General features: G+C 45.1%; 2 protein-coding genes across 3 annotated transcripts; one reads left to right on the forward strand and one right to left on the reverse strand.

The window, feature by feature from the left end:
* The first annotated feature begins 87,135 nt into the window (after positions 1-87,135).
* Positions 87,136-216,299, forward strand: CNR1 (cannabinoid receptor 1). 2 transcript variants are annotated; one of them, XR_003855625.1, is made up of 2 exons: positions 87,136-87,429; positions 117,846-117,922. XR_003855625.1 is itself a non-coding variant. In XM_029595428.1 (2 exons), exon 2 carries the CDS (start codon positions 213,124-213,126, stop codon positions 214,549-214,551), a length of 1,428 nt encoding a protein of 475 aa, XP_029451288.1. In that variant the 5' UTR covers positions 87,136-87,429; positions 213,079-213,123; the 3' UTR covers positions 214,552-216,299. The 2 variants fall into 2 exon arrangements, 1 of the variants encoding a protein (XP_029451288.1); XM_029595428.1 differs by lacking the exon at positions 117,846-117,922 and adding an exon at positions 213,079-216,299.
* A 151,794-nt stretch (positions 216,300-368,093) lies between these two features.
* On the reverse strand, positions 368,094-882,182 carry SPACA1 (sperm acrosome associated 1). Its single transcript, XM_029595429.1, has 7 exons — positions 881,989-882,182; positions 860,669-860,725; positions 785,015-785,116; positions 696,624-696,730; positions 586,627-586,762; positions 413,516-413,633; positions 368,094-368,507 (listed from the first exon to the last, which is right to left on the reverse strand). The coding sequence occupies exons 1-7, from the start codon at positions 882,086-882,088 to the stop codon at positions 368,183-368,185; spliced, it is 945 nt and encodes a 314-aa protein (XP_029451289.1). The 5' UTR covers positions 882,089-882,182; the 3' UTR covers positions 368,094-368,182.
* Between the last annotated feature and the right edge of the window lie 254,722 nt (positions 882,183-1,136,904).

The raw sequence follows: 1,136,904 nt of genomic DNA on the forward strand, positions 1-1,136,904 counted from the left end.
GCTACCAAAACGGAATGGAACATGCACCTACAGCCCTATGAAATGAGAGTTAAGGAGCTAAATATGTGCACCTTAGAGGAAAGGAAGAGAGCTGGGCTATGCTGGAGAAATTCAAATACCTGAAAGGCAGGGCCGTCCTTGGGGGTGAATTGGGGCAATGTCCCCCATGCCCTATGCTTCCAAGGGCCTCGAGCGACACTGGTAGCCCTGCCCCCAATGTGCGATGTCACTCGGGAGCACTGCAGGGGGTAGGTTTAGGAATATCTGGCTGTGCGGTGGATATCAGTGCCAGGTTGAGCCGGGAGCTACAGTTTCTACTGCTTAGCATGATTTATCACTATGAGCGGAATCAAAACACTTTTAAATAAATACATTAATTAAACTAAAATACCCACCTTTCCCCTCCTCAGCATATTAGGGTGGGGACAGGGGAGCTTGGTGTCCCCCACCACCCCCATACACACACACATTTCTCAATACCCAGGATGTGAGCACCTATATGCTCCTCAGTCTTTGATGATGGTGATGGTGGTGGTGGTGTCTCTGCTCCCACTGAATTGTTCTGATCCTTGCAGCCCCTTAGAGTCAGCCCTGCTGAAAGGTATAAACAATGTCCAAGATATAAACATTTTTCAGTGGAAAGTAGTTTCTTGAACAAGAGAGCACGATGTGGGGTTCAAAGGAGGTAGACTCAAGAATAAGGAAAGGGTGATGAATACATGGAACAGCCACCCAGTAGAGATGGTGGAGGCAAGATACAGTAGCAGGATTCAAGAAAGCCTGGAATAGGTACAGAGGACCCTGAGAGAGCAATGGTGTAGCACTGCTCAAAAGTTAGACAGAAAACATGCACATATATTGCACCAATTTTCAAAGCATATTTTCATGCATAAATCCACTTTGATAATTGTCCCAAGAAAATTACATGCACACAATTATACCTTCTATTTAAAGGAAATTTCAAAGCTAGTCCCATGCATAGAACAGTGTTTTACACACATGCAGCCGATCCCCTGTGTGGGTATTTAGCCTTAACCAGGGGTGCTATGGGCCCAGGTTTGAGTCCGCGATGAGGGGAGGGGGAGGGGATTATCTTTCTGGGTCCCTAGCATGGTCAGTCACTACTACAATCAGGAATTAACACTCTAGCTAAAAAAAATCTCCAAGAGGTTCAAAACTGTCCCGAATAGGAGCAAGGAAGCCAGAATCAGCCAAATGGGTAGAAACCAAGACTCAAACCAGTGATCATCTATTTAGTCAAAGCACTGGGTTTAGAAATGACAAAACCAACAGAGTCCAAAATTGTTGTTCAAAATAAAGTGAAAATCTCAATACTCTTGAAAGCACTACCAGCATTTCCCACAATAGCTAAAGCGAGATATTTTTACTAGGAAGAAACCACAGGCACAGGCAACATCAAACAAGAAGAAGCTGAGGCTGGAAGAAGTGCTGCTTGCTGCCCCTGTTAGCTTTATTCCTAAGGCACAGGGGTGAAGAAGACAGAGTCAGTGGAGGGTAGAACTGGCACTGGCAGTGGAGGGGAAACTGCAGTACTAGGCATGGATCAGCCAAAAGCAGGACAGGCCTCTTCCCTAAGGCCTCCTGAGCCATGTCAGTAGCAGATCCTAAAAGAAACTTAGGTGGCTGGATTGATACAAATTTAAATTTGATCAGTATATTAAATCAGTTGTAGGATTTATTTTTTTTTTTTTTAACTGCTGCTGCTCCTTGGACTAAAATATCTTTTAGACCATGTTGACTTTCGCTCTGTAGTACAAGCTCTAATCTTCCCTTTAACTAACTATTGTAATGCCATTTTCATTGGTCTCCCTGTCTCATCGCTGAAAGCTTTGCAATTACTACAGAACTTGGCAGCTCGTCTTAGTTCAGGAAGGACCATGAAAAATCATATTACACCAGTTTTCTTCACCGGTTGCTAGTCCAGTATAAAATCGCAACACTTGTTCACATTCTGCTGAAACTTCTTTCATTTTCATGGGGAAACACCTTGCTATGGGTACACAATCCTAGCCGTGCCCTTCTGTCCTCTCAGTGAGGTCCATTAGAAATTCCCTCTCTTAAACAGGTGCGCCTTGCCAAAGCAAGAGCGAGGGCTTTGTTCTGTGACTGCTCCAAAGCTGTGGCATACTTTTACTGAAACTTTGTGTCTCAGAAAGTGTTCAAAAACCTTCAAAGCCTTTCAGGAGACATTTTTGTTTAGATGGGCATTTGTTTGACTGTTTTATATCCTTTGTTATGTAGCTTTCTCTTGGCAGATTACTGATTATTTACTTAGTATGTTACCTTACTTATTGACCTTTTCCTGAGATATTACTTTGTTTTAATGTTTTCTTTTGTTTTATGTTTTATTTTGTTTTATGCATGCTTATCTGTACATTGCCTAGCACCTTTGGCAGTAGACGATTTATAAATCCACAATAAAGATAAAGATAAAAGACAAACTACTAATTCACAGGAATCATGTCAGCGCTTCTCAGAATCAGAGAAAATAGAACAGCTTGTAGCTATGGAGAAATTAGGGGATCTAGTATGATATCGTCCATTGATCAGGCGTAGGAAGGCAGAAAGCAAAGAGCACCAACCAGGAAAAGGAGGGTTTGAGTGATGCCCTGGCCTTTTGGTCCACCCTCTATCCCAGTGCTAGCAGCAGCACCCAAGCCTACCCAGAGCAAAAGAAAGTCTCATAAGAAATCTGAGGTCAGCGTGCAATTCAGACTGAAGAAAGACCCACATTTTGCAGAGTTCATTCACTTTTGTAAGTACATCGGTAGAAGAAAAGAACTGGGGCATCACAAGAAAAGAGAACTGCTAGCATGGTATTCAGGGGAAGATGCCAGCAGTAGCTGGCGAACTCTGTCTGCCAGTCGAAGAAGCAGTAGCAGCTGCTGCAGGAAAAAATTGAAAGAGGAGTAATCAGTCTCCCAAACTGACTTCCAGCCTCTCCTCTAGTGAGGCAACAAACAGCCCCCAATTCCACATCAGCAACAAACCACCATGGAACAGATGGAGTTCATAATCACTTTACGGTCCCATAATAGGAGGCAGGCAGCATCATAGGTGGTCACATGCTGATTTGGGAAAATGACTATCCTGGATGACAATCCCTTACAGATGGCAGAGAATGTGAGATTTAAGTAGCTGTTATAGATGTTAGCTCCCAATTACAAAGTGCCCTCCCGAACAACATTCAACAGGCAGGTTATCTTTGCTATGTTCACACTCTACTGTGCTCACATGCAGGCACAGCTGACCATGAAGGAGAGGGGATGTATCTATTTCATAAATGACATCTATACTAGTTACAATGCTATACATGCTAGGGATGTGCATTCATTTAAAACAAATGTGCAAAATGTGATGAATAAGGCTGATTTGTTTCATTTGAGGGGCCCCAAAACAAATTGGGGGTCGAATGAAATGAACCTTATTTGTTGCATTTGTTTTAAATGAATGCATCAGGCCTAGGCCCAAAGCTGGGGCCTCTCCTAAGGCATAGCCTGAGGCCCAAAGCAGGGGCTGTGGCCTAGACCTGAGCACGAAGCTGGGGTCTTGGCCTAGGCCTGAGCCGACTGCAGGGCCTCGGCCTCAGCTCCCCAAACAAACTTACCTGATCCATCAGGTATCTGCTAAAGCAGCCAGGCTGGGTCCCAATACCAGGGCCTCAACTCGGGCCCTGACCCAATTCCTGGGTGTTAGCCTAAGCTAGAACTTGGGCCCATTCCTACTCTGCGGCCTGGCCCAGAAGCCGGGTCCTGCACTGGGACCTTGGCCCACACCCAGGTCCAACGCTGGGGCCTAGCCTGAAGGCCAGGTCCCAACAGCTGGGCCTCAACCTAGAGTCAGGCCCAAGCCTGGAGCCCATGCCTCAGAGCATCTCCAACATGTTTAATGTCCTCTTCTTTTCTTCCTCAACTGATGCCATCTGCTGTTGGAGTTAATTAATTCCAACACATTTACCCCAGCAGATGGTGCCATTTTGATGGATGATAATGGACAGTTTTTAAGTTTGCAAACCATTGAAATGAAAATGAAGCATTATACAATAGAAATGTTTTTTGCCCTGTAAATTATTTTTAAGTCCACTATGTGCATGTAAAGTTTTCATAGGGGTGTTTTATATCCATTTTTTAAAATATATTATGTTTATTAAGTCTTCAATTTTTTTTCATCTAATTTCCAGTCCAAAACAAACTTTGTGTACATTAACAAAACCCATGTAACAAAAACAATCAGCCCTCCCCCCTCCCATCCCCAAATCCCTAATCATACCCCTCATATCCTGAATAAATTGACTGCATTATAGAAAATGAAATCTGTTACGTACATCAGACGGTAATAAGTCAAGGTATATACCCCAGATCTGGGTAAATCTTTGCATATCATTGACGATTTCCGACAATATATTTTGAATTCAAGATATACTACGTCAGTCACTATTGCCTTCCATTGTGCCAATGTAGGTGTCCTATGGTCCAGCCATTTAGACATAATACATTTTTTTTGCTATGACAACATTTTAGTACAAAGAGAATTTTCCCCTTCTCCAAGTCCCGATGGGATACCTAAAATACCAAGTAACAGAGATTTAGGAATCATGTTTCGAGTTGCCTGAGTGAGAATATCCCAAACAGCATCCAAGAACTGTTGGGTTTTCTCACATACCCATACACAATAAAAAAAAAGGTTGCATTGGATCCTTTGCCCTTCAAACAACAGCCATTTCTGATATTCCAGCTTTAAAGGCTTTCTAAGAAGAAAAAAACATTTTATGTAATATCTTCTTTTAAGCGCCAAACCATGCTTTAAGACGCTTACCCAGGAATACAAGAACACTTAGATTTTGTAGAAAGTATAATTTTTTATTGAGCAATATAAGTATTCTTGGGAGATGCTGGATGCCATTTCTCTGACAAACTGACCACCATCATCTCGTTGTATACAGGAGTTGATCCTTCTTTTATAGGTAAAATACAATACAGTACTAGGTCAGAAATTCTGAAAGTGCGTAACCACCTAGAGAATCATTTACATAGGTTGTCATATCAACAGCATGATAGATTATCCCTAAACTACCCTGTCCAGTTCTCCAAGGTGGGGCCCATTTACCATCACTCTTTAGATAGTCATTTGTTCTGTTAAAATCTTGCTGTTCAGGGCAATCATTACATTTTAGGCTGTGTTTACAGATGCCCCTGTTAATGTTGCCCCTGTAATGACATTCTAGCCTGAGGGTCCAACCGTTGCCTTATGCTTTTGTGACCCTATAATTAGGCGTCACAAATTGTTGCCAGCTTCAACTGCTGTCCATGTGTCCTTGGAATTCCTCCAGGATGACTTGCATGTCATCTGGATGACTTGCATGTCATCTGTCTAAATGTCTTTGAATATTGACCTCAATGTATCTATAAAATGTTAAGATTTGGGCAAAAAATATTAGAATTGCAGGATGATTTTCCATAAACCTGTAGAGGGTATGTGCTGCTGTTATGTTCTTGCCTTTCTAACCACTTGAGTTATCTGGGGGGAGGGGGGGGTTTCAAGGTCCAGTGGGTTTTCAAAAAGGGTTTGGATGGGAGGGAAGATCTTACACCAAGGGAAAGCAATCTTTTAAAGCATTTTGTTTACTTTGGCTGCTTCAAGGGGCAGCACTGGGGAGGAGTCCTTGGAATGCTTGGGGCAAGGGACGGTTCTTCTGGCCATTCAGGCCCTTTAAATGATGGCAGCCCCAGACCGTGGGGCTCCTATCAATTGCAGTCCATTTGGGACTACTAAGCCATAGTATCTTTCCTCTCTATATTTTACTGCCAGGAGAATACCACAGGATTCACTGAGCTGCAGGACTCAGAAGGCAGCTTAGTAAAGAAACCTCTTAGATTGTAAGCCCTCTGGGAGAGGGAAATACCTATTTTACCTGGATTCTTAACTCTTCTTGAACTCAGATTTCAAAAGGCAAATAATTAAATCTAAAATGCAAATCTCAGAGGAAAAGATAGATAGCTCCATTTTTTTTAGGTCAGCAGCAAGCCTCAGAAATCTGCTTCTTCATCCCTCCCCTACAAGGAGGAGTAGCCTAGTGGTTACAGCAACAGGTTATGAACCAGCAAAGCCAGGTCTCAAATTCCTCCGCTGCTCCTTGTGACCTTGGGCAAGTCACTTCACGCTCCAGTACTTCAGGTACAAAACTAAAATTGTGAACCTGCTGGGGACAGGGAAAAACCAATAGTGCCTGGATGTAGCTCACTTGCAAAGTGGGTGATAACTAAAAGAAAGCAGAAATTCCAAGTCTTCTTGTTGTGGCATCATTTTTATGATGTTTTCCATATCTGTGTAATAAATATTTATCGTCACCCAAAAACCAGGGCCTGTGCTTTCAATGGGCAAACTAGGCAGTGGCTTAGAGTGCCAAATATCTTTTTTGGGGGGTGGCAAAATCCTTCTATCACGAGGCCCAGAGGGGGGTGCTGTGTCAGAGCTAATACTGACAAATAAGGGAGCGCCTTGTTGGAGCCAATGCTGCTGGTAGGAGGGAGGGTTGTGCTGGAGCTGGAAGGGGTGAGTGACCCAAGATTCTCCTAGGGTGCCAAATAGTTTTGCACTGGTCCTGCCGAAAACTGTGCATAAGAACTTACACCACCAACGATCAGTCCAACCTCGGACAGTAGAATTAGATGCCATCATATGCACAAATACCCTGGTCTGATCATTTTCTTATCTCCTCTAAAATAAAATATACTGGTGATTTAATAGAAAGGAGAAGTTAATCTATAAGAACATAAGAAATTGCCATGCTGGGTCAGACCAAGGGTCCATCAAGCCCAGCATCCTGTTTCCAACAGAGGCCAAACCAGGCCACAAGAACCTGGCAATTACCCAAACACTAAGAAGAACCCATGTTACTGATGCAATTAATAGCAGTGGCTATTCCCTAAGTAAAATTGAGTAATAGCCATTAATGGACTTCTCCTCCAAGAACTTATCCAAACCTTTTTTGAACCCAGCTACACTAACTGCACTAACCACATCCTCTGGCAACAAATTCCAGAGCTTTATTGTGCGTTGAGTGAAAAAGAATTTTCTCCGATTAGTCTTAAATGTGCTACTTGCTAACTTCATGGAATGCCCCCTAGTCCTTCTATTATTCGAAAGTGTAAATAACCGAGTCACATCTACTTGTTCAAGACCTCTCATGATCTTAAAGACCTCTATCATATCCCCCCTCAGTATTCTCTTCTCCAAGCTGAACAGCCCTAACCTCTTTAGCCTTTCCTCATAGGGGAGCTGATCCATCCCCTTTATCATTTTGGTTGCCCTTCTCTGTGCCTTCACCATCGCAACTATATCTTTTTTGAGATGCGGCGACCAGAATTGTACACAGTGTTCAAGGTGTGGTCTCACCATGGAGCAATACAGAGGCATTATGACATTTTCCGTTCTATTAACCATTCCCTTCCTAATAATTCTTAACATTCTATTTGCTTTTTTGATTGCTGCAGCACACTGAGCTGACGATTTTAAAGTAACATATAGAAACATAGAAATGACGGCAGAAGAAGACCAAACGGCCCATCCAGTCTGCCCAGCAAGCTACGCAGTTTATCCATTTTTTTTTAATCTCCCCCCCCCCCCCCTTTTTTCTCCCTCCCACCCGTCACTATTGGCTTCCAGCACCCTCCGGTCCTAATTCCCTTCCACCCCTCCACCAATGCAGAGAGCAGCGCCGTATCCGCATCCCAGTGAACATCCAGCTCAATCAGGGGTAGCAACCGCCGCAACAAGCAGGCCACACCCCTGCCCCATACTCTTACCCACCTCTGTTTTGTTTGTTTGTTTTTTGTTTTTTGTTGTTTTGTGTTTTGTTTTTTTTTGGAGATGGCAGCCCTCCATCCTTCCACTCCGTGAAGGTGGAACACAAACCACTGGCCACTGGCATCCCGCTCCGTGAATGCCTCTGTGGCTATTGCCGCTCCGTGCAGTGTTTTGCTGCCTGAAGGTGGAACACCAACTACTAGGGGTGTGCATTCGTTTTGAACTTAAATGTAAAACGCAACTTTTTTTTTTTTTTTTAACTTAAAAAAGTGATGAGGCAAAAACGATCGGATTTCCAACTTATTCAACATAGCTATGTTGAATAAGTTGGAAATCGCGATTGTTGATCCTAAATAAAAATTTAAACCCCTCACCCTCCTTAATCCCCCCCAAGACTTACCAAAACTCCCTGGTGGTACAGCAGGGAGTCAGGACGCCATTTCTGCTCCTTTGCGAGGAGCATGTGACGTCGGCGTCATGTTGGAGTGACGCGGCGTCACGTGATTCCCCGCGCGATCGCTCCGGGGGACCCTCGTTGCACCCAAAAGGAACTTTTGGCCAGCTTGGGGGGCCTCTTGACCCCCCCAAGCTGGCCAAAAGTTCCTTTTGGGTCGAACGAGGGTCTCAGAGCGAACCCGTGGGGAATCACGTGACGCCGCGTCACTCCGACATGGCGCCGACGTCACGTGATTCCACGCGGGTTCGCTCTGGGACCCTCGTTCGACCCAAAAGGAACTTTTGGCCAGCTTGGGGGTGTCAGGAGGCCCCCCCCAAGCTGGCCAAAAGTTCCTTTTGGGTCGAACGAGGGTCCCGGAGCGAACCCGCGGGGAATCACGTGACGCCGCGTCACTCCGACGTGGCGCCGACGTCACGTGCTCCTTGCAAAGGAGTTCAGAAATGGCGTCCTGACTTCCTGCTGTACCACCAGGGAGTTTTGGTAAGTCTTGGGGGGGGGGATTAAGGAGGGTGAGGGGTTTAAATTTTTATTTGCACGTATGGACATAGACTCAACTTATGGAATTCTCCATATGTCCATATTGACCGCAAATGGGACCCCCTTTCGACTTATGGACTTATGAACATAAACTTTTGCTCTGCACATCCCTACCAACTACTGGCCACTGGCATCCCGCTCCGTGAATGCCTCTGTGGCTACTGCCGCTCCATGCAGTGTTTTACCGCCTCCTCTATATTTACGCTCACCAGACTTGATGGATTCACAGTGTTTATCCCACGCCCCTTTGAAGTCTTTCACAGTTTTAGACTTCACCACTTCCTCCGGAAGGGCATTCCAGGCATCCACCACCCTTTCCGTGAAGAAATACTTCCTGACATTGGTTCTTAGTCTTCCTCCCTGGAGCCTCAGCTCGTGACCTCTGGTTCTGCTGATTTTTTTCCGACGGAAAAGGTTTGTCGTTGTCTTTGGATCATTAAAGTTTTTCAAGTATCTGAAAGTCTGAATCATATCACCCCTGCTCCTCCTTTCCTCCAGGGTGTACATATTTAGATTCTTCAATCTCTCCTCGTATGTCATCCGATGAAGATCCTCCACCTTCTTGGTCGCCCTTCTCTGTACCGCTTCCATCTTGTCTTTGTCTCTTTGTAGATACGGTCTCCAGAACTGAACACAGTACTCCAGGTGAGGCCTCACCAAGGACCTGTACAAGGGGATAATCACTTCCCTTTTCTTACTCGATATTCCTCTCTCTATGCAGCCCAGCATTCTTCTGGCTTTCGCTATCGCTTTGTCGCATTGTTTCGCAGACTTCATATCATTAGACACTATCACCCCAAGGTCCCTCTCCTGCTCCATGCACATCAGCCTTTCCCCCCCCCCCCCCCCCCATCGAATACAGTTCATTCAGATTTCCATTCCCCATATGCATGACTTTGCACTTCTTGGCATTGAATCTCAGTTGCCATATCTTTGACCACTCTTCCAGTTTCCTTAAATCCCATCTCATTCTCTCCACTCCTTCCGGCGTGTCCACTCTGTTGCAGATCTTAGTGTCATCCGCAAAAAGACAAACCTTACCTTCTATCCCGTCCGCAATGTCGCTCACAAAGATATTGAACAGGACCGGTCCCAAAACCGATCCTTGCGGTACACCATTTAAAACCACTCTCTCTTCAGAGAAAGTTCCGTTTACCATCACACATTGTCTTCTGTCCGTCAACCAATTTGCAATCCAGGTCACCACTTCGGCACTCACTCCTAAGCTTCTCGTTTTATTCACCAGTCTCCTGTGCGGAACCGTATCAAAAGCTTTGCTGAAATCCAAGTAGATGACATCGAGCACTCTTCCTCGATCCAATTCCTTGGTTACCCAGTCAAAAAAGTCAATCAGATTTGTCTGACAGGATCTTCCCCTGGTGAATCCATGTTGCCTCTGGTCCATGAATTCTCCTGACTGTAGATAGTTCACTATTCTCTCTTTCAGCAGTGACTCCATTACTTTTCCCACCACCGAAGTGAGGCTAACTGGTCTGTAGTTGCCAGCCTCCTCCCTGTTCCCACTCTTATGAAGCGGGACCACCACCGCTCTTCTCCAATCTCTTGGTACCACTCCTGTTTCTAGGGATCTATTGAACAGGTCACACAGCGGACCCGCCAGAACATCTCTGAGCTCCCTCAGTATCCTTGGATGAATCCCATCAGGCCCCATTATGATCCACTATTATCCACTATGATGCCTAGATCTTTTTCCTGGGTGGTAGCTCCTAATATGGAACCTAACATCGTGTAACTACAGCAAGGGTTATTTTTCCCTATATGCAACACCTTGCACTTGTCCACATTAAATTTCATCTGCCATTTGGATGCCCAATCTTCCAGTCTTGCTGTAATGTATCACAGTCTGCTTGTGATTTAACTACTCTGTGATTTAACTACTCTGAATAATTTTGTATCATCCGCAAATTTGATAACCTCACTCGTCTTATTCCTTTCCAGATCATTTATATATATATTGAAAAGCACCGGTCCAAGTACAGATCCCTGAGGCACTCCACTGATTACCTTTTTCTACTGAGAAAATTGACCATTTAATCCTACTCTCTGTTTCCTGTCTTTTAACCTGTTTGTAATCCACGAAAGGACATTGCCTCCTATCCTATGACTTTTTAGTTTTCGTACAAGCCTCTCATGAGGGACTTTGTCAAACGCCTTCTGAAAATCCAAATACACTACATCTACCAGTTCACCTTTATCCACATGTTTATTAACCCCTTCGAAAAAATGAAGCAGATTTGTTAGGCAAGACTTCCCCTGGGTAATTCCATGTTGATTGTGTCCCATTAAATCATGTCTTTCTAGATGCCCTATGATTTTGATCTTGAGAATAGTTTCCACTATTTTTCCCGGCACTGAAGTCAGGCTCACTGGTCTATAGTTACCCGGATCGCCCCTGGAGCCTTTTTTAAATATTGGGGTTACATTGGCCACCCTCCAGTCTTCAGGTACAATGGATGATTTTAATGATAGGTTACAAATTTTAACTAATAGATCAGAAATTTCATTTTTTGTTTCTTTCAGAACCCTAGGATGCATACAATCCGGTCCAGGTGATTTGCTACTTTTTAGTTTGTCAATCTGGCCTACTACATCTTCCAGGTTCACAGTGATTTTGTTCAGTTCATCTGACTCATCACCCCTGAAAACCATCTCCAGAACTGGTATCACCCCAACATCCTCATTAGTAAACACGGAGGCAAAGAATTAATTTAGTCTTTCTGCAATGGCTTTATCTTCCCTAAGAGCCCCTTTAACCCCTCTGTCATCTAATGGTCCAACCGACTCCCTCACAGGTTTCTTGCTTTGGATATATTTTTAAAAGTTTTTATTATGAGTTTTTGCCTCTATGGCCAACTTCATTTCAAATTCTCTCTTCGCCTGTCTTATCAATGTTTTACACTTACCTTGACAATGCTTATGTTTTATCCTATTTTCTTCAGATGGATCCTTCTTCCAATTTTTGAAGGATTTTTTTTGACTAAAATAGCCTCTTTCACCTCATCTTTTAGCCATGACGGTAATCGTTTTGCCTTCCTTCCACCTTTCTTAATGCACGGAATACATATGGACTGTGCCTCTAGGATTGTATTTTTAAACAATGTCCAAGCCTGTTGAACACTTTTAACCTTTGCAGCTGCATCTTTCAGTTTTTTTCTAACTATTTTCCTCATTTTATCAAAGTTTCCCTTTTTAAAATTTAGTGTTAGAGCTGCAGATTTACTTATTGTCCCCCTTCCAGTTATTAGTTTAAATTTGATCATGTTATGATCACTGTTGCCAAGTGGCCCCACCACCGTTTCTTCTCTCACCAAATCTTGCATTCCACTGAGAATTAAATCTAAAATAGCTCCCTCTCTTGTTCGTTCCTGAACTAATTGCTCCATGAAGCAATCATTTATTACATCCAGGAACTTTACGTCTCTAGCAAGTCCTGATGTTTCATTTACCCAGTCAATATTGGGGTAATTGAAATCTTCCAAACCACGAAGCAAACCTTGCATATCAGCAAGTACCAACAGTCAATGGTGCAAGAATACAGCTTTGAAGATCCACCAATGTTCAAAAATGCAATTTAATTGTAATTTTTTGCACAATATAATATTTATAATTGGCAACTCCACATGAATCAAAGAGTCATTTGTATAAGTCCCCCAACACGGTCCCGTGTTTCGCTATTGCTGCATCGGGAGGGACCATCATTATAATTAAATCTTTCAGATCAAAGATGGACCGTGTCGGGGGACGTATACAAATGACTCTTTGATTCATGTGGAGTTGCCAATTATAAATTATATATTGTGCAAAAAATTACAATTAAATTGCATTTTTGAACATTGGTGGATCTTCAAAGTTGTATTCTTGCACCATTGATTGTTGGTAATTGAAATCTTCCATTATTATTGCACTGCCAAATTGGTTTGCTTTCCTGATTTCTCTTAGCATTTCATCATCTGTCTGAATATTGTCTGCCTTTTAACAGAGAAAGAGTAAAGGAAGAAATACAAAAGAATGAACGAGAGATAGATTATACTAACATGACTACAGCAACAAATTTGTGGTTAGATCTAACAAATAAGATAGCTGATAACATAAATCCTTTGAAAATTTATGATCATAATAAAGCTATGAAGCAATCAAAACCATGATACTCTGCACAATTAAAGGAGGTTAAATGGAGACTAAGAAACAATGAAAAAACATGGAAAAAGAATAAAACCATTGAAAATTTGACTAAATACCGATGCTGTCTTGCCTATTATAAAAAGTTAATTTTAAAATAAAAAAAAGAATACTGTAGTTCAAAGATTGAAAGATTTGCAAATAATTCGAAAACCTTATTTAATATAGTTAGTAGCCTCACTGAAGAAAAATAACTACTGAAAACCCACCAGAGACGTGGTGCAACGAAATAGCTCAATTTTTTAGAGACAAAATCTTAAATTTGAGAAGTAAGATTAAAACAATACAAAATAAGAGATAAAAATGATCCCAAGAGAAATAATAAAATGGTCATCTTTTAATGAAGTATCTAATATTGAAGTTGAAGCCATGCTAAAAAATTTAAATCCTGCACCACACATGCTAGACACAATACCCATTTGAGATCTAAAAGTGATTACTGAAACAGTAGCCCCTGTATTAGCAAATAATGTTAATCTATCATTGACAGAGGGATATTTACCAGACAAGCTAAAGGGAGCTATAATTAAACCTATAATAAAGAAAAATAATTTAGACCCTTCAGTTCTCAATAACTACTATAGACCAGTTTCCAATTTGCTACTTCTCGCAAAACTAATTGAAAAAACTATTCAGAAACAATTGTCAGAACATTTAAAAAATAATAATATTTTATTCCCAGCACAACATGGTTTTCATAAACATTATAGTACTGAAACGTTATTACTTGCATTGTCTGATTCAATTTTAAGAGGCTTTGACTATGGTCAACACTACCTTCTGATTTTGCTGGATCTATCTGCAGCGCTTGATACAGTGAACCATGAAATACTGATAAAAAGATTGAAAGATATTGGACTATAGGGTACCACACCAGACTGGTTTACATCATAATGAAAGATATTATCATGTCTCTATTAAAAATACAAGGTCTGACAAAATAAATTTGCAAACGGGAGTACCACAAGGGTCAGCATTGTGTGCCACCCTTTTTAATATTTACTTATTTCCACTATGTCAGCTCCTGTTCGGGTTAGGCATCACATATTACATGTATGCAGATGACATACAAATAATTCTTCCAATTGATGATACTTTAGAAAAAACAATGAAAGTGGCAAATATATATCTGGACATCATCAAACAGTTGTTAAACCAGATGGAATTAGTTATAAATATTGAGAAAACAGAATTCCTTCACTTAGAACGCAAAACGACAAAATCAAATGCACTTCCGCTTAATACACAAAATAATCAAACATTGATCATTTCAGAAAAAGTGCGGAACCTAGAGGTAATGTTAGACCCTGAATTAAATTTTAAGCATCACATCTCACAAAAATTAAAAGAAGGATATGCGAAATTGATGGTCCAATTTTAGAAAGTATTACAAACTCTCATATTTACTAGTACTTATTATTTTAATTCTTTGTTGTTAGGATTGCCATATTCTACGATCAGACCGTTACAAATTTTAATGAACTCCGCGTCTAGAATCCTTACAGGAAAAAAGAAAAGGGACCATATGACTCCAGTACTGGCAGAACTACACTGGTTGCCAGTTGAACAGAGGATTCATTTTAAAGTACTATGCATTATTCATAAGTTAATTTATGATGAAAAGGTGGATTGGCTTAACACTGCTCTATGGTTGCACATACCACAAAAAAATCTTCGATCTGCTAACAAAGCTCTACTACCAATACCCTCATTAAAATCAGCATGTTTGACATAGGTCAGGGAGCGAGCACTGTCCCTCGCCGGTCCAACAATATGGAATGGAATGCCCATAGAATTAAGAACTCAACAGAATATTACATTTTTCAAAGGAATGCTAAAAACATGGTTGTTTAAGCAGGCTTTCTGTAATGAACAGGAATAACAAAGAAAGGCTGTATGCTAAAGTAATCCAATTGTTTGGCTCTGATGTGAGAACTTTTTGTTTTTTAGAAAAATTAGTTTTAATATGATTTGTATGATCATTATCGGGCGGATTTTAAAAGCCCTGCTCGCCGGCGCGCCTATTTTGCATAGGCCGCTGGCGCCCGCAGAGCCCCGGGACGCGCGTAGGTCCCGGGGTTTTTCGAAGGGGGTGTGTCGGGGGTGCGGGACTGGATGATGCGGCGTTTCGGGGGCAGGACGCGGCGTTTCAGGGGCGGCACAGGGGCGTGGCACCGGCCCGGGGGCGTGGTCCAGGCCTCCTTCTCGCAGGCGTAAATCTAGGGACAAAGGTAAGGGTGGGGTTTAGATAGGGCCGGGGAGGGTGGGTTAGGTAGGGGAAGGGAGGGGAAGGTGAGGGGAGGGCGAAAGGAAGCGGTTTCGGAGCGGCCTCAGAGGGAACGGAGGCAGGCTGCACGGCTCGGCGCACACAAGCTGCCCAAAATCGGCAGCCTTGCACGCGCCGATCCAGGATTTTAGAGGATACGCGCGGCTATGCGCGTATCTTATAAAATCCAGCGTACTTTTGTTTGCACCTGCTGCGCAAATAAAAGTACGCGATCGCGCTTTTTAAAAAAATCTACCCCTATATATATTGCATTATTTTAGAGATGACTTAGATTTTATGTATAGATACGATAGAAGATAGCTTTTTGTTTTTAAATTTTATCTTGTAATAGCTGATTTTTGAATGGCACTGTTAATTTTATATTGTTATTATTGGGTGCCTCATTGTAAACGTTGTGATGGTCCATACTTATATGACGGTATATAAAAGCTAAATAAATACATAAATAAATAAATACATCTTTATATCAATATAAGATAAAAACCAATGACAAGGTAGACAAGGAGAAAAAAGGTATATTATGAAATCTGTAGCATGCTTCACAGTCTCGGTAACGCACTCAGGGGATTCTATTAGTATCTGGATCAATAGCCTTCTTCATACCTTTCATTCAGTCTACTCACCTTTCTTATTTTGAATTGTTTTCTTTTAAATTTACTACCAATTCTCAATTTAATGAAATAATCAAAATGAGCTCTTCTTTTATAATTTCAGTCAATTAACATTGCCTATAGACTGATCAGGATACATTAATACAGTATATGAATATATATTACAATATATGATTCACAGTCTTTTTTAAATAAAACCCTAACCATCTCCTTTCAGTTAAACTCTTCACAAGTAATATACTTATCCAGCTAATTGCTTTGTGGTAGCTGAAGTAGAACAAGTTAATTAATTGCAGGACAGGTTGATGGTGGTTTGATGATTTGTTCTTTGCTGGAACTAGTTGTAGCATTAGCTTAAAGCTCCCCAATAGGACAACAAGATAGAAAATACAGGGGCTTATACAATAAACTTTACAGTGCATGTCAAGGTCCTCATGCGTATGCTAAAAATAGCCATGAGGAAGGTTTAATACCATTCTAGGGATTCTCTGAAGTCCATATTCAGCTGCTGTGCGGCTCAGCTAGTTAGCCAGATAAACCTATCCTATCGACTAACTGACAGGATCATTCATCAAAATGCATTATCATGACCCCTAATGCCTGTGATAAATATCACACTGCGTCACCAAATGTTAATTGATTCAGAGGGGCAGGATAAATGAAAATGGGCATTATAACACCATCACCATGCAATAGTGTAATGCACATGTTTAACACCAGAAATGACTACGTTTTATTTCTTGGCATTAAGTTTGTGCAATATGCCCATAATGCCATTTTTTGGAGAGAGAGAGAGAGAGAGAAATAGAGAGTGCCACTGGGCTGGCACACATAGTAGGCAACTATCTATACTGTTATAGGAAGGCCAGCTAGTAACTCAAAGTGAAGATTTGGTGGTAGTCTAGGATTTTGGGGCCAGTTTTACATGCAGAGTGAAATGCATGAACAGCACAGTAGACCTCCTTCCCACTGCAATGTTCATTCTTCCTGGGTTTCACACAACCTGCAGGAGGCGCCTGCACCCAGACTTCCACATCCAGTATCAACTTTGATGTCTCGTCGATTATCTCCAAGCTTCAAAGAGTATACGCTTCAGCAACTCTTGGTTCGGGGGTTAAAACGACCTGCGGGAGGCACCTGCACCCTAAACCCATTTCCGCTTCATCTTGCTCACCTCGCTCCTTGCTGGGGTATTTCTAGCCGAACTTTTTTCCAAGTTTGAAGTTCACCACGGAGCTTCTCATCTCCTTGAATTCTACACAGCTAGTTCACCTTGGATCCAGCTTTGATCCTGCATTGATCCATATAAGTGAGGAGTTCTACATTTTCTCCATTGCAAGCTACTATACCAGTATTCCGTGGTTCCTTGTTGGGCCAATCCAGCATTCACTGTCGTTTCCTCCAGCATCCTTTCCTGTAGTGTCCTGAGCTGGTAAATCTGAACCGGACTTTATGAATTCACTTCCGCTCTTCTGGTATTCATCCGCTGCTTAGTAAAGGACTATAAATGCCGTCCTGGCTTACCCATTGCCTGCTGGAGTCCTTGCTACCCTTGAGCCTCATTTCTCCTACACCGGCTCAATTGTCTCTATCCCTAGAGATATTCACTCGAATGCCTATCTGGAAACAATACGCTGAATCAATATCCTGCCTGAAGTTCCGCACTGATGTCTGTCGACTTCCACGCTCCTTTACCATACGGAAGTCTGCATCTACACGAAGTCTTCCCGAAAGACATTTTTCTCCCTTCACAGATTTAAGAGGAGTTGCTATTACCGCTCGTCCTCTTAAAAGAATTGGAACTGGTAACTTTGAGCTTTCTTACACTTGACTTTTTCACTTGTACCAGCTCTTCAGCAAAGGATCTTCATACCACTATGACAAACTTTTCACTGTTTGTGCTACGTTCTTCAGACTCTCTTGTGCTTCATCAAGTGCTCTGGCTCCTAGCCCAGGTACCCGCTCCTCAGGGGCCTGAGTGCGCTCTTTTCAGAGGTGTTTCCTGTCCTTCTCCGCTCCTCGGAGTAGTGCCAATACCTTTCAACAGAGACTGCTTACACGCCCCGTTTCCCCGGGCAGCACCAACCTTACAAAAGAGACTGTCTATGTTTCCCCATGCCTCGGGGCAGTGTTGATATTACTTGGACTTTCCTTCTTGTATGCCCTGTGTCTACGTCAAGTCATCAACATGTTGCTTCATCCTTTCTTCAAATCCTCGCAACATTGTAGACCTGTGTTCACATTTCCAGTATTCCCACCTGGCATCGGAGTTATGCCTTCCACCCTCAGCCATTGAACAGTCTTTGGGGGGAGGGCTTCAGAGGGGGGTACTATTACATCCCTGCCTGTGGACCCCATCCCGCGGACAGGCCCTCACTTTCCTCCTCTGCCAGGCCCAGAGCTGCTGCCTTCATTGCGGCCTGAACCGCAGCCGAGCTTCCTCCGGTCTTTGCACTCTCCTTCTGCACGGCTGGAGCCACGCTGCAGACTCCTCCTACGGGGAAATCCACCCGCGGGGATTCCTCCCGCCTTTGCGGCCCAAGCAATGCTGCTGAAGTCCTTCTTCAGTGGCAGGGAGTCGCCGCCTCGTTCTCTTCTTTGGGGCCGGACCCTACCCCAGCTCAGCTCCTCTTTTATGGCAGGAGCTGCCGCCGGCCTTCACTTTCTTCCTCCATGCTTCAGGACGTCGCTGCAGGCCCCTAGCTCCGCCCATCTTCCAGGGCTCCCTCTAGGGGCTGACAGTGCAGCTTTCTCCTCCTTTTAAAGGGCCAGAGACAGGAAGTCCTCCTGTGCCTTCCTGATGATGTCTTCAGGGCTCTTCCTGGTCCTGCCCTATAAAGGCCCTGCTTCAGTTCTGCAGTGCCTTCGGATTGAGTTACGACTGCTCTATAATCATTCCTCGGATTTACACCCTCCATGGAGCTTCTCCTTCATCCATGGAGTTCCACCGCTTCCATCGTGGTCCATCTTGCTGCTTCTGTCTTGAAGACTTCATGCATTCATGTTACCTATTTCAATTTCATAAGAGATTATAATTTGGCTTACCTTGCACTGAGGACAATATTCGGAAAGCCAGAGAGTGGGCAAATTATTCGGCTAAAGTGAGCTGGATAATTTGTCCTAGATATTCAGTGGGATGAACATCTCACTGAATATACTGGCCTAAAGTTATCTGGCTACCTTTAGCCAATTAATGGTTATGTTGTTCCTGCTATCACCGTCTGACGCTCCAGGTTTTATCCCTCATCGGATCCTCCTTGTGGTATGTTCCAGCCCTCAGGGTTCTTCATCCGTATCCAGATGTCCCAGACGTTCCTGATGCCCAGATGTCCTGATGTCCAGATGTCCTCTGGTTCAAGTGATCCAGATGTCCAGATGTCCTTCATCCTGATGTCTCTCATTATCTTCTCTACAACCTTCTGATCTCTACTAATCCAGTAGTCCACTCTTCCTGTGTCCATCATCCCAGATGTCCATAGACCTTGATATCCAGTTGTCTTCTTGTTCCGAGATCCAGATATCCAGGTGTCCAGATGTCCAGATGACCTGTGCTTGAAGCATCCCCTCTTGCGTATCTTCTTCTATCACTTCTTCTCTCGATCCAGAAGTATCTGCCAGCCTTGCCATCCCCCAGACTTCTCCTCCAGTCATCCTTCGCAGAAGCGTCCGGAGTCCCCGGTGTCAGTCTTCAGGTGATGGAATCGTCTCCGGTTGGACTTCTCTCAAGTGCTGCCCAGACTTTATTCTCCATCCTGTGCACATCCCATTCTCCGCGTGGTCCACGACCAGCCTTCCAGGTTGTGTAGGGTGCGCAGCAGGATAGAGTGGTCCATGACCAGTTCACGCTGGGCTGTGTAGGGCGCCTTGATGGACAGCACTCTCCCAAGTCTCCCAGAGTCTCATCTCGTCCAAGTCTTTGAGTGTCTCCTCTCAACCAAGTCCTCAAGAGTATTGCCTTGTCCAAGTCTCCAAGAGTTTCATCTTGTCCAAGTCTCCACGTCTTCAAGAGTCTTGTCTCGTTTCGTCCAGTCCAGGAGTCCTCTTCTCGTCCAAGTTCCAGGAGTCTTTGTTCCCCTATGTACTCTGACTCTTTGACTCTCACGGGTCCGGAATCTCATACTCCGGTACCTTGCCTCAGAGTTTCCAGCCCTCTGTCCTCTCTAGTACATGTTGGTTCAACAGAGGGTTGACCCACTTCGTCCTCCTCTTGTGTTCTTACTCCGCCCATGCCTGTACTTGCTCACCTCCCTCGGGGTGTGTCTTGGGGCTCCTCCCTGAGCCACCTCGGGCCCAAGAGCTCACTCTCTCTCAGGAGCAAGCGATCACGCCTCTACGCCCTTCCCAGGGCTCACTGGGAATGTTCGCAACATCTACCAGGGTACTATCAAGCTAGGGCAAGAGAACATTGAAGTAATCTCTTCTTAGTCTGACTTTCCTCACTCCAAATCATGTCAAATCTTCACCAAGGTCTACTGTGCTGTTTGTACTTCTCACTCTGCATGTAAAACTGGCCCCCAAATCCTAGACCACCACCAAAACCTCAGGTCGAGTTACTAGCTGGCCCTCCTATAGTGATTTAAATAGTTGACTATTAGGCAAGCCTTATAAAGGGTCTCTCTCTCTCCCCCAGTTATACCCTTGCTTAGCTGACTAATTTAGCCAGGTAAATAGCTACGTGTGAAACTTAAGTGGTGCTGAATATGAATCTTTTTATTTATTTATTTATTTAAAGTTTTTTGTATACCGACATTCGTTAAGAAAACATCACATCGGTTTCCATGGAACAAAAAGTAGCCAACGGGGCTTTACAATGAAACTGATAAGAGAACTGGGTGGTGGGGGAAACAAAGGTAATGCTGTACAAATAGGCAGGCTTGTCCATGGGACATATTTTTCTGTCCCAACCCATCCCATCCCATGGCAATTTATGCCTGTCCCATCCCATCCCATCCCATGGGATTCCCATTACAATATTAATATGGAATACAGTTCAAATAAAATTATTAAATTTATGAAAGTTTACGTTTAGGGGCGGATTTTCAGAGCCCTGCTCGCGTAAATCCGCCCAAAACCGGGCGGATTTACGCGAGCAGGGCCCTGCGCGCCGGGAAGCCTATTTTACATAGGCCTCCCGGCGCGCGCAGAGCCCCGGGACTCGCGTACGTCCCGGGGTTCTCGGAGGGGGGGCGTGTCGGGGGGCGGGGCCGGAGCGCGCGGCGTTGCGGGGGCGTGTCGGCAGCGTTTTGGGGGCGGGTACGGGGCGTGGCTACGGCCCGGGGGCGTGGCCGCGCCCTCCGTACCCGCCCCCAGGTCGCGGCCCGGCGCGCAGCAGGCCCGCTGGCGCGTGGGGATTTACGTCTCCCTCCGGGAGGCGTAAATCCCCCGACAAAGGTAAGGGGGGGGTGTAGACAGGGCCGGGTGGGTGGGTTAGGTAGGGGAAGGGAGGGTAAGGTGAGGGGAGGGCAAAGGAAAGTTCCCTCCGAGGCCGCTCCGATTTCGGAGCGGCCTTGGAGGGAACGGGGGGAGGCAGCGCGGCTCGGCGCGCGCAGGCTATACAAAATCGATAGCCTTGCGCGCGCCGATCCAGGATTTTAGTGGCTACGCGCGGCTCCGCGCGTATCTACTAAAATCCAGCGTACTTTTGCTTGAGTCTGATGCGCAAGCAAAAGTAGGCTGATCGCGCTTCTTTTAAAATCTACCCCTTAGTGTCTACTAAATAGGACTACATGTACAAAGAGACATGCAAAACGACAAAATTTATTAACTTTAACACTCAAAAGTATAATCTAAGTATGACAATTCAGTATCATTCTGACACTCTCATTCTATTTCTGAGTCACTCTGCTCATTCAGCACACTATCAATTTCCTGCTCATCGACCGTTTCTAATAATTCAGTTAATCCAGGTAATCCCTGAACCATTTCCACAATTTTCATCTTACATGCAAATCTGATATACACAGAGTTTATAACGACAGCTGGTGACATCCTTCTCATAGCACCATGCAGTTACATAGATGATGAATGAATTCTATTTTGTTGCACTTACGCAACTGCAAATTTCAGCCTAAATTTATTTTACAATATCAAGTATCGACTACCATGGGAAATACAAATGTGTGCCGTCCCATCCCATCCCATCCCATGGGACGTGTCCCATGGGATTCCCATGGGAATAACATTCCTATGGACAACACTGCAAATAGGTAAATGCAATAAAATAGATAAACGCAATAAAATAGTTATGTTTATCCCATGCCTTTTCTGGTAATGCTTATTTCTCTACCACCTCCAATGGGAGGGCATTCCAGATATCCACCACCCTTTCTATTAAAAAAAATGTTCTGATGTTGTTCCTGAATCTACGCTCAGTAATCAACCTTGGGGTCCATTCTTAGACTGCTCAGTTTATGTATGTGCCTCCCATGGGGAGAGGATTGACTTTTAATAGGCTGAAGATTTGAACCAAGAACCTTGTATAACCTGATTGTCTCTTATCTCTCAAACTAAGAACATACATTCCTGATATATGAAGATTAAATCTTCTTTCTGCCCTGCTCTATTACTTAGTCTTTGTCTTCTCTCACCCTGGTTTCCTCGGTCTAAGGACAGCTACAAACATACTCTAGAGCTGTTTAAGTTTTAGAACAATAATGATTCTAGGTTAAGAACCATTGATGATCTCAATTTGTGCATCATATTTCATCATTTGTAACTATATCCAGAAGAAGGTTTTCCCAATAAGGGGAGACACTTTAACTTTCCATTTTATCTCACCTGAAATTCTAGCTTCACCTCCTTTTGTTCACATTGCTGATGCCTTGCAGATGTTTTGACAGCCTTTGGATTCATTGTTCCTCAGTTTAATGCAATCTCAATGGCTGAAATAAACCACAGGCATGTCACAGCCGTGCATTGAATTTACTACTCTCATGTGTTTCAGTCTTTTCTGTAGTCTGACAAATTTTTAAGTTAAAAGGCCTTTATTTTTCTCTCGAAGCAGTTCTTCATAGATAAAATGGGTCCAGGTAAATCAGAATATTGCACAGTATCAGTCCTTCGCTTTCAGTTTAAACCAATTTTCACCCATACATTCCCAGCTTTTTTCCAAAGGTGACAATCGATTTAAACCGACATTCACTATATCATTTTAGGATGACTAAAAAGCTGCTCCAGAGTTGTAGATGCAGCCATTCAAGGCCTCCAGTCATTGCTGGAAGCTGGTGTAGGCCAAAGCTCGTGCTGTGTTTCAAGTCCCCATCTCCTCAGTCCTTAAGCAATCACAGTGCCTGCTGTCTGGTGCCACAAATGCATTTGAAGCAGGCCCTGTCCACCATAAGCATGTCCTGGCAGGCTCCCTGGTTCAGCACAAATACAAAAGTGCAGAGCTGCAGAGCACGGGAGCCTCAGTAAGCTGCTGCCGAAGGAGAGAGGAAAAGTCTGGAGCCACCACTCATGAGGATCAATGTTGTGTTTGGGGGGGAGAGGGAGATTATTGGCAGGGATTGGAAAGAGAGAGAGGGACATGCTAGGCATGAGATGAGGGTAGAGATGGGGATGCTGATGAATGGATTGGTGGGAGAATCTCCTTAATATTGTTTTATTGTCCTGGCTTCTGTCCACCAAAATAAACTCCAATATTGAAAATGAGTCATTTTTTTCAACTATTTTCTCTTGATAAATTCCCAGGAAATATAAAGAACAAAAAAAAACTGAAAATGAAGGTCCCTAAGTAAGAGGTAAATATCAAATATCTAGTCAAAAAATGTGCAGGTAAAAATGGGGGTTAGGCAGGTAAAATGGCTGAATCTGCCCAAGTGGATTTTCAGCTGGCTAAAAGTGTACATGTAATTTTATACCAGATGTACTTTTAGCCACAGTAAACGCAAACCAATACAATTAACTCCAAAACGCTCTTGAGTCTTCACCCTCAAGCCTCTCAATTTCAGTGGTCTTTAACCACACTAACAATATCAACGCTAGCAAAGATCTTTGTTGTCTATTGCTTTGTGTAAAGAAAAGTAGATTTATTTTTTAATTGCTCAAGTGTATATTAGTGTCTCCTCTGTCACCTCCTTCTTTCTCTATGTTATTCTGTCCCTTGCCCCCATGTTTCCCCTCTCCCACTGGTACCTTGTGTGAAGAGGGCCCTAAAATAAGTTCGGGACACTAGAGATTTGTTCCTGGAAGAGATTTTCAGGGATGTCACTTAACCTCTACTTGTAGGTATATTCCTTTCAAGGATTATTATGAGAGAGAACCACAAGTGGGAATTTCCTTGGTATTAATGTAAGGTGGTGATGGGAGTGGGAATTGTTCTAATTGCTGTTGATTTTCTGCTGAGGATTTGACTTCTTGAGTGATTTGGAAATGGGGAGCTCCACTACTTCTAGGAGGCCAACTGGTCTATTTAGTCCAACAGGGGTCAGGCACGGGGTGGAGAGTACAGTTAACCATTACTGTGCTCCTAGCTGGAATCCAGTAGCAACTTAGGAATTATGTGAACCACAACAGTCTTGTGGACACTTTATACAAAGCAGGTGAATTGTTCAGATGGGACTATGTCAGAAAAAAGTTCCATGTGGGAATGTAAATACCAAAAACTCATCTGTTTATTTTGAGGAACAATGTTTGATGTTGCTGCTAATCAATGCTGTAAAAGCACGTGAACCCTGATTTTATCAGGGAATTTTAATGTCATTCATTTCTAGGGGTGGGACCATCCAAAAATTAGTTGGATCATTGTTTTTGTTTGTTTGTTTTGTTACTAAAAAGACTCCCAAAACCCCAGAACCCAGCCCAACCCTTCCCCATTATTGAGCAATGCAATCCCAACCTCCCAGTCCGCCCTCCTGATCCCCCCTCCCATACTCACCAAAATGTCCCTGGTGGTCTAGTGGGGCCTGGGAGTGACCTCGGCAGCTGCCATTATTCAAAATGATGCCAGCCACCCTTTGCCCTTATCATGTGACAGGGGCTACTAAATGGCATTGGGACATGATAGAGCCTATGGCGGCCGGCGCCATTTTGAATAATGGCAGCAGCTGGTTAGATCATCAGAGACATTTTGGTGAGTCTGGGGAGGGACTCAGGAGGGTGGACTAGAGAGGGATTGGGTGGTCAGGGTTCCATTGCTTAATAAAGGGGAATGGTTGGGAGCGAGTTTTGGATGCGTTTGATTTTTTTTTTTTATAAATAAATATAGTGCACCTTTACAAAAAAAAAAAAAGAAAAACCATACATAATTTCATGGTTTTTTCTTTTGTTTTTTTCAGTCCCACTATATGCAACGAAATAGGAAATATTGTTGTTATTTCCTATTTCGTTGCAAACAAATGCCCTCCCCTATTCATGTCTGACAGCTAAAAATGTCAGAAATAACATTTTTGCTTTGTTGAAGATTCTTTTTTATGTAAGATTCTCCTTTATCCCAAGGTGTTGGTTCGAGAGAGGCATTTGTCAGTCCATGGAAGAAACTGGGGCATAGTCAGTAGGGGTCACAGAGAGAGAAAACGTTTTTAATGGAGTTTTCCCTTCCCAGCTTGATAATGCTACCTACCCTTGCCTCTGTGCCAGGTCCACTTCACCATCCGCTTGACCATTTTAAATTTGTTGTGAACCCACGAGAGACTAGTGCTCAGCTCATAAACAGGTATCAGACACTCTCTGATTTTATGCGCCCTAAAAGGGGGGGAGGGGTTACCCCTATGAAAGCTTTATTTTTATAATTGAAGGGACTTGGTGGCAGAGCACTAGCTATTCTCTTGCCTTTGGGTAGAGCCCACCCCACTCTCCGGAACGAGGGCCCCCTGATTTTGTCACTAGTCAGAGGTCCTTATTCCTAGGGGGGCTTCTACCCACAAAACATTCTGTCATGGAGAGGCATTTAAATGCCAGCAGTGATCACTGGCCAGGCTAACCCCAGCAATGATGGCAATCATCCTGAAATCAAGCCGGGACCTTGGAGCCTGCCCGTTTCCATACCACTATGCCTTATACAATTTGTGAGGTGTGGAGCAATGCTTGAAGAGCCTCTGTCATGTGTCACTGTTTTCTTTGAGAAGGCAAATTTGTGGTCTGAATATGTGTATGTATGTAAGAATGCCCTGCAAAAGTGTTTGTGCTACCTGAGGTTTGTTTTGGCAAAGAGAAGTATGATCGAATATATCCATTCTCAAGATCATCTGAGAAAAGCTGTATAGTGTCATCTCCTATCAGTGGGCTTGGTTTTTCAGGCCCTCGGTTTACATTTTAGTTGAATCTACTAAGGAGAATGCTCCGTACAGCGTATTTATGCTAGTTAACTTCCACTCGGAAAGTGACAGGTTCACGTTAGAAAGGTGACACCAGGTCCTGCCGGGTATTAGATACCATAATTTCCAGATAACATGACGGGTGAACATATCATGAAATTGTGCAAGAGTTTGATAAACCCCAGATTTGTATATGACATTACTTAATTTGCATGTGCAGACAAGAACATTTTTACATGTTCACATTAACGTTTTTACGGACCCTTTTATCGGGCATGCTAAAAGCTGTGGGATAACATGCACAGAGTGGCTGTTACAACCCTCAACAGAAGGCAAGGCTGTAATCTGCACATAGCAGCAGTTACAACCATAAAAAGCCTTGATGGGCAGACTGAATGGGCCATTTGTGTATTTTTCTGCTATCATTTACAATGTTACTATTGTAAGCCCCAAAAATGTGTTTTAAGTGCAGTCTCCTAACTGGCTATATTTTGAAGATAGCTGGTTAAGTAGCAAATTTTCTGGCTAACCAATTATATTCAAACATAACCAGTTATATTCAAACATAACCATTAATTGGCTAAAGGTAGCCAGATAACTTTAGGCCAGTATATTCAGTGAGATGTTCATCCCACTGAATATCTAGGACAAATTATCCAGCTCACTTTAGCCGAATAATTTGCCCACTCTCTGGCTTTCCGAATATTGTCCTCAGTGCAATATAAGCCAAATTATAATCTCTTATGAATTGAAATAGGTAACCTTCAAAGACTGTTCATTGTCCAGTTACAAAGCTCACAGAATGTTTAACCTGAATATTTGCAATGTCAACATCTGGCTGCTTACAGAAGATATAAGATCAGAAATGCAAACAGAGAAGACTGGAAATAGCAAATAGAGACATGGGCTTTTGAAGCTTTATGGACAATTCATAATGATGTGTCAGAAAAATTATATATCTTAACTATATATGTGGGTGAAAGTTCAATATCTGGAGGAAAATTCAAATGCCTCCTTCCCTATTTCCATCCCATACTATGAGTTGTCACAGAATGTGAGAAAAAATACTGCACCACCTTTTAATACATAATTCATAGAGGTGTATGCCTCTTAATGCAGCATTCATAGATGTAAAGAAAAGAAAGTATATATATATATCAGGAATGGATGAAATAGGACAAGCTTTGAAGAAGAAGAAGATCTTGCAACACCAATTGACAGATGTACATTTGAAGACCTTCTCACCATCAACTATCCAACACCGCAATGTTAAACATATCTTGGGTATATTATGATTATTTTAAGTTACCAGATGCAAGATATGTTGATAAATAAAAGACAGAAATAGTGGTGTGGCAGGATTCCCTAAGCTGGGTCCTTGCTCCAATGAACCAGTGCTGGGTTGGGGCTGCGTAATGAGACTTACATATAGTAGCAGCCCTTGCAAAACTAGCAGCTGCAGGGTTAATCATTTGGCAACGAAGAGAAAAACAACTTCCTTACACAGGCTGATGTAGCTTGAGCTGACTGAGGATGCCACCTGACTTGCTGAGCCAATAAGAGCCCCTCAGACTCAGGAAGAAGACATCAGAGGGTGCACCAGCCTATCAACACATAGGAAAACACAAGCATGGGCTCTCTGTTTTCCAGGGCTATCTGAAGGGGGTCTGAAGAGTAATATACAAATGTACTGCTTGTGACACTGTTGGGTGAGTGGACCCTTGGACCGAGACAAGGTTGACACTACCTGCAGGGGAGCCCTGCAGGTCCCCCTCGTCGACGGGGTGAACTGGACAGTGCAGAGACCCAAAAGGACCTTCACCACCACCAGCCCTCATTCCCCACAGGTTGAGCCCTTGGGTGCCAGGGCCAGCTGGACTTAGGCGCAGGTCTCCGGTGAAGAAGGTTCCCATGACGGACAGCCAGTGGAAGAAGAGTCAAGACGTTCCAAGAGTCAGGGCAGGAAGCTAACAACAGAATTTGGCAAGCGGGTCAAAGGGTCGAGACAGGCGGTGATCAAGAAAATCCAAGAAGAGGTCCGAGGTCAAAGCCAAGAGTCAATCCAAGGAAGACGAGACAACGGGATCAGGATTACGGAGTCAGGAAACCAGCAACTCACACGGAGTTCGACCTGTGGCAGAGGCCAGGACCAAGGGGCAGGACCTGGCCTTAAATAGTTGTGGGAACGTTGGTGTCATCAGGGAGGTCTGCGGAGGTTTTCGCGCCGCAGCCCCTTTAAGAGGAGGGGAGGGGTGTGCATGTGTGCCTAAGGGACTGTCGGCGGATGCAGGAAGCCAGCAGCAGCCTCGAGCCACGGAACAGAGATGGAGCATTGGCAGTGGCAGAGGGATCGGCTGCACGCACCGTGGGTCGGCGGCGATTCCTACGTAGTGCGGAGGGAATGCGGCCAAGGGAGGTGAGCATGGCCGACTGCAGGGCCTCCTGGCCAGCATGCACAACAGGCACTTGCTCCTATCTCATTTTGTAGTTTTACAGCAAGGCCATTTCAGTGGTAAAGCACTGTTTTAACTACGTAAATGGTTTGAAAATGACCCTGGCTGCCTCAATTAACAAATATTTCTAACCATTTTTCACATGTTTAGGAGTAAGCTTAATCTGCCAGTTTTCTGTAGGCAAAATAATAAAATTTAACAGAAAAAAATAATAAAATGAAAACTTCAGTACAGCAGAATGAATATTATAATAACAACAAGGAAATGAGATGAGCATATACCTTTATTGGGTTTTTTCATTTTACAGCGTTAGCAATCATTTCTTTCAGCTTCTTGGAATAAACGACACAATTTCCCTTCATCTCTGCTGAAGTGAGTAATTGCCTCACTTAGCACTCTTTTAAACTGTACTGTTAAACATAGACAGGCTACATATATTCTGTGGCCAGTGAGGACGTTTTGCAAAGATCCTCAGCAAAGGCAGTTACATTTCCAGAAATCTGTCAGTGTTTCTTTATTTTTGTAATGGCTATAAGGTCAATTATTCTATTACCAGACAATCCCAAACTCTAGCTAGCTATCCTGTTAAATTCAATCCTATGCTTGCCTTCCATTTTGCCTCTACAACTGCTCGAGAACCTACTAATAAGTGGGGTGAACAATCTTCCACTCCTGGGAGAGACTCCTTGAATTCGCACCGCCAATGTACTGTAAAATATTTCTATGAAATATCTCTTGACATTATCTTCTTAATCAGTGGCAGGTTTTAATGATAGGTTACAGATTACCATAGTATGTCTGCAATTTCATATTTGAGCACCATCAGAACTCGGGGAGTGAATATCATCTGTCTTGTCTGTTTAGTCTGGAAATTTATTCTAGCTGTTGTGTTATTTTGTTAGGTGAGCCTGGGCTCCATCACAATGACACTCGAACATAGTGTCTAAACAGAGCAATGGACTTCTTTTTTTTATTTCCCATGGCACCCACTGACATCATAGAACCTTTAGGGCGAATTTTTAAAAGCCCTACATGCGGCAAATCCGGGAGATATGCCCGTGACTGGGATGCACACTGGCCGAATGGGTTTTAAGAGGCCCGCAGCCACACGCGTATTTCCCAGTATGCACATTGGAAAGATTTTTGCAAAAGGGGGTGGGCCAAGCCAGGTTCTGGGCGGGGCAGGGGCAGGCCAAGAAGCGCTAATAAGTTAGTGTCGCCCACAACCGCATAACTTACCTCTGCTATGGACTGTGGGTAAGTAGTAAAATAAAAGAAATGTAAGGTAGTCAGCGGGGTTTTAGGGGTTGGGGCTAGTAGTGTAAAAGGGAGGCGGGTTAGGTATGGGGTTTAGGAAGTCCGCTCCTTTACTGGGGCAAACTGGGAGGGAACAGGGAAACCGCCCCTAATGCATCGCCATGCGCATCTACTAAAATTCCCCCACTTACACGCTTGAGAAGGGATTCGTCTGCCCATGCACGCATCGACATAAAATGGTGCACTCACGTGCGCATAGGTAGAGGATTTTATAACATACGCGCATAGACGCACGCATGTTATAAAATTGCCACGTCCATGTGCGAGCGCCGGCAAAAGCGCGCACATGTGCTCTTAATATCTACCTTTTTGCTGAGCAATTTATTAACACAGCCTGTGGCTGAACATAGCACACGCAGAACTACTGAACATTATACTCCACGTCACACTAGCACCTATTCATATTGATTTGTGCCATTTCCTCTGAGTCATCACCTAAAACACAGGATTCCAGCATGGATATCTCCTCAACATCCTCTGCAGTGAAGCCCAAATCGAGGAATCATGGTAAATGTAAAGTAAGACATACAGAGGTCAATAGTCAAAGCCATTTAGCTGGTTAACGCACACGTTATATGGCTAAATGGGAATGTTTTGAATATTTGGCTACTTAACTGACTAAACTATAGTTGAATAAGTCATTATCCAGCTATAATTTAGCTGGATTTAAAAGAGACATTCTGGGGCAGGTCTAAATTACCTGACTAACCTAGCCAATTTTCAGTTGTAACCGGCTAAATGAGCCTGATAACTTTAGACCTGCAGGTAGCTAACGCTTCCAGAGATTGTCTTATCAAAACAGCGCTGGAAGCACTGGCCGCAGGTACAGGGCTTACTTTGCTCCTTTGCAGGAGTTTTCAGAGTCGAAGGGGTGGAAGGTATATGTTATTGAGATTGCGAGTGGCTGGGGGGGGGGGGGGGGGGCGGCAGGGGGCAATTTAAAAAAAAACTGCAAAACAGGGAAAGAGGTGTGGGGTAATCTGTGACCCCCCCCCCAAAATAATTTCTCTCTTTGGTGGGATTTGGGAGAGTGGGTGCCTCTCGGGGCCTGTTAAAACATATTGGGGAGGGGAGGTGGGAATCGGACTACAGGCCAGCAAAGAATTTTTCTTTTTACATTTGAGAGGGCTACTTAACCGGATATCTTTGAAAATATATGGTTAAGAAGCAAATTATCCGGCCATATAAAGCCAGATAACTTAAAAACCTAACCGGTTACATTCAAACATAGCCGGTTAGATTTTTAAGTTATTTAGCTACATGTAGCCAGATAAGTTTTGGCGAGTATTCGGTGGGATGTTTATCCTGCTGAATATCCAGGACAAGATATCCAGCTAACTTTAGCTGGATAACTTGTCCGCTTGCCAGCTTACTGAATAAGGACCTCACAGAGTAGTTAACAATAGTTAGTTAGCCATTGCTAAGCAAGGTGTGTCATATAAACAGTAGACATAATACAAGATACTTGTTAGACATAAATAAACAGCTAGTAGATTACAATGGTTAAATAATTTTGTTGAGGTACGATGTATCACATATATAGCGTAAATAGCAATATAATATTTAGTAGGGCTTGTGTTCTTAGTCCTTAGTTGGAGTATAATACATAAATAGTGCAATCTGCATACATAGCAAAGTACCATCTTTAGCAGGGATTATGTCCCTAGTTAGGATACAGAGTCCATTATGGGTTTATGTCTTTAGCTGGGCCCGAAAGCGCTTTAAAGAGCCATGTTTTCACCCATTTTCTGAAGGCTGTAAGATCTGGGGCATGTCTGATGTGTAGTGGTAGGGATTTCCACAGTGGTGTCTGTAAAGGTTGTCTTCCTAGCGTTGGTGAGGCTCATGATTTGGGGGGATAGTACCTCTAGTTGTGTTTGGGTTGGAGAGTGCAGGGCGCAGGCAGGTGTTAGGGAATGAGGGATTTCATGAAGTAGGTCGGTACCAGGGCTTTGAGTGTTTTATAGTCCAGGACTAATAGTTTGAATCTATTGTAGTAGAATATTGGAAGCTAATATAGGGATTTTTGAAAGTGTTAAAATTTCATTGCCTTTGCTATCATGTAGCCACTATGTTCAGTATGAGCTGCAGAATGTAGTGTAGGGGGTTGGGGATACCAGAATAAAGTGAGTTGCAGTAATCTAGACAGAAGATTACCAAAGCTTGGATGAAAGTGACAAAGGCATTGTGTTCCAGATGGGATCAAAGATGGAGCTGGCAGAGGTTAAAAATATCCATTTTAGACACTGCTTGGATCTGGGCTTTGATGATAAGTTGTGAGTCCAGTATGACACCTAGGATCTATATTTGAGAGCTGAAGGATAGTAGTATTCTGTCAATGAGGACTTTTGGGAGGTGATGGCTGGATTCTATTTTCCCAATCCAGTGCATTTCTGTTTTGTTTTTGTTTTTTTTGGGGGGGGGGGGAGGGGGGTCGGTTTTAGGATTAGTTTGTTTTGGTGCAGTCACCTGGCTAATTTTGCTAATCAATCAATGAGGTTGTTAATGGTTGTGGCAAGGTTCATGTTGAGTGGGATCAGCAGTTGTATGTCATTGGCGTTGGAGTAATATGAGATTTTGCATTTTTCTATCAGCTTGCTCATAGGGGGTGGGGCATGTAGATGTTGAACAGGGTAGGTAAAAGAATAAAACTTTGTGGTACACTGCTGGAAAGGGCAAGAGGTTTAGATAGGGCTGTTCCCAGAGCTACAGACCTGGTATAGTCAGATAGAAAGGATGTGAACCAAGCTAGAGATGAGCTTGCCACTCATAGGTCCCTCATTCTGGAGATGAGTAGGATGTGGTCTATTGTGTCAAAAGCCTCTGAGAGATCCAGAGGTGATAATATTACTGAGTGCCCATGAACCAGGTATATCCACCAGGTTGATTAATATGGTTTTGGTACTGCGATGTGTTTGGAAGCTAGATTGGTTGGGATCTAAAGCATTTGTGGCATGTAGATAGTCCAACCTTTGTAGTAGTATTGTTTTCTCTATGAAACACAGAAATATGATGGCAGAAAACAACCATATGGTCCATCTAATCTGCCTATTCATCCAATTTATCTAGCCCTTACAATTCCTTTCAATCCTTCAGAGATCCCCTGGATTTATCCAATGTTTTCTTGAATTCAGATACTGTTTTTGTCTCCACCACCTCCACTGGGAGGCCGTTCCATGCATCCACCACCCTCTTCAGTGGATGAAAATCTGAAGGTGCTGTTGCGCGCCCCGTCCACGCCCGGCCTGAGCTTGGGCCTGCTCACCTCGCTAGCTCCTCTGCAAGTCACGGGTCGGCCTCCCCAGCGGCAGCCGCAAATTCCTCCAGGCCTTGGCGACCTGCGGCGGCAGTCGCCGGGCCTTCCACTGCGCACCAGGCCTCATGCCCGAGTTCGGCATCCCCAATGGCGTTGGCCACGCCCCTACATGCGCACACGCGGACCGCCCGGCCTTTTGTAGGGCCAGGGGCGGGTCCTAGCTCCGCGGCGCGCCCTGATTGAAAGTACGATATAAGGAAGTCCCTGCCTGCACTTCCTTGCCTTGGCAATTGGGTCAGCACTGTAAGTGTACTAGTTTGCCTCCACATTCACAGTCTTGTTCCAGTCTTGTTCCAGTGTCCTACTGTTCCAGTGTCCTTCTGTTCCAGACTTGTCCAGCGTCCTTCTGTTCCAGCATCTGTCTGTCCTGTCTCCCCAGATAGTACCCTTGGACTGTCTGGTACTGACCTCAGCCTGCTCCTTGACCATTCTGTTCGCTGCCTGGATCATGACCTCTGCCTGCCTTGTGACCTCGTCCGACCTCTGGAACCTGACCCCTGCTTCGTTGACTACTCCTCGGACTGATCCTCGGATTCGGACCCCGGCTGCCATTGACCTTGTCTCCTGATTCTGGCTCTGTCCCTTGCCTTGTCATGGCCTGTGCTGTTCTGGCCTTCCTTGCTCCTCCAGACCTACAGCCTAGTGTCCGACTGTGCTCCCTTGCTGTCCGTGGGCACGCCTCTCCACTACCTCTCTGGGAGACCCTACGAGGCCCAACTAAGTCCAAGCAGCCCGGGTCCCTACGGGCTCCACCCGGGAGAACTGAGGGCTTCCAGTGGTGAAGCTCATCCTAGCCTCTGTCTCCTCCTGTGCTCCGCCCCCTGGAGGCAGGTGCTTCCTGGTCCCTACCAGGGAGCCGTTCTCTACTGCTCCAGGACAAGGGTCCACCTCCAAGAGCAACAGGTGCACAATGAAAAAAAGTGAATGAGTTTGAGAATTCCATGCTGGTAGACTGAAGTTGGAAGGATTGCATAGATACCATCTTGATATTAAAAAAGCAATTTGTTTTGAATTGAAGCTTCTGAGACGTACTTTTAGAGCGAAGGGAAAAACGGAAGAGCTTTTATGTCTCCTATGATGATTAGGTTTCAAGATTTAGTAGTTGGATGCTGTGTTTGAATATGTATTTTTTGAATGTGATCTGGTGATTTGAATGTGTGGATTTTAATTTAAATTTTAAATAGTATGTGTGATTTTGGTATATGTGTTGTAAAACTGCTAGCTCCATATGAGGGCGAACTTATGCACATATTGCCTGCATGTGAATAAGTTTACCTGCAGTGAGCAGAGGTGATCTGTGGGGGGTGGGGGGGGGGGGTGCAGTAGGGAAGGGTTTTGTACTTTCAGCCTCAGATGTGTGCAGATATGTTCCAGGGTGGGACCAACACTTACACACGTAACTCCATATTTTCAAACCTAAAACTGCAGCGTGCATAGGCTATATATCCGTGTAACTTTACTGCTGCTCCTGATGAGGAACAAGTCTGTAGATCTCAAGTTTTAGGGCTTATAGGACAGGGTGAGGGGTCAGGGTCAATGGGGGACCGGGGGGGGGGGGGATGTGGGGATGTGCAGGATGAAGAACCAGAGGGGTCTGAAAGACCTTGATATTAACTGGACAAACTGGTAGACTAATTCGAAAACTGGGAATGCGCTTCTTGTGAGCATATTTTAAAATCTGCATACATATGTACCTAAAAGCCGACAAAGTCCTATGGAAGACACTCACACTGGCTTTGTTCGGGTAACCTCTTAAAATTAGAAGCATACTTACGCATGGTTGGTGTACTTTAAAATATACATGCGCAAGTGCGCACATGATTTAAAATTCCAGTGTATCTTCGCTCGTGCGCCGATACGCATGTGTATTGGCATAAGCATGCTCATTTTAAAATTATTGTCTCTGTGTTTTGGCTATTGATCACCATCACACTATCTAACAACCAAGTTTTAATCACATTCATATTGATATTCAAGGGAGTTATTGCAATATTCTAGTTCTTGCCTAATGATAAAACTAGCTGGGTGCCATTACTGTATAATTGTCCAGTAAGGCCAAAGTTCTGAATAATTTTCCCCAATGGCCACATGAAAATGTTAAATAGAAGTGGAGAAAGAGTGGAGCCCCTTGAGAACCTCAAAACACAGTTCTCTTGCAAATGACATATAGTAGAACCACTTAGGACCACTAACAGTTCTGTCCTAAGAGAAAAGATACAAGCCATTTAGCTACCTTATCACCAATATCCAGCAGTCTGAAGCGATCTAGTAACAGTTGGTAGTCTACCAGATCAACTGCACTTGAAAGTCCAAATAGAATGAATAAGCTAAATTTTCTTCCATCCAGAGTAATTAAATTGTTATCTGACACAAATATCAGTTTGGACTCCATGCTGGGTCCTATCCAGACTCATTAGTACTCAAACATCTTTCTCTTCAATAAAGATTGAAATCTGTGATGTTACAAACTTAGGTCTGGATTTATCAAAATGTACTAAATATTGCATGCAATAGGAAAAGGGGTGTGTTATGGTAATAGGCAGTTTATTGCAAAGTGTGCTATCTAGCTGCTGGAGAGCCAGCCTAGCTGTTGAGAGAGAGAGAGAGAGAGAGAGAGAGAGAGAGAGAGAGACAGAACCTAGCCATAATGCCCTTATGCTAGGTAGGTATTTATATCTCTATAGGAGGCCCATCTAGTAACTCAAGGTGAGGTTTAGGTAATCTTAGGGGCCACTTTGACATTCAAAGTGAGATGTACGAACAGAACAGTGCTCTCTTGTGAAGATTTGATGACCTTCAGACTGAGGAAACTCACCCAAAGATGAGATTTGTGCAATGTTCTCTCAACCTAGCTTGATGGACTCTCTACCTGGGTAACATCAAGCTAGGTTGAGAGAACATTGCACAAATCTCATCTTTGGGTGAGTTTCCTCACTCCGAAGGTCATCAAATCTTCACAAGAGAGCACTGTTCTGTTCGTAAGTCTCACTTTGAATGTCAAAAGGGCCCCTAACCCCAACACTAATACTTAAACCTCACCTTGAGTTACTAAATGGCCTCCTATAGAGATATAAATACCTACCTAGCATAAGGGCATTATGGCTAGGTTCTCTCTCTCTCTCTCTCTCTCTCTCTCTCTCTCTCTCTCTCTCACTCACACTCTCACTCTCACGCTCACTCTCACACACCCTCACCCTCACCCTCACCCTCCAGCCACAGCAGTTGTGGCACTTACCAAAAAGATATCACAGTAATACCTATGTGCAATACTATGATAGCTTATTTATTGCAAAGTGCACTATTACCATAAAACACACCCCTTTTCCTATCACATGCAATAGTTTGATGAATCTAGGCCTTAGACAATAAATGAGATTAGTCAGTAGATGGTAGCTTTCCCAGGAGCAACTTATACTCTACCTGAGTAAATTGAAGCCTGGTATAACTATCTCCCAGTCATGATTTTCCATGTACCACAATTCGGTGACATGTTATGTCATGTGTTATTTTATTTTATTAGGTGTATGAACAGATATGGGATGTATGTGTATGGAAGTGTTGAGTAATGATTAGTGTTGTAGATATTTTGGAATTTATCAATGTTTGTGAATTTATGTAATTTGAGTTAACATTTTATATAGTTGCTGAATATATTTTTTGTACATCAGTGCTGTACAATATTGTGTTTTAGTATAAAATATTTTGTAAGATATGTTTAAAATAATAAAAAATATTTTTGTATACTTCATAACAAATTTGGATTAAATTGAGATTCCTTATTGATATTATGATCATCAGCAAAAAGACAATCCTGTTCTGGCAATCCTTCTGCAATGCTGCTCACAAAAATCTTGAAAAAAACCATTCCAAGGACTAATCCCTGAGGGACACCGCTAATAATACCGCCCTCCTTGGAATGTCCTCTTTTTACCCCTACCCTTTCTCTCCTCAGACTCAACCATTTTTCAATCAAGTCCGTCACTCTAGGGCCCATACCAAGGGTGCTCAGTTTATTTATAAGTTGCTTATACAGAACCATGTGAAAGGCCTTCCTGAAATCCAAGTATACTACATCTTAGGGGTGTGCATTCGTTTTGAACTTAAATGTAAAACGCTACTTTTTTTTTTTTTAACTTAAAAAAGTGATGAGGCGAAAACGATCAGATTTCCAACTTATTCAACATAGCTATGTTGAATACGTTGGAAATCGCGATTGTTGATCCAAAATAAAAATTTAAACCCCTCACCTTCCTTAATCCCCCCCCAAAGACTTACCACAACTCCCTGGTGGTCCAGCGAGGAGTCAGGACGCCATTTCTGAACTCCTTTGCGAGGAGCACGTGACGTCGGCGCCACGTCGGAGTGACGTGGCGTCACGTGATTCCCCGCGGTTTCGCTCCGGGACCCTCGTTCGACCCAAAAGGAACTTTTGGCCAGCTTGAGGGTGTCAGGAGGCTCCCCCAAGCTGGCCAAAAGTTCCTTTTGGGTCGAACGAGGGTCCCGGAGCGAACCTGCGGGGAATCACGTGATGCCGGCGCCACGTCGGAGTGATGCGGCGTCACGTGATTCCCCGCGGGTTCGCTCCGGGACCCTCGTTCGACCCAAAAGGAACTTTTGGCCAGCTTGGGGGGTGTCAGGAGGCCCCGCGGGGAATCACGTGACGCCGCGTCACTCCGACGTGGTGCCGACGTCACGTGCTCCTTGCAAAGGAGTTCAGAAATGGCGTCCTGACCCCGCTGGACCACCAGGGAGTTTTGGTAAGTCTTGGGGGGGGGATTAAGGAGGGTGAGGGGTTTAAATTTTTATTTGCACATATGGACATAGACTCAACTTATGGAATTCTCCATATGTGCATATTGACTGCAAATGACCCCCCCTTTCGACTTATGGACTTATGAACATAAACTTTTGGTCTGCACATCCCTACTACATCTAGTGCTTTCCCTTTGTCCAACTCTCTGGTCACCCAATCTAATAAATTGATGAGTTTGGTCTGATACAATCTTCCCCTGGTAAAAAAAACCATGCACAATCCTCTATTTCAGCAGCAATTCCATTAACTTGCTTACCACAAAGATTAGACTAAATGGTCGTAGCTCCCAGTCTCCTTCTTACTTCCATTTTTATAAATAGGAATCACATCTACCCATCTCCAGTAATCTGAACTACTCCCAGTTCTATAAAAGCATTGAATAGGTCAGCCAATAGAATTGCCAGAACTTCTCTAAATTCCCTCTTGGTACCCTAGGATGTATCCCATCTGACCTCAATGCTTTATTTGTTTTTTAATACTGAATATGTAATGCTATAAACTACTGAGAATGCTGAAGCATGCAACTTATAAATTTTAAAAATAAAAAAATAAAAATAAATAGCTACTTTAAATTTAGTTGGTTTCTCATGAACAAACTTTTCTGAAAAACCATTGAGGTTTACCTCACTTCCAATCTTATTTGTGTTCATTTTATGTGGTCCTGCTCCTGGTTCTTCCACAGTGATCACCAAACAGAACATGTAATTAGTGCTGCATGATTTAGATGAGTTGGAAGGGTCCATTCAGTGAAAATAAAGGGGGCTTTTCTAACATTTGGACAACACAACAACAACAGGCATTGACAGTGCTTTCTCGTGATCTTGATGTGATAGTGAAACCTGCAGATAAAGGGGGAGCTATAGTCCTCAAAGTAAAGCTCAGTATGCATTGAAGATTCAGTGTCAATTGAATAATGATCAATATTATCAATTGTAAAGTACAGATCAGACAGCAGACCTTCAGGCATTTCTGAGATAGTAGATTCTGGTGTACAATCGGGGTTTTTGACAATCAAAGAGTCTAAATTCTTGAAGGTCTACAGCCTATTATTCCAGTACTCTATACAGTATCTAAATTACATAAGAACTCACAATTGCCACCAGGTCATCCAGTTGTATCGGGATGAGTGTCAGTGCTAGAGCCCCTTTATGTGTTTTTGGATCATTTTTTTAAACCTTTTGTGGGACAGGCAAGATCTTTTTTGTAGGACATGTCTCATATGCTATCTCTTTTGAATGAAAACTCTACATATGCACCAGATAGTTTGTTAGTGACATTAGATGTTGAATCATGATATACTAACATCCCTCAAGCAGAAACCCTGTATCTTGTTAAAGACACTTTAGCTATGCGTCCTAGATCACACTGAGTCCCTACTTTTTTGGGACAAATTGCTGAGTAGGTTTTGATGCAGAATTACTTTTAATTTGACTCTGTTATAAACAGATCCAAGGTGTAGCTATGGGGGCCACAGTTGCATCAGATATTGCCAATCTATATGTATACAATTTTAAAAAGCAATTTTTGTTTTGTTCCCAGTGGTTTCACTACATACAGTTGTGGTGTCATTATATTGACGATGTCTTTTTCATCTGTACCTCTAGTGTACATTTGAAGGCTTTTGTTGAGTAGTTAAATGGTCTTGATCAACATTTCAGATTTTCTATGCATTTCCACCATACACAGATAGCATTTTTGGATATTACAGTCATTAACAGTAGAGGGAAACATTTTACTACATTATATAGGAAAAGCATGAATAATTTTCTGTCCTATTCAAGTTGCCATCTTAAAAGACTTAAGGACAGTCTTCCCATCAGTCAGTTTTTGCCTTTAAGGAGAATTTGTTCCATGGTTGAAGTGTACAAATTGCAATCAGGTGACATGGTCCAATGTTTTTTCCAGCAAGGTTACCCTAGGTCCATTGTCAGGAAGCTTATAAAAGAGCCTTATTTGCTAATCGGTCTTTATTGTTGTCTTACAAATCTAAATATCAAGATCAACATCTTACATGTGCTCTCTGTTATATGGATCATGCTCAGGATGTGGTCAGCATCCTTAGATCTCATTGGCACGTGTTGTCACTACATCAGATTTTTTCAAAGCTCCCTCGAGTTTCATTTTCTCGTACCCGCAACGTCAGAGGCATCGTGGTCCATTTAGACTTTAATTCTCAAATTGAAGTTCCTAATTCATCTTTTCCCCTGTGTGGTGATTGTGATATGTGTGAAATCTCCTTTTCGTGACCAACATGGACTTACCCACAGACTGGATGGGAAGTCAAATTTATATCTTATACTAACTGTCTATCTCAAGGTGTGGTTTATCTTATACAATGCTCTTGCAATTTGTTCTATATGGACAGAACAAAAAGAAACATAAGGGTCAGACTTATAGAACACAAAAGTTGTATCAACACTTTGAAACTGACAGTGCCTATGGTGTTACATTGTCAGAATTTCACCCATATGTTTCACGATCTAAGATGGATGGTACTTAAACAACTTTATCCATCGTGCCAGATGGTGACATACGGAAACGATTAAACAGATGAGAACAATTTTGGATTTTTTCTTTATGTGCACTTAACAAGTTAATCAATTGGTATTTGGTGATCTAATGATGTTTGGAGATAGAGACATTTTCACATAATGCTTATGTCATTTCCTGTTTCATTTTAAATTCAGCATTTAGAACATAAGAACATAAGATATGCCATATTGGGTCAGACTAAGGGTCTATCAAGCCCAGTATCCTGTTTCCAACAGTGGCCAATTCCAGTCCCATGTACCTAGCAAGTACCCAAACATTAGATAGATCACAAGCTACTATTGATTATTAATTACCATCATAGCAATTTATGGATGTATCCACTAGGAAGTTATTCAAATCTTTTTTAAACCCAGTTACACTAATTGCTGTAACCACAACCTCTGGCATTGAATTCCAGAGCTTAACTATGCACTGAGTGAAAAAGAATTTTCTTCAATTTGTTTTAAATGAACTATTTGCTAACTTCATGGAGTAACCCCTGGTCCTTCTATTACCTAAGAGAGTAAATAATCAATTTACATTAACTTGTTCAAGTACTTTCATGATTTTGTAGACTTCTATCATTTCCCCCCTCAGTTGTCTCTTCTCCAAACTGAACAGCTCTAACTTATTTAGCCTTTACTCATAGGGCAGCCATTCCATGCCTCTTATCATTTTGGTCGCTCTTCTCTGCACTTTCTTAAGTGCAACGATATCCTTTTTTAGATGCAGTGACCAGAACTGCACACAGTATTCAAGGTGCAGTCTCACCATGGAGTGATAGAGAAGCATTATGACATCCTCCATTTTATTTTTCATTCCCTTCTTAAGAACATAAGAAATTGCCATGCTGGGTCAGACCAAGGGTCCATCAAGCCCAGCATCCTGTTTCTAACAGAGGCCAAACCAGGCCACAAGAACCTGTCAATTACCCAAACACTAAGAAGATCCCATGCTACTGATGCAATTAATAGCAGTGGCTATTCCCTAAGTAAAATTGATTAATAGCCATTAATGGACTTCTCCTCCAAGAACTTATCCAAACCTTTTTTGAACCTAGCTACACTAACTGCACTAACCACATCCTCTGGCAACAAATTCGAGAGCCTTATTGTGCGTTGAGTGAAAAATAATTTTCTCCGATTAGTCTTAAATGTGCTACTTGCTAACTTCATGGCATGCCCCCTTGTCCTTCTATTATCCGAAAGAGTAAATAATCGATTCACATCTACTCATTCAAGACCTCTCATGATCTTAAAGACCTCTATCATATCCCACCTCAGTCATCTCTTCTCCAAGCTGATCAGCCCTAACCTCTTCAGCCTTTCCTTATAGGGGAGCTGTTCTATCCCCTTTATCATTTCGGTTGCCCTTCTCTGTACCTTCTCCATCGCAACTATATCTTTTTTGAGATGCGGTGACCAGAATTGTACACAGTATTCAAGGTGCGGTCTCACCATGGAGCGATATAGAGGCATTATGATATTTTCTGTTTTATTAACCATTCCCTTCCTAATAATTCCTAACATTCTGTTTGCTTTTTTGACTGCTGCAGCACACTGAGCCGATGAGTTTAAAGTATTATCCACTATGATGCCTAAATCTTTTTTCTGGGTGGTAACTCCTAATATGGAACCTAACATCGTGTAACTACAGCAAGGGTTATTTTTCCCTATATGCAACACGTTGCACTTGTCCACATTAAATTTCATCTGCCATTTGGTTGCCCAATCTTCCAGTCTTGCAAGGTCCTCCTGTAACGTATCACAATCCGCTTGTGATTTAACTACTCTGAATAATTTTGTATCATCCGCAAATTTGATAACCTCACTCGTCTTAATAATTCCTAACATTCTGTTTCCTTTTTTGATCACCTCACCACACTGGGCTGACAATTTCAATGATGCGTTGATCTCTTTCCTGGGGGGTAACTCCTAAGATAGAACCTAACAGCAAGGGTTATTTTTCCCTATATGCATCACTTTGTGCTTGTCCACATTAAATTTCATCTGTCATTTGGAAGCCCAATCTTCCAGTCTCACAGGGTCTTCCTGCAATTCATCACAATCTGCATAATTTTGTGTCATCCGCAAATTTTATCACCTCACTCGTACCCCTTTCCAGATCATTTATAAATATGTTAAAAAATACCAGTCCAAGTACAGATCCATGAGACATTCCACTGTTTACTTTTTTCCACTGTGAAAATTGACCATTTTATCCTATTCTCTGTTTCCTGTCTTTGAACCAACTTGCAATCCACAAAAGTATATCACCTCCTATCCCATGGCTTTTTAGTTTTCTTAGAAGCCTCTCATGCGGGACTTTGTCGAACGCCTTCTGAAAATCCAAATACACCACATCTACCAGTTCATCAGTGTAAGTTAAATTGTATAAGTTAAATTGAAAGCAATGCAGCAGAGATATGTTTTCAATTTTTTCTTAAATTCCTTTGGATTGGATATGGTTCTAAGAGAAGTTGGGAGGGAATTCAAAAAAATATGTTTCCTTGTCATTTCTAGTCTCGTGATTTTAACTGTTGGAACCTCAAGGAGGTTTTTGTCTAATGACCGAAAGTGACACTGGGGTTGATATAAACGAAGGGTTTTACATAGCCAGATACTGTAGACAGTATTAGACCCCACAGAAGTATTTTATTTAATGGATATCTTGGAATTTTTGATATAGGCTTTTACACATCCTGCAGCTCCCAAGCTTTTGGGCCATCCTCTTTTTGGGATGGGTCTTGAGGGCATAAATTACCACTGAACAGTGTGAACATGTGCAAAGAGTCAGAGGGTTAGCAGATATTGAGAGGGAAGATGAGGTTGCAGAAGCTAGAGGGTTGTAGAGGAGACTTTGAGTAGGTCCTTAAGGTCTAGTCATTTTGAGGAGATTTTCGAAGTGAGATTTCTGAGAAGTTTGGAGAAGTGATTTTTCTGCTATTTCAAATAAGCTCCTGACTGAGAGGAAGGATTCCCCTGGAAGTAACACCTGGATCCCAGTTTTTGCATCTTGCGCTCAGTTAACAGTGAGGTGAGAGACAGATTTGAGAATGGAGTTTTTAAATATTTTGAGAAGCACTTTGAAGATTCCATCTATCTCTGAAGCAGGGAAAGTTTTCCATCACCCATGGTAAATGCTGGACCTGTAGGAGAACTTATATACCTTTACCCAGGAAAGCATTTTGGAGCAGGATATAGCAAAGAGAAAGAGTCATCAAAAGAGGCACCATGGACAAAGAAACAAGTGTATTTTTTATTTTTATTTTTCTCATCTTATTTATGATTTTTGGAATCTTAGTATGGATACTACTTTTTTAAGTTAAGCAAACTGTTTTATGATTTGAACACCAACCTTGGACTCCGAGTTTTCCTTCAAGTGTGCCTTTTTGGATCAGGAGACCCCCTCAGTCACTATGAGTATTGATACGAGTGAGAGTGATTGTGCAGCCTGGTTACCCCACCACAGCACCTAGGTCCCCAGAGGCTCAGGCCTTCTCCACGCTGGAGAACCCCAGCCCCCAAGGCTGATGTTTGGTGCAAGAGTCTGTTAGAAGTCTGGGAGAGTAATGACAGCCCTGGGACTTTGCTGTATCCCCTGCATCAGGGACCCTCCTCCAGAGAGGTGGTTACATTAAAATCATCAGATATGATCACCCCCATATCCAATTTTTGTTTTTGTATAGAAGAACTTCACCCCCTACACAGTACTGCTATTTGGGAATTTGCAATCCAATATCATGACCCTCAAATTTTAGCATTAGATTTTACCTACCAGAGTCAAGACCATTCCCGAAACTTCACTAAATCCCTTATCATATCGTCCACATCTTCCTGGGTGTTCTGGCCTGGTGTAGATTTTGGTATCATTTGCAAAAGATAAACCTTTTCCTGTAGCTCTTCTGCAATATCACTTACAAAAATGTTGAACAGAACTGAACCAGGGACCGAGCCCTGTGTCACATCACTAGTAACCCCTCTTTCCTTGGAGTGAACTCAGTTTACTACTACCCTGTTGTTTCCCACTCAACTAGTTTCAAATCCAGTCAGTCATTTTAGAGCCTAATTTTAATACTGACAATCTATTTTGCATATATTTGTATGTGATGCAGCTCATTGACATTTTGATCACATAGAGAGCGATATTGAGTGCCACTTAGTAGAGTAAGTTAGGACTTTCTCTGGTTAAGTGACGATGGCTGAATATCTGGCCCCACTGAACAGCCACCACTTAGCTGGATAATTATTTATCTGGCTAAATAGATAACCGGTTAAGTGGTGGGTGGGCAAAGACTTTCCGAGGAGTAGCCAACTTAGCAGGATATTCAGGGTGGCTGGATAAATTATCTGGCTAAGTCTGGTTGGGCTATAGGGCTGCCCTAAAATTTGCCGGATAAACTTAACCAGCTAACTTTAGAATAGCTAGGTATATTCCGCGGCACAGCCATGCTGCTGAATATACAGACTAAGTTGGCTGGATAATTTTATCCGACTAACTAGCCAAGCCACGCAGCAGCTCAATGTCTAGCTCATGAAGTCTACTGGATATCTACCATTGAGCATTTTTAGAAAAATTGTCCCCTATGGATGCTCAGCACCAAAATTGAGGCACCTAAAATAGGGGCCTATATTTAGTTGGCTTTTGGAGTCTTACGTTTGGCCTGAATATAGGTCCCTAAAAGAAATTATAGGTACCTAAATTTAGGATTGCCATTGATTTTTCCCACCCTTATGCATTAAGTTAGGTGCCATGCACTGGAAATCAGTACTGAACACCTAACTTCAATCTTCTGACCTGGTCCCATCCAGTTTAGGCACCTTGTAAATTAAAGTTATGTACCTAGGTCTTATGAATATCGAGCTATATGTGAGTACATTTGCCTTTAGTTTAGAGACATGTTCTGGCAGAATGAAGAAAAAGGAGGGCTTATTATTATGGAGCCTTCCATGACCTTTTGTATGATCATCTTGCTAATTCGTCTGCTTCCTCAGTGGAGGAATTAATAGTGCTGTGGAATCAGGGGAATAGAGTGGTGCTAAATTTACTAGTGCCAAATGGCCCTAGGACAGTGAAAAGGATTGGATTTGGCCCCTGGTTTTCTGAGGAACTTTGTGATCCGAAAAGATCAGTTCAACATCTAGAAAGATGCTGGAAGACAACTTGTAGTAGTCAATAGATTTGCTTGGAGAGTGCTAGCAAACAGATTTTTATAGCCAGAATCTAAAACCTAAGAAATAATTTTTTTCTCAAGTAATTACAGCTGCAGAAATAAGCCAGACGGAAGATTTTTAGAGTGATGTAAGAGCACCTGGTTAAGTCATCTTCTTTTAAGGATTCCTTCATAATGCCAAACAGCACTAATTTTGCTGACTTTTCTGTTGATAAAGTAAAAAAATACAGTTAGAGATAAAAGCAAAAACAATTAAAAGGGTTCCAGGTATGATCCAGGAAATTACAGACCAGTGAACCTGATGTTCAGTGAACCTGATGTTTGGTGTTATGCAAATTAGTAGAAGGTATTCCGAAAAACAAAATTACTGATTATCTGGATAGTCACAAACTAATGGGGCAGAGGCAACATGGTTTTAACAAAGGAAAGTCTTACCTTACAAATCTTTTCGATTTTTTTGAACAGACTAACAAACATGTGAACAAGTTGAGTCAAAAGATATAGTACATCTGGATTTTCAGAAGGTGGAGAGTGTGTGTGAAAAGTAGTTTCCTCTGTGTAGCTGGCGCCTGTCTTTCAAGGGCCTACCTGCAATCCTTGAATTTTCCAGCGTTTATCCTCTGCTTTTCACCTGCCTATGTAAGTGTGGACATCCTGCGGTGTCGTCTGGCGCCAGGGGGGAGAACACCGCTCCCCCCCGGAGCAGCTGCTGCTGGTCAGGGTGCTGGAGCTGGTCCTGCCTCCTCTTCCTCATGTGCTGGAAAAGAAACAAACTGTTCAGACTATGCAGTACATGTAACTCCAAGCACATGTCTTTAGGGCATGATCTTCTACGGGTGCTGTGTGGCCCACCACTTCTACACACGCTGTGTAGCAGCGGTGTGGGAATGGACTGGGCACAGGGTGCTCTAGGACCCAGAGACAGCTCAATGGCTCCTACCATGCCACCCAGTTGGTGCTGTAGTGGAAATGGTTTGCTTGCTGGGAGCCAGCAGCCACAACTGGTGGTAACTATAGTTGCTGACTTACGTTTAGGCCTGGGGGTGCCATTGAGTTAGGGGAAGGTGGTTCAGAGGGGTAGGGACGATACCTCAGAGGCTACTCATATATGGGAGCTGTTCCATACCCCAGCATTTCATAACAGACACATGCATGTGTCCCTGTCTGTGCCGGGTAGGTCACCCATCGTACAGTATAAGGGATGTCTACTTACCACCAGCCCCGGCACCCATCGCACGCAGCCGCTCCAGCCACCTCCTCTTCTTGAGGCTCAGCCAACGGGCCTTCTTCTTCAGATCCTCTATCTACGACAACAAATGGAGAGAATACCATGATCTGACTGTGCAGGTCCAGCACTCATGAATGTGACAATGACTGTTAGATAAACATTTCGGACCACAGAAGAGTACTGAATGAGATAGAGGTCCTACACAATGACCCGTCAGATTTTTCTTTGCACCCTCCACCCCAAAACATTCTCCTGCTACACTCTGTCAGTTTGTTCCCTCCTCCCAGTCCCAAAGTGCTGTAGTACAGTGGGTAACACTTACCCCACGTGGGTGGGAGGCCCTGCCATTATATATGGACTGGAGTCTCCTCCAGACCCTCCGCAGCACTGGGAAGTTTGTCCATTGCCCCCTTTGGGGGAACAGGCGCCGTTCCTGAGCCACCACCAGGGACCCCAACAGCTTGATGTCCCTGGTGGTGAAGTTGGGCTGCCTGCTCCCCCTGGCCGCCATGTTATCAAGTGTTTCGCACGTTCTGGTGTGCCCAAGTGGTCACGTACGCACAGGGGGGGCATGCCCATTGCACGGGGCGCGCAAGTGTATTTGCGCGTGTACATTTGTGCGCACCCCCGCGCGAACATCTTTGGGCCGAAACGTGCTCGGATTTTGCATAGCGCACGCACAAATGTGCATGCTATGCAAAATTCAAGCACCCACCTACGCAAACATTGACCCGCGCCCGTAGACACTGGCATGCATAGGTCTTAAAATCTACCCCAATGAGAACTAACAATTAAAGGTGTAATATGCATGTTTACCAGTTCATCTATTGTGTATTTATGGGAGATGCAGTGGAAGGGGTTTTCGATTGAATAAAAGATCTTAATTGTTCAACAGAAAAAAATATATATACCTCTGCCCCCCTCTTTAACCTACATTTACAAGGAAACTTTAACATAAAGATATAACCTAAGGAAATAATTTCTTGACGTAGAGCTAAAAAAGCTCTACGTCTTTCTTGGGTTATCGAGGCGAGATCTGTAAAAACTTTTACATTTTCGTTCAAAAAGGATGTTGGAAAGTTCCCGAAGTAACTTTTCATGATAATTTGAACATCTACTATAGATATTAATGAGACTAGTAGAGTTGCTCTGTCCAAAACCTCAAAAGTTGAACTTTCTAAAATTTCTGTCAAATTTTCTTGTAAGTTAATTCTATTTGATACAGTAGCAGTTCTAGGCAAAAAAATAACATTTGTCTATCATTGGAAAATTCTGTTCTTCAAAACCCAGGATCTCATTCAAAAATCTTTTCAAGGAAACATGAGGAGTTTCTCCTAATATTCTAGGAAAATTTTGGATCCTGATATTTAAAGAACGAGATGCATTTTCAAGAGTCTCTACTCTTCTGGCCAGAAATTCCTTGTCTTTGAGAACCTACATTTCAATTCTAACCCTCTTCTTCCTACGGCCTCATATTTATTAGAGGCCTTAGCAGGTCTAGGATGGTCTCAACTGATTACTGAGCCCACACATAGGCTTGGATAAACCCTTGATTTGGTATTTTATAACCCTAAAATTGCAAACCTAACAGCTATCACCCATGCCTTGGTCTGATCACTTTGTAATCCAAGTGACTGGAAAACCTAAACCCTCTCATTCCTTCTCTCACTTTGAATCTAAAAAAATACTCAAAAGATCAAAAATTAACCCAGAAACATTTGCCAATACTCTCCTTCCTCGTATCCCCTCTTTTACCGACACTAAAATTGACAATCTTGTCTATAAATGGAATACATCTATTTAAAAAAGTGTCTTGACTCAATAGCTCCTAAAACATTTCATTCTATCCCAAACAGACTGAATGCCCCTTGGTTTACTCCTTCTTTGTGAAACATGAAACAAAAAGTAAGATACTTAGAATGACTCTGGCAAAAACCCACTTCTGGAACAAAAACATGCTTACTTTTCTCACTTACACAAATACAAAAAAGAAATCGACCATACTAAAAAGTAATTCTATGCTCATAAGATACAAACTGCTAATGGTAATTCCAATATATTATTTAACATTGTGAAATCTCTTACTACTGCACACTCTGAACAATCTGATCATATTACCAACGATTTTTGCGATAGTATTGCACAGCACTTTAAGTACAAAATAATCAAAATTTCCTCTGAATTTACTCATTTACCAATTCCCCATATTAATCTTCCCCTAGCCACTGTTATTATTTGTGATAATTGTGGGTGGATCCTTGGGCTGGTGGCAGATGACCACGCCCATGGGGAAGATCCCGAGAGGGACCACCGGTCAGGCTCAGAGTTGGGAGACAGACACACACTTAGTTCTTTTATTAAACTGTTTTAGAGAACCACCAGAGGTGGCAGTAGTGAGCTAGAAGAGCCTGGCTGGGCTGTAGTCCCTCAGGCGCTGGAACAGCGATCCCAGGATGTCTGAGCTGTAGAGAAACTGAGATAGTGAGTAGGCAGAGTATGCAGAGTTCAGGAACAGAACCTTGATGGTAACACTCACATAATAGTCTCTTGGAACAGCCCAGGAGCTGGAATGAAGTAGGCCCTCGAGGAGCAAATACCTGGTTCCAGGGAAAGCTCTGAGAGAGAGATGGTAACTCACTGGTGTTGTAGGCAGCGGTGAGTTCCTGGCAGAAGTTATATTCAGTAGCAGGTCCAGGAACGTGGGCCCTCGAGGAGCGAGTACCGGTTCCAGACTGTGACCTGAAAAGCAAGAGAGAGAGCGAGGCCCCCGAGGAGCGGGTACCCCTGGTAAAGTCCGAGGAGGCAGAGTAGCAAGGTATGTGGAGAGCAAATCCCATCCGCAGTGTTACCTGGAGGCAGCTAGGTAGGAAACCCTTTGCTAACTCAATTAGCTAGCAAAACAAGAGACCTTAAATATCTGGCAATGATGATGTCATCTCAGGGGGACGCCCCTGAGGTTCGCGCCACAGCTGGTACTTGAGTCGGGGCCGCACCACGCACACGCCCTTAGACCTCAGGAGAACATGGCGGAAGGCAGCGTCTAGCTGGTCCGGGAATGCCGGAGGAAGTCGGCAAAATGACACCGCAGCAGCCAAACTTCCATCAACCAAAGAGGGAGTCACCAAAGAGGTAAGGAGGGCGGAGTGGAGACGTCGGGCAGTGACGGTCGCAACAGCCACCTGTTCCTGGTCTGACTTTACCACTATAGATCCTCCTACTATAGTCCGCATTCTTTCAAAATCAAAAGCTGCCGATAGTCCCTTTAATCCCTGCCCAGGACAACTATTAAAAGACATAAGTAAACACATCTTGTCTGCTTTAGCCCATTTAGTTAACTTATCACTTTCCAGTGGATTGTTTCCAACCACACTAAAGCAGATATCCATCTTACCCATCCCAAAAAGAAAATAATGCATCCATTTGACAATACTAACTACCGCCCTATGGCCTCTCTTCCCACCCTAGCAAAGACAATTGAATCCATAGTACTTCATCAACTCACTGAATACGTAGACAACAAAAATCTGCACCATCCAAACCAACATGGTTTCTGTAAAGGACATAGCACAGAATCTCTTCTTCTTTCATCCTTTGATGCTACTATTTGTGGCTTTGATTCTAACATAGATTACATGCTAGTATTTCTTGACATCTCTGCTGCCTTCAACACTTTAAATCATGATATTCTTTTTTCCAGCCTTTAACACATTGGCATCACAGTGAATGCATTGCAGTGCCTGTTCTACAATGGTTTAAGTCTTTTCTGTCTAATCATCCTCAACAAGTCAATCTCGGAGAACACTGTTCTAACTGGTACTGCACTAACTCAGGTGTCCCTCAAGGTTCTTCCCTATCTGCTATCCTATTCAAAATATATCTGCTTCCTCTTTGTGATTTACTAGCCAGCTTAATAATAAATTTCAAAATTTATGCTGATGACATTCAGTTGGCCATACCTCACACCTTTTCATGGCCAAATACATTATCGTTAATAAGCCTATACCTCAAAACCATAAACACATTGCTATCTCACAACTGCCTGAAATTAAAATACCTCAAAACCAAAATGGTTCACCTATCCATCATTCCCCACTCTACTTGTTGTCCCCCCACTGAATTTATTTTTTAAAATTGCACCATTTCCATTGCTAACTCTGCCCGCAATTTAGGGGTAATCTTGGATTCCAACTTATCAATGTCAACTAATATTTCTGCAGTAGTGAAAAAAACATTCTACAAAATTCATCTATTAAAAAGATTAAAACCTTTATTATATCCCACTGATTTCCACATGGTCTTACTTGCTCTTATCATGACAGGCCTAGATTATTGCAACACTTTATCTAGGTGTTCCAGATATTGTTCTGCATCCACTTCAACTAGTCCAAAATATTTCTGCTCTTCTTATCACTAACTCATCCCGTAGAGATCACATTACCTCAGTACTTCAAAAGCTCTATTGGCTCCTGATTCGACAACGTATCCAATATAAAGTCCTAACAATAATTCACAACCTAATTTACAACCCATCTACAGTGTGGCTCTGTTCCTCATTAAGATTATACCAACCATCATGTCATTTATGCTCAATTGAAAAATGCCTACTGCAAGTTCCCACAATTAAGACTGCTAGGTTGGACCTAACAAGAAAATATGCCTTCTCAGTGGCAGGCCCCACTCTATGGAATTCACTTCCCAACTCCTTCAGATTAATATTAGATTCAAAAGCGTTTTAAAAAACGCTTAAAACATACTTTTTTTCCTCTGCATTTAGCAAACTCCGAGCAATATGAGTTTTTCCTCTTTTATCTGTTTTATTCTGATACACTCATTAAAGTAATTATTTTATTTGTTTTACCTTTCATGCCTTTTAATCTGTTCCCATCTGAACTCCCTCCTCTCTTTTTTATCTTTGAATTATGTATGTTTTTATTGTGAACCCTTTAGATCTACCAAAGTATTTATATAGGCGTAATACAAAAGATTTTAAATAAATAAATGACTCTGCCCGGTGGAAGGACACACCACAGTGACACTACTATGGTGCCTTCCTCCCGAGTGGAGGGCACCATTTTGACCATAGATCAATATGGAGTTGTCCACTCGGGAGGAAGACACACCAGTGGCATCACAGCAGTATATCCTTCCATCATTTTTAAATAATCCAAAGAGAAAAACAGCATTGGAAGACCTCTTCCTGGGCCTGGATCTCAGTGATGGGACAAGGCCTCAGGCTGGACCCTAGCATCATGTCTGGGTCATGATGACAGGACTTAGCCTCGGCGGCAGGACCTAGTTTCCGGTCGGGCCCTGGGGTTGGTCCTCGGTAACAGAACCTGTCATCAGGCCCCAGCATTGGTCCTGGGTCTAAGCCTGGGCCTTGATGACAGGATTTGGCATCAGGCCAGGCCCTGGCATCGGGTCTGGTCGTAGGCATGGGCCTACACAAAGGGACTTGGTTTGGGCCAGGCCCTGGTGTTGGGCCTTGGCAATGAGATCTGACTTCAGGTGGGCCCCAGCATTGGGTCTAGACCTTTATGATGAGATGGTCCTGGGAGGTGAGCGTGGACCTGAGTGAAGAGACTTGGTCTTGGGTTGGGTCCTGGCATTGTTCCTATGTCTTGGCCTGGGCCTCAAACATAGGGCCTGGCCTTGGACTAGGTTCTTGCATCAAGCTTAGGTATAAGCCTGGGCCTCAGCAATGAGACTCAGCCTAAGGTCAAGCCCTGGCATCAGGCCTGGAGTATGCCTGGGCCTCAGTGACAGGATTCAGTCTTGGGTTGGGCAACAGCATTGGGCCTGGACCTATGATTGAGACTTAGTGACAGGACCTGGCCTTGGGCCAGGCCCCAGCATTAGGCTGGGCCATGGCAATGGACCCAGCTCCAGCCCCAGTCCATTTTTTGTTTTTCAGTGAAGTCAATGAGGTCTTAGGATTTCTTCCTTGTTTACTTCACTGTTAAATGAAAAAACGAATGAAATGAACAAACAACATTTTTTTCTTTGATATGAACCTAACAAATAACTATGACCTATGAAATGAATGAATGAACTGAAATACATTTTTTAACTCTGCACATCTCTAGACTTCATCATAAAGTATTTGGTGACAGATATAAATATCTATTAAATGTATATCCTGGAGGAAAGAAGGAAAAGGGATTTTTGATTGTGATATTGAGCTTGATGGTTGCTTTTGCTTCTGGCCAGGCAGTGGTCTGACTTGAAAAATGTTCTCCCACAGGAATATTAACTTGCTATTCTCTGTGATATGTTATTTGGTGTCTTGCAAAATTGTACTTGTATCTTTAACTTCTGACCCATTTTACCAATGTAGCTTCCCTCAGCATATTTTCTGCATTAGATAATATATAATACATTAGTGGAAAAGAATGACAACGATCCCATCATACTATGAGGCCTATGAGCTATAGCTTAGCATGCACATTAAAGCTATTTAGCTTTCACTCAGAATAGCGAGGTCCTAGTGTGCATGATAAAGGGGTTCCTGAAGGTATTAGCAGGTATGCACTAAAATGAGGGTATATCTGCATGTCAATGAAGGAATTTCATATGCAAATTAGGTTTTAGTAGGCATGTTAGAAATAATATGGTAAACTTTCTTTCATGCGGGATTCATAGAAACATAGAACAAATAAAGACCATATGGCCCATCCAGTCTGCCCAACCACATCTCCTGTTCTGCTTTATTGCCTCTTCCTCTCCCTACGAGAACCTCTTTGTTTGTCTCAAGCGTTCTTGAATTTTGACACTGCCCTCATCTTCACCAGCTCCATGGGGAGGCTGTTCCATGCAGTCACCACCCTTTCTGTAACACTGTCTGCTGTTCATTACCATACATTTGCATAGAAATAGTGCTAAAATCTTGTCATTTTTTGCCATTTTTTAGCACCCAAAAATGAGTGCTAAAATGGAAGTAACAGAGTATGTTAAGATTAGGTTTTTTTTATATTCTGCTTTTCATACTTTATTTAGCACTTCAAAGTGGATTACATTCAGTGTTGGGAATCCCGGCCATGGGTTGCCGCAGCCGGGTTCCTTTACCTCTCCTGGCAGGCGCCAGCTCCAGCCCTCCTCCACGGCAGCATGGGGCAGGCTGCTCCGAGGCCCTGCCGCAGCGTTCTTCCCACACGGCAGATGCTGCCAACTTCCTCCTGGTGCCCGCCCCTCTAGGTGCGTGCACGGCACTTGCCGCTTCTTAAAGGGGCTGCGGCGGGAAACCTCGGCCCAGCCCCCAACGATGATGTCATCTTTCAGGGCTATTTAAGCCCAGCTCTCTGCTCTATTCCTTGCCTTGGCAACGGGTCTGCTCCTTGGAGTGTCTAGTTACTGCGTTCCAGTGTTCCTATCAGCTCCAATTCCTGATCCTAAGTTCCCGCTTGTTCTTGATTGTCTGTTCCTCTACCCGTGGTTCTGCTTCCTTCTCCTCCTGGTTCCTAGCCCTCGGATTGACTTCTTGGTTCTGACTTTGGCCTGGTTTCCTGATTCTGCTGTCTGCTGCCCATCCTGACTCTTGGCCTGTTCCTGGTTCCTGCTTATCCACTGCCTACCCTGAACTCTGGCCTGGTTCCTCATGTTGTTGCTTTGCTGCCTGCCCTGACTCCTGGACCGCCCTCGTTTCTTTGGACCTCTGCCATCCTCGACCCGGACTTCCATACACTGCTTCCTCTCATGGTCATCTCTACGCCAGGAGACCCTCGCCTAAGTCCTTCCAGCCCCAATACCCAAGGGCTCAACCTGAGGGGAACGAGGGTTGGTACAGGTGAAGCTCTTGTCGGGTCTCCTGGTCCTGCACCGCCTCCCAGCTACGAGGTCCACTGGGGGCCATTCCTATGTGGAGGTTCCAGCTCTCATTCCAGCTCAAGGGTCCACAGTGCTAACATTCAGGTACTGTAGGAATTTCTCTATCCCCAGAGGGTTTACAATCTAAGTTTGAACCTGAGGCAATGGAGGATAAAGTGACTTGCCCAAGGTCACAAGGAGTGACAGTGGGACTCAAACGCTGGTCTCCTGGTTTTCAGCCTGCTGCTCTAACCACTAGGCTACTTCTCCACTTTATTTCAGTGGCCCTTTTGTATTTATGGGGAAAGATCTAAAAAAATCCAACCCATACTCTTCCTATAGCTTTAAATTATGTTGTTTATCTTCCTCAACTTTTTTGCCATTTTCTAATCACATTACTTTCCCACCCCCTCCCTCCTCCATCCTTTAATGTTACATCTATTTACAACTTGAAAGGCAAAAACCATTGTGGTAATCCAGCCCACAATTTACTTGCATATTCTGACAGCATTATCCTCTTAGCTCAGCACAGACTAGATGCAGGGAACATAACTCTCAAAAGCTCATCACAAAAGTATTCAGTTAGCTCAATAAAAAAAGTGTCAGCTGCAACTTCTTTGTTGACTTATATTTCATTTGTAACGATGACATTAGTTCAATTTTGATTTAGTCAAACAAATTCTAAAATCATCAGCAGAATGACAAATTGTTCCATTACGATAGGATGAGGTCAGCTTTAAGCAAGATTGAAAGCATTCTTTGCACAGAAACATCTGTAAGTCACTGAATGCAACATGCGAGGATACAGAAAACAACTGTAGGCGTCCCTTATCGTCACCATACACCCATTTAAATTTTTAGACATGTTTTTCATAAGCCGCATAAGAGGTCTGAGTGATGGACGACCTATATCCTTATTACTGATCTGCAACTCAGTAATGATAACATTTATTCACAGAAATACAATACTCTTCTAACTTCTCATAATGTTCACTAACTGGGACTGCAAGCAGTATGGTCTAACGAAAGAAGCTAGAAAGTGAAAATAACTAGGAACTTAGGAACAGCAGTGGTTTAATGTTTTCTTTGTATCGGGACAATGACTTTGGAAAGTCACTAAGGGGGACACGATGGTGCTGGGAGTTGGGTTTCAGGTGGGAATTTGGATAGATATGCATAAAATCACTGTGGGGTGGATGAGGTGGGCCTTTTTGGTCTTTATATGCCGTCATTTACTATATTACTATGAAAGTAATATTGGCAAGGCCAGGAACTCCTATCCACTTTAACCCATTCATGCCCCTATTGGGTAACCAATTCAATACTCAACTAGCAGAACGTCATGGTATCTAATGTTCAGTTAGCAAAGTAAAGAGGAAAAGTATTTAATTTTGCTAAACAACTTTTGGGGGCAATTTTCAAACTCTCTGCTTTGGGAAAAAGGAACCCCACAGTCACTGTTCCCTCTAAGCTGTGCACATGTGTACACGCACACACGCACGCAGGCGCATATGTAAGCACTTGCATCGGATCCACGCCCAGGGACACGGCTGTTTTATAACTTGCTCGTGTATGTGCGCGCGTGTTGTAAAATAGCCTGGCCACGTGCACATGTGTGCCAGATTTTAAGTGGGTGCGCGTATGGGCACGCATATGCCACTTCTACCATGTAAATCAGAGAATTTTAAAAGAGGCGTGCACTGATGCCATTCCCAGTTTTACCAGTTCGTCCCCATTTTGCCCAGTTAAGAAATAGATCCTCCAAACACCCCTGGTTTGAAAGCCTTCATGCCCCTTCAGTTAACCCCGACCCTTAAAACTCCGCAAATCTGCCTAGTGCTCTTTATTTTTTATGTCATCCATAGCAGAAGTAAAGTTACACGGCAGGGGTCCTCAGTGTACCAGGTCGCATAAAATCCACTCGGCACGTGCGAGCCTGACTTATTTGTACATCCCCTAATTAATGCGTGTATTGAACTTTTATATAGTGTGCACAAGAAATCCTGATATTATTTGGATTAAATTTGCTTGTATATTGCGCAAATTTGAACTCAGCTTATACAAAGCTGCACAAAAGAAAATGTTTGCGCATGTAACCTTTCAAAAATTAGAAGGAACATTGCCTATGATTTCATTTTATTAAAGGACTTTGCAACAGTTCTCTAAGAGAAAGAAGGCATTTTTTGGTTAGATTTTGAAGGAGTAGGAATTTTTTCTTATGGTGTATCCTATCTCCAGTTTTAGGCCCCATGGGCAAAGACATTGGAGAAAGAGTAAGGCATATTTCTGTCTTGCATACAACCTATCTGGAAGGGTTTGCCTACAGATTTTGTTTACTGGAAGCTAATCTTTGGAGATTTTTTGTCTTTTGTGAATGCCTGGTCCTGGCTTAAGCTGGGAAGGAAAAGGTTAGAAAAAACCTGCTGTAACCATCTCTTAACCCATAGAGGAACAGTGGTGACATACTACACGAACATAAGATTTGCCATACTGGGTCAGATCATCATGCCCAGTATTCTATTCCCAACAGTAGCCAATCCAGGTCACAAGTACCTGGCAGTAACCCAAAAGATAGATAAATTCTATGATGCTTATCCTAGGGATAAGCAGTAGATTTCCCAAATGGTTATAATGATTTATGGAGTATGGACTTGTTCTCTAGGAACTTGTCCTAACCTTTTTCAAACCTAGCTTTTAGCACATCCTCTGGCTTCATGTTCCAGAACTTAATTATGCATTGAGTAAAAAAAAAATGTCAGCTATTTGTTTTAAATGTTTGCATGTCTCCTAGTCTTTGCACTTTTGGAAAGAGTAAACAACTGATCCGCATTTACCCGTTCCATTCCACTCATAATTTTACAAACCTCTGTCATATCTCCCCTCAGCTGAAGATCCATAACCTCTTTAGCCTATCCTCATAGGGAAATCGCTCCATCTTCCTATGAGGGAGTATACAAAAGACACCCAATCCAACTTAAGGCACAGAGGTGCAAAGGATTCTGGGTCCCAGGAGAATCCCTTTTTAACAGTATAAACAATCAGGGCCCAGAAGGGTTAGGAAAGCTGCTTCGAGCCCTTGGTATGCACATACAGAGTATGCATGAACTGTTTTGGAACTTTAAAGCAAGGTAAGCTACTGTTTTATTTTGCTGTTTTCTTTGCAACTCCTGTAAATACACCTTTTGTTCCTGACCAGAATAGCCAAGTCTTGCTGTGTTTCTTGGCTGTTCTAGACACCATGGCCAGCCCAGTGCTACATGTGGTATCAGTGATGGAATCCAGGTGGCCTAAGAGGAAACCACAGGCACCGATCCATAGCTACAGTACCGAGAAAAAAAAACCTGACATTTTTTTCCCTATTTTTTGGAACTTACTTAGTTTCTTGCCAAATGGTGCTACAAACATGCTAAGGGGGTAGCCCTCCTGGTATAGATAGGGTTCAAGAAGTGAGGCAGGGCCAGACAGGCTAGCAAGATTTTTTTTTTTCTCTCTCTCTCTCCTTTCCCTGGATAGTCACTTGTCTAGCATTTCCCCTTCCCCAGAATGCAGGCAAATATGGCGCAAGTAAAACAGGATCTGGCTACTGGGCAGCAACAGCTGCAAAATGCTTTGCAGGTCCAGATTTACCAGCAGCACGCATTGCATGAGCAAGTGGTTCAGCAGAACACTATACTGACTCAAGTGGAACAGGCGGTGCAAATGGCGGTGACTAAACCACTTCCCTTGACCATGGCCTTACTGAAGATGACTCCTGGAGAGGACCCTGACAGCTTCTTAAAAAATTTTGAGCAGACTCCTAGACTGACCAGTTGGCCAGAGGACACATGAGCTGCCTATCTAGGTAACTTACTAATTGGAGACTATCAAGCTGCTTTCCAGATTGCGAACCCAGATGACACTGCCACATACCAGGAAGTTAAGATTGCTATTCTTCAGAGAACTGGGCTCACCCCAGAGATCTATCGACAACGCTTCCAATCTGGTTTCTTGCTGCCCGGTGAGAAATGAAGAAACGTTTTCCATAGGCTTTGTGATATTGCCTGGAAGTGTCTCCACCCAGAAAGGAAGACTGGTGAGGAGGTCGCCAAGACAATTCTCTTGGAGCAATTCCTAGATTGCCTTGTTCGGCTCATGCAGCAGTGGATATAGCAAAATCCAAATCTGACACTAGAAAAGGCCTTAGAAGTGGCTGAGGCATACTACCAGGCTCACTCTAAGCCAGAAAACTGTGCTCCCCTGAGAAGTTGTGGGATGGGGATAGAGGCCGATGAGATCCTAAGACTCAGATGCTCCAGCTGCCAGAAGGGCGCGCGGCTTTGTTCGGCTTCGGTCAGACTCGAGAGGATGAGAGAGTATATTTCTTTTCTTTTGATAAGGAGAACTACTGCCACAGAGGCTAATAGACTGTACTGTCAACTAAAACGAATAACCTGCAATTGAATTTTTTTTAAGATGCTTCCAAAGCGTAAGGGAAAGGTAAGGGTGTATCCCTCTCTGCCCCTTCCAACTTTAACACAGCAGGAAATACTTTGTTTTATGGTTAATCCTGCATCTAATCCAGTAGCCAAGGACACTGCTGATTCTGGCCCTAAGGGAGGTGGATCAGAATCTATGGAGGAGGCTTCACTGAGCCCAAATCTTGGTTTACCACCAGAGTGGAGGGCACCTGAAGTAACTTTGGGCCAATCTCAGTCCACTGATTCCAGGCCACAGACACCTACCGGTGAAGGTGGCGTTGAGGAGGGAGTAGTTCTGGGAGGAGAAGATCAAGCTATAGGTGGAGAGAGAAACCCAGAGACTTTAGAACGCCCCACAGTGGTCACACTGGAGACACTGTGGGACATGATGGCAGCGATGGTTCTGAATCTGAAAGGGTTATTTGAGAATAACGCGAAACGACTAAATTTGAGATTGTTAAATTTTCCTCGAATAGTAGGTGAAGTTCCTATGGAAACTTTACTAATATTTCTTAGAGAAGTAATGTTTTTTTCTGATAATGATATGCCTGAGATTAGTTTCTGTTATTTTCTCCCCAAAAGAAACCCCAATTTGAATATAGAGGAGATCCCCTTTCAAGGGGATCTAACAAATTTCTTAGAGAGCACAAATAATCAAATTATAGATAGGGGTACTCTGTTGGTATCATTTATGAATCTTCTAGATTTAAATAAAGTGATGAAATTATATTTTACGAAGTATCCTATTTCATTCAATGATGGTATAGTAAAGATTTTTCCTGATCTTTCCACACTTACACAATTAAAGCGAAAGAGCTTCTTGACCTATCGGCAAGAAGCCATTGCTATGGGATATTCATTTATATTGCGATACCCATGCAAGTGTGTAATTAAAAAACAGCAAGATACTTTCATTTTCTTCTCGCCTGATCAGTTGAAAATGTTTATTGAACAAAGAAAACTTGCAGTAGTGTCCCCTATACCCAGTGAATAAATAAAGTAAATGCAGGAATTACAATGCAGAATATTTCTTTAAAAATTTGTTGTTTAAAAACTCCCCATTAGATATCAAGCCTCTGTTTTTCCTTTTAAAAAGATGACGAATTCAAATTTCAATTGATTATATCATAGAATAGTTTGCATATATTTGGAAAAAACAATTTCTTGAAAAATTTGAAAATTTATTTTTGAAAAATCAATAAATATATAAATTTAAAAAAAAATAAAAATCAAAGGTCCCAAAAGTTAAAAAAAAAATTTTAAATCAGCCCGCGGCTCGCGGGTTGAAAACCAGATGCTCAATTTTGCTGGCATCTGGTTTCCGAACCCGTGGCTGTCAGCAGGCTTGAGAACTGACACCGGCAAAATTGAGCGTCGGCTGTCAAACCCGCTGACAGCTGCCACTCCTGACCAAAAAGAGGTGCTAGGGACAACTGTTTAAAAGGGGCAGCTGTTTAAAAAAGAGAGTTTTGGCATGGACAATAAAAAAGTTTTGGACATGGACAATAAAAAAGTTTTGGCATGGACAGCACTGGCATGGATCGTCCAATGAGGATTTCATGTGGAATAAGTCCATGTTTATAATTTGGCATATTTCTCAAACTCTTAAGGGCTAAGGGAAGAGCATCCGGCCATTTCAAAGAAGTCTCATGGGTAAGCTTGAACAATTTATTTTTCAATGTTTGATTTAGCTGCTCTATGAAGCCAAAGGCCTGTGATCTGGATGCACAATGAAATTTGAGATTTAACCCCAGAGCTTTCCCCACATCCTGCATCACCTGTCTGGTAAAGTGAGTACTCCTGTCACTTTCAAGAGTCTTTGGGATACCAAATCTTGCAATGACTTCTTTTAACAGTTTCTTTGCAAAAGCGACAGTATCACCCCTAGGTGTTCCCCCCAGCAAACATGCATGCAATGTGTAAAATATATTTCCACTGTAATACTTGTGGCATCACAATAAAATTAATTTGCAGTCTTACAAATGGTTCCTGGGAGAGCCCAAATGTGAAGGTGTAACTCACAGACCTTTTCCTATGTTATGGACTACACAGGTACCACATCTTTGTACAACAGCTAAAGCAATGGCCCTAAATTGGAAGCCCTCCAGTGGGACTGTATCTCCATTACCCCCACCTTGCTTGAGTGTGAGCTAGAGTGAACCAAATGAGCAAGGTATGGAAGGAGAATAGAAGGAGCAATGTGAAGATCATTGGGGCCACACCAGAGGCTATTCGTAAAAGTGGTGCAATTCTGACGTCTCCAACATGGGTGTTCATCTGTTGCAGCTGCCCGTAAGGAAAGAAGGCCAGAAAGAGAAACCTGGTCTGGGATCTGTAATGGAAACAAATAATTAGAAGGAAGAGAAGATGAGTGTGATGTGGCAGCATGATACACAGCAGCATCTGCAAAAGCATTCCCAAGAGCCTCAAAGGTATCTGCTGAAGAATGAGCCAAACATTTCACCACCACAACCTGTGGGGGAGAAAACACAAAACAAAGAATATAACAAGGCCTGAAGGAAACCATGGTATCAAATCAGAGACCTAGAGGAGGTAAGGAAACCTCAACGCTTTCAAATAGCGTCAAAATATTGGATGACGCCAAAAGCATACCGAGACTTGGCATGTAGGATAACCGAATGGGAAGAGGCAAGGAGGCAAGCGTGAGTTAAGGCCACAAGCTCTGCAACTTGTGCAGAGGCATATGAAGAAGGAAGGGGGGCTGCCTCAATGACCTCAGCTGGAGAACAAACAGTATACCCAGCCTGAGGGGACCCCAAAGGACCCTTAAGACAGGAGCCATCAATGAAATAGATCAAATCAGGATTAAGAAGAGCAATATCCATAACATCAGGGTAAAATCTGGCATCTACCAGAATAGCAGCATTATGATCCTGGAGTTCCCCATCATCCAGCAAAGACAAAAAGGGAAGCCAGGTTGAGGGGCAGAAGAGAGGGCCTTGTTGAAAGCAATAAAAGAAGCCTCCCTTTCTGCATTCCATGACTAGGGGATGGGCTTTGAGGCCCCTGCCCCTTTCAGGGTATCATAGAGAGGCGTGGTGAGGGTGGAAAAATTAAGGATCCAAAGTCAACAGAAATTTACTGTACCCAAGAAGGAACACAGCTCTTTTGTTGTTGGGGGGCGGGGTATTTTTAACATAGCTTGAATTGGTTTTCAGTAGGGGCCCTAGAGCTTTGAGAAGTTTGAAAGCCTAAATAAACAACAGAGTAAGAGAAAAGTTGTAGCTTATTCTTGAAAACTTTGAGACCAGCCTCTGCTAACTGAATCAGAAGATGTAAAGTATCTTCAACTGAGACTTGGTAAGTAACAGAACAGAGAAGGAGGTCATCAATGTATGGAAGTAGTGTAGAAGATTTTAGGGAAGTAGAAAGAGTTGAGAATAGAATGAAGAGCCTGGGAAAAAAATGGAAAGGGACTGAATAAAAGAGTGGGGGTTTCAAGGGGGCCAAGCTGCACAGGAACTGGGTGTGTAGGTGCGCATCACTGCTGCGTGCTAGTCATGCCCACAACAGGTACTCTTTCCAAAGAAAGAGGAAGTGAGAGGGCAGACTGCATCCGGAGATTGGAGCGGGATTCACCCGTGACCACAAAACATTCAATAGTATTTTCAGAGACCGTCAAGGTAACAAAAGGCTCAGGGAAAGTAAAGGAAGAACTCTGATGCTCTCCAAAAATTTCTAGCTGGAAATTGAAAGATCAGATCTAGTGGCAGTGGGACAAGCAGGAGAGAAAGGCACAGCATTTAGGGTAAGGTCAGTTGAGGTAGGATGAGGAGAGGCAGAGAGAGAAAGAAAGAGACAAGGGAGTACTATCGGGCAACCCCAGTACAGAGAGGACATTCCCACTTCCAGTGGCCCAGCATATTACAGATATGACAAGCTTGATTAGTGTTATAAGAAGAAAGGCGGGACAGGGAAGAGGCAGATCCCCCCAGTCTGTTTCATCGTGTTCTGTCCCTTCCTCTAGCAGCATTTTCCAATTGCCCAAGCTGAAGCCAAGTAAGTGGTCTGCCTGCGAAGCTTTACATGCAGACATCTGATCAAAGCAGGCTTGGGCTATAGCACAAACTTTAGAGGGAGACTCTGTTGCCCAAATTATGTAAGAGGTGGCTACACAGTCAAGCAACTTGGCCGCAGTCCCTGGTGAAAGAAATTTGAGAGCCACCTGATTTCTCTCACTCTCTGGATTTTCTAAACCTGAAAAATGAATATACAGCCCTACAAAGCTGCTTAGAAACTTGGATGGCTCTTCATCAGCAGCCATTTTACACTGTGAAATTTTAGGCCAATCTATTTTAGAAGGGAAGATTTTGAGTGCTTCATTAAACAAATCCTCTATTTCTTTTTAAGAAAGGGACTGTGGATTTGGAGTGCTTTGTTTGGGCACCGAGCAAGGGTGTACAGTTGTTTAAACACATCTATGAGGAGGGGAAGTTTTAACATTTGTTTTATATCTATGAAAGTGGCTTGTAAATGCTGAAAAAAACATGTAATTTCTCTACCCATCTATATGGTTCCTTGCAGTAATGTGGCAAGGAGTTCTTGATAGCTCACATCTTCTCATGGCCAGGAGATATATAGTTCCTGAGTGCCGTGCCAGAGGCAGTAGTGACACTTGGGACAGTTCTAAGGGGATATATCCCCAGAATTGGATGGGCACAGTGTCTCTGGGAGGAGCGCAACCTTTCATGCACACAATAAGGATATGCAATACAACAATGGCTTGGAATAGAATGTCTGTATGGACATCCTGCAGATGAGACAAATCTGCAAGGAGGGAATGATGGACCTTCTGCAGAGCCTCATGAACAGGAAGGGGAACATTGTCAGATATACCATGGGAGGATCCAAGTAAAGCACTACAGGAAATAATGGGAGCCTCCTGATTGGCATTCCAAGGAGCATGTGCAGGAGTATGGCATGCGGGAATGACTGAGGAAGCCACATCAGATCTCAAAGAGGACACCGGGGGACCTTCCCTTCGTGGTCTCTGCAGATTATTAAGATGGCTCCCTTGACAGGATAGATCATCCAAGATGCCCTAGTGTGGAGAACTTGGACACAGAGAGTTTTATAATATCTCCATGGTTTGACTGGGTATAAGGGTGCAACTGGATAAGCTGGGAATTCTCGGAGTTGAGAGTATTCTGATTTGGCTTGTAGTTTAAACCTCTCTGTTCTCAGCTCATTTAGTTCTCATGTGGTCTCAGATAATGTCCTTTTAGTCTTGTCTAGTGAATCTTTCAGCCCTGCCTGTTAGGAAGTGCTAGGAGAGTGGTTCCATTTTCCAGGGGTTTGTGTGTTCTTGGACCACGGCTCGACCCCAGAGGAACTCCGAGGAGGTGCCGCGGCAGGCGAGGCATGCCCGAGCATGGGCTGGACAGGAGCGAGGCTGGACCGGAGACAAGGATGCCTGAAGAGACTGACCCTCCACCGGACCTGCACGCTTCGGGAGACCATCAATGCAATGGTGGTCTATGAACAGTCCTCTGACTGTTCCAAGCTCTTTCGGACCTGCCGCTGGGTAATGGCAAGAAGTGGCAGGCCAGATGGAGGCCAGGGCAACGAAGACCGGAACATGGAGATTCAGATGAAGACTCAGGAACGAGGTACTCAGATGCACAGATGAGACCGCGATGCAGCCCGAGGTCTACACCCCCCCCCCCCCCCAGCAAGGTCCAGACTCGGCCCCAACTTTGCTGCCCCGGCGAGGCACAGAACCAGCCCTGCAGCACAGCACTGCCGCATGGAGGTCCTCCACCGACCCCCCTCCCCCAGGCTCCATTGGACACCCCCGAGTCAAGCAAAGTACTGGGTTGAGACTACGACGCAGTGCGCCCTACACAGTCCACCCGCAGGGCTGGTCGCGGACCACGCTGGACTGGAAGAGCCTCTAGGCGAGATGTGGTGAGAAGAAGAGGAACATGTCTCAGAAGCTGTAGAGGCCTGCACTGGGGCGCGCCCTACATAGCTGCCAGTGGCTGGTCGCGGACCACGCTGCAATGGCAAAAGTACTAGCAGAGTCTTTGGCATGGACAGAGCAAGCACAAGGGACTCCGTAGACCAGGAACAAGGATACAAGCGGATGTCTCCCAGAGGCTTGAACTACAGAAGTGAGGAAGGCATTGCACCTCAAGGCACCCTACACAGCCCACCCGTTAGACTGGTCGTGGACCACGACGTGGCACACCAAGAAGGGTGGCAACGAGGGACCAGGGGTTCAGGACATCTGGACTGGAATACAGACTTCAGGAACAAGAGAAGAACATCACGGACATCAGGAACAGGAGACGAACATCTGGACTGGATCACAGATTGCAGGAACTTGAAGACAGACAACAAGACTGACCATGGGTATCAGGAACAGCAGACAGACATCTGGACTGGAACATGGACAACTGGACAAGACGAGGAGCTCCAACGAAGAACAGGAAACACAGGACCTTGAAGAAGAGCTGGAACAGGGACGACTCCTGGAGCGAAGGACAAGAAGATCCCAGGAGCATCTAACTCCTTGCGAAGGTAAAGCTGGAATGAATGCTGGGCCCTTTTGTAGGGCTGAAGAGGACAACGCCCAGGGAGGAGCTAGCAGGGGACCACACCTGGATGGCCCTTGAAGAGCAGGAGAGAGGTGCGCGCCTGTGCCTTAGGAAGCTGGGGGAGAAGAGAACAAGGACGTTGGTAGCGTCCCTGCCACGTGGAAGGCCCATTGAAGCAAGCAGGAGCGGCTACAGCCGTGAAGAAAGAAGATAGGACTTCAGGCTGGTTGCAGGCAATGGCAGGGATGGCTTCCCTGCCGGCTTAAGAAGAAAGGAAGGCAAGCGGGCTGCAGGCACTGGCAGGGATGGCTTCCCTGCCAGGCAAGGACCCAGGCAGCAGCAGGTACCGGCAGGGACAGCCTCCCTGCCGGCTGAAGACCCCAGCATCGGTGAGGACTGCTCCCTGCCGTCCGAGAACCCCAGGGATGGTCCTAGACGTGTCTGGAGGAACAGGAGCAGCAGCAGCTGTCCTGGCCGTGAGGGAAAGCCCCCGGTGGCCTGACCCCGCCGCGCTCCTCGCGGGCAGGTTCATAACACTGCCCTAATAGATTTTTAATTTCTAATATAACATTCCTGCTACCAAGAATAAAAGGATCACCACTGGCAATCAGTTTTTTTCATATGCTGCTAGCATATCTCGCAAATGTATAATTCTGTCAAAATCAAAACTCCTACTAATGGAAATTGCAATTTAGGAAAGTCCTGGGTCAAATAAATTCCATCTTTTAAGATACCTGACATCCAACTTAGAATAATGCTCCCAAACATAATGGGCAGGGGTATTTGGGGGAGGTTCTGGGATATCTTTAGAGTCTCCAGACCCCATGGATGAAAAAGTCTAACCCACTCAAGCGTTTCTTTAGCATATCACAAGCAACAAAAATCAATCACTCTCCACAACCACTAGAGTTTCTCAACAGCAATGATATACTGCAAACCTAGGCTGTGCTTGAACCCCCAATACCTCTCTGTTTCTTATTAAAACAGCACTTAAACACAAGATAAATAAATAAATAAATAAATAAATAAATAAATTTATAGCCACTCCTGCTATACAGAGACTTCCGCATGGTACTTCAAGCCATCATACTACCCAAACTGGACTACTGTAACTCCCTCCTACTAGGCCTACCAGCATGCACCACCAAACCACTTCAGATGGTCCTAAATGCCACTGCAAGAATCCTCTCAAACGCCAAAAAAAGAGACCACATCACTCCAATCCTTCATCACCTCCACTGGCTTCCGATTAAATACAGGATCCAATTCAAGTCCATAATGATGATACACAAGGCACTACACAACATAGCTCCCCTCGACTTAACGTTTCAAATTCAGCTACACACCTCCATGAAACCGACGAGAAGTGCGTATCAGAACAGACTAATCACCCAACCGGCTAAATCCTCCCTGAGGAAACGCGCACTTTCCACAGCGGGCCCTTCACTATGGAACTCGCTACCTCCAGACCTCCGCCTTGAACCTGACCACGCTTCATTCAAAAAGAAACTTAAGACCTGGTTGTTTAAACAAGCATTCCCAGAGATCTAAGAGCAGGAAGAAAGTCATGTTTCAGACTATTCGCTCTTTCCCCAGCCCATAGCATATAACTTCACAAAGAGACCAGTTGAAATAATCGGGTCATTTATTTATTTTATCCCTAGATAATCATATATATTATATTCAATCATGTTTAGAACCTTCTAAACACGCTACTTATTTATTAACTCTAGATAATCATAGATATTATATTCAATCATGTTTAGAACATTCTAAACACGCTACTTTTTTCATTAACTCGTTTGTTATTTATTAACTGTCAGCAACGAATACTAATTCATTAATTTAATTAATTAATATGCTCAATGTTCAATGTTTATGTTTAATGTTCAATGTTAATTAATATGTTCAATGTTCAATGTAAACCGCTAAATGAAGCGATAGTTCTTGTTTCTTGTAAACCGGGGTGATATGTATTTTATACAGGAACCTCCGGTATATAAACCCTATAAATAAATAAATAATAAATAAGATTAAATAAACACTAAAAGCCAGCCCACAGCAATGCTCATAGAGCCAACAGCCACCACGGCAAAAACAACAAACTGTACAGATTTGGTCTTCTCCTAGAACATAGAATCAAGAAACTAGTCCCAGACTTACTCAAGGGAAAATCCCAGGGTTTGTGCATCTCAGCACCCTGTATAACCACGGGATCCCTATCTAAACCAGCTAGAACAGCACAAAACCTATTCCAAAGGGTGAGACGACACTGTCCACACCTAAAGTATTCACATATCTGTGAATATTCTCAATATACCAAGAAAGCTCAACATCAGCCTGACAGAGAGCACAGAAACCACCCTCCCTTGGCGCCACTGCCTAGCAAGAGAGCCAGGGAGTAGAGCCAAAAGGAGAAAGAGGAAAGATAAGAACTCACCCGGAAAACAAAGGAAAGGAACCAGGAAAGTAACGGGAAGACCTCACCAGGGAAAAAGGGCCACAGGCTTAGCGAGGTGCAGATACAAAGCCAATACCACAAACCCAAAAGAAAAAGTAAAAAGAACAAGAAGATCGCAACGAAGAGAATGTCAGTCATGAAAATAAAAGGGGAGACCACAAGGGAAAAGTCACAGGAGGGAGAAAAAAACAGTAAAAGTCTCCTCCTGGCCAGGTTTCGAAGCACCAGTTGTGGATTTCCGTGGTTTCCCTAACAAGACTGTTAAAAAGAAGTAACTCAGACAGTCCATCTTATAGCAGTAAACCGCTTCCCTTTTATTCAATATGTGTACATAGAGGCTTGCTGTCACCAAAAATTCAGAAAGCAATGCCTGGCTAAGCAGATACAATTCAGCATTAAATACACTACTTACTTCTGCTTTTTTATATATAAGGTAAGGGATTGAGAATGGTCCTTTAAAATGTCAGTTTCTATACTCTCTTATTAATTATTTCTCTTTATATATCTCCAGAAAAAGAGGAATTGCATTAACTCACTGATAGGCTAAGAAAAAGCAGAATTGCAGAATTTTGCTTATTAATATTCATTAATCACAGGTGTTACAAAACTTATGCAGTCCTAATGGTCTTTTAAGCAGTAAACAACTACTGATTATAACTGGTTATTCCTTACCTATGCCTATGTGCTTGCTGCATAGCCCTTTTATCACATGTCCAGCCTTTAGAGGTCTCTGTATTATTTAATTATTTTTATAAAACTGGAACTTAAGCCTTATGTCTAACTGCATAGTTCTGGCCTTGTCAGCCTCAATGCATCAATACAATTGGGATCTTATCCATAGATTCCCTCTAGATCCGGCACCCTGATAAGACTGTAAAAAGATTCAAATCAGACAGTCTAACTCATAACATTCAAATGACTTCCCTTTATCCAAGTTGTGTGCACATACAGGCTTGCTGCAAAAAAAAAGTCAGGTAGCAAAGCCTGACTTTGCACTTATAATTCAGTCTTCAGTTCTTACTTCTTCTTTCTTACATTTAAGGCAAGGCATTGAGAATGATCCAATAAAATGTCAGCTCCAGTACTCTCTTATTAATTAATTAATTAATTAATGTATCTTTATATATCTCTAGACAAAGCAGAAATGCAACTTTACCCTAATTAGTTATCAAAAAGCAGAACTTCAGTACTTTGCTCATTAATATTCATTAATCACAGGTGCAGCTAAACTTATTCAATCCTAACAGTCTTTCAAGAAGTAAACAACTACTGGTTCTAACTGGTTATATTTTTACTTATTTTTATGTGCTTGCTTCATAGCCCCTATCACATGTCCAGCCTTTGGCAGTTTCTGCATTATTTAATTATATAGAAGAACAGAGAAAGTTAAAATGTTATTTCTAACTACTTAGTCTTAGCCCTGTCAACCTCAAACCCTCACTAAAAATGGGATCATAATCATAGATTCCCTCTAGATCCAGCAACCTCCTCATGAAATGGGTTCCATAGGAGTGTGAAGTGGTACAAAGTGGAGTTCAGCCCAGAGCTTGCACCTGAGGTAGACCAGAACCAGGTGCTATTTGGAGGAAGATTGTCAACTTCCCAGCTAGTGGACTTAAAGCAACTGCTTGAGCAAAATATGGAAATCGTCTCCAGCTTGCCTGGTCTTACCCACTTGTTCCAACACAATATCACTACACTACCTGGAGTGATTGTATGACAATGGCCATACAAAATTCCAGAAGCCAGGAATCACATTTTTGAAACAGAAGTGAAGGAAATGATCCAGCTTGGAGTCATAGAAGAATCTAATAGTGACTGGTCTTCGCCCATAATCCTGGTACCAAAACTGATGGGAGCATAAGATTTTGTATAGATTTTTAAAAAGTCAACGGAGTCTCCAAACTGGACACTTACCCAATGCCTAGGGTAGATAAGCTGATTGAGCACCTAGGATTAGCTCAGTTCATCTGAACCCTGGCAAGTATCCATTATGCCAATGGTGAAGGAGAAAACAGCCTTCTCGACACCAGCGGAACTCTTCCAGTTTATGTCCTCCCATTTGGCCTCAATGGCACCCTCACACTGTTCCAGTGCTTAGTCAACCGTATGCCGCTGTATACCTGGACAACATAAGGATCTACAGCCTTGATTGGATAACACACCTGAGCCAACTTCAAACTGTACTGTTCATTCTGAGAAAGGTTGGGCTGACAGTGAACCCAAAGAAGTGCTTGTTTTGAGGACAAGAAGTACAATATCTGGGCTATATTTTAGGAAAAGATCAAGTACATCTGCAGTCTAGGAAGACTGAGGCGATTATCAAGAAACCAGTCCTACAAACCAAAGAGAAGGTAAGAACATCACTAAGCCTTAAAGGCTACTATAGGAGGTTTATATATTTGGGTAAATCCATATTAAACCATAATAAGGGAATATTACTATTCAACAAAGAGTTAGAGTAACTTAAGACCCTCTTCCAGAAAGTCTAAATAGTAGGGAAGTTTTATGTTTTTATGTTCTAATGCAAGATTCCACATAGGGAGTCACCACTCAGGAAAAGGATCTAGGCATCATCACGGATAATATGTTGAAATAATCTGCTCATTGTGTGGCAGTGGCTAAGAAAGAAAATAAAATGCTAGGACATTAAAAATCAATCAGGGTCTTATCTAAATCATACCATTGTACCAGCCCTTATTGAAAGTTTAATCATCCCCTGTAGGACACTAGCTGATTAATTAGTAAATATGCCTGTAAATTTAAAGTACTCTCATTCCAACTTCCTTAGTATCCTAAACTTAACTAGGAACTCAATAAAACTAAAATGAAGGCAGCAGTCCAGCAGCAAGAGGGGGGCTTTACAGTCTTTTGCATTGAGTGTCACATGTATGATTTTTTTACCGGTCTTAAGGCTTTGCGAAGATTTCTCGGATTCACAAACTACTACAGGTCCTTCATTCATCACTATTCCACCTTGACCGTGCCTCTTACAGCCATGACATGGAAGGGAGCCAATCCTTCTCAATGGTCTACAGAAGCCGTTGATGCCTTTCAGAAACTTAAATGGATGTTTATTCAAGAACTATGTCTACGCCATCCAAATCCCCAATGACCATTCATTGTCGAAGTGGATGCTTTGGACTTCGGAGTTGGTGCTGTCCTTAGTCAACACAGTGACACCCACACTTTACATCCCTGCTCCTTCTTCTCTTGGCATTTCTCTCCTGCCGAGCAGAATTATGGGATAGGAGACAAGGAGCTACTCGCCATCAAATTGGTGTTCGAAGAATGGCGCCCATGGTTCAAGGGTGTAAACCGACCACAAAAATCTTGAATACCTACGTCATGCGCAACGCTTGAACCATAGACAAGCTCGCTGGTCCCTATTTTTTAATCGATTTGATTTCATATTGAAGTATCGTACAGCGGACAAGAATACCCGGGCAGACGCTCTCTCCCATTCCTTTGTCCCAGAGGATGTCCCGGACCCACCATGACATATCATTGACTCTACCAGGGTAGTTCTCTCAGCCACACAACCAGTTCCAGCTGGAAAGACAGTGGTGCCTCACTCTCTCAGGAAGAAGATCCTCAGATGGGCCCATGACTCTCTGCTTGAGGGCCACCCCGGTCAATCCAGGACATTCACCACTTTACAAAGATACTATTGGTGGCCCTCTATGAAAGAAGATGCATGGGCCTATGTGGAGTCATGTCCTACACGCGCAAGACAGAAACCTCCGACCGGCCGTCCCTAGGGACACCTTCAGCCACTGGCCGCTCCTAGTGAACCGTGGACACACATTGCCACAGACTTTATCGTTGATTTGCCTTTGTCCAACGGCAATAATACCATCTGGGTCACCATTGACCACTTTTCTAAAATGGCTCATTTTGTGGCACTACCCGGATTACCATCTGCCTCAGAATTAGCAAGGTAGTTCATACGTCACATCTTCTGTCTACATGGCATGCCAAAGCACATCTTCTCGGACAGAGGGGTTCAGTTTACGGCCATATTTTGGAGATCCCTGTGCAAGAAATTTGACATCTCATTGGATCTTACATCAGCTTACCACCCACAAGCCAACGGACAGACGGAGAGAACTAACTGCACGCTAAAGCAGTTTCTCTGGGCCTTTGTTAATTCCAGACAAAGCGACTGGTTCAACCTGCACCCCTGGGTTGAATTCACACTGAATTCTCATCATTCTCCTTCAACTGGGTCATCACCTTTTCAACTAGTTTATGGATGTCAACTGCTACCTCCGCTACCAATGCCATTATCAGTAGCTTCTCCTGCAGCCCAGGCATCGGCGCAAGAATTACATCAGTTGTGGGAACACACAAAAGGACTTCATCAGAAGGCTGGACAACAGGCCAAGAAGTTCTATGATGCCCATCACAGAGCTGCTCCTCAGTTACAACCTGGAGACAAGGTATGGCATCTGCCTTAAACTGCCATCGGTTTGATTTGCGCCAAGGTACATAGGACCCTTTTCAGTTCTCCACTGCCTGGGTCCAGTCACGTACAGTTTGAAGCTACCATCGACACTGTGGGGCAGATTTTTAAAAAATACGCGAGCGCATACTTTTGTTCGCGCACCAGGCGCGAACAAAAGTACACTGGATTTTATAAGATACGCGCGTAGCCGCGCGTATCTTATAAAATCCGGGGTCGGCGCGTGCAAGGGGGTGCACATTTGTGCAACCTGCGCGCGCCGAGGCCAGCGCGGCCTGCCTGTTCCCTCCGAGGCCGCTCCAATTTCGGAGCGGCCTCGGAGGGAACTTTTCTTCGCCCTCCCCCCACCTTCCCCTCCCTTCCCCTACCTAACCCAACCCCCTGGCCCTATCTAAACCCCCCCTACCTTTGTCGGCAAAGTTACGTAACTTTGCGCATGTCGGCCGGCAGCCCCGCTCCATCCTCCGCTCCCGGGGGCTGGTCCGGAGGCCTCGACCATGCCCCTGGGCCGGCGCCACGCCCCGGGCCCGCCCCTGAAAGCCGCGGCACGCCCCCGAAACGCCATGTTGTTTCGGGAACACCCCCGGACACGCCCCTCCCTCCCCTTTTTGAAAGCCCCTGGACTTACGCGCATCCCGGGGCTTTACGTGCGCCGGCAGCCTATGCAAAATAGGCGCGCCGGCGCGCGAGGGCCCTGCGCGCGTAAATCTGGAAGGATTTACGGACGCGGGCCTTTTAAAATCCGCCCCTCAGAATACACAACACTTTACACATTTCCCTTCTGAAGCCACTCATCTTGTCGGAATTTTCCAGGAAGACACCTGAACCCCTGCCGCTCATTGCCGAAGAAGACATCACTTACCAGGTGGAAGACATCCTGGATGTGAGGAAATATGGCAGACAGTGGGAGTATCTTATTTCCTGGTAAGGATTTGGCCCTGAGGAGAATAGTTGGGAGCCTACATGCAACATCCTCGACAAGGAGTAGATCCAACAATTCCACAGGTCACATGCTAGAAAGCCGAAACCCTCAGGGAGGAGCCCTAAGAAGAGGGGTACTGTTACGCCTGTCGGTCGCAGACGGCTGTGACCTCTCTTGCTCACCTTTCTTCCTACACTGTCAAGTCTGGGAAGAATGGAGGTCTCTGCTAATCCCCACCGACCTCTCCAGCATTCCCAGCACAGCGTGGGCGCTGACGACTGCCATCTTAGATCCGGAATTACTTAGGCGAGCACGCAAGGGCCTCCTTTGAACACGTCATGATGGGAACCTCGGTGACGTCCCCTCCCGATGACGTCAACCTGCTATTGTATTTAACCTGACCGGCCCTTGCCTTCTTTGAGTTAGCAAGGAGTTCCATCTTGCGGAATCCACCTCATTAAAGGACTTCCTGTTTCTGACTCTGGTCTTGGCATTCAATGCTCTGAATAACCGCTCCTTGGGGGCTCCCTTGCATTCCCGGCTATCCGCTCCTCGGAGGGCCTACCTGCCTGACTTCTACCAGATCTGCTTCTCAGGTCTCTCTTCTCCTGGAACCATCTCTTGTGAGTACCTCTACTGACTTCTACTATACGAACTGTATTGAGGACTTCCTCGGTGTACCCCGAGCCTCGGGCCACTACCACCTTTCCTTCAGTAGAAGCTATTCAGCATTTCCTGCACCGCAGAGTATTGACACACCAACTTCGGGAGCCACTTCCGGGTTCCGGCATCTCTAACAGTTCTAGAACATCTACTGTACAGACATCCTTGGCATACCCCGCTCCACGGGCCACTACCGTATCTGTAATCCTGAGGTGCCTACACTCGTCAGAGGGGATCCCCGGCGTACACCACTCCGCGAGTCATTACCGGATCTTCTCATCTGTGGTCTCGCTCTGGGTATTCCCCATTGCTCCGGACTATCCTATTACATCTCCTGCTCTGTGGACATTACTGTTTTCTTTCCTTCATAATAAAGTCTCTACTTCTAGCTGTGCCCCACGCCACTGAGGCTACGCCTGCTGATGGTGAGGCTCACAGGGCTCCTCCCTGTGGGCGGAGACACCTCTCATCTCAGCCCAGGGTTCACATTCTTACAAAAACATAACACAAGCATTCTATCTGCTTGCTAAGAAATGCCATTCTTCTTCCTGCACTGCTCTGCACCTATCATTTGTGATTTTAATATCCAATGCCACTACTTCTGCTGCAGCCCCAAGCCATCCTTTGGGTGGTTTTGCCTCTCCTGAGGCTGTTCCTTATCATACTTGCCAACTCTTGGTCTTGCCCTAGCAAACTGATACTTTGAACATTTGCTGCATCACTCATGGACCTTTGGGCCCTTCATGCCACTTCTGGTACTGCTTTGCCCCTCTTGGTTCCTTGAGCTTATGATTCCATTTTTCTTCCTGCCTCAGTTCACTCTACATCTTGGAGACTTGTTGCCATTCTTCATGCTACATTGCTCTGCACCATATTATTTCTGATTTTAATCTCCAGCGTCACTGCTGCTACTGCTCCAAGTCACTCTTGGTACCTTTGTGTGGTTCCTTCTCTGCTAAAATTGTTTTTGAGGCTCTTTTCAAATTATTTTCCTTTTCAGTACTTGCTGACTCTTGCTCTTGCCCTGGGAATCTGATGTTTTATGCAGACCTTACCCAGTTATCTTTAATGGTTTCATGCCCTTTTGGACTTTTTCTTCAGACTCTCTTTCCTTATGGTTCCTTCAACTATTGGTCTCATCTGGCATTTAGCCTTCAACAGATTATACCACAGCAAAAGGCAGGAGTTGCAGAAGTGCATCACCCAAAACTAGGACCACATTCTTCCATTATTACTGCTTCTCATGTTATGGAGGCAATATTTGCACAAACCGGTTATGTAAGGGGAAAAAAAGCCAAACCTGGTCTTTAACTGGGGTCTGCCCAGTTTGAGGGCTTGTTCTCTCCCCATGGGCTGCAGGGTGGGTCTTTGCTTTTGCAGCCAAGCAAGTGGAGAAGGGTGCATAGTTGCTTCCAGCCCAGACCTGAAACCCCAACCCCAAAAACTAGGATTGATCCTCAGGGATTCATAAGGAATCACTGGGGATATATGCCAGAGGTCCCAGCAACTCGAGGACTTGAAAGCTATACTCTGTGCTGTGGATCCTGGGTCCCAAAGATTTGTAACCTTGTCTGAACCAAGAGCCTATGAAGTAACCTTGTCTGAACCTCAATGCCTATTTAGTAACCTTGTCTGAGGTAATCTTATCTGACTGAGTATCTGAGGAATAACCGTCTCTGAACTTGCGTACCTGTCAAATAACCTTGTCTGAAGTAATCTTGTCTAAGTACCTATGAAGTAACCTTATCTGAAATAACCTTGTCTGAACCTAGGTACCTACAAAGTAACCCTGATTGGACTGTGAGTACTGTTATATACTATATCTATGTTAATGAAGATGAAGAAACCCATTGCCTGTTATGTTTTGCATAAGACTTGCATTGAATGAGAGATACCTGAGTTTTCATATCCTGTGGCTAGCAATCTGACAGTTGTGCCTTTGAACCATGTCTTGTTCCTTGTCAAGCCCTAGCCTTACATCCAATCATCAGTGAGAATGGGGAGGGCACAATGGCTTTACTAGTTTTGGTGATTATATGGGTGTTAAAAAACTTGGTGATAAGAAATGAAAGAGGGCCTAGATGTTGAATTAAGTATGGGATTATAAAAATGAAAGAAAAAGACAACAAAGCTAAGATAGCCTACAGCAGAGACTGGGGAGGCCAACACTTGTAATGCAATTTGGACATGGTTGGGTAAGATACAGATGGCAGTGATTGGAACAGGGTTGAGAGACTGAGTAAAACTAGTGATATAGCAGGCCATGGGGCAGCCAGGTTGGCACCAGCAGGGCACAATTCTACAGAAACCAGCTAGATCAGTGCCAGCAAGCTGATGGTAGCCAGGTACTGTCTAGAAAAGCAATATGGAGAAAACAAGGGGCAGACAAAGGAAACATGAGCTATCAATACCACAGGTCATGAGATAGACAGGCTGATACCTATAGGCTACCACTCTGTGGAAAGCAACTGGATCAGTACCAGCAGGTTGGTCGTGATCAGTTACCATTCAGCAAGGCCACAGAAACCTCGGTAGCCAAATATTTGGACAACAGCTTTGCTGGTTTTGTTGGCTGCTTGGATTATTGCAGGGCTTGGAGGTGAGATGATGGGTAAGGACTGGGGAGCTGATGGGTCCTGGATAGGGTGTGGGAACTTGTATGCTCATTTGCCTGGGAATCAAAGAGGAAGACAACATAAACAGGTGAGTAAGCAGCAATACCCTATAAGCAGTGAAAGCTCTGTAGTAGCTAGGATAGATCCTTAGTAATGTGGACCGAATAACTATGCAATCAGTCTTTCTCTGCCATCTTCCACTGCGTTATTATGATACAATCAGTGTCATATTTTCCTTTTTCATTTAAATTAAATCTGTTAATTTAAACACAGAATTGTTTCATCCATACTAATGCACATTATCAATTTGCAAACGTTAATTGTGTGAGGGGGAGGGGAGGGAGGTAAAGAGAGGTAAAGGGTTGGGGGGCACAAGTCACATGGTTCACCTAGAGGACCTTATATCCTTCCACCAGCCCTGACTCTATGTGAGAAAATTGTGTTAAGAGATATTCCCCAAAATGTTATTTATCTAGCCAGAGAAAATGTAATTTATGTAAGGATGTCTTATTGTTTTGACTTTGTTTTCACGGGAAAAAGAGTGGGTGGTAGTGAATGCTTGTGGGAGACTAGAGTAGGTAATATAGCATGATGCCTCAGCCACATCAGGGAACAGTTCAAAACTCTTGTTTATTTTGGCAGTTCCAGCTAAACAGAAGCAGGAAAAAAAAAAAAAGAAAAACCCCAGACAACAAAAAAACAGCTTAACTTCAGCTTTAGAGAGTAAACAAAAGGAACAGTAAGTTTACCACGAGGAAAATCTTTTTCACTCTGATTGCAGAGCCTCCACTGCAGGACTGCGTGCGCGGCAGTATTTCTCTTAGACAGAAAAGCAGGCTTTTATCCTGCAGGTGCTGCTCCCTAATTAGGGGGATGCCTTCAGACGGCCTTAGGCAGCTGAAATCCTACTTTCGCCATGGCCAGCTTCAACAGGATTGTGGGAAATCCTAATCTGGTCTCGGACATATACTGCTTGTCCCTGGGGCCAGCAACCAGAAACATAAAAACATGACGGTAGAAAAAGACCGCATGGACTATCCAGCCTTCCCATCTGCCAAGCTCATTTAGCTTTACAATTCACATCACTCCCTCGGAGATCCCCTGTGTTTACCCCATGCTTTCTTGAATTCAAATACTGTTTTTGTCTCCACCACCTCCACCGAGAGATTGTTCTGTGCATCCACCACCCTCTCTGTAAAGAAATATTTCCTAAGATTACTCCTGAGACTGTCTTGTTACAGTCCTGCACAGTCATAATGCAGCTTGAGAGTCTCTGTTCTTTTTCTTCTGACAACAGCATCTGAACAATAGCACATCCTGCCATAGGTAGTAACTGCAGAAACTAGACAAGATTCTAGGAACGGCTGAGTAATCTTTCCCTTTTATAATTATTTTTTCTCGCCCACCCGCTCCCCTCTACCCATCCCCCCCCCCCCCCAAACTAATTGCAATATTAAAAATTGTTGATCCATGATGTGGCCACGTCTTGAGAACTGCGTACGGTTCTGGTCACCCCATCTCATATATATATAGCAGCACTAAACAAGTACAGGAAAAGGCAACAAAAATGACTAAGGAAATTAATTGGCTCCCTTATAAAGAGAGGCTAAACAGGTTAGGGTCTTCCGTATGGGAATGAGAGAACTTAGCGAGGATATGGCATGGAACAGGTTAAGAGAGGATGGTTACCTACACTGCTAGGAGTAGGGGACGTGCCCTAATGCTAAGAGGTAGCAGATTTATAGCAAATTTAAGAAAGTATTTTTTACAGGCAGCGCACAGTCACGCTATGGAACTTGCTGCCAGAGGGTGTGGTTAAGGCTAGTGGCATAACTGAAGGTCTGGACAAGTATCTGGCCTGGAGGACTGGTCCATAAATGATTATTAGGCAGATAGATTTTGGTTTCTCCAGCTCTTCCTTCATGGGGAGATCAGCATGAAACAGACTGCCATACTGGAATTTTCTGGGTACTGAATGGCGACCCAGACTTTGCCATGGCTAGAAACAGGATGCTGGGTCCAGGCTGCTGGCCTGATCCAGCATGGCACTCATTATGTCAGCGTAAGGTCTTTACCAGGTTTCGAAATGACAATAACTTTGTCCATACCCGCATTTCAGGTGGGACCTTGATAATGCTTGTGTAGAGCTGAGTCAGCAATAATACTGGAAGGAACTACAGTTTCAAATATTTGCTCCAATTATAGAGGGATCATAAGAAAAGGTGACCGGGTATCTACAAAATATATGTGTAACCGAGAGCCATTTTCAGTTACCTGGGATATGCCATTAGTGCAATTAGTGAATAAAATACTTAGGGGAGTATGCATGCAGTACATTGAGGGTGCTGGGATGGACCCTCCCCACCTGTATAAGTTACAGCTCTGGAGGAAGGTTGGATATTGTTTTCCTCAGTTGTATTTTTGGCCAGCCTGGGGACCTGGGCTCCATCCTTCCTGGGATCCTTCGGGGACGGGTCGAGGGCTCCACTGCTGTACTCCTCTCCCAAGGTGCAGGGTGGTTGTCCTGGGAATGTTTTGGAGTTTTGGACTTTTACATGGTAGGAGCTTTGCTGGACATCCTTTTCCTGGGTTCAGGGAATGGGGAGCCCTGTGTTTGGGGCAGCCATGAAGAGGGAAGGCCTGCCCTCCGAGGTGGTGACCAGCTGCAAGGGGTTTCTCCGGGGTGTTATTTCCTTTAAGGGGGACAGAAGAAATTGTTTTATGAACATCTGGGAGGAAATGTTTTTCTGCCCCTCTTCCTACCCACCTGAGGACTTGTAAAGCTGCAGTCCCATCTCGGATCCCTTCCATGAAGGATCCCTATCGTATCAAAAGGATCGATCTACCAACCGCAAGTAAGAACCTACTTACATCTTGGAAGACACCCGTCTGGAGTCTTCATCCTCTAGAGCGAGAGGTTTGGACTCTCTATGCATGGATAGGATTGTTGGCCATCTTTGAAAGGGGCTTCTGCCCAATTTAGGGATACCCTGCCCACTGGGACCACCGCTTTACCTAATCCAGGAGGGGTGGGTGGATCCCTTGCCCGTTTGAAAGATTCCTGCACAGACAAGAGGATAAAGACTGTAGCCAAAGAAAGAGTCTGTAGTGCTGCAGTCATATTTATTGTGTCGTTACTCACCTACCTTCTGAACAGTAAAGTTTTATTGTGGGCGACCTGCCTGGTTTTTTGGCACATAGCACACAGAGAAGAGATTACCCCCTCTGTCAGGGATATTTCAGGAAGGAGGACGTCACCTCTGCACTGTGCCCTGAAAGTAAGCCTTCCCTCGTCAACCAAAAGGATCCACACCCTGGGAAAAGAGCTAGCCAGAGTCCCTGCCCCAAAGAGTTTATGAATTCTCTTATAGCCCCACCCGTGCAGGACAGGCACACCAGAGTGGGGTTACATATGCACTAATTCAAACCCCGTATTGTGCTGAAGATATTGATATAATCTTTGTCTGGATATACTTGAAGAATAAATACATTTTTTTGGCCTCCAAATTGTTTTTACATAAAAACACAAATATATTTTGGCCATCTAATTGATAAGGGCTAGTTCATTCCCTGGTTTAGATAAATCCCTGATTGATTTTTGAGGTGAAAATGTCTCAGCCTCTAATATGGAATAAGAGTTTATAAATCTAAGAATGAGCTTAGGGATGGGTGGGAGTTGGGGTGAGTGAGAGGGTCAAAAAAACACTAAAACAAAGCACCGTACCTACTGTACCTGAATGCAATCCACTTTGAATTATCAAAAAGCGGAAAACAAATCAAATGAATGAAATCAAATCAAATCTTAGTGTTCACGCTTACCCTTGTCAGTGAAGAGAGTAATGCTATGCTATGCTTAATGCACTGAAATATGTAATATAATATTTATAGAAAAAATCCTCATTGATTACTTTAAAGTTACAAGCATGAACTATTTAACAATGTGGAAAAGGACATGCTTTAATGAGAAGAATGGCCATTCATTCTTTGTCCATTCCCTTTTCTCTGTGTTTCGGCATAGGATGCCGAATGTACTCGTTGTGTATCTTTCACTCCCGTCCCAGAGGTGCATTATGTATTGTTGAGTTGTTTATTTGATTTGTGAATCGCCCTTGCACATGGCTCAAAGCGATTTAAAATGCAGTGCACTGAGGAGACGTGTACCGGAAAGGCATGAAGACGGGAAGACAGAATTCAACGAGGACAGGAGGATCACACTTGGCTGGGTAGCAGGGTGGAAGGCAGCGAGGACCCACTGACACGTAGGAGAAGAATGCATTTCATAATCCAGAGCATGGGTTACATAAAAGCCCTGCATCATCTCCATTATTATTTTTTTTTTCTATTCCATTGTTTGATACTTCAAAGCGGATTACATTCAGACACTGTAGGTATTTTGTTGAGGCAGGAAACACATTTTGTTGTTCATCAAACATAGTGTCTGTGGACCACAAAGTTTTAGAAGTTACGAACTTTGTTAAATTAACCCTTGACCGTGTATCATCTACAAGCAGTGAAGTCTCTCTCTCTCTCTACAAATAGTTCCTTTTTTGCCTTTGAAAATAAGGAAGAGAGATGGGGGTTCAGTAAGAAGCAGTATTCAAAATATTGTTTTATTTTAACACTATCGGTATCCCCAGCTCAGTCAATAATTTACAAACTGCTGGAAAGGCCATGGTTTGCATGCCAGTCAACCTTGTGTGTGTGGTTTTTTTGTTTTGTTTTTTTTTTTTGGGGGGGGGAGGGGGTTGGCCTGAAGGTTCCAACAGAAGACCACAGTGCCCACCCGTGAAAACTGCACATTTGCTGATGCATTCCTCATGGCACTTCTAGAAGTTTTAAAAGAAAGCATTGGTCAGACCAAGAACGTTGCACAGGTACAAACATATTTTTTCCACATTCTTTTCAGCCTCACACAGTGCCCCCTTGTCCTTGAGGTTTGCATTTTATGGGAAATGCTCTCTTCTGCTACTTTATTGAAGCCTGTGAAATATTTCAATATTTTTATCTTCTCTCTCGTCTCTTCTTTCTTATAAAGAGTATGCTTTTAGCTCTTTTGGTCTCTAGGGCTTATTATATTGCAGGCTTTGCACTATATACTGATGTATGGCTCCAAAGTGGTGGATATATATATAAATATATATAAATATATATATATTTTTTTTTTTTATGGGAGAAAATGTTATAAAAACACAGTTAATTACTTTTGCAAAAATAAACAAAAGGCATATGGTAAAGAAACCCTTTAACTTGCTGCTCATTTTCCTAGATTTAAGCTCCTAAATTAGGCTGAAAATCAGGGCTAAGCTCCTAACTTTGTTTCCCCACCCTAACCCCACCTCCGTAGCTAACCACATTTTAGGATCCTAAATTCAGAGCCTAGTGAAGCTAAAATCCTAAATTTAGGAACTCAGCCCTAGTAAATTTTCAAAAGGGCTTATTTAGGAGCCTAACTCCTAAGGTTAGGAGCCTAAATCCTTTGAAAATTGGCCTCATAGAGACCATCCCTGGTGTGATGTAAAGGTGGAAGGAGCAGAAATGGAAAGCCAAAGGCAAACTGCATCTAATACTATATATATATATTAGGGATGTGAATCGGGTGATCGATCGTCTTAACGATCGATTTTGGCTGGGGGGGGGGAGGGAAATCTGATCGTCATGGTTTTTGTTTTTTTTTAATCGTAAAAAATCGTAAATCGGGGGAGGGCGGGAAAACCGGCACCCTAAAACCCACCCCGACCCTTTAAAATAAATCCCCCACCCTCCTGAAGCCCCCCAAAATGTTTTAAATTACCTGGGGTCCAGTGGGGGGGGGGGGGGAGTCCCAGCGTGATCTCCCGCTCTTGGGCCACGGCTGCGTTAATAGAAATGGCGCCGGTGGCCCTTTGCCCTTACCATATGACAGGGCAAAGGTAGCGCCGGCGCCATTTTGGTTCCTGTCACCCGACGTCACGAGTGCAGGAGATCGCTCCCGGACCCCCGCTGGACCCCCAGGGACTTTTGGCCAGCTTGGGGGGCCTCCCGACCCCCACAAGACTTGCCAAAAGTCCAGCGGGGGTCCGGGAGCGACCTCCTGCACGCGGGCTGTATTGCCAATATTCAAAATGGCGCCGGCGCTACTTTTGCCCTCACTATGTCGACATAGTGGCGCTACTTTTGCCCTCACTATGTCGACATGGTGAGGGCAAAAGTAGCGCCGGCGCCATTTTGAATATTGGCAATACGGCCCGCGTGCAGGAGGTCGCTCCCGGACCCCCGCTGGACTTTTGGCAAGTCTTGTGGGGGTCAGGAGGCCCCCCCAAGCTGGCCAAAAGTCCCTGGGGGTCCAGCGGGGGTCCGGGAGCGATCTCCTGCACTCGTGACGTCGGGTGACAGGAACCAAAATGGCGCCGGCGCTACCTTTGCCCTGTCATATGGTAAGGGCAAAGGGCCACCGGTGCCATTTCTTTTAACGCAGCCGTGGCCCGAGAGCAGGAGATCGTGCCGGGACCCCCCCCCCCCAGGACCCCAGGTAATTTAAAACATTTTGGGGGGCTTCGGGAAGGTGGGGGATTTATTTTAAAGGGTCGGGGTGGGTTTTAGGGTGCCGGTTTTCCTGCCCTCCCCCGATTTACGATTTTTTGACGATAAATCGGGGGAATTGTTATTGTATCGCGGCTCTAACGATTTTTGATGATTTAAAATATATCTGACGATTGTTTTAAATCGTCAAAAAACGATTCACATCCCTAATATATTACCATATATGTGTGTAGTACCCTCCCGGCTTCCCCGTGGTCTGCTCACTTTGCTGAAACACATGATAGGACCTCTGTTCTTAACTTGAGCAGCTGCATACTATTCTGCAGTCATTTAAAAAGTCACTAAAAGCCTTCTCATTCAAGCTGGCTTTTGAATTGGCCAATTAATATGTTGAGTTGTGTATCCTGGAGCCATATACAGACAATTGAGTATGGCAGAGTCAGCCTTCTACATGTTTTTTTGATATTCTAGCCTTTATCTCTTACAGTTTGAGTGCTGAAGTTATATTCTGGAGAGTTAGAGCTGCTTTACTGATGACCTGTTTGGCTTGGAAGCATGCTGATTTCAGTAACTTACAATTCTGGTGGTGTTTTATATGTGGTACGATGGGGACTCTTGTTTTTGTGTTATTTGATTTTATGCTTGTTATTTTAGATCCCATCTCGAACTATGGATGAAAGTGGAATATACATTTTTGAAATAAGTATATATATATATATATTGTAATTAGATCCAATGTGCCCTTGACAATCCATTTCTGCAGCTCACACTTTTGACATCGAATTAGGGCTGGACTCTGGGAAACACAACATAAAGCTGACCAGAGCTAAAAAGAGGAGCAGGAAAGATATGGCCAGATTCAATTAAAGTTTTGTGCCTGGCTTTGCTGATGGTCATTGCAAGTTACAGAGACTGACGACTAGTGATGCTTCGACATGAAAGTTAGTGCAGTGTCACTTGGTGCTAAGTAAATGTATGTGGGGAATAAAGACTGTCACCAGCAGTAGCTCCTGTAATGGCCAACACATCCAGGGATGCTTGATCACTATGCATGCTCCACCGTGAAACAGCCTTTAGTCTATGGCTGGAATCCAGTGTCATTTTACCATTCTGGCAGCACGTCGTGAGGTTGCCACCAACCTTTTCTCCTGCAAAGTGAAGAGCATCCCAGCGTTGGTTCATTTCATGAACAGAGAACAGGGCTGGTGCATCCTCCTCAGGATGGCATCTAGCTGGGAAAACACTTGAATTTCTATGCTGCTGCTCATTTTCAGTGGGCAGGTTCAACCTGAATCATTGGACAGTATCTTTTTCTTGCAGGCCATCTTCTTGGTCTAGAGCTCATCTTCTCGGATTAAACAGTTGAAGAAGTTGATGGAAGCCACTTCCTTTCATACCCTCGTTTGATTTTGTCATCTAATTTTGATGGTTGATTTAATCTTGTCATCAAATTAATGAAACATATTGAACAATAACACATACATTCAGATATTGTTATTAAAATGTTTAATTGAATTGGCATGTTTCTCATCAGTGACTTTCTTGAGATCCAGTAACTTGCTGCACCCCTACATATCATGCCAAATATAATAATTCATTCCAGTTTTAGAGAGTAATGTTACTTACTAGTGTGTGTGTGTGTTTGTATGTATATGTGTATATATATATATATATATATATATATATATATATACACATATACATACATATATATACATACTCATGAATTTTTTGTAATGACCTATAATCCACTATTTTTTAAAGAAGCAAGAAGCATCTGGAGCGATAGAGACATGCTGCTAGGTTATTAATTGCTTATTGGTCTATGAATAGACCATTCTGGCAGAGAGAATAATACAACTTCACCTCTGTAACCTGATGTGAAAGTACATTCAGATCATATTTGTTTTCCATCTTAAATTCAGAAAGTCAAAAGGACACTTAAACCCAGAGAGAAAATAGAATTGCATTTCCTCCCTGCTGCCATCCAATTTCAGATTTATCTTGCAGCAAAGATTTAAAAAATAATAAAAATAATAAACATATGAACAATTCCAATACGCTCTTTCATCCACCTAGATTTACTTTCTAATGAGCCAAAGTGATACTGAAATAGACAAGTAATTATGGTTTGATATGCGCACATGTCACATGTAAATTTATATGGGAACCAATTGATGGACGTGTTTCCTTATTCCCTCAAGGAACACAATGTCTAATGATGAAGAGCATCCAAGTAAATTGCAAGGGTTTACACCAGGCTGCTTAGAAGAAGGAAAATTAATCTGAAAAGGGGGATGGAGAAACCAGACAGGATAGTAAGGATGGCAGTAAATGTGTTTCTCTGGTGGAGAGCTGCTCAGATGGGTTTGTCCCTTGTGGCGGACACTTTTTTTTTCAAAGCCAGTTACCTTGGTAAATAAGTAGCCATTTAGTCAGGTAAACTGACCTGTCTACAAAATCGCCCTCCCTCTGTTTGGTTGAAAGTACAACTCAGCCTCCGCACTGTTGGTACCCGTCGGCGGGTTAAAGACAGGGCCCCTACCGGAGAACGCAAGGCGGGGCGGTGGAAAACTGCGCAGGTAGATGGGATTTTCAAAAGTCTTCTGTGCTATTTCACTTCCCGCCCCACAGGCACAAAGCATATGACACGGGCTCTTTTTCGGGTGCACGCTTTAAGCCAGCTAATGTTTCAAAGAGAAGCTACTCAGGTAGTCGCTGAGGTGAAAAAAAAAAAAAAAAGACACCCACATACTTGGAAACTGTCCCCATAAGTGACTACAGGGGATTAAAACATTTTATTTATTTATTTATAACGCTTCCATTCGGTCCAGTGTGTGAACCACTGCACAGCGTGGTGCCTGTTGCTCCCTCTCTCTCTCTCTCTCTCGCCTTCATGCGGCGGTAAGGCAGGTTTTCTCTGGTCTCTTTCTGTGGATATGGTCAGAGAGGCCCGGGCTGGACCTGCACCTCACAATATCCGACAGATGGGGGGTGGGGGGGGCACCTAACAGTCATGGCGGTCAGTGTGGGTAAGGGGTGGGGGCGGCTGAGCACAGAACACATTCAGCCAAATCATCCCGCGAAGCAAGGCACCCGATCCTGTCCTTGGATACTAATGAATGATAAGACAAGCCACCGCGGTGGCAGTAGATTAATGAGCCTCAGGACGCCGCGAAAGTTGGAAGCCAGGGCAGGCTGGCCGCTGTCTGGGGTGGGAGCGGTGCCTCGCCTCGTTGCTTTTCAGTTCGCCGGGAGCAGGCAGGAGGGGGAAATGATGCGAGGTCGCGCCACCCCCACACACACACACACAGTGCCCAAGGGGAGCCCCCTCTTCCCTCCCTCCTTGTTCGAGAGTTAGCCCAGAGCGGTTCTCCCCTGTCCAACTCCCCTCCCCCACCCCGATCATTCGGGTCAGGGCTGCACGAGCTCGGTGGGGGTGGGGGGTCCTCCGGGCTTCCCCCCCCCCCCCCCGGGTCCGCCGGCTGCAGCCGCGCGCGTGTATGTGCGTGCGGCACCGCTCCCCCCCCCAATCTCCAAAGCTCCCTCCTCATCATCACTGCGCCGGTGCCAGGACGGAATCGGATTAGCACGTGATGAGGAGCAGCTTCATAAATGGGACCCGCGAGAAAGAGTGGAAAAGGAGGAGGAAAGAAAAAAAAAAAAAAAGGCAGGCGCAGTCAGACGCTCAGAAGAGAGCGGGCGGGCGAGCGAGGAGAGCGGCACTCAGACCCGGGCTGCGCAGCGCCGAGGAGGCTCCAGGGGGCGGCGGCAGAGAAGCCGCTGCCTGCAGCCCCTCCCCCGGACCCGTCAGATAGGCGCCTCTTGCCGCCGGCGGGGACCGCGCTCTCGCCCGACTGCCGCAGCCCTCGCCGCCGCTTTTGCTCCTGCGCGGGGCGCACCGAGGACCCTGGCCCGGCGGCAGCGCCCGGAGAGAGCCCAGGCTGGGTAACGCGAAGGGTAAGGGCTGACTTCGGGATGGGGGCGGGCGAGTGGCTGCAGCAGGTGTCCTGCTCAGGTAGATGGCAGGTGACTTGTCGGTTGCCAGTCCAGGATTTTGGGGGGTGTTCTTACTCTACCCAAGTCTTATCTCCCCCACCCCCAAATCTGGGTGTTTTCGCTCTTCGGCTCTCCCGCCCCAGCAAACTCCAAAGGGTTTTAGGCTGGGGCATCGGAGGAAAGGTATGGAGACAGAGCCCCCCCCCCCCACGCCTTTCTGGCGTCAAGAAGCCGAACCTAAGACCCTAGTAGCGCACACAGGCTCGAGAACTTGGCATAGCCATCAACTTTTTGTAAATGCAAATAAAAGAAATAAACTAACGTGCTCTCTTCAGCAAAAAACCCCAGACTCGTGCGTGGGACGAAAAGCGTGAAAGAAATGGAATAAAAAGAAACATAGTCCAGGGGTGAATTTTTTTTGTTATTATTATTTTTACAAGAGGATATGCTGAAGCTGTGCATGCTGCCGATTTGTATCCTTGGTGTACAGACTCTAGATAAAATGTATTTTTGGAGGTGTAGGTATGAGGAGCGAACAGATTGACTGCTGGGTTTTAAGATGTAGTGTATAATTATTTTATGCGGTAACATATGTATGTGTATCTATATCAAGGTTGTGTGCATGTGTATGAATGTATATATATTTAAATTCGTTGTCATTTGTAAAGTTTACAAGTAGTAAACATAGATAAAAATCTTCATTGGATAATAAAATACATCGGGGAGGAAGCTATGAGCAAGATCTTGAATTTTAATTAGAGATGTGAATTCAGCTTTTATAGATAACACATGGGAATTTACTACTTGGATTTTTTTTTCTAGATAGTTTTACTTGTGTAGATAAAAGGCTAATTCTTGACATGTCAAAAAGCTCTGTATTTTTCTTTGGTCTTTCTTAACAAGCTAATCTCTTTAATCCAGTCACATAGCTATTGCTTATTGTTAAATACAGTATATTGCAAAGTTGGCTTACAGGGTAAAAACCATGCATTTCAATTTCATGATCGTTAATGGAAGTGAAATAGAAATGGACCGCCTTTTTTATATCTATTTTTTTCCTTAAGCAAAAAAAAAAAAAATCTACTGATGTTAGGGTGATGAGGTAGTTAATATGCACTTATTTTTGAAGACCCTATGCCAGAAACATCCAAGAAGCCAAGCTTTCTCTTTCCCAAAAGACTTTATCTGACTATGGAGGGTTGCTTCTCCAATTCTTATTTAGTGGTGATTTACAATGGAAAGCATTCATATTGATTTTCTCTTCTTTCTCATCCAGACTTTTTTTTTTCAAACTGTACAAAGTAGCCTCTAGCAGTGTCCTTTTCAGAATGGTAAAATATATCTCCAGATTCAATATAGCCTCAATAATCATGTTATGTAAGCTAAGATAGTAAATCATTCTGAAATGTTCGAGTGCATGTCCAAAGTATGCATTTGAAACTGTGAACTGCTTTTATTTTATTTTTTTTATATAGGATCTCATAAATGAACTGGGTTTTTTTTAAAAATACATTTTGTCAATCGCATGCATTTGCTTTAAAGACTATATTAGATTTCTGGTGATGTCTATTTCCCTGTAGTAGTCTCACTATAAATTCTTACTATATAGAAAACATAGCGCTGGCTAGAGGCTGATTTCTGTACTATTTAATTGTGTGGGTAGGACTGGTACAAGTTCATTTTATAATAGAAAAAATGTGTCCTTATATTGGACACATGGTTACAGATACTCAAAAAGGGGATGAATTGTACTGTAGGTGAACATAACTTACAGATGTTATAAGTATGGTAGAAATCAAAATTGTTACATAGAAATAAACTCTCAAAGCTATTATTTGATTTTTTCCTATTTTAAGTATTGGGGGGGGGGGGGTGTTTTCTATTGAAACTGGTCTACCAACATTTAAATCAGAAAAACAAAGGGTGATGGAGGGGACTTAAACAGTTTTTCCATTTTCTGTTCCATCTTAAACAGAGAATTATGCTCTTCAGTCTTTTGCTTTATGGTGCTCCTTAAGGACTGGCTTCCCAATGATGCATATTTGATTTGGCAAGTGACACACTGTCTGCTATTGCATGGGATTTTGCTAATATTTCAAACAAAATAGTGTGCTGAATACAGTGTATTGTGCTGGCTCCCCAAAAAAAGTTATAAAAAAAAATAGTAATTGGGTACAAATAAGGTTTTGTTTTTTGGGGGTTTTTTGTTTTTTTTTTTATAACATCAACATGTTTGAAACTAGTTGCTTAGGTAATTACTTGAGGTTTTAACAGTGAAATTCTTTATTTACTTGCAAAAACAATGTTTGCATCTTCTCCTAAACACTGTGGAAGCAGTCTGAAGAAATAGCCATACTAATTATAGAGTTGGCATTCACAAGGCATACAAAAAACAAGCTAAGAGTCCACCCGAGATTCAAATCATAGCGCAGAGTTCTAGTGGCCCATTGGTTCTGGAGAAACCTGGAATCTTTGTAGGCTGGGATACAATCTATTGGATCAACATAGATGTAGTACATGAGCTTTTGAGACTGCATGAAGAAGGACCAAGGTGCCAGGCACATCTGAACAGGTGATCCTTTTCTCTTTCACTAGTGTAGAATTTGCTGTGTAATATCAAATGGAACATATTTGCCTTGTTTTATACAAGGTCCTTTAAAATGGAGAGGACACATCACAGATGAAGACTAATATTTGCAAACGTATTGTAAAGATCTTGTGCATTTTGCCAAGATTAAGCGGATCCTTTTGTTTGAGAGAAAAGTTGTCGAGGGAAAGAGAATTATTGCCTAAAACTGTGCATCACTGGTTCCTTAGTAATGTTTCACTAATCAGTCATTGAAATGAAATTCAAAATGTTTTGGCACATGCTGTACTGTAAGTTAAATGGCAACCAGAATTCTGTTGGTAAGTGAGAAAACTAGCTGATGCCTGAATTTAGCTGCTGTTCGTCAGTTAATTAGACTGGCTCACTTGCTTAAAGAACAATTAAGAGCTTGTGGGATTTGTTAAAAGGGTCTCTCTGGCACTGTCTGCTCCATCCTTTTTTTTTGGGGGGGACCTGAAGTTGTCAACATTATTTGCTACTGGCTCCCAAAGTCTTTGGAGTCCATTAGGCAAGTGCAGGCAAACTGGAGGAAGGTATTGGTCAGAAATTAAATATCTTGCAATGGTTTTTCCTTTTATTGAACTGGAAGGACAAATAAAGGCATGTAGGAGCAGGGGTCATTTATTTCCCTTCCCTGCACTACAGGCTCAATTCGTCTGACTGGAAGCGGTCTGAATTATGGTCCCTGGTTAGTTTTTTGCTTGTTGAAAAATGACTACACTTTTTAGTTGTATTTTTTTAAATGTCCAGCTTTTCTTACATTTAGTATGAGGTTATTCTAGATGTGATATTGCCATGTATTTTTTTACTGAGAGGGTTTTTCTGTGTACAGATGCAGTCACAATCTGATTACACTTATGATGCATTTCTATACAAGGGCTCTGTGTCATTTCTAGAAATCAGGATTATATATATATATATATATATATATCAGACTATATGACACTTAAGCCTTCTGCAATTAAAATTTTGTGCAATTTTCTGTACTGCTTGCTTATATCACTTAAACAGATTTCAGAGCAGAGAGTTTACACAAGTTACTGCTGATTGATTAATGTGATTTGCAAACTATTTAACCAGGCAGATTGACCACAGAAAACAAAGATACTAGGAAACAGTTCATTTAAAGGCTGCTTGACGTTGTGGGGTTTTTTTCTCTTCATGCATGTGGAAATATGCACAGATCCCTCATGCAAAAGCTGTCTTGCAGGTTCACCAGCTTTGGATATTATGGCGTTCCTTTGCCAACATTGTACAACACTAACATTCTGAGAAGATTCTTTTTTTTTTTTCCCTATCCCCTACCTGCCTCTGTGGAAATGGTGCTTTAGTAATTTACAATTTGCAAAAAGTTATATACTTGACATTAGGCAAAAGCTTTTGCCTAAGCTACTGGCAGAATGAAACCAGGGGGGCAATGCCCAGCTGTTTCCCCGTGCCTGTGCTGGTCAGCTTTCAACTCTGCTTAGAAGTGCAGGGAAACCCATAAAGTGCCACAGATTAAACAACCTTGGGTCAGAACCTACTTTTTGTTGGAAGCTGGATGGTTTGGTTTTGGGTATTTTGCCAAAACCTATCCCAATTTTAGGCATTCCATGTAGCTATCTTGCTCTAAAAGAATTTTATTTAATAATCTTTTAAAATCAATGTGAAGTTTATATTAAATAGCACAAATAAACTGAGGAAAACCCAACTTTAAAGCAACATGGTGTTTTTTTTAATTAAAGCGATAGATTGCTATTGCTGCTTGTTTCTATAACACTACTGGATGTACACAGCACTGTACAGCTCACATAAGAACCAGTCTCAGCTCGGTGGAGCTTCCATTCTCCTATAGTACCACTTTTCGTTCTGTGTCGATGCAGTTGGCTAGTTGTAAGATGTGCACACAAGCAGATGTTTCTGATCCAAATTGCTTTGCTCCTTGCTTGAAAACAATTTTCATTTTCTTTCTGTTCTGGTTTGGATTATTGTCTTAGAAATGACCTGCCTGAGCTTTTTCCTTCAGCAGTGATGGAAGGGCAACTCCACCCTGTCCAGCGGTAGTTTATTAGGTCTTCTTCGAGGTCCAGTCGGCTCAGGCTCCTGGCTCTCAGGGCTTTCTCTACTCCTCCATCAAGTTTTGCCTTGGATGATTATGCAGCTGTTTTAATTGAGACGTAGTATTTGCTCACTAGAAAGTGTTAGCAGTTGTTACAGAGGATATTGGAAGTGTGATTTTTCTGCCTGAGCTGAATTTAATTTTCACACCTGCATTTCAGGAGAGCTTTCCAAGTGCTCTCCTTGATGAATACTGACAATTTTTTTTTTTATGTTAGGTGAGCCAGGACTCATTTTAGTCTATGACAGTTTTTTTTTTTCTTTCTTTTTTTTTTTTTTTTAAGAACGTACAGTAACATGGATTGCAGTTGACACTAGTAGATTGCTCTAAATGAATATTTTTTTCTTAGTAAAACTTACACTAGAGAGTCTATCTTCTCATACTTATTTAGATCTGATGTTTAAAGCCCCCTGCAGGTGAAAATGTTGCGTAGCTGTTAAACAAAACGTGGGCTAGGTATAGTAAGCATTCTCCCATAAACACAAAATGGAAGAAAGATATTTTATTTATTTTTATATACCGACATTCGATCTGAGATATCACATCGGTTTACATTCAGGTACTGTGGGTATTTCTTGGTACATCTGATCCTATGTATGCACAAGTGACGACACCCATTACGCAGCAGTATGAGCTGTTCCAGCTTTTTCTAAGAGCTTAAATAGCTGCCCTCTCTTCAGATAAGAAGCTCCAGCCAAATATTTGCAAGCAAAAACACACTTGAAATTATTACAATGTTTCCTGAATAGTTTGCAAAATGCAGGTTGGTTCTGTTACTCTGCTTCGGTGTATTTATTGCATCTACCTCTTACTGCACCTCATACCCATCATTCTCTCTCCTCTCTTGGGAGAGGAGAGAGAATGATGCTTTTTGATGCCAATGCACTCTTGCCAAAAATGCCTATGCCCTAGACTTTACAATAAAGCTGAATAATCTAAGCGGAAAGTCTCTCTTTTATGTTGTACATTTAATTGTTAAAATATATACTCTGTGCCAAAACCAATTTTTGTTTTATTAATTAAAAAAACTCATCTCAGGGACTCCTTCTCCGTGTTGCTCAATATATTGTAAAATTAAACCAGTGCCTTCTGTATTAATGTCTAATGATGGAAGTGTGTGTCAGTAGTGTATCATATTTATCTTGGTTGGACCCAAGAATGGAGCTGTTAGACCTCCTTTTTAAACTTGTGAATTAGAGAAGTCAGAGGTCTTAAATGTCAGCAGTTTTGTTCCTTTTTTAAACTGACTTTTAAGAGGTACTAGTACATAAGCCAGTGAGGCGAAATGGAAGTGTTGGATTGGGTTGAGAGTGATTGGAAATCCTCTGACTATTGCACAATTTGCTGCTCTCTCCTGCCCATGGTCTTCTACTCGCTCACAGCCCACTGCAGTGATCAGCTCATAGGATTAGGATGAACAAATCAATGTCTCCTCCTGGCTGTGAAAGCCTGTGTACAGAGATAGCACAGGGAAGTGCATCCAGACCCTAGTTTTCTACATCAGCTTGTCTTGGCAAGGGTTAGAAAACCTTGGTGCATGGCTTCTTGAGATTGTGTGGCAAATCTGAAAAATTTGCATATGGTGTAAATTCATGATATTTTATTGACAGTCTATTTTTAATATTTTCTATAAATAAGTCAAATAGTTTTCCAATGTGTCTTGTGAATGGCTTGACTTGTTCATTTCATTTGCTTTCTCTTTTTTTTTTTTTCTTTTACATAATCTTTTTTTTTCCATCTATTTCCTATGTCTCCTTTTCTGTTCTTACCCCACACTTGCTGCATCTTGTGACACCCCCATCTCAAAGGTGCCTCTAGCATTTAACTGCTTCTGCTCCCTTGGGTCCTCTTCTCCTTCCATACTTGCTGACCTCCAGTTTCTTTAACCCTTAACACCCTCTTTCCTCCTGCAACCTGTGTCACGCTGCCATCTCCTGTCTCGGGTATCCTAGCATGTCACATGTAAGCTGACCCTATAAATCATAGGCATTACATGTCATTTTCCTCTCACCCCACTGGGTGTTTTCCCCCCTTGCCTGCACTTCCTAACTTAAATATATGCTTTTCCCTATTGTTCCTCTCTGAACCCAGGGTACCTTGGATGATAGATGGAGCAGTTTCCCAGAGAGAAGCACCATTTTAGATAAAGATGTTCATCATTGATCTAGCCATCTGGTCCTTTATGTATCTGGATAGGAACATTATTTTTTTTTTTCACCGATATTTGAAACACTTTGTAACAAAAAGGACTCTGATTCTGTTCAGTATTCTTGATTTAATCTCAACATTTACAGAAGTTTTCTGTTTTCTTCAATAACACTGCTTTGAAAACTTAAGAAGTTGGTCTCCCTGAATAACTGAAATCAAATATGGAGTTTAGCTGCTTGTCGAACAGAGCTGCACACTGTGTTCAGACAAGATAGTAAAACAAAAAAAAAAAAGATATAATTAAAGCCAGGATATGGAAAGAGAGTAATGCAAGCCTGAGGCTTCCTCCAAATAGTAAGCAAGAAAACAGAGGAAGCCGTTAATTGCCCCTCTTAAAGGACAAGACTTTCTAAAGAAATTGAAAATCGTAAGCCTTAGCCTAGGGCTTCCCAAACGTTTAGCCAATTTGACCCCATTTTAGAACTTGAAAATTCATGTGACCCTAGAGGACGACAAAAACAAATTAGCAGGGGTGCAGTCCCCCTTCAACAATCACTCCACTCTCTCCAGGTGATCCTTTCTCTCAGCCTCTATCCCCTCTTCTCGCAACCTCTGCCCCTCTTACATCCCCCCAGCTCCTCTCACTTTCTCAGCTCATCCCCTCTCTCACCCCATCCAACTTTTCCATTATCATCCCAGCTGATCCTTTCTCCCATCCCAGCTATTTTTATAAGCTCCAGTTGATCTTCAGTCAACCCTTCCCTCTCACTTCCATAGCTCCCAATTGATTCTCTGTCATTTCCTCCCTCTCACCTTCCAGTTTCACCTAATCCCCTCAGACTCTTATCTCATATCTCTTCTAATTGGTGTTTTCACATACCCCTTCACCCTCCACAGCCAATCCCTCTCCAGCTAATCCAGCCCTCAAACCCCTCCTGCATCCGGCACCCCTCCCCCCTAGTCAGGGTCAGCAGCAACATTGTCCTTTTGACTTGGGCCAAAAGAGGATAGCAACTGGAAAGAAAAGGCCAACTGCTGATGGGGGCAATATTTTTCTTGTGGATGAGAAGCAGTGCCCTGCACACACTCAGCCCACTCTTCTCCTCATGGCTGGTCCCAAACCCAACTGTGGCCTAAATGAAAGTCAGCATCAGGCCTATGAGCCAATGCAAGTTCAGTCTTGATCTCATCTTATGCAGAGCTTCCTGTTACAACAAACTTGTGCATGGGCAGGGCCACCACAGGGCCTGTGTGTGTGTGCTGACTCAAAGACCCTATGCTGACTTCTACTAATACTGGTGTTGGTGCCTGAAGAGTTCTGTCTTTTGAAGTACTTGTGACCCCAGCTAAAGATTTTATGACCCCCACTTTGGGAAGCCCTGTCTTAGCCACATCTCCAGTGAAACTGCATTCTATGTGAAAATTCTGAACTATCTTGGCCACAGCACTACCCTCAGGAATTTAGCAGTTATTTGACTTGTGCCAGGGCATTGAACAAAGAGCAAAGCACCCCTCCGTCTGCTTAAAGCTCTAAGACAGAACATTGTAGCCTGATACTAGCTGCTACTTCAAACTTGTAGTCAGCACCCTAGCCTCCCACCATTGTGTGGCCCCAACTGCAGGAGAAAAAGCATACTTAGCTTGTTGCCGAATATTTGACAACCTGCCACAAAATCAACAGTTCTGAAAGCTTTCACACCTCTTAATTCGATCTGGAAGAAAGCTGCAGGGTGCCTGCCTGCTTTCAGTCTCTGCTCCTGCCTCTCTCCTCACAAACAGCCTGCAGAGAACCCTCCCCTCCCCTCCCTCTTCTCCGTCCCCAACTCCTTTTCCTTTTGTCCTGAAGTGAACAAGAGGGAGGGGGTTGAAGTTGAAGTGGACAGAGAAAGCAGTCAGAATATTTGATCCCCTCCAAAGATTTTATATTCTTTTCAAACCAAAGATTTTGATACAATTCCTGCATGATGTCCATTTAGAAGAATTTCATCTTTATGCAAAGGTTCTTACACCTGCATATGTAGCCAATCATACACCATTTACAAAGACCTGGGTGTGTATTTGGAAATCTGCAAATGCTGGTGTCCCATAGCTGGCAGACAGGGCATTAATTTCAATTCAAAGATGCTTTGACTGACCGTTTTGCTGAAAAGCTTCAGCTTGTGCTAATCCAACCCTTTCTTGTGTCTTTTATCATGTGTCCAATATATGTGCACATATCTGCTGATGCTGAGGTATTATAGCTTACAGAAGCTCATATACTTAGAAAGATAAGGATTTTTCTGAAGAAAATATAAAAAGGATGATTGCACTGTTTCAATTTAAAACAAGTGACATTTCACAGTAAGTTTGAAATATGCCTTGATGTTTTTTGTACTTGGTATATTTTTTATTTGTATATAGTAAATATTATTTTAAAACAATGTGAAATCTTTCAATAAAAACAGTGATTTTTTTGTGTAGTCAAAGGTGTGAATCTTTATGCAAAATAATGCAACTGTGCCAAACAATTGCGGCAAAATCCTGAAAAATCTGCCTTGCAGAAAACCAGGGGCTCTGCTTGTTACAAGCTTGCTCACAGCAGGCTCCTCCACCCCTTCTGAAGCTCATTACCAGCCTCTGACTGCTTAGAGGAGTGCTAATTGCCACTGTGATCTAGGAAACTATATGGCAAATGCTAATCCTGCAGCCTTCTGCCCTTTGAAAGCATAAATGTAGAAGCACAGAGCAAGACAGAAAACAGTGTAAAGGCAAGACGCTGGAAACTTAGCCCATGTCAACACATAAGAAGGCAAACAGCCATATTGACACCTAAAGCCTTAGACTATCTAAGTGATAAACTTATCAAGAGAAGCTTGATAAGGCTTGGGATAAGGTGCAAAAGTAGCCCATGCCATTTTACAAATGTTAGATGCAGCTAGTAGGTATACAGCAAACAAGGAGTCAGCTCAAATATAGTTACAAATGTTACTTATATGAACTGGAGAAGCATCTCATGATCCTAGCAAAGATTAACACAGAAAAATACTTGCAAGAAATGATCTTATTGGAGGGCATTATTGTAGCCGCAGGGTTAAAAATCCAAAACATGGAAGGAACTAGATTGTGGCATACTTCTAAATCCCAAGATCAGTACACGTTCACCAGTCCAACACCAGAGAGGATGCAATCAAGGCATGTACCAAAGCAGCAGCTGCACAGTGTGTGTGCCTCCTTTGAAGAACAAAAGGCCATTCTCGTGCTAGAATTCTGGAAGAGGAGCAGAAGGCTGCTACCAGAGCCATGTGTGAGAAAGCTGAATTGGATGCTAAATTAGTAGTGCTAGTCCTACATGAAGAAGCAGCTGCTACCAAAGAACAAGCCCAAATCATTGAAGGAGCCACAAAACAGGAAGAATAGAAGGTTCAGATTACTCATCTCCCTTCAGAAGACTTTGCCCGACACACTAGGGACTATGTCCTAGACCATGTCCTAGACCTAGTCTGCCAGGTAGGCCCATTCTCTCTCTAGACACCTGAAGCAGAAGAGAGAAATACTGGAGTAGGACAGCCTCACCAGGAAGTAGACACCATGCCTGATGGAGGCAATTCCAACAAAACATCACTTCACACACCTGGATGCCCTGCATTTGGCTCATGGCATGGATGCATGCATGGAGAGACAATCTATTCTAAGCTCACATCTGACACCCCAACAAAATGTGTTATGGACACAGCAGGGAGAACACCAGTAAGAATGCCTTTTGCGCACTATTCTCATGAATAAGGGGCTCCTGGTCCATTTTACCTCCATCTCAATACTTAGAGCTGTTACAGCAAAGGAGGAGTAAAGATGCACACCTCTTGGTGACAAACTGCAAGCATCACAACAAAGACTGAAACACTGAATACATCCAAATTAACCAAATACACAAGTCACCAGGAGCTTATCAACACAATGCTTACCAAGTTTGATTATTTGGAGAACTATAGGAGATCTTCCATCAGAGACAACATCAAGGACTAGACATCACTGCAACTGAAGAAATCAACATGTTGATAAAATGGTTGGGGAATGAATCCTCAGAATGCATAAAGCCAATCATATTCATATATCATATATCATATAATCATATATCATAAATATAATAATCATATATATAATATATGATATAATAATTATATATATATATATATACATATATATAATTATATATATATATATTATATATATATATATATATACATATATATAATATATGATATAATAATGATATATAATATATCATATAATAATATAATCATATATATAATAATATATATAATAATATATCATATATGATATAATCATATATCATAAAGCCATATCATAATCAAGCCAGCATATTTCACATAACCTTGTTATTTAACCATGTTGTTTTCTCATTAACCCTCATGTTATTTTACCAACCGCTATTGTATTTTATTTATTGTCATTTTTTATTGCCATTTTTCATTGATATTTATTGTTGTTTATTAATTATTTATTAATTGTTATTGCATTTATTTTCATTTATTAATTGTTATTTATTAACTGTTAGCATTGTTATATATATATATATATTTTATTCTGTTTCTTGGATTAACTATGTTCATTGTAAACCGCTAACTTGAAGCGATAGTTACTGTTCATTGTAAACCGGGGTGATATGTATATTATACAGGAACCTCCGGTATATAAATCCTTAAATAAATAAATAAAGGGGATAAAGTCATTATATGTAATGATCCTTCGGCAGGCCTAGCAACGATATGCAAAAAACTTGAAAAGTGCTACTACTGCCCAGAAATGATTTGGAATGCATTCCTCAGAAAATTGAACTTCCCAAAAAATCTCTAATTGAAACAATTACAAGCTGCTCAAACTTTGTGATTTTCTACTAGAACTGGAACAACCAAGGCAGACCTGTGTCTCAGGTTTCAGCTGTTCAGGCACTGCTTTTGAACTAAAACCAGTTGTGAACAAACTGCCATACAACCTACAGGAGAAGTGTTTTCCATGGCTTGAAATGGAAAATGGACACTGGTGTTGGCTCTCCTCCTTTCCTGGTCTTTTCCCAGTTCATGCAGGACCTAGCAAGAATGAAGAATGACTCGGGGTTCATGCTCAACCCACCAGATGATACTGGTTGTCGGAGAGGGGGAGTCTTCCCCCCACTCTGGGTATGGCTTGAATCAAAGGATATGGCAATACTAACAAATCTGTATCTGCATGCAAGACCAAGATAGCTTCTGTGATGCCTGTGCATTCTTTTCTTTCATTCATGGTAGGGATAGAAGACTGAATAGGCAGTACCCTCTGCACAAGAAACCTCACTCTCTAAAGAAATGCTGTGGCTTTAGAGAAACCATGGATGAAATGGAGGAGTCTGCTTTTAAGTGTACAGAATCTTCTACAGATCAGGTTACTCAAGCCACCTCTTGAAGAAATGCAAGGCATTGTTCTGGAGTACGGTGCATGACAGTGACAACATATGATGGCCTAGAAACAGCCCCTGCTCAAGTTATGGCAAGGAGGATCCCGAGAGGATTGCAACATCTGAGTTACTACTACTACATGCACTGAGGTTTGTAGAGAAAACTAAGAAGGAAGATCTTGATCCAAGATACGGTGTGCCTGGATGTACCCTAAGGAACAATCCGTGAAGCCAGTTGAGGTATATGTTGTCATGGGTGAGCAGAGCAATAGCTCATTAGTCAGATCAGAGTTCTCTGTTTTGACATACAGGTGGATTACATTCCGAAAACCGTGAGGGGAGAAGAGTGAATGAATATCTGATAGAAGCTATAGACAGCAGCAACAGAGCACACCTCCCTACTGTCATGGAGTGCAACCAGATACCAGACAATAAGATGGAAATCCTCTCACCAAATAACATCTAAAATCCACAGCTGAGCAGATCCCACCTCCTAGATCAGAATGCTCAGACCCTACTCCTACTGAGCAGAGACATGGTGGAGATGCATAGTTAGTGAACTTTGTGTAATAATCCATGCAACACCCCTTCGCACAGCACCTCAACCTGAGATGGGTGATAGTGGGCGCGACATCTGCATTGACAATGCGCAAAGATATACTACCAGTGTGCTGCAGAAAGGATGCCCATCTTTTAAGCCTCTTCTGATTAGGGAGGGAATCCTGACTCCTATTATCGTACAACTTTCTTTGAAGAAATGTGGATGCTATAGATTTGCATACTGTAGACTTGTTCTTTTTGGGTTTGTAAACAGTTAAATTATAGTGGCATCTATTGATATAGTTTGCCTGACAGAACACTCCCTGTTTGTATGTCATATTGCCATCTCCTGACTTGCAGCAGTATCTGTCACTCAGGTCTCCTAGCAACTCGTAATTTCTGATTCTGTAGGTCATAGGAATTACATATGGTCACTTTTCTCTCACCCCATTGGGTGCTTCCTTCTTACTTGCACTTCATAACCTAAATGGTTTTTTTCCTATTTATTCCATTTGAACCCATGGCACCTTGGGAACCTGCCCCTCTCAGCCAGAGAGAAGCACCATCTTGGACAAAGATGTAAGCCAGGGCTTACCAAAATGTGAGTCAAAGCTCCAAATGGGGGTCACAAAACCTTCAGCTGGAGACGCACATGCCTCTAACAGCAGCACTCATTAGCCAGCAGCAGCCGCCGTCGTAGTGGGGCCTGTGAGCCAGCAAGCGCTCACAGGCCCTGCAGCGGCACTGCCCTTGCCTGTGTTTCTGTACTAATGGAACGACCTAAACAAGGAGGGATCAGGGCTGCTGTAGGGCCTGTGAGCTTGCATTAACTCACAGGACCCTGTGTGGAATTCATTGCTAATGTTGCTGCCACTTGCAGATCACTGTCGGTCATGGGAGGGCTGAGTGTGCATGAGCCAGTGCAGATTGCTACTGCTTCTCTTCTCACCCACCACTGAACCTACCCAGGAGAAAAATGTTGCCCCTGCCTGTCTTCCCACCAGTTGTTCTCCACTCAGGACCCAAAGGAAAATGTTGCTGCTGATGCTGGCCATGAGAATGTTTGGAGGAGGGGGCTATTTGAAGGGAGGAATCTGATTAAGGAGGGGTTTGAGGGTTGGATCAGATGGAGAGGGGATTGGCTGTGGAGGGTGAGAAAGGAGGGGGGAATGATCAAAGATTGCCTGGGTGCTCGTTTTTAGGAGGAATCAGCTGAGGATATATGAAAAGGGTTGGAGAGAAAGAGGTGGAGCTGGGAGGAGAGAGGTGTTGGGGGGGTGGATGTGGTGAGAGGAAAGGGATTACTGAAGATCAGGTAGGGGTCATAAAGTCTTAGGAGTGAGAGGATCATCTGCAGAGCCATAGCTAGGCTATGGCCGAGGCCATAGGCGCCATCCACCAGGGGTGCCTTTTCTTTCATAAATTACTGGAAGATCCGCCTAACCTCCACACCATCCAGTACAGTTTTGGTGCCTCAAGCTCAGCTGCCTGAGGGAAGAAAAGAGCTGTCCTTGAGGGACAGCAGGCCAAATCACAAAAAAATGTCACCGATGCTGCCACCCTCTCCCTCTGCAGTCAAGAGCAGAGCGACCCGCAGGGCCGAAAGCAGAAGCATCGGCCTCCCACCCCCGGAAGTCAGGAGAAGTGTGGCAGCGTGGAGTAGCGTTGGCCTCCTCTGTACACCAGCATTTAGGAATAGTGGAGCCTAACAAAGAAACATTGGCTTCCCATGAACAGAAGGAATGCAGGCCACAGAGAAAGAGAGTATGAACAAGCATGTGTGTATGTATGTGTGTACAACTGAGCATGTGTTAGCAAAATATTGTGTGCCTGTGTATGACTGAGCATGTGAGAGTGAACGAGACTGTGTGTGATTGTGTATATGAAAGTCAGTGAATGAGCATGTGTGTGTGAGCATGTGAAATGAGTGAATGAGCATGTATATATGATTGTGTATTGGAGACAGCGAATGAGCATGTGTGTATGATTGAGCCTGTGAGAATGAATGAGTATGAGCATGTGAGACAGTAAACAAACCTGTGAGAGTACGAGCTGGATGTGAGAGAGAGCAAACAAGTGTATCTGTGTTTGTATATGACTGAGCAAATGTGCTTGCAAATGAGCATGTTATGTATTAGAGAGCGAGAGGAGATAGTTTGTATGCAACAACCCCTCCCCTCTCGCTGCTAATCCACGACAATCTCAGAGTACCTGAAAATCAAAAGTTCCCAGGTATGGATAGCGGGGGATTTTTAAAAAATCCTTATTAGTTTTAATTATTGGGAGTTATTTGTTTCTGCTGCTTTCAAATATTTTAATGCCATTTGGAAAAGTTTTATATGATTGTTTTATTTTAGAGAGAGAGTTTTGTTTTTTGTGTTTTGTTTTGAGGACTGGTTATATTTCTGTATTGTGCCTTGTTGCACCGGATACAGAATCTGGTTTGTTGTGGTTTCCATTTCAGTTTTTGTCTGCATGTTTTCTATTTATACTTTATGGTCTTTCTTCAGTATTTGGTGAGGGTCTATCAGTGTTCTGCATGTGTGATCAAGGTGAGGTATTCTACTAGCATGTAGCTTCTGTGTAGGCGGCTATAGCAGCCTGGCTTGTTCTGTTTGCCTAATTGGATATATTGGTGTTTTAGGACTTGGTATAATATTTGCAGTGTTACAATCAAACCAAAGGTAGATCAGACTGATTCCAAAACTATACTATCTGTAATATGAAGGAATCATAATCATCATAATCATATTGTTCCTATCTTTAATTGATAAACAAAAATAATTAAATATCCAATAAATTTAATCAAAATACAATGAAATATCATGTAATAGACTATTATCGACTTTACACAAGCATCTATAAGAACATAACTTGTATGCATTCATACGCACTCACCTTTTCATAGGCAGTTACTGTTACTGTTGAATGCTGGCAGTTAGTGCTGTTTTAGTATGGGAGATTTATTATTTTCAATTGTATTTCAGTTTAATCATGGCTTTCTCAGGACCAAGCCCACACCCAACACACGTTACCACAGGCCTAACCCATATGGGTTCTAAATGTCTTTTTGATTTTTACTTTGTCTGGTTGCTGTAATGCCAATGTATATAAATACAATATAAGTGATATTTTTACTTCAGAAAGTCCTTTTTCATGTAAAATCTATATTTTTAAATGCATAATTTTTAATTGTGTGTGTGGGGAGAGTGCAATTGGGGAGGAGGGGTTGCAAGTCTGTAAGATTTACCTAGGATGCCTAATACCCATATACTGTCCCCAGGAAAGGGTGGAAAATATGATTGGATGGAAGATAACCATGGAAGACGAGAGAGGGGAAAGGAGGATTTGGGGTGAGGGGGTTTCAAGAGAAAAAGATGATGAAGCTGAGAGGAAGAAGGAGGCTAGATAGTTGGAGATAAAAGGAGAAACTCAACGAGGGGGAGATGGACTGAGAGGGGGAAATGGAAGAGTTGGGGAGGTGGAAGATTGGCACAAAGAACTGAAGGGAGAGAAGGGGGTTGAAATCTAGATGAGTGATTAGAGGCACTGATAAAAATAATGAAGATTAAGGAGAAGAAAAGGGAAAGATCAATATAAGACAGATATAGAAAAGAAACTGAAGAAGATAGGAGGAGAGAGATGAAAACAGAAAATGAAGAGGAGACCCTGTAAAGGAGTTAGAAGACCGAGAAGAGGAAAGCAGTATAAAGAGATGAAGTCCAAAGTGATTCGATAAAGATTAAAATGTCCAGACAGCAAGGGTAGAAAGCATTTTATATTTAGTTTAGTCAATGGGCTGCGTCTGCTTTGGGAATGTGCAGCTCATGATGTCTCATGATGGCTTCTGGTATCAGGATTGAGCTGGAAGCCCAAAGAAGCAGGAGGAAAGTTGCTGGGTCAAAAGAAAAATGAAAAACTATAAAGCCCCCTACTATAACAGAGGCTCCCAGCTCATGGCCTTGTGTGTTGTGTTGAGGGGGACGATGCACTTTTTCACTTGGCCATAGATGCCAAATGGCTGGCTACAGCTCTGAGCTTGAGGGGTTGAGAGAGGGGATTGACTGGGGTGAGAGGAAGAGGTGGGATGTAAGAGGGGATCGGCTGGAGTGCAGGGAGTGTGAGCAGGAATGACAGCCGCCCTCTGGGGTCATATGAATATTAAAGTGCTAAAATGGGGGTCTCAGTGGCTCTAAGTTTGGGAAGCTCTGATGTAAGCCATCAATCTACACACCCTGCCCCTTATCTCTGTATCCTAATCTCTTTTGTTTTACACCAATATCTGAACCAGAAGTTGTAACAAAAGGACTCTGTGCAGTATATCCCTTGATTTCATCTCAACTTTTCCAGTAAGTTTTCTGTCTTCAGTTACTCTGTAAATCAATGTCTTATTAAGTGGCCGGTCTCCCTTCTTAAATGAAATCAAATATGGAGTTTAGCTGCTCGTCAAAAAAAAAAAAAAGAAAAAGCCACACGCATTCAGACAAGAGACCCTCCCTTCCTCTAATCTCATCTCTCATTTTGCCAAGGGTAGACCATGGCTGTGCTTCCCTCCCATAACTCTGTTGCTTGCTAGCGGGGTTGCTGCTGACGCTGTGTGGCTCACGCAGTGACGATGTGACCAGCCGACAGCCACCTGCCGGAAGGGAGGCAGACAAGGCAGGCCTGGAACTTGAAAGTGGTAACTGCCACTGCCAGTGCGTCCGCCTCTTGTTACGGTCACTCGCCTCGCAGGACAGTGGCGTGTACCGGAAGCCTCGGCAACCCTCAGGAGTGGCCTGGTTAGAGCAATGGCCTGAGGACCCAGGGTTCAAGCCTCTCTTCTCTTGGACACCCCTTGAGACCATGGAGGAGCACTTTTATCTCCCGTTGCTTCTGGTACTCGCTCGGGGTGGGGTGTTATTAATTGAGCTGCCCTAAAACACCTTGGTGGAAAAAACAACAACATTATTTCATCCCTGATGATGGTCACGAGCAGCTCTGAATGGAAAGCAGCTGATTTGCTAGGCGGCCTCATGCTAACAATTTTAAAATAATGTGGCTGGCTTGAAAAATCGCAAACCGCCTTATTTTTATGAAAGTTTTAGCTATAGCTCAGGAGTTGTCGCTAACTATCCTCAAATTGCTAATGTCCATTGTGGCCCAACATACCCCCCCTCCCCTCCAGTGGAGGCCAAACTTGAGGCCTTAGGAGATCCCCATTGCTCCACTCCCCTGCTGCCCCTAGAGGCAGTCCCAGTGCACAAAATTAAAGAGACTGGCGGTGCATGTCTCTTTCCCCCTCCCAAACCCTGCCTCCCAGGTCTTACCTTTCCATTCCCTGGCCATATCTTTCAGCAAATAGGATGTTCATTTAATAAAAGACATTTGCACCTCTCTATGAGCACTGCATATATTAGTTGTTACTATCTTAGATATTTAGAGACTTTTGTATTGAGAATTTCTACAAGGCCCCATGTGCTAAACATTTTTCCCACAAGATGCAAAAAGGAAGAAAACACTTTATTACCTTCTGTCCCCAAACAATATGAGAGATTTTTTTTCTCTTCTCATTCTGTGTTCCTTCTTCTGTCTGGCTTTGTTCTGCAGCAACTTAATTAGATTTCTTGCCTGAGATGTGCTCTTGTGTGTTTTAATATCGACTCTTTCCGTTTGTGCGGCTTTTAAGAATCCGTTATGTTTTAATTCCCATGCTGCCTCTGCCTTAAGACCTTTCCGTGTTTGTGTATATTTTGGAGTTGATTACATGGTTTGCTTTCTGCCTCCTCGCCAAAAAAGTACTCGAAGTAAAATCCTTTTCTCCCCTGCAGGTTAATTTCATGCATTTTAATTTAAAAGGAACGCAGGATGATTCTGAGCCGGCCTATTTAAGAACAGAATTTTGGGTCCACTTTGGGACAAAATCTGTGGCTAGATTTTTTTTTTTTTTAACATCAGTTTCCATGGATTTTCAAAGTACATGTACCTTCACTTTGAAGCTTGCATACTTGTAGACATTTGTGCTTTTTTTTTTTATATGCAGGTACCTTTTATTTTCTCCATAAAAACTCACACATGTACAAATTGAAAATGCAGTCTATGCAGAGTTTTCCTGCCCTGACCTAAAAGCCCCCAAGAATGCTTGTTGCGGGGTGGCTGGTTTCAGACAGTTGGTTTACTCATGTAAATCACTGTCTCTCTGACCATTGCCCCCCTAACATGTTTTAAAGATATAGTTTTAACAAAATCATGTGGTTGCCATGGGGCCGATGCAATACAGTGCGCTCGACTGAGCGCACTGTTTAACCCACTGTTGGACGCGGGTTAAATAGGCGTTAATCCACCCCCGAATGCAATAGGGGGATTAGCGCCTATTTAACGCGCATTCAACGTGGAGTGAATGAGTTAGCGCTCATCACATGCAAATGCATGTAAATGAGGCTATTAATAGCTGAGCGTATTGAAAAGAAGTACAGAAAAGCAGAAAAAACTGCTTTTCTGTACTTTTTTAAAGTAAATAAAATAACTGCAGACCGCCGAGTTATGAAGACCGACGCTGGTAAACTCGGCCTCTGTTTTCATAACCAGCCAAATGCCAGTTTACCGGCGTCGGTCTTCATAACCAGCAGCCGCAGCTGGTCGCATTAGCAAGGAGGCGCTAAGGTCGCGCAAGCGCCACCCCCCCTAATTTACATACAGGCCTATTCAATAAAGTCCGCGGGAGAGCTGGTGCTCCGAGGCGAGAGCCAACGTGCCCAGGCACCTCTCCTGGGCGCGCAATTCTTTATTTAAATTAGGTCCCGTGCTAAGAAGGCTCTAGGGACACTAGTGCGTCCCTAGCGCCTCCTTATTGGCGGAAGCGGCGGCTGTCAGCGGGTCTGACAGCCGACGCTTAATTTTACCAGTGTCTATTGTCGAACCTGCTGACAGCCACAGGGTTGGAAAACAGACGCCGGCAAAGTTGAGTGTCCGTTTTCTAACCCACGGGCAGATGTTTTTTTTTAATACTTTTTTTTTTTTAAATTTTTGGGGCCTCCGTCTTAATATCTCTATGATATTAAGTCGGAGGGTGTACAGAAAAGCAGTTTTTTCTGCTTTTCTGTACACTTGCCCGGTGCCGTCTGAAATTAACTCCTGCCTTTGGCAGGCATTACTTTCTGTATTGCGGGTGACTAACTAATAGGCTCATCAACATGCATTTGCATGTGATAAGCGCTATTAGTTTTGGGGGGGGGGGGGGGTTGGCCGCGCGTTTTCCACTCGCTAATACCCCTTACAGTATAAGGGGGTAATAATAGCTCGTCAAAAATGCGCGTCTAAACGGTGCGCTCTGCCGAGTGCACCGTTCTGTATCGGCCTGATATTGCATGGTGCCCCCCTTGTGAGCGCCATGCATGCGTTAAGAAAGCGAGTGCTGAAAAGTCAGCGCCCGCTTTCCGTGAAGATTATTGCATTGGCCCCCATGATAGTCCCTTAAACACAGAGACATAAAGGTGCTATCCATAACTTTGTGTGTGGGTTTTTTGTTTTGTTTTTTACTTTGATATGTTTTGAAAGATTTAAGAAGCCCAAAGCTTGGTGACAGCACATCATTTATTGCACCTCATTTTATAGTTTTCATCCGCTGCCGGGCTCCTCCCTGTGGGTGTCTGAGTCTGCTCCATGCCTTATCTGTCTGCACAGACTCCTGATAGTCAGAGCCCACCACGTAGAAATGATCTTGCTTGGTAAGATACTGCAGTGGTTTGTTAGTGCCTACTGCAGCCCCAGTGGTCCCCAGGTCTATTTCCAAGATCTGACAGGTTTGGGCTATTAACGTTTGCTAGTACAATGAGGCAGGCTTTAACAGTGTCTCCTTCTGAATTCGCATCTCCCTTCGTCCTGTTAAGAACCTTATAAAGATCAGGGCTAGGTGCTGGGATTTTATAGCTGAGAATGGTATATGGAAACTGGAAAAGGACCACACTCTTAAAAATAAATGAAAAAAACAAAGAAACAAACAATATAACCCCCCCCCCTTTTTTTAATGTAATCAAAATCATTTTCTCTATCTTTTATTTTATAGTTCAATTGCTAGAAATTTGACAACTTTTCCCCCGCCCCCCACAAAAACTTTGCCATGTCCTGTAGCAGCAGGCTGGGCAGATTTCTTAAATTGTTTAATCTGCTGTTTGGGAGAGAAATATTATTATACTGTGTTTATGTATTTTTTAATGTGTTTGGATGATGTGCTGCAGTTTTATTCTGCCATCCCACCTGAAGAACTGATTGATGAAATGGGGACGTGGGTCTCCGGAACCTTTTTTACCATGGCCTCTAGTCTTTTTTTTTTTTTCTCCTGCGCTGTTCTCGCCCCATCTGGGTTGCTCGCTTTTATTAATTCAAATGGGCGAGAAGGGGGAGGGGGCCTTTAGTTGGACTGTAGAAAATACTCTTACAAACTGGGCTTGTAATGCCTATGCCGCTTCTCCTCCAAGCTCTTGCCCCGTTGCCTGCAGACCATTTGTCCGCTATCCGGTCCCTTATGATACTTATTTGCGTAGCACTAGAGTGGTGATTAGCATTCAAGTGTGATAAATCCCTGCCCCCAAAGAGCCTACGATCTAAGTGAGTATCTGAGGTAATGGGAGATGGGGACCTGCCCAGGATCACAGAGTCACTGGAAGAAGGTGGGATTTGAACTCTGGTTTCCACAGCCCATTGCTCTAAACGTTCAGCCACCTCTTGAAATCTGGGGACCTTTTTTTAGTTTTCTGATTTTAGTTTCCTTGGAAAACAAAAAAACAGTAGAAATCGGAGGGGGGGAGGGGGGGGAAGACTCTTCTCCCCCCACACACTCATTTTCTCCTGTTTTTATTGGTTATTATAAACACTGGTATTTTCCCAGAGAAGAGAAAAGGAAAAACTGAAAACAAAGGTCCCTATTGATAGTTTAGTTCTTTTTGCTCCAATTTAGATCACTAAGCAGATCAGGAATTCTGCAGCATAAACATTTGATATGGATGAGCAAATTGAAGATTTTGTAGGTGTATATATTTTTTTCTTTTCAAAGTAGATTATATTTTTTATGTACTGTGGGTTTTTCCCTGTCTCCATAAGCTCAGTTTGCATCTGAAACAGAGGGTGAAGTGACTTGCCCAAAGCCACAAGGAGTAGCAGTGGGATTTGAACCCTGGCTTCATAGGTTTGTGGCTACCTGCTGTAACCACCGGCCTGCTCCTGGTTCTCTTAAGCTCTTTTCCTTCCCCACTCTTTGCCCATTACTATTCAGAATCTGCAGTTCATGTGCTAAGAGGAGTTACAGATTCAGAGTTAACTTTCCATGCTCAGATTTCATCTGTGGTGTGATCTTGTTCCTGCTAAGCTCCTTACAGTTCATAATTTGCAACCTTATGTCTCTAAGAAGAATTTTTGACATCAATTATTCACGCCTTCATTACAAACATTTGTTTTGCAATTCACTATACTCTGGGCTTAAGGGCTCGTCACTCCATTGGTTGCATTTGGTTCAGAACAAGGCTGCATGAATCCTGCTGAATCTGTGACTATGTGATCATGTTCTGCCTGCTTGGAGTTCTTTATTGGCTGCCCATCTTCTAGAATTCAGTTTGCTTTCAAAAAAATTTTCATAATCAAGCACCACAATATTTCCACGACAACCCGATTCGATATTTAGCAAGAAGGAATTTACTTAATGTTCCTATCAGGAATGATTACTGGAGATCCCTTCAGTAAAAGATGTTGGGTTATCTGTCAAACTAAGAAGCTTTTTCTTGCTTAGCTCCTATTTGGAACGTACTGCCTTCTGATTTACATTCCTTGGATGACTGTATTCGAAAATCTTATGTAACAACCCTAGATTCATCAAAATGTTATAAATTTCGCATGAATAATGCCCAGGATAATGGCGGTCTAGGTTTTTGGGGCCAATTTTACAGGTACAGGCAGACATACAAACACAGTCCACATCAGTGAAGGTTGTATGTGATTTGGAATGAGGAAAGGAACACAAAGATGAGATTTCTCCAGTGTTCTCTCGCCCTAGCTTGATAGCACCCAGGTAGAGAATGCATCAAGTTAGGATGAGAGAACACTGTAGAAATCTCATCTTTGTGTATCTTTCCTCATTCCAAATCACATCAAAAGTTCACTGATACGTACTGTGCTGTTCGTACGTCTGCCTGTGCACGTAAAACTGGCCCCAAAACTGTAGACCACTACCAAAACCTCTCCTCGAGTTGGCCCTCCTATAGTGGTATAAAAAGTTGACTACTACGTGTGCCACCCCAGAGGTGTTCTCTCTCTCTCTCTCACTCTTCAAAATGGAATTTGCAAAAAATCCTGTTGTGGGCATAAACCACAGCTATCGCAGGTCATAACGCTAGGAAAAAAGGTGTAATTATTTCCAGTGCTATTGCCCGCAGTAGCATGTATAATGCATGAGTTGTGCTATCGCGTGCAGCGGAACCACGTCTCATTTTCAATTACTCCTCCCAAAATTCGGCCCACCTGAATAAATTTACCTATGCAGTGCTCACTGCAATAAATAACGCATGTGTTATAGCGTTATCATGGATGTTAGAGCCCTATTGCGATTTGATGAATGACCCTGTAAGTTATTTCGAATTTGCTTTTTTCTCATTTTAGACATTACTATATTGTGGTTCTGATTTTGAACTTATGGTTTGTGCATTTTTAGTTGATAAAGGCTTAATTATGGTGTTTCTTGTGATTGTGTCATACTATATGATTTCTATGTTTTTATTAGATTCATTTTGTGTATTGCATTTAGATAATTTATTGGAGGGGGTGGTGTACAATATGAGATTAAAATAAAATAAAGACTGAACTATTTTTTTAAATTTCCATCCTAATGTATTCTGCAGAAAAATAAGGACCAGGCTGCACTGGGATGTGAAATGGAAAACCAGCGCTGGGCTCGCATCCCATACAACTATGGAGATAAACTAGCAAAGCTATGGTCATATGGGATTTACACCAACCTTTCTGGGAGGGCATGCCTTGCTTTTACCAACTTTTCTGTGGAAAAAAGAATGACTTGATGTTGCTCCTGAGTAACTCCTCAAAGCACATTTTATCCCTTCTTCTAGAACTTTGTCTTCATTGGAAAACATGTTTGCTTGTGCAGTATTTATTCATTTTAAGAATTATTAAATGTTTCTATAATCTCATCTCAAGAATTTTGGTGAAGACTGCACACTATTTTGGTAGCCTTTTCTGGACCACTGCCACTCTGTCCTTTTTTGAGGAGCAGGATCCAGAACTAGGCACAGTACTCCAGATGAGGTCACTCTAATGACCTGTACAATATTGCAATCACTTCTTCTTCTTGTTTGGTTTTTTTTTTAAACTATTTATGCCCCTCCCAGTGCATCCTAGCATCCTTCTGGCTCTGGCTACTGCCTTGTTCCACTGCTTTCTAGCCTTGACATAATATGATATAATCACCTTTTGAGGTCTTTCCTTGTTTTGTCTGCATCAGTAATTTGCCCTCCAGTGTGCACTGTTCCATTATATTTCTGCACCCATGCTGTAGATCAGTCTTTTAGCACTGAAACCTGGCTCTTAGGTAGTCCACCACCCTTTGAGCTTTGTTTGATTGCTTCTCATTCTGTCATCTCTCCCAGGCGTTTTCCTTATAAACTCTCCGCAATATCTTCTAAAGATACTGAACAGAACTGGCCCCAAGAAAGGTCTTGAGGCAAGCACTCCACTCTTTATCACCTTTTCTTCAGAGGTGTAGGAGTATAGTTGGCTCCTCCAGGTGTAAGGGTAACTACAATGTTTACATTTGACTGCTCAAACTATTAATCATAATTCATTAATATCTACCTTTAGATGACCTTGATGTATCTTTGGTCTAACAATAATTAGGGCTTTTATTCATTGAACAGATCACACAGTATATGCATTCATGTGTTTCACAATGTCTAAATAGGCACTTAAATCACTCAGTCTTGCACATTTCAAAGACATTAGTTTTACTAATCCCTGTGATAGTCTGAACTTCATTTTTCAGACCTTAGTAGAAAACAGAAATTGATTTTATTAGAGAGAGAGAGAGTGAGTCAGACAAATCTGATCAAATTGCCCCAGATCCCACAACACAAGATGTTTCACTTATCCTTTTCTTCAGGAAAATATCCATGACTTTCCTTACGAAAGTCAGAATAAGTGGCCTGTAATTTCTTTCCTTCTTCCAATGATCACGTTTTATAAAGAACCACTTCAGTTTCCAAAGATCACATGGGCCTGGTTTTCAGGAAGTCAATAATGCCTCCATTGAATGCAAATCTATCTCATGCATATTCATTGTGGGCAGGCTGACAGCCAGGCCAGTATGTGGCTTTTGAGGACCAGAGTTGGCCACCCCGGATTAATCCCTTTAAGTGAGTGTGTTGGGACAGCTGACCTCTGGAGGGAATACAGCGGTGTATTGGTTTGAGTGTCAATTTGTAAAGAGGAATTGAGAGAAGTATCTTCCGTTATACAGTGGATGATGCCGAGTCTCTCTCTAAGAGCCCTAGGAAGAATATTTTCTCTGTGTTGTTCCTAGAGCCAAGAGAACTCTTAACTGTGTTTTGCTGCTATCAACAGTTTGGGATTTAGTGTATCTAAGGAGCCTGTAAACAGAACTCCTGGTTTCCTGTGGCAGATTTTTCAAGATGTTCTGGCAATTGTCAAATTTTACATAATTTTTCATAGAGATTCACTATGCAAAACATAATCTTTTTTATTTTTAATTGAAAACCATTCCTATTTGTTTTTAAACAACATTTAAACTATATATAAATATCAAGAACAAAAAAAAGTTTATCAACTTTGACATCATTTACAATGCCACTTTGTTATGAATTGCAATAGTGCACCCATCCTTTTTACATTTTCATGAGAACATCCTTGTCTTTTCAAGTATGTGAGTTTTGTGTGCTAAAAATGCCCTCAGCATCAGCAGTTTGTCACGCTGTTACATAGAAAGATATTTGTACATGGTTACAGATGCAAAAAGGGAATGAATTAGCAGAAGATGACATTTTTCAGAAGTAGTGTCTGTCATCAAGACTTCTGTGAATTGAAATTAATGCCCCCAGGGGCAGCTTGCAGGAAAATATCAGCCCGCAAGTCTGACTGACTTGTCCGCTTTCCCTGCAGTATGTGTTTCAATGGTTCCCGAAAGCACACCAAACTTACCCTTCATAGATACATCATCCGACCTAAAGCCTGGCAGAATTAAGCCAAAAGATCTCCAACATAAATGTCACATGTTTCCTAATTAATTAAGTAGTAGAACACCCTTAGACCAGGGGTGAGCAAACAGAGCTGCGTGCCCTCTTCTACCCATGCAATCTGTTGCCATCCACCCCCAAGTCTGGTTACTTTTCTCATAATTATATCTTGGATTCCTGGCCTGTAGTAAAGTCTCTTACCAACCAATCGGCTCATGTACCAAATGCCAAGTAATGTGACAACCACACTGCCGGTCACACAGTCCTTCAGACCCAAACATCCACTTTGTGTCTGAGGGTGTATGTGGAGGTGTCTCTCACTGACATGAAGACCCTCACACACTCTCGCTCTCAGGTTATGGGTGTGTCAGAGTGTGTGTATGGGTGTCTCACTCGTTCTCTCTCCTTTCCCTTTTTCATTCCCACCCCCACTCCAGGAATCTTACTGTTTCCACAGCCAGCTGACCCTTTCAGGAGGAAAGCCCACTTCCACTTGGCTCATTCCATCCCTTTTTGTGACTGTAACCTGCCTCCAGAACGATCCCATTGATTGAGTGCTACAGAGTCTGCTGCTTTTATGGTCCCCTGGGCTCTGCACTGCCTACCTACACGAGGGGAGGGGAGACCAGACTAATCTATGCTGTTCCTCCAGGGCTTAAAAAGAAAAAAACGCAGCCCTGGCTGAGACTGGAGAGAGCCACAGGACCCAAAGCAGCACAGCTCCAGAATTCTGCTTTCCCACGTGGATCCAGTGCAGCCAGGGATGGTGCAAGGGTATTAGATTAATACCCCCCCCCCCCCCCCCAGTTCCTCTCGCCACACACAATTTAAAATTATGCAGTTATAACAGTTTTTACATTAAAAAGGCCATTCAAAGTACAGACTTACAAGGTAAAAATATCACTAACAGCATGTACATTATATTTACAGGCAGTGCGGTGGTGCAAACCAGAAAACCCTGTAAAATAAAACATAAAGACACTTGGATCCCATATTGCATTAAAACTATTGTAACGTATGTTGGGTGTGGGTTCAGCTCTCAGAAAGGCTTGGGTAAATTGAATTACAATTAATATAGTAAAATTCAAATACCAATACAACAATCACAGCCGGCATTCAACCAGTGACAGTCTTACCTATAAATATTACACCAGGTTCTAAAAAACCAATTTGGAAACCAGAACAAGCTAAGGGGGTCATTTATCAAAGGCTTATCGCACGCGATACGGCCGTATCGCTTGCGATAAGCCTCTATCGCATGCGAAAAGGGGGAGGGGAGGAGTCTGGGCGGGGAGGGGCGGAGTCGGCGGTGTCTTCACTGCCGGCGATAATGTTACTAACATTATTGTCGGCAGTAGCGCGCCGAATAGCACCACCTTTCATGGTGGTGCTATTTGGTGCGAAAGCTGGCAGCCGTCGTACCGCAATGGTGTGAAGGCTGCAGGCTTTTGCAGGCCCGTCCCCCCTTCACTCCCTCCCCCCCCCCCCCCCCCCCGGTTTTTTGCAGGATTCATCATTCTGCGAGGAATGATGAATCCAGGCCTAAGTTGCAATAGATCCCTACACACAAACTACATGCTAGCAGAATACCTCACCTCTGTCATACACATGCAGAACTCAGATCGACCCTCACCAAATATAGAATAAAGAGAACATAAAGTATAAATAGAAATGTGCAGACAAAAATTGAATTGGAAACCACAACAGGTTAAATCCTGTATACAGTGCAAGAATGGAAAAAGAGAAACACTACCATTCCTCATAAAAAATCAAACAATTAAATCAAGATATGGCTTTGCTATTACATATTTATACTAAAAAAAAAAAGAATAAATATTACAAAACAGCTGAACATCTAATATTTAAACTGATATAAACTCTTAAATTCCCAAAATCAATAAAATATTTTAAAATAGACACAGCAAACACCCAATAATTTAAACCAATAAGAATTAAAAAATAAAATAAAATAAATCTCCTACTTTCTATATTTTCCGGTCACCCTGACATTATTCTGGATTAGTGGGGGTGAGGGAGTGCACAAACCTTCTCTTCCCTCGCACCTGCTGAAACACACACATACTCCCTTGATATAGCTTACACACACACACACAATCATGCATGCTCCCTTGACACTCCCATTCTCTCTCTCCTCCCCTGAATGAGAGAATATGTAAAAAAATACATTTTTTTTATTTATTCTTTTTAAACTTACATTGGTGGTCAGGAGGGATCCAGGCAGGACTACCAGCCTGACGGCCCTGCTGTGGGAAAAGGTAGGTAGAAAGGGCCGATGCAGGGGAGTGAGGATATTTTTGGATGTGGCCCCAACCTAAAGAGGTCAATTGGCAGAAATCAATGAGAGAGGCCGTCAGCCATGGTGAGGCAGCAGTGGGATGGCTGCCGGCTGCCTCCCGCAGCAGAGGGAGACGGGGATGTGTGAGGGAAGATCGCAGGAGAGTTTCCTCTGCCACAGAGAGGAGGTGGGGAGAGCAGTCCATAAAGATCAGCGACGCTGTGAGGAAAGGGAAAAAAACAAAAATGAAGGCCCATGGAACCACGGCTGCAGCCACAGGAAAAGCAAAAAAAAAAAAAGAAGCTATTTTTGACCAAAACCTCTCCCCAATGAAACAAAATGAAATAATTTTGGCCTGCACACCGCTAGAAATTACCCTAGAACAGTAGGTGAAGACTCCAATTTTACACTTGAATAGAAACAGGAAAAAAATCAGAATGAATGAACTACTGTCGGATAACACTGGAAAAAAAATACAATAACTGTCCACTTTTAAATGATGGCCAACATTTTTCCATGCAAGTGTCACATCTGAAGGTTTAGTGCTGCTTTTCGCGCCAAGGATCCTGGTGTTCTTTTATTTTATTAATATATTTTTTTAAACTTTCATCCCATTCTATCACTAGGGGGTCCTTCATTTTCAGTTTTTATTTGTCCCTGGAACTTCTCCTGCTTTTGTTCAGTATAAAACATGACTAACTTCAGTGGAAAAAATGTTTTTGTTTTGGTATTTTTATGCCACTGATTTTTCTCACGTTTTTCTTTGTTATAATAAACACTGATAAAATTCCAGGGAAAAATAAAATAGGGACTCCCGTTTTCAGTTTTTATCACCTACATTAGCCTATGCAGCATTCAGGTCTCCTAACTGAATCCATTGTTTCCTTGCAGTCACAAAACTAGACCTCCTTTTGCTCACATTCTGTCGCATGCCTGACTTACATTGCACGCTTTCATTCTGCGTGCAGATCCTTTCCACACATACCTGCCTTTTTGTCTTAACACACAGCACACATCCACCAGCATGTGTTCCTAGGACTGCAGTAAGATCAGACCACGGCACTGGCACTCTGTATTGCCTCATGCGGAAGTAGGACACACGCATACTGACCTCTTATAGCACTAGGATAGTCAGTCCTCAAATACTAAAGCTGCCTTCCTCTGACATCACGTCGCTGCACCACATAAAACTCTTTCGTAATGGATGTGGTGACAGTTTCCTGGGTCCTGCCTGCAGCGTGTCATGTAAGAGCGCATGTGTGTCGTAATCCATAGGATAGAGCTGCGCCGGGTGGATGGGGGCATGAATAAGTTCTTGATTGTAGTGTGATGTGAGCATTGTAAACAGATGTGTGTTCTTGTTTGTATGTATTATTTATTCAAGACCAGCCAACCTGAAAAATTTGAAAATACGTTTAACTGAATTAAAGGACCACCATATTTAAAACGTGTGATCCAAAAGTATTCCTCTGCTCAGGCTGGCTGTTATATAGTTCAAGCTGTTGTGTGTACCCCAACTTTTGTTTTTGGGGGGGGGGGGGGGTGGGGGAGGGAGGGATAGTGTTATGTACATTTTGCAGTTTTATAATGGGTGTCATATTTTGCCAGGGCTGTTAATTATCTTACATCCATGTTGCTGGCTCTACAGAGCACTACCATAGTGTCCATCACAGCACTCCCTGAACATGTGTTTAAACTCTTTAAAAACTTGCCATTCCTATTTCGAATCATACTGTAGGCACTTTGCCTTTTGATTCCAGTGAGCGTCTACGGTATCGAGCACTCTCCACATGGGTTTCCAGCAAGGTTTACCTTTACTCTTGGACAAGGCAATCCGTTTTTTGTTTTTATAGGAGCCACAGTAGAAAGAGTGTGATATTTGATCATAAGTTGGCATTTTTGCTTGAGCCCTGCAGGTAGGTATACAATTTTGTATAATGTGGAATTTATATTTGTTAGCCTGTGTGGGTATGAGGTGGATTGTGTTGTACAAATTTGTTTAATGTACTTGTCCTATATTGTTTCAGATCAATGTTGAAGGCTGAGGATTCCTGTGTTGTGGGGTGCAGATAAACACTCCTCTCCTTTCCCTGCTCTTCCTGTGGTAGGTTGCTGAGTATGTGGTACAGTTCTGACCCGTTGTGGCATCTTAACCTTAGAGGGATAGATTGGTGGTTAGGAGAAAATGCAGGAATATGCGACAGGATTGTTGTTCCTAGATAAATAGTTCTACTAGTAGGACGATAATGACAAGGACAATTGTGGAAAAGGGCTGGCTCCAGATGAATGATCTGGAGGGGAGTTCATGGTTTGGGGATTGCTCCTGTAAGGCTGGTTAGAGTAATTTCCCTAAGGTTTAACATAGTATGGGGTAAGTGGTTTGACTGTGAGAAGCTAGGATCTGGTAGTCCTCATGGTAGGGGGGGTTAGAGTTTTGGAAGAGGATTGGAATTGGGGGAGGGGGCTGTAAGATGACTGAAGTTTATTCATGCTTTTATCTTGAAATCTGTATCTGTTTTGTATATATATATTTTTTTTGTATGCCATTCTGGGCAGGTTGTAGTCTGATTGGCGGGTTATATAAATAAGAAAAGGAAAAATGTATTCTTACACTTCATACACGTGAGCCTTCCCTTGCATTGTCTGTCTTTGTTATGGTTATGACAGTTTGTTCCCAACTAAGAATGATCAATTTCTATTTTGGATTTTTCAGCCCTCCCCTCCCCCCCCCCCCCCCCCCCCCCACCATTGAATCCTACGGCATAGGATATTGAAATAATTCTGAGCACATTTAAATGAGGGAGTGGGTGGTTGAAGCATGGATGTCTTTGTGGTGATATCAATGCAGGAGCACGCGCGGATCATTTCCTTCACCCACACCTACGTGTTAGTGACATCAGGAGAGCAACGCTATGTATCACAAAGTGGAGAAGAATCGCCATGTAATCTGTGGTGAGGACGTCTTGTGCACCTTTTTAAAGATCATTTATTTATTTAAAAACATTTCTATACTGCTTTCTCCATGGATTGTTCAATGTAGTTTACAGGTAAAGTAACATGATTCTTATAAAATAATTAATAAGCATTAGATAAAGGAAAATTAAAATAACATACATAATAAAACAAAACAGACATGATACATATAAGGTTTGTGTGACTTTCGCGGGATGTGGTTATTTCCTAAACGTGAACTTCTGGCTGTAAATATTTTCAAGTCTTGGGTTTGGGTGACTTGACCCCTTGAAGTACAATGAGCTCCATCTTTGTGTAGCCAAAATCATCGGAGCGAAACAGCGCCAAGGGCTGGGGTAGCTGTCAGCACCTCTGCCTCTCCCTTTTCCTTTCTGCCTTGTTCTGGAATCCAAAGCACTTTGTGCTCATCGTTTTTCTGACTTTTTTTTGCATTTATTTTCCTCTTAAGGCAGGGCTTCCCAAACCTGTCCTGGGGGACCCCACAGCCAATAGGGTGTGTTCAGGATATCCACAATGAACATGCACGAGATAAATGTGCACACCATGGAGCTTCAGAATCTGCAAACTTATCTCATGCGTATTCATTGCGGATATCCTGAAAACCTGACTGGCTGTGGGGTCCCCAGGTTTTGCTTTGTAGTAATTTGTGTTAGGGTAAAATGTAACAACCGCATAATGGTTAAACACATTTTTATTCTGGGGTTTGTTTTTTTTCTGCATTGCAGTAGCCATATTGGCTTTGAAGAAAACTGGAGTCTCTTTTTTTTTCTTTTTTTTTGTGATATCTTGAAGGACTAGCATAGGAGTTTACAAGACCTTGCAGGCCTCTTTGCAGATCGATAAAGCTCACTTGCTTTGCTCCTATTTCACAATCCCACAAAACCCCATTTTCTGAGTTTTCTAATGCAGAGTATTTTTCAGAATCTGCATTTAATACACAGGGTGGCCCATGGAAAAGTAGCCTATCTCCAATGCACTGGTATTGGAGGTGGGCTACTTTTCCATGGGCCACCCTGTATTAAAAGGGAGTATGTCTAATGCAGTTTTGGTCTTTTGAACAAAGAGCCAAAGAAGTGGGATGTTGCATGGCTTTGCAAACCAGTGGATCTTTTATTCTATACATAGATTTTCATCTTGAAATATTCTAGCAGAGAGAATCAACTCAACACATGCAATTAGCATTTTTTTTTCCTGAAAAAAAAATTCTAAAATTGTACCACCCAGCTTTCAAAATATTGTGCTTGGTAGAATTAACTATGGAGGAAGAGCTTACAAGGCACGTAAACCCTAATATATCCAATGGAAAAAGGACTTTTTAAAAAACATTGGGTTTTCAAGGAATACTGATATGTTCATTTTTATTTTCTTATTTCCAGTGCAAATTACATATGCATTTCATGTTTACATAGAAACATAGAAATGACGGCAGAAGACGAATAGGCCCATCCAGTCTGCCCAGCAAGCTTTCACACTTATTTTCTCATACTGTTACTCCGACCGCTGAGTTCAGGGCCCTTATTTGTAACTTTTTTGATTCTAATTTGCTTCCACCCCCGCCATTGATGCAGAGAGCAGTGTTGGAGCTGCATCAAAGTGAAGTATAAGGCTTAATGTTTGAGGGTAGTAACCATCGTATCGAGCGAGTTACCCTGATGTTTGTATACTCATACTGCTCAGATCAATGCCTTGTTTGATGTCTAGATGTAAATCCTATTTCTTCATTCTCTCCTGCCGTTGAAGCAGTGAGCTGCGCTGGATACACATTCAAAGTGAAGTATCAGGCTTAATTTGTTATGGGTAGTAACCGCCGCAATAAGCAAGCTACTCCCACACTTATTTGTTTACCCAGATCGTGCAATTCAGTCCTTGTTTGTTGTTGTCTAAATATAAATCCTCTTTTCTTCACCCCCTGCTGTTAAAGCAGTGAGCTGCGCTGGATATGCATTCAAAGTGAAGTAACAGGCTTAATTGGTTCAGGGTAGTTACTGCCGCAGCAAGCAAGCTACTCCCATGCTTATTTGTTTACCCAGACTGTGCTACCTTGTTGTTTGTTGTCTGAATGCAAATCCTCTTTTCCACATTTCTTCTTGCCATTGAAGAAACTGACAAATGACATTTGCATCAGGTGTAAATGTACCTGCAAGATGCAACCATAATGGAGAAAGAATATACTTCTACAGGTAAACAAAAATTTGTGCATATTAAAACTGCAGCAGTCTTTGGGATGTTTTTGTGTTAGGTTTAGGTTATATTTTATTTTTCAAGGGTTTTTTTTTCCATAATTTAAAATGACTCTTAGATAGTTTTGAAGATTTTGTTTTTTCTTCCAAGTCTTTCCTTCCCAAGAATAATTTCTTTCTCCTGCAAATGCTCATAATTTTTGGCACGGTGTTTGAAATATGGCCATAAAGTTGTTGGTGGTAAGCATTCTGTTGGGCACAACTCAGTTTAATTAGATCACTGGCTGTTTGTTATCTTAATCACAGTACAATAAAAAAAAAAGCAGAATATCAGTTCTAAAGGTTTCTATTTTGTCTTAAAGAAATGTGCCAGCCTTTGTCTCACTCCATCTCTGTTAGCACATCATGCTGCAGGCATAACTGCCTGTGGGCATGATATCAGACAGAAATGTAGGGCACCAAACACATGGGTGGGTGCGGTGGGATACTGATGTCTTCAGGTTTGGAATTCAGTAAAGGCAAATGGCATCTGGCAGTTCAGTGAGGTATTGCATTGTGTATCATTTTTAAAAAAACAAAAACCCAAAAGGATCTTTTTTTTTTGTTTGCATGGACCAATTGAAATGGCCTTTTTTTAAGTGGTATTTTTTCTGTTTTACTAGCAGTGTAGCCTTTAAGCAGTAGGTGCTAAGACAATTGCTCCAGATTCTACAATTTATGGTGCACCACCCTGACTCCCCCCCCCCCCCCCCCCCCGCCCTGTTAGCCACTCAGCAGGTGCATTGGTAGACAATCCAGAAAGGGACCTGTCCTCAAGCCCCCTCCAGTTCTTCAACCTTTGGGTGGTGGAGATGGAAATCTCCAGCCAATCTGTGCCCTGCTTTACTGGTACCTGACATGTTCCTTTAATATGCCACAAACGAGCTGATTGTTTTCACTATCAAAACATTGTTCTTCCGTTTGAGTTCACTGCAAGTACAACATGCCGTTGTAACCCACGTTTTACTGAACAAATGCATACCAAAAGAGGAGCCATCACTTTCATCTGGTGGTGGTTATGCTTATTTTTGTTCTTATTCAATAACTACATTTCTCTTTCTCAAGGTAGGGTGAGAGTCCATCTTTGTGTTCCTTTACTCATTCCAAATCTCATCTTTCACCTTCACTGATGTGTACTGTGCTGTTCATACCTCTGACTGTGCATGAAAAACTCGCCCCCAAACCCTAGACCACCACCAAAACCTCACTCCAAGTTACTAGTTGACCCTCCTACAGTGGTATAAATAGATGCCTAATAGAAGAGCCTTATAAAGACTCTCTCTCTGTTTCTCTGTCTCTCTCTCTCAGGTTTGGGCATATCATACAGCTTAATACCAGGGAAACAGGTGTAGTTATTTCTGGCATTAAAACATGCATTATACCATTGCATGCAACATTAAACACTCTCATTTTCATAAACTCTGCCCAAACTCCTCCCCTTTTGTTGCAGTCTGGGAAGCTGCAGTCCAGGTGTGAACCTGAAGGCAGAGTAGGTCGGGAGGCGGAGCCACAGGCAAAGGTCTTCACTCGGGAACCAGGAACCCCCCAGGAGGAGCCCGTAGGGTCCTAGAACCTTGGGACTTAGGAGCACAGTAACAGTCTCTATAGAAAGAAGGCCTGGGCAAGGAGTAAACCACAGAGTCCAGTAACGGTGAGCTGGAAGGCCCGGCGTGAGCGGGGCGGTAGAAGACCAGATAGAGTCTCTAGCTTGCTGTGAATAGAAACAGTCTGTGAGCAAGCCCGGGGTCTGTAGTATGCAGTGAAGCAGAGAGAACCGGAGCAGAGTCTGTAGCGTATTGTAGACTGTAGCACGTAGAAAGCAGGACTGGAGTCTGTAGCGGGCAACAGAGCTGGAACGGATGGTGAGTAGGAACGGAGACGAACCCCAGTCAGGCTGGCAGCCAGTAGAAGCAGTATCAGGAACCAGCAAGGGTCGGAGGCTGGCGGCGATGAGAAGCGGAATCAGGAACAAGCTGGAGTCAAGGGCTGGCGGCAAGCAGAAGCGGAGTCGGGCACACGCTGAGGTCAGTGGCAGGCGGCAGGCAGAAGCGGAGTCAGGAACAAGCTGAGGTCAATGGCAGGTGGCAGGCAGAAGCGGAGTCAGGAACAAGCAGAGGTCAATGGCAGGCGGCAGGCAGAAGCAGAGTCAGGAACAAGCTGAGGTCAACCGGAACGTGGAACAGACGAAGCGCAACTAAGAACTACTAACAGTAGCGACCCTCGTTGCAAGGCAATGAGAAGGCAGGCTAACGCCGGTTAAATCAGGCTTGGGGCGTGGCGTCGTTAACCAGGCGGGGCCAGACTTCCGGTGGCCGTGCGTCCATACTGCGCGTCCTTGCGCGCGCGCGTGGCAGCAGAGCGATGATCTGGCAATGGCGGGCGCCCTGAAGGCCTAGCGGGACCGTGGGAGCGGCGTTTCCACCACTGGAGGTGAGCACAAAACAGAGCAGATAGAGGGGAAGTGGTGGAGACCGCAACACCTTTGACTACATTTTCAAAATGTGCATATGCATCTCGCAATGCGAAAAATAGCACCCTAACTCAATTTGAACAATGACCCTGTTAATCAGGTCTTTAATCAAGTTTAGCAGAATTAACTCTGGTCTAATTGTACTTCTAGAAATGTAGATCGTTAAGTTTGCTGCAGTTCCAAAGCAGCCAGTTTGGATTAGAAGTATTATGCTTTACTAAAGACTCCTTCATTGAATTTGAATTATACTCTGTGTAGCCCTCAGTTTTCTGATCTCAGTATCCACCTGAGGGGCTGGAATGAACCATTGTTCCTAGAGTAGAATTTGGGGTAATTAACATATACAGATGGCTCCCTTACTCTCAGCCATGTATTCTTTAGATGGTGGGGGAAGTCACTATTGTGAAATTCAGTTTCCCTCTCTGCCTAGGTTTTGGTCTCCCTGGGGCTGCACTGATCTCCTTTTTAGTCTTATCAGACCTTTATGTTGCTGTGAAGGCCTGTCTATTTTCTTCAAGCTTCATAGGCCTCCTTCCCGATTGTCTTCACAAATAAATGCTCATAGATTCCCAGGAATGCATAAGGAAGCCTGGATCCTGCACTTTCAAGCTCTTATGCTAACGAATGATGCTGGAATTCAAACTTCAGATGTGAACTAAGTCACTGTAATGAAGTGGAAAAACTTTTTTTTTTTTTTCCTCCTCTCATTTATCTTACTTGCTGAAATGAACTGTGGCTAATGACCCATGTAGTTTCACATCTTAAAATAATTACTATGTCTCGCACACAGCATAGTAAATATTGTAGAACATAAAATCTTATGTGTAACAAATCTTCATTGCTTTTATTTGCAGTATGCAGCTGCTACTGGTGTGAAACAGTGTTGGAAGAAGATACGATTAGTACAAAACCACAATTTAGCATGTGAGCAATATTTTTTTTTATTTTTTGTAGCCAGTGTATTACATTTTATGGTATACTTTTGCATGTGTATAGCACAGCATAAATGACAATCGGCACAGTAGAGAATAATGCTGGTAAGTATTTTTTTATTTTTTAGCTGTCTTTCTTTGCATCTTGCAGTTCAAACCTGGAAATGCACAAGTTTACAACTGGAATCAGTTTCATCCCTATTGGGGCCTTAACTAGCAGGGGTCATTCATCAAACTGCAATGTGGCCTTATCGCGTGCGATAACGCCCTACCACACGCGATACCGGCTGCATGGCAGCAGTACAATATAAATTAGGGGAATGGAAGGAGTGTGGGCGGGGTTATGTCCCGGCACATTATCGCTGGTAGCACCGCGGGCAGTAACTATCCATTTTCAGGTGGCGCTATGGGTGTGAAAGTGCAGCCCAGCTGCAACCACAGTGGGCAAAAATGCACCACCACGATGTGGCCGGCTGCACATTTTCACCCCCTGCCCATTTTTTATTTATTTTTACCTTGGGCCATCATTCCACTGTACTGATCGTGGAATGATGAATCCCGGGGTAAGTTATTTGTCAAATTCAAATAATCCCGGGGAAAGTTATTGGGCAAATACAAATATCTTTATCCTATGTTTTCAGAAAAGGCATCAAAGACGCTATCTGTCTCAAAGTCAAATAAACCCCCTTTATGCTGGTGTTTAGATTGATCCCACTGTTCAGTGTACATAAGGATAATGATCAAAACATTTTACTGGGGTAACCATGCTTACTTGCTTAACACTGTGTATTGATTATTGCCCCCTCCCTGTTACTGTGCAGGTAAAGTGTCTGCTTTTCACAGCACCACCTATGTTTATGTGTAGAGGAGGGGGTTTACCCACACAAGTGGGCAGAGACGGATTGGGGAAGGCAAAATACGTGTGGAAACTGTGTTTTTAAAAATCTCTGCACGTCCTATCCTGTGCATACTTTGCACCTTCTTTAGAATGTTAACGCAGCATCAGTTTGGAGGCTACGACAATTTTTAATTATTTTTTTTTGTTTGCCCTCCAGAGTCCCAGAACACAGGTAAATTTAAGCCCACAGTGAAATTTAGACAAATGAGGACTCCCTGATCTGGGTCAGTAGCAAGTGGTGTACACCTGCATGGGGAAGAACCTCAGATTTCCATATTGGGTCTTCTGCATGCTGGGGATGCAGCAGAGAAGAAAGTCATGGTTATCAATAAGGATAACATTTGGTGGCCAGATTTAGAGCTCTGACACAGGGTTCCAAGGGAAGCCCTGACGCATGGCTTCCAGCTTTGGGACCATATTAGAAGCAGTGACTGGGTGTATTAAAACGTGGCGGAGGGGAATACCTGGGTAACTCTGAATGAAGGCTCATGAGTTCTGATTTGAACTGGAAGAGAGAGGAGGAACTATTAGGCCAAGAAAACCCAAACCAAATAAGAAGCTCGTACCGCTTAAATGGTTCTTACTGCAACTTTAGTAAAACTCTAAAGCTGTTCCACTTAGTGCAGCCATAAATGATTTCTACTCTGAACAACATCGCAGCAGCAAACACAAACACAATTAACATCAGCTGCATCCCAAAAAGCCTTAAGTACATTACTAATGAATCCACAAGTACTTGCAAAGCAAAGTTTGCCTGGAAAAAACAATAAGGTGGAAATTGCAGTAATAGCCTAAATATATAAATGCTAAAAGAAATAAAACCATTGAAATGCAAAGTGAGGGTTGTGTCTTGATTCTATTAATCATGATGTTGCCATGTACATATTAAGTGGTATTTTCACATAAATTATCACCAAAATACTCAAAACATTGAGAAATTCGTGTTTTGTTTTTTGAAACAAAGACAGTATTTGAAACAAGGCTTAAAGGTTTTATGACAAGACAATGTATATCTAATATGAATGTACATTCATTTGAAATAGGTAAAATGCAACAAATGAGACCATTTTTGTTTCATTCATGGACCTCCAAAACGAATGGCAGGTGCCCATGAATTAAATTTTAGTTTCATTCATTTCCCATTCAAATTAATGGCCCACTGAAAACTGCTGCTTTGAGACTAGTGAGTATAGTAACCAGGAAATTCCTGAGTGAGATAATAAACAGAAGAAGAGGGCAGATAGACAGGATGGAAGTACCAATCAAGGTGGATTTGCCCAGTTCCTGATGATACACATTGAGGGTCTTGGTACCATTTGGCTTTGCTGCCATACACTACACACTACACATTAGGAGTCTTGATGCCACGTTGCCTTGCTGCTACACTCATTGTTACACTTGGGCGTCTTGCTGCCATACCCCAGACTCTACACTTTGGGGTGATCTTGCCAATGTGGGGGACTGCTTTTCATCTCTTATGGTGCTTTGGGGTCTTTATGCCACTGTTTATGCTGCTTTGTTCCTCTGTCATTGCTTGGGCTTTCTATGCATCTTTTGCTACTTTGTTCCTCCTTCATGATGTCTTAGGATGTTCTTGCCACTCTTGGTGCCACTTTGACCTTTTAATTCTGCCTCTGCCTTCTGACTGTAGGTCTTCCTATTTTCACAAGACTTCCTGAATTTAAGTGAACGTTTAATGTTTACTATATATTTGAGCCTCTTATAGATGTGTGTAATTGCATAACTGTGTGTCTTGGTTTTTAGGAGGGGGCAGATTTTAACTGAAACCAAAGTGTGCAATCTAGACTACTTTTCTGGGTTAGAGAAAAAAAATAAACTCTTTACTTCTGGCCCTGTACCTAGTCAGGGTAGGGATAATTAGATTTGCCTGGCCATAAGGCTAGTGTGCTGAGGAAGAACAGAGTCTTCTGCCCGCAAGTATTCCTGGATTTACAAGGCTTCCGAATTCACCAAGTGAACTTTTACTGTTTAATATATATTTGAGCTACCCACCCGCCCCAGAGGTTGCTCTTCTAATATAGTCTTGCTGGGGTACATAATAGGTAACAAGATAATTTGCTAATTCTTTGTCAAATTAAAGGAGTTCTCTATCAAATCAAATGAACAAGATTACTATTATTCAATGTAACAACTGTGGAGCCTTTATCTTGAAGCAAACCATCTGGAGGCTTAGGGCTTGCCCCATTTGTTCAAAACTCTCCTCAAAGAAAATGGAGTGTAGCTACAATAAAAATGGAATTAGCAACTACCGAGGTAGCCTCACCCACTTTATAACATTCAGAAATCTCCCCCCCCCCCCCCCCCACCACCACAATAGAAGATTCACAAACCCAGAAACAAAGGGTTACAGTTGGCTCAGGTAGGATAAGACCAGTGACCCAGAGACACCCATTCTTCACAATGGTACTGCCCAGATGCGCTCTTCCACTTGCACAGAGCATCCAGAAACCCAAGAATAAATGGATTACAGTGGGTTCTGGTAGGATAAGACCTGTGATGTGGAGACACCTGCTCTCTCAAGTGACACAAGTACAAATTTCATGCCCTGTATTGGAAAATGAAGCTCTAGTATTGGAGCCTGATGTGAGATCAAAAAGGAAAGAAGTAACCCAATGCACACAAATTCCACAATACAACCAAAAACTATTTGAGATACTCATTGTGCTGGGAGACTGTCAGAGGCACTAATTTGGGAACGCTTCTTGAGGAGAACACTATAGTTAAATGCCTTCAAAGATCCTCATCTGGTAGAAATGCTAATCAGATACTCTTTGCAATCAATAAAGAAAGGACTCTGATGTTGACCTTATCATCCATCTTGGAACCAATGACCTTACTAGAAACAAAATCCAAGCTGCACAGAGATTTCCAGACTCTGGGCAAGCAGATTAGGCACATGGAGGTAGATCTTAAAGTACGCGTGCACGTACTTTCGTTCGTGCAACCGGCGCAAACAAAAGTACGCAGGATTTTATAAGATACGCGCGTAGCTGCACGTATCTTATAAAATCCGTGGTCGGCGCGCACAAGGCTGTGCAAAATCGGCAGCCTGCGCGCGCCGAGCCACGCAGCCTGCCTCCATTCCCTCCGCATCCCCCCACCTTCCCCTCCCTTCCCCTATCTAACCCATCCCCCCTACCTTTGTTGTGCAAGTTACACCTGCTTGAGGCAGGCATAACTTGCGCGCGTCACCGGGGGACTCGGGACCGCCCTCCCGGCCCATCCCCGAACTGTTGCCACACCCCTCTGGCACCCCCCTGCCCCTTTTACGAAGCCCCGGGACTTATGTGTGTCCTGGGGCTTTGCGCACGCTGGCGGCCTATGCAAAATAGGCACGCCGGCGCGCAGGGCTTTTAAAAACTACCCCATTGTGAGTATTGCCTTTTCAGCTGTTACCTGTTCACAGAAAGGGGAAGGCGAGGCTAAGCCATATAAATAATTTCAATGCATGGCTCAAACCTGGAGTAAGGAAGACATTTTTGGATATATTGGGGGCTGGGGCCGTGTATGGAACAGTAAGAGGCTCTGCCAAAGATGTCTTTTATCTGTCTGTGGCAGGAAAAAAGATCCTAATTGAAAAATTCAAATCATATACCATAAGGCATTTTAAACTAGAGGATAGGGTTGGCAAAAGGAAACTGAAATGTCACCCCCAATATCTCTAAGAAGTGGGTGAAGAAATTAACAAAAATCAGCTGAATAGGGCAAAAAATGTCCAAGCAGAGAAGCTGGAAAGTTATGTGCACAAATGCCCATAGTCTGGGCAATAAAATCCCAGACTTGCAAGCTCTAATGCTGGAAGCGGATTTGGATATTGTTACAGAGACATGGTTCACCGAGTCTCATGATTGGGATACAGCCATCCCTGGTTATAACTTGTTTAGGAAGGACAGAGTACAGAAAAGGTAGAGGAGTAGCTCTTTGTTATAATTTTGTGAAAAGTGGATCCAATAACTCTCAGTCTTACCTAGCCAAGTAGTAGAGTGTCCTTGCGTCCAGCTGCCGGAACTATCAGCACAGCTCTGCGTCACAGCGGGTGGCGGTCGGCGAGGTGCAAATACAGTCCAAGTCAGAGGCAGGCAGAAAGTCCAGGGAACAAACCAGAGCAGAAGGCAGGCAGAGTCCGTGTTCCAGTCCAAGTCTAGGCAGGCAGCGGGCAGGCAGAGTCCAGGGAACAAACCAGATCAGAAGGCAGGCAGGCAGAGTCCGTGTTCCAGTCCAAGTTTAGGCAGGCAGCAGGCAGGCTGGGTCCGTGTTCCAGTCCAAGTCTAGGGAGGCAGCAGGCAGGCAGAGAAGACAAACGCCACTGAGCACCAGCACAGCAAGCCTATAGCTGAGGCAATGCTGTGCTGGTCTCAGCCCTTTAAATTAAATTTTGGCGCGCAAACCCGATGACTTCTGGGTGGAGGTCTGACGTAATCTGATGGGCGGAGTTAGCGCACGGCTCACGTCGGCCCCGCTGCCGCCGGAAGTCGGTGATCATCATTGGGGCCGGCCCTTACTGCCCGAAGACGCCGCGAGGTAACAGTACCCCCCCCCACAAAGGCTCGCTCTCCTGCTCCTGGGGTGGGGTTTGAGCGGAAATTGTCTATGGAACTCTCGTACTAAATGAGGAGCTTGTATATTATGGGTCAGTTCCCAGGAGTTGTCCTCCGGACCATAATTTTTCCACGATAACAAATATTGTAACTTCCCTCTTACTCGTCTGACATCAAGGATTTCCTTAACTTCATATTTGGTGTTATCTGGCAGGACAGATGGATTCTTCGGCTTCTTCCGTCTAGACGGCCAGGATAATATTGCTGGTTTTAATAAGGAGATGTGAAACACATCATAAATGCGCAATGTAGATGGTAACTGAAGTTTAAAGGACACCTCACTGATCTGTTTCTCGATAGGAAAAGGTCCAATAAACCGAGGCGCAAATTTCAGAGAGGGCATGAGCAGCTTGAGATTACGTGTGCTTAACCACACTAAGTCCCCTGGTTTAAGCGGCGTTCCCAATCTCCTACGTCTGTCCGCCTGCTTCTTCATCTGACTAGAAGCTTTTTGTAACAGATCTTGCGTTTGTTCCCATAAGGTAGTCATGGAATGGACCACTTGCTCTACCGCTGGGCAAGACGAGGAGACAGTAAGAAGAAGAGGAATTCTTGGATGTCTCCCAAACACCAAAAAGAAGGGTGATGATGCTGAAGCGTGACGAACATGATTATTATGGCAAAACTCAGCCCATGGCAATAAGGAGGTCCAATCATCCTGGCGCTGATTAACATAGCAACGTAAAAACGTCTTGAGTGTTTGATTCGTTCGTTCCGTTAACCCGTTAGACTGAGGATGATAAGCAGAGGAGAAATTTAGGTTTATTCTGAATTTTTTACAGAGGTCTTTCCAGAAACGAGCTGTGAACTGCACGCCTTTGTCGGAAACGATGCTAGACAGCAACCCATGGATTCGGAAGATATGTTGTACAAAAAGCCGCCCTAATTCTGTGCAGTGGGTAATCCGGGCAGAGGAATGAAATGCGCCATTTTGGAAAATCGATCAATTACGACCCAAATTACGGAGTTGCCTTCAGAAAGAGGAAGATCAGTGATAAAATCAGTTGCTATATGAGTCCAGGGCTGGTCAGGGATCGGAAGAGGTTGAAATAGGCCCATAGGCCGCTGTCTAGAGGTTTTCTGGGCCGCACAAGTGGGACAGGAATCAACATATTTTCGGACGTCAGATGCCCATCATGGCCACCAATAGTGACGAGAGACCCAGGTTCTTAGTTCCGAGTCTGCCAGGGTGTCCAGCAAAAAAGGAATCATGGGCCCATTGTAGTACTTTGAGTCGTAAGTGCTTAGGTACTACAGTCTTCCCAGCTGGAACCGTCAAGGTGGCGGCTACAATTATGTGTGCTGGATCTATGATATGCCGAGGCGGCTCAGGATTGTCCTCAGGGAGAAAACTCCTGGATAAGGCATCTGCGCATAAATTCTTTTCTGAAGGACGGTGTTGCAGTCTGGGAAGCTGCAGTCCGGAAGTGAACCCTTGGGCCGATCTACCCCAAGGATAGGGTAGGTCGGGAGGCAGAGCCACAGGCCAAGGTATTCACCCGGGAACCAGGAACCCCCCAGGAGGAGCCCGAAGAGTCCTGGAACCTTGGGACTTAGGAGGACAGTCTGAGTCTCTATAGGTGGAGAAGGCCTGGGCAGAGAGTATGATAAGATAGTCCAATAGGAACACTATAGTCTAAGGCTGGCTGGGTCGGACGTGTACTGGAGTAGGCTGTGAGCAGGAACAAAGTCAGAAGCAAGCCGTGAACTGGAGCAAGCTGTAAGCAGGAACGGAGTCTGTAGCGTGCTGTGACCTGGAGCAAGCTGTGAGCAGGAACGGAGTCTTAGCTTGCTGAGAACTGGAACAGGCGGTGAGCAGGAACGTGGACGGATCCAGGTCAAAGGCTGGCAGCAGGCAGAAGCGGGGTCAGGCACAGGCTGAAGTCGGAGGCTGGCGGCGAGCAGAAGCGGAGTCAGGAACAGGCTGAAGTCGGAGGCTGGCGGCGAGCAGAAGTGGAGTCAGGAACAGGCTGAAGTCAGAGGCTGACGGCGAGCAGAAGCGGAGTCAGGAACAGGCTGAAGTCAAAGGCAGGCAGCAGGCAGAAGCGGAGTCAGGAACAGGCTGAAGTCAAAGGCAGGCAGCAGGCAGAAGTGGAATCAGGAGCAAGCAGAAGTCAAGTCAGGAACGTGGAACAATCGTAGCGCAACTCAGAACTACTAACCAGTAGTGAACCTCATTGCAAGGCAATGAGACGGTATCCGAACGCCGGTTAAATCAGGCTTGGGGCGTGGCGTCGTTAGTCCAGGCGGGGCCAGACTTCCGGCGGCTGTGCGCCCATAGTGCGCGTCCTCACGCGCGCGCATGGCGGCAGGAAGATGGGCCGGCAATGGCGGACGCCCCAAGAGACTGGCAGAGCCGCAGGAGCGGCGTTTCCACCACTGGAGGTAAGCGCCGGGCAAAGCGGATAGAGGGGAAGCGGTGGAAACCGCAACAGACGGAAATGCAATTTAAAATTGAATCTACTGAAGAAAAGTGCCCAACGGGCCTGCCGTGGATTCAGACACTGAGCATGAGACAGATAGGCCAAGTTATTGTGGTCAGCAAAATTGCTTACCTTGTAATAGGTGTTATCCCAGGACAGCAGGATGTAGTCCTCACATATGGGTGACATCGGTAATGGAGCCCTATGTACGGAAAACTTCTTTAAAAGTTTCTATGAAACGTTTGACTGGCACCAGAGTGCCTACTGAGCATGCCCAGCATGCCATGATATTCCCTGCCACAGGGGTCTCCCTTCAGTCTTGTTTTGTAGCAATTAGCGTTAGCCAAAAATAAAATAATAAAACGTATCGGACCCAACTCCGCGGGGTGGCGGGTGGGTTTCGTGAGGACTACATCCTGCTGTCCTGGGATAACACCTATTACAAGGTAAGCAATTTTGCTTTATCCCAGGACAAGCAGGATGCTAGTCCTCACATATGGGTGATTAACAAGCTAGAGGCTGAGTCATTTTAAGGTGAAGCAACAGTTAAGTATTGTTGTTGAAATGAATCAGCCAAAAATCACAGCAGGTTGGATGTAGAAGGAGTTGGGATTACACTGGAAACAAGTTCTTTAAGACGGATTGTCCATAGGCTGAATCTTGTCGTCCTTCTTTGTCTAAACAGTAGTGAGCTGCAAAAGTGTGTAGAGAACTCCATGTTGCTGCTTTACAAATGTCCAGAAGAGGTACAGAGCGAAGGTGTGCTACTGAGGTTGACATTGCTCTGAGTGTGCTTTTACTCGCCCTTGAAGAGTAAGGCCTGCTTTGTCATAACAAAATTGTGTGCAATCTGCTAGCCAATTTGACAAAGTATGTTTACCCACTGGTTTACCAGGTTTGTTTGGATCATAGGATACAAATAGTTGATTGGATTTCCTTTGGAGTGTTGTGCGGTTTAAATAGAAAGACAGTGTGCGCTTACAGTCCAAGGTATGTAAGGCTCTTTCACCTTGGTGAGAGTGAGGCCTTGGAAAGAATGTTGGTAAGACTATAGATTGATTGAGGTGGAATTCCGTGACTACTTTTGGAAGAAATTTTGGATGAGTACGGAGGACCACCCTGTCATGTAGGAACTTTGTAAAAGGTTCGTATGTGACTAAAGCTTGTAGTTCACTGACCCTTCTAGCTGATGTAATGGCTATGAGGAATACAGTTTTCCAAGTAAGATATTTAAGATCACAGGTATCTATGGGTTCAAATGGAGAACGCATAAGCCTGGTTAATACTACGTTCAGGTCCCATTGTATGCTCGGGGAATGAACTGGAGGTTTAATGTGAGTTAGGCCTCTCATGAATTTACTGACGAGAGGCTGTGTGGAGATAGGTGTGTCTCCCAGCTTGTTATGATAAGCTGAGATTGCACTCAAATGTACCCTTACAGATGAAGTCTTAAGACCAGAATCTGAGAGATGGTATAGGTAATCTAGTAGTGAGGTAGTGGGGCAAGTGAAAGGATCTAGTGCTTTCTGAGTGCACCACAAAGTAAACCGTTTCCATTTGTAGGAATAATTCTTTCTAGTGGAAGGTTTACGTGCAGCTATCAGCACTTGAGATATAGTGGTTGGAAGGTTGAGTGGTTGTAAGATCAAGCTCTCAACATCCATGCTGTTAGGGATAGAGATTGAAGGTTGGGATGGCGCAGCTGACCCTGTTCCTGAGTTATGAGATTGGGAGCTACTCCCAGGCGAATTGGATCCCTGACTGAGAGATCTAGAAGTGTGGGAAACCATACTTGTCGAGGCCAGTATGGGGCTATGAGTATCATGGACCCCTTGTCCTGTTGCAGTTTCACTAGAGTTTTGGTTATGAGAGGTATCAGTGGATACGCATATAACAGGCCTGAATTCCAATGGCGAGCAAAGGCGTCCCTCGGTAGGCTGTTCTGCTGCCAGAGGAGAGAGCAGTAATTGTTCACTTTGTAGTTCAGATGGGATGCAAAGAGATCTATTGTTGGTTGACCCCAGCGTTGAAAGATCTTGGTTGCTAACGCTGGGTCTAGAGACCACTCGTGTGGTTGGAAGTGACGGCTGAGGCGATCCGCTACTGTGTTGGGGATGCCCGCTAGGTAGGTGGCCCATAGAAGAATTGAGTGTGCTAGGGCCCAGTCCCAAATTTGAGCTGCTTCCTGACAAAGGAGGTAGGAACCTGTTCCTTCTTGTTTGTTGATGTACCACATGGCTACTGTGTTGTCCGTTTGGATCAGAACAGTCTTGTGTGAAAGACAGTCCTTGAACACATGTAGTGCATAACGTATAGCTCGAAGCTCCAGGAAGTTTATTTGAAAGGAGGCTTCTTGCTTTGTCCACGTGCCCTGTGTCTTTAGATGACCAATGTGAGCTCCCCAACCCAAGGTGGATGCATCTGTAGTTAAAGTCACTTGTGGAACTGGTTGCTGGAAAGGTAGGCCTTTGAGCAAGTTGATCGTTGATGTCCACCAGAGAAGGGAAGATTTCAGGTCTTGTGTTATCTGAATGGGAGTGGACAATGGTTGAATGGCTTGAATCCACTGATCTTTGAGAGTCCATTGCATTACTCGCATGGTCAGTCTGGCCATGGGAGTGACGTGAACTGTTGAGGCCATGTGTCCGAGTAGGGTGAGGCACTGATGAGCTGTAACTCGAGACTGATTGCGATTAGAGTGCACTAAGAGAACGAGAGTTTGAGCACGGTCTCTTGGAAGAAAAGCTTTTGCTGTGATGGTGTTGAGATCTGCACCTATGAACTGCAACTGGTGAGAATGGGATTTCTCGTAACTGATGAGAAATCCCAAGGAGTGAAGCAACTTTATTGTGAGCTGGAGAGAAGTGAGAGCTCTGCTGTGCGTTTGACTCCTGATGAGCCAGTCGTCTAAGTAAGGAAATACGTGCACTCTTTGTTTGTAAAGATGTGCCACCGCTACTGCAAGACACTTTGTGAACACTCGAGGTGCTGAGGCTAGGCCGAATGGTAGCACTCTGTATTGGAAGTGTTGACCTTCCACCAGAAATCGCAGGTACTGTCGATGAGGAGGAAAAATGGGAATGTGAGCGTAAGCATCTTGAAGATCCAGAGAGCAGAGCCAATCTCCTTTTTGAAGAAGAGGTAGCATGGTGCCTAATGATACCATCCTGAATTTTTCTTTCTTTAGAAATTTGTTGAGATTTCTGAGGTCCAGGATAGGACGTAGGCCTCCGGTTTTCTTTGGAATGAGAAAATATCGGGAGTAGAATCCTCTGCCCCACTGAGGCCTGGGAACTGATTCTATAGCCCTGGCACTCAGAAGGGTGGACAATTCTGCTTGTATGATTGTGGAGTGATGAGTCACTGTCCAAGATGAAAGAGGAGGATTTTCATTTGGTACAGTGAGGAAATCCAAGCGGTACCCGTAAGCTATAATTGAGAGTACCCATTGATCTGTTGTGATGGAGGTCCAAGTTTGATGGTAATAAACTATTCGACCTCCGACTGGTATGTGTGGTAGAGGATTTCGAGAAGGGGTTCTGCTCTCTGGGTGGTTTTCAAAAGCCTGATGTGGATGCAGTAGGCGCAGGCTGCTGGGGCCTAGTAGGCCTCTGTCGAACTTGAGAACGCTGAGTAGGGCGTGGTTGTCTCGCTCTGGTAGCAGGAGGGTAATATCGTCGAGGGCGATAATATGGTTTCCTCACTTCTCTTCGAGGAGGCCTCCTAGAAGGTTGGTGTGTCTCTTGAGGAAGTTGAGACAATTGTTTTAGGGTTTCTGTGTGGTCTGGTTCTGGAAGTGTATCTGAATCCAAACCTTGAGGTAAAGTAGAAAAAACTTGAATTAGTGAATCCAATTTATCCATTAATGGTTGAAAAATGGAGGATTCTGGACCTGGCATTGATGGTGGTATCGGTGCCGGTGGCCGAATGGGAATCGACGGCATCGGCGGTCCATACGCAGGAACCGGCGGCATCGGCATCGATGGTATGGCCAGAATCGGCATCGAGGGTACCGGTGCTGGAACGGGCGATGTTATCGGAATCGGTGTCGATGGCATCGCTGGTGTAGAAGGCTGAGGTCGTGGCATCGACTCGATGAATGCATCTCTGACCGCTTGACGTATATACACATCAAGTTCCGCCCTCATGGATGGTGAAAACAGAGCACCCATGGGGGTAGGCGGTAATGGCGATGCCGGTACCTCCTCAGGGCCCTGAGGAGGCATGGTTCCCTGCGCCGGAATCGGCGGGGATCGCCCTGTCAACGGCTCCGAAGCCTGATCCTGGAGCCGAGGTTTCTTAGCCGCTGTACCGCTTTCTGTCGATGGCTCGCCGGGTATCGAGGTCGCAGATGCCGTATGCGGCCTACGGTGGCGATGCTTTTCTTTTTCGCGGGCTTTTTCACTGCCCGATGTCGATGCCTTGGACGATGGTGAGGGGGAGGAAAAGGGAGCATCTCCCGACTCACCTGGTAGACGCTTTTTCAACACGACTTTTCGAATTGACCCAGCCGGAGACGATTGTGTTGAAGTAGATGGAGCTGATAAAAGTTGTATTTTAAATAATTGCTCCATTTTTTCTAGTCAAAGACGACGGCCCTTTGATGTCATCGTTGCACATAAGGGACAAGCCTTAACATCATGGGATTCACCAAGACAGAGGACACAATCCTGGTGAGGGTCCGTAATGGACATGTTCCTGGTGCACTTGGGGCACTTTTTGAAGCCTGAAGCCATTTTGGGGCCAGACAGCCGTCGACGGCCAATGACCAGAGACAACAAAGTTGTCAAACGGAACGGCACCGTGAAAATTCAAAAACTTACCGCGACTGTGTTTACTAAGGGGAGACCCCTTGCGGGTGAAGTTTTCTAAACTTTTTTGAAAAGTTAAAGTTGTGGAGAATTCCACAGGACTCCTAGAGACCGCGAGGCTAACTGCTTCACGGTAAAAAGAAGACTGAAGGGAGACCCCTGTGGCAGGGAATATCATGGCATGCTGGGCATGCTCAGTAGGCACTCTGGTGCCAGTCAAAAGTTTCATAGAAACTTTTTAAAGAAGTTTTCCATACATAGGGCTCCATTACTGAATTCACCCATATGTGAGGACTAGCATCCTGCTTGTCCTGGGATAAAGTGTAAATATCAATGGGAAACGTAGCCCCTTCCAGAAGATGCCGCCATTCTTCAAGCGCCAATTTAATTGCTAACAATTCCCGGTCTCTGATGGTATAATTTTTCTCAGCAGAGGAGAACTTCCTGGAAAAAAATGCACACGTGCATAATTTCCCTAAGTCAGAGGGTTGCAAAAGAATTGCCCCGACTCCTAAGGCAGATGCGTCGACTTCCAGGACAAATGGTTTGTCTGAGTCAGGACATTGTAGACAAGGATCTTTCACGAATTCTTTTTTTAAAAGTTGGAAAGCTTGAACGGCCTCAAGAGGCCAAGTACGGATTGGAGTTCCCTTCTTAGTTAAAGTAGTAAGTGGTGCAACTAGTGTAGAGTATCCAGGAATGAATTGGCGATAATTGGAGAAACCCAAAAATCACTGCAAGGCCTTGAGCCCCCGTGGTTGGGGCCAGTCCAATATAGTTTTAAGTTTGTCAGGGTCCATACGAAGACTGTGTTGAGATACTATATATCCCAGAAAGGGTAATTGCTGTTGATGAAAGAGACATTTCTCTAATTTCGCATAGTCTATTCTCCCGAAGTCGTTGGAGTACCTGTTTAACATGAAGCTGATGCTGATGTTCATTTTCGAAGAAAATTAAAATATCATCAAGATATACAATAACATGGGAATATAGAAGATCTCTGAAGATGTCATTAATCATGGTTTGGAAAACCGCCGGAGCATTGCATAGTCCAAAGGGCATAACCAAATACTCGTAGTGTCCATCTCGCGTGTTAAAAGCGGTCTTCCATTCGTCCCCTTCCCGTATTCTGATTAGATTGTATGCTCCTCGGAGATCAAGTTTAGTGAAGATGCATGCTCTTTTTAGTCGATCAAAACGTTCTGTGATAAGTGGAATGGGATATGGATTCTTCCTGGTAATGCTATTAAGTCCTCTGTAATCGATACAGGGCCATAAGGAGCCATCTTTCTTTTGTACAAAAAAAAATCCGGCCCCTGCTGGCGAGGATGATGGTCTGATAAAGCCCTTCTCCAAGTTCTTCTGAATATATTGTTTCATGGCTTCAGATTCTGGTTCAGACAGGGCGTAAACCCTGCCCCTAGGGGGAATTTTATCCGGAAGCAAATCTATTCCACAGTCGTAACTGCGGTGAGGAGGTAAGACATCTGCTTGCTGAAAACATCACTGAATTCAACATAAATTTGTGGTAATGCAGATGGAATGACTAATCAACGTGCTACCGTGGAACTGACTGAATGGATCTGTCGTATGCAATTCTGATGGCATGTCTTGCTCCAGCTAGCCAGCTGGGACGTACCCCAATCAATTATGGGGTGGTGAAGTCTTAACCAAGGTAACCCCAAGATTACTTGATTGACTGAAGATGGAAGTACATACAATTGGATAGTTTCCTGGTGAAGTATCCCAGTGGTAAATTTGATGGGTTTAGTAATTTGAAAGATTTTATTCGCCAAAGTCTGTCCAGAAACTGATGACACCGAGAGAGGAACAGTCAACGGTTCCATTGGAATTTGATATTGGCAGACTAGTTGTTCCTCAATGAAGTTACCGGCCGCCCCGAGTCCAAAAAGGCTTGTAGATGAATGGTGTCGACATGGAGAGATATGGAAACTGGAATCAAGATTTGTGGAGAGGAAATGATGTGACCCAGAGAGGCCTCTCCCACCAGTCCTAGGTCTGCAAGTTTCCCGGCTTATTTGGGCATTTATTGATAAAATGTCCAGAACCAGCGCAATAAAGACAGAGGTTATTCAGTCTTCTGCGCAGGCGCTCCTCAGGGGTTAGATGACAGCAGTCGATCTGCATAGGTTCCTCACTGGATGACTGAGTCCCTGATGTTTTTGGCTCAACGAATGGTCTCTGAAAAGATGGGGCTAATCGATAAGATCGTCTAGAGAGGGTCCGTTCTCTAGCTCTTTCCTGAATTCGAAGATCGATTCGAATTGCCATGCGAATTAGTTCTTCTAGAGATTCTGGAGTCTCTCGGCCTGCTAAATCATCTTTAATAACTTCGGAAAGTCCTTGCCTGAAAATGGCAGTCAAGCTATCATTCCCCCATCTCAGCTCAGCCGCAAAGGTTCTAAACTGAACAGCATACTCTCCTACTGATCGGTCTCCTTGCTTAATTTGCAGTAAGTTGGAAGCTGCTGACGTAGTACGACCTGGCTCATCAAATATTAGATGAAATTCCTTTTGAAATTGTTCCAAGTTGTCCATCAAAGGGTCCTCTTGCTCCCAAAATGGTGAGGCCCAAGCCAAGGCGGATCCCTCCAAAAGAGATAAGATGAATGTAACCTTGGTTCTGTCTGTGGGAAATGAGGCAGCTTGGAGTGAAAAATGCATGCGGCATTGGTTTAAGAATCCCTGACATAACTGAGGATTCTCATTAAAGCGTGGTGGGGGCTGTAGTTGTATGGGAGGCGGAGGAGATACTGAAGGAGTCGGACTTACGGATGCCGCAACTGAAAGTGTGTCCATTCGAGCAGCTAATCTCTCCAGCACTCCGGTGACTTGATCTAAGGCTCCCTGTTGTTGTTGAAGACGTGCTGCCATACCAGGAATGGCTTGTAAGGTCAACAGGATCCATGGCCTCAGCTATCTGTTATAATTCGTGGATCCAATAATTCTCAGTCTTACCTAGCCAAGTAATAGTTCCAGCAGCTGGACGCAAGGACACTATCAGCACAGCTCTGCGTCACAGTGGGTGGCGGGCGGCGAGGTGCAAATACAGTCCAAGTCAGGCAGGCAGCAGGCAGAAAGTCCAGGGAACAAACCAGAGCAGAAGGCAGGCGGCAGGCAGGCAGGCTCCGTGTTCCAGTCCAAGTCTAGGCAGGCAGCAGGCAGGCAGAGAAGACAAACGCCACTGAGACCCAGCACAGCAAGCCTATAGCTGAGGCAATGCTGTGCTGGTCTCAGCCCTTTAAATAATTAAATTTTGGCGCGCAAACCCATTGACTTCCAGGTGGAGGTCTGACGTAATCTGATGGGTGGAGTTAGCACGCGGCTTGCGTCGGCCCGCGCTGCCGCAGGAAGTCGGCAATCATCATCGGGGCCGGCCCTTACTGCCCGAAGACGCCGCGAGGTAACATTTGTCAGAAACAATATCCAAGCAGTGGCGGATTACCCTAATGGGGAATTGGGCTGCCCCCGGTGGGCCGGTTGCTCCCATCACGTGATTTTTTTTTTAAATAAACTTTCCAGCCAAAGAGACGAGGGGCTGCTGCAGCCCAAAGAGAAGCTTGTGGAGCCAGGAGAGCGGCCTGCAAGGCCGCGGGAGAGCTCATCCTGCCGCAGCCAGAAGAAAGCCATTCCAGGGCCGGGAGAGAGGCCTGCAAAGCTGCGGCAGAGCCCATTCTGCGGGGGCTGAGAGAGACGCCTGCAAGGCCATGTGACCCTCCCCCCAATTTTGTAGGAGCCAAGCGTCAGATACCCCGTGAGCCAGTTTTGAAAAAATCCCCTGGGCTGATATTTTCCTGCAATCCACCCCTATATCCAAGCAACTGAAATGCAAGGGATGTGGGGTAGGGAAGAAGCATTATGGGCTGCCTAAAAAAAGAGATGGTGCTTCCATTTACATCAGTGTGGTCTACAGGCCTCTGACTCAAATAGAAGAACTGGACAGAGATCTGGTTAAAGACATCCAAAAGGTGGGAAAGAAGGGAGAAGTGTTGCTGGTTGAAGATTTTAATCTGCCGGATGTGGATTGGAGCATCCCATCTGCGGAATCTACAAGAAGTAGAGAGATAGTGGATGCTTTTCACTGGTCTCTGTTCAAACAAATGGTAATGGAACCCATGAGGGAGGGTGTGATATTTTACCTGGTGTTCTCAAATGGAGTTAATGTCTCAAATGTCTGAGAAGGTGCCCACCTGAGCACCAGTGACCATTAACATTATGGTTTGATATCACAAACAGGATACATAGAAGATGTACAAAGACTCGAGGCTTGAATTTCACAATTAAAGACTGTCAAAATGAGAATGTTCCTAGAGAAAGAACTGGAAACCTGGGAGAAAATGGGTGAGGTGGAACAGTGGGCCAAACTGAAAGGAGCTATTACAAAGGCAACAAATCTGTTAGAAAAGTAAACTAAAGTAAGAAGAAAAAGAAACTAGTCTGGTTCTCAAAGGAAGCCCCCAAACCTTTTCCGTTGGAAAAAAATCAGTAGAACTAGGGGTCACAATTTGAAACTCCAGGGAAGAAAACTCAGAACCAATGTCAGGAAGTATTTCTTCATGGAGAGGGTGGTGGATGCCTGGAATGGCCTTGCGGAGGAAGTGGTAAAGACTAAAACTGTGAAGTATTTTAAAGGGGCATGGGATAAACACTGTGGATCCATAAAGGCTACAGAATGGGAATGAAGAGAAGAGCCATGGGGGTGTCTTGCTGGAATAGTGGCTACTACCTGGTGATTACTACCCTTACTCAATAAGCCTTCACACGGTTAATGCAACTCCAACATTGCTCTCTGCTTCAATGGCAAGTGGAAAAGAGGATTTGCATTCAGACAACAACCAACAAGGACTGAACTACATAGTCTGGGTAAACAAGTTTGGGGGTAGCTTGCTTACTGCGGCGGTTACTACCCTAAACCAGTTAAGCCTGATACTTCACTTTGAATGCATATTATTTAGCATTGCTCTCTGCTTCAACGGCAGAGGGAAATGTGGAAAAGAGGATTTACATTCAGACAACATCCAACAAGGCATTGATCTGTGCAGTCTGGGTAAACAAGCATAAGGGTAACTTGCTTGATGCGGCGGTTACTACCCTTAACCATTAAGCCTTATGCTTCACCTTTGATGTAACTCCAACATTACTCTCTGCTTCAACGGCAGGGGGTGGCAGGAAGTTTGAACCAAACAGTTACCAACAAGGGCCCTGAACTTGGTGGTCGGTGAAACATAAGTATGGGAAAATAAGTGTGGGAGCTTGCTGGGCAGACTGTATGGGCCGTTTGGTCTTTTTCTGCCGTCATTTCTATGTATCTATGTAGTGGCTGAAAAAATAGAGGCAAAAAGATCAGTGTTCAGGAAGTATAAAGGATCCCAAAAAGAGGAACACATGGAAGAATACCTAGTGAAACTGAGGGACACGAAGAAAGAAATCAGGAAAGCTAAAGGTCAAGCAGAAGAAAGGATTACCAAAGAGGTAAAGTGAGCTGACAAAATATTTTTCAGATATCAGAGAAAGAAGGAAAGTCCATAGTGGTATAGTGAAACTAAAAGGTGACATGGAATAATGTGTGGAGAGAGATGAAGAAATGGCAGAATTATTAAACAAATACTTCAGTTCAGTGTTCACTAAAGAAGACCCTGAAGGACTGTTGATCGTAGATGAGATCATAGATGGGGATGGGTTAGCTGAAACTCTATTTACAGAACAATGTACAGGAAAAGCTAGGCAAACTTAAAGTGAACAAGGCAATGGGGCCAGTTGAGATATATCCCAGGATACTGAGGGAACTCAGATGTGCTGGTGGGTCCACTGAAGGAGCTTTTCAATAGATCCCTATAAATGGGAATGGTGCCATGGGCTTGGAGAAGAGTGGTGGTGGTTCCGCTTCACGAGTGGTAGCAGAGAGGAGGCTGGATACTACAGGACAGTTAGCCTAACATCGGTGGTAGGAAAATTAATGGAGACACTGCAGATAGTTCATTATCCTTTCCTTCAGCAATTTGGTGGATTGCTGTACCCGACGCAGCATGGATTCACAAATCATGCCCTGTCAGACAAATCTGATTTTTTTTTTTTGATTGGATGATTAGAAAATTGGATCGAGGAAGAGCGCTTGATGTGATCTACTTGGATTTCAGCAAAGCTTTTGATACATATAGGAGGCTTGTGAATTAAACAGCAAGACTAACACAAGTAAGAGAGCACTATCCTTGGCAGGACCCAAACTATGGAACACCATGCCATTGGAGTTAAGATTACAAAGTGACAGCAAAACCTTTAGAAAAAAAATCTAAAAACCTGGTTCTTTAAACAAGCTTATCAAAAAGAGAAGGGAGAATAGTACCCAGGGAAATGCAATGTACAAACAATTGAACACCCACACACATAACCAAAATCAATATGTGTGTAGTTTTTATTTGTTAGTTTAGTTTAATCTTCATTTTTTTCGTTGTTCAATAAAGGATAAAAGTACAATGATAAAGCTAATCTCGTATCCAAAACTGATACAATGAGAAATGGACATGATTTATCACACTTACCAATTAATATTGTTTACAAACTGTTACCGAACCCTAATGGCATCTGTGTAATTTGATATATTTTAGCATTATTTTTATGTGCCTTATTGTAAACCGTTGTGATGGTACCCATCGGAATGATGGTATAGAAAAAAGTTAAAATAAATAAAATAAGAAGCTTGGGAGTGAGCGCCCAGGTGATGGTATGGATTACAAGCTGGTTGATTGATAGCATGTAATGGTAAATGGAACCTACTCTGAAGAGAGCCATGGAGTACCACAGGGATCATTGTTGGGACCGGTTCTGTTCAATATCTTTAAGCGACATTGTGGAAGGAATAGAAGGTAAAGTATGTCTATTTGCGGATGATACTAAGATCTGCAACAGAGTGGACACTCGAGAAGAGAGAATGCAAAGTGATTTAAGAAAGCTTGAAGAGTGGTCGAAGATTTGGCAGCTGAGATTCAATGCCAAGAAGTGCAGAGTCATGTACCTAGGATACAGTAATCCAAAAGAGCTGTATGTGATGGGGAGTGAAAGACTGTGCATGGACCAAGAGAGGGATCTTGGGGTGATAGTGTCTAGGAATCTGAAGAAGGTGAAACAAAGCGACAAGGCAATAGCTAAAGCAAGAAGAATGCTGGGCTACATAGGGAGAGGAATAACCAGTAAGAAATAAGAGGTGATGATGCCCATGTACAGATCCTTGGTGAGTAAGGAGAAGGAAGAACTTCAGGAAAGGTAAGAGTGACTGGGATTTTGCTGAATGGATCTTAAATAAATTAAACAAAATACTTTATTGGAGAGGAAAAGAAAATTTAATTTATAATTTGGAAATTATTTGAACCCATCTATATAAATTTATTGGAGAGAAGAAAGGTCATAAATCTACAAAAGACTGATCTGTACCATCAAATATTAAAACAACTAAAGCTGTAAAGAGCTTCCATCAATTCCACTATTCGTCAGTAAATGTTATATTGGAAACCGCTCCTGCTTCCAGCATGATTATTGCTTCTGTGATTATTTGTGCTGTTTACATTTGACTTTAAACTGGGGTTTGAGTAACATCAATGCACAGGGCCTAGATGAAAATTCTTTGTATTCAGAGAATTATGATAAATTAAGAACTTGAGGAAATAAGTTACATCTAAGCTGCAATTTCTACTACATAACAGCAGATATATACAGAGCAAAACAATCACACAGAAGACAAAATAGCAATCAAGATGTGAGTAGCAAGCAAGTCTTTCACCCAAGAGTGGTTCCTTCAAGATTCAGGCCAAAAAGGAGTTGAATTTAATTGTAATAGAACAAGACTTCTTAAACTTGCCCCGATGACCCCCTACACCCAGTCAGATCTTCAGGATATCCACAATACATATGTATTAAAAATGCTAAAAAAAAAAAAAAAAGGGTGCCACATAGATTTAACAGAACAAGAAGTCACAAAATTTAAAAAGGATCCAATATATGCAAACTTTCTCCCATGTATATTCATTGTGGATATTCTAAAAACTTGGCTGGTGGTGGGGGGTCACCACAGCAGGTTTGAGAAACCCTGCCTGAGATCATATTACGGAAGTCAAGCAAGAACCATAAAATGTAACTCTGAAATTAGGGACAGAGTACACTAGAATGCAATTTATCAGCTCAAAATTGTATTTTCTGCTGTTCTAACTCATAGTGCACAAAATTATGTAACTAAGCACCAACAAAATGTTCTAGTTAGATAAGCAACTCCATGAAGTTAGCATGGGGCACATTTAAAACTAATCGGAGAAAGTTCTTTTTTACTCAAAGCACAATTAAACTCTGGAATTTGTTGCCAGAGAATGTGGTTAGTGCAGTTAGTATAGCTGTGTTTAAAAAAGGATTGGATAAGTTCTTGGAGGAGAAGTCCATTACCTGCTATTAAGTTCACTTAGGGGCGGATTTTAAGAGCCCTGCTCGCGTAAATCCGCCCGGATTTACGCGAGCAGGGCCCTGCGCGCCGGTAAACCTATTTTACATAGGCCTACCGGCGCGCGGAGACCCCGGGACTCGCGTACGTCCCGGGGTTTTCGGAGGGGGGCGTGTCGGGGGCGTGTCGGGGGGCGGGCCCGGTCGACGCGGCGTTTCGGGGGCGTGTCGGCCGCGTTTTGGGGGCGGGTACGGGGCGTGGCTACGGCCCGGGGGCGTGGCCGCGCCCTCCGTACCCGCCCCCAGGTCGCGGCCCGGCGCGCAGCAGGCCCGCTGGCGCGCGGGGATTTACGTCTCCCTCCGGGAGGCGTAAATCCCCCGACAACGGTAAGGGGGGGGTGTAGACAGGGCCGGGTGGGTGGGTTAGGTAGGGGAAGGGAGGGTAAGGTGAGGGGAGGGCAAAGGAAAGTTCCCTCCGAGGCCGCTCCGATTTCGGAGCGGCCTTGGAGGGAACGGGGGGAGGCAGCGCGGCTCGGCGCGCGCAGGCTATACAAAATCGATAGCCTTGCGCGCGCCGATCCAGGATTTTAGTGGATACGCGCGGCTCCGCGCGTATCTACTAAAATCCAGCGTACTTTTGCTTGAGTCTGATGCGCAAGCAAAAGTAGGCTGTTCGCGCGCCTCTTAAAATCTACCCCTTAGAGAATAGCCACTGCCATTAGTAATGGTTACATGGAATAGACTTAGTTTTTGGGTACTTGCCAGGTTCTTATGGCCTGGATTGGCCACTGTTGGAAACAGGATGCTGGGCTTGATGGACCCTTGGTCTGACCCAGTATGGCATTTTCTTATGTTCTTAAATAATGCTTATTTTGTGAACATTTCATAGGTGCTGCAATATGGAGAAGAAATACTAATCTAATAATATTAGCGACCACACAGGATGGTATTTAACTAGAGTAGCCTGGGGATCACAGAACTGCTACAGCATCCATGGGCAAGGTTATACTGTTCCTCATCTAACTCCACTATGTCCAGCTCCTAACAGTCTGATGCTTTCACTTTAAAAAAACAAAAACAAAACATCATTGATATAGAAGTATACATATGAGTTATTGAATAAATGGTGCTCCCTTCATCAGGCCAGCATAGGTTTTGAATACTTGTCACAAAGACCTTTTTACTGGATTAACAATATATTGTGTACAACTTGTTTGTCTTCTTGAATATTTATACATAAGAATAACATAACAGCCATAATACTTTCTTTAGAAAAGCACCACAAGTGGTAAATTTAAGAGGCATCAAATGTGGAACTTCATCAATGTAGCATTTTCCGATGAAGCACTCCACCCCTTGTCACCATATGCCAGTCTTTTAATTATATCATTAAGTAGTGATTTTAAAAAAGTTAATCATGAATGTCCAAAAACTAAAGAAGAAACATGGATGCCCCAAGCATCAGTCAAGGAAAGTCAATGAGAGATAGCAACTTAACTCAAGATCAGCATTCATGAAGTTTCCTTCTTCCAACAACACCTTCCTCTGGGAAAAGAATTAAATTCTGTTACAAGTCCCAACATTGATGTTTTGGCAATTCTTCATCAGGAGAGTTTTTAGTCTGATTCTTTCAGAAATCTAGGGTAAATTCCATCTGGCCCTGGGGTCTTATTACTGTTTAACTTATCTAAAATTCTTATCTTCCTGCTCCAGAGTAATGTCTTTTAGGGATGATGCCACGGAAGTGCTAAGGAAGGCCTCTGACATTCTCCTCTGTAAAGATCGATGCAAACAAATCATTCAGTTATCTGCACTGGCCTTAACTTTGATAAATCCCCTGGCCACCCAATTAATCAATTGCCTTCCTTGCTGATCTTATTTTTTGTTATACTGGAAAAAAAATAACTTATTTCATGGCTCCCTGGTGAGCTTCCACTTGAAATTCATTTTTGCCTGCTTTATTGATATTTCACATCTACTCTGGAATTGTTTGTTCTCCCTTCTGTTTTCATCACTTGGGTCCCACTTCTATTTTTTTCTTTTTAAGAATCTTTCTTGGCACAGATGGCCTCTAACCTCCTTCTTTAATCATGCTGGTAAGTGGGTTGACTTTTTTTTGTTTTTCTTTTTGAGTGGCGTACACTTCAACTGGGCTTCCAATATGGTTTACTTAAAGTATCTTGTGCCTTGTATTTAAGTTAAACCCTTCTATTGGATCCCTTTAGTTTTCTTCTAACCAGCTTTCTCATTGTCATAATCTCTCTTCTTGAAATTCAAACTGCTGCATTTTGTATTGGACTCTACTGGAGGTCCAGTGCAACAGAAGAAAACTGCCAGGCCAAAAACAGTATAAATAATTAAATATCAGCTTGCAGCAAAGTCTTTTGATATGATCAGGCCAAAAAGTGTGGATATCTGCAGCACAAATTCTCTAGCACATTTTAAAACCATATTAGCAGTGTCAACAGGATAGTCCTTACTTGAATGTAAATGGAGGCTGAATTTTGGGTTTTTTTTTTTGCCCTTTTTGAGGTGATCCATCCAGAATAGGCGGATTTACAGGGAAGAATGGAAACCTTGCACTGTTGTTGCTGTGCTGTATTTACTCCGAGGGTAAACAAACTTGAAACCATAAGTACTCTATCGGTCTAGCGCCTATAGTAAACATAATTCCATGCATTTTTTTAAGAGTTAGTAAGGTGTATACTAAAGGTCTACATTAACAACCTAGATGGAGCCTGCTGCTCCAAGACCTTTTACTTTTGTTAGCTGTGCTGTGTGAAAGGTTCAGAGTTGGACTCATTAACCTACTTTTACATCTTCTAATCCTCTTTAAATATATATAGCAGCCTGCCTTTCATCTTTTTTTTTAATCCAACAAGATATACACAGAGTTAAGCAATAAGACACGACAGAATGTGGGCTGTGTTGTATTATTAATCTAAACAGCGTGCTGGGAATGAGTCCAATAGTCCAATTGGTTGCTGAAGCTCACTTTCATTGGCATGAAATGCCTGCTGCAGCAACCCACTACATAAAATTCATCTCCCCCCCCCACCCCCCAGTACTCTGAAGACATTTGGCATGTGTGGGTACAAAAATACAAAACAGAAAATACAAGTATGTGACTAAAATACAATATATCTGGGATTTGAGATTCAGTTCATTAGGTTACCTTCACATATTTTGCATTCACTGGCATGTTATCTTATATTGAAAGCAAGTTTATTATTACCTTCTTAGTCTTATTGTCGAAGAGGAAATCTAGAAGGTATGCTTTAAATGTTTGTATCCACACTGAGGCCCTTTGTATGCCCTAAAAATAGTGAACTATGCAATAAGGCTTTAGCACGCATGCTAAAGGTGGTTCAGAAGGACATAGGTTCATACCTGCACATGCAATTGAGGGTTTAGAACGAGAAAGGTAAATAGTATGGTGTGCTTACCCTCCAAATTACTTACCAAATGTTTGCTAACAGCACACTAATACCTACCTTGGACCACGGAATAACTTCTTAACATATTTGCTATCGAGAGGCTCAGCCATCTGCAAACAGAGCCAAGGTAGTAACTGCCACTCTGTGCGGGGGGGGGTAGGGGTGGGGGTAACCTACTATGAAAATGAGGGCCATGAGCAGAAGATTATGCAAAACTATACCCATAGACCCTTGAAGACTTCCTTGCCATACCAAAACATAGGCAATGCACTCTTTTGAGGGAACTCTTACACACAGGCACACCTTCACACTACAAACATGTTTTCTTAGACAAGGTACACATCACAGAGGTTCTGCAAGCATTGCTCACATCCCACAGGAGGTTTCATATGATGTGACATTTCTGCATGGGGGTAACCTGCACAGAACGGCAGTTATTACCCTTAACAGAAAGCATGGGGTAACCAAGGAATGGCAGTTACTACCCTTAACAGAATGCATGGGGGTAATCTGCTGTCATTACTATGTAACTATGTTATATAAATAGACAAACTGACTCCAAGATATTGGCATGATTAATAGGACCATTGCTGTGGTTGATCTGACCAGTGAAAACTGCAGTCATTAAGGACTTGATCACGAATCAGTCTTCTTGGGAGAAACCCAGTTCTACCCAATGCTAGTCAAAGAAGCAGGGGCGTTCTCTTTCTGGGGGGTTTCTCCCAGGAGCAAGTGACTAGCCAGTAGCTCCCCTTCTCCCAGTTCAATATGCAAGATTTTTATAATGCATTAGCAAGACATGGGACAATATGAAGGAGAAGAGAGTGACAGGAGACACATGAACGCTTAAATAAATCTTCCATTAATTATGCAAGGTAAATGTATTTCCAAGCAATCGGTCTTTGCTGTCATTGATATCTATTAATATGACCAAAGACCACTCAAGACTTCAGGCCGAATAGGAGTCTGTGCTTCAAAAGATTCTATGAGCTAACAAACTGGTTTGAATTCAGAGCTCATTTTTGCGAGCTTAAGAGGCACCAGCAGACTGTATGGTGCCTGCATTCCAGGGTGTGGGGGTGGGAATGGTCAGATATTTGTGCCTTTCTGAGTCAGGGTGGGCTAGATTGCTCTCTATCTTCCCCCAACTACGTCCCCAGTCCCCTCGCCACTCTGCAAAGGCTTACAGATGCAGGCAGGTGTTTCTAAACATGCATGCATCCCATTTCTGCTCTTCTTTCACCTATGCTGGAGTCTAGAGGCTCTCTAACTTTCCTCTGCACAGACACACAGACTCCATGTGCCATGTTCTTTGGAAACAAACCGAGGGCGCTAAGAAGAAAAGAGAGGAGCATGCTCACCTCAGCATGCTCATACTATTTGTCTTCCCCTTGGTAAGCAGCATACTCATACTATTTATCCAGTGCATTTCTGGGTTTCTGCGCATGATAGCGTGACCATACTTTTTTTTTTTGGCAAAATCATTTTTATTGCAAAGACAAGCAATGCCACAAGCACTAAAGAATATTAAAAAAACGATAGCAACTAGAGAACAGGCAGTACGGTAGTTATGCTGGTTTCCTTTTAAGTAACAGTACCCACCCCAATAGGCAACCAAACCCCCACCACTCCCCATTCACATTCAAACTGCACAGACCTAGCACTCCTCTCACAACCCATTCAGACAACCACCTCACCTTCCAGACACTTTCGCACCCCCCCCCCCCCCGCCCCGACCCCCGCCCAGGAGCCCCAAAGGCAATTGAGTAAAGAAAACCCTCAGGCATTAACAACTCCTAAGAGAGAAATTAGCAGGGAAGTTTTGCAGTTAAGTCCACTCAGGGGTTACTCGCCCTGGGAGAATTGGTGTACCAAGTATCAGTATATCCTACTGTAGTCAATTGAGATTGTAAATCCAAAGAGAGATGAGAGTAATAGCGAGCCCAGCAATCTGCATATCGTTTATCCATGGGCTTAGGAGACTTGGGAAAATCCATGCGTTCCAGCAGAATCATGTTCATCATGCGATGGTGCCAGGTCATAAGTGAGGGTGTAATCGCAGGCTCAATCCACTCAGCAAGTGTTGTTCGGCAAGCTAGAGAGCGCCTGCGGACCAGCCAATAGGAGCACAGCAGACAACCGCAAAGGTGTCTGGATACATTTATTGACGCAGGCCATTATGTGTTTCCAGAAAGTCTCCAGGGAAGAACAAAGAATCAGCCGATGCAACATGGTACCTTCTGTTGCGAAACATTTAATACATAGTGGAGAGGAGAGACGACTCATTTGAAAATGGCGCACATCGTCACAAATAGTATGATGGATAATCCAAAATTGCAGATCCTGTAACCCGCAGTCCTTCAGCTGTTTATGTAGAGAAGTGAAGCAGGAAGTAAGGAAGGGAACTGTGACATCCTTTGCACAAAACGGCGTCCAATAACGGGCCAGAAGATCAAGATGAGGAGTCAACAGCATATTTGAAATCAGTCTACTCCATCCTTGTATAGAGTTATGTAAATGCACACATTCGAACAGTGTTTTAGCAAAAACAGTTTCGCTTGCAAACTCCTCTGGTTGCCAGCGAAAAGCCTGCAAGTAATGGCGAGCTTGGAGGTAAGCAAAGAAAAACTTACGTGGCAACTTGTAATTCTCAACCATAGTTGTGTATGGTAACACTTAAGGGACGTCTTCTTCAAAATAGTGAAAGGCATACATAAGTCCACAGCGAGCCCAGGTCTTGAATATGCCACTGGTGGTAAGACCAGGCTGAAAATCACAGTTACCCACCAGCGGGGTAAACAATGAGAACAAGCCCGGCAATCGATACAGACGGCGAAGCCACCACCAGGCCCTGCGACAGGGATAGTAAAAACTTTTGGGAATATTGAGAGGTTGTACCTTGGCCGCAGGAGCTTGGACCACATAGAGAGAGGACCAGGGCAAAGTCATACGAGTTAACATCCCTTCTTCGCAGTAAGTATATTCGTCAAGAATCCATTCCCCAATAAAATGCATCTGACAAGCAACATTGTAAGCACGAAAATCAGGCAAGCCCAACCCTCCCCAAGCTTTCGGGTGCACCAGTGTTTGATAGGCAATCCGTGCATGTTTACCCGCCCATATAAATTGGATCAACCCCCTTTGTAATTTGTTAAGATCATAAACTTTGAACCAAAGGGGAAGCATGTGTAGCTTGTACAGCAATTTGGGAACAATCATCATTTTAATTAAAGCACAACGCCCTGAAAATGTAAGGGGAAGAGACTGCCAGGCCTGCAACTGCCGCCCCAAGGTAGCCAGGGTTTCACTTATGTTACACTCATAGAGCTTATCCAACTCTCTGGGGATCCACACTCCTAAATATTTTAGTTTCCCAGGTGCCCATTTAAAGGGGAAGGAGCTAGGCCACGTCTGCGGAAGCTGTGAATGTAGGGCCAATGCTTCTGACTTGGAAAACTTTATGCAGAAGCCCGCTATATCCCTGAACTGTGTAAAAATAGAGAGTATTACGGGCACACTCTGCCGGGGTTGTCCTACAAAGAGCAAAATATCATCCGCAAACAGAGCGAGTTTGACGGGATGTCCACTCAGACTGATTCCCCAAAATCCTTTGTCCCGTCGTAGCTTTTCAGCTAGTGGCTCTATTGCTAATACAAATAACAGGGGGGAAAGTGGGCACCCTTGCCGAACCCCACATTGTAGAGGGAAGGGGGCCGATAAGCCTCCATTAATAAGAATTTTAGCACTAGGATTGTGGTATAGGACTTGTAGCCACGTAACAAAGTCCCCAGTTATCCCATATTGCTGAAGCACCCAAAACATATAATCCCAGGATAGGGAGTCGAAAGCCTTTTCGGCATCCAAACTTAGAATAAGAGCTTTCTCCTAGGGATAGTAATTTAGGGCGGCGATGAGCCTTCTCACATTTTGCACCCCTTGGCGTCGAGAAACAAAGCCAGTCTGATCTGAGTGAACCAAGGTAGGCAAGATGATGCTAAGTCGAGCTGCCAAGACCGCTGCAAGAATTTTGATGTCCACATTAATTAGAGAGATGGGCTGGTAAGATCCCACCTCTTGTAAATCCCTCCCTGGTTTTGGCAATAAAATGATAGTGGAACAATTTTCATCCGGTGGGAGGGTCTAACTCTGAATGAGAGAATTATAATATGAGGTTAGACTGGGCAATAATGAGAACTTTAGGGTTTTGTAAAACTCATTACTTAGCCCATCAGGACCGGCTGCCTTGCCCTTTTTCAGTTTCTGTATAATAGCAAAAATTTCAGAGTTCATGATGGGGGCATTCAATACAGAGAGGTTATCTCCCGGCAGCTTTGGCCAGTTTAGATGCTGAAAAAAACCCTCCGACTGCGATCGAGGGAAAGGTTTAGATGCATATAGTGACTTATAATACTTTACAAAACTTGCTGCAATATTATGAGGACAAGTATGATAGGTGCCATCACTACCCTTAACCCCCGCAATAAAAGACTTAGTTTTGTGAGGTCTGACTAAATTCGCAAGGAGCTTACCCAGAACATTTCCATGTTTAAATAACTGATATTTATAATATCTTAGGGATTTCGACGCCCTTTGATGCAAAGCGGTGTTTAAGACATGACGTACCCGGTCAGCCTCTTGCTTGTTGGCTGTAGTGGAATCGCGAGCAAATTTGACCTGCACTCACTTTAACTCTGTGGTAAGACACAGAATTTCTGCGTTTCTCTGCTTGTTGTGCGTGGCAACATAAGCAATAATTTTCCCTCTCATTACCGCTTTTCCAGCGAGCCAAAGCGTGTGTGGACCAATGCCTGGCGTATTGTTGAATTTAATATATTCGTCTCGGCCCTCTTTAAGAATCTAAATCTGGAGGCATTTTCCAAGAGAAGCCGCAGGAAGGGACCTACCCAAATTTATAGTAACAGATACGGGGGCATGATCAGAAATTGAAATGAGCCCGATAGTGACATCTGAGACATGAGGAAAAAAATGTTCGGGCACCAGGATATAATCCAACCTTGAATGAGAGCTATGAGGGTGAGAAAAAAACATGAAATCCTGTTCCCCTGGGTGTAGAGTTCTCCAAACATCTATTAAATTTTGCTCATGACAAAGAAAATTAATGCCTTGATGCAGGTCATTACTGTTCGCAGCCCTAGGGGGCTTACAATCAATTTGCTTGTCCATGACCAAATTGAAGTCGCCTCCCAAAATGAGGGCGCAATCAGGTAATTTTGTTAAAATACCCACCAAATGAGCGAAATAATCATGGGACTAGACGTTTGGAGCATATGCATTACAAAAAGCTATTCTTTGATGGCAGAGTGTCCCCGCTACAATGACATACCGACCCTCCACATTCTGTAACTCCTCATCCAGCTGAAATGGTACCTGTTTGTGCAGAAGTATTGCTACTCCTCTCTGTCGTGAAGAATACGATGATGAATAGCAGCTCCCAACCCACTCCCGCTTCAATTTGTTATGCTCCAACTCCGTCAAATGAGTCTCCTGTAAAAAGACCACCTGTGATTTTGAATACTGAAACAAGGATAGCAATTTTTTCCGTTTGATTGGAGAATGTATGCCATCCACATTTAAGGATGTTATCTTAACCGATACCATGTCAGCTGTTTAAAGGGAACATGATGAAAGCAGATTGCACAGAAATGGCATTGCCAGTGAATGGACTGAGCGCCCCCCAGCCTGGGTGCTCCATCCCCCACGTCAGAAACAGTATAAAAACTTTACCAATAGAGTTGAGAAACTGGAAGGGCTCCTGGGCGTATCCTTGAACTCTCCCCTCCTCCCCATTCTGTTTCACACACACGCATACAATCAACATCCATACCCACACATACCCCAAGCATACGGAACTCATCTAACCCCAGAACTCCTTGCTCAGTAAGAGGCACGAAATACCCATCTTCCCCATAGGGTCATGAGCCTCTCTCTGCCCCCCCCCCCCCCCCAGCCTTTGCCACCACCATCCCTCTTCCTTATACTTAAGGCACTACAACTGGTAACAATAATACAGACACTGTGAGGTGTACTAAACAACTGAACCACCTCTCAAGGAACAATAAACTATAATGGAAAAAGTCTGTGAGGAGGTGAGGATTTTACTCCTGAGTAGGGGCCCAAAACCAGTCATATGGTACTATAGTGGATTGAAAACAAAGTGTTTTGCAAGTGCAGATCCATCAGGCTTGCACCACTCAAGGAGCAGGTCCGGGCTCCAGCGAGGATATAAAGGAATTGGCTTCCTCCTTTTTGGTGAAGAAGAGGACAGTACCATTGTGCTGCACTCTGAGCTTAGCAGGGAAAAGTAGCGCAAAGTGTATCCCCCTTTTGTGCAGCTCGGTACATGCGGGGGACAGGGCTCCACGCTGCGCTGAGACTGCTGTTGAGAAATCATGGAACAGCATGATTCAATGACCCTGATATTCCACAGACTGGTGCTGACGAAAGGCTCGCATAAATGAGTTTTATGTGCCCAATTTAGGATTCTGGCCATCACTGGCCGAGGTTTGCTAGTCGCTTCCCTGGGTGGCCCTATTCTGTGTATCCGTTCGCAGCGCAAGCGGCCTGAGGTCACAGTCAGACCCAAATGAGTCAGAAGCCAGGTCTCAATGAAAGCATATAGTTCCTGTTTGGGCACTGATTCTGGAAGGCCTATGATTTTAATATTGTTGTGCCGGTTCCTATTCTCTTGATCATCTAAGTGGTCCAGCAGCAAGATGTTTTGCGTGGACAACTCTTGTACCTGCCTTTCCACGGTGTGCAGCTGGTCCTCTTGATCAGATAGTCTATGCTCTGCCTCGTCCAGTCTTTTAGCCTGCTCCTCTACAACACTCTTTATATCTTCCACTGAAGCTTGAATTTTTAGGAGTCTAGCGTCCAAAACTTCAGCGACTCTGTTGGATATTTTTAGCAGGGCCATCTCTGAAACCTCTGCCATTGGGGCTGCACTGTCTCCCACGGTCGCGGCCGCCATCTTGGCCACCTTCTGCTTATGTTGATCGTCACAGCACACTGAGCTATTTCAATGTATTCACTATGATGCCTAGATCTCTTTCCTGGGTGGTAATTTCTTAAGATAGAACCTAACATTGTGTAACTACAGCAAGGGTTATTTTTCCCTATATGCATCACTTTGCACTTGTCCATGTTAAATTTCATTTGTCATTTGGAAGCCCAATCTTCCAGTCTTGCAAGGTCCTCCTGCAATTTATCACAATCTGCTTGAGATTTAACTAGTCTGCATAATTTTGTGTCATCCGTAAATGTGATCACCTCACTCATCGTATCCCTTTCCAGATCATATATATTTAAAAAAAAAATATTTAAAAATATTTAAAAATATATATATTAAAAAAAAAAAAAAGTACTGGTCCAAGTACATATCCCTGAGGTACTCCATTGTTTACCTTTTTCCACTTTGAAAACTGACCATTTAATCCTACTCTGTTTCCTGTCTTTTAACCAGTTTGCAATCCAGAAAAGGACATCACCTCCTATCCAATGACTTTTTATTTTCTTGGATCCTCTCATGTAGGACTTTGTCAAATGCCTTCTGAAAATCCAAAACCGTCTCTGGAACAGGTATCTCCCCAACATCCTCTTCAGTAAACACAGTTCATCTTACCCTTTAAAACCGTCTCTGGAACAGGATTCTCCCCAACATCCTCTTCAGTAAAGAAATTGTTTAATCCTTCCACAATGGCCTTATCTTACCTAAGTGCCTCTTTTAACCCCTTGATCATCTAACAGTCCAACTAATTCCCTCGCAGGCTTTCTGCTTCAGATATATTTTAAGAAGTTTTTATTGTGAGTTTTTGCCTCTACGACCAACTTCTTTTCAAATTCTCTTAGCCTGTCTTATCAATGTCTTATATTTAACTTGTCAATGTTTATGCTTTATCCTATTTTCTTCTGTTGGATCCTTCTTCCAATTTTTGAATGAAGATCTTTTGGCTAAAATAGCCTTTTTCACCTCACTTTTTAGCCACACTGGCAATCATTTGACCTTCCTTCCACCTTTCTTAATGGTTGGAATACATCTGGACTGTGCTTCTAGGATGGTATTTTTTAACAATGCCCATGCCTGTTGCACACTTTTTACATTTGTAGCTGCACCTTTCAGGTTTTTTTTTATTGGTTAGCTATTTTTCTTTTTTTTTCTTGTTTTATTTATCATTTTCAATAGAACATAGATACAGCCATATATGAATACATGCATTGCTCAACATTCAATTCCCACTCCCTCCTCTCCTCCTCCCCTCCCCCCATCTTCCCTTCCTCCTCATTTCTCCAGAATGGTGGCACCAAATTCAACTCAGGTGTTATTAGGACACAATGGATGCCCACTTTATGAGTCTATGACTTGAAAAGGATGACCCATGACATGGAGTTATAAAACGTAGGCCCTCACTCAAAAGTGGCGAGTATCTTCCAATTTACTTTAATGCATAGCTAAAATGTCATGTTGTGCATTGGTCGACAAAGACATAAGGTATTCGTTCCATATTGCCATAAATTGGGCATAGGATTTAGAGGAGTCAGGTGACTTTGATCTACAAACTGTCAAATATTCATGTTGCCATTTTTTGCAGTTTAATTCTCCAATATGTAAATGGGGGGTTCCTATTTCAGCCAGTGGGTCAAGATTGATTGCTTCATCAATAAAAAGGCTTTTTGTAAAAATAGCTTTTGTGTGATCTTTAATGTACACTCAAAATCATCTGTTGTACCAAAGAGACAAACCTTAGGGGACTTGGGTATTTTGCATTTTAGAATTTTGCTTAAAAAATCAAGAACCTTCTGCCAGCACATCCTGATTTTTGGGCAATCCCAAAAACAATGATACAGTGTGTATGGTGTCTGTTTACATTTCAAACAAAGATTGGAATTTACCAATTTTACTTTATAAGCCCAAGTGATTGGAACATACATCCTATGTAAAAACTTATATTGTGTCTCACGTCAAATCATATTTTCAGAAATATCTGTTATGGTACTAAAGCATCTTTTTAGTATCCCAGGGGAAATGGGGTTCTCTAGCTCTGTATTCCATGAGTCAGCCACTGACTGCCAGGCATTAGAGCCATCCAATTTTTTAAGGCTTTATTTATGGATGCCATAGACAGCCTCCTCCCCGGAGGTGTGATGAAGAATTCATCAACGGGTAGATTTTATAAAATTACGCAAGCGCGTACTTTTGTTTGTGCACCAGGCGCGAACAAAAGTACGCTGGATTTTATAAGATACGCGCGTAGCCGTGCGTATCTTATAAAATCTGGGGTCGGCGCACGCAAGGGGGTGCACATTTATGCAACTTGCGCGCGCCGAGCCCGGCACGTGCTGCCTGCTCCCTCCGAGGCCGCTCCGATTTCGGAGCGGCCTCGGAGGGAACTTTCTTTCCACCCCCCCCCCCCGCATCTTCCCCTCCCTTCCCCTACCTAACCCACCCCCCCAGCCCTATCTAAAACCCCCCCTTACCTTTGTTGGCAGATTTACGCCTGCTTTCAGCAGGTGTAAATCTGCGCGCGCCAGCGGGCTGCTGGCGCGCCATCACCCGACCGAGGGCTGGTCCAGAGGCCTCGACCACGCCCCGGGCTGGCGCCATGCCCCCTCCCCGCCCCTTTTACGAAGCCCCAGGACTTACGCGCGTCCCAGGGCTGTGCGCGCACCGGCGGCCTATGCAAAATAGGTGCGCCAGCACGCGAGGGCCCTGCGCGCGTAAATCCGGCTGGATTTACGTGTACAGGGCATTTAAAATCCGGCCCCAAGTGTATGAGGGTTAATTCTATTTTTCTCATTTTAACAAAGTTTCCCTTTTGAAAGTTTAGCGCTAGAACCGTGGATTTACTTACTGTCTCCCTTCCAGTCATTAATTCAAATTTGATCAAATTATGATCACTATTGCCAAGCGACCCAACCACTGTTACTTCTCTCACCAAATCCTGCGCTCCATTGAGAACTAGATCTAAAATTGTTCCCTCTTGTCTGTTCCTGAATCAAATGCTCCATAAAACTGTCATTTATTCTATCCAGGAACTTTCTCTGTAGCATGTCCTGATGTTACATTTACCCAGTCAATATTGGGGTAATTGAAATCTCCCATTATTACTGCACTAGCAATTTGGTTAGTTTCCCTAATTTCTCTTAGCATTTCACTGTCCAACTCACCATCTTGACCAGGTAGATGGTAGTATACTCCTAGCTCTATACTCTTCCCCACACATAAGGGATTTCTACCCATAAAGATTTGATTGTGAATTTAGTCTCATGCAGGATCTTTATCCTGTTGGATTCTATGCCATCAAGGAGATAAAGCGCCACCACGTTACCAAGATGCTCCTCTCTATCATTGCAATATAAATTGTACCCTGGTATAGCACTGTCCCATTGATTATCCTCTTTCCACCATGTTTCTGAGATGCCAATTAAGTCTGTCATTGTTTACTGCTATACACTCTAATTCTCCCATCTTACTTTTTAGACTTCTGGGCTTTAGCATACAAACACTTCAAAGTGTGTTTTTTTGTTTGTATTTACATTCTGCTTTTCAGTTGACAGGGATAAATTGGAATCTTTTAGCTCAGGTGAGTTTTTAATTATAGGCACTTGGACTACTTTTCTTATTATTGGAACCTCTCTGTTGGGATGCCCTAACTCTAATGCTTCATTTGTATCTTTCGAAGTTACCTCCCTCCAAACCATTGCCTGCTGAGTGACTGTCAGCTTTCCCCCATGTTCTAGTTTAAAAGCTGCTCTATCTCCTTTTTAAAGGTTAGCGCCAGCAGCCTGGTTCCACCCTGGTTAAAGTGAAGCCCATCCCTTCAGAAAAGACTCCTCCTTCCCCAAAAGGTTCCCAGTTCCTTACAAAACTGAATCCCTCTTCCTTGAATGGTCTAATCAACCCAGAGTGCAATGATTACTACATGACAGTACTTCTCAGCTGAACTGGCATTTAGTATTCAGCCCAGCAGGAGAGAACCTCTCTTCCTGCTGGGCTTCAAGGACGCTTTTTTGACATTTGGTGCCTATTCCCCCCCCCCCCGTCTTTAGATATGGGATGGGTAGTTTTAGGGCATCACTGGACCAGTAATTGTTTTTCTAATTTGAGGGGGAAAATTGGGCACCACTGGGCCACCATGACTCTTTGGTTAGTAGGCAGAGGAGAAATGCTGGTGGTGGAACAGTCTGTTATTGTATTGATTGCTACCGAGGAGGAGGAGTAGCCTATTGGTTTGAGCAGTGGGCTATGAACCAGGACACCAGGGTTCAACTCCTGTTGTTGCTCATTGTGACCTTGGGCAAGTCACTTTACCCTCCATTGCCTCAGGTACAAACTTAGGGGGTCATTTATCAAAATGTGCTAAGGTGTTTTTTCATATGATAGGCCCTTAATGCATGCAAAAATGCCTTTAATGCATGTGATAGCACCATATGCAAATCCAAAAAAAGGAGTTAGGGGCTGGGTTTGCCAGTCTGTGAAGTGCTATTGCACAGGCTTAATGCTGATTTTAACTACTTCTTTTTCAGTAGTGTTAAGCTATGCAATAGCACATTTCATGATGTCTCCTGAAAGGCCTGTTTTATTTATTTATTTATTTATTTATAATTTTTATATACCGACATTCTTACATCTGATGTAAATCATACCGGTTTACATTAAACAGAATAGCAGGAAATAAATTTCCATAGTCTAATACAATGAACATTTCTAATTAAAATTGTTAACAAGTGAAAAGAAAAGGTAAAGAATTGGAATAAAGGTTACATATAAAAGATTTTTTTTTTTTTTTTTTTTTAGAAGCACAAGGGTTGTTTTAGTAGGTTTGATGCTCCCAAAGCATTAGCCTAGCCTAGTGTAGCCCCTCTGGGGGAGAAAGAGAGAGAGCACCTAGCCATAATGTATTCTTCCTAGATAGGTATTTGTATCCCTATGGGAGGCCCACCTAGTAACTCGAGGTGAGGTTTAGATATTAGTGTAGGGGGTTAGGGGCCACTTTGACATTCAACGTGAGACGTATGAACAGAACAGTGGTATCTTGTGAAGATTTGATGACCTTCGGAGTGAGGAAACTCACTCCAAGATGATATTTGTGCAAGGTTCTCTCAACCTAGATTGATGGACACTCTACCTGTGTAACATCAAGCTAGGTGGAGAGAACATTGCACAAATCTCATCTTTGGGTGAGTTTCCTTTCTCTGTAGGTCATCAAATCTTCACAAGAGAGCACTGTTCTGTTCGTATGTCTCACGTTGAATGTCAAAGTGGCCCCTAACCCCCTACACTAATACCTAAACCTCACCTCGAGTTACTAGGTGGGCCTCCCATAGGGATATAAATACCTATCTAGGGAGCACACATTATGGTTAGTCTCTCTCTCTCTCTCTCCCTCCCTCCCTCCCCACAATTTGTGCTCTTCACATAGGTAATAATTGCAATAAACTGTCTATTAGCATAAACCATACCCCTTTTGCTATCGCATGCAATACTTATTGCATTTTGATAAATCCAGGCCTTAGATTGTAAGCCCCCTGGGGATAGGGAAATACCTACAGTACCTGAATGTAAACCAATGTGATGTCTCAGATCAAATGTCGGTATATAATAAATAAATACTGTATATGGCTCAAAGATTTTCACACAAAAAAAAAAAATTTAGAGGGATTTTTTTTTATCCTGCACTTACTGCCTTAAGTTTTAGCCAGGGAACCCTAGCCACGTTAAATCTAGCTATTCAAGGTTTGCCCAGCTAGATTCAGGAGAATATTTAGCAGAAAACCTAGCTGGTTAGGAAGATTACTGGCCAGAATTAGCCAGCTGTTCTACCCACTCTATGGGACTTTTTCATTTTGATCTCCATATTATGCAGGAATTGTAATGAAATCTTTATTGATAATTTTTGTTTGAAGCTAACATGTTTATATGGTTGGAATTTAAAAGATGTTTTCATGAAAACCATTGTCAGTGAAAATGTGTAAAAGAGAAAAAGTACAAATTTCCTTTTTTTTTCCAAGCTTGATTTTTCTTTCATTTTAGTATTTTAGTTACTATTTATGAAATGCAAATTCAGACTGTTCAGCTCTTTGCCCATGGTTTAAATCTCACAATTCACCAGAAACACCTCCTCTTTCAATTTAACATACCACACAATGTAAAATCACCTTAAAGTAACATGTATTAAGAAAACCGCACAAAAAATGCATAACTTAGCCTGTGCTGTTTCAAAATAGCCCAAGTTTTTCCCAAAGCACAAATTTCGGATAGGCTACAAAAATTTGCACAAAATAACTGGCAAAGCTAGAAGATGCCCAAACCACTGCAGGCCCAATCATGTTAAGCCTGACCCATAATATGCCATTCATGGGCACGAATGATACATGAATTCCTTAAACCCATTGTGGCTAATGAGGATAGGTTACAATATCTGTGCATAGTTGGTGATACCTTGAGTGGTTAATATCCACATGTAATGCCATTTGTTGTATTTAAAATGACTTGTGTTTTGCTACTGTAGGGTTCCCCTGAATGAAATAGATTTTGAATATTTGAATAATAAAATGAGCTGAGCTGTTTGTTTCTAGTGGATTATTGGTTCATTGATTGTGATATGTAAAATAGGATGGACTGTTTAACAGCTCCTATCTGTACCTAGGGGCTTATGCACTAAAACTCATGCTAAATATTTAACATGTAAAGTTAATAACGTTAGTGTTCACGTTAAAATGAAAATGTGCACTATACTAAATTATTTTCACATGTGCTAAAAAATTGGCTAAAATAGTTCATGCACACTTCTGTTATGCATTGTAACACAAAAACCATAGTATCCATGCTTGCCAGCCAGCTGCGTGCTAAATAGAATGTAGCAGTAACAGAGAAAACTGTGTGTATTTGTTAAACAGAGTATGCTCAGTTCTTTTTCTCATTACTCCACCTCTTTACTTAAAACTGTATAAAATAAAGCCTGGCACAATCGGGCTGCTTGTCTGTGCTGAGGGAAAAAGTGGGAGAGCTACTGGACATCACGCCTGTAAGAGGTTATAGGCCTGATTGGAGAGGTGGAGGCAAAACAGGTGCTACATAATTTAGGGAGGTTGGGTACATGAACGGCCACTAACAGATTGCAGGGTTAAGGGCCCTTGTATTACAAAAGCCTGATTTTTTTTTCCAGGTGCAATAGTTTGTGGAATTTGTTCTGAACTCCACGATCAAATTCTCTGCGCATGAGAGCAGACATTTTAAACTATCAAACACTAGTAGCTTCATCCAGGAGGCTATGCCACAAAGCACTGATGCTCAGCCCATACCCTGTCAGAACATCCAGATAAGAGAGTCTGGGAAAAGTAGGACTGCCATTTAATTGTGTCTCTAATATCCCTGGCAGAACCTCTTTGACCACTTAGTTTAGTGGTCCAATCAAATTTATTTATGTAATAATCCTTTCTGATGTCAGGGTAGAATCTGACAGCCCGAACTCGAAAACATTTAAGCATCCTCCCTCTACAACTAGCCTGTCGCATTGTGGCAGCGGCAGCTTGATACAATCTGGAAGGGCCTCAAAGCATTATGGGAAGAGCTGAAAGAAGCCACAGATGCTCAGACAGCTCTGAAAGTTAGCTATACCTCAAGAAGTGTAATTAACTTCTTCCCCACCATCACCTAAGAGCAGAAACAGGCTAATGTGCCTGCCTGTACGTTGAAGGGGGGGAAGGGTGGAGTCCTTAGTGACCTGAAGATGAAAGCCCTGTAGTCCCATATACTTGAAGAAACCCCAGCCCTCTGTGCTGGCTCCCCAAGCTTGTCACCCCCTTACCAGCAGGAGCCCTTTGTGCAGGAAAGGGGGAGCCTCAGGTATGCAGGCACCATATTGGATTAAGTACCAGCGAGGCAGGAGCACCATTATGCCCCACTTTGACTCAGGAGAGCAGGCTTCTGCTGGCAAGGGAAGTTGGCATGGAGGAGGTTGGAACTTTTGTGGAAAACTGGGAAGGGATGCAGTTGGGGAGCTGAGGGGATTGGGCTTGTTTGGGAGGGAAAGGGCAGTGTACCAGGGAGGTTATGGGAGGGCTATGCTTTTTTTTGGGGGGTCGTATGACTGCTGAGTTTTCATATGCTGGGAGGGCGGGGGAGAAGCTAATCATTTTGGGCTTGCTGCCCTTTGAGGTTCATTAGGGCTGGAAGCTTGGATTCTATTCTGACCACAGCAAAACTGTTATTACAGGTTAGTAATTCCTGTGGGGAAAACCTAGATTAAAATGGTGTGTTTAATGTGCCATTTAAAGCGGGTTAGTGAATTGGTCCCATGGTGATCAGCTAACTTTGCCAATTAAGTACTCTTCTCTTTAGCTTAGTTATATCATCATATATAAGCTCTTTTCTCCCAGAATCTGACCAGTTTTCTTTTGAAGTTATTTGTTTTAGTCATGTCTGTCTCTATACAAACATGACTGTAGAAAGACCATATGACCTATCTAGTCTGCCCCAACTAATTTAACTTTACAATTTCCATCACTCCCTCAGAGATCCCCTATATTTATCCCATGCTTTCTTGAGTTCATATAACATTTGTCTCGATCTCCACTAGAAGGCCGTTCCATGCATCAACCACCCTCTCTATAAAGAAATATTTCCTAAGATTACTCCTACCCCCTTTCAGCCTCATCCCGTGACCCTTGTTCTAGAGTCTTCTTTCCTTTGAAAGGCCTGCCTCCTGTGCATGGAAACCTTTGAGATATTTAAATATCTACACATCTCTCCTTTCCTCTAGGGTATACATGTTTAGATCTTTAAGTCAATCCCATATGCTTTACAGCGAAGACCACTGACCATTTTAGTGGCCATCCTCTGGAAAAAGTCCAGCTGGCTTATAATCCTTATAATGGTGCAGTCTCAGAATTCTACACAGGATTACAAATGAAGTCTTGCCATGGACTTATACAGGGGCAATATCGCCTTCCTGTTTTTTGCTGACCATTCCTCTCCCTATGCAGCCAAGCATCTTTCTGTCTTTTGCCATTGCTTTATCCACCTGTTTTACTATCTTATGATCATCAAATACAATCACTCCCAGATCCTGCTCTTTTACTGTTAGACGAATTTCACCCCCTTGGATTCTTACAGCTTAAATGCATTTTTTTAGCATTAAATCTTAGCTGTCAGACCCTGGACCATTCCTCAAGCTTTGCTAGATCCCGCTTATGTTTTCCACACCTTCCTGGCTGTCTATCCTGCTGCAGATTTTCATATCATCAGCAAAAATACAAACCTTTCCAGACGGTCCTTCTGCTATGTTGCACATGAAAATAAGAACATAAGATATGTTATACTAGATCAGGCCAAGAGTCTATCAAGCCCAGCAACCTGCGTCCAACAGTGGCTAATCCAAGACACAAATACCTGGTAAGTATATAAACATTAAATAGATCCCAAACTACTGTTCCTTATTGATTTAATAGCAGTTATGGACTTCGACTTTAGGACCTTATCCAAACCTTTTTTTAAACCTTTTTTTAAACCCAGTTACACTAACTGCCGTAACCATATCCTCTGGCAATGAATTCCAGAGCTTAACTATGTACCTTAAGACTGGAAGATAGCTAATCTAACCCCAATATTTAAAAAGGGCTCCAGGGGCGATCCGGGAAACTACAGACCAGTTAGCCTGACTTCAGTGCCAGGAAAAATAGTGGAAAGTGTTCTAAACATCAAAATCACAGAACATATAGAAAGACATGGTTTAATGGAACAAAGTCAGCATGGCTTTACCCAAGGCAAGTCTTGCCTCACAAATCTGCTTCACTTTTTTGAAGGAGTTAATAAACATGTGGATAAAGGTGAACCGGTAGATGTAGTGTACTTGGATTTTCAGAAGGCGTTTGACAAAGTTCCTCATGAGAGGCTTCTAGGAAAAGTAAAATGTCATGGGATAGGTGGTGATGTCCTTTCGTGGATTACAAACTGGCTAAAAGACAGGAAACAGAGAGTAGGATTAAATGGACAATTTTCTCAGTGGAAGGGAATGGGCAGTGGAGCGGTAATCAAATTTGCAGATGATACAAAATTGTTCAGAGTAGTTAAATCACAAGCAGATTGTGATAAATTGCAGGAAGACCTTGTGAGACTGGAAAATTGGGCATCCAAATGGCAGATGAAATTTAATGTGGATAAGTGCAAGGTGAAGCATATAGGGAAAAATAACCCATGCTATAGTTACACACTGTTAGGTTCCATATTAGGTGCTACCACCCAAGAAAGAGATCTAGGCATCATAGTGGATAACACATTGAAATCGTCGGTTCAGTGTGCTGCAGCAGTCAAAAAAGCAAACAGAATGTTGGGAATTATTAGAAAGGGAATGGTGAATAAAACGGAAAATGTCATAATGCCTCTGTATCACTCCATGGTGAGACTGCACCTTGAATACTGTGTACAATTCTGGTCGCCGCATCTCAAAAAAGATATAATTGCGATGGAGATGGTACAGAGAAGAGTGACCAAAATGATAAGGGGAATGGAACAGCTCCCCTATGAGGAAAGACTAAAGAGGTTAGGACTTTTTAGCTTGGAGAAGAGACAACTGAGGGGGGATACGATAGAGGTGTTTAAAATCCTGAGAGGTCTAGAACGGGTAGATGTGAATCGGTTATTTACTCTTTCAGATAATAGAAAGACTAGGGGGCACTCCATGAAGTTAGAATGCGGCACATTTAAAACTAATCGGAGAAAGTTCTTTTTCACTCAACGCACAATTAAGCTCTGTATTTTTTTGCCAGAGGGTGTGGTTAGTGCAGTTAGTATAGCTGTGTTTAAAAAAGGATTGGATAAGTTCTTGGAGGAGAAGTCCATTACCTGCTATTAATTAAGTTGACTTAGAAAATAGCCACTGCTATTACTAGCAACAGTAACATGGAATAGACTTAGTTTTTGGGTACTTGGCAGGTTCTTATGGCCTGAATTGGCCACTGTTGGAAACAGGATGCTGGGCTTGACGGACCCCTGGTCTGACCCAGTATGGCATTTTCTTATGTTCTTAATTTTCTCTTTTTCTTTTTTTTTTTTTAAATAAGCTATTTGCTAACTTCATGGAGTGTCCCCTAGGTCTTCTATTATCTGAGAGAGTAAATATCTGATTTATATTAACCTCTTCAAGTCCTTTCATGATTTTGTAGATCTCTATCATATCCCCCCTCAGTTGTCTCTTCTCCAAGCTGAACATCCCTAATCTATTTGGCCTTTCCTCACAGGAGAGTCATTCCATGCCTCTTATTTTGGTCGCCCTTCTCGGAAACACAGACTGATACCTGAGGCACACTACTAGTAACACCCTCCCCAACTCCTCAGAGTAAACCCCATTTACCACTACCCTTTGTCACCTCCCACTCAGCCAGTTTCTAATCCAGTCAGTCAGTCACTCTAGGGCCCCCACCAAGGCTGCACAATTTACTGATAATTTTCTTATGTGGAACCATGACAATGGACTTACTGAATCCAAGTATGCTATATCTATTATCTAGCACTTTCCTTTGATCCAATTCTCTGGTCACTGAATAAAAGAAATTGATCAGATTCATCTGACAAAATTCACCTCTGGTAAAACCATGCTGCCTCAGATCTTGCAAGCCATTGGATTCTAGAAACTGCACTATCCTCCATTTTAGCAGCAATTCCATTAATTTGCTTACCACAGAAATCAGACTAACCAGCCTACAGTTCACAGCCTCCTGACTTCCATGTTTATGAATTGAAACTATATCCGCCCATCTCCAGTTCTCTGGAATGACTCCCAACTCTAAAGAAGAATTGAAAAGGTCAGCCAATGGAGCTGCCAAGTCATCTAAGTTCTCTTAGTACCCTCAGATGCATTCCAGCCAACCTTTGCCTTATCTACTCTGAAGATTAGTTTTAGTTCATTCCTCATGAACACACTTTTCTGAAAACAGATTTGAGGTTTACCTCTTCCATTACTATTTATTTTTATTTTATGTGGTCCTGGTCCTTGCCCTTCCTCATCAGCCTTGCATATTCCTCCCCGTCACATCTGAGTCTCTCAATGTCTCTTTGATCTTCCCTATATCACTAACATATCTTAAAAAAATAAATTTTTCCCCAATCCGATTTTAACATTTTGCTATTTTTTCTTCCATTAGCAGTCCTAACTACTTTTCCAGATATTTTCACCTGCCTTCCTTTTCCCCTGATCTTTTAGTTTATCATTGCTAATCCTTTCTCCCTTACTTTTTCAGCTGCTACTTAAGAAAACCAAAGTGATCTTTTTCTTCTTTCCTTTAGTTACTTTACTAATAAAGCATTTAATAGCCCTCTATAATATTTCCTTTTAGTTTTTCCCACTGCTCTTCCACTTCCCCCTAGATTTTCCCAGCCAGCTAATGATTCCTTCAGGTATTACCCCATTTTAACAGTTAGTTATCCTGAAGTCTAGGACTCTCTCCTTTGAATGAACCTTCATCTCCTGTGCTCTACCACTGAACCATACCAGCTGGTAATCACTGGAACCCAGATTGTCTACAAGATCAGACTGTTGTTCCCATTGGTAAGCCCCAGGTCCAGTATCTCCCCTCCCATGTGTGTTTGGTTACCATTTGATAGAACAATTCTCTTTGCACAGAATTTCTGCTTCTAGATACTGCAGTCAGGATGTCCCAATCGACCTTCGACAGATTGAAAGCCCCTAACAATTGTACCTCCCCTTTCATTGCAATTTTATGAATATCCTCCATTAAATCTCATCCATCTTCTCTGTCTGTGATGGAGGTCTGTATATTACACCAATATAAATTGATGTTCCATTCCCTCTTTTCAGATTAACCCACAGTGCCTTCTCTTTACCTCATAAGCCCTGTAGTTCTATTGATTTAATACTGTTTTTTATATATAGTGCTACTCCTTCTCCCTTCCTTCCTACTTGAATAGATTGTAGCTGGGATAACTATCCCAATCATGGTTTTCAATATACCACATTTCCATAGCAACCACTACATCTAAAATCCACTTTTTCCCTGACTGCCTGTAGATCCAGGACTTTATTTCCCATACCATGAGCATTGGTATACATAGCTTTCCAGGTATTGCCTATTTCCCATTTCTATACAAGTAATGCTTTACTTACCTTAAGCTTTTGTTTACCCAGTCCCCAACAATCCTAGTTTAAAACTCTCCTTAGTTTGTTTGCCAGTCTGCATGGGAAGATACTGTACCCCCTTCTTTAACAGGTAGACCCCTGCACTGCTCATCAGTCCTCAAAATATCATCCTGTGGTCCAGGAAGCTGAAATACTCTTGTCAGCACCATCTACGCCATTCATTTGTCTCCAGAATGCGAGTTTCCCTGCCTGAGAGGATGAAGAATACCACCTGTGCATCCATCTGCTTTACCCTCTCTCTCGGAACTATGAAGTTATTTTTGATATAATCTGTATGGTACCTAGCAATATCATTTGTGCTAAGATGGATGAGCATCATCAGACAGTCAGTAGGCTTGGGGGTTCTCGGTAATCTCTCGGTGATGTCTTGGATTTTGGCAGCCAGCACATTTCCCGGGACAACATGTCTGATCAGCAAATGGATGCCATAAGGAATACTTCATAATTCACCTTTCTTTCAGCAAAGAATCCCTTTCTTTGAAGGTAGTAAAATCCAAGCTCTTAAAGAATATCTCTGGTGTTTTAATTTTTGTAGAATAAAAGCCCTATGGGATGCTTGTAGGGTCCGTTGAATATCTCCGAATGAACTTCTTCTTTTTTTTTTTTTTTTTTCAAATGAAAATAGCCTAAATTCTGACAGTCTTTCAGCATACATAAAACTGGTACATTTTTGTACTATTCCTAATATTTATATCTTTTTGTGAGCTTTAAGTCCCCCAAACTACCCTGTGTAAAACATCATCGGTTCGGTAAGGTTCTTAACTGCAGGAATGCAATGCCTTTGAATTCCTTCATCCATAGCTATCAATTCACTAATTTAGAAGCAGATAAGGAGACCATGGTGAATAGCTATTTGCCATTCTGAATTTGAAAAGAGGCTCTTTCAGAGCCCAGGTAGCAGCAAATAATGGACAGGAGGAATTTCATGGACACGCTTCTCTGAGGTGCGAGATACATTATCTGCTTCATTAGAGTGCAAGGTATTGTGGCTGCCGTGTTCAGGATTATTATCCCTTTTCATACTTAATCTGTCACTCTCGTGACAGTCTAGAATCGGGTGGAGAAAATGCAGTGCAGTCTTGAGGGCAAGAAGCCAAAACTTCTAGTCTGCATATCAGTCCCAACTTTGCCTCATTTGCATGTGCTCTGAAGCATTTATGAAGCCTATCTCCATATGTATTAAAGGACAGGGAGGTGAAGCTACTTATACAAAAATGCCTTATTAGAACCTATACTCAACCACTTAGTAAGGTTCAAAACATTAGGAATTGCAGTCTCAAATATCAAAAGTTGCCCGTACCACAGAGTATTTTCATAATCATCAATTTGTCCTTACCATTAAGGTACCATCATGTCACGTTAAGTAAAAAAAAAACCCAGCTTTCTCTTATAGACCATACAGTATAATGCTCAGTCCCTGTACTTCTTTCATGTTCCAGCTGCTCACAACAGAAGAAAGGGGTAGAGACATGTGGGGAGTAGATGGGCTCCATATCCTCCTTAAGGACTTCAGCTGTGCATCACCTGCACCACAGAACTCTGTACAGGACATTCCAAGCAGCCGTGTCCTTGTATAGTGCTTTCAGCATTAGTTAATGCCACTCCTGGCAGCACCTAGATACTTGCACATGACATCCACCAATTATGTTGAATAAGTGGCATCTTGCTTTCTAAGCTAATACTATTGCAGCAAAAGCCCCATCATCCAGTATGCATGAGAAATAGTCCTTGCCAGTTAATTGACTATACTGGCCATCTGAGAGGATTTTTCACTCAAGTACTTTTTCATGAAAGAAAAGCTAAGTTCACACTCTTTTTTTTTTTTTTAACAGCTCTCCTACCATCCTCCAAGGGTTCTTCCTCCCTTATTTTTAAATGTTTAACATTCTGTATGTGATTGGGGGGGGGGGGGGTGAAGGGCTGTTGTGCACTGAGCAAGAGAAGGACCATGAGGTGATAGTGTCTACCGATCTGAAGATGACAAAGCAATGTGTCAAGGCAATAGCAAAAGCCAGAAGAATGTTGGGCTGCATTGAGAGAGGAATAACCAGTAAGAAAAAGGTGATAATTCCCTTGTACAGGTCCTTGGTGTGGCCTCACTTGGAGTATAATGTTCAGTTCTGGAGACCGTATCTCAAAAGGGGCAGAGACAGGATGGAGACAGTCCAGAGAAGGGTGACAAAATTAGTGTGGGGGGGGGGGGGGGTCTTCATCAAATGACTTATCGAGAGGTTGAAGGACCTAAATACGTATACCCTGGAGTAGAGGAAGTACAGGGGAGATATGATACAGACCTTCAGATACCTGAAAGGTTTTAATGATGCACATTTGACAAATCTTCTCCTTTGGAAAGAAATCAGTAGAACTAGGGGTCACAAAATGAAACTCCAGGGAGGACAACTCAGAACCAACATCAGGAAATATTTCTTCATGGAGAGTGTGATGGATGCCTGGAATGCCCTTTGGAGGAGGTAGTGAAGACAAAAATGGTGAAAGATTTCAAAGGGGAATGGGATGAGGGCTGGCGCGTCCATTAGGCGAAGTTCGGCGGTCGCCTAGGGCGCCGAGCCGTAGGGGGCGCCGAAGAGCAGCCACTTAGTGCCGCAAGCGGGGCCTGTGCTGCAAGCGGGGCCTATCCTGCTCGTGGCCCTACCAAAACACGTAGGGGGGGGCGGGGGCGGCAGTGCAAGGGTTGCCTAGGGCACCCAATACCCTTGCACTGACCCTGAATGGGATAAACACTGTGAATCCCTAAAACTAGAGGATGGAAATGAAAAAGAGTGCATGGGGGTAACTTGCTGATGTGGCAGTTACTACCCTTAACCAACAAGACTTCATACTGTTGATGCAACTCATTATTGCTCTCTGCTTTAATGGCAGGGGAAAAGAGGAAAAGAGGAATTAGTTTCAGGCAGCAACCAACAAGGATATGAATTTTATGGTCTGGGAAAACAAACATGGGGGTAACTTGCTGTTACTATCCTTAACCAATAAACCTTTCACTTGTGATGTAACTCCAACATTGCTCTCTGCTTCAATGACAAGAGATAACAAGGAATTGGACTCAGACAGCAACCAACAAAGGCCCTGATTTTAACAGTTTGGAAAATGAAGTATGGGGGTAATTTATACGGCACAGCAGTTGCCTCCCCCTGATAATACCTTTATGGGGGAGACCTGTATGGCGCAGCTGGTGCTACTATAAGCTTGCTTGTAGACTGGATGGACCATTTGGTCCTTTTCTGCCGTCATTTCTATGTTTCTTGGTGGCAGTTTCAGTGATCTTCCTTTTATCTAGCGCTCAGTGTAGTGCCATTGGACTGCACAGTTGGCACAGTAGTGCCATTGGACTGCACTGCCTTATACAAGTCCCTGCCCCTGTATAGTTGCAGAGGAAACAAGTTGTGCCGCTAGATGCAGGTGTTGAGTGCCAGATAATGGGGATTTTACTGTACTTACATCCAGTAGCACTATAGAAATTGTATTTGCTGCTATACAGATAATAAAATATAGCTCCAGCTCATAGAACTGTCTCTAAGTTGAGATACAGACAAGCATCAATGATAAAACAGGTTTAGCACGAGAGTCGTCATGTGTAGAAGGATCCCATAAGAGATTTTCTTTCCTACATGACATGGTTGCATAAATGACCCATCTGGAGACAAGAATGAGAACTGCTCTTTAACTCCTCCTGCCCTTTTTCAACGCACACCCTCTGCCTCTTTGTGAAAATGACTAGTAGTATTTCAGCTATAGCACGTGATAAGGCTGGATTCCTTTTACGTAGCTGAATGTGCCATCCTAGAGGTGCAAGCTTCATAGGCTCATGTTCCTTGCATGGCTGAGGAGGAGCAATGGTCAAAAGCGACACCACCACTTCTGCAGCACAAGCAGCAGCTTTCATGCCTTCTTTCCTGTAGTTGGTCTCCCCAGCAGCCCCTGGTGGGCTATCCTGCTACCTTTGGTAAGGGAGTCCTCTTTTTTTTCCACCAGCTGTTCGTGTGGGTGAGGTTGTGGGCTTTCTCACACTGAGGGGTTTAGCTTGTGCTGTAAGGATGAGTGTGTTTAGCAAGTGAGAGTTCAGTACCTTATTTGTATTCTGTGAACTAAATGGTGTTTTCTTGTTTGTGTGTTTCAGACTGGCCTCGACCCCCATCAACACCTTGTTGCTAGTCTTTGGTCTGAAGCAGGGCATTCTCCACCAGGATGGACAGGTTTGTGGGTGCCCCAGTGGTTAATGCAAGATCCACCAGAGTCCAAGAAACCAGCTGTCTTGTAGAGGATAGCCACCCTATGAGTATTATCCTTCACGTGTTTTCCATTATCTAGCATGGATACTCTTGTTGTATGTGTTCTTTCATATGGTCACTGTCTTCTGGCAGATGCTCTGTTGGGGTTTTTGCTCTCTCCTTTGGTTCATGTGTGCATTTGCTGTGGCCTCATTTTGAATCTTTGCTTTAGTTGCTGTACTGCATTGCATGTAAAGAGAAAGGCACGTGTTTGGGTACAGAGTGGTAAGCTTCAGTGTGATTATCACCTGCCTGTCCATTGCTGCAGTATGTTTCTTTGAAGTTCTGTGTAAGTTGCATTCCCTTGTTTAAGATTTTGCGTGTTCATTTCCACCTTCTCTATTTATTTCAACCAATTTATCCAGCTCTTCCCCTCCCCACTTGAACACAGACCATTCAGAAGCTCATCTAATGGGCCTGAGTCCAGCAGTTTGGGTTTCTTATCAGTGAATACCTTCCAGAGTGTAAAAAATGAATCCTTTAGATATTCATGTGCTGCCTCCTGTACCGCTTGGCCCTTGCTGGGGTTTTTTTTGTTGTCTTTGGAGCATCCTTTCAGCATTGCCTTTTTAACTCTCTTGCTATCGCATTTTTCTTCCTGCAGTTCTGGGACTAGTCAGGATTGAGAGGACATGCCAGAGGAGAAGGCATCCTCTGGCCAAGGAAATGAAGCTAGGGACCTGGCAACTCTGCTTTAGGGAGCACACATCCCAGAAAGAAGAGTAAACTAAAGAAAAATTTTAAATTGTATATGTTATATTTGATTATATGGTTGAAATGTTATGTCTTGTTCAGTTTGCCTATGTGTCTCTTTTGATAGATTCAGTGGTATATGAATGATTATGGATGCAGGAACAGAGGAACATGTTTATTAGGGATGTGAATCGTTTTTTAACGATTTAAATTATCGTCCGATATTTTTAATATCGTCATTAATCGTTAAAGAGTGCGATACAATAGAAATTCCCCCGATTTATCGTAAAAAAATCGTTAATCGGGTTAGTGCACACTAACAGAAAATGATACAATTTGACACTTTTCAGGTCAGTTAGGAATGAATATGTATTCCTATTGGCTGCCCTCTTATTTACTGATGTTACCAAGGTTCCCACTGAGTTGATGGTTTAATATGGAAATGGAAACGGTTGGTAGCTTGACAAAGGGAACGGAAAGGGGGAGATGAAGGGCCAAGCAGTCCCACTCCCTGGTCTCTGAAGGACAGATCTCTTCAGAAAATCAGAACTGCTGAATGCAGGGGCTATCTCCCCCTTCACATCCCTCTTCTCCCCCCCGCCCCATTCACTGTGCTCAAGTTTGCAGTTCCTGTGTTAAACTAAACTTCTTTTTTTTCACTAGAGTAGAATAAAATAAAATGAAGTACTTTGTACTTCATTTTATTTTGTGTATTTAATACTTTGTGTATTAAACTAAAGAAAGTAAGAAACTTTACATAACATGAAATTAAGTACTTCTCTATATTCTACTTTAGTGAAACAAAACATTTAATAAAGAAACTTGCAACCTGAGCTTCAAAACATTAACATACTATAGAAAAACGAAACAAAAAACTTTATTATTAATTTATTATATTTACAGTGGTTAAATTTAAAGAGCAGACTGAGGCTAGACTGGCTACTGGCTAGTGGCTACTGCTGACACTGTCACTGCTGCAGCCTGCTGGCACTTTTTTTCTCTTTCTGGCTAGTGCGTGCTATATCTGGTAGCAAAATGGCCACTGGCGACAGCATCAAGCACCTCTAGCTAACAGACATTTCCTCAAATGTTACTTTTAAACCATTAAGTAACTATTTTTTATAGTGCGCACTAACTCGCGTTAGTGCGCACTATTCAGAAAAACGATTAAAAAAAAAAAATCATGCCGATCCCATTTTTTTCTCCCCCCAGCCGATCCAGATCGTTAAAACGATCGGGCACATGATTCACATCCCTAATGCTTATAACATAGTAGATACAAGTAGTATATGTGAGGCAGGATGACATATGTAGGATTGTGAGGAATGTGTGACAATTGAGCATTAACCTGGATCTGTACTAGGGAGAGATGGGAAAGTGTGTTTAAAAAAAAAAAAGGTGAGTATCCTTTCTGGAAGAGAAAAGTACTGTCTCTTTTAAAAGCAGTGAGCCAAGCTGCTGATTATCATTCTCTTGGGATATCTGCCCTGACACCTTATTTGTATTCCAGCTCAAAAGACTTATGAGTGTAAAAATACAGGAGGTACCATGGCCCAGCTCTCACGATTCTCCATGGGAGAGAAAAAAATAGACTTGATAAATTTCCTCCTGTTTCCTGCACAGCTGCCATCTAAGATAATGGGACCTGTGCAGAAAGAAAAAAAGGGAGGTAGCTAGCTTTGCTCCTGCCCTGGGCAGCATAAACATAGTTGAAGTTAGTTAGGTTTGCCTCCTGCCAATCTTAACTGCATGTGTGGACCAGTTTGGGGGAAGGGAAAGTCAAAGGTACTGATGGGGCTCTGTCTCTTATATGCCCTGAATATCTTTTATTCATGCTGAGCTCTAAATATCTCTTGCATAAACCATTTTACAAAACCCCCAACTGTTTGGCATGGTTAACCAAAGTTCGTCCTGAAACAGGGGAGAGCCTACCCTCTTATGGTGAAGCAGGAGCTTGATCTTACCCTGAACCCACATGAGGTTGTAGGAGTGCTGTCTGTCTTTGCTCGATATGCCCGGAGCTGGTTATTTCTCTTTAGAACAGCAATATTTACAATTGACCAAGATCACAACTGTCAGTTAATACCATGCTAGGAGAGAAAGTCAATGAACATCTGTGGTATGGAAATCTTGTGAAGTCTCAGATGTCATCGAGTTCCACCAACAAAGTTCTTTTTCAAAGTGGGAATAGGGAGACATTGGTAACTGAACAGTCTACTGCCCTGACCTCAGCATAGAGTCATTGCTAAAGGTAAGGAAAATGATGCACCTCGCGTTCACAGCAGATTACAAGATCCAAGAGGGCATGCACTGTCTCCATTGCATGCAAATATGTCCTGTTTGGACGCATGTAAAAACATGCGTCCAAACTGGGCGCCCATTTTTTCAACAAGTGCACATCCACCTCTCCTGGGCACACGCCGTGATATTCTAATGAGCTGCTGCACTAAAAAAACACGCTAAGGATAAATTGTGTATCTCTAGTGCTCAAAAGCATTGGGTCTCCAGGAGACATGGCTGGCGCGGGTTAAGAAAATGGACGAGTCTGTTTTATCCCGCCACAGATAATTTACCGGCACAATATACACACACACAATATACACGACCTGGAGCATGTATATTGTGCGCCCTCCCCCCCAGATTTTTTTTTAATCAAGCCTTTCATTTTTTAATAATTTCTAGTCATTGGAAGGAGTAGATCTTAGTATTGCAACAATCCTAAGTAGGAGGAACCAGAGAAAAGCAGTATTTTTTGTTTTTTAGTTGAGTCCTTGACACGCAGCAAGACTTTTATGCCAGTTCTGAGGCTGGTGTTAAATTTGCCTTGTTAAAAAGTGCGCATTGGGTGCACTGCAATTTTTTTTGCATTGGGGGTAATAGCTAATAGCCTCGTCTACATGGCGTTTACATGTGATGAGCGCTATTGTCGACCCGTTTGTTTGGACACTCTAATTCCCTTATTGAATTGGGTGTTAGTCTAGCGCGTCCAAAACATACGTCCAACTGTGGGTTAACCTGTGAGTTAGGCTGAGTGCATTTTATTGTGTCGGCCTGAGAGAGGGTCATTTTTCAAAGAGTTCTGCAGGTAAAAAACAGTGCTTTATCCAGAGAAATGGCCTTTTTTGAAAATTGATCAGCCAGCAGACTCATAAAATTTGCATATACCCTGATAGATGTAATTTTCAGCAGAAGGGGGAAATCTGGATGGGTTTTTTATTTATAGATCTACTTAATTTTGAAGCATGTGCATGTAAACTCCCTTGGAAAATTATCCTTGCACAAAGTAGCAGGTCTAGCTTTGGGGATGTAGGTTTTTTTTTTGTTTTTTTAAGATAACTTCCAATGCACACTTGCATGTGTAAGTTCACATTGAAAACTGATGTAATATAGGTGTATAACAGCCTGTAAATTTATGTGGTTGATATAAAATTATGCTGCTGCTCCCCATCCCCCAGGTGGCAATGGAGGATAAAGTGACTTGCCAAGGGTCACAAGGAATGGCCGCGGGATTTGAATCCTGGCTTCCCTGGTTTGTAGCACATTGATTGAACTACTGGACAGCTCCTCCACTAAAACTATGTATGGGCTTGCATTTCTTGTTTACGTTTAACCTGATGGCTAGCTGACATTCCCAGAGTTATGTTTAGGTTGCAAAAGTCTGCTTTTGTAACATTTTCACAAGTCTGTGTCCTATTTTAGCCCCATTTGCTGATTGCACAAAAGAGCAGGTGCCTTTAGCAGCCCTTTGCTACACTGATTCTTTAAAAAAAAAAGTACTCCTACTTTTTCTTTTTGAAAAGTAATATCAGGCATAAACATGAAAAACACCCATGCATTTCTGCAAACTGTTTTAAATCATGCCCCCTGGCTGTGCGTGATCTAGTAGTCTGGTCTTGAATTGATTTACATTTGAGAATTTGCCAATCTTCCGGCAGAAAATAGTTTGAATAAAGAAAAAAGAATCACACTCCAAGATTTAAAAAAACAAAACTCCAGAGGCCCTGCATATATTACGAAAACTGAATAAACCACCTTTATGTGTGCTTTTAGACTATTAAGAATCACATATTTCCTAGTGTGTAGCAGATGGACTCAGGACCAATGGGTATAGTGTGCTCCTGATAGCAGTTGGAGATGGAGTCAGATTTCAATCTGACGTCAGCACTACATATACCTGTGCATGAGGCTTTGCTCTCCAGTTTTTCCTGTCTCCATAGCAGTTTGGGACTTCACACATGCTTGCACAGCGTTAGAAAACCAAACTCCAAATTTAAAGAAGAAACAAAGAAAAACTTACCTCCAAAACGAGCCCCGTTCTCCTGCGGTGATACCTAAGGGTCCCTCCCCCAGTCGAGATTTCTTGAGGTGATTTCCGAGATCCCTCAGAAGTAAGCCTCGGTCCCGGCATGGACTTAGCCCCCTGAAAAGGGAGCGGCTGAGAGGCAGCGGGTGCAGAACCGAGCATGGCAATGAAGATAATTCCCTCTCCTCCCGCAGCTGGAGACCGCCCGGCAGAGGACCGGGAAGCACCAAGACAAGGTAAGGTAGAAAACTTTTTCTAAGTCTCCGGTCTTCGAGGCTTGGACAACCGCACAGATTATCCCTCCGACGTCTGTACATTCGGGTTGAGCAGCCCCGTCCAGGCTAGACCCCGATCCGGCAAGAGGGTCCTCCCACGTGGAGACCCCCAGGGGGAGCCACCATCTTTCTGCATGGTCATCGGCGTCTTCCCCCCCCCGTTCGCCGCATCATCCACACAACTGAGCTGTGCGCTCAGCGGCCAGCCAGGCGCACAAAGTACTTGTGCACATAGCGGCGCACGCATTTACGCCGTGCGCATCTACGCCGTGTGCACAGCGACGCGCACATCGGGGCCAGGCACACAGCGGCATGCCCAGGAGTGCCAAGTGCACAACTAGGCCCATGCGCACAGCCACGCCCGCATCTTCCGTTCCTATGCGCACAACGTAGGAGCACCCGGAACGCATAAACAGGCCTCCCGGCACGTGCACCTGTACAGGATACACGCGCAAATCATGGCACTGCCATCCAAGACAGCTAAAGGTCCAGTCCTCTGCCCGGTATGCCACCTGAGAGCGGCGCAGCCCGAGGTGACCTCTGCCCTGTGCCTACTATGCGAAGAAGCTCGGGGGGAGCCGAGACAAGGTCCCCCTCAGCCTGTAGAGGACTCCAGATCCACCAGCGAGACTACCCTGGGCCTCTCTATTCCCGACATGGCCCCTCCACGGTGGGGACTCTCGAGGAGTGCCGCCGGACCCAATGAGGTCCCAGGCAACTTCACCTGGGCTGGATTCTTCGCTGAGCTGCAATCCTACATCCACGCACAGACAGGGCCACCAGTGGCACAACCCCAACCCCCACCAGTTGCCCAGAACCTCCCAGGCCCCTCCTGGCCACCACCAGATGAGCCTCCCCTGGACAAATACCTCCCCTTAGGGGACACAGATGATTCAGAGGAGGAATCAGAACCCCTGGAAGAGGGGGAACTCCCTCCAGGAATGGAACCATATCGCACCTTGATACGCTTTTTCCCAAAAGACAAATTATCAGATCTCGTAGCCATGAGTCTGAAGGCATTGGCCATCCCGGACTCATGCAACACAGCAGAGTCCAAGGCGAGCCCCTTCCTGGCTGAGTTCCGCCAGACCTCACACCATTTCCCTATACTACAGGCCGTACAACTGATCGACCTGGACTGGGATGCTCCAGAGGCCACCTTCAAGGGAGGTCGAGCCCTAGAAGCTCTCTACCCCTTGGACCCTGCGACGAAGGAACTTCTGAGGTTTCCCAAGGTCGATGCCCTGGTCTGCGCCACCACAAAGCGCACTACTATACCAGTTGAGGGAGGAGCTTCACTCAAGGATGCCAATGACAGACTGCAGGAATCCATCCTCAAGCAGTCTTATGATGATTCAGCTATGACCTTACAGATCGCTGCCTGCTGCGCCGTGGTATCACATGCCTGCCTGGCTATGGCCAGGGATGCGACTACGCTAATCGAGGCATTAGACCCAGCAATATCATTCCTCATGGATGCGACCTCAGACCTGGTTTGCACCTCTGCCAGGAGCCTCTCATCCATAGTGGCAGCCAGAAGACAGCTCTGGCTCCGAAGCTGGTCAGCCGACGCGACCTCTAAGACTAGGCTCACGAGAATGTCCTTTAGAGGAACACTCCTATTCGGAAGCGACCTGGACAAATTAGCTGACAAATGGGGTGAGTCCCCAGTACCCCGTCTACTGGAGGACAGGAACAAGAGGAACCAGCGCCCCTCTCCCCGGGCACCCGAGGGCAGAGGATCCCAGCATTATAGACCATACAAAAACACTTACCAAGCCCCCCGCCCCGCCGGCAAGGGGCAGTCCTTTCGGAACAGACACAACAAAAGAGGAGCTGGCTTGGGACCAGGCCCCAGCTGCAACACACAATGAGAATCAACAGACCCATCTACAGGAAGAGATCATAGGGGGCATGCTTGCCCTATTCTACCAAAGATGAGTCGAAATAAGTTCTGACAATTGGGTCCTATCCATCATCCGAGAGGGATACTACCTGGACTTTCACAGCATCCCCCCAGACAAGTTTGTGAATTCTCCGTGCCACGACTCCTCCAAGAGGAAGGCAGTGGAAACCACACTATCAAAACTACTCGCCCTAAAGGCAATAATACCGGTGCCCATGCACCAACAAAATTCTGGGCACTATTTCATCTACTTCATCGTGCCCAAGAAAGAGGGAATATTCTGGCGCATACTGGACCTCAAGACTGTCAATCGCTACCTGAAGGTACCCCGCTTCCGCATGAAAACCCAGCGTTCGGTCATAAAGGCGGTACAACCGGGAGAATTCCTGACCTTCCTGGATCTGTCAGAAGCCTATATCCACATACCGATCCATCACCTCCATCAGCGTTTCTTTATCTTCGCGATGTTGGGCCATCACTACCAGTTCCAGGCCCTACCATTCGGGCTAGCTATGGCTCCCCGAACGTTCACCAGGATCATGGTGGTAGTAGTGGTGACACTGAGGAAAGAAGGGATCCTTGTGCACCCATACCTGGACGATTGGCTGATCAGAGCGAAATCGCCAGAGGAAAGCCATCAAGCAACCACCAAAGTCATGGAACTATTGCAGAACCTTGGGTGGGTCGTCAACACACCCAAGAGCCGCCTGCAGCCCTCCCAATCTCTAGAGTATCTGGGAATCTGGTTCGACACCAAATGGAACAAAGTCACCCTTCCCCCTACAAGGAGAAGGAGATTGATGGAACAATTATGAGCACTGTTGAACTCCACTCTCCCCACGGCATGGGACTATCTCCAAGTTCTTGGACTCATGGCATCAACCATAGAAGTCGTCCCGTGGGCAAGGGCCCACATGCAGCTCCTACAACATTCCTTACTGTCACGGTGGAACCCGATGTCTCAGAACTACTCCGCCCCCCCCCCCTCCCCCGGCTACCGGCGAAGGTTTGGAACCTACTACAATGGTGGCTACAAGAAGACCATCCGAGCGAGGGAACAAGCCTATCCCACCGGAATGGACCTTGCTCACCAAGGATGCGAGCCTGCGGGGATACGGAGCCCACTGCCAGGAGCTAACGGCTCAAGGGTAATGGGACAAAGAAGAGTCGTCAAGGAACATAAACCAACTGGAAGTCTGAGCAGTCTGACTAGCCTGCCTACGGTTCAGCCACAGACTCCGGGGCAAATCAGTCAGTCATGTCGGACAACGCCACAACAGTGGCCTACATCAACCACCAGGGGGGAACCAGAAGCCAACAGGTGTCCCTGGAAATAGAGTCCCTAATGACGTGGGCAGAATCAAATCTACAAGGGATATCAGCCGCCCACATCGCGGGAAAAGACAACGTCACTGCAGACTAGGGATGTTCAGAGGGTCGGCATACGTTGTATTTGGTATTCATATTCGTCGGGGGGGGGGCAGATACGTTGCATTCTGCAAGGGGGGTCACCGATACGTTCATGTGTTCATTCTTATTCGTTTCCCGGCTAAAATGAATTAACTACGACCCCCCACCCTCCTGACCCCCCCAAGACTTACCAAAACTCCCCGGTGGTCCAGCGGGGGGTCTGGGAGCCATCTCCTACACTCACGCCGTCGGCTGCCGGTATTCAAAATGGCGCCGATAGCCTTTGACCTTACTATGTCATAGGGGCTATCGGCGCCATTTTGAACCGACGGCCCGAGTGCAGGAGGTCACTCCCGGACCCCCCGCTGGACCACCAGGGAGTTTTGGTAAGTCTTGGGGGGGGGCAGGAGGGGGGGGATTGTAGTTAATTCAATTTTAGCCGGGAAATGAGTAAGAATGAACGTATCGGGGGCCCCCCTTGCCGAATGCAATGTATCTGCCCCCCCGACGAATATGAATACTGAATGAAATGTATGCCGTCCCTCTGCACATCCCTAGTCTGCAGTGACGTTGTCTTTTCCCGCGATGGGGGCAGCTGATATCTCTTGTAGGTTTGATTCTGCCCACGTCATTAGGGGCTCTATTTCCAGGGACACCTGCTGGCTTCTGGTTTCCCCCTGGTGGTTGATGTAGGCCACTGTTGTGGCATTGTTCGACATGACTGACTGATTTGCCCCGGAGTCTGTCAGGCGGCAATGTGGTCCTCCATCCACAACTTCTCGAGATTCTATCGCCTGGATGTTCAGGCCAAGGAGGACACAGCTTTCGCAAGGGCAGTACTAAGTGGGCCATGGGCAGCCTCCCACCCGGTTCGGGAGTAGCTTTTGTACATCCATTGGTCCTGAGTCCATCTGCTACACGCTAGGAAATGTAGAAATTACTTACCTGATAATTTCATTTTCCTTAGTGTAGACAGATGGACTCAGCACCCTGCCCATGGCTGCCTTGCAATCAAGAATCCTTGGGGGAACCTCCCCCCAAGTGCAACACAAGTACTGGTAAGCCAACCCTTATCTCTAGTTCAGACACCCATATTACCAGGTGTCTGTGCTTCTCGGTTGAGTGTCCTGGCAGTCTCCAGCTAGAAACCACGTCAACCAATTCAAATTAATCAAGTTACTCAAGTTAACCAAGTTATCCAAGTTAATCAAAAAAATTATCCAAACACATAAATCCATAATTGCTTTTCGAGGAGAAAACTGGAGAGCAAAGCCTCGTGCACGGTTATATGTAGTGCTGACATCAGATTGAAATCTGACTCCGTCTCCAACTGCTATCAGGAGCACACTATACCTATTGGTCCTGAGTCCATCTGTCTACACTAAGGAAAATGAAATTATCAGGTAAGTAATTTCTACAATATGTGATCATCTTCATTCCAATATGTATTTCTCCTCCCCAAGTATAGTTGCTTTCAAAACTTCTCCAGCATCTGGAACTGGCAAACCAAGCAACTGAACATGCTTTTTGCCATAAACTCAGTTCAGATAAAGATCACAATAGTCCATCTGGTCTACCTGGAGTTGTTTAAGACTGTAACAGCCATTCTGTATGGATTATGCCAGTGTATTCCTGGCAGCACAAAGCAGTTTTTCCCCTGCTGTTATGGGCTGAACTGCCACTCCAGCCCAAAACACTTATCCACATTTTATTTATCACTAAGCTTTATTTTAATTGTGAAAATATATATATATATGCCTGCTACAATAAGAAGCAATGGAAAATGAGAAAATCTGAAGAAAAATTTGAAACACAAAATGTGCTGTGTTGGGTCAGAGGAAAGGTCCATCAAGCCCAGCATCCTGTTTCCAACTGTGGTCAAGCCATGTCACTGGGAAAAACATATAAACCCTGGGCTGATTGTCCTAGGAATCGCATCTCAAATACAATCTCTTCAATTAGTTTCCCCATAGATGTTACTTCATCTGAATGTCCAAGATTTCTTGAGCAGGGAGAAAATTGACTTTCTAGGTCTTTTCCATTGCATTTCATAAAGCCTATGTTAAATCAAGCATAAAAAGCACTGATAATCAAAGCACAATAATCAAACTGAAAGCATGGACGGTTTCTAAAATAGCGTTTACTGATGAATAGTGAAATTGATGAAAGTTCTTTACAGCTTTAGTTTCAAATATGTTATGCAGTTAATTTCTTTTAGATTTCTTCTTTTAAGCAGATCTTGGTGATTGGTCAACTAAATTTCAATTTAGAAGTTCTCTCTTTTCCTTTACAATTGAGTTGGATGTTTATTAAAATCCCTCCCAATTTATAGGGGATAGTTCTTTCTGTCAAACTGATGTAATAAACATAGTCCATATAAATCCTACCGCTTCTGAATTCTTCTCTCACACATTCTGTCTCTCTCCATTGATGGTGCTTGCTGCATTCCAAGTTCACTTCTCTTTTTCTGTTTATCTCCACAGAAGGTAGTGAACCTAGGGATAGGTCCAAGTACTCTCCAGTATTCATCTTTTATGCCTCCCTCCTTCCTTCACCAGAACTTCTCATAGCCTGCCCATGTTCTCTGGATGAGAAACGCTGCTGTTATGGCCGCCGGCCATGACTCCCCACGACCGGTCGCCACCCCCTACCTGCACGGCCCGGCTTTCCCCTGCTCCGGTGTGCCTGCGGCGGCGGCCAGCCACTCTCGGGACGCTCCTTCATGGCCCTCGCTCAGAACGCGCCGGTAGGCCTATCTGCCCAGACCACTCCGAGGCGCTGCTGTCCTCTGCGGGGGCTCCGCCTCCTCTGGGCCTCTCTAGGCCCGTGCGTATGTTCCTGCTCGGGATTTAAAGGGACCAGGGCAGGAAATTGCCATGGCCCCTCCTCCTTGCCCTGCCTATCCTTTTCCTACTTAAGGCAAGGTCTGGCTTTCAGACCTTGCCTTGGCTTATGGCTCCAAAGGTCCAGTATCCTGTATCTCCTCAGAGGATATCGCCCTCGCCTGTATTCCTGATTGACTACCTTCCGGATTTTGACCCTCGCTTTGCATTACAGCTTCGAGAACTGCCGCCTGCCCCAAGCAACGCCTGGAACATCAACTACGAGAGTTGCTGTCTGTCCTGACCCACGCCTGGGAACACTACGATGAGTACTGCTGCCTGTTCCGGTTCTTGCCGTCTCTTGCTCTAGCCTTCATGATTCGGGTCTTCGTGTGACTTCTCTGTATCCTATTTGTGATATCAAACCATACCATTTGATGATCACTGATGCTGAGGTGGGCACCCATCTGGACTTCAGAGACGACATCCCCATTAGTGAGCAGTAGATTGTGTATAACTCCCTGTTATGACCGTTGTTCGCATACGGCTGCGACCGACTCAACTCTGCTCTCTTCTCCAGGTCAACTTGCGGCTAGGGCTAGCCACTACTGCCGCATACCTCATGGTGGCTGGGATGCCACCAACCCTAATGCCGACTCCGGGCATTCTTAGGCATGCATGCGCCACAGGGCCTCCCTTTAAAGGGCTAATGGCGGGAACCTCAGGGGCGTCACTGACTGATATCATAAGGTTGGGATTCATAAGCACCTCCCTTGGCCTATGCTGATTGACTTGGCAATGAGTTCCTTCGCCTACTGGTGCTTGCTCCTGTCTCCTTGGAACCGTGGTTCCTGCCTTGGATATACCTGCGGCTTTGGACTCTGGCTCAGGTACCCATTCCTGCTCACGGTCCAGTTGGAGACCGTGTCTCCAGGCTTCCCCACTCCTCGGGATAGCTATTGCGCCTTCCAGAGGTCCTGCTGCTGGCTTCCCTGCTCCTCGGGGTTGCCCCACGAACTACCTTACTGCTTGGAGACTCGACACTGTGCTTCCTCGCTCCTCGGGGCAGTGCCTAGGCCAGTTACTGTACTTTGTGCTCCCTCGCTCCTCGGGGCAATGCCTACATTCTACACCAGTGACTGTACTCTTCGCTTCCCCGCTCCTCGGGGCAGTGCCTACATTCTACACCATTGACTCACCTCCCCGCTCCTCGGGGCAGTGCCTATGTTTCTCTTCCAGAGATTCCACCTTGCGCAGCCCTGCTCCTCGGGGCAGCTGACATCACTACATCGGAGATTTGACTCTGGCTTCCCCGCTCCTCAGGTCAGCCTACATCGTCACACCAGCGCCTCTCTCACTACACTATCCCACCCCTCGGGACAGTCTCTGCTACATTCCTCCAGAAGTTCCTATCTCGCGCTCCCCGCTCCTCGGGGCCTGCCTAGCACTTCTCTGTCGGAGGCTTCTGCTCTGGTACTTGCATCTCCAGTCCTGCCTGAGTACTGTGTCCCCTCCAAACTGTGTCTCTTGCCCCGCTCCTCAGGACCCCTCACGGTACTCTCTCTACAAGCCCCTGCGATCACGTGGCTGTGATGCAGGACGTTCTACCTCTCTACCACTACTACCGTGTCCCCTGCTGCAGCTGACCTCACCTCCCGATGGTGAGGACCTGTGGGGCTCCTCCCCACAGTTGCATCAACCCTCACCTCGGGCCAAGGGTCCACAAAACCCATGAATCCTAACACTCCCTCCCTTGTGGGTTCCATTACTATTTGATTGAACAGATCCCATTGCAAGGCATCCACTATCTGTCTACTTATGTTAGATTCTGAGGAAGGGATTCTCCAGTCTATGCCCGGCAGATTAAAATCTCCAACAATCAACACTTCTCTCTTCTTTCCCAACTTTTGGATATCTTCAACCAGATCTCTATCTAGTTCTTCCGTTTTGAGTCAGAGGCCTGTAAACCCCTCCAGTAAAAAAATGGATGCACCATCTTTTTTTAAGACGTCCCCTAATGCTTCTTCTCTACCCCACTTTCCTTGCAGTTCAGTTGTTTAGATATTGTTTTTTTACATAAAGAGCTATTCCTCCCCCTTTTCTGTCTTCTCTGTCCTTCCTTAAGTTATAGCTCGCTATGACCATATCCCAATCATGAGAATCTGTGAACCATGTCTCTGTAACAGCAACAATGTCCAAGTATGCCTCGATATGGTCTGAATTTCTCACTTAGCATCTTCCTTCCTGCTACACCAGCAGGATGAAAAGAAAAAAAGGAACACTCCACCTGTCCAGCAGCAACAGTGAGAACAGAGACTGAGCCATATATTGCTCTCATCATCTCAACCCATACAATAGTTAAACCTTAATTCTGTTTCTTATTTTGCTGGCTTTTTAAAAAATAAAATGTATGTTTCATTTGCACTGTGTGGCCTTAGTTCTTGTTGAGCTGGGTGTGGTACATAAAAGAAATGTTGGCGATTTTGTTTAGGGTGCAAATTGATGCAGTAATCCGATGTATAAATGTGACTATGTCCTAGTACTATGAAACACAGAAATGTCAGCAGAAAAGGACCAAATGGTTCATCCAGTCTGCCCAGTAAGCTTATGGTAGTATTGTATAGGCCGTGTAGGTTACCTCGTGCTTATGTTTCCCAGACCATAAAAGTCAGGGTCCTCATTGGTTGCTGTTTGAATCCAATTCTCAGGTACTCCCGTGTTTACCAGTTTCCCACACTAGCCCTCATTGATTGCTACTGAATCCAATTCCCTGTTATGCCTTACTGGCAGAACACAGTTACCCCCCATACTTGTTTTCCCCAGACTGAAGGAGAAGTGGGGGCTCTCTGTTGCTGAACTACATGCTAACGTAGCAGTGTATGTCTGGTAAATGGGGATATTGCAGTCCATTTGTATACTTCTTCCAACTTCCTTGAGGGTGGACTCCCAAGTCCCATTTGAGCTTGGTTTGCTGACACCCTGCAATCCTTCCAGCTGCATGCCAGAAACATGTCATACCATGCAATCATCTCAGACAGATTTGTTCTCTTTCTTTTCCCATGGCTACACTACACTTTATTTTTCCTGATGCTAACCCTCCCCAATTTTATTTTTTTATTGTAATCTGTTGAACCATGAAGTCTACTGTCACCATTCTCTCCATTCTTCACCTCATCAGACATTTACATCTTCTGCATTGCTTACTGTACCTGAGCTTCAACATTTTTTCATTCATCCAGCCATTTCCATTATCTTTAAGAGCATCTCATCTTTGTCACTGTCATTACATAGAAACATGATGACAGAAAAAGACCATGTTGCCTATCTGGTCTGCCCATCCATCCAATTAATTTAGCATTATAATTCTCATCACTTCCTTAGAAATACCCTTATTTATCTCATGCTTTCTTAAATTAAGATGCTGTTTTTGTCTCTACAACTTCAACTGGTCAGGCATGCTAGATGCAGGAGTGGCACAGAACTGCACAGTCGACCACCTTCCTCTTGGATTGCGCCTACAGGTTCTGGCAGCCAGCAGGATTTATCTGGCATGGTACATGGCAGGCTATAGTCAGAGCAGGTAGTGTGCAAGTAAAGTCAGAGTTCAGGCAGAGATCAAACAGAGGCAAGGGCCAGACCCAGTTGGAGTCAGCAACGAAGATTAATCTGAGGAAGGCTGACTGGGAAGGTGAGGCAAAAGTAGGAGAGGAGGAACAAGGCTGGATGGAGAGGCAAGGGTGGGCAGAGCAGGAGCATGGTAAAACATGGGCTAAACTGTAACAGGGGTGCTAGGCAGGGTTCAGACAGGCTCGATAGACCACTAGAAGACCTAGACAAGACAGGGGCCAGACAGAGAACTAAGAGACAGGGTAGGCCATTGGAAGACCTAAACAAAGCATAGAAAAGCTAGATCATGGGGCGGCCCATGGGGAATCAGACAAGCAAGGAACACAAGAACAAACAGAACAAGGCAAGAAGGCCTAAACAGGCCACACTGGGGACATGGACAAGACAAGGATATACAGATGGGCTAGGCTACCAGGAGGCCTAGACCCACAGACAAGAAGGGCTACTGGGAGACCCAAGGAAGCAGAAGGGCCATGGGAAGGCCCAGACAGGACAGGATCACAAGAACAGGACAAGGAATACACAAACACAGGCAAATAGGAACCCATGGCAAGACAGGTAAAGATAATACAAGGCAAGACAGGCAACTGACAAGGAAGGCCACCAAGAGGCCCAGACAGGAACTAGGGATCAAACAAATGAACTGGCCAAAACAGGCCACACTAGGGGCAAGGCAAGAAGGCCACAAGGAAATAAAACAAGGCTCAAAGACCATTAAAACTACACAGAAACAAGAACAAGTGTAAGGTTGGCCAGATCAAGGAGCTGAGGTGACTCAATGATGAGACTCCAAGCAAATTATGAGGAAGGTTCTTATAGGGCTGGTCTTGTTGCATCAAACAGCCTTCAAGGCAGTGACTAGAGCTTGGCACAGTTAGCACTCCTGCTGGTTGGGGGAGAGGGGCTGTCTAGCAACCAAAATCATGACAGTTGTGATATCCCCCCCCCCCTTCTCTTCATATTCTGTTGCTGCTGCTTCTCTTCTCAGCTGGGGATTTCAATCCCAATCCTAGTTCTTCAAGACAACTCTCATCCCATCTGTGCACATCTATTATGACCTCCAGTCTTATCACTATTCCCTTTCCACTTCTGTCCCTTTCTCTTTCTCTCTGTGTAACGCTCACACTATTTGCAATAAGCTTGCATACATTCATGATTTCCCTATCTCTAGTGCTCTCCATCTTCTTGCTTTGATATAGACTTGGCTTTCCCCTGCCTCAGTTGCTGTCCTGTTATGGAGATTACTTTTTCTTCCAAACTCTTGGTTGGTTGGCTATACTGTTGGGCTGTTATTCTCCCACTCCTATAGATTTAAACCCCTTCTTTCTCCTCAATCCCCCTCCTTTTCTTCCTTTGAGTTCCATTTCTTCCACCTATTCACCTCACTATATTTTTGGCTAGCTGTCATTTATTGACCCCCTGATAAGTCTTCCTCCTCCTGTCTCACTGAGTTTAACTCCTGGCTTTTCTTATGATCTGAACTATTTTTTCCTTCTCTCATTCTTGGGCAGGGATGGATTTAGGATTCTGCTATTCCTAGGTACTTTTGTTGCCTTTAACCCCCCACCTCCTGTAAGGATCTGTTACAGGGTAGCAGAAGCCTTTTCTCTGCTCAACGAGATTCAGCAAAGCTGGAAGGCAGCAAATCTTAGCCAGCCTGGTGCCTCAAATGGCGCCCTAATCACAGGTATAATGAGAACCTATTGACAAATCCAAGGATGTTCTTGGGAATTTTTTGACCTGCATGTTAGTGATCTCTCTGATTTATGTGCCTCAAATCTCCTTGCTCTAACCCCCTTGTTTGATCTTCAATTGCATTGTACCATCCCTATTCACTAGCATGGCAACTGCCTTGACCTAGTTCTTTCCTCCAACAGGTCTCTCAAATGTTTTCTCCTGAGTTCTTCCCCCTCTCTAACTGCAACCTGCTCTTCACAAGTCTCCCACTTAACCATCTCTCTCCACTACAATCTATTCAAAATTCAACTGCATGACTTATCTTCTGCCACTGTTGCTACTCACATATAATCTCTTATATCATTACATTGGTTCCTTATCCATTCCTGTATATAGTAGGGATGTGAATCGTGTGCCCGATCGTTTTAACGATCGGGTTCGGCTGGAGGGGGGGGGATCTGATCGTTACGAGATGTGAATTGGAATCATTCCGATTCCAATTCACATCACTAATTTCTTTTAGTGAGGCCCACGCCGATAAAAAAAAAAACAACCCCACCCTGACCCTTTAAAATTATCCCCTTAGCCTCCCCCACTCTCCCGCCCCCCCCCCCCCCCAAAACCTTTTACACATACCTGGTGGTCCAGGGGGGCCGCGGGGAGCTATCTCCCGTTCCCACGCTCCCACGCTATCAGCTGCGCTAAAAAAAAATGGCGCTGATGGCCCTTTGCCCTTACCATGTGACAGGGCAAAGGTAGCGCCGGCGCCATTTTGAATATTGGCAATACGGCCCGCGTGCAGGAGATCGCTCCCGGGCCCCCGCTGGACCCCCAGGGACTTTTGGCCAGCTTGGGGGGCCTCCTGACCCCCACAAGACTTGCCAAAAGTCCAGCGGGGGTCCGGGAGCGACCTCCTGCACTCCGGCCGTATTGCCAGTATTCAAAATGGCGCCGGCGCTACCTTTGCCATCACAATGTCATAGGGGCCGATGACTTTTGGCAAGTCTTGTGGGGGGCAGGAGGCCCCCCAAGCTGGCCAAAAGTCCCTGGGGTCCAGCGGGGGTCCAGGAGCGATCTCCTGCACTTGGGCCATATTGCCAATATTCAAAATGGCGCCGGCGCTACCTTTGCCCTGTCACATGGTAAGGGCAAAGGGCCATCGGTGCCATTTTTTTTAGTGCAGCTGATAGTGTGGGAATGGGAGATCGCTCCCCGCGGCCCCCCTGGACCACCAGGTATGTGTAAAACATTTTGGGGGAGTCGGGAGAGTGGGGGAGGCTAAGGGGGTAATTTTAAAGGGTCAGGTGGGGTTTTTTTTTAATCGGGCCATCGGCGCCATTTATATTAGTGGCAGCCAAAATGGCGCCGATGGCCCGAGAGCGGGAGATCGCGCCGGGGACCCCCCCCCCCCCCACACTGGACCACCAGATAATTTAAAACATTTTGTGGGGGTTCGGGAGGGTGGGGGATTTGTTTTAAAGGGTCGGGGTGGGTTTAGGGGTTGTTTTGGTGTGCCGGTTTTCCCGCCCTCCCCCTCCCCCGATTTTTCACGATAAATCGGGGGAATTTCTATTGTATCTCGACTCTAACAATTTTTGACGATTTAAAAAATATCTGACGATTTTTTTAAATCTTCAAAAAACGATTCACATCCCTAGTATATAGTTAGTTTCTCTTTCTTGCCTACAACTGCGTGCAGCTCCTCATGACTTCTTTCTCCTTATTTATCCCTATACCCTTCATCACTGCTTTTATCTATGCCCTTCTCCTTCATTGACTACTTCAGACTCCACTTTGCTATTCCATATGCCTAGAATAGACTTCCTGAGCTTTTGTATCCTGTTCCCTTTCTCACCCTATTAAAATCTTTCCTAAAAGCCTACCTTTTGGGGACTGCTTTTAAATGTTAACCCCTGGGTCTCCTGATCATATCTTTTTTGTTGATTTTCACCATTTTCCATAATAAATGAAACTCCCTGAGTCTCAGTCTTATTTCTCCTGTTTGACTCTTTTTGAATAGATTGTGCAGCTAGTAGCACTGTAGAGATTAGTAGTGTCTTTTGATGACTACAGTCTTGGGAAAATAATGTCCTCTAGGTGTATGCTATGTGTTTGTGCATGCATGCAAACTTTCATATCTCAAACTCTCATCTGCTCAAAGTGTCTAGAGTACAGTTGCATGAGTGTGTAGGAGAAAGGTTGTAAGGCACAATACAATATGAGACAGAACAATATAATGCTAAATCAGTTAAGGCAAGACTAAGCTTTTAAAAGGCAAATGTAGCTATTCTTGGCAGGCAAAATGCTACTTATCTTTTTAAATGTGGTGCTTGCACTAATGTGGTAAATTTTGAATGGAAGTATTGAGGCTTCTACCCTTAGCAGAATTTAAAACCAGGGAATCCTGCCTTGATAAAATATCCCACTTCCACTTCTATTTCCCTACCCTTTCTGCCTTGAGACAAAAAGTTTACTTTCAGAGGTGTGTTCGAATCTACCACAGAAATTTATTAACCATTAATTCATGCAGCACATCATGCATAAATAAACCAGTCAGTTTATTGTAAAAATATTTTCTTTATTTCACAGATAAAGAAAGGCATGAATAAATATCTCTAAATGACTAAGAAACACTTTTATGTTCAAATCTTAACTTTACCAGAGTATATCCTACAATCAATGCAAGAGCCATTAATAAGGAAATTGAAATTATTAATATCAGATAAATGTCTATTAATGTCATCTTTTTAGAAATTAATACATTTCTAATACATCTGCCAATGTAGAAACAATAGCAATTTAAAGGTTCTCATATACTTGAATAAAAGATTATATTTACCAATTATCTGAAGCACCCCGCTTTTGTGTCTCTCTCAATCACATGCGAAGAAAGTCTAAGTAGCACCTCTCTCCCTCCTTCTAACTGCTCCCAGTTTTATACACTTAAGACCCTTTGATCCAGGGTAGCTGTTACTCTTCCATCAACACATCTATATTTTAGCCTTTGAAGAACATCTTTCTAGGGACCTTGACTAGGGTTCAATCAATTTTTCATATCAGAACAGTAAAATATAGGATTTATTCTTATTCTGTTTATAGCTTCGCCCATTTTTGATTTTTAATTGGATTTCTTTTGTAGTTCTAAGAGAAAATCTTTTTCACTCCCTTCTGTCACAAGATTCACGCTTAATTGGCTGGCCATCTGTTTTTAGGGTGGTCAATCATGCCACCTGCGTTAGGATGCTCAATGTCATAAAATGCAGGTGCTTTCTTACTTGAGATAAGAGAAAGTGGTAAACAACTGTACTCTCAAAGTCTGAAAGTGGGATAAAGGTGAAATCTTGAGGTCTTAAGTAGGGTAAAGGTGAAAGCTATGTGCTGGAGCTTTTTCAGCACAGCCATGACTGATGTCATGGCTTTTAAAAGTAAAGGCTTATGGGTATTAAATGCTAACATGTTTCTTTATGGCTAATTGATTACTGACTTCACTAAATATAAGTAATTATCAATAAAGCACAAAATATTAAGATATTTTCTGACACTAAAAGGTTTAGGCATTTTTTTTTTAAAAATAGAAGGGCATTATATTTTTTCATAGAGTCATCTAAAGAAGAGGGTTTGATGACTTTTCTATTTTTCCCACAAGTGTAAACAAGTTTACTCCCTGTGGAAGTGCTTTTGACACCATTTAATGGAAGCTGCATCTTTTTAGCCGTACTCTAGCCTGGACTTAAACTTGCCTTGAGCATGAGTACATATATTCAGGTCTGAAGGCTGCCAGAGCTATATAAAAACTATGTACGGCATTTGGCTAAATGGGTGTTTGTGGCCAACGTCTATGAACATAGTGAAGGATGTTAATGGGATGTTACAGTGGCTCCACCTCCTGCATGGCCCAAATTTTTTTTTTTAACAATTAATACAATAATGTTTTAAAAACTTAGTTCACAATATTTTGCTTTAACAAAAGTTGCTATTTGGATTGCTCTCAGTATATGCATTCTTCCCCTCTCTGCCCCACCAACAGGCAAAAAATAATTTTGGTGAGTTGAGCTTTTACAGATTATTTGAGACCTGTGGCTATCTCAGTACCATATGTGCACAAAAGTGCTGAGCTGTTCCTAGAACAAAATGCTCCTAAACCAGAAATGAGAGAGGCATTTTGGGCCAGATTCAAACCTGTTTGATAGAGGCAAATAAGGTTAAATACAGGCTCGAGGTAAAAAAAAAGAAACATTTGCTGTTTTTGACTGCTTCCTCCTTGTCTTTCTGCTATATCCAACTGAATGTCATCAATTGAAACTTTTTATGCATGAGACACAGTAGGGGAAAACATTAACAAAACTGCTCAGAGGTCAAAACAGCTGGTTAGTTATAGCCAATTATCTTTAGGATAATATTCAGCCACTACCTAGATTGTGACTGAAAATTGGCTTAAATATAGCCAGCTAATTAGTCACAGACAGCTAGGAGAGGATCTTCCCAGCTATGTCCTTAATTAGGTGAGTAGATCCTTTGTCTGAAAACAAGATCACCCCTCCACCACCCTTGTGAAGCACTGAGGTAGAAAGAAACCCTCTTGGATCTCAACAATATCCTCTCCCAAACCCCAAAACCCCAATGTAGAGAACAATCCTCCCAAGCCATGAATAGTTCCCCACTTCTTCATGGCTGAAACTCTAATGGAGAGAGAAATCCCCCTTTACTCTGGTGATCTCCCAATCCTGAAAACCAACTAGTTGCGCTCTCCCCATCATCTCGGAGGCAGGAAGAGGCCAGCCCACTTTTATTCTTGCTCTAGCACAGAGTTCAATTTCAGGGGCTTCGGGGAGGTGGAAGGGGAGTGTCACTGGGATGCAGTGCATAGTCAGAGTTGGGTAGATTTAAGCCTGCACAGAGGGATATCCAGCTAAGGCCTGGATTTATAAAAATGCACTAAATATTGCATGTGATAGGAAAAGGGGTGTGTTTTATGATAATAGGTAGTTTATCCCAATTTATGCACTATCTTAGCACAAATTGCAATAACTTTTTTGTGATAAGTGCCAGAATTGTTGTATTTCCTACATACAACCACTGGGGGGAGCATGTTTAGGGGAGGGGGAGAGAGAGCACTTAGCCATAATGCCCTCACACTAGATAGGTATTTATATCTCTAAGGGAGGCCCACCTAGTCACTCGAGGTGAGGTTTAGGTATTAGTGTAGGGGTTAGGGGCCACTTTGACATTCAAAGTGAGACGTACGAACAGAACAGTGCTCTCTTGTGAAGATTTGATGACCTTTGGAGTGAGGAAACTCACCCAAAGATGAGGTTTGTGCAGTGTTCTCTCAACCTAGCTTGATGTTACCCAGGCAGAGAGTCCATCAAGCTAGGTTGAGAGAACATTGCACAAATCTCATCTTTGGGTGAGTTTCCTCACTCCAAAGGTCATCAAATCTTCACAAGAGAGCACTATTCTGTTCGTACGTCTCACTTTGAATGTCAAAGTGGCCCTAACCCCTACACTAATACCTAAACCTCACCTCGAGTTACTAGGTGGGCCTCCCATAGAGATATAAATACCTATCTAGTGTGAGCACTCCATTGAAGAAACATCTATTCTACTTGACTCAATCAAACAACTCCTAACAAAATTAAAACTCATAATCAACATTGACAAAACCCACATAAACATCATGGACAGAAAACCCAATCTACCACCACCACCACTCCAACTCACACCTAACAATCAAATGAACCCAATATCCTCTGTCACTCACACCAGAAACCTTGGAGTAATCATTGACAAAAACCACATAACAACCAAAATCAAAGAAGGATATCACAAACTTCTAATCCTAAAACATATAAAACCTTTCCTAAACTTGTACAACTTCAGAACTGTACTGCAACTACTAATTTTCTCAACCATAGACTACTGCAATTCCCTACTGATTAGCCTTCCATACAACATCAAACCTCTTCAGATTCTACAGAACTCAGCAGCCAGAATCCTAACTGGAAAAAAAAAAAAGAACAATCATATCACCCCCATACTAATTTCACTACACTGGCTTCCTATTAAATCCCAAATTCAACATAAACCCATGACCATCATACATAAATTAGTACACACCGATCATCAAAAACAAGCAGGTCTAAAAATCACCCCACAAAATGCCCATAGGAACCTGCAATCAAACAACACATTTCATCTAACAATTCCTTCCATCAGAGATGCTCACCTATCAACCACAAGAGATAGAACATTCTCAATCGCCTGCCCGAAAATAAGGAACTCCCTACCACCTGATTTGAGAACCCAAACCAACATCAAAACATTCAAGAAAGATCTAAAAACATTGCTTTTCCACAAAGTCTACATTGACAATCAGTTAAATCAACAATCTAACAACAATCAGTACCACCAACCAAACCCACGCAAGAAAGAAACAGCAATCAAGATCAACCAGTGCCATACCACTATGAACTTATAAGAAACAACACAAAGAGACTGCCTATAAGATGAATAAATCTCAATACCTTACTATCCTCCTTTCTTTTTCCCCCTCCCTCTCCCCCCATCCCATCATCCCTCCCACTGTTATTTTTGCAACGATCAGCATTGTTTAATTATCTGTATTCTGTTTGAATCTTGTAAACCATTGTGATGGCTGCACCGAATGACGGTATATAAAACTCAACAAATAAATAAATAAATTAGGTGGCTAGATCTCTATGAAAAATGTATTCTAGCATCATTCACCCCCTCTTTTATTTTCCTATTCTTTCCCCTTTGTCAGAACCCTGCTCTTTAAGTTGATTTATCGATCCCATGACAGTACATCCCAAGTTCTGTAGCAGCACACAGGAATATCGACTGCTCATTGCAGGCGCAGCACTAATTTGCAGCAGATTTAGAATATACCTAAAGCTTAAGCCCCCCAAGATAGGGGATTGAGATTTGGTACAGTTATTAATTATATTCAGAAAATCAAGCAAGAAAGCTATCTTTTGATGCAGACAAAATATCTGGACCCTGTGCTCATGATCTGAATCATGAATTCCAACTAGGGACTGTCACTGGCATGACTGGACTAGGCAGAGTTGAAAGGGAATATAAAACAGAGGGGGGGGGGGGACCCAGATAGATTGCTCACGATGCCCAATTCAAGCCCCAGTTCTGATTAAGGAGAAAGCCCAAAGGACCCTGAGAACCTGCTGCCCTCCCTCCAGATAAAAAAAATAAAATGTAGAAATATATAAAGAACAAATACTCAAAATAAAACCAAAGGAATTAAAAACAAAACTTAGTGTTTTCAGGACAGCAGCAAGTATTTTGGTTTTAAAAAGCAAATTTGCTTCTATGAAACTGAATTTACATTCCCCAGAGTAAATACTGTACAATATTTGCTTTATGTGTAATTGCCTTCTCTAAAATATTTGATTTGAAAGCTATGAAAATTATGTTCATTGTCCCTTGCCATGAGGAAGAAAAGTTGGAAATGATAATAGCAATATCTGTATGTGATTAGTGTTAAAATTTTTATTTTTAAAACTGTACTGTTTATTTATTTTTAGTGATTGCAAATACACACAAGACTTCAATTGAGAGAACGGGAAGCATGGTTTATTCATGTGCTTGTCCTTGTCTAGTTTCTCTTTCTATTTGCTTGTTTTGATCCTAAGCAGCTGCCACCTCATGATGTGCCATTTACCCTCCTAGATTCCAGATGTTTCTGATACCACAGAGGCGAGTCATGTGCCATATGGAAAGGCTAAGGGAGGAACTGAGCTTGTGGGTGAACGTCTCCATGCACCATTTAGGCAGAATTGTCTGAACGAAGCCTTGGGGGCTATAATCCTATCTAGGACATATGCGTTTACTCATACTTATCTCTCAAACAGCCCACTTGAAAAATTTAAGGGGAAAAAAAAAACAGAGCTTGCCGAAGCTTTGATTCATGACTGACGTGTTTTTTTCTAATAACAATTTTCACTTGCAAAGTAATATCAGTAATATTTATCATCTGTCCATCTGTTTCCGTTTTAAAGCATGCCATGGTGTAATCAAGCATTATGAAAGACAACTTGCTATTTATAAGTTAAGGTTTTATGAGTTTGTTGGTTCTTTTATAGTCTTGTGGGAGACGAGCCATTTTGCATTCATGTACCCCAATATGTTGTCAGTGGGAATGTTTCCTGCTGTATCTTAATGGTACCCAATATGGATAACACACTCTTTGCCCAGAATAATCCAGTTTTAGATGAAAATTTTGATTTTTCTCTAATCAAATATATATTTTAAAGTGGGCATTAACTCTGTAGTATATGCTCGGATATATGTTTGCTGCTATTATGTCCACTATCACTAAAAATGAAGAATATGTTCTACTGATAGCTATAATGTCTTGTTATGCTGTGAAGTTGCTGCAACCTTTGGCAGTAGTATTCTGCACATGTGCAGTGACATTTATGAATGGAAACTGGTAGGCAGAGATTAAATTCGTTAATATAGTCTATTCCTTTCAACAAATGGGAATGCTTGAGAGATAAAAATGTTTAGGGAGGGAGTATAAAAGGCTCCTTTGCCTAAACACAAGGCAAACCATTACTCTAGCACAAGTGATGAACTGATCCTCTCTAGGTCTATGATATGACTAAGCATTCTAGTCCATGGGAGGGAGTCCTGGGATCTCTGAGAGAACCAGGAATCCAAAGTTGGTAGAATTACAAAGAAAGAAAGAGCTTGTGGAAGCACAGGCACCTGTTCACCTTGAAGTCACAGGATGCCAGAAATCAAGATGGAGTAGAAGGGTACAGATCAAATACCTAATACAGTCCTCCATGCAGGATAATCTGGAACCTGTCCTCAGGAACAGGAAAAACAGGTCTCCCTGATTATGCCCTTCAGTAGCTTTGAATAGCTGTGTTGCTGAACTCCATGTAGCCATGAGCAGAAAGCACATGGTATTGGGTATTGCTGAAATTCCTTTAATTGTGTTGCTTTGGGTGAAAAAGGATCCATACCTGCTTGGGGATAGCCTGCATGGAGTGGTGCCACTACCCTAAAAAAAACTTGCTGGGCAGACTAGATGAACCATATGGTCATTATCTGCCATTGACTATATTACTATTATGTTTGGCGGCTCACAGGACTGCCCCACAAGCCGCCACATTCACCCCACTGCTGACCAATGCTGCCGAGGCATTCTGTCACGGCAGAACGTTGCTGTCTCTACACCTGCCAACTGCCACTGATACCATCAGGCCACTACCTTCTCTTAGGCGTGCATGCATAATATAGGCCTCGTGGCGGGAAACACTTGGCAGTGCCTCCCAATGATGTCAGCCCGACTGGGCTATTTAAGCAAAGGCCTTACAGCATTACCTCACCTCAGCAACGGGTCTCTTACCTTGCAGTATATTTTGCTTGTGTGTTTCTGATTCCTGTTCTCCAGCATTCCTAATCCCAGCCTTGCCTAGTCCTATCCTCCTTTCCACTGTCTTCGGTGTGTCTTAATCTACCCTTGGCTTGACTCTTCAGATCTTGACTTCTTGCTTGGACCTGATCTTGATTGCCTACCACCTGAACCTAACCCCTTGTGTGGACCCGATCATTCTTGCTAGTTGCCTGTCCCGACCTTCGCCTGTCTCTGACTCCGTTACTCTGCTACCTGCCCTGATCCTGGTGTGTCTTTGGACTCTAATTCTCTTCACTGCTCTAGGGACCCACCTAAGTCCTGTCGGCCGCCAGAACCCAAGGGCTCAATCTGTGGGGGCGGCGGCTGGTATAGGTGAAGCTCCAGTTTGTCCCTCTACAGGGCATGTTCACCAGCTGCCAGCATTGGCCTTGCGGGTTTGCCCTCAAGGCTGCATTAACTTCACCGCAGTGCAAGGGGTCCACACACCTGTTACCCTTCACAGTTGCTAGGACCCTAGAATACTGGCATGGTAGCCATGTAGGAAAATACCGAAGGACCAAACTGTGTGGGTAGGACCCAAATGGAGCTTTTGGGAATACCACTTTTGTAAATCTGGGAGACCAACTTGCAATTCTCATAACTCTCATTAAATAACAATGGAATGAGAGCTCTATGTATGTACCTGTTCAATTCAAACAGAAGTTGCACCTCTTGTAAATAATGATCCTGTCTACCTCTATTAAATGCAAGCCACTGGGAGCCCTAGCCTTTAAATCTGATGGTGATTTGTGTATTTACTCTGGATTTCTCTTCATCATGACCCCATGCAAGGGAGTCGCACCCTCTCCATTCCTGTAACTGGGACAGGGGGTATTATATTAGAATTCTCCCCCCCCCCCCCCCAGTTAAAATGTCACCTTTCCTTTCTTTATTGAAGCCTATCAAATATTTGAATGCTTTTTTATTCTATCCCTTTCCCTTCTTTTCTCCAGCAAGTACACTTTCTTTGGTAGGGTTTGTGCTGCAGGCTTTTCATCACTTTAGTTGGATTTTCTGGAGCCCTTCTACCCTCTCAATGTGTTTATAAAGGTTATGGACTCTAGAAATGAACAGAGAACTGAAAATGGGATCACAATAGTGACCTGTACAAGGGCAAAATGGTCTCCTTTTCCTTCTGATGAGGCCTCTGCTTATGCAACCAAGCATTCTGTTAGTTTTATAATGATTTATTAAATTACACTTTCCTTCTGAGAGCCTTTCTCTCCTTGTCTCACTCTTGCAGCATGCTTAAAAAAGAAAGCAGCCTGTGAGCCTCCACCCAGAGACAGTCAACAACATATTCTAGCACAAGCTGCCCAGCTTCCTAATAACATGCTCTGCTACTATACACAGAGAGAGAAAGAGAGATGAATAGATTTTTATTTATTTTTAAAATCATATATATGTAAAGAAAAGAAACTGCATTTTTTTGTCTTCCCTTGTGTTCTTGGCTTGTTATCTGGGCCAGTTTGTGCTTCAGTGCTTAACAGATATAAAAAGAGGTTGGATAGCACCAGTCTGAAACTTGTGAGTAGTAGCACAAATTGTCCAGGCTTCAGTCTGGGCAACTATCCATTTGCAAATCTTTCATAATAACATAGTAATGATGGCAGGAAAAAACCAAATGGTCCATCCAGTCTACCCAGCAAGTTTCTTATGGTAGTAACTGCCACCTCATGGAGGTTACCCCCAAGCAGTGTTCTTCTAAATTGTGTGCAAAACGTTTCCCATGGGCTCATACAACTTCCGCCTCCCCCCCAGCTCAGAAAGACCATTGGGGCCATGGTTGAGCCCATCCCAACATGGCCTGAAGTGAGGAGGCGGCCATCATGGCTGCTGTGGAGCTTATCCCACTATGGCTCAAAGTCAAAGGAGGCCCTGTGGGTGTGCATGTCTGTGTCTGTGTGAGAGTCTGTATGCCTGTGAGAGTCTATATGTCATGTAGGCTCTCACAGGCATGCACACACACACACACACACACAGTGTGTCTGAGTGAGAAAGAGGAAGTATGTGTGAGAGAATGAGTGTGTGTGTGTGTGTGTGTGTCTGTGTGAGAGTCTATATGAGAGTCTGTGTGCCTGTGAGAGCCTATATGTCACACAGGGTCTCACAGGCGTGCACACACACACACACAAACACACACAATGTGCCTTTGTGAGGGTGTATGTGTGTGTCTGTGTGAGAGCTTGTGCTGTGTGAGAGCCTGTATGAGAGTCTGTATGCCTGTGAAAATCTATATGTCATGTGGGCTCTTACAGACAGGTGCACACACACACAATGTGTCTGAGTAAGAAAGAGGAAGTATGTGTGAGAGAATGAGTGTGTGTGTGTGTGTGTGTGTGTGTGTGTGTCGGGGGGGGGGGGAGAGAAGATAAAGTTTGTGCAGTCCTACCTCCCCCAATCCACGACAATCTCATGGTAACTGGAAATCAAACGATCCCAGGTATGGAGAGCAGGAGATTTTTAAAATCCTTGTTAGTTTTAATTATTGGGTATAATTTTGATGTTTTTGCTGATTTGAAATATTTTATTGTTTTAATAGAATTATTGGAAGTTTTATTCCTCAAATGTTTTAAAATATTTTATTGCTGTTTGGGAAATACTAGAACAAATTTCTGCAATTTTTTTAAATTATTGGATGTTTGGCTGTTTTGACATTTATTCTTTTATTAGTATGGCTTTAATATTATGAATGATGTTTTAGATCTCTTTATTGCTTGATATTTTGCAAGGGATAATGTTTCTGTTTTTCAACTGTTGCACTGTATAATAGTTGGACTTGTGATTTCCAGTACAGTCTTCGTTGGCATGTTTCTATTTATACTTTATGGTCTTTCTATTCTGTATTTGGTAAGAGTCTGTCTGTATTTTAAAGGACCAATTCTTTTGTAATTTTAATTCATGCTGTGAAATTATGGTACTTATCATTGGGTTTTATGGCATTTATCATTGGCTTTTATGGCATTTCTATTTTAAACAGAAGTTTGCTCATTATTAATTTCCTTGCAGAAAGCAGTTTAAATGTTCTTGCAGAAAATATTTTTTCAAATGAATATTTTATTGTAACTGTTAGTAAATTAGGTGATTTATTAAATCATGGACTTAGCCAATGCTCCATCTAAGGATTGCGTTGCTGCAAGCATAACATTGATAGGCTTTTTGCATCAAAGAAAGTAATGCTCACAGGGTAACGTAACCAAACATTTTGTTCATGAGCAAACATTTTTGCCCAAGCAACCCAGTTCTTAGAGGGAACACTGCCCCCAAGCCTTATGTTAAGGGTAATAATATTTACAATCAAAACCAAGCATCCATCAAACCCATAACAAAATTACTGCTAGCAACACTTTTACAGAATATATAAATTTAAAAGCATGCTTAATTCTTTGTAGGCTTTTAAACTGTCCAATTTAATTAAAAGTACTCCTGGCAGACTTGCAGCCAAAAGATGATCTCAACCGCACACAGGATCCATTTCCTTGAATCTGTAAAGAGTATCCTTGGTACACATGCAGAATCTGCCTAACTGTAACTGCTTTACCACGCGCCCACAGAAAAATACCTGTAGGCACGTGGTAAAGCACCTGAAAGGTTTGAATGAGCACAGGTTTGAAACTTGTGAGCAGCAACACTGCTTATTAAGGCTTCTGTCATGGCAATTGTAACTTACCAGGGATGAAACCTTGCCAAATGGCGCTAATGCTGCCAAGTTTCAAACCTGTGCTAATTCAACCCCCTTTTTGTGTCTGTTACCAGGTATTTATTTATTTATTTAACATTTTCTATACCGACCTTCATGGTTAAATACCATATCAGATCGGTTTACATCGAACAGGGGTATATAACTGAGATAGAGGAAACAAAAGTTACATTTAACGAGGACCGTGAACTTGGAAGCTTAGGTAGCTGGAGGAAAAAGGCCCGAAGAGGGCATCAACTAAGATTAAGTTAAAGAGAGGCATAACAAATTCCAGTCTAGTGTTAGTCCACATATTAGAAGAAGGATCCATGCAGTATCCAATGTACATGTTGTTATCTACTCAGGAGGAGAATGGTGAGCAGAGTAACATTATATTTATGCATATACAAAGAGAAGGGGACAACTAGGCTGCAAATGTAAACACTTTTTTTTTTTCCTAGCAAGGAAAACTTCCTCTAAAGGTGAGCTGTCCAAGCAGGGAAGATAAGAGGGGAAAAGCACATAGATGTCAGTTAAGAGAATCAAGAAGTGTGTTATGGAATGACTGCCCCCCTTTCTCTCCTGCCATGCCAGCATTTAACTGAATCCTTGTACATAGTTTTGTCACAATTGTTACACAATTATTTTGCTGTTTACGGGCTCTTAATTGTATTCCAAGCAGCCCTACGCGTTAGTACTTACATTTCTTTGCTATTTCTCTGTTCCTATGTAATCCCTCCCCTATACCTGTTCATTGTAATTTCCACACTGTAGTTCTGCTGTAAACCGATATGATGTCACCCTAATATTGGTATAGAAAAGTCTATAAATAAATAAATAATAGATGATAGAGAAAGAAGTTCTAGGTATGAACACAATTTATTAGTATTATGCATTTCTGTTTTCTTTCTGAGGTAGATAGTCAGATTTTTCTGGGTTTGTAAGTTAGCTGGACAAGTCTGCTGAATATCCATGTAAAAGACACTACTTAACAGGATAAGTCTTTCCCGGCCAAGTTAGACCTGCTATGAGGTCTCATCCAGCCATGTTATCTGGCTAAGTAGTGCCAACCCATTGCACCAATTGCCTGCCCCTGACTTATCTGGCTATCTACTTAGATGGATAAGTGGCAGTCACCGAGCATAGCTGGATATTCAGCAGCCACCACTTAGCTGAATAGGTCACTACAGTTGCAACTTTATTATTACAGTGAATAATAAAGTTGACAATCATGAAAAGCCCTGAGGATGCCGAGATGCATAGGGAGAGGTGTAGCCACCAGGAAAAAGGAAGTGAACATGCCTCTTTATAAATCTGTGACCTTATATAGAATACTGTGTATAATTCTGAAGACTGCATCTTCAAAAGCATATAAACTTCCAAAGGGCAGCTACTAAAATGGTGAATGGTCTACAGGGATGCACAAACTTGGTCCTTGAGGGCTGCAGTCCAGCTGGGATTGTATCATTTCCATAGTTAATATGCATGAGATCCATTTGCAGATAGATCTCATGCAAATTAATTGTGGAAATCCTATAAACTCATATTGAATGAGTACACCCTAGTGTACTATAAATAAAGCATATTGGAATGTGCTTATGAGTGGAAATCTTACAGTGCATTCAGAAAGTATTCAGACCCCTTCACTTTTTCCACATTTTGGTACATTACAGCCTTATTCTAAAACAGATAATATGCATTTTCCCCCATCAGTCTACACACAATAACCCATAATGACAAAGCAAAATCAGGTCTGTAGAAATTTGTTCAAATTAATGATAAAAAAAATTAAACTGAAATATCACATTTAGACAAGTATTCAGATCCTTTACTCAATACTTTGTTGAGGCACCTATTGCAGCAATTACAGCCTCAAGTCGCCCTAGGTATGATGCTACAATCTTGCCGCACCAGAATTTGGGGATTTTCTCCTGTTCTTCTGTGCAGATCCTCTCAAGCTCTGTAAGTTTGGATGGGGAGCATCGGTGCACAGCTATTTTCAGGTCTCTCCAGAGATGTTCGATTGGGTTCAAGTCTGGGCTTTGGCTGGGCTACTCAAGGACATTCATAGACTTGTCCTGAAGCCACTCCTGTGTTGCCTTGGCCATGTGCTTAAGATTGTTTTCCTATTGGAAGGTAAATCATCACTCCAGTCTGAGGTCCAGGATCTCTCTATACCTTAATCCGTTCATCTTTGCCTCGATTCTGACTAGTCTCCCAGTTCCTGCAGCTGAAAAACATCCCCACAGCATGATGCTGCCACCACTGTAGGGATGGTATTTGATAGGTGATGAGTGGTGCCTGGTTTCCTCCCGACATGAAGCTTGGCATTAGGGATGTGAATCGGGCTTCTGACGATTGAAAATATCGTACGATATTTTCAAAATCGTCAGAAATCGGGGGCTCCCCGAAACCGATAGGAAAACCCCACAAAATTGTTCGTGGGGGTTCTCTTATCATTTTGGGGGAGGGCGGGAAAAATGGCACACAAAAATAACCCCTAAACCCACCCCGACCCTTTAAAACTAATCCCTTAGCTTCCCCCACCCTCCCGACCCCCCAAAAAACTTTTTACAGGTACCTGGTGGTCCAGTGGGGGTCCTGGGAGCGATCTCCCGCTCCCGGATCGTCGGCTGCCACTAATCAAAATGGCGCCGATGGCCCTTTGCCCTTACCATGTGACAGGGTATCCGTGCCATTGGCTGGCCCCTGTCACATGGAGGGAGCACTGGATGGCCGGCGCCATCTTTAAAAATGGCGCGGGCCTGATCAAGGCTCTTCTCCCCCGATTGCTCAGTTTGGACAGGTGACCAGATCTCGCAAGAGTCCTGGAGGTTCCAAACTTCTTTCATTTAAGAATAATGGAGGCGACTGTGCTCTTCTGAACCTTCAATGTTGCAGCAATTTATTTTTGTACCCTTACTCAGATCTGTGCCTCGACACAGTCCTGTCCCAGAGGTCTACAGTCAATTCCTTCAAATTCATGGCTTTGATTTTCCTGTAAGATGCACTGTCAACTGTGAGACCTTATATAGACAGTCTGTGCCTTTCCAAATCATGGACAGTCAATTGAATTTACCACAGATGGACTCCAAGTTGGAGAAACATCTCAAAGATCAATGGAAACAGGATGCGCCTGAGCTCAACTTCAAGTGTCATAAGAACATAAGACATGCCATATTGGGTCAGACCAAGGTTACATCAAGCCCAGCACCCTGTTTCCAACAGTTGACAATCAAAGTCGCAAGTACCTGGCAAGTAACCACATATTAAATAGATCCCAAGCTACTGTTCCTTAGTGATTAATAGCAGTTTATGGACTTCTCATCTAGGAACTTATCCAAACCTTTTTTAAACCCAGTTGCACTAACTACTGTAACCACATCCTTTGGCAATTAATTCTAGAGCTTAACTATGTGCTGAGTGAAAAAGAATTATCTTTGATTTGTTTTAAATGAGCTACTTGCTAACTTCATGGAATGCCCTCTAGTCCTCCTATTATCTGAGAGAGTAAATAAGCGATTTAAATTAACTTGTTCAAGTCCTTTCATGATTCTTCTCAACAGCCGGCCCCCTTTTATGGAACTCCATCCCACCAGACCTCAGACAAGAACCCAGCCTCCCAATCTTCAGGAAAAGACTTAAGACCTGGCTGTTCAAAAAAGCATTCCCGGACACTGATTAACCCTTGCAGCCTGTTGAACTACCTCCCATTGTAAAAATGTTAATTTAATGTAAATATCTTTATCTAATGTTATCCTCTCCCTTTCTTCTCTACTCCCAGTTCTAGTACCTTGTTATTTGTAACTGCTTCCTCCTCACTAAAAGGTTACTCATTTGTTCTTTGTACACCCCTGTTCTATGTAAACCGGCATGATGTGATTGTATCATGAATGCCGGTATATAAAAATTTTAAATAAATAAATAAATAAATTCTGTAGACTTCTATCATATCCTCCCTCAGTCGTCTTTTCTCCAAACTGAACAGCCCTAACTCCCTTAGCCTTATCTCATAGGGCAGCTGTTCCATAACCCTTATCATTTTGGTCGCCCTTCTCTGCACTTTCTCCAGTTCAACTATATCCATTTTGAGATGTGGTGTCCAGAACTGCACACAGTTTTCAAGATGTGGTTTCACCATGGAGTGACAAAGGCATTATAACATCCATCCTTTCATTTGCCATTCCCTTCCTAATAATTCCTAACATTCTGTTTTCTTTTTAGATTGCCACAGCATGCTGAGTCAACGTTTTCAATGTCTAATCCAGTATGATGCCTAGATCTCTTTCCTGGGTAGTAGCTCCTAAGATAGAACCTAACATTGTGTAACTACAGCAAGGGTTATTTTTCCCTATATGCATCACTTTGCACTTGTCCATGTTAAATTTCATCTGCCATTTGGAAGCCCAATCTTCCAGTCTCACAAGGTCCTCCTGCAATTCCAGATCATTTATAAATATATTAAAAAGCACTGGTCGAAGTACAGATCCCTTTTTCCACTTTGAAAATAGACTATTTAACCTACTCTCTGTTTCCTGTCTTTTAACCAACTTGCAAACCACAAAAGGACATCACCTATCCCATGACTTTTTCGTTTTCTTAAAAGCCTCTCATGCGGGACTTTGTCGAATGCCTTCTGAAAATCCAAAAACACCACATCTACCATTTCAGCTTTGTCATAGCAAAGGGTCTGAATACTTATGTAAATGTGATATTTCAAGGGTTTTTAAAATAAATTTGCACAAATTTCTACAACTCTGATTTCACTTTGTAATTATGTGGTATTGTGTATAGATTAAGGAGGGAAAAATGCTTATTGTACTATTTTAGAATAAGGCTGTAAGGTAACAAAATGTGGAAAAAGTGAAGGAGTCTGAATATTTTCTGAATACACTATATAAAATAGTATAAAACGTATGGGACCAGACTTAAAGATCTAAACATGTATACCCTGGAGGACAAATAGGAAAGGGGAAGATACAATAGACAAAATACTTCCAAGGAATAAATGCACAAGAGGCTGGTTGCTTTCTATGGAAAGGAAGCTCTAGAATGAGGAGTCCTGGGATGAGGGTGAAAGGGGTTAGGCTCTGGAGTAATCTTAGGACGTGGTTCTTCACAGAAAGGGAGGTAGATGAATGGAACAGCCTCCCAGTGGAGGTGGTGGTGACAAAAAAAAAACACAGAATCAGTATTTAAAAAAATATGAGACAGAGGATTTCTGAGGAATGATGTGTGATAGTAAAGCTGAGAAGAAAGGGAGGAGGAGAAGGAAGATCAGGGTAGATGGTCTTTATCTGCCATCATGTTTCATGCTTCTATGTGTATCTTTTACTTTTAGGCAGCAGTCCTATTCTTATATTTGGGAGGGCTGGAGGGGGGATTCAGTGACAAAAACAAGAAATGTTAAACTAAAATAAGAAGTAATGTCTGTACTTGTGAGGCACACCAAGGCAATATAAGGATTTCCTACAATAATTATGACTTGTAATTGCATGTGTGTATGTCGAAAATAAGTATACAGCTGATTCCGCAGAGTTTTAAACGTGGGTATGGACAGTCAATTGGGCAAGTTTCTTATTTATCCCATTTACCTTTGTCAGAAAGTGAATCATGTGCAATGTTTATACATTGCTTTTCTGTGCTGCCAGTTAGAATCATGCTGTATGACTCATAGATGCATATAATATCATTCCTCATTCAGAAGGCATATAATATCATTCCTCATGTCAGGGGACCAAACTAGTCTGACACTCCTTTGCTTTTGAATTCTTTGTTCAGTGATGAACTGTGGAATAATCGATTTAAGACTGGCTATATGGGCCTGATTTTAAAGAGCATTTACTTAAGTGGGCTGGAAAATTGCTACAATATATGCCATTAAATTGTCCATAGGATTTACTCGCATAAGTGTACTTTCCTTGAGTAAATGGATTTTGAAAATTGCTAACATAAGTTACATTTATATGTGTAACCCCTTTTGAAAATGACCCCCCAAATGTCTGAATCATATTGTTCATATCAATTCATGATCTAAGATTGCATATGACTGGATTATAGTGATCTAATTTGGAGCACCTTTTTCAAGGATTACTAAATATTAAACCCACTATTTGGACATTGTTGCTCTCACGTTCCTGTACTGCTAGGTTTTATGGATGAACATGGCATGTTGGATATGTTACACTTGGGACTTTGGAAGACACAAAGCACAGAGACCTTTGCTGAACGATGTTTATATAGAATTGGTTAGGAGTTATAATGTAGAGATTGTTGGGGGGGGGGGGGGGTAAGATCTCACTGCAGCATTTGACATGGTTAACCCCAATATATTGCTGTCTCACTTGAGGGAGAGAGAGGACTGGCAGAAGGTCTTTCAGTGATTTGTGTCATTTTTCCGAAATCATTCTCAATAGTGATTTTGAGTAAAGTTTGCTCATCTCTATGGTTCTGAAATGTGGAATCCCTCAGGACTCTATTATGTTCCCTTATTTGATGCGTACTGTTTTGAAAACTTTTGAGGTCGATGGAATTGAAATTCCACTTTTTTCCACAGATGTTATCCAGATGTTTTGCCTTGTAATATGAAACCAATTGGCAGACTTAGTTAAAGAACAAGTTGAAGTTGAGTAAGTCAACAGCACTTTGGGTAGGGCCTATGGAGAATCGAGCAAGTGTTCAGTTGTTAAAGTATCAACCTCTATCCTTTTCTTTTGTTGTACGGATTCTGGGGAGATTGTTGGATTCAAATTTGACCTTTTGGGTTCATTTAAGTTTATTGTTAAAAATACTATTCAGGAACATGTGAATGGTTAAGCAGCTTCATTCTTTTTTGTTTCATACTAATTTAATCTCAGTGATCCATGCCTCAATTTACCTCTTGCCTTGATTACTGTAATGCCTGTATGTTTGTTTGCCCATATCATTTTTAAAAAAGCTGCAGTTAGTACAGAACATGATAGCAAATCTTGTAGGGGGATTCGGTTATAAAGTTCAGACTATGTACAGGGCTGTTTAGCGATGTATATTCCATTGCGAGAACAGTATTCCTCATTGTTAGAGAATCTCAGTTTAGTGGACCCTTGGGCCGACCTGCAGGAGACTGGGAGAGATATTCAAAGTCTCTTGAGAACCACAGGCCGGGAGGCAGATGTTCAGGCAGGACGTAGAGGAGCTTTTCACCCTGGAAGCCGAAGCCCCCCCCCCCGGGAGGAGCCCGTAGGAGTCTGGCCGCTGGGACTTAGGTGGGTTGATGACCAGAACTGGGAACTAGAACCAGACTAAAACAGTTGACAGGAACTGTAGCAGGGCTCGGGTACTGGAACCAGGCAGGAACTGTAGCAAGACTCGGGTACTGGAACCAGGCTGGAACTGTAGCAAGACTCAGGTACTGGAACCAGGCAGGAACTGTAGCAAGACTCGGGTACTGGAACCAGACAAGAACTATAGCAGGCAAGCAGGAACCATGCAGGTACTGTAGCAGGCAAGCGGGAACCAAACAGGTACTGTAGCAAGCAGGCAGGTACTGTAGCAGGCAAGCAGGAACCAGGCAGGTACTGTAGCAGGCAGGAACGGAGCGAGTTCCAAGGCAGCTCACTCTGGGGCATGAAGCAACAGGAATCCGGTAGGTAAGCCCGTAGCAAGGCAAAGACTGAGGGTCCGCGGCCGGCTTATCAAGGCCACGGCGTCTGACGTCAGGAATTGGGCGGAGTCACCACTGGCGGGAAACGGCCTAGAAAAGCGCCCAAGTGGCGCATGCGCGCGCCTAGGAGCAGGGCATCCATGGGAGGCTTCCCGGTGGCGCGGTCCTCACGGGGACACCGCCGAACCAGCCACGAACTATGCCACGAGAAGCGGGAACAGGTCCAGGAACACGGAGGTAAGGGACTGGTCGCGGTGCTCGTGGCCAGAACCGTAACACTCATAGGTTAATGTTATGTATCCCCACAGTGAGAGAGGCTTGAATGACAAAGAACTAGAGCAAGGGCATTCTCTGTAATAGCCCCCATGCTGTGGAACATGCTTCCAAAAGAGTATTGCATATTAAAAGATTTAGTACATTTTAGAAAAGTGAAACAATTCTAGCTGTTTTGTTGGTCTTTTCAGATTGGGTAACATTGTTAGCAGTTGGTGGGTAGAACAGATTAAGGGGTAGATTTTAAAAGCTTGCGCGCAGGCGTACATGTGCGCATGCTACCCGGCGTGCACAAGTTGTAAAATCAGGGGTCGGCACACGCAAGGGGATGCACAGTAAGTAAGATGCATGTGCCGGCCGACTGCCGGCACACAATCCCCAGCACAGCAGCAAATGTGGCCGCTGTGCTGGGAGCCTGACCCCGCCCTCGCCCCACCCTGCCCCTTTAGTAAAGCCCCGGGGCTTTATGCACATTGCCGGGCCTTTTTAAAATAGGACCGGTGCGCGTAACCCTTTTAAAATCCGGCCCTAAGAGAGTAAGGCTAGTGGGAGGGATCGATGGCTAACTGTCCTTTTTTAATTATTTACTTATTTAATTAGTAGTAGAGAAGGAATCATGATTTGGATTATCTCAATTTGTATTTGTTGTATTTTTAGTTTGATATGGATTATATTTGTTTTTGAGTGATTGCATGTAGCTTGATATTGGTTTCCATTTTTGTATATTTGTATAATAATTAATGTTCTGTGGTGATGTACATCGCTTCAAGTGGTTCAGAGGAGCGACTGAGTATAAGAATTTTTTTTTTTAAATTTACAAGAATAGAAAAGATTTTTCAAATATAAAGTAGAGCAGGTCTGGATTATGTTGTATTTATTTACCCATGTATTAATTACAACCAAAAAAGCTTTTGCAAGAGATAACTTGACTTTGGTTTCTACAAAAGGAGTCCTTGCAGCAATATGACATTTAATTTTTTTTAAGACCTTTTTAAAATGTCCCACTGTTGTGTGCCATTCCTTTAAGGTCTGTTCTTCAGCTTTCTTCCATCCTCCCAGCATTCAACATTTTCTTTTTGTAGTAGCACGTAGGCCCAAGATGTTAGGTACAGCTGTATTTTAGTTTCATTAATGCAATTCTAATTATTATACAGTGTATGTTGTATGTTTACAACACATATGGATAAATAGAGCTTGATTTACTAAGGCTTTTCTCCTATTCATTGTCTATATGAGGAAACAAACTTAGTGATTTAGACCCATAATCTTATTGAGCCTAAATTTTTTCAAGAATTACAGATGGATAATCTGTCTAGATAAAGTAGTTTAAGTGGCAATAAATGACTAATGCATACGGTTTCATAGTTTGATTCTTTAAAAGGAGAATAAAAAACAATTCAAAATTTAGATTAAATGCATGCTTTGTCATCACCTTTGAGTGTTTTGCTAATTACATCTTGAAATGGTTATGCTGGAATGAGAAATGTGAGTGGTAGTCTGACTGCATTGTTTTCTTGGGCCACATGCAGTGCACCAATGTGCATCACAGTATATAGTTATAGTATGCAATAAGCTAAGTAAATGCAAACCTCAAAAAAACCCTTGATATTTCTGGCAAGAAAGTAATACAATTTTTTTTGGATACCTTTCTTCATTGTGACTGATATACTTATATAGACTATTGATGGTAATGACTCTGAGAACTAGGGGTACAGCACACTCAGTAAAATTTGTATTTATAACTGTTGAATCTTGTTTACAGAACTGAATTATTGTCCACTTATATATGTTAATTAAGCTTTATTTTTCACCCTCCTATAGGAATACCTCCACTTTTTAAACTTCCATTTGAAGCCCACTGAATTGATGACCGAGGTTATGAAGTCAATACTGGATGGTCTTGCAGACACTACATTCCGAACAATCACGACTGATCTTCTTTACATGAGTTCCAATGACGTCCGGTATGAAGACACTAAAAGTGATATGGCCTCTAAGTCAGGCTTTTTCCCACAGAAATTGCCCATGTCCCCTTTCAGGGGCAGCCCTTTGCAAGAAAAAATATCTATAGGAGAGGAACCCTTGTTGAATCTCATTCCCCTGGATCAACTAAATGTTACTGAATTTTACAACAAGTCTGTGTCGGCCTTCAATGAGGAAAACATGCAATGTGGGGAGAACTTTATGGACATGGAATGCTTCATGATCCTAAACCCAAGTCAGCAGTTGGCCATTGCGGTGCTTTCCCTCACGCTGGGAACGTTTACAGTTCTAGAGAACCTCATAGTACTGTGTGTCATCTTGCATTCCCGAAGCCTCCGATGCAGGCCCTCCTACCACTTTATTGGCAGCTTGGCGGTGGCAGACCTCCTAGGCAGCGTAATTTTCGTCTACAGTTTTGTTGATTTTCATGTATTTCATCGAAAAGATAGCCCGAATGTATTTTTATTTAAATTGGGTGGAGTTACCGCCTCCTTTACTGCTTCAGTAGGTAGCCTTTTCCTCACTGCAATAGATAGGTACATCTCTATACACAGGCCGCTAGCTTACAAAAGGATTGTTACCCGGCCAAAGGCTGTTATAGCATTTTGTGTGATGTGGACCATAGCTATTATAATAGCTGTGCTTCCTCTACTGGGTTGGAACTGTAAGAAACTCAAATCGGTTTGTTCTGATATTTTCCCTCTCATTGATGAGATCTATCTGATGTTTTGGATTGGGGTCACCAGTGTACTTTTGCTGTTCATTGTGTATGCCTATGTTTATATATTATGGAAGGCTCACAGCCATGCTGTTAGAATGTTGCAACGTGGCACTCAAAAAAGCATCATAGTTCACACTACAGAGGATGGTAAAGTCCAGATCACTAGACCTGATCAGACTCGTATGGACATCAGATTAGCCAAAACTCTTGTCCTTATTCTGGTAGTTTTGATCATCTGCTGGGGTCCTCTACTTGCAATCATGGTCTATGATGTCTTTGGGAAGATGAACAAGCTCATTAAGACAGTTTTTGCTTTCTGTAGCATGCTTTGTTTGCTGAATTCAACTGTGAATCCCATCATCTATGCTCTGAGGAGCCAGGACTTGAGACATGCTTTCCGGAGCATGTTTCCTTCTTGTGAAGGCACTGCGCAACCTCTTGATAACAGCATGGAGTCTGACTGCCAGCATAAACATGCAAACAATGCAGGTAATGTTCACAGAGCAGCTGAAAGCTGCATTAAGAGCACAGTAAAGATCGCCAAAGTGACCATGTCTGTTTCCACAGACACATCTGCTGAGGCATTGTAAGGACCTTTTGAAAAATTGTCGCAAAAAAATTGGGAAATAAATGTAAAGGCGCGTGTTCCTTTTCTTTATGATGTGAAACAGTTAAGACCTTTTGAACTAAACTTGATTGTTACTGAAATCTTTGGATTTGCCAGTGCTTCAATATTATTGAGATAGAATTATAAAAAAAATGGTTATTTAATTTTTCAATGTTTAATTTAGCAGAATGAACTAATCCATTTTGTTAAATAAAGAGAAATGACTTGCCTTTGATGTTTGTTGTCTGATAAGATCTTAGTGGTGTCACCCGCACAGGTCATTTGACTGTGATGCAGTCACTTGTGCATCTGACGCCATTGAGAATGCTTATCCTCTAAGAAACTGTTAATTGTAAGTAAAGATCCTTTAGGAATACTCATGAAATGGATTTTCTAATTGAAAACTATAATTCCCTAATTGACGTTCTTGTACAAAGAAAATTATTTTCTAACTATATATTTCTTTATTTTATGATATGGAATGTATATCAACAAGTAGAGATTTCCACACATTAAAAATTCCTGTCTTGAGGCCCAGATTTCATTAATTGTGTTGATATATTTTGAGATTAGTTGTGTTGCGTGTATTTTGACTAATTATGCAAAAGGGTAAGACCTCACAGGAAATCTTGTAAAGCACTGTGTTTTCTGTGTTCAAACCACAATGAAAATACTTATTTCAAAAAACACCCCATGAGATGTGTTGGAAATCTTATGCTCTGTTGCTCTCAAGTGGTGAAGGCTTTGTGTTTGCTTTACTGAAGGTCATATTCTGTTATGGATTTTGCTATCAAAATGTATTTAATATTTGAAATCTTGACCTTTTTTTTAATTTTTCATGCTAATGCAATAATATTGACAAGGTCATTTCAAAATGAATTGATTTAATATCAGTGTACGTCTTTCCTAATTAAGTTTATATTCCTCTGCACTTTCGCGCTTTGGTGGTGGAATATGTAAATGTATGAAGTGAGGAAACATTAATATTGGTTTGTTTGACTGGAAACCTGTTGTCTCATGCTGGGAAAGACCTTTAATTGCGTGGGGTGGGTACGCATTCCAATCATCACTCAGGAAGATGATTAGCAGAGAAGACTGCTTTGAATAGAACCATTAGCTAAATGCCTAAATTTAAATAATATAAAAGTATGAACAGCTATATGGCTGTTGAAAGCACTGAGGTCATCAGATTCCAGAACGTGGGACTTGGATGCCTTTTTAACGCCTTATTTTGCATTGCTGCCTATATATGTTGTGTTATGGAGTTACATGAAAACAAGGATTTCTCTTTGCCATTCCTTCCTTGTCTTCTCCCACACATTTCTCTCACCATTCTCAGTCTGACTCTCTCTTTCTGTGTCAGATGTGCTAAAGGGTTTCCCCCATTATGGTAACTTTCAAAGCAGCACGGGAGCGCACATTGGCGCATGTGTGTCTACGCACACCCAGGGATGCAGCGATTTTATAACTTGTGCACACATATGTGCGCATGTTATAAATAGCCTGAGCACACGCATGTGCACCTAATTTTAAGTTGGAGTGTGCCTAGGCACATAAATCCCATTTCTGCCACATAGGTCAGGTATTTTAAAACCGGTGCATGCCCACGCCATAACCAGTTTCACCAGTTCGTCCACCAGTTCACCTGGTTAAGAGGTAGGTCCTCCAAATCCCTCTGGTTTGATAGCCTGCACTCCCTGCAGTTACCCCCATACTTTTTAAACCCCTCTGAAATGGCTTTGTTTGATTTTTTTTATTATTATTATTACAACTTACACCACCTCCATAGCAGAAGTAAACTCCCGCGGCAGTGAACCTGGGCATGCACCTGGGCGCTTAAGTATTTACGCATACATCTCTTGGCCTCACCCTAAAATGCCCACACTCCATCCTCACTATGCCCCTTTTTGAAATCAAGCGAGATGTGCACCCAGCGGGAGATATGCGTGCATCTGGGCGGCTTTTAAAATTCGCCTTTTTGTGTCTTCTAGCCCTTTTATCTTGGCCATTAGTGAATGTGCTTCCACCCCATCTGGAGACTGATTCCTCTTCATTCCTGGCTGCTCTTTGAAACGGGGCACAGGTGGGGCATTTCCAATGTACTGTAGCCTCACTGGATCTCCCTATCCAACAATAATGTTTGGTACTATAAACATAGTAGTTGATTACAGTGTCACTGTCTACTGTTGACATCTTAAAGTTGTTTATATTTCAGTCTTTCCTTTCACAGAGCTCTCTGATTCCAGTACCAACAATCCACAGTTTTCTTTATGTAGACTATGGTGATCCATGTCTAGCAATGAGAAGTGGAGAGATGGTTGAGAGTCTTCCTTGCCCCCAAATCTTGGGATAAGATCTATTTACATGTTAGGGCAGAATGTGCTAGACTCACTTTATAATGGTATCAAGCTGAAATGGATGTACTGTAAAGTAAAAGTGTGAGGTTTTCTTAGTAAATGTCTGTCATGTTAAATTCATGTCCAGTATACAAACCCTAGCCTTTACTAAGACGTCTACTTGAAAAGAGAAATGAAGCATTGTCAGGATTAACTTTATTACATGTGAGCTTGTAAATAATATTCTGTGTACATGTGCTTGTGAGTATTGTCAATATGTGGGTCATGGTAATATTACAAGAACATGACTATGACTAAGTGTAACTTGTAGCTCTTGCACTTTTTTCACAGGAATTCAGTTTCAAAAATTGACTTTTTGTTTTTGTTTTTACAGCATGCTTGCAAAGAAATAGGAATTAAGGTTTGCTGAGTGTTTTTTTTTTTTAATCTAGAGAGATTATCCAGGTACAACACCAACTCTTTTGTGTGTGTTGGGGGGGGGAGGGAGCTGTTTTCAGCAGCTTGCCTGAATGCCTTGTACGCAGGGTCTTTTGTATCCATGTAGTTTGCCGCAAATTTTCAAAGGAAAACAAACCAGGTACAGTTGTCTGAAAATTAGCTTAGCACAGTGGGTATGAAACCTATTTTGTACCCGCTGTTTGTGAAGATGGGGAAAATGGGGCAAAACCTATGCACATTTTGAAAATAGAAATTTTCACCCACGGAGTTCACTCCTCCCAAGCTAATCATCCTGCTTTGCCTTTTTTTTTTTTTAACCTGGCTAAAACCATATGTGTTATGAAAGGACATGAGTAGTTGTAGCTGTTACGTTGGGTGCAGTATTCATTTAGGGGAATGTAGTCAGCTGACCTCCAATTATATGGTTAGATCTCATTGAAAATTGTTTTCATAAGTTTAGCTGAAGAGGAAGGTGGTGATAAACAGTTACTTCATTAAAAGCAGTATTTCCGGGGGTAAAGAGTAATCAGGTTGGAAATTTAGCTGTCAGTATGTAAAAAACAAAAGAAATGAACCCTTAACATTTTGTAAATTGATGACACAAGCACATAGTTCCTTAAAAAAACAAAATAAGATACAGATAAAACTAGCAGAAATGCCAATACTTCAACTGTGGTAGATTTATACATGAAGACTTCAATTTTTCTCATTTCAGTTTTTTGTTTTTTTTAGGGAGCATGGGCTAATTTTTCAATCTAACGTGGATAAAAATCCAGGTATCTTCTCAATAACAATGGCAACAATTCCATTCACTACCTGGTACGCTGTGGAGTAACACAAAACCCTAAAAAAAAACCCAAAAAAAACCAAAAACACTCGTAGCAAATCTGCTGTCCCAAACCAGGACTAACTCCCAGATCTCAAATGCCTATAATCCTGCCTATGGAAAGGTGGCAACATGAACCTTGCAATGTGCCCTAGAACTGCAATACACCTACTAGTGAGAGTTGCAGTTTGGAAAATAGAACCAGGTTGACTGCTACAGGTGCCTTCACATTAGCAAAATATCATACCTTCATCACATATACCAAATTCAGTCAGACCCTCCCCAAATACAGAATTAGTAACATAGACTAGAAATAGGAATATGCAGAAAAAAATGGAACTAGAAACCTCAAGGATCCAGACTGTGTATATGCAATGCAACACTGAACAAATAGAAGCAGACATTCATTTCCTCCTGTACGGTGCAAAATGCAAAGGTATCTGAGATGACAGAGAAATTTAAAAAAAAATTATACAAATGAATGAATACGAAAAACTTGTATAATCCTGAAGGAAAGAGAAGAAAAACAGCAGCAAAATATAGGGCCTCATTTTCTAAAGTATCGCAGGCCTGCGATATTTTAGGGAATGAGGGGCGGGGGGCTGAAACAGGGGGCGGGCCTGCTCTAGCCGGCAGCGATCGCACCGTCGCGGTGCGATCGCTGCCGGTTTTGCACCCAGTAGTGCCACCATAGGAGGTGTAGCTATTGGGCGCAAACTCGGACACGAAAAGGGCCTTACCTTTTCGTCGTCCGCGGTGTCTTCGCGGAGTCAACCCCGGTGACGCCCCGACTCCTCCTCTTCCGGGGCCGACTCCGCCCCCATTTTGGTATCACGTGCGATCCATTTAGAAAATAAGGTCCATAGTGTATCCTGCTATTAGGCCAGAAATGTAATCTGACCAGGGACAACATGGACCAGAACCAAAATCTAGGAATTCATGTTGTGCCATCTGAACCCTTTAAATTTAGTTTACTGTTAACATTTTCTAATTTTTCCCCTTTTGGCAACACCTGTAAAAATTGTCATGGCAATAAAGTTATCACAATCAGACTGCCTGAGGAGTGGTTATAGCTATTCTACCACTCCAGCTTGAAATTATATCTATCTACCATGTCCTCCCAAGAAGGGGGCTGTCTAAGGCATAGGTGAGCAGGGGGGGGGGGGGGGGGGAGCCGAGCAATCCTGAAGGGGAACACACTGGCTGCTCAATCAGAGAATTAGAAATGGCTACACTGTCAAGTCCCAATACCCTGGAGACACTGCAAGCTCAGAAGGGAGCTGCCAGAACATAGTGACATCATTGTAAGCATACTATGGTTAGCCAGGCATCATTTGTAATGGGCTGGGGAGATGAGCTGCTTCTGTGTGGCAGGCCAGATGGGAGGAACTGCAGCAACATTCTCTGGCAGAACTGGACATGGGAGGAGCCGCTGCGGTCGTTCACACCCTAGGAACAGCTGCGCCCTCGGGCCTCAGCCCAGGAGGCGTTCTTGGTGTTGCCGGGTCCCTACCCAGGGAGAGAGATCAACAGCTATTGCCTGCCAGAAGGAAAAGAAGTGGTGAGTTAGTTGAGGGGAATGGGCAGAGAGACCAGAGAGAATGAGGAAGTGGGGCAGGAAGAAAAAAGGCAAAAAGTGGTAGAAAATAAAAAAGACAAGCTAAGAAAATATAAAAATAGACAGGAAAATGTGTAAAAAGCAAAAAAAAGTCAGGATGGGATGGAGGTTTTTCTCAGCTCGTAAAAAAATGTGGCTGGCATCTTAATGTTTATACATTTTTCCAGCTGTTACCACTATGGTATGTGGCCTGTGTGCCTTGATGTGGAGTGTGCGACTCAGTCTAGTGTGCTGAGATCTATGCCTCTGTCTGGTTTTCTGTCCGGGTGTGGGATGTCTGAGTCTCTGGATTTCTGTGGGATCTCTGTCTGTTTGGGTGTCTCTTTCTCTCTGCTGGTGTGGATGTGATGTGTCTGGGTAAGAGGTATCTGTTTCTTTCTGTGTCTGCCTCTCTGTGCCCGTTTGTGTATGTGTCCTTTCAGCAACAAGAACAGAAACAAGACAGGGCTTTCAGCCACTAGCTGGCAGTGTGGCTACCTGCTGGGACACCCTTTACATTTTTTTGTATAATATATATGAAGTAACCCATCTTTGGGGCCCCCAACGAATTGCTTAAATGGAAGGGAAGCCATGGCTCAAAAGGTTTGCTCACCCCTGCTTTGAGGAACTGTTATAACTACCGCACAGGGAGTCCCTCCCTGAGAGATGTGGCATTCACCCGCCTTTCTGCATCCAGGCAATCTGCAAGAGTCAGCCACAAGAAGAAATCCTGTGCTCACTTGCTACTGGGTTTCTTTTTTGTCTGTAATGTGCAAAGGTAAAGGTATACTGTAAACTAGGGATGTGAATCGTTTTTTGACGATTTAAAAAAATCGTCCGATATTTTTTAAATCGTCAAAAATCATTAGAGTGCGCGATACAATAGAAATTTTCCCAATTTATCGTGAAAAATCGTTACTCTCGTTAGTGTCCACTAACGAGAGTTATTTGGGGGGGAGGGCGGGAAAACCGGCACACCAAAACAACCCCTAAACCCACCCCGACCCTATAAAACTAATCCCTTACCTTCCCCCACCCTCCCGAACCCCCCCAAAACTTTTTACGAGTACCTGGTGGTACACTTTAAAGATGGTGCCGGCCATCCCGTCCTCCTACCATGTAACAGGGGCCGGCCAATGGCACGGATACCCTGTCACATGGTAAGGGCAAAGGGCCATCGGCACCATCTTTATGAGTGGCAGCCGACGGCCCGAGAACAGGAGATCGCTCCCAGGACCCCCACTGGACCACCAGGTCATTTTAAAATGTTTGGGGGGGATCAGAAGGGTGGGGGAAGCTAAGGGGTCATTTTTAAAGGGTCGGGTGGGGTTTTTTTTTATCGGGCCATCGGCGCCATTTTTGAGTGGCTGCCAAAATGGTGCCGATGGCCCGAGAGCGGGAGATCGGTCCCCGCGCCCCCACTGGACCACCAGGTACTCGTAAAAAGTTTTGGGGGGGTTCGGGAGGGTGGGGGAAGGTAAGGGGTCAATTTTAAAGGGTCGAGCCTCACTAAAACAAAATTAACGATGTGAATTGGAACCGATTCCGATTCACATCTCCACTGATCAGATTTTTTTCTCCCTCCAGCCGAACCCGATCGTTAAGACGATCGGGCACACGATTCACATCCCTACTGTAAACTAACTTTTGTATCTTAGTGAGCTCATGAAACTGATTTATTTTTATATTTCAAGTCTACCTTTCCATAAAGTACTCAAGATGGATTACAACAAAGAAACATAAAATATAAGAAAAGCAGGCAAATAAAAGCATCAACTTCATAAGATAACAAAACCATAACCTAAAAACAATACAATGAAATGAAAAAAGCATCATAAATCTAAAGATTTTTCCTAATTTGGCCCAATATATATATACCATCCTAATAATAGAATCTTCTGAAAGGAGAACAGTCAGAACAAAAAGCCAAATCAAGAATAAAAGTCCAAACATTTACAAGGCTAAAAACCTGAAAGTATTAAAAATTAACCCAGAAAAATTAAATTACCAAGCCAAAATTAACAAATCTAAATAAAAAACAAATCAACTAAAAGTGCATGCAAAAAGCAATATTTTGACTAATTTCCTGAACTGAAGAAAATCCAATTCTGAATGGACCTGTCCAGACAGAGAATGCCACAGAAGTGGAGCTGCAATTGAAACTGCTCTAGTTTAACCTATACTGGGAAAGGGGGGGATGATGATGTTGGTGCTTCCCACTGCATAAGCAAACACTGAACACCAACGGTCAGCAAAGAGAAATTCTGTAGGAAATCTTCCTGAGGTGATTTTAACATCGGTGACAAAATAACTCATCAGCCTATCTTTAAGGCACAAAGAAGGGCCCAGATTATTGGGGTTTTAAAGACCAGTCACAACTCTTCTAATTGTGCCCAATATTGAATGGGCAGCCAGTGAAGGTTTTTAAAGAATAGGGCTAACGTGATCCCTCAGCTTATGGCCCGATAAATAGTTTTGAACTATCTTGGGTCATTGTATTCCTAAGAGGAAGGCCCACCAATAACACATTGCAGTAATTTAACCTAGAAGTTAGGAGAGAATGGATCACTGTGGCAAGATTGGGATAGCAAAGGCTGAAGCTGTCTAATAAGAAAGTGGAAACATTTACGGGTGGATTTTAAAAGTCCTGCTCGCGTAAATCCGCCCGGATTTACGCGAGCAGGGCCTTGCGCGCCGGCGCGCCTATTTTCCATAGGCCGCTGGCACGCGCAGAGCCCCAGGACGCGCGTAGGTCCCGGGGTTTTTGGAAGGGGGCGTGTCGGGGGCGTATCGGGGCGTGTCGAGGGGGCGGGATCCGATGACGCGGCGTTTCGAGGGTGGGGCGCGGCATTTTGGGGCGGGACCGGGGGCGTGGTTTCGGCCTGGGGCGTTTTGGGGGCGTGGCCGCGCCCTCCAGAACCGCCCCCGGGTCGAGTCTCGGCACGCCAGCAGCCCGCCGGCGCACGTGGATTCACGTCTCCCTCCGGGAGGCGTAAATCCGTGGATAAAGGTAGGGGTGGGGTTTAGATAGGGCCGGGGGGGTGGGTTAGGTAGGGGAAGGGAGGGGACGGTGAAGGGAGGGCGAAAGAAAGTTCCCTCCAAGGCCGCTCTGATTTCGGAGCGGCCTAGGAGGGAACGGTGACAGGCTGCGCAGCTCGGCGCGCGCCGGCTGCCCAAAATCGGCAGCCTTGCGCGCGCCGATCCAGGATTTTAGAAGATATGTGCGGCTACACGCGTATCTTATAAAATCCAGCGTACTTTTGTTTGCGCCTGGTACGCAAACAAAAGTACGCGAACGCGCTTTTTTAAAAAATCTACCCCTTAGCTTTTGACAATGAAAGAGTCTCAAGCATCCATCATCAACACAGCCTGTTTCAACTCTAAGATTTATGTACTTACCAAAATGATAAGGGGAATGGAACAACTCCCCTATGAGGAAAGACTAAAGAGGTTAGGACTTTTCAGCTTGGAGAAGAAACGACTGAGGGGGGATATGATAGAGGTGTTTAAAATCATGAGAGGTCTAGAACAGGTAGATGTGAATCGGTTATTTACTCTTTTGGTTAGTAGAAAGACTAGGGGGCACTCCATGAAGTTAGCGTGTGGTACATTTAAAACTAATCGGAGAAAGTTCTTTTTTACTCACCGCACAATTAAACTCTGGAATTTGTTGCCAGAGGATGTGGTTAGTGCAGTTAGTATAGCTGTGTTTAAAAAAGGATTGGATAAGTTCTTGGAGAAGAAATCCATTACCTGCTATTAAGTTGACTTAGATAATAACCACTGCTATTACTAGCAACGGTAACATGGAATAGACTTAGTTTTTGGGTACTTGCCAGGTTCTTTTGGCCTGGATTGGCCACTGTTGGAAACAGGATGCTGGGCTTGATGGACCTTGGTCTGACCCAGTATGGCATTTTCTTATGTTCTTATGTTCTTACTTGTATTCTTTTAGGCAGTGGCAAACCATGTGTTGGGAACAAGTTCACAGGGGTGAAGATGTTTTTTGTGTTTTTTTGTTTTAATTAACAGTACTTCTATTTAAGGGGATTTACTTTGTTTATTAATATTCATCCATTCCTTCACTTTTCTCCAGGCAAAATTTTAATTTAATTGCCTTTTTTAAATTCAGTATCAAAGGAATATACAATTGAACATTGTCGGCATTCTATGAGAAATGTAAGACCTACGCTATGGATTAGATTCCCCATAGACAGTTTTTATTATTTATACCATCTATGCAGCTTCCCTCTGCAGGGATCCATAGTTTTATAGTCCCTCAGGCAGTATCCTCCTTTTTTTTGGCGGGGGGGGGGGGAGTGCAGAGCCAGGCCAAAATGACTTATTATTTGGATTGTCTCTTTCCAAAGCTCACCATGATGTAAAAGTGCAATTGCAGCATATCTTTATATTCAACTTTAACTACCCAGACAAGTGCAAGTTAAAAAGTTAGAGAAATGTTACCATGGTTCTATTTATTATGGAATAACTATAAAAACTATAGAAAATCATGTCAATTGTATTATTTCCTTTGAGAAACTTGCATAGATGCTTGCCTTGCATCAACATATACTTTTTGTAAAAATTAGAGCAATAGGGCAAATTCTGGTCAGTTAGTGTTTTTTGAAAGGCTTGATAAATGGTTATGAATCTCTATCTTGGCAGAGCTTTCACCTCCATAGTTGAACACTTGACTCCTAATGCATTGGCGAAGAGTCACTTCATAATTTGTGAAAGTGTTTTGAAACTGTCTTCTTGTGAATGCATCACTAATTTTATAGCTTTGTGTGCAGTCAAAATCTAAATTTTATGTAATAAATTAAGGGACAATGGGGCTGTCAAAGCACTAAACTTGGTGCTTATTCATGTGATCTTACAACAAATAGTATTCAATGAAACATTGCCATACATGTAAGATATTCATTCCATGTGTGAAAAGTTAGTCCTGTGTACAATTTACATCATTTTATTACACTTTCCACCTAAAAGTGGCTGAAGAAAGACTCTATCAAATACATTAAGTAGAACTACTGTGTACATATAATTAATGGTTTAGTGACCTAGGTAATACATATGTAAGCCATGTTCTAGGTAATTCTACTTTAAAATTGCTCTCTTGACTTTGATGGTAGTTCACTTAACCTTACCAAGATTCATTTGTGCCACACCTACACTTCATCACTACCATCATCATCACCATAAATGAATAGTGCAACCATTATAGTTCCGTCAACTTTAAATGTTTTACGTCTATAAATGAGACCAACCATATCATGTACAAAGTTAGATTCCTGAAGAATCTAAAATGTATATTTGTATCATATTAGATTATCAAGCTAACTACTGTTGCAATTACTTAGTTTTCTTGCACTGGCCTTTTGATAAAATGTTACAAATGCATATTTTCATGAAGGGGGAAAAATAACATTTTATCCAGTAATGTTGTGCTGAATGTATGTAAATAAACAAATTGCAAGAAACATGAAAGCAGTGGTATACAAATCAGTAATTTTAGGCTAGATATTTAAGTTGTTGTAACATCCTTAAAGGCAGCAGAACTAGATGGACTGCTGCGATGCACCTAAAGAAGGAAAGCCTTTTTTCTTTTAATAAAAATGGAGTAGAAAAATCTGTTTGGCCAAACTTTTTATTTCTCGTGTTTCAAAATGGAGAACACATTTCTTTATTGTCTGTAAATCTAATGTTCTAACTTCCTCTGAGAAGCATATTGTATTAAATGTTTGTTGAGCTGGTAATATCCTTGTAACTGCCGCAATAGTTTTTGTTCAGTAACCTGTATGGATCTTTGTTCACAAGTACTGGTAGGATTTTCATTGAAGTAGCTTCCACCATTTTAACTACCTATAGCAGAATAGTACTTCTGTAACATTTACACTGTATTACTACCATGATATATTAATTTCTATGATGTAATTAAACTGTTATTTATTCAATGAGAGTGTTTCCCAGTGTTTTGTTAGCGCTCTCCTCCTCCCTCGCTAGCAGCACCACCAGAAACTTAAAGTTAAAAGCTCATATGAGAGAGGGAAAGGGTGGCATCCAAAAATGCTTTTATTCTACACTCTGATGCTTTGCAACATAAGACTAATATTGGGAAACAAACACAGATATATAAATGAGCTAGGTCACTTTGAACAGCAGGACCTGTACACAAATATTATGTATTGTAAATGTATGAGTCCCAACTTTATAAAGGCTGAAGAGAAGGTGAGGGGCATTAGGATGGTCACAGAAGATCCCATTTTTCTGTGACTGGCTTTATAGCTTCATAAAGCTAGATATGTTGGTATCTTGGGGATAGGGCTTAAAAAATGGAGTATCTGAATTTCCATTATACTCAAGCCAGGTCTTGCTTTCTAGGTGACCAAAATATGTAACCTAATCTGGTCTTTAGATAAAATGTATGCAAATACATCTTTGTAGATATGCAGAAAACCAGATCTGTTGAATTGGATTTGGAAATATCTGGTATACAAGATAGGGGGGGAACACTGGGATGTACAAAAGCAGCACATTTTGTATAGTTGATTAATTTGTCCTCGTGACCTGTAGTTGAGGTTATGAAGGAGCACACATACTTATGCAAAAGAGAAAAAAACTCAGCATTAAAGCAGTATTGTGAGATGGTTACCATTGTTACCGAAAATATGTTTGTTTATTCTTTTATCAACCTTTTTCTCCTGGCTGATTCCTGATCTGTGTCATGAGCAGAAGAACTGAATCCCAAAAAATATCAATTTCACAGCAAAAAAGGTTTCTGTACACAAACATTTTCAGTGTTAAAAAGTGTAAGAAAAAATATTTAAATTGGAATATTAGTATTTTTAATTTTGACTGGTTCTTTAAGAGCACTGATGACACACATTAGAAGACTACCATTTGATAAATAAAGCCTTCAGTATCTGAAGCAACACTTCAACACTGATGAATGTGGAGCTACCAAGCCTTGGGTGGCAAAATTAAAACTACCCCTAGATTCATCAAAATGCTGTAATATCATAGGCCTACGAAAAGGGGTGTGTTTAGGGTAATTTTAGAGTTACTGTGCCACATGGTAATATTGCATGGTGCAGTAAACTTTTCCTGTGCTGCAATACTTCCTATTTTGCATCTCATGTAAAAAAAGAGAGAGAGAGACTATGACCATCATAGTAATCAAGTATTTATATCTCTATAGGAGGGACAGCTAATAGCTCGAGGTGAGCTGTTGGTGGTGATTTGGGGTTCAGGGGCTAGTTTTTTCATGCAGAATGAGAAGTACGAATAGCACAGTACACCTCGGTGAAGATTTTATGTCATTTGGAGTGAGGAAAGTCTCACAAAGATTACTTTTCTACTACTTTCTCTCACCCTAGCTTGTTGGACTCTATAATAGGGTACTATCAAGCTAGGGCAAGATAACATAGAACAAAATTTCATCTTTGTGAGACTTTCCTCACTCCAAATGACGTCATATCTTCACTGAGGTGTACTATGCTGTTCATACATCTTATTATATATGAAAACCTGGCCCCTAAACCACCACTGACACCTCACCTCGAGCTATTAGCTGCCCTCCTATTTGCATATAAATGGGTGCATACTGTGGTAGCCTCCCCAGAGGCTAGCTCTCACTCTCTCTCTTTATCTCTCTCTCTCTCTCTCTCCCCCACTCAGAAATGGCCAAAATGCAAGACAAAAAAATGTATCACAAATAACATTACAACCATTTCAGTCATATCACACAGCTTAACATCAGGAAAAAAGGAGTAGTTATTTCCAGCATTAAAAGCATGCATTATGCTATCATACAGTGCAATATTGCCCCTCATTTTCATAACTCCCACCCAAACTCCTCCCTAATCCTACCCCTTCCTAAAATTTGTACTCGCACCATGCCCAAGAGCTATTATCACATGCATTAAGGTGTTAACCCATGCATTAGCACCCTTAGCTGAACAGCTCTTTATACAATAACAGATATCTTGGTCAGTTACATTTAAATGGGCTGTTAGTACAAATCAAGACTTTAATTCTAATCAGGCTTAGAGACCTGCATATAAACCAGCTTTTGAGCATGATCAGATTTTTTTTGTTTTCATTCTGTGTAGTCACCATGTTTTATCAAGCATCTCTTTCTCTGGCTCTGGTTGCTAACAAGCATCTTACACGTAGGAGGGCAGGGAAGTACACTTAACGTGAGTGCATCTCCAAGATACAGAGGGAGGTCATTAATGGATTGATATTCAAGAGATGTATATGGTTAAAATCAACTTTTAACAGCATAAATTTAACTGGTTAAAAATATCCTCCTGCTAACTGTATACATCTCTATTTGTAAAAATTTAGCAGGTTAAAAGGATTGGGGTGGCCCAGGGGAGACATTCAAATTGTGTGAGTTAGCAAAGAAAAATATTGCTCTGAATAAATTTGTGCAGAAAGCTCTGTTTATACAAATGGCTGGGCTATTGACCAAAAATGAATTTCTCTCACACAAAGAAGGTACAAAACTTGCTCTCAGCTTGGCTTAGCATTGTTATAGTAGGTTGTAATGTGAAAAGTGCTCATGGCCAGCTGTGATTTTTAACACAGTGTTTTTACAAGATTAGTTTTGAAACCTGTTATTTACAATAGAATAAAATACTAGGTTATTCAAGCCAATCCTGCTAAGCTCACTCATTGGGGCCATGCTGTGTATATTACTGACACTTGAGAACCCCAGCTAATGAAAGTCACTCTGCAGTACTACACCATAAATATATTATTCAGCTGAATAAAAAATGTGATAGCATTAGAAATGAACTGTTGGAAACCCTTTATATCAAATACAGTTTTAACACCTGTCTATTAAGGGAGTTTGAGGTTTTGTGTTCAGCTAGGGCCTAATTTTTAAAAGCATATATGTGCTTAAAACTGGGTTTTGCATGTGTAAATGCATTTTACCAACATTAAGTGGCTTTTGAAAATTGCTACAATATATGTTATTGAATTGTCCATTGATTTTGCTGTGTTAAGTGCACTTAATGTGGGTAAATGGCTTTTGAAAATTGCTGCGATAGTATGTTACATTTGACTGCAGCACTCCTTTGAAAATTCACCTGTTAGAGAGTAAATAAAACCTCTGGCATCTTTTCTCCCACCCACAATTATCACTACTTGCTTTGCCCCCTTTCTGTTTGAAATAAATTGGCCAAATTTGGCACTCTTCAAAATTAGACTTTGATATTCAAGGCCTACTCCCTAATGTATCACAGTTTGGTCATGTCTCTAAACATTTGCATAACTATGGCATTAGGGGTGTGCATTTGTTTTCGATGTATTGGCAATCCACAATATATATGTCCCTATTTGTTGTATTCGTGGGGTCACGAAACGTAAGGCGAACCCCCACGAATACAACGTATCTAACAAATAACCCAATACCCTCCTGACCCCCCCAAAACTTACCAAAAGTCCCTGGTGGTCCAGCGAGGGTCCTGGCGCGATCTCCTACACTCGGGCTGTTGGCTGCCGGTATTCAAAATGGCGCCGATAGCCTTTGCCCTCACTATGTCACAGGGGCTACCAGTGCCATTGGTTGGCCCCTGTCACATGGTAGGAGCAATGGACGGCCGGTGCCATCTTGTGCTCCTACCATGTGACAGAGGCCGACCAACGGCACCGGTAGCCCCTGTGACATAGTAAGGGCAAAGGCTATCTGCGCCATTTTGAATACCGGCAGCTGACGGCCGGAGTGCAGGAGATCACTCCAGGACCCCCACTAGACCACCAGGGACTTTTGGCAAGTCGTGGGGGGGGGGTTATTCATTAGATACATTGTTTGCATGGGGGTTCGCCTCACGTTTCGTGATATCATAGGCCTTACATATTCAAGATGGCGCCGACCGTCCATTGCTCCTATCATGTGACAGGGGCCAACCAATGGCACTGGTAGTCCCTGTGACATAGTAAGGGCAAAGGTTATTGGCGCCATTTTGAATACCGGCAGCCGACAGCCCGAGTGCAGGAGATTGCGCCAGGACCCCCGCTGGACCACCAGGGACTTTTGATAAGTCTTGGGGGGGGGGTCAGGAGGGTGGGGGGGTTGTAGTTAATTAGATGTAAAGGGTTGGGATGGGATTTTTTTTGGGAAACAAATACATACGTAACTAATGAACGGATTGGGGTCCCCCGAGAACAGATGCAACGGATTTGGCTCCCCACGAATACGAATACCAAATGGGACGAATCCATCCCTGCTGCACATCCCTGTATGGCATATTGGATCCTAATCCCTCAGCCTTTCAAAATTTTTCTATATATGGTAGCTTTCTCCCACGAATATGAATATCCCTCTTCTATAATACACATGAATCCTATCAATTCCACCAAAAAGGAGCTGGAACTTCTATCCCATCTGATCCAATAAACACAGTTCATCCTTGATTTTTGGGGGATTCCATTCCACTCTGAAACTATGAAATCTACTAAGCAAACCTTAGCACATCCTACTCCAATATGCAGAAGGCATATTGGAGTAGGAAGTCTTTACCACTCAAATTTGAGAGCTTATCACTAAGTGACTTGGAAAAGACATGTGACCTTCTCAAAGAACAAGCTCATCAGGATCAATAATATTGCTGCCATTGTTCACCATCCCAAAACACACCACTAGATTTGCCAAATTCAGGCACTAAAATTCTCAAATATTCTACAAACATGTTCCATAAAATTGAAATATATTGTTTTATATTCTTGTATTACAAGGCTGTCAATTCTAATTGATGCAAATTAATATTAAGTGAGATGCATGGGAGCTATGTGAATTTTAAATAGCCAGGAAGGATGTGTGTACATTGATGTATGTGTGTCCAGAAAATGTAGATGGAAATGGGGCAGGCCCATGGGTGTTCCAGAGCTGAGGTCAGCACTGACACATGTAACCCCTAATTTTGACCTCAGCCTGCATATGTATGTTACCTATGTAACTTTGCTACAGGTCCTCAGTGGGGGAGAGAGAGTATCTTTATAAGGCTCAGCCTGACACTCAATATGTGGACCATTTTAAGGAACAGTTTGATTCGGGGTGAGTTTTTGGGAGATGGGTTGGGGTTAGGGATAGTGGTGTTACAGACACATTCAGAGATATTCATTGTAAAATTGATCTCAATAAAGAATGTTGGACCTTATAAGCAATGCAAATTCTACCAAGGAGTTGATTTATACACTGCAGTCTCTGTTAGCTGCATTAGTTTAGTTTACTAAAATTTCTTAATCACTTTGTGCAAAGGCTCTAAGCGATTTACAAAATAAACATACATAATATAATCATATAACAAAACATAGCATAAAAAAATCATATATACAACAAACCAACAACCTAAAAGTCAATATAGACATAAATCAGTATAGACATAAATCAAATATACAAGTACAATTTAGGTGAATGCTTGCTTAACCATAAAATATTTTTAACACAGATTTAAATAATTTTAAACACTCCATTAGTCTCAAAGATGCAGGGATGGAATTCCCCAGCATGGGGGCTGCCACCAAAAAGCCACAGTCTCTTGTGTTTGACAACCTTGCTGTACATACTGTAGGCACCTCAAGGAGACCCCATTCTTGTGATCTGAGATTCCTGGTGGGTTGGTAGATTTGCAGCAAAACGTTGATCCATGGAAAAGAAGATGTGCTGAGACGTTTGTGAGTCAGAAGCAATGTCTTAGATTGGACCCTATAGTGGATAGGCAGCTATTGGAGATGATGTAATGTAGGAGTGATGTGATCAGAACATTTGGTTCCACTGACTAATTGTGCTGTGGAATTGAGTAAAAGTTGCAAAGGTTTTATAACCAGGCCAGGAAGCCCAAGACATATGACATTACAATAGTCTATGATGGGTAGCACTGATGCTTGGGCAACCAGTTTGAAATTGAATGGCTCAAGCAAGTTCTTTAGGCCATGTAAGACATTAAGGGGGTCATTTATCAAACTGCTATATGGTGTTTTTGCATGCAAAAAATGCCATAATATGATGCAAATTAGAAAAAGGGGTGGGTTTTGTGGCCAAGCTTCATGATTTGTTAAGCCATATTGCATGGCTTTAACTACACCTTTTTCTTTTGCATGAATGCTGTTTTAAGCTCCTAGAGAGCCACCCTAGCTATCAGGGCCCTTCTATTGGTTGGGGAGAGAGAGAGAGAGAGAGACTATACTAGGCCTACCTAGTCACTCGAGGTGAGGTTTAGGTATTAGTGTAGGGGTTAGGGGCCACTTTGACATTCAAAGTGAGACGTACAAACAGAACAATGTTCTCTTGTGAAGATTTGATGACCTTCGGAGTGAGGAAACTCACCCAAAGATGAGATTTGTGCAATGTTCTCTCAAACTAGCTTGATGGACTCTCTACCTGGGTAACATCAAGCTCTCTCTCTCTCTCTTCTTGTAGAAGGGCCCTGATAACTAGGCTGGATCTCCAGAAGCTTAAAATGGTCCCTCCCGTGGTTGTACATAGGAAATACAAGAATTCTGGCACTTATCACAAAGTGCAAAAAGGTTATTGCAGACTTAATAGGATGATAGAATGATAACTTAGAATCTATCCATACCCCAAGGGTTTTTTTTTACATAAGGTGAAATTGGAAAATCAACATTGTTCAGAACTATGTTAGCAAGAGCAATAGAACTATTAGAATATTGAAATACAAAAAGCTCTGTTTTTGAAATATTTAAAGAGAGTTTGTTATGTTGGAGCCACTGTTTAATGGCTGACAGGCAAATTCTAATATCACACTATCTCAGCCCAAGTGGAACTTATTTTGATATAAAACTGAAAAGCATCAGCATATATTCAATATCCGTTGCAAAGGATCGTCAAACTTTTACAAACTGGGGCTACATAAATGTTAAATAGCAGAGCAGATAAAGCAGAGCCATGAGGGACCCCTGTGTGGAGCCCTACCCCCCCCCCCCCCCCCCCCCAATTGTAAGCTGTGAAAACTGGTCAGACAGATAAGATATAAATCAAATTAAAATTGTTCCAGAAATCCCACATTCCCTCAACTGATAAAGAAGAATGTCATGGTCAAGGGTATCAAAGGTAGATGAAATATCTAGCATTTGAGATCCTACTAGGTACAAATCAACTCATTTTCACCACTTGTAAGGTCTAAAATTCTTTAATGATGTCAGTTTTACAATGAATATCTCTGAATGTGTCTGTAACACCATCCCCCCTAACCCCAACCCACCTCCCGAAAACTCACCCCGAATCCAAGTGCCTCCTTACAATGGTCCATATAGTGAGTGCCAGACTGAGCCTTATAAAGAGGTTACTCTCTCTCTCTCTCATGCATGTAAAGCTGCAGATGTGCACAAAGAGTATTTTTTAACCTACTTGTATACTTTATAAAATAGCACATATCTTTACACACGTTTATGGGTGCACACACAGCCCTTTTAAAATCTACCCGTAAATTCTGGGAGATTACAGAATGATTTGGGGAATATCCATGAGTGCAGACATATTTCTTAATAACATAGAATAGAAATACTGGAACTTTATATCCAAAGAAAAGGAAGTACCATATATCAAAATCAATGGTGGGTGAATAAGCAAAAATGTGTGAGAGTTAGTCCTAATGCGCTGCACAAATAAGAGCTAATACCCTAGAATCAATAGGAGAAAATGGTCTCTAATCTAGATTTTCCAGTAGTAATATATTCCTAAAATGACAAGACCAAATATAAGATCTCCAAGAAAAATTGAACACTTCTATTACAGATTTTTAAAAACCCATCAATTCCTGATGATATTACTGAGGGTGCTCAGTAATTGTTCCTGTCAATGTTAAAGCCATGCAATCTGCTAACTATGAGGGTAACTTTTAAACAGGCATGCAGGTGCACATGTCTGCGCATTCATTGGCCCACATCCAGGGCCGCGGGCATTGTATAACATACGCACAATTTTAAGAGGACACGTGCCTAAGCATGCAAATGCTGCTTCTACTATGTAAGTGTTATGATTATGTGTGTTTGGTGGAACCTTGGGTGCTGTGGAGGTGACCACGCCCACGGGGAGGAGCCCCATGAGGAGCCACAGCACTGGGCTAGACTCGTACTGCACAAACACAAGAGTTCTTTTATTAGACGCTTGAAGAGAACCACCAGAGGTGGCAGTAGTGAGACAGTCTAGTTGTTGCAGTCTCAGGGATCTCAGCAGAGGGAGCCCTTCTCTCCTTGGTGACGTCAGGAGGTTCCACAGCAGGTCTCCCAGCGAGGAGATACTGTGGATGAGATAGACTGAGAGTTAGAGTACTCACTAGGTGTTTGCTGTTGATATGCGATTCCACCAGGTCTGTTGTAGAAGGTACAGGCACCAAGGCAGGGAGAGCAAGCCCTTGAGGAGTGAGTACCTGCTCCCTGTAAGGCACCTGAAATAAAGTAGAGGGCCCCCGAAGAGCGGGTACCCAGGTTAGCATATACCCTGAAGGGCAGAGAAAGAGAGCTTCCTGCGACAGCATGGAAGCGACAGAGTATCGTAGACAGGAAAGGATTCAAGTCCTTGCTAACTCGGGGAGCTAGCAAATGAGTGAAGGAAATATACCCAGATGGTGTGATGTCAGCATGAGGGAACACTCTCGAGTTTTGCGCCAAGGGTGTTACAAAGATGTGGGTTGTGTGCGCACCCTAGTAGGTACCTGGGAGGAGCAATGGCAGGAGGCTGCACCATAGCTGTTCCAGGGATGCCAGAGAGGTCGGCTTGTAGATGTGGTGGTAGCCATCTTGCCCAGGTAAGCAGGAGGAGCCATGAATAAGGTGAGGCAAACGGGGCGAAGCCATCAAGGACCAACGGATACAACAGTACCCCCTTCAAAAGGCATCCATGCTGTTTCCTACCAGGTCTTTGAGGATGCAAAAGATGAAAGTCCTTTAGCATCTCTTTATCCAGGATATTAGACATTGGTGTCCAAGAGTTTTCTTCAGGGCCATACCCTTCCCATGACAGGAGGTATTCCCATACTCTGCCTCGCCTTCTCATATCGAGAACTGCGTCTACTTTATATTCGATGTCTTCTTCTGCATCTACAGGTTTTGCTTCAGGTATCTTGTTGGAGAACTCACTAAGGATCAGTGGCTTCAATAGTGAGACGTGGAATGCATTGTGGATCTTTAATGTAGATGGTAGCATCAGACTGTAAGTGAGATTGCCCAGTCGTCGGAGAATGGGAAATGGTCCAATGAAGCGAGAAGGGAAGCGAGCTGAAGGAAGTTTAAGTCTTAAGTGCTTTGTGGAAAGCCAGACTTTATCACCAGGCTTGAAGTCTGGAGCCTTACAGTGATGAGAGCATCGTATCATTTCTTTGCTCGAAGTCCTGCTTTAACAAGCATCTCTTTTGTCTGAGTCCAAAGTTGTTGGATATCTTTGGCAGTAGATTGAGCTGCCGGAGACAACACTGATAAAGGAAGTGGCAGTGGTGGTGGTGATAGTCATCCGTAGACCACTTTGAATGGTGTTAATCCAGTGGATGTTGCTGGATGAGAATTTATGGCAAATTCTGCCCAGAGCAACAGTTCACTCCAGTCATTCTGTTGAGTGTTCATGTAGGCACAAATGAACCGCTTGAGTGTCCTGTTCATTCTTTCTGTTTGCCTGTTGGATTGAGGATGATATGCCGAGGATGATATGCCGATGTGAAGTCAAGGGAAATATCAAACTTCTTACATAGTGCCTTCCAGAAGTTAGCCGTGAATTGGGCTCCTTGATTGGAGACTCTTTGCTTAGGCAAGCCATGCAGGCAGAAGATGTGCATAATGAATAGCTTGGCGAGCTCCATGGCAGTGGGTAAGCCTGGGAGAGCCACAAAATGAGCCATATTCGAGAACCGATCTATGGTTACCCAAATGGTCTTGTTTCCTCCTGAAGATGGTAAATCGACCACGAAGTCAGTGGCAATATATGTGTGTCCATGGTTCTTCTGGCACTAGCAAGGGTTGGAGTAGACTCCATGGACGACCTGGCAGCATCTTCTGTTTAGCGCAGTTTGCACAGGAAGTGACATAGGAGAATGTGTCTTCTTCATGGTGGGCCACCAGTAATAGGTCTGAAGTTTAGACAGGGTCCTATGTTGACCAGGATGTCCTGAAAGTTTAGAGTCATGGGCTCAAGCCAATAACTTCTTTCTGAGGTTCTTGGGTACGATAGTTTTTCCTGCAGGTACTGAGTAGGTAGCTGCCATATGACCTTCTCTGGGTCAATGATGTGTTGCGGTTCTTCTGGAATGTCCTTGGAGAGGAATGAGTGAGATAGAGCGTCAACTCTGATATTCTTATCTCCAGGGCGGTACTTGAGCACAAAGTTGAATCTGTTGAAAAACAGAGACCATCTCACTTGTCTATGATTCAGGCACTATGCGTAGCGGAGGTACTCCAGATTCTTATGGTCTGTGAAGACCATTACTTGATATTGCATTTCTTCGAGCCAAGGGTGCCATTATTCGAATGCCATCTTAATAGCCAGAAGCTCCTTATCTCCAATTCTGTAATTTTTCTCTGCAAGAGAGAAGCGACGGGAGAAAAATGAGCATGGTTGTGGAACCTTTGAATCATCAGCCTGGCATAATACGGCCCCTACGCCAATGTCTGAGGCATCAACCTCCACGATGAAAGGCTTGAAGGGGTCTGGGTGTCGAAGACATGGCTTGCTTGAGAAGGCATCTTTTAGTTTCTGGAATGTAGCAATAGCTTCTGGAGACCAATTAGCAGCATTGGCACCTTTCTTCGTCATAGCTGTAAGCGGCACTCTAAGTGAAGAGTAATTCTTGATGAAGGTCCTGTAATAGTTGGTAAAACCTAAGAAGCGTCTGAGAGCTTTTAACCCAGTGGGTTGCGCCCATTTATGGATACTCTCCAGCTTCTGTGGATCCATTTGAAAGCCTTGATTGGAGACGATGTAGCCTAAGAAAGGCACTGACTCATTGTGAAATTCACATTTGGATAGCTTGGTTCTCATGGAGCCTCTGTAGTACCCTCTTAACATTCTCTAGATGAGTGGTCATGTCTTGAGAGAATATCAAGATGTCATGCAAGTAAATAACAACACACTTATAGAGGAGATCCCGGAAAATATTGTTCATTAAATTTTGAAAGACAGCTGGGGCGTTGCACAAGCTGAAGGGTATCACTAGATATTCAAAGTGGCCATCCCAAGTGTTGAAGGCTGTCTTCCACTCATCGCCAGCTCGAATGTGAAGTAAATTGTAGGCTCCTTTCAAATCCAGTTTGGAAAAGATTTGAGCTCCTTGTAGTCTGTCAAATAGCTCTGAAATCAGAGGCAGAGGGTAGCGATCCTTTATTGTTATTTCGTTGAGGCCTCTGTAATCTATACATGGACGTAAAGTACCGTCCTTTTTGCCCACAAAGAAAAAGCCTGCACCAGCAGGGGACTTGGACGGTCTTATGAAGACTTTTTGAAGTTTTTCCTGAATATATTCGGACATGGCTTTATTTTCTGCCATGGACAGGGAGTACACGCTACCATTGGGTGGCTCCGTATTAGGCTTCAGATTAATAGCACAGTCATAAGGTCTGTAAGGCGGAAGTACATCTGCAGCTTCTTTTGAAAAGACATCTTGGAAAGATGCATGAGGCGGCAACCCCTGCATTACTGGGGTGGTAGGCATACAGGGTAACGGAGCTACCTCCATCAGGCATTTATCATGGCAGTCTGGACCCCATCTTGACATTTCCAGTGTAGCCCAATTGAATTGAGGCATATGCTGCTGCAGCCAAGGTAATCCCAGTACTATAGGGTGCATGGCCTTCTCTAAGACAAAGAAGGAGATGGTGTCCGAATGCAGGGCACTGGTCCATAAACACACTGGTTCGGTGTGTAGTGTTACTTCACCCGGTAAGGGCTCTCCATGGATGGATGAAAGAAGTAGTGGAGGCTTCATAGTGGAAGTGGGGATCCGTAGGTGCTCCACTAATCATTGTAGAATGAAATTGCCTCCTGCCCCGGAGTCCACTAGGGCAAGAGTCTGGTACTCTAAGGGTCCGCAGATCACAGATACAGGAAGAGAGAGCGGAGGAGTAGGAGTGGTGAGACCTAAGAAGAGTCCTCCCGCAGGACTTAGGTCTGCCAGTTTCCCCGGACATATAGGGCAAGTTTGGACAGCATGACCAGCTTGTCCACAGTACATACACAGCCCTAATTTCTTCCGCTTTCTTCTCTCTTTTGATGTCAGATGGCTGCGGCCTAACTGCATAGATTCCTCTTTGCTGGCTGCTGGGACTAAAGGAACAGGCCTGGGAGTGGACTTGACTCGAACTTCACCCAGAAAGGGTCTCCTAGGAGTCTTGGTCTCTTGAACCTTATCGCAAAGTCAGCGATTGATCCTTGTTGCGAATTTCACCAGTTCAGCCAAAGACTCAGGCATTTCACGAACGGCGAGTTCGTCTTTCAGATGGGAGTTCAGTCCTTCAAAGAAGAGTCTTCAGGCATCTCGTGTCCCAGGATAATTCAGACGCTAGTGTCTTGAATTCAATAGCAAAGTCAGCAAGTGGTTTGTTCCCTTGCTTCAGGTGAACCAAAGAAGATCCTGCAATGGTATACTGGGCAGGATCATCGAAAACTGACATAAAGAGTTCGAGAAATCCTTCAAGGTCATGAAGAATCGGATCCTCGTGCTCCCACAGCGAAGAGGCCCAAGACAATGCTCGTCCATCTAGATACGTCAGGATATAGGTGGTCTTGGCATAGGCTGTGGAAAAATGGCCAGATTGTAATGCAAAGTGCATGCAGCACTGGTTAATGAAGTCTCTGCATCTCCAGACTTCTCCCGAGAAGCGGGTGGGAGCTGCTAGAGGCACAGTAGTCTTGACCATCACCTCAGATGGTTTAGCTTCTTTACCTGAGGTGGAAGCCAAGTTCATCTGTGTGTGCAGTAGATTAAATGCAGCGGTCAGTCCCTCCACTGCGGTCTGCTGTCCAGAGATCCACTGAGCCAGGCCTGGAATGGCCTGCAACACAGTGAGCTGAGCTGGATCCATGGAGTTAGCAATCTGTTATGATTATGTGTGTTTGGTGGATCCTTGGTTACTGTGGAGGTGACCACACCCACGGGGAGGAGTTCCCTGAGGAGCCACAGCACTGGGCTAGACTCGTACTGCACAAACACAAGAGTTCTTTTATTAGACGCTTGAAGAGAACCACCAGAGGTGGCAGTAGTGAGGCAGTTGTTGCAGTCTCAGGGACCTCAGCAGAGGGAGCCCTTCTCTCCTTGGTGACGTCAGGAGGTTCCACAGCAGGTCTCCCAGCGAGGAGATACTATGGATGAGATAGACTGAGAGTTAGAGTACTCACTAGGTGTTTGCTGTTGATATGCGATTCCACCAGGTCTGTTGTAGAAGGTACAGGCACTGAGGCAGAGAGAGCAGGCCCCCGAGGAGCGAGTACCTGTTCCCTGTAAGGCACCTGAAATATAGCAGAGGGCCCCTGAGGAGCGGGTACGTAGGTTAGCATATACCCCGAAGGGCAGAGAGAGAGAGCTTCCTGCGTAGACAGGAACGGATTTGAGTCCTTGCTAACTCGGGGAGCTAGCAAATGAGTGAAGGTAATATACCCGGATGGCATAACGTCAGCATGAGGGAATGCCCTCGAGGTTCACGCCAAGGGTGGTACAAATATATGGGTTGTGCGCACCCTAGTAGATACCTAGGAGGAGCAATGGTGGGAGACTGCACCATAGCCGTTCCGGGGACACCAGAGAGGTTGGCTTGTAGACGTGGTGGTAGCCATATTGCCCAGGTAAGCGGGAGGAGCCGTGAATAAGGTGAGGCAAATGGGACGAAGCCGTCGAGGACCGACGGATGCAATAGTAAGTGGGGGAGGGGGGATTAAATGATACACATGCCAATGCTATTACCAGTTTTACTAGTTCATTCCCAGTTCACTCAGGTAAGGAATAGGACTTCCAAACACCCCTAATTTAATAGCCTCCCTTCTCCCCTGTCAGCCCCAACCTTTAAAACTCTGCTGAGTTGTCTATTTGTCTTTATTTATAACTTGCACATCATCCATAGCAGAAGTAAAGTTATGCGGCAGGGGAATCCAGCGCATGCCTGTGCAAGTAAGTATTTACACACAGATTTCAATGTGAATTCCAGGAACACCCATGCCCCATCCCATCCCATCCCAACCATACCCTTGCCCTGCTCCTTTTTGGAACTTTTCATGTGTGTGTGTAGTGGCAAGTACATGCATACTCGGGCAGCTTTTAAAGTTCACTCAGCACGCACCGGCCCGACTTGTGCATGAATCTCCTGGTTTTTACACATGCTGGACTTTTAAAATTCATCTTTAAGAGGATAACTTTCAAACAACTCCATGTGGCCCCTTATGGGGAGAGAGATACAGAGAGAATACAAGGCCCTTATAGTAGTGAAGTATTTATATCTCAATAGGAGGGCCATTTAATAGGTCGAGGTGAGGTGTTGGTGGTGGTTTATGGTTTAGGGGCCAGTTTCACATGTAGAGTGAAATGTACAAACAGCACAGTACACCTTGGTGAAGAAATTTCATCTTTGTGAGACTTTTCTCACTCCAAATGATGTCAAATCTTCACCAGGATGTACTGTGCTATTCGTACATCTCATTCTATATGCAAAACTGGCCCCTAAACCCTAAACCACCACCACCTCATCTTGACCTATTAAATGACTCTCCTATAGAGATATAAATAGGTACACACAGGGAGGGCCTCCCTAGAGGCTCTCGCTCTCTCACTCTCTCTCCTCAAGCCCAGAAATGTTCAAAATGCAATCCCAAAAAATTTATTACAAATTGCATTATGGCCATTATGGGGCATATCGCACGGCCTAATGCCAGGTAAAAAGGTGTAGTTATTGCCCCTCATTTAACTAAATCCAACCCAAACTCCTTCCTGATTCCACCCCTCCAAAAAATGTGCATTTGCGCCGTGTGTTATGACCAATAATGCATGTATTATGGCGTTATGATGTGCATTAATGCCATAATGCATTTTGATGAATGATCCTGACAGGATGAAATCAGAAACCAAGAAAATATAAACTAAAGATCCAAGAAATAGCCTTCATTGTACTGAGCCCCACAGGCCTGATTAAAAAGATCTTTCAGGTGCCCCTTGATATGTTGCTTAGATATATATTATATCTTACAAACTTTAGAAAGAGGCTTTACTTTCCTTTATTTCTTGATCAGCTGCAGCATTATTTATAAACATCTGTGCAGTTTACATAAAATAACTCAAGATAATAAAAATATAATACAATAAATATAAGTATAAAAGAAGATAAAATTAAAACATTGAGCGAAAAAACATTTTATATACATTAAAAATTAAATTATTCAATAAATGGTAAATAAAAGAAACTATTCTAAAACAAAATAGGCCCAAATGTCAACAAAATATAACAACTGCAGGTCAATAAAAGTAAAATCATTAAGTGCTTAGAATACAACCTAAAATTAATATATCTAATCAAGAAACAATATCATAAAAAGGAAACAGCAATAAAAATTAAGTAACTCAATCAGCAGATAAAGAGAAAAAATGCATATAGAAATATGTACCAAATAAACAGCATAAAAGTAATAATCTTGTTCAAAGAACCAGGTCTTAAGTATTTTACTGTTATGATTCAGGTGGTGGACCCTTAGTTCGACGTAGTACTGCAAGTCACTTACGTCGGTAGGCGAGACCAACTCGGAAGATCCTGTGCAGTTGCAGAGGGGAATCTGGATGCAGGCGCCTCCTGCTGGTCGTGTGGTCCAGATAGCTGGCGCCTCCAGCAGGTCGAAACAACTCTGACTCACGCACACAGGAAGAGATCCAAAGCTCTAGAGCCAAGCGGTACTCCACAGCCAGTCCAGGGATCAAGAGCCAAACGATACTCCGCAGCCAGTCCAGGGGTCAAGAGCCAAAGGATACTCCGCAGCCAGTCCAGGGGTCAAGAGCCAAACGATACTCCGCAGCCAGTCCAGGGATCAAGAGCCAAACAAAGTCAGCAGCCAGTCCAAGGGTCAGGAACCAAACGGAGTCAGCAGCCAGTCCAGGAGTCAAGCACGGAAGAACAAACAGCGGATCAGGAACAGGACGCCAAAACAAACGAACCACAGGAGCCAAGAAGCCAAGGCAAGGTCTGAGGCTCCAGACCTTGCCTTAAATAGTCCAAATCCAATTGGAGCTCACAGGAAGGTGTCCTGCCACTTCCTGTCGTGGCCCCTTTAAGGATCAGCTTCTGCTGCGCGCGCGGCCCTAGGAAGCTCGGCAGGGGCGGAGTCAATCGGGAGCAGGAGGACGGCCGATGCCGCGGCCATGTTGATTGTAGCAGCAGGAACCGCTGCGGGACGAGCCGCCGACGTTGAGAGCAGTCACCGCGAGCGGAGCAGTCTGCCACGCCGGTGAGTGCCTGGCCCTGGTCGCGGCTTGCCCCTGCCGGTGGCCATAACAGTATCCCCTCCTTTAGGCCTCCCCCTAGAAGGCTTGGGTTTCCCAGGGTGACTGGTGTGGAAGTTCTTGAGAAGATCTTTATCAAGGATGTTTGCAGCTGGCTCCCAAGAATTCTTTTCCGGCCCAAATCCTTCCCAGGCTGAAGATATTCCCATCTACGACCTCGTTTACGAACATCAAGAACCTCCCGAACTCGGTAAGTAGTGTCTTCCTCCGCCCCTAGTTGAGAAGAAACAGGGACCTTCCGAGAGGGCCAATTAAGGAGCAAGGGCTTCAGGAGAGAGACATGAAAAGAATTGTGGATACGTAGAGTGGCAGAAAGACGTAGTTGATAGGTCACGGGACCTAATTGCTTAGTCACCAGGAAAGGATCGATGTAACGCGGGGCCAATCGCATTGAGGGAACCCGTAAACAAATATATCTGGTGCTGAGCCACACCTTTTCTCCAGGACGAAATCGTGGTGCTGGTCTCCGATGTCGATCCGCAAATCTCTTTGCAGAATGTGCCGCTTTCAGTAGCATTCGTCGAGTATGTATCCAAAGTTGCTTTAGTTGAGTGGCGGTGAGTTGGGCTGCCGGAGAAGCGACAAGCAGAGGTAGCGGTATCAGTGGTGCAGGTTGTTGACCGAAAACAATTTGAAATGGGGAGGCCCCAGTTGAGGTTCAGGTATTGAAATTATGGGAAAATTCCGCCCAGGGCAACAATGCCGACCAATCATCCTGTCGAGCATTAATGTAGGAGCGCAAGAATTGTTTCAAGGCCTGATTAGTTCTCTCAGCCTGCCCGTTGGCCTGAGGGTGAAAGGCAGTGGTGAAATCTAGCGTAATGTGAAATTTGGTACAGAGGTTTCGCCAATATTGAGCCGTGAATTGCGACCCTCGATCAGACGTGATGTGCTGAGGTATTCCATGGAGACAAAAGACATGTAACATAAATAATTGCGCCAGATGGGGAGTAGAGGAGAGGGCGGGCAGTGGTGTAAAATGGGCCATCTTAGAGAATCGATCAACCACTACCCATATTACCGTATGTCCTTCAGAAGCAGGAAGATCGACAATAAAATCGGTGGAGATGTGTGTCCACGGTCTTGGCGCCAGAAGCAGTTGTAACTGCCCCCAAGGTCTCCCCACCGGATTCTTATGCTGCGCACAAACAGGACAAGAGTCTACATAAGCACGAATGTCCTTGCGCATCCCAGGCCACCAGTAGTGTTGTTGAAGCAGATCCTGTGTTCGTCTATGTCCTGGGTGCCCCGGCCAACTGGGAATCATGTCCCCATTTCAATACCTTATTGCGGAGTCTCTTGGGTACCACAGTCTTCCCTACTGGGACCGTAAAGGTTGCCGAGAGAATGATACGAGCTGGGTCAATAATATTCTGTATAGGTTCCTCCACGTCTTCACTGATAAAGGATCGAGACAATGCATCGGCTTTAATGTTCTTACTCGCTGGTCTATATCTTAGCTCAAAATCAAAACGTGTAAAGAATAATGCCCAGCGGGCCTGGTCTGGGTTCAGGCATTGAGCTTGTTGTAAGTAAATCAGGTTTTTATTGTCCGTAAAAACTGTAATGCGATGTTGAGCCCCCTCTAACCACTGGCGCCATTCCTCAAAGGCAAGTTTGATGGCAAGCAATTTTTTGTCGCCAATAGAATAGTTCCGCTCCGCAGGCGAAAACTTCTTCAAAAAATAGGAGCATGGATGGGACGTTCCTGCAGCGTCGTTCTGGCTCAGAACTGCTCCCACTCCCTCCGTAGAGGCGTCAACCTCCACCACGAATGGACGTCTAGGGTAGGGGTGGCGGAGGCAGGGTTGCTGTAGAAAAGCGTCTTTGAGAGCTTGAAATGCTTCTAACGCATCTGATGGCCAGATTTGATGTTAACTCCTTTTCTTGTAAGAGCGGATAATGGTGCAGCTAGTTTGGAGAAATTCTTGATAAAATGACGGTAGTAATTCGCAAATCCCAGAAACCGTTGAAGTGCACATAGTCCGTTGGGTTGAGGCCATTCTTGAATGCATTTTACTTTGGTCGGATCCATTTGGAAGCCTTGCTTGGAGATAATATATCCCAAAAAGGGTAAAGATTCTGTTTCGAAAATACATTTCTCTAGCTTGGCATATAATCGATGCTCTCTTAGGCGCTGCAACATTTGCATAACCTGTTGGCGATGCATCTGTAGATCCTTGGAAAAAATCAAAATATCATCAAGATAAACAATCATACAGATATATAATAAGTCTCTAAAAATCTCATTAATAAAGTGTTGAAAGACAGCAGGAGCATTGGTTAATCCAAATGGCATAACTAGATATTCGTAGTGTCCACCTCTGGTATTAAATGCCGTCTTCCACTCGTCCCCCTCCCGAATCTGAACCAAGTTATAAGCATCTCGTAGGTCTAATTTGGAGAATACTTGGGCTCCTTGTAGACGATCAAACAGTTCCACAATAAGAGGCAAGGGATATCGATCCTTGATGGTGATAGCATTGAGTCTGCGAAAATCAATGCAAGGGCGTAATGTCCCATCTTTTTTCTCGACAAAAAAAAAAATCCAGCCCCCGCAGGAGAGGTAGATTGACGAATGAACCCTTTCTGTAGGTTGTCCTGGATGTATTCAGACATTTCCCGAGTCTCTACAGTAGATAACGGATATACTCTCCCCCGAGGTGGTGTGGATCCCGGAATCAATCTAATAGTGCAGTCAAAGTTGCGATGCGGGGGTAAAGTATCCGCGGCCTTCTTGGAGAAAACGTCCGCGAATTGTTTGTATTGAGAAGGTAAATTTTGTAAGGCTGAGGTGCAGACGAAGCTAGAAGTGGAAGTAGTTTTCCTTAAGCATGTCTCATGGCATCTAGGTCCCCACTGAGTAAGCCTTAAAGATGTCCAATCAAATTGTGGATTGTGCCGTTGCAACCAGGGAATGCCTAGAACCACTGGATGAATGGCTTTGTTGAGGACGTAGAAGGTGATCCTTTCTGTGTGGTCAGGCGCAATATGGCAAACTATCGGTTCTGTGTGGTGCGTTATCCTTCCTGGTAAAGGTTCACCGTGGATGGAAGAGATGATCAAAGGTTTAGAACAGAGGTGAGTAGGAATCTGGAGTTGATCCACTAGTTCTTGTAATATGAAATCTCCACCTGCCCCGGAGTCTACTAAAGCCAAAGTGGTAAATTCATGTCCTTTAATGTCGAAGGTAACTGGTAAGGTGAGTGGGGGAGCTGGAGATATAAGGTCTAGGGACACTCCCCCCATGGATCCTAGGCTTTGGAGTTTCCCGGACGGATGGGACAGGTGGCTATACGATGGCCGGACCCTCCACAGTAAAGACAAAGGGCTGCCTTACAGCGTCTCTGACGTTCCTCGGGTGATAAAGGTCCTCAGCCTAATTGCATAGGTTCAGCTACCGACCCTTCAGGGATAGAAGATTCTCGAGAGGTGGAAGGTGGAACATAGGAAATAACTGGACGTTTCCTGGATCCTAGGGCCTCCCGGGGCCTTTCTTGAAGCCCTCTATCGATTCTGGTGGCTAATTCAATTATGGAGTTTAAGGAAGATGGAAGTTCACGAGCGGCCAACTCATCTTTGATTCTGGCCGATAGTCCCTCCAGGTATATTGTTCGCAGGTCCGGTTCCTCCCAATGAAGTTCCATAGCTAGAGTCCGAAACTCGTTGTTATAATCCGGGAGAGGTCGTCCTCCTTGACGGAGATAAAGGAGATCAGAACCGGCGGCTGCTTGCTTCCCTAGTTCCTCAAAAACGGTTTGAAATAATTCCAGGAATCATGGAAGGTCTTACAATACAGGATCCGAGCGCTGCCAAAGCGGAGAAGCCCAGGCCAGGGCTTTGCAATCAAGTAAGGATAAGATATAAGTGGTCTTGGCTGAATCGTCCGGAAACAGGGTTCTTTGCAGACGAAAATGCATACTGCATTGGTCCAGAAATCCCAGGCATAAGCGAGGATCCCCGGCGTATCGGGGCGGAGCAGGTAGAGGCAGAACTGGTGGGTTGTGGCTTGGTGTTACCGGTGGTACTAGTACAGGTGGAGGGATGGAAGTCGGAGTGCCGGAATGTGTAGCGACTCCCGCATCTAGCCGGGCATTGAGTCGCTCTATGGAGGCTGCCATAGCTTCCAACATATTCTGTTGCTCCATGAGCTTCTGAGCCAAGCCAGGAATTGCTCTTACTGCGGAGGCCTCTGCCGGGTCCAGGCCTTGGCTTACTGTTATGATCAGGTGGTGGACCCTTAGTCCGACGTAGTACTGCAAGTCACTTACGTCGGTAGGCGAGACCAACTCGGAAGATCCTGTGCAGGTGCAGAGGGGAATCTGGATGCAGGCACCTCCTGCCGGTTGTGTGGTCTAGATAGCTGGTGCCCTCCAGCAGGTCAAAACAACTCTGACTCACGCACACTGGAAAGAGGTCCAAAGCTCTAGAGCCAAGCGGTACTTCCGCAGCCAGTCCAGGGATCAAGAGCCAAACGATACTCCACAGCCAGTCCAGGGATCAAGAGCCAAACCAATACTACCCGCTGCCAGTCCAGGGGTCAAGAGCCAAACGATACTCCGCAGCCAGTCCAGGGGTCAAGAGCCAAACGATACTACTCCGCAGCCAATCCAGGGATCAAGAGCCAAACGAAGTCAGCAGCCAGTCCAACGGTCAGGAACCAAACGGAGTCAGCAGCCAGTCCAGGAGTCAAGCACGAAGAACAAACAGTGGATCAGGAACAGGATGCCAAAACAAATGAACCACAGGAGCCTAGAAGCCAAGGCAAGGTCTGAGGCTCAAGACCTTGCCTTAAATAGTCCAAATCCAATTGGAGCTCACAGGAAGGTGTCCTGCCACTTCCTGTCGTGGCCCCTTTAAGGATCAGCTTCTGCTGCGTGCGCGGCCCTAGGAAGCTCGGCGGGGGTGGAGTCAATCGGGAGCAGGAGGATGGCCGATGCCGCAGCCATGTTGATTGCAGCAGCAGGAACCACCACGGGACGAGCCGCCAACGTCGAGAGCAGTCACCGCGAGCGGAGCGGTCTGCCGCGCCGGTGAGTGCCTGGCCCCGGTTGCGGCTTGCCGCTGCCGGTGGCCATAACATTTACTAAATTTAAGATATATTTTTCCAATTATAAACTCAGGCATTAAAGCATTCCATAATGATGGAGAAATGTAGCTAAAAGTTTATTGATGAGTCATTTCTAATCCAATTTTTGATGGGGATGGAACGGAAAGTAAATAGAGTGGTAATGATTGAAGTGTGCAAGAGGGATGATAAGAGTCAACAGATCTGCCAGATATAGCAGGTGACCCCTATGCACACACTTAAAAACAACAACAGCAACCAATGTAACTCTATCAGTAATGAAGAACAATTTTGTTTCCATATTCTGTACAAGCTGCAATCTATTTAACAGAACCATCATACATCCTTAATACAGTGTTGCAATAATCCAGTTGATGAGAAATAAAGCCATGAACTAAGATTTTAATAATTTATTTTTATTTAAAACATTTATATTCTGCTCTCATCCACAGTGCATGATGGATCACATATTTATTCCAAAGATTTCTATTCTGACTCAACCAATTTCTATCAGATTTTGCAGCTAACACAGAAATACACAGATAGTAAAATACACTGTCAAATTTCAGTCTAAAGTTATACTAAGGATTATAATCACATTTTATGAAAAGACGAACCTCCACCAACTGATGATATTAATTTTGGATTTTATTATATTCTTTTTATTGTTGATAGATTTAGGATGATTATCAGTCAGAAACCTAACCAATTAGCTTTAGCTGAAAATTAGCATAACTTAACTTACCACATTTTGGATGGCTAAATCGGGCAGTGAGCACCCTTTTGAAACCTAACCTATACCTATCCCAAGCATGTTAAATTTTGTTACAGTGCTGGTTTCCACCATTCTCCATTGGAAGACCATTCCAGGCATTGTTGTTCTTGCTGTTTGGTTCTTACAAATCCCATACTTAACCCAATACCCAAGCCCCACTCCAAGGTCTTACCACAAACTTTGTAATAATCCAAGTAGCTTCCACATGAGCAAGCATGCTGTCCAAACATAAGGCAGTCTTTGCTCTTTGTTGTCAGGGGTTGTTACCATGGCCATACCAAGCAGGTTACTCCGCCTTCTTGGAAGCCTGATGAAGCTGTCTTGTCACTCTCTGCACATTGGCTATATTCTCCCTGTGGGATCGTAAGCTTAGCCCCTGAAGGGAGTATCTCAGGGGTCAACTCTAACTTTCCTCTTTCTCCGGGCATTCACTGGAGACAGCAGAATTGTGCAAGTTTCCTCCTGCCCCTGAGACGGGAAATCTGTCTCATAAACAACCTGCTTCAGACAGCCTGCCCCAGGAATAGATCTCAAACTGTATCAAACCGAAACTGCTCGGTGCCTACTTCCTCTCACACATAGTCAGCTAGTTTAACACATCTTAAAACTGTCTCAATGTTCAGCTTATGAACTTTCCCCCTCCTGGCCTGCTAGCTTACGCGTAGTCAGCATAAAGGCCAGGAAGGACATTTATGGTATGTCGCTTTAACTTCCAATGAATGATGTATGTATTTGCAAAGACCCAATGATGTTATGACAAATCTGCATGCCATGCTTTGTGATGGAATTATGGACAATAAAAAGGAGCCCCGGGGAAGGAGGAGGGGAGGTGACCTTCCCGGGGACACGCTTCAACACGAATCCTGCCTGATGTGTCTTCATTACAACACTCCCCTCTTTGACGCACTCTTGTTACATATAATTGAGTAAATACTTAAGTCCTTCCCTCATTTTTTTCCTACCTCTGACCTATCACTTTACCACTGTGTTCTGCATCTGTCCCAAGAATGTTTAAAGTTCTGTCATGATTTTGGTTGCTACTATCTCTTCTGGTAGGCTCTTCCAAGCATTTGCCACCCTGTCACTAAAAAAAGTATTTTATGTTTCCTCTGAAAATTATTCTCTCCAGCTTTCATATCATGACTCGTTTGTCCTTGAATGTTCTTTCTATGGAAATTTTTTTTTAATTCTTTATTTATAGAATTTTAGCTTTACAAACATAACAATAGTTTGGTAACAGAAATGCGTGGACAATTCACAATTTGCAACTGACAAAGTCAAGAAAATTTTCAAGGTACAACACCAATTCCACTACCAGCAAAAATACAATAAGAAAAATGAGGGAGAAGAAGAAGCAATTAAAAGGGAGATATATAAAGGAAAAGTAGAAAAAAATATACTTAAAAGAAAAGGCATAACATAGGCATCGGGGAAGAAGTGATTGGTTTCCTCAACTCAAAAAATAATTTTAACTGTTCTGGAGAGAAAAAGATAAAGCACTCATCTCCTTTTCTAATTATACATTTACAAGGAAAATGAAATTGAATTGAGTAGTTGAGGCTAAATCAGGAAAATGTTTTACTGGTAAGGCACACAAAAATTAACAGGATACTTCTTAAAGTAATTTTTCATTACTATGTTTAAATCAAATAGGGAAAATGAAGGTGTTGTGGAAGTCTCAGTTAGTGGACCCTTGGGCCGACCTGCAGGAGACTGGGAAAGGTGGTCAATGTCTCTAGTATGTGGCAGGCCAGGAAGCAGATGTTCAGGCCAGGACGTAGAGGTGCTCTTCACCCTGGAAGCTGGTACTCCCCTGGGAGGAGCCCGTAGGAGCCCAACTGCTGGGACTTAGGCGGCTTCACCTTGGAAGCGAAGCCCCCCGGGAGGAGCCTATAGGGGCTCGGCCGCTGGGTCTTAGGCGAGTTGATGATCAGGACTGGGAACTGGAACCAGACTAGGACAGTAGAAAGTACTGTAACATGGCTCGGGTTCTGGAACCAGGCAGGAACTGTAGCAGGGATCGGGTACTGGAACCAGGCAGAGGAACTGTAGCAAGACTCGGGTACTGGAACCAGGCAGGAACTGTAGCAGGACTCGGGTACTAGAACCAGGCAGGAACTGTAGCAGGCAAGCAGGAACCAAGCAGTTACTGTAGCAGGCAAGCAGGAACGAAGCGAGTAGCAAGCAGCTCACTCCGGGGCACGACACAACAGGGAACCGGGAGGGTAAACCCGTTGCAAGGCAAAGACTGAGTGTCCGCGGCCGGCTTATCAAGGCCGCAGCGTCTGACGTCAGGAACTGGGCGGAGTCACCGCTGGCGGGAAACGGCCTAGAAAAGCGTCCAAGTGGCACATGCGAGCGCCTAGAAGCAAGGCGTCCATGGGAAGCTTCCCGGCGGCGTGGCCCCCGCGGGGACGCCACTGAACAGGGCGCAAACCAGGCCTCCGGAAGCGGAGTAGGTCCAGGAGCACAGAGGTAAGTGTCTGGTTGCGGCACTCGCGGCCAGAACTGCAACAGTAGGAAACTAATAACGTTCCTCTAACAATAACATCCATTACAGAATTCTCAAGAAAATTAGACAGGTCATTTTGAAACGAGGTATTTACTGCTATTCTAGAGGCTTTAAGTTTAGGGAGAAAAAAACAAATGTTTATTGATGGTAGATTTTCACTTGTAAATCCCAAGGCTTCTAGCAAAAATTTCTTCAATGTTGTAAAGGGGATTTTCCCAGCCACTCTTGGGAAATTAAGAAACCAAAGATTAAGGTGTCTAGCGTTGTTCTCCAAATGCTCTATATGGCAAGAGCCTCTCGGTCTTTTCACTGTGGCTACATTAAATTCTTGAATTTTCTTTACATTGTCTTCAATAGCAGATACTCTAGTTGACATCAGGTTAACCTGGGTTTTGTATTTCCAAAACGTTTCTGTTGAAATTTAGAGACAGAATGATCCATCTTTACATTCAAGGTTTTTAATGTAGTGCCGAAACCAGCCACAGATCCCACAGGGCAACCAATGTCACAACCGCTGGATGAGAAGGAATCTTAAAGGACTTACCGCTGACTATGTTTCCAGTTATGGTCGATGATATCCCCATAGCAAGGTCCAAATTAGTCTCCCTGACATCCAGAACAGGACCCGAGAGACCCATAATGGTCACCCCGACAAGGGGAATGCCGAGGAAGGTCCCAACTCCAGCAGTGAGACACGAAGAGAGACTCCCTCTGGTCCGGTCCCAGAAATGACATCATCCCCTGGAGCCCCAGAAGGGTTCTTGATGCTCAATCTCTGCGCTGGTGGCTGTCGAAGGTCTGGACTCAGGGACGCCTCCTTTGCTGGCACACGCGGCTCTCCCAAGCCGCCTCGCACATCAGGCTCTTCAGCTCTTGGATTAAACGCTGGTGAGGAAATGAACTGAGTAATTTCCAGTTGCTGAATAGGAGAGGGGAAGAGCTCTGAAGGATAAACCTGGACCTTTCCCTTACATTTAGGAGGCATTTCGAGCTAGAAAACTCGAATTATCAACAGGCAAAATTGGAACAATTCCTCCACACGTCCTCGCTATGGCCGCCAACTTAGCTCCTCTACATTTATATGGAAAATGTAACCTTCCTATACTTTTATTGAAGCTTTCACATATTTAAATATCTATCATCTCCTTCCTTTTCTCTTCCTTCCTTCCTCCAGCAAATACATTAAGGTTTATTTTATAGGCCCTGTATTATTTTAGTAGCCCTTTCCTGAACCACTTCTATCATTCCAAGCCATTTTGAAGATATGGCTTCCAAAACTGAACACAGTAGCCAAGTGGGTTCTGAACAGTGACCTATGTAAGACAAAATTATTTCTTTAACCTGCTGATGACATTTCCTCTTATGCTACTTACTAGTTTGCTATAAACAACTGTTCTCTTTGTAGGACTGAAGTATATCGTTCACAATCACTAATTCACAACAAACAAACCAATAAAGATTAATAACTGCAGTGGTTAACAATTAGCCATTTCACTTCATAAAATGCTAGCAATACAGACTCCCTAGGACTAGTTCCAGTAATGAGTCAATCTGCACTGTTCTGTAACTTGTAAATGCTCCAACAAGGGACCTCATAAATAAAGGAGTTCTGCAGTAGTGTATTAAAAATATTTAAGCAGTTAGTAACTAGATTCCCAGAAGACATTGTACACAAGGTAGGGTTGGTAATCAATCAAAACAATCACCAATAATTGATAAATGTGGATCAATATATGTAACTGCATATAGCTTAGAATAAGGATCATTAGACCTGAAACTGTAGCATGCTGCATGGTACTAATGAGCTGAAGATAAGCCAAGACACTCTGTTCTTTCTACATTTGTTTTCTAGGCGATAAGGCTGGTGAAGGCCTGTGATTGACCCTGTTGGGAGTCAGTCCTACAAAGTGAACAGTTGTTATAGCAGTGGCAGTGCAAGCTTCTTTATATCTCTGCCAATGAACCTCAACCCTGCTTTGGAGAGTCCACCTCTAAGATTAAGACCCTAAAGCTTCTATGCCTTTGCATCATGGTCTTCTCTATTATGAATGCAAACAACTATATTAATTAGAGCCACATTGTGATGGCAGACATTAGTGTCATGGAACCTAGCTAGTAGGAACTGGGCTTAGATCACCAACTCATTCCACTTAAGCTACTAGATGGCTATCAGATAGTGAGTGAGACTTTTTGATTACTACAAGATGAGTCAGATTTGAACTTATGACTTAAATATGAAAGGCATCATAACTGTTATGGGCCTACCCGCGGTGAGCCACGGGCAGGCCCCTCCACCACACTGTTTCTTCGTGGCAGCTTGCCGCTGCCATCGTCCCCTGCGGCCCCGAGGCCACGGCAGCTTCTTGTGTGGCAGGGCTGATCCTGTCGGCAGCCCTTCACCACGGCCTGGAGAAACAAAATGATATAACCGCTATGACAGTAACTGTAGGAAAGCCAACATCTAAAAGGCATCAAAGTACATCAAAATGAAAGCATTGTTTGTAGAACTACACATGGGATTCCATATTGTATTTACGAGTTTCAGCTACACATGGATGGATTCATGTTTGCTAAAGAAAACCAGAATATTCTCTTATTCCAATTCTAAATAATTTTCTTTCTATGTGTGGATTGCATCCATCCGTAAATCACACTTTGAGTAAAAAGAAATAGCAGTATTTGTCAAAAAATCATTTCACCTCCAATTTTCTCTTAGGATTGTATATGAGCACGCTACCGTGCTGTCTAGTGATATTTCATGATTTCCTGTGTACTCTGTATAAACAAGGACATTATAACCGACCACAAGAACAAATTATGCTGCAGATTAGGAATTTATTAGATAAAATACATTTATAGTATTTTAACACAAAACTAAAACGCAGGGCTGGTCTAGTGGCTCAGTGACTGTGCTGCACATTGCTGGGTTTCATGCCTGGGTCAGCCAGAACTAAGGATGCTGTGGAGGAAGCATTCACTGACCCTCAGAGGGGGGCATCTTAGTCCCTGACGAAGGGTTGTTACTGGAATAACTATCAGGCCGATACAGAAAGAAATGTGGGAGAGCGGGCGAGTGCACCTGGCACGCGCACAGGCCAGTGTCCTGGGTGCGCGATCCAAGTAAAGAAAAATATGCTATTAGGGCCCGCGGTAATAAGGAGGCGCTAGGGACACTAGCGCGTCCCTAGCGCCTCCTTTTTGACAGGAGCAGCGGCTGTCAGCGGGTTTGACAGCAGACGCTCAATTTTTCCAGCGTCAGTTTCTCAAGCCCGCTGACAGCCACGGGTTCAGAAAACCGGACGTCGGCAAATTGAGCGTCCCGTTTTCAACCCGCGAGCCACGAGCTGATTTAAATTTTTTTTTATTTTTAATTATTTTTTATTTTGGGACCCTCCGACTTAATAGTGCCATGATATTAAGTCAGAGGGTGTACAGAAAAGCAGTAGGCGCTAATTTCTGAAAGTAAAATGTGCAGGAATAAACTAATAGGGCCATCAACATGCATTTGCATATTGTGGGCGCTATTAGTTTTTGGGGGGTTGGCCGCACGTTTTCGACGCGCTATTACCCATTACTGAATAAGGGGTAAAGCTAGCGCATCGAAAACGCGCATCCAAACGTGGGTTAACAGTGCGCTCCACCGGAGCACACTGTGCTGTATCGGCCCATATGGTAGGCTAAGTGAGATGGGAAGGGGCAAGGTCAGGCGAACAGGGTCAAAGTCCAAGAATCAGTCTGAGGAGTGGTCAACGAAGCAAGGGTCACAATCCAGAGGTGAGGCACGGTCGAAGAGCAGGCTGAGGTCTTTGGCAGGTGGCAGGCAGGTCAGGAGCAAGCTGAGGTCTTTGGCAGGCAACAGGCAGGTAAAGCGAAGTCCTAGAACAGGCAAAGGTCAGGTTCCGGCAGCGGTCAAGCAAAGTCGCAGAACAGGCAGAGGTCAGAATCTGACAGCGGTCAAGCAAACTGGAAACGGAAAACACATTACCAAGGAGCCAAGACAACTAGGGTGGGTACCAGTTGCAAAGGCAAGCTCTGGTTGTTAGAGCTTGCCTTAAATAGACCAGTGGAAATGACATCAGCAGGGGAGACCCGGCAGCCCTAGCGCGTCGCAGCCCCTTTAAATCTCGGGGAGAGGCGCACACGCTAGGGAACTCCCCATCAGGAACTGAGCTCGGCGGCGGAAGAGCCGCGTGATGGGACCTGGAGAAGGGCGGCGACGGCGTCCTCGCCGCACCGCACAGCAGCAGAGGATCGCTTGGACCGCGGCAGAGGGGTAAGGAGAGCCGGCCACGGGTTTCGCAGTCGGGCTCCACAACACTTGGAATCATTCCCATTCCTCGCTCCAGAGAATTTCTCTCTGGTATGTGAGTAAATATATGTGCATACTGGCTATCCTTGCATATATTTTTTATAATAATTTAATTTTTATTCATTTGTTACCATTGACAGAAGTTATAGCATAAGAAAAATGAAGCTATTAAGTAAATTTACAGCAATAAAAAATATAAAGAAATAAAATAAGTAGTCAATTATAAGTCCCCATATTTAAAGACTAAGGATCATAATAATTCATCAAAGAGAGATCACGTGATGCATTGAAGGGGGCAGATGTGAGCTCCCTTCTCCGAGCCTGATCGTATCATCTAACCCCATCCCAACTATCCCATAGGCCAAATTTCAGCAACAGATAAGATCCCTTACATAGAAGTTGAGATCTGGGTCGCATAGGTGGACAGATTCCTTGAAGAGAAAGAGAAAGAGAGAGAGAAGACGCGGGTGACAGAACAGCCAGTGGAGGAGGAGGCGGGGATAGTGGATATGGTGGGCTCTCCCTCGGCGACGCTTGCAGAAATGACAGCGGCCGTGGTAGCAGTTCTGTCCCTGGAATTTCAAAAACTTTCTGAACATATAGCAGAGCTATTGGAGGGGATGGCAGGGTTTGAAAAGCGAATGGCTGATGTGGAGGTGCGCGTGGCGGATAAAAAAGATGGCCTCCATTCCGCTCAAGCTAACATTGCGACCCTGAAGGTTGTCATGGAGAAACAGGGTGCCAAGTTGGAGGACTTAGAAAATCATGCCCGGCGGCTCAACCTGAGGTTTGTTGGGCTGCTGGAATCCATTGAGGAAAATAATTTATCTGGCTTCCTTGAAAAATGGCTTTCGGATGAATTGAAGCTACCGGCAGGGCATGGCCCGCTTCGGGTAGAACACGCTCATCGACTAGGCCCTAAGAGACCCAGGGGTGAAAAGCCGAGGGTGGTTATTGCTAAATTCCTGAATTTTGCGCACACAACGAATATCCTACGAGCCATCCGACAAGGGAAAGTGCTGATGCATGGGAATACCAAAATTTTAGTGTTCTAGGATTTCTCGGCCTTCCTCTCGGCCCAGCAGTGGGTGTTAGCTCGGCTTTGCAACCAGCTGTTCGCTTTGGGCCAGCGTGCCGTTATGATCTACCCTGCCAAGGTTAGGGTGCAGACGCCATCAGGGGTTCGCTGTTTCTCCGATGTTCCCCCGCTTTAACAATACCTGCGTTCCGTCCCGCCGGGGCTGTCCTCTGATGCTTGGGCAAGCACTACAGGGGAAGCCTGAAAAGTGTGTGGTGGTTGTGAGGGCTGCTGTGGCTGCAATTGGAGTTGTTATCCTTAGATCAGAGCTGGTTTTCGGCCTTGAGGGAGAGTTTTTCCTGTTTTGCCTTCACTGGTCCTCGGGTTTCCTTTTGGTTACCTAATGGGGTTTTTTTTACCTCAGGAGAACGGAGTGCTGCTGCATGGTTCGCTGCTGCTAAGGCATATTGCATATGTGCTCCTGTTTCTGGCAGAGGAGACTGCCTGTGCCTTTGAGTATTGACCTTTGTGTTTTGACTTATCTATTTTTTCTAAATGACTGGTTTTGCTGGGATTATATCTCATTTGGGAATGTCTGCAGGATACCAGATCTACCTGATGTGACTGTAGAGGTTGCATGGGGTTAAAGGGGCACTTAGAGGGGTTAAAGGGGCACTTAGAGAAGATAAAGGTTAAAGGGGCACTTAGAGAAGATAAGGCCATCGCGGAAAGATTAAATGATTTCTTTGCTTCGGTGTTTACTGAAGAGGATGTTGGGGAGGTACCCGTAATGGAGAAGGTTTTCAAGGGTAATGATTCAGATGGACTGAATCAAATCACGGTGAACCTAGAAGATGTGGTAGGCCTGATTGACAAACTGAAGAGTAGTAAATCACCTGGACCGGATGGTATACACCCCAGAGTTCTGAAGGAACTAAAAAATGAAATTTCAGACCTATTAGTAAAAATTTGTAACTTATCATTAAAATCATCCATTGTACCTGAAGACTGGAGGATAGCAAATGTAACCCCAATATTTAAAAAGGGCACCAGGGGCGATCCGGGAAACCACAGACCGGTTAGCCTGACTTCAGTGCCAGGAAAAATAGTGGAAAGTGTTCTAAAGATCAAAATCACAGAACATATAGAAAGACATGGTTTAATGGAACAAAGTCAGCATGGCTTTACCCAGGGCAAGTCTTGCCTCACAAATCTGCTTCACTTTTTTGAAGGAGTTAATAAACATGTGGATAAAGGTGAACCGGTAGATATAGTATACTTGGATTTTCAGAAGGCGTTTGACAAAGTTCCTCATGAGAGGCTTCTAGGAAAAGTAAAAAGTCATGGGATAGGTGGCGATGTCCTTTCGTGGATTGCAAACTGGCTAAAAAACAGGAAACAGAGAGTAGGATTAAATGGGCAATTTTCTCAGTGGAAGGGAGTGGACAGTGGAGTGCCTCAGGGATCTGTATTGGGACCCTTACTGTTCAATATATTTATAAATGATCTGGAAAGAAATACGACAAGTGAGATAATCAAATTTGCAGATGACACAAATTGTTCAGAGTAGTTAAATCACAAGCAGATTGTGATAAATTGCAGGAAGACCTTGTGAGACTGGAAAATTGGGCATCCAAATGGCAGATGAAATTTAATGTGGATAAGTGCAAGGTGATGCATATAGGGAAAAATAACATCCTATAATTACACAATGTTGGGTTCCATATTAGGTGCTACAACCCAAGAAAGAGATCTAGGTGTCATAGTGGACAACACATTGAAATCGTCGGTGCAGTGTGCTGCGGCAGTCAAAAAAGCAAACAGAATGTTGGGAATTATTAGAAAAGGAATGATGAATAAAATGGAAAATGTCATAATGCCTCTTTATCGCTCCATGGTGAGACCGCACCTGAATACTGTGTACAATTCTGGTCGCCGCATCTCAAAAAAGATATAATTGCGATGGAGAAGGTACAGAGAAGGGCTACCAAAATGATAAAGGGAATGGAACAACTCCCCTATGAAGAAAGACTAAAGAGGTTAGGACTTTTCAGCTTGGAGAAGAGACGACTGAGGGGGGATATGATAGAGGTGTTTAAAATCATGAGAGGTCTAGAACGGGTAGATGTGAATCGGTTATTTACTCTTTCGGATAGTAGAAAGACTAGGGGGCACTCCATGAAGTTAGCATGGGGCACATTTAAAACTAATCGGAGAAAGTTCGTTTTTACTCAACGCACAATTAAACTCTGGAATTTGTTGCCAGAGAATGTGGTTCGTGCAGTTAGTATAGCTGTGTTTAAAAAAGGATTGGAAAAGTTCTTGGAGGAGAAGTCCATTACCTGCTATTAAGTTCACTTAGAGAATAGCCACTGCCATTAGCAATGGTTACATGGAATAGACTTAGTTTTTGGGTACTTGCCAGGTTCTTGTGGCCTGGATTGGCCACTGTTGGAAACAGGATGCTGGGCTTGATGGACCCTTGGTCTGACCCAGTATGGCATTTTTTTATGTTCTTATATTGGGCCCTCAATTTTCTTTTTGGGCCTTTTGATTCACCTTTTTTCTGTTGTTGTTTCTTTTCTTTCTGATATGCTTATATAAGTGTTTTATCTTTCATTCACTATGGCTTAGGTGAGGGTAACTGTGTGGCTTTGCCCTTTCAACTGCCGGCTGGCAGAATGGGATATACCAATGCCTTTTTGGGAATGTTTAGAAAGGATGGGATATACTTAGAGTTTTTTCTATTTTAGCAAATGGTGGGGTGGGGGAGTGGGGGGAAAGGCTCGGTTTGCGTAGTGGTGCTCTCCCCCCATTGTGTTAGAGACAAGGGGATCAATGGAAAAGGGATTTGGGGCTGGTGGTGGGGGGAGGGGGGAGGGGAGTTGGGCATTGGGGGATGGGGATGGGGCAATTTGAGGGGGCTCCTGGATTCTCGATCTCTTCAGGTATTATGGAATATCTGTTGTAGGTGGTTAGACAGGGTGATGCTTGTATCGTGTTGGGTTGTGGGGGGGGGGGGGGGGTCCATACTAGGGGGGGACCCCCACCTTCTGTTAAAATCTCATGTTCTCTCTACAGGTTGAAATGTCCAGGCTTTGATGGCCCTTAGGCCTCGAGTGGTTTCCTGGAATGTCTGTGGAATCCACTCCCCTATCAAGCGTACCAAGATTTGCACAGTCTTGAGGAAAAAACTTACTGACATAGCATTTCTCCAAGAAACCCACCTCTCAAATCAGGAACATCTTAAATTGAAGCAGGGGTGGGTGGGAGAGGTGTATTTTTATTCAGCCACCACCAAATCTGCAGGGGTGACCATATTAATTCACAAGAGGATTCTGATTAATATAACAAGGGAAATAAAAGATGCTCAGGATTGCGGAACTCTTTAATACTCCCCTGGTGCTATGTAATATATGTGCACCGAATAACTATATGCCCACTTTTTTTAGGGATATCTATAGCCAGCTTGTGCCTTATCTGGAGCATGTAATCATTGTGGGAGGGGACTTTAATGAAGTCAGGGATCCTGTTTTGGACTCCTCAAGTGGGACCTGCCCTACTCGCCAGCCAGGAAAAGGGATTGCTCTTCTAGAGCGTTTCTTGCACTTGGTCGATATATGGCGGTTGCTTCACTCAATGGAGACTGACTTCACTCATCTCTCTCGAGCCATTGCCTCCTATTTGCATTTGGATTATCTCTTTATCAGCAATCATGCATTTTCCAAAGTATCAGATGCCAAAATAGAGGAGATAAGTATCTCAGATCATGCTCCCATAATGATTGACCTTTCTTGGTCCTCTGCCCCCATTTCTGCTCATTTGTGGTGTTACCCATATTTTTTAGCAGAAGACACTAATTTTCAGGAGTTTCTTCGGGGTTAGTGGAAGGATTACTTGCTTCTTACAGGGGACTTGTCAACGACCCTGTCTTGTTTTGGTATGCCAATAAGGCAGTCATCCGCAGCTGCCTTATCGGCACATTCCTATTTGGCACATCGTCAGAAGATGATGGATAAATATTTATTTTTGACGGCTCAGTTGCATAAGGCCAAATGCTCTTTTATTCACTCTCCCACCCAGGTTAATAGGGAGTCTATGCTGGCGACCCAAATGGCGTTAAAACACCTTGCTTCATCAGCGAGCAAAAAACAAGTGTGCTTTATTATCAATATAGGTTGTTTCAGTTCAGTAATAAGGCGGGTAAAATGATGGCTAATTTAATTCATACTACGCACCGCTCACGTCATATCGCAGCACTGTGGGATCATGCAGCTGAAGTTGTTACAGATATGCCCGCATTTTGAACGCTTTTTGTCGGTTTTATTCGACTCTCTACTCTTCCGATGGCACCCATTCACATGAGGGGGACCAGTTCCTTTCCCAGGTGATTCTCCCTAGTTTGACGACAGACCAGAAAGCTAGTCTAAAAGCCTTATTACTACCCAGGAGGTTGTGCATGCAATCCAACTAGCGCCTCGATTTAAGCCTCTGGCCCGGATGGGTTTACAACGGAGTTTATAAAACCCTAGCCGCAGAAGTGGGGGAATTGTTGTCTAATTCAGAAGTGGGGGAATTGTTGCTCTAATTCAGACTGGGTCTTATCCGGCACATACTAATCTGGTGCACATTACGTTAATTCCTAAATCTGGTAAGGATCCTCTATCTCCTGCCTCCTATCACCCCATTTCGCTCCTCAACTTCAACCAAAAACAGACAAACAGTACAATAATGAAAAAACAGAAACATCACCATTCCTTAGACTCATGCGTTCTCACATGCACTCAATGACACACGCATGCTGTCACTCTCGCTCAAAAACACACATTCACTAACTCAGGTGCTCTTTCTCACCCTTCTCCCCTCTGAATAAATAAAAAAAAATTAGTTTCTACTTACATTGGTAGTCAGGGGATCCAGATAAAACCCTAAGAATAGGGTCTGGATTCTGGGTGGGCTGCCTGTTGCTACATGGATTCTCCCCTTGGTGTGGAAAGGGCAGATTGGAAGGCCCTGATGCTAGGTTTTGTTTTTTTTTTTAATTACTTTTTGCCGTGGCCCAGTATGAACCCAGCGGCTGAGACCTGGGTTGGAGTTGAGCCAGCGGTGAGAGGCCTGCTCACTGCCTCCCGTCAGTTGCCAGCAGAAGCATGTGTGGGGAGGAGCCAGGAACATGGTGAAGGTGGGAGAAAGAGGTGCCTGAGCAGAGCAGTGGCAAGAGGAGCATGGAGCCGCCACTGCTGTTACTGCTACCACCGCTGCTGTGCCGGCAAAAAATAAATAAAATAAACAGAAGACAGACTGAGTGGTGAGCCTCAGAAGAGTCTCCCACTCTGTGGAACAAGATGCTGCAGGGACTGGCATTGGTCATGGCAGCTCCACAGGCACGGGAAGGCTGCAGACATAATCTGTCCGGCCTTCCCGAGCATGCCCTATATCTCAATAGGCCAATTTGTTCCTGTTCTGCTGCTCTTTCTTTCTTTCACTCTGCAGGAAGTGGGGACCATGTGGGCTTTTGGCAGAGCAACACCTGGATGGTCCTGAAGGCAGGGTGAGGCAGACATGGATTGAGAGTTTTGAGGGGCAGTTTTTGCAGCCTCAAAATTTTGCCACCTGAGGTCGTCGCCTCACCATCGAACCACCCTGGTTATTACCATGACTGATCCCTGCAGGTTACCCCGGCCTTCTTGGAAGCCTGATGCAGTCATATCACTGCTATTAGGGTTGTTGGCTGCTATGTGCAGATCACTTCAGGCTTCTTGGAAGTCTAATGCAGCTGTAGCACTGATGTTTCAGTTGTAACCACTGCTGTTCTCTGCAAATCATGCCAGACTTCTTGGAACCTTGAAGCCACTGTACAGTCCATTGGCTTGTATTATCCCTTATTAGCTCTATAAAGTTCCCATATGACTGAGCAAACAATTTATGACCCCTTTCTCATTTCTTCTGCCTATTATCCCCATCCGTCTGTCAGTGGGGAGAAGCATAAAAATATAGAAGATCATGGCAGATAAGGACTGCAAGGCCAATCCAACCTGCTCAATTTACTTCACCTAGACCCCAAGTGAGCTCCTATTTTCCCTTCATTTCATTGCAACTAGAGATTCTCTGTGTTTAATCCATGCTTTCTTGAATCCTATTACTGGTCTTCCCAAAAGGCTGTTACATGTATCGATTATGCCTTCCTTGTTACCCCCTTTGAGAGTCATACGATGACAAAAAGATCAAAACTGAAGTTCAGAGGTATTTTGCCCATGGAGGCAATTATTTTCACATTAACTTCCAGTCCAGTTAATGTGTATGCACTGCTGAACCCTCAAAAATAATAAAAATGATGAGAGATGGATAGCACCTTATAGACTAACCAATATATTGAGGTATGAGCTTTCGAGGACACTTGCTCAGCTGCATCTGACAAAGTGGACCCTGTCCTCGAAAGCTCATGCCTCAATAAATTGGTTAGTCTATAAAGTGCAATCCACCTTGTGTCATTTTTGCTACACCAGACTAACATGGCTGTTCCTCTGAAGATTCTCAAAAGCAATACTGTTATATGGACTGACTTTGATCATATGGCCAAAACTTAGACTCAGAGGCCGATATTCAGCTGACTGTGTGCAGACAAAGTTTACTCGACATCTTTGTCTGGATAACTTTGTAGAGATATTCAGCCCAAACATTAGAACATATTATACATTTTAGAACATTATTTTTCCACTGCAACAAAAATTTTGAGATTTCTCTTTGCTTATTTGTCAGTTTGGCAATATAAACAGACGAGTATATCTGTAGATAAATAAATAGTATATATGTGTTTGTGCATATATTTTATATTCTACTTTTCACAGTGCATTACATTCAGGTATTATATTTCCCTATCCCCAGAGAGTTTACAATCTAAGGGCCAGATTCATTAAGGCTTTTCTCCCATTTTGTGCCTATGGGAAAAACCCTTATTGAATCAGATATTAAGTTTGTACCTTAGGCAATGGAGGGTAAATTGACTCACTCAAGGTCACAAGGAGCAGCAGTGGGATTTGAACCCTAGTTTTGCTGGTTTGTAGCCTGCTGCTCTAACCACTAGGCAGGCAGCGACTCCTAATACATTTAGGAAAATCCAGTTGGACTTGCACTTATTCAAAATATGTCTTAGTTCAAATTCTGTTCAATCCCCTCTGTTTTTGCTGTAGTCCCTGGCAAAGGTTGTTAATATTTCCACAAAGGCTATATACTTGTGGGATGTCATCAATACTTTCAGGTTAAATGCATTTTTTTAACTCTAGATAAATGTTAAACTTCAGCAAATTGAATAAGTGAAGACATTTCCCATAAGTAGATAGAACTGTAGCCGCTTAGCCTTTTTGTAAAATTTAAGGTCAATGCTCTGAAGAAATCACACACTACAGTCTTACTACACAAAGGCTACACTTGCAGGTAAATTTTTAAAACCCTATGGATGGCCAAGCCAGGAGTATTTTATTTATTTATTTATATTTATTTAGGGTTTTTATATACCGGCATTCGAGAACGCAGTCCCATCATGCTGGTTCACATTAAAACAAGTGTGCATCGTAAACAAAACTAAAACAATGGTGCGGAAAAAGGCAGTTACAAATAACAGGGAGATTAGAACTTGGCAGAGAGAGAAGAGAAAGGACAGTATGTGCGTGACACGAAAGCACACAGGCCATATGGATTTTAAAAGGCCCGCAACCACGCGCGTATCTCCCAGTACACACATTAAAAATGTTTTGGGGAAAAGGGGCGGGAAGTGGGCATGGTCTGGGTCAGGCATGGGTGGGCCAGGACTGTACCATGAAGTCAGTACATGCACAAGCGTGCTCCGGGAACTCAAAACCGCATAACTTGCTTCTGCTATGGACTGCGTGTAACTAATGCAATAAAAAAATAGGGTAGTCAGAGGGGTTTTAGGGGTCGTGGCTAGTAGGGTAAAAGGGAGGCAGGTTAGGTAGGGGATTAAGGAAGTCTGCTCCTTTACTGGGGCGAACTGGGAGGGAACAGGGAAATAGGCCTAATGTGTCGCCGCACGTACCTACTAAAATTCCCCCTTACATGCTCGAGACAAAATTCACGCCCACATGCGCATGTCAATATAAAATCGTGCACGCATGTATGCACGGGTGGCTGATTTTATAACATGCATGCATAAATGTGCGTATGTTATAAAATTGGCACACGTCAGTGTGAAAGTTACTATCTTGGTATATAATAGAATAATCAAAGTCTGATTTTCTATGAGCTCAGCTATGCCACTTGGAAATTACAAAAATAAACCCGTTTGCTCCACTTCAACAAATTTATTTATTGCACATCAAAATTGGATTATCCAATTCATTGCCAGTCTCAAAGGAGCACTTAAAAACTGCGTAGTAACTTGGTTTCAGTTTATGCTAAAACTTTCTCATAAAGGTATGGAGCATTGTATAAAGCCAGTTCTTGGATGTTTCAGACCATACAATCCAAAATCCACTGGACTCATAAGTCTCGATTTTAAAAGGCTCACGGGCATAAAAAAAACGGGAGTTATGAGAGCCGCCGGGCTTTGCGCACTCAGAGCACATTTTACAAAGGGTCCGGCCACATGCATAACCCTCGTTACGTGCCGAAGTGCCAGGCCTTTCAAAAAGGGCAGGCTGGGGGGCATGGTTTGAGCGAGGAGGGGTCAGGGGGGAGGCTGGGCAGTGTCATTAGATGCTGACCCGGGGAAGCACACGCCAGCAGCTGGCTGGTGTGTGGAAAATACTACTGCTCCAGAGGAGCAGTAAGTATTAAAATAAAAAAAATGGGGATAGGTAGGATTAGTTTAGGGGTCGTGGAGGAGAGGGGAAAAGGGAGGAAGGGTAGGTAGGGATAAAGGAAAGTTTGCGTCCATGTGCACGTGCCAGGAACTGCGCGCACATGGACGAGCGCACGTACCTTTGAAAATTGACCCGATAATGTATGCTTTAAACTCACTCGGCATTTCCATCAGGAATTTCAAACGTCATACAGATCTTTTTATGTACAATACATCTTCCAGCTTGAATGGCAAATCAAAGCACCCCCTTCCAGCTTAATCACATTAGAGACTGACCAGTGCACTTCTATAAACCATCTCTTAAACAATGAGGTTTTAGGAATTCTTGTAAGAAAAATAAATTATAGATAAGTATCTTATGGGGAAATTGTGTCCGTCCCTTTGTCTGTCTGTGACCTATCAGCAGAAAACCAGTAGATAGATTGAGGTCATATCTGAAACTGTATACTTGGGTCCTGTGATAAGTGGAATATCATCACTGAAAAGATTTTGGGAGAGGTTATTGCCATCATGTGTTCCCTTCCCTATTTTTATGTTTCAGTTGCAATAGTGCCACCAATAGGTTTTTACACACACTATAATGTTTCATGCACGGAAACCCGTTAGTGCCAGGAAAATACGCAGGAGGTGTAAGAGCAGGTATTGACTGCAGGTTTGGGTGCAAAAGTGACTGTATATAAGAATGCCACTCCAACACTGGTGCAGAGCCCCCGGGAGAACACACTTCCTTCTTTTTTAAAATAGCAACATGCCAAGAAAGTGACCACTAAACTCAAATGTGCAAAATTCAAAGGGATACTAATTGCATTATAAAAAGGCAACAAGTTGTAAACGTTGTGAAGGGTTCTGGACTCTGCCTCAGTCTGGGTCTTGCTCATGTAGAAAAACCAGCTGAAAAGCCGTTTATCTGAAAGCTAGCATGCATACTTTTAGCTGGGTTAAAAAAAGGGCATTCCGGTGGGCCTGTTTAGGCACATGTGCATTCTATTTTCAGATGCACATGTACTATTTGCACCTCACATAGCAGCATAGCACAAACAGCAGATGTAAAGTATGCACGTACTTTTAATGCACACTTTGGAGGATGGAAATTTTCAAAGGGAATAAACATGGGTGGGTTTGTCACATGTTTGGGTTTCCTCTCCTCTTCCTATCCCTGATTCCAGTGGTGGCAGAAAACAAAGGAGGGTTCATGCAGGAAGGATCCATCCCACTTTATTTTGTGGATATACAATTTGATAATAAACAGGTGTAACCACAACCCTTTCACCGGTTGAGGAGAGGGGGGTCATTATAATGAAAAATAGACCTATGTCATTATGCACTCTGCAGGTTCTTTCGGAAATGAGGGAAACCAAATACAGTTTCAAGGCCGTCTAGCCCAATATATGGTAATTGCTTTACACACCTTACATTCTATTCACCACCCAATAGGAGCATTTGATTACTGCACAGATCCAGCATTCTCTCTAGAAATGCTCTGACCCTTCCATTCCTCCCAGAGATGAAAAGAAGATAAACTCTTATGGGTCTGATTTTCAAAAGGTTTTACACATGTAAATGCACTTTACCCGTGTAAGTGGGTGTTGTGAGTTCTTTCGGGATCTGCTAGTATTTGTATTTGCTCTGTGGTCTGCATTACTGAACTGACTAAAAAAAAAAAACCGACAAGACTCACTGTCTTTTTGTGAAATAATGAAAAGCTATTTTTTTTTTCTGAATAATATCTGTACAAAATAAAACTAGCACTTATGAAAACGCTAGTAAAAAATACAGCAAACAAATAATATAAATATAGACACACAGCATGTGTTTATGAGAACACCTGAGTCAAAATAAAACAAAACATACATAATATATCAGCACAATATGCAAAAGTAATTTCCCCAACTAATAGGGTATAATTTTATACAAAGCCTAGCGGAAAGCCGGAAACTGTCACCTTTACCTGAAAGGCGTCTCCTTACCCCCAGATGGACGAATCAGCAAAGTAGAACATGCCCTCCAATCCAAGGCTGAAAACTCTGGCTCTCTCTTCAGACTGGCTTCTGTCTTTTACAGCAGAGGTTCTCAACTCAGGCCTTGGGACATGCCCAGCCAGTCAGGTTTTCAGGATATCCACAATAAATATGCATGAGGTAGATTTCCATGCATGCATGTCACATTCCTCAGAAACAAACTCACTCCTGATTGGATGAGACTCCTTGCAGGGTTGTGTTATCTGCTTCTGGGATTGGATAAAGATTTTCACAAATTGCAGTATGCTAAATGGATCCCCATCAAGCAGCAGTCCAAATGGTGATTAATCTTATGTGTGCTGGATGACGTCCTTGTCCACCCCTTTCAGCCTTATAGTTCAACTGAGGCTTAAAAAAGCCACAGCACAATATTACCACAAAGAAATTGAAGTGGTTGCCTACACAGCTATACTGCAGAGAGGACCTGCATGCCCAGTCTTGGTTCTGTATCTCCCCAAAACATAGGGCAAGTCCCCACAGCCCTGGCTTGGTCCAGCTGGTACTGGCTGCTTCTCAGCACATTAATTCACTTGTGCTGGTGCTCGGGCATGGGCAGCTATCATAGGACCTTCCTGGGTTCAGCTGCTCCTCTTGATCTTGTTACTGGGTGGGCACCCCCGCCCCCCATGTATGGAAGCTACGGCTTGCCCAAGTTATGGGTGGCCCTCCCAACCTCTTGACTAGGGATTCCCCCCTCCCTCCGTCACCGATCAGGCTCTCCTGCTACTCAGTTACAATGACAGTTTAAGGTGTATTTAAACACATTTAGTAACTAATAATTTCCTATACAATTATCAAGTTAGTATACTGTAAACTGCCCTGCTAAGGGAAGCCTCTTCCACTATGCTGTCTGTATGGGCTGAGGGTATGTAAAGCTGAGACTTATGATGGATCTGACAGGGGATACTCTCAGGAGCCCTCTCCGAGTGCTGCAAGTAAGGGAACAGGACCCCACCAATATCGTCTCTCACAGGTAGAGAGGGAGAGCAGGATTAAAAGAAGGAAAGGGGGAAGAGGCACTGAATGACTGGATTTCTTCTGCTGTATAGAAACAAATTTTATTAGCAAGAACAGCAATAAAATGCAAATGATCAAAAGCAATGGTGATAACAATACTGAAAATGTATTTTATATACAAGATGTTTTTATATACACACTAGAGATTTAACTACTCATGAGGTGGCAATTGTCCTTCAGTCAAGAATGACTGTTCCAGATAAGTATCCTGTAAATACTAATTATAATTAGTATTTACCTTAAATAATTATTCAAGGTGCTAAGTATTAACCCAAAATATGAAAAGCAGGTTCAAGAATTTGATGTTTTGTACTCACTGCCCTTTTGCAGGTGTCCCTATTCCTGCTGCCAGGTAGTAACAAATAGGGATGTGAATCGTTTTTTGACGATTTAAAATATCGTCCGATATATTTTAAATCGTCAAAAATCGTTAGAGCCGCGATACAATAACAATTCCCCCGATTTATCATCAAAAAATCGTAAATCGGGGGAAGGGGGAGGGGAAGGGGGAGGGCGGGAAAACCGGCACACTAAAACAACCCTAAAACCCACCCGACCCTTTAAAATAAATCACCCACCCTCCCGAACCCCCCCAAAATGCCTTAAATTACCTGGGGTCCAGAGGAAGGGTCCCGGTGTGATCTTTTACTCTCGGACCTCCGGTGCGTTGTAGAAATGGTGCTGGCGCTACCTTTGCCTTGTCATATGACAGGTCAAAGGTAGCGCCGGCGCCATTTTGTTTTTTGTCCCCCGACGTCAGGAGCGTAGGAGATCGCTCCTGGACCCCCACTGGACCCCCAGGGACTTTTGGCCAGCTTGGGGGGGCCTCCTGACCCCCACAAGACTTGCCAAAAGTCCAGCGGGGGTCCGGGAACGACTTCCTGCACGAGAATCATATGGCCGTATGGCCGGCGCCATTTTCCGTATGGAAAAACGATTCTGCCCCCCGGCAGATCTGAATCCCCGGCTGCCTGCCCCCCCCCCCGGCCCACCATGCAGTCTCCCATGCTGTCGGCAACGCCCCCCCAGCGATATTTGCTGCTGCCGCCCCCCCCCCCCGAGTCTTTCTCCGGACTCCCGACAATTTTTCTGGCCCGCGGACGCCTCCCCGGCGCCGGCCGCCATCCCTGCTACCCCGACCCGCGTGGTCCAGGCCCGCCCCAGCCCGCGTGATTACTCTCCGATGAACGCGTCGCTGGCCCCGCCCCCTCCCTCTGAAATTTTTTTGCTCTGCCTCAGGGCCCCCCCCCATCGTCGCCGCGCCCCTCCCTCCGGGCCAGCCCCCCCCGCATTATACCAGATATTTGGCGCATCCGCCCCCGCATCACCTCCCGCCCCCCCTCCCGACAGCCACTCAGCGCCCCCCCTCAGGCGCATGCCCCTCGCCGGCTCCAGCTTACCACGGGGCTATCGTCCCGCCCCCTCCCCTCCTGCCCCAATAGCCACGCCCCCCCGCCGCCTGTTTGCCTTTCTGCCTACAGCCCATGCGGCCATACGGCCCCCTCCCCCCGCGAGAGTTAGGGCCGCCGGCGACCCACCCTGCCCCCGCAGCACCAATACAATGCCGCCCAATCTCGGCCCCCCCCCCGCCCGAGCACATACCCCCCCGCCCCCCCCCCCCTTTCTCCCAGTTGAGCCCAGCTTTAAAAAAAAAAAAATCTGTCATGTATATTTAATGCTATTGGACATCTCCACACACATGATTCAGAAACTATGATGGTTGTTACTCCGTGATTAGCGTTTTTCTGATGATAATGGTCTGCACTTGGTATGTTTTAGTTTATTCACTATTTTGTTTTTGTTTTGATTTTGTTTTTTGTATTTTTAGTGTGTATAATCTTTTTTTTTTTTTTTTGTAGAAGTAAATAAGCTAGTTGAGATATGTTTTACATATTGTGATGTCCAGGGATATGCTGTGCCGACTTCATATAATATTAATAATGATGAGTTCAGTGTTTATATTTTAATATGTGGTGATCTGTAATTTTTTTTTGTGATGACTTTTAATATTAGAAGCATGATAAATGCTGTATCTTTACAGAATTCATGAAATGACTTTGTATATGAACACCCTTTATGATGTGATTTGTAGTTGCATCTTTATAAAGGATATCCACTTATACCCTAGAGTCTTTCAAAATATTGAATTGCAGTCATCTTTATTTATATTGAATATTGGATTTGTGAAACTTCCCCTGAAGAAGCACTGCTGTGAGAAACATGTTGGGAGCAATAGACACTTTGTGGGAGTGATAGATCCTTTTATAATTTTTTTATTAAGTGTGTGTTTGAGATTTAGTATGGTTGTGTATGTTTGGATGTGATTTTATGATTTGTTTCAATGTTTTGATGGGTGCTGATTGGTGGATATAATATAGTAGATGTATATCACAGTTTTCTTGGTATATCTCTATTTTTTATAATATTGAATATAATAAACATTTTTTTGTAATTATTTTATATATAATCACTTTTTTCCTAATTTATTTATTTATTATTTATTTATTTATTTAAAATTTTTATATACCGACATTCATCCAGGATATCATATCGGTTCACATTGTAACGCAAAAACAAACGCACGGCATGGCGCTTTACATTGAACAGTAAAAAACATGATAACAAGGCATTAACGAGAGGGGGGAACAATAATATGGGAAGTTTTGCAATAAAATTATATACAAGAATTGCAATTATATACATATGTACAAAAGAAAGAAAACTATGAGGTTAATTTTAATCAGGCTAGGAGATAAGATGGGGAAGAGAAGGGAGGAGAGCAAGGAAAGAGGGGGGCAGAGAGAAAGAAAAGAAGGTGGGGGAGAAAAGGGAGGGGAGAGTGGGGCGGAAGAAAGGGAAACAGGGGAGGAGTGTGGAGAGTGGGAACAGTGGTGAGGTATAGTGAAAAATTAAGTGTATGCTTTTGCAAAGAGCCAGGTCTTGAGCTTCCGCTTGAAAGATTTGAGGCATTCTTCTTGCCGTAGTTCAACAGGCATTTTGTTCCAGAGGGTCGGCCCGGCTATCGATAGTGCACGGGCTCTTGTGGAAGTGAGTTTATAGAGTTTAGGAGAGGGGATAGGCATGGTTGCTAGATGTGCTAGTCTGGTGGGCTTATTAGACTGGTGTAAACGGAAGGATTCATTGAACCAGTTCATTTCGGGATTGTATAGGGCTTTGTGGATGAGAGAGAGAGCCTTATATTGTATGCGGGAGGCAATTGGAAGCCAATGTAGGTCTTTTAGAACAGGTGTAATATGGTCATGTCTACGTAAATTGGTCAAGATCCGGGCTGTGGTGTTTTGTAAGATTTGAATGGGATGGATGGCATTATTAGGTAGGCCGAGGAGTAGGGAATTGCAGTAGTCGGTTTTGGCGAAGATTGTGGTTTGGAGAACTGTACGGAAATCGGGGGGATGTAATAAGGGTTTGAGTTTTTTTAGTGTGTGGAGTTTAAAGAAGCCGTCTTTTAGAATGTTATTTATGAATTTCTTTAGTGTGACGTGACCATCAAGAATGATACCCAGATCACGGACTTGTTGAGTAAATTGGAACTGAGGAAAAGGGGGGAGGATCGGTTGGCTTTGGGGTGAGATGAGCATAATTTCAGTTTTATTGGTATTAAGAGCAAGGTGGATGGAGGAAAGGAGATTGTTAATGGACTGAAGGGTTTCATTCCAGAAGTCCATGGTTTTTGCTAGGGAGTCAGTGATGGGTATAAGCAGCTGAACATCATCAGCATATATGTAATGAGGGAGGTTTAGACTGGAGAGGAAGTGACAGAGGGGCAGAATGTAAATATTGAATAGGGTTGAGGATAGGGAGGATCCCTGAGGGACACCTCGGTTGAGGGGGATGGCCTTGGATACGTGATTTCCTAGCTGGATTTTGTAATCTCTATTACTAAGGTAGGAGTTGAACCAATTGTGGGCAACACCTGTAATACCGATTTCAGTTAGCCGCTGTAGGAGAATGGGATGGCTAACGGTGTCGAATGCGGAGGAGATGTCAAGGAAGGCAAGAATGTATGATTGCCCTTTCTCAAATCCTTTGATAATGTGGTCTGTCAGGGAAAGTAAAAGAGTTTCAGTGCTATGAGATTTTCGAAAACCGTATTGTGCGGAGGCCAGGATATGATTTTCTTCTAGGTATTCTGTGAGTTGCTTGTTGACAGTTTTTTCAAGTAGTTTAGAGATGAATGGAAGATTGGATATGGGGCGATAATTAGCTGGATCAGAAGGGTCAAGTTTGGGCTTCTTTAGAATAGGTTTGACTATTGCCTGCTTCAGGGAGAGCGGCACCTGTCCAGAGCTAATGGATAGGTTGATGATTTTTGTTAAAGGTTTGGCAATGATGTTGGGTATTGTAAGAAGATGTTTAGTGGGTATGGTATCAGATGGGTGGGTGGAAGGTTTGGCTTTCTTGATAAAGGTTTCTATTTCTAATGTTGAAGTGCAGTCTAGGGAGGAGAGGGCATTGGTGTAATTGCTGGTTTTTGTTTGATTGATGTTAGGTTCGAAGTGGTTGGTAGGATTGGCAGAGGAGGAGAACTTGGATAGCAAATTGTCGACTTTGGTTTGGAAGAATGTGGCAAGTTCTTCACATTTGGATTTGGCTACTACATCAGGGATGTGAGGGGTAGCTGTTTTAGTGAGAGAATTCACGTAATCGTATAATACTTTAGGGTTGTATTGGAATTGATGAATTTTGTTGGCATAGAAGTCTCGCTTTGTCTTGTTAAGTTTGTCACTATAGAGATTTAGGGAGGATTTAAATTGTGCCAGGTGCGTTTGTGAGGGATCCTTGCGCCAGATCTTTTCAGATTTCCGAAGGAGTTGTTTGAGATTTTTTAACTCTTGGGAATACCATGGTTTCTTACTCTTGTTGTTTTGTGGGCAGACACTTTTGGATTGTAGGGGACAGGTGGTGTTGGCTATACTATTGGTGATGTCAAACCATGAGGTAAGCGCTGTGTCTGCATTGGTGAGCTCTAGGTGGTCAAGTTTGTTGGCGAGAGCCGATGTAAGGTCGTCTCTTGTGCAATTTTTTCTGTAGTGAATGGTTATGTTAGTGTTGTCATGGCAGGTGGGTGTCTTAATGGAAAGAGAGGTTTCAATGAGGTGATGATCTGACCAGGGGATGGGTGTGTGGGAAGGGTGATCAGTTTGTATGAGGGCATTGGTGAATAGAAGGTCGAGGGTATGGCCCGCCTTGTGGGTAGGAAAATGGATAGATTGCTTATATCCTAAAGCATTTAGTGAATCAAGAAAAGCGTCACAGGAAGGGGTGCGAGGGGAGCTATCAACATGCAAGTTGAAATCTCCAAGTATGATGGCTGGAATGTCAATGGAGATATTCGTTGCAATGTATTCTATAAGGGTTGAGGGGTTGTTATGTAGGGTGCCTGGGGGGGCGTATATGAGACATAATTGTAAAGAGGGGGATTTGAAAAGGCCTATTTCAATTTTCGGAGGGGGCGGAGTAGAGTGGAGAATCATGTTGAACTTTTTCTTTATGATTAAGAGTAAACCTCCTCCTTTCTTTTTTGGCCTGGGGATGGAGAATGTATCATATGTTTCGGAAGGAAGCTGATTAAGGAGGACAGAGTCGGTATCCTTTAGCCAGGTCTCTGTTAAGGCACAAATATCTGGGTCTTGGTCAGAGAGTAGGTTGCAGAGAAGGGGTATCTTTTTGTTTAGAGATTGGACATTGAGAAGGACAAGAGATAGTGCAGTAAGACCAATAATTTGGGTAAGAGGGGGGGCGATCATGGAGGGGAGAATAGTTTTTATATGAGAGTGGTGTCGTGGGTATAGGGGGATGATGGGTCTGCGTTTGTTATAGTTGAGGATGGAGATCTGGTGCTGATGCATTTTGTAGGATGGGGTGTTGGGAGGAGGTGTGAGAAAGGAAAGAAGGAAACAAGAAAAAGAAAGGATAATGAGGGATAATTGGGTGATTGGTACAGCTGAGTTGTGGTGGTGGAGAGAGTCACAATAATAGGTAAAAACTTCAATTTTGAGCACAGTGAGAGGAGCACAATGATAGGCAAAACACTTCACTTTTTGAGCACAGTGAGAGGAGCACAATGATAGGCAAAACACTTCACTTTTTGAGCACAGTGAGAGGAGCACAATGATAGGCAAAACACTTCACTTTTTGAGCACAGTGAGAGGAGCACAATGATAGGCAAAACACTTCACTTTTTGAGCACAGTGAGAGGAGCACAATGATAGGCAAAACACTTCACTTTTTGAGCACAGTGAGAGGAGCACAATGATAGGCAAAACACTTCACTTTTTGAGCACAGTGAGAGGAGCACAATGATAGGCAAAACACTTCACTTTTTGAGGGAACAGACATCTGTGAAGGAATAGGTGGCAGGTTCATGCGTCGGGGGATATAGCCTAGAAAAGGAGGGCTCTTACCCCAACAGGAGGGTCATTTCCTTCTTTGACCCTTTGTTTTTGTCTGGGCAGCGATTTGGGAGGATGACCAAAGGCTAGTTCTCACCGAGTTGGTGGGCGGGAGGTAGACTGCAAAATTTGGGGTATGAGGAGTGAGGTCAGATGTATGGTGCCGTTCGAGAGGGCCGCTCGAAGGGGCGCTTAAAGGGGCAGGCCCCTTTGTCGCGCTCCTTCGGCGCGTGACGCTAGGCGCGTGACGCCTGGACGGAAGGGACTTTTAAATCCCAGCGCGGGCTGCCTTGATAGGCCGGCTGTCGCTGGAGCGTCCAGGGTTGGCTGTCCGTCAGTGGAGGCGGGGCGATCGGCCCGGAGCGGATGAGGACGGCGCCCGGAGAGAGGTAAGGTCGGCAGGCCGGCTAAGCCTCGTGGTCGGCGAAAGGGACCCGTTCGGGGTAGGAGCGCAACAGCAAGGCCTTACCCCGGTGGGTCCTCGGCGCCGAACGCGCAGGCCCACTCTCCTGTCTGCCGTGATTATATTAATTTATATTACCTGTTTATCTGAAAATGATTTAAAAAATATAGCATTAATGAGTACATGCTAATTAGCATATGGAGAAGATTATACCACACTATTTTTCATGCACTTAGCTAATGCCTAATTTCCATCTGAAATTCTTTCATTTACATGCATGTGCATGCTAATGTCTTTTCAGACCACTACATGCTCAACAGCATAAGCCCCAAGTGATTCACAGGTGGTGTAGCCCAGGATCTTGATTATGCATGAGAGAGGCTATCAGGTCTTTCTCCACAAAAAGAAACTTATATTTCAAGGCTCTGTTGATGGGAATGGTAAATTGCACTTGTTACTCTTCTCAAATAATTCACAGCAACACAGGATGATTATTATATAAGCAGGTGTGTCCTAAATTTTTTAAAAAGCAGCTTACAACACATTTGTTTGAGATAGCATTTTTAAATATATGATTGCCAGGAATATTAATCAGCTTTGTGAGGAAAATGTGAGTCATTTTATTTTTATTTTGTTTTAAAATTTTATTTTTTCTGTTGTTCTATATTTTATTTTTGTTTTATGATGTTGAAATTTATGTACTTTTGTTGCTAATTATGCATGTTTTTACTGTAAGCTGCTAAGAATTTTAGATGATACGGCATATATATTTTTTAAAATAAATTATTCCTAAAACTGTTTGTTCTCTTTCTTGAAAAATGATGTTAAACAGAATAGTTTTACAGAAGAAAAACATTTACAGTTTAGTTATAGTCTGTCCAATGTACTTTAGGATGGATAAACTCCATCACGCTCAAATATTTTCTACAATTGTTCCATAGTATCAGAATGCACATTAGCAATGCCTAGTGTCACGGACTGAGAGGCTGGAGTCAAGGAGCACCCCCAAAGAGGCAGCACAGGGCTATTGGGCAGGACTGGAGCTGGTCTTCTGCCTATAGAACTCCCTCCCCTGAAGGTTGAGCCCTTGGGTTTTGGGGGCTGGTAGCACTTGTCTTCTGTATAATATCAGGGTATGGATTGGGAGCTAAGGTCAGGCACAGGCTGGAAGCTAAGGGCAGGCACAGGATGGAAGCTGGATGCAGGTACTGACTGAGGGCTGGAAATAGAGCACTAGCTGGGGCTGGATCTGAGGCAAGGACAAGGCAAGGCCTGGGAAATAGACAAGGCAGTGAACAGGACTGGACTGAACAAGGACAGGACAGGACTGGACTGAACAAGGACAGGACTGGTCTAGTCAGGGAACAGGGAACAAGAAAGCCCAACAGGCATGAGACTGGGCAAGGTAATCCTAGTAGGCCCGAAGGCTGTAAGGTAAGACAGAAAAGCCCAAGGGACCACAGAGCAAGGTCAGAAGTCCTGAAAGGGCCCAAAGCAAGGCAAGAGCCTAAGAGAGGCCACAGAGCAAGGTGAAAGGCTAAGAAAGGCCACAAGGCAAGACAGAAGGCCCAGAGGCCACAAAGCTAGGCAAGGCAGAAGGCCCAGATAAGCCACAAGGCAAGATAGGAGGCCTGGGTAGGCCACAAGGCAAGCAGGATAACCAGGAAAGAGTGGCCAGGTCAGATAGTTGAGGTGACTTGATGAAGAGACATTGAGCAGGCTGGGTTAAGTAGGGCTGAGGCTTGGGCGTAGTGTGAGCAGTGAGGTGGTAACTGGCAGAGCTGTGTACACGGCTTGCTGGTGACCCCTAGTGGAAGGAAGTTTGCAGGTAGAACCTTGGTATGGGGAGACTGCATAACAGGTGAAACCATGATAGAGATGTGAATCGTGTGATCGATCGTCTTAACGATCGATTTCAGCTGGGGGGGGAGGGAATCTTATCGTCGCGGTTTTGTTTTTAAAATATCGTGTAAATCGTAAATCGGGGGAGGGCGGGAAAACCGGCACACTAAAACATCCCTAAAACCCACCCCGACCCTTTAAAATAAATCCCCCACCCTCCCGAACCCCCCCAAAATGCCTTAAATTACCTGGGGTCCAGAGGGAGGGTCCCGGTGTGATCTTTTACTCTCGGACCTCCGGTGCATTGTAGAAATGGCGCCGGCGCTACCTTTGCCCTGTCATATGACAGCAGGGCAAAGGTAGCGCCGGCGCCATTTGTTTTTTTGTCCCCCGACATCAGGAGCGTAGGAGATCGCTCCCGGACCCCCGCTGGACCCCCAGGGACTTTTGGCCAGCTTGGGGGGGCCTCCTGACCCCCAAAAGATTTGCCAAAAGTCCAGCGGGGGTCCGGGAACGACCTCCTAAACTCGAATCGTTTTGCCGTACAGCAAAATGGCGCCGACCATGCCGTACGGTCGGCGCCATTTTGCTGTACGGCAAAACGATTCGAGTTTAGGAGGTCGTTCCCGGACCCCCGCTGGACTTTTGGTAAGTCTTGTGGGGGTCAGGAGGCCCCCCCAAGCTGGCCAAAAGTCCCTGGGGGTCCAGCGGGGGTCCGGGAGTGATCTCCTGGACGCGTGACGTCGGGAGCTAGGAATCAAAATGGCGCCGGCGCTACCTTTGCCCTGTCACATGATAAGGCAAAGGGCCACCGGCGCCATTTCTCTTCACAGCAGCCGTGGGCAGAGAGCGGGACATCGCGCCGGGATCATCGCGCCGGGACCCCAGGTCATTTAAAACATTTTGGGGGGGTTCGGGAGGGTGGGGGTTTGTTTTAAAGGTTCGGGGTTCGTGTTAGGGTTTTTTTGGTGTGCCGGTTTTCCCACCCCCTATTTAACGATACAATACAAATGCCCCTGACGATAAATCGTGGGCATTTGTATTGTATCGTGCACTCTAACGATTTTGGACGATTTTAAAATTATCTAACGATAATTTTAATCATTCAAAAATGATTCACATCACTAAACCATGACATTTGGCTCTTCTTCAGTTTCTAGAAAGTTATACAGAAGTATTTTCTACCGCTGAGCAATTTACACATGACTCTATCCTACTCAGTTAAATCAAGAAGCTGACTGGTACCTAGCCATCCAGAGATCACTCTGGGATTGTCTCCTCTCTCCCATTACAGCGTTGCTAGTGAAAGCTCATGCATACTTATTTCTAACCAGTAATATTCCAGAGATTCCATCAGCGAAAGGTCTTTGTTGCTCCTACTCTTCTGGTTAATCAAGACATTCAAGGCTGTAATTTATCATTAAAATCATCCATTGTACCTGAAGACTGGAGGATAGCAAATGTAACCCCAATATTTAAAAAGGGCTCCAGGGGCGATCCGGGAAACTACAGACCGGTTAGCCTGACTTCAGTGCCAGGAAAAATAGTGGAAAGTGTTCTAAAGATCAAAATCACAGAACATATAGAAAGACATGGTTTAATGGAACAAAGTCAGCATGGCTTTACCCAGGGCAAGTCTTGCCTCACAAATCTGCTTCACTTTTTTGAAGGAGTTAATAAACATGTGGATAAAGGTGAACCGGTAGATATAGTATACTTGGATTTTCAGAAGGCGTTTGACAAAGTTCCTCATGAGAAGCTTCTAGGAAAAGTAAAAAGTCATGGGATAGGTGGCGATGTCCTTTCGTGGATTGCAAACTGGCTAAAAGACAGGAAACAGAGAGTAGGATTAATTGGGCAATTTTCTCAGTGGAAGGGCGTGGACAGTGGAGTGCCTCAGGGATCTGTATTGGGACCCTTACTGTTCAATATATTTATAAATGATCTGGAAAGAAATACGACGAGTGAGATAATCAAATTTGCAGATGACACAAAATTGTTCAGAGTAGTTAAATCACAAGCAGATTGTGATAAATTGCAGGAAGACCTTTGTGAGACTGGAAAATTGGGCATCCAAATGGCAGATGAAATTTAATGTGGATAAGTGCAAGGTGATGCATATAGGGAAAAATAACCCATGCTATAATTACACAATGTTGGGTTCCATATTAGGTGCTACAACCCAAGAAAGAGATCTAGGTGTCATAGTGGATAACACATTGAAATCGTCAGTGCAGTGTGCTGCGGCAGTCAAAAAAGCAAACAGAATGTTGGGAATTATTAGAAAAGGAATGATGAATAAAACGGAAAATGTCATAATGCCTCTGTATCGCTCCATGGTGAGACCGCACCTTGAATACTGTGTACAATTCTGGTCGCCGCATCTCAAAAAAGATATAATTGCGATGGAGAAGGTACAGAGAAGGGTTACCAAAATGATAAGGGGAATGGAACAACTCCCCTATGAGGAAAGACTAAAGAGGTTAAGACTTTTCAGCTTGGAGAAGAGACGACTGAGGGGGGATATGATAGAGGTGTTTAAAATCATGAGAGGTCTAGAACGGGTAGATGTGAATCGGTTATTTACTCTTTCGGATAGTAGAAAGACTAGGGGGCACTCCATGAAGTTAGCATGGGGCACATTTAAAACTAATCGGAGAAAGTTCTTTTTTACTCAACGCACAATTAAACTCTGGAATTTGTTGCCAGAGAATGTGGTTAGTGCAGTTAGTATAGATGTGTTTAAAAAAGGATTGGATAAGTTCTTGGAGGAGAAGTCCATTACCTGCTATTAAGTTCACTTAGAGAATAGCCACTGCCATTAGCAATGGTTACATGGAATAGACTTAGTTTTTGGGTACTTGCCAGGTTCTTATGGCCTGGATTGGCCATTGTTGGAAACAGGATGCTGGGCTTGATGGACCCTTGGTCTGACCCAGTATGGCATTTTCTTATGTTCTTCTTATGTTCTTATGTGTCCATTTCACAGAGTTAGGGGCTGTTGAAATGTCTTCTTACATTTGCTCCCCGAAGAATACAATTCACACTCTTCTCTCAGTACCCTAGATGTGACTCTCTAGCTTTCTTTCTCCTGCTACTGGCATGTCTCATGTGCAACCCACCCCAGGGGTGCACTGGATTGTATCACCTTACTCTCTGTACACTAATGATACAACTGTATTGTACAAATGTTATGTCAATAAAACACTGTAAATTTAAACATATTATAACATTAGAAGCATTTGCCCACAATTTAAGCTAGTTACTATGTTCTGGGTAAATTATCTAATAAATGCCTCAAGTGGTATATGTATAGTTATAAAGACAAATCACAATGTTACTTAATTTTGAAGACAAAGCAATTCAGATGAAATAAATATCTGCTGTCAAGCGCATTCTCATTAACCACCCCATTTGCAAACTGTATTTATCAACGCTTAAACTACATGAACAAATGTAAATGAGCACCTGGTATCCATACATTTCAGCTTCTGCAGTTTTCCCCACTGTCTTTAGGAACCTTTTTCTGAATAGCCAATTGGATTCAAATCCAGTGATATATGGGAAATATTATGTATGACCATTAAAATGGTTAATGGCACCAAGTAATATTCCAATGCTGAAATCCCAAGTTTGGATCTTTCTAATCCTTATACATACATAGGAAATTTAGGTCACAAATATTACATTTCTTTTTTTTTATTATTTTCTATACCTCCTTTATGTAGTTCTTACAGTTCCTATGACATTTTGAGTTATTTCCTCTCTTTGAAATTCAATAATATTTGCATTAAAACTGCATGAAATGCCAAAATGTCATTCATGAAAAAGGAAGTGTGATAAGAAAGATAGTTTGATACTATTGTTTAAAGCAGTTCTGGATTAGACTTTAGTTGTTTCATTGTATTATATTTGTACAGTGTCTTTAACAAAAATACACTGAAGAGAAGAGATAAAAATTAGCTTGGTAGCCAAAGGAGGGTAGTGTCAATTATGTTGAAGAGAGGGATAAGATAGGCTTGGATATTAAGATAAAATTCAGGAGAGCTACAAATAAAAAAACATGAGCAAAGATGGATGTTTAATTGAAGAAGAAAATGACGAAAGAAGAATGAATAGAGTGACAAAGAATTGTACAGAGGGCAAGCAGAGACAGAAGGCATTGAAACGAGTAGGCAAAGGGAAGAGTGATACTGAGAATATATAAAGATTGGGAACAGAGAGATCAGAAGGAATATACTGTATGGGCTGATAAGACGTGAGCTGAGCTATGGAGAAGTAAAGTCAGAAATTTTTATTTTATTTTTATTTAAAAGTATTTATATACCGCTTTTTAAAATAAAATTTTTATCAAAACGGTTTACAACATGTTAAAATAAAGTAAAAATAAAATATAACTAAAATAAACTTAAAATACATAAATTTAACTAAATAGCTAGATAAATGTTAGCTAAAACAAATTATTAAAGAACAAAATAATAATAATGGTAACATGCCATGGGTAAAGAGTAGGGAGGGTAAAAGGGATGGAGGGGGGGAGGTGGGGGGGAGGAGGGGGGCCTCCTTGGGGGTGTCAGGAGGCCCCCCCAAGCTGGCCAAAAGTTCCTTTTGGGCCGAACGAGCGTTCCGGCGCGAACCCGCAGGGAATCACGTGACGCCGACGTCACGTGCTCCTCGGAAAGGCTTTCAGAAATGGCGTCCTCACTCCTCGCTGGATCACCAGGGAGTTGTGGTAAGTCTTTGGGGGGGGGGGATTAAGGAAGGTGAGGGGTTTAAATTTTTATTTTGGATCAACAATCGCGATTTCCAACTTATTCAACATAGCTATGTTGAATAAGTTGGAAATCCGATCGTTTATGTCTCATCACTTTTTTAAGTTAAAAAAAAAAAAAGTAGCGTTTTACATTTATGTTCAATACGAATGCACACCCCTAATGCCTACTGAGGAGCTGTAGCAAAGTTATACCAGTAGCATATTCTGAGGAAAATTAGGGGTTATGTGCATCAGTGCTGGCCCTACCCCCTTTCCACCTACTTTTTCTGGACACACAGACATGAATGTACAAGCATCCTTCCTGGCTATTTAAAATTTGCATAGCTCCCACATGGCCCACTTACACACAAATGTAGCCATTTTTGCACAAAGAAGGCTTTTAAAATCTACCTCATAACAAATAAGCTAAAACCCAATATGGCCATATTTTGGCATTGTGAGGGAGTATATATGAGACTCCCTCAGAACACCTTAAGAGACCCCACAACAGCTATCCGGCCCAGACAACTTCTCTATGATACTTTTGAAGCTTCATTTAAGGTCTGCTGAGGTAAGCAATCTTTCTACTGTGCTTTTTTTGTTCTGTAAATAAAAGTTTAGTGTGTGAAAAGCAAAATTGCTTACCTTGTAATAGGTGTTATCCCAGGACAGCAGGATGTAGTCCTCACATATGGTTGACATCAATAATGGAGCCCTATACGGAAAAACTTCTGTCAAAGTTTCTATTAAACTTTTGACTGGCACAGAGTGTGCCCGCTGAGCATGCCCAGCATGCCATTATATTCTCTGCCACAGGGGTCTCCCTTCAGTCGGTTTTGTAGCAGTTAGCGTTAGCCAAAAATCTACTAGATAAGGGAGCCCTGACCGACGTGCTGCAAATGTGCAGTAGAGAGCAGCTCTACCGCTCATGCGCGGGCGAGCACGTTGGCCAAAGTTCCCCAAAAAAAAATGGCGCTGGGTCGCTAGGAGCAGGAGTGGTGGCGGTGGCGGTGACGGCGGCGGCGAGGACAAGCAGGAGCGGGAGGAGCAGTAGTGGCAGCGACAACAAGCAGAAGCGGGAGGAGCAGTAGCGGCGCGCGCGAGGGAGGGAGGGACAGCCCCCGTCTGCCGGTTGTGGATGAGCTGAAAGAGGAGGGGAATGAGAGAGGGGGAGTGAGTGAGGGGAGGGAGGAGAGAGTGAGCTGAGGGGAGGGGAGGGGAGGGGAGGAGAGAGTGAGGAGAGGGGGGAGGGGGGAGGGAGGAGAGAGCGAGCTGAGGGGAGGGGGAGGGAGGAAAGGGTGAGGGGAGGGGGGAAGGTGAGAGGGAGGGAGAATAGAGGGGGAAGGTGAGAGGGAGGGAGGGAGGAGAGAGTGAGGTGAGGGGAGGGGGGAGGGAGAATGAGGGGGAGGTAGTGGGAAGGGAATGGACTGAAAAATTTTTTTTAAATGTAGCCTGTTGTTACGGACTTAACGGCTAGTAAAATAATAAAACGTATCGGACCCAACTCCGCAGGGTGGCGGGTGGGTTTCGTGAGGACTACATCCTGCTGTCCTGGGATAACACCTATTACAAGGTAAGCAATTTTGCTTTATCCCAGGACAAGCAGGATGCTAGTCCTCACATATGGGTAATTAGCAAGCTAGAGGCTGAGTCATTTTGAAGCAACAGGGAAGTATTGTTGTTGGAAATGAGTCAGCCGAAGATCACAGCAGATTGGTTGCAGAAGGAGTTGGGTTTAAACTGGAAACAAGCTCTTTAAGACAGATTGTCCATAGGCTGAATCCTGTCGTCCTTCTTTGTCCAAACAGTAATGAGCTGCAAATGTGTGAAGAGAAGTCCATGTTGCTGCTTTACATATGTCAAGGATTGGCACTGAACGATAGTGTGCTACTGAGGTTGACATAGCTCTTACTGAATGTGCCTTTACTCGCCCTTGGAGAGGAAGGCCTGCTTTTTCATAGCAAAACTGTAGCAATCTGCTAGCCAATTGGATAGAGTATGTTTACCCATTGCTTTTCCCGGTTTGTTTGGGTCATAGGAAACAAAAAGTTGACTTGATTTTCTGTGGACTGCAGTGCGGTTTAAATAAAAGGATAGTGTACGCTTACAGTCCAAGGTATGTAAGGCCCTTTCTCCTTGGTGAGAATGCGGCCTTGGAAAAAATGTGGGTAACACTATGGATTGGTTCAAGTGGAATTCCGTAACTACCTTGGGGAGGAATTTTGGATGTGTACGGAGAACCAGTCTGTCATGTAGAAACTTTGTATAAGGTTCGTATGTGACAAGTGCTTGTAGCTCACTAACCCTCCTAGCCGAGGTAATGGCTATGAGGAAGATAGTCTTCCATGTGAGAAATTTAAGATCACAGGTATCTATGAGTTCGAATGGAGAATGCATGAGTCTGGTTAATACCACGTTCAGGTCCCATTGTGTGATTGGTGGTCGAACTGGTGGTTTAAGTTGAGTTAAGCCTCTCATAAACCTAGTGACGAGAGGTTGTGTAGAGATAGGTGCATCTCCCAGTTTGTTATGGTAAGCTGAGATTGCACTTAAGTGTACTCTTACAGATGAAGTCTGGAGACCAGATTCTGCAAGATAGTATAAATAATCTAGTAGAGAAGAAGTGGAGCAAGTGAAAGGATCAGTATTGTTTTGCTTGCACCACAAGGTAAATCTTTTCCATTTGGAAGAGTAGTTCTTTCGTGTGGAGGGCTTACGTGAAGCTATAAGCACTTGAGAGATATGGGTTGAAAGATTGAGTGGTTTTAAGATTAAGCTTTCAACATCCATGCTGTCAGGACTAGGGATTGGAGGTTGGGATGGTGCAATCAACCCTGATCCTGAGTTATGAGAGTGGGAGCTACTCCCAGACGAATGGGATCCCTGACTGAGAGGTCTAGAAGTGTGGGAAATCACACTTGTCGAGGCCAATACGGGGCTATGAGTATCATGGATCCCTTGTCCTATTGTAGTTTCACTAGAGTTTTGGTTATTAGCGGTATCGGGGGATACGGGTATAGAAGGCCTGAGTTCCAGTGGCGAGCAAAGGCGTCCCTGGGTAAGCGGTTTGTCTGTTTGAAGAGGGAGCAGTAATTGTTCACTTTGTAATTCAGTTGTGATGCAAAGAGGTCTACTGTTGGTTGGCCCCAACGTTGAAAGATTTTGGTCGCCACTTCTGGATCCAGAGACCATTCGTGTGGTTGGAACTGACGACTGAGGCGATCGGCTACCATGTTGTGAATTCCTGCTAGATAAGTGGCCCTTAGGAGTATTGAGTGTGCTAGGGCCCAGTCCCAAATCTGCGCTGCTTCTTGGCAAAGGAGATACAAGCCCGTACCTCCCTGTTTGTTGATGTACCACATTGCAACCGTGTTGTCTGTTTGTATCAGGACAGTCTTCTGTGAAAGGCAGTCCTTGAATTCATGCAGCACATAACGTATAGCTCGAAGCTCTAGGAAGTTTATCTGAAATGTTGCTTCGAGCTTTGTCCAAGTACCTTGAGTCCACAGATGACCAATGTGTGCTCCCCAGCCTAAGGTGGATGCATCTGTAGTTAATGTTACTTGTGGAATCGGTTGCTGGAAAGGTAGGCCTTTGAGCAAGTTGTTCACAGTTGCCCACCACAGGAGTGACGAACGTAGTTTCTGAGTGATTTGAATTTGAGAAGACAGTGGCTGGATGGCCTGGATCCATTGTGTTTTGAGACACCACTGCATAAGCCGCATGGCCAATCTGGCCAAAGGAGTGACGTGAACTGTAGAGGCCATGTGACCCAGAAGTATGAGGCACTGGTGAGCTGACCCGTGTGACTGAGCACGTAAAGAGTTCGCTAGGGTAATAAGTCTCTTGGAAGGAAAGTTTTTGCTGTTATGGTGTTTAATTCTGCTCCTATGAATTGTAACAGGCGAGATGGTGTGAAGTGGGATTTCTGGTAATTGATGAAGAATCCCAAGGAATGGAGTAGATTGATTGTGAGCTTGAGAGAGATGAGAGCTCCTTCTTTCTTTTGGCTCTTGATGAGCCAATCTTCGAGATAAGGAAACACGTGCACCCCCTGCTTGTGTAGGTGGGCCGCCGCCACTGCTAGCCACTTTGTGAACACTCGAGGTGCTAAGGCAAGGCCGAATGGAAGCACCCTGTATGGGAAATGTTGATCTCCTACCAGGAATCGTAGATATTTGCGATGAGGAGGGAAAATGGGAATGTGAGCGTAAGTGTCTTGAAGATCCAGAGAACAGAGCCAATCTCCTTTTTGAAGTAGAGGTAACATGGTGCTTAATGATACCATCCTGAAGTTTTCCTTTTTGAGAAACTTGTTGAGATTTCTGAGGTCTAGGATGGGTCGTAGGCCTCTTGTTTTCTTTGGAATGAGGAAATATCGGGAGTAGAATCCTCTGCCCTGCTGAGGCCGAGGAACTGGTTCTACGGCCATGACTCTCAGAAGGGTGGATAATTCTGTTTGCAAGAGTGTGGATTGGTTGTTTACTGTCCAAGACGAGATGGGTGGAGTGTCGTTTGGTACAGTGAGAAAGTCCAATCGGTACCCTTGAGATGTGATGGAGAGTACCCATTGGTCTGTGGTAATGGAATTCCAGTTTTGATGAAAGAAAGCAATCCAACCTCCTACCAGTAAGTTTGGGATCGGATTGATAGATAGGCTGCTGTTCTCTGGTAGTGTCTCAAAATCCCGAAGTGGATGCAGTCTGAGGAGGGGGTTGAGATCTGGTTGGTCTTTGTTGCCTAGACTATGAACGTTGCACTGGCCTAGATGATCGTCCACGGGCTGGAGGTGGATAGTAACGCCTCTGTCTATAATATGGGCGTTTTGCATCCTTCCGTGGTATTCTCCTTGAGGAAGGTTGAGATTCTTGAGGAATCAAAGACAATTGTCTGAGAGTTTCCAAGTGTTCCTTTAATAAGGCCACCGCTTCCTTTACCTTATCTCCGAAGAGATTGTCTCCGAGACAAGGGAGACCGGCCAGTTTCTCCTGTACCTCCAGTCTTAACTCCGAGGCTTTAAGCCATGCCCATCTGCGAGCGCTGATAGCTGTGGCCGATAGTCGAGATGCTGTTTCAAAACTATTGTACACTGCACAAACCTCGTGTTTACCAGCTTCTAGGCCTTTATGTACGATATTAGAAAAAGGTTCCTGGAGGTGATCAGGGAGTGATTGAGTAATATCTTGTACTTGTTTCCAGAGATTACGCTGGTATTGGGTCATGAATAGCTGATAGGCAGCAATCCTGGAGACCTGCATAGATCCTGGAGACCTGCATAGATCCTTGAAACATTTTCCTTCCTAGATTGTCTAGGAATCTGTTATCCTTCCCTGGTGGAGTTGAGGAGTGTGTTTTTAGTCTTTTGGCCTTCTTATGTGTGGACTCAACTACCACTGATTGGTGAGGTAGTTGAGCCTTCTGGAAACCTGGGATGTGCTGGACCAGGTATGTTGCATCAGTCCTTTTGTTGACCGGAGGAATGGAGCAAGGGTGTTCCCATAGCCTATACATCAGTTCTTGAAGGACCTCATGGACTGGTATAGCTAAGATCTCCCTTGGTGGGTCGACGAACTGTAGAACCTCTAGGGTTTTTTGTCTGACTTTTGCCTCTGACTGTATCTGGAATGGAATGGTCTCCGCCATTTCCTTAATGAAATTAGAGAATGATAAGTCCTCTGGAGGAGATTTCCTGCATTCCTCTGGTGGAGAAGGCTCCGAGAGGACTTCTTCATTTGTGGAGACATCAGTATCTGTGTCCGTCCATGTGTCAGGTGTATGAGTTATAAGCTTGGGCTTTGAAGGCATCGATGGATGGGTCTTAAGCATCGATGGTAACAATGGAGACGTTGGAGGCATCAGTCTGGGAATCCCTGAAGGACCCGGTATGGGTTCAGGAATCGGTGCTTCCTCAATAATAGGTGGTGTCCTCGGTGGCAATGGTGTTTCTGGAGGTTTTATAGGAAGAGCACCAATAATTGTCCAATTTCTCCAAAATGGGTGCGAAAATGGATAAGTCAGGGATTGGCATCGGTGTAATCCCTGATGGAACCGATATTGGTATCAGAATCGGTCCGGATGGCATTGGTGATGCCATCGGCAATGTTCTCGGTAACGGCATTGATGGAGTCTCCGATGGAACCGGGAACGGTGTCGATATCGGCGTCGATGGAAGGCTTGGTGTCGATGGCGCTGGTCTCGAGGGTTGTGCCGGTGCCGGCAGGGTATCGAGAAGCGCATTCCTGACCGCCTGGCAGATATATCCGTCCAGTTCCACCCGCATAGCTGGTGAAACCAGAGCAGCTATGGGGGGAGGCAGTGACAGCGATTCCGGTACCTCCACAGAGCCCTGGGGAGGTACGGTTCCCATCACCGGTATCGGTGGGGATCGCCGTGGAGTCGAAGGCCTCGGAGAAGCCTCATCCGTCCGAGGTTTCTTAGATGGAGATCCAGAATCCTTTGATGACATACCGGATACCGGATCGATGCCAGAACCATGCGGCCTTCGATGCTGATGCCGATGCTTTTCTTTGTGTTTTTCACTGCCCGATGTCGATGCCCTCGAAGATGGAGAGGGGGAAGGTAAGGATGTATCTCCCGCCTCACCCAGAACTCGTTTTTTAAGTATTACTTTATGAATCGCTCCAGCCGGAGACGATTTTGCGGACGTCGATGGTGAAGGGAGCAACTGAAGGTGGAAAAGTTGCTCCATTTTTTCCATCCGGAGTCGTCGTCCTTTTGTTTTCATCTCGGCGCACTGTGGGCAGGACTGGACATCATGTTTCATGCCGAGACAGAGCACACACTCTAAGTGTGGGTCTGTGATAGACATGGTTCTTCCACAATTAGGGCATTTTTTGAAGCCCGAAGCCATAGTTAGTCAGACAGCCATCGACGACTTAGGCTAAGAAGAAAAAACCCGTACGGAACCAACGGAAAAATCAGAAAACTTACCGCGATGTTATATATATCGGGAGACCCTTGCGGAAAGACGTTTTCCTAAAGTTTTGTTAAACTTTTAAGTATGGTGAAAATCACCACAGGACTCCAAATTAACCACGAGGCTAACAGCTCCGCGGAAAAAAGAAGACTAAGGGAGACCCCTGTGGCAGAGAATATAATGGCATGCTGGGCATGCTCAGTGGGCACTCTCTGTGCCAGTCAAAAGTTTAATAGAAACTTTGACAGAAGTTTTTCCGTATAGGGCTCCATTATCAATGTCACCCATATGTGAGGACTAGCATCCTGCTTGTCCTGGGATAACAGCCAGTGTTGCCTGCTTCCATTCCCTTGGCAGTTTCTAAAGCCAAGGCCTCTCCCAGCTACCACAGGCATATCTACCTGCATTAGGGATGTAAGAATGTCCAAATCATTCATATATAAAAAAAAATCCTACCAAAACAAAGACTGGCAACAAAACACCCAAAAAAGATAGAAATATTACAATTATATATAGCCGGTCTTCCATTTGTTATGCTTGCCTGTTCCAGGACGCCTTTGCTCCTCTCTTCTGCAGCAGGATAACACCACTCTGCATGTCTCTTGATACATCCTGGCCTTGGCCAAATTTAAAGGGCCCACAGGGGGAAAATGCCCGTGGTGCCTATGGATGATGTCATACACCTAGCCCTATAAAGGGCCTCTTCAGACTCTTACTCACTGTCTCAGCAATGGGTCGCCTGCATCGCAGCAGTGGTGAGGTGCTGCATCCTGAGCTTCTGATCCCGAGTACCTGATCCTGCGTTCCAGCCTGCTTGCCTCATCTCTACAAGCCAATCCTGCCTTGTTCTCCTTGCCCTGTTGTCTTCATCCTGCTAATGTCTTCCTTACCTATCCTCGGAGACTGACTACCACATTCAACCACAGCCTGAACTCTAACCATCCTTGCCAGCTACCTACCTGACCGCAGTTTAGAACTCTACCATCCTCATCTGACCCTGCCCATGACTGGGACGTATGTCTTTACCAACTTCCATGAGACTCATGCCTAAATCTTGCTGGCCCCTGGAACCCAAGGGCTCAACCTAAGGGGAAAGGGGCTGGTATAGGTGAAGCTCCAGACCAGTCTCCAGCCAGCCTAGTCCAGCCAGCCGGAGTACCTATAGGGTCTTTCCATATTAACAAGGGTCCACAACCTCCCCTCATTAACAAGGGTCCACAATTCTTACACCATTTGGGTGGTGAGCTCAACCAGGGGTTCTATGGTTCGAGAATCTAGTCCAGATGGGGGGAAAGCTATCTTCCTGGGTTCCTAGCACAATCAGTCACTAATAAATATAATGGTTCACACTCCAGCTGGATAAAGTTCCATAAGTACAGCAAAAGGAGCAATGAGGAAAGAATCAGCAGTCACCCCAAAGTTCATCCATTCAACCAAGGGCACTGAAAAATAAGAGTCTTTGATGTTCAAATTAAAATATTTACTTTAACTTAAGGATTAATATCCAGGCCAAAATTGAGAAAATTAAAAATAGTATAAAAATATTAAAGTGATGTAAGCATTGATCTCCTTGTCCATGCTGGGTCTTCTCACTAATCTCCTTTCTCGTGCACCTCCAACCATGTGACAATATTCTCCCCACTGAGGGTACAATAATTGGAGTATAGTTCCAGCATGCACTGTTCTGAATTGGAAAGTTTATCCCCAAATCCAAAAATATTAGAAAATCCAACTGGTAAAAAAATACTTAACTGTAATCGAAAATTTCAGAAAAGTCAGGTCTTTTGCAGGGCCAGTGCTAGCTTTTTGTTGCCCTGTTCGAGCAATTACTGTGCTGCTTTCTCTTCCCCCTCCCCCGTTCATTCATTCTCTGTCCTGGGCCCACCAAAAACAAATCCAGCTCCCTCCAGTGATACAAACTTTAAAAAATAATCCCCGTGCCCCCCCCCATACCAATGGCTGGTGCAAAGGTATTAGGTGCCCCAGGATAACCTTATAGCCTTGCATAACGCGCACCCCCCCCCCCCCCCCCGCCCCATTCCACACATACAGTTAAGAGTTATGCATTTATATTTTACATGAAAAATGTCAAAGTACAGTATTCTGGGTAAAAATGTTATAGATGTGGACTCTTGTCTCGAGGTAGGCAGCTACCGTCGATGGGCGAGGCCTCTGTACAGGAAGAAGTTGATTGAAGACTTCACCATGGAAGCAAGTAATCCCCCCGGGAGGAGCCCGTAGGGCTCCGGCCGCTGGGACTTAGGAGACTCCTCTGAAGACTGAAGAAAGGTCTGGATGCAGGCGCCTCCTGCAGGTCGTGGGTTCCAGAAGGCTGGCGCCTCCAGCAGGTCGTAGCAGTCTGAGGACGGAGTCGTAGAAAAGTCAAAAAGCCGGTCCAGGGGTTCAGTACACAGACGAGGTCGAAATCCAGTCCAGGGTTTAAGCAGGAGAATGGTCCAGAGCCGTACCAGGGTCAAGTCAGGAGAAGGGTCCAAAGCCGTACCAGGATCACACCAGGAGAAGACACGTCCACCAGTCCAGAAGTCAAATAGCCAAGAATCAATCCACGGAACAGGGCAGCAGAGAGGGACGAAGAACCACGAACAGAGATCGCTGGAGCAGCTCAAGGCAGGAACCTCAATACCAAGGCAAGGTCTGAGACCCAGACCTTGCCTTAAATACAGGATGTTGGGGGCGGAGTCTCAGGGGGAGCCATGACAGTTTCCTGTCGTGGCACCTTTAAGAATCATCTTCAGCTGCGCGCGCGGCCCTAGATGAAGAGGGGCAGAGTCGAATCCGCGGAGCCAGCCAGCCGGACCCGAAGCAGTCGCGAACGGAGCAGAAGGGCAGCCAGCCCCGCCGGAGCCCCGGACGACACCCGAAGTCATGGGTAATTACTCCTGCAGCACCTGCCAGCCCGGCCTCTGTCTGCCACAGCCGGCGGTGCTAACAAAAATATCACTTACATTATATTTATATGCACTGCTGTGATGCCAACCAGAAATCCCTGCAAAAAGACATTTGGAACCCATATGATATTAGGCCTATTGTGATGTGTTGGGTGTGGGCTTGACCCTCTGAAAGTCCAAGTACACTTCCTATTAGGAAGATGTCTTACCTCACTCCACATGCAGAACATAAACAGACCCTCGCCAAATACAGAAAAGAGTAACCATAAAGTAGAAATACAAACGTGCAGACAAAAAATGAACTGGAAACCACAAGAAGCCAGACTCTCTATGCAGTGCAACAAAAATCAAGAAATAAAATAAATACATAATCATAGTACTAAAAACATACTAATAATATTTCAAAAAAACTGATGAATGAACAATCATGAAGTTAGCATGTGGCACATTTAAAACTAATCGGAGAAAGTTCTTTTTCACTCAAAGCACAATTAACTCTGGAATTTGTTGCCAGGGGATGTGGTTAGTGCAGTTAGTGTAGATGTGTTTAAAAAAGGATTGGATAAGTTCTTGGAGGAGAAGTCCATTACCTGCTATTAATTAAGTTGACTTAGAAAATAGCCACCGCTATTACTAGCAACAGTAATATGGGATAGACTTAGTTTTTGGGAACTTGCCAGGTTCTTATGGCCTGGATTGGCCACTGTTGGAGACAGGATGCTGGGCTTGATGGATCTTTGGTCTGACCCAGTATGGCATGTTCTTATGTTCTTCTTATTAGAAACTCATATACAAGTTGGTTTTTTTTAAATATCCCAAATACCAATAAAATATTTCAAAACAGCAGATGCAGCAAATAACACCGAAAAATAAAATTAAAAAGGATTTTAAAAATTCATGCTCTCTATACCTGGGAACTTTTGATTTCCAGTCACCTTGGGATTGCCGTGGAGTAGTGGGAGTGGGATGCACAAACTTTCTCTCTCTTTCATATATATACACACATACACACAAACTCTCAGACAAACCTACAGATGACTCCAGCTCTTCTTTGGTTGGTATCTACCAGCAGCTCCAGGCCCTCTTCTTCATTTCAGCTGTTGGCAAGCTGGAGTCCACCTGCACCCCCCATTCTCTCTCTCTCACACACATGCGCACACCCCAGCAAGCTCCCATTCATACGCACACTCAAATCCCAGGCAGATTCCCATTCTCACACACAACACATCCCTGCTCATCCAAAGAAGGCTCCCGTGCATGCATGTGCACACACTCCCACACCCATCCACCCACCCACCCCATGCAGGCTCCCAGTCACTCACTCACACACACACACACACCCACACACCCATCTCAGACAGCTTCCCATACACACACACACACACACATGCCCATCCCAGACAGCCTCCAATATTCACACACACACACACACACATACAAACCATCCCAGGCAGCCTCCCATATACACACACACATATACACCCATCCCAGACAGCCTCCCATTCACACAAACACACACACACACACCCATCACAGGCATCCTCCCAAACACACACACACACACACACACACACCCACCCAGACAGCTTCCCATACACACACACACATGACCATTCCAGGCAGCCTCCCATATATACACACACACACCCCCACCCATCCCAGACAGCTTCCCATACACACATGCCCATCCCAGACAGCCTCCCATACACACAAACACACCCATCCCAGACAGCCTCCCATTCACACACACACATATACACCCATCCCAGACAGCCTCCCATACACAAAAACACACACACACACACACACACACACACACCCATCCCAGACAGCTTCCCATACACACTCACACACACACACATGCCCATCCCAGGCAGCCTCCCATACACACACACACACATATACACCCATCCCAGACAGCCTCCCATACACACACACACACACACATACACCCATCCCAGACAGCCTCCCATACACACAAACACACACACACACACACACACACAGACCCATCACAGGCAGCCTCCCATTCACACACCCACTCATTCCATGCAGCCTCCCATTCACACACACACACACATACACAGACCGGGCAGTCAGGGTCTATTCCTCTTCTGCTGCTGCTGCCAGCCTGTTCCTTCTTTGTGAAGAAAAGCTGTGGTTTCCTGCTTCTGCTGCCAGTGGGAACTGGTCTACCGGCGGCACCATGGGCCTCCTTCTTCTACCGCTGGTGGGATCAGGTCTACTGGCGGCACCACAGGCCTACTTCTTCCCCCGCTGATGAGATTGGGTCCACCGGTGGCAACATGGGCCTCCACTTCTTCCATCGCCTATGGGATCGGGTCCACCAGCAGCAGCATGAGCCTCTCCTTGCTCCCGACGCTGTCCCACTGGGTGTGCCACCCTGTGAATTGCATGGTTTGCACACCCGGTGCCGCCGGGCCTGGTCTTTTGATGTCTCTAATACAAGAGTCTAAAAACATCTTCTCATGTTTGCTTCTTCTTGTTTCTCAGGCAAAAAGAGCTCTCTAGACTCAGACTTTCAGGATCCAAGGGGATGCCTTTCCCTCCAGACTGAGCCAGTTTCTATCCAAAAATCTTCACTTTACTCAAGAATAAAAAAAAAATTCCTAACTTTAGATCCAAACCTCCAGGGATAAGGAAAAAAGATCCTACAGCCAGGCTCCTACTGTTCCCAAACCTCTTACTTAAGATCCAGGGATGATCTTTAGTTTCTCAAATCTACCAACCCACTCTCCAACCCGCTAAAGATTGAGCATGTTTGTGGGGATTTTTATATCTCACAAATCCGTCCCCCAAAAAGGGAGGGTTCTGGCAAGGGGAGGAGTTTTGAATATCAAAACCCCCCTCCCGCTGCAAAATTACAAGGGAGCAATTATTAATGACTGGCAGAGCCCTGTAACATATATATATACAATTAAATTATAAAATTTACAATATAAAAACATCTTACAACAGAAAGAATAGGAAAGGAAAAGAGCTATAGAAAACACAGCATAGACACAAACCTAGGTGACGCATACAGTCATTATGAATGTGTGGTGGAGACGGCTGGTCCATAAATATATAAATATGTATTTTTGATGTTTCATATGACAAGTTTTGGTGAGATGAGTAATTTTAGAGAAAAATGAAAAACATGAATAAAAAATTACTAGAGCTAGAAGAGGAATATAAAAAATGAAAGGTCAAACAGTAGCACATTAATAAGAGGAGAGAGAATAGGAATGTGAGAGCAAGGAAAATTGATGAGGTTAGTCTTATTCAAGCTAAGGTTTAGGTGATGACATGAAATCCAATTAAATATAGCAGAAAGGTTGAAAGTGTCAGGTTATCAGCCTGAGTATACTGAAACACTAAGTTCTAAGCTTAACTTTATTTAAACATAGGGATAATAGCACAATCCTGTGGGAGTACTAAGAAGAGAAGAAGATTTTGCTGCTGGCTGAAGAGAATTGGTGAGTATTACTTTGGGAAATTTTAGGACTTAAAATGTTTGGGGGAGAGATGAAATAGTAGGTATATTCTTTAGTGTGCGTGCCTGAAGTAAAAAGCTAGCATAAGGTGGGTAATTGTTTAGTGTTTGTGTGTGCCAGAAATAAAAAGCTAGTAAAAGGTAAGTAATTCTAATGTCTTTCTTTCCCACTCATCCCTTTGATTTATAGGAAATAGGCACTTTCACTTTAAAAATCAATCAGAGTTTTATCTAAAACACAGGATTGCCCCAGCCCTTATAAAGAGTTTAATTATCCCCCTTGCAGGTCACTTCCAGATTAACAGTGAGTATACCACATAAATTTAAAGGACACTAATTTACTCATTCCTGCTCCCTTAAGGACGAATTTTAAAATGGCTGCGCGCATAAAAATCAGCACTTACGCACATGGCCGAGCCCTGCGAGCATTGCGCACATTTTCAAAAGAGACACACACACGCTCCTTTTAAAATCTACCCCTTAGAACCCTAGACTTAAATAAAATTCTACAATATTAAGATGAAGGCAGCAGTCCAGCAGCGAGATAGGGGCCTTCCAGTCTTTTGTACCAAGTATCACATGTATGAGTTTTTGCCAGTTGATGAGAGGTTATATGTGTGCACCTGGTGCAAAAACCTCCTGGAGCTCAGAGATCTGGATGAGCTGACACAGACAGAGAGGTATATAGACGAAGCCTTCAACGACATAGTAGCCAAGTCCCAACTTTAGTCTGGCAGCCCAGATGCTGGCCTAGACTACTGTAATGCTCTTTATCTAGGACTTCCCGATTCTATAATTCATCCCTTACAAATCGTTCAAAACAGTGCAGCTCGTATTTTATCAGGTACTCCCGTTCGGAATCACACCCATTCTTCAATCCCTTCATTGGTTACCTATAAAATACAGAATAAAATACAAAGTTCTCACTATCATTCACGGCTTAATACATAACTCATCTTCCACATGGCTCTGTTCACTACTTCGCATTTATAAACCAGCCCGACATTTAAGATCTCTAACTCAAAATCTATTAGATATTCCCTCCCCACGACAGGCTAGACTTGATATCACCAGAAGAAGGGCCTTTTCAGTAGCAGGACCCTCTCTCTGGAACTCTATACCCAATCCACTTCGCCTACTATCCAACTCTCAACAATTTAAGAAATCATTAAAAACATATCTATTTCAAATAGCATTCAACATCCCTCCACACTACTCTGCCTCTAACCAACAACACTCTACAACCTAGCATCCCCTCCCCTGTTTCCACAGGTTTATTTTTATTTCTTTTCTCCATTTCAAATTCCCCCTTACCCTTCTCTTCCCCATGATTATAAAATGAATTATGGCCCAGCTCCATTATTAATTAGATTTTTTGTTACCTTTTAGGTATATACCAATTTTTGTATTTTTAATTTTAATTCCATTTTATTTTAATATTATCTTTTATTTTTACTTTGTAAACCGTTTTGACAAAAAACCTTACTTTGAAAAACGGTATATAAATACTTTTAAATAAATAAATAAATAAAGAGGAAGTTCACCTTGCTGGAAAGCATCACCTGATATAGCAGGAAGTTATTCTGTAGCAAGGACTTCTCTCTAGGTGATGTATTATGCTCTTGAGTTAGGGATAGTGCCCAGGAGTGAAGGGTTAGGTCAACCATCATAGTTGGTGATTCAGTTATTAGGAATGTAGATAGCTGGGTGTCTGGTAGACATCAGAATCGCTTAGTAACTTGCCTGCCTGGTGCAAAAAATGGCAGTCCTCATGTGTCACCTAGATAGGATTTTAGACAGTACTGGGGAGGAAGCAGCTGTTGTGATACATGTGGGTACCAACAACACAGGACGATATGGGAGGGAGTCTCTGTATGCCAAATTTAGGCTCTTAGGTAGAAAGCTGAAATCCAGAACATCCAGGATAGCATAAGCATTCTCTGAAATGCTTCCTGTTCCACGCACAGGTCCTCAGAGGTAGGGAGAGCTCCTGCGTCTCAATGCGTGGATAAGACAATGGCACAGAGAAGAGGGATTCAGTTTTGTAAGGAACTGGGCAACCTTTTGAGGATGGAGGAGTCTCTTCCAAAAGGACAGGCTCCATCTTAACCAGGGTGGAACCAGACTACTGGCATTAACCTTTAAAAAAGAGATAGAGCAGCTTTTAAACTAGAACAAGGGGGAAAGCTGACAGTTGCTCAGCAGCTCATGGTTTATCTTCAAAAGATACTAATGAGATGACAGAGGAAGTGACGTCATTTCCCACGCCAGCAGCCTAAAACCAAGCTCTCTGCTACACTGGCTTAAACCGCGAAAATACTGACCCTCCAGAACCAGACACGAACTAGAGCAAGGCAGGAAACCCCCCAATTCATGGCTGCAAAGCACAAAGCTGTGGACTTCTGCAAATACGCATACCAAAAAGGAGGAGAAGGAAGGGAGGTGGCGGGAGAAAAGATGGCGTCCGATGGTGAAATGGAGGACAGGGATGACGAGGGTGGCGCACAGAAACTCGATGGTGCCGACTTTCCCACAAAGTCTGAGCTCAGGGAGTGGTTTGGGGAACTCAGGCAGGACATAAAAAACTACAAAGCTGAGGTTATGGCTTTGTGCGCTAAGCTGAGAGAGGAAATCGCTGAGCTAGGTCGCAGAACTGAGGAAACAGATATAAGACTCGAGGCGCAGGAGGAAAAATGGAAGCAGATGCAGGCTGCCACTAAAGAAATGCAGGCAAACCAATCGAAGATGGACGACAAGCTGAAGGACCTTGAAAATCGGAGCAGGCACTGCAATTTGCGCTTCAGAGGGATCCCAGAAATGGAGGACTACAGTGACAGTGCAAGTATGGTAGAAAAGATTTGCCTACACATCACTGGTGAACGCAGTGAGGAGTCCGCAGCGTTCCTTCAGTGCTCCAAAATAGAGAGAGCCCACAGGGCCTTGGGCCCCAAAATCGGGAATAGACCACAGGACATAGTGGTCTGTTTCACTCCTACACCTATAAAGAAAAAATTGTCCTAGCGGCAAGGAAACAACGCAAGTGGCAATGGGAAGGGATTGATCTTGCGATATTTGCTGATTTATCTGCCACCACTCTTAAGAAAAGCTTGGATTTTAAAGTGATTACTAGCGCCCTGATTGCGGAGAACGTCTGATACCGCTGGCTGTTTCCATTTGGACTGTGGTTTACACTGAAGGGGGCGAAGCACAGGGTACGTACCATGGACGAGGCAGCTGGAATATTGCAATCTGCGGGCATCAATGTGACTATCAGCTCCACTACTGGCAAGATCTCATGTCCCCTCGCAAAGAACATACGCGATGGCAAAGGGTTACAAAGGGGGGATAGAGATTCCAAAAAACACAAGAAGCACAGGCCAAGGACTCAGCACTCACTTGAATGACTTCGGATCTACGAGCTGAGAGGTCTACATAAAGAACTGAGGAGGAATTTCTTCTATCAGCACAGAAAAACTGCTCTATTGGGACACTGACATAGCTGACAAGAATATCGTTTGGTTACAAAGTTTTACCGTTTTCAGGTTAAATGTTATGATACAAAAAGATGTAGGGCCAGTGGCGGGGAGAAACTGGTCTGCTGGCATTTCCCACGTCAACTGGGAAATGGAGGTATTTTCCCAGGTACAGGGGATGGGGGGGGGAGGGGGGCAGCACCAGGGATGTCAGTTATAAAACCACTGATTCATTAAGACCAAGAAGAGACAACAATATCCTAGGAGAGGGGCAAAATACTAGGGGGGGTGGGGGCAAGGGGAAGAAAATATCACATGGGGAAGTGTACGGGGATGGAAAGGGACCAGGGTAACGTTGCAGAGGCCCATACAATTGGTTTGGTATATTTGACAGAGCGTCCACATGGCTGAGTTTTTAAATTTGTAACACTCAATGTGAAAGGCCTAAATTCTCCAAGTAAGAGGAAACTTCTGTTTAAGGACTTTATAGACTACAGGCTGATGTCGTCTTTTTGCAAGAAACCCATCTGAGGAAAAGATACGAAAGCCTGATGAGGTCTGACAAATACCCTCACCAATTTTGGGCAGCAGCGACAATGTCAGCTAAATATGCAGGTGTGGGAATCTTGTTACACAAAGATTTCCGTTTTGAGTTGATACAGGTGGATGCTGATGACAAAGGGCGCTTTACTTTGGTAACAGTGAAAATGGGGGAGAATAAGTGGACTCTTCTCAATATATACGGTCCTACGACCCATAAAGAAGAATTTTATAAATCCTTAATTATTGCCTCAGCTGAAAAGGCGGATGGAAATATGGTGGTAGGGTGGGGGGGGGACTTTAATCTAACATTGAACCCATATATAGACACTTCCACTGGACATAGTGCCGACTCCAAGCAAGCGAGAGCGGCATTAAAACACTTTTTAGACCAGGAAGTGTTAGTTGATATCTGGATGGCTAGATACCCCAAATCAAGAAACTATACTTTCTTTTGTAACCCTCATAATAGTCACTCTAGGCTGGACATGTTTATGATCAGCAAGAGCCTACTCAATGCAGTGAGTGCCACAGACATTGAACCCATAGTTTGGTCAGATCATGCACCTGTATGGTTTAAACTGAAGTGCAAGGATTATGACCACGGACAAAGATACTGGAGACTTAATGACTCCCTACTTGGTGAAAACAATTTAGTGATTCAAGTGAATGAGGAGATTAGAGAATACTTGAGGTGGAATGATGCAGATGACATGCAGCCAGGGGTACTATGGGAATGTCTCAAGGTGGTTTTAAGAGGCACATTTATCGCTAGAGCCTCCTACCTTAAAAAGATGAGGGATGGGGAACGGGATAAATTACTGGCCACCCTTAAACAACTAGAAAGCCAACACACATCAGGCTGTATGGCTCCCCAAATAAAGTTTCAGCTTCAAGCTGTGCGTAATTAACTAATCAAATTAGATTCTGAGGTCATTGCTCATTAAATGGAGTTGGTAAGACATCAGTATTTTGAGGGTGATAATAAGGCAGGGAAACTCCTGGCACGCACGCTGAAGAGAAGACAGGTGCAGGCAACAATAGTGAAAGTTAAAAGCCACGATGGGGGGATACTCACAGATAATAAAGCAACTCGACAGAGATTTCACCAGTTTTATTCTAATTTGTATAGCTCCGACCCGCAAATTCAGGCAAAGAGCATAGCTGAATATTTACAGAAGACACCTCTACCGGGCTTGACCGCAGCACAATGATCGTTTCTAGATAAAGAAATAACAGAGAGGGAAATAGAGGAAGTAAAAAAGTCCCTTAAGGTTGGGAAATCACTGGGAATAGATGGATATATATCATGATTTTAAAAGATATTTGCTCCACAACTCACCCCTTTACTTAGGAGGTTTTTCAATTCTCTGAGAGAGGGTAACTCACTTTCCCTGCAGGCTAATACCGCTGGCATCACCGTATTGGTAAAACCGGGCAGAGACCCGACAAGATATTCCAGCCTTAGCCCTCTCAGTGGATGCTGAGAAAGCCTTTGATATGGTGCATTGGCCCTATCTGTTCCAGACAATGGAGGGCAAGGGCTTTGGAATGTATTTTCTCCAATGGCTAGGCCAATTGTATAATTCGCCTAGGGCGTGTATTAAGGTAAATGGGGGATACTCACCCACATTCACAGTAGAGAGGGGAACGCAACAGGGCTGTCCTCTTTCTCCGCTATTATTTACCCTATTTTTAGAGCCCTTCGCTACACAGGTCAGATATAATGTAGACATTAGGGGGATATCGGTGGGCCACTATACTACGAAGTTATCGCTGTTAGCGGATGACATACTGATTATGATTGATGACCCTCATACCTCTCTACAGGCTCTGACCAGGGAGATGGAGGACTTTAGTAGTGTGTCGGGGTTTTGTATAAATTAGGAAAAGTCCAAAATTCTTAATATCAGTGTTAGTGCATCAGGGGAGAGGCGATTACGGTGTGAGTTCCAGTTCAAATGGGTAATAAATAAAATCAATATCTGGGTATATTCCTTAGCGCAACTCAAGACATATATTCCCTGATTTATGATACAATCTGGCATAAACTAGCCAAAGACCTCAAGGAATGGAGTCGCTATCAAATATCCTGGTGGGGATGTATAGCGGCGATCAAGATGACGGTGTTTCCTAAATTAATGTACTTATTTCAAACCTTACCAAACCAAGCAGATAGCCATGTGACAGAAAAAGATCAAGAGCTATATCTGGGGGGGGAGGGGGGGGGGTCAAGCGACCGAGAGTGGCGAGTAGAGTACTATATTTGGCTAAAGAACATGGAGGATTAAGTGTTCCTGAACTGAACCGATACTACATAGCAGCACAACTTAAAAAGATAGTCGATTGGCAAAGATGACAAACACACAAGCCCTGGGTATAGTTTAGCCAAGAACATTTGGGACAAGTACCTATTGCCAGCATAATTTGGCAACCCAGGAGACTTGGCTGGTAGACCCTAGGTTAGTGTTGCCACCATCCATAAACCATATCATTGATATATGGCTACAGAAAGGGGCCTGTCTTAAGGGAGATAGAGAATATTTACATAGTACATACATTTATGCTAACAAGATGTTCACACCTGGGTATGAGAACTCAGCTTTACATATATGGCAGGCAAAAGAGATACAGACGTGGGGACACTTGTGGGGTTCAAGCAGGATTAAGACTTTTCCAAGTCTTCAGTTGGAGAATGAGCTTCCCAACATGGCCATATTTCCCTACTGTTAGTTGCAGTCAGGTAAACTCCCCCCCCCCCCCCCCCCCCCACACACACACACACACACACCTTTCTTCTTAAAGTGTGTCTTCTCTCCTACATTCTAAATTCTTCTTTTTATTTTATACAACAAAGAACTAGAGTTAAGCAACACCAATCTTATAACGGAGTTAGAAAAGCTGGACATGACTTATAACACTCACCAAATAGTATTTATTATGATATTATGTTACAGTATTTTTGATGGCACCTGTTTAAGAGTTAGAATTCTAAACACTTTATACAACATAGTTTTTATGCCTTATTGTGAACCGTTGTGATGGCACCCGCTTAACGATGGTATAGAAAAGATTTTAAATAAATAAATAAATAAATAAATACTATCAAGTTAGACAATTTACTTTTCAATCTCTTATAGGTGGGCACCTACAGCAAGGGGAAACCGATTTTGAAAAACTATGTTCGAAAGCTGATCGGGCCACTAAAATAGTATCTATCATTTATAACATGTTGAGGCAAAAGGTATCACCTAAGGCCGCACATATCAAAGCGTGGGAAACTGATCTAGGGCAGGAGCTAGATTCCAGAGAGTGGAAGAAGATTTATCGATTAATGGGCAGAAGATTTATAGCAGCAAGTTTAATGGAAAATGCATTCAAACTTCTCTACCGCTGGCATTTATATCCAAAAAGATTACATACAATAGCCTGGTCATATATCCCCCTTTGCTGGAGGGACTGTGAAGCAATAGGAACATATCTTCACATGTGGTGGGAATGTCTAGTCATTCACAAACTGTGGGATACTATCGTGGTGTGGCTTAATGGACTTGGGTTGGGGCAGCTCCAGTTAACACCAAAACAAGCGCTACTAGGTCTCCTGGTTTCGGGAGTTGCAGAAAGCGACAATAGGCTGATTAGATATGTGTACACTGCTATGAGATGTGAAATAGCTAAACAATGGACTTCTTCAACCGCACCAAGAATCAAAGAGATACAACAAAAGGTAGAGTCAATACATTTTGTTATGCTCAGGCTTGTAAACCCTTGGGCCGACGGGAGGATGGAATACCTTAGGAAGAGGATCCGTAGGTTCTCCCGTTGGGTAGTGAGGCAGGAACAGAAGACGTGACCAGCTGACCCTCGGCACTGGAGACAGAGGCGACTGTGGAGGCAGACGAGGAGTCGTGACGTCGAAGAAAGGAAGTGTGTCTTCGCCACTGGAAGTCCGTGGTCCCCCCAGGAGGAGCCTGTAGGGACCTGGACCACTGGGACTTAGGTGGACCTTTGAGAGGTCAAGAAGTTCAGTGCAAGGGCCAACTGGAGCTTCACCCCTGGAAGCCCGCGGTCCCCCCGGGAGGAGCCCATAGGGACCCGGGCCGCTGGGACTTAGGCGGGCCCTTGGAGACGATGGTCAAGAAGGAGTCCGAAGTCAAGTGCCAGAGGGTCATCGCTTACCAGTCCGAGGTCACACACCGAGGGATCACCACTTGCCAGTCCGAAGTCACACAGCAGAGAATCACCGCTTGCCAATCCGAAGTCAATACAAGGAATCACCACTAGCCGATCCGAAGTCAGGAACCAGGAACACCAAGACAAAACAGGAACAAGGATCCAAAGCACAAGAACTCACCGAAGCAAGCAGACCTGACTAACCACAGAAGTTGCTTAGTTGAGTTGTGAGCAGAGGAAGCCGCCCTTTATACTTCCCCTGCTCTGGCTGATAGGGAACAGCTGAAGCTAGTTAAAGGGATCAGGTCCCTTTAAATCTGTCAAGGAGGCGCGGCCTCGCGCCTAAAGATGGCAGCGGCCATCTTGGATTTCCTCAGCGGAGGAAAACGCTGCTGGACACCGTGAGGGGGGAGCAGAGACAGCTCCCCCTGCGGTGAGCAGCACAGGGACCCGTGCCGGAGTGACAGGCCTAGAGTCAGGGCCTTCCCCCGGGACTCCCGTAGTGGTTCGCCGTCGCGGGCAAGGTAGGGGACCGCGGTCGTGGCCTACCACGGCCGCGGAACACAATACATTTATTAACACAAATCTCGGCTCATAAACACAACACTATACATAAGTTTCAGAAACATTGGCAGGTATATGAAGCTTGGAAACTAAAAGACCTCAACAAGGTTATATCATAGATGGAGATTGTAAAAAAGACTACAAAGTAAATTTACAAAATGTATACAGAGGGGTAACTGAAAAATGTAATTCTGTATACTACCATCCCAGGTCAAACTTACACAAGCCTAGAACTAGCAGGGGGGAGGAGGAAAAGTAAGGAATGGGGGGCTAACTTCGTGGGGGGGGGATCATAAAACATGTGTGTAGTACATACTAATGTACATAATGTATACAGTTGAAACATTAAATTGTATAAAAATACGTTATTTACTCCGGTTGTTTGTTTCCATAATGTTTGTGCAAGAGAACGGATACTGTATTTATCTGACATTATCTTGTATTTGTGTAACGTTGCTACACATAATAAAAAGTTATAAATTAAAAAAAAAAGATACTAATGAGACAGGAGAGTTAGGGTATCATTCTAACAGAGAGGTTCCAATAAAAACAAAAGTAGTCCATGTGCCTATAAGTAAAGAACCAGCTGAGTTAAAAGATTCCAAAGTATTTCTATCAACTGATAAGCAGGTTGTTAATACAAACAAAAAACATATTTTCAAATGTCTCTATGCCAATGCCTGTGTCTAAGAAGTAAGATGGGAGAGTTAGAGTGTATAGCACTGAATAAAGAGCTAAACATAATTGCCATCTCAGAGATATGGTGGAAGAAGGATAACCAATTGGAAAGAGTAGAGATTATATCGCAGTGATAGGGTGGATCAGTTGGGTGGGGCAGGCACTTTATTTTTGGGATGGCATAGAGTCCAATAGGATAAAGATCTTGAAAGAAACTAAATGCACAGTAGAATCTTTGTGAGTAGAAATCCCATATGGGTTGTGGAAAGTATGGCAATACTACCATCCACCTGATCAGATGGATGATGAAAGGTTAAGAGAAATTAGGGCAACTAACAATTTGACAGTGCAATAATAATGGGAGATTTCAATTACTTATAATAAATCACGATGCATCAATAAAGGTTTTTACAATTTTTGTGTAGTGTTATTAAAATAAATTGTAAAAAACGTTATTGATACGTGATTTATTATAGGTCTATCTTGCTTCGTTGTACATTGGACACATTAATACAGATTCATTAGATTTCAATTACTCCAATATTAACTGGGTAACTGTAACATTAGAACATGCTGGAGAGATAAAATTCCTGGATGGAATAAATGACTGCTTCATGGAGCAATTAGTTCAGTAACCAACAAGAGAGGGGACCTTTTTGGATCTAATTTTTAGTAGAACACAGGATTTGGTGAGAGAGGTAATGGTGGTGGGTCCACTTGGCAACAGAGATCATAACATGATCTAATTTGACTTAATGATTGGAAGGGGGACAATATGTAAATCTACAGATTTAGTACTAAACTTTCAAAAGGGAGACTGATAAAATGAGGAAAACAGAAAAAAACTGAAAGGTGCAGCTACAAAGGTTAAGAGTGTACAACAGGCATGGACAGTGTTTAAATACTATCTTAGAAGTGCAGTCCAGATACATTCCTTATCCACCGCTGTTTTTTTCTCTCTATTCTTTCCCTATCAATTATAAGTATTGTTATAAGTCTATTTGTCTAAATTCTAATTTTAAATTTAAACTTGAATTTTTATTATCTAACTTTATTTTTAAATTTTTATGCATGTCCCATTGTAAACCGCCTCAGACTATGGAGGGCATGGTATATAAATACTTTTAAATTAAAAAAAAAACCATCTCATGCATTAAGAAAGGTGGAAGGAAAGTCAAACAATTACTGGCATGGTTAAAAGGCAAAGTGAAAAAGCCTATTTTAGTTAAAAGACTCTTGCTCTATTCACCACTATAGGTGGTCAATAAGCCCTGCCAGTCGCCAGAACCCAAGGGCTCAACCCTCGGGGAAGGTGGCTGTAAATGATTAAGCTCCAGTCTGTCCCACCTCAAGGCGCCTTTGCCAGCTGTCGGCATATGCCTCATAGGTTCATTTATGAGGCAGCATCAACTTCGCCACAGCAGCAAGGGCTCACTTATTTATTTTATTTTATTTAAAGCTTTTTTATACCGAGGTTCAGGTAACAGGGTTACTAATCACTTCGGTTTACATTTCAAACATCAAACATTTGACATGAGCTATGTCTTACAAAGAACAAGGTAAACAACAACTTGGAGAAACAATATAACAGGGTAGCAACATAAGTAGTACATACCAAAGGTATCTTTACTTAGAGTACATAACAAGGTAGAATTAAGTGTAGAGGTTGGTCTAGTGTGGAGTTGGTCTAGTGTGGCCTAAAGCCAGCTGGAGTGTGGGGAAGGCTAAGAGGATGAGATTATAGCTTTATTAAAATGGTAAAGGGTATATAGGGGATGCAGTCCAGGAAGCTGAGTAATGTTAAGATAAGGCCTGACAGAACAACCAGGTCTTGAGTCTTTTTTTGAATGAGATTGGGCATTGTTCCAGCCTGAGGTCCGGAGGGAGCGAGTTCCATTGTTTGGGACCAGCTGTGGAGAGAGCTCTTTTTCTTAGTGCCGTTTTGATGAGTGGAGCCTGAAGAGTGCCTCTCTGTGCTATTCTCAGTGGACGGGAGGAGACATGAGGTTGTAGAGCAATTCTGAGGTCCAGAGGAGAGACGTTGTGCATGGCTTTGTGGATGATTGATAATGTTTTGTAGAGGATTCTAAATTTGATTGGGAGCCAGTGGAGATTCTTTAGTATGGGAGTAATATGGTCTCTTTTTTTGAATTTTGTTAGAATCCTTGCTGTTGAATTTTGAAGCATCTGAAGAGCTTTTAATGAGTTGTCTGGGAGTCCGAGTAGAAGAGAGTTACAATAATCGATTTTTGAAAAAATGATTGATTGTAAAACCGACCTGAAATCGTGGAAATGGAGGAGGGGTCTTAACCTTTTTAAGACCTGGAATTTAAAGTAGCATTCTTTTAAAGTGTTGTTGATAAAACCTCTGTAGTTCAATTGGTTATCCATGATTACCCCGAGGTTTCTGACCCGGGGGGATAAGGCTGGGAGCATTGCTAGGAGTGAGTTATTTACCGGGAAGTTACCATCTTGTGAAATTAGTAGGAACTCTGTCTTGTCTGTGTTTAGAATCAGGTTGAGGTTAGAAAGTAGGTTATTGATGGAGCGAAGGCAGAAATTCCAAAAGAGTAGGGTCTTGTGCAGAGAGTCAGTAATCGGAATAAGGATTTGGACGTCATCTGCATATACGTAATGGGTTAGCTTTAGATTGGACAGGAGCTGACATAGTGGTAGCAGGTAGATTTAAATAAAGTTGGGGATAGAGATGATCCTTGAGGGACTCCTCTGGAAGACATGAAAGGTATAGATTCTATGCTGTTGATCTTGACTTTATAGTATCTGTTCTGGAGGAAGGATTTGAACCAGCTTAGAGCTGTATTTTTTATGCCGATCTCCATGACACTCATCACAATAATTTTAGTCTTGTTGCTCGTCATACACAAACTAACAAGAGTCACATAGATATCAATTTTAAAACTTTGATTTTTAAAAGACACCAAACAATTTAAAACTCCTTAAATTGAGAAAGCAAGTGTTGCTTACCTGTAACAGGTGTTCTCACAGGACAGCAGGATGTTAGTCCTCACATATGGGTGACATCATCAGGATGGAGCCCAATCACGGAAAACTTCTATCAAAGTTTCCAGAACGTTGACTGGCCCCTACTGGGCATGCCCAGCATGGCACCAACCCTGCAGCCAGCAGGGGTCCCCCTTCAGTCTTATTTGATAGCTACAGGCAGTGCTGAAAAAATAAAACAATAAAATGTTACGAACCCAACACCGCGGGGCGGTGGGCGGGTTTTGTGAGGACTAACATCCTGCTGTCCTGTGAGAACACCTGTTACAGGTAAGCAACACTTGCTTTCTCACAGGACATGCAGGATGGTAGTCCTCACATATGGGTGAGTACCGAGCTGAGGATGTCCGAACATGCACCAAATGTACCCAACGGTGTGCAACAGGCACAACTGGCGTGGAATTTGGTAGAGGGCATCCTGAACCCCACCGGGCAGGCGGAAGGGTGTTGGTACATCACGTTGGAAATAGGTTACGCAGGACAGACTGGCCGAAGATGGAATCTTGTCTTCCGGCTTTGTCCAAACAATAGTGGGCTGCGAAGGTATGGAGAGAGCTCCAGGTGGCAGCCCTGCAAATGTCAGGAAGCAGCACCGATCTTAGGTGTGCTACTGAAGTCGCCATGGCCCTCACAGAGTGTGCTTTAACACGGTCTTGAAAAGGAATGCCTGCTTGCTGGTAGCAAAACGATATGCAGTCCGCCAACCAGGAGGAGACAGTCTGCTTACCCACAGGTTGCCCTAATTTGTTGGGATGGAAAGAGACGAATAACTGAGTGCTCTTCCTGTGGGCAAGTGTACGGTCTAGATAGAAAGCTAGACCCCGTTTACAGTCAAGGGTATGCAGAGCCCGTTCCCCTGGATTGGAATGGGACCTCGGAAAAAAGGTAGGTAGTATGATGGATTGATTAATGTGAAACTCCGAAACTACCTTGGGTAAAAACTTACCTATAACAGACTCTATCACTAACGCAATGAAGACTTGGAAATCTGCTTTGTCTGACATAAACAAATTACTCACTGACAACTTTCTGGCACTCAACACCAACAAAACCGAACTACTCATCCTCTCTCCCCCCAGCATTCCCACACTCAGCCTTTCTTCCCCCTCGCCACCAGGCTGCCCCCCCACCCAATTCGTCCGCAGCCTAGGCATATGGATAGACAACCACTTTAACCTCAAAAAATTCATTTCTAACACCATAAAGAGCGGATTCTTCAAACTCCACACCTTGAAGAGAATCAAACCACTCTTAAACACTTCTGACTTCCGAACAGTACTGCAGGCCATGATCCTATCCAAACTGGACTACTGCAACGCTATCCTACTAGGCCTCCCAAAAAATACCCTTCAACCGTTACAGCTCCTACAGAATGCTGCCGCCCGCATTCTCACAAATACTCACCGTCACGAACACATCACCCCAGTTCTTCAATCCCTACACTGGCTCCCAGTAAACTCCAGGATAATCTATAAATCCCTCACCCTCATACACAAAGCCATTCACAACCAAAACATGCACTGGTTCCCTGAACATCTCCACATCCACAACACAACCAGACCAACTAGAAAACAGCACCAAGCCAAACTCCTGACACCCACCCCCAAAGTCATCAAACATGCCACGATCAGAGAAAGATCATTCATTTGGGGGGGGGGGTTCGGGAGGGTGGGGGATTTATTTTAAAGGGTCGGGGTGGGTTTTAGGGTTGTTTTAGTGTGCCGGTTTTCCCGCCCTCCCCCTCCCCCTTCCCCTGATTTACGATTTTTTAACGATAAATCGGGGGAATTGTTATTGTATCGCGGCTCTAACGATTTTTGACGATTTAAAATATATCGGACAATATTTTAAATTGTCAAAAAACGATTCACATCCCTATAAGCTATTATTAAGGTGGATGAGGGAAATCTAGTTCTTATCCCTGGGATAAGCAACATGGAATCTATCAACATTTTGGGATCCTGCCAGGTACTTTTGACCTGGATTGGCCACTGTTGGAAACAGGATAGTGGGCTTGATGGGACTTTGATATGACACAGTATAGCAAATCTTATGTTTTTAAGTCTCATTCAGCAGAAATTTAAAATGGCAGAAGTAAAGAGTAGGAAGGAAATGGCAGAAAATTCTCAAGCTTCAGTGAGTACAAATTCAAATATGGCTACCCTCCTGAACAAGCTCAAATTAGCAAGGATAGACATCTCCCATGTGCTTACAGACATTAGAGAAGAGGTTAAGGGGCTCAAAGGTCAAGTAACATACAATAAAATCAACATAGGTGAGCAAACTGTAACCATGGGGTTTTCTACAAAAAAATAAAGATAAAAGGGTAAGGGAGGGGGGAAATATGATAGAAAAATCCAAACAGTTGACATATTTCAATTGTAGCCCACACAGGAGTACAGTCTATGGAGTGATGGGTTCCCCCTCTGCAAATAGACTTCTGAGGGGAACTGATTGTCCCTGTGAACCAACAAAATCACCGAACGAAAACAACATTGCTCTTATTGTTGCAGCAACCAGGACTGCATTAAGAAGCTGTGCTTAAAAGTTTAAACACATATACAAGTGCAAACACCCAAAAACAGAATGAACAATTTTATTGTAACTTTCTGCCTTAAACTAATTTACCATGAATATGGTAAATCTTTATATTTACTGATACTGAGGCTTGGTATATCTGTAGAAGATCAACGTGCTCACTATATCTCTCCAGGGTATAACACCAGACTAATTACTGGGCCCAGTAATGCACATGCACAAGCCAATACAATTGGCCCAGCCCTCCACAGTTTTGCACAGCAATGCTTAATATTCCTTTACATCCAGAAATTAGTAGGCATTGATATGCCCTTGGTTTTCTGAGGGTGACAGACAATAATGAAGCACAACACTAGTTCAAATGGGATGAACAAAAAAAGAGGTCCCTGGGTATGGTGACGGGACCAGGAATTAAAGGGTTAATGTTGAAACAATATAAAACCTAGGTTTACTTGTAATCCTCAAGCTCACTTATCAATTTATTCCCTACACTTATTTACATGGCATCTTATAATATTTTTATTTATGTTATATTTAGCAACTTTTTTTGATAATACATTTTTTGTATTTTATAATTATTTTGTAATTTTTTTGTTTCTTTTGGTTTTAATGCAATTAATCTTTTAATTTTTTAGAATTGCGTTTTATGTAAACCGTTTTGATTAAACATAATTTGTAAAAGCGGTATACAAACATTTTTAAATAAATAAATAAATAAATAAATAAATAAATACAGATCAATAACTACTTTTATGGTATTGGTAAATGTCACTATAATGAATTGGTAGCTCAAAAATCAGCCAGAATGCAGTACCCAAAATCTGTCTGTATGTATCTCTGAGAAAAGTACTCACTTCCATGGATTACCAGCTAGCATTCTGATCTTCTAGAATCCTTTATTTCACCTCAAATATCCAGGATTGCAGCAATCCAGCAATAGTTTTCAGCACATATAGACCCCACAATTCCTTTTGCAACTCATCTTGCAACTCATCCTTATGTTTGCAACTCATCCTCATATCTGCTTATTTTCAGCTGGTCACCCAAGCAGGATACTCATAGGGGGAAAAAAATCCCTACAGGAGGGACTGCAGACCTATTTAAGTTGAATCAGAATCTGCTGTTTTCTCTAACTGTCCTCTTACCATAAATCCTGGGCTAACTTGAAAAAATTCTGCTTCTCCGCCCATTGACTCTTAGTCGTATTTTTTGAAGCACAGTGCAGTCACATAGTGCAGTGACAGATCTGAAGCAGCCATGTTGCAGTTATCTCCAGGAGTCTTAGCATCATAAATCATTGGCAATCTGTTATGTTTGGTAGCTCATGGGATTGCCCCGTGAACTGCTGCACTCACCTAGCTGCTGCCCAATACTGCTGAAGACCTCCTGTCGTGGCAGAATGCTGCCATCACACACTGCTATCCTGGCCAGGCTGCTGCCTCCCCTTAGACACGCGCGCATAATTTAGGCTCCACAGCAGGAAATACTGAGCGGCGCCTCTTCATGAGGTCATCCCTTTCGAGCTATTTAAGCAAAGGCCCCACACCATTACCTCACTGTAGCAATGGGTCTCCTGCCTAGAGCAGTGCATGTTGCTCCTGTGTCCCTGATTGTTCCTGCATTCCTGGCTCCTTGCTTCTTTGTTCCTCTCATCCAGCCTTATCTTGCCCAGCTTGTCTTGCCCAGTTGTTTCGTCCAGTGTCTCCTCTGTGTCTTCATCCATCCTTGGCTTGATCTCCTGAACTTAACCATGAATACCTGCCACCTGGACCTGACCTCCCACATCATACCCTGTCTACTTTTGTCTGCTGCTTGCCCCGACTCTTGGCCTTTTTCCGATATCTCCTGTCCTGACCCTGGCATGCCCTTGGATTCTTGCTCTCCTAACCACCCTTGGGACCCACCTAACTCGTGCCAGCCACCAAAACCTAAGGGCTCAACCTGTGGGGGAGGTGGCTGGTATAGGAGAAGCTCCAGTCTGTCCCGCTTCAGGGCATGTTTGCTAGCTGTCGGCATAGGCCTCATGGGTTCACCTAAGAGTTTGCCTCAACTATGGCACAGCAACAAGGGCTCACTCTCAAATCACTCATCACACAACCAAGTGAAACCAACAAAATCCAAATGAAAGATTTACTCTTAAACACCAGTGTGATTGGAGTTTCAGCATCTCTAATCATTAGTGTTCTGGTTGTCCCTCTGTGACAGGCACAAAGTGCAAGGTAGGAGAGCACTACAAAATAAAGTACAGGAACCTTTTTCACAGAAAAGGAAATTCAAGGACAAAGGGTCATGATCTCCAATTGCAGGAATGAAGGCTCATCGGAAACCTGAGAACATTTTTCTTTAAAGATAAGGTCATTGTTGGCTGGAATAGCTTAACAGCAGAAGTAGTGGCAAACAAATCCATGGCAGACTTTAAGCACATTTTGGGACAAGTATAGAGGACAATGAAAGGAACAAGGTTAGGAGGTTGCACTTTTGCAAAGAACTGACCTTTCACTCCCTCAAGAGCATATGCAAGGGGAGAGGTGATGAGAAAAAGCAGTGTGAATGAAGGAAGTATGAGCTCAGAGCTAGTGATTCTATAGTTCATTGGGTAGCCAGGTAGGAACCTGCAATCTAGAACTCCCCAGAAGTTGAGGCAATGCCAGAAGCTTGATAGTGGCCAGGTACTCTCCAGCATGGCCTTGTCAGAGCAACAGCCTCACTAGTAGTTGTTTAAATTGTTACTAAGCTTGTTGATATGATATGGGGAATGAAAGGGCATGAGTGCTAGATTAAGTATGGCAACATATAATCAAATCATCAAACTTCTATGGTTGGCAGCTGAAAAATGTCTTAAGCAGTGTAAACCAGAAAACTGGGCAGACTGGATAGGCCAACAGATTTTTTATCTGCCACCAAATACTATGCTACTATGTTTATAGATAAGATAATTAATGATCTGAAAGACAGGCAGGATGATCTTGAGAGTAGAGGGTCCAAAATATGAATTGTTAAGGTTCTGGAACTTGACAAAAATGAAGACATCAAGAGTATTTGCAGACAGATCTACCTTAACATCAATTGGGAATGAAGGAAAAAAGAATATTGAACTACAGAGTGCACACAGAGTTTTGACATTGCCTTAGGCTGCATCCTTCTATGTGGTTCAAACTGTGACTGCTGTTCCTGACAGCAGAGAGGAGGAGGATGTGGCCTCAGGCACCACCATTTTCTTCTTCTTCCTCTAGCAAGCAGGCTCAATGCAGACAGAGGGTAAGTGAGACAAATGATTGGAAAGAAAGGGGGAGAGTAAAGGAGGAGTTCTGGAGGAATCATGGAGGAGGAGGTGAGAGAGGGGCTGGGAGCATGTGAAAGAAAGACTGGGGGTGAGAAAGGGAATCAGCTTGAGAGTGAAAATGGGCTGAAAGAGGTGAGACAGAATTGGCTGGAGGGTGAGATAGAGGATTGGCATGTATGTGTGTTTTGTAAGTGAGAAGAGATCTCCATTAGGGAGGTGAAAACAAGAGGGGATTGGCACTGGGGGTGGGTTTGCATATATGCGAGAGAAGGTATATAGTGGGGGGGGGGGGGGGGGGGAATAAGAGAAACAGGATATGGGTAGGGTAGAGAAAGTACCAGGCATAAAAGGAGAAAGGGAAAGGAAGATGACCAGAGGAGGAGGTGGAGATGTTAAGGAAGCAGAACCATAGCCAGAGAGGGACTCATCCCTCTCCTGACCCTTAATTCTTTATCCTAGCCTCAATTTCTCTACCCCACTCAGATTCTGGAACCTACTTCTTTCTCTTTACCCTCTTTCTCTCCCTATGTCTAATCCTTAGTCCTCTTCCCTCCATCCCTGATCTTCTCTTCTTTTTCCTCTCCTCCCCAAACCCCAGCCTTCTCATCTTCTCCCTGTCCTCAAGACCCATTCTCCCTTTTCCTCTTCTCATACCTGAGAAAGATTCCCTTCATCTCCTATTTCATCCCCCAAGATCCCTACCCTCCTGCCCTGATACTTTAGATTCATTTTCCCCACCCAAAAACAAAATAGCATAAATTGTACAGACATATAAGCAAGGCTGTCTTACTATATTTTTATAATGTGAGATACATTTGTATTATTTAGTATGCAAATAGCTGCAAATTAATGCAAAAAGGCTGCAGAATGTCAGAAACTTTCCCAATGAGTTTTCTAACTCTTGCCTTTGTACCTGCCCCGAGCTGCCACAAGAAACTGGCAGCTGTGACCTGCTGCTCCAGTCTAATTTAATTTAATTTAAATTTATTATTTCCATTCCTCCTTTTGTGGCTGGTTCACCACTTCCAAGCAGATTACATAATCAATGATTAGGTCTAAACAGAAACATTGCATTAAATTACATTATATTAGGTCGCAGGCAAGTTTGCATGCATTGCGGCATTATCAGAACAGTAGATGAAAACAAAGAGCAACCTATTCTTAACTCAGCAGGACTTTCTGTCACACAGGGCTGAAATTCTGTTTTAACCTATAAGGGCACACCATTGTGGTCTTTCTTCTAATGTTTCTCTTTTTAATGTGGTTCTTTCAGAACTATATTGTAAACAGAGCCTTAAATTTATGTGCTTTGCTTATTAATCATTTCTCATTGCAAGCCTGAGGGGATGTGGTTGGAATGCTTGGTTTGTAATTTTTATTTAAAAAGTGCCCTCAATATACATAATGATGTGCATGTGTAGGAAGCTGAAAGAAAACATAATAATTCCACAAAAGAGATAAGAACAACAAAACATATAATAGACAGAGCATAAGAAGCACTTACAATCCATAATCGCTGTTCTGCAAAATTCCTACACACAAATGACCAAATACCTGGACACAGTTGGCCTATAGCAATTTTTCCTAGTACAAAAAAAAAAAAAGACATTTGGACTAGCTCAGGGAATATTTGTCTCTTCCATGCCCATAGATACCTTTTTACATGCCTCTGAAGTTCACAGATTAGAAGTCTTACTTAAGACATCATGATGAACAAGCCTCCTAAGGATGACAACATGAAGCAAGAATGGTTTGTGAAAGGTGCACTAAAATGTGAGCCTTGATATTGCCTGAAATGTCCTATTTCATTTGTCTTTACACCTAGAATTAACAATTAAATTTCCTCCTGTTTAACCATCTAAGGGTTATCCAGCTAAGTTGTTATCCGCCTAATAATTGTTAGGCCGATACAATACAGTGTGCTCCGGTGGAGCACGCTGTTAGCCCGGGTTTGGCCACGCGTTTTTGACGCGCTAGCTTTACCCATTATACAGTAAGGGGTAATAGTGCGTCTAAAACGCGCGACCAACCCCCCCAAAACATGCAAATGCATGTTGATGGCCCTATCAAGTATTCCTGCGCGATTCAGAAAGCAAAATGTGCAACGAAGCCGCACATTTTACTTTCAAAAATTAACACCTGCCCAAAGGCTGGCGTTAATTTCTGCCGGCGCTGGGGAAGTGTGCAGAAAAGCAGAAAAAACTGCTTTTCAATACACCCTCCGACTTAATATCATAATGATATTAAGTCGGAGGCCCCAAAATTAAAAAAATAAAATAAAATAAATTTTTAAATCAGCCCGCGTCCCACGGGTCGGAAGACGGAAGCTCAATTATGCTGGAGTCCGTTTTCCGAACCCATGGCTGTCAGCAGGTTTGAGAACCGACGCCGGCAAAATTGAGCATTGGCTGTCAAACCCGCTGACAGCCGCCGCTCCTCTCAAAAAAGAGGCGCTAGGGATGCGCTAGTGCCTTTTTATCGCAGGCCCTCATTTGCATACTAAATCGCATGCACAGGAGAGTGGCCTGTGCGCGTGTCAGGAGAGCGGGTGCTCACCTCGGAGCGCCAGCTCTCCTGCAGGTTTTACTGTATCGGCCTGTTAGTGTTACGGCTATGGCTGCAGTGCAACCGCCTCACCACCAGGGGTCCCTCTAGTGCTGGCTCTCCTCACAGGCCCAGTCCATCTCCCCTGTCCACTCTATGTTCTGGGCTGTCCCTTATAACCCTGCCTGACAGTTCCCTCAGTGCTTCGGCATCGAGCTCGCCTGGGCTCCCTGCTCTAGCCTTCCTTCCCTGCTTGCTGTGCGTTTGGTCCCAGGACCTTGCCTTGCGCGGCCTTCGGGCCTTATTCATTCCTTGCCTTGCGCGGCCTTCGGGCCTTATTCATTCCTTGCTTTGCTTTGCCTTGCCTTGCGCGGCCTTCGGGCCTTCTACCTTGCCTTGCTCTGGGTGTACCTTTGGGCCTGCTACCTTGTACTGTGTGTGGCCTACGGGCCTTCTGTGTGTGTGTGGCCTATGGGCCTTCTGACCTGCCTTGCCCTGCTTACGGTGTGTGGCCTACGGGCCTTCTGTGTGTGTGTGGCCTACGGGCCTTCTGATCTGCCTTGCCCTGACCCAGCCTGAACCCAGACACTGCTACTTGCCACCTGCCCTGACCCAGCCTGGACCCAGACACTGCTACTTGCCGCCTGCCCTGACCCAGCCTGGACCCAGACACTGTTTCTAGCCATTCTTGTCTCTCTCCACCTGGAGCCACCCTTCTGGGTGGTGTTCACGACTCCTGACCGGAGCCCATTCGTAACAGTATGCCGAAGCCACCAATTTCCAGGGGAAGAGATAGGTCTTGGTACTACCGGTGAGCCAATTTATTTTTCCTTCTACTCACATTATGCCTCAGCCTCCAAGTTTTTATGTCTGTGCTTGTTGCCAGACTTTGAATTATCCCAGTTACAAGAACTGTCTTGCCTGTCAACTCTCAGACCAAGAACACTGGGTATGCAGTAGTTGTCATAAGAGGAACGTCTCAGTCTATCAGGAATGTTTAAATTGTCTAAATCCTAAACCAGGGTGGTGGACATGCTCCTGTCTTCCGTGTCTGTTACCACCAGGCAAACCCTGCCCCCGTTGTTCTGCTCTAGGATCAGCTATTCCATTAGAAAAGACAATCAGCTCTCCTAACCGGTATTCTGCTTCTGGCTCCACTAAAACAGACATTTTAGCTGGCAGTTTGTGGATAGAAAAACCCAGGACTTACCTGGCCAAGAAGGCTTCTGTGACACCAGTGCTAGAGCCTCGGGAACAGGTTTCTCTAAAACGGAGAGAGTTGATTAACTCTAGCAGGGCTCTGCTTCCCACAGCTGCTGTTGAGACACTAACGAGCACCTTCCCTAGACGTCCTAGAACTGCCTGTGCCTTCTCTAAACTGCTCCTCCAGAAACAAAATCAGGAGCTTCAGACTTTGGCTCCAGGTATCAAGCCCACGGCAGTCCAATCTGTGTCTTCCATGCGCACTACTTCTAACCCTGCTGCTCCACCCCGAGAGGGGTCCGAGTCTGCTGTTTCACCCCGAGAGGGGTCCGAGCCTGCTGCGTTACCTCGAGAAGAGTCTAACCCTGCTGTTTCACCCCGAGAGGGGCCCGAGCCTGCTACATCGTCCCGAGAGGGGCCCGAGCCTGCTGCACTACCCCGAGAGGGGTCCAAGCCTGCTGCATCACCCCGAGAGGGGTCCGAGCCTGCTGCACTACCCCGAGAGGGGTCCGAGCCTGCTGCACTACCCCGAGAGGGGTCCGAGTCTGCTGCTTCGCCCCGAGAGGGGTCCGAGCCTGCTGCACTACCCCGAGAAGAACCTGAGTCTGCTGTGTCGTCCCCGGAGGGGTCCGAACCGGTCCTGCTGCCGTCCCCGAAGGAGTCCGAACCGGTCCTGCTGCCGTCCCCGGAGGGGTCCAAACCGGTCCTACTGACAGCCTTTCTGACTCAGCCATCTGAGTCTACTGAACCGGTCCTGCTGCCGCCCCCGGAGGGGCTCGAACTGGTCCTGCTGCCATCCTCAGAGGGGTCCGAACCGGTCCTGCTGTCATCCCCGGAGGGGTCCGAACCGGTCCTACTGATAGACTTTCTGACTCAGCCATCTGAGTCTACTGAACCGGTTCTGCTGCCGCCCCCGGAGGGGCTCGAACCGGTCCTGCTGCCACTCCCAGAGGGGCTCGAACCGGTCCTGCTGCCATCCCCGGAGGGGTCCAAATCGGTCCTGCTGCCGTCCCCGGAGGGGTCTGAACCGGTCCTACTGACAGACTTTCTGACTCAGCCATCCGAGCCTGCTGAACCGGTCCTGCTGCCGTCCCCGGAGGGGTTCGAACCGGTCCTGCTGCAGTCCCTGGAGGGGTCCGAACCGGGCCTGCCAACAGACTTTGTTACTCAACCATCTGAGCCTGCTGTACCAGTCCAGCTGCCGACCCGGGAGGGGTCCGTACTGGTCCTACTGTCGCCGACCCTGGAGGAGTCTGTGCCGGCCCTGATGCCGACCCTGGAGGGGTCCGGACCAGTCCTGCTGTCGTCTCAGGAGGGATTACGGACTATTTCGCTGCCCCAGGTAGGGTTTATGTTCCCCTTGTCACCCCAGGAGGGGTTATGGAAATCTGCACCGCCTCTGCTACCCCAGGAGGGGTCTAACTCTGCCGCCTTTTCCCAGGAGGGGTTATGGACTATGTTGCTGCCCCAGGTTGGGGTTGTGTCTGCCTTTTTACTCCAGGAAGGGTTATGGACTGCCTTGCTGCCTTGGGAAGGAGTTGAACCTGCTGCATCGCCCCAGGAGGGGTCGGACTTCATTATTGAGTACCCCCTGCTAAAATGGGACCCAGGAGGAGGGGGAGGCCTTGAGGAGGGGGTACTGTTATGGCTATGGCTGAAGTACAACCGCCTCACCACCAGGGGTCCCTCTAGTGCTGGCTCTCCTCACAGGCCCAGTCCATCTCCCCTGTCCACTCTATGTTCTGGGCTGTCCCTTATAACCCTGCCTGACAGTTCCCTCGGTGCTTCGGCATCGAGCTCGCCTGGGCTCCCTGCTCTAGCCTTCCTTCCCTGCTTGCTGTGCGTTTGGTCCCAGGACCTTGCCTTGCGCGGCCTTCGGGCCTTATTCATTCCTTGCTTTGCCTTGCCTTGCGCGGCCTTCGGGCCTTCTACCTTGCCTTGCTCTGGGTGTACCTTTGGGCCTGCTACCTTGTACTGTGTGTGGCCTACGGGCCTTCTGTGTGTGTGTGGCCTACGGGCCTTCTGACCTGCCTTGCCCTGCTTACGGTGTGTGGCCTACGGGCCTTCTGTGTGTGTGTGGCCTACGGACCTTCTGACCTGCCTTGCCCTGCTTACTGTGGGTGGCCTACGAGCCTTCTGTGTGTGTGTGGCCTACGGGCCTTCTGACCTGCCTTGCCCTGCTTACTGTGTGTGGCCTACGGGCCTTCTGTGTGTGTGTGGCCTACGGGCCTTCTGACCTGCCTTGCCCTGACCCAGCCTGAACCCAGACACTGCTACTTGCCGCCTACCCTGACTCAGCCTGGACCCAGACACTGCTACTTGCCGCCTGCCCTGACCCAGCCTGGACCCAGACACTGTTTCTAGCCATTCCTGTCTCTCTCCACCTGGAGCCACCCTTCTGGGTGGTGTTCACGACTCCTGACCGGAGCCCATTCGTAACAGTTAGCTGGATAAGTCAGGGGCATTCTGGGGTGGGTTACACTTTTCCAAATATGTTAGCTGGATAAGACTGATATCCAGGATTGCTGTCAAAGCACCAGTGGATGCTGCTGGGTGTGGTACGAATGTGCTGTGTTCCTAGGTTCCTTGAGGGAGCTAGGGGTTTCTGGGTGGGGTGGTAGGATTGTGGTAGGAGTTGCAGGTGAGTGGTGGATAGAAGAAATCCTGGAGCCCATGTGGCATTTTCAATATCAGAAGGGGTTGGGAAGGCTCCTTGGCCGCTATGGTCTGCAACTTACTTGAATTCTACTGAGGTACTTGGCAGGGGGTGCCATTTGATGCTATGCCTCAAAATCAATTGTACTTATTTTGTGGAGTTGGTGGAATATCGCGCCTGCTGGCCCAGGTTTTTTTGTTGTTGTACTTAACCAATTATATTTTGAATATATCTGGTTACAGTTATATGGTACCCCGATATCCAGAAAACTTTAGGACTGCAGTCCTAAGATTAGGCAGTCCCAAACCTATTCAGATAACTTATCCAGATAATGCTGAATATCAGTGTTATCTGGCTAACTTATCCGAATAAGACTGGCCTAATATGGACTGCCCCTGACTTATCCAGCTAAGTTGTTAACTGGCTAACATCTTTGTTGTGGGGAGTGCTGGGAGAGCGGTCCCCCTTAGAGGGAGTGTGCCCTTGGGCCCTGGCACAATCCCAGGTGGGTCAGGACCGCACCAAGGGTAGGAGTAGCGTGTGTCTGCATGGGTGGCGAGAGACGGCCCAACCCCCAGCCGGACCTGCATGCCTCTGGAACAAACTATGGAATGTTGGTAATGAACAGTCCTCCAACTGTTCCCAGCTCTTTGGACCTGCCGCTGGGATGGCAAAAGGCAGCAGGCCGGACTCAGGGCGTGGGCAGACGGAGATTCAGGCACAGAAGACAAAGACTCGGGAACTGTAGACTGTAGACGTAGACTCAGGAACTTGGAAGGTTCAGACGTTGGCACGGTCCCTCAGGGCGCCCTACAGAGCCAGTACCACTGGACTGATTACGGACCACCCTGTCCTACATCCACGGGAGTGGGACCAGCGCAGGAAGGGAACAAGGTACTAAAGACAAGGAATCAGGAACAAAATGCTGCACACCGGCAGTCCAAAGCAAGGTACTGCACACCGGCAGTCAGGAGAAAGGTACTGCACACCGGCAATCAAAAAGCGAGGACTGGGAAAGGAACAACAGGAACCAACATCAAGGAACATCAGGAACGTGCAAGACACCAGACACCCAGCTGGAACTAAGGCCTGACAGAGCAATGGAAGAGGAGACATCCAGAGACGAGTAACTCCAATGCAAGGCCATCCATGAGTGCTGGAGAAGAGCTTTTATACCCCAGGAGCAGACAACTGCCTGGGAGGAGTCCAGATGGGCCACACCTCTTTGGCCCTACAAGAGTGGAGAGGAGCCACGGGCTTGCCCCTTAGGAGAAGGGCGTGGCCCACACCAGAGCATCCAGGCTGCAGTGGAATAAGCCTCGGGTAGGCCCTGCTGACACCGAAGGCCTCCCAGGCTGTGGAGCAAGATCCGGACGATTACTCAGGCGAGGCCCCGGCTTCGCAGCGGCCTCCAGAGAAGGTAAAAGGCCTCCCATGGCACAGCTACAATCTTAGCTTGATAACTCAGCGATAGTCAAACAGGTGGGAAATTTTAAACCCTGCTGTTTGTCCTGTTACATGCCAACTTACCTGGACAAATGCCTTTTTATATGGACTTCATTTTTTTAGCATGTTTAGACCTTGTCAGTTTTTAACTATAATATTCTACAGATTTGATCATTAAGGGGTTGATTTTCAAAGTGCTATATACACTAAAATCTCTGTTTTATGCACATAAATTAAACTTTGAAAATCAACCCACAGGTTCAGGGGAGAAAAGTATGTGTGAAACCTGATTTTGTGTGTCCATTTATCCACAATAGGAAGACGTGTTCTGGGCACAGAGTTGGTATGGGGGAAAGGATTTACATGCGTAAACCTGCTCAGAAGTCCCCACAGAATTTAGTTCTATGCAGGCTGTTTCACAATTACCCTCTTAGAGGTTAATTTTAAAAGTCATTTTTATGTATAAAGTATTGCTTTACTCACAGAAATGGTTTGTTCTACCCAAAATGCAGATCAAACTTAAGCATGTATGTCCTGTCAGACTAAGTGGAGGTATGTCCAGGGGTGGAGCTAGGGAAGGGTTTGGACTTACATGCATAGGGGCGGATTTTAAAACCCCTGCGCGCGCCAGCTCGCCTATTTTGCATAGGCCGCCGGTGCGTGTAAAGCCCCGGGATGCGCGTAAGTCCCGGGGCTTTCGAAACGGGGAGGGAGGGGGCGTGTCCGGGGGCGTTCCCGAAACGACGCGGCGTTTTGGGGGCGTGCCGCGGCGTTTCGGGGGCGGGCCCGGGGGCGTGGTCGAGGCCTCCGGACCACGCCCCCAGGACCGGAGGACAGAGCGGGACTGCCGGCGACGCGCGCAAAGTTACGCCTGCTGAAAGCAGGCGTAACTTTGCCGACAAAGGTAAGGGGGGGGGTTTAGATAGGGCTGGGGGGGTGGGTTAGATAGGGGAAGGGAGGGCGAAGAAAAGTTCCCTCCGAGGGAACAGGCAGGCTGTGCTGGGCTCGGCGCGCGCAGGTTGCACAAATGTGCACCCCCTTGCGCGCGCTGACCCCAGATTTTATAAGATACCCTCGGTTACGCGCGTATCTTATAAAATCTGGTGTACTTTTGTTCGCACCACCGGCACGAACAAAAGTACCCACGCGCGTAGTGTTTGAAAATCCGCCCCATTGCTTTTTGCATTTTCAATAGTATGCACATAAATTTCCTCTAAAAATTGACTGCACACAAATTGGCAGGTGTAATTATGAGTGGATTGTTTTGGTTGTATATTTTTCAAAACAAACATGCATGTAAATTCACTTTAATAATTGGTGTAACTTATGCATGCATTTGCCCACTTTCTTATGTGAGCTGCTACAAAATTACTCCCTTTCTGATCATCTGTCAGTCATCATTGTTTACATTTTTTGTAAATAAGCACATTTATTTCACAAACATAATGAAAACGATTCGACCATGTATGAATTCAGGTGTTGTATTTTTCAATGACTGAACAAATATACCTGAATAGTTATGGGCTTCCGGTTTGGATTTTGCACCAGAAACTAGGTGTCTTGGTAATAGACTTGTGCTCACTATGTTAACCATATGAGAGAAATGACCCCCTAATGCAGGTTTCGAATTACTGCACAAGATAAGCTAAGTACAAATGCATTTTATTTGCATCCAAAAAAGAAAAAAATATGAACAAATTGTTTGCCAGCCTATGATTAAGTATAACGCAAATGAAGGTATAACTCGATACCTGAAGTGCCTATTATGATTGGCCACTGCTGATGCCATTGTACTTGTATTAAGGACTTTCACTGAATTTGAGTTGATTTGGTCCTTATTTCACCATCATAGTAATTGAGTAGTTATATTTTATGTCATCAGGTAATTTACCACTATTCTTTATCAACAAAACATTGTTAACTGTTCTTGCCATGTCATCTTACTCCACCTACAACACAGGTGGCACTGCAAATGTAAGAATTAAATTTAGCAATTGAAAGGAACACATTTTCATTTCACTTGTTATAAATGACTAAGTTACTGACTCACAGCTCCACTGCTTGAAAGTGAAAGCCTGAGATAAAAACATCTAGACAACTCATAATTTAAAGTAGGCCAATGAGCTATTGTTACGGACCCTATTTTCAAGAAGGTTTCTGATAATAGAGTCTATTTACTAAGCTGCAGTATTGTCCCAAGAGGGGAAAATACAGCAGGATTCACTAACCTGTGGTGGTTAAATATGCCTAGAAAAATACTTTGATAGAGACAAAGTCAATTTGAGGCCAGCCGGTGCCTTTTTGATAATGGAACAGAAAGAGCCAGAAGCCTAAACTGGTTAGTCTATAAGATGCAACTCACCTCTTGTCACTTTTGCTACACCAGACTAACATGGCTATCTCTTTGAAGACAAGAGGCCTAGGGGCTCTCCAGGAACCACTAGATTCCTGGGAACTTTTAGTAAGCTCTTTGTGATGGTTCATGGAGTGGGCTAGTGTGAAGCTGCGCCCCAAGGGGGAAGAAAGCATCATGGGGTGGGGTGGGGTGGGGGGGGGGGGGGCGGTAGGTATAAGGGTGCTTAAAGATGGTTTTCTATGAAGTCTGACTAGTTTGGTGGCAGTGAATATATAGTTAATTATAGCACAATGATATTGCACTGATCAGACTTGTAGAAATAGTCAAGGCTCTTGAAATGCTAACATATGTAGAAGGTTGGCCAGTATGTTAAAGGTCAGCATTAAGTTTATTTTCTGCCTGTGGGCTCAATTGACATGAAATCATATGACTTACAAGTTTCCAGTCATCTTAGCATATATGAGTTAAAATTATTATGCCAACCAATTGGAAAATGTTATGCAAAGAAACTAACCTATTGGTGTATATGTTTAGGGGTCATGACGCATTTAACTGAGTGTAACAGTTCAGAAGAACTGAGCTGGAAATTACTCTACATTGTCTAGTAAGCTGCACTGCTCCTTTTATGAGATATCGTATAATAAAAGACTAAATATTTTTCTCTTATTGCCCTTGGTATTCAATGTTTACTAGTGTCCCCAATAAGGAGGCACAATTTTTTATTCACAAGGGGGTGGGGCACCACTACCACAAATTTTAAATCATTTTTTAAAACTTTAACAATTTTGGCCACATCTAGGAGTGGTGGTGGTGTGGGAGAGGTGGGGTCTCATGAGTCCCCCAGAGATATTTACACTGCCACGAGGTGGAGTGGAGAGTCTATGGGCTGTACTGGCCCTCTTACGGGAAGAACTGGGAATATCAGGACATGTGTTATCATCCCAATGTTCTCAGGGTAAGTTAGATATACTTTTTGAGGTGCAGCTAACTTTCAATCAAATAACATGGCTATTGAATTATAAGGCAAGCCTCATTACTTGATTAGCATAAGGTTTCCCTAGTAATAGGCTCAGTTGCATGTGTTTGCATGCACTTGCATGTAGATCAGTGTTGCGATCCTGCCCATGGCAGTGCCATGAGCAGGCTCTTACCTCGCAGCCCGGAAGCTGCTCTGAAGCCCGGACCTTCCAGAAGTGGCAGGAGCTGCTTGTGCCTCTCCTTCGTGTTCTGGAGACTGCCCACGCCTTCTTCGGCATGGCAGGCCATGCCACTGTGCTCCAATGCGGCAGAAGCCACCAGGAGAGAGCTCTCTTGCTCCATGGCCCTGAGGCCGCCATCTTTGCCGCTTCTGCGGGTGCCCGAGGCTGTGCCTGTCTCCTTTTACCGCGGCAAGGAGCTGCGGACTTTGGCCTGCACTGCCGTCTGGAGGCCGCTGATATCAGCTTCTTCGATGCGGCCCAGAGGCCGCAATCCCCAGGTCTTCTTGCGGCAGGAGCTGCCCCCAGACCTCCTTTTCAGCAGCAGGATGCCGCCTCCATCGTCGGGGCCTTCACAGCCAGCTCCAGCTGCTCCTTCCTCAGCAGGGCCACTGTCCAGGGTCCTGCTGCTACTCCTGCTTCCTCTCCTTAGGCGCGGGGCCGCACCTTCTTCCTGGATTTCAAGGACCAGTGAGGGAGCAGTCCTCCTGGCCCCACCTGCTGATGTCATCTGGGAGTTGTCCCTTCTGCCCTACAAAAGGGCTTCACCATCATTCCAGCTTTGCCTTTTCAAGAAGTATGTTCCCTCTTGGATTTCCTGCTCTCTGCTCCTGCATGGCATTCCTGAATCTTCGTTGGATCCTTCGTCATCTTATTTCTGGTCTCTTCCTTGGATGCTCCTTGTCTTGTCTTTGCTCCAGCCCTGATGTCTTCCAGTCCTGATGTTCATTACAGCCTTGATGTCTTCCAGTCCTGATGTTCCTTGGCCTAGTCCTCTTCTGATGTCCGTCTTGTACAGATGTCCAAGGCTTCGTCGGATCACTCCCAGCGTGGTCCATGACCAGCCCGGTTGGGTTGGTAGGGCATACTGCGGCCCAGTGGTCCGTGGCCACCTCCGCTGGGGTGTGTAGGGCACTGGTGGGTCTTCTCCATCTTCAGAGCCAAGGATCTCCAGGATTGTCTGTCACCTCCTTGGTTTGGAGTCTTCGGGACATCCATGTCGTCCGTCCCGGCTGCCCTTCCTTGAGTTTCCGAGGAGTTCATCTTGATATCCTGGATTTCCGCCTGGAGGCCATCTTGTATATAATTCTCCGATGCTCTGGACTCCGGCTACGCCTAGCCACCAGCGGGCAGTGCTCCGGTGGATAGTATGCGGATCTTTTTGGCCACTGCATTCTCCTTCCCAGCTGTGGGTGTTAGCGCTCTATCTGGAGTCTTCTCCATCCTGAGTTTTATTGATGATTTTAGCTCGCCTTGTCTTGCCTTGTCAGACTCCATGTCTTGCCTTGCCACAGTTCATGTCTTCGTCCTCGTATGACCTTCATCCAAGCCTGTTCTTGGTCCTTGTCCATCTCTGCCTCTTGCCCGGCCTGCCACCTCTGCTGCACCCTGCAGCGAGTCCAAAAGGGCTGGGAACAGTCGGAGGACCATTCAGAGACCACCATTGTGTTGGTGGTCTCACGGAGGCATGCAGGTCCAGTAGAGGTACCCGGGTTCCAGTCTGGGATCGTCTCATCGAAAGGGCACACATCTTGTCCCGCACTGGTGAGTGCCCTCTGGTGCTCTCCCCCCATCGCAGCACTACAATCAGCTCATTTACTACCTGCAGTTTACTGTTTTTTTAAGGAATGGATAATGTGTGAGATCAGAAATGCCATGCGTTATCCCTGCATTAATGCTGTTTACCATGTGGTAATTCCTAAACACAGCTTAGTAAATGACCCCTAATATGTGAAAATAAAAACCAAGAAGCCAAAGTCCTAAAGTGCAGTAAGACCTTTTAGCAAGCAGTAAATACCTCTAATTATGTACCATTTACTACACCAGTTAAAATGTGGTAAATGTTGTTGCCACATATTCAGAAATGATAATAGGCATTCTAATGTAGAATAATAAGCTGTTCAGCTATTCCCCCATATGCAATAGTGTGATATTTATTAAGGGAAATGAAAATCAGAAAAAAGCTCATCACCTTGAAAGTAACATTAAGGGTAACTTGTAGTATGCATAAAAGGCCACATCTGACAAGATGACTTCTTTTTATTAATGTGGACTTTCTGAAAGGAAAAGGGAAACAGTGAGAAAGAGAGGAAAAAAGAACCCAGAACAGCCAGGAAGACAGACAACCCTCAGCAAGCACCACTGCAGATGAACTGGAATGCTGATCTGAGGGAAACTCTAAATGCACTTGCCCCATCAAGAATCACTACCATTAAGAACCCTAGACCCTCCCCCTGGTATACTCCAGAGCTGAAGGAACTAAAACAAGCAGACAGATGACTTGAATGCCACTAGCGAAAACCAAAATCCCAAGTTGATAAAGACACCTGTAGAAAGTACCAAACCACCTACCGCAAAGCAATACTTGAGGTCAAGGGAATCTTTCACTCTAAAACCATCTTCCAAGCAGTAAACTCACCAAGAAAACTTTTCTGCAGTCAATAAACTCATTGAAATGGCAGTACCAATACCTTTGTCCTTCCACACTGTTGCCTACTGCAACAAACTTGCAGAATTCTTCGCAAACAAAATTTCCAAGCTCACAGCAGAGCTCAACACCAACAACAAGGTCTTCCCAATCCAGCTTAACCAGATCCAACTATTCAGGCCCTCTCCTCCTTCCAACCCCTATCTCTTAATGAAGTGGATTCCATCCTTGCAGATCTCAAGTTTACTTCCTCCCCCGAAGGTCTGTGCCCTTCCTGGATCATTAAACAGGCCAAAACTGGTTTTACCACTCAGACCATCATCAACACCTCACTGTCAGAGGGGCACATACCTAAAACCCTCAAACAGGCAGTAGTCAGACCCATTCTAAAGAAACCTCCTCTTGTACCCAAGCACAATCAGTAAGTACTGTCTGGTCTCTAATTTTCCTTTCCTCAGTATAATCATAAAAAAAAGCAGTCCTATGAGAGCTAACAGAACTCCTCCATAGCACAAACAAATTGGACACCCACCAGTCTGCCTTTAGACCCTTCCACAGCATTGAAACAGCCCTAACTTGCCTGGTTGATGATCTCCAACTTTACCTAGGCTGTGGTCAGCAAGCCCTCCTAGGACTCCTAGACCTCTCGGCAGTGTTTGACAGTGTTGACCATGAGATTTTCATAGGAACTAGGAATCTCTAGCACAGCTTTTGCCTGATCTTTCCTCCAGGACCACATGCAGACCTCTTCCTGTCCACATCCATTTCCATGTGGTGTATCCCAAGACTCCATTCTTTCCCCCACTCTATTCAACTTTTACCTGGCCCCATTGGGCAAGCTAATTGGGTCTTGCAATATCCTTTTTCTCATCTATGCAGGTGACATTCAACTCTTCTGTCTTCTGAGTGTTGGCCCTGAGTGGGCCATCCAGAACCTAAATACCTGCCTGATGAGGATTGCTGATTAGTTACACCACAACAAACTGAAATTTAATCCACAAAAAACAGAAGTACTCTGAACAGGTAAACCAGATCATCCTCCCAAATCATCTAAGATACTCTTGGAAGGATCTGTGATACCATATAACCACCAAGGTTGGAGTCTGGGTTTCATCCTTGATTCCAAGTTCACCATGGAATCTCAGATAGGATCTGTTGCCAAGGCTGCCTTTTTTCATTTTCATCAGCTTCGACATCTCTGTTCGTTCCTTGATGCACCTGCCTATACCACCATCATTCAAGCCTACAGACTACTGCAATTCCCTCTATGTGGGCCTTCCCAAAAAACGTATCCATTACAGCTCATCCAGAATATCACAGAACAGGCACTGCTCAATGCCAATAGGTTTGATCCAGTGTCTTCACTTCTCAGGTCTCTGCACTGGTTGCTGATTGCCCTGCACTCTGTCTTTAAAGTCCTGGTCCTGGGCTATAAAGCTCTCAAAGGCCAGATTCCATGCTATCTCACTAACTAAATCTCCATGTACACACTAGCTAGCTCACTTCGCATCTTACCAAATACTTGCTTGACAGTGCCTTTCCCCAAGGACATCCAGTTCATGAGCACATGAGGAAGAACCTTCACTGACTCATGTCCAGCCCTTTGGAACTCCCTGCCACTGGCACATCAGATATTCTCCAGACCTTCTGACTAGAAAAAAAAATGAAAACCTGGCTATTCACTGAAGCCTTCGAGGGAGACATGTTACTCTAGCATGCCTGACTGTCTCCCTGTATGTGTTGTTGCTGCTATATTTACTGTTTTGTCAGATTAAGTTATGCTGAAATCCAAATGTGGTCCTTCAATTTAATCTTTGCTCCTGCATGCCTGCTGTTGCTGCTTTATCTACTGTTTTGCTAGATTAAGTTATTCTGAAATCGATTGTTCCTACTATGTAGTCACTGCTGATGACTTATTGTATCTCTTGCACCAATACTATTTTTATTGCATTGCTCATTGACTTTGTCTTGTCGTTGCTGCTCGTTTTATTCTGCAACATGCTCTAATTTCACTTGCTGGAAGTGTGTAGTAAATAAATGATGATGATGCAGGCAATACAGAGCCAGGTTTTCTAGTCCCTAGACCACAGTACTATGACTTTGACCTATTCAGGCCTTCAGCCAGGACAGATCTGGACGGAGCTTGGTTTCCTTCCTCTGGTCTTGTTAAGAGAAGCCAGTATTTAGATACCAGTTGCTTAAGGAGACATTTGCAGTCTCTACCTAGTGATGCACTTTATCCTCTACCATCCTTAAGAACCATCTAAGTGCAAAATGCTGTGCCAGCCTCCTATCAGGACCTCCAGTTTTCTGAAGTCCTTCCATCCCACCCCTTAGCAGATCTATGTCTGAGACCTGGTTCTTTTTCCTCCAATTCTGTGTCTCCTACCTCTCCCAAACTGACCTTAGCTGCTGGCACTGGCACTACTGTTCTGACAAAGCAGCCTGTGCACTGGTGACAGAGACAGCTCATGGCTTTGTTGCAGGCACCATAGTGGCCCTGCCCCTCTGGGGCTTAGGGTGACTGGTTTTGAATTGGACAGCCTGATTGTATACCCAATTATGTGTACAGTGCCCTGTAACACTGGTAACTGGATACTGTACAACTCAGTCAAGCAAGGTCTGGTCTATCTTAGCCAGCCGAGTAGCCAATCAGCAGTGGTGGCAGGTGTCACCGGTGTAGCACTAATCAGCTGCCTTCTGATTTTTTTTTTTGTGCTGGCAGAGCAATGCAGCCACAGAACAGAAAGAAGCATGCCTTGCCTGCTCTGAGCATGCTTTTCTCATCTTCCCCTCTCTCAACTCGACTCCGCCTCCACTGCCACAGCTCTGTTCCATTACTCACTGACCCTGTGGCCTGCCTCCGAGTCCAATCCTCCCTTGCCAGCGTGCCTTCATTGACCTTGTGATGAGCACAGGGTCTGTGAATAATGGAAATGAGCTGTGACTGCCACCATCTCTGATTGGTAACTGGGCTGGCCCGAGATAGACCAGGTCAGTTAGTCACCCTAACAGTAAGAGCCAGCTACAGCCTGTTTTCCTTTTTGCCCTGCCTGTGATTGACACACTGCCAGCCCACTGCCAGGTGCACCAGACCAGGTCTGGAGACAGACAGAGTCCTTGCCATTTGAATCCTTGTCAGTATTGCTGGTGCCAAAGCTGTTGTCTGTGCTGCTGCATGCTGTGCATGTGACTGTGCTGCACAGCCTGCGGGGCCACCTTGCCCTTGGCTCACCTGCTGCTGTCCTATCAAGCTCAGCTCCAACCTTCCTTTAGATAAAGAGTTGACCTGCTGCCATTCTTTGGAGGGGGTGCTAAATATTTCTACAACATCTATTCTGCTGTCCCCTCCCCCAAGCTCTCTGATGATGTTTCTAAACCCATGAACAAAGGAAAGGCCAGACCAGACAGCAGTTGTGGGATCTGGGTCATTGATCTTTGAATTTGACTTGTCCATCTCTGTGCATGGTATCGGAAGGGGGAAGGGGCAAGGTGGTTTTCTGTCTTCTCAGGCTGCTGCTGTAACTGACGACAGAGGTCAGAGCCAGTTAATAAAGTGTATTGAATTTATGGAAAAAAAATAAAGGGAAACCACCTTAGCAAGTTGTTGATGCATATATAGTAGTGATCCCCTCTTTTTCCCTTAACTCCCTTCCTGCCCAGCATGATGCTTATACCCTCCATTCCCTTCTCCCTCTCTACTCAGAACCTCCCTTCCTTGACCCCTTTTTCTCTCCCTCCCTGCCTGCTCCCCTCAGGTTGCTGCTAGGCTACCAGTGCCTGGATAGTCTTCGGGGGTATGGCTGGCTGTTGGGCAGGAAAGGGGGTGGGGGCCTCCTTGAATAACAATTAGTCTAACCAAGCCTGCTGCTGCATAGGAGTTAAAGAGTGCTTGGTCAGTTGGGTTGGTGGCATGCAGCGCTGGTGCGCCCCCCCCCACCCCCGACATAGTGCACCCTGGACAGCTGTCTGCCCCTTCCGGTAGCCCTGGTTCTCCTCTTTCCCTGTCTGACCAACATCCCTCTAGTCCCCTTTCTCCTCTATATCTTCCTGCCAGCAGCGTTTCCTTTGCCTCCTCCTTCTGGCTCCCATCTTGCCAACAGGGAACAATTTTTAAGAGGGAGATTTTTCAGCACAGGCATGCATCATGCTACCCCAGTTTTTTTCTGAAAAAATTCCCTCCCCCTCCCCACCCCAAGCACCACACATACACATATACATGCTGGAGCATGTAACACTCCTTCTTATCCTAGTAACTTATACACACAAACTGTTAAGCAATTGATACCCGCCCACCCCATTTCCCACTCCCTCAAACTCTCCTCCTTCAGCAGCTCATACCCACACACACATAATTAGAGAAATTCCAACCCCCTTCTGGAAACTTCCTCTCCTTCACTGTCCCCACCTGGAGTAGGTCATCCTTCCCAATCCCTCTCCCCTGCCCACCCTAAGGGTCTGATCCCTCAACATCACCGTCACCTCCCACCCTCCCTCTCTCTCAATATATAATTGGTCTTTGAAGTATTAAATTTCAGTAGAGCTATCAGGATCTGCTGTCACATTTTTTCATTCTCAAAACTGTATCTACCTTAAGTTTTTGTACAACCTTTAAGTGTAAACCCCCCCCCCCCCAAAAAAAAAAAAAAACTTGTTCCAGTCCTGGCTCTCCTCTCCCTTCTTACTGTCTGTGGCAGGTGACATTTGGAAATAGTGAGAGGAGAGAGGTGGTAGTTCTCCAACCGGCTCAACAGCATAGATGATGATGGTGATAGCAGGTGGCAGCCATTTATGCTCCCATGAGTAGGAACTATCCATAATTTATTTATTATATATATCTGTAAAGTGGTGTGAAATGAATATCTGCTATGTACTATACGAATGATAAATAATTTTTAAACAGACAAAGATCTGCTGCATTCCTTTCACACATTTTCACTACCAGTGCTGCCTGCCTCCCTTGCTTTGGCTACTGCCACTGCCTCTTCTCCTTCTGGTAAGGACTCTCACTCAAGGCTGTACCTTTCCTAGTTCTACAGAGGCACTGTGATACTCTCAGTTTTATTCCTTTCCACATTATTTGGTTTACTTTTTTTGACCATTACTACTCACTGAACAGAGGATTTCAATGTATTGTCACAGTGATTCCAAGGTCCTCTTCCTGGATGGCACTCCTAACCCAGAACCCAGCATTGTGTATGTGTACCTGTGATTAGGATGATTTTTCCCTATGAGATTTGCTCTGCAGCTGTTCATATTAGTTTTTATCTGCCATTTAAATGCCCGGTTCCCCAGTCTAATGAGGTCTTTCCATAGTTCCTCACAATCTGCTTGTTATTTTCTGGCTACTTTTAATAAATGTTGTCATCTACAAATTTGATCACTTATTGCTTCCTTTTCCAGATTGTTAATAAATAATTTAAAGATGCTATATCTCTTCCAAACACAGAATTGGAATTACGCAGCAGAACCTTCCCCTTTGAGCATTCCAAATCCTGGTATGGCTATTGATTTCTGTGAAATTTTGAGAGGAATGTTTTTCCTATTTGGGGAACTATGGGGTCCTATGATATGTGCTTTTTGTCTACACCTTTTTATTTTTAATTTGTGGCCCGTTATTCTGTATTTGGTGAGGGTCTGTCTTTGTTCTGCATGTGTGAGTGAAGTGAGGGATTCTGTTAGTGTGCAGTTTGTATAGGGATCTGTAGCAGTCCAGCTTGTTCTGTTTTTCCAATAGCTAACTAAGGTGAAATGGCAGAACCCAAAAAGAAAAGTATTTGAAGGCTGTGTTCTTTTAAAGATAACTGGATTCAGGTCCAAGAATATCAGAATTGGCTTTCAAAAGGAGTTAAAGACTCCATTTATATCTACAGGGTCAGAAACAGCTATAGCGAAGGTACATTAGCAGGGTACAGGTGGCTGTGCTACACACGCATATGATGGACCAGAGCTACACCTTGGTCCATATTTTAGAGGTTATCAGGGGAATAAGGTGAGGCTGGCTAGGCCCGAAGGACAGGAATATTCCTGTTTTGTTTTGTTTTTGTTACAGATGGTAGCAGCAACAACATTATGCCAATGGTCAATGGGGCTACAAGAGGATCCAATGCTTTGCACACTTGCTTCTCCTGGCAGTAAGGAAATCCCTTGGGTTGGGGGGCAAGAAGGGCAGCAGCTTTGTACTAAGGGGTCTGATAGGGTTAGGAAATAGCCAGGCATTTCAATCTGAGTGTGAATGGCGAGCAGGAGCAAAAAGCAGTTGAGGCACCTCTGAACTATCTCATTCAGGATATGGACACCAAATGGAATTTCACCGTCTATATGATGCAGAGGCTAATGAAGCAGCAGACATCCTTTCATAAGTAGATGCCGACATGGGGTTGGATCTCTCAATGAGGCATCAGGATTGGTTACATATGATACAGGTGCTGCATTTCCTGAAGCCCTTTAAGGATGCCACGGAGATCCTCAGTTCAAGCACAGTCACTGCCACCCTGGCTGAGGTCATCTCCATACTCAACCTCCTGAAGGAGAAGTTAGAAGGCTTTCGGCAGGAGCAAGAAAGGGCACCAGAGGTGTTGATGCTCCTGGAGTGCTTTCAGTTGCAACTGCAAAAGTGACTCAAACCACTCACCTAACAGGAATGTTATATGCTAGACACGCTGTTTGACCCATGCGGGAATGGGTGTATCAAAATAAGGAAAATAGAAACCTAGATTGCTCCTCGTAGATAGTTTAGGATTTTCCTTATGTTGTTTACTATAGTAATTGGAAAAATCCTCGGTTCTTGATATGGATTATCAAATGGGTGTATCACCATCCAGTCTAATGTTCTAGCTTACTAGAAGGAGAAGCTGGGCACTAGGGTGCAGGAATGTTAGTATGAGACAGGTACAGTGGTGATGCAGCAGTGGAACGAGTGGGCTCTAATTGCAGTATTGACAGCATTACCTCACCCTACCATAAGCAAGGCCTGTGCAAACTTCAGTAATGCGATAACTTGCAAAGCCATTGAGAGCACAGTCACAAACCCTTTGGAATACTAGGTACACAAGGCTGCAATCTAGCCAGACCTCACCAAGGTCTGGCTATCATTGCCTTTCCTGCCCACTAACCAGTGTACCTAGTGAATGGGTATTCTCAGTGATGGAGGACATTGCAAGTCCACATCATTCATGGCTGGCACCAGAGTTTATGGAAGAAGTAGTCTTCATTAAGATAATTGAAGAACAAAGAGTATCACCTTTTCCACAACAATGTTGGGATTACTACCTGATAATCCCCTTTTCCTTAGTGTAGACAGATGGACTCAGAACAAATGGGATAGTATCCGCGTGCTAGCAGTTGGAGACGGATCTGACGTCAGCACGGGGGCGTATATATCCCCACAGGAAGCGTAGCTATTCAGTAATCTTCCTTGCAAAAGCTGTTATAGATGTGTGTACTGACGCTCAGTTAAAAAGTGAAACAGGATTCCCCTGACCGATTGACAGGAGCTGGAGACCGCCAGCATTCCCAACCGGAAGGCGTGGACACCTGGTAGAGTGTACGCTCTTATGGAAACAGAGGACATGGCTTACCTTGAATCGGTGATATCCACGTACGCAGGCAGCTGGGCGGGATGCTGAGTCCATCTGTCTACACTAAGGAAAAGGGGATTATCAGGTAGTAATCCCAACATTTCCTGGCGTGTAGCCAGATGGACTCAGAACAAATGGGATGTACAAAAGCTTTACTCCCAGCCTGGGCGGGAGGCTGCCTGAGGCCCATGTAGTACCGCCCGCACAAATGCCGAGTCCTCCCCGGCCTGAACATCCAGACGATAGAACCTGGAGAAGGTATGGAGGGAAGACCAAGTCGCCGCTTTACAGATTTCCGCAGGCGATAGCATCCTGGATTCCGCCCAAGATGCTGCTTGTGCTCTGGTAGAATGAGCCTTGACCTGTAGAGGCGGAGACTTCCCGGCCTCTACGTACACTGCTCTGACAACTTCTTTAATCCAGCGGGCGATGGTGGGCCGCGAGGCCGCTTCACCTAGCTTCTTATTTATTTATTTATTTATTTTATTTATTTAACAGCTTTTAATATACCGGTGTTCGTGCAAGCACATCACGCCGGTTTACAATAAACTTGAGAAAGGAGGAAATTACAAAAAACAGGGAGAGGGGGAATGGAGCAGGAGCGAAAAAGGGGGGGGAGAGGGGGGAGAGAGGTAAAGGAGGAAAGACAGCAGCTGAGAAAGGTACAAGGAACGTATCAGTATTTACAGGATAGGTTGCTTAACGAGGTTAGAACATGGTTGATTATTACAGCGGTTAATGAAGGATAAATAGATTATATAATGATATATATTAAAGCTTAATTACAGCAGTTATGGTGGATTATATTGATAACTTATTAAACAATTAAACACATATATATAAAATGTTAGCTTATTTACAGCAGTTACAGCAGGTAATAACGGTGTTTTGATTTAAACATAAAGGTTGTAATTTTTAACTGGGGTTACAGTGGAGCATGGTGGATAGGTGGTGATGGGGTGAGAGGTGGGCGGGGGTAAGGGAAAGGGTGAGGGGAGGGAGGGTGGGGGGGTATGGGTGGGTTGAAGGGTGAGACTGTACAGGATGAACAGATGGTCCGTCTTTCGTAGGTCTTGTGTAAGTTCCAAATATCTGGGCAGCAATCTGCCAATGTCGAGATGGCGTAACAAACGCCCTTCTTCAGATTTCTTCAGACCCGCCGTGGTAGGCAAGGATATGGTTTGATTAAGATGAAACTGTGAAACCACCTTAGGTAGAAAGGAGGGAACCGTACGAAGATGGATAGCCTCTGGAGTGATTCTGAGAAAGGGATCACGGCAGGACAATGCTTGTAGTTCTGAGATGCGGCGGGCTGAACATACAGCCAGCAAGAATACCATCTTCAAAGTGAGGGAACGAAGAGACAGGCCCCGAAGGGGTCTGAAGGTGGATCCCGCAAGGAAATCCAAAACAAGGTTGAGGTTCCACAAAGGCACAGGCCACTGTAGTGGCGGACGAATATGCTTGACTCCCTGCAGGAAGCGAGAAACATCCTGGTGCTTGGCGATGGTCTTGCCATCCCTCCTGGGACCATAGCAAAACAGCGCAGCCACCTGAACCCTGATGGAGCTGAGGGAGAGACCCTTCTGAAGGCCATCCTGCAGGAAATCCAACACATTAGGGATTGTGGTTGCATGAGGATTGGTGCCGTGAGTGTCGCACCATGCTTCAAATACTCTCCAGATCCGGATGTATGTGAGGGATGTGGAAAACTTGCGAGCTCGGAGGAGGGTATCAATCACGGGCTCCGAGTAACCCCTCTTCTTCAATCTAGCCCTCTCAAGGGCCATACCGTAAGAGAGAATTGAGCCGGATCCTCATGAAGAATGGGACCTTGATGTAGAAGGTCCCGGAGAGGAGGCAGGGGAAGGGGCTCCCCTGCCAGTAGTCTTCTCATGTCCGCGTACCAGGGTCGTCTTGGCCAGTCTGGCGCCACTAGAAGGACTAGGCCCCGGTGTCTCCGAATCTTGCGGATGACAGCGCCTAGCAGAGGCCACGGAGGAAAGGCGTACAGTAGAGACCCTGGAGGCCACGGCTGAACCAGGGCATCAATTCCGTGTGAGCACGGGTCGCGCTTGCGGCTGAAGTATCTGGGTACTTGAGCATTGGACTTGTCTGCCAGTAAATCCATGTCCGGAAACCCCCAATGATCCACAATCACCTGGAAGGCCGTGGGTGAGAGCTGCCACTCTCCCGGATTCAGGCTTTCCCTGCTGAGGAAGTCTGCTGTGGTATTGTCCTTCCCGGCGATGTGGACGGCGGAGATGTCCTGAAGATTCACCTCTGCCCAAGTCATCAGAGGGGCGATCTCCAGAGATACCTGTCGGCTTCTGGTTCCGCCCTGACGATTGATGTATGCCACCGTGGTGGCGTTGTCGGACATCACTCTGACTGCTCTATTCTGCAGTCTGTGGGCAAATTGAAGGCATGCCAATCGGACAGCCCGGGCCTCTAGACGGTTGATGTTCCACGCTGACTCTTCTCTGTTCCACCGCCCTTGCGCGGTGAGTTCTTCGCAGTGTGCGCCCCAGCTGCTTAGGCTGGCATCTGTGGTGAGCAAAATCCACGTGGGTGAGGACATCTTCGATCCCCTGCTCATGTGGTTGGACTGCAACCACCACCGTAACTGGGTCCGCACTCGGGCTGGTAGAGGTAGGTGCGTGGAGTAGGTCCGTAGACGGGGGCTCCAGCGAGAGAGCAGGGCGTGTTGGAGAGGTCTCATATGGGCCCGCGCCCAGGGCACCACTTCCAGGGTGGATGCCATGAGACCAAGAACCTGCAGATAATCCCAGGCGGTGGGTCGACTGGCTCCCATCAAATACTGGATACGCTGCTGAAGTTTCAGCGTCCTCTTGGTGGTGAGACTGACCGTGTCTGCCCGGGTGTCGAACTGTACTCCCAGGTATTCCAGTGACTGGGAAGGCTGTAGGCAGCTCTTGCCGAGGTTGATAACCCAGCCCAGGCTTTCCAGAAGGGCTATCACTCTGTCGGTGGTCCGAAGGCTCTCCTCTCGAGACTTTGCCCTGATCAGCCAGTCGTCTAGGTAGGGATGGACCAGAATTCCTTCACGCCTGAGCGCCGCCGCTACTACTACTACTACCTTGGTGAATGTCCGTGGCGATGTCGCCAACCCAAAGGGCAGAGCCCGAAACTGGAAGTGGCGGCCTAGAACCTTGAAGCGTAGGTAGCGCTGATGATCCGGATGGATCGGGATATGCAGGTATGCCTCTGACAGGTCTAATGCCGTGAGGAATTCCCCTGGCTGTACTGCGGCCTTGACGGAGCGTAGAGTTTCCATGCGAAACCTCGGGACCCGTAAGTATCGATTGACAGACTTGAGGTCCAGGACAGGCCGAAAGGTACCCCCTTTCTTGGGTACCATGAAATAGATGGAATAATGGCCAGAATTCACTTCCCAGGCAGGTACTGGGATGATGGCTTTCAAGGACAGGAGCCTTGCCAGGGTAGCTTCCAATGCTGCCTTCTTGTGTATGGGACACGAAGATTCCACAAACTTGTCCGGAGGGAGATGATGAAAGTCCAGATAATATCCCTCCCGGATAACGGCGAGAACCCACTGGTCCGATGTAATCTCGACCCATCTGGGGTAGAAGAGGGTCAACCTGCCCCCTATGGCTCTGTCCCCCAGATGAATCGGCGGATTCTCATTGGGAGGTGCGGCCGGGACCCGAGCCCGGGCCCGCTCCCCTCTTGCGCTGCTTGGTCCGAAAGGACTGATTCCTGGCCGGAGGACGAGGTGCCTGGTAACGACCCCTGTAAGGAACGAAACGCTGGGAACTCCTGCCCCTGGAGGACCTTGGAAAGGCGCGCTGGCCCCTTCGGAACCGATCTTCCGGCAATCTGGGCACTGGAGAGGCGCCCCATGCACTGGCCAGTTTATCAAGGTCGCTGCCAAATAGAAAAGAGCCCTTGAAGGGCAATCTGGTGAGGCGGGTTTTAGAAGGCGCATCAGCCGACCATCTTCGGATCCAGAGCTGCCTCCTGGCGGCTACAGAGGATGAAATCCCCTTAGCTGTTGTCCGGACCAGGTCAGATGCCGCATCCGTAAGGAACGAAAGAGCGGATTCCATGTCTGCCGCTGGAGCGTTGTTTCTAACCTGTGACAAACAGGCACGCGTCACCACCGTGCAGCAGGTGGCGATCCGTAAAGACAAAGCTGCCACCTCAAAGGCCTGACGCAGAATGGCGTCCAGTCGCCGATCATGCGGCTCCCTGAGGGCCGTCCCCCCTTCAACTGGAATGGTAGTGTGCTTGACCACAGCGCTAATCAAGGCGTCCACCTGAGGGCACGCCAGCAGATCCTGGATACCCAGTGCCAATGGGTACATGCTCGTCAGAGTCCGACCCCCTTTGAAGGCAGCCGCTGGAGCCGCCCATTCTAAATCGATCAGTTGTTGCGCCGCCTGTAAGAATGGAAAATGGCGGGCCGTAGGACGAAGACCTTCCAGCAGGGGGTTCTGCGCAGAAGGTACCGAAGCGCTGGGACCTGTAATATCCAATTCTGCCAGACACTGAGACACCAGGTCAGAGAGATCCTCCTTAGGGAAGAACCGCCTCATGGTTCGATATGGCTCAGTCCCTGGAGGGAGGTCTCCCTCGTCCGGGAGTTCGGACTCGTCCTGTGAGACCTCCTGGTCTGACTGATCTGGGCTATCCATCGGTGGGAAGTCCCGCTCGCGATAAGGTTGTGATGGTCCAGGAACCGGATCCGCAGGAACCGCTACCAGAGCAGCCGCCGCAGGCGCAGCCACCGCAGGAACTACAGGAACAGCAGGAACCGCAGGGCCTGGATGGGCAGCCGTTTGCATCTGTACAAAAGCATGAATTCCCTTAAAGAGATCCACCCAGGAAATGGAAGCAGCCTCTAATCGCCGGGGTACAAGCTCCCCCGGGATGCCTGATTGGTCGAGACGGCCCCCTAACTCCGGGGTAGCCCCTGGGGAACTGTCCACAAATCGTGGTTGAGACAGGTCCTGGCCCGAGGGTCGCACGGCCCCCTCACATTGGGCACACAGAGAATCTGGCTCATCCCTGCGCGTGGCCCTAAGGTGGCATGCTGAGCAGAGGCCAAGGGCTGCAATGCCTGAAGCAGGCGGCGCCATCGCTGAAGACTCTGCAGCTTTCTGATCCATTGAACAATAGGCGCTCAATAATAATATGCGGCAGCAATAGGCGCTCAATACAACAGGCGCTAAAAAAAAATTTGCGGCAGCAATAGGCGCTTAATACAACAGGCGCTCAATAATAAGAGGCGGCAGCAATAGGCGCTGAATACCACAGGCGCTCAATAATAAGTGGCAGCAATAGGCGCGTAATACAACAGGCAATAAGCGCTTAATGTGCCCTCAATAGGCTTTCAGCAATAAGCGACCAGCAATATGCTCGCAATAGGCATTCAATAAGCTTTCAGTAATAAGCGGTCAGCAATATGCTTCTTAATAGGCATTCAATAAGCTTTCAGTAATAAGCGACCAGCAATATGCTCGCAATAGGCAGTCAATAAGCTTTCAGTAATAAGCGGTCAGCAATATGCTCTCAATAGGCATTCAATAAGCTTTCAGTAATAAGCGGCCAGCAATATGCTCTTAATAGGCAGTCAATAAGCTTTCAGTAATAAGTGGTCAGCAATAAGCTCTCAATAGGCATTCAATAAGCATTCAGTAATAAGCGGCCAGCAATAAGCTCTCAATAGGCATTCAATAAGCATTCAGTAATAAGCGGCCAGCAATATGCTCTCAATAGGCATTCAATAAGCTTTCAGTAATAAGCGGTCAGCAATATGCTCTCAATAGGCATTCAATAAGCATTCAGTAATAAGCGGCCAGCAATATGCTCTCAATAGGCATTCAATAAGCTTTCAGTAATAAGCGGTCAGCAATATGCTCACAATAGGCATTCAATAAGCTTTCAGTAATAAGCGGCCAGCAATATGCTCTCAATAGGCATTCAATAAGCTCTCAGTAATAAGCGGCCAGCAATATGCTCTCAATAGGCATTCAATAAGCTCTCAGTAATAAGCGGCCAGCAATATGCTCTCAATAGGCATTCAATAAGCTTTCAGTAAGGAGGAAGAAAGCCGCGCCTATTACGGGCACGGAGTACCTGAGCAAGACCCAACCAGGGCGTCCTCCACGGCGTGCCACGCCGCCAATCCCCTGCGCTTCGGAGACCCGTAGGAAAAGACGTACTCCTTACCAGCTTCGGCGCTTCCCGGCTGGAACGCAGGCGGTCTCCGGCTGCGGGGGAAGGGAGCACCTCGCCACCGCAATTGAGGGAATGCACCCGCTACCTCGTCCCCGCCGGGACCGAGGGCCTTGTATACCTCACGCGGACTGCGTCCGGGGACTGCGTCACTGCCGCGCTTCGGCAGGACCGAGGACTTTCCCACCGGGGGAGCACGGCAATCACCCCGGGAGCTCGCTGCGGGAGGAACCCTTGGGTATCTACCGCAGGAGCGTGGGGCTCTAAGTCGAATAGACAGCAAAACGAAGTAGAATCTAGAATGAGAAGAAAAGAGAAAAATTAAAATAGTCTTGGAAAGCACGCTCAACTAGCGTGCAGGCACTCCAAACTGCTTTGGAGACGGAAATTACTGAATAGCTACGCTTCCTGTGGGGATATATACGCCCCCGTGCTGACGTCAGATCCGTCTCCAACTGCTAGCACGCGGATACTATCCCATTTGTTCTGAGTCCATCTGGCTACATGCCAGGAAATGCTAATTAACAACCTAATAGATAGGTTTAATAAGCTATAATAAGGGTATAACACAGTGATATGATGTGATATTCATGATATCAAGCGTTTTTCCAAAAAAAATCCTTCCTTATTAAATTAGCTGCTTTGCATATATTTGAATGCAGACCATTAACTAATACATGCAAAGCAATCTAATACAAAAAGAATAACATTTCCAGCCTAAAAAGAAATCTAGCCATGTTATTGTAAGGCATTTAAAGGAGTTGAAGTTATTTGATCACGGAGACATCGGGATGCTGACGCACATCCCAATGTCCCCGGGATGATTCTTAAAGGACCATGTGACCCAAAAGCATCCCCACCCCTGCTGTAACACCTGTTGGAGAAGAGGATCCCTAGTATTGAGAGGTGGTTGATACTGCCTAGTGAGCAAGTCCACTAGGGCCAGCCCATCAGCTGGTGGAGACACTCTGTCGTGGGACTGACTGGAGCTTCACCTATACTAGCCTCGTTCCCCACAGGTTGAGTCCTCGTTCCCCACAGGTTGAGACCTTGGATTCCTGGGGCCAACAGAACTTAGGTGGGTCCCCAGGGTAATCCAAAAGAAGAGTCCAGGCAAGTGTGGGTCAAGGCAGGTGGCAGACAGCAGAACAGATAACAAGCCAGAGGTTAGGGCAGGCAGCAAAAGGACAGAGGCCAGGCCAGGGTCAGGAACCAGGAAGTCAGACAAAGACAAACAGAACAGACAAGACAGACAGGACCAACAGGATGAGCAAGATAAGGAACATGCAGGAACAGGACAACCAACAGAGCACAGAGGAGCAAAGGTCAAGGCAAGGAACCACAACAAGGACTACAGAACAAAGTACAAGGCAGGAACAGGACAAGGAACGCACCACACACTAGACCACAAAGGCACCAGGAGAACTGTTGCTGAGATGCTGGCTAGTTGTAAGAAACTTCCTTATATACTCCTGGAGGATGTGACATCATCAACCAGCATCACAAAGTCCTGGCTAGAGGATCTTTAAAAGCAGTCCAGAGATGGAGGAAGTTCTATTCCGGGTCCTTGGAACAGGAAGCTGCTGGAGGCTATGCTGGAGTCATTTTGGATCAGAGGTGAGAGACGTAACAACTGCAATGAGCAAAAAAAAAACCCCTCCTGGGAGTCTTGCAAGACCCCTGCCCTCCACTGTTCCCTCTAAGCTGTGTACATGTGCACATACACATAGTTATAATTCTATTTATTTATTTATTTATTTATTTATTAAAATGCTTATATTCTGGGAGGCTAAGCAAGTCTTGTGCCTGCTTGGCCAAGGTAATATAGTGCCAGGCTCATGAGGCAGCTGGTCCTGGGCTCAGGGGAAGTGGAAAGGGGGGAGGGGAGGGAATGATGAGAGGGAGTTAAGAAAGGAAGGGAGCAGTGCTCCCTATGAACATTAGGATAGCCAAGGGGGGAGGGGGAAGTGAGGGGGGGGGTGGGGGCTGTGAGCAGGGGACAGTTCAATTGTCCCTTGCTGATGCTTGAATTCAAAAAGTAGTGTGCCCATTGGCTGGGGAGGGAGGATGTTAGTAAACAGGTGAATGCCTGAAGGGGGGTATCAGCAGCAATGGCGCGAATGCTCATTTGCGCCATTTTTGCTGCTGTGACCGCTTCCTTCCCGCCCGCCCTTCTGTTTGTTGATTGTAAACTGGCTTGTTCTAGTTGCAGCGGGGTCGAAGGCAGGTTGCCCCAGCTTTTAGGGTGAAATGTTATTATTTCTATGAGTTGACTTCGTCACATTATAATTTATGAAGACAGCTGGGTGCAGTTGTCAGATACGGGACTCCTTGCTGGGAGGTGGCAGGGGTCATACTGGCTTGGTCTCCTTGTTGGGAGGTGGCGGGGGCCGGGATAATGAGTTCAATGAATGGAGGAACTTGATGGCCGGTTGGCTAGTAGTGATCATCTTGCTGGGAAGTGGCAGATAATTGGTTGAGTTCTTAGATCGGGTACTGAGGGCTCAGGCACCTATGTTGTACAATAAAGCTGCGGCCTGTTGGATTCCAATACTGTGTTTCCGTATTTTCTGAAGGAAGGGGGGGGGGGGGATGGGGGATGGGGGATGGGAGTGTTGTTATTGTAAAAGGGCGAGGCAGGAGTGTAAGTCCTGGCTACCCATATTACACCCCCTTCATCAACAGATTGTTTGGTGTGAATTACAACAATTCCAAATTATTACAATACATCAATGACATAAAAGCTTTAAAAAACAAACAATCATGAACATAGCTGTTGTGGAGCACTAGGAGAGCGATCCCACTGTGTGTGTCCTTGGGCCACGGCTCGACCCCAGAAGAACTCCGAGGAGGTGCCGCGGGAGGCGTGGCATGCACGAGCATGGGCTGGACGGAAGCAAGACTGGAGTGATGCCTGGAAGGCAGGCCCTCCTCCAGACCTGCACGCTTCGGAAGACCCAACAACGCAATGTTGGTCTTGTGAACAGTCCTCCGACCGTTCCCAGCCCTTTCGGACCTGCCGCAGAGTACGGCACGAAGCGGCAGGCCGAATGGAGGCCAAGGTAGCGAAGACTGCAACATGGATTCAGACGAGACTCAGGAACGACGTAGACTCAGGCATAGATGTGGATTCAGGAACGAGGTGCAGGATGCATAGACGTGGACTCAGGCAAAGATGTGGACTCAGGAACGAGGTGCAGGATGCATAGACGTGGACAGGCACAGACGTGGACTCAGGACGAGGTACTGGATGCACAGAGGTGGAGTCAGGAACAAGGGCTAAAGGAAGACATGGACACTGTCCCTCAGGACGCCCTACTCAGACCACCCGCGGGACTGAGTCGCGGACCACCCTGTCCCATGCGCGCCCTACACAGCTCTGAAAGGCTGGTCGCGGATCACGCTGAGAGCGGAAGAGCACAGAGAAGAAGCAGGTTGCTGCACTCCTGGCAGCTCAAGGCAAGGTTTGCTGCACTCCTGGCAGCTCAAGGCAGATACGCTGCACTCCTGGCAGCTCAAGGCAGATTAAAGTATCAGGGTCAGGAACAAAGACTAAGACAGACCTCAGGGCTGGAACAAGGACATCTGGAACAGCAGGTAACATCAGGACTGGAACACGGATACTGGAACAGGAGACACACCTCAGGGCTGGAACATGGACATCTGGAACAGCAGGTAACATCAGGACTGGAACACAAGTACTGGATCAAGAGACAGACCTTGGGACTGGAACAGCAGGCAGACATCAGGACTGGACGAGGAGCTCCGACAGGTAACAAGAAACATAGGACCTTGCAGAAGTGCTGGAACACGGACGACTTCCTGGAGCAAAGGATCTCAGGAGTGACCAACTCCTTGCGAAGGCAAAGACAGACTGAACGCTGAGCCCTTTAGTAGAGCTGAGGTGGACAACGCCCAGGGAGGGGTCAGCAGGGGGCCACACCTGGATGGCCCTTGAAGAGGAGCAGAGAGGCGCGCGCCCGCGCCCTAGGGAGCTGGAGAAAAGAGCTGGAAGCTGGTGGCGTCCTCAGCCACGTGGAGGGTCCAAGGAAGCCACGGAGCAGCCCTGGGCTGGAGCTGGGTGAAGGCAGGTTACTGGAGCAGCTCCCAGCTGCAAGGACTGAAGCAGGAAGAAGCAGAGAGAGGTAAAGCTGGCTGCAGGCACCTGCAGGGAGAACAGAGAGCTGCAAGGACTGAAGCAGGAAGCAGGAGAAGGGCTGACTGCAGGAACGGCTCCATGCCGTGAAGACAGCAGGCAGAGTAGAGAGCTGTAGCAGGCTGCAGGCACTGGCAGGGACGGCTTCCCTGCCAGGCAAGGACCCGGGCTGAAGCAGGCACCGGCGAAGACGGCCGCCCTGCTGGCTAAAGGTCCCGGGATCGCAGCAGCACGTCGGGGAAAGGCAGAACAGCAGCAGAGGAGCCGGCCGCATGGCAACAGCTGCGGGGACGGCCCCAGCTGATTCAGGGAAAGAGAAGCAGCAGCGTCAGCAGCCCGACTGGCTGCGAGAAGGTAAGAGCCTGCCCACGCTCCTCACGGGCAGGATCGCAACAATAGCCATTAACCAAATGCTCTCTATACAATATCGTCTGCAGATCATATTCACAGGAACCGTCCTGATAAACCTAAACACACAACCTCACCTAGCATCTTATAGCTATTATGAAACTTTGTACCGTCCCTTACAGGCACCTGTCTAGATGTTAAAATAAAGCTTCATTTTTAAGTGCCTTATTGTTAACCGTTGTGACGGCTTCTAGCTTAACGACGGTATAGAAAAGAGTTTAAATAAATAAATAAATATGGGAGACAATTTCTCAGAGGGATATTGATCTGCTACTCTTGGATGCCGAGAAGGCTTTTGACAAAGTAGAATGGTCATTCTTATTTAGAAATATGGAAACAATTGGGTTTTCTAATCAATTTATCAAATGGATTAAAACAATTTATAGGTAGCTAATAGTGAGGGTTATGACGAACACAATAGCATCCCAAATGTTTAGGTTAGGAAGAGGCATACACCAGGGGTGTCCCTTATCACCACTGTTGCTTGCAATGGCTATTGAACCATTAGTAATTAAAATTAGGCAAACAGCAAAAATTACATAAGATCATAAGAACATAAGATATGCCATACTGAGTCAGACCAAGAGTCCATCAAGTTCAGCCTCCTGTTTCCAACAGTGGCCAATCCAAGTCACAAGTACCTGGCAAGTACCCAAACATTAAATAGATCTCAAGCTACAATTGCTTATTAATTAATAGCAGTTTATGGATTTTTCCTCTAGGAACTTATCCAAACATTTTTTAAACCCAGTTACACTAACTGCAGAGACCATATCCTCTGGCAATGAATTCCAGAGCTTAACTATGCACTGAGTAAAAAAGAATTTTCTTTGATTTATTTTAAATGAGTTACTTGCTAACTTCATGGAGTGTCCCCTAGTCCTATTATCTGAGAGAGTAAATAACTGATTTACATTAACCTGTTCAAGTCCTTTCATGATTTTGTAGACCTGTATCATATCCCCCCTCAGTTATCTCTTCTCCAAACTGAATAGCCCTAACAGGAATCAGAATTGGAGACAGAGAGCACAAACTCCTTTATACAGATAAATTGTTAAAGTTGGAAGATTTGTCGTCTTCTTGTTATGCCCTTCACCTCTGAGCCAAAGCGACTCCAGCATAGCCTCCAGCAGCATGCTGTTCCAAGGACCCGGAATAGAGCTTCCTGCAATTCTGGACTTCCTTTATAGGTTCCCCAGTCGGGACTTCCTGTGGTGCTGGCGGATTTATTTATTTATTTATTTATTTATTTATATTTTTTTCTATATCGACATTCCTGTAAAAATATACAAATCATATCGGTTTACAAAGAAACTTCAACATTCGCTCAGGGGCGGTACAAGGAACATTGGTGATAGTTAACAGTGGAAAACAGGTCAAAAATTCATCTTAACATATCATAATAATATAACTCATCTTAACATATAATAAAATAAAATCCTCTTAAATCATCTCAGAAACAGAAGAGATGGTAGCTAGAGCAAACAGAAGAACTGGTTCCTGACTTCGGATCAGCTAGCAGTGATTCCTGGTGTGACTTCGGACTGGCAAGCGATGATTCTCTGGTGTGTGACTTCAGACTGGCAAGTAGTGATTCCTCGGTGTGTGACCTCGGACTAGTAAGCAACAACCCTCTGGCACTTGACCTTGGACTTTTTCTTGACCATCGTCTCCAAGGGCCCACCTAAGTCCCAGCAGCCCGGGTCCCTACAGGCTCCTCCCGGGGGGACTGTGGGCTTCCAGGGGTGAAGCTCCAGTCAGCCTTTGCACCGAACACTCGACTTCCTGACCTCTCAAAGGTCCACCTAAGTCCCAGCGGTCCAGGGCCCTACGGGCTCCTCCTGGGGGGACCGTGGGCTTCCAGTGGCGAAGACACAGTTCCTTTCCTCAACGTCACGACTCTTTGTCTGCCTCCACAGTCGCCTCTGTCTCCAGTGCCAAAGGTCAGCTGGTCACATCTTCTGTTCCTGTCTCGCCACCCGACGGGAGAACCTACGGATCTTCCTCCTAAGGTATTCTATCCTCCCGTCGGCCCAAGGGTTCACAAGCCTGAGCATAACAGATTGCCAAGTCCATGGACCCGGCGGAGGTATCTGCCCACCAGGCCATTCCGGGAATGGCCCACCGCCTGATGGACCAGCAAAAGACCCTGGATGCCCTTGTCTCTGCAGTGGAGGGCCTGAACCAAAGCATTGAAGCATTAGGGCCCATGGACCCCACTCTGATGTCCCCGCCTGTGGCTCCGGGGGGCTGCTCTACTCCTCAAGGTTCCATACAGGCCACCGTGGGTGGTCTTGGACAAATAACCCCCACACAGCTCCCGGCGCCCTCTCGATATGCCGGAGATGCGAAGTTGTGTCGGGGATTCCTTAGCCAGTATCAGGTCCGTTTTTCCTTGTTACCTGCTCAATTTCCTAGTGACCTGGTCAGAACCAGCTACATTATGTCCCTGCTCGACAGGAAGCCTTTGATCTGTGCCTCTCACCTATGGGAGAGAAGAGACCCGGTGTTTGGAAACTTGAACCAGTTTCTGTCCGCTTTCAGACAGATATTTGATGAGCCTGTTCGTAAACCCACTGCTGTCTCGGAGTTGCTTCGGTTGCGACAGGGTACTCGGACAGTGGCCGAGTACGCTACAGAATTCCGCACCCTAGCCGCAGAGCTAAATTGGAGAGAGGACTGCCTCCACGGGATCTTCTTGGAAGGGCTAGCCTCGCGCCTTCAGAATGAACTAGCAGCGAAGGAACTTCCGGACGACCTCAATGACATGATAGAATTAGCCAATCGAGTGGAGCATTGGATGTGGTTTCACCTTCCAGAAATAAAGGCAGCGAGAAGGCTCTCGCCTTCCCCCAAGGGCACATCAGGAACCCTTCGAACACCCACCGAGGAGCCCATGGAGTTGGGCCGTGGGAGGGTCTCTCCACAAGAGCGCCGGCGGCGAATGAAGGAAGGACTTTGCTTTTATTGCGGAGCAGCAGGCCATCAATTAGTCACATGCCCGACACGGTCGGTAAAAGGACCTGAAGGAGGTCTCTTCCTGGGCCGTACCTCACCTGCACCTCCACTAACGTTATCAGTGGTGTTAACATGTGCTGGCGGTGAGTTCCACACCTTAGCCCTGGTGGACTCCGGAGCCGGCGGCAATTTCATTATGAAAAGCCTGGTGGAACACTTAAAGATCCTGCAAGTTCGTCTTCCAGCGCCGTTGGTTATCTCCTCAATCCAAGGGAAACCTCTCCCGGAACGCGTGACACACACCACGGTTCACGTCTCGTTGAGAGTTGGAATCCTTCATTGGGAGCAGATGCCACTTTATGTTTTGGAGTATTCCATACATCTGGTCGTCCTGAGCCTTCCCTGGCTTCAGGAGCATGAGCCTCAGTTCAACTGGAAGACCTTGCAGCTATCTCGCTGGGGGCCGAATTGTCATGGCAATTGCCTCCAATCTGTGACTCCAGTTTCCTGTTCCATTGCCTCCACCAGCCTTCAGGGCCTGCCAGTCCCCTATGCCTCATACGTGGATGTTTTCTCGAAGCAAAAGGCCAAGGTACTTCCGCCTCATCGATCTTTTGATTGCGCCATCAACCTCCTCCCTGGGACTGAGCCTCCTCGGGGGCGCACCTACTCCCTCTCGCCTGCAGAGACGCAGGCCATGACAGAATACATCAGAGAGAATCTGGAGAGGGGCTTCATTCGAAAGTCAAAGTCCCCAGCAGGGGCTGGGTTCTTCTTCGTTGGGAAGAAGGACGGCAGCCTTCACCCCTGCATTGACTACCGGGGCCTGAATGCTATAACGGTCAAGGACCGTTACCCCTTGCCCCTCATCTCTGAGCTCTTCGATCGGCTGCAAGGTGCGAGGATTTTCTCTAAGTTGGATCTCTGAGGGGCCTACAACCTGATCCGAATCAAGGAGGGTGATGAATGGAAGACGGCCTTCAACACCCGAGATGGCCACTATGAGTAACTAGTGATGCTGTTCGGTCTCTGTAATGCTCCAGCGGTGTTCCAGAACACCATGAACGAGATACTCCGTGATCTCTTGTACAAGTGCGTGGTCGTATACCTGGACGACATTTTGATTTTCTCGGACTCCCTGACCGCCCATCGTCAGACGTCGTCCAGGTATTGCAACGCCTCCAAGAAAATCAGCTGTACGCGAAACTTGAAAAGTGCCTTTTTGAGCAGGAGTCCCTTCCCTTCCTGGGGTACATCATCTTCAGTGAAGGATTCCGTATGGACCACCAGAAGCTGAAAGCCATTCGGGAATGGCCACAGCCATCCGGACTAAAGGCACTCCAATGGTTCTTGGGTTTCGCAAATTATTATCGATCATTCATACCACATTATGCGTCCATCGTTGCCCTGATGACAGCCCTGACCTGGAAAGGCGCAGACCCTAAGAAGCGGCCTCCGGGAGCGGAGGCCGCCTTTCATCGTCTCAAGGAGGCATTCCTGCAACAACCGTGCCTTCGGCATCCGGACCCTCAGCGGCCATTTGTCATCGAAGTGGACGTGTCCTCGGAGGACATAGGGGCCATTCTGAGCCAGACTTCAGAGAATCACAAACTACGCCCGTGTGCCTTCCTCTCTCGTCAGTTCTCCCCGACAGAACGGAATTACACCATTGGTGACAAGGAGCTCCTAGCCATTAAGGTGGCCCTAGAAGAATGGCGCCCTTGGCTCGAGGGGGCACAGCACCAGTTTATGGTCTACACGGACCATAACAACCTCGAATACCTGCATCGAGCGCAGCGACTCAACCCCCGACAGGCACGTTGGGCATTATTTTTCACCCGTTTTAACTTTGTCCTACGCTATCGACGTGCCGGGAAGAATCTCAAAGCTGATGCCTTGTCACGGGTCTTTGAGTCTACAGAGAATTCTGATGAACCGCAGTTCATCATCGAGCCATCACGCATCCTTCTGTCTGCTACCATGACCATCCCTCCTGGGAAAACTCTGGTTCCGCCGCACTTGCGAAGACAAGTCCTGGCATGGGCTCACAATTCCCCTGTTCCAGTCATCCTGGACAATCCTGAACCTTACAGACCCTGCGCCGATACTATTGGTGGCCTAAGATCAACAAAGATGTCCGGGCGTACATAGAGTCCTGCCAGTCATGTGCTCACCACAAGAGGATCCCCGGTTCGACCCCAGGCTTGCTTCAGCCCTTACCAGCACCTTCAGAACCATGGACCCATGTGGCAAACGACTTTGTGGTCGATCTGCCACTCTCCAGTGGCAGCATGGTCATATGGGTGGTCGTCGACCGGTTTAGTATAATAGCACACTTTGTGCCACTCCCAGGATTGCCGTCTGCACTACAGCTGGCCCAGCTGTTCGTCCAGCACATCTTCAGGCTACATGGCCTACCAAGAAGCATCCTTTCAGTTAGAGGGCCTCAATTTACTGCCAGGTTTTGGAGGGCCCTCTGCCAGAAGGTCGACGTTACTTTAGATTATACGTCTGCTTACCACCCACAGACCAATGGTCTTGCGGAGAGAACGAACCAGACCTTAAAGCAGTTCCTCCGTATTTATGTCAACGAGAAACAGGATGACTGGGCTAGCCTGCTACCCTGGGCAGAATTTGCACTTAATTCTCATCTCTCCATGGCTACCGGCCATTTCAGATAGTGTATGGGAATCAGCCACACCCGCCGCTGCCAGTTCCCATTTCAGTTACGTCCCCGGTAGCCCAAGTCTCTACAGATGAATTACACGCTTGTGGATCTCCATGCAACGCGCGCTGATCAAAGCCAGTCAGGTGGCAAAGAGGTATGCCGATCAGCGAAGAAGACCATACCCGCCTCTCAGACCGGGCCAAAAAGTATGGCTGAGCACGCAGTTTATTCGCCTGAAACTGCCATCAGCGCGACTGGCCCCGCGATTTATTGGGCCATTCCCCATCATCTGACAGGTTGGTGCTGTTTCATATCAGCTTCGTCTGCCACCTTCCCTCAAGATACACAACACGTTCCATGTTTCCCTCTTGAAGCCTCTGGTGTTATCGTGGCCTTCCACCACCCCTCCGACTCCCCAACCTGTTGCTTCCGAAGATGACCTCACCTATCAAGTCCGGGAGGTCTTGGACGTGAGAAAGCATAGGAAGAAATGGGAGTACCTGTTAGCGTGGGAGGGGTTCGGCCCTGAAGAAAACACTTGGGAGCCGTTGGCCAACATCTTAGACCGGGGTTTGCTTGAGCAATTCCACAGAGACCACCTGTCTAAGCCCAGGCCTCAGGGGAGGCGCCCTAAAGAGAGGGGTATTTTTGTGTTCCTCGCTCGTGGAAGGCCACGAGCGCGGCCCCCATACCTTATCCGCAACGGTGACCCGCCGCGGGAACTCCGGGGGAGACCCCTGACCCGATGCCCGTCGCTTCGGCGCGGGTCCCTGCTCTGGCCGCTGGGTGGGGAGCGGTCCCTGCTCCTCCCTCGCGGCGTCCTGCAGCATTTCCTCCACGGAGGAAATCCAAGATGGCTGCCACCATCTTTAGGCGCGAGGCCACCCTTCCTCCTTAGATTTAAAGGGACCTGATCCCTTTAACCAGGTTCAGCTGTTCCCTATGAGCCAGAGCAGAGGAAGTATAAAAGGAGGCTTCCTCTGCTCATTCCTCGACTTGGCAACTTTTGGGTTAGTCAGGTCTGCTTGCTTCGGTGAGTTCTTCTACTTTGGATCCTGGTTCCTGTCTTGTCTTGGTGTTCCTGGTTCCTGACTTCGGATCGGCTAGCGGTGGTTCCTGGTGTGTGACTTCGAATCGGCTAGCGGTGATTCCTGGTATGTGACTTCAGACTGGCAAGTGGTGATTCCTCAGTGTGTGACCTCGGACTGGTAAGTGACGACCCTCTGGCACTTGACCTTGGACTTCTTCTTAACCATCATCTCCAAGGGCCCACCTAAGTCCCAGCGGCCCGGGTCCCTACGGGCTCTTCCCGGGGGGACTGCGGGCTTCCAGGGGTGAAGCTCCAGTCAGCTGTTGCACCGAACACTCGACTTCCTGACCTCTCATAGGGCCACCTAAGTCCCAGCGGTCCGGGTCCCTATGGGCTCCTCCTGGGGGGACCGCGGGCTTCCAGTGGCGAAGACACAGTTCCTTTCCTTGACGTCATGACTCTTCGTCTGCCTCCACAGTCGCCTCTGTCTCCAGTGCTGAGGGTCAGCTGGTCACTTCTTCTGTTCCTGCCTCACCACCCGACGGGAGAACCTACGGATCTTCCTCCTAAGGTATTCCATCCTCCCGTCGGCCCAAGGGTTCACAAGCCTGAGCATAACATGTCACAATAGAGGGACTGAAACCTCGCTGCTTTTGTTTTTAGACGATATGTGTCAGGACATGGGATATACTAAAACTGGAGTGCTTGTTCAACTTGGTTTGCTTGAAATCCCTTCTGTGCGACAAGCACGTCTTTTCTCTACAAGAGAAACATTGTGTTCCATAGCTGCTCCAGCTTTGTGGAATCTCCTCCCTTTTGAATTGCGAACATTAGATAATCTAAAAAAATTTAGACGACTATTAAAAGATTTCCTATGTCAACGTGTTTTCAGTGTTCTCTAATGAATTATTAGGATGTATATGGTAAATAGTCTCTCTCCTAAAATATGTTCATGATTTGGTCTAAATAATTAATAATGAAATTTTGTTGACTAATGTCTGTATGACCACTATCTTGATAAAGATTAATGGTATGTCTATTTTTGTAATGTATGTGATTTACATTATATTATGTATGTTTTACAATTGTAAATCGCGTAGACCTCTTTTTGTGACAGGTGATTAACAAATTGATATGATCGACCATTCTGTGTTGATTAAAAATCTTAGTAGGATGGGAATAGGAAGGTCAGTCTTGATGTGGTTTCAGCCTTACCTGTCACAAAGAAAACAGCAAGTTTTTCAAATGTTAGTAAGTCAGAGTGGTTTTGTCATCCAGTAGGAGTGACTCAGGGTTCTGCTTTGTCAATTGCCCTCTGTAATATATATGTATGTTCACTAGGTCAGCTTTTATCTTCTTTAGTTTTTTCATATTGTTTATATGCCGAGGATGTACAATTTTATTTCCTAGTTGTGAAGCTAATACTTTTCCAGTTGAGAGATTTTTTTTAAGGGAATGAGCATGATTCAGTCATGGAAGGCAATGAACAGGTTAGAGCTAAATTGTGGTAAAACATCAATTCTCTGGTTAAGTAGAACTGGAGCAATATTGAAGAAACAAAATGTTGTATTGATGGGGTAACAAAGAAGAAGTGTGAAATCTAGGTGTGCTTTTGGATTCTCATCTAATGCTAAAGTCTCAAATCAGAAATGCGTCATATATGTCCTTTTATAAACTGTGTTTAGTTTACCCTTTACGTCAGAATTTATAATTTCAGGATTTTCGTGTATTAGTTCCGTTGTTGGTCTTTAAAATCTCAACTGTTGCAATTCATTATATGTGGGTTTAGCTAAATATCTTATCCATGTTATTTATTTATTTATTTATTTATTTATTTAACTTTTAATATACCGACATTCATAGGGCATATCATGCCGGTTTACAAAAAACTGAAGCAGGTAGAAAATACAATGAACAAGGGTAGGGGAGAAGGGGAGCAGGCAAGAAAAAGGTGAGAGGTGGGCAGGGGAAGAGCAGCAAGAAAGAATAGGGCAGAAGGAGAGAGAGGAACAAACAACTTGATAAATATAATAAAAGGAACATAATTGTAACTGTTTTAAAATTATAAATTAAGGCGAAGTATTCATTTACAATAGATCAGTTGTATGATTAATTGATTGAAGGGGGAGGGGGGAGAGGGAGGCGGAAGAAGAAGGAAGAGGTGGGAGGGGGAGATAGGGGGGCAGGGAGGGTGGGCTAGGGAGGTAAGGGGAGGCTGGGGGGTGAAGGGGGGGAGGACGGTGATGGAAGGGGTAGGGAGTGGGCTAGGTTTGATTGGCTTCTGGGTAGGCTTGCCTGAACAGCCAGGTCTTGATGCCTTTTTTGAAAGACTGTAAGGAGGGCTCAAGTCGAAGGTAATGGGGAAGTGAGTTCCAAAGGGTGGGGCCAGCTATGGTAAACGCTCTTTCTCTCGTGTTGGAGAGGTGTGCGGTTTTGAGAGGTGGGGTGTGTAGGGTGCCTGCGAGGGCATTTCTAGTAGGACGGTTAGAGGTACGGAAGTGAGGCATGTTTTTAAGCCAGGCGGGGTTGTTTTTATGAAGGGCGTTGTGCAGGATGGTGAGGGTTTTATATTTAATGCGGTATGGTATGGGAAGCCAGTGCAGGTCCTTTAGGATGGGGGTTATGTGTTCAGTCTTACGGGTATTGGTGGTGATTCTTGCCATCGCATTTTGAAGGATTTGTAGGGGTTTGATCGTGGAAGTAGGGAGGCCTAACAGGAGGGAATTGCAGTAATCTAGTTTGGAGAGGAGAGTGGACTGCAGAACTAAACGGAAGTCATGTGCATGAAGGAGTGGTTTCAGTTTTTTAAGAATGTGAAGTTTGTAGAAGCCTCCTTTTATTAGGGACTTGATGTGTGGCTTGAAATTGAGGTGTTGATCAAGTAGGATTCCTAGGTCTCTTACATTAGATGTAGGTGAGTGGGTTATAGTAGGGGTGGGAGCAGTGGGGCAGGAAGTGTGCTCTGGTTGATTGGTGATGACGAGGATTTCAGTTTTATCTGCATTGAGTGCCAGGTGGAGGTTGGCCAAAAGGGAGTTGATCTTGGAGAGGCAGGATTCCCAGTATTGAAGGGATGCCTTGAGTGTTGTTTGAATGGGGATGATGATTTGAACATCATCAGCATACAGGAAGAAAGTCAGCCCTAGGTCGGAGAGAAGTTGGCAGAGGGGGAGAAGATAGATGTTGAAAAGTGTGGAAGAGAGGGAGGATCCTTGGGGAACACCTTGTGTGAGTGGGATATGTGAAGAGGTACTTTGATTGATTTGTACAGCGTATTCCCTGTGGTTAAGGTAGGAGGAGAACCAAGATAGGGCAGTGCCAGTGACGCCTATTTCTGCCAACCTGGAAAGTAGGATTTGGTGGTTAACAGTGTCAAAGGCCGCAGAGATGTCTAGGATGGCCAGGAGGTAGGATTTCCCCTGGTCCATGCCGATGAGGAGAGTGTCAGTGATGGCTAAAAGGAGATTTTCAGTATTACGACCTTTACGGAAGCCGAATTGCGAAGGGTGTAGGATATTGTGGTCCTCAAGGAAGTCAGTGAGTTGGATGTTGACTACCTTCTCGAGGATCTTGGATATGAGGGGGAGGTTGGAGATGGGTCTGTAGTTTGCTGAGGTTGTAGGATCAAGAGTAGGTTTTTTTAGGAGGGGTTTGACTACAGCTAGTTTGAGGGGGTCTGGGACTTTACCAGAGGTTAGTGAGCAGTTGATTATGTTTGCTATGGGTTTAGCAGTGGTAGTGGGTATGGAGAGGAGGAATTTAGAGGGGATTGAGTCTGCTATGTGAGAGGCCGGTCTCATCTTTTTTAGGATAGATTCTATCTCTAGGGTGGAGGTGTGTTCAAGGGATTCGAGGAGGTGCTTGGTATTATTGGTGAGGGGAGGTATGGGGGAGGGTTTGGAGGGGAGGCGTTGAAGAATGCTGTTGATTTTGGTCTGGAAATACCTTGCGATTTCTTCACATTTTGTGTCGGTGTTTCCTTCGTGGGAGATGGGAGTGGGGGATTTAGTAAGATCAGCAACATAGGAGAAAAGGGCTTTGGGGTTGAATTGGTAGCAATGAATTTTGGAAGAGTAGAAGTCACGTTTGGCTTGGAGGGTGGCTTGGCGGTAGTTGTGCAGGGTCTGTTTGTATATAGCTTTGTGAGTAGGAGAGGGTTGTCTGCGCCAGATGCGTTCCTTGGATCTGAGGTCCTGCTTTGCCTTCTTTAACTGGTTGGTATACCAGGGTTGTTTTTCTCTTGTTGATAGTGGGATTTCTTTGTGTACAATTGGACAGAGTTCGTCAGCTATAGTGGATGTGATGTTATTCCATGATTGCAAGGCTGCATCTGGATTGGAGAGGTCAAGGTTCTTGGTTGCTTTTTCAAGTGCAAGGGCGAGCTTCTCTGAGGGGCATGTTTTGCGAAAGGATATGGTTTTATTCTGTGATAGTGATGTGTTGGTAGTGATGCTGGTAGAGAGGGAGGCATTGACAATGAAGTGGTCTGACCAAGGGATGGGGGTGGTGGAGGGGGTGTTGGATGCTGAGATGTAGGAGTTAACGAAAAGGAGGTCAAGGGTATGACCAGCTCTGTGTGTGGGTGTAGTGATGAGCTGTCTATAACCTAGAGCTTTGAGGGTGATCAATAAGGTTTCACATGAGGAAGTGATCGGGCTGGCGTCTACGTGGAGATTGAAGTCGTCAAGTATAATGGCTGGGCTATCGGGTTTAAGGTTGTCAACGATAAATTCTATGAGGGGGGATGGGTCGTGGTCAAGTATGCCGGGGGGGGCATAGATGAGACATACCTGTAGGGTGGTAGATTTGAAGAGTCCTATTTCTAGTTTGTGGGGGGGTTGGGAAGGTTGGAGTTTTAGGTTAAGATGTTTTTTAGCTGCTAGGAGTAAACCACCGCCTCTTTTTTTATGTCTTGGGATAGAGAAGATATCATAGGTTTGTTGTGGGAGTTGGTTTAGGAAAACCTGGTCTGTGTCTTTTAGCCAGGTTTCCGTGATGGCGCATAGGTCTAGGCTGTTGTCAGAAAGGATGTCGTAGAGGATAGGCGCTTTTTTAAGGATAGATTGGGAGTTGAATAATGAAATGGCAAGAGTTGCTAGGCCTAGGAGTTGTGTGAGGGGTGTGATCAAGATAGGGATTAAGGATTTCTGGTGGTTGCCAGGATAGGTTTGGGAAAGGGTGGTTTTGCGTAGGGTGGGGTGGTGGATAATGGGAATAGTGTAGTGGCACATGTCGGATTGAAGGTAGGGTGGGAGCAGGGAAGGAAGAAACAGTATGGTGGGCTGCTGTAAATCCACACAGAGGGAAGAGGGTGGGAGTTAGAGGCAGGATGGAGGAGTTATGCAGTTACATATAACTTGGTGCGGTACATTTACTGGAGAGTGTATTTGCAGTGGGGTCTTTTCTTGTATACATAGGACACTGCAAGTGAGAAGCATTAGGGGGGGTTTATACAGTAAGGATTGAACAGGTGGGGTAGGCACTTACAAGGTATTAGTTCATAATGCAGCTGTTAGAGCAATTTATGGATTGTCATGGGGTATTAGTGTTATTCCTGTTGCGGTTCTGGCCGCGAGCACCGGGGCCAGGCCCTTCCCGGACCTGCTCCCGCTTCCAGAGACCTGGTTTGCGGCCTGTTTGGCGGCATCCCCGCTGGGACTGCGCTGCTGCAAGGTCTCCCATGGACGCCCGGCTCCTAGGCGCGCACGCGCTACTTGGGCGCTTTTCTAGGCCGTTTCCCGCCAGTGGTGACTCCGCCCAACTCTTGACATCAGACGCCGCAGCCTTGATAAGCCAGCCGCGGCCATCCCGCCTTTGCCTTGCAATGGGTTAGCCTCCCAGTTTCCTGTTGCGCTGTGCCCCGGAGTGACTACTTGGTTTCGTTGCTCCGTTCCCGCTACAGTACCTGCCTGGTTCCTGCCTGCCTGCTACAGTACCTGCTTGGTTCCTGCTTGCTTGCTACAGTACCTGCTTGGTTCCTGCTTGCCTGCTACAGTACCTGGTTGGTTCCAATACCCGAATCCTGCTACGGTTCCTGCCTGGTTCCAATACCCAAATCCTGCTACGGTTCCTGCCTGGTTCCAGTACCCGAATCCTGCTACAGTCCCCTGCCTGGTTCCAGTACCTGAATCCTGCTACAGTTCTTGCCTGGTTCCAGAACCCGAGCCCAGTTACAGTATTGCTACTGTCCTAGTCTGGTTCCAGTTACCTGTCCTGATCCACAACCCGCCTAAGTCCCAGTGGCCGGGCCCCTACGGGCTCCTCCAGGGGGCTTCGGCTTCCAAGGGTGAAGCTACCTAAGTCCCAGCGATTGGGCTTCTATGGGTTCCTCCCGGGGGAGTACCAGCTTCCAGGGTGAAGAGCATCTATGTCCTGCCTGAACATTGACCACCTTTCCCAGTCTCCAGCAGGTTGGCCCAAGGGTCCACTAAACAGAGACTCCCATAACAGATTGCAAGGCCATGGACTCGGCAGATGTGCCTGTTCCTTTGGACCTGCCAGTGTTGGCCCAGCAGGTGCAGTATCAACAATACCTCGAGTTTCTTACTGGTTCGGTAGGGGAGTTGTCGGCCCGGTTGGATGCCAGGGCCTCGTCTGCCCCAGAACCAGCACTCGAGGGCCAAGACTCGTCAGTCACCCAGCTGCCCGCACCCTCTCGTTACGCTGGGGATTTAAGGACCTGCTGTGGCTTTTTAAACCAATGTTTTGTACGGTTCTCCCTGTTGCCCCGGCAGTTTCCCTCGGAGGCGGTGAAAGTGGCATATATCCTGTCCTGCTTGATGAGAAAGCCTTAATCTGGGCTTCTCCCCTCTGGGAAAACAATGATTCTTCGCTAACGGTCTTACAACAGTTCATCACGAACTTTCGCCAGGCCTTTGATGAGCCCGCCCGAGTAGCCACGACTACGTCTGACCTGCTGCAACTTCGTCAGGGGGCTCGCTCCTTGGCAGATTATGCAATGGAGTTTCGGACTTTAGCCCTAGAAGTAGGTTGGCAAGATGGTAGTCTTAAGGCCATCTTCCTGGAAGGCCTCTCCGAATGCATAAAGGATGAAATTGCTGCTCGAGATCTGCCGGAGGACCTCAACGCCTTGATTGAGATGGCTGCTCGCATTGACCGCCGCCTACAACAATGGGCCAAGGAGCAACGCTCCTTTCGCCATAGTCCAGCTCGTGGGCCGAGACCTGTGCCCTTGCCCAAGATTTCTTGTCCAGACGCTCCCACCTGCGAACCTATGCAGCTGGGACGGGCCCCGCTTTCTGCTGAAGAAAGGCAACGTCGCCGTTCGTTGAAGTTGTGCTTGTATTGTGGCCAGAAGGGCCACTTCTTGGCACGCTGCCAGGAGCGTGCGGAAAACGCCAAAGCCTAGGAGGTCGGGAGGATCTCCTCCTAGGCTGTGCTACAGCTCCTCAATGTACTGTCCCTGTTACCTTGGAATATCCCAGAGGCTCCTTTGAGACGATGGCGTTCCTGGATTCCGGAGCCGGAGGTAATTTCATCCTGCAGGACTTAGTCTCCCAGTTGCGGATTCCTACACATAGTCGGGAGGTCCCGTTACGAATTACCTCTATCCAGGGGACGCTTCTTCCAGGACCTGTCCAGATGTCCACAGCACCCATTACGGTCTGCACCGGGGCGATCCATTCGGAGGAGATAGCCTTCCTAGTGTTGGAGAAGGCTGTCCACCCTGTGGTGCTAGGGTTGCCGTGGTTACAGAAACACTCGCCCACGATTCAGTAGGATACGCTACAGATTGTCAAATGGAGTCCTTTTTGCCTAGCTAATTGTATGAAAGTGCCTAAGACTCCTGCACGTCCCTTGATGCACTCTGCCGTGGGTCCTCCTGCACCCTATGAGGACTTTACGGATGTATTCTCCAAGACCAAGGCAGAGATCCTTCCGCAGCATTGTCCGTATAGATTTGCTACCTGGTACTATGCCCCCCCAAGGAAGGGTTTATCCCTTATCCATACCTGAGACCCGGGCCATGTCCGAGTACATTGCGGAAAATCTGGCCAAGGGCTTTATCCGCCCGTCCAAGTCGCCTGCAGGGGCAGGTTTCTTTTTTGTCAGCAAGAGGCCGTGCATAGACTATCGAGGCCTAAATTCTATTACCAAGCGAGACAGCTACCCGCTCCCGTTAATCCCGGAGCTCCTTGATCGGCTTCAAGGAGCGAATATTTTCACAAAGTTGGACTTGCGAGGAGCGTACAATTTAGTCAGAATCCGTCCCGGAGATGAGTGGAAAACCGCGTTTAATACCCGAGACGGGTCCGGGGGTCCGGGAGCGACCTCCTGCACTCGAATTGTTTTGCCGTACAAAATGGCGCCGGCCATACAGTGTATGGCCGGCGCCATTTTGTACGGCAAAACGACTTCAGGAGCGTAGGAGATCACTCCCGGACCCCCACTGGACCCCCAGGGACTTTTGGCCAGCTTGGGGGGGTCAGGAGGCCCCCCCAAGCTGGCCAAAAGTCCTTGGGGGTCCAGCGGGGACCCCCAGGGACCAAAGACCCCCAGGGACTTTTGGCTATCAAAGAATATTCTTTGATTTTCTTGATTTGTCTTATTCTAGTTTAAACAAATTTGAGATGTGGTGTCCCAGGCATTTGAATGATTGAGACGCTATGAAATAAGAGTCGGGGATGTGCCAAGCTGTACGTCTGGGAAAGTTCTTTGGGACGTGCAGGTACAATAGTATGTTGGAATTCTTTATAAAGTGTGAATTGATGAAAAATGTATTTAATTAAAATGAAAAATGTATGAATTTTGTTAAAATGTTTTAGATAGCCCTGTGGATAGATGTTTGATACATGAGCAGTGGGAGATTGTTTGAAAAAGCTCTCCTGAAGAAGCCTGAGGGAAGGCGAAACATGTAGAGAGAATAAAGAGAGATTAAGAGGATTGGCGTTTGTGTAACGCATAAATGAATGTGCAATGTAACTCTTTCTGCTTATAAAACAAATTGTATCTACATTTGATTAAGCGTTGAGAAAAAATTTGTATTTGATGTTTAACTTGAATGTTTGAAAATTGTTTTTTATATGAGGTTGAATGATATTTGAATGAGTGGTATGTAGGATGTATGGGTGGTATGAGTATGATGTAATAGGTTTTATAAAAATATAATATCTATTGTGTGGGGTATTATGGATTAAATGTGGGATGTGTTTTATGATATTTTCACTAATAAAGATTGAATAATTGGATCGATGTCACAATATATTTATTAGCTGTCATATGACAGGGCAAAGGTAGCGCCAGCGCCATTTCTACAACGCACCGGAGGCCCGAGAGTAAAAGATCACACCGGGACCCCCCCCCCACTGGACCCCAGGTAATTTAAGGCATTTGGGGGGGGGGGGTTCGGGAGGGTGGGGGATTTATTTTAAAGGGTCGGGGTGGGTTTTAGGGTTGTTTTAGTGTGCCGGTTTTCCCGCCCTCCCCCTTCCCCTCCCCCTTCCCCCGATTTACGATTTTTGACGATAAATCGGGGGAATTCCTATTAAATATCGCCTCTAACGATTTTTGACGATTTAAAATATATCGAACGATATTTTAAATCGTCAAAAAACGATTCACATCCCTAGAATAGAGCATTTTCAATAGTTGTATCTCAACTGTTGAATTCCTAACCGTATAATGTATATAGTGAGCAGGATTATTTGAAGTTTCAAAAGAAAGTAAAAGGATTTTTAATCATGTTTATCAGTTTTAGTTTATATATGTTTTGTAGTTATTTTTGTTATAAGAAAATTGTTTGATGTTTTATCTATTTTATGTATCATTTTTTTGTGTATGTTTTTTGTAATCCGTTTTGAACATGTTAGAATTAACAGATTAGAAATTGGCAAAACAGGTGAAATAGAACACAAAAATTTGGAATTAATCACATTCTATTGGGATGAATGATTGAGAGATCCAGGTTTCTACTCCTAATTAAGCATTGACCATAGAGTAAAATGTGAAAGTACTACTTACCTGATAATTTCCCTTTCTTTAGGATAGACAGACGAATCTAGAACCAGTGGGTTAAGCACCTCTACCAGCAGATGGATACGGATCAAAGCTGTTATTACAGTATATATATCCCTGCAGTGACATCACCTTGCCAGTATTCTTTGCAACAGGAAACACTGAGCTCAGACAAAGAATGTATCAATACTAGTATAGGGACTGGATTAATACTTACCAGTAACCCCTGGAACATGTAGCCACGCAGGAGGACCATAGCACAATCATTCACCAGCCAAGGGTGGGAAGCTGTAGTCATCTGTCTGTCCTAAAGAAAAAGAAATTATCAGGTAAGTAGAAATTTCTCATTTCTTAGCATCCAGACAGATGAATCCAGAACCAATGGGATGTACCCAAGCTACTCCGAAATAAGGGGAAAGGCTGCCCCGATCCAGTCAAAACCACATGTGCAAAGGCTGTATCCTCCCGGGCCTGCACATCCAGATGATAATACCTGGAAAAGGTGTGTAAGGAGGACTACAACGCAGTTTGGCAAATGTTGATGGGAGACAACAATCCAACTTCTTCCCTTAACACTGCTTGATCCCTAGTGGAATGAGCCCAAACCTGACAAGGCAACGGCTGTTCAGCATCCACATACACGGCCATGACTACCTCCTTAATAGAGCAAGCTATTCTAGTCCATGAAGTTGGCTTGCCCTGTTTACTTCCACCGTGGAGGATAAACAGGCAATCTGTCTTCCTGAGTGACCTAGAAACCTACAGATACCTCACGACATGTCTCTTAACATCAAAGAGTCGCAACAGGTGATATTCCTCCACATCTCTCCTCCTATCCAGAGACGGCAAGGAAATGGACTGATTCAAGTGAAAATCCGAGACCACTTTTGCCAAAAAGAAAGTAACAGTTCGCAGCTGTATCAACCCTGGCATAACTTGAAGAAATGTCTCCCGGCAAGACAAGGCCAGCAGCTCAGATATTCTATGTGCAGAACAAATCGCCACAAGAAACACCATTTTCTAGGTCTGTAACTGCAAGGAACAGTTATGCATTGTTCAAAATATAGGGCCTGCTACGAAATCCAAAACCAGATTAAGACTCCCCAAGGGCAGCAGTAACCGCATGGGAGGATGAAGATATTTCACGCCTTTCAAGAAACGGGCCACATCTGGATGAGCCAACAAGGGTCCACCATTTACCTGACCTCTGAAACAGGCAAGAGCCACTACTTGTACCTTTAAGGAATTAAGGGCCAAGCCTTTATTCAATCCATCCTGCAAAAATTCCAAAATGAGCGGGATCTTGAACCACATGATCTTCACACCAAGCTTCAAACACTCACCAAAACCATACATAGGCTAAGAAAGTGGAGAACTTTCTTGCTCATAGCAAGATGGCAATAACCGCAGTAGAATATCCACGCTTCAGCAAGCAAGCCCTCTCAAGGTCCATAGCTTAAGACAAAATTGAGTTGGATCTTTGTGAAGCAGATCGTGTAGCAGATCCCTGTGAACCAGAAACCAGAGGGAAGAGTCCACCAGGACCTTTTACAGATCTGCATACCATGGTCTCCTGGGTCAATCTGGTTCCACCAGAAGCACCATCCTTTTGTGACTCTCGAGCCTCTGATCCATTCTGCCCAACATGGGCCATGGGGGAAAAGCACCTTGTCCTCTGGCCATTTCTGCATGAGAGCATCGATGCCCAATGACTTTGGATCTCTCCTGCAACTGAAGATTTGAGGAACCTTTGCATTTCGAGAAGTCGCCAACAGGTCTAGAAATGGAAGGCCCCAGTGATCCACTATTAGCTGAAATGCCTCGTCTGACAATATCCAGTCTCCTGAGTCCAAACTCTGCCTGCTGAGCAAGTCTGCTCTTTCATTGTCTTTTCCTGCAATGTGCGAGGCTGAGATCTCCTGAAGATGCACTTCTGCCCATTCCATAAGATGGTCTATTTCCTGTGACACTTGCTGGCTCTTGGGTTCCTCCCTGATGATTGATGTAGACCAGTGTCGTTGCATTGCCTGACATTATCTGGATCACTCGACCCTACAACCTGTCACCGAACTGCAAGCATGCTAACTGGACCGCCCAAGCTTCCAGCCGATTTATGTTCCAGAGAGACTCTTCTGCACTCCAGTACCCTTGTGCTGTCAGTTCTTGACAGTGAGCTCCCCAACCCTGGAGCCTCACATCTGTTGTGAGTAATAGCCAGTCTGGTGATTTTAAGGAAACCTCCATTCTTAGATGATCCGCTTATAACCACCACTGAGGTTGAGAACAGACCTCCATTGGCAGGTGGAGCCAAATCAAATAGTCCTGAGACTGTGGGCTCCAACGAGACAGCAGGCAGCACTGAAGAAGATGCATATATGCCCTCACCCATGAAATGCTTCCAGGGTCACCACCATCAATCCAGGTACCTGAAGATAGGACCACACTATCAAGCGTATTGTGTTCATCAACAAACGCACCTGAGCCAACAACTTCTGAGTATGACCCTCCAGCAGGAAACCCCTGCTCTGATTCATGTCAAACCAAAAAGACTGAGATATTCTAGTGAATGAGATGGCTGAAGACTGCTCTTGGCCAAGTTCACCACCCAACAGAGCTCCTGAAACAAGAAGATCACTTTGCGCAACACCAAGAGGCTCCCTTCCAGAGATCTGGCCTGAATCAGCCAGTCATCCACGTACGGGTATACCAGAATCCCTTCCTTTCTCAACTCTACCACCACCACCACCATAACTTTGGAAAAGGTTCTGGGTGCAGTGGCCAGACCAAAAGGCAGCGCTCAAAACGTATGACATCCCAAAATCACTAATCACAGAAAACATTGGTGCTCTAGTCAGATGGGAATATGCAGATATGCCTTGGACAGATCCAAGGAGGTCAGAAACCCTCTTGACTGTACGGCCATTATCACTGAGTGTAAGGTTTCCATGTGAAAATGAGTCACTCGCAAATGACAGTTGACCCCTTTGAGATCCAGAATGGAACAAAAAGAGCCCTCCTTCTTGGGCACAATTAAATAAATGGATTATTGGCCCATATCTTCTTGAAACGTGGGCACTGGAACCACAGCCCTCAGACTGAGGAGCCTTGACAATGTACATTCCACCACCTACCTCTTCTTCCAGGAGTGGCAAGGAGACACCAATAACATGTCCCAAGGAACAATGGAAAACTCCAGTGCATCTCCGTTTCATATCACCTCCAAGATCCACTGTCTGATGTGATTTTGAGCCATCTCTGAGAGAGAGTCAACTCCTATCTCCTGTTCCCGGGAGTGGGTCAGCACACTTTCATTGGAAGGTTCGGGAGTTCTACTACCTGAGCCTGCATCCTGTCTAGGCTGTCTGGGACAAAAGCACTGAGACCTACCAAAAGGTTGAGTCCTCTGAAAGGCCGATCTTTTTTACTGTAAAAAACGCTTGGATCCCCTAGCATGACCTCTCATTCTAAAGGAGCACGGCATCTGCTTTTTATCCTTCAGCAACCAAGGAATTGGGGACTCACCCACTTATTGGCTATTTTCTCCAATTCGCTCCCAAACAAGAGCGAGCCTTTAAAGGGAACTTCATAAGGTTAGCCTTGGAGGTTGCATTGGCCGACCAATTTCATAGCCATAACTGATGCCTGGCCGCTATTACCGAAGCCACCCCTCTGGCTGAGGTGCGAACCAAATCACAGCCTGCATCTGCCAAAAAGGCAGTTGCTGGCGCCATTACTGCCATGGAATTCACACCAGATTCATCGACCTTCTGAAAGAGAAGCAAACAGGAGTGAGCCACCAGGGAGCAACAAGAAGCTTTCTACAAAGTCATTGCCACGGCTTCAAATGCTTGCTTAAGGTTGGCCTCAATCCTTCTATTGTGCGCATCCTTCAAGACTGCTCCTCCCTCCATGGGGATAGTCATTTGCTTGGAGACAGCACACACAAGTGCATCCAATTTCAGAAAATGCAACTGCTCTCTTGCCACTGGATCCAGGGGGATACAGGCCTTCCAAGATTCGTCCCCCTTTGAAATTAGCCTCCGTGGTGCATTACTCAAGATCAATCAATTCTTGAATGGCCTCCATAACAGGGAAAAAAACAAGAAGCTTTATGCATAGAAATCAAAATGGCTCAGACATGGATTCAGCCCCATGGACTTCTAGCATCTTTAATGTCTGGGAAATCAAAGCCGGTAACTCATCTCTATGAAAAAACCGCAACATAGTCCTATATGGTTCCCAGAGGAATTTCCCCATCCTCCAGGAAGTAAGGATCGGCTTCATCATCTGTGCCATCCAGGTCCCCATTGGGAAGACCGGCTGCCAATTTAGGTGTACTTCAGCGCCTAACCGCAGCACTAGGTGTGTGGAGGTCACCATCTGTGACTCTGACCTAGCAAGATTGATCGAGGCCTAAAGAAAGGATTGCAATCCTTGAAAACATTCCACCCAAGAAAAGGCAGAAAGATCCATGCCAAAATCAGGAGGCACCTGTCCTGTGCCCACTGAACTACCTTCCCCCGCTGACAAACCAATTAAGGGAGTTCCAAAGTCAGGCACCCCTTCTGAATTGTCTGTACCCGGGCCCTCATTAGGTTGGGAAGACCCGGGCTTAGTAAAATTAGACGAAGGCAATTCTCCTAAGCCTCCAAGCAGCCCTGGCACAAGTTAGAGGGAACGCCAGGCTGAGATGCCCGAATATGACAAATGACTGAAAGGTGTGCGTCCAGCTGAATTTGCACTGTAAAAAATAGGTGTCCAATATTTAGGCGTCCTAAATTTAAGCATCCGAAATTTTAAGTGTACAACCCTGTGCCTTTGATGAGCACCCAAAAACTGAGCGCCCTCAATGTTGCCCAGATTGAGTACAAGAAAGTGCGCACCCAAATTAGACGTTGCTACAAAATGGATGCCCAAGTAGGCGTCCAACTAGGCATCCAAAAACTGGGCACACAACTGGATGCACAGCCGGACGCGCTTGCACGAGCTGATGGTACTGAAGAGGGCAGGCTAACATGCAGGAAAATGTGTGAAAACGCTGCTGCAGCCTATCAGGCAATGCACAGAGAAAAGCCTAAGAGTGGGGCCTAGCCAAAAAGGGCTGCTCAATCCACCAGGCTGCCCACATCCCTTAAACTCCCTCGAAGGCGAGAACAAACATTGGATCAGCATGCCAAGCACTGAGACTGGAGGAGGGAGGAAGCCCTACAAAAATCCCTCCATCTCTGTTTTTTAAGCTTTACCTGAGCTCAGCCCATCCTGGCTGAATAAAGAGTCAGTCTCCGGCACCCGCTGCCTTTCAGCTGTTTCAATAGCTAAGTCCACGCCAGCTGAAAAACCAGTTACAGGACCAAGGCACTCATCTGAGGGACCACAGAAATCACCTCGGAATTCTCAACTGGGGGAGGGACCATTTGGTATCACCGCAGGAGAGTGGGGCAAATTACATTTCCTTTTTCTTTCTCCTTCTAAAACTTAAGCAATCCCCAGTAGGGAGATGCACAACCACCATCTGCTGGAGACAGAGAATACTGGCAGGCTGATGTCACTGCAGGGATATATATACTGTGATGTCAGCTTTGCTCCATCTCCATCTGCTGGTAGTGGTGCATAAACCACTGGTTCTGGATTCATCGGTCTTGATGCTAAGAAACAAAATTATCCTAGCAAGCTGACATCCCTTATTTAAGTTCTGATTTACATGTATCATGCTTTTCATTACTTGATATAGCTCTATCTTTTATATATTGGCATAATTTTAGCAATAACATTGGGATAATTAGTTTATAAAAATCAACCAAACAAGTAGAGACCCAAATTCCCAAATATTTAAAGGATTCTCCCATGCATTGGAACCTACACTTTTGAAAGGTCATTTTTGCAACTTTTCTCGACAAAGATATGAACTCAGATATGGAGTAATGTATTTTATAATTCAATGTAGCTTATTTTCAAAAAGAAAAACATGAGTAGTTTTTTTGTAAAAATTGTCTACAAAGTACATGGGGACAAAAGTGCCTGCATGCTTTGTACCTCCTATTTCTGCAGGTGGCAGAATGAGGGTAAAGCATTGTACATACATTTGAAAATCTAAATGCACATGCCCTTTTTACTCCCTGATCTGAAAACACCCATGGGATACCTCTAAAAGTATGTACACTTTGAAAGCCCTCATATACTGTTAGCTGCTCTGAGGGATACAATTTTCAACCTGGGAAATCTACTATTACTTCATTATTTGGCTAAATCCTATTGAAAATTGTCCTGTATATTTTCATAAATATATTTTTCAAAATATTACTAAAGTCAGTAAAATGTGACCAAGTTAAGGCACTTTTTAGTCTTTTTGTTTATTTGAAGTGTAAGTTTTAGTAGAATATACGCTCTGTATCAAAACAAAATATCGAACAAACAAATAAAAAAACGGTTTTCACCTTCAGCAGGCATATCAAATATACTTTATTAAGGAGCCAACATTTTTTTTTATTTTATTCTTTGATATTCCACATTATATTATGCCTCACTATACTATGGATCTTCTGGAGATTGTTTTGAAGCAGGATCTACCTGAACTAAATCTAAAGAGGAAGCATCTGAGTGGCCTGTGTCTGAGTGGCCTGTGTCTGAGTGGCGTGCTTCTAAGCGGCCTGTGTCTAAGCGGCCTGTGTCTAAGCGGCCTGTGTCTAAGCGGCCTATGTCTAAAAGGCCTGCATCTAAATGGTCTGTATCTGAGCGGACTGCTGACTTTTTTTCCATGGGCATTAATGGTCTTCGACAACTCGCTGCAGCAGGTGGTTTACATTTTTTTCTTTGGTCTGATCCTGATCTGAAGATAGTTTTAGGAGACTTCTTGCTAGAGAAATAGTAGACGAAGTAAAATTGTAACATGGACAGAAAGGTAAGCAAAGAGAACTTATTGACTATGCTATCAAATACAATATAAATAAATCAAAACAGATTATATAGGTCTATTATATAAACAGATAGAGGTCCATATTCAAAAGATCTGTCTGGTTAACTTTGGGATTCAAATAGTCAAATCTTTAGGGTTTAAATTATCCCCCTACTAAATAGGTAAATTTTGTCCAGACAAATCCTTGCCCACAGTGCCTCTCCCTTTCTCCAAATTCCCTGCATTTCAGTCACATATTATTTTGTACATAAAGAGCTCTTCCTCTTCTGCCAACTCTATTCTTCTTAAATAGAATTTAGCCCAGGTATGGCTGTATACCATTCATAAGATTCACTGAACTAAGTCTCTGTGATGGCAGCAATGCCCAGGTTCTTCTCTGTCACAAAGGCTTGCAGATCAGGAATTTTATTGCTTGGACTATGAGCATTTGTGCTCATGGCCTTCCATTTACTTCTCCTTGGCTGTTCTATATTCTGTATATTATGTCAGAATTCCTTTCTTCTACAATAGAATAAACAAATCTGGTTTGTATTCTTGATAGCTGAGGATCCCAGTAGGGATTTGATATTTGTGTTTGTTTCTTTCCAAATTTATCCTCAAGTTAATGCCTTTAATAATGGAATTACCTAGCAGAAGGATTTTCTGTTTTGGGATCTTTTAACAGGGTCTTTGGGTTTCTGTGAACAGTGGGGGTACATATTCAAAAGCTATTTAGACAGATAATGGGAGGCAGATGTTCCGAGGAGGAGCTGAGTTAGTCGGTTAAGTGGCTATCTACGATATTTGGAGTTAGCCAGTTAACTTAACCGGCTAACTCTAGACATGCCATATGGCAGATCTAAAGTTAGCCAGATACCACATATATGGCTAACTGTAACTTATCCAGGTATATTCAGAGGCGCAGTTGAATATCCAGGTTAAGTTAGCCAGATATGGGTATCTGGGCTAACTTAACTAGCCAATTAGCGGCTGAATATTTATCCCTGCGTCTTTTTTTTTCAACTGTACTACCACTTCAGATACACCTTGTAGATATACCTGTTTCCAAAGCTATGAAGTCATTTTGTGTGTGTATGATTTGAGGAGGATATCTGTGTGTCACAGATCTTGACCTATTAGAACCCACTGTGACCCTTCTATTTCTGTTTTCTGGATCCTTTCTAGGAGTGCTGGAAGACTTTCTAGATGTTGTGTAATAGTGGAGGTTCCCTGTAATTTAGCCAGTTTCTCTCTGAGACCCGCTAACCCCTTTTAGTGAAATCCTTATTGAGTGTACTTACAGTACTGAATCTTGGGAGTTGGATGAATACTACTTAAAAATGTTTCTACATATGAGGTAATGTCTCCAAATTAACTGATTTTGCATATATCTTAACAGGAATAAACCTTACCCTAAAGTCAGGTATTTTGAGTATGATCTCAGTCTCTCAAATTCACTGCTAATGCCTTATTTAAAAGAGCTTCCTTCAGGAGTTCATAAGGTGTTATATGCACAGACAAGACTAGATGCGCCTGGAAGTTCTTTTTAATCAGGCCAATGTCACCCAATACAAAAGGGCCTTTTTCTGTATCTTTCTGCCACATTTTCTTGGTCTCTGATTGCATCATTTGATACTTGGGAATCTTCTTTCTCTTTATATGATCCACAGAATAGTCACTTGGTACTGACACTTGTATCAGCAGTACTGCTCTTGTGTTTTTCTCCTTTATCACAATATCCATTTTTCTTGCATTGAGCTTTTTATCTGTTGAGATGGGACTATCCCAGATGATCACAACATCTTCATTCTCTACAAACCTCTCAGAGTCGTGACTCTAGTGCATAATTGGTACAGTGATGTTATAATGTTTACACAATTTCTAATGGATGAGCTGTGCCATCTTATTATGCCTTTCTGTATACAGGCCTTCTGACATCAACACCTGGCATCTAGCAATGAGGTATGTAACCATTTCTAATTATGTTTTACAGAATCTGCATTTATTATTTTTACCAATTTTTTATACTGGCTGTAAACCATCTTGTCTGTAATCCATTATCTTGTGCTGAAATTATCAATCTCTCATCTTCATTTCTAAACTCACATATCATTAACCGTTCTTGAATCTGATTTTGATCCACGTAGGGTTTCTGCAGCAACTTTCTCTATGTTCCACTATATTTATGCTTTTGCCAATTGTATTTTCCCTGTCTGCTGGTCAGATTCTTTAATGACTTTTTTCTCTTGTTTTGCAGATTTCATTGCTTCTTTACTATCTTTTACATGTAGCTGGATAACTTTAGATGAGTATATTCAGCAAGGTAGTTATCCCATTGAAAATGTGGGACAAATTATCCGGGTAACTTCAGCCAGATAACTTGACCACTTGCTAGTTTACTGAATATGGACCTCTATGTTTCTTCATACTTTGTTCTAGCAGTAGTGTCCAAATTTGTACTAGTTGAGTACTATTTCCTTATTCACTATCTCTCTATGAACAGTTCTGAAGGAACTTATATATACTATACATGAGTCTTTATGAAGGAGGCAGTTTAATGTGTTGAAAATGAAAGTGTATAGTTGTATTTCATATTGAATAATATTTTACATGTTAAGTCAACCATTTTCATTACATAAATTAGTATAAGTGCCAGCCCATTTCTAAATTAGTAAGGCTACCTCTGGAAAGCTAATTTCTATGATGTTATTTCCATTTATTAAAATATACATAATGCATACAATATGAAAACACAAATTAAAAATGTTTTAAACCCATGATTTAATATTTTTTCAAGTTTCCATACAAAATATTCAATCTTATTATCAAAAACTCACTAAATCTCATATGCAATAAACTTTAGTGTGCACATTAAGGCACTAAAGGAGCATGTTAAAAACAGAAAGCTATGCAGGAAGGCTTTACCATGCAGGTTAAATGTATCAAAAAAGATGTTAACATTAGCTTGCAAAAATGTGCATGTCCATACATGCAAATGAAGGATGTCATATGAAAATGAAGGTTACTGAGCTTGTACTAAATATCATAGTATGTTTACTCTCCATGCTATATACTGAGGGCTTGCAAACTGGTTGCTATTTAATACCTACTAGGATTTGGAATTAAGTTACTAACATGAGCATGTCATTTTTTCGAGAGCAAGCTAAATAGTGTGAGCACACTAAACTGAGCATGCTTGTGAAAGGACTTAGCTAATTATAAATAGAGGGCCTAAAAAAATGAAGGCCCCTGTCAGGAGATGGCACTGTACAGCTTTTCTCATAGGCCCTTAAGAATAAATATATTTGATCACACTAACTTATACTTTTTGAGGGAATTCTTACACACTTAGAGGTCGATTTTAAAACACGTTCGCGTGATTCTCAGCACATGCATATGGATGCGGCTATTTTATAACATGCGCGATTCAGCGCGTGTACATTATAAATTACGATTCTTGTGCGCACATTTATTTATTTATTTATTTAACATTTTTCTATACCGAACTTCATGACAAGCTTCATATCAGGCCGGTTTACATCGAACTTAGGGGTTAACTGAACAAAACCATATAACAGGAAGGCCGAAGTGCAGTTACAAATAACAGGGAGAAAGAACTTGGGGGCTAGAGTAGCCAGGAAATAAAGGACAGAAAAAAATGGAGCATAAGAACTTATGAATATATAGTGGCTGGGTCGGTCATTTAGTCTATTGGGCTAAACGAAAAGAACTGTTCTTTTCGTTTAGCCCAATATGTCAGTAATGTTTGGCTTATGGGAAGGCTTGGATGAAATGCATCCAGATTTAAATATCATGCATGCCAGATTTAAATATCCACGCGAGCATGTGCAGGCGGGTCGGGACTTGCACGCGTGGGGAGGGATTTTAAAAACCAACGTGCGGTGACACGAGTAGGCCTTTCCTATTTCCCTCCCAGTCCACTCCAATTAAGGAGCGGACTGAGAGGGAACTTCCCTATACCCCTAAATACCTTTCCTACCTTTTCCCCTTTCTTCTCTTCTCCTCTCCTCTCCTCCCCGACCCCTAACCCCTATTAGCTACTCAAATTTCTTTTGTTTTTTATCTTACTGCTCCTTTGGAGCAGAAGTAACTTTATTTATTTATTTTAAATATTTTCTATACTGTCGTTAAGTTAAATACCATCACAACGGTTTACAGTAAGCCACATAAATTAATGTTGATAAATGTATAGGATCATATAATCTAAACAGGTGCCATAAAGATTCGGTTACATAATTTTATGATAAATACTATTTGGTGAATGTGATAAATCTTGTCTTTTTATACATGTATCATGTCCTTTTATACATGTCACGCCAGCCTGCTGCTGGCGCATGCTTCCCTGGCACAGGGCCTAATGGTCGCTGTCCCAGTCGGCCCCACCCTGCCCCTTTTTGTTGGCCTGGCACTTCTGCATGTACCGGGGATTACGTGCATGGCAGGGCCGTTTCTAAAATGCACTCGGCACACACACGGCCCGGCCACATGTGTAACCCCTGGATTTTACACGCGCAATGCTTTGAAAATGTGGGCATTAGTTACACATATTCTCACCACAAATATTTTTTCTCAAACAAAAAGCAGAGTTGCTTACCTGTAACAGGTGTTCTCCCAGGACAGCAGGATGTTAGTCCTCACATGTGGGTGACATCATCAGATGGAGCCCTGTCACGGAACATTTTTGTCAAAGTTTCTAGAACTTTGACTGGCACACTGAGCATGCCCAGCATGCCACTAACGCTGTAGCCCCTCAGTCTCGTTTGTAGCAAAAGTACAAGCGAATAATAAAATAAGAAAACGTAATGAACCCAACTCCGCTGAGTGGCAGGCGGGTTTCAAGAGAACTAACATCCTGCTGTCCTGGGAGAAAGCAAATGTTGCTTACCTGATGTAACAGGTGTTCTCACAGGACAGCAGGATGTTAGTCCTCACAAATGGGTGACATCGAGGATGGAGCCCACCACGGAAAACTTCTGTCAAAGTTTAAACAGAACTTTGACTGGCCCCTACTGGGCATGCCCAGCAAGGCACTGACCCTGCAGCCAGCAGGGGTCTCCCTTCAGTCTGATTTTCAAAGCTACAGGCAGTGCCTAGAAAGTAAAAATAAAACGAACCCAACACCGCGGGGAGGCGGGCGGGTTTCGTGAGGACTAACATCCTGCTGTCCTGTGAGAACACCTGTTACATCAGGTAAGCAACATTTGCTTTCTCACAGGACAAGCAGGATGGTTGTCCTCACAAATGGGTGAGTACCGAGCTGAGGATGTCCCGACTTGCACCAAATGTACCCAACGGTGTGCAGCAAGCACAATAAGTGAGGAGAAATTTGGGAAAGGGCATCCGCACCCAACCGGGTAGGTGGAAGGGTGTTGGTACATCAGGTTGGAAAAAGGTTACGCAAGACAGACTGGCCGAAGATGGAGTCCTGTCTTCCAGCCTCGTCCAAACAATAATGGGCTGCAAAGGTATGGAGAGAACTCCAGGTTGCAGCTTTGCAGATGTCAGGAAGCGGCACCGATCGAAGGTGTGCCACTGACGTCGCCATGGCCCTCACAGAGTGTGCTTTAACACGGTCTTGAAAAGGATTGCCAGCTTGCTCATAGCAAAAAGAAATGCAGTCCGCCAACCAGGAAGAAAGAGCCTGCTTACCCACAGGTTGTCCCAACTTATTAGGATGGAAAGAGACGAATAATTGAGTGCTCTTCCTATGGGAAACTGTACGGTCTAGGTAAAAAGCTAGAGCTCGTTTACAGTCTAGGGTATGCAGGGTCTGCTCTCCAGAGTTGGAGTGGGGCCTGGGAAAAAAGATAGGTAGTATGATGGATTGATTGATATGAAACTCAGAAACTACCTTAGGTAAAAATTTAGGATGAGTGCGGAGTACCGCGCGGTCCTGCAGGAGCTTAGTGTAAGGCGGATAGGTAACTAGGGCCTGTAATTCACTAACCCTGCGAGCTGAAGTAATAGCCAAAAGGAATAACACTTTCCAAGTGAGATATTTAAAGTCACAGGAGTGCAGAGGTTCGAAAGGAGGTTTCATAAGACGACCAAGAACCAGGTTAAGGTCCCAGGATGGGGCCGGAGGACGCAAGGGCGGCTTTAGATGGAGCAAGCCCTTAAGAAAGCGTGTTACTAGGGGTTGTACTGAAATAGAATTACCCCCAATACCCTTATGGAAGGCGGCTACCGCACTGACATGCATTCTGATAGAAGAGGTTTTAAGACCTGATTCAGAGAGATGCCATAAATAGTCCAAGAATTTGGAGATTGGACAGGAAAGGGGATCAAGGGACTGAGAAGTGCACCATGATGTGTACCTTTTCCATTTGTATGAGTAAGACTTTCTTGTGGAAGGCTTTCGTGAAGCTATCAGGACCCGAGAAACGGAATCTGAAAGGTTGAAAGGCTGAAGGACTAACCTTTCAACATCCATGCCGTCAGGGACAAGACTTGGAGGTTGGGATGGAGGAGGCATCCGTCGTTTTGAGTGAGCAGATGCGGGTCCTTTCCCAGAGGAATGTGCCTGCGGATGGAGAGATCCTGGAGTATTGGAAACCATACTTGGCGTGGCCAGTAAGGTGCTATCAGGATCATGGTTCCTCCGTCCTGGCGTAGCTTCACGAGAGTCTTTGACACAAGAGGGAGTGGAGGGAATGCATAGAGCAGACCTGTTGTCCACTTGAGGGAGAATGCATCCCTCGGTCGAGAGTGCTGGCTCCGAATGAGAGAGCAGTAATCGTCCACTTTGTGGTTCTGAGGGGACGCAAAGAGGTCTATGCGGGGAGAACCCCACTTGTGAAACAGAGAGGTCGCTACCAGAGGATCGAGTGACCACTCGTGTGGTTGGAAGACACGGCTCAGCCGGTCTGCCAATACATTGTCTACTCCCGGCAGGTAAGTGGCCCTGAGGTACATGGAGTGGGAGAGGGCTTCCGCCCAGATCTGCGCAGCTTCCTGACACAGAAGGAAGGAGCCTGTGCCTCCCTGCTTGTTTATGTACCACATGGCCACTTGGTTGTCCGTCTGGATTAAGATTATCTGATGAAAGAGATGATCTTTGAAAGTGCGGAGCGCATAGCGGATTGCTCGAAGTTCCAGGAAATTGATCTGGTGTTCGGCTTCCTCTTTGGACCATAACCCTTGGGTTTGAAAGGCGTCCACATGGGCTCCCCAACCGATGTGAGAAGCGTCAGTGGTTAAGATTACTTGCGGATCCGGTGGAAGAAAGGGTAAGCCCTGAAGGAGGTTGACCTGAGTCGTCCACCAGGTTAAGGATAGGCGCAGCGCTTGTGTGACTGTGACTATGGAGGACAGAGGCTGAAAAGCTTGAATCCATTGGTGTCGTAGAGTCCATTGTGTTACTCTCATGGCTAGTCGGGTCATGGGAGTGACTTGAACCGAGGATGCCATGTGCCCTAGGAGAATGAGGAACTGGCGAGCCGTGGCAGTGTTCTGAGACTGGAGCTGGCGAGCCAGGGACATTAGGGTGTGGACCCTCTGAAGAGGAAGGTAAGCCTTTGCCTGTAAGGTGTCCAAGTCTGCTCCAATGAAGGATAAGGTTTGAGACGGGACTAAGCAAGATTTCTCGTAATTGACGAGAAACCCTAAGGAAAGGAGTGTTTGAATTGTCAATTTTAGGGAGGATTGAGCTATCTGTTGGGTGGAGGCCCTGATTAGCCAATCGTCCAGGTATGGGTAGACGTGGACACCTTCCTTCCTTAGGAATGCTGCTACCACTACGAGACATTTGGTAAAGACTCGTGGGGCAGAAGCTAGACCGAAAGGGAGGACACGGTATTGATAATGTTCGTGGCCTACTAGAAACCGCAGATATTTGCGATGGGATTGTGTGATCGCAATATGGGTATAAGCGTCCTTGAGGTCGAGAGAGCACAGCCAATCCCCTCTTTGGAGCAGAGGGAGCAGCGCGCCTAGGGTTACCATTTTGAACTTCTCTTTTTGAAGGTATTTGTTGAGGGCTCGAAGGTCCAAAATGGGACGTAGTCCCCCTGATTTCTTTGGTATTAGGAAGTATCTGGAATAGAATCCCTTGCCTCGTTGAGAGGGAGGAACGGGTTCTATAGCATTTGATTGCAGAAGAAGGGATACTTCCTGTTGTAATTGAGCCAAATGGGTGGATAGACTCCACGCTTGAAGAGGCGGGGAGTCTGCCGGAAGAGTTATGAAGTTGAGGTGGTAACCCTGTGCGATAATTTTTAGCACCCACTGATCTGAGGTGATCTGCAACCAAGGTTGTAGAAAATGGTACAGTCGACCTCCTACAGGGATGTCCGGAAGAGGGGTTTGGCATGTGTTCCCTACAGGGGAGTCAAAGGCCAGCCGCAGGCCCAGGAGGAGGGGCTACAGTAGGCCTTTGTTTCCTAGGCTGACGCGGCTGAGGCCTAGTAGAGGATCGAGCTGGACGAGGCCTGGCCGATGGAGGGTAATAACGGCGTGGTCGAAAGAATGACTTCTTAGAGTCTTTCTTTTGCGGTTGCTTGGAGGTCAGCTCAGGTGGGACAGATGAGAGTTGTTTCAACGTCTCATGGTGGTCTTTTAACTCCGCCACAATCTGCTGAATTTGCTCTCCAAACAAATTATCGCCTAAGCAGGGTAAATCAGCAAGATGATCCTGAACCTCTGGGCGAAGGTTGGATGATTTTAACCAAGCCCAACGTCTGGCTGAGATGGCTGTGGCTGAAACTTTTGTGGAAGCATCAAATATGTCGTAGGCAGTCCTTATCTCGTGCTTCCCTGCCTCAAATCCCTTGTGAAGAAGGGCTTGAAGCTGCGGTTGGTATTGGTCTGGCAACGTGTCAGCATAGTCTTGCATCTGCTTAAGGATAGCTCTGTTGTACTGAGTCATGTAAAGTTGATATGAAGCTATGCGTGAAATCAACATAGCTCCATGATAGACTTTCCGTCCAACACTATCTAGGAACTTGTTGTCCCTGGTAGGTGGGGTAGAAGAGTGTGGCTTAAGACGCTTGGCCTTCTTCTGCGCGGACTCAACCACAACAGAGCGATGATCCAGTTGAGGTTTTTGGAAACATGGTGCTGACTGGACAAGGTAGGTGGAGTCAGCTTTTTTGTTAACTGGGGACACTGATGAAGGAGATTCCCAGTTTTTCTTGAGCAGATCCAAAAACACCTGGTGTATAGGGATGGAAGCGATGATTTTTGGAGCATCCAGAAATTGAAGGAGTTCCATCATCTGGTGTCTGTCATCAGCTTCAGATTGTAGTTGAAAAGGTACAACTTCTGACATTTCCTTCACAAAATTAATGAAAGATAGATCCTCAGGAGGAGATCTTTTTCTACTCTCTGTAGGAGATGGTGGCGAAGGTAAATCTGTGTCAGAAGATGTATCATCATCATCGCCCCAGGTATCGTAGGGATCAAGTGGGGCTTGTAGCCCTGATGGACCTGGCTGAGGCTCTGAAGGCATCGATGGAAACCGAGGTGGAATCGGTGCCGTAGGTGGAACCAGAAATGGCATTGATGGCTTCGGTGCTGCCGATGGAATCGGTGCCTGGCGTGGAATGGATGGAACCGAAGGATATATTGGTGGAGATATACCAGAAGGCACCGATGGAACCACCCCGGAAGGGGGAATCCGGAACGGTGTTTCTCCTGCCGATGAAAATCCAGTCGGAGACGGTGGTGTTGTCGATGGTACTGGAATCACCGATGGAAGGGCCGTCATGAGCGCCTCCATACGGCTCAGTAGCGGTGCTAGCGCTTGTATCAACGGCTCGGTGGTCGGTTCCCTCCTCGGTGGCGAAGCCGGTGCCGGTGTCGGTGTCGGGGGCGGCACTGGAACCGGTGCCGGAGACGGTGCCGATGGAGGTTGCAATTTCTTCATCGCTTTCTCGATGGCCTCCTGGACCAGCCGGTCCAGTTCTGCCCGGAGACCAGGGGTAACCATACCCGGCTCGACGGGAGAGGGAGGCTGAGGCAGGGCCGGAGGGACCACCGTAACCGGTGGGATCATGGCCCCCGCACCCCGGGAGGGTGAGGGTTTCCTCGATGCCGGCGAACGAGACGTGGAGGGTGTCTGGTCTGTTCGCGGCTTCTTTGTCGGTGGCTCGGCTTGAGCAGAGGTCGATGGCTGTGGATCCTCGACAGGCCGAGACTTATGCCGTCGATAGCGGTGCTTTTCCTTCCGATCCCCTCGCCCATCCGGGGAAGGGACGGGAGTCGACGGCCGAGAAGCGATCGATGGCGGACGGTCACCGGAAGGTTGACGATGATGGTACAACTTCGACGGTGCCGGTTCCGATGACGTCGATGCTATTGATGGCGTTGGGGTGGGTGCATGGAAGAGGAGCCCCATCTTCTCCATCCTGGCTTTGCGACCCTTGGGTGTCATTAAGGCACATTTGGTGCAAGTCAGGACATCATGCTCACTACCCAAACACATTACACAAACCCTGTGGGGGTCTGTGATGGACATAGTCCGGGTACAATCCGGACAACGGCGGAACCCCGTTGCCATGGCCTGAAGCCAAAATTTAGGCTGGGGATCGGTAAGTGCCAACAGGCCTCAAGGGCCAAAATCGACGGTAGTCGATGGAAAAAAGGCAAAAAACTTACCGGGTTCCGTAAGATGACTAAAAATTTGTCGAAGGGAGACCCCTGAGGGGCAAATTTTCTTAGGAAATTAACTTCCAAATTCCTGTCAGGAACGTGGTTAGAGAGCTCCTTTCACCGCGTGGCAACTGCTGCGCGGAAAAAAGAAGACTGAAGGGAGACCCCTGCTGGCTGCAGGGTCAGTGCCTTGCTGGGCATGCCCAGTAGGGGCCAGTCAAAGTTCTGTTTAAACTTTGACAGAAGTTTTCCGTGGTGGGCTCCATCCTCGATGTCACCCATTTGTGAAGACAACCATCCTGCTTGTCCTGTGAGAACACCTGTTACAGGTAAGCAACTTTGCTTTCTCCCAGGACAAGCAGAATGGTAGTCCTCACATATGGGTGAATAACAAGCTACAGGTTGGCTCATAAGAATTCGGCCAAGCAGTCCCCAACATGTGCAACAGGCACAACAACTGGGGTGCTGTTGGCAACAATGAGGCAGCCTGGAATTCACAGCGGGTCATGGTAGGACGAGTTGGTTTGTCACACTGAGAATAAATTGTTAAGGATAAACAGGCCAAAGACAGAGTACTGTCATTCGGCCTTGTGCATATAACATAGGGTTGCGAAGGGTGGAGAAACTCCACGTCACAATGTCGGTAATGAACAGAAGAGCGTTACTGACTTTGGAATGGTCTCGACGAAGTGCCTCCACTCGTCTCCGATGTGGAAGGTCCGCTTTCTGATGGCAGAATGCAATGCATTGTGCAGAGTAAATGAAGATAGGTTGCACATCTACTATAACTCTAGGCTTGCTTTTGTTAAAGGGACAAAGAGTTGGGTGGATTTCTGGTGGACTGCGGAATGTGCACATAAAATGTAAGTGTACGTCTACAGTCCAAGATATGTAAAAGTCGAGCACTCGAGTGAGTGCAAGGCTTGGAAGAGTATGGACAGATTACTTGGAAGTATGGACAGATTTACATGGAAATCAGTTACCTTCTGAGGAAGAAATGTAGGTGAGTGCGGAGAAATACCAGGTCATGGATTAATGCTGGGTAGGGTGAGTAGGCATTTAGAGATGGAACTCACCGATTCTGCGAATAAATGGAATGGAATAAATGGAATGGTTACAAGGACAAATAAAGTTCCTTGTAAGGTAATTTAGTTCGCAGGAGCATAGTGGAAGCACGATATTGCAGTGATATACCATGATCGGTGGCCGTAGAAGAAGCTGAGCTGAGATATGCTTGCTATAAGCAACTCATTAAGGGTTGGACTGTTACAGGGTATCCCTTATGCCATTATGAAATATAGAAAAAGGGCACTAAAGTGAATCAGAGTTCACTGGGGGGCCGATTTTAAATTTTAAGTGCGCGGGATACATTTGTGCACGCTACCCGGCGTGCACAAATGTACAACTGATTTAATAACATGCGCGCGGTTCCGCACGCATGTTATAAAATCCAGGGTCGGCACACGCAAGGGGGTACACACTTGTTTACCTTGCGTGCACCGAGCCCAAGGGGAGCACCAATGGCTTTCCCCGTTCCCTCCAAGGCCGCTCTGAAATCGGCCTTGGAGGGAACTTTGGAGTAGATTTACAAAAAATGCGCGTTCGCGTACTTTTGTTGGCGCACCAGTCGCAAACAAAAGTACGCTGGATTTTAGTAGATACGCGCGTAGCCGCGCGTATCTACTAAAATCCAGGATCGGCGCGCACAAGGCTGCCGATTTTGTGCAGCCGGCGCGCGCCTAGCCGCGCAGCCTGCCTCCGTTCCCTCCAAGGCCGCTCCGAAATCGGAGCGGCCTCGGAGAGAACTCGCTTTCGCCCTCCCCTCACCTTCCCCTCCCTTCCTCTATCTAACCCACCCCCCCGGCCCTATCTAAACCCCCCCCCTACCTTTGTCCGGGGATTTACGCCTCCCGGAGGAAGAAGTAAATCCCCGCGCGCCAGCGGGCCGCTAGCGCACCGAGACGCGACCTGGGGGCGGTTCCGGAGGGCGCGGCCACGCCCCCGGACCGCCCCGGGCCGAAACCACGCCCCCGGGCCCGCCCCCGAAATGCCGCGTCTCGCCCCCAAAACGCCCCGTCGATCGGCCCCGCCCCCGACACGCCCCCGACAAAAAACCCCGGGACTTACGCGAGTCCCGGGGCTCTGCACGCGCCGGCAGGCCTATGGAAAATAGGCGCGCCGGCGTGCAAGGCCCTGCTCGTGTAAATCCGCCCGGATTTACGCGAGCAGGGCTTTTAAAATCCGCCCCTTTTTTTTTGTGCTCCCCCCACCTTTTCCTCCCTTCCCCTATCTAACCCACCCCCCAGCCATACCTAAATCCCCCCCCCACCTTATCTCGCTGAGTTACGCCTGCCTCTGGTAGGCTTGACTTGCACGCACCGCTCACCATCCCCCGGCACAGGCTGCTGTGCTGGAGGATTTGGCCCTGCCCCCGAACCGCCGCCACGCCCCCACCCCCGGACCGCCCATTTTTGAAAGCCCCAGGACATACGTGCATCTCGGGGCTTGTGTGCGCCGCCGAGCCTATGCAAAATAGGCTCGGCACGCGCAGGGGTAGGTTTTCAGGGGTTACGTGCGCATCTTATGCGCATAACCCGTTGAAAATCTACCCCTGGGAGTCTGAAAAGTATAATAGGTGTGATGTGGACTCGAAGAGATGAAGCTCTTCGGTGTGCAGCACATGGTAAACTCTTCCGTGTTGAGCGGTAAGAATTTCATATGGAAGGCTTTCATGAAGCTACGAAGATTTGAGAGACGGCACTAGAGGAATGGAAATTAAAATTGTCGCCGGCTGAAAGAAGCCATGGATATCATGGAGCTTTTGTTCTGGTGTAGCTTCATGAGAGTATTGCTATCAGCGGCATTTGAGGGTACGCATATAGCAGACCTATGTTTCTGGGACGGCAAAGGCAACCATGGTAGGTTTTACTCGGTCCCTGTATTGGGAGCAGAAGCATTCATTCTGCAATTTAGGCTGGATGCAAGAACCGGTGGTCAGATGACAGCATTAGTGAAGAATTCTGCTTGCAACAGAGGGATCCAAGGATCACTTGTGGGGCTGCAAGTGTTGGCTGAGTCGGTTTTTTCAGTGTATTCACTGTGATTGCCAGAAAGTGGTGCGCAGTACAATGGAGTGCCATATTACCATGTTGGAGAGGCATTTCATGAATGCATCGAGGACAACCCAACTCTTCCAAAACTCCAGGAAACGGAAATGACAGGTCATTCCGGGTCATATCTAAGGTCCTTGAGGTTGAAGGCCTGCTACCGAGGCACTCCAACATGGGATGAAGATGTCTGCAGGTTAGGTCACCCAGTTGGACCTTTAGATGATCGAGGGGTTAAAGGGGCACTTAGAGAAGATAAGGCCATTGCAAGATTAAATGATTTCTTTTCTTCGGTGTTTACTGAAGAGGATGTTGGGGAGGTACCCATACTGGAGAAGGTTTTCATAGGTAATGATTCAGATGGACTGAACCAAATCACGGTGAACCTAGAAGATGTGGTAGACCTGATAGACAAACTTAAGAGTAGTGAATCACCTAGACTGGATGGTATACACCCCAGAGTTCTGAAGGAACTAAAAAATGAAATTTTAGACCTCGTAGTAAAAATTTGTAACCTGTCATTAAAATCATCCATTGCACCTGAAGACTGGAGGATAGCTAATGTAACCCCCATATTTAAAAAGAGCTCCAGGGGCGATCCGGGAAACTACAGACCGGTTAGCCTGACTTCAGTGACAGGAAAAATAGTGGAAAATATTCTAAACATCAAAATCACAGACATTTAGAAAGACATGGTTTAATGGAACAAAGTCAGCATGGCTTTACCCAAGGCAAGTCTTGCCTCACAAATCTGCTTCACTTTTTTGAAGGAGTTAATAAACATGTGGATAAAGGTGAACCTGTAGATGTAGTGTACTTGGATTTTCAGAAAGCATTTGACAAAGTTACTCATGAGAGGCTTCTAGGAAAAATAAAAAGTCATGGGATAGATGGCGATGTCCTTTCATGGATTACAAACTGGCTAAAAGACAGGAAACAGAGAGTAGGATTAAATGGACAATTTTCTCAGTGGAAGAGTGTGGGCAGTGGAGTGCCTCAGGGATCTGTATTGGGACCCTTACTTTTCAATATATTTATAAATGATCTGGAAAGAAATACGACAAGTGAGATAATCAAATTTGCAGATGATACAAAATTGTTCAGAGCAGTTAAATCACAAGCAGATTGTGATAAATTGCAGGAAGACCTTGTGAGGCTAGAAAATTGGGCATCAAAATGGCAGATGAAATTTAATGTGGATAAGTGCAAGGTGATGCATATAGGGAAAAATAACCCATGCTATAGTTACACAATGTTAGGTTCCATATTAGGTGCTACTACCCAAGAAAGAGATCTAGGCGTCATAGTGGATAACACATTGACATTGTCGGTTCAGTGTGCTGCGGCAGTCAAAAAAGCAAACAGGATGTTGGGAATTATTAGAAAGGGAATGGTGAATAAAATGGAAAATGTCATAATGCCTCTGTTTCACTCCATGGTGAGACCGCACCTTGAATACTGTGTACAATTCTGGTCGCCGCATCTCAAAAAAGATATAATTGCGATGGAAAAGGTACAGAGAAGGGCGACCAAAATGATAAAGGGAATGGAACAGCTCCCCTATGAGGAAAGACTAAAGAGGTTAGGATTTTTCAGCTTGGAGAAGAGACGGCTGAGGGGGGATATGATAGAGGTGTTTAAAATCATGAGAGGTCTAGAACGGGTAGATGTGAATCGGTTTTTTACTCTTTCGGATAACAGAAAGACTAGGGGGCACTCCATGAAGTTAGCATGAGGCACATTTAAAACTAATCGGAAAGTTCTTTTTCACTCAAAGCACAATAAAATCTGGAATTTGTTGCCAGAAGATGTGGTTAGTGCAGTTAGTATAGCTGTGTTTAAAAAAGGATTGGATAAGTTCTTGGAGAAGAAATCCATTACCTGCTATTAAGTTGACTTAGATAATAACCACTGCTCTTACTAGCAACGGTAACATGGAATAGACTTAGTTTTTGGGTACTTGCCAGGTTCTTATGGCCTGGATTGGCTACTGTTGGAAACAGTCCCCCTTGGTCTGACCCAGTATGGCATGTTCTTATGTTCTTAAGTGGCTGATTGCTATAAGCGTGGACCTGTCTGTAAATTCATCTTGTGTGTCCATGCATGAAAGTCAATGGAGTGGACTGGTTAAGTGCATAAGGGATTTAACATCTGAGCGGCGTAATGCCAATGAGACTGAAATCTGTTATGTCAGGCTTCTGGCTACTTGTGCCAGTGGGGTGACATGAATCATTGCGGATAGATGGCGAGGTTGGACAGCGTGGATGCAGAAATATTAGGGTTATCCCTTTGGCTACTAATGAAGTCTAGATCAGCTCTCTAAGAGGAAAGACGAGAAGATGGTATCGAATGGGATCTCTGGTAGGTGATTAGAACTACCAAAGAGTATAAGAGCAGTGTAATGAGTTGAATGGAGTCGAGGGTTCCTTGTCTGTACTGGCTGTTATAGGACAGTTGTCCAGATACGAAACCATAAACGACTCTGTGGAGTAGTGGTGTAGGCACTACTGCCGAGCTCTTCAGGAACATTTGTGTGCATATGAAATGGACTCATGTTTATGAAAGTCCAAAGAGCAGGTCCATTCCCATTGATAAAGTAGAGGAAGCTCGGTGCCCAAGGATATCAACATATACCTTTCTTTAGAAGATGTGTATAAGTACAGAAGTGCAGAAGAAGTCGGCGGTCGATTGTCGCCTTTTTTTTTTTTTTTTAAATTTGTGGAGCAAAGCCCACTCCCCTGCTGGTTCAGGAAAGCGATTTAATTTTCTGAGACATAGGAGGTATGGTACTCCCGGCTTCACATTGAAAAGGAGGGGAGTCCGGGCTATAGGTGAAAACATTTTACTGTTTCCTACTGAAATCAAGTGAGGAATGGAACTGCTTTCTGGAACAATCTAAAATGTAGCCGGAGGAGCAGCCTGTGGAGTTGGCTGCACTCTAGGTGTCCTTAACTGTTGTGAAATTCCTCTCCGAGTTCTAGCTTCTCGAGTACAGGATGCAGGGGGCTAGTACCTGTGTGGTTTGTAAAATTGTTTCTTGACGTCCCTTTGTGTGCTCCTGTGGGTTTCCGAGAGTACATCTGGGGAAACAGTGGACAATTGATGCAGAGTCTCATGATGGTCTTTTAATTGAGCCACTGTGTCCTGGATCTTGTCTCCGAACAGGTTGTCTCCTGTACTTCTGGGCATAGATCTGAAGCTTTAAGCCAGGCCCAGTGCCTCGCACTGATGCCCGCTGTTGAGACTCTTGATGCTGTTTCAAACGAGTTATAAGTAACTCTGACTTCGTGCTTGCCTGCTTCTGGTCCTTTTTGTAGGATGGAAGTTAGGGACTCTTGTTGTTGTTGTGGTAAAGTTTCGGTAATTTCTTGCACCTTTTCCCACGAATTTCTGTTGTATTGGGTCATATATAATTGATATGCCACTATCCTTGCTAACAACATTGATCCCTGAAAGACTCTGCATCCCAATGCATCTAATGCCTTCTGGGCTTTACCAGGAGGAGCAGAGGAATGTGGACGCAGTCTTTTAGCTTTTTTCTGGGCTGACTCTATCACTACAGAGTGGTGGGGCAGCTGACTTTTTTGAAAGCCTGGGGCTTGTTGCTCCAGGTACGTAGCATCTGTCTTTCTGTTGACTGGTGGCACAGTACCTGGGTGGCTCCAGAGGCAGTGTAGAAGAACAAAAAGTACCTCGTGAACTGGTATCGCCATTATCTCCTTTGGAGGATCCACAAATTGTAGAACCTCCAACATTTGGTGACAAGTGTCTGCCTCCGTAACTAATGGAAAAGGAATAGTTTCAGACATCTCCTTGACAATGCTGGCAAAGGAGAGGTCTTCTGGAGGAGTGAGGGCTCTGAGAGCAATTCCTCGGAAGTGTGTGAAGAATCATCAGAGGATTCATCTTCCCAAGGATTATAGGGGATTCCCCTTCTCCTTGTGGATCCCCTGAGGGAGGAAGTACGTTGAATCCAAGAGGCGGGAAGGCCTCAATGGATGGCAAAAAAGTTTTGATGGAAGCTGTGCTGGCATCGATGGAACCGGTGTTGGCCTTGATGGAACTGGTGCTGGCATCAATGGCATCGAAGGGAATGAGGTACGCTTAGGCCTCAATGTACCCGATGGTCCTGGTGTGGGTTCTGGCATCGATGGCTCCCATGGAATGATTTGGCTGAGAGCCGTCTCATCTTCCTCCGAGGAACCCGGTATAGGAATTGGGACCTGCGGAGGCCTCAGTGGATGACTCGATGCCAACATGTCAGATAGCATAGGATGAGTTGATACGGCACCAATGAGCATATCTAGGCGCTCGAAAAGCGGTGCAAACATCGAGGGCACCAAGTCTGGTGTCGGTATGGGGGCCAGCACCAGTAGCGAATGGATGCCCCAAAGGGCTTTTAGCACTGCCTCTTGGACCATTTCATCCAATTCCCCCTTTGAGGGTGGCATAGATTGCACTGTGCCTAGGGTTGGAGGCAGGCTAGGCATTACTGTCGCCTCCACAGGGATCTGTGGAGGCTCAGTACCCAGCACCGATATCAGTGGGGAACACCTCGGGGACCCGGGTCCAGAGGAGGATGGGGGCTCCTCTCCCCGGGTCTTCTTCGCAGGCAGCTCGATGACCATCGATGCTGCTGTGGGATCGGTGCCAGCACCGGATGGGGACGCATGTTGGTGACGGTGTTTCCCTCGACGCTTGGCCTGGTCTTTCTCCAGTGCCGAGGATGATGACGTCAATGTTCTTGAAGGTGTTGGTGACGGACGGTCACTCGCTCTGCGATGCTGTTGGCTATGCGTTTCTGAATTTGATGAACCCTTTTTGATCAGTAGTGCTTGAACTGGAGATGATAGAGCAGCGCGCTTTGAATCAAAGAGCTGCACCATTTTCTCCAATCGAGCATGGCGTCCCTTAGGGGTCATCTGTGCACAGCTCGGGCACCGATGGACTTCGTGTGAGGGTCCTAAGCACAAAACGCAAATTTCGTGTAGGTCCATTATGGACCTCGTCCTCGGACATTCGGGGCATTTTCTAAATCCCGTTGCTATTACAAAAATTGGCGCACATGCGGTCGATGACTGTCGGGCACCGAAAAGAATGCTGCCGGGAATTGACTGCAAACAAGGAGAATACACTTACAGAGCGCCGGAGGGACGGATCGCGATGGGGGACCCTGGTGAGGGTAATTATTCTAAACATAAACTTCAAATGTTCCGTGTGGAAAAGTTGTGAGAAAGTTCTCAGAGCTCCTAAACCGCGAGGCAACTGCTGCGTGGAAATAAAGAGACTGAGGGGGGACACCTGGTGGCTACAGGGTTAGTGGCATGCTGGGCTGTTCTGAATGTGGATCCTTGGGTCGGCTGATCAATATGAATTGAATAGCCAAGAGGCGGTTCAAGACAGGGAACAGTTTAAATACCATAACTTGTATTTAATAGAACTTATGAATGAATCTGAAGATAGAACAACCAAGCAAAGTTCAAATGATGAGTCAAATCAGAAATCCATACAGCAGAGTGTCAGATGAGACAAAACAGAATTCCATACAGCAGTATATCAGATGAGAGCAGGAAATGGTTAATTTCTGAATAAGCAATTTACACAAGTCCACAAATCATTTAGTATGAAGAATCTAGTAAGACTATTGCTTAAACATTAATTAATTAATTAACTAAACTGAGACTGTAGCATTAATATAAATAAAACAATAAAGATAACAGTTTGGCAAGCATAAAAGTCAGTATGATCCTCTTACAGTTGATTTCTGTTGCCAAGGCAATGCAGACACCTCGTTGAAACTCCTATAAAGTCCTCCAAACATGACGTGTAGCTTGAGCAGCTCAGGGAAAGGCTCGAGGGAATCCTTCTGTCATCTACTGGAGTCTCTCTCCAATAAACGCCACGTATAAATGCGAAATTCTAATTAACCGGCATATGTGCGCGTGCGTGATGACATTGCATGCCAGCGTGATGACGTCACAAACGCAGCGTCAAGTTCCACGACCCGATCAGCACGCGACAATTCCCCAGCAATGCCAAACCCCGAGCCGAGAACAGCCCAAACAACCCGGCCGACCAAACCACGCCAGCCCGAGAGGGAGAGGTAAAAACGATTGTGGAACCTTAACAGTACCCCCCTTCTTACCCCCCTCCCCGGAGGTCTGGGCTTATTAGGGTTATCTTGATAAAATTGGCTTAAGAGAGATTTGTCCAAAATATTAGAAGCTGGTTCACACGTATTTTCCTCTGGACCATAACCTTCCCAAGAAATCAGATATTCCCAACGTCGATGATGAAAGCAAACATCAAGAATGTCTTGTACTTGATTGATAATATCTGCGTCAGCAGCCGTACTCACTGGTTCAGGTGGAGCTGGATGAAACTTTGAAATAACCAATGGTTTAAGTAATGAAACATGAAAAGCATTATGAATCTGGAGACTTGAAGGTAGTCCTAAACGATAAGACACTGGGCCTATTCGTTTGGTGATTACAAAAGGTCCAATATATTTTGGAGCCATACGCATAGAAGGCACTCTAACACGGATATGCCGAGTACTAAGCCAAACCCGATCTACAGATTTGAAGATAGGGGCTACACGTCGATGTTTATCCTCTGCTTTCTTTGCGATGTTAGCTGCTTTAGTCAGGTTAATTTGTGTAGAGTCCCAAAGTGAGTGAAGTTGTTGAGCAGTAAGTTGAGCTGCCAGTGATTGTACTGTTAAAGGAAGTGGTAAAGGAGGTTTTAATTGCTTTCCAAAAACCAATTGAAATGGAGAAACTCCTGTAGCAGAATGTGTATGATGATTATACGAAAATTCTGCCCATGGAAGTAAAGTTGTCCAATTGTCTTGTTTATCTCCTATGAAGAATCGTAGAAAGGCCTTTAAATATCTATTAGTTCATTCTGCCTGTCCATTATCTTGAGGATGGAATGTCGTGGTGAAGTCTAATTGGATGCCAAATTTCTTACAAAGAGCTCTCCAAAATCTTGCAGTGAATTGTGTTCCCTGATCAGAGGTTATATGTTGAGGTAATCCATGTAGGCGGAAAATATATTCAGTAAACAGTTGTGCGAGTTCGGGTGCAGTAGGAAGTTTCTTGAGAGCCACGAAATGAGCCATTTTAGAAAATCTATCTACTGTGACCCAAATAACTTGTTTTCCTTCAGATGGAGGAAGATCCACAATGAATTCTGTAGACAAGTGAGTCCAAGGTTCTACAGGAATGGGTAATGGTTGCAATAGTCCCCATGGACAAACTGGCAACGGCTTTTGCTTGGCGCATGTAGGACATGAATCTACATATTTTCTTACATCACTGTTGACATTTGGCCACCAATAATAATGGGACAATAGTTCCAAAGCTCGAGCTCTGCCCGAATGTCCTGCAGTTAGAGAATCATGAGCACAAGAGAGCACTTGTTTCCGTAAGCGAATTGGCACAACAGTCTTTCCTTCAGAAGATATATTGGTATTAGCTATAAAAATATTAGCTGGGTCAATAACAAATTGAGGTGAAGCAATTGTATCTTCTACCTCCTTGATACGTAAGAGAACATCCGCTCGAATATTTTTTGAAGCTGGTCGGTATCTTAAAGAAAAATTAAAACGACTGAAAAACAAAGACCATCGTGCCTTGCTCAAATATTCCAAATTTTTATGATCAGTATATACCACCACCAGATGTTGATCTCCCTCCAGCCATTGGTACCATTCCTCAAAAGTCATTTTAATAGCTAATAGTTCCTTGTCACCAATTTCATAATTCCTTTCTGCGGAAGAACATTTTCGTGAAAAATAGGAACAAGGTAGCAATACCCCTTTGGCGGAGACTTGACTAAGAACTGCTCCCACCACTAAATCAGAGGTGTCAACCTCCACCACAAATGGTCGAGTTGGATCTGGATGATGTAAACAGTTATCAACCAGAAAAGCTTGTTTTAAATTTTGAAAAGCTTCTATGGCCTCCAGAGACTAATCTTTTGCATTGGCCCCTTTTTAGTCAGAGCTGTGAGTGGTGCTACTCTTTGAGAGTAATGAGGAATGAAATTTCGGTAAAAGTTGGCAAATCCCAGAAATCGTTGTAATGCCTTAATTCCAACGGGTTGGGGCCAGTCTCGAATGGCCGAAACTTTCTCAGTGTCCATATGAAAGCCTGTAATAGATACTATATATCCCAAAAATGGCAATGATTCCCATTCAAAAATAGATTTTTCCAACTTAGCATACAAATGATTTTCTCTAAGTCTTTGCAGCACCTGTCGTACCAGTTGACAATGAGTATTAAGATCCTTAGAATATATAAGAACATCATCCAAGTAAACGATGACAGAAGAGTTTAACATATCTCTAAATACTTCATTCATAAGATTCTGGAAAACAGCTGGAGCATTACATAATCCGAATGGCATTACAAGATATTCATAATGTCCATCAGGAGTATTAAAAGCAGTTTTCCATTCATCTCCCAGTTTAATTCATACTAAATTATAAACTCCTCTTAAATCAAGTTTAGTAAAAACTTTAGCTACTTGTAAACAATCCAACAATTCAGGAATTAATGGTAGAGGATATCTGTCCCTTCTTGTAACAGAATTAAGTCCACGATAATCTATTCAAGGTCGAAGAGAACCATCCTTCTTTGCGACAAAGAAAAAACCAGGTCCCGCTGGAGAAGTCAAAGGACGGATAAAACCTTTGGGATAGATTTTAAAAGCCCTGCGCCGGCACGCCTATTTTGCATAGGCCGCCGGCATGCGCAAAGCCCTGGGAAGCGGGGGCATGTCGACAGGCCAGGGGTGTGTCTGGGGGCATGCCTGGGGTGGGTCTGGGGGCGTGGTGATGGTTCGGGGGCGGGCCAGGAGGGCGGTCCCAAGTCCCCTGGCACTGCAGCCTGTGCCGGGGGATGCTGAGGCGGCACGCGCAAGTTACGCCTGCTTGAGGCAGGCGTAACTTGCACAACAAAGGTAGGGGGGATTTAGGTAGGGCTGGGGGTGGGTTAGATAGGGGAAGGGAGGGGAAGGTGGGGGGACACAGAAGGAAAGTTCCCTCCGAGGCCACTCCGATTTCGGAGCGGCCTCGGTGGGAACGGAGGCAGGCTGTGCGGCTTGGCGCATGCAGGCTGCCGATTTTGCGCAGCCTTGCGAGTGCCGACCCCGGAATTTATAAGATACGTGCGGCTACGTGCTTATCTTATAAAATCCGGCGTACTTTTGTTTGCGCTGGTTGCGCGAACAAAAGTACACGCGCACGTACTTTTTTAAGATCTACCTCAGCATCTAGCTTTTCTTGAATATATTTTGACATTGCTTGTGTCTCAGGTAAGGATAATGGATACACCCTACCACGAGGAACCAGGAAGAAGATCAATGGCACAATAAAACATCCTGTGTTCTGGAAATAGATCTGCCTTTTCCTTAGAGAAAACATTTGAATATTCAATATATTGTGGAGGCAGTGTCCAAGAAGTAGTAGATAATGGAATATTCGGTATGAATCAATCAGGTAAACAAGAAGAAGGTCTGGGTCGTTTATGCAAACAAGTATTGAAACAATCTTTACTCCATGTAGCTATTTGTAATTTATCCCACGAAATGAGTGGAGAATGTTTCTGTAACCAAGGTAATCCCAAAACTATAGGATGAATGGATTTATTCAAAACATAAAAATAAATCTCTTCCACATGCAACACTCCAGTGCGTAAAATTAAATGAACAGTTTTATCCTCTATAAGACCAGGTAGATGAGTTCTGTGGATAGATGATATCCGCAACAGTGGTGAATGAAGCAGAGTAGGAAGCTGTAATCGTCGGACTAAATCTGCCAAAATAAAATTCCCTCTGGAACCTGAGTCCACAAAAGTCAATGTTGAAAAAGAAGTTCCAGAGTATTCCAAAGTTACTGGTATAGTAAATAGGGGAGCAGGAGTCGTACAGCTTAGGATCAGCTCCCCGGAGATTCCTAGACTTGGAAGTTTCCTGGTCATTCCTTGCACTGAGCTAGCATATGACCTTTACCTCCACAATACAGACATAATCCTAATGTACGGCGACGTCTTCTTTCCTCAGATGTTGTTACGGCTATGCCTGCTTTGTAGCCGCCTCACCACTAGAGGTCCTCCTCGAGCATGTCCTTCTGGCTGGCCCACTCCTTCCTTCCTGTCTACTCTATACACCACTCTTGTCTTTATAACCCTGTCTAGCAGTACCATCGGCGCTTCAGCATCGAGCTCCCCTGGGCTCCCTGCTCTAGCCTCCCGTGCTTGGCCTTCGGGCCTTCTGTCTGCTTCTGTGTTGCCTTGCTTGCGGTGTTTGGCCTTCGGGCCTTCTGTCCTGTTCTGTATTGCCTTGCTTGCTGTGTTTGGCCTACGGGCCTTCTGACCTGACTCGCCTTGCTCTGTGTGTGTGTGTGGCCTACGGGCCCCCTGCCTTCTGTATGTGTGTGTGGCCTACGGGCCCTCTGCCTTCTGTGTGTGTGTGTGGCCTACGGGCCCTCTGCCTTCTGTGTGTGTGGGTGGCCTACGGGCCCTCTGCCTTCTGTGTGTGTGTGGGCCTACGGGCCCTCTGCCTTCTGTGTGTGTGTGGGCCTACGGGCCCTCTGCCTTCTGTGTGTGTGTGGCCTACGGGCCCTCTGCCTTCTGTGTGTGGGTGTGGCCTACGGGCCCTTTGCCCTGCTCTGCTGCCTTCGGGCCTATGTGTTTTATGTTCATTGTCAGTGCTGTCCTGGTTTGTCTGTACCGTTCTCTGTCAGTCTTGTTTTCTCTTCTCGGTCACTTATACATCCAGCCATTATCACTCTTACCTGCACGCTTCCTGAATTCATCCTTACCAGCACCCAGTTCCAGTTTCCTGTACACCTGTACCTGCATTCACATTCATACATACCTCCATGCAGTATCAGTACTTTAGTTCACCCTTACCTTCATGCATCTGATATTAGGTATCCCCAGTCAGTGTGAAACTCCATTTGCCTATTCCACCTTCCCACTTGCCCATAGGGTTCATTCATTCCTGCCTGCACCAGCCAGCATCTGGACTCGTCTGCAACCCTGCCTCTCTCCACCCAGAGACACCCCTGTTAGTCGTGTTCTCGACTCCTGACCGGAGCCCTACCGTGACAGATGTAAGTGGACTTCGGCCGATTTGCATAGATTCCTCTACTCGATTAGTATGAACATCAGAAGATGGAACCAGGGGACGAGAGAAAGATGGAGCTAATGTCACAGGTCTACGTATAAATTTAGTCTCTCAAACTCTTTGTTGAATTCGATCAATACGTCCGATAAGGTCAATTAATTCTTTAAGATTATCTGGAAGATCTCAAGCTGCAAGCTCATCCTTGACTCGGGAAAACAACACTTCTAAATAAATGCTATGCAGACAGTCTTCCCGCCAACCTAGTTCAGAAGCTAAGGTATGAAATTCTACCATATAATCAACTAATGAATGTGGACCTTGTCATAAATTCTGAATTTCGGTGGCTGCAGTAGATTGTCATGCAGGTTCATCAAACACTTGTTTAAAGGTTTTAATAAACTGCTGTAAATTTCCAAGTAATGGACCACCTCGTTCCCAAATTGGAGATGCCCATGCCATAGCTCTACCATCCAACATAGAGATTATATATGTCCTCTTAATTTGATCATTTGGAAATTGAATAGGCTGTAAAGCAAACCTTATTAAGCAGTGGTTTAAAAAACTCTGATACTGTTTCACATATCCTGCAAAACGAGGTGGTGCATCGAAATTGCTGGACCAGGAACCAAATTTGAAGCTGAAGATGAGGCAACCTCTGATGAAGAAGAATCTTGATGGCTGGCCAACCGCTCAACTGTTGCCGCTAAAAGATCTGAACAATGTTGCTGTTGTTGAATCCGCTGGGCTATACCAGGAATGGCTTGAAGTCCAGATGTATCCGCCGGATCCATGGCCTTGGCAAACTGTTCTGAACGTGGATCCTTGGGTCAGCTGATCAATATAAATTGGATAGCCGAGAGGCGGTTCAAGACAGAAAACAGTTTAAATACTATAACTTGTATTTAATAGAACTTAGGAACAAATCTGAAGATAGAACAACCAAGCAAAGTTCAAATAGCGAGACAAATCAGAAATCCATACAGCAGGGTGTCAGATGAGACAAAACAGAATTCCATACAGCAGTATATCAGATGAGATAGCAACGACAAAACCCCAGAGAACAACACAGCCGAGAACAACCCGGCCGACCAAACTGTGCCAGTCCGAGAGGGAGAGGTAAAACCTATTGTGGAACCTTAACAGTTGGGCATGCTCACTGTGCCAGTCAAAGTTCTAGAAACTTTGACAAAAGTATTCCGTGACAGGGCTCCATCGATAATGTCACCCATACGTGAGGACTACCATCCTGCTTGTCCTGGGAGAACAGTGATGCATCAGACTCTTCAATATCTCAAAATGTACAAGGTACGGAGATTTCAAACTGATATGTAAATGGACAGAATCCAAGGTATTGGCAGGATAACTCATAGAAGTTGGAATAAGGTGAGCCACAGGAGCCACGGCTGACTAAAATGTGGTCCACCTGCAGAATCGCTGAGGAGATCTGGGTCTACATCGGGCAGGCAGCAGATGTTCCACAGCATACTCCACCTCTGCAGTTTTGGGCTTCACTGCTGCTTTGAACCATATGAACTCTGTATAGCCACATGGCTCAAAGCAGCAGTTGGGCAAAGTGAAGAAGGAGACGGCCTGAGGCTCCCCTGCTCTTCTCCTCCTGCTGAACAGTGTGGGAGAGAGAGGGAAGATGGTAGGAGGGAGAAAGGAAGATAGAGCAAGAGGGTGGGGGAAGGGAATAGAGAAAGGCAGGACAAGAGAGATATTGTGATGAAAGGGAAAGCGGGAGGGGCCAAAGTTTGATTGGCTTAGGAGCCCCCCCAACTAAAAAGATCTGCTGCCCTGGGCTAACTGTTATAGCTGTGGTTGGTCTGGCCACTGAGTAATACAGCATTCAAAGACTTCACACTGAAAACAGTGTTTGTGGGAGTTTCAACCCCACACTTTGATAGTCAGAAAAGTAAGGAGTCACACTAGGGGAGGGTTCACATAGGGGCAAATGACTAACCAGTGCCCTCCAGTTCTTTCCCAACCCCCCATCAAATATGAAAAGAATGTTTTCACATGGTACAAGCAAGACAGGGAAAACATGGAGGAGAGGGATAGAATGATAGACAGAAGGAGGTGACAGAGGAGTGTTATGACTGTCGCTGCCCGACGTCTCCACTCTGCCCACCTTACCATTTTTGCAACTCCTCCTGCGGTTGATGGACATCTGGCTGCCACGGCGTCTGCCTGCTGTCCTCTCCGGCGTCCCCGGTCCGGCTTGGGTGCTGCATCCCGCCATGTTGTCCAGGTACCATAGGGTGCGCATGCCATGCGGCCCTGCTTCTTATTCTCTCTTTGGCGCGAACCTCAAGGGCGTCCCCTGTAATGACGTCACACATCCCGGATACAAAAACCTACACTTTTTGCTAGCTAATCGAGTTAGCAAGGGATCTCCTTACATGGATGGGATTCGCTCTCCGTACCTAGCTACTCTGCCTCTCCAACTTTTGGATTTTATGCTAACGGGGTACCTGCTCCTAGGGGCCTCTCTCATTTCTTTCAGGTCACTATCAGGAACCGGTACTCGCTCCTTGAGGGCCCATGTTCCCTGACTCGCTGCCTGAACTTATTGCTTCTGCTTGGAAGAGACCGCTGCCTACATCATCAGTGAGTTACCAAATTTATTTCCTCAGAGCTGTTCCCTGGAATCAGGTACTTGCTCCTCGAGGGCCTGCCTCTATTCCAGCTTCTGTATCACCTTCCGGGAGAAACCGCTGTGTGAGTAACTTTACCAACAAGGCTCTATACCAGAACTCTGTATATGCTCCACTGTACTCACTATCTCAGTTTTCTCCACTACAGCATAGCCATAGAGGGAATCCCTGTTCCAGTATCCTGAGGAACCCTAAGCCCAGCCGGGCTCCATCTCTACTCACTACTGTCACCTCTGGTGGCTTCTCAACTCTGTCTAATAAAAGATATAACTGTATTGTGTGTCCCAAAGCTGAGCCTGACTTGTGGCCCCTCTCGGGACTTCCCCCCGTGGACGTGGTCAGCTGCCACAGTGTCCAAGGGTCCACCGAAAACCTTACAAACAATAACAGATTGCTAACTCCATGGATCCGGCACAGCTCAATGCCCTGCAGGCCATTCCGGGCCTGGCCCTGCGCGTTGCTGAACAGCTGTTATGATCAGGAGATTTGTGAACCCTTGGACCGATGGGAGATTGATTCACCTTAGGAGATGGCTCCTTAGGTTCCCCCGTCGGGTGGCGAGGTGGAACAGGAGGTGGGACTGGCTGGCCCCTCTGCGTTGAAGACTGAGGCGGCCGTTGAGAGGATGAAGAGACATGAGGTCGAAGCAGAGCCAACTGGATCTTTGCCACTGGATGTCCGCGGTCCCCCCGGGAGGAGCCCGTAGGGACCCAGGCCGCTGGGCTTAGGTGGACCTTTGATTGGTCGAGGAGGCGTGAGGTCGGTGCATGGGCCAACTGGATCTTCGCCACTGGAAGCCCATGGTCCCCGGGAGGAGCCCGTAGGGACCAGGGCTGCTGGGACTTAGGTGGGCCCTTGAAGACGGGAGGTCCGGAAGAAGTCAGAGGTCGAGTACCAGAGGATCGCCATTTGCCAGTCCGAGATCACACACCGAGGAATCACCGCTTACCAGACCGAAGTCACACACCGAGGAATCACCGCTTGCCAGTCCGAAGTCACAGACCGAGGAATCACCAAGAAGAAGCAGGAACCAGGAACCACGAACCCAAGGCACCAGAAGACTCACAGAAGCAAGCAGACTTGTAGCAACGAGTTGCCAAGTCAAAGAGCGAGTGGAGGAAGTCTCCTTTTATACTTCCCCTGGTCTAGTCCATTAGGAGCAGGTGCAAGCAATAAGGAGGAAGAGGTCCCTTTAATTCAGCACAGGAGGCGCGGCCTCGCACCTAAGGAGGAGGTGGCCATCTTGGATCACGGAAGCCCAGTAGAGCGGCCCGAAGCTGCGAGGGGAGGCCTGGGACGTCTCCCCCGTCTGTACTCACCGCGGGAAGGTCCGGCAAAGTGCGTGGACGAGTGGGCTGGATTCCCGGGTGCTGCCGCGGAGGCCCGACTCCGCGGCTCAGGTAGGGGGTTGCAGCCGCGAGCGGCCGCGGCACACAACAGTAAGATGCATTGGAGAAACTCACTTCAGCGTTTCATCAGCTGCACGCACAGAAGACCCAAGGCGCTACTTCCAGTAATGAAGGTCAGTTACCTGAAGTAACTTTAAAGACTACTGTAATGCTGGCTGCTCCAGTTTGTTTCTCAGGAGAGATTCAGAGAAACAGGGGCTTTCTAAACCAGTGCTGAATGCATTTTGCATTACAGCCTTCTCACTTCACCACAGCTTTTGCCAAGACTACTTACATTCTATCTTATCTTGATGGAAGGGCCTTGTCTTGGGCCTCTACACTGTGGGAATGCAAGGATCCTATTTTGCAGGATATTGATGGATTTTTGGACTTATTTAAATCCGTTTTTGGCGATCCTGCCTGAGTGACCTTTGCTGGTTCTGCTCTGCTGGACCTGAAGCAAGGCAACTGACCACTGGCTGATTTTGCGATAGAGTTCAAGACTCTTGCTACAGAACTCTGCTGGGACCCCCAAATGCCTGAAAACTCTCTTCTTCAGAGGCCTGGATACTTGCTTGAAAGATGAGCTGGCCGCTCGTGAAACACCTGACTCACTGGATGAACTAGTAGCTTTAGCTACTAGAATCGACCACCGGCTTCGTGATAAGGTGAAAGAATTCCGGCCTAATAGAGGACCAGGTCAGGAAGCGGCTAGTGCTAAACCTGCACCTCGGGTGGTTCCAGTAATTCCTGTTGCCAGTGGAGATGAACCGATGCAACTTGGTCGCAGTCATTTGACTTCTAAAGAGAGAAGACTTCGGAAGAGGCATGGTCTGTGTATGTATTGTGGACAGGCTAGTCACGATGTCCCAACATGCCCAATTCATCTGGGAAATGGACGGGCCTAAGTCCTGCAGGAGGACTGTTCTTAGGCCTTACTACGCCCTCTCCTCCGCTCTCTCTCCCAGTCTCCTTGATCTGCAAACCGTCTGAGTTTCAAACTCTTGCCCTGGTGGATTCAGGGGCAGGAGGCAACTTTATTCTTCGACACCTATTGGAACATTTGAGGATTCCCCTTGTCACTTTGAAGGTTCCACTACTCCTATCTTCCATCCATGGGGAGCCCTTACCAGGTGACATGACTTGCCAAACCGAACCGTAACTCTTCGCTCCGGAGCTCTCCATACAGAGTCATTTCCCTTCTTTGTGTTAGAGAAGGCCATGCACCCTATTGTCCTGGGGTTACCCTGGTTGCGGTCGCACCAACCCCAATTTGACTGGGCTTCCTTGGAACTCTCCTGCTGGGGCCCAGGTTGTCATGGAAAGTGCCTTAAGGAGATTGCTCCTGTCAGCTGCATGCCTACAACTCCAGTAATGCCGGGACTGCCGCCTCAATACGCATCTTTTACTGATGTGTTTTCCAAAGAAGCTGCTGACATTCTTCCTCCGCATAGGTCCTATGACTGTGCCATAAGACTGAAAACCCAATACTGAACCTCCTAAAGGACTTATCTATCCACTCTCAGTGATTGAGAACAAGGCTATGTCTGAATACATCGAGGAGAATTTACAGAAGGGGTTTATTAGACCATTGAAGTCTCCAGCCGGCACAGGCTTCTTCTTTGTGGGGAAGAAGAACGGTTCCTTACGTCCTTGAATCGATTACTGAAGTCTGAACGAGATCACGATTAAAGACCGTTACCCCCTGCCTTTAATCTCGGAGCTGTTTGACCGGCTTCAGGGGGCCAAAATATTCTCAAAACTTGACCTGAAGGGGGCCTACAACTTAGTTTGCATTCGCAGTGGCGACGAATGGAAAACAGCCTTCAACACTCGAGACGGTCATTTTGAGTACTTAGTAATGCCCTTCGGCCTGTGCAATGCACATGCACCCACTGTATTTCAGAACATGATGAACGACATCTTGTGGGACCTGTTGTACAAGAGTGTCGTGGTATACCTGGATGATATCCTGATATTTTCTCAGGATTTGCCCACTCATCTAGAGGATGTCAAGCAAGTAATACGCTGACTTCATGAACACCGGCTCTACGCCAAACTATCCAAGTGCGAATTTCTTAAAGACTCTGTGCTTTTTCTTGGCTATATCGTGTCTAAAGATGGCTTCCAGATGGACCCTCAAAAACTAGAGAGTATTAAAAATTGGTCCCAACCTACCAGCCTGAAGGCCCTGAGATGATTTTTGGGGTTTACCAACTATTATAGAAGCTTTATAAAGCAAAATTGCTTACCTTGTAATAGGTGTTATCCCAGGACAGCAGGATGTAGTCCTCACATATGGGTGACGTCAGTAACGGAGCCCTAGTGTGGGAAAACTTCTGTCAAAGTTTCTAGAAACTTTTGACTGGCAGCCTGAGGCTACTGGGCATGCCCAGCATGCCATGATATTCTCTGCCACAGGGGTCTCACTTCAGTCTTGTATGTAGCAATAAGCAGGAGCAAAAATAAGAGTAGAAAATTAGGAAGGCCCAACTCCGCGGGGTGGCGGGTGGGTTCCGTGAGGACATCATCCTGCTGTCCTGGGATAACACCTATTACAAGGTAAGCAATTTTGCTTTATCCCAGGACAAGCAGGATGCTAGTCCTCACATATGGGTGATTAGCAAGCTAGAGGCTGAGTCATTGTCCATGCAGGTAGCAGTGATGCTTTGTTGAGGAAATGATGCAGCCGAAGATCACAGTAGGTTGGTTGTAGAAGGAGTTGGGATTAAACTGGAAACAAGTTCTTTAAGACAGATTGTCCATAGGCTGAATCTTGTCATCCTTCTTTGTCCAAACAGTAATGAGCTGCAAAGGTGTGAAGAGAACTCCATGTTGCTGCTTTACAGATGTCAAGAATTGGCACTGAACGATAGTGTGCTACTGAGGTCGACATTGCTCTTACTGAATGTGCCTTTACTCGCCCTTGGAGGGGAAGGCCTGCTGCTTCATAGCAAAACTGTATACAATCTGCTAGCCAATTGGATAGAGTATGTTTATCCACTGCTTTACCTGGTTTGTTTGGATCATAAGATACAAAGAGCTGATTGGATTTTCTGTGAACTGCAGTTCGGTTTAAATAAAAAGATAGAGTACGTTTACAGTCCAAAGTATGCAAGGCCGCTTCTCCTTGGTGAGAGTGAGGTCTTGGAAAAAATGTGGGTAAAACTATGGATTGGTTCAAGTGGAATTCCGTGACCACTTTGGGAAGGAATTTTGGATGTGTACGGAGGACTACTTTGTCAAGGAAAAACCTTGTGTAGGGCACGTACGTGACCAGAGCTTGTAATTCACTAACTCTTCTAGCCGATGTAATGGCTATGAGGAAGATAGTCTTCCATGTGAGAAATTTTATGTCACAGGAGGCTATGGGTTCGAAAGGAGAACGCATAAGTCTTGTTAATACCAGATTCAAGTCCCATTCCACGACTGGAGGTCGAATTGGTGGTTTGAGTTGAGTTAAACCTCTCATAAATCTGCTGACGAGAGGTAGTGTGGAAACTGGTGCATCTCCTACCTTATTATGGTAAGCTGAGATTGCACTTAGGTGAACTCTTACAGATGAAGTCTGAAGACCAGAGTCTGAAAGATGGTATAAGTAGTCTAGTAGTGAAGTAATGGTGCAAGTAAAAGGATCAATGTTATTTTGCTTGCACCAGTAGGTGAATCTTTTCCATTTGGAAGCGTAATTCTTTCTTGTGGAAGGTTTACGTGAAGCTATGAGTACTTGAGATATATGGGAGGAAAGATTGAGTGGTTGTAAGATCAAGCTTTCAACATCCATGCTGTCAGGGATAGGGACTGAAGGTTGGGATGTTGTAACCGACCCTGATCCTGAGTGATGAGAGTGGGAGCTATGCCCAGTCGAATTGGATCCCTGACTGAGAGATCCAACAGTGTGGGGAACCATACTTGTCGAGGCCAATACGGGGCTATGAGTATCATGGAACCTTTGTCCTGTTGTAGTTTCACAAGAGTTTTGGTTATGAGCGGTATTGGAGGATACGCGTATAGTAGGCCTGAGTTCCAAGGCAGAGCAAAGGCGTCCTTGGCTGGTTGGTTCTTTTGTATGTGGAGAGAACAGAACTTGTCCACTTTGTGATTGAGATGTGACGCAAAAAGGTCTATCGTTGGTTGTCCCCAACGTTGGAATATCCTGGTTGCTACTGAGGGATCCAGGGACCATTCGTGTGGTTGGAATTGACGACTGAGTCGATCCGCTACTACGTTGTGTATGCCTGCCAGATAAGTGGCTCGTAGGAACATTGAGTGATTCAGGGCCCAGCCCCAAATTTGTGCAGCTTCCTGACACAGGAGATACGAGCCCGTACCTCCCTGTTTGTTGATGTACCACATGGCTACTGTATTGTCTGTTTGAATCAGAATAGTCTTGTGTGAAAGACAGTCCTTGAACGCATGCAGTGCATAACGTATAGCTCGAAGTTCCAGAAAATTGATTTGATATGTTGCTTCGAGTTTTGTCCACGTTCCTTGAGTTTGGAGATTGTCTATGTGAGCTTCCCAACCCAAGGTGGATGCATCTGTAGTTAAAGTAATTTGTGGAACTGGTTGTTGGAAGGGTAAGCCCTTGCGCAAGTTGTCTGTGTTGATCCACCAATGGAGTGAAGAGCGCAGTTGGTGGGTTACCTGAATTGGAGAATGTAGTGGTTGAATGGCTTGGATCCATTGTGACCGTAATGTCCATTGGGTTACTCTCATGGCTAGTCTTGCCATAGGAGTGACATGAACTGTTGAGGCCATGTGTCCTAACAGAATTAGAATACGATGAGCTGTTGTATGCGTGCTTGAGAGCATCGAGCGTGCTAGGAAGGCTAATGTTTCTGCTCGATCCTTGGGTAGAAACGCCTTTGTAAGGATGGTGTTCAACTCTGCTCCTATGAATTGGAGCAAGTGAGACGGTATGAGGTGGGACTTTTGATAATTTATGAGAAATCCCATGGCGTGAAGTAGAGCAATGGTTTGATTGAGAGAATTGATTGCTCCCTGTTGAGACTGACTTCTGATGAGCCAATCGTCTAGATATGGGAAGACATGCACACCTTGTTTGTGCAAGTGTGCTGCTACTACTGCCAGAGCAGAGGCAAGTCCGAATGGCAGAACTCTGTATTGAAAATGTTGATGACCCACCATGAAGCGCAGGTACTTGCGATGAGGAGGGAATATTGGAATGTGAGCATAAGCGTCTTGAAGATCCAGAGAACAAAGCCAATCTTCCTTTTGAAGGAGTGGAAGCATGGTACCTAGGGATACCATTCTGAACTTTTCCTTCTTTAGAAATTTGTTTAGATTTCGGAGGTCTAGGATGGACCGTAGGCCTCCTGATTTCTTTGGAATGAGGAAATATCGGGAGTAGAATCCTCTGCCCTGCTGAGCCTGGGGCACTGGTTCTATGGCCCTGGATTTCAGAAGGGTGGATAATTCTATTTGAAGTTGAGGAATGTGATTTCTGCTGGGAGGAATCAGAGGTGCTTGAAGCTCTGTAGGTATTGTTAGAAAGTTGAGCTTGTAGCCGTGGAGTATGATGGAAAGAACCCATAGATCTGTTGTTATGGTTTTCCATGTACTGTAGAATTGGGATAATCTGCCTCCCACCAGTAAGTGGGGTTGAGGATTCAGAGATTGGCTGGGTTCTCTAGAGATGTTTTAAAAAACCAGCTGTGGGACCTGTTTGTGCAGGGGGTGCAGGTCTGGTTGTTCTTTGTTGGCGAGGTTGTGGCCTGTTCTGGGATCTTGGTTGGCGAGGCCTTGTTGCCGGTGGATAGTATCTTTTAGGCCGGTAATAGGGCCTGCGTATATCCCTTCGCTGGGTACGACGTACAGCGTGGGTAGTGGAATCATGAGGTATGGAAGATAATTGTCTTAAGGTCTCCGTATGTTCTTTAGGTTGCGAGACTGCTTCCTGAACCTTAGTGCCAAACAAGTTATCCCCCGTACAGGGAAGGTCTACTAATTTTTCTTGGACCTCTGCTCTGAGGTCTGATGCTTTTAACCAGGCCCATCTACGAGCACTTATGCCAGAAGCTGCTACTCTTGAGGCTGTCTCAAAAGAGTCGTAGGCGGCCCTTACTTCATGTTTGCCGGCCTCAAAAGCTTTTTGGATGAGATGTTGTGCTGGCTCTCTGAATTCTTGGGGCAAAGATGGTAGGAATTCCTCCATCTGCTTCCAGAGGTTCCTTTGGTACTGCGTAATGTACAATTGGTAGGCCGCAATCTTAGAATTGAGGATTGCACCTTGAAAAACTTTTCTTCCCAATGTGTCCAGCAACCTATTATCTTTCCCTGGAGGATTAGAGGAGTGCACTCTCGATCTTTTTGCTTTTTTCTGTGCTGATTCTACCACCACAGAAGAATGTAGTAGCTGGGATTTCTGGAATCCCGGTGCAGGCTGGACTAAATAGGTGGAGTCCATTCTTTCATTGATGGGAAGAACTGAACAGGGATGTTCCCACATTCTCTGTTGAAGTTGAAGTAGAATATCATGGACAGGTATTGCCATGACTTGCTTGGGGGGGATCTACAAATTGTAGTACCTCAAGAGTTTGGTGACGGAGATCCTGGTCAGATTGTAATTTGAATGGAATAGAATCGGCCATCTCCTGGAGAAAAGAGGAGAAAGTAAGGTCTTCTGGTGGAGATTGCTTTCTTGGTTGAGGAGGAGACGGTTCAGACATAAAGGTTTCTGATGTGTCAGATCGTGTGTCGCTCCAGGAGTCATATTCTGGAGTATGAGGACTTGGTTTTTTAGATGGATGTGGAGGAGGTACACCAGAAGGTCCTGGAATGGGTTCTTGTGCAGAATCCTCCTCTTCCACCGGGTTTGAAGGTAGAGAATCCAGAAGATCTTGATATTTCTTCTGAAGTATCGAATATAATCTTGCTTCAGATGATGGTTCCTCTATAGAGGAAAAAGGCATCGTGGATTTAGTCTTTGTCATCGTTGGCATCGATGTCTTGTCTCTCGATGACTGCCCCGTAACCATGGAGAGTGTATACGGCGATGCTTGATGAAAACGAGCAGGAAGCATCGATGGCGTACTGGTTGAAAATGAGGGCATCGAGGTGAATGTCGTCATTCACACTGGAGGAAGGAACGAGTCCGGAATCCAGACGGAGCCTTGCGGTGCTATGTTTGATGTAGACACGGCAGTGAGTGGAATAGATCCAATCCGTGATGTCGAGTAAACCTCCGTTGTCGAGGCAATGGCTGGCATCGGGACGGTGCCCGGCATCGAGATAGCTCCCGGCATCGAGAGAGATCCCGGCATCGGGAGAGTTCCCGGCATCGGGTCGGTACCCGGCATCGGGTCAGTACCCGGCATCGGGAGAAGTCCCGGAATCGCTGGCACCATCGATGGAAGAGACTTCGGTACTGATTGTACCGGCATCGGTGAAGTCGATGTTAAAGGAGATGTCACCGGTATCAGCCGAGGTGCCGGTAGTTGTTCCTTAATCGCTTGTAAAACTGCCTCTTTTATGTAGGCTGCGATATCCTGTGGCATCGATGAAGAATGTGTCATCGGTGGAGGTGTCGATGCCTCCGTATGCTGTGGAAGTGACGTCGGAGTAGGCCCTTCAGGCACCGAGGGTATAGTAATTTTAGGCTGTTTTGGGAACGGTTCTCCTCGGTCAAGTGCCGACGGTGAGGTCGGGGCGGGTTTGTGGCGATGCTTGTGTTTAGGCCGGACGTCTACTGCCGAGCGTATCGACGATGTCGACGGGGTAGGGGAGGATTTATCTCCGGAACCGTCATTTCGGCGTCTTTTTAGCAGTACCTTTTTCGATACTCCGGATGGCGAAGATTTTGAAGAAGTTGCCGGAGAAGGAGTCAGTTGTAAGCTGAATAGCTGCTGGATCTTCTCCTGGCGGAGCTTACGGCCTTTTGGCGTCATTTCTTGACATTTCTCACATGATGACATGTCATGTTTTTCTCCTACCAAATATCAAAGGGCACCGAAACTGTTTAAGAAGGATCCTTACAATACTAATTGAAACCTCAAAGCAGATCCCTCATAATAACTATAACTTCTTATATTTAACTCCTAAATCCTCATAAAAAGAGTGAAAAAATTGAACTATTAACAAGAAAAAATTTTTATGGAAGGAGAGGAACGTTTCATATGCATAATCATAAATCCCCACCAGGGGTAATATGAATGTCAATTGTAATCATAAACATCCCTCCTCCGACCAATGTGTACAATCCATGTGCAAACAGTACTACAATCAAAAAGCTTTTTTTTAAATGATTTTTTGTCTATTACTCTAAAACATTTTACGTTGTCAAAAACGGTGAAAAAATCACTCCAGATATTCAAAATGCTGTCAAATGAATGCTCCTTGCAGCCTTGTAAACTATCCCAGCAAAGGGTATAAATCTTGAAAAGCCGCTGATGGCGCGACCTAGATAGGCTTAACCGGCAGTCTCTTATGGCTTAGAAATAAGCTCATACAACACCCCGACTTATCTGATGGTTTGGCGGGTCACCGACGTAGCCACGTTTCAGGTCCACACTGAGACCTTTCATCAGGGAGTTGATCCTCTTACGATGTCTCGTCGGTCAGTGTTGAGCCATTGCCTGCTAGGTTCATGGCGTGGGTCTTGCGACTCTATCCAAGGCTGACAACGCTATGGGCTAATGGAAGCGTCAATTTAAACTAAATATTGGGCTAGCTGTGCGACCAATCTCCATCAAGCTCTGAACAGATGACGTGTACAAAAATTCACCCAATCAAAAAGTAGAAGAAGAAACCAGCTCCGTTCGATGCGCGATCGTTCCGGACTTCACCGATCACAAAATTGAATTCCAGTCTAATAGTTCATTCAACCCTGCTGGTGCTTGTGATTGCAGAGTAAAAATCCAGAAAGCTTCTCGCTTATTTAGGAGTCGAGTCCGATCGCCCCCGCGGGGAGGTAATGGGACTTGATCCAAAATAGTCCATTTTAAGTCTGCAAAAGCATGACTTCTCTGTATGCAATGCGAAACAATTGGTAAACCTCCCCCACCACTGCTAATATCTATGTAGCCCATTTTGAACATAATGTGGTTTATGTGTCTGAATGGTGGCACGACGTCGTGATTTGGGTCCGGTACATCGATGATATCTTTTTAGTGTGGAAAAACACTGAAGATAGTCTGGCATCGTTTTTTGAGTGGTTAAACCAGCAAGACTCCAACCTGCAGTTCACCAAACAGCAGTCATATACCCAAGTACCTTTCCTTGACGTTCTGGTGGGTTTAAAGGATGGTCAATTCACAACCACTGTGTATCGCAAACCAACTGACAAGAATAATCTGTTAAAATTTCATAGTCATCACCCGCCATCGTTTAACCGTGGCTTGCCTGTTAGCCAGTTCTTCAGAATTAAACACATTTGCTCTGATCAGCACCAATTCGAACGACAATCTCAGATTCTTAGTGACAGATTTCTGGAACGGGGTTACCCGAAATCGGTGGTAAAACGTGCATATAAACGGGCAAAATATTCTGATAGACTGTCTTTGTTATCTTATAAGCCTCTCAAACAAGACCCTGGTCTTGTGTGTGTGTTAAATCAATTGGTGGCCACCTCTGCCATAGCTGCTTCCATCCGGTTACACTGGCCAGTTTTGGCACTTCATGAAATTTTCAAAGATCTTCCATTAATAGTCACGACACGTGGTAAGAATATTCGTGACACATTGATACATGCGGTGACATATGGCTGCAGTCGTGAACCAGGGGGCAGCCACAATCAATGCGGACATTGTGCCCATTGTGCACAGAGTATTAATGGGGATACATGCATTGATCCTGTCACAGAATACAAAGTTTATCGCAAGACTCACACCACATGTGAATCAGATCATGTGGTGTATGCCATTGTATGCACTTGTCCTAAGGTATACATTGGCCGAACGGTCAGGAAAATCAGAATCCGTCTTAATGAACATAAGTCCAAACTGCACACTGCAACTTTAACCGCACCAATTGTTTCGCATTGCATACAGAGAAGTCATGCTTTTGCAGACTTAAAATGGACTATTTTGGATCAAGTCCCATTACCTCCCCGTGGGGGCGATCGGACTCGACTCCTAAATAAGCGAGAAGCTTTCTGGATTTTTACTCTGCAATCACAAGCACCAGCAGGGTTGAATGAACTATTAGACTGGAATTCAATTTTGTGATCGGTGAAGTCCGGAACGATCGCGCATTGAACGGAGCTGGTTTCTTCTTCTACTTTTTGATTGGGTGAATTTTTGTACACGTCATCTGTTCAGAGCTTGATGGAGATTGGTCGCACAGCTAGCCCAATATTTAGTTTAAATTGACGCTTCCGTTAGCCCATAGCGTTGTCAGCCTTGGATAGAGTCGCAAGACCCACGCCATGAACCTAGCAGGCAATGGCTCAACACTGACCGACGAGACATCGTAAGAGGATCAACTCCCTGATGAAAAGTCTCAGTGTGGACCTGAAACGTGGCTACGTCGGTGACCCGCCAAACCACCAGATAAGTCGGGGTGTTGTATGAATTTATTTCTAAGCCATAAGAGACTGCCGGTTAAGCCTATCTAGGTCGCGCCATCAGCGGCTTTTCAAGATTTATACCCTTTGCTAGGATAGTTTACAAGGCTGCGAGGAGCGTTCATTTGACAGCATTTTGAATATCTGGAGTGATTTTTTCACCGTTTTTGACAACGTAAAATGTTTTAGAGTAATAGACAAAAAATCATTTAAAAAAAGCTTTTTGATTGTAGCATTGTTTGCACATGGATTGTACACATTGGTCGGAGGAGGGATGTTTATGATTACAATTGACATTCATATTACCCCTGGTGGGGATTTATGATTATGCATATGAAACGTTCCTCTCCTTCCATAAAAATTTTTTCTTGTTAATAGTACAATTTTTTCACTCTTTTTATGAGGATTTAGGAGTTAAATATAAGAAGTTATAGTTATTATGAGGGATCTGCTTTGATGTTTTTCTCCTAGACATCGAACGCACACTTTGTGCGGATCAGTAATCGACATTGTGCAGTTACACTTTGGGCATTTTTTGAACCCTGAGGACATCCTGACTTCGACGGCCGTCGATGACAGGAATTGATTTTTTTTTTTTGAAAATCGAAATAATTCACCAGCCGGTGATAAGAAAATATTTTTGTTTGAGACCCCTAATGGAGAAGTATAGTTTCACTGAGGTAACTCAGAGGGCTCCAATATCCATGCTGCTGTCCAGCTGCGCAGAAAAACGAAGACTGAAGTGAGACCCCTGTGGCAGAGAATATCATGGCATGCTGGGCATGCCCAGTAGCCTCAGGCTGCCAGTCAAAAGTTTCTAGAAACTTTGACAGAAGTTTTCCCGCACTAGGGCTCCGTTACTGACGTCACCCATATGTGAGGACTAGCATCCTGCTTGTCCTGGGATAAAGATCTACTTTTCTTTAACAGTGCCCTTGACTGCAATGACCAGCAAGGGTGCCAATGCTTCAAAATGGTTTGCGGAGGCCATTTCCGCTTTTGAGAAATTAAAGACTGCTTTTTCCACGGAACCATGCTTGTGTCATCCTGACCCCAACAAGCCATTCATCGTAGAAGTTGACACTTTGGATGTCGGTGTGGGGGCTGTATTGAGCCAAACTGGAGACTCCAAATCCTTACGTCCCTGGTCTTTCTTCTCACGATGTTTCTCTCTGGCAGAGAAGAAATATGGGATCAAAGATAAACAGCTCTTGGCTATTAAGCTAGCATTCCAGGAATGGCGGCCTTGGCTCGAAGGCGCTCAACATCAAATAACCATATTCACGGACCATAAAAACCTAGAGTATCTCCGCCATGCGCAACGTCTTAACCACAGACAAGCTAGATGGTCCTTATTCTTCAATCGCTTTGACTTTGTGCTTAAATATCGCCCCGGAGACAGGAATACCAGAGCCAATGCTTTGTCACGCTTCTTTCTCTCGGCGGATGTGCCTGAAGAACCTCAGCACATAATTGACCCGAAGAAAGTCATCTTGGTGACTACACATTCTGTGTCCGCTGGTAAAACCATCGCGCCTAAACACCTCAGGAAGAAAGTGCTCTTTTGGGCGCACAATTCCAAGTTGGCTCGCCATCCTGGTCAACGCCGTATCCTGCTCAAGATCCAGAAGTTCTATTAGTGGCCTACTATCAAAAAAGATACACTATCCTACGTGGCATCTTGTACAAACAATAACACAAACCAGCTTCTGGCCAACCGTGGGGATTGCTGCAACCGCTGCCAGTTCCGGAACAGCCCTGGTCACACATCGCTACTGACTTTGTAGTCGATTTACCCCTTTCTGGAGGAATAAATACCATCTGGGTAACAGTCGATCGCTTCAGCAAGATGGCTCATTTCGTGGCGCTGCCTGGCTTACCTTCAGCCTTGGAGCTTGCGAAGCTCTTCATATAGCACATTTTTCACCTTCACGGCCTACCAAAACACATAGTCTCAGACCGAGGATCCCAATTCACGACAAGATTCTGGAGGGCCTCGTGCAAGCTATTCGACATCTCTCTAAACTACACTTCAGCCTATCATCCGCAATCAAATGGCCAAACAGAACAGATGAATAGAACCTAAAACAGTTCATTCGAGCCTACGTGAGTTGCCATCAGAATAAATGGGCTGAACTGTTACCTTGGGCTGAATTCGTCATCAATTCTCATCCAGCAACATCAACTGGATCAACACTTTTTGAAGTGGTATATGGACGTTCACCAACACCGCTACTTCCACTGAAGCTCTCAGTGATGTCCCCAGCAGCTCAATCTACTGCTGATGAAATCCATAATCTGTGGACTCAGACAAAAGACATGCTAATTAAAGTGAGTGACCGTGCTAAGAAGTTTTATGACGCTCACCATTCTCAAGCGCCTGTCTTCAAACCTGGTGACAAAGTCTGGTTATCCACCAAACATCTCAGACTAAAGTTACCCTCCACTCGATTTGCTCCTCGCTATGTTGGACCATTTCCAATCCTCCGACGTCTTGGCAACATCACTTACACTCTGAAGCTACCACCCGGACTAAACATTCACAACGCTTTTCACGTTTCATTCTTGAAACCTCTCATACGCAGTGAATTCTCTTCCAAGACTCAGGAACCACTTGCCATCAATGCAGAAGATGACCTAGAATGTAAGGTCGAAGCTATTCTTGATGTCCGAAGACGAGGCAAAACATTTGAATACCTTCTTTCTTGGGAAGATTTCGGCCCCAAAGAAAACTCTTGGGAGCCTCAGGCTAACATCCTTGATAAAGAGATGCTCCATCAATTTCATTTCGCGCATCCTTTGAAGCCAAAACCTGGTACCCGCAGAGGAGACTGCCCTTTGAAGGGGGGGTACTGTTACGACTGTCGCTGCCCGACATCTCCACTCCTCCCACCTTACCTTTTTTGTGACTCCTCTCGCGGTTGATGGACGTCTGGCTGTTGTGGCGACTGCCTGCCGTCCTCTCCAGCGTCCCCGGTCTGGCTTGGGCGCTGCATCCCGCCATGTTGTCCAGGTACCATAGGGCGTGCACGCCGCATGGCCCTGCTTCTTATTCTCTCTTTGGCGCGAACCTCAGGGGCGTCCCCCTTTGATGACGTCACGCATCCCAGATACAAAAGCCTACACTTTTTGCTAGCTAATCGAGTTAGCAAGGATCTCCTTATGGATGGGATTTGCTCTCCGTACCTAGCTTCTCTGCCTCTCCAACTTTTGGACTTTATCCTAATGGGTATCCGCTCCTCAGGGGCCTCTCTCATTTCTTTCAGGTCGCTATCAGGAACCGGTACTCGCTCCTCGAGAGCCTATGTTCCCTGACTCGCTGCCTGAACTTATCGCTTCTACTTGGAAGAAACCGCTGCCTACATCATCAATGAGTTACCAACTTTATTTCCTCAGAGCTTTTCCCTGGAATCAGGTACTCGCTCCTGCCTCTATTCCAGCTTCTGTGTCACTTTCTGGGAGAAACCACTGTGTGAGTAACTTTACCAATGAGGCTCTATACCAGAACACTGTGTATGCTCACTATCTCAGTTTTCTCCACTACAGCACAGCCATAGAGGGAATCGCTGTTCCAGTATGCTGAGGAACCCTAAGCCCAGCCGGGCTTCATCTCTACTCACTACTGCCACCTCTGGTGGCTTCTCAACTCTGTCTAATAAAAGATATAACTCTGTGTTGTGTGTCCCAAAGCTGAGCCTGACCCGTGGCCCCTCACGGGACTTCCCCCCGTGGGCGTGGTCAGCTGCCAGAGTCCAAGGGTCTATCCAAAACCTTACAAACAATAACAAGGAGACACACTGAGTATATCAGAAATAAATCTGCCTTTCTTTACACAAGGCAAATGTATTTTCAAACAATAGGTTACTAGAGAACAAATGTCTTTGCCATCATTGATATCACTATTATGGCCAAAGATTTGTAAATGTTCAGTGGCTTGAGGATGAAGAACAGTCTGACCCCTCAAAATCAATTTTTCAGCTGACCCATTGTTTTAGTTTGAGTACAGCACTCATTCCTGTAAATTTTGAGGCAGTAGCAGTCACAGACTGTGTGGTGCAGCCATTGAGGTGCTTACAATACATGGTAGTCATAGAGGAAGGCATGGATGACAGTGCCTTTCTGAGTCGGGTGTACAGATTTCTCACAGGGTCTCCCCCTTGCATGTTCCTTGCTGTGCCCAGTCACATCCTATCATACCACTCTTTGAAGCTTTTTACAGACACATAAGACAGATGTAACTAAAGATGCACTCCTGTTAGATTTCTTTTCTTCTGGACCTCTCCACTTTCCTTTGACCTCTTCACATGGAGTGTACTAGCTCTCCTATGGCTTCCTGACAAGCCAGGCTTAGTTTTATAACCTTTGTAAGCCAGTAGCAGTTAAGAGGAAAAGAGAACTGAGCATGCGCAGTTCAGCTTGCTCATGCTATTTAGCATACCCTAAGTAACAAGCTCACACTATTTGGCTAATGCATTTTTTGGTTTCAGTGGAAAAGAATATCATGAGCACACTATTTCTGATATTTTTTTCTGTGAGCATGCTAAATCTTTTGCACCATTCGCTAAGCAGCTTTTTAACATGCTTATTACATTTATTTGCAAGCCCATGCTAAAATTTGTTTTGTACAAGTTATATTGCATAAGCTCCATAGTGTAGCAGTAACACATTACTGTGCGGCACTGTATGTACTTTTGCCATAAAATCCTCTTTCACAATTTAGGTAATGACATCCCTACATGATATTCTAATAAGAACAGGCTTCTTTGCCTACCGAATATCTTTATAATTTGGCATGTCCCTCCAATTAATGTGTTTTTATGTAAAAATAATGTGCAAAAATCTAACTGTTGTTTTTTAAAAACAAATACTAAAAAGAACATTAAAGTATGCTGAGGACCTGGGGAGGGAATTTTTCAGAAGATATTACTGAGATATCTAAGTTATTACCCAGGTAAAATCGGAGACTGAAAATTATACCCCCCCCCCCCCCCTCCCCAACTCCATGGGTAAAAGTACTTATACTGCAAAGGGGCAGGACCAAGCAAGACATTTGTTGGGATTTCATTTTGAAATCCCTGTGTATGCTTCATAACATGGACTTTGCATCTACAAAGTCCACAGACAGTAAAGTACCCATGGTGCCAATGGCCCTCAAATTTTCAAAAGGAAACTCTACAAGGAGTTGCCCTTTGAAAATTCTCCTGCAGACTCATTGATACTTTGTTCTACAAGCCTGCAAGCCCACAGAATTTAAAAAAAATTGGCTCCTAAAGGGCTGCTATCAGTGAAATAAGAACCTATGCTTCAGACAATCATAATACAGTATTGCATCCCTTCTAATTCCATGCTAGAGTGAGAAATAATGGGTGAACTGCATGCAACTTGTTGAGAACTATTATTGAGATGAGATCCTCAAGGAATGTTTATAGTACTGTGATAGAGTATATATATAAAGATAGAGAAGTAAAAACTGTCATTTTTGCTTTATAACATCACAACTGATTCTACTTTGATTAGATAACTCAAAGACTGATTGTTCACTTACCACTGCAGCATTAAGAAAATTAATCCGAGGATCACAACAAGGAAAACCACAATACTAGTAATCAGGACAAACACCATAACTATATCCACACCAGTCTTTCTGCCTCTTGTTTCTATTTCTAATGAAAAAAATAAAGTTTGGTCATTATTGTCAGATCAGATTACAATTTGTGAAATAATAAACATTCTGCAGTTCAGTTATCAAATAAATTCTGCTTCTCATTTAACAAAACATTTGGCAATTGATGTCAGTTCAACCCCCAAAATGCTTTGATAGCAGCTGTTTAAAATATAAGGATGGCTTTTTGTACATACAAAATATGAAGTATTTGGGAGCTGAATCCCTCCAAGATCACTCCACAGTCACAAATCAACAATGAAGACTTATCTTCTCTTGGATTTCTGCCAGTTAGCATCTAATAATATACAATGTTTTGTTGTAAAATAAACACTTAAAGAAACTCTGACAGCTCAGGAAAGACATGGAACAGCATGATATTTAGGAAAATAAAATATCTTCTATTTTCATAAGTTCTAGAATTTCTCCTCTTTTCACTACTTAATACCAAAATGATTTTGATTGTTCTGTCACAAGAAGAGGACTCAATCAGTTATTGTGAAAGTGGTAAGGATTAGGGATGTGAATCGTTTTCCATATCGTCTTAACGATAGAAATCGTGTGGCAGGGCAAGAAAATCGTCTTAGGCACGATTTTTTAGTTAAAAAATCGTTAAAAATCGTTTTTTCCGATTAGTGCGCACTAACTGAAAATGATACAATTTGACACTTTTCAGGTCAGTTAAGGTCAGTTTAGGAATGAATATGTATTCCTATTGGCTGCCCTCTTATTTATTCATGTTACCAAGTTTCCTACTGACAGTATATGGGGGATGGGAAATGGAAACAGTTGGTAGCTTGACAAAACAAGTAATGTGATCAGTCAATGTGACTAGAACTTGTGCCCTAACCCTGATACCAGGGGTATTGTGATCTTCCTGCACACAGTGCCCTATCCCTATTAATACCAGGAGTGTTGTGATCTTCCTGCACACAGTGCCCTATCCCTAATACCAGGGGTGTTGTGATCTTCCTGCACACAGTGCCCTATTCCTGATACCGGGGGTGTTGTGATCTTCTTGCACACATCCCGATATCAGGGATAGGGCACTGCATGCAGGAAGATCACAACACTCCTGGTATTAATAGGGATAGGGCACTGCATGCAGGAAGATCACAACACTCCTGGTATTAATAGGGATAGGGCACTGCATGCAGGAAGATCACAACACTCCTGGTATTAATAGGGATAGGGCACTGCATGCAGGAAGATCACAACACCCCTGGTATCAGGGATAGGGCACTGTGTGCAGGAAGATCACAATACCCCGGAGGAGTGAGGGTCAGGCAGCTCCCCCCTGTCTGTGAAGCCAGCCTCTCACTAGTAATGCAGGGAGGGAGCTGTCTCAGACTTCACCATCCTCCCCCCCCCCCTCACCCACACACCATTCACTAGCTGGGACATGGGGGAAGTCAGGAGTGAGGGTCAGGCAGCTCCCCCCTGTCTGCGAAGCCAGCCTCTCACTAGTAATGCAGGGAGGGAGCTGTCTCAGACTTCACCATCCTCCCCCCCCCCTCACCCACACACCAGTCACTAGCTGGGACATGGGGGAAGTCAGGAGTGAGGGTCAGGCAGCTCCCCCCTGTCTGTGAAGCCAGCCTCTCACTAGTAATGCAGGGAGGGAGCTGTCTCAGACTTCACCATCCTCCCCCCCCCCCCTCACCCACACACCATTCACTAGCTGGGACATGGGGGAAGTCAGGAGTGAGGGTCAGGCAGCTCCCCCCTGTCTGTGAAGCCAGCCTCTCACTAGTAATGCAGGGAGGGAGCTGTCTCAGACTTCACCATCCTCCCCCCCCCCCCTCACCCACACACCATTCACTAGCTGGGACATGGGGGAAGTCAGGAGTGAGGGTCAGGCAGCTCCCCCCTGTCTGTGAAGCCAGCCTCTCACTAGTAATGCAGGGAGGGAGCTGTCTCAGACTTCACCATCCTCCCCCCCCCCCTCACCCACACACCATTCACTAGCTGGGACATGGGGGAAGTCAGGAGTGAGGGTCAGGCAGCTCCCCCCTGCCTGCGAAGCCAGCCTCTCACTAGTAATGCAGGGAGGGAGCTGTCTCAGACTTCACCATCCTCCCCCCCCCTCACCCACACACCATTCACTAGCTGGGACATGGGGGAAGTCAGGAGTGAGGGTCAGGCAGCTCCCCCCTGTCTGCGAAGCCAGCCTCTCACTAGTAATGCAGGGAGGGAGCTGTCTCAGACTTCACCCCCCCCCCCCCCCCCCTCACCCACACACCATTCACTAGCTGGGACATGGGGGAAGTCAGGAGTGAGGGTCAGGCAGCTCCCCCCTGTCTGTGAAGCCAGCCTCTCACTAGTAATGCAGGGAGGGAGCTGTCTCAGACTTCACCATCCTCCCCCCCCCCCTCACCCACACACCATTCACTAGCTGGGACATGGGGGAAGTCAGGAGTGAGGGTCAGGCAGCTCCCCCCTGTCTGCGAAGCCAGCCTCTCACTAGTAATGCAGGGAGGGAGCTGTCTCAGACTTCACCATCCTCCCCCCCCCCCTCACCCACACACCATTCACTAGCTGGGACATGGGGGAAGTCAGGAGTGAGGGTCAGGCAGCTCCCCCCTGTCTGTGAAGCCAGCCTCTCACTAGTAATGCAGGGAGGGAGCTGTCTCAGACTTCACCATCCTCCCCCCCCCCCCCTCACCCACACACCATTCACTAGCTGGGACATGGGGGAAGTCAGGAGTGAGGGTCAGGCAGCTCCCCCCTGTCTGTGAAGCCAGCCTCTCACTAGTAATGCAGGGAGGGAGCTGTCTCAGACTTCACCATCCTCCCCCCCCCCCCTCACCCACACACCATTCACTAGCTGGGACATGGGGGAAGTCAGGAGTGAGGGTCAGGCAGCTCCCCCCTGTCTGTGAAGCCAGCCTCTCACTAGTAATGCAGGGAGGGAGCTGTCTCAGACTTCACCATCCTCCCCCCCCCCCCTCACCCACACACCATTCACTAGCTGGGACATGGGGGAAGTCAGGAGTGAGGGTCAGGCAGCTCCCCCCTGCCTGCGAAGCCAGCCTCTCACTAGTAATGCAGGGAGGGAGCTGTCTCAGACTTCACCATCCTCCCCCCCCCTCACCCACACACCATTCACTAGCTGGGACATGGGGGAAGTCAGGAGTGAGGGTCAGGCAGCTCCCCCCTGTCTGTGAAGCCAGCCTCTCACTAGTAATGCAGGGAGGGAGCTGTCTCAGACTTCACCATCCTCCCCCCCCCCCCCTCACCCACACACCATTCACTAGCTGGGACATGGGGGAAGTCAGGAGTGAGGGTCAGGCAGCTCCCCCCTGTCTGTGAAGCCAGCCTCTCCCTAGTAATGCAGGGAGGGAGCTGTCTCAGACTTCACCATCCTCCCCCCCCCCTCACCCACACACCATTCACTAGCTGGGACATGGGGGAAGTCAGGAGTGAGGGACAGGCAGCTCCCCCCTGTCTGTGAAGCCAGCCTCTCACTAGTAATGCAGGGAGGGAGCTGTCTCAGACTGGTATCAGGGTTAGGGCACTGTGTGCAGGAAGATCACAACACTCCTGGTATTAATAGGGATAGGGCACTGTAAGAGATGACTGTAGTAGATTGAATAAAGATCTGATGTTTCTGCTCTCCTCACACCAAACAAAAACAACACACAAGCAGAGAAGCCCTTCTTACAAAGCTGAGCTAGTGAGTTAAGTAGGAGGAAAAGTAAACATACTGGTGCCAGTGTGGCTACTTAAAAAATACACTTACCAACAATCAATTACATATATTTGAACTGTGTACAGTTCCAGCCAGGATCACCTTTCTAAAATGCACAGTGATTGGCAAATTCAACATGCACTAGCATTTCAGGTGCCTGCTAACAAAAATAATAAACAAACAAGTTCTAGTCACGTGAGTGCTGATCATTACATTACTTTTTTGTCAAGCTTCCAACTGTTTCCATTTCACATCCCCCCAACCATATTGGTAACATCAATAGATAAGAGCACAGCCAGCCAATAGGAATACATACATACATATTCATTCCTAAGTGACCTTTACTGACCTGGGAAGTATGAACACTTTGTTTCATTTTCTGTTGGTGTTCGTTAGTTTCCAGTTCCATTTCCCATCCCCCCAACCATCACCTCAGTGGTAACTTGGTAACATCAATAGATAAGAGGGCAGCCAGCCAATAGGAACACATATTCATTCCTAACTGACCTTCAGTGACCTGGAAAGTGTTTATTTGTATCATTTTCAGTTAGTGCGCACTAAATCGAGTTAGTGCGCACTAACGGGGAGTTAGTGCGCACTAACTCGAGTTAGTGCGCACTAACACGATTTAACGATTTTTAACGATAAATCGTTAGAATTTCTATTGTATCGTGTTCTATAACGATTTAAGACGATATAAACATTATCGGACGATAATTTTAATCGTTGAAAAACGATTCACATCCCTAGTAAGGATGTCATAAGCAGGGCCATCTTTGGGCTGGTACAGATGTACCAGGTTCCATACCTCAAAGGACCCTGTAGCAGACTATTAGACAGCCCTGCCAGAGTTGCAGCAGCAGAGGACAATCCCATTAATCTGAACTCCCCACATGCTGCCTTTCTCTTTACTTCCCTTCCATCCCTCCCTTTCCTATTCCCCCTGGAGCCCAGCAGTATTGGGAACAGCAGCTGTAATTGGGGGAATGTAGAGGCAGACGAGGAAAAAGTGAAAGTGCTTAAAAAATATTTCTGTTCAATGTTCATGGAGGAAGGGCTTGGAGTAGGACCACAGCAAACTGTCAGCTGTCACAAATAGGAATGGAAGTGAGTCAACCTTAAACAATTTTCAGAAGACTGTCTTTGTGGTGAGCTAGCAAAACTATTTGTAGAAAAAGCAATGGGCTAGATAGGATACATCTGAGGGTATTAAGGGAACTTAGGGTGGTTCAAGCAGCTTTGCTGTCTGATCTTTTCAATGCTTGACTCAGGAGTGGTCCCAAAGGACTGGAGACAGGCAGCATTGATTCCTCTTCACAAAAGAGGAAGAAAGGAGACACATGAAAGCTACAGTCCGTTAACCTGACCTTGGTGATGATTAAATTAATGAAATTTTTGCTAAAAGAGCAGATAGTCCAATTTCTGGGATCCAATGGATTACAGGATTCAAGACAGCATGGTTTTACCAGAAGTAGGACTTGTCAGTCCAATTTAATCAATTTCTTTGACTGGGTGACTAGAGAATTAGATTAAGGAAAAGCATTAGATATAGTGTATTTGGATTTAGCAAGACCTTTGACACAGTTCTGCACAGATGACTTTTAAACAAAGGGTCCAATATTCAAAGCTGACTGTCTATGTAAGTTAGCCGGATAAGACTTATCCGGCTAACTTATATAAGATATTCAGCATCATTGCTATGCTACTGAATATCCCCATAAAAATTGCTATTTAGTCAGATAAATGTTATCTGGCTAAGTTTAGACCTGCTACTGAGCAGGTCTAACTTTGCCACTGAATGTAGCCGGATATTCAGCAGCCACCACTTAGCCAGATACGTCCTACTTATCTGGTTAAGTAGCATTTGAATATCGGCCTCCATCTGACAAAACTAAACTAAACTGAGTGCCCTACGTATGGGCATTAATGTGACTCACTGTTGAAGTGGTATAGTATGGTGAAGTATATAGAAGTATAGTGGTAAACATAATTCATTTCAAGGAAAGGGGGGTTACTAATAGGATGCCATAAGGATTGGTCCTCAGCCCAGGTCTCTTCAGCATTTTTGTAAGCGATACTGCAGAAAGGCTATCAGGAAGGTTTGATTTTTTACAGGCAAAGTAGAGTTGCTTACCTGTAACAGGTGTTCTCCCAGGACAGCAGGGTGTTAGTCCTCACATATGGGTGACATCATCGATGGAGCCCTATCATGGAACACTTTTGTCAAAGTTTCTTGAAGTTTGACTGGCACACTGAGCATGCCCAGCATGCCACTAACCCTGCAGCCAGAAGGGGACCCTCTTCAGTCTCGTTTGTAGCAAACGTACGAGCAAAAAATAAAATAATAAATCGTAAACGAATCCAATTCTGCGGGGTGGCGGGTGGGTTTCGTGAGGACTAACATCCTGCTGTCCTGGGAGTACACATGTTACAGGTAAGCAACTCTGCTTTCTCCCAGGACAAGCAGGATGGTAGTCCCCACATACGGGTGAATAGCAAGCTACCGGCTGAGTCATACGTATGAGGCCAAGCAGCACCGAACATGTGCAACAGGCACAACAACTGGGATGCTGTTGGCAAGGATGAGGCAGCCTGAAATTCACAGCGAGTCGAGGTAGGATGAGTTGGGTTCCTACACTGGAAACAAATTTTTTAGGACAGACTGGCCAAAGACAGAATCCTGTCATCCAGCCTTGTCCAGGCAGAAGTGAGCTGCGAAGGTGTGGAGAGAGCTCCATGTCGCAGCCCTGCAGATGTCAGCAATCGGTACTGAACGGTAGTGTGCTACTGATGTTGCCATTGCTATGACTGAGTGTGCCTTCACTCGTCCCTGTAGTGGAAGGCCTGCTTGCTGGTAACAGAATGCAATGCAGTCTGCCAACCAGTTTGACAGTGTTTGCTTGCCCACCGCATTCCCAAGTTTGTTCTTATCAAAAGAGATGGGTGGACTTCCTGTGGGCTGTAGTGCGGTGTAAGTAAAATGCAAGAGCACGCTTACAGTCCAAGAGCATGCTCACCTGGGTGAGCGTGAGGTCTTGCAAAGAAAGTGGGCAAGACTATGGATTGATTTATATGGAAATCAGTTACCACCTTAGGAAGGAATTTATTTATTTATTTATTTAGGATTTTTTTATATACCGGTGTTAGTGTGTACATCACATCGGTTTACATTATAACAGAAGCTTGGAAAATACATTAAACAGGGATGTACATTAAGGGGCGGATTTTCAGAGCCCTGCTCGCGTAAATCCGCCCAAAACCGGGCGGATTTATGCGAGCAGGGCCCTGCGCACCGGGAAGCCTATTTTACATAGGCCTCCCGGCGCGCGCAGAGCCCCGGGACTCGCGTACGTCCCGGGGTTCTCGGAGGGGGGCGTGTCGGGGGGCGGGGCCGGAGCGCGCGGCGTTGCGGGGGCGTGTCGGCAGCGTTTTGGGGGCGGGTACGGGGCGTGGCCGCGCCCTCCGTACCCGCCCCCAGGTCGCGGCCCGGCGCGCAGCAGGCCCGCTGGCGCGCGGGGATTTACGTCTCCCTCCGGGAGGCGTAAATCCCCCGACAAAGGTAAGGGGGGGGTGTAGACAGGGCCGGGTGGGTGGGTTAGGTAGGGGAGGGGAGGGTAAGGTGAGGGGAGGGCAAAGGAAAGTTCCCTCCGAGGCCGCTCCGATTTCGGAGCGGCCTTGGAGGGAACGGGGGGAGGCAGCGCGGCTCGGCGCGCGCAGGCTATACAAAATCGATAGCCTTGCGCGCGCCGAACCAGGATTTTAGTGGATACGCGCGGCTCCGCGCGTATCTACTAAAATCCAGCGTACTTTTGCTTGAGTCTGATGCGCAAGCAAAAGTAGGCTGATCGCGCTTCTTTTAAAATCTACCCCTAAACAGGGAAGTAATAAGGCATGGGCCATGTGAACGCATAGAGAGGCATAGAAATATAGAGTAACTGGCAGAAGGTTCAGAACCTAAGAAGATAAGGTTCAGAGTGCCGATTACTAACATGTTGCAAATATTAATGTATAACGAGGTAAATAACAATAAACATATGTTAATTATATACAATATGTACAGGAGTGCATAGATGTACAGATTTGCATGGTATTAAGGATGGAAGGTAGTAAGCTAAGGGGAGGACAGAAAATGGTCTAGGGTAGGGGTGGGCAAGTCCGATCCTCGAGGGCTGCAAACCAGTCGGGTTTTCAGGATATCCCTAATGAATATGCATGAAATAGATTTGCATACAACTGAGGCAGTGTATATGCAGGTCTCTCTCATGCATATTCATTAAGGATATCCTGAAATCCGACTGGTTTGCGGCCCTCGAGGACCGGAATTGCCCACCCCTGGTCTAGGGGAAGGGAGGTGGTTAGTCGGGGAATGCTTGTGTAAATAGCCATGTTTTTAGATTCTTTCTAAATTTGAAATGGCAGGATTCGAGACGTAGTGTTGATGGCAGGGTGTTCCAATGTGAGGGGCCTGCAATTGAGATGGCACGTTCTCTTGTAGTGGAAAGGTGTGCCATTTTTAGAGAGGGTACATGAAGAGATCCCTTGTTGATTGACCTGGTGGGGCGATTTGACTGTGTAAAGGTGAAAGGGTGGTCAAGCCAGTTAGAGTGGTGGGAGTGAATGGCTTTGTGGATAATTGTGAGCGTTTTGTACAGGATGCGAGAGTGGATGGGGAGCCAAAGCAGATCTTTAAGGATGGGGGTTATATGGTCGGTTTTGCGGACGTTTGATATGATTCTTGCCATGGCGTTTTGGAGCATTTGTAGTGGTTTTATGGTAGAGGAGGGGAGTCCTAGGAATAGTGAATTGCAGTAATCCAGTTTTGATGAAAGGGTGGTTTGGATAACAGTTCGAAAGTCATGGGCGTGTAGTAAGGGTTTGAGTTTCTTTAGCACCATAAGTTTGAAGAATCCGTCTTTAAGGGTGGAGCTGACGTGTTTCTTCATGTTTAGTTGTTGGTCAATAAGAACTCCCAGGTCTCTGACAGAAGGTTGTGCAGAGATGAGATTGAAAGCTGAGTCAGAGGTTAATGAAGGCTTGGGGGTGGAGTGGTGAGAGATGAGTAGTAGCTCGGTTTTATTAGTGTTTAGTGCAAGATGGAGATTGGTGAGAAGGGAGTTGATTGCTTTGAGGCAGGTTTCCCAGTGGGTTAAGGCATCAGATATGGAGGTGTGTATAGGTATGACGATTTGAACATCGTCTGCATATAGAAAGAATTTTAGTTTGAGATCTGAGAGAAGATGACATAGTGGGGTGAGGTAGATGTTGAAAAGGGTGGAGGAAAGGGATGAGCCCTGCGGGACTCCATGGAGGAGGGGATGGGGGGGGGGGGGTTGATAAGGCATTACCTATTTTTACAAGGAATTTTCTATTGAAGAGGTAGGAAGAGAACCGAGGAGGGCTAAGTCTGAGATGCCGATGTCTTTTAGTCGGGTGATGAGGTGGTTGTGGCATATGGTGTCAAATGCTGCTGAGATATCGAGAAGGGCAAGGATGTAGCTGTTCCCTTGGTCCATGCCCCTGAGGAGGTAATCGGAGAGGGAGAGAAGGAGGGATTCCATGTTGAAGTGTTTACGGAAGCCAAATTGAGCAGGGTGAAGGATATTGTGGTTTTCAAGGTAGTCAGTCAGTTGTGTTTTAACAACTCTTTCCATTATTTTGGCTATAAATGGGAGGTTAGAGATGGGTCAATACTTGGCGGGGTCCTTCGGGTCTAGGGAGGGTTTCTTTAGAAGAGGCTTGACTACTGCTTGTTTGAGTGTATCGGAGACTGTGCCTGTGGAGATGGAGGAATTGATAATGTCAGCTATGGGTTTAGCGATGGCGGATGGGACAGATAGCAGTGCTTTGCTGGGGATGGTGTCACTGGGGTGGGAGGATGGCCTGAGTTTTTTTAGGATGGTCTCGATTTCTTTGGTGGTTGTGAGGTCCAGGGAGTTTAAAGATAAGATGGGGGGAATGGGTCTTGACGTTGTGGGGTGGGGAGGGTTGGTGAATCTGGAAAGGAGGTTTGTTATTTTATCATTGAAGAATTGTGCTAGTTCATCACATTTGGCTTGGGCTTCGGGAGTCAGGGATCGTGTGGGGGTTAGATTTAGTGAGGCTTGAGACGTAAGAGAAAAGCGCTTTGGGGTTGCACATGTATTGATGGATTTTTGAGGCGTAGAAGTCCCTTTTGTGTCTAAGTGTGGTGCTTCTATAGCAATGTAGGGCTGATTTGAATCTGGATGCATTTTGTGGGGTGGGATCCTTGTGCCATATTCGTTCCTGTCGTCTTAGATTGCTTTTTATTTCTGGTGTGTACCACGGGTACACACCAGAATTTAGAGTGAGTGTGGAGAACCACCCGATCACGGAGGAACCTTGTGTAGGATGAGTAGTGACAAGGGCCTGAAACTCACTCACTCTGCGAACAGATGTGATGGCTATTAGGAAAAGAACTTTCCATGTAAGGTATCTGAGTTCACAGGAGTGCAAGGGCTCAAAAGGAGTGTGCATGAGCCGTGCAAGTACGACATTGAAGTCCTATGCCATGACCAGTGGCCATAGAGGAGGCTTAAGCTGTACTAAGCCTCTCATGAAGCGACTCACCAGGGGTTGAGCCGTTATCGGGGCATCTCCTATTCCTTGATGGTAAGCAGAGATGGCACTAAAGTGCACTCGGATAGATGATGTCTGGAGACCAGATCCTGAGAGGTGCCAGAGATAATCCAACAGAAAAAGGATCCAAGCCCTTTTGTGTGCACCACAAGTTAAATCTCTTCCATTTAGAGCGGTAGGATTTCTGCGTGGAAGGCTTCCATGAAGCTACTAGGACTTGAGATACGTCATTTGAAAGGTTGAGTGGTGGTAGTATCAGCCTTTCAACATCCAGGCTGTCAGAGAGAGGACCTGGAGGTTCGGGTGGTGTAACTTGCCGTGATTCTGTGTTATGAGGTTGGGCAATGTGCCCAGGCGAATGGGGTCCTGGACAGAAAGGTCGCAAAGTATGGGAAACCAAATTTGGTGCAGCCAGTACGGGGCTAAGAGAATCATTAAGCCCTGGTCCTGTTGTAGCTTTACAAGAGTCTTGCTTAATAGCAGGCCTTTGTTCCAGGGATGGGCGAAGGCATCCCTGGCTGGTGTATGACAGTCCCTGAGCAGGGAGCAGAAGCTTTCCACTTTGTGGTTATGACTAGACGCAAAGAGGTCGATGATCGGATAACCCCACCGGTGGAAGATTCTGCTCACAATCAAGGGATTCAGAGACCATTCATGGGGCTGGAAATATCGGTTGAGGCGGTCCGCTAGTACATTCTGTGTGCCCGTTAGATAAGTGGTTCGCAGAAGAATGGAATGCGACAGTGCCCAGGCCCAAATCTGTGCCGCCTCCTGTTCAGGTACCACATTGCAACCTGGTTGTCTGTTTGAATCAGGACAACTTTGTTGGAGAGGTAATTCTGAAATGCATAAAGGGTGTATCGCATCGCTTGAAGCTCCAGAAAGTTGATTTGATGGGTTGCTTCGGCTTTTGTTCAAGTCCCTTGAGTTTGAAGGCCTTGGATGTGGGCTCCCCAACCTAGGTTGGAGGCGTCCGTATTTAAGGTCACCTGAGGAGCCAGTTGCTGGAAAGGAAGACTCACTTGTAAGTTGGCTTTGTGTGTCCACCAAGCAAGGGACAAATGAAGCTGGCTGGGTATGTGTACCATGGACAACAGCGGCTGAGTAGCTTGACGCCACTGGGATTTCAGAGTCCATTGGGTCACTCTCATGGCAAGGCGTGCCATAGGGGTGACATGGACAGTTGATGCCATGTGGCTGAGCAACCTGAGTAGCTGGCCAGCTGAGGCTCTTTTTCGACGACGGATAAAGCTAGCAAGGTTGGACAGAGTAATCGCATGGTCGTTGGGTAGGAATGTTCTGGACAGTGTCGTGTCTAGATCTGATCCTAAAAAGGAGAGAAGATGAGACGGTGTCAATTGGGATTTGGAGTAATTTATTAGAAACCCCAATGAGTTTAGAAGCCTTATGGCGAGACCGAGAGAGTCGAGGGCTCCTTGTTTTGTCTGGCTTTTTATGAGCCAGTTGACCAGGTATGGAAAAAAGTATACACCTCTGCTGTGTAACTGCACACTCACGACTGCTAGGCACTTCGTAAAGACTCGAGGAGCCGAGGCTAGGCCGAATGGTAGTACCTTGTATTGATAGTGACTGCGGCCCACCACAAATCGCAGATATTTGCGATGAGGAGGGCAGATCGCAATATGGGCACATGTGTCTTGAAGGTCCAGAGAGCAGAGCCATTCCCCTTGTTGAAGTAGAGGAAGCATGGTGCCCAGGGATAACATCCTGAACCATTCCTTGCAAAGAAAAGTATTCAAGGCACTGAGGTCCAGAATAGGCTGGAGGCCGCCGGTCTTTTTTGGAGTAAGGAAATATCTGGAGTAGAACCCTTTTCCCTGCTGATTCGGGTGGAACCGGTTCCACGGCTCTGACCGACAGAAGGGTTGAGAGCTCTGAGGAGTTTTCCTGTGTGGTCGTCCCAACTACAGGATGGATTAGGTGGGAAATCCAGGGGTATTTTTGAAAAATGTAGATGGTAACCATTAGGGATGTGAATCATTTTTTAACGATTTAAAACAATCGTCAGATATATTTTAAATCGTCAAAAATCGTTAAGAGTCGCGATACAATAGAAATTCCCCCGATTTATCGTGAAAAATCGTAAATCGGGGGAGGGGGGAGGGTGGGGAAAACCAGCACACCAAAAAAAACCCTAAACCCACCCCGACCCTATAAAACGAATCCCTTACCTTCCCCCACCCTCCCGAACCCCCCAAAAACTTTTTACGAGTACCTGGTGGTCCAGTGGGGGCGCGGGGACCGATCTCCCGCTCTCGGTCCATCGGCGCCATTTTGGCTGCCACTCAAAAATGGCGCCGATGGCCCGATAAAAAAAAACCCCACCCGACCCTTTAAAAACGACCCCTTAGCTTCCCCCACCCTCCTGATCCCCCCAAAACATACCTGGTGGTCTAGTGGTGGTCCCGGGAGCGATCTCCCGTTCTCAGGCCGTCGGCTGCCACTCATAAAGATGGCGCCGATGGCCCTTTGCCCTTACCATATGACAGGGTATCCGTGCCATTGGCCGGCCCCTGTCACATGGTAGGAGCACTGGCTGGCCGGCACCATCTTTAAAGATGGCCACCGCCTTCGTAAAGATGGCCGCCGCCGTCTTTAAAGATGGCTGCCGCCGTATTTAAAGATGGCGCCGGCCATCCAGTGCTCCTACTAGACACAGGGCTAGCTTGTGGAGCTGGCTGTGGTCTAGATGTTCTAGTTTGGGGTGCATGTCCCCTTTGAGGTGCCCGAGCCGGTCATGCACGGGATGCAGGAGGGTAATATCTGCGTGGCCTACAGAATTGTTTCTTGGGTTCTCTACGCATTGCCCTGTGGGCTTCGGAGGGAACATCTGGGGAGATAGTTGACAACTGGCGCAGGGTCTCAGGATGGTCCTTTAATTGGGCCACTGTGTCCTGGATCTTATCCACGAACAGGTTGCCTCTGGTACAGGGTAGATTTGCCAGTTTCTCCTGCACTTCCGGGCATAGGTCTGAGGCCTTAAGCCAGGCCCAGCGTCTAGCATTTATGCCTGCTGCCGAGACTCTGGATGCTGTTTCAAAAGAATCGTAGGCAGCTCTGACTTCATGTTTACCTGCCTCAATTCCTTTTTGTAGGATGGAGGACAAGGCTTCTTGTTGTTGCTGTGGTAGTGTCTCCGCAATCTCTTGGACTTGTTTCCAGAGATTTTTATTATATTAGGTCATGTATAGTTGATATGCTGCAATTCATGATATCAACATGGACCCTTGGAAAATCCTTAGTCCCAACGCATCTAATGCTTTCTGTTCCTTACCAGGAGGGGTAGAAGAATGTGGACGCGACCGTTTAGCATTTTTCTGAGCTGATTCCACAACTAGAGTTGTGGAATCAGCTTTTGAAAACCTGGGGCTTGTTGAACCAGGTAGGTAGCATCTGTCTTTTTATTGACTGGGAGTACCGTACCTGGATGTTCCCATAGGCGGTGCATGAGGTCCAAAAGAACTTCTTGTACCAGTATGGCCATTTCTTTTGGAGCATCTACAAATTGTAAGAGCTCCAACATTTTATGGAGAGCATCTTCCTCCGTGACCAGTGTAAACGGTATAGTCTCAGACATCTCTTTGATAAAACTGGCAAAGCAGAGGTCTTCTGGAGGAGATCTTCGCCTTTCCTCTGGCGGTGAAGGCTCTGAGAGTAGGTCCTCGGATGTCTGTGATGAATCACCTGAGGATGCATCGCCCCCATGGATTATAGGGACTTTCGCCTTCTCCTGGTGGAGCTCCCGATGGAGGAAGCATGCCAAAGCCGAGAGGGTGGGATGGCATCGATGGATGCGGCCTTGGCATCGATGGAATCAGCATCGGCATCGATGGAATCAGTGCCTGCATCGAGGGCATTGGAGCAGATGAGGTGTGCTTGGGTACCGGTAGCCCTGATGGCCCTGGCATGGGCTCCGGCATCAACAGTTCCCGTGGAAGGACGTGGCCGGGAATCAATCCTTCCTCCTCCAAGGAATCCAGTACTGAAATCGGGACCTGCGGAGGCCTCGATGGATGACTCGATGCCAGCATGTCCGGTGGTAGAGGAGTCGATAAGGCACCAATGAGCATATCGAGGTGCTCGAGGAGCGGTGCCACCATCGAGGGGGCCGGTATGGGGGCCGGCGCCGGTGGCGATTGGAAGCCTTGTAAGGCTTTAAGCACAGCTTTTTGAACCATGCGGTCCAATTCCTCCCGGAAAGCTGGCATGGGTGGCACGGTGATCGGGGTAGGAGGCTGGCTAGGCATCACCGGAGCCTCCACGGGAGCCCGTGGAGGCTCGGTGCCCAGCACCGGTATCAGTGGGGAACACCTAGGGATCCAGAGTCCAGAGGAGTATGAGGGCTCCTCTCCCCGGCCTCTCTTCACAGGCAGCTTGATGGAAGTCAATGCCACTGTGGTATTGGTGCTGGCACCGGTCGGGGATGCCTGTCGGAACCGGTGTCGATGTTTCCCTCGGTGCTCGGTCCGGTCTTTCCCCGGCAACGAGGACGATGATGCTGATGTCCTCGATGGAGTCAGTGATGGACGGTCACCCTGTCCACAGTGCTCCTGGTGAATCATCTCCGAGGTCGATGGACCCTCCACAGTCAGTGGTGCTTGAACTGGCATCGATGGAGCAGTCTGTTTTGAAGCAAACAACTGCTCCATTTTGTCCAGGCAAGCACGACGGCCTTTGGGGGTCATTTGTACATAACTAGGGCATCGACGAATATCATGCGAGGGGCCTAAGCATAAAACACATACTTCATGCAGATCCATTATGGACATGATCCTCGGACACTCGGGAAATTTTGGTTGGTGACTGTTGGGCACCAAAGCGGAAAGCCACCGGGAATCGACCGCAAGTACCGGAAAAAACACTTACTGAGCGTCGGAGGGAACGGAGTGCGATGGGGGAACCCGCTGAGGGATTTTTTGAGAGGATAAACTTAAAATAGTTCTGTGAGGAAAGTTGTGAGAAATTTCTCACAGAGCTCCTAAACTGCGAGGCAACTACTGCGCGGAAAAAAAGAGACTGAAGGGGGACCCCTGCTGGCTGCAGGGTTAATGGCATACTGGGCATGCTCAGTGTGCCAGTCAAAGTTCTAGAAACTTTGACAAAAGTGTTCTGTGATAGGGCTCCATCGATGATGTCACCCATATGTGAGGACTACCATCCTGCTTGTCCTGGGAAAAAGCAGAGTTGCTTACCTGTAACAGGTGTTCTCACAGGACAGTAGGATGTTAGTCCTCACACATGGGTGACATCAGGATGGAGCCCAATCACGAAACACTTTTGTCAAAGTTTCTAGAAATTTGACTGGCACCTACTGGGCATGCCCAGCATGGCACTAACCCTGCAACCAGCAGGAGTCCCCCTTCAGTCTTGTGTATAGTAAAAGAACGTGCGAAAAATAAAATAACAAATTGCAAGCGGACCCAACTCCGCAGGGTGGCGGGCGGGTTTCATGAGAACTAACATCCTGCTGTCCTGTGAGAACACCTGTTACAGGTAAGCAACTCTTCTTTCTCACAGGACAAGCAGATGGTAGTCCTCACACATGGGTGAATAGCGAGCTGAGGATGCCCGAGCAAAGCACCAAATGCACCCAAAGATGAGCAACAGGCACAACAACAGGGGTGGATTTGGGAAGAGGGCATCCTGAAAACCCAGAATGGGTCGCTGGTATGACATTGGGTATTAAGCTGAGAATAGGTTGCGCAGAACAGACTGGCCAAAAATGGAATCTTGCCTGCCAGCCTTATCCAAGCAATAATGGGCTGTGAAGGTATTGAGAGCGCTCCAAGTCGCAGCTTGACAAATATCGATAAGTGGAACCGAACGAAGGTGTGCCACTGAAGTTGCAACGGCCCTAACAGAGTGTGCTTTCACATGGTCTTGTAGCGGAATGCCTGCTTGCTGGTAGCAGAAGGAGATACAGTCCACCAGCCAGGAAGAAAGGGTCTGTTTTCCCACTGGATTTCCCAATTTTATGTTATCAAAGGAAACAAATAATTGGGTGGATTTCCTGTGGGCTGACGTGTAGTCTAAATAAAATGCCAGTCCAGGGTATGAAGAGCCTTTTCTCCTGGGTTTGAATGGGGCCTTGGAAAGAAAGTAGGTAAAATGATGGATTAAGATGAAATTCCGACACTACCTTTGGTGAAAACTTAGGGTGTGTACAGAGGAGTACTATGTCATGCAGAAATTTAGTGTAAGGCGGGAAGGTGACTAATGCCTGTAACTCACTAACTCTGCAAGTGGATGTTATAGCAAGAAGAAAAAGTACTTTCCAGGTGAGATAGCGAAGATCACAGGATTGGAGAGGCTCAAATGGAGTTTTCATGAGCTGTCCCAAGACCACGTTAAGTTCCCAAGCAGGGGCCGGAGGACGCAAGGAAGGTTTCAGGTGGAGAAAACCTTTCATGAAGCGTGTGACTAAGGGATGTGTGGAAATAGAGACATCTCCTACTCCATTATGGAAAACAGCTACCGCACTGACATGTACTCTTATAGAGGAAGTTTTCAGGCCCGACTCAGAGATGCCAGAGTTAGTCTAGAAACTTTGCGAACAAGCGAAGGGGGTCGATGGACATAGAAGTGCACCAGACCGTAAACCTTTTCCACTTAGAGCAATAAGAGCATCTTGTTGGAAGGCTTTCGTGAAGTTACCAGGACTTGAGTTACCGACTCCGAAAGGTTAAGGGGTCAGAGTATCAGCCTTTCAACATCCAGGCCATCAGAGACAGGGCTGGGAGGTTGGGGTGGCACATGCTCCCGTTGTTCTGAGTTATCAGTAGCGGGTCTGACCCCAGGCAAATGCATTGGCGTACTGAGAGGTCCTGGAGGATTGGGAATCAGGCTTGGCATGGCCAGTGAGGGGCTTTCAGAATCATTGAGCCCTTGTCCCTTCGTAACATCATGAGAGTCTTGGAGGTGAGTGGAAGTGGAGGGTACGCGTAGCAAGACCTGTGGACCACGAGAGGGCGAACGCGTCCCTCGGCTGTGAGAGGCGGCTGCGAGTGAGCAAGCAGAAGTTCTGTACCTTGCGGTTGTGGATGGACACAAAGAGCTCCAGTCATGGATAACCCCAGCATTGAAAGAGTGTGTCCACAACCGAGGGGTTGAGGGATCACTCATGCGGATGAAAGGTTCGACTCAGCTCAACCGCCAGAACATTGTCCACGCCCGCCAAGTATGTCGCCTTGAGGTACATTGCGTGGGAAAGAGCCCATGCCCATATCTGTGCAGCTTCCTGTCACAGAAGGTAGGAGCCCGTTCCTCCTTGCTTGCTGATGTACCACATTGCCACCTGGTTGTTGGTCTGAATCAGGATGGCTTTGCCTGAGAGGCAATCCTGGAAAACCCGAGGGCATATCTGATCGCCCGAAGCTCCAAAAAATGTATCTGATGTTTGACTTCCTGTAGAGACCAGGTTCCCTGAGTCTGCAGGTCATTGACATGAGCACCCCACCCTAAGTTGGAGGCGTCTGTTGTTAGGATAATCTGAGGTTCTGGAGCCTGAAAAGGAAGGCCTTGAAGAAGATTGGAATGTTGCATCCACCAGGCCAGCGACAGGCGGAGCTGCTTGGTAAAGTGGACAATGCTGGACATTGGATGATAAGCTTGAGCCCACTGGGATCGCAAGGTCCACTGTGTCACTCTCATGGCCAAGCGGGCCATGAGTGTGACATGCACCGAGGATGCCATATGACCCAGCAGGATGAGGAAATGATGAGCCGTCGAGTAATCTCGAGCCTGGAGGTAATGTGCCAGGGACGTGAGAGTGTGAGCTCGATCCCGAGGGAGGAAGGCCTTTGCCTGTATGGTGTTCAGATCTGCCCCTATGAAGGATAGGGTTTGAGGTGGAACTACTTTGAACTTGGCATAGTTGACTAGAAACCCGAGAGAGACAGAAGTGTATTGAGGGTTAGACATAAGGATTCTAGTATGTGGTTTTGGGTCGGAGCCCTTATCAACCAATCATTGAGATAAGGGTAGACATGGACTCCTTGACCCCTCAGGTAGGCCACGACCACTACGAGGCACTTGGTGAAGACTCGAGGTGCAGATGCCAGGCCGAAAGGGAGGACCCTGTACTGGAAGTGCCTGGGGCCGACTAGGAACCGAAGGAATTTTCGGTGAGATGGCATGATGGCAATGTGGGCATACGCGTCCTGAAGATCTAGAGAGCAAAGCCAATCTTCTCTTTGCAGTAGAGGAAGTAGGGAACCCAGGGTTACCATCCTCAACTTTTCCTTTTTTAGATACTTGTTTAAGGCACGCACGTCCAGGATTGGACAAATGCCCCCTGATTTTTTTGGGATGAGAAAATGCCGAGAACAGAACCCCTGCCCCTGCTGGGAGAGGGGCACCGGTTCTATTGCCTGGGATTCGAGGAGAAGGGAAATATCCTCCTCCAGTTGAGAAGAATGGTCGGATGACTGCCATGTCGGCTGAGGTGGGGAGTGGTCCAGCACAGTCAGGAAGTTGAGGTGGTACCCTTGGGACACCTCAGCTTGGACCCACTGGTCGGAAGTGATCATGTGCCATATGTTGGTGAAGTGGCACAGTCGACCGCCGAATAGTATGGAGGGTAGAGGAGGTTGACTTATGCTCTCCAGCGAGGAGTCAAATCCCAGCAACTGGGCCAAGTTGAGAGGCTGGCTGGGTCTTCTGAGGTCGGGCTTGCCTGGGCTGACCCTTCTGGTAAGGTCTGGAAGGACGACTTCGAGCGGCAGGAGGCTAATATTAGAGGTGTGCATCCGTTTTCCACGTATTTGTAATCCGCAACTTATTTTTTGCTATCTGTTAAATACGTGGGGAGGCGAAACGCATCGCGACTCCCCACATATTAAACAGATTTCTGTTTTATTCGGCCTAAATAAAAATTTAAACCCCCACCCTCCTGACCCCCCCAAGACTTACCAAAACTCCCTGGTGGTCCAGCGGTGGGGTCCGGGAACTCACTCACACCCTCGGTGCTAGTTTCATCACGGCGCCGATAGCCTTTGTCACAGGGGCTACCTGGTGCCATTAGTCAGCCCCTCTCACATGGCCATCGGCGCCATCTTGTGCTCCTACCATGTGACAGGGGCTGACCAATGGCACCGGTAGCCCCTGTGACATAGTATGGGCAAAGGCTATCGGCGCCATTTTGAGTCCTGGCGTCGGATGGCAGGTCGCTCCGGGACCCCCGTTGGACCCATAGGGACTTTTGGCCAGCTTGGGGGGGCCTCCTGACCCCCACAAGATTTGCAAAAAGTCCAGCGGGGGTCTGGGAGCGACCTCCTTGCACGCTGGCCGTCCGATCCCAATACTCAAAATGGCGCCGATCACCTTTGCCCTCACTATGACGGCGATCGGCGCCATTTTGAGTATTGGCGGGACGGCAATTTCGAAATCGCGATTTTGAAATCGCCGTCCCGCCAATACTCAAGGGAACTCACTCTCACCGAGGGTGAGAGTGAGTTCCCGGACCCCACCGCTGGACCACCAGGGAGTTTTGGTAAGTCTTGGGGGGGTCAGGAGGGTGGGGGGTTGTAGTTAATTTAGTAGTAACGTATTTACAGATCGACAACTTATTGAATTCTCCATACTTCCGCATGAAACGGAATTGACCCCCACGAATACCTATCGCGAACGCAACGAAAACTTTTTGCCTGCACATCCCTAGCTAATATCTCCGTGGTTTGAAAGACGGTCGCTTAGAGTCCCTTTGGAATGTCCTCTTAGAAGTGGACGGGAAATCAGAAGGTACTGAGGAGAGCTGGCACAGCGTTTCATGGTGGTCCTTTAGCTGTGCCACTGTCTCCTGGATTTTGTCCCCGAAGAGATTATCTCCAGAGCAGGGTAGGTCTGCTAACCGGTCCTGCACCTCTGGTCATAGGTCTGAGGACTTCAGCCAGGCCCACCTTCTTGCACTAATCCCCACTGAAGACACTCTGGAGGTAGTGTCAAAAATGTCATAGGCTGTGCAGACCTCATGCTTGCCAGCATCTAGACCTTTCTGAGCCAGAGTATTGAGTTGATCCTGGAATTGTTCTGGTAAAGATTCAGAGAAACCTTGGATCTTCTCAAAAAGGTCTCTGTTATACTGGGTCATGTATAACTGGTAGGAAGCAATGCGAGAAATGAGCATTGAGCCATGGAAGACACGCCTGCAAAATGCATCCAGGGACCTCTGTTCTTTCCCTGGAGGTATGGAGGAATGAGGTTTAGAATGTCAAGCCTTCTTCTGGGCTGACTCCACAATCACAGAATGGTGATCCAGCTGTGGTCTTTGAAACCCAGGGGCTGTCTGGAAAAGGTAGGTGGCATCTGTTTTTCAGTTGACAGGTGGCACCGAGCCTGGGTGCTCCCAATTCCTTTTCAGCAGGTCAATTAGGATTTCATGAATACGAATTGACATGATCTCTTTAGGGGCATCAAGAAACTGGAGTACTTCCAGCATCTTGTGCCTCGAATCCTCTTCTGTCTGAAGCTGAAATGGAATCGTTTCAGACATTTCCTTTATGAAAATAATAAAGATCAGATCCTCTGGAGGAGATTGTCATCTTTTCTCAGGAGGAGAGGGCTCTGAAGGCAGATCATCAGAATCCTAGGAAGAATCATCAGTCCAAGGCTGATCCCCAGCTCCCATAGGATCACCAGAGGGAAGAAATGGCATTAGTCCTGAAGGATCAGGCCTAGGCATCGATGGTACCAGAGGAGGCACCGATGGCATCGATGGCAGCACCGAAGGCATTGATGGTGGCACCGACGGAGGACGGTACCGATGGCTGAGTCGGTGGCAAGATCCCAGATGGCGGTATAGGTATCGGTGTTTCTTTATCTTCCTCCCGTGGAAGCGCACCAATCAGCACATCCAGTCTGCCTAGAAGCGGTGCAAGCACCATGGGTATCAGGTCGGTGTCTGGGGCTGGCATCAGTGACAGCGTTGATGGAGGTCAGAAGACCTGAAGTGCTTTACCGATGGCCTCTTGGATCATCCGATCCAATTCCTCACGGAAGCCTGGGGCATGTAACCCCAGCTCCGGAGTGGGAGGCAATAATGGTGTAGCCGGAGGGTCCACCAGTAAAAGTGGAGTCACGGCTCCCTGCACCGATGAAGGTGGGGAAAGCCTTGGTGACCCGGTCGCAGAGGAAGATGGGGCCTTCTCTGGACAGGATTTCTTTGTCGGTGGCTCTGTCGACGCCGATGCCGAGGGCTTGCCTGGATCAGCAGAATGAGCCTTCCGATGCCGGTGGCGACGCTTTTCACGATGTTCCCCTCGGTCCTTTTCCTGAGGCGAGGAGGAAGAAGTCGACACCTTCGGCGTAGTCTATGCTAGTCGGACAGCACCAGTGTCCCACTGCTGGCAATAGGTCGATGGCACTGGCTCAGATGATGTCGAAGTGATCGATGGAGTTGGAGATTTTGACTGAAAAAGAAACTCCATCTTCTCTGAGCGGGCCAAACAGCCCTTCGGCATCATTTGGGCACATTTGGTGCAAGTTAGGATGTCATGGTTGGACCCCAAACACAGTACACAAACTCTATGCAGGTCTGTGATGGACATTGTCCAAGGACAGTCGGGGCACCGACGAAAACCCGACGCCATGGCTTCGACAAAAATTTAGCTGAGGTGCGGTTGATGGCCAGTAGGCCCCGAAGGGAAAACTCGATGGGAATTGACCGCAAATGAGGGTAAAGCCTTACCTTTCGACCGCAGAGTACGGAATCGATAGGGGGACCCCTATGGGGTAAAATGTTTTTGAAAATTTTGAAAGAAGTTCCATGAGGAAAATTCCTGTCAGTAATCTCTAGAGAGCTCCTTAACCGGCGTGGCTACTGCTGCGCAGGAAAAAAAAAGACTGAAGGGGGATCCCTGCTGGTTCCATCCTGATGATGTCACCCATGTGTGAGGACTACCATCCTGCTTGTCCTGTGAGAATACCAAAATTTGCAGCAGAAAGTCACCCTGGAAGGTGTGGAAAATATGAGGAGGAACAAATATAGAGGATCTCTGAGGGAGAAGAAAAGGACTATGAAGCTGAGCAGGAGATGTGGATGAGCAGACTAGATGGGCTATCGTGTTTTTTGTTTTTATATTTCTCAAAGTTGCCACAATACCCTGCTTCCTTTCTTATCTTATCTGAAAAAGAAACTTTCACAAAAAGATAAGGGAGATGTGGCACCGTGGAATTGTGAACATGCATTTTCTGCGACAGAACCAGAGCAACTTCTCAACATAGATAACCTGAGCGAATCGGAAAGGAGTGTTGGAGAAGAAGAATGCAGCTGGGAAGGAAATGGAGAAGAGAGGAAAGGAGAACTTGGTCAATTTTTTGGAAAGGCTAACTGGGCAACTTTCTTTTCTTAGAGATAGGAGGAAGAGGAAACTTGTGTGAAAGGATGGAAGAAAGCCAGCCCCAAACTGTATGGGCTATCTAGACTTCAGGCACCTAGTCTCTAGTTACCACTGAATTCAGATTTCATTTGAAATAATGTAGAGAAGCTAGATGCCCAGATCTGCAATATATGTCAGGATAAGCTTCAAGTGAAGGAGTTCTCTGAAGGCAATAATTCATCAGTTACAGATAAGGGTTGACATAAGTCAATGGCACACATAGAGCATGTTTCAAAGCTTTCAAAGAAAAGCTTGAGGATCCCATTGTGCATACACAGCAGTTCCAGTGTCTCCACACTCATGCAGTATGCCTTATTTCTGTAATTAAGTTCAACTCCAGAAAGGAACAGGGAGGATTTATGTGACTAGTAAACTGCTGTCTTCAGAGGATACCTCTTAGAGGTAAGCAGCTCCACTGTCTCTGAAGGAAAGTAGTTCACTATTGTCACACATAACGAGTCTCCTTAACTAACAATTATTTTCTAATAAAATATGCAATTATACAATACCAGCATCACCAAAATGGTGAAATAACTTTTTGGCAGGTTAAAATGCCCTTTTTTTGGGAAGACAACTCTAAATGAAAGAATAGGCTTATAGCTGCGATTAGAAATGCATGCTAGTTATTTTTATTTTATATTGGTAATTTTTTATAAAGTATTTGTAATAGCTTAATTTGTAATCTGCTCTGAGCTATGGGCAAGTAGTGCTTAATTTGTAATCTGCTCTGAGCTATAGGCTAATAGTGCACAGGAGGGAAGGGTTAGGACAGCCATCAAAGTTGGTGATTCAATTATTATTAGAAATGTAGATAGCAGGGTGGCTGGTGGACGTGAGGACAGCCTTGTAACGTGCCTGCCTGGTGCGAAGGTGGCAGACCTCATGCGTCACCTAGATAGGATTATAGACAGTGCTGGGGAGGCGCCGGCTGTCGTGGTACATGTGGGCACCAACGACATAGGAAAATGTGGGAGAGAGGTTCTGGAAGCCAAATTTAGGATTTTAGTAGGAAGCTGAAATCCAGAACCTCCAGGGTGGCATTCTCTGAAATGCTCCTGTTCCACGTGCAGGTCCCCAGAAGCAGGCAGAGCTCCAGAGTTTCAATGCGTGGATGAGACGATGGTGCAGGGAAGAGGGATTCAGTTTTGTAAGGAACTGGGGAAACCTCTAGGGAAGGGGGAGACTTTTCCGAAAGGATGGGCTCCACCTTAACCAGAGTGGAAGCAAGCTGCTGGCACTAACGTTCAAAAAGGAGAAAGAGCAGCTTTTAAACTAGAACAAGGGGGAAAGCCGACAGTCACTCAGCAGTGCATGGTTCAGAGAAATGTATCCTTGAAGGATACTAATGAAACAGGAGAGTTAGGGCATCCCAACCGAGAGGTTCCAATAAAAGCAAACATAGTCCATGTGCCTATATGTAAAAAATCACCGAAGCTAATGATTTCTGAATTATCCCTAACAACTGAAAAGCAGGTTGTTAATACAAACAAAAAACACACTTTGAAATGTCTGTATGCCAATGCCAGAAGTCTATATCAGGGTACAAATTATATCGCAATGATAAGGAGGATCAACTTGGTGAGAGTGTGGCACTTTATGTCCGGGAGGGTATAGAGTCCAACAGGATAAAGATCATACAAGAGACTAAATGCTCAGTAGAATCTATATGGGTAGAAATCCCATGTGTGTTGGGTAAGAGTATAGCGATATAAGTATACTGCCGTCCTCCTGGACAAAATGGTCAGACAGATGATGAAATGCTAAGAGAAATCAGGGAAGCTAACCAATTTGGCAGTGCAATAATAATGGGAGAATTCAATTACCCCAATATTGACTGGGTAAATGTAACATCAGGACTTGCTAGAGTCATAAAGTTCCTGGATGTAATAAATGACTGCTTCATGGAGCAATTGGTTCAGGAACCAACAAGAGAGGGAGCTATTTTAGATTTAATTCTTAGTAGAATGCAGGATTTGGTGAGAGAGATAATGGTGGAGGGCCCACTTGGCAACAGTGATCATAACATGATCAAATTTAAACTAATAACTGGAAGGGGGACAATAAATAGATCTGCAGCTCTAACACAAAACTTTCAAAAGGGAAACTTTGATAAAATGAGGAAAATAGATAGGAGAAAACAGAAAGGTGCAGCTGCAAAGGTTAAAAGTGTTCAACAGGCATGGACATTGTTTAAAAATACAATCCTAGAGGCGCAGTCCATATGTATTCCATACATTAAGAAAGGTGGAAGGAAGGCAAATCGATTACCATCATGGTTAAAAGGTGAGGTGAAAGATGCTATTTTAGCCAAAAAAAATCCTTCAAAAATTGGAAGAAGGATCCATCTGAAGAAAATAGTATAAAACATAAGCATTGTCAAGTTAAGTGTAAAACATTGATAAGGCAAGCGAAGAGAGACTTTGAAATGAAGTTGGCCATAGAGGCAAAAACTCATAATAAAAACTTTCTAAAATATATCTGAAGCAAGAAACCTGTGAGGGAGTCAGTTGGACCATTAGATGACAGAGGGGGTAAAGGGGCTCTTAGGGAAGATAAGGCCATTGCAGAAAGACTAAATTAATAGGGATGTGAATCGTTTTTGAACGATTAAAATTATCGTCAGATAATTTTAAAATCGTCCAAAATCGTTAGAGTGCACGATACAATACAAATGCCCACGATTTATCGTCAGGGGCATTTGTATTGTATCATTAAATAGGGGGTGGGAAAACCGGCACACCAAAAAAAAACCCTAACACCCACCCCAAACCTTTAAAACAAACCCCCACCCTCTCGAACCCCCCCAAAATGTTTTAAATGACCTGGGGTCCCGGCGCGATGTCCCGCTCTCTGCCCACGGCTGCTGTGAAGAGAACTGGCGCCGGTGGCCCTTTGCCCTTATCATGTGACAGGGCAAAGGTAGCGCCGGCGCCATTTTGATTCCTAGCTCCCGACGTCATGCATCCAGGAAATCGCTCCCGGACCCCCGCTGGACCCCCAGGGACTTTTGGCCAGCTTGGGGGGGCCTCCTGACCCCCACAAGACTTGCAAAAAGTCCAGCGGGGGTCCGGGAACGACCTCCTAAACTCGAATCGTTTTGCCGTACAGCAAAATGGCGCCGTACCGCATGGTCAGCGCCATTTTGCTGTATGGCAAAACGATTCGAGTTTAGGAGGTCGTTCCCGGACCCCCGCTGGACTTTTGGCAAGTCTTGTGGGGGTCAGGAGGCCCCCCCAAGCTGGCCAAAAGTCCCTGGGGTCCAGCGGGGGTCCGGGAGCGATCTCCTACGCTCCTGACGTTGGGGGACAAAAAAACAAAATGGCGCTGGCGCTACCTTTGCCCTGCTGTCATATGACAGGGCAAAGGTAGCGCCGGCGCCATTTCTACAACGCACCGGAGGTCCGAGAGTAAAAGATTACACCGGGACCCTCCCTCTGGACCCCAGGTAATTTAAGGCATTTTGGGGGGGTTCGGGAGGGTGGGGGAATTATTTTAAAGGGTCGGGGTGGGTTTTAGGGATGTTTTAGTGTGCCGGTTTTCCCGCCCTCCCCCGATTTACGATTTACACGATATTTTAAAAAACAAAACCGCGACGATAAGATTCCCTCCCCCCCCCAGCTGAAATCGATCGTTAAGACGATCGATCACACGATTCACATCTCTATAAATTAATTCTTTGCTTCCATGTTTACTAATGAGGATGTTGGGGAGATACCAGTTCTGCAGATGGTTTGCAGGGGTGATGAATTAGATGAACTGAACCAAATCATTGTGAACCTGGAAGATGTAGTAGGCCAGATTGACAAACTAAAGAGTAGCAAATCACCTGAACTAGATGGTATGCATCCTAGGGTACTGAAGGAACTAAAAAAATGAAATTTCTGATCTATGAGTTAAAATTTGTAACCTATCATTAAAATCATCCATTGTACCTGAAGACTGGAGGGTGGCCAATGTAACCCCAATATTTAAAAAAGCCTCCGGGGTGATCCGGGTAACTATAGACCAGTGAGCCTGACTTCAGTGCCGTGAAAAATAGTGGAAGCTATTCTCAAGATCAAAATCGTAGAGCATATAGAAAGACATGGTTTAATGGAACACAGTCAACATGGATTTACCCAAGGGAAGTCTTGCCTAACAAATCTGCTTCATTTTTTTGAAGGGGTTAATAAACATGTGGATAAAGGTAAACCAGTAGATGTAGTGTATTTGGATTTTCAGAAGGCATTTGACAAAGTCCCTCATGAGAGGCTTCTAAGAAAACTAAAAAATCATGGGATAGGAGGTGATGTCCTTTCGTGGATTACAAACCGGTTAAAAGACAGGAAAAACAGATACACCCTCCCCTCCGAACCAAAGCGTAAGCAAGGACCGGTATTTGCGACCACGAGAGTCAGATACCAGAGTGGGAACGATATTGGAGGTCAGTTCGGGAGATATGGCAGTGGATCTATTACCTGTTCCTGTGGTAGCCAGAGCCTGCGAGTACGGCGGAGATGATCGAGCCGAGGCTGAGCAGTGTGTCCATACTATAGGGGAGAGGAGAGGTTTCGACAGACAAATCCATTCGGATAGCAGAGGTCTGCTGAAAAGGTGCGGTGAGTCATAGTCTGACAGTGCAGGAACTGGTCCGACCAAAAGTTATCACTCTTGACTCAATTTGGAACGCTATTGTTATGTTAGAAAAAACCATTTCTTCATTGGTATCTGTTGTGAATTCAACACAAAATACCATACAATTATTGGAATCATCGAAAAAAGAACAAGAGAGTAAAATAGTGGAGGTATCAGAGAAGGTAACATCTATTAAAGAAGTACAAATAAAATTGATACAAAATGAAGAAATAATAGCAAGAAAAATTGAAAACCTGGAAAATAAATTTTGATATTTAAACCTGCAGGTTTTAAACTTTTCAAGTATAAGGATGATACCACCAAAAGATCAATTTAAGAAATATATGACTGATATTTTGCTAATACCTGATGAAGCGATACCACCAATATCAAGTATATATTTCACCTTAACACCTAGAAAAAAGAATGAACAACCTCAGACAGCGTGTTCCCAGGATATTGGAGCTGACATCACTTTTTCTTGAATCGTCTGTGGAAGATCAGATAGAGTTCTATAGAACTTTATTAGTATCTTTTATATTTGCTACAGATAGGGACACCGTACTCAGGCTGTTCTTACGGAGTAGAAGTAAGCTGTATTTGGGTCAAAAGATCTGGATTTATCCAGATTTGACAAAAGAAACACAAATGTGTAGAAAATGCTTTCTGAATGTGAGCCAAGAGGTTAGAAATTTGGGGGGGGGGGGGGGGGGGGGGTCAAATGATTATTCTATATCCATGTAAATACAATTTGAAATTGGGTTAAAATAAATATATTTTCTTTGACCCCACCCAATTAAGACAACTGTTGGATAGCTGTGCAGTAGATAACTGAGTGACCTAACTTACTAGTGCTAAATATTAAGGAAAATACTATCCTCCCCTTTTCTTTTTTTGGAATTTAAAATGTATGACGAAATTATGTCCTAACTGAAGTATTGGATCTCCCGATTTCTTTATGTTAAATTTAGCAAGGGGAATATGTTTTTTCTACTTTATTCTTTTATTTTATGTGTTAAGCATATAGAAATAGATTGCTGATATGTTATGCACGAGAAATGATTTAATATGCTGTAAAATATTTAATATTCCTTGTTTGTAAATTATGAATAAGAATAAATAAAGAATTAAAAAAAAAAACAGGAAACAGAGAGTAGGATTAAATAGTCAGTTTTCTCAGTGTAAAAGTGTAAACAGTGGAGTGCCTCAGGGATCTGTACTTGGACCGGTGCTTTTCAGTATATATATAAATGATCTGGAAAGGAATACGACGAGTGAGGTTATCACATTTGCGGATGATACAAAATTATTCAGAGTAGTTAAATCACAAGCGAATTGTGATACACTACAGGAGGACCTTATGAGACCGTAAGATTGGGCATCCAAATGACAGATGAAATGTAATGTGGACAAGTGCAAGGTGTTGCATATAGGGAAAAATAACCCTTGCTGTAGTTACATGATGTTAGGTTCCAAATCTAGGCATCATAGTGGTTAATACTTTGAAATCGTTGGCTCAGTGTGCTCAGCAGTCAAAAAATCAAACAGAATGTAGGGAATTATTAGGAAGGGAATGGTTAATAAAACGGAAAATGTAAATAATGCCTCTGTATCGCTCCATGGTGAGACCGCACCTTGAATACTGAGTACAATTCTGGTCACCGCATCTAAAAAAAGATATAGTTGCAATGGAGAAGGTACAGAGAAGAGATACCAAAATGATAAAGGGGATGGAAGAGCTCCCCTATGAGGAAAGGCTGAAGAGGTTAGGACTGTTCAGCTTGGAGAAGAGATGGCTAAGGGGGGGATATGATAGAGGTCTTTAAAATCATGAGAGGCTTTGAATGAGTAGATGTGAATCAGTTATTTACACTTTCGGATACTAGAAGGACTAGGGGGCACTCCATGAAGTTAGCAAGTAGCACATTTAAGACTAATCAGAGAAAATTCTTTTTCACTCAACACACAATTAAACTCTGGAATTTGTTGCCAGAGGATGTGGTTAGTGCAGTTAGTGTAGCTGGGTTTAAAAAAGGATTGGATACGTTCTTGGAGGAGAAATCCATTAACTGCTATTAATCAAGTTGACTTAGGGAATGGCCTCTGCTATTACTGGCATCAGTAGCATGGGATCTTCTTGGTGCTTGGGTACTTGCCATGTTCTTGTGGCCTGCTTTGGCCTCTGTTGGAAACAGGATGCTGGGCTTGATGGACCCTTGGTCTGACCAAGCATGGCAATTTCTTATGTTCTTATTACAGAGCATGCATGAGAGTTCCCATGTGTGCACTGCCTCGTGGGCCCCTCAGTTGATTGTGAAGCTTAGCTTTATCAAGATAGTTGATTCTCCAGGGAAGTAGGTGGGTATTAAGTCTGGCTAATTCATCCTGCTGTCTTCATAGAATCCCATTTGCGGTGAGCAAACTTGCTTTCTCCATTGACAAGCAGAGCTGAATTAGCAGTGACATGTGGATAGTGTTGCATCGGAGGTGAACCCTTGGGCCGAGGTGGGGTTTATGCAACCCATAGGTAGGGACCTATGGATCCCCACCTTCGGCAGGTGGAGTGAGCTGAAGTTAGATGCTGCTGGAGCTTCACCTATACCAGCCCTTGTTCCCCGCGGGTTGAGCCTTTGGGTGCCGGGGCCGGCAGGACTTAGGTGGGCCTCAAGGTTCATTTGAGAAGAGAGGTGGTTCAGCCCAGAGGCAGCAGTGAATAGGTGGTGTAGTCCTACCCTGGACCGGGTTTGGTACAGGAACTCAGGCGCCAATGGAATGGAGACAGAGTAACTGGAGGCACTTGAGCAAATAAAGGCCGGAGCCTTATAAGTCCATGTCCAGGGAATAGGCTAGAGGAGGCGTCACTGACAGGCTTGGATCAGGGCTGGTGGCAAGCGGAGGTCGTGGCAAGCAACGTGAAATACTGGACACGGAGAAGTCTGTAGCGTAGTCAATCAAGGCAATGGTCAGGGCGCGGAGAAGGCATGCATAGTCAAGCACAGCAAAGGTCCGGTGTTAGCACCGCTGGCTGCAGCACGCCGCGACCGGGAGTCATGGCCGCCAGCCGCGGCAGACCGCGACTGAGGCTGGGCCGAAGGGTGCGCAGGAAATAGCTTACCCGGGACGCCGGGTAGTGTCGAGGGTTTCTGCGGGAGCAGGCAGTCCCTTCCTTCCTTCTGGCAGCCGCCGCCATTGCTGGGATCGGCGGCGTGGCTCCGCAGCGATCCGGCACCTCCTCCTCTGAGGAGGTGCCGGATCGCTGAGCATTCAGTCCTTGCCTTGGTATTGAGGTTCCTGCCTGAGTGTGTTCCTGTGTTCCTGGTTCTTCGTTCTTCGTCCCATTCTGCTCCCCTGCTCCGTGGATTGATTTCTTGGCTGCTGACTTCTGGACTGGTGGACGTGTCTTCTCCTGGCTTGATCCTGGTACGGCGTTGGACCCTTCTCCTGGCTTGACCCTGGTACGGATTTGGACCCTTCTCCTGCTTAGACCCTGGACTGGACTCGGACCCCACCTGTGTATCGAACCTCGGACCGGCTTTGGACTCTTCTACGACTCCGTCCTCAGACTGCTACGACCTGCTGGAGGCGCCAGCCATCTGGAACCCACGACCTGCAGGAGGCGCCTGCATCCAGACCTTTCTACAGTCTTCAGAGGAGTCGCCTAAGCCCCAGCGGCCGGACCCCTACAGGCTCCTCCTGGGGGGGTTGCGTGCTTCCAGGGTGAAGTCTTCTATCAAGCCTCTCCAGTCCGAGTGGCCTCGCCCTTCGACAGTAGCTATCTACCTCGAAACAGAGGTCCACTTTCATAACATCCGGAGCTGGAGATAGGCTGAAGAGTAGTCAAGCGTAGCAAAGTCAAAATCCAGACAGTCAGTCGAACACATAGACAGGACAGAAACGAGGAAGACAGGAACCAGGAACCACAGGAGACAGGAACACGAAGTAGAGAGGATTATCTATCAGCAACGAGTACTCGGAGTCCGAGGAGACCTGTTGCAAAGGCAACGCCATGGAGTGAGGCCTGAGCTTATATACGCTACAGAGGCTGACGTCAACATCCGGGGCTGCGGCAGGGTTCCCGCCGTGGGCCCTTTAAAAGAATTAGCGATGCGCACGCACTTAGGGAGGGGTATGGCACTGATGGCGGCATCTCTCAGCGGGCCACGCGGAGAGGCCTGACGAGCAAGAGCATCTTGGCTGGCAACACTGGGGACCATGGCAGAGCCGGAAGCATCTGAGGCAACCCAAGGTCGGAGCTGGCAGCCCACCGCCACCAGTGAAGAGGAACCAGAAGTTGGAGTCCGTGTAAGAAGGTGAAAGGGCCGCATCACGGGTCTGCTGCGGGCGGCACGTGTAATAGATAGTCAAAGCTGAAGGCTTCATAGTGAAGCACTTATTGAATAAAGAAACCCAGCTCCCCAGTGGTGAGTGGACTACTGAATGAACAAGTTGCATAAAACCGCTTGTTCAAATGTATTATCATTTTTAGATAGCTAGTCCAGACAATAATAAGATGTATAGATGATAGGGGTGTGCATTCGTATTGACCGCATATGTAAAACGCTACGCATATTTTTTTTTAACTTAAAAAAGTGATGGGGCGTATACGAGCGGATTTCCAACATATTCAACATAGCTATGTTGGATACGGCGAACCGCCATGCGCGCGCTTTCTCGCCGCCATTAGCTGCGAGCTCGGAGCCCCGGCTTACCTCAAAATGGCGACGCCCCTGCGGTAACCATGCCAACCTGTCTGACCCCTCCCTGTGAGTCGCAGTGACTCACAGGTAAGGGTTGGACAGGCCGGCATGGATACCGGAACGCAGCGAATCTGCATTCACGTTTTCAGAGAAGCACTGAATGCAGCGAATCGCTCTGTCATTCAGTGCTTCTCTGAGGATTTCCTGACGAGCCAGCACTATAAAAGCAGCAGCAGCACGAGGGCTGACGGACATTGTCAGCGATTCTGTGGGGAGGTGGGCTGGGTGGCAGGTGCAGGCAAGCAGAAATAGAAGCAGAACCAGAACCAGATTTGATAGACAACACAGAACTGAACCAGAAAGAGAACCAGATTTGATAGACAACACAGAACGGATTTTGTGTTAGGCAAAAAAAAAAAAAACGTCCTTGACTGGTTCTGTGCTGGGTGTGCAGTGCTGCTAGGGCTGGCAGTACTCTGCCTCATATCTACGTAAAAGCAAGCTACTTCTGTGTGCACTGCACACAAACAGAGACATTCAGTGCATTGGCAGGCAGGCAGTGAGGCAGTGGGCATTGTAAACAGTGAACATTGGCCTTCAGCCAGTCTGTTGAATTTGCTATTCTTAAACAGACTTAGCATTGTCCTTGAGTGGTTCTGAGCTGGGTGGGCAGTGCCAGGGCTGGCACTCTGCCTCATATCTACGTGACCTGTGTGTGGACTGCACACAGACAGAGACATTCCGTACATTGCCAGGCAGGCAGTGGGCATTCTAAACAGTGAACATTGGCCTTCAGCCAGTCTGTTGAATTTGCTATTTTTAAACAGACTTAGCATTGTCCTTGAGTGGTTCAGAGCTGGGTGGGCAGTGCCAGGGCTGGCAGTACTCTGCCTCATATCTACGTGACCTGTGTGTGGACTGCACACAGACAGAGACAATCCGTGCATTGCCAGGCAGGCAGTGGGCGTTGTAAACAGTGAACATTGGCCTTCAGCCAGTCTGTTGAATTTGCTATTGTTAAACAGACTTAGCATTGTCCTTGAGTGGTTCTGAGCTGGGTGGGCAGTGCCAGGGCTGGCAGTACTCTGCCTCATATCTACGTGACCTGTGTGTGGACTGCACACAGACCGAGACATTCCGTGCATTGCCAGGCAGGCAGTGGGCGTTGTAAACAGTGAACATTGGCCTTCAGCCAGTCTGTTGAATTTGCTATTTTTAAACAGACTTAGCATTGTCCTTGAGTGGTTCTGAGCTGGGTGGGCAGTGCCAGGGCTGGCAGTACTCTGCCTCATATCTACGTGACCTGTGTGTGGACTGCACACAGACAGAGACATTCCGTGCATTGCCAGGCAGGCAGTGGGCGTTGTAAACAGTGAACATTGGCCTTCAGCCAGTCTGTTGAATTTGCTATTGTTAAACAGACTTAGCATTGTCCTTGAGTGGTTCTGAGCTGGGTGGGCAGTGCCAGGGCTGGCAGTACTCTGCCTCATATCTACGTGACCTGTGTGTGGACTGCACACAGACAGAGTCATTCCGTGCATTGCCAGGCAGGCAGTGGGCATTGTAAACAGTGAACATTGGCCTTCAGCCAGTCTGTTGAATTTGCTATTTTTAAACAGACTTAACATTGTCCTTGAGTGGTTCAGAGCTGGGTGGGCAGTGCCAGGGCTGGCAGTACTCTGCCTCATATCTACGTGACCTGTGTGTGGACTGCACACAGACAGAGACATTCCGTGCATTGCCAGGCAGGCAGTGGGCGTTGTAAACAGTGAACATTGGCCTTCAGCCAGTCTGTTGAATTTGCTATTGTTAAACAGACTTAGCATTGTCCTTGAGTGGTTCTGAGCTGGGTGGGCAGTGCCAGGGCTGGCAGTACTCTGCCTCATATCTACGTGACCTGTGTGTGGACTGCACACAGACAGAGACATTCCGTGCATTGCCAGGCAGGCAGTGGGCGTTGTAAACAGTGAACATTGGCCTTCAGCCAGTCTGTTGAATTTGCTATTGTTAAACAGACTTAGCATTGTCCTTGAGTGGTTCTGAGCTGGGTGGGCAGTGCCAGGGCTGGCAGTACTCTGCCTCATATCTACGTGACCTGTGTGTGGACTGCACACAGACAGAGACATTCCGTGCATTGCCAGGCAGGCAGTGGGCGTTGTAAACAGTGAACATTGGCCTTCAGCCAGTCTGTTGAATTTGCTATTGTTAAACAGACTTAGCATTGTCCTTGAGTGGTTCTGAGCTGGGTGGGCAGTGCCAGGGCTGGCAGTACTCTGCCTCATATCTACGTGACCTGTGTGTGGACTGCACACAGACAGAGACATTCCGTGCATTGCCAGGCAGGCAGTGGGCGTTGTAAACAGTGAACATTGGCCTTCAGCCAGTCTGTTGAATTTGCTATTGTTAAAAAGACTTAGCATTGTCCTTGAGTGGTTCTGAGCTGGGTGGGCAGTGCCAGGGCTGGCAGTACTCTGCCTCATATCTACGTGACCTGTGTGTGGACTGCACACAGACAGAGACATTCCGTGCATTGCCAGGCAGGCAGTAGGCGTTGTAAACAGTGAACATTGGCCTTCAGCCAGTCTGTTGAATTTGCTATTGTTAAACGACTTAGCATTGTCCTTGAGTGGTTCTGAGCTGGGTGGGCTGTGCCAGGGCTGGCAGTACTCTGCCTCATATCTACGTGACCTGTGTGTGGACTGCACACAGACAGAGACATTCCGTGCATTGCCAGGCAGGCAGTGGGCATTGTAAACAGTGAACATTGGCCTTCAGCCAGTCTGTTGAATTTGCTATTTTTAAACAGACTTAACATTGTCCTTGAGTGGTTCAGAGCTGGGTGGGCAGTGCCAGGGCTGGCAGTACTCTGCCTCATATCTACGTGACCTGTGTGTGGACTGCACACAGACAGAGACATTCCGTGCATTGCCAGGCAGGCAGTGGGCGTTGTAAACAGTGAACATTGGCCTTCAGCCAGTCTGTTGAATTTGCTATTGTTAAACAGACTTAGCATTGTCCTTGAGTGGTTCTGAGCTGGGTGGGCAGTGCCAGGGCTGGCAGTACTCTGCCTCATATCTACGTGACCTGTGTGTGGACTGCACACAGACAGAGACATTCCGTGCATTGCCAGGCAGGCAGTGGGCGTTGTAAACAGTGAACATTGGCCTTCAGCCAGTCTGTTGAATTTGCTATTGTTAAACAGACTTAGCATTGTCCTTGAGTGGTTCTGAGCTGGGTGGGCAGTGCCAGGGCTGGCAGTACTCTGCCTCATATCTACGTGACCTGTGTGTGGACTGCACACAGACAGAGACATTCCGTGCATTGCCAGGCAGGCAGTGGGCGTTGTAAACAGTGAACATTGGCCTTCAGCCAGTCTGTTGAATTTGCTATTGTTAAACAGACTTAGCATTGTCCTTGAGTGGTTCTGAGCTGGGTGGGCAGTGCCAGGGCTGGCAGTACTCTGCCTCATATCTACGTGACCTGTGTGTGGACTGCACACAGACAGAGACATTCCGTGCATTGCCAGGCAGGCAGTAGGCGTTGTAAACAGTGAACATTGGCCTTCAGCCAGTCTGTTGAATTTGCTATTGTTAAACAGACTTAGCATTGTCCTTGAGTGGTTCTTTTAAATTTTGTTATTTTAAACAGACTGAGCATTCTTGAGTGGGTCTGTTCATTTTGTTATTTTAAACAGACTGAACATTATTATTGTGGGACAGTGGGCAGTGTTACCACTAGTACTCATTGACATTAAATCCATAATGTCAGGGAAAGAGAGATGCAAGCGACTTAGTGGGAATGGCAGCGAAGGCACCGCAAAAGACACCAGCGCAACACCACCAGTACAGCTAAAAAGGCAACTGTCACAATCAAATGTCTTTGTAGGGGATGGCAGTTCCATGGCAAAAAAAAAGAAATCAGACCATGAAACTTTGCAATTGCCACCACGTGTTTCTGGCACTGTAGTTTTGGAGGAGAGTGAAGAGGAGGCAGAGTCTAGCCAGACAAAAGTTACACACCCAAGAGCAGCCAGGGGACAGAAGTGTCCTGCAAAACTTCGCGGTGACAAGGTAGCGCTGGCACTGTTAGCTTCTGATTCAGAAGAAGAATCTTCTTGGATGGGATTCTCATCAGAAACGGAAGATGTAATACCTGAGCAATCTTCGGTAGAATTGTCAGTTAGTCCTGTTTTAGCCTCCACCTCCAGAATTCTGCGGCAGGGGAGACATTCCACTGATATCGAGGAGGAGGAAGAGCTGTCAGAAGGGAGACAGAGGGTGACTGTTGCCCCCGCTGGCATTACTTCGCCGGGTGCAGTGGGTGCACCACCCACACCCAGTAGTACCTCAACTCCAGTGCCACCATCCACCCCCAGGGTGGGAAAGAGAGGAGGATCACAAAAGAAATCTGCGATCTGGGCACATTTTAAAGTGACGGAAGACCCGCGTTATGCTCGGTGTAATTACTGTGCCAGGGATATTAGCAGAGGCAAGCAACTGGGACATCTATCAAATTTTGGCATGGAGCATCATATAAAGAGGCAACACCCAACAAGATTACTGCCATCTGGGGATGGTGCCAGTTTCCGTCGGGGGACCCCTTCCCCTTCCAACCAGGGTGCAGTAGTAGGAAAGCAGCAGAGTCAGCCCACGCCCTCATACCCTTCTAGCAGTCAGGCGGCAGGCCAGCAACCCACTGACACGTGGCAGAGGCGACAATGCACCATGGAGGAAATGGGGTGGAGTGCGCTAACGCTATCCCGGGGTAGGAGGCAGGCAGCCTCAAAAGTTGTAACCAGGAGCATTGGGGGAAATGATTGCCCTTGATGACCAGCCCCTGCAGTTAGTGGAGAAGGTGGGTTTCAAACGTTTTTTGAAGGTCGTACTTCCAAATTACAAAGTCCCCTCCAGAACCACATTTAGTAGAAAGGTCATCCCCAGCCTGTACAAGCACTGTCTCAGTCGCTTGCAAGCACTGCTAGGTAAGGCAGACGGAAGAGTGCATTTCACCTGCGATATCTGGACCGCCATGAACGCTGCACACTCTTACCTCTCTCTGACAGCACACTGGTGGGACATGGCAGAGGCAGGGGCAGCCAGCAGCTCTATTACTGAACAAGCATCAGGGTGGAGGTGGGCTTTACTGCACACCCACCTGACGGACCATGCCCATACCGCTGCCAATATTCTAGCATGCATCAGAAAGATGCTGGCGAGCTGGCAAGTACACCAGCGAGACAGTAAAACGCGGGCAGGCTTTTTTGTCACAGACAACGGTGCAAACATGGTTAAGGCCATAAGCGATGGGCGGTTTAAGAACATCCGATGTTTTGCACACACTCTGCATCTGGTAGTGAAGTCAGGTCTGGGCTTGGAGTCCAAGGACAAGGAGACTGAATACCTGCGTAGGTTAATACACAAGTGCAGGAACATAGCAGCACACTTCCACAGAAGTGTCAGGGCGGGGCAGGTTCTCCGAGAAAAGCAGACTGATTTGGATATGCCTCAGAAGCGTCTCATTCAAGACGTTGCCACCCGGTGGAATTCCACCTTTATGATGCTGGAGAGGTTACTGGAGCTGCAGACACCCCTTCATGAACTTTCTGGTACAATAGACATAGGTGTGCAGAATCCCCTAGGGCATCACGATTGGTTAGTCATGAGTCAGCTGGTACAAATCCTGCAGCCCTTCAAGGATGTCACGGAGGAGCTGAGTTCCAGAAGTGCCACCTTGGCTGACATCATCCCTATAGTAAAATTCCTGGATGACCATTTGGAGGGCTTTAAACGCAAAGAGGGAATAACTGCTGAGGTGGTGCAGTGTGTGGACGTTTTGCAGCAGCAGGTGAAAGACAGATTAAGGCCTTTAACAGAGGACAGCACATACATGCTCGCCTCTGTCTGTGATCCCCGTGTGAAAGGTAAACTTGCCCTACAGACCAATTGTCTGTCATTTGTGAAGGAGCTGTTGTTAGCAAAGGTCCGTGATGAGGAGCGCTATAGGCGGAGACAGATTAGGCTTCAAGCAGAGGTGGAAACAGCAGGCACGTCACAGAGTTGTGCTGCTGCTAGCCCTGGCAGGAGAAGCACTGTGTCAGCGACAGATACTATTATTAGTACCTCCTCCTCCACGTCAGAACGCCCAAGGCATGTCGGCCATAAAGATTCATCAGTTGTGCAACAGGCGAGAGAGAAAGTAACTGGATCGAGTGACTCTCAGCCCTCCCAAGCACAGGAGGAGACAGCAGCACAGCTGTCAGTGACACGGTATCTCTCAGAGCCGATAGAGAACACGCAGACAGATCCGCTGGCATATTGGGCACACAAGTCCACTGTCTGGCCACACCTAGCCAAAGTGGCTGAAGGATATCTGTCATGTCCACCAACCAGTGTGCCCAGTGAACGTGTCTTTTCAATGACAGGGGATATCATGAGCCCTCACCGCTCAAGGCTGTCACCAGACTTGATGGCAATGCTAGTGTTCTTGAAAGTAAACCTGCCATTGCTTGGCTTTCCAGATTTTCCTTGTGAATGGAAAGATGAATAAAAGCTATTGAAAGCCTTGCAGCATCTCCAATTGCCTCCTATGCTCAAGATAATGTAAGCACTGCAGCACATGTTCTTGACATGAATCGCTGTGCCTGACCGGCGTCTACTGTGCAGCCCTTATTTATTTATTTATTTAACACTTTTCTATACCGACATTCATGAATAGATTCATATCAAATCGGTTTACATGGAACATGGGGTAAACCATTTAACAAGAAGCAAAAATTACATATAACAAGGAGAAAGAACTTGGAGGGCTAGGGAAGCCGGAAAACAAAGGACAGCATAACTAAGTGTGAAAAACGTAACCCTGAGACTAGGAGGGGCGTCTAGTCAGGTAAGCGTAGTCTGATTCGGAGGTATATTGACGGTTTAGAAAAATTAGGGGGAGGCTTGAAGGAAAAGCCAAGTCTTAAGTTTACACAGCTTCCAATGAATAAGCCATGCTACTTTGTTGTGCCTCTCTGTATACAGGCCTTCTGACATCACATCCGGCAACGAGATGTGTAGTCTGCTCTGCAGAATCTGCATTTGTCCATTTTATCATTCTTTTCGATGCTGGCTAAACCATCTCATCTGCAGTCTACTATCCTGTGCTATAGTTACCAGTCTCTCATCCATAGGTTTCAATTCACCTCTTCTCGACCATTGCTGTGTCAAATCTTGATTCACATGGGATTACTGAAGTAGGTCCCACTGTACTTATGCTTCTGCCAACTATCCTTTCTTGTTTGCTGGTCCAATTCTTTAAAAAGAGTTTCTTGTCTTGCCAATTCTGTAGCTTCTTTACCTTTGTGTACTGTGGATCTTTAGTCATTCCCTCTATACCCCAGAATGATTGTCCTAGCTTAAAGACTGAGACTGAGGATGGTTGCTAGTTTTTGTACTTCTGAACTATTTTAGTATTTGGGTCCATGGATGATATTATGTAGCTCTATAAGACCCATAACACCTTCAGCCCTAGATATGAACAATCTCAGCATACACTGGTTCTTATAAGTTTCCTGATGGGCATGGAGGAGCTTTCTCGCTTTTACATCCAATTCTTCAAGATATATATTAGGTTAGTCTACTAATCCAAAACTGTATGATAATGCGGGGATTGCAAGCTGGCACTGTTAAGGTACTCTTCAATATCAACTTTACTCTCCTATAGTATTATGCTGAATGTTTCCACCAACCTCTGCTCCTAGAAATTTAAATTCACCTTCCTGCTCCAGTTCCTTTGTATTGCAATCTCCAGCCAAGGAGATGTTTTCAGTTTTACTTAATTTTCCTTTAAGGAAAGTTGATTTAGCATATTGGTCCTAAGCCAAATGTCACCCTGATGTCATCTGAGAAACTCTTCACCACACATGTGCCTGTTCATCCAGCCCTTGTGTTCCTACAAGTGTTATACCTCCATTGCTGTGCCCGTTCATCCAGGCCTTGTGTTCCCACAGGTGTTTTAACCTAGTTCATGTGCCTGTTCATCCAGGCCTTGTGTTCCCAAAAGTGTTTTAACTCCATTGCTGTGCCTGCCTGTTCATCCAGGCCTTATGTTCCTACTTGTGTTTTAACTCCATTGCTGTGCCAGCCTGTTGATCCAGGCCTTGTGTCCCTAGCTGGGATTGACCTCTGTCCTCAAATGATGTACCTGTTCCTCCAGGCCTTGTGTTCCCACAAGTGCTGTTTTTTTTTATATTAACCCTTTTTATTAAGACCAAATATATACATAAACATGTCAATGCGTGAGTAGCAGTCGTGCGGGTGAGAGTAGAATGTATAGTTTCTTCAAGATGGATATCTAGAGCGCCATGCATCCATGAGGCCCAGGCTATTCATAAGGGCCCTCAGGGATTTCCTGGCCTGTTTAGAATCAGTTCTTCACCCAGCTGAGTTGTCCAGGTTGGGCTGAAGAGTAATATTGGAATCTCCCCCTATAATGCATAAGCCTTCCTGCACATTAGTTAAACGTGTGTTTAACGAGGAATAAAACTCCTCTTTATGCGACTTGGGTCCATAAACTGATACAAGGGTGAGCAATTCCCCTCCCACCGAGATGAGCAGCATAAGATAACGCCCCTCCGGGTCTGGCACACACTGTTTAAGTTCAAAATGGAAATCTTTATGTATCAAGATACCCACCCCAGAATATAACTAATAATAATAACTAAGCTGCGACGAGTAGGAGGGCTGCCGCGGTGGGCACGGAAGCCCGGGCCAAGGGCCCGGGTGGAGCTGCCGCGGCTGCGGATCTTGGTGGTAGTAGCAAATATTCAAACGAGAACTTTGAAGGCCGAAGTGGAGAAGGGTTCCATATGAACAGCAGTTCAACATGGGTCAGTCGGTCCTAAGAGATAGGTGAGCGCCGTTCGGAAGGGACGGGCGATGGCCTCCATCGTCCTCGGCTGATCGAAAGGGAGTCGGGTTCAGATCCCCGAACCCGGAGTGGCGGAGATTCGGCGCTGGGCTCTTTCCTCTTCACTCGCCGTTACTGAGGGAATCCTGGTTAGTTATTTCCTTTTACTCCGCGGCTTGTGTCCCTAGGTGGGATTGACCTCTGTCCTCGAATGATGTGCCTGTTCATCCAGACCTTGTGTTCCCACACGTATTCTTATTTCTGAGAGATTTTCCAATTCCTTTGTCATCAGCTGAAGTGCATAAGATGCGTTGATGAATAGTTTTGAAGATGACACATATGGCTTTATACATGATACGGAAGTGGACGGGTAGCCAATGTAACTCTTTCAGAATGGGAGATATGTGGTCTCTCTTTCTTGCGCCTGTTAGTAATCGGGCTGCTGAATTTTGAACCATCTGTAGTGGTTTGGAATAGGATGAGGGCAGACCTAGCAATAGGGAATTGCAGTAGTCTAATTTTGCAAAAATGACTGCTTGGATGATCGTTCTGAAGTCTTGAGCATGGAAAAGAGGTCTTATCCTCTTCCGAACCTGGAGTTTATAGAAGCAGTCTTTGGTTGTTTTGTTGATATGTGCCTTGAAGTTTAGCCGGTTGTCTATTATCACTCCTAAGTCTCTAACTTGTGTGGTAGGTAGGTTGGTGGGAAGAGTAGTATTTGAGATATTGTTTTCAGGAGAGATGAGTAAGATTTCTGTCTTGGATGAGTTTAAGATGAGGTGTAGGTTGTTTAGTACTTGTTTGATTTTCTGGTGGCATGTTTCCCAGTAGTCAAGAGTTTTAGAGTATGTATCTTTGATAGGGATGATGATTTGAATATCATCTGCGTAAAGGAAGTACTTTAGATTGAGGTCGGTAAGAAGTTGGCAGAGAGGAAGAAGATAGATATTATATAGGGTCGGAGATAATGAAGAACCTTGAGGGACTCCTATGACAGAGTCAAATCTTGAGGATTCCTTGTTTTGGAGTTTAACTTTGTAACCTCTGTTACTGAGAAACGTTTTGAACCAGGATAGGACGGTGCCGCTGATTCCAATGGACGAAAGCTGGTTTAGGAGGATGGCGTGGTTGACCGTGTCGAACGCTGCGGAAAGGTCTAACAAGATCAATAGGAAAGAGTTTCCTTTGTCGAGGCCCATTAAGATATAATCTTATATCTTATAGTTGTGGTTTGGATCATATTCTTTAGGTGAAGACGGTTGTCTATAATTACTCCAAGGTCTCTCACATGAGTGTGGGTGAGAAGGTGTTTGTGATGGATCTGAGATGGGAGGTTTTCTTGGTTGGAGGAAATGAAGAGGAGTTCAGTCTTAGAGGCATTGAGGACCAGGTTTAGACTGTTGAGGAGATTAGTGGTGGCTTGTAAGCTGTTGTTCCAAAGTGCGATGGATTTGTTAATAGATTCTGTTATGGGAATAAGAATCTGAACATCGTCTGCATAGATGTAGTGAATGAGGTTAAGACAACTTAACAGTTGGCAAAGGGGAAGGAGGAAACGGCGGGGGAAACGGCGAAGCTGCTGCCAGGGGGGGCTATAACACGCGCCGCCGGAGCGGTGGGCCACCTGCCCCCCCTGGGCCTTCCCAGCCGACACGGAGCCGGTTGCGGCGCACCGCCGCGGAGGAAATGCGCCCTGCGGGGGCCGGGGCCGTCCGGGAGGCGTTCCCCGCCCCCCGCAAAAGGGGTGGGGGATCCGCCGAAACCACGGTCCGACCGAACACGCCGGGTTGAATCGTCCAGGCGGACTGCACGCACCCCACCCCACCCCACCCGTTTACCTCTTAACGGTTTCCCACCCTTTTGAACTCGCTCTTGAAAGTTATTTTCAACTTTCCCTTACGTACTTATTGATTTTATTTATTTATTTTATTTATTTATACCGGCATTGCATCCTCTGTAGGCTTCCCTGGTCGGTCTTGTGCATTTGAATAAACGGAGAGGAATTTGTAGGTCGATTATGGTGTGTTGGTGAATGATTTTTTATATCAAGGTGATGGATTTGTAAATGACTCTGAACTGAATTGGTAACCAGTGGAGGTCTTTTAGGACTGGGGAAATGTGGTCTCTTTTCCTAGTGTTTGTTAGTACACGGGCTGCTGCGTTTTGAACCATTTGGAGTGGTTTTGTGTATGAGGAAGGGAGTCCAAGTAATGTAGAGTTGCAGTAGTAGAAAATGAGGGCTTGGAGGATGGTTCTGAAGTCTTTGGCGTGGAAGAGTGGTCTTATCCTTTTTAAAACTTGCAGTTTAGAGAAGCAGTCTTTTGGTGGTTTTATTGATGTGGGCTTTGAAGTTCAGTTTATTGTCGATTAGCACACCTAGATCCCTCACATGAGTAGTTTGTAGGTTGGTTGGGAGACAAGCTGTGAGATTGTTGTCAGGAGTTATGAGTAATACTTCAGTTTTAGAGGAGTTTAGTACAAGATTTAGGCTGTTGAGGAGGCTTTTGATTTCTAGGTGACAGGAATCCCAGTATTCGAGGGTTTTTGAGTATGATTCTTTGATGGGGATCAGGATCTGGATGTCGTCTGCATAGAGAAAGTGTATTAAATTGAGGTTGGTAAGGAGTCGGCAGAGTGGTAGGAGGTAAATATTAAAGAGTGTAGGGGATAAAGAGGAACCTTGTGGGACTCCGATGGCCGAGTCGTGGCGTGGTGATTCTTTGTTCTGGATTTTTACCTTATAACCTCTGTTGGTTAGAAACAATTTGAACCAGGCGAGCGCCAATCCAGAGATTCCTTTTGCTACTAGCTGTTTGATCGGTCTCGTGCCAGTATTTAGCCTTACACGGAGTTTACCACCCGCTTTGGGCTGATTTCCCAAAGAACCCGACTCCAAGAAGACCCGGTCCCGGCGCGCTGGGGGCCACTACCGGCCTAACACCGTCCGCGGGCTGATCCTCCATCAGAAGGACTTGGGCCCCCGAGCGGCGCTGGGGAGGTGGTCTTCTGTATGCCACATTTCCCGCGCCCGCCGGACAGGCGGGGATTCGGCGCTGGGCTCTTCCCTCTTCACTCGCCGTTACTGAGGGAATCCTGGTTAGTTTCTTTTCCTCCACAGCTTGTGTCCCTAGGTGGTCCCTGCGGGTCGGTACGGCAAGAGCGGTATTCAAACAGCAAGCACTGGGATATCAAAATACAGACCCCTGTGTACTTGGTAGAGGTTTTGCTAGGAGTAAGAATTTGTTGAGGATAATGTGAGTTTCTTAATAAGATCTCATGCTTAGACTGTTGAGGAGATTAGTGATGGCTTGTAAGCTGTTGTTCCAAAGTGCGATGGCTTTGTTAATAGATTCTGTTATGGGAATAAGAATCTGAACATCGTCTGCATAGATGTAGTCAATGAGGTTAAGACAACTTAACAGTTGGCAAAGGGGAAGGAGGAAACAGCGGGGGAAACGGCGAAGCTGCTGCCAGGGGGGGCTATAATACGCGCCGCCGGAGCGGCGGGCCACCTGCCCCCCCTGGGCCTTCCCAGCCGACACGGAGCCGGTTGCGGCGCACCGCCACGGAGGAAATGCGCCCTGCGGGGGCCGGGGCAGTCCGGGAGGCGTTCCCCGCCCCCCCCACCCCCCGCGAAAGGGGTGGGGGTGGGGGATCCGCCAAAACCCCTGTCCGACCGAACCCGCCGGGTTGAATCCTGCGGGCGGACTGCACGGACCCCACCCATTTACCTCTTTACAATTTCACGCCCTCTTGAACTCCCTCTTCAAAGTTGTTTTCAACTTTCCCTTGCGGTACTTACTTATTTATTTTATTTATTTAAGGTTTTTTTATACCGGCATTCATGAAATCGTTCACATGATGTCGGTTTACAGAAAACAGGGGTGCAAAGAAAACAACCTAAAACATAAATACACGTGGTGAAGAGATGCAGTTACAATTAACAGGGGCTAATGAACTGGGAGTGTAAGAAATAAAGAGAGATAGGGGAGGTTAATTATATACATGTGTACAATATAAATATACAAGAGTACAATATAAATATGGAGTCCAGTCCAATATATACAGCTTCTGAGCAGAGAATTTATTGATGGTGCGTGTTAGGTGGAGTTCGGGAAGGCTTGCCTGAAAAGTCACGTCATGAGTCTTTTCCTAAAGGTTAGGAGGCAAGGTCCATTTCTGAGATCTCCCCGTGTACAACATTTTGAATTAAACAGGCCACTTTATATTGTATGCGATATTGGATTGGAAGCCAATGAAACTGGATCAATGTGGCGGTAATATTGGTCGCATTTCCGTTAACCAGACAGAACACGTGCTGCTGCATTCTGCAAGACCTGCAATGGTCTAATATTTGAAACAGCTAAGCCAAGTAATAAAGAATTACAGTAATCTAAATTAGCAGAAATCAAGGTCTGTAAAACAGATGTAAAATCTTTAAAATTTAAGAGTGGCTTTAACTTTATTAAAGTTAATAGTTTAAAATAACCATCTTTCAATTTGGCGGCAATATGCTTTTTAAAAGAGAATTCAGTGTCTATAATCATACCTAAGTCATGGGTATAAAAAACAGGACTTATTTTAGTGTTAGTATTTCACCTCAAATCTGGAATACTTTTAACATGACATTTGCGTTCAAGAAGCCCAATTTCAGTTTTGTCCATATTCAGAACTAAGCGCAACTGTTGAAGTAGCTGTTGTAAAGATAAAATATACATTTTAACAATTTCTAACGTGGCCTCTACTGAATTTTCAATAGGTACTAAAAACTGAATATCGTCAGCATACAAATAAAATGTGAAACCAAGCCCATTTAAAAAGTGACATATAGGTAAAACATAAATATTAAAAAGGGTGGCTGATAATGTTGAACCCTGCGGAACACCTGTTCATCCAGGACTGTATTTCTGGCTACATTGAGCCGGAGCCCTCTTGAACTCGCTCTTCAAAGTTGTTTTCAACTTTCCCTTGCGGTACTTACTTATTTATTTTATTTATTTAATGTTTTTTTATACCGGCATTCATGAAATACGGCAAGAGCGGTATTAAACAGCAGGCGCTGGGCACAGCAATCGAGGTCAAACCCTTGTAGAGACGTCAAGCCTCGACAGACAAAGTAAAGAGTAAGACATTGTTGAACTTGGAGGTGGACCCTTGTCCGGGGGAAACGGCGAAGCTGCTGCCGGGGGGGGGGGGGCTATAACACTCGCCGCCGGAGCAGCGGGCCACCTGCCCCCCCTGGGATTTCCCAGCCGACACGTAGCCGGTCGCGGCGTACCGCCGCGGAGGAAATGCGCCCTGCGGGGGCCGGGGCCCTCCGGGAGGCGTTCCCCGCCCCAACCCCCACGAAAGGGGTGGGGGATCCGCCGAAAAAACGGTCCGACCGAACCCGCCGGGTTGAATCCTGCGGGCGGACTGCACGGACCCCACCCATTTACCTCTTTACAATTTCACGCCCTCTTGAACTCGCTCTTCAAAATTGTTTTCAACTTTCCCTTGCGGTACTTACTTATTTATTTTATTTATTTAAGGTTTTTTTATACCGGCATTCATGAAATACGGCAAGAGCGGTATTAAACAGCAGGCGCTGGGCACAGCAATCGAGGTCAAACCCTTGTAGAGACGTCAAGCCTCGACAGACAAAGTAAAGAGGAAGAAATTGTTGAACTTGGAGGTGGACCCTTGTCCGGGGGAAACGGCGAAGCTGCTGCCGGGGGGGGGGGGCTATAACACTCGCCGCCGGAGCGGCGGGCCACCTGCCCCCCCTGGGCCTTCCCAGTGGACACGTAGCCGGTCGCGGCGCACCGCCGCGGAGGAAATGCGCCCTGCGGGGGCCGGGGCCCTCCGGGAGGCATTCCCCGCCCCAACCCCCACGAAAGGGGTGGGGGATCCGCCGAAACCACGGTCCGACTGAACCCGCCGGGTTGAATCCTGCGGGTGGACTGCACGGACCCCACCCATTTACCTCTTTACAATTTCACGCCCTCTTGAACTCGCTCTTCAAAGTTGTTTTCAACTTTCCCTTGCGGTACTTACTTATTTATTTTATTTATTTAATTTTTTTTATACCGGCATTCATGAAATCGTTCACATGATGTCGGTTTACAGAAAACAGGGGTGCAAAGAAAACAACCTAAAACATAAATACAGTACACGTGGTGAAGAGATGCAGTTACAATTAACAGGGGCTAATGAACTGGGAGTGTAAGAAATAAAGAGAGATAGAGGAGGTTAAAAATTATATACATGTGTACAATATAAATATACAAGAGTACAATATAAATATGGAGTCCAATATATAAAGCTTCTCAGCAGAGAATTTATTGATGGTGCGTGTTAGGTGGAGTTCGGGAAGGCTTGCCTGAAAAGCCACGTCTTGAGTCTTTTCCGAAAGGTTAGGAGGCAAGGTTCATTTCTGAGATCTGGGGGGATGGAGTTCCATAACGGTGGGCCTGCTGTGGAAAGGGCTCGATCTCTTAAGGTGCTGTGATTAGTGGTTTTGGTGGGTAGAACAAGGAGGCATCCTCTGTAGGCTTCCCTGGTCGGTCTTGTGCATTTGTATAAACGGAGAGGAATTTGTAGGTCGATTATGGTGTGTTGGTGAATGATTTTTTATATCAAGGTGATGGATTTGTAAATGACTCTGAACTGAATTGGTAACCAGTGGAGGTCTTTTAGGACTGGGGAAATGTGGTCTCTTTTCCTAGTGTTTGTTAGTAGACGGGCTGCTGCGTTTTGAACCATTTGGAGTGGTTTTGTGTATGAGGAAGGGAGTCCAAGTAATGTAGAGTTGCAGTAGTAGAAAATGAGGGCTTGGAGGATGGTTCTGAAGTCTTTGGCATGGAAGAGTGGTCTTATCCTTTTTAAAACTTGCAGTTTATAGAAGCAGTCTTTGGTGGTTTTATTGATGTGGGCTTTGAAGTTCAGTTAATTGTCGATTAGCACACCTAGATCCCTCACATGAGTAGTTTGTAGGTTGGTTGGGAGACTAGCTGTGAGATTGTTGTCAGGAGTTATGAGTAATACTTCAGTTTTAGAGGAGTTTAGTACCAGATTTAGGCTGTTGAGGAGGCTTTTGATTTCTAGGTGACAGGAATCCCAGTATTCGAGGGTTTTCGGGTATGATTCTTTGATGGGGATCAGGATCTGGATGTCGTCTGCATAGAGAAAGTGTATTAAATTGAGGTTGGTAAGGAGTCGGCAGAGTGGTAGGAGGTAAATATTAAAGAGTGTAGGGGATAAAGAGGAACCTTATGGGACTCCGATGGCCGAGTCGTGGCGTGGTGATTCTTTGTTCTGGATTTTTACCTTATAACCTCTGTTGGTTAGAAACGATTTGAACCAGGCGAGCGCCAATCCAGAGATTCCTATTGCTACTAGCTGTTTGATCGGTCTCGTGCCGGTATTTAGCCTTACATGGAGCTTAACACCCGCTTTGGCCTGCATTCCCAAACAACCCTACTCCGAGAAGACCCGGTCCCGGCGCGCCGGGGCCCGCTACCGGCCTAACACCGTCCGCGGGCTGAGCCTCGATCTGAAGGACTTGGGCCCCCGAGCGGCGCCGGGGAGGCGGTCTTCCGTGCGCCACATTTCCCGCGCCCGCCGGACGGGCGGGGATTCGGCGCTGGGCTCTTCCCTCTTCACTCGCCTTTACTGAGGGAATCCTGGTTAGTTTCTTTTCCTCCGCGGCTTGTGTCCCTAGGTGGGATTGACCTCTGTCGTCGAATGATGTGCCTGTTCATCCAGGCCTTGTGTTCCCACAAGTGTTTTAACCTAGTTCATGTGCCTGTTCCTCCAGGCCTTGTGTCCCTAGCTGGGACTGACCTCTGTCCTCGAATGATGTGCCTCTTCATCCAGGCCTAGTGTTCCTACTGGTGTTTTAAGTCCATTGCTGTGCCTGCCTGTTCATCCAGACCTTGTGTTCCCACAAGTGTTTTAACTCAGTTGCTGCTGTGCCTGTTCATCCAGGCCTGGCCTTGTGTCCCTAGGTGGATTGACCTCTGTCCTCGAATGATGTGCCTGTTCATCCAGGCCTTGTGTCCCTAGCGGGGATTGACCTCTGTACTCGAACGATGTGCCTGTTCATCCAGACCTTGTGTTCCCACAAGTGGTTTTTTTTTTTATATTAACCATTTTTATTAAGACTGTTTCAGTTCTAAATGGAAATCTTTATGTATCAACATACCCAACCCAGAATATTTATGGGTCGACGTTGCTAAGCCGCGACGAGTAGGAGGGCCGCCGCAGTGGGCACGGAAGCCCGGGGCGAGGGCCCGGGTGGAGCCGCCACGGGTGCAGATCTTGGTGGTAGTAGCAAATATTCAAATGAGAACTGTGAAGGCCGAAGTGGAGAAGGGTTCCATGTGAACAGCAGTTCAACATGGGTCAGTCGGTCCTAAGAGATAGGCGAGAGCCGTTTGGAAGGGACGGGCGATGGCCTCCGTCGCCCTCGGCCAATCGAAAGGGAGTCGGGTTCAGATCCCCAATCCCGGAGTGGCGGAGATTCGGCGCTGGGCTCTTCCCTCTTCACTCGCCGTTACTGAGGGAATCCTGGTTAGTTTCTTTTCCTCCGCGGCTTGTGTCCCTATGTGGGATTGACCTCTGTCCTCGAATGATGTGCCTCTTCATCCAGGCCTTGTGTTCCCACAAGTGTTTTAACCTAGTTCATGTGCCTGTTCCTCCAGGCCTTGTGTCCCTAGCTGGGATTGACCTCTGTGCTCGACTGCTGCGCCTCTTCATCCAGGCCTTGTGTTCCCACAAGTGTTTTAACTCCGTTGCTGTGCCCGTTCCTCCAGGCCTTGTGTTCCTCTGGGGATAGGGAAATACATACAGTACCTGAGTGTAATCAAGTATGATTTGCATTGAATACAAGAATGTCAGTATATAAAAATGAAAAATAAATAAATGAAGTGCTATAAACTTTTTAAAAAAAGAATATAAATCCATAAAAACAAAAATTTACTATCCGAGTATCAGTGTTCATCCATGTTCCTACTGGTGTTTTAACTCCATTGCTGTGCCTGCCTGTTCATCCAGGCCTTGTGTTCCTCTGGGGATAAGGAAATACCTACAGTACCTGAGTGTAATCAAGTATGAAGTGCTATAAACTTTTTTTTAAAAAAATGTAAATCCATTAAAAAAAAAACATTACTATCCGAGTATCCGTGTTCATCCAGGCCTTGTGTTCCCACAGGTGTTTTAACTCAGTTGCTGTGCTCGTTCTTCCAGGCCTTGTGTTCCCACAGGTGATTTAACTCAGTTGCTGTGCCCGTTCTTCCAGGCCTTGTGTTCCCACAGGTGTTTTAACTCTGTGGCGGTGCCTGTTCATCCAGGCCTTGTGTTCCTCTGGGGATAGGGAAATACCTACAGTACCTGAGTGTAATCAAGTATGAAGTGCTAGAAACATTTTCGAATAAGAATATAAATACATTAAAAAAAAAAAACATTACTATCCGAGTATCCGTGTTCATCCAGGCCTTGTGTTCCCACAGGTGTTTTAACTCAGTTGCTGTGCCCGTTCTTCCAGGCCTTGTGTTCCCACAGGTGTTTTAACTCTGTTACATTCTGGGAATTGGAAAGCTTGCCTGAAGAGCCAGGTTTTTAACTTTTTTTGAACTCTGGTAGACTGGGTTCCAGGCGTAGGTCTGGTGGGAGAGCATTCCATTGGTGTGGTCACGCAGTTGAGAGTGCTCTTTTTCTTAGTGTTGATTTAGCTGGAGTTGCGACTAAGGTGCCTTTGTAGGCGCTTCTGATGGGTCTGGAGGATAAGTGTGGACGAAGTTGAGTTTGTAGTGATATAGGTGCGACGTTGTGAATTGCTTTATGAATAATGGTTAAGGTTTTAAATAGGATTCTCTGTTTGATGGGTAGCCAGTGGAGGTTGCTCAAGATGGGGGTGATATGGTCTCTTTTATTAGTGTTAGTTAGGATTCTGGCTGCGGCATTTTGTACCATCTGTAGAGGTTTGATCCTGGTGGAGGGGAGGCCAAGTAGGATTGCGTTGCAGTAATCGAGTTTAGAAAAAATAATGGATTGTAGAACGAGGCGAAAGTCATTGAAGTACAGGAGTGGTTTTAGCTTTTTTAGGACTTGTAGTTTATAGAAGCAGTCCTTGGTGGTGGTGTTTATAATTTTTTTAAGTTAAGTTGGTTGTCAAGCCATGCTCCTAGATTCCTGACGTCTGCAGAGAGATCCATGTTTAAAGATGTGGATTGTGCAAGGCTAGGTGAGTAGGTGTTTGGGTTGTGTGAAATAAGTAGCATCTCTGTTTTGCTGGAGTTTAGAATCAGGTTCAGGTTGGAAAGTAGTTGTTTAATTGGTTGAAGACAATTCTCCCAGAAGGCGAAGGTTTTTTGAATTGATTCTGTGATGGGGATGAGGATCTGGATGTCGTCTGCATAGAGGTAATGAGTAAGCTTGAGTTGTGATAGCAGATGGCAGAGGGGGAGGAGGTAAATGTTGAACAGGGTGGGAGAGAGGGATGAACCTTGTGGTACGCCTTGGTCTGATAGGATGGGGTCAGATTCCATGTTGTTAATTCTGACCTTGTAAAACCTGTTTGATAGGAACGACTTGAACCAACTGAGAGCTGTGCCTTTGATTCCATGGGTGGGCCCGCAGCACATCCAACGGAGCCCACCTTTAACGGCAGCGCGCCCAAAAACAGAGCGGGAGGAGGACACAGGGGTTGAGGGAGGGGGAGAACCCGGCGACGGCCGACCACAACCCCCACCCCTCTTACACAGGCATCACCTACCTAGGCGCTCCTATCATCAGATGAGGGGCAAGAATCCAGCCCAGCCCGGAGAGCGGGGTCCTGACGTCATCAAGGGCGTCGGCGGCGACATCCGATGACGTGCCTTGCCCCTTTAAAGGGGCCGAACGCGCGGCAGGCAACCCTTTTGCCTGAAGACGCACGAGCGAGCAAGAGCTGCTGCAGTTCCGGAGTCTCTTTCGCGCTTGCCGGGTCACGAGAGCAGGTTTGATATTAGCAGCCCTGTGGTGGCTCAGGGAAAGTAGCAGCGATCTCTGTGTTGTAAAGCTGCAGGTTCGTCTCCTGCTTTCATCCAGGAGGAAAAAAAAAAAAAAAAGCAGGCACTAGTAGACTTTTACACGACGGGGTTCCCCCTCCGCCCGAGTCCCTCTCCCGTGGCCAGATCGTGCGCCATCGTGCGCGAGGCTTGGGGCGCAGTCTTGCCTAGCGGGCGTTTGGCCTAACGAGGAGCGGCCACCCACTCACGCAGCGAGGTTCCCCTCCGCCTGAATGCGCTCCATCGTGCGCGAGGCTTTGGTATCAGGGGAGGCTGCGGCTTAATGCAGTAGAACCTGTCCTGCTCTAAGGCAAGCAAACCGGAGCTGGCTCTTTATAATGTGCTGGTGGCCTGGTCAGTAAGGGCTCGGTCCTCTGAGTGCCCGGGGCTGTGAGTTTGAATCCAGCTTAGGGAAAAAGGGAGTGAGGTGAAGTTTTTACTTGAGACTAGAGCAGCCGGCCTCTGAAGCAGAGAGAATTTGGGGGTTCGAGTCGCGTGTCGCCACCCCCCCCCCCCCATGGCGGGGTTTCCTCTCCGCCCGGGTCCCTCCCCCGTGACTGATTGCGATCCATCGTGCTGGGGGATCGTTTGCCGTGGGGGCCTTTAGCCTCGTGCGTCCCCTTCCCGATTGGCGCGTCCTGGCTGCTACGGCGATGGGAAGCCGACTGCCGAGCGCCCTAGCTCGGGGGGGTGGTCGTGGGCCGGGAGACAGGAGGTCCAGGGACAGGGCCGACACACGTGGGATCTTGGTGAGGGTCGCCGTGTCGCAGACATCTAAGGGGCCGAGGTCGGAGGTGCGGGGTCAAACCCCCCCCCCCAAGGCGCCGAGTTGCGATCGCGGGCCGGAGCTACGCGGGCGTGCCGGCTAGGTCGTCCCAGGTGCGGGGGCGTTTGTAGCCCCGTTCAATTTCAAATGGTCAGACACAAGCGGTACTCCGGGTTCATGGCGCTTGTTCGCGGCGAATCTGCTTTGTCCTTGCCTAGCCGCGTTACTGCTCACCCCCCCCTTTCAAAAAAATAAAATAAATAAATATATATATATATATATATATGCGGGGAATTCTACCTACTTGCGCAGTCCTCACACTAGCACTCGTTAAAAAATAAATAAATAAACGAATAACTCTTCTACTGTAGGGGGTTTTCACAATATTCAAACATGTCTCCTGTAGCCCAATGGTAGAGCTCCGGGCTAGGAATGAGGAGACCAGGGTTCGAGTCAGACCTGTTTACTATTATTCATCATCAATTAATAAATAATTTCCCCTCTCTTTCCTTTCCCTCCATTTCGGGACCTGCTATTCCTGGTCAGTGATAATTGTCATAAATAATTCATAAACAAGTGTTCACGCTAATTTTCTTTACATCTCCATCGCTAGCAGGTTACCTTACACGCCAGTTGCAACATGGAGACTCGCAGATCCGCCAGAAAGGGATCAGCAAAAGGGAAGAAAAACACCAAGCAGGGCAACACCAGCCCGGCAAAGAAAAACGAGTCCTCAAAAAATAGAGGAAGAAGTAGGACGCTCAGAGGGAAGAAGGGAAAGTCCGATACCGGTCAGGCAACACCCACCGCGCCAACGCATGAAGCGGTGCCCGACGTGACCGTTGGCGTTCCAGCAGAAGGGCCAGTAGAGCATACTTCAGCCCCGCAGCTTACCCCAGAGGCAAGGATACCGTTACCAGTCAGAAGTGGGGGCGACAGCTTGCCGCGCCAGGAGTACTACCCACCTCAAGGACTACAGCCCAGAGGCCCGCCCCAAGGATTCCAGACCAGATGGGACCCGCAGATTCCTGGCTACGGATCAACAGGATACCAGGAAGAAGACAATTGTTGGTATTCAAGGCCTCCCTGGGAGGGCGATGCAAGGAACAATCGACTCCATTGGAATCTCGAAGGGGGACAGTATCAAGGAATGAACCGAAGTTATTATGACCAGCCGCCGTGGTGGTATTGGCTACCACATCCGAGACCCGACGGCGATCAAGGAAGAGAACCGCCTCGACAGACGAGACATGCAAACGATAACAATGGAAATACGGGTTCAGCCGAACCTGAGGCGGAACAGCCTTGTATGAACACCACAGACATCACGCCCGCGGCTGGGGAGGAAATACCAAGACATGACGAGACCACAGTAACTACAGACAATCGGGCCGATGACGACACACCGTCTACCAGCTCACAGGCCAAGAGAAGCCACGGCAGCCGAGAACACGAGATCGGTGAGTCCATTGTTAACATAAAACTCCCAGAGGCAGTGACTGATACGTCACGAAAAAGGTCAAAACACAGGCCCAAGCGCAGGCGCAGATCTACTTATAGCTCTAGTAGCAATTCATCTACCTCCTCCTCTGACTCATCCACAGACAGCGACCGGCAGGAGTCCAGGGGCCCGCCAGCTCTCACCACTCTGTCCGAGTTGTGGGAGGGAGTGCCAAAAAAATTAAGAAAAAAAATCAGAAAACGCAAATATATAGATATCTTCTCAATTCTTCACGGTCGACGAAAACCTGAAGAGCGAAAAAAACGCAGGGCCACTTCAACAACATTGAGCAAGGAACCAAAAATACCAAAAACCATCGTTAACTGGGCCATGGCTTTCATGTACATGACAAGCATGGTAGGCCACCATGACCCCACACAATACGGTCCAATGCTAAGTTACGCAGTCACCATCTTGAAGGCATATCAACAGCACGAAAATTGAGCTTGGCTCAATTATGATGAGCAATTCCGGGACAAGATGGAAGAAAACCGTTTCATGACATGGGGTACACAGGATGTGAGCCTATGGATCAACCAGATGACGCGAAAACCTTCTGACCTATCAACCAGGTCACGGTTTACTAGGAGGACATCCCCTCCTCCCCGATTCACGACAAAGCAACCGCGGTCCCAGGACAGCACATGCTGGAGGTTTAACAAGACAGGCTGTTCCTTTCCCGACTGCAAATATAAGCATCTTTGCACGGAGTGCGCCCTCCCACACCCATTATCAAGATGTCCAAAAAAACAGGCTGCAGGGAGTAAGCCAAAAGTCAGCCAAAACGGCTCCATTTGAAAAAGCCAATTCCCCAGTAAGATTGGAAGCCATGCAACCATGGCTTAATATATACCCCAATCAGCAAAAAGCACATAAACTGGCCATGGGTTTTCTTCAAGGTTTCCCCATTCCATTCCAAGGAAATATAGCGGAGATCAACACGAGCAATGCGCCCTCGGCATCGCAGCACAAGGATATTGTACAAGACAAATTGAATTCAGAAATAAGACGCGGAAGAATTGCCGGCCCATTCCATGATCCACCCTTTCCATTCATGATTTGTTCACCTTTGGCGGTCATACCAAAAAAAGAAAAAGGAAAGTATCGCCTTATTCAAAATCTATCATACCCCCCAGGTCAATCGGTCAACGACCACATACCGCAAGAAGAGTGCTCAGTACAATATGCGTCCTTCGATTCGGCGGTGGCGCTGGTTCAAGCTTGCGGCCGCGAAGCCCTGATGGCGAAAGCAGACATCGAAGCTGCATTCAGATTACTCCCGGTGCACCCGGAAAGCTTTCCCTTATTGGGCTTCAAATTCAATAACCAGTATTTCTTCGATAAATGCATGCCCATGGGATACTCCGTCTCATGTGCTTATTTCGAGCTATTCAGCTCTTTCCTACACTGGGTAACAGAACAGCGCTCAGCTTCCCGCAACATAATCCATTACCTCGACGATTTCCTTTTCGTGGGGCCACGAGATTCCGACTCATGCTCAGAACACCTTACAGAATTTCAAAAAATTACGGCCGAATTCGGGATCCCCCTAGCGCACAATAAAACTGAAGGCCCCGCAACCATTATTTCCTTCCTCGGGATTGAGATTGATTCCAATCAAATGATTGTTAGACTCCCGGACGAAAAAGTCGGTAAGCTCAGATCTATCATCCAGCAAGTGGCCACATCAAAGAAGATTACGCTACGGGTAGCGCAATCGATCCTGGGCTCTCTAAACTTTGCCTGCAGAGTCATCCCCACGGGACGGGCATTCCTGAGGCGACTGGCAGCAGCAACTGCGGGAATACAGCGACCCCACCACTTCCTGCGCTTATCTAAGCCCATCCGAGACAATTTGCCATATGGAAATCATTCCTCACAAAGTATAATGGAATATCGGTGATACAAGGAGCCCCACTGTCCAACATAGATATAAATATCCACACCGACGCATCAGGAGCGTGGGGTTTTGGTGCCATCTGCCAAAATTCCTGGTGTGCAGAGAAGTGGCCAGACGATTGGATAACCAGGGGTCTCACAAGGAACATCACATTCCTTGAATTATTTCCCATATGGGTAACGCTGGTCCTTTGGCGAAAGACTACGAAATAAGTACATAGTTTTTCGATGCGATAATCAGGCAGTGGTGCAGGTACTGAACGCACAAACAGCTAAGTGTCCCATGGTGGTCACGCTACTAAGGGAAATCGTCTTGGAAGCATTGCATGCGAACACCACGCTGCGCGCGAAACATGTGCCAGGAATATCTAACGGCGCAGCGGATTCCCTTTCTCGGGCTAAATGGGCTCTTTTTCGCAAGCAGGTACCGGCGGCCGAAGAAACGGGAACAGAAATGCCGGCGAGGTTATGGAACATTGGTCGACCAACACACAAGAGCTAATACGCAGATCCCTGGCCCCTTCCACCTGGAATTCCTATTGCCGGGGATACGATTCCGTCGCCAAATTCCTAAGGAAGAACGGTTGGCAATCGGGCCCCATAAGCGACGACCTGATGGTAAAATTCATTATAGCCGCAAAAGAAGACGGCATCACACGGAATACCGTGGTCAAACATATGGCTGGCTTTGCATTCTTTACAAAAGCCAGGGGCTGGGGTGACCCCTCCAAGTCCTTCCTTATCAAAAAAGTAATGTCTGGATGGACGAGGCAAACGGGTCACGCAAAAGATTGCAGACATCCCATCACACACGATTTGCTCAGCACGCTGTGGACACAGTTATCTTCCATCTGCTCATCTCGTTTTGAAGCCCTACTTTTTCGACTGGCATTTTCCCTGGCATTCTTCGGTGCATTCCGGGTAAGCGAACTTGTGGCAGAGAACAGACGGGGTAAAGGACGGACTGGGTTACTAGCGAAGAATGTGGTATGGACCCCAAGGACAATAACCATTACCATACCCAAGTCTAAAACCGACCAGGAAGGAAGAGGCACCACGCTATCTCTCTCAAAAGTTTCCGCCTGTGACACATGCCCAATCGACAACATGAGGCAGTACATGGCAGTGCGGCCGAAGGGAGGAGAGCACCTGCTGATTCACGCGGACGCATCACCTCTTACGAGATTCCAATTCACTGCAATTTTAAAGGCATCAATCACAAAAATGAAGCTGGATCCAAAAAAGTTCACATCACATTCCTTCAGGATTGGTGCAGCCACAAGCGCGGCGCAAGCCGGCTTGCAATACGAGGCTATCAAGCGAATCGGGCGTTGGAAATCCAGCGCCTGCAACTCATACGTCCGGCTGGACAAGGCCTACTCGGCAAACAAACATTCTTAACCTTGCTTGAATAACAGCATGCTTACTTGTCATTCACAGATCGGTCGAAGCAACATAATATCGCATGGATCATTGGACATTCTTACGTCCGATGGGCAGCCAAGAGAGCTCGCGAACGACCTTACGGACTCCACTTGGGTTTGGCGCAAAAAGGCTGGAGTATCGAGTGGATGGGAAAACCAGGCATGCATTGGGATCAGCTACTACCCATGATGCATCAACTAAAGAAGGAGAGGGCACCACCAGATGTTATTATAACGCATTTGGGAGGCAATGATCTGAAATCTGTGACATGTAAGACTCTGATTCGTATGGCAAAATGTGACATAACTGAGATTATGCAGTTATACCCAGGAGTAGTCATATGTTGGTCTGATATCATTCCCAGATCAAAATGGAGTGAGTCGAAATTATGGGGCCGTGGGAGAAAGAAAGTGAACAGACAGATTGGTTCATGGGTACAAAAAATTGGGGGACAACAGATAAGGCACCAATGGGCAGACGATATGTCCCCAGGGCTGTTCCGCCCGGATGGGATACATCTATCCGACATTGGGTATGACATCTTCAATACCATGCTACAAGATGTCATTGAGGCACAACACAAGTAAAAAGGGCCACAGCTTTATTGAATGGGGGACACGGGGCAAGGGTCTCCCTATCCCGTGTTTTTGGCCGGTACCCGGGCCGGTTGGAAAAATTACAAGCGGTGCTGGTGTCATCGCACAACAGTATGGTAGCCGATGGCGCCAGGAGGCGAAAAAGCCGACGGCCCCCTTGCTTGAAACGTGGCGGGGGGCCTACAGAGATGGGCTGCCTTGCTAGGAACAGGCGGCGGGCAGCGGAACACGAAAGCCCCCGGCTCGGGTAACCAGAAAAGTTAACATGTTATGTTTAAAATAAAGCTGCGGCCATTTTTACCCAGAAACAGTCTCAGCGTGATCAATAGTGCACAGGTTAAAGAAAAGGATATATTTAGAGAACGGATCTGCTATGTCTGGCAGTACGACAGGCGCAAGAGTGTGTGGCAGCTGCTAACGTTATATGTTTGATAGTTCTTCCAGGCCTTGTGTTCCTCTGGGGATAGGGAAATACCTACAGTACCTGAGTGTAATCAAGTATGAAGTGCTAGAAAGTTTTTAAAAAAGAATATAAATCCATTAAAATAAAAATTTACTATCCGCGTATCCGTGTTCATCCAGGCCTTGTGTTCCTCTGGGGATCGGGAAATACCTACAGCACCTGAGTGTTATCAAGTATGAAGTGCTAGAAACGTTTTAGAATAAGAATATAAATACATTAAAAAAAAAAATTACTATCCGAGTATCTGTGTTCATCCAGGCCTTGTGTTCCCACAGGTGTTTTAACTCAGTTGCTGTGCCCATTCTTCCGGGCCTTGTGTTCCCACAGGTGTTTTAACTCAGTGGCGGTGCCTGTTCATCCAGGCCTTGTGTTCCCACAGGTGTTTTAACTCAGTGGCTGTGCCTGTTCATCCAGGCCTTGTGTTCCCACAAGTGTTTTAACCTGGTTGCTGTTCCTGTTCATCCAGGCCTTGTGTCCCTAGCTGGGATTGAGCTCTGTGCTCGACTGCTGTGTCTCTTCATCCAGGCCTTGTGTTCCCACAAGTGTTTTAACCTGGTTGCTGTGCCTGTTCATGCAGGCCTTGTGTCCCTAGCTGGGATTGACCTCTGTCCTCGAATGATGTACCTGTTCATCCAGGCCTTGTGTTCCCACACGTATTCTTATTTGTGAGAGATCCTAGGCTCCAATTCCTTTGTCATCAGCTGAAGTGCGTAAGTACAGTCGGAATTCACTAGACGCCAACGATATTCACTGGACGCCAATGTAAACACCGGGTACACACAACTCTAGGGGTGGACCCGTTCCAGGGAGTCCTTCCCTGAACAAGCATGAGGGTGGAGGTGGGCTTTACTGCACACCCACCTGACGGACCATGCCCATACCGCTGCCAATATTCTAGCATGCATCAGAAAGATGCTGGCGAGCTACCAGTGTTTTAACCTAGTTCCTGTGCCTGTTCATGCAGGCCTTGTGTCCCTAGCTGGGATTGACCTCTGTCCTCGAATGAAGTGCCTGTTCATCCAGGCCTTGTGTTCCTACTGCTGTTTTAACTCCATTGCTGTGCCTGCCTGTTCATCCAGACCTTGTGTTCCCACACGTATTCTTATTTCTGAGAGATCCTCCAATTCCTTTGTCATCAGCTGAAGTGCGTAAGTAACGACTGAATTCACTAGACGCCAACGGAATTCACTAGACGCCAACGATATTCACTGGACGCCAATGTAAACACCGGGTACACCCAACTCTAGGGGTGGACCCTTTCCAGGGAATACTTCCCTGCACAAAGGAAAGGGAACTCTCTCCTGGGCCAATTGATAAGAAAACCACAATTCTGCAGCCAAAAATAGGCTGGAAATCCTTCCCCCATTGACTTTAATGGGCGACATATGGACATATACCCAACTCATTTAATTTTTTTTATGTCCATATTGACCGCAAATGGGACCCCCTTTGGACATATGGACATAAACTTTTGCTCTGCACATCCCTAATAGATGACCAAGTTGCAGCTTTGCAGATGTTTGCAATGGAGACAGCTCTTAGAAGAGGAACTTAAAAAAAACAAACCAATGGCTTCAACTTGATGAACCTTGATAGAGTCTGTAATTGGAGGCCAGCCAGCGCACAGCAGTGTGCAATATAGTCCGCTAGCCAGTTGACATGGAACGAATGGCAACTGCTACTCCCAGACCATTGGGTTCATAGAATACACACAGTTGAGAAGCCTGACAATGTAGTTGATTTCTCCTCAAGCAATAAACCTCGGCCTTCTTGCAATTGAGTCAAGGAAAGGCCTTCTCTTCTCTATGCATGTGGCTTGATTCCAGTGAAAAAAACAAAAAACACTTTAGGAGAAATTCAGAATGGGTGAAATGCACCACTATGTTGTGAAAGAACCACAGTCACTGACTTTTCTAGCCAAAGAAATAGCGATTAGGAACATTAGGTAAGAAGCTTAAAAGAGGTCAATGCTAGCAGCTTGACTTTGAGATCCTGTTGCGTCCGTCGGTCACAGACAGCTGTGACCGCTCTGCCTCACCTCTTTTTTGCCTTTCTCCTCCTCCATGGGTAAGATGGCTGTCTCCAGTGCCGAGTGCCAAAACCCTCAACGCCCCCAACTCAGCATGGGCATCCCCATCCGCCATGCTCCTTCCCGTGGCCTCCTAGAATGCGAGCGCGCACGCCGCCTATGCTTATCTACACATCATGGCGGGAACCTCAGGGCCGTCCCTACCGCATGACGTCAATACCTCCGGGTATTTAAGCCTCCGCTCTTCTCCTAATGAACGAGTTAGCAAGGACTTCAGTTTAGCTACTCTGACCGCTTCTAAGCTGCACACATAAACTCCTCGCTACCCTCCGGGGTATCTTGCTTCTGAAGAAGCTCTGGGCACCTGCTCCTTGGGGGCCTCTCTCTTCCAACTACCCTTTAGGGTTTCTATTACTAATTAGACAACCGCTCCTCAGGGGTCTTTCTTCTCTTTTCAGGATCATCTGCGCTTTCAGGTACTCGCTCCTCGAGGGCCTATCCAGCTCAGGGTATCCTGCACCACAGACCTCGGGTCCCACCTTCACCATCTACCAGGAGGATTCCTGCACTACTCTTCAGTGAGTAGGGATGTGAATCGTTTTTTGACGATTTAAAATATCGTCCGATATATTTTAAATCGTCAAAAATCGTTAGGGCCACGATACAATACCAATTCCCCCGATTTATCGTCAAAAATCGTAAATCGGGGGAAGGGGGAGGGCAGGAAAACCGGCACACTAAACACCCTAAAACCCACCCCCGGCCCTTTAAATTAAATCCCCCCCCCTCTCGAACCCCCCCCCCCCCAAATGCCTTAAATTACCTGGGGGTCCAGCGGCACACTAAAACACGGCACACTAAAACCCACCCCGACCCTTTAAATTAAATCCCCCACCCTCCCGAACCCCCCCCCCCCCCAAATGCCTTAAATTACCTCCGTAGCGGCGGTCCGTAGCTAAATCGGGGGAAGGGGGAGAGCAGGAAAACCGCCACGCTGAATCGTGTAGTCTTCAGCCGGCGCCATTTTGCAAAATGGCCGCCGCAAAATGGCGGCGGCCATAGACCAAAACGATTCGACGCAGGAGGTCGTTCCGGACCCCCGCTGGACTTTTGGCAAGTCTTGTGGGGGTCAGGAGGCCCCCCCAAGCTGGCCAAAAGTTCCTGGGGGTCCAGCGGGGGTCCGGGAGCGATTTCCTGCCGCGAATCGTTTTCCGTACGGAAAATGGCGCCGGCAGGAGATCGACTGCAGGAGGTCGTCCGACTACACGATTCAGCGTGGCGGTTTTCCTGCTCTCCCCCTTCCCCCGATTTAGCTACGGACCGCCGCTACGGAGGTAATTTAAGGCATTTGGGGGGGGGGTTCGGGAGGGTGGGGGATTTAATTTAAAGGGTCGGGGTGGGTTTTAGGGGGTTTTAGTGTGCCATGTTTTAGTGTGCCGCTGGACCCCCAGGTAATTTAAGGCATTTGGGGGGGAGGGTTCGAGAGGGTGGGGGATTTAATTTAAAGGGTCGGGGGTGGGTTTTAGGGGGTTTTAGTGTGCCGGCTCACGATTTTAACGATTTTCACGATACTTTACACACCCAAACGGCAACAATACGATTCCCTCCCCCTCCCAGCCGAAATCGATCGTTAAGACCATCGAGGACACGATTCACATCTCTATCAATGAGTACCTCTATGATCCAGCTCTCCATTTCCACCCACCAGGTTCGGCTTATCCCGCTCTGTGGAACACTGCCAACCTTGTACATTTGGATAAGACTTCGTCATCTGAGGCTGTCTGAACATATTGGCACTTTGCTGGACTTCAGTGCCATATCTTCCTGCACAATTACCATCTATCTACAGCAGTACAATAAAGCTTTCCATCTCCAGTGTCTGCTCTCTGAGTCTAGCCTATCGCTGTGGTTCCCCACAGGGCCCCTCCCCATGGGAGTAGTCATCACCACTGTGACTAAGAGTCCTCACTATGCTACAAACCCAACAGATTGCTAATTCCATGGACTCGGCTCAGCTCACGGCCTTGCAGGCCATTCTTGGCCTAGCCCAGCGGATCACTGAGCAACATAAGTCTCTGGAAAGCTTAGCTACTGCCTTCAATCAGTTGCATGCTCAACTGAATACTTCAGCAACTCTAGTGAAAGAATCGCTGTCTCCAGTGGTGACCATCAAGACCACTGTACCTTCATCCACACCTACCCGCTTCACGGGCGAAGCTAAGATGTGTAGAGGGTTTGTTAATCAATGTAGCATGCATTTTTCTTTATAGCCTACCCTCCTTCCCACAGAAGCATCCAAGACCACTTACATCCTATCTTTTCTAGAAGGACGGGCCTTGGCTTGGACTTCTCCTTTATGGGAACGTGAAGATCCTATCCTGAACGACCTACCAGGATTTCTAAAACTTTTCAAGTCTGTCTTTGATGACCCGGCTCGCCAGACCGTCGCTGGATCTGCTTTGCTTAATCTCCAGCAAGGTAATAAGCCGCTCACAGACTATGTGATCGAATTCAAGACTTTAGAATCCGAACTACATTGGGACACTGGATGTCTACGTGCTATCTTCATGGAGGGTCTCAACTCTCGCTTAAAGGACGAATTGGTGGTTCGTGATTTGCCTGATACCCTTGAGTCTCTGATGGAACTGGCTGGGAGAATTGACCGCCGTACTCGAGACCGAATTCAGGAGGCTAAGAGTCCACGAAAGCCCATTGCAGGGCTAACTGTCCTAAACCTGTGCCTATTGCTTCAAGCATACCGTCTGCTCCCTTAGAAGAGGAAGAGCCTATGCAATTAGGCGGAAGCCATTTAACTTCCAAGGAGAGACGTTTTTGTAAATGCATGGGGTTATGCATGTACTGTGGCCAATCAGGCCATATCGTCCAAACCTGTCCCATCTGTCCGGGAAACTGACAGGCCTAGGATCTGCAGGAGGACTTCTCCTAGGCCTCACCTCTCCTACTCCTCCATTATCTTTAGCAGTCTCTCTGCTCTGCGGAGGTCTTGAATTTCAGACTCTCGCTGTCATTGACTCCGGAGCCGGAGGTAATTTTATCTTGAAGTGCTTAGTAGAACATCTACGGATTCCTACCACACCAATAGCTAAGCCATTGCTATTGTCCTCTATCTATGGGGAACCACTTCCTGGAGAAGTTTCATTAAGGAGCCAGGCTATTGGCCTGCACACCGGAGCTCTACACTCTGAATCAATCTCATTTCTCGTATTAGAAAAGGCCATGCACCTGGTTTTACTTGGACTGCCTTGGCTACAAGATCATATGCCACAATTTAATTGGGCCACGTTGGAATTGTCAAGGTGGGGGCCTAACTGTCATGGTCAGTGCCTCGCAGAAGTTTCACTGCTCATTTGCATGTCTACTACACCATTGTTACCTGGCTTACCTCCACAAAAGCCTCTTTTCAGGATGTTTTCTCAAAACAAGCAGCAGATATACTTCCACACCACAGGGTTTTTGAATGTGCTATAAACCTGAAACCCAATTCGGAACCTCCCAAAGGAAGAGTTTACCCTCTTTCTGTACCCGAGATAAAGGCCATGTGTGCCTACATACAAGAGAACCTTCAGAAGGGATTCATCAGACCCTCCAAATCCCCTGCTGGTGAAGGCTTCTTTTTTGTAGGGAAGAAAGATGGCACCTTATGCCCCTGCATTGATTACAGGGGTCAAGGACCAGTATCCCCTGCCCTTAATTTCTGACCTGTTTGACAGGCTCCAAGGAGCTAAGATATTCTCCAAACTGGACCTTAAAGGAGCTTACAACTTGGTGCATATTCGCGAAGGAGATGAATGGAAAACTGCTTTTAACACCCGCGATGGACACTTAGAATATCTCGTCATGCCCTTCGGTTTGAGTAACCACCTGCAGTCTTTCTAAATATGATGAACGACATTTTACGGGACTTACTATATCAATGCATAGTAGTATATTTCGATGATATACTGATTTTCTCTCAAGATCTGCAAACTTATCAAGAGGATGTCAAGAAAGTTTGTTTTATTTATTTATTTATTTATTTATTTATTTATTTATTTAAATGCTTTTAAAATATACCGACATTCATAGGACATATCATGCCGGTTCACAATCAACATTGGAAAGGCGGAAGAGGAAATTACAAATAACAGGGAGGGGGGAGGTGGAGCAGGAAAGGAAAAAGGAGAGGATGGGGGCCAGGTGACAGCAAGCGCAGAAGTTGCGAGAAGGAGAAAGGTAGTGAAGTGCTAGGAGAGAGATGCCTGCATGAGAATCACTTATATGCAAAGCTTGAAAAGTATGAATTCCACAAGGAGTCTGTACCCTTCCTGGGTTACATTGTTTCTAAGAACGGGTCAGATGGACCCCAAGAAATTAGAAAGTATCCAGGATTGGCCCCAACCTACAGGCCTGAAGGCACTGCGCCGCTTCTTGGGCTTCACCAATTACTATTGTTCCTTTATCAAAAACTACTCATCATTGATAGTCCCTCTAACTGCTATGACCAAAAAGGGAGCCAATCCCGCAAACTGGTCTCCAGAAGCCATATCAGCCTTTCTGACGCTCAAAGAGGCTTTGCAAAAAAAGCTGTGCCTCCATCATCCTGACCCACATCGCCCATTCATTGTCGAGGTCAACACATCTGATGTTGGGAGCAGTTTTAAGCCAGTATAGAGAATCTAATGTGCTCCATCCTTGCTCTTTCTTCTCAAGGCTGTTCTCGCCTGCCGAAAGAAATTATGGAATCGGAGACAAAGAGTTACTCGCAATCAAGCTGGCCTTTGAGGAGTGGCATCCTTGGCTAGAAGGTGCACAACACCAAATAGTAGTGTACACCAATCCCAAGAATCTGGAGTACCTCACACATGCTCAACGACTCAATCACCGTCAAGCCAGATGGTCCCTGTTCTTTAACAGATTTGACTTCTTTTTGAAGTATCGTCCAGGAGAGAAAAACACTGGGGCTGATGCCTTGTCATGATCCTTCTCCCCTCAGGATGTGCCAGACGAACCCCATCACATCATTGACCTCGGGAGAGTGGTTCTTGCAGCCACTCATGTGGTACCCACCGGGAAGATGGTTGTGGCCAGAAATCAAAAGAAGAAGCTGTTGAAGTGGGTGCACGATTCCCGTCTGGCCAGCCATCCGGGACAGAGTCGTACTTTGGCTATGCTACAGCGGTACTATTGATGGCCAAACATGAAAAAAGACATACAAGCATATGTGGGTTCCTGTGCTGTTTGCGCCAAGCAAAAGCCACCAGCCAGATTTCCTTGGGGTTTGTTACAACCTCTACCAGCGCCGGATGAACCCTGGACATATATGCAACTGACTTTGTGGTAGACTTTCCACCATCCAACAGAAACACCATTTGGGTCACAGTTGACCGCTTCTCAAAATGGAACATTTTGTAGCGTTACCAGGATTACCCTCCACTATGGAGTTAGCGAAACTCTTTATTAAACACATCTTTCGCCTTCATAAGAACATAAGAACATAAGAAAATGCCATACTGGGTCAGACCAAGGGTCCATCAAGCCCAGCATCCCGTTTCCAACAGTGGCCAATCCAGGCCACAAGAACCTGGCAAGTACCCAAAAACTTAGGGGTAGATTTTCAGACGAGCGCGAACAGCCTACTTTTGTTTGCGCTCCAGGCGCAAACAAAAGTACGCTGGATTTTAGTAGATACGCGCGGAGCCGCGCGTATCCACTAAAATCCTGGATCGGCGCGCGCAAGGCTATCGATTTTGTATAGCCTGCGCGCGCCGAGCCGCGCTACCTCCCCCCGTTCCCTCCAAGGCCGCTCCGAAATCGGAGCGGCCTTGGAGGGAACTTTCCTTTGCCCTCCCCTCACCTTCCCCTCCCTTCCCCTACCTAACCCACCCGCCCGGCCCTGTCTACACCCCCCCCTTACCTTTGTCGGGGGATTTACGCCTCCCGGAGGGAGACGTAAATCCCCGCGCGCCAGCGGGCCTGCTGCGCGCCGGGCCGCGACCTGGGGGCGGGTACGGAGGGCGCGGCCACGCCCCCGGGCCGTAGCCCCGCCCCGTACCCGCCCCCAAAACGCGGCCGACACGCCCCCGAAACGCCCCCCTCCGAAAACCCCGGGACGTACGCGAGTCCCGGGGCTCTGCGCGCGCCGGGAGGCCTATGTAAAATAGGCTTCCCGGCGCGCAGGGCCCTGCTCGCCTAAATCCGCCCGGTTTTGGGCGGATTTAGGCGAGCAGGGCGCTGAAAATCCGCCCCTAAGTCTATTCCATGTTACCATTGCTAATGGCAGTGGCTATTCTCTAAGTGAACTTAATAGCAGGTAATGGACTTCTCCTCCAAGAACTTATCCAATCCTTTTTTAAACACAGCTATACTAACTGCACTAACCACATCCTCTGGCAACAAATTCCAGAGTTTATTGTGCGTTGAGTAAAAAAGATCTTTCTCCCATTAGTTTTAAATGTGCCCCATGCTAACTTCATGGAGTGTCCCCTAGTCTTTCTAATATCCGAAAGAGTAAATAACCGATTCACATCAACCCGTTCTAGACCTCTCATAATTTTAAACATCTCTATCATATCCCCCCTGAGCCGTCTCTTCTCCAAGCTGAAAAGTCCTAACCTCTATAGTCTTTCCTCATAGGGGAGCTGTTCCATTCCCCTTATCATTTTGGTAGCTCTTCTCTGTACCTTCTCCATCGCAATTATATCTTTCTTGAGATGCGGTGACAAGAATTGTACACAGTATTCAAGGTGCGGTCTCACCATGGAGCGATACAGAGGCATTATGATATTTTCCGTTATATTCACCATTCCCTTTCTAATAATTCCCAACATTCTGTTTGCTTTTTTGACTGCCGCAGCACACTGAACCGCCGATTTCAACGTGTTATCCACTATGACGCCTAGATCTCTTTCTTGGGTTGTAGCACCTAATATGGAACCCAACATTGTGTAATTATAGCATGGGTTATTTTTCCCTATATGCATCACCTTGCACTTATCCACATTAAATTTCATCTGCCATTTGGATGCCCAATTTTCCAGTCTCACAAGGTCTTCCTGCAATTTATCACAATCTGCTTGTGATTTAACTACTCTGAACAATATTGTGTCATCTGCAACTTTGAATATCTCACTCGTCGTATTTCTTTCCAGATCATTTATAAATATGTTGAAAAGTAAGGGTCCCAATACAGATCCCTGAGGCACTCCACTGCCCCATTCCCTTCCACTGAGAAAATTGTCCATTTAATCCTACTATCTGTTTCCTGTCTTTTAGCCAGTTTGCAATCCACAAAAGGACATCGCCACCTATCCCATGACTTTTTACTTTTCCTAGAAGCCTCTCATGAGGAACTTTGTCAAACGCCTTCAGAAAATCCAAGTATACTACATCTACCGGTTCACCTTTATCCACATGTTTATTAACTCCTTCAAAAAAGTGAAGTAGATTTGTGAGGCAAGACTTGCCCTGGGTAAAGCCATGCTGACTTTTTTCCATTAAACCATGTCTTTCTATATGTTCTGTGATTTTGATGTTTAGAACACTTTCCACTATTTTTCCTGGCACTGAAGTCAGGCTAACCGATCTGTAGTTTCTCGGATCGCCCCTGGAGCCCTTTTCAAATATTGGGCTTACATTTGCTATCCTCCAGTCTTCAGGTACAATGGATGATTTTAATGATAGGTTACAAATTTTTACTAATAGGTCTGAAATTTCATTTTTTAGTTCCTTCAGAACTCTGGGGTGTATACCATCCAGTCCAGGTGATTTACTACTCTTCAGTTTGTCAATGAGGCCTACCACATCTTCTAGGTTCACCATGATTTGATTCAGTCCATCTGAATCATTACCCATGAAAACCTTCTCCATTACAGGTACCTCCCCAACATCCTCTTCAGTAAACACCGAAACAAAGAAATCATTTAATCTTTCCGCAATGGCCTTATCTTCTCTAAGTGCCCCTTTAACCCCTCGATCATCTAATCGTCCAACTGACTCCCTCACAGGCTTTCTGCTTCAGATATATTTAAAAAAGTTTTTACTGTGAGTTTTTGCCTCTACAGCCAACTTGTTTTCAAATTCTCTCTTAGCCTGTCTTATCAATGTCTTACATTTAACTTGCCAACGTTTATGCTTTATCCTATTTTCTTCTGTTGGATCCTTCTTCCAATTTTTGAATGAAGATCTTTTGGCTAAAATAGCTTCTTTCACCTCCCCTTTTAACCATGCCGGTAATCATTTTGCCTTCTTTCAACCTTTCTTAATGTGTGGAATACATCTAGACTGTGCTTCTAGAATGGTATTTTTTAACAATGACCACGCTTCTTGGACATTTTTTACTTTTGTAGCTGCTCCTTTCAGTTTTTTCCTAACAATTTTTCTCATTTTATCAAAGTTTCCCTTTTGAAAGTTTAGCACGAGAGCCTTGGATTTGCAAACTGTTCCTCTTCCAGTCATTAAATCAAATTTGATCATATTATGATCACTATTGCCAAGCGGCCCCACCACCGTTACCTCTCTCACCAAGTCCTGTGCTCCACTGAGAATTAAATCTAAAATTGCTCCCTCTCTCGTCGGGATGCCTAAGCATATTCTATCCGACAGAGGAGTAGAATTCACTGCCAAATTTTGGAGAGCTTTATGTCAAAAATTCGACATCGCATTGGACTTAACCTCTGCTTACCACCCTCAGTCTAATGGACAGACTGAGAGAATGAACAGAACGCTGAAACAATTTCTGCGATCTTATGTCAATTCAAGGCAAAGTGATTGGGCTGAACTACTGCCGTGGGAAGAATTTGCTATCAACTCGCATCCTGCTACTTCCACTGGGTCATCTCCCTTCCAACTCATCTATGGATGACAACCGCTTCCTCCTCTGCCAATTCCACTATCAGTGACTTCTCCTGCCGCCCAGGAAGCAAACGAAGGAGCTACTCCTTAGAGCAGGACAGGAAGCAAAGAAGATCCACGATGCTCACCATTGAGAGGCACCACAGTTTCAGCCTGGAGACAAAGTCTGGTTGAGTACCAAGTTTCTCCTCTTAAACTACCTTCAGCACGTTTTGCACCTCGCTATGTAGGACCCTTTGCTATCCTTCGGCGATTGGGAAATCTGACATAAAGTTTCAAACTACCTTCATCAATGAAGATACACAACGCCTTCCATGTCTCTCTGTTAAAACCCGTGATGCTCTCCGAGTTCTCTAAAAAGACCCCAGAACCAACTAATCTGGACACTGAGGACGATATTGAAAATGCCGTGGATGACATCCTGGATGTCCGTAAGAGAGGCAAGACATGGGAGTACCTCATCTCTTGGGAAGGCTATGGACCAGAAGAAAACTCATGGGAGTCACTGGCCAACATCATGGGCAAGGACATGGTACTTCAATTCCATCTTGTACACCCACGTAAACCCAGAACACCAGGAAGAGGTCCTGGAGGGGGCCCTCTGAAGGGGGGTACTGTTGCGTCCATCAGTTGCAGACGGCTGCGATAGCTCTGCCTCACTTCTTTTTTGCCTTTCTCCTCCTCCATGGATAAGGTGGCTGCCTCCAGTGCCGAAACCCTTGGCATCTCCAACTCAGCATGAGTGTCCCTGCCCACCATGCTCCTTCCCGTGGCCTCCTAGAGCGCGTACGCTGCCTACACTTATCTATAAATCATGGCGGGAACCTTGGGGGGCAACCCCACCGCATGACGTCAATACCTCCGGGTATTTAAGCCTCCACTTTGCTCCTAACGAACGAGTTAGCAAGGACTTCGGTTTAGCTACTCTGACCACTTCTAAGCTGCATGCTTAGACTTCTTGCTACCCTCCGGGGTATCTCGCTCCTGAAGAAGCTCTGGGCACCCAGTCCTCGGGAGCCTCTCGCTTCCAAATACCCTTCGGGGTTTCTACTACAAATTAGACAACTTCTCCTTGGGGGTCTTTCTTCTCTTTTCAGGATCATCTGCGCTTCCAGGCTCCTCGAGGGCCTATCCAGCTCAGAGTATCCTGCACCACGGATCTCGGGTCCCACCTTCACCATCTACCAGATGGATTCCTGCACTACTCTTCAGTGAGTAACTCTATGATCCAGCTCTCCATTTCCACCCACCAGGTTCGGCTTATCCTGCTCTGCGGAACACTACCAACCTTGTACTTCTGGGTGAGACTTTGTCATCTGAGGCTGTCTGAACATATTGGCACTTTGCTGGACTTCAGTGCCATATCTTCCTGCACAATTACCATCTATCTACAGCAGTACAATAAAGCTTTCCATCTCCAGTGTCTGCTCTCTGAGTCTAGCCTATCGCTGTGGTACCCCACGGGGCCCCTCCCCATGGGAAGAGTCATCACCACTGCGACTAAGAGTCCACACTATGCCTCAAACCCAACAGATCCTATGTCACAGGAGGTTTCAAAACTGGAAGCTTTATGTACCATAAACTCTCCATAAATTTTGATACCCAAGAATGAAGCGAAGTTAATTCTTCATTACATGGAATAAGTTAGCAACAATGGCAGTAAGGTACACTGTCTCTGATGAAGTATTGAGACCTTATGGAGAGAGCGGGAATAAATACTGATACACATCCTTGGTAGAATAGGCGAAGGGAACCAGACAGCTTGCTTGGCATCAGGATGAATATATCTTCAATTTAACCCCATTCAACCCTCCAGTGTATGGCTTCCTAGCTGAAAAAAGCAATGCCCTCAACATCTTTGGACAGTGAAAAAAAACCAGTACCAAGTGTTCAACATCAGATCAATGCCCTTGACCTCTTTGGACTTTGAAAAAGAGACTATTGAGTGTTCAACCTCCTTGTCATCATGTTGAACGAGGGAAGGTTTGGGAGGTTTAGATTATCTTGGTTCTGAGTTAGCAGGGAGGGTTTGATTCCAACAGGAATTGAAAGGTAGACCGACAACTGGATGAGACAGAAGAAATTGCATGCTGACTGGTTCATGCTAGGATGAATAAGAAAAGTCTACCCAAACCTAGAGTACTTTCAGAACCATTCTTGCCATTAACTGCAGTTGTGAAAATGCATACAGCAAATCTGTCTCCCACTTTAGTAGAAGAGTGACTAGAGCATACCTGGATTTGCTCCATAGGATGGAACAAAATATTTAACTTTCCTGTTGTTTTCCAATACAAACAAGTCTGTGGATGACAGCCCTAATGGCTATACCATTTGTTAATTTGGAAGAACCTGTGGAGGTGATCCACTAATGTGCTGGAGACTCCAGGAGAATCTGTTCCCTGAAGGAGGTCTCATAATGGAAAGCATATCACTAATCTGCTGAGATTCTGTGGTTCCTTATTTGTTTACATAAACTGCCACTTGATTGTTGATTTAGATCAAAAATATCATTTCTTGCATGAGATGAAAGAACACTCTTAAAGCAAACTGAAATGACTCACAGCTCCAAGAGGTTTGTCTGGAAAAAACATTCCATTACAAACTATGGTCCTTGAGGAATTAGTGATGCCTGATAAGGGAAAAACTTGAAGAGGGGTAAAGCATTTCCACGACCAACAGGTTTAGCCATCAATAAAGGGACACCTTCATCACCAAGGAACCAACACAGAGTGTAACAAGGGTTGCTGTAGCTTAATCCAGTTAGAGTGGAGGCTCTAGTGGCGAGCTCTCTAGTTTAGGTGCATAAGAAGACTACATGTCCTGCTACCTAAAACAAGTACTATTGATGGTACTGGTCTGGTCTACCTGTAGCAAGACCAATGACCAAGGCAGAATACCTTTTCTGAATAGAGGAATGCATCTTCTTTTACGAAATCTATCCATGCCCTGAAGCAATAAAATTTAAAGACTGAGGACTGAAAGACTTCGTCAAATCCTTTCACTAGCCAGTCATCTAGGAATGGGAAGATACACATTCCCCAGCAGCATAAAAGTGCTGCCACCGCTGCCAATTATTCAGTCAAGACCCTTGGGGCAACCAAAAAGCCAGAGAGCAGAACTCCATCAACTCCAGCGTGTACATCCAATTCTCTGCTTTGAAAAAATGGACTGTATGGAATAGAGGATGTTAAAAAAAACGTGTAGAATGCATGTATCCAAGGTTCAAAGCAGAGAACAACAATACATACATATATAAAAAATAATAAAACAAAATAAACATAAAAATAAATTCATGTACTATACCACTCAAACAACTGCCAGTAAAATAAACAGCCGGACAGTATTCTCATAAAATAGTCTGCTGGAATAGGAACACTTTTAAGGCTTTTTTAAGGCCTTGATCATGTATAATGAGCCCAGAAGACTGTTTCAGAAAACAGGGCCTGTGGTACAAACATGAGCAGTCAAAGCTTTTTTCTTTGAGTGTTTTTATTTACAATGTCAAACATCAGCATTTCACATTTACAACCCAAAACAGACCAGCTATGTTCCTATGGCTACCTCACCCTGCATACATCCTCAATCACAGTTACAAAATATAAACAAGCCAGCTATATTTCAAGGTCTGCCTTACCTTGCTTACTCACATAGTTTAACTTCACAATTCCCAAACACATTCTCAGGCTAGCTATTCTCAGAGGCCGTCTATTCCCTCTGTATTCATGTGGTTTCAACTTCACAAACAATCAGGTCAGCAGTCTTACAGGAGTTGATTTCTCCTGGAGTCCCAGGGGTCTGTCTTCTTCTTCATTGGCCTGCACTCTTATTCCCCAGTATGGTATCCCCCTGGTACCATAATTCCTTTCGGCATTATGCCTTAAGTTGGACCGGGCCAGATATCTGGAACTAGTCCTTAAGGTGTTCTGAAACTCTTGGGTACATGCTTAGTCATAGGTCAGCTACAGAGAAGGCTCTATCATGAGTCTCTTCAAGATGAGCAGAAAGAATGAATGGTATTTCCAGAAGTCCATGCTGCAATGACCTGAGTGCCTGAGTTTGTTGGTAAATACATAGCATGGTAATAGCCCAAATAGAGGTATTCAACTGCAACAACTTGTGACTCAACATTCTCAGCTTATAGTTAATTCTCCATTGGATTAGAAGACAACAGAGAGCAACAAGAATGTTTGTGGACTCATACACTGCTGAGAACTCGTGCAGCAAAGTTTTGCACTATCTGAAGAGCATGCAGGATAGTTACAGGTAGTCTAAGATAAACAGAATTCCAGTAATCCAATTGCAAGAGAACAAGGACTTGCAGAATAGTACAAAAGTCATGAGGATATCACTATTGCTTTATTCTTTGCAAAATGTAAAGGGGTAGATTTTAAGAGGTACGCACGGGTGTACATGTGCGCGCTTCCCGGGGTCGGCACGCGCAAGGGGGTGCACAATTGTGCACCTTGCATGCGCCGAGCCGCACTGTCTTCCCCCGTTCCCTCCCAGGCTGCTCCGAAATTGGAGTGCCCTTGGAGGGAACTTCCCTACCCCCCACCTCACCTTCTCTTCTCTTCCCCTACCTTCCCCGCCTTTTCCCCCCTACCTTTCTTTTTTTGTTGTTGTTGTAAAACTTACTTGAGCCCTGGGCAAATGGCCGCTCTGCTGGAAGCCTCTGACCCTGCCCCCTGGATCACCCCACCCCACCCCTTCCCCACCCCTTTCTGCAAGCCCTGGGACTTACATGCGTCCCGGGGCTTTACACGCGTCGCCAGGCCTTTTGTGACCCGTCGCGCCTAACCTTTTGAAAATCCGGTCCATAGTGTACAGAATGTTGCCTTAATCAAAGATTTAATATAGGGGTGCATTGAAAGATTACCATCTAAAATAACTCCCAAATAACAAAGTTTTGATGCTAGCATCAGGACTGGATTTAAGATGATGGTGCCCATAAATAAGAGGTTTATTTATTTATTTATTTAAAGTCTCTTCTATACCGATGTCCGTTCGCACATCGCATCGGTTCACAATAAACAAGAACTTTTAGGCGGAGCCCTTACATAAAACAGAAAATATACAGTTAACTATAGGGTGGAGCCCTTACATATAACCAGAGAAAACAAAAACCAGGGGAAGGGTCAAGGTTAGGGGAAGGGTCATGGGTAGAGAAAGCAATAATAATGATTTAAAGACTATAATTTAAATAAGATAACTAAAAACATAACTTCAAAAAAGTACAATGTACAAAACGAGGGACATAACGTATTCCGTATTCAAACCGCTTTCATAGTCGTAGATCGCAAATATACAATACAAATGATATTTAAGTAATGGGGGGTGTCATGGGGTAGGCTTGCTGAAAGAGCCAGGTTTTCAGTTTTTTCTTGAAAATGGGTGTGTATGTCTCCAGGCGAATATCATGCGGTAAGGAGTTCCAAATGGTGGGGCCGGCTAGAGAGAAAGCTCTGCTTATGGTGGAGGAAAGTTTGAATGATTTGATGGATTGGGCACGTAGTGTTCCTTGTAGAGCTGGGCGTGTGGGTCTATTGGAAGTACGAGGAAGGAGTGGGGGGTTGATCCAATTGAGGTTGGAGTTTAGCAAACTTTTGTGGATGATGGAGAGTGCTTTATAAAGAATTCGTGAGTGTATTGGGAGCCAGTGTAGTTCGATAAGTATGGGAGTGATATGGTCCCTTTTTTTGGAATTTGACAGTATACGAGCGGCGGCATTTTGTAATAGTTGTAACGGCTTGGTGTGTGAGGCGGGGATGCCAAGGAGGAGTGCGTTACAGTAGTCTATTTTGGGTAGAATAATAGACTGGAGTACTGTACGGAAATCCGTGAAATGCAGCAGAGGTTTGAGTTTTTTTATTGTTTGTAGCTTAAAATAACATTCCTTTATGATGGAGTTTATGAATGATTTAAAAGTGAGATGATTATCAATAAGTACACCTAAATTGCGAACGTGGGCGAGGAAAGTGGTGGATGAGTGTGTAAGTGGAATGTCTGGAAGCGATTGTTTGTTGGATATTATTAAAAGTTCAGTCTTGTTAGGATTTACAGCTAGGTGCATGTCATTAAGGAGTTGGTTGATGGAGGAAAGGCAGGATTCCCAGTTTCGTAGAGCAGTTTGAAGGGAGTCGGAGAAGGGGAAAATGAGTTGCACATCGTCAGCATAAATGAAATGCTTGATGTGCAGGTTAGAGAGCAGGGTGGTAAGAGGAAGCATGTATATATTGAAGAGGGTAGAGGAGAGGGAAGAACCTTGGGGGACACCCTGGGGCAGACTGATGGGGTCAGATTCATTATTATCCACTAGGACAGTAAAAAAGCGATTTTGGAGGTATGATTGTATCCAGGCGAGGGCATTGCCAGAGATCCCAATACTCCTGAGGATGTTGAGGAGGACATCGTGGTTGACTGTGTCGAACGCAGCAGAGATGTCAAACATGGCAATCAGATAAGAGGAACCTGAGTCAGTACCTCTTATGAGTGTATCGTGAAGGGAGAGCAGTAAGGTTTCAGTACTAAGATGCTTCCAGAAGCCATGTTGTGTGGATGGGAGGATATTGTTTTGTTCGAGGTGATCAGAGAGGCGAGAGTTGACTAGTTTTTCAAGGATTTTGGCTAGGAAGGGGAGGTTGGAGACAGGTCTGTAATTAGATAAGGTGGAGGGGTCAAGATTGGGTTTTTTGAGTAGTGGTTTTACTACTGCTTGTTTTAGGAAATTTGGGACTGTGCCATGCTCTAGAGAGCAGTTGAGAATATTCGATAGAGGTTTTGCAATCACCTTGGGAATAGAAAGCAGGAGTTTAGAAGGAATGGTTTCAGAGGGATGCGAAGAGGGTTTCATTTTTTTTAGGATGTTCTCTACTTCTAGGGAGGAGGAAGAGTCAAACGAGGAGAGGGAGATTGAGGAGCTAAGATTAGGAAGGCTAATATTGAAGTTATTGTGGGAGAATTGTGTCGTGATGGAGGCAACCTTATTTTTAAAGAATTGTGCTAATTCGTTGCATCGATTTTTTGAGGCATTTGCAGGTTGCTGTGTGTGGGAGGGTGAGGTTAGGTCAGCTACCATAGAGAAAAGGGCCTTGGGGTTATATTGCAAACCATGTATTTTTTTGGAATAGTATTCACGTTTGGTGTGAAGGATGGAAATTCTATATTCATGCATGCGTTGGTAGTATATTGTTTTATTAGAGGCGGATTGTTGTTTGCGCCAGGACCTTTCCGCAGCTCTGAGTTGTGTTTTAAGATTTCTGAGGAAAGGAGTGTACCAGGGTTTTCTATTTCTACGGTTCGGGTTGACAGTTTTCGTTATTTGAGGGCAATGTTCGTTGGCAATGCTAAGAGTGAGGTTGACCCAGGTGGAGAAGGCGCTATCTGGGGAAGAGAGGCCAATTTGATTTTCTATGTCAGCGCATGCTTGTGTGATGGTATCAATAGTGCAGGATTTGCGAAATTTAAAAGATATGGGCTGTTGTGGCAAGGTGGGAGAACTTTGAGGAAGAATGAGTTTAGTCTGAATCATGGAATGATCTGACCAAGGTACTGCAAAGCAAGAGGGGGGATTGCTAATGTTGATGGGGGAGTTAATAAAAATCAGATCAAGAGTGTGGCCAGCTTTGTGCGTGGGAGAGTTCACAATTTGTTGGAAACCCATAGCTTCGAGGGATGAAAGGAAAGCTTCGCAGGCCGGGGATTGCGGGGAGGAATCCACATGTAAATTAAAATCTCCTAATAGAATCGTGGGTATGTCGTGGGATAGTGAGTTTGCAAAGAATTCAATAAGTGGTGATGAATCTTTCTCTAGAAGCCCTGGAGAGGTATAAATGAGACAGAGTTGAAGTGATTTCGATTTGAAGAAGCCAATTTCGTACTGATTTGGAATGTCACATTTTTGTGACAAGAGATGTAGGTCCTTTTTTACAGCTAGGAGGATGCCGCCTCCTCTCTTCTTTTTCTTAGGGATTGAGAACACATCGTAGGTATCTAAGGGTAGTTGGTTGATGAGGGGAGTGTCATGTTGCTTGAACCAGGTTTCAGTAACAGCGCATATTTCTGGTTTAGAATCAGTGAGAATGTCATGTAGGAGATGAGTTTTCTTTTGGAGTGATTGTGCGTTGAAAAGGATAATGGAAATGAGTGAGAGACTGATGGCTTGAGTGCGTGTGAGGGTGGTTATTGGGATAAGCCTTCTTCTTTCCCCTCCCCCTGGAAAACAGAAAGTAGCAGCCAGAGAGTCCCAATTTTTGGGCACCTTCAGAATTTGGTGCCCAAGGCAGATGCCTATGTTGCCTATGCCTAAATTCAACCCTGGCTAGTTTAATGGTATGACCTTCAAATATAAATGATGAAGGTACATCAGATAATATGAAATGATGTAGGATGATTATTTTGGTCTTTGCAACATTTAACATAAGTTTACTGTGGTATAACCACAAAGGTAGCAGACCAGAATGACTGTGTCTATAAAATCTATATTGTTGGCGTACAGCTTATAGGAGCCACCCAGACCTGCCAAAAGTCTACACAAAGTCATAAAATAGATATTAAAAAGAGTGGCAGATAAAGCAGGTCCTTGTGGAACCCTGATGTTATGACTTGCCAACACAATACCATGGAATACATAAGAACATAAGAACATAAGAAATTGCCATGCTGGGTCAGACCAAGGGTCCATCAAGCCCAGCATCCTGTTTCCAACAGAGGCCAAAACCAGGCCACAAGAACCTGGCAATTACCTAAACACTAAGAAGATCCCATGCTACTGATGCAATTAATAGCAGTGGCTATTCCCTAAGTAAAATTGATTAATAGCCATTAATGGACTTCTCCTCCAAGAACTTATCCAAACCTTTTTTGAACCCAGCTACACTAACCACATCCTCTGGCAACAAATTCCAGAGCTTTATTGTGCGTTGAGTGAAAAAGAATTTTCTCCGATTAGTCTTAAATGTGCTACTTGCTAACTTCATGGAATGCCCCCTAGTCCTTCTATTATTCGAAAGTGAAAATAACCGAGTCACATCTACTCGTACAAGACCTCTCATGATCTTAAAGACCTCTATCATATCCCCCCTCAGCCGTCTCTTCTCCAAGCTGAACAGCCCTAATCTCTTCAGCCTATCCTCATAAGGAAGCTGTTCCATCCCCTTTATCATTTTGGTTGCCCTTCTCTGTACCTTCTCCATCGCAACTATATCTTTTTTGAGATGCGGCGACCAGAATTGTTAGCATGTTGGGATAAATAGGATTGGAACCAAACTGTTCCAGATATATTGAGATTTTTCAAACCAGACAATATAATCTGTTGACTGAGTGTGTCAAATGTAGCTATGATGTTGAATAAATCCATAATATAACTCACACCCTCATCAAAGCTATGGCATATGGTATCTAAAGTGGAAATTAATAGGGTTTCAGTACTGTGGTGTCTCCTAAAGCTGAACTACTGTGGATCTAAAATAAAAAAATTTTCAAAAACGTAATTTAATTGAACAAGGAATGCACCCTCTACAAGTACTCCTGGAACAGCCTTCTGATCAGCTTTCATAAATCCAGGATAGATCTCAAACCCCTTAAGAGCTCAAGATCCCTCTTCAACCTCACACCTCCACCAGACCAGTGAGACAAGCTTACAGAAACAACCTACAGGTCCCACCGATGAAGACAACATTAAGTAAAAGAGCTTTCTCAACCGCCAGTCCCAAACTTTGGAACTCTCTCCCATCAGACCTCAGACTAGTGCAATGCCCTATTGTATTTAAAAAGAGACTCAAGACCTGGTTATTCAACCAAGCTTTCTCCTAACTTCAGCTTCCATTTGAATGCCAACAAATGATCAAGACTAAAGATGTAGCTTTATGTTGTTAACCCCAATTATTTTTATCCAAGTTCAATCTTCCTGTTTATTGTAAGACATCCTCCTGTCATGTTATTGTTTAAAATGTAAACCGACTTGATTAGTAATTCTGTTACTGGAAAATCAGTATATAAAAATGCTAAATAAATAATAAATAAATAAATAAATTCTTAGAAATGAGAAGAATAGTGGTAATAGAATCCCTTGCTATGCTCCTCAGTATGAAAAGGCTCTAATGACTGCTATTGAAGGAACAACTCTACCTTGAGAGGCAATCGGGGTGATCAAGATGGACCCAAATTGAAGACCAAACAAGAGAGAGAGAGAGGGAGACTATCTACAAGGCCCTTGTAGTAATTAGCTATTTATGCTACTATAGGAGGCCCCCCTAGTAACCCGAAGTGAGGTTAGGGTAGTAGTGTAGGGGTTAGTGTCCACTTTTACAGGCAGAGTGAGATGTACGAACAGAACAGTACAGTCTTGTGAAGATGTGATGTCCTTCGGAGTCAGGAAACTCAGACAACAATGAGATTTGGACAATGTTCTCTCAACCTAGCTTGATAGACTCTCTACCTGGGTAACATCAAGCTAGGTTCAGGTTGCTTTTGGGATTTTGACCTTTTTGCTGGACACTTGGACCTTTCCTGGATTCAGGGAATGGGGAACCCTGTGTCTGGGATAATCAGGGATAGGGAAGACCTGACCATCTAAGGTGGTGACCCACTGCAAGGAGTAACTCAGATGTTATATTCAGTTGAGGAAAAAGGGACATTAAGTTTAACCATCCATCACCAGGAGACCAAGATGGCCACAGATTGAGTAGCAGGGGGAAGCCGTCTCTCTCTGATCTGCGCTTTTCTTTTCAAACTTTCCTGGCTTATTATCTGAGAAATATGCCTCACATGAAATGAAAGGCGAAAGTTAAAGAATCTCTTCAATCTGAGGTTTCGTCGGAGTTGGTGCAGTAACGGATAGAGCTATTTCTCTTCTCTATACCAGAATCGGGAGGTGAGGCCATGTTGGGGTTTGGAGCGGAGCGGACCCCCAGCCCTCTTGGCCAATGAAATCTCACTAAGCCCGGGAGCACCTAGAACGCCGACCCCACCCTCCAGAATACCGACGGTATGTGGGAATACCTTGATATCTTCTCCTCCTCATGAGAGAGGAAGGATTAATTACTCTGATACAGGGCAATTGCCGTTTTTGAACTCTGTACCCTCGGCAAATTCAGTGGGGTTAGAATCTGTAGGTAATTCTATGAAGAATCAAGAGGAAATGTTAATAGCTATGCAAGAGGGGCCTAAATACTTTAATACCCTGCAGAGTGAAGGAGGTGAGGATACAGAAATTTCACCTAAGCAATTTAAAATAAGAAAACATGCAATAATAACATTGGACAGTGTATGGGAAGTATTGGCTTCGTTGGGAACTGCCATTTACATAGAACATAGAAATGACGGCAGAAGAAGACCAAACGGCCCATCCAGTCTGCCCAGCAAGCTTTGCACATTTTTTTTTCTCATACTTATCTGTTACTCTTGGCTCTTAGTAACCTTTTGGTTCTATTTCCCTTCCACCCCCACCATTAATGCAGAGAGCAGTGTTGGAACTGCATCTATGTGAAATATTTAGCTTAATTAGTTAGGGGTAATAACCGCCATAATAAGCAAGCTACACCCATGCTTATTTGTTTTCCCAGACTATGTAATTCAGTCCTTTTTGGTTGTTGTCTGTATATATATCCTCTTTTCTTCATTCCTCCTGCCATTGAAGCAGAGAGTTATGCTGGACATGCATTGAAAGTGAAGCTTTAGTCTTTCTCCCCTGCCATTGGAGCAGAGAGCCATGCTGGATATGCGTAAAGTATCAGTCTTTCTCCCCTGCCGTTGAAGCAGAGAGCTATGCTGGATATGCATTGAAAGTGAAGTATCAGGCTTATTTGGCTTGGGGTAGTAACCGCCGTAACAAGCAAGCTACTCCCTGCTTTTTTGTGAATGCAAATCCTTTTTTCCACATTCATTCACATCCTCTAGACTTTATGGATCCACAGTGTTTATCCCTCGCCCCTTTGAAGTCCTTCACAGTTCTGGTCTTCACCACTTCCTCCGGAAGGGCATTCCAAGCATCCACCACCCTCTCTGTGAAGAAATACTTCCTGACATTGGTTCTGAGTCTTCCTCCCTGGAGCTTCAAATCGTGACCCCTGGTTCTGCTGATTTTTTTCCGACGGAAAAGGTTTGTCATTGTCTTTGGATCATTAAAACCTTTCAAGTATCTGAAAGTCTGTATCATATCACCTCTGCTCCTCCTTTCCTCTGTTTAATTAATTTTTTATGTGCCATTAGAACAGAGGTCCAGTACCAAATTTTAATCAGAATAAATTTATTTTTTTATTCAATATTGAAAGCTAATCACATTAGACCCCTGGGAGGCATAGAGTGGGAGCCCATTGTTTGTTAAGGGCTCTCCCTGCATGTCTCAGCATTTGTTAGTCAGGGCTAAGTTTTTATAGATAAAAAACATCCAGAGACTGTATAAAGTATCAGGTACCACTTGTGTCCTATCCAATCAAGCAAACTGTATCTATGCTTCCCTGATACCACCTCCCACCTTAAGATCCAATTAGGCCTAAGAAGGGCCCACGTGTCTATTGAGTACTGTCAATTTTCTGTTAGTTCGTCCTGTCAATATATCAATCATTGTAGTAGGTCTGTGTTCTGTCGCTCATTCCAGGCCTTAGATCAGAGTCTTGACCTCAGGGGATCTTCAGTTTAACTGGCCTCTTTCAGTCGAGATAGGAATCTGTGAGAACAAAGCTTGTAATGTGGCCTCAGCCGTTTGCCAATCGATAACCTCATGACCTTTCATCATATCTGATTAGGTCTGAATTCATTCCAGATGGCTCTCAGTAGCCATTCACGCACAGGTCAGCTTAAGTTCAGTTCAGTGTCTGCCAGCAGTTTCAGTTAAGTCAGACAGCAAAGGAGTCTGGGATAAGCTGAATGAGCCAAAGTCCTGAGCCAAAGACTTATGTTACGCTGATGCCCATATCACCTCCAGGGTGTACATATTTAGATTCTTCAATCTCTCCTCATAAGTCATTCGATGAAGACCTTCTACCTTTTTGGTCACCCTTCTCTTACTTGTATTACCTCTGGTTATATTGTAAAAGTTTTGAAGATCCCAGCTGATGCAATGCCCCTTACAATGAAGGCTTATTATTTACCACAAGAAGAGATAGAAACTGCGGGTGTTGGCTTACGAACAACATAATATGGATATCACTGATTTGCTGGAACTTTCTCAAGAGACAGAGATTTCTCAACGAGAAACTTTGTTAATTTCATTTGCCTTTATGAGTGAAAGGAATATGGTGCTAAGATTTTTTCTGCGAAATAGGAATACTACTTTTCATGGAAAACATATTTGGATCTACCCTGATGTGACAAGAGTAATGCAAGAACGACAATTTCTGTCTATGAGAAGTGAAGTTCTCACTAGTGGGGGTCAATTCCTATTACGTTATCCATGTAAATGTTTAGTGAAAACATCTTGGGGCTAATTATGTGTTTTTTGAACCAACCCAGTTAAGGGCTTTTCTGGACACTCACTCCTAAAATGGTCACTCATGCAGTCTTGGTAATAAGAAATTACATACCTGCTCTCAATTTTCTTTTTCTTTTTATGTATTTCATGATATGATTCACTCTTATACTGTTCTTGGTCTCCCCCAAATACTTTATTGTATTAAGATTGTAAATATTTATAATACTACATATCATGTGGAAACATTTGTAGTTTTCTTTTTTTGTATTTTGCATGACACTCTTATTTCTGATGAAAGTTATCTTGTGTTAATTGTAAATGCAATTTTAAAAAAAAAAAGTCTAACTATCCTTTAGGAAGATTTTTGGCTGGTCCTTCCTGTCTGCAGTGGAGCAGGGTAAGAAAACCTGCATTCAGAGATCCCTTCCATAAGGGATTCAGAGGAGAGTCAGAGACTGAGATAAATCTAATGAGAGGAAGAACTGCTAAACATGAGTACAAGAAATGTAGAGAGATTTGAGGACACCAATCTGATATCTTCAGCCCCTGGGGAGAGACAAGAGATTGGCTCTCTATGCAAGGACAAGATTTTGGCCATCTGAGGAAGGGGTTTCCTGTCCAGCTAAAGGTTGCTCTGCCCAACGGGACCTCCATCTCATCTAACTCAAGAGGGTGGTAAGATCCCTTGCCCACTCAAAGATTCCTGCACAGATAGAGAGAAATCTGAAATTAAGAGAAGAGAGACTGTGCTGCCAGAAACATATTTATTGTGGTAGCTTCAACTGTCTTATTCAGTAAATTTAAGTTTGGACACTAACTCAATGCATCCAGTATCTTTATTTGAGCACATAGCTCACAAAAAGAGAAATGAATCCTCTCCTAGGGATAACCAAGAAGAAGTTAGCCACCCCTGCATTGGGACCCGAAAGGAACCCTTTCCTCCCAAGCCAAAAAAAAAAAATCTCATTGTTCACTCAATCCTTGTCCATTTTGGATTTTTACAGTGTTAAAAGATACATTTGTGAGCATTCTAAGAGATCTGGTAAATAGATCTTTAAAAAAGGGCTTATTACCCAATGTCTTGAAAAAATCCTAAGTATGGCCAATCAAAAAGAAAAGAGATCTTACTGATGAGTTGCCATTAAGTTATAGGCCAATAGAAAATTTGATACATTGGGAAAACTAATTGAAAAATAACAGTACATTTACAGTTGACTGGCTTTTTGGATACTCACCACATTTTACATGACAATCAATGTGGTTTTTGTGATGGTTTTGAAGGAATTGTGAACCCTGAGCCGAGATGAGAGATGTCTCCGCACACAGGGAGGAGCCCCGTGGACCTCACCGTCGGTGGGCATGGTCTCAGCAACGTAGGACTGTGAGAGAGACTTTATTAAGGAGAAAAAGATAATGCATAATCCGAGGAGCGGGAAATGCAATAACACAGTTCTTGAGCTAGATATACTCAGGGTGATGCAGTAGATGAAAAGGTCCGGTAGTGGCCCACAGCGCGGGGTACACCAGGAGACTCCTGTAGGCTGGTAGAGATACATTTTATTGCAGATACGGTAGTGGCCCGCAGCGCGGGATATGCCGAGGATAGCTGTACTGTAGGTGATGAGGTAGCAGAGGTCTGATACAGGAATCAGGCAGCGGTTCTTGAGTAGTTGCAGCAGTACCCTGTAGCTCAGGATAGGTAGAAGAGATGCTGAGAGACGGTAGTGGTCCAAGGCACGGGGTTCACCGTGGAGACGTCAGCAAAGTAGATATCATAGATAAACTGAAGAAGGTACTCACACAAGGACGTTCCAGGAGAGATACCCGAGGATCGGGTCAGGAAAGTCCAAGGCAGAAAGGCCCTCTGAGGAGCGGATAGCCAAGACATGGAAGGGCCCCCGTGAAGCGGGTACCCAGAGCGTCCGAATGCCATGAGGAGAGTCTGGAACAGAAGATCCCAAAGTGGAGCGGATTTAACAACAAGAGAACTCCTTGCTAACTCGTCTTAGCAGTGGGCCGGTCAGCTTAAGTACACCAGTGGGTTGACGTCATCAGGAGGGGACACCCCCGAGGTTCCCGCCATGACGTATACAAAAGGAGGCTCTGCACGCGTGCCCGCTTAGGTGATCCCAGAAGTAAGATGGCGGTTGCAGTGCCCACGCTGTCCCAGGGACATCGGGGGGGGGGGGGGTCGTGTTGGTTGAGGAGGTTGCATTCTTCCAATGATTGATGGTGCAGGGAGAAAGCATAGTTGCTCCTGTTACAGGTAAGCAACTCTGCTTTCTTACAGGACAAGCAGGATGTTAGTCCTCACATATGAATGAATAGCGAGCTGAGGATGCCCGAGCAATGTACCAAAGCATCCAAAAATGTGCAACAGGCACAACAACAGGGGTGATTTTGGAAGAGGGCAGCCTGAAATTCCCAGCGGGCTGTTGGAAGGAAGTTGGGTATTAAGCTGAGAATAAACTGCGTAGAACAGACTGGCCAAAGATAGAGTCTTAGGTGCCAGCCTTGTCCAGGCAAAAATGAGCTGCAAAGGTATGGAGAGAACTCCATGTAGCAGCCCTGCAGATATCAGCAAGAGGTACAGACCGAAGATGTGCTACTGACGTTGCCATTGCTCTAATGGAGTGTGCTTTAATGCGTCCCTGGAGCAGAAGGCCTGCTTGTTGGTAGCAGAAAGAAATACAGTCCGCCAGCCAGGGGGACAGGGTCTGCTTTCCCACTGGGATTCCCAGTTTAATTTTATCAAAGGAGACAAATAGCTGGGTGGACTTCCTACGGCCTGCAGTGCGTTCCAAATAAAAGGCTAGCGCACGCTTGCAGTCCAAGGAATGTAGAGCCTGCTCACCTGGATGTGAGTGGGGTTTGAGAAAGAAAGTAGGCAAAACTATGGTTTGATTTAAATGGAACTCAGAGACCACTTTAGGCAAAAACTTTGGATGAGTGCAAAGGACCAACCAATCATGAAGGGATTTTGTGTAAGGGGGGTAAGTAACCAGCGCTTGTAGCTCACAGACCTGCAAGCGGACGTTAAGGCAAGGAGGAAGAGCATCTTCCAAGTGAGATGCCGTAACTCGGAGTGCAGAGGCTCAAACGGAGGTGTCATGAGTCGCGCTAACACCACATTAAAGCCCCAAGCAGGGGCCAGGGGACGGAGAGGGGGCTTGAGCTGAAGCAAGCCTTTCATAAAGCGCACTACTAAGGGTTGCGTTGAAATAGAGACATCCCTTATACCCTTATGGAAGGCGGCCACCACACTGACATGAACTCTAATGGAGGAAGTTTGGAGACCCTACTCCGAGAGGTGCCAGAGGTAGTCTAGAAACTTCGTTGTGGGGCAGGAAAAGGGATCCAAGTCCTTTGATGTGCACCACAATGAAAACTGTTTCCATTTAGAATGATAAGACCTTCTAGTAGAAGGCTTTCGTGAAGCTACTAAGACCTGGTATACAGAGTCTGAGAGGTTGAGAGGCCGTAAAATTAGCCTTTCAACATCCAAGCTGTCAGCGCCAGCGCTTGGAGGTTCAGATGTCGCAGATGCCCAGCATTCTAAAAGATCAGGGATGGATCTGCACCCAGGCGAATTTGCGGGCTGACAGAGAGGTCGCAAAGGATGGGAAATCACACCTGTAACGGCCAGTATGGGGCTATGAGAATCATGAGACCCTTATCTCGACGTAGCTTTATGAGAGTCTTGCTTATGATTGGAAGCAGGGGATAGGCATACAGGAGGCCTGATATCCAAGAGAGAGCAAACGCATCCCTCGGTGGAGTCATGGGACTGTAACGTAGGGAGCAGAAGTTGTCCACTTTGTGATTGTGAACCTATCAGCCGCATTCGACACAGTAAACCATGAAATCTTACTCGACGGACTAGCTAAAATTGGAGTCATGGACATCACGTTAAAATGGTTTTCCTCATACCTATCACATAGAAATTTCCAAGTAACGTTCAACAACAATCTCTCAAAGAAAGTAAACCTAAACACAAGAGTGCCGCAAGGATCTGCCCTATCAGCTACACTTTTCAACATTTACCTACTTCCTATATATCATGCACTAGAATGCCTTGGGTTGACCCACTTTCTATACGCTGATGTTAGGAACCCTGCCCGCGGAGCTAATCCCCGCGAGCAGGCTCCACTCACCTCCCATGCTTCACCCGACGCAACACGGACGCCGCCGGAGTCGGGCCTTCCCACACGGCTGGAGCCAAGGACTTGCCTTCCCCTGTGGCCCGGAGGCCGCCCATCGGGTCTCCTCTTCACCGCGGCTGGAGCCGCGGACTTTCTACCCTCTTTGCGGCTGGAAGCCGCCACCGATGTCATCTTAATCTTCACGGCCAGGAGGCTGCAGCCCCGGTCTGGATTAGCGGCTGGAGCCGCCCCCGGGGCCTCCTGCAGCGGCTGGAGCCGCTGCCGTCATCAGGGCCTTTCTGCAGGCTCAGCCCTGCCTCCTGAGTTGAAGACGTCGGTGAAGGACCGCTGTCCACAGTCCTGCACAGTTCCTGCTTCCTTCTTCCTAGGCACGCGGCCGCGCCTCTCTTCAGTATTTAAAGGGCCAGCCACAGGAAGTGTTGCTGGCTCCACCTATGGACTGATTTCCTGTACAGCCCTATAAAAGGGCTGGTCTCATCATTGTTCCTTGCCTTGCATCGGAATTACTTCACTCTGGAGGCTCCTGCCTGCCAGAGCTCCATCAGGTCTTCTTCGTGGAGCTTCTCATCGTTTTGTCTTCATGTCATGTCAAGTCTTCGTGCCTGAGGTCCTTGTCCAGGTGTCCTGGCGTCTCGTCTTAATCTTCTCCTTCCTGATGTCCCAAGTTCCTTGGTGTCTTGTTCCTATTGTCTTCAGCGCTCCTGAGCCTTCTGGTCCTGTCAGGCCTTGCTTCCTCGGATGATGTCTTTCCTGAGCGTGGAGTGGCCTGCAAGTGGAATTCACTCCTGTGCTCCTGAGCCGTCAGGTCCTGCCAGCCTTTGCGGAACTCCGGATGACTTATGGCTCCGAAGTTCTGCCTCGGCTGGATTCTTCCCTGCGCTTGTCCCGCTCTCTGCATGGTCTGTGACCAGCATCCTCGGGTTGTATAGGGCGCGCAGTGGGACAGGGTGGTCCGCGACCAGCCCATTGGGTCCGCCCATGAAGGTGGGCTAAGTAGGGCGCCCTGAGGGACAGTGCCAATGTCCTTCCGCCCAATTTCTCATCTCGTCTGGACTTCGTCAAGTTCCTTGTCTCTGATGTCGTTGCATCGACCCTGGTCTGTGATGTCTTCACATCAGCCTTGGTGTCATGTCTTCAACTACCTTGGTGTCATGTCTTGTTCCAGCCCTCGTTTCTGATGCCGTTGCATCAACCTTGGTGTCATGTCTTCATGTCAAGGCCCGTCTGCCCTCATTCTCAGGCCAGGCCTGCTGCTCCATGCCAATCCAAGGGCTCGGAATGGTTGGAGGACCATTCAGCTTCCAACATCATCATGTTGTTGGCCTTGGGAGCTTGCAGGCCTGGCAGAGGGTAAGACCGTCTGCCATGCTGGAACACGCCGTCAACCCTCAGTTCAGTCCTGGATCTGTCTGGGGTCAGGCTGAGGCCCAAGGGCACACTAAAACACCCCTTTCTCAACAGCTGATGATATACAAATACCAGACCCTATACAGAATACTTTGGAAGAAACATACGAGAAAACAACTATCTATCTCTCAGAAATCAAACAGCATCTAACCGACCTTAAACTCATAATAAACATAGATAAAACTGAGTTAATCATCCTTGAAAGAAAACACACCACCACCCCTATTTTACCACTCAAAACAGAAAACCCACTTACCTTAATCTCTCCTGTCAATCATATGCGAAATCTAGGAATCACCATAGAAAAAGATCTTTCATTCAAAACCCACATAACTAACATAACAGTCTAGCTGAAATTGGAGTCATGGGCACCACTTTAAAATGGTTTTCCTCATACCTATCACTTAGAAATTTCCAAGTAATGTTCAACAACAATCTCTCAAAGAAAGTAAACCTAAACACAGGCGTGCCGCAAGGATCTGCCCTATCAGCTACACTTTTCAACATTTACCTACTTCCTATATGTCACGCAATAGAATGCCTTGGGTTGACCCACTTTCTATACGCTGATGATATACAAATACTAGACCCTATACAGAATACGTTGGAAGAAACATACGAGAAAACAACTATCTATCTCTCAGAAATCAAACAGCATCTAACCAACCTGAAACTCATAATAAACAGATAAAACTGAGTTAAGATTAAGGAAGGATACCACAAACTACTGACGCTCAGACGTCTCAAACCCTTCCTCACACATGATGATTTTAAAATGGTCCTGCAACTACTCATCGTCTCCAACCTGGACTACTGCAATGCTCTAATCCTTGGCCTACCACTTGCTACCATCCACCCACTACAGATCCTGCAGAACACAGCCGCCAGAATTCTAACTGGATCAAAAAAACAAGAGCACATCACACCAACCCTCATCTCTTTACACTGGCTCCCAATAAAATACCGTATAGAATACAAAGTACTTACAATCCTGCATAAAATAATCCTAGAACAGCAAAACAACAGGCTAAGCTAATTCATCGTAATCCATGCTCCTAAACGGAACCTACGATCAACAAAGGCCTCCTCAAAATTCCTCATGCCAAAACCACACAACTGAAATCAACACGTGAGAGAGCCATATCCATCACCAGCCCCACTCTATGGAACTCAATACCAATCGGAATAAGAAATCAACCAGATATCAAAATTTTCAAAAAAGACCTGAAACCATGGTTATTCACCAGAACCTACTCAAACTCACTCAATCAACCAGACCAGCAATCAACCACACAACTCAACACCAAGGAAAACACTCCAACCCTCCATCAATTAAATAACCCCCACCATGTGAACCCTTAAGATATCAACATTAACGTAGGTAGTAATTCTGCTGCTATATAAGACTGACAATATGTATTGCTGCTATATAATGACAGTTTGTAGCTATGATGATTGTAGCCAATATATTATTTTTTGACTACTGTAAACCATTCTGATGGCGAAACCGAATGACGATATACAAAACACATTAAATAAATAAATAAATAAATAGATAAAATAAATCTATCGTTGGATACCCCCACTTCTGGAATATGCGATCTGCCACCGTAGGGTTTAGGGACCACTCGTGGGGTTGAAATTTGCGACTGAGTTTGTCCGCTAGTACATTGTCCACGCCCGCCAGGTAAGTTGCTCTCAGTAGCATGGAATGACATAGAGCTAGAGCCCAGATCTGCGCTACCTCCTGACAGAGTAGGTAGGAGCCGGTTCCACCCTGCTTGTTGATATATCACATCGCTACTTGATGGTCCGTTTGGATTAGGATTGCCTTGTTGGATAAGCAATCTTTGAAGGCTAGAAGGGCATATCTGATCGCTTCAGAAAATTTATCTGAGCTCCAGAAAATTTATCTGATGTCATGCTTCTGCTGCAGACCAGGTTCCCTGAGTCTGTAGGTTGTAGACATGTGCTCCCCAAACCAGAGTGGAAGCATCTGTAGTCAGAATAAGCTGAGGTTTTGGAGCTTGAAAGGGTAATCCCATGAGCAGGTTGGATTCCTGGACCCACCAAGCTAGTGAGAGACGAAGCTGCCTGATAACATGGACAATGTTGGATATTGGATGGTGGGCCTGAGACCACTGGAATTTTAATGTCCACTGCGTTACTCGCATGGCGAGACGAGCCATCAGTGTAACATGGACTGAGGATGCCATGTGGCCCAGCAAGATGAGAACACGATGAGCAGTCGTGATTTGGTGAGACTGTATAGTGTGCGCAAGCACTGCAAGCGTATGAGCTCAGTCCCTGGGAAGAAAAGCCTTTGCTTGGATAGTGTCGAGATCCGCTCCAATGAAGGAGAGGGATTGGGACGGAGTCAGATTGGCTTTTTGATAATTTACTAGAAATCCCAAGGACAGTAGTAGTTAGGGATGTGAATCGGGCTTCGGACGATTGAAAATATCAGACGATATTTTCAAAATCGTCAGATATCGGGGGCTCCCCCGAAATGATAAGAAAACCCCACGATATTGTTTGTGGGGGTTCTCTTATCGTTTTGGGGGAGGGTGGGAAAAACGGCACACAAATAACCCCTAAACCCACCCCGACCCTTTAAAAACTAGTCACTTAGCTTCCCCCACCCTCCCGACCCCCCCAAAAACCTTTTACAGGTACCTGGTGGTCCAGTGGGGGTCCCGGGAGCGATCTCCCGTTCCCGGTCCGTTGGCTGCCACTAATCAAAATGGCGCCGATGGCCCTTTGCCCTTACCATGTGACAGGGTATCTGTGCCATTGGCCGGCCCCTGTCACATGGAGGGAGCACTGGATGGCCGGCGCCAATGTTTTTGGGGGGTCGGGAGGGTGGGGGAAGCAAAGGGATTCGTTTTAAGGGGTCGGGGTGGGTTTTTTGTTTATCAGCTCGGGCACAGCCGATAAACAAAACTGCGATCGGGCCCGATGGAAAAAAAAACACATGTGAATTGGAACCGGAATCCGAACCGATTCCGTTTCTGATTCACATCTCTAGTAGTAGTCACAAGGTTAGATGGAGGGATTGAAGAACTGCCTCTGCAGACTGAGCCCTCAGTAACCAGTCGTCTAGATAAGAATAGACATGAGTGCCCAGTCGCCTTAAGTATGCGGCTACTACTGCCAGGCATTTCGTGAAGACATAAGGGGCCGATGCCAGGCCAAATGGAAGCACTCGATACTGGAAGTGCTTGTTTACGACAAGGAACCGGAGGTATTTTCTGTGAGACAGGGTAATTGCTATGTGCATATACGTGTCTTTTAGATCCAGAGAGCAAAGCCAATCTCCCTCTTGAATCAGAGGGAGTAGAGAGCCCAAGGTTACCATCCTGAACTTTTCCTTTCGTAAATACTTGTTCAAGGCCCGAAGATCTAGTATCGGACGAATGCCTCTGGACATTTTTGGTATCAAGAAGTACCAGGAGTAGAAGCCTTTTTCCCTTTGTGGAGAAGGAACTTGTTCTATGGCATTGGCTTGAAGAAGGGATCTTATTTCCTCCTCTAGGAGTGGAGAGTGGTCGGCGGAACTCCACGTCAGATGAGGCGGGAAGTCCGATGGAATGGACAGAAAGTTGAGATGGCAACCTTGAGCTATTACCGATAGGACCCATTGGTCTGTGGTGACCATGTGCCAGATATTGATGAAGTGGCAGAGATGGCCGCCCACTGGCAATTGCGGCAGTGCCAGAGGTGGACATTTGCTCTCTATTGGGCAGTCAAAAACCAGAGGAAGGACCAGGCTGTGGAGGAGGCTGTGTCTTCTGAGGTCTAGGCTGGCGAGGTTGGGACTTCTCATATGGTCTAGACAGGCGAGACTGAGTCTGAGGTGGGTAGTATCTGCGTGCCTTAAAGGTGGTTTGTTTAGCCTCCTTTCGGAATGGGCATTTAGAAGAAGTGGAGAACTCCATGTGCCCAGCCGAGAGTTACTGTAGCATCTCGTTAAGGTCTTTAAGTTGAGTAACAGTCTCCTGAATTTTCTCACCGAAGAGGTTATCTCCTGTACAGGGGAGGTCAGCTAACCTCTCTTGAAACTCTGAATGGAGATCCGAACACTTAAGCCAGGCCCACCTCTTAGCACTTATCCCAGCTGCTGACACTCTGGTGGCTGTTTCAAAGATGTCATAAGCGGAGCGCACCTCATGTTTACCAGCATCTAGACCTTTCTTAAGAATGGCATTAAGCTGGTCCTGGAACTGGTCAGGAAGGGTATCAGAAAAATCTTGGAGCTGTATGAACATGTTCCTGTTGTATTGTATTGCGAGATGTAAAGTAAGCTGCAATACAGGAGATTAACATGGCTCCATGGAAGACCCTATGCCCAAAAGCATCGAGGAATTTCTGTTCTTTTCCTGGAGGTGTGAACGAATTAGGTCTTGGCCTTCTGGCTTTTTTCTGGGCGGACTCGACCACCACTGAATGGTGGGAAAATTGAGCCTTCTGGAATCCAAGTGCTGCTTGGACCAAATACGTAGCATCAGTCTTACGGTTTACCGGGGGGACTGTTCCTGGATGTTCCCAGTTGCGTTGAAGAAGGTCAAGGAGGACCTCATGGATAGGTATGGACATTACCTCCTTCGGTGCATCAACAAACTGAAGGACTTCTAACATTTTATGTCTGGAATCTTCTTCAGTCTGGAGAGTGAATGGTATAGACTCTGACATCTCTTTGATGAAACTTATAAAAAAGAGGTCCTCTGGAGGAGACTTCCTTCTCTCTTCGGGAGGAGAAGGCTCTGATGGAATATCACCTGTGTCTTGGGAATCCGAAGTCATCAGACCAAGGATGATAGTGCTGATCCTCAGCACCCAACGGTTCTCCAGAGGGCAAAAATGGACCTCCCCCAGCTGGAGAAGGTTGGAGGCCCCGCTGGCTGTACCGGTAGCACTGGTGTTGGCATCGGTAGAGGTCGATGGGGCATCGGTGGCAAAAGCGGTCCTGAAGAACTCGATGACCTCTGTGGCCTCCTTGGTGGTAACAGTCCAGAAGGGCCTGGCATCAGGTCTGGCATCGGCGATTCACCCTCATCTGAAGAGAGGGGAATCAGGTCCGGAGTGGGACACTGGATGGGCACCGCCGGAACAATCACCAGTATAGGTGGAGCATCAGTCGGTGCCTCCCCCGAAGGTGAGGGACGCCTCAGTGAACGCGGCACTGAGGAGGTTTGGGGCTCCTCAGCACGGGCCTTCTTCCTCGGTGGCTCCTTGGAAGTGGAAGTGGAGGCCACCGGTGCGCTCGGATCAGATGGTAAGGTTTTGCAATGCCGATGGCGATGCTTTTCCCTATGGTCGCCCTTACTGATGTCCGGCGCTGAAAAAGCAGAAGCCGAAGTCCACGATGCGAGTCAAGAGTCATCAGTATCCGACTGGTGACGGCTGGCGACAGTGTTGATACAGTAGTTAAATCACAAACAGATTGTGATAAATTGCAGGAAGACCTTGTGAGACTGGAAAATTGGGCATCCAAATGGCAGATGAAATTTAATGTGGATAAGTGCAAGGTGATGCATATAGGGAAAAATAACCCATGCTATAGTTACACAATGTTAGGTTCCATATTAGGAGCTACCACCCAAGAAAGAGATCTAGGCATCATAGCGGATAACACATTGAAATCGTCGGTTCAGTGTGCTGCGGCAGTCAAAAAAGTAAACAGAATGTTGGGAATTATTAGAAAGGGAATGGTGAATAAAACGGAAAATGTCATAATGCCTCTGTATCGCTCCATGGTGAAACTGCATCTTAAATACTGTGTACAATTCTGGTCGCCGCATCTCAAAAAAGATATAGTTGCGATGGAGAAGGTACAGAGAAGAGCAACCAAAATGATAAAGGGGATGGAACAGCTCCCCTATAAGGAAAGGCTGAAGAGGTTAGGGCTGTTCAGCCTGGAGAAGAGACGGCTGAGGGGGATATGATAGAGGTCTTTAAGATCATGAGATGTTTTGAACGAGTAGATGTGACTCGGTTATTTACACTTTCGAATAATAGAAGGACTAGGGGGCATTCCATGAAGTTAGCAAGTAGCACATTTAAGACTAATCGAAGAAAGTTCTTTTTCACTCAACGCACAATAAAGCTCTGGAATTTGTTGCCAGAGGATGTGGTTAGTGCAGTTAGTGTAGCTGGGTTCAAAAAAGGTTTGGATAAGTTCTTGGAGGAGAAGTCCATTAACGGCTATTAATCAAGTTTACTTAGGGAATAGCCATTGCTATTAATTGCATCAGTAGCATGGGATCTTCTTAGTATTTGGGTAATTGCCAGGTTCTTGTGGCCTGATTTGGCCTCTGTTGGAAACAGGATGCTGGGCTTGATGGACCCTTGGTCTGACCCAGCATGGCAATTTCTTATGTTCTTATGTTCTGCTTCCATGTCTTGTCGTCTGTGACAAGCCTGGTGAGGCATGAAGTGTGCTTGTACAAGTACACTTGACAGTGACAAAATGATGTTAGGAAGGTAGACCTGGTAAAAACAGACATTTTTATTGGTCCAGGAATGCTTGGTAGGTGTGTGGAAATTGTTTGGAGTGTTTATCACACGTCATCAATTTGATGTGTCCCATCATATCAATATAATTTATACCCTTGATATAACCTATATCCCATTGGTTATTCTCTTTCCACTATGTCTCTGAAACACCTATAATGTCTATATTCTCGTATAATGCTATACATTCTAACTCACCAATGTTACCTTTCAGACTTCTGGCATTTACATACAGACATGGTAAATTATGTTTTTTTATTTGTACTTTCATTTCCCTTTGTATTCACAACCTGCTTATTAGCAAATGAAACAGGCAGTGTAAAGCCATTCACAGCTGTGTGCTCTTTGTCTACATCCATCTGGGCTTTAATTTTAACCACAACCTCTCTACTGGGATATTCTAACTTACCTGTTTTGCAAGTATCCTTGGAAACGACCTCTCTCTGACACATGCACTTCTGAGTGCCTCTCAGCTTTCCTCCATAGTCTAGTTTAAAAGTTTCTAAAAGTTAGCACCAGCAGCCAGGTTCCACTCTAGTTAAAATAGATTCCATACTGTTGGAATAGGATCCTTCTCCTCAGAATGTTTCCCAATTCGTAAGAAACCTAAAGCCAGTTTTCCTGCACCATTGTCTCATTCATGCTTTGAGACTCAGGAGGTCTGTCTGTCTTTGGAGTCCTGTATGTAGAATGGGAACCATTTCTGTGATGCAACCCTGGAGCTTCTGGATTTCACTTTCTTGACTAAGAACCTAAATTTAGCCTCCATAACCTCCCTCCTGCACCTTCTAATGTCATTGATATCCATTTATTCCATGACAGCCAGCTCTTCCCCAGTACTTTCTAAAATCTTATCTAAGTGGCGCATAAGGTCTGCTACCTTTGCACCAGGCAGGCAAGTTGCCAAATGATCTTCATGTCCACTGATTACTATATTTTCAGATTTGCTACACAATTTCTACTTGTTGCTTCACATAGTTCTATAGACAATATTCAGTAGATGATGAAAGAAAACAGTACTGACACCAACCCAAAGTTAGTGACTACAAGTCCTACCTCAGTGCAAAAGCAAAGGAAAAAATGTACTCCTGGGGGAATTGTGCGCTACTATGGAGTGCAGAATTTGCACAGAATTCCCCTCCTATGCAGAATTTCCATTTTCTGCGCAGAATTTGGAGCAGGTCCCAGTGGCCACTAGCAGAGTTCACCCCGTTAATGGTGAAGATGGAGCAGGTCCCGGCGGTCGTGAGTGGAGCCCATCCTGTTCTTGGCAAAGATGATAGAGGTCCCAGTGTTCGCAGCTAAAACGGTGCAAGATCCAGTGGCTGTGAGCACAGCCCATCCCACTCACAGCAAAAATGGTGAAGGCCCCAGCAGTCATGAACAGAGCCCATCCCGCTCAATGCGAAGATAGAGTAGGCCCCAGTGAGAGTGCGTCTGTGTATAGAGATGTGTAGGGGTGTGTGTGTGAGAAAGAGAGAGCCAGCATGCAAGGATGTGTGTGTGTGAAAGAGAGAGAGCATGTGTGAGGGTGCATGTGTATGGTTGCCAAAGAGAGGGAGCCCATGTGGGGGATTGTGAGGGAGTGTGTATATGTGCGAGAGATTGGGAGCTGGTGTGAAAAAGGGATTGTGTGTATGTGAAGGAGTGAGGGTGCTTGTTTGTTTGTGAGAGAGTGTGTGAGTGTGTGTGTGTGTTTATGTATGAAAGAGAACCCATGTGAGGGGGTGTTGTGCAAGAGAAAGAGGGAACCTGTGTAAGGGAGTGTGTGAAAGAGAGAGAGGAGACTGTATGTGGGTATGTGTATGCGTGTGTGCGAGTGCGAGTGCTTGAGAGGGAGCCTGTATGAGGAGATGTGTGTGTGTGTGAGAGAGAGAGGGAGAGGAACAGATTGGGCCTATGTGAGGGGCAGTAGTGAGAGAGGGGTCAACTCGGAGTGGAGATATAGTGAAAAGGGTTGATCCTAGAGGGGGAGAGGAGAGATAGTGGAGGGTGGAGGAGTTGGGGGCCTGAGATGGTAAAGTGAAAGGAGACTGGCCAGGGGAGTAGGAAGAGAGGGTGGAAGGGACACTCTTACAGTGTACTTCAAGGGAAATTCTGCTCAAAATATTTAAAACTCTGCATCTTGAAGTACTATATTTTTTCTGTATTACATTTTAAATTAATTACTTAAAGAATGGGGAGGAATAGCCTAGTGGTTAGAGCAGTGGACTATGAACCAGGAGTCCAACGTTCAAGTCCTGCTGTCGCTCCTTGTGACCTTGGGCAAGTCACTTTACCCTCCATTGCCTCAGGTACAAAAACTTAGATTGTAAGCCCTCTGGGGATAGAGAAATACCTACAGTACCTGAATATAAACCAGTGTGATATCTCAATTGAGATCAAATGTCAGTATATAAATATATTGTGTTATTTTGACCAATATAAAGTAAGCAGAATTTTAAAATTTTGTGTGAGAATTCCCCATGGAGTAAAAGTACAGGCCAGGAGAGGAGACTATGTACTACCCACCACTGAAGTAAAAAACTGAGTTGTAACCCACCATCTCTTGTGCGAACTAAGTGTTAGAATTTTAGGATATTTATTACAGAGCAGAGTTTGTGTTCTAGCTTGTCAAAGTATTTAATGAATATAACCAAATAGTAATCTAAAATTATCATGACAGAGAATGAGATAGATTCAGGAAATATTTCTTTAGAATTAAGAAGGGAGAAAAAGGAATAAACAAGAGCTGTTCATACAAACTCAAAAAAGCACTATCAAAAAATTCATGAGTTTTTTCAGTGATGGAAATGATGAGACAACATTGGAGAGAGTTCAGTTAAAAATTAATGAGTTTGACATAGATACTGCATATCAGAAAAAACACAGGTTGGCAATGAAAATGTTGCACTGATGATCCAAACAACATAGAACTTATTAATCAAGGACTGCATCTAGAAATAGAAGCTGATGTGTCAGAAAAACAGGCTGTTGATATTGACAATCCTGGAAACTGGCTCCCTAATTTGGACAGAATAACTTTTGATATAATTATAGAGATAGGACTAGTGAATGTAGGAGATAATTATGAATTTCCATCAAACAAAGAAACTAAGAGGAGTTTTAAATCAAATAGCTAAAGATTCATAGTGCCAAATGGTTAGATTATTGATAGAAGATGGTTAGTGTATTCCACTTCAATTGCTGTAGATTCAGATGAGTTTAGTATTCTAGGGATTTGGGGAGAGATTGATTAAATGCACTGCAGCCTGCTTCAGGGTCTTCAGACAAGGAGTGAGAAATCAAAGGCAAATAAATAGGCAAATAAATAAATAAATAAATGTGAAACTACAAATACAATTATTTTTGATGGCTGAAAGCACTTAAGTAGCTTCATTTAAAGCACCTTAGAGCATTAGTCCATGTAAGCATTAATACAGGCTTAACACATGCAAATGTGAAAAAATGTTATATAGTAAATGCCATTGAGCCCAGTATCCTGTTTCTTATAATGGTACAAGCCATTAAGCCCGTTAAAACGGGCAAGATTCCATCGGTCAGACCGGCACGTCAGTCAGAGCTGCTCTGTTCTTCACAACTTCTTACCCTTCCCACTTACTCATATCCTCTTCCCTTTTCCTTCCCCTCTCACCTCATCCACAACCCCTTCCCTCTCCCTCACCCTCCTCCACTCCCTCTTTTTCTCTTCTCCAGAACGTCTTACCCTTCCCACTTATGCACTCATATCCTCTTCCCTTTTCCTTCCATCCCCTCATCTTCCCTTTCCTCCCCCTCTCACCTCATCCACAACCCCTTCCCTCTCCCTCAGCCCTCCTCCACTCCCTCTTGTTCTCTTCCACAGGGCCAGCTGTACCCTGTTGAACCTGTGAGATGCAGAGAGCGAGGGGTGCCACTACGGGTGCCTCTCTCCGTACCTCCCCCTCCCTGTGAACTGTGGCTTCTCACTGCTGTCCCTTTGTGTGCTGGTCCGTCCGTCCCTATTCCCTACCCCTTTCCCCAGCGGTGGAGGGACGGGCTCAGGCTGTTCTCAGTCTGACCTCCTCCCCCCCCCCCCCCCCCGCACCACGAAGGGCTGGAGGCGGTGGCAGGAGCTGCAGCGGCGGCTGAGGGGTATGTTGCGAGTCTTTTCACTGCTGTCCCTGTGCGTGATGGCTGGCCTTCCCAGCTCTCTCCCCCCTTCCCCGGCGTCGGAGGGACGGGCTCAAGCGGTTGTTGACCCGACATGCTCTCTCACCCGTAGTAGAGAACGGCTCTGACTGATGTGCTGTCTTGCCCGCGCATGCGCGGCAGGTCGGACAGTGCTCACTGTTCCGTGCATGCGCAGTAGAGCTGCTCTCTACTGCGCATTTGCGGGCCATCGGTTAGAGCCCATTAATATTGTAGATATTACTGGAAGTTCTCAGCAGATCCTAATTGGGAGATTCATTCCCTGTTGTTTACTCCCAGAAAATATGTTAATCCTTGGGTCTATCTGGCTAATACTTTTTTCAAACCTATGTTAAATCCATCCTTTGACAACAAATTCTATAGCTTGTGTGTTGATTTATTGAAATTTGTTTCATATCTGCTACCAGTTACTTTCATAAAATGTCCACTAAGCTTAGTACTCTTTGAAAGGGTAAAGCAAATGTTGCTTACTTGTAACAGGTGTTCTCACAGGACAGCAGAATGTTAGTCCTCAGATATGGGTGACATCATCAGGATGGAGCCCAATCACGGAAAACTTCTGTCAAAGTTTCCAGAACTTTGACTGGCCCCTACTGGGCATGCCCAGCATGGCACTAACCCTGCAGCCAGCAGGGGTCCCCCTTCAGTCTTATTTGAAAGCTACAGGCAGTGCTGAAAAATAAAATAACAAAACGTTACGAACCCAACACCGCGGGGCGGCGGGCGGGTTTCGTGAGGACTAACATCCTGCTGTTCTGTGAGAACACATGTTAAAGGTAAGCAACATTTGCTTTCTCACAGGACAAGCAGGATGGTAGTCCTCACATATGGGTGAGTACCGAGCTGAGAATGTCCGAACATGCACCAAATGTACCCAACGGCGTGCTACAGGCACAACAACTGGGGTGGAATTTGGTAGAAGGCATCTTGAACCCCAACGGGCAGGCGGAAGGGTGTTGGTACATCATGTTGGAAATAGGTTACGCAGGACAAACTGGCCAAAGATGGAATCTTGTCTTCCGGCTTTGTCCAAGCAATAGTGGGCTGCGAAAGTGTGGAGAGAACTCCAGGAGGCAGCCCTGCAAATGTCAGGAAGCGGCACTCATCGTAGGTGTGCTACTGAAGTCGCCATGGCCCTCACAGGGTGTGCTTTAACACGGTCTTGAAAAGGAATGCCTGCTTGCTGATAGCAAAAAGATATGCAGTCCGCCAACCAGGAGGAGAGAGTCTGCTTACCCACAGGTTGCCCTAATTTGTTGGGATGGAAAGAGACGAATAACTGAGCGCTCTTCCTGTGGGCAAGTGTACGGTCTAGGTAGAACGCTAGAGCCCGTTTACAGTCAAGGGTATGCAGAGCCTGCTCCCCTGGATTGGAATGGGGCCTGGGAAAGAAGGTGGGTAGTATGATGGATTGATTAATGTGAAAATCTGAAACTACCTTAGGCAAAAACGTAGGGTGAGTGCAGAGTACCGCCCAGTCCTGCAGGAGTTTAGTGTAAGGTGGATAGGTAACTAGGGCCTGTAACTCACTAACCCTGCGAGCTGAAGTGATAGCTAAAAGGAAAATCACTTTCCATGTGAGATATTTTAGGTCACAGGAGTGAAGAGGCTCGAACGGAGGTTTCATGAGCCGACCGAGAATGAGATTAAGGTCCCAAGAAGGGGCTGGAGGATGTAAAGGTGGCTTGATATGGAGCAAACCTTTAAGAAAACGTGTTACGAGGGGTTACGAGGGACACGAGAAACCGAATCTGAAAGGTTAAGTGGCTGAAGGATTAGCCTTTCAACATCCATGCCATCAGGGACAAGGCCTGAAGATTGGGATGGCGTAGACATCTGTCGTTCTGAGTGATCAGAAGCGGGTCCTTTCCCAAGGGAATGTGCCTGCGGATGGAGAGATCCTGGAGTATTGGAAACCACACTTGGCGTGGCCAGGGAGGTGCTATCAGGATCATGGTTCCCTTGTCCTGACAGAGCTTCACGAGATTCTTCGAGAGAAGAGGAAGTGGAGGGAATGCATAAAGCAGACTGGTTGTCCACGAGAGGGAGAATGCATCTCTGGGCTGAGAGCGCTTGCTCCGAATGAGGGAGCAGTAATTGTCTACTCTGTGGTTCTGAGGGGACGCAAAGAGGTCTATTTGGGGATAACCCCATTGCTGGAAGAGAGAGGTCGCTACTGAGGGATTGAGCGACCACTTGTGCGGTTGGAAGACACGACTCAGTTTGTCTGCCAAGACATTGTGCACTCCCGGCAAGTAGGTGGCCCTGAGGTACATCGAGTGGGAGAGCGCTTCCGCCCAAATCTGCGCAGCTTCCTGACACAGAAGGAAGGAACCTGTGCCTCCCTGTTTGTTGATGTACCACATGGACACCTGATTGTCCATCTGAATTAGGATGACGTGATTTGATAGGTAATCCTGAAAAGCTCTGAGAGCATATCGCATTGCTCGAAGCTCCAGGAAATTTATCTGGTGTTTGGCTTCCTCTGGAGACCAAGATCCTTGTGTCTGTAGATCGTTCACATGAGCTCCCCAGCTGAGGTTGGAAGCATCGGTGGTGAGAATGAGTTGAGGATCTGGTAGATGAAAGGGCAGTCCCTGGAGGAGATTGTTCTGATCTTTCCACCAGGCGAGAGCAGACGGAGTGCGTCGGTGATGTGGGCAATGGTTGACAGAGGCTGAGTCGCTTGAATCCATTGCGACCTCAGAGTCCAATGCATGACTCTCATGGCCAGGCGGGCCATTGGAGTGAGATGGACTGAGGACGCCATGTGTCCGAGAAGGACAAGGAATTGCTGAGCTGTTGCTGTATACTGAGACTGCAACTGGTGAGCGAGAGACACGAGGGTTTGCACTCATTGTTGAGGTAGAAAGGCTTTTGCCTGTAAGGTGTCCAAGTCTGCCCCAATGAAAGACAAGGTTTGAGATGGGGCTAAATAGAATTTCTCGTAATTGACGAGAAATCCTAGAGAGATTAGAGTGTGTAGGGTCAAATCCAGGGACGACCGAGCGGCTTGCTGGGATGGGGCCCTGATTAACCAGTCGTCTAAATAGGGGTAGACGTGAACAGCTTCTTTCCTGAGAAAAGCTGCGACAACTACGAGACATTTGGTAAAGACTCGTGGTGCGGATGTTAGGCCGAATGGAAGCACCCGGTATTGATAGTGCCTTGGGCCTACTAAAAACCGGAGGTACTTACAATAAGCTGGAGCTATAGCGATGTGGGTGTATGAGTCCTGGAGGTCCAGAGAGCAGAGCCAGTCTCCTCTTTGTAGAAGAGAAGGAAGCGAGCCCAAGGTTACCATTTTGAACTTTTCCCACTGGAGGTACTTGTTGAGGGCACGTTGAAGCCCCCCGGATTTTTTGGGGATCAAAAAGTACAGGGAATAGAACCCTAGGCCTTGTTGTGAAAGAGGAATGGGTTCTATTGCTCTTAACAGGAGAAGAAGGGAAACCTCCTGCTCCAGAAGGACAGAGTGGTCGGTTACTCTCCACGCTTGTAGAGGTGGGGAGTCTGGTGGAACAGCAAGAAAATTCAGATGGTAACCCTGAGCAATGATTGAGAGCCCCCATTGGTCGGTTGTGATTGATTGCCATATTCCATGAAAGTGGCATAATCGGCCTCCCACTGGTATGCTTGGCAGAGGGATCAGGCTGCTGCTCTCCAAGTGAAAGCCAAAAACCTTTTTGCTTTTGACTTTTGCTTCCGGGGCTGGCGAGGCTGAGATTTCTGATAAGGCCTCGGAACTCAGGACCTTGTTGGTGGGGGATAGTACTTCCTTGGACGGAAGAATGACTTCTTGGAGTCCTTCTTGAAGGGCTGTCTAGAAGGGAAGTCAGAAGGCATCGATGAGAGCTGTTTGAGGATCTCATGATGGTCCTTTAACTCAGCCACAATTTGCTGAATCTGTTCACCGAATAGATTAACTCCTATACAGGGAAGGTCAGAGAGCCTGTCTTGTACTTCTGGGCGAAGGTCAGAAGACTTGAGCCAGGCCCAGCGTCTTGCCGAAATGGCAGTTGAGAACACTCTAGTGGAGGTGTCGAAGATATCGTAAGCTGTTCGTATCTCATGCTTCCCTGCCTCAAAGCCCTTGTTGACAAGGGTTTGAAGATGTTCTTGGAATTGGTCAGGCAGGGTTTCAGAGAAGTCCTGTATTTGCTTGAAAATGACCCTATTGTATTGGGTCATGTACAGCTGGCAAGAAGCAATTCTGGAGATGAACATGGGCCCTTGGAACACTCGTCGACCAATATTGTCTAGGAACTTGTGTTCCTTGACAGGAGGGGTAGAGGAGTGTGGCTTCGTCCTTTTCACTTTCTTTTGAGCTGATTCTACCACAACTGAGTGGTGGTCAAGCTGAGATTTTTCAAAGCCCGGGGCTGACTGTACTAGATAAGTAGTGTCAGCTTTTCTGTGTACTGGGGCAATGGATCCAGGATTTTCCCAGTTCTTTTTGAGGAGGTCAAGAAGAATTTGATGAATGGGAATAGAAGTGATCACTTTAGGGGCATCCAGGAATTGGAGAAGCTTCATTATCTGGTGCCTATCATCTTGCTCTGTCTGAAGCTGAAAAGGGACCAATTCCGACATTTCCTTCACAAAGTTAATGAAAGAGAGGTCCTCTGGAGGAGAACGCGTTCTACTTTCAGTAGGAGAAGGAGGTGAAGGTAAATCATCGGTGTCTGTGGAAGTATCATCATCCCAGGTGTCATAAGGATCAGCAGGCTGACCTGTAGGACGAGAAGGGGGTTGGATACCTGAAGGGCCCGGCTGAGGCTCCGAGAAAATCGAAGGAATCGCCGGGGGCACCGTGGATGCCCTGGGGGGCATTGGTGCCGGCATCAAAGGCATCGATGGCGCCGATGTGCGTATTGCCCCCGATGAATGAATCGGTGGCGAGGGATGACATGGCATCGATGGCTGAGGCAATACCCACCAAAGGAGGAATGCGGAACGGTGTTTCTCCTCCCGATGAAGCAGTCATCGGTGAGCGCACCGGAGCCATCGGAGACCCGGGAATCACCGGTGGAAGGGCTGTCATGAGCGCCTCCATCCGGGATAGCAGCGGTGCCAGCGCTGCTGGAATCGGGTCGATGACCGGTTCCACTCTCGGTCTGGTGTCGGTGCCGGAGGGACCTGGAGTCGTTGCATCGCCTTGTCGATGGCCTCCTGGACCAGCCGGTCCAGTTCTTCCCGAAGACCTGGGGCAATCAGCTCCGGCTCCGTGACGGAAGAGGGAGGCTGAGGCACAGTCGGAGGGACCACCTTTACAGGTGGAATCACGACTCCCAAACCCCGATTGGGTGAGGGTGGCCTCGATGTCCCGGTTGCAGGAGTGGTCGGTGCCGCTCCTGGACGGGGCTTCTTCGACGGTGGCTCGGACGGTGGCTCGGTCAATGATTTTGCTCCCTCGACGGTCCGAGACTTACGATGCCAATGGCGATGCTTCTCCCTACGATCCCCTCAATCCTGAGGGGGAGAAACGGGAGTTGATGGCCGTGAAGACATCGATGGCGGGCGGTCACCGGACGGTTGTCGATGGTGGTGCGACTTCGACGGTGCCGGTTCCGATGATGTCGATGCGATGGACGGCGTCAGGGTGTGAGCACAGAAAACGAGTCCCATCTTCTCCATTCTGGCCTTGCGACCTTTCGGTGTCATAAGGGCACATTTGGTGCAAGTCAGGACATCATGCTCACGACCTAAACACATTACACAGACTCCATGAGGGTCTGTGATAGACATGGTACGAGTACAGTCCGGGCACCAATGAAAACCCGACGCCATGGCCATAGAAAAATCGAGCCGCGGTACGGTCGATGGCCAGTAGGCCGCGAGGGCCAAATTCGATGGTAATCGATGAAAAACGGTGAAAAACTTACTGGAGTACTGCGGCTTGAGAAAAGTTAGAGGAGGGACCCCTGTGGGGTGAAGTAATTTTAATTAAGTCCGTGAGGAAAATTCCTGTCAGGAATCTCTTCAGAGCTCCTAAACCATGAGGCTACTGCTGCGTGGAAAAAAGAAGACTGAAGGGGGACCCCTGCTGGCTGCAGGGTTAGTGTCATGTTGGGCATGCCCAGTAGGGGCCAGTCAAAGTTCTGGAAACTTTGACAGAAGTTTTCCGTGATTGGGCTCCATCCTGATGATGTCACCCATATGTGAAGACTACCATCCTGCTTGTCCTGTGAGAACAATAATATTATGCATAAAATCCCTGAATTTTCATCTACAGGATGCGTTTGACTGCACTGGCCTCCAAGAGGGAGGATAGCTGCTTTTGTACCAGTTCTTGATGCTGAGAAGCTGCCAAAGTGTTTCTCAATGGTATTTTGGAGAGGTATCCAATAGGCTTAATCTGTATCCTTTTTTGATTATGTTTAGAACGCAAGATTTGAGGTTATTCTGGGCCAAAGGTTTACATAAAAATGTCAGCCTTTCACTGACAGGAAGGTTCTCTGACACAGATACTGGGATCCCTGCTATGTTGCCCCTAGTCCAGTGAAAACCCCTTCCCAGGCTTTAACTGGGATGCAGGCTGTGGTTTCCGAGTCCTCTGCATTCTGAGACAAGAGCAAGGACCCTGTACCTTTAAAGATAAATGATATGAGACGGGTAGTACATAAGAACATAAGAAATTGCCATACTGGGTCAGTTCAAGGGTACATCAAGCCCAGCATCCTGTTTCCAACAGTGGCCAATCCAGGCTCTAAGTACCTGGCAAGTATCCAAACACTAAGTAGATCCCATGCTATCACTGCCAGCAATAGAAGTGGCTATTCCTCAAGTCAACCTCTCCTCCAAGAACCTATCCAAACCTTTTTTAAACCCAGCTACACTAACTGCACTAACCACATCCTTTGGCAACAAATTCCAGAGCTCTGAGTGAAAAAGAATTTTCTCCGACTAGTTTTAAGTGTGTTATTTGCTAACTTCATTGAGTGCCCCCTACTCCTTCTATTATCCAAAAGAGCACCTTATAGACAAACCAATTTATTGAAGCAAGCTCATGCCTCCAAAAATTAGTTAGCCTCTAAGGTGCCACCCACGTCGTTTCATTTTTGCTACAGACTAACACAGCTAGCCCCCTGAAGATCTGTGCCCTACTTAAGTATCTACTGATTGAGGAAGGTGAGTATGGAGGAGCAATGGCCAAGTCTGAAGCATCGCACAGTGGCTCTGTGTCTAAGCCACCAGTTCCCTCCATAGGGAATTGTTCCTGTGCAAGGCACATCAATGAGCTTATTCTATAGCCAGGTGAGTCTGCAAACATCAGTACCCAAAGAAGGGGATATGTGATGCCAATTCAAACACATCAAAGGTTGAATGGACCATGTGTCTTCCATACTCCAGTCCCCTGACCCCAGAGCAGAATGCTGCTTTTGAGGGAGCTGCTCTGACAACTCTTTTCATCATTCAGGACATTTTGCTTATGCAGGCACATAAAGAACTGCTATGAAGCTATGCTCCTGATAAAACTTTCCCCTCAAGAGAGCCAGGAGCATGGGAAAACCTCCCTGGAGAAGCACTGAGGAATGCTTTCTTGATAGTGGATTCAACTGCCTCCAACTGGTATGGTCCACTGAGGAGGCAGGTTCTTCCTTCATTCTCATCCAGGTTTCCTTAAGAATCTCATGGATATCCCTGGAGGAATTGACCAACTGCAGGATGTCAAGCATCTTGGCCCTGGACTCTTCCTCCTTTTGCACCTCAAAAGGAATGACATCCACTATTCTCTTCATAAGTCTGCAAAGGAGAGATCTACAAGAGACTTAGAACAGGATCTCATCCAACTAGCACACAAGGCCCCAATGGACACAAGCATATCAATGTAGCTTTCTCCTGATGTGCTGGAGATTTACATTGGTGCAGCAGTACTGGATGTCGATTTCCCTGCGGGAACTGGCATCAGTCCCTCAAGTCCCATCTGCATCAACACCTATGACAGTGATGCTGATACATCAATGCTCCTTCCATAATTCAGGGCCCCATTCTTCCATGAAGATTGCTGGTAACAGAACAGAATGGAAATCAGGTGGGGAGATAATATCTTCCTGGGACACCAGGATGAATCGATGGCCTACACCTGGCTCCCTGGAGACTGGCGTGATTCTAGAGGATGCAACAAGCAACACTCTCCTTCCTAAGGGAATGCATCATGGAATTCATGGCTGTTGCCAGAAAGTCCCTGCATTTGGCATCTCATGTCAATATTGATGCTTCTCTTTCACCTGATGCACATCATCAGGCTCAATGCTAATACTGATGAAGCAGACTCTGCACTTTCTTTGGATGGGAGAAGCTAGATTATAGTCTATCTTCCCAGTTCCTGGTGCTTGATGTCAAGGGGAATTGATGCACCATGTCGATGTCAATGCACCATGTTGATATTGATGCAAGCCAACAGTGCATCTCTAGGATCCTTCAATGTTGATGCTTCCAAAGCCAATGGGCTAACATCTTCTAGCATGTCTGGCTAAATTATAATTGCACTCCATGAACGTCTCCAAATCTGCCTCATTTTGTCTGGGTAAATTTTGTGCAGGCAATAATTTGCCCCACAAAATTTACAATTCAGCAGAGAACATAAGAACATAAGAAATTGTCAAGCTGGGTCAGACCAAGGGTCCATCAAGCCCAGCATCCTGTTTCCAGCAGAGGCCAAACCAGGCCTCAAGAACCTGGCAATTACCCAAATACTAAGAAGATCCCATGCCACTGATGCAATTAATAGCAGTGGCTATTCCCTAAGTAAATTTGATTAATAGCCGTTAATGGACTTCTCCTCCAAGAACTTATCCAAACCTTTTTTGAATCCAGCTACACTAACTGCACTAACCACATCCTCTGGCAACAAATTCCAGAGCTTTATTGTGCGTTGAGTGAAAAAGAATTTTCTCCGATTAATCTGATTAGAGAGTCCGATTAGTCCGATTAGTCCAATTAGAGAGAAACTTTCAACCCTGAAAATCTGTCTGACCAACTCCCACAGTTAGCCTGACAAATCTTTTGCATATTGATCTCAGGGAGGGAAGTTTTCAAACATCTTGCATAACTTATACTAAAAATATGCACATAAGTTACAATAATATTTAAAATGAACTATGGAAAAGTCTGCTTTGATAATTATGCCACCAAATTATTTATTTTATTTATTTATTTTTAATTTTTATATACCGGAATTCCTGTATGCAATACAAATCAGTCCGGTTTACAAGTAACGAAAAGGTTGCCCTGGTCTGGGAGGTTAGACTGGGGTTTTTTACATAGAACATAGAACAATAACAATCAACTATTGAACATTATTACAAGGAACGGTGAAAGTAACAATAGTATTTAACAAACAGATAATATTATTATAACATTATTTGTGTTCACATTTTACAAGGAACTTTAGTAGCGTATATAGTCTGCAAGTACACCTACTTACACCTACTTAAATTACACCTACTTAAATTACACCTAATTAAATTACACCTACTTAAATTACACCTACTGATTGACATGCACAAACATTTCATAAAAATGTAGGCACATATGGTTGAATTTTACAAAGTATCCACATAAATCCAAACCCTATCCCCAAGTCCACCCCCAGGAACCCCCTCTGTTCAGTCCAGGTAAACTTATGTGCAAACATGACATACGAGCATAAGTTTACCTGAATATTGAATGGGAATTTTTGTTAAACAGCCACTTCTGCACTTATAGTACCAACATACAGAACTTCCTTTGAAAATGATTTTCTAAATGCTTTGGCTATAGTAAAAATCATAAGAAAACTCTGTATGGCAAAATAATTACATTTTTGGGCCTGGTTCATTTTCTAGCTGGTGCTTGCTGTAATTGCTAATCACTGACTCCACTAAAACAATAATATGCTTATATAGAACTTATTGTTTCTTTATTATGCTGTTCTTTTACAAAAAAAAACAAAAAAAACCCATCAGAAATTGCAGGACAGCAGCTATCAGTGGGAAGAAAGTGAGAAAACTGGGGTCAATAAATTTAAATTTAAAAAAGGAAATAAAAATAAATCTTATGACACTTTTGTGAGTCACTACAGCTTCAAACTGTGATAGTAAGAACAACAGTTGGCTTGCATATGGTTTGCTTTCTGTAATGTAGTCAGCACACTATTTTTATTTTTAAAAAAAGAGAGAATATTTTGATTTAATTTACTATGGGCTCAATTCACTCAATTTATTTTTAAATAGTATCAGATTTTGATTGTTTGCTTAATATCAATTATCATAAAAGCAGATATATAAGCCAAAAAATATAGAATCGCCATATTTGAAAAAAAAATGTATTTCATGTAGAAAGTGTATGTGTGTGTGTGGGGGGGGAGGTGTCAATCCTGCTAATATCCTTAAATCTGTCTCTAAAACTGATTAATCCAAATATATTTGCAACATTTGCCTTCAGTTCAGAATATAATTGATCCTATCTTATTCCTTACTATGGGCATTTTTTTTAACAAGTTAAACAATTTCCCCAAATTAACAGATAAAGATCAAATGGCCCATCCAGTCTACCTAGCAAGTTGCTCATGGTAGTAACTGCCATTCCATGCAGGTTACCCTCTATTATGGTTAGTAACTACCACTCCGTGCAGATTGTCCCCATACTTCCTGTACTATTTCTAAACCTGCACCTTTATAAATCTTCACACACAGCCTTTAATTGTAAAACAGTCCTTTTTTCTCAGCCTGATTCACATACTTTTAAATGGATATTTTTGCTTTTCTTTATAAAGTGCTTCTCCTTTTCTATATGGGTGCTAGTAAATTTAAAAACCTTAAATAGTTTTTCTTCTTCTATCGCCAACCGGTTTCATTCCTTTCTCAAAATAAGTTTGTGTCACATTTTACAGTACAAAAGAATTCAGCCGCTAGGTTAGTTTCCCATTCTAAGCGTTTCGAGCGGATTTCTCCTACTTTATGTAGGCTTAATTGGCTGCCAGTTACCGAGCGTATAGTGTTTAAAATTGGCATGATAGTCTATAAGCTTCTTGCTTCAGGTTCTTCATATTGGCTTAATGCATTATTACGGATTTATAAATCTGCAAGATGTTTGAGATCTTCTCAATTGAATCTTTTAGAGATCCCTTCAGTTCGACATGCTAAGTTGTTTAGTACGAGGGAGACCTTTTTTTCCATAGCAGCTCCTACTCAGTGGAATCTCATTCCTGTGGAATTGAGGTCTTTGGATGATGTTAAAAGATTTAAATTAGAATTTAAAGAGTTTTTACTCTGCCGTGCTTATAATATGTAACAGCCTGAAGTATGTGTAATTCAGTTTTCAGTGAAAAGAATGTGAGAATATGGTTATTAGAAAAATGAGAATAATGTGAATAGAGTAATTGCTATGAGCTTTCGTTAATGTCAACTGATGAATAATAAATAACTTACCCTTACTTTTCAATATATTTATAAATGATCTGGAAAGAAATACGACGAGTGAGATAATCAAATTTGCAGATGACACAAAATTGTTCAGAGTAGTTAAATCACAAGCAGATTGTGATAAATTGCAGGAAGACTTTGTGAGACTGGAAAATTGGGCATCCAAATGGCAGATGAAATTTAATGTTGATAAGTGCAAGGTGATGCATATAGGGAAAAATAACCCATGCTATAGTTACACAATGTTGGGTTCCATATTAGGTGCTACAACCCAAGAAAGAGATCTAGGTGTCATAGTGGATAACACATTGAAATCGTCGGTACAGTGTGCTGTGGCAGTCAAAAAAGCAAACAGAATGTTGGGAATTATTAGAAAGGGAATGATGAATAAAACGGAAAATGTCATAATGCCTCTGTATCGCTCCATGGTGAGACCGCACCTTGAATACTGTGTACAATTCTGGTCGCCGCATCTCAAAAAAGATATAATTGCTATGGAGAAGGTACAGAGAAGGGCTACCAAAATGATAAGGGGAATGGAACAGCTCCCCTATGAGGAAAGACTAAAGAGGTTAGGACTTTTCAGCTTGGAGAAGAGACGACTGAGGGGGGATATGATAGAGGTGTTTAAAAACATGAGAGGTCTAGAACGGGTAGATGTGAATCGGTTATTTACTCTTTCGGATAGTAGAAAGACTAGGGGGCACTCCATGAAGTTAGCATGGGGCACATTTAAAACTAATCGGAGAAATTCTTTTTTACTCAACGCACAATTAAACTCTGGAATTTGTTGCCAGAGGATGTGGTTAGTGCAGTTAGTATAGCTGTGTTTAAAAAAGGATTGGATAAGTTCTTGGAGGAGAAGTCCATTACCTGCTATTAAGTTCACTTAGAGAATAGCCACTGCCATTAGCAATGGTTACATGGAATAGACTTAGTTTTTGGGTACTTGCCAGGTTCTTATGGCCTGGATTGGCCACTGTTGGAAACAGGATGCTGGGCTTGATGGACCCTTGGTCTGACCCAGTATGGCATTTTCTTATGTTCTTATGATTTAGGGACATAGATACCATTATTTGGTAGTATTTTTCCCCCAGTTTCTGTGGAACTAAAAAAAAATTTTGTCTGGTGTGTGTTTATTATTGTTTTTATTATGTATGTATTTTTTGTTCATCACCTAGGCCTATTCTGTGTTAGGCGATCAATACATTTTAATAAATGAAAAATAAATGAAAATGAAATATATGGAATTTCATAGTGGTGCAATGGTGTCAACACTATCCTCATTGATCCCTTAGGATCTGCCACCCAGAACCTTGGGTCCTGATAGAGCTATTCACATTGGAAAAGCTGAGTTTTGGAGAGAGATATGTGGCTAACTCCAAGACATTTAGGTCATTTCTCTCTCCCTACTGAAAGCATCAATGCACTGCCTTCCAATTGATCAGTGATTATGGGTTAACATTCCTCAGGGCAGATCCTCCAATTGTCTTGGACTCCATTGGTTTTAGGACCTGCCATGATTAAGCATTGTGCAGTAACTGGTGTACAATAGTGTCCTCATGTTACTCTATTCATGCATTAGCATCCATACTGATAGTATGAATAGTGTTTAAAAATTGACAAAAATTGGAAAAAGAAACATTTTTTTGTAAATTTGAGTTTGTTTAAACCACAAATGATTGAGTAGTCCGGACGGCCTTTGAAAGATATTGAGACACGTTGTCAGGCTTGCTGATGCGGTAAAAAGTAACATTCAAATTTGAAAAGGAAATAAGAAAAAATACAATAAAAAGACGCTAGTCATTTTTTATTGTGGATTGGCATTTAAATAATAATATTTTTTCCAAGATTTCCTTTTTTTGTATACTGAACATATACCCATCACAAGCAATAGCATACTAAAGGGGGGGTAAGGGGGGAGGTCTGCCCTGGGTGACAGACAGGAGGGAGATGCCATCAGGAGGCCATCATCCGGGGCTGCAGCAGAGCTCAAAATGTCGAAGGCCAAAAAGTGAAGAGCCCTTGGGACCAATAAGAAGAAAGTGACTGCCAGAGGAGACCATGATCATCCTTGGGGGAGGGGGATGTGTGTTAAAGATTGGTAAACTGAAGTAATTGCGCCGGGATCCACACATTCACAGTCCCCACACAAGATATTTTCCTGCTCTCCAGGAAGGATTCTAATAGCCTCAAGCAGCGTCTGCTGCATGTTGGCACAGAGGAAAGAGTGGTGCCATTTGGTTGTGTCTTTCTATGCAGTGCAAAGGAATCAGCCATAGAGAGGAAGAGATGACTGTCATCATGAACAAGGTGCCTGGAAGGGTTAGGAAGAGAGAAGGAAGTATATGCTAGGAGCCTGGGAGGAGGGGAGAAGGCTTGTTGGAATCTTGGTTGAAGGGAAAGGGCTTCATGGAGTCTTTAGGGGATTGTATGTACTGTGGAGAGATTATTTGAGGGGCTGTTGGGGGGAGGGGGAGGTTGTCTGAAGTGTCTTAGGGGAAATGGAAAAGGCTTGATAGGGTCTTTTGGAAGGGTGCAGAGTGCAATCTCAATCTTGAGGAAGGGAACACTTGTCTTTAGTCATGGATTGGGGCCCCACTGGCTAATTTGCCTTGGACTCCCTACCCTTCTAAGGTCATCCCTGGTGGAGCCTATCCTACTGGCAGCTGAAGAATGGAACAGTATTAGGGCCTCTGTCAAAAGGTAAAGAAAAGGAGACACCAGATTTGAGTTAGAGCACATGAGTGTATAAGCATGACAAAGCATGTGAGAGAAGCATGTGAGAGAGAACAAGAGCATGTTGAGAGATAAGATCATGTATGAGAGATACTATGTGCATGTGAGAGACTGTGTAAGAAAGAAAGAGTATGTGTGTGACAGACTGGGAGCATGTATAAGAGAAAATATGTGTGTCTGTGTCTGTGTGTGTGTGTATGTGTGTGTGAGAGAGAGAGAGACAGAGAGAGAGAAAGAGAGAGCATGTATAAGTGGGTGACACTGTTTGATGTTTATGAGAAATGGTGATTCTGGTTTTCTATTGTTGCATCCAAAGTATGGCTTGTAGTGGTTTCCAGTTCAATTTTGTCTGCATGTTTCTATTTATACTTTGTGATCGCTTTGTTCTGTATTTGGTGTGTTCTGTGTGTGTAACTGAGGTGAGGTTTTCGGTTAGCATATAGCTTCTGTGAGGGATCTATAGCAGCCTGATTTATTCTAGTTCCCTAATAGGAGGTGTACTGGTGTTGTGGGGCCTGGTGTAATATTTGCAGATATCTTGAGGACAAGGTGGCTCCCTCCAAGATATATTGGATTGAAGCAACAGACATAGATGCACTACTGATGTTAATGTCGCTCTCATTTGACATGCTTTAATCTTTGTAGGGAGTTGTTTTCCAGATTCTGCATAGCAAAAGGAAATGCAGTCTGAAAGCCATGTATATAAAGTCTGCTTTTTAATTGCTAAACCTTGTTTAGCTTGATTATAAGAGACAAATAATTGTGTAGATTTTCTAAAAGGTTTAGTCCAATTTGCTCCTCATTCTAGTTTATGATGAATCTACTCAGGTTTACTTGAGTGAGGTTTCACAAAAAATAGTGGTAGTAAAATGGATTGATCTAAATTAAATTTTAGATACAATCTTTCACATCAATTTTAAAAGCGCTGCTCATGCAAAAATGGACACATATGTGCGTATGTGGGCTACACGTGAGCAACACAGATTTTAAAAAGCTGCAAAATACACGCATATACACCGGTGCATACATGAGGAATAAGGGGGAGGGAAAGGGTGGGGCATGGGCAAGGCATGGGCATTCCGGGGAGGGCCAAGACTTACGTGCATACCACCGTATTTTAAAATCAAAAACCACAGCATGTGTACACTGCATATCCCCATAACTTTCCTGCTGCTTCTAAGGAGCAAGTCTGTAGATCTCATGTTATAGAGCTTATAAAACAGGGTGAAGGGGGTCTGTGTCGACTGGGTGACATATGGGATGAAGAACCAGAGGGAATCTGAAAGACCTCAGTATTAACTTGACAAACTGGTAGACTAACTGGAAAACTGGCAATGTGCCTCGCGCGAGCATGTTTTAAAATCCGCTGACATACGCGCATAAAAGCCAAAAAGTCCTATGGTACCCAAGCAGTGATCCCTCAGGCCTGGAGGCACAAATTTAGTCTGATTCCAGCCTGTTAAAAGCATTTCTATCTTTAGGGTGGATTTATCAAAATGCGGTAAGTACCGCATGCGATAGCAAAAGGGGCGTGTTTTATGCTAATATAGCATTTATCGCAATTTGCACTAATTACCTGTGCGAAGAGCTAAGTTAGTGCAAATTGCGATACCATTTTCAGATTCTGCGAGAAGTGCCAGACCTGTTGTATTTCCTTCATTCAACCACCAGGAAACCATTGTTAATGGTTCTAGACACACAGGAGAGAGAGAGAGAGAGAGAGACAGCGAGCCTAGCCACAATGTCATGGCCCATAGGTAGGTATTTGTATCCCTATGGTAGGCCCACCTAGTAACTCGAGGTGGGGTTTAGGTACGAGTGTAGGGGGTTAGGGGCCACTTTCTCTGAGAGAACCTTGCCCAAGGCTCTCGAGATCCTGCACAGAGCAGTGCAGAGAGGAAGATCACAACACTCCCAGTATCAGGGATAGGGCACTGCGTGCAGGAACATCACAACACGCTCGGTATCAGGGATAGGGCACTGCATGCAGGAAGTAAAAGTAGGAGGAAAGTAAACGTACTGGCCACTTCAAAAATACACTTACCAACAATTACCATATACATATATTCCAGGACCACCTTTCTAAAATGCACAGGGATTGGCAAATTCAAAACATGCACCTGCATTTCACGTGCCAATGCCTGGTAACAAAAATAATAAACAAACAAGTTCTAGTCATATTGACTGATCACATTACTTTTTTTGTCAAGCTACCAACCGTTTCCATTTCCCATCCCCCATATATTAAATTATCACGTCAGTGGGAACCTTGGTAACATCAAAAAATAAGAGGGCAACCAATAGGAATACATTTCATTCCTAAACTGACCTTAACTGACCTGAAAAGTGTCAAATTGTATCATTTTCTTTTAGTACGCACTAACAATGGATAGTGCGCACTAACTTCCTGTTAGTGCGCACTTACCAAAAAAACGATTTTTCACGATAAATCGGGGGAATTTCTATTATATCGCACTCTTTACTGATTAATGAGGATTTAAAAAATATCGGACGATAATTTAAATCGTTAAAAAACGATTCACATCCCTAATTACAACAAACAATATTAGTAGTGTTCAACAGGCATGGACATTGTTTAAAAATACAATCCTAGAGGTGCAGTCCATATGTATTCCACACATTAAGAATGGTGGAAGGAAGGCAAAACGATTACCATCATGGTTAAAAGGTGAGGTGAAAGAGGCTATTTAGCCAAAAAAAAATCCTTCAAAAATTGGAAGAAGATCCATCTGAAGAAAATAGGATAAAACATAAACATTGTCAAGTTAAGTGTAAAATATTGATAAGACAGGTGAAGAGAAAATTTGAAATGAAGTTGGCCATAGAGGCAAAAACTCATAATAAAACCTTTTTAAAATATATCTGAAGCAAGAACCCTGTGAGGGAATCGGTTGGACCATTAGATGACCGAGGGGTTAAAGGGGCTCTTAGGGAAGATAAGGCCATCGCAGAAAGACTAAATGAATTCTTTGCCTCCGTGTTTACTAATGAGGATGTCGGGGAGATACCAGTTCCGGAGATGGTTTTCAGGGGTGATGAGTCAGACGAACTGAACGAAATCACTGTGAACCTGGAAGATGTAGTAGGCCAGATTGACAAACTAAAGAGTAGCAAATCACCTGGACTGGTTGGTATGCATCCTAGGATACTGAAGGAACTAAAAAATGAAATTTCTGATCTATTAGTTAAAATTTGTAACCTATCATTAAAATCATCCATTGTCCCTGAAGACTGGAGGGTGGCCAATGTAACCCCAATATTTAAAAAAGGCTCCAGGGTCAATCCGGGTAACTATAGAAAAGTGAGCCTGACTTCAGTGCTGGGAAAAATACTGGAAACTATTCTCAAGATCAAAATCGTAGAGCATATAGAAAGACATGGTTTAATGGAACAGAGTCAACATGGATTTACCCAAGGGAAATCTTGCCTAACAAATCTGCTTCATTTTTTTGAAGGGGTTAATAAATATGTGGATAAAAGTGAACCAGTAAATGTAATGTATTTGGATTTTCAGAAGGCGTTTGACAAAGTCCCTCATGAGAGGCTTCTAAGAAAACTAAAAAGTTATGGGATAGGAGGCGATGTCCTTTCGTGGATTATAAACTGATTAAAAGACAGGAAACAGAGAGTAGGATTAAATGATCAATTTTCTCAGCGGAGAAGGGTAAACAGTGGAGTGCCTCAGGGATCTGTACATGAACCGGGGCTTTTCAATATATATATATAAATGATCTGGAAATGAATACAACGAGTGAGGTTATCAAATTTGCGGATGATACAAAATTATTTAGAATAGTTAAATCACAAGTGGATTGTGATACATTACAGGAGGACCTTGCAAAACTGGAAGATTGGGCATCCAAATGGCAGATGAAATTTAATGTGGACAAGTGCAAGGTGTTGCATATAGTGAAAAATAAAACTTGCTGTAGTTACATGATGTTAAGTTCCATATTAGGAGCTACCACCAAGCAAAAAGATCTAGGATTCATAGTGGATAATACTTTAAAATTGTCGGCTCAGTGTGTTGCAGCAGTCAATATAGCAAACAGAATGTTAGGAATTATTAGGAAGGGAATGGTTAATAAAACGGAAAATGTCATAATGCCTCTCTATCGCTCTATGGTGAGACCGCACCTTGAAGTCTGTGAACAATTCTGGTCGCCACATCTCAAAAAAGATATAGTTGCGATGGAGAAGGTACAGAGAAGGGCAACCAAAATGATAAAGTGGATGGAACAGCTCCCCTATGACGAAAGGCTGAAGAGGTTAGGGCTCAGCTTGGAGAAGAGATGGCTGAGGGGGAATATGATAGAGGTCTTTAAGATCATGAGAGGTCTTGAAAGAGTATATGTGAATCAGTTATTTACACTTTCGAATAATAGAAGGACTAGGGGGCATTCCATGAAGTTAGCAAATAGCAAATTTAAGACTTATCGGAGAAATTTTTTTTTCACTCAACGCACAATAAAGCTCTGGAATTTGTTGCCAGAGGATGTGGTTAGTGCAGTTAGTATATGCTAAGAATGCTGCTGCCCGCGGGTTTCCCCGCGAGCAGACTCACCTTTCCCATGCTCTTTTTATCTCCGACGCGGCAGGACGCTGCTGTCGGGCCTTCTACGCGGCTGGAGCCGTGGACTGTTGCTGCCCCTGCGGCCCGGACGCCGCCCTGGTTCCTCTTCTGCTCCACGGTCGGAGCACTGCCCCAGACGTCATGATCTTCTTCGCGGTGCTAAGGCTGCATCCCTGGGCTGGATTGGCCGCAGGAGCCGCCCCCGGGGCTCCCCGCAGTGGCTGGAGCCACTGCCGACGTCGGGCCTGCGTCTCAGGCCAGTCCTGCTTCCTTCAGCGTCTTACGCAATGACGCTGTGGAGGCCGCTGTCCCTGCTCCTGCTGCTTCTTAGGCGCCGGCCTGCACCTCTCTGCTGGATTTAAAGGGCCAGGCACAGGAAGTGCGCTGGCCCCACCTTTATTGGGACTTCCTGTTTCAGCCCTATAAAAGGACTTCAACTTCAGTCTGTCTTTGCCTTGCATCGAGGTGACTTCCCTCTGGAGGCTCCTGCCTGCTAGAGCCTTGTAAGGTCTTCTGTTCTTCGTGGAGCTCCTCGTCTCGTCTCATCTACCTTCTGCCATGTCTTCACGTCTTGGTGTTCCGCCTGAGGTCACAGTCCATGTTTGATGTCTCGTCATGATCGTCTTCCTCCACATCCTGATGTGTCTTCCTGCTAGGATGTTCTTTCCTGCGTCTTCGTCTGGTGGTCCTGAGCCTTCTGTTCCTGTAAGCCAGTGCTCTCAGATGGTGTATGCCCGAGAATGAGGTGGCTTGCAGGTGGGAAGTGTCCCTGCGCTCCGGAGCCTCTGTTCCCACCAGACTTAGAGGGAGCTTCGGGTGACACCGGCTTCGTCATTGGAGTCCCTCTCTGCCTGGACCTTTCCTGCGCTGTCCCGTTCTCCTCGTGGTCCGTGACCAGCCTGCAAGGGCTGTGTAGGGCGCACAGTGGGACAGGGTGGTCCGCGACTCAGTCCCGCGGGTGGCCTGAGTAGGGCGCCCTGAGAGACAGTGCCAATGTCCATGCCTTGTGTTTTGCCTATTTGGATGTCAAGTTCCTCGTCATGCCCATGATGCCATCGCATCAGCCAAGTGTCTCCGTCATGGATGCCGTCGCATCAACCTAGTGTCTTCGTCAAGGATGCCGTCGCATCAACCCAGTGTCTTCGTCATGGATGCTGTCGCATCAACCCAGCTGTTGTCAAGTGTCTTCGTCAGGATGCCATCACATCAACTAAGTGTTTTGTCAGTGAAGCCGTCGCATCGACCATAGTCCTGCCTACGTGTCAAGGCCTCAGTCTGCCCTCAACCTCAGGCCAGGCCTGCTGCTCCATGCTGCTCACAGCAGGTCCGAAAGGTCTTGGAATGGTCGGAGGACCCATTCAACTTCCAACATCCTTGGATGTTGGCCTTGGGAGCTTGCAGGCCTGGCAGAGGGTCAGCCTATCAGCCATGCGGAGCCACCGTCAACCCTCGGCTCGGCCCGGAAGGTCTGGGCCCGGGCTAAGGCCCAAGGGCACACTAAACCACCAGAGTTTGACAGTATAGCTGGGTTCAAAAAAGGTTTGGATAAGTTCTTGGAGGAGAAGTCCATTAACTGCTATTAATCAAGTTTACTTAGGGAATAGCCACTGCTATTAATTGCATCAGTAGTATGGAATCTTTTTAGTGTTTGGGTAATTGCCAGGTTCTTGAGGCCTGATTTGGCCTCTGTTGGAAACAGGATGCTGGGCTTGATGGACCCTTGGTCTGACCCAGCATGGCAATTTCTTATGTTCTTAGACTGTCTTATCTTCAGAACAGTGTTCTCATTACTCACAGTTTTGTACCGCATCCCTCAGTACTCATAACTTTGTTACAGCTCAGTGTTTGGACAGCATTATTCCACAGGAGCTGCCTTCCTTCTGAAGATCTGGGCTTGATCTAACTGTCTCCACCTGGATCCCAGTTGTTATTCCTCCCCTGCTGGGCCCCACCCACAGAACTCTCTCAAGGAGAATTAAGGTGGACCAAGCATCTAGCCTTTACTGCACAGGTTTAGGGGGGAAAATAGGGGCATTCCATCACAGTCCTATGGAAGACACACTCACACTAGCTATGCTCCTGTAACCTCTTAAAATTAGGAGCATACATATACGTGGTTGGTGTATTTTACAACATACATGTGCAAGTGCGTATACGATTAAAAATTCCAGCTTATCTTTGCTCGCGAGCTGATACAAGTATGTATGGCGCATGCACACTCATTCTAAAATTACTGTCTTTATAAGAAAGATGAACTTTACAAACTACTCTATTTTCCAAAATCTGAGTAAAAAGTTCTTGTATTACTAAGGCCTGAACTTCACTTACTCTTTGTGCAGAGATTACTACTTTTAGGAACAACAATTTCCAGGATAGAAACTTGAGAATCACTGTAGCTAGAGGTTTGAATGGAGAAATCATCAATCTTGTGAGAATTATGTTGAGATTCCATTGGGTAGGAGGAATCATAATTAAAGGGAAAAGATTATAGAGGCATTTAATAAACTTCCCCATTATGGGATGTAAAGAAACAGGCTGAGCTTCAGAGTGATGGTAATAAGCTACTATAGTTTGGAGGACAATAGCTTCTTGGTGTTGGGGCAAAAGTCTAGATCCTGTTGAGTCAACTTAATTTTCCTCACTCTAGAAGTGCAGTATGTGTTCCTCAGGAAAATATAAGTTAACTCCCAGTTTTACAGTGCAGTAATTCTTTTATGGTCCCCTGGACAGTTCAATACCACAATGGACGCCTTAGGAGCTTGGGATCATATAAATCACAACTTTCTGTCCTAAGTAGGGGCTCTTGGTTAGTGACAGGCAGAGCATTCAGAACAGCATATGGGCAGAGAACCCTCACATACAGTTTCCCAGCTTCTTGGACCACTTAGGGTAGGAAATTAGGCCCTGGACAGCTACTCTCTTGCAGCCTCTCACAGGTTTGATGGACTGGTGCCACACCCTCACAAGCCCAGCTCAAATATTAGGGAAACCAAAAGAGAAAGAAAAAAACACTATTCTTTTTGCAAGTTCTTGATTCTGCCACTTTCCCCCTACAGGTGACATCATCAGCCTCTGCCTTGCTGCTCTGTGAAGAGGCAGTCTGGCCCTTGTTGAAAGTCCATGCTGGCAAGCCCTTGTTGAAGGTTTGTGCCAAAGGGCTCTGCCCTTTTTTTGGGCCCCTTCATGGGCATCAAGTGGGAATTGTAGGTATGTATTGTTTTCTCTTCTTTAGATTTATGCTTTGTTTCAATGAATTGGCCAATTTATGTTCCGTTCTTGGTGGAGGGAGAGAATGAGAATCCTATTATTAGGGGCAAGGAGTGCTACATTTGTGAAATAATGTCCAAAGTCTTCCTGTTATTCTAGATTACTTATTCATTTGGACAGGTATGTTGGTTCTAAGACAGGTATGTTGGTTCAGCTCCTTTTTTCAGTGCTTAAATGTAGGTTATTAAATATCTGCTCAATGGACTCCAAACATGATCAAGCCCAGAATTTGATTTTTTGTCATGGCTTGTATATAGCTTGATTCACAGATCTTGTCTTAAAAAAAAAAAAGGATTCCCTTTGTTTAAAGCATGCTTGCCCACCTGGGTTTATTTTTTATCACAATTCTAGTTGTCGGAAATTGGGTAGTAGAGTTGCTTTAATATACTCCAACCAGTTAAAATCAAGGAATTGGATCTTAGACTTCTGCACTATATTGATGCACTGTTTATCCATGTTGATTTAGATTCTGGTTGGGGGTTTTTTATTTTACTTTTGTTTATTTATCATCAGCTTGAACCCTCTCGATGAGACCCAAGAATGAACCTTTTCAATGGCTAGTCCTCTGTTTTGGAAATCTCTTCCCACAGAGATACGAGTAATAGCAAACGTTAAATTCTTCAGGAAGGCTCTAAAGATTTATTTGTTCCAGAAGGCAAATTGTCCAAATAACTGATCTTTCTCTGATATTCCCTGCAGCCTACAGATATTTGTATCTATTATTTGTTTGACTATATTTTGTTTTAACTTATTGTGAATGTTTTTATTGTATCCCACCCTGAATTATGGAAGGGTGGGTGGGTAAGAAATATTTTTAAATACATAACTAAATAAATAATGCTTCCATTACTGAAACTATTGAAATGATCAGTTAAACTAATGTTTTGAAATCCTTTTGGTGCTTGGAGACTTTAATGTCCATTTTGATAGCCCTTTCAGATATTTTGTTCTAATTTGTCAGATTTAGATTTCCAGTAGTGTGTCTCTGAGCACACTCATTGGGCTGAGCACCTAATATATTTAGTTTTAAAACCTGGATTTCTGGATGTTTTGCAGACATCATTATCCAATCTTTCTTTTGGTTGGAATGATCATGCTCTTGTGATTTTTAAATTAGATCTAAAGATAGAACAGAATTCATCCTTCTTCTCTCAAGGCTATTGATTTTGATAAACTACATGATGATATACAGTTGTTTCTAGATGACTTTGCTAACTGTTCTTTAGAGTCTCAAGTTGCTCACTGGAATCCTACACTTAATACTGCTTTTGATAAAGCAGTTCTTTGTTATCAATATACTATTCAGACTAAGAATAAATCTCCTTAGTATCATACAGGTCTAAGACTAATAAAGAGACAAACTAAGCACCTAGAAAATTCTAGAGAAGGAATAAAACTGTAGATAGCTTATTTGCAGGGTATTGATTTTTATAGCAGTGATTCTCAATAAGTGTGTTGGGACACACTGGTGTGTCACAAAGTCCTGGGAGGTTTGTCACAGAATCAGCAGGAGGCTGCTCTCTCCTCACAAGCCCGGGTGGATGTTGGTTGACTTCTCCTTTATCAGGCCTGACAGGAGACTACTCTTGCTTCCTTTTCCTCTTTCTGGCCCAGTGGGGCACTGTTTCCTCCTTCACCCAGATCAGAGTAAGACATTGCTAACTCCTGTTCTTCTGGGCCTGGCAGGACACTAACATTATCTTATCTTTGCAGGACCTGGAAATGATGCTGCTGATGTTCTCTTCACCTTGTGGAGGGTGGGGGGGAAAGGTGATTGGGGATACTGGGGAGGGAGATATGGAAGAGAAAGGAAGTGTGGGGGCTGTTGAGCAGAAAGGAATAGGAAAGAGGGGCTCAGAGGTAGCTGGGGAGAGGAGAAGAAGGTGGCAAGGAGAAGTGAGCAGGGGAGAGAGGAAAGAGGATGTGGGAGGATGGGTAAAGAATGCTGGGCAGGGACGTCAGTGTGAAGGGTATGATTGAAAGGGAGTAATTGGCAGAAGCGAGGAGAGATGGGAATATGCAGTTCTTCTATCATTGTGCTTTGCTTAGTGTAGGAAGAAATGTATTTCTGTTTCCAGTTCTACAGTTTTGCATTGCATGCAGAGTGGCTTTTTGGGATTTCCATTCCAGCTTTTGTCTCCACATTTGTAATTTGTGATCTTTTCTTCTTTTTTTGCAAGGTTAGTTCTGGGTGTGTGACCGAGGTGAGGTATTTTACTAGCATGTATGCATTTGTACCAGTCTTTTATTTGTTGTGTTTTATCAGATGAGGCCGCGGATATCAGTCCTTATGAAATCCCCCCCCCCCCCCCCAGTGGAGTTGGGTTCTCCTCCTTATCATATTTTCTTGTTACACGTAGATTGAAGAGACCCCGAGTGGTATAGTAGAATGCCATAAGCATGCCCAGTGAGGCTCAGTCAAATTTCTAGAAACTTTGGCATACTTTTTCCATGCCAGGCTTTATTGGATTATGTCTCCACGGGCCCTTTAAGAGACTGAAGGAGGCGCAGCTGCGCGCCTAATGAGGCAGGACCACAGACAGCGGCGGCCATGCCATGCCATGAACAAGAAGACTAGAGGTGGCCCTAGGCCGCAAGGTGAGCCAGAGGCATCAGAGGCAGCCTCCTGCCACTGGAGGAGAGCAGAACAATAGCTCCCAGCCACAGGAAACGAGGCTGCGGGCAGCTCCATGCCACACAGACTGAGGAGAACATCGGCGGCATTCGGGCCACAAGGAGGGAGGACAACAGCGTGGAAGCACAGCAGCGGCGGTTCTGCCCGCCGCAGAAGAACAGTGTGGGCGGTCTCCAGGCCGAGCAGGCCAAATGACGGCAACTCTGACTGCCGCGGAGCACAGGGGATGGCATCAAAAGAGCAGGCAGGCCTGCGACGATAAAGATGAGAGGCTGCTCGCAGGCCTAGCCGCGAGCAGAATCGTAACAGCAACCCCTCCTCAAAGGACCCCCTCCTCAATTCTGCTTTTCTGAGACTTGGAGGGTTTTGATGAACTGGAGTTCCATTTGTGGAGGGACTGAAGAGATGACACAATGCCACATCTTGAAAGGACACCATTCCAAACGGAAGCTCGGTGGTACTTGGCAATGAAGGTAGACTTGGCACTGGATGTGGAAACCCTGGGACAGGCACCTCCTGCAGATCGTATGGAACCCAGGAAGCGAAGCCAACATCGCAGTGGGAAGAACGAAGATGGCAGGTGCCTCCTGCTGATCGTAGGCAAGACACAGAAATCTTCAGAAAAAAAAATTGAGAAGAAAATATTTCTGGAACAGACTCTTGAAACTCCAAAACATAAGCCCGACACAGGAACACACTCACCGGACACATGGTCTTCGCAATCTGTTGCAGGACGCTAGGAAGTGGTTCAATTCTGGAGAGGTTAGTGTGCCCTTGGACCACGATGTGACTGCAGAGAGAAGCTCCGGGGAAGCGCTGAGGCAGACAAGACGTGTCCAAGCTCAAGTGGACAGAACGACGACCAGAAGTACTGACCTCTGCCCAACCTGTACGCACCAGAAGAGACCCAACAACGCAATGCTGGTCTCTGGGATAGCCCTCCGGCCACTCGATAGCCCTTTCGGACCTGCCACCTGGGAACAGCAGATGCATCAGGATGGACAGGGGTCAAGGACAGACTATGGTACTGGAACAAGATGAAAACGAAGACATGGTCGAGACGAAGATACTTGGAGACATGGTTGGGCGAAGGTACTTGGAGATATGGTCAGGCGAAAACATGAGGCAAGAAGGCAAGGCTAAGGCAAGGCTGAGGCTATGCTGAGGCAGGGCTGAGGCAAGACGAGGACTCTTGATGAGTGGAAAGACAACAGCAAGTTAAAACTCAGGATGGAGTGGGATCCAGATAGCACCTAACTCACACAGCCGGAGAGGAGGCTTCAGTGGCACAACGGTCCCTTGGCAGGTCCACTGACAGCACAATCGGCCGAAGGCTAGGCGAAGCCAGAGCCCAAGATATCAGAGGACACGGTTTCAGAGAGAGAAGCCAAAAACAGTGGATGCCAAAAGGCAGAACATCTGAAGACTAGACAGACATCGAGATCATCTGGAGACAAGAACATCAAAGACATCTAAAGACGAAGACATCTGAAGGCAGATTCATCTGAGACATTCATGACAGGGACATCAGGCCTTCAAACCCTCAAGGCACTCAGTGAAGAGCATCAAGGAGGCACTGAAAGATGAAACATCCGAATGCCAGGACTTCCGGACTTCGGACCTGCAGGGCACTCAATCAAGAGCATCAAGAAGGTACCGAGGGACAGAACAACTGGACATCTAATGGCAAGGACTTCTACAGATGAAGACATCTGCGGACAGGGACATCTGTAGGTAGAGGCATCTGGAAAGACAGGACATCAGGGGGGGGAGGATGTCAGAAACATCGGAAGACAAGGACATCAGGAAGATCTGAAGACGAGGACATCTGAAGACGAGGATATCTGAAGATGAGGACATGGAATCCGACGAGAGACCAGACATGAAACCATAGACAAAGACAGGGAATTCCCACAAAGAACAGAGTGTCTTGCAGAAGCAGAGAAGGACTTTGGATGCCCCTGGACTGAAGAGCTGGAACAACGAGGAGTCCAGGAGCAGAGAGCTCCTTGTGAAGACAAAGGTGAACTGAAAGCAGAGCCCATTTACAGGGCTGAAGGAGAAATGCCTGGATGAGGTCATCAGATGGGGCCACAGGCTACTCCCACCGCGGGCCCTTTAAGAGACTGAAGGAGGCACAGCCGCGCACCTAAGGAGGCAGGACCACGGACAGCAGCGGCTATGCCATGAAGAAGGCTAGAGGCGGCGCTAGGCCACAAGGCATGCCAGAGGCATCACAGGCTGCCTCCTGCCGCTGGAGGAGAGCAGAATGGCGGCTCCCAGCCGCAGGAAAGGAGGTTGGGGCGGCTCCATGCCACACAGACTGAGGAGAATGTCGGCGGCCTCTGGGCCGCAAGGAAGGAGGACAAAAGTGGCCTCCTGGCAGCATGGAAGCACGGCAGCAGCGGCCCTGCCCACCGCAGAAGAACAGAGTTGGCGGTCTCAAGCCCGAGCAGGCCAAATGACGGCGGCTCTGACCACCGTGGAGCATAGGAGACGGCGTCAGAAGAGCAGGCAGGCCAGCGGCGATAAAGGTGAGAGGCTGCTCACAGGCCTAACCGCGAGTAGAATCATAACAAATAGGGCATGCATTGGTGGTGCACCACTGCCTTTTCTTAGGTAGGGCTATTGCTGTTTGAGTCCTCGAAGTTAGTGTTATGGTAGGACAGATTATGCTGAATGCATTTTTTTTTCAGGTTTTGTAATTTACAATGTGCCTGTTATTAGAGGGAATTTGTGTTGCTGTTATTGAGATGAGAACAGAATTAGAATATCTCTGCACCCATTGTTTGGGGTTGGGGGGTTCCTGTGGATAAAGAGTATATGTTTAATTTAGTCCCATGATCAGGGGCGTAGCTAAATATTTATCACTTGGGTCAGATACTTCCTTTGGCACTCCCCCTGCCATTGTTCACTCTTCCCCCCACCCCAGTGATCCCTGGCTCATTTCTTCCTTACCCTCTGAATCCCCCTCACTCACCACTCACTTTGAAACTAGTAAAACCATAGTAATAATAAGAATATTTCCAAGGAGATGATGAATTCAATAACATCCACTCGTTAAGAGCTCATATAAAAAAAATTTTAAAATTTTCCAAACAGCAATAAAATATTTCAAAATGGCAGATATATCAGGAAGGCTCCCATTCTCTCTCTCTCTCACACACATACACACAACCCAGGAGGAGAGAAGTGGGATGCTGTTGGGCGGAGTGGACAAGCCCTCCCATACCAAAACATCACTGATTGCCAGCACTCAAACAGCAACAACCCTACCTTTGAAAATGCAACACTGTAAATCTTACATTGGGCTCTAAAATACCAATACACCTCCTATTAGGAAAACAGAACAAGGTAGGCTGCTATTTATCTCTACACAGAAACTACATGCTAGCAGAATACCTCACCTCAGTCACACAAATGGAACACACATGGACTCTCATCAAACACAGAACAAAGAGACCACAAAGTATAGCAGAATTACTTACCTATAATAGATGTTCTCCAAGAACAGCAGGATGTCAGTCCTCACACGTGAGAGACATAATCCGATAAAGCCTGGCATGGAAAAACTATGCCAAAGTTTCTAGAAATTTGACTGAGCCTCGCTAGGCATGCTCATGGCAATCTACTATACCACTCAGGGTCTCTTCAATCTACGTATAACAAGAAAATATAAGGAGGAGAACCCAACTCCATTGGGACGGGGGGGGGGGGGCAGATTTCATAAGCACTGACATCCTGATGTCCTCAAAGAACATCTGTTACAGGAAAGCAATTCTGCTTTCTCTGAGGACAAGGAGGATGGCAGTTCTCACACATGGGCAATCCTAGCTACAGCTTGCCTCCCAATGAAAAGAAAGGGGGAAATAAAATCAGTGACAACTTGAACAACAGAAATGTTTTTGTTAGCAACAAGCTTTTTTTTCGTTTTCTTATCTAACTATAGAGAGGAGGCCTTAAATAAAAACAATGAGCTGAGTGGGGAAGGACTTAAGTGCTACGCCTCAAACAAATTCCAAAGGACGAATTAGACAAACATTATCGCATCAGCCATCCCTATACAGACAGTAATGAAAGGTGAATGGGTGGAGAGAACTCCATGTCACAGCCTTGCAGATTTCTTCCATGGGAATGGATCACACGTGAGCCACCCATGCTACCATGGCTTGGACAGAATGAGCCTTGCGTGGCCCACCAAAGTCAGTCCCACCTTAGCATAATAGGAGTTGCAACTTGCTATCCAATTAGATTGATTGGCAACAGCAATTCCCAGTTTATTTGGATTGAAAGAAAAAAAGTGGAGTTGACTCCAGAAAGAAGGCCAAGGTCCACCTGAAGTCCAAACTGTACAATGTTTGTTCATTTTGGTGAGCATGAGGCCTGGAAAAAAATGGTGAAAGGATGATTGATTGGTTAAGATGGAATTCTGACACCATCTTAGGCAAGAACTTAAGATAGGTGTGCAGAAGCACCCTTTCACGATAAAACTTGGTATAAGGTGGATAAGTCACTAGAGCCTGAAGCTCACTGACTGCACACTGAGATGACTGCCACCAAAAATACAACCTCCAGGTCAAATACCTCAGGTCACAGGAGTGCAGAGGCTCCAAGGAAGCTTTCATCATCTGGGACAGAACCATGCTGAGGTCATATAACACAGCAGACAGCCTGTTGGGAGGCTTCAAATGAAACAGGTTCCGCATGAAATGGACAACTAAAGGCTGTACCAAGATGGACTTACCTTCTACCCAATGATGGTAAGCACCAATTGCATTGAGGTGGACCCTAACAAAACTAGTCTGGAAACCAATGACAGATAAATTTTGAAGGTATTAAAGCAGTTTTTGTGTGGAGCAAGAGAAAGGATCTAAAGCCTTTTGCTCACACCACATGGTAAACCTCCTAAACTTTAGTCCATAGGACCATATAGTGGAGTCTTTCTTTGAAGCTAAGAGAACTTGAGACACATCCTCAGTCAGATCAAGGGGTTGCAAAATCACCCTCTCCCCATCCAAGCAGTTAGTACAAGGAACTTGAGGTTGGGATGATGCAACTGACCCTGATCCTGAATGATTAGATTTGGGGAAGACCCAGACTGATCGGACCCCTGATGAACATCTCCCAAAGGAAGGGAAACCAAATCTGTCATTGTCAAGATTGGGGCTATGAGAATCATGGTTCTTCAATCCTCTTTGACCTTCAATAAAGTCTTTGCAACCAGTGGAAGCAGAGGATATGCATACAGAAGGCCCCTGCCCAATCCAATGCAAAGGCAACTGAGGCTAGTTTGCCATGTGCCCTCTGTCTGGAACAGAAGAGTGAAGCCTTCTTGTTTCAAGGTGATGCGAATAGATCCACCTCTGGAGTTCTCCAGTGGCATAAAGCAGAGTTGCTTACCTGTAACAGGTGTTCTTCTAAGACAGCAGGATATTAGTCATCAGAGATGGGTGACATCATCAGATGAAGCCTAGCAGGGAAAGGTTTTGTCAAAGTTTCTAGAAACTTTGACTGGCATACTGAGCATGCCCAGCATGCCACTATCCACACGGGTTTCCTGAGTACAAACATCCTGCTGTCTTAGGAGAATACCTGTTACAGGTAAGCAACTCTGTTTTCTCCTAGGACAAGCAGGATGGTAGTCCTCACAGATGGGTGAATACCAAGCTGCACGCTGCCCCCAGCAATATAAGTACCAACAGCACTAAACCACGTGCCAATGGGCACAACCACACAAGTGTTGTGGGATGCAACAGGAAGCAGAAAGAACCAGATTCTGGGCCCTAGGTAGGGGAGTTGGGTTCTTATGCATGGAACAGATTATGAAGGACAGATTAGCAAAAGGTATTGTATTGTTGACCATCCTTGTCCAAAAAGTAATGGGTGATGAACGTGTGCAGGGAGCTCCCATCGCAGTCTTGCAGATCTCAGCGATGGGGACCACACGAAAGTGCGCCACTGTCACTGCATAGCCCTAACCGAGTGCGCCCTGACGTGGCCTCCGAGCAGAAGGTCCGCATGCTCATAGCAGAAGGATATACAGTCCGTCAACCAGTTAAACAGGGTCTGCTTGCCCACCGCAACACACAGTCTGGTTTTGTCAAAGGAGACAAACATTTGCGTGGACTGCCTGTGGGCTGCAGTGCGCTCAAGATAAAAGCAAGGGCACACTTGTAGTCCAGAGCCCATTCTCCCTGGTGGGAATAGAGCTTCGGAAAGAAGGTGGGCAAAATGATGGACCGCATAGGCTAAAAGGAGACTGCATGAGCCATACTAGCACCACCTTGAGGTCCCAGGACACAATAGGAGGTCGCAGAGAGGGCTTTAGTTGCAACAGGCCCCTCATGAAGCGGCTCACCAAGGGTTGCACAGAAATTGGTGCACCATTTATCCCCCGGCAGTATCTGCTGATTACACTCAAGTGGACTCTGGTCGAGGCAGTCTGTAGCCCAGACTCCGAGGGGGACCACAAGTAGTCCAACAGTCGCGGAGTGGGGCAGGCTTTCAGGAAGCCACTAGTACCTGCGACACATTATCAGGGAGGTCAAGGGACTGTAAGACTACCCTTTCAACATCCAGGAAGCGAGGTCCAGTGACTGGAGGTTTGGGTGGCGCAACCTGCCCTGATCCTGTGTGATCAGGTCAGGAGAGATGCCCAGACATATGGCTTCCTGAATCTATAAGTCCCGCAGAATCGGGAACCAGACCTGTTGTGGCCAATATGGGGCAACCAGGAGCTTCACGAGCGTTAACCCACCAGAGGGAGTGGAGGGTATGCATAGAGGAGGCCCTTGCCCAAAACAAGGTGAAGGCATCTGAGGCTGGTTCCCCATCCTCCCTGTATAGGAAGCAGAAGTGGAGCACTTTGTATTTCCAAAAGGAGGCAAAGAGATCCACATCCGGATCACCCCACAGGCGGAAAAGCCTGTTTGCAACTGTCGGGTTGAGTGACCAGTCATGGGGGTGGAAAATCCAACTTAGGCGGTCTGCCACTATATTGTCTGTGCCTGCAAGGTAAACTACCCATAAGAGCATGTCCTTGGACAGGGCCCAGGCCCAAATCTGCACTGCCTCCTGGCAAAGCAGGAAGGGGCCCATCCCTCCCTGCTTGTTTATGTACCACATCGCAACTTGGTTGTTGGTCTGGATCAAGACTACTTTGTGAGCCAAGCGATTCTGGAACGCCGAGAACATGTACCGGATCGCTTGCAGCTCCAGGAAGTTTATTTGAGAACACGCTTCCTGTTCCGACCAAAAACCTTGCGTGCAGAGACAGTCCACATGTGATCCCCAGCCCAAGGTGGAGGCATTGGTGGTCAGGATCACTTGGGGAAGGGAAGACCTCTTTCCAAGTTGGGCAGCTTCTTCCACCAGGTGAGGGAGGCCTGGAGTGGTGAGGTAACTTGCACCAGTGCTGAGAGGGCCTGGGTGGCTTGAAGCTACTGAGAGTGGACAGTCCACTGCGCAACACACATGGCTAGTTTGGCAAGTGGGGTGACATGTATGGAGGCTGCCATGTGCCCTAGCAAGTGGAGTAGCACCCTGGCAGAGAATTTCCAACTCTGACAGTGTTACGATCCCCCCTGTTGCTGCGCTACAGGTGGTCTCTCACCTTCCACCGGAGGCCGCTCCGAAGCCAGGGCCTCGCCTGTGTTCCATCCGGGACTTGCTCCAGGGCCTGAGAGGCCTAGCTGTGCCTGTGGCTTGCATGCCAGCATTTGGACTTCCTGTTTGGCGACGCCCTTCTCCTAGGGGCCGGCCCGCAGCTCTCCTCCTTATTTATAGGACCAGCGAGGGGCGGTCCTGGCAAGCTCCTCCTAGGGAGTTGCCTTCTACCTCCAGTATATAAGGACTTCCTTGTCATTTGCAACTGGCCTGCGGATTGTGCATTACAGTCGCCTGTAACCTTGCCGATCCAGGTCCTCCATGTATTGATGGCTCCTTGTCCTGACCTTGCCTTGATGTCTGTTCCTGACCTTGCCTTGATGTCTGTTCCTGTCCTTGCTTTGATGTCTGTTCCTGAAGCTGCCTGATCCTGTTCCTGTTCCAGTTCCGGTTGTTCTGCCCTGTGTCTTCGTCTGGTTCCTGAGCCTTCTGTCCTGTTGGGCCCTGGAGTGGCCAACAGGAGGGATTCGTCCCCCGGGCTCTTGAGTTTCTGTTCCTGCCAGCCGAAGGGGCTTCGGATGTCAGTATCCCAGCATCGGAGTTCCTGCTCGCCTGGACCTTTCCTGCCCTCTTCTACGATGTCCGCTTCAGCCTTGCCCTGATGTCTCCAACGTCTTGCTTCAGCCTGTCTTGGATGTCTGCTTCAGCCCCGTCTGACGTCTTCAGTGTAAAGGACTCTGTCTGCCCTTGCCTTTGTCCGGCCTGCTGCCCATTGCCGTTCCCAGCGGCAGGTCCGAAAGGGCCGGGAACAGTCGGAGGACCGTTCATCAATCAACTCCCAGTGTTGGTTGCCATGGGCGTGCAGGTCCGGCTGAGGGTCAGACGCTGTGCCTGCTTCTGTACCCGCCTGGCTCACCATGCCTGCCCAGTTCACCTCCCACGGTGTGGCTGGGGCTCCTCCCTAGCTTTCGCCGTGGCTCAAGGGCTCACCACCAGCTCGAGACGACCGCGCCTGCGTGCGCTCGTAACAGACAGACCGAGTGTGCTAGTGATGCCAGAGCCTGGGCACGGTCCTGGGAAAGAAATGCCCTGGCGAGGGTTGTATCCAGCAGAGTTCCGATAAACACCAGCTGCTGGGACAGGCTGAGATGAGATTTGGGGAGACTGATTACAAATCTCAGTGATTGCAGCAACTTGGCTGTGAGGCAGAGGGAGCGTAGAGCACCCTCCTGCGTGGTGCTCTTGATGAGCTAGTCATCCAGGTAGGGGAGGTACAGAGTAGGTCCACTAACCTCTCCTGAACCTCCGGACGAAGGTCAAGGGCTTGAAGCCAGGCCATACGACGGGTGCTAATGCCCATAGCCGACACTCTGGCCGACATCTCAAAGACATCATAGGTTGCTCTCACCTCATGCTTTCTGGCTTCCAGGCCTTTCTAAACCACTGCCTCTAGCATCTCCTACTGTTGCTTGAGGCAGGTTCTCTACCAGCTCTTGCATCTGTTTCCTAGATTTTTGTTGTACTGGGACATGTACAACTGGTAGGAGGCAATTCGGGCAATGAGCATTGCTCCTTTGAAAGACTCTCCTACCCAGAGCATCTAGGGCCCTGTGTTCTCAGCCTGGAGGGGCGGATGAATGGGTGTGGGATCTCTTTGCCTTTTTAAGGGCAGACTCAACAACCACAGACTGGTGGGACAGCTGCTGCTTTTGGAAGCCCAGGGCATTCTGGACCAGATAGAGGGCATCCATCTTTTGGTTAACCAGAGGGACGGATCCCAGATGCGATAGAGCAGTTCTAGAAGAATCTCATGTATCGGGATAGCAACAACCTCCTTCGATACATCCACAAACTGAAGGACCTCCAGCATTTTGTGGCGGGTGTCCTCCTCCATCGCCCCAACAAAGCCCGGGAAGGAGATGTCTTCTGGGGAGAGCGATGTCTCTCCTCTGGTGGAGAAGGCACGGAGGGCAAATCACCGGCGTCCTCGGAAGAGGTCTCCAAAGAATCATCAGGGGTCATATGGTACATCCTCCTTTCTGACATCCCCGGGGGGATGGTCAGGGAGACCAACGCCCATTCCCCTCGGTAGTGGCATCGAGGGTTGTCTGACCAACCTTGGTGCCAGATGCCTTGGGGGCATTGATGGTGCTGGAGGCACCGGGAGCCCTGAGGGAACTAGGGGACTGGTAGTCCTGATGGCCCGGGAGTGGTGGCACCCTCGCAGACCTCGGGCGCGGTTGCACTCCTTCCTCCTCGGAGAATCCAAGGACTGAAATCGCATCGGAGGGTGATCTCAGTGGCAAGTGAGGAACCGAGGGGCCCTGGCAATCAGCTTCACGTCCTGTGAAGCTGCTATAGCAGCTTCACAGGATGTGAAGCTGCTATAGCAGGGGTGCTAGCAGCGCAGGAGCTGGTTCCGGCGCCAGTATGGAGGTCGGTTCAGCACTCCGGAGGGCATGGAGTACCGCCTGTTGCACCCTGCGGTCCAATTCCTCCTGAAACTCTTGCAGTGAAAATGCGGATGACAGAGGAGGTGGTGGACAAGGCATCACTGAAGCCTCCATGGGAGGCTGAGGAGGTTCGTTGCCCAACAGCGGAATTGGTGGGGAACGCCTGGGACTACCGGGTCTAGAATAGGATGGGGCCTCTTCTCCACGAGATCACTTCAGGGGAGGCTCGGCATGGGCCGGTGTTCTCCCAGCATTGACACCAGTGCCATGCGATGCCAACTGTCGATGCCAGTGACAGTGTTTTCCTCGGTGCTCGGCCCGGTCCTTTTGCAGCGCCGAGGAAACCAATGATCCGGATGACTTGGAATGGCTAGATGTCAGAGAGGGCTGATCCCATGAACCTTTTTCTTCCTGAGGTGGGATCGGGCGGGATATGGACAGTGACACTAAGTTGAAGGGATCCTCGTGTCCTTTTGGTGTCGAGGACTCCGATGCTGGACTCGGTGGAGCTGACCTTTTGGCACCAGAAAGCTGCTCCATTTTTTGCAGCCGGGACGACGGGCCTTGGGAATCATCTGCAAACAGCTGGGGCACCCGCGGACATCGTGGGAAGCCCCCAGGCAGAGGCTGCAGATCTCGAGTGAATCCATGATGGCCATGGTCTGCAGGCACTGGGGACATTTCCGAAAACTAGTCGACACCATGAAAAGAAGCCGGCGAGCGGTCGATGGCTGACGGCCACCGGGAGAAGACATGCTCGGGAATTGACCACCAAGAACGGGAAAAAACAAACCTACCGAGACACTGGAGGGAAACAATAGCGGGATGGACCCAGAATGGAAGAAACCAGAAGAAAATTCCCTGAGTTAGGGGCCACTCCCATGAGGCTGTAAGGACCAACTCAGTCTGTCTGCTGACATGTTCTTCATGCCTGCCAAGTACATGGTCCTGAAAACCAACCCTTGAGAGATGACCCAGCCACACAGCTGGATGGCCTCCTAACACAGGAGGTGCAAACCTGTACTTCCTTGCTTGTTGAGGTAATACATTGCTACCTGGTTGTCCATCTGGACCAGAACATATTTGTGTGCCAGCCAATCTTGAAAAGCCCACAGGGTATACTGAATTACTTGGTTTCAAGAGATTGATCTGGAATAACTGCTCCTGGGTGGTCCAAGATCCCTGAGTGCAGAGCTCCCCAGTCCAGGCTGGATGGATCCATCATGAGGATAATTTGGATAGGAGAAATTTGGAAAGGGATGCCTTTGACCAGTCCCATCGATGCCGGGAGGGGGGACAGTTCGTTTCTGGCTGGGAACACCCCTGAAACGGCCCTATGCTGAGGGCTACTCCTCCTCTAAGAATGCTGGGGTTGTGTGACACTGGTCCTGGTGCTAGCCACCAATCAAACTTTCAGTTCTGAGGAGGATGTGGCCATCCCAGCTGCCTCCCAGTCAGTATTGGCATCAACAATTTTTTGGAGGAGCTGCAACTGCGAGTAAAGCAGGCTGTGGAGAAGTCAATGCAGAACTTTGAAGGTGGGGTCATCAACAGTCCTGAAACCAGGACTGTTGATGCCCCCATTGAGCCCCTCATTGAGCCAGTTCTCGGTTGAGCCCCATTGAGCCCCTCATTGCCCCCATTGAGCCCCTCATTGAGCCAGTTCTCAGTTCTATTCAGTCGCTCATCAGTGCTGCATCAATACCAGTGCCATTGTTGATGACCGCTACAACATGAATGCCCCACAGGCCATTGCAGTCGATGGCTGCTGGCCCACTGCTGATCTCCAGATCCTTGGGAGAGAAAGCTTCCCCAAGACATCACAGTTTCTGAGGATCCAGGCCAGCATGCTCTCTCCCACACATGCTCATGCTCTCTCTCACATGCTCTCTCTTTCAGTCATGCTCTGTCACACTCAGTCATGCGCTCTCTCTCTGACTCATATCTTGTCTCTCCCTCTCTTCTTTGACCATTCGAAGAGCCCTTTCAGCAGTTCCACTCTGTTTGCCAGTATAATAGGCTCCACCAGGGATGATCTTAAAGGGGTGCAAGGCCCAGGACGAATCTGCTAGAGAAGGGCCCCCAATCCATAAATGAAGAACAAGAGAGATTCTCTTCATCAAGACGGAGGCTGCACTCTGCAACCTTCCAAAAGACCCCATCAAGCCCTTTCCGCTTTCCAAAGACACCTCAGGCAACCTCCCCCAAGATCCCCTCAAGTAATCTGTCCACAGTCCACACACACCTCTTAAGACCCCATGAAGCCATTTCCCTTCCAACCAAGACCCCATCAAACACCCCCTCATCTCAGGCTCCAAAACTCAGTAAACACTTCCTTCTCTATCCCTAACCCTCCCAGGCACCTTGTTTATGGGGACAGTCATCTCCTCTTTTCTATTGCAGATTCCTCTGTATCATATGGGAAGATATAAGCAAATGGCACCACCCCTACCTCTGTGCCAGCAAATGCAAGCTAATGCTGCTTGAGGCTATTAGAATCCTTCCTGCAACACAGGAAGATGTCTGTCCGAGGAGCATAAAAGCACAGATCCCAGCACAATCACCCCAGTTTACCACCCCTGCACTCCCCACAGATGACCATGGTCTACACCAGCAATGACTTTCTTCTTTTTAGCCCTGGGGGTTCTTTACTTTTTGGCATCAGCATTTTGGACTCTGCTGGTGGCTCCAGGTGGGGACCTCCTGATGGCACCCCCTCCTGGCTGTCACCTAGGGAAACTACCCCCCTTGCTCCCCCTTAATACAACACTGCCTGTGATGATCATGCATTCAGTGTGTCACGCAAATTAGCATCATCTCTCAGATGTTTCCTGACAAAAGAAAGGTTAAGAACATAAGAAGAACATAAGAACATGCCATTCTTGTTGCGCTGGAGGTGGACCCTTGCCTGGTGCAGGATTGGTACAGCCCTTTGGTCGGACCCGGAGAGCACCTGCCACCAAGAGGTGGAGCACAGGAGGAGACAGAGGCTAACTGGAGCTTTTCCAATAACAATAGGTTCCCTCAGGTTGAGCCCTTGGTTACCCGGGCCACCTGGTCTTAGGTGGGCCTCGCATGGTCTCCTAGAAAGGAAGCGCAGGGGAGTGCCCACCACGAACAAGGGTGCGCAGTAGATGTCCAAGCAGGAATGTCGAGAGATTGCAGGAGGCCAGAAGAGAGTGTCTGAGAGGAAAGCGAGGATCAAGGCCAGAGTATCAGTCCAGAATGGTCAGACGAAGCAGGGGTCAGTACCTGTAGTCAATCAGGGAGTAGTCAGGTCAGGCAGAGGTCAAGTTCCAGGCAGCGATCAGGAGTAGTCAGTGGACAGGCAGAGGTCAGTTCCAGGCAGCAATCAGGAGTAGTCAGTGGACAGGCAGCGGTTAGTTCCAGGCAGTGATCAGGGGTAGTCAGTGAACAGGCAGAGGTCAGGTCCGGGCAGCAATCAGGAGTAGTCAGGAGCAAGCAAAGGTCAGTACCGTGAGATCAGTCTGAAGGGTACTACCAGGGATGAAGAGATGGAGGAACAGAAGACGCTGGAACAGGAGACACAGAAGACGCTGGAACAGGAGACGCTGGAATAGGAGACACTGGAACAAGAGACACTGGAACAGGCAAACTAGAGACATCGGAGTGTACGACCCAATTGCCAAGGCAAGGAAGTGGTGTCTGGCCACTTCCTTAAGTCACGCCATCTATCACGGCGCGCTGCGGAGCTGGGATCCACCCCTGGCCCTATAAGAGGCCGGGTGGTCCGCACACGCGCGCCTAGGGCGGGGCCGATGCCACGGAGGACACCGAGCCCCGCCGTGAGACCTGGACAGGATACTGAGAGTGGGGAAGCCGGGGACGCCATGAACTGGCTGCGGAGGAGGAGAGCCCGGAGCACGTGGATGGGAGAGAAAGGTGAGCAGGCCCGGCCGCAACAATACTGGGTCAGACCAAGGGTCAAGCCCAGCATCCTGTTTGCAACAGTAGGCAATCCAGGCCAAAACAACCTGGCAAGTTCCCAAAAACTAAGTCTATCCCATGTTACTGTTGCTAGTAATAGCAGTGGCTATTTTATAAGTCAACTTAATTAATAGCACGTAATGGACTTCTCCTCCAAGAACTTATCCAATCCTTTTTTAAACACAGCTACACTAACTGCACTAACCACATCCCCTGGCAACAAATTATAGAGTTTATTGTGCGTTGAGAGAAAAAGAACTTTCTCCGATTAGTTTTAAATGTGCCACATGCTAAATTCATGGAGTGCCCCCTAGTCCTATCTATTATCCAAAAGAGTAAATAACCGATTCTTTGACATTCAAAGTGAGACGTACGAACAGAACAGTGCTCTCTTGTGAAGATTTGAAGACCTTCGGAGTGAGGAAACTCACCCAAAGATGAGATTTAAACAATATTCTCTCAACCTAGCTTGATGTTACCAGGTAGAGAGTCCATCAAAATAGGTTGAGAGAACATTGTTTAAATCTCATCTTTGGGTGAGTTTCCTCACTCCGAAGGTCTTCAAATCTTCACAAGAGAGCACTGTTCTGTTCTGTTCGTACATCTCACTTTGAATGTCAAAGTGGCCCCTAACCCCCTACACTAATACCTAAACCTCACCTTGAGTGACTAGGTGGGCCTCATATAGTGGTATAAATACCTACCTGGTATGAGGACATTATGGCTAGTCTCTCTCTCTCTCTCTCTCTCTCCCCACCCCAGTGGTTGTAGGAGGCCCCTGATAGCTAGGCTGGCTCTCCAGGAGCTTAAAACATTGCAATAAAGCCCTATTATGAAAAAGGTGTAGTTAAAATGGTCCCCCCAGTGGTTGTACATAGGAAACGCAACAAAGTATGAAAAATTATTACCACAAAACACAGCCCTTTTCCTACTGCAAGCGATATTTAGTGCATTTTGATAAATCCAGGCCTAAGTTTGTACCTGAGGCAATGGAGGATAAAGTGACTTGCCCAAGGTCACAAGGAGCAACAGTGGGACTTGAACCCTGGCTCATAGCCCACTGCTCTAACCCTAGAGAGAACCATTGTTTTACAGACTACAACTTAAAAATGCAAAACTGAGTATATTCCTACTCAAGTATGCTAATAAGTATTTCTTTCAACTTACTAAACAAATTTTGGATAGGGAGGTTGATTCCTATGTTTCTAATGCTGATCTGACAACAGCTGAGATTTTTGTTTCCTTTTTTGTCCAGAAGATAGCAAAGATCCAACAAGTTTTGGGTCCTTCAGTTTGTCCAGTCGTTGATCTCTCCATCATTGACTTTGATGATAATGTAATTGAGAATGTTAGTTCAGCAATTGCTATAAGTAAACTGAAGCTTTTAGTAAAACTTCTCTCATAGAGATTGATCACAGTTTATCTTCTATGAGAGCTTCCACCTCTAATTTAGATTCTCTACTCTCAAATTAAAAACAAAAAAACAGATTTGGGCTTGGCAAAATTTGTAGTCACTATTTTTAATACAAGTCTTAAGGATATTTCCCTCCAGAACTCAAGCATGCTAGAATCTGTCTATTGAAAAACAGTATACATGACACAATGGATATGGATATTAATAATTATAGACATTTTTATCTGCTGTTTTTGTAAAAATTTACTTTTAGAGAAAAAGTAATTATATCCTGAATTTCTAAATTTTGTAAGGATACTAAGGCTCTACATTTGAGACAGTCATGCTTTAGACCCGGCTTCAGTACCAAAACTTCCTTAGTTGCACTTCTAAATGAGATTAAGGTTAAGTTACATGAGGGCAAAAATGCACTGCTTGTATCAATTGGTATGGGCACCAAGTTTGACATGATTAACTGCCAGCTCTTACTTAGAAGATTGAAGGAAATAGGCATAGGAAACAGGAGTGGAGGAGTAGCATAGTATTAGAGCAGCAGGCTATGAACCAAGGAAACAGGCTTCAAATCCCACTGCTGCTTCTTGTAACCTTGGGTAAATGACTTCATCCTCCATTATCTCAAGTACAAAATTAGATTATGAGCCCTCTAAGGACAGGGAAATATCTCCAGTACCTGAATATAATCCACTTTGAAGTGTCTAAAAAGTAGAAAATAATTTTGAAATGGTTTAAATGTTATTTGGCTAACCACACATTTCAAGTAAAATGGAATCATTATTTATCCATGAGTAGAGGATTAGTGAATGGGGTCCCTCAAGGTGCTGCTTATGTGCTTATTTTAATATATTTATGGCACTATTAGCAACTTTTATTCACGTTCTAGACTTTAGTGGTTTTATCTGTGCAGATGATATTTAAGTGGTAGCATATCTGGATTCTGGTGCACGTGGTTAATTGGCTATCAGACCACAAATGTTAATTCACAGAAATCCAAGGACCTAATAATTAGGGATGTGAATCGTTTTTTGACGATTTAAAATATCGTCCGATATATTTTAAATCGTCAAAAATCGTTAGAGCCGCGATACAATAACAATTCCCCCGATTTATCGTCAAAAAATCGTAAATCGGGGGAAGGGGGAGGGGAAGGGGGAGGGCGGGAAAACCGGCACACTAAAACAACCCTAAAACCCACCCCGACCCTTTAAAATAAATCCCCCACCCTCTCGAACCCCCCCAAATGCCTTAAATTACCTGGGGTCCAGAGGAAGGGTCCCGGTGTGATCTTTTACTCTCGGACCTCCGTGCATTGTAGAAATGGCACCGGCGCTACCTTTGTCCTGTCAACAGGTCAAAGGTAGCGCCGGCGCCATTTTGTTTTTTTGTCCCCCGACGTCAGGAGCGTAGGAGATCGCTCCCGGACCCCCGCTGGACCCCCAGGGACTTTTGGCCAGCTTGGGGGGGCCTCCTGACCTCCACAAGACTTGCCAAAAGTCCGGAACGACCTCCTGCAGTCGAATCGTGTTGCCATACGGCCGGCGCCATTTTGCACAAAATGGCGCCGGCCATACGGCAACACGATTCGACTGTAGGAGGTCGTTCCGGACCCCTGCTGGACTTTTGGCAAGTCTTGTGGGGGTCAGGAGGCCCCCCCAAGCTGGCCAAAAGTCCCTGGGGGTCCAGCGGGGGTCCGGGAGCGATCTCCTATGCTCCTGCCATCGAGGGACAAAAAAACAAAATGGCGCCGGCGCTACCTTTGCCCTGTCATATGACAGGTCAAACGTAGTGCCGGCGCCATTTCTACAACGCACGGAGGTCCGAGAGTAAAAGATCACACCGGGACCCTTCCTCTGGACCCCAGGTAATTTAAGGCATTTTGGGGGGGTTCGGGAGGGTGGGGGATTTATTTTAAAGGGTCGGGGTGGGTTTTAGGGTTGTTTTAGTGTGCCGGTTTTCCCGCCCTCCCCCCCCCCCCCCACTGGACCCCAGGTAATTTAAGGCATTTTGGGGGGGTTCGGGAGGGTGGAGGATTTATTTTAAAGGGTAGGGATGGGTTTTAGGGATGTTTTAGGTTGCCGGTTTTCGATTTACACGATATTTAAAAAACCCAAACTGCGACGATCCGATTCCCTTCCTCTCCCAGCCGAAATCGATCGTTAAGACAATTGATCACACGATTCACATCTCTACTAATAATTACTAGGAAACATGGATCCCCTAAATTGCCATTTCAAATGGCAGGTAATGAAATTCTAGATAAGGATTCTAAAAAACTTCTGGGGGTTAAGTCTGACAGTAAACTAAATATATCTGCAAATTTCATCTTTTATGTGCTTTTCATTTTATTTCTTGCACTATATTTACAATGTAAGCAGCTCTGAGCTATCATTCATGTCCTCAATTTCAGCAGCCTTGATTAGTGTAATGGTTTATTGGTTGGGCTCCTAGGTACTTTCCTGTGCAAATTGCAAGTTATCTAGAATACAGCAGGCAAAATTATTTTCAGCTGAAAGAAATATGATCATATAAAACATGCTTGGGCAGTTTCATTAGTTCCCTATCGCAAGCAGAATCTGCTTTTAATATTTTATGCCTGGTATTCAAAGGTGTACATAAAGACACGCCACCTTACTTAGCTGATCTTTTATCTCTTTATTGGCCATCTCAATTATTGCTTTTGTCGGAACAAGACCTATTGGAACTTCTAGGACCAACTAAAATCAAGCTATAAGGTATGAGACAAGTAGTCTTCAGCTACTAGGGCCTTTTGCTGTGGAACTCTTTAAAGAATTAAATTATGGTAAATTCCATAAAACTGTTATCGGATCTAGAGAAATCTATGATTAAGATCCCAAATGAAGTGATGCTTTGAGGCTCACAAGGCCAGGACTATGCAGTTAAAAATAAGGCTTTAACTTCCTCTTTTCTTCTATATAATTAAATAATGCAGAAACTGCTAAAGGCTGGACACAGGATAGAGGGCTATGAAGCAAGCACATAGAAGTTAGTAAGAATATAACCAGTTAAAACCAGTAGTTGTTTACTTCTTAAAAGATCATTAGGATTGCATAAATTTAGCTGCACCTGTGATTAATGAATATTAATGAAGAAAGTACTGCAGTTCTGCTTTTTGATGACCAATCAGCGTAATGATGCAGTTCCTCTTTTTCTAGAGATATATAAAGGAAAATTAATTAATTAGTGAGTATATGTAAGAAAGCAGAAGTAAGAAAATGTTTTTAAGACTGAATTGTAAGTGTGAAGCCAGGCATTGCTTCCTGAACTTTTTGTGGGAGCAAGCCTCTGTGTGCACAAAGGGGGTAATTTTCAAAGGAGTTACGTGCAAAAATGTAACAAGCTATTGTAGCAATTTTCAAAAGACATTTACTCAAGCAAAATGCACTTAAGTGAATAAATCTTATGGACAATTCAATGGCATATATTGTAGCAATTTTCAAAAGCCCACTTACTCACGTAAAGTGCATTTACTCGAATAAAACCCAGTTTTACTTGAGTAAACGCTTTTTAAAATTAGGCCCATATTGAATAAAGGGAAGTGGTTCGACTGCTGTAAGATGACTGTCCTGATTTGAATATTTTTACAGTCATATCAGGGGAAACAAGAACCGACACAATTATATCTTAGCTTTTTAATCTGGTCTTTTCTTAGGTTTTTTAGAATTAAGTTACCGTAACTCCTTTCTTTCAAAGTGATCTGCTGCCTTTTATGTTCTATAGTATTTATAATCATTGATTTTACTATGATTTGTATAATTTATGTAAGATTGTAGTTTTGATTTGCTGATTTTATTGTATGTTTTATTTTATGCTATGTGTTATTGTAAATGTTAACTGTAAGTTATTTATGATTTTGTAAACCACTTTGATTTTATTGAAGGGTGGTATAACAAATTATTAAACCAAACTAAACATTCTGTGCCTTCAGTAAGGGGCTTAGTACTCAATTCCTACTGCCTTGACTGAGGACAAATGCAATCTTGTGACGTATTAGAGGTGTGCATCCGTTTTCCACGTATTTGTAATCCGCAACTTATTTTGTCCTATCTGTTAAATATGTGGGGAGGCGAAATGCATTGCGACTCCCCACATATTAAACAGATTTCTGGTTTTTTTTTTGAAACTTTATTTATATATGAACATTAACAAACATAACAATCATATCGCGTGGTGAACAATGTTTTGTTTTTTTTTGAAAAGAAAGTTCCCCCCCCTCCCCCTTCCGACCTATGTCCTTGACAGATTTCTGTTTTATTCGGCCTCCTAAATAAAAATTTAAACCCCCCACCCTCCTGACCCCCCCAAGACTTACCAAAACTCCCTGGTGGTCCAGCGGCGAGTCCAAAAGCCATCCCTGCATTCTCACACCCATGTTTGCCGGTTTCATCATGACGCCGATAGCCTGTGTCACAGGGGCTACCGGTGCCATTGGTCAGTCCCTGTCACATGGTTACCGGCGCCATCTTGTGCTCCTACCATGTGACAGGGGCTGACCAATGGCACCGGTAGCCCCTGTGACATAGTATGGGCAAAGGCTATCGGCGCCATTTTGAGTCCTGGCATCGGACGGCAGGTCGCTCTGGGACCCCCGTTGGACCCACAGGGACTTTTGGCCAGCTTGGGGGGGGCCTCCTGACCCCCACAAGACTTGCCAAAAGTCCAGCGGGGGTCCGGGAGCAACCTCGTGCACGCCGGCCGTCCGATGCCAATACTCAAAATGGCGCCGATCGCCTTTGCCCTCACTATGTCAGACATAGTGAGGGCAAAGGTGATCGGCGCCATTTTGAGACGCAATCGCCTTTGCCCTTTGCCTTTGCGTCTCAAAATGGTGCCGATCGCCTTTGCCCTCACTATGTCACACATAGTGAGGGCAAAGGCGATCGGCGCCATTTTGAGCATTGGCATCGGACGGTGATTTTGAGTATCAAATCGACTGCAGGAGGTCGTTCAGCGGGGGTCCCCGCTGAACGACCTCCTGCAGTCGATCTCCTGCCGGCGCCATTTTCCATACGGAAAACGATTCGCGGCAGGAAATCGCTCCCGGACCCCCGCTGGACCCCCAGGAACTTTTGGCCAGCTTGGGAGGGCCTCCTGACCCCCACAAGACTTGCCAAAAGTCCAGCGGGGGTCCGGAACGACCTCCTGCATCGAATTGTTTTGGTCTATGGCCGCCGCCATTTTGCGGCGGCCATTTTGCAAAATGGCGCCGTCTGAAGACTACACGATTGAGCGTGCCGGTTTTCCTGCTCTCCCCCCTTCCCCCGATTTAGCTACGGACCGCCGCTACGGAGGTAATTTAAAGCTACGGAGGTAATTTAAGCTACGGACCGCCGCTACAGACCCCCAGGTAATTTAAGGCATTTGGGGGGGGGGGGGTCGGGAGGGTGGGGGATTTAATTTAAAGGGTCGGGGTGGGGTTTTAGGGGGTTTTAGTGTGCCGTGTTTTAGTGTGCCGCTGGACCCCCAGGTAATTTAAGGCATTTGGGGGGGGGGGGGGTTCAGGAGGGTGGGGGATTTAATTTAAAGGGTCGGGGGTGGGTTTTAGGGGGTTTTAGTGTGCCGGCTCACGATTTTAACGATTTTCACGATACTTTACACACCCAAACGGCAACAATACGATTCCCTCCCCCTCCCTGCCGAAATCGATCGTTAAGACGATCGAGGACACGATTCACATCTCTATTATCTATTTAACAATATTTATGAATTGCTTTACAGATTAAAAATTGCCCAACGTGATGAACAAAATAAAACAAATAAAAAATACATTTTAGAAATACAACTACAAAATTCAATTCCAAATAAAATCTCACATTGCATAGCATCAGTGTTTGAGAAACAGGTGTAAACTGTGTACTTTTTAAAAAAATGTTTTTGTTATATAAATAACTAGATTTTTTGACACTTATACAGTGGGTGTTGCTGTCTTTGTTTTAAAAAGAGAACGGTATTATCATAGCAACTTTTACTGGGGAGTAGTATGAAATTTTATCTGAGCATTCCAAACATCTAAAGTGACTTTTTAACACTGCAAATATCTGCTCTAATACAAAGAAAAAGGAATGTGGGCCTCATTGTATCTCCTATCTGCTTGAGTCTTCACAACAGTCACCAGAGTGAGGAGCTATGTCTAACATCCATATCCTGCATCACCTAAGAGGAAGCCATGAAAAAAAATGAGATATATGAGATTTAGCTATGTCAAATATCTGGTCACTATGCTGCTTTCCCTTTCAGGGCCTTTTTCCTATCAATCTGCTCTTACCCATGTTGGTTGCAATAAGTAATGAGTGTGTGTATGTGTGTTGGTTTGTTGGTTTCAACCATGAAAGTTGTTTCCTAGTGGACCTGTTTGGTTTTCATGATTATGTTGACTAAGGTGTCTCAAAGTATTGTAGAAAAGTATGAAAGAGGCAGAGTGTGCAGTGTAAAGAATAAGCAAAATTGCTCACCTTGTAATAGGTGTTATCCCAGGACAGCAGGATGTAGTCCTCACATATGGGTGACATCAGTAATGGAGCCCTATGTACGGAAAACTTCTTTAAAAAGTTTCTATGAAACTTTTGACTGGCACCAGAGTGCCTACTGAGCATGCCCAGCATGCCATGATATTCCCTGCCACAGGGGTCTCCCTTCAGTCTTGTTTTGTAGCAATTAGCGTTAGCCAAAAATAAAATAATAAAACGTATCGGACCCAACTCCGCGGGGTGGCGGGTGGGTTTCGTGAGGACTACATCCTGTTGTTCTGGGATAACACCTATTACAAGGTAAGCAATTTTGCTTTATCCCAGGACAAGCAGGATGCTAGTCCTCACATATGGGTGATTAGCAAACTAGAGGCTGAGTCATTTTAAGGTGAAGCAACAGTGAAGTATTGTTGTTGAAATGAATCAGCCGAAGATCACAGCAGGTTGGATGTAGAAGGAGTTGGGATTACACTGGAAACAAGTTCTTTAAGACGGATTGTCCATAGGCTGAATCTTGTCTTCCTTCTTTGTCTAAACAGTAGTGAGCTGCAAAAGTGTGTAGAGAACTCCATGTTGCTGCTTTACAAATGTCCAGAAGAGGTACAGAGCGAAGGTGTGCTACTGAGGTTGACATTGCTCTGACTGAGTGTGCTTTTACTCGCCCTTGAAGAGTAAGGCCTGCTTTGTCATAACAAAATTGTATGCAATCTGCTAGCCAATTTGACAAAGTATGTTTACCCACTGGTTTACCAGGTTTGTTTGGATCATAGGATACAAATAGTTGATTGGATTTCCTTTGGACTGTCGTGCGGTTTAAATAGAAAGACAGTCTAAGGTATGTAAGGCTCTTTCACCCTGGTGAGAGTGAGGCCTTGGAAAGAATGTTGGTAAAACTATAGATTGATTGAGGTGGAATTCCGTGACTACTTTTGGAAGGAATTTTGGATGAGTACGGAGGACCACCCTGTCATGTAGGAACTTTGTAAAAGGTTCGTATGTGACCAAAGCTTGTAGTTCACTGACCCTTCTAGCTGATGTAATGGCTATGAGGAATACAGTTTTCCAAGTAAGATATTTAAGGTCACAGGTATCTATGGGTTCAAATGGAGAACGCATAAGCCTGGTTAATACTACGTTCAGGTCCCATTGTATGCTTGGGGAATGAACTGGAGGTTTAATGTGATTTAGGCCTCTCATGAATTTACTGACGAGAGGCTGTGTAGAGATAGGTGTGTCTCCCAGCTTGTTATGATAAGCTGAGATTGCACTCAAATGTACTCTTACAGATGAAGTCTTAAGACCAGAATCTGAGAGATGGTATAGGTAATCTAGTAGTGAGGTAGTGGAGCAAGTGAAAGGATCTAGTGCTTTCTGAGTGCACCACAAAGTAAACCGTTTCCATTTGTAGGAATAATTCTTTCTAGTGGAAGGTTTACGTGATGCTATCAGCACTTGAGATATAGTGGTTGGAAGGTTGAGGGGTTGTAAGATCAAGCTCTCAACATCCATGCTGTTAGGGACAGAGATTGAAGGTTGGGATGGCGCAGCTGACCCTGTTCTTGAGTTATGAGATTGGGAGCTACTCCCAGGTGAATTGGATCCCTGACTGAGAGATCTAGAAGTGTGGGAAACCATACTTGTCGAGGCCAGTAAGGGGCTATGAGTATCATGGTCCCCTTGTCCTGTTGCAGTTTCACTAGAGTTTTGGTTATGAGAGGTATCGGTGGATACGCATATAACAGGCCTGAATTCCAATGGCGAGGAAAGGCGTCCCTCGGTAGGCTGTTCTGCTGCCAGAGGAGAGAGCAGTAATTGTTCACTTTGTAGTTCAGATGGGATGCAAAGAGATCTATTGTTGGTTGACCCCAGCGTTGAAATATCTTGGTTGCTAGTGCTGGGTCTAGAGACCACTCGTGTGGTTGGAAGTGACGGCTGAGGCGATCCGCTACTGTGTTGTGGATGCCCGCTAGGTAGGTGGCCCGTAGAAGAATTGAGTGTGCTAGGGCCCAGTCCCAAATTTGAGCTGCTTCCTGACAAAGGAGGTAGGAACCCGTTCCCCCTTGTTTGTTGATGTACCACATGGCTACTGTGTTGTCCGTTTGGATCAGAACAGTCTTGTGTGAAAGACAGTCCTTGAACGCATGTAGTGCATAAAGTATAGCTCGAAGCTCCAGGAAGTTTATTTGAAAGGAGGCTTCTTGCTTTGTCCACGTGCCCTGTGTCTTTAGATGACCAATGTGAGCTCCCCAACCCAAGGTGGATGCATCTGTATTTAAAGTCACTTGTGGAACTGGTTGCTGGAAAGGTAGGCCTTTGAGCAAGTTGGTGGTTGATGTCCACCAGAGAAGGGAAGATTTCAGGTCTTGTGTTATCTGAATGGGAGTGGACAATGGTTGAATGGCTTGAATCCACTGATCTTTGAGAGTCCATTGCATTAGTCGCATGGTCAGTCTGGCCATGGGAGTGACGTGAACTGTTGAGGCCATGTGTCCGAGTAGGGTGAGGCACTGATGAGCTGTAACTCGAGACTGATTGTGATTAGAGTGCACTAAGAGAACGAGAGTTTGAGCACGGTCTCTTGGAAGAAAAGCTTTTGCTGTGATGGTGTTGAGATCTGCACCTATGAACTGCAACTGGTGAGATGGTGTGAGATGGGATTTCTCATAATTGATGAGAAATCCCAAGGAGTGAAGCAACTTTATTGTGAGCTGGAGAGAAGTGAGAGCTCCGCTGTGCGTTTGACTTCTGATGAGCCAGTCGTCTAAGTAAGGAAATACATGCACTCTTTGTTTGTGAAGATGTGCCACCGCTACTGCAAGACACTTTGTGAACACTCGAGGTGCTGAGGCTAGGCCGAATGGTAGCACTCGGTATTGGAAGTGTTGACCTTCCACCAGAAATCGCAGGTACTGTCGATGAGGAGGAAAAATGGGAATGTGAGCGTAAGCGTCTTGAAGATCCAGAGAGCAGAGCCAATCCCCTTTTTGAAGAAGAGGTAGCATGGTGCCTAACGATACCATCCTGAATTTTTCTTTCTTTAGAAATTTGTTGAGATTGCTGAGGTCCAGGATAGGACGTAGGCCTCTGGTTTTCTTTGGAATGAGGAAATATTGGGAGTAGAATCCTCTGCCCCACTGAGGCCTGGGAACTGATTCTATGGCCCTGGCTCTCAGAAGGGTGGACAATTCTGCTTGCAGGATTGTGGAATGATGAGTCACTGTCCAAGATGAAAGAGGAGGATTTTCGTTTGGTACAGTGAGGAAATCCAAGCGGTACCCGTGAGCTATAATTGAGAGTACCCATTGATCTGTTGTGATGGAGGTCCAAGTTTGATGGTAATAAACTATTCGACCTCCGACTGGTATGTGTGGTAGAGGATTTCGAGAAGGGGTTCTGCTCTCTGGGTTTTCAAAAGCCTGATGTGGATGCAGTAGGCGCAGGCTGCTGGGGCCTAGCAGGCCTCTGTCGAACTTGAGAACACTGAGTAGGGCGTGGTTGTCTCGCTCTGGTAGCAGGAGGGTAATATCGTCGAGGGCGATAATATGGTTTCCTCACTTCTCTTCGAGGAGGCCTCATAGAAGGTTGGTGTGTCTCTTGAGGAAGTTGAGACAATTGTTTTAGGGTTTCTGTGTGTTCTTTTATGGTTGCCACTGCCTCCTTGACCTTGTCTCCAAAAAGGTTTTCACCTAGACAAGGTAGGTCTGCTAACCTTTCTTGCACTTCTGGTCTAAGTTCAGAGGATTTTAACCAGGCCCATCTGCGAGCCGTGATACCCGAGGCTGATAAACGGGAAGCCGTTTCGAAGCAATCATAAGTGGCTCTCACCTCGTGCTTGCCTGCTTCTAGGCCCTTATGCACGAGACGGCAGAAACCCTCTTGAAACTGGTCTGGTAGTTGTTGGGAAAGAGCTTCAACCTGTTTCCACAGGTCACGCTGATACTGGTTCATGAATAATTGATAGGAGTTTATCCGTGAGACCAGCATTGTTCCTTGGAATATCTTTCTTCCTAAATTGTCTAGGAAACGACTGTCTTTGCCTGGAGGTGTGGAAGCATGTTGTTTCAGTCTCTTAGCCTTTTTCTGGGCTGATTCAACCACTACAGATTGGTGTGGCAATTGAGACTTTTGAAACCCTGGAATAGGTTGGACGAGATATGTGGCATCAGCTCGTTTGTTAACTGGTGCCACAGAGCCAGGGTGCGCCCACATCCGGTACATTAGCTCTTGCAGGACTTCGTGGACTGGAATAGCTAGTATTTCTTTAGGAGGATCCACAAACTGAAGGACCTCCAAGGTCTTCTGCCTAGTGTCTATTTCCAACAGGAGCGAGAAAGGAATAGTGTCTGACATCTCTTTGATGAAGTTAGAGAAGGAAAGATCTTCTGGAGGTGATTTCCTTCTGTCTTCTGGTGGTGAAGGTTCAGATAAGATATCTTCTTCAGATGAAATATCATCCCCTGAGTCAGTACCCGTATCCAGTGGATGACCTGATGGTCTAAGAGGTTTAAAAGGAACCTCAGATAGTGGTGTATGTGGTCTCATAGGTGGGATAACCCCTGATGGACCAGGTACTGGTTCTGGAAGTGTATCTGAATCCAAACCCTGAGGTGAAGTAGAAAAAACTTGAATTAGTGAATCCAATTTATCCATTAATGGTTGAAAAATGGAGGATTCTGGATCTGGCATCGATGGTGGTATTGGTGCCGGTGGACGAATGGGAATCGACGGCATCGGCGGTCCATACACAGGAACCGGCGGCATCGGCATCGATGGTTGTGGTGATGGTATGGCCAGAATCGGCATCGAGGGTACCGGTGCTGGAAAGGGCGAAGTCATTGGAATCGGTGTCGATGGCATCACTGGCGTAGAAGGCTGAGGTCGTGGCATCGCCTCGATGAATGCGTCTCTGACCGCTTGACGTATATATACATCAAGTTCCGCCCGCATGGATGGTGAAAACAGAGCACCCATGGGGGGAGGCGGTAATGGTGATGCCGGTACCTCCTCAGGGCCCTGAGGAGGCACGGTTCCCTGCGCCGGAATCGGCGGGGATCGCCCTGTCGACGGCTCCGAAGCCTGATCCTGGAGCCGAGGTTTCTTAGCAGCTGCACCGCTTTCTGTCGATGGCTCGCCGGGTATCGAGGTCGCAGATGCTGTATGCGGCCTACGGTGGCGATGGCGATGCTTTTCCTTTGCGCGGGCTTTTTCACTGCCCGATGTCGATGCCCTGGACGATGGTGAGGGGGAGGAAAAGGGAGCATCTCCCGTCTCACCTGGTAGACGCTTTTTCAACACGACTTTTCGAATCGACCCAGCCGGAGACGATTGTGTTGAAGTAGATGGAGCTGATAAAAGCTGTATTTTAAACAATTGCTCCATTTTTTCTAGTCGGAGACGACGGCCCTTTGATGTCATCGTTGCACATAAGGGACAAGCTTTAACATCATGGGATTCACCAAGACAGAGGACACAATCCTGGTGAGGGTCCGTAATGGACATGTTCCTGGTGCACTTGGGGCACTTTTTGAAGCCTGAAGCCATTTTGGGGCCGGACAGCCGTCGACGGCCAATGACCAGGGACAACAAAGTTGTCGAAAACGGAACGGCACCGCGAAAATTCAAAACTTACCGCGACGGTGTTTACTAAGGGGAGACCCTTTGCGGCTGAAGTTTTCTAAACTTTTTTGAAAAGTTAAAGTTGTGGAGATTTTCCACAGGACTCCTAGAGACCGCAAGGCTAACTGCTTCGCGGAAAAAAGAAGACTGAAGGGAGATCCCTGTGGCAGGGAATATCATGACATGCTGGGCATGCTCAGTAGGCACTCTGGTGCCAGTCAAAAGTTTCATAGAAACTTTTTAAAGAAGTTTTCCGTACATAGGGCTCCATTACTGATGTCACCCATATGTGAGGACTAGCATCCTGCTTGTCCTGGGATAATTTACTTTTTTATTCAGCCTCCCTCTTTCATAATGGCTCTTCTCAAATTGCTTGAATAGGGCAGAGTGGTGAAAGATATAAAAGTCATTGGAGAACCCAGGATACTTGGCAACTGATGAAGCCTTATTCTGAGACACTGGAGTCAGCTTTGCTTAAGTTCTTGACATGGAAAATATTGTTTCTCGTACCGATTACATCAGCTACAAGAGTCAGCAAACTCAAAGCTCTCATCCATTATCCTCTGTAAATGCAGTTCTTCCACAATAGTGTAGTCCTTGATACTCACTCAAATTTTCTACCAAATGATGTCTCAGTTGTTGCAGAAGTGGACCCTTGGCCTGAGGTGGTGTTGGTGCCACTCGTGGAGGAAGCCCCGCAGGTCCCCACTGTTGGGAGGCGAGACCAAACGAGAAGCGGAGGCCAACTGGAGCTTTGCCAATACCAGGCCTCATTCCCCGCAGGTTGAGCCCTTGGATACTAGGGTCGGTTGGACTTAGGTGGGCCTCCGCGTGGTTGATCCCGAAGCGGGTGCCCAAGGTGGGGTGCCAGGAAGCAGCAGAGAAGCAGGATTCAAGGCTGAACTGACTGGGGCAGAGGCAAGTCCGGACCGCAAGACAGGCAGAGCTGAAGATGAGGCCAGGTTCCAAAGTCCGGACAGACTGAAGCAGGAAGCATGCTTAAGAACAAGGTTCAGTCCGAACTATAAGTTAGGCAAAGCCTAAGACAGGACCATGTCCAAGCAAGGATCAGGACAGGTGGCTGATGACAAGGCCAGGTTCAAGCAGAAGTGAGGGCAGGCGGCTGGAGACAAGGTCAGGCTCAAGCAGAAGTCAGGGCAGGCGGCTGGAGACAAGGTCAGGTTCAACCAGAAGTCAGGGCAGGTGGCTGGAGACAAGGTTAGGTTCAAGCAGAAGTGAAGGCCAGAGGCTGGAGACAAGGTCAGGTCTGAGCAAGGGTCAAAGCCAGGGAGATCCATCCAAAGGGTAAAAAGAGCAGGAAGCTGGAACAGGTACTGGAACAAGGGACAGGTACTGGATCGCCGGAAAGTACTGGAACAAGGAACAAGTACAGGAACGCTGGAACAAGAACTGGAACAAACAGCAACAAAGCACACAACAGGAAGCATGGAGACTTGTTGCCAAGGCGAAGTCTAAGTGGTAGGGACCGCCTTATATATGGAGGCTGAGTGACATCATCATCCGGGGCCACAGGAGGCTTTCCTGCGTGGTACTTTTAAAGCCAGGGAAGGCACACGCACGCATGTGCCTAAGGCGACCAGGCCTGAAACTAAGAGGTGGTGGTGTCTCCCCGCGACGCACATGAGGAGATCCGGACGAGACCGGAGGAGACCGCAGCAACACCAGAGTGACCTGGGAGCATAGGCGGAGCATGAGCGCATAGACGGCTGCCTACTGCTGCCAGGGAAGATGGGCCAGGTCCGGGACCTGGGCGTCGGGAGTGAGTGAAGCTGGCTGCGGCCCTGCTGCAGCCAGGAAATGCAGTATCAGCTTTCCATATCAATCCATTGTATTGCCTACCTTTTTTCCAAGATTTCATGCACATGAAGGAGAAAAATCCCATCATACATTGAACTGCATAAGAATTTTAGCTTATTATAAGAAACAAACTCAGCCACATCGCCAAACTTCTCAGCTCTTTGTGTTACCCTAACAGGCTAGGTATAGCAATTACCAAGCATACTTTAACTAGTTGGCTGAGTGCATTCAACACTGCTATACTTTTGCAGGTTTGCAAGTCACAGATTCTGAATAACCTCATCAAGTGAAAGCTATGGTGTGAAGGAGTATATAGAAAACTCTCTCAGACTACCTTAAAAGAATGCATATAGCTGTCTCGCCCAGTCTTCCTTAAAATTCAGACCAATAAGGAATCCTGGGTGAAGGGAGGAGCCACTTACCAGAGTTTAGGAACTCAGGCCTGGAAGGGTTAAACAGGCCCTGGGGAGCAGGCAGAGACCCACTGTACGCCAATACCTGTTACATTTAAGCACTGTGTGTTACCTGAATTTAAGGTCAGCTGCGCTGATTATTTTGATTTTGGTTTTTCAACTGTAAATAAACCACACCTAAGGAACAACCAGAATCTACCTCCTTATTTCTCTGGCTGTTTCCAAGCAAGTTACCATATATAACTTCTTCTGTTGCTATCTTTGAGAAGTACCTATCGAAGATATCTGCAAAGCTACAACCTGATCATCAGTTCTCACCTTTACGTCCCAAGACTGACAATAAATTTGGACAAGCAGTTTTGCATATCCAGTATGGCAGAAAAAGAACAATTAACAATTGAAGTTTACCCTGTTCACACTGCTAAGGACATATCCAGCTGTCTAACATAGAGCATGTCCATTTGTAAGATATCATTCCTTATCTAGGGCACTTTCAGTAGTCGACCATCTTGGTAGATGGGCATATAAGATCACATATTATATTCATATTCAGCACCCATTCCTTTCCCATATCAAACCACAAAGGTGGTTGCCCGAACATCTGGCCTCCTACACGAATGCCAGCATTTCAATATTCACTTGTGCACATCCCACATAACTTGCATATTCAGAATGTGAAAGGATTTACTGTTCCTAAAGACCCTTACACTTTAATGAGGTGGTGCAGGCACTAAATGTATGCAATCAATTGTATCCATCGTATTAAGTGATAGCATAAAATTCTAATCTGAGATCTTTCCATTATTACCTTGGATTGGGATATTGAATACATGCTCCAATTCATCAGTGCAGAGCTTGCTGCATTTGTGAAAACATCTAGAGAAAGTACTTTGCTCTATCCACAGCCTAGTCACTGTGCTTGGAAAAGAACCAGAGGCAAGATAATAAATACAAAGAGCTCAACAGTTTGACAAACCCAAATATTACATGAGACCTAGCTCCCTAAGGATTGATGTCAAATTTAATCTGCTTACATAACACCCTAATGGCCTCTAAATTCAAGTGGCACATGTGGATTACCTCTTTTTTTGGAAGGTCAAGTAGGATGGTCCTGAGCCTGAAGATCCATGGCTGCATCTACCTCCTTGCTCTCTTATACTGTTCTTGTGATCCAACTGCCCTGGACCTCTCTGGCCTCCTCCTGTCTCCATTCCTCTTAACTGTCCCCTTCTTCATAAGAACATAAGATTTGCCATTCTGGGTCTGACCAAAGGTTCATCAAGTCCAGTATACTTTTCTAACAGTGGCCAATCCAGGTTACATATACCTAACAGCATTCCAAACAGTTTATAGATTCCATGCTGCTTATTCCAGGGATAAACAGTGGATATCCCTAAGTCTACCTTAATAATGGTTTATGGACTTTACCTCCAGGAACCTGTCCAAACCTTTTTTAAACTCAGCTACACTAACAGCTTTTACCACATCCTCTGGCAACGTATTAAAGAGCTTAATTATGCATTAAGTAAAACAAACTTCTCCTATTTTAAATGTACTACATAGTAACTTCATTACATGTCCCCTAGTCATTTACTTTTTGATAAACTGATTCATGTTTACCTATTTACTCATTATTTTATAGACCTCTATCATAACTCCTCTTGTGTTAGGAGCACTGCCTTCAGGCCCTGTTAGGAGTGCGGGGGCACAGTCCCATTTCAAGGATGTGAGCCCTTGGATCACGGCACGGCTCAGGGAGGAGCCCCATGACACATGGCGAGAAGTGAGCAGGTACGAGCACGGGCAGAGCAGGAGCAAGGCTGGACTGAAGACAAGGCGAGGAATATCTGGAACAGGAACAAGGCAGGCTCAGCTCTCCACTGGACCTACATGCACCAATGAGATCCAGCAACGCAATGCTGGTCTCGAGAGTAGCCCTCCGGCCACTCGATAGCCCTTCCAGACCCGCCACTTGGGAACGACGAGTGCATGAGGCCAGATGGAGGCTGAGGGCAGGAACAAGAAGACTCAGACGAAGTCTCAGGATTCTCGGAGGATTCAGACGTAGACTTGGATACTCAGAAGACTCATAAGAAGACTTGGATACTCAGGATACTTGGAGGACTCAGACAAGGACTCGGAGGACTCGGACAAGGATTCAGGTTACTCAGAAGACTTGGACAAGGGTTCAGGCTGCTCAGAAGTTTCAGGCAAGGATTCAGGAGTCAGGCAAAAGCATTGGGTGAAAACTGCATCGCAGCGCGCCCTACACAGCCGCCTATGGCTGGTCGCGGACCAAGCTGAACGCAAAGAAGATTACAGACGAGGCAATGGAACTTGAAGCCAGGACAATATGAAGATTCAGGAGAGGCCTGCATCGGGGCACGCCCTACACAGCCACCTGTGGCTGGTCGTGGACTATGCTGGAGCGGAGCAGGTTCTGCAGAGTCTTAGGCATGGATGGAAGCAGGCACAAGGAACTCCAAAGACCAGGACAGGACTCAAGACTCAGGATTCTCAGAAGCAAGGCATTAAAAACAGAAGTCTTCCGGAGGCTTGCGCTGCAGACGAGAAGAAGGCCTTGTACCACAAGACGCCTTACACAGCCCCCATGGGCTGGTCACGGACCACGACAATGGCACACCAGGAGAGGTGGACAGACGAGGGACCTGGGTACTGGAAGAAGAGCTGAAGATGAGATGTACGAAAAGACAGGATGCAATCAAGACAGGACATCAGACATCAGGAACGTGGAACAGGATACCTCAGGACACGGAACATCAAGACATCTGGACGACTGGACATCTGGAACATCAGGAACACGAGACAGGAGACGAGGGAGCTCCAATGAGGGATGAGACCAGGAACATCAAGGAGACGAAGTTCAGGAACATGAAGAACAAGGAACGAAGATCCATCAAGACACAGGACGACCACTGAGGACCTGGACCCGAAAAAGACCACAGACGCTGTGAAGACCGGATCCGAAGGCCCTGAAGAACTGAAGCAGGGCCCTTTTATAGGGCTGAAGCAGGCGAAGACTGATGACATCATCGATGAGGGCTGAGGGCTTTTCCCGCCGCTAGCCCTTTAAAAGTGCAACTGAGGCGCGCGCCCGCGCCTAAGGAGAAGTAGGAAGGCAGAAGACATCAGCAGCATCCCTGCCACATAGAAGGCCCAACAGGAAGCGGCTCCCTCCCGCGAAGAGGATGAAGACAGGCAGCAGCAGTGGCGGCTTCATGCCATGACAAAGAAAGACTCCGGCAGTGACTCTAGGACTGCGGGGGAGCCAGGAATGCTGTGGCTCAGCCTGCTGTGAGGAGTGCCATCGGCGGCGGCCTGTGGCCCGCAGAGGACAGCATCAGTGACTGCCTACCGCGGGAAGGTAAGGGATTGCCTGCAGCTAAGCCCGCAGGTAAAATCCCAACACCTTGCCATCTCTTCTCCAACCTGATGATCCCTAACCTCTTTAGCTTTTCCTTATAAGGGAAAGCAAAATTGCTTACCTTGTAATAGGTGTTATCCCAGGTCAGCAGGATGTAGTCCTCACATATGGGTGACATCATCAGATGGAGCCCTGCTACGGAAAACTTCTGTCAAGAGTTTCTAGAAAATGTTGGCTGGCACTGTGGGCCTACTGAGAAAGCCCAGCATGCCATGATATTCTCAGCCACAGGGGTCTCCCTTCAGTCTCGTTTGCAGCAATATGCGTGAGCTAAAAAAATAAAATAATAAAACGTATCGGACCCAACTCCGCGGGGAGGTGGGTGGGTTCTGTGAGGACTACATCCTGCTGTCCTGGGATAACACCTATTACAAGGTAAGCAATTTTGCTTTATCCCAGGACAAGCAGGATGATAGTCCTCACATATGGGTGATTAGCAAGCTACAGGCTGAGTCATTCTTATATTATACCAACAGCATACAACTTATGCAACAAGCACAACAACTGGTGTACTGCTGGAAAAAATAAGGCAGCCTGAAAATCACAGCAGGATGGATGTAGAAGGAGTTGGAGTTATATTGGAAATAAGTTCTTTAAGACAGATTGTCCAAAGGCTGAATCTTGTCGTCCTTCTTTGTCCAGACAATAATGAGCTGCAAAGGTGTGAAGGGAACTCCATGTTGCAGCTTTACATATGTCTAGAATGGGCACTGAACGATAGTGTGCTACTGATGTGGACATAGCCCTTACTGAATGTGCTTTTACTCGCCCCTGGAGAGGAACTTTGGCTTTTTCATAACAGAATTCAATACAGTCTGCTAGCCAGTTGCAGAGAGAGTCTGTTTTCCTACTGCAACTCCTGGTTTATTTTTATCGAAAGAAACAAAGAGTTGGGTGGATTTCCTATGGACTGCCGTGCGGTTCAGGTAAAAAGCTAGTGCACGTTTACAGACCAAGGTGTGTAAGACTCTCTCTCCCTGGTGAGAGTGAGGTCTTGGAAAGAAAGTAAGCAAGACTATTGACTGATTTATATGAAAGTCTGTTACCACGTTCGGTAGGAATTTGGGGTGAGTGCGAAGGAACCTTGTGTACGGTGAGTATGTGATGAGAGCTTGCAACTCACTGATTCTTTTAGCCGATGTAATGGCTACTAAGAAAAGCACTTTCCATGTAAGGAATTTTTCTTCAAAAGAGTGTAGAGGCTTGAACGGTGAGCGCATGAGCCTTGTTAGTACTAAATTCAGGTCCCATTCAGTGACCAGCGGTCGAATGGGAGGCTTCAGATGAAGTAAGACTTTCATGAACCTACTTACTAGGGGTTGTGCTGTGATTGGTGCATCCCCTATTCCTTTGTGGTATGCCGCTATGGCGCTTAGGTGTACCCTTACAGAGGATGTCTGGAGACCAGAATCCGACAGGTGGTAGAGGTAATCTAGTAAAGAAGAATTGGGGCAGGAGAAGGGTTCTATACCCTTTTGTGTGCACCATTTTGTAAATCTAGTCCACTTAAAGTGGTAGGATTTACGTGTGGAAGGCTTTCGTGAAGCTACTAGAACTTGAGAGACTTGTGTTGAAAGATTAAGTGGTTGCAAAATTAAGCTTTCAACATCCAAGCTGTTAGGGCAGGAGTTGTCAGGTTAGGATGGCGCAACTTGCCCTGATTCTGAGTGATGAGAGTGGGCTCTGTGCCCAGGCAGATTGGTTGTAAGATCGAGAGGTCGAGGAGTATGGGAAACCATACTTGTCAAGGCCAGTATGGGGCTAAGAGGATCATTGTCCCTCTATCCTGTTGTAGCTTTACGAGAGTTTTCGCTATGAGTGGAATTGGAGGATACATATAGAAGACCTGTGTTCTAGGGGCGAGCAAAAGCGTCTCTGGGGACTGTTTGTCGACGTCCGTAGAGGGAGCAGAATCTTTCCACTTTGTGGTTCAGTGTGGATGCAAAGAGGTCTATGGTTGGGCGACCCCAGCGTTGAAAGATTTTGCTCGCTACACGTGGGTCCAGCGACCATTCGTGGGGATTGAAATTTTGACGAGATCGTCCACTAGGATGTTCTTGATGCCCGCCAGGTAAGATGCTCGGAGATGTATGGAATGCTCCAGAGCCCAAGCCCAAATCTGCACTGCTTCCTGGCAGAGCAGATGAGAGCCTGTGCCTCCCTGTTTGCTTATATACCACATTGCTACTGTGTTGTCTGTTTGTAACAGCACAGTCTTGTTTGAGAGGCAGTCTTTGAAGGCATAAAGGGCATATCTCATCACTCGAAGTTCCAAGAAGTTTATCTGATACTGTTTTTCGAGCGTAGTCCACGTCCCTTGTGTTTGAAGGTTGTTGACGTGAGCTCCCCATCCCAGGTTGGAAGCATCTATAGTTAGGATGACTTGTGGATTTGCCTGTTGAAATGGGAGACCAGCTTTCAACGCTGTTTGATTTGTCCACCAGTGGAGCGACAGACGTAACTGGTCGGTGATTTGAATTGTGTACGACAGTGATTGGAAAGCTTGTAGCCATTGAGATTTCAAAGTCCATTGAGTTCTTCTCATGTCTAACTTCGCCAAAGGAGTGACATGTACTGTCAAGGCCATGTGTCCTAGTAGCACTAGAATTTGATGGGCGGATGCGAACTGGTGATGAATCATAATGTTTACCAGTCATGCCAAATTGTCTGCACAGTCGTTTGGAAGGGAAGCTTTTGCCACTGTGGTGTCGAGGTCTGCTCCGATGAATGTGAGGAGTTGAGATGGCTCTACGTGGGATTTTGGATAATTGATGAGAAATCCCAGAAGGTGCAATAATGCTATTGAGGTTTTCAAGGCAGAGAGAGCTCCCTGCTTGGATGGACTTCTGATTAGCCAATTGTCTAGGTATGGAAAAACATGAATGCTGTTTTTTCTTAAATGTGCAGCCACTACTGCTAGACATTTCGTGAACACTTGAGGAGCAGAGGCCAGTCTGAATGGCAGGACTCGGTACTGGTAATGATTCTTTCCCACTACGAATTGTAGATATTTGCGATGTTGTGTGGAAATTGGTATGTGCGCATAAGCGTCTTGAAAGTCCAGAGAATAGAGTCAATCTCCCTTTTGAAGTAATGGAAGGATGGTTCCCAGAGATACCATCCAACATTTTTCTATGTGTAGAAATTTGTTGAGATTTCGAAGGTCTAAGATAGGGTGAAGGCCGCCTGTTTTCTTTGGAATGAGGAAATAGCGGGAGTAGAACCCTGTCCCTTGTTGAGACCGGGGAACTGGTTCGATGGCCCTGGCAGTCAGCAAAGTTGAGAGTTCTATTTGAAGTTGAGATGTGATGAGAATGTTTGACCAAAGTGGAATGGGAGGAGAATGTGTGGGTATCGTATTGAATTTTAGGTGATATCCCCGATGTGGTATGGCCAATACCCATTGATCTTTTGTGATGAGACTCCATTGGTGTTGGAAGTAATGAAGTTGACCTCCGACTGGTAGGGAGGGCATACGGTTGAGAAAGAGGCTGCTGTTCTCTTGGCACGGTTCAAAAGCCCGCCACTGGTCCAGTTTGGGGTGGTGGCTGGGTCTTTTTTTGCTTCGGCTGACGTGGACGTCCTCTCTGTGAGGGGCAGTATGGCCATGCTGAAGAGGCAGGAGGATAATACCTTCTTGGTCTGTAGAAAGGTCTCCTCGAGTCTCTGCGTAATGGACATCTTAGGGAAGATGTCTGATCTGCTGGCAATTTTGATAGCTGACGGAGAGTCTCATGATGATCTTTCAGCTGAGATACAGTAGCTTGGATCTTTTCTCTGAAAAGATTGTCTCCAACACAAGGGAGATCTGCAAGCTGTTCTTGAACTTTTTCCTAAGGTCAGAAGCCTTAAGCCAGGCCCACCTTCTCGCATTTATTGCAGAAGCAGACAGACGAGTTGATGTTTCAAAGACATCATAGGCTGCTCTTACCTCATGTTTGCCAGATTCTAATCCCTTGTCAACTAATGTAGCTAAAGGTAGTTGATGCTGTTGTGGGAGGTTGTCCACAATACCCTGTACTTGTTTCCATAAGTTCCGTTGGTACTGTGTCATGTACAGCTGGTATGCTGCAATACGTGCTACCAGCATGGACCCTTGATAGACCTTCTTCCCTAAGGTGTCCAAGAATCGTTGCTCCTTTCCTGGTGGGACAGAAGAATGAGGATTTTGTTTCCGAGCCTTCTTCTGAGCGGATTCTACCACTACCGAATGGTGAGGTAGTTGGGGCTTCTGGTATCCTGGAGCATGTTGCACTAGATAAGTGGCATCTGTTCTCTGATTCACTGCAGGGACTGAGCAGGGGTGTTCCCACATTCGTTGTTGCAATTCCAAGAGGACTTGATGGACTGGGATAGCCATGATTTCCTTCGGCACATCCACAAACTGCAATACTTCTAGAACCTTATGTCTATTATCCTCCTCTGTGACTAATTCAAATGGAATTGTATCTGCTATTTCTTTGATAAAATTTGTAAATGACAAATCTTCTGGAGGGGATTTCTTTCTCTCCTCTGGTGGAGAGGGCTCTGATTGCAGTTCCTCTGACTCAGTGTCCGGGTCAACATCCTTCCAAGGTGTATATTGAGGATGATAAGGGGAGTCAATGTCTTCTGGCTGGACATGATGCTTCGATTTAAACAAAGCCTTTGTTGGGATGTGTTGTGGCATCGTTGGAAGTGAGGGCATCGATGGGGAATCGATGGGCCTCGATGGCATCGATGGAAAACGATGCCTTGTATCCCCTGATGGACCTGGATGGATTGGCATCGATGTGTCCTTGAAAGGCATCGAGGGTGTCTTCGGGACTCAATGTCGATGGAGCCCCAATGGTCCTGGGGCAGAATCGGAGTGTCTGCCATCATCCTCCGATGATCTGGGAGCCGGAATGGCCGGAGTCATCGGTGGGGGTATCGGCATCGATGGAATCAATGGCTGCGTCGATGGAGTCGGTGCCGTCGGTGTCGGCGGAAAAACTTGTAATAAGGCATAGAGTCTATTCAGCAAAGGCTGAAAAATCGACTGCTCCAATGCCGATGTTGGTGTCGGTGCCGGCATCGATGGCACTGTCGGAGGCTGTAGGTTCTTCAGAGTCTCAACGACAGCCTGTTGGTCTAAAGTAGTCACTTCTTCCCTTGAAATCGGGGCAGTATCCACTGCCACTGGGGAAGGCATCGCTGGCGCTATTGGCACTTCCACAATTATTCGTGGTGGCACTTCCTCTGACACCGAGCCCGGTGGAGAGCGCCGCGGTTCTTCGTGTACAGCCGGTGGAGTTGGCTCCAGTACACGGACTTTCTTGGGCATTGGCTCGATTTATTTCGATACTGATGTCGATGGGTTACCATCTGCTGGGTCGATGGAGATGCCGCTTTTTCTCCCGATGACCTTTCGATGTTGAAGACAATGCTATCGATGATATCGACGGTGACGGATGGTCGTCGGCCCATGTTTCACCTCGATGTTTGGTTACCGAGGGAGGAGTTACTCTTGAGGACGACATCGACGATGACGATGGAATCTTTTTAAATAATTCTTCCATCTTATCCAACCGGGCATGCCTGCCCTTCGGTGTCATCTGGGCACAGGTTGAGCACGGCGTGGCCTGATCCCAGGCAGAGAACACATACATAATGTGGGTCTGTTATGGACATAGTCCGGTTGCAATCCGGATATTTTTTAAACCCCGATGCCATGATAAAGTTATGACCTAATAACAGTCGATGACTGGCGGGAATCGACAGTAGGATGAAAAATGTACTCACCGAGACTATGTCAAAGGGAGACCCAATTATGAGAAAATTGTGACTGAAAATGTGAAAAGAAAAAGTTTTCTTCTCTGAGAAATGTGAGGAATTTCTTTTTCCAGAGCTCCTGAACTGCTTTGCTACAGCAAGGTGGAAAAAAAGACTGAAGGGAGACCCCTGTGGCTGAGAATATCATGGCATGCTGGGCATGCTCAGTAGGCCCACAGTGCCAGCCAAAAGTTTCTAGAAACTCTTGACAGAAGTTTTCCGTACCAGGGGTCCATCTGATGATGTCACCCATATGTGAGGACTATCATCCTGCTTGTCCTGGGATAATCATTCCATCCCCTTTATCATTTTCGTCACCCTTCTCTGTACCTTTTCTAATTATGATATATCTTTTTTGAGATGCGGAGACCAGAATTGCACTCAAACTTGGTTGCACTATGGAGTGATACAGAGGCATTATGATATTCTCTATTTTATTCTCCATTCCTTTCCTAATAATTTCTAGCATTCTATTTGATTTCTTGGCTGCTACTACACACTTAGCAGAGGATTTCAACATATTAACCACAATGACACCTAGATCTTTTTCCTGGGTAGTGAATCCTAATGTGGAATCGTGCATCACTTTGCACTTGTTCACATGAAATTTCATCTGCCATTTGGATGCCCAGTCTCCCAGTCTCAAATGTGCTCTTGCAATTTCTCACAAACCTCCTCCTCGTTTGTCTCCTTCTCTCCCTCTTTCTCTCCTCTTTGACTTCCTCCTCTTCTCTCTCTTTCTCTATCTCTTCTATGTTTCTCCCTTGTGTGCTACTCTACTCCTACTACAATTTTTCTTGCTCTGTCTGTCCTCTATCTTGAACCATAATACAGGCTGGCAATTGAGCTGGCAATTGAGCTCTTTATATACTAAACACACAAAAAAGTTAACATCTAGTCTAAGGCGTAGTCTCCAGAATTGTAAACAGTATTTTAAATAAGGTCTCACATGGGACTTATACAAGGGCAATAAAGGGAAAAAAGAATATCATGTTATTTACTATGTACTCACTAAATCCTAATTTGCTTATAACATAGTATCATAGTTCCTGGAATCAGGGAAACTCACTTGGAGAACAGCATGGTACTGCAAGACAGGACTCTAGACTAGACAAGAGCCAGTTTTCTGCCTAGCCAGCCCCCTACCCTGCAGGTTGAGCCCTTGGTTCTGAAGGTCAGTAGGTCTTTGTGGTGGCAGTACATGATAGTGAGTCCGTACAAGTTGGAACCAGACGAAACAAGGCATGGCTGGACAGACAAGGCTGGACAGGCATGGTTGGGCAGGCAAGGCTGGGCAGGCTGGCTAGGCTGGAGTAAGGCTTTGACAGACAAAGCAAGGCTTGGTACACAGAGGCAAGATAAGACTGGATACTAGCCAAAACCTGGAACTAGACAAGAACACTGACTGAGACAAGGCAAGGCAAGTACAGAGCCCAGGTACAGGCAAGGGCTAAGCAAGGCAAGAATACAAATTCTGGACTGGCAGGGCACAACAAGCCCAGAAAAGGACAGGACTTTGACAAGTCAGTCCAGGACAGGACCAGACAAGGACAGGACTGAACAAGGCAGATTAGGGCAGGATTTAGACCAGACAGGAAAGGACAATAAAGAACAGAGAATATAAAAGCCTGAAGGCACAGGGCTTTAGGAAGGCCTGGAAGTACCAGAAGGCAGGATAAAAGATAGAACAGGCCCGAAGGCCTCAGGGCAAGATATAAGATAGAGCAGGCCTGAAGGCAGGATACAAGGCAGAGTAGGCCCGAAGGCCTCAAGGCAGGGCAAGGAGCAAGAAGGCCCGAAGACCAAAAGGTGAGGCACAGAATATGAAGGCCGAAAGGTCACAAGTTAAAACAGGAAAGCAAGAAGACCCAAAGGCCACAGAGTAAGACAAGAAACAGGGGCCAGGTCATGGAGCCAAGGGTGACACCATGAGAAGGCAAGGATATGGCAAGGCAGGTTTAAATTTCTGAGACTTGGGCGTGGCAAGAGCAGCGGGGAGGAGCTTGACTTACTGAGGGCCCCTGCAGCCAAGAAGGACTCATGGCAGGTAAGACCAGAGCATGGAGAGGATGCATAGCATGCTTATTTACATGTTCATATATGTTAGTGTTTTCTGAAACTTCTTTACCATGCACATTAAGGCTTTAATTTAATTTAATTTAATTTGAGATTTATAGCCTGCCATTTCAGGGGTTGAAAACCTGTTCAAAACACATAAAGTTGGAGGAGTACATAAAACCATACAACATGTTACAATCAAGGATATAATCAACTTATAGTCAATAGTAAGTTTGTTCCATGTTTCTGAAACAGGGAGACAAATTAGTAGGTTACATGGAAAGATTGGAGATCTTAAATGGTATACCCATTGGGCTAGTCTGAATTTTACTAAGCTATTATTGATTGGATACTGAACTGTGATGTGAGGTTAATGAAATTGGCTCATTTGGGTCATGACAGAGAGGTAGAGTTTTAGGTTTTTACAAAGAGTGATAGGAATGAGGAGTCTAGAGACATGGCAACATGTGATGTGATTACAATATTGGGTGGTCAACCCAAGACTCTTTTCTATCCACCTGATAGTAATAGAGGATAGTTTGGGGCAGGTCAGTGTTAACTATTTGCCTGATGCATTGAAATGTGGTAAAAAAAAAAAATAGATTTTTAGTCCTTTGCAGAAGGTCTGATAGTTCAATTAATGCTTCAGTTCTTGTACCTTTCTGAATCACACAAGTCTCATTTCTTTGGGAGATGGATCTTTCAACTGAGCTTCCTGACTACCTTAGTTACCTTACTGGGGTGTACCAGGACAGTTGACATATGAGATATTATGGACCAATACTTCTCAGAGCCTTAAAAGATAACTAGTTGCAGGGGGTTTATTTATTTAAAATTATTTTTAATTTGCACTCATAACAAAAGTTCAAGGTGTAGGACAGCAATAAAGCAAGTTTGCTTACCATAAGTGGTGTTTTCAGTAGATAACAGGATGAATTAGCCATGATCTGTGGGTGATGTCATCTGGCAACACTGAATAGACTTGTCTCTCCAAGCTAGTAGAGCTTTGAGCTCTACTGAGTATGTGCAGGAGTTTCCATGTGGGTGTTGCCTCAGAAGCCTCCTCAGTCCATGTTAAAGCTAGCAGATCTATAGTCTACTAACCAGGAAGGAGGGCAGGCATCTCAAGACTAATGCATCCTGCTATCTATGGAAAACACTGTTTATAGTAAGCAAACTTGCTTTTTCCATTGATAAACAGGCTGAATTAGCCATGAACTGTGGGAAGTTTCAAGCTGAGAGATACAGTGGAGCATTTACTTGTAAGCAACCCAGACTCCACCGTGGGGAATAGACTATCACTGGATTATGTGGTGCAGGACTACCTACCCAACAGCACTGTCAGAAGAAGCCAGGCTATCCAGACAGTAATGGGACATAAAAGTAGGCACCGAGGACCAGGTAGTAGCATTACAAATGTCTTCAACCAGCACCTCTCATAGATGCGCAATCGAAGAGGCCACAGGTTGAACCTGATGAGCTTGAACCAGATTTGAGAGGTCAAGTCAGCTGCAGCATAGCAATGTTGGATACAGTTTGTAATCCAGTTAGACAAAGTTCATTTAGCAACAGCCATGGGAGTTACATGAACTGCGGATGCCATGTGACCCAGCAAGGTCAAGAGATGACAAGCCGTAGGGGTTTGACGAGATTGCACTGATTTGGCTATGGTTGATAATGTGTGTGCCCTGTTCTCTGGGAGAAACGCTTTTGTCTGGATGGTGTCTAGATCTGCTCCTATGAGCAATATTGTGTGCGATGGAGTCAGATTTGACTTGGGGTAGTTTATTAGAAACCCCAGTGATCGGAGCGACTGAAGTGCTCTCCTTTGAGTTTGAACCCTGATAAGCCAATCTTCTAGGTATGGATAGATGTGGACATTGTTTTTTCGCAAATGGGCTGCTACAACTGCCAGGCATTTTGTGAATACTCGCGGAGCTGATGCGAGTCTGAATGGTAGTACACAGTATTGAAAATGATGTTGACCTACTGTGAATATGAGGTATTTGCGATGAGGAGGGTATATCACAATGTGTGGTAAGCCTCCTGAACGTCTAGAGAGGAGAGCCAATCTTTCTGTTGTAGTAGTGGAAGCATGGTACCCAAAGATACCATTCTGAACTTTTCCTTTTGAGATATTTGTTTAGAGCACGTAGGTCCAAAATTGGATAATTGCCTCCTGATTTTTTTGGAATTAGGAAGTAGCGAGAGTAGAACCCTTGACTCCACTGTTGTCGAGGTACTGGTTCTACAGCATTCGATTGCAGAAGGGTTGAGAGCTCCACCTCGAGGAGCGGGGAGTGAATGTTTGGATTTGAGACTAGATGGGGCAACCCGTTCAGTGGTATAGTGAGAAAGTTTAGATGGTATCCTTGATTGACCACAGTTAGGACCCATTAATCCGTATTGATGGTGTGCCATAGATTGGAAAAATGGCACAAACGACCTCCTACTGGAGTGGAATGGAAAAGAAGGGATTGGCTGCTGCTCTCTATGAGAGAGTCAAAACCCCAAAGCTGGACCTGTCTGTGGGACTGGTTGGGCTTTTGGCGCTCTAACCTGACGAGCCTGACCTCTTTGTGGAGGTTTAGATTGTCGAGGACGAGAATGAGGTGGATAATACCTTCTCAGTTTGTATGTAAACCGTCTAGGATCTCGTCTGAAAGATCTTTTAGTGGTGGATGGATAATCCGCAGGAAGAGCAGACAGCTGACGCAAGGTGTCGTGATGGTCCTTTAATTGTGCAACAGTTTTTTGGATTTTAGTGCCAAATAAATTGTCACCGGTACATGGAAGGTCTGGTAATCTGTCTTGGACCTCTTGTCGTAAGTCAGAGGACTTGAGCTATGTCCAGCATCTGGCACTTATGCCTGCTGCAGAAACCCTGGAGGCGGTATCAAAGATATCATATACCGCCCTTACCTCATGCTTGCCAGCATCAAGACATTTGAGGAGGATATTGTTGAGCCCTTCTTGATATTTGTCTGGAAGAGATTCAGAATACTCTTGGACCCTCTTCCAGAGGTTTCTGGAATATTGAGTCATATTCAGCTGATATGCTGCTATGTGTGCTATGAGCATTGATCCGTGGAAGACTCTTCGTCCGAAGGCGTCTAATGATTTCTGCTCTTTACCTGGAGGTGCCAAAAAATGAGACCTGGATCTTTTAGACTTCTTTTGAGCAGATTCCACAACCACAGACTGGTGGTGCAGCTGTGTGTTTTGAAACCCCAGGGCTGACTACACTAGGTAAATGGCATCAGCTTTCCTGTTTACTGGAGGAACTGTGCCAGAATGTTCCCAGTTACGGTATAGTAAGTGAGAAGCACTTCATGAACTGGGACTGCAATGACCTCTTTAGGTGCATCGACAAATTACAACACTTCAAGCATTTTGTGTCTGGCAACCTCTTCTGTTTGCAAATTAAAGGGAATGGTCTCAGACATTTCCTTAATGAAATTTGCAAATATCAAGTCTTCAGGCAGGGAGCGACGGTGTTCCTCTGGGGGTGAAGGCTCTGAGAGAAGTTCTTCTGAATCATCAGAGTCTGTAGAATCATCCCCTCAGGGATTATAAGGTTGATCACCAGTACCTCTAGGACCCTCAGGTTGATGTATAGGTCCAAATCCAGCCGGATCTGGAGGTGGCACAGATGGGAATAGAGGTGGCATCGATGGGGGCACAGAGGATGGTGATGGCATTGATGGCATCGGTGTTTTCGAAGGACGCTGAGGCGGTAAGGAGCCTGCTGGTCCTGGAGTTGGCTCTGGCATCGGTAGATTCGGTTCCTGATCTGAGGACAATGGAATCGGCATCGGTGGCTTTGCAGGAGCCGATGGCACGGCGGGAAACGGCATTGATGGCAGAGCACCGAATAATGAATCCAGTCTGTCAAGAAGTGGAGCCAGCATGGTAGTAATCAGGTCGGGCATCAGCATAGGGGCCGGTGCCGGTGGAGACTGGAATCCTGGTAGAGCTTGGTTCACTGCCTCTTGGGCAATCCTGTCCAATTCCGCCCAAGAAGCTGGCATCGGTGGCACAACTATCGGGGTGGAGGCTCGGAGGGCGTTGCCGGAGGGTCCACCTGTGTTAATGGAGTCTAGGCTCCCAGCACCGGTACTGGTGGGAACGCCTCGGTGTCCCGAGTCCAGACGGGGATGGGGCCTCATCTCCTCGGGACTTCTTGGCCGGTGGCTCCGTCGATGTCGATGGCCTTCTGATGCCGACATCAGAGGAAGCACTTCATCAATGGCGATGACGATGCTTTTCTCGATGGTCGGTCCGTTCCTTTTCCGGCATCGATGAAGAGGATGTCGATGCCTTGGACCGGGAAGAGGAAGGCGAAGTCAGGTCACTGGCAGCTTTCTGTTGCTTAGATTTCGGTAGCTTCGGAGTCTTTGAAGACACAGGTTTTTGACTCGATGTCGGCTTAGCAGAAGTTGATGGAGATACCTTAAAAAGGAGTTCCATCTTCTCCAAGCGAGCCCTGCGGCCTTTTGACATCATTTGTGAACAGCTAGTATACTGTTGCAAGTCGTGAACAGGCCCGAAACACAAAATGCACACGTCATACTGGTCTGTAATACACATGGTTTTAGGGCACTCGGGGCACTTGCGGAACCCGGTAGCCATATTAGAAAAATAAATGGGTGCACAGTCGGTGACCGTCGGGCACCAAGGAAAGAACCCTGCTGGGAACCAACCAAAAACGACGGAAAAAAAACTTACCAGCGTCGACGAAGGTCGGTGGTCAATGGGGGACCCCGGGATAGGGACAATTTTTTTTTTACTTTAAAGTTTTGAATTCCATGAGGAAAAATTGTGAGGTAAACTCACAGAGCTCCAGAATCTGCAAGGCTATTGCTGCTTTGAAAAAAAGAGACTGAAGGGGGACACCTGCTGGATGCGGGGTTGGTGGCATGCTGGGCACGCTCAGTGTGCCAGTCGGAGTTCTAGGGGCTTTGACAGAAGTGTTCCATGATTGGGCTCCATCCTGATGATGTGACCCACATGTGAGGACTACCATCCTGCTTGTCCTGTGAGAAAGGTTGTGATAATTTTACTGTATAAATGTTGCATCCGTCGGTCTCAGACGGCTTCGCCCGACATGCCTCACCTCTATTTCAGCCTTCTCCACCAGCCTCGGGAGAATGGTGTCCGTAGCGTCTCCTTGCCGCACCCTCCGGCGTCCCCAGAGTGGCTTTGGCACGGCGTCCCGCCATGTTGTACCTGAGGTCTCCTAGGGTGCGCGCATGCCTCACGTCTTATTGCAGTGTTGGCGCGAACCTTGGGGGCATCCCGCTCGAGTGACGTCACTGCTTCTGACTACAAAAGGTTGACCATTTGCTGACTCTCGCTGAGTTAGCAACAGATTGGATTCATTCAGGTCTGAAGCTGCTCTGCTGCTTCTGCTGCTGGAAGCTATCTGCACCCTCCGGGGTTCTACTAACTTGGGTACCCGCTCCTCGTGGGCCCTTTGCTTATTTCCAGGTGCCTATCCTGAATCCAGGTACTCGCTCCTCGAGGGCCTGTGTGTCTATCCTGGTGCCTGCTACCAATTCTTCTACCTGCTGGAACACTACCTATCAGCTACAGAGAGTGAGTACTACTTCACCCAGCCTGTTCATCTACAGCTCCTCGTTGTCTATCTGCATCGGGCCCTACACCTCCATTGTGGAACGAGTCTCCTCTGCCGAGGATCACAGACTGTTGCTACCTATCCTCTCTCTACTGCTTATTTGGAACTCTATCTATTCAGCTACAAGGGAGTGTGTAATAACATCTACCAGTCTGTTTCTCCTACAGCGCCTCATTGGATATCTGCATTGGGGCCTTACACCACCATTGTGGGACGGGTCTCCTCCACCGAGGATCACAGACTGTTGCTATCTAATCCACTCTCTATTGCCACCTCTGGTGAACCATACAAGCTGCATAATAAAGATATATTCTCTGTGTTTGTGCATCTGAGTCTAGCCTGGTGCTACAGTTCCCTTTGGGGCTCCTTCCCATGGGAGACACTATCACTATTGCCCCTGAGAATCCACCAAACACCTCGATATCATAACAATAAATATCTAATATTTTATCGGGTTGTTCTATCAACCCTATGAATAGTAATTCTCCAGTCTAAGACTTCACAATAGAAGCTAATGAATTCACTGTAACTCAGTTTTTCCTTGCTAATGAAACAAAACTGACTATGATGACACTGCTCTGTAGAAACTTTATTACTGCATCTTGTATACTTAGTATTTCATCATCCCTATTTACTCAACAAAAATTGTATTCTTAACAGCTAAATGTTTTAAATATTATGAGAAGTTCAGGCAGAAACATTTTAGAAGCCCTACGCACGCCAAAGCTGAGAGATACGCATGTGACATGGTCTGGCGCTGATGGTGCCGGTGCTGGAGGTTTCAAAATGGCGCCGATCGCCTTTGCCCTCACTATGTCTCAGGGAGCGACCGTCGCTCCCTGTGACATAGTGAGGGCAAAGGCGATCGGCGCCATTTTGAAACCTCCAGCACCGGCAACGAGGGTATGATTGAAGGGATGGCTCCCGGACCCCCCGCTAGACCACCAGGTACATGTAAAAGGTTTTTTGGGGGGTCGGGAGGGTGGGAGAAGCAAAGGGGTAATTTGTAAAGGGTCGGGGTGGGGGGTTTTTTATTGGGCCATCGGCACCATTTTTATCAGTGGTAGCCAAAATGGCGTCGATGGCCCGAGAGCGGGAGATCGTGCCGGGACCCCCCCCACTGGACCACCAGGTAATTTAACATTTTGGGGGGGTTCGGGAGGGTGAGAGAGCAAAGGGGTCATTTGTAAAGGGTCGGGGTGGGGTTTTTTTTATCTGCTCAGGCCTCACTAAAAAATTAACTTCATGTTACAGACTTGACCTGCCCATGCCCCACCCCTTTTTGAACTTTATGATTTGTGCGCATACCGGGAGATATGTGCATACTAGTGCGCTTTTTGAAAACTGCGCAGTGCGCGCCAGACCATGTCACATGCGTATCTCTCAGCTTTGGCGTGCAAAGGGCTTCTAAAATCGACCAGAATAGATTTTGTCCTTTTGTTTCAGAGTAAATTTTATTGCTATAATTCTTATGCTGATTTAATTTTTAAAGTGTTACATAAACATGACAGGTTAAATATTATGCAACCATAAATACACAAAAAGATCTAAGTTTACAATTTATGATTTAAACTCTGTCTACGTACTATCTACACAACAGACAGACGTAAAATGTAAAATCTTAAATATCATGGAACAGTAGCCAATCAGCTGATTTAATTGTCATTTTTTAATTCAGCACATCAAAATCAATAATAAATGGCACATTTTATCACTGAAGCAGACAACTTCCAAAATTTGTATACCACTGTTATTTACTCTTTCCAATAGTACTAGGAATAGGCACACTCCATGAAACTAACCTGTAGTAGACATAAAACAAGTTCTAGAAAGTATTTTCTTCAGTCAGGGCATAATCAAACTATGGAATTTACTGCCAGAGAATGTGCTCAAGGCTAGTAATTTGGCTGAGTTTAAAAAAGGTTTGGATATGTTTCTAGGGGATTGGTCCATTAATCATTATTTAGCTGATTAGCCTTGAGTGTCTCTACTTCCCACTTCTGGGAGTGAGTAACATGGAGTGGCTTTCCTATTTGGAATCTCACCTCGACCTGGACCTGGACTGGTCAATGTTAGAGGTAGGTAGCTGGACTCAATAGAGCACTGGTCTGATCCAGCTTGTAACTTTTATATTCTTTTGCTTAAGGAGGATAATTTTTTAAAGGCCTTTCTGTGGGTAAAACAGTACCCATGGAAATGATTTGTTTAAAAATTGCCTGCCTGATATGTAGGTAAAACTTATGCAGGTATGTCCTATATTCATGTAAGTTTACCCAGACTGAGTGGTGGAATTTCTGGGGGAAGAACTGGGAAAGGGTTTGGACTTATGTGCATGGTTTTGAAGTCTGAAAATTATGCATGTAAATTTTCTAAAAAATGTCCTGCACATAAATTAGCAGGAATAATTGTGTATGGGTAGTTTTAATGAATAATTTTCAAAGGGAACATACGTGCAAAAGTTCTCTTTGAAAGTTGTTGTAACTTCTGTGCATATTTGCCAACTTTCTTGTGCAGGTTGTTATTAAATTACCACCGTAAAGTATAAAAAAGGAGTTGTGAACATACCAGCTTTTGTATACACTATAAATTTTATTCTGGCAACAAGCTGATCTCCCACAAAAGTATCACACTGGTATACTTTTGGTTGTGCTTCTCTGTTCACTTCCAGAATGTTGGAATCATTAGGGAGAACAAGGGGTTGCTATTCAGTAATAAAGAGGAAAAAATGAAAACAATCAATTTCAGATTATTATTTGGCAACAAATATATTATGTGCACATTATGGTGGCAAGATGACAATAGAACAGTTATGAATAAAATATTGGTTGAAGTTAAATCATGACTTTCACTCATAGTTTTTCCAAAAAATGTCAATTTTACCTGACATTTGGCCCACACATTGCCAATCTCAACCACTATCAGTCTGTTAAACTAATTTAGTAGGTAACTGAGATACATGCAGACCAAAAGTAAAATATTCAACTTGATAACATTTTCAACATTTTTTGTGCTGATCACATAAAAAATAGTTTTTAATTTCATCCTAAATTAACAATACAGTTGACATTATCCCAATAAATTGGTCAAGTCGCCAATGGCCGCTATCACTTAGAGTCTGCAATAAAATTTGTACGCCTCATAGCAACCTACTTAAGAATGATTTAGCACAGCTGAGAACCTTCATTACATCAGGCATGCATGTGTATGCATAAAACAACACACATTGGCATACAGAATATGCAAATAGTGTTAAATAGAGTTCATTATCTATTATCACCCTATTCACAAAGAACAGCTAAATACACTGAGGCCTCTTCAGGCACTGTTACACTCTGAAACAGTTCTGAAGTGATGTTAAATAGTAGCGTGCCAGAGGAAAGGAAGGCACATCCCTCCTAGAGGCACCACTGCTGCCTTGAAATTGGCACCTCTTAGAAGTGCTTCACAGCATATCACAGTGGTGGCACCATTTCTGGAGCTTTAGGAGGGAATTTCCAGCGAGAAGAGGAAGAAAGGTGGGGTGCAGAAACCTTCCTTTTGCATAACAGCAAGAGGGACAGGAATTGCACACAGTGTGCCAGAAACCTTTTTGGATTTTGGGTTAAAAGCACAGCCCTACTTGTTTTTGTGTTGTGGGAAGGAAGGTTATGGGGGGTCAGAGCCACACTGGTTTTAGTGACATTGATAAGGGGAACCTCTCTGCTATCTAGCCCTTGTACTTTCATTTATATACACATAGGAAAAAAATGTAAGAAAGGGTAGAAAGGCAATCAGAGATAGTTAAAGCAAGTTTGCTTACCATAAACAGTGTTTTCCGTAAACCTTGGGATGAATTAGCAATGCTGCATGAGTGATGTCATCAGACGGCACTAGGTTAAGCTGTCTCTCAAAGCTTGTAGAGCTTTTAGCTCTACTGGGCATGCACAGATATTTCCACACAAATCAGCATTCCAGATGTCTCCTCAGTCCATATCAAGTGAATAGTTGTCGATGTTTTTAGAAGACGTGTTCTCCAGAGAGGAGGTGGGAATACACGGCTAATTCAACAGGCTATCTACAGAAAACATTGTTTACGATAAGCAAACTTGCTTTTTTCCATTGATGCAATATGAATTAGCCATGCTGCATGGGGAGTCCCAAGCTGAGGGTTGCCACCATAGAGATTCTACATTTTTTCTATATTCATAAGAACATAAGAACATAAGAAAATGCCATACTGGGTCAGACCAAGGGTCCATCAAGCCCAGCATCCTGTTTCCAACAGTGGCCAATCCAGGCCATAAGAACCTGGCAAGTACCCAAAAACTAAGTCTATTCCATGTAACCATTGCTAATGGCAGTGGCTATTCTCTAAGTGAACTTAATAGCAGGTAATGGACTTCTCCTCCAAGAACTTATCCAATCCTTTTTTAAACACAGCTATACTAACTGCACGAACCACATTCTCTGGCAACAAATTCCAGAGTTTAATTGTGCGTTGAGTAAAAAAAGAACTTTCTCCGATTAGTTTTAAATGTGCCCCATGCTAACTTCATGGAGTGCCCCCTAGTCTTTCTACTATCCGAAAGAGTAAATAACCGATTCACATCTACCCGTTCTAGACCTCTCATGATTTTAAACACCTCTATCATATCCCCCCTCAGTCGTCTCTTCTCCAAGCTGAAAAGTCCTAACCTCTTTAGTCCTTCCTCATAGGGGAGTTGTTCCATTCCCCTTATCATTTTGGTAGCCCTTCTCTGTACCTTCTCCATCGCAATTATATCTTTTTTGAGATGCGGCGACCAGAATTGTACACAGTATTCAAGGTGCGGTCTCACCATGGAGCGATACAGAGGCATTATGACATTTTCCGTTTATTCATCATTCCTTTTCTAATAATTCCCAACATTCTGTTTGCTTTTTTGACTGCCGCAGCACACTGCACCGACGATTTCAATGTGTTATCCACTATGACACGTAGATCTCTTTCTTGGGTTGTAGCACCTAATATGGAACCCAACATTGTGTAATTATAGCATGGGTTATTTTTCCCTATATGCATCACCTTGCACTTATCCACATTAAATTTCATCTGCCATTTGGATGCCCAATTTTCCAGTCTCACAAGGTCTTCCTGCAATTTATCACAATCTGCTTGTGATTTAACTACTCTGAACAATTTTGTGTCATCTGCAAATTTGATTATCTCACTCGTCGTATTTCTTTCCAGATCATTTATAAATATATTGAACAGTAAGGGTCCCAATACAGATCCCTGAGGCACTCCACTGTCCACTCCCTTCCACTGAGAAAATTGCCCATTCAATCCTACTCTCTGTTTCCTGTCTTTTAGCCAGTTTGCAATCCACGAAAGGACATCGCCACCTATCCCATGACTTTTTACTTTTCCTAGAAGCCTCTCATGAGGAACTTTGTCAAACGCCTTCTGAAAATCCAAGTATGCTATATCTACTGGTTCACCTTTATCCACATGTTTATTAACTCCTTCAAAAAAGTGAAGCAGATTTGTGAGGCAAGACTTGCCCTGGGTAAAGCCATGCTGACTTTGTTCCATTAAACCATGTCTTTCTATATGTTCTGTGATTTTGATGTTTAGAACACTTTCCACTATTTTTCCTGGCACTGAAGTCAGGCTAACCGGTCTGTAGTTTCCCGGATCGCCCCTGGAGCCCTTTTTAAATATTGGGGTTACATTTGCTATCCTCCAGTCTTCAGGTACAATGGATGATTTTAATGATAAGTTACAAATTTTTACTAATAGGTCTGAAATTTCATTTTTTAGTTCCTTCAGAACTCTGGGGTGTATACCATCCGGTCCAGGTGATTTACTACTCTTCAGTTTGTCAATCAGGCCTACCACATCTTCTAGATTCACCGTGATTTGATTCAGTCCATCTGAATCATTACCCATGAAAACCTTTTCCATTACGGGTATCTCCCCATTTTCCATTTTCCATTTTCCATTTCCATTACGGGTACCTCCCCAACATCCTCTTTTTCATTTTTTTGCAACCTGGACTCCTTTGTGGACAGCAGTCTACTTAGGTGAGAATTGACTTAATACTGCTTGACCTACTGCGCTATCGGCACTTGCTATTTCATCCAAGCAGTAGTGCGACATGAAGGTGTGAATGGGTGACCAGGTAGCCTCTTTACAGATGACCTCAATCGATACATTGGGCAGATGGGCTATCGAAGTTGCTGTGGCATGCACTTAAGGCCCAATATTAAAAGGCTCGCGCACGTAAAAATGGGGGTTACACATTTTATGAAGGGCCCGGCCACGCGTGTGACCCCTGTTACATGCCGAAGTGCCGGCCTAAAGAAAAGGGCGGGCTGGAGGGCGTGGTCTGGAAAAGGAGGGGCGGGCGGGGACAGTGCCATTAGCTGCTGTGCCAGGGAAGCACGTGCCAGCAGCCAGCCGGGACATGGAGTCTACTACTGCTCCAAAGGAGCAGTAAGGTACAAAATAAAAAAAATTATTTTTTTTACATGCCTGTTACATGTTACATGCCCTGTTACATGCCGAAGTGCCGGCCTAAAGAAAAGGGCGGGCTGGAGGGCGTGGTCTGGAAAAGGAGGGGCGGGCTGGGACAGTGCCATTAGCTGCTGTGCCAGGGAAGCACGTGCCAGCAGCCAGCCGGGACATGGAGTCTACTACTGCTCCAAAGGAGCAGTAAGGTACAAAATAAAAAAAATAGGTAGGAGGTAGGGTCAGGGAGGAGAGGGGAAAAGGTAGGAAAGTTAGATATGGGTATAGGGAAGTTCCCTCCCAGTCTGCTCCTTAAATGGAGCAGACTGGGAGGAAACTCGGGAAGCCCTACTCGGGTCGCTACATGTTGCTATTGAAAATCCACCCCTGTGCGCGCAAGTCGCAGGCCTCCATGTAAAGCTCATGTAAATCCATGTAAAGCGCATGTAAATCCATGTAAAGCTCAGCTCTCTGTTGAGCAGTTCTTCGTTTATGTAAACCGGAGTGATTTGTAGTCCCTACAAGAACTTCGGTATATAAAAATTAAAAATAATAATAATAATAATGTTAAAATCCGGAGCACATGTGTACATCGATATAGTATTTTATAACATGCGCATGGTGACGTGCGCATGTTATAAAATTGGCACGTCCATGTGCGTGCACGGTTTTAAAATCAACCCTTTAATATGCTTTTATTGGATGAGACAGCATACAGATTTGGACACATGACAGGATATAATCTAGTTTGATAAAGTTCTTTTCGCAACTGGAGCTCTCAGCCTATTGAGATCATATGATATGAAAAGCTGTGGGGAACAACTATGTCCATTGGTTCTGTGTATGTAATAGGCCAAGGCTCTTTTACAATCCAGAGTGTGCAGTCATAAGAACATAAGAAATTGCCATGCTGGGTCAGACCAAGGGTCCATCAAGCCCAGCATCCTGTTTCCAACACTTTATGTATGGATGTAATTGCTACCAAAGAGATCACTTTCCACATTACGTATTTCAGTTCAGCTGTGCCCAAGGGCTCGTATGGGGCTTCCATTAGAGCTGTTAGGACTACGTTAATATCCCAGGGAACCAGAGGCTTCTGAGTAGGAGGATGAAGATGTAGGAGGCCCCTCATGAATTTAGAGATCAGCGAAAGCATGGATATCGGGGATCTTTCTTCCAGCTGGTGATAGGCTGTAATGGCACTAATATGTACTCTGACTAATGATGTCATGAGACCCCTTTGGGCTAAATCATATAAGTATAGTAATATCTGCCGTCATTTATATGTGAGGGGGTTAATGGAATGCTCCCTGATCATGCTACTGGCCCTCCCTGTCTCGACAGAGTGAACTCCCTCGTGCTTATATTTTACTTCCCTCTTACTGAGGAATTATGTAACATCCTGTTCACTCCTGTTCTTTTGATTGTGCATGTTCATATTGTACCCCCCTCTGAAAGTAGGAAGGGTGGGAAAAGCAAATGTTGCTTACCTGTAACAAGTGTTCTCACAGGACAGCAGGATGCTAGTCCTCACAAATGGGTGACATCACAGGATGGAGCCCTGTACGGAAAACTTTTCTGTCAAAGTTTCCACAAAGCTTTGACTGACACTGGCACACTGAGTGCACTGAGCATGCTCAGCCTGCAATTATCCCTGTGAGCCACAGGTGTCTCCCTCAGTCTCGTCTTGTAGCTAAAAGCGCAAGCGAAACTAAAATAAACGTGAAAACGTATAGAGACCCAACTCCGCGGGGTGGCAGGTGGGTTTCATGAGGACTAACATCCTGCTGTCCTGGGGGAACACCTGTTACAGGTAAGCAACATTTGCTTTCTCACAGGACAAGCAGGATGGTAGTCCTCACAAATGGGTGAGTACCGAGCTGAGGATGCCCGAGAGTGCACCAAATGCACCCAAGATGCGCGAAGGGCGTGATGACGTGGGTGGAGTTTGGAACGGAGGGCATCCTGAAATCCTTAAAGGGTTGGTGGAAGGATGTTGGGTAGTTAACCCAAAAGGAATAGGAGTAGATGGACTGGTCAAACATGGAGCATGCCGGCTAGTCGTATGTAAGCAATAATGGGCTGCGAAGGTATGGAGAGAACTCCAGGTTGCAGCCTGATAATATGTGTACAAGCAGCAGCGGCTGAAGGGAAGCTATTAAGGCTGAGGCGGATGCAACAGAGTGTGGTTACACACAGTGTTGTAGTGAAATGCCTGCTTGTTGGTAGGAAAAGAGATACAGACCGTTTATTATAAGGAATAGGTCTGTTTGCCAACTGGAACTCGCAGCTTGGCTCTTGCCACAGAAGGAAAGAGGTAGGTGGAATTCCTATGGAATGTAGGCAAGATAGGTAGAATGCAAGCATAGCCTTTCTGTCCAAGAACTGGAAAGAATCCTCTCGCTCTGGTGAGAGACAGGTGTTGGAAAAAATGGGCAGAGTATATCCTGAGTAAGGTGAGATGCAACGTCTACCTTAAGAAAGACAGAAAGTTGAACACGTGAAAACCACTCAGTGACGAAGGAACACAGGGTCAGATGAGTATGTAACTAGAAGTGTATAACTCATTGACACTGCTGGCAGAAATAACATTTATGAGGGAAGAATTTCCCATGCCAAACTGTGAAATGAGAGGAATGGAAAGGCTCGAACGGAGAACGTATGAGACTTATAAGCATGAAATATATGTTCCATTCCGTGACTAGTGAAAATAGAGGTGGCTTGATCAGTGGATAATCCATGGTAAGCTGACTCAGAAGGGATGTACCGTAAAACGGGTATCCCCACTCCCAAACGATACACCAATTGGAACAGAGGTGTACGTATGTGGAGGATGTCTGGGGAGCAGAATCCGAGGGAGCAAGAGAAAGAGTGGTGTGGAAAAAGGAAAAAGAAAAAAGGGTAATACCCTTTTGTATGCGTCATGTGGTAAATCTTGCCATTTTGAATGGTAGGATTTATGTGTGGAAGGTTTTGTGATGCTACCAGAAACCTGAGAACATCAGTTAGTCTACGATTTGGGACTGACTGGTGAGAAGGTAGATTGGTTACTGGTGTGATAGATTGAGAAGTATGGAAAGCATACTGGTCTCGGTCAGGGCGAGGGTTAGAGGAATAGTGAACTCCGTCCCGAATCAACATTAGAAGAGTGCTGGCTATGAGAGGCAGCAGAAGAGATATATTTAAGAGGCCCTTGATGGAAGAAAGGCATCTATGGGAACACATTGGAAACATGTGTAGGGAGTAGAATCTGTGCACCTTATGGTTCGATTCAGACGCAGAGGGCAAGTTTGGTTGACCTCAGCATTAGAAGATTTTTCTCTTTACACATGTAGTCGGAGACCATTCGAGAGGATAGAAACCTACATGGAGAAGGTCTGCTAGTGCGTTCAGAAAATCTCTTAGATGAATGGCCCGAGGATGCATGAAATGAGCAGGGCCAAGGATAGAGCTGCACAGCTTCTCAGCAGGGCAGCTAAGGTAATGCGTGCTTGTGTGTTAGAAAGCACATTGTCCCTATGCTGTCTGTCTGTATGCACAAAGGTTTGTTGCAGAGGCAGTATTGGAAGGCATAAGGGTATAACTCATGACTATAAGCTTCAGGAAGTTTATGAGAAAACTGTGCCTGGAGTGGATAGACGCATGTAGGGTTGGGAAGCTTTTAGGCCAAACTTTACAACCCTAAGTAGATGCGAGCATGAGCAGAATCAGACTAGGTTTTGGTTCTAGATCTGGAATATGGATTAGGGACGAAGCAGTTGCACAGCTTAGACCCACTAATATTGTAATGTCACTGAATGTAACCCATAACAAAACCTTAACAATAATCCACAAAGTCATAAAAAACTCTTCTCCAATTGAACTCACCATCCCTTTACAACTTCACACCTCTTCCCGTCCAACGAGGCTAGCACAGAGAGGCACGCTAAAGGCCCATCCACTTAAAACTTCACTTAGTAAAAGAGCGCTTTCCACCGCCGGACCTAAACTCTGGAACTCTCTCCCTCCTGACCTGAGATTGGAACAATCGACACCCACCTTTAAAAAGAGACTCAAGACATGGTTGTTTAATCAAGCATTCTCCTAATCCCAATAACTATTCGGAACTTTTCAACAATCGACCTCAGGCCCGACACAGTCAATTCCGAAAATATATTCTCCTATTTTATATTGTATTTAAATTGTACTCTCCTTGCTCCGTTGAAGTTATTGCTCTCATTAAGTTATTTTATTTATTTCCAAGTTCAATCTTCCCTGTTCTCTGTAAGACATTATTCTATATACTGTCAATTTTATTGTTATAATGTAAACCGAATTGATTAGTAACTTTGTTACTAGAACTTCGGTATATAAAACTGTTAAATAAATAAATAAATAACAGTTTTCTATGAGGAAAGTGCATAGTGAAAAAACCCCATGGCCCGACAATGAAGAATTGAGGGCCTGAGGTAATAGAAGATGCATGCAGGGACATGTAAAAATTTATTAGAATGTCTGCATGTATGCTGGACAGGAAGGTCTTTATGACTGTGGTGTCTAGAAGTGTTGTATAAGGGATTCATGGCCCCCCCTCCCTTCCCCCATATGCGCTTTGTAGCGCTTGGGGGAGTGTACCGGGACTTTGGTACAAGGTGGAGTGGCCGCTCTGATATCTGGCCAGATGGGAGACCGGGGGTTGTCCCAGTGGAATGGCTGAAGTAATCTGGATATCATGTAAGCTCCCACAGGAGTGTGAGCGGTAAAGTCGTACTCGCATTTCTGTGTGCTCTACAAGGCGACACTAAGACCTTACGTCAGGCTTCAAGGTGGACTTGTACTTGAGGCAATATTTGCTGAAGCTCGTGTTTAGCAGATCAGCGAATGCACCTGAACCTTGGTTTTGAAGCAGGAACCAGAGGACAGAGCATTAATCAGTACAGAGCCTCATTGCTGGAAAGGGGAGGAAGCCCTGATGCAATCCCAAAGAAATGAAAGAGGGGTTCTCTTGGTATTGTGGCTAACATAGCTGGCATAGCGATATGTGACACTAATACAGTTCTTGAAAGGCACATGACCCAGAACTTTTCGAACCATGTGGTCCGAATTAGAGAACACATCTCAAAGGGAATGCCGCAGAAGCGAGTACTTACCACCCAATGTGGATCGCCGCAGGACAAGCCGGTGAAGATTGCTGGCTCCAATCTCTGGAGTCCTCGAGGGGTAGGCCGTGGACAAAAACGTCCGCCTCACTCTGAAACCTGGTATGGTGGCACAGGTACAGAGGAGACAGGCCGGGCGTGATTGGCATTTCGACTGCTATTGATAACAGAGGGCCAGAATCCCGCACCACTGGATGGTGGGGCATGCCGGAACAGGGGAGCCAATTAACGAGCTCATGATCCCTCCCCTCATTGCAGTGGCTCGATGTGTCGTGACGCCAATGCAGAATCCGTCGGACCTCGATCCAGTGTTTCTGGATCACCCAGGGCTGCCAAAACTGTACGGATCAGTGCGGATGGCAGTGGTGGTGATGTTGCTCTGCCTGAGCATTGTCCAGCATCAAGAAGGATGGCACCAATGTGCTGGATGGTGTCAGCGGCGGATGATCACTGTGTCGGCGACGATGGGTGCCACGGTGCTCGGCCCGGTCTTTACCCAGTGCCGAGATGGAAGCCCTCGCTGTCCTGGATGGCGATAGATGACAGATTGTCAGCACGCCTGCTCTGCTAATAAGGGGCTTGAAAAAAAACCCCAAAGCGTGGAGCATTGTATGCAGGCGAGGGCATTACGTGGCGGTGCTATGTCAGTATTGACAGTATCGATGGCAGCTGAAGCGGCCTCGAAGGCATCGTCAAAATTGGATATGAAAAAACGTTGATGACTCGGCCAGAGTAATGATGCCAGTGATAGAACACTGACAGCATCGGCATAGGTATCTATGGGAACGATGTGGTATCGAATAGTCGAGAAAAACATTGTCATTATCAAAAAGAGATACCGGCATCAATGGAGTCGGTGACCGCATCGATAGGAATATCGAGGACACCGAGGGCACCGAGGGCATCGATGCATGGGGCGGGCGCCAACGTCTTCAGTGACATAGCCATGGGCATCGACAGTATGGCCAAGGACGTTGACGGTATCGATTGGACCAACTCAGGTAGCAAATGTGTGCGTGGAATCGGTGCCACGAACAGGGGTGTCAATGGCACCGACCTGGGCACCGATGGAATCGATGTTGGCATGGACCCCATGGATGGAAGAGACACCGACATCGATCGATCCATCCTGGCATCGATGCCAGCCATGAAATGGGCATTGGCATTGATGGCATCCATGGAAAAGGTATAGGCATGGATGCCCATCGATGGAATCGACCTGACATGGATGCCCATCGATGGAATCGACCTGGGGATCGACCTCCACTGATGGGATCGACCTGGAATCGATGGCCATCGATGGAATCGATCTGACATCGATGTCCATCGATGGAAACCACCTGGGCATCGATGTCCATCGATGGAATGGGCCCTGGCATTGATGTCCATCGATGGAATTGACCTGGCATCGATGTCCATCAATGCCCATCGATGGAAAGGCTCTGGACCTCCATGGAAAGGCTCTGGACATCGATGGCATCCATAATTTAAGGGATGGCATCGAGGAAAGTGACCCCGGCATCGATGGAAGTGTCCCGGGCAACGGTGGCATCGACACGAGTATGGATAGCAGCGACAAGACAAGGTGTGCATCGAGGGCATTCACCCGGGTAAGGCGGCACCGAAGGAGCCCAAGGAAAAAACAGCGCGAAGGAGTAAAAAACCTGGCAGCACTGATAAAAACGATGCAGGGAGGATGGCATCAGAGTACCGCGGGGGAGGGGTACTGATGGCACCTAAAAATCCAGGGCGGTCTGAGGGGGGTACCTACAGTAGCGATGGGGCATCGACTGCGCGGGGGTACCGGGGAAAAAAGGACCCGAAACTAAAGGGGCCCTGGCAGTAACGGAAACCGTTGAAGTCCCTGTCCCACTAGCGCTAATAACCAAGCAGAGTGTCACAGAGAGACACTCGCAGGCTATGTGTAGCTAACTGAAAAAATAGGGAGAGGGAAGGCCTCAGTCGGTTAGCAGGCCAGAAGGTGACAGGAACCGACCGAAAAAATAAGTCAAAGTACTCATCGAGCGTCATAAAAACGTATGCGGAGGGAGACCCGTGCAGGGAAAAGTGTCTATTGAAGTAAAAAGTAAAGTGTTTCCATGAGAAAAAAGTTAAAATTTCCTCACAGAGCTCCAACCGCTATGTTTACTGCAGAGTGGAAAAAAGAAGACTGAGGGAGACATCTGTGGCTCACAGGGATAATTGCAGGCTGAGCATGCTCAGTGCACTCAGAGTGCCAGTGTCAGTCAAAGCTTTGTGGAAACTTTGACAGAAAAGTTTTCCGTACAGGGCTCCATCCTGTGATGTCACCCATTTGTGAGGACTACCATCCTGCTTGTCCTGTGAGAATAAATGTTTCTAAATAAATAAATAAGTAAATAAATAAATAAATAGATAAATAAATAGATAAATAAATGTTGTATATCAGTTCCATTTTAAAGCATAATTCTTTTGTGTGGAAGGCTTTTGGGCTATCAATAACTTTTCCTCAACATCGGTCGGCAGATTCCAGTGTGCTATATTCATGCATTCAACATCCACACTGTGAGGTTGAGGGAAGGCTGGAATTGATACAGGAGAGAGCCTTCCTCTTGGGTTAGGAGTGTCAGGCTGCACCCTAATTTTTGCAGAGGGTTGGTTGAAAATTGTGTAGGATATGCATACCATGGTTGTCTCAGCCATGCCGAAGCTATCAAGATCTTCTTGGCATGTATTTCTATATCATTTTGGAGATTAATAGAATTGGGTGAAATATATTGAAAAGGCCCTTGTGCCATAAAATTAAAAAGGTATCTGGCACTTCCCTGTATGGACTGGGATGAATGGAGAAGAAGTGTTTCACTTATCTGTTGTTTACTATAGCAAAGAGATAATATTCACAGCCACCCTCATCAGCAGAAAGGACTTTGTGCAACCTCTTGTGACAAAGTCCTTTTGTGCAGGCAGAACACTCTGCTTAGTCTGTCCATTTCTGTGTTTTCTATTCCCGGAAGATATGCTGCTCACAATGTTGCACCACTGTGGTCTGCCCAATTCCATATCCGAAGGGTTTCTTGTTCCCCCCCATTTGTTTACAAAGAACATGGCTACTTGGTTTTTGTAATTTATTAGGAAACCTAGTTGCTCTAGACATGTCACAGTTGCTTCCATGTCCAACCGTAGAGCTTCCTTGGAAGGGGCAGTGACTAACTAATCATCCAAGTATAGGAATAGCTGTATTCCTGCTCATCATAAGTGTGCCACTGCCATAGTTAAGCATTTTGTGAAGACCCTGGGGATAGACGATAGTCCAAAAGGAAGAACTTTATACTAATAGTGCTTTTCCCACACCTTGAAGCAGAAGTATCGACAATAGGATAGGTATATGGGGATATGTGCATATACATTTTTTAGGCTGAGAGGGCACATCCAGTGGCAAGGTTGGATAAATGGCAATATTGTCCCCAGAGATGTCATTTTGAACTTCTCTCGGTGGAGATGTTTGTCAAGTGTACTGAGATTTAAGATGGGGCAAAAGCTCACCGATTTTTGGAAATGAGGAAGTGTGAGAGAATGCCCCTAGTTTTCTCCTATAAACCTGTACAGGACCAGCTTAGATGCCTGATCCACCTTAAATCCCTAAAAGGGAGAGTGCACTATGGGCGGGACACTGTGGAGCAGGAGCTCAGAAGCTGTGACCAGCTAGAGGGAAATAAGAGTGGAAGCCCAGCTGGGTCAGAGAGGCCCCCATCACTCAAGGAGTAGGACCACCTGAACCTCTCTGGGAAATTGAATTGTAAAGAAGACTGTGAAGATCGGCAGTAATTGTGAAGCTGAGTTTGCTGTTTGATTTAATAAAGAGAAATTGTATAAGAAAAGGCTAGAGTCAGCGAGCTAACTGCTCCAGCTCAGAGGATTTTTCTCTGCCAATCCTTACATATGGTGTCAAGCATGGGATTTTTTTCTCTAAATCTGGTACAGAGAAAAACCCAAAGCCTCCAGAAGGAAGGAAAAAAGTTTATGTGTGCATAGCCTGCCAGAAGTTTGAAGGCAAGCACTGCTGTAGTTTGCACCAGAACACAGCGAGAAGTTTATTTGGAAGGAAGAAAAGTTTGTTTGCTGTAGTGTCTACCAGAAGCAACTGAAGGCAAAAGGATGTGGCTCACAGAGCACACTGACGCCAAGCAGCACTGCTAGGACTGCAGAGCACAAAAAAACTGCCTTTAAAGCAGAGAGTGGTTGGTGGGGACAGAAGAAGAGTAGGTTTAGGTTTTCTCTGTCCAAAGTGAGCACCTGTATCAAAAGTATAGTAAGAGCCAGTGAGGCAGCTTTTGTTTTACTTTTTTGAAAGAAAGTAGAATAGCAGAGGGGAAAAAAAGCCCACAGTTGTGCACTGGGCTGAAACAGGGCATGGTCCCTCTTTAGACTAAAGAAGTTAGTGTGTGTGCACAGGGCCTGGCCCTAATAAGTTCAGGCTCTGAAGAGAGAAGGGGAAAAAAGACAGCACTAGAATGCAGCAGTCTGGAAGCATCTCTAAAGGAAGTCTGCAAGAGTTGAGGTGGATCCTCCTAGAAGGCCAGAAGCAGCTACAGGAGGGAGGAAGGCAATATCAGGAGAGCCTCTGACAGAGCTAACAGTCCTGGGATAAGGTTAAAAAGTTCCTGGAAGCAAACATTGCTCTTCTTGCTATTTTTACAAAGGGGAGCTCACAGTGCCTGGAAGTAGAGCAAAGCAGTGGCAATTATCCTAAGAGAGACACTGCAAAAAATCCAGAGGGAGTACAGCAGCGGAGAGTGGTACGTGACTGAAGCTCAACTCTTCAGTGGGACTCCGCTCCAGGGAGTTTTGGAAGCAACAATACAGCGAATACCAAAGCAGACCCTGAGGGGCATGAGCCCACAATGAGGAAGGCAACTGAGCAGGAGGAGTACCAAGGCCTGGAGCCTGCAATGACTGTGTTGGAAGTAACATAAAGCTAATGGTGGAGCTTCGCAGCCTTGCCTAGAAGCGGCAACACAGAGTGCCCAAAAGGGGGTGGCATAGAATGGCCTGTGGGATGCAGCATCGATTGGCCTAGCACGGACATGAAAGGGGAGCCAGATGGAGCCACTACCACCTAGACCCCCGGAAGGAAGTACCGCCTTGACCCTAGAGGAAGGTGCGGAAAAGACCCCAGTGGGAGATGCTGCAGGAACCCTAGAGGAAGGTGCAGTGAAGACACCAGCGGGAGATGCCACAGGGACCCCAGAGGGAGGTATAGCAAAGACTCCAGAGGGTAGCATTTCAGAGATCAAAAAAGAAGAAACCGCAGAGAGCCCAGAGGGAGGCACTGCGGAGAACCCAGAGGAGGAGACTATGGATAGCCCAGAGGGTGGCACTGTGGAGACTCCAGCCAAAGAAAAGCTCTACAAAGGAGACACCAGATGCCAAGAGGCACTTCTAGCTGGGAACAGAGGAACCAGCACTTGATGTCCTCCAGCTAGTCCAAGAAGTTCCATCAAGGAATTTGAACTTGGAGCCAGCAAAGGACTTAGTAAAAAGACTGGGGATGCACATTGCATGAACAGCACACTGGGTGATGGTGATAGTGCTGTCTAGGATATCCCTAGTAGGAGGGGCTGAGTATTACCCTAGAACCCCAGACCCAAGTCTAGAGGGCAAGAGAGCTGATGATGGGGAGTGGCAAAGTGAAGTACTTCCTTAGTTAAAATCCAGGAGTGAGGATGCTTGGCCCGATGGGTCCAAGCTGAGGGGATGGCTATGTGAGAGAATGCCCATAGTTATCCCCTATAAACCTGTGCAGGACCAGGCTAGATGCCTGATCCACCTTAAATCCCCAAAAGGGAGAGTGCTTTATGGGTGGGACCCTGCAGAGCAGGAGGAGCTCAGAGGTCAAGACCAGCTAGAGGGAAATATGAGTGAAAGCAGATCTGGAATACAGAGGCCTCCGTGTTTTGAGGAATAGGAGCTCCTAAAACATTCTGGGAAGTTGTATTGTAAAGAAGACTGTGAAGTTGAGTTTGCTGTTTGATTTAATAAAGATAAATTGTATAAGAAAAAGCTGGAGTCAGTATGCTAACTGCTCCAGCCCAGAGGATTATGCTCAGCCAATCCTCACAGGAAGTACTTGGAGTAAGCCACCTGATTGTACTGGGGAGGGGTCAGTTCCCTGATGGCATTTTGTTGAAGTAAGGATTCAACTTCCTGGGGCAGAATTGTTCAAAGGGAATGATCTTCTGAGGATGGCAGGTGTTGTGAGCACGGAGACGCGGTCACTTGCTCAGAGAGATGTGAGCCGTTGGACTATGGCGCAGTTCAGGGAAAAGCCCCAAGACACACACCGTGGGAGGTGAGCATGTTCAGGCATGGGCTGGAGTTGGAACAAGGCTAGACCGGATCAAGATGGAGAACATCAGTGACTGGAACTGAAGCAAGGCAGGCTCAGCCCTCCACTGGACATGCACGCACCGGTGAGACCCAGCAATGCAATGCTGGTCTCAAGAGTAGCCCTCCGGCCACTCGGTAGCCCTTCTGGATCCGCCACTTGGGAAATACAAGTGCATGAGGCCAGACGGATCCTAAGGGCAGGACAAGACGAGACATGGAACTCAGGACTCAGACGAGGAATCAAGGAACTTGGAAGACTCAGATGAAGACTCAATGGACTTGGGAGACTCGTGGAACTTGGAAGTCTCAGACGGAGACTTGTGAAACTTGGAAGACTCAGCCAAGGTTTCAGGATACCTGGAAGACTCAGACAAAGACTCGTTGAACTTGGAAGTCTCAGATGGAGACTCATAGTACTTGGAAGACTCGGACAAGGTTTCAGGATTCAAACACTAGTACAGGTTGAGTACTGCACCGCAGTGCGCCCTACACAGCCACCCATGGCTGGTCGCGGACCATGGCGAAAGCGAAGCAGACTCCAGGCGAGCAGTGGAAACTTGGAACTGGAAACATGTCGAAGATTCAGGAGAGGCCTGCACCGAGGCACGCCCTACAGAGCTGCCCGTGGCTGGTTGTGGATTAAGCTGAAGCGGAGCAGGTTCTGGCTTGAGTCTTGGGCATGGACGGAAGCAGGCACAAGTTAATCTGAAGACCGGGAACAGGATTCAAGACTCAGGATTCAGACTTCGGAACGCGGATTCAGGAGCAAACCTCAGTATTAAAGCAAACCTCAGTATTAAAAACAAGGGCCTTCCGGAGGCTTGCGCTGCAGATGTGAAGACAGGCCTTGTGCCATGAAGCACCCTATACAGCCCCCCATGGGCTGGTTATGGACCATGATAGTGGCACGCCAGGAAAAGTGAACAAACAGGGAACCTGGAAGCAGGATGAAGAACGAGAGACGAGGACACCAGGACCAGGAATGGAACACAGAACATCTGGAACATCAGGAACGTCAGGAACACGGAACATGTAACATCAGGAACTTCTGGACATGGAACATCAGGACTTCAGGACAAGGAACATCAGGACACCGAAGAGACAATGAAGAAGCTCCAACAAAGGACAGGACCAGGAACATCTAACGAAGACCACGGAGGACTTTGACTGGAAGGAAGAGCACAGGCAACTGTGAGACCCGGATTCGAAGGCCCCGAGGAAGTGGAAGAGAGCCCTTTTAGAGGGCTGGACTAAGGAGCAGGCTGATGACATCATCTGGTGGGGCTGCGGGCTTTTCCTGCTACTGGTCCTTTAAATATCTAGCAGAGGCAGGTGTGTGCACGCCTAACAGGGCCAGGGGACAGGAGGCAGTCAGGGAGGCCACGTTGGCGGCGTTCCTGCTGTGAAGTGGAGCAAGGCCTCGGGGTCGGCGGCGTCCCAGGCTACAGGAAGCAGCAATGGCAGTGGCACCAGGGCCGCAAGAAAAGGCATCCCGGCGGCAGCTCCCACCATGGAGGTGGAAGAACGGCAGCAGCTTCAGGCCGCGAAGAGACATCCCAGTAGTGGCTCCTACCGCAAGGAAGAGGAGCGGCAGCAGTCCAGGCGGCTGAGGAGAGAGCAAATGTTGCTTACCTGATGTAACAGGTGTTCTCACAGGACAGCAGGATGTTAGTCCTCACAAATGGGTGACATCGAGGATGGAGCCCACCACGGAAAACTTCTGTCAAAGTTTAAACAGAACTTTGACTGGCCCCTACTGGGCATGCCCAGCAAGGCACTGACCCTGCAGCCAGCAGGGGTCTCCCTTCAGTCTGATGTTCAAAGCTACAGGCAGTGCCTAGAAAGTAAAAACAAAACAAACCCAACACCGCGGGGTGGCGGGCGGGTTTCGTGAGGACTAACATCCTGCTGTCCTGTGAGAACACCTGTTACATCAGGTAAGCAACATTTGCTTTCTCACAGGACAAGCAGGATGGTTGTCCTCACAAATGGGTGAGTACCGAGCTGAGGATGTCCTGACTTGCACCAAATGCACCCAACGACGTGCAACAGGCACTACAACTGGGGTGGAATTTGGTAAAGGGCATCCGCACCCTACCGGGAAGGTGGAAGGGTGTTGGTACATCACGTTGGAAAAAGGTTACGCAAGACAGATTGGCCGAAGATGGAGTCCTGTCTTCCAGCTTTGTCCAAACAATAGTGGGCTGCAAAGGTATGGAGAGAACTCCAGGTTGCAGCCTTGCAGATGTCAGGAAGCGGCACCGATCGAAGGTGTGCCACTGACGTAGCCATGGCCCTCACAGAGTGTGCTTTGACACGGTCTTGAAAAGGGATGCCCGCTTGCTCATAGCAGAAAGCAATGCAGTCCGCCAACCAGGAGGAAAGAGCCTGCTTACCCACAGGTTGTCCTAACTTGTTAGGATGGAAAGAGACGAATAATTGAGTGCTCTTCCTGTGAGAAACTGTACGGTCTAGGTAAAAGGCTAGAGCCCGTTTACAGTCTAGGGTATGCAGGGTCTGTTCTCCAGAGTTGGAGTGGGGCCTGGGAAAAAAGATAGGTAGTATGATGGATTGATTAATATGAAACTCAGAAACTACCTTAGGTAAAAATTTAGGGTGAGTGCGGAGTACCGCCCGGTCCTGCAGGAGCTTAGTGTAAGGCGGATAGGTAACTAGGGCCTGTAATTCACTAACCCTGCGAGCTGAAGTGATAGCCAAAAGGAATAACACTTTCCATGTGAGATACTTTAACTCACAGGAGTGCAGAGGTTCGAAAGGAGGTTTCATTAGACGACCAAGAACCAGATTAAGGTCCCAGGATGGGGCCGGAGGCCGTAAGGGTGGCTTCAGATGGAGCAAGCCTTTAAGAAAACGTGTTACTAGGGGTTGTACTGAAATAGGGACACCCTGTACACCTTTATGGAAGGCGGCTACCGCACTGACATGCATCCTAATGGAAGAGGTTTTAAGACCTGATTCAGAGAGATGCCATAAATAGTCCAAGAATTTGGAGATTGGACAGGAAAGGGGATCAAGGGACTGAGAAGTGCACCATGATGTGTACCTTTTCCATTTGTATGAGTAAGACTTTCTTGTGGAAGGCTTTCGTGAAGCTATCAGGACTCGAGAAACGGAATCTGAAAGGTTGAAAGGCTGAAGGACTAACCTTTCAACATCCATGCCGTCAGGGACAAGGCTTGGAGGTTGGGATGGAGGAGGCATCCGTCGTTTTGAGTGAGCAGATGCGGGTCCTTTCCCAGAGGAATGTGCCTGCGGATGGAGAGATCCTGGAGTATTGGAAACCATACTTGGCGTGGCCAGTAAGGTGCTATCAGGATCATGGTTCCTCCGTCCTGGCGTAGCTTCACGAGAGTCTTTGACACAAGAGGAAGTAGAGGGAATGCGTAGAGCAGACCGGTTGTCCACTTGAGGGAGAATGCATCCCTCGGCCGAGAGTGCTGGCTCCGAATGAGAGAGCAGTAATCGTCCACTTTGTGGTTCTGAGGGGACGCAAAGAGGTCTATGCGGGGAGAACCCCACTTGTGAAACAGAGAGGTCGCTATCAGAGGATCGAGTGACCACTCGTGCGGTCGGAAGACACGGCTCAGCCGGTCTGCCAATACATTGTCTACTCCCGGCAGATAAGTGGCCCTGAGGTACATGGAGTGGGAGAGGGCTTCCGCCCAGATCTGCGCAGCTTCCTGACACAGAAGGAAGGAGCCTGTGCCTCCCTGCTTGTTTATGTACCACATGGCCACTTGGTTGTCCGTCTGGATTAAGATTATCTGATGAAAGAGATGATCTTTGAAAGTGCGGAGCGCATAGCGGATTGCTCGAAGTTCCAGGAAATTGATCTGGTGTTCGGCTTCCTCGTTGGACCATAACCCTTGGGTTTGAAAGTTGTCCACATGGGCTCCCCAACCGATGTGAGAAGCGTCGGTGGTTAGGATTACTTGCGGATCCGGTGGAAGAAAGGGTAAGCCCTGAAGGAGGTTGACCTGAGTCGTCCACCAGGTTAAGGATAGGCGCAGCGCTTGTGTGACTGTGACTATGGAGGACAGAGGCTGAAAAGCTTGAATCCATTGGTGTCGTAGAGTCCATTGTGTTACTCTCATGGCTAGTCGGGTCATAGGAGTGACTTGAACCGAGGATGCCATGTGTCCTAGGAGAATGAGGAACTGGCGAGCCGTGGCCGTATCTTGAGACTGGAGCTGGTGAGCTAGGGACATGAGAGTTTGGACCCGTTGAAGCGGAAGGTAGGCCTTTGCCTGTAAGGTGTCCAAGTCTGCCCCAATGAAAGATAAGGTTTGAGATGGGACGAAGCAAGATTTCTCGTAATTGACAAGAAACCCTAAGGAAAGGAGTGTGTTGATTGTCAATTGTAGGGAGGACCGGGCAATCTGAGGGGTGGAGGCCCTGATTAGCCAATCGTCCAGATAGGGGTATACGTGGACACCTTCCTTCCTGAGGAATGCTGCTACAACTACGAGGCATTTGGTGAAGACTCGTGGAGCAGATGCCAGACCGAAAGGTAGTACTAGGTATTGATAATGGTCGCGGCCTACTAGAAACCGCAGATATTTGCGATGGGATTATGTTATCGCAATATGGGTATAAGCTTCCTTGAGGTCGAGGGAGCATAGCCAATCCCCTCTTTGCAGCAGAGGGAGTAACGTGCCCAGGGTTACCATCTTGAACTTTTCTTTTTGAAGGTACTTGTTGAGGGCCCGAAGGTCCAAAATTGGACGTAGCCCTCCTGACTTTTTTGGAATTAGGAAGTACCTGGAGTAAAATCCCTTGCCTCGTTGAGAGGGAGGGACAGGTTCTATAGCATTTGATTGCAAAAGAAGGGATACTTCCTGTTGTAATTGAGTCAAGTGGCTGGATAGACTCCATGCTTGAAGAGGCGGGGAGTCTGTCGGAAGAGTTATGAAATTGAGGTGGTAACCCTGTGCGATAATTGCCAGCACCCACTGGTCTGAGGTAATCCGTATCCAATGCTGCAAAAAGTGGCACAGACGACCCCCTACAGGGATGTGGGGGAGTGGGATATGGCATGTGCTCCGTATCGGGAAGTCAAAGGCCTGCCGCAGGCCCGGGAGGTGGGGCTACAGCAGGTCTTTGTTTCCGAGGTTGGCATAGCTGAGGTCTGGTGGAGGATCGAGCCGGACGAGGCCTAGTCGACGGAGGGTAATAACGACGTGGCCGAAAGAATGACTTTTTAGAGTCCTTCTTAGGTGGTGGTTTGGAGGATACCTCAGATGGAACAGACGAAAGTTGTTTCAACGTCTCGTGGTGATCCTTCAATTCCGCCACAATCTGTTGAATCTGTTCTCCGAACAGATTGTCCCCCAAGCAGGGTAAATCGGCTAGACGATCCTGGACCTCTGGGCGAAGGTTGGATGATTTTAACCAAGCCCAACGTCTGGCTGAGATGGCAGTAGCTGAGACTTTCGTGGAAGCATCGAAGATATCGTAGGCCGTTCTGATCTCGTGCTTCCCAGCTTCAAATCCTTTGTGAAGGAGGGCTTGAAGCTGTGGCTGGTATTGGTCCGGTAATGTGTCAGCGTAGTCCTGCATCTGTTTAAGGATAGCTCTGTTGTATTGAGTCATATAAAGTTGGTATGAAGCTATGCGAGATATCAACATAGCCCCATGATACACTTTCCTGCCCACACTATCAAGGAATTTGTTGTCCTTGATAGGGGGAGTGGAAGAGTGTGGTTTTAGGCGCTTGGCCTTCTTTTGCGCAGACTCAACTACAACAGAGCGATGATCCAGTTGAGACTTCTGAAATCCTGGTGCTGACTGAACGAGGTATGTTGAGTCAGCTTTTTTATTAACTGGTGACACAGATGAAGGTGATTCCCAGTTTTTCTTTAAAAGATCCAGAAATACCTGGTGAATGGGGATGGAAGCGATGATTTTTGGGGCATCCAGAAATTGGAGCAGCTCCATCATTTGGTGCCTGTCATCGGTCTCAGATTGCAGCTGAAAAGGCACAATTTCTGACATCTCCTTTACAAAATTTATAAAGGAGAGATCTTCAGGAGGAGATCGTTTTCTACTCTCTGTAGGAGATGGTGGGGATGGTAAATCTGTATCTGAAGATGTATCATCACCCCAGGTATCATAAGGATCATGTAGGGCTTGCAGTCCTGAAGGACCTGGTAGAGGATCCAAAGGCATCGATGGAATCGGTGCTGTAAGCGGAACTGTGAACGGCATCGAGGGCTTCGGGGGTACCGATGGAATCGGTGCCGATCTTGGAATCGATGGAGCCGAAGGATAAATCGGTGGAAAGGTATGTGAAGGCACCGATGGAACGACACCGGACGGGGGAATCCGGAACGGTGTTTCTCCTGTCGATGAATGTCCTTCCGGAGATGATGGTGTAGTCGGTGCTACTGGAATCACCGATGGAAGGGCGCGCATGAGTGCCTCCATACGATTTAGTATCGGTGCCAACGCTTCCACTAGAGGCTCGGTGGTCGGTTCCCTCCTCGGTGGCAGAGTCGGTGCTGAGGTCGGTGCCTGAGGCGGTGCCGGAATCGGTGCCGGAGGCGGTGCCGGTGGAGGCTGGAATCTTCGCATCGCATTCTCGATGGCCTCCTGGACCAGCCGGTCCAGTTCTGCCCGGAGACCAGGGGTAACCATACCCGGCTCGACGGGAGAGGGAGGCTGAGGCAGGGCCGGAAGTACCACCGTAACCGGTGGGATCACGGCCCCCGCACCCCGGGAGGGTGAGGGTTTCCTCGGTGCCTGCGAACGAGACGTGGACGGTGCCAGGTCTGACCGAGGCTTTTTCGTCGGTGGCTCGGCCTGTTCAGAGGTCGATGGTTGTGGATCCTCGACGGGCCGAGACTTGTGCCGTCGATGGCGATGCTTATCCTTCCGATCTCCTCGCCCATCCGGGGAGGGGACAGGAGTCGACGGCCGAGAAGTCATCGGTGGAGGACGGTCACCGGAGGGTTGACGATGGTGGTGCAACTTCGACGGTGCCGGTTCCGATGACGCTGCTTGTGCATCTGAGAAAGTTCAGATGGTAACCTGGTTGGACTATGGTCAACACCCATTGGACCACTCCTTGTAACAAAACTGGATCCTGCCCCCTCCGGCATGCTATGCTGTGGCAGTTATAGTTAAAAACCCTGCTGGAGCTTGCCCACTGGCTAGTTAGAATTAGGGCTTCCCAACAGTGAGGTTCCAATAATAAGGAAAGTAGTCCAAGTGCCTGTAATTAATAACTCACCTGAGCTAAAAAATTCCAATTTATCCCTATCAATTAAAAAGCAAAATGAAAATACAAACAAAAAATACACTTTAAAAAGTTTGTATGCTAATGCCAGAAGTCTAAGAAGTAAGATAGGAGAATTAGAATGTATAGCAGTGAATGATGACATAAACTTAACTGGCATCTCAGACACATGGTGGAAGGAAGATAACCAATGGGACAGTGCTATACCAGGGTACAAATTATATCACAATGATAGAGAGGAGCATCTGGGAGGCAAGGTGGCGCTTTATGTCCGGGATGGCATAGAGTCCAACAGGATAAAGATCCTGCAAGAGACTAAATGCACAATCGAATCTTAGAAATCCCATGTGTGTTGGGGAAGAATATATTGATAGAAGTATACTACCGTCTACCTGGCCAAGATGGTGAGATGGACAGTGAAATGTTAAGAGAAATTAGTGAAGCTAACCAAATTGGTAGTGCAGGAATAATGGGAGATTTCAATTACCCCAATATTGATTGGGTAAATGTAACATTGGGACATGCTAGAGACATAAAATTCCTGGATGGAATAAATGCCAGTTTTATGGAGCAATTGGTTCAGGAACCAATGAGAGAGGGAGCAATTTTAGATCTAATTCTTAGTGGAGCACAGGATTTGGTGAGAGAGGTAACGTGGTGGGGCCACTTGGCAATAGTGATCATAATATGATCAAATTTGAATTAATGAATAGAAGGGGAACAGTAAGCAAATCCACGGCTCTAGCACTAAACTTTCAAAAGGGAAACTTTGATAACATGAGAAAAATAGTTAGAAAAAAACTGAAAGGAGCAGCTGCAAAAGTAAAAAAAGTGTGCAAGAGACGTGGACCGGTAGATGTAGTGTATTTGGATTTTCAGAAGGCGTTTGACAAAGTCCCACATGAGAGGCTTCTAAGACAACTAAAAAGTCATGGGATAGGAGGCGATGTCCTTTCGTGGATTACAAACTGGTTAAAAGACAGGAAACAGATTAAGATTAAATGGTCAATTTTCTCAGTGGAAAAGGGTAAACAGTGGAGTGCCTCAGGGATCTGTACTTGGACCGGTGCTTTTCAATATATATATAAATAATCTGGAAAGGAATACGACGAGTGAGGTTATCAAATGTGTAGACGATACAAAATTATTCAGAGTAGTTAAATCACAAGCGGATTGTGATACATTACAGGAGGACCTTGCAAGACTGGAAGACAAGTGCAAGGTGTTGCATATGTCGAAAAATAACCCTTGCTGTACTTACATGATATTAGGTTCCATATTAGGAGCTACCACCCAAGAAAAAGATCTATGCATACTAGTGGATAATACTTTAAAATCATCGGCTCAGTGTGCTGCAGCAGTCAAAAAAGCAAACAGAATGTTAGTAATTATTAGGAAGGGAATGGTTAATAAAATGGAAAATGTCATAATGCCTCTATATTACTCCATGGTGAGACCGCACCTGGAATACTGTGTACAATTCTGGTCGCCATATCTCAAAAAAGATATAGTTGCGATGGAGAAGGTACAGAGAAGGGCAACCAAAATGATAAAGGGGATGAATCAGCTCCCCTATGAGGAAAGGCTGAAGAGGTTAGGGCTGTTCAGCTTGGAGAAGAGACGGCTGAGGATATGATAGAGGTCTTTAAGATCATGAGAGGTCTTGAATGAGTAGATGTGAATCGGTTATTTACACTTTCGGATAATAGAAGGCCTAGGGGGCATTCCATGAAGTTAGCAAGTAGCACATTTAAGACTAATCGGAGAAAATTCTTTTTCACTTAACACACAATTAAGCTCTGGAATTTGTTGCCAGAGGATGTGGTTAGTGCAGTTAGTGTAGCTGGGTTCAAAAAAGGTTTAGATAAGTTCTTGGAGGAGAAGTCCATTAACTGCTATTAATCAAGTTTACTTAGGGAATAGCCACTGCTATTAATTGCATCAGTAGCATGGGATCTTCTTGGTGTTTGGGTAATTGCCAGGTTCTTGTGGCCTAGTTTGGCCTCTGTTGGAAACAGGATGCTGTGCTTGATCGACCCTTGGCAATTTCTTATGTTCTTATGACATTGTTAAAAAATACCATCCTAGAAGCACAGTCCAGATGTATTCCACACATTAAGAAAAGTGGGAGGAAGGCAAAATGATTACTGGTATGGTTAAAAGGTGAGGTGAAAGAGGCTATTTTAGCCAAAAGATCTTCATTCAAAAATTGGAAGAAGGATCCAACAGAAAAAAACAGGATAAAGCATAAGCGTTGGCAAGTTAAATGTAAGACAGGCTAAGACAGAAATTGAAAAGAAATTGGCATAGAGGCAAAAACTCACAGTAAAAACTTTAAAAAAATATATCCGAAGCAGAAAGCCTATGAGGGAGTCAGTAGGACCGTTAGATAATCGAGGGGTTAAAGGGGCACTTAGAGAAGATAAGGCCATCGTGGAAAGATTAAACGATTTCTTTGCTTTGGTGATTACTGAAGAGGATGTTGGTCAGATACCCGTTCCGGAGAAGGTTTTCATCGGTAATGATTAACATGGACTGAACCAAATCACAGTAAGCATAGAAGATGTGATAGGCCTGATTGGCAAACTGAAGAGTAGTAAATCACCTGGACTGGATAGTATACACCCCAGGGTTCTGAAGGAACTAAAAAATGAAATTTCAGATCTATTAGTAAAAATTTGTAACCTATCATTAAAATCATCCATTGTACCTGAAGAATGGAGGGTGGCTAATGTAACCCCAATATTTCAAAAAAGGCTCCAAGGGTGATCCAGGAAACTACAGACCAGTTAGCCTGACTTCAGTGCCAGGAAAAATAGTGGAAAGTGTTCTAAACATCAAAATCACAGAACATATAGAAAGGCATGGCTTAATGGAACAAAGTCAACATGGCTTTACCCAAGGCAAGTCTTGCCTCACCAATCTGCTTCACTTCTTTGAAGGTGTTAATAAAAATGTAGATAAAGGTGAACGGGTAAATGTAGTGTATTTGGATTTTCAGAAGGCATCTGACAAAGTTCCTCATAAGAGGCTTCTAGAAAAAGTAAAAAGTAATGGTGATGTCCTTTCATGGATTACAAACTGGTTAAAAGACAGGAAACAGAGAGTAAGATTAAATGGACAATTTTCTCAGTGGAGGGGGGTGGGCATTGGAGTTTCTCAGGGATCTGTACTGGGACCCGTGCTTATCAATATATTTATAAATGATCTGGAAAGGAATAAGACGAGTGAGGTAATCAAATTTGCAGATGATATAAAATTATTCAGAGCAGTTAAATCACAAGCAGATTGTGATAAACTGCAGGAGGACCTTGTGAGACTGGAAAATTGGGCATCCAAATGGCAGATGAAATTTAATGTGAATAAGTGCAAGGTGATGCATATAGGGAAAAATAACCCATGCTATAGTTTCACGATGTTAGGTTCCATATTAGGAGCTACCAGCCAGGAAATATCTAGGCATCATAGTGGATAATACATTGAAATCGTCGGTACAGTGTGCTGCAGCAGTCAAAAAAGCAAACAGAATGTAAGGAATTATTAGGAAGGGAATGATGAATGCAATGGAAAATGTCATAATGTCTCTGTATCACTCCATGTTGAGACCACACCTTGAATACTTTGTATAATTCTGGTCTTTGCATCTCAAAAAAGATATACTTGCGATAGAGAAGGTACAGGGAAGGGCGACCAAAATGATAAAGGGAATCAAACAGCTCCCCTACGAGGAAAGACTAAAGAGGCCAGGACTGTTCAGCTTGGAGAAGAGACGACTGAGAGGGGATATGATAGAGGGGTTTACAATTATGAGAGGTCTAGAACAGGTACATATAAATCGGTTATTTACACTTTCGAATAATAGAAGGACTAGGGGGCACTCCATGAAGTTAGCATGTAGTACATTTAAAACAAATCAGAGAAAGTTCTTTTTTATTCAACACACATTTAAACTCTGGAATTTGTTGCCAGGGGATGTGGTTAGTGCAGTTAGTGTAGCTGGGTTTAAAAAAGGTTTGGATAAGTTCTTGGAGGAGAAGTCTATTATCTGCTATTAATCAAGTTGATTTAGAAAATAGCCACTGTTATTACTAGCATCAGTAGCATGGGATATACTTAGTTTTTGGGTACTTGCCAAGTACTTATAGCCTGGATTGGCCACTGTTGGAAACAGGATGCTGGGCTTGATGGACCCTTGGTCTCACCCAATATGGCATGTTCTTATGTTCGAGTATGTCCAGTATTTTTAAGATCATCACTTCCGCTCAGGGATCGGGGTCCTTCTTTACCTCCAGTTTAAGAGAGGTGCCCATCTTTTCTACAAAACAAGAGTATGATAAATCCTCCGGTGGAGAATGATCCGGTACTTCATCTGGTAGATCCAATGGAATTCCTGTCAAACTGCCGAGGGACTCCTCTGGAGAAGGGAGGACTGGGCTTTCTGATCTTGGCACTGCTGAAGGATCCCTTATAGGGACAAACAATGGCGGGAGTTCTTACCTGTTATCCTCCAAAAGAACTGAAGGAGCTAGTGACGTTGCTCCTGGCATTACTGCCTCCATAGTAACTGGTGGGAAAACTAGGGTAGTATCTGTGGCAACAGAGATGTGAAGAAATGTTGTACAATATCTATAATTTGTTCAACTGCTTGCTGTGATCTGAGATTTGGGAACTGTGGTGGAACGTCCTCCTCCAGTACCAAAACTTGTTCCTGTTCAGTCATAGGTGTGGTTCCAAACAGCAGAAGGGAACAGATTAGTTGTGGTGTTTGAAACCAAAGTCCCTGATGCCACATGTTGGAGGCTAAAAATGAATTGAGACCTCCTACTGGCAGATGAAATGAGGTCTTGTACGAGGAATACATTTCTCAAGGGAATCTTGGAGGCAAAATTTCCCCATCCAAGAACTCTTATGGTAAGTAGTCTGAAGGTCCTGGCATAGGTAATGGCCAGTTATCCTCCTGGGGTTATGGTGTTCCTTTCACCCCTAAAGGAGACGAATGTGACCAATGCCCACTGGTTTTGGAAGATTCTGATGGAGTTCGGTTCTATGTACTGTTTCAGGTGTGTCTCAACTGTAAGAGCATTGAACTTTTTCTGTGGTCGCAGTATCTTTAACGGGCCTCAGACCCAAAATATCCTTGGGCTCATGATCTATCTTTTTCTTAGTCTGCATGCTGCATTGTCTGGTGCCGGTCTCTTAGCCTTTTTCTGATCTTTCGCACCATAGGACTTGGAGCAATGCAGCTCCTGCATTGCACACGCTGACTTTGGCATGTGCATTGTACTATTCGTTGACTAGGTGGCACCATGTGCCATGCGTAATGGTGCGTCGTGCGTAATGTTGCATCATGCGGACCAACTTATTTTGCTTCATGTGCTGTGCTTGATGCGTTAGACACAATATGCATTGGGTACTTTTTCTTCGGTGCAGATCCATACCTGCATCATCCCCATGGAGGCAAGCCAGCTCTCAGGCTTCTCCTTTCCCCGTCTGGAAGAGGAGGGGGAGGATCCCCTACCTTTGTGGCCTATATTTGATGAAGTACTGTCTGAAGCTGAAGTGGAGAAGACTCCCACAGGCAATGAGGATGAGCTTTTCATCCAGAGGCATAAAACTTTCTCCGCCCGTTGTCTTTTGGCCCTAGGTGACATTCTGTCACAATCACGGCAGTTCACCTGGACATGGTCTGGGCCCAGACACAAGTAACAATAATTGTGGCCATCAGTCACAGATATGATGTAGCCATAGAAACAATAAATGAACATTGAAATCTTCTTCTGGGCCATGGTAGCACTGAGAAGTGCTTTTTGGTGTCGCTTACGCGAAAGAGAAGACCACAATGTCTGGGAGACACTGTTTGCCATCTGTGCTGTGCACAGACAAAATTAGACTGAAGAAACTTCAGTAACGCTGATTCGTGCAGAAACAACCATGCATGCCCAGTAAGGCTAAAAGCTCTACAAGCTTTGAATGACAGCTCCTCCTAGTGCCACCTGATCACATCACCCATGCAGCATGACTAATTCATATTGCTTCTCGATGGAAAATACACCTGCCATGGTATCAACAAGGAAATGATAAAGCAGGAATGACTATCCAAACAATCAATCCCATTGGGACAACTACAGGAGGTATCAACATGCAGAACTGTATTCTAGTGAACTGAAGCTATGAATAAACCTTTTTTTAACAATATAGGAAAGGGATTGTACTGATGGTATGAGAAACTGATGCTTCTTATAAAAACTCAAAATAAATATAAACACCCTCTGGACAGGTTATGTTCAAGGTTAAATAAAGCAGAGTTACTTACCTGTAGCAAGTGTCCCCTGAAGACAGCAGTTCACCAGTCACAAAGATAGGTGATTTCATCTGGCAGCACCAATACAGAACACTCTCCAGAGCTTTCCAGTGAAGACTTGAAGACCTATTTGAGTATGTGCAGTAGTTCCTGTGTCCCCACAATCTCACTTCTGTAATGAAGTTAATAAGCTCAACTCCAAAAGGAGAAGAGGGAGGGTAGGTGTGACTGGTAAATTGCTATCTTCAGAAAACATTACAGGTAAGCAACTCTATTATCTCTAAAAACAAGCAGTTTACCTAATCATATAGAAGGGACTCCCAGCTAAAGGTTATCTTCAACAACAAAAAAAAAGGAAAACAGTAACAGCCCCACCAACAGGGTGGAACAAATTCTTTTGATGGATTTAAACTCCCTTTATACAAAAAAAACCAACAACTTTCACGTTCAGTCTTACTGTGCACTCCTAACTAGGACTCATCAACTTAGGATATACAGTTTCTTTAAATATCTTGGTCAAGCACACACAGACTGTGAGAAAGAAAATCTGTCTTGACACTTTTCCATATGTAAAGTTTAAATAGAAACAGGTTTAGCTCTAGGCTACAGATAAAGGTCTAAGACTCAAAAAAGCAAGAAACAAACCCTGGCCCACCCTGAAGCAAACAATTAAAATCAAGAAAAACCCTGCATGGTTCACAGTTTCTCACTATAATTATTTTAGGCCCTTACTCAGCAGAACAATTGCTCAGAACTAGTATCTCTCCCTCTGCAGCCTCTTCCCTGAACAGGAGTCCTGGTGACAGCCAGAAATGTTGTAAATACCCACAACAAATATGAGATACTTCCTGTGATCTAGATCTTTTCACTTATATTATTTAGAGGGTAATAATGAAAGCCCTTTCCTTGGGTAAAATACTGTTTATCTATGGAAATGGGCTTTTTAATTATTGCACTTTCTATACCCAGGTAAAAGCACATTCATATACCTACGTAATGCATACCCCATGGAGTTTTGGAGGCGTTCCTAGATCTTTCCAGGAAAACTAGACAGTCACATATCCGATACATTCCTATGCACAACAGGTGTTCCGCATGGTTTAGCGCTATCCGCAACCCTATTTAATATTTACATGCTGCCTTTGTGCAAACTACTATCAGACCTTGGATTAAACTTCTTTCTATATGTGGATGATCTGCAATTCTATATCCCCCTATCTAATTCATTTGAGAAAATAGCATCACTAATCTCTGAATATGTGAAAACAATAAAAGAAAAACTTGCACAACTGAAACTCTGGTTGAACCTGAAAAAATACGAAATAATTTGGTTGAGCTGAAATCCACCAAAATCTATTCCACCATGATCTTGGAAATCACCAATTAATTCTAGCAACTCAAGTAAGAGACCCAGGAGTCCAGATCAATGAAAACTTATCTATGAAAGCCCACATTAGCAAACTAATCAAATCTGGTTTCTACAAATTGCGAATCCTGAGTCATCTGAAACCTCTACTAAGCACTATAGATTTCAGAATGGTTTCGCAATCACTAATATTCTCAAACCTTGATTATTGTAATTCCCTACTTCTAGGGCTTCCGGCTAGCCACTTAAAACCACTACAACTACTGCAGAATGCCGCTGTAGACTTCTGACTGGAACAAGGAAATAAGACCACATCACGCCAACTCTCATAACATGGCACTGGCTTCCTCTTCAGTCAAGAATATTATACAAAGTCGTGACAATAGTATTAGGCAACATTCGGATGAGCAATGACCTGATGGGAAAAACATTTAATCCCTATATTCCTACTAGAATGTTTAGATCTATGAATAAAGGCCTTCTTGAAATCCCGACCTTAAGAGATTCTCATCTAACTCAAACTAGAGACAGAGCATTGTCAATTGCTGGCCCAAAGCTTTGGAACGCTATGCCAGAAAATCTCCAAGTAACAATAGACTTTAAGAAATTTAAGAAGACCTGAAAACTTGGCTATCCGAGTGTGCCTACTGTTTGACTGGTACATCTAATCTGCCTTGTCTCTGATGACCAAATATGTCCTGAACTTTAACCCCTTACCCTCAACCCCATAATCTGGGACACCCAGTTCCCCTTGACTCTGATGACCAAATATGTCATGAACTTTACCCAATTACTGTCAAGTCTTCCTATAATCTTATTAAGTTTGCTATAGTAAACCCCTAGTTTTAGATTGTTTACCCAGTTTATCTCCAAAGTCTATGCTTACCTCCGTGGCTACAATCTGTGTTTTCTGTTTAACTCCGGTGTGTATGCCTACCTCCAAAATTCATTGTCTATGTGTGTCAAATCTATACACCATTGTGAACTAGTGATTCCCACATGGAATGGTGGTATATAAAACACTCAAATAAATAAATAAATTGGGGGAGATGAGTTCCATATTTAGAAGCATTTAGCTGGATAACTCAGAAGTTATCCTGGTAAATGAAAATCCAGCTAAATTCTAGCCAGATAAGTTAGGGGCATTCTGGGGCCCAACTGGGAGGAGCAGAGTTAGCCAGTTAACTTATCTGATCAAGTCTGGTCATTCCATAAACCTGTGCTAAAGTTAGCCGGATAAACTTATCCGGCTAACTTTAGGATAGTCAGATATATTCAGCGGCACACTGAATATATAGGCTAATTTAGCTGGATAAGTTTATCCAGCTAACTTCCCAATTTGCACAGTGGGTGAATATGGACCTCTACATGTGTAGTTTTAAATAATCAAAACTACATGTGTAGTTTTGCCTTGAAAAAGTAAACACATAAAAAGCATATGCAAATTTGTGCAAATTCATTTTTTTGGGTCAATAATCAAAGCAAAACTGCCAACATAGTTTTGCTTTGATTATTCTGGCAAATCTTGCAAATGAGAACTACCTGTGGGGTTTGAAGCAATATTTGCTTTAGAATTTTAACCTTACCTGTGGATTGAAATATTTCATATATGTGGGCAATGCCCAACTCTATCTATCTTTAGCTGGGGAGTGGGCTGACTCTGTCCAAAAACTAAATAGGTGTTTGGAAGAGATCTCAGAATGGTGTGGATTCAATTGCCTTAAACCTAACTCTATAAAACTGAGATCTTGTGGGTTAGGAAACTCTCTCCTCTGTCCCTTCCACTGTCTGTTTGCTTAGACAATAATATTTTATCCATAAGTTCACAGATAAAGAGCTTGGGAGTTGTGATCGGTTGTATCTTAAGTACAGGTCTACAGACTGCTGTATGTGAAGTAGTGCCCCTATTTACCTGTGCAGGACCAGGCTAAAGGCCTGGTCCACCTTAAATCTACTAAGGAGAGTATGCTCTGTGGGCAGGATCCTGCGGGGCAGGTAGAGCTCAGAGGGCATAACCTGAGATTGGGGAATAAGAGCTGAGATCCAGGTGGGGATAAGCAGACCATGCTCAGGTCTCCAGGAGGAAGGCAGCTCCTGTAACATAACACTGTCCAAACACTGAGCTGAGACGAAGCTGAAATGTGAGTACTGAAGGAAGAAGTACTGACCTGTAAATAAAGAATTTACACTGTTCTGAAGGGAAGACAGTCTATTGTTTTGTATATGTAAAGCTGTAATAAAGATATAGAGCCAGATTTTAAATCTTACATGTGCGGGGTACATTTGTGCGTGCTACCCGGTGCGCACAAATGTACACCCCATTTTATAACATGCGCGCGCTGCCGCGCACATGTTATAAAATCCAGGGTTGGTGCGCGCAAGGTGGTGCACACTTGTGCACCTTACACGCGCCGAGCCCAAGGGGAGCCCCGATGGTTTCCCCGTTCCCTCCAAGGTCGCTCCGAAATCGGAGCGGCCTTGGAGGGAACTTTTCTTTCGGTCCCCCCCCACCTTCCCCTCCCTTCCCCTATCTAACCCATCCCCAGCCCTACCTAAATCCCCCCCTACCTTATTTTATTTTTTACGCTTGCCTCTTTCAGGCGTATCTTGCGCGAGCCAGCCAGCTGCCGGCACGCGAACCTCAGGCATGGCCGCTATGCTGGAGGACTCGGGACCGCCCCTGGATCAGAACCACGCCCACGACCCCACCCCCATCCTGCCCCAGACCACTGCCCTGCCCCTGGCCCCGCCCCCGGCCCGCCCCTTTTTCAAAGCCCCGGGACATATGCACATCCTGGGGCTTGCGCGCACCGCCGAGCCTATGCAAAAATAGGTTTTTGGGGTTACGCGTGTATCCCTTTGAAAATCTACCCCATAGTGTTTTAAGAAAGCCTGGAGTCAGACTAGTTTGTCTGCAGGCCTATGAGAATTACTGCTCAGTCCCACATGTCGAAGTAAAAAATTACTACATCTAGCTGTAGCGTATCTGCTAAATGTAGCCAATTTTGGCCCAGAAAGATCTAATTACACTAGTCCAGGCTCTTGTTATTACTTACTTGGACTAATATAGTTCCTTATATGTGGGTTTTCAATATAATAAACTACACAGATTATAGATGATCCAAAACTTGCAGCATGCTTGGTATGAGACCTTAATGTGAAGGACCACATTCCACCAGTTTTGAAACAACTACATTGGTTGCTGATTCAATACAGAATGCAATTTAAACCGCTGATTCTGGCCTACTAGGTACTGAATAACCTTACTCTTTGAATTCTTGATGCATATCTTCAGTATTATGATCCAGAGTCCTATGTTTAGCTCAAGAGGGCCTCATTCAAATTCCATCTGTTAGTGAAACCAAGTTAATGGCCACCTAAAAGAAAGATTTCTGGAAAAATCTTTCATGAGAGTTTCACTTTGTTGATTCTTTCTTAAAATCTAGGAAAGAAGTGAAGCATTTTCTCTGCACTCTAGCCTTTCCCTTTTAGTTTCATCTTTGAATGCTATACAATTTTAAAGACACAGGAGCTGTTATTTATTGATATTTTAGCCTTACTGAGGCAATCAAAAAAGCAAACAAAATGTTAGGAATTATTAGGAAAGAAATGGAAAACAAACAAAGGATGTCATAATGTCTCTGTATCGCTCCATGGTGAGATTACATCTTGAATACTATGTGCAATTCTGGTCACCGCATCTCAAAAAGGATATAGCTGCACTGGAGTGGGTGCAGAGAAGGGCGACCAAAATGATAAGAGGCATGGAATGGCTCTCCTAGGAGGAAAGGCTAAGGAAGTTAGGGTTGTTCAGTTTGGACAAGAAACTGAGGTGGGAAATGCCAGAGGTCTAAAAAATCATGAAAGGACTTGAACAAGTTAATGTAAATCAGTTATTTACTCTTTCAGATAATAGAAGGACTTGGGAGCACTCCATGAAGTTATCAAGTAACTCATTTAAAAAAAAATCGAAGAAAATTCTTTTTCACTCAGTGCATATTTAAGCTCTGGAATTCATTGCCAGAGGATGTGGTAACAGCATTTAGTGTAACTGGGTTTAAAAAAGGTTTGGATAAGTTCCTAAAGGAAAAATCCATAAACTGCTATTAATTAATAAGAAATAGTAGCTTGAGATTTATTTGATCTTTGGGTACTTGCCAGCTACTTGTGACTTGGATTGGCCACTGTTATAAACAGGATACTGGACTTGATGGACCCTTGGTCTAATCCAGTATGGCATAACTTAATTTCTTATGTTGTATCATTTGCTGCTGTTGCAAGCGCAGGAGGTGCGGTCAGTTGCTCGAGGATGTAAGCCCTTGGCCCATGGCACGACCCCAGAGAGAAGCCCCAAGGCATGTACTGTGGGAGGCAAGTGTATCCATGCATGGGTGGAATGTGGAACATAGCTTGGAATGTGGAGCGAGTTTAGAACTTGAAGTGTGGCTTGGAACACTCAGGCCTATGCTGAACTGCACGTATCAGAAGAGACCCAACAACATAATGCTGGTCTCAGGGGTAGCCCTCCGGCCACTCGATAGCCCTTTCGGACCCACCGCTTGGAAGCAATGAGTGTGTCAGGTCATATGAAGGCTGAGGACAGGACATGACCTGGAACTCAGACAAGGACTCGAGGAACTTGGAAGACTCAGATGAAGACTCTTGGAACTTAGAAAATTCAGACCAGGACTCTTGGAACTTGGAAGACTTGGACAAGGACTCTTGGAACTTGGAAGCCTCAGATTCAAGATGGACCACGCGGGGAGCGGGTCAGGCTCAGGATTGACCACGCAGGGAGCGAGACAGGCTCAGGATTAAAGGAAGGATGAGGACAGGAGTCAGAACATCTATTGGAGCAAGGAAAAAGGCTTGGAACTCTTCTGGCTAGTCCATCCATGAGACTGGAACTAGGAAACCTGAGTATCGGACTAAGGATGATCTCTGAGGAGTAGAACCAGAAAAGGAGGACTCTGAACATGGAGATCCGCCGGCTGGAAAATCGACAAGACCAGAACCAGGAAACCAAAGTATCGGAGCAAGGATGATCTCCGAAGTCCTGATCCAGTGAAGACGGACTTGAAGACAAGGGCCTGTACCAGAAAATGCCCTACACAGCCCTCCATGGGCTGATCACGGACCACGATGCTGGCACACCTGGAAGAAAGACGAGGAAGGATCTGGAATGTTAACTGAGGACCAAAGACAGGAACATCATGGCCTTGATAGAATGTTCAGAGGAGACAGAGAATCCAAAGACTTGGATGAGGAACTGACAAGAAACCAGGAACATGGAAGAGGCCGTACAAAGGAGCTCCAACAAGGAACAAGGAGACCCGGAACATGGAACAGGAACTTGGAAACTAGAACATAAGGATCAGGAACATCCAACAAAGAACATGGAACCATCTAGACAGAAGTAGACCATGGAGGACTTTGCAGGATGAAGAGACCATGGGTAACCATGAGGATCCAATGCAAAGGCCCTGAGGAAGTGGAAGGAGAGCTCTTTTATAGGGCTGCAGGAACGACGAGGGATGACATCATCAGTTGGGGATGAGGGGCTTTTCCTGCCGCTGGCCCTTTAAATATTAAAGTGAGGCGTGCGTGTGCGAGCCTAGGGAGAAGCCAGCTTCAGAGCAGCAGTGACTGCATCCTTTCCGCAAAGATGAAAATAGCAGTGGCTCCTGCTGTGAGGAGCAAGAGACCCAGCAGCAAGGCTGGTAGCTCAGGGCCACGAAGATCTGCAGCAGCGGCACCCAGCTACAAAAAGAAAGTGTTAGCGTTGGCAGCCTAGCTGAGGCAACAGCCTCGACAGCACTCAGGCTGCAATCCAGATGGCGGGGTAAAGCAGCAGCGGCACACCATGCCGCAAAGAAGGCATAGGGCCAGGGGCATCAGTTGGAGAGGTGAGAGGGGCTGCTTGTGGGAGAGCCCAGCGAATGGCATTGTGAGTGGCATTGCAACAGCACCCCTCCTCAAAGCCCCCCTTCTTCACCCTCTTCTCTTTGGCTGTTGAGAACACAAAGGAATATCTTCTATACCAGCTGGGGAAATCGAGGGTCCAAACACAGGATCTAGAAATTATTGGTAAAGAAGCTGAAGTGAGGGACCATTTGGAACATATTGAAGACCCAACGAAGACAATTATAATTAAACTTTACGAAGACATGGCCCAGCTTTACGGAAGGCACTGAAGCAAGAGTAGCATCTTGGAGAATTGGTCCAATTCTTAGGCTCTCACTTGATTGTAACAGCAGTATAGCACATTAGAGTTGGTCCTAGTTAGATATTTATGGCACCATTGCTTGAACTTGTAGCTGGAAGAGTTGTTCCAGGATGAATGAGTAAATGGACTGAAAGCTGGTATTGGAGAAATGTGATCTAAAGACCTAGAGGGTGCAGTATAGATCTCGAGATCACTGAAGAACAGGAATACGTCCATGGACCACAGAGATCCTAACTGACTGTAGAGAAAATCCAATGGAACATTTATCATGAATAGTTGATACAAGGTCCTGTAGATTAAGCTTGTGGTGGAACAGATGGAATCCAATCCTGGATTCTGTAACCCACCACTTAAACAAACACCAGTAGAAGGGCAAGAACTTCCCTTGTGCTTCCATTCCCCCAGATAGCAACTGGCCTGAACAGAAATGGTAATTTTAAAATTGTTGAAACATGGTTTCACACCTGCAATGGACAGCATGAATGTCTTTAAATTAGGTCTTATAAACGAAAAAAGGGACCATCTAGTATCCTATTCAATTATACTCAAAAAACTAACTGTAACAACTTAAGAACTTAAGAAAATGCCATACTGGGTCAGACCAAGGGTCCATCAAGCCCAGCATCCTGTTTCCAACAGTGGCCAATCCAGGCCATAAGAACCTGGCAAGTACCCAAAAACTAAGTCTATTCCATGTAACCATTGCTAATGGCAGTGGCTATTCTCTAAGTGAACTAAATAGCAGGTAATGGACTTCTCCTCCAAGAACTTATCCAATCCTTTTTTAAACACAGCTATAACTGCACTAACCACATCCTCCGGCAACAAATTCCAGAGTCTAATTGTGCGTTGAGTAAAAAAGAACTTTCTCCGATTAGTTTTAAATGTGTCCCATGCTAACTATCATGTGTTTAGAGACTCTATTAAGAGCAAACTTTATTAAATTTTATTAAAGGTTATTGATACCAATTATTTTTTATTTTTTATTTTGTTATTTTTTATTTAAGAGACAAAGACCTCAGAACTGGCAAAAAAGGTCTGACTGACCATGAATTTTGTAACCAGTAAGTTCAATCATAGGTCTTGATTACGTCTCTTTTTTTCTCTTTTTATAAAAACATGTTGGACTCTTTATAACTGAGCAGCTTTTCAATTCCCATTGTATATAAACAACTGATATCACTTGTTTTATTGCAACAAACTTTGTCAATGTTGCAACATACAATATAGCATGATATATTGGCTAATGTCCCAGCAATCCAAAAATCTTAAATGCTGACTACTATCAACAGCATGTTTTCTTCTCGCCGTTTATTGCCACACTGACAGCATGTATATTCTCGCCATTTGCTGCCACGATAACTTATATTTACTGGAAGCCCATCAATTAAGTGTCTTTCTTCTTCTAAAACAGAATTAACATGTCTCCAATTTCATTAATTCTTTGCCCGACATCATAGTAAAGCACTTATTTTAAAACTTGTTATAATTTTCCTTCATGTTAAACAAGTTTGTGCTGCACGCCACTGCCAACGTTAACATTTCGCCTACGCTTCCTCAGGGCGGATTCTGTGAAATAATGCAGTTGACATAATCCGAATTAAAAAAAATTTATATCGATGTCAGCTTATTTCTTATATTACAATCTGTTTGTACTCACGTAACTCTCTCAGTCTTTCAACATACGGGCTTCATAATGCCGACAACCGTGGCTATAGTTATTTTATAGTACTCCCTGACTTTGAAAAGTTGTTACGAATTGGAGAGTGGACCCCTGTTCTGAGGTAGAGTCAGCACTGCTGAGAAGGAAGTTAACCCTTGTCGGTCTCTACCATCGGATGGCAAGGTCTGTTGGAGAGGTAGAACTGAAGACTTCACCCTGGAAGCTCATGAACCCCCCAGGAAAAGCCCATAGGGACAGGGCCGCTGGGACTTAGGAGACTCCCTGAAGAAAGAAGATGGTCTGGATGCAGGCGCCTCCTGCAGGTCGTGGTTTCCAGACGGCTGGTGCCTCCAGCAGGTCGTGAGAAGTCCGGGAGTATACTTGAAGAATAGTCCCAGTCCAGTCCAAGGGTCGAAGTCCAGAGAGAGGTCGAGAGCTGGTCCAGGAGCAGACGGGAGAATGGTCCAAAGCCAATCCAGGAACAAGAAGGAGAAGGGTCCAGAGCCAGTCCAAGTCAAAGCCAGAAAATCACCACCTCCAGTCCAAGGGTCAGGAGCCAAAGAATCAGTCCAACGAGGAGAAGAGCAGAAGCGGGGCAAGAAGCGGATCCAGAACACCAACCAGGAAACCAAGTACTGAGCCTCAATACCAAGGCAAGGTCTGATGAGCAGACCTTGCCTTAAATACCTGGAGGAAGGGAGGAGTCTTCAGGAGGGAGCCATGACATTTCCTGTCGTGGACCCTTTAAATGTATTTTTCAGCCGCGCGCACAGCCCTATGCAGCCAGGAAGAGGGAGGAGTCATCTCAGCCCCGCTGGGCTCCGCGGCCGGCCCGGGCAGCGGCCAAGGCTGTGAGAAGAATGCTGGAGGAGGCTCCCTGCACCTGCAGGAGCCTCCGGGCCCACCCAGCGTTGCGGGTGAGTACTTGGTCCCGGCTGCGGACCGCCATGGCCGGCGGCCATGACGGTCAGACCCGGTCACGGTTTGTCGCGGCCGGCGGCCATAACAAAAGTGACCAATCAATGAGCTCATCTACGACATGCATCACGTATTTACGTAAAACTCATATTCAACTAATGGTGAACAACGTCTTTGACATACATCACGATCTTACGTGAAACTTTTATTTGACAAATAATTGATAGCTGACCGTAAAATTTCAAAATGTCATTCTTATATATATCTCATGATGTTATAGATGAATGTCCAACCACTCGAGAATGATTACAGTGGAATTCTGACTACCGAATCAAGCTATTCCACTCGATCTTACTATTAAGACCTTTTGGTTCCTCGGAACCTAATTTAAAAATCCACTCTTGTTCCCTTTGGTATAATAATTTCTCTCGATTGCCACCTCTGGAATCTAAACTGATATGATCAATCGCGAACCAGCATAATTCCTGAACTTTATGATTTTCAGAGAGACAGTGTTCCACGATCGGTGCTGTAATTCTTTTATTATTTAAACAACTCTTATGTTCACTCATACGGGAACTCAAATTTCTAATTGTTTGACCTATATAAATCTTCTGACATGGACAGATAATTATATAGATGACAAAATTGGTCTGACAGGTCGTAAAGTGTCGTAGCATTGATTGGTCACTTTTCAAAGTCAGGAAGTACTATAAAATAACTATAGCCACGGTTGTCGGCATTATGAAGCCCGTATGTTGAAAGACTGAGAGAGTTACGTGAGTACAAACAGATTGTAATATAAAAAATAAGCTGACATCGATATAAAAAATTTTTAATTCATATTATGTCAACTGCATTATTTCACAGAATCCGCCCTGAGGAAGTGTTAGGTGAAACGTTGGTGGTGGCATGCAGCACAAACTTGTTTAACATGAAGGAAAATTATAACAAGTTTTAAGATAAGTGCTTTACTATGATGTCGGGCAAAGAATTAATGAAATTGAAGACATGTTAATTCTGTTTTAGAAGAAGAAAGACACTTAATTGATGGGCTTCCAGTAAATATAAGTTATCGTGGCAGCAAACGGCGAGAATATACATGCCATCAGTGTGGCAATAAACGGCGAGAAGAAAACATGCCGTTGATAGTAGTCAGCATTTAAGATTTTTGGATTGCTGGGATATTAGCCAATATATCGTGCTATTTAGTATGTTGCAACATTGACAAAGTTTGTTGCAATAAAACAAGTGATATCAGTTGTTTATATACAACGGGAATTGAAAAGCTGCTCAATTATAAAGAGTCCAACATGTTTTTATAAAAAGAGAAAAAAAGAGACATAATCAAGACCTATGATTGAACTTGCTGGTTACAAAATTAATGGTCAGTCAGAACTTTTTTGCCAGTTCTGAGGTCTTTGTCTCTTAAATAACAAAATAAAAAATAATTGGTATCAATAACCTTTAATAAGATTTAAATTAGGTCTTACTTCCCTTCCCCAGTAGTAAGATGGCTATGGATACCTTGCTTCTTCATGAAGGAAGCTCTGGAGCCATTCTTAAGATACACAATGGGATTGGATGGCATTTATGAGGAGACAGTTCTCCAAGTAAATGTGGTAAGAACACCAGAGGCCAGTCACGCCTTTAAATTCGATCTTACAAAAATGGTATCACCTCCTTGCAACACAGTCAGAGAGTCTCAAGATAACAGACACTAGGCACTCTTAGGATGTCTTTAGCATGAGTGGAATCCAGAATTATTTTAGGTAGTATGACTGCAAGACTGGGAGCTGGGAGCCTCTGGCAGAGAGACGATAGACAGCATAGAATCTTGGTAGGCGACTCCGTTTGTACAGTATGCAGAGGAAAGGATCCATGGCAACCTTTGAGGACCAAGATAATTACAGTCCTTTACCTCCATTGTGCTGTCAGTGGCGATGGCAGCAATAACAATTAGTTGATACATGGCTGCATTGGTTTTTGTTTCTTAGCTGGATATTGATCAAGGCAAGGTTGCCAACTAGCATACGGAGAGGCATAAGACCGAAGCATAATTGAAGAGTTGAAACTGGCTGAAGAGTAGATGATAATGTGGCAGAAGGCTTGTGATAGTACTAGTAGTTTGAACCATGTCCAATGCAGAGAAGAGACTGAAACTCAGGTGAAGAAGAAACCAGGCTTTGGGTGCAGGCACCTCCTGCAGGTTATAGAAGAGAACCCAAAAGCTCTGGAACTGCCATGGGACTTATAATTGGCTGCATGCTCATGTGGGCCAATGGCACTTAGAAGGGAAAACTAGGAGACTTGGAACAACTGGTAGAAGTTGAATCGCTGGGTGCAGATGCCTCTTACAGGTCATAGAAACCCAGAAAAAAATGCATGCATCTCCTGTGGGTTGCAAAAGTTCCCAGAACAATTGAAGGTGCCTCCTGAAAGTCGAATAAAGATTCCAGGAGTGGGCTGAAGCTTGAGCAACCTGGTGCAGGCACCTCCTGCAGGTCGTGAAAAATAAACCCAAGAAGGATTGAAAAGCTTGAAAACACTCTTGGATGCAGGCGCCTGCTGCGAGTCATCCAAGAAAAAAAAATTCAGACAAGACAACTTGAAAAAGTTCTGGCTAGGAATAAAATTACCAAGAGTCTGGAGCCGTAAGCTTCTTGCTGGAACACGTTCACCAAGCTCAGTGCCTTTGCATCCTGTTGCGAGCGCAGGAGGTGTGGTCGCTTGCTCGAGGGAGGGTATGAGCCCTTGGCCCACTGCACGACCCCAGAGAGGAGCCCCAAGGCATGGACTATGGGAGGTGAGTGTATCCATGCACGGGCGGAACACAGAGAGTAGTTTGTAACGTGGAGCAAAGCTTGAAACTTGGAACACTCAGGCCTATGCTGAACCTGCACGCACCGGAAGAGACCCAACAACACAATGCTGGTCTCAGGGGTAACCCTCTGGCCACTCGATAGCCCTTTCGGACCCACCGCTTAGGAATGATGAGTGCATCAGGTCAGATGAAGGCTGAGAACAGGACATGACATGGAACTCAGACGTGGACTCTTGGAACTTGGAAGACTCAGACAAGGACTCTTGGAACTTGGAAGCCTCAGATTCAGGATGGAACTCAGTACCAAGGGCACTGCACCTCAACGCGCCCTTCACAGCCCCCCCGTGGCAAGGTCACAGACCACACTGTCCCACTGCATGCCCTACACTACCTGCCACAGGTTGGCCACAGACCACACGGGGAGTGGGACAAGCTCAGGACTGAACGAAGGATGGGGACAGGAGTCAGGACATCTATTAGAGCAAGGAACAAGGCTTGGAACTCTTCTGGCTAGATCATCCACGAGACTGGAACTAGGAAACTGGAGTATCGGACTGAGGGTGGTCTGTGAGGAGTGGAACTAGAGAAGGAGGACTTGGAACATGGAGATCCGCTGGCTGGAAGATCGACGAGACCAGAACTAGGAAACTGGAGTATCAGAGAAAAGATGGCCTCCGAAGACATGATCCAGCAAAGATGGACTTGAAGACAGGGCCTGTGCCAGGAAGAGCCCTACACAGCCTCCCATGGGCTGGTCATGGACCACATTGCTGGCACACCTGGAGGAAAGACGAGGAAGGATCTGGAATGCTGACTGAGGACCAAAGACAGGAACATCCAGGACTTGATAGAAGGTTCAGAGGAGACGGAGAATCTGAAGACTTGGATGAGGAACTGACGAGAATCCAGGAACATGGAAGAGGCCATACAATGGAGCTCCAACGAGGAACAAGGAGACCTGGAACATGGAACAGGAACTTAGAAACTGGAACACAAGGATCAGGATCATCCAACAAAGAACATGGAACCATCTAGACAGGAGTAGACCATGGAGGACCTTGCAGGATGAAGAGACCATGGACAACCATGAGGATCCAATGCAAAGGCCCCGAAGAAGTGGAAGGAGAGCCCTTTTATAGGGCTGCAGGAGTTACGAGGGATGACATCAGTTGGGGCCATGGGGCTTTTCCCACCGCTGTCCCTTTAAATATTGAAGAGAGGCACGCGCACCTAGGGAGAAGCCATCCTCACAGCAGCAGCGGCGGCACACCACACCGTAAAGAAGGGATAGAGCCGGTGGCATAGGCTGGAGAGGTGAGAGGCTGCTCACGGGAGGGCCCCGTGAGCAGCATCACAACAGCTGCTGAATAAAATTTTATTGTGATCTGCCTTGAATTTATTAGAGAACAGTAAAAGATAAAAAGAAATAAGCTAATCTATGTCACCAAGCAGATCTCTATGATCTTCTAATAAAAGCCTTATAATGGTATCCTCTTTGCACTATGCATGTTTAGGTGAGACCAGGGAGAGGGCATTATCTACTGCCGGATCTATTTTCTGGAATTCTTTTCCAGCACAACTCAGGCTAATTACATGCTTGAAGCAATTTTGTAAACACCTAAAACCCTATCTTTTTTGGCATAGCATTTATATAGTGCTAAAAGGACTATCTGATGCCTTTGAGCCCATATTTTACAACACCTTACATTATTAATGTTCCAAGCTGCATTTATGTCTTGTCTCATGAGTGTATGATGTTTTTTGGCACAATTATGTATGTGATTTTAGAATTGTGATGTGTTGTGAATGTAGGATATGTGTGAAATACACATTTTTAAATAAACTAAACCAGTTATGGACTCTGGATCCAATCAAAAAACAAATAAGGCTTACAGCTTCTGCTCTCATGATGGTGACACCTGAAGTTCTATTGCTGTCTGTGCACATTAGACCCTGGAAGAAATCCCTCAGGTAGAAAATTGTCTCTTAGGTTCCAGCCTCAGTACTTTCTGGCCCAACAGGACACTGCATGTCAATAAGCCTTTCCCGCATGTCTTCATGAAGGGTAGGTGTCCATAGCTATGAGAGTTGGTGTTCAAATATACCAATGCAGAGATTCTCAATGCATCATATGCTGAATGGATAAAATGCTTCTCACATTCCTCACCTTCAGCCAATAGTGAATAAAATTCATCCTGATCCTCTTGAGGGAGGAAATCAATAAATTCTTGTCGGCTCAGTGTGCTGCAGCAGTCAAAAAAGCAAACAGAATGTTAGCAATTATTAGGAAGGGAATGGTTAATAAAACGGAAAATGTCATAATGCCTCTATATCGCTCCATGGTGAGACCGCACCTAGAATACTGTGTACAATTCTGGTCGCTACATCTCAAAAAAGATATAGTTGTGATGGAGAAGGTACAGAGAAGGGCAACCAAAATGATAAAAGGGATGGAACAGCTTCCCTATGAAGAAAGGCTGAAGAGGTTAGGGCTGTTCAGCTTGGAAAAGAGACGGCTGAGGGGGGATATGATAGAGGTCTTTAAAATCATGAGAGGTCTTAAACGAGTAGATGTGAATCGGTTATTTACACTTTCGAATAATAGAAGGATTAGGGGGCATTCCATGAAGTTAGCAAGTAGCACATTTAAGTCTAATCGGAGAAAATTCTTTCACTCAACGCACAATAAAGCTCTGGAATTTGTTGCCAGAAGATGTGGTTAGTGCAGTTAGTGTAGCTGGGTTCAAAAAAGGTTTGGATAAGTTCTTGGAGGAGAAGTCCATTAACAGCTATTAATCAAATATACTTAGGGAATAGCCACTGCTATTAATTGCATCAGTAGCATGCGATCTTCTTAGTGTTTGGGTAATTGCCAGGTTCTTGTGGCCTGGTTTGGCCTCTGTTGGAAACAGGATGCTGGGCTTGATAGACCCTTGGTCTGACCCAGCATGGCAATTTCTTATGTTCTTATGCCCTTTATGGAATAGTATATAAGTGATGGATCATGTAGTTCTGGTAAAATACTACAAGGGACTGAAGTATTCTCATAAGATCTGACATATGAGATTTACATCCCAGAGGAACTTCTTAGACTTTTTGATACATTTCAAAAAAGATCTGAATACCACATCATGGTATGGTTGAACTTCTCAGCCACTTAAACACAGTTTTTAGTGTCCACCTTCTTAGCAGTTGGGAGGATGACATGTGGAACTTACCACATTACCTTACACACCAACTCTTTTGAGGTATCCAGGTGCTTGAAGAAAAATTTCCTAGCTACGGACTCTTCCCTGACCTGCAACTGAATGAGGATAGACTTCATCATAGTGTGTACAAAATTTAGAGGAGAGGACTGCTGAGAGCTCACCAATCCTAAAGTTGACTGTCTTTCAGTGCTGACAGATGATTCTCAAGGAATCAGTCTGCTGTCAACGAACATCTGGAGAGGTTTCCCTCTCAGAAGCCGTCCAATCATGGCTCAGTGTGCTCAGTGTCAACATTAAACATCAATGCTCAAAGTCTGAATAAGGGTCAAAGATACTCTGCTGCACAGTAGGCAGTAATTCAACATTCCAATCAGAGTCAAACCAGTATGGCATACAACACATACTATTCAGTTCAAACCACATGACTTACTATTTTGAAATAAAAGATTCAGAATAATATATAACATTCTTTTATAAACCAGACATACCACTGACCTCTCTGTTGTTGGACATAGCTGCATATAGCTGATGGGACCTAGTTTGTTTCATTGATGATATAACAATCACTGCTGCGTTCATGCCTTTTCTCGCCCCTCGCTCCACCCTCTCTACCTGGGATGCGTCTCCCTTCGGCTCTGATGGACAGTTGCGGCTTCAGCTTCTCTCCGCCTCTTGGTCCCGGTTCCCCCGGGCTGGCCTGACGCTACGGAGCCGCCATGTTCCCGATGACGTAAGGGCGCGCACGCACACTCCAGACTTTGTACCAGCAAGGGCGCGAACCTCGGGGGTGTCCCCCCGTAGTGACATCATCCATTTATTCTTTAAAAGGTCTTTGTTTGCTAACCTCTAATGAGTTAGCAAGGAACTCCAATGGGCTTTGCTTCGGCAGTCCACGATACTTGCACCAACAATCTGAGTCAGCCGGGGAGCCCGTCCCCACTGCTCGGCCTTTTCAAACTTACTAGGAGTACCCGCTCCATGAGGGCTCCACTCTCTCTTCTTGATTTCAGATTGCCAGAACACTCGGAAGACTCCTCATTGCCTGGAGGCGATCGCGGACGTGAACACAGTGAGTTCTATTACATAGGAATCGGTACTCGCTCCACGAGGGCCTACATTCCAATTTGCTCAGAAGACTCCCTTCCATCCAAGACGTTATCGCAGGTACAGAGATCTAGAGTTACATTGGCAAGTCTACAGATAGGAACTGGTAATCGCTCCACGAGGGCCCATGTTCCTAGAATCTTATACAGTTATTGTGATTTCGTATTACAGACTGTTTGTGGGATCCAGTTCTCGCCTACGGCTCCTGTTCCTGCATGTACTGAAGACTCTCTGTGGCATAGAGACCATTGCAGACATCTACTATTGTGAGTGTACCATCTTGTATCCAGTATACCTGTCTACTCACTACTTCTAATCTCTCTCTACAGCTCAGCGACCCAGAGATTATATTCTAGAATCAGAAGGACTTCAGCCTTACCGGACACGACAACTCACTACTGCCACCCCTGGTAGTCCAGCTTCCAGTCTAATAAAGAACTATTGTGTTTATCTCATATTCTAGCCTAGTCAGTGGTCCCCCTCAGGATCTCCTCCTGGGGGGACCACCTGTCATCTGCATTCGACCCAGGGATTCACCATTTCCTCCACGTGGTCATTCCTTTCACTATTGTCACCTTGTGGGAGCCAACCACTACAGACTACTAACTCCGCTCACGGAAGTATTATATAGACAGCTACTCCTCTTTCTCTGAGACTTGCCAGCAGCTTATATATATGTACAGATTGCTACTCCGTAGCGGGGGGCATGATAGATTGCTATCTCAGTAGCGAAGTATTATATACCTATTGTCAACTCCTCTCCCTTGGAGAGTTGATCCATAACAGATTACTACTCCTTAGCAGATTGGTAACAGCTTGCTACTTCCTTCCTTACAGGAGTATCTACAACAGTTCGCTAACAGATCTACAGATAGCTAATGCCTCCCCTCTGGAGGAGCAGGTCATGTCATATCGCTACTCCTTCCCCTTTCAGGAGAACAGCAGAACAGCTTGCCAACTCCGCCCTCCTAGTGGAGTGAGTGATAGCAGATTACTAGCTCCTCCCCTCTGGAGAAGGAGAGCATAACAGATTGCTAACTCTGCGTTCCTGGCGGGGTAAGCACAACAGATTACTAACTCCTCCCCTCTGGAGGAGGCAAGCACAACAATCACTTCATTGAGAATTTTTGAACTTTGTGACAACATCTGGCATTGGATTACTGTCAAATGTGTTTTGGGAGTTCCTGAACTTGAGTTCAACTGGTGTTATCTGGGATCCTTCCTTGTTGGATTGTTTTTAAAATGTTTTGGATTTTTTGGGGTGATGTATATATGTTGTGAAGATATGTATGTTGTATGTGGTATTTTTATGTATATAATGATGAAATTTTGATAGGATTTGATAATATTCATTGAAATATATTATTTATTTATTTATTTATTTATTTATTTATTTCTTTTGTATACCGACATTCGATCGAGATATCACATCGGATGAAATGTGCATTTGTTTTTGTTATGAGGAGACTGATTATATCACTTTGCTTTGTGATTATATCACTTTGCTTTGTTATTAAATATGGAGATTGACTGGGCTATTTTCCTCTGATGATGTTATGAACTTTAATGCAGTTTGTCAGTTGAATAAGGCTGTTTGCAATACCAGAGGAGTTTTGAATGGAAGATGCAAATGTTGACTGGTGGATGAGAAAAGTTTGAATGCACCAGCTGTAGCTCATAGTGAAAGCATAGGTTGCTCACCTGTACAGATGTTCTCTGAGGATACCAGCATTTAGTCCTCACATGTAGATGATGTAATCCTCCGGAGCCTGAGTCAATGGGATGATTGCATAACTTCTAGAGCTTTCATCATGCTCTATTGAGCATGTGCAGGCCATCCTGCATCAGTGCCTTGGGCAGTTCTATTAAATTGGGGAAATGATTAATAAGAAGTTTTAAATAAATAAATGGCTTTCACATGGGGTCCCACTCAGTTCAGTATTTAGCTACATAATTAGAAGTCAAGTCCTAGGGGAGAGAGGTGGGTTCTATGTGGACTGATATCCTGCTGTCCTCATATAACACCCATTACAGGTAAGCAACCATTGATTTCTCCAAGGAAAAGCAAAATATTCTATCCTCACTGGTTGTCCTGAACAAAAAAATGGAGAAATGAAGTTGCCTACCTGTAACAGGTGTTCTTCATAGATAGCAGGACAAATCAGCCACACAAGTCAGTGACATCATCCAGCAGTGCCAACACAGGTGTGCTCTCTCAGAGCTCAAAAGGCAAACTTTTCTGAGCATGTAAGGGAGATCCCACGCACCAGCCTTGCGCAAGTCTCCTCTATCTTTTTCCTAGCTAACTTCAACTCAGTAGAAAGGAAAGTGGGATTGTGTGGCTGCTTTTGTTCTGCTGTCTATGGAGAACAATTGTTACAGATAAGCAATTTTGCTTTCTTTGTGGACAAGCAGGACAAAAGCAGCCACACAAATGGGGATTCCCAAGCTCAGGGTCACTTAACTTTGAGATGTTCATTTGAAATATTCATAGTTGAGCATTTCAGATAGAAATGGAAGGTGGACGAGCCGAAATATTTATTTGAATAGGTTTCTGAGAACTGCTTGGCCAAAGACATGTCTTCCCATGATTCTTGATCTAAACAATACTGTTTGGCAAAGATATCAATAGAGGACCACGTTGCTATTTTGCAGAAATCATGTACTGAGACAGGTTTGAAAAAAGCTGTTGATTGTGCTGATATTTGAATCTGATGCACTTTGATCTTTCTTAGTAGGTTCGCTCCTACTGTATTATAAACAGAATGAGATGCAGTTTGATAACCAGACTGATAGAATGTTTTCCGACAGGTTGTCCATTTCTATTTGAATTATGTGAAATGAATAAATGAGAAACCATTCTATAAGGTTTCATTCTATCTAAATAAAAAAGAAATGCTCTGTGACAGTCTAGTGTTTGAAGCATCTGTTCCACTGAGGTAGAATGCGGCTTCGGGAAGTAAATAGGCAGGATTATGACTTGATTTAAGTGGAATGAAGAAACTACTTTTGGCATGAATTTTGAGTAAGTTAGTAATACTGCTTTGTTCTTAAATATTTTTAGAAAAGGAGGATCAATCACTAATGCTTGAAGCTCACTCACTCTTCTTGCTGAGGTTATTGCTACTAGAAAAAGTGTTTCTAAGAAAGATATTTGAATTCTCTATTTGCCATATGCTTAAAAGGTGGTTTCATTAGAAGTGACAATACCAAGTTTAGATCCCATTGCATTGGTGGATCTTTTGTAGATGGATGTAAACAAGGTTGGATTTTGGAATGGGTGTGCTGGGTGGCCACCCAGAGCACAGTGATTGGGGCATGTCCTGGTCACCACCAATATCACCCATCCACAACAGCATGGTTACATGGATCCCATTCCACTGTGGCTGAAGAGAGGTCTGGTGGTCTTGGGAGATCCCATCTCACTGCAACTGAAGATAGGTCCACTGGCTGTGGCAGATGCCAATCTGCCATGGCCAAAGAGAGACTAGAATCATCGGGGTTGGATGAAAAAAGCCCTTAGGTAAGTATAACATTAAACAGGCAGAATGTAAATCAAATAAATTAAAATAAAAAAAAATAAAAAAACCACTGGTATACAGATATGAAAAAAGGACAACATCTGGAAAGCTATGGGCCTGATATTCAGCACCACGTAGCTAGATAAATTGGAACTCAGCCAGTTAAGTGGTGATGTCTGAATATCCAGCCACTAAGTAGTTAACTAGCTAAGTGGTAGGTGGGCTGGGATCATAACAGAATAAGTTAGACCTACTGCTGAGCAGGTTTAAAGTTAGCTGAATAGGCTTAATAGGATAACCAAAAAGTAATCTGGGTATATTTAGCAGTACAGCTGGGCCACTGAATATCCCAAATAAGTTAGCCAGATAAGCTTATCTAGCTAATTTCCCTTGCTAACTAGCTTTTAAATATGAACCTCTAGGTATATTAATGCCCATTATATGAAAAATAAAGTCCTGAATCTAGAGGCAGTCATGGAAAAGGCTGACTTGGATGCACTGGCTGTTACAGAGACATGCAACATGGAAAACCATGACTTCATTATAGTTATTCTGGGCTACAATATATTCAGGAAGGAAAAAAGCAAGGAGTGTCACTATATATATCAAAATAATATTAAAGCAACAGAACTGCAGGGTTTATATAGTAAGGAGGAGGCACTGTGGGTTAATCTTGAAAGAGGGAATGTAACATTCATTTACACTGTTGTGAAATACAGACTTCCACAGGCAGAAGAAGTGGATAGATATTTAATAGAGGATATTCACAAATTCCTATGAAAGAGGAGACAGTATTGCTAGGTGATTTCAATCTACCAGATGTTGATTGGGACACTGCAGTTGTTTTCTAGAAGCAGGGGGATCCTGGATTTTCTGCAGGGAGAAGTATTCCACTGGTAACAGAACCCATACAATTTCATGATCTTCCTTGTTAGACATATGGATAAGTGGATTGCAGCATACATTTTATGTGTGGTTTGGACTGTATATTTTATGTTTTTATTTTATTTATTTTTGTTTTTATATTTTGGTATTTATTATTTTTTAAATCACTTAGATCTTTTGTACAAGCAATATATCAAGTATAAATAAACAAACAAAGGATAGGACGATACTGGATCTAATGTTTATCAATGGGAAGTGTTTCTGATGTCATAGTGGATAATCATCTGGAATCCAATGATCTCCAGATGGTGTGATTCTATATTAGCACAGGCAGTGATGGTTAATTCTAAGGTGAGAGTCCCAGACTTCAGGAAAACTTTATTATAATGGAAAGTAATTTAAGTAGTCATTAGTTAGATGGGAGAATATCTAAGGAAAGTAGAAGAGCAGAAGGCAAAACTGAAAAGATATATTATAAGGGCAACCAACCTTTTTGTTAAAAAAGTAAATAAAGGTAAGAGGAAAAAGAGGCCACTATGGTTTTCTAAAGTAGTTGAAAAGATAAGAAAAGAAAGTTTAGCATTCCTAAACTACAAGAGATTGAAGAAAGAGGAAAACAGAAAACAATATCTGGAAAAGCTAAGTTAAGCTGGAAAAGTAGTCAGAAGATTGAAGAGTCAAATGGAAGAAAAAATAACAAATACTATAAAATGGGGGAGGGGACAAGACTTTTTTTTATAGATATGTTAGTGACAGGTAAAAGTACAAAAGTGGCAGAGTAAGAGTCAGAGGTTAGGGGGAGGAATATGTAGAGTTTAATGAGAAAAAGGTGGAATTGCTTAACAAATATTTTGGTATGGTATTCAATGAGGAATGGCCAGGAGTAGGACCACAGAAAATAGAAGCAAATAAGATTGGAAGTGAGGTAAACCTCAAATGATTTTCAGAGGATTGTGTTTGTGAGGAGCTAGCTAAACTAAAAGTAAATAAAGCAATGGGGCCAGATGGGAGTTTTAAGTTAACTTACAGAAGTTCTGTCAGCTCTACTAACTGACCTTCTTGATGCTTCTTTAGAGTAGGGAGGAGTTCCGGATGACTGGAAATAAATGGATGTGGTTCCTCTTTACAAAAATGGAAGTAAGAATGAGGTTGGGAACTACAGGCCAGTTAGTCTGACCTCTGTGGTGAGTAAATTAATGAAAATGCTTCTAAAACAGAGAAGAGTATAGTTTCTGGAATCCAATGGATTACAAAATCTGGTTTTACCAGAGGTAGGTCTTAACAGATAAATCTGATCAATTTCTTTAACTGGGTGGCCAGATAGTTGGATTAGGAGAGAGCATTAGATGTAGTGTTCTTGGATTTCAGTAAGGCACATAGGTAACTTATAAACTGAGCAACCTGGTAAGAGCATTAAAGAAACTGCAACAAGGAATATTACTTCCTATATTAGAAACTTGAGAAAAGCCGATTACAGTGGTTCAAATGGCAGCTTCATCAGTTATGTCAGAGCTACATTTACAAGTCGATTTTAAAAGTGTTGCTTGTACAAAAATGCCCACATATGTACATAAAGCTTATCTATTCCAGACTGCTTTTAATCATCAATGACTGTTTAGGTCATACAGAACAGAAGCACTTTATAAAGTCATCTACTTCTATTATTTTATTTTAAATAGTTTTAATGTACTGTTTTACATTTTTTTTATTTTAAAATTATATGTTGCAATCCGGTAGCACAGAATCCTGATATATGTGGAATATAAATATTTTTAATAAATAACATAATAAATATGTAGGCCACACTTGAGCATCGCAGATTTTAAAAAGGCGCAAAATACACAAGTATGTCCTCGTGCATGCAGGAGGAATAAGGGCGCAGGGATGAGGCAGGGCATGGGTGTTCCAGGGTGCAGCCAATACTTGTGCGCGTAACTCCAAATTTTAAAGCCAAAAATCAAGGTGCGCATATGCTAGATATCCACCAACTTTACTGCTACTCCTGATGAGGAGCCAGTCTCTAGATCTTGAGTTTTAGGGCTTATAGAATAGGGTGAGTGGTCTGGATTAACTGGACAGCATGCAGGATGAAGAACCAGAGGAATCTGAAAGACCTCAAAATTAACTGGACAAACTGGTGGACTAATTGGAAAACTGGGAATGTGTCTTGCGCGAGCATGTTTAAAAATCTGCTGACGTATGCACGTGAAAACTAACAAAGTCCTATGGAAGACACACGCGTGCTAGCTGTGCTCAAGTCACCTCTTAAAATTAAGAGCATACTTACGCACAGTTGGAGTATTTTAAAACATTTGTGCAAAAATGCATGCACGATTAAAAATTTCAGCATATCCTCATTCGCTCGCCAGTATGCATGTGTATGAGCGCATGCACGCTTGTTTTAAAATTACCATTAAAGTAGGGGGCTGACCGGCAAGAGGAGGTGAAGGACACTGATCCTGAGCTGAGGAGACTTCTACCACCTGCAAAAAAGAGTTTTTTCACGAACTGACTCGCAGTCCCAGGGAGAAGGAGTGGGTGTGACGTCACTTCCACCCTGCTCCGAGACGCTGCCAATAAGAACAGGCTTGCAGCGGGTGAGAAACGGGGCTGACCGGCAAGAGGAGGTGAAGGACGCTGATCCTGAGCCGAGGAGACTTTTACCACCTGCAAAAAAGAGTTTTTTCATGAACTGACTCGCAGTCCTGGGGAGGAGGAGTGGGCGTGACGTCACTTCCACCCTGCTCCGAGACGCTGCCAATAAGAACAAGCTTGCAGCAGCGCGCAGCCGATGCCAGCGAGCTGCCTAAGCCGACGCTGGCGCGCGGCTTTGGTTGAATTTCTCCAAAGCTTGTGGACTTGTAAATCCTACTTTGCATCATCTTTGAACTCCTCAACAGCCAGCCTTCACTGAGAGATTTTTGAAATATCGGAAAGAAGGTGGTAAGCAGAACTTTAAAGTTCATCTATTTGATTATTTCTTTGGAATTAATGCCACATATGAAGAGAAAGGGGAAGGTGAGGGAGGGAACATCGACCCCCCCAACAACCTTCCCCAGGATAGATGAAAATTAAAGAATTTTACCCCGCAGAGGGGAATGTCTCAGGTGAGTCGGCTGGGTTAGTGGATCAGGAGCAAAATCCAAAACCCCTCGACGAAACATCATTGAGCCCTGGGGCTCCTGAGACCTCCTCTCCCCCTGTCCATAGTAGGTTGGCTGCTCCAGCGGACCCCCTGAGACCAATGATGTCTCAGTCGGGAGAAGCAATTGAGGGAGGAACGGCTGATATGAACTATGGACAATCTCAAGGCGAGAGTGTTCTGTCCGCCTTGAAGGAAATTAACATCGGGAAATTGAGTGGAATAGGCAGTTCTCTGCAATTGACCATGGAAGGGGAAAATAAGACTAACTTGGGTAAATTAGAAAATCTTTCTCAGAGGGTTCCGGTAGCCATACCGGAGATTACATTGTTGAAAAAACCAGATATTGTGACATTAGATGTACTATGGAATGCAATTTCTATATTTGAGAAAACAATAATTTCTTTGACTCAGGCATTTCAAGGGTTTCAAGATCAATCCACTATAGTAAATCCGGTAGTATTAGCCAATTCTATTAAGTTATTTATTTATTATTATTTATTTCTTTTGTATACCGACATTCGATCGAGATATCACATCGGTTTCCAGATAACAGGTTGAATAGAGCCGGAACTGCCCTATTTTTACATTGTAACAAGATAACAGTTGATTAAACAATTAATATAAGGAACATTGTAACATATGGTTACAGGAATTAGATTCTCAAGTAGAACAGTTGAAAGAAATACAGGTTGGCCTGATCCAAGAGGACTCTAGATCAGTTAAAAGAATTGAAAACTTGGAAAATAGCCTCAGATACAACAATCTGAGGCTGATAAATTTTCCAAAGTGTAAACTTATTTCTCCCAAAAACAAATACATAAATATTTAAAGGAAGTGTTATCTTTCTCTTCCACCAGTTTACCTTTGATTAATAAAGCATATTTCTTGCCTGAAGTAATTAAGAAAGAAAGAAGAGAAGTGGAAGGGGGGATTCGTAAACAAGATCTGGTGACATTATCCCCCTTAGAAGATCTATTGGGGTTTTTAGAGACATCTCAAGAACAGATAGAGAAAAGGGGAATTGTACTGGTAACATTTATGCTGTTGAGTGCAAAACAAAAGTTGTTGCTGTTGCAGAAATAAAGGCGGCATCTGGTATCATTCGAATTACCAGAAAGGGTGTTTCTGGTATTATGGGTTTTTTTAAAGCATTGTAAATGTGCCTTGCAGAAGATTGTTGTTCCTTTATCTGAGCAACAGTTTCTCTAAGCTTGTCTCCGAAATGATGATCACACAGACATCGGATGTCTACGAACTCATGGTGGGCATCATCACATAGACTACTTGCCTCAATGTTGCTGTATCAAACAATTCATTGATAAATCAAATAAAAAGGCATATACATTCTTCAGCATCAAAGAGCGATTGAGGGTATGTTATTCTGTCTTCACTGGGCAGAAGAAAGGGTTTCAGTTTTTAGTATACAATCATGTAAGTAATTAACCATGTAGAATTGGTGAGCAGAAATGCGTGCATTAAGCATAGAGCTTTAAAACACCTTTTTACCAAAATTATTCAAGTAGCCTGAGATCCTTCCCTGGTGGAGTATTTGAGTGTATCCTTGTTTTCTTTGTTCTTTTATGAACTGACTAGCTGTTAAGCCCGTAACAACAGGCTACATTAACCTTTTTTTTTCAGTCCATTTCCTTATCCCTCATTCTCCCCTCCCCTCACTCTCCTCCTCCTCACTCTCCTCCCCCCCCCTCCCCTCACTCTCCTCCCCCCCCCTCCCCTCACTCTCCTCCCCCTCCTCCCCTCACTCTCCTCCCCCCCCCTCCCCTCACTCTCCTCCCCTCCCCCCCCCCTCAGTCACTCTCTCCTCCCTCCCCCCTCCCCCCAGTCACTCTCTCCTCCCTCCTCCCAGTCATTCTCTCTACTAGCTAAGAAAGAGATCTATTCAATGTCACTAGCTAATTCTGCTCTGCTTATTGAGAGAAAATATTTCTTTACAAAAGGGTGGGGGTTGCAGGAAATGCCTTCCAGTGGAGGTGGTGGAAAAAAGGACACAGTCTGAATTCAAGAAAGCAAGAAATAAGCATAGGAGATCTCTGAAAGATTAGTATGGATTGTAGAACTGAACTGTTTATTTATTTATTTGCTTTATATTCCACTTTTCAGGCACTTCAAAGCAGATTACATTCAGGTAGTGTAGGTATTTTCCAGTCCCCAGAGTGCTCACAATCTAAGACCTAGATTCATCAAATCACGGTAAATATAGCAGAAATATGGCACATTAGTGTCCCATAATAAAATGATGGGTGTGGTTAAGGAAAATACTGCACCACATATGTAAGTATTGCATCGCGCAATACTCTTTCAAAACATGCGTCATTTTGCATATGGCACATTATTTTCTTTGTTTATATATACCGGCTTCCTGCAGCTGCCTCTTTCTGGGTGTGTCAGGCATTGCAGAGGAGGTGAGTTGGTGGTTAGTTGGAGTTTAGGAGGAGCTTTTTCTAGTGATTAACTGAGTGAGTTGTTCTGTTTAGTGTTCTCATCTATTTTACTTTACCTTTGTCTTTATCTATGTGTGGAAGTTTTTGTGCATTTGTCTTGTTTGTCTATTTGTCCCTTTGTGTGGAGAGCAGTGGTGGAAAAGTGGCAAGGAGAGGAGTGGTGGAAGAGTGGTGCAGAGAGGAATAATGGAGGAGTGGCGAGGAGTGGGAGAAGATGGAGCGTGGAAAGCATGAAGAGAGGAGGGGGAGAGGGTGGATGAGGGCAGGAGGAAGGTGAGGAAGGAGGGAGGCAGGAGAAGGAGAGGAGGGAGGAAGAGAGAAGGAGTGGTAGGAGTAGGAGGAGTAGGGACAGTAGAAGTACAGATAGGGAGGAGGGAAGGGATAGGAGGAGGCAGGAGGGGGAAGAGGGTGGGGAAGTTGTCAGGGCAGGTGCAGTAGCGGGGAGAAAGGGAGGAGAGCAAGAATGAGGATAGAGACACTTCTCTGGAAGTGGAAGTAGCAACCCGATCCTCCAGCAGCCAGGCAGCAGCTCATCTATGTCTACAGACTTACAAGTTTAACATGGAGGACAATGAGCAACTCATCACTGGCATTCTTCAGAATTAAGACCTGCTATGTGGCAACCGGGCTGCGATGACCTCCAGGGCTTCCAAGGGCCAGATATGGCAGATCATCGCACAGACCATATCCCTAGTAATCATCCCACAGGCCATATCCCAAAGCAGCAGCATCAAGAGGACTGGAGAGCAGATGTCAAGGCAGGGATGTCAAGTTAAAGAATAAGGTGGCAAACAGGAACAAATAATGTCCCAGAGGAGCCCCTTGCCCAATCGTTCTGATGCCAATAGAGGAGCAGTTGAGTGAATGGCTGGGACATGTTTCGAGGCCCTGGACACAACGCGAGCTGGGACCAGTACATCACATCACTTGTAAATGTCAAATCTGCTACAGATGTCCACACTTTTTTGCATAGAATGTTCACATTGAATGATGCAAAGTGCACATCTTATGCAAAACAGTACATGTGCACTTCTTAGCATCATACTTATATCTTCTTATTTCCACAGCTCTCACCCAGGAGACCCCCGATCCCAGTCATGAAACCCCAGGTACCAGCAGCACATCCCCAGGTCTCAGCAGCCTCTTTCATTTAGATACAGAGACACAATGGCATGAGGAAGAGGAGGAGCAGCAGCAGAAGCTGTTACTTCAGCCCCTTGGGTTGCCCCTACCCTTTGATGCCAGCCTAAACCTCTCAGCTTTATGAAGGGAACTGCCTTGCTATGGGAGGAACCAGCCCAGTTGCCACCTGCTCAGGCATGCCATGTGACCAGAAGAATATAGAAGAGAGCCAGTCAGTTCATCCCATGAGCCCAGTGATGCCATCATTGCAGCCAGCAACCACCAACCCCACTACCTACAGCACCAACAGTGGATCCAATAGTGCAGGCCACACAAGACAACAGTGAGAAGAGCCATGGCCTGCAACTTCACCATATACAGGCAGAGGTGGTTCGCTTGAGGAGGGCTCAGGTTACCCACACCCAGGCCATGCAGCAGCAGACAGCAGCCCTTACACAGAGATTAACCACTATTTCAACCTCCATCAATAATTTGACAACCATCATACAACTCATTCATCATTTCCCAGAAACTCCACCCATCCTATCACCATCTTCATAGGAGTGCACTCTAAGAAGCAGTCCCCAGTTCTCAGGATGACTCAGGGGTAGGCCTCCTATAACAAATGCCACCCCAGGTTAGCACAAAGCCCCAGGAAGGAAAAGGCCCATGAAACAGACTGGTTTCATGGGCCTTTTCCTTTGTATTTGTATTTGTAAGGGTTGTATTTGTATTTGTAAGGTATTTGTAGGGTTGTATTTGTATTTGTAAGGTATTTGTATTTGTATTTGTAAGGGTTGGTTTACCAACCAACCCTTACAAGCTAGAAGCTAAGCTTTAGCTTGACATGGGCCTTAAAAGGCTATTTCCAAATCCAAAGTTCATGCCGCCTTTCACTGCGACACTATATGTATGCTATAGCACTTGCTTATGCTGTCTCACATCTTCCTGAATGGAAAGCTGCATTGGGGGTTCCTGTACAATATTTCCATGTCATTCACAACCAAGCTATCACTACCCATTTCTACCATTCCTTTATCACTGAAGCTGTACATCACTGCAGAAAAACATTAACCTTGTGGTATAATTATGCAAGTCCTTGGCTGTTCTGCAGTATATCCTCCAGAGATACACATTTGTCAGACATGACACATTCTCTAGAATTGGCCCAAAATACACAACCCCAGCTTCAAATAAACCCATGTACCCCTGTGATAGTCATGACAAACTGTGGCTGACATCCTGGCTGACAGAGCACTAACAGGGCATACCTAACCTGGGAATCCCTACATTGTGGACACAAAAAGTTTTGGTGGACAAGAGACATTTCAGCAGCTCCAAGAGGGAGGATTTGAATTGCCACTTGCTTAAAGTTAACAAGTTGAAAGTCTGTAGTATTCGGTCACACACAGAGCTTTAAGACAATACAATGTATGGCCATGCAATATTAGCAGGTCTCTTCGCATGGAGAGAGAAACCTGGGCCCTGGCACTATGGCTTGTTGACCTAAATGTGCAAGCCATTTGCCATGTAACTGATGCGGTCACAACTCTGACAGCTCCCCATGTCAGTGCCGTTTGCTGTAAATACATAGCTGGAGAGGGATGATAGAAAGAAGCATTGCTCTTACCTATTAGCCAACCATCACCATAAAGGCCGACTTCAAATTGTTCAAACTAGCCAGATTGCCTAAGTTATAAAGGAATCATGTGAAACTCCCGGGTACCTGGGATGTGTAGTCGAGCATCAGAGACCACTTGCACATTGATGGAGTGGAAGAGCTTTCTGTTGTGGTAGATCTCCTCCCTGAGCCGGGGGGGGGGGGGGGGAGGATGATGGTTAAGTGAGTGCAATCAATATTTGTAAAGTCTGATATGGCATAAAATCCTCTCTTCAAGTCCAACAACTCCTACCTTTCATGAAGAAATCTGATGATTAATGCTGTTGTTTAGAATGAGCCAGATGCCAAAAAATGCAGGGTTACAATAGTTTGAAAGCAAAGGCAATACCTCTTAACTACATGTTCCTCAGGCAACTACATGTTCCTCAGGAATCCCCAGCAATGTTGTGCAGGGACAAAAGATGCACTCCCTGTACTGCCTGTGTGCCCTCTTGCATGGAAAGCCCTGACGGGTCCATCCCTCTCCACCAGCAGGGCTTGAAACTCTGACTCCAGTGCTGGTACTTCCCAAGGAGGTGTTAGAACCTCCCTTCCCTGTTGTGGTTGTGGCTGTTGAGAAGCCTGAAGCAGCCAGTATCCCACTAGTACACTTCCACCTAACATTGTAGCTTTAGAAAGAGAGGGCAAGTAAGAAAAGTTGTTTTTATTGGCTTACTAGAGCTGTGTAGCTGTGTCTGTGTTGGGAACGTGGACCCTTGAGCCGGCTCGAAAGTTGGAAGATCCACTGAAGGGAACCTAAGTGGCACTTGTAGCTGGGAGGCGGAACTGGACCAGAAGACCTGACAGGAACTTCTCCTACACCAGCCCTCGTTCCCCGCAGGTTGAGCCCTTGGGTGCCGGGGCTGGCAGGACTTAGGCAAAGGTCTCCTGATGGAGGAAGTCTGGTGGGCAGTTTGAGTCGAGGCTGGCAGAAGACTGAAGAGGCGGAGATGGTCCAGGAGTCATGGTGGGCAGCGGAGATGCAAAACAAGGAACCAAGCCAGAGGTCGGGGCAGGCAGAAGACAAGCAGAAGCCGGAGAACACGCCAAAGGTCAGGATGGGCAGCAGACAGAGGAATCCAGGAACCAGGCCCAAGTCAAAACCAAAGAGGCAATCAAAGGCAGGAGCGGGAGCAGGAGCGAAATCACAGGAACAGGAACGGAGCAGGCAGGAACATGGGGACGGAGTCAGGAACAAGCAGGAACACTGGAGCGAAGTCAGGAACAGCAACTAGCTACTCAGGAGAGTCGACCTATTGCCAAGGCAAAGCAAGGAAGTCTGAGGCAGCCTTAAATAGGCCTCTGCTGATGATGTGGGATTTGGGGCTTGGCCGAGGTTTACCGCCGCGGCCCCTTTAAATCCCGGGCTGATGCGCGCGCAAGGGGTGGAGCCCCCGAAGAACTCGGTGGTGTCTCCCTCGTGGAGAGGACGCCATGGCAAGGCCTCGAAGTGGCCCAGGCCGAAGCGAAGGAGGCAGCAGGGAGGGCCGGCATCTGCCGGTAAGAGAAGGGGGACCCAGCTATGGCTGCCTGCGGCCGGGTTTTCCAACAGTACCCCCTCTTACACCCCCTCCCCGGAGGACTTGGCTTGTCTAGATGATCTCGATGGAATTGGTGGAGAAGGGATTTCTCTAAGATATTGGAGGTGGGCTCCCAAGTGTTATCCTCCGGGCTGAAGCTCTCCCACGAAATCAAGTACTCCCAACGTCGGTGATGGAACCGAACATCCAAAATGTCCTTTCCTTGCTGATGAGATCTTCATCTGCAACTGAGTTCAGAAGCTCAGGTGGTTTGCGGTGAAAAGTTGAGAGTACTAGTGGTTTTAGCAGCGAGACATGAAATACGTTGTGTATCTTTAAACTGGACGGTAAACGTAAGTGGTAGGAGACGGGACCCAAGAGTTCAGTGACCACAAAGGGTCCTAATTATTTGGGGGCCAGCCGCATGGAGGGGATCCAAAGGCGGATGTGGCGGGTGCTCACCCAGACTTGCTCTCCGGGGTTGAAGAGTGGAGCCTTGCGATGGTGTCTATCTACGTCCTTCTTGGCTTGAGTATAGTCCCAGAGTGAATGGAGCTGCTGGGCCATGAGCTGAGCTGCAGGCGAGGGCACGGTCAGTGGAAGTCTTAAGGGTGGTTTAGGCTGTTTTCCGAAAGCAACTTGGAAAGGAGAGACACCTGTGACTGAGTGGATGTGATGATTGTAGGAAAATTCTGCCCAAGGTAACAAGGCTACCCAGTCATCTTGTTTGTCTCCAATGAAGGAGTGGAAAAATGTCTTCAAAGTGCAGTTAGTCCGCTCTGCTTGGCCGTTACCTTGTAGATGAAATGCTGACGTGACTTCTAACTGGACCCCAAACCTTTTGCAAAGTGCTCTCCAGTATTTGGCTGTGAACTGTGACCCTCGATCAGAGGCGATGTGCTGTGGCAATCCATGTAGGCGAAAGGTATGTTGTGTGAAGAGTTGGGCGGGTTCAGGCGCAGTAGGGAGCTTTGGAAGGGCCAGGAAGTGGGCCATCTTTGAGAATCTATCAATAGTGACCCAGATGACCTGCTTCCCCCTCGGACAGAGGTAGGTCAACTATGATGTCCATAGAGATATGGGTCCAGGGCTCTGCTAGTACGGGAAGTGGCTGCAAATGTCCCCATGGACGACCAGGTAAAGCCTTCTGTTGGGAGCAGGTTGGGCAGGAGCTAACATATGCCCAGACATCTTGACTGACGTGTGGCCACCAATAATAGCGGGTTAGGAGTTCCAGCGTCCGGGCCCTGCCCGGATGTCAGAGAGTGGATTCTCTTACGCAGGCGGATGGGCACAACCGTCTTGCCGGGGGAAGCATATTGGTGGCAGCTAGATGGACCTTAGCTGGGTCTAGGATGTATTGAGGTGCAGTTGGTGTGTCTCAATTTCAGAGGTGCGAGAAAAGGCATCTGCTCTGGCATTCTTTCACACTGGCTGGTATCGTATTGAGAAGTTGAACTGGTTGAAAAACAAGGACCAGTGAGCTTGTCGAGGGTTCAGCCGTTGGGCCTGACACAGGTATTCTGGGTTTTTGTGGTCGGTGTGTACCACAATTGGATGCTGGTCCCCCTCCAACCACTGCCGCCATTCTTTGAAGGCCATCTTTATGGCTAGGAGCTCCGTGTCGCCAATGCCATAATTTCTTTCGGCGGGAGAGAACTTCCATGAAAAGAAGAAGCAGGGAAGTAACGCGGCCTTGCTGGAGAATTGTCTGAGGACCGCCCCCACAGCCAGTCAGAAGCATCCACCTCAACGACGATAGGTCGTGCAGGATCAGGATGGCGTATGTAGAAGTCGAGAAGGAAGGCCTGTTTTAACTCTTCAAAGGTCTGGAGTGTTTCTGGTGGCCAATCCCTGGCGTTGGCCCTCTTTCTAGTTAGGGCGGTGAGTGGAGCTACTTTTTGCGAGTAGTGGGGGATGAAGTACTGGTAGAAGTTTGCAAAGCCGAGGAAGCACTGGAAGGCTTTGATTCCTACCGGACATGGCCAGTCTCTAATGGCGGATACCTTCTCGGGATCCATGTGGAATCTGGTGGAAGACACTATGTATCCTAGGAATAGCAAGGACTTCTGCTCAAATAGACACTTCTCCAGCTTGGTGAAGAGGCGGTTCTCTCGAAGTCGTTGTAGTACTCGGCGTTCCTCCTGTCAATGGATGGAGAGATCTCTCGTGTACACAAGTACGTTGTCTAGGTACACAATTACAGATGAGTGGAGCATGTCCCGGAAAACCTCATTCATAAGGTTTTGAAAAACCGCTGGAGCATTACATAATCCGAAGGGCATTACTAGGTACTCGTAATGCCCATCACGAATGTTGAATGCGGTTTTCCATTCGTTACCTGGTTTGATCCGTACTAAATTGAATGCTCCTCGAAGGTCAAGCTTAGTAAAAACCTTAGCCCCTTGTAGGCGGTCCAGGAGTTCTGGGATGAGCGGGAAAGGATATCTGTCCTGGTGGGTGATGGCGTTGAGACCACGATAGTCTATACATGGTCTAAGGGAAACGTCCTTTTTAGTGACGAAGGAAAACCCGAGGGTCGAATGAATCCCTCTGCTCAAATTTTCTTGAATGTATTGCATCATAGCTTGCATCTCCGGTAGGGACAAGGGGTAAACCCGACCCCAGGAAGGCATCGAGCCAGGTAGTAAATCAATAGCACAGTCAAAGGGCCGATGCTCTGGGAGGGTCTCAGCCTTTTCCTTAGAGAAGACATCAGCGAACTCCGCATACTGTGGTGGCAGCGTCAAGGGGGGGGGCGGCCAGAGGAATGCTAGAATGAGGCAACTTTGGCAAGCACGTAGAGAAACAAGTTGGACTCCAAGTGGTGATTTGGAGAGTGTCCCATTCAATGAGTGGAGAATGCTTCTGGAGCCAGGGTATGCCCAATACTATGGGATGGCTCGCCTTTTCCAGAATGTAAAAAAAAATCTCCTCCTTGTGGAGAACCCCGATGCAGAGGAACACCGGAGTGGTCGTGGCAGAAACTTGGCCTGGAAGGGGAGTGCTGTGAATGGAGGGTATCCGCAGTGGTGGGGTGCGCAAGACAGGAAGCTGTAACTGTTCCACCACATCTGCCAGGATGAAATTTCCTCCAGCCCCAGAGTCAATAAAGGCCAATGCTGAGAACGATCCACCTGAGTATTTCAGAGATACTGGGACCGTGCATTGGGGAGCAGGATTCACACAGCCTAGGGCCAGCTCCCCAGTGACACTTAGGCTCGGGAGTTTTCCGGACACTCCTTGCACTGAGCTAACAAGTGACCCTTGCCACCGCAATAGAGGCACAAGCCCAGAGAACGACGGCGCCTCCTCTCCTCCAGAGTGAGTGGACTGCGACCCAGCTGCATGAGTTCCTCTCCTCAGGCAGCAGGGTATTCGGGAGGAGGAGCCAGTGGACGGGAGAAGGACGGAGCCAGTGGAACCAGTCTCCGACCGAGCTTTAGCTCCCGGCCCGTTGCTGGAGATGTCGGTCAATCCACCCAGTGAGGTCAATCAATGCTTCAAGGATCCCGGGCACTGAGTTTGTCCTTGATCCTGGAGGACAGGCCTTCCTGGTAGATGCTTCGTAGACTGACCTCCCACCAGCCCAGCTCCGACACCAAGATGCGGAACTCGACTATATAGTGCCGGGACTGGCAGGACTTAGGCGAAGGTCTCCTGGCAGAGGAAGTCCGGTGGGCAGTCCGAGTTTTGGATGGCAGAAGACTGAAGTGGTGGAGACAGTCCAGGAGTCGTGGCGGGCAGCGGAGTTGCAAAATGAGGAACCAGGCCAGAGGTCAGGGCAGGCAGAAGACAAACAGAAGCCGGAGAACACGCCAAAGGTCAGGACGGGCGGCAGACAAAGGAATCCATGAATCAGGCTGAAGTCAAAACTGAAGAGGCAACCGAAGGCAGAAGCGGGAGCAGGAGTGAAACCACAGGAACAGAGCAGGAGCAGGCAGGAACACGGGGATGGAGTCAGGAACAAGCAGGAACACTGGAGCAGAGTCAGGATCAAGCAGGAACACTGGAGCAGAGTCAGGAACAGCAACTAGCTACTCAGGTGAGTCAACCTTTTGCCAAGGCAAAGCAAGGAAGACTGAGGCAGCCTTAAATAGGCCTTTGCTGATGACGTGGGATTTGGGGCCAGGCCGAGGTTTCCTGCAGCGGCCCCTTTAAATCCCGGGCTGATGCGCGCATGCGCGCCTAAGGGGGCGGAGCCCCCAAAGAACTCGGTGGCATCTCTCTCATGGGGAGGACACCGTGGCAAAGCCCTGAAGTGGCCTGGGCTGGAGCGAAGGAGGCAGCGGGGAGCGTCAGCATCTGCCGGTAAGAGAAGGGGGACCCGGCTGCGGTTGCCCATGGCCAGGTTTCCCAACAGTCTGAGAGAAGGCCTCATTTTATCACACTCAATAATTACTGCTATCCCGTGATAATGGCAGCTATGGTGCATTAAAACTTTTTTGCCCCTACCATAAATCAAAGAGATGTGGTTTCCCACATAAAATCCGGCATTAGTATGTAATATTATACCATGAAATGCAGTAGAAGTCCTTCATTTGCATAATTGTTTGGGATTTGCTTACTCGTTATCATATTTAAATACTAATGTGCGTTGCGATAAACATCGCACACTAGAACTCATTTATCATTCAATGATACCCTAACACGGCTTGATGAATGCATGCTTACATATTTTATATAGTGTGTGCAAATGCATGCACACTATATAAAATAAGCAAGTTTGCTTACCGTAAACTGTGTTTCCGTAGATAGCAAGATGAATTAGCCATGCTGTCATGGGATCTATCAATCAGGTCCGGGAGGCGGAGCTTTTCTAAGTAGAGGCTTGGTTTTTAGTCTCTGCGGCTGTGCGTGTGTTCCCACGCAGGAAAGTAACAGATTCTCCTCAGTCTGTGATTAAGCTGTAGTTGAGTCGAAGAGACAGTGACTGCCAAGGAGGAGGGCGGGTCAGCATGGCTAATTCATCCTGCTATCTACAGAAACACCGTTTACGGTAAACAAACTTGCTTTTTCCCGTTGATAGCAGGGCTGAATTAGCCATGCTGTCATGGGACTCCCAAGTTCCCGATCACGTTAGTTGTGATATGTATGGTTGAACGTGATCTTTAGTAGTGTGGTAGTCACCGTGGACAGGAGGATAGAGAGCGCAGGATTGCTTGCCCTATCTTTGCATCCGTGGTTACTTGTTGATCAAGGCAGTAGTGAGATGTGAAGGTATGGAGTGATGACCATGTAGCTGCCTTACAAATGTCTATGGGTTGTACGTTTCGAAGGTGTGCCAATGAAGCCGCCACTGCTCTGACTTAGTGAGCTTTGGGAATAGAAGAGAGATGTAATTTCTGCTTGTCGTAGCAAAATTGTATGCACTGTACTATCCAGCTGGAGATGGTACGCTTGGTTACTGGAAGTCCAGGTGCTTTCGGGTCGAAAGATACAAATAGTTGAGAAGCCCGGGAATCCGATTTTGTTCTTTCTTTGTAGTAAGCTAACGCTCTTTTACAATCTAGCGTATGGAGCAATTTTTCCCTATCATTGGAGTGAGGTTTAGGGAAAAAGATTGGTAGTTCTATGGTTTGATTGAGATGGAATTGAGAAACCACTTTCGGTAAGAAGGATGGGTGAGTCCTGAGAACTACTTTTTGATGATAAAAATGCAAGTATGGAGTATAGTGGCCTAAAGCTTGCAATTCACCGACTTGTCGAGCTGATGTTACCGCTACTAGAAATACCACTTTCCAAGTAAGGTACTTTATGTGTGCGATGTCCATAGGTTCGAATGGGGGAAGCATGAGTTGTTCAAGAACTATGTTGAGTTTCCATGGAATTGAAGGTTTTGAAATTGGAGGACGAAGGTGAGTTAATCCTTTGATGAAACGAGAGAGTAAAGGGTGATTGGATATAGGGATATCATTTATCGCCCTATGATATGCCCCTATGGCACTGAGATGAACTCTAATGGAAGATGTGGCTAGCCCAGCTACAGTGTATGAAGATAATCCATGAGTGTTTCTGGTGGACAATCCAATGGTGGTAGGCTCTTGGATATGCACCAAATACAATATCGTTTCTAGCTGCCGAGATATCACCTTGTGGGTCCAGCCAGTGAGGGGACCGAGAAATCCTTCCTGCATCCGGGTTCTGAGGCGCTGACATCAGAAGGAGGAGCCGGGTAGGCAATAAAATCTGGCCTACGCCAGCGCGATGCTGCTGCTGAGATATTACCTTGTGGGTCCAGCTGGTGAGAGGCCCAAGAAATCCTTCCTGCATCTGGGTTCTGAGGCACTGACGTCAGAAGGAGGAGCCAGGTAGACAATAAAATCTAGCCTACGCCGGCGTGACGCCGCTGGCGCGATGGCTAAGCCGTGCACGGCCAAGGGGCGCGCAGCTTTGCCCTGCATAACCCGGATTGGAACGAGGACTTCCGACTCAGCGGCCTTAGAGAACATTGGCAAGTTAAGTACAAGTTTTGATTTTTGCTGTCTAACTTGACTGCACTTCTGCTTGGGTAAATGTTTGGATCGAAAAATTGCTTAAAATACAATCTAGTTGCTATGCCTCACACCAAGAGGAAAGCAAAACTGCAAGATTTTTCTTCGACCTCTACACCAAGCAAAATGCTTCAACCTAGTATTGCGGACTACTTTCAAACTGTTTCTACAACCACACCAGGAGGGGCCGCTAGTAGCAAGGCTCAGGAGCAGGAGCCGAACTACCAGGCATTCGAAACATCTCTTACACCTGGTGCCCCAGAGAAACCAGTTCCCCCATCTCAAAGTCTGATATAGAATTTAATATTTCTCCTAAAGAATCCTTTAATTCCCAGAGAGATGTCGTGAACTCGACTAAAGTCTCAGAGGACATTGAAGAACGAAGTCCAAGGGAATTTAAAGATTTGTCTTTACCTGTTGCAGATGGAATTGGAGGGACTTTAAAGCGGTCAAGAGTTGATATACAATTTTCTCCAAATAGTATTGGGGATATTTCTATCATCGTACCAAAAACATTTTCTATTGAAGAATTAGGCTCTATGATGATTATTGTGCCAAAATCTATAAATAACCTTACTATGACAGTTCAGGGAGCATTAAAGAAGAATACTCATACACAGGAACAAAATAGATAATTTGGAGAAAAACATGAATATATTTGATTCGAAATTGGAAGAAATTCAAAAAATTCAAACTAATTTGATTAAATCAGAAGAAGAACATGAAGGGAAAATTGAAATGTTAGAGAATCAAATTAGGAAATTAAATCTTAGATTGCTGAATTTCCCAAAAATTAATTTAGTAACTCCAACTGACCTATTTTACAGTTATTTGAAGAATATTTTACAATATTCAAAATCTTCACTACCTATTTTATCTAAGATTTATTACTTACAGCAATCACAAGAAGGAAAAAATGGAAAAATAACAGAGGCCCTGAATTTAACAGATTTTATTGAGAAATCATATGAGTCAAAAATAGATACAAGGGCTACCCTTTTAGTTCAGTTTTCATCTGTTCTAGAGACAGATGCAGTGTTAAAACTGCATTTTAAACATCAAAAACAAGATTTTTATGGGCATCCCATAAGAATATTTCCAGATGTTGTTCGTACAACTCAGTTAAGACAGAAAATTTATAGCAATGCTAACAGAAGTATAAGAAAGAGGAGCACAATTTTCCTTAGGATACCCTTGTAGGTGTTTTATAAAGCATTTGGATGCTAGATATATCTTCAATCAGCCAGATCCGTTGCGTGCCTATTTAGATACACACTCTTGAGTACTGCTTTAGGAGGGTTAAATAAGTTAAATTGTGGAATCAGTTAAGACAGCGTATAAGTAAATCATGATATTTCTTGTTGTAATGCTCCATGGTTACTTGACAGCCCGCTGAACGACCTCCTGCAGTCGATCTCCTGCTGGCGCCATTTTCCGTACGGAAAACGATTCGCGGCAGGAAATCGCTCCTTGACCCCCGCTGGACCCCCAGGAACTTTTGGCCAGCTTGGGGGGCCTCCTGACCCCCACAAGACTTGCCAAAAGTCCAGCGGGGGTCCGGAACGACCTCCTGCGTTGAATCGTTTTGGTCTATGGCCGCCGCCATTTTGCGGCGGCCATTTTGCAAAATGGCGCCGGCTGAAGACTACACTTAGTGTGCCGGTTTTCCTGCTCTCCCCCTTCCCCCGATTTAGCTACGGACCGCCACTACGGAGGTAATTTAAGCTATGGATCGCCGCTACGGACCCCCAGGTAATTTAAGGCATTTGGGGGGGGGGGGATTTAATTTAAAGGGTCGGGGTGGGTTTTAGGGGGTTTTAGTTGCCGTGTTTTAGTGTGCCGCTGGACCCCCAGGTAATTTAAGGCATTTGGGGGGGGGGTTCGGGAGGGTGGGGGATTTAATTTAAAGGGTCGGGGGTGGGTTTTAGGGGGTTTTAGTGTGCCGGCTCACGATTTTAACGATTTTCACGATACTTTACATACCCAAACGGCAACAATACGATTCCCTCCCCCTTCCAGCCGAAATCGATCGTTAAGACGATCGAGGACACGATTCACATCTCTAGTTCCTTCCGAGGCCGCTCCGATTTCGGAGTGGCCTCTGAGGGAACGGAGAGAGGCTGCGCGGCTCGGCGCATGCAGGCTGCCGATTTTGTGCAGCCTTGCGCGCGCTGACCCTTGATTTTATAGGCTACGCGCGTATCTTATAAAATCCGGCGTACTTTTTAAAGATCTACCTCTATGTGATTATATACCGTATTTTTCGCTCTATAAGACGCACCTGACCATAAGACGCACCTAGGATTCAGAGGGGGAAAATTAAAAAAAAAATTTTATGCTAAACCGGCTCTGTCCCCGGGCGTCTGGGCGTCTTATGGAGCAAATTAGGGGAGTGCATAACATTTTTTTTATCCCCATTTTGTTTTCGGGTCTGGGGAGGGCCATTTCAGTCTACTCCCCAGATCAGAAAACTTTTATCTTTCTCTGGGAAACCCCCCCCCCCCAACCTTTTAAATTAATTAACAATCCCCACCCTCCTGACCCCCCCAAGACCTGCCAAATTAATTAACCCCCCACCCTCCTGACCACCACCAAGACCTGCCAAATTAATTTACTACAACCCCCCATCCTCCTGACCCTCCCCAAGACTTGCCAAAAGTCCCTGGTGGTCCAGCAGGGGTCCAGGAGCGGTCTGGGAGTGATCTCCTGGACTTGGGCCATCGGCTGCCAGTAATCAAAATGGCGCTGACGGCCCTTTGCCCTTACTATGTCACTGGGGCCGACCAATTTCAGCGGTAGCCCCTGTGACATAGTAAGGTCAAAGGGCCGTCAGCTGCCAGTAATCAAAATGGCGCCGATGGCAGATGACACAAAATTGTTCAGAGTAGTTAAATCACAAGCAGATTGTGATAAATTGCAGGAAGACCTTGTGAGACTGGAAAATTGGGCATCCAAATGGCAGATGAAATTTAATGTGGATAAGTGCAAGTGATGCATATAGGGAAAAATAACCCATGTTATAATTACACAATGTTGGGTTCCATATTAGGTGCTACAACTCAAGAAAGAGATCTAGACGTCATAGTGGATAACACATTGAAATCGTCGGTTCAGTGTGCTGCGGCAGTCAAAAAAGCAAACAGAATGTTGGGAATTATTAGAAAGGGAAAGGTGAATAAATCGGAAAATGTCATAATGCCTCTGTATCGCTCCATGGTGAGACCGCACCTTGAATACTGTGTACAATTCTGGTCGCCGCATCTCAAAAAAGATATAATTGCGATGGAGAAGGTACAGAGAAGGGCTACCAAAATGATAAGGGGAATGGAGCAGCTCCCCTATGAGGAAAGACTAAAGAGGTTAGGACTTTTCAGCTTGGAGAAGAGACGGCTGAGGGGGGATATGATAGTGTTACGATCCCGGTCACTAGTGACCGGGCACCTACCTCTCTTTTCCGCGCTGCAAACCACCAGATTCAGGGCCCTCCGGGCCGCATAGCAGCGGCGTCTCCACGAGGGAGACGCCGCCGAGGACTCCTCCCCTCAGCAGGGGAACGCGCGCGCGTGGGGACCAGCGTTTTCTGCTGTCAGCACCCGGATGTGCTGACACGCCCACCGTGACGTCAGACGCCGACCGGGGGATTTAAACAAGGCACTTTCGTCTCCAAAGTGCCTTGCAACGAGGTTCCTTCTTTGAAGAGCTAGTTGCCGTCGTCCCTGCCGGTTCCTGTTTCCCGCTGCCTGTCTGCCTGCCTGTCTCGATCCCTGCCTGGTTCCTGGACTTCTGCTTGCCAAGTGTTTCTGCTTTTGCCTGACTTTTGCCTGCCTTGACTTCGGTCCGTGACTCCAACTCCTGCTTGTCTTCTGCCTGCCCTGACTCCGGTCCGTGACTCCGACTCCTGCTTGTCTTCTGCCTGCCCTGACTCCGGTCCGTGACTCCGACTCCTGCTTGCCTGCCGCCTGCCCTGGCTCCGGTCCGTGACTCCGACTCCTGCTTGCCTGCCGCCTGCCTTGAATCCAGTCCGTGACTCCGACTACTGTTTGCCTGCCGCCTGCCAAGACTCCGGTTCGTACTCTACTCCTGGGTTTCTTCGTCTCCACCTAAGTCCCAGCAGTCCGGGTCCCTACGGGCTCCTCCTGGGGGAACCTCGGACTTCCAGGGTGAAGACTCCTAAGTCCTTGCGACCCGGGCTCCCACAGCTCCTCTGGAGGAGTCACGGGTTTCCAGGTGAAGCTCCGTTTGCCCAGTGGGAATTCTGCCTCCCGACTGTTCCCTTGGGTCAGTCGGCCTAAGGATCCACTTCCGGATTTCGTCCATCATAACAGTTTGCAAGGCCATGGATCCGGCAGATCTTGCTGGTCTTCAGGCCATTCCGGGGCTGGCTCAGCGTCTGGTGCAGCAGCAACAAGTACTGGTTTCCTTGGTAGCCACGGTGGAGCGGATGGCTACTCGTATGGACGCTGAACCTCCGGTACCAGTTCCAGTGGCCGCACCTGCTCCAGTGGTTACGCTTCAGACGCCTACACAGCTTCCTGCTCCGTCACGCTATGCTGGAGACGCCAAGGGGTGTCACGGTTTTCTGAATCAGTGTTTCGTGCGTTTTGCCTTGCTTCCCAATCAGTTTCCTACGGACTCAGTCAAGGTCGCTTATATCTTTTCTTTGCTGGATGGAAAAGCCCTGAATTGGGCCTCACTTATGTGGGAGAAGAGTGACACCACCCTCACTAACTTGGATCTCTTTGTGGCTGGTTTTCGAGCAGCCTTCGACGAACCTGCCCGTCAGACCTCCGCCACATCGGAATTACTTCAACTCCGACAGGGGGCCCGTATGCTGGCTGAGTATGCTTTGGAGTTCCGCACTCTCGCTCTTGAGGTGGGCTGGCGTGACGATGCTCTTCGTGGGATTTTCCTTGAGGGTTTGGCGGGTCGGATTAAGGACGTTCTGGCCGCCAGGGATCTTCCTGAGGACTTGAACACGCTCATTGAACTTGCTGGACGTATTGACCAACGTTTGCAGCAAAGAGCCAAGGAGGTTCGCCCTCCGCGACGCATGTCGCCGCTAGCTCCGGCGTTCTCAAGACCGCTCACACCGTCTCCTAGGTCTTCGGTCGAATCATCTGCCGAGGAACCTATGCAGTTAGGACAAACTTCCCTAACAGAAGAAGAGAGACGCCGCCGGCGGACATTGGGGTTGTATCTGTACTGCGGTGGAAAGGGGCACTTCCTTTCTCAATGTAAGGAAAGGCCGGGAAACGCCCACGCCTAGGAAGGAAGGGAGAGTACCTCCTGGGCTGTTTTAACGCTGCTCCTCAATGTACAGTACCTGTAACTCTGAGGGTCTCTGGGGACTCTTTTTCAACACAGGCCCTGATTGACTCTGGGCTGGAGGTAACTTTATCACCCGCGAGCTGGTACAGCAACTTCATTTGGCCACGCTACCCCGTGACCCTCCTATCCGTGTTACCTCCATTCAGGGAACTCCCTTGCCTGATAACATCTCTGTAGTCACCGTTCCGCTCGTACTTCAGACTGGTCTTTTACATGAAGAAGAGATCTCGTTTCTAGTTTTGGAGAGATCGGTATACCCCATTGTTCTGGGTCTGCCTTGGTTGCAACTACATTCCCCAGTGATTCGCTGGGATGATCTACAAATCACACAATGGAGCTCTCATTGTTTTCAGCATTGCATCAAAACCACAGGGGTTCCGCCTATCTCTTTGGCCCATGCTGGGATGCTTCTTCCGGATCAGTACAATGACTTTTCTGACGTGTTCTCCAAAGAAAAGGCAGAACTATTACCACAACATCGTTCCTTCGATTGTACTATTGAACTTTTTCCTGGTACGACACCACCGCGGGGAAGGGTGTATCCCCTCTCTCTGCCCGAGACTAAAGCTATGTCCGATTATATTAAGGAGAATCTCGCCAAGGGATTCATCCGCACATCTAAATCACCTGCTGGAGCCGGATTCTTCTTTGTAGCTAAGAAGGATGGGTCTTTGCGGCCCTGCATCGATTACAGGGGCCTGAATGCCATCACCAAGAAAGACCGGTATCCGTTACCACTGATTCCTGAATTACTTGACAAACTTCAAGGGGCTCGGGTATTTATGAAACTGGACTTAAGGGGGGCTTATAACCTGGTGCGCATCCGTCCCGGGGACGAATGGAAGACCGCTTTCAATACCCGGGACGGACACTACGAGTACTTGGTTATGCCATTTGGCCTATGTAATGCGCCAGCAGTATTCCAGCATCTCATGAATGAGATACTCAGAGATCTGCTTAACTCCTGCGTTATAGTATATTTGGATGACGTCCTCATTTTTTCACGAGATTTGAACACCCATCGACAACAAGTTCGGCAAGTACTCCAGATCCTCCGAGAGCACCATCTCTACGCTAAACTGGAGAAATGTTTATTCGAGCAGGACTCGTTGCCCTTTCTAGGGTATATTGTGTCCACTACAGGATTCAGCATGGACCCCGAAAAGGTGTCCGCCATTAAGAAGTGGCCTCAACCGGTTGGCTTAAAGGCATTACAATGCTTTTTAGGTTTTGCGAACTTTTACAGACACTTCATCTCCGGATATTCACGGCTGGTAGCACCGCTGACCACGTTGACTAAGAAAGGAGCAGACACACAACACTGGACTCCGGAGGCTTGTAAAGCTTTTCAGGACTTAAAGGATGCATTTCTCTTGGAGACCTGCCTCCACCACCCAGATCCACTACGCCCTTTCGTAGTGGAGGTAGACGCTTCCAGTGTGGCGGTAGGAGCCGTTCTGTCTCAGTACTCCAGTTCTGAAAAATTGTTACCCTGCTCCTATTTCTCCAAAAAATTCACGCCGGCCAAAAACAACTACGGGATCAGCGATAAGGAGCTCTTGGCCATCAAGTTGGCTTTCGAAGAGTGGAGGCAATGGCTGGAGGGAGCTCAACATCAGGTCACGGTGTATACCGATCATAAGAATTTGGAGTTCTTATCACAAGCCCAGCGCCTCAACCCTAGACAGGCTCGCTGGTCATTATTTTTTAGCCGGTTTGACTTCATCCTGAAATACCGTCCGGCATCGAAAAATGTTTGTGCCGACGCATTATCTCGGAACACCATCCTCGAGGAGGAGGATGATTCCCCGCAGCATATCATCGATCCGGCTAAAGTCTTTATTGCTAGCACTAGTATTTCCTCGACCAACAGAGTGGTAGTTCCTCGACGAGATCGGAGGAGAGTCCTGGAGTGGGCCCATGACTCCCTTACGGGGGGCCATGCCGGTCAGGGGAGGACCCTAACTCTCTTGAATTGATACTACTGGTGGCCCCGGGTGCGACAGGATGTGCACGAGTATGTGGCCTCTTGCCCCGTGTGTGCCAGACAGAAACCGCTGGTTGGTCGGCCATGGGGACTGCTGCAGCCTCTGTCTATTCCCACGGAACCTTGGACCCACATTGCCACGGACTTCGTGGTAGACTTACCTCTGTCTGAAGGTCATACGGTGATCTGGGTTACCGTAGACCGGTTCTCAAAGATGGTTCATCTAGTACCCCTGCCCAAACTTCCATCTGCTCCAGAGTTGACACGTCTATTTACTCAGCACATCTTCCGAGCACATGGTCTCCCACAGAGTATTGTGTCAGATCGTGGATCGCTGTTCACTGCCCGCTATTGGTGTGCTATTTGCAAGAAGTTTGGAGTTCAGCTAAATTTGTCCACCGCATTCCATCCCCAAAGCAATGGACAAACGGAACGTATGAAACGGTCTCTCAAATTGTTCCTTCGCAGCTTCATTTCCGAGAAAAGGGACAATTGGGTCTCTCTATTGCCTTGGGCCGAATTTGCGTATAACAATCACCAGCACTCCGTTACGGGTCAGACACCGTTCCACGTCGTCTTTGGACGACATCTCCAGCCTCCGATACCACTTCCTTTGGAAGTTCCCTCACCAGCGGCCCAGTCAGTGGCTTCTCAGCTTCACCGATTCTGGAAGACTCTTCAGCAGCGACTCTCCGCGGCAGCACAGAGAACACGTAAAGTGGCGAATCGCCATCGACGGCCTGCACCAGAATTGGTACCTGGTACTAAGGTTTGGATGAGTACCAAAAACCTGCACTTCCCAGGACGCATTCGCAAGCTACGACCCAGGTTCTGTGGTCCCTTCTCCGTGGCTGAGCGGATTGGCATGGTATCCTTCAGGCTACGTCTTCCATCATCATTGCGTGTTCACAATGTGTTTCATGTTTCCCTTTTGAAACCAGTAGTATACTCTCGTTTTCATCGGCCGACTCCAGATGATATCTCTGCCTCTTCTCCTGGGGAGCCGGTTTATCAAGTACATGAAGTACGGGATGTGCGCTTCTCTAACCGCCGATGGGAGTATTTGCTGTCATGGGAGGGTTGCGGATCAGAGGAGGACTCCTGGGAACCTGCACGAAATATTTTGGACAAATTTCTGTTGACCCAATTTCACTTGGACAATCCTGGGAAGCCCGGTCCTCTTCGGAGGGGGCGTAAGAAGGGGGGTACTGTTACGATCCCGGTCACTAGACTAGTGACTGGGCACCTACCTCTCTTTTCCGCGCTGCAAACCGCCAGATTCAGGGCCCTCCGGGCCGCATGGCAGCGGCGTCTCCACGAGGGAGACGCCGCCGAGGACTCCTCCCCTCAGCAGGGGAACGCGCGCGCGTGGGGACCAGCGTTTTCTGCTGTCAGCACCCGGATGTGCTGACACGCCCACCGTGACGTCAGACGCCGACCGGGGGATTTAAACAAGGCACTTTCGTCTCCAAAGTGCCTTGCAACGAGGTTCCTTCTTTGAAGAGCTAGTTGCCGTCGTCCCTGCCGGTTCCTGTTTCCCGCTGCCTGTCTGCCTGCCTGTCTCGATCCCTGCCTGGTTCCTGGACTTCTGCTTGCCAAGTGTTTCTGCTTTTGCCTGACTTTTGCCTGCCTTGACTTCGGTCCGTGACTCCAACTCCTGCTTGTCTTCTGCCTGCCCTGACTCCGGTCCGTGACTCCGACTCCTGCTTGTCTTCTGCCTGCCCTGACTCCGGTCCGTGACTCCGATTCCTGCTTGCCTGCCGCCTGCCCTGACTCCGGTCCGTGACTCCGACTCCTGCTTGCCTGCCTCCTGCCTTGAATCCAGTCCGTGACTCCGACTACTGTTTGCCTGCCGCCTGCCAAGACTCCGGTTCGTACTCTACTCCTGGGTTTCTTCGTCTCCACCTAAGTCCCAGCGGTCCAGGTCCCTACGGGCTCCTCCTGGGGGGACCTCGGACTTCCAGGGTGAAGACTCCTAAGTCCTTGCGACCCGGGCTCCCACAGCTCCTCTGGAGGAGTCACGGGTTTCCAGGTGAAGCTCCGTTTGCCCAGTGGGAGTTCTGCCTCCCGACTGTTCCCTCGGGTCAGTCGGCCTAAGGTTCCACTTCCGGATTTCGTCCATCATAACAGATAGAGATGATTAAAATTATGAGAGGTCTAGAACGGGTAGATGTAAATCGGTTATTTACTCTTTAGGATAGTAGAAAGACTAGGGGGCACTCTATGAAGTTAGTATGGGGCACATTTAAAACTAATCGGAGAAAGTTCTTTTTTACTCAACGCACAATTAAATTCTGGAATTTGTTGCCAGAGGTTGTGGTTAGTGCAGTTAGTATAGCGGTGTTTAAAAAAGGATTGGACAAGTTCTTGGAGGAGAAGTCCATTACCTGCTATTAAGTTCACTTAGAGAATAGCCACTGCCATTAGCAATGGTAACATGGAATAGACTTAGGGGTAGATTTTAAAACCCCTGCGCGCGTAAATCCTCCCGGATTTACGCGCGCAGGGCACTCATGCGCCGGCGCACCTATTTTGCATAGGCCGCCGGCACGCGCAAAGCCCCGGGACGCGTGTAAGTCCCGGGGTTTGCTAAAAGGGGCAGGAGGGGCGTGTCCAGGGGGCGGGTCCGGGCGTGGCGACAGTTCAGGGGCGGGCTGGGAGGGCGGTCTCGAGTCCCCCGGCACTGCACACGCAAGTTACACCTGCTTCAAGCAGGCGTAACTTGCCCAACAAAGGTAGGGGGGGATTTAGGTAGGGCTGGGGGGTGGGGTAGATAGGGGAAGGTGGGGGGAAGGTGGGGGGACGCGGAAGGAAAGTTCCCTCCTAGGCCGCTTCGATTTTGGAGTGGCCTCGGAGGGAACGGAGGCAGGCTGCGCGGCTCGGCGCACGTAGGCTGCCGATTTTGCGCAGCCTTGCACGCACCGACCCCGGATTTTATAAGATACGCACGGCTACGCAACTATCTTATAAAATCTGGTGCACTTTTGTTCACGCCAGTGGTGCGAACAAAGTACGCACGCTCGTATTTTTTGAACATCTACCTCTTAGTTTTTGGGTACTTGCCAGGTTCTTATGGCCTGGATTGGCCACTTTTGGAAACAGGATGCTGGGCTTGATCTTGGTCTGACCCAGTATGGCATTTTCTTATGTTCTTATGTAATACTATGTAGAATACTGGTCCCCGCATCTCAAAAAAGATATAATTGCGATGGAGAAGGTAGAGAGTAGGGCGACCAAAATGACAAGGGGAATGGAACAGCTCCCCTATGAGGAAAGACTAAAGAGGTTAGGAATTTTCAGCTTGGAGAAGAGATGGCGGAGGGGAGATATGATAGAGGTGTTTAAAATCATGAGAGGTCTAGAGCGGGTAGATGTGAATCAGTTATTTACTCTTTCAGATAATAGAAAGACTAGGGGGCACTCCATGAAGTTAGTATGTGGCACATTTAAAACTAATCGGAGAAAGTTCTTTTTCACGCAACTCACAATTAAACTCTGGAATTTGTTGCCAGAGGATGTGGTTAGTGCAGATAGTATAGCTGTGTTTAAAAAAGGAGTGGATACGTTCTTGAGGAGAAGTCCATTACCTGCTATTAATTAAGCTGACTTAGAAAATAGCCAGTGCTATTGACAAAAGTTTTCTGGCATCTAACCGATGATGTTACCCATGTGTGAGACCTACCATCCTGCTTGTCCTTAGAGAACTCCAGCTATCTACTTAGCCAGATAAGTGACTTATCCAGTTAAATCTTCAATATAAAAACTGGGTAAATCAGTGGTACCTCAATAACAATTCAAAGTGATTAAACCACATAGTATGTGAAAAAAATATTCATGCAAATAAATATTTTTGCCTAAGACAAACCCTCATATTTGAGCCAACATGCATGTATTAGAACGTGTTTTGTAGCATTCACAACAAAGGATCAGTTATTCCAATATCAAGTGAACAGCTCACTATTGTCTTGTTCCATATAATCATGGGGGTTTGTCTTGTTAAAGTTCTTATGAGGAACTCGACTTGTTTTAACTTTTACACTCTTTTTCAATTTGTTTTGTTTTTTTCAAATCTTTTTGTCAACGCTTTGCAGACACGGAAAAGAAGACACTTATCTTAATCATGCAGCAATATATAGGCAGCAGTGGACTGAACCCACTGCTGCCTATATATTGCTGCATGATTAAGATAAGTGGATTGAACCCACTGCTGCCTATATATTGCTGTATGATTAAGATAAGTGTCTTCTTTTCTGTGTCTGCAAAGTGTTGACAAAAAGATTTGAAAAAAACAAAACAAATTGAAAAAGAGTGTAAACAGTTAAAACAAGTCGAGTTCCTCATAAGAACTTTAACAAGACAAACCCCATGATTATATGGAACAAGGCAATAGTGAGCTGTTCACTTGATATTGGAACAACTGATCCTTTGTTGTGAACGCTACGAAACACGTTCTAATACGTGCATGTTGGATCACATATAAGGGTTTGTCTTAGGCAAAAATATTTATTCGCATGAATATATTTTTCACATACTATGTGGTTTAATCACTTTGAATTATCCAGTTAAATGGCATCTACTGAATGTAGCCAGATATTCAGTGACCGCTACTTACATGGATAACTCACTACTTTTCCAGCTAAGCAGCATTGACTGTCATGTCCAAAACAGCTTACAATCAAAGCATTTCAAAATACAATGCATAAATAATAAAAAGCATAAAAAGATTATAAATACAAAATCAGCATATAACATACAGTAATAAATATGAAATCCATTTGCACATCATTCATTTTCTTTCATATAACAATCTTAAAGAATGCCAGTCTGAGCCCATTATCAGAAAATTTAAAAAAATGAAATTAAAAAGAGAAATTTATTTTTAAACAGACAGGCAGCTCATGAAGAAAAAAATTCCCACAGAACGGAAGTCTGTCAGAAACCACTGACAGAAGAGCCTGCCAACACAAATGTTGAAAAAGAAATACAACTTTAAAGATGCCGAAAAAACTTATCTAGGTATTAAGAAAGGGAAAAAATGCAAAGGTACACACTGCCCAAATAGGGAAGCTGAAGAAAGAAAAAAATTGCCAATGTTACTGCACAGAACAGAGAAAAACTGAGTGAAGCTCAGGAGCTTCATTGTCAGTACCAACTAATAAAGACAAACTGAGGCACGCTGCATATCTGCTAGGATGTGGGAACTAGCACACAAGCTCAGAGGAGTCTTCAAGTTTTCAACAGAAAGCTCTGGAAAAAACATTCCATGTAAGAGCCATCCAATTATATTACCCATCTATGTGACCAGGTAAACTGCTCATCTTTAGAGAAACAGCTTTATTTTTAACGGATTGCAATGAACTAAGTTGGACAGTACATTGCGGAAGCAGTATTCTAAAGAATGTTTTGGCTTTTTGTCAAAATATCAGTGAACTTTAGTGACTTAATAAAATTTGATTAAATGGTCTCACTAGAATAAGCAGAGTTTGCTATTTAATTACATTACCAATAAAATCACAAATGGTTTCAATGACATCGTCCCCCTATGCAATATACTACTTTATAGCCTAATGAGAGAAGCAGTTAACAAATTAGGCAATTTAAAATAAATAAATAAATTGTGCACAATACAAAATGCAAGAATTTTTTTATCATTTGGAAATATATTACAGGATTCCAAAACCCTTGATACAAAACAGCAATATACAGTATTTTACATGTGGAAACGTAAGTTTGTAGACATGATAGCAAATGTAGGCAATTTGAAAACATATATTTAGATGTAAATTTAAGAATAGGAAGTATTTACAGTTTAAGAATATATGATCTCTTCAGATAGCTCCTAAATATAGTAGAGTATGGCCTATCTGAAGATCTATTAATCAGAAACTCTCATTATCTGGAAATAAATTGCAGTCCCTGAGCTATGATCTATTAATTAGAAAATGATTTCATATGGGCTGTTAACTGAAAAAAATCACCTTTTATGTGAAATTATTTTATCAGAAAACTCCTATTATCTGGAATTTCCATTATCCAGAATGGACTCTGTCCCAATCACTTCAAATAAATAGTGCATAACCAAACATAATAATGATCAAATCTTTGCCCAACTACTGAGTATATTTACTATGATTAGACTATGCACAAATTGATAAAGAAAACTAAAGTGCAGAATCAAAGTGAGTCAGTGATAATCAGAATTTCATAGGGGGTGCACATTTGTGCAACTTGTGCGCGCCGCCTGTTCCCTCCGAGGCCGCTCCAAAATAAGAGCGACCTCCCTTCCCCTCCCTAACCCACCTCCCCCCCTCCGGCCCTATCTAAACCCCCCTCTACCTTTGTTGGCAGATTTACGCCTGCCATCACCCGACCCAGGGGCTGGTCCGGAGGCCTCGACCACGCCCCCGGGCCGGCACCATGCCCCCGGTCCCACCCCGAACCGCCTCCTGACCCCGGACACGCCCCAGGACATGCCCCCTCCCTGCCCCTTTTACGAAGCCCTGGGACTTACGCGCGTCCCGGGGCTGTGCGCGCGCCGGCGGCCTATGCAAAATAGGTGCGCCGGCGCGCAAGTGCCCTGCGTGCATAAATCCGGCCGGATTTACGCGCGCAGGGCCTTTAAAATCCGGCCCAGTATGTATATAAAAAGTAATTTAAATATATAATAGCTATTTCTGTTTGTCTCTCTCTCACTAACACACAGTGTTGTTAAGAAGGGCTCCAATGGTTAGGAGGGCACGAATGTCAAAGATGTTTGAAATGTTATTATTCACTTTCTCTATATCGGCTCTCTTAAGTTATTCATCTGTACCGACCAGACGTTATGGAATCGATAGTCCAAAGCCGTCTGCTCGGTATAGATGAATAACTTAAGAGAGACGATATAGAGAAAGTGAAATAATAACATTTCAAACATCTTTGACATTCTCGCCCTTCTAACCATTGGAGCCCTTCTTAACAACAAAGAGATATACATTTGAGGTTGAATCAATGATAGTTTGATGGATACTTAGAAGCTGATTGGATAATGGTACATAGATACAGTTAATACTGAGATTGAAATGTTTTTTTTTTTTGGTTTTTTTTTTATGTTTAAACGTTTTTTATTGAATTTTCAAAATTACAGCAACAGCAACATTCCTAGGGAGAACAGGGCTCTTGGCTCTCCCCAGTTGCAATCAACACATACATTTATAAGTATCTCAATAATCCCCTAAACACCTGCCCCCCGCCCCCCCCCCCCTATGAAGAAGAAGAAGAGAAGCATTTTGATATATCAGAACACCAAGAGTAGCATAACACTGTTACAGAAAAGGTGATGCAGCAATACCATCATAGAAAATTAGTCATTAATCGCCAAGCTGCGGGCCCTCGAGGAAAGTGATTGAATATATGGTTGCCACACCTTCATAAACCTCAGTCTATGCTGCGGGGAAATCCTGGCCTCCAAATTTTCCATTGTCATCATAAGATGCCAATGATTTCTCCAAGCCCAATAGGACGGGGCCTCCGGCGAGCGCCATACCAAGAGTATCAACTTTTTCCCCACCAGAGTAGCCTTTTGAAAAAGTACTCGAAGACCCGGATCCCTAATTCGAATAGGAGATATACATCCAAAAAGCATCCACATAGGGGTGACTGGGAAAGAAATATCTATCAAGTCCGCTAGATAAGCTGCAATTCTGCGCCAAAAACGTTGTACTGAGGCGCACGCCCAGAACATATGAGAAAGAGTCCCCACAGCCTCACCACACTTAGGGCAGGCCGCCGTGTTTGCTATTGTCGATTGATGAGCCACTTGTGGCGACATATAGGCACGGCTCAAAAATTTAAACTGGAGTTCACGATAGCTCGTGTTGTTCGAGAGCCCTGCTATGCGTCGAAATGTCCTCCGCAGTATTGTCTGGCTAACTAGAAAGGTCCCATCCCTATTCCAGCGGGCCTCCAACACCATGTACATATCCACCTCCACCATACGAACCAGGGCCTTATAGTATATTGATAATGTTGGAGCATGAACTGCCTCAACCCTGAAGACACGATCAATGGTGTGAAAGGTTGAGGGGAGTCTGGTAGCGTCTGGTAATGCATTTATGTAATGTCTAATCTGCAAATAAGGGAAGGCATGTGTGACTCCAAACCCTGACATTGCCATAAACTGATTGAAGGAAAGACATTTTCCCTCCCCCGTCAGCAAATGTCCCAATAGAGTTATACCTCTCTCCTCCCAGCGCCGGAAGAAGGAGGCCTGCAGCCCCGGGCTGAATTCCCTATTTCCTCTAATGGGGAGTAATAAGCGCACATCTCCTTAATCTTCAGCAATTTCCGCAATCTAATCCAAGTCTGTCTGATAGGCCGAATCAGCGCGCTTCGGGTAATGAATGGAACAAGATGAGAGGAATCAGCCTGTAATGCATACAACGGCGCCACGGGATGCATGATTGCCCGATCAGCGTGCAAGGTGGTGTATACTGGGGCATCTGTCAACCAGTCTCGAATAAGCCGGAGATTACAGGCCAAATTATACAGGGTTAAATCCGGCAGCCCTAAACCCCCTCTGCCCCACCCAGACTTTAACCAAGAAAGCGGCAATCGGGATCTCCCCCCTCGCCAAAGAAACCGCCGCATTGCACTTTCCAATCGCAAAATATCAGAGCAGGTTATAAGAAGGGGTACGTTTTGGAGTAAGTAAAGCCATTTCGGCAAGATAGTCATTTTGAAGAGATTGACTCGGCCAATTAAAGAAAGGGGCAATGTCCGCCAAATTGCCAATTTTTCAGCGGTCATTTGTATCTGTCGAGGTACATTAGCCTGATAAATGTCAGCCGGATCCTCCGGAAGCCGCACCCCCAGATAGGTAAGGTACCCAGGAGCCCAGGCAAGCGGAAAGGAGTCCGCCCACTGCGTCCGCAATGCCGGGGGGTAGGCCAAGGCCATGGACTTGGATTCATTTAGTCGAAGGCCAGAAAAAACACCAAAGTCCCAAATCAAACGCTGCAATCGCGCCAACGACGTCCCGGGTTCCGTCAGGAAGACCAGGAGGTCATCCGCAAAGGTAGCACTCTTAAAGATGTAATCATCGAGGCGGACCCCCCGGATATCCCGCGTGTGCTGAATCGCCAGCAACAGCGGCTCCAACTGCAGTATAAATAAAAGAGGGGATAACGGGCAGCCCTGACTAGTTCCCCGTGCCACCTCAAAAGCTTCCGACATGGCCCCATTAGCGAATATAAAAGCTCGAGGGCTCTCATAAAGAAGAGCCACCGCTTTCACGTAAAAACCCTCAAAACCCATCCTCTTCAGTATATCAAACAGGTACCGCCACTCCACTCGGTCGAACGCCTTTTCGGCGTCGAAGCTAATAATTAAGTGAGGGGTCTGCATTTGTCGACACACGGCCATTGCAGTCAATACCTTACGAATATTGGTCAGGGCGTAGCGTTTACGAACAAAACCCACTTGATGTTCCCCCACCAGATTCGGAAGAATAGGGGCGAGCCTGTCCGCTAAAATTTTCGCCAGTATTTTGATATCCGAGTTTAACAAAGATATAGGGCGATACGATTCTGGCCGCAGAGGGTCTCTGCCCGTCTTATGGATAAGCGTGATCAGGGCCGAGTTCTCATAGGCCGGGAAAGACCCCTGAGTAACTAACTCCGTGTAAGTTTCCGCTAACGGGCCTGCGATCTGAGCTTGTAACGTCTTATAAAACTCAGCAGTATACCCGTAGCTGATGGTTTCGTTTGAAAATAAAAGTTCCCCTGAAGAAGCCGTATAGGGTATAGGCAAAATGAGGCCTTGTTGGGATATGTGAAATATGTGATCACACCATCATTTGATACAGTGGGAAACGGACAGGGACAAGTGAGTAATGTGGTTACGCCATCAAAACTACACAGTGTCATATTAAGAAATGGAAAATCATGGTTGGGCATAACAGTTCTTTTTTCAGTAATGTACTATATTATTAAGTAATAGATAAGTGGATGAATGCCATATGAATTGTAAATTCTATTTTTATGTATTCACTGATGGAAATGAGATATAAATGAAAAAGTAAAGCTATTTTGAGATGTACTATGCTAAAGTATAAAGGGTGACTAAGGGGTAGATTTTATAAGAAGCGTGCGGGCGTACTTTTGTTCGCACAACCCTGCACAAACAAGAGTACGCCGGATTTTAATAGATACGCGCGTAGCCACACATATCTTTTAAAATCTGGGGTCGGCGTGTGCAAGGGGGTGAACATTTGTGCACCTTGCGCACGCTGAGCCCGTTCCCTCCGAGGCCACTCCGAGGCCACTCCGAAATTGAAGCAGCCTTGGAGGGAATTTTTTTTGTTCCCCCCCAACTTTCCCCCCCTTCCCCTATCTAACTCACCCCCCAGCCCTAACTAAATCGCCCGCCCTACCTTTATTTTAAAAGTTACGCCTGCCTCAGGCAGGCGTAACTCGTGCACGCCAGCCCATTCCCCAGCCTGGGAGCAGTTTCGGAGGCCTTGGCCACGCTCCCGGAACGCCCCCGATCTGGCACCATGCCCCCGACATACCCCCCAAGCAAAGCCCCAGGACTTATGCACATCCCGGGGCTTTGCGCGTGCCAGCAGCCTATGCAACATAGGCTCGGCGCAAGCAGGGGGAGCTGGGGGCAGGTTTTCTGGGTGTACGCGCGTATCTTATGTGCGTACTCCTTTGAAAATCTGCCCCTAAGTGTACTATGCTAGGGTGACTAAGTTAGTGATAGCATGAGATTAGTCATAGTTGAGGGATGAAGAGTGGTTTTTAGATTTAGGAATTGTGTGTATTCTATATACTAAATTTATGTATGAGTATCTTGAATTGTATGTAAACAAAATACTTTTATAAAAAAAAAGTTTTTCAATAAATATGAATTTTTAACTTAAATAATTGATGGTATCAAATATTATAAGCTAATTTAGGTGCTTTTTTCCTTCCCCTTTTTAGGGGTTTTTTGTGGCTTATATCAAGCACTAGTTAGGTAGACATTGCCGAATTTTGGGTTATAGATATATATATACACACACATTTTTTAAAAATTTATTTAAAGGTGAATTTTCAAAAGGTTACGCAGAGAAAAATTAGCATATACATATATAAGTAACCTCTACTCACATATTCTATATTTTATAAAATCCATAAAACATGCATATTTTACTTTTGTGCGCAAATATATCCATGTAAAAAAAGAGCAGTCTATGGGCATTCCTGGGTGAGGCCAGAAGTTTCATATGTAAGTTACTATTTCAAAAGACACACATCTACATCTGCTAATTATCTGGTCTATGTGATATTAAATGTATTTATTGTGAGGTATATATAGACAGTACCCAAAAATGATTGAAACGGTAAATTAGTTTTAAAAGAAAAAAAAAGACTTCATAAACCAACAGTGGCAAACAAATTGCCTAAAGTGGTTGGGCTGCTTAATCATGAGTCTTAAAAAATCTTCCTGTTTTTATAGTGAACAGTGTTCTCAAAAGGTGTACATAAGAAAAACTTAAGATTTGTAATTTGCAGATTCCTTCTATGCTTTGTATCATCTCCATATAAGAAGTCATCCTTCTAAAGACTCCGACGTTGGCCAGCATTTCGCCAGTCAACAGTTGCATCAGGGATTTGTTTTAAATTGTAATATCCAACAGAGCTTGGAATCTTAAAGAAAGAAATGAGTAATTAAATCCTTGTTTCAAAAATACCAGTTGTGCTCCATGTATCATATCTTGTAGTTCAAAAATTCACAAACAATTCAATTAATTAGAACATTAACGGGTACATTTTCAAAGGCCCACGCGCGTAATTTTCAGGGTTTACGTGCGTGGCTGGGCCTTGCAAGCACCACGCGCATTTTACAACAGGCCCAGCCACATGCATAAACCCTGTCAGAAGGAGTGAGCTGGCGGGGTGGGGAGGGGCAGGTCATGGGGAGGCCGGGACAGCATCATTAGCTGCTGTCCCAGGGAAGTGCGCGCGCCGGCAGCCAGACAGGGCTCGGAAGTTGCTTCTGCTTGAACGGAGCAGTAAGTAAAAAAATGAAAAAAAAAATGGGAATAGTTAGGGTTAGATTATGGGGTTGGGGAAGAGAGGGGAAGAGGTAGGAAGGGTAGGGTTAGGGATAGGATATTTCCCTCCCAGTGCACTCCTTAATTGGAGCGGACTGGGAGGGAACTGTGGGAGGCTGAATTGTGTCGCCATGTGTAGTTTACTAAAATTCACCCTCCCTGCTTGCGCCACCCTCACATGCGTGTGCAGATTTTAAAATCCGGCGCGCATCGTCGTGCAGCCATGTGCGCATGCTAGGAACTGCGTGCACATGGACGCACACGAGCTCCTATTAAAATCGGCCCCCTATATCTCCACAGAACATATTGAAATAAATGGCATAGCAGATGCTAAAATGTTCTCTTACTTTTAAAATCTGAGTTAAGGGAAACTTTGTTTCATTTGTTTTTATCTCTGTAAGAGATTCTGTTCTGAGAAATTTTCTTAGAAACCAAGACCTTGCGTTTCATGGTTACAGAATCTGGATTTTTCCAAATGTAACAAAGGCTACACAGGAGAGAAGGAGGAGTTTCCTACAAATGTGACCAGAAGTCATAAATAGGGACACAAAATTTATATTACATTTTCCCTCAAAATGTATTTTGATTTTCCAAGACTCTAGGTATGTTTTTCAAATCCTGCACAGCTGCGAATATATCTGGATTCATATTCCTGAAATTGCCCCAATGTCCGGGCATTTAAGTAATCCTTCAGGAATCATTCTATAGGGCGAGAGGCTTGGTTAAATAATAGCTTTGTCTTTTTTCTTTTGTAATCTGCTCAATGTATATTGGACTTCCCATTTACTTATGATTTTTCAGATAAGAAAAAGAAATACTTTTTACTTTTATTCATAATGTATAGGTTGTTAATACAAGTGGGATATTACTTATGTTATCTGATATCCTGAACTTATGTTCTGTAAAGTTGATTAAAAGTCAATAAAAATTAAATTGAAAAAAAAAATCTGAGTTAAACACTACTGAATGTCAGTAGTTAATCTAACATGTCAATGCTGCACAGCTGTGATTCATAAAGTAATCTTATTTTGTTCATCTAAATGTTATTTAAACGAAGATAACTGTTCTATGGCAATTTTAAAAAACAAACGGGCTGATACAGTAAAGCGCGGCCGTGGTTACCCGGTTTTTAACCCGCTTTGGACGCAAGTTTTGGACGCGTAAGGCATACCCGCGATTCAGTATCAGCTTTTACGCGTCCTTTCCGCTTGCCGAAAAGGACGCATATCCCTTTCCGCCCGCCACATGTATATGGCATGTTAATGATCGGATTAGCTATTCCCTCCGATACAGTAATGTGCGCCCAAATTATTGCCCTGTTAACCAGCTTATTTACCGCATCTTTAACCTGAATATTTACCGCCTACCCTGTCCCTGGTGTTAGTGTGGTATTCAGTCAGCTTTGTACTGGACGGTGCCATGGACAACATGTATATACTGGCTCTGGCGCTATTTTTCATTCGGTTGAGAAGCAGAATGAGAAATGCTCGATTGAGAAATGCTTGAAATGCTCGGCAGATTGGAGAGGCGAACAGGGGAACCCAGTAGCAAGGGGAATTCATCCGACCGGAGAACCCAGCAGCAAGACCGGAGGAGGTATGTGTTCTGTTTCGGTTCAGCTGTACCATCCATCTCTGGGTGTCTCTGAGGCTCTGGACATGGACGCCTCTACGGACATCGGAGAGATAGGCGTCCGCTAGGTGTCCTGAGGCTCCGTGGTCCAGCAGAGACATGGACGCCCATACAGACGCCCAATCGGTCTTCTCTACGGACGCCCATAAGGACGGCCTATACGGACGCCCATATGGATGCTTATACAGAGCCTTCCTCCTGCGTCTAGAATAAGGCTGTAGTAGACGCTGAAATAAGAACGCATAGCTGAGAATACAAACTTGAGAATACACAGTGTTGCAGATCCATGTATGTACTGTTAAATAATTTTTATGTGCTGCCAGTCAAACTGTACACCAGAGAATCCACAGTGTGGCATATCCATGTATGTACTGGGAAACTTTTTCTATTTGCCCTGCTATTAAATCTATATGTGCACCCGAGAATCCACAGTATTGTATATCCATGTATGTGTCTATACATGTATATCCATGTATGTTGTATATCCATGTATGTGTATATCCATGTATGTATCTCTGCCGCTCCTCCCGGCGTCCTCTTCTCTGCAGATCGCGACCGCACCGACGACCCCAGACAGAGACGGCAGACCTGCGCAGCTGGCGCTGAAGCCCATCGGGGTAAGGCCTTACAACTTGCGCCGCTCTCACCTCCGGGGCTCCAGCGCCGGCCACGAGGCCGCTCCTCTCTCTCCGCCCCCTCCGCTCGCAGCCTACCACTCTGGGCGCTCCATTAATGTCAGCAGCTTCGGCGAGCGGGAGATTTAAATCTCTGCCGCTCCTCCCGGCATCCTCTTCTCTGCAGATCGCGACCGCACCGACGACCCCAGACAGAGACGGCAGGCCTGCGCAGCCGGCGCTGAAGCCCATCGGGGTAAGGCCTTATAACTTGCACCGCTCTCACCTCCGGGGCTCCAGCGCCGGCCACGAGGCCGCTCCTCTCTCTCCGCCCCATCCGCTCGCAGCCTACCACTCTGGGACGCTCCATTGACATCATCAGCTTCGGCGGGTGGGAGATTTAAATCTCTGCCGCTCCTCCTGGCGTCCTCTTCTCTGCAGATCGCGACCGCACCAACGACCCCAGACAGAGATGGCAGGCCTGCGCAGCCGGCACTGAAGACCATCGGGGTAAGGCCTTACAACTTGCGCCGCTCTCACCTCCGGGGCTCCAGAGCTGGCCACGAGGCCGCTCCTCTCTCTCCACCCCCTCCGCTCGCAGCCTACCACTCTGGGACGCTCCATTGACGTCAGCAGCTTCGGCGGGCGGGAGATTTAAATCTCTGCCGCTTCTCCCGGCGTCACACGCCGAAGGAGCGCGACAAAGGGGCCTGCCCCTTTGTGCGCCCCTTCGTGCAGCCCCTGAGGACATATTTTATTCTAATTATCTCTTATCTTCCCATCTTTCTCTCTACCCCAGTCTTCTCCAGAAATCCACTCCTAACTTTCTTACCACTAAGTCCCTTCCCCTATCTCAAAATGCACTCCTTCAACATCCCCACTATCTACAATCACCGCAGAAACAATGAGAAAACACTTCCATCTCATACCATCCAGCAGAAAAGGCTTATCCCTATTATTATTTCTCCTGTCACACAATTCCTTGGTCTCTCCCTCTTCACCCTGACCTTGTTTAATGCCAATCACTCTCTAAAAAATTTCACATACTCAATGATTATGTCTCAGAGGCCAATCCTGACATCTGTGCCATCACTGAGACCTGGTTAAAATCTACTGATTCAGTAATCATTAATCAATTGCCCACACAAACTTATGACATATTCTCGATTCCCAGACCTAAAAAAAGAGGAGGCGGACTTCTACTAGCAGCTAAGAAAGGCCTAAAGATCACTCTGCAACATTCAACCCTAACTTCTAATCTGGACTGTGCATACTTCAAATCTAAAGAGCTACAATTCTGCCTGATCTACGCTCCGCCTGGAATTCTTGAAACCGACCCATCCCCCTTTATTGAATATATTGCTAAACACATCAACTATGACTCACCCGCTTTAATAATGGGAGACTTCAACCTCCATGTAGACTCAGCCAAACGCTCCCCCAACTGCGAAATTCTCTTGTCATCGCTTCAGAACATGGGCTTCAAACAGATCATTAACAACCCAACTCATAAAGCAGGCCACACCCTGGACCTGATCTTCATCAACGAAGGTATCTCTCTCATCCTCTCCGATATGTTCAACAGTACCCTGGTCGGACCACCAAATTATCTCCACTGTCCTAAAAACAGAAGCCACCCTTCCCCCTTCATTCTCTAAAACCATGCTTCACTTCAGGAAACCATGCTCTTCAGAAGCACTAACCAATCACCTTATCAAGGAATTGCCACAGCTCGACCTCACAGATGCTAACTCTGCCTTCAATTCCTGGCATTCTATTATCAACAAAGTCGCAGACCAGACTTGCCCCCTAACTACTAAGGTGATTCACAAGGCCCAAGACAACAGAAAACCATGGTTCTCTCCTGAACTGAAAGCCATCAAACTACTCCTCAGAAACAAAGAACATATTTGGCGTAAAAATCCTTCTCCCACTACTTTAGCAAGCTACAAATCCACCCTCAATAACTACAGGAACACCATTTTCAAAACAAAGAAAGAATTCTTCGCAAAAAAAATCCACCACTTCATCTTCATTAACAATAAAATATCTGCAACTGAACCAACCACTACAACCCCAACTCCATGGTCCGACCACTACCTCATAGAAGCCAAGCTACAACATCAATCGACCACAGTGAAAACAGACTCCTGCTTCATCGAATACACCAAACCATGCTCCAGTGAAGATCTTGCAAAGCTGCTACCTGAAGCACTAAAAACAATTAACCTACATGATGCCAATTCAGCCACAAACTCCTGGATTTCCATAAACGCTGACATAGCCAATACTTTATGCCCCACAATAAAAAAGGAAATCAGACCATCTACTAAACAAAATGCTCCTTGGTACACCCCGGAACTGAAAACATCAAAACGAACACTGAGACAAACCGAAAAACAATGGAGACGAACACCTACACCAAACCTAAAAGACAAATACAGATCACTACTACACAACTATACAGCTGACCTCAACACAGCAAAGCGCAATTTCTACACAACAAGAATTCATGAATACCAATTCAACCCAAGGACCCTCTTCTCCTACGTCAAAGAACTTACCAACCCTATCCAGAATGACACAACGCCAAACTCCAACAACATCTCCAGTGACAAAGTAGCACAATTTTTCAAGGACAAAGTCGACAACATCATTGCCAAGATTCCCCCATCCCAAAATGACTCAACAAACATCCCTCCACCCATCCACACATGGACTCAATTCACACCTGTTGCATCTACTGAAATTGAACCCATCATCAAAAAAACCAACCCAGCTTCCCACCCCGTAGACTCCATCCCCATCAAAACCCTAAAACTCATCAAAGAGATAATTGTCAAACCTATAACACAAATCATCAACCTATCACTTGAGCAAGGAATCTTCCCAGACAAACTCAAAAACGCCATCATCAAACCAATCATCAAAAAACCGCAACTCGACAAATCCGATCCTGCAAACTACAGACCAGTCTCCAACCTCCCATTCCTTGCAAAAATCATCGAGAAAACTGTCAACAATCAACTTACAGACCACCTAGACGCCCACAACTTTCTCCACCCAACACAGCATGGCTTCAGAAAATTCTACAGCACAGAGACTCTCCTCCTCGCTCTCACCGACACCATCCTAAGAGGTCGTGACAGTGGCAAAACATTCCTCCTGATACTCCTTGATATATCAGCCGCCTTTGACACCATCAACCACAGAACACTCCTCACCAGGCTTAAAGAAATCGGTCTGCAAGACACTACACTCAATTGGTTCAAATCCTACCTCACTAACAGATCCTTCATTGTCAAGACAAACTCATCTGAATCCTCCCAAGTGCCCCTCACCCATGGCGTCCCTCAAGGTTCTTCACTATCTTCAACCCTCTTCAACATCTACCTCCTCCCACTATGCAAATACCTCTCAGATGCCAACCTCACCTACTTTGTCTATGCAGACGACATACAAATTCTACTCCCCATAACCAAGTCCATTGAACTCACCATGGAAAGATGGAACAAACTCAGTTCAAAACTATCACAACTGCTATCCCAACTATCTCTCTGCCTTAACCAAGCCAAAACAGAAATCATTCACATCCATGACGACCGTCCCCCTTCTCCTCTCACGAGCACCCCCTCAAACAACCCTGGGATACCAAACTTATCAAGAACCACACTCACACCATCCACAAAAAACCTAGGAGTAACAATCGACAGCCAACTCAACTTTAAACGGCACATCTCCAATACAATCAAAGATGGATTTTTCAAGCTTCAAACACTTAAAAAACTCAAACCCCTCCTCCAACCGCACGATTTCTGAACAGTACTTCAATCAATTATTTTCTCAAAACTCGACTACTGCAACTCCCTCCTCATTGGACTACCAGAAATCCACATCAAACCCCTCCAAGTCCTACAAAATGCCGCCGCCAGAATTATCACTAACCACAGAAAATCCTCCCACATCACACCCACACTCAAAGACCTCCACTGGCTGCCCATCACTTAAAGAATACAGTACAAAACCCTCACCCTTATACACAAAAAAATAAACAATAACAAAATGGACTGGCTAAACAACACTATCCAACCATACACCACACAAAGGAATCTCAGATCCTCCAACACAGGTCTCCTCTCCATCCCAAATCTCAAAAATGCTCACCTCAATGCAACACGCAAACGAGCCATTACAATAGCTGGCCCTACCCTATGGAACTCCCTCCCCACACATCTCAGACACGAACCCACACCACAAGTCTTTAAAAAACAGCTAAAAACATGGCTGTTCTTGAAAGCCTTCCCTCCGGATTCCCAACCTCGACAAATCCCAACTATCTCTCCGGACTCCCAACCTCCTCAAATGCATGTCCTTGAAAACCTGCCCACTTGACCCTTACATGCACTACCGCATATCACCCCCTCACAACCACCCTCTCCTTTCCCCCCCCCCCCCCCCTATTCCTATTCACCCCTACCCCATTCCCACTCCCTCCCTCTCACACCTTAGCCCCTGACACCAGATCTAATCGTAACCAAGTCAAACTGTATATATTGTATATAGAATATATGCTACAAATTATACTCCCATTCATTTGTATTCATATGTTACAATGTTTTTTACTTCAATAGTTTAATCAATTGTTATCTTGTTAAATGTAAAATAGGGCAGATCTCGCCCTATTCAACCTGTTACCTGGAAACCGATGTGATATCTCGATCGAATGTCGGTATACAAAAGAAATAAATAAATAAATAAATAAATAAATAAAATCTTCGACTCCAAAACCCTTTTCTCCTACATCTCTGCCCTCACCAAACCCCTTCCACCATCCATTACAGATGACCTTGCTCTCATCAAAGCCACAGAACTGGCCACTTTCTTCGAAAACAAAATTATAAATCTTACCAAACAGTTTACTTCATCCAACTCTCCCATCCCCCACCTAAGTGCACCTTCACTTCAGCAGACCGCAAGATTAAACTCCTTCGAGACCACCTCTTCACTTGAAGTGGAAAATATCCTGAAAAAACTCAAACCCTCATCCCATCCTCTAGATTCCATCCCATCCAACCTCCTCATTTCAATTCCAAATACTATTGCTAAACCCATTGCCAAAATCATCAACTGTTCATCAACACAAAGATTAGTGCCCGACTCTCTAAAACAAGCCATCTTGAAACCTCTCCTAAAAAAACCCAACTTGTCAACCTCAGACCCTGCTAATTTCCGCCCCATCGCCAACCTTCCCTTCATCGCTAAGATCATGGAGAAAATAGTGAATAAACAACTCACTGAATTCCTGGAGGAACACAAGATCCTAGCACCCTCACAATATGGTTTTCGTAAATCTCTAAACACAGAATCTCTCCTGATCTCGCTCACTGACTCCATCATTGTAAACATGGACAAAAAACAATCGCACCTACTGATTCTTCTTGATCTCTCAGCAGCCTTTGATACGGTTAACCATTCTATTATGCTAGACTGACTTGAGGACATTGGCATCTCTGGTTCTGCCCTGGACTGGTTCCGTTCATTCTTTAGCAATAGATCATTCAAGGTTAAAATCAATAATAAACAATCACACCCAATTAGTTCCAACTTGGGTGTCCCACAAGGTTCTACCCTTTCACCAACCCTCTTTAACATATACCTGCTTCCCCTCTGCCTACTCCTCACCAAGCTGAAAATCAAGCATTACATATACGCGGATGATATCCAAATTATCATCCCCATCAAGGAATCGTTAAATAAATCCCTTATCTTTTAGGACAGTTGCTTCCAGGAAATCAGATCACTCCTCTTTAAGCTTAACCTAGTCATCAACAAAGACAAGACTGAATTCCTCTCAAGATAATAACCTCCTGAAAAAAGAGACAGTCCATCACCCAGATGTTCAGCCTCAGGTCAATAGTCACTATCAATCTATCTTCCCTTCAACAATGCCAGATAACATAAAAAATACCTCATACGTAAGAGATCTTGGCACCCTACTGGACAACCAGCTGAACCTTAAAAGGTTTGTAAATAATACGACGAAGGAGTGCTTTTCTAAATTGCAAGTCCTTAAAAAACTTAAACCTCTCCTGCACTTCTATGATTTCCGACTGGTTCTGCAATCAATCATTCTCACCAAAATTAATTATTGCAACTCGTTGTTGCTAGGGCTCCCGGCGGTCACCATCAAGCCTCTACAGATGTTACAAAACGCAGCCGCCAGGATTTTAATAAACTCAAAAAGGAGGGATCACATCACCCCCATCCTTTACAACCTTCACTGGCTCCCTATCAAATATAGAATCATCTACAAAGTGCTGACCATCATGCACAAAACTCTTCACAACCTTGCCCCTATCGATCTCACCTTCCAAATCCACACTAATAACTCCGCTAGACCAATGAGAAGAGCATATCGAGGCACTCTCTTCATCCCTCAAGCCAAAACGTCTCTAAGGAGCAGAGCCTTCTCTACCGCTGGTCCCACTCAATGGAACACTCTCCCACCAGACCTCAGACAGGACCCCTGCCCCATCTCCTTCAAGAAAAAACTAAAAACATGGTTATTCAACCTTGCTTTTCCAGAACCCTCATTTTAGCTAACACATGCTCTCCATTTTTCACAACATATCCCTCTTCATTTCTCTTCACGATTATGATTTGGTTTATTAAGTTCTCTTTCATTTTTCACTTTTTATCTAACTCATGTTACCTTGAAGAAACTCTCAGACACCCTCATATACCCTTTAATCTTTTTCTGCCTAATGGATCCAGTTCAATACAATTGGATCAACCGTTTATTGTGACTTTCATTACTATGTAATGCTAATTGTTTCCTGGTCAAGTTACTTTATGACTATGTTACACAGAGTTTTTCTTATACGTTAATGGTTCCATGTACCACCTACAGGCAAGTTCTTTGTTTAATGTAAACCGGTTTGATTTGTATCTAATGCAAGAAAATCGGTATATAAAAACTAAAAATAAATAAAAAAAATAAATGTGTTGTTAAATGATTTATATGTGTTCATCTATTAATTTGAATTTCGTGTGTTTGCCTTTGTTGTATTCCATGCAGGCAGAGCACTGTGCCATCGGCAGGCCAGGCCATCAGCGGGCCATCGGCAGGCCAGGACGTTTCATTCGCACACGGACAACTCTGTTTGGCATGTGTGAGCGAGATGTTGTCCAAACCTACCGGCTGAGCTCATGGGCAATCTTGTTCCTCTATGAAGATCTGCGCTGCGACCTAGACCCCCAGGCCAATCGCCACCATGCTGTGCCAGGGTTGACTAAACTTCTCAGTGCCTTAAATTATTTTGGTACCGGAAGTTTTCAAAACCCCGTGAGTGTTGTTGCAGGTATGATGCAGGCCTCTATTTCATAGCATCTGTCACAGGTGTTGAAGGCCATGATGAAGCGGATGAGGAAGTACATCGTCTATCCTACGGATCCAGCTGAGCTGCCTCAGATCCGCAGTGGGTTCATGGGTATTGCAGGGATGCCGAACGTTTTGGGTGCTATCGATTGCACTCATAGGGGCGGATTTTAAAAGGAGCGCGAATAGCCTACTTTTGTTTGCGTTCCAGGCGCAAACAAAAGTACGCTGGATTTTAGTAGATACGCGCGGAGCCGCGCGTATCTGCTAAAAACCTGGATCGGCGCGCGCAAGGCTATGGATTTTGTATAGCCGGCGTGCGCCGAGCCGCACAGCCTACCCCCGTTCCCTCCAAGGCCGCTCCGAAATCGGAGCGGCCTCGGAGGGAACTTTCCTTTGCCCTCCCCTCACCTTCCCCTCCCTTCCCCTCCCTTCCCCTACCTAACCCACCCGCCCGGCCCTGTCTAAACCCCCCCCTTACCTTTGTCGGGGGATTTACGCCTCCCTCCGGGAGGCGTAAATCCCCGCGCGTCAGCGGGCCTCCTGTGCGCTGGGACGCAACCTGGGGGCGGGTCCGGAGGGCGCGGCCACGCCCCCGGGCCGCCCTGGGCCGTAGCCACGCCCCCGGGCCCGCCCCGGAATGCTCCCAACACGCCCCGAAAACGCCGCGCGGTTCGGGCCCGCCCCCGACACGCCCCCCCGACACGCCCCCTCCGAAAACCCCGGGACTTACGCGAGTCCCGGGGCTCTGCGCGCGCCGGTAGGCCTATGTAAAATAGGCTTACCGGCGCGCAGGGCCCTGCTCGCGTAAATCCGCCCAGTTTTGGGCGGATTTACGCGAGCAGGGCTCTGAAAATCTGCCCCTTATTGCGTTTACCCCCAAGTCGGAGGAAGCGAGTGCGTTGCGGAATCGCAAGCACTTCCATTCCATGAATGTGCAAGTGGTTTGTGATGCACACCTTCAGATTCTAAATGTTGTAGCGAAGTATCCTGGGAGCTGCCATGACGCCTACATTCTCGCACATTCATCTCTGGGGACACAATTCCCGGAGGGAAAGTACGGTGAAGGTTGGCTACTTGGTAAGGGACAATGGCTACTGCCTGGCATGTCATGTGTTCAGGTATGGGGATGTTCAGGATGATCGGTATACAGTTATGTTTATGATGGATGCTATTCTGCTCCTCCTGGCACGGATTACCAACGGCCAGGCGACCCGGGAGGGAATGGCAGTGCAGGCGGTGATGATCCTGCACAATCTGCGTCTTGGCCAGCAGGAGATAATTGAGCTCCTGCGCAATGAGCAGGGAATGAGCAATCGCAGGAGCTCATTCCCTGCTGGTCATGGTGTGGGCTCCTGCAGGATGGGCACCGTCTGAGGACCATCAATGACGATGCTCCTCCTCCTCCCTCATGGCATGGTCCCTCCCCTTTTTTCCCAATGCCCCCCCCCCTTATCAAAATGTAAATTTTTTTTGTAAATAGATTAAATTTCAAAATATATATATTTGCTTCAAAAAGTTGGTTTGCGTTTCCTTTCCACAATTGATTGCATGTCACTTATGTGGTGATTCTGTGGCCATAATCAAGAACAGAATGACTGCCAAGACAGGGTAAGTCAGCCAATTTCTCGTACATGTCCTATTAACAGCGCTGAAGTGCAAGCTGAAATGAAAAAAAGATTCATACACAGAGCAAGCAGGTGTCGGATTGCCTCTTCTAGATCATAGGGGGAGGGGGGGGGCTAGCATAATTGGATCTTTGGATTCCGACAAAATGAACGGTATGAAGGTCTGGACACAGTCGTATATATATTGAACCATGTAATGCTGAGTAATTCTTGTTGTCAACATAGTTCCCTGGAAATCTTTTTTCCCCAAATCATCTAGTAACCATTGACCAATGATCCTTTTCTGGCAAGGTGTTGGGTCTTTTTGAGGGCAGACTTTACTACTATCAAATTGTGTGGTAATTATATCACGCCATATCCCGGTGGGGGGTTTTTTCATACGAAACTTCAAATCCAGTTTCCTGGCAGCAGTAATACCAGAGTATGGATTTTTCCACATTCTCATTAATACAACATCTAATACTACATGAGTTGGCAAGGCATATAGTTCCACAGGAATGTCTAAGATCTTTAGGCTGCCCTTGACTTCCACTCTAGGATCTGGATCTTTATGAACTGTGCTTTTCCCATTTTCTCCACAAATTTGGAGTATGTTAAATCCTCAGGTGGTGAAGTCTGGTCTGGCGGCCTTGGTGGGGGATCTAACAGAGTACCCGTGGAGGTGCCAGGATACTCCTCTGTTAATGGGATGCTAGACCACAAGGACCTTGGTGAAGGTTGAGGACTCTGAAACCGTTCAAGGTCTTTGGCAGGAGGTTGGCATTCATTTGAGGTAAAGACTCTATGCCCAGACAAAGAAGATATTGGCAACGATGGTGCACCTCGCATTACCCTCTGTGGAACGTATGGGTGGATAGGGTATAATGGAAGAAAGGCTGGTTGCTCTGGTTCCAAAATCATAAAAGGAAAAATGTTGTGCCCTGTGGGACTGATTTAAAAAAGTATTTACATGCTTAAAATTGGGTTTTACACATGCAAATGCACTTTACCCATGTAAGTGGGCTTTTGAAAATTGGTACAATATATGCCATTGAATTGTCCATAGGACGTGATCAAATTTAACTAATAACTGGAAGGGGGACAATAAGTAAATCTGTAGCTCTAACACTAAACTTTCAAAAAGGAAACTTTGATAAAATGAGGAAAATAGTTAGAAAAAAACTGAAAGGTGCAGCTGCAAATGTTAAAAGTGTTCAACAGGCATGGACATTGTTTAAAAATACAATCCTAGAGGTGCAGTCCATATGTATTCCACACATTAAGAAAGGTGGAAGGAAGGCAAAACGATTACTGTCATGGTCAAAAGATGAGGTGAAAGAGGCTATTTTAGCCAAAAAAAATCCTTCAAAAATTGGAAGAAGGATCCATCTGAAGAAAATAGGATAAAACATAAGCATTGTCAAGTTAAGTGTACAACATTGAAAAGACAGGCGAAGAGAGAATTTGAAATGAAGTTGGCCATAGAGGCATGATGACGTCGCCGCGCAGACGGGCGGTGACGTCATCACGCCGGCGCACGACGACGCAACTCGGCCCGAGGTCTCGCGAGACCTCGGGCCTTAAAACACGGAGCGAGCGCCGGGTCAGGCCTTTTCGGCTGGCCGGCGCTCGCGTTTGAGATCGAGTGCGTGACCGCGTTCGAGACCAGCTTTCGGAACGGACGGCACCTCGATCACCGCGGTTCGTCGCGGCCTGCACAGGACAGCGAACGGGCAGCCACACGAGGGCAAGCGGCCGGGGCGGCAATTTGAAATAAAATTTAAAAAAAAAAAAAAAAATTTAAGGAGAGAGCCGCTAGCGTCCGCTGCTGCCCGGGCTCCCAGCACACGGTGGCCACGTGGCAGGCAGGCCCCTGAGAGGGCAGAGGGCAGCGAAGGGTGCGAACAAAGGACCTCCGGGGCTGCAGGGTCCTCAGCCCAAGCCGGTCCCCACGCTTGGCGGCCGATATTAAGGGCCGCATTTAAAAGGCCTGGACTCGAGCTGCCACCGGAAGATCTGCAGGACCCGTTTCAGAGGACCAACGGAGGATAGCAGGGACCTTTAAAGGCCTGGTGAGACCTTTGGAGAGGTCCTGAGGACCGCAGCTGAACTGTGAGTACTTTTATCTTTACGGGGGTCAGAACCACGGAGTTTAATGCGGGAGAGACTGTGAAAGCGGAGACTTTTAAAGCGGGGAGCGCCTGTTAAAGCGGAGTGGGGACCCTTAAAGCCGGAAGAGACTTTTAAAGCCGAGAGACTTTTACAGCGGAGTGAGGTTTTAAAGCTGAGGGAAACTTCTACCTCGCAGGATGGCAGGAAAAGGAACAAAGACAGGCCCGATTACGAGGCAGACAAGGGGACGGAGCCGGCATCTGAAGGCGGTCGAGCCACGGGCAGAGACCCCAGGGAGACTGGATCGCGCAGGAAAAGGGAGTGGACAGCAGGGAAAACGCCCTCGGACAGTCAGCGCTAAGGCACAAGGAAGGGTGCCAACTCAAGCAGGCAAAGGAAGCAAGAAGCAGACTGTGAGAAACGCGAAGGGAGTGACACCGGCGGCGGAAGAGGACCCGGCGACCGGCGAGGTTAGCAGTTTGACCGGGGCGCAGCCAGAGGCCGGCCGATACAGTGCCCCACCATGGGGCTGGCCGTCGTGGCCTTTGGCGGGGCCGTCTGGAGCGGAGGCGTCATCATCAGCGCAGAGGACACAAGAGGGCGGACCCTTCGGCTACAACGCATGGCAAGCACAGATGTACCCGCCCTGGTGGCAGGTCCCACCGCCATGGTACACAGCACCAGCAAGCAGCGCGGGCGGACAGACATCGGTCGGAGGAACGAGAGGGGAGACGGCGCAAGACGCAGCGGAGAGGAGTACCACAGGCGTCTCTCCTGTAGAGGCGGCACCTCGGGGCGAGGACAGTAACGCCATCGGGCAGACATTGGCCACACCACGGGAAGCAGAGGCGGGGTGAGCGACCCCCGACGAGGAGATCGGAGGCCGGGAAGGAAGGATGGCATCGACTAGAGACACAAAAGGCAAGAGGGCTAAGAGGAAGAGACACGAAAGTGACTCCTCGGGGCGATCCTCAGGGGAGGAGTCGGACGAGAGCGAGGCGTCTGTTGGCTCGGCGGCCTCCGCAGCACGAGACACAGGGGCCGCCAGCGCGGCCGCAGTAGCTCTACCAAACTTAGATGAATTGTGGGAGAGCGTGCCAAAGGCATTGCGGAGCAAAATCCGAAAACGTGAATACATTGATATATTCACAATATTAGAGGGAAGGAAAGGGGCAGCAGAGAAAAGGAAAGGAAAGAAGAAGGAGGAGCAGAAAGGGGCGGAGGTGAAGGTAGCCAGGAACATTACTAATTGGACAAGGGCATTCCTGCGAATGGTTAGCGTAATAGGGAGGGAGGACCCTTCGCAATACGCTCCCATGTTGAGCTATGCTGACTCTATTTTGGAGGCGTACAAGGAGTATCAAGGGTGGTGTTGGCTGAATTACGATGAGAAGTTCAGGGACAGGATGGAGGGTAATAAGAACCTGTCTTGGGCAGCTCAGGACGTGGGATTGTGGCTACGACAGATGACTAGTAAGGTCATGGAGTCAGGAACAGCACGCAAACCTTCAAGGCCATCCGGAGGATCGGCCGGCACGGGTAGTTCCCAGTGGGGTGACAACGGTAACAGCAAGGTATGCTGGCGCTTCAACAAAGCGGGTTGCACCTTCCAGGATTGTCGGTTCAAGCACATATGCACAGTATGTGCGGCACCACACTCGGCAGCGAGATGTCCAAAAAAGGGGCAGGGGTTCGCAGCCGGGAGTAATAGTAAAGGGAAGCAGTGACGCAAGGGGTAAGGCACCGTCCCCAGTGCGGCTATCTGCCATGGGGGAGTGGTTGGATAAATACCCTAAGCACAGGGAGGCCAAACAGTTACGGGACGGTTTTGAATACGGTTTTAGGATTCCCTTCCAGGGTAGGATTACGGGCACGGGTTACACTAATTCAGCATCAGCAGTAAGACAAGCAGACGTAGTCCAGAAAAAGGTAGAGAGGGAGATAGAGTTGGGCAGGATGGCGGGACCCTTTGCGGACCCTCCATTTGATAACATGATGTTGTCACCTCTGGCAGTCGTACCAAAAAAGGAACGCGGCGAGTTCAGGCTCATACAGAACCTATCTTACCCGCCGGGGCGTTCTGTGAACGATGGTTTGCCGGAGGAGGCGTGTACAGTGCATTACGCCTCATTCGACCAGGCGGTGGCACTATTGAGGCGCTGCGGGGAAGGCGCATTGTTGGCAAAAGCAGATATTAAATCGGCTTTCAGATTGCTCCCGGTGCACCCCGACAACTTTCCCATTCTGGGATTTCACTTTCAGGGGTCATACTATTTCGACAAGTGCATGCCGATGGGGTGCTCCGTGTCTTGTGCATATTTTGAAATGTTTAGTACGTTCTTGCATTGGGTGTTACAGCAGAGGGCGGGGAATGCGAACGTGGCGCATTACCTCGACGATTTCTTATTTGTGGGGCCAGCGCATGCTGACACTTGCGCTAAAACTTTGGCTGCATTCCAAGACATGGCACAAGAATTCGGGGTTCCGTTAGCCGGGGAGAAAACGGAGGGACCAGTGACCACTTTATCGTTTTTGGGGATCGAGTTAGATACACGGGCCATGACATCGCGCTTGCCACTAGAAAAGTTGCACAAGTTACGAACCATGCTCGGGCGGGCATTGACGGGCACCAAGCTAACGTTAGCGGCCATCCAGTCCATAATTGGAAGCCTAAATTTTGCATGCCGGGTGATTCCAATGGGGAGGGCATTCCTGAGGCGTTTGGCGGACGTGACCAGGGGGGTTAAAAACCCGCGCCATCACATCAGGATCACACAGCCCATAAAGAAGGACATGGTAATGTGGTTGGAATTCCTAGATAACTTTAATGGGGTTTCAATATGGCAGGACGAGGCTGTTTCAAATTACGATCTGGATATACATACGGACGCATCGGGAGGATGGGGTTTCGGGGCTTACTGCCAGGGCGCATGGTGCGCCGCGCCATGGCCGCCCGAATGGGTACAGAGTAGGTTGGTCAGGAACATCACATTCCTGGAGCTTTTCCCGATATTAGTGGCTATTACGGTCTGGGCGCATAAATTGCGCAACAAAAAGATAGTATTTTGGTCGGACAATTTGGCAGTAGTAACGGTTATTAACAGGCAAGCAGCACGCTGCTCCAAAGTGGCAGAACTGCTTAGGGAGGTGGTATTGCAGGGTCTGCGACTTAACACAACAATACGGGCCAGGCACGTGCCAGGCGTTCAAAATCAGGTGGCAGACGCGCTATCCCGAGCTAAGTGGGATCTCTTTCACCAACAGGTCCCGGAGGCAGACTGCGAGGGAACACCCATACCGCATCGATTATGGCTGATTGGAATGTCACAGAATGGGGACTCCTGAAGGCATCCGTTGCTCCAGCGACATGGAGGGCCTACTGTAAAGGGTTTACCAGAGTACAGGCCTTTTTAAAAGAGCAGGGATGGCAAGGGGGTAGGATAGAGGGGAGGCACATAGAGCGATTCGTGGCCTGGGCAAAGGAGGAGGGTTTATCCAGGGGAGCAACAGTAAACCAGCTGGCGGGTTTCGCTTTCTTCACAAAGGCCCAAGGCTTGGGAGACCCCCTGGATAACTTCATGGTCAAGAAGTTGCTGGCGGGATGGGCCAGGACAGTAGCCTGGAAGGGAGATAAGAGGCGGCCAATAACTCATGAGATATTGGTGCGTTTATGGTACGCAGCCGAGCAGGTTTGTTCTGGCAGGTTCGAGGTGGTATTGTTCAGGGCCGCTTTTTGCACGGCATTCTTCGCGGCCTTAAGAGTCAGCGAATTGGTGGCGGCATCCAAAAAGGATGTGGGAAACGACGGTATATTATTTAACAACGTGGCGGTCGAGGGACAGGCAATCAGACTAAGGGTACACAAATCAAAAACCGACCAGAGGGCAAAGGGGGTAGAGATAAGGTTGGCACAGGTGACGTCACAAGTAACATGCCCAGTGAGGAACGTGTTAAAGTTCCTGCAGATTAGACCAAAAGGGGGCTTCCATTTATTAATTCATGAGGACGGGGTACCACTAACTAAATTTCAATTTGCGACAGTGCTACGAAAGGGATTGGTCTCCATCGGGCTAAACCCGGGAGAGTATGGAACTCATTAGTTCCGGATTGGGGCGGCGACGAGCGCAGCCCAGGCGGGTTTACCCATGGAGGTCATACAAAAGATTGGTAGGTGGCAATCGGCGGCGGCCAAGAGATACGTAAGGCCGGGGGCCGTGCAATTGGGGCACTAATCATGCAATTCATCTTACCTGCAGGTCAGTACCTACGAAGAAAGATAGTGTGGGTTATGGGACACTCCTTCGTACAATGGGCGGCCAAGAGAGCCCGTGAGAGAACATACGGAGCCCACCTGGGGCTGGCGCCAAAGGGAATCTCCCTGACATGGATGGGAATCCGTGGAATGAGATGGGAACAACTGATCCCGGAGATACAGAACAGCCTGCGTACCCGCCAGAAGCCAGACGTCATAGTAATACATCTAGGGGGCAACGACCTGGGGGGACAGACAGCTAAGCAGCTCATAGACAGCATTAAAAGGGATCTCGTGGAGATCCAGGACTTAACAAGGGACACGACAATAATATGGTCCGAAATCATACCCAGGCTGAAATGGCAGGGTGACAGATTGTGGGCCAGAGGGCGGAAGAAAGTGAACAGGCAGATCGAGATATGGGCCCAAACAACGGCTATTATTACCATACGGCATGAGTGGGCCGACGAGCCATGCTTGGGCTTGTACAGACAGGACCTGATTCACTTATCAGACGTGGGGTACGACATATTTAACAACGCAATACAGGAAGCGCTAGAGCGTGCGCTAAAAAAGTTGGGGCCGCAGTAGTGGTGTTGGGGGGTCCGGGACAAGTGTAACCACTATCCCGGCCTGGTGGCGGGGGTACCCGAGTCAGGGGGCCAGGAGGGGCCTGGAGGACACGGGGGACAAACCGGGGTCCTAGAGGAAGGAGAGGTGCGTAGAGGTGGGCGTGGGCTGCCCGGGGGTGGCCCCTCGGCTTGGACATGGCGAGGGCCGGGAAGATCGTGTGGCGGACTGGCTAAAATGGCGGAAGCCGGTACGAAGCCTGGTTTTGTTATATTTGACGTACGCACTAATACTCGGGTACTAAAAATGTTTGGTTTATGTTAATTAATTATTAATAAATGCTGCGGCCTGTTTTCACCAATAATGGTTTATGTGTGATTATTGCACGGTTCTCTGAAAGGGGAAGGGGGGGGGGGGGGGAAGGGACACGGGAGTGCAAGCTGCCAATGTTAATGAATTCTTTGCTTACGTGTTTACTAATGAGGATATTGGGGAGATACCAGTTCTGGAGATGGTTTTCAGGGGTGATGAGTCAGACGAACTGAACAAAATCACTGTGAACCTGGAAGATGTAGTAGGTCAGATTGACAAACTAAAGAGTAGCAAATCACCTGGACCGGATGGTATGCAACCTAGGGTACTGACGGAACTCAAAAATGAAATTTCTGATCTATTAGTTAAAAATTGTAATCTATCATTAAAATCATCCATTGTATTTGAAGACTGGAGGGTGGCCAATGTAACCCCAATATTTAAAAAAGGCTCCAGGGGCGATCCAGGTAACTATAGACCAGTGAGCCTGACTTCAGTGCCAGAAAAAATAGTGGACACTATTCTCAAGATCAAAATCGTACAGCATATAGAAAGACATGGTTTAATGGAACACAGTCAACACGGATTTACCCAAGGAAGTCTTGCCTAACAAATCTGCTTCATTTTTTTGAAGGGGTTAATGAACATGTGGATAAATTGAACCGGTAGATGTAGTATATTTGGATTTTCAGAAGGCATTTGACAAAGTCCCTCATGAGAGGCTTCTAAGAAAACTAAAAAGTCATGGGATAGGAGGCGATGTCCTTTCATGGATTACAAACTGGTTAAAAGACAGGAAACAGGATTAAATGGTCAATTTTCTCAGTGGAAAAGGGTAAACAGTGGAGTATCTCAGGGATCTGTACTTGGACCGGTGCTTTTCAATATATATATAAATGATCTGGAAAGGAATACGACGAGTGAGGTTATCAAATTTGCAGATGATACAAAATTATTCAGAGTAGTTAAATCACAAGCGGATTGTGATACATTACAGGATGACCTTGCGAGACTGGAAGATTGGGCATCCAAATGGCAGATGAAATTTAATTTTGACAAGTGCAAGGTGTTGCATATAGGGAAAAATCATCCTTGCTGTAGTTACACGATGTTAGGTTCCATATTAGGAACTACCACCCAGGAAAAAGATCTAGGCATCATAGTGGGTAATACTTTAAAATCGTCGGCTCAGTATGCTGCAGTAGTCAAAAAAGCAAACAGAATGTTATGAATTATTAGAAAGGGAATGGTTAATAAAACGGAAAATGTCATAATGCCTCTATATCGCTCCATGGTGAGACCGCACCTTGAATACTGTGTACAATTCTGGTCGCCGCATCTCAAAAAAGATATAGTTGAGGTGGAGAAGGGCAACCAAAATGATAAAGGGGATGGAACAGCTCCCCTATGAGGAAAGGCTGAAGAGATGGCTGAGGGGGGATATGATAGAGGTCTTTAAGATCATGAGGACTTGAACGAGTAGATATGAATCGGTTATTTACACTTTCGAATAATAGAAGGACTAGGGGGCATTCCTTGAAGTGAGCAAGTAGCACATTTAAGACTAATCAGAAAAAATTCTTTTTCACTCAATGCACAATAAAGCTCTGGAATTTATTGCCAGAGGATGTGGTTAATGCAATTAATGTAGCTGGGTTCAAAAAAAGGTTTGGATAAGTTCTTGGAGGAGAAGTCCATTAACGGCTATTAATCAAGTTTACTTAGGGAATAGCCACTGCTAATAATTGCATCAGTAGCATGGGATCTTTTAGTGTTTGGGTAATTGCCAGGTTCTTGTGGCCTGGTTTGGCCTCTGTTGGAAACAGAATGCTGGGCTTGATGGACCCTTGGTCTGACCCAGCATGGCAATTTCTTATGTTCTTATATTCATGTGTAAGTGCACTTTATGTGTGTAAATGTTTTTTTTTTATAATTGTTATGATATGTTACATCTACACTTGTAATTTCTTTTAAAATTACCTCCTATGTCTGTTATTTGCTTCTTGTGATCTTTGAGCAGGTATTAGTGGTAGAGCATCCTTTTCCAAAACGAATACTGAATTGCGCTCTGATACTGGTAGAGGATTTTAGTCCAAAGGGAGAATGGAGCAGACTGGGTCTGGAGACTGGAGGTGTAGACCATGAGTCAACTGTTGGGAGACTGATAGTGCTCTGGTAATATGTGGTGGTAGATGAAGCCTAGTCTCTGCCATGGCAGAGTTATATGCTGTATATAATTGCATAGACAATGCTGCCTACAATATCCCATGTGTGTATTGCTCACTGAGGCATACTGGTAGTTTTGGAAATGAAACAGGGTTATCCATTGGCTACTGTTTTTATGAAGCCTCAGAGTGGAGAGAGGTTTAGAGCATCATCTAAATTTATTTGGCAGATTTCTGATTCCTTTTCCCTTGGGTGCGTCACAGTATCTGGTGGTTGCATCGATGAGTGTAGTTTGTTCATTGATAGGTCTCTTTTCTTGCTGATCGAGTTTTTTGATGCAGGTTGTGCCACGTGCATTAACTTCTTCAATGCAGAAGGTTGTTTTGAATGTTTCAATGCATCTTGCATCAAGCGCAGCAGGATGCTTACGTCGAGGCTTCCGGTGCAATATGCATCGAGTGCTCTGATGCACCCTGTATTGAGCATTCCAATGCACTTTGAGTTGAACATTCGAATGCTACTGTCTTTGGATGCCTCTACGCTTTGAACATCGGGTAGTGTGGTGCATCATGCATTTTGATAGTCTGTGCATCAGATGGCCCGACGCTTCATGCGACGACTGCATGGATGCTTACAATGCATCTTTACCTGATGGCATCTTTTGTCGATGATGCATTGGATCCTTCCTCTTTTTGGACAGCACTGGGGTGGAATGCATTAAGTGCATCAAGGAGTATCAGTGCTTTGCCTTTGTAGGCATTCTGCCTGATTTCGAGGATCTGAGCCGCCTGAGGCTTGAAACACCTGGGCCCATCCAGTCTGGATTGTCGCAGCTCGAAGATATGCTCTGGATGTTTCTGGATGATGCAGAGGAGTGATGACTTCTTGATGCTGAGCAACCTTTGCTTTTAGGCTGTAAACTGGCTAGCTTTATTGCTCAAAACTGCTGCGACCTAGGAGACATCTGGCCATATGCAGGGCAGTTAGGTTGTCATTTTCTGGACCCAGGCAAATATAAGAGAATTTGTGTCTATCTGTTATGAACATGATCTATCCACATGAGCAGGACTTGAATCTACTAATAGTCTTCTTCAATGCAGTGTTCTGGAATGTTCTTCTTTCTATTTAAATATTTTTTTCTTTCTTTTTTTTTTTTCTTAGAGACAGCCAAAAGGCTGAGTACTGTTACAAAAGTGGACCCTGAGTCTGAGACAAGGTTGTCACTATCTGCAGGGAGGAGACCTTGCAAGTTCTTGTTGTCGGTAAGCAGAGCTGGCCAATGTGGCGACCCAACATGACCTTCACCAATACCAGCCCTCATTCCCCACAGATTGAGCCCTTGGATACTAGGGCCAGCTGGTCTTAGGAGCAGGTCTCCGGAGAAGAACAACTCCACAAGGCAGCAATCCAACGGAGTCCAAAACAAACCAGAAGTCAGGGCAGGCAGCAATCCAGCGAAGTCCAAGACTGTATCAGGAGTCGGGGCAGGCAGCAATCCAATGGAGTCCAGAACATACCAGGGTCAGGGCAGGCGGCAGTCCAAATGAAGTCCAGAAATGTAACCGAGGGCAGGGCAGGCAGCAATTCAATGGAGTCCAAGATGTATCAGAAGTCGGCAGAGATCCAAAAATTCTGATAGCTTCAAAAGACAGACCTGTTCAGTGCCACTGGATGACGTCATCCGGAGATTATAGCTAATTCTGCTCTGTTTATTGACAGAAAAACACAACTATGCATAAAAAACTACCAAGCAATCTTGCATTTGCAAAATTTTTCTTGCACTATTTGTGGTTTTTAATGTATAATTTAACTATTTTACTGCAAATTGCTATTTTTATCTGTTGTTTTTCTTTTCTATGATATTTAATGCAAATTCATTACTAAAGAGTAACTGTGATATAAAATTATATAAAAGCATCTCATTGGCTATGAACACATAGTTAAAATATATATTAAAAGCACTTCAAACATGATTTCACAAAACAAATGAAGACACCTGAATGAGTAGTCGAAGCTTTTACAAAAAATGTTTGTAGAAAAAAGTACTTGTTAATTTATTACTGGGCTTATTTGCATATAATTCTTGATAACAAAATAGCATACTGTTTACTAAATTATGCACAAAAATCAGCATACTTTAATACAATGGCCTCATAGTTAATACTTCAAAATTTGTCATTGATATGAATAGTATTATGTATGGTTAACCACCATTTAACTGGAATGATAGGGAACAGGGTTCATTCTGGATAATAGATTTTTTCGGGTAATGGAAGTTCCGGTTAATAGGAGTTTTTGCTAAAGGAGTTTAGGATAATAGGGGGTTTTCCAGACAACAAGGCATATGACATCAACCAGTTTTAAGATTGTAGAGTTTTTTTGTATATTGGAACACATTAAGCTAATTGATTTTTGAATAATCAGTTTTTGCAGATAATAGGTCATGGTCTGGGACTGCACATTTTTTTCCAAAAATGCAAGTTTCCTGTTAATAGATATATATTATATATTTAAAACATTATTAATATTATGTTATGTTAAAAAATAAAAATAATATCTAGTAAGAACCCATCCAGAGTATTTTCTTTCACTATGGCTTCTGAAAACTTCAAATATATTGTATTTCTAAATGGCAAAAAATGTTTGTTGTTATGTGTTTCACATAATTACTATAAGATAAGAGAGATACTTTTAGGATGCTATTTGTGATGCCAAACTTCAAAACCATATTGCAACTATAACATTCTTCATAGAAAGCATGATATGATATTCATTAACAAAACCTAACAAAGACTTCATCTGCCAGTATTTCTTATGGTGCACTAACACTGATCATCATGCTCTTGTGCAAAGTAATAAAGCCTTGTTCCTTACCTGGTCTTTAACTAATATCTTCCATGAATATGTAAAGCGAGTATCAGGTACTGTAAAAAGGCAACTGAGCTCTACACTTGTACGGCTCTCAGAAAGTGGTTTACCCCCTGAGGGAACAGAAAGTTAGTTGATACTTCAGTACCTTCTCATACATTATTAGACCACTATGCTCAAAAACTGAAGAAGGAGAGTATAAATTACAATTATTTATTTTTGCTTATGATTTTGTAACAAAATCTAATCTTCACATCAATAATATAAGTTTAACACTTTAGGTGCTTTATATCACAAATTTGTAAAAGAGAGCAGTGAAAAGTAAAAATTGTAAAAATTTACTCATCATAGTTGTAGGAAATTTTGACATGCACACTCATCAGAAGGAAAACAATTTCCAGAAAATACTGGGATTCAAAATGCAGAAGGACCAATCCAGACAAAACTTTTCTGCCACATTAGGTGCTATGTGGCCAGTTTTCAAAGGAATCCAGCTGGCTAAATATGAACATAGTTGTGCCTATCCAGCTAGATCAAAGCTTTTGAAAATTGACCAAATTTGGTGGCTAAAGTTACCCTCCAAGTTTTCATTATGCAGCTAACTTTAGTCATTCAAATTCTAGGCTGTTTTGGAGGTAGCAATAGATTAGGAAAAGAAATTAGATGGCCAAATCTGGCCAGTCAAGTCTCACCAACCCATACTTCACCTCCAATACCCCTTCCAGCCATATAAAGTTTAAATTAAGAGCTAGTAAGAGCCCCTCCAATCTGCCCAAATTTTAAATTAAAAGTGGGGATGAGCCTCTCTGATCAGTTCAAAGTTTAAATTAAAATCAGGAATAAAGCCCCTCAGATTTTCCCACTTCCAGCTACCCAAAGTTTATATTAAATGCAGAACCCAAAGATCTTCCCTCCCACCTAAATTTTAAATTGCGTGCAAAGTCTAGAGTCCCTTTCATACTGCCTGATATTGAATTTAACGGTGGGCTACAAATGCTAGGTCTCTTCCATGCACCCATTTTTTTTTTAAAGAAAATGCCATACTGGGTCAGACCAAGGGTCCATCAAGCCCAGCATCCTGTTTCCAACAGTGGCCACAATGCCCCCTCATCATTCTCTCACCAGAATCCTTCCCCTCCATCAGAAACTTCCTAAAACCTCCCAACCTGATGAGTCTTTATGGGTTTCCATAGAAATGATGGCAGAAAAGGACAAAATGGCCCATCCAGTCTGCCCAGCAAGCTTATGGTAGTATCTTCCACGCCATGCAGGTTACTCCCATGCTTATCAGTTTCCCAGACCATAAAAGTGAGGGTTCTCATTGGTTGCTGTCTGAATCCAATTCCCCTTTGCCCCTTGGCATTGAAGCAAAGAGCAATGTTGGAGCTGCATCAAAAGTATCAGGCTAATTGGTTATGAGTAGTAACAGCTGCATTAGCAAGTTATCTCCATGGTTATTTTTCGACCAGACTGTAAATGTCGGGGCCCTTGTTGGTTGCTGTCAGAATCCAATTCCCCTTTTCCCCCTGCCATTGAAGCAGAGAGCAATGATGGAGTTGCATAAACAGTATCAAAGCTTATTGGATAAGGGTATTTACCGCTGCACCAGCAAGTTACCCACATGCACCCTTTTCTTCATTTCCATCCTCTAGCCTTTAGGGATCCACAGTGTTTATCCCATGCCCCTTTGAATTCTTTCACTGTTTTCATCTTCACCACCTCCTTCAGAAGGGCATTCCAGGTATTCACCACCCTCTCTGTGAAGAAATATTTCCTAACATTGGTTCTGAGTCATCCTTCCTGGAGTTTCATTTCAAGACCCCTAGTTCTATTGATTTCTTTCTAAAGGAAAAGCTTTGATGATTGTGCATCAATAAAACCTTTCAGGTTTCTGATGGCCGCAGGGGGCGGATCCAAGATGGCCACACAGTGACACAGGTTAGCGTTTGCTCCGTGGGTAAAACGAACTTTGTTGCCTACAAACAAGTTTTCTTTTGATGGGAAGGAAGTGAAAACCAAGGGGGGAACCCTACCCTGAGGCCCCCATGACGATGCCTCTTACCAGACCCATGGATGCTCACGTCGTCCGCAGAGAACAAGGAACAGGTATGCAGCTGCTGGAGAGTGGGGGAGGGGAAGAGGAGCTCCCCTCTCTTCCTGGCTCACTATATCAACCCCGCAGAAGGTACACCGCCGAGAAATCCTGCAGCTGTGAGAGTCACGACCAGAGTGGCAGGAGCGATACCGGACCAAGGAGTCACGGAGCGGGACCTGGCAGGGACCGCAGGAAGTGCAACGGCAGCAGGGAGTCCAGTTCTTCTGGGGCAACTCTGCGGAGAGGAAAGTTCAGCACTGAGAGAGACGGGCAGAAGCAAGGAAATTTTCCCGGAGTCTTTCTTACTGAGTGTGGTAAGACCCACTGTTTTCTCACTAGAGATCATTTGGGAATCAATAAATGAAATGAGAGCTTCTATCTTGCAGCAATTACAACTGATAAATGTAAATCTAAAATCAATGGAGGAGAAAGCAGAAATGCTGACTCTAGCTAATGTTAGCATGGAACAGTGAGTTAATGTGACAAATTAAGGGTCTTCAACAAACACAGACTATAATGATAAAAGAGAAAAAGAGCTTGGGTGTAAAAATGGAAAATATTGAAAATCAACTAAAAAACAGAATTTTAAGATTCATAAACTTTCCACCTCTTTGTTCAAAGAGATGGGGTGATTTCAGAAAATGCGCAAGGAAATTTGCCAATAGACATCTTGGCAATATTAGAAAACTCAGAAACGGAACAAGCCTCGCCTGCAACTTTGATTATTACTCTGGCCTTGGAGCCAGAAACGAACTGGTTATTAAGGCTATGTTTAAGGCAGAGAAATGTTGTTTTCTTGGATTGTCGAATATAAGTGTTCCCAGACATCTCGAGAGACACTCAAAAGAGAAGGAAGGCTTTTCTTCTCTTGAAATCAAAAGTATTGTCAGTAGGGGGGGGCTTTTTTCCTCAAATATCCTTGCAAATGCAATATGCAAATAATACTTATATCTTCTTTGAGCCCCCACAACTGACTCAATTTCTCATTGGGGAAAACCCCTTTAATACCCGTAGGGAACAGTACTGCTATAAGTCCCTCATAGAAATTATGGGGAAGATTTTAAAAGGGGACTTGCGCGCCGGCGCGCCTATGTTGCCGGCACGCCTATGTTGACAACTCACGGCTTCTGAGCCTAACACTATCAGCGATGTTCACAAGATAAGTCACATGAATTGCACGAATTATGGGGTGGATTTTAAAACCCCTGTGCGCGCAAATCCGGCCGGATTTATGCGCGCAGGGGCCCTCCCGCGCCGGCGCGTCTATTTTGCATTGGCCGCCGGTGCTCGCAGAGCCCCGGGACTCGCGTAAGTCCCGGGGATTTCGAAAAGGGGCGTATCGGGGCATGTCGGGGGCGCGTCTAGAATGACGCGACGTTTCGGGGGCAGGACGCGGCGTTCCGGGGGTGGGACCGGGGGTGTGGCGCCGGCCCGGGGGCATGGTCGAGGCCTCCAGACCAGCCGCCGGGTTGGATGACGGCGCGCCAGCAGTCCGCTGGCGCGCGTAGATTTACGTCTGCTTCTCGCAGTCGTAAATCTAGGGACAAAGGTAAGGGGGGGTTTAGATAGGGTTGGGGGGTGGGTTAGGTAGGGGAAGGGAGGGGAAGGTGAGGGGAGGGCGAAAGAAAGTTCCCTCCGAGGCCGCTCCGATTTCGGAGCGGCCTCGGAGGGAACGGAGGCCGGCTGCACGGCTTGGCGCGTGCAGGCTGCCCAAAATCGGCAGCCTTGCGTGCGCCGATCCAGGATTTTATAAGATACGTGCGGCTATGCGCATATCTTATAAAATCCTGCGTACTTTTGTTTGCGCCTGCTGCGCGAACAAAAGTACGCGATCGCACTTTTTAAAAAAATCTACCCCTATATGCATTGCAAATGAAAATATCTCAAAAAATTTATTTACTATTTTGGACTTTGACCGATGATTAAAAATAAGGCAAATCATCTAGCAATTGTGCTCATATGATGAAGCCTATTATGACTGGTCAATATTTATTAGAGATGTGAATCGTGTCATCGATCGTCTTAATGATCGATTTCGGCTGGGAGGGGGAGGGAATCATATTGTCGCCGTTTGGGTTTTTAAAATATCGTGAAAATCGTTAAAATCATGAACCGGCACACTAAAACACCCTAAAAACCCACCCCGACCCTTTAAAATAAATCCCCCACCCTCCCGAACCCCCCAAAAATGCCTTAAATTACCTGGGGGTCCAGCGGGGGTCCGGAACGACCTCCTGCAATCTAATCGTGTTGTCTTCAAGTCCAGCGGGGACTGGACCTCCTGCAGTCTTCGACTGCAGGAGGTCATTCCGGACCCCCGCTGGACTTTTGGCAAGTCTTGTGGGGGTCAGGAGGCCCCCCCAAGCTGGCCAAAAGTCCCTGGGGGTCCGGGAGCGATCTGCTGCCGCGAATCGTTTTTCGACCCCCCACCTCTCCCTGTTTCCCACCGGGATCAGCCTACCTGCGCGATCCCGGGGTCCGGCGTCCGGGCGGAGGTGGGAGGAGCTCCCCCGGCAGGGCGAGCGCTTCGGGAGGGCCGGGGCATGCGTCAGGGGCGTGATGGCGTCGCCGTGCAGGCGTGCGGTGACGTCATCGCAAAATGGCGGCGCAAAATGGCGCCGGCTGAAGACAACACGATTCGATTGCAGGAGGTCGTTCCGGACCCCCGCTGGACCCCCAGGTAATTTAAGGCATTTTGGGGGGGTTCGGAAGGGTGGGGGATTTATTTTAAAGGGTCGGGGTGGGTTTTAGGGTGTTTTAGTGTGCCGGTTTTCCCGCCCTCCCCCTTCCCCCGATTTACGATTTTTTCACGATAAATCGGGGGAATTGTTATTGTATCGTGGCTCTAACGATTTTTGACGATTTAAAATATATCGGACGATATTTTAAATCGTCAAAAAACGATTCACATCCCTAATATTTATAAAGCGTCTAATCCATAAACTTGTAGTACTCTTGGTATCCTGTTATGTTATGCCTAAAACATTATCATGGACTAATTCCATAGTAAAAATATAATTAAATTAAAATAAATTAAAATAAAATAATCATAAAAATAATAATAAAATAAACCTAAATAGGGAGGGAAATTATGCTCTAAGCTTGGCCAATTTGCATGTATGCCTGCTCAAACAGCCACGTCTTCAAGGATTTTTTTTAATGTGCTTACATTTGTCTCAAGCCTAATATCAAGTGGGAGAGTATTCCAATGAGTTGGTCCTGCCAATGAGAGGGCTCTTTCTCTAACTGAGGTTAAGTGAGCTAATTTAGGTGAAGGAATCGATAGTAGGCCTTTTCCCAGAGACCTGAGGTTTCGTTTTGGGAGTGTGTATATGCAAAGAGGCATTTAGCCATTCTGAATTATTGCCATAGACCAATTTATGAATTAAAGTGAAACTCTTGTATAGAATGCGAAATTGCACCAGTAACCAATGGAGCTCCATCAATAGTGGCGTAACATGATCATATTTTCTTTTATTAGTCAAAAGCCGTGGCACAGCATTCTGCAGCAGCTGCAATGGTCGAATAGTTGAAGCGGGGAGTCCCAACAATAGGGCATTACAGTAATCGAGTTTAGTTAAAAGAAGACCTGCAACACCGTACAGAAATCACTGCTATGTAAAAAGGGTTTTAATTTTTTCAGAATTTGTAGTTTATAAAAGCCCTCCTTGATAGTGGTCTTAATGTAGGGGGCTGAAGGCTTCAACCTGACAGAGGACAACCTGAAACTCCTGCCAAACAGAACTTCATGTATCAGAATTCCTTACTTCATAGAGGGTCTATTGCCTGCAGTACAGTTGTAGTTAGGACATTGAGAAACTCTCTGTCAGCACGTTATGTCTGATAAGCTTTCACAAGTCTGTAACCTAGAATAGAACAATGGATGTATTATGTGAAGGGCTGTATTGCTGCAGACTCACAAATTCCTTTCCAGAACTGCAAGTCCCGACAGCCTCTCCTGCAGAAGTTTCACGAAGGTTCCAGGTTGTCTAAGGAGGGGGTCAGTAGCCCCTCAGCCGGGATATGCTTGCTCAGCAATGCGTAGAACGCATGTGTAAAAGATAAGAAATGTGGAATGTATAAAAGCCAGCTCCTGAAGGGGAGGGGCACGCAGATTTCTGAGCCATTGTTCTCAGCTGTGTCTTGCATGCAATAAAAGTCTTTCTTTTCGGACCAAGTTGTCTGGGGCCTCTTTTCTGACGGTAACATTTGGCACCCCAGATGGGACTGGGGCCCTGGGGATGCCACATTGGCCCCCCAATCGGTCCGGGAGATTTTGTGGCGGAGTGATCCCCCAGACTTGCCTGGTGAGTGGCCACTGCTGAGTTCAGTGATCAGGTTTCTGAGGGGGTCATTCCACGGAGATCCTCTGAGACCTTTGGGATTGGTTGATCCGGAAAGAAGGCTTTCTTGACGATCGGAATCTGGAACTTTGCAGGCAAGTATATTGGGAATTTTAGACCGATCCATTAACACGGGATCGAAGGGGGCTCTGATCAAGCCCTGCCAAGTGGCCGAGTAGGAATCAGAAGATTCTAGGTTCTGAAACCCCACAGTGGTTTGGGAGGTATTGGTTTCTTGTTATATGAAGGAGAGTGTCTGTCTGTAATCAGACAAAGAATCACTGCATTTTCAGCTGAAGGTACCTTTAGAAAAAAATTTCTGCTGTGGTAGATCGGTTAGAGAAATTTCTTTTTGTGATCAAATGCATTATTTCTTTTGATCTACTCTGGTGATGCAGACTATTTTTACTTAAGGAAAACTTATTAAAAGTGATTGTGAATTATTTATCTGTATATGTGTTAATAAATGTGTACTGAACAGCGGCAGTTAGCCTATCGTTTAAAAGCCTGCGAGGCTGAACTTGTAGCTTGCAATCTGTTTTTTTTTTTGTTTGTGTCTGGTTTCTGCTGTAGTATAATGCATTACAATTGTTATGCACAAAGAGCACTGGGAGCTGGAGAGTTAACTAGTTTGGCTGGGCAGAGGCTGCTTCTCAGCGGGACAATTTAACCCCTAAAACATTTCTCTGGTACGTTTGGGTTTTCAAATTATTAATTAAGGATTGTGATGTATGTAGCTGCTATCTGTGAATTGCAAGCACATGTACCAGGGATTTTTTAAAATTGTTTTTAATTGTTTTAAACCCTAATAGGAAGAGATTTTTGGTTTACAGATGCCGCACAAGATCCTTCATTACTTATTCCAGAGAGTTAAGATATTTTAGTTTGTTATTAAAGTAGAGATGTGTTTCCTGCATTCATTGTATTAAAAGGTAAACTTCGAATGTGTCAATTATAAGTAAGATATTGCGTTTTGCATTTCCTTGATTACTCACAAGATGATCTGGCGTAGTTTACAATCAGACCATTGCATATGTCATTTGACAGACATAATATGATGGACATTTTATAGCAGCAAATTCATTATTACAGTACAAAAATGTAATTATAAAATGGTAGTGCGTTCCACTGCGTGTCAATATGTCAGTACGTAGTGCGTAATGCATTTCATTGCGTGTCAGATATTAGTGCATTCAATATGGCTGTGCGTTTCAATGCTGGCGTTAATCAGAAGTTTTCAGTTTTCTCATATCTTCCATCCCAGTGTCCTCCCTTATCCTTCCCTTGCTCCCTTGCGTATTCACTCGATACATCCACAGGTTAGTCAATTATTTATTGTTTTTTTCATTTATTGCAGGGCACCTGTACAATAAGAATATTCTCTAATACTATGTTAATTATTGTTCTTACTTGTTTCCTATATATTATCTGTAAGTTCTGCGTTATATGTAATGCTATTCAAACAAGTTTAATTGTTCTCTATATAAGAAGATCGATATATATATATTTTTTTTTTAAAAAAACCAATAATAATGATAATAATGACTCAGGGCAGTTACATTGGAACGCATGATAAAGTATGAACTCTCTTTTGCTGACGCAGTTCATTTTGAAGCTGTCTCTGGGAAAATTAGAGGAGAAATGATTAAGAATGGGACCTTTGTTAAAGCTTTTCTTGGCTAGCAGTAGTTAAATATGCAGGGCATAGCAAGGAACCGGCAAGATAAGACAGCCAAGCATGCAGTTCTGACTGTGAGAATTATAGGATGCCGTTTGTAAAAACACAGAGAAAACAAAGACTTAATATTAAAAATTTTGATTCAATGGCAGGCGCAAGATAAGGATTATTGGAAGTTGTGGGCAAGAGGAGGGGCCACTATGCAAGATCAGGAACAAGATCAAATATGATTCGGCCCAAATGATAAAGTAGTGGCCCACACACACACACACATATACATATATATACTGCAATTATGTTCGTTTACCACTGGTGGGGGCTGGTTACAGCAGTTAGGGCTCTGGCTATACCATATGTTCTTAGTGTTTGCAATGTAATTGGTACAAGGCTTCCAAGGGTTTGATCATCACTCCTGCACACCTAAAGCGCCCCTGGATTCTTGCCTGCAGATCCAGGTTGACTTTATTGAATTAACCCAATGCCAAACTTACAAGTATGTAGGAAGCAATGTTTTGCAGCTTCTCAGCATCGTCTGAACTAATTTGCCTCCAGGCGCAGGTCACCTATTCAATTTCCAGATGGACTGTGATCTTTTCATCGTATTTTGAGGTGTATGGGAACAGGGATCAGGAAGAGAAGAAAAGGGCCCGTCCCTGCAACCAGGAACTTAATAGTAGAGACCCGACATCCGAAAGAAGCTGCAGAAGGCCGAAGGCTTTGAGGGCATGAGCCTCAGCTAGGTAAAAGCTATAGCAGACCAGGTATGTGGAAATAGAGAGGAAGAGAAAAGAGAGAAGCAAGTAGACATATGAAGGAGAAAGTGACTGTTAGCCGCCACTCTCGAAGACAATCGGACGTACTGCAAAAATGAAGGCCATTGGAAGCGAGACTGTGAAGAATGGCAAAAGAAATACAGGAGCCCTGCAGTGAATACTAACGACAAAAATGGACCTGCATCGACACAAAGGGGCCGAGGAGGAAGGAGATCGGACAACCCCCACTGGCAGATGGCGGGGGGAGGCGACAAGGAGCATACAGCCTGAAGAGACCGGGAGGGAAGAATCCCCACTGACCCTCTCATGGAAATCCACGAGGGAACACAACAAAATCAGGGGCCTGTTGGACTCAGAGGCCAACGATCTGTCATGACTGCACCAATCGGCCCCCCGACGAAAGAGACCTTTTCTATAGTGGGTGTCTCAGGTCAGGTACTCACTGCCCCTCTGCATAAAGAATGAACTATACAAGTAGGCGGGACCATGATATCCCACCAGTTTATCCACGTCCCTGATTGTCCAGTTCCCCTTATCGGATGGGACCTACTGTGTAAACTACAGACCACATTGAGATTTCAACCAACAGGGGAAGTTAAAGCCTCCTTCGGGGACCATCCAGTGATACTCATCTGCCCCCTCAGGGAGGAATGGAGATTATTTCCTCAACCAGTCAATACCCAGAAGACATTCCCCATCATCGACAGAGACGGGATTTGTCCTGGAGGATTAGTCGTGAACGCCCCCGGTCTGGATCGAACTAAAGCAAGGCGCCCAAATAGTTAACCAAACCCAATACCCCGTGCCATATGCCGCCAGATGCAGTAATCGGATCTGAATCAGAAACACCTGAAACAGGGAGTCCTGGAGGCAACCAGATCTGAGTGGAACAAGCCTTTGTTACCAGTAAAGAAACCTGGTACTAACGACTATCGACCTGTACAAGATTTAAGAAAAGTGAATACTCAAGTGGCAGATTTGGTAGCACTTGTGCCAAATCCATATTCAATCCTGGCTCAAGTTTCTTCTAGTTCCAAATGGTACAGTGTTATTGATCTCAAAGATGCTTTCTTCTCTGTTCCAATAGCAGAGGAATATCAGAAAAGTTTTGCCTTCACTTGAAAAATGCGCAAACTGGAGAAAAGCAGCAGTATACTTGGACTCGCCTACCCCACTCTGTTCTCGGAGCAACTGGCCAAGGACCTGAAGATGTACTGGATCACACATGGGCCAGTTGTACAATATGTGGATGATCTCTTGCTATTTAGGGAAACATACCATGAATGTGCGGTATTAACCCTACACTTGTTGAAGACTTTATACTCGAAAGGGTATCGTGCAAGCAAAAAGAAAGCACAGATTTGTGAAGTGGAAATGGAATATTTGGGTTTTCGTATCAGAGAAGGCACTCGTCGACTTGGAATCTCTCGTACTAGTTCTATAAGAGCTCAACCTGTACCCACCTGTAAGAAGGAACTCCGTGCATTTTTGGGAGCTGCAGGATATTGTAGACTTTGGATTGCAAACTATGCAATTATTGCTCAACCATTATATGATAAATTACGAGGCAAAGAAGCAGAATCTCAGCCCTTTCAATGGGAAAAACAAGAATTAATGAATTTACATCAACTGAAAGAAGCCTTGATCTCACCCCCTGCTCTAGGGTTACCTGATATAACAAAACCATTTCATCTAGATGAGAAGAAAGGCATGGCCATTGGGGTATTGACTCAAACTTTTGGATCGTGGGAACGACCTGTTGCATATTTGTCAAAAGGAATGGACAATGTTATTAAAGGATGGCCTGGTTGCATTCGAAGCATTGCTGCCGCATGCTTATTGATACCTGAAGTTGTTAAATACTGGTCGAGGACTGCTCAAGACTCATGGACCAAAATGGATGACTAATTCACGTCTCGTCAAGTATTAGGCTTTACTGTGTGAAACACCTGAAATTCAAATACAAGACAGCAAAAACTTGAATCCGGCTACTCTTATGCCGGCACCTGAACCAGTTGTCCATGACTGTGAAGAAGTCATGACTACAATACATTCCAGTAGGCCAGACCTGAGGGATCAACCCTGGCAAGGAGCTTGGACTTTATTCACTGATGGGAGCAGCCAAATAATTCATGGGATACGTTCTGCTGGATATGCTGTAGTATCCGAAGATGAAATCATTGAGGCTCAACCTCTTCCCCTAGGAACGTCTGCACAAAAAGCTGAACTAGTTGCCCTTACTCGAGCTCTGCAGTTGGCAGAAGGAAAAACTGTAAATATCTATACAGACTCTAAATATGCCTTCCTTTCAATTCATGTGCATGGAGCATTATATAAGGAATGAGGTTTCTTGACTGCAGAGGGAAAACAATTGAACAATGCATCAGAAGTACGTGAATTACTAGACGCAGTTTGGCTACCTCGCAAGGTGGCTGTAATGCATTGCAAAGCACACACCAGGAAATCAAACCCTATTGTCAAGGAAATCAGAGAGCAGATGAAGCAGCAAAAAAGGGCAGCTCGGGAACCCTTCCAAGCAGCATTAATTGCATCGAATCGGGCTTCAGGCAGTCCTGGAGCTCATCACCAACGACACTGCTTTCGCTCTTAAACTCTGGGCAAAACAAAATACCAAGATTATGACTGCAGTGTACCAGAATAGACTGGTTTTAGATTACCTTCTGGCCCAGGAAGGAGGGTTTGTGGAACATTTAACCTCTCCAATTGTTGTTTACAGGTAGATGACCAAAGCAAGGTTATCCAAGACATCACGGATCGCATGGTCAAGGTGGTTGGTTTTCCATGATCGGTGGATTTAAGAGCCTTCGTCAGATGATGGAGGACATTGTTGAACGAAAAAAAAAAAAAAAAAAAAGCCACGTAGCTCCCGTCACTGTACATGTATTCCTCTGAGCCTATAGAACCTGTTTAACCATCCTCATGTTTTATCCTGGGCCATCTTCCCATACATGACAAGTTCGGGCTACAAAGGGGGATGGAGCCAATAGGGCCCATCCGTCTCAAACCCGTGAAGAAACCATGGGACTGTTTGGGAAATTAGGGCCCTCTGAGAACTCAAATTGCTAATTTTTCTTGTTTCTGTTTCTTTCAGCTCCACAGCTGCGTTGTGATGGTGTGATACTTTTCATAGAGAATGATAAGTATCAAAGGGGGGAATGTAGGGGGCTGAAGGCTTCAACCTGACAGAGGACAACCTGAAACTCCTGCCAAACAGAACTTCATGTACCAGAATTCCTTACTTCATAGAGGGTCTATTGCCTGCAGTACAGTTGTAGTTAGGACATTGAGAAACTCTCTGTCAGCACGTTATGTCTGATAAGCTTTCACAAGTCTGTAACCTAGAATAGAACAATGGATGTATTATGTGAAGGGCTGTATTGCTGCAGACTCGCAAATTCCTTTCCAGAACTGCAAGTCCCGACAGCCTCTCCTTCAGAAGTTTCACGAAGGTTCCAGGTTGTCTAAGGAGGGGGTCAGTAGCCCCTCAGCTGGGATATGCTTGCTCAGCAATGCGTAGAACGCATGTGTAAAAGATAAGAAATGTGGAATGTATAAAAGCCAGCTCCTGAAGGGGAGGGGCACGCAGATTTCTGAGCCATTGTTCTCAGCTGTGTCTTGCATGCAATAAAAGTCTTTCTTTTCAGACCAAGTTGTCTGGGGCCTCTTTTCTGACGGTAACATTAATAAAGGCTTTCATATCAAGTTCTGTATCCAAGATACAACCAAGATCTCTAACCTCATGTTTTATGTTAATGATGGGCTTGAATTAATGTCGATTACAACTTTTTCTGTGATTTGTTACATATAAACAGAATTTCCGTCTTAGAATTTCCATCTTAGAATTATTTAATGAGAGAGACATATGCGTAAGCAGCTGTTTTATGGCGGAAAGATACATTTCCCATATCTTCAGAGTTTTGGAACTCCCATATCTTCTTATATAGAAACATAGAAACATAGAAATGACGGCAGAAGAAGACCAAATGGCCCATCCAGTCTGCCCAGCAAGCTTCACACACTTTTTTCTCTCATACTTATCTGTTTCTCTTAGCTCTTGGTTCTATTTCCCTTCCACCCCCACCATTAATGTAGAAAGCAGTGATGGAGCTGCATCCAAGTGAATATCTAGCTGATAAGTTAGGGGTAGTAGGGGTAGAACTGTCCATAATGCTTCTTCTCCAGCCCACATCCCTTGCAATTCAATTGCTTGGATATTGTTTTTGTCCTCTCTGTCCTTTAACAAGTTATAGCCAGGGATGGCAGTATCCCAATCACAAGATTCAGTGAACCAGGCTCTGTAATATCAATGACATAGGTAGCATTGCCAAGAACACCTTTTTATCCATGGAAAAAATCCCTTTGAAAATTAGCCTCCCTATCTGCGAGGAAAAGGGACTACACTGGGGATGGGATAAGGGCAGAGCCACTGAAGTATACATGGGAATTTTATTTTGAAACCCCATCAAGTACTTTATTCTGTATACTTTGCACCTGCATATGTTCATGGTCATACTCTTGATTTAATTTTTTACCAGGAAGAAAATTGTGCAAAATTTAAATTTCAGGATGTGAGACCTATCCTCATTCCCTGCACAGACTACCATTAAATTACCTTTGTGGTAGACCAGGATAGTTTTGCAAATTGCAGGACTTGACTCCAGAATTGCTTTGAGCTGAATTAGCTGATCTCCTAGCAAGATTAGAGACTAGAGATATAGATTAGCAGGTAGAGATGTGGCATGATGCCCTGACAGAAGCTTTAAACAAACTAGCCTGGAAATTTCCCAAGCTTCCATGGGCAGACTGAAGGCCCCATTGTTTACAGAAGAGTTTAAAAAGATGAAATGTAAGGGATGCAGGCTCAAAAGAACCTGGCATTTATCCTGAAGGCCTGAATAAAAGGAAAGCAAAGTTGCTTACCTGTAACAGGTGTTCTCCCAGGACAGCAGGATATAGTCCTCACATGGAGCGCTATCACGGAAATCTTTTCTGTCAAAGTTTCTAGAACTTTTGACTAGAACACTGAGCATGCCCAGCATGCCATGATCCCTGCAGTCACAGGGGTCTCCCTTCAGTCTCGTTTGTAGCAAAAGGTGCGAGCGAAAAAATAAAATAATAAAATGTTTCGGACCCAACTCCGCAGGGTGGCAGGTGGGTTTCATGAGGACTACATCCTGCTGTCCTGGGAGAACACCTGTTACAGGTAAGCAACTCTGCTTTCTCCCAGGACAAGCAGGATGGTAGTCCTCACATGTGAGTGATTAGCAAGCTACAGGCTGACTCATATTTGTGTGGACCAACAGCCTACAACTTGTGCAACAGGCACAACTGGTGTACTGTTGGGAAAAATGAGGCAGCCTGAAAATCACAGCAGATTGGATGTGGAAGGAGTTGGGATTATACGGGAAATAAGTTCTTCAAGACGGATTGGCCAAAAGCAGAGTCTTGACGTCCTTCCTTGTCTAGGCAGTAATGTGCTACAAATGTGTGAAGAGAGCTCCATGTTGCAGCTTTGCAGATGTCAGCAATCGGTACTGAACGATAGTGTGCTACTGAGGTTGCCATGGCTCTTACTGAGTGCACCTTCACTTGTCCCTGGAGAGGAAGGCCTGCTTTTTCATAGCAGAATTTGATACAGTCCGCTAGCCAGTTGGAAAGCGTTTGTTTGCCCACTGCAACTCCTAGTCTGTTTTTGTCAAAAGAAACAAAGAGTTGGGTGGATTTCCTGTGGACTGCAGTGTGGTCTAGGTAAAATGCAAGTGCACGTTTACAATCCAAGATGTGTAAAACCCTCTCGCCCTGGTGGGAGTGAGGCTTTGGGGAAAAGGTGGGCAAGACTATAGACTGATTCAAGTGGAAGTCAGTAACCACCTTGGGAAGGAATTTAGGGAGAGTACATAGGACCACTCGGTCATGTAGGAACATGGTATAGGGTGAGTATGTGACAAGTGCTTGTAACTCACTAACCCTTCGAGCAGATGTAATAGCTACTAGGAAGAGAACTTTCCATGTAAGAAATTTAACATCGCAGAAGTGCAAAGGCTCAAACGGGGAGTGCTTGAGCTTTGTAAATACTACGGGGCCATTCAGTGTCAGGTGGCCCCTGAGGGGGCTTGAGTTGTAGTAAGCCCCTCATAAATCTACTCACAATGGGTTGCGCTGTTACCGGGGCATCCCCAACTCCTTTGTGGTACACTGAGATAACACTCAGGTTTACCTTCACTGAAGAAGTCTGGAGACCAGAGTCTGAAAGGTGCCAGAGATAGTCTAATAAAGATGGCATGGGGCAGGAAAAGGGGTGGATACCTTTATGCGTGCACCACATGGTGAATCTTTTCCACTTAGAACGATAGGATTTTCGCGTAGAAAGCTTTCATGAGGCTACAAGCACTTGAGAGACATCAGTTGAAAGGTTGAGCGGTTGGAGGATCAAGCTTTCAAAATCCAGGTTGTGAGGAATAGGGTCTGAAGGTTCGGATGGCATAACATGCCTTTGTTCTGAGTTATGAGAGTGGGAGCTGTGCCAAGTGAATGGGTTCTCTGATCGAGAGTTCGAGAAGCATGGGAAACCATACTTGTCGAGGTCAATACGGGGCTATGAGTATCATTGACCCTTTGTCCTGTTTGTAGCTTCAAAGAGAGTTTTGGCTATCAGTGGTATCGGGGATACTCGTGTAGGAGGCCTGTGTTCCAGGAGCGAGCAAAGGCATCCATGGCTAACTTGTTTTTTGCCTGTGCAGGGAGCAGAATCTGTCCACTTTGTGATTCAGTTCGGATGCAAAGAGGTCTATTGTTGGTTGACCCCAGTGTTGGAAGATTCTGGTCGTTACCACAGGATCCAGAGACCACTCGTAGGCAATCTGCTACCACGTTCTGCATGCCTGCCAGATAAGTGGCCCATAGATACATGGAGTGTGCAAGGGCCCAGGCCCAGATTTGCATGGCTTCTTGGCAGAGGAAATAAGAGCCTGTACTGCCCTGCTTGTTCAAGTACCACATTGCAACTGTATTGTCTGTTTGTATGAGTACAGTCTTGTGTGAAAGGCAGTCCTTGAACGCATATAGAGCATAACATATAGCTCGAAGCTCTAGGAAGTTAATCTGAAATGTTGCTTCGAGCTGTGTCCAAGTATCTTGAGTTTGAAGATTGTTGACATGAGCTCCCCAACCCAAGTTGGATGCGTCTGTGGTAAAAGTTATTTCTGGAACTGGTTGCTGAAAGGGTAGATCTGTTAACAAGCTGACTTTGTTCATCCACCAGAGAAGTGATAAACTTAACTGGTGGGTTACTTGAATCTGGGATGAAAGTGGTTGAATGACTTGGAGCCATTGAGATTTCAAAGTCCATTGAGTTATTCTCATGGCCAGTCTGGCCATAAGAATGACATGGACCGTGGAAGCCATGTATTCCAGCAACTTTAACAATTGATGGGCTGAGGCTGTTTTCTTTATGCGCAGAGATACAGCTAGTCTGGAGAGTGTGTCTGCGCGGTCGTTGGGCAGGAAGGCCTTTGCCACTGTGGTGTCCAAATCTGCTCCGATGAAAGTCAGGAGGTGAGATGGAGTCAGCTGGGATTTTTGATAGTTGATGAGAAATCCCAGAGAGTGTAGCAGATTGATAGTGAGCTTGAGAGGGTCGAGAGCTCCTTGCTTGGATTGGCTCTTGATGACCAGTCGTCCAGGTAAGGAAAGACGTGTATGCCTTTCTTACATAGATGGGCCGCAGCTTCTGCTAGGCAATTTGTAAATACACGGGGTGCCGAGACAAGTCCGAAAGGCAGAACCCGGTACTGAAAGTGTTGATGTCCCACTAGTATGCGCAGGTACTTGTGGTGATGTGGGGATATTGGAATGTGAGCGTAAGCATCTTGAAGATCCAGAGAACAGAGCCAATCTCCTTTTGCAGAAAGGGAAGCATGGTGTCCAGGACTCCATCCTGAACTTTTCTTTTTGTACAAATTTGTTGAGATTGCAGAGGTCTAAGATGGGGCGGAGATCGCCTGATTTCTTTGGAATGAGAAAATAGTGGGAGTAGAACCCTCTGCCCTGCTGTGCCCAGGGGCACAGGTTCCACACACCTGGTGCTCAGAAGGGTGGACAGTTCTGACTCTAGAAGACTTGTGTGATCTTTGTGTATCCACAGTGGATTGGGTGGTGAGTCCAGGGGTACCATGAGAAAATTTAGATGGTATCCATGGGTTATGATGGATATCACCCATTGGTCTGTGGTAATATTGAGCCAGTTGGTTATGAAATGGTGAATTCGACGTCCTACTGGCAAAAGTGGATCTGGATTTGTGGAATGGCTGCTGTTCTCTGGATAAGTTTCAAAATCCAGAGGCTTGGCCTATTTGGGGTGGTGGCTGAGGCCTGGATGTCTTGGGCTGTCAAGGATCTGCTCTCTGAGACGGCCTAGTTGGCCTCATGCGAGATGCAGGTGGGTAGTATCTGCGTGGGCGATTAAATTGTTTCCTAGGGTCCCTTCTAGTGGATCTTCTTGCAGAAGAAGGGGCCTTGGTAATTACCATTGATAATCGCCGCAGGGTCTCATTGTGGTATTTTAATTGAGCCAGTGCGTCTTGTATCTTGTCGCTGAATAGGTTTTCACCGGTACATGGCAAATCGGCAAGTTTGTCTTGGACTTCAGGTCTCAGATCAGAGGCTTTTAGCCAGGCCCACCTCCTGGCGCTGATTCCTGTCGCTGACATGCGAGAAGCTGTTTCAAAGGAGTCGTAAGCAGCACGAACCTCATGTTTCCAAGCCTCAAGGCCTTTTGTAGTATATCGTTTCACACCAAGGATTGTGGAATCATGAGCTTGGCTCCTGATGGTTGGCAGGCCACGTCAAGGGTTAAATCTATCACCATGTCTGTCCTTTTCTTGGGCCTACGCTTAGTGCAACAGAAAATGTCACATTCCAACCGCAGTTAGTAATAGCTTGTAAGCAGCCTTCATCTGGCACTAGCTAACAGGAAATCAGTCTGCACGGAAGCATATCTAGTGCAAGCTTTCAGCTGCCCCCGAAACAGCTCTCGGCCTACTCGCCTTATGTGGGTTTCACACTTAGGCAAAATAGGTCAACACAGCACAACTGCCTCACGACCAGCTGGTGACCTCCCCCTCCCTGCTGGAAATACTCTGCCCACCTGCACCTACTCGGAGAGAAGGTCAGCACAGACATTTATGGTAGAAAACATGTAAAAGCAAAACATGTGACGTATGTATGCTATGCTATGCAATGGAATAATGTACAATAAAAGGGGAGGCTTCCCAGAAGCCGGGGAGACGCTTCACCATGAATACCGACTGATGTGTCTTCATTGCTGCTAAACCTTGCTGCTGCTACAAAGGATATCTCCCCAAGGCCTACTGCCCAGGAGGGAAAGGTACATGCTAGAGATATAAAGTTCCAGGATGGAATAAATGACATTTATAGGGAGCAATTGGTTTTGGTTCAGGAACAGACAAGAGAGGGAGCAATTTTAGATCTAATTCTCAGTGGAGCACAGGATTTGGTGAGAGAGATAATGGTGGTGGGGCCACTTGGCAATAGGGATCATAATATGATCAAATTTGAATTAATGACTGGAAGGGAGACAGTAAGCAAATCCATTCTCATGCTAAATTTTCAAAAGGGAAACTTTGATAAAATGAGAAAAATAGTTAGAAAAAAACTGAAAGGAGCAGCTACAAAGGTAAAAAGTGTGCAAGAGGCATGGTCATTGTTAAAAAAAATACCATCATAGAAGCACAGTCCAGATGTATTCCACACATTAAGAAAGGTGGAAAGAAGGAAAAACGATTACCGGCATGGTTAAAAGGGAGGTGAAAGAAGCTATTTTAGCCAAAAGATCTTCATTCAGAAATTGGAAGAAGGATCCAACAGAAGAAAATAGGATAATGCATAAGCATTGGCAAGTTAAATGTAAGACATTGATAAGTCAGGCTAAGAGAGAATTTGAAAAGAAGTTGGCCATAGAGGCAAAAACTCACAGTAAAAACTTTTTAAAATATATCCAAAGCAGAAAGCCTGTGAGGGAGTCAGTTGGACCATTAGATGATCGAGGGGGTTAAAGGGGCACTTGGAGAAGATTAGGCCACGCGGAAAGATTGAATGATTTTTTTTTGCTTCAGTGTTTACTGAGAGATGTTGGGGAGGTACCCATACTGGAGAAGGTTTTCATGGGTAATGATTCAGATGGACTGAACCAAATCACAGTGAACCTAGAAGATGTACCTGAAGACTGGAGGATAGCTCTATTTAAAAAGGGCTCCAGGGGCAATCCGGAAACTATAGACCGCTTACCTGACTTCAGTGCCAGGAAAAATAGTGGAAAGTGTTCTAAATATCAAAATCACAGAACATATAGAAAGACATGGTTTAATGGAACAAAGTCAGCATGCTTTACCCAAGGCAAATCTTGCCTTACAAATCTGCTTCACTTTTTTGAAGAGGTTAATAAACATGTGGATAAAGGTGAACCGGTAGACGTAGTGTACTTGGATTTTCAGAAGGCGTTTGACAAAGGTCCTCAAGAGAGGCTTCTAGGAAAAGTAAAAAGTCATGGGATAGGTGGCGATGTCCTTTCGTGGATTACAAACTGGCTAAAAGACAGGAAACAGAAAGTAAGATTAAATGGACAATTTTCTCAGTGGAAGGGAGTGGGCAGTGGAGTGCCTCATGGATCTGTATTGGGACCCTTACTTTTCAATATATTTATAAATGATCTGGAAAGAAATACGACGAGTGAGGTAATCAAATTTGCAGATGATACAAAACTGGTCAGAGTAGTTAAATCACAAGCAGATTGTGATAAATTGCAGGAAGACCTTGTGAGACTGGAAAATTGGGCATTGAAATGGCAGATGAAATTTAATGTGGACAAGTGCAAGGTGATGCATATAGGGAAAAATAACCCATGCTATAGTTACACAATGTTAGGATCCATATTAGGTGCTACCATCTAAGAAAGAGATCTAAGCATCATAGGGGATAACACATTGGAATCATCGGTTCAGTGTGCTGCGGCAGTCAAAAAAGCAAACAAATGTTGGGAATTATTAGAAAGGGAATGGTGAATAAAATGGAAAATGTCATAATGCCTCTGTATCGCTCCATGGTGAGACCGCACCTTGAATACCGTGTACAATTCTGGTCGTCGCATCTCAAAAAAGATATAGTTGTGATGGAGAAGGTACAGAGAAGGGCGACCAAAATGATAAGGGGAATGGAACAGCTCCCCTATGAGGAAAGACTAAAGAGGTTAGGACTTTTCAGCTTGGAGAAGAGACGGCTGAGGGGGGATATGATAGAGGTGTTTAAAATCATGAGAGGTCTAGAACGGGTAAATGTAAATCAGCTATTTACTCTTTCGGATAATAGAAAGACTAGGGGGCACTCCATGAAGTTAGCATGGGGCACATTTAAAACTAATCGGAGAAAGTTCTTTTTCATTCAACGCACAATTAAACTCTGGAATTTGTTGGCAGAGGATGTGGTTAGTGCAGTTAGTGTAGCTGTGTTTAAAAAAGGATTGGATAAGTTCTTGGAGGAGACATCCATTACCTGCTATTAATTAAGTTGACTTAGAAAATAGCCACTGCTATTACTAGCAACAGTAACATGGAATAGACTTAGTTTTTGGTACTTGCCAGTTCTTATGGCCTGGATTGGCCACTGATGGAAACAGGATGCTGGGCTTGTTGGACCCTTGGTCTGACCCAGTATGACATGTTCTTATGGCATACTATCTTGCTGCTATAGGGAAGAGAGTTGGCTATTCCCTGAACCTGCTTCCAAAGATTCCTTTGATACTGTGTCATATAAAGTTGGTATGCAGTTAAGCATGACACTAGCATAGAACCTTGAAATATCTTGTGACCCAAGATATCAAGGAATTTTTGGTCCTTGCCAGGAAGTGTTGAATAGTGTGGTCGCCAGTCTTCTGGCTTCTTTGTGCAGACTCAACTATCACCAACTGATGGGGCAGTTGTGGTTCTTGGAATCCAGGAATATGTTGGACCAGATAAGTTGCATTTGTCCTCTTATTCACTGGCTGAACAGCACAAAGATGCTCCCAGAGACGATGTTTCAGATCTACTAGCACTTCATGTACCGGAATAGCCATCACTTCTTTCAGTGTATCCACAAATTGGAGAACCTCTAATGTTTTGTGGCGTGTGTCCTCCTCTGTAATGAGTTCAAAGGGAATTGTGTCTGACATTTCCCTAACAAAATTGGCAAAGGAGAGATCTTCTGGGGGAGATTTTCTCCTTTCTTCTGGAGGAGATGGTTCTGATAAGATATCCTCCGTGGATGTGTTGGTGTCAACATCGCCCCATGTGTCAGAAAAGGTCTATTGTCGAGATCCTGAAGGAGGGAAGAAGATTGGTACAGTAGGACGGGTTGGCACTGATGGATCCTTCGATGGCCTCAATGGAAGATGCGGAGGAACAGATAAGTGTTTCGGCAGCACCAGAGGCATCAATGGAAAACGAGGGCCTCTCGGTCCCAAGAGCCCTGATGGACCAGGCATCAGTTCAGGCATCGGTGATAGAAGACTGGAATCCATGCCTTTGTCGTCTGAGAACCCCGGAATGGGAATCGGGGCTTTCAGAGGCTTTGCAGGTTGCTTTGGCATCAGTGGCCCAAGTTGTGTTGGAAAGGCACCGATGAGTGTATCCAGCCTGGTTAGCAACGGTGCAAATATCGATGGCTCCGGTGTCGGTGCCAGAATGGGGGCCGGCATCGATGGCTGTAGGTCTCGGAGAGCATTGAGCACTGCCTGGCAGATGAAACCGTCCAGTTCCTCCCTGAAAGCTGGTGTAGATATTGCAGCTACAGAGGGTGGCAGGCTAGGCACTACTGGCACCTCCACAGGGACTTGTGGGGGCTCAGTACCAGGCACCGATATCGGTGGGGATCGCCTTGGTTTTTCGGGTAGAGAGGGTGTTAAGGGCTCCTCTAGCCATGTATTCTTTGCAAGTGGCTCGATAGCCATCGAGGCCGATGCAGTGTCGGTGTCGGCAACGGGAGTCGACTCGCATCTGTGCCGGTGTCGGTGCTTTCCTCGGTGCTCAGTCCAGTCTTTCTCCAGCACCGAGGTAGATGATGTAGATGCCTTAGATGGAGTCGGTGACGGACAGTCACTGCTGCCCTGGTGCTCCCAGCGAGGATTGATGACTAATTTCTTCGATGCTCCTGCTGGTGATGATTGGGTAGACGTTGATGGAGTCAACTTGATTTTAAACAGAGTCTCCATCTTGTCGAGGCGAGCCTGCCTATCCTTCAGAGTCATCTGGGCACAACTTGGGCAGTGAGACATGTCATGTGATGAGCTGAGGCACAGCACACAGACATCATGTGGGTCGATAATCGACATGGTTTGGGGGCACTCCGGACATTTTCTGAAACCTGTTGCCATAATGGCAAAAGTTGAGGCCCAAAAACGGTCAATGGCCTGCGGACACCGAAAGAGGTGGGAGCGAGAACCAACCGTGGATAGTAAACTTTAATCACTGAGCGATGGAAAACACTATCACGATGGGAGGGAATCTTTTTTGAAGTAAAATTTAAGTTTATTCCGTGAGGAAAATTGTGTGAGAAATTCTCACAGAGCTCCTAACCACGAGGCAAACTGCAGCGAGGAAAAAAAGAGACTGAAGGGAGATCCCTGTGGCTGCAGGGATCGTGGCATGCTGGGCATGCTCAGTAAGCTAATCAAAAGTTCTAGAAACTTTGACAGAAAAGTTTTCTGTGATAGGGCTCCATCCAGTGACGTCACCCACATGTGAGGACTACCATCCTGCTTGTCCTGGAAGAAGTCAAATTCAAAAGGATTTGTCCAACTAATTTCAGTACTTAGCTGGAGAAATCTATGATTTAAATATTATCCCCCCACTGTCCAGAAAACGTTTAGCCAAATAAGTCATTACCAGCTAAAACTTATTTGGATAAAAAGTTTTCTGGGAGCAGGGCTTAAATTAAATTAAATCCTCACTGGATCCAAAAGGTGTGACCACATCACTCCAATACATATCTCACTACACTGGCTACCAATAAGATTCAGAATTGAATACAAAGTACAATCCATCCTCCTTAAAATTATATATGAAAAACAAGAAAATACCCCAAATAGAAACCTCAGATCAGCAAACAAGGGACTTCTAAAAACACCTCCTACGCATTCAAAGCAACTCGCTTCAACCCAAAAGAGAGCAATTTCTCTAGGTAGCCCAAACTCTGGAACTCCCTACCTACTGAACTCAGAACTCAAGAAAACCTAAAAACATTCAAAAAAGAGCTAAAAACATGGTTGTTCAACAAAGCATACCAACTCACCCAATGAACAACACAACAACTTCACCCTCCACTTCAACCTAAAGATTAAATGAATATATGAACTTATCCCAACTATGGACTATAACTATGAAGTTAAACATAAACCAGAACAGTAATTAACTAACTTTTGATTCCCCTACGTTTACAACAGTTTAAACCTTTTTGAAACTCTGTTTATCCCTTAACATGTAACCTTCATATTTGTAAACTGCTATGATGGATATATAATGATGAATTCGAATGACAGTATATAAACCCGATAAATAAATAAATAAATAAATAAATAAATAAATATAGACAGCACTGCTAAGTTTAATCAAAAAACTTTTAGCCGAATAAGTCATTACCCGCTAAGACTTATTTGGATAAAAAAGAAGTTTTCTGGGAGCAGGGCTTAAATATAGACAGATAGCACTGCTAAGTTTAGTCAAATAAATCTAATCTTGGTAAAAGCAGGTCTAAAGTTATCTGGGTATGTGAACTTGATAACTTTAGCCTTAACTGACTACGTTCAAAATATAGCTGCTTAAATGGCTGCAAAATTAAAAAAAAAAACAAAGGTGATTAGGCCTTCAGGGCTGAACCCCTACCCTACAAAACATGTTTACATAAGAGTGTACTAGCACTGACTCTGACAGCAATGCTTGTATGCATCCAGCGTTGATGTCAAAGCATTGCTGGAAGCAGCTGAAAATGAGTAAGATACTACCTCACTCCTGGTTGGGGTTTCAGGGGGTCTGGGAGAGGTTGGTAGGTAGGGAGGGTGAGGTGGGGTGGAGTGGAGTGGAGTGGGGCAGGAAGGTCATAGGGATTTTTCAAAAAATATTGTGGAAGGAGGGGAGCTTGCCTCTGGAAATTACTGCCAGTTCTTTCTTTAAAAAAATTTGGTGAGCTGGGGAATGGAGGATCAGGTGCTAACCCCACATATTTCAAGGTGTTTTGTTGGGTGAGGGGAAAGGGATAGGCCCTGCAGGCCTGATCACCTTTTTTTGTTTGATTTTGTAGCATTTAACCAGCTATATGTTCACTATAACTGGTTCAGGCTAAAGTTATCCAGGTACATGTACTCAAATAACTTTAAACCTAACCAAAATATTCAAATATAGATGGCTAGGTTTAAATTTATTTATCCAAATGTAGCTAGATAACTTTATTTGAGAATGTTCGGCAGGACATGTATCCTGCTGAATATCCCTGACAACTTATCAGGCTAACTTTAGCCAGATAAATTATTTGTTAGCTGCTTTTCTGAATATTGGCCTCAAGATGTGTTGTTTGGCTCATATTCCCAGTTGCAAAGATGTTATTGCTAATGTTAAAAACTGTCTTTTTCTTCTCAAAGCTCCCAATTTTATAACAGCATGGATAAATACATTTTGAAAATTAGTGGGACTGCGCATACCTTAATGCAGATAGGCATACTCATTTACACCTGCTAGAGAGAGATATAAATATCCCTGCGAACATTTATACACATACTTTAGAAAATGTAAAGTGCATGCATAAATTATTTCCCTGCCACCACTCTACCCCTGGGAACAACGCTTTGTAGTATGCACGAAAATATGCACAAAATTGCTTCCGCACAAGCTTTTACACATACAACACCTAGGGTAATTTCCAGTCTGGTAATCTGAATAAGGTTATTTTACAGTTTAAAAAGGATTCCTAATAATCCAACTTTGGGTGAGGTGAATTAGTTGAATAGTTATTGGTTTGCAGGGTTTTTTCTCAGATAAAATTCTTAAACTCCAAGAAGAGTATTATTGTAGATAGGACTCCATCTTCTTACCTAGAAGCAATTGATGAATTATCTTGAGATAGTAATGGTAGTAGTTTGTTTTCTGCTTTTCAGGCATGGGTTAAGAGAAAACCCATGGTTTATTAAATCTGAATACATGAGTGTTTCAGTTGGACCTCTATCCTTCTCATCTCATTATAAGAGGGAATAAATGCTGTATGGAATCTCTGCAACTAATTATAAATTTATCATTGAGGGAACATCGGTTACCCTCACTATTGAAGAAGGCAGTGGTGAGGTTGCTTTTGAAGAAACTGGAATTAAATGACACTGAGCTTCAGAATTTTCAGCCTGTGTTGTATTTGCCATTCTTAGCTGAGAAATTAGAAATATCAATACTGATTCAATTACAAGAATTTTGTTCTAAGGTTAGGCTATTTCACAGCACCGAGTCAGTGTTGTAGTAATACTGAATGATCTTTGCTTGATCTTGGACCAGACATCAGATGAGATCTTTGTCTTTTTGGACCTAAGTGTCGCATTCCACACTATTGTTCATGCAGTGCTGTTGAAATGTCTATTTCAAGCTGAAATTGGAGGGGGTGGTCTATTTAAATGGTAGTTTGCAGGAGATCACGTGATGCACTGAGTGTGGAGGATGTGATTCCCCTGCTCTCGGCGTCCTGCCTCTGGAATCTACCTCCATCTGCATCCTAAAAGTTGCTTTTGGGCTTCGAAACCAGCGGGCACAACCCTTTAAGGTACGGGCACAGATCTGGGCATGCCGGCTCGCTCGGTCAAATCTACTAAAGATAAAGGAAAAGAGTTGCCGGCTCCCCCAGGGCCCTCCAATATGGCCGCCGTGGAAAACCTTGCCGAACAGCCTGCGGCGCCAGAGTTAGCCGAAATTAAGACGGCTGTTCTTGAGGCGTTGGGGCCCGAATTGAAATCAATTTCGACGGCGGTGGCAGACATTTCTGCCAATTTAAACAAATTCGAATCTCGCTGCACCGAACTGGAGAATCGGGTCTCAGAAAATCAAGATGGCCTCCACAGCATGCAAACTGAGCTCGCGGCGCTGCAGGCCGAGGTGGTAAAAAACAGCGTGAAAATGGACGATTTAGAGAATTGTGCCCGGCACTCGAATTTGCGTTTTGTCGGCTTGCCCGAATCCATCAACGATCGTGCCCTGTCAACCTTGCTTGAAACTTGGCTTACCAAGGAACTCTCGCTCACCACAGCCCATGGGGCCTTGCGCGTGGAACAGGCGCACCGGCTCGGAGCTAAAAGGCAAGAGGCTGGCAGACCCCGGGTGGTTGTGGCTAAAATCCTTAACTTTGCCCACAAACAGGAGATATTGGCTTCCGTGCGTAAAGGCCGCACTCTTCAATATGATAACCAGAGGGTCCTGATCTTTCAGGACATTTCGGCGGCAGTCTCTGCCCAGAGGCGCGCGATGGCTCCCATATGTACCCAACTGCTGGCGCGAGGAATACGGGCTTCCCTATTGTTTCCGGCCCGATTGAGGGTCACCACTGAGGCTGGAATAAGATGGTACACTTCCCCTCAAGAGGCCCGTGCGCTGTTATTGGAGTCTAGTGTGCCGGCGGCGGGCTCTCCCGCTACCTCGCTGCCTACTTGAGCTGGAGCCTTAGGCTTGTTTGACAAAGCTGGGTTTCATCTTTACTGATAAGTATGCTGACTTTTTGGGTTTTTTTCGATATTGCGGCTCAGGAGTTGGGCTCTCTTTGGACATAATTTTTATGCAGGTCACATGCATTATTGGGATTGCATACCCCTATGTTTTCGCTTCTTTGTGTTTTTTGTTTTTTTTTGCTTGCGTCTTGGAGTAGCCTTACCTGCTTTTCAGGACTCTGACATCCAGTCGACACACGAGCCCCAGGATGGGTTTTTTTTTTTTTTTCTCATTCTTAATGTGTGCTATCCAAATACGTTCTGCACAGCGGTGGGGACTCTTTTGTTTGTACTTTCAGTATGGAAGTTTGGGCTCACTATTTTTGGCTCGAGGACACATCTTTGTGGTGTGCATTGGCACGGATCTGGACCTGGACCGAGCTTCAAGCGTACTTTTTGCCTTGCGCTTTTTTTGGCTCACGGACCTACCCACGCGGCGTGCATGTACATTGCTTTGGACCTGGACTGAGTTTCAAGCGCCATGTTCATCTAGTGTAGTCTCTCAGTAGGAGCCAGTTTATGGCGGGATATTTATGTGGTTATCTTTCTCCAGGTTCCCTATATCATGCCCTTAGTTAGGGGCGCTTTTTCCTGCTTTAGTATTTTTTTTCCTGAGACTGTATGCTATGCCATTCCTTTGGAAAAGGGGGGTCTATGATTGTTCATAACCTTTCTACTGCCGCACAATATAATTGTTTATATGGCTCCGTGATGGTAACAACCCTGTTGCTTTTAGCCCTGATTGGATTGATGAGCTGTTTTTGTTTGAAACAAGGGTTTTACAGTCCCAAGTTACTTCGCTATTTTTTCTTCTTGTTATTGATATGTAATGCAGATGGGGGGGGGGGGGGGGGGGGGGAAGGCCAGCATGGCAGTGATCTCGCTGATAAAGGGGAAGGAAGTCCTTGCCGGGGATTTGGTAAGGCGGAACAGGGGTGGGGTTAGGGTATCCGGGTTGGTTGGGAGGGGGGGGTTTAGGGAACGAGTCTCCTGGGGTAAGCTCCATCAGATATGGTTGACCAGTTGTGGTGTATTAGTCAGTCCTGGTGGGTTTTTGGGGGAGAGGCCTCGGCTGGGAGGGCCTCTGCCCCACATAACTTGGATTTGGATTTCAATGAACAATCTACTATCAATGTTATTCCTCTAATTCTGCCCTTAAATTAATCACTTGGAACGTTTGTGGGATAAATTCTCCTATTAAGCGCTCTAAAATTCATACTCTCCTTAAGCGTAAGGGAGCCAATATTGCATTTTTGCAGGAGACACACCTTACAGATGGGGAACACGAGAAGTTAAGTAAACTCTGGGGTGGACAGGTGTATTATGCTTCAGGCACCACTAAGTCTGCGGGTGTGGTTATTTGGATTAAGTCTCAGCTGCCCCTACAGGTTCATTCCACTATCCAAGATCCATTGGGGCGGTATCTCCTTTTGGAAGCTGAGATATATCAGACTAAGGTGATTTTGTGTAATATCTACGCTCCCAATAACTATAGTCCCAGTTTTTATCAGGAAATCTATCGCCATCTTCTACCACATGCAGCGGAGTGTTTATTGATAGGGGGGGACTTTAATACGATCCGCGACGATCATTTGGATAGATCTTCTCCAGCGAGTTCGCAAGTGAGACATGGAAGGGGGCCCTCTTTTTTGGAGCAATCATTCCGACTGATTGATGTCTGGCGGGTTTTACACCCTGGAGAGAAGGATTTCACACACATATCTCGGGCGCATGGTACCCTCTCTAGGATTGATTATTTCTTAGTCAGTGCACATCTTTTGTCACAGGTGGGGGACGTAGTCATTGGAGATATTGTTGTCTCAGACCATGCCCCGGTATCACTGGCGGTGCAACTGGGCCATACCTCTAGTGTTACCTTTCAGTGGCGATTCCCATTCTACCTAGTGCAGGATGTTAAGTTTCAAGAATTCTTGCGAGCTCGCTGGACCGACTATGCCACCCTCAATGCTCAGCATGCTGAGGATCCGATACTGTTTTGGTATACTGCTAAGGCAGTGTTGAAGGGCGAGATTATTTCTTATATGACACATCGGAAAAAAGCTATGAATCACAGGATTCTGACTTTAACCTATAAATTACAGAGAGCCAGGGCGGCATTAAATAATGGGAGCTCACATAGATTGCGGGTGGACTATTTCACGATTCAGGGTGAATTAAATACACTCCTTCATCAGAGGGCCCGGAAGAGCTTTCTTTATTACCAGTATAAACTTCATCAGCATAGTAACAAAGCAGGGAAAATGCTGGCTAACCTGGTACGCTCGGTTAAGGGGTCTTGTTACATCCCGGCGCTGCGCTCACACACGGGAGGTGTCTTGACAGCCACCAAGGACATATTGAGTAGATTCCGGGATTATTATAGGGATCTCTACACGTCCGATCATTGGGACCCGGAGGCCTGCGCTCGCTTCTGTGAGCAGTTGCAGCTTCCCCGCCTGACCAGTGAGCAGAGGGACCGCTTGAACGGTCCGGTGACGTTGGCTGAAATACAATCAGTTATTCGTGGGGCGAAGGCTCTTAAGTCGCCGGGCCCTGATGGCTATGGGGCCGAGTTTTATAAATGTCTGATTGACTTGGTGGGGGCTCCCTTAGTGCAGGTGGTGGAGGCCCTTGTCGACAGAGGGTCCTTCCCTGCTCATGTTAATATGGCTAATATTGTTCTGATACCCAAACCAGGGAAGGACATCCTGGCCCCCGAATCTTATCGCCCCATTTCTCTATTGAATTTTGACCAAAAGCTTATTGCTAAGGTGCTGGCGGACCGTCTCTCGGTTATTCTTCCCACCTTGGTGGGGGAAGACCAGGTGGGCTTTGTCCGTAAGCATTATGCTCTGACTAACATCCGTAAAGTTTTAGCAGCAATGATCTTGTGTCAGCAGATGGGGGCCCCCTTCCTGGCCGTTAGTTTTGACGCTGAAAAAGCGTTCGACAGGGTGGAGTGGAACTATCTCTTTTGGGTGTTAAGACACATGGGGTTCACTGGGTTTTACCTCAATGCAGTGAGCTTGTTATACCAGGCCCCGGAAGCTACGGTGATAGCTAATGGTTCTGCATCGGAGACTTTTTCTATTTCCCGAGGTACCAGACAGGGGTGTCCATTGTCCCCTCTTTTATTTGTTCTCCAATTGGAACCTCTGCTACAGAAAATCCAACTGAGTAAAACTGTTAAGGGGTTTCGCTTCCAGTCCTCTACCTTTAAATATGCAGCATTCGCTGATGACATTTTGGTTTTCCTTACTAATCCTCGAGCCTCCCTCTCCCCCTTACTTCGGATTTTTTGGGAATATGGCGTCTTTACAGACTTCCACTTAAACCTTGTTAAATCGGCGGCCTTGCCGTTTCCTGAGTCCCTGGAGACTGGGTGGGGGGAAGATTTCCCTTTACAATGGGCTGGCCCCTCGTTTAAATACCTTGGTATAGTTATACCCCGGGACCTCTCTCATATATATCAATTAAATGTTCTCCCCTTGCTCAAATTTACTCAGGAAAAACTGGCTGCCTGGGCGGGCTTACCCATCTCTTTGGGAGGTAGAGTTCACCTGTTCAAAATGATTATTTTGCCGAAATGGCTCTACTTATTCCAAAATTTGCCTTTACAGTTACGAACAGCGGAGATTAAGCAGTTAGACAAGGCCCAAAGGCGTTTCTATTGGAGAGGAGGGAAATCTCGTATCCCTCTGGGGTGGATACGGGGGTGCTGGGGACGGGGGGGTTAGGGGTCCCTGATTTGGCACTGTATAATTTAGCCAGCAATTTGAGATTGATCAGGGATTGGTTGTTAACCTCTTCCGCGGTCATTCATCTTGCTGCTGATGCGGAGCTGGCGGCCTCTTTCTCACTTCATTTCGTATTACAGGCTCCATCCAGTGCGATCCCTAGCTACTTGGGGAGGAATATATTGGTTAGTCCGGTACGGACTGCATGGCTTCGGCTTACCCGCCTCCTGCACATCCCACGTATTAATGCATGGTTTTTGCCGGTTCGGGGGAATCCTGATTTCTCCCCGGGTACGCAAACTGTGGCATTTCAGCGCTGGCGTACGAGAGGGATATCCCTATTGGGCCATGTTATGTCACCAGAGGGGACCCCATTACCTTTTACTGAACTTGGGGACTTATACGGTATTTCTAAAGCTGATGTTTTTCCCTACTTACAGCTGAAACATTATGTCTCCTCGCTCCCCCTAGATGTTAAGCGACCCTCACACTTTCAAGCGTTGGACTCTTTGTTCTCTCTCACCCAAGAGAAGCTACCCTCTTTGTCCCGTTATTACACGAAGTTACAGCAGTTGACTGAGGTGGACTCCTGTTCTATCTTAGTTCAGAGGTGGAATAGTGATGGGGTGTTTGTCATTAATAGACGTATTATTACTGCTGGCTTCCGGCGCATTTCCCAACTCTCAGTGAACTCCTACTATAGAGAGATGCAATACAAATTCCTTAGGAGAAGTTATCTATCAGCACAGGGGGCGTTTTATTCTCGAATTTCACCCTCCCCTGCATGTGTCCGTTGTGGTAACTTGCGGGGCACGTTGTCTCATGCATTTTGGGAGTGTCCAGCAATTCACTCGATGTGGATCCGCTTGGTCCATTACTTAGAAAACCTGTTGGGAGTGACCATTCCGATATCCCCCCTGTGGCTTCTCTTTGGATGCATCTCTCCCTTACGCGTTTGAGGTTGGGGAATCCGCCTGCTTATCCACAAGGCCTGCTTGGTAGGGAAGAAAGTGATTTTGCTGCATTGGCGTGAGGTCTTGGCTCCTTCTTACTGGACTTGGCGTAACTGCTTCCACCGAATGATGATTCTAGAAGCTTCCTCTATGCGAGTTTCTCCACGTCACCGGAAGAGATTTCTGGACGTTTGGGATGTCTACCTGCAATCCTTACCACAGCGTGTCCGCAGTTCGATCTACAATGAAGGCCTGTAATGAGTACTCCATGGACTGACAGAGGATTACTATTTGGACCTGTTCTTACTTTACACTATAGACTGGTGAAGGACTTGGACTCCTGTCTAGGAGTTGAATACCCTGGGAGACTAGGGAGGGAGGGAGGGAGGTTGAGGGAGGGTATTCGGGGTCGTTTGTCTGGGGGTTATAAAAGAGTTTGTAATTTCCTGGGACGGTGGTAAAGAGTTAAACCACCTTCCGTGTTGTATTTTTTTTGATAAAACAATAAAAATTGTATTTACAAAAAAAAATGGTAGTTTGCAAATTATAGTGAAAGTTGGTAATGTCTCACCTTCGCAATCACTTTGGTGAGGAATCCGCATGTATCGTTGGCCCTGCTACTTTTTAACATTTACTTACAATTTTTAATTAATATAATTCAGCGATTTGGAACTGAGGGGTTTTTTTTACAGATGACATACAGCTATATCTTCCCTTGGATAAGAAGCATTTAAGGGGAACTGAGAATTTACAGAATAGTCTTTTAGCAATTGCTTAATGGATGTTGCAAACTAAATTTAAGCTCAACCCAATCAAGACTAATGCTCTGTAGGTTCATAGAAAGAATACAAATTTCAAGAAGCCTGTTGTATACATGGACCATCAGTTAGATTTGAAAAATCAAGAAAGAAACTTAAGGATCCAACATGACAGTGTGCTTACCTTGGAAATCTAAGTTTTATCAGTGGTGAGGAGTTAATCATTTTTATCTTAGACAGCTCTGGCTGCTATGAACAACTTTTGATAGGCCAGATTTCACAGCTATTCTTTATGGTATACTGACTCTTGACTTGATTATTGCAAAAGAGAGTTGTGAATAAAGGAAAATTAGTTTCTTACCTGATAATTTTCGTTCCTGTAGTACCAAGGATCAGTCCAGGACACCTGGGTTGTGACTCCGCACCAGTAGATGGAGACAGACTAAAACTTGTGGGCGGAGCCATATATGCCCCTGTGCCAGTCACAGCCCCTCAGTCTTACGGAATGTCAAAGTAGAACACAACCAGAGAAGTAAACCAAACTAGATACCGCTAACTAACGGGGAAAGAAACACCCCTTCTGGAAACGGACTCTCCAACCGAGAGAGCGAACAAGCGGAACAGAGCAAATCAAAAACACAGAGCGGACTCTCCATTACTTCAGCGCAGCACTGCGGGCGGGATCCTGGACTGATCCTTGGTACTACAGGAACGAAAATTATCAGGTAAGAAACTAATTTTCCTTTCCCTGTACGTACCAGGATCAGTCCAGGACACCTGGGATGTACCAGAGCAACCTACTGAGGGTGGGAAGCAGAGAGTCCCGCTCGGAGTACCCTCTCTCCAAAACCCCCAGAATCGGTAGCCCGGACATCCAGCCGGTAATGCCGGATAAAAGTATGCAACGACTTCCAGGTGGCCGCCCTACAAATCTCTTGAGGCGACACCTGAGAAGCTTCCGCCCAAGACGCTGCTTGAGAACGAGTCGAGTGAGCTCGCAGCCCCACGGGAAGAGGTTTGCCCCGGATCAAGTAAGCCGAACCAATGGCCTCCTTGAGCCAACGAGCAATCGTTGTGCGGGACGCTGTAGCTCCTTTCTTTGGTCCAGAGAACAGTACAAACAGATGATCTGTGACTCGAAACGGATTAGTGACCTCCAGATATCGGAGAAGGGATCTCCGCACGTCAAGCTTCCGTAACTCCCTCTCTTCAGTAGCAGAGGAGTCTCCGCACGCAAAAGCGGGCAACTCCACCGATTGATTAACGTGAAAAGACGAGACCACTTTCGGTAGAAAGGAAGGGACCGTCCGTAAGGAAACCCCCGATTCAGAGATACGCAAGAAAGGTTCCCTACAGGACAGGGCCTGTAACTCGGAAACACGCCGTGCCGAGGCAATCGCCACTAAGAATGCCGTTTTTAAAGTGAGATCCTTAAGAGTCGCGCGTTTCAAGGGCTCAAACGGCGCCATGCATAGAGCGGAGAGAACCCAATTGAGGTTCCAAGCCGGACAAGGCAGACGTAACGGGGGGCGAAGGTGTTTAGCACCCCGAAGGAAACGAGCAATATCCGGGTGAATCGCCAGAGACTTACCTCGCAAACACCCCAGCGCCGCCACTTGGACCCGTAGGGAACTGCACGCCAGACCTTTGGCCAGACCCGCCTGGAGGAACGCCAGAACCTCAGCGACGGAAGCCGAAGTGGGGTCCACCCCGCGCTGCACGCACCAGTCCTCAAAGACAACCCAGACACGGACGTAAGCCAAAGACGTCGACTGCTTTCTGGAACGCAGTAGCGTGGCCACCACCGCATCTGAATAACCTTTTCTCTTCAGTCGATTCCTCTCAAAAGCCATGCCGCGAGACAGAAGTGATCCGCATCCTCCAAACAGACGGGGCCCTGATGGAGTAGGGCCGCCATTCCCTGGAACCGAAGGGGTGCCGCCACTGCCAGTTGTACGAGGTCTGCGAACCACGGCCGGCGAGGCCACTCCGGTGCCACCAAGATCACGTTGGCCGGATGCAACTCTATGCGCCGTAGAATCTTGCCGATCATCGGCCATGGGGGAAACACGTAGAGCAGCACATCCGTCGGCCAGGGAAGCACCAGCGCATCGACGCCCTCTGCCCCCCGCTCTCGACGTCGACTGTAAATCGCGGGGGCCTTCGCGTTGTGCCACGTGGCCATCAGATCCATGTGGGGCACTCCCCACATTTCGCAAATGAGAAGAAACGCTTCGTCCCCCAGCTCCCACTCTCCGGGATCTAGACGATGACGGCTGAGATAGTCCGCCTGCACGTTGTCGACTCCCGCAATGTGAGACGCTGCGAGGTTGCTGAGATGTAGCTCCGACCAGGCCATCAAGCGCTGAGCTTCCTCCGCCACCTGGGGGCTCCGGGTCCCCCCCTGCCGGTTGATGTATGCCACGGTGGTCGCATTGTCCGACAACACTCGGACCGCCTTTCCTCTCAGCAATGGTAGAAAAGCCTGCAGGGCCAGACGGACCGCTCTGGTCTCTAGGCGATTGATAGACCACTGGGCTTGCGACACCGACCATAGGCCTTGAACTGAGCTCCCTAGGCAGACCGCTCCCCAACCGGAGAGGCTGGCATCTGTGGTCACCACTGTCCAACTGGGCACCAGGAGGGAGACTCCGGCGGAAAGGTGACTGGGGTCCAGCCACCAACGCAGGCTGGATCTCGCGTGTCCCGCTAGAGGAAGTGGTAGGTGGAAATCCTCCGAGACCGGCTTCCAGCGGGAAAGCAAGGATGACTGTAAGGGTCGCAGATGAGCGAACGCCCATGGCACCAGCGCCAGCGTGGAAGCCATAGACCCTAGGACCGTAAGGTAGTCGCAGACTCGTGGTTGGCGGAGAGACAACAAGCGTTGTACCTGAGTTTGCAATTTGACCATCCGTTCGAGGGAAAGAAACACCTTGCCCTGCTTTGTGTCGAAAAGAGCTCCCAGATATTCCAGGGTCTGCGTTGGTGTCAGATGACTCTTGCTGAAGTTGACCACCCATCCCAGGGACTGCAACAGATGGAGGACCCTGGCCACCGCCATCCGACACTGATCCTCGGATTTCGCCCGAATCAACCAGTCGTCCAGGTACGGATGGACATGGAGACCTTCTCGGCGCAGTTGAGCCGCCACCACGACCATCACCTTCGTGAAAATACGAGGGGCCGTTGCGAGCCCAAAGGGGAGCGCCCGAAACTGGTAATGCCGACCCAGAATGCAGAATCTGAGGAAGCGTTGGAATGACGGCTGGATACCTATGTGAAGATACGCTTCCGTGAGGTCCAGGGAGGCCAGGAACTCGACTGGCCGGACCGCGGCGATGACGGACCGGATGGTCTCCATTTTGAAGCGAGGAACGCGTAGGCATCGGTTCACCCCTTTGAGATCCAGAATTGGTCGGGACGTGCCGTCCTTCTTTGGAACGATGAAGTAAATGGAGTAACGGCCCTTTCCTTGTTGGCTGACAGGAACGGGGGAGATGGCTCCCAAGTCCTCTAAGCGGCGGATGGTGGCTAGCACCGCCACTTTCTTCTCGGGAGCCTTGCAGGGTGACACAAGGAACTTGTCCACTGGAATGCGAGCAAAATCTAACGCGTAGCCGTGACTTATCACGGTGAGGACCCACTGGTCCGACGTTATCCCGGCCCATCTCTCGTAGAACGACAGCAACCGCGCCCCGACGTTGGGAACAGCGTGCCGAGGCTGCTGCGGGAGAAGGGCCGACCCTCTTTCATTGTGAAGACTTGGGCGCCGTGATGGCCAGGGCACCCCCTGGCCTACCAAAACGCCTCCCACGAAAGGACTGCTGCTGCTGCTGCTGCCACTGTGGGGTACGGGAGGAGGAAGACCTGAACGAGTGCCCCGACGACCTTTGAGGCCGCGCCCTCCTGGGCCCACGAAAGCGGGACCTGGCTGAAAAGGAAGGCCGCGACCTGGATCTATCTTCGGGCAACCTGAGAGCCCTATTTTCCCCCAGGGAAGCCATCAAGTCATCTAATTCCTTGCCGAACAGCAATTTACCCTTGAATGGCAGCGCCCCGAGGTGAGCCTTTGAAGAGCCATCCGCCGCCCAGTTGCGTAGCCACAGGAGGCGGCGAGCCGAGACCGACGCCACCATGGATCTAGACGAAGTGCGCAGTAGATCGTGGAGTGCATCTGCGCCATATGCTATTACCGCTTCCAACTTATCCGCTTGCGCTGCCTCGTCTGCCGAAAGGTCCGCATTGGCTTGAAGGACCTGAGCCCAGCGTAAGCCCGCTCTCAAAGCGAAATTCGTACACATGGCGGCCCGAATTCCTAGCGCTGAAACCTCAAAAATCTTCTTGAGCTGTACTTCCAGCTTCCTGTCCTGAAGGTCCCGAAGGGCTGTAGCACCCGTAACCGGGATAGTAGATCTTTTCGTTACCGCCGAAACCGCCGAATCCACCTTGGGAAACTTGAGAAGGTCCAGCGCATCCTCCGGAAGCGGGTAAAGTTTGTCCATGGCCTTGCTGACCTTCAATCCTAACTCCGGGGTGTCCCATTCCCGGAACATGATGTCTGTTGAGGAAAAATGGAACGGAAAAGCAACTGCTGGACCCGTGAGGCCTAACAGGACCGGATCCATGTTCGCTTCCTGACGAACCACCGCCGGAGGGGGGTTTATTCCCAGTTCCTGGATAATCGCTGGAATTAGAGGTGGCAATTCATCCCTACGGAAGAGCCTGACCACTTTGGGATCGTCTCCTTCCACAGCCTGTGAGCCTTTGGCTACGCCGGACGTAGCGGAGCCGTCCGCTCCTACATCGTCGGGCCCCTTCTGGATCTCTTCAGGGGAATCAGCGTCCTCCTCGGGGGAGGAATCGGTGTCGGCCTCCTGTGGGACGCCACGTGGAGGCCGCTTCCCCCGCGAGGTGCCCTGGGGCCCCTCCGCGACCCCCGAAGGCTTCCGGGACCTCTTCAGCGGTGGAGCTCTGCGAGCCTCACTCCGGCCGCGCTTGCTTTTTTTGTATTTTAGGACCTTGCGCAACAAAAGCGCAAGGTCCTCCGAAAAAGAGCCCGAATCCGATGAAAAATCATCGGGACTCCCCGGGGACCCTGTGTCCCCCGAGGGACCCCTTCCGACCGCGATTCGCTGCGGGGAAAGCGCGGGAGGCAAGGCCGAAGGCCCTGCCGATTCCCGCGCCATTTCGCGGCCCGTGGCCAAAATGGCCGCCACTCCCGCGCTGATCGGGAAAAGCTCTTGGGGCTTTTCTACGGCGCCCCCCCCGCGCGGAGGCGATCGCGCGGGCCGAGAACGAGCCCCCCGAGGCGCCCCCGACGACCCCTCTCCGCCCGGGATGCAGGCCGCGCAGAGACTTTCGCGCGAAAGACGCGCGCGCGCCGAGCCACAGGCCCGGCAGACCGAGCCGCGAGGCATGCCGGCGAAGAGGCGCGAAGACGGAGCAGCAGGAGCGACGAAAACTGAAGAAAAAAATTCGAACGGCCTCCCCCCGTCGGCGGCGCCCCCCCCTGCGAGCGGCGCTGCGAAGCAAGAGAGAGCCGGCAGAAAATAAAACGAAACCTTTTTTTTTTTTTTTTTTTTAACAAAAAAACCTGTCGCTGTCCACGGTCCTGGAGCCCTAATCCAGCAGGGGTGAGTGAACCGGGCTCCCCGGTGTCACCCCTGACGCTGCTACTAGGCCAGCTGGGTCCTCGACCCTAGCAGCGGCCTCAACCAGGGGGGGGTGGTCCCCTCAGAACCTCACAACCCCCCTGGGAGGCAGGGCGAAAGGGACCTAAGGGACAATTTGGAAAATTACCCAAACAGAAAAACAACGTAGCCTAACTGGCCTAAAGGAATCAAAAAGAACCGACCCTGACGGAGTACCAGAACCAGGGCAGGCAGGGCTGTGACCGGACCTGCACCATCTACTGGAGACAGAGTAAGACTGAGGGGCTGTGACTGGCACAGGGGCATATATGGCTCCGCCCACAAGTTTTAGTCTGTCTCCATCTACTGGTGCGGAGTCACAACCCAGGTGTCCTGGACTGATCCTGGTACGTACAGGGAAATTACAATTTATTCAGAATTTAGCTGCACATTGGTTTACTGGCCACGACTGGAGGGAGCTTAGTACCACACTTCTGGCTGTGCTACATTGGCTACCTATCTAGTCAATGACTGGATTTAAGGCTCTAACTTTAAATGTACAAGACCCTGTATAATACAGAATTTAGATATCAGGCTACTAAACTAAAAATTTATATCCCATATCATTCATTACAATCACAAAAAGAGAACAATGTTGGTGTTGCCTGCTCCAAATATATAAAGTCATTTAGATCTGAGAGAAAGATTTTTTCATTAGCTATCCCTGGTCTGTGGGATTTAATGCCAAAGGATATTAGACTAAATGATTTTTAATGGGTTTTAGGTGTGCTTTGAAGACTTGATTATTTCAATTTTTGATGTCCGTTGGGTGGTTCCACTCATAATTCTAGTTTTTGCTAAAAGACTTGGTTATTTTAATTTTGAGATGTATTGGTAGCTTTTATTGGGATGGTTGGGGAATGGGGACTCACTGATTGGATAAGATAGAATTGTTATTTTTTTAATTTGATTTTTATAATTTGTTTCAACTCTTTGAGTGGGGGGTGGTAAATGTATTGTATACGTTTATTTATATCTATTATTTAATTACTGCAAGCTACCCTGATTGTGTTCAGAAAGGTAGCCTATAAATGTTGTTAGAAAAAATTAAAATATATCTAAGTGATTAGCTGTAATTTGAGATATGTATGTTGTGTGAGCATGGGGAGTAACTGAAATATAATTGCAAAGCTTTGTGTGACAAAGATATGCCTGTGTGTGGTAGTACTATGTAGAGTTATGAGCAATGAGTATGCTTGAGTGGGGGTGTAGCAATATAGAGTTATGAATAATGTAGCTATGTAGAGTTATGAGTAATGAGTATGCTGCTTGAATATGCTGGGTGGGGGTGTAGCACTTTATGTTCAGGAGGGTATAGAGTCCAACAGGATAAAGATCATACAAGAGACTAAATGCTCAGTAGAATCTATATGGGTAGAAATCCCATGTGTTTTGGGTAAGAGTATAGTGATAGGACTATACAATCGTCCACCTGGCCAAAATGATCAGACAGATGTTGAAATGCTAAGAGAGATCAGGAAAGCTAACCAATTTAGTGTTGCGGAGGTGGACCCTTAGCCCAAGGTGGAGTTGGCGCTACCCATGGGGAAACCCCCACGGGTCCCCAACGTTGGGAGGCAGAGCAGAATGGGAAGCAGAGGACGACTGGAACTTCGCCAATACCAGCCCTCATTCCCCGCAGGTTGAGCCTTTGGATACCGGGGCCAGCTGGTCTTAGGCGGGCCTCCGCATGGTTGATCCCGTGGGAGGTGTTCGAGGCAAGGAGCCAGGAAGCAGCAGAGACACAGGGTCCAATGAATCTGGGCTCAAGACAGGGCCTGGATCCAGAAGCCCAGACAGGCTAAAGCAGGCTAAGAGTCAGGAACACGTTAAGTCCGGGCTTGTAAGCAGCAAGAGCCTAAGAAAGACCAAGTCCAAGTAGTCAGCTGGAGGCAGAGTCAGGTTCAAGCTGGAGTTAGGGCAGATGGCTGGAGACAAGGTCAGGTTCAAGCTGAAGTCAGGGCAGGCAGCTGGAGACAAGGTCAGGAACAAGCAAGGGTCAAGGCCAGGGAATCCATCCAAAGCGTGGTCAGGAACAAGCGAGGGTCAAAGCCAAGAAATCTGTCCAAAGGGTAGTTAGGAAACAAGAAGCTGGAACTGAAGCACAAGGACTGGAACAGGAACACAAGACTGGAACTAGGTCAGGTATAGGAATAGGAATGCAAACGAGCAGCAACTAAGCACTCGACTGGAAGCGTGGAGACCTGTTGCCAAGGCAAAGACCAAATGGTGCAGCCTGCCTTATGTGCAAGGCCCTGCAATGTCATCATCCGGGTCGCAGGAAGGTTTCCTGCCATGGCCCCTTTAAAGTCAGAGGAAGGCAAAATGATTACCGGAATGGTTAAAAGGTGAAGTGAGAGAGGCCATGTTAGCCAAAAAAAAAGTCCTTTAAAAATTGGAAGAAGGATCCATCTGAAGAAAATAGGAAAAAGCATAAGCATTGTCAAGTTAAGTGTAAAACATTGATAAGGCAGACTAAGAGAGAATTTAAAATGAAGTTGGCCATAGAGGCAAATACTCATAATAAAAACTTTTTAAAATATATCCAAAGCAAGAAACCTGTGAGGGATTCAGTTGGACCGTTCGATAACCAAGGGGTTAAAGGGACTCTTAGGAAAGATAAAGCCACTGCAGAAAGACTAAATGAATTCTTTGCTTCTGTGTTTACTAACGAGGATGTTGGAGAGATACCAGTTGTAGAGATGGTTTTCAAGGATGATGATTAGGATGAACTGAACCAAATCACTGTGAACCTGGAAGAGATGTAGTAGGCCAGATTGACAAACTAAAGAGTAGCAAATTACTGGACTAGATGGTATGCATCCCAGGGTCCTGAAAGAACTAAAAAATGAAATTTCAGATCTATAAATTAAAATTTGTAACCTATCATTAAAACCATCCATTGTACCTGAAGACTGGAGAGTGCCCAATGTAACCCCAACATTTAAAAAGGGCTCCAGGGGCGATTCAGGAAACTATAGACCAGTGAGTCTGCATTCAGTGCCAGGGAAAAATAGTAGAAACTATTCTAGTGATCAAAATCACAGAGCATATAGAAAGACATGGTTTAAAGGAACACAATCAGCATGGATTTACCCAAGGCAAGTCTTGTCTCACAAATCTGCTTTATTTTTTTGAAGGGGTTATAAAAATGTGGATAAAGATGAGCCAGTAGTTGTAGTTCTTCTAGGGAAACTAAAAAGTCAAGGGATAAGAGGCGGTGTCCTTTCGTGGATTACAAACTGGTTAAAAGACAGGAAACAAAGAGTAGGATTAAATGGTCAATATTCTCAGTGGAAAAGGGTAAACAGTGGAGTGCCTCAGGGATCTGTTCTTGGACCAGTGCTTTTCAATATATTTATAAATGATCTGGAAAGGAATACGACAAGTGAGGTAATCAAATTTGCAGATGATACAAAATTATTCAAAGTAGTTAATTCACAAGTGAATTGTGATAAATTGCAAGATAACCTTGCGAGACTGGAAGACTGGGCATCCAAATGGCAAATGTAATGTAATGTGGACAAGTGCAAGGTGTTGCATATAGGAAAAAATAATCCATGCTGTACTTACACAATGTTAGGTTCCATATTAGGAGCTACCACCCAGGAAAAAGATCTAGGCATCATAGTAGATAATACATTGAAATCGTCAGCTCTGTGTGCTGTGGCAGTCAAAAAACAAGCAGAATGTTAGGAATTATTAGGAAGGAAATGGTGAATAAAATGGAAAATGTCATCATGCCTCTGGATTGCTCCATGGTGAGACCACATCTTGAGTACTGAGTACAATTCTGGTTGCCGCATCTCAAAAAAGATATAGTTGCACTGGAGAAGGTTCAGAGAAGGGTGACCAAAATGGTAAAGGGGATGGAGCAGCTCCCCTTTGAGGAACGGCTAAAGAGGTTAAGGTTGTTCAGCCTGGAGAAGAGGCAGCTGAGGGGGGATATGATAGAGGTCTTTAAAATCATGAGAGATCTAGAAAGGGTAAATGTGAATCAGTTATTTATACTTTCAGATAATAGGATGACTAGGGGGCACTCCATGAAGTTAGCAAGTAGCACATTTAAAACTAATCGGAGAAAATTATTTTTCACACACAATTAAGCTCTGGAATTTGTTGCCTGAGGATGTGGCTAGTGGTTAGTGTAACTGGGTTTAAAAAAGGTTTGGATGAGGTCACGTGATGCAGTGAGCCGTAAGAGACGCGCTTCTTCCCAGCTCCAGGTGCTGTCCCCCTTGAATCTAAAATTCTGCATTGAAAATAGTGCCGTGAACCTCAGAAAATAAACAACGTGATAGTCTATCCCAGCAGCATTATACACATCTGCTCGTCCCGGGGGAAATGACCACCAAGCCGGTAAGGAAAGACAAAGTAAAAATCCCCGAACCGGAGCTCATGATGGCTGACACACAAGGTGGCCCGGAGCCTGCGGCTTTAGATGAACCGACGGTCGCCCGCATTACTGCAGCCGTTATAAAGGGGCTAGAGCCGAAATTCACAGGCCTTTCAGAGAATTTTCATGCCCTAAATGAATCGCTAGGGGATATCGGGCACTGCATTGACATCACGGAAGACCGGGTATCGGCGGTAGAGGATGATGTAATGGTGGCGACCACAAGGATCGGAGCATTCGAATAAGCAGTGAAAGTTGCGGAAACAAAAATAGAAGATCTCGAAAATCATGCATGGGAAGCTAGCCGGCTAGTGGTCCTGGCTGGGAGGCCAACCAGCGGAGACAGAGAGAGGTGGCTGCGTAGAGGCAAATACATAAGACTAGTTGAATAGGTCACCTCAGAATTAGCTCATGGAATGTGGGAGCAGTGGGGTCACCAATTAAGCGACAGAAGATTATGAGTGCTTTGAATCAGCAGCGAGCAGAAGTAATTGGCCTCCAGGAAACTCACTTATCATAGGAGGAAAGTAAAAAATTAAGAAGAGGTTGGGTAGGTCATTGCTTCTTTGTACCCGCAGTAGGGCGGAAAGCTGGTACGGCGATTTTACAAGAAATTAAGATTTGAACTCACAAAACAAATCTCTGATGCGGAAGGCCGTATTCTAATTGTAATAGGGAAATTACAGGGGCGGGAGGTCACTGTATGCTCCGTGTTTACTCCTAATCAATACTCGCATACTTTCTTCCAGGGACTGGTGGGAATGCTTCTCCTGGTGCAGAGGGGACCCATAATTCTCTTGGGAGATTTTAATTGCGTACACGATCCGGATTTGGATAAATCACATTTTCCTAAGACCTTGGGAGAGTCAAAGACAAGAGGGATAGCTTATTTATGTACAGAACTTAATTTGTTAGACATATGGTGGACTCTGAATCCCACTATACTCATGTCTCAAGGGCTCATGCAACAATATCTAGGATAGATTATATACTTATCTCCGAAATTCTGTTTCCTGAAGTTAAGAAGGCCCAGATAGGAGCGATCTCAATATCGGATCATGCAATAATAGGGCTAGACATCCTGGACGAAGGCGAACATATTAGCTCTAGGATATGGAGGTTTCCTGGTCATTTGGCAGATAACCAGAAATTTCAACATTATTTACAGAATAAATGGAAAGAATATGCTACTAATAATCAAGAGCATTCAGGGAATCCCAGTGTATATTGGAAAGCAAGTAAATTGGTCATGAGAGGGGAGATAACATCATTTGTGATAGCACAGTCAAAAGCAATGCACAAGAATATCCTTCTTCTGGAACAAAGGTTAGGTCAAGCAAAGAAGAAATTGGCACTCCAAAATAGTAGTGCCAATCAGGGTGATTATAAGGATTGTCTACAGGCCCTTAATTCGGCACTTCATTTCAGGGCACAAAAGACAATACTAAAGGGGGCTCATAAAATGTTTCATTATGGAAACAAGTCGGGGAGGCTCTTGGCTAATTTAGTTCGCCTACAAAAAGGTAAAACTTTTATCGATAAATTAAAAAATGCGCAGGGCAAACATATTGGGGTAGATTTTCAAAGGGTTACACGCGTAACCCCCAAAAACCTACCCCAAACCCCCCCTGCGCACGCCGAGCCTATCCTGCATAGGCTGCTGGTGCGTGCAAAGCCCCGGGACGCGCGTAAGTCCCGGGGCTTTCCTGGGGGGGCATGTCAGGGGCGTGTCGCGGCCGGCGTGTCATCGGGGGCGTTCCGAAGGTGTGGCCGCGGCCTCCGGACCAGCCCCCGGACTGGACCATGGCGCGCCGGCGGCCGGCCCGGCGCGCGCAAGTTATGCCTGCCTCGGGCAGGCGTGACTTGTGCAACAAAGGTGGGGAGGTTTAAGGGCTGGGGGGGGTGGGTTAGGGAGGGGAAGGTGCGGAGGGAGTGGAAGGAAAGTTCCCTCTGAGGCTGCGCGGCTCGGTGCGCGCAGGCTGCCAATTTTGGGCAGCTTTGCATGCGCCGACCCCGGATTTTAACAGATACGCGTGGCTACGCGCATATCTATTGAAATCCGGTGTATTTTGTTTGCGCCTGGTGCGCGAACAAAAGTACACGCGCGCATAGTTTTATAAAATCTGCCCCATTATTTCCAGTTTGGAAGTGTGTGCTGTGTTCAGACAATTCTATTCCGCGTTGCACAAGGTAGATAGGCTAGGGGGTGCCAGTGAGGAAGCCAAATTCTTTATGGGCATGGAGCTCCCACAGGTTACAGAGGAACAACTCTCAAAACTGAATGCCCCCATAACCTTGGAGGAACTCTAAGCGGTTATTAAGCTTAGCCAACGCAATAAGGAGTCAGGCTCCAATGGTTTGAGTGCCGAATATTATAAAATTTTACTCAACCAGGCTTCAGAGGCCTTATTACATTTTTTTCAGGATGCCCAACATAAGTGTTGATTTCCAAATGGTGTTACCGGGGTATACATTACCGTGCTAGAAAAACCAGGCAAGGATTTGAGCTCACCTGCATCATATAGGCCAATCTCTCTCCTGAATTGCGAGGCTAAATTATTCACAAAAATTATTGCAGACAGATTGAGTGAGGTTTTTCCTTCTCTAATTATGTCACAACAAGTGGGTTTTGTCAAGGGGAGGTCCATTAGTGCCAATATGACGAGCTCATTGTTTCTATGGAAGAATGTCAACACAGGGGCCTTGGAGCGATGGTGGTGGCCTTTGATTCTGAAAAGGCCTTTAATAGGGAGTCCTGGCCCTTTCTCTTCTCAGTTTTAGAATGTTACAGACTAAGAGGGGAAATTGTGCATTGTATTTCTATGCTATATCACAATCCTTTGTCAGCGATTTTTGCAAATGGACAGGTGTCAGAGGACTTCAGGCTATTCAGGGGCACCCGTCAATGTTGCCCGCTATTGCCACTTCTCTATATCTTGTCGATAGATCCCTTATTGAGTAAAATCGCTGCAGGTCCTGGGATTCAGGGATTTGTTGTGGAAAGACAGACCTTTAAAATCTCTGCTTTCGCTGATGATGTCTTAGTATTTTTAACCAGCCCACAGCAATCATTATTGAAGGTGCTTCAACATCAAGCAGAGTTTGGTGCTTTTGCTGGGTTAAAAATCAACACAGACAAATCTGAGGCTATGGCTTTGGGACCTTCGGTACAGGGAAGAGTGGGAGGAGCCATTCCCTTTAAAATGGGTAGACAAGGAAATGCGTTATCTAGGGATTCGCCTCACTAGAGATATTGGGTTATTACATAGGGCCAATATTGATTATGTTCTCTATTTAAAAACATGGAACAAAAGCTACAGACGGGGTCCACATTGCCTCTATCACTAACAGGGAAAATTTTCCTGTTAAAAATGATGGAGCTCCCGAAGTGGATGTATGTGTTACAACAAATTCCGCTGTGGCTGAAGAAAGCAGAGATCAACCGAATACATAGGGTGGTTCAGTCATTTCTATGGGGGCCTCATAAAGCACTCTCCCTCTAAATATCCTGATGTTGCCCAGGGCACAAGGTAGTCTTGCATGCCCAAATTGGAGGGACTACAATTTGACATGTATTCTCCGACACATATATGATTGGATTAATGGTAGTGTTTGTACTCCATACTCATTTCTCTGTGAATGGCTATCCCCTTTTAGGCCACGGAACTTAATACAACTTTCGGGAGAAGCCATACCGAGGAAGTATAAAAATAGCCTTCTCCTGCACTCAGGGAGAGGAGCATGGCGTTTCCTATGTATGGATAAACTTAACATGAAGGGCACGATCACACCATAGCTAACATTTGAGGGTAATCCCCAATTCCCCAGTGGACTAGCCTCATCAGTATTTCACAATTGGAGTTCACGTGGTCTAGACAGTATTCAACACGGTTTGGACTCTAAAACATTGGTGATTAAAAGCTTCCAGGAGTTGCAGACCCAATATGGGTTGGCCTCCAAGGATTTTTATGGATACCTCCAGGCAAGGTACTATATGCAGACCCTGACAGTCACACCACAAGACCTTCATAAAGCGGGAGATCTCAGGAATTTCTTTTTACCTGTAGGATGTAAATCCAATTCAAGTATGTCCTTTTCCAAAGTACTAGGAGGCCTTCCCAACCCTTCGGCAATGTTGGCCATTCAGAGTAAATGGGAAAAGCAGGCTAAACTCTGTTTATCTATCGTCAAAATTACACAAATATTAAAAGATTGCTATCGTCTCTCTGAAAATGTCACCCTCGGGGAAGTGGGTCATAAAGTGTTGCATTGTATGTATATGCCCAGGATATGGATGTATGCAGCCAAACTCTGTGACTCAGCCCTGTGCTTGAAATGTCAAAGGGAAGAGGGAACTCTGTACCACTGCCTATGGGACTGTGAAATGATTACCTTATATTGGTCTGAGGTGATTCAGGAGTTGGGTTGTATACTTGGAAGACAAATTCCTAGAGACCCGAAGGTCTGTTTGTTCCGTATTCTTGGAGGGGAACTGAAACTGCTACCAGAATCACATCAACTCTTTTTGGGGAAAGCCTTACTGATAGGCTTACAGACAATCATGGCAGACTGGATTTCTGTTGAAAGACCGCAAAAGGCCCATTAGAGGAACAGGCTTAATAACTTATTACAATTTGAATACATGACTGCTAATAATAAGTCACAGAAAGCATAAAGACTCTTCCACACTTATTTGGAGTACAAAGCAGCTTCTCAAAGTTTGTCATCGAAGTAGCATGGTATTGAAGCAAGAAAGTATCAGAATCAAGCTTTGGAGGGGGGGAGGGAGGGTAGAGTTAAGTCTGTCCATAATGTTTCAACTGTAAAGACAGTTAGGGATTGTAGTTGGGGGATTTCGCCTATCATCTTTGAATGTGAAATTGATGTTGTTTATGTATTTTAATATGAAAACTTAATAAAGAAATGATAAAAAAAAAAAAAAAAAGGATCTGTTCTTGGAGGAGAAGCCCATTAACTGCTATTAATCAAGTTATCTTAGAAAATAGCCACTGCTATTACTGGCATCAGTAGCATGGGATCTACTTAGTGTCTTGGTACTTGCCAGGTACTTGTAGCCTGGATTGGCCACTGTTGGAAACAGGATGCTGGGCTTGATGGACCCTTGGTCTGACCCAGTATGGCAATTTCTTATGTTCTTAATTTCATATTTCATTTATTTATGTTTATATATTACATCAATTATATACCACAATATGCAATAAAAATTGTTCAGTGCAGTTTGCAATTAAAATATTAAACAATAATTATATAAACTAAAAAAGAAAACACAATTACAACAATATTGCAGATATGTATGTTAATACTATTTATGTGTAGAGAGACTATAAAAGCAAGTTTGCTTAACGTAAACGGTGTTTCTGTAGATAGCAGAATGAATTAGCTATGCTGTCATGGGATCTGTCCATCAGGCCCGGTAGGCGGAGCTTATGTAATAGAACACAGAGCTTTGCTCTGTGCGCCTGCGCGCGCCTTCCCACGCAGCAGAACAGGTTCTCCTCAGTCTGTGATTAAGCAGAAAACTGTGCTTTTGGACTAGCCAGGGAGGTGGGAGGGTCCGCATGGCTAATTCATCCTGCTATCTCCGGAAACACCATTTATGGTAAGCAAACTTGCTTTTTCCCCGTTGATAGCAGGGCTGAATTAGCCATGCTGTCATGGGAGTCCCAAGCTCCCGATCACGCATTGGATAGACCTTGTATCTATTACAGTGATGAAACATCCTCCTTTGTTTTTTGTTTTTTTTCGCGTGATCTAAGTGGTGGATAGTCCCCATGGAAAGCTAAGATGTCAGAGAGTATAAGACAGCTGTCCCTACTTTGGTGTCATCTCGTGTTTGTTGATCTAAGCAATAATGTGATGTGAAAGTATGTAAAGATGACCACATAGCTGTCTTACTAATATCCACTGGTGGTACATGGTGAAGATGCGCTATGGAGATCGCTATTGCTTGTACCTGGTGGGCATTTGGAGTAGAAACCAAAGGTGCCTTTCTCTTCTGGTAACAGAATTGAATGCATTGCACAATCCAACTGGAGATTGTTCGCTTAGCAACCGGAAGGTTCAGCATATTAGGGTTAAAAGAGAAGAATAGTTGTGACGGTCTGGATAGAGAGTGTGTTCGTGACTTGTAATACGCCAACGCTCTTTTACAGTCCAAGGTATGCAATAGTCTTTCTCGGTCATTTCGATGAGATTTGGGAAAGAAAATAGGTAATTCTATGGACTGGTTCAAATGAAACTGTGAAACCACCTTCGGGAGAAAGGAAGGATCTGTTCGAAGTACCACTTTGCCATGATAGAACTGCAGATAAGGCTCATAATGAACCAATGCTTGTAGCTCACTTATTCTGCGAGCAGAGGTTATCGCAACCAGGAATACCACTTTCCAGGTTAGGTATTTGATATGAATTTCCTCAATTGGTTCGAATGGAGGCAAAATGAGTTGTTCCAGAATGACATTTAGATTCCAGGGAATAGGAGGTTTAGTCACTGGAGGACATAAAGGAAGAGTCCTTCTGAGGAACCGTGACACAATTGGGTGAATCGAGATCGGTTGGCCATGATGAGGTCTATGATATGCAGCAATAGCGCTGAGGTGGACTCTAATCGATGACATTGCTAGACCTTAAGATACAATGTATGAAGATAGTCTAACAACAATTCCGGTGAACAGTCCAATGGGTTTAAGCCCTTGGAGGCACACCAGGTTGAGTATCTTTTCCATTTAAAGCTGTAGTTTCTACGCTTAGATGGTTTCCTTGATTGTAGAAGGATTTACTGCACTTCTAATGAGATAGCGGCTTCTGACAATAAGAGCCGTTCAGCCTCCATGCTGTCAAGTGAAGGGAGGCATGCATCGGGTGAAGAAGGGTTCCTCCCTCTTGAGCTAGAAGGTCTACCCGGTTTGGTAACATGATGGGGGTCTTCTGTTGACAGATGAAGAAGATATTAGGGATGTGCAGAGGGACGCCATACGTTGCATTCGTAATTCGGATTTGTCGGGGAGCAGATACGTTGTATTCGGCCGTATGGCGCCCCGATGCGTTAATACGGCGATTTTTATTCGTGTCCCTGCTAAAATTAAAATTAACTACAACCCCCCACCCTCCTGACACCCCCCCCCCAAGACTTACCCAAACTCCCTGGTGGTCCAGCGGGTAGTCCAGGAACCATCCCCTGCACTCTCACACCCTCGATGCTGGTTTCATCATGGTGCCGATAGCCTTTGTCACAGGGGCTACCGGTGCCATTGGTCAGCCCCTGTCACATGGCCATCGGTGCCATCTTGTGTTCCTACCATGTGACAGGGGCTGACCAATGGCACCGGTAGCCCCTGTGACATAGTATGGGCAAAGGCTATCGGCGCCATTTTGAGTACCGGTACCGGACGGCCAGCGTGCAAGAGGTCGCTCTGGGACCCCCGTTGGACCCACAGGGACTTTTGGCCAGCTTGGAGGGGCCTCCTGACCCCCACAAGGCTTGCCAAAAGTCCAGCAGGGGTCCGGGAGCGACCTCCTGCACGCCGGCCGGCCAATGCCAGTACTCAAAATGGCGCCAATCGCCTTTGCCCTCACTATCTCACAGGTACCGACGGTCGGCCCCTGTGACATAGTGAGGGCAAAGGCAATCTGCTGCCAGTACTCAAAATGGTGCCAATCGCCTTTGCCCTCACTATGTCACAGGTACCGATGGTCGGCCCCTGTGACATAGTGAGGGCAAAGGCAATCGGGGCCATTTTGAGTACTGGCATCGGATGGCCAGCGTGCAGGAGGTCGCTCCCGGACCCCCGGTGGACTTTTGGCAAGTCTTGTGGGGGTAAGGAGGTCCCCCCAAGCTGGCCAAAAGTCCCTGTGGGTCCAATTGGGGTCCCGGAGCGACCTCCTGCACACCGGCCATCTGAACTTTTGTAAACCGTTATGATGGCTTTACCGAATGACGGTATATAAAACTCAGCAAATAAATAAATAAATTAATTAATTAATGTTGAATATGGTATGTGCCACTTCCTGATTTAACACCATTCGTGCGGGTGAAAAACCCTGCTTAATTTTTCTGCCTGAATGTTGACCACTCCCGGCAGGTAGGATGCCTGGATTGTGATGCAGTTGCAATGAGCATGTTCCAGAATCTGAATCACTTCTTGCATAAGGTCCAAGAACCAGACCCTCCTTATTTGTTTATGTAGAACATTGCCATCTGGTTGTTGGTGTATACCATTACTCGATGGCCTCAGAGGTGAGGCAAGAATGTATGTAGTGCGAGCTTTATCGCTCGTAGTTCTAACAGATTGATCTGAAAGTTTTGCTCCTGGGGGGACCATAAACCCTGTGTTTGTAACTGGTCCAAGTGTGCTTCCCAGCTCTTGCGAGAGGCATTGGTGGTAAGTAGGATGTTGTGCAATGGTGGATTGAATAATGCTCCCTTGGTGAATGTTTTCCTTTGGCGCCACCAGTCTATATCCCTCTTCATCTCGGAGGTGAGGTTCAACCTGTTGCACAGTGGTTGTGAATGCTGTGTCCATTGTCATTTTAAGCCCCACTGTAGACATCGCATGTGCAGTCTTGTATTTGGCACGGTGAATATGGCCGCTGCCATATGTCCCAGGACTATGAGGACTTGACGTGCTGTAGGGTTCAGAGTGTGATGTAGGGAACGCAAGAGGCGGCACATCTCCATCGCTCTGTCCCTTGATAAGAAGGCCCTGGACTGTCGGGTGTCCAGGCGAGCTCCGATGAATTGTAGGACTTGTGTGGGTATGAGCGTCGACTTGGTATAGTTGACTATCAGTCCCAAACGATCCAAACACTGAATGATTTGATTCAGTTGCCAGAGGAGTATCTCTGGGCTGGATGCTACCAGGAGCCAATCGTCCAGATATGGAAAGATATGAATACCCAGTTTCCACAAGTGGGCCACCACCACTGCCATGCATTTTGTGAACACTCTGGGGGCTGCCGACAGCCCAAAGGTGAGCACCTGATATTGGTAGTGGAAGTCCCAGTACTTGAATGACAGGTACCGCCACAAAGAGGGGTGGATAGGTATGTGTGTGTACGCATCCTTCAGATCTATGGAACACAGCCAATCGTTGGGTTGAAGGAGTGGTAGGATATTTTTTTAAAGATACCATCTTGAGTTTCTCTTTGTGTAGGTGTTTGTTCAACTCCCTGAGGTCCAGGATCGGCCTCTGACCACCAGATTTCTTGGGAATGAGGAAATATGGGGAATAAAAACTTCTCTGTCTGGCATGAAGTGGAATGAGACGAATTGCCCATTGGTGATGAAGGGATCAGATCTCTTTCAATAATTGGGGTTGAGGTTTTGTTACAATCCGACCCGGTAAGTGAGGGAGTTGTAGAGTCATTGAAAATTGCAATTGGCATCTCTTGTCTACGACTTCCAAAACCCACTGATCTGTTGTTATTTTGTTCCATTCTGGCAGTCGAGATGAGATTCTGCCTGGTAGGTGCAATTGCAGTGGAGGTAGCTTTAGAACTAAAAAGAGGACTGCGTCTTACTGGATGAAGCCGATTGTTGGCCCTGCTGATGGGGACACTGTGGTCTCCCCCGTCTGTTTTGCTGTTGTTGTTGTTGTTGCTGTTGCGGGCGTTGAGGTTGAGCATAAGTCATTGGACGTTACGAAGTATACTGTCTGAAGGGCCTGCGCCGATACGGTTGTTTATGGGTAGTTTGGAAGTTCTTCTGCTGTGGGTGATAATTGGACGGTTGCGTGAGCGATTGCACTACCACCGCCTGATTCTTTATCTTGGCCACCATCTCCTGGAATTTATCTCCAAAGAGATTGTCTCCCTTACAGGGTAAACTTACCAGCTTGGTGTGCAAGTCTTCACATATCACGCTGGAACGAAGCCAAGCTAACCTAGGGGCTGCGATTGCAGGGGCCAAAATGCGAGAGGAAGACTCAAACCCGTCATAGATTGTACGCAGGAGGTGGCGAACGCCCTCTTCCATGTCTTGAATGGGTTGTTGGAGATGGAGATCAGAAGTATCTATTATCGGGATCCTGGTCTTTAACGTCTGCAGACATTTAAATAAATATTGAACAATGTAGAATTGATGATGTTGGATTCTTGCCGATAACATAGCCCCTTGAAACGATTTTCTTGCAAACTCATCTAGCAATTTTGCTCTCTACCCGAGGGAACTGATGCATGTAATCTGGGCTTTTTGGCCCGTTGCATAGCTGATTCCATGACTATTGACGAGACTGCGCATTCGGAATTTCAAATCCATTTTCCTAGCCACAGAAGTGATGGAAAATGGAGTCTCTCATGACTTCTCAAGAACGGAGTCTAAGACCTTGTGTGGAGGCAAGGAAATAGGCTCAGCTGGAGCATCGAAAATCTTGAGCAGATCTAACATAGCCGCTCGGGGGTCAGGGGTCTTTTGTATTTCGAGATTTAACACGGATCCCACTTTCTCTAGAAATTTGGGATATGAAAGATCCTCTGGTGGGGAGTATGGTTCAGGAGGATCCTCTGGAGCAATGGTTCTCAACCTGTGGGTCGTGACCCCTTTGGGGGTCGAATGACGATTTGCTAGGGGTCGCCTAAGAGACCATCGGAAATATGGGTTTTTTGTCGCTCCTCGAGTCACTCCCTCCCCTCACCGGATGCAGTAAAAAAGTTCATTCTGCACTCCCTCACTCCCCAATTGGCCGGTGCTGGGCAAAAGGGGCTTGCCGAAGCAAGCTCCTTTTGTCCAGCACCGGCCAATCGGGCAGCGCGCCCTCACTCCTCGAGTCACTCCCTCCTGCTGTAAATGTTGGAATGCATTGGAAGAGGGGTAGTCTTATACGGCGAGTATATCCCAAACTTTATATTTTAACTGTAAAAGTTGTGGGTCGTCTTATACGCCGGAAAATATGGTATATACAGTACAGTTACTTAGGCCTATGAACGAAAATAATTTTACGGTTGGGGTCGCCACATAGTGGGGAATTGTATTAAAAGGGTCGCAGAACTATAAAGGTTGAGAACCGCTGCTCTGGAGGATCAGATGGGTATCCCGTTGAAGTATGAGGAGAGGACTGTGGCGAATCCGGGTCTCCCAGAGAAGATGAGTCTTGTGGGACTGGTGTTGGGTCCACATGCACCAGTGACCTGTAGGCATTGGGGTAACCTTCTCCGGGGAGGCTGGAGAGGATTCTTGTGGAGAGTCACTACCATTGTCTGACGTGGAATGTGGTAATTGAAAAGTTGATTGCATCACTTCAAAAAACCCCAATAGTGCCAAGGACAGGTGAGAGAATGCTTCCTTATTTTGAGGTGGCATCTGTGGTTTCCCCTTTTTCTCCAACCCTTGAGGAGGCAAAGCTGCCTTCAGGATAAGTGCATCTGTACCTTGCGATGGATTCCTGTGGATGTAAGTCCTGGGTAATCTTCTGTCTCTTAACCAGTGGTTCCTGCAAAATATCTTCCGAACCTCTGCGACGTGATACCGAAGAAAGATCTGAGAACACCCCCGATGCGAATGACGATTCAGAAGTGTGTGAATGAATTTTAATATAGTCATCCTCCGAATGATGTGTATTAGTAAACGGGGATTGACCGTAACTGGAAGGGTCTGGAGACGTATCTCGTCCCATTGCACTGGAAGCGCGAGAGGATTTGTGGGAGCTGCGTCGATCCCGATTAGGAAAAGGAGATTCGTGCCGCCGAGAATTCGGTCGTTTTCCTTCCCAGACCTTTTGCAACACTTCCGACGGTTTGTGCATCGCTTTGTCTGTTTTGTGAATCGACTGCAGTGGGTCCTGCACTGATCTAGCCCCGCTATGTGATCTGGGCCCCTCTTTGGACGCCCTTGACGCACCTTGCATCGATCGGGTCGACTCATGCGTCGATTTCGACGTTCCGTGTGTCCTCTTCAATGCATCGTGCTTCATCCTTGACGCATCATGCATCATCCTCGACGCATCGTGCGTCGTCTCTGATGCTTCGTGTGCCTTTTTTGACAGCCCGTGCATCTCTGTCAATGCTTTAAGCTTCTCTGCTGACAATCCATGTGACACTTTCGATGTCGATGTCAATGCCCCCGAGGTGGACTTCAGCACTCTATCAGGTTTCCTCAATGCCTCCCGCATCCTTTTTTCCACTGCCTGCGTCGTTCCCGATGCAGTACTCAGCCTCTCCGTGGTATCCTATGTCCTGGGCAGCGAGATTTGTGCGTCCTCCGATGCCAGCTGCATCGCCCCTGGCATTCGCCGCGCCATTCCCGGCATTTCTTGTACTCCCTGTGCGCCTCGCACCTCATCCAGCACTTTTTTCGCTCCAGCCGACATCGAATTCAGCGGAGGCGGGGGGAACTCTGCTCGGCGGTAGATGACACAGGTTTTTGGCGATGCGTCCCTTCTACCATGCCCCCGTGCCGGGATTGTGACAGCTCCACTGAGGCAGCCCATCTTACCTTCGGAGCCTTGATCTTCCTAGGCCCTGGCGAGGAATGGGCTTCTGAAGGGGGAGCATACTGTCCTCCCTCTGCGATCTGGAGCTGCTGGATCTTTGCCGCTCTCTGTCTTCTAGCCCAAGGGGACATACAGCCATGGTGGGGACAAGAGGCCTGGTCATGCCTGGCGCCTAGGCACCGATAACAAAAATCATGTCCATCGGTTATGGACATAATTTTACCGCATGAACAGGGCTTGAAGCCCGACGGCCTCAGATCTAACTTTTTTGACATTTTGAGAAATAATATTTGTTCGCTGAGAACTCCTAAGCCCCGCGTGCGATCCCGCGCATGGAAAGAACAGACTGAGGAGAACCTGTTCTGCTGCATGGGAAGGCACGTGCAGGCGTACAGAACAAAGCTCTGTATTCTAGTACATAAGCTCCGCCTACCGGGCCTGATGGACAGATCCCATGACAGCATGGCTAATTCAGCCCTGCTATCAATGGGAAAAATATGGTGCACTTTTTTTGCGTTTGGTAGCCATACAAGAAGCTCTGGGTGGGGGAGACCCCCTTGTGACCATGACCATGCAAAACCATGAAGAATGAGTGGGGGGTGGTGGTTTCCTCCTCCTGAGGAACTAACCTGTCAGAGGAAATGAGAATGGACCAGGACGTGAAATGTAGATGAGGCTATCCCTCCCTCTGAGGGAATGATGCCAGGGAAGTGAAGAATGTTCCTGGAGTGCAGCAGTCCGGAAAACGTGCACTGAGAGGATAGTGGTGTGGAATCTGGAGAGAACGTCAAAGACCTTAGGAATGTGAGTAGATCTTGTCAATGTGAAGTTGTATTTGGTCCATTTTGGATGTGAATTTGATATGGGTATGGATCTGCTACAGAGTGAACCCTGTGCCTTAAACAGGGATGAGATATAACGTAAGAGGAATCATGGAGTTCAGACTGATCCTTAAGAAAGGTCCATGGTAAAAGCAGTTATCTGAGAAAATAGATGATGAGGCAGAAATGTATTTTTAAGTTCCCAGAAATCAGTTATGTTATATGTGATTATGTCTGTTGGAAGCCCATGAATTTTTGATGTATTCAGTGAGTAACTTTGTAACCTGTTTCACATCCATGTAAATTAGGGATGTGAATCGTTTTTCGACGATTAAAATTATCATCCGATAATTTTAATATCGTCTTAAACCGTTATGGAACACAATACAATAGAGATTCTAACGATTTATCATTATAAATCGTTAGAATCGTGAGCCGGCACACTAAAACCCCCTAAAACCCACCCCCGACCCTTTAAATTAAATCCCCCACCCTCCCGAACCCCCCCCAATGACTTAAATAACCTGGGTGTCCAGCGGCGGTCTGGAACGGCAGCGGTCCGGAACGGGCTCCTGCTATTGAATCTTGTTGTCTTCAGCCGGCGCCATTTTCCAAAATGGCGCCGAAAAATGGCGGCGGCCATAGACCAACACGATTCCACGGCAGGAGGTCCTTCCGGACCCCCGCTGGACTTTTGGCAAGTCTTGTGGGGGTCAGGAGGCCCCCCCCAAGCTGGCCAAAAGTTCCTGGAGGTCCAGCGGGGGTCAGGGAGCGATTTCCCGCCGCGAATCGTTTTCCGTACGGAAAATGGCGCCGGCAGGAGATCGACTGCAGGAGGTCGTTCAGCGAGGCGCCGGAACCCTCGCTAAACGACCTCCTGCAGTCGATCTCCTGCCGGTGCCATTTTCCGTACGGAAAACGATTCGCGGCGGGAAATCGCTCCCTGACCCCCGCTGGACCTCCAGGAACTTTTGGCCAGCTTGGGGGGGGCCTCCTGACCCCCACAAGACTTGCCAAAAGTCCAGCGGGGGTCCGGAAGGACCTCCTGCCGTGGAATCGTGTTGGTCTATGGCCGCCGCCATTTTTCGGCGCCATTTTGGAAAATGGCGCCGGCTGAAGACAACAAGATTCAATAGCAGGAGCCCGTTCCGGACTGCTGCCGTTCCGGACCGCCGCTGGACACCCAGGTTATTTAAGTCATTTGGGGGGGTTCGGGAGGGTGGGAGATTTAATTTAAAGGGTCGGGGGTGGGTTTTAGGGGGTTTTAATGTGCCGGCTCACGATTTTACGATTTTTCACGATATTTTACCCCCCCAAACGGCAACAATACGATTCCCTCCCCCTCCCAGCCGAAATCGATCGTTAAGACGATCGAGGACACGATTCACATCTCTAATGTAAATAGTTGCTGGCTGGTGCATCCAGGAAAAAAAGTTAATTATTAGGAAGTATGAAACTTGGTACCTGTTACACTTATCTGGCCAGCACTGGGGTGAGGAATGAGGCATGGAGAGGAGTTGAGGGGTATCCTCCCTCTCCAGTCAGTCAAAGAAGAGAATGGAGTTATACACTACTCCTGCTGTTGCTATCAAGGTGCACATCACCATCTACATGACAAAGCTTTAGAACCCAAACAAATTTGTAGAGGGTGACACTTAAGCCACAGGGAAACCCACTCCATCATTTTGTGTGTCCAGTCAGGGGGTACATGTGTATGATCATTGCTATACAATCCAAAGAAGATCTAGCCCTAAAAAGGCTTCATAAGCCCTTTTTCTAAAAATGGGCTTTGGGCTGGGACTCACCTACTTTGAGTAGACCAGACATTAATATGTGTGAAAAGATTTGCCTACAGGAAAAAATATGTATAGTGCACTGGTTATTATATTAGATTTGAATACTTGGTTCTGTATATGAGAGAGAGAAAGAAGAAATTCAGTAATGAATGCATGTGAAGGTATGCTTAGATGATACTAATAGATATGGCAGATAGTGCAGTTAGTGTAGCTGGGTTCAGAAAAGGTTTGGAGAAGTTCTTGGAGAAGTCCATTAACTGCTCTTAATCAAGTTTATTTATTTATTTAAATTCTTTTAATATACCGATGCTTGAGACGAAGGTCTTATCGTACCGGTTTACAGCGTAACCAGGGGTAACCAACTAAATAGAAGATAAATGTACAATGAACAGGGATTTACAGTACGGGATAGTTAAGAGCGAAAGATATTAGTTTAACATAACATAATTCTAACAAGAGAAACTTATGTGACAATCAACGTATGATACTAGCTTAGACAAAGGTTTTCTAAGTATATTGAACTGTGGCAGGAACGATCCAGGAGAAGGGGAAGGGAGGGGGGGAACTGTGAAAATAAGGGGTGCGTGTCTACGCTAGTGGTGGACAGACCCATCAAAAGAAGGCTTGAATGAACAGCCAAGTTTTCAGTTTCTTTCTGAAGGAGAAAGGGCATTGTTCCTGGCGAAGTTCTGGGGAAAGTAGATTCCATTGATAAGGTCCAGCAGTGGACAAGGCTCGTTTCTGAATGGATGTGTGACTAGTGGATTTATTAGGGGGAGCCTGGAGAGATCCTTTGTAAGCCGATCTGATTGGTCTTGTGGAAGCGTGGAGTTCGAGTGGTACTTTGAGTTGGAGTGTGGATTGATGATAGATGGTTTTGTAGATGATGGACAGGGTCTTGAACAATATTCTATATTTGATGGGTAACCAGTGTAAGTTTTTAAGGATTGGTGTGATGTGGTCTTTACGGCGAGAGTTTGTAAGGATCTTGGCTGCGGCATTTTGAAGCATCTGTAGTGGTTTGGTTGATGAAGACGGAAGGCCAAGAAGAAGCGCGTTGCAATAGTCGATCTTTGAAAACAGTATGGCTTGTAGTACTGAACGGTAATCCTGAAAGTGTAGGAGAGGTCTTAGTTGTTTTAGGACATGTAATTTATGGAAGCATTCCTTGATGGTGTTGTTAATGAACTTTTTGAAGTTCATTCTGGTGTCAAGAGTCGCTCCTAGGTCTCTCACTTGGTTTACTAATGGTGAGAGTGGGTTGCTGATGAGGGGGTTGTTGTCATTAGGGGAGATGATTAGCATTTCTGTTTTGGAAGTGTTAAGAACCAGATTGAGACTTGGGAGTAGACTATTGATGGAGCGAAGGCAGTTGTTCCAGAAGTGCAGGGTGAAATTTAATGTGGATAAGTGCAAGGTGATGCATATAGGGAAAAATAACCCATGCTATAATTACACAATGTTGGGTTCCACATTAGGTGCTACAACCCAAGAAAGAGATCTAGGTGTCATAGTGGATAACACATTGAAATCGTCGGTTCAGTGTGCTGCGGCAGTCAAAAAAGCAAACAGAATGTTGGGAATTATTAGAAAAGGAATGATGAATAAAACGGAAAATGTCATAATGCCTCTGTATCGCTCCATGGTGAGACCGCACCTTGAATACTGTGTACAATTCTGGTCGCCGCATCTCAAAAAAGATATAATTGCGATGGAGAAGGTACAGAGAAGGGCTACCAAAATGATAAGGGGAATGGAACAACTCCCCTATGAGGAAAGACTAAAGAGGTTAGGACTTTTCAGCTTGGAGAAGAGACGACTGAGGGGGGATATGATAGAGGTGTTTAAAATCATGAGAGGTCTAGAACGGGTAGATGTGAATCGGTTATTTACTCTTTTGGATAGTAGAAAGACTAGGGGACACTCCATGAAGTTAGCATGGGGCACATTTAAAACTAATCGGAGAAAGTTCTTTTTTACTCAACGCACAATTAAACTCTGGAATTTGTTGCCAGAGAATGTGGTTTGTACAGTTAGTATAGCTGTGTTTAAAAAAGGATTGGATAAGTTCTTGGAGGAGAAGTCCATTACCTGCTATTAAGTTCACTTGGGGGTAGATTTTCAGACGAGCGCGAACAGCCTACTTTTGTTTGCGCTCCAGGCGCAAACAAAAGTACGCTGGATTTTAGTAGATACGCGCGTAGTCGCGCGTATCGGCTAAAATCCTGGATCGGCGTGCGCAAGGCTATCGATTTCGTATAGCCTGCGCGCGCCGAGCCGCGCAGCCTACCCCCGTTCCCTCCTAGGCCGCTCCGAAATCGGAGCGGCCTAGAAGGGAACTTTCCTTTGCCCTCCCTTCCCCTACCTAACCCACCCGCCCGGCCCTGTCTAAACCCCCATCCTACCTTTGTCGGGGGATTTACGCCTCCCAGAGGGAGGCGTAAATCCCCGCGCGCCAGCGGGCCTCCTGCGCGTTGGGCCGCGACCTGGGGGCGGGTACGGAGGGCGCGGCCATGCCCCCGGGCCGTAGCCACGCCCCCGTACCCGCCCCCAAAACACTGCCGACACGCCCCCGCAACGCCGCGCGCTCCGGCCCCGCCCCCCGACACGCCTCCCGACAAGCCCACTCCGAAAACCCCGGGACTTACGCGAGTCCCGGGGTTCTGCGCGCGCCGGTGAGCCTATGTAAAATAGGCTCACCGGCGCGCAGGGCCCTGCTCGCGTAAATCCGCCCGGTTTTGGGCGGATTTACGCGAGCAGGGCTCTGAAAATCCGCCCCTTAGAGAATAGCCACTGCCATTAGCAATGGTTACATGGAATAGACTTAGTTTTTGGGTACTTGCCAGGTTCTTATGACCTGGATTGGCCACTGTTGGAAACAGGATGCTGGGCTTGATGGACTCTTGGTCTGACCCAGTATGGCATTTTCTTATGTTCTTAGGGTGCTGGAGGTGGGATCGGTGATAGGATTAAGATCTGCACATCGTCAGCGTATATGAAGTGAATTAGGTTGAGGCTTTCTAAGAGCTGGCAAACGGGTAACAGATATATATTAAACAGTGTGGGGGATAGCGATGATCCCTGGAGTACGCCATGGTTGGAAGGGATGGGCTGGGATTCTTTATCGTTTATTCTCACCTTGTTTCCTATTATTGAGGAAAGATTTGAACCATTTGAGTGCTGAGCCTGTGATGCCGATTTCTGTCAGACGGTTGATGAGGATTGCATGGTTTACCATGTCGAACGCTGCGGAGATGTCGAGAAGGGCCAGAAGGTAGGATTGACCTTTGTCTAGGCCCATCAGGATGTTGTTTGTTAACGAGACTAAAAGTGATTCCGTGTTTAAGCGTTTCCGGAAACCATATTGGGAAGGATAGAGAATGTTGTGAGAGTCTAAGTAAGTGTGTAAGTTGATTGTTGACTAATTTTTCCATTAGTTTGGCGTTGAATGGTAAGTTTGCGATGGGGCGAAAGTTTGCGGGGTTGGCTGGATCTAGATTAGGTTTCTTTAGTAGTGGTTTTAGAGAGGCAGTTTTTAAAGAGTCCGGGACAGATCCTTGAGTGAGGGAGCAATTTATGATGTCTGCCAGTGGTTTGGCTATGGTGTTTGGGATGGTCAGTAAGAGTTTGGTAGGTATTTGGTCAATTGGATGTGACAATGGCTTCATTTTCTTGATTAAGGATTCAATTTCCAGGTAGGATGTGAGTTCAAATGATTCTAGTAGCGGTTTGTGTGTGGATTGGGATGGTTTGTAGATCGGAGGAGGCTGGGTGTTTGAAGTAGTCAGCCGAGCGAGTAAGTTGTTGATTTTCTTCTCAAAGAATAATGCCAATTCTATGGATTTGTTTTGGGCTTCTTCTTCTGGGATGACTGGTGGAACGGGTGTAGTGATGAATGATACATATGAAAATAGTGTTTTTGGGTCGTTCAGGAAGCTATGTATTTTTTTGGCATAGAAATCTCTCTTCGTGCGTAATATGGCAATCTTGTAGTGGTTCATGGCGGTTTTATAGTTGGCTTGAAGGGCGGGGGAGGGATCTTTACACCAGCGTTGCTCTTTATGTTGTAGGTCATGTTTGACCTTTTTCAGTGCTGATGAGAACCGAGTTGTTTTTTTTTTTTTAATGAGTTGGATTGATTTCTTTGGATGTCAAGGGGCAAATTTTATTTGCTACTGAGAGAGTAATGTTAAGCCATGACATCATAGCAGTGTCGGCGTTGGAGAGGTCCAAATTGGGTAGGTCCTTGTCAAGGCTGGAGCTGAGGTCGTCCATGGAGCATGGTTTTCTGAAATGTATTGTTGATTTGTTTACTTAGTATTGTTGAGTTTACTTAGGGAATAGTCACTGCTATTAATTGCATCAGTAGCATGGGATCTTCTTAGTGTTTGGGTAATTGCTGGACCCTTGTTCTGACCCAGCATGGCAATTTCTTATGTTCTTATGGCTTGTAGGTTTTTTTTATGAAGGATACTATAGATATTAAGGTAAGGGACAAGCAGTTTTTGAAAGATGAGAACCATGTTTACCTATGGGAAAAGTGAATCTAGCCATTTAAAAGAATTTTTTTTGCAGGAGAAAAAGTAGGCAGTGTTTTTACATTGGAAAAGGTTGTTACAGGTTTCTTTTTCTTGGCTGAAAAGTGGTAAGGCATGCATTTCACAAGGTTAAATCAGTCTTTATTTCTTGAGTAGTTGTGTGACTTGTAGCTAACATAGATTTAAGGTTTGCAGCTCTTCTGAAATTGACATCATAAAGGCCTCCAGAACCCATGATACAAATAATACAGCTCTATCTACTACTTCCAATTCTGAATTTTCAAGATATTGGGTCAAATTAAGGAAATCAGGTTTTATTTCTCCCATCTTTTGCATATTTACTGCTCTCTGTACCAGAAAGCTTATCTTCTTTATTGAAGGTATTTTCTCTTCTGGGATCTTTAAAACCTCTACAAAATATCTTTTCAATATAATTAGGGGTAATTCACCCAGAATCTTTGGAAAGTTCAGAAATCTTATATTCAAATGTCTTATAAAATTTTCAACTGCCTCCAGTCTTCGTGAGATGTTTGAATATTCACGAGCAAGACCTCCAGTGGTCTCTTGTAGATTTTTTATATCAGTTTTTATATTCTCCGTAACTTGTGTCTGCTGTTGCAGAACTAAGCAATTTTCTTGAACTACAGAGTCCATTTTCTTTTCCAAATTGCCCACCCGAAGCGTTTGTTCCCGCAGCAGTTTCGACATACCTGCCATAATCTCCCATAGGGAGTCCATTGTAACCACCTCCGGTTTGATTAAATCCTCAGGCTGCAAGCTGGATAATTCAGGTACTCCTCTCACTGCTCTCTCCTCTCCCGTGAGTGAGCCAACACCTCCAACTGCTTCCCCTCCCCCGCGGAATCCGAGAGCTCCGAAGCCCCTGAAGCAGCAAACACCTCCGGGCTAGCTCCGATGATCCCAGCCGACCCAAGGCGCCCGACGGCGGCACCACCATCCCCTGCCTCCACATCTTCGGAGGTACTCGGTGAGGAAGCTGTTGGAGGTGGTCTGGGATCCGGCGGGAACAGTGTAACTTCCCCAGACGACAGTGGGTCTCCTCCACTCGCTCCGTCAATAGGGCTGAGCCCCGGCAATGTCTGCCTCAGGACGGTGTACTGAGATATTAATCTGTGGTCCGGGATAGCAAAAGGATCCGCCGGGTAAAACCAGACTTTCCCTTTACGCTTGTGCGGCATTTTTAGAAGAAAATAGCCCAGTCTTTCAAGAAATCAGGTTAGAAAATGAAAATCTATGCAGGAGCAGCAGCCAGCACAACCGTTCAGATCGCCATCTTGAACACTCTCCGAGCATATTTTTTTAAGATCCCCTCTCATTGTGCACGTGACAGACATCTTCCTGTACATGCGTACACCAATTATAAAATCAGGCATGCACGTGTGCGCGGATATCGTATTTTATAACACGTGTGCATTATAAAATAGCCACATCCATGTACATGAGCTGGGAACTGCGCGCACATGGACGCCGCGTGTTTTTTTTTTTTTTTTTTTAAATCAACCGCTAAGCCTTTTCTCCCATTCTGTGTCTATGGGAAAAAAGCTTCATGAAACAATCCCTAAGTGCCACTACTTAGCTGGATAACTCAGAATCTATCCAGAAAAGTTACAGCAAAGCACTAGTTAGACAAGTCCAAATTTAACTGGATAAGTGTGTGCAACTGGTATATCCATGTATTTTTATTTCTAATTTTAAAGTTATACGTGAGTAGAAGTTGGGAGATCCAACATGCACATGGCAATGAAATTACCAGTTTTTCCAATTAGTCTACCACTTCACCCAGTCCATCTGAAGGTTGAGACTATCCTGCCTCTTCAGCCTCAACTCCCCCCACTTCACCCAGAGTCCCCCACCCATTCAATGTTTCACTTTTAAGATGTTTACGATTAAGTACTCCAGATACTGAGCAGGTGTTGCGTTTGCCAACTGCAGTTAGGCCCATGACCAGCTCAATCACCCTCGGACGTCGGGCTGACTTGTTTCGCACTCCTGTGCTGCTGCCACAGGCCATGTCTGTACCGCGCTGTCTTGTGCGGCTTGAGACTCTGCTGACGCTGCCCTCTTTTTGTAGTGATGCTCCACTTCTGCGCAGCAGTTCCCTAGGCACACGCACGCATATCTACTCTGAATTTAAAGGGCTTACGGCAGGAAAAGCCCTGCGGCCCTCCCCAATGATGTCGTTGCCTTGTCACTCTGGCAGCCCTTTAAAGAGTGCTCTTCAGCCTTCACTCCTGGCCTTTGTAAGGATCTTCATAGTTGTGCACGATGTCTTAATCCTTCAAGGACTTTGGTAGTCACGCTCCTGTCTTGATGGTCTCCATGTTGCTTGTTCCATGTTCCTGGTTTCTCGTCAGTTCCTCATCCAAGTCTTCACCTCGTCCAAGTCTTCTGAGTCTTCGCCTCGTCCAAATCTTCACCTCGACCAAGTCTTCTGAGTCTTTGGAACCATGCACCCAAGACCTGCATTTGACATAGAGTGTGACCAGCCCCCCCGATGGGATGTGTAGTTCACACCACTATCCAAGTCCTGGGGCCAAGTCTTCCAAGTCTATGGAGTCCTGTTTCTCATCTCTAGAATGTCCGTCCAAGTCTCCAACTTCCAAGTATGCCTGTAAAATGGTCTGCTACCAGCCCATGGCAGGCTGTGTAGGGCACCTTGCGCCACAATTCCCAAGTCCTGCAGGTGTGCCTTCGTCATGCTCCGCGACCAGCCCACAGACTGTGTAGAGTGCCTCGTAGCACAAGACCTGTTTTCAAGTCTGTCTTCACTGGGTCAAGTCCTCAGAATCCATCCTTGTTTTTAAAGTTCCAAGTCCAAGACAAGTCTCAAGTTCCAAGTTCCTAATTCCGGTCTCATGGAGCTAGTCCAGCCAGCGGATCTCCTTGTTCCTCATTCCAAGCCTTGTTTCTCATCTTAAGCCATGTTCCTCTCCTCAAACCATGTTCCTCTCTTCAAGCCATATTCCTCTCTTTAAGCCATATTCCTTATTCCAAGCTATGTTCTAAGTGATATTCTTCGTTCTAAGTAGTGTTCCTTATTCCAGGTGATGTTCCTCGTTCCAAGTTAAGTTCCAGCTCTTCAGTGTCTTTGTCTAAATTCCAAGTCATGTCTATGTTTTCCATCTTCTACCTCCATCTGTCCTGATACACAGGTCGTTCCCAAGCAGCAGGTCTCAAAGGCCTTTCGAGTGGCTGGAGAGCTACCCCAGAGACTGCATTGCATTGTTGGGTCTCATTCTTGGTGCGTGCAGGTTCAGCAGAGGCCTAAGTGATCCATGTTCCAAGCCCAAGCTACGTTCCAAGTCCAAGCTACGTTCCAAGTCCAGTCTGTGCCTGGATATGCTCGCCTCCTGTGGTACGTACCTTGGAGCCTCACCTTGAGGTTGTGCCTTAGTCCAAGGGCTCACTCTCTCGAGCAAGCAACCGCATTCCCACACTCACAACAGATTGCGAAGGCCTTGTGAATCTCCACAGATAGCAAGGCCCCAGTCTGCAACTGATTTCGAAGGCCATGAGCTTCAGTGAACATGTCCCTGAGATGGGCCTATGATCCCTGGATTATGCATCTTGTTCCAAGCAAAAAATTTTGTCCAAGACATCACTGTTTCTGATTTTTTTTTTTATTCCCACAGGAGGCACATGCAATCATAAGAACATGAGAACATAAGATATGCCATACTGGTTCAGACCAAGGGTCCATCAAGCTATTATCTTGATTCCAACAGAGGCCAATCCAAGTCACAAGTACATGGCAAGTACCCAAACATTAGGTAAATCATTAGCGACTATTGTTTATTAATTACTGTAATAGCAGTTTATGGATTTTTCCTCTAGAAACTTATCCAAACCTTCTTAAACCCAGTTACACTAACTGCTGTAACCACTTCCTCTGGCAATGAATTCCAGTGTTTAACTATGCTCTGAGTGAAAAAGAATTTTCTTTGATTTATTTTAAATGAGCTACTTGCTAACTTCATGGAGTGCCCCCTGGTCCTTTTATTATCTATCAGAGTAAATAACCGATTTACATTAACTTGTTCATGTCCTTTCATTATTTTGTAGACTTCTATCATATCCCTCCTCAGTCGCCTCTTCTGCAAGCTGAACAGCCCTAACTTAAGAACATAAGAACATGCCATACTGGGTCAAACCAAGGGTCCATCAAGCACAGCATCCTGTTTCCAACAGTGGCCAATCCAGGCTATAAGTACCTGGCAACTACCCAAAAACTAAGTCTATCCCATGCTACAGATGCTAGTAATAGGAGTGGCTATTTTCTAAGCAATAATGTAATGTTTATATTGCTTCAGTTATATGTTCCAAGTTGTGTTCTAAGTTGATCTTAGTTGTTTCATAATAGATTGTACTTTATTATAGATTATCCGTTCATTATATTCGATATGTTCCATGTAAACCGCCTCCCCGGCGATAGTTATCTCTGTTAAATGTGAACCGGAGTGATATGTATTGTATACAGGAACTTCCGGTATATAAAAAACAAAAATAAATAAATAAATAAATAAATAAATAAATCAATCAATCAGTCAACTTGATTAATAGCAGGTAATGGACTTCTTCTCCAAGAACTTATCCAAACCTTTTTTAATCCCAGCTACACTAACTGCACTAACCACATTCCCTGGCAACAAATTCCAGAGTTTAATTGTACGATGAGTGAAAAATAACTTTCTCCGATTAGTTTTAAATGTACTACATGCTAACTTCATGGAGTGCCCCCTAGTCCTTCTATTATTCGAAAGAGTAAATAACCGATTCACATTTACCGATTCTAGACCTCTCTTGATTCTAAACACCTCCAACATATCCACCCCCGGTCTCTTCTCCAAGCTGAACAGTCCTAACCTTTTTAGTCTTTCCTCATTTTCATCACCCTTCTCTGTACCTTCTCCATCGCAACTATATCTTTTTTTGAGATGCGGCGACCAGAATTGAACACAGTATTCAAGGTGCGATCTCACCATGGAGCGATATAGAGGCATTATTACATGTTCCGTTTTATTCACCATTCCCTTCCTAATAATTCCTAACATTCTGTTTGCTTTTTTGACTGCCGCAGCACATTGAGCCGACAATTTCAATGTATTATTAGATCTCTTTCCTGGGGGGCAACTCCTAAGATAGAACCTAACATTGTACAACTACAGCAAGAGTTATTTTTCCCTATCTGCATAACTTTCATTTGTCCATGCTAAATTTCATCTGCCATTTGGAAGCCCAATCTTCCAGTCTCGCAAGGTCCTCCTGCAATTCATCACAATCTGCTTGAGATTTAACTCCTCTACATAATTTTGTGTCATCCGCAAATTTGATCACCTTACTCATCATACCCCTTTCCAGATAATTTATAAATATTTTAAAAAGCACCGGTTCAAGTACAGATCCCTGAGACACTCCACTATTTACATTTTTCCACTGTGAAAATTGACTATTTAATCCTTCTCTCTGTTTCCTGTCTTTTAACCAGCTTGTAATCCACCAAAGGACATCACCTCCTATACCATAACTTTTTAGTTTTCTTAGAAGCCTCTTATGTGGGACTTTGTTGAACGCCTTTTGAAAATCCAAATACACCATACCTACCAGTTCAACTTTGTCCACATGTTTATTCATCCCTTCAAAAACATGTAGGAGATTTGTGAGGCAAGCTTCCCGGCTGTGTCCCATCAAACCATGTCTATCTAAATATTTTGTGATTTTATTCTTTATAACAGTTTCCTGATTTTTCCCAGCACTTAAGTGAGGCTCACCAGTGTATAGTTTCACAGATCACCCCTGGATCCCTTTTTAAATGTCGGGGTTATATTGGCCACCTTCCAATTTTCAGGTACATCAGATGATTTTAATGATAGGTTACAAATTAATTGAAATAGGTCTGAAATTTCATTTTTTAGATCTTTCAGAACCCTGGTGTGTATACCATCCAGTCCAGGCGATTTACTACTCATCAGTTTGTCAATCAGGCCTACCACATCTTTCAGCTTCACCTTGATTTGGTTCAGTTCATCTGAATCATCACCCATGAAAACCTTCTCCAGAATGTGTATCTCGCCAACATCCTCTTCAGTAAACACCGAAGCAAAGAGTCGTTTAATCTTTCCATGATGGCCTTATCTTTTCAAAGTACCCCTTTAACCCCTTGATCATCCAAAGGTCCAACCGACTCCCTCGCAGGATTTCTGCTTCGGATAAATTTTAAACACATTTTTATCATGAGTTTTTGCCTCTGTTGCCAACTTCTTTTCAAATTCTCTCTTAGCCTGTCTTATCAATGTCTTACATTTAACTTGCCAATGCTTATGCTTTATCCTATTTTCTAGAGATGTGCAGACAAAAAGTTTATGTTCATAAGTCCATAAGTCGAAAAGGGGGGGTCAATTTCGGTCAATTTGGACATATGGAGAATTCCATAAGTTGAGTCTATGTCCATACGTGCACCGGTTCCCTAAATAAAAATTTAAACCCCTCACCCTCCTTAATCCCCCCCCCCAAGACTTACCAAAATTCCCTGGTGGTCCAGCGGGGAGTCAGGAAGCCATTCCTCTATTCCTTTGCGAGGAGCACGTGACGTCCGCGTCACGTCGGAGTGACGCGGCCGTCACGTGGTCCACCGCGGTTCCGCTCCCGGACCCCTCGTTGGACACAAACGGAACTTTTGGCCAGCTTGGGGGGGCCTCCAAGCTGGCCCCCAAGCTGGCCTCCAAGCTGGCCCCCAAGCTGGCCAAAAGTTCCGTTTGTGTCCAACGAGGGGTCCAGGAGCGGAACTGTGGTGGACCACGTGACGGCCGCGTCACTCCGACGTGACGCGGACGTCACGTGCTCCTCGCAAAGGAATAGAGGAATGGCTTCCTGACTCCCCGCTGGACCACCAGGGAGTTTTGGTAAGTCTTGGGGGGGATTAAGGAGGGTGAGGGGTTTAAATTTTTATTTAGGATCAACGATCGCGATTTCCAACGTATTCAACATAGCTATGTTGAATAAGTTGGAAATCCGATCGTTTTCGCCTCATCACTTTTTTAAGTTAAAAAAAAAATATAAGTAGCATTTTACATATAAGTTCAAAACGAATGCACACCCCTACTATTTTCTTCTGATGGATCCTTTTTCCAATTTTTGAATGAAGATCTTTTTGCTAAAATAGCCTCTTTCACTTCACCTTTTAACCATGCCAGTAATCATTTTGCCTTCCTTCCACCTTTCTTAATGCGTGGAATAATCTGGACTGTGCTTCTAGTATTGTATTTTTTTTAACAATGTCCACACCTTTTGCACACTTTTTAACTTTATAGAAAAAAACTAAAAGGTGCAGCTATTTTTCTCATTTTATCAAAGTTTCCCTTCTGAAAGTTTAATGCTAGAGCCGTGGATTTACTTACTGTCTCCCTTCTAGTCATTAATTCAAATTTGATCATATTATGATCACTATTTCCAAACGGTCCCACCACCGTTACCTCTCTCACCGAATCCTGCATACCACTGAGAATTAGATCTAAATTTTCTCCCTCTCTTGTTAGTTTCTGAACCAATTGCTCCATAAAACTGTCATTTATTCCATACAGGAACTTTATCTCTCTAGCATGCCTTGATGTTTCACTTACCCAGTAAATATTGGGGTAATTGAAATCTAATATCAATATCCGTGGAGTCAAATAGTTACCCAAGTGGGGAGATAACCAATCAAAACGAATGGGAACTATAATCAAATTATAATTATAGCCTAAATGAAGGTGTCAGTAAGCCTGACGTTATGTTTCTACCAAAACCAACCGGTCTTCTCAATCATTCACCTTCACAATTTTTTAATGCACTATTACATTTTTTTAGAATTTTTCAAAAATCACTTTTTCTTTAAAACTTAAATTATAGACCATAGTCCAGAAAATACATTCCAAAATTGAACTTTGAAAAGCATTAAATAGCGCCTAACACGGCCAGTATTTCGCCACTAGCTTCTTCAGGGGCATGTAAAACTTCTTAGACAATATCTTAAGCGAATTGGAATATGTGCCATTTCAATCTGGACCAGTCATCTCAACCATCTTTTGTATTTGCTCCTGGGTTCCTTATTATCTGCAGGAGGTGCTTGCATCCAGGTTTGCTCAAGTTTTTCAGTATGTTCAAGTATTCTGATGCTCTCTTCACCTTGTCTACTTACGACCCACAGGAGGCGCCTGCATCTAATCCTCACTCAAGTTCTTTAGTTGTTCCAAGTTTTTTTGTTTTCTTTGCAGCTTCATTTTCTGCTTTGTGCAGCCTTGGTTCAGCTTCCACTCATGCTTCAAGCCACCAATTCTGTCCCAAGCCTTCAGCTATGTCATCACTAAAGCCGTTAGCTTGCTTCAACCTTTCTTTGCCCTACATTGTGCAAGCCATCAATTTTGTTTTAAGTCATCAGCCTTTTCTTGCCAGTTTTCAGCTCCTGGAGATTTCCTGTTCTCTGAGATTTAACCTAAAAATTACCTGCACCAAAAGGACCTAGCATAGAGATGCTGTCTTAATTGGAACTCAGTAAGATAATTGCCAATTGTCAAGAAGCTGATTTGGAAGGAGCTATCGTAAACCATAAAGCATATTTGCCATAGTTATTTTAAAGCTAACATGCTCTATCACTACACTCCTGTTTAAGGCTCAAAATAAAATCTGCCAGTGATGATCTTGGGACATCTTTCTCAATTGCTGACTCCTCTTCAGAAGAGCTTTTGGGTCAACACCCTTACCAATGAACCTATTAGAGGATGTCATTCCACCTCCATCACCTGCCTCTTGATTTCCTTGCCGTCTGAGATTCCATGCCATCTCATCTCCTTAATCAGATGGTCTAGGTCTAACACCAGCCAAGAGATCTTGCCTGTTGAAATAAAAACTTTGGAATTTCTACCTTTGCCCGAAAACATCATAACAGCAAATACTGACTACGAAATCTTGAGACTTTGATTTTGAGTTGCACCAGAGTGAGTCCATCATTTTAAACTATAAGAGTGTGACTTCTATAGAGTTCATATTCTACATTTAGTTAAAGAACTTTGTCCTTGGAAAATTATTAATCCCATCAAGACTTAAGATCAGCTCAAGCATCACCATCAGAATGGAAGCAAAGATCCACAGTCACCCTTTGATGGGAAACAGAAGTAAAAACTAATAAAAAGATGTTTATGCTAAGGTGCTATTGGTTAGCATACCATACTTCAGCAACCTGAGAATAATGGCTCTTGTTCAGGTCAATTCTATCGGTGCCACAGAAATGAAAGAGAAGCTATTTTCAGTCGTTCATCTCTCTCCTGTTAAGCTTCAACAACTACCAAGATCCCCACTTAAGTATAAGCCTGTTCAAACCTATGGATCCCAAAATTGAGAACTAAATTATTCTCCAAGCCTCAAGCCACAACTTCCACATCATCTGTTTGTGGTATATGCTCTACGGTTCCAGGCCACAGTCAGTCAGAATTTTAACAGCTCCTGGAAGTATCTCCATGCTACAAGAGCAGCCAAGTGTTATGGTTGTGCTCCCACATTCTTAACATAGAACATAGAAATAACGGCAGAAGAAGGCCAAACGGTCCCATCCAGTCTGCCCAGCAAGCTTTCATACTTTTTTTCATACTTTTCTGTTACTCTTGTCCCTTTAAATAACTTTTTTGGTTCTATTTCCCTTCCACCCCCAACATCGTAGATAGCAGTGCTGGAGCTACATCTAAGTGAAGTATCTAGCTAATTGGTTTGGGGTAGTAACCGCCGTAATAAGCAAGCTACTCCCACACTTGTTTACCCAGCCTGTGCAACTCAGTCCTTGTTGGTTGTTTGAATACAAATCATCTTTTCTTCATTCCCCCTGCCGTTGAAGCAGTGAGCTGCGCTGGATATGTATTCTAAGTGAAGTATCAGGCTTGATTCAGGGTAGTAACCGCCGTAACAAGCAAGCTACACCCATGTTTATTTGTTTTACCCAGACTATATAATTCAGACCTTGTTGGTAGTTGCCTGAATATAAATCATCTTTTCTTCATTCATATTCAGACAACTACCAACAAGGTCTGAATTACATAATCTGGGTAAAACAAATAAGCATGGGTGTAGCTTGCTTGTTAAGGGAGTTACTACCCCGAATCAAGCCTGATACTTAACTTAGAATACATATCCAGCGCAGTTCACTGCTTCAACGGCAGGGGAAATGAAGAAAGCAAGTGTTGCTTACCTGTAACAGCTGTTCTCACAGGACAGCAGGATGTTAGTCCTCACATATGGGTGATGTCAGTGGATGGAGCCCTGCTACGGAAAACTTTTCTGTCAAAGTTTCTATAAAGCTTTGACTGATGCTGGTACACTGAGTGCACTGAGCATGCTCAGCCTGCAATTATCCCTGTGACCACAGGTGTCTCCCCTCAGTCTTGTCTTTAGCAAAAAGCTCAAGCGAAACTAAAATAATAAAACGTATGTAGACCCAACTCCGCGGGGTGGTGGATGGGTTTCGTGAGGACTAACATCCTGCTGTCCTGTGAGAACACCTGTTACAGGTAAGCAACACTTGCTTTCTCACAGGACAAGCAGGATGGTAGTCCTCACATATGGGTGAGTACCGAACTGAGGATGCACGAGAATGCACCCAAGACGTGCAAAAGGCGCAACGACGGGGGTGGAATTTGGTAAGGAGGGCATCCTGAAACCCTTAACGGGTTGGTGGAAGGATGTTGGGTAGGTAAACTGGAAAGAAGTGGAGCAGACAGACTGGCCATACATGGAAGTCTGCCGGCCAGTCTTATCTAAGCTATAATGAGCTGCAAAGGCATGGAGAGAGCTCCAGGTCGCAGCCTTACAAATATGTACAAGCGGCACCGGCCAAAGCTGAGCTATTGAGGCTGGTATGGCCCTAACAGATTATGGTTACACATGGTGTTGTAGTGAAAAGCCTGCTTGTTGGTAGGAAAAAGAGATACAGACCGTCAATTAGGAGGAATAGGTCTGTTTGCCCACTGGAACTCGCAGCTTGGCTTTTGCCACAGAAGGAAAGAGTTAGGTGTAATTCCTATGGAGTGTAGTGCGGTCTAGATAGAATGCAAGTGCACTTTTACAGTCCAAGGAGTGGAAAACCCTCTCGCTCTGGTGAGACAGAGGTGTTGAGAAAAAGTGGGCAGAGTATATTCTGAGTAAGGTGAGATGCTGCGTCTACCTTAAGAAGGATATGAAGTTGAATATTTATTTATTTATTTAACATTTTTTTTTTCTATACCGAACTTCATGACAAGCTTCATATCATATGTAAAACCACTCGGTCACAGAGGAACAGGGGGGGTCGGGTGAGTATGTAACAAGGTGTGGAACTCAGTGACCCTGTTGACAGAAGTTATGACTAGGAGGGAAAGAATTTCCCATGCCAGACTGTTAAGTGAGAGGAATGGTAAGGCTCAAACGGGGAACGTATGAGTCTTGTAAGCACTAAATATAGGCCCCATTCCGTAACCAGTAAAAATAGAGGCGGCTTAATCAGTGGATAACCCATGTAAGCTGACTCGGAAGGGGTTGAACCGTTAATCGGGTATCCCCACTCCCAAGTGGTATGCCAATTGGAACTGAGGCATACCCATGTGGAGGATGTCTGGGGAGCAGAATCTGAGGGAGTAAGAGAAAAGAGTGGTGTAGAAAAAAAGGGGGTAATACCCTTTTTTATGCGACATATGGTAAATCATGCCATTTTGAGTGGTAAGATTTATGTGTAGAAGGTTTTTGAGACACTACCAGTACCTGAGAACATCAGTGAGTCCATGATATGAGACTGACCTGTGAGAAGGCGAATTGGTTACTGGTGTGATAGATTGAGAAGTATGGGAAAACATACTGGTCTCGGCCAGGACGTGGGTCTGAGAAACAGTGAACCCTGTCCCGGTGCAGCATAATAAGGGTGCTGGCTATGAGAGGCATCGAAAGAGACACATATAAGAGGCCTTTGTTGCAGCAAAGGCGTCCATGGGAATGCATTGGAGACATGTGTAGGGAGTAGAATCTGTCCACCGTATGGTTCGATTCAGACGCAGAGGGCAAGGTCAGTTGACCTCAGTGCTAGAAGATTTTCCTCGCTACACATGTAGTCCGAGACCATTCGAGAGGATGGAAACCTATATGGAGAAGGTCTGCTAGTGCATTCAGTAAGTCTGTTAGATAAGTGGCCTGGGGATGCATGGAGTGAGCAAGGCCAAGGGTAGAGCTGTGCAGCTTCCTAGCAGAGCAGCTAAGAGGTTGTGTGTGTTTGTGTGTTGGAAATACCACATTGTCACTATGCTGTCTATATGCACAAAGGTTTGTTGCAGAGGCAGTAGTGGAAGGCATAAAGGCATAACTCATGGCTCGAAGCTCCAGGAAGTTGATGTGAAACTCTGCATGGAGCGGAATAGACGCATATTGGGTCGAGCAGATGTCAGTTCGAACTCTGCAACCCTGAGTAAATGCGAGCATGAGCAGGACCAGTGTAGGTTTTGGTTCTAGATCTGCAATATGGATTAGGGATGAAAGCGGTTGAACAGCCTAGGTCCACTGATAATTGAATTTCCCTGAATCTTACTCATAGCAAATTTGGACCTATGAGTAAAGTGCATGGTGAAAAATGCCGTGGCCCAACAATGAAAGAATTGAGGGGCTGAGATTATGGTGTATGCGCACAGAGACATATAGGAATTTGTCAGAATGTCTGCACGGTTGTTGGACAGGAAGTTCATTGTGACTGTGGTGTCCAGAAGTGTTCTATATGGGATTTATGGTAGTAACAGCAATCCCAGGTAGTAGATTTATAATGAGTCATGAAGAAGATAGAGCTACTTGCTTGGTTAGACTGTTGTTATGCAGCTGTCCATGCAAGGAAAAGTGTGAATGTTGTTTTACTCCATAGAGAAAAAGCAGTCACTGCTAGTGATTTAATGAAATACCCAAGTTGCCGAAGCTGGTGCAACCGGCAGAGCTTGGGATTGTAATATTGTTGACTCACCATGAAGCACATAGAAAGATTAGAGGAGAGAGGCAACCTACTTACTGCGCTATGGAAGCATGGTGACGAGAGATATCATTTTACCTGTGCCTTCTGAAGAAAGTTGATATTTCTGAGGTCCAGGATGGGCGGAGAGTAACTACTTTCTGTTGAAAGAAGAATAGTAAAATTAAAACTCCCCCCCCCCCCGCCCCTGTGCTTTGTAGCATCCGGGGGACTGTACCCTGAACCTTGGTACAAAGTGGGGTGGCCGCTCTGTTATCCGGCAAGTTGAGAGACCAGGAGGTGTCCAACTGGCGGGCTGATGTAATCTGGATATCATGTAATCTCCCACGGGAGCGTGAGTGGTAAAAGTCTTACCCGTATTTCTATGTGCTGTACAAGAAAACGTTGAGATGTCTTGCCAGGTCTCGAGGTGGATTTGCAATTGAGGCAGTGTTTGCTGGATCTTGTGTTTAGCAGATCAGCGAATGCATCTGGAATTTCGGTCCTTAATTAGAAACCAGAAGCCAGAGTATTAATCAGTACAGAGTCCCATTGCTGACAATGGGAGGATATCCTGATGCAATCCCAAATGATTGGTAGAGAGGTTCTCTTGGTATTGTGTCCGACATAGCTAGCAATAGCGATATGTGACACTAATACGGTTCTTGGAAGACCAGACGACCTAGAACCTTTCGAACCATATGGCCCGATTTAGAGAACAGGTCTCGATGGGATTGTCGCTGAAGCGAGATTAGAGTACTTACCATCCGTCGTGGATCGCAGAAGGAAGAGCCGGTGAAGATTGATGGCTCCGTGGATCTCAGGAGTCATCGAAGGATAGCCTGAAGGATGTAAACGTCATACTCAACTCTGTAACCTGGTATGGTAGCGCAGGTACTGAGGAGACAGGCTGAGCATGCCTGGCGCTATCACAGTAATTTGTGGAGGTTCAGAACCCCGCACTGGTGTTGGTGGGGAACGCCTCGGGTACAAGGGAGCCATTATGACTCAGGAACCCGGCCCTCTTTGCAGCGGCTCAATGTATCGTGACGCCAGTGCAGAATTCCTTGGAACTCGGTCCGGTCATTCTGGAGCACCGAGGACTGCCAGCACTGTGTGGAACAGTGGCGGTAGCAGTAGCGATGTTGCTCGGCCCGGGCATTCTCCAGCACCGAGTAGGATAGCACCAATGTGCTGGATGGCGTCGGTGGCGGACAGTCACCATGCCGGTGACAATGAGTGCCACGGTGCTCGGCCCCGGTCTTTCCCCAGCGCCGAGGTGGATGCCCTCGATGTCTTGGATGGCAAATGATGACGGACTGTCAGCATGCCTGCACTGCTCCTGGCACTATGTAGTGTCGTAGGCTGATACGGGGCTTTAGTAAAGAACCCAAAACATGGAGCACTGTGTTTAGGCGAGGGCATTGCATGTAGGTCCTATGTCAGTATTGACAGTAACGATGGCAGCATAGAGTGGCCTCGAGGGTATCATCCAAAAAAAAAAAAAAAAATATATATATATATATATATATATATATATATATATGAAAAAACATTGATGGCCCAGGCAGAGCAACAATAACAGTGACGGAGGCACCGACAGCATCGGTGTAGGTATGGATGGAAACGATGTAGCATTGAAGAATCGAATAGACATCGATGGCATCGGGAAATTGATACCGGCATCGACGGAATCGATGGCCGCCATCGATAGGAACGACGAGGACACCAATGGAAATGACTTGGGCGTCGACGGCATCGGATGGATGGAGACGGGCACTGACAGCATTGGTGGCATGGCCACGGGCATTGACGGCATCGACATGGGCATCAATGGCATCGACCGGGGCATCGATGGAATCGATGGCAATGACATGGGAATCAATGGCATCGACGGCACCGACATTGCATCGATGGCACTGACATGGGCATCGATGGCATTGATGCGGAAATCGAAGGCATCGATGGAACCGACCCGGGCATCAATGGCATCAACGATGGCATTGACCCAGGCATCAATGGCACCGACGACACCATGGTGTGCATTGATGGCATCCGCCCAGCCATCTACGACACCAATGGAAAAATCAGCACCATGGATGAAAACATTGATGGCATCAAAAGAATCAATGCGGGGATCGATGGCATCGACGGACCGTGGGGGGAGGGGTATCAATGGTGTTGAAAAAGGCAGGATGGCCTGGAAGGGGGTACCGATGGTAGCAATGGGGGCATCGACTGCACGAAGGTAACAAGGTATGAATTCGACAGAGGCCCTGGTGGCAATGGTAACCATGGAAGTCCCTATCCCATTAGTGCTAATAACCAGGCAGAGGGTCACAGAAGGACACTCGCAGGCTATGTGGGGCTAACTGTGAAAACATAGGGAGAGGGAAGGCCGCAATTCAGTTGGTAGACCGGGGAAACCGTAGTGAGGTGACAGGAACCGACCGAAAAACAGGGCATAGTACTCACCGAGCATCAATTAAAAGTACGCGAAGGGAGAACCACACAGGGAAAAAGAATTTGTGAAGTAAAAGTTTAAGTGTTTCTGTGTGGAAAAATTGTGAGAATTTCTCTCAGAGCTCCTAATCGCTATGCTTACTGTAGAGCGGAAAAAAGAAGACTGAGGGGAGACACCTGTGGTCACAGGGATAATTGCAGGCTGAGCATGCTCAGTGCACTCAGTGTGCCAGCGTCAGTCAAAGCTTTATAGAAACTTTGACAGAAAAGTTTTCCGTAGCAGGGCTCCGTCCACTGATGTCACCCATATGTGAGGACTACCATCCTGCTTGTCCTGTGAGAAAAGAGGATTTGTATTCAAACAACCAACAAGGACTGAGTTGCCCAGGCTAGGTAAACAAGCGTGGGAGTAGCTTGCTTATTACGGCGGTTATTACCCCAAACCAATTAACTAGATAATTCTTCACTTAGATGCAGCTCCAGCACTGCTATCTACGATGGCGGGGGTGGAAGGGAAATAGAACCAAAAAAGTTATTTAAAGGGATAAGAGTAACAGAAAAGTATGAAAAAAGTATGAAAAAGTCAAATCAATCATCTCTCCTGTGGCGGTAGCCGCAGCTGAAGCAATATCTGAGTAGTAGATATTACTTAGCTTCCAACAAAATAGTCTCTTCTCCAGTGCCATCGGCATATCAAGAGTCAACTTGTTTGCAATCCTGCAGTTTATCTTATCATCTCTCAAGGTTCCAAGCAGTAGTAGCCACAGAAGGTTCAAAGGAATAACTCTTCTTCCCTAGGCAAGCGTGCACGTCTCTACTCTGAATTTAAAGGGTCCGCAGCAGGAAAAGCCCTAAGGCCCTCCCCAGTGATGTTGTTGCCTTGTTGCTCCGGTAGCCCTATAAAAGGGCTCTTCAGTCTTCACTCCTGGCCTTCATAAGGATCTTCATGGACGTCCATGGTGTCTTCATCCTTCAAGGTTTTCCATGGTCACGTTCCTGTCTTGATGGTCTCCATGTTGCCTGTTCCATGTTTCTGGTCCCTCGTCGGTTCCTCGTCCAAGTCTTCACCTCATCTAAGACTACTGAGACTTTATCTCATCCAAGTCTTCTGAGTCTTCGCCTCATCTGAGTCTTTGGAGCCTTGCACCCAGGTTCTCCATTTGGCATGGACTGTGACCAGCCTACTGATAACTGTGTAGGTCACACCACTACCCAAGTCCTGGGGTAGTGGGCCAAGTCTTCCAGGTCTACGGAGTCCTCTCTCTCATCTCCAGAATGTCCATTCAAGTCTCCAAGTTCCAATTGTGCCTGCGATGTGGTCCACGACCAGCACACAGTGGGTTCTGTAGGGCATCTCAAGGAACAAGTCCCAAGTCCTGCAGGTGTGCTTTTTGTCATGGTTCATGAGCAGCCCATGGGCTGTGTAGGGCGCCTCGTAGCACAAGACCTGCTTCCAAGTACATCTTCACTGGATCAAGTCCTCAGAGTCCATCCTTGTTTTTAAAGTTCCAAGTTCCAAGTCAAGTCTCAAGTTTCAAGTTCCTAGTCTTGTTCCTAGTTTTGGTCTCGTGGAGCTTGTCCAGCCAGCGGATCTCCTTGTTCCTCGTTCCAAGTCATGTTCCTCGTTTCAAGCCTTGTGCCTTGTTCCAAGTGATGTTCTAAGTGATGTTCCTCGATCCAAGTGATGATCCTTGCTCCAGGTGATGTTCCTCGCTTCAATTTAAGTTCCAAGTTTTCAATGCTTTGTCTAAGTTCCAAGTCTTATACATGTTTTCTGTTCTCTACCTCCATTTGTCCTGATATATAGGCCATTCCCAAGCGGTGGCTCCGAAAGGGCTTTTGAGTGGCTAGACAGCTACCCCAGAGACCAGTATTGCGTTATTGGTATGTGGAAGTTCAGTGGAGGACTGAAATGAGCCATGTACCAAGTCCAAGCTACGTGCCTGGATACTAGAGATGTGAATCGTGTCCTCGATCGTCTTAACGATCGATTTCGGCTGGGAGGGGGAGGGAATCGTATTGTTGCCGTTTGGGTGTTTAAAGTATCGTGAAAATCGTGAGCCGGCACACTAAAACCCCCTAAAACCCACCCCCGACCCTTTAAATTAAATCCCCCACCCTCCCGAACCCCCCCCCAAATGCCTTAAATTACCTGGGGGTCCAGCGGCGGTCCGGAACGGCCTCCTGCAATTGAATCGTGTTGTCTTCAGCCGGCGCCATTTTTCAAAATGGCGGCGCAAAATGGCGGCGGCCATAGACCAACACGATTCGACTGCAGGAGGTCGTTCCGGACCCCCGCTGGACTTTTGGCAAGTCTTGTGGGGGTCAGGAGGCCCCCCCAAGCTGGCCAAAAGTCCCTGGGGGTCCAGCAGGGGTCCGGAAAACGATCTCCTGCCGCGAATCGTTTTCCGTACGGAAAATGGCGCCGGCAGGAGATCGACTGCAGGAGGTCGTTCAGCGGCGGTCCGGAACCCCCGCTGAATGACCTCCTGCAGTCGATCTCCTGCCGGCGCCATTTTCCGTACGGAAAACGATTCGCGGCAGTAGACCCTTACGCATGCATTTTGAGGTTTTTAAAATTGCATATACGTGAATATTTGCTATTTATCTATGTACATGCTGATTTTTATGCATTCAAATATTTGAAAATTCACCTTACAATGTATATGCAGACTATATTAAGAATTTCAAAGCATACACAAAAGTTTGCTTTGAAAATTCACAAGTAATGGTCCAGATAACACTAGAAATTCACTCAGTATAAAGTTACACCTCATCTTCATAGGGCATAATTTGTGCATGTATACATATGCCCATGGTTTTAAAAATCAAAATGTATGTGCTGATTCTTCTCCAACTCTGCCTCTCTCCCTCCCTTCCAGAATTTATTTGCTCTGTTCATGTAAAAGTACGTGTGAAACCAGGTTACATGCATACTTTTACCCATACAGGGCCTGATTTTAAAAAGCATTTTCACATATATAACTGGGTTTTACTCGAGTAAATGCACTTTACTAAAGTGGGCTTTTGAAAATTGCTACTATATATGCCATTAAATTGATCATAGGATTTAATCGAGTAAGAATAATTTATTTGAGTAAATGGCTTTTGAAAATTGCTATGATATTAGTTACATTTGCGCATGTAACTCCTTTGAAAATTATCTCCACAGCGCCTGGATTGATTTTGTAAAGGAAAATTAGTTCTTACCTGTTAATTTTCGTTCCTGTAGTACCACGGATCAGTCCAGACTGTGGGTTGAGCCTCCTTTCCAGCAGGTGGAGACAGACTAAAACTTGAAGGATGCCCTATATCAGGACAGAGCCTATCCTCTAACCCTTCAGTAAAACATATGTCAAAGCAGAAAACAAGAAGACCAAAGTAGGATCAAGCAAGTAACCATAAAGCTCAAATGGAGCAACTGTAGAAAAATGTAAGGAACATGGCCTAACTACCCGCTCTTGCCTATTTCTGGCCTAACTACCCATGGCCTAACTACCCGCTCTACTATTCCATGGCCTAACTACCCGCTCTTGCCTATCTCCTGCATGGCCTTCCAGCAAACTCCATCAAACCTCTACAGATACTACAAAATGCTTCTGCAAGGATTCTAACTAAGACCAAATAAAATGACCACATTACACCCATCCTGCGTAACCTACACTGGCTCCCAATCAAATTCAGAATCCTTTACAAAGTTCTAATGATCACTCATAAATCCATCCACAACATATCCCCACTGGATCTCAAGATCCCTCTTCAACATCACATATCTTCCAGACCTGTGAGAGCAGCTTACAGAGGTACCCTACAGGCCCACCCCATGAAATCCTCATTATCAAAGAGAGCACTTTCCACGTCCGGACCAATGCATTGGAACTCACTTCCTCCTGATCTGCGACTCGAAAAATGTCCAAACACTTTTAAAAAAAGATTAAAGACTTGGCTGTTTGGACAAGCCTTCAACTAACTCTGATGACCCACAGAACTTCCTCGGTCTAACTAGTAGACCCTCTTCACTATCAACTCGTGCTCTTCATAGACAAGCTAATATTATCTCTCCCCACTTCCCCCTACCAATTCTTCCTCTTAGACATCTGGTTATCCTCTCATTTTAGAACCCGGTCCGCCGGTTAAACCCCCCTCCTACCTCAATGTTAAACCCACATATTAATCCAAGTTGTTTCACCCTGTTCATTGTAATGCACTCTTACACACTGGCTGTTATAATGTAAACCGAGGTGATTTGTAACCTGTTACATGAACATGTAAATATTCTTGGCATGAGAACAACCAAGGCTTCCGGTGTTTTTGCTCAGTATTTTTGTACAAAAATGAGATAGAGTCTGCAGAACTGCAAGAAAAAAAAACAGCTTCGAGAGGACAGAAAAAGACAAACAGGGAAGGGTGTCTGGACTGATCCGTGGTACTACAGGAACTAAAATTAACAGGTAAGAGCTAATTTTCCTTTCCCTGTACGTACCCGGATCAGTCCAGACTGTGGGATGTACCAAAGCTTCCCTAAAACGGGTGGGATCAAGACAGTCCCACTCGAAGCACTGGTAGCCCAAAAGAACCGAAGCAGAGCTTACACATCTAGGTGATAGTGTCGAGAAAAAAGAGATAAGGACGCCCAAGTATGAACTGTGCAAATCGTCCACGGAGAGAACAAAAGAATGTTCGCCCAAGAAGGAACTCGAGAACGCAAAGAATGAGTCGGAAGACCCTCGGGAAACCGCCAGGCCATGACAAAGAACAACCGAGAGATCACTTCCTGCAACTAGCGCGCTATAGTGGACTCAGAAGCCGGCTTACCTGATTGGACTCACTCCAGGGAACAGGAAGATGGACAGATGCACGAAGCCACTGGGGACCAGGAAATAGAGCAAGAGAACTCATATGGAAGCGAGGTAACGAAGACCCTTATGGCATCAAGAGAATGGAGACCATCACCAGACACAGGAGAAAAGCGGGGAGCTCCGCCGACTGAGGGACAAAGAAATTAGACAAAACTCCACAAAAAAAGGAAAAACCCGTACGAGGGCTACCCTGAAGTCAGAAATTCGCAAAAAGGGGATCCCGCCAAGACAGCGCTTGGATCCGATGAGCAGAGGAGAGAAGACCAGAAGACAGTCTTAAGCATAAGGGCCTGCAGGGTGACGCGACGGAGAGGGTCGAACAGAGCCGTACAGAGGGGTCCGCACCACCGAGTGAAAAGTTTACGACGGACAAGTGGGCGAGAAGGTGGATGTAGATGCCTGACGCCCCTGCAAGTGCAAGTCGCACACGGGTGGCCGCTCAGGGACGACCTGCCATTCGACCCAGGAGAGCCGAGGGGGTAGACTGGTACATGCTGAGAACGAAGGAAGGATCCTCAGAGAGACTGCCTCAGAGAAAAAAAGACTAAGGAGATTGGTGCGGAGTACGCCGAAAAACCCGACTTCGCACAAATAAACCCAAGCACATTCCAGATGCGCACGTACGCCAGGGAGTCGACCGTTTCCGGGCCCGAAGGAAGGCGAAGACGGCCTACTCCGAAAAACCCTCACACCGGAGACATCGCCGTTCAAGAAGGCAGGGCGCTAGACAAGCGTGAACGGCCTGGTCGAAAAAAATACAGGGCCTTGTCTAAGGAGCCGAGGAAGATGGCGTGGCCGCAGGGGTCCGACCGTCGCTAGGTTGAGAAAAACTGTGAGCCAAGGCCTGAATCGGCCCCTCAGGCGCTACTAGAACCATGGAACACTGGTGGAGAACTATCCGTCTAAGAACTTTCCCGACCAGAGACCATGGGGGGGGGGGGGGGGGGGGGGGGGAGTAGAAAAAGACGTTCCGCCAGCCGAGGGAGAGCCAAGGCAACTACGCCCACCGAGCCGTGGTCCCTCCAGCGGAAGAACCAATCTACCATGGTATTGAGAAGAGTCGCCATGAGGCCCAGGTGGGAGGGGACCACCTGTCGATGAGGAAACCATGGTAGAGCCAAGAGTCCCCACTACCCGGGATCTAGCGACTAACGACGGAGAAAGCAACCTGAACATTCCCCTAGCCCGCGGAGTGGGAGGCCGCCGGGCACTGTAGGTGTTGCTTTGCCCAAGCGAAGAGAAGGCTGGCGTCCAGGGCCATCCACGGACTGCGAGCACCCCCTGGGCGATGGAAGCAAGCCACGGTGGTGGAGTTGTCGGGCAAGACCCATAGCACTTTGCCGCATATGAGAGGAAGAAACTCCAGAAGAGCCAGGAACATCGCCCAAGACTCCGTAATGTGCCAGCCTGACAGAGACGCTGGCCAGGTCCCCTGGGCATACTAGGAGAGGCCGACCACTCCTCAGCCCGAAAGACTAGCATCCGTGGGCACTATCGTCCCTGGGGAACTTGGAGAGGTAGGCCCGGTAGCAAAAGAAAAAGCAGGGGGAATCCACCCCTGCGAGACGGCGACGGTAGAGCCCAAGAACGGGAGAACTGTGTGAGACTGTTCTGCCAGTGGCTGCCAACGGGACAGCAAAGTTATCTAGAACAGTCGTATTGGAGCAAGGGCCCAAGGGACAAGGGCGAGGGTAGGAGCCGAGGAGCCCGAGATCTACAGGCAGACACAAGCCGTCAAAGAAGGGAGCAAGGGCAGACTCTGAGACCGGCCAAACAACTTGACGGCCCGCACACAAGGCAAGAAGACTTTGCCTACCCAGGTGACGAAGCGGAGTCTCAGGTACTCTAACTCCGGGAAGGGCTGAAGATTGCTCTAAGAGAAATACAGTATCCATCCCAGGGACACGAAAGCTAGCCCGCGATACACTGACCGCCGACAAAGAACCTCCGCCTTGGCCCTGACGCGCCAGACGCCTAGATAAGAGTAGACGAGGAGTCCTGCCCGGCGGAGAGCTGCGGCCATCAACACCTAGACATTGGTGAAGATGCAAGGTTCCATCGCGAGATCAAAGGGAAGCGTCCAGAACTCGGAGTCCTGGCAGAGGACGCAAACACGAAGAGACTATGGCAGCCACGATGAAACGGAAAATGGAATATGCCACTGAGAGAAACGAGTGGGCCGAGGAATGCCCCGGGGGGGAGGACGGCACGAGTATGCTCACAGGGTGTGCACGCGGAGAAGCGGGAACTGAGAGCCTGGGGACTCTTGTGAGGTCTAAGAGTGAACGAAGAAAACAGGATAGTGGCCTGCAGCAAGTACGTTGGCTGGGACCAGGGCCTCCGTGCCCAGACACAGGAGCTTGGCGGGGGTTAGCTGCACCGTATGTCGCAGGGACCGACCACCAGGGGAAACAGAAAAAAAGATCCCGCCAAACACGAGGAAGGCGAAGACATGCCCGTGTCTGAGAACGTCGAGGACCCCCTGGTCCGACCGGAGCCCGACCCAGTCCGCGGAGAAGAGGGAGAGGCAACCGCCTCAGACGGGGACCCAGGAACGAGGCAAAGATACTCCGGAGTATGTGCAGGCATAAGGATTGAGCTCGTGGGCTAACCCTCGCGCAAGAGAAGGCACCCAACAGAATGCTGCGACAAAAAACTGCGATCATGAAAGACAAACCCCCCTGAGGAGACACCGTGCTCACGTGGGGTATACCAACTCTGGCCCCAAAAGCATGGACTAGAGGGTATAAAGGACCAGGATGGTTGCAGACAGGCCACCGGCAGCTGATGGCCCCTACCGTCCCCTAAGGAATCCAAAGTCTCTCAAGGTCCTGGACAAGGAACAGCTTACCTCTGAATGGCAACGTACCCCACCGGGCGGAGGAGGCCGGAGCGGCCGACCAGTGGCGCAGCTACAGGAGCCGTGTGGCGGACATCTCCGAAGCAATCGCCTCTGGCTAGAGGCGGCGAAGGATCGAATGCGCAGCCTCTGGCCATGGGAGGTCCCGGGCGCAGAGGAATCTTGCCGATGACCCCATGAGAGACCTGCGCACAGCAGGAACTGCAGCAAATAGTGGAACGCATCCACGGCGCTAAAACATCAGTGCGTGCTTCAAAAGAGCCTCACGAACCGTGGTCAGCAGGCAGACCGGGGCCGCTTGAAAACCGGAAAAACCCTCCTGAAACGCGACTGCAGAAGCGGTCCACGGAGTGATTATGGGGTTGTTTGTTTTTTTTGTTTTGTTTTTAAACAAAGCATGCCACCTAGAGAGGAGCTCGTTCAGGGCACGGCCCAACCGGGGAGCCTGCGAAACCACAGGCACAACTGTTTGGGCGGGAAAGGAAGGAGAAGGTGCCTGACAAAACCAGGATCCCGCCAGGACCGGGGCCACATCCGTGGACAAGAGGCAGCACCAGGAAGATTAGCTAACGCACTCGGGTTGGCAATAGGATCTGGGAGTACCGGGATCCGTCGGGGGTCAGGGAGGGGGCACCTCCGGGATCACCCGCACCCCAAGGGACCCCAGGGGCTCAGCAGCCGGCTGAACTAGAAACGGCACGGAGCGGGGAAATTTTAGTTTACTGATTTAATTAATTTTTTTTTTTTTTTAATTGATTTGACCCCGGGGGGGGGGGCAAGGGGGGGGACCTTCCACCTCCTCCTGCATGCTCACTAAAGGGAATTTACGCAGGAGGAGGGAAAAAACAGAAAAAACGACCCCAAAAATCCCAGGTGGGGGGTGACAAAAAAACCTTCCTGGGGGGCTGGGGGGCTCATATCGGGGGGTAGCTGCAAAAAAATCAGCCCCCCAGCCCCAGGGAGCTCCGAAAACAGAGCCGATAAAAAATCCAAAATGGCCACCGTTCCCGAGCTGCCCGACCCAAGAACGGCCTGGCCAAGCTCTGGGGACGGGATCCCCGGGCTAAATTTGCCTTCCCTGCCGAGGAGGGACCTTTCCCACCCGGCAGGGAGGCATAGAAGGAACGACCACGGCAAAAACTCGATGGGGGCTGGCAGAAAAGAGGCAGGCTGCCTGCCCGCGGCAAAAATAGAGCCGCTCTGAGGAGAAAAAAGGCTGCAGAGAGAAACATGATTGACAGCCTGCAGGGCCAGAGAGAGCAGGAGGGAAACCTGCTGCCTCCTGCCTGTCTGGTTGCCGATTCAAGGCCTGCTATGACCAGAAAAATGAAAAAATGCTGGTCAACTGCTGCAAATAAGTTAGAGGTAGGTGAGTACCTGCAACTTATTGAAGTTTAAAACTTTTTTTTTTTTTACTGAGCGCAGCAGCGGGTTCAAAAACCCTCTCGGCAGCCAGAGGGGGGAACGAGACCCCGAGAGCCTCGGTCCCCACATCTGGAAGCGTACACAGACTCAGGCTATGCAGCGCAAAAGGGGCAAAGCCCCCCTGAGCCCGGCAAGAGCTGGGAGACGGAGCCGTCTCCCACACAGAAAAAAGAATAATCAGTAAAAAGTAAAAAGTAAAACCATCACTTTTTTTTTTTTTTACAAGAGAGAATAAATAGAAGTACTTGCTTGAGCCTAAAAGAGAAGAAAAGGCTGACTAGCCTACAGCAGAGAACCGAAGGGGAGATGCTACACCTGCTGGAGACAGACGAATACTGAAGGGTTAGAAGATAGGCTCTGTCCTGATATAGGGCATCCTTCAAGTTTTAGTCTGTCTCCACCTGCTGGAAAGGAGGCTCAACCCACAGTCTGGACTGATCCGGGTACGTACAGGGAACAGCCATTTGCACACATAAAACTAGGTTTTGTGCATGTAAATGGCTTTGAAAATTATCCCCAAAGAGTTCTATAGCAGAGATTCCCAAGCCTGTCCTGGGGGACCCCCAGTCAGTCAGGTTTTCAGGAAACCCACAATGAATATGGAAGAGTTAAAAATTTCATGACATGGAGGCAGTGCATGCAAATTTAGCTCATGCATATTCATTGTGGGTATCCTGAAAACCTGATTGGCTGGGGGTCCTCCAGGACAGGTTTGGGAACCACTGATCTATAGCATCCCTATATCTTCCATAGCCATTATTACTCCATTATTCTTTCAAATAAGAGTGCACATCAACATTTTATACAAACATGTTAAGTGGTTTAAGACATTTATGTCATTAAGATGCCCACAATGTTATGGTCACCGGCCGCGGCGGTCCGCAGCCGGGACCGACCATCATGGCCACCATTCACTGCAGACCGCGACCGGGGCAAGTGCCTACCCGTGGGGTCCGACAATCCCCCAGGCTCCGGCAGGCATGGGCAGTCTTCCCCCGCACTCTCTTCATGGCCGTTGCCGCTGACGGCGTCTGGCCGCATGGCTCCTCATCAGCTGGGTTGGCTCCGCCCCCCTCTGGGGATGACTAGGGCCGCCCGCGTGGCTGGCTGCTAAATTTAAAGGAACCACGACAGGAAGTTGTCGTGGTTCTTCCCCTGGACTCCTTCCTGTTTCTGGGTATTTAAGGCAAGGTCTGCTCCTCAGACCTTGCCTTGGTATTGAGGCTCTGGAGGGAGCTTGTCTGTATCCGTGTTACTGGTTCCATTCCACGTCTTGTTCCTGCTTCCTGTGGACTGTCTCCTCGGCTTTTGACCTTCGGACTGGCTTCGGACCTTTCTCCTGCTTTGATCCTGGACTGGCTTCAGATCTTTCTCCTGCTTTGATCCTGGACTGGCTTCGGACCATTCTCCTGACTTGCTTCTGGACCGGCATACGACCCTTCTCTGGACTTCGACCCTTGGACCGGCTCTTGACTATTCTTCGACTCCCGGACTGTCTACGACCTGCTGGAGGCACCAGCCATCTGGAATCCATGACCCGCAGGAGGCGCCTGCATCCAGACCTACAATCAGTCTTCGGTGAGTCTCCTAAGTCCCAGCGGCCGGGTTCCTACGGGCTCCTCCTGGGAGAATCACGAGCTTCCAGGGTGAAGTCTTCTTTCAACATCTGCATCTTCAGGCCTTGCCCTCAGACGGTAGAGACCTAAAGGGTTGTACCCTTTTCAGGAAGCGCTAACTCTATCTCGGAACAAGTGTCCACTTCCAGGATCATAACATACAAGATATTGCCTCTTTAAGCCATCAAAGAAAAAAGACCTTATATGTATTTGAATGCAATGATGGTGCAAATTTTATGTGAGGTTTAAAATTATACAAGACAAAGTTATGCACCATGCCCATCATAGTAATGAAAAACATTTCAATTTAATTCACAGTTATTCCAGTTACCTCTTCTAGAAGTAAACAGTATGACTTACATCCACAGTCTGGTGGTCCCCTGCATTCTTCCACACGAACCAGACATTTTGCTTCAGTTCCAGGACATCCATTATTTAACATAACTTCTCGAATGCCAATTCCTTGACAAAGAAAAACAAAGAAGAAAATATTTTGAGTTATATTATTTTAAATGTATTTTTCAGCGCCTCTATTATGCTATAAGTCAGTGACATAGGAACATTTATTTATTTAAATTGTTTTTTTCTCTGCTTAGCTAAGGTATAATTTCAGTAACAAATGAGAAAGCTCCTGGCCACTTCTTTTGAAGTCAGGAAATGTAGAACAGCAGGGAGTAAACAAATGTCATTTTGAAAAGCAATTAGTTCTTATTTATGATAGGCAGTTGAAATCTGTGGACACTACTGAATAAGGGAAAAATATTATAATTAACCCTCCTGTGAGCCTATCAGTCACTATTGAAATTTAAATTGGTTAATGGCAGTCCTTTGCATAGAAGCTTAGTTAACCAATATAGTACCTATTCTTCCCTGTAGCCAAAAACAGGCAAGGGACCAAGTACTAATTGATGAGACTTCTTAACGAATCACAGCTGTCCATTTGAAATCTGCAAATAAAAGATTAGGTCTCCTTTGTTTCAGGAGACAGAGAGGGAAAGAGAGACCATGAAGTGATTGATTGATCTCAGCCTTTCTGGGCTAAGAGAGGGAAAAAAGGAGTTTTTCTTTCTCCAGAGCATCTGCTAATGAGCTAGTCTGGCAAGAAATCACTTCTTCAGTAATGTGAAAGAAAACTATAGTTTTTTGTTGTTTTGCAGACAGAAAGGGCAAATAAGGTGATTTAAGATAATTCTTGGTTTTATTTCCAGCTAGCTGAACAGAATTAGGGTAGTTCCCTTCGTCATATTAGTATTAGGTAAACTGATTTTAAGGGAATAATCAGAAGATTGGTCACAATTTAGAGTAGAGAGGAAATTTTATTTTATTTTGGTGAGGTTTTTGTGACATTTTGTCCATAAGGCAACACGATCATGAAGTCTAAAGGCAGTGCTAGAAGTCATAGCTTCCCTAAGAAATTCATCTAAAGCATTTGGTAATCTCATGAAGTTGAACTGAAAAATCATATGTACAATTCTGGTCAGAATTTGGTTGGAGATTTTAGAAACCCCTTTTTAATTTGCTTGAACTGAAAATTGAAAGAAAGAGGTGGGATTTGTGGTTTGCTATTTATAAGTTGCAAAAGCTAGTTTTTCTATCTTTTCCAACACTAATACATTTTTTTCTTAGAATAAAACTATGGATTTCTTTCTTTTATAGTGTATAAGAGTTTAAATGTATTATGTAAATGTGCATGTGTTGATTTTGCTTGCATTACTTTTAATATTAGTATTTTGTGTTTATTGTATTTTAATTTTTTTCTGCAACAGCTCTACTCCCCATCCTTGGGAGAACCTTTAGTTGTATTGGCATGTTGCACATGCTCATTCTAAATCACTTAGCTGAGAGGTGGAAATATTTATATGACCCCTCCCATAGGTGGGGGATTACAATATATTATGTATAAGTAAATAAAATGAGTCCCTTCAGAATTTAGTATATCTTCCTCCTTCCTCTTACTGCTTACAGAAGTATTGCATTAACAGATCAGAATAAGACTGAAAAACAGAAAAAAGGACAATCACTCTGGCTGCCTTATAGATAAATCATAAATCAATAGTGCAAAGCAGGAGAGAAATCAAAACATAAAACTACATCTCCAGTAGGAAGCATCACTTCCTTTCCACACCAAACTCCATGGAATACATGTATGCATGCATTCATGCATCTACTAGTGACATGCCTCATCTACAAGACAGTAGCCCTGTGAAGAGGCTCTTGCATGTTCAGGGAAATAGAGAAGAGGTGGGGAGATATATAGTTACACTAAGAAAAATGAACAAAGAAGGCAAAGGCAGGATGTACAGAAGAAAGAAGATATATAGGGCTTTTCAAAGGCTTAGATGCCTTTTAAACAGGTAAAAACATAGTTAAGAGGAAATTTAGCTATCTGAAAGTATGAGCATAAAATGTGTACTTTTGGCCGCATAGTAGAGGCATTCCAAGGAGTGTTTCAGAAGTGTGTATGTAAACAATGGATGTAATTTTCAAAACCATTTTTGCATGTAAATGGACATTTTGGAAATTACCCCAGGGGTTGTACACATAAAAGTATGCATAGAAACAATTTCACACATACTTTTATGTGTACTGCAAAGAGAAACTCCTGGGGCAGAGTTGGAGCAGGGAAATCATTTATGTGTGCAATTTCATCTTTTGAAAGAATATGTGTAAATGTTTGCATGGGTTTAGACCTGCTGCTCTTATTTCCAGCCCCAAGCCCGAGAATACTGCCACCAAGGCCTGTTGCAGTGAATGCATCAAAATGTCACCGACATGTGGCAGCACTATCACTTCAGCAATTTGTTCACACAGGCTTCCCTAGGCACGCTCCTCTCAAAGATTTAAAGGGACCGTGGTGGGAAAAGCCCTGCGGCCCCTGAGAGTGATGTTACAAGCCCAGGCCTATGAAAGGCCTTAGTCCTTGCCTCAGTAACAGGTCAACCTGTATCCTCAGAGTGTGGGTTGCCAGTGCCTTGTTCCTGCATTTCCAGTTCCTGCTTGACCCTGTTCCAGTTCCAGTTCCAGTATCTGTCTTCATTCTTCAGTTCCAGTGTCTTCAGTCTCCACCTACAGTTCCTGTGGACCTTGCCTTCGCATCAGCCTTGTCGTTACCTCTTTAGTTCTACAATGTGCTTCTTCTGCTTGTTCTGCTCCTTGCCTCCCATTCTGCACATCCTTCCTTTCTGGTCCCTTCTGATGGATACTTGGTCTACATTTCAGCTTCTCTCTAGCTTCTGCTTGACTGCCGCTTGCCTTCGACCACAGACTGCCACGGATATGCCTCGCCTTTTCCTGTTCCAAGCCTACTACATCCACAGATCTCATCACAAGCAGAGGGCCCCATCTAAGACCTGCTGTCCCCGGTACCCAAAGGCTCAACCCCAGGGGAACGTAGGCTGGTAAAGGCGAAGCTCCAGTTGGGCCTCTGTCTCATCTGAGTCCACATGCAAACAGCGGTGACCTGTAATGATAACTCCATCTCGGCCCAGGGGTCCACACTGCCAACAGATTGCCGAGGCCATGGACTCATGTTACAGGCTATCCCTTGTTCAGCCCATAACATCCAGAGACTACAGGCATTAGCGCTTCTAGCCATAGACCTCAGTCATCTCACTACATGGACAGACACCCTGACTATGCCCATCATTCCACCTCTGCCAGCTGCAGCACCTGCACTGCCTTGAGGAACTAACCAGCCAATACCTCAGCTACTGGCTTCATCCCAGTATGCCGAGGACCCCCAGAAATGTTGGGGATTTTTTAATCAGTACCACATGCACTTCTCCTTACAAGCTCCTTTGTTCCCAGATGATCTGACAAAGACTATCTATATCCTCTCACTGGACAGGAAGGCTCTGGCATGGGCATCTCCCCTATGGAAGCATACAGATTAATTATTGCAGAACCTGCAACAGTTTACTGAGCTGTTTAAAACAGCTTTTAAGAAGCCTGGCCACATGACTATCATCAGCTTGGATTTGCTCCGCCTTCGATGAGGCACCAGAATGCTGACAGAATATGCCATCAAATTTAGAACCCTGGCAATGGAGCTCGATTGGCGGGAAAATTGTCCATTAGCATCTTCCTCGAAGGGGTCTCTTCTTGAATTAACAATGAGCTCAAAGCCCCCACAAGAAAAGTGTAGCACCTCTGTTATAGGGTCCCTCATTCCCTAGTACAAGCAGTCATGGATATGGTAAGAAGTTGAAACGCACATCTGCCAACTAGGATGCAAATGGACCAGAACCCTACTTGCTAAGGTAGAGTCCCGCATGCGAGAATGACTGGCAAGAGCAGTCATCTGTGAAAACTGCACATTGTACTCATCAGGTATCAAAAAGGTAATTCCCATGTGGGAGAAACTCCTATTCTTTGCTAAGGAGCTGCCCATAAGGGAAGATCATGGGTTCGACAGGGAGAATGAATCTGGAATAGCTCCTTCGCAAAATAGACCTGCTGCACTTTTGGATGACATAGGAAAGTGCGCTAACACCTGACTTGCTCTAAAATCCCACTGGGAAAAGAAAGCAACCATCAATCAGAGGTAATGAAATGCCTTTTCAGGAAACGGAGAATGAGGGCCACCCTTTGTAGGGGTGTACAACCAAGCGTTCAAGGGGAAACCTATAACACTTGCCTCTGGAAATCCAGTTGTGTTTCCCTTTATCAAAGGAACAAGAAAACAACAATAATCAGAGCCTCCCAATCCCAAAAAGCTTTCCGACTCTCCAGAGGACAGTGGGTTATTGTTGCTGATTGCTGAGGTTCATAATTTGGTAAGTTACTTACATGGTCAGCTTTAAATATTGATCCCTCAGAAAGTAGTGTTGTAAGTCTTTCCCTCCCATTGAAGAGGGGTGTGTCTTTAGACCCCTCCCATGTTAGCTTACATTGAATCATTTTATGGGGGAAGCCTCTGGGGCTCTGGGCCTTGCAAGACCATCAGCAAGTTGTAACCTCAGTACTTTTGAATCAGTGCACCTCCTTGCAGGCCAGGACCAGCAGCACTGGGGGGATGGCATTGGCAATTATTTGACCATTCTTGCTGGTCCATGGATTATGTGGTGGACTACCCCATTTGGGTTTAAATAAGGTTTGGATAAGTCCATTATCTGCTATTAATCAAGCTGACTTAGGGAATAGTCACTGCTACTACTGGCATCAGTAACATGGAATCTACTTAGTGTTTGGGTATTTTCCAGGTACTTGTAGCCTGGATTGGCCACTGTTGGAAACAGGATGCTGGGCATGATGGACCCTTGGTCTGACTCAATAAGGCAATTTCTTTTGTTCTTAATCCTCTCATGAGGGACTTTGTTAAAAGCCTTCTGAAAATCCCAAAACACTACATCTGCCAGTTCACCTTTATTCACATATTTATTAATCCCTTCGAAAAAATGAAGATTTGTGAGACAAGACTTCCCTTGAGTAAATCCATGCTGACTGTGTTCCATTAAAGTATGTCTTTCTATATGCTCTATGATTTTGATCTTTAGAATAGTTGCCACTATTTTTCCCGGCACTGAATGCAGGCTCACTGGTCTATAGTTTCCCGGATCGCTGCTGGAGCTCTTTTTAAATATTGGGGTTTTACTGGCCACCCTCCAGTCCTCAGGTACAATGGGTGATTTTAATGATAGGTTACAAATTTTAACTAATAGATCTGAAATTTCATTTTTTAGTTCCTTCAGAACCCTGGGGTGCATACCATCTGGTCCAGGTGATTTGCTACTCTTTAGTTTGTCAATCTGGTCTACTACATCTTCCAGGTTCCAGTTCATTTGACTCATCACCTTTGAAAACCATCTTCAGAACATGTATCTCCCCAACATCCTCATTAGTAAACACAGAAGCAAATAATTAATTTAGTCTTTCTGCAATGGCCTTACCTTCCCTAACAGCCCCTTTAACCCCTCAGTCATCTAATGGTCCAACTGACTTCCTCACAGGTTTCTTGCTTTGGATATATTTTTTAAAGTTTTTATTATGAATTTTTGCCTCTATGGCCAACTTCAACTGAAATTCTCTTAGCCTGCCTTATCAGTTTTTTACACATAACTTGACAATGCTTATGCTTTTTCCTATTTTCTTCAAATGGAACCTTCTTCCAATTTTTGAAGGATGTGTTTTTGACTTAAAAAGCCTCTTTGACCTCACCTTTTAACCATGCCAGTAATCGTTTTGCCTTCCTTCCACCTTTCTTAATGCTTGGAATACATCTGGACTGCACTTCTAAGATTGCATTTTTAAACAATGTCCACGCCTGTTATACATTTTTAACCTTTGCAGCTGCACCTTTCAATTTTTTTCAATTTTCCTCATTTTATCAATGTTTCCCTTTTGAAAATTTAGAATTAGAGCTATAGATTTACATATTGTCCCCCTTCCAGTCTGTTAGGTTTTGTAGGTTTCGTGGACCCTTGGCCTGAGGTGGGAGTTAACTCTCCCTGAGGGGTTGAGCCCCACAGGGCCCCACCATCAGGAGGTGAGGTGTAATGGAAACACAGGCTACTGGACCATGGCTGTGGCCCAGGAGACAGGAGGCGTAGCCAACCTGTCTATGTCACAGCCACGTGATCTCAGACACCTGCACCTTGGCAATACTGCGGAATGCCACGAGGAGCAGGTCTCAGAGAAACAGTTCAGGGTATTGCAGTGCAGGGTAGGTCAGGAGACAGAACGAACCAGAGAAGGGACCCCCAAGACAGAGAGGCACTGAGCAGGCCCAAGGAGCTGGAAAGCATGGAGACAGGATCTCTGGTGTAGTAACGCTGAGACTACCCCAAGGAGCAGGGAAGCGTAGAGTCTGAATGTCTAGTGTAGTAACTCTGAGACTACCCCGAGGAGCAGGGAAGCGTACAGTCTGAATGTCTGGTGTGGTAACACTGAGGCTACCCCGAGGAGCGGGGAAACATAGAGACAGGATCTCTGGTGTAGTAACACTGAGGCTACCCCGAGGAGCAGGAAAGCGTAGAGACAGGATATCAGGCAGAGTAGCGCTGAGGCTACCACAAGGAGCGGGACAGCAGGCCCCTGAGGAGCGGGTACTCAGAGCCAGAGTCCAAGATGCAGAGCAGAGATCCAAGGCAGGAACAGCAGGTCCGGAGAACAGGAACAAGCACCAATGGAGCTCAGGGAACTAGTTGCCAAGTCGATTACTGTAAGCCAAAGGAGGTGCTAAAATATCTCAGGCTTGTGATGTCATCAGCCAGGGACACCCCTGAAGGTCCCGCCATTGGGTTTTTAAAGTGAGGCCCGGTGGCGCCCGTGCCTAGGAAGGCCTGGAGTCGGCCTGGAATCTCGGGAGCCAGGAGGAACGCGGCGGAAGCAGCTAGCCACAGCCGCAAGTTCACCCGAAGTGGAGAGCAGGGCCTGACATGATGTGAGTTGGGTCGGCCGCCCACAGCCAACGGTCATAACACAATCATTAGTTCAAATTTGATCACGTTATGATCACTATTGCCAAGTGATCATTCCATTACCTCTCTCACCAAATCCTGCATTCCACTAAGAATTAAATCTAAAATAGCTCCTTCTCTTGTTGGTTCCTGAACTAATTGCTCCATGAAGCAATCATTTATTCCATCCAGGAATTTTATGTCTCTAGCATGCCCTGATGTTACATTTACTCAATCAATATTGGGGTAATTGAAATCTCCCATTATTACTGCACAGGTAAATTGGTTAGCTTTCCTTATTTCTCTTAGCATTTCATCATCTGTCTGATCTTTTTGGTCAGGTGGATGGTAGTATAATCCTATCACTATACTCTTACCCAACATACATGGGATTTTTACCCATATACCGTAGATTCTACTGAGCATTTAGTACCTTGTATGATCTTTATCCTCTTGGATTCTCTACCCTCCCGGACTTAAAGCATCACACCCCCACTAAGTTGATCCTCCCTATCATTGCGATATCATTTGTACCTTGATATAGCACTGTCCCATAGGTTATTCTCCTTCTACCACATCTCTGAGATGCCAATTATGTCTATCTCATCATTCACTACAATACACTCTTACTCTCCCATCTTACTTCTTAGACTTCTGGCATTGGCATACAGACATTTCAAAGTGTGTTTTTTGTTTGTATTAACAACCTGCTTTCAGTTGATAGGGATAATCTGGAATTCTTTAGCTCAGGTGATTCTTTACTTATAGGCACATGGACTACTTTTGCTTTTATTGGAACCTCTCTGTTGGGAGTCCCTAACTCTCCTGTTTCATTAGTACCCTAAATCTCCAGTTTCATTGCTAATGTCCCATTCTACCCTATGGTGCAAAACAAATGAGGAAGCCAATATCTTGACGCAATGGCAGTCCCGCTATCTCTAGCACATCTGTGTATGGCACCGACAGAGAGAATGTTGCCCACCAGTGCCTGAGGGTCTTAGAGGAATAGATGACCCCGCCATACCCAAATGTACATGAAGAACTTCATTGTTGCACTAACTCCTGAGTCAGCCTATACAATGCAATGTCGGTGTCCCCAGTGTCACTGGAGTTCTGACTAGGGCCATCCCTGGTGGTGGGTCTCATCACCCCAGGGCACCCATGGGACCTGACAACACTCAAAGAGGATCATTGCAGCCATTGCATGGAGTCATAAATGACTCACTACCCTTTCTGTCGCATAACAACAGAAGGGAAGCCAATAGTAACTAACAGTGCCCATGGTGCTCTGCAATGGTGTCCTACAGCATCTGAATGTGTCCACTGTTGCTAATAGTGGCAACAACACCCCTGGTGTCAAAAGCACCCTTGGCACTTATAAGCGATGGATCTCATCTATGGTACCAACTACACTGTGCCCATTGCTCCAATGGTGTTTGACTACACCACAGCACCTGGTATGCTTGACAGCATATAGTGCCAGCAATGGAGCCCCAGGTGCCTGCAGATGACAGCCAGGTGGTACCCTTGGTGTGTACAGCGCCTGAAGGTGCCAATGACTCACGAATACCGCAGGCCAAAAATGTTCAAGGTCGGTGACACTGATGGAGACCAGTGCCTGAAGGTATAAACGGTCCAGTGATACTGATGTCACCCACGATGCCCGAAGGTGGAGGCCCTGCAGGACTGATGAGCCACTGGGTGCCTCACAGCTCTAATCCACTGCATCTGGGCCCAAAGGAACCGATGACAGCTGATATCCTCGACAGTTACCCTCAGCTGAGCTATGCACCCGAGGGCTGAGCTAGCCTTGACAGCAACTCTGGCACTCGGCAGCACTGATGGTTCTTGAAGCCCCGCGGGGCCTCCAATACCTCACGACCCCAGCACCTTTGGCACTTACGGTGGCTCTGGGTATCCAAGAGCATCAGTGCCCATGGCACCCAACAGTCTTATAACAACCCTCCAGAAATGGTTTAACTGGTTTATATTCACTAAACACAATTGTATAGCGACAAACAACTTATTTTTGTAGGCCCCTTACTCTAAGGGTCTGTACATAACAGACTCTAATGTGGTATAGGGTCACCTTGCTTTAATTTTTATTTTAAACACCTCTCATATATTTTTATGAATTTTTCACTTTTGAATAAAATCGGTGTCCTCACTTTACTGGTAGACTCCCAGCTCTTTATATATTGTCGGCTCTCAAGTTACTCAAAACACTCAGATGGTTCTTATTGCTCCAATGCAAATCTATGTGAACAAAAGTATGAATACGCATCCATTGAGTGTCCCAATCCCATTTCAATCCAGCAGCCGAAAGAAAAAAGAAAAGAAAATAGAAGCCATAGATGTCGGCTGCTGGATTGAAATGGGATTGGGACACTCAATGGATGAGTCTACCAGTAAAGTGAGGACACCGATTTTATTCAAAAGTGAAAAATTCATAAAAATATATGAGAGGTGTTTAAAATAAAAATTAAAGCAAGGTGACCCTATACCACATTAGAGTCTGTTATGTACAGACCCTTAGAGTAAGGGGCCTACAAAAATAAGTTGTTTGTGGCTATACAATTGTGTTTAGTGAATATAAACCAGTTAAACCAGTGATGGCTAACCTATGACATGCGTGTCAGAGGTGACACACCGAGATGTTTTTGCTGACACACGCAGCATTTCGTGGACTATCGGGAATTTTTTTTTTTTTTTTTAATTATTGGCTGCGCCGAGCCTTTTTTTTTTTTTTTTTTATCAGGTGTGCCGACCCTTTAAAATTAGTTTTTTAGTATCCCCCCACCCTCCGGACCCCTCCCCCCCCCCATGCCCCTGGGCGCAGGGAGGCTCTTGCGGCGCAGCGACAGGCAGATAGGCAGGGCCGTGGTGAGGCTCACGTCACCACGGCCCGAAGAAAAAGATCACATTTAAACACGCTGATTCTCCTCCTCCTTCCTGCCTGTGCAGCCCCGGAAGTAAACGTTGCCGGAGCCGCGTGGGCAGGAAGGAGGAGAAGCATCAGCGCGTGCAGAAGATAAGCAGTGCTTGCGCTTACGGGCCGCCGCGAATCCCAAGTCGCAGCGGCCCGAGAAGAGGAAGAGGCCCGGTAGCAGGGCCGCCGCGGCCCGAGAAGATTAGGGCCGCTGCAGAGCCCATCCTGCGGTGACCCGTGAAGAGGAGGCCCAAAGGTGACAGAGAGGCTGAGGGTCTGTAGAGGGGGTGTGTGTGTGCGTGTATGAGATGAGTTGAGAAACTGTGTGTGAGAGTCAGGACCTGAATGTTTGCAGAGACAGCATGTGCTTGAGCAAGACAGCATGTGGGAGTGAGAGAGAGTCTGTGTGTGTGAGTCAGACAGCATGTGCCAGTGAGAGACTGTGTGTATGAATGGTTGTATGAGAGAGAGCATGTGACAGTGAGAGCCTGTGTGTGTGTGTGTGTGTGAGAGAGAGAAATGCATGTGAGAATGAGAACCTGACTGTGTGTTTGAGGGAAGAAGATGGAGAGAAAAGAAACAGAAAAAAAGACAATATAAAAGGAATTGGCGAAAAAAATAAGAAAGGGAGGGTGGGAAAAAAAAGCCTGTGACCAACCAATTAGAAAACTAAGATCAGACAGCAAAGGTAAAAAAAAAAATAAAATTTACTTTTTAGTGATTGGCACATGTAATCTTTGGGAATGTGCAAGAATAGCAATTTCTCTATGCGTATCTCGCAATGTACGAGATCAGCATGGAGAAAGTGGAAGCCCACGGGGCCTGCACAGAGGAGGCAGCAGAATGGGCTTCAGTGTCAGTAGCAGCAATCGGCATCTTCCCAATAGCCATGTGGCAGCAGTGACAGTGGCAGCAGAGGAATGAGAGAGGTTCCGAGGTTGCTGGCAAAAGAGAGGCCTTTAGTGTGTACATGTGTATGAATGGGACTCTGCCTGGGGGTATATGTGTGTGAATGCATGGGTGCCTGCCAGGGAGTGTGTGTGTATGAGAATGAATTGGTGCCTGTCTGGAGGATGGAGCGGGAGTGGTGTGAAAATGAATGGGAGCCTGCCTGGGGTTCAGTGTGTGTGTGTGTGTGTGTGTGTGTGTGTGTGTGTGTGTGTGTGTGAGAATGACTGGGAGCCTGTCAGGGTGTGTGTGTTTGTGTGTATGTGAGGGAACCAGTGAGTGTGAGAGCATGAGTGTGTATGAGAAAATCCAGGGCAGTAAGAGTTTGTGTGTGTGGGGGGGGGGGGGGGGGGGTGGAGGGGGAGAAAGTGTTTTAATTGAAGATTTAGCCAATGAAATTCAGCAACAAAAAAGTCACTAAGGTAAAGAATTATTTCTTTTTGCTTTATTAATAAATACAGTACATATATTAAAATTATAACTTTTTGTTATTAATTAGAGCTACAAATATCACAAAATTATGAATTTTTCTAGAAGTGACACACCACCTGAGTTATGCTCGTTTTTTTTATGAATTTCGACACACTGAGCTCAAAAGGTTGGCCATCACTGCTCTAGAGAGAAAGATTGTTTATTTGCATGTGTTTTGTGAAGAAACTACTGTGTTTCTTGATAACAAATCACATCCAAGAAATAAGAAAAAAAATCTGCAGAAGCAATCTGTGTTTGAATTTTTTTGTTCTTGTTTTTGAGGCACACTGGTTTGGAAAGTGCCAGGACAGGACAGCATCAGCTTTCCAACCTTCCCCACCTCAGGAAAGGAAAAGACGTCAGATGGAGCCTGTGGGACCCTAATACCAGCAAAACTCTGAGGCATCTAAAGAAAGGAAAGGAGGAAGACAATGGCATCAGAGATATTCATCAAGTGGGCCTACAAGCATATGCAAAAACAGAAGATGACACAATACCTGCTTGAACAGACCCCATGCCATCAGGCCAAATAGCAGGAACCAATGTTAAAGCTGCTCTAGGATAAGGTCAGAGAACCACAGACACTCATTAACTGTTTTCAGCAGACTGAATTCCAAGAAGATTCTGGGAGCGGGGATGAAACATTGGATGAGGAACACTTAGTCTGTCCCACTAGCCAGGGTTATTATTAACCAAGATAGAGCTTGATGTTGATCCTGAAGCATTTTTAACCACATTTGAGTGAACAGCTGAAGCCACAGAGTGGCCAACGAGTACTACGCAGTCCACCTATAGGGCCTAGGGGTTGTGGCACTAACAGGGAGGCTCACTGATCTTGGAAGACTCTAATGGAGTTTGGGATCTGTGGACTCCTAGCGGTGCATCCGAGTGAGAATGTAATGCTTTTTGTGTGGACACAGTATCCTTAATGGGTTTCAGTCCAGCTGTGGTCATAAGAACATAAGAACATGCCATGCTGGGTCAGACCAAGGGTCCATCAAGCCCAGCATCCTGTTTCCAACAGTGGCCAATCCAGGACACAAGAACCTGGCAAGTAAGTACCCAAAAACTAAGTCTATTCCATGTAACCATTGCTAATGGCAGTGGCTATTCTCTAAGTGAACTTAATAGCAGGTAATGGACTTCTCCTCCAAGAACCTATCCAATCCTTTTTTAAACACAGCTATACTAACTGCACTAACCACATCCTCTGGCAACAAATTCCAGAGTTTAATTGTGCATTGAGTGAAAAAGAACTTTCTCCGATTAGTTTTAAATCTGCCACATGCTAACTTCATGGAGTGCCCCCTAGTCCTTCTATTATCCAAACGAGTAAATAACTGATTCACATCTACCCCACCATCCAGGTCCATTGAAGACAGTGGACAGTTCTAGACCTCTCATGATTTTAAACATAAGAACATAAGAAAATGCCATACTGGGTCAGACCAAGGGTCCATCAAGCCCAGCATCCTGTCTCCAACAGTGGCCAATCCAGGTCACAAGAACCTGGCAAGTACCCAAAAACTAAGTCCATTCCATGTAACCATTGCTAATGGCAGTGGCTATTCTCTAAGGGGCAGATTTTAAAAGGAGCGCGAATAGCCTACTTTTGTTTGCGCTCCAGGCGCAAACAAAAGTACGCTGGATTTTAGTAGATACGCGCGGAGCCGCGCGTATCTGCTAAAAACCTGGATCGGCGCAGCCTACCCCCGTTCCCTCCAAGGCCGCTCCGAAATCGGAGCGGCCTCGGAGGGAACTTTCCTTTGCCCTCCCCTCACCTTCCCCTCCCTTCCCCTACCTAACCCACCCGCCCGGCCCTGTCTAAACCACCCCCCTTACCTTTGTCGGGGGATTTACGCCTCCCAGAGGGAGGCGTAAATCCCCGCGCGTCAGCGGGCCTCCTGCGCGCCGGGACGCGACCTGGGGGCGGGTCCGGAGGGCGCGGCCATGCCCCCGGGCCGCCCCGGGCCGTAGCCACACCCCCAGGCTTTGCTTGTGATTTAACTACTATGAACAATTTTGTATCATCTGCAAATTTGATTACCTCTCTCGTCGTATTTCTTTCCAGATCATTTATGAATATATTGAAAGTAAGGGTCCCAATACAGATCCCTGAGGCACTCCAATGCCCACTCCCTTCCACTGAGAAAACTGTCCATTTAATCCTACTCTCTGTTTCCTGTCTTTTAACCAGTTTGTAATCCACGAAAGGCCTGCGTCAAAGGGCGCAGAGTGGTCGATGCATGCGTCGAAGTTTTATCCTGCGTCAACCGATGAGTCGGTGTCGACGCAATTGCAGGCTTCGATTGCTGCACCGAAGGGGGGGGTATCACGGGTTAGCGGATTGTTTTTTATGTGTATGCCCTCGTTTAGGGCCCTTCTCTCTTCGACAGTCTCCCTCACCCGCATCAGAGGAGGCAGGGCCTAGTGAGGATGCCCTCTTCGGAGTCAGTGTTTGCCTTTTCTCCTGTCCTAGAGAAGAATGTGATTCTGAGGGGGGGGGGGGCATAGGAGCTCCTCGCTCGCCTCAGTTTTTCTGTTTTTTCTGCTCTTTGTCGCCTTGCTCTGGGCAACATTTGGCCGCAGTATCTACAATTTTTTAGATCATGGTCTGGTCCCAGACACATGTAACAGGCCGAGTAGTCATCGGTAATCAACATTATCTTCCCACAGGCACAAGGTTTAAACCCTGAAGGCCTGGGGACTTTACTTTCCTTTATTTTTGGTTTTTTCTTTTTCTTTTATATACCAAACGATGTGAAGAAATTTTTCTTGATGCGGAGATCTGGTGCTCCGCGTGCGTTCCCGTGCACGGAAAAAACAGATTGAGGAGAATCTGTCTTTTCCTGCACGGGAACGGACGCGCAGGCGCACAGAGTTGAACTCTGTGTAAAGCTTTATCAAGCTCCGCCTTCCTGGGCCTGATGGACAGCCCAAGACAGCATCGCTGATTCAGCCTGCTATCGACGGGAAATCTTAAGAGAACATTGTGAGATAGCATTAGCCATATTTGTAACAAGGTCCCATATTGAGTCAAGGGTAACTATGGCTGGTTTCTGAATCAATGCGAAGGTTTTTCTTCAGTCAACAACAGCCTCTCACCTTCATCTCCACTGCTTGCTCCGTAAGATGTTTCCTCCGGGCCAAGCTCAGCTGATCCTCCCATTATGGTCTGCAGCCCCTTTAGCATGGGAATATTTTCTGCAGTTGCTCCCTCGGCATCAGGGACTCGAGAAACCTCTCCGGATCTCAGCCCAACAAGCTGCTGCCGCCCCTCCCGCACTGACAATGGAGGTCTGATGTCAAGCGAGCTCAGGGACACCTTCTCCGAGGCTGTAGTGAGCTCTCCTCCGCTCACTGCAGCAGCCGGATCACCTGGCCCCGAATGTATGGCTGTGGCCAGGTTTTGCTTGATCGTTCGCTGCCTGGAAAGAGGAGGGTCCGAGGGAAAAATTTTAACTTTCCCCTTTCTTTTCGCCAGCATTGTAAAGGTAAAAAAAAAATAAAAAATCGCAGAAACAAACTTTCAAAGAGGCATCGAGCATAGCATAGCGGCGTTAGGCCCCCATCTTGACTCCTCTCTCCCCCCCCCCCCCCCAAGTGACATTTAGTGTTTTTAGTTTGGATATGAGGAACTATACACGGCTGCCCCCCAGCCCCCTGCCACTTTTGTTTGTTATTTCTCTGGAACCATTAGTTTGCAAAATTAAAGATGATAGGAGCATATCTGGTATTCCAGACAGCCAGAAAGAATTAAAAATGATGTTATTTGCAGATGACATGTTGATGGTGCTGGCTAATGTTCCTGTCGCCCTTCCATTGATTTTGGATCACTATCTTTGGCAGTTTTTCAGGCCTAAAATTAAATCTGTCCATATCCGAGGCTTTGGATACAGGATGTAATTTAAAGAACTCATGTCTTAGTTTTCCGTTGATGTGGTCCACAGAAACTATCAAGTACTTGGGAATAAAGGTACATAGTAATACTCAGAGTTGGTACTACTATAATTTAAGCAAAAAATGCTCAGTTAGAAACATTTCCCTCTCTCATTGTGCAGTAGAATTGCACTAGTTATATGTAATGAATCAATGATGGCTCTGTTAGTGGGTGGGGGGTGGTTCTAGGAGGCTGAGATGGATTATAGTATCACAATTTAGTTTACCTTTGAAATTCTGTTGGTTGTATAAACTGCTAATTTGTTTTTGTACTGACCATGTTAAGCTGTTCGCTTTTTGATGTATTATTGAAACTAATAAAAAATATTACAGACAAAAGGGGGTTCATACGTTGCCCTCTTCCTGACTGGGTAATTTAAAATGAATGGGAATTCCCACCCAGCCAGTAATACTCCCGGAGGCTGGGAGGGGAAGCAGGGAGTAAGAAAATATTGTCTGTAGGAAAGAATCAGTTGAAAATAACAAAATCTTTATTTTTGTAACAATTATTAAATAAAAAATGTAACCAAATAGCAATGGTAGTAAAACCAGGTTCAACAGTTACTGGTTTATCAAAGGTAAGTACAATTCACTTTAAGTCTTAGGCAATTGAGATATTAGAACAGTTATTAGAACAACTTTACAAACTCAGGGCCTCATTTTCTAAAGTATCGCAGGCCTGCGATACTTTAGAAGATGAGGGGCGGGGGGCCAAAATGGGGGGTGGGCCTGAGCTAGCCGGCAGCCATCGCACCATCGCGGTGCAATCGCTGCCAGTTTCGCACCCAATAGCACCACCATAGGAGGTGCAGCTATTGGGAGCGAAATAGGCAGCGAAAAGGCACTTACCTTTTCGCTGTGCTCGCTGTCGTCTCAGAGTCGGCCACAGTGACACCCCGACTCCTCCTCTTCCAGGGCCGACTCCGCCCCCATTTTGGTATCGCACGCGAAAAGGGACATTTCGCGTGTGAAACGTCCCTTACCGCGTGAGATACGTTTGGAAAATGAGGCCCTCAGTTACTACTGAATTAGAATTTTCTTCTAGGTCTCTTATAAAGAGACAAGATGCATTAAAAAACAGTTATTCAGGTAACAGTATTTTCCTAAATGTGCTCTTTATCCTGTACTTTAAATAACAAATATATTTCCTGAAATTGATGCTTTGTGGTGCTCTCTATCTTTCAGTGAGTTTGAGAAGGGTTTTTTTTTTCACTTAGATAAGTATAATTTCCTTTCTTTACATTATTTTCTGTATATCCTTGGTATACTTTTGTTTAACTTCCTTGTATTGTATCTAAGGGGGTTATTTTCCAAAGCGATCGCATGCGAAAAGGGACTTTTCACATGCGAAAAGTCCCTTTTTGCGTGTGATCACTAAAAAGGGGTGGTGTCAAGATCAGAAAAGGAGGAGTCTGGGCGGCACCGGGGCGGACGCCGCAAAGATAGTGTGGACGGCCTAATTCGCGCCCAATAGCACCACCTTTTATGATGGCGCTATTGGGTGTGAAAGCCGGCAGCTTCGCCCCCCCCCCCCCCCCCCCCCCATTAGCACGCGATTCAGGGAGCCCTGCGACATAGGAAAGTCTAGCCCTATGTATTTATAGTGAATGTCACTAGTGCCTGGCCAGACCTAGGCTGTTGTGAGAGGGCAAACTTAGCTGTATGAAGCTGGGATGTGCTGTTTCCAATGCTTAAAAGGAATGCTGATGGCAATCTTTAGAAGCACTGCTTGAGAACAATGTACTTCTGACTTTGGTCCTCTTATCCCCATATCCTTGGTTTTCTTTCTAGGAACTGCAGGAACAGCCTACTGGCCAGACATTAAGAAATCAAATAAAGAAACTACCTGCCTCTCATCGTATATTTTCTGAAAATCTACAATGTGATCCTAATATGTGTGCATCAGGAACTTACCATGTACTGATATTCTAGCTAATGAAATAAAATAAATATTTTATTTATTAATAAATTAATAAATTATTAAATAATTAATAAATTAATAAATTAATAAATAAAATAAAATAAAATAAAATAAATAAAAGGCCATTCTCACCACATACAAAAACATCCACCAACTGGCTCCCATTGACCTACAGATCCCTCTCCGACTACACAATTCGTCAAGACCGACAAGAGATGCATACAAGGGTTCGCTACAGGTACCACCGCCCAAATCTACCAGACACAGCACACTAAGAGACCGAGCTTTCTCTACAGCCATCCCACCGTTATGGAACTCCATACCCTCAAATCTCAGAATAGAACCATGCATCTCAACCTTCAAAAAAAGACTAAAGACCTGGATATTCATACAAGCCTTCCCAGACATCAATTGATCTAATACTTCCAAGCCACCCTAATCTCCATCTACACTATGGTCGACCTTATCTCCTATCGTTTACTTGTGTAAATTAATAACCTGTCCTTTCTCTTCCTCTAAGCCAAGTTCTTATCACCTTGTTATATGTAACTGCCTTTTCAGCACCATTGTTATTGTTATGTTTACTTTGCACCCCTGTTTTATGTGAACCAGCATGATGTGACTGCTGTCTCGAATGCCGGTATATAAAAATCTAAATAAATAAAATAAAAATAAAAAAGAATAAGCAACTGTCCTTAACTACTGTTGTCTTTGCTCTTCTTATGGGAACAGAAATGAGTGTGGGGGTTTTTTTTTGGGGGGGGGGGGCAGGGGTTCAGTCTTTCTTTTAGAAGTCTGGCTGTCTGCTAGTCTTGGTTAAAATATCAATTTAATTGTCCAGCTTTATATCTTTGACTGCTCACCAATCAGTAACACTGGCTCTAAATAAAGTCTCTCCAATTTTGTTTAATGGACTTAACTGTTTACAGAAGGAAAACTGGAGTATAGTCACTTTTCCATTGATTCAGTTCAACTTTCCCTCTTTGTCCTTCCTGGCATGGAGTTTCACATTGTGTTGTAACAGGCTTCAAAGCTATGTCTCATTTATAAGACTTAATTCTCCCCTTCTGTTTGAAATTTTGTCATTACAGTTTTCCAGTCACACTAAATTATAAATCACTCCTGACTAGAACAGGTAAATTCTGCATCCCTGTTCAGTTAATTATATTTAACTTTGTCTTTACTTCTTCTTTAACTTGGTCCTGGATTTTGTTATTTCCAAAGTCTCATCTGCACTTTTACTAACTCACACTTTAACAATGATGTAATCTTCTATCAGTTCCCATTATTCCTATCTCAAACTACTAGGATTTTCTCCTTTCATCCTGATTCCAAGAGCAGAGCACCAGCTGCAAGCTACCGCCTCTCCTCACACGACCAGTCTCTCTGCACATCTTTTTTTCCCCACATGGAGGATCACTGACTTTGGTGATGTCACAAATAAAAATAGTTCCTCCCATGGTTCTTAATATATTCTCAAACACCTCTTACTGAACTTCTTTATAAACTCCTTAAAATGGACACAAAATTGTTCAGAGTAGTTAAATCACAAGCAGATTGTGATAAATTGCAGGAAGACCTTGTGAGACTGGAAAATGGGGCATCCAAATGGCAGATGAAATTTAATGTGGATAAGTGCAAGGTGATGCATATAGGGAAAAATAACCCATGCTATAATTACACAATGTTGGGTTCCATATTAGGTGCTACAACCCAAGAAAGAGATCTAGGCGTCATAGTGGATAACACATTGAAATCGTCGGTTCAGTGTGCTGCGGCAGTCAAAAAAGCAAACAGAATGTTGGGAATTATTAGAAAGGGAATGGTGAATAAAACGGAAAATGTCATAATGCCTCTGTATCGCTCCATGGTGAGACTGCACCTTGAATACTGTGTACAATTCTGGTCGCCGCAAATGGAACAGCTCCCCTATGAGGAAAGACTAAAGAGGTTAGGACTTTTCAGCTTGGAGGAGAGATGGCTGAGGGGGGATATGATAGAGGTGTTTAAAATCATGAGAGGTCTAGAACGGGTAGATGTGAATCGGTTATATACTCTTCCGGATAATAGAAAGACTAGGAGGCACTCCATGAAGTTAGCATGGGGCACATTTAAAACTAATCGGAGAAAGTTCTTTTTTACTCAACGCACAATTAAACTCTGGAATTTGTTGCCAGAGGATGTGGTTAGTGCAGTTAGTATAGCTATGTTTAAAAAAGGATTGGATAAGTTCTTGGAGGAGAAGTCCATTACCTGCTATTAAGTTCACTTAGGGGTAGATTTTTTAAAAAAGCGCGATCGCGTACTTTTGTTTGCGCAGCAGGCGCAAACAAAAGTACGCAGGATTTTATAAGATACGCGCATAGCCGCACGTATCCTCTAAAATCCTGGATCGGCGCGCGCAAGGCTGCCGATTTTGGGCAGCCTGCGCACGCCAAGCCGCACAGCCTGCCTCCGTTCCCTCCGAGGCAGCTCCGAAATCGGAGCGGCCTCGGAGGGAACTTCCTTTCACCCTCCCCTCACCTTCCCCTCCCTTCCCCTACCTAACTCACCCCCCCCCCCCGGCCCTATCTAAACCCCCCCCTTACCTTTGTCCCTAGATTTACGCCTGCGAGAAGCAGATGTAAATCTACGCGCGCCAGCGGACTGCTGGCACGCCGTCTTCCGACCCGGGGGCTGGTCCGGAGGCCTGGACCACGCCCCCGGGCCGGCGCCACGTCCCCGGTCCCGCCCCCGAAACGCCGCGTCATCCGGTCTCGCCCCCGACACGCCCCCTTCGAAAAACCCTGGGACCTACGCGCGTCCCGGGGCTCTGCACGCACCGGCGGCCTATGCAAAATAGGCGCGCGGGCGTGCAAGGCCCTGCTCGCGTAAATCCGGGCAGATTTACGCGAGCAGGGCTTTTAAAATCCGCCTGTTAGAGAATAGCCACTGTCATTAGCAATGGTAACATGGAATAGACTTAGTTTTTGGGTACTTGCCAGGTTCTTATGGCCTGGATTGGCCACTGTTGGAAACAGGATGCTGGGCTTGATGGACCCTTGGTCTGACCCAGTATGGCATTTTCTTATGTTAACAAATAATATTATTCAATTAAAGTTTTCTTAAACAGTTTTAAACTTTTATGGAACACTGTCACATTACAGATCTTAGAGTCCTTCCACCAGCCTTCTTACTGAAAAAACAATTAAGCACTAGGCTTTTTTCAACATGAAAGGCTGTCTGTCTATGCAAATTAGCCTGTCATAGGGGACTATGACAGGCTGCTGGGTGCTTGTTTCAGTTCCTTTACACCCATCATACCTATAAGGGAGCCCGGACCGACGTGCCGCAAATGCGTAGTAGAGAGCAGCTCTACTGCGCATGCGAGCACGTCGGCCAGAGCAGAGCGTGCCCCCCCCCCCCCCCAAAAAAAATGGCGCCTGCTCCTTAGGAGCAGGAGCGGCGGCGGCGGCAGGAGCGACGAGCGGGAGGAGCAGGAGCGGCGACAGCGACAAGCAGGAGCGGCGGCGCGCGCGCAAGGGAGGGAGGGAGGAGTAGTAGCGGCGGCGACGCGCGCGCGAGGGAGGGAGGGAGGGAGGAGCAGTAGCGGTGGCGACGCGCGCACGCAAGGGAGGGAGGGAGGGAGGGAGGAGCAGTAGCGGTGGCGACGCGCGTGCGAGGGAGGGACACCCCCCCTGTCTGCCGGTTGTGATCAGCTGAAAGGGGAGGGAGGAGGAGAGAGGGAGGAGAGTGAGCTGAGGGGAGGGGGAGGGAGGAGAGAGTGAGGGGAGGGGGAGGGAGGAGAGGGAGAATAGAGGGGGGACGTGGGAGGGAGAATAGAGTGAGGTGGAGAGAGGAGAGGGAGAATAGAGTGGGGAGGTGAGAGGGAGGAGAGAGTGAGGTGGGTGGAGATGAGAGGGAGGAGAGTGAGGTGGGGGGAGGGAGGGAGGGAGGAGAGAGTGAGGTGAGGGGAGGAGAGGGAGAATAGAGGGGGGAGGTGAGAGGAAGGGGGGGAGGAGAGAGTGAGGTGGGGGGAGGGAGGAGAGAGTGAGGTGGGAGGAGGGGGGAGGAAGTGGGAAGGAAATAGACCGAAAAAAAATTTTTAAATGAAGCCCGTTGTTACGGGCTTAACGGCTAGTAGACTTATATTGGTTCAAAGCACTTCCTATGTAACTTTAGTTTCTAAAAAACTTTAATAAAATTTTGTTTTGAAATACAAATTATATAAAGGGATTCTTCAATGCTTCCTCACATCTAGCCTGGCATTAAATACTTTTGTTCTAGCTTCTCCAGAATGAGTTACATTGCTGGAGATCTGTGCTGATGTCACTTCCTCTCTCCTTTCCCTGCCAGACCCAGCTGAATCAAAACGAACATTATTAACACAGGTATAGCATGTTCAGAACTTTTCATAGCTGTTTCTTGCTCTTATTTTTCTTTGAGACCCGCCTTTTTGTTCACTCTAGTAGCAGGAGCACTCTTCCCTCTGCGGCTTACTTTCTGACAATGGGCTGCGCCCTTTATCATGCTCTTTCAGAACCACAGGCGACAATCAGCCAGTATGGGTGAATTAAGAATCATGCAGGCTGTCAAACTCAGCATTTTTTGGTTTTTTGTTTGTTTGTTTTTTTTCAACAAAGCACACAGAATGTAAGCATTTTCCACTTATTAAAAAAAAACCAAAAAAAAAAAAAACAGAACAGCCCTCTCAACCCACCATTTTCCCATTCCCCAAGCTACCCAAAAAACCTTCTTCCTCTCCCTCCAGTCCAAGACATTCTTCTCTGCCCTCTTCTCCTCCGCCATCCCTCCCACATCTTCCATACCACCCACCATAAGAGCAAAGAGAAAGTAACGTAAAAAATAGTCCAAAACACAAAAAGTAGTCTCTCTTTCAAGCATAAGTAACAGACCATCTCCACTGACTCCTGCTTTCTGAAACTCCAATATCGGATTGCCATGCTAACTACCATTTTTCCCCGCTGCTAAGACCCACAGTAGTCAGCCTGCTCTTCATGGTATCTCAGGTCAAAAACAAATATATGCACATCAGGGCTCTCACTGCTGAATTTCCCACCAGCAGCCAACACAGGAATCCACAGAGAAAAATTACTTGTCAAAGAAAGACAAACAGAGCAAAGCCAGAACCCATAAAAAAAATCCTGCAGCCATCCTAGTACCAATGTGTCTGTATGAAATCACTAATAGTTCAATCAATAATGTGATACAACATCAGTCGCTTCCTCCAGTCTGCAATCAAAAAACAGCAAAAGGGAGAAGAAAAAAACAAACCCCCTGAAAAAAATAAAAATACACAGTCTCTGGTGATCATTCCAAGTGGATATCTTGATTTAATATCAGGGCTATTCCTGCCAGGATTTCACTGTTATCACAAACTGCTGGACATCTTTCACCATGCGAAAAAAAATGAACTTTACCATCATAAAATACTCTTAGCATGGTTGAATATAAAAAGGCATATTTGATCTCCAGTACTCTCAGATTTTTTTTGAAGGTTGTGTTGAAATTCAGCAAATAAATCTTGTTAGTAAAGTTCACTAACCTTCCTTGCAGCTTCCAGAATTTTCATTTTATCCACAAAGTTATGGAGCTTAATCCACACCACCCATGGTTGAATAATTGCCCCAGCCTGCAGCGCTAGCAATCTATGAGCCTGATCAATTCTTATCGCCTCAGGACCAGCAGCCAAATTAAGAACCTCAGGGAGCCATTCAGCAAAAAATGTATCAGAGCCTCAGGGAGACTCAGCACTCTTATGTTGTTTTTGTGACTGCAGTTCTCTAGGTCATCAATTTTTTCCTTGAGCACTTTACTGCTTTGTTCTAGCACATCTCTTCTTCTGCACTCCTACATTAAGGAAAACTCCAATCTTCAACTCTTTTTCAACTGACTCCACATGCACTGTCATCTTTCCTAAAAATGAGACAATTTGCACCACATTTTCAACCACTGTGACAAGGAACTCTTAGATTTTCCCCACTAAATTGTCCATCATGCTTTTAATAGCATCAATAGTGTCTGTGGTAAAGGCCAGATCAGGTATATCTTCCTCATCAGAGACCTGCCTACTCCTAGCAGACATTTTCTGCAACTTTTTTACTGCCTGCATGTTTGGGCATATGGGCTTGCTCAATCCTCAGTTCGGGTACAGACCTTTTTACAGCTCTGTGAGACATCAAGTTTTCAAAGACCCCTAGTTTGTGAGTCCAAAATTAGCAATTATATGAGGAAATCAGGCAGGAGCTCAGCAGCAGCATATCCATTCAGCTCAGTGCATCTCTTACCCCTCCCCCGTGTAATGGTATTTTTTTTAAGTGAATTGAAATGCATGCCTATGGACTGTTTGGTTTTTTCCAAAGTAGATGGGTTTGTTTTATAAACCAGGTTATGGATCTTCTGTTTGCTTTATTGTCCATCTTATGTAAGAACATAAGAACATAAGAAAATGCCATACTGGGTCAGACCAAGGGTCCATCAAGCCCAGCATCCTGTTTCCAACAGTGGCCAATCCAGGCCATAAGAACCTGGCAAGTACCCAAAAACTAAGTCTATTCCATGTAACCATTGCTAATGGCAGTGGCTATTCTCTAAGTGAACTTAATAGCAGGTAATGGACTTCTCCAAGAACTTATCCAATCCTTTTTTAAACACAGCTATACTAACTGCACTAACCACATCCTCTGGCAACAAATTCCAGAGTTTAATTGTGCGTTGAGTAAAAAAGAACTTTCTCCGATTAGTTTTAAATGTGCCCCATGCTAACTTCATGGAGTGCCCCCTAGTCTTTCTACTATCCGAAAGAGTAAATAACCGATTCACATCTACCCGTTCTAGACCTCTCATGATTTTAAACACCTCTATCATATCCCCCCTCAGTCGTCTCTTCTCCAAGCTGAAAAGTCCTAACCTCTTTAGTCTTTCCTCATAGGGGAGTTGTTCCATTCCCCTTATCATTTTGGTAGCCCTTCTCTGTAGGGATGTGAATCGTTTTAGGACGATTAAAATTATCGTCCGATAATTTTAATATCGTCTTAAACCGTTATGGAACACAATACAATAGAGATTCTAACGATTTATCGTTATAAATCGTTAGAATCGTGAGCCGGCACACTAAAACCCCCTAAAACCCACCCCCGACCCTTTAAATTAAATCCCCCACCCTCCCGAACCCCCCCAAATGAGTTAAATAACCTGCGGGTCCAGCGGCGGTCCGGAACTGCAGCGGTCCGGAACGGGCTCCTGCTCCTGAATCTTGTTGTCTTCAGCCGGCGCCATTTTCCAAAATGGCGCCGAAAAATGGCGGCGGCCATAGACGAACACGATTGGACGGCAGGAGGTCCTTCCGGACCCCCGCTGGACTTTTGGCAAGTCTCGTGGGGGTCAGGAGGCCCCCCACAAGCTGGCCAAAAGTTCCTGGAGGTCCAGCGGGGGTCAGGGAGCGATTTCCCGCCGCGAATCGTTTTCGTACGGAAAATGGCGCCAGCAGGAGATCGACTGCAGGAGGTTGTTCAGCGAGGCGCCGGAACCCTCGCTGAACGACCTACTGCAGTCGATCTCCTGCCGGCGCCATTTTCCGTACGGAAACGATTCGCGGCGGGAAATCGCTCCCTGACCCCCGCTGGACCTCCAGGAACTTTTGGCCAGCTTGTGGGGGGCCTCCTGACCCCCACGAGACTTGCCAAAAGTCCAGCGGGGGTCCGGAAGGACCTCCTGCCGTCCAATCGTGTTCGTCTATGGCCGCCGCCATTTTTTCGGCGCCATTTTGGAAAATGGCGCCGGCTGAAGACAACAAGATTCAGGAGCAGGAGCCCGTTCCGGACCGCTGCCGTTCCAGACCACCGCTGGACCCGCAGGTTATTTAACTCATTTTGGGGGGGTTCGGGAGGGTGGGGGATTTAATTTAAAGGGTCGGGGGTGGGTTTTAGGGGGTTTTAATGTGCCGGTTTTGCGATTTTTAGATTTTTAGATTTTTCACGATTTTTCACGATATTTTACCCCCCCAAACGGCAACAATACGATTCCCTCCCCCTCCCAGCCGAAATCGATCGTTAAGACGATCGAGGACACGATTCACATCCCTACTTCTCTGTACCTTCTCCATCGCAATTATATCTTTTTTGAGATGCGGCAACCAGAATTGTACACAGTATTCAAGGTGCGGTCTCACCATGGAGCGATACAGAGGCATTATGACATTTTCCGTTTTATTCACCATTCCTTTTCTAATAATTCCCAACATTCTATTTGCTTTTTTGACTGCCGCAGCACACTGCACCGACGATTTCAATGTGTTATCCACTATGACACCTAGATCTCTTTCTTGGGTTGTAGCACCTAATATGGAACCCAACATTGTGTAATTATAGCATGGGTTATTTTTCCCTATATGCATCACCTTGCACTTATCCACATTAAATTTCATCTGCCATTTGGATGCCCAATTTTCCAGTCTCACAAGGTCTTCCTGCAATTTATCACAATCTGCTTGTGATTTAACTACTCTGAACAATTTTGTGTCATCTGCAAATTTGATTATCTCACTCGTCGTTTTTCTTTCCAGATCATTTATAAATATATTGAACAGTAAGGGTCCCAATACAGATCCCTGAGGCACTCCACTGTCCACTCCCTTCCACTGAGAAAATTGCCCATTTAATCCTACTCTCTGTTTCCTGTCTTTTAGCCAGTTTGCAATCCACGAAAGGACATCGCCACCTATCCCATGACTTTTTACTTTTCCTAGAAGCCTCTCATGAGGAACTTTGTCAAACGCCTTCTGAAAATCCAAGTATACTATATCTACTGGTTCACCTTTATCCACATGTTTATTAACTCCTTCAAAAAAGTGAAGCAGATTTGTGAGGCACGACTTGCCCTGGGTAAAGCCATGCTGAGTTTGTTCCATTAAACCATGTCTTTCTATATGTTCTGTGATTTTGATGTTTAGAACACTTTCCACTATTTTTCCTGGCACTGAAGTCAGGCTAACCGGTCTGTAGTTTCCCGGATCGCCCCTGGAGCCCTTTTTAAATATTGGGGTTACATTTGCTATCCTCCAGTCTTCAGGTACAATGGATGATTTTAATGATAAGTTACAAATTTTTACTAATAGGTCTGAAATTTCATTTGTTAGTTCCTTCAGAACTCTAGGGTGTATACCATCCGGTCCAGGTGATTTACTACTCTTCAGTTTGTCAATCAGCCCTACCACATCTTCTAGATTCACCGTGATTTGATTCAGTCCATCTGAATCATTACCCATGAAAACCTTCTCCATACGGGTACCTCCCCAACATCCTCTTCAGTAAATACCGAAGCAAAGAAATCATTTAATCTTTCCGCGATGGCCTTATCATCTCTAAGTGCCGCTTTAACCCCTCGATCATGTAACGGTCCAACTGACTCCCTCACAGGCTTTCTGCTTCGGATATATTTAAAAAAGTTTTTACTGTGAGTTTTTGCCTCTACAGCCAACTTCTTTTCAAATTCTCTCTTAGCCTGTCTTATCAATGTCTTACATTTAACTTGCCAATGTTTATGCTTTATCCTATTTTCTTCTGTTGGATCCTTCTTCCAATTTTTGAATGAAGATCTTTTGGCTAAAATAGCTTCTTTCACCTCCCCTTTTAACCATGCCGGTAATCGTTTTGCCTTCTTTCCACCTTTCTTAATGTGTGGAATACATCTGGACTGTGCTTCTAGAATGGTATTTTTTAACAATGACCACGCCTCTTGGACATTTTTTACTTTTGTAGCTGCTCCTTTCATTTTTTTTCTAACAATTTTTCTCATTTTATCAAAGTTTCCCTTTTGGAAGTTTAGCACGAGAGCCTTGGATTTGCACACTGTTCCTTTTCCAGTCATTAAATCAAATGTGATCATATTATGATCACTATTGCCAAGCGGCCCCATCACCGTTACCTCTCTCACCAAGTCCTGTGCTCCACTGAGAATTAGATCTAAAATTGCTCCCTCTCTCGTCAGTTCCTGAACCAATTGCTCCATAAAGCTATCATTTATTCCATCCAGGAACGTTATCTCTCTAGCGTGACCCGATGATACATTTACCCAGTCTATATTGGGGTAATTGAAGTCTAAACACCACACGGGCTGGATCTGCACTCTTAATCCACAATCCAAAACACAACAAGTGCAGAAGGACTTATCGGATCCAAAAATTTATTAATATTATAACAGTTCATATAGCAACTCCACTGTCAGTTTTTTATGGATAATTCCAAACACAAATAGGGGTCCCCCGACACGAACCCCGTGTTTCGCCCACTGGCTGCGTCGGGAGGGACAACACCATGAAATCGCACAACCTTCAATAATTTCAGCAACCGGTTAACAGGGTTAACAGGGTTAACAGGGTTAACAGGCACTCCCTGTTAACCGGTTGCTGAAATTATTGAAGGTTGTGCGATTTCATGGTGTTGTCCCTCCCGACGCAGCCAGTGGGCGAAACACGGGGTCAGTGTCGGGGGACCCCTATTTGTGTTTGGAATTATACATAAAAAACTGACAGTGGAGTTGCCATATGAACTGTTATAATATTAATAAATTTTTGGATCCGATAAGTTCTTCTGCACTTGTTGTGTTTTGGATTGGGTAATTGAAGTCTCCCATTATTACTGCACTACCAATTTGGTTAGCTTCCCTAATTTCTCTTAGCATTTCACTGTCCATCTCACCATCTTGACCAGGTGGACGGTAGTATACCCCTATCACTGTAGTCTTCCCTGACACACAAGGGATTTCTACCCATAAAGATTCAATTTTGTATTTAGTCTCATGCAGGATGTTTATCCTGTTGGACTCTATGCCATCCCGGACATAAAGCGCCACACCACCTCCCGAGTGCTCCTCTCTGTCATTGCGATATAATTTGTACCCCGGTATAGCACTGTCCCATTGGTTATCCTCTTTCCACCATGTCTCTGAGATGCCAATTAAGTCTATGTCATCATTTACTGCTATACATTCTAATTCTCCCATCTTACTTCTTAGACTTCTGGCATTAGCATACAAACATTTCAAAGTTTGTTTTTTGTTTGTATTTTTATTCTGCTTTTTAATTGATAGGGATAAGTTAGAATTTTTTAGCTCACGTGAGTTTTTAGTTAGAGGCACTTGGACTACTTTTCTAATTATTGGAACCTCACTGTCAGGATGCCCTAATTCTAATGCATCATTAGTATCCTTTAAAGATACCTCTCTCCAAACCATGCGCTGCTGAGCGACTGTCGGCTTTCCCCTTTGTTCTAGTTTAATAGCTGCTCTATCTCCTTTTTAAAGGTTAGCGCCAGCAGTCTGGTTCCACCCTGGTTAAGGTGGAGCCCATCCCTTCGGAAGAGATTCCCCCTTCCCCAAAAGGTTCCCCAGTTCCTAACAAAACTGAATCCCTCTTCCTTGCACCATCGTCTCATCCACGCATTGATGAGGGGATGGCCAAGTCATCAATGTATAAATTGATAGAAATGTTTTCATCTTTACAGATTAATTATTCTGACTTGATTATAATAAAAGATTTCAACTTGTATGTTGATATTAAAATACTTTCCCATGTAGATGAATTTATATCTGCAAGGTCTGAATTAGGCTTGAAACAAATGATTCATGAACTAATGCATAGATTATGGCATACTTTAGATTTGTTGTTTTGCCAGGAAGATGAGCATTCTCTATCAGTGATAGAGGTCCTGCCATTAATATGAACAGATCATCATTTGATCTTGTTTTCTTTAGAACAAAAGACAGATGGTTAGCTAATAGACCAAGAGAAACAGGTGGTACAACCAAAAATAGAATTGGAGCAGTTTCAGGGAATTTGGGATGGAATAAGTTGTAGAAATGGTTATAAGACAGCCATGGAACTAAAAGACTGGTGGTTCATATCATTGAAAGAAACATGATAAACTGGCACCAATCAAAATAATGAAAATATAAAAAGAAGAAAAATGCCATGGTAGTCTGAGAGATTAGAAAGATGTTGGCATAAAACCAAAATAGAAGACCAACAGAGCCACTATAATGTAGCTCTCACTAACTATAAGGAAAATGTTCAGTCAGCTAAAACAAATTTTTTTTCAGAATCAATACAAAAATCAGTGGATAATTTTCAAACAACTCGGCCCCATATACATGTGTATATAGGTGCCTGGAGATCTACTATAGTATTTTATAAGCTACATGTATCGGTAGTGCTTTGGAAGTGCATACTTCTTCTATCTATTTTATAGAGAAACCTTAATATATTTTATCCTTGAAGGAAAAAAAAACTTGTTCATTTAAAACCCTGAGTTATTTGCAGAATGTATAATTGAAACAGTTTATTCTAATTGATCAAAGTGAGGATAAGGAAATTTCACACCAAACTGTATCGGAAATCAAAATAGTATACTAGAAGCCAATACAAGTTTTTTTCACCTCAGTATTCTAACGCAGTAAGGGGCGGATTTTCATACTCCGCGAATAGGCCTACTTTTGTTTGCGCTCCAGGCGCAAACAAAAGTACGCTGGATTTTAGTAGATACGCGCGGAGCCGCGAGTATCTGCTAAAAACCTGGATCGGCGCGCGCAAGGCTATCAATTTTGTATAGCCGGCGCGCGCCGAGCCACGCAGCCTACCCCCGTTCCCTCCGAGGCCGCTCCGAAATCGGAGCGGCCTCGGAGGGAACTTCCTTTTGCCCTCCCCTCACCTTCCCCTCCCTTCCCCTACCTAACCCACCCACCCGGCCCTGTCTAAGCCCCCCACCTTACCTTTGTTGGGGGATTTACGCCTCCCTCCGGGAGGCGTAAATCCCCGCGCGCCAGCGGGCCTCTTGCGTGCCGGGCCGCAACCTGGGGGTGGATACGGAGGGCGCGGCCACGCCCCCGGACCGCCCCGGGCCGTAGCCACGCCCCCGTACCCGCCCCCAAAACGCTGCCGACACGCCCCGAAAACACCGCGACAACCGGGACCGCCCCCGACACGCCCCCGACACGCCCCCCTCGGAGAACCCCGGGACTTACGCGAGTCCCGGGGCTCTGCGCGCGCCGGTAGGCCTATGTAAAATAGGCGCACCGGCGCGCAGGGCCCTGCTCGCGTAAATCCGGGCGGATTTACGCGAGCAGGGCTCTTAAAATCCGCCCCTAATGGCACATTTATAGGAACTCATAATATTATGACCTTCATAATAGGCATCATCGTTATTGCTTTCGTGTATACTAACTCTGCCTTATATTTAATCATTTGGTCATTTCAGTCCCGATTTTGACTGGATATGCTTTTGCATTTTTTTTTAGAAATTTTCACTTGCACTTAAAAATATTAATATCTCTTCTTAAAATATAATTGATGTGCTTCAAATTTGCACTTATCTTAAACGTTCATTGTTCTTCGCTGATGTTCATTGTTATCTTGCTTTAATCCACAAGAAACAGATGACCCAACATTGGACCGTGTTTCGGACTGCTGTAAAAAATCTTCAGTCCTTTGTCAAGGGTAGTTTAATCTGCGTTTAAACACACCATATCCACATCAAAATTACTACTTTCAATTTAATACATCATACTGATCTATTCGGACTTATAGTTATTCCACTAGCTAACACAGTACCTTTGTGAACTTGCATTTTCTGGATATTTTATTCTTATTGAACTTCTCAATCACAATGGCGTCCCGGCGTGTTTTCCATGTTTGATATCCGGAACCCAACCGGAACCTTCTTAAATTCAACTCCACACTTGCGTTCCGCCTATTATGCTAATGTCATCACCGACGTCATACTACCATTTGGTGAAATTAAATCAAAGAGTACCACTCAATAGATGCGTTTAAACCTTTCGGAGTAACTGTATCAAGTCCGAATATCCACTGTTGTTCCTTCAAATTTAATGTTTTGTTGATATTGCCCCCACGGGGATGTATATGCACTTTTTCCAAAATTCTCCAACGTAAATCATTAAAAGTATGATTCTGTTCTTTACAATGTAGAACTAGGGGGGCTGTGATTTTTTCGGTGGTAATGCAGCTCCTGTGTTCCGTCAATCGAGTACGAATCATTCTTTTTGTCCTTCCCACGTAGTATAATTTGCACGGACATTCTATCAAATATATTACATGTGTAGATTTTCAATCTGTATAATACCGCAATGTGAAACTACGTCCATTAGCATCTGCCCATGTTTCTCCGACAATCACCTGTTTGCACACAGAACAACCTGTGAATGGCCAGCTTCCACGTGATAAATCTGGATTTTCAACTAATGGATCTTGTAGGAATGAATGAATAATATTATCTCCTATATTTCGGCACCGACTATAAGCGACAATAGGACGAGATTCGAATAATGGTGCATGAGGTCTTAATACCGTCCAATGTTGGAAAATGGATGCAGCAATAGCACCAGCCTTGTTTGAAAAAGGAATTGTACAAACCGATGTGGACTTGTTGTCATCTTGTTTATCTAATAATAACCAGCAACGGGCTACATTAGTAGCTCTTTTCCAAGCTTTTTTAATATAATGGCTGGGATATCCTCGTTGAAGCAACCTTTGTGCTAAAATTCCTGCTTGAATTTGAAAATCTTTATTGTCACTACATAGGCGTTTTAACCGCAAGAATTGTCCAATAGGCAAGTTTTTCTTTAAATGATACGGGTGGAAACTGGAAAAATGCAATAACGTATTTTTTTCACAGGGTTTCCGAAACAGAGAAGTGACCATTGTATTCCCGTCCTTTTTTATAAGTATATCAAGGAAATTAATCTGAGATTGATGAAATTCAATTGTAAATTTTAAATTTTGATCAAGTGTATTGATCCAACTATGAAATTGTAATAAATCTTCCGAACTTCCATGCCACAAAAAGAAAATATCATCAATATAACATGTGTAATGGGAAATATTATGAAATTCCACTGCATTATACAGAAAATTATTTTCAAAATCAGTAACATAAAGATTTGCTAAACTGGGGGCCATGGAGGCCCCCATGGCTGTTCCATGTATTTGCTTATACCATTTATGTTGAAATAGAAAAAAATTCTCACATAATGCTAATTTTGTAAGTTGCATCAAAAATTCAGTAGGGATTTTGTGTGGATGTTCTCGTTGATTTAAAGTGTTTTCTACAATTTGAAGTGCCTCTGGCTGTGGGATTGAAGTATATAATGCTTGTATGTCCATGGTCACAAGCAATGCATCAGTGGCATTATTGATATCCTCCAACTTTGTCAACATTTGTTTTGTGTCTTTGTGGTCAGTGCAGTTAGTATAGCTGTGTTTAAAAAAGGATTGGATAAGTTCTTGGAGGAGAAGTCCATTACCTGCTATTAAGTTCACTTAGAGAATAGCCACTGCCATTAGCAACAGTAACATGGAATAGACTTAGTTTTTGGGTACTTGCCAGGTTCTTATGACCTGGATTGGCCACTGTTGGAAACAGGATGTTGGGCTTGATGGACCCTTGGTCTGACCCAGTATGGCATTTTCTTATGTTCTTATGTTCTTATCTACTCTCCGACACAAAAGGCTGCAGAAAAAAATCCACAAAGGTGGATAGAGGCTCTATTACAGATCCAATGGTGGTCACGATAGGGCGTCCGGGCGGATTATCACGATTTTTGTGCACCTTTGGAACAAAATAAATAGTCGGTGCCATTGGATGCTCAACACAGAGGTACCGTGCTTCTCTTGATGTCAAAGTACCTAAAATCAACTGATCATTGACTAGTTCCGTAATTTTTTTACTTAGTTCGACTGTAGGGTCAACATCCAACGGTTCATACTTCGTGGTATCCTGTATATGATGTAAAATTTCATTCATATATCTCTGTTTATCTTGCACCACTACAGCTCCACCTTTGTCAGCTTTTTTAATCACGATTGACTGTTCCTGCTTAAGGGCTAGCAATGCTTGAAATTCCCCATAGGTAAGATTATACTTCGGTGCTATGTGCCTTGCTTCAATTTCAATTACATCAATCAAAACCAATTCAATAAAGGTTTTAAGGATAGGATCTATAGGTCCACTCGGTAACCAGTTGGATTTAGGATGTAATATCGAACAATCTAATTGTGGAACATTTTGTGAAAAATACAAGAGTAGTTGGAGTTTACGAAAAAACCGATACAATGCAATTCTGCAAAAAAATGGATCATGCTGATGAAAAGGAATAAAAGATAACCCTTTTTGTAATACTTTTAATTGATCTACTGTTAATTGCTTTTGAGATATATTTATGACGTTGTATTCCGGTTCTGTGATCGAGTGTGGGGTCTCTGTTCTAAGTCTGGTCCTGTTGGTTGTCGCGATTGGCGAAAAAACCGCCTTTGTTGTGATCTATATGTTCTGAAATTACCTCTACCACGGTTGAATGTGGCGTTATTACTTGCTTGAGGTATTTCTTCTTCCGATCCCGATGAATCTTCGGAAGATCCCGCAAAGGCTACCTTGCGAGGGGGATTTGTTGTTCTTCTCTGCCATGGATAAATCGCTCCAGTAGAGTAATCCTTCTCATCGCGCTTGAATTTTCCTATTTTGCTATTCTTTAATTCAATCCTGAATTTTTCGATAGTAGCATTAAATTCATGCAATTTCACATCATATTCTTCAAGAGTCCCTTGTTGATGTAAATTTGATTTCATTATTTCACATTCCGGACGTAATTTTTCTGCTAATTGATTAGTAGTTCCTATCAATAGTAACATTAAATCTAATGCACATTTGTTTAGTATACAGATCCATTTTTGAATAAACTCGTCATTGTCTGGATAAATGGAAGGTTCCAAATTTATTCTAAGACCCCGAGGGATCCTTTCAGTTTTTATATATTGCAATAACGTAGCCGAATGTAACTCAGATCTAATTTATCACGTGGAAGCTGGCCATGCACAGGTTGTTCTGTGTGCAAACAGGTGATTGTCGGAGAAACATGGGCAGATGCTAATGGACGTAGTTTCACATTGCGGTATTATACAGATTGTAAATCTACACATGTAATATATTTGATAGAATGTCCGTGCAAATTATACTACGTGGGAAGGACAAAAAGAATGATTCGTACTCGATTGACGGAACACAGGAGCTGCATTACCACCGAAAAAATCACAGCCCCCCTAGTTCTACATTGTAAAGAACAGAATCATACTTTTAATGATTTACGTTGGAGAATTTTGGAAAAAGTGCATATACATCCCCGTGGGGGCAATATCAACAAAACATTAAATTTGAAGGAACAACAGTGGATATTCGGACTTGATACAGTTACTCCAAAAGGTTTAAACGCATCTATTGAGTGGTACTCTTTGATTTAATTTCACCAAATGGTAGTATGACGTCGGTGATGACATTAGCATAATAGGCGGAACGCAAGTATGGAGTTGAATTTAAGAAGGTTCCGGTTGGGTTCCGGATATCAAACATGGAAAAAACGCCGGGACGCCATTGTGATTGAGAAGTTCAATAAGAATAAAATATCCAGAAAATGCAAGTTCACAAAGGTACTGTGTTAGCTAGTGGAATAACTATAAGTCCGAATAGATCAGTATGATGTATTAAATTGAAAGTAGTAATTTTGATGTGGATATGGTGTGTTTAAACGCAGATTAAACTACCCTTGACAAAGGACTGAAGATTTTTTACAGCAGTCCGAAACACGGTCCAGTGTTGGGTCATCTGTTTCTTGTGGATTAAAGCAAGATAACAATGAACATCAGCGAAGAATAATGAACGTTTAAGATAAGTGCAAATTTGAAGCACATCAATTATATTTTAAGAAGAGATATTAATATTTTTAAGTGCAAGTGAAAATTTCTAAAAAAAATGCAAAAGCATATCCAGTCAAAATCGGGACTGAAATGACCAAATGATTAAATATAAGGCAGAGTTAGTATACGTGAAAGCAATAACGATGATGCCTATTATGAAGGTCATAATATTATGAGTTCCTATAAATGTGCCATTACTGCGTTAGAATACTGAGGTGAAAAAAACTTGTATTGGCTTCTAGTATACTAATTGAAACAGTTGCCATCATTTAACCCAGTCCATCTCCAGTTCATTGAAACTCTCATAGTACTTCACCCTTAACTCCCTCCAGTTCACCTAGACCTCCCACCCAACAATAGCAGACAACAGATGAGTCTGATATCAATAGCGCTAGACAATTAGGTGTAAAAATGCTTGAATAAGTTGCCTAATGTATTTGCAAAAATCTCTTATAAAATAGCAACTTATGCACATTCCTCTTGGCCCCACCCAGAACACCCTAGACTGCCCCATTTTTGGTTCAAGTAAATGTGTGCATGAAACAGAAAATATGCACCTACTTTTGATGTCTATAAAATAGTATGTGGCAGATTTTAAAAGAAGCGTGTGCGGCCTACATGTGCACGTGCTACCCGGCGCGCACATGTACACCCGATTTTATAACTTGCGCGTGTAAGTTATAAAATCAGGGGTTAGCGCGCGCAAGGGGATGCACATTTGTGCATCATGCGCGTGCCGAGCCGCGCTGCCTTCCCCCGTTCCCTTCCCCCTAACCTGACTTTCCCACCCCTTCCCCTAACCTTTCCTCCCCCTAGCCCTACTGTAAGCCCCCCCCCAAATTTTTAATTTACCTTTTGCGCCTGCCTCTGGGCAGACGTAAGTTGCGCGCACCAGCCAACTGCTGGCGCACAATCCCAAGCACAGCGGCAAATGGCCACTGTGCTTGGAGCCTTTAACCCTGCCCTGCCCCCGCCTCGCTCCTTTAGTAAAACCCTGGGACTTACACGCATCGCCGGGCCTTTTGAAAATAAGAAAATTATTTCTTACCCGCTAATTTTCGTTCCTGTAGTACCAAGGATCAGTCCAGACTGTGGGTTATGCTCCCAGTCCAGCAGGTGGAGTCAGAAGTAAAAGCTCGAGGGGAGGTCCTATATGACCTCACTCCTTGTGCCTCAATCCTCAGTAACAAGACTTTCAAAGCCAAAGAGAAGAGACAGAGGGATCAAAAAAGATAACTGTTCAACAATTATGAACGAAGAATAAAAACTGGTAAAACCCACAACGGAACTTGTAAACCAAAAACTGTGAGAAACAGTAAGTCCTGGAGCCCCAGGATGAGATAGAATAAATAGATAATAAGTAGGAACAAAGAGCAGAGGCTTATCCCATTACAATCCCAAAAAATCCAGGGAGGGTGTCTGGACTGATCCTTGGTACTACAGGAACGAAAATTAGCGGGTAAGAAATAATTTTCTTTTCCCTGTACGTACCAGGATCAGTCCAGACTGTGGGATGTACCAAAGCTTCCCCTACTCCGGGTGGGCCGATAACAGCCCTGCTCTCAAAACACTATCTCCAAAGGATCCGAAACTCGAAGCCCGAACATCCAAGCGATAGTGCCTAGAGAAAGTATGTAGTGATTTCCAGGTGGCCGCTCTGCAAATTTCCTGAGAGGACACCGATGAACTTTCTGCCCAAGAGGTAGCTTGCGCTCGTAGAGAGTGTGCTTTAACACCCAGAGGTGGCTGACGCCCTTTTCCAATATATGCAGATGCGATTGCACCTTTCAGCCATCGAGTGATGGTTGTCTTAGAAGCCATCTGACCCTTTCTGGGACCTGACCATAGAACAAAAAGATGATCCGAAAGACGGAAGTCATTGGTGAGAGCTAAGTACTGCATTAGACATCTCTTGACATCCAGACTGCGAAGTTGTCTGGGATCTGATGACAAGAAAGAAGGAAGTTCCACTGATTGATTCAAGTGGAAAGAAGAAACCACCTTGGGGAGAAAAGAAGGTACTGTCCTTATGGAAACACCGTCCTCAGAGAAACGGAGAAAAGGTTCTCGGCAGGACAAGGCCTGGAGCTCCGAGATACGACGAGCAGAAGTTATAGCTACCAAAAAGACAGTCTTTAGGGTAAGGTCCTTAACAGTGGCAGCGCGTAAAGGCTCAAACGGAGGACCTCCTAGTACTTCAAGTACCAAGTTAAGTCTCCAAGAAGGACAGGGCGATTTGAAAGGAGGCTTCAGCTGACGAACGCCTCTGAGAAAACGAAGAATATCTGGGTGAGAAGATAGCGGCGAAAGAGTCCCCGTATGCAACAAGGCTCCCAACGCCGCCACCTGTACCCGAAGGGAATTGTATGCGAGACCCATCTCTAGGCCGAACTGAAGAAAATCTAATACTTGAACCACCGAGGCGAGAACCGGCACAATAGTACGGACTCTACACCAATCTTCGAAGACCTTCCATACCCTTATGTACGTAACTGAGGTGGAAGTCTTTCTTGCCCTTAATAAGGTGGAAATAACCGCCTCCGGATATCCTTGACGTCTCAACTTACGCCTCTCAAAAGCCAGGCCGCAAGACAAAAGCGATCTGCCTCCTCTAAAAATATAGGACCCTGTTTGAGAAGATGAGGGAGGTGACCGAGGCGAATCGGGTCCTCTTGAGATAGAAGAAGCAGATCCGCAAACCAAGGTCTCCTCGGCCACTCTGGCGCAACTAGGATCACAAAACCAAGGTGAGACTCTATGCGACGTAACACCCTCCCCACCAGGGGCCACGGAGGAAAAACATACAGAAGGACCTGCGTGGGCCACGGGAGGACTAGGGCATCTACCCCTTCCGCCCCGTGCTCTCTCCTGCGACTGAAAAAGCGAGGAGCTTTTGCGTTTTCGGCAGTGGCCATGAGGTCCCCGTGGGGAACTCCCCAGCGCTGTGTTATCAATTCCATCGCTTCCCTGGAGAGCTCCCACTCTCCCGGATCCAGACGTTGACGGCTGAGAAAATCTGCTTGCACGTTGTCTACGCCTGCTATGTGAGACGCCGCCAACCGGAGCAAGTGCCGTTCCGCCCACTGCATTAGCTTTTCCGCTTCCCACGCTACTAGGCGGCTCCTTGTGCCCCCCTGTCGGTTGATGTACGACACCGTGGTTGCGTTGTCCGAGAGAATCCTGACCGCCCTTCGGCGAACCATCGGAAGGAATCCCTGTAGGGCGAAACGGACTGCCCTTGTCTCCAACCGATTGATGGGCCACTGACTCTCCTCCTTCGTCCAAATGCCTTGGATGGAGCTCGACTGACATACCGCCCCCCATCCTGAGAGACTGGCATCTGTGGTAACCACCACCCAGTCCGGTATCTCCAATGACACTCCCCTGGCAAGATACCGGGGATCTAACCACCATTGGAGGCTGAGCCGAGCCTTTTGAGGAATCGGCAAGACTGCACTGTAGTCCTGAGATACCGGTTTCCACCGGGATAGAAGTGCTTTCTGTAGAGGACGAAGGTGCGCAAACGCCCACGGAACTAGGTCGATTGTAGAGGCCATAGTTCCCAGCACTGGCAAGTAGTCCCAGGCAGTCGGTACCTGGAGCAATAAGAATCGGTGAACTTGCTCTCTCAACGCTTGAGCTCGCTCTGGGCGTAAGAACACCTTGCCCTCTGCCGTGTCGAAGTGAGCACCCAGAAAATCCAAGTTCTGGGAGGGCGTAAGGTGACTCTTGTCGTAGTTGATTATCCAGCCCAATGATTGAAGCAGGGATACCACCCGATCCACGGCCCGGATCCCCTGACTTCGAGACTTTGATCTGATGAGCCAATCGTCGAGGTACGGATGAACTAGTATTCCTTCCCGGCGAAGGGCTGCTGCTACTACGACCATAACTTTTGTGAACACTCGAGGAGCTGTAGCTAGACCAAAAGGCAATGCCTTGAACTGGAAATGCTGTCCCAGGATCTTGAAGCGAAGATATCGTTGAAAATCTGGGTGGATCAGGATATGAAGGTACGCTTCCGTCAAATCTAAGGAAGCAAGATATTCCCCCTGATGGACCGCCGCTAACACCGACCTGAGTGTTTCCATGCGGAATCGTGGGACCCGGAGCGCCCTGTTGACAGTCTTGAGATCCAGAATGGGACGGAAGGTGCCCTCTTTCTTGGGTACCACGAAGTAGATGGAGTAATGACCTCGTCCCAGTTCGTTGGCGGAAACCGGCCTTATTGCTCCTAAGGCACGCAAACGCTGAAGCGTGTGACGTATAGCTCGTTGCTTGTGAAGAGATCCGCAGGGGGAGAAAAGGAATCTGTCTCTGGGGGCGTGGACAAAATCCAACACGTAACCGTTTCTTAGGATGTCCAAGACCCACTGGTCCAACGTGATTCGAACCCACCTCTCGTAAAAAAGAGTGAGCCGACCCCCTACCTGAGGGATCAGCTCGTGGGCTAACCTGGCATCATTGCGCAGGTTTAGAGGTTGAGCGAGGGACTGTAGAGTCTTTGCTACCTCGCCATCCTCGAAAGGACCGATTCCATCCCTGTGAACGATAAGATGGAGTCCTTGATGTTGGCTGTTGCCTGTTCGTCCGAGCACGGCGCTGGTTCCGAGATCGGTTTCTGGAGAAGCTAAAAGATCTAGCAGAGCGAGGTCTGTCCTCCGGAAGCTTGTGTATCGCGTTCTCGTTCAGGGACTTGATTATCTGGTCCAAATCTTCACCAAAAAGGAACTTGCCCTTGAAAGGTAAGGAACCAAGGCGTGTCTTGGAGGAGGAGTCCGCCGACCAGTTGCGGAGCCACAGAAGACGGCGGGCCGACACCGCCGCCACCATAGAACGAGAGAGGACCCGGAGAAGGTCATACAGCGCGTCCGCACCATAGGCTATCACGGATTCCAACCTATCTGCCTGTTGAGCCTCAGCAGAAGGGAGATCCTGCGAGGTAAGTAGTTGTTGAACCCAACGTAAACCAGCCCTCTGTGCTAGGGCGGTACAGATAGCCGCCCGTACTCCGAGAGCCGAAACCTCAAAAATTCTCTTCAGATGGACTTCCAATTTCCTATCCTGAAGGTCCTTCAAGGCTGTTCCGCCCGTGACTGGGATGGTAGTACTCTTAGTCACCGCAGATACAGCAGAATCCACTGCCGGAACCTTTAAAAGATCCAGAAAATCCACCGGAAGAGGATAAAGTTTTTCCATGGCTCTACTGACCCTGAGGGATGCCTCTGGAGTGTCCCATTCTCTAGAGATCAGCTGAAGAAAACTAGGATGCGTAGGAAAAGCCTTGGCCAAAGGTCACAACCCCGCAAGGAGAGGGTCACCTTTCTTCACCTTGGGATCTGAAGGCGTTGGATCCGGAGGCGGATCAATATCCATCTCCTGAAGAATATGAGGAATGAGTCCCTCTAACTCTTCCGGTTGAAAAATACGGAGTACTCTGGGATCGTCTCCCTCGACGTGCACAGAGAGATTAGGATCATCTCCAACTGGGTCCTGATTGACATCCACATCAGGCAAAACTGGAGAGACCCGCGGTGGACCAGTTAAAAGTCCGGAAGCCATCTGAGTTGAGCTTAGGGGAGGAACCAAGCCCTGAGGTGAAGGTCCCCCTAGAGAAGGATCCAGCCGTGGTACCTTGGCTGGAGGTGGTCCCCCGGGCAAAACCGAAGGTGAAAAGCTGCTTTGCAAAAAAGCACGGTGCATCAGTACCACAAATTCTGGTGAAAAACCTGGAAGCCCCGGGGGAGGCCCACCCGGGGTCTTCCCGACTGAAAATTGGTCCCCTTGTGGTACTGTAGGAGGTAAAACAGCCGGTTGCCTAGAAATCGGGTCATCCGGTTCCTCCAAATCCGACCTGGCTTCGTCCTCAGAAAACAAAATGGCCGCCGTTCCCACGCTCAGCGGGAACGGGGCTTGCCACTGACGAGAGGAAGCCTCCTCTCCTTGGTCTCCTGTGCCTTCCTCCAATGGCGCGACTGCCCTTACAGTAGGTTTGCAGCCGGAGCACAGTCCCTCCTTAGAGAGGCGGCTCCCTAAGCGTCCACAAGCGGAGCAGCTCGGTGTCTTCGACATGAGGTAGGAGATCCCCTCCTCCTCAGGAAGGCAGGAAAACAGGCGGCGCGGCTTAAACCTGAAAAGGTCTTAGGCGAAATGAAACTTGCTCGCCTTTTCCTCCCCTATCGACCAAAAGCTACTGAGGAAAAATAAAAAACCTCTCAGAAGCCAGCGGCCCCGGGGAATGGCGCGTCGCGGGGCCGCGGGTCGTAAAACTCTCGCAGAGCGGGAAGAGAGAGAGAGCTAGGGGAGGCGCCGCAAAGCTGGCAGAAATTAAAATAATAATAATATCGCCGCCCTCCAGTGCCGAACGGACCGGCAAGAGGTGGCTAAGAGCTGAAATAAATTTAAACAAGTAAATGAAAAAACACTTACCCCGTGAAGAAATAAAAGAACAAGGGAAAGGAACAGACAAAATAGATAGTTAACAAGTTCCTCTCAACCCAGTCCCAAATAAAAAATAGTCTTCTATCCTATTTATATATTTTTTTTTTTTTTTGATCCCTCAAAGACAGGAAAATAAAAGGCCTAAACCTGAAAAACCTGTGCTGGGGACTAAACAGTCCCCTGCTCACACCTGCTGGAGTCAGAAGATACTGAGGATTGAGGCACAAGGAGTGAGGTCATATAGGACCTCCCCTCGAGCTTTTACTTCTGACTCCACCTGCTGGACTGGGAGCATAACCCACAGTCTGGACTGATCCTGGTACGTACAGGGAAAGGCCCGACGCACGTAACCCTTTTAAAATCCAGCCCTATGTGCGCAAGTACAAACTATATACTGTTGTGATTCTGCTTGTCATGCAGCCTCTCAACCACCAGAGGTCCTCCGGGAGCTGCATCTACCCTCTTTCCAGCTCTAGTCTTGGTGACCTCATGACTCAGCAGATCTCTGCATATATAGTCCTGCCTCAGTCAACAGTCATTGAGTCTGAGACTACTTGGCCCCTTGTGCCTTTTCAAAGCCTTCTAGCCTTGAATTCTTTGTGGCTCTCTGCAGCCTTCTGCCTTGTGGCTTTCCAAAGCCCCCTGTCCCAAGCCTTGCTCCCTGGCTTCCCTAAGCCTCCTGTCTCAAGCCTTGCTCCCTGGCTTCCCTAAGCCTCCTGTCTCAAGCCTTGCTCCCTGGCTTCCCTAAGCCTCCTGTCTCAAGCCTTGCTCCCTGGCTTCCCTAAGCCTCCTGTCTCAAGCCTTGCTCCCTGGCTTCCCTAAGCCTCCTGTCTCAATCCTTGCTCCCTGGCTTCCCTAAGCCTCCTGTCTCAATCCTTGCTCCCTGGCTTCCCTAAGCCTCCTGTCTCAAGCCTTGCTCCCTGGCTTCCCTAAGCCTCCTGTCCCAAGCCTTGCTCCCTGGCTTCCCTTAGCCTCCTGTCTCAAGCCTTGCTCCCTGGCTTCCCTAAGCCTCCTGTCTCAAGCCTTGCTCCCTGGCTTCCCTAAGCCTCCTGTCCCAAGCCTTGCTCCCTGGCTTCCCTAAGCCTCCTGTCCCAAGCCTTGCTCCCTGGCTTCCCTAAGCCTCCTGTCCCAAGCCTTGCTCCCTGGCTGCCCTATGCCTCCTGTCTCAAGCTTGCCAGTATCATTAACTCCTATCTTGTTCCAGTGTTCCATCCCAGAACTTGGTTCCTGCCTGAGCTTCAGACCCACTAGACATCAGCTTCCAGCCCTGCAGCCTGCATCCAAGTCTCCTCTGGCTCCTGTCTCCAGACCTGTCCAGCATCGGCCTACAGCCCTGCAGCCTACCTCTTCATTCCTGCCTGACTCCTGCCTCCACTCCAGATTCCAGTCCAGTTTTAGCCTTAAGTCTCATCCCTTGTAAAAGTCCTGCCGGCCACCAGAACCCAAGGGTTCAACCTGTGGGGAAGGTGGCTGGTATGGGCAGAAGACCCCCTAGTCTAGCCTGTCCCTGGAGTCCTGGACTGTTCCGTGGGGGTTCCCCAGCCAAGCTAGGTCCACAACCCTAACATATGCGCACTATGAGCCTGATTTTCAAAAGCATTTACATGCTTAAAACTGGGATTTAAATGGGACCCATTGGGGTGGGTTAGAGGGGGAGAAGTATTCACATATTGAGGGATTTGATACAGGGGGACACACTTTCATAGCAAAATGACTATAATCACTGTATGGGTGCTCATGGCTCTAAGGCGCAGGAGAGAGAGAGGAGAAGAAGATAAGGTATCTTGCACACAGAGTCTACAGGACAAAGACTCAGTTTCTAGTTTTGTCAGAGGAGGAAGTCATGTGTAGGTTTGGGTTTAATAAGGAAACATAAAACCTTTATGCCAGCAGTTAGAGGCAGATCTACAACCCATGCCTTGCCCACACATATCAAGATCGCCACTGTCCTAGCATTTTTTGCTACTGGCACCTTCCAAACTCCTCTTCAGATCACGGCTGGCATAAGCCAATCTGCCACCTCCAAGTGCATTGATCAGGTGCTGGCTGCCTTGCTAAGGAGAACACACCAGTATATATCTTTCCCTCAGAGCAGATGGCAGCAAGAACAAATCATGCAGATTTATATCTGGTGGCATACTTTCCCTCTATTCTGTTGGTGATCGATTGCACACACATCCCTATAAGGGCACCAGGGAGAGATAAGGCCACCTACCGCAACGGCTTCCATTCCCTCAATATCCAGGTGATATATGATGCAAGGACCTCATCCTGGATGTCATACCCAAGTTTCCTGGATCCACTCACGATGCCTACATCCTCTCACAGTCAGGAATTCATTACTGCTTCCAGGAAAGACAAGTCACAGGGAGATGGCTACTAGATATGTTATTATCAATGGATTATTTCCTAACACAACCAGCCTCTTCTGTGGGTGCCCCACATCTCTAGGTGGTCTGCCTGGCCCAGAGGCAAGCTCTGACCCAGCCTAATCCCCTAATGTCCAGGCCAACCTGGAAGCCTATATAACTGTTCAGCTCTGGTTTCTCACTTACAGGTGACAGATGTTATCCCCTCAAAATTTGGCTCATGATCCCTGTGGCCATCCCACAGAGTGTAGCAGAGGTGCGATACAATAGGGCCCAACAGATGACAAAAGCAAAACCTTCAGCCTACTCAAAACATTCTTCCACTGTCTGAATAGATTTGGGGGATGCCTTCTCTACAGACAACCTAAAGTCTGTCTGATCTTCCTAGCCTGCTGTATGCTACATAACTTGGCCAAAACCAGATGCATGCCTTCTCCAGAGGGACTAGATAAGAATACAGATGAAGAGGAAGAGGGTAAGGAACAAGAGCTCAGTCAGGAGGAACTGCATAAGAACATAAAAAATTGCCATACTGGATCAGACCAAGGGTCCATCAAGCCCAGCATCCTGTTTCCAACAGTGGCCAATCCAGGCTACAAGTACCTGGCAAGTACCCAAACACTAAGTAGATCCCATACTACTGATGACAGTAATAGCAGTGGCTATTCCCTAAGTCAACTTAACTAATAGCAGTTAATGGACTTCTCCTCCAAGAACTTATCTAATCCTTTTTTAAACACAACTACACTAACTGCACTAACCACATCCTCTGGCAACAAATTCCAGAGTTTAATTGTGCATTGAGTGAAAAAGAACTTTCTCCAATTAGTTTTAAATCTTCCACATGCTAACTTCATGGAGTGCCCCCTAGTCTTCGATTGATCCGAAAGAGCAAATAACCGATTCACATTTACCCGTTCTAGACCTCTCATGATTTTAAACACCTCTATCATATCCCCCCTCAGCCATCTCTTCTCCAAGCTGAAAAGTCCTAACCTCTTTAGTCTTTCCTCATAGGGGAGCTGTTCCATTCCCTTTATCATTTTGGTCGCCCTTCTCTGTATCTTCTCCATCACAACTATATCTTTTTTGAGATGCGGCGACCAGAATTGTACACAGTATTCAAGGTGTGGTCTCACTATGGAGCGATACAGAGGCATTATGACATTTTCCGTTTTATTCACCATTCCCTTTCTAATAATTCCCAACATTCTGTTTGCTTTTTTGACTGCCGCGGCACACTGAACCGATGATTTCAATCTGTTATCCACTATGACGCCTAGAACTCTTTCTTGGCTGGTAGCACCTAATATGGAACCTAACATTGTGTAACTATAGCATGGGTTATTTTTCCCTATATGCATCACCTTGCACTTAACCACATTAAATTTCATCTGCCATTTCGATGCCCAGTTTTCCAGACTCACAAGTTCTTCCTGCAATTTATCACAATCTGCTTGTGATTTAACTACGCTGAATAATTTTGTATCATCTTCAAATTTGATTACCTCACTTGTCATATTTCTTTCCAGATAATTTATAAACATATTAAAAAGTAGTGGTCCCAATACAGATCCCTGAGGCACTCCACTGCCCACTCCCTTCCACTGAGAAAATTGTCCATTTAATCCTACCCTCTGTTTCCTGTCTTTTAGCCAGTTTGTAATCCACAAAAGGACATCGCCACCTATCCCATGACTTTTTACTTTTCCTAGAAGCCTCTCATGAGGAACTTTGTTAAACGCCTTCTGAAAATCCAAGTATACTACATCTACCGGTTCACCTTTATCCACATGTTTATTAACTCCTTCAAAAAAGTGAAGATTTGTGAGGCAAGACTTGCCTTGGGTAAAGACATGATGCCTTTGTTCCATTAAACCATGTCTTTCTATATGTTCTGTGATTTTGATATTGAGAAAACTTACCACTATTTTTCCTGGCACTGATGTCAGGCTAACTGGTCTGTAGTTTCCCAGATTGCCCCTGGAGCCCTTTTTAAATATTGGGGTTACATTAGCCACCCTCCAGTCTTCAGGTACAATGGATTATTTTAATGATAGGTTACAAATTTTTACTAATAGGTCTGAAATTTCATTTTTGAGTTCCTTCAGAACCCTGGGGTGTATACCATCTGATCCATGTGATTTACTACTCTTCAGTTTATCAATCAGGCCTACCACATCTTCTAGGTTCACTGTGATTTGGTTCAGTCCATCTGAATCATTACCCATGAAAACCTTCTCCGTTACGGATACGTCCCCAACATCCTCTTCAGTAAACACCGAAGCAAAGAAATAATTTAATCTTTCCATGATGGCCTTATCTTATTTTATTTTATTTAACATTTTTATATACCGGGATTCATGTAAGAAATTACATATCATCTCGGTTTTCATTATAACGGAAAAACAACGCATGTAAGAATGCGATTACATAGAACAGGGCGTAGAACTTGGATAAGATAAAATGGGGGGCAACGAAAGAAAATAACGAATTGAATAAAATGATTGAGCCAAGTCTAGTCTGGCTGAGGATCAAGGTATGTATTGGAATTAATTTAAGGTCTGGGTACACTGAGTAAGCTTGGCAAGATCGACTGTAGAGTTGGGTTGCTAAATTATGGATAGTCTGAGTAGATAGTTTGGAAAGATTAGCTTGTTGACTGGTAACGGAGATGATTGAGATAAGTAATTAATATAAATGGAATGCTTGTTCGAATAGCCAAGTTTTTAGTCTTTTTTTTTTAAAGTTATCGGGCATTGTTCCAACCGTAGTTCTGGAGGAAGAGAGTTCCATTGTGCAGGACCTGCTGTGGACATAGCTCATTTACTTAGAAGGTTTTGGAGTGTGGAACAAGAAGTGTGTCTCTATATGCTGCTCTTATCAGTCTGGTGGGTAAATGTGGTCGTAGTGGGATGTTTAGTTCCAGAGGAATGAGATTGTGGATGGTTTTGTGAATGATCGTTAGTGCTTTGTATATGATTCTGAACTTGATTGGGAGCCAATGTAGGTTCCTCAAGATACAGGTAATATGGTCTCTTTTGTTGGTCTTAGTTAGAATCCTGGCTGAGGCATTTTGTAGCATTTGAAGGGGTTTAATGGTGTTAGCTGAGTCCGAGTAAAAGAGAATTGCAGTAATCTGTTTTTGAGAAAATGATTGTTTGAAGTACCGAACGGTAGTCTTGGAAGTGGAGGAGTGGTCTGAGTCGTTTTAGGACTTGTAATTTAAAAAAGCCCTCCTTAGTAGTATTATTGATAAATCTCTTTAGGTTTAATTGATTGTCCATGATGACTCCGAGGTTTCTTACTTGAGAAGAAAAAGTTGGTTGACTGGGGGGGATCGGGTTTGTCATTGCATAGTTGCCGTCCTGTGAGATGAGGAGTATTTCCGTTTTATTGGAATTGAGGATTAAATTAAGGCTTGAGAGCAGGTTATTGATGGATATAAGGCAGTTGTTCCAGAATTCTAGGGTTTTTTGTAGGGATTCTTTCACCGGGATGAGTATTTGGACGTCGTCTGCGTAAATGTAATGATTTAATTTTAGTTTGGAGACGAGCTGGCATAGCGGTAAGAGATAGATGTTGAAGAGAGTCGGGGATAATGAGGAGCCTTGAGGGACTCCCAGAGAAGAGCAGACGGGGTGTGATTTATTGTTGTTGAATCTGACCTTGTAAAATCTGTTTTGTAGAAAAGACTTAAACCAGTTCAGAACGGTGCCTTTGATGCCAATGTCGGATAGTCGCTCCAAGAGTATTGAATGATTCACCGTGTCAAAGGCGGCTGATAGGTCGAGGAGTATGAGTAGGCAGGTTTGTTTTTTATCAAGATTCATTAGTATGGTGTCTGTTAAAGAAATTAATAGAGTTTCGGTATTTCGTGCTTTGCGAAAGCCGAATTGCGAAGGTGCTAAAATTTTGTTATCGTCCAAGTACTCTGACAGTTGCTTGTTTACTATTTTTTCTAGGATTTTGGAGATGAAGGGGAGTTTTGCAATAGGTCGGTAGTTGGCGGGGTCATCTGGAGATAGGTTAGGTTTTTCAGAAGTGGTTTAAGAATTGCGAGTTTCAAGGGGTCTGGAACTGAGCCTTGTATTAATGAACAGTTGATGATGTCGGCGATTGGTTTGGCGACGGTTTTAGGTGTGGCAATGAGTAAGTTGGAAGGGATTGCATCCGTGGGGTGTGAGGCAGGTTTGATCTTCTTTAGGACTGCTTCAATCTCTAAGGAGGAAGTCAGTTCGAAGTTTTCCAGATTAGCGTTCTATTGAATATGTGTAGAGTAAGGGGGAGGAGGAAGAGGACCTTTATTGGCCTTTAAAGGTATGATTAGGTCGGTGAATTTTTTCTTGAAGTATGATGCTAGTTCTGCCGCTTTGCTGGCAGCTTGATTGTCTGGGATGGTCAGGGGGAAGCTTTGGTGAGAGATGAAACGAGAGTGAATAAAGCTTTAGGATCGAAGATGAAGTGGTGGATTTTCTGCGAGTAAAAATTCTTCTTAGTCTGTAGGATGGATATCCGGTAGTGGTGCATGAGAGATTTGTATGCTTCCTGGTTAGATAGGGATGGATTTTATCGCCATAGAAGTTCCCTACTTCTAAGTTCTTGTTTGAGGGTTTTAAGTTGTGGGGTGTACCAGGGTTTCCTGTTATTTGAGTTTGAAAGAGTGTCTTTGGTAATTAAAGGGCAGGTAAGGTCTGCAATCTTCTTAGTTATCTTGATCCAGGAGGATGTGGTTGAATCAGCATTTGAGAGGTCAAGATTTTCTCTTAAGTGCCCCTTTAACCCCTCGATCATCTAAACTGTCCATCTGACTCCCTCACAGGCTTTCTGCTCCACTGCTTACCCTTTTCCACTGAGAAAATTGATCATTTAATCCTACTCTCTGTTTCCTGTCTTTTAACCAGTTTGTAATCCATGAAAGGACTTTGCCTCCTATCCCATGACTTTTTAGTTTTCTTAGAAGCCTGTCATGAGGGACTTTGTCAAATGCCTTCTGAAAATCCAAATAAACTACATCTACCGGTTCACCTTTATCCACATGTTTATTAACCCCTTCAAAAAAAAGAAACAGATTTGTGAGGCAAGACTTCCCTTGGGTAAATCCATGTTGATTGTGTTCCATTAAACCGTGTCTTTCTATATGCTCCGTGATTTTGATCTTTAGAATAGTTTCCACTATTTTTCCCGGCACTGAAGTCAGGCTCACTGATCAATAGTTTCCTGGATTGCCTTTAGAGCCCTTTTTAAAATATTGGTGTAACATTGGCCACCCTCCAGTCTTTCAGGTACAAAGGATGATTTTAATGATAGGTTACAAATTTTAACTAATAGATCTGAAATTTCATTTTTTACTTCCTTCAGAACCCTAGGATGCATATCATCTGGTCCAGGTGATTTGCTACTTTTTAGTTTGTCAATATGGCCTACTACATCTTCCAGGTTCAGAGTGACTTGGTTTAGTTCATCTGAGTCATTTTTTCTACAACTTCGCTTGACACCATTGGGTTCCATTCTTGAGAAAGCTATGTGGACCACACTAGCAAGCTTTGTCTCTCTATCAGCAAATGCAATCTCATGTTGGGAGTATGTGTCTCCTAACCCTTTGTTACAGAATGGTGTGTCCTTCAACCTATGCGGCCCACTTTGTGTTCTATTCAAGTGTATGCTCCTGTCCCTTCCCATTCCTTTTGTTTCATTAAAATATAAGGATGTGAAAGAGATGATAGCAATTATACTTCACATCATCCATCAGTTGTGAGGCTTGATGTCGTCTTGTTATGATTCTGCCCGCGGCTTCCATGCGGCCTGTTGACCACTGACTCGGACGCTCCTCTCCCGCGCAGCTGGAGCCACCCTGGTGCAGCCCTTGCGGCTAAGAGGCCACCAATGGCGTCCCCACGCAGCCTGGAGGCCGCCAGCGTTCCTGCTGCTGTTCAGCGGAGGGGGAGCTGCCCTCAGCCTCCTCCCTCGCGGCTCAGAGGCCACCCTGAAGCTTTCCTCCATGGCAGCAGGGAGCCACCGACGTCGCTGGGCCTGGTTGCGGCCTGGTCCTGGCTTTTGCTCCTCTTCGCGGCATGGACTTCGCTCTCCAGGGTCCTGCCTCCTTCCTCCTTAGGTGCGAGGCTGCGCCTCTCCTCTGGATTTAAAGGGCCAGTCCTCCTGGCTCCTCCTGATGACCTCATCGTGAGAGTTCCTCTTCAGCCCTATAAAAGGGCTCTGCCTTCAGTTCACCGTCACCTTTGCAAGGAGCTCGTCCTCCTTAAGACTTTTCAGCATCCCAGCTTCTCCTAGGCACTCTGTTCTTCATGGGATCTTGTGTCTTCATCTTGTCGTTTCCAGATGTCTTGATGTTCTTCTTCATGGTCTCTCGACTGATACTGTGTCTTCATCTCGTCGGTTCCAGAATACCTGACGTCCTGGATGTCTTTCTTTCCTGATGTCCTCGTACCCAGAGCTGTCTCCTGATGTTCATAATCAGATCCTCTTCTCTTCGGCAGCGCAAGTCTCCGGAAGACCTTCGCTTTTAATCCTCAAGCTTCAGGTTCCTAGCTCCGAGTTCTTTTTGCTCTGAGTCATCACTCCAAGCTTCCTTTCTCCGAGCATTCCACTCCAAGTTCCCTTCTCCGAGCTTTGGATCCTGAGGTTCTGTTCTTAATCCTTATCCTGACCTGGTCTCCAGAGTTCCTCGTGTCTGCTTCTGTCCATGCCTAAGTCTCCGCCTGAACCTCCTCCGTCCCACCGTGGCCCGTGCCTTGGCTTGACTGGCTGTGGAGGGCACGTCTCGGTGCAGGCCTCATCTGAATCTTCGTCATATCCTGATTCAAAGTCACCACTTCACCTGGAGTCTGCTTCGCTATCAGCATGGTCTGCGACCTGCCTTGAGTGGCTGTGTAGGGCACGCGGTGAGGCAGCACTCACTCAGCATACTTCATAATCTTGAATCTTGAAGAAACACCCTTCACAAACCTGAATCTTCAAGCAACCTGTGTCTACATCTGAGTCCGTCTAGTACCCTGAGTCTGTGTCTGAATCCATCAAATATCCTGAGACTTCGTCTGAGTCTGTTCATTTCTGCCCTCAGCCTCTGTCCGTCCTGTCACATCTGCTGTTCCATATGGCAGGTCCAAAAGGGCTATCGAGTGGCCGGAGGGCTCCTTCTGAGACCAACATTGCGTTGCTGGGTCTTTCTGATGCGTCAGGTTCGACAGAGGGCAGGGCTCCCTATCTCCAGCCTGCTGCCCCATGCTGGGGCACGTTTCACCTGCTACGGCGCTCCCCTGGAGCACCTCTCCAGTCGCGTCATGGTCCAAGGGTACACTTCATCTCCCTGGAAATTCCCAGCACTCCCGCAGCAAGTCTGGCCTCAATCAGGGGACTTGGGCCCTCCTTGCTTTTACCCATATATGGAAGAACTTCAAGTGTGCTGATCACAAGACCAGCAAGGAATGGCTGCTACAACAGGCCAACAAAATCTCAGAAGGCTGTATAGCTTTGCTTCTCCAGTATGGTGCAGATGGATCAGAAATGTTAGGTTCTTCATTAATCTTGTTTTATTTGCTCTCTCAAAGTACTCATCCATCTGCTGTATAGTTAGGCATTTGTATGACAGTAAACCCTTGTGAGACAGGAGAGAGGTAGACTGGATACTGTTTCTTAAAGCCAACTAAGGCTAGCTAATAAATGTCAAACAAACTGTGAGACTGGAAAATTGGGCATCCAAATGGCAGATGAAATTTAATGTGGATAAGTGCAAGGTGATACATATAGGGAAAAATAACCCATGCTATAATTACACAATGTTGGGTTCCATATTAGGTGCTACAACCCAAGAAAGAGATCTAGGCGTCATAGTGGATAACACATTGAAATCGTCGGTTCAGGGTGCTGCGGCAGTCAAAAAAGCAAACATAATGTTGAGAATTATTAGAAAGGGAATGGTGAATAAAACGGAAAATATCATGCCTCTGTATCGCTCCATGGTGAGACCGCACCTTGAATAATGTGTACAATTCTGGTCGCCGCATCTCAAAAAAGATATAATTGCGAGAAGGTACAGAGAAGGGCTACCAAAATGATAAGGGGAATGGAACAGCTCCCCTATGAGGAAAGACTAAAGAGGTTAGGACTTTTCAGCTTGGAGAAGAGATGGCTGAGGGGGGATATGATAGAGATGTTTAAAATCATGAGAGGTCTAGAACGGGTAGATGTGAATCGGTTATTTACTCTTTCAGATAGTAGAAAGACTAGGGGGCACTCCATGAAGTTAGCATGGGGCACATTTAAAACTAATCGGAGAAAGTTCTTTTTTACTCAACGCACAATTAAACTCTGGAATTTGTTGCCAGAGGATGTGGTTAGTGCAATTTAGTATAGCTGTGTATAAAAAAGGATTGGATGAGTTCTTGGAGGAGAAGTCCATTACCTGCTATTAAGTTCACATAGGGGTGAAAGTACACCAGATTTTATAAGATACGCGCGTAGCCGCGCATATCTTATAAAATCCGGGGTCGGCGCGCACAAGGGGGTGCACATTTGTGCAACCTGCGCGCGCCGAGCCCAGCGCGGCCTGCCTGTTCCCTCCGAGGCCGCTCCGATTTCGGAGCGGCCTCGGAGGGAACTTTTCTTCGCCCTCCCCCCACCTTCCCCTCCCTTCCCCTACCTAACCCACCCCCCCGGTCCTATCTAAACCCCCCCCTTACCTTTGCACGCATCACCGGCAGCCCCACTCAGTCCTCCGGTCCCGGGGGCGTGGTCCGGAGGCCTCGATCACGCCCCCGGGCCGGCGCCACGCCCCCAAAACGCCCCCAAAACGCCGCGGCACGCCCCCGAAACACCACGTCATTTCTGGAACGCCCCCGGAGACGCCCCCTCCCTCCCCGTTTCGAAAGCCCCGGGACTTACGCGCGTCCCGGGGCTTTAGAAGCGCCGGCGCGCAAGGGTTTTAAAATCCGCCCCTTAGAGAATAGCCACTGCCATTAGCAATGGTAACATGGAATAGACTTAGTTTTTGGATACTTGCCAGGTTCTTATGGCCTGGATTTGCCACTGTTGGAAACAGGTTGCTGGGCATGATGGACCCTTGGTCTCACCCAGTATGGCATTTTCTTATGTTCTTATTGATTTATTGTATAATGTGTCACTCAGGGGATATTGACTATAATTTATACGTGTTTACTAATACCCTTACACATGCAGCACAGTTACACTGCTGGTAGATAGGAATGCAGACTCTGGGATCAGGGGCAGACAGACAATCAGAAGAAAGGTGCTGTGTGTTTTCTCCTCTAATACCACTTGAACATGAAAATAAAATATGTTAAATGCCATCATGGCTATTCCCACAGCAAAAAAGTCATAGAGGTCAATATTCAAAGCCATTGAGAGGGATAACTCACAGGTTAACCATGTAACTCCAAGTTATCAATGTAAATGTTTATTTGGGATTATTATTCACCTCATGGAAACTATTACAAAGTCTTGTATTATGTTAACAATTTTCATTTAGTTATTTTAACACATTTATATTTTTATATTGCAAAAAAAACATTGAAAAATAAAAATAAAAAGGGACAGAGAAGGGCTAAGGAAGAACCTATTAACCAAACAAAAAAATCCAGGGATTTAGGAATAGCTTTAAACTCAGATTTAGGAGTCTGCTCAGGATGGCTGTTGGCTGCTGCTTTGAAGCAGCTTGGCCACGCCCCACCTCCACAGGGCATGACTAAGGCGGTGTACCATGCTGAGCAGACTCCCAATGGATGTCTGTATCCTCCTCTGCCATTACCTGCAGCATGGCTTCAAATTGCTGACTAGAAAGAGGGTCTTCACCGGAAGCAGCTGCTCCCATTGAAGAGCCTCTTTCTGGGAGCTGGGTTGCGGATGATGGCAGAGGCAGCAGGTAGGGATGCAGGCCTCCCTTGGCCAGCAAAGGCTGGCCAGTCTTTGTTGTGGCATCCCTAACTCCCTGAGCCAAACGGGGAGTAGGCCCGGGTTGCGCCTGCTGGAGGCAAAGGCACTGGACCACCACTACTGGTTCCCTTTATGGTGGTCAGAGTTGGGGAGGAGCATCCTGCTCTTCCATAATGGTGGCTGCTGCTTCGGCAAGATATGGGGCTGGGGCCTCACCACAGTCACCTTCTCAGTCTTCTCCCTCTTCATCCAAGGATAACGACAACGATGAGGAGCTGGTATTTGTGAAGACAAAAGCAAGTCTGTGTCATGTTGAGTACTCAAATGTGCAGAACTGCATAACAATCCTAAACTTCAGTCATTGTGATAGGTGCTAAGCCTTACAATTGTTTAATGAGCAGTAGTATAGAAAATAGACAAAAGTCGATTCCCTGACACAGACCATGTTTCGCCATTCCGGCTGCATCAAGAGGGACAAGAGCCCAAGACTATAAATAAATAGAGAAAGAGATAAGACCAAAAGGATCCAGAACAACACACATAGGCTACATTAAAACTCAAAGCGGTATATAAAAAGCAATGTAAGATCACGTACCTAGTCAATAACTATGTAGCAAAAAATTAACAATGCTTGGCGTCTCCGAGCAGCTGAAAGAAATAAATGAACTGAAAAAGTAAGTACAGAAAAATAAATAAAAAACAAATGGATAAAGGGTAATAAATAGCAAAGTAAAAGCAGTACATACCATGTGAGAAAGTCAAAGCTCAAAATGGTACTCATTGACCCCAGGGTCCCACAAACATTAAATAAGGAGTTCAAAGAAGCTCAAAAATGGTTCAAAAAAACATAGAGGAGAACCCTAGAAATGAATATCGAAATGAATGAGAATAAATGAGGAGCACCAATCAAAATAGAGATGGAAGGTAAGAGAAAACAGTGGAAAACCCAAGGATACCAATACCAAAAAGGAAAATGAACAGAGCAATGAGCAAACAGAAAAGCGAAACGGTGGAGCCGATGCCCAGGAGAAAATGAAACGTCAGCAGGAGACCGAGACTACAGATGCCGGAGGAATGATGAAAAATAATAGTAAAAATAATAATAAGGCATCGGCATGAAGAAGGAGACCCTCGGCTAAAAAACAAGCATGGGTGCTAAATAGACTGGAAAGTTAGCAAGAAAACCTTAACTTAAGAAGAGGGAAAAAGAGAACGGGGAAGTCCTCAGTGTGCCGTAGAGAAGAAGCAAGACTGAGTAAAATGAGTATCAAAAAGAAGCCAAAATGTGTCGGCATGAAGGGAGTTAAAAATACAAAATAAAAAAACAAAAGGAAAATACAAAATGAGGACCTTCGTTTCTTTGCCATTGAGGTTCCCTGTCCACGTTCAATGAACATCTGCTCCAGAGGGAACAGTAGTGGTTATTTACGCTGAACTCTGCATCCTTTGGGACTCAACCAGGACATTGAGTGGTCCGTGTTCTACTGATAATTATTTTTCATAGGTTTTTGTTTGGTTTTTTTCCCCCTCCAAGTATATCGCCATTTTACTAGCATTGAGCCAAATTTTCATTTTCTTTTTTCACCTGTTTTCTGCTTTTGCCTGCACTGCTTTTGTTTCCATTTCCTTTCTCAATACCTCCTTCCCCCCCCCCTTCCCCTTCCCATTGATATCCTTTCTCCTTTGCCCATACTTCCTGTTCTGGTCTATCACTCTGATGTGATTTTGGTGCGTTTTGGCAGGTGTCCCCACCCCTATCCCACAAATTTCTCTCCTATCAATTTGACAGTGTCAAATCTCTCCATGTTTTGCTGGTTTTCAGGCTCTGACTTCCTACCCCAAGGTAAGCTCCAAGTCTCTGTCATTCTAATTTTGTATTTTCCTTTTGTTTTTTCATTTTGTATTTTTAACTCCCTTTATGCCGACACGTTTTGGTTTCTTTTTGATACTCAACTCACTCGGTCTCGCTTCATCCCTCCACGGCATGCTCAGGACTTGCCCTTGCCTCTTTTTCACTCTTAAGTTAAGGCTTCCTCGCTACACTTTCTGGTCTATTTAGCACCTGTGCTTGTTTTCTGGCCATGGGTCTCCTTCTTTACTATTATTTCCATCATTCCCCTGGCATCAGTAGTCCCGGTCTCCTGCAGACATTTCATTTTCTCTGGGCATCAGCTCCACCATTTCCCTTTTCTCTCATTGCTCTGTTCATTTTCCTTTTTGGTATTGGTATCCTCGGTTTTTTCACTGTTTTCTCTTACTTTGACCACCTTCCATTTCTATTTTGATTAGCGCTCCTCATTTATTTCATTACTCATTTCTAGGGTTCTCCTGTTTTCTTGGGACCCTGGGGACAATTAGAACCATAGTTACTCATTTTACTCGATTTATTAGCAGCATTCGATACGGTGAACCACACTATTCTATTACAGAGATTAACAGAAATTGGAATGACAAAAAAAACCACTTACATGGTTTAAATCATTTTTATCCAATAGATTTTATCAGGTTCAGATTAATAACAAACTGTCAGAAAAAATGGATTTACAAACTGGGGTGCCACAGGGATCAGCACTGTCAGCCACACTTTTTAATATTTATATTTTACTACTTTGTCATCTTTTATCAGGTCTTGGAATTTTATACTTCATACATGCAGACGACATTCAGTTAGTGCTGCCAATTGATGACTCTTTTGAAAAAACATTAGAAGTAGCAAACTTATATTTAGATATAATTAAGCAATTATTAATGCAAATGGAATTAATAATAAATATAAACAAAACTGAATTCATTCAACTTGAGAGGAAGCAATCTAAAATAATACAAACACCAATCATATTGAAAAATAACAAAAAAATTGAATTAGCAGATATGATATAAAATTTAGGGGTGATCGTTGACAGGGAACTTAACTTTAAACAACACATAGCATCAAAAGTGAGAAAGGGCTATGCAAAATTAATGCTATTAAAAAATCTGAAACCACTACTACCATTTTCAGATTTTAGAACAATCTTACAAGCTCTAATATTCACAAGTACGGATTACTGCAACTCTTTCCTTCTTGGATTACCAAATTCAGCCATAAGATCTTTACAGATATTACAGAATACTGTGGCCAGAATTTTAACAGGTACTAAAAGATCACATCACATCACACCGATATCGGCCAATCTCCATTGGCTCCCAATTGAACAGAGAATTCAGTATAAAATCCTTTGCACTATCCATAAAATATTATATGGTGAAAATGTAGATTGGCTTAATACAAAACGATTACATGTCCCACAAAGAAATTTGCGTTCCGCAAATAAAGCACTTTTATCAATACTGTCGTTAAAATCTGTACGGCTTACTAAGTACGAGACAGAGCAATATCGCTAGCAGGCCCAGCATTGTGGAACTCGATGCCACAGGAATTGAGAATACTTACTGACCACAAACACTTTAAAACAGGTCTTAAAATCTGGCTGTTTACACAGGCATTTGCTCCAGAAATCAGAGACTGATAGATGGGTTTTATTTTATTTTATTGGTTTTATACTTTGAAATGATAGTGCTTTTAAGATTTTTAGTTATTTTATATTTTACAGATGTAAGGGATATGATTACTTGAAGTTTTAGTGTGTTATTTATTATGATTATTATTATGTAAAATTGTATTTTAAGTATGATGTTTGGCACCTGATCTAATTTTTATTTCTTTTATATTATTTTATATTTTGTGCCTCTTGTGAACCGTTGTGAAGGAATTCCTCTAAATGATGGTATAGAAAAGTCACTAAATAAATAAATTTTGAGCTTTGACTTTTTCACATGGTATCTACTGCCTTTACTTTACTATTTATTATCCTTTATCAATTTGTTTTTTATTTATTTTTCCGGCACTTACCTTTTTGATTTGTTTCTTTCAGCTGCGCGGAAACACCAAGCATTGTTAATTTTTTCCTGCATAGTTATTGACTAGGTATGTGATCTTAAATTGCTTTATATATACCGCCTTGAATTTTCATGTAGCCTATGTGTGTTGTTCTGGATCCTTTTGTCCTTACCTCTTTCTTTATTTATTTATAGTCTTGGACTCTTGCCCCTCCTGATGTAGCCAGAGCGCAAAACACAGTCCATGTCGGGGGTCAGACATTTGTCTACTTTCTATACTACTGCACATTAAACAATTATGTTGCTTGGCACCTATCACATTATCTGAAGTTTCATTTGAAGTTTAAGGATCCTTATGTGTATCTACACTACACTCTGTTCTTTGTGTTTGCACCATCGTGTATACCACTCTTCTCAACCATTAATTTTGCTGTGTTCTCACATGCAACAAAGTATGATGTACAGGAGGAATGAGGCACTAAGAGGACTTGCCTTTGGATGGAGAACTGAAGGCAAAGGGAAGCGTTCTTAGGTATGGGACAACCTGTTCATCCAGGTGCTGCCTTCCATTTTGGTTGGTGATTGGACAATCTGCTTATTGATGGGAACATGATGCATATTGCTGGAGGCTACTTTGTCCTATGGAGTGAGGGAAATAAATGTGCAACAGGGGTTCAAACCACTGTTAGAGGTGTATGTAGCAAGACATATAGATATGTGATGCTGCATATTCTTGTAGAGGACCTGAGCTATATTGATTACAGGGAAATCCATGTTAGAATGGAAGTAAAGTCCCTAAAAGCATGCCAGCTAGGCTACAGGGTGTCTTTCCTAAACGCTTTCAGGAGAATGGAGCCTGTGACAAAGAGATATGTGAAGGATTAGTGTAAGGTGATGGGTGAGACCATGTTTGGCAGAGGAGGGGGCGAGTAATGTAGTACCTGACAGAAAAAGGACATAGATGGAGCATGTTAACCAATCCAAGCTGGCATGAGGAATATCTTAGCTTTAGCCCCATCTCGCCGAGTGCGCAGCCAGTCCAGCCAACATCTCTGCTTCAGGCACAGCTCCCAGGCCTTCTTATTCAAGACCTTAATCTATAAGGCAACAAAATATGAGGCACATTATTAGTGCATGGTTGCTGTCAATGTGAGTGCCATACTGGTATGTTAGTATGGGTTTTTACTCATCCTGTTGTGAGTAGCTGTACCACACTCAATACCCCCCTACTAGCCCCCCCCCCCCCCATGCATGGCCTGACCTCCATCACCCATGCACCCACCCCTCTAGACATCATTACTGGCCCTCCCATACTTGGCCTGACCCTCCCCACACCATTACTCCCATTCAACTTACCCCACTTAGGTAGGAGTCACCATGATTAAAAATGGTGTGGAGCTCCATCCAGGTGAGTTTATTGTGCCTGAGGTCCCAGTGCACCTCTGGCACAAAAAACAGGTTGGCCTTGTTGGCCAACACCAGGGACTGGCAGGCAGGATGACACATTTAGCTATCTAAGCCCCTGTAGATCTGGAAGTGGTGTGGCGCTCAAGCAGGCGTGCCACCCACATGAGCAAACATGTGATTGGCACGCATGGATGCATATCTTGTGCATGTGTCTGTGTGCACAAGATATGCACACAGAGATTCACGCAATGATGTGCACATTTTGTAAAGTGTGTGCGTACTTTAGCACGCCACTTAAAATTCAGTTTCTTACCTGCGTGCATTCATCTAAAAGCAAATGTATGCACACGTACACTTGTTTTAAAATTGACCTTTCAGAACGCTTTTCTCCAGGAGAACCATATTACTAAAGTAATACACTTGAAATTGGCAAGAAGCTGGGTGGGATCTGTGTTTTGGGCTTCATATAACTCTAGGAGCTGGGAGGTATGTATTTTGCTATATAAATCCCTCCCATTCACTTTTCGGCATTCTTTTTCAGATCCCAAGGGCCAATATGTAATTTTGCAAGGATCCTTGTACAGTGAGAATCTCACTCTGGTAAATATTTATGGCCCCAATAGTGGTCAAGCAGAATTTTATAAACATTTAACCTCTATAGGTCGGATTTTAAAAGCTCTATGCAAGTAAATCGGATTACACATGCCATGCCTATTTTATAAAGGCCCGGGGACGCGCGTAAAGCACCGGGACTTAGACACATCCCAGGGCTTCAAAAAAGGGGCGGTCTGGGGGTAGGGTGGTCCGGGGGTGGGGCCAGAGGCCTCCGGCACAGCGCCCTGTATTGGAGGATCGCGTGCCAACAGACTGCCGACGTGCACAAATTGTGCTTGCCCAGTGGCAGGTGCAAAAGGTAAGATAGAGGTCGGGAGGGGAGTTAGAATAGGGCTAGGGAGTGGAAAGGTTAGGGGAAGGGGTGGGAAGGTTAGATTAGGGGGGAGGGACTGGGGGAGGCCGCAGGCATCGGCATGCGCAAGATGCACTAGTATGCACCCCCTTGTGTGCGACGACCCCTGATTTTATAACATGTGTGCGCCTATATTGGCAAATTATGATGTTATGATGGTAACACATTAATCATGGGAAGGGGCTGGAATGTGTGCCTGTTATCCTGGACTGGATATATCTAGTTCTGCAGGATTTCTCCGCTGGTCTCGGAACTCAGTGATCTCCAGACGCTTTTGACTTTAAAGACTTTTGGAAGGAGTACAACTTAGGTGGCAGGGACTATGCATATCATTCCCCCAGACACTACTCTTTTAGCAGAATTGATTACTTTCTGGGTACTGCAAGGTTATCTGCATGGATACAAGTCTGTGATACTTTTCCAGGATAGTTGTAGGATCATATTCCTATTAGTCTTAAGTGGGAGGGACTCCTGTGTGTAGTAGCAGTGACCAGTGGCGGTTAAACGCTTCTTTCCTAAAAGACAAGACATTTGGAGAACTGAGTGAGCAAGCCATTCAAGAATATGTTTAGTTGCATCTGGCAGATTCAAATGATCCGTGGCTATAATGGGAGACCCTTAAGGAGGTATTAAGGGGGAAAATTATTGCATATGCCAGTCATCAAAAACAGATGAGGGAGCAAAACCAAAAGGAATTAGAGAAAAAATCAAGCTCCTGGAAAGTAAGCATAAACTGCAGGGGACTAATAAAATATATAGCGAACTTACCCCTGGATGTACTAAGTCATGATGGTTTTTTGCAGGAGGGGTCCCACTATAGCAAGGAGTGTTCCTGCGATAGTGGGGCCCCTCCCCTGAAAAAAAACATTGTGGCTCAATAACATATTCTTCTGTCTCACAGTCAAACCCCATGGGGCAAAAGAACATGCACAGTGGCTCTTTAACACAATGGCGGCCCTAACCTCAGGGGACTGCCATTGCCTTAAAGAGTCACTGGCCCCCAAAAAAAACAAATAGCGAGGAAACAGGGAGGTTGAGCTGGGGGTGAGCCCTGATCTCCACTCTTTGCTGCAATTATTTTTTTTTGGTTTGCCACAATTTTGAATGTGAGGTGGAAGCCTTGGGATCCACATTAGTATCCTAGACCTCCCGTCTCACATTTACTGCTTTTCCAAGAGGTGTTGATATTTTATTGCACCTGACCACCTAATCGGTCGGCCGCAATAAAATACACCTATGCATGACCTTCTTTGCATTATTCATGCATGCAAATCACATGTAAAGAAGGTCATTTTAATAGGGGAGGAAACCTGGGTGGGGAGATACAAAATATTGCATACATCGCCACAATAGTGCTCTATCGCAATGATATCATGCGATATTAAGCACTTGAGAGCATTACCATGGCTCAATACAATCTCAGTTAATTTGGCTTAAAGATTTACAGGTTTTTCAGCTAAAAAAAAAATGTTTAGATATGGGAGGCAAAAATTATATGAATTTGGAAACAAAACTGGAACAGTTCTGGCAAAATTGGCAAAACAGTAAACTCAGGCAACTGTCATACGTATGACATGGTGAGGGCAAAGGTAGCGCCGGCGCCATTTTGAATATTGGCAATACGGCCCGAGTGCAGGAGTTCGCTCCCGGACCCCCGCTGGACTTTTGGCAAGTCTTGTGGGGGTCAGGAGGCCCCCCCAAGCTGGCCAAAAGTCCCTGGGGGTCCAGCGGGGGTCCGGGAGCGATCTCCTGCACTCGTGACGTCGGGTGACAGGAACCAAAATGGCGCCGGCGCTACCTTTGCCCTGTCATATGATAAGGGCAAAGAGCCACCAGCGCCATTTCTATTAATGGCCCGAGAGCGGGAGATCACGCCGGGACCCCCCCACTGGACCACAGGTAATTTAAAACATTTTGGGGGGTTCGGGAGGTGGGGGATTTGTTTTAAAGGGTCGGGGTGGGTTTTAGGGTTGTTTTGGTGTGCTGCTTTTCCCGCCCTCCCCCGATTTACGATTTTTTAACAAAAAAAACCATGACGATCAGATTTCCCTCCCCCCCCAGCCAAAATCGATCGTTAAGACGATCGATCACACGATTCACATCCCTAATTATTACCTTTTTTGATACGCCTGCCAGTGAAGATTGTGTCGACGTCGATGGAATCAACTGAGGTTTGAACAGAGTTTCCATTTTTTTCTAGGCGAGCCCACCTACCTTTCGATGTCATTTCAGCACATTTTGTAAAAGAGGAGACGTTGTGTGTAGCGCCAAGGCATAACAAACACACGTCATGAGGATCAGTTATTGACATAGTGCGAGGGCACTCCGAGCACTTTCTAAAACCTGTTGCCATAATGACAAAAGTTTAAGCCAGAACGCCGTCGACGGCCTATGGGCACCGAGGGGTGGCGAGAACGGTATCAACCGCAAAAATTGAGTGTTTTACTCACGACTTGATTTTAGATGGGAGACCCCTATGGGAGGAATTCTAATATGTTTTTTCCGTGAGGAAAATCGTGTGAGGAATTCACCCAGAGCTCCTAATCGTGAGGCAAGCTGCAGCGCGGAAAAAAAGAGACTGAAGGGAGACCCCCTGTGGCACGAGGGATAATGGTATGCTAGGCATGCTCAGTGGGCCAGTCAAATGTTTCTAGAGACTTTGACAAAGTTTTCCGTGATAGGGCTCAGTCCAGTGACGTCACCCATATGTGAGGACTATCACCCTGCTTGTCCTGAGATAAACCAAACCAACAATGGAGCAAATAAACTTTATTGAATCCTTACTTGGACAAGGCATTTATGGCAAACTAAGAAAGCATACACAAAAACTGAACTATAAAAGGAACACAAGTCAGAGCCCCCCCCCCCCCCAACAAGTAATAACTCTCCTATAATCCCATGCGGCCTAATGGATATACTCCTATCACTAAATGTTCAGACAAAAAAAATCCCACTGATAAATGATCTGTTAGAAGATCTAAATCCTACTATCTTCTGCATTTCTGAAACCTGGCAATATGACAACAATAACATACTTTTAAATCAAATTGACCAACCCAATTATGATATCTTTCACTTCCTCAGTGTTATGTGCCCGACCCGCGGAGGTCCGCGGGCAAGTCCCCCACTTACCCCGGGGCGACTTGCGGCAGCAGCAGCATAGCTGAGGCCTAGTGGGGCCCGTGGCCTCCTTTGCGGCGTTCCCTCAGCAAGGGAGACTCCGCCGACGTCAGTGCAGGCCCCCGCCACAAGAGAAGGGATCTAGACCTTTCGGCATACACCATAAGGAGAACCTGTTCCACTTGGAGTGGTAAGATTTCCTAGTAGAAGGCTTTCGTGAAGCTACAAGGGCCTGGGAGACATCATTGGAAAGGTCAAGGGACAGCAAAATCAACCTTTCAATATCCAGGCTGTCAGAGACAGAGACTGGAGGTTCAGATGACGTAATGCGCCCTGGTTCTGCATTATGAGAGTTGGCGCCATGCCCAGGCGAAGAGGCTGCTGGACTGAGAGGTCGCGAAGAATGGGAAACCAAACTTGTCATGGCTAATATGGGGCTATGAGGATCATTGTGCCCCGGTCCTGACATAACTTCATTAGAGACTTGCTGATGAGTAGAATAGGAGGGTACGCATACAGCAGACCCATGCTCCACGAGTGGGTGAAGGCATCCATTGTTGGTGTCTTGTGACTGTGGAGCAGAGAGTAGAATCAGTCCACTTTGCGGTTGTGAAAATTCGCAAAGAGGTCGATGTCTGGGTGACCCCACTGGTGGAAAATCCTACTTGCCACAGAGGGGTCCAGAGACCATTCATAGGGATGAAAGGTCAGGCTGAGACGGTCTGCCATTACATTCTTTGTGCCCGCCAGGTAGGTTGCTCTCAGTAGCATGGAATGTGAGAGGGCCTAGGCCCAAATCTACACCGCCTCCTGGCAAAGCAGATAAGAGCCTGTGCCCCCCTGCTTGTTGAGATACCACATCGCTAGCTGGTTGTCTGTTTGAATTAGGATTACCTTGTTGGATAGGCAATCCTGGAATGCGAAAAGGGCATACCGTATCGCCCAGAGCTCCAGATTTATCTGATGGTCCGCTTTCACCCTGATCCAGGTTCCTTGCATTTGCAATCCGCTGATGTGAGCTCCCCAACCCAGGTTGGAGGCATCAGTGGTCAACGTTATTTGCGGTTCTGGTGGTTGGAAGGGTAGTCCTGTTCGTAAATTGGACTCCCGGGTCCTCCTAGCCAGTGAGTGACGAAGCTGGCTGGTTACCTGGACGACCTGTGACAGATGTTGAGTGGCTTGGGACCACTGGGATTTTAAAGTCCATTGTGTTACCCTCATAGCAAGTCGAGCCATTGGGGTGACGTGAACTGTGGATGCCATGTGTCCTAGCAAGGTTAGGAGCAGATGAGCCAATGCTGTCTGACGACTTTGTACTGTTTTGGCCAAGGTGGACAGTGTCTTTGCATGGTCCTCTGGGAGGGCCGCTATGGCCATGGTGATATTTAGATCTGCTCCGATGAAAGAGAGTTTGCGTGATGGAGTTAGATGGGATTTGGGATAGTTTATCAGAAATCCTAATAACTGGAGCAGCTGTATGTTAAGACGGAGGGAGTGAAGTGCTCAATCCCTGAATGGACTTCTGAGTAGCCAGTCATCCAGACATAGATAGATGTGGATACTCTCCTGTCTCAATTGTGCTGCCACAACTGCCAGACACTTTGTGAATACTCAAGGTGCCGAGGCAAGGCCAAACGGTAGCACTCTGTATTGGAAGTGTTTGTGTCCCACTATGAATCGAAGGTATTTGTGATGAGGAGGGAATATTGCTATATGGGCGTAAGCTTCTTGAAGATCTAGAAAGCAGAGCCAATCTCCTTGCTGCAGAAGTGGAAGCATGGTCCCCAAGGAAACCATCCTGCACCGCTCCTTGCGAAGGTATTTGTTTAGGGTGTGGAGGTCCAAGATAGGACGTATGCCGCCCGTCTTTTTCGGGATTAGAAAGTATCGAGAGTAGAACCCCCTTCCTTGCTTCATTCGGGGAACCGGTTCTACGGCTCTGGACTGCAGTAGGAGAGAGAGTTCTACCTCAAGGAGCACTGTGTGATGGTTTGGGCTGTGCTCCTGGACTGGCGGAGAGTCTGGGGGTACAGAAAGGAAATTTACGTGGTAGTGGTGGGTCACTATAGACAGTACCCATCGGTCGGTGGTGACTGAATGCCATTTGTTTGCAAAGTGGCAAAGGCAGCCTCCCACTGGTAGAGGGTCTGGAGGGTGCAATGGAGGTTGACTGCTGCTCTCTAGAAAGGAGTCAAAACCCCATTGCAGGACCAGTCTGGGGGGCTGGCTGTGCTCTAGGGGTTCTGTGCTGATGAGGTTGGCCTCTGTGAGAGGGTCTGGCCGTCCTAGCACGGTATGGAGGAGGGTAGTACCTACGTGACCTGTAGTTTAGTTTCCTGGTATCCCGTCGCATGACTCTTCGAGCCATAGCCGAGGTATCTGAGGTGACAGTGGACAATTGGTGCAGGGTTTCATGGTAATCCTTGAGCTGCACTGCTGCCTCTTGAATCTTATTACCAAATAAATTGTCCCCTGTGCAGGGAAGGTCAGCTAATTTGTCTTGAACCTCTGGTCGGAAGTCAGAGGCTTTAAGCCAAGCCCAGCGCCTGGTACTAATGCTGGCTGCTAAGACTCTGTATGCAGTTTCAAAAACATCATAGGCTGCCCTAACCTCATGTTTACCAGACTCCAATCCTTTTTGTAGGATGGAGGTCAAGCCCTCTTGAAACTGTTCAGGTAAGGTGTCTGAGAAATCCTGGATTTGCTTCCAGAGATTTCTGCTATACTGGGTAATGTAAAGCTGGTAGGCCGCTAAACGAGCCATTAGCATTGGCCCTTGGAATACTCTGTGGCCTAAGGCATCTAATGCCTTTTGATATTTCCCAGGTGGGGCAGAAGAGTGAGGCTTAGCTTTCTTTTGAGCCAACTCCATCACTACAGATTGATGGGGCAATTGGCTCTTCTGAAAACCTAGGGCTTGTTGTACCAGGTATGTAGCATCAGTCTTCTAGGGGCACAGTTCCTGGGTGCTCCCAGATGCGGTGTAAGAGGTCAAGAAAAGCCTTGTGGACAGGAACAGCCATTATCTCTTTTGGAGCATCCACAAATTGCAGTACCTCCAGCATTTTGTGTCTGGCATCCTCCTCCATGTCTAATTTAAACTGAATAATCTCAGACATCTTCTTGACAAAGCTAGCAAAGGAGAGGTCCTCTGGAGGGGAGCGCCGCCTTTCCTCCGGGGATGAAGGCTCTGAAAGAATTTCCTCAGAAGCTTGTGAGGAGTGTTCAGAGGAAGCATCATCCCATGGGTTATATGGAGACTTTCCTTCACCAACCGGGCCTTCAGATGGAGGAAGGAAGCTTAATCCAGATGAGCAGGAGGAGGAGGCACCGAGATAGGCAGCGCCGGCGGCATCAGGGCCATCAATGGGTGTCGACGCACCGATAGACCTGAAGGTCCTGGAACTGGTTCCGGCATCGATGGTTCCCGGACAGGGGATGAGCCATGGGCTGCATCTTCTTCCTCCGAAGAAACCGGAATCGGTATCAATACCGGGGGAGGGATCGGTGGTTGGCTGGGTGCCAATGGACCTGAGAGAATAGGCACTGATGGCAGGGCACCGATGAGGGTATCCAAACGCTCGAGGAGCGGAGCCAACATAGAGGTCGCCGATTCCGGTGGCTGTATGGGAGCCGGCACCGGTGGTGACTGAAAGCCCCAAAGGGCAGTCAGCAATTCCTCTTGGACCATGCGGTCCAATTCCTCCCAAAAGGCTGGCGTGTCTAGCATGGCTCCTGGGGTAGGAGGCAGGCTAGGCATTACCAGAGCCTCACGGAGTCTGTAGAGACTCGGCACCCAGCACCGATATCGGTGGGGAACACCTTGGGGTCCTGGGTCCAGAGGAGGATGGGGCTCCTCTCCTCGGGCTTTTTTTGAAGGCGGCATGGCCAAGGTCAATGCCGCTGCAGTGTCTGTGCTGGCACCGGATAGGGATGTACGTCAGTGCCGGTGACGATGCTTTTCTCGGTTCTCAGCCCAGTTTTTCTCCGGCGCCGAGGACGACAATGCAGAAGTTCTGGAATGGTAAGACATCGGTGACGGATGGTCACCCGCTTCTCGGTCCTTCTGACATGTCGACAGAGAAGGGTCCGAAGACGATGGAACCTTTCAGCTCGCTGTGCTTTTACCTGGAGTCGAAGGAGATGAGCTCTTGGAGGCAAATAAGTGCTGCATCTTCTCCAGACAGCCACGGCAACCTTTGGGGGTCATCTGTGCACAACCTGGGCACCAACGGACGTCATGGGAAGGCCCGAGGCATAGTACGCATACATCATGCGGGACCGTTATGAACATAGTCCTAGGACATTCGGGGCATTTTCAAAAACCGGTTGCCATATTAGAAAAAAAGTGCACACGGTCGGTAGCCGTTGGGCACTGAGTACTACACCGCCGGTAACCGACTGCAAAAAACACAATACTGACTTACCTAAGTGTCGGAGGAAGTTGGTGTGCAATGGGGGACCCTGGTGATGGGGGGAAAAAAAAAATCAAAGAAAACTTTGAAAAAATTCCGGGAGGAAAATATGAGAATTTTCTCAGATCTCCTAAAAGTCGCGAGGCAACTGCTGAGTGGAAAAAAGAGAGACTGAAGGGGGACCCCTGTGTGGCCACAGGGTTAGTGGCATTCTGGGCATGCTCAGTGTCCCAGTCAAAGTTCTAGAAACTGACAAAAGTGTTCCGTGACAGGGCTCCATCTGATGATGTCACCCATATGTGAGGACTACCATCCTGCTTGTCCTGGGAGAAACTCCTCTATAGTTAAACCACCAGCCCTAGACATGGGTAATTTTCACATTATACCCTCTGAACAAATACAAGACCTAGGAATACAAATTGATGAGAACATCACAATGAAAAAGCACATAAATAAATTAAATTAAAACAGGATTCTGTGCAAATATTACATCGGTTGAAACTTTTACTAACATTCCAAGATTTCCGCACTGTCTTACAAATGCTAATATTCTCAAACATAAATTACTTCAACTCACTATTTCTTGGCCTACCTTCAGGTCTATTAAAACCACTACAGCTACTACAAAATGCCTCAGCAAAACTCTAATTAGTGGCAAGGAAATTTGACCACATCACTCTCTCGCTGATAGCTCTATACTGACTGCCAAAACAATCAAGAATCCACTATAATGTATTAACACTAACGTTTAACATCATCAACAACAAAAAACCCTGTTTATTAGGAGTGACTCTCCAACCATATGCACCACAGCAAACACTAAAATCGCAAAACAAAGGACTATTAACGGTGCCTACAACACAGAATAAACATCTAACACAAATAAGAGATTGAATGTTTTCCATAGCGGGCCCCATGTTGTGGAATTCTCTACCAGGTATGTATGATAACAGAAAGAAAGAGCTTCAAACATGAGCTGAAAACTTGGCTCTTCAAAAATGCATATAATCAATCTAGATAAATGAGGCTTGACCGACGTGCTGCAAATGCGCAGTAGAGAGCAGCTCTACTGCGCATGTGCGGCACAGAGAGCTCTGAGCGACATGCTGACGTTACGCCCCAAAGCAGAGAGATCGGAACAGGGTGTCACAGATGGGAGGAGAAAAGGGCAGATGAGCCTCCGCTCTGAGAAACGGCTCCTCCGACATGGTAACAGCCTGAGCCCGTCCCTCCGTCGCCGGGGAAGGGGGGAGGGAGTAGGGACAGCCGGACCGTCATGCACAGGAACAGGAGGAGGAAAGGGCAGAAAAGTCGCCGAGCCCGACCGTCCGTCGTCGGGGAAGGGGGGAGGGAGTTGGGACAGCTGGAGCAGAGCTAAATCTCGCCCATTTTAACCAGCATACAAGGGACAACAGCCGGTCCTGTAGAAGAGAAAAAGAGGGAGTGGAGGAGGGCTGAGGGAGAGGGAAAGGATTGTGGATGATGTGAGAGGGGAAGGAATGGGATGATGAGAGGGGATGGAAGGAAAAGGGAAGAGGATATGAGTGAGTAAGTGGGAAGGGTAAGAAGTTGTGCACAAGAGAAAGAGGGAGTGGAGGAGGGCTGAGGGAGAGGGAAAGGATTGTGGATGATGTGAGAGGGGAAGGAATGGGATGATGAGAGGGGATGGAAGGAAAAGGGAAGAGGATATGAGTGAGTAAGTGGGAAGGGTAAGAAGTTGTGCACAAGAGAAAGAGGGAGTGGAGGAGGGCTGAGGGAGAGGGAAAGGATTGTGGATGATGTGAGAGGGGAAGGAATGGGATGATGAGAGGGGATGGAAGGAAAAGGGAAGAGGATATGAGTGAGTAAGTGGGAAGGGTAAGAAGTTGTGCACAAGAGAAAGAGAGGGAGTGGAGGAGGGCTGAGGGGAAGGGAAGATGAGAGGAGATGGAAGGGAAAGGGAAGAGGATATGAGTGAGTAAGTGGGAAGGGTAAGAAGTTCTGGAGAAGAGAAAAAGAGGGAGTGGAGGAGGGCTGAGGGGAAGGGAAGATGAGAAGAGATGGAAGGAAAAAGGAAGAGGATATGAGTGAGTAAGTGGGAAGGGTAAGAAGTTCTGGAGAAGAGAGGAGAAGAGAGGAGCAGAGAGTGGCTCTGACCTAGATGCTGGACTGACTGCCAGAATCTCGCCTGTTTGAACAGGCCTAATGGCTTGTCTATCATAAATAACAATATGCAGAAAATCTCAAAATCAACAACATTAATGTTTTTAGATGACTGAGTGACAATTAAGAGACAAAGTTTTAAGACAAGTCTGATTAATATGTGAATGTAACCTGTAGGTGAACATAATTAAAAAAGAACTAATGTATCACAAATTACTATATTAATCTAGTTAACATGTTCTGATGTTGTGTTGTCCCATAATGTGAATGTTACTTTTGTAAATCATTGTGATTTTCTTTTGGAATGACAGTATATACAATGCCTAAATAAATAAATAAATGAATAAAAGGTGTAAAGTGCTTGACACATTCAGATGGCTGAATATGTAATGATATCTTTTCAATAAAAAAAATACTTTAAAAAAAAAAACCAAAAAACAACTGTGGACATTTGGTTCATTTTTCTAAAACCCTCAAGAGAGGGGTGCATTTATTTAGGATTAGCATAATATTCTGTTGCGGTTCCGGTGGCGACCCTCGCACTTTTCTAAAATGGTTCATCTGGTTCCACTGCCAAAGCTCCCCTCTGCACCCGAATTGGCCCTACTCTTTTCTCAACACATCTTTCATGCTCATGGCCTTCCACAGAGCATTGTATCCAATAGCGGCCCCAGTTCACTGCACGATATTGGAGGGCATTATGCAAGAAATTCGGGGTGCTTTAAACCTATTGACAGCTTTTCATCCTCAGAGCAATGGGCAAACTGAGCAAATGAATTGATCATTGAAGACCTTCCTCCGCAGCTTTGCCACAGTGAGGCAAAACAACTGGACAGCGCTACTTCCCTGGGCCGAATTCTCGTATAACAATCATACACACTCTGCTACTGGGAGATCCCCTTTTCAGATAGTCTTTGGACAGCACCTCCGGCCTCCAGTTCCTCTGCCAACTCCCGTTCCCTCTCCAGCGGCTCAACTATCAGCCATACAATTACATAACCTCTGGAGTTCCGTACAACAGAAACTCACCAAGGCGGCCAGTCTGGCGCAGAGAGCCTCTGACCGACACCGGCGACCAGCACCAGTCTTCCTACCCGGTGACAAGGTTTGGTTGAGCGCAAAAAACCTCCACCTTCGAGTACCCTCCCGGAAGTTGGCACCCAGGTATTGTGATCCGTTTCGCATCGCAGAGAGAGTAGGCCTGGTGTCCTACAGACTTCGTCTATGTGCATAAAAGTGCACGCATAGGGCCTGATTTTCAAAAATATTTACACGTGTAAAACTAGGTTTTACATGTGTAAATTCACATTACTCAAGCGAGCTTTTGAAAATTGCTACAGTATATGCCATTGAATTGTCCATGGGATTTGCCCATGTAAGTGCACTTTGTGTGTAAATGGCTTTTGAAAATTGCTATGATAGTCTTCTACATTTACTTGCATAAGTCCTTAGAAACATTCACCTGCACAATGTGCATACATATAATTTAAAGATGAATTTTAAAAGCCTGATGCATGCATCAATTAGGAGATTCGCAAATATGTTGGGTTCATGCACACCAAGCCAATTTTAAAAGCCGGAGAGATACGCACGTATCTCTCGCTGCACACACAAATGAAGTTTTCAAAAAGGGGCAGGTCTTGGAAATGGTCTGGGCGGGGCATGGCATGCCAGGATTTTAACCTGAAATTTGCACGTAAATACTTATGCATACTGGCGCACGGCAGGGTCCCAGTTGTGTAACTTTACTTCTGCTATGGATGACGTGTAAGTGATAAAACAAAAAGATCTAGACAGATCAGCAGAGTTTTAAAGATCGGGACTAACAAGGGGAAAGGTAGGCTATTAAACTAGGGGGGGTTGAAAGACCTACCCCTTAACTGGGTGAACTGGGAATGAACTGGTTTTAGTGGCAATGGCGTCACCGCGTGTCCCTTTTAAAATCCTTCCCTTACGTGGTAGAAGCGGGATTTCCATGCATAGGCGCGCACCCACTTAAAACTGAGCACAAGTGCACACAATAAAGCTATTTTATAACATGGACTTATACACACGTAAGTTATAAAATAACCACGTCCCTGGGCACAGGCTGACGAATGCGCAAGTGCTCCCATGCACCTTTGAAAGTTACTGTCCCTATGTGTATAGCAGTCACATGATTTTTTAAAGGGCTTTTTCTGTGGGTAAAGCACTTCTTTACCTGCAGAAGTTCCTTTGCAGAAGACCCTCTATTAGGACACACTTCAAATTCATTTACACAGGGAAATTGGCCTGTCTGAAAATTATCCTCCTCAGTGCAGCTAAGTGTATTTGTGGGCTTCCACAGTATGCATACTTTTAGCTAGATTGAAGAAGGGAATTCCCCAGGGCAGAGATGGGGTTCAGAGAGGATGTGGTCAGAAAACAGCATGCAGGGATTTGATTTTCAATCTATGTGCATTGTTTTCCAGAAAATATTTTCCCATCGAAAAAGTAGATGCAAAACCCATGGGTCCTTTGAACACATGGATCTTGTAGGTTATTTTCAAAGGCAAAATTAGCTACAAGAGCTGTGGGTACAAATTACCCCAATATATAAATTTTTATATTTGTACCAGCATCCAAACGTCATACGGGCGGATTTTAAAAGCCTTGCTCGCGTAAATCCGCCCGGATTTACGCGAGCAGGGCCTTGCGCGCCAGCGCGCCTATTTTCCATAGGCCACAGGCGCACGCAGAGCCCCGGGACGCGCGTAGGCCCGGGGTTTTCGGAAGGGGGCGTGTCGGGGGCGGGACCAGATGATGCTGCGTTTCGGGGGCAGGGCGTGGCGTTTCGGGGGCGGGACCGGGGGCGTGGCGGTGGCCTCCGGACTAGCCCCCGGGTCGGAGGACGGCGCGCCAGCAGTCCGCTGGCACGCGTAGATTTACGTCTGCTTCTCGCAGGCGTTAATCTATGGACAAAGGTAAGGGGGGGGTTAGATAGGGCCAGGGGGGTGGGTTAGGTAGAGGAAGGGAGGGGAAGGGGAGGGGAGGGCGAAAAAGAGTTCCCTCCGAAGCCGCTCCGAAATCGGAGCGGCCTCGGAGGGAACGGAGGCAGGCTGCGTGGCTCGGCGCGCGCCGGCTGCCCAAAATCGGCAGCCTTGCGCGCGCCGATCCAGGATTTTAGAGGATATGCGCGGCTATGCGCGTATCTTATAAAATCCAGTGTACTTTTGTTTGCGCCTGCTGCGCAAACAAAAGTACGCGATCGCGCAGTTTTTAAAAATCTACCCCATAGTGAATATCTTTATGAACCTTTGTAATTTGGGCAGAACTGAGGCTCTTTTTTCAGTGTCTTTTTACAACATTCTTTGGGCCAGATATTCGTACCTACGCGCAGGCATAGATTTGTGCGCGCAACCCGGCGCACACAAATCTACGCCCGATTTTATAACATGCGTGCGCAGCCGCGCGCATGTTATAAAATCCAGGGTCGGCGTGCACAAGGGGATGCACACTTGTGAAACTTGTGCGCGCCGAGCCCTAGGGGAGCCCCGATCGATGGCTTTCCCCGTTCCCTCTGAGGCCGCTCTGAAATTGGAGTGGCCTCGGAGGGAACTTTTCTTCCGTCCCCCCCACCTTCCCCTCCCTTCCCCTATCTAACCCGCCCCCCAGCCCTACCTAAATCCCCCCACCTTTAATTTTTTTTTTTTATTTACACCTGCCGTTAGGCAGGCGTAGGTTGCGCGCGCCGACCAAGTGCCGGCGCGCAATCCCTGGGCCCAGCGGCAGTGGAGAGGCCTCTGGCCACGCCCACACCCCACCCTGCCCATTTTTCAAGCCCTGGGACTTACACGTAACCCGGGGCTTATGCGCATCGCCTGGCCTATGCAAAATAGACTCAGCGCGCGCAGGAGCGGGTTTTCGGGGTTACACGCGTAACCCTTTTAAATTCCGCCCCAATATGTTGCAGAAATCATGGGAGAAATTTGCACAATTCAAATCATATAAAATAGGGTCTCTCACTCCAACATGTTGATAAAAGAAATTATTTCATTACACCACTTGCATACATCGTTTTCCAAGCATGCATATTTATTTTCAAACTATTCTAGTTGTAGTTTCATACTTATACAAAAAAAGATGCAATTGTGTGAAAAAATGATGGAATTACCTTACTTTAATGAAAAATAAATGCATTCCACTTACTGGCAACATAAGTTGAGTGAAAAACAAGTGAACTTCTCTTGTTTAAAGATAAATGGCAAAACAATTTGAATACAGAATTAGTTCTGCTCCAGTGAAGAGTAATTTGACATGATACATCATACCACTACAAAAGTGTATGAGACAAGCTGATAAATTAAAATATATTGCAATGATATCTATCTCCAAAACCCAGTGTGCTGCAAGTGAGAGAGGTAGATGATGTTGATACTAGCTCTAACGGTCATGAAACAGTGATCTTTCTCTGACTGCTGACAGTACTTCCAAACAGAGAGATAAAGCAGATAGGTTTCAGCAATAATAAATGGGATTGCCATTAAAGGCATTTCCCTGTAGAACCACAAAATATTTTGATACTACACTAAAAAAAAGAAAAGAAACAAAAGGTACGGGTATTACTATGATAAACGTGAAAAATTGTTAAGTGCTAAGCCACAATATTTTTTCAACTATTTTCCTATGTGGCCTGTAGATATAGTCAAAGAGTTCACTGAAAGAACTCCAGTTGCTAGCCAGTAGTCATTTTATGTAGTTCCCTTCTGCACTCGTGCCCCTTTGCATTCTGACCATTTTTCTCCCTCATCCCAGATACTCATTTTGCTCCTTTTATTTTTATTTTTTTTACTTACTATATCCAGAGAACGTAAAAATGTCAAATTGTGGATGAGATGATGATACACAGCTCTCAAAGTGACTAATACTAGGGTGCCTGTCTAATGTCATCAAGTCTTTTCTCAAAACCAGCATCTCTGGGATAATGACAGCTTCTCTCTCCCATGCACCACTTACATATATTTGTCTAACAGAATATAGAAGAGCCTACAGAAGACAAGTGATTTATTTGATGGATCTGGTAATATTGTATTAAGAATGCATCTGCAATATTCATTAAAAGATCTTTCATCTTCTGTGCATTGCTGTTTCTTCGATAGACAGCTCCTATGCCAATAAATTGTAGAGTACTACTGTATGGTAAGCAAATGGTATGAAAAATCAAGGGTACACAAAAGCCCTCTTAGAAAGACCAATACAATCCTCAATATAACCTTCACCAAAGAAACTTTTAGAGTTTAAGAGAATATTTTTTAAGAGAATGTTTTTTGAATTTATTTTTTTAAATAACAGAGAAATAGAATGGTGGAATTATTGTACTTATATCAAAACACTGCACATGGGGAGAAAGGAATCACCTCAATACTGTCCTTTAGCCGATCATTGTACTCCTATCCATCTTCCCTCCAATACTTTATTACTAATTATAATTAAAATAAACCTATTCGCAATCGGATTCACTTCCCTATGATGATATACTTGCAACAATTCAATATAAACCTATATTCTCTACTCTATGGACTAAATATTCCTAGGGACACTGCTATAGCCAGGCAGACCTGCCAAATATAAAATTACAAGCCGTTGTGCCCGTTAAAACGGGCAAGGTTTTCCTGTCCCACCAGGGCCATATATATCTTTGAGCTCTGACCGACGTGCTCTCTCGCCCTCGCATGCACGGCACGTCGGTCAGAGCTCCCTTATAGGTATGATTAAACTTCTAGTGAGTACTTAGACTGTTAAAAGCATATTTGATAAATATCTGTTTGGGACAGTGAAGATATAATAAATCCTGGTCTTGAAGAAGGGTGTTGTTAAAAATCACCACTGGAGATTTCCTTCTCGCCTTGTCTTTTTTCTAAGATCCTTAGTAAATAATAAAACCATGAAAAGGCAAATAAATATCAATTGCAACAATTCAACTAAAAGTTAACAGTTCTTAGAACAATTTAATACTGTTTTACTTATCTGCTTTGTCCACATACCACATGTAGTTGAGCACGGCCCATATATCTCATTCCTTGGTTCATTTTCTTCAGGCTCTAAAGAAAAAAATGATAGATTTATCTTAGATAATTCACATTTTATCACAGTGAAGGCACATACTGAATTCTTACTCTTCTGTACTAATGGAAGGATTCTAAATTCTACTTTTGAAACGACGGTATATAAAAGGCATAAATAAATAATTAAATTCCTTATACTATTTCTTGAATCTGTTTTCAGATCCATGTACACTACAATCCAAAATGTAAATATGCTAATTTTGTTCTAATTTCTGACAGGTCTGCTTAGTGCACAAATAAACCTACAACTCATAGTATATTTTATATTGAGGATCCCGAGCTATATATTTATTTTTAAAACACAAGTGTCAACCAGATTGCTGAAAATATAAACATGCATGGTTCTTGAATCAATTCCTTCATACTTTGTTCTTTTTCTTTAATCTGCTTTTTAGTCCAAATATATATTTTATTTTTTATATTTTTACACATTTTGAAATCAAAATTCTGATAAAAGAATCTCTTCAGCTGTTTGTGTCAGGACCAGGCCTCTGGGTCAGGTTGTGGTATCAGGCCTGGGCCCAGTCTCCGGCCTAGGCTGAGGCCCTAGTGTTGGGACCCGACCTCCAGGTTGGTTTGCAGCATCGGGCCTGGTTCAAGGCTAAGGCCCCAGTGTTGGAACCTATTCTCCAGATGGAGTCGCAACACACCCTGGCCTAGGCCATGGCCTTTATGTCGGGACCTGGCCTCCAGGTTGGGTCATAGCATAGGCCTGGGTCCAGGCCAAGGCTCCAGTGTTGGGACCCGGCCTCTGGGTCAGGTCATGGCATTGGACCTAGGCGTCGGGAACCAGCCTCCGGGTCGGATCCCGGCATTGGACCTCCCCAGCATCAAGCCGAGGCCCAGTGTCAGGACCCAGCCTTAAAGCCTGGGCATTGCACAGGGTGTAGGCTGAGGTTGCAGCATCCTTCTGCAGCCTAGGTGTCGGGACCATCCCTTCGCTTAGGCCCTGGCTGATGCCTCAGCCTTGCTTATGTCTAGGCCACAGTAGGTCTCTGCGATCTTGGCCTAGGCTATATGCAAGGTCCAGGCTTCAGCCTGGGTCTAGGCCTCACCATCGGATCCCCTGCGACTGGGTAAGTGGTGTCCAAGGAGGACCCTGGCCCCAGCATTTTTTTGGGTGGGGGGCTTCGGATGCCTCAGGAGGCTCTGTTTCTTTCTTTTTTGGGGGGGGGGGGGTTTAAATGTTTATTTTGTTTTTTTTAATGAAATTAACAAAACAAACATTTGAAGAAATTAAATTTATGGAAAATCAAACCACCGAAAACAAAACAAAATGTTTCTTCTTCCTTCTCCTATATGTGTCACATCTGAACCTTCTTGCTCCACAGTCCTTGGAGGGGGGAGCTTTGATCAGGCTAGCAGGTAAAGTTTAATGCCTGCCTCTGAGCAGCCGTTAAATTTCTCATGGTAGTTCAAGATGTGCTGGGCAGTCTCTTGTTTTACGTATTTCCTTGCATCGCAGGGTACTAGCTAATAGCCTCATCTATATGGAATTTATATGTGATGAGCACTATTAGCTACACACTTGTTTGGATGTGCATTTTGGACGCACTAATCCCATTATTGCATCGGGAGTTATTCTAGCACATCCAAAATGCACGTCCAAATGCGAGTTAAGCTGTGCGCTAGGCTGATCGCACTCTATTGCATCGGCCTCTGTAAATTTAACTTAGACATCTCTTTTTCCATTGAGTATATTCTATTAGAGTCTTACCTTGAAGTTTATTCACATGTATTTTATTTTTGAAGGAAAGGAAAAGTTCAAAGAGAGCCCTCTTTGTTAAAACGGCTTTACAATTTAAATGCTGTTACACTCTACCATGTCCTCTATTGCAAAGGGCGGGGGCAAATATAAGGTAGGCTCACTCCTTCAGCCTTCTAGCTAGGAGCCTGGCCCCAGTAGAGATGACAAATCAGAAAAACTTTTCCAAAACAATTCTGAAAGATTTCTGGTATCTTAGCACAAACCTCACAGTAATTGGAGGTAGAGAATACTAAGTACTGAAGGTTCCAGCAGTGCTTAAGAGTACTAGTGAAGTCAGACATAAAATACTTAATTAAAAGGGCATTCTACCTCCATCAGCAAGGAGGAAAGGGATGAATCCCAAGCGTTTCTTGACAGGTGTAGCAGAAAGACACAGAAATAAAGCATTATAATAGTCAATATATCACTCTTATCCAAAATATATTTTAAGCACTGAAATTTACAAAGTTTAAAAAACCCAGTTTTCTCAACATTACTCAGCTGAGGTAGAAACTAAAAACAGAATAAAACTGAAATCCCAAGTCTCGAACAGTATCTGAAAATACCAAGGTCAACCCATCTAGTTGCAAAGGCAGGGGAAGGGCAACTAGCAAAGCACGGGAGATCAACAACAGTTCGGTTTTAGCAATATTTAAAAGCAGACCATTATAACTCATCCATATCAACTTCCTTAACTTTTTTAAATGCATTCTAGTATCTGGAAACAAAAGTTGTAAATCAAAGGCATATAAATGAAAATAAACTTTCCAAACTCTCAAGTAAATGACATAATGGCAGCAAATAAATATTAAAGAGTTGAAGATAACAACAAACTTTGGGATACGCCAGTACAAAGGGAAGACTAGGCAGAAAATAATTGTCCCAACCTAAACTGCTGCGAATGACCCACTAAAAACAATTAAACCATTGCCAAGCTGTACATCCTAAATCAATCTCCCTGAACTTCTGCAGAAGGATAGGATAGGACACTGAATCAAAGATAGCAGCAATATCCATTAGGACAGTAATCACTGAATGTCTTTGAACCAACTGACGCAAAACAAAATCCGCCACTGATACCAAAAATGTTTCAGTACTGTGGCCCTGCCGGAATCCACACTGAAATTCACTTAGAACATTGTTATCAGCAAGAAAGTCTGTCAATTGGCCCAGAACAACCTTCTCTAGTACTTTCCCAAGAGATGGAATAAATGAAATAGGCCTAAAACTAAAGGGATAGTCAATAGGTAGGGAGACATTCTTGAGCATGGGAAGAATAACTACCATCTTATATTGATCTGGGAAAACTCCCTCATACAAGAGATTCACCAATTTAGTTAGAATTGATAGAAAACTCTCTCTTAAACAATGCAGCAACCAAAACAGGCAGGCATCCAGCGGCCTCTTTGAAGACTTCAGTTTAGCCACCATCACCTCAATCTCAGTAGAGGCTACTGGTAAAAAATTATCCCATTTAACCTCCAAAGGTGTATCCAAAGATAAAGAAGAAAAAGAACCAATATTAACTATGACAGTCACACTAACTTTAATAAGCTTATCATTACAATATTTAGCAAAGGTATCACCAGACATTGATTTGCAGCTTACAATACCTTGGAATTCTGTCAACTTGGAAACTATTCCAAAAGAATCCCAAGGCCAATTCAAAGAAGCATTCAACTGGGAAGTAAAATAGGACTTAAGCAAACACCCGAACTCAGCCCTATAACTAGCCCTGGAGGAAATAAATTTGTCTTTAACCTCTGGGCAAGGGGTTCTATGCCAACCTCGCTCAGCTCACCTCATTTATTTCATCATATGAGCCAATGTAGAATTGAACTACAGGACACAGGCACACAACAATGGAAACTTTAAAGTCTTCATAGGGGCAGCCTTATTAATGACAGTAGACAGTAAATCAGACAAAGAATTAGAACTCTATCAGAATCCTCTAAAAGTTCATCCTTAACCAAGTTCCATTCAGCAACAAACTACCCAGCATCAATCTCACCAAGAGACTGACACCATAGACAAGAAGCAGGAACTGGTAATGGATGCAGCAAAGGTTTAAACTGAAAAGACAAAGACAAAGATCAAACTAAGGTACCCCATCCAAAGTAATCTCAGAAAGCATATGATATCAAAGTTAAAACAATTGGAAAAAACAATAAATCTAATGTATGACCAGCACAGTGAGTAATTGACTTAATTAACTGAGATAATCCAATCGCAGCTATAGCAGTTAGAAAATCATTAACAAATCTAATAGTAATACAGTCAACTGAAATATTAAAATCTCCAAGTAGAAGCATAAGATGATAGCAAAGATGTAATGAGGGTTAAAAAGTCTAAAATATTAGCTACAGAGGCCACATCCTGACCCGACAGACAATAAACTAGACCAATAGCCTACTGACCTACTTGCAAGGGACAATGCAGGCTGTGATGACTCCCAAACCTCCTCTTCCTCTAGGGATATTTAAAGGTCTCTATAAACCAAAAGACCCCTTATCCCATCCTGTCTGCTGAAGGATCCCCATCCTGGTCTTCCTCTCTCCCTCCAGAAAAGGCCCTCATGGGCAGAAGGACACTCCCAGTTGGCTTTCAGAAGAGGCACTAGTGAGCTGAAAGACACCAACCCTCATCCCTCTTCCTGTCCTTTGGGAAGGCCCCCACTACCATCACCTACCTGAGGTGTTGGCAGCTTGAGGGGGAGGTATATTTAAGTTATTTTTTGCTGGCAGGTTAACATGTACAGTGTTGCCTAATAATTTGCATTAACTCTATTTTAATATAAATAAGCTGCTTAGTATGAATTTTCATGCAACACAACTCATTAATATCTTGAATGTGCATGCCTGCATTAACTCCTCATTAACATTAACATGGGCTAACACACAAGTGCATCAAAATAGGCCTTAATAAATTTCCTTGGATCTATGGGTCAGTCTAAAAATTTAAATCAGAATCTGAGCGCTCTCTCAACTTCCCTGTCATGCCCATTGAAGAGCCAGAGTGGGGATGGAAAGTTACCCTCCAAGGTCTACCATAGCTCCTTTAGGCCTGATTTATTAATGTTAAATTTTTCATTCTGTGTCTATAGGAAAAAATGCTTTGTAAGTCAGGCTTTTAAAATGCCATTGTTTCACATATTGCCGTTACCAGGGTTTCCATCAGCCTCTCTTTCTTTCAAACCTCCCCCACCCCCTTGTCTCTAAAAGTCTCCCTCTTTCTCAACTAATTCAGTCTATCTCTATCTACTTCAACCCTTCTCATCCTTACCAGTTTCTCCTTCTCTCCCCACTCATCATTACAGTCTCCCCTTCTCTCTGAACCGCCTTATACCAAGTCTCCCCCTTTCTATCAACCCTCATCTTCCCTACCAGTTTTCTCCTTTCTCTCAAACCATCATCCTCACCAGTCTCCCTCCCTCTCTCTCAATCACCTCATCATCCTACCAAGCTCCATTCTCTCTCAACTGCACCCCATCCCACATCCCCATCAGTCTCAATCACTATCCCTCCAGCTAGCCATCCCCATACACCCATCTTCCCCAGTTCTGCCTATATAATCCACTGTAGCTCAGAAGGAAGCCAGCAGAGGAGGAAGAGGTAGCAGCAGGTAAGCACTGCTTGTCTGGAAGAGATAGGGCAGACAAAGGGTAAGGGTTGGGGGGAGGATAGAAGACAAAAAGTTGCCATGGCTGGCAGCAGTGGATCTGACATGCCCCAACTCTTCTTGCTGCCAGGCGCACTAGATGGCCCATGGAACTCATTTCTGGAATACCAATTGGGAAACTCTGCATTAGGGGCCAAGCTTATTGGCTATTCACTGAATCCTTAGAAAAATATGATTGTAAGCCACTGATGCACATGAAATTTTACCAACATATAGGGTTAGTAATTTTTATAAAGTACTGTTTTATACATGGAAATGGCTTTGAAATTTACCGTAGTTTTCTATGGAATTGAAGGATAATAAGAGGTTCATGCGAGCAGATGAGCATACGTGGAATTCTTTGCCTACTTCTGAAAATTTGGAGCTGTTCTGCGTGGCTCGTAGGAGGTATAGAGAATTGTTTAGGACAACTAGGAAGAATTAGTTCTCTTCCCAACTTCAAAAATCATTAAATAGACCTAAAGAACTTTTTAATGTAGTTCAACATTTAACTAAAATGCAAGAGCGCAATGCCTCTTCAGAGACAATTTCAGCCCAAGTTTTGCTGATTGTGTGTCTAAGTTCAATGAGAATTTGGTGGAAATTTCAGAAGGGGAAATACTTCCATATTTGCAAACAGCCAAATCTGAATTAAGTTGGGAAACATTTGAATTGGTCTCAAGTACTGAAGCAGAAGTTACATTGTTAGGGTTAAAAAAAACTCCTACTGTGCGTTAGATGTCCAATGTGGATTTTTGCTTTCCTAAAAGAGGAATATATGGACTATATCAGAGATTTGATAAATCAATCGCTTTCTGAGGGTATGAATCCAAGAGAGTTTAAAAATTCCTTAATTTGCCCAGTGTTAAAAAAAAGAGCAATTTGCAAAAAAATCTCCCTAGTAGCTATAGACCAATTTCAAATTTATTGTCTTTAGGAAAAATCTTAGAAATAATTATTTTTATTCACTTAAGGGCGAATTTTAAACCCCACCCCATGCGTAAATTCTGGGGGTTATGTGCATGACCCGGCCTTGCATGCGCATTTTAGAAGGGGCCCAGTCATGCGCGTAACTCCCATTATGCGCACAAGGGCCGAGCCTCGCAAAAGGGGCAGTCCGGGGGCAGGGCGGGGTGGGGCGGAGCTGGAGGCAGCCAGTACAGTGGCCATTTGCCACTGTGCCAGGGATCACACACCGGGCCGAAAGAAAGGAGCAGGGCAGGGGCATGGTCAGTGCTATTCAATGCTGTCCTGGCAAAGCGTGCACCGGCAGCCAGCCAGCACGTGGAGATTACGTCTACTCCGGAGGAGCAGTAAGTAGAAAAAAATAGGGGATAGTTAGTGATAGTTTAGGGGTAGGAGAGAAGACAGGAAGAGGGAGGAAGGATAGGATTAGAGAAGTTCCCTCCCAGTTCACTGCTTAATTAGAGCGGACTGGGAGGGAACTGAGAAAGGCCTACCTGCGTCACCGCACGTATTTTTTAAAAATCTCTCCCACTGCACGCGTGACTGACACCCACCTGCACATGCACGCATTGTTTATAAAATCAGATATGCATGTGCACACGGATATTGTATTTTATAACATGCGCGCATCGCCATGCGCTTGTTATGAAATCGGTGTGTCCATGTGTGCGCGCCAGGAACCGCGTGCATATGGACGCGCTCACCTTTTAAAATCAGCCCATCAACTAAATTAATAGCAGTTAATGGACTTCTCCAAGAACTTACCCAAACCTTTTTTAAATCCAGCTACACTAACTGCACTAACCATATCCTCTGGCAACAAATTCCAGAGCTTAATTGTGCATTGAGTGAAAGAATTTTCTCCAATTAGTTTTAAATGTACTACTTGCTAACTTCATGAAGTGCCCCTAGTCCTTCTATTATTCAAAAGAGTAAATAACCAATTCCCATTTACCCGTTATAGACCTCTCATGATTTTAAAGACCTCTATCATATCCCTCAGAGTATGTAGCCAGGGACTGAGGAATAAGAGCTGGGATCCAGGTTGAGGCAGCTCCTGTTTGCAATACCGACTGGATTTAACTGACGCATCATCAGCTATCATCTCCTGGCTCAACATTACAAACGAGATCGCAGATCTTACTTGTCCCTCAATCACCAAACCCGTAAAACCACCCCAAGCAAAAAGACAACCGTGGTACACTCCGACTCTCAAAACCCTCAAACAAGAACTTCGGAAAAAAGAAAACAATTGGCGCAAGTCTCCTTCCACCATCACAACGCTAAACTACAAATCACATCTCAACACATACAGATTAGCCATCTTAAAGGCCAAAAAAGACTTCTTTGCAAAAAAAATCCACAACTTTGCACTGGACTCAAAAGCTCTTTTCTCATTTGTATCTTCCTTAACAAAACCCACTCCACCTATCATTCCAGATGATCAAGCAGCCAACAAAGCTGAGGAACTAGCAATCTACTTTGATAAAAAGATCACCAACCTCCTTAAGCCTACCTCTACCCAACCTACAACAGTTTCACAGCCAATAACCTCACCACATTACAAAGAATACAGCTTATCATCATTCGAAACTCCTTCATCATTGGAAATCGAACTTATTCTCAAGAAACTCAAACCTTCTTCCCATCCACTGGATACCATACCTTCCAATCTTCTCCTATCGACCCCTAACACCATTTCTAAATCAATAGCAGACATCATCAACTGCTCCTTAATTCAAGGAAAGGTCCCAGATCAACTCAAAATAGCCGTTCTGAAACCTTTACTAAAAAAACCAAACCTTTCAACGGATGACCCTGCAAATTTCCGCCCTATCGCCAACCTTCCCCTGATCTCAAGAGTAATGGAACGATTCGTCAACAAGCAATTGTCGGAATACCTGGAGGATAACAATATTCTCTCCCCTTTCCAGTTCGGCTTCAGGAAATCTCAAAACACTGAAGCACTTCTAACATCGCTATCGGACACCATCCTTCTTAATCTCGAAAAAAAACAACCTCACCTCCTCGCTCTTCTTGACCTATCCGCCGCATTTGACACGGTCAACCATACCATCCTACTCGAACGGCTATCCGATATAGGAATCCAAGGAGAAGCTTATAGCTGGTTCCAATCGTTCCTGGAGAACAGATTCTACAAAGTAAAAATCAATAATGAAGAATCGCATCCTATCAAATCAACTCGAGGAGTACCTCAAGGATCATCTCTCTCACCTACGCTATTTAATATTTACCTGCTTCCACTCTGCCACTTACTCTCTAACCTAAAGCTAAAACATTATATTTTCGCTGATGACATTCAGATTCTCTTGCCCATCACAGAATCACTGCAAAAAACTTGGGCACATTGGAATAACTGCTTACAGGCTATCAACACTCTGCTATCCAGCTTGAACCTCATACTTAATCCAAACAAAACAGAAATCCTCATCATCTCACCTGACGAAAACAATACCCTCACCAACTCCCAAAACGCAACACAATTCTCAAAAGTAACTATTAACCACTCCACCTCAGTCAGAGACCTGGGAGTGCGTCTCGACAACAAATTCAACCTTAAATCCTTCATCACCAATACAACTAAAGAATGCTATTTCAAACTCCAAGTGCTAAAAAATCTTAAACCTCTTCTTCACTTCAGTGACTTCCGGCTAGTAGTCCAGTCTATAATTCTGTCTAAGCTGGATTACTGCAACTCTCTACTGCTAGGTCTTCCAGCCTTATCCACAAGACCATTACAGATGGTGCAGAATGCCGCAGCGAGGCTACTCACTAACACAAATAAAAGAGCCCACATAACACCTATTCTTCACAGCCTCCACTGGCTTCCTATAAAAGCTAGAATCTCCTACAAGACATTATCAATGATCCACAAGGATATCATGGGCATCGCTCACCTAAATCTAATCACACAAATCCGCCCTCACACATCACAAAGACCCATCAGGTACAACTACAAAGGTTCCTTATATGCTCCCCCGATCAAATCTACACTAACAAAACGAGCACTCTCCACAGCTGGGCCCACCCTCTGGAACTCATTACCGCCGGATCTACGCCAAGAGACCTGTCATCTAACTTTTAAGAAAAACCTAAAAACGTGGCTTTTCAGGCAAGCCTATTCAGAATCACAAGATCACTCAGACACCGGTCAAAGAGGAAAATAGTCCAACATCAGATCATCGATCACCCATATTCCCCTCAAGAACCAACCACGCCAGACCTGAACAACTCACCTGTTTAAGACTACTTCTCTGATTCATCAGTCTTCTTTAATTCATGCATAACTTGGATTTTGCATTTCAACAAGGTATATGTACCCTCACATCACAATTTAGACTATCCCTCCAATTATTCAAGATATTTATTCACGCTTTAAACATTCCTGATATTGATCTTCGTCCTGTCGACGAGTTATTATCATCATTATTATTATTGTTTATGTAATATTCAAGTTGTATTTATATTTAAGTTAAGTTGTATTTATACTTATATTTAAGTTGTATTTATAGTTATATTTATATGTGATATGTTAAGAAAATATATGTTAAGAAACGCTGTTTAATGTAACGCCTTTATTGCGACAGTTATTGTTCTATGTAAACCGACCTGATTCGATACTTGTATTGAGAATGTCGGTATATAAAAATCCGAAATAAATAAATAAATAAATAAATACTGTCCAAACACTAAGTTGAGATGAAGCAACACATTGTAAGTAAAGGCAGCACACTGTAATGAGGGGAAGACAGCTCACTATTGTGCATGTGTGAAGCTGTGAATAAAGAGCATGTTCGAGAATGGTTGGAGTCAGTTGTCATATGTGAGATTCTTTTCTAAGCTTTGCACAGAAAACCCCAGTCTCCAAAGAAAATGTCTGTGTGGAGTGCAAAGAGTTATGAAGAGGACCTGTGCTTCCAAATGCTGTACAGAGCCCAGTGGGCCTCTGGCTCTAAAACTAAGATCAAAGCACAGGGATTGCAGGAGTGCATGGTGGTTTGTAAAAGGGTGTGGCAGAAGCTGCACTGAAGAAAAAAACCCAGAGTTTTAAAGTTCAGGTAGAGAGGAAACAGTGGGCCTGATTTTAAAAAGCATTTACTCGAGTAAAAACCAGGTTTACTGGGGTAAATTCACTTTACTTGAGTAAGTGGGTTTTTGAAAATTGCTACAATATATGCCATTGACTTGTCTATAGGATTTACTTACATAAGTGCACTTTACTTGAGTAAATGGCTTTTGAAAATTGCTACAATAGTAGCTACATTTACGCATGTAACTCCTTTTGAAAATTACCCCCAGTGTGTGGGCATAGTTGCAGAGACAGCCAGGAAGATTTAGGGTTGAACCAGCTAAAGGGAGAAGCCTTGCTGGGAGATGGACAGTGATTTATTTATTTATTTATTTATTTAGGGCTTTTTTATACCGACACTCATGATACCAATCATATCGTATCGGTTTACAATAAACAGTGGTGCAATAACATTAACAACAACGTGAACAATAGGCTAGGAGAGAAAAAGAGTGAAAGTTACAATAAACAGGGGCACTTGAACTGGGAGGAGGAAAAGCCAGAGTAATGGCTAACATAGAAATAGGTAATAGAAATAGGCTAACAGAAAGCAAGTTATTGCTGGTCAAGCAGGCTTTTTTTTTTTGCCTTGAAAAGAAAAGTGAAACACCAGTGCAGCAGGGCTGTGCTGAGAAGGCGTGGTCCTGGGGAAAGCTGCCAGAGTGGGCTTTGAATGCAGTGAATGGAAACCACTCTGCAGGGAAGGTGTGCAGCCCCAGAATGCAGCAGTCTGAGCGCATGACTTAAGAAGGTTGGCAAGTGTTGTTGTAGAGAGTCCTGGAATGGCAGAGGACGCCTCAGGAGAGCCTCATAAAGCACCAGCTTTCCTTAGTTCAGGGGAAAAATAACCTTGAAGTAATCTTCAGATCTCCAGACACTATTATCCCAATATTCTTCTCTTGGTCCGTGCACATCAATTTTTCACCCCCATCACATACAGCTTTTTTGGATTATAAAATCGGGTGTGCATGTGCGCATGGATATCGTGTTTTATAACAAGCACGCGCAGACATGAGTTATAAAATAGTCGCGTCCATGTGCACCTACCGGGAATCACTTGCACATGGATGCCCGCTCGTTTTTTTAAAAATTGACCCCAAAATTGGTTGAGCATTTATATATTTAAAGACAGATTCACAGTTAGGTTATTTTGTTGTTGCTGTAGAAACAGAAATACTTCTGTGGTAACTAGGTTGTTGGACAGGAAGTCTCTACTGCGAATGCTTGGCTAAGTAAAGTATGTCTATTTATGCATGATACTAAGATCTGCAACAGAGTGGACCTACCTGAAGGAGTAGAGAGAATGAAAAATGATTCAAGAAAGCTGGAAGAGTGGTCGAAGCTTTGACAGCTAGGATTCAATGCCAAGATGTGCAGAGTCATGCATCTGGGATGCAGTAATCCAAAAGAGCTGAATGTGATAGGAAGTGAAAGACTGATGTACACAGACCAAGAGAGGGATCTTGGAGGTGATAGTGTCTGGGAATCTGAAGATGGTGAAGCCATCTTCATAGTGTCTGGGAATCTGAAGATGGTGAAGCCATCTGAAGATGGTGAAGCCTAGTCCTTCTATTATTCTTCTGGCTAAAGCCAGAAGAATAATAGAAGGACTAGGGGACACTCCATGAAGTTAGCATGTGGTATGTCTCTGAGGCTGCGCGTAAGTTCCCGCGCAGGAAAACAGAATCTCCTCAGTCTGTACAAAAGCAAGCGTAAGCAGGATACGGAGTAACATCGACTGCTCACGGAGGTGGGTGGGTCAGCATGGCTAATTCATCCTGCTATCTACGGAAACACCGTTTACGGTAAGCAAACTTGCTTTTTCCCGTTGATAACAAGGCTGAATTAGCCATGCTGTCATGGGAGTCCGAAGCTCCCGATCACGCTGTAAGAAATTGCCATGCTGGGTCACACCAAGGGTCCATCAAGCCCAGCATCCGTTTTCAACAGAGGCCAAACCAGGCCACAAGAACCTGGCAATTATCCAAACACCAAGAAGATCCCATGCTACTGATGCAATTAATAGCAGTGGCTATTCTCTAAGTAAACTTGATTAATAGCCATTATTGGACTTCTCCTCCAAGAACTTATCCAAACCTTTTTTGAACCCAGCTACACTAACTGCACTAACCACATCCTCTGGCAACAAATTCCAGAGTTTTACTGTGCGTTGAGTGAAAAAGATTTTTCTCCGATTAGTCTTAAATGTGCTACTTGCTAACTTCATGGAATACCCCCTAGTCCTTCTATTATTTGAAATTGTAAATAACCAAGTCAATTCTACTCATTCAAGACCTCTCATGATCTTAAAGACCTCTATCATATCCCCCCTCAGCCGTCTCTTCTCCAAGCTGAACAGCCCTAACCTCTTCAGCCTTTCCTCATAGGGGACCTGTTCCATCCCCTTTATCATTTTGGTTGCCCTTCTCTGTACCTTCTCCATCGCAACTATATCTTTTTTGAGATGCGGCGACCAGAATTGTATACAGTATTCAAGGTGTGGTCTCACCATGGAGCGATATAGAGGAATTATGACATTTTCCGTTTTATTAACCATTCCCTTCCTAATAATTCCTAACATTCTGTTTGCTTGTTTGACTGCTGCAGCACACTGAGCCGACGATTTTACATTATTATCCACTATTATGCCTAGATCTTTTTCCTGGGTGGTAGCTCCTTATATGGAACCTAACATCGTGTAACTACAGCAAGGGCTATTTTTCCCTATATGCAACACCTTGCATTTGTCCACATTAAATTTCATCTACCATTTGGATGCCCAATCTTCCAGTCTTGCAAGGTCCTCCTGTAACGTATCACAGTCTGCTTGTGATTTAACTACTCTGAATAATTTTGTATCATCCGCAAATTTGATAACCTCACTCGTCGTATTCCTTTCCAGATCATTTATATATATATTGAAAAGCACCGGTCCAAGTACAGATCCCTGAGGCACTCCACTGTTTACCCTTTTCCACTGAGAAAATTGACCATTTAATCCTACTCTCTCTTTCCTGTTTTTTAACCAGTTTGTAATCCACGAAAGGACATCGCCTCCTATCCCATGACTTTTTAGTTTTTGTAGAAGTCTCTCATGAGGGACTTTGTGAAACGCTTTCTGAAAATCCAATACACTACATCTACTGGTTCACCTTTATTCACATGTTTATTAACCCCTTCAAAAAATGAAGCAGATTTGAGTTGAATTTAAGTTGAATTGTCTGGTAAGCGTGATCTATTCCATGTGGCAGTCGACTATGTGAATTAATGTTTTAGCGAGTGTAGAATCGCACATCCCAGCTTAGCGTCTTCGGCAGTGTATTGGTCTAAGCAGTAGTGGGATGTAAACATGTGTAGAGAGGACCAAGTAGCCACTTTGCAAATGTCTATTGGTTGGACATGCCTGAGTTTTGCCACCGAAGCAGCCACCGCTCTAACTTGATGCGCCTTAGAATGAACACTGAGGGGAGAGTTCTGTTTGTGGTGGCAGAACTGGATACACTGAGCAATCCAACTGGAAATGGTCTGTTTAGCCACCAGTACTCCAGGGGCAACCGGATTGAAGGAAATGAATAACTGAGATGCTCTTGACGTTGAAGTGGTCCTTTGCTTGTAATAGGCCAGTGCTCTTTTACAGTCTAGTGTGTATAAAAGTCTTTCTCTGTCATTCTGATGTGGTTTCAGACAGAAGGTAGGGAGCTCTATTGTTTGATTGAGATGGAATTGAGAGTCCTCCTTTGGTAAGAATGAAGAATGAGTTCTGAGGATTACCTTCTGATGGAAAAACTGAAGGTAGGGGCTATAGTGAACTAGAGCCTGCAACTCACTGACTCTACGAGCTGACGTGACCGCCACTAGGAACACGACTTTCCAGATAAGGTATTTGATGTGAGCAGATTCCATTGGTTCAAATGGAAAAAGCATGAGCTGCTCCAAAACTACATTGAGATCCCATGCTACTGGCGGCTTGGAGATCGGATGTTTTAAGTGTGTCAGACCTCTGATGAAGCGAGATATAGTCGGGTGTACCGATATTGGTTGACCTTGATGCAGTCTGTGGAAAGCTGCAATCACACTGAGGTGAACTCTGACCGATACCGTGGCTAGGCCCGTCATGTATAATTTGTAAAGGTAGTCCAACAATAGTTCAGGGGAGCAAAGTAACGGATCAATGTGTTTGGACGCACACCAATCGGTATATCTCTTCCACTTGAAGGAATAACTCCTTCTGGTTGAAGACTTCCGGGATGCTATGATTATGTCTTGTACCCCTGACGATAATCCTTGTTCGGTCAATCTCCATGCCGTTAGATGGAGGAAGGCATGCAGCGGGTGCAGGAGAGTTCCCTCTTCCTGCGAGAGAAGATCTTCCCGGTTGGGCAAGTGAAGTGGGTCTTGTAGAAGATGAGTGTACCATGGTTGCCGTGGTCATGCTGGTGCAATGAGAATAAGTTGCGCTCCTTCCGCCATGCATTTCTGAATTGTTCTGGTGATCAATGGAATTGGGGGAAAGGCATAAAGTAGTCCTTCCCTCCAAGGGATGAGGAAAGCATCTTGTGCTGTCCTGTGATTGCTCGGCCATATGGAACAGAAGTGTGTTACTTTTCTGTTGAACTCTGTGGCAAAGAGGTCCAAGGTTGGGCGTCCCCATTTTGCAAAAATCTGTTGTGCCACTTGTGGGTGACGTGACCATTTGTGTGGATGAAAAATCTGACTTAATCAGTCTGCCCGGGTGTTGGCTACACCGGGAAGGTAGGTTGCCTGAACTTGAATGGAGTGGCAGGCTGCCCATTCCAGAATGAGTATCGTTTCTCTGCAAAGGTTCCACGAACTGGACCCTTGTTTGTTTATATAAAACATGGCCACTTGATTGTCCATGTAGACCATGACTCGACGACCTCACAGGTGGAGGACAAAGGGTTGTAAAGCATATCTGATCGCTCTTAATTCCAAGAGATTGATTTGGAAACGTTGCTCAGTCAGAGATCATAGGTCTTGCATCTCTAGACGGTCGAGATGCGCTCCCCATCCCTTGCGGGAGGCATCCGTGGTTAGGACTGTGTTGTGCGGAAGTAGGGTGAATGGGGCTCCCTTTGTAAGTGCGGTTCTATTCAGCCACCATTGTATGTCCATGATCATGTCTGGGGTTAAGGACAACGTCCATGTTAACGGTTGAGAATGTTGTCGCCATTGCCACTTGAGACCCCATTGGAGATGGCGCATGTGTAGTCTGGTGTTTGGCACTGTGTGAATAGCCGCTGCCATGTGACCCAAGACCGTTAGTTCCTGATGAGCAGAAGGTGAGGGAGTGGTTTGGAGGGATTGTAGGAGCTGTCGGATAACCACCCTCCTTTCGACCGGGAGAAAAACTCTGTTCCTGGTCGTGTCCAGTCGAGCCCCTATGAAGTGTAGGATTTGAGAGGGTTGAAGATGTGACTTTTCGTATTGACAATGAGCCCCAATCTGTGAGACAGTGGAATAAGTTCTGCAGATGAAGTTTGAGTGTCTCCGGGCTGGAAGCCACTATAAGCCAATCGTCCAGATAAGGAAATATCTTGATGCCCTTCTGGTGAAGGAATGCCGCCGCCACCACCACCACCATGCACTTTGTAAACACTCTGAGTGCTGCCGAGAGGCCAAATGGCAGGACCTTGTATTGGTAGTGTTGAGCTTTGAACAGGAAGGATAGGTAACGCCAGGAATCCTGATGCATAGGAATGTGCATGTACGCATCCTTCAGATCGATTGAACACATCCAATCTTTGTGTTGCAGCAAAGGAAGAATGGTTTTTAGGGAGATCATTTTGAATTTTTCCTTGAGTAAATGCTTGTTGAGTTCTCAGAGATCTAGAATGGGGCTGAGAGATCCCGACTTATTGGGAATTAGGAAATATGGGGAGTAGAACCCCGTAGAGAGGGAGGAAGGAGAAACACGATGTATTGCCCATTGTTGTAATAGCGAGGCTATTTCTATTTCCAACTGATGTTGATTCGACGTTCTCCCTCTGGTGTAATTCGATGGAAGTGGAGTATACGTTGTAAATTGAAGGTTGTAACCGTATCAAATTATATCCAGCACCCATCCATCTGTAGTTATCATCTCCCACTCATGTATTTGCGCTTTGATTCTTCCCGCTGTGAAAAGTGGCAGTAGAGGTAGGTGAGCAAATCCTAAAAAGAGGAAGGAGTTTTGGGAGCCGGGGTAGTTTGTTGTCCATGAGGTCTTTGAGCACGAGGGCGACCCATGTGATTGTGCAGCTGCTGTTGCGGCACTGCTCGTAGTGGTGGTTGGTATGGCTGTGGCCTGTAAGATGCGTATGGACGATAAGGTCGACAGGTGAATGTCTGTCTCCGAGATGGAGCGTAAAAACACTTGGGCGAAGCCGCATAGGATTGAAGATGCATTAGATGCATTAGATAGACTCTGCAATTTAAAAAACTGACTGTTTTTTTAATTGGGCCACAGTCTTTTGGAATCGTGTCCCAAAAAGGTTGACTCCTTTAAAGGGTAAATTTGCCAGTTTTTCATGCACATCATCATGAATGGCGCTAGAACTTAGCCATGCCATGCGACGTGCTGCAATAGCCAAGGCCGACGCTCACGATGACGTTTCGAATGCCTCATAAACAGTTCGTAGTAAGTGCCTAATTCCCTCCTCCATATCTTGGATGGGTTGTGGAAGTGGGTTAGCTGGGTCTGGTTCAGAAGCTGATGCTTTAACGTTTGTAGGCACTCATGCAAATACTGCACGATATAGAACTGATGTTGATTAATTCTCACAGTCAACATGGATGCTTGGAATGAACGTTTCGCAAATTCATCTAAGCATCGATACTCCTTACTGGGCGAGGTGGCGGAATGTAAGTGTGTTTTCTTCGCCCGGTGTAACGCCGACTCCACACCAATGGAAGCGTGTGGTAACTGCGGCACTGAATAGTAAGGGGATAATTTAATCTTGTATTTGAGATCTGTCTTTCAGGAGACTGCCTGGATCACAAATGGAGTCTCCCATGACTTTTCCAGTACACCATCAAGAACCTTATGAGTTGGAAGTGAGGTAGGCTCCAATGGAAGATTAAATATCTTTAAGAGATCTAATGTCTCTGCTCTAGGATCCAGAACTTTCTGTACCTCGAGATGAAGGACCGATCCAAGCTTTTCTAGAAACTTGGGGTATGTAAGGTCTTCCGGTGGGGAGTAAGGTTCCTCCGGTTCATCTGGGGGGTCGGAAGGATATACCATGGAAGTGTCAGGAGATGTTGGTGGAGATGTTGGCGTAGGTATTGGAGAAACCGCTGCAGGTATTGTCTTTCATTGCCGAGGTTTCAGCAACAGTATATCCAGTACCGGAGACTTAGGCCTGTCAGGAGATGGAACTGGTGCAGGCTCCTGCGATGGAGGCCTAGTGCTTGGTGCCGAGGGGGGTAATGTGAATTTAGTTTGCATACTTTCAAAGAACCCTGAGAGAGCTTCTGAAAGTTGGGTAAACGCTTGGCAGGTCTCCGGAGGCATTGCTCGTTTTTTGGGTGGATCTTCACCTCGTGGTGGAAGTGCCACCACCAGGATATCTGAGTCCGGTGGTGGATGAGAGTGTTTAGCATGCGACTCACGATTTGGGAGTTGTTTGCCCTGGAAAGGTTCCTGCAGACTTTGGGCGAACGCATGCCACTTAGTAGTGTCCGAGAGGTCTGAAAAAACCTGAGAGGAGGCTGATGAATGTGATGAGTGAGACGTGACTCTTACCCACTCTGCATCAGATCCCATTAGCGAGTTGTTGTCTAACGACGAGTAGGATTCTGTAGCAGGTTGTGGGCTCCCTGACGGAGGAGTCGGCTGCATGGTGCTCACTCCTGGTGATGGAGTACAGTGTTGAACTGAGGAACCTCAGAAAGAATCCGTCCTCTGTCGTTTTTCATCCTGTAGTAGGGTCTGCACCCCTCTCTTCAGGAGCTGCTTCGAGTGTGTCCTCGAATGAATCGACGCTGCTGATAATTGCGTCGATGATCTCTTGGACTGCATCAGAGAAGGGTGATGGCGCACGTGCTCTGAGTCCGAGGAAACTGGTGCCAATTGCTTTGGCATCGCTGGCTGCGTCAGGAGCGTCATTGACTTCGATGTCGACGCATGTGGCTTCGGCCTCAACTTTTTTATCGCTGACTCCGATGTTCTTTGCTTCAAGTCGGTGCGCTGACGATGCAACTCCTCATGCTTGGAATGCTTCATCTTTTCATGCTCCTTGGTGTGCGTCGACGCACTCGGCTCCCTGATGGGCCTCGAGGCCTGAGCGCAAAGCAGCTGACTCATCGACGCAAGTTCGTGCTCCCTAGTGCTGGCTCCATGTTTTTTAGGCCTAGCACCTTTCTCACCTCCAAGCCTGGAGGAAGTAGGCCCCGTCGAAGCCGCTCGACGCGCCTTGAGAGGGAGCAGTTTTTCAGGCCCCGAGGAGGAGTAAGCTTCCGAGGCGGGGGGGCATACGAGCTTCCCTTCGCTGCTCTTAGGGCCTGGATTTTTTCTGCCTGCTGTTAGCGAGCCCTCGGGGACATCTTACCACAGTGCTGACAAGTGTCCTGTTGGTGATCTGGTCTCAGACACCGGTAACATTTCTCGTGGTCTTCCATTATGGACATTATCTTCCCGCGGGGACAGGGTTTAAAACCCGATGACCAGGGCATGTTCTGATTTTAACAAAAAATGCTGAAGAAACTCCGATCCAAAAATCACAGTTGAGGAGACTGAAGCTCCGTGTACGTTCCCACACGCGGAAAAAACAGACTGAGGAGATTCTGTCTTCCTGCGCGGGAACTCAAGCGCAGCCTCAGAGACAAACTTCTGAAATCTACTTTGAAGCTCCACCTCCCGGGCCTGATAGACAGTTCCCATGACAGCATGGCTAATTCAGCCCTGCTATCAACGGGAAAAAGCAATCATGGTCATTGTCGTTCGATCGTTGCCCATTCAAAGAAGAAGACAATCCATATAAGTGCTGTTGCCTCCTACCCCCCCCCCCCCCCCGCCCCCCGCCTTGCCTCTGGGCATCCTGAGAAGAAGCAACTTATGGAGAGAAAGGGCTCAGCAGAGCAAGTTATCAGAGACTGGAGAGTTGAATGGCCTGTTGCTTCAATGACAGAAGCTGTCCTCTCTAGCCCTGCATCAAGGACCAGAGACCAGACAAGACTGCCAGACCAGACCCAGAGAGCATGTGTCACTGCAAGACCCGGATGGTGAGAAACTGTGGGCTCCATTCCCTAAACAATTGGTTAGGAAGTTAAGTCTTTTAGCACTTCACATGTAAGTCTCTGCTAGAGGGGGATAATGCTAGCATTAATTTAATTGTAATCTGATAGCACCAGATGTCAAGCATGCTTTCATAACTATTGTTTTCTGAATTTCTGCTTCCCTAATGATAAGTGCTTTCCCTGTATTAGTGTCATTATGCCTATCCCTGTGTAACTCAGAAATAAAGCATTACTCAGTTTGGTGAATTCTCTAAGCAGACGGACAGGAAAGGTTGCTGGAAAATAGAAGGTACACAAATAAAGGTGGGGATGGAAATCCTAACTCTTCTCCCTACAGGATATATTTTTAAAAGTTTTTATTATGAGTTTTTGCCTCTACAGCCAACTTCTTTTCAAATTCTCTTTTAACCTGTCATATCAATGTTTTTACATTTAACTTGCCAATGCTTATGCTTTCCTATTTTCTTCAGATAGATCCTTCTTCCAATTTTTGAAGGATGATCTTTTGGCTAAAATAGCCTCTTTCACCTCATCTTTTAACCATTCCAGTGATCATTTGTCCTTCCTTCCACCTTTCTTAATGCGTAGAATTCATCTGGACTGCACTTCTAAGATGGTATTTTTTAACAATGTGTGTGTTCTGCATGCTATTAATCTAGTATTTTTCATAAATTCTAAACAAAATTTCACCACAAATATAATAATTAAAAATGTTACTGCCTTCTGTACCAGCAATACATGTAGACACAACACACAATCTCATAACTATCATCTAACAAAAACAAAATAAACCCATAAAACCACATAGAATCTATACAGTGAACTTTCTCTATAAGGCTTTCTAATAGATGGCATTGGCAGATACTGTATGTCTATTTCCTTGGCCTTCCATCCTTGTAAAAAAGGATGAAGAGTAAGAAATATTATTTTGCAGCAGCTGTACCACCATGCCAAATGCACCTTAATAAGAATTAGGTCTATGCTTGTAAAGGAACTATTAGCCTTAACTCTATACCTTGTTACTTTGGTACCAGCTACATCAAAACCAAAATGCAGTGAAACATTGCAAAGTTAAAACTATCCACCATGCAAACAGCCACCAGGTGGACTAAATAAGTAAAAGAAACATCACAAAAAAGGAAAGAGAAACGTCAAGGTTCATTCCAGCGCCTATTAGGAATCAAAGCACTGCACAGCTTAATGTACAAAGTAACACAAGAGTAGCAGCCCAACAAAATAAAGAGGTTTTAGGATGGACAGGGAAAGTAGCAGCTTGCTGAAAAGAGAAAGGCTCTAGGTCGGGTAAAGGAGTAACTCCTGCTGCGAAAAAAAAAAAAAAAAGCCTTTCCCTCCTGTGTGTCGGAATGCGCGCGAGGGAAAGGAAGAACAGCACCAGGGACAGAGTCAATGCAGCCCCCCTCCCGCAGCCACTCCAGGAAGAGAAATGAGGTCTTCATTGGTAGTTTTATTTTGGGAGGGTAGGATCCCCTTATCCTTCCTTATGCCCTTCACCCTGCCTTACTCCCCCACCCCCTCGCTTACCTGAGTTAGAATTCTGGCCGCCCACGGGTTTTTTCGCCCCCAGAAGCACATACACTAGGAACGCCAGGCCGCCGAACGGCTGGACCCCATACAGAAACATTTCCGCGCACTTTCACCGCCCTCCGAGCTTTTTTCCTCGCCGAACGGGAGCCACGACTGAGGGCGGCCAGCCGCGAAGACCGCAGGGAGGCCGGACGCCCTTGGTCGCCATGGCAACATTTCATTTGGCACCTGGAACGTGGCAGGACGAAGGCGACGTCACAATAAAGCCCCGAGTTTATTGGCTTCATCTTTGGAACGCGTGCGCCTGAGAAAAGGCGGGATGCAATGCTATTGGACACAGTCATGAGGGGAAACGAGGCAAAGTTCAGTGCAGGACTGTACCAGAGACAGGCTTGCACAGCAAGTCTGGAAAAGGGTTTAGAACCCTGCGCTAAGAGTCAGAAGTCCTGAGAACTTAAAAATCCTCTCACCTAAGGACTCACTGTGCTACTTTACCTTACTGTATCTCACTTTTCCCAACTTTAATTATATCCTTACCCCCAGGCTAGATATATCAAACTGAGTTTCTCTGAATAAAATAGTTTAAACCAAGAGCTGAACAACAAGGGCTAACATCTACTTCTTATGGCCTAAAACCAAGAGGATGACCTAGTACAAAATAAGAAAAGCGGGATGTATAGTGAGAGATGTCTATGCCACCAGCATTGCTACTTGCTGGGTATATTGATATGTCCTCTTGTTTCCAGGCTAGCAATTGTAGTGGTACATTTTTTTGCTATGGCAGGGGCTTAGAGCTCCTGTGCTTCCTTCTTAATTTGTTGGAGATAATTGGAAAATGGAGATAATTGGAAAATGGGGCCACATCAATTAAGCATTAGAACATAAGATATGCCATACTGGGTCAGACCAAAGGTCCATCAAGTCCAGTATCCTGTCTCCAATAGTGGCCAATCCAAGTCACAAGTACTTCGCAAGTTCCCAAACATTAAGTAGACTTCATGCTACTAATGCAGACAACAAGCAGTGGCTATTCTGTATTGATTAATAGCAGTTTATGGACTTTTCCAAGAAATTATCCAAACCTTTTTTAAACCCAGCTACAGTAATGGCCTTAATCACAGCCTCTGGCAACAAATTCTAGAGCTTGATTGTGTGTTGAGTGAAAAAGAATTTTCTTCACCTTGTTTTAAATGTGCTACTTGTTAACTTCATGGAGTGCCCCCTAGTCCTTGTATTATCCAGAAGAGCAAAAAACAATTTCACATTTACCCATTCAAGTCCTTTATGAATTGTAGACCTCTATCATATCCCCCCTCAGCTGTCTCTTCTCCAAGCTGAACAGCCCTAATCTATTTAGCCTTTCCTTACAGGGGTGCCGTTCCATCCTGTTTATCATTTTAGTTGCCCTTCTTTGTACTTTTTCCAGTGCAACTACATCTTTTTTGAAATGTGGTGACTAGAATTGCACACATAAGAACATAAGAACATAAGAAAATGCCATACTGGGTCAGACCAAGGGTCCATCAAGCCCAGCATCCTGTTTCCAACAGTGGCCAATCCAGGCCATAAGAACCTGGCAAGTACCCAAAAACTAAGTCTATTCCATGTAACCGTTGCTAATGGCAGTGGCTATTCTCTAAGTGAACTTAATAGCAGGTAATGGACTTCTCCTCCAAGAACTTATCCAATCCTTTTTTAAACACAGCTATACTAACTGCACTAACCACATTCTCTGGCAACAAATTCCAGTATGCAAGGTGCAGTCTAACCACTGAGCGATACAGAGGCATTATGACATCCTTCATTTTATTTGCCACTCTCTTCCTCTGTATGTGACATGAGAGAGATGTGCCTCGGATCCCTCTTTGTGACATAGGAAAAAGAGATGTGCCTCAGATCCCTCTGTGTGTGACATGGGAAAGAGAGATGTGCCTCAGATCCCTCTGTAGACAATAAGGGAAAGAGATGTGCCTCAGATCACCCCTTGTGTGACATTGGAAAAAGAGATGTGCCTCTGATCACACTGTGTGTGACATGGGAAAAAGAGATGTGAATCAGATCCCTCGTGGACAACAAGGGAAAGAGAGATGTGCCTCAGATCACTCTGTGTGATATGGGATAGAGATATGTGCCTCAAATCACTCTGTGTGTGACATGGGAAAGAGAGATGTACCTCAGATCTGACTGTTGACAACAAGGGAAAAAGAGATGTGCCTCAGATCCCTATGTTTGTGACATTGGAAAGAGAAATGTGCCTCAGATCCCTCTGTGTGTGACATGAAAGAAAGAGAGATGTGCCTCAGATCCCTCTGTAGACAACAAGGGAAAGAGATGTTCCTCAGATCCCTCTGTGTGTGACATGGGAAAAAGAGATGTGCCTCAGATGGTTCTCAGCAAGTTTACCTCAGATCTTAAAATGAAAGCTTGCACTAGTCCTCCAAATCCATTTATATTTTTTTCATCATGTTTAGTGTAATTTATTAAATATATAGTTTGATTTTACTCTGAGCCATTTTTGCCTTTTTTCACCTTTTTTCTTGCAAATATGAAAAGTAAGACATCATTTCTCTTTCAAATTAGAATTTATATGTCATTTCCTCAAATTTCGATATTTTAACAATAATTTTTTTCCATGTGTTTTTTATGGTACTTCATTTTTTTGTTGCAAAGCGCGCCCTCGGGCCCTGTTAGGAGCGCGGAGGCGCGGTCCCATCTAAGGTAGGATGTGAACCCTTGGGTAACGGTGCAGCTCAGGGAGGAGCCCCAAGACACACCACAAGAGGTGAGCCAGTACGAGCACGGGTGGAGCAGGAGCAAGGCTAGACTGAAGACAAGGTGAGGATTATCCGGAACAGGAACAAGGCAGGCTCGGCCCTCCACTGGACCTACACGCACCAGTGAGACCCAGCAATGCAATGCTGGTCTTGAGAGTTGCCCTCTGGCCACTCAATAGCCCTTCCGGACCGCCGCTTGGGAACGATGAGTGCGTGAGGCCAGACGGAAGCTGAGGGTAGGGACACAAAGACTCAGATGAAGATTCAGGATACTTGGAGGATTGAGACGTAGACTTGGATACTCAGGAGACTCAGACGAAGACTTGGATACTCGGACAAGGACTCAGGATACTCAGAAGCTCGCCAAGGATTCAGGAAATTCAGAAGTCTCGGACAAGGATTCAGATTGCTCGGAAGTTTCAGGCAAGGATTCAAGAGTCAGGCAAAAGTACTGGGTGAGAACTGCATTGCAGCACTCCCTACACAGCCGCCTATGACTGGTCGCGGACCACGCTGAACGCGAAGCAGACTCCAGGCGGAGAAGTGGAACTTGAGACAGGACATGACAAAGATTCAGTAGAGGCCTGCACCGGGGCATGCCCTACACAGCTGACCATGCTGGAGCGTAGCAGGTTCTGGCAGAGTCTTAGGCATGGATGAAAGCAGACACAAGGGACTCCAAAGACCGGGACAGGATTCAAGACTGAGGATTCAAAACTCAGGATTTTCAGAAGCAAGGCATTAAAAACAGAAGTCTCTTGGAGGTTTGCGCTGCAGACCACAAGAAGGCATTGTACCAGGAAGTGCCCTACACTGCCTCCCCGGGGCTGGTACGGACCATGACATGGCACGCCAAGAGAGGTGGACAGACGAGGGACCTGGGAACTGGACGAAGAGCTGAAGATGAGACAGACGAAGTCAAGACAGGAACATCGGACATCAGGAACATGGAACATGGCACCTCAGGACACGGGACATCAGGACATCTGAACACGGAACATCAGGAACAGAAGACAGGTGACGAGGGAGCTCCAACGAGGGACGAGACCAGGAACATCAAGGAGACAAAGTTCAGGAACATGAAGAACACAGAACAAAGATCCATCAAAGCACAGGAAGACCACAGAGGACCTGGATCCACAGAAGATCACAGACACTGTGAAGACTGGATCTGAAGGCCCTGAGGAACAGCAGCAGGCCCTTTTAAGGGGCTGAAGCAGACGAAGGTTGATGATGTCATCCGTTGGGGCCATGGGGCTTTTCCTGCCACTGGCCCTTTAAATGCGCAGAAGAGGCACGCCCCCGCGCCTATGGGACATCCGGAGAGAGGACTGTATTGGCGGCGTTCCTGCCGAATGGAAGGCTAGGGGAACAGCGGCCTCCCTGCCACTCAGGAGAGGAAGACAGGCAGGCATCGGCAGGGACGGCCTCCTTGCCGCTCGAGGACCCCGGCAGCAGCTCCAGCCGCAAAGAGGAAGGATCGGCGGCAGTGATCTCCTGCCACACGAGGGGATCAGCGGCAGCAGTCTGGGCTGTGGAAGACAGCAGGTTGCGTTGGCAGTGGGCTGGCAAGAGAGAAGGTAGGGGACTGCCCTTGGCTATCACAGGCAGGATCCTAACATTTTTTTTATTATAGTTTAGCCACTGACCTTCACCTGATTATTATATTCCTTTGGAAAAATGTAATCCTTCTTGATCCCAAGAAGATGAACAAAAAAATAAAATCAGTGGGGTAGATTTTAAAAAAGAGTGCATAGCCGCGCGTATCTTATAAAATCCTGGATCGGCGCGCGCAAGGCTGCCGATTTTGGGCAGCCTGCGCGCGCCGAGCCGCGCAGCCTGCCTCCATTCCCTCCGAGGCCGCTCCGAAATCGGAGCGGCCTCGGAGGGAACTTTCTTTCGCCCTCCCCTCACCTTCCCCTACCTAACCCACCCCCCCAGCCCTATCTAAACCCCCCCCCCCTTACCTTTGTCCCTCGATTTACGCCTGCTAGAAGCAGACGTAAATATACGCGCACCAGCGGACTGCTGGCGCGCCGTCATCCGACCCAGGGGCTGGTCCGGAGGCCTCGACCACGCTCCCGGCCGGCGCCACGCCCCCGGTCCCACCCCCAAAATGCTGCATCCCACCCCCGAAATGCCGTGTCATTTGGCCCCGCCCCGACACGCCCCCTTAAAAAAACCCCAGGACTTACGCACGTCCCGGGGCTCTGCGCGCGCCGGCGGCCTATGCAAAATAGGCACGCCGGCGCGCGAGCGCCCTGCTCGCGTAAATCCGGGCGGATTTACGCGAGCAGGGCATTTAAAATCCGCCCGAGTATTTCTACAGCAATTGCACCTTCTGCAAACTAATAATTTTAGGTAATTTTTTTGGTGAAGAATATTTATGTCGTGCTTCATAGCATTTAAATTCTCATAGAGATGTCCTTAAGTTTTCACTTATAAGGATATATAGAGGATATATTGAGTGAATAAATATTACTGAAGCACATAGATTCCAGTCTTTGCTGACTTATAAACCCCTGATGCAGCCTTAAAGGGGGAAACTCGGCCAGAGTTGGGCATTTTATGGGCAATTTATCCCTGTATTACAAATAAAGGATTCCCTTCTTTACTGACATCTTGTCTCATTTTCCAATTGTTGGCATATGCATCTAAATCCTTTTTTTTTTTCATTTTTTATTTATAACATTTTTCATTATTACACATCAAGCATTAACATCTTGAATTTTATACAGGTTACAATAACATTGAAAACATTCCTCCAGATTAATTCAATTGTTACATACATAATCTCTTTCCATTTCAGAGAAACTCTCTATACACTAACAATCTGAAACTCTAAACCTGTCTTTCAAGCCCACTATAAGGGGGTCCAAAATACCCATAATCCTAATAACACCAATACATAATAATATCATTTACTAACCTTAGGGATATTATCTACTTACACATAAGAGATCATTTCACATCTAAAGAGCTCTGTTTTGTGGGTCCTGGTGTGGAACTCAAAGTGGGTTTTAATCTACTTTCAATAAACTGAGATAATTGTGTAGGTTGCAGAAAAACATAAGTGTGACCCTCGCTCTTAATTATACACTTACAGGGGTTCTTCAAAATAAAGTGCATTCCCATCTGTACCACTTGCATTTTTAACAATAAAAATTGTTTCCTACATTTCTGAGTTGAAGGCGTCAAATCTGGAAAAGCTGAACACTACACCCCAAAAATTCTTTAGATCTATTAGCAAAATATTTCTTGAAAACCCAATCTCTATCAGATTCCAGCATAAATGATACTATCAGTGTTGAGGGCTCAGCTAACTTCTCTTCTGATAACTCCAAAATCTCAGAAAGATTGATACTATTATCCCGTATTGGTTGTCTTTTATACAACGAATATTTCTTAATTTTGCCATATTCTCTAATTTTTCTACCATCATTTGCAATACTTGATTTTCCTTTATCAGTTCTACTTGCAAATCTCTAACCCTTCCAGATTCAACTTTCATCTTAGATAATTCACTCTTCATATTTCTACTGTCCATCTCTAATAATTCAACATTCTTTTTTACTTCATTAACAGTATTTACCATTACTACCAACTGTACCCTCATATTTTTATTCACCTCATTTATAGCTTCCCAAATATATTCTAATGAGAATGTTTGAGGTCTTATCAGAGGTTTAAGCTGAGATAAAAGTCCTTCTTCTCTTCCACTGGAACCCACTTCAGTTGCTCTGATGGAAACTTGGTCGGTTCCCTGGGTGACACTGTAAGCCGTAGGCTCTTCCTGCTGACCTCCCTGCCTCGTGGGGGATTCCTTCAAGCCAACCTCTTCGGTCAGGCTCACGTCTCTAGGGGTCTGCATGAACCTCTCGGCTGGGTTGACCAGCAGCGATCTGTCTCCTGGGGAGAGTGATGTCAATAGTTCTAGAGCACCAGAGGGCTCTTCTTCCCCCCTCTCGGTGTTCAGCGAACACTCCATCCCCCTCTCTATCCCTCGGCATATGTGTGCATCCATAGGTCCCACTTTAGAAGTTGCCTCGGTTGGTCCGAGGCCTGGCGCTCCCTGGCTCTCCTCTTTCGTGCAGAATGAGGCATCATAAGATTGTTTCCAAGAAGGGTGCAAATGTGCTAGGTTAGAATCTTGGACCCTGCATCTAAATCCTTCTAATCATATATGCTAATTTCCTTACACTTGCAGTTTCTCCTATGTTCATTTTCCAAAATTCAAGATGGCTGAAAAGAAAGGGCAAAACTTTCAGCCTTCAAAAGAGACAAGAGATCTCAGAAAAGAGAGATCAGGGAAGAAAATCAGGAAAAGTTCATGGAAGTAGGGTAATTATGACCCCTAAGAGCAAAAGAAGAGGAAAAATAGCAATGATAATAAAGCAACGTGACAAGATTTTTTTTCAAGCATGTCAGTGAAAAGAAGCACAAAGATAGGATTCATAAGACTGAGAGGAGAAAAAAGAGAGGAGTGTGGAGATTGACATAGATGCATAAATACTTTTTCTCAGTGCTCATCAAAGAAAGGACTGGCAAAGGACCACTGACAGTTGGCAGGAGTACATCTGATTGTGGTGTGGATGTTCCTCCTTTTATAGAACAGAGATGTAACCCCTTTCTGGGCTGAATTTTCAAAATAGCCCAGGATTCAGTGGGCATAAAAGTAATTGTGCAAGCTGACTTTGCACGTACTTTTACACACACTGGGGAGAGGTGTTCAGGGGAGCAGAGGTGATTATACTCCCAATTTCTATTTTAAAAAGAGGGATGGGAATTTTAAAATGTGTGCATGCACGCTCATATAAACTGGAATTTTAGATTCTGCACACAGGTATATGCACTTATTATAAAATAGTCAGAGCGTGGTTATGCGTGCTCCTAATTTTAAGCGTGTACACAAACAGCAGAGAAATGTCGGATTTACAAGCACAAGTGAGGGAATATTATAATCAAACAATATGGTTTGATATCACAAATAGGATACAGAGAAGTCACTCAAAGGCCCGGGTTTTTTATTTCAAACATACGGACTTTGTTGAAATGGGGACATACCTGGAGGTAGAACTAGAAGACTGGGAGAAAATGAGAGAGGTGGAACAAGAGTGGGCCAAACTAAAAGAAGCAATTACAAAGGCAACAAATCTGTATGTCAGAAAAGTAAACAAAAGTAAGAGAAATAAGAAATTGATCTGGTTCTCAAAAGAGGTGGCTGATAAAAGCAAAAAGAACAGTGTTCTAGAAATATAAAGGATCCTAAAATGAGGAACACAGGGAAGAATATCTGGAGATACTGAGGGAGACAAAGAAAGAAATCAAGAAAACTAAAAGGCAGAGGAAAGGATTGTCAAGGAGGTAAAGTAAGGTGACAAAACATTTTTCAGATACATCAGAGAAAGGAAAATGGTCCGAAGTGGTATAGTGAAATTGAAAGGTGAAAAATATCAATGAGGGGAGAGCGACGAAGAAATGGCCAAAATATGAATCAAATACTTCAGTTCTGTTTTCACTAAAGAACACACTGGAGAAGGACCATCACTAATTAATTTAATTTGCCGGATGTAGACTGGAGAATCCCATCTGCAGAATCTAACAATAGTAAAGAAATAGTGGATGCCCTGCAAGGAGCTTTGTTCAAACAAATGGTAATGGAACCCACAAGGGAGGGAGTTATACTCGATTTAGTGCTCACTAATGGAGATAATGTCTCTCATGTCCAGGTGGGTGCCCACCTCAGCACCAGTGATCATCAAACGGTATGATTTAATATTACAAAAAGGATAGGGAAAAGAAGCACAAAGACCCAAGTTTTGCAGTTCAAAAACACAGACTTTGATGAAATGGGGAAGTATCTGGAGGAAGAACTGGGAGGCTGGGAGATCGAGAGAGACATGGAGCAACAGTGGACCAAACTAAAAGGAGCAATTACCAAGGCAACTAATCTATATGTTAGAAAAGTAAAGAAAAGCAAAAGAAAAATGAAACCTATCTGGTTCTCAAAGGAGGTGGCTGACAAAATAAAGGCTAAAAGAACAGCATTCAAGAAATATAAAAGATCCCAAAGGGAGGAGCACAAGGAAGAATATCTGGTAGAACTGAGGGAGACAAAGAAAGTAATCAAGAAGGCAAAAAGTCAAGCGGAAGAAAGGATTGCCAAGGAGGTAAAGAGAGGTGACAAAACATTTTTCAGATACATCAGTGAAAGGAGAAAAGTCCAAAGTGGTATAGTGAAATTGAAAGATGAAAAGGATCAATGTGTGGAGAGAGATGAAGAAATGGCAGAAATATTAAACAAATACTTCAGTTCAGTGTTCACTAAAGAGGACCCTGGAGAAGGACCATTGCTAATTAACAAGAAACTGGAGGGGAATGGAGTAGATGTAACTCCATTTACAGTAGAGAATGTATGGGAAGAGCTGGGGAAACTGAAAGTGGACAAAGCCATGGGGCCTGATGAGGTTTATCCCAGGATACTGAGGGAGCTTAGAGATGTGCTGGCGGGTCCGCTGTGTGACCTGTTCAATAGATCCTTAGAAAAGGGAGTGGTGCCGAGTAATTGGAGAAGAGCGGTGGTGGTCCCGCTTCACAAGAGTGGGAACAGAGAAGAGGCTGGTAACTACAGACCGTCAGCCTCACCTCAGTGGTGGGAAAAGTAATGGAATCACTGTTGAAAGAAAGAATAGTGAACTATCTACAGTCGCGAGAATTGTTGGACCAGTGGCAGCATGGATTCACCAGGGGAAGATCCTGTCAGACAAATCTGATTGACTTTTTTGACTGGATATCCAAGGAATTGGATCAAGGAAGAGCACTCGATGTCATCTACTTGGATTTCAGCAAGGCTTTTGATACGGTCCCACACAGGAGACTGGTGAATAAAATGAGAAGCTTAGGAGTGAGTGCCGAGGTGGTGACCTGGATTGCAAACTGGTTGATGGACAGAAAACAATGTGTGATGATAAATGGAACTTACCCTGATGAGAGAGCGGTGTTAAGCGGAGTGCCGCAGGGATCGATGTTGGGACCGGTCCTGTTCAATATCTTTGTGAGCGACATTGCGGATGGGATAGAAGGTAAGGTTTGTCTTTTTGCGGATGACACTAAGATCTGCAACAGAGTGGACACGCCGGAAGGAGTGGAGAGAATGAGACCGGATTTAAGGAAGCTGGAAGAATGGTCGAAGATATGGCAGCTGAGATTCAATGCCAAGAAATGCAGAGTCATGCACATGGGGTGTGGAAATCCGAAAGAACTGTATTCGATGGGGGGAGAAGGGCTGATATGTACGGAGCAGGAGAGAGACCTTGGGGTGATTGTTTTGCCGACTTCAGATCATTAGAGACAATGTGACAAGGCGATAGCTAAAGCCAGAAGAATGCTGGGCTGCATAGAGAGAGGAATATCGAGTAAGAAAAGGGAAGTGATAATCCCCTTGTTCAGGTCCTTGGTGAGGCCTCACCTGGAGTACTGTGTTCAGTTCTGGAGACCGTATCTCCGAAGGGACAGAGACAGGATGGAGGCGGTCCAGAGAAGGGCGACCAAAAAGGTGGAGGGTCTTCATCGAATGACTTATGAGGAGAGATTGAAGAATCTAAATATGTACACCCTGGAGGAAAGGAGGAGCAGGGGTGATATGATTCAAACTTTCAGATACTTGAAAGGTTTTAATGATCCAAAGACAATGACAAACCTTTTCCGTTGCAAATAAATCAGTAGAACCAGGGGTCACGATTTAAAACTCCAGGGAGGAAGACTCAGAACCAATGTCAGGAAGTATTTCTTCACAGAGAGGGTGGTGGATGCCTGGAATGCCCTTCCGGAGGAAGTGGTGAAGACCAAAACTGTGAAGGATTTCAAAGAGGCATGGGATAAACACTGTGGATCCATAAAGTCTAGAGGATGTGAATGAAGAGAAGAGGCAAGGGGGTGGCTTGCTTGCGGGAATGACGGCTACTACCTGGAGAATAATATCCTTATTCAATAAACATACACACAGTTAATGTGACTCCAACATTGCTCTATGCTTCAACAGCAAGAGGAAATGTGGAAAAAAGGATTTGCATCCACAAAAAAGCAAGGGAGTAGTTTGCTTGATACGGCGGTTACTACCCCAAACCAAATAAGCCTGATACTAGGGATGTGAATCGTTTTAGGACGATTAAAATTATCGTCCGATAATTTTAATATCGTCTTAAACCGTTATGGAACACAATACAATAGAGATTCTAACGATTTATCGTTATAAATCGTTAGAATCGTGAGCCGGCACACTAAAACCCCCTAAAACCCACCCCCGACCCTTTAAATTAAATCCCCCACCCTCCCGAACCCCCCCCAAATGAGTTAAATAACCTGCGGGTCCAGCGGCGGTCCGGAACGGCAGCGGTCCGGAACGGGCTCCTGCTCCTCAATCTTGTTGTCTTCAGCCGGCGCCATTTTCCAAAATGGCGGCGAAAAATGGCGGCGGCCATAGACGAACACGATTGGACGGCAGGAGGTCTTTCCGGACCCCCGCTGGACTTTTGGCAAGTCTCGTGGGGGTCAGGAGGCCCCCCACAAGCTGGCCAAAAGTTCCTGGAGGTCCAGCGGGGGTCAGGGAGCGATTTCCCGCCGCGAATCGTTTTCGTACGGAAAATGGCGCCGGCAGGAGATCGACTGCAGGAGGTTGTTCAGCGAGGCACCACGCACCCCGGCCCGCCCCCAAAACGCCACGGCACGCCCCCGAAACGCCGCGTCGTTTCGGGAACGCCCCGGACACGCCCCCTCCCTCCCCGTTTCGAAAGCCCCGGGACTTACGCGTGTCCCGGGGCTTTACGCGCGCCGGCGGCCTACACAAAATAGGCGTGCCGGCACGCGAGGGCCCTGCGGGTGTAAATCCTGCCAGATTTACTCGCGCAGGGGTTTTAAAATCCGCCTCTATGGTTTCACCAGGGGAAGGTTCTGTCAGACAAATCTGATTGATTTTTTTGATTGGGTGACTAGAGAATTGGTCACTACTAAAGGAAAGGATAGTGGAGAATTTTGAATTCACTGCTATAGAGGAATTGTTAGCATTAGGGTAGGGAAATTTAAGGAAGTTTTTCAATATGTCATCCCATTCACTTACTATTACTTATTCAGCATAAGGCAGCCTATGTCTCATAATATCCTTCCATAATTTTGAATGAAGTTGGTTTCTTTTTTTTTTTTTCTGTTTTTGCTTGATAACAGATGAATATGGAGCAGTGCTTCATCTCCAGCTGTTTGCATGGCCTAGTAGCTCTGTTTCTCAGAGAGTTTTATTTAATTAGGCTATTCCTGTTGATCAGGGTGAATGCTACTGATTAAAACTGTGAAATCGTATTTGTCCGGAACTACAGATTATATATATTTAATATTTTCAGTCTAATTTGCTTGCTTTGCTTCTTTTAATATACAGTACAGGTGCTTTTTTTTTTTTTTTACTTGAAACTTTCATCTGATCTGATATGGTCTGCAAAATCAATATGTGTACTTAGGCATCTCATGGAGCCAGGGGGCACATCGCCAAATATTAAGATTCTGATTTACTAAGGCATTTTTTCCATCCTCTGTCTATGGGAGGGGGGTTTGGAAAGCTTCATCAACTGGGCCCTAAAAGAGCTACACAAAGCAGAGGCCCACACACTTTTCTGTTTTGTGTCTCATCCAAGTGCCATGATATTTTCATAGGACTCACCACAAAATAAGATCAGATCAGAAGAGATTTCCAGACACCATCATCTACACTAGCTGTTTATCTCAAATTAAGAAAGCATCAACAACCCGTCTTTACTGTATTTTATTGTTCATTTTATTGATGGAGGTCATCTTGTACCTCACCAGCAAGACTTCAGTAACTCACTTTTGCATTCATAACCCCAGGCTGATAAATGCTGATATAAAATGAGAATAGAGAGTGTGGTGTACAACTTTTCAAATGATATTTTGAAGGACATTTTGGGACTTGTATTGTGACAAAGAACATAAGAATATAAGATCTGCCATACTGGGCCAGACCAAAGTATCATGTTTCCAAAAGTGGCCAATCCAGGTTACAAGTACATGGCAGGATCCTAAACGTTTGATAGATTCCATGCCGCTTATCCCAGGAATAAGCAATGGATTTCCTCAAATCCACCTTAATAATGGTTTATGGACTTTTCTTCCAGGATCTTGTCCAAACCTTTTTAAATCCCAGCTACACTAACAGCTTTCACCACATCCTCTGGCATCAAATTTCAGAGTTTAGTTATGCATTGAGTAAAAAATTATTTTCTCCTATTTGTCTTAAATATATCACCTAGTAACTTCATTGTATGTTCCCTGGTCTTTGTACTTGTTCAAAGAGTAAACAACCTATTTCTGTTTTCCCATTCCACTCCACTCATTATTTTATAGACCTCTATCATATCTTCTCTCAGCCATCTCTTCTCCAAACTGAAGAGCCCTAACCTCTTTATCCTTTCCTCATATGGGAATCGTTTCATCCCCTTTATCAATTTGGTCGCCCTTCTCTGTACTTTTTCTGATTCTGCTCTATCTTTTTTGAGATGTGGTGACCAGAACTGCATACAGTATTCAAGATGACGTCGCACCATGGAGCGATACAGAGGCATGATATTCTCTGTTTTATTCTCCATTCCCTTCCTAATAATCCCTAACATTCTATTTGTTTTTTGGCTGCTGCCACACACTCAGCAGATGATTTCAACATATTATCCACAATGACACTTAGATCCTTTTCCTGGGTAGGGACTCCTAGTGTGAAACCTTGCATTGTGTAGCTATAATTTGGGTTACTTTTCCCTAAGTGCATCACTTTGCACTTGTCCCCATTAAATGTCATCTGCCCAGTCTCCCAGTCTTGGAAGGTCCTCTTGCAGTTTTTCCACAATCCTTTTGTGATTTAACAACTCTGAATAATTTTGTATCATCAGCAAATTTTATTATCTCACTCATTGTTCCCATCTCTAGGTCATTTATGAATATAATAAAAAGCAGCGGTCTGAGTACAGATCCCTGGGGAACTCCACTATTCACCTTTCCCCATTGAGAAAATTGGCCATTTAGCTCTGCTCTCTCTTTTCTATTTTTTAACCAGTTCTCAATCCACAACAAAACATTGCCTCCTATTCCATGACTTTTTAATTTCCTCAAGAGTCTCTCATGAGGGACTTTGTCAAATGCTTTCTGAAAATCCAGATACAATATATCAACTGGCTCACCTTTATCCACATGTTTATTCACACCTTCAAAAAAATGTAGCAAACTGGTGAGGCAAGACTTTCCAGCCTGCTCCTTCCCACACCACAGGATGACACTCAGCAACAACATGCAGCCCACCGAGACCCTATTCCTGGGGGTCTGCCTTGATCCCCCTGAGCAGCAATGTAATTAAAAACAATTTTTAAAATGTATTCAGAGGGGAGAAGAGTGAGAGAGAGATAATGCATGAGTCAGTGATCATAGGTGTGAGAGAACATGAGTCAGCATGTGAGAGCATGTGAATCAGTGAGCATCTTTGTGACCATGAGAGAGAGCGTGTGTCATGTGAGCGTGAGAGTGTGTGTGGAGTATCAGTGAATGCGTGACAGGACGTTTGAGTGTGAGTTAATGTGTGAGTCAAGATTTATGTGAGTGTGAGTCAGTGAGCATGTGTGAGGGTGAGAGACAATGTGAGTCAGTTTGTGAGTATGAGAGGGCATGTATTCATATTAGTGAGTACGTGTGTGAAATTGGCTCCCCCCCTGCACCGCCACCCCAGTATAAAAACACAAGCAGTACTTATTTATTTGCAAAATATGTTCAAGATCAACATCTCAAACAGAAAATAGAGCAGAGTGAAATAAATAAATAATGAAAACCTCCCAAAAAGAAAGTACATAGTGCATTTAAAGGAGTCTTATATGAATCTTTTATGGATCTTTTTGCCACTTGCTGCTACTGAGATACTGTAAAGATTATTTTAATTAAGCCAAAATGACATTTCCACACATCACACCCACTCCCACCGAAAGACCCCCGCCTTTAAAATGGCTATAAAAGACACCACAAGAAGAAGTAATAAGGGACTACTATGTAATAAAGTAAACCCTGGCCAGTTTCCTCCACCCAGTAAAACTACTATTAAAATTGATAGCATTATTCAACCAATTCTTCTGCCTAGGAGTGAATTCTGGAGTCAGGATGGGACAGAATTTCGGTATAATCCCTACACTTCCAGCTCTCTAATACACATGCCATATCCAAATAGGTGCAGAGCATACCTAAGACGTTTCACTTTACAGCTTAACATACAAAAAACAATATTCTGGTGTCACCTCAGTAATAGCAGCACAAGCTTTCTTCACTAGAAACTCTGTGATGCAACACAAAACTCTACAAAAAACATGCTTAGCAGGAATGTGCATGGCTGGATTTTAGAATAGACAACAATGGCAAGTGCCTAGGATGCCAAATTCTGAAGGCGCTCCAAACCTGGGATTCCCCCTTGTTGCTCTTTAATTTCTGAGGAAAACCACCTCCCCCCTTCCCCATTCTTTCACCTATAGGCGCCATAATCTTAAATTTGGGCCCTGACTATGTAGCAGCCTTTTTACACTAGAACAGCTCTAACTCCCAAGATTCAAATAGCAAAAACTCTACCTATTGAAAAGTAGCACTGTAAACCAGGCACCGGAACACCAATACACCTCCAATTAGGAAAACAGAACAAACCAAGCTGCTATAGTCCTGCACACAAACTGAACATTAGTACCACACCTCGTGTTGCACTGGAGGTGGACCCTTGGCCTGGTGCAGGGTTGGTACGGCCCTCCGGTTGGACCCGGAGAGCACCTGCCACCAGGAGGCGGAGCACAGGAGGAGACAGAGGCTAGCTGGAGCTTCACCAATAACAAACCAAACGGACTGGCGCCACCTTAACCAGAGTGGCACCAGGCTTCTGGCATTAACTTTTAAAAAAAAGATAGAGCATGTTTTAAACTAGAACAAGGGGGAAAGCCTACAGTCACTCAGCAGTATACAATTCAGAGGAGGGTGTCTTCGAAGGAAATTGATGAAACAGGAGAGTTAGGGCATCCCAACCGAGAGGTTCCAATAAAAACAAAAGTAGTCCAAATTATCCCTATCAACTGAAAAGCAGGTTGTTAATACAAACAAAAAATAACCTTTGAAATGTCTATATGCCCATGCTAGAAGTCTAAGGCGTAAGATGGGAGAGTTAGAGTGTTTAGCATTGAATGATTAGGTAGACATAGGGGCAGATTTTCAAAGGAGTTCACATGTAAAATACGTGCGTAACCCCCGAAAAGCTGCCCCTTCCACCCCCTGCGCACGCAGAGCCTATGTTGCATAGGCTCGGTGGCGCGCGCAAGCCCCGGGACGCGCATAAGTCCCGGGGCTTTCCTGGGGGGGCATGTCGGGAGCATGTCAGGGGGCATGTCACAGCCGGCACGTCATCAGGGGGCATTCCGGGGGCGTGGCCACGGCCCCTGGACCAGCCCCTGGACCTGAACATGGTGCACCGGCAGCCGGTCTGCGTGCGCAAGTTACGCCTGCCTCAGGCAGGCGTAACTTTTGAAATAAAGGTAGGGGGGGAATTAGTTAGGGCCGAGGGGCGGGTTAGTTAGGAGAAGGAAAGGGAAGGTGGGAAGCGTCAGAAAGAAACTTCCCTCCAAGGCCGCTCTGATTTTGGAGCGGCCTCGGAGGGAACGGAGGCAGGCTGCGCGGCTTGGCGCGCATAGGCTGCCGACTTTGTGCAGCCTTGGGCACGCTGACCCCGGATTTTAAAAGATACGTGCGGCTACGCCGTAAGGTGAGGTGAAAGGTGAGGTGAAAGAGGCTATTTTAGCCAAAAAAAAATCCTTCAAAACTTGGAAGAAGGATCCATCTGAAGAAAATAGGAAAAAGCATAAGCATTGTCAAGTTAACTGTAAAACATTGATAACACAGGCGAAGAGAGAATTTGAAATTAATTTGGCCAATACTCATAATATAAACTTTTTAAAATTTATCCGAAGCAGGAAACCTGCAAGAGAGTCAGTTGGACCATTAGATGACTAAGGGGTTAAAGGGGTTATTAGGGAAAATAAGGCCATTGCAGAAAGACTAAATTAATTCTTTGCTTCTGTGCTTACTAATGAGTATGTTAGGGAGATACTGGTTCCAAAGATAGTTTTCAAAGGTGATGAGTCAGATAAACGGAACCAAATCACTGTGAACCTGGAAGATGTAGTAGGCCAGATTGACAAACTAAAGAGTAGCAAATCACCTGGACTAGATGGTATGCACCCAAGGGTTCTGAAGGAACTCAAAAATGAAATTTCAGATCTATTAGTTAAAATTTGTAACCTATCATTAAAATCATCCATTGTACCTGAAGACTGGAAGGTGGCCAATATAACCCCAATATTTAAAAAGGGCTCCAGGAGTGATCTGGGAAACTATAGACCAGTGAGTCTGACTTCAGTACTGGATAAAACAGTGCAAACTATTCTAAAGATCAAAATTATATAGCATATAAGACAACATGGTTTAATGGAGCACAGCCAGTATGGATTTACCCAAGGGAAATCTTGCCTCACAATCTGCTACATTTTTTGAAGGGGTTAATAAACATGTGGATAAAGATGAACCAGTAGATGTAGTGTATTTGGATTTTTTGAAAGCATTTGACAAAGTCCCTCATGAGAGGCTTCTAAGAAAATTAAAATGTCAAGAGATAGGAGGGGAGGTCCATTCATGGATTACAAACTTGTTTAAAGACAGGAAATAGAGAATAGGAGTTAATGGTCAATTTTTTCAGTAGCTAAAGGTAAACAGTGGAGTGCCCCAGGGATCTATACTTGGACTGGTGCTTTTCAGTATGTTTATAAATGATCTGGAAAGGGATACGATGAGTGAGGTAATCATATATGCAGATGATACAAAATTATTCAGAGTGGTTAAATCACAAGTGGATTGTGACAAATTGCAGGAGGACCTTGCGAGACTGCAAGATTGGCTATCCAAATGGCAGATGAAATTTAGGGGCGGATTTTAAAAGGAGCGCGAATAGCCTACTTTTGTTTGCGCTCCAGGTGCAAACAAAAGTACACTGGATTTTAGTAGATACGCGCGGAGCCGCGCGTATCTGCTAAAAACCTGGATCGGCGTGCGCAAGGCTATGGATTTTGTATAGCCGGCGCGCGCTGAGCTGCGCAGCCTACCCCCGTTCCCTCCAAGGCCGCTCCGAAATTGGAGCGGCCTCGGAGGGAACTTTCCTTTGCCCTCCCCTCACCTTCCCCTCCCTTCCCCTACCTAACCCACCCGCCCGGCCCTGTCTAAACCCCCCCCTTACCTTTGTCGGGGGATTTACGCCTCCCGGAGGGAGGCGTAAATCCCTGCGCGCCAGCGGGCCTCTTGCGCACCGGGCCGCAACCTGGGGGTGGGTACAGAGGGCGCGGCCACGCCCCCGGACCGCCCCGGGCCGTAGCCACGCCCCCGTACCCACCCCCAAAACGCTGCCGACACGCCCCCGAAACGCCGCGACGACCGGGCCCGTCCCCGACACGCCCCCGACACGCCCCCCTCGGAGAACCCCGGGACTTACGCGAGTCCCGGGGCTCTGCGCGCGCCGGTAGGCCTATGTAAAATAGGCTTACCGGCGCGCAGGGCCCTGCTCGCCTAAATCCGCCCGGTTTTGGGCGGATTTAGGCGAGCAGGGCTCTGAAAATCTGCCCCTTAATGTGGATAACTGCAAGGTGTTGCATATAGGGAAAAATAACCCATGCTATAGTTACACAATATTAAGTTCTATATTAGGAATTATCACCCAGGAAAAAAGATGTAGGAATCATAGTGTAGTTTTTAATAGATAGCGCAGCATCACTAAAGGACAAGTTACAATTATAAAGTTAGTTCTGTACTTAAAACTGAGATAGAGAAACATGGACATGATTCATCACATTTAACAATGAACATTGATCACAAACTATGTTACTAAACCTTATGGCACCTATGTAAATGGACAAATTGTAGTATCATTACTTTTTATGTGCCTTAATGTAAACCGTTGTGACGGTCCCCACCAAATGACGGTACAGAAAATTTTTTTTAAAATAATAAATAAATAAACACATTGAAATCATCGGTTCAGTGTGCTGCAGCAGTCAAAAAAGCAAACAGAATGTTAGGAATTATTAGGAAGGGAATGGTGAATAAAATGGAAAAATTCATAATGTCTCTGTACTGCTCCATGGTGAGACCGCACCTTGAATACTATGTACAATTCTGGTCGCCGCATCTCAAAAAAGATATTGTTGCACTGGAGAAGGTACAGAGAAGGGCAACCAAAATGATAAAGGGGATGGAACAGCTCCCCAATTGGGAAAGGCTAAAAAGATTAGGGCTGTTCAGATTGGAGAACAGATGGCTGAGAGGGATATGATAGAGGTCTACAAAATCATGAGAGGTCTAGAAGGGGTAAATGTGTATTAATTATTTACAGTTTCAGTTAATAGAAGGACTAGGGGATACTCCATGAAGTTAGCAAGTAGCAATTTTAAAACTAATCAGAGAAAATTATTTTCCACTCAAAGCACAATTAAGCTCTGGAATTTGTTGCCAGAGGATGTGGTTAGGGCAGCTAGTATAGCTGGGTTTAAAAAAGTACCGGTTCCAGACTGCTACCTGAAAGGCAAAAGAGAAGCAAGGCCCCCGAGGAGCGGGTACCCCTGGTAAGTCCGAGGAGGCAAAGTAGCTAGGAGCGTAAGAAAACCTTTCCTTTCCTTTCCTTGCTATCTCAATTAGTTAGCGAATTCAGAGACCTTAAATATCCGGTGCGGATGACGTCATCTCAGGGGGGTGCCCCTGAGGTTCGCGCCACTGCTGGTACTTGAGTCAGGGCCGCGCGTGCGCCCTTAGGCTTCTGGGAAACATGGCGGTGTGCAGCGTCTTGCCAGTCTGGGGATGCCGGAGGAGGGCGGCAAGATGACGCTGTGACAGGCAAACATCCAACAAGCAAAGAGGGAGTCGCCACAGAGGTAAGGTGGGTGGGGTGGAGACATTGGGCAGCGACGGTCGCAACAATTGCCTAATCGTCAGAGAATGGGAAATGGTCCAACGAAGTGTGGAGCGAAGCGAGCTGAAGGTAGTTTAAGTCTTAAGTGCTTAGTGGATAGCCAGACTTTGTCACCAGGCTGGAAATCTGGAGCTTTGCAGTGGTGAGCATCGTATCCTTTTTTAGCTCGAAGTCCTGCTTTAAGAAGCATCTCTTTTGTCTGAGTCCAAAGTTGTTGAATATCTTTGGCAGTAGATTGAGCTGCAGGGGACAACACTGATAATGGAAGTGGCAGTGGTGGCAGTGGTAGTCATCCATAAACCACTTCGAATGGTGTTGATCCAGTGAATGTTGCTGGATGAGAATTGATGGCGAATTCAGCCCAGGGCAACAGTTCACTCCAATCATTCTGGCGAGTGTTCACGTAGGCACGAATGAACTGCTTGAGTGTCCTGTTCATTCTCTCTGTTTGCCCATTAGATTGTGGATGGTATGCTGAGGTGAAGCCGTGAGAAATATCAAACTTCTTGCATAGTGCCTTCCAGAACTTAACAGTGAATTGGGCTCCTCGATCAGAGACTATGTACTTACGCATGCCGTGAGGGCGGAAGGTGTGCGTGATGAAGAGCTTGGTGAGCTCCATGGTGGTGGGCTAAGCCAGGGAGAGCCACAAAGTGAGCAATCTTTGAGAACTGATCTACAGTTACCCAAATCGTGTTGTTTCCTCCTGAAAGTGGTAAGTCTACTACAAAGACTGTAGCGATGTGTGTCCATGGTTCGTCTGGTACTGGCAAGGGTTGGAGTAGGCCCCAAGGATGACCGGGTGGCATCTTCTGTCTTGCACAATTTGTGCATGAAACAACGTAGGAGAATGTGTCTTCCTTCATGGTGGGACACCAATATAAGTTTTGTAGCTTAGACAGAGTTCTGCGTTGGCCAGGGTGTCCTGCCAGTTTAGAGTCGTGAGCCCATGCTAACAACTTCTTTCTGAGGTTCTTGGGTACGATGGTTTTTCCTGCAGGTACTGCATGAGTAGCTGCCAAAATAACCCCTTCTGGGTCAATGAAGTGTTGTGGTTCTTCTGGAATGTCCTCTGAGAGGAATAAGCGAGATAGGGCATGTGCTCTGATATTCTTATCTCCAGGCAAGTATTTTAGCACACAGTTGAATCTGTTGAAAAACAGAGACCATCTCGCTTGTCTATGATTTAGGCACTGTGCGTGGTGGAGGTACTCCAGATTCTTATGGTCTGTAAAGACAGTGACTTAATGTTGTGCTTCTTCGAGCCAAGGGCGCCATTCTTCGAATGCCATCTTTATAGCCAGGAGCTCTTTATCTCCTATTCCATAATTTTTCTCTGCTGGAAAGAAGTGATGGGAGAAGAATGAGCATGGATGTAAAGCCTTCAAATCACCGGCCTGGCTTAGTACGGGCCCTACGCCAACATCTGAGGCATCGACATCAACGATGAAGGGCTTGGTGGGATCCAGGGGTCGGAAACACGGCTTGCTCAAAAATGCATCTTTTAACTTCTGGAATGCAGCTATTGCCTCCGGAGACCAATTTGCAACATTGGCACCTTTCTTTGTCATAGCTGTAAGCGGAACTGTAAGTGAGGAGGAGTTACATAGAAACATAGAAACATAGAAATGACGGCAGAAGAAGACCAAATGGCCCATCCAGTCTGCCCAGCAAGCTTCCCTCATTTCTTCTCTCATACTTATCTGTTTCTCTTAGCTCTTGGTTCTAATTCCCTTCCACCCCCACCATTAATGTAGAGAGCAGTGATGGAGCTGCATCCAAGTGAAATATCTAGCTTGATTAGTTAGAGGTAGTAGGGGTAGTAACAGCCGCAATAAGCAAGCTACACCCATGCTTATTTGTTTTTACCCAGATTATGTTATACAGCCCTTATTGGTTGTTTATCTTCTCCCCTGCCGTTGAAGCAGGGAGCTATGCTGGATATGCGTGAGGTATCAGTTTTTTTCTTCTCCCCTGCCGTTGAAGCAGAGAGCTATGCTGGATATGCATCGAAAGTGAAGTATCAGGCACATTTGGTTTGGGGTAGTAACCGCCGTAACAAGCCAGCTACTCCCCGCTTTGTGAGTGTGAATCCTTTTTTCTTCTCCCCTGCCGTTGAAGTTATGCTGGATATGCGTGAAGTATCAGTTTTTCTTTTCCCCTGCCGTTGAAGCAGAGAGCTATGCTGGAAATTCGTGATGTATCAGTCTTTCTCCCATGCCGTTGAAGCAGAGAGCCATGCTGGATATGCGTCGAGAGTGAAGTATCAGGTACATTTGGTTTGGGGTAGTAACCGCCGTAACAAGCCAGCTACTCCCCGCTTTGTGAGTGCGAACCCTTTTTCTTCTCCCCTGCCGTTTAAGCAGAGAGCTCTGCTGGATGTGTGAAGTAACAGTTTTTCTTCTCCCCTGCTGTTGAAGCAGAGAACTATGCTGGATATGCATTGAAAGTGAAGTATAAGAATGGAGTGATCAAGCTAGTTGAAAGGCATCAGGAATAGAGGAAGGTGGAGGTAGTAATTTGGATATTTGGTTTGGGGTAGTAACCGCCGTAACAAGCCAGCTACTCCCGTCTTTGTGAGTGCAAATAATTTTTTCCACATTTCCTCTTGCTGTTGAAGCTTAGAGTGATGTTGGAGTCACAGTAACCATGTGTATGTTTATTGAATAAGGGTATTGTCTCCAGGCAGTAGCCATCATTCTGGCGAGTCACCCACTCTTCATTGGCGGCCTCTTGACTTTATGGATCCACAGTGTTTATCCCACGCCCCTTTGAAGTCCTTCACAGTTCTGGTCTTCACCACTTCCTCCGGAAGGGCATTCCAGGCATCCACCACCCTCTCGTTGAAAGTCCTGTAATAGTTGGTGAAACCTAAGAAACATCCGAGAGCCTTTAGACCGGTGGGTTGTGCCCATTTCTTAATGCTCTCCAGCTTTTGTGGATCCATTTGAAAGCCTTGGTTGGAAACGATGTAGCCCAAGAAAGGCACTGATTCCTTGTGGAATTCGCACTTGGATAGCTTGGCGTATATATGATTCTCACAGAGTCTTTGCAACACTCTTTTTACATCCTCAAAATGAGAGAACATCAAGATGTCATCTAGGTAGATAACAACACTTTTATAGAGGAGATCCCAGAAAATGTTGTTCATTAAATTTTGAAAGACAGCCGGGGCATTGCACAGGCCAAAGGGCATCACTAAATATTCAAAGTGACTGTCCCGGGTGTTGAAGGCCGTTTTCCACTCATCGCCAGCATGAATGCGAAGTAAGTTGTAGGCTCCTTTCAGATCAAGCTTGGAGAAGATCTTGGCTCCCTGTAGTCTGTTGAATAGCTCTGAGATCAGAAGCAGGGGATAACAATCTTTCACTGTTATCTCGTTGAGACCCCTGTAATCTATACATGGACGCAATGTTCCGTCCTTCTTCCCCACAAAGAAGAAACCCGCGCCAGCAGGAGACTTGGAGGGTCTTATGAAGCCCTTTTGGAGGTTTTCCTGAATATATTCAGACATGGCTTTATTCTCTGCCACGGAGAGGGGGTACACCCATCCCTTGGGTGGTTCAGTGTTAGGCTTCAGATTAATAGCACAGTCATAAGGTCTGTGAGGCAGTAGTACATCCACAGTTTCTTTTGAAAAGACATCTTGGAATGATGCATATTGATGTGGCAACCCAGGCATTACTGGGGTGGTTGGCATTCAGGGTATAGGAGCAACCTCCATCAGGCATTTCCCATGGCAGTCTGGACCCCAATGTGAAAGTTCCAGTGTAGCCCAATTGAATTGAGGCAATGCTGCTGCAGCCACAGTAATCCCAGTACTATAGGGTACATGGCCTTCTCTAAAACAAAGAAGGAGATAGTTTCAGAATGGAAAGCACCGGTCCATAGACATACTGGTTCAGTGAGTTGAGTTACTTCACCTGGTAAGGACTCTCCATAAATGGATGACAGAAGTAGTGGAGACTTCATAGTGGTAGTGGGGATCCGTAGGTGCTCCACTAATCATAAAATGAAATTGCCTCCTGCCCCTGAGTCCACTAGGGCAAGAGTCTGATAATCTAAGGGTCCGCAGATCAAGGATACAGGAAGAGAGAGCGGAGGAGAAGGAGCAGTAAGACCTAAGAAGAGTCCTCCTGCAGGACTTAGGTCTGCCAGTTTCCCGGTCATATAGGGCATGATTGAACAGAATGGCCAGCTTGTCCACAGTACATGCAAAGCCCCAATTTCTTCCGTGTTCTTCTCTCTTTTGATGTCAGATGGCTGCGGCCTAATTGCATAGGTTCTTCTTTGCCAGTAACTGGGACCGAGGGAACAGGCCTGGGTGTGGACTTAACTCAAGCTTCACCCTGAAGAGCTTTCTGGGAGTCTTGGTCTCTTGAACCTTGTCACGAAGTCAGCGATCAATCCTTGTTGCCAACTTCAGTAGTTCAGCCAAGGTCTCAGGCATCTCACGAGCGGCAAGTTCGTCCTTCAGACGAGGGTTCAGTCCTTCAAAGAAGAGGGTTTTCACCATTTAGGGTCCCAGGATAATTCAGATGCCAGTGTCTTGAATTCGATAGTGAAGTCAGCTAATGGTTTATTACCTTGCTTCAGGTGAACCAAAGAAGATCCTGCAGTGATATACCGGGCAGGGTCATCGAAAACTGATTTAAACAGTTCGAGGAATCCTTCAAGGTCATGAAGAATCGGATCCTCGCGCTCCCACAGCAAAGAGGCCCAAGACAATGCTCGTCCATCTAGATACGACAAGATATAGGTGGTCTTGGCATAAGCTGTGGGAAAATGGCTGGTTTGCAGGGAAAAGTGCATGCAGCACTGATTAATGAAACCTCTGCATCTCCAAACTTCCCCAGAGAAGCGGGTAGGTGTTATGGTTAAGCGGTTTTTGGGTGGATCCTTGGGTACTGTGGCAGATGACCACACCCATGGGGAGGAGCCCCGTGAAGAGCCACAGTACTAGGCTAGACTCAGAATGCACAAACACAGTTAGTTCTTTATTATTCAGCTTGAAGACTACCACCAGAGGTGGCTGTAGTGAGGCAGTCTGGTAGCAGCAGTCTCAGGGACCTCGGCAGAGGGAGCCCTTCTCACCCCGTTGGTATAGGAAGATTCTGAAGCAGGTTTCCCAGAAAGATTGTACTGTGGATGAGACGGACTGAGAGTTAGAGAACTCACTAGGTGTTTGCTGTAGGTATGCGATTCCACCAGGTTGAAGAAGAAAGTGCAGGCACCGAGGCAGGGAGAGCAGGCCCTCGAGGAGCGAGTACCTGTTCCTGTAAGGCACCTGAAATAAAGCAGAGGGCCCCCGAGGAGCAGGTACCCAGGTTAGCAGTTACCCCGTAGGGCAGAGTGAGAGCTTCCAGCATCAGCACGGAAGCGGCAGAATAGCGTAGACAGGAACAGATTCAAGTCCTTGCTAACTCGACGAGCTAGCAGATTAGAATAGGTTAAATACCCGGATGGCATGACATCAGCAAGGGGGAAGGCCCCTGAGGTTCGCACCAAGGTTGGAATAAAGACGTGGGTGACGCGCGTGCGCGCACCCTAGTAGGTACCTGGGAGGAGCATGACTGGAGGCTGCACCATAGCCGTTCCAGGGATACTGGAGAGGTCGGCTTGTAGACGCGGCGGTAGCCATCTTTCCTAGGTAAGCGGAAGGAGCCGTGAACAAGGTGAGGCAAACAGGGCGAAGACGTCTAGTACTGACGGATGCAACACTAGTGGCACCCATCTGGTATTAACCATGACTATATCACCAGGATATTAAAAAAAAGGTGTATGGAGTTACCCTCCAGATGCCAACAAGGAAGTAAGCAGAAAGAGATATGGGACTTTATGATATCTAAATTGGGAATGATCATCCTATACACCAAACTCTAGGAAGAAGCTTTAAAACTACCCCATTAATTGGAAAGAATCAGGAACAAGAGAATGAATTGACATCATTAACATCATAAATTAATTGGAAGCTTAAAGTCACAGATTTATTAAAAGAACTAAAGCTATAAATGGACTGTAAAGAATAAGAACTTTTAACTCAATCATTTCATCAATTTTCCATCTTTAATTAGTAAAAGTTAAGTTGGAAACCAAATCACTTTCCAGAATTCTTATTACTGCTGTGACTGTGATGCTTAAATAATTATTAAACAATGCTCAGAGCCCAGGAAGAAATCTTCCTCCCCTACCCTTGACAGGGAATCTTGGGCTTTCAGAAGGGTTCAGCAGCATCAGGAGAGGAAAGTTACATACTTAAACCCATAATTTTAGATGTGATCTTAGGGGTTCTGTGATGGGATGCTAGCCCAGGGGTTGTAAAAAAAAAATTTTTTCTACCAAGAATATTAAGCTTATTTTTTCAGATTATGAATTCAATATCAGCAATTAGCTAAGGCACTTCCCAATAGCTGTTTGCATTAAAAGTAGTATTAACAGTGGTTCATAACTTAAAATCCTTTTTTATCAGCAAGTAAAAGAGTCTAAATATTGTGCGCAAGCAAGTATGTGACGTTCGTCATTGATAATGTTTGGCCAAGTGCCTGGATCCAAATATACGAAGCTGCTAAAAGCTCTGTTGGCAGTGAAAATTGCATTATCTTCTACTTCAGCTCTGTTATTGTCATTAGAAGCAAAGATACATGATGCAGATATTTGGCTATCGAGAAAGCTAAATTCCATCAAAGCTTAGAACAAAAGAACATAAGATTTGACATCCTGGGTCAGACCAAAGGTCCATCATGCCCAGTATCCTGTTTCAAACAGTGGCCAATCCAGGTCACAAGTACCTGGCAGGATCCCAAAAGGTCCATAGATTCCGTGTTGCTTTTCCCAGAGATAAGCATTGGGTTTTCCCCAGGTCCACCTTAATAATACTTTATAGACTTTGCTTTCAGTAATTTGTCCAAACTTTTTTTAAACCTAGCTACACTTTTACCACATCCTCCAGCAATGAATTCCAGAGATTAATTATGCATTGAATAAAAAATTATGTTCTCCTATTTTAATTAAATGTATCTTCTAGTAACTTCATTTAGGGGTAGATTTTCAAACCGCGCGATTTGGCGTACTTTTGCTGGCGCATCAGGCGCAAGCAAAAGTACGCGGGATTTTAGTAGATACGCGCGTAGCCGCGTGTATCCGCTAAAATCCTGGATCTGCGCGCGCAAGGCTATCAATTCCGTATAGCCGGCGCGCGCCGAGCCGCGCAGCCTACCCCCGTTCCCTCCGAGGCCGCTCCGAAATCGGAGCGGCCTCGGAGGGAACTTTCTTTTGCCCTCCCCTCACCTTCCCCTCCCTTCCCCTACCTAACCCACCCGCCCGGCCCTGTCTAAACCCCCCCCCTTACCCTTGCCGGGGGATTTACGCCTCCCGGAGGGAGACGTAAATCCCCGCGCGCCAGCGGGCCACTAGCGCGCCGGGACGCGACCTGGGGGCGGGCCCGGAGGGTGCAGCCACGCCCCCGGGCCCGCCCCCGGAACGCTCCCGACACGCCCCGAAAACGCCGTGCGGTTCGGGCCTGCCCCCGACACGCCCCCCTCAGAAAACCCCGGGACTTACGCGAGTCCCGGGGCTCTGCGCGCGCCGGTAGTGCCTATGTAAAATAGGCTCACCGGCGCGTAGGGCCCTGCTCGCCTAAATCCCCGCCCGGATTTGGGCGGATTTAGGCGAGCAGGGCTCTTAAAAATCCGCCCCCTTAATGTCCCTCCAGTCTTTGTACTGTTTAAAAGAGTAAACAACCAATTTGCATTACCTGTTATCTAAACCACTCATTATTTTGTAGACCTCTATCATATCTCCCCTCAGTCGTCTCTTCACCAAGCTGAAGAAACCTAACTCTTTAGCCTTTCCTCATAGGGGAATTGTTCTAATCCCTTTATCATTTTGGTCATATTTCGCTGTACCTTTCTAATTCCTTTGTGTTTTTTTGAGATGCTGTAACAAAATTGCACACAATACTTAAGGCTGGTTGTAGAGAAGGCACCTCCAAGATCTGTCCAGAGAGCAGAAATGTGTTTTGAGTAGGCCAAAGGTCTCTCTATGACTGCCCTGGTCTGTTGGTGGTTCCTACTGTAGTAAGCATCTGCAGCAGTCTGTGAGCAAGTCAACGGGATCATGAGCCATTGTTTTTAGTGGATAACTTCTGTCACTTATAAGGAAGAAGGCAGAGAAGAGTTAGATATTTGTTAGGATTGGGAAGCAGGGCAGTTGATAGGGCACGGTTAGAGTGACCTCCTAGCCTAATACCATCAGTCCACCTAGATACGAGGGAAACAATTATTTATATTTATTTATTTATTTTTAATTTTTATATACCGGTGTTCCTGTATGAACTACAAATCACATCGGTTTACATTAAAACATTAAAACAGATCGCCCGGAGACGGTACATGGAACAGGGGGTACATAAACTTGGATGCAAAAACTTGGAAAGGGGGAGCTTAAATAGCAGTATTATAAGAGCTTAATAGCAGTATGGGTGATAGTGTTATGTGCATTCCTACCTAGAAGCCAGCCTCTGATGATAGGGCCTTCCTTATTTATTTATTATTTATAACTTTTCTATACCAAAGTTCAAATAACAGAGTTAATTATCACTCCCGGTTTACATTGCAAACCATAAAACAGTGACAAAGTTTGTCTTACATAGAACAGGGGGAGAGAAAAAACTTGGATATAGCTTAAGCATGGGGAGTAACGTGTCAAAACTGGTAAAAACTGATAAGAGTTGGCTTTTTGGGGGTAACAAGGTATTCCGAGGGAGGGGGTAGGAATGAGGGATTGGAAGGGGGGTTGGAAGGGTGGTTGGAAAGATGGGGGGGGAGGGTAGCGTAGGGTTACCATAGATTTAATGAAACTAATATACATATATTAAATAGCTTAGGTAGCGGAAGAAAAAGTGCTTAAGGCATCTGAGCTTAGGAAGAGAAGGTCCGTGGAGGATGAGGCAAGGACAAGTGTTATGGGAAGGCTTGTCTGAATAGTAGCGTCTTAAGTCTCTTCTTGAATGTAATTGGGCATTGTTCCAGCCTAAGGTCCGGTGGGAACAGGTTCCACTGTTTGGGGCCTGCGGTGGAAAAGGCTCTTTTACTAAAGGAGGTTTTGAATGTAGGTGTTCTAAGAGTCCCTCTTTGCGCTATTCTCAGAGGACGGGTTGAAGTATGAAGTTGCAGGGGGGTCGATAGGTCCAGCGAAGAGATGTTAAGAATGGCTTTGTGGGGTGATTACTAAAAGCTTGTAGAGGATTCTGAATTTGACTGGGAGCCAATGGAGCTTCTTAAGGATCGGTGTTATGTGGTCCCTTTTGTTAGACTTTGTGAGTATCCTTGCAGTTGCATTCTGAAGCAACTGGAGAGGTTTAATGGAGTTGTCTGGAAGGCCTTGAAGAAGAGCATTGCAGTAATCGATTTTTGAAAAAATGATCGCTTGTAAGACAGACCTGAAATCTTGAAAATGAAGGAAGGGTCTTAGTCTTTTTAATACTTGAAGTTTGAAGTAGCACTCCTTTATTGTGTTGTTAATGAAGCCTGTGAAGCTCAATTGAAGCAGCCATGAGTTCCAGACTGCGAGAGAATATAGACATCATGAGTAAATCCCAGAAACCTGGGCACAATGTTTAGGATGATGTCTTTGGCATCACAGAACACTTGCATATTGAGGGAGTAGAAGCCCTTGCGATTGCGGTAGGTGCCCTTGTCAGCCCTTGGTGCCCTTATAGAGATGAGACTGCAATCGGTAGCCCCCCAAGATAGAGAGAAAACATGCTATTTCTTAGAAATCAGTCATTATTTGATGTTGTTGCTGTCTTCTCTGAGAGAAAGATATATAATGTTGCATTTTCCTAAGGAATACAGCCAGAACCTGATCCACCTAGAGGTGGCAGACTGGATGACTCCAGCCCTGACCCCTAGAGGTGTCTGGAAAATGCCAGTGACAAAACATGCCAGGGAAGTAATGACATTGACATGTACTGGCAAGGCATTTCCTCTATGGATGTTTGGTTGCAGGTCCTGCTGTAAATGCTGGCATAGGAATAGTATCGTTTCCTTATTGAACCTGAACCTGTGCATTACTTTCTCCTCAGTGTCTCGGTCTGGCAGGCTGGAATCAGGGAGCACCCTTGCAGGAGCAATGCAGGAATGCAGAACAAGACTGGAGCTGGTCTTCTGCCTAACCAGCCCTCCTCCTCCATAGGTTGAGCCCTTGGGTGCTTCAAATACTGGCTGGTAGCTGGAGACAAGGCAGTGGCAGGGAGCTGGATACAGGTACTATCTGGAAGCTGGGTACAGATACTGACTGGGCTGGAGACAAATCTGGAGTTGAGGGCAAGGCCTAGGCCAGAGGCAAAGTCTGAGAAAGCAACAAGAGACTGGACTGGGCAGAGCAAGATACGCGTTGGACAAAAACAGGACGGAACAAGGACTGGATTGGACAAGGACAAGACTGGACAAGGACTGGACAATACAAGGACAGGACTAGACAGGCAACAAAAAACAAGAGAACCCAACAGGGCATGAGACTCGGCAATGTAATCCTAGTAGGCCAGAAGGCTGCAAGGCAGAATAGGTAGGCCCAGAAGACTACTGAGCAAGGCAGGAGAGCCTAGAAGGCCACAGAGCAAGGAAAGGAAGCCTGGAAGGCTATAAAGCAAGGCAAGGAGCCAAGATATGCTACAGAGAGAAGCAGGAGGCCAAAATAGGCCACAGAACAAAGTAGGCTAATGAGCAAGGCAGGAGGCCTGGATAGGCCACAAAGCAGGAGAAGAGGCCTGGGTAGGCCTCTAGGTAAGACAGAGGTCTAGGGAGGCTACCAGGCAAGGCAGAAGGCCTGGATAGGCCACAAGGCAAAGTACAGTGAGACAAGGCTGGCCAGGTCAAGGAGCCAACGTGACTCCATGAAGAGGCACTGAAGAACTGAAAAGACTGGGTTAAGTAGGGCTGTGGCTGAGGCATCAGGTGATCAGTGAGGAGGTAACTTGTGCTGCTGCAAGCAGAGCTCACTGAGGAACCCTGCTGGAAGGTAGGCTACATAGCAGGTGAAACCTCTTTTAAGAACCCCATTCTGTTGGGTCCCATTTGCTATGGGGACTGTGGCCAGTAGGTTGATTATTCAAGGCGGAGGCAGAGGCTTTAAATGTCTGGTCAGCAGATACTGGGTCAGATTCTCTCCAAAGCTGAGTTGCTGGATCAAAGTCCCTCCAAGGCTGGGCTGCTGGATCAGAGTCTCTCTGGGGCAATGGTCTCGAACCAGAGTCTCTTTGGATTTGGGGTCTTTGCATGGGCTGAGGACCTGGTCTCCAGATTGGGCCCCAGTATCAGGCCTGGGCTCTAGCCTAGGCTGAGGCACAGGAGTCAGGACCTGGCCTTTGGGCCAGGCCCCATTGTCAGGCCTCAATCCATGTTGAGTTCCAGGTATCAGGACTTGGCATATGGGCTGGACTCCAGCACTGGGCCTGGACCAAGGACCATATGTCGGGATCCAATCTCCAAATCAGGCCCAGCATCCAGCCTATGCCCCAGCATTGGGCCTAGGTAGAGGCATCAGGACCAGGCCTCCAAGCCTCAGCCTTGCGTAGGGCCTAGGCCATGCTCACAGTGATCTTCCACGGCCTAAGTCTACGCAGGGCTGAGACTTAGGCCTGGGCCTCGCCAGCGGATCCTCCCTGGACCAGGTAAGTGGGGGCTGGAGAGGATCCTGGCCCAGCATTATTCCAGGTGGTAGGGATGTGTAGTGGAGAAGGAAGACCTTGGGAAGTCACATTTCTTTTTTTTTTATGTTTGATTAATTTTTTAAATTAAAGAAATGTATTAAACATTAAATGAAACAAAATTCATGGGGGGAAACCTCCCCCAATAATGAAATGAAAAACGAAAGAAATGTTTTACCCTTGCACAACCCTGCCATTCACCAATTACTTCACATAGACAGAACATATCCGAACTTAGAAAATTTCAGTTTCACTGAAACTGCTTCTATGGTGTTTATGCTTCCACTGCCCTTGGTGGTATATTGGTATCATTTTATTAATTGTATCATCATTGAAGTTTGAAGATACATTTTTGGGTTTTAAGCTGTTCCCCAAAATGTAATATTTATAAAAATATTGAATTAGCTATTTATAAAAATATTGAATTAGCTATTTGATCCAATAAGTAAATCTGCAGGTCTAACACTAAACTTTCAAAAGGGAAACTTTGATAAAATGAGGAAAATAGAAAAAAGCTGAAAGGTGCAGCTGCAAAGGTTAAAAGTGTTCAACATGCTTGGACATTGTTTAAAAATACAATCCTAGAGGCGCAGTCCATATGTATTCCACGCATTAATAAAAGTGGAAGGAAGGCAAAACAATTACCGTCATGGTTAAAAGGTGAGGTGAAAGAGGCTATTTTAGCCAAAAAAAATCCTTCAAAAATTGGAAGAAGGATCCATCTGAAGCAAATAGGATAAAACATAAGCATTGTCAAGTTAAGTCTAAAACATTGATAAGACAGGCGAAGAGAGAATTTGAAATGAAGTTGGCCATAGAGGCAAAAACTCATAATAAAAACTTTAAAAATATATCCAAAGCAAGAAGCCTGTGAGGGAGTCGGTTGGACCATTAGATGACCGAGGGGTTAAAGGGGCTCTTAGGGAAGATAAGGCCATTGCAGAAAAACTAAATTAATTCTTTGCTTCCGTGTTTACTAATGAGGATGTTGGGGAGATACCAGTTCCGGAGATGGTTTTCAGGGGTGATGAGTCAGACGAACTGAACAAAATTACAGTGAACCTGGAAGATGTAGTAGGCCAGATTGACATACTAAAGAGTAGCAAATCACCTGGACCGGATGGTATGCATCCTAGGGTAATGAAGGAACTCAAAAATGAAATTTCTGATCTACTAGTTAAAATTTGTAACCTATCATTAAAATCATCCATTGTACCTGAAGACTGGAGGGTGGCCAATGTAATCCCAATATTTAAAAAAGGCTATAGGGGCGATCCGGGTAATTATAGACCAGTGAGCCTAACTTCAGTGCCGGGAAAAATAGTGGAAACTATTCTCAAGATCAAAATCGTAGAGCATATAGAAGGACATGATTTAATGGAACACAGTCAACACAGATTTACCCAAGGGAAGTCTTGCCTAACAAGTCTGCTTCATTTTTTTGAAGGGGTTAATAAACATGTGGATAAAGGTGAACCAGTAGATATAGTGTATTTGGATTTTCAGAAGGCGTTTGACAAAGTCCCTCATGAGAGGCTTCTACGAAAACTAAAAAGTCATGGGATAGGAGGCAATGTCCTTTCGTGGATTACAAACTGGTTAAAAGACAGGAAAAGGGTAAACAGTGGAGTGCCTCAGGGATTTGTACTTGGACCGGTGCTTTTCAATATATTTATAAATGATCTGGAAAGGAATACGACGAGTGAGGTTATCAAATTTGTGGATGATACAAAATTCTCAACGCACAATAAAGCTCTGGAATTTGTTGCCAGAGGATGTGGTTAGTGCAGTTAGTGTAGCTGGGTTCAAAAAAGGTTTGGATAAGTTTTTGGAGGAGAAGTCCATTAACGGCTATTAATCAAGTTTACTTAGGGAATAGCCACTGCTATTAATTGCATCAGTAGCATGGGATCTTCTTAGTGTTTGGGTAATTGCCAGGTTCTTGTGGCCTGGTTTGGCCTCTGTTGGAAACAGGATGCTGGGCTTGATGGACCCTTGGTCTGACCCAGCATGGCAATTTCTTATGTTCTTATGTTCTTATGATCATATTCACATGATAAATTTTGACACCTGGCATAGTGTATCATCATAGCAGTTTTACAGCCAAAGAAACAATGGACATATTTCATATTCTTTTTCTACTCCAATATATTGACTTTATTGCTATATTCTGAAGAAGTGAACAGTCTGATGGAAATTATGGTAAGGTGATAGCTGCTAAAGCTGGATTTTATCAGAGTTTATATCGCATTTGACTAAACCCTCCCTTACAAAAAGCAGGGATAGTAAATGATAAAGCATGTTGCATTTAAGAAACCCTTTGCATGGCTAGACATTTTGCTAGAATTTCTCTAGATTCATCAATGCCTACTGCTTGCATTTCTTTGATAAAAACATTACTGCGAATCTCAAAGATGCTTTCACAGCTGTCACATTCCTTTTACTCTGTACGATATTCCACAAGCCTCAGACCAGTTTAGATGCAAACCGTGACATTTTGCATCAGCACATCTTATTCTAGTGACGTGTATGCTGTCTTAAGTTATTAGATAGACCGGAGTATGGCAATTTACTTTCAATACGCTTGTCCATTCATGCGGAGGAATACCCTAGGAGGAACTTATTCTTACTGACAGCCTCAAAAGCTTCTTGAGTTAATGGCCTCAAAAAATCTACTGCTGCCATCAACACCCATGATTGACAATAAAGCACTGAGTGAACTTACAGGGCGGTCATGTTTCTCTCCTCTAATCTCAGAGATAGATCTGAAAGCTCTTGAAAGGTATAAAACATGACTCCCAGATTTAAGATAAATGGCTTGCTTTCTTCAGAGATTTGCTAGGACATACAAGCATGTATAATCTTGACAGCGGACATAATTTTTGCAATTGAATGTATGAAAAAAAGCACTAAAATACAGCCAAACATCCAACACATAGTTGATATGTTTGAAGCCTGAAACCACATACCCTTCACTTAAAATCTGACCTATGCTGAAAAGAAATATTGGGCCTTTTCTTGTTTTTCTTTAGAGATATGTAGTAAAGACTGTTTTCTTAAAAACATACTTTTGAAACCTACTGAAGCCACACACTTCTGTAATTTCAGTGCAATTCCATAGTACAAGGTGATCGTCATTAATAAATAGGCCAATGATATATTGGGCCAGATTTTAAAACTTACGCGTGGGCGTAGATTTGTGCGCACAATCCGACGCACACAAATCTACACCCGATTTTATAACATGTGCGCGCAGCCGCGCGCATGTTATAAAATCCGTGGTCGGCACACGCAAGGGGGTGCACACTTGTGCACCTTGCACGTGTCGAGCCCTAGGGGAGCCCCGATAACTTTCCCTGTTCACTCCGAGGCTGCTCCGAAATCGAAGCAGTCTCAGAGGGAACTTTCCTTTCACCCCCCCCCCCCCCACCTTCCCCTCCCTTCCCCTACCTAACCCGCCTCCCAGCCCTACCTAAACCTCCCACCAAACCTTTGTCTTGTAAGTTGCGCCTGCCTCTGGGCAGGCGTAGTTGCACACACCGGCCAACGGCCGGCCCACGATCCCGGGCACAGCGGCAAATGGCCGCTGTGCCTGAAGGCTCTGGCCCCGGCTCCTCCCCCAGACCGCCCCGCCCCCACCCCACCCCTTTTTTCAAGCCCCGGGACATACGCACATCCTGAGGCCTGCGCGCGTCACCGGGCCTAAGCAAAATAGGCTTGGCGCGTGCAGCAGCAGGTTTTCAGGGTTACGCCCGTAACCCTTTGAAAATCCGCCCCATTGTGCGCTGAGCTTAGAGCACAGGCTAATAAGCTCTTGGATGCGCTTGCCTAACACCTGATGCAAAAAGGGGATTAATGCATCCAAAAAATGCGTCCAAACCAGCGCGTAGCTAATAACGCTCATCACATGTAAATGCATGTAGATAAGGCTATTAGCTATTACTCCCCGACGCAAAAAATCACCATGCGCCTGATGTGCACATTTTAACATGGACAACTTAACACCAGTCCCAGGGCTGGCAATAAGACTTTACATGCTCCAAGCCGTCTGAAAACCCCCCACAAAGCCACAAAAAGCCCAAAATGATGCTTTTCTGTATGTCATCCCGATACTAAGTAGGAGGAAACCACAGGAAGCAGCATGGAAAAAATAAATCTTGCCGGCAGTCAGGTTAGGGAAACGGACACCCATTAAATGAACCTCCGTTTTCCCAACCAGTGCACAGCCACTTCTCTTGGGCACCCGATGCCATGGACGTGCTAGGGACGCACCATTTATCCATAGCACATCCTTTTTAGCGTGTTCCCTCATTTAAATAATGCATCGCGTACCCAGGAGAGGTGGCTGGGCGCACGTTAGGAGAGCAGGCGCTCAAATATAAGTGTCCGTTTTACGTTAGCCAATATTGCATTGGCCTGAGAGTGTCTGAGAACAACATGAATCATTTTTCTTACCAATAGCATTGATTTACCTTTACTAGACCTTTATTCACTGTCATGGATGAATACATTAAAAACAAGTGAATCCTAATTTCAAAATATGCTGTTGAGAGGCTATGTGCATCTTGCAAATCCCAAATAAACTACCTTTGTGGATTTTTAGGTCTGCTCCCTCCTGGTGAGTGCTACATTATCAATTTCATTGCAATATACCTGTGACTTATTAGTTATTATTCCTTTTTAGACAATCAAAGTCACTCTGTTGGCATCAGTAGTATATTTGGTATTTGACCAGAGGGAGCATATAGTGTATGTTCACAAGGTGATAGTAGGAAAAAGTATGGGAAAGAATACATCACTTTCTTATCCTGATTTAAGTATGCTCTCAAATACAGATGTGACCCAGCTTCTTAGGAAATAGTGGAGAAAGAATAGTATCATGCAGACTACAGGGTGCAGAATTACCACATGCCAATTCAATTATGTCAGCAGAACTTTTAGAAAAAGAAAGATAAAGGGAAAAAAGAGATATAAATGTGTGTGATGGTAATTAGCAACTTAATTTGTTAATTATGTGTTTGATTTATTTGAGCTACATAGTGAGCTACTGTTTCTTATATAATGTATTTTATGCTTATTTGATTTTAGTTGTGATTTGTTTGAGCTATATAGTGAGCTACTGCTTCTTATATAATGTATTTTATTTAATTGTAAGAATCTTATTTTTACTTAACTCCTATTTTGAATTGTTTATATTGTATTTTCTCAATGACCTGGTTTGTATTTGATCTGCCCTGTAAACCGACATGAAGTTAACAGGAATGTCGGTATATAAAAGTGAATAAATAAATAGATAATTACCACCCCACAATTTACAAGTAATTAAGCGTCTCTGAAGAATAACACTATTCAGGCTTACTGGGCAGGGATGAGAACTAATATCCTGTAGTTAAGCTCTGACTCAATAGGCAGGTCTACACCACAACACTTGGATCTTATGAAAAAGTTAAAAAAAACAAAAAACCATGAAAGACAGTGGCAAATAAGGACAACTTGACCCACCTATTTTGGGCATTTATGTCTACCTTCTGAGCTGTCACAGGTTCTGCACGATCTGTGCTCTCCCTCCTCCTGCTCCCTTCCCCTCACAAAGCTCCTTTTGTGGTCGCAGCACGCATGTTTGAATTCTGTACCGTTTCAGCTCCTAACATCAGTTCTGGAAGTCAGTTCTAGGCATTCACCATCCACTCAGTGAAAAATTATTATTTGCTCACACTCCTTTTGAGCCTCTCTCCCTTCAGTCTCATGTGATGACCCCTTTTTCATGAGCTTTTCACGTTATGAAAATTGCTACCCTTACTTTTGCCTGCTAGATATTTAACAGCTCATATAACATCTTTTCTTATTTATTTATTTATTTATTTATTTATTTAAAGGCTTTTATATACCGGAGTTCATGTACTAGTACATACCACTTCGGTTTACACAGAACCAATATTGGAAAATTACATCAAACAAGTGGGTATAAAATAACAAGGCTAACTTTGTAGGAACTTGGAACTTGAGGTAAAGGAGAGAACAGGACCAAGTGGTAACAGATCAATGTAAATAGCTAAATAATAAATACAAATTCTTACAATAAATACAAATGCTTACAGATTACAGTCTTCAAAATCTAAGTTTACATCTTCAGAATAATGTTTAAATCTACAAGAACTAACGGTTACATCTTCAAGGTTTGTAGACTTCAAAGCTGAGGTTACATCTGACTTAAAAGGTATTGGTGTAGCACGCTGTAAATTTAACGATTGGGAATATGAGACCAAGAAATACAATTAAGAGTTGCGGCATCAGACATCTGGTTAACGTGATTATGAAATGCGTGAATGAGTCTAGTTCTTCCCTTTCTTTCTACCAAAGAGTACATATTAAGCTTAGATTTTTAAATCTATGCGCACGCGCACACATGGACGCACTGATTTTGTAACTTGCACGCGCCGGCACACATGTTAGAAAATACATGGGCCGCGTGCACATGTGTGCTGGATTTTATAATCCGTGCACATATGTGTGGGCGGCGCACGCAAGGGGGGGAGGATTTCTGCAAACTTTGCGCAGCAACGCATTTCAGCCTTCCCCAGTTCCCTCCCAGTCTGCTCCAATTAAGGAGCGATCTGGGAGGGAACATCCCCACCTCCCTACTTAACCTCCCTTCCCCTTCCCCTTTCCTCCCCACCCCCTAACACTACCTATCTAACCTTTTTCTTGTTTTTATACTTACTTCAGGGCCGGACCTGAAGTAAGTTGCGCTCTGGCAGCCGACCGGCGTGCAAGGCTCCAGGACAGCCCCCCTGACCCGCCCCCCCGACCCGCCCCGTGCAGGAAGGCCGGCTCTTGTGCGCGTACCAGCATTTACACGCGTGGCCGGGCCTTGTGGAAAATCGGCTCGGCGCACGCAAGGCCCGGCCACGCGTGTAAAGGCCGGATTTTACACATGCAGCCGAATTAAAATCTACCCGTTATCTTCTTAAGTCGCTCTATGTACAATTTATATATTACGGGGGCCCTAAAACAGGGCCTAGTCAATGCAAATGGGCCCTTGGAGAAGTTCTGGGGAGAATGCATTTGGCCACTATTTTTGGGGTTGAGTGATGTATTTTTTGGCTGGACGTTTACTCTCGGGATGGTATATCTCGTTACACGGTATTGTATGGGGAAACCGCTAGGGGAAGTGTGTATGGGTACAATGTAAGGGGGGTGCTTAGAATGGGAATGTGCCTTTTTTGCCCCTTGGAGATGATTCAAGCTGAAGTGAAACCAAGGTGAGGGAGCTTTTCTTTCCTTCCTTGCAACCACTGCGGGTGTCAACCAGGGCCATGGCTCCAGAAGATATTGAACATACACTTCGGGAGAGCTACTGAGCCACCTGAGAGAAATCATGGATTTTAAGCATTGGGGGATCTCCTACCTGCAACCAGGGAAGAAGATTCAAAAGGACTTGCGAGTACTGAAGGCTATTTTTTCTGAAGAGAATAGCCTAAGGGCTGGTCCCTGTGCTAAAGGGGAAGAAGAAAAATGAGTTGATGCTGTGCTAAAGGAGTTTCTTGAAAGTGTTTTATTGCTGCTGATCAGTGCTGTGAACCTGTGAACCCTGATTTCAATCAGCGAAACCCCAGAAATAAAAGTTTTGTTTGGTTGAAGATGCATTCTGTGTGAGACGCTCCTTTATCCCAAGGTGTGGATTCAAGAAAGGCATCTCCATGGAAGAAGTTGGGGTGCGGTAAGAGGGGTCCTTATCTTTCCCCCCAAGCCCATTTCCCCTTTTCCTCCTTTCTCTTTCCGTGGATAACATGAAATTCCTTCCAATCCCGTCAGCCCGTAAGCTTAGGGTCATCTTGGACTCCTCTTTTTCCTTCTGTACTCATATTCAAAACACTGCTGAAATGTGTTGTTTCTGTTTCCATCATACCACCAAAATCTGCCCTTTCCTTTTTGAACTCACTACCAGAGCCCATATCCACTCTCTTATCACCTCCTACAACTTCTGCAACCTGCTCCTCACAGGTCTTCCCAGTGAACAATCTTTCTCCACTTCAGTCTAGTCAAATTTCAACTGTGTGACATATTTTTCGCCAAAGTTGCCTCAGCCATATAACCCCTCTCCTCAAGTCACTAAATTGGCCCCCTATCCGTTCCCACACACAGTTCAAGCTCCTCTTATTCATCTACTACAGCCTTCACCATCTCTCCTCTCTTATCTCTCTCTACACCCCTCCTCATGAATTCTGCTCATCAGGTAAGTCACTCCTATCTATGCCCTCCTCTACCGCCAGTTTCTGATTCCGTGCTTTCTACCTGGCTTCAATGTATATATGGAATAAACTTCCTGGTGTCAATATTCAAAAGCCATTTAGACGGATAACTTACAATTTATCCATCTAAATAGCAAATGTGGCATATTCAGCCATTTATCCAGCTAGGTAGGGCAGATAATTTTAGACCTACTTCAGAGCAGGTCTAAAGTTATCTGGCCTTATGTGACCGGATAACTGTACAAATAACTGACTATATTCTAAGGAATATAGCCAGTTAAGTGGCACTTTAAAAGGAAAAAAAATAATGATCACGGGGCCTACAGGCCCAATGCAGAACCCCTCATCCCTTCCATGAGGTTGTAAACATGCTGCCACCCTTCCTCAGAGTGATGGCATCTTCATAAAACTGAAAAAAGGGCTGAGTCAGGCGAGAGCATATCCCCTCATCCTCCTCCCCCATTTCTGGTTCTTGGCATTTTTTTAAATAAATTGTTGTGTCTACAGGGCCCCCTCTCCATCCCCCACCCTATACCTTAAAACTGGTATTCCTTACGGCCCAGATCACAGCAGTAGCCTACCACGATGCAGGCCCTGCATTTTTAGCTTCTGCTGTTGCTAGGAGATGTCAGAGAAAAGCATAAATTGAAAAAGAGAGAATAGATTCCAGCATAGCATTTAAAATGCTAGAGAAGCACTAGATGATCTATTATGGGCAAAACTGTAGGAAGATCAAAAAGAACTAGGGAGAAGTAACTTTTTAATTTCAAATTTCTTATCTTGCTAATGTACCCCTTTTTCCATGGATTTTATGGTACGGTATTCTGCCACGTCCCCAATTTTGCCAAGTCCCAAAGAGTGGGTTCTTTCTTTCTATGGGGGAAAGGCTTAAACTTTTAGGCCCAGGCAGTGAAATGGAATTCTTCCTACAGTGTATTACTGTCCTCTTCAATTGTGTTAGTGCTGCAGGAGCAGGCAGCACACAATGTGAGTGTTCAGATGAAATTTTACTTTGATGTAAGCAAAATTAAATTAATGTCCAATCATTGTGTCACTTGCTCACATCACAACTGTGTTTCGCTGACTGCTTACAAGCTGGACCACTTTCTTCTATAGAAGCAGCTCCCCCACTTACTAATCTGAGTGGGAAATGTCCCAGCCAGGAAGGGAAACCTGTTGAGGGGATCCCCTTACTCCCAAAAACTTTATCGTACCTGCAAGGCAGCAGAGTCCCAGATGTTCCCAGATTGTGTCCTGCATTCCCCAGGGTGGAGATCCAGTTAGGGGTTCTCCAATGAAACTTGAATCTGCCACTCCAGACTCTTTCTGCAGTTGACCTTTTAGGAGAAAATTTCCTTTCCTGGATACTAGTAGGTCTCTTCTCAGCCCAGCCTCCCCAGTCAGAAGGGGTGGTACAAAAAAACCTCCTCACCAAAAATGCATCTCTTATAGAATCCCAAACTTCACCATTGGGTGAGGAATCACTGTAGCACTCTCACAGACGGGAAAGGTGTAAACAGGTTTTCTTCTGCCTGTCCCTTGGTTACGGGATGTTGCCTCACCAACAGGAACAGGAGTCACCTGGGCTCAAACAAAAACTGAGAAAAACCTCTTGCCAATGTCCTTTCTGCTCACCGGAAGGCGTAGCCCCTAACAGGCACAGGGTGCACTGGAACTGAGCAGATTCCCAACCAAAACACAGTGGGGGGAGCAAAAAACCAGCTTCTGTCTCTCAACAAAACCCAAACTCAACTGATCACACTCACTAAGGCTCCAACCCCGCCCACCCCCCTTTTTTCTGGACAAGGACTGAACCATTGCAGACATCCTCAAGGGGAGGACCTGCTGGAAATCATCTTTCCCATCAGCTTTCACCTACCGGAGCAGGGATCTACAGCCACCTAGTGGGAAACCAGGGCGTCTCCACTCTAACATATAAAGATACTCTTATGAGTACATTTTCAAAGGGGGTTACAGGTGGAAAATGAGCGTATTATGCACATTATGGGGCCTATTTTCAGCCACAGAGTGGCTAGTTAAGTTAGTCGGATATACTTATCGGCTAACTTAACTGGGATATTCAGCGGCGAATATATATGATTACATATGTAACCCCCACCTTGGTGTGCCTGCCCTGCATGGGTGGGACCATAAACTTATTTATAGGCTCTTTGGGGCAGGGACCCCGGCTAGCTGTAGGCATAGTCTCTTTTTTTCCCCACAGGGCATGGTTCCTTGGATGGATGGGGTGAAAGCAATCTTTACAGGCCTTGAGTGCTAAGAATGTCTCTGGATGGTCTGTGTACCCCTGGGAGAGAAGTATCCCATTTGACAGTTCACATTGTGGACCTATTGTGCTAAAACCACTCCAGACTCCAAGGTGGTGTCCAAAATTAAATTAAAGCAGTGGTGTATGGCTCAATTTATCTAGTTCTCAGCCCCACAGTCAGCTGTTCTCTTTACAGTTCTTTCTCTCATTCTGTGCAGAAGTGTCCTTCACAGGGACCCAGGGTGTTCCCACCTAAAAGAAGCAAAGGGAGTAAAGGCCCTGGGTGGGAAAAGGTACCCTCTTTTGTTGTGTGGCAGGGGTTCCCTTCCAACCCTGGATAAAAATAGGCAAAACAATCCTGGCACAGAGAGCTGCAAAATATTCTCTCTCTTTCCTGAAGGGCGAAGACTCCTGTGTGTGGTGTCCTCAGTTTTCACAGTTGGCTTTTCACTCTCTGTTCATATTTCTCTTAGAATCTCTTGGTGTTTGGATCCTTTTTGGCAGGAATCCTGATGGAACAGTAGCTCCGATGCTCCCCTCAGGCTGGAAGGAGCAGTCAAACGCTTCCTCTCAAGTCTCAAAACAAATCTCTTCCCTCAAAAAGCAATTTAACACCAGAGGGTCCTAGCAGTGGGTCACCACCTCCTTCCTCATCGAAGTATGGAGGGGCAGGTCTTCCCTAATGAGGCAGTCCCCAAAACAGCATTCCCCAATCCCTGAGTCCAGGAGGTAAACAGAGGTACACCAAGCCTCCTACCAAGAAAATGCAACAGTAAACTGGGTGGAAACCCTCCCAACCCTGGTGAGCTTTCACAGGCTGGGTTAGCCTGCTTTTCCTGACTGGGCCTGAAAAATAACAAAAGCTAAGCTCCTCACTTCCTCCAAAATCTTAGGCAAACCATAAGGGACTGCCCACAGATATCTTCTAGGGAGCTGCTTAAAACACCTCCCAGGGGGATATAACCATTCCAAACCCCTCTAAGGGAGGGGCTGCATCTGAATGGAAACCTCCCCCTTACAGACCTGCACTGCTCTAACTGAAAACAGGATTAACCAAGGGCTTACTGGTAACAGAAATTGGCTATTTGTCACATATACTAAATTTCTGCATGACTATGTACATCGCTAAAGGATATCAAACAGCATACTCATCTACTGGCTATTAGTCTCAGGCCATGTAAATACATACGTTCCTACAAGAGTGCAAGAACATTTAATATTTGGCTATTTGGGGTTTTTGGCCCCCACAGCATACCACCATACAGAATAGGAGCGAACTCTTACGTTCTCACTTAATCAAGTATTATTATCCTCCCCCTGTTATCCCAAGTCTCACCTGTGTCAAAAAATACAACTGGGCCGGTGGGCAATGATGGTTAGGGGTAAGGTCCATAGTGTCTAAACCGCTACCATCTCCTCTCTGCCACTTCTGCTCCACTGCGGTCTGCACCCTCCTGGGGGGGACCCAACTCTGCCTCCTGTTTCATGCCCTCCTGAGGGACCTGATTCTGCCTCCTAGTCCCCCACTGGAGTCCACACCCTCCTGGGGGACCCAAGGTCACCTCCAAATCTGCCACTGGGGTCCCCTTCCTCATGGGGGATGAAGAGTCACCTCCTGCTCTATCACTGGGGTCCTCAACCTCCTAGGGGGGAGACACAACTCCATCTCTGGATCTGCCACCATCCTTGGGCTCTTCTTCCACAGTAGGAAGGTTTTTCCTTGCTTTGATTCATACCTCCATTAAGCTCATGGCTTGCTTTTTGCTTAGAGATTCAGGCTCTCATCAGTCTTAGCTTTCAGTGATTGCAGCTCAGCTAGGATCATGGGCAGCCATTTATTGTTTACCAGCCTGGAGGACCACCTCCTCTCAACCAAAAGGTTAAGACCCAGACAGGACTATAAAAAGAGAATACATGCAACCCCTTCCGTCCCGCCTGGCCTTTTTTTTTTTTAACTGCTGTTGTCTGAGAACTAGGTACCCAAGGCTTCTGACGCCCCTTGTGAGTCAGGGTAAAAATCTGTTTGCTTCCTAGGACTGTTTTTCAGTACATTTCTCTCACAAATTCCTCTATCAGTCTGAATTCTGTAATGTAAAACTGCTTCAAAGTTCTGTAACTTGGAATTTTGCCATCCTTTGTTTTTAAAGAGATGTTTCACTGCAAATTACCAACAGTAGTCCAAGGGGCTGTGACATGCAAATCATCTACATGAGTCTTTGACTCATCTTTGTTGGCTTTGATGTCTTCCCATCTTTGATGGCTTTGATGGCTTCCCATCAAATCTTTGAAGTCTTTGATGGCTTCCCATCAAATATAGGATTCAGTTCAAGACCTGCATGATGATTCACAAGGCCCTTCACAACATCTCCCCACTCAACCTTACTTTCCAGCTTCAACTACACTCTTCTAACAAACCAACCAGAACGGCATACCAGAATAGAATGATCACACAACCTGCAAAATCTACCCTGAGAAAACGTGCTCTATCCACAGCGGGCCCGTCTCTCTGGAACTCACTACCACCAGACCTCCGTCTTGAACCATGCCACATTACTTTCAAGGCGAAACTCAAAACTTGGCTATTCTATCAAGCTTTCCCAGAGAGCTAAAAGCAATAAGAACAAACATCCAGCCTTGCCTTGCAGCAATAATGTAATGTTCATCTTGCTTCAGTTACATGTACCAAGTTATTTCCTAAGTTTATTTCAGTTGTTTTAAATTAGATTGTACTTTATTATAGTTTATTCGATATGTTCCATGTTCCATGTATGTTCCATGTAAACCGCCTTCCCGGCGATAGTTTTCTCTGTTAATTGTGAACCGGAGTGATATGTATTGTATACAGGAACTTCCGGTATATAAAAACCTGAAAATAAATAAATAAATAAATCTATTCAATGGTCCTTTAAGCACCTTCACAATAAGCAGTCTGTCAACCTTTTCAATCTCACTCTGGTTTTCCTGGGCTGGCGGCTATGTTACATAGCTGTATTGCTCTTTTTTGTTCTGCTGAAGATCACTTAAGGGGTTTCACCAAAATTTACACAGTTCAGCTGAGTAAGATTGAGTCTAACAGTGCTGTTCTCATGGTTTTGGATGACATCTAAAGCAAGATAACCAATGCAATATAACACAAACTTGCATAGCCTAGCTATATATCTGTTGCAACTGTCCCTTCCCGACGGCTTCACTCCGCCTACCTTTCTTTCTTTGCACCTCCTCTCGCTATGGATGGTCACCTGGCTGCCGCGGCGTCTGCCTGCCGTCCTCTCCGGCGTCCCCGGACCGGCTTGGGCGCTGCATCCCGCCATGCTCCGCTGGTACCTTAGGGCGCACGCGCCGCGCAGCCCTCACTCTTATTTCCTACTTGGCGTGAACTTCAGGGGTGTCCCCCTGTGATGACGTCACGCTGCCAGGATATTTAAAGCCTACGATGTTTGCTAGCCTTTGAGTTAGCAAGGGGTAAACTTCGGATGGGATGCTCTCCGTACCCAGCTACTCTGCCTCTCCAATTTTCCATTTGACTCTTAACGCTAACGGGGTACCCGCTCCTCGGGGGCCTCACTTGCTTTTCAGGTCGCTATCAGGAAACCGGTACTCGCTCCTCGAGGGCCCATGTTCCCTGACTCGCTGCCTGCTCCTACCTTCTCTTCTGCCTGGAAGGATTCGCTATCTTCAACACCAGTGAGTACTACCATCTTCACCTCAGAGCTGTTCCCTGGAACCAGGTACTCGCTCCTTGAGGGCCTGCCTCCGTTCCAGCTCTAGTGCCATCTCCTACGTGGAACCGCTGTGTGAGTACATTACCTTCAAGCCTCTCAGCTCTCAGGGATCAGGTACTTGCTCCTCGAGGGCCTGCTCTCCCTATCCTGGGGGTTCTCCATACTGAGGCTTTGTGCATAATTCACTGTACTCATTATTCTCAGTTCTTTCCACTACAGCGCTGCTACTGGAGGAGTTGCTGTTCCAGCGCCTGAGGGATACTAGCCCAGCCGAGCTACTTCTGCTGCTCACGATTGCCACCTCTGGTGGCTTCATCACATTGCCTAATAAAAGATCAAACTCTGTGTTTGTGTGTCCTAAGCTGAGCCTGACCTGTGACCCCTCACGGGACTCCCCCCACCCCCGTGGGCGTGGTCAGCTGCCACAGTGTCCAAGGGTCCAACCAAACCTCACTAATTATAACAGTATCCCTGGGACCTACAGGGTTGTCAGTTTCTCTCCTGTAAATCCAGGCACTGATTTCAAAATGGCTCCAGTCAATTCATACCCAAATGTCAAAGCAAAGGTTACTAATGAAATCAATAAACAAAACAGAGCAATGAAAAAAATAGTTTCTATTAAAGTAACTAATAATTCACAAATGAGTTAATTACAATTATTTTTCCTTTTAAGAAATAATTCTACTGAAACAACATAAATGTTTCATAATTAGTACAATTTCATTAGTCTGACAGGAGCAGTTAGTAATATGTGCATTCACTTCAAAGTACAAGCTCCAACTGACTTAATGATTTAAAAAAATGCCAAATGTATTACAAGGTTAAAAATTCTCCTACAGCTAATTGGGTCACAAACATTTTATGAATATTCTTCATTTCTCATTAGCAGATCTTCAACTAGTCCCTAAACATTAATTTTTTTAATAAATCATTTTATTAACGTTTTTCATATAAAGAGTGCTGCAAACAAAGAAAATCATTGCTCCTTGCTCATGGATTTGTAAATGAATTGAATGTGTAACAACTGTGAATAAAGAAGGAAAAGAAAGGAAAAAAGAAATAGGATAGAGTGCATAGTCAACTCACAGGTCTCTTCTAGCAATTGCCCCCTTGAATATCTCATTCATATTACATTAGATAAAACAAGTGAAAAGTCTGCATGCTTTTTTGTTCAACTATAAATCCTAAATTCCAGTAGTACACTTTGTCTTATACCTTAAGACCATAAATATTGCACAACCAAACAAATATCCTTCCATTTGCACCTCAAACAATCTACCCTATTTAAGTCGCAAAGGGATTGCTTCCTAGTCACACCCATGGGCTAGCAAGTCTATTCAGTCTTTCAGTTATTTATGTTTTCATTGCTTCATAGCCAAACGAAGTAGGTGCCAGATATCATGCCAGGAGGAGTGTTTGAATATTTCATGTTTCTATTCATTTTCTGGTAGACTATCAATAAATCTTTACCATATTTTGAAAAACATTTCTATTGCTTTCTTTTCTGAGAGTTGTGTAGTTCTTTTATTAAGACACGTTAACTCAAGCAATTTCAGGTGACAAAAAGTTAAAGTTTATTTATTTTCCACCTATAGCGGTCCTGCCATACTAAGCGGATTACAATAAAATTAAACACAGATTGACATGCAGTAGGCATGCTCCCTATACTCAAAACACCAACTACCTGTGAACCTATCCCATCCATAAAGCCTCCTGAAACAGTAAGATCTTTCGTTGCTAACGAAACAGGGAAATATCATCTTGACCTCGTAGGGATTCGACCTACCCATTCCATAAAATGAGTTCTAATATAGAAAAGGCTAGCTTCTTCATTTCACTTAAATGTCCAGATTTTACTGGAGGGATTGATAGTAGCCCTTTTCCCTTGGATCATAAAAAGCCAGGTGTGATTATGAACAGCAAATAATATAGCCAGATAAGAAGAGCCAGCCATCTTTAAAGTTTTAAAAACAAGATGAGATTTTTAAATTTAAAGTGAATTTTCAAAACATTACACATGTAAAAATTAGCATAAACATGTGTAAGTAGCCTTTACTCATATACTCTGTATTTTATAAACATTGAAAACATGTATCTTTTTTCACTTTTGTGCACATGTATACGTGTGTAAAAAAGGGGAGATCTAGGAGTATTCTGGGGCAGGGCCATCACTTTCACATGTAGGTTGCTATTTTAAAGGACACGTGTCTACATTTTCCAATGCTCTTGTGTATTTTTACACCTAATTAGCTGGCATAAGTGATATTAAACATGTTTATTGTGTACTACTGACTGAATGGGAGGTCTGAGTGCACTAGGGGAAGGTCAGTCTGAAGAACCAGAAAGGTCTTGATGACTTGGAGAACAATTGGACAAATTGATGGATTAATTGGCAAACTGGTTAATTTACTTGATATACATGTTTTAAAATTGGCCAACTTGCGCGTGTAAATTGGGACTTACGTGAGTAAATCCTAGTTTACTTTCATGTGTAATATATATTTTTGTATATTTTTTAAATAGATAGGTAAAGTACATTGTCAATGCATTGAAATATAAGGTTTCAATGTATTGCATGTTTTTGTACTTTGGCCTATATACGAATGCATGTTGTGGGTAAACATGCACAAATTTTATAATATGCGCAAATGTAATATGCGCATGTTATAAAATAATGTAGTAAAACTGATCAAGGCCGCATACACACGTATACACCACCGCACGCAGTTGTTTGAAAGTTATTCTCTTAATATGCTGTTGAACAGGAAACAAATGCAACTGTTATAGTAAGGGTGTTTAATGTTCCCAAGGTCCACCGTTTAAAACAAGACGAGCAGTGGACTTCTGGAGAATTTGAACAGCTTTCAAACAAAAAGGGGAAGCCCACCATACAGGGAGTTATAATACTCTAGTGTCATAAACATAATAGCTTGCACAATGGGCCGGAAATCATTCTTGTCCAGGATGTACTTCAAATGATTCAGGAACTGCAACTTGAAATAACCTGATCATAAAACTGATTGGATTTGTGGTTTAAATGTAAGTTGGGAGTCAAATTGAAACCCCAAATTCTATACTATATTCTTTGAACTGAATCGAGTTTCTATCTATGTACAAATAAAGATTTCCAAAAAAGAAATAGAGGTAGATTGCTGGGGAAAAATAAAGAACCTCTGTTTTTGAAAGACTCAAAAGCAAATTATTAGCATGCATCCAAGAATTAACAATAGTTAAACAATTTGTTAAATGAGTTAATACAGATGACAAAGTTTTCTTTACAGAAAAAAATAACTGTATGGCATCTGAGTATATTTTAAACTCAATTTTAGCATGATCTAACCAAAAATGTCCTTTTAAATAGTAAACAATGCTACTGACAACTCCAACCCTTGAGAGACACCAAATTGTAAAGGAAACCATCTAGAATGCTTATCATTAAGATAGACCTGCTGTTCCATTCCCCCAAGGTATGATTCAAACCATTGAAGAATAACCCCTCTAATGCTCAACCTCCTTAGTTGTTCCAATAAAATCAAATGATTGATTGTATCATATGCTGCAGAAATGTCTAAGAATACAGCTATAATTGCCCTACCAGAATCAAGTTCTTGGAGGAGGATACCCATCACAGACAAAAGAAGAGTCCATGTGCTATGGTTTCTATGAAGCTATATTGTTGGAGGAGTAACATATTATCTGACAAAAAAAAATATTGAGTTAAGTATACACTAATTTTTCCAACAATTTCCCCATGGTAGTAAGATTGGAAATAGAACAGTAACTGGAGGAACAATCTATAGACAAATTACCCCATCTTTGGTACAGGCCAGACAAGGACTTATTTCAACTTGCTAGGAATGGGCGAGGGGGGGCGGAGTCTAACAAATAAATAAAATGAATGTTTTAACTTACATAGAAAAGATTCAGCTTCCCCAATCCAAATATTCTAAAACCTTTCCCACCTTACAAGGTCAGAATCCAGGAATGTATCCCCCATCTCACTAAAATTCAAATTACTCTTTATGTTTCTCATGTCCCCTTTCAATTTATCAACAGCCAAAGTAATTTTCTAAACACAAATATGTGCAAAATCCTGAGGGCTAGATTAAGATTTCATCACTGTATGAGATGCCACTGGATAATTTAGTGATTTTGCCAATCAGGCAGTAAAATAATCCTTTCTAGTATTTTCAAAGTGTTCTATGATCGCGACGCACAATATAATGAGAACAAGTTTCTACAGATGGATTCTTCCATCGTTTCCTTTCAAAATGAGAAACAGTTTCTTAGAAGCTAAATTACCATTAAACCAAGGCACCCTTGTTTTAGACCAATTACATTTCTTCTGTATTAGAGGGGCAATCTTTTGGACAAAGACAGGAATAAAAATTCTGATAGCTCATCAACTGACTCACAGGCCAAATTATCTGTAACCTGAAGCCATTCTTACTTTGTAGGGTGAATCATTCCTTGGGTAGTCTTAATTACAGTTCCATTAACACACTGAAGAGAACTTTTAGCCAAGTTAAATTTAAAAGAAATAAAATAATGGTCTGAGCACGGCACAATTTGAACATTAAGACTGTCAATGACATTGAGATTATAAAATTGTTCAGAGATAATGAGCTGATCTAAAACATGGCCAGCTCGGAAGAGTTGGAAAAATAAATAACTGAAAAAGATGTAAAGCTGCCAAAGACACTTCATAATCTAGAAAATAATTTTTAGGCTTGCTATCCACATGAATATTTAAATCTTCCAAAAATAATGCCCTCTCAGATTGTACCAAGAAAGAAGTGAAAAAAACCCAACACAATAATAGGGCCAAGATCCTTGTACTTGGAGGGCAATAAAGAAGAACCAAAGTCCAATCCTGTAGTATGACTACCAAATTCTCACATCCATTCCCCAGATAGATAGGAATATGCTTTAAATTAAGTACAGTTTTGTAAATTATTAATACCTGCCCACCCCTCCTATCATCCTTAGCATTCTGGGAAAAAAAAGAATAACTAGTTGGCACAATAAATTAAGCAAGGGGACATCAGTTTGGGTAAACCAAATTTCACTAAGGCATAAAACATCTAAAACATCATCCACTAGCAATGCAAAAACAATAGCCACCTTTTTACAAAGAGAAGAGATAAGATAGGATAGTTTGATGATTTTAGGGATTAATAGATGAACAACGGGGAGGATAAGCCAAAACCCTTGCCTTATTTTCATTCAAATTGTTCATATAAGGAGGAAAACTATCCTGAAAACTGAACCCATCTTTCCCACAAATAACAGAAATTGACTCCCCCCCCCCCCCCCCCCATTATAATAAAAATTCCCACTAACAACAAAGGTCAAAAAGAAAGAACAAGCAAAGAGACACGGCCCCAAAGGCCTCCTCCAGTGACATAGTTAAGTGGATGTGGCTTACCGCCAGTATCTGGAAGGCTCAGGATAGCAGGATAGCAAAAGGCCTTATTATCCTTAACTGTTGAGTATAATAAATTGTTTGCCAAAAGAAGTGCCACTAAGAAAAAACAATTCTTGTCTTTAACTAGATGGACCAACTTGCCTAAAATAGATACAGCAATATGACTTTTTTTTGTTCAAAAGTGCAGGCCCCTCTCCTAGATCCTCTATGTCTATCACACTCTCAAAAGCAGTGAAGCTACGTACTCTTTACACATTGATCTAATTCAATAAAAATTATTTTGTAGCCCCTAGCTGAAGAGATATACCATCTATGAATCATTTTATATTGGACTTTCTTGAGGAAGATTAGCAGATTTCCTTTCGCAAAATGATTCAATTGAAATCTTTGTGACTTTTGCTCATATCCAGGATGCTGAGTGCCCCATTCTAACCCCTAGCCAGATAACTTTTAAACTCAACTGGACATATTTGAACATAGTGATTAGGCTTAAATGTTATCCAGCCTCCTGTGGCCAAATAACTTTCCCCTTGGCTGGCAATATTCAAAAGAATATAACCGGTTAAGAAGCAATGGGTCTTTAAATTGTTATAGGGGGTACCTGATGGCCGAAATCAGATCCCCCATTCCATGTAGAAAATAAGTGGCCTGCAAGGCTGAACCCTACAGCAACATTTGAAGCTGCCAGCATCGCAGCATAGTGCGATCCCGGCGTGAAAACCCAGGTTTGTAAAAGATAGCAGCTGGAGGGGGGGGGGGGGCAGAAGAGGAAGGGCTCTTCCTTTTAAGACTGTGTTAACCATGAAAGGGGTAGAGGGAGGGGGAGGGGGGAGGCCGGCACCACCTATGTGACTTCTTATGTTTTCTTAATAACACTTGGAGCGGTTTGGGGGGTGGTGGGCAGTTTGGTCTGGCGGGCCACTTTTTTTCCTACATAGAATGGGGGGATCAGATTCAGATCACCAGGCCCACCCTCAACAATTTTTTTTTTTTTTTTTTGTAAAGGTCTATTGCTACACGAGGCCAGATAACTTTAGGACTGATCTGAGGAAGTCCTAAATTTAGGAGTACATTTACTATGCCACAATAAGCGATTGAATTGTGAAAAACAGTGTTTATCCTGCATAAAACTCTTGTTTATCTCACAATATTGTGTGATATTTTGACCTAAAAACTGCCCCTATTGAAATTAGCTGCTTTGCATACGTTTGCATGCGTAAAATGTACTAATGTATGTGAAGTAGCTAATGCATGTAAAGAAAATAATAGAAACATAGAAACATAGAAATGACGGCAGAAGAAGACCAAATGGCCCATCCAGTCTGCCCAGCAAGCTTCACACATTTTTTCTCTCATACTTATCTGTTTCTCTTAGCTCTTGGTTCTATTTCCCTTCCACCCCTACCTCCAATGTAGAGAGCAGTGATGGAGCTGCATCCAAGTGAAATATCTAGCCTGATTAGTTAGGGGTAGTAGGGGTAGTAACCGCCGCAATAAGCAAGCTACACCCATGCCCACCTGTTTCACCCAGACTATGTTACACAGCCCTTATCGGTTGTTTTTCTTCTCCCCTGCCAATAAGCAAGCTACACCCATGCTTATTTGTTTTACCCAGACTATGTTATTAGCCCTTATTGGTTGTTTATCTTCTCCCATGCCGTTGAAGCAGAGAGCCATGCTGGATATGCATCGAAAGTGAAGTATCAGGCACATTTGGTTTGGGGTAGTAACCGCCGTAACAAGCCAGCTACTCCCCGCTTTGTGAGTGCGAACCCTCTTTTCTTCTCCCCTGCCGTTGAAGCAGAGAGCTCTGCTGGATGTGTGAAGTATCAGTTTTTCTTCTCCCCTGCCATTGAAGCAGAGAACTATGCTGTATATGCATTGAAAGTGAAGTATCAGGCTTATTTGATTTGGGGTAGTAACCGCCGTAACAAGCCAGCTACTCCCCTCTTTGTGAGTGTGAATCCTTTTTTCCACATTTCCTCTTGCTGTTGAAGCTTAGAGCGATGTTGGAGTCACAGTAAGCATGTGTAGGTTTATTTAATAAGGGTATTGTCTCCAGGCAGTAGCCATCATTCTGGCAAGTCACCCACTCTTCATTGGCGGCCTCTTGACTTTATGGATCCACAGTGTTTATCCCACGCCCCTTTGAAGTCTTTCACAGTTCTGGTCTTCACCACATCCTCCGGAAGGGCATTCCAGGCATCCACCACCCTCTCCGTGAAGAAATACTTCCGGACATTGGTTCTGAATCTTCCTCCCTGGAGCTTCAAATCGTGACCCCTGGTTCTGCTGATTTTTTTCCTACGGAAAAGGTTTGTCGTTGTCTTTGGATCATTAACACCTTTCAAGTATCTGAAAGTCTGTATCATATCACCTCTGCTCCTCCTTTCCTCCAGGGTGTACATATTTAGATTCTTCAATCTCTCCTCGTACGTCATCCGATGAAGATCCTCCACCTTCCTGGTCGCCCTTCTCTGTACCGCCTCCATCTTGTCTTTGTCCTTTTGAAGATACGGTCTCCAGAACTGAACACAGTACTCCAGGTGAGGCCTCAGCAAGGACCTGTACAAGGGAATAATCACTTCCCTTTTCTTACTCGATATTCCTCTCTCTATGCAGCCCAGCATTCTTCTGGCTTTAGCTATCGCCTTGTCACATTGTTTCGCCGACTTCACAAAATAAGTGAAGCTGCGTTATTTTAACTACAACTCAGGAGTTGTAGATATTTTTCCGCAGGAGCATCGGGCACTAACAACCATCCTGATGCTCCCGCAGTGATATTTAAAGAGACATATGGCTTGTAAACCTCCCCCTAATGTGCAAAAATATCCCTCGGGGGTCTGGGCAGACACAAACCATCCCCCCGTTGTCTGTTGAGGGAGCTCATAGTTTAAAAACATTTTTAAAAAATTGCTCCGAGTGTCACATGGTGATATCCCGCTCCCCTCCCCACTATCTCCTCTTTCCATTAAAAAGCAACCTCCAGTTCACACACTCATCCCTTGGGGTCTCACCCCCTGAAAGGCATCCATTCCCCCCCCCCCATGACCCCTCTCTTCCACAGAAGATATCTCTGGTGCCTGGTGGTCCCCCTCTCCACCCTATCCCACCCCTGCACACTTATGGAAGAGTTCTCTGGTAGTCTCATGGTTTTTGCCCCATTGTATGCTTCTGTCCTGGAGGAGGGATTGAGGGGGCTTTCCCCCTCAAGGGGAAGGGCCCAACAGACTGAAGAGGATTTCTCTTCAAGGGAAAATTCCAGGGAGCCTGAGCGAAGTTCCTGGGAGAGAGGACAGAACCGGTGATAGCCCCAGAGGAGACTTTGCTGTTACTCGAAACAGTAGAACTGCACGGATAGGGCCAATATTGGGAAGAATTCAGCATAGAGATGGGAGTAGAGAAATCTAAATGGTCTCTGGAGGAAGAATGCTTTATGGTTGCCATTGAAGCTGCTGCTACCTCAATGCTGCAAGAGCCTGTGAACTCCCTACGTAGTCAATGAATTTTAATATTGTTCTTCTCTGATTGCTGGAATCCCCCGAAATAAAATATCTGTAACCCTTGCTGGGGTGGGGGTGGGGGGTTAAATCCCAAGGGCATACAAACATATTTATTTTCTTCGGGGCTGCTCTGGCTAGCAATTTACATCCCATGCTTTACTCTCTATCCTATGGTGGATTCTTTTTATGGGGGAAGCTCCCTCTTATGGCACAGACCATGGTGTCTTCCTTTCAGTGTGTATATGATGTAACTAACTGCATCCCAAGAGATAAGATGCTGGGAAAATCAGACAGGACCAGGATCTAGGTGTTAAAGTTTACTGATTTGCAATAATTAAATTAAATTCCATTTGTCCATAATGCTGAAGTTGATATATGTGTATATTTCTCTGTAGGTAGGTAAACTTTTATTTCAGTAGAGTTCCCATGGTGATTTTAGTTGCGCAAAGCTCACCCAGGGGTTAACCGGGAATCCTATTGGAGAGGTCCCCACATTCACAGCAAAACAGTCCTACTTGACTCTATATCCTTCCTGGGCACCCAGCCCGTCCTGGTCCCATGAGTGAAGATCCAGTTGGGGGGTCTCCTGATCTTGCACATTCTACTTAGTTGTTGTTACTGTGGACTTCTCTTGGAGGAAGTCAAAATTTGATCAGGCTATACCAGCCTGCATCCCTGTGGGTCAGAAAAAAGCCTCCCCACACTTTCATGTCCAAAAAAATACTTCCAAAGGGTAAAACTGTATAGATCTTCACCCATTACTGTCTCTCTCAGCAGGATCTGTCGTTGGTGCTTGCCTCACCTAGGTTTAGAGTGGGCTCACAGGTTGTCAGTCCTCTGGTCATGAGCCCTTTTGCCCCAAAAAGGAATTTGGCTTAAAATCTCTCTCTCTCTATAATTAATGTCAAAAAGGACCTCTGGCAGGGTGTGCATGATGAGGTATCACTTTGAACTGAAGGCACAGGGTGAGAGAGTAAAACCAAACCATCCTTACTGTTACATGGTTTTCTAAAACTGATCCCACTGAGTCCTAAAATGGCTGGGCTAAATTGGCTGAGCCATCCAACCACAGCCCTCCAGTTGGGAGGGGCTGATGAGGGATGGAAGGCTCATGATATTAAAGGTCTATACAAGGACCTAGTGACCTCTAGTGGCCAATTCATAGGAGTGCCACAAACCTTTTCATGCAAAACCCGTCTGTCAGTTCATGGAAGGTGGAGGGCTGCAGTCAGAGGGGTCACAGAGAGGAAAGGGTGCTATGCTTTCCTTATCCAGCTTGATAAATACTACAGTTTCGACTGAGCCAGATCCACTACACCATCTAGTCCACCATTTTCTTTTTTTGTGCTTAGCTCTCAAACAGGCATCCAACACTCTCTTATTTTATGTGCCTGATGGGGGTTTACAAATCTCTTTTAAATTTGATTAGGATTTTTAGATTTATTTATTAAGTGTCTTTTAAATCTAAGGTTTTTAAATGAGTGAAGGGGAAAACAAACTGGGAACATATGGCAGTACAAGAGAAATTAAATTGGACAGACTAGATAGGTCTTACAGTCCTTGGGGCTGATGCAATATTATTCGCTGAAAGCGGGCGCTGACTTTTCAGCGCCTGCTTTCTTAACACACGCATGGCTCCTGCAAGGGGGGTGCCATACAATACACAAATTAGGGGGTCGTGTTAGCAAGGAGGCGAAAGGGTCGCTTCTCCTTGCTAACGCGACCCCGCGGTTACCCGTGGTCTGCCGGTTTTGAAAACCGAAGCCGAGCACATTGGCGTCGGTCTTCAAAGCAGCCGGCAGAGATTTTTTTTTAATTTTTTTTTTACTTTTAAAAAAGTACAGAAAAGCAGGCAGGCATTAATAGCTGAGCGATAAATGTGTGTCTGAGATGCACATTTATCTTTTTACATTTGGAGTGAATGAGTAATAGCCTCATTCACATGCATTTGCATGTGATGAGCGCTAACTCATTCACTCCGCGTCGGATGCACATTAAATAGGCGCTAATCCCCCTATTGCATTAGGGTGTGGATTAGCGCCTATTTAACCTGCATCCAACAGCAGGTTAAACAGTGCGCTCGGCTGAGCGCACTATATTGCATCAGCCCCCTTATCTGTCATCATATTCTCTGTTTCTTTGAAGCAAAGTAGGTGGTGGCTGGAGGTGGCAGGAGTGCTAGCACTGGCTGCCCTGCTGGCTCTCGGTCAGGCAATGTCCATGAGCACATAGAGGGGGCTAATGTTTGCAGGTGTTTTCCACAGGTCAAAGCAGGACAGTACCCAAATATTTCATTATACACTCATTATCACCTAATTCGCTGCTATTCAACTTCTGTGAAGCCTTTGCCTCCAGCTCTGAATAGCAATAGTTTTTATTTGCCAGTTTCCCAAAAGGATATTCATCTCAGCCTCCTTCCAACCTCAGATAGTATTGGAAAGGGAGTGGATTTTTGGTACTTCCCTTTTAACCTCTGGGCTGTACTATGTAGTGATTTTAGTAATCGGTTGATGTTGCTCGATTTGATGGATGATGTTTCTGTGTAGTTATTTTATTGTTTCATTTTGTATTTCTGTTTGTTACCGCATGTGGTACACCACTTTGGGTAGTCTTTTGAAACTGGGAAGGTAGTAAAGAAGAATTTTTAAAATAAGTAAATAAATACATGCAATGAAATTGTATGAAAAGACCCTGATGAGTTTTCTTTGTGGCATCTATAAAACCATTGGCAACAGACCCTTGTATTCTGTCATTACACAAAAACCTCAGTAAAAAGTTAGTTTAAAAAAACACAGCCTATGCACGCACAGACATGTCCATTGACTTAAGTGACGAATATTGCTCTAGCAAGCTATGATAAATCTTTAATATGATGCAGATTGTCAGCACTTTTAAAGAGCTGGCACTGTACATTCTCCTACTCCAGGTCCCTCTGCCTCAGCCTTAATTACCTGCTTCTACGCAAAAGTGACTAATAATTCAGTTCTCGCCTCCACCACCATGCCATAGCCGAGGATTAACAGGTGGCAAGAGATGCAGGAAAGAAGGTTTCCTTGGTAAATGGCAGATCTGAAGAAAGTGTACAAATAACTCAAACAGATCAAGTTTGTTTCGGCTTTCCACTACGGTTCAGCAGTTCTGAGTTTACAGTCAGTAGCTTTTTAGACTACTGGCCAAGCAAGACTGAAGCAGTTGAATGTGCCCCATGGGAGGTGAATCTGAATCTGAGTGAAGTTAAATTTGTTGGCTAAAATGTCAAAGAGTGAAGCGCCTGCAGCAGAGGGGCTGAGAGAGCTAAAAGATGCATAGGAACATAAGGACATAAAATGTGCCATGTCGGGTCAGACCAAAGAAAGGTCCATTGAGCCCAGCAGCCTGTCTCCGGCAATGTTATGGATTTTTCCTCTAGAAATGTGTTCAACCCCTGTTTAAATCCCTCTATACTAGCTTCCTTGATCACATCCTCCAGCAATAAATTGTACAACTTTTTTGTGCATTAAAGGAAAAAATAAAACGTTCTCCAATTTGTTTTAAATCTGCTACCTTTTGGTTTCATGGAGTGTCTGCTTGTCTCAGTACAATTTGAAAGGGTTCTTAACTGTTCTCGATCTACCTGTTCCATCCCAATCATAATTTTATAAAACTATATTATGTCCTATCTCAGTCATCTCTTCCCCAAGCTGAGGAGCCCTAAGCTGTTTAGCCTTTCTTCATAAGGGAACCATTCCCTTTAATACTTTTGTTGCCTTTATCTGTGCCTTTTCTAGTTCTGTTATATACTGTTTTTGAAATGATGCAGACAAAACTGCACACAAAACTCAAGGTATGGATCGATCAGGAGGCACTGTGTTTTATTTTCCATTTCTTTACAATAATTCCTAACTTTCTGTTTGCTTTTTTGACTGTCACCACCCAGTGATTTGAAGATTTCAACATATTGTCCACAATGACTCCTAATGCAGAACTCAGCATCACCCACCTGTAGTTTGGGTTCTTTTTCCCTACGTGCTTCACTCCACAAATTTAATTACCTCATTCCTTTTCCAGACTCTTTATGTAAATGTTAAACAGTACTGGGCCCAGTACAGATCCATGAGACACTTTACTATTCACCTGTCTCTACTGGGAAAACTGACCATTTAGTCCAACTTCCTGTTTCCTATCTTTTAGCTTGTTACCACCCACAGGAGGATATTACCTCTATCCTGTGATATTTCAAATTTCCTGAGGAGTTTCTCATGAGGGACTTTGTCAAATGCCTTCTAAAAATGCAGATACACTACATTAACATACTTATTTACACTTTCAAAAATTATAATAGGTTGGTAAGGCAAGATTTCCCTTTGCTGAGTCTGTGTTGGATCTTCCCTATTAAGCCATGTCTATCCATAGGGTAAGTCATTTTGTTTTGAAGAATAGCTTCTACTATTTTGACCGGAACTGATGTCAAGCTGAATGGGCTATAGTTTCCTGAATCACATCTGCAGCCCTTTCTAAAAACTGATATTATTGGCTACGCTCTAGTCTTCAGGCACAATTGCTAATTTTAATGATAGTTTACAGATGGTTATTAACAGGTCTACAATTTCATATTTGAGTTCTTTTAGAACTCTGGGGTGAATACCATCTGGGCCTGGTGATTTGTTAAACTTCAGTTAGTCAAGTTTATATTTAATTTCTCTATTACATGTAACATTACCCATCCCCCCCAGGGGGGGGGTAGGGACATGCCTTCCCACTCCTGCAGAGCTCTGGATCACTCAAACAGGATGAAAGAAAGAAACCGAAAGCTGGGTTATGTGGAATGGGGCAGGAATGCTCTTGCAAGGGCAGCCAGGAGAGTTCACAAGGCACAAAAAATAAGGCAGGCATGGTCAGGCATAGTGGAGATCCAGGGCTGGAGAGAAGCTGAAGAGTAGTCAGGCGTAGCGGAGGTCCGGGGCTGGAGAGAAGCTGAAGAGTAGTCAGGCATAGCGGAGGTCAAATCCAAAGAGTCAGTCCAACACATAGACGAAACAGGAACAAGGTAATCAGGAACCAGGAATCACAGAAAACAGGACACAATGAAGAGACAAATCTCGGATCAGCAACGAGTACAAAGAGTACGAGGAGATCTGTTGCAAAGGCAAAGCTATGGAGCGAGACCTGAGCTTTTATACGCTGAAGAGTCTGACGTCAGCATCCAGGTCGGCAGCCAAGTTCGTGCCGCGGGCCCTTTAAAAGAATTACTGACGCGCGTGCGCGCGCCTAGGAAGGCACACGGTGCTGATGGCAGCGTCTCTCCGCAGGCCACGCGGAGAGGCCCGATGAACAGGGACATCTTGGCTGGCAACACTGTGCCAGAGGCATTGGTCCCACCCCCGGACCGGTGCCCCCGCCCCCTTCCCGCCCCTTTTTCAAAGCGCGTAAGTTACGCGCGTAATCCTTTGAAAATCTACCCCATATTGCTTATTTGTGGCTGGCCGATTTTATAAACCTGCCACGTACGCGCACAAGTAGTGACGCGTGAATATCTCTCAACTGAGTAAAAAAGGGGCAGGTAATGGGCGTTCTGGGGCAGGGCTAAGAGATGTGCGCATATGTAGCGATGCAAATGTAGTGCACTTCCTGTTCATTTCAGCGAAAATGTACTTCTGCTATTGATCAGGTGTAAGTCTGAATCAAACATTTATAGCCACATATGAACTGCTTGATGGGTCTGGGTAAATGGGGGGGTGAGGGGGGGGAGAGTGCAGGTTAAAGAGCCAGGAGGGTCTTGATGACCTAGATATAGACTTGGTAAACTGGAGGACTAACTGGTTAAACTGGTCATTTCCATCACATGCGCATGTTATAACATTTCCTCACTTGTGCATGTAAATGCTGACAATTCCCAGCTGTTCGTGTTAGTGCTTAAAATTAGAAGCACACATATATACACAAACACAAGTTTATATCATGTGCGCATAGTTGTGCACAGGACATAAGATTTCATTGTATGTGGCTGCGTGCCCATATACATGTATATATGGGTGCATGCGTGCGCTCATGTTAAAGTTATCCTCCCTGTTTTTCTGCTGTGGTCCTGTCCTCTCTCAACACCCCTTTTTCTCTTCGTCATCTGTGGTCTAACTGATTCCCTCACAGGCATTTTGCTTTTTCATGACCTTGAAAAAATATTTTTTGTGCCTCTATGACAAAATTCTTGAATTCTTTCGTGACCTGCCTTACTAATATTTTAAACCTAACTTGCTGGTGCTCATGTTTTCCCTATTCTCTTTATTTGGATCTGCCTTCCATTTTCTAAAAGATGCAAACAGTGATATAATTATAAGAATGGGATTTCTGAACTGGCTGCGCTGGAATGGAAGCAAGTTTGTTTCCAGGTATAGGCAAGGAAGGAGACTAGAAGCGGTTGCCTGGAACAGGCACCAACAGCTCATGTAAATGATTAGCTATTATTTCTTGCTGCGCTCCTGAAAAAAGAATACAAAAGTATCTCCTTCCAATGATTTGTTCTTTTTTTGCAATTTTTATTTTTTTTTGTTGTTGCTGTTACTATTGATCGCAGAACGATAAGCAAGGTTTACAAAGGACAGAGACATTACTAAAGGTTGCAATGAATAGCTGCAGTTGCTAAATTCTGGTATCGAACAGAACTGAGTGTATGAGCCATTCTAAATTTGCTCTGCTTGGCCTGTTTGTGTAGCACTCCGGGTCTAGGAAGGGATCAATAGTAGCGATCGCTTCCTGACTGACTGAATCATTATAAAGTTTAGAATCTTATGCCACTTTTGACTAAGCAGTCCTAGTTTGCCTTTCAGTCATAAACCTCTCTATGGACAATAAAAACCTGTCCATAGAGAGGTTGCTCTGTCAATAAACTCCAACAAGCCACTGTTGAGCATGAGGTTGATTTACTTTGGTTGCTTCTTATATATGCTTATAGAACAAAATGTATTTGCTCAGTGCACTCTCTATGTAATATAAAGTGACAACCTGTGAGGGACTTTTGTGGTTTAAAGATTATCATGCTTTTATTTTGCCCCCTAGCATTCTCAGTGGTCTCAGTCGCTCTCATTCTTTCCCAGATGGCCATGCCCGGGCAGCCGGGAATCCCTTGCTGGCCCCCAGTATGGGCCCTACCCCCTATAACATCAGTTGTTTTCCCTCCATCCCCAGGCCTGAGTCTTCCAACTCTGTGGTGTGCCCTGGCCCAATCAGCCCTACTGGATGAGGGATCCAAACCCAGATCCGCTGTGAAACAATCCTCCTGAGTCACAGGGTCAGCCTCTCACCTGCCTTCTTAAGACGGAACAGTTATAAAACAAAGCTGAAGAATTTGGTGGACTTTCCAAAACAAAACTACTCTTTCAAAAGCATCATTAATGCTTCATAAATCAGACAGGGAGAGGAAGAAGAGAAGGAAATTCTCTTTTTGTTTTCAACTCTAAAAACATAATTATTGCCATTGTGTGCCCCATGTGCAAGATAAATAGCACAGTATGCTATTCTCTGTACACTATTTCACCAGAACTCATTAAGATTCAAAATTTAACATATGCCTTAGAGCAGTGGTTCTCAGCCTTTTTTTGGCCGGGACACACCTGACAGATGGTTCTCACATGACACACTGAGCATGTGACCATCACGGGGCTAAATGTAAACATGCACTCTGCATCCACAGGAATCCCCTCAACCCCCAGCAATGAGTGCAAAGCAGATCTGGGGCATTACCCTGTACAACTCGCCATACAAAAAGATATTCTGGTTCTGATGACATCTCAGTAAAAGCAAAACAAACTCCTTTTACTAGCAGGCAAAATAGCCTTCCTTATGAAAAGACAGTAATTTACCACTAATGCATATCCTATTGAGAAAACACAACAAATAAGATTGATACAAATGCCTACATGCTAGTAAAATACCTCACCTCGGTCACATACCCTTCACCAAGTACAGAAAAACCACAAATTATAAATATGGAGACAGAAACTGGAATGGAAAACCAAAAAAGTCACTGCATGCAGTGCAAACCTGGAGAAATGGAAAGAGAAATATAGCACCTAACAGACTCTCAGGATTTGCAATAATGCACACAAACTAACCCGCACAAAGTTACACCTGTATTATGGAACATACTAAAACAGATGTATCTACAAATGTCGGTAAAAAAAACCCTTTAAATAAATAAATATATAAATAAATAAATAGATAAATAAATAAATAAATAAATAAATAACAATCCTATCTAAGAAATACAGCTATTAAACTAGGCCCTAAACACTAATACATTTCCTATTGGGAAAACAGAATAAGCCAAGCTGCTATAGAGCCCCACACAGAAATAATTGTAAAGCTATACTAAAAATGTTACAAAACAGCTGCTGAACAGAATAATATCCAACAATTAAAAACTCATAAAAATTATTAAAACATGTCCAAATATCAATAAAATATTTCAAAACAGCAGACATCGCATAATACCCAATAATTAAAATGGCAGTCAATCAAAAAAAATACATTTAAAAAGCCACCTTTACTTACCCTCTCCAGCAACTCTCCTACTCCTTTACTTCTTTCCCTTCCAGGCCAATAGCACTCACCAGAAGCAGCAAGGGCTGCTGAAGCTCTGTCCTCAAAGCCCTCTTCCTTAGCGCCACAACCAATCACTCACACACACACCTCCAATTAGACCCCACGACCAGTCTCGGTCTCTCTCACACCAGTCATCTTCGTGACCAGTCTCTCTCTCACATACGCACACTAGTCATCTTCCTGACCAGTCTCTCTCTCAATCACACTCATGGTCTCTTATATACAAGCTCTCGACCACACACAAATGGTCTCACACCCATTCACACCAGCTCTTACCCATGCATCCATTCACACCCACAGACACAAACTCTCACCCAAGCACCCATTCACACCAGCTCTCACCCTGGCGCACACACACACACAAGCTCTCACCCATGCATCCATTCATACCCACAGACACAAGCTCTCACCCAGGTTTCCATTCACACCCACAAGCTCTTACCCATGCACCCATTCACACCAGCTCTCACCCATGTATCCATTCACACCCACACACATAAGAACTCACCCAAGCACCCATTCACACCCACAGACACAAGCTCTCACCCTGGCACCCATTCACACCCACAGACACAAGCTCTCACTTAGGCACCCATTCACATCCACACACACAAGCTCTCACCCAGGCACCCACGCATACCAGCTCTCACCCAGGCTCTCACCCAAGCACCCATTCACACCAGCTCTCACCCAGGCTTCCATTCACACCCACACACACAAGCTCTCACCCAAGCACCCATTCATACCATCTCTCAACCATGCATCCATTCACACACTGGCACACCAGCTCTCACCCAGGCACTCATTCACACACAGACACACCTGCTCTCACCTAAAATGTATTCTTTCTTCACTGCAGGGATGGGCTCCAGTTATGCCGTTGCTTTACTTCAGCGGGCCTTCTTTTTGCGCCACCATGGGAATGAGTTCCCGTGGTGGCCTCGGTCGGGGTCGAGTTTCCTCTTCGCCGCCACAGGCTGTGGCGGCCTTGCTTCATCGGGGTCGGGTTTCCTCTTCACCACCATGGGGATGGGCTCCTGTGATAGCCTTGGTCGGGGTCGGGTTTCCTCTTTGCCGCCACGGGCTGTGGTGGCCTTGCTTTGTTAGCGTCGGGTTTCCTCTTCGCCACCACGGGGATGGGCTCCCATGATAGCCTCAGTCGGGGTCGGGTTTCCTCTTCGCCGCCACGGGCTGTGGCAGTCTTGCTTCGTCGGAGTTCGAAACTGCTATTTCTCCCATCCCACCCCTGGGCTAGGTGATGCCTGACTCACCGGCCAATCAAAGGCTTCCTCCCTTCTTCCTACTCCCACTGGTAGGTAGAAGGGAGGAGATATCCGATTGGCCTGCGCGGGGGCAGGCAGAATGAAGGAGGCTTCCCATTGGGCAATGGGGGTAGGAAGAAAGGAGGCTTCCAATTGGCCTGCATGGGCTGGAAAAAGGGAGAAGGGAAGTGCAACAGGCAGTGGGACACCGGGAGATGCAACAAACCTGCCGGTATTTGCACCGGTTGAGAAGCGCTGCCTTAGAGCAGTTAAAATTTTACTGTGTACACAAAGACCTAAAAGTGCCTTCTCATGTCCAAATTCCACATGCTAACTGGCCTGAAATGAAAGGGTTGCTTAGCGCAAAGGATTTCCTCTACCCCCTCCAAACCCCATGGATAGTGGGGAAATGCCTCCTGTCAGTATTATTTGGAAGCTGGAGTGTGCTGGGAGCGAGGGCTCTGACATCCTTCCTGCTCATGAAGTGCCAGTTGCTCTGGGACAAATACATTAACTGGCCACTGAAATGCCAGAAAATAACTTTATTTTTATAAGGTAAAAGAAAAATCTGCATTAATGAATAAGCAAATAAATGGAAAATGATGCAAATTTGCCACATAACTGCCAAAGAATTACGAAAACTCTTCCACAGAATTTGCTGGCTCTTGCTAAAGAATCGTGACAAATTTGCTGCAGGAAACTGAGGGGCACCGGATATATAACCTTGCACCTCTGTGCTCTGTTTAAACCTCACCCCACTTTCTGTTCTCAGCATGCACCCCCCCCCCCCCCATCTCACTCACTTATTGTTTGTTATGTGGTATTTCTTTCTCATTTTATTTTCTGTTACCCGTGTTTCTTTCTCCACTCCCTGCTCATGTTCAGGTCTGTGAATATGGATGTTGCCCTCTAAGTAATAACAAGAGAATGAACGATCTGCTGATGAATACTTTTACCATGCGCTTGAGTCGAAGTGCCTTTTTTACAGCAAGGGAATTCTCTTCAATGAAAAGTAAAAAAAAATAATAATAAAAAGGCAAAATAAATATTCTTTTTTTATGTACCAGCATTACTCTCCTACAGAACTAATATGCAAATTTTTTTAAAAACAAAATGTTAGCCAAATAAAATTTGCACCAGGCTATACGCATACAGTTTTGATAATGTCACCTTTCATCATGTGAAGACAGCCTTGGTATGACAGCAGAAGGCTATAAAGAGAATTTTACGGCTCGGCAGCATGAAGATTTTCTGAACTTTATCACCCCCATGAATATCAAACCCAATGGCAGACTCATTTTCAGCCATCAAAATGAATCAAGACTGAGCCTACTGCAAAGTTGGAAGATGAAGTACTTAGCTGCAGACATGAAAAGGCCGGTCCTAATAAGTGTCTTACACATTCTCTATTTAACCCACTATCTCCGGAAACATGTCCAGCTGGAGCTGTTAAGGGGGCAATTTTGACTAAGCCACCTAGCAAGTTACATCTGTGCAGTGACAGATTTAGGTTTTTGCTGCCCTAGGCACTGTTGGTGCTATTGCCCCCTTCCACATCTCCTCACAGCCACCTCTGCCTCCAAAAAAGGTCAGACAACAGGGAGTAGAAGATCTAAGGCACATCTCCATAGTTTCCTGCAGCAGGGATTAGAAATTTCTGAAGTACATTGGCAAACATTTACATCTTTTGTATTACATTATACAAATATTTTTCCAGCCTTGCTTGTGCATGTAGCATTTATTTTGTTTTTTATTACATGAGGAGAAGGGAATTCAAATATTAGCACAGGGGAGAGATCTCGGAGATGGAAAGAAGAGAAGGCAAAGATAAAAGGACAAGGGATGGTGATAGGAGAGATAGGACTGGAGTTTGGGGAGAGGAAAGTAAGAAGAAAAGAGGACTGGGGATGGGAGAGGATTGGAGATGGGGAGAACTGGGAATCCGGGATCGGGTACGAGTAGGGAGAAAGAGGAAGGTGAGGGAGCAGAGAATAGAGGATTTGAGTTTAGGGGTTGGAAGGGGGGATTCCAGGATATGGGAGAAGGGAGAGGTAAGAATATACACAAAAATGTATATAGAAGCAGATTGAGAACCAATGTAGTGACCTGAGAAGAAGGGTTACATAGTGTAACAATATTGGAGGAAAATAGGAAATTCAGTTGGGTTGTGAATAGATTTCAGGGCAATAAATAGTTCAGTGGGAGATCTGTAAGGAGCAGTTTGCAATAGTCTTAAGTGCAAAGAACACACCTGAAGGACTAGAGAAAATGAGAAGCTCGAAGAGTGGTTGAAGGTTTGGCAGTTGGGACTCAATGTCAAAAAAGGCAGAGTCATTTATTTGAGATGCGGCAATCCAAAGGAGCTGTATGTGATGAGGAAAGAGAGACTATGTGCAATGACCAGAAGAGAGATCTCTGGGTGGTAGTGAAGCAATGCAGCATGGTGGTGGCTAAGGCAGAGTCTGAGCTACATAAAGGCAGGCATAACCAGCAGGAAAAAGAAGGTGATAAAATTTGCAACAGGTGATAATGCCCCTAAACAAGTCATTGGTGAGGCCTCAGGTGGAGCACTATGTTCAATTCCTGAGACTATATCTCAAAAAGGGTAAGGACAGGATGAAAGCCGTCCAAAGAAAGGCAACCAAAATGGTGTGGGGTCTGCAACAGAAGACTTTTGAAAGGAGACTGGAGGATTTAAATATGTATACCCTGGAGGAAAGGAGAGACAAGAGAGATATGATACAGACTTTCAAATATCTGAAAGGAATTATTGATGCATAAAAATCAAACATTTTCCAGCGGAAAAGAATTTGTAAAACTAGGGATCATGTTATGAAACTCCAAGAAGGAAGACTTAGGAACAATGTCAGGAATTATATCTTCACGGAAAGGGTGGTGAACGCATGAAATGCACTCCCGGAAGAGGTGGTGAAGACAAGAACAGTAATGGAATTCAAAAGGGTGTGAGACAAACACAGAGGATCCCACTTGGCTAAAGAATGGAAATGAAGAATAGATGGCATGGGGGTAACCTTCATGGAGTGGCAGTTATTACCCTAAGCAACTTGATAAGCAGTGGATGAACCATTTTGGCCTTTATCTGCCATCATTAACTATGTTACTATGTTAAATTTAGGGTTTCTGATTTTAGGTTTTAACTGATAAACTCTAATAAAACACCCATGATGCAAAAATAAATAAAATAGATGATCATTAGATAAATACCAGAAAAATACCACTTCCCCTAGTACTCTCACACCCCTCCTCTGCCCTCCCTAGGTCCTCCACATTATTTTTGTACTTTTTCCATACTAATGACTCCTCAGCTGCACAAATGTTTGTATTTGATTCAACCTGAAAAGGTACCCAACAATAGAAACTGTGCCGCGAAAACACCAATAGACGCTGATTTTTGGTACCCCCAAAGAACCTCTAATTAACTGGAAAATAAACATCAAAATTTACAACTTATAAACACCTAAAATCAGAAGCCCTAGTTATGTTATTATGAGATGAAAAAGTAGATAAAGGATTTGATAATATGTGCAAAATGTAAAGGACTCTGTTCATTCCTCTTTCAAATGTGCTGTTAGAAATTATCATTCCTTCACCAACAAATCTGCAGCCACTCTTAATCACTTCCTTAGCACTAAGCTATCTCCTTGTACTCATTGGAACATGGATCCCACCATACGATTCTGCAACATCTACAGCTTTCTTTTCCTATTTTCACTCATTCCCATCCCTCCCTCTGCTGTGCCATTCATGGTGGTAGAATAGGTCTAATGTCCACCTCCTCTTGGTCATTCCCGTCTACATCACCAATTAATTCCTTTGACTCTCCTATCCTTTGAGAATCACTATTTACTTGTTTCTCTGCTCTTTGACTCCTAGTTATTATCATCTATCATCCTTCTGGCCCTGTCTTCCCCTTTTTAAATGTTTAGTATACCTGGCCCTATCTGTTACCAATGCTTCTGACTGCTCTGTTGTTTTCTGTTTCTTCCTCCACTTGCAATAGACAATAGATCCCACTTATTACTCACCCTTTTAGAGTACTTTGATTGCTCTATCTTTGCTGCCACTGGGAGGGGAGTTGATAACTCTCCAGTGCTGCCCCCTTTACCAAGCTGAATCCCTTTCTAAGAAAAAAAGGTCTCAATTTGATCTCCAAGCATTTGACTCATTCTGCTTCTTTGCTTCTTCCTTTGGCACTGCAAAATCCAACTACTATTTCTCTCTTATTCATTCTTCAGCAAGCTGTCGCCACAGACATTTAGCTCACTTCAACTCTTTCCTGTGTTCTCTTACTGCATCTATCCCACTTCTCTCAACCCATCAAATTTCAGGGATTATTTCTTACAAACACTACAGTCTCTACTATTGTGCAGTTCCCAATCTCCACCACTGTTAATGCACTTGGCCTCCCTCTTCTCCTCCTTCTTACATAAGTCCTGATCAAACGTTTTCAACATTCATTCATAACTCAAAGCAATTACGCCTTCCAATCCCATTCCATGGCTGCACTCCTTAGAAGCAATTAAATCTCAATATTTTGTCTAGCTTGAACTTTTCTTAATGGTGATGTCTAAGATATTTTCAAAGTATCCATTCTTTGTCCTTTTTAGCCTAATGCTATATCTAACTGCTACTTTATTTCCCTCCTCTCCTTTTCTTTCTAAAATACTGGAAGGCACCATCTAAAATAACAAGTTCTAACTTTCATCTCATCTAACAGTGCTAGGGATCCCTGTCAATCTGGCTTCAGGTGCTCGCATTCTATGGAATCTGCTGCTTTATAGGCCTATTCAATCACATGTAAATGTCCTGCTCATCTTCCATTTTCGTTCTTCTGGATCTCTCTGCCATCTTCCACACTAATCAACCTCACCATTCTTTTGGACACCCTCTCATCACTTGGCTTCTCTGGTGTTCCCTTGGCTTGATTTCCTTCCTCTCTCTCTCAAAGTAATCATGAGGAGGACAATTTTTAGAGAAGCTGTGGGCCTGCAAGTTGATTTTCAAAGGGAAACTCCCCGTAGATGTTCCCTTTGAAAATCCTGTGGTCGCTAGTACTGTGGGGAAAAGAACATGGGCAATAGCCTCACTAAGTCCTAGATTCATCAAACTGCTATAAATTCCTCGGAAATATGGCGCATTAGCGGCTGCAATAAAAAAGGGGCGTGGTTAGATACATTTCTTAAATACCGCATCACATAAGTACATTTTGTAACCTACGATAAAATCTTGTGTCATGGGACAAAGTATCACAGTGTGAGATGCATTAGCATATCACATGTCCAAACCAGGAGATAGGCACAAAACTCTGGCCGGCATGCGCTGAGCGGGTTTTAAAAGCCAACCGAGTACACGCATATCTCCCACTATGCGCACAAGTAAAAAAGTATAGAGAAAGGAGAGGGAAGTAGGCACATAGAGGGAGCTCCCTCTATATGCCTACTCTATATGCTAAGTGGGTGGGCCTGGGTGGGCCTTTGCCCACCCACCTTGAGATCAGGCCCACCCACTTAGCCCATCAGCCTGAGAAGCAGTGGCCAAAGAGGAAAGGTAGCCCAGGAGGCCACCGATGGACCCTTTCCCACCGATGACTGAAGAAAAGGAGGCCTGCAAGGCCACTGGTGGCTTCCATTCCACTGGAGGCCAGAAACAGAATAAGGTCCAGGAGGCCATCAGTGGACCACATCCCATTGGCAGCTGAGAAGAGAAACCCGACCAGAGAGAGCCCGTTCGCCTGCTCCTCCTCCTCAAGTACCGTTCCTATTGAATTGAAAATGCTTGTGATTATCACGAGGAAGTGATAGCCACAAGCGTTTTGAATAATGCAGGGGCCGGCACACGAGAAGGAGCAGCAGCGGAATGGGCCCCCCTTTCTGCTCCTCATGGGGAGACTGCCTTTCTGAATGTGTTTTTGAATGAATGGGAGCCTGCTGTATGTGTGTATGTGAGCCTACCTGGGGGAGGGAGGATGTTGGTGTGACTGGGAGCCTGCCTGAGGGAGGCGGATGTTGGTGTGACTGGGAGCCTGCCAGGAAGTGTGTGTGTATGTGAGAGAACGTGGGAATGGAGAAGTTGTGTGTATGTGTGAGGGAAAATATGTGCGTGGAAGTGGAAGCCTACATGTGAGGGAGAGTATGAGAGTGGAGCCTCCATGTGTGCGTGTATGAGCTTGAATGTGAGAGCCTGTGTGTTTGTGTGGGAATGTGAACCTGTGTGTGAGAGAGAATGTAAGAGTGAGTTCTTGTGTGTGTCTGTGAGGGGGAATGGGAGTCTGCCTGTGAGAGCGTGAGCCTGGGTGTGTGTGGGGGGGAGTGGGAACCTGTGAGTGAGAGCCTGCATGCAACAGTGAGATCCTGCTGTTGCGTCTGTCGCTGCTCGACGCCCTCACTCCGCCATTTTTACCTCTGTGGCGACTCCCTCCGGGTCTGATGGACGGTTAGCTGCCACAGCGTCTTCATGCCGTCTCTCTCGGGCATTCCCGGAACGGCACAACGCTGCGGATCCGCCATGTTCCTGATGACGTAGGGCGCGCGCGCACGCTCCGATTGATATACCAGCAAGGGCACGAACCTCGGGGGTGTCCCCTGAGATGACGTCATCCACTTCCAATATAAAAGGTCTCAGTATTTGCTAACGTATCGAGTTAGCAAGGATTCGGATATGGATAAGGAATCGCTTACGGGATTCGTTCCAAGCTACTCTGCCTCCTCAGACTTACCAGGGGTACCCGCTCCTCGGGGTCCTCGCTCTCTTTTCTTTATTTCAGTTTGCAGATAGAAACCAGTACGCGCTCCTCGAGGGCCCATGTTCCTAAACACTCTGAAGATTCTCTACTGCTTGGAAGCTATCGCAGATACAGATAATTGTGAGTTACCATTGTTCTCTCAGAGCTTTCCCTGGAACCAGGTACTCGTTCCTCGAGGGCCTAACCCTTTCCAGCTATTGAGCTTCTTTAACACCTTATGTGAGTTTTGTCATCTAGTTCTGGCTATGAACACAGCATACCCTGTCTACTCACTATCTATAGTTTCTCTACAGCTCAGCAACCCTGGGATCGCTGTTCCAGTTCCTGAGGGCCTTCAGCCCTGCTGGGCATATCAGCTCACTACTGCCACCTCTGGTGGTTCTACTAACTTGTCTAATAAAAGAACTATCTGTGTCTGTCTCCATACCCAAGGCCTAGCCAGGTGTTCCCTCTCAGGATATCCTCTTGGGGGCTCTGCCATCGGCCCAAGGACCCACCTATCTACTTTCCTTTACAGCCGAGTGCTCTCTCCAAGCACTCCACTGATAACAGTTTGCTAACTCCTCATGGAGTCTCTAACAGATTGCTAACTCCTCCCTTCTACAGGAGGATGGGTAGGAGGAGTTAACAAGACTGTTAACTCCTCCTACCCATCAGGAGTCTTCGGCATCAGATCCATAACAAATTGCTAACTCCTCCTACCATGGGAGCAGATTCATAACACCTGCATGTGAGAGAGCATGTGAGAGTGGGAGCCTGTGTGAGAGAAAGCATGTGTTTCAGAGAGAGAGAGAATCTGTATGTGTGTATGAAGGAGGAAGGAAAGAAGACAAGAGGAGAGAGAAGAAACAGAAAGAATGCTTGCCTTTGCTTCCTTTTTGTAGATAAGGTTGCTGCAGTTTGAGTCCTTAGAGTTACTGCTGTTATGATATGGCATGAGAAGATTCTAGGTGGGGTTTTTTTTTGTAGGGATTTATTTTACTTCACAAAGTGTTTGGCAGTGGAGGGAGTTTATTTTTCTGTCAGATGCACTCAAAGGGGTACATTTTTAAATGGCCGCATGAGCGTTATAAAATCCGATACTCGCGAGCGCATATGCATGCGTGTTCCAACTTGTGCACGCAAACGGGGGAATTTTATTAAAAAATGCATGGCGACGCGATCGAGCCATCCCACGTTCCCTCCCAGTCCGCTCCAATTAAGGAGCGGACTGAGAGGGAACTTCCCTATCCCCCTAACTACCCATTCTCCCTTTTCCCCTCTCCTCCCCGACCCCTAAACTTACCCTATCTACCCTCATTTTTTTGTTTAAAAACTTACTTCCTCTTCAGAGGTGAAGTAAGTTCTGTGCGCCAGCCGCCTGCCAGCACACGCATCCCTGGGACAGGGCCTAATGGCCACTGTCCTGATTGGTGCCCGCCCCTTTTACAGACCCCCGGCACTTCCGCGTGTACCGGGAGATATGCGCATGGCCAGGCCATTTAAAAAATGTGCTCAGCGTGCGCACAGCCCGGCCACGCACAAATTCTCCCGATATTTGCGTGCGCCGGGCTTTAAAAATGTACCCGTAAGGCATTATTTATTGATAAGAGTACAAATAGTAGGGCCTAGACTTGTATGTCAACTGCCCACACATGTTAACCTTGGCCCCCCCCCCAAAAAAAATTTAATTTCTGGCTATGACACTAGAGGGGAGGTTAATAGATGTGTGCATATATACTTACGCCCACAGGAGTGCACCGAGGTCCCCTGCCTCAACTTTACTACTGTTATGGATAGCGTATAAGTCATAAAAGAAAAAAATCTAGGATTGTCAGCGGGATATTACAGGCTGAGGATAACAGGGGGAATGGAAGACATACAAACTAGGGGGTTAGGAAGTCCTATCCCTCAACTGGGAGAACTGGGAACAAACTGGTGAAACTGGCAATGGTTTCTGCATGTTTCCCTTTTAGTTTAAAACTTTAGATTAACCAAAGTAACCCCGTACACAAACCTTCAGAGTGCAGTGTCTCTTATGCACTCCAAGGGATATTTAGAAAAACAAACATTAAATGTTTTATTAATTTCCAAGGGAAAAAATTTGTGTTCACAGAGCCTTCACATCTGGAAGTTTTTTTGAAAGATAAGATTGAGGTTAGTTTGAATAAAATAGTACCAACAGTAACATCTGAAGATAAGGTCGATCAATAAATAAATTAGGCATCCCTCTCTTTATTGATTATTATTATATAAGTTTATATAATGTTCAGTCCCCACATTATCTTATTTGAATAGACAAGTTTGTATAATATGGAATGTAAAATATTGTGTATGTTTGTATTATGTTGTCTATCGAATTTCCTGTTTATGCACAGAAATGTGAATATTGTATTTCTTTTTTGAAAAACTTCAATAAAGATTAAATTATAAAAAAAAAAAAAAGAAAAACAAACATTTTCAATTGTCATCTTCTTCTTTCATCCGTGTGAACCCCTATCCCATCCTTAAAACACCCCCACTTACGTGGTGGAAGCAGGATTTGTGCACACGTGTGCGCGTCCATTTCAAATAGGGCACACATGTACGCGCTTTCAGCCTATGTCATATCATGCGCATATACACGCATATGTGATACAATGGCCATGACCATTATAACAACGGTGCATATATGCGTGCATGATATAACATAGGCTGAAAGCACGTACATGAGTGCCTTATTTGAAATGGACGCGCACACGTGTGCACAAATCCCGCTTCCAAGCATAAGTGGGCCAGTGACGCAACCTCTATCCCACTACCAGTACACTTCCACCTAATATTGAAGATTTAGGAAGACAGGGAAGGTAAGAAAAGGTTTTATTTTTGGCCCAGTAGGTGTGGTTCAGAAAAGCCCTTGTTTTATCACTAGGGATAATAACTGCAATAACGGTCGCTATGGTGCGATATAAACTGTTTTTCCCCTCTACCGTACAAAAAAAAAGGTGTAGTTAAATCTGACATTAAATCCTGATTTAGTTTGTGTTATTTTTCTGCAAAGTGTAATAGAGGTCATACATTTGCATAATTTTCTACCTTTTGCATACTCATTATCATATTTGCATGCAAACAGGCAACGTGATAAAGATTGCACATTTATCACAAGTTAGAATCCTTTTATCGCACCATAGGGCCCTAACACAGTTTGATGAATGACCCTGTAAGTTTGGTAGCTGTTTGAATTGTTGCAGGGCTTGGTGGTAAGACATCTGGTGGAGAGGGGAGTCACTGGGTTTTAGATTAAGTATGCGATCTTATGTGCTCATCTTCCCAAAGGGGTAGAGAGCCAAACTGAAAATTTTGCAACCCAGGCCGACAGTACTCACCAGCTTGAAAGCACTGCAGAGCATCTCAAAATTGGTCTCATTAATTAAATCTTACTGCTAATTCATATTATCCACTTGTTTGCTTCCTTTCAGTTACTCAAATATACCAATTTTCTCATAGAAGACAAAGGATTTTTTGCATCTTCTTAAGGCCACCAGGACTGTATGTTTTATCTTAATGCATAACTTGCTTGAGTCAGATGTTTCTTACTGCAGAAGAAGCCTTTTGATTTAGAACATGATTTTCAGTTTTCTGCCTCTTCACTCCATTATTAACATAACAATAGTGAGATTTAATATGAAAATGTTAAAAAAGCGCATTCTGTGGCAGCATACAAATTCTGCAGCATTGAACAAGTTCTGCAGCAAAATGTATGTAGCCAGTCTCCCATTTCAGTGCTTTATCCTAGATTAGGGTGCTATGGTTTCAGTTTCAGGTCCAATGGGGAGGAAGTCTTCTCTTCCAGAGCCCCTGGCCTGGCCTGGACTATCACTATCTCCATAATCACTTCACACTCTATATCAAATAGCTCCAGGAAGTGCCAGATAGTGAAAAATAAGAGTAGGGAAGCCAAAATCATCACCACAGGAAGAAACCAGGACTCACAAAAAGGTCCATCCATTCCCCAATAAGTCCAAACTTGGGTAAAACTCAATGAAAGCACTGGAGTCTGTAGTTAGTGTTCAAATAAAAGATAGTCTTTACTATAACTTAAAGAAGAGGATCCAGGTCGAGATGATAAATATAACAATCAACATAACATCCAATAATCAATAAAAAAAAACAAAAGTTCTCCGGCCATCCTTTTTCTGCTCACTTCCCTTCTTGCTCTTGCGCCTTCATCCTGATTGAAAATATCCTCACCAGTGAGAGTGGGATAACTAGAGTGCAGTTCCAGTTCAGGCATGAACTGGTCGGGAAAAATATTCCCAAGCAAAATATCCTAATGAGGGTTCCAACAAGTCAAAATCTTCAACAGTAAGTCAACTATCAAAAATACAAGTCTCTTGAGTTAGTGGCTCAAAAGTCTATATCCTGCTCTTCGCCCAATCTGTTAAACGGTCGAATGGACAAACAGATCTCTGTCCTTTCAGAAACCTGTCCTTTGGGATACCAGGGATAGACCCTTCCCTCAGATACCAGTCAGTCAAAATAAAAAAAATTCCTTGAAAAACTCTTTTCCTCAATATCTCTTATCTAAATGCTTGAATTATCTTCTATAAGATCTAGAGGAATCTCCAGCTCTCCAACCACTATGCTTTTAAATCTTGGGGAAATCTCTTGGTCTTCAATCCTCTCTCTCTTTCTCTTGAAAGCCTGGGAAAAGTGTCAGCTCCTCAATCTCCTATCTCTTGTCCTGTTGCCTTGAGATTCTGGAGGAATCTCTAGCTTTTTTCCTTCTCCTTAGCCCCTGACCCACTATTGCTGTGAGACCCTGAGGGGTTCTCTAGCTATGATTCCTATCTCTTCCTCTGTTGCCTTCCCACTGAAGCACTGCCCATGCTCCAATAAACTATACACCCCCAAAAAGCCTATTCCCCAAAAGGTGGGGTTATAGCATATGGGAGGAATAAAAAATATCAAACCCCTCCTACTGCCCCTAGATAGAAAAATCACAGAGGGATGTTAGTGACTGGCATAGACTTATCACATGTACAACTGCAGAACTGCTGAGAAATGGAAACCTTGCTCATAGGTAACCACTCTCTTAGCTAATATACCAGCCAAGGACCGTCGCTTTAATGACTGATTGCAAATAAAGACTCATGATGCTAGATCAGTGGCATTCACTTCCAGTCCTCTAGGGCCGCAAACTGATTGGGTTTTCAGGATATCCTTAATAATTATGCAAGTGATACATTTGCATACAATAAAGGCAGTTTGCATGCAGATTTATCTCATGCATATTCATTAGCGATAGACTGAAAACCTATCCTATTTGTGGCCCTTAAGAAATGGAAGTGACTATAGCTGTGATAGATTCTACCCCTGGTTCCAGTTAAGCTGTAAGCCTAAAATTGCAGGAGAAAACTGCCAAAAAAAAAAAAAAAGCAAGTGCCCTTCTCCCTCTCTGTTTTCCATTATTCTGCAGCCAAGGCAATTGGTGCAAAAGTGTCCTTATGAGGGAACATGTAAGACACGCCCTCAGAACACCTTAAAGGACCAGCTACAGATATCTATACCAGTCCTCCTTAACTCCCAACCCAGCAAGGCTTTCTGGGTTAGGGAGGATTACTGCAAGCAGGGATAAGAGGCCAGGGCCCGAGGGAGGCCTGGAGAGAGACGGAAGCCCTGAGATAACAAACTGTAAGTTACAGTTGGTTTTTTGAACTGCGCAAACCAATTTATTATTGTTCACCAATAAAGAAGCTTATAAAGATGATTGCCAGACTCCAGTCTGGAATCTGTTCTCTGGCTAGTCCTGCCCGCTCGGCATAACAGGCCTGTTTCCATGAGACTGGAGAAAATGTTCCTCTTATCCTCTGCTACCTGTCTGCACTGCTAAAGTGTTCTCTTCTTCTGATATGCTTCAACGGCATGGGAGAAGACTTATACGTCACGCATATCCAGCATAGCTCCCTGCTTCAACGGCAGGGGAGAAGAAAAACAACCAATAAGGGCTAATAACATAGTCTGGGTAAAACAAATAAGCATGGGTGCAGCTTGCTTATTGCGGCGGCTACTACCCCTAACGAATCAAGCTAGATATTTCACTTGGATGCAGCTCCATCACTGCTCTCTACATTAAAGGTGGGGGTGGAAGGGAAATAGAACCAAGAGCTAAGAGAAACAGATAAGTATGAGAGAAAATATGTGTGAAGCTTGCTGGGCAGACTAGATGGGCCATTTGGTCTTCTTCTGCCGTCATTTCTATGTTTCTATATGTTTCTATATGTTTCTATGATATTTTGACTTTGCCAACAAACCAGAGTAATGAGAGACCTAGTGGTTAGCACAGCAGACTGAGACCTAGGGAAGTTAGGGCTCAAATCCTGCTTTCCCCTACTGATGCTTTTTGTGACTTTGATGCAAGTCACTTCACTCTCTATTGCCTTAGGTACAAAATTAGACAGAATTGCCTACTGTACCTGATTTGTAACTTGCTTGAGCTTGACAACTAATTACATCCAGAACTTCTCCCTGCTTCCTGCCTGTACTGAGGTTGAGAACTATGGATGGCCATTGGCCTCCCCACCTATAGAAAACTCGATTAAGATGAGAAAATGGCAGAAATATTAAACAAATACTTCAGTTCGGTGTTCACAAAAGAAAACCCTGAAGAAGGACCGTCGCTGGTTGAGAAGAGCGAAGATGGGAGTGGGGTAGACAAAACTCCATTTACAGAAAAGAATGCATGGGATGAACTAGGAAAGCTGAAAGTGGACAAGGCCATGGGGCCAGATGAGATACTGTACATCCCAGGATACTGAGGGAGCTCAGAGATATTCTAGCAGGTCCACTAAAAGACCTGTTCCATAGATCCCTGGAAACCGGAGTGGTGCCTTCTAACTGAAGAAGAGCTGTTGTGGTCCCACTTCACAAGCATGGTAGCAGAAATAACAGCCCAGCTAGCCTCACCTCAGTGGTGGGAAAATTAATGGAGACACTGCTGAAGGAAAGGATAGTGAACTATTGACAAGCAAGTGTGGAGGAGTAGCCTAGTGGTTAGAGCAGCAGGCTACAACCCAGGGAAACCAACGTTCAAATCCTGCTGTTGTTCCTTGTGACTTTGGGCAAGTCCCATTACCCTCTGTTGCCTCAGGTACAAAATTAAGAACATAAGAACATAAGAAATTGCCATGCTGGGTCAGACCAAGGGTCCATCAAGCCCAGCATCCTGTTTCCAACAGAGGCCAAACCAGGCCACAAGAACCTGGCAATTACCCAAACACCTAGAAGATCCCATGCTACTGATGCAATTAATAGCAGTGACTATTCCCTAAGTAAACTTGATTAATAGCAGTTAATGGACTTCTCTTCCAAGAACTTATCCAAACCTTTTTTGAACCCAGCTACACTAACTGCACTAACCACATCTCTGGCAACAAATTCCAGAGATTTATTGTGCGTTGAGTGAAAAAGAATTTTCTCCGATTAGTCTTAAATGTGCTACTTGCTAACTTCATGGAATGCCTCCTAGTCCTTCTATTATTCGAAAGTGTAAATAACCGAGTCACATCTACTCGTTCAAGACCTCTCATGATCTTAAAGACCTCTATGATATCCCCCCTCAGCCGTCTCTTCTCCAAGCTGAACAGCCCTAACCTCTGTGGGGATAGGGAAATACCTACAGTACCTGAATGTAATCCACTTTGAAGTGCCAAAAAGTAGAATATAAAATAAATAAAGTGGATTGCTGGACCCAAGGAATCATGGCTTCACCAGGGGAAGGTCCTGTCAAAGAAATGTGATTGTATGACTAGAGTTGGATTGAGGAAGATAGCTGGATGTGATTTACTTGGATTTCAGCAAAGCTTTTGATCCGGTCCCGCATAGGAGGCTTGTGAATAAAATGAGAAGCTTGGGACTCAGTACCAATTGGATTACAAACTGGTTGACAGGAGACAGCGTGTAATGGTAAATGGAACCTACTCTGAAGAGAGAGCTATGTTAATTGGAGTGCCACAGGGCTTGGTTATTGGGAATGGGGCTATTCAATATCCTTGTGAGTGACACTGCAAAACAAATAGAAGGTAACTTTTATTTATTTGCGGATGATACTAAGATCTGCAACAGACTGGACACACCTGAAGAAGTGGAGATAATGAAAAGTGATTTAAGAAAGTTTGAAGAGTGGTTGGAAACTTGGCAGCTGGGATTCAATGCCAAGAAGTGCAAAGTCATACATTTGGAGGTGCAATAATCCAAAAGAGCTTTATGTGATGGGGGGTGAACAACTGATGTGCATGGACTGGGAGAGAAACCTTGAGGTGATAGTGTATGATGATCAGAAGATGGAAAAACAATCTGAAAAGGCAACAGCTAATGCCAGAAGAATGCTGGGCTACATAGAGAGAGGAATAACCAATAAGAATAAAGAGGTGATAATGCCCTTGTTCAGGTCCTTGGTGAGTTCTCACCTGGAGTACTGTGTTCAGTTCTGGAGACTATCTCAAAAAGGATAGAGACAGGATGGAGGCGATTCAGAGAAGGGTGATCAAATAGTGCACGGTCTTTACTGGAAGGCTTATGGGGAGAGGTTGAAGGATCTGAATATGTATACCCTGGAAGAGAAGAAGTGCAGGGGAAATATGATACAGATCTTCAGATACCTGAAATATTTTAATGATGCACAAAATTCTAAACTTTTCAATTGGAAATGAAACAGTAGAAGTAGGGGTCATAAAATGAAACTGCAGTGGGGACAACTCAGAACCAACATAAGGAAATATTTCTTCATAGAGAGGGTGGTAAATGCCTGGAATGCCCTTCCAGAAGAGGTGGTGAAGACAAAAACAGAAAACAAATTTAAAAAGGCATGAGATAAACACTATGGATCCCTAAAGGCTAGAGTTGGAAATTAAGAAAAGGTTGCATGGGGGGTAACCAGCATGGAGCGGCAGCTGCTACCCTTAACAGAAGGCAGGGAGATTACTACCCTTAACCAATTAGCTTATATGATTTTGACATAATTGCAGCCTCACTCTCCACTTTGATGGTGGATGTGGAGAAAAGGGGAATTGGATTCAGATGACAATCAATGCTGGGCCCTGATTTTTACAGTCTAGGATATTGATATGCAGGAAGCTCCTTGGAGCAGGGACTTCTCTTATATCTAACAGTGCTAAGAAATATGGAGATAAGAATTGCTATGTCGGGTAAAACCAAGGTCCATCAAGCCCTGCATCCTGTCTCCAACAGTCTCCAATTCAGGTTGAAGTACATGGCAGATCCCATAAAGTAGGTCTAATTCCTGTTACTCACTCCCAGGGAAGTAATAGCTCTCTTTCGTCTCCCTGGCCAATAACGTATTATTGACTTTTTCTCCAGGAACTTGTTCAAACCTCTTTTAAGCCCCATTATGCTAGTCAACTTGATCACATCCTCTTGCGACAGATTCCACAGCTTGATTGTGCACTGAGTCAAAAAGTATTTTTTGCAATCTGTTTTGAATTTGCTAGTTGTTAGTTTCATGGAGTGTCCCCTTGTTTTAGTATTATTTGAATGGGCAAATAACCGTCCTTTATTTACCTGTTCTACCCCACTCATGATTTTATAAACTTCTGTCATATTCCCTCTCAGCCATCTCTTTTCCAAGCTGAAGAGCCCTAGCCTATGGTAGCCTCTCATCATAGGAGTGATATTCCAGCCCCTTTATAATTTTTATCACCCTCCTCTACACCTTTTCCAGTTCTGCTATGTCTTGCTTGAGATAGGGGCGACCAGAACTGCACCCAGTACGATTGCACCATGGTTTGAAACGGAGGCGATATGATATTTTCCATAGTGGCACCAGTAGTAGTAGCAGTAATATGTAATCAAGACTTTGCTCCACTATCAGGACGATAATCTTGGTGTCCATTGTACACCTGATAAACCCACTACACAAACACATGTCTCTTGTTCTTCTTCTTGTCACACTACCTCATGGCACTAAAATCCAAGACCAAAGACTGAATCTCCAGGGCTCCAGATTCTGACAGGTGGGGCATTTTACTAAACCAGCGATTTGATTAAACATTTCTTGAATCAAGAGTCCTGAAGGGGAGGGACAATTTTCAAAACTTCCAGTCCTCGCCCTGCTCCGAGAACACCTCCACTACAATACAGGTGGGCACGGAGGGGCGGGCCTAGTTTATTCGGCTTTTGAAAATGGCCCTCGAAATGCTCAGATTTGGTTACATCCCACTGAAGCAGAGTCTTGTTTATTTTTTGCCCAGCTGGTGCCTCTGCTCAGTGCTGTCGGGAAGGAACACTGGGAGTCGAAAGAAAAGAAAAAAAGAGAGAGGAAATTTTTTTTACAAAACCCACCACAATGCATCTTCACAAAGACAGAGGCTTCTGTCTTCTAAACCCTTTCCTTCGGTGAGCAAGAAGTCGCCGCGCTCCTTGGGCTCCAAAGTGAAGTAGATGTCTGTTTGTAATCGATTAGGCCCAGAAAGTAATTTAGAGTCTGTTTTTGTCTGCAAACTTTCCTGCTTTAGGTCACACTCCTGATTTACCAGCAACGCAAATCAGCAAAAATAACAAGAAGACAAATATTAATATTTAATAGCACAGAAAGAGCTCGGCACATTTCTGGAAGCATAATCCAAGGGTATGGATACGAAAGCAGAAGGGAGCAGAGTCTTACATGCAAGTGATTTGCCCCTCGTTTTGGGTTCTTTTGCTCCTCTTCTTCAAGGTCTGGGTCTCTGGAGGTTTGCAGAGGTTAAGAAGTTCTGTCCATGTTACTGTGGATATGTGAGCTGGCTTAAGACTTTTACTAGATTTATATTACACTGGCAATGGAGTCCCTGATGGGCTAATCTGACAAGCCATGTTCCTTTTTTTTTTTTTTTTTTTTTTTTAATAAGCTGGAAATATTCCAACAAAGTGGTTTTTAAGAGCTGGCTTTCACTGGAGACATAGGTTGCTAAGCTGAAGCTGTGGGTTGCTAGCTTCTGACATTATGCGCGGTACACAAGGGAAAAACTGTGCTGGATCAATCCAGGCTCATCAAAAGCAGTCTGACCAGAAGGGGAGGCTAAGGCTTTCTTGTTTCCTAATTAAAATGGAACGGCACACTGTCCAAACACTTGTCTCACTAGAGATTATGGGGGCGATTCATCAAAGTTTTGCTCCAGGGCTTAGGTGGCACCGGTTCTGTACTGGTGTTTTCCCCGTTAAGAATAATAGAATTCCTGCATTTTTCATGGATAAATCAAGAGCAGTTTTTTTGTTTAAGGAATGCCCCTGTGTTTCTTGCACAAGAAGGGGCGTACGAATGGGCAGGAGGAAATACGTTTGAAGAGTATTTTATTAGCTTCAGACTGAAATCACAGGTTTTTTCCAGCTAAGGATTGTGCCTTTCCCATTCATTCTAACATTAGGAAACTTTTAAAAGGGTTGTATGTAAAAATAAAGAGAAAGGTGTCTCTATATTCAGTTGAAATACACTGTAGAAAAGCCAATGTTTTAGTCCCTCTCTTCCGTATCTACTATAGTCTTATGAATTTAAAGGGTTTTATTAATATTGCGCTGCTGCTGGTTTTATTGTATGATTAATGAATCATTTTGGATTTTTTTTATGCAATGGTTGTACGCTGACTGGTTGTAGTGTATATTTTACAGGATTTCTGAAAATATTTGTAAATGGCATCAGGTCCCATTAAGAGAGCAATTCATAAGTTTAAAATAAAGTTAAACTATTCCCTCTTCTACTTCATCATAACACATGCTGTTTTCCCCTTTAACATGTAATAGTTGATATGATTGCATGTTGAAATGCACGCTAAGTCAATACCACAGAATTTTATGATAATGAGGGAAGGCGCAGGAAGGGGCTGGACATATATATGATGGGCCCATTTAAAATTAATGCACGGAAAGATAATGCAAGCTAATGCTAGCACAGGTTTTTAACATGGAATTGTAAATGTACCTCCAGAGGTGTATGAGGTCACCACTTTGGATCTCCACTAGATGACCCTAGCCTAGGACATAAGGTTAGGGGTTAAGAGAGGAGTGTACCATTTATTAACAGCACCACCTGGGCGGCTGCTAGTGGTGAGCTCCTGTCTGCACAAAGGCAGGCAGAACGGGTAATCAAGGTCAAATAGGACAAAGAAACGATATGGACCCTATGTGCACAATTCTCCTTCATTGTCCCTCAGTCTCTGCTTCACCCCACCAGATAGCTTTACTTTCTGAGTCCCAGGACTCCAATTGTGGAGACGAACATTAGTTCTTATTCCCTGCTTTTCTGCAATGCTAGCCCTTTATCCCTCCTTTGTAGACAGCACTGTACCAGCACTGTTTCTGCATCCAATAAATACTCTATGAGAAGAAATGGTGGTTCTCCGCTTCTTTACTGATTTTTTAATAGATGACTGAATGCTATTTACCCTTCATTTTGTTTTTAGTTCGAGCTCAATAAATAACAGTTAGGAAAACCAAAGGTTCCCTATAGACTAGAGGATGTATAATTTATTTATTTGAAATATTTCTTACACCCTTTGGGGCGGGGTACACATTAACATGCATAATATTAAAACACAGAACATAAAACAATCCAAAAAAAAATCATAACGTTCAAAGGCCATAAACTAAATGAAGAACAAAGTATACATGCAAATGCTGCAAAGCGATGACAGAATCAAGTGCTGTGATTAGCCGTTTGATTCAAAAGCTTGCTTAAACAGGTAACTTTTTCAAGCCTTTTTAAACATTTTGGTATCTTGCATATTCCGAACAGAGGCAGAGAGGGAATTCCAAAGTATGGGCCCAACTGAAGAGAAAGCTCTTTCCCGTGTTTCAGACAGATGTACCAATTTCAGGGATGGAATATCCAATAAGCCTTGATTCAAAGATTGTAGGGTCCTAAAAGGTCATATATTTTAAGAGTTGAATGTATCCAGGGAACAGAAGTAGTGCTTAACTGTTACTTGTTATGAATTATAAAGGCCTATTTGTATTGTATTTCCCAGTGCAAAGACAAACAATAAAAGCTGGGAGGATCTGAAGTACATCTGGACAAGAGGTATTGTCTGGGACAGGATTTCCACTTCACCTAGGAGACCCCTAGCCCACCTAAGATACTTGTGTAGCTTCTGTTTCAGGGACCACACTCAGTCCCAGGGCTAAGGCCCTGTAACCAGTCACAAGTTCGTTCATCCCCAGGGCCTGGATTCTCTGATTGGGAAGGAGGCAGAATCTTCAGGGCTCCTGCTCCCATCACCACCACCAATTCTTTCTCTCTTTGCTTGTACTTACGGTCTTCTTGGAGCTGCTGTGCTTTGGGACTAATAACACACTGGACACTCAAGTAGGGTGTTCCAAAAATTAAATTTTACCGCCACAGATCTTCAAGGTTTATCATCTGGCAACTACTTATGTAATCTTTAGTATAATCCAAAATTTAACCATAGTCTTAGTCCTGAGTAAGTGTGGCAGGCACTGGAAAAAATCTTTCCTTCCAGAGGTTGGAGGCCAGGGTCCTAGTAGGGTACTGGGTCTCCTCTGTTGTTTGAATGGATCCCAAATGCAGCAAACAGGTGACCTCCTAAGTCACGTCTCTCAAGCAGAAATGGTGTTAAAACGTCCTCCCAACAAAAACAAAAACACAAATCTTTTCAAAGACCCAGACAAACGTCTCTTGTAGCAAATCATTTCTGCCCTTCCATGTGCTGTAGTATGTATAACCCCCTTTTTGGAAGATGGTTCTTCCTGAGGGCACACATTTAATTTATATCTTCTGGTGCTGCTCCAGCTAACTATTCCATCCCACGTTGACTCTTAATCCCTGGGGGGAGGACTCTTTTTATTGGGGGAAGCTCTCGCTTATGACCCAGACAATGAGAAAGGTCACCAGTGTGTTGGTGTGTGTATTAATTTGGTGCTTCCCATGAGGTGAGAGGCTGTAATAACTCAGACAGGACCAGGTCTGGGTGTAAAATATAGTTTACTGATTGGTAATCATAAATTAAGTCCAATAAAGACATTCATCAAACATCTTTATTGATTCAAATATTGTAACCGAACATTAATGGCACTTTTTGATAGAAAGTACTTCCCTATACAATTTTTAACATTACTTAACGTGCCTAGTATGTAAACCATTGTGATGGTACTTAACGACGGTATAGAAAAGATTTTAAATAAATAAAATAAATTAAATTGTCCAGAAGTGTGAGTTTACATCTGACTGATGGTACATTACTGTTTTTCCTCTGTAGGATAGAGCCCATGGTGATTTTAACTGCAAGAACTCTTCCAGCAGCCTTGCGGGAATCCTATTGAAGGTGTCCCCAACTTTACTGGAAAAATGTTACCTTTAGTCATCTTTTCCTCGGACACCCAGCCTGTTCTGGTCGCTTGGGAGGAAATCTGGATGGGATCTCCTGCTCTTGATCTTCTTCCTTGGTAGTTCTTTCATCCCATATTTACTGACATTTCTGGGGGACTCTTCTTGGCAAGTTCTCAGTTCTCAGCTCTGCAAGGGTTTTTGGAAGGGGATCCAAAAACTTCCCACTCTATCTCAAAAGTCTTAAAACATACTTTAAAAGTCAACTGGATACATCTTCTGCCTTTACTCTCTCTCGCAACAGGATCCATCACTGGTGCTTGCCCACCTAGGGTTTAGAGGAGGCTCACAGGTCTTTGTCCCATGGTGAGAGCTCTTTTACCCTAAAGGTTATTGGGCTTAAAATCTATCTCTATAAGAAGGACCCTCAGGCAGGGAGTGCACTAGTGTCACTTCTAACATAAACTCCTTTGGGTGAAGTTGTAGAAAAATACATCTTGCTTTCTGACTTCTCTCTAACTGAATCCCAAGGGGTATAAAACATGGCTGGGTTAAATAGTCTTCAAGCATCCAATCCAGAACCTACAGGTGGGAGGGACTGAGGGGTATAGATGGCTTCTTACAAAGTGTGTCCTAAGACAGGGAAGGTGACATCTGGTGGCCAGACCTGGTAGGGGTGCCACATATGGGAACAACAGATCCTCTTTATCCTGACTGCCTCCAGGCAGGGAGAAAAATCTCCCCAGAGGCCACACCAGTATTTGTCAATAGGCATACTAGGCCTATGCCTAGGGTGGCAATAATCTGGGGGGCAGCAGTCTGGCTGAAGATTTATTGCCTTCCAGCTGTGCTGAATCTCACTCAGCAGAGAATAGCCCTCTGCTTCCTGATCCAGCCCCTCCCTTCCCAGGCAGCATGCAGGGAACAAAATGGCAGGGGGGTGCGCTTGGAGCACAGAAAGCAAAGGGGGATCATTTTTTGTAACATTAGGAGGGGATGAATGGGGATCATTGGGGTGAAAGAGACGCTGAGGAATGAAAGTGGGTCAGATGCGGGGAAGGGGGCAGTGTGTGTGCGTGTGAGAGAGAGAGAGAAGAGATTGATGCTGGTGTGTCTGTGCCAGACTGAGAGGATAGAGAGGAGCTGTAAAGGAGGAGCAGGAGCAGAGCACAGTAGAGAAAACTCCCTCCTCTCCTTCCCTCTCCTCCACCCACTGCAGTTCAGGTTCTCTCTCCCCTGACCTCAGATTCTATCCCCCAGATCCTGGGAAACCCCCCCCCCCCCCCTTCTCCATTTCTCAGTGCCAGAACCTCCCTCCCTCTCCCTCTTTTCTCCCATCCCACATTCCTGATTTTCCCCTTTCCTCTACCTTCCCAATCCCCAGTCCTTTCTACCTCTCTTCCCTTCATCCTCAGTCCTCTTTCCTTCTTAGACTCATTCCCCATCCCTAGGCCTCTTTGCTTCTCATACTCCTTCCTCCTAGCCTCAATCTTTTCACCTTCTCCTCACCCCATTCCTAGTCCTCCTCTTTTCCTCCTCCCATTCCTGGTCCTCTCAGCCTCTCCTTCTCTTCTGTCCATCCCTGAGATCTCCTCCCTGTACTAATACTTAAGGTACTCAATAAAAAAATAAATTATACAGACACAAACAAGGTTGGAAAATGATTTAATTTGTATAATGTGAAAGGTGGAAATGTTTGCCAATGTGCTTCAAATTTTTCCAGGTTTTGCCACAGACTCTATGCCTGAACTGCCGCAGTGAACTGTGGGACTCTGCCTTACACCTCCCGCTCCCTGCTTACTGGGGGCAGCACAACAGCAGCCTAGGAGTGGCAAACTCCTAAATCCATCTCTGCCAGAGGCAGGACCAGGAATCCACAAACCACTTCAATAAAACGATTCTTTCAAAATCTCTTACTTACCTTGAGGCAACCCCTCCAGACTGGTTGATGCTGGACCAAGGATGCACCTTTCCCCTCCTCCCAGGTTTTTGGCTGTGGGGCCCTGAAAATGGAAGGAGGTGCAAACAGGGGACTCTTCTCCTTCTCCAAAACTAACTGCTGCGCACCCTCCTGCAATTCTGCAGGGGGCAGACCCCACTCTCGACATCCGTGGAGGAGATGCTGTATTGCAATGCTCCCTCCTAAGGTAGAGACATCTAGTGAAGACCTAGAGGGGTCTCTACATTCGCCTTTTACAGCTCTGGAGGGTGACATCATTTCAGGATCCCAGTACCAAGGGACACATTTATAGGCAGAGGAGTATTTTGAAAAACAGCCTTGGGACACGGATGTAACTGTAACTAAGATCAAGTGTGTATGGTGCCAGTTCATTATCTTGGAAGATCTGCAGAAAAGTTTCAGTGTGAAACCCCCAACCAGAGTTTATTGGTATCTATTCCTGTCATTTACACACAGGAGAGATAAACCCAGATAGGTTTGCCCTTACGTCTTGGATACTGGCTGTTTAATTCCATCCCCTCCTCCCCGCCCTCCCCCCCCCCCCCCCCCCCCCCATATGGAGAATTCATGCCCTGGGGCTTTTAGATTGAGTGAGGACTCAACCCCAGAACTGACTGTGATCCCTGGTTTTCCAAATAATACCAGAAGGGGGGGGGGGGGGGGGACTATGTTAGAATGGCACCCACCGTGGGGGACCAAGGGCCTTAGCTGGGTAAAATTGGGTGTTTTAGAAGTAAAAGCAATAAAAGTTTTACAGTTTTGGAATGGTTCAGAGAATGTTGGTTCAAAACAGCAAAACTTTTCAAACAGCCACCTTTCCTGCATTGGAATGGGGAAGATGGAGAAAGCACGCCAAAGCACGGAGAAGGGGTTCTACACAGATGCATGACATCATTAGTTACGTCAGCAAAACACAGCCAGTGGAGAGCTAAAGAACCATGAATATGTCTTGTACTATGACTCAGCATAAGGAGAGTGAGAGGAGACGTGTACAAGTCAGCGAGTTGCACCAGAACTAGGCCTCAGTCCAGGGGCTAACATTAGATTGCAAGTTATTCACAATTAACAAAATGAGAAGAAACGGTTCTCTGAAATGTCCAAGCCATTCCAGTCTGAGGTGGGAGTTGGCAGTCCACCATCTCACTCTGAGGAGGGTTGGCCTTCAGTAGCCTGTGCATCAGCCTGGCTAGTACAACCAGCATAATCACCAACCCTTTCCTTCCATCTGGGTTGGGGAATTAATATGGGCTGCAGGAACATCCCTGATTTTGCCACACCAGGGGCCAGATTCATCTTTCCCTAGTGGGGTGCACCAGGATGGGGTCAACTGAGTGTATCAAGTGTCACGCATTCCAGCAGTCATAGCCTGAGTCTCCAGTGATGCACTCTCTACCTGAGTACTATCAAGATAGAGAGAGAGAACATTGTAGAAATCTCATCTTTGTGTACCTTTCCTAATTCTAAATCACGTCAAGTCTTCACTGATGTGGACTGTGCTGTTCGTACATCTGCCTGTACATGTAAAAATGGCCCCCAAACCCTAGACCACCACCAAAACCTCACCTCGAGTTGGCCCTCCTATAGTGGTATAAATAGTTGTCTACTATGTGAGGCACCCCAGAGGTGCTCTCTCTCACTCTCACTCTCTCCCCCCCCCCCCCCACCCCCCGCCAAAATTTATTTGCAAAAAATCCCATTTTGGACATAACAAACGGCTATCACAGGTCATAACAATAGGAAATAAGGTGTAATTATTGCCCGCGATAACATGTATAACACGTGCATTGTGCTATTGCATGCAGCATTACCACATCTCATTTTCATTTAATCCGTTCATCTGAATAAAGTTTGAAAATTTGCATATGCAGCACGCACTGCATGTGTCATTGCATTATCGTGGGCATTAGGGCCCTAATGCAATTTGATGAATGACCCTGTGAGATGGTTCTTATCTAAAGGAAAGCTGGTATCCCATGATGCATTCGGTTAGGAGGGCTGTGTGCATAGATGTATGCCAGTAATTCCCATGGAAATAAATTGTTAGCACAAAACTCAGGAGGAAACCACAAGGGATTAAAAAAGATGGTACAGTTTATTACAGAAATAAAAGAATAACATGATATGAGCAGAACAGCCACAGGCAGAATTGCGGTAGTGAATACCCCATCCTAGGGTAAGTGTATCAATTTCCTGTGAGGAATGATGTAGCTAGATGAATGCACTGGGTACAAGGTGGAGCTCCAGAGGTTTATTACGTGTTGCAGGCCTGTTATGAAACAAAACAGGAAATAAACAACACATACACACACACAGAAGTAGAACAAATCTTCATCCTGATTTTCATGTGAGCATTGCATTTGGGCATTAAGCCCTCCTCAGATTTTCCAGCTGCATGGCTTTTTGGCATACCTAACTAACCCAGAGTAAGTAAAAGAGAATCGCCCCTGCTACTGACAAGTCCAGTGGGATTGTTTTTCTGCATTCTAGATATTATATATCTCTTTCCTTGGTCAGTTGTCTGACATCCCTGGTGATACAGATAATTTGCCAAGCAAAAAGGAGCTACAAGCTATAAGCCTAAAACTGAACACTTCAAAAACTTAAATTGTACACTTATTTACCCTTCCTGTCGCCCTCCTTCTCAACTTACTTTTGAAAACTGTACCATTCCTACCACAACCCGGGCACGCAATCTAGGAGTCACTCTGGACTCAAATTTATCAGTGTCCGCTAACGTTTCCTCAGTTATAAAAACTTTACTTTATAAACTCCACCTGTTCAAAAGATTAAAACCGCAGTTATATCCTGTTGATTCTTCGGACTGTACTACAAGCTTTAAATCTTGACTGGAATAGATTACTGCAATGCTCCCCGATACCATTCTTCATCTGCTTCAGTTACTACAAAATGCCTCTGCCTGTCTTCTTGCTAACATAAAAACCAGAGATCACATCATTCCAACTCTTGACACTTTCCACTGGCTTCCCATATGGCGACGTATTCACTACAAAACTTTGACAATCATTCACAACCTAATTCATAAACCATCTTCCGTATGGCTGTAATCCACACTGAGTTTATACCAACCATCACATAACCTTCATTCCGTAGACAAAAACCTTTTACAAGTTCCAAGATCAAAATTGTGAGGCTCGATCTAACTAGAAAGCGTGCTTTCTCAGTAGCAGGTCCTTCCCTCTGGAACTCAATCCCAGACTCACTTAGGCTTTTAACAAATCCAAAGGCGTTCAAGAAAAAATTAAAAACACATCTATGTTCCATTAGAACATAAGAATATGCCATACTGGGTCAGACCAAGGGTCCATCAAGCCCAGCATCCTGTTTCCAACAGTGGCCAATCCAGGCCATAAGAACCTGGCAAGTTCGGACTGTACTTGCCAGGTTCTTATGGCCTGCTACTTGAGGCATTTGTACTGTTTTTTTGTTTTTCATTTTCCTTATTTTGCCCATCCCTCCTCACGCTCTTTTCCTAATAACTCATCATTTCTTTTCCCATGGACTGACAGTGGCAGCAACAGCAGGATCCTCTCCCTGAACCCAGACCAGCTCCTCCTGGCCCATGGACTACCACAGTGAAAGCAGATGATCACCCGGGCTGCCAAAGAGCAGGGAGTTCCTTCCAGTCTGGCCTGCTGCTAGCTGTCATGCTGTCTATGTGACTTCAGCATGAAAATATGACATCGGGGAGCATGACCCTGAGCTCTGACATGCGGAATGAGCAAATCCCTTCCATGACTCAGCTATGGCCAGGTGCTCACTCACTAACAGGTCGATACAGTAAAGTGTGCTCCGTCGGAGCGCACTGTCAGCCTGCTCTGGACGCGTGTTTTCCCTTACCCCTTATTCAGTAAGGGGAGCAAAACACGCGGCCCACCCGCGGCACCTAATAGCGCCCTCAACATGCAAATGCATGTTGATGGCCCTATTAGGTATGCGCGCAGGATCCAGTAAGTAAAATGTGCAGCCAAGCCGCACATTTTACTCTAAGAAATTAGCGCCGACCCAAAGGTCGGCGCTAATTTCTTCCGGCGCCAGGAAAGTGCACAGAAAAGCAGTAAAAACTGCTTTTCTGTGCACCCTCCGACTTAATATCATAGCGATATTAAGTCGGAGGTCCCCAAAAGTAAAAAAAAGTTTAAAAAAAAAAATTTGAATTCGGCCCGCGGCTGTCGGGCCGAAAACCGGACGCTCAATTTTGCCGGCGTCCGGTTTCCGAGCCCGTGGCTGTCAGCGGGCTCGAGAACCGACGCCGGCAAAATTGAGCGTTGGCTGTCAAACCCGCTGACAGCCGCCGCTCCAGGCCAAAAGGAGGCGCTAGGGACGCGCTAGTGTCCCTAGCGCCTCCTTTCCCTCGTTTGCACTGCGTCGCCTAATTTGCATACTGGATAGCTCGCACCGGCAAAGGGCCGGTGCGTGCGCCGGGAGAGCGGGCGTTCGTCCGCTCTCCCGCGGTTTTACAGTATCGGGCTGTTAGTCACTTGCCAAGATGGGAGATCTGTGTTTGCCGGGTTCCATCATCATTTATATGTGCAGCGTAAGGCTGGGGACAGATAAGAGAGCTGTATAATGGACCTCAGAAGGCCCATATGACACCCTTATTCGAAAAACATCAAGCTATAAAGCCGTGTTCTTCAAGGTAAGCCACTGGTGGCTCCTGTAGACCCCTAGGGTGGCCCCCATGGATGATGAAGCTCCCAGTTTGCATTTTCCCCCTATTGTTGTGCGTCAAAGGTGAGACTTCCAGCACAGATCAATTGTGTGAATGGGGCCTGCGCAACTGAAGAGCAGCAGTGAGGGAGGGTATGGTAGGGAAGCGGCGGCAAAGATGATGTAATTGCCAGCGCACCAGGACAAAATGAAGACCATCGGTGGCCACATGGGTCAAAGGAAGGAATGTTGCTGCAGGAGGTGTAGGGGTTTGGAGGCCTCTGCTACTTGGGGAGGGTTAGGGGGTTGAGCGAGTGCTCCTGTGGCTGTATGTGGGAATGGGGTTTCAGAGGCTGCTGCTTTGGGGAGGTTGAGGGAGAGGCTACAACTGCTGTGTATGGAGGTGGGAGTTGAGACAGAGGGAGGCTAGAGAGAGAGTTGAAAGGAAAGAGCCTGTGTTGGCACAAGGTAGAGGGTGTTGAGAGATAGAACAGTGGGAACATGATGTGATTGGCACTCACCAGTCAGTAGTGTTGGCTCACAGCCATGCACGAAAAAATTAATGAAGCCCACTGCTGTAAAAGGGACATTCCAAGCCAATTTTAAACTGCTTCACTAGCTGTTCAATCTCTCCTCTCTTATTAGTTTGCCCCACTGCAGTCCTGTTGTGTCTGCTTGCCCCAGGCTCACACGGCTCTGTACAACATGGAATGAAACTGAGACGCGCCACATACAATTTCTCCAAGATGAAAGAGAAGAAATCTGTGGGGTAATGATCTAGGAGCTTTGTAGATAAAACTGCCTTTCACTTTTTATACTGATGTAAATGTGGCACCTATGCCACAGAAAAGAGCATAGAGGATAACAGTGTTAAAAGGTTAATGGTAACGTGCAGGTTTCCTCTCTAATGGGAGCCTTGAACGGTTTAAGCAGTGTGGAAATATCTGCTGGAAGTGCACAGGATGTGCATGGTGCAAGAGATTAAGCTGGAATATCCCAGAGCGCTGGGTCAGCTAAATGTCAGGAGGTGTAACCTGTTCTCTGGACAGACAAGGGGGTACATCCCTTATGGGCTCGGTCATTGAAGCAGAAGTGATAAGACTCTACAGAGCTGGGAGCTACTCCAGATTTCAAGGGAAAGAGACTGGTTGCAAGCTGTGATCCTCACCCAGGATTGCAGAAGGGAGCAGTAGGAGAGGGCAGGGGTTTTCCTCTAAAAAAAACAAATCCCCAGAGAGCAGGAGAGAAGAAGTAGAGGGTGCAATACAGCCTGATAGTTGGAAGTTAAAAGATAAATCCTATGCTCAACCAAGTCAGGATCTTTCTGGACCAGGAAGCCAAACTGTGCCAGAGGGAACATGTTTTGGGGCTCGGAGGATCCTGATGCTGCAGCAGAAGGATTTTGTACTTCAGATGAACAGGACATTCTTGTAACTATTTGATAACTGAGGAAACTATGAAGAGAGGATCAGGCTAGGGGATGCCAAAGCCGAGGAGAGAGAAGAAACAAAGTAACCACAGACCCTGTGTTGCAATAGGAAGAAACTGTTATTAAGGAGAGGAGCTATAAGGAGAAGAGTTAAAGATTTTCTGGAACTGTGATTCTGTTTGATTTCTGCATCTACCTGAACTGTCACTATGTTTTATTCAGAACATCCCTCAGTAAACTATCTATTATTTGGAGCACAACTTGAGTCTGGGGAGTGAGTTTGTTTGTGTGGGATGTACTGGCCCTGCAGGTTATCCTGCCCTGCTCACGGCCCTGGAGATTTATTTCCCCACCTCGGGATAGTAATGCCAATGCGCCCCGAGGCTGGGGACAAGAGGTTACATGAATATTAACCAAAATAAATTATTTCTCATCTATAATAGACAATTCTTTAATTTACATCTAACCCCTATACCTCCTGCATACTAAGTATTTATCCCAAAAAGTCAAAATAGGAAAAATCTTTTAGTACATTTAATCCTATGTATAATATATATAATTCTATATAATATATATATAATATATATAATATATATATAATATATATATATAATATATATAATTCTATGTATAATTGTTTTGTTTCAATGTAAACCGGGGTGAAGGCTTGTGCTAAACCTCGGTATATAAAAGCTACAAATAAATAAATAAATAAATAAATAATCCACTGAGCCTTCCCAGTGTGAGTTAAGGGACTTAGGTTCATTTCTTTGGGATCTTGTCAGTATATATGACAAGCCGTTAAGCCCGTCAAAATGGACAACATTAAAAAAAAAATTTTCGGTTCGTTTTCGGACACGGCACTCTTCTACACTTCTTCTTCCTCACACCCCCTTCCCCTCGCTCATTCACCTCATTCACTCATCCTCCTCCCCCTCGGTTACTCACCCCCCCTTTCTCCACTCACCAGTTTTTCCTGCAAGCCCGTTCAAACGGGTGAGATTCAGTCAGTCAGACTGGCACGTCAGTCAGAGCCGCTCTCTTCTCCTCTCTTCTCCACAACGTCTTACCCTTCCCACTTACTCACTCATATCCTCTTCCCTTTTCCTTCCATTCCCTCTCATCTTCCCTGTCCTTCCCCTCTCACCTCATCTACGACCCCATCCCTGTCCCTCAGCCCTCCTCCACTCCCTGATGTTCCTGCAAGCCCGTTCACATGTGAGAGCAGCTGAAGCTTCCAGCCAGAGGTGAGAGGCGGCCCAGAGGGTTGGCGAGGCTTCCGTTGATGCCCGTTGGCATTCAATTATCTCTCTGCATTCGTCTCTCCCCTCCAGGGTTCGTGCACCTTCCTGTTCACCTCCCCCCCCCCCCCCCCCCCACCGATACTCTCCGTGTGCTGAACTTGCACCAGTTGAGCCCTGACCGACGTGCCGCAAATGCTGTGCTGGTTCTCGTCTCCATGGAGAGAGATGCACGGCACGTCTACTGCGCATTTGCGACACGTCGGTCAGGGCTCATTTATCTGTATTGATGGTTGAACTTCTTTCTGTAAACTGCAGTGTAAAGTTAGAGCAAGGTTGCCAATTCCTAACCAGTAAGCCATGGCACAATGATGTGCCATTGGACCAGATTTCGGAGCGGCCTTGGAGGGAACGGGGAAAGCCATTGGGCCTCCCCTAGGGCTCGGTGCGCGCAAGGGGGTGCACAAGTGTGCACCACCTTGCGCGCGCCGACCCTGGATTTTATAACATGCGCACGTGCTGCCGCGCGCATGTTATAAAATTGGGTGTACATTTGTGCGCGCCGGGTAGCGTGCACAAATGTTCCCCGCACGCGCAAAATTTAAAATTGGCCCCTGTATGCATAAAATAGTTTAACTACAATTACCATTAAAACAGAATTTGATTATTAAATGTTTATTAAAGACAACAAGATACCAGAGACCACAGTTTATATCAGGATTTCCCAAGCCTGTCCTGGGAACCCCACAGCCAGTCGGGTTTTCAGGATAACCACAATTTATATGCATGACATGCAAATTTATCTCATGCATATTCGTTGTGGATATCCTGAAAACCTGACTGGCTGTGGGGTCCCCAGGACAGGTTTGGGAAGCTATGGTTTATATGCTGCATCAAAAGCAATCAAATGTTCTGATTTAGCAAAACATCAAATATATTTTACAAAGGAATGTGCAAAGCATTGCAAAGGAATTTATATACAAATTTCTTAGCACTGCAGTAAACACTGTACCTTGCTACCAGTGGGAGCAGTTAATAATAATTTATTAGCATAAGACTGTCTCACAGTAGCTGAACTATGCTCACGCACTCCAAATGTTTTTGGCTTTGATTTTTATAGCTGGAGAAAGTCTGAAACGCTCATCACATCCTCCCAATCTGGCAGGATGCGCAAAGCCTTCGTTTCACACACCCACTCACACAGCTTCACAGAGTCTCACATAGCTTCTCGTATTACACTTTCAGACAGCCAGCTTCTCAGAAGCACCCAGAGCAACTGTCACGTTCGTGCAGAACCCGAGGCAAACTCACACAGGCTCTGTATTATACTTTTTTCATATTTCGCACACTTTGGATCTGATTTATGAAAATGCCTTTCTTCTCGAGGGAAAAAACCTTTTTGTATAGATCGAGCCCTTTGTGATTCCTTTCACCTCTCTCACATTCTGCTTTTCACATGCAGGGAGCAGAGCACACTTGAGCTCTGGATCTGGCTGTGGGGCGCTGCTCGTTTGAGGCTTCGGTCCAAACTGGACAGCCGACCGATTCCAAACTGAGCTTACGAAGCTTACGGGGGGGGGGACCCCAAAACAGAATAAATGCTGTCAACGGGTCCCATCCTTTTCTCTACTTCATGCTCCAAACTGCAGTAAATCATCCAGGCTTGCTGATTGATTTTAGATTTAGCTCACACCTTTTCATTGATAGCTCATGGCAAGTTTACATTCAGGTCCAGTAGGTATTTCCCTGTCCCCAGAGGGCTCACAATCTAAGGGGGGTCCTTTACTAAGCCGCAGTATTTTATTGCGGGAGGGGACAAATTCTGCAGGAGGGGCATTCCCATGGTATTTTTCCCCTCCCATGAAAAAATATTGCGACGGCTCCCTACGATATCACAGGGAAAAATGTGCGATGGTGGCAACATTTTGCACAGAGCTACCACCATCTTAAAGGGCCACCAGAGGCCCAAAACACCCATACACACTGGTAAAATACCTTCCCATGTCTGAATTAGACCCCTGCCCACCCACACCCCCTCCCCACCACCTGAGAGGCAGCCCAAATGTGAAAAAGTTTTTAAAAATTATTTTGGCCACCTTCTTAGCCAAACCTCTGCCCTTTCACATACAACACCTCCCTGGGATTCAACCCCCATATGGGCCACCTTAGCCCCCTACCCCCCTCTGTTAGGAGTCCCTGGTAGTCTGGTGGACCCCAATCCCCCCACATCCTGGATCCCCCACCCATACCTTTGAGAACACCCCTGATGGTCTAATGCACATCCTTGGAGCCTAATAGGGCTCAGAGTGTCCCCTAGGCTCTGGCGATTTGTTGCAATTTTCCAAAATGGCACCAACAGGCCTTTGCCCCCATCACATGGTGGAGTTGTGTTTTGGGCCATTATGGCCCTTAAAAATTTCATGCAGAAGCATCACAACATGCTTTAGTATCCTGATGTCTCTGCCAAAAAGTTACCTAAAACTTCTGAGCTATAGCTAACCTTTCAGTCAATAACACAGCTTGCTTTCTGTTTTGGGGGTTTTTTTTGTTTTGTTTTGTTTTTTTTTGGCAAGCCGTGTTACTGGATTTGCAAGCAGTTTGCTAGTAGTGTGCTGCTTTGTAAGCATTTTTTAATTTTCTGCATGCAGAACACATCCAAAGCAGCTCATTCCAATAGCAGAGGGGTTTGGGGGGAAATATTGCACGCTATCACTGTGATATGAATATATCACATGATAAATGCTGTTTTTCATGCACTATACCCTTATCGAGGCTTAGCAAATGACTCTCTAAGTTTGTACCTGAGGCAATGGAGGGTTAAGTGACTTGACCAAGGTCACAAGGGACAGCAGCACAATTTAAGCCCTAACTTCCCTGGCTCTTAGCCCGCTGCTCTAACCACTAGGCTACTCCTCCACTATGAAGCAAGAGCCAATTGCAGTAAGGACTGGTAAAGCATAATTATTACAAGCCAAATTCAGAAGCTTTCAGATTGGTACTGATGCCAAGAGAAAACTATTTAAAAATAGCTTAAGCATGAGGAGTGTCAGATCACTTCTTTCCAGAAAGCTCAGCAGGAGTGTGACTTGAATCCCAACCATTTTTTTTTTTTTTTATTATAGGGAGGTGACACATTACATAAATTCTCTAGATAAACCGGACCTCTTATTGCCAAGTTGAAAGTTTTTGACTGAATTATTTAACTTGCTTGACCCAAGGAAACAGGCAGTGACAATGCTACATCAAAGTTTATTAAAGTCGGACTTGGACAAGTCCCTGGATTCTCTTTTATTAAAATGGAGACAAGAAGTAAGCACCGGTATGAGAGTTTCAGTTTACAAATGTTTTCTTAAACAAATTAAATCAATTACAGGCAATGTCACTCTGTGGGGAACCCAATTTAAGTTTCTAAAGAGTTATTACATCTCTCCAAAGAAAGTTTTAGTTATGAAAATTTGCATACAATGGAGGCAGCGCATGCAAATCTATCTCATGCACATTCATTATGGATATCCTGAAAACTTGTCCTGTTTGTGGCTTTCAAGGACTAGAGTTGGCCACCTCTGATACAAGTGAAAAACTGTCCCAATGGTGCAGGGGTGACCAACTTCAGTCATCAAGAGCCACAGAAACACCTGGGTTTGAAGATATCCATAATTGATATGCATAAGATTCATTTGTGTGACCAGACCCCCCAGTCTGTCACCATATTGTTACGCTGATAAAGTAGAACCAGTTCGAAGTGCGCTTACCTCGTGCAGGAGGGTTCTCTGGAGTCGGATGAAAGGGTATCCACTAGGTAGTCCAAGGTCAGGGCAGGCAGCAGACACAGGAACCAAGCAGACAAATCCAGAGGCAGGCAGCTGAGCAGGGTAATCCAGTAGGCAGTCCAGAGTCGAGGCAGGCAGAAGATGCAGGAACCAAGCAGACAAATCCAGAGGCAGGCAGCTGAGCAGGGTAATCCAGTAGGCAGTCCAGAGTCAGGGCAGGCAGCAGACGCAGGAACCAAGCAAACAAATCCAGAGGCAGGGAGCTGAGCAGGGTAACCGTGCATTGTGGGACCAACAGAGGACTTTTAATCGTAATTTCTTCGGAACTACAGTTTTCCCAATAGGAACCGTGAATGTAGCAGCCAACTGAATGTGAGTCGGATCTATGATGTATCGAGGAGGATCCGGGGTGTCGTCCTGAACAAAACTTCTAGAGAGAGCGTCTGCTTGTACATTCTTCTGCGCAGGTCGGAAATGCAGTAAAAAATGCTAAAAAAAAAGTGCCCATCGTGCTTGCTGCAGGTTCAATCGCTGAGCTTTAGCCAGGTATTCCAGATTTTTATGATCCGTATAGATAGTAACAATATGTCGGGCGCCTTCTAAGAGATGGTGCCATTCCTCCAGCGCCAGCTTTACTGCCAAGAGTTCCCGATCTCCAATAGTATAATTTTTTTCCGCCGGGGAAAATTTCTTAGAAAAGAAGGCACAAGTCACCAAGTGGCCTTCATCAGTTTTCTGAAGAAGAACCGCCCCCACCCCCACTGTGGAGGCGTCTACCTCAAGAATAAAAGGTTTAGTGAAATCGGGACGCCTGAGATATAAGTCCTTAGTGAATTCCTCCTTTAGTAGCAAGAAGGCCTTAAGAGCCTCCTCCAGCCAGTTCTGTAAGGAGGCACCTTTCTTGGTAAGGACCGTAAGAGGTGCCACTAAGGAGGAAAAATTCGGAATAAACTGCCTATAATAATTGGCAAAGCCCAGAAACCTTTGTAAGGCCTTCAAGCCCACAGGTTGGGGCCAATTCAGAATGGCTTTGAGCTTGTCGGGATCCATGGACAATCCTTGGTTGGAAATAATATACCCAAGAAAGGATAATTTGTGTTTGTGAAAAACACATTTTTCTAATTTGGCAAACAATTTGTAGTCACGAAGACGTTGTAGGACTTGTCGTACATGGAGCTGATGCTGTTGCAAAGTATCTGAAAAAATTAAAATGTCATCCAGGTAAACAATGACATGAGAGTAAAGGATATCACGAAAAATGTCATTGATCATATCTTGAAAAACTGCAGGGGCATTGCAAAGCCCAAATGGCATGATTCTATATTCATAGTGTCCGTCATGCGTGTTAAACGCTGTTTTCCATTCATCCCCTTTTCGAATTCTTATCAGATTGTACGCCCCTCTTAAATCCAATTTTGAGAAAATTTGGGCTCCTTTGATCCGATCAAATAATTCTGAGATAAGGGGAATGGGATACCTATTTTTCTTGGTGATGCTGTTAAGTCCCCGGTAGTCTATGCAAGGTCACAAGGACCCATCCTTCTTTTTGACAAAAAAAAACCCAGCCCCTGCGGGCGACGTTGAGGGTCGGATAAAACCCCGTGCTAGGTTCTCTTCAATATATTGTTTTAAAGCTGTGGATTCTGGCTCTGATAATGTATAAATCCTTCCCCTGGGCAGAACCTTCCCGGGAAGAAGATCTATGGCGCAATCATACGGTCGATGAGGTGGTAACGATTCTGCTTGCTGTTTACTGAAGACATCCTCAAAGTCTAAATAGGGAGCAGGAATGCCAGAGGATAGTTGTGTAGTCTGGATTAGCGTTTTTTGAGCAAATTGTAAACAATTCTGGAAACAGGATGGACTCCAGGCAGTGAGTTCTAACGAAGCCCAGTCTAGGTGAGGTTGATGAATCCTTAACCAGGGTAAACCCAGAATTATTTGATTGACCGAAGATGGGAGAACTTATAACTGAATACGTTCTTGGTGTAAAATTCCAGTCTGTAATAGAATGGGTTTGGTGATGTAGCATATTCGCATTCCCTCCGAATGCCCGGAAACTGAGGTAACAGATAAAGGAATGTCTAAGGGTTCTACTGGAATCTGAAATGTTTTGACCAGGTCTTCCTGAATGAAATTGCCTGCCGCCCCTGAATCTATGAAGGCATGAAATGGGACCGCCTCCTCCTTCAGCCAGATGGTTACTGGAAGTAATAATTGAGGAGAGGAAAAGTTGGGACCCAGGGAGGCCTCTCCCACCCGTCCTAGGTCCGGAAGTTTCCCGACTTGTTGGGACATTTATTAATGAAATGCCCAGATCCAGCGCAATACAGGCAGAGATTCTTAACTCATCTTCGATGTCGTTCCTCTGGAGTTAAACGAAACCTATCAATTTGCATAGGTTCCTCGGTGTTCCCTGATGCTTCAGCTACCTGTGGAACAGACAGAGGTTGCTGAAAGGTGGGAGCCAGATGATAAGTCCTTCGAGAAGCGGCTCGTTCTCGTGTCCTTTCCTGAAAACATAGGTCCAATCGGATGGCTAGCCGGATTAATCCCTCTAAGGTATCCGGAGGATCTCGGCCAGCGAGTTCATAGGGATGTGAATCGTTTTAGGACGATTAAAATTATCGTCCGATAATTTTAATATCGTCTTAAACCGTTATGGAACACAATACAATAGAGATTCTAACGATTTATCGTTATAAATCGTTAGAATCGTGAGCCGGCACACTAAAACCCCCTAAAACCCACCCCCGACCCTTTAAATTAAATCCCCCCCCCCCCCGAACCCCCCCCCCCCCAATGACTTAAATAACCTGCGGGTCCAGCGGCGGTCCGGAACGGCAGCGGTCCAGAACGGGCTCCTGCTCCTGAATCTTGTTGTCTTCAGCCGGCGCCATTTTCCAAAATGGCGCCGAAAAATGGCGGCGGCCATAGGCGAACACGATTGGACGGCAGGAGGTCCTTCCGGACCCCCGCTGGACTTTTGGCAAGTCTCGTGGGGGTCAGGAGGCCCCCCACAAGCTGGCCAAAAGTTCCTGGAGGTCCAGCGGGGGTCAGGGAGCGATTTCCCGCCGCGAATCGTTTTCGTACGGAAAATGGCGCCGGCAGGAGATCGACTGCAGGAGGTCGTTCAGCGAGGCGCCGGAACCCTCACTGAACGACCTCCTGCAGTCGATCTCCTGCCGGCACCATTTTCCGTACGAAAACGATTCGCGGCGGGAAATCGCTCCCTGACCCCCGCTGGACCTCCAGGAACTTTTGGCCAGCTTGTGGGGGGCCTCCTGACCCCCACGAGACTTGCCAAAAGTCCAGCGGGGGTCCGGAAGGACCTCCTGCCGTCCAATCGTGTTCGTCTATGGCCGCCGCCATTTTTCGGCGCCATTTTGGAAAATGGCGCCGGCTGAAGACAACAAGATTCAGGAGCAGGAGCCCGTTCCGGACCGCTGCCGTTCCGGACCGCCGCTGGACCCGCAGGTTATTTAAGTCATTTGGGGGGGGGTTCGGGAGGGTGGGGGATTTAATTTAAAGGGTCAGGGGTGGGTTTTAGGGGGTTTTAATGTGCCGGTTTTGCGATTTTTCGATTTTTCACGATTTTTCACGATATTTTACCCCCCCAAACGGCAACAATACGATTCCCTCCCCCTCCCAGCCGAAATCGATCGTTAAGACGATCGAGGACACGATTCACATCCCTACGAGTTCATCCTTAATATTTTCTGCAAGACCTTGTCGAAAGATGGCCAGTAAGCTCTCCTCTCCTCAGGCGAGTTCAGCTGCTAAGGTCCGGAATTGGATAGCGTATTCTCCCACGGATTGTGAACCTTGTTTGATCTGAAGTAATTCGTTTGCTGCGGAGGTAGAACGTCCTGGTTCATCAAATATAAGTTGAAATTCTTTTAAGAATCGATCCAAGATCGTGAGAATAAGATCGTCTCTCTCCCATAAAGGAGAGGCCCATGCTAGAGCTGGTCCCTCCAGTAATGAAAGAATAAAGGTAGTCTTTGTTTTATCGTCTGGAAACGAAGCAGGTTGTAGAGAAAAATGCATTCGACACTGGTTAATAAATTCTCTACATAATTTTGCGTTTCCATTGAATCGGGGCGGTGGAGGTACTCTGACAGGGTTAGGCGTTGCCGTAGGACTTGCTATAGGTACTGCAGGGGTATGGGCTAAGGCATCCATACGGGCGACTAGCCGATCCAAAACCCCTGTTACTTGATCGAGGACTCCCTGTTGTTGTTGAATTCGGTTGGCCATTCCAGGAATGGCCTGTAGCGCAGTCAGATCGACTGGATCCATGGCTTCGGCCAACTGTTACGCTGATAAAGTGGAACCAGTTCGAAGTGCGCTTACCTTGTGCAGGAGGGTTCTCTGGAGTCGGATGAAAGGGTATCCACTAGGTAGTCCAAGGTCAGGGCAGGAGGCAGACACAGGAACCAAGCAGACAAATCCAGAGGCAGGCAGCTGAGCAGGGTAATCCAGTAGGCAGTCCAGAGTCGAGGCAGGCAGAAGATGCAGGAACCAAGCAGACAAATCCAGAGGCAGGCAGCTGAGCAGGGTAATCCAGTAGGCAGTCCAGAGTCAGGGCAGGCAGCAGATGCAGGCACCAAGCAGACAAATCCAGAGGCAGGCAGCTGAGCAGGGTAATCCAGTAGGCAGTCCAGAGTCAGGGCAGGCAGCAGAGCAGAGCAATCCAACGGGCAGACCAAGATCAGGTAGACAGAAGGCACCAAGGAAATGTCAGGCTGAGAACACGACTCTAAGACAATCGTGGCCAAAGCAGAGAGCGTGGGAGAAGGCTCAGCTTAAGAAGCCAATCTCCCGCGCAAACGGGCTCCGTCGGCGTCTGACGTCAGGGGGCGGGTCCAGCCTCGAAATCACGGGATTGGCTGCCAGCATCGCAAAGGGAGACCCTCGACGTCTTTCGGGGACTCCCTCCCTATTCGATGCGTCCGTGCGTCGACGTTGGGGCGTCGGAGCGGCAATGGCCCGCTTTGTGCGAGACCAGGCAGTCGACTTCCGGGAAGGAGCCCCGGCGCCATTGGTGCAGGTAACACATATGCCTTAGTTCCCAGGGCCGGTGGGAGCACTAGGTGAGCTAGGCCTGTGCCCAGAGCGCCGACCATTAGGGGGTGTGAGCCATGTGGGGGCCGCGAATGGCAGCGACAAAAAGGAGCGGAGATTCGAATCTCCACTCCTCTTTGCTGCTGCTGCTCAACTGTTTTCTAAAAAGGAGATAGTTTTTATTTTGGCAAAGCATTTCTGATGCCGAGTTCCACAAGAAGGAGGCTAGTCCTGAGAAGTATCTATGGCAGGTGTCGGTGCAACCTGGGGGGGGGGGGGGGCGACTGAGGGGAGGCAGCACAAGGCAGAAGATGCTCTCTTAGTTCCATTTCCTTTTTCTCCATTTATTTATTTAAAAGATTTTATATACCGCAAATTGGGCAGAGACCTGATTTCTTTCCAACGGAAAAGGTTTGACGTTTGCACATCATTAAAACCTTTTAGGTATCCAAAGGTCTGTATCATATCTCCCCTGCACCTAGAGAAAGGTGCTACAGTAACATCACTGCACCGTGTCCTCCAGATGGAGGAAGTCATTTTTAGTCACTGAATAAAGAAATAAAAGATGCCAGAAGACTAGCCTTGGCCAGGCCTCAACTTTGGACCTGGGTCTAGGTCTTGATGACTAGGACACTGACAAGGCCCTGGTTTCAGCCCTGGCCCAGGCCTCAACATCAGCCCAGCCCTAGCCCTAGGCTTCATCAATCTGGACCCAGCCTTAGGCCGGGCCAAGGCATCAGACCCAAGACTAGCCCTCATTTCTAGGCTTGGGCATCGGTGGTGGGATCCGGTATCGGGCCTAGGGCTTAGGTTCAGGCCCAGGTCTGAGCAACAGGACCTAGTTCTTGGGCCTAGGCCTAGGGGACTGTACCTGACCTCGGTCGTGGGATCCAGCCCATTTTTCATATGTAGTGAGGTCAATAGGGTCTTTCCTCCTTGACTTCAATGCAAGACAAAAAATGAATAGAATGAATGAACACTTTTTTTTTTCATTCCAAAACTAATGAAATGAACCAACAATCCAAAACATTTTTGGAGACTGCACATCCCTACTCCCTATACAAGCTCAGTCATTAGAACTTCAAACAGCTTCAGAAATCTTAAAAAAAAGAAAATGCAATCTCTAACTTGACATCATCCATCAGGTAGTATTCGCTAGTAGAGATGTGAATCGGAACCAGAATCGGTTCGGATTTCAGTTCCGATTCACATCTCTATTCGCTAGTAGCCCTGAGTCCATTAGCAGAAAGGGACCTTCTGGTGGCTACTGCTCTGGAAGATAGCTATGTCCATAATCCCCCTAGGGCTCTTGATAAAAGACTTGGTACATTGTGTTTTAGAGCAGATCTTTAGCACACCAGCATCCATAATGAAGAGGCCCTTCTGGACTAGCAGAACCAGCAGGCCTTAAGGGATATCCCCAGAACCCAGGACAAGCCCTGTCCCTCTGGAATTCAACTCTAGAATCCCAAAAAACTCCCCTCCCAAGCCAGGACTCAGGCTTAGATATACGTTAAAAGAAATCGACTCCCCCTAGAGGTCATTTCTTCACACACTTATATGAATAGTCCAAACTGCACCATCTTGTTCCACAAAACCATCCTCTCAATAAAACCAGTTGTAGTGGTTAAGTGAGAATTTGGGGAAAAGTTTAACAAAACAACTACTAGTGGCAAAGCGGCAAGAATTTAGGGCCAAATTTTAAAGGTTTCACAACCTACATAGACTCCAGCTGAATATTTTGCACTGGAGCAGATCCATTCATGATAATAATGGTCTGGTTCTCCAAAAAATATTGGAATATTAAGGACCTTGAACCTTTTCTTTGACTTGAGTCTTTACCAGTGAACATTTTTCTTGTTGGAAAGTCAGGTTCTCTTCTCTTTGGGAGTAATACTGGATTGCACACAGGTGTATCAAAGTTAAAAAAAACCCAGCAACAGGATTATAATTTAGAACTAAAGAGGTAAAAGGTGCCTGCTTGAAAGTGTCAGAGCCCTGCTGAGGTGCTACACTGCAGTAGCGCCAGAGGTTGTCAAAACTGTGTGGACCACTCAGAAGCAACCAACCATCTGCTTTGCCCTGGAAGTTTTGCTTTAATGTAACAATTAATTAAAGATGCTCCAGAATCTCTTGGCAAGTGCAATGCATCAAAGCACATGAAATCTACAGTCAGAAAGACTAGGGTAATTACGCCATATACAAGAAAAAAGCAATGTAATACAAACAAATTATCCAGAATATTAACTATACTAAACCAGTGGGGAACAACAATATCACTGATGTATTAAATTACTTTGGAACATCTTTCACATTTACCATAGTAAAAAAAAAAAAAAGGCTTTGCTGAAAAAATGGAGAGTTTAAGTAGCCATCATTCCACAGGAAAAAAAGAAGCAAAAGCCATAAGCATGCAACAATAAGATTTACCTAAACAAAGCGATTGCTACTGCTTATCATTTTAAATGCTACTAGACATATGCAGCATCGTATAGATACATATAATGGCTGTTTAAAAAAAGGACAATGTGCTTATATCCATTCATCCTGCTAGTGAATTATTCTACTGATGAATCCCTCCAAATTTCAGGATCTAGGAGCCTTGATCCGTGAACCTCTTGGCAAATAGACTATCAATTTTAAGGGTGATTATGATCCCCCACATGAATTACAACTGTAAGGGATACTTTGTTTCTTTACTAAATTTTCTCTGGTTAACACTAGGGAAATCTCTATTATCTTTGGAGACCATCCCTAAGGTTTTTCTCCCACCCAGGGTACTGGGATTTCTCCAGCTCAGGCTATCAACCCTTGTCTGAGCATTAGCAGTAGTGGATGTAGATTTATTTTTGGGAGTAAAAGGCCTCAGTGTTGCTGCTGATGGATCCGAGTAGGCCCCACAGCCTGCACAATTGGGAGGACATTGACAGAAGCCCTACTAGAGCCTTCACAGACCTGGGAAGTGCTGTTTTGGAGCCAAGAGAAGAGCAAAAAGAATTTTGTTGTCTTTTAAGAAAGTTGGGTTGTTTTGATCTGCTCCCAACCCAGGGGGGAACCTCCCTTCCTGAAGAGATAGAGGTAGTGAACTGATCTGCCTTGCATCCTGTCAACAGTGGGGACCGTAGTTACTAGACGTAAGAACAGTTGTTGCAAAGTTTTCTTTATCTTGGGTAGGAGGGCGTGCTTTTATTTATTTATTTGTCTTAAAAGATTTATAGCGCAATTCTTCAATGTCCCAAGCAGGATACAAGATACCACCCATAAAATTTAAGCATCACAAACAAAATAAAACATGCAAATAAAACCATCAGTGCTCAGTGCTTATTGAATAAATATCTAGAAAAAATACAAAAATATACAACAGAGCAAAACTGTTCTTTTTTTTCCATCACCAACAGCTTTCTACCTGCTCTGGAGAGGAGATTTCCTATTTTTCCATCAAAGGGTAAGGACAGCGACTCAGAGGCTGAAGATGGAGAAAGAATTTGTGGTACTTGTAGTTTTCATTTTGATATGTATCCTTATGATTTTAGCTATTTTGGCTTGGATTCTATTTTTTAAGTTGCAGTACATTTTTAGTTGAACACCACTCTAAGTTTCTGCCTTCTTTTCCAAACTGAAACCTAAACAAGTCAGTACAATTGAAAAGTGATTGAGAGAAGCAAAAGACTCACAGGGTTCCCACCTCTGTCCTCCTCCCTGCCGGTTGAACCCAGCACCCCAGTAACTCCGGCAGCGCATGGAGAGAAGAGTTAGTAGTCTGGGACAATAGAGTGGTCCTGGGGACTTTATGAGGCCCCTGTATTCCAGTAAAGCTGAAAAGCATGGAGATGGGGGGTTACATAATCATGAATCAGTTAGCAGACTACAAAATTTGAATTGGCTGAGGGTTTCCCTTGGGCCCATCTACAGCAGGAGATCGTGCAACAGTCTAGCAGAAAGCAATCCAGTCTCCTCTTGCATTCCAAAGGAGGGGCAAGGGTCTGCACACACTCATTTCTTGTAGTGGAAGGGATGGAAGGGGATTTGCCAGAGTTCTCTTAACCCTGTGCTCAACTCCTATAAGAGGAGAGGTCTGTGTGCCAGCCTAGGAAATCCCTCCTCCTGCCAGTCAAAGAGAAAACTAATTGAAACCCCCCTCCCAAGGGAGAGAGGGTTAAAGAGCATGCTACCATGCTACCAGCAGAGAAAACAAAAAGGACAATGCAGCTATGTAATATGAGCTACTAGCCCAGGAAACCCAGAATGAGATTGAAAAGTTTGCCAGACCCCTTACTATGAAGATGCTTAAATGACCATTGAATAGATGAGCCTGAGACTCAGGTAGGGGAATTTGCATGTCATAGCCCCCTGGATTACAGTTGGTAACTTGCAGTGAAATATCACTTTAAATCAAAGGATAACAAAATCCTAAATTACAGAACTATGACTGGAAAAGTCCTACATTGGAGAATTCTGAATAAGAGAGCAATTTATGAGAGAAATGTACTGTAAAACCAGTCCTAGGAAGGAAACAAACTCTCACCCTAACAAGGGGAGTCAGACCCTTGGGTACCCAATTCTCAGACAACAACAACAAAAAAAAGCCAGGCAAGATGGAAGGGGGTGCACATATTCTCTTTCTATGGTCCTGCCTGAGTCTTGGCCTTTTGGCTGAGAGAAGATGATCCGTCCATCCAGGCTGGATAACAACAAATGACTAGCCATGAGCTTAGCAGAGATAAAATCACTGAAAGCTGAGACTGCAGAAGGCCTGAATCACTGAATAATAAACAAACCAGGGGCCTAGTAGAGGTGTAAATCCAAGCCAAGAAAAAATCCTCCTACCAAGGGAGGTGACTCTGGGGCCCCCTTGAGCAAGTGGACCCCAGCGGCAGATCAAGCGGTCACCCCAGAAGGGTGTGGAACCCACTGGCAGATTGAGCAGTCGCACCAGGAGGATGTGGACCCCAGCAACAGACCAGGAGGTGGAGTCAGGTCCTCAGGACGGTGTGGACCCCAATGATAGACCAGGAGGCCATGGACCCCAGTGTTGGCATGGACCGTTCAGTGGAGCAAAAGCGGCACTGAGGAGATGGCAGCGGTTTAGATACAACAGACCCCCCAGGCCAATACTGCCCACCAGCCCAGTTGCATCTTTTAACATGGGTGGGACTTGGGAAAAAAGGGGGAGGTTAATAGCCACACTTAATTAAGTGGGAACTCAAATTGCCAAATATTAAATGTTCTTGCTACACTGTAGAAATGTATATAGATGTGTGGCCTGAGACTATTAACCACAAATAGATAAGTGTGCTGTTTGACATCCTAGTAGCAATGTACATAGTCATGTAGAAATGTATATACTTGTATAGTCTAATAAACCTGTATATATTTGTACATACTGCCAGCCTTGTTCACAGTCCCATTTGTTTTCCTGGGGTGAAGGGAGGGAAATCCTACTCACTAACACCTTCTTCCCCAGGTGGAGGCACCAGGAGCCAAGAACGTGAGGATTGACAGAATTTGCCCTGGAGGGGGCTCCTGCAAGGTCAGTCCCAGACCCAGGAATGCCCCATGAGGTAAGCGGTCAAGGGTGCGTTACATAATCTTTTTTTAACTGGGAGAGAAATTCATCCAGGCTTTTTTCATATTTCTCTCCATATATACCACTAGATGGAGGGAAGTACACTAAGGCCTCAGAACACCCCCCCCCCCCCCCCCCAAGTCTCCCACATCACTATCACCAACATCCTTTGGTTCAAAGTGGTTCAGATTAATTGACTTTAAAATTAATCCAAACAACAAGAGACCCTATTTGTAATCAAGGACAATGAAAATGGAGAGCAGAATCACATCAAAGTGACTTAAGAAGCAGAGAATATGACAGCTAATGATGACAAGATCCATTTAGTTGCTCAGTTTTCTTCCCATTGCATACTATAGAGCACAGCTGATCTACATTTGCTTTCTTAAATTCTTTTACTGTTTATGCATCTATCACCTCCATCAAAGGCTGTCTCATATATCCACCACCCTTATCTGCCATCATATCCTCTATTTTTATGTTACTTCATTGTCATGCTATTCTTCACTATTTCATTGTCCTTGATTACAAATAGGGTCTCTTGTCTGGATTTATTTTAAAGTATTACATAACCCAACTAGCCCTCAAATTAAAAATAGGATAAAAACTGAAGCCTTTAAAACATCAGGAGACAAAAGCACCAGTCATGATGGTGCCCGGAACAGACATGCAAACTGGAGTTCCAGCGTTTTTTCTTTTAATCTCTTTTTTGTTTTCCTGCTCTTTTTTCACCTTCCTCTGTTGCTATGGACAAGAAAAAGGGAGTTGTCAGGAATTATCCATCTTCAGGAACATCCCGGCAGACCACCATACCGGAGTTCTCACCTGTCCTGCCTTTGCCGACTCTGGAGTTCGACTTGGCTGGTTCTGGGGTACTGGCCTGTCGATGACTGATGCTTCACTCAGCCCAATGGATTGATCTATGCAGAGGCCCCCTGGTGTTGCCACCCATGCAGGGGCTGCGTCACCGGAACAAGATTGGAGTCCTGGCACTGCCACTGCATCGTCGGGCTGCGTCCAAACGCTCATTGCTGGTAGTGGATCACAATGGAAAGCTACAGAGATGTGTCAGCATTCCTGAGAGCCAGAGAAACAGATCTGAATGCGGCGCTTGGCTTCTCGGTGTTGTGTGAGGTCTCCTCGATGCCTGGCGTCTTGAGTGCTGGATTGCAGGAGGTTCAAGAGGTCATCAGTTCTCTCCAGGTCAGACCAGCTTTATCTAAGCCTGCTTCTGTGATGCTCGATAGTTTATGGGCGGCTTTGGCCACTACTGAACAGCCTATTTTTTCTTTGGTAACTATTACTGTGGGCATTCATTCCAAATTTCAAACTGAGTTCGGCACATATCGACTTGTGAAACTAGTGTTTTTAACTTAGAGGCTTCTGTCTCTCAAATTAACGAACTACAAGTTAAACAAATAGTGAGTTTAATATCTGTTTTGCGGAGACTTACAAATATGGAAAGCTTTTCTAAGAACTCGAATTTGTGATGATCTCTCCTGTTGAGATGCTTAACTCTTACATGAAGGATGTGTTACAAGTCTCTGGATCAGCATTCCCTCCTATTCAAAAAGTTTTGTATTTACCATCTGCTAAGAAGAACACAGATAGAGAACAGCAGAATGCTCCTTTGGACTTGTCTGGGTTTTTGCAAAAATTCTGCTTCACAAACTTTTCCTAGAGCTACTTTGCTGATTTCATTTGTGTTTCTGCAAGATAGCAATCAAATTCTTCGCTTGTTCTTTCTTCATCGTGAAGCCTTATTTAGAGGTGGAAAAAAATCTGGATATTCCCAGATCTAGCCAGGGCATCGCAGGAGCGAAGGAGGAAAAGGTCACTTCTATGGAGGCCTCTTGCACTGTCAGGCGCCCTTGAAAATGTTTAGCAGTCTTAAATTCTGTGAGATATTTTTTCTTTGACCCCCTTTGCAGTTGAGGGACTTTATTGACGCTTGATGCAGCACAGCATCTCCATCTTCTTCATGCATAGGTTCTATATGAGAAGACAGTATTGTTCAGGGTGCCATTGCTTTCTGTGTTTTCTAAATTTATATGGTTTTGCCCTAAGTCCATTTTCCTTTTCTCCCCAGTATTTAAGGTCTTTAGTGGGGGTTTTGCAATCTTAACTTGTTTTGTTCTGCATACTTCTATATTTACTAGTTTGTACAACCTCAACTTTTTCTTTTCAAATATGTATATATTTGAATTATTGTTAAATTCAAATAAAAATAAAGTTAAAAAAAATTAACACATCAGGAAACCTAAAAGTAAGTATTATAAAACACTGAGCAAACTCATCCCTCACTCCTACAGATAATTAACCCAAAGCATTCATTATGAAGACATGCGGTTAAATAGGAGCTCAGTGTCCAGCTCCTAAAGCTTATCATTTTGTAAGGAGAGTGGTAGAAATCATCAGGATGTGATAAAGCCCCAGAACTTCTGAGCCTTGTAGGAAAAAAAGGCATTAACGCACCGTGAACAAAGGAAGGCAGTAACACTAAGCGCAGATGGCAGGGCACGCCATTCCCGTTGTCATATCATTCACAGTGCTATTCACGGCAAATGAGCTCAAAGAAAAATGCATTATCCTGCTCAGACCTCTGAAATCAACCAGTCAAACAGAAATGGCCCTCGGAATAGAGATGCTATTTTCTGAGTTGCCAGAACCTCTTAATTTTGAATATACGTAAAACCATGTGCAGACAAACAGCTTCCAAAATACTATTCAAGCATGCTTCCAGCTATATTGAAATGCACAGAAATTTCCACTTCCAAATATGTGGCTTGCTAGGGTCATAAACTTCTAATTTTAAAGGGCATTTGGAGAAAAACACTTTCTGTGTCTCAGGAAAAATGAACTCTGTAGTTGAAATAGAGTAACAACTCCAGGCTAGCTCAGAGACCTCTTAATGATTTCAGAGGAATGTAAATAATAGGATTATTCATTGAAAGCAAGAGATGTGGAATACATGATTAAAGAAACAATAATTTCAGAAAGTTAAAAACAAGACTGAATGAGTTGCAGAAGCCAGTATTTGACTCCTGATAAAGGCCTGCCATGTTTTACACCCTATATGGATGTGAAACATTTTCCATCTGGGACCCACTTAGAACAAGAGCAAAATCATAAGCTTGGCCATAGTACAAAAATTATTATTCCACATTACAGCTGTAATGTAACAAATTTAAACCAGCAGTGGTAGTAGGGGCCTTATCTTTGTGGCCCAGGCCTCAGCAGGTCCTTGTCACTAGAAATTGAACATAGAAACATGATGGCAGAAAACAGCCATCCAGTCTGCTCATCAACATCAACTTCTCATCTCTATAATCTCTACCACTCCCTCAAAGATCCCCTATGCTTGTCCCATGTTTTCCTGAATTCAAGTACTGTCCTTGTCTTTATCACTTCCATGAAAAGGCTGTTCAAAGCATCTACTACCCTCTCTGTATAGAAACATTTCCTAAAAAAAATATTCATGAAATTTTTGAAAAGGTGTCATATAGTAAGATACAATAGCTTTCACTGTCAGTCCTGATACTGGTGTTTCTTGTACACAATCTACCATGATTGTGTTTTATGTTTCAGCTGAGGTGTTTTTTGCACAGTATTTTTTTTAAGAAATATTTCCTCACATTACTCCTGAATCTTTTCCCTTTCACCTCATCCAATGACCTCCTTTCAACTGGAAGAGGCCCACCTCCTATGCATTGGTATCTTGGAGGTATTTAATCATCTCTGTCATATCTCCCCTATCTGGCCTTTCCTCTAGGGCAGTGGTTCTCAACCTTTTTCCCATCGTGACACACCTGACAGGCCACGCTCACATGTGTGACACACTGCTCATTACAATCCATGGCAGAAATAAAATATAAAGGCCCAGTATTATTTTTATTGTTAAGAATGACACAAAGAAAAGATACATATTCTGTCTGAACAGATATTGCATAAATAGTAAACATCCCATACCAAAACAGCACCAATTTCCAGCACTTAAACAGTAACCACCTTACCTAAGAAAAGGCAACACTGAAAATATTACACCAGGCCTTAAGACACCAATATATCTCCTATTAGGAAAACAGACCAAGTCAGGCTGCTATAGAGCTCTACACAGAAACTACACGCCAGCAGAAAACCTCACCTGAATCACATGTGCTGACCCTCACTTAACAAAGAATAAAGAGACCAAAACGCATAACTAGAAGCATGCAGACAAAAATTGAATTGGAAACAGCAAAAAGCCAGAGTCTCTGTATGCAGTGTAACAAAGGAAAAAAAGAAACATCACCAGTCCTTATAAAACAAATCAAGAAATATAAAATCAATAGCAGTAAAACCACACTAACAAAAAGAACAGATTATTTCAAAACAGTGGATGAATGAAATATCCAATAATTAAAAACTCATATCAAAAATTTCTAGATACCAATAAAATATTTCAAAATAACAGACACAAAGACCCAGTAATGAAAAATAATAAGGATACAAAAACGTTTTTGCTCTGCATACCTGGGAACGTTTGATAACCAGGTGCCCTGAGATGGTTTTGAATTAGCAGGAGGAGGGATGATTTGCTTGCTACTTTCTCCTCTCTCTCTCTCACTGGCTCTCAATTGCTCACAAATACAAGTGCTTTTTCTCTCTCACTTATATAGGCTCTTAATTACACATTTACACACATACTGTCTATCTTTTCACGCTTACACACACAGGCTTTCTATCACACACATACATGCTGTCTTTTTCTCTCACAGGGAACTGGGAAGTGTGGCGACACACCTGTGTGTTCTTGGCGACACACTAGTGTGTCGCAACACACCGGTTGAGAAACGTATATATGTCTAGATCTTTAAGTCTGTCCCCCATATGCTTTAGAACTAAGACCACTGACCATTTTAGTAGCCACCCTCTGGACAAACTCCATCCTGTTTATATCTTTTTTAGGTGCGGTGTCCAGAATTGAACACAGTATTCCAAGTGAGATTTCACCAGAGACCTATACAGGAGCAATATCATCTCCTTTATTTCTGCTGACCATTCCTCTCCCTATGCACTCATGCATCTTTACGGCTTTTGCTGTTGCTTCATCCACCTGTTTGACCACCTTAAGTTCATCAGGTATGATCATCCACAGAACCCGATTTTGTTTCATGCTTAGAAGAATTTCACCCCCTCTACTGTATCTCTCTCTTAGGTTTTTGCAGCCCAGATGGTAAACGACTCTGCATTTTTTTCAGCATTAAATCTTGTTAAATTTGTCTTTTTCTTTATCCTAAAATTGTGTCACTTAACCTCTACCTTTCAATATGGGTGATGTTTTTCCAGTACAAAGTGTGGCATGGCTATTGACTGCCTTTTTAAGTAAAAATGTGAGTGGACCTCTTGGGAAAGCTGATCAGAAAGGGAGTAAGTTTTTTTTTTTTGTTTGTTTTTTTTTACTTGAGCTGATTCCAGATATTCGGGAGTCCCTGCAGTGATTCTTGATGGGTATGTTGACTCCACCAGCCAGCAACGACGCGCCATCATGGAAACCCCATTACTATAATTAGGTCTCTAGACAATGCCCTATGGTACCTAGGGAGACCTGTGGACCACAACAACTGTTGTGGGAATGGAAAAAGAATTTTGCTGAGTGTTACTGCTTCAAATAGGCTTAGAAAGATTTTGTGAAGAGATGTGAGCACTGCTAAGAACTTGTCTGAAGAGGATGGAGGACACTCGGGATGTCTGGGGACTTGATTAAGATCTGGATTCTGTAACTGAGGAAGAGGATTCAAATGCAGCTTGAGGGAACTGGAATGGCCCATCCCCCTGAGTTTTTTAAGCAGCTCTATAAAGGAAGGCTAAGGACTGCCCTTTAAGGTTTTTGTGGAGTTAGGAGGGAATAGAGATGCTTAATCTAAGTTGTATTTTTCAGGACCAGTCAGGGGAGTCAGGCTGTGGAATCTGACCAGAGTCGGGAGGGTTTCCTTCCAGTCCACTCACTAGCTGGTAGGGATAATCCGCTGGGCATATTTTCAGGCTTTTGACAATTTTCTTGGTAGGAGGCTTGGTGAAACCCTGTGCACCATCTGGACTCAAGGATTGGGGAACCTTGTTTTGGGGGCTGCCCAGGATAGGGAAGACCTTCCCCGCTACACCTCAACAAGGGCAGAGGAGGTAGTGACCCGCTGCCAGGACCCTCCGGTGGTAATCTGATTTACAAGGGAAGAGACTTTGTTTTCCGAATCAGGAGGAAGTGTTTGTAGCTGCCCCTTCCTACCTAAAGGGAACATCAGGAATTGCTGTTCTAGAGGGATTCCTCCCATCAGGGAACCAGGTACAAGAAAACAAAACCAAGGGACTTAACAAAACCATGAATAAGAACTTTTCTGACATCATCGAAGATGGCCGCCCAGAGTCTTCATCCCTGGGGGGGAGAGAAAGACTTGTAAACTCTCTGTGCCAAGCTTGTTTTGTTCATTTTTATCCAGGGTCGGAGTGGGCTCCTTACCACACAACCAAAGTGGGTACCTTTCCTACCCAGGGCCTTCATTCTTCCACTCCCTGGAAAGTGGTGATACCTTGGGTCCCTAGGAGGGATACTTCTTCACAGACTGAGAGAAAGAACTGTAACTGGAAAGGCTTAAACAGTGAAACTGAGAACTGAATCCTTTGTTTAAGAACATAAGAACATCCCTCTACTGTACCTCTCTCTTAGGTTTTTGCAGCCCAGATGCACACAACTCTGCATTTTTTCAGCATTAAATCTAGAAGAGTTTGTTCCGGCGTAGATAACCCACAGTGGGATCCTACTATTGTGTGTACCCCTCTCCTAAGAATACAGATATCTGCAACATACCCTAGCCATGAGGATAGCTCGCTCCTGGAGGCGGGGTACAAGTATGTTTGTTACGCTGTGTGATTCCTGGTGATGTTATTGCTATTGTGACATTGACTGCTGGTAATCCCAGAAAAAAAAACGTTATTGATTTTTTGAAGGTGCCCTTGGCTTGAGACTTTATTTCTTGATCCCAGGGCATGAGCTTGAAGTGAGAGCCTTCCAGTCAAAGAAAGATAAGGGTGAAGGATTTGTTACTATAGGGGCGCAGATGATCTCAGAGGAGAAGGGGAAGAATTGGTACCTTTCCCTGTCCAGCAGGAAAAAATGCAGCCCTTGTCTCTGGGCCAGGTCAGCTTGACCATTTTTGTAAACATTGAACTCAGAAAGACTGGTGTGAGGCTCTGAAACCAAGCATCGGGGACTCTTATTTTATATACCCCAGCAGGGGGGCTACGTCCTGCTCCTCCCCAGTGGTGGCTGCTGTTGCTTTGGCAAGGAATGGAGATGGACTTCGTTGCTGCTGCTGCTGCCTTCTCTGTCTTCTTCCTCCTCATCCGAGGAAGACGGCAATGAGGAGGAGCTGGTATCTGTGAAGACAAAAGCAAGTGTGGGTCATATTGTGTGCTCACGTGCTGCAGAGTATGATGCACAGGTGGGCTGAGGCACTTAGAGGGCTTGCCTTTAGAGGCAGAGGTGAAAGCAAAGGGAAGCATTGTTAGGTATGGGACAACCCGATCACCCAGGTGCTGCCTTCCATTTTGGTTGGTGATTGGACATCCTGCTCATTGATGGGTACATGATGTATATTGCTTCAGGCTACAATGTGCTAGGGGGTGAGGGAAATAAATGTGCAACAGGGGCTCAAATCACCGGTAGTGCTGTATGTAGCAAGACATGTAGAGTTGTGATGCTACACATTGTTGTACTGGACCTGAACCATGTTGGTTACAGGGAAATCCATGTTGGACTGAGAGTGAAGTCCCTGAAAGCATGCCAGATAGACTACAGGGTGTCTTTCTTAAACACTTTCAGAAGACTGGAGCCTGTGACACAGAGATATGTGACATCGCCTGCTAGAATGGAAGCCTAATTGCTGAGCTCCTGCTCCCCTCTCAAAGAATCCGTTGTTTAGCCTGGCCATCCGTGCACTCCTTGGTCATCTAAGCACATATAGTTCTCCACTAGTCTTACACTGGACTAAAAGTTTTCTAAGACACCTTAGAGTCTACATGTAATAAAAATAGCGGATTGAAGCCGCCTCCAGAATCGGATGTTCGAGCACTGCTTCTAAGCCAGCAGTAGCACTGTGGCACTGACACTGAAAAACATTCTGACAACAGTGGGTTATTACTTTTCTGGTTTAAGTCTTCCAGCGTAAATGACCCGCTGCCCGCCCTCCCTCTCAACCGCTGTGACCTACAGCACTTAAGACTGCCACATCCTCCTCCTCCAGAAAAGCGGCCTACTGCGGCCTTCCTGCCTGCCTGCATGTCCTAACTATCGACCGTTGAGGCCTTCCAACCCTCCAGCCTGACCGCTCACACAACCACTGTGGCCCTCTCACTTGCCTGCATGACTGCCACAACTTTCTCCTCCTAGGGAATGGTGCGCTCTTGAAAACCTTGCGCCAACCCACCCACCCATCCTCCTGCACACTCATGCTGCCTCACGCAGCCTACTCACAGCGATCTGAGCATGATTCATTGGCCGTGTTGAGTGGCAGTTGAGAGAGAGAGGAAATTATGTACAGTATGCCCCAAGGCCTGAGAAAGCCATGAGCTAAACTGCTGAGGGAAATGGTGGAGGATAGGTACTTCAGCAGCCACAACTACTGCTGTTGCAGTGAGAAGAAGGAAGTGAGAAGAGGGAGGAAAAAAGAGATGAGAAGAAGGAGGAAAGAAGAGGTGAGAAGAGGGAGAAGAGGGAGGAAAGTAGTGGTGAGAAGAGAGAGGAGGAAAGAGGTGAGAAGAGGGAGGAGAGAAGAGGTAAGAAGAGGGAGGAAAGAGCAATCGAACCACTGTGGTGAGGTGAGAAAAGGCAAGAAAAAGCAATTGATCTGCTGATGTTAGAAGAGAGAGCAACTGAACTGCTGTGGTAAGGTGAGAAAAGGCAGGAGTGAGCTATTGATATGCGAAGTGAGAAGAAGGAGGAGAGAACAACTGAGCTCCAAAGTGAAAAGAGGGAGGAATTAGCAATTGAACTGCCGAGGTGAGATGAGAAGAAGCTGGAGAGGGCAATTGACCTTCCAAAGAGAGAAGAGGAATGAGAGAGCATTTAATTGTTCTAATGAGGTGAGAAGAGGGAAGAGAGAGCAATTGAACTGCCGAGGTGAGGTGAGAAGAGACAAGAGAGAACAATTGACCTGCCAATGTGAGAAAAAGGAAGAAAAACCACAACCACAGTTATAATAAAAGGTGGAATTAGCTGTGAATATTGGTTTCCCCCTCCCGGTGAACCCATAATCTCCACCTGAGATCACATTTGATTAAACCTTTTAAAGACACCACCACCACATGAAATCTCAACCTGAGATCACCACCTGATTTAACCACTACCAAAATGTAGTCTCCACCTGAACAAAGACACTACCAGAAGACACCGCCCAAAGATACAACTACATAAAGACACCACTACATACCCTACCATTAGAAACCATCTGATCTCATTGGCTTCATTTTCTCCCACCATCTATCCCCCACTGGTTGACTCCCAAGGTTAATATCATTATGCTGGAAGACCCCCTGAAGACACAGCTTTACTTTCATCTCTGAGACTTCACTGTCTATCAAGGATTCAAAAATCAAAATAGATCAAATAACAGGTAATGGAAAGAATGGTGACCTAATGAACAACAAAAACAAAAACCTTAACAAGGTTGATAAATTTCTACAATGTATAACAAACTCCAAAAACCAAAACATCAAAACTTGCTTAATGTTCATCTTACTACTACTAAATGCTCAATCAATTAAAAAAAGAAAACCACTTCTCAAGGATATCAAAGATGAACAACAACTGATAATATTTTGCTTAACTGAAACCTGGCTAAAAAACAAAGACAATGTACTCTTAAACCAATTATCTCATCCTAACTATGATCTATTCCATATTCTACGACAATAAAGGAAAGATGAAGGCCTTCTAATAATCTGCAAAAAAGAAGTCAAATTAATATTTTAAAAAATCAATATTTACCCTCCATATGAAGTAGCTATCTTAAAATCAAAATAAATTAATATCGGATTGGTATATTGCTCACCTGGCTTACTCCAAAAAGATTGCTCACCCATTATTGAACTCTTCATAAAAGAATTCTGTATTCCAGAAACAACAATAATCTTAGGAGACTTTAATCTACACATAAACGTTTCATCAAGATCCCCCTCTTGCGACTTGTTCCTTGATGCAATGGAGGCCTTAGGATGGACTCACCACATCTCTGAAGCCACCCACAAAGCTGGCAACACACTTGATTTAATATTCACAAATCCCAGTTACTACAATATAAGTACTAAACACAAGACAATTCCATGGTCTGATTACTATCTAATCAAAGCTGATCTAATATATAAAAAACTAATTACTAAAAACTCTGAGATGAAAAACACCATAACATTCAGAAAGAAAATAAAAACAGAAACACTAACTAAAGCATTAGAGATCAAAATTAATCATTTAAACCTAAACAGCTGCTACGATGCATTTAATTCATGGGAAAATATGATCATAGAAATTGCAGATGAACATAGCCCCATACAAACAAAAATTACAAACAAAAACAAAGAAAATCAGAGAAAAACAAACCCCTGATACACTAAAAACTGAAAGAATCCAAAAAACTACTAAGAAAACTAGAAAAAAGATGGCGAAAGAACCCTATAGATGATTCACTAAGAAAATACAAATCTCACCTATTCCAATACAGAACACTAAGGAACAAATAAAAAAAAAGAATACTATGCAAAACAGATATGTGGAATAATTTTCAACTCAAAACTCTTGTTTGAGACAGTTAAGAGTCTCATTAAAGACCCTTCTTCACATCATACAAAAAAACATTAATTTTTCAAAAACTTCATGTAGCAATTATGCAATAGCACTAACAGAAAAAATAAAGATGTTGAAACAACAAATCTCTTATTCTTATCCTCTGATAGCAACAGATCTATCTGCACAAGATAAATGGTCATTTGCAGAGTATCGAAACTGGAGATAAGAAAAATTATAGCCAAACTAAAACCTGCTACACATCCCCTTGACCCAATACCAGCTATCCTACTAAAACAAATAAACCAGACAATATCCCCTTACAATCTCAATGCTAATCAGCCTCGCCCTTGAGGAAGGTTATATGCCCCAAAGTCTAAAACAGGAAGTTATAAAACCAATTAAAAAAAATAAATCTAGAAGACCTGATGATTGGAATAACTATCGTCCAATCTCCAACTTAACTTTCATTGCAAAAATACTTGAAAAAGCAGTCCTTACCCAATTAAGACACTTTATCCTAACCAATTTGGATTCCGGAAAAACCACTCAACTGAAACTCTTCTTCAATCCTTAACTGATCCTATTTTATGAGCTTTTGACTCAAACAAATCATACTGCCTAGTTCTGATTGATCTAACAGCTTCCTTCAACACTGTTGACGATATCCTGTTTTGCCAACAGTTAAAAAACATCGGGATAGATGGAAATGTGTTAAAATGATTCACCTCTTTCCTCACAGATAGATCATTCCAAGTAAAACTTGACAATTACTTGTTCAACACCTTCCAAAACACAACTGGCAAACCACAAGGATTAGCTCTATCAGCAACATTATTTAATATCTACATGCTGTCCATATGCAAATTAATTACAGATCTGGGTTTAAACTTCTTCCTATATGCAGATGATCTATAATTCTATATCCTTCTAACAAAATCATTTGAAAAAACAACTTTGCTAATCTCTGAATATATGATTAAAAGAAAAGAAAAATTAACTCAATGGAAATTGTCGATGAACCCCAATAAAACTGAAATAATTTGGTTAAGATGCAACCCACAAAAACTATACCCCCAGAAATAGATCTTGGAAGTTGCCAAGTATCCCCTGCAACCCAAGTGAGAGATCTTGGGGTCCAAATCAATAAAAATTAAACATGAAAGCCCATATAAGCAAACTGATTTCCACAAGCTGCAGATTGTGAGCCAATTGAAACCTCTACTAAGCACATCAGATTTCAGAACAATTTTCAATTTCTCGTTTTCTCAAACCTCGATTATTGTAATTCATTATTTCTAGGTCTCCCATCTAGTAACTTAAAACCCCTGCAGCTACTGCAAAATGCCGCTGCCAGACTATTGTCTGGAGCAAGAAAATTTGACCACATCACCCCAATTCTGTTGACTCTGCATTGGCTTCCAGTACAGTCAAGAATACATTATAAACTTCTAACTATAATATTCAACAACATTAACCTGAACAACAACGATCTACTAGCAATAACATTTAAACCTCACATCCCTCTGCAAATTCTCAGACAATAGAACAAAGGCCTCCTAGAAATCCCGAACTTAAAAGACTCTCATCTAACACTAACCAGAGATAGAGTGATCTCAATTGCTGGGCCAAAACTATGGAATTCCATGCCTGAAGAACTTCGAACTTTAACAGATAAAAAGAAATTAAAAAGCGACTTAAAAACTTGGCTATTCAAAAATCCCTTCTACTTGACTGAATCACCCAGTTCCCCATGACTCAGATAACCTAATTAATTTCTTAAACAATAACCCCCCCCCCTCGTTAACCCCTTTAATCTAGCTCTGTTCCTATATTAGAAATCTACCATTGTATTACTTTCGTTTCTATGAATTCTATCCACATTGTAACACTAATTTTATTTTTTTTTCCTGTAAACCGTTATGAACTAGTGATTCTCACATGGAATGGCAGTATATAAAACATTTAAATAAATAAAATAAAATATGTGAAGGAGGATTAGTGTAAAGTGAAGGGTGAAACCAAGTGTGGCAGAGGAGGGGGGGCGGGTAATGTGGTACTTGACCCAGAGAGGACACAGATGGAGCTTGTTAACCAATCCAAGCTTGCATGAGGAATATCTTACCACCAGCCCCATCCCACCAAGCATGCAGCTGGTCCAGCCAGCACCTCCGCTTCAGGCGCAGCTCCCGGGCTTTCTTCTTCAAATCCTCAGTCTATAGGGCAACAAAATATCAGGCATTATTAGTGCATGGTTGCTGTCAATGTGAGCGCCATACTGGTATGTTTCTATTGATTGTTACTTGTTCAGATATGAGTAGCTGTACCACACTCAATACGACCTAGCAGCCCCCCACCCATGCATGGCCTGACCCTCCCCACAACATTAACCCCATTCAACTTACCACACATGGGTGGAAGGCACCAAGATTAAAAGTGGTGCAGAGCTCCATCCAGGCTAGTTTATTTCGCCTGAGGCCCTGGCACACCCCTGGCACAAAATACAAGTTGACCTCGTTGACCTTGTGGTAAAATTGGGCTGTCGGGCAGGGTGAGGCATTTTTCACTGTACACCCCTGCAGACCCAGAAGTAGTGCGGCGCTCAAGCAGGCGCGCTGGTCCTGTGTACGGGTCTCTGGCTCAGGTTCCTTGTAACCAATCTTACCACTCCAGCTATAAGTGAGTAAAAAGTCCAGTACCGGGGAAATCCTACTCTGTGCGGGGTCCTTGTAAAACATAAAAAAATCCTACCTGAGTCACCAGTTGTTTATGTCCTTTGACCCAGCCTGCTCCTGTGTTCCTGGGGGGAGATCCAGTGGTGCGTCTCCAGTTCTGATCCTCTTCCTTCTTTCTCCAACCTCAGCTCTGATGACCCTCCAGAGGGAAAGGTCTGTAGATGGACAGAGAGCAAGCACACTGCCCAGTCTTCAAATGAGAGAAGGGGGTGACAAAAAACCTCCTCTGAACAAAAAAGAGAAAAAATATTTCACCTAACTTCTAAAACAATTCTCTGAATAAAAATCTTCTTAGTTGGAGTCTCTGACAAACTTGAGGTAGTCCCTTAATAAGCAGCTAGTGCTCAAAAGGATTTCCCTCCAAAAATATACTCAGTAGGCCTCACTCTAAAGGAAAAAAATCAAATAGCTCCTCACTCTTCAAAAGCCAAACTCAAAAGCCACACCTTCTTCTAACATAGCCACTTCTTGCAGTATAAGGTTCACCTACTCAGGCAGCCTCTGGAGGAGATGGCTGAACCGTGGTTGTCCTTCTACTGGTTTGTGGAATACTAGGGACATCTAGTGCCTAACACAGAGGGGTGCCACGCTTGCAACATTCAACTGAGGCCTCTAATGTCATTTATTTATGTGATTCATTTATATAACATATGTGTCTGGATTTCTAAGCAAGGATGATCTTGGTTATAATTTGAAATTCATTAAATAAATAGTTTAAAAAACAAATTGTTCCCAAGTTTTTCACATTTTGGGTGATGAGTTAAATTATTGGTAGAGTTATTTTTTTGGTCTTTTGAACTGTAACCTTATCCCATAGATAATCCAGCAGAACCAAATCAGCTCCCACACTGTGAGCAATGGCAGTAGCATTATGTTTCTCCATTTCCATAGTCTTTCAAATTATCAAAATTTGCCAACAATGCTAATCCATATATTTTACGTTTAGTGTTAGTATAGACCAGAGGTTCCCAAACCTGTCCTGGGGGACCTCCAACCAGTCAGGTTTTCAGGATATCCACATAATTTTGCATGCACTGCCTGCAAAGCATGCAAGTTTTATCTCATGCATATTCATTGTAGATATCCTGAAAACCTGACTGGCTGGGGCTCCTCCAGGACAAGTTTGGGAACCACTGTTATAGACAATACTATTTCAAATATGAGACATCCTCCTTGACTTCTGGGATGTTTTATTCAGTTTCACATATTCCAGATGAATTCAAAAAGTAGAAGAACCTTCTTGAATGTTCAAGAATTCTGAATGAGATGGGATCTCCTCTAGTAATCCAAGTTTTACAGACTCAGTAAAAATGATATTAAAATATATTTTGCTAGTAATACTGTGTAGTCTGGAAGTTCTACAGGGATGCATACTCGCCCTCAAACATTAGTTTACTTTCAGCTATCTCCCTGTTGGGGCAGGCCAAGGGAATGTGTATCCTGATGAGAGGCCCAATGTAAAATAGAGCTATAATGAAGCAGGGAAACTGTCTTTCAGACTGCTGAGTCAGCTATGCTGAAATACAACTTTAAGAAAAGCCTCGATCAGAACTTAAGGGCTGTAACTGTTTTAATGGATATAAATTACACCTTGATTAAGAACTACTTTTGTTCATAAATAATGAACAGGTTGTTAAAACGATGTCTTGACTGGAAATGCAAGTGTTAGAGGTAATGCTTTATTTATTCAGCCTGGGTAAGAGTTACTGTCAGCTATATAATGCCTTAATATAATTAAAGCCCTTAGGTTACAGAATACATTTATAAACACTAACAGAAAGCTTAGGTAAGAAACTATCATATAAAAGAGAATCAGGTAACCTAAACTTTAACATGACTATCCAAGGAATGGCCCCCTGTGTATCACTAATGTATTTTTAATATTATGCCTCTTTAATTTTGCATGAAATTCTATGGGCAAAGTCCATTATAAATGCTGGGAATGCTTCAAGGGTTGGCTGTTGGCTAAATTGGGCTTTCTAGTAAATGTAGATCAAGCAAAGGCAAATGTTTTGAGTAGACTAACACATCCAAGCTGGAGCCTGAAAATAAAAATGTGACACATCTCCCCACTAAGGAGCCCTTTTCATCACTTAAGAAACCCTTGGATAGAAATCTGGGTGGGGAAAATCACTTGACTCCCACTGGAGGGCTTTTTATCTGAGAAAAAAAAAAAAAAAAAAGGTTCACAGAAGTGTGATACTCATGATGGCCACTAGATGGCAGATCTTTATGGTGAACCTGGGTTGAAGCATTTACACTGTGTCATGGTAACTGCTTTAGTTTTAAGGGTATGTGGTCCTTTCAGAAGGTTGGACACAAGATCCTGTAGCAAGAGTGTTGCTCCTCAGTATAAAAGGGGTGGTTCAGGAATTTGGCGGGGCGTCATTGGAAGGAGCACATCTGGGGAGTGGGTTTGGCCTGGGACAGCCTCTCGTGTGAGAGGGCTCCGCAAGAACATCTCCCCCTCAAGGGGAAAGGGCCAAGGCGGTAGGAAGTTCTCCTCATGGGGGAGCAGCCAAAGAATGGTTTGTCTTCTCAAGGAGAGACCACCAGAGACCCAACCTGAGTCTCAAACTTGGAGGTGGAATTCTGGAGAAAAGTCCATGGTGAGAAAAAGTTTTGAAGTAGACAAACTGAGAAGGGTGAGAGGCTGGATACTGGGGAAGTTCATGACGATTGCCTAAATGAGAGCTGGGAGAAAAAAGATTCTGGAGTCTACAAAGTTTTCCTGATCCTGGGAGAGGAGATACTGTGCAATAAGTAGTGATTACTGAAATGCTTGGTGAGGTACACATGGATGTTGGGGTTGTGATATCTGTGGTCTCTCGAGAGGAGGAAGCATAATGGATGGTGAGAAGTGATGAGAATGGTAAAACTTGTAGCTTACTGGTAGTACTTTGATCTGTTGACTAGAGGAGTAGAAAGAATATGTTTGTAAATGTGAATTGTTCTCCTACTAAGGGGACAAGCGCACATAGTTATGGAAGCACTTAAACAGGAAAATTGGTTCTTACCTGCTAATTTTCATTCCTGTAGTACCACAGATCAATCCAGACTCTTGGGTTTTGCATCCCTGCAAGCAGACAGAGACAGAGCAAGTTTCACTGACACTACATAATCCATAACTGTACATCTGCAGTCCCTCAGTATTGACCTGTACACAAGCCAAGATGTCAGGAATAGTAATGGCCTTATAAGCATACTCTCTCTCCTCACAAGCAGGAGGAAGGTGAAGTTATCCAAACAAAGGAAAACTTGTTTCCCCAAAAGTAAATTACGTCAAAACATTGGAAACCTCCAACAACTCTGCACTATATTCAAAACAGTACCAATAAACAGTGTGAGCGGTAGAAACTTCCCGCCCCCCCCCCCCCCCCCCCCCCCTCCCCCACCCCCCCCCCCCCCCCCACACACACATCAATGGGCGGGTCTCTGGACCTGATGTGTCACTGTTACAGCTTGTTTTGGAAACGCTGGATGTGAAAATTACCGAATGCACAAATATCCCTTATAAACAAATAAAGAAAAACTATCTTACCTGTGTGACATCCATTTCTCATATACTCTCCTAATGGAGCTGTTCTGCTGTTTGCATCTAGATCTCAAAGCTGGGATTATCGGTCCCTCCCGACGCAGTTGTATGAAACACGGTCCGTGTCGGAGGACCATGGAAATTTATAGTAAAACCCATAATTCTTCGTGGCACATTTGTGCAATTATAAATAAATATCTTTTAAAGATAAAGACTTTGGACAATTTGAGATTTCTTTGCCACATCATTTTTTTTTGTTTGTTTTTGATTATTATTTGGTTGGTGCAATCACCTTTTTCTTTGTGCTGATCTGTGGTACTACAAGAACGAAAATTAGCAGGTAAGAATCAATTTTCCTTTCCCTGTACATACCCAGATCAGTCCAGACTCCTGGGATGTACCTAAGCTCCCCTAAATTGGGTGGGACCTTGAGAGTCCCAATCACAGAACACTCTCACCAAAGATCATGGAAGCTAGAGCCCCGACATCCAAACGATAATTTCTGGCAAAAGTGTTCAGCGACTTCCAAGTAGCCGCCATGAAAGTTTCCTGTGGAGGTAACCTGTTGAGACTCAGCCCAAGAGGTTTCCTGGGAGCGAGATGAGTGAGCTCTTAAACTGCCAGGAACTGGACAACCTTTAGAAATATAAGCCGACCCGATCACCTCCTTCAGCCACCGTGCGATTGTAGCCTTTGACGCTTTATCTCCTTTCTTTGGATTACTAAACAGAACAAAACTGTGGTCCAATCTATGGGAATCATCAGTAATCTCCAGATCTTGCAACAAAGCTCGCTTTACATTCAATTGCTTAAACTCCCTTGCATGAGGCGAGGAGGACTCCAAATCTTGAAAAGCTGGAAGCTCCACCGTTTGACTAAGATGGAATGCCAAAACCACTTTTGGCAGAAAAGAGAGCATGTATGTAATAAAATCCCCAAATCCAAAATCTGAAGGAAAGGATCTCAACACGATAAGGCCTGAAGCTCCGAGATCCTCCTGGCAAAACAAATAACCACCAGAAAAACCACTTTAAGTGTCAAATCCTTTAACATTGCCCTGCTTAGAGGTTCAAACAGAGCCTCACACAAACCCCTAAGGACCAGATTCAGATCCCAAGATGGACAAACTTTCCGCACTGGAGGCTGTAAATTCTTATCCCCCCCAAAGAAAGCGTATGACATCCAGATGCGCAGAGGATCCCTTGCACCTTATCCCGGAGACAACCCAAAGCCACTACCTTGGTGAGGCCTCACCTAGAGTACTACATTCAGTTCTGGTACCCATATCTAAAAAAGGATAGAGGTGGTCCAAAGAAGAGCAATCAAATTGGTGATGGGTCAGCACTAGAAGAGTTATGAGGAGAGGCTGAAGGATATGAATATATATACCATGGAAGAGAGGAAGTGCAGGGGAGATATGATACAGACCTTCGATACCTGAAAGGTTTTAATGATGCACAATCGTCAAACCTTTTCCGTTGGAAAGAAATCAATACAACTAGAGGTCATGAAATGAAACTCTAGGGAGGACAACTCAGAACCAATGTCAGAAAATATTTCTTCATGGAGAGGGTGGTGAATGCCTGGAATGTCCTTCCGGAGGAGGTGGTGAAGACGAAAATAGTGAAGGAATTCAAAGGGGCATGGGATAAACACTGTGGATCCCTAAAGGCTAGAGGATGGACTTAAAGGAAAGAGTGCATGGGGGTAACTGGGGGTAACTTGCTGGTGTGGCAGTTGCTACCCTTAACAAATAACAATATCATGGCTTAATGTAGTTCCATCATTGCTCTCTGCTTCAACAGCAGTGAGAAAAGGGCAATTTGATTCAGACAGCAACCAACAAAGGCCCCAACTTTTATGGTTTGGGGAATAAATAAACATGGGGGCAACTTGCTGATGCAGCTTTTACTACCCTTAATCATTAAGCCTGATACTTCTGATGTGGCTCCATCATTGCTCTCTGCTTCCACAGCAGGGGTTAGGGAAAATTGGATTCGGACAGCATCCAAGGGCCCTGATTTTTATTGTCTGGGAAACTGATAAGCATGAGAGTAACCTGCACAGTGCAGCAGATCCTAGCATAAGCTTGCTGGGCAGACTGGGTGAATCATTTGGTCCTTTTCTGCCGTCATTTCTGTGTTTCTAGGTTTTAAAACAAATATCACATTAACACAGTCACACATACTTCAAACATCCATACTGGGAATGAGTGCCTTCCTCTTTGTGCTCCACTGTTGTGTATTTCTGGGGTTTCAGAGCAGTCTCTGAAGAGAACTGGCCAGGTGCCTTCTGCTCTCTCACTTAATTAAACCCAGAAAGAGTAACTGAAATCTCCAAGTGCCACACCCAGGAAGATCAGTGCTCCTGTGATGACCTCAGAAACAAATAGTTCTAAGAGGAATTTTAGCACCAGTTTTAATATACTTTTAACCGATGGACACACCCCAATCTTTGTATGAAGTTGTAGAAAAGAAAATTTGGGAATTTTGAAAAATAGTTTGAGGCTGAGATGGAATCTGAATTATTTTATAAATGAGAAACATATATGTATAAGTCCGCCAGCCTCTTCACAGCATTTCTTTCTAGCACTGGCTCACAAAGTGGTGTCACTAGCTCATGTACATATATACAGACACACTTTCCTCAGAATTCCTCTCTCAAAATGGAGTCTGATTTTTTTTCTGAGAAAATTAGCTTGGGAATCCAATTTTTTTTCTTTTCCAAATAGTTTGGAAAGGATTTTTAAATGGTCTACATTTTTTTCTCTGTCATAAATTCTCATTATAAATTAAAATACTTCATATGCCCACTCAATAAAGTTCAAGTCCTTTTCTCCTAAATTTTCTTAAAAATGGAATATTTAGAGGATCCCCGTAATCTTCCTATTAAGGTTTATGTACATTTGATCTCAAAGGTTCCTTGCATTTGTCCCATTATGAGACATCTCTCCCCACTTTCATAATCATCTCATTAGTGCTCTCAAAATTTCTTTAACAGCCTTTAAAGCATAGGATGAGTGTACTGAGATTTCTCTCCCCTCTCCTTTCTTACCAAGCAAGTCCATCTTGGGCACATTGGGAAGCTGTGGGCACCTATTTGAACTGGGGCATGTTTGATATATTCTGAGACCCCAAACCACCTTTGGCTGACAGGAGAGGCCCCAGCAACATGGCCCCAATGCTTACTTTTTCCACAATGTTTACTTTAAAAAGAGTTCTGGGACCCCCAAAACTGGGTCAGCTGACCCCCACTTGGAGCTTTGAAACTTTGGTGAGTGCATCAGCAAGGTCTCTATTTTTTTATTTTATTTTGCCATTTAGTTTTATATTTTATAAGCTCTTGAAGTTTGTCCCGTTTCTGCCAAAACAGGAAGTGCACCTCCGGGTCACAACCCAGCCCCACAGCAACAGCAGGGACCTTGCTCAGGGCCCCCAGCACTTAAAAATCACTCCTACAGCATTAGCAGCCTTTCATATGCTGCTGCTGCACTGATTTAGGGGATTTATTTTCCTCTCTTTTTTTCTTTAGCTGCTACAATGTGGCCAATATCCTGCCCCCCACCCCCCATCACTCATTCCTCTGGGACTGGGACACACAGGCTGCTTGCTCTCCTTACCATGAAGCTTAGATCAGCTGATAGCTGCTTTTGATTTGGAAGACTCAGGGCAGGAAATCCTCTCTTTTCATTTTATCTGCAGCACCCAACTACTAGATAATGCTTCCCCCCTCCCCCGAGGTAAACATACAAAAAAAAAGCAATGCTGCCTTTATTCTGTCACTCTGAACTATGCACTTTTCAGCTTGGGCTAGAAAAGCCTGGGCTTCAACAGCCTGCAGGCCCTCCAGCATTTACAGCAGAGACACAGCCAGGTAAATTTATATTTTAAATTTGCTTTCCCAGTCTCTTTCCTCTTCCTGCTACTTTTTCATGAGCCTGGTTATCTGGCTCAGTATAACCTCTCTTCGCTGAGTGGGCCATAATAACTCTCACTCTAGCCAGACAAATACATTTTCAGTCTCTTTTTTTTCTTCTTCTTGCTTTCACAGCAGTAGATTAGCTGCTTTTGATTTCTTGAAAGTCTCTCAGGGCACTGCAGTCCTCTAGAACCCAACAGCTCTCTGGAGCCCAGGTCAGTCTCATTATTTAAAAAAAAAAAAAAAAAAATTATACCTCTCCTTCTTTAATTTGTAACCCTGGGGATACACCGGGATCTCCGGGAAACTCTCGATGACCTACCTGCCATGGCAGCAAAGGTAGCAGCCCCCCCCCCCCCCCCGAAGTGCCTTCACCTCCCGTGACACAACCAGAACCGAGGCCTGAACCGCGAGCGCTATCCCCCCGTAAGTACAGCAAACTGTGCCGCGCGCCGTCAACACGTGTCTAGGCCTCGCACTACTAACGCTGCACACCCTGGGAGAAACCCAAAAAAAGACCAGCCTCACACCGACTCGCTACCATGCCGAGTGCTGCCTCCCAACCTGGGTGTGATTCCGGCCACAGCGACTAAAAGAAAGTACCCGCTCTGCCTTCTTTTTTTTTTTTTTTTTTTAAACAACTTTCTGCCACAAACTACAAACCAGTCCTGGCCATAAAGAAGAAAAGTAAGACATTTCTGCTCCTCTGAGCCGGCAGTGCAGAGCAAATGGAGGGTCCCAGGGCTGCCACATGGGCAGGGCCGGTGCAAGGGGAATAGGCGCTCTAGGCACCTTCTGCCTTGCGCCCACCCCACCCCGGTCGCAGCCCAGACTCCTACCTCTTGATTTTCTGGGCTGAGAGTAGCGCGCGGCCCGCCAAATCTCCACTCCTCTTTGCCACTGCTGCTCACAGCCCCACATGGCCCAGGCCTAGCTCGCCTAATGCTTCCGCCGGCCCTGCTCATGGGGGATGAAGGATCTGGATCACCAGATGACTTACCCTATGGAAACCAGGATCGAGCTGAAAAAAAGGGTCACCAACCTCCTGCTCGTCTGCCTCAGACCAGGGAGGATGGCCCCACCAGGACCTCACAACCCCCCTGGGAGGATCCAGTTTTCTTCAGTCAAACTCCTTTTTTTCCCACCCCAGATTTCAGGTTTTGCACCATCCACCATCTGCTGGAGACAGAGAAATACTGAGGGATTGCAGTTGGCACACTGGGTGTTATGTACAGTGTCAGTAAAACTTTCTCTGTCTCCATCTGCTGACAGGGATGCAAAACCCAGGAGTCTGGACTGATCTGCGTACATTCAGGGAAAAGAGAATTGGTTCTTATCTGCTAACTTTCATTCTTGTAGAACCACAGGACCCACCCATTTACTGGGGGGGAGAGTCCGCTGCTCATACTGTTGCTTTGTATATAGTGTGGAGTTGTTGGAGGTTTCCAATGCTGATTGCTTATGTTAAATTTTGGAAACTAGTTTTCCATTGACTTTTTGGGCAACTTCACCTTCTTCCGGCTGGTTGGAGGGGAGGCAGTTTGTTTAGAAGTTTATGGTTATTGCTGTCATCTTGGCTTGGGTACAGGGACTGCAGGTGGCACACTGGGTTATGCACAGCGTCAGTGAAACTTTCTCTGTCTCCATCTGCTGGCAGGGAGTCAAAACCCAGGAGTCTGAACTGATCTGGGTACGTACAAGGAACTTTAATTTTCCTTGTAATTTTTGCAACTGCCTCAGCCTAGTTGTGTAAAACCTCTGCACCCTGATTTAAGCAGTGAATCTTTATTACTCTATTTCACACTGTGATTGTCAGAAAATAAAAGCTCTGTTTGTTTGGAATATACTTTGGAGTAAGTCCCTTTTTTTCTGTTAATTGTGGGTGTGAAACTAGGAGGACATAGCAGTCAGAGGGGTCCAATAGAGAGGTTTCTCAATAGTGAGAGTGCTGTCCAGCTAAGGACACTTGCACACCCTCCTAGCCTCTAGAACCAGGTCCACTACACCATCTGCTTGACCCACATTCCCTCTAAACCCTTCCTGAGAGACTGGCACTTAGCTCACTCAGGTGCCATTTTATGTGCCCTGGCCAGTAGGGGGCTACAGAAAGTTTATGACAGGATTATAGCATTGCTAGATAAAACAAAAATAAAAGACTTTTTATCCAGGGGTTCAAAGTGTTGCAATAATCGTTTTGCCTTTCCTCCATCAATATTTGTTGTGTCTGAAAACTAATAACATATAAAGTTACAGTAATATTAAAGTTAAAATACATAATTGTGCAGGGAATTTCCTGAATATGAATACGTACAGATAATTTATCAAGTACATTAAGATATAGTCTTTTTCTCTGTTTAGTGGAAAAAGGAAACAAAAAACAAAAAATCTTGGAGGCTTAAGTGCACTATTGGACTTCTTTTCGTCTCAGCTAATGGTCCTTTTCTTGCTTTAAGAGAAAACAGTCCACCAGACTGACTCCAGACTCTCAGGACCTCCAAATATTCCCAAGGTGTGGATTCGCTGGACTGGGGGAAGAAACGAGTTCTCTCAGGTCCCGATGTGACAGGAGTGGTTTCTTTACACATTCCCTTATATTTTCCCTAGAGGGGATGTAGGTCCCTGATGTGCATGCAGTGAGTGCAGAAATACATACTCTGCAGCCACTTGATTAGTGTCCAAAATAAAAGTCTCTACTGTTAAACACTGATAGTGAATGTCACAAAACTCAAACTGCAGCACCACAGAAATCTCTCTTCAGTTCCTTTTCCCTCTCTCTGTGCAGGACTCACTTATATCAGGACAAGGGAGGCACCCACTCTTCTTGGATTAAGGTAAAGTGGAGCTCCCAGATGGGCAGGGCCTTTAGGATGATCAAAATCCCTTCCAAGCTGATAAAAATAGCAAAGTCTCTGGCACAGAGAGTAAATCCCCTCTTTCTCTCCCCAGGGCGGTGAACACCGGATGGGCGTCCCCAGTGATGTTATTTTCCTTTCCTCACGGTTAGCAGATCTTCAGGATCTCCTTGATCTTACACAGTCTCTTAAGTTTTCTCTCTCTCTGGATCCTGGATGTAAGGGACCCTCTTTGAAACAAGCAGTTCTCTTGCTTCCAGCAGGAAAGAAGTGGGAGCCAAAATCTTCCTCCTGGATCTTCTAACAAAATTGATTCTTTCCCCCAAAAAATTAATATTAACACCGGATTTGTTCCTTGCAGTGCGTCACTGTCACCCCCTTCCTCACCGAGGTTATGGAGAGCAGGTCTTCCCTATCCCTGGGCATCCCAGACACAGGGTTTCTCAATCCCTGTGCCCAAGAAAGGCCCAGGTGTCTCATAAGGCTCCTACCATGAAAAATCTCAAAACCCTCAAAAGCAACCCAGAGGGATATATCCGAACCAGCTAGTGAGGAACACCCTCACGACCCTGGTCAGGACCAACAGACTGGGTTAGCCTGCCTTTACTGACTGGGCCTGCAAAATGACCAAAGCTAAACTTTTCTACCCCTCTGCACTCTTTGAAAACCTAAAGGGATTGCCTGCTGAGCTCACTGTGGAAAGATCCTAAATACACTTCCAAGGGAACGGACATTCCAGACTCCACAGAAGGAGGAGCTGTATTTGAATGGTACCTCCCTCTATTCTAACCTATTTTCTCTCTAGCTGTAACAGGGATTCAATCAGGTCTTAATGGTGATGTGACCGTAGGGTCCGTCACATACTTATTTACTCTCTTAAAAAAATACAAAGTCTAGGGGATGCTTCATGAAGTTAGTAAGTTGCACATTTAAAACAAATGGGGAAAAAATCTTTTTCACATAACACACAATTACATTCTGGAATTGATTGCCAGAGGATGTGATAAAGTCTATAAATTGTTATTAACCAAGTAGACTTGGGGATTATCTACGTGATAACAGTATGGAATCTATTTACTGTTTAGGATCATGCAAAGTACTTGTGGACTGGATTGGCCACTGTTGGAAACAGGATATTGGGCTTGATGGACCCTCGGTCTGACCCAGTATAGCAATTCTTATGTTTATAAACAATTTATTGTTTTCCATATCTTAAATAGAAGAATGTTCTGTGCAGGTAACTTAGCACTCTCAATAGACTTTAGAAGGTATGGTGGTAACAGAGTACTTTTTTTTTTCACTACTGTTATCATCTAATTGGAGTAAATGGCTGTAATTTTGATGTTTGATTTTTGGGAATAAACACAAGGGACACAATTTACATAGGGCCTGATTTTAAAAAGCATTCACACACGCTTAAAATTGCGTTTTACACGTGTAAATGCACGTCACTCAGGTAAGTGGCTTTTGAAAATTGCTGCCATAGTATGTTACATTTACACCTGTAACTACTTTGAAAATTACCTCCCTAGTCGTCAGCGCTCAAAATTTTGTGACTTGGGATAATTGCTTTTCGCTTCGAAGTGGTAAATGCCTGGGAGCCACTGGCATCTTCATTTCACCTGAGGGGGACACTTAAGTCAAAAGCTTGGAGGTTCATATGCTCACATTGCTTAAACTGGAGCCTTGCGTAAGAAAAGGCTGTGCAAATAGGACAGCTGCACCATAGGGGAGGAGAGGAAGAGGAGAATAAGGGATAAAATTGGCTGATCAGCAGTTTTTAATTATTCAGCAACGGGGGGAGTTAGAGGGGAGGAACTCCAGAATGAGGGCTAGCATTGGCATTGTTTTCTCTTCCATTATTAGCCCAATAGCAGAGCCAAAAGGTTCGGGTGAATGTGACCCCTGATCATTTTCAAGAAACAGATTATTTGATTGCTTATTTATGTATTTATTCCGATTCATTAACCGCCGTTTGAGAAGTATACTTTCATCCAGGGTGCTGCACAATGGAATGACGCATCCATCATCAATGGTACTCATGGGGAATAAATAATAACATTACCCCAGCGAAACTGACAGATTATGTAATTGAGTCTGAATGGATGGCTCATGCCCCTGGACAGTTTTGTATGTTGACTATTTGTCAGGGATTATGGCTGCTGTGGTAAAAAATCTATTTTATCCAAAAATGTCAGAAAACAGAGAATGTAAAGGCAGATAAAGGACCCAGAGGCCCATCTAGTCTGCCCAATTTACTCCCTGGTGTGTTGCCATAAGGCGCCGGTTGATCTCCGGCTTTCTCTTCACTTCTTGGCATTTAGGGATCCTCCTCTGTGCTTTATCCCATGCGTTCTTGAATTCCATTACTGTTTTTGTCTCCACCATCTCCCCTGAAATTGTATAAGGGAAAGTGCCATCATTTCCCAGGTCTTATTACTGTTCTGCTTCATTGAACACATGAAAGTTCGTTTGTAATGAGATATTGCATGCTCGTTGATTCTCCCCAAATAATTTACACTGCGTTGTCCTAAGAGATTAGCAGGTAATCCTCTGACATACTATGCTATCCTATTTATTAACAAGGCTTCTACTGGTGTCAAGAATGTTAATTGCATTATATTTTATTTTCTGAATATCTTATAGTATTAAGCAGTCATACTGAAAAAAATTACAATGATTGTTAAGAGGAACAGTATGTAATCCAAAGACAGAAAATACAAGACCAGGCAAAAGTAACCAGAACAATGATTCCTTCTTGACTCAATCTTTTTTTCCCTTTATTTTACTTAGTAAACTTAGCGCCGGGTTGCCAGCAAATGAAACCAATTGAAGTCCTGTATTTATCCATATAATAGGTACTTTGGGACAGCAGCATAGGCATTGATGGTGCAAACTTCCACACTGCCTTGATCAATGTAATGCACCTTACCTCCAAGTGCCTCCGGTATAGCGTCTCACTCCATGCAGCATTCATGGGCCACGTATAGCACTTCCTACATCAGGTGCCCCTCTTATAGGCCCTGCTACCGGGACTTCCTGGGGTGCTGATTAATGTCATCACAACCTATCTAGGTATATAAGCAAGTCCTCTGCTTCCAGCCAGCGCCTCAGCAACAGGACTCTTGCTCTGATCTTGCCTGCAGTGTGTGTTGTCGTGTTCCTGTGTCACTTGCCTTGCCGCCCTGTCCTTGCCGCCCTGTCCTTGCCTCCTGCTCCTTAACCATGCCTATTCAGACAGTCTCCCTTGTTGCTGCCCCGGACTGCATTGGAATCTGCTTTATCTCTGCCTGCCCTGACCATTGCCTGGACTTCGCCTCTGCTCCTAGTCGCCTGCCCTGACCTTCTCCTGGGCTTTGTCTCTCTGCCCTTTACCTTCTATCCAAGTCCTGCCAGCTCCCAGAGCCCAAGGGCTCAACCTGTGGGGGAGGTAGCCAGTACAGGTGAAGATACCGGGCTACCTGACCTTGCCTCAGGGCATATCTGCCACCGCCCGCAGGGTGGGACCTCCGAATTGGGTAGTGTCAACCTTGCAGCAGTCCATGGGCTCACTCTCCCTTGAGCGTTACAATCAACGAACCTCAAGCCTGTTCTGAAGGTACTGCTTCTGTCGGTGGGAGGGTAATTCGGTTTTTAAATCTGCAGAGACTGGCAATAACAGTGCGATGTTTAGTGCCAGCCTGCCATGGTGGTCCTTTCAAACTTCCATGGCAAGTTTGTGCAGTTATCACTCAGACATTGCAATTTACAAGATAGCTCCAGCTTCTACATTTTTTTTTTTTTATTGCCTTTTATACATCCTTTCGTTTCTCAATGTTGACTCTCAGGTTGCAAATCCTAGTCTGTCTGAGGAAGGACAGAGAGGAATTTCTTCCAAGGCTGATCTCTTCTGCACTGCTCAAAAACCAGCAGCAGTCATTCCAGCACCAGATATTACCCCCCCCCCCCCCCAATCCTGCACGCCTCCCTGACTCCTCCTGTACTTTTCTGACTCTGAATGGATTGGTAATCTACTAACATTTTTTTATATTTATAGGGTTTGTTAAAAATATTTTGAGCTTTTTAATCTATTTTCTCAAAAAACGAAAGGGTGTGATTATGTCCTAATGCATAATTTCATTTCCATTCAATTGCTCTTTTCATAGTATGAAATAAGACTTCCTGAATCCATAAAGGCCCCATAAAAATAAATTAATGGCCAGTCCCAGATGTTCAGGAGTAGCGGACAAAGCTTTTGAGCAGACGCGTGTGGCTGAGTCTAGGTGCATTGCACAGATGATATATTTGGATTATGAACAAAGAAATGATAGCAGTTACATATAGACCGAGCATGCAGAAGTGCAGCATGACAGGGTTAAGCCACAAAAGAAATGTCCCTTGCATAACATGGACCAGTTTGGGTCATTGGCTTGCTCAGCATGACCATCAAGGAAAGGTAGAAGGCAAGAAAAGAGGAGAAAAGCTTAATTCTCCCCTTCCCCTTCCCTTCGATTAGGGGTTAATCATAAATCAGGTTAATGCATGGAACTGTACAAAAATCACTCGCATCTATTTTCTAGTTGCATAGAGATTTCCTTGCTGTGAAATTTCTGATAGGCCAATTCTGACAAATTAATGTGCAACCCTCAAGACAGGTTTAATCATCTTGACAAGGAAATATGCTATCTGGATGCCAAAACTGGGGATCGCACCCATAAATTAAGGAGTGTATTCCGTTCTCTAGCAGGGAGAAGGAAAGGTGCAGTATGTAAAGTCCAGAGAAATGTACAGAAGGCAGAGTGGTGTGTAAGAGAAACGGGGGTGAGGGTTATATAGATTTTATGAAGAATTCTGTCATCTGTCCTTACATTGTCAATGGCTGGCTCATTCTTTTGTCATTGGAGAGGTGTCGACAGCAGGGTAAAAGAGGTAATATATTGCTCTTGTGTAGGGCAATGGTGAGACCCCCACCGTTGAGTACTGTGTTCATTTCTGGAGGCCGGAGCTTCGTAAGGACCTTGTAAGGATGGAAGCAGTTCAGAGAAAGGCAAACCCTACATAGAGAGGCTTAAGGAACTCAAATGTACCCAGCGGAGAAAAGAGGGGAAAGAAGAGACATGACGAAACAGTCAAATATGTAGCAGGCGTCAACATTAGGCACTGAAAATTTCATTTTATATACAAAAAGAAATTACATAGAAAATGACTGCAGGTAATCACCGCAAGGCCTACTGACTGAGTCTATATATTCCTGATGCAAGACCACCAAACTGACCTGACCTTCAGCTTTGCCCTCTCTTTTTCACATCCAAGAATTCTCTGTGCTTATTCCAAGCTTCTTGAATTCTGTTACTATTTTGTCCTCTACCACCTCTATGGAAGACTATTCTATATGACAAAATATATCCATGCATTATGCCCGAGTCTATCCCCTCTGAGCTCTATCGCATGACCTCTTGTTTAAAACTTTTCCACTCAACAATGCTTGCTTCTTGTACATTATGATGGTAAAACTTTAAAACCAGCGCATGGGAGCCCATACATGCAAATGTGGGCATGCAAGCGCACATAGGCTGGAATTTTAAATGGTGCACATAGTTGCACACGTATGATTTAAAATACGCCTACCGCACAAATGTGTGCGCCTAGTTTTAAGCGGTTACTGGAGCAAAAATATTTTGTGCATCTTCCTTAGGACTTTGTCGGCTTCAATGTGCGCAGGTAAGCAGATTTTTAAACATGCTCGCGTGAAGGACATTCCCAGTTTTACCAGGTAGTCCACCAATTTTCCCAGTCCATCTCAAGGTCACCCAGATCTCTCTGGATCTTCAGCCTGCACACCCCCCCAGTTGATCCAGACCCCCCCTCACCCAGTCATTTCAGGCCTAAACAGAGATTTATGCAGACTTGCACCTCTTCAAGAGCAGAAGTAAACATGCGCATAAATCTTGGCCCGGCCCTGAAACCACCCTGATACGCCCCAACTCCACCCTTTTTTTCACTCACGCACCCACATATATGCGAGTAATTTGCAGCTTTTAAAATACACATTGCTCATGCGTGGCCCTTTTGTGTACCTTTCAGGCATTTGAATGTCCCTCTCTCTCTCTCTCTCCTCTCTTCTAGGGTTCACATAATCAATTTTCAAAGGGTTTAGCTGCATAACTTCTACCTTCATCAACCCTTTTGTAATCTACCTTGATGCTAATGGTAATAGGCAGAATATCATATTTTAATTAATGAAATGATATTATCTGTTACACTTTCTTTCAAATTATGTATACTTGGGAATGCTTTGTTCTTCCATTTAATTTTCTGTTTTTGTAACTTTATAAAGCTATTTTTATGGATCTTCTTATTGAGGGCTTTGTGATAGTTTTGGGTATTTTTTTTTCATTACCTTTTATGGTTTATTTTTATTTTTGGCCAACATTATTATTAATATAATATGGTGAAATGTGGCAAATCTTTCCAAGTTGTCTTTTTTATGCAAGAGAAATCATGTCTTGTAAAACCTTTTGAAACCCTTATGAATAAATAGTTATAAAAAGAAATTGAAGATGTGATGCTATGCAACTTAATTCAGTTATCTGAATGCCATATGAAATAAATTCATAAAACTAGAAAGCAGCAAAATGACAGCATCCAAGCTGCAAATGAATTTATGTGTAGACAGCCCTGTTTAGATTTTAAATAGAGACTTTGCTTTGCACATGACTACTAGTGTAAGGAGCAGTTTTTGCAAGAGAATACTGAATAAGAGTCAAAGTTATAAAAGCAGCACTAAGAGTAAGGGTGTAAAAGCAATACATCTTAGATCCACCTCCCAAATGGATATATATTAGTGTATAAAAGAATCCGCCCAGCTTCTCCTTAAAAGAAGGCAATATGTGGAGAGCCACAATGCTACAGTCTTTGATTTTAAAAAGCTGTAAGATATCAGACAAGCTGAGAACAACACGATAATCATTAACGCTCAAAATATTGGTTTGTTACAGCACATAAAAACCCTGAATCTCACATGCAAAATAATACTAAATCCAATTAACTTCATGTTCTCTGTCTGTTACATTATCTTCCACAAATTCTAATTACCAGCTTCCAGAAAATGCTTTTGTGTGCGACTGAAATTGTTAAGCCTGAGATTGATTTAACACAAATGTGGTTATTCTTCTGTCCTCCAATCCCATCCTGTACATTTAGTTTAAGAGGGGGTTGAGTGAGGGCCTATGCGAAGTAATAGTAAGTAAATTGAGTCTTTGCGGTTTTACCTAATGACTCTGAGACTAATTGCAAAGCTTCATCTCCAAACTGCACTTACTGTTAATAGAAGGCTGGTTTGCCTTGCCTGTGTATGTGGCAGTCTGAACCCCCAGCAGATTCAGTGCAAATGTAAAAGTAAAGAATTCATTTTCCCTTCATGTGTGGTTTTACTTGTAAACACAGGAAAATTCTAACTTTTCCTGAGGTGCCCAGTTCAAAAAGTTTAAGCAAGCGTATATCAAAGACCCTGCACGAGGACAAACAACTAAATTACCAAGAGAAATACAGAACACTGCCAGCAGTGCTGCCCCATGGCAGAGAGAGGCCTCCATGTCTGAATCAGAAGCCCAGTACTTTTACCCTTCTAACCCTACCACTGCAGGAGCATTTCCCACACAGTGGGTCTCCACGTTATGCAGATATATATCTCATGCATGGTTTTTTTTTTAATTTTATTTTCACAATTATTGAGTTTTCCCAAGAATACAATCTTATACAGAAAAATCGATGCTTTACAAAAGAAATATTTCACAGAGAAGAAAAAGAAACAAAGACCTTATTGTAGAAATTATCCATATCTAGAATATAAGAAATATGGAGAGGCAGAAGTAAGAGAGTCATATAAGAAATCCAAATTAAGAAAAACAGGTTATGTCGAGTAGTTACACAACTTATAACTTATACCAAGCCACTAGTGGAAACTTCTCGGGTAAGCGCATCCAAAAATGCTCTGAGTTGTTCAGGCTCCAGGAACACATAGTTAACATTTAGGTATCTTATACAACATCTACATGGATATCTAAGAATAAATCGGGCACCTAATTGGAGTGTTTCAGATCGCATTGTTAGAAAATTTTTTCGACGTAATTGAGTAGCCTTAATCACATCTGGATAAATCCAGATCTGACGGCCATAGAACAGAGATTGTCTATTCCTAAAAAAGAATTTCAATATATTATTACGGTCTGACAAAAAAGCAAAAGAAACTAACAACGGTCTTCTTTGATTAATCTCCATATCCTGTGACATTTCCAATATCTGTGAGATGTCCATTGTTGGTATCTGTCTTGCAGCTCCTTCTTCTGCTTGGTCAGCCTGCTATAAATAATAGGCTTTAATAATTACCGGCATAGCTGACTCTGGTATTTTTAATATTTGTTGTATATATGACTTGAACAACTCAAGAGGGGAAATCATGCTTATTACAGGAAAATTTAACAGTCTGAGATTATGTGCGTAAACTCATGCTTGTTTACTGAGAATATCCTAGCTGTAGGGTCAATAGGATGGGTTTGGGAGCCACTTCACTAAGGCCATGCTGCTCATAAGGGTCTAGCCTGAGCTGCTGGCCCAAAGAAATTTGTAAAAATATGTGAATTTAGCTTTTATTTGAAAGCATTACTAAAATCTCTTGAGTTTTAATACTGGCTTAAATCTGGCACTTTTTTGTGCTGGTTTATATACAGGTCGATACAGTAAAGTGTGCTCCGTCGGAGCGCACTGTCAGCCTGCTCTGGACGCGTGTTTTCCCTTACCCCTTATTCAGTAAGGGGAGGAAAACACGCGGCCCACCCGCGGCACCTAATAGCGCCCTCAACATGCAAATGCATGTTGAGGGCGCTATTAGGTATGCGCGCGGGATCCAGTAAGTAAAATGTGCAGCCAAGCCGCACATTTTACTCTAAGAAATTAGCGCCGACCCAAAGGTCGGCGCTAATTTCTTCCGGCGCCAGGAAAGTGCACAGAAAAGCAGTAAAAACTGCTTTTCTGTGCACCCTCCGACTTAATATCATAGCGATATTAAGTCGGAGGTCCCCAAAAGTAAAAAAAAAAAAAAATTTGAATTCGGCCCGCGGCTGTCGGGCTGAAAACCGGACGCTCAATTTTGCCGGCGTCCGGTTTCCGAGCCCGTGGCTGTCAGCGGGCTCGAGAACCGACGCCGGCAAAATTGAGCGTCGGCTGTCAAACCTGCTGACAGCCGCCGCTCCAGGCCAAAAGGAGGCGCTAGGGATGCGCTAGTATCCCTAGCGCCTCCTTTCCCTCGTTTGCACCGCGTCGCCTAATTTGCATGCTGGAGCATACTGGATAGCTCGCACCGGCAAAGGGCCGGTGCGTGCGCCGGGAGAGCGGGCGTTCGTCCGCTCTCCCGCGGTTTTACAGTATCGGCTGAAAGTTTGCGTTGTTGGTGTCAAAATTGAGTATTCACAGGTCCTGGGGGCATTCGTGTACCTGCAGGAAGATGGCTGCTTGCTGAACTAGTTCTTCCCAGTCCTTTTGCGGATAACGGATAGCATTCATAGATCTGTTCACAGCCCTCTTTCTAACATTATATATAGTGCTGGGAACATGTCCAGATCTGTATCTCAGAAGATCGAATCTGTGTTTGCCTTGGCAGCTGGCTCAAAGCGTACAAAATATGATCCGGCAACTCCAGAATAAATGACGCGAGTAAAGTTGCTACTTCTCCGGACCCGATCCTAGATGAGTTACAGCAACTGAAGGACATGCTGCAAACAAATACAAAAATGACTTATGCAATCAAACTGGAGCTTCTGTGCCCCCCACCTTACGGCCCGATTTTAAAAGGGCCACGTGCATAAATTTTGGGGGTTACTCGCATGGCCAGGCCTTGCACGTGCCGCTCGCATTGCCCGGACATGCGCATAACCCCCGTTACACGCCGAAGTGCTGAAAGGGGCAGCCCGGGGGACATGGTCTGGGCAGGGAGGGTGAGGTGGGGGGGCAAGCCGGCATAGCGCCATTAGCCGCTGTCCCAGGGAAGCATATGCCGGCAGCCGGCTAGTATGTGGAAGATACTTCTGCTGCGCAGGAGCAGTAAGTATTAAAATAAAAAATTAGGGGCTAGGTAGGATTAGGTTAGGGGTCGGGGAGGAGAGGGGAAAAGGGAGGAATGGTAGGGTTAGGGTTAGGGAAGTTCCCTCCCAGTCCACCTCTTAATTGGAGCGGACTGGGAGGGAACTGGGGACCAGCTGATCGCATTGCTGCGTGTAGGATATAAAATTCCCCCCCCCTTCACGCGAGAGTCGCAGGCCGCCCACACATATGCGCGCAGCCATCGGATTTTATAACATGCGTGTGCTGGTGCGCGCATGTTATGAAATCAGCACGTCCATGTGCGCTCACCAGGAACTGTGCACACATGGACGCGCGCGGGCGGGTCTTAAAATCGACCCCTCAGTCTGGGCTATGAATTACCTCTATGCTTGGGGTGGGGATTACCACATGAGAAATTATATATCTTTTTTTTTTTTTATATATAAATCTGTTTTATTGATTTTCAGTAATACAACAGTAACTACATAAAAATCACAATAGCAATAATGAAGTCAGGTAACTTCTGACATCTCCAGCAATCAGGACCCTCAAAATCCCCCCACCCTCCCCCTACCCTTTTACCAACAATGAAAAATGCAAGCTTTGAGACATTATATTTACTATTATGATTTATCTTCGGGTTCGTAGCCTGAGTGAAGTATGAGACAGGGTCCCGGTCACCCCGGTACCACAATTCTGTGCCTTTCCCAAACAACCTCTCACTTGTGGCACCACTGGCCAGATAAAGTTGTCATACCAGAATAAAACAGTAATTAACACTTTTACTAGTATTGTGTAGGTAGACAGTAAATCCAACCAGAACATTAAATGGGAAAAGTACAGTAGTGAAGTATAATATAAACTTGCAGTTTTCTTATTTTATATCAAGCAATGCAAAAATAACACTGGGTATGGCCCGTTAGGCAGGGCAACCAACATAGTCATACAGAAAGTAACAAAAATATACAAGAAACTCTAATAGAGAAAGTTGGAGGGGGAAGGTAGTGAAGTACACAGCTCTCAAAAATTGTCTATACCTCTGAGTATTCAAAAAAGGGGGAGAGGCAGTCAGATCCACCCCTTCTGGGCCTAGAAAGGAAAGAGACCAAGCAACTGAGGCAAGAAGAAAGAGGTCGCCAGGAAGACAGTTGAACCACAATGAGAACCATTATATGCTGGACCCCAAGGACTAAGTCTAAGGAGCCAAGAGGAAGGAAAATGGGTATTGAGAACTGAGGGGTACATGGACAAAGGGGTACTGAGCAAGGCCATCCTGTCTCCTCCTCTGAGCCCCAGAGCTTGGATACACCTGGAACCTTTTTGCCTTAGGAAACTGATCTGGAGCTAGAGCAGAGCCTATCTGGTGTGAACAGAGTGGTGACAGCCTGAAGGCAGCTATCACTATTGCACAGGCCAGGCAGGAAAACTGAGGAACTTTCATCTATCTTAGGTCAACTTCCGTTCCTCCCTTTCCTCTGCTGTTAGCAAATTAAAGCAGCTCTTTAAATAAAACTCCCTGCAGATCCTTAATAGACATGTTAAACCAACAGAAACGCCAGTACTAACCCCCGAAGTGAGCTGCCTTTCAAAACCCAATCTTGTCTTACTTGTGACCTTGCAAGGGTAATAGGTGCAGGGCATAATGACTGCAGTAGTTTCTAGTGGTCCCTCCTCCAGTCTCATAGTTGGACCTTCCTTTCCACCACAGGTCTCCATACTCATGAATACAGCATTGCTAGAGAAGGTGTGGCCTAGCAAAGGGCAGAAAACTAGGGTTCAAATCCCACTGCTCCCACTGAAATTCCTTGTGAGCTTACAGAAGTCACTTTTTTTCCTCATTGCCTCTTATGTAAGTTTTTTTGGGGGGAAAGGGACTTATTATTGTATCTAAAATTCTAATAATGCTATAAGCTGCCTTAAACATCATTTGGAAAGGCAGGCTAAAAATCCCCAGTCTTCCAAGCCCTCCCCTGCCCCTACAATAAAAGCTTTGCTATGGAAAATCTGCTAAACATAGTGATATAAGCATGATGCTCAACTCAATTTGACAAGCACCCATTCAACTGATTAAAATTATACAGTAATACCAAAGTGCACGATGAGCTAATGAAATTTAAACTTTGCCAAAGAAGGAAGGTCTGAATGTTAAATTTTAAAAGGTCACGGTCTCTCGATACTTCATTTTTCATAAGGAGTCTACAGAATAAACTCCTTGCCAAGCCAGTAATGTCTTCAGAGGCAAATGAAAACTTGTTATATCCAGCATTTCTTTCTTTTTTTTTTCTGAAGAAGCACATTTTCACTCCTGCTTCAGAACAACTTGGTTTCCACAAGCATTGATGAGTTATTTTGGTAGACCTTGTTTTTGTTTTTTTTTTGTTCTCTCCTGAACACAAATTATAAATGGGTTGGAAGACAGTACATGCCTTTCACACTGACCTGATCAGAAACTAAGAAGCAAAGTGGCGAATATGAGAAATGAGGGGGAAGCAATTTATGTGGCATTGCAGGTTGATTGGATCTAGTCCCGCTCAGAAGGCTGTTTTATATAAAATAGGAGAAACTGGCACCTGAAAATAGGCAAATGAGACGATAAAAGGTTTGATGCCAAAGGGAATAATCAATGGCTCTGCCTCCTTAAAGGTGAATTTTAAAAGCCTGACACGCGCATTAATTAGGGGATGCGCAAATATGTTGGGTTTGCGCGCGCCGAGCGGATTTTAAAAGCCAGCCCAGCTTGGGGAGAGAAGGCGGGCGTTGGGGGCAGGAGCGATCTCCTCTCCCTTCTGTGCTGCCAAGTCTGAAATTCAAAATGGCACCAGCTGAGCTGATGCCTCAGACATGCAGGGGTCTTGGAGGGGTTCTGCTGAGAGCTACGTGTTCCTTCTGCCTGCAAGGTGTTGTGTTTGAGGCATTGTGCACCCTTGGTCGCAATGGAGATGACTCCGCCCATGGGGAGGAGCCCCGTGGGGAACCAATGTGATAGGCTGACACAGTTAGCAGACACAGAATGGATAGAGTCTTTATTGTACTGCTGTAAATAGATGGTGAAGCAGGAAGGTAAGGCACTGATCCACGAGGTGCCAATACGCTCAACAGGCTCAGAAGTGTAGTCTCACCCAGATGTTCACGATAGGCAGGAGCCCTCAGTGTGGGTAACACCGTGGCTGGTGGGTGGAGTTGGAGCGCCGGATCATAGAGAAACTCACAGAGTGAAGGCATCTTCCTGATGGTAGAATGATGGGACCGAAGGTCCTTGGTGCAGGATATGAAGAGAATAGGCCCTCGAGGAGCAAGTTCCCAATGGTCCAATATCCTGGAAATGAATAAGAGAAAAGACCCCAAGGAGCAGTTGTCTTGGTTAGTGAGGACCCCGAAGGGAAGTTGGAAGCGAGAGACCCCCGAGGAGCGGGTGTCTAGAGCTTCTACTGGAGTGAGGCCCTTAGCGTGAAAGTGGCATCTAAGCGTACAGCTTAGAGCAGGCAGAGTAGCGAAGCGAAGTCATTGCTAACTCAAAGTGGTAGCGGAAGCGGAGGCTAGATATACCCGGAGGTACTGACGTCATGCGGTGGGGCCGCCCCCGAGGTTCCCGCCATGACGTGTATTTGAGCATCGGAGATGTGCGCCATCACGCCCTAGGAGGCCACGGGAGTGAGCGTGGCGGATGAGGACACCCATGCTGGTCTGGAAATGCCAAGGCCCTCGGCACTCGGCACCGGAGATAGCCATATTGCCCAAAGAGAGAGAAAGGGGAGAAAAAGAGGTAAGTCAGAGCGGTCGCAGCCGTCTGTGACTGACGGATGCAACACAAGGGAGCAGCGGATGGGAAGGGATCTCAAGGCGGTGCCCCTTTATTATGGGTGAGGATGGTGATTTGTATCACCAATTCCTTTAGTAAATTCCAAGTTAGTGGTGCTACACTAATGCGCGTTAAAAACAATTCTAACACTTTTTAATAGACACATGACTCTATAACGTTTTTTTCAGTTCCATTTTTCCTGGAGAACTCCCAGGCCCAATTCAGAGGGATATGGATTTGTGGAGATTTAAAAGACTCATTGATTTTACTTTTTGACTTTAGAGAAGACTCTCTTTGATTTGGAGGTTCGTTTTGCTAGAAAGCTTTCCCACCCTTCCTTTCTCTTTCTTGTTTGGGGAAATTGTTTAGTTCCCTTCCGATTCGGCTCTGAAGCACTTCTTGACAGCTTCGGAAGCAAGCAGGCCAGTCTATCTGTGCAGCTGTGGGATATAGTAGCACTGCCCCTGCCTTCAGATGCTTCTGAAAACTATTTCCAAAATAGGTGCCAAATGTAGGAACCTGATCCCTTGTTCTGCCACCCTTGTGGGATCTAACCTGATCAACACTTTGGAGATACTTTTAATAGGAGTTCCACGTGTAAATGTAACATACTATCATAGCAATTTTAAAAAGACATATACACCCGTAAAGTGCACTTACAAGTGAATATCCTACGGACCATTCAATGGCATATAGTGTAGCAATTTTCAAAAACCCACTTACATAGGTAAAGTGCACTTACAGGTGTAAAACCCAATTTTAAGCGTGTAAATGCTTTTTAAAATCAGGCCTTTAGGGTGGTCCATGGATATCCATTGTAGAATGAGGGGCTCCACGCAGGTAAAGATTATTGCCATCTAAACCCTGGTGAAGGCCTTATGTTGACAGCTAGCTATTGACCCCAGAAGTAAAGATCATATTGTAGTCGTCGGTTCCCGACGCTCTCTCTCCGCCCTCCTCACCTCTTTGGCGCCTCCCTCTTCCCTGCGGGAAGATTGGCTGCCACGGCGTTTCTATGCCAAGGTCCTCCGGCGTCCCTGGATCGGCTCCACGCTGCTAACCACCATGTTTCCTGGAGGCCTAGGGGCACGCGCACGGCGCGGCCCCGACTGAAGTACCGGTGATAGGGCGAACCTCGGGGGCGTCCCCCAAAGATGACATCACCCGCGACGGATATTTAAGGTCTTAGAATTTGCTAACACTTCGAGTTAGCAAGGAATGACAACGGACTCACTTTGACTTTCCAAGCTACTCTGCCTCCTCGGACTAACCAGGGGTAACGACTTCTCAGGGGCCTCGTTCTCTCTCTTACTGTGTGGATTGCAGTCTGGAACTGGTACTCGCTCCTCGAGGGTCCTTGTTCCTGGACTTCTTCGAATTCACTTCTGCCAGGAAGTCAGCACTGCCTACTACATCTGTGAGTTACCATTGCTCTCTCAGAGCTTTCCCTGGAACCAGGTACTCGCTCCTCAAGGGCCTATACATTCCAGCTCCTGGGCTTCTATGAGACATTGTGTGAGTGTGAGTGTTACTATCTGGTTCAGTACATGAACTCTGCATACCCTGCCTACTAACTATATTTCAGTTTCTCTACAGCTCAGCCTCCAGGGATCGCTGTTCCAGTGTCTGAGGGACTACAGCCCAGCCGGTCCTTCCAGCTCACCACTGCCACCTCTGGTGGTTCAGTATACTGTCTAATAAAAGAACTAGTGTGTGTCTGTCTCCTAACTCTGAGCCTGACCGGTGGTCCCTCTCGGGATCTTCCCTGGGGGTGTGGTCATCTGCCACTGGTCCAAGGATCCACCCACAACTCTCCTAAGTACTATAGATTGCTAACTCCTATCTGATTGCTCCTCCCATCAGATAGCGGTTTCATTACAGATCACTCCTAGTGTTGAGCGCGCCAGATCCTTTATAGCACACAAAGAGTAGTGCGATTGGTCGATACTTAGCTACCAACAAAAACTCTTTACCAGCTTTCAGAATGGCAATAATCTTTTGTCAAATTTATCTTGCACGTAAAATCATTTCACTGATTTAAAAAATAATAATAATAATAATAAAAACAAATAAAAAATGTACTTCCCCAGGAAAAGTGCACCATCAAAACATCTTTCCTTGCAGCTTGACAGATATTTGCTTTTTTTTTTCTTAGGTGATTTATCTCCCTACATCTTTTTTTGATTAACATCAATCTTCGTTTTCCCAGTTTGGGAATCTACATGTCAGATGTACCATAATCATAACAATGCTGCCTGTTTGGACTGAATTTCAGGTGAACGTTCCAACATCTCCTTATTCAGTTTGGGGTAGATTTTCAAAGAGTTACGCGCGTAACCCCCGAAAACCTACCCCTGTGCGCGCCAAGCCTATTTTGCGTAGGCTCGGCGGTTCGGGGGCGTGGTCTGGGCGTGGTGACGGTCCGAGGGCGTGGCCGGGGCATGGCGGCGGTTCGGGGCGGTCCGAGGGTGAGCTAGTATCTTCCTGCACAGCGGCCAGTTCCAGGGGATGGCGAGATGGCAGGCGTAACTCAACGAAATAAGGTGGGGGGGGTTTAGGTAGGGCTGGGGGGCGGGTTAGATAGGGGAAGGGAGGGAAAGGTGGGGGGGGACAAAAAAAAGTTCCCTCCAAGGCCGCTCCGATTTTGGAGCGGCTTTGGAGGGAACGGGGAAAGCCATCGGGCCTCCCCTAGGGCTCGGCGCGCGCAAGGTGCACAAGTGTGCAACCCCTTGCGCGCGCCGACCCTGGATTTTATAACATGCGCGCGGCAGCGTGCGCACATGTTATAAAATCGGTTGTACATTTGTGCGTGCCGGGTAGCGCGCACAAATGTACCCCACGCGCGTAATATTAAAAATCTGCCCCTTTGTGGATAAGCTCCCTCTATGATATCATCTTTCAGATGTGCTATTTAGCTTTCCATTAATAGAGCAATAGATGATTCATTTTTGCCTTCAGCATTGGTGATTTAATATGTTGTGACTTTGGGAAGTTTACAAGCAGATTGCCTGATGATGACATTTTCAGTTCTTATTAAAGGACCACAGTCTGAATTGATGTATGAATTCTCATTTACATCAAATAAGCCAAATCCAGACAGGAGTGGCAAGGAATATGATTAGAGATATTCTATATACTGGAATATAAATTTTAAATCTGATAAACATCATATTTAAGGAACTAAATTATACTGGCTTTCTTTTGCTGTTCATCAACATTTTTTAGTGTGTTAATAATAATTACTGATACAATTGTTGATGCCGCTTTGATTTTCAACAAATTGGCTTATCTCTGTTTCTGTAGCTGCCCTTGTAACCTACTTTGGACTTTATTCTTTTAAATTCTGGTAGATTGATTAAGTTAAAAACATTTGTAAAAAATCCTGAGAAATATCTAGAAGGATGGAGGGAAGAGTCTATGGAGGGAGAGAAGGCGTTCAAAAGTGGGGGAAAGAGCAAGACAGTGATGGAAAGGGATGAAGTGCTGAGGTAGTGAGGGAAGAAGATAAGAAGTGAGGGAAAGAGCCAAGATAGTGAGGCTGTGGGTCATCTGGTGGACCTCATCCCATCTGTGTATGGGTGCGCGAGCACTCATATGCTAGAATTTTAAATCTTGCGCACATGTACGCGCTTATGATTTAAAATACACCTACCACGCATAAGGGTGCTCCTAATTTTAAGCCGTTACTCAAGCAACCATATTTCGGGTATCTTCCTTAGGACTTTGACGGCTTTAACGCGCACGAGTAAGCGGATTTTGAAACATGCTCATGCGAAAGCCATTCCCAGTATTATCAATTAGTCCACCAGTTTGCCCAGTGCATCTCAAGGTCAACCAGACCCCTCTGGCTCTTCAGCCTGCACTCTTCCCAGTTGATCCAGATGCCTCACTCAGTTGATTTAGGCCTAAACAGAGATTTATGCAGTCTTACACCTCATCAAGAGCATAAGTATTCACACACGGCTAACAGCCCCCCACGCAGTAAGGCCACTGTATTTAAAATATGGATTTACGTACGCAACTCTTGGCCCCAACCCAGGACGTCTCTGACATGCCCCAACTCTGCCCCTTTCTTTTTAGCTTGCACGTGAGCATATATGCACATAACATGCAGCTTTTAGTAGACAGGTTGCTTGCGTATATGGGCCTTTTAACACGAGCAATTCTTTTAAAATTCATCTCTAAATGTTTATGATTCTCCCTTTTATTACAAATACTAATATCAAGTGGGATACTTTTTTGAGATTCAAGAAGTTATCATAACCAACAGCTTTGCCACTTGGAACGTTTTCCAGTTCAGTGATCTCGAAGGGCTCAGGGTTGTTGTCTTCCACGCGTTGCTTCGGATTTTGCCTCAGTTTATGATAATCAGTGCACTGCAAAAGGTGACTGGTGACTGGATTTGGAATAATTCGTGAACGATTTGGTGCGAGTGGTTCTTGGGCTGCACCAGAGTAGCAGATAAGGCTCTGGCATTTCCATCTGCAACGAGTGAAGTTTAGTCCTGCTGCTGTTTTTTTCACATTTGTCATGACATGCAGCGTTGAGAGACTTGATGAGATGCTCTGCCACTTCAAGATTGTCAAATGATTCCTACTTCCTTAGGCGTGCTATGCTGTCCATGTCAAGACATGGAATGTGTATGGGTTGATAACCACAAAGGCATGCCATGCAAGCAGCTTTATAAATAAAGGTCTGATGGGAAATAATGTTATAATTTATTTATTTAAAAAGCTTGTATTCCACTCAGTTCCAGGAATGTTCAAGGCAGAGAACAGAAGTTACATACGTAAGTCAAAGCAAACAGATAGGTTTACTTACAAGAAAAGACTATGAGACATAACAGTCAGGAGTGGGACTGCGCTTCATAGGATGGGGAGGGCTCCCTTCATCAATAACCTGAGGAGCACTCACTTCTCAAAGTCCTGTAGGTAAAAAAAAATCTTGTGCTGGGAGCAGAGGTTTCAATCTTCGTAGCATTTTTAGTTAAAAGAAGGATGTCTTGACCAAAGCTTTTGGCCTGGGACTTTATGGACAGAATGTAAAAGCAAGGAAATAATTTTAATGTACAAGTGTTAGCTTACCATAGGCCTCAAGCCTTAAAGGTGAGCAATGGCTCCTTCAACACTTATTTCTGCTAGACCAAAGGGACGCTACCATAATGATCTGAGATATCATCTGTCCTGTGGAAAAGTGGCTGCAAGGGTGACCAGAAATATTCAACAACAAAGCCCTGAGTAGGGTTGCAAGCAACACTTATTCTGACTATATGGCCTACGCAACAAAGGAGGAGAAGGAGTGACCTAGTGGTAGCACTAAATGCTGATAACCAGGAAAACCAGGTTGCAAATCCCACTTCCCCTTTCTTCCCACCTTGACACTCCTTGTGACCTTGGGCAAGACCCTTTATCTCCTTTTACCTCAGGTACCTAATTAGACTGTAATGGGTAGATTTTAAAACCCCTGCGTGTGTAAATCCTGGGGTTTACGCATGTCACCGGGCCTTACGTGCACTGGCGAATTTTCAAACAGGCCCGGCCACGCGTGTAAACCCCAGTACGCAAATAAGTGCCGGTGCCTGAAAAGGGGGCAGAGCTGGGGGGAGGGGCAGGGATGGAAGGGGCCGGTGCAGCTGCCATTTGCCACTGTGCCGGGGAAGCACGCGCTGCCAGCCTCCTTAATTGGAGCGGACTGGGAGGGGACTGGGAAAGTGGACCATCGCGTTGCCACGTGTAAATTAAAAATTTACACACACACCCCCGTGCGCACAAGTCACAGGCCGCGCGTACAGATGTTAAACTCCGCCGCGCATGCGCGCCCACCCCTCGTGCTTTATAACGCGAGCGTGTTATAAAATTGCCGCATCCATGTGTGCGCACCGGAAAGCACGCGCACAAGGACGCGCGCGTGTAAGTTTAAAAATCTCCCCTTAAGCTTTCTGAGGCAGGGATTTATTGTACCTGAATTCTAATACTGCCGTAGGCTGCCTTGAGCATCATTTGGAAAGGCAGGGAGGAATTTGGCCACTCTGACTCAGAAGGGCAGCAGCATCTGATCATTCCCCCTTCTACCACTCATCCTGTAGTGTGGGCACTGCAGCAGCTGCACCACACAGTCCCACTACCGCATCCAAGTTCACAGACATAAATTCTGTACTCAGACCAGAACAGCTGATCACTTGGTCAGCTGAAAAAAAAAAGCTGTTGTGCTAAGGCAAGATTTTCATTTTGGTTCTTTTTTTTTTTTTTTTTTCATTTGGGGGATTTGGGATTCGGTTTGTTTAATGTTTATTTGGGTTCAGTTTGTATGCTGAACTGAAAAAAAACACCCATTAAATTAAAAAAAAAAAAAAAAAAGATACTCCCCCAATCCCTGCCACCTCCACTGCCCACCCCCTTACCTTTTCTGTAGTGCTACTGGAAGGCTGAAAGGGGCAGGAATGACCCCCCAGTTGCTCCTACCCTAACTGATCCTCTTTACAAATGGCCCTGGTCTCAGGCACTGAGACCCCCAGTGGGGCAGGAATGCCTGGGGATTGCTCCTGCCCCTCTTAGCCTCCCACTACTGCTACAGGAGGGGTAAAGGAGTGACAGAGGGGCATGGAGGCCACAGAGAAGGGGGCGTATATTTTTAATTTCTCAGAAAATAATGTGTGCTGTTTACTAATAGTGTGCACCACTTTCCAAAATAAAAAGCTAAATCATGTTTAAGTTTTCTGGATCATTTAGGGATTCAGTTCATTTGAAATAAATCAAATCGAAAACGGCTATTTTGGGTTCGGCTTATACATTTATTTCAAATGAGTGAGTGCACATGTCTAGCTCTGACTGTTTTCAGCCTCAAGCATCTGAACTCCTTCAGCGGTCTTTGGCTACACTACCAATGTGAATGACAGCAAAGATCTTTGTTCTCTGGGAACCTATTGCCTGGAAATACATTTGCCTCGTGTAAAGAAATGTGGATTTCTTTTTGAAGTGCTCCAAAGTGTGTCTGGATGTCTCCTCTGTCAGCTCCCTTTCTCTCTCTCTCTCTCGCTTTCTCTTTCTGCCATTCTCTCCCTCTCCTCCTTCTCTGTCCTGACTTGCTGGTGACCATGAAAGTATTCCTTGTATATTTATGGGAGAGGGAGGGGAAGCCCACTAGCTAGTCATTTGTTCCTGGAGAGAGCACCCTTCCCCCCCCCCTCCCCCGTATGCAAAGCCCTCTGCTTTGATGATTAGCCAAGAAGTGGAGCTGGGATCCCCAGAAAAAGGCAGACAATTAAACGCCGGCAGAGGAAGAGAGAGAAGGAGGAACGTGCAGCCCCATCAGACAGCCCCCGTCTGCTACTTCTCCTACTATCTCTTTGTGAAAAAAGGATTCCCTGTGCTTATCCCATACCCATAACTTCCTTCAAGGCTTGGGATAAACATGAGAATTCTAATTTGCCAAATAAGCCTTGCGGTACATTTAACTAATCAGCACTATGAAGAATGCTTTGCTAGCCATCGTTCATGAGTAATATAACAGCATATAGAGGACTACGCCAGGGGTGGGAAACTTTGATCCTAGAGTGCCACAAACAAGCTAGGTTTTCAAGATATCCACCATAAATATGCTTTAGCTATTTGCTTGTAATGGAGACAGTGCATGCAAACGTACCACATACGTATTCATTGATGGATATTCTGAAATTCCAGGACCGGTGTTCCCTACCCCTGGTCTATGCAATAACATTTGCGTAAAAAATAAATTAGCATAGGCTCACAAAAACATTCTAACTGATCCATTAAAAATCCATTTAATGAACTATGCAATACGATTTTGAGTATTTATACAAAAAAAAACAAAACCCCAATGTCAAAAATAGTATTGCCACGCTATTACGACACATGGCCAAGCAAACATGCAATGGCTAAATAGCATGAATGCAATTATGTCTGATTGATAAAAAGGGAACCTAAGGTGTAAATGCTTTGCTGAGGAAAAAATGAGAACTGCACATTGCTGGGAGAAAGAGAGAAAGAGCAATATCGGCTACCTTGATCCTAACAAGGCTTTGACGGAAATTATGACTGATTGTCTCATTGCATCAATGTGCTCCTTTTATTGCTTCTTGCATGCATCACTGTGCCCATCATAGGCTGGAATTGTAGGACCCGTGAAATTGGAAAAAGGATGAGCCATGCCTCATTCATGTTTACAGCCAGGGAACGAATGTGTGTACACGGATAAAGTTCTCTGTCTATGCAGAAAGCATGTTTCATTGCTTGTGGGGAGCTGGGGCTTTATTTAGATCTCCTGAGAGTGGATTCCACCAAACGAAATCTGTGCCGACGAAGGCAGGTGCTGCCCAAATAAAAACGGAGTTCCTTGCAGCAGTCGTGAGAGGTAGAAAGGGTTTAAAGGACTCTTTCCAAGCACAGTTAATCCCTCTGAGCCAACGGAGATTCTGTAAACCCAAAGGTATCCAACTCTGGTCCTCGAGGGCTGCATAGGATAACCCTGATGAATACGCATGAGAAACACTTGCTTGTACACGGCCTCAGCTGTATGCAAATTTATCTCATGCCTGTTCAATAGGGATATTCTGAAAACCAGACTAGTTTGCAGCCCTCAAGGGTCAGCGTTGAATAACCCTGCTATAAACCCTCTGGCCTTGGTCAAGAGAGACAGAAATAACAATACTACTGCGTTTGTGTACTATCAACATTGGCTCATTTCACCCAAATTCAGGTGACAGATATTTGGTGGATGACAAATAAAAATATCCACATCCCATCTTTAAAAAATATCTCAGAGGAACTCTGAATAAACCTCTTTTATGTGGTTTTTTTAGTCCAGCCTATGCTTGCAGGCATGTGATATTTTTATCAGTTTCATTGGACCCTCATTATCTTATTTCAAAGATGAATATTTATACTTCTGATATCACCAACATGTGAATGTGAATAGACGAAACTCTGAGAGTGCTTCAATAAGGATGTAGCCTTAAACAAAGCACAAGAAGCAAAAAAAAAAAAAATGCTATCCAAAACTTTAATTACCACATTACCCCATCTGCATAGCTCAACTCCATAGGCATCAATGGAGAAAAATAAAAAAAAAATATTGTCTGTTGGACAAAAACCTGTCAGTGTTAGAAGGACGTTAAAAAGAATGCTAAACAGAAGCTAGGGAAAGTTCCCATATATGAGGAAATCAAAAAATTTAAAATAGGGAAAGTGATTTTCAGCAATCTGCATAGAACTGAAAGTACACACAAATTTAAGCCTGAATTTTAAAAGCAGACTTGTGCACATCAGTCCTCTTTGAAAATATCTGGCTCTGTGAGGAAACTGTGACAACATATATGCACACATTTATACCCACCCAGGAGCAGGTGCAAATTTGTACATGTAGATTTACATGCATTCTTCTGAAAATCGTGTCCATGTAAATGGTTTCCCCACCTAAACTCTGCTCCCCAGAATGCCTCTTTGAAGCTCACGTAAAAGTATGTGTGAAATAACCTTTACACATATTTTTTCCACACATAACCTTCCCATGCAATTTTCAAAAGTCATTTACAGACATAAACAGGGTTTTATGTGCATAAAAAGCTTTGAAGAATGTTCCCACAATATCTAATTGTTGTTACACATTTTGCATTGCTTTAACAGCAGCACTGCATAAATAGGGAAAGGCACTTCCTTCACAAAACACATAGTTACTCAGTTTTAATCTGAAGCTGTAGTCTCCACTCCACCCCTCATAGGATAGGATACTCTAAAATCTCCAAACTAAACAATCTATCACAGGAAGAGGGTGGCATTTGATTAAAATTGAATAGTCAGTGATTTGTGATTTCAATGCTTGTTAATTGGTTAACCATGTGATCAGAGTGTTCCCTAAATAAACTGTGTGGATCCATTGAGCCTCTTTTAGTGATGTCATTTCCTCTGTTACTCAGGTCCCCTGAGGCAGTGTTTTGCAAAACACCAGTGTTGGGGTTTGGAACTGGTGAGCTGTTGAAACATTTGTTCCATCAGTATAAGCTAAGTAATTGTTAGAACATTTTTTCTTAAAAATGTTCAACACTGTTTTTGAGGTGAGGTCACTATTTTGTGAGGAAACTCTTTATTGATAAATCTTTTCAAAAAATATTGTGGACTGGCAAAGGATGATAGTTGTGAGAGTGTTTTCAGCTAATTTGTTTGCTGAAATTCTTGATTGATGCTTCATATATAATTTAAATGAAAAAAGAGACAAAAAAACCACCTTTTAAATCTAAAAAAAAAAAGCAAAAAGCAATAAGGAGGTCAATATTCAAAAGCCATTTAGACGGATAACTGAAAAGTTATCCGTCTAAATGGCTATCTGGCTATATTCAAAGATTAATTCTAGCTGAATCATGACTTATGTGGCTAGAACTTAGCCACATAATTTGGGGGCTTTCCAGGCATAAGTTTTGCGACTAACTCTGATATTCGGAGTTAGCCACTTAACTTATGTGGCTAACTCTGGTGGTGCCATAGGGCTGTTCTAAAGTTGGTTGTATGTACTTATCCAGCTAACTTTAAGGTAGTTGAGGAAATTCATCCAGCTAAATTAACTAGCCACTCCATGGCTGACTATCGCCCCCAAGTGCCCAAATCATTATTAACAAACTATTTAAAAAGTGGAAGTTGGTATCAGTTGGTATTTGGGCTTATAATCTTTAATCCATAGTCTCTTGCCCGCAATGGGCTTCAAACTGTATCATGCAAAAACACTCCTATTAGCATCAAGTACCAATTCCAGCCTTCCCACCTACCAAAAATATTTTACTTGTAATTATACCAAAAATACTATATTTCTTTATTGATATCCAAACATGTTTTCAATTTTATTTGCACTACTCTTTAATTTAATTTCACCACTCTTTAAAAATACTTATCTTGCTATCCTTTCTAGAAAATCTTCAAAGTGCTCCTGCTCTAGTAAACAATCTCTGTTAACCTCCCAACATTACCAACGTTTCGGCACTACCTTCGTCCGGAGTCCAGTATTATCACTCGGCAGCCAGCTATTGGCTCTGCTTAAGTCATTAAAACTTGGCAGCCCACAGTCATTGGCGGGATTCCTTTCCTGCCTGGCGGCAGAAATTGAGGGAGACCCTCAGCTGCCAGGGATGCCATATCACCTGGCAGCAGAAGATGGAGGAAGCCCACAGCTGCTGAGGGATCCCATCCTGCCCAGTGGCAGAAATGGATGGATCGGCCTATTGGGGCTTCAGTGAGCTGATCCAGCAATCAAGTGGTTAGTGCTGGTCACAGCAGCTCCATGCTTGCGGGTCTGCTGATACCAATATCAGGCCCCCAGCCGCACTTCTCCCATAGTCTGAACCAACTCCCAGGATCTCCCTTGGCAACTCCTCTTTTGCCTCCCCCCCTTTCCCCACCTTCAACTGCCTCTCCTTGCTGGAGGCAGGCAGTAGGCCTCCCATGGCTACCTCAACGCCGGCTTCATGTCTTCTCCTCTGCCACGGCCCATGGGCCTACCTTGTCCTCGGCCAAAAAAAAAAAAAGACTATTGAAGCTTTGCAGCTTGCCCCTTCCTACTACGAGGGCTACCTCACCCCACAGCAACAGGCAGCCAACTAGCCCACCAGGACCCTGTTATCCCAGGGCTTTGCCTGCATTCCACTAGGTACCAACCAATATGAGTAAAAACACTTTAAAAAAAAAAGTTTATCACAGGCAGCTGCTGCCCCTTCTGCATTTATTTGAGGGGGAGGTAAGAAGAGAGTTTGTGAATGAGCAAGTAAACGTGAGTGTGATTGTATGTGAGTGTGTGAATGAGCAAGTATGTGAGAAAGTGTGTCTATGTGAGCATTTGTATGTGTGTCAGTGAGACTCTCTGTGTGTGTATGTGTGTGTGTCACTGTGTGAGAAAATGTGAGTGACTGAGCATTTGTGTGTGTGTGTGTGTGTGTGTGTGTGTGTGCATATCAGCGGCCATGAGAAAAAATGTGTGACAAAGAATTTGTGAGTGTGTGTGGGAGAGAAAGCCCATGTGTGTGTGCCTGAAAGGGAGCTAGTGTGTGTGTGTGTGTGTGTGTGTGTGTGTATGTGTGTGTGTGTGTGTGTGTGTGAGCCAAAGACAGAGAGAGCCAGCGTGTATGTGTGCCTGAAAGAAGAAGCCAGTGTGTGTGTGTGTGTGTGTGTGTGTGTGAGCCAAAGACAGAGAGAGCCAGTGTTATGTGTGCTTGAAAGAAGAAGCCAGTGTGTATGTGTGTGTGTGTCTGTGTGTGCACATCTGAAAGAGAACCTGCATGTGTGTGTGTGTGTGTTTGTGAACCTGAGAGAGGGAACCAGCGTGTGTATGTGGAGGAGAGGGAGTGGAACCATCCTATGAGTGTGTATGTGGAGAAGAGGAAATGGAGCCAGTATATGTGTGTATGCGTGTGTGTGTGTGGAGGAGAGGGGTTGTAACCAGCCTCTGTGTGTGTGCGTGTATGCTGCTCAGAGAAACAGTTACTATCCTTAACAGAAGGCATGGGATTACTACCCTTAACCAATAAGCCTTGATGCTTTTGATGCAACTGCAACATCATTCTCTGCTTCGACCTGGGGGGGTGTAGTGGCAGGAAAGAGGAATTGGATTCAGAGACGGCGAACATGAGCCCTGACATTTTTACAGTCTGGGGTACTGATGTGCACACATAAGAGAAAAAGCACAGGACACTGCTTCTATGGCCAAGTTCATAAGCGAAAAACGTGAAGCAGCGCTGTCTGAATTTTCAAGAAGGCTCATCACCCAGTAAAAATGTTGCTAGCAATCAATTTTTTATTGGTTATCATAAAGCGAGCCTTTGGCCAAAGACACCATAGCACTGCTATGTTCCAACGAGAGCAGTGTGATGGCGGTTCCTCAACAAGAGAAAAAGCAGCACGACCCCATCAAAACTGACAGTGTGATCAGCGAAGCCCCATCAAAATCGACAGCATGGTTGGTGCAGCTCCATTGGCCACACTTTGGATTCTAGTGGGGCCTTGCTGCTTTTCCACTTAATAAGGCCACACTTACCATGCCATCAATTTCAGTGGGGCTGCACTGCTTCGGAGAAGAAGGAGAAGCATGCCCTGCCCTGCCAGAAGTTGTCCAATGCTAGAGCTGATTCGGCCCCATAGCCGGAAGTTGTTCCCTTGGCCAAGGGGAGACTAAAGAAGGAGACTACTGCTGCCTGCTACATCAAGGAGGAAGTAAAAGAGAGCAAGTATGCATGAGTGTGGGAGAATGAGAGAGAACATGTGTACATGTATGTGGGAGAGTGGAAGAGAGCATGTGTGTGTTATTATTTGTGATAGTTGTGGGTGGATCCTTGGGCCGGTGGCAGCTAACCATTCCTTCGGGGGAAGATCCCGAGAGGGACCACCGGTCAGGCTCAGAGTTGGGAGACAGACACACACACTAGAACTTTTATTGAACTGTATAGTGAACCACCAGAGGTGGCAGTAGTGAGCTGGAAGTGCCCGGCTGGGCTGTAGTACCTCAGGCACTGGAACAGCGATCCCAGGAAGGCTGAGCTGTAGAGGAACTGAGATAGTCAGCAGGCAGAGTATGCAGAGTTCAGGAACAGATCCTTGATGGTAACACTCACACAGTAGTCTCTTAGAATAGCCCAGGAGCTGGAATGAAGTAGGCCCTCGAGGAGCGAGTACCTGGTTCCAGGGAAAGCTCTGAGAGAGAGATGGTAACTCACTGGTGTTGTAGGCAGTGGTGACCTCCTGGCAGAAGTTATATTCAGTAGCAGTTCCGGGAACATGGGCCCTCAAGGAGCGAGTACTGGTTCCAGACTGCGACCTGAAAGTAAAAGAGAGAGCAAGGCCCCTGAGGAGCGGGTACCCCAGGTAAAGTCAGAGAAGGCAGAGTAGCAAGAAATGCGGAGAGCACCTAATACCCTTACACTGGCCTTGGGCATTGATGTACAAATATTGAACAGAGTCTCCCAACTTGTGGTGTCATGTGCTGTGTAATGGGTGAGGGCGCAGTTTATCACTTGGCCTCTCACAGAGCCTGGTTACAGCTCTATGAGAGGGACAGCATGTGTGTGTGTGTATTAGAGAGTGTTTGAATATGAGTTTGTGTAACATAGTAAATATTAACATAGTAATGACGGCAGAAAAAAGACCAAAATGGTCCATCTAGTCTGCCCAGCAAGCTTCCCAAGGTAGGTAGTAACTGCCGCTCCATGCAGGTTTCCCCTACGTTTCTGTTAAAGGTAGTAACTACCGCTCCATGCAGGTTACCCCCAAGCTTTTTTATTTATTCCCATCCTCTAGCCTTTAGGGATCCACAATGTTTATCCCACAGTGTTTATCCCATGCCCCTTTGAAATCCTTCACAGTTTTAGTCTTCACTACTTCCTCCGGAAGGGCATTCCAGGCATCCACCACCCTCTCTCACAAATGCACAACAATGTCAAGGTGAACGGAAACCAAAGGCTCCCAGGTATGGAGAAAAAGGAATATGTTTTATCTATATTAGTTTTAATTATTGGGTGTTGTTTGATCCTTCTGCTGTTTTGAGATATTTTATTGGTGTTTGGGAATTAAAAAACATTTTTATAAGGTTTTAATTATTTGATGTTCTATATGTCACCTCTTTTAAAATATTTTTTCTTTGTTAATATGATTTTACTATTATGATTGATGCTTTATATTTCTTGATTTTATTTGATGTTTTATGAGGAATAGTAATGTTTCAGTTTTTCCATTGTTGTGCTACAGACAGAGTCTGGCTTATTGTGGTTTTCAGTTCAGTTTTTGTTAACATGTTCTATTTATATTTTATGACTCTTTATTAGTATTTGGTGAGGGTCTGTCTGTGTTCTGCATGGATGACCAATGTGAGGTATTCTGCTAGCTTATAGTTTCTGTGTAGGGATCTATATCAGCTTGGCTTGTTCATTTCCTAATAATAGATATACTGGTGTTTTAGGGTCTGATGTAATAGGTAGGTCTGTTGCTGTTTGAATGCTTGCAGTTAGTGCTGTCTTAGTATGGGAGGTTTACTATATTGTAATTGTAGTTCAGTTTACTCATGGTTTTTGGCGGGCAAGTCCACACTCAACACTTGTTAAAATAGGCCTAGAACCATATGGGTTCCAAGGGTCTTTTTTTGCATGGTTTTGTGGTTAGCATCATAGCAGGGCATATAAATATAATATAAATGTTGTGATTTTTTTTCTCAAAGGATTGTACTTTGAATATCCTTTCTCATGTAAACTCTGTTATGATTAATGCATCATTTTTAATTGTATGTCGGAAGGGCTGGGGCTGGGGAACAAAGCTGTAAGGTTTGCCTAGGGCTCCTAATTCCTGTTGTGTCTGTCGGTCTCAAACGGCTTCGACCCTTGTGCCTCACCTTTTTCTCTGCTCTCCCCGCTAGCCTTGGGAAGATGGCTACCACTGCGTCTGCAAGCCGCTTTCTCCGGCGTCCCCGGAACGGCTATGGCAAAGACTCACGCCATGTTTCTCCTAAGGGCCTCCTAGGATGCGCGCACGCACGCCACCCACGTCTTTATCCACGTCATGGTGGGAACCTCGGGGGCGTCCCCCTCGAGTGACGTCACGCCATCCGGGTATTTAGCCTACGCTTGTTTGCTAGCTCGTTGAGTTAGCAAGGATTGGACTTGTCTGGTCTAAGCTATTCTGCCACTTCCGTGCTGCCGCTGGAAGCTCTCTCTGCCCTTCGGGGTATTCATCTAACCTGGGTAACCGCTCCTCCGGGGCCCTTTGCTTTCTTTCAGATGCCTTACTGGGATCAGGTACTCGCTCCTCGAGGGCCTGCTCTCCCTGCATCGGTGCCTGTTACCATCTACTTCTGCCTGGTGGAATCGTCAACCTTACAGCTACCACCTAGTGAGTAATCTAACTCTCTGTCTCATCTACAGCTCTGCCGTGCTGGGAAACCTACACCTCGATCTCCCTATACCATCTTGGTGAGACGGGTTCCCTCTGACGAGGATCCCTGGACTGCTACCTCTGGATCAACTTACTACTGCCACCTCTGGTGGTATACATCAGCTGTACAATAAAGACAAAACTTTGTGTTTGTGCGTCCTGAGTCTAGCCCAGTACTGTGACTCCCCACAGGGCTCCTCCCTGTGGGCGTAGTCATCTTCCACACAGGAGTCCACTCAAACACCTTGAAACCATAACAATTCCCTTGCACCCAACCTGAGAGAATGCACCACACACAGACCCTCACCATTTACTCATCTCCTACTTCCCCAGGGCAGATGCTGGGGAAGGGTAGGAGGCAGGTGGTAGGGTTCCTAGCAGTGTTACAGGGTTGCCAGCTTCTTAAAAATATTATCATTGACACTCTCTGCCCCTCTTCTGAGAACCCTGACCCTGCCTCCCCCCTTCTCTAGCATTCCAAATCACCAAAAATGCCAGACTCCAAGGGAATCCTCCCCCGCTTTGCCCTCTTGTTGATTTGACCTGTGCCATGCCTTGGAAAGGGGGAGGGGGCGCTATCTCATCCCTCGCCTCAGGCAGCAGATTGCCTTGAGCCACCCTGATTTTGCCCCTCTCATGAAGCCTTCACGGTCTACTGGTGAAATGATTGCTCTGGATGAGCAGCCACTGTTTTTGGTTCCCTTTGTCCCTTTCATGGTGTCATGGGGTGTTCATGCCAAGTTTTGTTGGCGTCTTTTGCTCCTCTTTCAGTACCGTGGACTATTCATGCCACAGTTGTCTGTGACCTTTTCCCCCTCTTTTGGTGCTTTGGGTTGTTCATGCTTCTGTTTGGGCTGCTTTGCCCATCTTACAGAGTCTTGGGTTTTCCTGCCAGTTTTGGTGCTGATTTGGTGCCTTGGATTGGATTATTCTTGATACTGTTGGTGCCACTTTGCCACACATTTTCAATGTCTTGGACTGCTGTTGCCTCTGCTGCTGATGCCTGCCTGCAAGTTTCATTAAAATCTCCAGTGTAGAGGTAAAAGTAGGAGGCATTGCTTCCCTTATTGACATTAAATTAACCCCTCATCAAAATGCAATAAAATTTGCATGAGTAATGCCCATGATAACGTCCATTAATGGAAACAAATTAACCCCTAGATTCATCAAAATGCAAAAAATTTCATATGAATAACGCCCATGATAAAAAAAAGGGGAGGATAGGGTAATTTTGGAGTTATTGCAACACATGCTTTCAAGACATATTTTACTACAACGCATTTTAAATTTATTATAAGCTGTGAAGGAGAGAGAGAGAGCACCTCTACCTGGGTACTGTCAAGCTAGGGCAAGAGTACATTGTACAATTTTTCCTCATTCCAAAATCATTCCTCATTCCAAATCTCATCAAAAATCTTCGCTGATGTATACTGTGCTGTTCGAGGATTGGCGCTGGGCTGGCTGTGCATGTAAAACTGCCCCCCAAACCCTAGACCACCACCAAAACCTCACCTCAAGTTAATAGATGACCCTCCTATAGTGGTAAAAATAGATGGCTAATATGTGTGCTACCCCAGAGGTGCTCAAACACCCTAATGCATTTGATAAATGACATAAGGAAGAGGGTATTTTAAGGGCATTCCAAAGTGGGGTTTAGAAGTATGCATACATTCACTTTTTATAAAGAGTGTACATGCATACATAATCAGACATACTAATGAGGATTTTGGGGAGATACCGGTTCCAGAGATGGTTTTCAAGGGTGATGATTCAGATGAACTGAACCAAATCTCTGTGAACCTGGAAGATGTAGTAGGCCAGATTGACAAGCTATAGAATAGCAAATCACCTGTACCAGATGTTATGCACCCCAGGGTTCTGAAGGAACTAAAAAATGAAATTTCAGATCTATTGGTTAAAATTTGTAACCTATCATTAAAATCATCCATTGTACCTGAAGACTGGAGGGTGGCCAATGTAACTCCAATTTTTAAATCTCAATCAACATGTATGATTGGGAGCTGCAATTTAAATTTTTGAGCCAGGCTTATGTGTCGCCTCAAGAGGCATTTCACTTGACCATAGCTCCTTCGGCAGGATGTGCCCATTGTGGCCATGCCATGGGTACTTTGTTCCATATTTTTGGACATGCACCCCCATACGGCGTTTTTGGCACCGAGTGGCAGACTATGTGGCTGATCTGTTGGATGTGGCTTTCCCTGTCACACCTCTATGGGTATTGTTTGGCTGCATATCCCCAATTAGTATTCAAGATCCTGGCTCATGCCTGCTTCTACACAAAGCTTGTCTCGTGGGGAAAAAGATGATTTTATCAGTTTGGAGGTCTCCTGATGCCCCATCTTTTTGGGCCTGGAGAAACTGCTTCCATGCCATGATGAGTATGGAATGTCTGGCATTCCGGGTATCCCTGCAGTGTCGGCGGCAGTTTCTTAATGTATGGCAAGCTTAACTTCAATCTCTCCCACATCGTGCTCGTAGCCTTATAGTAAATGATTAGTCACAGACTCCTTACTATGTGATGTGCCTTGGTGGAATACCATGTTATGGAAGAATGGACCACACCTGTTGAAAATTAATATGCTTGGAGAATGGGGGGGGACGGACATTTCAGTGATTGTAACATGTTGACGGTAAGTCTGAGGTGGGCTCAGCAACACACCCACCTCAGTGTTGTATTATGTGTTGATGTAAAAAATTTAATAAAAAACGTTTAAACATAAAAAAAAAAAAAGGACTCCAAGGGCAATCCAGGAAACTATAGACCAGTGAGCCTGACTTCAGTGCTGGGAAAAATAGTGGAAACTATTCTAAAGATCAAAATCACAGAGCATATAGAAAGACACGGTTTAATGGAACACAGTCAGCATGGATTTACCCAAGGCAAGTCTTTCCTCAAAATTTGCTTCATTTTTTTGAAGGGGTTAATAAACATGTGGATAAATGTGAGCTAGTAGATGTAGTACATTTGGATTTTCAGAAGGCGTCTGACAAAATCTCTCATGAGAGGCTTCTAAGGAAACTAAAAAGTCATGGGAAAGGAGGTGGTGTCCTTTCGTGGATTACAAACAGGTTGAAAGACAGAAAACGGAGAGTAGGATTAAATGGTCAATTTTCTTAGTGGAAAAGGGTTAACAGTGGAGTGCCTCAGGGATCTGTACTTGAACTAATGCTTTTCAATATATTTATAAATGATCTGGAAAGGAATACAATGAGTGAGGTAATCAAATTTGCAGATGATACAAAATTATTCAGAGAACTTAAATCACAAGCTGATTGTGATAAATTGCAGGAGGACCTTGCGAGACTGGAAGATTGGGCATCCAAATGGCAGATGAAAATTAATGTGGACAAGTACAAGGTGATGTATATAGGGAAAAATAACCCTTGCTGTAGATACACGATGTTAGGTTCCATATTAGGAGCTACCACCCAGAAAAAGATCTAGGCGTCATAGTGGATAATACATTGAAATCGTCAGCACAGTGTGCTGCGGCAGTCAAAAAAGCAAACAGAATGTTAGGAATTATTATGAAGGGAATGGTGAATAAAACGGGGAATGTCATAATGTATCACTCCATGGTGAGACCACACCTTGAGTAATGTGTACAATTCTGGTCGCCGCATCTCAAGAAAGATATAGTTGCGATGGAGAAGGTACGGAGAAGGGTGACCAAAATGATAAAGGGGATGGAAATGCTCCCCTATGAAGAAATGCTGAAGAGGTTAGGGCTGTTCAGCTTGGAGAAGAGACGGCTGAGGGGGATATGATAGAGGTCTTTAAAATCATGAGAGGTCTAAAACGGGTAAATTTGAATTGGTTATTTATTCTTTCAGATAATAGAAGGACTAGGGGGTACTCCATGAAATTAGCAGGTAGCACATTTAAAACTAATCGGAGAAAATTATTTTTCACTCAATGCACAATTAAGCTCTGGAATTTGTTGTCAGAGGATGTGATTAGTGCAGTTATTGTAGCTGGGTTTAAAAAAGTTATTGGAGGAGAAGTCCATTAATTGCTATTAATCAAGTTATCTTAGAGAATATCCACTGCTATTAGTGGCATCCGTAGCATGGGATCTACTTAGTGTTTGGGTACTTGCCAGGTACTTGTAGCCTGGATTGGCCACTGTTGAACACAGGATGCTGGGCTTGATGGATCCTTGGTCTGACCCAGTATGGCAATTTTTTATGTTTTTATGTTCTTAATCAAAATGTGGATATTAAATCTAAACTCTTTTTTCTGCATTTCTGGGTGGGCAGACTGGAACAAGTGGTAGAGTGTATGAGTGAACTGGTGGAGGGTGTAAGCGAACTGGTGATGGACCGGGTCAACTGGTAGAAGTCTTGGTGAGCAGGTGCTTGGAAGAACACACCAAGTAAGTATATTCATAAGCGAGATATGTGCATACCTTAGCCAACTTTATAAAATACCTACCAGCATGCATAAACTGGGAGTTATTATGTGCACATTAAAATTATTTAACGCTTATCCTATATGGGCATTATGCATACTTTTATAAGATAAGTGTCTAAACTATGAGGATCTCTGCATTAAAAAAAATATGCACAGTGTATAAAATACAGGCATAGCTATAGGCACACCTGTTTATAAGCCTATGTGCTGAGCTATGCACACTATTGAAAACTAACCCCTCTACAAGGCAAGTACTGCCATGTCTAGTGGGAAAAGTGGTACTGGCCCTTTAAAAGTAGCTTTTGCATTGAAAAAAATGTAGATGATGTTTAAGAAAGGAAATGGTTGCTAGCATGGGCCATGCCAGCTATCTTTCCTTATTTTTCAAAAAATATTAAAAAGAAAATTGTAGACATGTCAAATTTACTTTCATGGGAAATAATGGGAACTGTCAGCAGTACTCTGATCCAGACTCCTATCAGTCTCAGGAAAGAATAAGGTCTAAGGTTTCCAGAAGGTGAATAAAAAAGTGCCTATGAATTTGGGTGACTAAGTGTTTGCGAGCATATCTGCACCTGCAGAGAAAGTTGTCTATGAGGCATCTATTCCAGTTCCTTCTCTTGGATGCCCTGGGTATCTTTTTTCAGGCCTTGCCATATTTTCTCTTTTTTTTTTTTTTTTACTAACATTGCACGAGTATCTCCTTTTACAACAGCTGCTATTTGGAAAACCCCAAATATTTATTTAACAAAAAGAAGGTGGCTGAATCAAGCCCGCTGAGAGCAGCACATTGTCACATTCAGTGCCTTATTACTCTGCATGTCAATTATCTACCGCATTGTGATGCCATAGAGGTTGACACGCATTGTGTCTGCAATAAGTGTAGATGTTCATAGCATTATGGTATCACCATGGAGATCAAGACATGCTGAAGACAAGTGCTACTTATGGCTTGGCTTCTGCTTAGTTTTTTTTTTGTTTTTTTTTTACCTTTTTCGTATTTACTATTCCTTGCCTCTTTCATCTCCCTTGTTAACTGAAAGCATTGGTAATTAATTGCACTAAGGATGCTGGTGGTGTTTCATCCATTTCCAGACAGAGCTGTGCAGGCAATTAACTGATTGGTTTTCTGAACATGATTTCCAAACCTCAATGGTTAATTAAGGTAAACTGGATGATGCCAAAAATCTACAAGCTTTGTAAAGTGAGGCAGAGGCATATGGAATGATGTTCAGGGAAAAAAATGAAACAGAGAGACAGATAGAAACAGACATGCGGAGAGGAAAGGGCGAGAATGGGAAATTCAATCAGCTGACATTCTGACAGGGCTTGGTTTCTATGTTCTGAAGAGACAATTATATCCCTGGTCTCCTGCAAATCTGCGGCCATGAAAAAAGCTGCAGAATTTCACCCTTGCTTTGGAATTGTGCAGCCCCATGGAACTGGAGGAATTCAGGAGCCTGGTTGGGTGGGGAGGGGCTGACTGGGCCAGTCAGGTATGGACTCACCACATGGGTGGGCACCTTCCCCCGTACTCACTTGGGCCAGCAGGAGGAGCAGCAGAGCGGTGTGCTTTGAGATAAGTCTTTCTGCTCATCTGCCTGGGGCTCCACAGACACTTCGATCTGCTCAGCAGTAGTTCAAAGCAGGAGTTGTGCTCAGGTAGCAGAAAAGGAAGGACATAGCCTGGGACAGCACCACTCTCCTACTGCTGATCCAGACTGGTGTGGGGGCATTAGCAGGGGAGGAGGGTAAGAGGTGTGAATTGACAGCTGTTGAGACCCAGAGAAGGGATTAGCAAGGAGGAGTCAGTGGGGGAGGTTAAGGGAGCATCAGCGAGGGGGTGAGAGAAGGGCTAGGGGGGATTTAAGAGTATGAAGGGACTGACTGGAGAGGTGAAAGGGTAAGAGAGGGGATTGAATGATGGGAGGGAAGGGTGAGAAGATGACTGAAAAAGAGGATAGGGAACAGGCAGGGGGTGTATGAGAGAAAGAAAGAAAGAAAGGAGATATGAAATGGCAGTGTGTGTTTGAGAGAGACTGAGAAAGAAAGGAGATATGGAACAGCAGTGTGTATGTGTACGTGTGTGTGTGATAGAAAGAAAGGAGCTATAGAGTGGCAATGTGAGTGTGTGTGTTAGAGAAAGAAAGAAAGAAAATATGGAATGGCAGTGTGTGTCTGAGAGAGAGGGAAAGAAAGGAGATATGGAGTAGCAGTGTGTGTGTGTGTGTGTGTGTGTGTGTGTGTGTGTGTGAGTGAATGAGAGAAAGAAAGGAGATATGGAGAGGCAGTGTGTGAGAGTGAGAGAGAGGAGGGTGTCAGTGTTAGGGGTAGGTAGAATATGACAGAGAGGAATTGAGAGGATTGGCATCAGAGGTAGAGGCCATGGGAGAGAAGGGAGGAAGGATTGGCGCTGAGTGTGTTTACCTGTGTGTGTGAAAAAGAGAGAGAGGAATGGTGCTAAAGTTGTGTGCGGGGGGGTAATTGTGCCAGGGCGTATGTGTAAAGGATGGAATCTGCTCCAGGTGGGAAAGAGGTGTAACAGGCTTCTTCCTTCTCTCTCACCTGGTCCTGGATTCCCCCTTCTCCCATCAACAGTCCTCCTTTCCTTCACCTCCCCTCCTTAGTCTCAGAAACCCCTTCCTAGATCCTCATCCTTCCTCCATGTCTGACTCTCTCTTCTCCCCAATCCATTCTTCCCATCTCCAATCCTTCCCTCTCCCTCGTTTCTCTGTCTGTGATTCTCCCTCTCCCATCTCTGATCCTTCCTCCCACTCCGTCTCCCTCTCTTCCCTGTTCCCCAATTTTCCTTCCTCCTTTCCCTGTACTGTTTACTAAGATCCCATTTACCCTACCCATGAAGAAAAAAAGAACAATATTAATTCCCTAGACAGGTAAGAAACATAGGCCGATGCGATTGATCTGTGGTAGTGCCGCCGTTGATATGCGGAGGATCCCAGTGAAACAGCGCAGGTACTTTTCAACTGACAATTTTACCCAGGTAACTGCTTAGTGACATGGATTGTCCACTATATAACTTACTCTACATGCATTTATCCTCTACCCAACCATCCCCATTATGTGTTAGCTAAGATGGGCCCAGATTTCTTAGCATAACTGGCCTTCAACTCACCCCTTTGCAGATCTCAGCTTTCCTGCTTGAGGGAATACCAAAATGAGTAATGGGAAAAGAATATGTAGTGACCCACTTGGGATGACCCTTATTATGCTGGGTCAATGTGTACAAAACTGCCTGGGTGGGAGACCCTGCACTCATCATGTTTTGACTGGTTAACAAATGTGTTCAATAGTTATCATGTAGTGCCTTGAAATGACCACTGGATGGCATTTTAAGGGAATGAGTCACGATTAAACTGGTTTAAGGTGCTTTTGGAAAAGTGTGTATGTTTCCTTAAGATTTTGGGACTATCTTATTGGTGGACTCTAGAGAGTGGGCAGTATAAAGGGGAAAGATTTTGGCAGGGTTTTTGCCCTTTTCCTTCCCTGTCCTTCCCTATTATAGGATGGAGAGATGGAGCCCGGCCTACGGGCTGGAAGGCCCAGAGACCATCCAAGTAGAGGGGGAATCCTGCAGGGGTTCTTCCCTTTGAGGGGAGAAGCCAGAGGCCAAGAATAGTTAAAGAGGAGTCCGTTCACTTTCAGGGTTGGACCGGATGCCAAGGAGTATCAGAATGGCAAGGAGTGGGGTTCTTTCCTCTCGGTGGAATAACCAGCTGTCTGGAAAAAAAGAAATGCAAGAGTAGGGTGCGTTAACCCTATTGGGCAACTGCCTTGTAGTAGCCTTTGTGTGTGGGGTCTGGGGAGCCTAGCACGGATGGACAGGAGCGGTGTCCTCCTCCCCCAGAGGAGTTTGCTGTAGAGGTGGAGCTGAGAGACAAGTGGCCAGAGTGTAGAGTGGTGTTCTCCTCCTTCTGAGGATTTACCCAAAAGGTGCAATACGGGATGCTTCCAGAGGGGAAGGAACTGCATTTAAGAGAAGGGAAATCATACTTAGATATTGTCTCAAGAAGTTCTTACTAGTGCTGTGTTCAGAGAAACCAGCATTGAAGGATGGTAATGGGGAGATTTAGTACAAAGAGGTCCATGAACCGTTGTGTGGCCTGAACAGTGCCCTGGGAAAGGTGATGCTTTATCGTGCTGCCATGGAATTATGGTGCTTATGTAACTGTGTACCCATTGGAATAGCATTTTGGTAGCCCTCCCTGAATAGGGTAACATGGATATTCATGAGGTCAGCAATAGCTGTAATAATTACTCTGTATGCAAGCCCATGATTTTCTGAAATTGCTCAGTATTTTTTGAAACACCTGTCTCATCCAAGTAAATAGTTTGGCTGGCTGGATATATTCCAGAAAATAAAGTCGCAGTTAGGTTTTTGGAACTGATAGAATGTGTCAATGTCCATTATTGAGCCGCCTGTTTTTTTCGGGATGGAGTCCGAGATCATGGAGAGGGGTGAGGAGCCGCCTTCCCTGTCCGTACAGTAAAGAGCAAAGGAGGGTTCTGCTGTCCCCATCTGGTCCCCATCTGCATGGTCAACTTAAAGGAACCCACACAAAAGGTGGAAGGGGTGACCATTAAACAGGGACTACCACATGCACACACCCCCCTCCATCATTTTATGTACCCCGTTTTTACATAAGAAATTGCAGAACTTCATTAACAGCAGATCTAAGGGAGATAACAATCTCCCGAAGAGTTTTTAACTCATCCATCCTTCATATGTAGTGTATGGTGATGCTCTCAAGGGGAAAAAGGATCTCTCCAATGGTAGTCTGCATAATTCTCCCAGGGGTTTGTTTGCAATAGGCCCAAAAACCTAGGAGCTGGAAATTTCCATGGTGAACTAGGAGCTCAGCATAGAGGATGCCAACTCTTCAGCCTCCTCCTGCAGGCTGGGCACAATAATAAATGTCTGGTCAATTCTAGAGGTCTCACCAGACACTCACATGTCAAGGGTCTCCCAGGATTACCAGCAAGGGCTTAAAGGCACAGACTTCTTTGCGAAGCAAGGTTACAGTCACTAGAAATGCACTTGGAAGTAGCACATTAGTGTTACAATTAAAGCAGAATTTTACGTTAATTTCCTTTGAGGTCCATTTCTGAAACAGCTGCAATGCTTTCAAGATAACCGGTTAGTTTTATCATACAGTGAATTTTCAACGGAATCTAACCAGCTAGGTTTTCAACTGAGAATCTACCGAAATCTAGCCCATCAAAATTTAACCAGCTAGATTTAGTGCAGCTGGGTTCCCTGGCTACATCTTAGCTGGTTAGCGGTGAAAATCGGTGCCAACCCATTGAGTCCTCTAGATCCCACCACCACCACCAAGCCGGAGATCCCCCTTCCTCCCTCCAGATTGTATTTTGAATTTTGATTTTTAAAAAAAAAAAGTCTAGTACTGCTCTCCCTGCCTAACACCTGACTATAAATAAATACTTTTTTTTTTTAATTTCCCTGTGGCCATCTCTCTTCTCTCCTGGTCTAACGATCATCAAACATATTTAAAAATATGTTCCCACAGCCCTTTCTCCTCCCTCCTGATCTCCCTGTATCAAACACATTAGAACAGATGTGCTTGCAGCCATCTCCCTTCACTCCCAGTCCCCCTGCTGTCAAAAATATTTTTGTAGATGTCACTGCAGTCTCTCCACTCCCTCTTCATGCCCCTGCTTCCAAAAACATTAGAGCAAATGTCCCTGTATCCATCTCCCCTTCTTCCAAGTCTCTTTGCTGTCAAATACATTTTTTAAATGTTCCCCATGGCAATCTCCCCTCTCTTCCTGGCTTCCTGATATAAAAAGAAAAGGAAATACCCTGCCAGAGGATCCCTTCCCGCCCTCTCTGCTGTCTAAAAAAAGGCTACAGTGAGAGCTGTGGATTCTCCCTCCCTCCTTTTCTCCTCTCCAAAATTGAACTTAGCCTTTCTGACAGAGGCGAGACAAGAAGAGGGGGTTGTGCAGCCAGAAAGTATTCGTTGGATTCAGGATATGTATTCGTCGGGGCCCAGATACGTTGCATTCATTCAATGGCGACCCCGATACATTGATATGTGCATTCATTTTCCAGTTCCCATTAAAGTCAATGGGAGAAGTATTTGCAGCCTATTTTTGGCTGCAGAATTGGAGTTTTATTATCAATTTTGATGAAACTTCTGGGGAGCAATCATCAGATCAACAAAACAGCTCCAAGGTACTTAGACTGTGGCAAAGTGGCACCAAAGTGACATGAATAGCCTAAGGTACTTTAAAGGGGCAAAGGGGTACCAGGAGTGGCAAGAAGAGTGCTTTAATAGAGGCACAAAGCAGCAGTGAGAGTGTCAAAAACACACCACAGCTTCAAAAGAGAGCACCGATAACAGATGCATGAACCCTCGAAGGCAGCACGATAGGCAAAGCGGCAAGACAAGTGGCATCGACATCCTACAGCACAGTGAAGAAGGAACATAGCAAGCAGAAAGACTAGCACCAACACACTGAGCAACCATGATAGTGGCCAGAACACCACAAGGAGTGAGTCATCTGGTGTATGGCAGCAAGGCACAGAGGCAGAGGGTAGATACAGGCTGGTTACACCTGGAGAGAGCTCCCTTTCCTTTGTGCAGGAAAGGGCTCCCTAGAATGGGTTTGCTCCTAGAGTGGGGTGCTTCCATTGGTGTCTAGTGAGCTCTCGCTGGTCTTTTAAAATCTGGTAGAGTTAGCAGATATACAAAAGAGAATTTTCAAGGCCGAGGTGGAGGAGGTTACCATGTAAACAGCGGTTCAACATGGGTCAGAGGGTAGAAACAGGCTGGCTACACCCGGGGAGAGTTCCCTTTCCTTTGAGCCGGGAAGGGCTCCCTGGAATGGGTTGGCCCCTAGAGTGGAGCACGAGCCTTCAAAGCGTGGCGACCTGAAGCAGGGTCTCACTGTGTTGTGTTTGCCACAGTCTAAGTACCTTGGAGATCTTTTATTGTTTTGAACATGGGTCGACAGGTGGTAAGAGATAGGCTGCAACAATCGGGAGAGTTCCCATTCCTTTGAGCAGGAAAGGGCTCCCTGGAATGGGTTGGCCCATAGAGTGTATAATGGTACAAATTGTTAGGATTTAAGTATTTGCAAACAGATCATGACTTCATAAGCAAGACAGAGGAAGTTCTCTTCTCTGCCCTGAAACTAAAGGTCAATCATACCTAGGGACATAAGACATAGACGGACAGGCACAGCAGTCGAGAACAGAGATCAAGCCCTGCCACAGGTCCAGGGATCCACCCAAAACCCTTACAAATAATTACATGTTCGTCCAGGCCTTATGCCCCTAGGTGGGATTGACCTCTGTCCTCGACTGCTGTGCCTGTCCCCTCTGAGTGACGTCATGCCATCCGGGCATTTAGCCTTCCCTTTGCTAACAATTCGACAGGCCGATACAGTACAGTGCGCTTCGACGGAGCGCACTGTTAGCCTGCTCTTGGACGCGCGCTTTCCCTTACCCCTTATTCAGTAAGGGGAGGAAAATGAGCGTCCAACCCGTGGCACCTAATAGCGCCCTCAACAGGCAAATGCATGTTGATGCCCTATTAGGTATGCACGCGGGATACAGAAAGTAAAATGTGCAGCCAAGCCGCACATTTTACTTTCAGAAATTAGCGCCGACCCAAAGGTCGGCGCTAATTTCTTCCAGCGCCGGGAAAGTGCACAGAAAAGCAGTTAAAACTGCTTTTCTGTGCACCCTCCGACTTAATATCATAGCGATATTAAGTCGGAGGTCCCGAAAAGTAAAAAAAAAAAAAATTTGAATTCGGCCCGCGGCTGTCGGGCCGAAAACCGGACGCTCAATTTTGCCGGCGTCTGGTTTCTGAGCCCGAGGCTGTCAGCGGACTTGAGAACCAACGCCGGCAAAATTGAGCGTCGGCTGTCAAACCCGCTGACAGCCGACGCTGTCCCCGTTTTTACATGTCACCTAATTTAAATACAGAATCACGCACACCGGGAGAGCGGGCATTCGTCCGCTCTCCCACGGACTTTACTGAATCGGCCTGCGAGTTAGCAAGGACTTGTCTCGCACCAGTCTAAGCTGCTCTGCCACTCCCAGCAGCCGCTGGAAGCTCTCTACCCTTCGGGGTCAACTCTAACCTGGGTACCCGCTCTACCGGTTACTCGCTCCTCGAGGGCCTGCTCTCCCTACCTTGGTGCCTACAATTCTACTACGTCTGCCTGCCAGGATTATCATCAATATAGCTATCTACCTTCAGTTAATAACTTAACTTTTTCAGCTTGTATCATCTACAGCTTCAGCACTGGAAGGCTACATCCGGGCTCTCTCTTCCACTCTGTGCTGCCACACGAATGTGGGACTGGCCTCCTCTCCTGAGGACTCCTGGACTACCTACTGGGTTACCTCACTGCTGCCACCCCTGGGCAGTACCACCAAGCTGTATAATAAATACGAATTCACTGTTTCCGTGTATTGAGTCTAGCCTAGTACTGCGGTTCCTCACGGGGCTCCTCCCCATGGGTATAGCCATCACCGCAGTACCCAAGAATCTACTCCAACACCTCCAAACCCTAACATTAAGCTAGATACTTCACTTAGATGCAGCTCCAGCACTGCTCTGCTCTCTACATCAATGGCGGGGGTGAAAGGTAACTAGAACCAAAAAGTTACTAATAAGGGCCAAGAGTAACAGATAAGTATGAGAAAAAAAAATAAGTGAAAGCTTGCTGGGCAGACTGGATGGGCCGCTTGGTCTTCTTCTGTCATCATTTCTATGTTTCTATGAGGAAATGGTGTAACCTATATTACCTTTAGAAGCAACATTTCTGCATGGGGGATTACCTGCACAGAGCGGCAGTTACTACCTTAAGCAACTTACTGGGCAGACTGGCTAGACCATTTGGGTCTTTATCTACCATCATTTTCTAGGTTACCACATTTGTTTTAGACATTTCATTGTATTAAATTGGAAAAACACTGAGTGATCTCACACCGTCACCATTATGCCCCATGGGAAAAATGTACTGGTTCTGTCAAATGCTACAGCAAAGAGTAGAGAGATTTGAAATAAAGGAATACTAAAATAGTGAAGAGTTCAAATGTATTGCCCTAACAGGTTTGGATTATTTTGTTTCAGTTTTTTGTTTCTATTTTGTAAAATGAACTAAAAGATTTTTACCCTGCTCTTTCATAAACAGACAATTAAGTATTTGTCAATGACAAGAGAGACACTTGGAAAAGGTTTCCTGCATAGCAGATTGACTTTAATTTATCCTTTTAGGGGTCTTCATCTTAATCAGTATTAAACTACATTATTTTAAGAGAACTAATATGCTTTCAGTTTCTAATGCTTATTTATGTATTTGTTTATTTATTGCTGATGCAGTGAAAGTCAATTCTCTCTTTACACAAAAAAAAACTTCCATGTTTCATGATCACGTTCGCTTTCCGCCAGCACTTTCCTTATGGAAATGCTGCATCCTGATTAATAATTCACAAAAAATAAAACTCCCATTTCCCCCATCTAAGAATACTTTAAAAAAAAAAAAGAACAAAATTAATTACCCAGACATAGAAGAAAGGTGGGCTGACCCAGTGACTCGGTGACAGCGCTGTGCATTGATATTCTGAGGTATCCGGGGAAACAGGGTGGGTACTGTTACCAACAGAGGGGACAGCGATGTTCAGGAGACAATTTTACCCAGATAACTGCTTAACCCAGGCAAAATGATTGGGTAATTGTCTATAGAAATTAACTTCTAAGGGCTAACTTTCCCAAAGCCATTTACATGCTGGGAAGGGAAATTTTAGCAGCCCAGGTAAGGCTAACGTTTGCATGTACAAAGCGTACTTGCACTTTTGGCAAAATTTCCAGAGTGGACTTAGGCTCATAAGCCCCCGCTGAAAATTCCTAGGCGTGCACGGAACCAGCACCGACATACAGTGCACATGTTTATACCTGCTCCTGAGCTGACGGAAATGCATGTGTATAGAGTTAAGTGCGTACTTTAAAAAAAGAATTTTAATATGTGTTAAATAGTTTCCCCCAAGCAAAGACCACTCCATGCTCCTCCCCCCATTCCCCTTTTGTAGAGCACGGAAAAGTACTTTTGTGCACACTGGGCCCCAAATGATTTATAAAACAGGATTTTTATATGCAAGCAAGTCGTTTTGAAAATCCAGCCCTCAATGCACGCAAACATTCTCAGGGTTTCTGTACATAAAAGTATGCACAGAACCCAATTTCCCACATACTTGTATGTGCACCAAAAAAGAAGCTTTCCAGGGGGCAGAGTTGGATTTAGGCGTATACTTTTGATTTTAAAAAGTTTGCATGTCTTTTCATGTGCACAAGTTATGCTTTGGAACGAGCAGGTGTAACTTTGAGCATCTACTGTTGCATAATTTTCCAAGCAAATATATGAGCATATGTTTGCTTTGAAAAGTGATGCAGGAGGCAAGGAGAGGGACAGCCTAACAGGTTTTTACCTTCCTTATTGTGTCTTGAGACTTTACCTGTGAGCATTTCCCGCTGTGTGCTTTGGACTTCCGGGGGTAGACGAGCTCTGCCCCGACGGTGACATCTTCCAATCGCCAGCAGCCATGTCATAAGGAGGAGCCGGGAGAGGAGGATATAAGGGCTCTCCTACGGCGTTTTCTTCGAGGCAAGGAGAGGGACAGCCTAACAGGTTTTTACCTTCCTTATTGTGTCTTGGGACTTTACCTGTGAGCATTTCTCGCTGTGTGCTTTGGACTTCCAGGGGTAGACGAGTTCTGCCCCGATGGTGACATCTTCCAATCGCCAGCAGCCACGTCATAAGGAGGAGCCAGGAGTGGAGGATATAAGGGCTCTCCTACGGCGCGAAGCAGCCGACGGTGCGCGGCTTTGACCGGCTTCGACCGGATTTGCCGGATTTCCGGGGACTAGATCTTTTACTTCTGAAGAAGGTGAATACCATCAGGTAGGCGATGTCCTTTACTCTCCTTCAACCTCCTAAGAGAAGCACTGGTCTATAAATAAGAATCACCTGATAATCCTGATCTAGATTAATTTCTTGTTGAATATTACATTAAACAATGCCTCACACCAAGAGAAAGGCGAGGATCAGGCCACCTCTTGGTGTATCTATAGAATCTACTCAGAGATTTATGCCAGAGTGGTTAAATTCTCCTCAAAGTACCCCTGTTGAGGGGGCCGCAGTAGGGGAAGATCTAGAGCGGAAATCTCCCCTTATGGCCGAGGACATCTCATTAAGTCCGGGGGCGCCTGAGATGCCAACACCACCTAGTAAAAATGGGGTTAGTCCCCAAGAATTACCATGCACATCCAAACAAAATCGAGATACTCAGGGAAGTCTATAAACATCAGAGACACCATCTGAACTGGATGATATTGATGCCCAATCTTTTACACCAGACCAAGGGAGCACACCAAAGAATGTTAAGAGACATGAACAAAATGTATGTCATCATCAAAAAGAGAATAGTCCCGTTGAAAAGAAAGCTAAGAATGTAGTAATAAAACCTGGAACTATTACAATTGAAACATTATGGAACTATATTGCTAAATTGGATTCCTCCATTATGAAACTTGCAGATGTAGTTCAAGAAACCAATGTAGTGGTAAAAAAGAACTCTGATGTATTGGATATACAACAAAAACAAATTCATAATATAGAAAAATGAGTAGAGCAGGTTGAGAAAATTCAGCATTTACAAATTAAAGCAGAAGGAGAAGTACAGAGAAAGATTGAATATCTAGAAAATTATACACGTGCCTTAAATTTAAGAGTTATAAATTTCCCGAAATTGGATAAAATAAATCCAGCAGAGTTATTTAGGTCTTATGTTAAACAAGTATTAAAAATCCCTGAACAAGGAATGCCTATTATTGCAAGAGCTTTCTTTCTGAAGAATACAGTAAAGAATAGGAGAAAAGAACCAGAACAGGAGGGAATAGAGCAGGGAGCTATGAGTATGCAAAAGGTAGAGAATGAATCATCTATAAATCTTACAGATTTTTTGATGAAATCTCAAGAGGAAATAAATGTTGAAAATCGTGGCACGATGATAATAACATTTGCATTGGTTTCTAGGGATGTGAATCGTTTTTCAACGATTAAAATTATCGTCCGATAATGTTTATATCGTCTTAAATCGTTATAGAACACGATACAATAGAAATTCTAACGATTTATCGTTAAAAATCGCACTAACGGGCGCACTAACTCGATTTAGTGCGCACTAACTGAAAATGATACAAATAAACACTTTCCAGGTCACTGAAGGTCAGTTAGGAATGAATATGTGTTCCTATTGGCTGGCTGCCCTCTTATCTATTGATGTTACCAAGGTTACCACTGAGGTGATGGTTGGGGGGATGGGAAATGGAACTGGAAACTAACGAACACCAACAGAAAATGAAACAAAGTGTTCACACTTCCCAGGTCAGTAAAGGTCACTTAGGAATGAATATGTATGTATGTATTCCTATTGGCTGGCTGTGCTCTTATCTATTGATGTTACCAATATGGTTGGGGGGATGTGAAATGGAAACAGTTGGAAGCTTGACAAAAAAAGTAATGTAATGATCAGCACTCACGTGACTAGAACTTGTTTGTTTATTATTTTTGTTAGCAGGCACCTGAAATGCTAGTGCATGTTGAATTTGCCAATCACTGTGCATTTTAGAAAGGTGGTCCTGGCTGGAACTGTACACAGTTCAAATATATGTAATTGATTGTTGGTAAGTGTATTTTTTAAGTAGCCACACTGGCACCAGTATGTTTACTTTTCCTCCTACTTAACTCACTAGCTCAGCTTTGTAAGAAGGGCTTCTCTGCTTGTGTGTTGTTTTTGTTTGGTGTGAGGAGAGCAGAAACATCAGATCTTTATTCAATCTACTACAGTCATCTCTTACAGTGCCCTATCCCTATTAATACCAGGAGTGTTGTGATCTTCCTGCACACAGTGCCCTAACCCTGATACCAGTCTGAGACAGCTCCCTCCCTGCATTACTAGTGAGAGGCTGGCTTCACAGACAGGGGGGAGCTGCCTGACCCTCACTCCTGACTTCCCCCATGTCCCAGCTAGTGAATGGTGTGTGGGTGAGGGGGGGGGGGGAGGATGGTGAAGTCTGAGACAGCTCCCTCCCTGCATTACTAGTGAGAGGCTGGCTTCACAGACAGGGGGGAGCTGCCTGACCCTCACTCCTGACTTCCCCCATGTCCCAGCTAGTGAATGGTGTGTGGGTGAGGGGGGGGGGAGGATGGTGAAGTCTGAGACAGCTCCCTCCCTGCATTACTAGTGAGAGGCTGGCTTCACAGACAGGGGGGAGCTGCCTGTCCCTCACTCCTGACTTCCCCCATGTCCCAGCTAGTGAATGGTGTGTGGGTGAGGGGGGGGGGTGGATGGTGAAGTCTGAGACAGCTCCCTCCCTGCATTACTAGTGAGAGGCTGGCTTCACAGACAGGGGGGAGCTGCCTGACCCTCACTCCTGACTTCCCCCATGTCCCAGCTAGTGAATGGTGTGTGGGTAAGGGGGGGGGGGAGGATGGTGAAGTCTGAAACAGCTCCCTCCCTGCATTACTAGTGAGAGGCTGGCTTCACAGACAGGGGGGAGCTGCCTGACCCTCACTCCTCCGGGGTATTGTGATCTTCCTGCACACAGTGCCCTATCCCTGATACCAGGGGTGTTGTGATCTTCCTGCATGCAGTGCCCTATCCCTATTAATACCAGGAGTGTTGTGATCTTCCTGCATGCAGTGCCCTATCCCTATTAATACCAGGAGTGTTGTGATCTTCCTGCATGCAGTGCCCTATCCCTGATATCGGGATGTGTGCAAGAAGATCACAACACCCCTGGTATCAGGAATAGGGCACTGTGTGCAGGAAGATCACAACACCCCCAGTATCAGGAATAGGGCACTGTGTGCAGGAAGATCACAACACCCCTGGTATTAGGGAACTTGTGCCCTAACCCTGGTATCAGGGTTAGGGCACAAGTTCTAGTCACATTGACTGATCACATTACTTGTTTTGTCAAGCTACCAACTGTTTCCATTTCCCATCCCCCATATACTGTCAGTAGGAAACTTGGTAACATGAATAAATAAGAGGGCAGCCAATAGGAATACATATTCATTCCTAAACTGACCTTAACTGACCTGAAAAGTGTCAAATTGTATCATTTTCAGTTAGTGCGCACTAACTCCCAGTTAGTGCGCACTAACTCCCGTTAGTGCGCACTAACTCGAGTTAGTGCGCACTAATCGGAAAAAACGATTTTTAACGATTTTTTAACTAAAAAATCGTGCCTAAGACGATTTTCTTGCCCTGCCACACGATTTCTATCGTTAAGACGATATGGAAAATGATTCACATCCCTATTGGTTTCAGATAAAGAGAATATCTTAAAGTATTTTTGCAGGAATAGAGAGAAAACCTTCTATGGACAAAAGGTCTGGATATATCCAGACCTTGTTAAGACCACACAAATTAGAAGAAAGAATTTTCTAGCTTTCAGAAAGAATGTAATAGAAAATGGGGGACACTTCTTGTTAAAATATCCCTGTACATGTGCTATAAAATTTAAAGGACACAATTACCAGTTTACTAATCCTGACCATCTTAGATCTTTGTTGGGAATTGAAGATCAGGCTATAGAAAATAATTAGAGGAGAACCTTACTTTTTCCAAGTAGTATATAATTTATTTATATATTGCATTTATGTACACGCTCTGTAAGAAATAGTGTGTTCACTTACTGTTTCTTTGGTTGATACAGAATATTTTGAGGTAACGCAAAATAGATGAGTTATTTCTCTATTTGTTAATTTTTACATATTCTGTACTGTTTCTATATACAAGTTTAACCTTGTGTGTAATACAAGATTGAAAATTTAATAAATAAAGAATTTTAAAAAAAAGAAAAGAAAAGTGATGCAACTTACGTGTGTAGCTGCCACATGATTTACCTGTAATATTACAAAATGATCTTCCCTATGCTGAAATAATATTTTTTTTTCACCAGAGCATCCATACGTCAATGCTACAACACATTCACATTCAGGCGATCATAATAAATCTTCAAGGTTCTACCCAGTGTCACCAGCTCTTGACAACAACATTTGTCAAGGTTACACATGCTGATCGTGTTCCAAAGACAGATAAAAGGGATCTTTGGCAAAGAAGAGAAAGAAGCTGAATGCTAACACGCCACAGAAGCTTCTATAGCACAAAGTCAGCTATCAAACAAAACAAGAGATGGCTGCCCCATCTCAAAAAATGAAACAGCAGAACTACAAAAGGTAAAGAGAAGGGTAACTAGAATGATAAAGAAGTGGGAACATTTGCCTTATTTATTTATTTATTTATTTTGAATTTTTTTTCTATACCGGCGTTCATGTGGCAAAGACATATCACGTCGGTTTACATTGAAACAGTTCTTGAATAAAAGCATTACAAGTAACAAGGGCTATGCAACTGGGAGCCGGGGTAATAACTGGGGGTGCATACAGTCTGAAACTTTAACAATCAAAGATCGCAATAAACATTAATTTGCGATTACATTGAACTAAAAATAATAAAATTGCAACATAATCAAAAAAGAAAAAAATTTAACACTGGATTGAAAAAATAACATAAGGAATTAAGAATTAAAGGTTAACTGTTAATAATGAAGGTTAGCAAGTGGCAAACACGACATTTAAGCGGCAGTCAAAAAAGAAAACAGAATGTTGGGAATTATTAGAAAAGGAATGATGAATAAAACGGAAAATGTCATAATGCCTCTGTATCGCTCCATGGTGAGACCGCACCTTGAATACTGTGTACAATTCTGGTCGCCGCATCTCAAAAAAGATATAATTGCGATGGAGAAGGTACAGAGAAGGGCTACCAAAATGATAAGGAGAATGGAACAACTCCCCTATGAGGAAAGACTAAAGAGGTTAGGACTTTTCAGCTTGGAGAAGAGACGACTGAGGGGGGATATGATAGAGGTGTTTAAAATCATGAGAGGTCTAGAACGGGTAGATGTGAATCAGTTATTTACTCTTTCGGATAGTAGAAAGACTAGGGGGCACTCCATGAAGTTAGCATGGGGCACATTTAAAACTAATCGGAGAAAGTTCTTTTTTACTCAACGCACAATTAAACTCTGGAATTTGTTGCCAGAGGATGTGGTTCGTGCAGTTAGTATAGCTGTGTTTAAAAAAGGATTGGATAAGTTCTTGGAGGAGAAGTCCATTACCTGCTATTAAGTTCACTTAGAGAATAGCCACTGCCATTAGCAATGGTTACATGGAATGGACTTGGTTTTTGGGTACTTGCCAGGTTCTTGTGGCCTGGATTGGCCACTGTTGGAAACAGGATGCTGGGCTTGATGGACCCTTGGTCTGACCCAGTATGGCATTTTCTTATGTTCTTATGTTCTTACATTAAGGAGTGCTGTCCAAAGCATATTTTACAGAAGGAGAAGCAATTGGAGGGTTATGGAAAGGCTTGGCTTCATAAGGCTAAGCCCTACCGTGTTTAGCCTTATGAAGAAAGGCTAAACACGGTAGGGCTCCAGCTTAGAGAAGAGATGACTCAGAGGGGATACAGTATGATAGAGGTTTATAAAATCATGAATGGGGTGGAACAGATACATAGGGAATAGGTTTTTACCCTTACAGATAGTTCTAAGATGAGGGGACACTCCATGACCCCAACAGGTAGCAGATTTAAAACATTTAAGGGCAAGTATTATTTCACTCAATGTGCAATCAAGCTGTGGTCGAGGTGACTAGCAGACCTGGATTTAAAAGGGGTTAGGACAAGATCCTAGAGGAAAACAATTATTAGCTAGGTAAGCTACCACTTTCCCCTGGGAGTGGGTAACAAGGAATGGATCTACTCTTTGGATCTGCCATGTACTTCCTAGTGAAACCAGATTGGCAACTGTGGACCCAGCATGGCACATCTGAGATTCTTATATTCTAATGTTCTAAGAGCAAATAAACTAGTCCACTGTTGTGTTGCCATCATTACTCAGCATAAATAATTATGTGACACTTTGTAATCTCCATGAGAAAACAATAGAAATTCCTAAAATAAAAAATGTCAATATTCACAAGATTTCTCCAGGCAACTTTTTTGAGTTATCTGGATAAAACCCAAGATTTCAAAAGAGATAGCCATGGGGATGTTCTGGGGGCCATGGTTAAATGTAATCAAGTGAGCACCGATATTCAACGCCACCCAGCTAAAGTTAACCATGTATATGCAGCAGAATACTTATCCCGCTATGTTCCACTGAACATCTGGGTTAAGTTATCCAGATAACTTTCCCGCTGACTGGCCCACTGACCTTAAAAGAATTTATTTTATAGTGATTGTGAAACTATGGCATAGGAACCCAAAGTGGCACTCAAGGTCGATTCAAGAGGAAGAAATCCCAACTGACAATGGAGTCCCAATGCCATCAGCACCACACAGCCTGCTGGTTCTGGATGCCTGGCACTTTATGGCTTGTAACCTCAACAAGGTTATTTTTCACCTCCTTTGTTAAATTACATTTCATTTACTGTAATTGCAATCATTTATGTTTATGTAGCACCTTTCATCCAAACGGGACCCCAATGTACTATGTAATTATAATATTTCTTAAAATTGCATTCAGTTAAACCTGGTGTGTAAGCTCTGGCTACCAATTCTAATGTTTGAGCTATGTGACAGCTTCTTAAGGAGAAACAGAAGAATCACAGGAAAGTGAGAACTAAGAGCACATTAATTAGAACTAGTCTGACATAAAAGTTCACAGCAGAGAGCCCTTGTTGCAGTTAACACCAAACCTTAATGCATATGAACTTCCTCAGGGACATGTCCCTATTAACTGCAGCAGGGACTCTGTACTATGAATTTTAAATACGAAGAAATGCTGCTTCCCTTCATTTTATTCATGCTCTCCAGGTGACTGCACTTTCAGTTCAATCTTAGCTGTGATTATTGGCTGGAGTTTCTCCAATATGACAGCTGCATTATGTTTCAAGGTAGCAACACAATGACTTTTTTTCTTATTGAGCTAAGTAAGGAGGGCAGAAACTCATAAGCGCTTCATGAAAGTGATATCCTGTAAAGAAAAAACAAAAACAGCGCTCTTCTTATTGCAACTTCTGCTATGGAAACATACAAGCAGAGAACATGTTGGCAGATAAAGACCAAACAACTTTTAGCATGACCAAGAACTAAAAAGGAAAATCCTAAAAAGAGGTGTGCTTTTACCTCTCAGCTGCTGAGAGAGAGACAGCGAGAGAGACTCTTTATAAGGTTCTTATATTAATCAACTATTTATACCACTGTAGGAGGGTCAACTAGTAACTTGAGGTGAGAATTTGGTGGTGGTCTAGGGTTTGGGGGGTAGTTTTACATGCACAGTCAGAGGTACGGACAGCACAGTACACAACACATCAGTGAAGATTTGATGTGATCTGGAGTGAGGAAAGGTAAACAAAGATGAGATTTCTACATTGTACTCTCGCTCTAGTTTGATGCACTCTCACTGAACAATTATCAGGATTGAAATCACAAACCTATACACTATAATAAAAAAAAAACATAAGAAACATTAAAATCATATAAAACAAAAGTATAGATAAAAATAAAAATGAAAATAAAAAAAAATGTACCATCTCTGATAGAAAGCAGCAAACTCTGCCACCAAAGGGGATAACAGGAGGTTGATACGTGAAAGATATCCTCCTTGTCAAACGAGAAAAATGCAATTAAAAAGGTAAAAAATTAGTTTACTATAAAAAGAGAACCAAAAAAATGTAAAAAGAAAAAAGGTACGGAAAAGAAAAGGGGCATAGATGTGGAAAAAGAAGGTGGGAGCTTTAGTGGAGAGGAGGAATGGAAGAAATGGGAGGGTATGTGTGCAGGGATTAGGAGGGTGGTGGGGTGGGGGAGGGATAGGGAGGTATTGAGGTGGGATGAAGGGAGGGAGTAAGTGTGGTGGCCAGGGAGGGGAAAGGGGTAAGACAAATGATGGAAGGGAAGGTGAAGGAACAGGGAAGATGGGAGGGAGAAAGGAAGAGAAGGGTGAAGGGAATGGGTAACAGCCTTGGAAAGAGGGAGCAGGGAGGGTAAAAGAAAAGGGAGATTAGGACAGGTAGACGAGGGAAGGGGGAGACAGAAGCCAGGGAAAGAGATCCAGGAGGAAGGATGGAGGACACAAAGGAAACAGAGAAAGAAAGGGGACGAAGATCAGGAAAAGCGAAAGAGAGAAAGAAAAAGTCATAAAAAGAAGAATCGCAAGAAGGAAGTGAAAATTATGGAAGAACAAAGAGGACGAACTGTTAACCATCCATATTATATGGACCATGTTCTCTTTAGTTTGGGCTTTTTGACTGGGCATATTATTATTTGGTACATCTGGCACTAGAATCCAGTGTAACAATAATTGTGTTGTTCGTTACTTTCAGTTTTTACAGGACAACATTTCCTGCTCCGACCTGAACCAAACTGTTTATTACAGAATGTGTTTCCTCTATTGTATCTTGTTCTATGGATAGGCTAGCCAATACCAGAAGCATTCCTTGTCCTGTTTTTCACCTTAAGAGGTTCTTGATTAGCCTAAATTTGCTGAAAGTCCCTTTCACAAGAACCTACTAGTGCTGAAAAAGTAAAAAAAAAATAATAATAATACAAAATTGGTAGCGCTAATGTAGCCAGTGGCTAGAACTGATTGCAGCAATCTTGAAGAGTTCAAGGGTGTCATGGTGGTGTCGGGTCCCAAGTCCTGGAAGTTGGTCTTGTCCAGGTTAATGAGCCACATCGGCAGAATTAAGAGACACACAAGAAGCAGGGGCACCTGCTCCTTAGAGGAAGGCTGCATTGGGAGGCCTGGGAGATCAGTTGCACTAGCAGTGCTAGCAGCACCACGGGCCTGCAGAACAGGTGAGCGCCAGCTGACATGGAAGTGTCAACCATGGCTGTACAAGCGTAGCAGCAAAATTTCTTGAGGGGGCATTTGATGAGAAAAAAATAGACCAAATTGCTCCATCCAATCTGTGCAGTTGCAATTCTTCCTGTTTGGGTAGAGGAGCCTATAAATTCCCCTACTCAACACCAGCTCCCCACCCCCATGCCATTGGCACATGGGCAAGTGGTTTGACCTGGAATGGCAAATAATTTCCAACAATAGGTTATCAATTGACAAGTGTCTTTACTGTCATTGACACCAATAGCACAGCCAAAAGAACAATCTAAGCATTCAGAGGCTTAAGGATGAACAGCAGCCTGAACCTCAAAGGTTTCTATGAGCTCACCAATAGTTTCGGTTTGAGAGCACAGCACTTTTCTTGAGCTTTAAGGTACTAGCAGACTGTGTGATGCAGCGAATTGTCAGATGCCAGTGCCCTTCTGAGTCAGAGTAGTCAAATTCCTCCCCGGGATGTTTTTTCCATTCTCTCTTCTCGCCCCAGCAATTTCCTCTCATACAACTCTTTGAAGCCGTCCGGCACAGAAGACATGTGGTTTTAAACACACATTCATGTCAGTTTTCTGCTCTCTGTCTCTTTTCTCCTCCTCTTCTGGAGTCTACTAACTCTTCCTCTTGTACCCTCAGCATTGATAAGCAATCCATATGTCCAGGCTTACTTATATACACTTTGGAAGTAAGCAGAAGGAACCAAAGCAAGAGAGAACTTAGCATGCTGAGTTTAGCAGGATCATTTTAATGAGCTTCATAAGAACATAAGAAATTTCCATGCTGGGTCAGACCAAGGGTCCATCAAGCCCAGCATCCTGTTTCCAACAGAGGCCAAACCAGACCACAAGAACCTGGCAATTACCCAAACACTAAGAAGATCCCATGCTACTGATGCAATTAATAGCAGTGGCTATTCCCTAAGTAAACTTGATTAATGGACTTCTCCTCCAAGAATCTATCCAAACCTTTTTTGAACCTGGCTACACTAACTGCACTAACCACATCCTCTGGCAACAAATTCCAGAGCTTTATTGTGCGTTGAGTGAAAAAGAATTTTCTCCGATTAGTCTTAAATGTGTTACTCGCTAACTTCATGGAATGCCCCCTAGACCTTCTATTATTCGAAAGTGTAAATAACCGATTCACATCTACTCGTTCAAGACCTTTCATGATCTTATAGACCTCTATCATATCCCCCCTCAGCCGTCTCTTCTCCAAACTGAACAGCCCTAACCTCTTCAGCCTTTCCTCATAGGGGAGCTGTTCCATCCCCTTTATCATTTTGGTTGCCCTTCTCTGTACCTTCTCCATCGCAACTATATCTTTTTTGAGATGCGGCGACCAGAATTGTACACAGTATTCAAGGTGCGGTCTCACCATGGAGCGATATAGAGGCATTATGACATTTTCCGTTCTATTAACCATTCCCTTCCTAATAATTCCTAACATTCTGTTTGCTTTTTTGACTGCTGCAGCACACTGAGCCGACGATTTTAAAGTATTATCCACTATGATGCCTAGATCTTTTTCCTGGGTGGTAGCTCCTAATATGGAACCTAATATCATGTAACTACAGCAAGGGTTATTTTTCCCTATATGCAACAACTTGCACTTGTCCACATTAAATTTCATCTGCCATTTGGATACCCAATCTTCCAGTCTTGCAAGGTCCTCCTGTAATGTATCACAGTCTGCTTGTGATTTAACTACTCTGAATAATTTTGTATCATTCACAAATTTGATAACCTCACTTGTCGTATTCCTTTCCAGATCATTTATATATATATTGAAAAGCACTGGTCCAAGTACAGATCCCTGAGGCACTCCACTGTTTACCCTTTTCTACTGAGAAAACTGACCATTTAATCCTGCTCTCTATTTCCTGTCTTTTAACCAGTTTGTAATCCACGAAAGGACATCACCTCCTATCCCATGACTTTTTAGTTTGCGTAGAAGCCTCTTATGAGGGACTTTGTCAAATGCCTTCTGAAAATCCAAATAACTACATCTACCGGTTCCTGTCCATAAGTGAGTTGGTCATGCTATTCAGTCAATACATTTTCAAGTACTCATGCATAATAATAGCAAGAATGTACTATCAGAGACATTTTTAGTACATCTGTACTAAATCTTATTGCATTGCTTGTGAAGTGGCATTTTAACTTGCACATCTTTATTTACAATTTCTTTTATACCATCTATATAAAAAGATATTCTAAGCAGTGTACAACTTACATATATATTAATTAAAACAGCAGACATTAAAAATTAACAAACATACAAATAAAACTATTTTAAAAAAGCATCATGGAACAAGAAAACGTTGAAGTCGATATTCAAAAGCCATTTAGACAGACAACTTATATTTAGCGCTATATGCTCCTAAATTCTAGGCGCACATTGAGATGTGCGCCTTGAATTTAGGTGCTTGAGTTGGAGGCGTTCTGGGGGCAAGTGGGAGGCATTTTGGGGTGGGCCAAAGTTATCTGCATAAGTAACCACTTACCCAAAGTGACTAAATTTAGTTGGTCCATAGGGCTATCCTAAAGTTAGCCAGTTTGACATAACCAGCTAACTTTAAGATAGCTGGGAATATTCAGCGGCTCAATTGTGCCATTGAATATCCCCGTTAAGTTAGTCGGACAGACTGTAATTGCACATTTTTATGAGCGGGCACTTCCATCAGTGATTGTGACATAGAATGCTAAACTCAAGACAATCTATATTTAATAAGACACACAGATAAATAAGAGGGACCTTCTTCTTGTAACACCTTAAAGACATAAGACAGCAACTTTGAAATGAATTCGCTGGGACACAGGGAACTGGTGTAATATGCTCTTTGGCAGGACAAAACATGATAAGGTAAGCACCAGAGGTTTGCAAGAGCTGCATGGCATTTAACATATATTTTGGAAGGCCTAAATATAACGAGGTACAGTAATTAATGGAAGTTAAAATGAGCGCCTGTATTACAGTTCTGAAATTTTCCATAGACAATATGTATTTTAAAGGATTACTAATCAGTGCTTGAAGAAACCAGCAATAAGAATAGCTGCCAGCTGGGGTTTAAAAGAAAGTGTTGAATCAATTACAAAACCTAAGCCTCGAACTGAAACCCTAGATTGTTAGCTCTCAATCAAGTGTTAATTTGGAGGATAGACAAGTAGACACTGGGAATAACTGGATGTCCTCTGCGTATATTTTAAACTCTACATTGAAGAAAAACAAAAAGTTGCAAAGAGGCAATAAATAATAGATTAAATAGCATAGAGGAAACAACAGAGCCTTGTGGCACTCCCATAGCAATAAGTTTCCAGGACAACCTTTTATGACCAACTTTTGTTTGACACAGTCATTGTGAAAGGTAAGATTCCAACCATTTTAATATAATCTGCCCAATTCCAAGAGAGCCAAGCCTCTTTATAAGCAACCAATGACTGACATAATCAAAGGCTGATGAAAGCAAAATCTCAGAATCTCCCTTGTCTAGCTGAAACAACAGGTAATCAGAGACAGATAATAGCAAGGTTTCTTAACAAAATCTGTGAGTTGTTGTAAAACAATATTTTCCAAGCTAAAGGGGTCATGCATCAAAGGGTGTTATCGCGTTAATGCACGTGAAAAACTTTTTGGGGTGGGTGGGTGGGATTTTAGGGGCCACATTGCACAACACATGCTATCACTGGAAATAACTACACCTTTTTCCCTGCGATGTGGAGAGAGAGAGAGAGACTATCTACAAGACCCTCATAGTAGTTAAGTATTTATATCTCTATAGGAGGGCCACCTGATAGGCAAGGTGAGATGTTAGTAGTGGTTTAGGGTTTAGGGGCCAGTTTGACATGGAGTTAGATGTAAGAACATCATAGTACAACTTGGTGAAGATTTAATGTCATTTGGAGTGAGGAAAGTCTCAAAAAGATGATATTTTGTATTGTAGTCCATAGAACACAGTACAAAATTTCATCTTTTTTAGACATTCTTCACTCTAAATGATGTCAAATCTTCACCAAGATTTGTGCTGTTCGTACATCTAACTCTACAAGTCAAACTGGCCCCTAAACCCTAAACCACCACTAATACCTCACCTTGCCTATCAGGTAGCCCTCCTATAGAGATATAAATACTTTATTATGAGGGTCTTGTAGATAGTCTCACTCTCTCTCTCTCTCTCATAACACATGTGTTATTGATGAATCTAGGCCTAATAAATCAGTTTCTTTCAAAATCCTTTTGACTTCTTCCACTGATTCTATACATCATCTTGTATAGGGGGTTCTAGGTTATAATATTTTCCGCAGCTTTTGGGAAAGAAAGGGCCCAGTTTGTGGGAAGCCGCCATGCAGATATTTCCCAGAAAGTCAAGAGATTTGCATAAGAAACAAGGAGAACCAAAAAAACTTACTTCTGCTCTGATCTGTATAGTAAATCTATTTTGAGATAGAGACCTCCCTGAAATCAATAAAAACCATGTAAGTGTGGGAGGCCGATAACCTTAAATGGTCCAGTTCGGGGACTGCCTGAAGAGTGTTGATGGATCATCTGTGGTGCATCCCAAATTTCTTTTTCCAAACCATGATGACCAGATGTGCATCTATCGTGAATGTTCCCTGAATAACCCTTTTAAAAGAAGCGGCTATTCAGCAACGGAGTCCCAGAGCAGTGGGGAATGACTCAACCACAAAATGTATAGAACTGCACTGTAAGCCCTCTGCAGTCAATTAGTGCAGCTGAACTATATGGCACGCTGCTGCACTACTTTAAGTAGGCAGAAATAATTATGTGTGCTGAAATTAAATTAACATGGTGAGAAGAAGAATGGAGACTGTTTTGTTTTGGTTTTTTTTAAATCATGCCTGTAGCAATGCTACAATTTCTAAATAACCTTAATGGGTAGTGTAAAATCTTCTCAAGGTTAATCAAAACCTCTGAAACCATGATAATGGAGTTATTTACCAACAGCAAATGAGAGAATTTAGAAAACTGAGAACTGAACATGGCTTTTCCAGTAGGCATTTAAGATACAAATCAACAATATGCAAATAAATGACTCTTTTGGATGCTATTATATAAGCTACAGTGGCTGTTTTAAATTCATATGCAGTTTGCTGGAGATAGGTAATAATATAATATGAAATTATCCAGTCAAAATGTAGCTACAGCTGTCCAGCCTAATGGGTTTTTATAAATAATAACATAATAAGTTAATTTTCTACTGGGCAGAAAAGAGCAAAAAAAAAAAAACCATTACAAAAAAGCTGGTAACCCGTTTCTTGCTACCAATTTCAACCTAGTGCCAGACCACAGCATGTAAGGCATCTAGTGTAACTTAATTACATAAAAGGAAGAATGACATACAGGCACTGATGTCAATATTCAGTGACATGGCGAGCAGCAACTATATCCAGGGAACGTTATACATAGAGCTTGTATTGGGACTCAACGCACACAAGTCTCCCGCTGAACATACTCAGGTAAAATTAGGACTGTGGCTTCTGCATTAACTCTACCCGGACAGCGCTGAATATGTGTGCGCATCAGGTGGAGGTAAGACCTGCCCCTGGAATGTCCCCACTGACTTATCGTTTTGGGCATGCAAAATACGTGTATGGCAGGGGGGGAGGGAAATATTCAAAGCTCAGTTTCTGTCCACATAACTCAAAAAGTCACCCACACAAAGGCTTTGAATATTGACATCATAACATTCTTATTTTACAGCTGCGTAAGTTCTTACCTAGTGAGAACCACTCCTAGAATATTGAGGGGGAAAACAGGCGATCTACCTTAGATTAAGGACCTGATTGACTGATACTTTGTTTCCCCCATAGACACAGAATGGGAGAAAAGCCTTAGTGAAACATCCTTTGACAAATAAAGCAAAGCTGGAAAACAGTGAAGTTCATAGCAGTCCATTTTTTTTCCCTCCAACTCAGATCCCATCGGTACAGACTACTAGGTTTCTGTCCCCACCATGTGATTAGCAAACAGCAGCTCCACTGTGAAAAAATCAAGGCACACCATCTACAGTTAATTTCCTTATCGCTTGGAACCCAGGCTAAACTTCACTGGCAGGGAATCAGTAAAACTTATTTATTATTGAATTTGTTTAATACACCTATCCTTGTACTGCTGTCCTGTACATAAGGCCATTCAAAGAGGTGAACAGAAGCAGACTGGCACAACATACAGACCAATAAAACCAGAAGAAACAAAGAGAGCTTTTTGCTACACTAGAAATTTAGACTTCCCAGTCCACTGGAATGAAAACTGACTGATATAAAGAAATTAATACAAGGTAGATATCAATATTAGTGGACACTGAATTTGAGAGAGAAATTGTTCAGGTAACTTGTCATCTATTCTCTTCGGGTCTACCAAAATCCTATACCTACCACAAGAATGGGCTTGGTTTTCGCCAGACACAAAAATAATATTAAGAACTAAGATGCCAATATTGCAGTTTCCCAGCCCTCTCCTGGAGGCCCACCTAAATAGTCGGGTATGCAAATGAATCTCATGCATATTCATCATGGATATCCTGAAAACCCAACTGGTTAGGTGGACCTCCAGGAGAGGGCTGGAATACATTGTAATATTCAGAAATCCAGTGAGCAGACAAGTTATCTGGCCAAGTTAGCAGGATAACTTGTCCATGATTCAGTCGGATAACATCCCGCTGAATATATTCACCTAAAATTATGCATCTATATATAGCTGGATATCTTCAAAACCTAACCAGCTGTGTCTGAATATAACCGGCGAGGTTTTAAAATGATTTGGCCAGGTGTAGCTGGATAACTTGCTACTTAACCAGATATATCTAAACAATATTCAGGTAAGTGGCTACGAACAAGAAGTAAAAAAAAAAATTCAGAGCCTTTAGGCTCAATTTCCCAGCTTCTCACTCCTGAAAACAAGTAACAATAATTGCTGGATCAGCAACTGCCCCCCTCCCCCTCCCCCCCCCCCCCCCCCCCCCCCCCCCCCCCCCCGCTTCCACAACCCACCAAATAAAAAAAATACAACAATGTTTAAAGCCCCAGGGCTGCCTCATCCCCTTCCCTGTTTTGTTTTGTTTTTTTAAATAGGATCCCTCCAGCTTTCCTCCCCGCTCATCTGCAAGTTCTCTTCCATTCAATTCCCCCTCCCCATCCCCGATCCTCACACTCTCAGCTGGAAACAAGGTCCAGTTACCCACACCCAGCATGTCCAGTGTTAAGGAAATGCAGCGGCAACAATTTTGTTTTGGGTCATTTATTAATTTTGTAGGTTACCTCCATTCGTTTGGTTTGTTGAAAATTAGAAAAATAATATATATATTTGTTCCATTTTTTTTTTGTTTCCCATTAAAGTCAATGCAGCCTCTCTTGAGCTGCAAAATTGTGTTTTTCTATTCAATTCTAATGAAACTCCTGGACAGACATTATCAGAGGGGGGATGGGAACTCAGAAGCACCAAGGCTGTTGTAAAGTGGCATGAATAACCTTCGGCTCCATGAAAAGGGCAAAAGAATCCCAACAGTGGCAAGAATTCTTCAAGGCAACATCAGATGAGCAAATCAGCAGCAAAGGTGGCAAGAACAAACCAAGGCTTCAAAGGAAGGCACCAACAGCAGTGGCATGAATCCCCCAAAGGCAGTTTGTTAAGAGCAAACTGGCACCAAGAGTGGCAATGAACATCCTGTGACACCAAGGGGAAGCGAAGTAGCAAAGGTGCGGGGGGGAAAAATAGCCCAGACACAGACAGAGGGACAAAGCAGCACAAAGAGTGGTGTGATGGCCCCAAAGCACCATGATAAATGCAAAGCAGCCACCAACAGTGGCAAGAACACCCTAATCGGTAGAGTCTGGGGAAGGCAGCTAGGCAGATGGGTAGCAAGACCCCACCAAGGTGTAGCATAAGGGCAGTACAGCAGAAAGGAAGAGTGGCCGAAAGACCTCAAGGAGTAACGTAAGGGGTATAGCAGCAAGGCAGAGTGTCAGCAATAGCCCAAGGGTAGCACCGGGGCATGGCAGCTAGGCAGAGTGGCGTCAAGACCCCTAATGTGTAGAGTATGGGGTATGGCAACAAAACTGAATGGTAGCAAGACCCCACCATGGGGATGGTGGCTAAGCAGAGTGTGTTAAAGGCAAGTATTATTAGAAAAAGGAAAGGAGATTAGCTGAGAAGGCCAATTGTTAAGCTACTTGCGGAGGAGATTGTTTTTGAAGTAATTGCCTTACAAGTATAAATATATAGAAATAAAAAACTATGTAAATCTCCCTCCAGAGGGAGTGCTGATTGCAGAACCTTTATCTGCTGGTGGTAAGTTGAACTTGCTGGGAAAAAATACATCTTGAAAAAAAATTGTTTCTCAAAAGGTTAAACTATTACTGGTTGTGTATAAGTTTTTAAGACTAATATTGTTTGCAAGTATAATGAATTGTGTATGTTTTGGGATAATAAGACTTAGGATTAATTTTTTGAGCTAGTATAAGTTAGTATTTGTTTGCAAGTATAAAGAATTGTGTGTTTAAAGAAAATAGCATTCCCCCCCCCCACCACACACACACACACACACACACACAAAAACACAGAGGTCACATTTTTTGTTACATAGATTTCCTGTCCCTTCCTTCCAGTTAGGAGGAAAATCTTCAAAATAAGAGTCAATAAGTAATTTAGAATAACATACAATTAACCCTGATTTTAGTGATTGACTAATTTAGTGTTTCTGCTCATTCACAAACTAACATGTCACCTAGTTATCAATTTAAAAACCTTAGGGGTAGATTTTTAAAAACAGCGCGATCGCGTACTTTTGTTTGCGCAGCAGGCGCAAACAAAAGTACGCTGGATTTTATAAGATACGCGCATAGCCGCACGTATCCTCTAAAATCCTGGATCGGCGCACGCAAGGCTGCCGATTTTGGGCAGCCGGCGCGCACCGAGCCGCGCAGCCTGCCTCCGTTCCCTCCGAGGCCGCTCCGAAATCGGAGCGGCCTCGGCGGGAACTCTCTTTCGCCCTCTCCTCACCTTCCCCTCCCTTCCTCTACCTAACCCACCCACCCCCGGCCCTATCTAAACCCCCCCTTACCTTTTTCCGTAGATTTACGCCTGCGAGAAGCAGACATAAATCTACGCGCGCCAGCGGGCTGCTGGCGCGCCATCCTCCGACCCGGGGGCTGGTCTGAAGGCTGGCGCCACGCCCCCGGCCCCGCCCCCGAAACGCCGCGCCCCTGGTCCCGCCCCCGAAACGCCGCACCCTGCCCCCGAAACGCCGCATCATTGGGTCCCGCCCCCGACACGCCCCCTTCGACAAACCCCGGGACCTACGCGTGTCCCGGGGCTCTGTGTGTGCCGGCAGCCTATGGAAAATAGGCGCGCTGGCACGCAAGGCCCTGCTCGCGTAAATCCGGGCGGATTTACGCGAGCAGGGCTTTTAAAATCCGCCCGTTAGACTTAAAAGTCACCAAATAAATAATTTAAAACCCCTAGTCAAATTTAAAAACCTTTAAATTGAGAAACATACCTACTCCTTAATCAGCTTTTAAAACTTTAACAACTCAACAAATTAAGATGCAGACAGAACCCCAGCAGTGAAATAGGAGCTATGCAGTTTTTTGCACCATGTTACATGTATAATTTTCTAGTTCAATGATGGCGAACTCCAGTCCTCGAGTGCCACAAACAGGCCAGGTTTTCAGGATATCTACAACAAATATGCATGAGAAAGATTTGCATGCACTGCCTCCATTGTATGCAAATCTATCTCATGCATATTCATTGTGGATATCCTGAAAACCTGGCCTGTTTGTGGCACTTGAGGACTGGAATTCGCCATCACTAATCTAGTTATTGGTGAGAGGTTTTATGTGTGCACCCAGTGCAAGGAGCTCCTGACTCTCAGAGAATGAATCTGATCTCTGAGTGTGAGTGTAGTTTGTAGGCCTTACCCCGGTGGGTCTGCGGCGCCGATTGCGCAGGCCTGCCCTCGGGAAGTCGCCGGGACGAAGAGGACGATCGCGCCGTCCGGGTGAAGATTTAAAGGCCTCAGTGGCCGCGTTTGGTTGGCTGGCGGTGCGGCTCTGCGATAGGCTGGTCCCCGGAGGGGCTGGCTGGAGGCGGAGTTATCGGCGTGCTGCGTCGGGGCTGCCGGCGGAGAAAGGCCTCGCGATCTGCCTGTGGACCTACCGAGGGTGAGTGTAGTTTGTAGGCCTTACCCCGGTGGGTAAGGCCTACAAATCAAGAAATATCAAGAAATATCAAGAAATATAACATGTCAATCATAATAGTAAAACCATACTAATAAAAAGAATAAAAAATTTCAAAACAGCTGACAAAAAGAACAGTATTCAATAATTAAACTCATAACAATTTTTAAAAAGTTCCATATTAGGAGCTACTGCCCAGGAAAGAGATCTAATACTTTGAAATCGTCAGCTCAATGTGCTGTGGCAGTCAAAAAAGCAAACAGAATGTTAGGAATTATTAGGAAGGGAATGGTGAATAAAACAGAGGATGTCATAATGCCTCTGTATCGCTCCATGGTGAAACCGCACCTTGAATACTGTGTGAAATTCTGGTCACCACATCTCAAAAAAGATATTATTGCGATGCAGAAGGTACAGAGAAGGGCAACCAAAATGATAAAGGGGATGGAACAGCTCCCCTATGAGGAAAGACTAAAGAGGTTAGGGCTGTTCAGCTTGAAGAACAGACAGCTGAGGGGGGTTATGATAGAGGTGTTTAAAATCATGAAAGGTCTGGAACAGATAAATGTGAATTGGTTATTTACTCTTTCAGATAATAGAAGGACTAGAGGACACTCCATGAAGTTAGCAAGTAGCACATTTAAATCTTATCAGAGAAAATTCTTTTTCACTCAGTCCACAATTAAACTCTGGAATTTGTTGCCAGGGGAATTTGCTACAATTTTGGAGGCAGCACAGATGTGCCAGGACTGTGATGATTGCTCCTCTGTTCTTCCCGCCTGCTTGGGAAGAAGGAAGTGCGATTGCTGCAGCCATAAGGAGTAGTGCCGGCATGTGTGGAGCAGGAGCTGCCTCAGCCTGTGCCTCAGGAAGGGGAGGCCCGTCGGCTGTGTGGGCTGAAGGTGGAAGCTGCTGCTGCTGCTGCTTGTGAGTTCTGGAGGGGGTGAAGAGTGAGAGAGTAAGTGTGTGTGTGTGTGTCATGGTTTCACCTGTTATACACTCTGTCTGTGCCAAGGTTCAGCCTTATCAACAGTCTTCCCTCCACCAGGACTCCTCAGCAAGCATAACATATAGCCTGGCCAAGTAACTCCTTGCTGATCACATGACGCTCAAGCCTCAGCCCTCCTTAATCCTGCCTGCTCAAAGCCTCAATGCCTCTTCCTGGGGTCACCTTTGGCTCACTGACCTGGACACGCTTACCTTGTTCCTTGCTCTGTAGCCTCCAGGCAGGCTCTTACCTGCCCGCTCTCCCACTCCCATACACATACTTGGGAACTTTTGATTTCCTGTCACCCTGAGATTGTTGCACGGGGGGTGGGGGGGGGGCGTGATAGCAGCATGCGCACAAACTCTCTCTCACACACCAGCACACTCACATCTTCACTCACACACACGTACAAGCTCATTCTCACACACTCACGACTCTCTCTCGCCCACACGCATACACTTTTCCACATACACATTCGCACACTCACTCCTTTCCCTTTCCCACACATACGTGCGCACACACGCATGCACACTCATTCACTTCTCGCCCTCTTCCTCGCACACATGCACTCTCGATCTCTCGTCTCACCTCGAGTCTCATTTCCCCAGGCCCGTAGGACACGCCCTCCTCCTTCTGCAGCTTCGGGCCCACTCTGCCCTTGTTTCATTTTTGGTGCGCGGCCCGACGCCGCTGCTCTTCTTGCATCTGCAGTTTTGTGTTTCAGGAAGGGGAAGGCAACGCTCCTGCTCGTCTTGCTCTTGCCGCGCAGGGCCGTGCTTCATGTCACCTTCTGGGAGAAGGGATGCTGATGCTCTTTCTTCGAGCCCGCACAGCTGCAGGCCCTTTTTCTGCCAGGCTTCTGCAGCAGGGCACCAGGAGTTTCAGAATGCTGGTCCGGAGGCCCGGCAATTCATTCAGAATACCAGAGTCTCTGGGTCCAAATCTGGAGAGTTCCCAGGTATGCCCATACATTCTTACTTTCTCTCTAATTCCCACCCTTTCCCATCTTTCCCTCTCATCTGTTTTCCTCGCTCAAATCCCCTTTTCTTTTTTCCCCCTCTCACTTACCACTTCCCTTATCCTCTTTCTCACTCAGCCCCTTTCCCTTCACTCTCCTTTCACTCATCTGCCCTTTCCTCCCTTCCCTTCACACTCAACCACTTTATCTCTCTCACTCACTCCTCCTTTGTTCCTCTCCCCGCTCATTCACCCCTCTCTTTTCACCCCTTGCCTCCCTACCCCTCTCACCCTTCCCTCTCTTCACCCCTTTTCTTACCCTCTCTTCCCTCCCCTCCCCTCTCCTTCATCCCCTTTCTCTCTGCTATTACTCACTCACTCACCCCCTACTCCCTTTTTTCTGCCTCAAGCCCTTCCCTCTTGCTCAGCCCCCTTCTCTTCCTCCCCCTCTCTGGGTCTTCATTTTCTTCCTGCTGGTGGGGTATGTAACCCTACTGTCACAACATTATCTGCAGTTCCTCTGCAGGCCTGCAGGGGGTTCCCTCCCCCTGCAGGCTCATCACTAATGATGAGCCTGCAGAGTCTCCTCTGCAGGCTCACAGTAGGTGGGAACCCCATAGGAGCATCATTACTGTGCGCTGCCCACAGGGCTCTTCTTCAGGCCCGTGGGAGTGTGGAAACCTTGTGGGTACTTTTCTCGGGGCAAGGTGAGGCGACCACCACAGGAGCATTTTGGAGGGAACGTTTTGCCACTCCCAAAACGTTGCTGCCTGAGGCGGTTGCCTCACCTTGTCTCATGATAGAACATCCCCTGCCCCATGGTCTCTCCTCCTTATCTCCTTGCTTTCTTACCTCTTCAGTAGTACTGGGCCAAAGTTAAAAGGGGCAGGATCAATCTCCAGTCTCTCCTGCTCTTCGGATTCTGCTTTAAAAATGGCGCTGGCCAGCATGCTGTTTTACGGCCATATGGTTTTATGGCTGTAAAGCAACATGGCACTGACTTGCACTGAGACCAGTGACATTTTTAAAGCAGAACAGCAGGACAGTAGAGACTGTGGATTGTTCCTGCCCTGTGGAAGAGCAGCCTAGTGGTTAGAGCAGTGGACTATGAGCCAGCAGTCCAAGGTTCAAGTCCCACTGGTGCTCCTTGTGACCTTGGGCAAGTCACTTTACCCTCCATTGCCTCAGGTATGAACTTAGATTGTAAGCCCTCTGGGGATAGGGAAATACCTACAGCACCTGAATATAATCCACTTTAAAGTGCAAGAAGCAGAATATAAATATGCTTTATTTCAATTTTCTCAGCAAATAGTGCATGTCATTTGCTAAAAGTGCACCCTATTTGCCAAAAGGAAAACCTGAAAACTTGGGGTTTTTTTCACAGTTTTTAGGGATTTGATTCATTTGAAATGAACCAAACCGAAAATGACTATTTTTGATTTAGATTGTACCTTCATTTCAAATGAATGCACACCCCTAATTGCTACATTCATACTAGTAACCTTATGAAGGCTAATAGGCTTAATATTGATTCCCCAATCATCCAATACCAATCGCGGTGGCATGGGTATTGTGTGTACATGTCTGATGCAAATACCAGGAAGTCATGATTTATGGGTGAGCAGAGAGAAATCTCATGCAGATTTCAAGAATATGATGAATGGGTCAAAACTGCCACTGCAGGTTTTGGTCTGGAATTTAGGGGTTAGGTTAGATTCTGAACTTTCCTAGGAGGGACAAATTTTAGCAGTGGTACAATGGACATTTGACTTTCTGCAAATGGTATGCCGGATGCGCCTTTATCTGTCTTCAACGAATTTGGCACCAGTGTTCCAGGCACTGGTTATGTCACACCTAGATTATTGTAGCTTGGATTTACATTGGTCTTCTTCAAGGAGGAGTGGAGGTGACCTCAAGTGCTGCAGCTAGGATTTTAGGCAGCCTAGGAGTTAGGGATCATAGATATGTCACCGCTTCTTAAAAAAATGGCAGTGGTTGCCTATAGAAGACTGATGAAAATGTAAGACATTGATACTCGTGTTCTAAGTAATACACAGGAAGGGACTAAGTTATCTCGGTGACAGAATATTGTTGTATGTTCCCTCCACAGGTTTGTGTTCTTCAAACCTACAAATGGGTGGCTTGGCTGCAGCATACGAGGGGACGAGGCTTTTTCTATGTAGCACCAATGCTATGAAATTGCCTTCCTTGTCAGATTCAGCATCAAAATGGCTATTTGGCTTTCCATAAGGCTGTGAAGGCAAGGCTGTGCCAGTAGATATTCCATTAATAGGGACAAGGTTCTAGGGATAGTGTAATAGATTCTGTTAGGGTGTAGGGCTGGGCAGAGTAGATAGAAGAATGATTTATAAAAGATGCCTGGCACTGGGTGGACACATGAAGTTTTATAATGAGTTGTTTTATCTTTTGCAATGGAAGTTTGTATTGCATTTTGATTTGATTTTATATTGAGGCCCATATTCAGAAGTATTTAGCTGGCTAACTCAGAGAGGGTTGTTGATGTCATTCAATACCCGTGTGATTTAATATATGTGGGAAGGACAAAAAGGAAAATACGCACACGGCTTAGTGAACATAAAAGCTGTATTAAGACTTCAGAAATGACAGCTCCCTTGGATGCATATTGTATACAAAGTGCTCATACTTTTCAGGATCTCAAGTGGACGGTTCTGGAACAGATTCCCGAGCCTTGTAGAGGGGGTGATATTCAATCCCATTTGAATAAGCGGGAACAATTTTTGATTTTTGAATTGGACTTGATCCAACCCTGTGGTTTAAATTAATCAATTAATTGGTATTCATTGAGATGATTTGTCAATTAAGAATCTTTTGATAAGTTTGTCCGTCACTTCCCTCTAGTATTTCAACACTTCCTCCCCCCGCCATGTTTGAAGAATTATATGAATGTATTTGGCATGAGGATTGATTAAGGCCGACAGGATAAAGAGAATCTATATATAGAAATTTGGACTGCTCCCTTGAAGTTGGATGAGATGTGAGCATGTGTAAGAAGAAACTCCTTGATGCAGATTGGTGTGCAAAACATGATGTCATGTCGGGGTTGGATCGTCATTTTGGTGGCAAGATAAGTATTATCCGATTTTGGGTTTGCTCACTTTAAGACGAGATACAACGAACTTTGGGATATCTGCCTTTCATGAGAGATGAAAATAAGTTTTTTAGTTAGTGGAGATATTAATAAAGTAAAGTGGACTTTAAACTAATAGTGGCTTTGACATTTTGGAAAGTCTACTCAGTATCGGTCCCACAAAAGCAAAAGAAAAAGAGAAAAATTAAAAATATAGAACAATATACTTAAAAAATTGTTTTGAAATATATGACCAGTAGACCATTATTTATTTTGTTGACATAACTCAGAAGTCAGCCGGCTAAATGAATATTTCAGAACTTATCCGGCTAAATTCTACCCGATTAATAAGATAACCGGCTAGAATTTAGCCGGCTAAGTTTGGGGTGTTCCAAAGGCCTAACTGGGAGAAGCTGAGTTAGCCGGTTAAGTTAGCTGATAATCAGAGTTAGCCAGATGACTTAGCTGGCTAGGTCTGGTCAGGTCCAAGAGCGGTCCTAAAGTTAGGAAGCTACGGTTGGCCAGCTAACTTTAAGATAACTGGCTATATTCAACAGTGCAGTTTCACTATACCTCCAAAGTTAGCCGGATAAGTTTATTCAGCTAACTTTGCTAGCCGGACTGTGTCTGAATATGGATCTCATTGTGTTTAAATTTATATTTGTAAATCGCTGTGGACTTGATAGTAGTTGCAATTAAGAAATGTAAATTATAAATAAATAAAAGAATATTTGCTAGAGCAACTGCTGTATGCCCAGCTTTCTAAGGGTGACAGAAACCTGGGAACCAAAGGAATGGCTTTATAGATACACAAAGGCAAAATCTTTCCCTCTTCTTACTTGGACCTTTCTTGCAAAGGACCATGCGAAACTGGCTGGCCAGCAGCATTTTGAATAGCAGAGCTAGCAAGGCAGGAGGCAGGAGTGTGTGGGGGATCCCAGCCTGGGAAAAAGGTCAGGGATAGGGCTACCAACTGGCTCCATATTTTCAGGACAGGTTGATCCAGTCCTGATTTTACTCCCCAGCATGCAGGTACTTATAATCTTGCGTTTCTTAGGGAATGCCATAGGGAAATCAGAATAAGTCCCAGAGTGCAATGGGATAAAACCAGGACTGGATCAACCTGTCCTGAAAATATGGAGCCAGTTGGTAACTCTAGTCAGGGATGGGGAGTCTGTGCAGCCTTGGGGAGATCTGATTCTGCTGGGGGGAGAGAAGAGGATGATTGACTCAGAGACTAACAGAAAACTACACCCCAGGGAGGTGCATCTACGTTTTTGCATTATCAGTGAGCTAATGTGAATCACGTTCCTCAACTCAATTTGTGTTAATCTCATTTTAATATTATTGAGCTGCTTTGCAAATTTAGCTCATTTTCATATCATTTTTTCTCATATTAAGGTTAAACATGGTATGATGTTTCCTCTGTTTGATGTTAATTACAATATATTTGACTAAATAACTAATGCTTAATTTAAAAAAAAAAAATCCATTCAAGTGCCTCACCTCTCAGGGCTATCCACCCAAGAGCATCAATCTCTTCTTTCACAGTGTTTGTGCTCTGACTCTTACGTTTGAGCGCAGCACAATCCAATGCCATACTAAATATATCAATACATTGAATGGCACAAAAAACATCAAATTGGTGCAGTGCAAATCAGTGATTGCACCAATCTGCTCTATGCCACAATAATATATAAAGCCCTCTATCTGATGATATCGCCATAGCCATGAGGAATGGTTAGCCATGGCCCACTTCATTTGTCAGTGTCATCACTGTGAGTAGTACATCTGACCTCACACAGATGTTGGGCACAGGGAGCGTCATACGCACCAATATGTATTTTTGGGCATGAATCCCAGTCCTCAGCTTTCTCACTTCAATCATACTACAGGATCATTTTTAGAACTAGTGCAAGCCAAGAAAACACCTTTTCTCGATATATTCTCATATTAACTTGCTATTCCTGACAAACTGCATCTACAAGACTCATTAATAGATAATAAACATACAAAATTTATGAGATAATATTAAGATTTGCAAATGCTGATGTTGCTAGAGGCTGGGGGTATTGATAATTTTCATCCAAGAAGGTTAACAGACTACTCTTCTGCAATGTCTGTAGTTCTTATTACATTATTATCCCATTAGACCAGCAATATATTTGACTTATAGATTTTTATAGCTGCATTACATGCTATCAGTGGCTTAGTGGCAGAAAGACCATTGCAGCTAAAGGCTAAAACTTAAGATGGATGGATGCATGACAATATAAATAAATGAATGAACCCATGAGAGAAAGAATAAATAACAATACATAAAGCCATGCAAAATAACATCAAGAAAATACAGATTTTAGTGTATTTATCTCAGTAGTATGTGTATGTATGCAAGACGTTTTTGCACTTATATTTATTGCCCTCATACATGAAAGAGTATCATCCAGTACACCTCTCTGTATTCACCAAAGGTGTTCCCATCCAGTAAGAGGTATAAGTGGATCCTCTGGGAAGTTTTCAGAGAAAGTAAGAGAGACCGAGAGTGGGAGAACTTGGAGAAGCTACAAAGAGTGTTCTAGTGTGAAAAATGCCAGAGAATTCTGGAGAAAGACCAGGGAAATTAGGAGACCCTGTGCTCGTTTGCTAAGCAGCTTACTCCCAAGAGGAGCAAGTGATCCACTTCTACAGCATCGTCTTTTGAATCAGTGGCCAGTGGTCCAGCTATCTAATTTAATGCGTTCCCTGGAAACTATATCAATGAGCTGTGTGAACAGAGCTCATTTGTATTTGGGCACACTCAAAGGGGCCTGTGCACTAAAACCTAGTAGGCATGCAAGGCTCTTTAGGGTGTACAAAAATACAGTAGCATGCTTTGTACTAAGACCTTACATGCACGCTAAAATTTCTCTCAGAAGATGTTAGCAGGAGTGCACAAAAATCAACATGTATCCCCACGTAAATGAAGGAACGTCCTGTGCAAATTAGGCTTTGGTGGGCACATTTGTTATAGGATCATATGCTCTTTTACATCCACTATTTAGTATGTATTCATGAAAACCTAATTTTTAACACCTGCCTTGGACCGTGTATTCACTTAGAGGGATTTTTCAACGCATCTACGTGCTTAAAACTGGGTTTTACACATGTAAATGACATTTACCCATGTAAGTGGGCCTTTGAAAATTGCTACAATATATGCCAATGAATTTCCCATAAGTTTTACACGTGTATATGCACTTTAAGCAGGTAAATAACTTTGAAAATTGCTATGACATTTTGTTATATTTATATGTGTAACTCCTTTGAAAATTAACTCCTTACAGATCGATTTTAAAAGTGTTGCTCATGCAAAAATTCTCAGATAGGCACTTATGTGGCTGTGCACGAGCAACGCGGATTTTAAAAATCCGCAAAATGGGCCGGATTTTTAAAAGGCCCAGCGACGCGCATAAAGCCCCGGGATGCCTGTAAATCCCGGGGCTTTACTAAAGGAGCGGTCCGGGGGTGGGGAGGGGTGGTTGGGCGGGGCGCGTGCCGGCAGGCTGCTACGGCTGGCAGGCTGCTACTGCATGCAACTTGCACCCAGAGGTAGTCGGAAAAGGTAAAATAAAACTTTTGAGGGGGGTTAGAGTAGGGCTTGGGGGGGAAAGTTAGGGGAAGGGGTGGGAAGGTCAGATTAGGGGGAAGGGAAGTTCCCTTCCAGGCCGCTCCGATTTCTGTATGCATGCACAGGTATCCATGCACATATTGGGGTAGATTTTAAAAGGTTGTGCGCGCACTACCCGGTGCACGCACATGTACACCTGATTTTATAACTTTATAACTTATAATGTACGCCCGCGCTCTCAACCTTTTAAAATCTACCCCAATATGTGCATGGATACCTGTGCATGCCTGAGGAATAAGGGGACAGAAAAGGGGCAAGGCATGGGCATTCCAGGGTGGAACCAAGACTTAAACACATAACTCCGAATTTTAGAAACGAAACCCGCAGCATGCATATGTTAGATAACCATGTGACTTTACTACTACTCCTGATGAGGAGCAAGTCTGTAGCTCTCAAGTTTTAGGTGTTATGGCCGCCGGCTGCCGCAACCGGGGCCGGCTTCCCATCCGCTGTGTCAGGCCGCCTCCGAGGCTCCTACTATCATGGCCGCCAGCCACGGCAGTCTGCGACCGGGGCCAACTACTCACCTGCGGCATCGGACCACCTCCGAGGCTCCTGCAGGAGCAGGCAGCCTTCCCAGACACTCTCTTCGTAGCCATTGCCTCTGCCCTGCTGGGCTGACTCCTCCCCCTACAGATCTGCTTAGAGCCGTGTGCGCGGCTGAAGAGTAAATTTAAAGGGGCCACGACAGGAAGTTGTCAAGGCTCCTCCCTGGGACTCCTCCTTGTTTTCCTGTATTTAAGGTAAGGTCTGCTTCTCAGACCTTGCCTTGGTATCGTGGCTTCTAGTCAGGTTGGTTCCTGAGCTCCAAGTTTCTGTCTTGTTCCTGATTCCCGCTGTTGGTCTGTTTCAGTCCTGTTCCTGTACTTCTGTTCCAGCATCTGCTTCTCCTCACTCGTTGGACTGATTCTCCTGGCTTGACCTTGGACTGGCTTCCGACCATTCTCCTGGCTTGACCTTGGACCAGCTTCTGACCATTCTCCTGGCTTGACCGTGGACTGGCTTCCGACCATTCGCCTGGCTTTGACCACTGGACCGACTTCTGACCATTCTTCCACCTCAACTCCTGGACTGGCTTACGACCTGCTGGAGGCGCCAGCTGTCTGGATCCCACGACCTGCAGGAGGCGCCTGCATCCAGACCTATCTTCAGTCTTCAGCGATTCACCTAAGTCCAAGAGGCCTGGGTCCCTACGGGCTCCTCCTGGGGGGACCGTGGGCTTCCAGTGGTGAAGTACCTGTTCAACTTCTGCTGTACCCAGCCTTGCCTTCTGACGGTAGAAACCTAAGAGGGTTTACTCTCTCCTAGGTAGCGCTAACTCTATCTCGGACTAAGGGTTCACCTCCAGGTCCGTAACAGAATACCAAGGCCATGGACTCAGCAGAGGCCTCAGATCTGCAGGCCATTCCCGGACTGGCCCAGAAGATTATGGAGCAACAATGGGTATTAGAATCCATGGCGTCCTCCTTGGAGCGACTCAACACCCGTCTCGATTCTGTAGCTGTGGCTCAGGCAGCTCCTCCACCATTACCACTATCATCCGTGATGCAGGGAAATACTCGTCCAACCATTCCATTACCAATTCCTCCACGCTATTCTGGCGAACCTCGCTTGTGCCAGGGATTCCTCGATCAATGCAGCATGCACTTCCGTTTTCAAGCTTCCCTTTTTCCGGATGACCTTACAAAAACTACATATATCTTATCCCTGTTAGAGGGTAAGGCCCTGGCTTGGGCTTCTCCCTTCCGGCGACGGTCAGACCCAGTTCTGCAAAATCTTCCTAAATTCTTGGAGCTGTTCCAAACAGTATTTGATGATCCAGGAAAACAAGTAGTCGCTGGTTTCAACCTTCTGCAACTTCCGTCCGCTGGTGGATTACACTATTGAATTCAGAACTCTAGCATCAGAACTCCATTGGGAGGAGAGCTGTCTCCGGACCATATTTTTGGAGGGATTGTCATCCAGAATTAAGGATGAAATGGCAGCCCGTGCCTTGCTCTTTGGACTCTCTTATTGAATTAGTAACCAGGATTGATCGCCGTATACAGGATAGGGCTCGTGAAGGATTGAGCACAAGAAGACGTACGGCGAGCTCTACTTCTTCCCATCCCGTTTCTCCCGTCTCTCGAACTGCATCCACTACAGAGGGTACTGTCAAAGAACCGATGCAGTTAGGACGTGGTCCTGTCTTTCCAGAGGAATGGCAAAGGCGCCGTAAGGCAGGCCTCTGTCTATATTGTGGAGGATCGGGCCATCTCATTGTTCGTTGTCCAACGCATCCGGGAAACTCCCAAGCCTAGGCTCCATTAGGGGAGTAACCCTAGGCATCACTTCACCGGCTCCCCCACTCACGCTACATGTCACTCTGCTTCTCGGAGACCACAAATTCTTCACGCTGACTCTAGTAGATTCTGGGGCCGGAGGAAGTTTCATCCTGCAAGATGTGGTGGAACAACTGCGTATCCCTATTCGCCCATGCCCAAGGCCGTTGATTCTATCCTCCATCCACAAAGATCCCCTGCTGGGGAGAATAACTCATCACACGCTTCCACTGGATTGCCACATTGCACCGAACCACACTGAATGTATCACGTTCTATGTCATCCAGAAAGCCATTCACCCAGTCATTCTTAGTATTCCTTGATTGCAACGTCACAACCCACAGTTCGACTGGACATCTTTAAGACTTATTCACTGGGGCCCAGCATGCTATGAGACCTGCATTAAAGGATCAAATCTCTCCTGTAGTTATTTATTTATTTATTTATTTAAATTCTTTTAATATACTGATGCTCAAGACCAAGTCTTATCGTACCGGTTTACAATGAACACGGGGGAAAACCAATTAACACTGAAAGCGAAAGTTACATTACAACAGGGAATTACAACAGGGAACAGGGAATAGTTATATCTGTACCTCTCATCTTGAAGGTTTGCCTTCCCAGTACAGTCAGTTTGCTGATGTCGCCTCCAAAAAAGCTGCGGATACATTGCCCCCGCACCGAGAATTTGATTGCACCATTAATCTGGTTCCTGGAGCTATCCCGCCTCATGGTAGGGTCTATCCGTTATCCGCCTTGGAGACCCATGCTATGACCGAATATATCCAAGACAATCTGCAAAAGGGATTTATTCGATGATCCAAATCTCTAGACGGGCCTGGCTTCTTTTTTGTTGGAAAAAAAGATGGGACTTTGCGTCCATGTATTGATTTCCATGGGCTGAATGCTATCACCATCAAGGACCGATACCCATTACCATTAATAGCTGAACTCTTTGACCGCCTACAGGGAGCCAGGGTGTTCTCAAAATTGGATCTTCGAGGAGCATATAATCTAATCAGGATTCAGGAAGGTGATGAGTGGAAGACGGCCTTTAACACCAGAGATAGCCATTATGAATATCTTGTCATGCCATTTGGATTGACCAACGCTCCTGCAGTATTTCAGCACCTCATTAATGAGATATTCTGAGATCTGCTTTATGTCTGCGTAGTAGTCTACCTAGACGACATTTTGATTTTTTCTTCCAATTTACAGACACATCAGCAACATGTTATTCAGGTTTTACAACACCTAAGAGAGAACCGTCTCTATGCTAAGATTGAAAAATGCATCTTCAAACAAGAATCACTACCCTTTCTGGGGTACATTATCTCCAAACAAGGTTTCCAGATGGACCCCTCCAAATTGAAATATATCCAAAAATGGCCCCAGCCTAACAGATTACGTGCACTCCAGCGCTTCCTTGGATTCGCTAACTACTATCGTAGTTTTATTCAGAATTTTTCTAAACTGGCGGCACCTCTCACTGCCCTTACTTGTAAAGGGGCAAACATCAAGGCCTGGCCTTTTGAGGCTGAAGAAGCCTTTCAGGTGCTCAAAATCTCTTTCCTCCAACAACCTTGCCTTCGGCATTCAGATCCCAGACGTCCATTTATGGTAGAGGTGAATGCCTCAGCTGAAGGAGTAGGAGCTGTCTTAAGCCAGAATGATACATCAGGAACTTCTCATCCTTGCTTCTATTTTTCTAAGAAATTTTCGTCAGCAGAACGTAATTACTCCATCAGAGACAAAGAGCTTCTTTATTTATTTTTATTTATTTATTTAAATCTTTTTCTATACCATCGTTAAGGTGGGTACCGTCACAACGGTTTACAGTAAGGCACAAAAAGTAATGTTATTAACCTCTATCAGTTTACACAGGTGCCATAATGTTCGGTAACATGGTTTTAATCAATGTTAGTTGTTAAATGAGTGTGAACACTATCATGTCCCGGTCGATTCTATAGCGGTTTTGAGTCTAGGACTCATTCTATAAGTAACTTATCCTTCACTGATGAATTCTATTAAAACAAAAACATACACCCTTAGTGATTACTGTTTGCGTGGGTGTTTTGTCCCTTGCACTTCCCTGGTTTGAACCTTGCATTTCCCTGGATTCTATTCTCCTTTCTCTTTTTGAAAGGCTTGTTTGAATAGCCAAGTTTTAAGATTTTTTCTGAAAGTTTTGTTTTCTCTTTGTAGCCTTAATTCCAATGGCATGGAGTTCCATAGTATGGGTCCTGCCAAGGATAATACCCTTTCTCTTACCTGTGTTAGTCTTGCTGTCTTGACTGATGGAATAGTTAGAAGAGCTTTGTTGGCTGATCTTAGATTTCTGTTGGGGATGTGTACGCGAAGGGCTGTGTTCAGCCAGTCTGCGTTTTTGTTGTGTATTAATTTGTGTATGGTGCATAGTGTTTTGTACTGTATTCTTTGTTCAATGGGAAACCAGTGCAACTCAGCAGTGTTTCCGTAATGTGATCTCTCTTCCTTTTTCCAGTTAATACTCTTGCAGCTGTGTTCTGCAATATTTGTAGTGGTCTTATGGAGGTGTATGGTAAACCTAGTAGAAGGGTATTGCAATAATCAGTGCTTGCAAATATTAGCGCTTGCAGTACTGAACGAAAGTTGGCGGCTGTTAGAAGTGGTTTAAGTTTTCTGAGGACCATGAGTTTGGCGTATCCTTCTTTTACTTTTATGGATATCTGATGTTTTAAGCTTAGTTCTGTGTCAATTATTACTCCTAGATTCCGGACTTTCTCTGCAAGTATTATTTGTTTGCCATTAAGCTTGCATTTGAGGAGTGGCGGCAGTGGCTGGAGGGAGCTCAACACTGTATAACAGTCTACACTGACCATAAGAACTTGGGGGTAGATTTTAAAACCCCTGCGTGCATAAATCCTCCCGGATTTACGCGTGCAGGGCACTCGCGAGCCGGCGCGCCTATTTTGCATAGGCCGCTGGTGCGCGCAAAGCCCCGGGACGCGCTACTCTAACTACTCTAATCACCTTGCACTTGTCCACATTAATTTTCATCTGCCATTTGGATGCCCAATCTTCCAGTCTCGCAAGGTCCTCCTGCAATTTATAACAATCTGCTTATGATTTAACTACTCTGAATAATTTTGTATCATCTGCAAATTTGATAACCTCACTCATCTTATTCCTTTCTAGATCATTTATAAATATATTGAAAAGCACCGATCCAAGTACAGATCCCTGAGGCACTCTACTGTTTACACTTTTCCACTGAGAAAATTGACCATTTAATCCTATTCTCTGTTTCCTGTCTTTTAACCAGTTTGTAATCCACGAAAGGACATAGCCTCCTATCCATGACTTTTTAGTTTTCTTAGAAGTCTCTCATGAGGGACTTTGTCAAATGCCTTCTGAAAATCCAAATACACTACATCTACCAGTTCACCTTTATCCACATGTTTTTTAACCCCTTCAAAAAAATGAAGCAGATTTGTGAGGCAAGACTTCCCTTGGGTAAATCTATGTTGACTGTGTTACATTAAACCATGTCTTTCTATATGCTCTGTGATTTTAATCTTTAGAATAGTTTCCACTATTTTCCCCGGCACTAAAGTCAGGCTCACTGGTCTATAGTTTCCCGGATCACCCCTAGAGCCCTTTTTAAATATTGGGGTTACACTGGCCATCCTCCAATCTTCAGGTACAATGGATGATTTTAATGATAGGTTACAAATTGTAACTAATAGATCTGAAATTTCATTTTTTTGTTCCTTCAGAATCCTGGTATGCATACCATCCGGACCAGGTGATTTGCTACTCTTTAGTTTGTCAATCTGGTCTACTACATCTTCCAGGTTCACAGTGATTTGGTTCAGTTCATCTGACTCATCACCCTTGAAAACCATCTCCAGAACCGGTATCTGCTCAAAATCCTCATTAGTAACATAGAAGCAAAGAATTAATTTAGTCTTTCTGCAATGGCCTTATCTTCCCTAAGAGCCCTTTAACCCCTTGTTCATCTAATGGTTCAACCAACTCCTTCACAGGTTTCTTGCGTCTGATATAATTTAAAAAATTTGTATTATGAGTTTTTGCCTCTACAGCCAACTTCATTTCAAATTCTCTCTTCGCCTGTCTTACCAATGTTTTACACTTAACTTGACAATGCTTATGCTTTTTACTATTTTCTTCAGATGGATCCTTCTTCTAATTTTTGAAAGTTGTTTTTTTGGCTAAAATAGCCTCTTTCACCTCACCTTTTAACCATGCTGGTAATCGTTTTACCTTCCTTCCAACTTTCTTAATGCATGTGCTCTCTGTCGTACTTGATTTCAGATGGTTTCTACTATCTGTAGGATAATTTTGATAGCAGAGTCAGGGACTTTAGCAGATGAGAGCTTAAGTCCCTCACTGAAGCCAAAGGAGTGAAGGCTGCCTCGTCCCACCAAAGCTTGAATGTATCTCATCAGTCTTTTCACCTCTGATCCAGGGACTTCTGAGATGGCCACTCTGGCATGGTGTGGATGGAGCAGATGCCATGGAAGTGGTCCAAGCCACTTTGGTAGATGGGGAATATGGTACGGATGCCAGTCCTCTGGAAACCGTTAAATGATATACAGCAATGGTCATTCTTGAAATTGCTGTGTTTAGTCTGTTGAATGACCCCCAAGAAAAATTCTAAGATTTCAGCAAGAACAGCTATCTGGGCATTTTTCTTCTCACTAGTTAATGAAATTCCTTGAGTTTGAATGGACAGCTCTTTCCCAACAGCCTCGGAAGTCCTCACAGACTGCAGAATCATGCTGTTGCAACCTCAGTACTAAAAGGTACTCATAGGGGAAGTATGCTCCAATGGCGTTGCTCTCCTAATTTAGGGTTGTCAAATTCTCCACAGGTGTCAATGGGACAGGTCTGTTGGGGCTAGGCCAGACAATACTTGAGCCTCGTCCTTCTCTTCCTTCCATACTTTTCAGGCTGAATGTCATATGAGAGTATGATTTGGGCACCTGCAGTGTGTATGGCACAAGCTCAGGAATGAAGTCATCTTCTGCCTGTTGTGATTCTCCTTCGTTAGTAGCTGTGGTGTCCCTCAGCATACATTCCGGGCAAGCTCTCAGCAAAACTGTTGGATCTGGGAAAAATACGGAAATGAGTATTCCACCGTTACCAAGCTGTCTCAAGGCAGATTGCAATCAGATTGTTGAAGCACATGCATCCTTCTTGCTTACATCAGAAAAGTGAGCTTCCTCTCCTGCAAGGACCTCACTCTGCAATTCCCTTGCCCTGCAGTCTGCATCTGGCCCACCATGTCTCCAGCCTTTTTAAAATATCCAGGCTGTTCTTCTGATCCCTATCACATACCTGTACCTTATGCCTAATAATACTGACCTGGGCTATGTGGAGTCCCTTCTGCACCCACTGGCCTAACTCCTCTGGTTGGGCCCCAGCATTCCCTTCTCCCTCTCTGCCTCTCCTTGCACTGTTACAGGCTTCCTTCTGTACCTTCTGCTCGTCTACATACACTTCCACCCCTCCCCTCCCTTCTAGAGCTACTCCTACATTGATCTCTCACATAATTTCCACACCCACATGCATGCACACAGTCACTTGCTACCTTCTATGCTCCAATCTCTCCCCCACCATGTCCTCCAATCCACTCTTTCAAAACCCTAACTTACGCAGGAGACTGATGGACAGAAAAATACAATCACTCGCTATTTGTGGTTAGAGCAGTGGACTATGAACCAGGAGACCAAGGTTCAAGTCCCGCTGTCACTCCTTGTGACCTTGGGCAAGTCACTTTACCCTCCATTGCCTCAGGTACAAAAACTTAGATTGTAAGCCCTCTGGGGATAGAGAAATACCTACAGTACCTGAATGTAAACCGGTGTGATATCTCAATTGAGATGAATGTCAGTATATAAAAATAGTAAATAAAAAATAAATAAATATTTCACCAGAGAACTGGAAAAGTGGACAAACAATGGAAAGATATAACAAAAAAAGATGTACAAGACAAGTCACTCAGATTTCTCTCTCTCTCTCCTTGACCTTTCTGCTCTCCTTCAATGTTTTCTCCTGGAATCTAGTTGTTTTTGCACTCCTCCAGGCAACACTGACAGTGTGCCAGGTTTCCTTTTATACTGGTTTTCATATTTTAGTAAGGAGGAGGAACCATGAGGAAAATTGGACTGCACATGATCATTTTTAGGTTGTGTATGCTGTTTTATGCAGATTCACACAAAAATAAGCAGAACACCTCACACTCAAGTACTGTTAACAAAAACGAGATGCTATAATGAGGAAGACATTACATGGTCTGCGCTGGGTTAGACTGAGCGGAAGCACGAATTTGTCTCACTATTGAGAAGTTCTGATGAAGGGTTTCAAAGGTTAAGTACAGCACCATTTTCGAGGTTTTTGGACATCAAAGGTAGCAAAACTAAACATTTAGGGAATCATACAGGTAAATGATTTGACTCGGTGTGCTTGTCTCTGAACTTGACTGAGCCCATTGCAGGCAAGAGACAATAGATTAATTTGTTATGCATGCAAACAAGTCTGATTCCAGTTTGTAACAGCAAAGTATTTGTACCTTACAAATTTTAGCATCTCGTTTTTGTAGCTTCCACATAGCACTCAGATGGATAAAATGCTGCTTTAAATCAGCATTTTTTTTTATTAACCTCTTAAGTGCAGAGAAATCATAATAAGGGATACACAGACAGGATGGATGCCTGTGTCAGATTTCAGTCATCCTCAGTTACAGTGCTACTAAACTAATCTGAAGCTGCTGCGCTATGTACGGTTAAAGGTAATAAGCCTTTATTGAAGGGATTTTGCACCTGCCACCAGCTGCAGCCCCGCTGTCAGCTTCGGGCCTGCACTGCCATGCACAAGCAATAACCTTACGAAGGGGGTGCCACGATCTACACATGATCGCTACCCAACGATTCATAGAGCATCCTCACCAATCTCACATTTGATTAATTTCGCCCTCCCACTTAATCTTGTTTTCCTTGTCTAACTAATGTTATCTTTCTCCCTGCTTAATTTTCTGTGTTGTACATTGATTCAAATCTGCTTTACAAATAAACAAGCTAATCATCATTGATTTCTTTGTGAACTTTATTTTGCTACACACAGTGCACAACAGTCACACTTAATCTTGCTTTACTCTGTTACTGAGCCACTCCTGCTCCTTAGGAAACGGAAGGCAAAAGTGATTGATGTCAGTATGGTATTGCATCCTAATATATTATGATTAGTGGAAGGGCCCATCACAAATGACAGGGGCTGAACGGAATATACGTGTATAGAGTCATTCCCCCCCGACCTCCCCCCACACCTGGAAACGCCCCTTTTCTCTGCCACGGATCAATGACACGTGTACTTGGCTGCACTGACAATTTTTCTCTTGCGCTCCCTCTTGCCACCCCTCTGCTCATTCCCTCCTCCCTGCTTTCCTTTTCCCTTCTCTCTCCCTGCCTCCAAAGTCACCCGCTCTCCTTCCCTCTTCCCCATAGGAATTGTATTCTCTCTGCAAGCAACATCATGATTCAGTATCTTGATTGTAAACCCTGCCTTTAATCCAAAGATTTTCCTGCAGGCGGGATTTATTGCCATCCAGGATGCCTCTAGCCAGGCCTGTTTCACTAAGCTTTCTCCTCCCCCCCCCCCCCCCCCCCCCCATAGACAAAGAATGGGAGAATCAGGCCCTCAAAGTTCTTAAGTAGCCTTTTGATATCTTTAATGAAGAAAGGTACAATTAGGGACTGGCTCAGTAGCAGTGCTATGTACTGCCATGCAGAGGACCTGGGTTCAACCCCCAGATCGGATCCTTGCATTCCCTATCCCAGCTGCAGGGGAGAGGGACAGAGTCCTAGTCATCATGCAACAGGGCACCTGGGGACCGGACTTTAGTCTGAGGCGTGGCAAACCCCAGCCAGGGTCAGTCTTTAGGGCAGAGCTTTCCAAACCTTTCATGTTGCTGAAACACTTTTTAGACAAACATAATTTCACGACACGGTAATTCAGTCTACTAGTAAACCAGAGGTTAAAGGTTAAACGAACGAAACATATTTCGACAATTTATGTATGTTTCCTTAAATATATACATAAATAAAATGTTTCACGACACAACCTCTCTCATGAAAACCTTAAATTTATATTAAAAATATATATTCCAAGATTCATGTTATTGTTATAATTTATGAGAAACAATAATAAAACAAATTGTCTGTCCCCCACACCCTCATCTCTCTCCTCCCCCCAGCACATGTCTGGCCCCCACACACTCATATCTCTCCCCCTCAAGCACATGTCTGTCCCCCCAGCACGTTTGCCCCCCCACTCACTCATCTCTCTCCCCCCAGCACATGTCTGGCCCCCACACTCATGTACCTCGTCTTTTTGATTGTTGCCAGTTAAGTGCTTCACTCCCTTCCATGATCACCAGACACTGCTGCTTGCAGTCAGTACTCCTCATGGCCAGGCCTCATCGGCAGCAGCAGCCAATGCAAGGATGGCTGGGCTCGTTCCACCCACCAAGCCCCCCCAAAAAACGCGATTGACAGCAAAAATCACCCAATAATAAGCAACCCATAAACTGAAAAAAAAAGTGAATCTCTAGAAAAAAAAAAGCCCAAACTCGCATCAGAGTTGACCGGGCTTGCGCGACACACCTGCACACTGCAGGCGACACACTAACGTGTCCCGACACACAGTTTGGAAAGCTCTGCTTTAGGGTATGCAACCTGATCGGCCGCCCAGGGGTGTCATGCCCGAGAGGAGCACGGCGGCATCCTTCTGCTGGTGTTCGAGCTGCAATGTTCAACCAATCCCATTTGAACCCAGTGCTTCCTCCAGGTAGGCAGAAGCAGTCGCGCAAGCACAGAACTCAGGAGGCAGCGGTGTCAGCTTGCCATGCACCTAGCTGCCGCTGCCGCCGCCAAAGCCACAGCAGGAAGAGAGCAGCTGCCACTGAGCCAGGAAGAAAGTCATTGCAAGAGAAAAAAAAATCAGATCCCCGGTAGGATCCTGGGAGAGACCCCCCACCCTCCCCCCGCCTTCCTGTCAGGATCACCCTAACAGTAGAATAAGAGAAAGGAGAGTGAGAAGGTAGGGGATGGGGGCAGGGGAGAGAGAGGGGATGAGGAAGTAGGGAAAAAGAGCAGGTTGGGGGGGCAATACTGTTGCTGGGTAGAGGGTGGGAAGAGAAAGGGGGGGTGCTGGACACTATGGGCAGCAGAAAGAGATGGAGTCGGGGGATACAGATGTTGGGCAGAAGATAGAAGGGAAGAGAGGGGTGGGAGCAGAGGGTTGAGAAAGAAAGAGGTGGGATGCTGCTGGGTAAGAAGAAAGAGTGTGTGGGATGCTGGGCAGTGGAGAGGAGTGAGAGATGGGGGGGGGGGGGGAATTTCACAAGTTAATTTGTGAAAACTAATCAGAACTAATCTGTTGAGGCTGCCAAGCCTCCATCATTGAGAGGGGAAGGTGTTGTGTTGGGGCTGCTGAGCACTTAAGACCTTTCTTTTCAAACAAGCCTTCCCAGACGCTTAATTCTACTCTGACGGACAGACATCCTATATATTAGGTATCTCCTAATCATGGACACCACACCAAGTCCTATTTTAAGACTCTGCAACTGAACAACTATCTTTGAGTTCAAAAAATTCATTTCTATATATATATTTGGCACTGTTAATACGCCTTTATTCTACATTAAATAGTTATACTGCTTATATTAAATAATATAATATTTATGTATTACCAGTTAAACTATAATTTTATCACTAGGTTAAATTGTCATCTAGTTAAATTGTCATCTAGTATTACCAGTTAAACTATAATATTTATTTATCACTATGTTAAATTGTCATCTAGTTATATTGTTCCATATGTTCTACAGTTCTATGTAAAGCTCCGCTCTCTGTTGGGCAGTTCATTGTTTTATGTAAACCGGAGTGATTTGTAGTCCCTACAAGAACTTCGGTATATAAAAATTAAAAATAAATAAATAAAAAATAAATAAATAAGAGGGATGGGGGGAAGAAGATAATACTTGTATTTTGCACAGTTTGGGGGGGAGGGGGTGTCAATTTCCGTTGTCGCAAAGGGTGCCAGTCCGCCTAGAACCAGCCCTGGTCCCAGCTGAGGACTGCCCATGCATTGGCTGGGCTAAGTTGATTGTTGGGAGGAAGCTACATAATAGCTGAAGGCACACTAGGTAGCTGCAAATGGCGTCTTATTGCACCATTGCCCAACAGGGGTTGGTTATGATCGAGCCGGAAGACCAAAGAAGAAAAAGGAAACTGCCAGGAAAAAAAAAAATACAGTTACAAAGCAGCCTTTCAGGGAACAATTCTTGTAATGATTCAGGTTGTTTATGAATACATTGCTTACATCAAAATGCCGAGTTTCATAAATGTTTGTGATATCACTGGGCATTCAGGTTTGGGTTGTCGATTGAAGCCTCAGTAGAAAATACAAAAATAAAAATCAGTACAGTAATGCTGTAGTACCTGAATATTAAGGGCATTATTTATCTTTATTCATATTTAAATGCAATAAATGCACATGAAATATACATTGCACACCATCATTACTACTGGAATAGGTTTAATTTATTCATCTAATTTTACTCCCCCGTAGGCCGAGGCCCTCAGGGTGAGGAGCAGCACAGTAATATTATACCAATACAGTACAAGGAGGATTACTCTCCAGGTCCATTTTTTCCCGGCAGGCTGATCCAACTCTGGTTTCATTCCATTACATATATGGAAACTATATCTTGCTTTGCTTAGGAAAACCAGAGCTACAGCTTGTTCAAGTATGCGATGGGATAAAATCAGAACTTGTTGGATGGGCCTCTTGGGAAAAGATGGAGCCAACCGGCAACCCTACCGCGGATAGTTAAATCTAACTGTAAAGAGTACTAAAACAAAAAAAAAAAGGGGCTTCGTCTGAGAAAATACACAGATCATTTATCAAAGAAGAAGCAAAAAATGAAGAGAGCCAGGAAATTAAGAAAGAGGGGGGAAAAAAAGGAAGCTTCAGAGCCACAGCTAGAATCCATTCACTGGCGTATCGGGTCATACAAAGTGCTGCCACCCATCACCTGCTCCGTTCCTGCTATTAATAATTATCTCTCTAGTTAGCACCCATCGTTACCCGCTGAACTTAAAACAAATTGTTAAGCTTTGATTTTCTGCATCCTCTGAAAACCCACAGCTTTCCTTTCACGGTATTCACAGGACACAACTGTAGGGGGAAAAAAAATAATTTTATAATAGTTCTTGCAATTTTGCTAACATTCTGGAAAGGGTCCCAAGCAGCAAACAGTTGGCAAGCACCTGGCTGGTATATTTTTACTCATGCTTCCAACGAGGAGTTTGATGAACAGCAGGAAGAGTTTGCTCTCTAGTGGCTGAATCATGAATAGCTCTGGAAACCGATCAGAGCAGTGGCCATCCACCCCTTAGGATCATTTGTGTTATGAGGTTTGAGAAGTGGGCATGGGCATCTGAAACCTTAATCTTAAAAATACGCACATCTAAGAAACTGGCGTGTCCCTTTTGCCTTTAATCTATGAAAGATGTCCCCACAAAAACAGGAAACTTGTTCCAAATCGATCAATCAATACTGCATGCATATGATCTAGTTTTGTTTTCAACTACAGTTAATTTGGGGAAACTAATCAGAACTGTTATTACCCTTTTAGATGTGTCAATGGCTCGGTGACTCATGGCTATCTGAGGACCGTACATGTTTGTCTAGATAATAATTATAGGCCACAATTCTGCAAAACTGGAAGGTGTGCAGAAAAAGAATGCACAGAATAAAAGGACATGAATATCCAAATATCTTTTTTTTTTCTGCAGCATCAGAAAAAATGCCGCAGACCAAACCCTTTCCAGTTTCATTTGCGTGGCTCAGGAAATTTGTAAAACTGAGGCCATGTTTTTTAAACTTCAAAAAACCATTTTTTTCAATGCCTTCAGTCTTGCTCCAATTAAGCTCAATTGTTTGTATTATTATTATTATTATTATTATTATTAATATGACAGATGTTACTGCATAGCACGGATTTGTTCTTTACACCCCATGCTTTACAAAACTAAAGTGAACATCCACATCAATTGTATCTTTCCTGCCAGATTCCAAGCCCAGAATCCCCTTTCCTCACTGCCACTCTTAAATCCCTATTGCCTTCCTCCAGTTATCCGAGGCGACCACTTTTGATTCTGTTGTTCACTTATCCTGAATCCATTTTAGCAATTAGGAAGATGCAGCATTGCCAAGTAATGCTTTACCTTTAATGCATTATGGCTGATTACTTACTTGAAAAACAAAGCAGCATTGTAGTTTGCATTGGTATGCAGTGGTGGGAACCTGTAACTAATGACTTTGTTGGTTAAATAGCTATCATTTTTAAAGTGAATTTAATGTGTGTAAAAGCTGTCAGGTTGACAGCACTAGAAATCAAAGTCTTCCATTTATCCACGGAACAGTAAGGGGGCAATAAGAAGAGCGGTAGAGCCCGGCACTGGACAGACCACCCCTAGGAACTTCCATGTCTGTTCTATCCCTGACCATTAGAATTAAACTGTCAGCGAGGGAGCCAAATGGTGCCAGATTGTGATTATGGGGGGGTGGGGGGGTTGCTAGGTTTTTACATCTAAACACATTGAATCAGATTTGAACCGATGAGCTATAAGTGAAAGACTCTTGTGCTGTTTCAATGAGTCACCTAGGAAGCGATTTTCAAACCCCCTGCCAGCAACTTGGTACCAATAGTAGTTATAGAAACTCGAGATAGCTGAAAATCAGAACCTGTCAAAATGCAAAATAATCCAGCTATGTGTGGAACTCTATGGAAAATATTTACTTTGCAACCGTCATACGTAGCCGCAGTAGAATAATGGCTTATATTGTCAAGCCCTTGCAACTCTGGGCTTGAATAATCATAGGTTGCTGTAAGTATTAGGATGCAAACATTGTGTGGACACTACTAATGTCTGCACACCGCTTTCCACCAGTTAGGTAAATGATATCTTACGTCCTGAAGTGCTCGCTCCAACACAGCAGTGTTTCGGAGTGTAGACTCCTTCCTCAGGGAACTTCAGGGAGGTAGTTTACTGGTACAATTCTGTGTGGAAATACAATGTAAGAGTTCTGAAAAAACAATGTAAGAGTTCTGAAAAAAACTTTCTCAGGGAACTTCAGGGAGGTAGTTTACTGGTACAATTCTGTGTGGAAATACAATGTAAGAGTTCTGAAAAACTCTTACATTGTATTTCCACACAGAATTGTACCAGTAAACTACCTCCCTGAAGTTCCCTGAGGAAGGAGTCTACACTCCGAAACACTGCTGTGTTGGAGCGAGCACTTCAGGACGTAAGATATCATTTACCTAACTGGTGGAAAGCGGTGTGCAGACATTAGTAGTGTCCACACAATGTTTGCATCCTAATACTTACAGCAACCTATGATTATTCAAGCCCAGAGTTGCAAGGGCTTGACAATATAAGCCATTATTCTACTGCGGCTACGTATGACGGTTGCAAAGTAAATATTTTCCATAGAGTTCCACACATAGCTGGATTATTTTGCATTTTGACAGCAACTTGGTACCTGCAGGCCTGCATCCTAATTTTCAAAGAGAAACTCCCCACAGAATTTCCCTTTCATAATTCGTGGCTGGCAGCGACCCGCAGGTACCTTTTGTACCCATGCACTTTGGTGCAAAGTAGGTGCAGAAAAGTACACCCAGGAATTTCAAAATGAAATCCTTGCACATACTTTCCAGTTCCCACCTTACTCCTGTCCCTGGGCTTAGCATGCTTAGCTTTACTTATATTGAGAGGGGGTTAATTTTCAAGTGTAATTTGATTTAGTTTGTTTAATAATTCTCCTCTAAGTGGGCTTGTCAGCAGCCACCAACATGGAGACCAGGAAGTTCTGTCAATTCATCACGAGGGACAAGAAAAGCGGAGTCTGCAACCAGCAGCCGGTGAGCAGAGGATGATGGATGCAGATAATTACAACACATGACAGCCACAGCAGGAAGCCAATAGTGCTCTAGCAAAGACATAACCTTATCACAGAATGACAACATCAGAGTGGTTTCAGGTAGCATTCACTAAATCTTTCTGCTAAAGACTAGCACAGATTCAGACTTAGCAAATGCTTTTGATGGCAAAGACATGCACACTGTGCTTAGCCAACTATTATTGGTAGATTATTGCAAACTCAACTCTCCCTTCTTCTAACCAGTGTTTGTTGCCTGCTTCTGCCACTGGCAGCTTATCATCATCCCTGATCAGGCCTCGGCTGATCTCTGGATCTCTGGCTTTCCCTTCGCTCCTTCAGAAGTAGGGATGCCATTGCCCTGTGATTTTCCCACACTTTCTTCACTTCTGTTATTGTTTTCACCTTCACTACTTCTACTGGGAGGCTGTTCCATGAATCCAATGCCTTTTCTGAGAAACCTGCCAGGAAGAAGATCTGCAGAAGCCAACAGTGGAGCTACATTTAACTGAGCCTCTGTGTCTTGAGGCCTGCTCCAGCTGCCAATGACCTGACTGTTCTATTCGCAATGGCCTTCCCCTTCTCCACTTCCCTGCAGATATTATCTTGGGCGAACTAGAAGTCAAAACCTGCTGCTGGAGGTGGAAGAAGCTTGTTGGGAAGGAGACCTGAAGAAGCCAAGAGGTAAGCGCCATTTACCTGAGCATTTGTGTCTTAAAGCCTGTTCTAGCCACTGATGACCCAACTGTACTGCTCTTCATGGCCGTGGCCTTACCCTGTCCTACCTGACATCATAAATCACCGGAGTCTTTTTCTTAATAGTCTGTACATTTAAAAGAAGCAAAGATAATGTGGAAAAAGTAATTAAAAGATTTGATGGCTTAATACGCAGGCATTAAGTGAGAGGAATGCCTATTATCAGCATTCCAATAACAGTTAATTATCTCCCAGTAGCGACCATGGCCTACAATGGTTGGTATAATATTTATAGATGGACAAATATTGATAAAGTCAGCCATATTGCAAAAATTGATTAGGAAAAATACACATTATAAAGCCCTCTATGCCCTCGTTGCACACGAAGGGGCAAGTCCATTTGTCTGCATCCCTTTGTGTGCGCCCCTTTGTGCATGCATCAAAGGCGCGTTCCCCTCTGGTGCACAATGCCTTTGGTGTTGCCGCAGTCAACTTATCGTCCCACACTGGGACGATAAGTTGACTGCCATGGAAAGAAATAACATTCCGGCCATGGAAAGAAATAACATGGAGCAGAAAGGGATTAAGGTAAGCAGGCAAACATGGTCCACAGCACAGATGACACAAAGCACTGGAAATTAGAAGCAGGCATCCCAGATGTCAGTTAGGCCTCCCGTGTTGCCACAGGCAACTTATGGTCCCACGCTGATGTCACAGTGGGTGGAGCACAGGTCTTCCAGCCTTGGAGAAATGAGCACACTGGAGCAGAAAAAGATCTAGGCAAGCAGGCAAAGACAGTCCACAGCACAAATGACATAAGGCACTGGGAACATTTAATTTCCAGATGCCCTGAGATTGTCATGAATTAGTTTATGGGATGGGAAGAGGAAGTTGTTGTGAATAAAATTTCTCCTCTTTCTCTCATATACAAACACATACATACACATATGTTCTCACTCTCTCTGTCTCTCTCTCTCTCACACACACACACACACACACACACACATACATACATACACAGGCTCCAGAGCCGTAGCTAGCCTATGGCCGATATGGCCATGGCCATAGGCGCCAGCCTCCATGGAGTGCTACTCACAATGTAGCTTACAAGTTGCTTTCCCTTCTTCCAATAAAACCTTGGTCCTCTAGAGCTCTGCCACAGCTATGAGAAGATGAACTGCTCTGCCTGCTCATGGTGTTCCCCGTCCGCTCAGCATCCCCTTTGAAGAGGGAGGCAGGAAAACACCATCAGAACAAAAATAGAAACGCTGCCACTCAGCTGAGTTGGCCTGCACAGGACACGCCTCCCTCTGCAATCAGGCGCGTGCCTCTCCTCCCTGGCACTCAGCAGAAGAAGGAGCAGCGTGGCCCCTGGGGCCATCAGAAGAATTGTTTTCCACTCTTCCCCTGCAGTCAAAAGCAGGAGGAACAGCATGGCCCACCGGCCAAAAGATGTAGTTTCAGTCAGGAGCAGGAGCAGTTATGACTTGAGGCTAGGAGGAGGGTCTGGTGGGCCCTGGGACTAGAGGCTGCTGCTCCAGAGGGCGGAAATAAGAGAGAGGTATTTGTGCATGTGTGATTGAGCATGGCACAGAGAGAGCATTTGTGTGTGCAATTGAATATGGCAGAGAGCATATGTGTGCATGTGTTTGACTGAGCATGGCAGAGAGCAACAATGTGTGTTTGTGTGTGTGTGTGTGTGTGTGTGTGCGCGCGCGCGCAAGTGATTGAGCATGGCAGAGAATGAGTGCGTGTGTGAGAAATTAAGCACAGCAGAGAGTGACTGCATGTGCATGCATGACATTGATCAAGTGTGTATGTGTGTGTACATGTGCATGAGACTGAATGTGGCAGAGAACGAATGCCCACACCTCTGTATGTGTGTGAGATTAAGTGCAGAGAGTGTCTGTGTGCGTTCATGTGCGTGAAATTGAGCATATCAGAGATCGAGTGTGTGTATGCATGAGATTAAGCATGGGAGACAGAGAGGAGAAAGTTTGGGTGCAACAATCCCCTGTTAATCCAAGATAAATAGAGCATCTGGAAAGCAAGTTCCCATGTATGGAAAGTGGAGGATTTTTTTAATGCTTACAATTTTTAATTATTGGGTCTTATTTGATGTGTCTGCTGTTTTGAAATATTTTATTAAAAATAAACAAGCAGATATCCCTTCAAGCCAAATACATAAACACAAGACAAAGGGCACGAAAGTTATTAAATGCAAAATCAAATATCTTCAAAAACCAATTTATCTCTTGAGCGTTTTGCCATTGTAACTATTGTTATTTAGAGGAGTTGCTGTTTTAGAACTGGTGAGATTGATGACCCTTATAACAGGCAACAGAGTACTGTATAGTGAATGGTTGACCCTCTTAGATTGTTACCCCTGAAGCAGGCGGCGTTGTCCGCCGAAACGTGTGCTCATGTCGGGCGTTCTGAGTTTGGAACATTCAGTGAGGACGGACATTCAATTCTTTGTTTCTTCAAGATAAGTAATTGTTTTTTTGGATTTATATTGAGATAGAAGAATGGTGTGATAAAATATTTGAATGTAGGTTTTGGATTCTAATCACATTTATATTCACAATTAAAAATAATTGATATATTTAGTTACAATAGAGAATTGCTTTCTGAACTGGCAAATGAATGAGATCAGAGGTGTACATTGCTGATACCACTTGTGGCCCATTGCGTGACGAGAGGCGGTGGATGTAAATTAGGCAATACCGTTATTTCTGATGCAGTGTTCTTAACAATTAGATAAATTGGTTTTTAAAGATATTTGATTTTGCATTGAAATATTTTATTAACATTTGGAAAAGTTTTATGAGTTTACTTATTGGATGTTCTATTCATTAGGTATTTTGAAATATTTATTCTTTTTATTAGTATGATTTTATTATTATGACTGATATTTTATATTTCTTGATGTTGTTTTTTCTATGATGAATAGTGATTTTTCTGTTTTTCCATTGTTGTACTGCATACAGTGCCTGGCTTGTTGTGATTTCCAGTTCAGTTTTTCTCTGCATATTTCTATTTGTTATGCTCAGGCTTGTGAACCCTTGGGCCGACGGGAGGATGGTATACCTTAGGAGGTGGATCCTTAGGTTCTCCCGTCGGGTGGCGAGGCGAAACAGAGGATGTGACCTGCTGACCCTCGGCACTGGAGACTGAGGTGACCATGGAGGCAGAGGAAGAGTCGTGACGTCAAAGAAGCCAACTGCATCTTCGCACTGGAAGCCCGCGGTCCCCCTGGGAGGAGCCCGTAGGGACCCAGGCCACTGGGACTTAGGTGGACCTTTGAGAGGTCAAGGAGTCATGAGGTCGGTGCAAGGGCCAATTGGAGCTTCACCCCTGGAAGCCCACGGTCCCCCCAGGAGAAGCCCGTAGGGACTTAGGTGGGCCCTTGGATACGATGGTCCAGAAGAAGTCCAAGGTCAAGTGCCAGAGGGTCGTCGCTTATCAGTCCAAGGTCATGCACCAAGGGATCGCCACTTGCCAGTCCGAAGTCACACACCAAGAATTACCGCTTGCCAATCCGAAGTCAGGAACCAAGGAATCACCAAGACGAGACAGGAACCAGGAAGCAAGGGTCCGAAGCACAAAAAGACTCACCAAAGCAAGCAGACTCAAGCAACGCTGACAGTGAACGTTGCCAAGACAAGGAATGAGCAGAGGAAGTCTCCTTTTATACTTCCCCTGGTCCGGTGCATTGGAAACAGCTGTAAGCAATTAAAGGGACGAGGTCCCTTTAAATCTAGTAAGGAGGCGCGGCGTCATGCCTAAGATGGCGGCGGCATTCTTGGATTTCGGACCGCAAAGGAAAGCTGACCGACACCGCAAAGGAGGAGCAGGGACGGCTCCCAATCCGGCAGCCATCCCGCAGACCCGTGCTGGTGCGAGAAACGACGGGCACCAGAACTAGCAGCTTCCCCCGACGCTGCCGCAGCAGCCCGCCATCAGGGTTTAGGTAGGGGACCGCGGCCGTGACCTGCCGTGGCCGCGGAACACAACAGTACCCCTCTCTTTAGGGCACCTCCCTGGAGGCCTGGGTTTAGATGGATGGTCTCTGTGGAATTGATCAAACAAGCCTTGGTCTAGGATGTTGGCCAATGGCTCCCAGGTGTTTTCTTCGGGGCCGAACCCCTCCCAGGCTAGCAGATACTCCCATTTCTTTCTATGCTTCCGCACGTCCAACACCTGTCGGACCTGATAGGTGAGGTCGTCCTCGGAGGCAATAGGTTGGGGAGTCGGAGGCGTACTGGAAGGCCAAGACAACACCAGGGACTTCAAAAGGGAGGCGTGGAATAGGGGTGTGCATTCGGATTGACCGCATTAGTAAAACGCAACTCATATTTTTTTTTTACTTAAAAAATTGATTCGACATAAACGATCGGATTTCCCACATATCGAACATAGATATGTTCGATATGTGGGAAATCGCGATTGTTGAGCCAAAATAAAAATATAAACCCCCTCACCCTCCTTAATCCCCCCCCCCGACTTACCACAACTCCCTGGTGATGGAGCGAGGAGTGAGGACGCCATTTCTGCAATCCTTGGCGAGAAGCATGTGACGTCGGCGGCACGTCGAGTGACGCCGGCATCACGTGATTCCCGGCTCGTTCGCGCCGGACGGCTCGTTCGGCCCAAAAAGAACTTTTGGCCAGCTTGGGGGGGCCTCCTGACCCCCTCAAGCTGGCCAAAAGTTCTTTTTGGGCCGAACGAGCCGTCCGGCGCGAACGAGCCGGGAATCACGTGGCGCCGCGTCACTCAGACGCGACGTCACGTGATTCCCGGCAAGTTCGCGCCGGACGGCTCGTTCGGCGCGAACAAGCCGGGAATCACGTGACGCCGACGTCACGTGATTCCCGGCAAGTTCGCGCCGGACGGCTCGTTCGGCCCAAAAAGAACTTTTGGCCAGCTTGAGGGGGTCAGGAGGCCCCCCCAAGCTGGCCAAAAGTTCTTTTTGGGCCGAACGAGCCGTCCGGCGTGAACTTGCCGGGAATCACATGACGTCGCGTCTGAGTGACGCGGCGCCACGTGATTCCCGGCTCGTTCGCGCCGGACGGCTCGTTCGGCCCAAAAAGAACTTTTGGCCAGCTTGGGGGGGTCAGGAGGCCCCCCCAAGCTGGCCAAAAGTTCTTTTTGGGCCGAACGAGCCGTCCGGCGCGAACGAGCCGGGAATCACGTGACGCCGCGTCACTCGACGTGCCACCGACGTCACATGCTTCTCGCCAAGGATTGCAGAAATGACGTCCTCACTCCTCGCTCGATCACCAGGGAGTTGTGGTAAGTCTGGGGGGGGGATTAAGGAGGGTGAGGGGGTTTAATTTTTTTTTTTGCACATATGTACATATACCCAACTCATTGGATTTTTTTTATGTCCATATTGGCCGCAAGTGGGACCCCCTTTCGGACATAAAAAATATGAACATAAAATTTTGCTCTGCACATCCCTAGCGTGGAATGTGTTGTGGATCTTGAGCGAAGGCAGTAATCAAAGCTGATATGATACTGCACCAATCCGACAAAGGATGGGAAATGGACCAATAAATCGAGGGGCCAGTCGCGCTAATGGCAGCTTTAAGCGAATAAACTGGGTGCTCAGCCATACCTTTTGATCAGGTCTCAGAGGCGGGTTCGGTCTCCGTCGCTGATCGGCATACCTTTTTGCCACCTGACTGGCTTTAATCAGTGCGCACCATGTGGAGATCCAAAGGCGATGCAGTTCGTCCGCTGAGAGTTGGGCTACCGGAGGTGTGACGGAAATGGGAACTGGCAGCAGTGGGTGTGGCTGCTTCCCATAGACTATCTGGAATGGGGAGGATCCGGTAGTCATAGAAAGGTGAGAATTGAGTGCAAATTCCGCCCATGGAAGCAGACTTGTCTAGTCGTCCTGTTTCTAATACACATAGATACGGAGAAACTGCTTTAGGGTTTGGTTCGTTCTCTCTGTTAGACCGTTGGTCTGAGGGTGGTAAGCAGATGTATAGTCCAGAGTGACGTCGAACATCTGGCAGAGGGCCCTCCAGAATCTGGTTATGAATTGGGGGCCTCGGTCTGAGAGAATCCTTTTTGGTAGACCATGTAGTCTAAAAATGTGCTGGATGACAGCTGGGCCAACTGTGGTGCAGATGACAACCCTGGAAGGGGCACGAAGTGTGCCATTTTACTAAATCGATCGATGACCACCCATATGACAGTGTTTCCACTGGATGAAGGCAGATCGACCATGAAGTCTGTTGCAAGATGGATCCAGGGTTCCGAGGGAGCTGGTAATGGCTGAAGCAAGCCTGGGGTCGAACCTGGAATCCTCTTATGACAGGCACATGACTGGCAGAACTCTACATAGGACCGGACATCCTTGTTGACCTTAGGCCACCAATAGTAATGGCGAAGGGTCTGTAAGGTCCGATGTTGTCCCAGATGACCGGAGCAACAAGAGTCATGAGCCCACGCCAGAACTTGTTTCCGCAGATGCGGCAGAATAAGGGTTTTCCTGGGAGGGATGGTCGTGGTGGCAGACAGCAGGACCCGTGATGGCTCGATGATAAACTGGGGATCATCAGAAGTTTCTGCAGTCTCGAAGACACGAGACAAGGCGTCGGTCTTGAGATTTTTCCCGGCCAGTCTATAGCATAGGATGAAGTTGAAGCGGGTGAAGAATAAGGCCCAACGTGCCTGTCAAGGATTGAGTCACTGTGCCCGATGCAGGTACTCAAGATTTTTATGGTACGTGTAGACAGTAAACTTATGTTGTGCCCCCTCCAACCAAGGACGCCATTCTTCTAAGGCCACTTTAATGGCTAGGAGCTCTTTATCGCCAATGGTGTAGTTCTGCTCTGCCGGGGAGAACTGGCGAGAGAGGAAGACACACGGGTGTAGCTTGTGGTGTTTCGAAGCTTGGCTCAGAATGGCCCCCACGCCTTCTGAGGATGCATCCACTTCAATGACGAACAGCCATTGCGGATCCGGATGGTGAAGGCATGGCTGTTGCAGGAATGCCTCTTTGAGTCGGAGGAAGGCAGCCTCCACTCCCAGAGGCCAGTTCTTGGGGTCTGTGCCTTTCCGGGTCAAGGCTGTCATCGGGGCAACAATGGATGCATAATGGGGAATAAAGGACCGATAATAGTTGGCGAAACCCAAAAACCGTTGGAGTGCCTTCAGTCCGGATGGTTGCGGCCATTCCCGAATGGCTTTTAGTTTGTGGGGGTCCATATGGAATCCCTCACTGGAGACAATATACCCCAGGAAGGGAAGGGACTCCTGCTCAAAAAGGCACTATTCTAGTTTCGCATAAAGTCTGTTTTCTCTTAAACGTTGTAGTACCTGGACGACGTGCTGATGGTGAGTGGTCAGGGAATCCAAGAAAATCAAAATGTCGTCAAGGTACACCACCACACACCAATACAAGAGATCGCAGAGTATCTCGTTCATGATGTTCTGAAACACCGCTGGAGCATTACAGAGCCGAACGGCATCACTAGGTACTCATAGTGGCCATCTAGGGTGTGGAAGGCTGTTTTCATTCGTCTCCCTCCTTGATGCAAATCAGATTATAGGCCCCTCGGAGATCCAACTTGGTGAAGACCCTCGCACCTTGCAGACGATCGAAGAGCTCGGAGATGAGGGGCAAGGGGTATCGGTCCTTGACCGTTATTGCATTCAGGCCCCAGTAGTCAATGCAAGGGCGAAGGGTTCCGTCCTTCTTCCCAACGAAGAAGAACCCAGCCCCCTCTGGGGACGTTGACATGCGAATGAAGCCCCTTTCCAGATTCTCTTTGATGTACTGAGTCATGGATTGCGTCTCCGCAGGCGAAAGGGCATAGGTGCACCCCGAGGAGGCTCAGTGCCAGGGAGGAGATTGATGGAACAGTCAAATGGCCGGTGAGGTGGAAGTATCTCGGCCTTTTGCTTGGAGAAGACATCCATGTACGAGGCATAGGAGGCCGGCGGTGGAGCATGAGACTGGAGTCACCAGTTGGAGGCAATTGTCGTGACAATTCGGCCCCCAGTGGGATAATTGCAAGGTTTTCCAGTCGAACTGGGGACCGTGTTCCTGAAGCCAGGAAAGACCCAGGACGACAGGGTGTATGGAATGCTCCAAGATATGGAAGGGCAACCGCTCACGATGAAGGAGTCCGACTCTCAAATGGACGGGTTCCGTGATGTGTGTCACACATCCTGGGAGGGGTTTACCTTGGATCGATGAGATGACCAATGGAGATGGTACACGGACCTGTGGAATCTTCAAGTACTCCACCAGACTCTTCATAATGAAATTGCCACTGGCACCAGAGTCTACCAGAGCTAACACGTAGAACTCACCGTCCGCAAACGTTAGCGCCACTGGTAGGGTTAGTGGAGGTGCAGGTGAGGTTAGGCCCAGGAAGAGACCTCCTTCAGGTCCTAGGCCCGGAAGTTTCCCATCCTTGCCGGGCATGCGGCTATTTGATGGCCCACCACGCCGCAGTAAAAACAGAGTCCTTCTCTGATTCGCCGCCGGTGCTCTTGTGTGGAAAGTCTCCCACGACCCAATTGCATGAGCTCTTCAGCCGGTGTTCGGGAGACTCCCGATTCACCCTTGGGAGAAGGCGAGCGTCGAGGGCGTCTCGAAGGGGTTGAGGCTTTTGTGGTGGTCTGGGCCTCTTGGCAGCATTCTTGATGGCACCTATCGATACGCCCTGCCAGTTCGATAAGGGCATTCAAGGACCTAGGTAGTTCCTGGCCCGTGAGCTCTTCCTTGATTCGGGGGCTAAGCCCCTGAAGGAAGATGGTACGTAGGCAGTCGGGGCCCCAGCCGAGCTCCGAGGAAAGGGTCTGGAAATCAATGGCGAATTCGGCCAACGTCCTTGAACCTTGGCGAGGTTGAAGCAGTTTAGGCCCGGCAGAAACCTCCTGAGTGGGATCACCGAAGCTCATCCACAAGAGCTCCCAGAAGTCTCTCAAATTACTTAGAACGGGTTCATCCCATTCCCACAGGGGGGAAGCCCACTCTATGGCCTTCCCTTCAAGGAGAGCGAGAATGAAGGTGGTCTTGGTAGCGTCGTCGAGAAAAAGGGCCGACTACAGGCAGAAGTGCATATTGCACTGGTTAATGAAACCCCTGCAGACCTGGGGTTCCCCAGAGAAATGTGGCAGTGTAGGCAGGCGGATTATTGAGCGGCCCCCGGAAATCACAGGCAGGGACGTCAGAGTGGGGTCCATGGGCCCTAACACTTCAATGCGTTGGTTCAGGCCCTCCACTGCAGAGACAAGGGCATCCAGGGTCTTTTGCTGGTCCATCAAACGCTGGGCCATTCCCGGAATGGCCTGGTGGGCAGATGCCTCAGCCGGGTTCATGGACTTGGCAATCTGTTATGCTCAGGCTTGTGAACCCTTGGGCCGATGGGAAGATGGTATACCTTAGGAGGTGGATCCTTAGGTTCTCCTGTCGGGTGGCGAGGCAGAACAGAGGATGTGACCTGCTGGCCCTTGGCACTGGAGATTGAGGTAACCATGGAGGCAGAGGAAGAGTTGTGACGTCAAAGAAGCCAACTGCGTCTTCGCCACTGGAAGCCTGCGGTCCCCCCGGGAGGAGCCCGTAGGGACCCAGGCCGCTGGGACTTAGGTGGACCTTTGAGAGGTCAAGGAGTCGTGAGGTCGGTGCAAGGGCCAATTGGAGCTTCACCCCTGGAAGCCCGCGGTCCCCCCAGGAGGAGCCCATAGGGACCCGGGCCGCTGGGACTTAGGTGGGCCCTTGGATACGATGGTCCAGAAGAAGTCCAAGGTCAAGTGCCAGAGGGTCGTCACTTACCAGTCCGAGGTCACGCACCAAGGGATCGCCGCTTGCCAGTCCAAAGTCACACACCAGGAATCACCGCTTGCCAGTCCGAAGTCACACACCAAGAATCACCGCTTGCCAATCCGAAGTCAGCAACCAAGGAATCACTGAGACGAGACAGGAACCAGGAAGCAAGGGTCCAAAGCACAAGAAGACTCACCGAAGCAAGCAGACTCAAGCAACGCTGACAGTGAACGTTGCCAAGTCAAGGAATGAACAGAGGAAGTCTCCTTTTATACTTCCCCTGGTCCGGTGCATTGGAAACAGCTGTAAGCAATTAAAGGGACGAGGTCCCTTTAAATCTAGTAAGGAGGCGCAGCCTCGTGCTTAAGATGACAGCGGCCATCTTGGATTTCGGACCGTGGAGGAAAGCTGCCCGATGCCGCAAGGGAGGAGCAGGGACGGCTCCCAACCCGGCGGCCACCCTGGAGACCCACACCGGCGCGGGAAACGACAGGCACCAGAACTAGCAGCTTCCCCCGACGCTGCCGCGGCGGCCCACCATCGGGGTTCAGGTAGGGGACCGCAGCTGCAACCGTCCACGGCCACGAAACACAACACTATTTATATTTTATGGTTTTTTTATTCCGTATTTGAGAGTCTCTGTGTTCTAAATGTATGACTGAGATGAGGGATTCTTCTAGTTTGTTGTGTCTGTGTAGGGATCTGTAGTAGCTTGGCTTGTTCTCTTTTCCTAATAGAAGGTGTCATATTTTGCAGTGTTGTATTTTCACAGGTAGGGTTGTTATTTTTAATGTGCTGGCAGTTAGTGTTGTTTTGGTATAGTAGGTTTACTGTATTGTAATTTTAATTCAGTTTACTCATAGCATTCTCAGTGCCAAACCCACACGCTATGATAGACTTAATACTATATGGGTTCCAAGAGTCTTTTTTGCAAGGTTGGCACCACAGCAGAGTGCAAATATAATATACATGTTGTAAGTGATATTTTTGCCTCAGAAGATTGTACTTTGAATGTTCTTTTTCATGTATTCTAAATGCATAATTTTTAATTCTCTGTCACTGGATGCCACTGCTGTAGAGTGTGTGTATATAACAGTGAGTTGAGACTATGTGTGACCAGGACCCTAAAGCAAGATTTAGTCCAACATAGAAATTTTGGGGGACATGCACTTGGCCTTTACTTTTGGGGTTGTGTGATGCCTTATTATTACAGAGATTTATTAAGAGGGTGGCATGTCTCTTTAAGTGGTGTGGGGTGGACGAGCCTCTAGGGGGAGTGTGTATGGGTACAATATAAGGGAGTGTTTAGAGCAGGACCCGGGCCTTCTCTTCTTCCCCAGAACTGATTCAAGCTGGAGTGAGGTCAGGGTTGGGAAGCATCTCTCTCCCAGACCCAAACTGGACTCCTAGGCAGAGCTATTAAGACACCTGGGAGGAATTATGGAGTATGAATGAATAGGATTTCATCCTCTTTCCAGGAAAGAAGTGTTAGAATTTGTGAGTACTAAATGCTATATCTTTTGGAAAAGATGAACCAAGGGCCATTCCCTATTGTTAAATGGGAAGAATGAAAAAGAAATGATGTTATTTTGAACGAGATCCTTGGAGGAAGTGTGTTTTGTTGTTTGTTGCTGTTATTGATGCTGTAAGAAACGTGTGAACTCTGAGAAATTAGTGATTTATATGAAGTTTACTCTGCTGGTAACACTAGAATTATGAAATAAAAAGTTTTCTTTGAGATATCCTTTGGAGCAATAACTTTCTTTTTTTCCCCAAGGCATGGGTTCGACAGAGGCTATTATCAGTTGTGGAAGTAGTTGGGGAGAAGTCAGGGGGGGGGGGGGGAGGGAGTCACAGAGGTGAAGGAGGTGGTTGGTCAAGCCTGGTAAATGCAACCCAAGCCAAGTCCACTACACCATCTGCTTGACAATTTTTATTTTTTGAAAGCACAGAGACTGGTGCTCAGCTCACAAACAGGAGGTTATATTTTATGTATCTGTAGAGCTCTGTACATGTCCCATAGCGTTATAGAAATGATAAGTAGTAGTAACAGTGTTACGACCTGGCCAGACATGAAAATATTGGAAGGGCTGACTACTGAAGTTTCTGAGTAAGAGAAAAGTGTGAATTACCATCTGAGCTACCAGTGCTGCAACTTGATAGGCAGGAAAGCTATTAATTAAGATTGTAGATTGCAGACATGGAAAAGGGGGTTGTTTGGAGTTTTTTGGTTTGGATATGTTGGGCCTTCCACAACTACATTTCATCATATATTGTATCTTCCTATGGTACAGAAGATTTTATGTATTTTTAAATAGGAGAAGAGATCACGTGATATGCTGAGCCAGAAAGACGTGTGAACTTCTGGCTCCTAGGCCCACTTCGCCCATCGCAGCACGAGAAGCAAAAATATAAACTTTTGGGCCACCCAGTAATACCTATTGCATGTCCACGATCCACAATTGGTGTAAGACATCGCCTGGAATGACCTCTAAAAGCGGGAGGAGAGGAAAAAGAAAAGCCGCGGGCTCCAGAACCTAAGATGGCGAACATCAGCGACGGTGAGTCACCCCCCTCGCCTACTCCACTTACGATATTGGAGATTAAGGATGCCATTAAAGAAGCTTTGGACAAAAAATGGACCCAGATACATACGGAGTTGGGGGAGGTTCGGGATTCGCTTTCTGCTTTACAACCTCGCTTGGAGCAGATAGAAACCAAGATCTCGGGGCTAGAAGATGGCACGGTGACTCATTCAGAAAACATGGCTGCTCAGGATAAAACACTCATGGCTCTAAGGTAGAAAGTGGAAGATTTGGAAAATAGAGCCCACAGAGATAATCTCCACTTTATGGGCTTCTCAGAGGACATAGGAGAAAAATCATTTTGCTCGCTGCTCGCTGACTGGCTCCTGGAGGCATTAGATCTTCCACAGCTGCGCGGGAAATTAGTAGTGGAAAGGGCCCACCAACTCGGGGCACGGTCTATCAACTCGGGGCGGCCTCGCCTAGTCATCGCTAAGATTCTAAATTCGGCTCATAAGGCCGAGATTTGGCGGGCTACCCGAAGCAAAGCGCCACTTACTTACCAAGGACACCCTATTAGGGTGTTTCAAGACTTTTCAGCAGCTGTCTCTGAGGCTCGCAGGAGCTTTTCACCACTCTGTACTACCCTCCACAACCGTGTCGTCAAGTTTTCTCTTCTATAGCCAGCCCGACTACGTTTATGGCACGCCGACAAAGCATACCTTTTTGACACTCCTGAAAAAGCTCAAACTTTTATTGATAAAATGGATAAGTGAGCGACCGCAATGAATGAGCTTGGGGTTTTTTTTCTCCGCTCTCATCGTAAAACTTTGAGTGTGGACCACGTGGTGATACGCTTTTTTCTTATTATTCACAACTGTGGCGGCAAACCGGCAGAAGTTATTTTTATTAATCGTTTCCCATATCAGCTCCAGTGCCTCGAAACGAGTTTTTGTTTTGAAAGGAAAACCTGGGGGCCGTACGTGCCCGGCTGGAGTGGCCTAACCTAATGGAACAATTTTCGTTACCCGCCGGAGTATCGAGGCTTTGCTGTCTGATCTTACCAGGACTACGCGGGAGTGACCTTCGGCTGCCTTGGACATCTTAGCAGTATTGAGGGTTTGTAACAGCAAAACATACATAAATGATATTTTTTTTTCTTGTCCTTTTCCTCAATTCGGCATTGAAGGGGCCATTACTCCTGGAACTCAGGATGCTCAGGGATTCCCCTCTATTATTTTCATTTGGGGGTGCTGATTAATATTTCAGAACTGGATATGCAACCGGACTATTGGTAACCCTCTCCTGACAATCTTATGTCCCTCACCATTTGTTGAAGTTCATTAACAATGTTGAAATGTTACCCAAGTTATACATTTCTCTCAATGTTTCTTTGCAGGGTTAATCATTAGCTAGCATATGGAGTGGGTCTGGTCACATCAATACCGTATCTCAGGGCCTTCATAGATGAAGGCAGTGTTGTGGGTAGTTGGGAAAGTAGGAATGGAGACACTACAGGTGTTGGGAGGGGGGTCGGTTTTGGGGTGGGATATGGGAGGGGAGGGGGGGGTTGGTTCAAGAGGGAGCTGGAGTGGGGAAATGGGCTCAGAGGGGAAAGATGGCGAAATGTGGACAGGAATGGAGACCGTTCTTTATGGACGACAAAGATGGATCCGAGGTTTTTCTCTCCAGGTTCTACATCATAGTCAGGTGTGGCATTGCCTAAGTGGGGACCTTAGCTGGGAGGGTCCCCATGAGCGTTGTGGGAAATGTTTCAAGAATCATTTTTCCATCTCCATACCTGATGGTTAATTCCACTCACTTTGTTACCTGGAATGTTTGTGGATTGAACTCACCCACTAAGCGCTCAAAGGTACTCACTCACTTAAAGAGACAGGCTACAGCTGTGGCCTACCTCCAGGAAACCCACCTTACAGACAAAGAACATGCCAAGCTCTGCCGAGCCTGGGTAGGAGAGGTGCGTTTTGCTTCAACTACTTCCAGGTCGGGAGGGGTGGCAATTTTGATTAATAAGCAACTTCCTATAAAAATTCTTAAGGAAATCTGTGATCCCCTTGGTCGCTACCTTATCTTGGTTACTGAACTGTTTCAACACACTGTAGCAATGTGCAATATATATGCCCCTAATTCTTATGACCCTTGTTTTTTTCGAGGGCTTTATGCTCAGTTGATCCCCTACCTTTCGGATGTTTTAGTAGTTGGGGGGGATTTCAATACTATCCGAGACCCTCAACTAGATGCTTCACAAGGCCGTAGTCATGAATCAGGCCTAGGTAAGGGCCCAACATTGTTGGAAAATACTCTGCATTTGTTAGATGTATGGCGAACCTTGCACCCAACCGAGAAAGACTTTACGCATACTTTACGTCACTACAGTATATAAGAACTTTGAACTGGGAATTAAAATTAGCAAGGTCCTTGAAAATTATCTTTCCCGCCACTCAAGGAACCCTTATTGGGACAAAAAAGTGGGAAGGCGTGATGTTGGGGATTGTAAAACATAGGAGATAGCTCGGGGGTCATTCACACTTTGTGCCACAGCATCTGAATGCTGTGGCACAAAGTGTGAATGACCTAGTAGCCAGTCTTGTATGATTCGTAAATTACACGCTAAATTATATAAGGCTATGTCCGGGAGACCTAGGCCCCCATCACCTCGACACATCTGCAGCCACGAGAAGGGAATCCTGGGCTTTCCACCCCTCCAGATAAATCGCCCAATAGCGCTGTTCAGGGAATTTAAGTCCTTGCGTGTCAGCCACAATGGTAAAGTTATGAGAAGTTCACCACATGAAACTGTATTTGAGATATGATATCTGGTACCACTACTACTTCTACCACTACTACTTAACATTTCTATAGCACTATGTGACATATACAGTGCTGTACAGACACAAAAAAGACAGTCCCTGTTCAATAGAGTTTATAATCTAATAAGACAAATATACACAAACCCCCCCCCCCCCTTTCAAGGGATAATGGGTAAAGAGCATGCTACCATTTAAATGAATTGCAGCAGAGAAAAATAAGATGACAATGCAGCTATGTAACATGAGCTGCCAGCCCAGGAAAACTTGAATGAGATTAAAAAGGTTGCCAGATCTCTTACTGTGAAGGTGCTTAAATGACCATTGAACAGATGAGTCAGAGACTCAGGTAGGGGATTTGCATGTCACAGCCCCCTGGACTATTGTTGGTAACTTACAGTGAAATATCACTTTAAAACAAAGGATAATAAAATCCTAAATTACAGAACTATGACTGGAAAAGTCCTACATTGGAGAATTCTGAATGAGAGAGGGATTTATGAGAGAAATGTACTGAAAAAACAATCCTAGGAAACAAACAGATTCTCACCCTGACCAACAAGGGGTATCCAGTTCTCAGACAACAGGAAAAAAAAGTCAGGCAGGATGGAAGAGTGTGCACAAATTCTCTTCCTATGGTCCTGCCTTGGTCTTTTGGCTGAGAGAAGGTGACCCATCCAGGCTAGGTAACAGCGAATGACTGGCCAAGAGCTTAGTGGAGCTAAAATCACTAAAAGCAGATACTATGGAGGGCCTGAATCACTTAACACTAAACAAGCCATGTGCCCTAGTGGAGCTGTAAACCCAAGCCAGGAAAAGCCCTCCTACCAAGGGAGAGGCACCAAAGGACAGCGGCAGATCCGGAAGTGGTCCTGCAGGTGGAAGGGGACCTCAGTGGCAGATTGGGAGGTAACCCTGGGTCCCCTCGAGCAAGGGGACCCCAGTGGCAGATTGAGTAGTCCCCCAAGAGGGTGTGGACCCCAGCAGCAGATCGTGTGGTCCCCCAAGTGAAAGGGAACCCCAGCGGCAGGTCAGGAGATGACATTGGGTCTCTCTTGAGCAAGGGGAACCCGGCAGCAGATAGAGCGGTCCTCAGGAGGAAGGGAACACCAGCAGCAGGCCCAGAGGTGCAGTTGGGTTCCCCAGGAGGAGGCACTAGGTACTAAGAACTTGAGGACTGACAGAGTCTGCCCTAGGGGGGCTCCCGCCAGGTCAGTCCTGGACCCAGGAATGCCCCGCAAGGTATGCAGTCAAGGGGGTGTTACATACAGGACAAGAGACTTGGGGTAGTTCATAAAGCAAGACAATGGTTAAAAAAGAAAAGAAACTTAGTTAATAAGGCTAAAAGTAGACAATAAGGCCTAAGATTTATCCTAACAAGTACTACCAGCCCAGGGGTTACAGTTATACTTTCTAACCAATAGAGGAAGAATAGAAATCAATTTGTTTTAGGATAACTGGGGAAAGCTAGAGTGAGAGCTGAGGTCTTCTACAGCACTGCCAACCATAGAGCTCATGGGTGTGACTTGTCGCCTACAACCCTTGTACTAGAAATTTGAGGCAGTTTGAAAAGGAAATGAGGGGGCTTCAGAAATAGAGTATAGAGGAGCCCCAGAGAGCTTTGAGGACAAGATGCAGGAGCTCTGGCAGAAAACTGGGCCAGAGGGTGAGGTGCAGCACAGCTATGACTGCTTTTCCTTTTAAACTAAAGGGGGGGGGGGGGGTGTCAGCGATTGCCACAAACCTCAACACCATCTTTCAATCCACAAAACATCAGTGTTCACTGAAACGCTAAAAATTTGTGAACTTCAATGCCCACCTGGGGTAAAAGGTCCATTTAGTTTGGACCCCAGGGCCAGGAGAGATTGCTGAAGTGTGGTTGGTGCTGCACACAGTGTGGGAACATTAAGGTAAGAAGCCTCAAGGAAGAAAAAGATCTAGGCATCATAGTGGATAATACTTTAAAATCGTCAGCTCAGTGTGCTGCAGCAGTCAAAAAAGTAAACAGAATGTTAAGAATTATTAGGAAGGGAATGGTTAATGAAACGGAAAATGTCATAATGCCTCTATATCGCTCCATGGTGAGACCGCACCTGGAATACTGTGAACAATTCTGGTCGCCGCATCTCAAAAAAGATATAGTTGCGATGGAGAAGGTACAGAGAAGGGTAACCAAAATGATAAAGGGGATGGAACAGCTCCCCTATGAGGAAAGGCTGAAGAGGTTAGGGCTGTTCAGCTTGGAGAAGAGACGGCTGAGGGGGGATATGATAGAGGTCTGTAAGATCATGAGAGGTCTTGAACTAGTAGATGTGAATCGGTTATTTACACTTTCAAATAATAGAAGGACTAGGGGGCATTTTATAAAGTGAGTAAGTAGCACATTTAAGACTAACTGGAGAAAATTCTTTTTCACTCAACGCACAATAAAGCTCTGGAATTTGTTGCCAGAGGATGTGGTTAGTGCAGTTAGTGTAGCTGGGTTCAAAAAAGGTTTGGATAAGTTCTTGGAGGAGAAGTCCATTAACTGCTATTAATCAAGTTTACTTAGGGAATAGTCACTGCTATTAATTGCATCAGTAGCATGGGATCTTCTTAGTGTTTGGGTAATTGCCAGGTTCTTGTGGCCTGGTTTGGCCTCTGTTGGAAACAGGGTGCTGGGCTTGATGGACCCTTGGTCTGACCCAGCATGGCAATTTCTATGTTCTTAAATGTTACATAGTTAACAGATCAGTGAGCAGTTAGAAAAACCAACACAATTATTAACACTTCCCTTTCTGCTAAGAGTTTGTGGTACTTGGAAGCTCCTTCTACTTGACCTCTCTCCACACTACAGATCTAAATAAATCGAGATGCTGTTAAGCAAATTCTAATCAGTAAGCAGGTACATGGAGATTAGAAATACACCAAAATTCACTGAAAACTGACTTCAGAAGAAGAGACAGTGAAATAGAAGCATGATCATAATTAAAGTTGTATACATTTTCTTCAAATATGCCATAAAGATTTAAAGAACATCAGGGCTTTATTCAATAAAAAAATTTTCTATGGACACAAATAGTTAAAATACTAGAATAGCAATGACAAAAGATAAAGACCAAATTGGCCCATCCAGTCTGCTAAGTTGAGATTTGTCCACATTGGGTAAATGTGCATAAATATAAATTCCCATATGCAACCCAACAACAGCTCGCCCTCCCGCATGTCTTTAGCTTCTTCTCAACCCTTTTACTACTATTGCTGATCATATCCATACTGTCAGATTCGTAGATCCTTGTTGCTGTGGTGAGGTTGACTCAACCTACTGGGAAGGGCCTGTAGTTCCTCACCAACACCTGGCAGACCAGCCTTGGAGGACACTAGTCGGAAGCTTCATCTATACCAGTCCCTTTCCCCTTAGGTTAAGGCCTCAGGTTCTGGGTGCCGGCAGGCCTTAGGCAACAGTCTCCTAGGTATTGGTGAGAGCGCAGATCCAGGGCCAAGCTAGGATTAGAAGCAGGCAGCAGACGAGAGTGGTCCAAGTTCAGGCTAGGGTCAGTGGCAGGTGGCAGGCAGGAATGGTTAGAGTTCAGGCATGGGTCAAATCCAGTAGTCAGTCCAAGGGAAGATGTAGGAGACAAGGAGAAGGACTGAGACAGCAGGGCAGGATGGAAGAGGGTGACTGGAAGAGACCGGGCAGAAGAGACAAGGAAAGCTAGGCAGGAGAGACGAGGCAGGCTGAGCTGAAGAGACGAGATAGGCTGGGCTGGAGAGAATCAGGAACATGAAGGCAGGAACGAAGCAGCAACTCGCACTACAAGGGGACCGTAGGCAACCCATTGCTAAGACAGATTGGAGGCTTCAGAAGAGCCCATTTATAGGGCAGTCGAGATGATGTCATCAAGGGGCTCCTCAGTCCCTTTAAGAAGAGCCAAGTTTGGCGTGTGCACGCCTTTGGAACTCCAGCGTGAGTAGCAGTGGCAGTTGAAGAGTCAGTGGTGTCTTGCCAAAGAGATAAGGCCTGGTCGGCATCAGAGTGAGTGTCACGGCTTGCAGGGCTTACTCACGAGCCATGGAAACATAACATATACTAAGCATGCCCAAAATCCATTACAGTGATTTCCTCCACCACCACTGATAGTAAGGCCATCAGTGGCCTTACTATCTTCAACTTTGATTATTACAGTACCAATATTTAAGCCAGTAGCGGTGTGCAGAGATAAAAAATTATTTTCATTTTTGTTTTGTTTTCGGGGGAAGGCGATTTCCCATTAATTTTGTTTCATTTAATGTTTGTTTCTTTAGTTTAAAACATCGAAATAAACATTTTTTTAAAAATCTAAAAACAAACAAAAAAAAAGAAATGGGACCTCCTGAGGCCTCACGTCCCCACCACCCATTCCTCCCAACTGGAAAAATGCTGGGGCCAGGATCCACCCAGCCCCCACTTACCCAGTCCAGGGGGGTGAGGAAGGAATCCACTAACAAGGCCTCTGCCCATGCCGAAGCCTTGGCCTTGCATAGGCTTAGGCCACGGCAGGCCGCCACGACCTCAGCCTAGGCCGGACGCCAGGGCCTAGGCCGGACGCCAGGGCCTAGGCCAACACTGGACCTCAGCCTTGGCCTAGGCTCAAGCTCACTAAAACCAACACCCAGATCCTCTTCTATATCTTAGCACCAAGGTTTGTAAGAATCCCCACAAAAGAGATGAAAGCCCTTTTTTGAATAAGGCTTAAAGGGTCTCCATTCTTTGCCTGTGAGAAAGCCCTTTAATAAAACATCTCAAGATGCTGCTGAACAAAAAATAGAAGTGACTTATAAATAAGACCAGCAGCAGTGCTTTTTTGAAGAAAGCAAGAAATATTGCCGCTTTTTTATAAAATCATAGGACCATAAGAAATGGATCTGCAACGTATGTGATGAGGGGTGAAAGACTGATGTTCACAGAGCAAGAGAGGGTTCTTGGGATAATAGTGTCAGGAAAGCTGAAGATGGCAAAGCAATTTGACAAGCCGATAGCTAAAGCCAGATGAATGCTGGGCTACATAGAGAGAGGAATAACCAGTAAGAAAAAGGAGGTGATAATGCCCATGTACAGGTCCTTGGTGAGGCCTCACATGGAGTACTGTGTTCAGTTCTGGAATCCATATCTCAAAAGGGGCAAAGACAGGATGGAGGCAGTCCAGAAAAGAGTGACCAAAATTGTATGGGGTCTGTATGAGAAGACCAATGAGGAGAGGTTGAAGGCAGAGCCATAGCGTGCCTATCAAGTTAGTTTGATGTTTCCTCAGTTCTCTCCGTTCACTGTTAAATGTAATAGGTTGTTGTACTTGTAAACCGGGGTGAAGGCTGCTAGCTATACCTCGGTATAAAAAAATGCTTAAATAAATTAAATAAATAAATATCACCAATATGGCCACGGGCATAAGCGCCACTACTGAAAGGCGCCATAGTGCCACCATGTTGGGCTTCACTAAGTATAAAAGCAGCGCGGCCCGCTGGCCACACTGATGATTCTGGTGGGGCCGTGCTGCTTTTTTCACTTATTGGTGTCCGAACAGGGGAGGGCTGCCGACAATGGGAGAAGTCTAATTGGTGGCAGTGCAACGATGAATGATTTTCTTAATGTTGCTCACCCCCGTGGTGCTGCCACAATCTCCTCATTTACCCTCCTGCTCCTGAATAATCGAAGGATCGCAGGCTTGCAGCATGGGCTGCTTCTTCCTCCTTGGCTGTCAGCATTTGAGGACGTCATTCAGGCACCAGCAGCTGGGAAGGAGGAAGCAGCCCACGCTGCAAGGCCGCGATCCTTTAATTGTTCAGGAGCAGGGAGGGTGAGTGAGGGGATCACGGCAGCACCGCAGGGGTGAGCAGCCTGCAGGGAAATCATGCACTGACCACCTGCAGTGAGTGAGGGGATTCTGGGTGGGAAGGCATGGAAGGGGGAACAAGACTGCTGGGGACTGGGAGGGGAGAGGGGACTGCGGAACAAGATGTCTGGGGACTAGGGAGTTGGGGAACAAGACTTCTGGGAAATGGAGGTCTGGCAGGGGATGGAGACTATTGAGCAAAACTGCTGGGGAATGGGGGGGCTGGGTGGGGAGAGGGGACTGCGGAGTAAGACATCTGAGGGATGGGGTTTCTGCGATGGGAGAGGGGTCTGGAGAGCAAGACTGCTGGGGAGTGTGTGATCTGGAAGAGGAGAGGGGGCTGGGGAGTAAGACTCCTGAGGAGTGGGGTGTCTCGGAGAGGAGAGGAGAGGGGAGCAAGATGGCTGGGGAGCTGGGGGTCTGAGAGGAAAAAGGGGCTTGGGACCAAGAGTGCTGGGGGACGGTATCAAAAGCTTTGCTGAAATCCAAGTAGATGACATCGAGTGCTCTTCCTCAATCCAATTCTCTAGTTACCCAATCAAAAACCTCAATCAGATTTGACTGACAGGGACTTTCCTCTGGTGAATCCATGCTGCCTCGGGTCCAGCAACTCACCGGATTGTCGACAGTTCAGCAGCGCACATATGCAGCCTGTATTTGTGTATATACTATTTTATAAACATTGAAAGAATGAGCATATTTTTGGTTTCGAACACACATTTAACTATTTAAAGATGGGGCGGGCTAGGGGCGTTCAGGGGGGTGGGGCCAAGAGGTACACGCAGAAGTTTGCTATTTTCAAAGAGACTTACACAAACACATCAGGCAGCTTATTTGTGCAATTTTACACCTGCTAATTAACTAGCAGAATTGATATCAGACTCGTCCATTGTCTGCTATTTTTGGGTGGGAGATCTGAGTGAAATAGGGGAAGCTTAGGGTGAACAACTAGGAGGGTCTTGATGAACTGGCAGCAGTATCGGAAACCTGGTGATTTCAAGTATGTGCCCATACTTTAAAATATACCTTCCTATTTATAACTCTTCCCATTTATCTCTCCCCTGTTATATTACGGAGAATTCAGAAAGAAATCTTTGATTTCATATGGAAGAAGAGGCCGCCGAGGGTTGCACGCTCTGTCCTCTTTCGCTCTAAGGAGTGTGGAGGGATGGGAGTGCCAAACCTGGGATGGTACTACGCAGCCGCTCAATTAAAGGCACTTTTAAGTATTCCTAATCAATGATTGCAGCCCACCCCATGGCAATTAATCGAACAACAGCTTCTAGGAGACATGCCTTTAACTGCGGTACCTTGGCAAGCACGACAAACCTGGAGAGCCATCTTAAGTATAAAACCACTCTGAGAGTCTGGTCAAAATGGAAGGAGAAATTGGTGGGGAACACACCATATCATTATCTCTCCTCATTATTCCACAACATCCAATTTCCCGTATGCTTATCCAAGAACACTTTTTCTACATGGAAAACACCGGGCTTAACCACGAGGGGACCTTTTTTTTTTACAGCGTGGAAAAGTAATATCTTTAACCTCCCTATTGGAAATGCACACTACAGTTCCTCTTACTTTTCTAGAATACGCCCAGATATCACACTTTATAAGAGCTGTGTTATTTATCTTCCAGCATTACTACTAGCAGATCTCTGTTTGAATCGTTCCGTATGCAACCTTGTGGAATAAAGGGTAGCGGTTTCCGAACTTTATAAACTTTTACAGGGGCCTACAATTCACCAAGCCAGAATTTATGACCGCAACAGTATGGGTAATTAATATCCCTTTGTGGTAACACAGTTTGTTTGGTATAGGTAGGAGGGGGAATTGGGGAAGGTATGGAAATTTATATACAAACCAGAAAATGTTGGCAATTGTTTATTGTATTTGAACAATGTTATTTCTTTAATTGTTATTATGCCAATAAATGCTTTAAATACAAAAAATAAATAAATAAATAAAATATACCTTCCTGCGTGTATAAAATAGGTGGAAAAAGAATGTGCTTTCAATGCATCGAAAATATTTGCACTTCTGAAACATACACGCATACTTTCAGAGCTGGACTATGCGATATTTGGCAAAGCTGTGCACAGTTTATAAAATACCAGGAGACATCTCTGCGTTCAAATCCAGTAATTCAAATATATTTAAAAGTGATCCTCCTAGAAGCATTTCCCATACCAGAATTTGTTTCTGGAATTAGTGAAAAAGAATATGTCAAAGGTTTTAAAAATAATAATACTGAGCTTTTGAACTTGTGTTTTGGTTTTTTTTTTATTTAGTCAGCATTTACGGATACACATTAAAGATTTCTGGGTATTCTACTGGGAGTAAGAATGATAGACCCAGCAGGCAGTGAACATACGAATGCATGATTTATTTCTCTGGCCTTAATGTGCTACCCTGTATATCTGAAACAAATTCTGCATTTCAAAAGCTAGGAAAGGCAAGCAAGCCAGACCCTGAAGATATTCATTACTTATCAAAGTGAACTGATAAAAAAGCCAAAGGTATTCTTAGTCCATAGTGCAATTTGAGAATCAGAGAGGGAAAACAGACTTTTGAGATGAATCATAGATGTATGACTAATTATTAATAAATAAAAATTTGGTGGAATGGCTTTCTGATACTCTCTGCTTGTAAAAATGTCATAAGAGACCAGTCATTCCCAAGAGAGGTTGTACCATAGTACATCAGTCATCCCTGGCAGGAGCAGCCCAGATGTGCAAGATTAGTCCTTGGCAAGCTACAGACCGATAGCATCAGAGACAATACATACGTCAGCCAGGATGACATTGCCAGATACCACTGAACCCAAGGATAATAAATAAGAGTTTTGCCATGGTAACAGCCTGCGATAAAAGCACAGTTCTAAAATATCCTTTTTTTATGTACATGGTGTAAATTCCTCTTCAGAGCCATGGTGGATTTAGGTTTCTCAACCTTCAGCTAAAGAATATATTTAATAGTAGAGAGATAGCATATTTCAAAGTGACAAACATAAGACTAGAAATATTTAAGCATTATTTGACCTCTGTCAATGGCAAAAAAATAAAAGACTGTCCTAAGAAGGGGTATATTTAAACAGCAAGGGGTAAGAAACAGATAAGTGCCCAGATGGTATTCTCCTCAGTCTTCTCTGTCAAGGACATGCTCGGCTTTATTTATTTATTTATTATTTTTTAATTTATTATTTAAAAATACTTCTATACTGCCACTCACAATGAAATTGCAGCAGTTTCCAATATAAAATCACATACACAAAATATGAAGTAAAAGGCATTCGACAAAGTCCCGCATGAGAGGCTTCTAAGAAAACTAAAAAATCATGGGATAGGAGGTGATGTCCTTTCGTGAATTACAAACTGGTTAAAAGACAGCAAACAGTGAGTAGGATTAAATGGTCAATTTTCTCAGTGGAAAAGGGTAAACAGTGGAATGCCTCAGGGATCTGTACTTGGACGGGTGTTTTTTAATATATGTATTCATGATCTGGAAAGGGGTGCAGTGATCAAATTTGTGGATAACACAAAATTATGCAGAGTAGTTGTGATGAATTGCAGAAGGACCTTGCAAGACTGGAAGATTGGGCTTCCAAATGGCAGATGAAATTTAACGTGGACAAGTGCAAAGTGATGCATATAGGGAAAAATAACCCTTGCTGTAGTTACACAATGTTAAGAACATAAGAACATAAGAACATGCCATACTGGGTCAGACCAAGGGTCCATCAAGCCCAGCATCCTGTTTGCAACAGCCATAAGAACCTGGCAAGTCTATTCCATGTTATCGTTGCTAGTAATAGCGGTGGTTATTATCTAAGTCAACTTAATTAATAGCAGGTAATGGACTTCTCCTCCAAGAACTTATCCAATCCTTTTTTAAACACAGCTATACTAACTACACTAACCACATCTTCTAGCAACAAATTCCAGAGTTTAATTGTGCGTTGAGTGAAAAAGAACTTTCTCCGATTCATTTTAAATGTGCCACATGCTAACTTCATGGAGTGCTCCCTAGTCCTTCTATTATCCAAAAGAGTAAAAAACCGATTCACATCTACCCGTTCTAGACCTCTCATGATTTTAAACACCTCTATCATATCCCCCCTCAGTTGTCTCTTCTCCAAGCTGAAAAGTCCTAACCTCTTTAGTCTTTCCTCATAGGGGAGCTGTTCCATTCCCTTTATCATTTGGTTGCCCTTCTCTGTACCTTCTCCATCGCAATTATATCTTTTTTGAGATGCGGCGACCAGAATTGTACACAGTATTCAAGGTGCAGTCTCACCATGGATCGATACAGAGGCATTATGACATTTTCCATTTTATTCACCATTCCCTTTCAAATAATTCCCAACATTCTGTTTGCTTTTTTGACTGCCGCAGCACACTGAACCGACGATTTCAATCTGTTATCCACTATGACGCCTAGATCTCTTTCTTGGGTAGTAGCACCTAATATGGAACCTAACATTGTGTAACTATAGCATGGGTTATTTTTCCCTATATGCATCACCTTGCACTTGTCCACATTAAATTTCATCTGCCATTTTGATGCCCAATTTTCCAGCCTCACAAGGTCTTCCTGCAATTTATCACAATCTGCTTGTGATTTAACTACTCTGAACAATTTTGTATCATCTGCAAATTTGAAGAGTAAAGTGCTAGCTCTTGGAGCTCCTTTCTTGTTAAAGTTTCCATTTAAGTGTTTCATTACCTTTCTGTCTAATAAGTTTATTTTTACGGATCCTTTGCATTTGAAAATGTTTATATTGAACAAAAATGTTGAGTTTGTGTTGAAAGTTTAGCTTTTGGGGGAGGTTAATTAGGCTATAACTAGAAGTAATCAGGTATCACTCATCTTGTTTTTTTTCTTCTCTGTATAGATATTTTCCTGAACTACTCCTCCCATTATAGGTTAGATGAGATTTTGCAGGATTGGGGTCCATCTACAACAGGGCATTTCGTATTTTGAATCCATTTGCAGAAATGCGGATGGGATTCAGGGAACGCTGTCCAAGATTACACTATGCTGAACAAGGAGCCCGTATCAAAAGCAACTCATATTAAAGCTTGGGAATTGGATTTGCAAGTCACCTTCTCTCCAGAAGACTGGGAGGAGACTTTTCTCCATACTGAAAAGGGGCTGATTTCAGCAACCATTATGGAAAATGGCTATAAAGTACTATATCGCTGGTACCTGATCCCACTCAGACTACATAGGGTATCTTCTGCATGTTCAGACAGATGCTGGCAGGTTTGCTTTATAAGTGGTTCTTACCTCCACATGTGGTGGGATTGTCCATCTATTAAGACCTTTTAGGAGGCAATCGTTAAATGGCTGGAGGAGACACTTCAATATGCCATTACGGTTCTTCCTCAACATTTCATTTGCTTTTGAATGCCCCTCTGACATAGGGCACTGTACACGAGGGAAACTTAGCTCGATATATATTCATTGCTTCCAAATGCGAAATTGCAAGGACGTGGAGGTCCACGCAGGTATCTACCCTCACAGAAGTACAGCACAGAGTAGAAATAATGTACACTCTGTTGCGGTTCTGGCCGCGAGCTCCGCGACCAGACCCTTACCTCCGAGCTCCTGGACCTGTTCCCACTTCTGGAGGCCTGGTCTGCGGCCTGTTCGGTGGCGTCCCTGCTGACAGTGACATTCACTTGGGTGCTTTTCACTTGGGCGCTTTTCTAGGCCGTTTCCTGCCAGTGCTGACTCCGCCCAGTTCCTGACATCAGACGCCGCGGCCTTGATAAGCCGGCCGCGGACACTCAGTCTTTGCCTTGCAACGGGTTTACCTCCTGGTTCCCTGTTGCGTCGTGCCCCGGAGTGAGCTGCCTTGGTACTCGCTCCGTTCCTGCTACAGTACCTGCTTGGTTCCTGCTTACCTGCTACAGTACCAGCTTGGTTCCTGCTTGTCTGCTACAGTACCTGCTTGGTTCCTGCCTGCTTGCTACAGTTCCTGCCTGTTTCCAGTACCCGAGTCTTGCTACAGTTCCTGCCTGGTTCCAGTACCCGAGTCCTGTTACAGTACCTGTCTACTGTTCTAGTCTGGTTCCAGTTCTCAGTCCTGATCAACAACCCGCCTAAGTCCCAGTGGCCGGGCCCCTACAGGCTCCTCCCAGGGGGCTTCGGCTCCCAAGGGTGAAGCCGCCTAAGTCCCAGCGGTTGGGCTCCTACAGACTCCTCCCGGGGGAGTACCAGCTTCCAGGGTGAAGAGCACCTCTACATCCTGCCTGAACATCTGCCTCCCGGCCTGCCACATGCTAGAAACATTGAACATCTTTCCCAGTCTCCTGCAGGTCGGCCCAAGGGTCCACTAAATTGAGAATCCATAACACATTTGCACAAAGATATCTGCACATAAAAACAAAACGATACATAATTTTGATAAAATTGGTCGGCATATAAAGTATGGAAGAATATTGCACTGTCTGGCACATAATCCCTGGTCACCTCCCTGGATCAGAATCTTTTCGAAATTAGGCACCCATATTGTTTCTCTTAGGTCTCACAAGGGCAAGTAGTAACTGAGGGGAGGGGGGGGGGCGTTTGGAATTTAACTAATTTAACTGAATGCTCAGCTCTTGCCTTAAGTACAGGAAACCGGAGGAGAAGCTTCAGGGGGAGCCATGACACTTCCTGTCATGGCTCCTTTAAGAGTTTCCTATAGCCGCGCACACGGCCCTAAGAGGCAGAGGGGGAGGAGCCGGATCGCCGCGGAGCCACGCTGCCGACTCAGCGATGGCAGCAGCCACGGGAGAGAGAGGAAGGGCTGCCTGCCCCCGCAGGCACCCTCAACCAAACCCAGCGATCCGGGTAAGTTTAACTTTGCTGCGCCTGGTCTTGCCTCAGTCGCGGCCGACAGCGGCCAGCGGCCATGACACCCGGTCCCGGTTGCGGCCTGCCGCAGCCGACGCCACTAACAGTACCCCCTCCTTTAGGCCTCCCCCTAGAAGGTTTGGGTTTACCAGGGTACTTGGAATGAAAGTCTTTGAGCAGTGATTTATCCAATATATTCTTTGCCGGTTCCCAAGAGTTCTCCTCCGGGCCAAACCCCTCCCAAGCCAGGAGGTACTCCCAAATGGTGCCTCGTTTCCGGACATCCAACACCTCACGCACTTGATAAACAGTCTCATCCACAGCCTGATGGTGTGCCGGCTCTGGCGGTTTCCGACTAGGCCACCTGAGGATCAATGGCTTTAGAAGAGACACATGGAAAGAATTGTGAATGCGCAAGGAAGCAGGTAACCGAAGTTGATAGGTTACTGGACCTAATTGTCTCAATACCGGGAACGGACCAATATACCGAGGAGCCAGTCTCATGGAAGGAACCCTCAGATGGATATGCCGGGTGCTGAGCCACACCTTCTCCCCGGGATGGAACTGAGGAGCCTGGCGTCGATGCGGATCAATGAATTTCTTCGCGGAGTGGGCTGCTTTCTGTAGCATCTTTTGAGTATGGGCCCAAAGTTGTTTCAGTTGTGTAGCAGTCAACTGAGCTGCTGGCGAAGGCACAGGTAAGGGTACAGGCAAGGGTGGACGGGGTTGGCGACCGAAGACAATCTGAAAGGGGGATGCTCCCGTAGAGGTCCCAGCATGTGAATTATGCGAAAATTCCGCCCAGGAGAGAAGTGATGCCCAGTCATCTTGGCGAGAGTTAACGTAAAAACGTAGGTACTGTTTTATTGTTCGATTAGTGCGCTCAGCCTGACCATTAGCCTGAGAATGGAAGGCCGTAGTGAAATCCAAAGAAATCTGGAACTTCTTGCAGAGGTTGAGCCAATATCGAGCCATGAACTGCGGGCCCTGGTCCGAGGTGATGTGTTGAGGCAGTCCATGTAGACGGAAGATGTGCAGCATGAATAATTGATCTAGTTGTGGGGCAGACGGGAGGGAGGGGAGTGGAATAAAATGAGCCATTTTAGAAAAGCGATCCACCACTACCCATTATCACCGTATTGCCATCAGATGGAGGAAGCTCCACTACAAAATCTGTGGAGATGTGTGTCCATGGTCTAGTGGGAATGGGCAATGGTTGTATCAGGCCCCAAGGTTTCCAGGTGAGGACTTTATGTTGTGCGCAGACTGAACAGGAATCTACATAAGCTCGTATATCTTTATGCATCTCTGGCCACCAATAATACTGCTGTAAAAGCGCCTGTGTTCGCAGTTGTCCGGGGTGTCCTGCCAATCTGGAATCATGACCCCAAGCCAAAACTTTATTGCGCAGCCGCTTAGGCACCACCGCTTCCCAGGTGGTACCGTGAAGGTAGCAGACAGGATGATACGGCCGTATCAATGATGTGTTGTTCTGGCTCCTCAATATCTTCTGTGGAGAATGAACAGGATAAGGCGTCAGCCTTAATGTTCTTGTCGGCAGGGCGATACCGTATTTCAAAATCGAAACGAGTGAAAAAGAGGGCCCAACGGGCTTGACGTGGGTTTAACCGTTGAGCTTGTTGTAAATAAGTTAAATTTTTGTGGTCAGTAAAGATGGTTATGCGATATTGGGCTCCCTCCAACCACTGTCGCCATTCTTCTAGTGCCATCTTGATAGCAAGAAGCTCCTTATCTCCAATGGAATAGTTACGTTCTGCCGCTGAAAATTTCTTGGAGAAATATGAACAAGGATGTGCTGCTCCAGATGTGGTCGTCTGACTCAGAACAGCACCCACTCCTTCAGCTGATGCATCAACTTCAATAAAAAATGGGCACTTGGGGTCGGGATGCCGAAGACAGGGTTGTCGAAGAAAGGAGTCCTTAAGGGCTTGAAATGCTTCCTCGGCCTCCACTGGCCATGCCTTGAAGTTAGCTTCTTTTCGAGTCAGAGCAGTCAGAGGTGCGGCCAGTTTAGAAAACTTCTGGATAAAACTGCGATAATAATTCGCGAAACCTAGAAAACGCTGAAGCGCACGCAGTCCATTAGGCTGAGGCCATTCTTTAATGCATTTCAGCTTAGCAGAGTCCATTTGAAATCCTTGTTTAGATATAATGTAACCCAAGAAAGGTAAAGACTCTTTTTCAAAAATACATTTTTCAAGCTTAGCATACAGTCTGTTCTCTCTAAGCCGCTGTAATACCTGAATGACGTGTAGTCTATGTGCTTGCAAATCGGCGGAGAAGATAAGAATGTCATCCAAGTAGACCACAACGCAGATGTAAAGCAGGTCTCGGAATATTTCGTTAACAAAGTTTTGGAATACTGCAGGGGCATTAGTAAGTCCAAACAGCATAACCAAGTATTCATAATGTCCATCTCTAGTGTTAAACGCCGTTTCCCATTCGTCACCTTCGCGAATTCTGATAAGATTGTAGGCCCCTCGGAGGTCTAATTTGGAAAATATCTGGGCCCCCTGTAAACGATCAAAAAGGTCAGCAATCAAAGGCAATGGATAACGATCTTTGATGGTGATAGCATTGAGTCCGCGGAAATCAATACATGGTCTCAGAGTTCCATCTTTTTTCCCCACAAAGAAGAAGCCAGCTCCGGCCGGCGAGGTAGAGCGTCAAATGAACCCCTTTTGTAGATTTTCCTGAATATAGCTGGTCATAGCCTGAGTCTCTGAAGCGGATAATGCGTAGACCTTCCCTCGGGGAGGAGAGGCCCCTGGAACTAAGTTAATGGCACAGTCGAACTCTCGATGAGGAGGCAAGATATCCGCAGCCTTTTTAGAAAAGACATCCACAAATTGGCTATACAGTGCAGGCAGACCTTCGCGTCGTGCGATGCAGACGTAGCTGTTGGTAGGTATGGATCCTTGAAGACAAGTCTCCTGACAAGCAGCTCCCCATTGCAGAAGTTTCAGGGTTGTCCAATCAAACTGAGGGTTATGACGTTGCAGCCAGGGAATACCCAATACCACGGGGTGTATAGCTCTCTGGATAACATAAAACGAAATTTATTCGCAATGTTTGGGGCCAATGTGACACTCCAGCAGAACAGTTTGATGGGTTATCCTCCCTGGTAGAGGATCTCCATGAATAGAGGATATGATCAATGGCATGGGGCAAAGTTGCAGGGGAATATGGAGTTTCTCCACGATATCTTGAAGGATGAAAATCCCACCTGCACCGGAGTCTACTAAGGCCATGGTGGAGAATTGGAGGTCCTTTAGTGTCAAAGAGATCTGAAGAGTGAGTGGGGGAGCTGGAGAGGTACTGCCTAGGGTTACTCCCCCTCCAGAGCGTAGGCTTTGAAGTTTCCCGGACGGATCGGGCAACGGGCTATAAGGTGACCCGATCCTCCACAATACATACAGAGGCCTGCCCGACGGCATCTTTGTCGTTCTTCGGGGGAAAGAGGACCACGCCCCAGTTGCATAGGTTCTTCTGTATTTCCTCCGGAAGATGTTGTAGGTTGTGGGACAGTTGGTACTGGACGAGGAGAGTTCCAAGAGCTGGTTCTTCTGGAGTTAGCTCCTTCACGGGCTCTTTCTTGCAGACGACGGTCTATCCGGTTTACTAAGTCGATGATAGCGTCTAAGGACCTTGGTAGTTCACGAGCCGCCATCTCATCCTTGACCTTCGACGACAGACCCTCCAGGTATATGGAACGCAAGCAGTTCTCCTCCCAGTGAAGTTCCGAA

Source organism: Rhinatrema bivittatum, chromosome 3, assembly GCF_901001135.1.
Source record: "Rhinatrema bivittatum chromosome 3, aRhiBiv1.1, whole genome shotgun sequence".
NCBI classification, from domain to species: Eukaryota; Metazoa; Chordata; class Amphibia; order Gymnophiona; family Rhinatrematidae; genus Rhinatrema; species Rhinatrema bivittatum.

Coding starts and splice junctions, on each gene's coding strand:
- CNR1 (XM_029595428.1), top strand. CDS start 213,124: ATGACCGAGGTTATGAAGTCAATACTGGATGGTCTTGCAGACACTACA.
- SPACA1 (XM_029595429.1), bottom strand. CDS start 882,088: ATGTTTCTGTATGGGGTCCAGCCGTTCGGCGGCCTGGCGTTCCTAGTG. Junction 696,731..785,014: donor GGGACCACCAGACTGTGGAT/GTAAGTCATACT, acceptor CTGTTCCCTCAG/GGGGTAAACCACTTTCTGAG. Junction 368,508..413,515: donor ATTTTCTTAATGCTGCAGTG/GTAAGTGAACAA, acceptor CTATTTCTCTAG/CAAGAAGTCTCCTAAAACTA.